Source organism: Marmota flaviventris, chromosome 1 (assembly GCF_047511675.1).
Source record: "Marmota flaviventris isolate mMarFla1 chromosome 1, mMarFla1.hap1, whole genome shotgun sequence".
Lineage (NCBI taxonomy): Eukaryota > Metazoa > Chordata > Mammalia > Rodentia > Sciuridae > Marmota > Marmota flaviventris.
In genome coordinates this window covers 113,880,274-115,033,706 of record NC_092498.1, presented here as the reverse complement: position 1 = coordinate 115,033,706, position 1,153,433 = coordinate 113,880,274, and the positions used below count along the sequence as shown (strand labels likewise).

At 43.5% G+C, this 1,153,433-nt stretch overlaps 9 protein-coding genes, 6 long non-coding RNA genes, 3 other non-coding genes and 3 pseudogenes across 40 annotated transcripts; 8 read left to right on the top strand and 13 right to left on the bottom strand.

Annotated features, from left to right (window-relative positions):
* Positions 1-29,266: 29,266 nt before the first annotated feature.
* On the bottom strand, positions 29,267-68,975 carry Mn1 (MN1 proto-oncogene, transcriptional regulator). The gene is made up of 2 exons (XM_027955866.2): positions 65,217-68,975; positions 29,267-30,147 (listed from the first exon to the last, which is right to left on the bottom strand). The coding sequence occupies exons 1-2, from the start codon at positions 68,950-68,952 to the stop codon at positions 29,972-29,974; spliced, it is 3,912 nt and encodes a 1,303-aa protein (XP_027811667.2). The 5' UTR covers positions 68,953-68,975; the 3' UTR covers positions 29,267-29,971.
* A 30,934-nt stretch (positions 68,976-99,909) lies between these two features.
* On the bottom strand, positions 99,910-163,812 carry Pitpnb (phosphatidylinositol transfer protein beta). Its single transcript, XM_027955874.2, has 11 exons — positions 163,710-163,812; positions 159,144-159,174; positions 155,696-155,841; positions 144,704-144,795; positions 143,938-143,945; positions 143,339-143,413; positions 141,388-141,471; positions 121,334-121,411; positions 107,802-107,912; positions 106,118-106,240; positions 99,910-101,783 (listed from the first exon to the last, which is right to left on the bottom strand). The coding sequence occupies exons 1-11, from the start codon at positions 163,727-163,729 to the stop codon at positions 101,733-101,735; spliced, it is 819 nt and encodes a 272-aa protein (XP_027811675.1). The 5' UTR covers positions 163,730-163,812; the 3' UTR covers positions 99,910-101,732.
* On the bottom strand, positions 144,941-145,077 carry LOC139702971 (U4 spliceosomal RNA). The gene has a single exon (XR_011705529.1). It is a non-coding gene; the product is annotated as a U4 spliceosomal RNA (small nuclear RNA).
* Positions 163,813-164,024: 212 nt separating the features above from the next.
* Positions 164,025-165,036, top strand: LOC139704748 (uncharacterized). Its single transcript, XR_011706733.1, has 2 exons — positions 164,025-164,089; positions 164,750-165,036. It is a non-coding gene; the product is annotated as an uncharacterized lncRNA (long non-coding RNA).
* A 44,333-nt stretch (positions 165,037-209,369) lies between these two features.
* Positions 209,370-804,328, bottom strand: LOC114108264 (tetratricopeptide repeat protein 28). Of its 3 annotated transcripts, XM_071614927.1 has the most exons (23): positions 804,111-804,328; positions 770,530-770,808; positions 484,602-484,749; positions 473,619-473,891; positions 472,542-472,672; positions 363,462-363,969; positions 307,010-308,351; positions 305,262-305,785; positions 301,385-301,494; positions 299,717-299,846; positions 297,529-297,747; positions 295,084-295,249; positions 249,272-249,412; positions 235,133-235,277; positions 227,099-227,278; positions 225,451-226,171; positions 223,357-223,481; positions 221,117-221,348; positions 220,552-220,628; positions 219,321-219,344; positions 218,401-218,530; positions 215,368-215,475; positions 209,370-214,245 (listed from the first exon to the last, which is right to left on the bottom strand). In XM_071614927.1, exons 1-23 carry the CDS (start codon positions 804,210-804,212, stop codon positions 212,666-212,668), a joined length of 7,395 nt encoding a protein of 2,464 aa, XP_071471028.1. In that variant the 5' UTR covers positions 804,213-804,328; the 3' UTR covers positions 209,370-212,665. The 3 variants fall into 3 exon arrangements, with proteins under 3 accessions (XP_071471028.1, XP_071471029.1, XP_071471035.1); XM_071614928.1 differs by lacking the exon at positions 219,321-219,344; XM_071614934.1 differs by lacking the exons at positions 770,530-770,808; positions 804,111-804,328 and adding an exon at positions 602,892-603,591.
* On the top strand, positions 706,132-707,707 carry LOC114108248 (caspase-6-like; annotated as a pseudogene).
* Positions 739,787-740,179, bottom strand: LOC114108256 (small ribosomal subunit protein eS25 pseudogene; annotated as a pseudogene).
* LOC114082416 (uncharacterized) lies at positions 782,209-874,808 on the top strand. 2 transcript variants are annotated; one of them, XR_011708273.1, is made up of 5 exons: positions 782,209-782,732; positions 800,002-800,095; positions 870,724-870,814; positions 874,260-874,329; positions 874,704-874,808. It is a non-coding gene; the product is annotated as an uncharacterized lncRNA (long non-coding RNA). The 2 variants fall into 2 exon arrangements; XR_011708269.1 differs by lacking the exon at positions 874,260-874,329 and having other exon boundaries at positions 782,211-782,732.
* LOC114081662 (serine/threonine-protein kinase Chk2) lies at positions 809,030-849,208 on the bottom strand. The gene is made up of 14 exons (XM_071614924.1): positions 848,645-849,208; positions 841,346-841,470; positions 841,082-841,229; positions 836,664-836,754; positions 833,369-833,477; positions 829,055-829,108; positions 823,926-823,987; positions 821,770-821,869; positions 818,532-818,618; positions 817,643-817,806; positions 817,304-817,419; positions 816,065-816,150; positions 811,922-812,002; positions 809,030-809,629 (listed from the first exon to the last, which is right to left on the bottom strand). The coding sequence occupies exons 1-14, from the start codon at positions 848,988-848,990 to the stop codon at positions 809,540-809,542; spliced, it is 1,659 nt and encodes a 552-aa protein (XP_071471025.1). The 5' UTR covers positions 848,991-849,208; the 3' UTR covers positions 809,030-809,539.
* Positions 834,784-834,858, bottom strand: Trnav-cac (transfer RNA valine (anticodon CAC)). The gene has a single exon. It is a non-coding gene; the product is annotated as a tRNA-Val (tRNA).
* Positions 866,595-956,658, bottom strand: LOC139706684 (tetratricopeptide repeat protein 28-like). Of its 4 annotated transcripts, none has more exons than XM_071614980.1 (3): positions 956,487-956,658; positions 922,925-923,203; positions 866,595-869,345 (listed from the first exon to the last, which is right to left on the bottom strand). In XM_071614980.1, exons 1-3 carry the CDS (start codon positions 956,586-956,588, stop codon positions 869,286-869,288), a joined length of 441 nt encoding a protein of 146 aa, XP_071471081.1. In that variant the 5' UTR covers positions 956,589-956,658; the 3' UTR covers positions 866,595-869,285. The 4 variants fall into 4 exon arrangements, 3 of the variants coding, with proteins under 3 accessions (XP_071471081.1, XP_071471078.1, XP_071471089.1); XM_071614977.1 differs by lacking the exon at positions 866,595-869,345 and adding an exon at positions 908,169-908,353; XM_071614988.1 differs by lacking the exon at positions 866,595-869,345 and adding an exon at positions 917,910-918,043.
* On the top strand, positions 878,494-891,406 carry LOC139706668 (uncharacterized). Of its 2 annotated transcripts, XR_011708238.1 has the most exons (5): positions 878,494-878,674; positions 881,478-881,591; positions 882,274-882,345; positions 890,350-890,540; positions 891,160-891,406. It is a non-coding gene; the product is annotated as an uncharacterized lncRNA (long non-coding RNA). The 2 variants fall into 2 exon arrangements; XR_011708237.1 differs by lacking the exon at positions 878,494-878,674 and having other exon boundaries at positions 881,216-881,591.
* LOC139706691 (uncharacterized) lies at positions 933,611-978,194 on the top strand. Of its 4 annotated transcripts, none has more exons than XR_011708277.1 (3): positions 933,611-935,119; positions 952,393-952,490; positions 978,105-978,194. It is a non-coding gene; the product is annotated as an uncharacterized lncRNA (long non-coding RNA). The 4 variants fall into 4 exon arrangements; XR_011708279.1 differs by lacking the exon at positions 978,105-978,194 and adding an exon at positions 970,010-970,093 and having other exon boundaries at positions 933,612-935,119; positions 952,393-952,486; XR_011708278.1 differs by lacking the exon at positions 978,105-978,194 and adding an exon at positions 955,071-955,221 and having other exon boundaries at positions 933,612-935,119; positions 952,393-952,486.
* LOC139706679 (serine/threonine-protein kinase Chk2-like) lies at positions 961,665-1,003,551 on the bottom strand. Of its 2 annotated transcripts, none has more exons than XM_071614940.1 (15): positions 1,003,471-1,003,551; positions 1,000,843-1,001,412; positions 993,520-993,644; positions 993,256-993,403; positions 988,829-988,919; positions 985,546-985,654; positions 981,246-981,299; positions 976,158-976,219; positions 974,005-974,104; positions 970,899-970,985; positions 970,007-970,170; positions 969,669-969,784; positions 968,434-968,519; positions 964,291-964,371; positions 961,665-961,995 (listed from the first exon to the last, which is right to left on the bottom strand). In XM_071614940.1, exons 2-15 carry the CDS (start codon positions 1,001,186-1,001,188, stop codon positions 961,906-961,908), a joined length of 1,659 nt encoding a protein of 552 aa, XP_071471041.1. In that variant the 5' UTR covers positions 1,001,189-1,001,412; positions 1,003,471-1,003,551; the 3' UTR covers positions 961,665-961,905. The 2 variants fall into 2 exon arrangements, with proteins under 2 accessions (XP_071471041.1, XP_071471039.1); XM_071614938.1 differs by lacking the exon at positions 1,003,471-1,003,551 and adding an exon at positions 1,003,305-1,003,438.
* On the bottom strand, positions 986,960-987,034 carry Trnav-cac (transfer RNA valine (anticodon CAC)). The gene has a single exon. It is a non-coding gene; the product is annotated as a tRNA-Val (tRNA).
* On the top strand, positions 1,003,510-1,014,838 carry Hscb (HscB mitochondrial iron-sulfur cluster cochaperone). Of its 7 annotated transcripts, XR_011708241.1 has the most exons (8): positions 1,003,634-1,003,860; positions 1,005,211-1,005,307; positions 1,005,650-1,005,739; positions 1,006,330-1,006,474; positions 1,010,751-1,010,827; positions 1,011,454-1,011,548; positions 1,011,686-1,011,733; positions 1,014,703-1,014,838. XR_011708241.1 is itself a non-coding variant. In XM_027956062.2 (7 exons), the coding sequence occupies exons 1-6, from the start codon at positions 1,003,634-1,003,636 to the stop codon at positions 1,011,713-1,011,715; spliced, it is 666 nt and encodes a 221-aa protein (XP_027811863.2). In that variant the 3' UTR covers positions 1,011,716-1,011,733; positions 1,014,703-1,014,838. The 7 variants fall into 7 exon arrangements, 5 of the variants coding, with proteins under 5 accessions (XP_071471076.1, XP_027811863.2, XP_027811862.2 ...); XR_011708242.1 differs by lacking the exon at positions 1,010,751-1,010,827; XM_027956062.2 differs by lacking the exon at positions 1,011,454-1,011,548.
* A 15,631-nt stretch (positions 1,014,839-1,030,469) lies between these two features.
* Ccdc117 (coiled-coil domain containing 117) lies at positions 1,030,470-1,042,480 on the top strand. 3 transcript variants are annotated; one of them, XM_027956054.3, is made up of 5 exons: positions 1,030,470-1,031,028; positions 1,031,665-1,031,715; positions 1,036,109-1,036,333; positions 1,037,160-1,037,297; positions 1,039,574-1,042,480. In XM_027956054.3, exons 1-5 carry the CDS (start codon positions 1,030,847-1,030,849, stop codon positions 1,039,809-1,039,811), a joined length of 834 nt encoding a protein of 277 aa, XP_027811855.1. In that variant the 5' UTR covers positions 1,030,470-1,030,846; the 3' UTR covers positions 1,039,812-1,042,480. The 3 variants fall into 3 exon arrangements, with proteins under 3 accessions (XP_027811855.1, XP_071471020.1, XP_071471021.1); XM_071614919.1 differs by lacking the exon at positions 1,030,470-1,031,028 and adding an exon at positions 1,031,054-1,031,572; XM_071614920.1 differs by lacking the exons at positions 1,030,470-1,031,028; positions 1,031,665-1,031,715 and adding an exon at positions 1,031,766-1,032,471.
* A 2,629-nt stretch (positions 1,042,481-1,045,109) lies between these two features.
* On the bottom strand, positions 1,045,110-1,050,079 carry Xbp1 (X-box binding protein 1). The gene is given in 6 exon segments (XM_027956032.2): positions 1,045,110-1,046,396; positions 1,046,702-1,046,809; positions 1,046,812-1,046,847; positions 1,047,564-1,047,692; positions 1,048,670-1,048,766; positions 1,049,815-1,050,079. Coding segments are annotated over 6 exon segments (1,161 nt in total). The 5' UTR covers positions 1,050,048-1,050,079; the 3' UTR covers positions 1,045,110-1,045,838.
* Positions 1,050,080-1,086,599: 36,520 nt separating this feature from the next.
* On the bottom strand, positions 1,086,600-1,099,583 carry LOC114080033 (uncharacterized). Its single transcript, XR_003580567.2, has 5 exons — positions 1,099,340-1,099,583; positions 1,096,418-1,096,531; positions 1,095,664-1,095,735; positions 1,087,466-1,087,656; positions 1,086,600-1,086,846 (listed from the first exon to the last, which is right to left on the bottom strand). It is a non-coding gene; the product is annotated as an uncharacterized lncRNA (long non-coding RNA).
* Positions 1,099,584-1,103,190: 3,607 nt separating this feature from the next.
* On the bottom strand, positions 1,103,191-1,126,029 carry LOC114080032 (uncharacterized). Of its 4 annotated transcripts, none has more exons than XR_011708281.1 (3): positions 1,125,929-1,126,029; positions 1,107,149-1,107,239; positions 1,103,191-1,103,295 (listed from the first exon to the last, which is right to left on the bottom strand). It is a non-coding gene; the product is annotated as an uncharacterized lncRNA (long non-coding RNA). The 4 variants fall into 4 exon arrangements; XR_011708282.1 differs by lacking the exon at positions 1,125,929-1,126,029 and adding an exon at positions 1,109,728-1,109,940; XR_003580565.3 differs by lacking the exon at positions 1,125,929-1,126,029 and adding an exon at positions 1,107,727-1,107,970.
* An 11,327-nt stretch (positions 1,126,030-1,137,356) lies between these two features.
* Positions 1,137,357-1,138,482, top strand: LOC114108438 (heterogeneous nuclear ribonucleoprotein A3 pseudogene; annotated as a pseudogene).
* The last annotated feature ends 14,951 nt before the right edge of the window (positions 1,138,483-1,153,433 follow it).

The following is a 1,153,433-nucleotide window of genomic DNA, read 5'->3' as shown; positions in this document are numbered from 1 at the left end:
ATGGGGCAGCTGACAAGAGGCAAGCCCCGTCACCCCAGACCCAGGGCACCCTCGCACTGTCACCACAGAGTGGACAAAGACTGGGGCCCTTTGTTCTAGATTTGGGGCAGAAGGTCCAAGTCTCACCATGTCACACAGCTGCAGACAAGTCCCATGAGCCAAGGTGGTAGGAGGCCAAGGGCCATGTCCCAAGTCCTCCTCCTGCCAGGTCACCTTGGCAGGGCCCGGCCCATCTCAGCCTTCCCACAGGTGGCTGTAGACAACTCAGTGGGATGTGCCCAGGAATCTAAGGACGAGTATACATCCAATCAACAGGCATTAAATGAGCACCTATTGTGTGTCAGACCCTGTACTAGACCCCAGGGGCTGACCGCAAAGCAAAATAGACTGGAACCCCTAATGTTTCAGGAAAAGGAAGTTGGGGGGCATCCCAGAGGAGGGCCAGGGTGGGCAGACAGCCCCCCCCCCAGCTTGGCACGTAGCTGAGGTGGTTGGGCTGGATTCTCAAGACAATAGGAAAGCCAGAGAAGGTTCTGTGCAACATAGAGCCTCCCCAGGACCCTGCCCCACAGCTGTCCTGGGACACTTGCAGCAGGTGCTCCCTTGTCTGGCCTCTCAGGGAACCTGACTCTTTCCCCACAGATAGCCCCACCCCCGTTTTCCTGGGCAGGTTCTTGCCATCTTTGAATGTCCCTGGCACATTCCGGACACTGGGATCCTTGGCCACCGTCTCCAAAGAATTAAATCACCTGAAACAAGTGAAGCAGGAACCATAACACGGTGCATCAAAGATCTGCAGCAGCCACACTGTGACCCGGTTACTGTGAGGAAAGAACATGCCCTGCCCACGTTCTCTCACGTGCTCCCAAGGTGAGTTCGCTCAGTCCAGCGACTGAGCACAGTCTTTGTGTCAGTCTGACCTTGCACCTCACCTCTTTCCACAAGGTAGTCACGCTCAGTACACGCCATCATGGCAGGAAGCCCAGCCAGCCAGGAGGAGTGGGTGATCCAAATTTAGAGACTTCCAGCCAGGGCCGTGGTGCACACCAGTAATCTTACCTCCTCAGGAGGCTGAGGCAGGAGGACCATGAGGTTGAGGCTCGTCTCGGCAACCCTGTCTCAAAATTAAAAGGTCTGGGAATGGAACTCAGTGGTAGAGCACTTGCCTAGCATGTGTGAGGTCCTGGGTTCAATCCCAGCACTGGAAAAAAATGTAGGATTCCTGGGGAAGGATTTCAGCCATCCACTGGTGACGACTGGAAATCAGGGGGATCCCTGTCCCTCCTTCTGTGCCCCCAGACTTAGGCATGTGAGTTGCTACCAGACCTTCTCACCAACCAAAATGTAGACGGTTTTCCCATGACTGGGGGAGGGCTGGAGTTGCAGTTAGTGAAGTTCTGTGCATTCATTCTAGAATTATCTTATTAACAAATGAGCTGATGGTATGGCTTGGGCAGACCCCCTCTCCCATCTGATTTCTCCTCTCAGCCAAACTCTTTGGCCTGTGCCCCAGGCTTCCCCTGGCCCGAGCCTGCTGACCTTGGCTGCCTCTCCTCCTTCTGAGCTCACTTTTCCCCACCATCAAACCAGCCAGCAGTTTCTTCTCGTGTTCTGCCTTTGCACATGCTGATCCCACCTTCTGTTCCCGGCAGATGCATGTTCCATACCCAGCGCAACTAGCCTCTCCTCCAAGAAGCTCTTGTGGCCCTGAAATGGAAGGTTCTAGGGGGTGGGGCTGGGTGTCCTGTACCTTCACGGGTGGCCGGCAACGGGCAGTCCTGTGAAGCCACCTGCCTGATGCTCCTGGCCTGGGTTCCCTGAGTCAGATAATGGGGTCACGGGCCGCTTCCCAGCATGGCGGGAGGAGGGAGTAAGCACGGTCTGCGGGGCCCCACGTGGGAGCCACATGGAGAATCAGTGAGCCAAGGCAGTGCCTGCCCCCACTTGTCGGGGGTGACAGTGGGAAAAGACAGCCAGCAGAGGGGTGGCCCTGGGACGTTCCATCTCTGGGGCTCCAAGCCACCTCTTCCCCTGTCCTCCCTGTGACTCTGTGGAGGGGGCCGTCTGCCAGGTTAACTCGCACGACCTCACACCATCCCGGTCAAGAGACCAGAGGGGGAAATTGTCCCCAGGCAAGGGCCAGCCGCCCCGTCTACATCTCGAGGCTCTGGGCACAAGTGAAGGCTGCGCCTGAGGCACCCGCCTCCTGTCTTCACCACCCAGAGCCCAGGCTCTCCCAGCTCCTGGGGCCCTGCTGGTGCCAGGAACGTCCCAGATGCCATCTCAAGTCCTTGGTGACTGTGTACCACGAGAATCCCCAGCCTCCAAAACCCAAGGGCATCTCTGATATTCAGATGCTAACACACAAGGGTGGCGGAGGGGCTGGGGACAGAAGTTCACTGGACCGGACAAGGGAATGGCGGGAAGGGAGTGGGTGGGCCTGGGAAAGACAGTGGAACCAACTGTCTTCCTAGTTCACACGTGAACACGCGGCCAGTGAAACTCCATGTTGAACCACAGAATGGGATCCTGATTGGAATACGTCACACTCCATGTGTGTAAAGTGTGTCAAATGCATTCTACCGTCATGTTTATCTAAAAAGAACAAATTCCCAGTGGCTTGGGAGTCTGAGGCAGGAGGATCACAAGCCAGCCTCAGCAATAGTGAGGCCCTCAGCAGCTCAGTGAGACCCTGTCTCTAAATAAAACCCAAAATAGGGCTGGGGATGGGGCTCAGTGGCCGAGGGCCCCAAGTTCAATCCCTGGTACCCAAAATAAATAACTAATAAAAAGAACAAATAAAAAATAATTAAAAATTTCTAGAAAGAATCCCCAGTCGGGGCTGGGGTTGTGGCTCAGTGGCAGAGCATTCGCCCACCATGTGTGAGGCACTGGGTTCGATCATCAGCACCACATAAAAATAAAGATATTTAACTAAAAAAATAAATATTAAAAAAAAGAAGAATCCCCAGTCAATGGAGGGGGAAACTGAGGCCAGGCGCTGAGCAGCGTTTCCCACCCCTCACAGCTGGCAGAGGGGAGCAGGACTGAGCCCTGCTGGGGGTCACTGCCGTCTTCCCTGCTCCGGCCTTTCTGCAGTGAGTGTCCTGGGCCCGGGGTGTCCTGGGCCCGGGGTGTCCTGGGCCTGGGGTGTCCTCCCCAACCCCATACCCGCACTGCCTGCTGGGTATGTGCCACTAAAGGGGCATTTGAGAAGCACCAATAAAGATGTGTCTGCCACTCAAGGTCCCGGGTGTCACCTCCATTGAGGGTCAGAGGGCTCGGGAGCTGCCCTTGCACGGAGGGACCTGGGGCAGAGCTTCGGCAGGGCCCGCTGCCCGGGGAGTCAGGAAAAGGCCCCAGTCCCCCTCACCTGCAATTATTGAACACCACGGGGCACTAGCTCTGTCCCTTAATTGCATGTGGCCCTCCTGTCCCCACCTTTATGCCCTTGGGGCCCTCCTCCTTCAGTCAGCGGACACCCAGGGGCCTACCCAGGCACCCGGGAGGGAGCAGGGACGGGTTCGCAGCCCTGCGCCACAGTCCACCACATGACCCCGACGTCCTTGGTGGCCTGGCCCTTCAGAGGTGACATACTGCGGAGCACTCTGTACTGCACCAGGCCTGTCCCCACTCTGTCCTGTGGTGGACAGATGAGGAAACTGAGGCTGGGAGGCCAAGGTCCTCCAAGGGCACCGGCCAGGTGTCCCCAGCCCAGGCCGCCTCTGCCCTTCCCCCAGCAGGCGCCCGGAGTCCGTCGCCCCCCCAGGCCGTCCCCGCGGCTCGGGCAGCCCATATATAACCAGGCGCCCTGCCCACCTTAATAAATGGGGAACCAGGGGCCATAAATCCTGGGGCTGCCAATGTCCCCGGGACCAGCTCCCTCTCTGGCCACGCACTGGTACTTTTTACAACCCATTAATTAGTCCCTCTAATAAAGTTTGACAAAATGATAACTTGCCCATGAAAAGTGTTGTAATAAATACATTTCCCCTAACTTTCGGCCGCTCAAGCATGGCCGCCTCATAAACCCCGCGCCGCGGTTCACCGCCTCATTGTCCCTCCGCACTTCTCCGTCACCCTGCAGCGGGGGCCGGGCCTCGTGCACCCAGGACAGGCCTGACCCTGACTCCCCCCACCTCCTTGGGCAACAACTGAGGAGGGTCACCCTCTCCCCAGCACCTGCCGTGGCTCCCGGGCCCAGGGCGCAGCACCCCGGGTTGCGGTCCCACCTCCCGCGGTCAGGTCTCTCCCCGGGACACCTGGGGAAGCCGTGTCTGGACACTGTTTTCCTCAAACTTACGACCCCAGGGAATGACTTTGCAAGGCAATGTCACACCACCGCAGCTGAAAACCACAAATGCAGTGTAACAAGCCCCTTGAAAAAAATAAAAACAAATACAATAAAAGCCAAAGGACGTCACTAAATCCCAAGTGACTGGTCCTCAGCCCTCTCCTGGGCTCTGAGCCTGAGGCCCACCTCTGTCTCTCTCTGTTGTAAAGAAGTAGGGGGACTCCAGGCGCCTGAGGGACGTTGCAGCACCGGGCTGAGGCTCCCGGCTCCGCACACTGAGGGTGTGGACCAGGATCTCAGGACCCCGCCCCAGGGTGAGAGCAGCAGGTGGCTCCCAGGGGACCTGGGGCGGGGTCTGGTTAGAGGAGGGGCTGAGCACCCATCTGGAAGCCCCAGGGGCATCGCCAGACCACTGTCCTTCAGATCCACAAGGTGACAGGGCTCTTCCCAAGTCACAGAAAATGGAGAGAGCGGCCATTGTTCCTATAAAAGAGCAAGAACCCAGGGCGGTTAGTGCAGAACAGGCTGCAGAGTATCAGCCCCCGGAATCCTGTGTCCCTTCCCCTCCCTGTTTAGGACAATTTCTTCTTTCTCCCCTCCCCCATACTGGGGATTGAACTCAGGGGCCCTCGATCACCGAGCCCCTCCCCAGCCCTATTCAGTATTTTATTTAGAGACAGGGTCTCACTGAGTGGCTTAGGGCCTCGCTGTGGCTGAGGCTGGCCTTGAACTTGAGATCCTCCTGCCTCAGCCTCCAGAGCCCTGGGATGACAGGCTTGCGCCTGCGCCCGGCCGTTGAGCATTCCTGGTCACTCCTCCACTTGACACCTGATGAACCCCGACCCCCTGACCTGCCTGGATCCCGCAGGCCAGGCCCAGGATCCCAGACTTCCCCACCCTGCGGCACCCCCCCAGGATGCAGGGACCAGACCAGGTCCCCCCCCCCCCCCGAGGATGCAGCCTGGGCTCCCGGTGCCCCTCCTCCTGCCACCTGCCACGGGACCTTGCTGGGGGCTCTTGGTCTGCAGCAGCGCCAACCCAGCCAGGGACTTCATGGGAGTCGGGGTGTCTGACGGCTTGACCCCCCTTCCCTGTGAGCAGAGCAGCCCAGGAGAAGTCCCAGGAGCAAGTCCCCAGCGCGTCCTGAGCGAGCAGAAACCCTGGAGAGCCACCCCGATCCCGGCTCATTCTTCTGCAGTCACGAAACCACCAGGGCTGGGTCAGGGCCAGTCGCTGCCCGCAGTTGAGGACCCAGCTCCCCGGTGCCTGGCCGGGCAGTGCACCACCCCAGCGCCCACGGGGCCCCCTGACCAGCGGGGCCCTCCCGCCACACCCCGTGGGCCATGCCCACCGGGAGCTGCTCCCTGCCCCTGCCGATGGCCCAGGTGCCCCTAGTCTGCAGCTGTTTCACTCCTGTCTCTGCCTCTGTCCTCACTCAGCCTCTGGCTTCCGCCCTCTCTCCCCGTCCCCTGCAGACGCTTATCGTTGAACTTGGGGTCCATCCTCATCCAGATGGGTCTAGTCTCAATATCCTTGTTTAATCACATCTGCAGCCGGCGCCATGGGCACGCCTGTCGTCCCAACGGCTCAGGAGGCTGAGGCAGGCCCTCAGCAACTCAGCAAGATCCTGTCTCTAAGTAAAAAATTTTTAAAGGGCTGGGGACATGGCTTAGTGGCTAAGCGCCTCGGGGTTCAATCCCTGGCACACACACACACACACAAAAATTACCTCTGCAGACTCTCAAAAGAGTCCCATTCATAGGTGTGAGGGGACATGTCTGGGGGAGGTCACTACACTACATACCGTTTTAAGCAGCATCAGGATTGAGGGTCAGAACGGAGCTTCCTGGCTGTCTCCCCACACCTTCCCTGCCCATGTCACCACCAGCTGCCCACGGGGACATCCTCGTGCCCAGGGGCAGCGTGTACCTGTGAGCGGGACTCTGGCCTCTGAGCCCTGCTCATGCCCCCATTTAATGAGACTCAAAGCCTGAACTCTGCTCAATGATACCAGCGTCACCCCAGCCCCCTGCCTGGGGACCCATCTCTTCGGAGAAATTTATGGCCATCATTTAGTGAGTGAGTTATGGCTGCTGGCACCTGAGCCGCGAGAACTTCCCGGGCATATTAACCCCCCCGCGGGTGCCCGCGGAGCTGCCCTCACTCAGCCTGTAAAATAGGGAGGGCAGAGAAGGGACCCTCCTGGGACTGCAGGGCCCAAGGGCTGCCGAGGCCCCCGAAGCTGGGCATGAGGCCTGGGTCTACCGAGGCTGCCTCACTGGGTGAGCTGGGGCAGGCCCAAGGTCCCTTCCGGGTGGCAGCAGCTTGGCAATGTCAAGGGTGGTTCATGGACCAGCATCACCAAGGAGATGGTTGAAAACGCAGACTCAGAAACCCACACTGAACCGGACCTGCGTGTTCCCAGCTCCCAGCCCAAAGATGGGGGGCGGCCATGGCTGCACTTGGGAAGAAAGCCCAAGTCAGAGCGCGTCTCAGGCTGAGCTGCTGTAACAAAACGCCATAAGCAGAGGGGTTGTCAACCACAGAAGGACACTGCTCACCGTCCTGGAGTCTGGGGAGAGGGAGGTGCTGGCAGGCTGGTGTGACGCATGGTGTCTTCACCATGTCCTCGTGGGCAGAAGGGGGCAAGGGAGGTGTCTCTGGCCTGATTTGCAAGGGACACCGATCTCACCCATGAGAGCTCCACCCTCATAACCCGACCACCTTCCACAGGTGAATCCGGTGTGTGAATGTGGGGGACACAAGCCTTCAGACCATGGAGCAAAAGCCAGCAGCCCAATGCACCCACAGACACACACACACACACACACGATCCCTGGGGCCCCTTCAGAGACATACCACCATCTGCTCCACACAGGGGTCCACATGAACCCCCAATCACTCCGTCCTGGAAATGCCCACAGCAGGCTGCACACGACACACTTGCACATGCACACATACATGTACGCCCCAGGCCCCACCCCTGAGTGCAGTAAGGATGGACAAGCATGGTCATGGGGGAGGAGGAGCAAGGGAGCCTCTGGGGGGAAGGTGGACCAGAAAAGCTTCCCAGAAAAGAGACCTGGCCAGGGTGCGGTGGCTCACGCCTGTCATCCCAGCAGCTTGGGAGGCTGAGGCAGGAGGATCACGAGTTCAAAGCCAGCCTCAGCCACAGCGAAGCCCTAAGCAGCTCAGTGAGACCCTGTCTCTAAATAAAATACAGAATAGGGCTGGGGATGGGCTCAGGAGTTGAGTGTCCCTGGGTTCAATTCTGGTACCGCAAAAAGAAAACTGAGCAGGATTCCAGCAAATGAGTAGAAATATCCTTGGCAGGCACAGTCAGGAAGAGCATTTTCAGTAGAGGGAACAGAAGGAGCAAAGTCCTGGAGGCGTGGACAGTGGCTGAGCACAGCCAAGGTGCAGGAGGTTCCCCACTGGATTCACGGCTTCTCATCCTCTCTACCTCCCGCCAGCATCCCCGCCAGACCCCCTTCACCTCTCCCTTGGATCAAAACAGCAGCCTCCTTGCTGGACTCCAGTCTCACTCCTCCCAGACCCACTCAACCCCCCCGACAGCTACAGGGATCCTCCTATGTAAATCTGATAAGGACATCCTCTGTGTAAGTTCTGCCATGGCTCCCCAGTGCTCCCAGATAGAAGCCTGAACTTTCCAGGTCCCTCAAGTTCTGTCCAAATCTCATGTACAGTAGCATCTGTCACACTGTTGCCACCTTGTCCTCACACTGCATTATCTTCATATGGACCGTTCTTCCTGCTTGAGGGGCCGTTCCCAACCCCTTTCTCTGCCTGCCAAACTCCTACGCATCCTGCAAAACTTACACAGGTTTCATTCAAAAAGTCTCTGGCCTCATCCCTGACCTGTTCACCTGGGAGATGCCTAGGAAGACAACAATAGGCCCCGGGGTTGGAGCTCCACGGTACATTAGTGATCAAGGCTCCGGGAAGACGGGTCAGGAGGGGGCCAGGGTGAAGATCAGACACGTTCATAAGGCAATCAAAAGGTTTTTGCCATTTTCCTTCCTTCCTTCCTTCCTTCCTTCCTCCTCCTCCTCCTCCTCCTCCTCCTCCTCCTCCTCCTCCTCCTCTTCCTCCTCCTCCTCATCCTCCTTCTCCTTCTTCTTCTTCATCTAATTAGTCTTCAGATTTCAGAGGTTAGGAAGTTCAAAATATTTTCTGTGCCAGGTGCAGTGGTGCACATGTGTAATCCCAGCAGCTCAGGAGGCTGAGGCAGGAGGCTCTCAAGTTCAAAGGCCAGCCTCAGCAACTTAGCAAGGCCTTAAGCAACTCAGTGAGACCCTGTCTCTAAATAAATATAAAAAGGGCTGAGGATGTGGCTCAGTGGTTAAGTGCCTCTGTGTTCAATCCCTGGTACAAAAAATAAAATAGAATAAAATGTTTTCCTGTGGTCATCTTTCTTGGTGCTTCATGACAGCCGAACTGGTTTGTTTTTCATTTACTTGGACCTAAGCTTTTTATGCTTCTGGACAAATTGAGCCTTGACCAAACCCTCTGCCCAAAGGCCTCCAGCAGATTGGGGGTTGGGTGGCAGCGTAGGAATTGGGGAGGATGCAAACCCTCAGTCCAGACAGGGGAGATGCAGGTGCCAGCGGTCGGGTGTGCAAATAGGTGTGGAACTAAGTGTGAGCGTCTAGGGAAGTGACAGAGCGGGCATGAGTGTGCTTATGAGAGCGAGGGACAGAGCTGTGTCCACAGTGAGCCTGGCAGGAGGGCGTGGCTGGGCGTGGTCAGGCTTGGCCGGGGCGTGGCTCCAGGCCTGCATGGCTGGGCGTGGCTGGAGCATGGCTGGGGCGTGGCTGGACGTGGCTGGGCGTGGCTCTAGGCCTGCGTATCTGGGGCGTGGCTGGGGCGTGGCTGTGGGTCCCCAGGTGGCAGGAGCAGGGGTTCTTGGACGGCTGCCTGGCTACACTGGTGGCCACTGTATTCATAAGTGTGGCTGTCCCTGTTCTTTGCTGCAGAAGGGTCACAGTGCCCTGACTGTGGCCAACATGGCCACAGCACTGGCTCCAGCCAATTATTGCAGAAATTAAAGAGCCAACGTGCAGGTCGCTGCTGTCTCCTCTGCCCTGGCGGCTGGAAGTGAGAGGACGCACCATTAGCAGGGCGGAGGGAAAGATGAGTGGAGCAGGGCCCTTGCCCAGCCATGACAGAGACAGTGTGACAGAAAACAGGCCCCTTCTGCTGTGTGGTGCTGAGTGTGGGATTGCTTGTTACTGTAGCACACCCCAGCCCAGGCTCAATGACACGGGGACTGTGTGTCTGGGAGAGTGAGGGGAAGTGGGGCGGGTGGGAGGGAGGAAGGGAGCACCACAGGGCAGGTGTGCGTGAATCGGCCCTGCTGTACAGTGCTGTGTTGGGGATGTTTGTTACTGCGGTGTGACCCAGGGAGCACTGACCGACACAGGGACCATGTGAGGGAAAGTGGGAGGGAGTGGGGGGTCTTGGAGCAAGAGAGTGTCCTGATTTGATTTGGGTTTAAACAAACCTCTATAGGATAACGTCAGAGAAATCCTGGAGGCTTATTGGAGTGGGATCTAGGAGTGGGGAAGGAAGTTCAGGGAAAGAAACCGAAGGCTCTTGTTCAAGGCCTTACCTCCTACGGCCCTGCTGCGGGTCCCTCTTTGGAGAGGGGGCTTAATGACATCTGCCCCACAAACTCAGAGAGTGGGCTTGCAAAGCAAGGGAGGTGGCGCCCAGGACAGTGCCTGGAGAGGCATCAGACAGAGGTCTTTGGGAAGGCTGCACCATTTTAAAAAGGGGCGTGAGCATCTGCAGATTTGGGTGTCCACAGGGTCCTGGAGCCAAAGCCCTGCAGACACCAACGGCCGACGTGTAATTCCCAGTGACAGATAAGGACGTTGGCCCAGAGACGGGGAGAGTCAGTGGTATTTAACTACCACACTATACTTGGCAGCCGGTTTCAACGACTTCTGGATGAATGGATGGACCATGGCCACCCCCTCCAGGTAGCCGGCCACCATCCCCCGCTCTGCGGACCTGCATCGCTGCAGACATGGCTAGTCGATCCCCGCATGCTCCTCCACAGAGCCCTGCGGACAGGCGTCTCTGCATCCCAGGCAGATCCCCAGGAGCTCAGAAGGAGGGAGGGAATTTAGTTCAACTTCCCTGTTCCGATGACCTGGAGGCCAGGGAAAGGCTGTGGGAGTCCGTGTGGACCAGCTGGTCCACTCTGACCGCCTGCTCCGGCCGCCTGCCCAGAAGCTCCCGAGAAGGCCTCCTCCAGCTGGGCGGGCAGGGGCTGCCAGCGAAGGGCACAGCTGGGCCTCTGGCAGGGCTCCTCCCAGTGTCCCCTGCCTGTGCAAAGCCACAACGGGCACGCTGGCGAGGTCCCTTCTGCTCCTGCCCTCCCGCTCCGCACAGCTGCTCTTTTGAAAGCCCTGCCTGGGAAGCGGTTGATGCGACTCTCTGTTCCCCTTACAGACCATTGTCCCCTCCTCGGCGCCAGCCTGCCCTTCCCTGGGTTGCTTAATTAGCAGCATTATTAATGCCCAGAGGAAAGTCACCAGATCCTCTCACGGCAGCCCCTCGCAGGACAGCCACAGGCAGCCAGGAAGCAGGTCCTGTGCCAGGAGGCCCCTCCCCAGCCCTGGGGCCTTTCTTTGCCAATACCCAGCTGGGGACCGCTTGGCCTGCCTCCCTGGGGCAACCACAAGCCCCTGTGGGGGACAGGCAGGGAGGGGGACTTGTCGTGAGCCTGAGTCCCCCAGGCGTGATCAGCCCTCCTCTGAGCAATGGGTGCAAGTTAAGTTTGGGGGGAGAGAGGACAGGGCCCCAGCTGTGGGATGAGCTCAGAGGGAACAGTCACGTCCTTACCACCCCCAGGAGCAGGAGTAAAGGGAAATGTGTCCAGGAGCTGTGTGACCTTACGCCCACCTAACACCCTCTCTGTGCTCAGTTCCTTCTGTGTGTTCCATGGACCTGGTCCTGGGCTAAGCCCTTCATGTGCACAGACCCACCCTATCTCCTTCTTCTAGAAATAGGTCCCCTGCTGCACTCCAACAGCCTGAAACTTAGTGCCTTGAATCACCCATGAGGTTTCCCCTTGACTCCCTGGAGTGACTGAGAAGGTGGCTCCAATAGGTGGAGGAGCAACCTGAAAAAATAGCTGGGGGTGGGACAGTAAAATAAAACAGCTCTTTCACATGGTGACAAGCCTGTCCTGGCTGTTGGCCGGGAGCCCAGCTGGACCTCCCCCGACCTTGGGGATCCTCCGTTCCCTCTCCACGGGCTGCTTGGCAGCCTGGGTAAAGGACGAGCATCCCAGGGGAACCAGGGACCAACGTGTGGCCCTTCTGTGACCTCACCTTGGAAGTTTTGCACCATCAATGGGAGGGGGACCCGCATGTGGTGGTGCACCCCTGTCCTCCCAGTGGCTCAGGAGGCTGAGGCAGGAGGATCGCGAGTTCAAAGCCAGCCTCAGCAACAGCGAGGCCCTAAGCAACTCAGTGAGACCCTGTCTCCAAATAAAACACAGAATAGGGCTGGGGGTGGGCTCCGTGGGCGAGGGCCCCTGGGTTCAGTCCCTGGTACAACCACCCCCCCACCTCAAAACAGGGAAAGGGACCACGGGTTGGGAGGCGGGGCACGCTGGGGAGTGATGTTGGCCAGATTAAACGTTACATTGCGGCTGTGCACCTGTAGGAACAGGGACAGATCCCACCTGGAGGTAAACTGTAACACACGATAAAAAATGTGGGGAAAGAGAAAAGAAGCCGGCTGTCACCTGCTATCACCTCCCCTGGGCTGCGTTGTTAGGACTGTCGTAAATGCTCACCCAGGTTCAGGGGAGGGGCTCGGGCTCCTGACAGGTTCTGAAGGTTAAGGACGGTGGGTGCATGTCATGAGTCTTTGGAAACACAACCTTCCACACTCTTCACGACAACTGTGCGTGAAGTACGATCATCATTCCCATTTCACAGACTGGGAAAATAGTTTTCAGAGAAGTGCAATAAATTACCCAAAGACACACAGCTAAGTGGCTGATGAGGGACACGGACATATTCAGTCTGACTCCAAACTCAGCCTTTTTCAAACTTTAATTTTTCCATTTTTAGCTGTAAACTATTTCCTTCTCTTCTCTTCTGCCTCAAGATGTGGGAAAGAGAGAAGGAAGACACGGAATAAAGGCCTGGGCTGGCTGTGGCCTCCAAGCCTGGAGGAGCTCAGGTGTCCAAGACGGTCTGGGGGCCCCCAGGTAGCTGCCCCCCAAGGTCCCCTCGGGTCACAGGAGAGCCTGCCCGTCGTCCAGCTGACCTGCCTGGCGCATGCTGCCCCTCCCTGGTCCCGCTGTGTCCTCTCCGGGGTCCAGGCTGGTGTCCTTGCCTCTGGGGGGTCCATCCCACCCCAGCTCCCTTCTCCATGGCCCGACCCCCCCCCAGCTCTTGTTAGAGAAGGTGACCTTGGGAACCACTGGCAGCCACCAGCCCAGCGCCTGGGAGCAAGAGTGACCTGCAGGTGCCAAAGCCCCGGGCTTGGGGACACCAGCAGGGAGTTGCCCGGGGACGGCGGAGGTGCACAGTCCACCCCCTGCCCGTGTCCCTAAGCAACTCCCAACGTGACAGCTTCCAGGGACGGGGACCAGCGAGGAGGGCGGTGACTCAGGGGCCCTGACGTCAGCCCAGCTCCATGGCTGCTGCACGTCACTTCCCGGGGCCTGACGCATCCCCTTGACGTGAACACGTTTTGACTATAAAAAGCAGGGATAAAAATAGCCCCCGTGTCATGAGGTGTAGGAAGAGGGACGCCCCCTCCCCACGCAGCAGTGACGCGGAGAGTCACCGAGGCTTCGTGGAGCGGCTCCTGCAGCCCACCCCCCGCCCCGCCTCTGCCAGGATCGTGACAGCTGACAATGTCAGTGGCGCCTGGCAGCTGGTGACCCAGGGGAGCCTGCGGAGGACAGTGCACAGCCTGGCTCTGGACACCTGGGCACTTGGGTTCCACCCCCACCCCCTTCTTCCTTCCTTGCTGTGTGATCTTGAGCAAATGAGCAACTTCTCTGGGCCTTAATGTCTGCATCTGTAAAATGGGACCCATGATGCAAGGAGACCCCCGAGGGGCATGGAGGGGTGGCACCTGGAAAGCAGGGGCTGGGGCTGGGGTCCCTGTGTCCCGAAGGCAGGCTCAGCCAGTGCCCATTTCCCACCAGGACGCTCTGCGGAGAAGCCCGTGGAGCAGCCTGGGGCCTCAGAGCTGCCTGATTAATGTTCCATTTAGTGCAACAAACAACACAATCGGTCCCCCCACCACCCCCCGCAAAGGCCACGGAGCTACGGGCAGGAGGCAGGCCGGGGCCCCCCAGCCTCGCTGCTCATGGGTCCACTTAGGCTCAGCCCGGAACCCAAGGTCGCACTTTCTGGGCCCCGGGAGGGTAGTGTCCAGCCCTCACGGTGACCTCTGGCAAGGGACAGGCAGCCAGAGATGGCCTTGGGGTGGCTTCCCCAGCCTCCGTCACTGTGTGTTCGCACCTTGAATCCCCATGAAGTGGCCCCCACGCTTGGCCTCCAGTGCTGGTCCACCTGGGGGCACGGGAGAGGAGGCACCGGGTCTTGGCTGGACCTGGTCTCAGGTCTGGGTGCCGCTGGCTGTGAGCTGACCTGCCTGGAGGTCACCGGGGGCAGGGGGTGTGGGGACTCAGGGAACTCGGTCCTGCTCTGCCTTCCTCTGGTCCCGCAGCGGGCTAGCCTGGGCACGTCCCTCTCCTGGCAAGAGAGGGCACGTCCAGTCACCACGGGGATGGGAAGCCCGTTCTCTTGGCCAAAGATGTCACACAGCTGAACTGAACCTCAGGACACCAGAAGGTCACCCAGAGAAAGGGTACAAAGGCTTCTCAACTTACACTGGGGTTACCTCCCAAAAAACCCCAGCTAAGCTGAAGATATCACAAGTAGCGCAGCCGTCATGGAAAACGGTAGAGATCGCTCAAAAACTTAAAAACCATGATGGAGTACTACACAGCCATAAACAAGGACAAACCCTGTCATCTGTAACAACATGAAAGGGACTGCAGGACGTTATGTTAAATGACATGAGCCAGATTTGGAAAGACAAGTACTGCTGGATCTCTTACGTGGGACATGGAAAATACTGATCTCATAGAAGCTGAGAGAAAACTGGTGGCTCTCAGATGGCAAGGGGGTGGGGAGGTTGCTCAATGGGTGCTGTGTTCCCCTAGATAGAAGCAAGCAGTGCTGGTGTACCACTGTGACTCTAGATGAAAATAATGAATGGCATATTTTTAAAAGCAGGAAGGACTTTCGAATGTTTTCAGCACAGAGAAATAATAAATGTTTGAGGAGGTTTGTATGTTTAGCCTGATTTAAACATGACACACCATGTACAGGTATCAAAACATCACTACCAGGAACCCCATGAATATGTATAATCTTTGTTTTTATGTGTCAGTCAAAAAACAAATTTCAGCCTGTCATCCCAGCGGCTCAGGAGGCTGAGGCAGGAGGATCGTAAGTTCAAAGCCAGCCTCAGCCACATCGAGGCCCTAAGCAGCTCAGTGAGACCCTGTCTCTAAATAAAATGCAAAATAGGGCTGGGGGCGTGGCTCGGTGGTCGAGGGCCCCTGAGCTCAATCCCCGTAACAAAAAGAATTAATATGATTTTTTCTAAGAAGAAGACAACAGAAGTGGAGGTGCACTGGCCCCACTGACTCCCAGGCGCCCCGACTTAGCCGCTTGGCACTGGAAGCTCATCTCCGTGTGCTGGTGGGGCTGCCTGGCCTGGGGTTCACTGCTGCTGTCCGGCATGATGAGAGAAGAAGGGACACCTGTCACAAGCCCAGGCACAGGTCCAAAGTCAAGCGCGGTGGCTCCTGGCTGCATGGCTTGCTGTCCCACGCTGTCGCGATCATAAAGTCCAACATTCCCCAGGAAGCCTCCAAGTCCTGACCAGCTGTGGACAGGGCGAGGGGGGCACGTGGGATCAGGACTGCGACCAACCCACCCAGCGGCCACCAGGCGCAGCCCTGGGAGGGAGGAGGGTCTCTCCCAGCTTCCCAGGAAGAGCTCCCGGAGAGGAGGAGGAGGCCAGCCACAGGACATGGGGTCCCGCGCCTCCCAGGACCACAGAGGGGACGTTTGGTTTGTCCTCGGAAAAGCAAACCCAGAAAAAACGGTTTGCTTCACTCTGACTCCACCAAGGCTGAGGGTTTTTTTTTTTTTTGGGGGGGGGGTACCAGGGATTGAACTCAGGGCCCTCGACCACTGAGCCCCGTCCCCAGCCCTATTCTGTGTTCTATTTAGAGACAGGGCCTCGCTGAGTTGCTCAGGGCCTCGCTGAGTTGCCGAGGCTGGCTTTGAACTCGAGATCCTCCTGCCTCAGCCTCCCCATCGTGGGGTCTCTGGCCATCTGAAGCCGATGCCCCATTGGGAAGTCACTGCCTGAGATCCCGTGGTGGAGCCCCTGGGTGCCAGGGAGGATCCCCGGAGCCCAGTTGCGGGCACATCCCGTGGGGCAGCCGGTGCCTCTCCTGAAAGGTTGAAGACAGCCAGGGTGCCCAGGGACGTGCCTTTCAAGCCCCCAGGCCCAGAGCTGGAAGGACAACCAGCCACCTCTGGTCACAGCCAACGGACCTCGGGTGCAAGCTGTCTTCAGCCTCCAGCCCCGACCAAGGTGGCCCCTGGGAGGCCCGCGGAGGAGGCCGGCTGCAGGACCCAGCACCCGCCGACCGTCGGCCCAAGCCGCCCTCTTCCTCCCACCCCGGCAGCCTCGGACTCCGCTGCCCCACGGATGTCTGCCTGCGCCTAGAGCTCTCAGCCGGGGACACGGGGACACTTACCCACGGGGACATGTCCTGATAAATGTGTCACGGAGGGACAGTCCTGCGAACATCATGGAGCGTACTTACACAGACTAAGACGGCCACGAGGTCACTGGGCGTATGATTTTCCGAGACTGTTGTCACATCTGCAGTCTGGCCCCGACCAAAGCCTCCCTGCGCACGCTCAGCCTTCTGACTCAAACCCCATCCCCCTCATGTCCTCTTGCAGAAATGACTCCAAGGGGACCCTCTCCCAACAACGGCTCTACATCCTACAGGTTTTGCTGAATAACAAGCCACAGCAAAACCTCCTGGCTCGGAACAAGGCAATCCGCACCGGATTCACAACTCCAGGGACCCGCGGGCAGCCAGGGCCGGGCTCAGCAGGGCCGTTCTTCTGGCCGGTGACTCTGCAGCCAGCCGCTCGCCCCAGGGGCATTTGGCCCTCACCCTGCAGCAGGCCGGCCCAGGCTCATCCCCATGGCTGCTGGACCGGTTTCTGAGAACAAGTAGGAAGCGCCAATTCCATTAAGGTCCTGCCTAGAAGCGGCACGATGCCATTTCTGAGGCCCTTGACCGGCTGACACAGAGCTCTGACTTGGACGGCACTGATTTCCCAAAAGAGCCACATTGAAGTCTTAACCCTCCTCCGCAAAGTGACCCGTGGGATCTGTAGTTGTGGGTTAGGAGGTAATGAAGGTTAAATGAGGTCACGGGGTGCAACCCTGATCCAGTGGAATGGTGGCCTTGTAAGAAATATCTTACAATATCTTACAAATATCCCCGTGGGTAATAAAAATAAATGCTGGGCGTGGTGGCTCATGCCCATCATCCCAATGGCTCAGGAGGCTAAGGCAGGAGGATCAAAAGTTTGAGGCCAGCCTCAGCAACAGCAAGGCCCTCAGCAACTCAGTGAGACCCTGTCTCTGAATAAAACACAAAATAGGGCTGAGGATGGGGCTCAGTGCTCAAGTGTCCCTGGGTTCCATCCCCATTACCCCCACCCATCAAAAAGAAAGATATCTCTCTCTCTCTCTCTCTCTCTCTCTCTCTCTCTCTCTCTCTCTGTCTCTCCTCCCATGACAGGACATAGAAATAAGGTGGCCAGCCATAAAGGAGTCCTCATTAGAACCCAACCTGACATCAGGCTTCCAGCATCAGAACCATCAGAACCGACCTTGCTGCTGTCTGGGCCACCCGCCCCCTTCCGTATGGCAGCCCACCACCTCCAGATTCAGGGATGGGAAACAGACGTCAGGTCTCCGTGGACGGAGTCTCCGAGCCACACCAAAAGTAGGCGCAGATGAGGGAGGTGCGGGGAAGGCGGCTATTTCCCGTCACTATGCCACCGCCGACCCCACGGTAGGGGATCCGTGTGCCCCTGTTGGAGTACCAGGCACGGTGGCTCTGTCATTCTCTAGCCATGTGGCATTTGTAAGTCACCCAGACTCTCTGAGCTTCCATTTCTTTATTTGACAAATGAGGACAAAAATCATCCCTGCCATCTGGGGCCATCACGAGAACTAAAAGCAGCAATGTCGTGGAGGGGCCTGCTCTTGGTAGGCGCCCAGGAGGCCCTGCTGGCCACATCAACACCCCCGCACGGACTTGTAACACAGGGTGGAAAACTGGGCCTCCCCTTCAATTCTGGTCTATCATTTGGCAGCTGTGTGGCCTGGAGGGAATCCCTTGACCTCTCTGTCCATTTCTTGAATGTACAAGAGGAGCAATGATGACCACTAGCTCCCAGGGGATTGTAGGAGTCATCAAATGATTCCCACAGGCAGCTCAGCTCCGTGGTCGGCAGCAGTTGGGTTCGGGAGATGGAGGTGATCATGATGAGTGGGACAAACAACTAGGAATATTGTCATTCGGCTCTCAGGGACAGTGGGGGTGATGAAGCTGGAAGGCCTTGGGCCAGGGGAGTCTTGCACTATCCACACAGGTTCAGTCGCAGGAGAGGAAGATGCAAATTCAGTTGGTTTAAGTAAGACACGAATCTTGGCTCTTGTCACCAAAAATTCCACGAGAAAGGGAGATGGGAGGCAGGACACTGGACATCGGCTTCATCTGGACATCTTCGTGGTCTTGGTCTGCTGTTTTCATCACTGGTCGCCTTCTTCTTCCTTAATCTTCATGGAGTGGGGGTCACGTCATAAACTGCTCAGGACCAACTTCCTGGGAGGACAAGGGGCTGCCTTCACCTGGCTCAAGAGCAAAATTCCCAGGGAAGGGCTCTGATTGGCCAAAGGTGGGTCACATACCCATCATTGGACCAATCGGAGAGGGGGATGGTATGATTGGCAGCCCCCTTCAGAAGCACGTGCGGGGAAGAGGAGGCGTGGAGCCTGGGGGAGAGGGCGGTGGGCGCGGGTGACCTGGGGACAGACCAGAGGCTGCAGCTCGCTGCCCTGTGTGGGGACACAGGCCCTTAAGGCCCAGCCAGGGCAAGGGGCCCACTCAGCTCAGAGCAAGGAAATTCCTAGAAACAGACCCCCACTCCCCGCTGCTGACCCTGCTGGCCACAGCTCTCCTGCCCAGGTCTCCTGTGCGTGGGAGGTCCCCGTCCCCGGGTCGCTGGCACGCTCGGGCCCAGCCGTGGCTTTGGTTGCCCGTTCCTGGATAGGTCGCCCCGCCCAGGGCCACTGCCCCTCAGCTGCGTCATTGTCAAACACCTTGGAAGCAACTGGCTCCACGGTCCCTGTGCAGCCCGCCGCCCCGGCGTTCAGCGCCGTTTGCTGTGTGTTCAAGAGAAATGGGGTCCACTGGCGGCGGACTCGCCCCACACGCCCCACCCGACCAGCGCCAGGCACGGAGGAGCTGCGGGAAGGCGGCCTCCCTCCCGGGACCCGACGGCTGTGGTGCCAGCGGGAGGACAGGCCCCGGGCCTCACCTTGCGGCAGCCACCCTCAGGGCTCAGCCCTCAGGGTCAGAGAGGTCAAAGGAGGGGAGGCCGGGGTGGGGGACAGCCAGGCCAGCCCCGGCCCACACCTCCTGCCTTCCCTCGGCTGGCGCCAGGGGTGACCCAGCCTCCCCCTCTCAAAACCAGGGATGAACAACAGGGTGCCGACCCCCTGGGAGAGCCGGCTGCTGCTGAGGGTGAGATGAGGAATAGGAAGGAAATAGCAGCTGATAACATCACCACCATCACCACCACCATCACCATCACCATCACCACCACCATCACCATCACCACCACCACCACCATCATCACCACCATCACCATCACCACCATCACCATCACCATCACCACCATCACCACCACCATCACCACCACCATCACCACCACCACCACCATCACCATCACCACCATCGCCATCACCACCACCGCCATCACCACCACCGCCATCACCACCACCACCACCATCACCATCACCACCACCACCATCACCACCACCACCACCATCACCATCACCATCACCACCATCACCAAAACCATCACCATCACCATCACCATCACCATCACCACCACCATCACCATCAGCATCACCACCACCACCACCACCATCACCACCACCATCACCATCACCACCATCACCACCACCATCACCATCACCATCACCATCACCATCACCACCACCACCATCACCATCACCACCACCATCACCACCACCACCATCACCATCACCATCAGCACCATCACCATCACCATCACCACCACCATCACCACCATCACCACCACCATCACCATCACCACCACCACCACCACCATCACCATCACCATCACCACCACCACCACCACCATCACCACCACCACCACCATCACCACCATCACCACCACCACCACCATCACCATCACCATCATCATCACCATCTGCCGGGTTTCTGTTCTCACGACTAAAAGGCTCAGGGGTCACTCTAGTTAAACTGGGCTGACTAGGCTGCACGAAATAACCACACAAGAGACACAAATACCTTTTTCTTTGGGGTTGCTGTGACGGCTCCTCTGACCTTAAGGGTCCGCAGAAAGAGAGAGAGCCGAGAGCACATGCTGACCCCTTTTATTGAGGAGAAGCTATTCAAATGAGGCAAGGGGTCAGGTTTCAGGGGGCTGAGTCTATCTTCATGATGTCCACTGTCAGCAGGTTGACTGACACCTGGGTAGGCCACACCCAAGGGCACAGTAAGAAGAGGGGACACACACAAGGCACTTCCATGGAAGATTCTATCCTAAACAGGGCAAGGGGTTATATTACAAAGGAACAGGTGAGCATAGCTTCACCCATGGGGCTGTAGCAAGACACACCCATTTCTGTGACTGAGCGCCTCAGCACCCAGCTGGGGAGTGTAACTCAGTCACCGGTAAGGTTGGCCTCCCACAACCATCACCATCACCACCATCACCATCACCACCACCACCACCACCACCATCACCACCACCTTCACCACCACCACCACCATCACCACCTCCATCACCACCATCTGCCGCAGTCCGGCTACAGCAAAATAACCGGGGGGTGACGAACAACGTGTGTAGATTGATACAGCAGGAGTGGGAGCCGTTTATTGTAGGACAACAGAGGTATTTATACATTCCACACAGGTTATCTAATTAACATAAACTCGATACAGCAGTCAACCAATAAGGAATCTCCACACTTAATGGCTCACTGGCGCCACCTCACAAACCACTCCCCCTGGCAAAATACCAGGTGCCATCCTGACTTGTTTACAGACTCTAACATTACCACCATCACCACCACCATCACCACCACCACCAACACCAGCACCATCACCACCACCACCACCACCACCATCACCCATCCCCTTCGTTACCCCATCGCTGTTAGGCCGTCCATCACTGGTGGCGTTTCCCACTGCCCTCCTGCAGGTCACTGTCACAGTCTGGGCTCTCTTCAGATTCTCACCTGCCCTGTCCCCTACTGACTCCTCCAAACCATTGCTCCTGCTCAGAGCCCTCTGTCACTAGAATAAACCCGGAGCCCCTCCATGTGACCCCGGACACTCCCCTGGGCCCCTCTCCACCTCCCCCCCCCAACAGTCCCAGTCCCACCCAGGTACCCATCTACCCAGTGTGTGGGCCCCATGTCTGGGTCTGGGCCTGGGCCCCTGGGTGCTCTCCCCTGCTACCTGCCAGATTCCTTGGGCCTCTGTCCACCAAGCCACCACCACCTGCGGCCACCCAGCAGCGCCTGGGAGGGTCTGGCTCGTTCCCTAAAAGGGGAGAAGAGAGGGAGGGGCAGGGCGTTGGGGACATGTGGGCACCAGCTGTCACAGGGGTGTGCAGGAGCATTGCTCTTCATCCCGCGAAGGGGACTCCACCCTCCCTGGGGTGCACTGGCAGGCACCACGGACCAGGGTGGTTTTGAACACGCGATCCTCCTGCCTCAGCCTCCTGAGCCACTGGGATTACAGGTGTGCACCACCACACTGGACTATTTTATTTTTTATTGTACATATTATTGATGGGTTCTGTGTGATATTTCCACACGTTCCAACAGTGTGAACTGATTGAATCAACCTCCCTTTATCCACCTCCGTCCCCAGCTCTGTAAACCACTACTCGATGTTCAGGTGGACTTTCTTTCTTTCTTTTTTTAGGTTCTACACATGAGAGGGAAGGTGGAGTACTTACCTTTCTGCATCTGGCTTATTTCACTGATTTCACGTGGCTCGGGAGGCCGAAGCAGGAGGATCTCAAGTTCAAAGCCAGCCTCAGCAACTGCGAGGCCCTAAGCATCCCTAACTTTCCCCTGGCTCTTTGAACAGCCTGGACCCCAGCCCTTGGTCCCCGCCTGCATCTGAAGCTGGACTGGCCACCCACCCGCCTGGCCATTGCTGAGGTCAGAGGTCGCAGGACAGGGCAGCCAGGATCCCAGGAATCCCACTCAGGGCTCAGTCGCAGCCTGCAGCCAGAGTGCAGGATCCTCACCTCCAAAGGCCAAATTAGAGGCTCTAGGGAGGGGCTGGGCCCCAGGTGGCCTTTAGCTTTGCCTGTGTCCCCCACCCTAAGGAGCACAGTGGCTCACCAAACCCTGTCCCAAGCCCCCAAGAGAAAAGCTGCCTGCGTTGGGGTTTGAGCCCTGTGAGCACCTCCCAGGCCTCAGCAAGCCCAATCCAAGACAGCAAGCCCAAGTCAGGTTGTCCGGCAGGACTTGAACCCAGGGCCGTCCAGCTTTCCAACGTCCGGCATACCCTCCTCCAGCCAGGGGAGCCAGGCTCCTGGGACCCCAGAGGTCTTGAGCCGTGGGCACAGGCAGCAAGTGACTTCACCCCCAGCCTGTCCCCTCGTCTGCAAGGCTGTCACAACCTGAAGCCCATCCCATCCCCCCCCCAGACCCCTGTTAACACAATGTGAGGAGAAGAGTCTAATAGAACACGCTGAGTGGGAAATGGGTTCAAGTCCTGGCCACGGACCCTGCATAAACCCTGCTCCCTAAGCTGGCATTGCTCTGTCCCCCGCGGGCCCCAGCTTGACGCTGTGTCGGCATGTAGTAGATGCTCAGTAAACACACGCTGAGTGGCCATTGCTGCGGGTCCCTCCAGACGCAGGGTCGATGTCCCCGTTGCCCACGTTCTCAGGTCCTCCAAGATTCCAGAGGTGGAAATGGCTGGTCCCCCGGGTGGGGATGTCCAGCACAGAGTGGCAGTGTCCTCTCCATCGAGGACGTCCAGCTCCGTGGGTCACAAACGTAACAGCCACGGATAGCACAGCCAGCCCAGGGAGCACGCTCCTGTCTTGCTGCCACGTCCGTCCCACAGAGAGGCCGGCTGCGGCTCCCAGAGGCAGGGCTCTGTCCGGCCGGGCAGAGTGTGCAGGGTCTGGCCAGGGCCGAGGCCACCGCCTGGCCAGCTCCTGTCCGTCACTCCCCGCAGCTCCCCTCCCCCGCCTGGCCGGCCCCTCAATGAGCCCTTTGTCCTCGAGGGGCTCAAAGCTCTGAGGATCCCTGGTTGGGACAAAGGCGAGGAGGGGGCTGCTGGGGTGCCCAGCGGGGGCTCCAGACTCTGCTGAGAAGAATGTGCTCCTGGGGGTGGGGTCTCCATGGGGCCCTCGATGGGGGGACAAAGGCCACAGCCACAGTGCACGCTGGGCTGGCCGCAGCCCTCACGGACCCCAGCCCTACCCACCCGGCCAGACCTGGAGGGCTCCTGCACCAGGAGCAGGGGACGCAGGAAAACCAGGGCCCCCCCCCCAGGATGCTCCTCCTCCTGCACAAATAGCTGCTCGGCAGAGTCAGCCCCGACGGCCCCTCGTCAGCAGGAAGACCCCCCTGCACTCGGGCCTTGAGATCCTTGCCTAATCTTTTTTGAGGGGGTCCAGGGAATGAACCAGGGGCCCTCAACCACGGAGCCCCACCCCCAGCCCTCTTTTGTGTTTTATTTAGAGACAGGGTCTCCCTGAGTGGCTTAGGGCCTCGCTAAGTTATTGAGGCTGGCCTCCTGCCTCAGCCTCCCAAGTCACTGGGATGACAGGTCTAATCTTTTTAAAAATAAAGAGATTCGGGGCATCTTCTGTGTACCTCCCCTGCCTCTCTGGGGACAGATGGGGCACCCCATGAGGCACTGGGGCACATTGGGGCTGCCACCTGTTAGGTGACCTTCTTTCCTCTTTCATGGTCGGTGGCCCCAGCCCCTCTGAGCCCCCTCCCCTCCTTCTGAAGGCTGCCAACAGCAGGGTTAAAATTCTTTATTTCACAAACCAGGAGATCGAGGCCTGAGATGTGTTGTCCTTGGGCTCATGAATTGCTGGTCGCGGGGACAAGTTTGAGGTCAATGAAGTGGCCTGCCCTCTCCAGGAGGAAAGACAATGTGTCCTATTCCTAACACGACCGTTTACTGAGCATCTGCGAAGGCGTGGGCACTCGGCTAAGAAGCCCTCTGCAAACACGAGCTCTTTAGTTCTTTCAAGAGGTCGGTAGGAACTGAAGTTCAGAGAGGTGCGGTGATCTGCCCAAGGGAACCCAGCGATCCCCATGCTGTCCTTCCTCCTCCATCAGCGGCCCACGAGCCCCACAGGCGCAACTCAGGCATGGCTAGTGTGGCGCTGGGTAATGGAAAGAGAAGGCATAGGACCGGAGTTAGGACTGGGGGGGTCCCGGGTGGTGGTGACAGACCCTAAGTGACCCCGTGAGTCATGGCTAGGTGTGGCCCCCTGTAAGTGCGCATGGAAAGGCTGACTGCTTCTAACCCAGGGAGACGGCATTGCTCCTGTGGCGAGGTCATGCTGCCTGTCCCACGGGGAGGGGGTGTCACTCCCGGGGTGGCCTTATGTCACACGAGAGCCTGTCTCAGCAGACTGGGCTGAGAGGCCCCTGCAGCCTCAGGGAAGCCACACTGTAGGGCCCCCTGGGCCACGGGGAAGGGAACTTGGAGGACCTCTGAGAGCTGACAGCAGCCCCGGTCACCAGCCAGCGGGAGACAAGGGCCCTCGGCCACGCTGCCCCCAGGAATGCAGCCGGACTGTGCTTTGTCCCCTCTGAAACTCACCCACAGGCTTGATTCTCCAGGGCACCTGCAGAAAGGTAGCTGGCCCTTGAAATAGTCAAGGTCACAAGGGTCACGGTCCTCTCAAGGGTTAGTTCTGCAGAGACTGGGTCAGTCGCCACGAGATCAGGGCTATAACGTGAGTTCAGCTTCCTTCTCTCTCTGTGTGACCCCTCTGGTGGGCTTTCCTCCCATGGGATGCCATCCACCGTGACACAGCCATGAAGCTCCACCAGAGACTGACTGGACGGGGCTGCCCAATGTTGGATGTGTGGCCTCCAAAGCTGTGAACTAAATAAACCTTTTTACTTTATCAAGTTTCCACCTTCAGGCATTTTGCTACAACAACAGAAAACTAAGACAGTAGCAACAGAAAACGAATAGACTGAATTTTTTTTATAACTTTATTTTATTTATTTCTTTTTATGTGGTGCTGAGGATCGAACCCAGGGCCTCGCACAGGCTAGGCGAGTGCTCTACCACTGAGCCACAACCCCAGCCCTGAATTTTTTTAAATTAAGAAAATATGGTTAAAAATTATTTGTATTCACATATTAAAGGTGTATCTAAGCCATTATTTCCACATGTACTCAATATACAGAATTTTAATTGTAATTAGTGGCATATTTTATCCTCTTATTTCTTCATACTAAATCTTAGAAAGCCAGTGTGGTCGTCATACTTACAAACATTTTGCAGTTTGGGCAGCCGCATCTCAAGCACTCAAGGGCCACAGGGGGCTGGAGGTGACAGAGGGGACAGTGCAGGGATGGACACTTAATGGACTTTAACTCTATGCCCACAGCCTCCCCTCCAGGCAATTTTTATGCTGGGTTGAATAGAACAAGCTCCTCTTCATCCCCCAAAACCCTACACGGACGTGACCTGCGGGGGAAGCCTTCCTCAGACCTCTCAAGTGAGTCTCTCAGAGTCCTGTACCGTGTTGGGCACGTTCCCTGCAGAGGTTTTTTTTTTTTTGGGGGGGGAGGGGGGTACCAGGGATTGAACTCAGGGGCCCTCGGCCACTGAGCAGCCCCCCAGCCCTATTTTGTATTTTATTTAGAGACAGGGTCTCACTGAGTTGCTTAGGGCCTTGTTTTTGCTGAGGCTGCTTTGAACTCGCGATCCTCCTGCCTCAGCCTCCCCAGCCGCTGGGATGGCAGGCGTGGGCCACCGTGCCCGGCTGTAATTAAACTAATGAGCTCGCTGGTTGCTGCGACAGAACACCTGAGGAAAGCGCCCTAAGGAGGAGACTCTGCCTCGCAGTTGGGGTGCGGGCTCCGTGGGCACGTGGCAGGGGCCTGTCCCAGGGCAGAACCTCGTGGTGGGAGGGCCGGGTGAGCAGAGCTGTCCCCTCATGGCCGCCAGGAAGCAGAGAGAGAGAAGGGGTGGGGACAGGAAGTACCCCTGCAGGGACCTGCTCCCACCTCCCGAGGGTCCACTCCACTGTGGCCACCTGCGAGGCCAGAGCCTGCACCCAGTCACCTCCCAGGAGCCCCCGGGAGCGGGACAGCCCAGCCGTCAGCACAGGGGCCCCAGGGACAGTCCAGGGCCCAAGTCGAACGACCAGCTCGGAGCCGTGTCAGGACCCCAGGGACACCTGCTGCACTGCGTGGCCCTGGGGGGGGCCAGGGCAGAGCGTCACGGAGGAATGTGAGCTGCCAGCCCCCACCAGGGACAGCCGCTGTGCAGGCCTCAATGTGCCTCTGTCACCTCCGCCCGTGTTCCTGCCTCACCCTGGCATCAGGGCCCTACAGGAGCCCTCCAATGGGCTTCCGGGCTGGGGAGGAGGGAGCAGCACCTGCGAGGATCATGTGGGGTCAGAGGTCAAGGTGACTCAGGCCGCAAATCAGGCAGCTGATGGGGTTCCCTGGAACACACTTTGAGAAACACCTGGAATGTTCAAGAGGAGGACAGGGAAGGTCCTGTGACGGCCTTGAGCCTGGGACCAAGGGCGCCAAGCTGAAGGTAAGGTGGGCGGCAGGGTGGGCATGGGCGATCCCCGCTCCTGCAGGGAGCCTCGGGTCCTCTGGGGGTGGACCAGGGCCCTGAGCTGCTGGGCAGCGCCCCCCACGGAGCTGCCGCCCAACCTGAGCTACGCTTTAGAAATAAGAGCACGGACACCGCAGTCCCATGTGTCCTGGAGCCTGGCCGTTGGCAGGGGAGGCTGTGTCCAGGGCAGGACAGCCCAGCCCCAGAAGCCACCTGAGCCCTCTGAGGTGCTCCCAAGGGGACAGCCTGGGCTTCTGGAGCCTCTCCTGTCTGCAATGTCCACACACACTGTGTCCCGTGACCACCCCATGAGCTGGACCTGTTTCACAGATGGGGACATGGGGGAGCCAGAGAGCCACGTGACCTGCAGGAGGTCACCCAGCTGAGTTCTGGAACCCAGCAGTGGGACTGTCACACGGCACAGCACAGCCACCAAATGGCTTTCCCTGGCCCCCTCCCTCCCACACTGTCAGATACCAGACCCAGGTGATCCTACCCCCAGGGGACTCTGTGTGACACATGGAGACATTTTAGGTGGTCCCAATAGTGGAGACGCGTGTTGCTGAGATCTGGTGGGCAGAGGCCAAGGACGATGCTCACCCCGGCAGCCAAGAAAAAAACCTCATCAGCCACATGGGGCACGCAGGTCATCCCAGCGGCTCAGGAGGCTGAGGCAGGAGGATCTCGAGTTCAGAGCCAGCTTCAGCAAAAGTGAGGCCCTAAGCACCTCAGCGAGACCCTGTCTCTAAATTAAAAAATAAAAAGGGCTGGGGGTGGGGCTCAGAGGTTAAGTGACCCTGGATTCTTTTGCTGGTACCAAAAAAAGAAAAAATAATAAGAAAAAGAATCATCAGGCTCCAAATGTCAACAGGGACCAAGGGGACCAACCCTGAAGTGACCCAACGTGCAACAACATCAACACACACACACACACACACACACACACACACACACACACACACACACACCAGGCGAATTTGAAGAATCCGGCGGAAAGCGGAAAGCGGGAGGGGAGAAAGACAGCCCCGCCCACAAAGGCAGCCCCGCCCACAGACAGCCCCGCCCACAAAGGCTCCACACTCACCATTAACGTCATATTTATTGTTATTTAGCTGCTCAGGAAAACATATACAGGTATATACAATCTGCATGAATACGGAAGACCGCACTTTACATTAAGAAAAAAATAACACTCAATTCATGAGCTATTGTCAGTCTTCCAACCAAGCATCTCAGAAATGAATTTTTCTTTTTAAGAGTCAAAAAAGACGACAGGATTGCCTAACACACAGCAGAGTCGAGTCTCCTTATTTTACATGTGCAATAGGAACAGCTCCCTCTTCTTCCCGCAGAGCGCGCGCCGGGTGCAGGCGCCGGGAGTCCCGTGTGTCGGGTTTTCGTCATTTGCTTTGATTCTTCCCGTGAAAACCAAAGGACAGGAAATGACATCCTTTTGCTTAAGGCTGTTCGAAAAGCTGATCCGATCTGGGCCCGTGGGGAGCGAGGACGTTGGAAGCTTCCGAAGTTTCTAGAATGGCAAGGACCACAGGCTGATGGCCAGTGCGGGCGGCCCGGTGTGGCCAAGTCCAGGACACAGGTCGGGAGACTCTGCTCCCCGGCCTTAAGCCATCAGGGAGAAACCGCTCCTGTCTAAAACCAGGATCCGAAGCTCTCCAACAGCTGCGCAGCGGACCCCAGGGGCACCGAGGTGGTGTGGCCCAGCACCTGGCCCGTCTGCAGCCCGTGGGGGGAACAAGCCTTCCCTCTGCCTGCCACCTGCTTCTGTCCGCCCCTGTGGCCAGGGCTGCCCCTGGTCAGAGGGCCCAGACCCCAGCCACAAGGGCCAGCCAGGGAACGAGGAAGAGGGACAGGGGACAGAGAGGGTTTCCTGGGCTCTTCTCTCCCTTGGCTGAAAAGTTCTTTGAAATAAACAATGTGGGCGTGGTACGGGGAGCCCGGGCCTCAGGCCACTTGCTAAAGGACACTCGATCTGTAAACTCTGGGGACCCCGCAGGCAGGGGCCTGGGAGGGAGAATTTAGAAAAACCCATTCATCAACGAAAAACTGAAATAAAAGTGAGCGTCACCATCTGAATGAAGCGATGTCACCTCACTTCTCGTCTGACCCACCCTGGAATCGGTGTGCCCCCCCCACCCCCAGAGTCCCAAACGCCTTTCGCAAGGGTCAGCAGCACCCCAAGGTGTCCGTCTGTCCCTGCCAACATGGGCCTCCAGTGACCGCCACCGTCTGCCCCAGTAGAGGCAGTTCCCTCCTGAGACGCGGGGACATGGCTCTAGTTTTAGAAATCAAATCAAAAGGGGGGGAGGGAGTCCAAGGTTAAAGAACAAAAGGCCCGGATCAGGCTGGCAGCTGGCAGACCCCTCGGAGAAAGGACCCGGACTCCAAGCAAGGGGCCCCATCCTCCCAGGACTGGCTGGGGGGAACAGGAGCAGAGAAGGGGACACACCCAGTCCTCTGGGTCCCCAGAAAATGCCCAGCCAGGAAAGAACAAAGGCTTCCCCGTGGGCACCTGAGGTCACTGGGCCTGGAATCCCCGGGAAAGACCAGAGGCTGCTTAGCCCATGCCTAAGGCAGAGGCCCGGCTCCCCACAGGCAGAGGCCCAGAAAAGGAGAGAAAAACCTCACTGCGGGCCTCCTTCCCAGGGCAGCTGGACGCACCCTCAGATCCAGGCAGGGAGGGCCAGCTTCCAGCAGGACAGCCAGACCGAAGATGAGCCTGGGGTCCAGAAGTGTCTGTTGGAAGGAAAATCTCTCTATTTTCTTAGGGAACAGACAAAACATAATTGCAGGCGGAATACCTAAAGGGTATGACTTGTTTGGCTCCTGTCTGGCTGATGACAGTTGGGTGTCAATATATAATATTGCGATGACAATCCTTCACCCGGCAATATTCCAAAAGTACTCTTCTCCAGGATTTCCATTTTAATAAGCAGTGAACAAAAGGGGGGGGAGATGGGGGGAGGGAGGAAAATAAAAGAGAATTTTTTAAAAAAGGAAAGCAACTCTTGTCTTATTACGAAATAACAATACTTGGACATAGAAGCTTCGGGAACAAAATAAAGAAAAAAAAAAGAGGTCATCTAATAGGGTCGGCCAGGGTTACAGAGAAAGGGGGAGCTCTCTACAGGAAAAACCAAGGTGGAAACAGAAGTCGGCTAAATGGGCAGGGTTCACACTGTAACACAGGCGGCAGTTTCTAAAAAGAAAAAAAAAAAGAAAAAGAAAACTTTTGAGGTTTTTTTTATCCCCTGCCCCTTTAAATTAACCCTTTCGGGTCCATAAGCCACTAAGCAGGTACCAACCTAGACCAGAAAAACCAAGACCCATCCCTCAGCACTAGTGGCCCTTTCTGGGGACAGGTTGGGGGAGGGGAGGGGGCTCTCGGCGACTCAAGTGAGGGCGGCCACGAATGTCCCGAATCGGTTGGAGATGTCGGAGTGCAGGGACCGCCAGGTGGGCACGGAGGCGCGGGCCTTGGCGTCCCCCACGTCGTCTGTGCAGTGGACGGACAGGCACTGCAAGTGGCTGCCGGGCTGGGCCGAGGCCTTGCTGATGGCGTCGTGGGCTGTGGAGGGAGAAGAAGGGAGAGGGCAGTTTAGTGGTGGGAGGGAGGTCGAGAAGAGAGGCCACGCCTGGGCCTCGACTCCGGGCAGAGATGGTCTGGGGGTCTAGAGGTCGTGGCTGGGAGGCCGCAGCTCCTCCCCGCCGTTGGGTCCCGATGTCCCCCCTGGGAAGTGGAATCCAGCAAGATAAACCCGGGAGTCCCCAAGAGCCACCGACACAGGGGGTGGGCGGGCTTCCTGGAGGAGGGGCGTCTAAGTGGGGGCGGTGAAGGACACGTAGGAGTTCGCCGGACCCCGCCCGCAGGCAGAGGCCGGGCTTGTCCCAGTCCAGAGCAGCCTGTCCTCTGGTCCTCCAGACAGACATTTGCCGAGGGCCTGATGGGTGCTGGAAACCTCTTAAGCCAGGACCAACTGCAGGCCAACCCTGGGAAGTAAGGAGGTCACCTCACTTGATAGAGAAGACACTGAGACCCAGAGGACCGACCTGCGCCGGTCACGCAGGGGAAATGCACAGCACCTCCTCAGGGGAGTGGACAGGATGGGAAGGGGCCTGTGGGTGCCCAGAGGGCACAGCCAGGGGCAGGCAGAGGCCCACAGTCCCCCAATCCCTGGCTGGGCAGTGCCCCCCCACACCCCACAGCTTGGAGACAGGGTGGGACAGATGGGGGAGCCTCCTGGGACACCTGCCTATCTTTCAACCCTCCATTCTTTGGGTTTAGCCTTCTGTCCTCCAGTTGACAGAGGAGGAGTGGGCAGCCCAGAAAGGCACAGACACTTTCCAGGAGACACACAGCTCCAACCCAAAGGCTGAGAGACTCGGGTGCTAGCCCCACAAAGGGACTCGAGTGTAGTCCCCTCCTCTGAAAATGGAAATGTCCACCAAGTGCACAGACCTCTTTGAGTGTATACCAGGTGTTCACAGAAACGTGAAGGGCATTCCTCAGAAAGGCAGACTGTAAGCCGGGCGCAGTGGCACCCGCCTGTCATCCCAGTGACTCAGGAGGCTGAGACAGCAACAGTGAGGCCCTCAGCAGCTCAGGGAGACCCTGTCTCTAAATAAAACACAGAACAGGGCTGGGGCTGGGGCTGGGGCTGCGTGGTCGAGGGCCTTGGGTTCAATCCCTGTTCCCTCCCCCCCCAAAGGCAGCCTCTGAAGCCCCCAAGGCAGCAGAAACCAGGGCTGGACTCCCACCAGCATTCAAGTACCATCCCCGGCTGCTGGGCGAGGGGACTTTACAGACCAGCGATGAGGAAGACCACTCATCCTGCGTACCCCGAAAATCCCGATTCCCGCCTCACAGACCCCAGAAACCACAGGTCTCCATGTATCTGTTAGACATGCTCAAGGCAGAATCTGGAGGCCATTCACACCTTAGTGTGAGTCAGACCAGGAGCACACAGACCTGCGAGTTCTGAGGATGAGGTGGAGAAAGAACGGAGCAGAGTTTGGGGGGACCTTGAATTTACTGTTGTCCAGTGACCAGTGACCAGCGTCACCAGGACTCGGATTATTCTTCTTTCTCAGAGAGGGCACCTAGCCTGCCCAAGGTCATGCAGCCAGGAAGGGACAGGAAGTTTCATTTGATTACAGACTAACGGACCGTCTGCCTCGGGAGACGTGGAGAAGCGGGGATTGAGGGTGGGGGCCCAGCGGTGGCTGCAGGGGACACCCAGACACTGAAGGCCACGGCCTGCCCACTGGGATTAGGCAGGAGGCCTCGGCCTACAGGGAGGACCCTCCCAGAGGGACAGACCCACGGCCAGGCCAGGTGTGACTCACTAACTGGGTTGAGGCCCCTCCCCGGAGGCTTTGGGACCTGCGTGCTGAGAGGGGCCAGGCCTGGGGAGGAAGGATCCTTCCCTCCCTCACGAGATGAATGAGGCCTTACTGAGGAACTACTGTGTGCCAGGCAGCGCGCCCGCCCTGTGGACCGAGGCAGAGACAGGACAGACACAGGCTTCGCCCTCCCCATGGAGCTGGTGACCAAGGGGCAGTGCCAGACGGTCACAATGAAGTCACAGTGGCACTGCTGTGTGACAGGGCTCCACCACTGTCCCTCTCTGGTCCTCAGCTGTCTCGCTCTCAAGTGGCGATGACCTCATCCCCCTTGGGGCCTTGTAACAGTCTGGCAGACATAGCAGTCCCCAGGTAGGGCGGCTGGAACTGTCACTGGGGTCTGGGAGGGCCACGAGGCCAGGGGTCTTTGCAGCACCCCGCTTCCTGGGAAGGAGGCCTGGTGGGATTTCCTAGGCTGCAAGATCTGCTGGGGGCAGCCGAGTGCCTGGAGGACTCTTTGAGTTCACACCCACTTTACAGACAGGAAACTGAGGCGTGACAAGACCCCACCTAGGTCCCCACCCGCCACCCTTGGTGGAATTTCCCCAGCAGCATCGGGAAGGAGGAGTCCAGGGACTCTCGTGGCGCTGGGTGACCCGGCGCTGGGGCCCAGAGAGGGTGAAACACTGGCCCAATGCCACAGAGCATGGGCCTGGGACTCCCCCAGCCTGGGCCCAGAAGGAGGGAGCGCCACGGCAGCCTGGTGTCCACAGGTGTCCACAAGGGAGCGCGTGGTCGTCGGTGAGCTCCGGACACCCCAGCAAGACCAAACCCACCCTCCGGGGACTCGCTCCAGCGGGGACCCAACACGCCCTAGGACGGTGGCCCCTGGGGCAGTGGATAAATCAGTCCCAAAGAAGACCTTCGAGTCACAGCCTGCCCCAGTCGGGGAGAGGCCCTGGGTCCCCAAGCCTCAGGATGACAGGCAGCCATCCCCCCACACCAGCACCAGAGACAGAACCGTCCCCTGCTGAGTCCCTGGGGCTGGGGATGGCCCCAGGCTGTGGCACCAGCGCTGGCAGACACCAAGGCACCCGGCGGGTACTGTCACGTGTCCCACTTGGTCACTGCCAACTGTGGCTGCAGAGGGGAGGCAGGGCAGTGCCCAGCGCCCTGCGGTGACGTGGGTGGCCCTCATCCCCACTTGACAGACTGGAAGACTGAGGCGCTGGGTGCAGGTGGGCGCCCCCCTCGAGGCCCGATGCGCCCAGGCCAGCGGCTCCTGTCCGCAGACCCCAGTTTGCTCATCTGTCACTCGGCGGTGGCGATTCTGGGCCCAGCTCAGGACAGCTTGGGGTCAATATAAAAGAAAGAGCTGGCACTGACGGGGCGGGTCGGTCCCAGAGGCAGGGACGCGTGACCTCTACACAGGACCCCTGGGGCCTCCCCCCTCGGGCAGTGCAGCCCTAGGGGCCTCTGGCGGGTGGGGACAGATGGGCCAGGCTGCCCAGCAAGGACAGCTGTCAGGACCTCTATCAGCCAGGACAGGCCACCTGTGCCCTGGGCCCACGGTAGAGGCCTGGAGGTGGGCTGCCCTTACTGTCCCTCCCGCCATGAGTCCCAGGTCAGATGTCATCTTGGGCACATCTTGACCCACAGTGGGGACGGTCACCTTCACCAAGGGGAGGAGAGAACGGGCAGCAGGTGCCAGAGGTACTTGTGGAATAATCAGCGTCCCCCTTTTCTCCCATGGGGGTCAAAAGTGACAGGGGCCACTGTGTGTGTGCAGCAGAGGCCTCTGTGCCTGTCACCACAGCTCCAGGACCTGCGTTGGGGGAGGTGACACCCACTCCGAGGGATGAAGGCGCCGGGTCCAGGTGAAGCGCCGCAAGCTGCGGCCAGGGTGGCCGAGGGCAGGGGAGGGCACCTGCCACCACCTGGGGACACTCGGCTGTCCCCTCCCTTCTTCAGGTCCCCACGGTGGGATCCCAGGTTTCCTTCTCTGAAAATCCACCGCAGAGCGGCCTCGGTTTGGGTAAGACGTGCACCCGGAGTCGGGAGCTGGGGCCGGGGACAGCCACCCTGCCACCCTGGGACCCTCGGGCAGGGAATTTCTGGCCCAGCCACCTTCTGTCCCTGTGCCCACCAGGGGGACGGCCAAGGGTGTGGAGGAGGGGGACAGAGTGGCCAGTGCCCTGGGCCAGCTGTGAGCCGGGGCCACATCAGGGTCCCCCTGGCCGCTGTGGGGAGAACTAAATGAGATAATAAAGGTCAGGGCCCCGAGTCCCCAGCCCTCAGCAGCCTGGCTCTGGAGATGGCCAGGGCTGGCCCTGCCGCTTGGGGCACTTTCTGTGCCGGCGGGGGCTGGGGCCAGGCTGAGTCCCCGGGATTGTTACCGAGACTCTGCAGCAGCAGCGGGGCCCTGGCACCTCGTCTCCTCCCGGATCCCAAGAGCGCAGGTGAGTTTGGTTTCCCCTTTACTTGGACCTGGGAGGGGACTTCTGTGACAGGTGTCACTCGGCTGGTGGCTGGCTGCTGGGTCTGGAAGTAAGGCCCCAGATGGCGGCCACAGGGCTGGGCCAGCTCCTCTCTGGGCCTCCCCAAGGCCGCTGCACACACGCCTGTCCCCAGCCCTCAGGCCTCCGTGATCCCTCGCTGCCCCCGTCCTCCTGTGTGAACCGGGCGGGCCTCCGGAAGCCAACCAGACACCTCTCTCAGGCTAGAACCTTCCGTGGCTCCCCACTGCCCTCAGGGTGAAGCCGCAGGCTTGGCATGACCTCCCTCCTCCCCTCTGCCGACTCCTGCCATCCCATCTGGCGGCCACCCCAGGCTACGCTTCTCCAATGCCCCTGCCGCCAGGTCCCGAGGCCCCGCCCCTCGCAGTGGCCCCGCCCCTGGTACATGGCCCCGCCCCTGACTCGTGGCCCCATCCCTGGCATGTGGCCCTACCCCCACCTGTGACGTCATGGGACCTGGCTCTGCCTAGTTCTGGCCGGAAACGCTGCTGACCCAAGGACAAGGTCTGAGTCAGGCCCCGCCCCCACAGTCCACCCAAGACGGAGAGCCCCCTGGGGTCTGCGGCGTCAGGTGACCCGGGTCTGGATCTTGGTCCCTGGCGCCTTCTGCAGCAGGTAGGCCTCGGGCTTCCCTCCCTGAGCCTCAGCTTTATCCCCGTGAAATGGGCAAGGGCCCCCAGCTCCTGGCCCAGCGACACCGGGTCATGCGGCGCCAGCACATAGTAGGTGCTCAGGAAATAGTGCTCCCGCCCTCAGGGGCTCGTCCCAGACCAGGCTTCTGTTTAGGTGCTGGGGGCGGAACCCAGGCCCTCCCTGGTGCTGGGCGGGGGCTCCCAGCCCCACAGAGAGACCAGTCCCCAGGACCCCGCCCCTGTGGGTGTGGGGTCCCCAGCAGTCACTCCAAACCCAGACGAGTCCTTCTGCAGAACCCCTGACCCTACGGAGGGCCCCAGGGGGCATGTCCACATTCTGCCCTGGCCCCGACCCTCCGAGCTGCAGGATGGGGCCGGGAGGTGCCCTGGGGGCATCAAAAGCAAATCCCATCCGGAGGCTGGTGGCAGACGGGGGTCTCCACGCCACCAAACAAGCAGGAACACAGCAATCCCACGACCCACGGCTGGGCTCTGCCTGCCCCTGCCCACACTTGACAGCTGGGGGCCAGCTCTGTCTAGAGCTCAGAGGCCTGGGTTCAGATCCCGCCCTGGACCCGACAGGCCTGCCGCCCACCAGCTCCACGGTCCCAGGCAGATCGACCTGCCAGCCTCAGTTTCCCCACCTGCAGAAAGGGCTGGCAGCCCCTCTACTGAGGGCCAGCGGAGTCCAGTGGGGGGGCCCCTAGGACAAACGCCTATGTGACTCTGGACTGTCTCTCTGCTCCCTGGCACGTGGCAGCCACCAGAGAAGCCTTTGTTCACTGTTTCCATGAGGGACATCCTGTTTCCCACTTGCTGTGTGATCTCGGGCAGGTCACAGCACCTCTCTGGGCTTATTTGGTCTTCTCTGAAATGCCAGGGGTGGGTGTCTGTGTGACCCCCTGTTCCTTTGGCGCACTGCATTTTTACCCTGATGTAGGCAGGAGCCTCCCAAAGTGAGGGACCCTGAGGAACCAGCACCCACAGCCCGAGGATCAGGAACCCAGGGACAGTGGCCGGAGCCTGAGTGACACCCAACCTGGGCATCTCACAGGGGCCATGCAGACCCACGGCAGGCCCAGGGGACAGCCTCCCTCCAGCCCAGCCCTGCATCTGGGTCCCCTGCTGGCTCTGCACTCTCCTGCAGGTGACAACCTCCGGCCACACCCAGCCCCACGGAGCCAAGCCTGGGGACCAGCCGTCCCAGGGGACCGCCTCCCCCTCTCTCTGGTCAACAGTGACTTGCTTTTAGGACAAGGGCCCAAGGCTCACAGATGGGATGGGAAGGAACCAGGGTCACCCAGCAGCTGGGGATGCGTGCATAGCCACTGTCACCGTGCAGCGCAGGCCTGGCTGGGCTCCTGGAGAGCAGGCCCCGGTGCCCTCTGTCCCCAGTGCAGGCTGGCTGGGAGGGGCCCTGGGCTGTGGCAGCCGGTGCTGGCCGCTGGGCAGGCCTGGGAGCCCCAGAGACTGATCCGAGTTGACCGGGCTGCAGGCAGCTGTCACTTGGACTGAGCTGGCCCAGGGCTCCGCGGGGGACAGCATCAAGGGCAGAGCGGAGCTGGCCTCCCGGAGCCCAAGGCGGACAGAACACAGCAGGGGCTGAGGGCTGGGGACCTGCCCCAGCCCCGAAGGAGGGGACGCAGAGGGCCACGGTCCGCGGAGTGGACAGAGGGGCTGGCGGCCTCCAGGGGCCCGGGGGCCTCCGTGCGACCTCCTGGTCCCGGAGCTTCCAGCCATGCAGCCAGTGACCTGTGACAGATGAGGCCTGCGTACCCCAGGGCCACTCATGGCCGGTGTGCACCGAGACGTGACGGCCCAGGGCAGCTGAGCGCCAGCCCCTCTTGCCCGCACCGGTCCTCCCAACACGACAGGAGACGGCCCAGCAGGGAGCCACTGCCGCCCAGGCTGGGAGGGGAAGGCCAGGCCTCAGGTCCTCATCCAGACCCGGAGGGACGCACGGCCTCAGGACAAGACACAGGGACACTGCAGGCCAAGCCTCAGCATGGCTCTGGATGACGCAGTAATGGTAGCTGCCACCCAGGGTCACCAGAATCATTCTATCTGAGACCCCATGGGCAGCCCAGCGACTTCCCACACCCTATCACACCCAAGTCGCCCCTACGCTGTTAGACACAGTGCTGAGCCGCATTACGCAGGACGCTGTACCTCTCTGAGCATGTAACCTGGAGCAACTCAGCACCGGGGAGGCCTCCCCAGGTCCCCCGGATGCGGAGCGCGTGAGCCGTTCAGCAGACGGCTCCCCGAGCCACCAGACTGCGCTCAGAAACAGCCCTGGGCTCTGCGGGCCGAGGCAGGGAGCCGGGTCCCCCAAGCCTGCTGTCACTGAGCAGCTCTCCCGGGCCTGGGGCTGGGGTGGCTGTTCTGGGGGCTTCAGGGACTCATTCCCCATCGGGGGCAGCGGGGGCTCTGGGACGCCGCTCAGCGGGGTGGGCAGGGAGGACACGGGCCTGCTCACCCACCTCAGTCCCCACAGCCCTGCTGGGTCCCCAGGAGGGCTCTGCACGGGGGACAGCCGTGGGACCGTCACGCGCTTCAGAGACGGAGGCCTGGGTCTGAAACCACCTGCACCGGGCACTGCCACGCTGTGCCACCCGGATCGGCCCCTTGGGCTCCCCACGTCCCCATTTCCTCATCTGAGAAGTGGGTTTGGTCCCCTCTCCTGCTAGGAGCCCGGTGGGACGGCAAGTGCCCACGTGACACCCAGGGCTGGGGCCGGGGTCGGGGAGCCAGGAAGAACTTGAGACGTGTGCTGGGGGTGACAGGTGAGCGCAAAGGTTGGCAAGGGACAGAGCAACAGGCCACCTCAAGCCCAGTGTGACTTCTTCAGAAAAAATCTTAAAAGGCCGGCCCCGGGCCCCGGGGTGGAAATAGGAGAAGAGGAAGCTGGCAGGCTCACGTGGATCAGTCATGGAAGGAGTTCGGACCTCGTTCCTGTGAGCAATAGGGAGCCACAGCAGGCTCGTGAGCAGGGGCAGTGCACTGTGAATCTGTCCGAATTTATAAAGCCTTGCCCAACCCCATTCACTCCGGCTTTGGCACAGGACACCCGAGCTAGGAACACACAAGGGCCCTGGTTCTCCCTCTCTGAGCAAGGAAGGCCAGGGCCCCTGCCACTACCCACTCAATAGCCCCGGAGAAAGCCCTGTTCTAACCAGGCCACCCAGTTCTGTTCCCACTCAGCTGGTGACCCCTACCAGGGACACCACCTCTGTCCCATGTCCCCCCACACAGAGCATGTGACCATGTGACCCAAGCATCACATCAGCGAGTCCTCTCTGAGGGTACAGGGGGGTAGACCGAGGCCCAAGGAGGGGTGCAGATGCGGCTCAGGTCACCCAACGGTGACAGACGGTGGAGGGACAGCCACCTGATCTGTGCGTCAGTCTCCTCAGCTGTGAAATGAGATCACAGGCCCACGGGGCAGGGCTGTGGCCCAAGTGACAGGAGACTATTAGCAATGACAGATAAGGATCACAGCCGACACCCAGCCCAGGTTCCCCTCTGTCCCAGGCTAATCCCCACAGAGACTGGGAGGCAGACTCCTCTCAGCCCCGTTTCACAGGGTAGTAGAGGGTAGAGGGTAGTAGACCCCAGCACAGGGGCCGGGCCGGCCCACCGTCTGCCTCTGCAAATAAAGTTTTATTGGAACACAGCCAAGCATTTTCTTTGTGGCTCTTTCCACCCAGTTGAGGCAGAGACCACAGGCACTGCTCAGGGTCTTTCGGAGAAATAATGGCTATGTGAGTATCTGGGCACCCTGGGCCCAACAAGTTGACACAAAAAATTAACCATCACTTTGTATAAATCTCTCTGCTCCCAGGCCCTGGACGGAGGAGGCCGGCTGAGCCTGAGCCTGAGGGTGAGAAGTGGTCATTGGCCCAAGTTCCCCTGAAGAGGAAGCCGTCCTGGGCACCCAGCAGGTGCTCAACACGTGTCCTGGTATGTGACGATTTGCATCATGGCCCTAAGGGATCCGAAAGGTCCTATGGCTCACTCTGGCACGGGCCACCCTTCTTGGGCTGCCGTGGAAACCTTTCTGACCTCCTGCTTAACAATCCATAAAATATGAAATGTGGGTGGGGGAGGCCTCTAGAAATCTCTTAAATAATAATGATTCCAGCCGGCACCGTAGCACATGCCTGTCATCCCAGCAGTCGGGAGGCTGAGGAAGGAGGATCGAGAGTTCAAAGCCAGCCTCAGCAATGGTGAGGCCCTAAGAAGCTCAGGGAGACCCTGTCTCTAAATAAAATACAGAATAGGGCAGGGGATGGGGCTCAGTGGTCAAGGGACCCTGAGTTCAAGCCCCAGTACCAAAATAATAATAATAATAATAATAATAATAATACCACCACCAAATGTGTCCAGAAACACAGCACAAGAAGGGTGGGTCTCTGAGCCTACCATGCTGGGCCACAGGAGACAGGTGGCAGGTCCTGAAGCGTCTCATGGCCTCAACTCCAGTAGACAGTGACAGGCTGGGCAAGCCTGGTAATCCCAGGGACAGCCTGTGATGCTCACGGTTGAGCTGACTCATCCCCCGAACAGCCTAGGAGGGCCAAGGTGTTGCAGCTGGGAAATGGTAGGGCTGGATTTGAACCCGGGTCCACATGAGTCCAGAGCCTGCCTGTGTCTTTTTAACCAGGCCCTGGTTCTGCCTGGCCTGGAGAAGAGAGATGGGTGGAACAGTTGCAGCTATTTTGGGTTTAGAAGGAGCTGGCTGGTTGCATCCATCACAACAATGGGGAGGAAGCCCCAGGGCTGCCGGGTTGCCCCTCAGCCCCTCCCCGGCTTCTGGGGAACGGGTGTGCCTGCTACAAACGATTCCCACTTGATCAGACTGAGCTCTCCTCTCCAGCCCCAGGAAACCAGCATGAGGCCCTGCCCGAAGCTGTGTGACCTCAGGAGCATCACTTGCCCTCTCGGAGCTGCCATCCTCTTTATAAGTAGCAGGAGAGCTGACTGCCAGGATTGTGACCCAAAGAGTAGGTGTTCCCCACCCCAAGTTCTCCTGGGACTGCTGGGAAAAGGGCACTCATCCCTGCCCTGGGGGTGGAGAGCGTTGGGAGGTGCTGATTGGCTTGGCTGCCACGCCCCATGCCACCACAAGCGGCCGCCACGCCCCGGGTGTCAGCGTGTCAGCGAGTTCTGGCGTTGACCTGGAAAGGTGGGGTGTGGGCTCCGGCAGGGAGTGTGGGAAGAGGCAGGCACAGGGGCAGGTGCGTGACTGAGTCAACCGGGCCTCACCCCCAGGATCTTCCCAGGACGCGGCACCTTTGGCAACGCCCACAGGCAGCTCTGGAGGGATTTCGGCCCATGTCTCAGGAGGGTTAAGACCAGAGACTCTGCTCCCGGGGCAGAGGTCACAGTCCTTGTCCCTGGGGTCAGGCAGGACCAGGCCCAGGAGACCAGGCTGGGGGCGCAGGCTCATCAGGGCAGAGACCTGTGCGGCCCGACAGCCCACGCCAGCTCTTGGTCCCCGCTTCACCAGAAGCAGCACACTGTCACCAAGGGGGTACACTTCTCCTGCCAGCTGTCCCCTCTACCTGGGCCACTGTGTCCCTCCTCCCTTCACCTGGCGGCCTCTTGCCTCGTGGCTCTTCCAGCCCCCCTACCTAACGCTCACTCTGCCTGACTGCTTGCAAATGTCCTGTGGCCTGCTGCAGCTCCCAGGAGGGCTTCGTCCCCGGCTCCCACTGCGGCCCTAGCAGCTGCCACACAGGTGCCCACTACATCCACCCCCAGGGGCAGGAACAAACCCCAGGGAATCTCTAAAATGGCAAAGACGCACAGCACAACCCCCAGGCCTCCAGACAGACGGACAGAAACTTCCAGGGAGACTGTGGCACAGGGCCTCCCTGGAGGTCGGCTGACCCTGTGTCCCCAGATTGACCAGGACCGAGAGGTCTGTCCACACCCCGTCCAGAGTACAGAACCCAGCCGGGCCAGCGGCCTTCCCGTGAGAGCTGGAAGCTGGAATCCTCCAGGTGCTTGGGGCCCTGTGGTGGCCACGAAAGCAGACGGCGGCGTCCGTACAGGAGAGCGCACCGCAGCTGACCCCCGGCCAGAGCCAGAGATCCCGCCACTTCTTCCTCCCTGGGAATGAGGACCCAGGGAGGCCCCTCCCCCAACCAGCACCCCACCAGGCCCCACCCCGAGCAGACCCTCTGGGAAAACCTTTGGGGTGAGTTGGGGTAAATTCCAGGTGTGAGCATCAGCAAAATGACCCCCCCCCACACACACACACACACAGCCCTGGCGCCCTCTGGGCAGGAGGAGCCGGCTGGGTGGGGCCTTGGCTGGGTTTGTTTTGATATTGTCCTTAGAGAGAATCAGGGCACTGGAGGGCAATGACCTCACCCTTTCCCAGGAAAGGGACCACAACCCAGACCCATCCTAAGCACAGGTAGACAGCGCTGCAGTCTTCCCTTCAGGGGGCGGACGTTGTTCCCTTTTAAAGGTTCAGAGAGGTGGGTGACTTGCCCCCCATCACACAGCACAGAACAGCTGACTCAAGATACAGCCAAGTCAATTTCCAAGGCCTCTTCTTCTTTTGTTCACATCAGAAACAGGGACAGGGTTCAGGTGGGAGAGAGGAAGGAAAGAATAAAACGCACTCCCCACCTCCCCTCTCAGCCTGCCCACTCTGCACCTGGAACACGTGAGGCCGCTGGGGATGAGAATCTCACATACATGTCCCCTGAAAGCGGGATCTGATGCAGGGCGGACCTCACCCACTCGGGGTCTGAGCCCAGGCATCCAGGAGCCCTCCCAGGGAGGCCTGGGGTGCTGGAGAGACTGCGCAGAGCCCGCCCACCAGCAGAACGCGCCCACCTTCACAGAGCCCGCCCACCTACACAGAGCCCGCCCACCTGGACAAAACCCGCCCACCAGCAGAGCCCGCCCACCTGGACAAAGCCCGCCCACATTCACAGAGCCCGCCCACCAGCAGAACCCGCCCACCTACACAGAGCCCGCCCACCTGGACAATGCCCGCCCATCTGCGCAGAGCCCGCCCACCTACACAGAGCCCGCCCACCTACACAGAGCCCGCCCACCTGGACAAAGCCCGCCCACCAGCAGAACCCGCCCACCTACACAGAGCCCGCCCACCTGGACAAAGCCCGCCCACATTCACAGAGCCCGCCCACCTGGACAATGCCCGCCCACCTGCGCAGAGCCCGCCCACCTGGGCAACACCCCTGCAGAGGCGGGGCCAGCTGCCTATGGGCGGGGCAAGGAAAGCTTCCTGTCCCTGTTGCCAAGCAACAGGCTCCCTCCCACCCAAGGCCCCACCAGTCGGTGCTCCCAGAACCCCCACAAGCCCTGGCTCTCCAAATGCAGGCCTGGGGTGTCCGGCAGCGCAGCCTCTAGGACGGGTGGCTTTTACATTTTTAAATTAAATAAAGTTTAAAATCAATCCCCTGCTCACAATCACTGCATTTCAGGGGTTTGACAGCTGCATGCGCCCGAGGACACCGCGCTGGGAAGGGCAGGCGGAGGGCATTTCTGTGCTCGCGGAAAGTTCTGCGGACGCGCTGGTCAACGCCAGTCTGCGGCAGTCGCCGGGCCACCAGGGCTTTCTTGCAAGAGGCAAACTCTGTCATTTCAAACAGAAGGTTCCGTGGGCGGAGGTCTACTGCGGGTCGGGGGAGCCACAAAGGACAAAGTGCCCAGCAACGCGCACTTCTCCTGGTGCCCACAGCTGACCCGGCTGAACACCTGCGGCACCGGCAGCTCAGGAACCGGCTCAGCCTGACTCCTTCCCAGCGACGCTGCAGCCAGAGGGCCCTGATCAACCGGGTGAGCACCTGACCTTGAACCTGTGGTCTGACCTAGTCCAATCACAGAGGGGGAGAAACTGAGACCCAGAGAAACAGTGACCCGCCTGAGGACAGAAGATGGGTCAAGGCCAGGCCAGGATTAAAACTCCCGCCCAACGCCCCCCCCCCCCCGCCCCCGACTCAAGTCCTCTCTGGCCAGCACAGCACATGCACCCATAACCCTTTGCGGCAAGACAGAGCCAACACTGGTGGACGGGGAGACACCCCGTCCAGCAGACAGGGGGTCGAAGGGGGCCATTCCCAGATGGAGAAACTGATGCTCAGGGAAGGGGGATGCAGGCTCCCAGGCCAAGGTGATTTCCAGCACTTCAGTTGCCAAGAGGACCCTGGAGCCCTCTCCAGCAGGCCCTGGGGTGAGCAGAGAACCCAGCGGGTTCAGGTCCCACTCCTTTCTTTTCCCAGCTGTGTGATCTTGGACAAAGTGCTTTGCCTCTCTGAACCTTGATTTTTCTGCAATGTAAATAGTAGTCCTGCCTTAGGCAGAGAAACACACACTCAAGAAAGTGTAAAGGTACAGGAATAAGCTGCCGAAGGGGATGGTTATCATCGTCCCTTCAGGTTAGTACACAGCTGTTTTTAACTTCCTCTTAAACAAATCCATGGAAGGTGTTTGGATGTGCGGGCTGGGACAGGAGCCCAATCTGGCCCACCACGACTGTAGACTTGGGAGACTCTATTTTTGTAGCCCAAGATATAAGAATTTTCATTTGACATTATTTAATGGTTGAAAAGTAGGAAGGCTGTTTCATAACAAATGAAAATTATATGAAATTCAGATTCCGGTGTTCCTAAGCAGAGCTGTGTCAGCCACGACACACCGGCCCGGGTACACTGCAGCCTCTCCTGCATGACCAGGTCGGGGTTAGGAAGCAGTGACAGAGATACTCGGGGCTGAAAACCCCCAAATATTCACAGCCTGACCCTGGACAGGAAGATTGGCGGCCCCTGCATTGGATGGTCAAATTACCCCCGTTTCACAGCCAAGGAAAACTGAGGCTGAGAGGGCAAGGGTTGGGCACAAGGCCCACAGGGACGGGGGCTGCTGGGGTTCAGACTCTGGGAGAAAATGCTCCCCCTTGGATTCCACGGCTGGAGATCCAGCTCTGGGCTCTCTCAGAGGCTGTGGACCCAGCTCTGATTTGGGCCACTTGCAGAAGGGACTAAGTCCAGCACTCTGTGCTGAGTCCCTCCAATATACTTGCAGAAGGAACTAAGTCCAGCACTCTGTGCTGAGTCCTTCTGGTACATAGGGACAGAGGAACAATGCTGCCAGGTCCCCAGGCCAGCCCTCCCTGGAGCTCTCTGCCCTGGGGAGAAACCTCTGCTGCAGGCTTAAGCCCCACATGGGGCTCCCAGGCCAGGACACCCCCGTCCCCCGCAGCAGCCCCGCGGAGGCCCTGCCGACGTCCCCCCCACCGCCTTGCTGGGCCTCAGCAGAGAAATTGCCCACGACTAATTAGAGTGATATTTAATTTTATCACAGATAATTATATGAAATGGAGCCGGCTTCTACCTGGAGCACTTTGTGCTCCTGCTTTGGAGGAGCTGGGGAACCCGAGGTGTTCAGGGACCAGGGGAGGGCCGCGGGCATGGCAGCTGGACAAAGTCATCAGGTCACAATGACAGCTGGCACCTAAGTGGCACCCACTGTATGCCTAGGGGCAAGGCTCCCCAGCTGGCCACGCCACTCCACCTCAGGGTGGCCTTGCAGGTCGGTGGGCGGCCCTGAGAACAGGGCTCGGTGGCCAGAGCCGGGTTCTGGTTGAGGCCCTGCCTGGTCATTTCCTAGTGACACAAGAAGCCAGCTCACCTCGGGGGCCTCAGTTTTCTCACCTGTCAAATGGGAATAAGGAGAATAAATGTCCCCAGGAGTCCCAGGGAGTCGCCAGCCTTGTGAGGCTCAGCGTCCTCAGGGCAGCTGGTGGGCTGGGGCTTCCGGCCTCCCCTTGGAGGCTGGGTAGAGGACAGTCAGAGGAAGGGTTTGGGGAGGGCCTAACTGTCCCAGTGTCCCCAAGGAGACCCCACACAGAATCTCCCAGCCACGAACAAACAAGGCCCTGAACAGGCCAGAAACCCAGCCCCCACCGGCCCTCCAGGAGCCCCATTTGGGGACACAGCTCCCCAGGGGCACCAAGAAGAAAAGGGGGCCCCTCTGTCCCGGCTGCTGCTGCCAGCCCCGCGAGGCCCAAGGGGGGCCCAGGGCCTCTGAAAGGCGGCCGGGCGGGCGCCTCAGCTGCGTTCGGGTGGCTCCGATGAGTTCATTTTACCGCGACAGAATATTAAACAGCTCCGGGAACAGATGCTGGGCTTTGGTCTCCGAGTGAGGAAGACAGGCCGCGGGCCAGCCGGGGGACTCGAGCTCCGCTCCGGGCAGCTCCGGGCCTCTCGGGGCCTGGCGGGCCGCGTCATCAGGGTGACCAAAGGCCTAGAGCCTCCGTGGCTTCGGGCTCGCTCTGCTGGCTCTGGGGACCGAGTGGGGCACCACAGCCCATTGTACAGAAGGGGACACTGAGGCAGGTGTAGCAGTGGGACCCCGCGGGCTGCAGGGGAGAGGGCGCTGGACCGAACCCAGGCCCTGAACGTCCCCTTGGCCCTTGACGGACAGGAGTCCCTGAACACACCAGAGAACGGACCGGACCCTCAATGGGGTCAGCTCCGGGGCTCCGACCCCCACCCTCAGAGCTGAGAAGCACCTGCTTTCCCCCGGTGTAAGAAGAGCGGTCTCTGAGGACGAGAGTCAAAGCCTCAGCCACAGCGAGGCCCTTAGCCGCTCAGGGAGACCCTGTCTCTCAATAAAACACAGCGAGGGCTGGGGTGGGGCTCAGGGGTTGAGGGCCCCTGAGTTCAATCCCCTGCACCAAAAACAAAAGAAAAAGAAAAAGAAAAGAACCATCTCTGAGCCCTGAGTGGCCCCGCGAGGCCGGGAAACCTGTCTGGGCGATGCCATTGCTCCTAAGCTTCACCTCAGCCTCCCCATTCCAGATGGGGAAACCGAGGCCCAGTCAATGGGGAGGATCCCAAAGCAGCTGCCCAGCTCAGGACAAAGCAGCAAAGCAAGGCACCGTCTCCTCCCCTGCAGGCTCAGAGTTCAGACTCAGCCCACGCTGTGCCCTCATCACCATAGCACAGAGAGGTCAAGTTACCTGCCCAGCGTTAACAGCCCCAGGTCAGAGGCCTGACCCTTGAGCTGGGCTGCAGCAGCGCTCTCTCTGACTACTTTGGGGGACTTCTTCCCTGGGGGACTTTGTTGATACTGACATTTCTTTTTCTTCTCCACCATCAGGAACGAGTAACAACAGCAACAGTTAAGCCGTGTGGGAGCTCAGGGGTGCGCGCTGCTGACCATGAAGTTCTATGTGAGGAGTGGGCCCAGGGTCCCAGACCCACGGGGGCTGACCCCGCCAAGGTCCTCCTTCAAAGGGGAGGGAACTGAGGCCCCACGAGAACACCCACGATCAGTAGCCAACGGCCCGGTCCTGCGTCACCTGGGCCCTCCAGAGTCCCACTGCCCAGACCACCCGTCTAGGCTGCCCTTACACAGCTCCCCAGGTGACGGAGTCCCTGAGACCTGAGCTGAGAGCTGCTTCTCCTGCAGCGGGGTCCCCGTGCCAGGGGCAGCCTGGCCCAGCTGGCAGACAGGAAGGAGGGGACAGATCTGGGTTTGCCACCTGCTGCCATGCTGTGTCATCTGTAAAAGGGGTCCACAGCTTCCCAGGGGCAGGAGGGTTCACGGGCCACACCAGTGGCCCTGCTCCTTCCAGGGCCGCAGAAGGGCATGGGCATCTGGGAGCCACTCTGGCCTCAGGCTTCTCCTCTCTTGGATCTGGGGTTTGGATAAGCAGAAACTGGGGGTGCAGCTCTGGGAACCCAGCAGGGCCCTGATTCCACCCCTTCCTGGGGCAGAGGCCCCCATCCTCCCACCCGTAAATCTGAACCTCTCTGCTGATGGGGCGGAGGCCGTGAGCGAGGCCCGGCCTGTGTCTGAACGGGTGACATCTCCACCCTGGTCCTCAACACACCATGGGTTCCCCGCGCACCCAAAAAATGCAATGGGCCTCTTTCTAGGGAAGGCCACCGTGCCTGCCACCCCTGCGACCACAGAAGTGATTTTTAGCCTAACACCTCAAAAGGGGACCCGGTGGCAGTGTCCCTGGACTCCAGGGAAGAAAGGCCTTGTGTTCCCGGGCGGGCGGGCAGGCGGGCTCCAAAGGGTTAAGTCCAGCTCTGGTCTCTGGAAGGGGACAGACAGCAGCTGAGGTGGCCCCGGGCCCCCTGCCCCCTCCGCCTGAAGAGTGACCCCTGACATTTCCACTCCGGGCTGTACTTGCATTTAAAAAAGGGAAGGAAAAAATGGAACCTTTGCACAAAGACAAACAGGTTGGGGAGAGGGAGGGGCGGGGGGTGCAGATTCCCTTCGGCTCACCAAGAAAAAGAAAGACCCAGAAGGGAGGCAGAAGGGGTGGCGGGGAATTAAAAGGTGGCAGACCAAGCTCCCCCGAATCAACAGGCTCCACCATATTTTCTGATTAATTAACCCTGAAAGGGGGTCCCTCTCGCAGCCCTTCCTGGGGGAGGCTCGGCGGCCTCCGGGGGGACTCACTTAGAGGTCCCAGGGGGGCTCAATCCCTCTAGAGGACGCGCTGTCGTTAAAGCCGGGGATGATAAGGAATTTACCAAATGAGATTTACGCAGGGGAAACCCTAATTAAGAGGTTGGTCTCCGGCTTAATTGCCCTCCAGCCCGGGCGGGCCCAGGCAGACGGATCTCTCAGTCTGACCTCATTAAAGAATAATCATAACCAAATAGAAGACGGAAAATCCCAAGTCCACCAGAGCAACAGGATCGGGGAGGAGTGGCGGGACGCAGCTCCTCGTGGAGGGGAGGGGGCCGCTGACCCAGAAGCCGAGCCCGGCTCCCGACCTTGAGGTAGTCCCTGACCCGGCTCTGTCTCCCCCGGAGGCTGCCAGAGCAGAAGCTGGACGCCTGTCCCCGCCACCGACCCAGGGGGGCACCAGGCCTGGTCATCTGGGGTGAAGAATGGATGCCTGTTTCAAAAAAGAGAATGTGGGGGGACCCAAAGGAACCAGCCGGCGGATTGTTCCAAAAATAAAAGGGGAATGCAAAGAAAGTTTTGGCCTGGTCTTTACCGTGATGGGAGGACCCTGCCTCGGACCCACCGCCGGTGGGCAGGGGGTTCAGCTTCCCGTGAGCCTCCTGGACACCCCTCTTTGGTTTGGTTAAACTCTGAGCGAAACATGGAGGTGGGGAATCAGAAGAGGGTTTTCTTTTTTTCCCCAAAAAAACAAAATCCAAGAAGAAGCCTCTGGCCCCGTGGGCTCTTGCTCACCATGGCGCAGATCTGGGGAGAAACCCAAGAAGAAAAGCCAGCGGGGCGTGGAGGGGCAGGGGTGCGCGCCTGTCATGCCAGTGGCTCCGGAGGCTGAGGCAGGAGGGTCTCGAGTTCAAGGCCAGCCTCAGCCATGGCGAGGCCCCGAGCAGCTCAGGGAGACCCTGTCTCTACATAAATATCCAAAAGGGCTGGGGACAGGGCTCCGTGGGGAAGCGCCCCTGGGTCCAATCCCTGGTACCTAAAGAAGAAGAGAAGCCAGGCGGGGTCTGTCTGTCCGGCATCACGACCCAGGCCCGCAAGGAGAGAGGCAGGAGCGCGTGGGGCGTCCTGGGGACCAGCTTGTCCTGGGACCGTCCCAGGAGAACGTGCTCCATCTACCTTCCTGTAACCACTGTCACCAGCTGTTTCAGGAAGCGCTCATCCTACCGAGGGGCTCATCTTCCACACCCTACCCAGGCCGCCATGTAAGGAGCACGCAGGGGACCCCAGGGACGGGGGGCTCTCAGGCTCTGCAGAGGGTCCAGTTCCGGTCGCAGACTCACCTGCAGACTCGACCTCAAGAACCTCCAGCCATTGAGCGCCTGGGGCCCGCTGTCATCCCGGCTGGGGAGGCTGAGGCAGGAGGATGGCAAGTTCAAGGCCAGCCTCAACCATGGTGAGGCCCTGAGCAACTCAGGGAGACCCTGTCTCTAAATAAAATGCAAACTACGTCTGGGGACACGGCTCCGTGGTCGAGGGCCCCTGAGCGTCCTGCGGTCCAATCCAGCGCGTACCTGAGCCACCCCTCCCCCGGGAGGTCCCCGTCCCCCTGCCCAGGAGCCGGAGAGCGGCGGTTCATGCTCAGGCCGGCGGGCATTCGGGACGTGCCAAGTGCTGGCCGCGCTCTTCATTATCCCCTTAATCCTCCCCCTGCCCAGAATCACAGCTGGGGGCCGAGGCCGGGGTGGCCAGGGGGTCACCAGCAGGAGGCTGCAGCCTGCTGCCCTGGTCCCCAAGATCCAGGACGCAGAGCCAACCGCAATGGCCAGGAGTCAGGTGACCGATGTGGGCGGCCCCCCAGGTCCCCCAGGACGGGCTCTGACGTCTGCAGCCTGCCCTCTCCAGCGGGGCGGTGGCTGTCCCTGGCCACAGCGTCTCAGCGAGCTCGACCCACAGAAGGCGGGGTGGGGTCCCCGGCCTGGCCAGCCCCACCCCCTCCAGGTCTCGGGGCAGAGAGGGCAGGGCGTCAGGGTGGCCGAGCTCCGCGTCCCTGGGCCGGGCAGGAGGCCCACCTGGGCTCACAGCCAACGTGGGCAGCGCGGCCCCCACTCCCTGACCCCTGGGCCCCTTCAAGACGCCGGACGAGCAGACCCCGGCTCAGGGAGGTGGCCCCACCCCGCCCCAATCCCACCACGTCGTCCCCCCCAGGCCCGGGGTTCTGACAGCCACCTTCACCTGGGACAAGCTAATGGCAGACACTTGACCAGCTCAGGGCCCCACCTGGCCACTGCCGGGAGGGAGGCCCAGACTGCCCACGGCTCCCGCCTCAGGCCGTGGTGCCCCAGCACAGGACTAGACAGGCCTGGTGGTGGGACCGCACTCTGCCACCCCCGCTGGGTGGCCTTAGGACACTCACTTTGCGTCTCTGGGCCTCAGTTTGACGGTCACTAACCACAGCCTGCTAGGACCTCTTTGCCACTCAGGCGGCCAGGAAGGAAGAGCAAAGAAAGCCTCAGAAGGTGGATGTCAGGTCAGGGTGGCCCAAGGTCCCACCTGCAGGCCCCTGGGGGCTGGTCCCAGCCAGGCCTACGTTCCTGTGGAGGTGACTCCTGCCAGGCCTGCAAAGCCAAGCCTGGGGAAGGAAGGACACCGAGTCCCCTGGACAAGGCCACAAATCGCAGCCTGCGCAGCTCAGGGAGAAGCAGGACGTGCCTCACCATCTGTGGCAGGCTGAGGCCCAATCTGGGGGCCCCGAGCACCTCATCGTGAGGACTAGCAGGGACGTCCCCTTCCCTAACCTGTGCCCCAAACTGTCAGGAAAGCTTCTGCCTCCCCAAGAGAGGCTGGGTCAGGGGGAGGGAAGACTTTCTCTTGGACACTGTGGACGTGGCTGAGCCACTGTTAACTTCACATCTACTATGTGCCACGGATCCCCACTTCCTGGCTCCCGTCACACTCCGAATCAAAGCTAAGCTACTCATCGGATGGTGCCTACAAGCCCTGAGCAGTCGGGTGCTGCTTACCAGGACTCTCTCCCCCCACCCAGCACCCCATGTTCGTTCCTGGAACAGGCCAGCTCAGTCCTGCCTCAGGGCCCCCCTCACCTGCTGTTCCCTAGGCTCACACTCTTCCCGCGCGGCTCCACACAACAGGCTCCAGGGTAGAGATCTGGAGACCCAGGGATGGGGTGGGGGGCTGACGTCACTGCAGAAGCCTGGAATGGGCCTGATGGGAGGGTCTCCTGCTGGGGACCAGCACACACTTCAGGTGGACACTACTGTCCCCCAGAGAGCAGGCTGTACGGCGGTTACCAGAACCCCTCTGCCCCACATCACCACCCCTGGAGACCCGGTGGCCCTGTCCAGAGACCCCCTTCTGATGCTCTGCCTGGCCCTGCCCAGCCGGTGACATCGACCTTGGCTGCTGTCTGTCTGTCCCCTCTCTTGAAAGCAGGGACTGGGTCTCCAGCTGCCGGCAGCCGGCCTCACCCTGTGGCGGGCGCTTCCTGTGTGTTTGAGGACTGAGCTGGGACTTTCTATCAGACGTGGTGACGGGATCTTGAAGATTATTTCCCGTCTAACGCCCCATCACTCTCCAGCCGGGGGCTTCTGGACGCTGGCACTACGGCTGTCCAGGTCTGGGTGGCTCTGTGTTGAGGGGAGGGCGGTGGGCCTGACCTGGGCATCACGGGATAGCCAGCAGCACCCAGGTCTCCACCCAGAGGTCGCCAGAAGCTACTCTTGGAGAAGTCATAGGGACTGTAACCGTTTTGCTGGGAAAGCAAACCGAGGCTCAGAGAGGTGAATGCACATCCCAAGGTCACGCAGCAGAGCTGGGATCCAAACCCAGGCCTGCTTGACTCCTAAACTGTCCGATTGACTGAGGCACAGAGGCTCAATCTCAATCCCTCCCTCCCTCCCTCCCTGTCACTGGTCAGCCCAAGCCTGCGGGTTCCTGAGTCCCCACCCTAGAGGCCAGCCAGATGCAGGGGCTCAGGCCCCTGGCAGAGTGCTTGGAGGCCGGGGGCCACTCATTCTGCGAACTCCTCCAAGAAGACGGACGTGGCTCACACCTATCAGGGAACCGTCTCTCGGGAGAGCTGTCAGGCAGAAGGAAACCACCTCAGCGCTGCCCCAGCCCCAGAGACCCCGGCCTGAGCTCTCCAGGTAGCATCCGGCCCTCCAGCGTCGGGGAAAGATCTGAGTGTCCCCAACAAGGAGACATGACACACCACCCGTCCCCCTGCCCTCCAGGGCCCATGCCAGGTCAACAGCCAGGCTGCAGGGAGGGTGACTTGAGCTAGACCCCAGGACACCATCCTCTGTCCTGGGCAAGGCCCTGAGGCCAGGTTCTATATGCAAAACAGCACACAGTAGGTGGTCAATAAAAGCTGGTCAATAAAGGCCTTGTACATGTGTTGTGCTGGGCAGGCTTCGGAGTATCAACTTACATAACTACTAATTCAGCGACTCCTCCTATCCCCATGAGGTGAGAACTATTATAACCCTCTCTAACAAGGAGGAAACAACACAGAGAGGCGAAGTAAGCAGCCCAAGGTCACACAGCTGGGAAGGGGAGTTGCTGGGGTTTGAACCCAGGCAGGCAGGCTCCAGAACCTGTGCTTTTAATCACATATTAGAATGCTGGCCACAACTCACAGAATCTCTAGGAGGTCGTACCTCTCCCCTCACCCCATGAGGAAACCAAGCTGAGCAGCTTGCTGGCAAGAGCAGACCTGAGACCCGGAGCACTCCTCTGGTGGGACGAGGTGCCGTCAAGGTTTCCCCAAGGTCAAGAATCATCCACACAACGAGGGGGAGCAAGTACTGCTGCCATCCGCAGCTGTGTGTCATGGCCCCTTCCAAAAAGGCCAGGAAATGCCCGGTTCAATGAGATCTGGCGTTGGTCTGTACAAAGCTGAGCCAGGAGAAATCAGATCCTACCTTCCCAGGAAGGGGGGGTCAAGAAGCAGGAAGAGAAGGTCAAAGCCAAGAGCGCTACGGTCCAGTCCTCACTTTACAGCTCTTCTGTGTGGCCTTCGTGGAGTTGCCTGCCCTCTCTGGGCCACAGTTTTCGTAGCTGGAAAATGTCGTGTGGAAGGGCACAGAGATGGATGAAGAATCTTTCCAATTTTAGGAATGTTGCCTAAACATTCACCCGAGTGCCATTTTGATTGTGAAAACTGCAAGCAGGTGTTTTAGGGGGCTCATCCACCGCAGCCAGACACCTAAGCTTCCAAAGGACTCCATGTCCACACACCCGGGCAGGGGAACTTGGGCCAGCAGACACCGGCCCAGCGAGCTCCCAAAGACTTTCCAGGACAGTCAGCTGCAAGCTTTGGCCAGGCCGCATGGAGCCGGCCTTCTGAGAAGTTCTGAATCTCCACTCCTCCCCAAACCACCACGGAGGCAGGCCCTGGTGGCGGGGCGCCCGCGGAGCTGCCCCTTGGTGGGTCCTTGAGGGACGAAAGCAGCCCTCTCCCCAGCTGTCATGTAAAGGGGAGCAGGAAGGGGCGCCCAGGCTGGGGGTGGGGAGGCCTCGCACCCAGAGGATCATGGAAACGCCCCAGGACAGAGGGAGCCTCCGTCCAGGTCAACAGTCAGCTCAGGTTCCAGGGCCAGTCTGTCTGTCTGTTAAAAACAGCCCCAGCCCACCACGGGATGGAGCAGGGGCAAACCCCGCTGTGGGAAGACCCGTCTCCACGGACGGCCAAGGCCAGAACCTCCCGTGGCCTCCAGACCATCCTAACCTCGAGACTCAGAGCCGGAGGGAAGGACCTCGCTCCACCCGGGACCCAGGCTCCTGCGGCTCCACAACACATCAATTTGACGCTAAAGTTTAAAATGAAACATATTTCTGTTTGGGAAAAGAATTTCATTAGGGGGAAAATATAATATAAAAATACCCATTTAGAAAGAATGTGCTATTAATTCTTAGCACTTTTATGCAGAAGGGAAAATTGCTTTTTTATCTAAATGGTTTTTCTGCATAAGCCATTTACAATCTTCTTTGACTCCCTGTAACAGGCCCCGCTGCCATGTGCACAGGACAGCCCAGCCAGGGCTCAGCGCACCCTGGACACCTTTCCCACGTAAGCCCTGGGAGTCCAAGGGCGCCTCGGCCACAGGGACCATGGTCCTTTTTTAAGGAAGAAATGAATATTGCTGGGGCGGGGAGGGGGGGCTTGCTGACAAGGAAGGAAAAGACCTTTTAAGTTCAAAGGAAATGTTCCAGCCCGGAGCGGTGGCCCACGCCTGCCATCCCAGCGGCTGGGGAGGCTGAGGCAGGAGGATTGCGAGTTCAAAGCCAGCCTCAGCAATGGTGAGGCCCTAAGCAACTGAGTGAGGCCCTGTCTCTAAATAAAATACAAAATAGGGCTGGGGATGGGGCTCAGAAGTCGAGTGGCCCTGAGTTCAATCCTGGTACCCCCCCCCAAAAAAAAAAAAAAACAGGCAAGGGATAAACTAGGGATCTTGAAAACAAACTATTTTTAAACTTGAAAGCAACACACCAGGAGAACTCCGACGGCTATGTTCCCATTAAACCGAGTTCCTCTCCCTGGAAAAACTGAGAGTAATCTCCAGGTTCTCACAGGCTGTGCAGACCCCAGTGCTGAAACCCGCCATTCTTACCCACAGAGGAGAACAAAAAGGGAGGAGGAGGAGGAGGAGGAGGAGGAGGGGGAGGAGGAGGAGGAGGAGGAGGGGGAGGAGGAGGAGGAGGGGGAGGAGGACTCTGCAAGTCACAGGTGGGGATGGGGCAGGGGACGGGGCAGGCGACTGGCCAAGCTGGGCCCCCCTGCCTAGGCTCCAAGTCATCTCAAACTTCAAAATGCACAACTTCCCCCCCCCCCAAAAAAAAATGCTTTATAAAAAAAGTCTTTCAGCTCTCTCTCCCTTGATTCCCAAAATAACTACTTAATACCAACTGTCGGGAGCTAAATTAATTCATTAAGGGAGGCAGGGGCTGGGACGGTGCTGGGCGTGGGGCTCCTGGGGTGTCGCTGCCAGGAGCAGAAACGCCTCTGGCTTCTGGATTCCGGCGCGTCTGGCCCATAAATTCTCCCTTGAAAACCAGGAGCCCAGAAATGTCACCGTCACCGCTGATCCAGGTAACAGGTGTGCCCCGCCGCCCGTCCCTCCCACCGCGCCGCCCGTGTCCCCAGAGAAGCTTCTGGAAGATTTAGTGTCCAGCTGGGGTGCTGTGCTTGCTGGAAGGGGCTCTGGGGTGAAGGCTGGATCAGACCCTCTCCAAATTCAAGGCCGACACCGACGTCCATTAGACTGTAACGGGCCACATAAGAAGGACACTCTCCCCTTGTCTCGCCAAACGCTGGTGTCCTCCAGTTGGTGGCCGCTGGCTCAGGGCCCGGCCCCGGGGCTCCCTCTGCAAAGAGGCGGCCGGGGCCAGCGAGGCGCAGGGAGCGGAGACCACGGTGTGGGGTCGGGGACCCTTGCTGGCCACCAGGCCCGGGGTTCTCTGGTGTGGGGGGATTCCACAAAGCAGAATTTTGAGTCATCCCCCGGAAGCAGACAGGCTGTGACAGGGCCGTGCAGAGCCCGAGGAAGAAGAGGGGCAGCCAGAGAGCCCGGCTGCAGGGTCACGCGTCCAAGTGACACAGCTCCCCTCTGGAGGCCGGTGATGGCCAAAGCCGGGCTGCCCCTTGTCCTTTCCCGGCGCACCCCGCCCCAGCTCCTGAGACCTGAGCACTTCTCCTTCCTTCTTTGCAAGTCACACCACGCCGGGCTTAAAAGTGGCGCGACACATGTCCCCCACTAGCATTTATCAAAGCGGCTGGGTAGAAGGGGCTCACAAGGACATCCCCGGTGCCCGCAGGCGCTCGGCTCCCAGCGCATTGAGCACTGATGCTGGGACACTCCAAGGACCAAGGGACCAGAAGGGAGCCCGCTGCTCCGGCTGCCCCCAGGGATCTGGGAGGCTGGGTCTGCTCAGCAGCCGGGCTAAGCCCTTCTCCGCGACAAGAGGTGGCCCAAGGCGGCCCTGGCCCCCTCTTCGTGGGGAGACGGTGGGAACCGAGCCTGGGGGACCATTCTCCCGTGACGGGTGAATGGTCCCCAGGAAGGCGCGCGCGCGCACGCGCACACACCTAATCCCAGCCAAATGCCTCTCACCCCCTGAGCACAAGATAAACGCTTATTCACCAAAACTGACCCCCAATAGTCAAAGATACCAGCACATTCAACAGGCCCTAACCGGATTACAAATGCAGCAAAAAACTGACCCCACTGAGATCAAGAAGCTTCCACCCCACCCCGACGGGGCCCAAACTTTATAGGAGCAGACGCTGGGCGGAGGGGGGGTTTCTGCATCTCTCACGGGGCTTCTCCGGCCTGCGTGGGGCGGTGCGTGTGCGCGTGCGCGCCACTACATCCGCGGGCACCCCGAGCTGGACGCCCCAGGAATCTGGAAATAGTCACGGCGGAGGGATCGTGAAATTGCTTCCATTTTTAAAAAGCCTGATTTTGATCCCCGGCCTCCCGCCCAACACTAAGCAGCCACCCAGAGTTGCAGAGTGGGGGACGGAAAGGGTCCATTTGTTTTTAGCCAATGGTGTCGCTACTAAAGCCTGAGGCCCTGGGGTTCGGATTCCTCGTGGTGACTGATCTGAGTCAGGGAAACCTTCCTCGTGCTGAATTTGTCTGACTTGGGTTCCCTTTTTATCTGCCATTCAGAAAAAGAAAAAAAAAAAAAAAGAAAAAAAAAAAATATATATATATATATATATTTGTATTCAGTAGGAGGCCAGCTCGAGCACGTTTCCGTTCCAAGAGGTGGGACCTGCCTGCAGTGCCCGTGACTGTCCCTGAAGGGTTCGGTGCTGAGAGGCTCCAGCGGTCACCTTGCAGGTCACCAGGGGAAAGGTCACTCCTTTTCCCACCCCCTCTTTGATGGAAAGATCTGGGCATATCTTCAACACTCGACGTGCGTCTGCAGCAGGCCAGAGGGGCCACGCCTCTGCAGGAGTGGGCCATGTTTCTGGGGGGACCCATTGGGTCCCTTCATCACCCTGATCGCCTGCCTCCACCGCTAGCTCAACAGAAACAGGCCGGGATTGCTGAGGGGACCGCCGGGCAGTGCAATCTGGTCCTATTTATTTCCCCCCAGGAATGTGGTCCTTGGGGAGTCCCCAGCTCCAGGGCAGTAAACCCAGACAAAAAGTTTCAGCCCTGAGCGATGACGCTGCCGCCACGACTTGACCAGAGGTGTTAGCGGTGCCTCACGGTTAGACATTATTTTCCACTTCTAAACCCCACGGTCGAAAGAACCTCTGACCCTATGGACCTACTCCTCCCAGGTCCACGCATCCCAGCACCTAAGAAGATCAATGGCCCCCAACCTCCACCCAGTCTCCCTAGCTGGGGGCAGGGGTGCTTCTCTCTCCCTGCCTTCGGCCTCCTGGAACGGAGAGGGGGCGCAGGGGGCTTCAGGCTACACCATTTTCAAGGTCGTTTGAAACCCCTGGAAGGAGGACAGGGGAGGAGCGGGCAGCTTCTCGGTGACTCCTCAGCCGGCCCTGGTCCTCTGCACAAGGCTGGGCCCTGGGAATTTCAAAGCAGGCTGTCTGTGCAGAGCCCCACCGCCTCTGATCCCAGGAGGGTCCTGAAGAGGGGCTGCAGCCCCGGTGGTCGGTGCCGATCACGCACAATGCTTGTGTTCCAGGCCCCGGGAGTCTGCAAACAGGGTCTCCCAGTAACTGAAAAGGGTCATATCTTTTTGTGACATCTCACCCGGCCCTGCTGCCTGGATGAGCTGTGTGTGTGTGTGTGTGTGTGTGTGTGTGTGTGTGAGAGAGAGAGAGAGAGGTTCACTCATTAGCTGTCACCTCACGTTCCAGGGGCTCCCAAATCCAACCAGGAAAGCCAGACAGGCACAGGGCCCTCAAGGCGGGACAGACCCACTTCCCGGTCACACCACCCAAAGCCAGGGAAGTCAGAAAGGCCCCAGATGGTGTCATTTGTCCTTAAAGTTGGGAACCTCTTGTGCCGGACAAATGAAAACTTAGCGTTCAAAGGCTCTTTTTAAAGAGTTGTCTCACACGGAGGAGGAAAAAGTAATTTTAGATCTTCACGATTGAAAGCATCGGAGGGCCACTTGGTGGTCACAGGACAGGCCCCTGGAACAGGAAGCAGGACATTTTTTTAAAAAAAATTTAAGAAAGCTACAGGGATGCCACCAAGTTAGTGTCCAATGAAGGCAGCCGTGGCGTCGGGTGTCTAAGGACTGCGGCGGGTTTTTGAGACGTGGAAGAGAAAACAGGCCGTGGTTCTCCCCCCTCCCCATGTCTCTGAAACACCCAGCCTGACAAAGACCCTCGGGGTGCCGAGTACCCAGCACCCCTTCACCCAAGGGGACCATTTCCTCAAACACTTTTCTGCTACACCTGAGTCACTCGAACCAAAGGCCAGCAAGCCCAGACTGCACCCTGGGAAACCCAGGCAACAGAGGGACCAGAACCCCAGGAGCAGGCATTTTGAGAGGGTTCCAGAACCTTCCACAGAGCAGTCAAGAGATGGGAAAGAACACAGAGGCTTCGATTCACACGGCTGATCCCACCAACTCTAGGGAAAGCGGGGTCACAGGAGTGCGCTGGGCGTCGGAGCTTGTAAGACAAGAACGTCAAACCTGCTTCCCGCCCCGCGACGGGAGGTTGTATGGAGACATTTATTGGTGGTTTTGGTTTTCTCCCCCTTCCTTCTTTTGGACCAATTCATTCCATGTAAGATGCCCCTTCTGGGACCTCCAGAGAGAGCCGGCAGGAATGTGCTAAGAAACTCCGAACTGTTAAATTCAATTGCCTCAGGTTTAAAGGGCGTCTGGGTCCCCCGATGATGTATAAATCGTGGACGGCCTCGCACGCGGTTGCCATAAAGTTCGCTCTCTGATCGGCTTTGCGAGGAAGCAGTGATTATGCGGACTCACAGCCTTCTCAGCCAAGAGGGAGAGCGGGAACTTGGGGTGCTGTGTGCCAGAGTGTCACTCACCAGGTATCCACCGTGTGACTCCAAGATAGCCTTGTGAGGCCCACAGTGGGAACCCCTAGAAACGTGCCCTGAAAGACCTGGGGAAACTGTGGCCGGGTCCCCTCCTGGGCAGTGTTCTGGAAGCCGACTCCACTTCCTGAGGCCGCTGATTAAAATTCAGGCCAGGAAACAAAGCAGGCCCTGACCATCACACCCATGTCCTTCAAAAACCCTCCACACACACCCAGGTAGATCAAACTTAAGTTTACATGGGCGCAGGGGTGCACGCCTGTCATCCCAGCGGCTCAGGAGGCTGAGGCAGGAGGATCACGAGTTCAAAGCCAGCCTCAGCACAGCGAGGCCCTGAGCAACTCAGTTAGGCCCTGTCTCTAAATAAAATACAAAATAGGGCTGGGGATGGGGCTCAGTGGCTGAGTGCCCCTGAGTTCGACCTCTGGTAACCCCCCACACCAAAAACAAAAAACTTAAGTTTGCTTTTCAATCCTGGACACAAAATAAGTTTGGGGTTTGCTCACTAACTATCAGCTCTCCCACAGCCTCTGGAGCCACAGGCCCCCAGTGAGGTTGCATCTCAGCTGCATGTTCTCTGCAGATGTAGGAAATGAAAATTACTGGGCCACTTCCACACTGGGCCAGGACATGAGCCAGGAGCCCAGAACCAGCTTCTCCTTCAAATCCCATGTGTGGCTTCTCGGGGACCCTGAGTGGCACGGAGCTAGGGAATGCAGGCTGGGCTTCTGTGCATCAGGACACGGAGGGTCCCCGCAGGCAGGGCCATGACTAATTCCAAAGCCCAGCGTTGTCATTGCTACCAAAAGATCACAATACAAGAGAGGCATTTCCATAAGTGAGAAGCGGCTTCCCACAACCGGGGGGAGGCTGGGGGTGGGGACCACCGGTTCCCAGAGATTCCTGCCCTTGCGGGGAAACGAGCGTGGCTGATCCCAGCCACAGACACTTCCACCAGCCCCACGCACGCTCGGGCACAAAACCCAGCGAGGGGGAGCGGGCGTCTGCTCCCGAAATACCCCAGATCAAAGTCGCCCGCAGCTCGGGAGGCCGAGATTTTGTAATTAGGATCTTCAAAATCCTCCCTCTATTTTTAGGACTTGCGCTCATTCAGTCTTTTGCAGAATCAGAAACTGTCAGCTAAGGCCATTGAGACTGGAGGGCTAGCTGGCTTCCCCGGTCACCTTTGGGAAAGCAGATTAAGGGTGAAGTTGAAGAGTGACTTCAGATCTGATGGAAATACACTTGGCCGGGCCCACGTGGGGTGCTGGGGTGGGACCAGGGGGTGGGGGGGGGGGGTCCTTCACCTACTAAACTGCTCAGGGCCCTGTTCTTCCCTGCTGACCCCTGACCTGTCACCCTCCTGGGCCACACTCTCTCAAGCCAGCCCCCAGACCACTTTGCTTGGCTCTCGTGTGAGTGAGAAGGCGGGGAAACTTGCCAAGTGTCCTCGGAATGTCCCTCTTCTCCATCACACCCGCGTATACAGTCAACATCTCCACCTCAAGCCACCAAATCCCACGCTCAAATCTGTCCACCCGGGACGCACCTAAAAATAGACACCGTCCTAACACAAACAGGATCCCCAGCAAGGCCAACCCCTGACTTGGGTGCAGATGAGGAAGCCGGGCTCCTCAGCCCCTGCAGACCCAAAACCGTGGTGGAACAGAGACAGGGTGTGGGGGTGGGGGTCCAGAAAAGGACAGAAGGTACCCAGACCCATGACGGGGGTCCCCCAATAAATGGAGGACCCCTCGCCGTGGGGGGATTTGGAGTTTTCCCGATGCGATGTGCCGGGAAGGCCTGCCTGTCCTCACATGTTCCCCAGATACTTGATCCTATTATATAAAGCTTCAGCCTTTTAATCTCTAAAATTAACCAAACAGAGGTAAATACAGTATTCCTGACTGAGAGCATTTATCTCCTAAACACTTTCGGTAACGCAGATCGCTCCCCTGAGCAAGGAACACAATCCAACGTCATTGTCACTCAAGTGGAGAGAAAGGGGCCACCAGTGGTTTGCTCAATTTTGCGGCACAGAGCGAGTTTAGGAGATCCCGTGAAATCCCAGCGACTCTGCCCTGCCACGGTGGGAAGACCGGGCCTCCTCCAGTTTCACCTGGCCCTCCCGGGCTGTTTATTAAAGATGTCTATTTTCTATCAGCGGAGGGTATCGAGTAACTTCTTGGCAAGAAGAACCCTATTTTCAGGACCTATTAAGATTCTTTGTGGAAATTTAAATACCTCTGTCAGGCAAACTAAAATCATATCAGGAATCATAGAATTTCATTGCTAGAGAGCGAAATTAGATTAACCAACCCACGCGTCTTTCCTAGATCCCTCAATAAAATAGGAGAACATTCCAACAGTCTCCTGCTTCCGGTCTGGAGGGGCCCTCCCAAGAAATCGAAATGAAATTTATAGGAGAGGAAGCTATCCCGAGAAAGACTGGCCGTCTACGAAAAGTTGTCTGTCGGTCGAGGGAGGAGAATGTCCAGGCACGTATGGCCCAGGAGAAAGTGGTGGATACTGAAAATCCAAACAGGCAGAAAATTTCAGTAGCAGAAACCACGAGAAGTTCAACCCCGCTAAGCTTCAGCCCCTTAAAACATCGTTGTCCTTTATTAATATTTAGTAGAAATATAGAATCGCAGATGTATTCTGGGTTGGGGTTTTATGTCGGGAGGCGGATCAAGAAGACAGGTTTATGTCAGCCATGAAATATTGAATAAGCACCAAGGAACAGTAGTGGGATGGCCGAGGGCGAGCCAGGGAGCGGCTCCCCAAGTCAGCTGCACAAAGGGAGCCCCTATCTGTTTACATCAGCCCTGATTAACACCTGCGAAGTTTTGGGTTACATCTTCCAGAGGCACAAAAGTCACAGGAAGGCCTGCGGCTGGGTGATCTCCCGGGAAGCTGGGACTCTGGTGTCCCTGGCTCCTCCCAAGCAAGTTTGAGAATGTGAGCCTTAAAAATTCTCTGCCTGGTGTGGGGAGGATGGGGGGGGGAGGACTCAGAAAAACAGCTCTGGGCTGGGAGGCTGGGACCTCTACCCTCCCTGCCCCACATTGGAAGAAATTCACGGCCCGCCTCGTCTTTCTCAGGCCTGCCTGACTCTGTTCCTTCTGGAACGCTGGGAGAGAAGCATGACATTCCAAAAATTTTCTCCCACATCTCTGGAAAAACATCGTACTTCCAAAAAGGGCCAGATCAGGGACGGAGAGCAGACCCTGACATGACTCCGGTGTCAGTGTGTGGGAAGGACCCTTCTAGGCCGCCCTGGGTCTGAAGACGGAGGACTCCCAACTGAAAGGGGGTCTGGCAGGAATGAGTGCAGACGTTTAGCTCAGAGTTTTGAAAAGCATCATTTTTTCCAACTTCATATCCACGATCTCTATTCTACCCTGATTTTTCTTTCTCTCTTCTGGAATTCCCTCCAGAGCCACACACCCCCCCCTCACCAAGACAGGTGGTGGATCCTGCAAAGCATTCTTCAGTTCACATCCCCCCTGTTGAACAGGTCCAAACTCAGGCTAGTTTCTTCCCCCCAGGATCATCTCACCCTTCCCCCACCCCAACTTTGTGCCACCTCAGGATCCGATGTAGAGTCTCATTATATAAAAGTTGTCGGGTGGGTCGGGGAGGAAGTCAGGGGAGGCGGATTCCGAGAGGCTTGCTCCCCTGGTTTAAGAAATCATGAAATCACACGCGATTCTGGCTCAGACACTTCCAGACCTACAACTTGCCAATCAAGTTTCTTCCCCTGCGAAGGACATCACAAGCCCATAAGACACTCCGGGCACGTCCCCGTGGCTACACGTCCTGTACAGTTCTGAACAACGATTCGTTCCTCCAATCCGAGCATGGATCATTTTGTTAAATACCGACTAGTATTTTGTCTTCGGAGCGGGGAATTTCAGAAACGGTGTTAATATTTAATCACATTAGTACTGGCGTGTTTTACGGTGTGACAAAATAAAATATCATTACAAAAACGGGCTCTGCTTCCAAGGGGGTGGGAGGGCAAGCAGAGGGCTTGCTGGCCTGGAACCCGGACAAGGTAGACGCAGAGACACTGGCTAAGGGGACCCGGGGCACATTGATTAAGGAAAAGCAGAATGGTTTTTTGCTTTAATTTTTTTTTCCCTGACTCTATTTCAAAGTGGCACACTTCACTCTTGATTTTCAGTCTAGGGACTCGGGCCTGTGGAAAGCTCAACGCACCTATTTATACGCCGTGTGCAGATGGGACTGGAGGGTGTTATCATAATGAAAAGTTTAATCATCCTTATTTACTAGCAGGAAGGAGCAGCCGGGGAGGCAGGTACCTTATAACGCCTCAACTAGCAGCCCCAAGGCCACAGGAGCGCCAAGAGCCTCAGCCCCCTGCCTTCTCCAGGAAAACCTTCCCACGTTGCAGAGAAAACAAAGGAGGTCAAGTGGGTGTCCCCGCCAGGCCTAGAAGGCGGCCAGCCCCGCGGGTCCCTGAGGAAGCCCCCTGTCTTCTCAAACACAGGGGAGGGCCTCGGGCCGCCCAGAGGGGACCCTCCAGCCGAAGGGGACCAGAGTATGTTCCCCCCAAATATTTTTTCTCATCTATGATAATGAAGCAAACAAAACAAAACATTCTCTAGTGACATTTCTTCCTTCCCAGGCTGCCTCTCAGCCCCTTCCCAGTGAAGGAAGGGATGGCAGCGGATGGGCGGGGAGAGCCGCTAAAAATAAAAAAATCTCATTGAAGCCACCACAGACTTCTCCACCTAGTAGGGCCCTTTACTAGAGATGGGAAGTGCCACTGGTTTTCTTTACTAATTCTCTAAATTGGGTGACTGTGGTGTGTGTGTTTTTTTTAACTTTTCTCACCCATTTTGACCAATGTGTTCCTAATTACTGAAGGGTGGGGGAACAGCAAGGGGGAGGGGCGGCCAGGCCAGGCCAGGTAGAAGTGACAGGGCTGAGATTTGTGCTAACCAGCTATCGATCGGGCCAGATCGAGATGTTGTGTACAAGAAAATAAAAGAGAAAAGGGGGAGGGGGTGCGGCCAGCAGGATGCCGTGTCCAACTCCATTTTAAAAGGGGGGAAAGGGGGAAAAAAAAAGGGCCCAGGGTCCCCAGCTAACCAATTTAGGGCCCTGCCTGGGAGCAGCCTGCGGAATGCCCATGCCCGGCGGCCGCAGCGTCTGCCCTGCATGCTAAACACCAGGCTTCAAATGAGAGCGCGCGTCCCTGCGTCCCAGGCTGGGCAGGGATGGGAACAAAGAGAAAAGCAAGCCAGGGCCTCCTCATTCAGGAACGGGAAGACCTAGGGGGGACGTCGTCCTCCGCCATGGGCGCCTCCAAATCCCCAGTTCTGACCACCACGCTCTGGGACCCACTCCTGTCCCCGCCCCCCTTTCCAAACTGACCCTCACCCAAAACCCAGGGGCAAGAGATGGCCGGACATGGGGACATGGGCTAAGGAAGGAGAAGGGAAAAAAACTCCCAGCCAGACCAAGGATCAGGGCACCTTGTTTTAAAGGACAGCACTGAGTCACCAGCTCCTGACACCATGGAAATACTCTACCCTGTGAAACCCAAGGAATTCAACCAGGGCTTCAAAGAAAAAAGGTAAAAAAATAAAAAGAAGGAGGAGGAGGAGGAGGAGAAGGAGGAGGAGGCTGGTGTTACCTAATTTTAAGAAACTACTAGCTCTATTTTTCTAATAAAGCCTCATTAAAATAAAATGGAGACCTATTATGGCCCGGGCATCTTTAGGCTGAAAGAACTGCTACTACTTTAGCGGGAACAGGGCTCCAAGGGCCAGCCCCCGCCCCTCCCACCTTAAGGCCTCCAGGCCTGGTGAGAGGGGTGCTTAGAATGCTAAGGAGAAGTGGGACCGGACATCTGTCACCAAAGCCAAGCGAGATATTGACAAACGCGGGTCCTTTGTGTCTTAGGAATATATATACATATCCCCATCCACAAATGATTTCCTAATGGAAGGGTCTGGTCTCTGCCAAGCAGACCCTCACCCCAGCCCCAGGACACTGCTGTCAGATGTCAAGGAGAGGTCTCCTGGGGAGGTGGCCTGCCTCCTGCAGCCGGCCAGGTCTCCAGGTTTGGGCTGTTTTCTAGTGAAACTCTGATACTTAAGAAGAGGACAAAACAGCTATTCATTTAGGAGCTGATGTCCAGCGAGGCCTTGTCTCTGCGTGACGCTGCCCGACACCAAGGTTGGCAACTTTTTCTGTGAAGATGCCGTCACCTGAGAGCCGAGGCTGGCTAACTAGGAAAAGGTGGGGAGGCCCAAACAGAACTTTCCAGGTGTCCTGCCAGGAAAGGGGACACACACAACTCCTAAGAAGGGACACCAGCCTGAACGTGGAGGGTGAATGGGGGGTCTTGGTGTGAAAAAGAAGTGGCCTGCTTCTCTGAGCACTGCACGATGGCCCAACTAGAAGTGGGGGGCTGGGGGCAGAGGGTTAGTGCATGTGACTCTACAAAGATTTCCCCAGAGGGTGACATCTAAGTTCTTACCATCTTGCGGAGACAGAATCTACCTGGCAGCACCTGGTGGTGGGCGTCCCCATGGCTCTTGATATAACCAAAGGAGGGGTGCCCAGCTCTGAGTTGGGCCCTGCGCCCTCCAAGCCCTGAGGGACCCGAGGGGCGGGGGCTAAGGCCTGCCCAGCGGATGGGGCGGGTCACCCGGAAAGGAGAGGGAGCGCGTGCGCATATACCTTCTTTGCTGTTGGGGTTCTGGGGTTTGGCCTTCTCCCAGGGCGCCAGCGTCTTATCCTCGTCCGCGCCGTCCACCAGGGTCTTTTCAGCTGGCATGTACCAGGTGGCGCTGTGCTCTGCCATCAGTGAGTCCAGGTCGATGGTGCTCATGGCGCTCTTGACGGCCTCGGAGCAGCAGCTGCCCAGCTCGCTGTCTCCATTCTGCCCACCTGAGGCCCCGACGGCACACTCGCCCTTCTTGCCACCCTTAAGCCCCAGGGGCTGGTCCTCGGAGATGCTGAACTGCTGCCTCTGTAGCTGGATCTGCGCCTGGAGGATCTCCAGGGGGTGGATCTCGTCGGGTGGGGGCGCACCGCTGCTGCTCGTGGGGGTCCGGACCTGCTCCAGGCCCGGCGTGCCCGGATGGCCAGTGCCCCCGCCGTAGCTGTCGGGGGTCGAGGAAGAGGTAGACATGATACCCAGGCCGAGTGGGGGCGGGGGCGCCTTGGGTCCGTGTTCCCCAGCGCCCACCCCTCGAGGAGGGAGTTTGGGCGAGCCGGTCACCAGGGGACTCCTGCTGGCTTTGGCCAGGGCCGGGGGGTTGTCGGAACTGGACGACACTTCGTCCTCGTTGGCATAGCTCGTGCTCACCTCATCCGAGGCGAACTCACCCACGTGCGGTGAACTACCGTCCGATTTGGCCCCACCGTCCAGGGACGCCATGAGGTCCTGCTGGTCCCCCAGAAGCAACTCCGCCCCCTTCCCCCACGACGGCGACGTAAGTGCCTTCTCGTGGGGCGTGGGCGCCCCGCGCGTGTCGCTCACAGAGCTTCCCCCGACGGCCGCGCCTGGAGCCTGCTGCTGTCCTGGGCTCACCCCAGGCGCGCCCCCGCTGTCCGGAGCCGCTGAGTACTTGTCGAAGAAGGTCCCAGGACTCACGTGACCACTGTCCCTTTTTCTGCGACCCCGTCCCCGGCCACCTCCCCCGGGGACCGGCTTGCCGTCGTTCCCCGACGTTGATTCTAGGGTGTAGTTGGGAGAGAGGCTGGTGCCGTCCCCCTGGCTGGGCGGGTTTGGCGGCCCCGAGGCTTTGGAGCCGCTGCTACTGGTCCCCGATGGGCCTCCGGGTCCTGGGGCCCCAGGAGCAGTCCCCCCCGGGAAGTAATCCGAGCCCGGGTTGCCGGCCACAGCCGTGCCATCGGCCTCGTTCTGGCTCAGTTTCCTCTTGCCCTCGGGTGGGTTCTTCTTGTTGAAGGTCACGTTGAGGTTGGGGGCCCCGAGGCTGGCGATCATGTTCTGGCAAGCCGTGGAGAGCGCAGCCAGGCAGCTTTGGCCAAACAGGTTGTCCTTGGAGCTGGGTTTATTGAAGGAGCCCAAAGAGAGCGCGCCCAGCTTGCTGGCCGAGGTGCGCTGGCTGGGCTGGAAATCCGGCTGCTGCGGGTAAGCGCCCCCGCCGCCGCCGCCAGAGCTGCCGCCGCCCCCGCCTGCGTTTGGGGGTGAGTTCACGCCCGGACCGCTGTGCGGAGTGGCCTGCCGGCTCCCTGGGCCAAACGGAAAGCCCGGCTGGCCCCCAAGGGCTGGCGCAGCGAAGTCCGGCGGCGGGGGCCGGCGATCCGAGGGAGCGCTGGGCAGCCCCACCCCGGCCCCAGGCGACTGCAACTGGCCCAGGCCAGCCAGGCTGCCCCCGAACTGGAGGCCCGGCGAGGACAGCGCCGGCACGTGGCCCTCCCCGGGCATCCTCAGCGGCTCCTGCAGAGGGCCCCGGAACAACACGCCAGAGCCCCCGGGCGGAGGGGGAGGCGCCAGGCTGGGGTCATGCGGACCACAGTCAGTGGGCAGGCCGGAACCACCCATCCTGCGGGGCAGCAGGTCTCCTGGCGGCGGGTGTGGGCCTGGGAACCACGCGCTCTCCTGTGCCAAGTGCGGCGCCTGCTGCTCAAAGGTGCCCAGGCGCCCCGTACCCGCGCTGCCGCCTTCGCGCTCAAAGTTCGGCTGAGCCAAGCCACCCACCGGACCGCCGTGGACTAGGCCACCCTGGCCCACGTCCCCTGGGTGGCCTAGCTGGGCCAGGCTGGGTTGGCGCAGCCGCTGCTGCTGATTCCGCGAAGCCATCTGTTTAATCATGAGGGCCGCATTTTGGCGCTGTTGCTGCTGCTGCTGTTGCTGTTGCTGTTGCTGCTGCTGCTGCTGCTGCTGCAGGGACTGGTGGTCCGGGGGGGCTGGGTGCTGCAAGGGAGGCCCGGAGGGGAAGCTGTCGGGCACAGGAGGGGTGAACTCGCCGGGGAGGCCCGGGTAGGCGGAGGGCGAGAGGTGGTTTTCCAGAGCGCCGTTGTGCATGCTACCATTCCACGAAGCACAGCGGTCCACTCCTGCGCTGCCTGGGAAGTCGAAGCGCGGCCTCTTGGCCATGTTGATGTAGTGGGGCGCGTCGAAATGCTGCAGCCGCTGGTTGGGCGCCTGCTGCGGAGGGGGATGCTGCATGTTGAAAACAGGCTCGGAATAAGGGTGCATGCTCCGGTTCTCCAGCCGGTGGATGGGATACTCGAACTGCGCGTGCTGGCTGGGCAGCATGGGACCCCCGTCCTGCAGGCCTCCGCTGGGCGTGCCAGCCTCGCCCTGCTGGGGCCGCGGGAGAGCAGGCGGGCAGGAATTTTGTCGGACCAGAAGCCCGGGTGGCGGAGGCTGCTGCTGCTGTTGCGGTTGCTGCGGGGGCTGCTGCTGGGGGGGTGGCGGGGCCTGCTGGGGAGGCTGCATTAACGGGTGCCTAGAGCCTACCCCGGGCTCCAGACCCACAGGCATCTTCCGGGCCCCGCCAAACCTCTCGAAGAACACGCCATGCTGCTGTTGCTGCTGCGGTGGCGGCTGCGGTGGCGGCTGCGGTGGCTGGGCGTGCATTTTGGACAAGCCCACCATGCCCGCGGCTCTGGGCATCGCCGAGGCAGCCGGGAAAGCGCCCCCGGGAACCTGACGACCCGCTGCATAATGAGGCAGCTGCCCCTCGGAGTCGGAGGGCGAAAACATGTCAAAATGTCCCGAGGGCGCCTCGCCCGCGTAATTGTATTCCAGGGAGTCGACGGTTCCTTGGTTCGTCACCCTCCGGGGCTCCAGACTGTGGGAATCGGAGCCGCTGGAGGCGGGCAGGCCGTGGAAAGATGCGGCCCGGTTAGGGCTCTGGTCCAGCGGCAGGCATGGGGCAGGCACGGCGTGGCCCGAGGCACCTGAACTGTGGAAGTCCGGGAGGTTTCCAGGTCGCTGCGGGCCGAAGCTCTCCGGCCCCTGGCTCTCCGCCATGTGCTCATAGCCCTCAGCGAAGGGCGGCTGGCTGCCCAGGCCGCCGGCCGCGCCTCCGTAGCCAAGCAGGCGACCCCCGTGCAGGCACGAGGCCCCCGGGTCCGGGCCGCCGAAGTTGCCCCCGAAGTGGGGGTGATGCTGGTGGGGGTGGTGGCCTCCCGGGTGACCATGGTGAGGCTGCTGACCGCCGAAGAAGCCGTGCACGGGCTGCGCCTGCAGCCCCCCTGCGTGCAACTCCGAGTGGCCCCGCGCGTGGAAACCGTATGGCTCCATGTTCATGCCCAAGATCGGGGGCTCGCCCAGCGCGCTCATGGCAGGGTCCACGGGGCCAGGGGGCCCCCCCGTGTGAAAAGCAGGAGCTTTAAAGTGGGCATTCATGCTCAGTCCGGTCTCGTTAAAGTTCCTCTCGCCCTGGCCAGCGTTCCTGCTGTTGATCTGGGGCTCGAATTGGTCCAGCCCAAACATACTTGGCGGGGGGCAAGGGGGGATCAATAGGGCATGACAGCTTGCTCTCCGCGGCGCGCCTCCGGCCAGCTACTCGTTCCAGCCCAGGATTGGGCGCTCCGGGACGCTCGGCACCGCGGGGGAGCAGCGCGCACCGCCACCCCGCCAGGCGTGGGGAGGCTGGGGGCTCTCAGCTCCTCTCCCGAAGCTCTGGATCTGCCCGGGGCGGGCCTCTCACATCTTGCGAGGCCGCGGGGCCTCCAGGAGCCGCGTTGGGGGGCCCATGCCCCAGGCGGTTGGCACAGCCGCGGGTGGGTTTGCGGGGAGGGGACCGGGCCGCGGGCGAACGTAGACAAAAAGTTAAGTGGGGGAGACGGGGCGGGAAGGGGGTTGGGAAAGCCGAGCAATCACCTTCTTAAGTCCGATCGGGTCGGTGGGGGAGCCCCAGGACGCAGCCCGCAGCCTCCCGGAGTCCGCGTGGAGCTGCTAAGGGCCGGGAGGGAGACCCTTAAAAGCCGCGGCTGGCGTGGGGGCACCGACAGAGAGGCCCTCCCCCCTCCCCCCGGAGTCCCTGCGCCCGGCAGCCCGAGCCTCGGCCGAGCACGATCCGCTCGCACAGTCCCCGCCGGCCCCGGGCGAACGGCTGCTGCTTCTTCAGCGGGTCGGAGGTCTAGAGGCTCCGCTCGGCATCGTCGGTACCGGCCCCCGAGCCGAGGAAGCGGCGGGGCTGGGGAGGCGGCGGGCGCCGGGATTGGAGCGGAGGGTCGGGGGAAAGGCGCGGCTCCCTTGCCCGGCGGCGGGTGCGCTGCGCCCCAGCGCGCCGCCGCTTGGCCACGTCCGCCGCCCGCTGCTTCTGCCCTCCGCCGTTCGGTGTCTGAGTTCGCGGGAGTCTCCGCGTCCCGCTGCAAGCTCGGGCGAGTACAGAGGCCAAGGGTTGGGTGGCTCCGAAGCTCCGGTTCCCTGCCGCCGCGCCGAGGTGCTCCGCGAGTCCCCCTCGGACCCGGGGAAGGGGGGCGTACGCGGGTTGGGGGCCGCGCGGGGCCGGCGAGCCGAGGCGTTCCGGCTGCGCTCTCCGAGCCGGGAACGGGGAGGGGGGCGGGAGCAGCTCTGGGGGGTCCGCGCACCCCGCTCCAGGCTGGCGGGGGGGCTCTGCGTGGGGCGTTCGGAGGGTCTCGGCTCCCCTCTCTGTCTGCCTCTCGCCCAGCGCCGGGAGAAGCAGCAACAAGTTTTGCATTTCAGCAATCAATTTCAGCCATTACATCTGCACCAATCAGCGCCGCCCAAGCTCCGGGCCCGGGGCGGGGCTCGCTCTTAAGGTGGTCCCGGGTCCTGGCTGCTGAGGCCCCCGCCACGGACCCGCACTACCCCGGCGCTGGGGTCCCCTGCTCCCGCCTCGCCTCGGGGTCCGGCGCCAGTGCACTGGGGGCGCGTCCTGGCCTCCGGGCGCGGGGGGCTGGAGAGGGCGCGGGCGGAGGAGAATGGCGGGAGCTTGGCTTTGTTCACCCCCCTTCCCATTCACACTGTTCTCAACTCCCCACCCCCAACTGGAGCGAGACCTGCCGGGTGGGCAGGGGGCGGGGAGGTGGGCGGCGAGCGGTGCGGGGCGCTCAGACAATGGGGTCGCCTGGCAAAGCCCCTGGACGCGCCACGGAAAGTCTCTAAGTGTCTGCTGCTCCTCAGCCCTGGAGTGAACCCTCCCTCTGCTCTCCACTGGCGGCGCCCGAGCTGGCCCGGCTGGGGATTTTGCTGGAGGTTAAAGCAGACCCGGAACCCCGAAGTTAGGGTTCTCCTGGAGAGACCCCGGCTCTTGCTCTTTCCTGCTTACTAGGGCACGCACAATTGTCCCTTATTGCCACTGTCTGGGGTTTCCGGTTCTCAGCTTCTGGCTTCGGTTGGAGGAGCCACGATCACTCTGCCACTTCATGCGGGGATGCGGGGGGGGGGGGGGGGGCGGGGGGGTGGACATCGGAGGAGCCCAGCGCGGGAGCGGCCGGGCGTAGCCGTAGCGGTAGCGGCTGGGAGCCTCGAGAAGACCCGCGCGTAAAGGGCGCACGGGTCGGCCGCAGCACCTTGCTCCAGCCACCGGGGCCAAGGCCCAGGCCCTCTCCCGGCGCGAAGTTGGCCTCCTTAAGAGATCAATTAAACTGAAGAGGCCAAAGAACGGAATTGGGTTGTGATACTAAAATCAATAGGAGTAATTTAATATCTGCCCTGCTCTTTATGAAATATTTATCCCAATAATCTTAGTTAAAATGTTTAGATCTTCCTGATCCCCACCGAGGCTGAAATCTATCTTGCAATTAGAAGTTGAAAGTTGGAGGTGATGGAGGAGAGTGTTTATTCTGGGTGCATGTGTCCGTGCCCACGCGAGCCTGTATGTGTGCGTGCGCGCGTGTGTTTTCCGCTCTGAAGAGTAAGTAGGAGACAGGAGAAGGGAGAGGCCTTTCATTTTCTTTGCCATAAAATTGCACCAGGCGATCTGGCTAACAGACCTACACTCTTAGGAGAAAGGGAGGAAAAAAACAGAACTTTCTTTGGAGGGTCCTGATATCGCTATTAAATCTAAATAAAATTAAGCATGGTGTATAAAGTGCCTCCTTCCCCCCCACAAAAGAAAGTGTTTATCGCCCAAGTCTGTCTAGCGTTTGCTAAATTGCGCATGAAATCTGAAATGAAATAAACGTTATAATAAAACCAACCCCTGAGCTCTTTTTATTTAAAAACCTCGGATTAAGCACTCCACAGTCGCCGGCGCGAGTTAAAAAGTTACCATGTCGTGCGCGCACCGATTCACGGCTCCCCCCCGGAGCTGCAGCCAGCAAGGTGACGCTGGGAAAAAGGGCTCAACTTAGGAGGTGAGAGGAGGGAGCGGCAGGGGGCAGACTCTCCAGGGACTTCCCAAGACCCCCCCTCAAAAAAAAAAAAAGAACAAATACTAAAACCCAACAACTTTAAAACTCAAAGATGAAGCAAGCTCAGGTCCAAGGTCCTTCCTGGAGTCCACAGATATCTATATATTTTTTTTTTTTTTTTGAAATTAAAAATGAAAATCACCCCCACCAAAAATGGGGCCCATAAATAAGCACCAGGAAGAAGTATTTGTACAGGGTGGTGGAGTTTTAAAAGGATTTTTCTGCAGGATCAGGTTGTTGGTCTGTGATTAAATATTGATTTTGTGTAATTAGTTTTCATGTGAACTATCCTCTTGCTGATAGCTTAGAGGTTTCAGAACTAGAGAAGAAATGGAATTGGACATGGAAATTATTACTTAGCAAAGTGACAGGAAAGGGAGGGCCGGAGCAAAGACTGGGGCTTGGCTGATCTAGGCACAAAGAAATCAAGGACCTGAGAAGGCCTCTGGTGACCCCCTCCCAGGGCTCCTGGGCCACAGCAGGGGAGACGGGGGACCTCCTGGGCAGGAAGGGGGCCCAATGGGGGGATGAATGGCTGTCGTGAGGAGGACCCCTCCCGGGCAAAGGCCTGTGCAGAGTCTATGACACCAGGTCACCACTTGGCTCTGGACTGTGAGTGTACCAGGAGGCAGCCGTGTGCGACGGGAGAGTGGGGACCCGCCCGGGCCTGGAGTGGTGGGGGTGGGGAGGGCTGGCCTGCAGCCGGGGAGAGCCATGACTTCAGGCCGGGCGGGCGGGCGGGGGTCCCCTGCACACCTGGGCAGGTTTCCTGTGCGCCCCAGGGAGGGGGGTGTGGGAGTATTTTTCTGGGGCCGTTTCCAAGACTTGGCTCTGCGAGGTGTGTGTGTGTGTGAAAGGAGGGTGTGTTGGGCCGGAGTGTTTCTGTCCGGGTGTGTGTCTGAGTCGCCTTTCTTGAACACTGGGCATGTTGTGCGGGGCGTGTGGCCGCGTCCTGCACTGCGTCTTCCCCGGGTGACACTCCCAGGCCTTCTGTGTGTCTGTCCGTGGCGGCGGGGCCGCGCCCGGGGCTGCGTGTCAGCTCTGTCTTGCGCCCCAGCCCGGGGGCGCCCCTCTCTGGGATCTGCCTGCACCCCTGCTCGCTTGTGTCCTTGTCCCTCTCTGCAGGTGTGAGCCGTGTGCCTGTGCCTGTGCCCGTGCCCAGCCGGGGCCGGGGAAGCGCTGGCGTGTCTGTGCACGGCGTGGGCGCCCCTCCTGTGCCTCCCTGCCAGGGCCGCGCAGTTTCTTGGGAACGGACACACTGCCCCCTAGCGCCCAAGGAGTGCGAGTCCCGCCGGCGCAGGGCCGGGAGCCTCAGGGTCCCCCGCGGGCCTGCTCCCTCCTCTGGTTCCGAGTACCCCGCCCTCCAGGAGTGTGCTGGCAGCGGCTGGAGGGAACTCCTGGGGCAGGGAAGGTGGGGGGGTGGACACAGGATGGAGCCCCAGGGCTGGTGACATGTGGGGAACTGTGTGGAATGGCCTCAGTAAGCTGCCCCAGGCTCCCTATACAGGCTGGGAGGTAGGGATGGTGGGACCGGCCAGATTGGGGGAGGGTCGCTAGTGACCCCCTACACACTCCAGGAAACGCAGCACCCAACACTGGTCACCCACTGGACACACAGGCTCCACACCTGCCCAGATTCCAGTCTTCTCTTCACCACTCTGAGCTGTGTGAAATATTGCCTTCTCTGAACCCTCAGTCTCCCTTTGGGAAAGGGGAAATGAAAGCCATTTTAAATGGGCTGTAAGATTGGAGGCAGAGTGTGACACACAGAAGGCTTCCATTTGATGGTAGAACCTCTTCTCACTAATTCCTCAGCATTTGAATCTAAAGAAGTGGAGAATAGAGAAAGGATCCCGGAAAGATCTGGTTTCTTTCTTTCTTTTTTTTTTTTTTTGGTGGGGGGAGTACTGGGGACTGAACTCAGGGGCACTCTACCACTGAGCCCCGGCCCCAGACCTATTTGGTATTTTATTTAGAGACAGGGTCTCTCTGAGTTGCTTAGCAACTCACTTTTGCTGAGGCTGGCTTTGAACTGGTGGTCCTCCTGCCTCAGCCTCCCCAGCCCCTGGGATTATAGGCCTGTGCCACGGCACCTGGTTTAAGATTTTTTTTTTTTTTTGGAAAGGTCGGCCTTATTCACCAGCCAGGCTTTGAAACAAAGGCAACTCCCTTTGATGACCACCTCAATGCCCCCGCACCCCCCATGCTGCTGTAGGTAGATGCACCTGGTCTGAAACCTCTGAGAAGCCCAGCTGTGGCCAGGACAGAGGAGAGAGGGGTGGTTGCTAGGTAACAGCATCCCCTCCTTCTCTCTACCCAGGATGCCTGATGTCTTTGGGGATCTCTTACTCCGTTGAATGAGTACTTACTGAATGCCTACTGTGTGCTGGACTCAGGGAACTCAGGGGAAAAAAAGAAAACAGTTCCGGCTCTTAAGCCAGATCAGAGGACGCCCAGTATTGGAGGTTCAAACAGTCATATCAATAAGGGACTAAGTAGCTATGCTGGGAGGAGAAATAGAGGAAAGTTCCCAAGGGGTTTTGAGGGTAGAATAGGAGTCTGACAACAGACAAAGCCACAGGACTTTCCAAGGAGATGGCGCGTGGGCAGGTTCAGAGCAGCAGCGGACCAGAAAGGGACTGAGGTCAGCAGGACCTGGATCAGAAGGACCTCGAGGGCGGCTGGGAAGTTTGGGCTGTTCTGAAGCGGTTTCAAGTAGAGCCAGTGACAGGAACAAGCCGGAAAAGGTCTCTGGAGACCCGAGGGGCCCCCCCTTGCTTTGCTTGTCACGGTGGACCCAGAATCCGCTCCACCTGGTGTCCGTGGAAATGGGACGGGGAGGCACAGCCAGGCTGCTTACACAGACAGGTCCCCTTCACTTGGGGCTAGGAACTCTGCTCCCTGGTGGCCTGAGAAGGCTCCTGTCCTAGGTTCGAAACCTGCAAAGCCACCCTGGCCCCTGGCCAGCGTGAAGCCTGTCTACACGGTGTTAGGGAAGCAACAGTCTAGAAGGCACGGAGCTCAGTGACAGGCACAGAGCATGGATGGCATCCCGCGGCTATCTTGTGAAGTAAGTTTTATCGTTTGTTCTTTGTAGACCTGGGGATCAACCCTAGGACCTTGTGCATGCTAGGCCAGTGCTGTAGCACTGAGCTGCATCCCAGCCCTTGAATTTCATTGCCCTGGTCAACCTTGAACTTGAGATCCTTTTGCCTCGGCCTCCTGAGTGGTTAGATTTAGAGGCAAATTGTCCCTAGTCATGGATGGCTCTATTATTTCTCCCATTTTATAAAGAAGGAAGCTGAGGAACAGAGAGGCAAGGGAACTTGCCCAAGGTCACACAGCCACTAAGAGACTCCAGAAGACGAAGCTGGCAAGTCTGCAGCTTGGGCCTGGGTCTGCGCCACCAGAGTCTCCCAGCCCCCCCCCCCCCCACGCTGTCCTTAACTTCCTGCTTCCCAGGCTCTGGGGCAAACAGACCACGGGGTTAGGGACGGGCACACCAGGGAACTTCCCTGAATGTGGAACAAGAGGTGGCTGCTTCCCAGCTCAGTGGCCAGTGGGGCTCCCCGTCTCACCATCACCTCCGCAGAGCAGCTCCACCGCCAGGGCCCAGGCTGGAGGCCCCAGGGCTGGCTCCTGCTTCTAACCCCTGGGCACACTCCAGGATCCCAACAGCACAGCCACATGCTTGGCTGTGACACAGAACCTCAATGGCACCAACTGGGCTGGGAGGCAGGCAGCTCAGTGGTCGGCCTGGCCAGCAGGGCTCCACCTCCAGAAAAAGCAGGGGGGGAAGGGGAGGGGGCAGGAGGGGGGAGGGAGAGGGGAGGGGAGGGGGAGGGAGGGAGAGGGGGAGGGGGAGGAAGGGAGAGGGAGAGGGGAGGGAGGGAGGAGGGGGAGGGAGGGGCCACTCAATCGCTGGAGGCGCACAGCAATGACAAGGGCCACCCCTCTGCACAGTGCACAGCTGCTCCTCAGACTCCCTGAATCTTGAAAGCAGCCCTAGGAGGCCCTGCCCCCATCAGCCCCAGGACTGAGGCTGAGAAGCACAGTGACTGCCCCAGGCCTCTCGTGGCTGGGCCTGGTGTCACTCTGGGTGCCTGGACTCCTCAGGCGTCCCTCATCCCTCCGTCTCCTCCTACACAGCTTCTCTCCCCCAGCATCCAGCCATGAGCTTCCATTTTCCATTCTCTAAGCAGAGTGCGCTGACCCCAGGCCCCGGGCCCAGGCTGACTCAGACCAGCCCCACAGGCTGCAAGTGAAGGCCCAGGAACTCCAGCCCGTCCAGCCTCCCTTGCAAGAGTTCTCACGCAGCAGGGAGAGGGGAGAGGAAGAAAATGGAAGGGGGGGGGAGGGAGGGAAAGCAAGCAGCCGGGTGTGGTGGTGCACACTGTCATCAAGCGCTCAGAAGGCTGAGGCAGGAGGATGGCCAAGTTGGAGGCCAGCCTCAGCAACTCAGCAAGATCCTGTCTTTTTAAACAGGGTTGGGGATGTGGCTCAGCTGTAGAGCAGTGAGGAGTATGCACAGGACCCTGAGCGCGCACACACACACACACACACACACACACACACACATGAGGCACCAGCATTACACGCGCAGTCAGAAATGCAAACGGCGGCCAAGGTCATGATCACTGCCCAGGCCTCTTCTGCTGGGGACCGCGGCCTCCTCCTCCTTCTTCACTGTCTGTGCCCGCGGCCCTCAGGCCCTTGGCCCGGGAAAAGGAGCCTCTAAACACAACCAAGTGAGCAGGTGCCAGGGGAGCTGGGGTGAGTCAGCGCTCAGCCCGACTCGGCTGTCCGTCCTCGGCACCCGTCCCTGTCCCCTGTGCCCTGTCAGCCCCTGGTTGGAGGCTCCTCCAGGCCGCTGGGGCAGGTGCTGGGAGAAGTCCTGTCCCCAGTGCCGAGGACCCCGCTCCCAGGAAGGACCCCGCGCCTGATGCCAGACGGGCCTCTGCAGCAGCAGGCGGGCACCTGACGGGGACGGTCCCTGTGTGTCCAGCTGTCCTGCTCCCCTCTGCAGCCAGGAGGACGCGGCCTCAGTGGCCTCCCCTCCCCTCCCCGCCACTGCCTGGTCTGGAAACCCCGGCCCAGCAGCACCTGGGTCCAGCAGCCTCAGGGGGCGCGGGAGGGGGTCCAAGGTCATGGTCACTGCAGCCCTGGCCAGTGAGTGGAGGGGACGACAAGGAGGCTCCCGAGTGTGGAAAGGGGGCCTCCTCCTGGCACCTGTGGCAAGAGGGACACGGCCCCCAGCTCCTGGACATTCCCTGTGCACGGGGCGCCTCTGGGGTCCCCCAGGAAGCCGATTTCCAATTTTGTTTTGTGAAGGGGCACCAGGGATTGGACCCGGGGGCCCTCGGCCTCAGAGCCCTGTCCCAGCCCTATTCCGAGTTTTATTCAGAGACAGGGTCTCACTGAGCTGCTCAGGGCCTGGCTAAGTTGCTGAGGCTGGCCTTGAGCTCTCGATCCTCCTGCCTCAGCCTCCAGAGCTGCAGTGGTTACAGGGGTGCGCCACAGTGCCCCGCTCTTTTTTTTAATATCTACATATTTAGCTGTAGATGGACCCAGGGCCTTCATTTCATTTATTTTTTATGTGGTGCTGGGGATTGAGCCCAGGGCCTGGCCCATGCGAGGCACTTGCTCCACCACTAAACCCCAATCCCAGCCCCCCAATTTTCATATCAACTCCGCAGTGGAAAGATTCCTGCGCCGTTTCACTGAGGGAACTTAGAGGAAGGCACAGCGCTTTGGGGAGCAGCCGGGAGGCGTCCTTCAAACTAAGAGCCCGAGGGCCCAGGCAGGACAGGGGAGGCCCGGGGTGGCCCTGGAGACCCCACCACGGCAGCCCCCCGTCAGGCTGCCAGGACGGTGTGGTGGAGCCTGGCTTGGGGGGCCCCCTCCCACCTGCCGAGAAAACAGAGCCCAAGGAGGGTGAGTCATTGCCCCCTCCACGAGATTCTTGGAAAAGTGCCCACGTGTCACCGTTGGGCTGTGACACTGTGGCCAGCTGGCTCTTCCTCTAGATGTTCTGTGCGCAGCAGGGGAAGGCAGGGTGGCCCAGGGTGGGTGCGCTGCAGGCATGGCCCCTCCCGGGGCCTCAGTTTCCCCATCTGTGCAATGGGAAGGAAAAGAGTCCCACACTGCCGTCGGCAGGGTGGGGCCGAGGTGGCCGAGTCCTCGGCACACAGTTGACACTCGGTGAAGGGCTCCACCTGGGGAGGGAGGCCCGGCCGGCCCTGCACCCTTGGCGACCAGGAACCCTCAGGTGGGGCTGGCCTCGCCTGGCCAGGGCCACCCCTCCGCTGCCTCTGCCCCAGCAGGAGCCACCGGGCCACCTGGGGAGCTGCGGGCACAGGCTCCAGACACCAGCGGCCCCCACCTCAGCTCCTATGAGCTCATCTGGGTTTGGTGACTTTGCAGCTGCCAAATCGCTCAAATGTTCCAGCCCTCCGCCCCTTCCCCAGGCGGAAAGCCACTGGCCATCACGCAGGCACCGCTCCAAGGAGCCCCGGAGAGGATGCGGAGACGGATGCGGCATTGGGGGTCTCGATCATCCCGATGAAACGTCCCCCAGATCACAGGAGAGGGGCAGGGAGGGGCGGGGCGCAGGGCACAGGGACGCTCCACAGGAGCCCTGGACCCCTCCTGCCCTGGTGTGACTCTTCCCGCTTCCCCAGGGGGGTCCCTGGTGGAGGGGGGGTCTAGACGTGTCCACACACACGTGCGCACACACAGCCACGCAGGTGTGTCCCCATCCTGTCCATTCCCAGCTGCTGGCTGTTGAAATCTCTGTCCCCGTCCCAGGGCCTGACCACCACCCTCCCCACTGGATCTAAATCCCAGCAAACCAGACCGCACACCCACAGCCGCACCCCACCACCCACACCCACGAAACAGCCTTTGAAAATAAAAATCAGTCGGGTGCAGTGGGGCACACCTGTCATCTCAGCGGCTCAGGAGGCTGAGGCAGGAGGATTGCAAGTTCGAGGCCAGCCTCAGTCACTTAGGAGACCCTAAGCAACTTGGTGAGGCCCTGTCTCTAAATAAAGAATAAGAAGGGCTGGGACATGGCTCAGGGGTTAAGTGCCCCCGAGTTCAATCCCTGATACCAAATAAATAAAGGAAAGGAAACCCTCATTCCTCACTCCCACAGTCTCTGGGCTCTGGCACCTCCCCACGCCAGCCCGGCCACGCTGGCCCCGTTCCTCCCTTCCTGCCTTTGCAGGAGCCGTGCCCAGGGCTTGAGGGCTCTTGGCTCAGTTAGGGTCAGCTGAGCCAATCCTTCCCGGCCACTTACACCTGATGGCCTTAACTTGAGGTGCTCTCCTAGGTCCGAGGTCTGGGTGTTGTCGTCACCATCAGACCCCCCACCCCAGGGCCAAACATGGGTGATTTCTGGGCACCATGCAAACTGAGTTCCAGTGAGCCCCCTGCAGCGAGGACACCAGGACCTTGTTGTCTAAAGCCTTTAACTGAGAACTTACTATGTGCCTGGGTTCCAGTGGCTCCCTGCCATCCTTGGCTCTCCTGGGCTGGTGGACAGGGCTCCAGTCTCTGCCTTCTCCTGGTGTCCCTGTGTCTAAACATCTCCCTTCTTATGAGGGCAGTCCTGTGGGTCTGGGGGCCCACTGTAATCCAGCATGACCACATTTAAACGTGATCACATCTGCAAAGACCCTGTTTCCAAGTAACGTCACACTCGTGGGTTCAAGGTGGACATGAGTATCGAGGGGACACTGTTCGTTTCAGCACATCCCATTCTTTCAGTGTACTGGAAGGGATTCCAGAGGCACCGGCTTTTCCAAGATGCGCTGGATCAACCGCACAGGAGAAGGCTCTGCGGTCTTGTGCAGGTGTGGCCGGGTGTCAGGTCAAGTTCACTGAGTCGCACAGACACTCCGCCCCAGCTCCGGTCCTTCTGCATCCATCTCCTACGAGGTTCAATACGTCTGTCCACCCATGAACCAGAAACCCAGGAGCAGGCCCTGCCGCCGGCTCAGGGCGGACCAGCCAAGGAAAACTTGATGAGAACGCAGCTCGCGGTGGGAGACGGGCCCCAAAGAGTTTACAATTATTTTATAAAATAATCAGAATTATTTTGATCCTAATTGTGTCACAAACATTTGATCATAACTGTATACAATGTGTCATCGGTTTCTGTTGTTTTGATCAATTGGATGCCAATAATAATTGCACTAACTTAAACCTGAAGAAGTCACTGTCTTTCCCAGGGCCCTGTAAACCCGGGAAATGGAACAAGTATGAAAACTTTAAAAAAGATATAGTTTGGGGCTGGGGTGGTGGCTCAGTGGTAGAGTGCTTGCGTGACATGTGTGAGGCCCTGGGTTTGAGTCTCAGCACCACATAAAAACAAATAAAATAAAGGTCCATCAACAACTAATCTATATCTATATATGTATATCCTTTTTTTTAAAAGATATAGTTTGACCTGAGTGGGATGAGGGTTTGGACGATCTTTTTTTGGTACCAGGGATTGAATTCAGGGGCGCTCAACCACTGAGCCACATGCCCGGCCCTTTTTTATATTTTATTTGGAGACTGACTCACTGAGTTGCTTAGCACCTCACTATGAGGCTGCATTTGAACTCATGATCCTCCTGCCTCAGCCTCCCAAGCTGCTGGGATGACAGGTGTGTGCCACAGCACCTGGCCAAAAGTCAGTTTTTAAAATGGGATTGAAACACACCTGTCCAAACACTAGCTCGCTCTTTCTTTCTTTCGTTTTAAAAATATCTTTATTTTGTTTGTTTATTTTTATGTGGTGCTGAGGATCAAACCCAGGGCCTCGCACATGCTAGGTGAGCACTCTACCACTGAGCCACAACCCCAGCCCGGCTTTTTCTTTCTAATAATTGTTTTAACATTTTGGTTTTCTTTTTTAAAAATCTTATTTGTTTATTTATAGGTCACACTGAGGATCTAACCCAGGGCCTCACACATGCTAGGCAAGTGTTCTACCACTGAGCCACAACCCCAGCCCCCTAACATTGACTTTTAAAATGAGTAATTCACCAGCAACTAGTGCATCCATCACACTGTGTAGCCTCCACCTCTCTCCAGCTCCAAACACTCACATCCTTCCTAAAAGGAAATCCCACTTCTCATTCCTCCCTTCCCTGGTATCCTAGCAACCATGAATCTCCTTTCTGTCACTGGGGATTTACATACTATGAACACCTCATGTAAATAGAATTACACAATATGTGGCCTCCTACGCCAGGCTTTTTTTAAGTGGCAAAATGTTTTCATAATTCATCCACATGGTAGTGTGTTTCAGCATCTAGTCCCTTTTTATGGCTGCATACTATGCCAGCATATAGCTAGATTACACTTTTTTTTGTCCCCGTTATTGAACCCAGGGGCCCTCCACCACTGAGCCCACCCAAGCCCTATGCTGTGTTTTATTTAGAGACAGGGTCTCACTGAGTTGCTTAGCACCTCACTGTTGCTGAGGCTGGCTTTGAACTCGAGATCCTGCTGCCTCAGCCTTAGATCGCTCTGTATTTATCCATCTTTGGTGGACGTTTCTGAGTCCTGTTGGCTGCTGTGGACACGTGTGGAAGTGAAGGTGCTTCTCTTTGTTTCATGTTGCTTTGTGGTGCTGGGACTGAACCCAGGGCCCTCCACCTGCCACCAAGCTACACCCCCAGCCCTAAGCTGCTTGTTTTTAAGCATATGATGTGCCAGGCGCGGTGTGGGCGCTGCAGGAGCAGCAGATTTCTCTAGAAACATCCTGCTCCCTGGAGCCCCGGGTCTGTGCATTACAGCGGGTGACAGACGTGTGGATCGTGAAGCGCGTCACCTTCTGGTGGCTCCTTTTTGGAGCCCCAACTCTGGCCTCAACAAATCTTTGGCTGAACAAATGAGAGAATGACAGAAGCCGAGTCTTGGCCTTGTCCCCTACGGGCCCTCCAGGGCGGGCAGAGGCGCACAGTAGGTCCCCGCCATGCCTTTCCTGGGTAAGTGGCCCTGCACAGGCGCGGCTCAGCCCCGAGGTCCCAGCCCAGCTGTCCGCTGGCCGAGGTCCCACTTGCTCCACATCTGGACGTGGAGGAGGCTGGGACTCGCCAGGGAAGGGGGTCACCATGTCACATGCGGTGCCCCTTCCCACCAGGACCCAAGGTTCCATCTCATGCAGGGGCCACGGCTGCTCAGCCTCCGGGGCACAGGGCGCAGGTCTGAGGTCAGCATCAGCTGATGAGCTTTCGGGGACGTCCCCACCGGCTGTGCGCCCCGCACACACAGGTCTCTTTGTTGCAAAGGAGACGCGTGTCCAGGGCAGGGGGCGCACGAGGAAGGAGCCAGCAGACCTGGGTGGGGACCTGCGCTGGGAAGTCCCCAGGGCCAGCCAGCCTCCCACTGTCTTAACAGTAGTGCGCCACAGTCCGCGGAGTCCCTCTGGGCGCCTCTGCGGACACCTGCTCCTTCTGAACCGCCTCCCCTGGACTTGGCCCCATTTTACAGATGGTGAAACTAAGGCCTGGGGTCGGCTCAGGCAGGGCTGTAGGATCTTCCCAAGGGCCTTCTGTGTCCTCTTCGTGCTGCTGACAGCTCACATGAGTCCCCCTCCCAAGCTCTGCCCCACAGGGCACCCAGGAGGCGTCCGAGGACCACCTGGTCCCAAACACTCCTGTTCCTTCAAATTGCACATGGGCTCCCCCCACCACTCCTCCCCCGCTGCCTTCCTACCTGGCCTGAGCAGCTCCCTCAGTGCCAGATCTCACCCCAAAACTGAGATTTTTTTGGTACCAGGGATTGAACTCAGGGTCCCTAGACCACTGAGCCCCGTCCCCAGCCCTAGTTTGTGTTTTATTTAGAGACAGGGTCTCACTGAGCTGCTTAGGGCCTCGCTGTGGCTGAGGCTGGCTTTGAACTCTTGATCCTCCTGCCTCAGCCTCCCGAGCTGCTGGGATGACAGGTGTGTGCCATCGTGCCTGGCTACTCAGAGCTTTTAACAAGGGACAGGGACAGTCCCTGAGCCATGCAGTGTCCTAAAGCAGGCAGACATGTCCACTACCCTCAGAGGCAGAGGAGCACTGGGCAAATAACTTGGACTTGAATCAGAAACACCAGCTGTGATTGGGGACGGAGGTGCACACCAGTGGTCCCAGCACCTCAGGAGGCAGAAGCAGGAGGATCTCTAGTTTGAGGCCAGCCTCAACAGCTTAGCGAGACCCTATCTCAAAATTGAAAAATAAAAGGGCTGGGGATGTGGCTCAGTGGTTAAGCACCCCTGGGTTCAATCCCTGGAACCAAAAAACAAAACAACTTAAAGGCAGCACCAGCTCTGCCCCCATCCTAACAGGCTGTGACCGAGGCAGAGACAGAAGCGGGTTCAGGTTCATTGGGAAGAGAAACTCTGAAGGCGCATGCCCCTGCTCTCCCACGCCTGGACACCTCCCCAGGAGGACTGAAAACAGGTGGCCCAACAAAACAGGGACACAAAGGTCCCCAGTAGCATTCTTCACAACAGCCCAAACCTGGAACCACCCACATCTCCTCCAACAGAGGGCTGAAGGAACCACGTGGTCTATCCGCACAGCGGAGTAATTCGCAGCCGTGAACAAGGAGTGACGGAAGCCCTCTACATGTGACCGCAAAGATGAACCTCGAAAACGTCACACTATGCAAGAGAAGCCAGACACCAAGGGTCAGGCATGGCCGGATTCCCCTTGCATGAAACATCCAGAAGAGGCAAGTTCAGACACAGGAAGCAGCTGAGTTCCGTCCGGCGTGCTGGGTGACCTGGGGCAGCCAATGTTCTGCTCTGAACATCCCGGGCATTAGAGTCATTATTGCCTTGACCCTGCCGACCTCATTGGGCTCCGGAGGCTCACACAGGGGACCATGGGCCACAGCATAAAGTGCCGCAACGAGGCTGTAATTGCCCAAGGAACAGCACGGTGGCAACAGGAGCACCCACGAGTAGAATCCTTGGGCTCCCCAAACAGCTAGACGCCCCTGACGTTGGCCAAACTTTCCCCCCATTTTCAAAGGGCCCTCGTCTGCGTTCTTCAACAAATTCTCTGGAAAAAAAGAAAAAAAAAGTCCAGGGATGAGAGAGGATCCTCCAAGTCTGACCTGCCAGCGTGTCTCCCCTGGGTGTCTGTCAGGAGGACCAGGGAGCCCGCGAGGGTCTGCTCCTGTGAGCTGAGAGCAGGTCTGTCTCCTGGCCATCTGTCCTGGTAAGGGCAGAGCAGCAGCAGGAGCGCCCCCTGCTGACACTATGTGGTATAAGCTATGTTCCTTCTCACCTCTGAGCATTTGCACATGCTGTTCCCTATGCCCGGAATGCTCTTCCCTGGCATTGGCTTCTTATTGTGGCTCTAACAAAACACCACAAAGGCTTAAAATAACACAGTCCTCCTGTCTGTCAGCTCTAGGGATCTGAAGTCAGACATGGGCCTGGCTGGGCCGTTACCAAGGTCCTGGCAGGGCCAGGCTCCTCTCTTTGGGCTCCAGAGGGGATTCTGTCCTCTTGCCTCTTCCAGCTTCTGGAAGCTTCCATGTCCCTTGGCCCCTGCTGGAGACACTGCGTCTCTCCAGCCACCCACCCTGCTCACCTCTCCCTCTGAATGTGGTCAGGGCGGGGTTGCTCATTTTAGACTCATGGGATTAAACTGGGCCACCTGGATAACTCAGGATAATGTCCCCATCCCCAGATTCCATAACTGTGTCCTCAGCAAGACTCCTTAGGGACAGGAGCTGTCTCCATCACCTGCACATCCCCAGGGCGCCTGGCCAACACAGACCGAGCTCTCAGGACACAGCCATGGAGTGGGTGAGCCTGGTCCCCTCCCACCTCTGCTCTTCCTGGCCGTGTGGCCCCCAAGCCCAGGGTGGCTGGCCCAAAGTGGGTTTGTATGGTGGCTTTGGAAATTGTTGCAAGAACTAAATCAGATGAGGTCCCGAGGCACACAGTAGGTGTTCAACTAAATGGCAGTTCCTTTTGCTCTTCTGACTGTTTTGTGGAGACAGGTTCTGCGCGATGTGGTCCTTGGGGTTGATCCCAGGCCTCCGAGTTCTCCATCAAAGAATCAGGTTATAGGAAAACAAAATAGAGTGGGATTAGCTGTCCTAAGGTAGAGTGGCTCAGTGGCCAGTCTCCGGAACAGACACGGAAACACCAAGGGCCGCCTTTGGAGGACCAGCGAGAAGCCTGCAATGAGAGTCTTGGCTGCGTCATCAGCAAGAAGAACACAAGAAAGCATTTCAAAAGCATCTGTCTGCCCAGGCGCGGTGGCCCACGTCTGTCATCCCAGTGGCTCGTGAGGCTGAGGCAGGAGGATCACAAGTTCAAAGCCAGCCTCAGCCACAGCGAGGCCCTAAGCAGCTCAGGGAGACCCTGTCTCTAAATAAAATGCAAAATAGGGCTGGGGCTGGGGCTCAATGACCGAGGCCCCAGGGTTCAATCCCTGGTACCCCCTCAAAAAAATTTTTATGTGCACACAGTAGGAGCTTCTATCCAGCACCGGGCAGAGGTGGAAGTCTGGATTGGAGGGAAATTTCTGACCTTGGTCAAGTCACTTCAAGTTTGGGGACATGGGAATCAGAGGAGGACTCACTTGTGAGAAGGAGCTGAGAGGAGGGATAGAGACGCCCCCTTGGCACCTGGCGGGTGTGCCCAAGGGTGAGGCCACTGTGGGCTCTGACAGTCCAAGGAAAGTCCTGCCCTCGTGGAGGGGGGGGCAGGAGACAGGGCCCCTGGACGTCCCCCAAGGTCGGCGTCAACTTCCCGTCAGGCGGCGACTCCTGCTTGATTCCTGAGTTTGGAAAGTATCCCCCTGGCACTTGCAGCTCTTGATCCGAGCCCAGTGTTGAAGTTATTACAGGTTTTTTCCCTCTTCTTCTCCTCTTCTCCTTTTTGACAGCTGGAGTCAAAGAAGCTGTTTTTGAATTTCAGGAAGAGAAACACACGCATGCAGCCACCCAAACAGAGTCAGCCTGCAGGACAGAATGTCCCCTGTGGTCCAGAGCGGGAGGCCCCGCCCCCAGCCTCACAAACACTTAGTGTCACTGCGGGTTATGTAAGCGCGGTTTGGGGCCGTGAGCTTGGACCTGGCCTGGGGTTTGGAGAGAGTCTGGGTGAGGAACTGTTTGGCTCAAAATAAACCCAGAAGCTCAAGGCAAGGGGGGGAAACAGAAGTCCCCAAGGCTCGGGCACAGGGACTATTTAGGCGAATAGTTTGGAGTGTGCAGGACTCAGAAAAGGCAAGGTGGATTTGGCCACTGGCTCTTGGGGTCCATCATGCAAGGGGTTGGGGCTGAGGGCTGAGGGTGTCACAGTTGACCCCTTCCATGGGTCCCGTGGCTCCTGGAAAGGAAACACTGATTCTTTTTCCTTTGAGGTGTACCAGGGATTGGGGTGTAGTCTGTGTCCAGCCCTCAGTAGCCTGACGCAGGGACTCGAGTGTCAACCCACCCCTGTAAGGTAAGTGGCTCTGACGGGGCAGTGACCCAGGGAGCCCGGGAGCCTCCCAGCCAACTTGCTCTAAGCCCACGGCTCTCTCTGCAGCCCCAGGCCTGGCTGCCTCTGGGCACCCACGGGACCTGCTCAGGCCTGGCCTGAAGCCAGCTGGGTGGGCAGAGGCGGGTGGAGGACACACGCCTGGCTCCTTGAACTTGGGTCACCATGGCGGTGATCTGTGGCCACAACCACAGAAAGAAGAGCACTCTTGGCCACCGCTGGCTCCTTGCCGGGCGTCACACAGCCTGGCCTCCTGGCCTCCTGGCCTCCGTGTTAGTTTCACTTGGTTCCTCGGCCACCCACCACGGGGCGCCCAGGTTGCTCTATGCTGCTGTTCCTCCCTCCGGGTCCCCAGAAGCGGACCTGGGGCAAGGACCTGGGTTAGGAAGACTAAGTCAGGAGGGGGACTTGAGGGAGGAGCAGAGCCAATAAAGGATGCGGGCACTGGGTCCGGCCTGCCGGGGGCCCAGGGACACTGGGTCACCTCAGTTGACCCACAGGTGGGGCGAGGGAGCTGGGTGTCCCCACCAATGCCATCCTTCCCTGGCTGGAGACACCAGGGGCCGCGGGTCTTCTGGTCAGCCGCCCACTTGTCTGGTGGGAGAGCATAGGGCCCTGCTCAGGTGACCTCAAGGGTGGCCTAGGATGTGGGTGGGGCACAGGTGACAGGAACTTGATCCACCCATCCAGTCTGCTGGGCACCTGCGTGCCTGCTGATGCCCTGCTCTGAACAGACACAGCCGGGAGGGCAGGGCCACCAAATACTAGCGTGTCAGGTGCCACAGGAAAATGTCAACACGCCATGTTTGCAAAGTCCACAAGTCAAACGTCACCAGATTTTGCCTTCCCTGCTGTGGCAGAGCGGGCATGTGCATGGCCTTGAAGCTCTGGTCTTTCCACCCCTCAGCTGGACAGGGAATTGGCGCCCATCTCATAGGACTGGACCCCAAGGTTCGTGGAAACCGCCAGAAACAGGGGACCCTCTGTCGCTGAGGTTCATCTTCTATTTTTCTCTTCTTATCACCAGAGCTCACCACATCCAGGACACATCAACTGCAAACTCCATCTTAATTTTATTTTAATTAATTTATTTACTTATTTTGGTCCCAGGGATTGAACCCAGGGGCCTCGACCACTGAGCCCCGTCCCCAGCCCTGTTCTGTGTTTTATTTAGAGACAGGGTCTCACTGAGTTGCTTAGGGCCTCACTGTTGCTGAGGCTGGCCTTGAACTCGAGATCCTCCTGCCTCAGCCTCCCGAGTCACTGAGATGACAGGCGGGGGGCCACTGTGCCCGGCCCACATCTCAATTTGAAAGATGTGAAGAAAGGAGAACTTCTTGGGTGGATGGGTGGGGCCTCCTTCCAGGACATTCTTCACTATTTTCTGTGGTGCTGGTCCCATGAGGGCCCAGGGCCTCGTGCTAGGCAGACGCCCTACCACGGAGTCACATCCCGGGTCAGGACATTATTGGGGTCTAGGGCAGGGATCGAACTAGCCCATTCTTCCCATGTTCCCTGCTTCCTGCCCCAGGGTTGGGGTCCTCACCAGGTCACCCCAGGGTCAGGCTCAGGCAGATTCTGCTGTCAATGCCACATGGCACGAGGAGACGCTGCCGTGATGAACCGAGTTCTGCCGTGTCAGAGAGAAGCTGGAGTCGCCAGCACTGCGCCAGTGGGCCACACCCTCCTCCTGGCCTCGGCCAAGATGACTCAGCCCCAATCATCCCCCCAACTGTCCCACCCGTGGGGACTCCAGCTGGGGCCTCCTGCCCCAAACCCGCAGAACTGGATCCTCAGGCTGTGGATGTCCGATGGAGAGGAGTGTCCCATGCTCGGAGGAGGCACACTTGGCTCTTTGCCCTTGGGCCACCATGGCCCTTATTATTTTAATTAATTTAAAAGCTCTTGTCCATTGTCCCGGCCTTTTCCAGTGCTCCTCCCCGTCCTCTGCCTCCTGCTCCTGGCTCTGCACATGCCCTGTGGTCAAGGGCCTCGGTGATGGTGACATGGTGACGGCTGCTGCTGAGAATGACCTCCCTTTGGGGATACAGGTTGGCCCAGGGTGACCTGCCTGGGGAAGGGACATAGCAAATTTGAAGCCTCGAGGAGGAACCTTTGAAGTCCCGGGGACTTCATCCAGGGCCGCTGTCCCCCTGAGCCACGTCCCGGGCCCTTTTTCCTTTCCTTTGGGACAGGGCCTTGCCGAGTCCTGGAGGCTGGCCTCCAGTGTGCTCCTCCCTCCTCAGCCCTGCCAGGCTGCTGGGACGACAGGTGTGCGCCACTGCACCCAGGTAAAGATCTGGAGCATTTTGTGCGTGACATTCTGGTTAGGGGTGTTCAAAATCTGTGCGAGTATCCCCAAATTTGAAATAGCTGAAATCAGAAGCACTTTTGGTCCCAAGCATTTCCAATAAGGACTATGCCCAGTGTTTGCCCTATGGATGCCACAGACCTGTGACGGGAACCAGGGTTGCTTGGAGACCCTGGGAAGGCAGGTCGTGGCCCCTGGACTCCTCACTGCTCAGGCTGCGTCCGTGTGGCCTGGGGGACGCCCCACCTGATCATTTCTAGTTGGCAGGCCACAGGAATGACGGAGTCCCTCAGGGGCACTGGGGAGCAGCTCAGTGTCGTGACTAGACAGCCCTCAACCCGCCTGTCCCGCTCCTTGCTGCCAGACAGGTGCTAGCACATTTGAACATGGTGTCACCCTCCCAGGCCGTCCCCAGCCCTTCACGTGTGTACTGAACACTCAGGACCCAGGCAGCACTGGGTTGGGTCAGTTCTCCTCGTGGCTCATCTGCAACTTTGTCAGTCTTAATTTTCAAGACCCATGTTTTTTTGGCAAGTGTAGTAACAGGTTTGGTTTTGGGGAGCAGCACTGGGGATGGAACTCAGGGGCGCTCTATCACTGGGGTACACCCCAGTCCTTTTCATGTGTTGAGATAGGGCCTTGCTAAGTTGCCCAGGCTGGCCTCGAACTTGAGATCCCCCTGCCCAAGCCTCCTGAGGAGCTGGGATTACAGGCATGGCCACTGTGCCCGGCCGGGGCACTCCTTTTGATGGCTATGTGATATTCTGAGCCACAAACAGCTCTTGTCGATTCTCCCATGGATGGACAAGCAAGTTCTTTCCAGCCCTGCTCTGCGACAGGCGCCACTTTCTTCATTCATCTACAAAATGAGGTGCCACAGACGGCTTCTGAGTTTCCAAGGGCTGGCCAAGTGAAATGCAGCCCTCTCCTCCAAGTTCCCAGTCAGTCATAGGGACAGGATTGGCACAGGCCCCAAGGAACCCAAGAAACCAAGGCTGAGTGCTGGCTCTGGTGGGGGGTGCTGGCGCAGTGGGGGGTTCACTGGGTAGACGGGGGAGGGGAAAGGCTGCGGAATGAACGGGGCAGAGCTCTCCGGCGCTCATAGATGAACCCAGGACCCGTGAACTCCACGACACATCCAACCAAAGGAACAGGAAGTCGTCCTCCGCGGCCTGATGTCGGGATGTGCCCTACTTTCGCGGATAACTACAAAGAATCAAATTTCCTGGAAAACTTCACTACATGGTGGAGTTAGTTGGGTGTCAAATGAGCGCCTCGGCCTCCACCCAGCCTTTGGGGCCTCCACCCTGCTCCTCGTGGCCCCTGGAGCTGCAGGAGCTGGAAGGCCAAGGGGCGCTGTGGGGGGAGGGGGCAGCCGTGTGGAGGGACCCCAGCGGGCTCTGCGGGGCGGTGACCACACGGCAGCAGGCCAGGCGATCCTGTCCCTGCAGGACCCCGTCTCCTGCCGTTATTTATGTCGCTACAAACTCCAGGAAGTCCTGGCTGATGTACAGCCCCGTCCGTCCCCCATCCCCGCGGTCTGGACGGCAGGGCCCACGTGGTGGCGGATCTAGATCTTGTTACAGGAAAGAGACCAGAGCCCAGGGCTGGGGAGCTCGGGACAGACCGACGGCCGTGCAGACGCTGCCACATGCTTAATGTGCTCCAATTACACAGAACGCTCCAGAAATCACCGCTCTGGGGTGAGCGAGGGCAGTGGCCATCACCACATTTGGGCAGCCCTGTCCAGGGTGAGGGTCTTCGCAACTGCTGAGCGGCTCCCAAGAGGGCGGCCTAGGCTCACAGGGGCCAGTGCACCGCTCAGGGTCCGTGTTTCCCGGACATGGAGCACCAAGCTGGCTCCAGGCGGGAAACAAATGAAAACAGGCTCCCAGGACCTTCCAGTCTAGTGGGCACACGCACGCACATGGCAGCGGTGTGAACGCTAGGAATCAAGGCAGATGGAAGGGTCCAGAAAGGCCCCGAGAGGTGGGAGGGAGGGAGCCGAGGGGCTGACAGATCTTCCAGGCAGGACAGCATGGGCTGGGGAGCTGCCTGGCAGGCGGGAGCAGCAGGTGGCAGGCCACGGTGGCTTGGAAGGGGCGGAGGAGAGGGCCAGGGAGGATGCCCAGGGCCTCTGAGCTAAGCGGGAGCACTCTGGGCACAGGAGGGACGTGTCTTTGATACTTAAAAGAATCCCTGTGGTCTGAGGGGAAGCGGGGGCAAGGGACTCCTGAGCAGTCACCAGGGAGTGGGTGGTGGGAGGGGCTGGGCTGCAGCAGGGAAGTGGCATCACAGGGGCTGAGGTGGGGCCTGAGGTGGGGCGGGCAGGACGTGTGGCACTGGCCCAGCCAGGGACCCGGGGCTGCTCGGTCGTACCCTGGTGCTCTCCACAGGGGTCTAGAACCTCAGTGTCCCCTGCACACATGTGCTGACTGCTACCACATCCAGGGGTTCGACCCTCTCAGGATGATCTCAGGCTTCTTGGACTCCTCGTCTCTGTCCCCTCCTGTCCTCTTGGTTTCGTGGACAGATAAAACCCACAGGAATAACCCTGCGCCTCTGCACCCACAAGGCAGGGCCGCGTCTCTCCATCTGCAGCCCACGACACTAGAGCAGACGCAGCGATCCCTGCAGCCCGAGGCAGCGGGGCAACTTGGGGCAACACTGGGGTAGAGTTAGGTCACGGGACAGTCATCACCTGGGTGAGCCCTGCACAGGCTGAGGCGGAGAACCACGGTGCTGGCTCCCGCAGAAGCCATACACGGGTCCCCTGGCCTGGCCACTCCCGGGCTCCCAGCCCACCACCCGGGAGACCCCACACCTCCGCAGCAGCGGAGGCCTCTGAACATTTGAAAGGCCCTACAGGACTTTGCTAATCAGGCACAAGGAGTCCAGCTTCTTGTTCTTCTTTGCCTAGGACGTGACGATGAGGGAAGCAAGAGCCCTTCCATCTTAGCCGGTTCACGGTTCCAGTCGGTTCCATTTTAGAATTTCTTAGATCTGATTCCTTATTTGTTTCATCTTGAAATTCTCAAGGTCTTCATTCCTTTAAAAATCCAGCCTAGATCTAATTCCCACGCCACTAGAATACCCTTGATCTCATTTCTAATCAAGTCCACCTCAGAACTCTGGAATCCAGTGAGGGAAATAGGTGTGGGTCACGCCCAGCCACGAGCATCTGCCTGTGCCCGATATTCCTCCGTCTGTCTTTCTGAGTGGCAGCTGGAAGCCAGGCACAGACATGGGAACTGAGGAAAAAGAACCGGGTGGGGTTGGGTTGGGGGTGGTTAACACTCCTAAGTAAACAACGGCACCGTGTGCTAAATCCATGCGACATGTTCTCTAAGTGCACTGTGCACCAGGCACACGCATGAGATGGGCTGGACCCCAAGGCCTGAGGCCTCGGGTTCTCCTTCAGGTCTGTAGGGTGCACACACAGGACGGGTGGGTTTGCCCAGATCTAAGGGGTTCGTCCGGAGGTGGGGTTGTGAGTGCTAAACCCAGGATAACAGATTCTGGGCACAATGGGGTGGTTGAAACCCCTCGAGTCAGGCATTTTTCCCTTTAGTACTGGGGAGCCAGGGCCTCATGCACGCTAGGCAAGAGCTCTGCCACCGAGCCACAACACGCCCCAGTCAGAACCCTGTGCCCACTGTGAGCTCATCTTCCCTGGGCCAGGCTCTGAGTTCCAGCAGGAGGGAGGACAAGACTGGCTGGCAGGGGGCAGGTAATCCCAGGCCAGGGGAAGTCAAGACTTCCTGGGCAGCCACACCCATGGGGTCTGACGCCCCAATTCTGCTGACCTAGATGGGCTCCAGAGCCCCCCACCCAGCACAGCAGGACTGATTGGCCCAACTGGGTGGAGCGGGCCAAGCTCATCGATATGAGGGGCCAGTTTCCCAGCAGCCCCCAGCCGGGCACAGCTGAGCTACAGCTTCCGTGAGCTGCAGGGTATTTGGAATAGGGCTCAACCTTGGAGAAGTATTAATGAAAATGTCACAGGCACTAAAGTCAAAGCAGATGTGAAGCCGGCTACACGGGCAGACACAGCTGATAAGAAACAGCCCAGGAGAGAACAAAACCTCCTGAGATTAGGTCAAGGGCAGACCAAAAAGAAAAAAAAAGAAAAAAAGGCATCGGGGGTCCCCCATGGCAACTCGGAGAAACGCTGTCGCTCCCGTGGAACAAGCTGACATTTCTGTGCTGCTGCGTTATATATTGACATCCCGACAGGGCAGCGTGTGGAGGGCTCCACATCAGCAAATAAATATTACGTCTCCATCTTCAGCTAAGCAGAGCCACGGTGCATTCCTATTACTTCATGTGGATTAACCATCTGGAAGTTGAATCAAGCCACAGAGTAAAGAATGGGATCCAATTTTGCATTCACCAAAATAAGCCGTACTAGTCTCAATTTATGGCAGATGGTTATGCAGTCTCAGCGGGCCAAAAAAATCTCTCTGCAAAAGAATAAAGTTTATGCCAATTACTGTAATAGGAACCAGCACCACAGCCGTGCGGGCCTGGCTGAGATGGCAGACAGCGCCGTACAGCTCGTCAACTACAGGGGGCCCGGGCCACGAGGGGGACCCCGCTAATTCATTAAGATAACACGAGAGGAACGGAGCAGGGTGAGCCATAAAACAGAAATATTTCCTTGCAAAGGATGGGACAGCCGAGAGGATGGGACAGCCAAGGTGGAGTGGCTGATATGGGGACAGGGCCTGGCCATGCTGCAGGCAGGGTCAGGGAAATGGTTAACTGAAGTGGGGAGGTGACCTGGTGGCCGAGGACTGGGAGGACAGCGATTCAGTTCTGGGCTCCTCTGCTTCATTCGCCTGCTGAGCATGGTCTACTCCGCGGCAGGTCGTGGGTAGGCCCTGAGCCCATGATGGCCTGGGCCACCGACAAGGCGGGCATCTCTCTCTGGAGCTCCCAGGTGGGCCGAGACGGTGGCACTCAAGGTGTCTTTGAGAATGTGGTCCTTGGACTGAGATCCAGGATGAAGAGGGGAAAAAAGGGCTCCAGGCTCAGAGGTCGGCCTGGGCTCTGGCCTCAACAGGAGTAAGGCCCTCGTGGCTGAAGCTTGGAGGTGAGAGGTGGCAGCCAGGCAAGGACGGAATGGGTGGCGGGGACAACACGTCTGTCCGTCCTGAAAGCCATGATGGAACGACAGGGCCTGCCTTCCTTCTGAGGGTTCTGGGCTACAGGAGGCTGAGCACGGCTTCTTGTCCTGAGGGCCTGTTTTGTCAGGCGATGGAGGTGGTCACCCCACTGCCCAGGTGGCGTCAGGGTGTGATGATGCCCTGTGGAAACCGGTGGCTCTGACAAGATGTCCATGCCCTGCGGGGGCTGAAGGGAGCTTGGGACACATCAGGCTACAAAATGACATCAACTGTCTCCTGCAGGCCCCTGGTTGTGTCTTTAAATCTCTGTTTGATTTCAAAGTCGCTGGCTTAAAAGACGCTGGTATTGGGGGCTCTCCCAGGTGACCCTCTGTCCCAGCTCACCCAGGACTGTCCTGGCTCTAGCATCAAAAGCATGGCTGCCTGGGACACCCCCGACCTGAGCCAACCCACAGGTCAACCAAGGGCAAAACCCGGAACTGCAGGGATGCCCGTTGTTGCTGCTGTGATGGCCCCGACCTCCCCTGGCCAGGAATCAAGGTGCAGAGGCCAGGACAACTGAGGGTCCACTGCTCAGCAAGTGGACGTGGCGAGCGCTGGAGCTAAAGCCCCATGTCCAGGGTGGCTTCTGGGGGAGAGCATGGGTATCAGTCGTGCCTGCTGAGCTCTGGCCTCTCTGGACTGGCTGGCCAGACACCGCCTCCTGCTCCCACCCGGCCGCCCTCTCACGCAGGTGGCCCAGAGCCAGGGCTTGGCCGGGCAGTGCAGCCACCCTGCTCCCCGACCCCCCAGGACCCGGGGCGCGGTGCAGCCCATGGACAGCCTGAGGGAGAGAGGACTGGAGCGGGGAGCGAATTCCAGAGCAAGTGGGAGAAGCCACCGCCCAGGGCCCGGCTCTGACATGTGCGGGGCGCTCGCCAGCAGGACGCAGGCGCTGACCTCAATCGCACAAGTGGAAAATCTGAGCCCGGCGGCTGGAAGGGGCTGGAGGAATCCTGACCCCCCCACAAGCCCCCCACCGCCCGTCGGATTCCTGGCTCCCTGGAGCAGTGAGCTCACGGGCCACCAGATGCTGACCCGAAAACCTCATCCCGCGAGGAGGAGGCGCCCGCAGCCACATGGGGGAGTGAGCTGCAGGCCTCACGGGCTGAGGGGTCTGAAATAAGGATCTCCTGGGGGTGGGGGCAGAGCTGTTGGGGTGGGCCAACTACCCAGAATTCCACCTGCTCCTGAGACTGCCTCGTGGTTCCCCGAGTGTTCAGCGTTGGAAGCTTCCCCTTGCAGCAGGCAGGAGGAGGACCCCTCCAGCAGGTGCTCTGAGAACCACCCCTAGGTACGTGGTGGCAACAGGAGGCCAGGGTATGGAGAACCTGACCCCCCACATTCCCAGCAGTGACACAAATCAAACTCAAGGGGCAGGATCCCTGCCTACCAAGGCGGCCTGGGTGGAAGCAGAAGGCAAGGGGCACTGAGGGCGCCACCGAGAGGGACACGCGCACTCCTGGCCTCGGGAATAGCCAGGCGCAGGGGCTGCTCCTCAGTGGTGTCTGGACACAGGGGCCCAGGGGGACTCTTCACCACAGGGCTCGGCTCACACCCACCCTTGGGCAACGCCACAGCCGAGGCTGCTGGCTGTGCCCTTAAATCTCCGTTTAAATCAAAGTCTCTGGCTTAAAAAAATGCAGTGAGGAGGCCATGGTCCCGGGTGGCTCTCGGCGTCAACCCTGGCTCTGCCACTGTCAGCGATACGACTGCGGCACTGACCACACTGACCTGTGCCCGTTTCTGCATCTGTGAAGCAGGTGACTGACGGCGCCGATGTCTAGGGGCTGTGGAGATTCCGGAGGCACGGGGCTATGCTTGGTGCCTGGCACACAGCAGGTGCCGGGAAGAGCTGGGTGGGCCCGTTTGGTTCTTTGTAATCTGACGAGCTGAGACACCGTGGGAAAAACCTAGAAAAGGGGCCGGCAAAGGACGGCCCTGAGCCAATCCAGCCACCGCCTATTTGAGTAGCTTCACTGGCGCAGAGCCAGGCTGGCTCCCTTAGGTCATGTCCAAGGCTGCTTTGGTGTCACAGGCAGGGACGAGTAGCACCAACCAAGGGTCCACGACCCACATTGCCCACACTATTTATTATCTGGTCCTGTGCAGAAAAAGCGCATCGCCCCCTGACCTGAAGGAGTGGGAGCTCCACGTGGCTGCTGTGGCCTCCCAGTCCCCCTCTCCTGGAAGGCCAGCAGCTAGCACTCTGGATGGAAAGCACTCACAGAACCTCATGGTGGCCTCATGGGCCATGGGAAAGTGGGGACAGTGCTGGGGAAGCGCTGTCAGTATTCCGGGCTACCCGAGGCGAGCCCCCCCCCCCCCCCCCCTAGCACATACGGTAATGAACACCGCGAGCCTCGTCCCACTCCAGGAGCGCCCGCCCTCTGGAGTGCAGGGCAGTTCTGCTCATCAGCAGGTGGTGTCAGGACATATAAGGGATCAACAGGGCGGAGCCGTCACAGCACTTCAACGCTTCTCAGAAACCTGGGGAGTAAGCAGAGCCAACCCAAGGTGGGGTCTCGGGGACTCGGGAAATGCCTGGCCTGACAGTGCCCTGTCAGGAGGCGGGTCACCAAGCCCGGTGAAGAGCCCAGCACTGGCACCCAGAACCAGGTCTGTACCCTACGGAGGGAACTGGACATTTATGAATCTGTCACCAAGCAGAGCATCTAGAGATGAACAGCTGCAGACGCTGGATGAAAGAAGGGGGAAGGGGGGGCAGGGGGGAGGAAGAGAGGGAGGGAGGGAGGGAGAGATGGGGGGGGAGAGGAGAGGGAGGAGAGCCTAACTAGCCAGAACTGTCTTTACTTCACTGAATTTCCTGTGGCAAGGCTCTGTCCACATGTCCTGATTCTGCCCTCTGACCTGTGGTGGTCTCGCTGGGAAGCACGCTGAGAGCCATTTCCATGGACAACATGTGCATCGAGAGTGGCCTGCTTACACTTGAGACTTATGTGCCTGCGGCCATGAGGCTGGTGAGCACCCTGGCTCAGCCTTCCCAGGAGCAGAAAGAGGTCACTGGTCCTGGTTGTGCAGGTGACAGGGATGCTCTAGAAGCTGACGGTGGAGGAGTCTGATGAAGGTTACCTCACAACACCCCATCTGGGGGCCTGGCAAACCAGACCCGGCCTCACTGGTCAAATCCAGCCTGTGTCTCACGTTTTGCTGGAACAGACACTGGCTTACATACCACCATCTCTGGCTGTTTCTGCACAGCGAGGGCAGAGCTGAGGAGCTCGCACAGCCCAGATGGCCACAGCCCGACATATTTACTGCTTAGCCTTTTGTAGGAAGTAGGTGGACCCCCATCAGACGATCTTCGGATGTTGTGGACCAGGACATACATGGCTGGCAGGATTCCACCTCCATCTGAGGGCGTTTTGGGAGACTTGGGGACGGACATGGACTTCTGGCTCGGCAGCCAGTCTGTAGCGAGGTTACTGACTGCAGCAGCGGTACATTCTGGGGGTGGAAGATGGCCTCAGCAGTCTGGCTTAGGACTTCCTTAGTCCCCGACCTGCCTCGCAGGTGCCTGGAAATGGAGGAGGCAGCATGGGCGTGGCTTCCCACTTCTCTTATCAACTTTGTCCCATCAGCCACTGAGTTACCACAGCCTGTTGGCTGCTGAGGTCGGAGACAACAACTCTTGATTGTCCACTCAGCCCACAGGACACAAAGAGGCCTGGGCACAGGTCAGCAGATAACTCTTGTGGACAAAAAGGAGCAGGTCCAGGAACAGAGTTTCCAACAAGGGAGGTGACTCTGGGGAACAACTGTCACACCTGCCCTTGAGGAGTGCCCAAGCTAATGTGGGACAAGACACTGGAGACTTAATAAGCTGCGTGGGCTGCGGCAGCCCCGACGGCACCCCAAGACAGAGGAGGTTTCCTGCGGGAAGCGGCCCTGGCTGGCCCCGGGGCTCTGAGGAGTGGGCAGGAATCACGGCTACAGAGACAGCGTGTCCATTTCAGGGGTCTTCCAAGAAGAGAGGGCAGCAGTCCTCTGAGCTCTTTGCCTGTGCTTTGAAAAAGGGGCACCTGGAACCAAAGCCAAGACAAGACAGGTGGGCCAGGGGATCTTTTTAAAGGTCCCTCCTCATGGGACTCTAAGCTGCAGCCAGGATGGAGCACCACTGTGTCACGAGCTGATTATTTCAAATTGGTGCCTCCAGCAAAACAGATCAGTTACTCAAGACATGGGACCCCAAAGACCCAGCTCTCGACAATGAGAAGAGCCCACCTGGGATGGGGATGTTCTTCTTTTGTCCAGGGACACATTTTAACTTGGTAAGAGAAATGTGGGGAGGAGTCACGAAGCAGCGGTGCCCCTCCCGGGGAGGGCAAGCCACCCTGGGGGAGCAGCAGGGCCAACAGAGTTCTAAAGTCTCCTTTGAACAAAAAAGCAGCCCACAACATGACGGTGTCAGATGGGAGGAAGGATGAGACACAGGGTCAGCATGTCAGACGGACGGGTACGGATTCTTGTGGCCTGCCTGGCCTTGGGGCTGCTGGAGAGCTGCACTTCCCGCTTCTTCTAGTGCCGTCTGGGAAGAGGACTGGTTCTGAAGGGCACTGCCGCTGCTCAATGTCTCCAAAGCAGAAAGCGTGACCCCCGAGCGGCACTGGCAGCGTTCCTGGGAAGCACCCCATTCCCGCAGGAGCTCCAATTCAGCAGGACAACCTGGAACTTGGCCTTGGCACTCTCCCTCCCTCCCAACCACCCCAAGTCCTCAACTCTACAGTCAACAGTGCCACCTAGAAAAAACACATTCTGGAGCCAGAACTTCTCCTTTCTCTGGCACCCAGGACACCAAATTTGAGGGTCTAAGAACCAAGTGTGAACTCTCTCCTTCCAGATAAAGGATCACAGAACTCCCACACCAGGCCCTTGCAACCAAGCTGCTAGGACAAGATGGACAAAAATGCTGGTGGAGTCTCTCGCTTCCTCAGAGGAGGTCAGTGCAGGAAGCTGGGCTTCAGATTTACCAAGCTGAAGAAGGGCCGGGGAGGTCGACTTTAAAAGCCATTTATGATGCGCACAAAGACAGGAGATCCAAGTGAGTTCAGTAGGAGGCGGTTTGGTAAATGAGTGGGACAGGAAGAGAGCGCTGCCATTTGTTAGAGGCCGCGATGTCTCAACTGGCCCTGGTAGCCTTGGGGCTGGGGGTCCTGACCTCCATTTCCACATAAGGAGTCCAAGATGTGAGGAGAAGCCAGGGGTGTGCTGACTGTGCTGTGGCCCAAGAGCTGGCTCCTGAGGCTCCTTGGGTCCCTGCTGCCTTGGGCCAGACGTCTGCTTTCTTGTCTGTACCATGACTATAGTGTCTAACGTCCCTTTCTACCATCTCTTGCCTCTTACTCGACTATCACGCTGACTTGGAATTTATCTGTCCCTAGTTCTGTCGCCCATGTTGGGCTGCACAATTCCTTTTATTCATCTTAGACCCTCTAGTAATACTGAGTGCCGGACCCATGACTGCTTAGACCGACGAGAGCATGAGCGACAGACCATCACCATGAGCGCACACACCTCATCTGAAATAGAAAACCAGAAGGCTCACCTCGGAAATCAACCCGAACACTCTGGAAATGCAGCAATCTGTACTGAATCTGTTCACCCTCATGCCCACCTCTCCCAAGGCTGCGTACTCTAGAAAGCAGTTAAAACCACAGAACAGTCATCGCTCATCCAGAAAGAAGAGACCAGAGAAGACACTGTCCAGAGGAGAGGCGAATCAGCCCCAGACCACAATGCCACGATCTTGAACAGTCAGGATCTCACTTCAAAAAAATATTCTCGATTTCCATATTTCCCCCCACTGGAAAAAAAATGTTTTAAAAACCCCTTTAGTTTACTGCTGAGCTTTTAAAGACAGAAAATTATTTCAGAAACCAAGAGTAACATCCTAGTATGTCACGCGTACCTTTCCAGAAGAAGTTTGCAATAAAAACACAAAACCCATTTCTTCCCCTTTCTTTTTCCCAGAGTGGGAGTGCTGCACACCACAAAATTCTAGAAAGACCCGTAGAGCGGGCTGCAGCGTTCCGCACCAGCCGAAGCATCAGGGAAACAACCACTCGAGCACACAAGTGGCATTCTGTGATCAAATTTATTTTTTGTTTAAATTTCATTTACTTTGTTTTACTGTAATTTACACAAGAGACTGCCAAGTAAACTAGGTATTTTACATTCACCACACATTCCCTCAAATCTCCACAGTTGTTAGAAAGACATTAAAATCCATGTGCCGGGCTCTCATTTCCATGTGTGCCCAAGCTCCCAACGAGACTGCAGATGCCAGCAAGAGTTAGGTTTGTTAGGAGAGAGGCCTGGACTCTCCATTCCACAAATCAGCATCGCCTTCCTCGCACCCGATGCTCTGCAGGTGACGATCACGCTCTGACAGACCCATTACCCTCAGAGCCCCGAGAGGAAACATGGTCTGTATCCTGAGTACGCGGAGGACGTTTGAGACGCGGGGTGTGCTTCTGAGGTACCAGGGTCTCAATGCGGCAGCACTCGGGTCGGGACACAGGACACGTGGGAAAGCGCAGAGCAACAAGGGCAGGACTGTCAGCAAATCGGATGACTACCGCGCTCTGACGGCAGGCCGGGGTGGGGTTAGGAGGAGCAGGGGGTTACAGACGACAGTTTGTGGCCTGAAGGCCTCAAGGATATCACTGCACTCAAGCTTCCAGGCCTGACAGGGGAAAAGCTGCATCCAGACAGAGAAAGCGGATAAAGATCTAACCAGCCACTGCTCCTTCTTTAAAAAAAAAAAAAAAAAAGTGGCAGTGACGTCTAACCAGCACTTTCCTGATGCCTCCTCAGGGAATGTCACTGGGTGTCCTACTAGAGAGCAGATCCAGAAGTCGGGGTCACCAGCCCCCCAGGGCCCCGAGCGGCACTGCACCATCCCACCTCGAAGGCAGCCCCCCATCCGAGTGCACTGCCACACAGAAAGAGCACACTGTCACCCGGCCCCGCCCGGCCCGGCCGCGAGGCTTCTGGACCGTCCGCGCGGTCTCTGCATTAACCCCAGAAAAGGGCCGCTTCAGAAATGAGACCCTGGGAGGCGCTGGCACCCAGCCTTTCTATGCGGCCTCCGATACCGTTCAGACTGACTTCTTTATCGAGCCTGAAAATGTTCTAGTGTTTACTATAAATCACAAATTGTCATCTTCATTTTTCTAGGTTTGATGTAGAAAAATACTTGAAATTTAAAATACAAAACTCCAATAAAAACCAGAAAAAATTTTTTAAAAGGATTTTCCCCTCAAACTAGTAAAAACTGGCCTGTAACTTTACTCCTTATTTAATAGATATCATCAAATTTGGCTGGAAGATAATGACCATCCAGAAATAAATAGTTATAAATACATTCAGAGTTGACATTCCAGATTCATGGGAGTACCAAAAAGTTTTGAAGGAATCTCTCTGTGGGAGTCTGCTGCTTATGGGACTAAAATAAAAATTTATAAGAGACTGATTTAAAAGAACAGAAAAATAACAAAAGGCTATATATGTTGGTCCACAGCTTGACATTTATGAAACATACCAGCTCGTATCACATCGCAGTCAATTTGTCCATTAATGGTTTTACTCTGATAATTATTAAAATCTGTTCCAGGTATATATACTGAAAATATTTTCTTTTGCATTCTTGCTGAAGATAGATACAGTACGTTGGAGAAAGTGTACTAATCCCTTCAGGATGTTTGTATGTACATATATACACACACACACACGTGTGCATCCGGGTCTGCAGCTCTACATGCGTTCTATATACAGCCACAGACACACACACACACACACACACAGACACATGTGGCTGGGAACCTGTGCGTGTGTGTGCGTTTCCACAAGCACACGTTGGAAACTTCAACACTGCAAGACACTGGTCAGATTCATCTTCACTCGTCACTGGCTGCACTGGTTCCCCTCACTTGACCTTGATTACGTAACTGCAAGAAAAGCGGAAGACAGTGAGAACGCGTTACCACACAGGGGACGAAGGACAGCAGCTTGTCCCGCACACTCACCAGAAAAAATCTGTCAATGTGGCAAAACTTTTCGCAGAAAATTTATCCCAACTACTGCACCTTAAAATTTTACTCTGTTCAAATAGATTCTGGTCTTACTAATGGCATAACATTTTGTTTCATGAGATGGAAAATTAAATTAGAAGCAAAATAAATCACAGAAGCTTAGCAGAACTTAATAACATAACAGTAACCCAAGAAAAACTTTTAAAAAATGAACACTATATAAAGAGAGAGCTTCTGCAGAAGCCTGGGAGAGGCGCTCCATTCTTATTGGTACAATCACCCCTTTCCATGGATGGGCACCCCAGTCACTGCTTAGCACTGGGAGCAGCAGCTTACTAAGGAGGAAGCAAAGAGCCATGGTGGAGAGGGGAGCCCCCAGCCCCCGTGAACATCGAGGTTCGGGGTTTGCCCGGGAGAACGGGCCGTCACTTCTGTTTCCCTACACTCATTCCAATGTGCGGTCCCGACTGTGGTATTTATTCTTATTCCCCTTTTAGGGCAATCTGTTATCTGGGCTTATGAGTTGTATTAGATAAACAAGATCATGGAAATCTTTTGCTATTAGTTAAAAAAACAAAGTGCATTTACACAGAGAAAAGCTAGCTCAGAGGTAACTGAAGGTCAACCACGGAGGAGCGCTCTGTGATGCACAGAAACAAATCTCACCTAATTTTTTTAAGGGAATCAATCACCAAGGCTGGCCCTTACAGTATGGGGTGAGGGCTCTTTGTTTCCTCACTAACCCCACAGGGCCCTACTGAGCAGCAGGCCAGTCACCTGGCTACTGAACTAGCCAGCTTCCAAGATGATGCCTGCGATAAGCAAGGGCACAGGCAGCTGGCTCCTGATGTGGCACTAAGGGCGAGCCCTGACAACTACACTCCACCTGAGTCTCACAGTGTGACAACTCAGGCGTTCACTGTCTGTTTCTAAACTATCTATCTACTATATTTTAAAAATAAAGCCACATTTAACACTTGGTCAGAGCCCCTGTGCTCAGCAAGTCAACTCCCCCTTACCAACAGGTACAGGTTTGAAACATTCTTTTTATCCAGGTCTTCACTTACACAGTGTGATATTGTCTCTGACCCTACAGGGGACTCATCTAGACATCAGCAGCCGACGTGCCTCGGACGGTACCCTTCTTACGCATCTAAACGTAAAATAAAATCATGAGCTGCTAAAATCAGACTCTGAGTAGGGGTTAGTAAGCAAGAGGAGAAAGAGGACCTAGATGAGCTAATGAGGCGAAGGCCACCTGTTGACAGCCATATCCTCCTGTGAGTGAAGTGCTGAGGCCCCGCCAACATTCCTGGCCTAAAGACTCTTGCAAGAAAGAGGCTTTCCTTACAGACTGAAAAATCTGTGGACCTTGTATCATCTTGTATCTGACAAAGGCCTACAGACTGACAGGAACTGATCACAGACACTGATGGTACATGAGCCGTTGTCAATACAATGTGACAAACTGCCCCTAAGTGTGGTTTATACTTTTGTAGTCCCCAGACCAGGCAGAAGCCATGGGGGCAGGAGTTGGGGGGGGGGGAGTGGTGGAACGGGACCTCTGCTGCTTCTGAGACCAGGTCTCTCAGGTTCTTTAAAGCAAGGTTGCTGAAAGGAAAGTGAATAAAAGCAGCAAGCAAGCCCAGATACAGGATGGCAGAGAAGCGAGGAGGGAAGGATCAACAGAAAGGGCAGGTGTTAACAGCAGACTACAGACAGACAGACCTCAACGAGCAAAACCAAAGAAAATGTCATCAACACACTGCGTCCACCCCCCAGAGGCCAGCAGGGAACAGGGGGGACACCTGCCCCAGGAAGCCCTGCAGGTGCTGGGCTGAACCCCAGCAGCTCTGTGGGGGCCCAGCCTCCTAGGTGCCAGGCCTTCTCTACCTGACCAAAACCTGGTCACGAGAAAACGAGGGGATTCTGAAAGACCTGTGAGTAAGAGCATCACAATGCATCGGGTGACGCCACCAGGCATCGGGAGGCAGGACCTGAGGGCAGGGCAAAATCCTAAAGAGCACTTGAAATCACCAGGCCTCACGTGTGCGTGCGCCCCACCATCTGAAGATGCCCAGACCCACTCTCATGGCAGCAGAAATGCCACGAGGAACAAGGCACTCCCCGGTGACTGAGAGCAAGAGAACTTAGGTAGGACTCCATATCAAGACGGTCAGCTGTACGGGACTCGGATCAGCCTGGCCACGTGGGTGCGAGGATGCAGGGCTCATCACCTGGGGCTCTGAGCTGCTGTCTCCCCCACACCTTCTGGAACCCCATTTCCAACCCACATGTCACAGACTTGCGTGGAGCAGCAGCTGAGCCTGCAGGGCCACTGCCACAGATGGCAACCAGTCACCAGTTCCCACCGGGGGTCCCGCCATGGGTTCAGGTCATCAGGAGACTGAACTTGCACAGGCAGCAGGAGTGGAGAAGAGATGTTGCCGAGTTCTATCTAAGAACTTCCCTGGGACTCAGAGCCCAGGCCAGGCGGGGAGGGCTGCAGCCACCCGCTGGCCAGCGCTGCCTGCTCTTCTTCATGTGGGACAATTCTTCAGTGAAACACCCAGAACCAAGAGAAGGCCTTTTTCCCAAGGGCTCAAACCAACAGAAACAAGCTCATTTTCTGTTTCCTCTGGGGGTGGCAAAGCCTCACTGGCAATGGCAGAGCTATGCCACGAGCCTAGGTAAATGCAAGCCAGCACGCAGCTCCCCATGCACAGGACACCAGCTGCACAGAGGGGCCAGAGGTGGACAGCAGTGTCTTCGCAGCCTGGGACACGTGGAGGAGGGAGCGACCCCAGGCAAGGCAGGAGGAAAGCAACTGAACCTGGGCGGGGTGGTGACAGATGCTTCTCAGAGGCAGAGAAGGCACCTCACTGTTGAGAACAGGGCACAAAAGTGGGCAAGAGGCAGGGAAAGGAAGAAGGGAGGCACCCACGACCTGCTCTGGCCTGTTTACCACCCACGGCCAGCGCGAAGGCAAAGGCCTGGGGAGTGCCTGGACTCCCGCATCTCCTCATCCCACCCAGGACCCGGCTCTCAGAGCCCTGCCACTGAGAAGGAGAAACTAGGGCTGATCTAGAAACCAACTCAACTATGATGTGATCCTATGGCAAAATACGCTCCAAATTTCAAACAATCAACCTAAAAAAATTTGGAGCAAAATCCATTCATAAGTTGGAGTCTGCCTATAGTTTACTTTGTGTATAAGATAAGGTTAAGACATTTTATTGCCTTATAAAGAAAATATGTCCGAGCCCTCTCAGAAGGTTTGTATAAAGCTAATTAGAAGCAGACCTGTTGTAATCACCAAAAGTAAGCAATTTTAAAAACAGATTCTTTACAATGAGATGTGCCAGAGAAATAGGTTCCCTCTGTGCCAAAGAACCTGACATGCGGCCACTCTCCCCCGGCTAAACTAGGCTCCCCCTCACCCGCGGGAGTTGGTCAAACACACGCGCACCTGTGGACTTCCAGAGCTGGGCCTGCTGGCAGGACTCGAGGTGACCACATGGAAACCACTAGCAGGCCTTAGACATTCCTTGGGTTCGTTTCCCCTCTGGGGCCTTGCTGCCAACTGCAGACAAGCGTGGCCCAGGGCAAAACCAAAACCAGACACATGCAAGAGGAAGCCAGGGAAGAATCCATCCCTGAGAGAAAGGAGACACCCACTGGTGACAGGGCTGCTGCGGCAAAGGGAGGAGCTGGAAGGGGCTCAACCCTAACCCAGCAGGCTGACCTCCTGCCAGGGGTCCCCAGAAGGCACCCCAAACTCAGAACAAGTCAGCACTCACTGCAGATCGGGGAGGGAGGAGGCATTTCTAGATCAGTGACCACACCAGCCTTACCTTGTACACAGAAGAGGGAATCAGGACTTCAATCAGCTATGACAGAAACTGAGCCAAAGGCTCTCGCTTCTGACAAAGGGACTCTAAAAGGACTGAACTAATGTGACAAGTCCTTGTTCCCTCTTCTGTTAGAGAAGTAATGCATGAGAAGAACTACAAAACCACTGGGCAGTTCACAGGTGACAAAGTCCAGATCCAGAAAGCTCTAGTCCACCTTCAGGAAAGATGATCAACAAGAGAGGAGTCAGAACCCAGGAAGCAGGCATTAGTGTCTAGAAACTCCACTGTGATGCAGACAGAGCAGGGAGAGGCTTCAGGAACACTCTTCCTAGTTCTAGGTCTACACAGTTTCAGACAGGGGAAATGAGGGGATTCCCGTAGAATGGCAAGTCTTACTGTTTCTAGTTCTTTCTGAGTCTCGTCTTCCATTCTCCTAATATCCTCCATTGTCAGATCAATCCACTTGTCGATCCAACAAAAAAGCTGGCGATGAAAGTTTGTAAATATCCTTTTTTCTTGCTTTTAAAACAAAGAAGAAAAGTAGCATAAGATGGCAAAAGTCTGAGATTAATGACACACTGACGTTACATGTCCCAATTAACCCACGAAACTCACATTTTTAGTTGGTTTGAAAAGGCCACCCTATGAAGCCTAGTGGAAATCTTAATTCCACCCTATTATCATCTTGAACGGCAAAATAGAGAAAAATTTCTCTGTGAAGTGGGAAATGATCTCCCCTGGCCGAGGGGTAATGATCTAGTAGAAACGAGAAAAAAAAAAGTGGTGTGCACCACCTGATCCAGCACACTCCTGCTGGACCTGATCTATTTTTACCTTTTCCTAAATGTCAGTGAGCAAAGGCCGACAGGATATTTTTTCTGCTATAAAACCACACATTGTCATTCTTCACCTCTCTGCATTTCAAGGGAGTACTGAGAGGTGGCACAGAAAAAAATGGACTGAGAGAAAGAGAGACCTGGGTTCCTTGGAATAAAGAGGTTTTATTAAATTTAGAATTCTTAGACACTCACCACTCACTAAATTTTCAGTGCTACGTTACTGCCACTACACACACATAAGTGTGTATGTGTTATATATATATATATATATATATATATACATATATATATATGGCTTATATACATATATATGTCTATATAAAAGCCACGTATACTATAATGGTTTTAACTGCTGAATGACTTAAGCTGTACTCAATGTTCTTGAGAGAAGCGAATGAAAACAGTGAGTACTGCTGAACAATCTTCAGTTTTTCTAACTTTTGTCCATGAACTAACTTTATCGATTACATGTGCGACTTCTGCTTATCGAAACTGGCCTGCTCATCTAGTCCTCCGCCCTACGAGGAAGGAAGCCAGTGTTCTCGCAGAGCCGGCTATGGGCCAACAGGCAGCGGGCACTGCGGGGTCCCCGTCCTGCAGCTATGGGGGAGCAGACATAGCTAGTGGTGGGAATCAGAAATATAACGGGGGCTTCCTTTGAATGATAATGAAATAAACATTCATACTACAGAAAAAGTAAAGACCAGGACACTTTCCTGGTTCCTTGTGGATTTCTAATCAGGTGCATTCTGTTGTTCATTTGCTTTCGGCATCGAGGTCTGAACCAGGGCCCCGTGAGAGCTGCACAGCGCTCAACCATAATGGGTGCTATGTAAGCGCAGCTCCGCGTCCTCAGAGATCTGAACTACCTATACGTTGCTTTCCCTTTAGTGATAAGGACAAAAAAACAAAAGCCAATTAGGATCTGGGTCCTCAGATCATGTAAAGTTAATTCAGAGTGCCCTGCTCTCATGAGCACCTCTAGGGACCCCCACATGAAGGCACAGTTGTGTGTGTCACAAAGACGGGGTGGGGCAGCGGAACCTTCAGGAGGCAAAGCCTACCCACTCTGGCACCTGTCTTTGTGGTTTCTAAGGATAAAAAGGGCAGAAACTGATTGCACAAATAATTTTCATCTCATAATGGAGGGATAAAAAGTAATAGCAGAAAAAAATCTCCCCCCAGTAGCTACCTCAAATCTGAACCTGGTCCCAAGGCACCACGTTCTCAACAGATGTTACCTTCTGAATGAAGTTCTCCACTTTGCTCTGCAAGCCCCACCACTTGAACTTGATGGTCACTAGCTTGTAGGCACACATCCGAGGGCAGTCAGTGTCGTCTGCCAGCTCCTTCTGCGTGAGGGAAATTGAAAAGGAGAAACGTTAAAACCAACGGTTGTGCGACACCAGCACAGACATATGTGAAGAAAATCAATCACAGTCTCGAGTGTTTAATTCCAGTACGTGGAAATTCAAAATCATTTCTGAAAAAGCAGCAGCCCAACCCCCCTGCTGGGAACAGTCCTCCCACAGACCAAGGGACTTCCATCTGACCTCCAAAATTCAACGGGCATGCTGCTGGGCCTCAACAGCTACTCCTCTCCAGATGCCTTATTAAATACCAACCTCTACTCACATCATGTCAAAAGTGAGCTTTTACTACATATGGATCTTCCTAACGCCAGTACCACACAACCACCTGTGGAAGTGGTGAGTCACAATAAAATGTCAAGGACCTTCAGTCGTCTGTGCATCTCCGAACACTGGCCAGTGCAATGGCACTGCTGATAAGCTGCACAGATGTTATAATATGGATTTTAATTTTCACTAATGATTACATCTCCCAGCTTAAGTGGTGTAGCCAGGGAATGAAACCGAGTCTTGTTCTGGACAACAGGAGTGTGAGGAAAAGGACGAGAGAGAGGTTCAGGGATCAACTGGATTAAGAGAGTCAAAATATAATGTCTGCAATTTATTTTCAGGAGACGACAAGAAAAAAGCAATTAGCAGCAGAAGCCACAGATGTCAGTCACCCTGCGTTCAAAGTATGAAAACTTATTCTTAATGTGTAGGTTTCACCAAAAAATAATTTAAATACCGAATGCAGCCGGGTTCCCTGCTCTCATTTCAGTTTTCGGGATAGTTTTGAAATTTCTCACTAAATCACCGTCAGGGGTGGCAACCTGTGGCACTTGTGCCTTCGACCATTAGTTACCGTGGGTATTTTCAGGAGGGGGCTTGTGTGTTCATTTGGGTCCGCTTAGTGGAAGGGTTCTCATTCAAAGTGGTGTGTGCGGGAGACCCAAACAGTCCTGAGCAGGTCCAGAGGCTGGGACAGGCCCCTGGCAGGAGGCCAGCCCCATATTCCTGCCCTCGGGGCCCCCAGTCTACTGGGTAAGGAAGGCACATAGCAAAGAAAATGGGACACAGAGGCCGACTGCAGGGATAGTCTGGGAAAGGACAGTTCCCCAAGCCTAATCCCCAAAGCTGGTGGCCTGTGAGACCATAGTAAACAACAACAAAAGCCCCCAAAATGTCATATTCTGAGGATTAAATAAAGCAGTACATGTTCCATGCTTGGTAGGACTCCAGGGCTTAATACATATTAGTTTCCTCTCTTCTTATTTGTTAGTAGCTTAATTTATCTATTTATTCTTATGTAATGCTGAGGATTGAACCTAGGGCTCTCCGCAGACCAGGCGAGTGCTCTACCACTGAGCCCCTTATCTGTGACTTTCAATCTTCACACAAGTTTAACCAAATTCTTCTTCATCCAAGTAAACAGTTCGAGTCACGTGCACTGCAGGGACCTCCTGCAGAAACTAAATCACCAAGCCCAAGGTGGGTGCTCCCAAGGTGGGAGCACAACAAAATGCCAGTCACACCAGCTGCCACCGCTGCTTCCTCTTGTCCCAAACCACTTGGGCATCCTGCTCTCAGAACTCTGAATGTGAGCGAAGGTCCTGTCACTCAATTGATTTCAGAACAGGAGGAATTTCCAGATCTTTACTCAAAGACCTCAAGGCTATCTTTCATTTATTCGACTATAGAACCACATCACATTTCCCCAAAAGTAGGATGTCCCCATATTTATTTTATTTATTTTTTGTACCAGGGATTGAACTCAGGGACACTCAACCACTGAGCCCCATCCCCATCCCTATTTTGTATTTTATTTAGAGACAGGGTCTCACTGAGCTGCTGAGGGCCTTGCTAAGTTGCCGAGGCTGGCTTTGAACTAGTGATCCTCCTGCCTCATCCGCCGGAGCTACTGGGATTGCAAGTGTGCACCACTGTGCCCAGCTGATGTCCCAGTTTTAAGTGAATCTAGGGATATGCCTATGAAAAAATTCTATCTTGTTATCAGTGGGAGTAAAAGTTCTGTGGAGTCCTGCATGACTAGCTTTCCTCAGGATTCTGTTCTAATGTAACATTTCACCTGATGTTTTGTTTTACCGAGAGACAGGTTCAAGGCTGTCCTTGATTGTAAGCTTTTTTTTTTTTTTGTCGAAGGAACCGTTGAGCTAGAGCCAGTCCTCAAGGCTGTCCTTGAACTCAGGATCCTCCTGCCTCAGCTTCCCGAGTAGCTGGGATTCAGGTGCACATTACTGTGCCTGACTCATCTTCTGAGCCTGGTAAGGGGTTGAATCAAGGAGGTAACATCAGCAAGCATTAAAAAAAAAAAAAAAAAATGACATCACGCTGTCCCTTTGTAGGTGAGTTCCACATGAACAGAGCGAGCTGGCTGGCCTAGTTCCATTTTCCCATGAACTCTCCCACCTCACTAGAGTGCCTGTGAGATTCAGCCAGTGGATGTGTGAACACAGACACGGGGATGAGTAGGTGCTTCAACCAGGGTTCAGTGGGCACCATTTACACTTCCACCCATGAGAGGTTCTGTCAGGGCACCTGAACATGGCTTAAAGAAAAGACCACGATTGGGGGCTGGAATTGTGGCTCAGCGGTAGAGCACTCGCCTAGCACAGGGGCCCGGGTTCGATCCTACTAGCACCACATAAAAATAAAGGCATTGTGTTGTGTCCATCTACACCTAAAAATAAATATTAAAAAAAAAAAGACCACAATTATGTGTACACACAGCAATGACCCCCTCCCCCACTGTCCTTGGTGTCGGTCATCTCTTTCAGAGGGGACACACCTCCTGTTGTGGATGTTGTGGCCCTGGGCCAAAAATGGCACACTGGCATCTCTCCCTCATTTTTCTTGGTGCCGGGGATCCCACCTAGGAGCACTTTAGCCACTGAGCTTCATCCCTTGTCCCTTTGTTTATTTTTTTAGTTTTGAAATGCGGTCTTGCTAAGTTGCTGAGGCTGGCCTCGAACTTGTGATTCTCCTGCCTCAGTCACTGGAATTACAGGAGTGTGTTGCCGCGCCCAGCCCAGCTCGCTCTCTTCTTGTCCTGAAAGTCCCTGGCACCAAGTTGAGTCTGGTGTGTGGAGTGGTCAACAGGCCTTCCGTGAGCCGTCACTAGCTTCGGAGGCTCAGCTTTGCTGAAATAAGGACTGTCTTCCGGAGATGATCTTTCAATAAGCACTGAGCTCATCCCGAGGAGCTTTCCGACCCAGGCGACAGGACTTGTATACGTGTGGAAGGAATATGGAACTTGAACTGTGAAGTCAGCCTGCAGTGCCACCCTAGGAGCTCCCATCACACACTCACTTCCTGCACTCACTTCCTGTGTGACCGGCAGGATCTTTGACCTCTGCGAGCCTCGCTCCTCTGGCAGGAGCAGGCAGGGCAGCTGGACTTAGCAGTTTTCTTCATTTTCTGTTGAGGCGAAACTGAAAGCAGGGTTGAGTGAACTTGGCTCCCCAAGGGTCAGGGTCGACCCAGGACTACGGACTATAAACACACGTGTCCTTTACATTCAAAGACTTGTCTTAAAACTTGCTGGAATCTTATTTTTATTCTATAGTATGTTTTGACTTACTAAAACACCCACCTACCTTCCCAGGCCGGATCTCCTCTCTAGCTGACATCGCTCCCTCTTACTGATTAACCCCAAGACACCTTCCAGATAGAACATTCAAAGGTCCTTCCTTGAACCTGGGGCTGGTGACAGCTTCTGAAACCCCAAGCACTAGACACCGTTCTCCACAAAAACCTCGGATGTTCCTGGTGGAATACCAACTCTTCAGAATTCTACCCCAATTTTATAAAAACACAGGAGGAAGAATGGTTCTAATTAAGCGTTAGCAAAATGCTGTACAAACACGCCTCTGCCCAACTCTGGTTCCAAGCACGGAGAGCACATATGTGAAGCCAGCAACTAACCAGGTTTGTTCATCTCATACTTTCTATTAGATCTGGGGAAGAGGCTCAAATCAATTAAGTTAATACTGGCAATTTATTAGGTAATATTGTTCTCTAAAGCTATTTTAAAAACTAAGCAATGAAACAAAAAAAGCAACAGTTCTCTAAGATGTATATTCATTCTCAATCTACTTTTTGTTTTCCATCCACTTTAAAAGTAATTATTAAAAAACAATACAAATTATTCAGGGAATAATGTGTAAACCAACCAAAGTTCAAACAGATAAAAAGCCTGCTACCTTTAATTTCTGGTCTCTTTCCCACAGTATTGATAGCTCACATAGGAGGCACAAAAAGTAACTTCCAGAACCACAATCCCAAACAGCCCCAAGAGAAAGCTGAGCACACACAAGCTGCACATTTCTTCAATTGTTTTCGCATAAACACAGTATTTAAGGTCTCACCCAATCCTGCACATGACTTATAGGAGTCATCTCTTTTTCTGAGCTATGGCCTTTGAACTCCTGATTAAATTAAGGACAGGGATTTAAAAATCCTCCATACTAGATGACAAAACAGGAAACCGTGAAACTGCCCATACTTGCTCGGTAAACAAAGCCTGGAAGAACCCTTTTGGTGCGTCTTTCTGGGAAGAAATCTAATACTATGTAATAAAGTCTTAAAGCTGTTTATATCCTACCACAGTATTTTCACTTTCAAAAATGTACCCTATTCATCAGGTAAGGAAACAGCAACACCCTAGATTTATATGTAACAGCAAAACCCCTATACTTATTAATTATTAACCTCAACACCCACTAAGAGAGAGTGGTGAAATACTTCAACAGCCTTCCAAACAATGGGCCATTATGCAGAGAGCCATTAAAGGCCATGTTTCAAAGAACAGCTCACAATGTGTGTTTGGGGGGGGGGGGCATTAATATAAATAAGGTATCTGTATATGGTAAAAACATTTGTAACAAAATAAACTACAGGAATCATGAAATATACCAATAGTAGTAATTAAATGATGAAAATAACAAATGATTTTTATTTTCTTTTGAGTATGAGTTCTTACTTTCAAAACTCCCCATATTTTATCATGGAGAGGAAACTATGTTTAAAAAAATTGGCTCTAAAGAATGTGTTGGCACACAGCCACATATTTTAGGACAAAGATTTACTTTGCCCTAAGTTATCTGGGTACTACTTCAAATCTTAATTCTTCTTTAATGATAAACAATTTAAAAGTTTTTCTGCTTTTTTTATGTTTAATAAATCAAAGCTACATGAAATCAAACTAAAAAAGTTGAATTAAGATTATTTAACAGACAAATCTTAGTTCAGTTCATATTTAATTTTTCCTAAAAATAGCCACAAGGTGTATAAGCAAAGAAAAATAGAACCAACCCTTCAGGGTCATCAGAAACATTCTTTTGAAGAAACATGTAACCTTCAGTGTGAAAAATCTCACTGGGGCAAATATTTGGAATCCCACAGGAACCAAAAAAGTTCTGGCATGTGTACCCAGCCCCTAGGAGCTCAGTCAGGGGTTAGAAGAAGCCTTCTTTTTGGTCTTAAACAATACCACCTTTTCTGATTCATTCTTCTTCATTGCTTAAAAAATAACCCCCAAACCAGCAGGGCCTGGGGTGTCCCTGTGGTCTCAGCTACTGAGAAGGCTGAAGCAGGAGGATTGCTCACTTGAGCCTAGAGGTCTGAGGCCAGCCATAGACAACATAGTGAGACTCCCCTCCAGATCTGAAAGAGTCAAAATCTGAATTCAGATATGAATTCCAATTCAGCCCAACCTCACATTCCCTTATCTAAGGCAAGACAGTTAAAATTAATTCTCCTAATCTAGGAACAGACAAAATTATTTTGCTGATAAATGAATTTTATAGAGATGAAAGCATGAAAATTTCAAAGGCCAATTTTTAAAGAAGGTAAAGACTCACTAGTTACAAAAAGGAGCAATCAGAAGTATATGAGATTGGAGTCATGGGCTAGCAGAAGTATCCCAAGTTATAACTCTTTTCCATATAATTTAAATTTCATCAGTAATATAGCAAGAACTGGTTGGTTCTGAAACGTTTCCAAAATTGTATTTAAATAGTTTGTATATTCACTGAATTCCTTACATTTCATTTACTAACTATAAATAAAGCTCAGAAACTCAAATCATGTTTTTAATTTAACGAGGACTATTAGGTTACCCTAAGGTATGTGGATGAGGCCTATAGGGGAGGAACATGGCTGGAACCACACAGTGTAACCAAACACACACGCGGCATGCAAATGGGATGGGGAGCAATCGGCCCACGCTGTCCATGAGAACTAGTTTCTTGAATCGGTGACAAAAATATACAAACGTAAAAAGATTAAAAAAAAAAAAGGCATTCTGGAAACTAGTTTTTTAAAAACGCAGTCCTTTTGCAGTCTCGTGAGACCTGTCAACTTTACATATACTTATTCTGCTTTAAAAATGTGTTGGGGTAGGGCTGGGGTTGTGGCTCAGAGGTAGAGCACTTGCCTAGCGCGTGTGAGGCCCTGGGTTCAGTCCTCAGCACCACATAAAAATAAATAAATAAAATGAAGTTATTGTGCCCAACTACAACTAAATAAATATTTTTTAAAAAAATGTGTTGGGGTAAACACGGACCAGTATGTGGTCCACAAAACCAACTAGTACGTCACAAAGACACAAGACCTTCTAAGAGGTCCACACTCCCTTCATATTGTGATTCTTCGATTCCAGGTAATCCGAATGTTCGATTCTGGCAGCCACTCTGTAATGTCAAGTTTCCCTTCCAGAGTTCATTAAGAAAGTCCCAAGAGATACACTGCCAGGGCAGGTGCCAGTGCGTGCGTCAGTAAACATCAACAAGAGGTCACAGAATACATGTTAGGTATGTGCACTGAAATTTCAAGTGAAACCCCAATTTTCCAACTCAGCCATTCTCTCAATTTTATTCAGATAGCTGTTTATTTTTTGGTGGCCTTCTGGACAGATCCATGTTAAATATTTACATTTTTCTAAGTACACGGCGAATCCGACCTTTAACTGACTTTTATTTGGTGTAAGACAGTTAACGTGAATCTAGCAAACACTTACTAAGCACCTTCTACGAGCACAGCTCTGTACTGGCCACTGCCACATATCAAGATAGGGAAGATGCAAAGGCTATGGTCTAACATTTGAGAAAGAGGAGGTGAGAAAAGTTAGACAGCACGAACCAATCACCACTTGATGCGGGACACATCAAGTGCCATGAGAAGGTCATGCATGAGACCCTTCGGGGGTCAGAGGCCAGAGAGTCCCATCTGCTTGGGTAAATGGGGCATGTTAAAAAGCAGAAATAGGGCTGGGGAGCAGTGGCAGAGCACTTGCCTAGCATGGGTGAAGCACTGGGTTTGATCCTCAGCGCCGCGTATAAATAAATAAATACACAAAATAAAGGTCCACCGACAACTAAAATGAATGAATGAATGAATAAATAAATGCAGAAGTAAAATATGACAAAGGTTCAAAAAGTTAAACTAATAGTAGGTGTCACAATCATTTTACAAAAACAGGCAAAATGAAATTCAGATAGAAAAGCTTCCAGCCTGGGAAAGGATAATCAATCACACTTTTCTAGACTTACCCCCACCACACCCCCTCCCATACTGGGGATTGAACCCAAGGACTCTCTACCACTGAGCAACATCCCCAGCCATTCTTATTTTTTATTTTTAGACAGGGTCTTGCTAGGTCACTTAAGGCCTTGTAGAGGCTGGTCTCAAACTTGTGATCCTCTTTTGTCAACCTCCTGAGTGGCAAGGATTTCAGTCATGCACTGCCACACCAGGCTTCCAACCTTAATTTTTGTGTGGTTCAATCTATTTTAGTTACCAGGACTATGACATGTGCTGCATGTTTGTGTTCATTCACTGTGGAAGAGACACATGTACAAGTGAAACCACAAGTTCACATTCAAATGCAACTCATGAAGAAGACTTGTGTTCCTGACAGTGTCAGGAAGAGGCTCGCAAGAGGCCCCCGGGGGCAAGTCCCTCAGCCGGCATCCAAGCCTGGTTTCTGCATTCAGCTCCGCCAAGAAACAGGGACATTAAGTGGCCAAGATAAGCTACAACTAATCATGTCTCTCAGGCCCTTGGATTCTTGGAGACCTGGCATGGCTTGTTTTGGCACCCTGCGCGGAAGTTAACACAATACTTAAAAAGTACTAAACGTATTTAAAAAATTTAACCAAAATAAACAAGTCGCCAACCCTGGAACTCAAAAATAAATGTCAAACAGCACATGAAACAAAGAAACCCAGCCGTGACTGTAGGTCCAAATGATTACACCTTGTCTAAAACATGGCCTAACCAGAAACTAACCATGGAGCCTCTCTGGGTCCCCCACCAAGGGTTTCAAACCTAAGATCACAGGTGGGAAGAGATTTTCAAGCACCTTCACGTCTTTCCCAACCCTCACAGGCATCCTGTTCTGAGACATGAGCGCACCATCAGTCTTTCCTACTAGGGTGGCCACCAAGAAGAGGACACTGCCCAGGAGCCACCAGTTTCTGCTCTCTTTCCTGCCAGTCACAGCAGGAAGACGACTTCCACAGCTGGGCGTTAACGCCTTGCTCAGGGCCGCTTTCTCTTCTTCTCTCCCTAGGCTGCATTCTCTTCACCTTAGGCTACTGGTGACCAAGGCTACCACCACCTCCTCACAGATGGAGGACAGGGAGAGAGAGGAACCTTGACACCAAGAGAACAAACTAGCACCTCTGTATCTCTGCCACAAAATGGCGGCCCTTCTCTGCTATGGTGGGTCCAGAATGGCCACTACTGCTTTTCTAAAACAATCTGAAATGTGACTAAGCAGGTAAACAGAACGGGAGGCCGAAAGGCCACGCTCCAGCGGTTGGAGCTCTGTCTCAGACTAAGGCGAACAACGAAGACAGACAGCACACACCTTTATGATTAAAAACAGCACACACAGGAAGAGAATGTCCCAGCCACCATAATTTCTGGATCAACTTCTTAGTTGACCCTTGCTCTCATCCTTCAATGTTCAGTGAGACTCCCAAGACACGCTGAGCACTCGAAGGGGCAGACACTTCAGCAAAGCCTCCTACAAAGACCTTTAGAGGCCTGATGATTAACTTTTGTACATATGTAGACACAGGAGCTTAAGTCTTCATGGCTGGCTTAAATGAAGAAAGAAATGAGGCCATGCCATAGGATAAGGATGACACCATAATCTTCAAAGGTAGTATTTCAATTTGTTCAGATGACAACTCCTCACCCAGATCAGAGGCAGTGAGCTGAAAAGCTAAAGGAATCCACATATGAAACATTTTTGATAAATCATCCAAATAGGTAGTCATGTCACTGTCACAATATGCAAAGCCCTGGAAAGGTGCAGCAGAAGCATGTACATGTGTATGTACACACACACACACACACACACACACACACACACACACACGGTGCTGTGGAGAAGCAAGACATTTACATCCATCAGAAACACACAATTCTGCCTTGAAGCAAAAACTTCCATCAGGTTACACATTGCTCTCCCATTACTATGCACGGTCACTCATCAAGTGTTGAACCCTAAGTAACAAAATACAATTCATGTGCTCAGAATTTCAAAAATTTGTTCTTCAGAGGGAAAAATGAATGTGCAACTAAGGTCTGCATCTCTGGGTCTGTAGTTTTAAAAAACAAAAGCTACTGTATCATATCATAGTTTTTTTTTTTTTAAATGTGCACTTAACAAAGGTGGAAAATACAAAAATCTTCTCCTGGTCAGGGAAGCTCTCCACTGGGAGACCCTCTGCCCTGTGCCTGAGCCACACCCAGCCCTCACTGAGCCTAGAGGCACAGGGTGACTGACAGGCGACCCGGAACATGTTTGGCAACCCCAGATACTCCACCGAGGGAACTTGAGGCAGCAGACAGGGACCAGCAAGACCCACGTCAGATTTACAGACATCACCCACTCCAAGAGATGATGAAGATGGAACAGTCTATTTTCAAAGACAAAAGCAAGACAATGACAAGAGGCAAGGTTCACTGTGTGCATCCTCTGCGCGGGGAACTTGCTCACTGCTCTATCACTCCTTACAGTAACCTTCTGAGGGACTAAGAGCCTCATTTTTGAGATGTGGAAATCGAGGCTCAGATGAAAGGTTATTTTTCCCCCACTAAAAAATTGGTACAACATGGTTGCAGATGATGGTGTGACCTGTCACACAGTCACACGTGCACACAACATAACAGGACTCAGACTCTCCTGCACCCCCTTACCATCCCCCCTCCCGTCCCAGCCCCTCTCCTCTCCTCTCCTGACCTCCCTTCAGTTTTCACCCCACACCCCTTTCTTTTCCTTTTTCCACTCCAGCTTCCACATATGAGAAAACACGTGACCCTTGACTCTGAATTTGGTTTATTTCCCCTAACATCATGTTCTCAAGTTCCATCCATTTTCCTGCAAATGACACGATCTCATTTTTCATTATGGCTGAATAAAACATCATTGTGGATATATGCATTTTCTTCATCCATTCATCTGCTGAGGGGCACCTAGGCTGGTTCCACAGGTTGGCTACTGTGATTTGTTGTAACCGCGGGTACACACGTGTCGCTACAGCACGGTGACTTTAACCCTTTGGGCTAAACACCAAGGAGTGGCATAGCTGGGTCATATGGCGTTTCCATCCCTGGTCTTTTGAGGAGCCTCCACGCTGACTTCCACAGCGGCTGTACTAATTGACAGTCCCACCAACAGTGAAACAGTGCCCCTTTTCTCCACCTCGTCTCCAGCATTTGTTATTATTTGTATTCTTGATGGCTGCCACTCAGACTGGAGTGAGAAGAAATCTCAGGGTGGTTTTGATTTGCATTTCCCTAATTGCTAAAGATGTTGAATGTGCTGGCCATTTGCATTTAGAGAAGTGTCTGTTTAACTCATTTGCCCACTTATTTGTCTTATTTTTGTGTTGGGTTTTTTTTTTAATTCTTTATATTCTCTAGATATTAATCTGCTGTCAGAAGAGTAGCTTGCAAAGGTTTTCTCTCAGGGTTAAGTTATTTAAGCCATAACTTGTACAGATTTAGTGTTTTTAATTCATCTCCATTAGTGCTCCTGTCACTTATAGATCCCCTGATCATGGGAAATGCACCACTGGTGTAAGAATCATGAAATTCTGACAAATACCAGGCATTCACAGAGCCATACAACTGTCATGGCGCAAAAGCATGCTGGGGGTGGTGATGGTGCACGGGATTGGTGATCTGGGGGCCAATGGATTAAGAGTGAGATTCTGCTGCAACTCTACACCTTACACACGTAAGACTAGCACAGAATCAGGTGACATTATGCTGCTGCTTCTACAACTCCTGTTTCTCTGGCCACATCCTCATGTGTAAAATGAAGCAGCTGTACTTGCCCCAGAGGAAAGTCGTGAAGATTAAATGTGACCTTGCTGAGTGCCCACCAAGGATGCCTCTCCCTTTATCCAGTCTAGTGCAGACAGGCAGTAAAGACTGCAAAACTGAGAGGGAACACCAGCATGGAATACACAGGAAAAGTTTTTTGAGATCACAGGGGCTGGGACGTAGTTCGGTAGCGGGGTGCCTGCCAAGCATGTGTGAGGCACGAGGTTCCATCACCTGCCCCCGCAAAACAAAAACACCACCAGAGGTTGAAGATTCACTCCTGGCCTTGAATCCTCCTTGGAATGTGGACTGGTAAGGTGCAAACTTCTGCTGAGCGCGCAGATGGGGTGGCCCACAGGCCTTCTGAAGGGCTGCAGACCCAGCGCCCGGCACTCACAACCCCGTGCCTCGGGTCCAGAACAGGATTTCCTCTGCCTTCCTCCCATAGCTACATGTATGTCTTCCTGATCCCTCCTCTTATTTAGGAAGTATAGCATGCTTCAACTGTCATCATTCACCAGGGTTAAAATCATATTATTTCTAAAGACCGAACCTATTCCAAAAATTTAAATAATCATTAATATTGAAAGACAAAGCAATGTTAATCAATGCGTATATTCTAAGTTCTTAAAAGTCAACAGTCAGGTAAAAGTCCCAGCATCCAATACGTCTGTGACCTGTTATATAATTAGGAGTTCCCACAGGAAAAATCTGAAACCAAGAGCTAAACCCACCTCGGCATGCAACATCGCCTTTTAAAATCTACACCTGAAACACTGACACTCTGAAGAAGATTCAGAACTTAGTTCCCCGCCAAGCCTCAACTCACGCTCCTCTATGTTCTGCAGAAGCAGCACCAGCTGAAGTCAGTACCCGCTGGAGCAGGACGCCCCAGCACAGCGAAGGCGGCCTCGGGAAGCCACTGGGGGGCCTGCTCCTCCGTTCAGAGGGAGCCTGGGGCCTGGAGCAGAAGCCTGGAAAGGGTGGGAACAATCTGCAGATCCACCAGAGTGAACTTAGATCATGCACGCTGAGTCGGCTCTTTAATTTGTAAGTGGCATAGAGCACACTCTGGGGTTCGCATTTCCAGCCATGGTCATTAAGCTGGGAGAATTCTGAACTGAACTCTGCCCAGAGGACAAACGCGAATATGAAATCAACCACGAGTCATTTCTTGTAAACCAAGTCAGACTCATTCCTCCTTTTGGCTGATGCACCAGACGGTCCACAAAACACTCTTGACACTGATGGAGAACCGCTCCATGAGTTATCTGAGTTATCGGTGGGGGTGTCAGAATAATCCTCTCCCTATTAGCAACAACCAGCACCTAGACGCCCTTTACCGATGCCCTGGACCAGGGGCACTGTGTACAGCCTGGTGACCAAGTCAACCCTGTGGGTGGAAAATCTGCTCAGGGCAGGTTCAGGTCCTTCAGCTCTTCTTCTCCTGTCAAATTAGCTGTCATAACTTGCCGTCAACGCTTGGTCTGTCATTTCGTTGAGTGCAGAGCTTTCGAGTGCATTATGCTTCCACGGCAATTCAAATCACCACCTGGCCACTGTGTCTCACTTCCATGAGGACAGTAAGGGTGCCCCCTTTATCCAAAAACAACTACTTGCCACAAAAAGTGCTCTCTCGAGTCCTGCTTTCCAAAAATGTAACTATTCAAAGGGCAGGAACATGAGCTTGGATGAAGCAAACCTGTTCAATTTTTACTAAAACTAAACTTAAACCATAAGCCTTCATTTAACATGGATTTTTGTACTGTTTCAAGTCTCAAAAGAGAACGTTACAGCCCCCAAAGACTAAATCACTTGTCTCTTTTAAGAGTTATCAGAATAGCATTATACTGAAAGTGACAGTCCGGCTCTGCTCTGTTTGTTAATGCAGCACAGACTTGCTGGCCAATTGCAACTGGTCCTAAGTCCTTATCACAAATAAAACAATTTTTGTGCCATTTCTATTTTTCACTTAAACATCCCCAGCTTTCCAAGACTCAGGACCTGTCAAGTGCTCTGTTGCCAAGACTCTGCCTGTCAGAAAGGTCAGCCTCCAGTACCTTCCAGTTGGGTCCCAGAGGGCCTCTCTTGGTCTTGACTGACTGGAATAATGCTGGGTCTTCATCAGTTTTATAGTCCTGTAAAGAAAAACAGAATCAGAGGCTGAAAAGAAAACCAGAAAAAACCCTTTAACCTTACCAGAACAGCCCTCTTTGCAGCTACCAAAACTCATTCAACTTCCTATGCTTTTGCACGCAAGTAGTAAAATACTCCTGCATGCAATTAAGTTTGCAGTTTATTCTCTTTGCTTTAAACTTTTATCTTAGGCAACATGGCTACAAAATAACAAGTAATTAAAGTCCTGATCAGCAATCCACCATGACTGGTTACCAGACAGCTATCTGAGAACGAATCTGCCAACACTTTTCAACAGTCTCAGCATTTTGATACACAGGTAATCACATTCAAGAAATAAAACACACCACCTCATCTTCAACAACACCTGCAGATGGCTGTCCTAGACTCCTAATGTCCAGAGAGAACGTCCCCTGTGACACAGATCAGAAGTACCAACCGCGTCCCCCTATCTCTCCTATGGTGAGGTCTGCTCTGGATAGCTCCAGTTCTTGGTCAACCTCTCCAAAGAGGTTGTTTTCAGAGAGCTGTAGGAGGCACAGATCTGGGTTCCTCAAGGAAGAAGGACTACATTCCTGTCAGCCTCTCACTGTCAAAGACAGTAAAGGTCAGGTATCATGGGACTGCCATAGCTATATCACGCCACAGAGGAAGGGCGCTAAACTCTAGACTTTATTCAAGGTTCTAGTGCATGTAAATTTCATTTGCCTTAATCCCCTATTCCTGACAGAATGGAGAAAATAAAAGGAGTAAATCTTTTCTCACCTATCTGCTTTATAAAAGTTCTTGTCATTACGCACATATACATACTCTAAGGATAGAAATAAAAAATTATTTGTGAAGTGCCAAAAATAAACAAGCTGTAGCCATGCGTAGGGTGATGCATGCCTATCATGCCAGCAACTCAGGAGGCTAAGGCAGGAGGATCTCAAGTTTAAGACCAGCCTCAGTTGCCTCAGTTGCCGCAGTCTGGCTGGGCACAAATCACAAGCCACTCAAGCAGGAACAAACTTTATTTCTGAACTCCACCAGCACACTCCACACAAGCTCCCTGGGAACTCTCCCGAACGCCACCCACACGAACGCCACCCACACGGCTCCTCCAGGAACACCACACCCCAACTGGAACTCCCTCTCCCGGAACTTCCCCAACCAATGCGAACTCCCCAGGCAATCCTGGGGACAGTAAAGGTCTAATATACAATTGAATCAATCCAGCATCATCCTGCCTCTCAACCAATACTATTGGCAAAATGCCAGGGGCCATTCCAACTTTGGCTGTGGCTCTCAACACTCAGTAACTTAGCAAGGCCCTATCTCAAAATTTAAAAAACAGCTGGAGAAATGACTCAGTGGTAAAGCACCCGGGGGTTCAATCCCCAGCAAGTTATAAGGTCAGAGGTAAGTTTAACATACTGCAGAGAGAGGAAGTGTACGGGTGGGGAGTCTCCTTTCCTGTTTTTTTTTTTTTTTTTTTTTTTGCAGCATTTGTAAAGGGACCACCAACTGTGGGGAACATGTCCAGACAAGTCAGGCAGGATACCCTACCTAAAACCACTGTCTGGGAGATGAGGGCAGCTCCAGCACAAAGCAGGCCCTGGACATGAACAAAGATCTAATACCAACCTTTACAAATCAAAGAAAACATGTTGAGAAGCTGCCATTCAAAACTCAATTGCTACTCAGTAAGCGATATGGCATGTTAATTTGTAGGGAGAAAGTTATAAATAAATTATACAAAGAAAAAGAAATGTGAGGGTCAGGGAGAAAATAAAACTTGAAAGAAAGATAATTGGGTAAATATGTGACCTTGAACTTGAAGCCTGGCTCAAGGTTGTCCAGAAGCTACAAAAAAGGCCCCACAATGGGCTAAAAATGTTGAACAAGCAAACTTAGCTGGTGACACCGACTTTTAAGGCTGTAAAAACATGCCATGTGGCACAGCTATGGGCATGAGGTCAGCCAGCATGACGTAGCAACAACACACTGAGAGGAGCTGCCTATGAGGAGTTGGGCAACTGAAATTACTTCGTAAGCCTGGGCTCAGCGCAAATCGATATTACTGCCAGCAAGTAGGGATCCTTAAATTCCAACTGAGAACTGCACCCTCAAAACTTCACTTGTGATGAAGATTCAGTTGTACAGGTGGTCTTGCGCCTGACTGGCCATGAGAAATAAGTCCCCTGCTGACAGGGACAAGTCTGCCTGTATACAGCACAGCACCGCTGCCAGTGCACGAATGCATCTGATCTTGCTACTAAGGCAGAAAGGACTTTTAGGTGATACCGGCACAATGTTTTCTTTAAAAATTCACATTAATGGTCACATCCCACATCTTTGCAGAAAAAATTCTGGCATAAAATCTGCAACAATCACGTAGTGAAATAAAGTAAATATAAAAAAAAAAAAAACTTTTCTTTTAGGTCAGAATAATTAAATTAAGTTTAAATTTAATTAAAACCCTCAATCAGGCTTGCTTTTTCCCCCCAAATTAAAAATTAACATCATATTAAATAATCACTTTCGGCATCATTTCCCTCAATCAAAGCCTATCTACTGAAGAGCTCCACGCAGAGGGGCACACACAGGATGCTGTCAGGGAGAGTCCAAGGGCTCAGAGGAGGAGGCCCAACCAACACATCCCCGACTCCTAGAGAGTCAGGCCAGTTGGAAGAAACAGAGAGACGCAAAAACAAACAAACAAGACAGCCAAACCCCAGGAAGCACATGGAACTGTCACAGAGAGCACAGTGAATTATAGGCAGAATTGGAACCAAATGAAACAGGCAAGAAACCCATTTTTAAAATGAATTTTAAAACATTTAAAAATAGAAAAATCTTACTGTTGGTTGTATTGTAACTAAAATATTTTGATGATTAATTTTTTTTAAAAAAGTGTTATATGGGGCTGGAGATGTGGCTCAAGCGGTAGCGCGCTCGCCTGGCATGCGTGCGGCCTGGGTTCGATCCTCAGCACCACATACAAACAAAGATGTTGTGTCCGCCGAGAACTAAAAAATAAATATTGAAAAATTCTCTCTCTCTCTCTCTTTAAAAAAAAAAAAGTGTTATATATATGTGTGTGTGTGTGTGTGTGTGTGTGAGTGTGTGTGTGTGTTTAGCTGTAGACAGACACAATACCTTTATTTATTTTTAAGTAGTGATAAGGGTCGAACCCAGGCCTCACATAGGCCAGGCAAGTGCTCTGCCACTGAGCCCCAGCCCACCCTGAGGGTTAAATTTTAATCATCAGTATAATGTTCCAAAGCCTGGCCAATGTTTGCCAGTTTATCTCACCTGAGGGAAAAATCCTCTTCCCGTTTTTTGCCTATTGACTGGAGAGTGTCATGGCACACCACACTCACGACACTGGTGGTTTTATTTTACAAAACCTGAGCAACTAGGGAGCCTGAAGGAGTGGAACAGTCAATACCATACATTTCCTGCATCCAAGAGGCCATCAGTTACAGGATGCGCCATTATTTTATGTACCATTAGGAAGAAAAACACTCAGCCAATAAAACATGCCATAATTGGAAGACAACTTCTTGATTTTGGATTTATTAAAATATGAGGGGGGAGGAGGTGGGACTGTAGAACTGATATTCGGAGTGCAGAATCACTATGAATTTTAAACCTGCCCACTTCAAGAGAAAGATAAAATATATCCACAAAATACAGCATACATAATTACTGCTAGAGCTAAAGGAATAACAGCAATGGCATCATATGACAAGGGCAGTAATCCACAAACCAAGAAACAACTAATTTAAGAAAAGACAACTTGGCCTAAATTGAGGTCAGCATAAACCATTGTCATGTACAAGTAAATTAATCAAGGGGCAAGTCTCCCCAGAGACGGACCTGGGTAGGGCTATGAGCCCAGGGAAGGTTTGGTACACTGAATGGGTGAGACGGGCCTCTGCTGGGTCCTCCTCCCCACAACGCCAGTCCCATTCCAGTCTGACAGCTTCAGGAAGACTCTATTCAAATCTGACGTAGACTGACTACAGAAAGTGTAACAAAGATTCAAAACTTCTCTGCTTTGGACCTCGTACACTGTTCCCAAAAGTCCATTTCTGAACCTTCGTTATCAGTGCTGAGTGATCAGGGAGACACTTTTCTCCTATGGATTCACACAATCATGGAGGTGAATTGAACCTCAAGTACCCAAAGCCCCTCATTTTCTAGATGAGGAAACCACTGTCCAAGAGGAGGTGGCCAGGTCCCCTCCCTCAGGACTCCACATCCAACCTTCCCAGCCTCATCTGGGGCTCTTTCTGGCACACCACGGTAGGGGATGATGGCAGAAGCTGCCAGCAAACTCTGCCTCATCAGATCACTTCAAGAGCACAACGAAGCTGCGACACCAGAGATGCCCAGGTGGACTTTCTTACGAGGGAGATCCATACACACGTATACGGGAGACCAAGTTTCCCCTCTCTGCCTTTTCCTCTTGAATGCAAAACAGCAAACATTAAAGATATCATACTGAAAATGCAAAGAAACCCAATTATTAACAATAGCACTTTAACCTTGACAGTTGAGAATAATGCATCTTGTCAAAACCTAGGAATTTTTTGTGCTTTTTAATGTTGGTCTGAATGTGTAAATGTTTAATCAGTTGAATTAAGTAGCAAGATATTAAAAAGCAAGTAGCAGATGTAGTTTTAACAACCTTGGTTTTGCATCCCTACAATAAACATTTAATTTTTTTGAACAGTATCTTCTCTGCCACAATTTTATTGTTGAGTATCTGGTTTGGTCTTTCTGTATTTGAAAACTGGCCGATTTATATCCGTATCACAATGAACAAATATATTCCTTCATGTATGACAGTTTCAGTATACAGAATGCAACCTCAGCTACCAATTATAGCTGCAAATGAGCAATAGTGTGGAATGAGACAGCCTGCTGGCTTTGTTAGTATTCTGTCTCCTTTGGGATCCCATGGGGAAAGGGGAGGCTCTGATGAAGAGAAGCCCTTGGCTCATGGTTTATTGTGCTTGCCACCAGCTGCAGACTTCTCATCTCATTAGTTCTTTTAGAATACTGTGGGTGAAGACAGCTGTAGCCTACTTGAGTCTTCAGCTCCTGGGTATTCTCAAGGCTGAATTTGCTATGCACTCTGTAATCCTTGGGAAAAAAAAGAAAGCAAATTCACCAGGCCAAGGAAACGCATTTTAAAAATGGCTTTTAAAATCATGTTTAAAAGTAGAAAAATATTATTGCTAAGGTGCATTGTGTTTCAAATTTTTGAAGATCCAATTTTAATTATCTGTATAATGCCCAGAGGCCTGGCCAGGATAAGGGCTTAGTAAAACCATCATTATCAAGTTAGGTATAATGTCCCTAGACACTACTTGCTCCACCAATAACAGTGTCTGAATAACATGAAAATACAGTGGTATCAGCATAAGGTAGATTGGGATTAGTGTTAATACAACTCTATTTAATTGAAAACTCTTATTTAAGCAAAAACGAAAGCGAGTCAAAGTCAAGAAGCCCTTTGGAGAACAAAATAAAATATAATCTGGCAAGTAAATGGATTACTGAGTCTTCATGCTGGAGCCACAGAATACGTTCATTAAATTCTTATAAATAACTTGTTTTCTGTCACTGGAATACAAAAGTTGTACTACCTCTCGGGTGTACATCTGTTACTCACTCCAGTTCTCAACAGAAATTCTCAATAGAAACCAGATTCATTTTGAAGACAAAGAATATTAGTTTAGGAATCTTTTAGCACAGTGCTGTCCCCCGAAATCCAAATACAAAATCTGTGCGATCCAGCCTAAGTATGTCCTTCAGCCCAGGTTGAACTCATGATTATGAATAGGAAAGTGAGTAGGAGATGAGGAGCATACTGGTAGGAGTTTGTTGACAGTTTGTGGAAAAATCAAGATGTGCTCCAGACACCAGACACTGATTAAAGAACCAGGCCTGGGTTCCCACAGGTGAGGCCAAGTGCACACTAAGGAAAGAGCAGGCAAGTCAGCAAGACCAGCCATTCCTGGACACCCAAACTCTGCTCATTTCTAAGGATCAAGGCCTGCCTGCCACATCACCCCCATGCCCGGCCCCACCAGCCCTGGGAAGGGGGAATTTTACAAAGTCAAAATAAAAACTTGAGAGGGTTATTAGGGTCTTGCAGACTGGAGTTAAATACTTTCCTTTAGTACAAGATGATTAATTAGGTGTCTATTCAAATAGCTCGAAGATAATCACTAAGTTAAAAATGAATGGGTACTGCTGCCCGACTTAGCAAGGCTTACTTCCTCTAATCACATCCTAAAACAAAAAGCCCAGGATTGAAGAAAGAGCTGAAAGAAACATGAAAATAAATAACAAACATAATTTAGTAGCACTGCTCTGCATTTTTTAAAAGTGTAGTTGCACTTAAAAAAACAAAAAGTTTCTGGATCCTATCATCATGGACCAAGTGCAAAATGCATAACTGAAGCTGATGGAATTCAAGCCAGCCCCCCAGAGGGTAAGCCCATTTAAAAAATATTTGCATTAAATGTTGTAATAGCAAATAACAGAGGTGTAAAGAGAAATAACATTTACTAACTTGTTTAAGAAACTGATTTCAACAGTTATTTTCCAATAAGCAGCTTTCTTTTCTATTTTTAATTACATCTCCCCAGTGACTCCTCACCCTTTCAGGTTCCCACAGAGTACCATTAATATAGTATAAGTAAATCTCATTAATTCAGGTCCTACCACCTTGGAATTCATAATCACTCGGACAGGGGCTGGGCTGAAGTTTATCTTTGCATGATCTATGAAAAAAAGATCTGCTACACAAATTAATAGAGTAACAAGATCTCAGGAGGGCTGTTTAAACAGTTCAGAAGTGTTTTAGAGCAATTCAGAAGCATTCATTTGCATATAATTATTATGCTAATTACAAATCATTCTTATCTATTCATTAAAGCAGATTCCCAAAGGACCACTAATTGTCAATAACTTGTTGGCCTAGTTTCTGTTACTGAATGTACCTCAGAGGAACAAAACTGCATTAAAAAATATTCTACAGTTCAGCCCTCTCATTAATCCGTCCTGGCTTTCCACCAACGAGTCCTACAAGCTGCATTTTTAAACAACTGTACTGAGAACTGCAATCAAATCTGCACCTCAGACAGAACACTTCTGTAATCTTCTGATCACACAGAGACTCTCCCAAAGACTCCTGGTGGACAGGGATGATCCTGGCATCTACGAGGCATCCACAGGGAACCTCCAAGGAGCTCCCTGCTACCTGTGGTCACTCTGATGGGTACAGCACTATCTTCCTGCCTTCTGATCTCATCTTTTCCACAACGAGAGGTCACCAACACTGCTGTTTATGAAGGCACACCTCAAAAGCCTTTGGAAGGTTACAAATTAATAGAAAAGGCGGTCAGAATTTCGGACCTAAAAAAAAAATCACAGGAAAATGCCTGATACAACACATTTCATACGCACAACACAGCAAGGAAAACCAAATATTGTGCTACAGAATTAGACAGGCAGGTGAGGTCAAAAGGAGTGAGCATTGGGAAGTGAGAAGAGCGGGTTCCTGGGCAGTCCTGGGCTGGTAAGGGGCCCTCAGCAATTAGTAGCCTGCGGGCCCCTCCTCCGTCCTTCCCTCAGGGGAGCTGGGTTTGGGTATATCTCATGTACAAATATGCAATATATTTATTATTGTAACATTATACTTACTATATGTTTATTCTTAATTATGGAGTTAAAATGAGTATATTTAAAATTCTAGACACCAATGAAAAGAGTTTTAACATTAACATGACAATATCATTAAATGTGCTTGTCTGTCAAACAATCATGTATTTTAAAATTAAATTGCACATACATGAAATGCAAGTGACATGTTTAGGAAAGTTTTAACAATGATGTATCTGCTTTCTTTTAAATGATAGCAGATCACTGAGCATACTACATTGAATTCCCTCAACTAAAATGGGGGAATATCCCACTGAAAAATCTGAGTGCACCCTCTCCAGTAAAATGTTAGTTCATAACTTGACCTTCAGCTCCTAAATCCCAGGATACACTTCAATCATTAGCACTAATTTGACAGACATTCAATAGGAAAATTATTAGAGAAAAAAAGAAGTATCATTTCTTTACAGTAAGAGCAAACTCTATTAAGAGCATCATTCTTGCTACTATTTTCGGAGCACTTACCTACAGTCAGGCAGCGCCTCTCCCAGTCAGCTCTCCCCACCATGGAGCAGGGGGCCAGGGAAGTGAGCATCTTGGCCCAAGCCCACCCTTGCAGAGCACAGAAACAGGGACCCAGTCACTGCCCTATCTGACACCAAAGCCAACCACAAAACTACATCACAAGAGTGTTTTACACTTATCCTTTGATTACACTCCAGTATTTGAAGGGCTCTCTGCTCCTTCTCAGCCTAGAGAGCCTTCTCTAAGAAAGAGGTGACATTGATGAAAAGAGGCTTTCTATGAGGGACACACTTTAAAAACTTGCCTTGAAGCTGTCCACACTAAGTTCTTTAAAACTACCTGCCATTAGCTGCTCAAAAACAACTTTCTGGTTCTCACCAGGGAATTCATTCCCACCCAAGGAACTGGAGCAAACTCAACTTTACACACAACTCCCTCCTCACCCTTTTTTTTTTTTTTTTTTTTTTGCTTAAAACGTGGAAGAAATCAGGAATGAGCATTCACATTGGTTCTAGTAAGAAGACATTTTGTGCAAAGTATGCTGTACACAGATTTTTAACAGAGTTAAAGGGCCTTGCTAGGATTTCAGCAAGCCTGAAATAAGCAATATTGTGCTTTTCCCACAAGAGGGCGCTGCCAGCCAACTGTGTCTTCAAACATACTTGGCGTTCTCCAAGTCCACTACTGGAAGTGATCTGAAAGAACTTGACCATGTAAGGCAGCAGAATAAATGGGAAATTATTTTCATATTTCTTTATAATAGGAACCACGCTTACATTTATTTATATCTTCTCTGCAGATTGGGGGAGATCCCCTATAACTTACCACAAGAAAGAACTGGACAGTGGTTTTGTTGCAGCATAGCAAAGGCAGGAAGACATGAACACGTGACAAGTGCAAATTTTTTAAGTATAAGCAAAATCACTGCTGCTTCAAAACCTGCACAAGCTGTTTTCTCCCTATGTTCAGGAGGCCACTATTACAGATCCATCACAAGGGAGGAGCTGGCTCCCGCTCCCCGCTTCTTCATTATGCACGCATTAATAAGGAGCCTTTGGAGTTCTCCACAGACATCAGTGATAAGTCACCGACTTTTAAGACAGAAATGAATGTCTAGGCTCATTTTAACAGCAGAAGGAAGCAGCACTCCACTGAGATCAAGTGTCTGCTCCTGCTGGAGAGAACTAACCAAAGCAGCATTTGGCAACCACAGGACTTGCTGGAGCTCAGCCACCAACTTCTCATCAACAAAAGCTCTTTTCAGATCTAAAGACTGGGTAGCCACCGCACAGTTCTGAGAAGCAGAAAGCCCTTCTTAGGAAATAAGAAGCAACAGTTGGAAAAAATGTAACATCCAAAAGGGAGAATAAAGTAGAGCCATGGTCCATGGTGGCCATCTCAGTTCTCACCCACCAAAGGCTGTGTCATTTATAGCTCAAAAACTAACAAATATTAACAATTTCACATGGTTTGATCAAATATTTAACTTTCGTCAGATTTCATTATTTTTTTAAATTTTGAAGAGAAAAAATTTAATGTTAATCAGATTATTTAAAAAAAAAAACAGGGCTGGGGATGTGGCTCAAGCGGTAGCACACTCGCCTGGCATGTGCGGGGCGCTGGGTTCAATCCTCAGCACCACATAAAATAAAGATGTTGTGTCCACTGAAAACTAAAAAATTAAGATTAAAAAAATTCTCTCTCTTTAAAACACACACACACAAACATTGTCATCCCAGCAGCTTGGGAGGCTGAGGCAGGAGGATCCCGAGTTCAAAGCCAGCCTCAGCAACTGTGAAGCACTAAGCAACTTAGTGAGACCCTGTCTCTAAATAAATAAAATACAAAATAAGGCTGGGGATGTGGCTCAGTGGTCGAGGGCCCCTGAGTTCAATTCCCAGTACCAAACAAACAACAACAACAAAACACTGTATGATTTTTCATGTCTTTAAAATTAACACTTTACAAAAGGCAGTGCAGTAACATATATATTTACTAAGATTATCTACTCAAATGTATAACACCTAGGCACCAACAGAATGTACAACCAAAAGAAGACCCTCCCCACCCTTCTGAAAGCACAAGTAACAAACTCTGCTTAAGATGCTGCCAAAACTTAGATGCCTCCAAATATACTGACCCAAGTGTCATCAGATTGCAAGGTTAACAGAGTAATACTCAAAACAGCAATATATATGTGTTTGTGTGTGTGTGTATGTTTATTTTAAAATAGTCCACATTCATGATTTAAAATAAAAGCAAATCATATCAATTTATTTTCAAAGGCAATGAATTAAAAAAAAAAAAAAGAAAGAAAAATCAAACTTATTCCTGGCCACATCTAAAAGGAATGTTGTTCTGCCTACTAAAACAATTCACTAAATAAATGGATAATAACCAAAGAACAAATGGTGAATGGTAGGGGGAAAAAAAATCCAAAAAGTACAAAATTTCAAAACCACTTCATTATCCTTGACATCGCAATCCTTAAAAAATGAAAAAAAAAAAAAAAAAAAAAGAAAGAAAAAGAAAAAATATCCTAGAACTTATTAAGTTGATAAGAGAGCCGAACAATTTCATGATTTTCTGACATCCAATTAGAATGTGTGGGGGCTATTCATTTAGCAAATTCGAATCTCCAAACTTCCCAGCTCTAATTAGCCCCTGAACCCTATAACTGGGCTGCAGCCTGGGGCCCAGCACTGGTCCATGCCAGTTGTGCCCTTTGGTGAAGGAACATCCAGCACCATCTTCTAAAGAAACAACAGTTGAAACAAACTATCTCCAGGACACTTGGAAACACTCAAGCTCATCCACAGATAAGTATCTTGTACTTTCCTTAGATACGATTATGTCTTTATCTGGAAAAATTTACACGAACACCACACAGCAGATACTAAGTTCCAATAAATATTATTAGAAGAGCAAATGAAATAACGTATGAGTGGTGTTCCCTGTAAGAAACCAGGCCAAAACACATCTTTGGGTCTCCAAGCTTTTTATTCTATTGCACACACATAAATCAAAATATGCCAGAGTTCAGCAGGGGAGGGAAGAAGTGATCAAGACCACTGAGGAAAGCAGAGAATTAGGGAAGATGCAGAGGAAACAGGCAGCAGTTTCAATCAGCAACAGAAAGGAAAATCTCATGATCCCGTGCTCTAGAAAGGCAAAAGGCAGCAGCCCCGGGTGGAGGCCTGAGTCCCCTCCCTCTGGATACAGGGCTGTTCCTTGGGCTACAAATTTCTTAACAGTACAAATAAAGGTTGAGGTGAATGTTGTTTGACCTTGGCCTCCAAATCCTACTAGAAGTCTGCATGCTGTCTGATCTTGATCACTAGTGGTGAGTCAGAGCACAGCTTTCTCAAAGGTGAGCAAGGGCAGGAATCACCGGGAGAGCTGGACAGACCAGAGCTAGGCCTACCCCAGAGATTATCAACAGAGAGAGCACAACAAATTTGCATTTCTAACAAGCTTGCCCAAGGGCAGACCACCCTTGAACCGAAAGGGCCACAAGTGTTCTGGTCTGAGCTGGGTCATAAGGACTCTGACAATCTCTGAAGTTGGCCCCAAGGATCCCTGGAAACCCTCAGGGAATCAAAAGGACTTCTTAACTTCCAAGGAGTGCAGGAGACTGGGCTTCCCCGCAGCTGGTCGCAGCACACTGGCCGAGTGCTTTCCAAAGGACACAAAACCAGGCAAAGAAGAGGCAGCGGTGCTGGGGGAGAAGTGATTCCAGGTAGTGCAATGAAGCTGAGTTTTATCCACAGCCCACCCTCTCAGCAGGGACGGCCTGTGTCCTCCAGGGTACCAAACAAAGAAGTGACTAGTGAGTGGCCCTACAGCTCTGCCACAGGAGCTTGTGTGCACAGAGCTGCCCACGAGAAGCTCTTGTGCTGAGACGGGCAGTCCAGAGTTCAGCAGACAAGGCCACAGCCCAGAGAGGGAAGGGTAGCTACCTGGGCAGGTACCAGGGCTGCAAAGGGGCTGTGGTGCCCTGAGCCGGCACTGTCACACAACCTTTCCTGCTTTCCCCAAGGAGAACCCTGGCAACTGGGGAAAGGCACCAGGAAAAAGGAGAGAGATCCAGGGCAAATAGGACCGCCCAGGTCATTATCCTTAGATTCAGGTCAGGACAAGGGGCATGGTGGTATTTAAGGTTGAGTGTGGGCTCAATCCCTGCGTGGGGGCATTCAAAAAGGAAGAAATTGGGTGAAATCTGAGCCTTATCTTAAGAGCTGCCAAGCTTACTGGGTAACCCCCCAAAGGAGGCCCCTCTGAGCTCTGTAGGGAAGTCCCGGTACAGGAATCTATCAATCAGGGCACCCTGCACACCCTTCCTGTGACCCAGAAATGATATGGAACACGAGTTTCTAACTTGTGTCTCCTCATTTCTGCGAAAACCATCTCCAGTGAAACATCATTATGGTCCCCAAAATGTAACTCTTGGTTCTGAAATGCCTCATAAAGGAAAACTATTTCACCACAAATTAAAGCAGGACACATGAGGGCAACAAGTCTGCTCTCTTTAGTTTGCTGCAACAATACAACATGGAATTGACCTATATTTTTCTGCTACATCTTCCAAACAATACTTTTATGTCACTAATATTTGTCTTTTACTGATATCTAGAAAACATATGTTAAGATGCATCATTTTTAGAAGAATACATCTAAATATTTTGAATTAACATTATTTCTACTACCAAAAAAAAAAAAAAAAAAGCCCATAAGTCACACAACATGTACAGCAGAGGAAGGCCGATACCAATCCTTTTTGGTTTCACATAAATACCTTAAAATATGGTTCCAATTTCTCTCTCTCTTTTTTTAAACAGTGCTCATTTTCTTTCAAATTACTTCCAAAAATGAAGGTCTCTCTGATGTTAATCGTGTGTACACTTCAGCTTATACTTTAAAAGAGTCTTCCTCTCCTGGGAAGTGACTTTTGTATACAAATCATGGAAAGCTACTTAGACAAAGTGCTGGGGATGATTAAAAGGGGCCAGATTCAAATTTATACCTTAAAAAAAGCAGAAGCAGATGTCAACTGGCTCATTTTGTGTACATTTTGGAAATGAGTTGAAGATATGCATGTGCATCTCATCAGGACATTTAAAGAACCCTCAACTTTTTCCTGCAGTTATCATCAATGACAACTTTAGAAACTGGAAAAACAACAATAATGACGACAACTTTAAACTTGCCTTCTCATGTTCTATGCTGGACACCTGACTTACCACAACAGACCTAACCTCTTTAATGTGACCAAAAAGGTGTTTGTTCACTTACAAACATTTCAGAAGTTTTAGAAAAGAAGACACATCATGTATTTTTCTTTTTAAATATTTCTTTTATTTTTTTAGTTGTAGTTGGACACAATACCTTTATTTTATTTATTTTTCTATGTGGTGCTGAGGATTGAACCCAGGGCCTCACACGTGCTAGGCAAGCGTTCTACTACTGAGCCACAACCCTAGTCCCACATCATGTATTTTTCATCACCTAAAATGAGCAAAGAAAGAACTAAAGTAGCATTTTGTTCATTTACTACTTGAACAATAAAAACTTTAGCTTCTCCAAAATGCCTCCCCCGCCTTGTTTTTGTCTGTTCTGAGAACATCACTATCCTGAACTCATGGGCTGAGGCTTTTAAAAAAAAAAAAAAAAAAACACTACAGAGGAAAACACTCTGCAAATTCTCTCTGATCCACTAAAACTTGTCTGTCAAGCTCATTCCATGCTAGGAACCAAGCATCTTGCTGTGTCCTAGAAACACAGGACTGACGAGTATTACTGTCCTGGTCCCCAGGGAGCCCCCAATTCCCAGAGAAAGGCTATTAAGGAGTGACACCTGGGTTAGACTTAAAATGGGGGGAGGAGGTTCGAGGGCTGGGGCCGGCAGGGCTGCAGGTAGGCATGTGTTCTGCGGCAGCCTGGTGAGCTCTGTGCCTGCTGGAAGTCAGGCAGAAGGCCCCTTCCTTCTTGAAGATATAATGTCTTAATGACCCTTCACCCCTGTCCCTTGAAACAGGAAAAATGGTTTTGTATGGTGAATACATTATAATGAGACAAAAGAAACTGAGACATTTACGCAGAAATCCCAGGCTTCTCACTTGTTTCTTCAGGAAATGTTATCTTCTAGCAAATCACACAGAGCAGTGTCTAAAGCAATAGTCACATACACATTTCCCATAAGGTAGCCACAAAAAAATCCTAACAACCCATGTACTGAAATATATATGATTTCTGTAGCAACTACTCTGCGAACCTGGGTCACACTGACAGATTTTTACAACAAATCCTTGTTCCTAGAGTTATTGTGACAATGTCACTCTTTGATTATGTAAACATGTCAAAGCATGTAGCCAAGTATTCAGTTACACCAGGGGTCAAATCACATCTCTTCTGCACATGATGAAGTTAGCAGTTCATAATGATGACCAAAACACAGCAAGCCGACAACACCAGCGATGTGGAGTCTCCTGACAACCTAGCAGAGTCAAACCCTAAAAGTAATCAGCAATCACTCTGAATTAAAATGGTTGGGGTTGTGTTTGTGTTAAATCCACCTGCAACGACAGAAAGCTCCGCTAGGTGGAGGTGCATCGAGCTTCACTCTGAACAATTCTTGGTTTCTTTACTCCCCAGTTATTTTAAAGTTATTTAAATTTTGATAGGACTTGCCTATTTACCCTCTCAAAATTCTAATGTAATAACTGTTCACATGTTTATAAAGCAAGTAATATAAAACAACACAACCACTTAAAAGTTGATAAAAAAAAAATTAGCTCACTCAAAAACCCCAGAGCAGTTCGACAGAAAGGAGAAAAAAAAAAAAAAAAAAAATCACTCAATTAGGACAAAACCCCCCAGAAGTGACAGTGCCACAGCCTGAACTCTGAGAGATCCCCACCCTGCAGCAAGCCTCAGGTTGTCCCCCAGCCCCGCCCCACCTTCTAAACCATCACCAATACATTTATTTGAAGAACTAAGGGTCAAATCTTATCAACTTTTAAACTGGGTAGGATAAGACAGACACACTGCTCTGATGAACTTCTGGGCATTCACAACAGCACAGGTAAGTAGATCTGGCACACAGACCAGGGGGACAAATTCTAATTAGTTACGTGATCTCCCACTCAGAGGAAAGTGCTCTCTCCCTATCACAGAAGCAGCGCTGAGAAAAACAGAGAAGGAACCCAGCCAAGGCCTCCAAGCACAGGCCTCGACAAGCCGGTGCCTGGTGAAGGTGGGTGCCCTGTGTACCCGGCAGGAGAGGGACGCCCCAGCTGAGCTGGGATCTGGAGGGTGGGTGTGACCATAAGCCAGCACCCACTCAATGCAGGCCTCCACAGTCACTCTGGTCCTCTACACAAGCACTCAGTGAATTTGGGAAGAAAGGGAATCCTACCTGCATCCACAGTCCACCTCCCCTCCTCCCAAGGTAACACAGGTGACCACCCCACTGGGTGCAGGGCCTCCTACCTCCCACCTTACTTGGCTTATTCTCACTACTCAGCTCTCTATTCAAATGTCATTCCCACCCTCAAGGAACAAGTTTTCAGCATTAAAAATTAACTACTGGCCTGGCAGGAAGGGGTCTGAGGTGATCCTGCCCACAAATGAGCCACCTTCCCTGAAGCGCAGAGGGAACCTCCGACTTGTCTCTGACCACAGACTGTGGGGACGGCTGATGGGAAGTCATTCTCCTGGATCAGGCTAGACTGCCTGGCCACTGGTGTTGTGCAGATAGCAACAGGAAACCCAAACCATCACCGAGGACATCTCCCCAGACCTCTGCATACACCTGCCAGTCCTCCCCCTCCCCCTTCCCATCTTAGGTTTGTAACCTATCACACCACATCAAGTACAGCCAATTCCTAGAAGTGGAATTCTGCTCGGTCAAAGGACGTGTATGTGTGTTAATTCTTCTAGACCAGTTTGACCAATTTATACTCCCCTAGGCGAGGAGTGGGAACACTGCTTTCCTCCCCTCTTTTCCCACTCCTCGCCCCCTTGCCAACCCAGACGTCACCAGGCTGACACCAACTAACCTCACATCCCAGTGTGAGCTCTCAACTCACAGGTCAGTCTCCTCACCGTCCTCAAGCTCCTCGGGTGAATCTGAAGTCTCCCTGAGAAAGTGGGACCCGACCTAGATCCTGGAGGACACGTAGGCTTTGGACAGAGAATAAGAAGTCCCAGAAGGGAGATGAGAACAGGCAGTGCGCCGGTGGCAGGCTGGTTTGAGGAAAGGAAGACAGTGACTGACAAAGTGGGGCCTCACCTGGAAGGAGTGAGGGCCAGGGGACAGAGCACTGGACTGATGGTCAGAATGCCCACTTCTGGCACCAGCCTAGTGATCATGAGAAAAACTAGCTCACCTGGGCTCCAGCTTCCTCACTGTAAAACAAAAGAGGTGAGCCCCAAAACCACGCTCTGAAGCTGCAGAAATGCACGTTCAAAGTGAACTTTAGGGTCAAGGCTAGTGTCAGATAAGCAGGACTGAAGTGGTCGAGGGGACAGGCAGGACCTCCTCAGCCCCACAGTCCAGTCACCCCACACTGACAAATGCAGGGGTGCCAGGAAACTGCTGAGACAAGCATGGGGACAACTTTCCATGCCGGGACGGCAGACAGGCGAGGATGTGTTGAAGGAAGAGCGGAGCCCTGCCCACAGCTCTCACTGCGGTCCCCTCCCCGTCACTCACCCAGCCTCTGCGCCCCGTCAGGCAGGGCAACGCTCTGCTTTGGTCACTTTTAGGCTTAAACCTCCACCATCAAAGGCCCCTTGGCCTCTTTTATAGCAGAAAAATGTGCAAATTTGTTTTTTTTTTAAATGTCAGGTTTGACAATTCCTACACACCAGTCTTTCTTGAATTATGCACAACTGAGAAAGTGCACTGATGAAAAAGCTGTGACCCAGTGTTCACACCAGCTGAGAGTCAGACACAGCCAAGACGATCGCGGACGGATGAGTGCAAACAGAATGAAAGAAATACCTGACACCGCTACAATGTGAACTGATCTTAACAACACCACGCAGCAGGCCACTCATCGACACGGAATACCCAGAACAGGAAGATCCCAAGAGACTTTAGTGATCTGTAGTTGCCAAAGGTTGGGGTGGGCAGCCACGGGAAGTGCTAGGGTACGGGCTGTCCTTCTGGGGTGACCAAAAGACCCCTGGACTGGAGAGCATGGACGGCTGAGCACGCTGCATACACTATTACAGAACCACTGCACATTCTAAAGTGGTAAATTTTATGTTATGTGAATTCTATCCCGATTTAAAAAAAAAACAAAAAAACTTCTGCAAATTCAATACAATTTAAAATAAATTTGCATCTACTCTTTTTTTTTAAGGGGGGTGGTACCGGGGATTGATCTCAGGGGCCCTCAACCACTGAGCCCCATCACCAGCCCTATTTTGTGTATTATTTAGAGACAGGGTCTCACTGAGCTGCTTAGGGCCTTGCCGTTGATGAGGCTGGCTTTGAACTTGAGATCTTTCTGCCTCAGCCTCCCAAGCTGCTGGGATGACAGGCATACGCCACCATGCCTGGCTGCATCTACTCATTTTTAAAATGCAACTTGGAAAACATGATCTGTGAACACTGGAAAATAAAACCACACACAAATAGGTGCGTGCAGACTCCCACCCGAGGCTGATGGATGCAGGCTCTCGGAACCCCTCCACCACTCCAGTTACTAAGGACAGCAGTGACAAGGGCCTGGTGAACTGCACTGCTCACATACTCACGTGTGACCCTGTAGGGTGATAAGCCTTTACCTCACACGAGGTAATGAAAGCACAATGAGGTCACGCAACCTGCCCAATATAAAATGGTGGAGTCTCAGAACCTCAGGTTGAGGGCAATCTCATTTCAGAATGTCTTAGTGCATGTCCACCGACTTACAGGCACAGGCCACACACCACTCACAGAGTCATCTGCAGCCTCTGCGTGTACAAAACTTCCACAAGAGCACCCTCTCGAGCGCTGTCCCTGGGTGTTCTCCAGGCCAGCAGAGCCTTCGCTCCATTCCAGAGGGCACCCTGGGAGGGAAGGAAGAGCCCCAGAGCCTCCGGGCTCTACACAACCTGCCTTACTCCAGTCACTCCACCCACCAGCCATCTTGCCTGAGAACAAGAACAAAGAACTGCTTTTATGCTCCCAGCAAAACCAAAGAGGCGCCCTCACTCTGCTGGTGAACAGCAGGGTCTGCACACCTGCAAGCCCCAGGATCAGCTCAGTGCAGCCATTCTGACTGGCCACTACCTCTGAATGCCTCTTCCAGCGTACCCCACCGTCCCGAGATGCCACACAGTTCTTGTAACCAGCTCTGGGTCAGCCAATTGACTCACTCTTTCATTACCCCCAGTTACTGTTCTTCCCCTCAGCACTCCGTCACATAAAGTAAATCATGGCTGGAAAAGATACTGAGAGAAATAAAAGACAAAGACTGTAAAACAGACACCTCATTTGAATGACCCTCACTTCTAAGGTTTAGAAAAAACCTCCGTATATAACTTCAAAGGTAGAAACAACCTTAAAATTGAAGTAACTTCAAATCACAGTACCACTAAAATTAAAGAAGGTTCCTTCTCATATCTGCTCTTCTAAGTAGAGAAGTGGCTCTAGCAGTGTAGGTACCAGACAGGCACAGGGTCACTGCTGTCAGCTCCAGTGATTTCTGAGAAAAGGTCAGAGACCTTTAAGTTTACCATTAAATTTCAACAGCAAAACCAGACATTCGTTTGGTTTATTTCTGTTCAGATGACAACACTACTCAGGTTCAGAGAATAAACACAAAAATAGAAAAGGAAGGTGATGCTGGCTGAACCTATTGTGCTTGGCCATGACAAACCAGGGCTGCTGCTTCCCCACAGCTCTGGCTCTCTGGACCAGCAGTGAGGGGCTCACTGGTTGTCTCCATATGCAAAAAATCTTAAATGTGCCCTGCAAATCCACCTGGCACTTGGCATGCTACAAAATAAGATATATCGGACTTAATATTCACAAAACCTCAGCAATAAAATATGAGGGTCTTAATTTGGCATGGGGAGTGTTTTTAATGGCAAAAACTTAAGTCAAAGCCTAAAGAACCAACAATCACATTTATGATAATCAAAACAGAAAGCTAAACAAGTATTAAATTAAGCTATTGCACATAAAAAACATTTTCCACAAATATTAACTTTAGCTTTAGCTCAATTACTAAAAACTTACATGTAAGTTACATTTTTGCCTTCTTAATCACACTTGAAATGTATGAAGGACTCATGTTAAAGAAACTCAAAGGGAGGGTGGGGAAGGGGCCTGGGAGAAGGAAAGACGGTGGGATGAGATGGACACCATTACCCTAGGTACATGTATGAATGCACGATAGTGTGATTCTACTTTGTGCACAATCAGATAAGTGAAAAATTGTGCACCATTTGTGTACAATGAATCGAAGAGCACTCTGCTGTCATGTATAACTGATCAGAACAAATAAAAAATAAAAAAAACTCCAGAGAGAACACTTCTGTAAACAATGTTTTTTCAATAAAAACACACACCTGTGTACACCAGCTATACTGTAATTTCTTAAAATGGATCACTTGCACAGAGGCAAGATACACACAGAAACAAGTTGCCTTCTCTCACTCTGAATCTCTTTGCTGAGGCTGAGCTCCAGGCTTATTTCAGTGTGCAAATACAGGTCATAAAGGAAAGAAAGAAAACCACTTTTACATGTAAATGGGGATACATTAAAATGTCATCAAGTGGCATTTTACTTACTGCTGGTTCAACTTGACTTCGATCTGCAATATCTATGTGGACAATTTCGACAGTTTTCCATGTGTTTGGATCCAAACTGTGTACCTATAAACAACAAAGAGAAATGAAACAACAAAAATCTAGATTATTCTTGTTAGGTAAAACTATCACACTTACATGTATAATCTCCATCATGAATCTTAGAATACATTACGGGGAATGAAAAAAATGCAAATTACCTATCATATTAGCTATCTGATCTCGAGGGATCTAGGAATTATTACAGCCTTAAGCACCCCCAAATAAGGGGGGACACTGACACATGAAAGAAATCTGTCAATGTCACCTGGTGGTAGTTCTCATCTGACCTGTGTTAAAACAACAAAGTCTTCAAAGCTGTAGGTCATGTGCTAATACAAGGAGTCTCAGAATCAGGCTCCAGGCTGCACTGTACACTCCAAAACCTCTCCTGAATTTGCTATACCCAAAGCGGTTCATTTTCAGTATGATGTTGACTCCTCTATGCTTTATTACTGGTCTTTTATTTCTGAAACTTCATGAACCAATTAAGCATTGTTTAAGAACTGCCAACAGATACACCCACTTGAGAGCTGAAAATGGCAGACTAACTAACCCACACATGAATTAAAACACACCAAACTATCTCATCCAAACCCTAAATTTTAGAGAATTACTATGAAAACCCATGAAATGTCAAATGATCACTTGAAAGAAAACTAAAGTACTACAAATTAAAATTCAAAAGTTCTATTAGAAGGCATCAATTACAAAAGAGCACAATCCTAGAACAATAAGAATAGAATTTACCACAATCGTTACCACCAACAGTACATCCTATGATTGGAATGGTAGTTCTCAAACTGGGGTGTACATCAAAAAAACGACTCCTGGATCCCACTCTAGAGCTTGGGATCCAGGAGCTCTGGGTGGGGACTGAGTCTGCATTCCTAATGAGTTCCCAGATGCTGCTGCTGGCCCAGGGACCACACATTGCCAGTGCATCCACCAAGGATGCCAGATGCCCTTTTCACATTTCCCAACAGGCCTTAAGAATCATGTCTGTGAGTCCAAGATGATGTTCTTTTTTTTTTTTTTTTTTTTTGGTGCTGGAGATTGAACTCGGGGCACTCGACCACTGAGCCACACACCCCCAGCCCTATTTTGTATTTTATTTAGAGGCAGGGTCTCACTGAAGTTGCTTAGCTCCTTGCTAAGTTGCTGAGGCTGGCTTTGAACTCCTGCCCTAGCCTCCTAAGCCGCTGGGATTACAGGCATGTACCATAAGTCCCGTCCTAGCTGATTCTTGAAGCTTGCCCACATTTTTGTAAATTATTCAAAGAAACTTCTCCCTCCTGACTTCTGGTCATTTCTCTGACATCAACCAACCCATACTCCAGTAAAGTGGGTAGGAGGTAAAAATGAAAGCAATCATTCCGTTATGCTAGAGCAACTCTGGCAAGTACACAGAGATGAAGGCATTGTACACTAACGGTTAAAACTGGGTTGGGGGATTATCAGTGAACTTTGATGATCCACTCTCTCCCGGTTCCAGAGAGTGTCATGGCAAGAGACTGACAAGGAAAGCCCCCCGTTTCTGGCTGCTTGCTTGCCTCACCTAAATTTGACACCGTCTGATGTGGCCAGCGGCTAGTCTGATGCAGGTAACTTCACTTTGTTGACGACAGAATACACTAGACACAGTAATTCCCTTTCCAAGGGTTTCTGCGCTGAAAGTGAGGAGCAGCAACTTAATGTTTTTTCTTTTTTTTCTTTTACCTAGAACTATTTGTTCTAGTTGGCCCTAGGTGACAGTGGAGTATACACAAATGGAGCACAGCTTCTCCTTCCTCCTGTTGCACAGGGTGCAGTCACTCCAGCAGTGTGGCCATCCATGTACATGGGGTGATAATGCCTGTCTCAGGCTACCCTCCTCCCAGCCCTCACAACTTACGTTGTCTGATGTTCCCAAGTCTGGTTTGTGCCATGTCTCAATTTTAATGAAGAAATCATCTTTCATATATTCATTCTGTAGAAAACACAAGAGGAACATGACATGATGTTTCACCAGTTCTCCGGGGCTTGTGTACACAGGAGCCTTTTCCAGCACCAGCACCAGCACCATGCCATGCTTTGACTCTACCAAGAGACCTACCTCAAGTGACTAACGATCATTAGCTACTGATCTTTACAGACTTGTCAAGCAAACTAAATGCTGCATGCTTCTAAATAATGTAAACAGTCCTACTTGTCACGTAGCTTATAGGGCTAACATAATAATATAGTAAACGCAGCTATGAGGTTTGGTCAGTAAATCTGGCACTAAAAGGAGGCAGCAAAAGCAAAATGAAATCAAAAGGGAGACCTGGAGAGAAGACTGGAAAGAGCCCATTAGCCCCGGGGACATATGGTGGAGCAGGACTTGGGGGGAGGGAGCCATGAAGCAATGGGTAGTTTTAGTTTAAAAACAAAAACAAGATAATTACCAAAAAATTAAAAATTACAATATGGACTAAATAAAGATAAGAGAATGGAACACAAAGTTTTACTCACCGTTACAACTGAGGCACAATGGAGGCAGGCAATGAAACAGGAAAAATTTCAGAATATTAATTCGAGTCAAAACAATCTGTCCCAATATTTTATGCCACAAAGACTAAACTACCTGAAAACACAGAACATTTAGTAGCTTATGTTTTCAAAATACAGTTTGTACACAAGTGACACCATAGGATACCTTAGATTATGAGGTCCAAATAAAATATTGAGACTAATGTAACTTTAAAATAATGCTGGGGCTGGGGCTCAGGGGTAGAGCACTTGCCCAGCACTGGATTCGATTCTTACCACCACATATAAATAAATAAAATAAAGATCCATTGACAACTAAGATAAATTTTGAAGAAATAAAATAAAGCTTAAAAGAATAATGTCACAAGAGAAAAACACTATAGAATTAATTTAGCAAATGACAGCAGACGTTTCAGAAGTCTGTCATCTCCCTCTCCTGTCATGTAGCAACGTACGTAAACTACTGTTGAAAGTCCACCAAACAGAACTTCTGAGTGTGGGTGAGCTTTCTTTAGGATCTCAAAGTATGCATCTGCTCACCCTAGAGCCAGCACAGTCAGCAAGGACATCAGTGTGACTGTCATCTGGGAGTAAACCCCATGCCCTTCACAAGGTCTGGGAGATGAACCCAATGTAGCCACTCTCCTGCCATCACTCAAACAACCCTTCTCAGACACCCGGGCACTGGGAGTCCTTGCTCCTCCTCCTCAGCGCAGAGGGGTGAAGTGCTGCTGGGGACGAGGCTTACTTGTCCTGCAGTAGGGGTAGGCGTTCCAGGCTTTCTCGTGAAACACCAAGGAGCCCTCAGGAGCAATCATCCTCACGAAGGTGGGAACTTTGCTGTAAGGAGAGAGAGATTGAGATTGTATGTATTTTCACTCAGTCATTAACTTTTTTGTATCAAAAAATACTTTTATTAAATGTGATCATTACTGTAGATTAATCAGGTAGAAAATTAACATAAAAAGTAACAAAATGATTGAGAAAGTTAAACTATATAAAGGGATTCTGTTGTTTTTAAATTTTTAAATAGAAGGAATTCTTTCTTGGAGTTTTTTCAATTAGCAATAATCGCGCCTCGGATAAACCTCAATGGCTACGATACTGCCACTGCGCAAAGCTCTTGGAGTTTTTTAATTATTCTCCTGGTATGAAATCTGAGAGTTAACCAAGCTGCCCTAGCTACACATTACTACAACACAAAATTCTCATGTAGTAAAACTATATTATGCTAGTTCCTGAACCACAAAAAGCCCCAGAATAAGAGAATATCCCTAAATAAAAGTCTAATATGTTTTATAGAAAAGGCCTGTCAAATAGTGACAATGGGAAAGATCACACAGAAAATGAGAAATTCAAACATAACCAATTATAAAATCCTATAGGCTTCACAGGTGGCTGTCACTTGCTGCCTGTAATATGAAAAGGGCTGCATACATGACTAGCACCCACCAAGCTTATGCAACTTCCTCACAGTCAGGAGCAGTCCCCAAAGACAGACAAAGGATATCCACCAACATATTACCAACAGCAAACACTGCCCACAGGGCTGGGCATACAGCTCAGCACACAGCACTTGCCGGTGCAAGGCCTGGGTTGATACCCAGCATCGCAAGTCCATGCATGCCCCCAACGTGTGTGCGCGCGCTCTCTCTCTCTCTCTCTCTCTCTCTCTCTCTCTCTCTCTCCCTCCCTCCCTCCCTCCCTCCTCCAAGTAGCTGGGGGTGTAGCTTGGTGATGGAGCACTTGCCTAGAAAATGCTATTAACAAATGGAAAAATCAGTTACCAGTCTTCAAAGAAATGCAAACAAAATGATCATTTGTTTTGACTGGAGCCTTCTATAAGGAGAGGAGCTTCACCACAAAAGGTTTTCAGGAGCTTCACCACAAAAGGTTTTCACACATACTAGACTCAAATCTTGACATCGCTGAGAAGCTCCAAGATGACCTGGGCTATTACTGGCTTCTCTGAATTTCTCACGAATTAGTGGGGTTCACATTACCTACTGTGCAGGTGCTGAGAAGGTTCAATCAGACAGTATCTGTAATGGACTCAGCACACTGTGCAGTACAATGAGAGCACAAATAATGGTAGTCAACAATTTTAACTATGATTTGCCATGAAGCAAATCACACCTTTACTCATTTAAATCATCCAATAACAATGTGAGGTATTTCATCACTTCAGATAATCAGCATGTAAGAGGCTAAATATCTATAAATCAAAACTATATCCTCCAACTTTCAAGCACTATAAACACATATTTCCACATAGCTGTTTCTCTGAGAACTTTGAAATAAAACTTAGTTTCTTCAACTAAAAGAATAAACTCAGAAGACCTGGCATCCAGCAAGGACTTCTGGCCTATAATAAAATTAAGCAGCCGGCCAGAGCTATTCTTCTGTTGAATTTTGGAGGTTAAGCAAGGTAAATGGCGAGAAACACACCAGCCAGAGAGCTAAGCGCCAACAGAAGAGGCAGTGCAGACAACCCTCCTTGGAGCCCTTAGATTTCAGGCTCAAGGTACTTCAAACAGGTGCACAGCTTGGGGCTTTCACCTATTCTGTCTGGCACATTAACTCAGGAAAAGAAAAACTAATGTACTATTACATATGACAGTTCAACTGAGATTCCAAGGGCATAAAGAGGTTTACATGTGCCGTCACGGACTTCAAAGATAATAACAGAGCACTAACTCTTTGATCACTGATTCTTTTCAAATCGTGGGATGATTCAAACTTAAGAAATACAAAGCCAGGATAACTGAACATAGTATTACCTTAAAAGTCCAAGAACATCTAGTACAAAAATCTCACACTGCTGAAGAGCTAAAATCAATAGCCCTTTAAATATGGGTGAGACTTAACCAAAGTATACTGCAGCACATACAATTAACCAAAGGCAAGCTACGAAATTACCAGTCTGTCTGAGAGTGGGACAAATACCTATCAGTAATCCAGCTGGTCAACTTAGAAAAGACAGACCAAAACCAGCTATGAAACACATAGCCACCTAGCTCAGAAACACTTTTAACTTCCCTAGAGTGGCCAATAGTGACAATCTTTAAATAGTCATAAAATGTTCTAAAATTTGTTGACCCAAATAGAAAAACAAAGTGGCAGCCATTACACAGGCTGTCAAGAACCACATCTACAAGAGGTGGCACTACTTCTCCATCTGGGTCCCAACTGCCCACTCTACTCTCCAGGACCACCCTCTCCCCCATGTGAATTCCAACAATTCATTTTTTGTTAGTTTCTTTTGATTTATTTAATAAGGTCCAAATCTTTGAGCTGGTTTTGTTTCAAATTTACTGTCTCTTCTACATGTAACATAAGAACATTGACACTGCTCCTAATGAATCCAAGGAACTGGCTGACCTTGGGGGACATGCACAAATGAAGTAAATAAGATTCTACTTTAAAGAGCAGCAATTGTCAATAATGGCAACCTTGAGGGTTTCGAACAAGGCAATTCAGGTGTGCCATTTATATATAATTAAAAGCATGTACATCATTTTTCATCAGGAGATCACTTTAATAAAATGCAGGAAATGCTGCTTAGGGGGCCTCAGAAAAGGGAAAATACTGAATGAATTTACAAAATGAGCTAGGCCTTCAAAATAGAGCACAGGAAAAGGACATTCCTTCATATGTTCTTCCCAAACTATTCATGAAATGCTATTCTCCCACAACTAGCCAATGTTCCCAACTTGACTTCAAGGTAACTTCGACCAGATCTCAGCTGTTAAGGTAAGAACTACCCACAGCAGAATGCTCAAAGCTCGACGGTCCCTCCTCCTCCCCACTCTAAATGCACTTTAAAGATGTTTAATTTCATGGTAAAATCCTACCACAGAATCTTATTCAATTATGTTGAAAGGATTAAGATTAAAGTATTAAGATCTCAGGGCTGGGAATGGTGGCACACAAGGCTGAGGCAGGAAGATGGCAAGTTCAAAGCCAGCCTCAGCAAGTTAGCAGGGACCTAAGCAATTTAACAAGACCCCCTCTCTAATTAAAATATTAAAAAGGATTGAGGATATGGCTCAGTGGTTAAGCACCCCTGGATTCAATCCCTGGTACCTAAATTAATAAATAAATACATAAAATAACAATAAATCTCACCTTAATAATGGTTGTAAAGCTGTTTGTTTTAAAGCAAGGCAACTTTGTTACAGCAGTATAGGAAAAGAAAGGTTTAAAAGACACATAACAAATCACTATCATGTAACTTCTGATCTTGAAGTATTCCTTTTTAAGTTCTGATTCCTGAGATAAATATTTTGGCAAATCATTTCAAACAGCATTTTTCCCTTGAAAAATTTATATCTACCTATAAATAGCCTAACCACTGAAAAGTTCTATTTCTTATCCTCCGTCCTATGGGAAGAATTAAGACCAAATTACTATGCCATAAATAAAACAATTAATCTTTCACTTTGTAATCTACTGAAAGAGATCTTAAACACACTGAGCATGTCACTTATTTACCCATACAAGTGTTTACTGAGTGTGCACGGTGCCGGGAGCTATGCCAATACGGCTGAATAAACAGGGACCAGTCCTTACCTTCCAGGGAAGGAGGCAGAAAACAAACTCTAGACAACAAAAGGCAAAGAGAACTATCAGTCTCCTGCAGTGCAGTGAGATGAGGAAGAGTCAGCAAGGGAGGGCCCTCCGAAGGAGTGACGGGACAATGATCACCAGAGGGAACGGATGCAGAAAAAAAAAATGGCCAATCCTATGATAGCATAAGACTTGGCCTGCTAGAGCCACTGAGGCCTCTAGCATGGCTGCACTGTGGTGACCAAAAGAGCGGAGACAAGATGAAGATGAGGCTGGCTAATGAGGTGGGAAGCCGGCAGATCACATGGGGCCCAGCCCACCTGATGGCCCAGAGTCTGGATTCTGTTCTCTGTAAGGTGGGAAGCCAGTGATGACACCAAGAAGGGAAATGACACAACCTGCTTTTAAGTTCTGAGATCCTTCTGGATTTGTGAGGAACATTAATTAGAACAAGCAAGAATGAATGGTGGTCAAAATTAACTCAAAATGGATAACAACCTAAAAGTAAATGGAAAATAAAATTCTTCCAAAAAAACCATAGATGTAAATCTTCATAACCTCTGGAATAAGTAATATTTATAATTGACACCAAAACATGAACAATAAAAGATAAAAAATAAAAAATAAAGTGAACTTCATCAAAATTAAAAACATTTAAAGCTTTTAAAGATACTGTCAAGGATGGGGTTGTGGCTCAATGGCAGAGCGCTTGCCTAGTACGTGTGAGGGACTGGGTTCAATCCTAGGCACCTAATAATAAATAAAATAATAAAATAAATAAATAGAATAATAAAAGAAATACATAAAATAGAGGTATTGTGTCCATCTGTTACGAAAAAGTAAAAATAAAAAGATACTGTCAAAGAAGTGAAAGACACCCCATAAAATAGAGGAAAGAAAACTACAAATCCTATATCCATTAGATATTAGTATCCAGAATATATAAAGAACTCTTACAATTCAGAAACAAAGAAACTCAAGTCAAACACAGGACAAAGATTTCAACAGAGAGTTCTTCAAAGACATACAAATAACCAAAGTGCACAAAGATGATGCCCAATATCATTAATCATGAGGAAAATGCAACTCAAACCAAGTAAGGTACCATTTCTCCTCCCTCCCCCCGCCAAACAGAGGGCTATAATCACACAGATAATAACAAGTATTGGTGAGGTTATGGAGAAAATGGAATCTTGTATCCTCCTGGTGGGAATGTAAAATGGTGCAGCTGCTTTGGAAAACAGTTTGGCAGTTCCTCAAAAGGTCAACCATACTTATATGACCATCTTATGACCCTACAACTCCACTTGCTGGTTCTCTACCCTGGAGAAATGAAAACACGTTCACACAAAAAACTATGTCCAGGGCTGGGGCTGGGGCTGAGAGGTTGAGCACTTGCCTGGCATGTGTGAGGCCCTGGGTTCAATTTTCAGCACTGCATATAAATACACAAACAAAATAAAGGTCCATCAACATGTAAAATAATAATTTTAAAAAACTTATGTACAAATATTCACAGCATTCTTCAGAATAGACAAAAAGTAGAAACAACCCAGATGTCCAACACAAACAAAATGTGGTATTTTTACACAATGGAATATTATTGGCAACAAAAACGGTAGCACTGATATATGCTTTAACATGGATGAGCCTCAACAGTGTGCTAAGGAGAAGAAGCTGACCACAAAAGGCACCTCTGTGGACAGGGACTGGGGCCAGGAGCCGGAGGAAGGGGTAATAGACAGTGCCTACAAACGGCAACAGGGTTTCTTTTTCTTTTTAGAGTGTAGAAGATATTCTCAGATCAGATAGAAATGGTAGTTAGACAATTCTGCGAACACCACTGAGCCCCCCTTTGAAAGGATGAGTTTTATGGCAGTAAATTATCTCTATATTTTTAAAAACCCAAATGAAAACAAGCAAACTGGATGTCTACACAGCAGTCTGGAGACGAATGGAGGGGTTGAGAGAGAGGTGACGGTGACGGTGACTTATGTGTGTCAGACCAGCAATGGAGATGGAGGAAGAAGAAAAAAAGAGTGCATAAGGGAAAAAAAAGAAAAATGGTTTAAAATCTGAATTTGTGGAAAAGGAATAAATGGAGATTAAAAAACAAAAACAAGAAAGTATCTTTCACCTAATAAGAGAAGAATAGTAATGAAAAAGGAGATAAACCATAAAGAGGAAAGAACATAATTCAGAAAATATTTCTGATGTTCTTCTGGAATAGAATTACTCTCGATTCAGAAAACTTCCCACTGTGTGACACATGAAGAGACCCAACTACATACAAAGAAAAAAAATGACATGCCCACAATGACTGACGTTTGACTCAGGAATGAATTGATTATTTATTGACTCGTTACTTGTACAATACGTCCTCTGAATGTGAAGCATCGTCCACATTTATATTTTCTGGCAACTTAAACTTCTCCTTTTTAAACATAACTTAAGTTCCTGGAAAATGATTACTTTTTGCTTACAAAAATGAACTCTTACCTTGAATAACATGAAATTTTAAAATGATTTTCAACAAAACCCTTGCTGTTTTAACTTCTGGAAAACAGGGCCATTCTGGAGCTGACAAAACTTTACAATCTATCATCCAGGACTGACTGACGGTGGTGATGGCATAATGCTTACAAGAACTGAAAAAGAACAAAGCTTTCCCCAAGAAGTGACAAACAAACTAACAAAAAGAACAAAAAGGGCAGATCAGTGTGTTTGAACAATGAAGTCTTGGGACAGCTGAGCTTTCTCTCTTAACCATTTCAAAAGCTACAACACATTTCGTTGTTCTGCTTCAAATTTCTTTGCCTAGCCAGGTGTGTTGGTGCACGCCTGTAATCCCAGAAACTCCAGAGGCTGAAGCAGGAGGATCACAAGTTCAAGGCCAGTCTCAACAATTTAGCAAAGCCATAAGCAATTTAGGAAGTCCTGTCTCAAAATAAAAAATAAAAAAAGGACTAGAGATGTGGCTCAGCAGTTAAGCATCCCGGCTCAATCCCTGGTCAAAAAAAAAAAAAAAAACTTTGCCCACTAAATTGCCTTCCTTCACCATCACCTACTATAGAAAGTCTGTACTAAATAAGGAAAGATACTCAACACTGTCGTAGAAAATGAGGTCCAAGACAAATAATGGAAATATATGACCAGGTGTCAAAATGAGTGAAAGGAACAAAAAGTGATGAGTTGAGGGAAGAAAGGTTAATATAGCACATGAATAGAATTCAAGAGGCCAAATGCCTCTGCACACAAAAAGGCCCAACATTAAAAAAAAAAAAAGTGTGAAGGACTGAACAAACAGAGACTGGGGGAGGCAAGTGGCACTGAACAACTGACAGGTCACTTCCAGAGGACAGCAAAGAGACTGACCTGCTTAGAAATAAGGATTTTTGTTCTGAATGGAGGTGTAACAACTAAGGTCACATGAATAATTCTGACGACCTTGCTAAGTTTACTTTGGAGGACTTTAGACTTAAAGGCTTATGAGAAATGAGATATGGTGGAACCTGAGATTCCAGAAGAATTGCTCCATGGAGCCCCACGGCACTCACTTCAGGAATGGGAAAATATGCAGACTCTCCCTGGGGATCAGAAGCAAAGCAAAGCAAAATGGTTAAGAGGGCAGGCTCCAGATCACAGCTGAGGTTCCCGTCCTCTGTCTGCTACCAAAACAGCAGTGAGATGGGGCCAGTGATGAAGTTTCTGGGAAAACAGACTTATAAAATGTCCCTTGCCGAGTCACTACTTTGGAGTTAGATACCTTGTGCCAAGAGTGTTTCTCAATCATCTGGTTGAGATCAAGTATACACACTTTACCAAGTAGTGTTCTGCTAGTGGAAAAGCACACTAGCCAGGGAATTCGGAGACTTTGGTTATTATGAGTAAAGTGAATCTCAGAATTTCAAGCACCTCAAGTGTAAAATGAGGTGCCGATAGCCTCAGCCAAACTGTGAAATGTCACTGATGATGTTACATGGGACAGTGCACACAGTGTGGGTCAACTAATGGGATCAATACTGGGAAAGAAACACATCCTGAAGACACAAACCTTAACTCTCCCAGGAAGAGAGCTCCATTAAGTCTCCAGAGAGGGCGGGTGCACCTTTAGAACGCTAACCTCATGCCCCTGAGGAAACTAAGGGGATGTGCCACCAGCCTTGCCCTGGGTCAGGGTTTTCTTGCAGTACAGCAAAGGCCTCAGCTCCTATTGCTAAATTAGGTGTTCTGAAATGAGACAGAAATTTGTCCTTCCACAATATAGTTGTCCTGTGTCCAATGTGCCTTCAATGTGAACTTAGGAATTTGAGTACCAGCATCTGATAGTCCTGGCCCCAACAGCCATCCTCCCTCTCAGGCTGACCACCAATCCCTGACTTGTCTTATCAATGGGTAGGATGCTGGCCCTTTCTCATTCTTACCTGAGTGGATGCTCCCTTCCCTGTCCTGTCTCCCACCTCTCTGTAACTCCATGCTCAGCGCCACCTGTGCCACACAGTCTCACCACCCAATCTGTTCCCCTGTTCCTTTTCATGGGAGACCTGGGTTCTGGTCTTGTTGTCAGGCACCCAAGACTGCCACTTCAATCAAAAAAAAATCACCATCTTGCCACTTATTGGCAATGTGACTGTGGGTAAACATGTGCCTTGGTGTCTGTCTTCTTGAGATAGCCTTTTTCACAGGACCATAATGATGGGTAGGAAGCAAGTGTGGGGAAAGGGTAAAACTAAAGGGTGCTTGGAATTGAAGAAGCTGTTCCAAAAGCCCAAGTGTGCAGGCAGGCTGGCCTCCAGTGAGCCAAGACTTTATTTAATCCACTAAAAGCCTAAAAGGAATTTTGAACCTCAGGCCCAAATAAGCTCTTAAGTAAGAATATCTTACTGACCATATTTATAGGCCTCTTCAACTAGACAGAGTTATTATTTATGGCTGTAGTGCTACCTAAATCAGATTTTCAGAAGTGGTATTTAACGCTTTCTCTTTCTCATAAAAAAAAAAAATCACAAAAGAGTAAGAATGTTTTTAAATCATCCACATCCTACAATCAACCGATAATCTTTCTTTTCATCTTAATAAATCTTTCTAGGCTTTTTTCAGATTAGTTTTTTAAAAATGTGAAACGTATTATATATACGTGCATTATTTAGCAAATGACCATATGATAATGTGGCAAGCATTTCCAACAATCAAACTCTTAATATTTCAACCAGAGGATATCAGGAATCTGTTTCAACCTATCCTATTTAAATGGAACACTGATTTTAAAAGGTCTCACAGCCGGGTGCACTGCTGCATGGCCTGCTATCCCAGTGCTTGCGAGGCTGAGAAAAGAGGATGGCAAGTTCAAAGCCAGTCCCAGCCACTTAGTGAGGCCCTAAGCAACTTAGTGAGACTCTATCTCAAAGTAAAAAAAAAGGGCTGGGGACGTGGCTCAGTGGTAAAGCACACCTGGGTTCAATCCCTGTTATCACAACAAAACAAAACAAAAGAACATCACAGACTAATAGAGAGCTTATATATTAAACTTTTTGGTTCATTTTACAATTACCAGAAAGAGTCCAACATTTATAAAAGGAACTCTAATGTGTCAATAGAAATCAATTAATGGGTGAATTAAAACTTTAGAAAAGTAAAGCTAAGTATGTGTAAGCAACACTATCATCATTAATCATCATTAAACTGTGCCATATGGAATACCCAAATATTCTGTCAAGTGACACTGCTTTAGATATTTGTTGCTAACAAATTTAAAGACACCATAAGTCAATCTCTGGATAACTGATTGATCAGTCACCAACTTCATTATTTCTCAGGTCAAACCTGCAACAGAAACAAAGAAATGCTGTATTCTATCAGAAAATAATGATAAAATTTAAGATCTATAAAGTGATAGCCTATTTTATGTTCATGCATCATCATAAACCAATCTGTAGAGTTAAACTGAGAAAATAAGAAAAATACTAATCACCACAGCTCATCCACACTGCATGGAACTCTACGAAACAGGAGCATAATTTACTGGACTATGAAGAAAATAAAAGCAAGAAGAAAGCAGAAATTGCCTCCTGCTCTTAATAACCTGGGAGATGACTGACAGAAGGGACTTTTAAAAGCCACTACTCATCTTTGGCTCTTGGGTGCCTTTGGCTCTGACATGCCTTTCTATTTTAAAATATTTATAGCAAAGATAGAGATTAGACTGCCAAATTTAGGAAAATGTGCAAAAGAACTTGGATAAACCAAAACAACAATGGACAGTCAAGTTATACGAGAAATCCAACTGGTCAGTTACCACGAAGACTTTCACTCTCACTATGAAGAGATTCAAACTTAAATAAGAGGCTAATTTCTGTGTATAAAATTGGTAAAAATTTAAGAATAATAATATGAAAAATGAACAGTAGCAAACTCTTGGAAGGGCAATTTGGCAGTAATGTCAAAATTTACAATGAGTATGCCCTCCCAGAAATCCAACTTTCACAAATTTCTCTTAGACAATAGTAATCTAAGACATAAGACTTATGTACAACGAGGTTCACTCAACAGAAACATCATTTTTAAGAGACAAAAAGTAATACCTAAAAGACTCTGTAACATAAAGAATGGTTACGTAAACTATGGCATGCCCATGCTAAAAAATGTTACTCGACTTTAAAAAGAATCACAGGGATATGAAATAAAAACATGGAGAATGTCTGTTTATGACCTGTTATTACACAAAAAATAAAGCAAACCGTCCAGTATGAATCTTCTCATTTTAGCAGAAAACTAAAGCTGATAAAAATTATACACATACACACGCTTATTTTTAAAAATATCTTTAAGTACAGAAAAAATGATCTAGAAAGATAAACCCTTAAACCATTCACTGCTAGTGTTCTTCTCTGTGGGTATGGATATTTGATACAAGGGCTAGGGACCAAGTTGTCTTAAAGTTCTCTTTGTTGTTTGAATTTTTGTTATAAACAAACGAAAATGTTTTTACAACTTAAAAATAACCAATAAGGAAGAAATTCTCTCAAGAAATTAAAATGCAACACATTGTCACATTGAAATAAGAAATGTACCTCAGCATGTCTTCTAGTAAGATAGGTAGTTTTTACATAAGCTGGGTACTTATGGCCTACTGACTTAATGACTGAGCAGCGAAGATGAATACTCCACTTACCTTTTCAGGTGATATATTTTGTGTGTATACTGTCCCTTTTCTCCATCCTTCTCATAAGGTTCATTCTTTAAGACTTCAATTCCTTCTCCACCACCAGTCTCATTCTTACTAGCTTCTGCAACAGAGTACAGCTGCCCAACCTGATACTAAAATGTAAAAGAGCACAGATTTTCACTAAAAAACACAGAAATGTCCTGTAGTAAAACCTTAATAGAGAAGACAGAGAAAAGTATATCCAAACCATGCAGCACATGATCTACATGAAAATACAACCCAAGCTGGAAATTAGTGTTTAAAAAAAGACAAACAGCAGGTGATCATATAGCTTTCAGTATTTATATATTTTATAGGATTTCCATTATTCAAAAAATGCCAGTTATAAATATTTTGTGGCTTTAATACATACTATCCATTTATGCAGAAAATTTCTTGACACTCTGTTCAACTTTTGAAAAAAAATTTTTTTTTGTATGTTCCAAAGCATTTTTACTTCTATTGTATCACATTTAACTTCATAAAATTCTGAGGAAAGTATGGCAGGAACATAATTGTCACTGTGTCAATTAAAGCTGAGCAACCAGAATACTGTTCTCAATAAAAAGGAGGGTACAAAGTTTAATAACAAACACGTGAAGAGTCAAAGTACAATGGGGGTCCAAATTTTAGAACTGTTTTTTTTTTTTTTTTCCTCATGACTTACGTATGCCATCCCAATTTGGCCCTTGCTCAACTAAACAGTACTGGATACCCGGAATCGGAACTTTAAAACAAAGTCTTTGAGTAAACAGGAACTGCTTTAAAAATATCATAAATATACGAGTATTACCATAAAAGGCAGTAACTTGCTGACAAGTTTTTCATTAGTGAACCTCAATTCTCAGTGACCTGCACCTACATTTGTGAGGAAACAGCACTGTCCTCTGTCACTATCAATTCCCATAAGCAACAAAAAGCAAAGTTCTCATGGTTTAACTTGTTCTAGTGATGAAGCCACAGCACCAAACCAGCTCCAATCTCTTTTCAAATCTGATAAAACTTTTTCCTTCCAATGAAAACAGCTTAAAGAAGCATTTTTTCTTTATATTATCAAAGTAAAGGCACAAAAATCTACCTCCAAGAACTCATAATCCAAAATTAAAATTTGATTTAAGGAAATAAGAGTCACTGTAAACTGAAAATATTAGTATCTAAAAAGCTTGTGGGGATACGGGCTGGGATTGTGGCTCAGCAGCAGAGCGCTTGCCTAGCACATGCGAGGCCCTGGGTTTGATCCTCAGCACCACATAAAAGAAATAAATAAAATAAAGGTATTGTGTCCAACTACAACTATTTAAAAAAGAAAAAAGAAAGCTTGTGGGGATAGGATGCTATCTTGCAAATTAATTTAAAACACACACACACAATCTTACTCAATTTGGAAGGGTTTAGGAAGCTGGAACCAAACAAATTTCTTATATGGTCCAAAAATAAGTGTCTAGGGACTTTAGACTGCAAAGGGGCTGTTACAACACTAGGGTTAGTCTAGTCACACCACAATCCTTAAGTCCTTCAGAATGTACTTTTCGACACTGTCATATACATAAACAGGACAAAAATGATTCAACCAAAAGGTAAATTTGGTCTTGATCAACACAGAGTAAAAAAATTCACATAGAGACAACTAAATAACCATATCCAAAAAAAGTGATTGATGTACTGATAAATTGTGGCATGCTACTAGGCCTTCCTCTTGTTCTTATTTTAAGAATGATTTCAACTGGGCATGGTGGAGCACACCTGTAATCCCAGTTGCTCAGGAGACTGAGGCAGGAGGATCGTGAGTTCAAAGTCAGCCTGAGCAATGGCAAGGTGATTAGCAACTTGTGAGATCCTGTCTCTAAAGAAAATACAAAATAGGACTGTGGATATGGCTCAGTAGTTGAGTGGCCCTGGGTTCAACCCCCGGTACCAAATAATGATAACAACAATTATTATTATTATTTCAGTAGAGACAAGAGACATGCTTATTAAATCTGAACATAACAAAAGGCTATGAGTAGTGTGGGTGACAATACCAAGACTCAGAAAGATTTCAACAAACTGATTCAACCAGCTGAAACAACAACAAAAAAAGCCAATAAAAACAAATGTCAAGCTGCACATTTAAGTTCAAAACAATCAACTGTGCAAATAAACAGGGGTCCTGACTTGTCTCGACTGTGTTGTAACACAGTGAGACGTCAAGCACTACTAGGACCCACAAAGCTGTGCTCATGTCTACATCACTCAGGACCAGAAGGCTACTGGCTACTCTTTTTCAGTTCCTGCGTTTCCCCCCATCTTCTGTCAGCTGTCACCTCTTAGGTTATCAGTTTATTTTGTCCCACTTCCAATTCACTGCTTCTAATCTTCTGACAGCTCTAGGAAAACCAGACAAGTAAGCAGGAACTGTTTGCAAGTAACAGAAGGCCCCGGGGAGTTTTATGAGGCCTGCTACTCATATCTTCACTTAACAGACAGCTTTTTCTTTTTTCATCATTTCTGGCTCTACTACAGGTGGCTGCAACTGCAGGACACAGTTCCTCTATAGGTGATCTATTTCTATGGCACACACAAATCAAGAAAGATGATAAGCTGTCCCAGTCAGATGTTGGTCAGACTGTGTCTGGAACACTGTTTTCAGTTCAAGGAAACAACTATGACACAGCAATGTGACCTGTTGGGGAGGAAGCCTAGAGGTCTCGTTATATTAGGCCAAATAAATGTGCTGGGATGTTTAACCTTATGACCTTTGAAACTGGAACAAAAAGTCTTGGCAGGTAGCGGGGTTGGCAGGAGAGCCACCATCAGGAAATCTGAAGGGTTACTACAAGCAGAACAGAGCAGACTCTATATCCAATCCCAAGTGGGGTGAAGTGTGAACAACAGTCAGACATTAAGGGAAAGCAGATTTTGGCTTAAAGAAAAGACAAATGTTTTAAAATGCCCAACAGTAAAGCAGTTGCTTTTATAGGAGCCAGCTACTTAACCTGAAAAGCTCTTCAGTTGAGGCTGGAACCTCATTTCCCTGGGATGGTGTAGAAAGAATCCCTGCACTGGTTAGACTCTATTCTTTTGGGGGACTGAACTGAAGGCACTTTACCATGATGCTACATCCCCAACCCTTTCCTAAATATTTTGAGACAAGATCTAGCTTAGTTGCTTAGGGCCTCTCCAAAATGCTGAGGATGGACTTGAACTTGCCATCCTCCTACCTCAGCCTCCTGAGAAGCTGGGATTTTATTCTTCACACTCTGCAAAAACAAGGCAGTAGAACAGAAATTTGTTTGCAACTGATTATATATAATATACCACAACTCATATTTTATTACAAAACTGGAATTAAAAAAAAAAGAACACTACCAAGAAATGAGTTTAGATAAACACATCAAAGTAAATTATACCAATAATTTTCAGAAGAAAGACTTACCTCCTGAACAGAACATGGCAAAACCACACGGCTAAAATAACAAAAGAAAAAAATATGTATTACGCTTTAATGGCTTTAAACACAGATCTCTAAGATTTAAAAAAATCTTTTACTTTAAATCCAATGATACAATAGATAGGACTCTTAAATCTGAAAATAAAATTATGTCATTTATCTAAGAGAGTTTTTGCAATTCCCACAACCCTAAATAAAGGTTTCTAAACTACAGAAAAAAAGCTCCCTCCCCTGAATCCCAATGATCATTTGTACTAAGTGTCCTCAATGTTCCAGGACCCCAAAGATGCAGTTGCAGCAATTCTTACAAGTAAAATTAAACAAGAAAAAAAAAAACTCATCATTGAAAATTGCAGGGTACAGAATGTATTATCTGCCCTCATGAAATTTTTAGATGGTTTCATCGACCATCTATATGCTGTGCATTTTGTTTTTACGACACTTCTCAAAGAATATGTATTTTGAATTTTATAAAAAATGTTTCCAGAAACTGTTTCTTTAGTACCCAATTGTTCAAGTGTCATCAGGTAAAAATAAGTAAGGAATCCTTTCAAATTAACACACACACACCAAAAAAAAAAAAAAAAAGAAAGAAAAAGAAAAAAAACTCTTTTATTAAGGAAACTATCTTAAACTTTATAATTACAATAATTTTTTCCAGGGTAGACTCAATAAGGTTGATAGATGTTTAATCCTGTCCAAGAATTTTCTATTGGACATACTAAAATGATATCCTTATAACTCCATTTTACCTATAATACAGTATTAAAGAATTATTTTTTTAAAATATTATGGTGTTATTATATGTCAGAATATTGCATTTTTTCTAAGTTTTTACAGAGATGCCTTATTTCCATCCTTAACCATTTCTACCATAAAATCTGAAAGCCAAAGTCCTCTTTGGAGATTGTCTCATAACACTGAGCTCCAAGACAGCAACTTCCTTTTTCCCTTACTTGGTTCTCCTTAGTCTTTTATTTAAAGTAAAAAAAAAAAAGCGGGAGGGGGGGGCAGAAAAACAACAACAACAACAAAAAAAACAACCTCACAGTCACCTCAATTGTCATTTACAGAAAATTCCCAATGGTTTTACTCATTCCAGTTTCTCCCCAACTGCAGTGTTTTTGCTCTTCTCCTCAAGTAAGTCAGTTTCTTGCTTACATTAGTGGCGATTTTTTTAACCTAGACATTCTCAGTTGGCTTTATTTTGCACAATGTGAAGAGGGTATTACTGTACCCTAGAATACTACATCTCGTTTTCATCCAGCAGCACCTCCATCTCCTCTCCACAGTCCCCTCAAACATTTGCCCTGAATGGTCACATCACCTTAATCTCCAACATGAACTGGACACGTCGCCTGTTATTTGCTCCCCTTGACTAAGGGTCACTTGTCACTCTTTCTTACTGATAATGGTGACTTAAAAACGATGACAATCTCAAAGTTACAATGGTCACTGGTTTCAATTCTCATCAAGAATAAACTTGCTCTAAGTCCCTCCATAGCTAAAAATCCCTAATCACCTTAGCTGTCCCCTCAGGGTACACACTCACTGCTCACTGTCTCAGTAAACAGGGCATAACTTGGGGGAGGAAAAGTTAGAAAGACAGAGGTGGGACATTTTCAGGGCTTGGAACACTATGGTAAGAATTAAATGAATTACAGGCAAAAAGGAGTCCTGGAAGGTTGTTCCAAGAGGTAAATGATGTAACTACAGAAGACCCAGGAGGTCATGGAGAGGTGGTTAAAAGCACTGAGGGTCAGGAGAATGAGGAATACAAGTCTTCTGGGAGGGTCTTCAAGTGTTACTAATAAAGACCTGAACCAAGGGGACTGTAGAGACAAAGGGACAGAGAGGAAAGAAAAATATTCCCTGTAGTCTCACAAAACCAAAAAGAAATCATAGTTGAGTGATTTCAACAAATATGCACTAGCGTGAAGATCCCCATTTTGTTTAGTAGCACTTTCAAAGAAATTTCTTTCACAAAACGAAAGTGATTAAGACATTCAGAGTGATGAGTCAAGAAACTTCTTCAAGATTTGCTTAGTAAAAAGTAAATGGGAAAAGGAACTGACAGGTTTTGATTTTCCATTATTATTCTAAAAGTAAAATTCAATTTTCAGAATAATTTGAAAATTTACAAACATCTCTGAAAATCCTTGTGAAATTCTTTACATTACGCTAATGGCAACTTCATCTACTGCGTTAGTAATAAATGGAAGGGAACTCACCCACGCTCAAAGTAATTTCTGACTTTTAAATTTTTATCAAAAATAGAGTTTTCTAGGACAACAAATATTTGCCAAAGTATTTTAGTTTACCAATGTCTTTATATAGGAATGACTAATTCACTCTCCTGACCAAAAACAATTTCAGAAAGATGACTGGAGAGTAGGAAGAATCATTTTTTCATTCAACCATATGAGTACTTAGACTATGCTAGGCCATATTCCATACTAGACACTGGGAATGTGTTTAAAAAAAAAAAAAAAAAACCTTAACTAAAGAAAAGTCTATAAAGAAAAGAAAAGGAAAAAAAAAACCCCTGGGAAAGACACACAAGAGAAATAAGAGAAGTAAACATCCAGAAGGGCAATGTACACCTTACGAAAAATAATCAGACTCGGGGCACACTTCAACTTTCGTTATTTCAGTGCATTTAAATTTTCATAGGGAAAGGAAACATTTGCAAAAAAGACTAGTGTGCAAATTCGCAGCAGGAACTACTTTCCATGAGCTATGTACTACTTACATAATTGTCAAAGGATCAACTGAAAACTTAAATTCACATTTTGGAGGGAGAAGGTAATTCCAACAAAAGAAAAAAAATGACTAGATATCTGACCTAAAAGCAGTTCTACAACTATCTATGGGGCTTGAACCGAGACAATTTCTTCCTGAATTATATCCTCAATTTGTCTTAATATCTGCTACTACTTACATCATATATTAAAATAACAAATGCATGATACATTGTTATAAGAAACTTGGAAGTTTTACATAAACCCAAAGTTCAGTATTATAAATGAGCTTTAATTAGAAAACGTCCCTCTACAACAAAAGACAAAAACATCTTTTCACAGAATCCTGTCACTGACAAAAGTTGTAGTTTTTCATCAATTCATGAAACAAGTGTTTGTTGAGCATCCACTATGTGCTAGGGATGGTTCAAGAATCAGGGGGTAGAAAAGTGGGGAAAATGGGCAAATCGGTGGACCTTACATGCATTAAGAATACACCTAGCGCTGTGGCTGTGGCTCAGTGGTAGAGCACCTGCCTAGTAAGTGTGAGGCACTGGGTCCGATCCTCAGCACCACATAAAAAGCAGAAGCATATTTCAGGCAGAACAAAAACCAACAGGTCTTCAACGGAGCTCATAGTTAGATCAGTGATGGAATCTTTTGAGGCTGGACTGGGCACAGACAGGAAAAGTAATCAATGGGACTACAACAAGGAAAAAAAATCAGATAAGGCCTTGCAGGCTGTTGCACAGACTTTTTGACTTTTATTCTGAAGAGACAGTGTGTCTTTGGGCGGTTTTAAGCAGGGAAGTGACATGAGTGACTTTTTAAAGATTGGACAATTAACGCTACAAGTAAGGTGTCTGGAGACAGTTAAATTACGTCAAAAAAATTTTTTAAAGAATTTGGAATGAAAACGTGAATTTGGGAAGAAAACAAAGAATGGGCCAAACTAAAAAATCCCAAGCTGTCCCAGAAAGGGAGGCTGAAGTCAGGAACCAGGTGTGACAGCTGAATACTGACAACCAGATTTTCTGCGATGTTAACAGACCCCGACAGTTGGGAAAAAAACTTAAGTTTTCAACAAAATCCCTTGGCCCTGCTGCACCCGACAACCCCTCCATTTGACAGTGCATGGGTCTAACGCCCCACCTTAACCCGTGAAGCAGGTGGGTCCCCTAGAGCCAACTCATCTAAAGACCTGGGGAGTGAGATTCCCGAGCAGGGAGGAAGCTCTCGGGCCAAGGCACCTAGCTGCCCGGCGGAGCACGGCTTATCGGGTCTAAGGGCTGCAGCAGAACTTCAAGCGCCAAGCTCCCGAAGGTAGGGATGCCTTCACCTGGCAATCGCATCTCCCGCGGGTAACAAACAGACTCCACCCCGGGCGACAAATCACTGTCAGACCACCGCGTCTTCCCCCACCCCCGGAAGCTGCGGCTCCGTCCCACCGGCGGGCCTGGGAACCGGCCCAGACACAGACCGGGGGTGGGGAGGGCCGGGGAAGAGGCGGGTCCCAGCGGAAACTCCCCGCCGCGCCTTCCCGAGCCACGCGCCGGGGCCCGCACGCCGCCGCCTGCGCCCGGGGAGGAAAAGGCGGCCGTGTTACCGCGGCAACGCCCGGAGGGCCTGGGGGGCGCGCCGCTGAAGGCCCAAGGGTGGGCCGGGGGCGCACGCCGGGGAGCGGGAGAGCGGCCGGGGAGCGGCCGGCCGGGAGCTCACTACGTCTTAGGAATATTTCGCAATTTCTCAGTCAATGAATCTCCCACAGTCGTCGTCCCAAACCTTCCTTCGCGCCCACCGATCCACTCACAATTCCTTAATCAGCACCATCTTCCCGGAACCCCTTCACAGCTGCCGCCGCTACCGCCGCCTCTGCCGCCACCGCCGCCGCTACCGCCTCTCAAGACGCATGCGCGGCCCCGCCTCCCTAGCCGCCGAGCCACTGCCGCGCCGGCGCGTCCACACCCTTCCGCCGCGACCCATTGCGTCAGCGCGCCAGTGGGGGGTTAGCTCCGCCCAGTTGCACGCCCCAAGGGGCGCACGAGGCCTCCCCTGCACCTACGCAGCGCGCTGGAGAGCCAATGCCTTCTATTGCGCCTGCGCGAGAGGCGGGCGCAAGCCGGCCTGCTTTCAGTGACTCCTCCCACCAGCGGCCGGCGCTCTAGGCACGTGTGCAGCCTACGGTTTCCGGTGAGTGTTTCAGTGGGTTCTCTGGAAGGCATTTTGCGACTGTTAGTGCTGTACTCTCCCTGCTCGTAGAGGATCCCCTCTTAGCTGCCCCTCACTTCCTCAGTCCTCCCTGCAGACTTCTGACGGGCTCTGGAAGCCGGCCTTGCGGGGTCTGCACCCTCCCGGTTCTGCCGACCTGGAGTCCGCAGGAGGCTGTTCCCGATGCCCAGAAACTCGCTGTCCTCGCAGGTCCTCGCAGGTCCTTGCCCCGACTGCTAGTCCCCCACAGAGGTAAACTAAACCAGTTTTACCGGCCTCACACAAGCATTAATTCAGCATTCCCCTTGTATGTAATTGTGGAGTAAATAGCTCCTTACAGTACAAATGCTAGTGGATTTACTGAGGCAAACCAAAAGATTCCTGAAATCACGCAGTGGGTGAAACCCTTACTGCACCAGTTGATACAACACAGCTCTGGTCAAAGAGCGTCCCCTAGAAAGTAAGGGTCCTTTATCTGGGGTCTGAAGACGTTTTAGTGAGGCTCCCAGGGAATTTGTGAACAGCCAAAATTCACATGCATGGTTTCATGTTTTTGCACACTTTACTAGGATCTATGGCTTCATTTGCTTTGTTTACTCAGCATTTTGTCTTCCCATTTTTCCCCCCCTTCTTCCCTTCCAGGATGATCTTCATTGAAAGTATTTCCACAAAAACTAGGAATATTTCCAAGAATGCTTTAATTTTATGGAACATAAAAGCGTAGAACATAATATTGTGCCACTATGAGAAAGGCAAGGTTGGTCTTTAGAGTAGAAAGACCTGGCCTGAATCTTGGCTCTTCCAACTCAAGGTACATGTGTCTCTCAGATGCTCAGTTGATGGGTCTGAAAAAGGAGACAGATCTGTGTACAACAGATTTGTTTAAAGGAATGAAGGGTGTGAAGCAAATAAAGTACCTTTGTTACACATTACCTGATGTATAATAGATGTTCAGTGAATGGGAACCTTTTTAAAAGTTTCCAGAGAGCGGGTGCAATAATTTAAATTAAGATGTAAACCCTGAACAGCAAGATGGCAGGATAGAGGAGGTCATGTTCCCGGCTGCTCTGTAGTGTGAAACCAAGAGAGCAGACAGACAGTTTCTCCACAAGGTGGGCAAATGAAAAGGGGAGGGGCTCTACTGGAATTTAAAACTGGACGTTCAAGGCAGACAGGGGTCACAGGAGGTTGGATATAATAAAATAAGGCAAAAATCCCTAACAGCACTGCCATGCCAGGCCAGAAGCAGAACCACTCAGAGCGGAACCCTCTGTGAGCACAGCGGAGAGATAAGGGAATTAAAGGAACCCGCATTTTGGGAGGCCTGAGGTGTGTCTGGACATGGACACAAGAGATCAAGGACATCGCCCAACAAACCTGAAAGATGTGCTGCATGATATTTGTTTGCGGGGAAAGAAACTGCCATCTCTCCAGACAGTGAGCAGAGGACAGGGAAGGAACCATTTTGCAGCCACATGCAGAGGCTGGCATTTGAGAGAGCTGATTGTTGGCAAACCCAAGTTTGGCCTGAAATAGAGGCCTGGTAAACACACACCACACGACACAGAGTGTGCTTACGTGACCAAGAAAATCAAAAGTGGAGAGACGTTTACACAGGGAACAACTGGTGGTGGAAACCCACCCAGTTCTACTGCTCCCTCTCCTATCTAGCTGCTTGCCAGACAGGCTGGGAGAGACGCATCTGGCCAGGAACTCAGAAGGGCTGGGGCAGGAGAGATTGTTTGGAGACTGAACCCAGGACCAGGAAACATGGGGTCTGAAGGTGATGTAGAGACTAAGAATTGGCGGAACCCATGTGAGATCCCGGGAGTGCAGTACTCCAACGTGGGCCACCAAGTACTGCGCACTGAGGTGCACTGATTTAAAATCTCCAGACTAATTGACATTTAGAAAAGAGCCTGCAGCCCACCTAAGACTAAATCCCCCTTCCAGGAATTCCGCCTATAGGATTACCTCTCTCACTCCAGCAATCCAGAGTTTTCAGCATCACACTCCAGATGACCCTATCTAAAACTGCTGAGAAGAGAAGCTGAGAATATTTTGAACTCCAAAAGAAAAAAATTCTTTTAACTTTTCATCAAGATTTTTTTCTTTTCCTTTTTTAAAAATTCTTTTCCTTTGTTTAATTATTATCTTAATGATACATGGATATTTATACATTTTCATGTATTTTTCTCTTTTCTAGCATTAGTTTTTTGTGAATTCAGATGTTCAATTAATATATTCTAGTTTTGTATTAATTTAATTTTTTTTAATTTTTAGTTTGTATATTTTTTCCTCCTACCTGTTTCCCTTGATTCTCTCTTTTCTTCTAACACCAACTTTAACTGGTCTCTCCTTCACTCTTTCTCTAAATTTTTACTTCTCTCTTCCCTTATAATCATCACATCTTTTCTTTTTAAAGAGAGAGAGAGAATTTTTTAATATTTATTTATTTACTTTTTAGTTTTCGGTGGACACAACATCTTTATTTTTTATGTGGTGCTGAGGATCGAACCCAGCGCGCTGCGCATGCCAGGCGAACACATTACACTTGAGCCACATCCCCAGCCCTCATCACATCTTATATCACTTCTATTCTCTCCTTGTCCACCATTTGAAACTATAAACCCTTTTGTAAACTGGCTGTTTTTATTGTAGGTAATAACTGATCATAACATTTCTGTTTATTGTGATAATTAACATTGTAGATATTATAGTAGAAACTCTTTGGTCTGGGTGCTGGGGTTGTGGCTCAGTGGTAGAGCACTTGCCTGGCATGTGTGAGGCATTGGGTTCGATTCTCAGCACCGCATATAAATAAATAAAGATACATCATCAACTAATAAAATTTAAAAAAAAAAACTCTTTGGTCTAATGCTGTATATTGTTTGCATTGGTCGTTGTTACTTGTCTCCCCCTAAACAGTGAGGTACCAGAAAACTTCAGGGACACTATAAATCCACAGCATAGAAACTCTACTGCCTCAGATCCATACTGGTAAATGGGTAGACACAAACAACATGAAAAAGCAAGGGAACAAATCGCCCAAAACAAACCAAGATACTGGGGCTGGGGCTCAGTGGTAGCGCACTTGCTTGGCATGTGTGAGGCATTGGGTTCAATTCTCAGCACCACGTATAAATAAATAAAGATCTATCAACAACTAAGAAAAAAAACTGAAAAACAAACCAAGATACTCCCACAACAAAATCCATCGACACCGCAGTGGAAGAAATGTCAGAGAAGGAGTTTAGAATGTATGTTGTTAAACTGATCTGTGAAGTAAAAGACTGTATAAGGAATGAAATCAGAAAATATAGGAAGTGAAAGATTACTTCAATAAAGAGAGATTCTGAAAAGAAAAAAAAAAGCAAAGATTCTTGAAATTAAGGAAATCATAAACCAAATTAAAAATTCAATAGAAAACATCACCAACAGACCAGACCAATTGGCAATGAAGACAAAATATATAATCTTGAAAATAGAGTTTGCCATGGAGAGATGTCAAGAAACCATGAACAGAACTTCTAAGAATCATGGGATAACATGAAAAGACCAAATTTAAAATTTATCAGGATAGATGAAGGCACAGAGATATAAACCAAAGGAATACACAGTCTTTTCAATGAAATAATATCAGAAATTTTCCCAAACCTAAAGCGTGAAATGTAAAATCAAATACAAGAGGCTTACATGACCCCAAGTGTACAAAATTGCAATTAGCCCACAAAAAGGCACATTATAATAAAAATGCCAAACATACAGAATAAGGATAGAATTTTAAAGGCTGTGAGAGAAAAATATCAGATTACCTATAGGAGTGGGAAAAGGGTACCTCAGCTGATTTCTCAATCCAGACCTTCAAAGCTAGGAGGTCCCGGAATAACATATCAAGCTCTGAAAGAAAATGGATGCCAACCAAGAATCCTAGATCCAGCAAAATTAAGGTTGAGATTTAAAGATGAAATAAAACCTTCCATGATCAACAAAAGTTAAAAGTATTCACAACTGGCTGCAGGGGCACATGCTTCTAATCCCAGTGGCTCGGGAGGCTGAGGCAGGAGGATTGTGAGTTCAAAGCCAGCCTTAGCAAAAGCAAGGTGCTAAGCAACTCAGTGAGACCCTGTCTCTAAATAAAATACAAAATAGGGCTGGGGGTGTGGCTCAGTGGTTGAATGCCCCTGAGTTCAATCCCTGGTTACCCCACCCTCCAAAAAAAATTGCAAATAAAAAGCCTGAACTACAGAACATTCTCAACAAAATATGCCGTGAAGATGAAATTAAACAAAAATGAAAACCAGCAAGAGAAAGGACTACACTAAAGGAATAGTTAAGCAAAGAAGAAACTGATTCAAATTAAAAACTAGAAATAAACCAAAATGACTGGGAATACAGATCATATCAATAATAACCTTTGATGTTTATGATATAAACTCATCAATCAAAAAACAGACCTAATAATATGCTGTCTCTGAGAGACTCACCTCATAGACAAAGACATCCACAGACTGAAGGTAAAAGAATGGGGGAAAAAATATCACATGAATGGCATAAACAAGCAGGGGTCTCCATCCTCATATCAGATAAAGTGGACTTCAAGCCAAAGTTAATCAGAAGGGACAGAGACGGATGGTTCATGCTTCTTAAGGAAATTATACATCAGCAAAACATAACAACCGTAAATATTTATGCCCCAAACAATGGAGCAGCTACGTACATCAAACAAACCCTTCACATATCAATCAAATAGATCACAACACAATAATACTAGGTGACTTCAACATACCTCTCTCACAGTCAATAGATCTTCAAATCAAAAACTAAATAAAGAAGCCATAGAACTAAAAATACAATTAATGATTTAGATTTAACAGACGTAGAATATTTCATCAATCAACGAACAAATACACTCTCAGCAGCACATGGATCCTTCTCTAAAATAGACCATATACTCTGCCACAAAGCAACTCTTAGCAAATACAAAAAAAAAAAAAAAATAGAGATAAAACCCTGCATTCTATCAGATCCCAATGGAATGATATTAGAAATCAACAATAAAATAAAAACAGAAGCTACAATAACACCTGGAGACCAAATAATGCACTATTGAATGACAAATGGATAGCAGAAGAAATTAGGGATTTAAAAAAAATACTTAGAGATAAATGAGAACATTGATACAGCACATCAAAATCTCTGGAATACTATGAAGGCAGTGCTAAGAGGAAAGTTCATTGCATTGAGCTCATTCATTAAAAAAACAAAGCCATTGGGCTGGGGATGTGGCTCAAGCGGTAGCGTGATCACCTGGCATGCGTGTGTCCCGGTTTCGATCCTCAGCACCACATACAAAGATGTTGTGTCCGCCAAGAACTGAAAAAAATAAAAAATAAATATTAAAAGTTCTTTCTCTCTCTCTCTCTCTTTAAAAAAAAAGCCATTGAGTAAGTGACCTAACCTTACATCCCAAAGCCCTATAAAAAGAAAATTAAGTCAACACCAAAGGCAGTAGAAGACAGGAAATACTTTTTGCCACTTATGAATCTTCATGAATGGTACATCTTTTCACTTACTTAGGTTTTCTTTAATGTTTGTCTGCAGTCTTTTATAGCTTATAGAGTACAGGCTTTGAAATATTTTGTTATATTTGTCCTGAAGTATTTCATATTTTTAGATGCTATTTAAATCTTTTTTTTTTTAATTTTGAAGGATACTATATAATTTTCCTTGGTGGACTCAATTATAGTAGTATTTTAACGTATTTAATAATTTTCCACATAAATAATGTTTTCTATGAATAAGGATGATTTCTGTCTTTGTTTCAGTCTTTATGATTTTTATTTCTTGTTTGTGTTTCATTACACTGTTTAAGAGCATCAGGAAAATGTAAAATCGAAATCAGTCTGAATAGAGTTTATCAATTTTATTGATTGTTTCAATAAAAAAGTTTTCTTTAATTTTTCTCTACTGTTTTTTATATAATTGATTTTGACACTTTTTTAGTCACTTTGCCCATTGTGTGTGTGTGTGTGTGTGTGTGTGTGTTACCAGGGATTCCGTTGTAGTTTTTCCTAGTATTTGCTTAAAGGTTAAAACTTCTATAATTTCTTTTAGACTTTACGCGTCTTCAAGTAGAAGCATTTAAAGTAATAAATTAATCTCTAAACTCTGCTTGAGCAGCATTTCACACTTTTTAATGTTTTTATTTTCATTCACGTAAAAATATTTCCTAATTTTCTTACAATTTTTTTGATCTTTGGATTACTTAGAAGTGTATTGTTTAATTACCAAATATTTGCACATTCTCTCCATATTTTTTTGTTTTAATTTCCAGTTTAACTTGGTTATAACTTAAGAATATATTGGGTATGACTTTAATTCTTTCAAATTTATTGAAACTTGTATTAAGCCCAGTTTTGCATTTTTGCCTCATGTGTTTTGAGGTCTTGTTAATAGCTGCATACACCTTTAGGACTGTTGTCTTCTTAATTATTCTTGTCATGATGAATCTTTATGCTTGATATTTCCCTTTTATTTCCTTTATCCTTGAAATTTCTTCTTCTGAAGTCTACTTTGCCTGCTATTAATGCAGCCATTCCAGCTTTCTCATGATGTGTTTACATGTTATCTTCTTGTTACTGCTTTTAACCTACTTTTACATCAATAGTATCTTGTGTGCATTGTGTAGCTAGATATTGCATTTTAATCTAGTCTGACAATCTCTGCCTTTTTAAAAAAAATTTTGTTTCTTTTAATTGTACACAATACCTTTTTATTTATTTATTTATTTATTTATTTTTATGTGGTGCTGAGGATCGAGCCCAGGGCCTCGCACGTGCTAGGTTAGCACTCTAATGCTGAGCCACAACCCAGCCCCTCTCTGCCTTTTAAGGGGAATGTTAGACCATTTACAATTAAAAAGGTTAGAAAAGTAATTGGGTTAAATCTACCAACATTATTTTTCAGTGTTTAACATTAAAAACATGATCTATAAATAATCACAGTCTACCATCAAATTAAATCATACTATTTCACATAGAATGGAAGGAACTTACAAAGTATACCTCTTTCTCCTTCCTCCTGTCCTTAAAACCTCACAGATACATCTGTTTTTAATTTTGCTTTAAAATAGTCTGTCTTAAAGAAATTAAGAATTGGGAAAACTGTTTTTTCATCTACTTATTATTTATTCAGTACTTAGAATGTGCTGGGTGTTCTAAGTGCTTTGAACGATTTAGCATATTTAATTCTCTAAGATGACACATGAGGTGTAGGTACTACTGTGTATTTTAAAAGTAAGCACACTGAGAAATAGAAAGATGATTAACTAATTCAAGGCTAGTCAGCTGGCCAGAACATGAACTCAGGCAACCTGGTACCACAACCGCAGTTGCAGTTTGGGATTGTTTTTTGTTTGTTTGTTTTTCTGGGGATTGAACTCCAGGACACTTGACCACTGAGCCACATCCCATCCCTATTTTGTATTTTATTTAGAGACAGGGTCTCAGTGAGTTGCTTAGTGTCTTGCTATTGCTGAGGCTGGCTTTGAATTCATGATCCTCCTGCCTCAGCCTCCTGAGCTGCTGGGATTACCGTCGTGCACCACCGCGCCTGGCAGCCTGAGTTTTTAACCAGTATACTCTACTGCCTCCTTAAATTGCCTGCAGCCTGGCATAACAGGTGTGAAAGGAAGTATACTTGCCTTGATCTTGACTTTAGTAAGAATGCTTTAGGAGTCTCTTTTAAGTACAGCTGCTGTAGGTTTTTGGTAGCTGCCCTTTAGTAAAGGTGTTCTTTTCCTGGTTTGAGTTTTTGTCATTATTTAGTGTTGTATTTTACAAAATGCCTTTTCTGGCTTTTTTTTTTTTCCTGAGATAATGTTTGTTCTCTTTTGTTAGTTCGATGTCTTCTGTTACTAGATTTTCTATGTTGAGCTGTGCTTGAATTTTCGGAATAAACATTAGCTAGTGGTGGTTTGTATTTATTATTTTTTATTTCTCATTTGTCAGATAATTTTAGGCTAGGTTTGCTTAATAGTTCAGGAAATCAAGATTGTGAAAATGAGAGAGATTTATAAGCAGTCCTTATTTAACCTCAGATGACAAACTAGTGGCTTACTAGCTAGTTTTAAATGAAGATGACTTCTGTATGTTTATTTTCACTGAAGAGGGGTTTTTTAAAGCCCTTACCTATTTTCTAATATGTAATACAATAATGTTTCACAATTCAAAATGTGCACAAGAGTATGCAGTCTTGATTCCTACAGAAAATAATGCCATCCATGTCTTTATATCCTTTTGGAAATTTTTTCTTATCTAAACAAAATATTTATTCTGTCTTCCTTTGTTTTTTTTTTGTGTGTTAATTTTCAGTACAGGGATTCAACCAAAGACCCTACACATGCTAGGCCAACTCCCCACACTGAGCCACATCCCCAGCCCCTTCTATTTTATTTTTGAGACAGGATCTCACCAAGTGGCCCAGGCTGGCTTTGAACTCGCAATCCTCCAGCTTTGGCCTCCTGAGTAGCTGGCATATTCAGGCGAGGACCATAGCGCCCAGCTCTCCCTATCTTTTATTTTCAACATAGTTGTGATATAAACACCATCATGCGTCTCATCTTTTTTCTTTATCTTTTTTTTAATTGGTTGCTCATGACAATACAATGATCTTGACATATCATACATTTGATTCAAATGGGGTATGAATTCTTATTTTTCCACATGTGCAGAGTGCAGGGTCACATTGGTTACACAGCCACGTTTATTCATACAGCCATACTAGTGTCTATTGTATTCTGCTGCCCCCCCATCCCCCCCTAAGGACTGACGGAACATGGTTCAGGCAGAGGAGGAGAGCTCTGATGTGTGTTATGGCATGTTTACCAAACAAATCGGCCTTTACTCGGTTGGAGTTGCTTGGAAAATGAAAGTCACAAAGGAGAGTTGGAGATTGAGCAAAACCCGGTTTTGTGACAGACTGTGAAGGTGGACAAGCGAGAGCTTGTAGTGAAATCCAAACTAAGCACGTCGCTCTGGAGCGGTGAGATGGCAAACGGGAGGGTCTCTGGAGACCCGTTGCCTCTGTCGTGGCCTCTCTGGATCTGCAGCCGGTAATCCGGTGGTTGGCCCAGGCTGCTGGGAGGCGTTCAGCAGAGCGATCATGGGGCAAGAAGACCCGGACCTGCCTTGCAGGACAATGGGGACAACCCAAAGTCCTGCAGGTATTTTTCTCTGAGTTTGTCCCTGCATAGTGTGCAATCCAACAGGGTTCCGTTCTTGCTTAATGCACAACCAGGGTCAGGATCCAGCTCCAGGACTCGTTTCCTCAAAACTGAAACTCTGCACCCATTAAATAATGAGCCCCCATTCTCCCCTCCCCCAGTCCCTGATAACCCTCCTTCTCTCTGTGTCACTGGATCCCTCCACGGACTCCATCTGAGTGGAAGCAGAGCTTGTCCCTTTTCTGTGACCAGCTCATTCCACTCAACCTAACACCCTCAGTGTCTGCGCAGCGCGGTGCTAAACCCCCTTCCCCCGAGGGCCGAGTGAGGTCTGCTCACACAACACATCTCCTCATCTGTTCAGCCACCGTGGACGCTTGGGATGCTCTCACATGATGGCGGTTGTGGCCAGGGTGGCCGTGCCCGTGGATGTACAGACACCTCTCTGGGGCACTGCTCTCTGCTTTGGATCTTTAATATCCTCCAAAGGCCTGTGTGACACAGGCGTGTCCCCAGGTGGCACTGTTGGAGGTAGGACCTAGTAAAAGAAAGACAGGTCACTGAGGGTGTGCCCTTGAAAGGGACTGCGGGACCCTGCCCCTCCTCACCCTCCTTGCTCCTTGGCTTATGGTGTGAGCAGACTCACTTCACCGTGTGCTCCCATTGTGATGTCCCCAAAGCCAATGGGGACAGTCGGTCCTGGGCTGGAATTTCTAAAACCAATAGCAAAATGAACTTGATCTGTTTATAAGTTAATCATCTCAAGTTTTCTTGTGTGTTTTTTAAAATTGTGATGGAAAGCTAACACACCTGCTTTCAATTTGGGGATATACACCAAGAAGTGGAACTGCAGGATTGTGTAGTAACTCTGTTTTTAATTTTACGTCACACTGTTTTCCTTAGTGGCTGTGCCTTTGTACTATCAATGAAGTGGGTTCTGATAGTTCACGTCCTTGCTCTTGCATGTAATTTTCTGGCTTTTTGACAGTAGCCATAGTAATAGGTATGAGGCATCTCATTGTAGTTTGGATTTCATTCAACTAATGATTAGGGATATTAAGCATCTTCATATTGCTGTTTTGGCCATTTGTAGATCTTTGGAGAAAATGTCTATTTAAGATCTTTGCCCATTTTGTGTGTGAGTATGTGTGTGTGTGTGTGTGTGTGTGTGTGTGTTACCAGGGATTGAGCCCACGGCCTTATGCATTATGCCTAATTATGTTGGGAGAGGCAAGCACTCTCCCAACAGGACCATATCCCCAGCCTTTCTTTGCTGAGTTTTAAATTTAGCTTTTTTGTTGTTATTGAAATATTAGGAGTTCTGTACATATTCTGAATATTAACCTCTTTTTTTTTTTCCTTTGGGTACTGGGGACTGAACTCACTACTCGACCACTGAGCCACAACCTCATCTCTATTTTATATTTTATTTACAGAAAGGGTCCTCACTGAGTTGTTTAATGCCTCTCTTTTGCTTTGAACCCACGATCCTCCTGCCTCAGTCTCAAGAGCTGCTGGGATTACGGGCATGAGCCACTGTCCCCACCCTGATTATACCATTTGGAAATGTTTTCTTCTATTTTGTGGGTTGCCTTTTTACTGTATTTGAGTTTCGGTTTTCCTGAAATCCAGTTGGTTTATTTTTTTTCTTTCATTGCCTCTGCCTTTGGTGTTACATTCAAGAAAGCATCACCAAACTATCACACATGCAGGCCTCTGATCCATCTTGAGTTAATTCATCTCTATGGTGTGAGGAAAGGGTCTGATGTCATTCTTCTGTTTGTACATCTAGCTTTCCAAGCACCATTTGCTTAAAAGACTCCTTCCCCCCATTGAATGGTCTGGGCACTCTTGTCAAAACTTGTTTGATCACACAGGCAAGGGTGTGTTTCTGGGCTTCCACTGTGGCAATACAGGTCTGTCTGTATGTCTGTGCCACACTGTTTTGATTACTGTAACTTTGTAATAAGTTTTGAAATCAAGAAATGTGAGCTCTCCAACTTTTCTCTCTTTTCCAAGACTGTTTCTGACTGTGCAGAATTCTTTAGGTTTCCATATGCATTTTACAATGGGTTTTCTGTTTCTGTAAAACAAAATAAAAAACCCCATGCTATTGGAGTTTACATTAGATCCATTGACAGCGATGGGTTTCCTCATTTGGTATTGCTGTCTCTCTGTTGTATACATTCACTATAATTTAACTTGTCTACTCTTGGTAGACACTGGGTCATATACAATAGTTGTTATGTAGGCCTCTGATCCATCTATTATAAGATTCCTACAATAACCTTTTACGGAAATATTCCACATGCGTGTATGTGGAACTGTGAGAGCAGTTCCTAAATGTGGAATTGAGTCAAAGAGTTATGTGTTGTCATGGGCCAGCCATAGGCTGTGTGTGTGAGCTGCGAGCATTTGAGTGCAGGAGGGGACTGGACTGACGTTTGCTCTGACTGGGCTGTGTGACACACGTGTCCTTTTCACTCTCTCTGCATGTGATCCTACACAGCACCTGAGATGGTTGTGGCCTTCCAAGATGTCAGTCAATCTGCTGATCAGAAGACATTATGAAGTTAGACTCAACCCCCTGAACGTTGAACCCTTGCCTTCTTTGGAAAAAGCATTCCATTAACCCTCCCTTTTTGTGCCGCCCCAATAAAAATAAAGAATTGAGGTGGGGGTGTGGGTGGGGCTGGGATTGTGCCTCAGCAGTAGAGCGCTTGCCTAGCATGTGCAAGGCCCTGGGTTCGATCCTCAGCACCACATAACAATAAATAAAATAAAGATATTGTGTCCAACTACAACTAAAAAAAATTTTAAATAAAATAAAATAAAGATATTGTGTTCAACTACAACTAAAAAATAAATATTCAAAAAAGAAAAAAAACAAGGATCCAGGTGCAAGCTCTCTTTTTCCAATGGACCCTTAAGGCTGAGAGCCGTCCCTGATTCCTGCAAGCAAAAGGTATGTCTGTGGGTTACAGGCTGCTTTCGCCGTTTTTCTTAAGTTATTGGTGCAGCCAGCTCTTGTAAGCCCAGCTCAGGTTGCCAGCATTGCTGGAGGTGGTGATGTGTATTTGTAATTTTAACAGATTTTGCCTAATTATCCTCCATAAAGACAGCCCAAATTTACACTTACATTGGCAATATATGAGAGTATATTGCCCCAAACTCCACCGGCATCCTTTTTTTCAGACATTCATTAATTTTTTTTCTTTCTTTTTTTTTTTTTTTTTTTTGGAGGACCCAGACCCCCTTGAAGACTCTCACTGAGATCAAGGAATCAAACATAAAGTATCTGTCCCAGGGTCTGAAGAACAATCAGCTAAAGCAGCTGGTACCAAAGGAATTCTCGATGAAAGAGATGAGTCCTGAGCACCTCAGAGTCCTGCTATGAAAGTAGCAGGCTCCCTTGAGACCCTGGTCTTTCAGATGCGTGGGATCAGGACAGCTAACGCCATCCGCCAACCTGGGACCGCTGCACCTGGCTCAGAACCTTCAGCATCTGTGGGAAGCCCATCTCCAAGTCTGCCCGGAGAGCCTGCTGCTTCCTGCTGCTAGTGCTGTTTCCATCTGCCCAGTTTACCAGGGTGAAGTCAACCCCGAGAAACCTGCCCAGCGTCAGCTGGAGTTGATGCAGTCCGTGATGAACATCAGGCTGGCCTTGCCATGCACCCACATTTACACCTCCTGCTGCTGGGTTCTCTAAGAGGTATGACTTCTACTGCCTGAAGCCCAGTAGGTAGTTGGGATTATTGACATGCACATCACATGAGCTGTGTCTCCCGGCTGGGGATGGGGTTCAGTGGTGAAGTGTCTGCCTGGCAGGGACGAGGCCCTGAGAGCCATCCCCAGAACCACTCCCCTCCCCACCAAAAAAAAAAAAAAAAAAAAAAGCTTCTCTTGTAAGTGTCTCTAATTGGGTGTGTATGAGAGGATCGCAAGTTCAAGGCCAGCCTCAGCAACTTAGCAAGACCCCACCTCAAAATAAAAAATAAAAGGGTCTGGGGATGTGGCTCAGTGGTAAAGTGCCACCAGGCTCAATCCCCTGAAGAAAAGGAAGAAAGGGAGGAAGGAAGGAAGGGGAAAAGGAAAAGGAAGAGGAAAGAAGAAAGGAGAAGAAGGAAACCACAGGAAGATGCCCCCTCACTCAGGAGACTGGCAACTCTCAAAAAACAATCCCAGCCACTCGGGAGGCTAAGGCAGGAGCCAGATTCAGCGAAAGTGAGGCCCTAAGCAACTCAGTGAGACCCTGTCTCTAAATAAGACACAAAATAGGGCTGGGGACGTGGCTCAGTGGCCCAGTGTCCCTGAGTTCAATCCCCAGTACATGCCCTGCCAAATTTAAGTTTTGCATTTTGCATTTGGGTCTTTAATCTACCTGGACTTAATTTGGGGGCCAAGTACAGGGATCTAATATTTGTGTGTTGTTTTCCACATGGAAACCAATAGTTTTAGCACCACTTATTAAACAGTTTGTCATACAGTGCGCTAACTCTGACATATATCAATTTTTTCCAGGTTTTCTTTATATGTGACATTTTTATGAATTTCCCATTTTTGAAAAATGTGTTTTCTCCAGGTTTTAGTTGGGGTGCTCTGTGGCTATTAGATCAAGATTATTATCATGTTGTTCAAAAACCTTCCACCTTCTCAGGGATTTGGGGGTGGGGCTTGATAAAAGAACCGAAAGAGGTGTCTTAAAATTCCCCATGACGGTGGTTGATACGTCTTCTTTTTCCCTTTGCAGTTCCATTGATATCTTCACCATGTACTTCTTAAGACTCTGCCGTCCACTACACAACAATCTCAGGTGAGCTGACCGCCCAGGTGTGATGCCCTTCCACCTGTGCACTCACCTTTTACCTGGGGTGGGATGGCAGTGCCCGTTGCTTTGGCAGAGTCTTCTCCTGGAATCCACTTTATTCATCCTCGTTGCTCTAGAATAGTCCATCATGGGAACAGGCCCCCATCTATCCATGTTACTGTTAATAGGAATCTGAGTTGGTTCCAGATTTTGACTATTACAAATAGGGCCCCTTGTTTTCCTGTGACATCTGCCTTCCTTTTATTGTATGGAAGTGCAATTGACGGCAACAAGAAACTGCCAAATAATTCTCAAAAATCTTACATGCATTTATGCTCCTACGGAAACACGTCAGTCCGTGAACTCATCAACATTGTGTTCTGATCTTTTTAACTTTTAACTCTTCTGACAGATGGGTAATGCTTCCTCATTGTGGATTTAATTGAATTTTGTGAATAATTAATATCCTTGTTGTCCATTCACATAGCTTCATTTGTGAAGAATCTGTTAAACTTTTTCACCCATTTTTTAAGAAATTGTGTTGTCGAGTTAGTTTGCTTTTAATATATTCTGCATATGCGTTCTTTGATATTTGTGTAATTTACCTAATATATGATTCATCTAATGATTTTTTTTAAAGAGAGAGAGAGAATTTTAATATTTATTTTTTAGTTTTCAGTGGACACAACATCTTTATTTTATTTTTATGTGGTGCTGAGGATCGAACCCAGCGCCACACGCATGCCAGGTGAGCGCACCACCACTTGAGCCACATCCCCAGCCCCTCATCTAATGATTTTTAAAATACAAAAGTTTTTAATTTTAATGAATTACAACTTATCAAAATTTTAGACTTTATGATTCATATTTTTGGTGTCCTAAATAATGTCTTCATACCTCCAAGTTGCAAAGGGTTTTCTCCTGGAGAGTTTATGGTTTTAGTTGTTCTATTTGGGCCTTCGAGCCATCTCAAGTAAATTTTTGTAGCACGAAGTAAGGGTTGAAGTTCGTTTTGTTGTATGCGCTTATCCAGCGTTCATATGTCTGTATCCTTATGGTCATAACACACAGCTTTCCTTACTGTAAGTTTGTAGCAAGTCTTTAAATCAATCCATCTTGTTTATCAGAGTGATATGGACCATTCATTTGCATATTAATTTTAGAAAGAGCTCATCAATTCCTACAGAAACAAACCTGCTGGGATTTTGAGTGAAATTGCATTGAACCTACTAATGCATTTGGGGAGAATTGACCTCATTACAATATTGAAATTTCCACTTCATTAACATAGTATAGCTCCATTTTTTAGGTCCTTCGATCTCCCTCAGCACGGTTTCATAGTTTTGATTAACAGGTCTAAAGCATGTTAAATTTGTTCCTGAGATTTTGGTTTTTGGATGGTGTTATGGCTTGGATGTGAGGTGTCCCCCAAAAGCTCACATTCGAGATAATGCGAGAAGGTTTAGAGGAGAAATGGTTGGATCATGAGAGTCTTGACCCGATGGCTGAACTGGTCCCTGATGGATTAGCCGGGTGGTACTGGGGGCAGTGGGGCAGCTGGAGGCGGTGGGCATGGGGCTGTGCCCCCTGGGTGTGTGTTTGGTGTCTGAAGAGTGGAGTCTCTGCCTCCTGGTCCTCACATGAGCTGCTCCCCTCTGCCACACTTTGCCACCGAGAAGTCCAGCCTCACCTCGAGCCCCGAGGAAGGCAGTCGGCCGTCTAAGGACTGAGGCCTCTGAAACTGTGAGCCCTCAAGTAAGTTCTCCGTCCTCTACGACTGTGGTGGCCAGGTCTTTTGTCACAGAAGCAAAAAGGCTGACTAGAACACATCCTGTCCCAAGTGGTGTTTCCTTACTTGAATTTCCACTTGTCCCTACGTCTGCACCCGGGTGTCCCCTCTGCACCTTCCTGCTTCCTGTTACAATGGACGCCCCTCTCCTGCCTTGGTGGGACTTTGTCCCCGTGTCTGTCTTACCTGACATCAGTCAGCGTCTCCTTCCCCCCACTCACACTTTCGCGATTCCCAGCGGTGCCTTTTCCCGTCACCTGCATCCTGGCTTCCTCTGTCACCGCACTCAGCTGGGTCTTGTTTGTTTTCAAGCCACACTGACAGCCTCCGTCATTGGCCTGTTCGGGTCACTGGTGGTCAGCGCCACTATTGTCCGGCGTCTGTTTTGTGGGGTCTTTGTCGCTGTTTTCTTTATTTTCACTCTTCTCTCTCTGCACCATGACTCTTGCTCCTGGCGGGTTTTCTGGTGGCTGCTGTAGGATGTCCCTGACGGCCGAGTCGGTCTCGGTTCTCACCGCAGCATATGGAACCCGAGGCATTCGGCTGGGCGCTGGCCGGACACCGGGAGGCCCTGGGTCCCCTCCTCAGCCCTCATCCAGATAGACAATGAGAGGCCCTGTGCTCACCTCCAGCTAGAAGAATATTCAAGTCCACGTCTGTGTAGGAAACCTGAGTCACAGAGTCCCACTTCCTCCATTTCCCTTCCTGTGCTTTACCATGGGATTGTTTTAAAGTGTGATTAACTCCCTTTATACCATGTGATGATTTTTGATTTTACAGTTCTGCACATTTTAATGAGGTCGATGGCACACCATGGCTTTTCATATCCACCTCCACGTTTACCACTGCTGGTCCTCCTGGCTTCAGGGTGGACACCTGCGTCTCCCCCTGGAGTCCCGCCTTTGCCTGTCCGTCTCCCCTTTGCCTTTCTTGTAATACAGGTCTGTCGACATGAATTTTCTTTCAACTAAAAATGTCTTCATTGGGCCTTACTTCTTAGGGGCTGTTTTTCCTGGAGGTAAAATTCAGGATTAATCATCTTTTTTCTTTCAGACCTTTAAAGGTGTTACTCCTGGTCTTTGGTCTTCATTGTATTGGATGAGAATCAGAAGACGTTTGGATCCTTCTCCCCTTGTGAGTGATGTGAGGTGGGGTGATGCGAAAAATTTTGGTTTTTATCATTTTGATGATGTTGCGCTTAGACTTTTATTTTTGTGGTTCACTGAGCTAGTTATCAGTTTATGTTTCTTTCACTCTGAATCTGTCTTCACCATCATTCATTCCTGCAAGATTCTTTTCCACTGGCTTTTCTTTCCTCTTCTGGGACTCCAGCTACTATACGGTACACCTTCTCAGGTCGTCCGTGAGTCCCTGAGGGTCTGTTCATTTTTTAAAATAAGAGAAATGAGGTGGAGAAGGGGAAGGAAGAGGACGGGATCTCAAATGGAAATCGACTCCTCTGCTGTATGCACACCTCAGGACGAACCCAGCTACCCATTCTCTGTGTAACCATAAAGCTGTCAAAAGGGGGAAAAACAGGGAGGATCGGCTAGAAAGACAGTGGAACGAGATGGACATCCTTACCCTAAGAACATGTATGAAGACACAAACGGTGTGACCCTACGTTGTGTACAACCACATGAAAAATCGTACTCTATGTGTACTATGAATTGAAATGCATTCTGCTGTCATGTAAAACAAATTAGGATAAAGAACAAATGAATAAACAATAAAGGATTGGCTGGTTTCTGTGGGTGTCTTTAGATTCACATATCCTTCAGTCATTCTCAAATAGCACTTAATCCATCCAGTGAATTTTTACTTAAGATACAATTTGTAAATCTAAAGTGTCCATTTATTGTCCTTTATGTCTTTGGACATAGCTATCACCGTTAAATCTGGTGCCTGTGATTTTCAGTGTCTGGGGTCCTTTCCTGGTCTATACCTCCTGGATGTCTCTGGATGTGGGTCACATTTACCTGTTTCTGTTGATGTGAGGCACTGGGGATGGAACTCAGCCCAGGCCTTGCACACACTAGGCCCCAACTCTGCCACTGAGCCACATCCCCACCCTTACATGATGGACCTCTGGATTGTATCTCAGACACGAAGGATACATTGTAAAGCTTTGGATTCCATTCTGTTCTTCCTAAGAGTATTGATTTTTTTTTTTCATTTATTCTTTTTTTCCTTTCTAAAATTACCATTGGGTGGGAGAAACTGGAATCTCTCATCCCTTCCTCAGTTGAGCCTTTAGCCCCTTATCTGAGCTACTTGGAGTCTACCCTTAAAGTGTGCTCCACAAGGCAGCCAGCGATTTGGACAAATGCAACTGGGGGCTTTTCGGCTCCTTTAGCACATTCCTCGTCACCAGGTACTGCGTTTTCTCTGAAATCTATCCTCTGGGGCACGAAAGTAAAACTGTGGACTTTTAAAATATGTTTGACATCTATGCTTGCAAACAGGGAAACAGAAAACTCAGCCCCACCCCCCACCCCCTGAAAGGGGATCTTTTCTGCTGTGATTCTCTCCAGTGCCTTTGGGTCGATGGGGGCTCTCACCATTTTGTCCGGGGTTTACAGTTGTTATATTCTGGGAGGTATTACTTGGCCATGATGAGACGTAAAGTCTCTGGGCTGTTTTGTGCATGCAGTTTCATAGACACCCATCCGAGGGCAGCGATCCCTGTGGTCCCTGGTGAGTCCCTGTTTTAAGCGTGGATTACATTAGGTGACGGGCAATGGTGACATCAGGCATTTTCTCCAGACTTTGGCTGTGAAGCTGGCAGCAGTAACTGGACTCGAGTTGGTCACATCCGAGAACGGGGTCCCTCTGCACTACCCTAGTGAGCAGGCGGCCAACTTCCAGGGCAGGTGGTTTGGGTAGATCTTATTTCACATCCACGAAGAGCCCGATCCCAGAGGAACCCATTTCACGTGGTCAGTAAACATTAAATCGTGATGACAGACAGCGTCAGCCCTTGTGAATGATCCCCAAATCACATATAATTCAGAGTTATGATCAATTGGGGTGTGCCCAAGGAAGAGAAAATTGCCTACAATATTAGGAAGTTCAAGATACAGAACCATCTGTGACTGGATGGAGGGGGCTGTAACATAAAGATGTATGAGGCCATTTGTAAAACTAATTTCTCTTTCCATTTAATCTCTTGTTGCCTAAGAAAATGCGGCTAGTAATTAAGATACCATTCTGGTCTTGCTTGTAAATGCTGTTGCCTTCATTAAATTTCACACTTGTGAAAAGGAGCTATTAAGACACAGCCTAAGGTAACAGTTTTGAATAGCTAACTTTGTTAAAAAGATGTTTTCCAAATTTCTTGCAATAAAATGTAATTGCATTTTCTGTTTTTACTTGCATAGAATCTTCTCACATATTATCAATCAGAGATAAGTCTTGGTGCTAGAGGGGATATTCTGTTAAACCGGAACAGTACAGTGACTTTTGAGTTTTCCTTCCCTTGCCATATATAATTAATAAAGTTTTCTGATTTCTCTGAGAGTTTTTCTTACAATTCACTTCTCATAAGGTTAAGGAATGGCAGGGGTTAGAGTCTAGGATAGATACTATTAGGGATTTGAAATCGGGTCCAGTTTTTAAAGATTTGTGATTAAATTATCCAAAGTTTTAAAGGAGTAATCAATAAATAATCATTAAGCCTAACACCAGAGTACCTTGATAAAAGCCATAAAGTTAAATAAAAAAACAGGGAGGAGGAGAGAAAAAGAGAAAAAAACAACTATGCAGTCTTTTATTGTTGGTGGTACAAAGTCCTGGCCAACAGAAACATGTTCTGCTTGTCAACTGTGGACACATAGCCTGGCACAGTGGCCCACTCTGGTGATCCCAGCAACTCGAGAGGCTGAGGCAGGAGGATCACTAGTTCAAGGCCAGCCTCGGCAACTTAGCGAGACCCTGTCTCAAAATGAAAAGGGCCAGAATGAAGCTCAGTGGTAGAGTGCCCCCTGAGTTCAGTCCCCATAAGGAACGATACATAACAAAATCATTGCTATTGTGTGTATTAACAGTGAGCTTCGTAGGACAGATCTGTGTTTGCTGTGATCTGTGTTTTTCCAGTGACCTTGTAAGTCCTCATTTCTGTGATGAGACTAGCAAAACTCATGAAAATTCTTTTAGATTGAATGTTAGCATGATCTTTAAGCACCTTGTATCAGTGCATCTTAAGACAAACCTTCATTCAAATACCCATGTAAAATATAGCTCAGTCACGTATGAGAAACACTGAGTACTTCTGTTATTTGTTTTTCCCTTTCATGATTTCTAAGTGACAATATTCACATGCTTGCTTCCACTTTCTTTCCAGATACTGATACCAGTATTCTTTTATTATACATGAATTTTTAACCTCCAAAGACCACCTTAATGAAAAGTTATCTAGTTTTATTTTAGGTTTATTTTGTTCTTTGGTTTTCCCTGGATTGCTAATAGACTAGGAGTTACTGTGAACAAATACACTGTTTTACATCCCCATGTGAGGTCACACAGTGCAACCGTCCCCTCTCAGCCATAGTTGGCTTTCCAGTTTCAGTTACCTGTAGTCAACCAGGGTCCAAATATATTTAATGAAAATTACATGGGTAGGAAATTGACAAGTTTTACATTGGATGCCATTCTGGGTGACCTGATGAAATCTCACATCATGCTGTCTGGGATGGGAATCATCTCTTGTCCAGCATGTCCGCCCACACTGTGCTTTAGTTCCTGAGTAGCTACCTGAATTATCAGACAGACTGTCTTCGCTTGGCAGTGCCGATGGAACATGTCCCCTCAGATGAGGGAAACTACTGTACTCTGCTGGGCTTATCTCATTTAACATAGTATCCTCCAACACGTTGCAAATGACAGAGGTCCCTTCCTCTTAAAGACCACAGAGTATTGTATTGTGTGCATATAACCATAGTCTTTGTCCCTTCATCTGTGGATGGACCCCTAGGCTGATTAGGCATCTTGGCTGTTGTGGATAATGCTGCAGTGATCAGGGAGGTGCCCATCTCTCATATCACACCGATTTCACTTCCTCTAGATCAGTACCTAGAGGAGGCTGCTGAATCATATTTGTAATTTTTTGAGGAACCTCTGTACTGTCTTCCACAATGGCTCTACGAATTTACATTCCCCAGCACCATGCACGGGCTCCTTTTTCTCCATATTCTCTCCAGTAGTTAGTTTCTTTCTCTCTCTCTCTCTCTCTCTCTCTCTCTCTCTCTCTCTCTCTCTCCACATTCTCTCCAGTAGTTACTCCTTCCTTCCTTCCTTCCTTCCTTTCTTTCTTTCCAGGTACTGAACCCAGGGGTGCTCTGTCACTGAGCTACGTTCCTATCCATTTCTCTGTTTTAATTTCAAGTCAGGGTCTCGCTGAATTAGCTGCCCAGGCTTGCCTTGACCTTGTGATCCTCCTGCCTCAACCTCCCAAGTCCATGGATTATGGGCGCACACCACACGTCCACCTCTTGTCTTTTTGATAACAGCCACTCTAGCAGGTGTGAGGTGGTATCCCAATGTGGTATTAGTTTGTGTTTCCCTGATGATTAGCTATGTGAACACTTTTTCATAAACCTATTGACTGTTTGTGTGCCTTGAACCCAGGGGTACACTACCACTGAGCTACCTATGTCCCCAGCCCATTATTTAAAAACTTTTATTTTGAAACAGGGTCTCACTATGTGTCTCAGGCTGGCCTCAAATTTGTGATCCTTCTGCCTCAGCCTCCAGAAAAGCTGGGACTACAGGCCTGCACCTCTTCACCCAGCTCTTTGCCCATCGTTTAATCAAGCTCCTTTCTTGTATTAAGCCGAGTTCCTTTTATATTTTTATATCAGTTTCTTATCAAATGATTGCTTTACAAATATTCTATCCCATTTTGTCGGTTGTCTCTTCACTCTCGTTTCCTAGGCTGCACAGAATCTTTCCGAGTTGCGTAAATCCCATTTCTCTTTTAACTTGTGTCTTTGGGGTCACATCCAAAAAATCATCACCCAGATCAAAGGCCCCTTAACTTGACTTGATCTGAAACATTAAGGAAGGATGGATAAATGTGACTACATAAAAATTAAAGAGCAATTTGCATCTAAAAATACCTTAAGTGACAAACTGAGAAAGAGCCTTGGCAATTCCTTGTCACAGGGGGCTAATCTCATGAATATACACGGAGCTTTGCAAACATGAGAAGAAAAATCAAAAACCCAATACAAGACCTTGCAGAAACCTGAACATTCAGTTCCCAGAGAAGGAAGGCCCAGCGGCGTTTGAACGGAGGAGTGGACGCTGCGTCCACTCGAGAGTGAAATCAGGTCAAAGCCACGCGGCGGCGGGAGGTGAGGAAACACCGCTCGGCGGCAGAAGTCGCGCTGGGTGGCAGGTCCCGCCACGAGGCCGCACGCAGGTTCGTGACATGCATTTCTGCAAGAGGCCGGAGAGACAGAAACCCGTGGTCCTGGGCATCAGGGTGGCGGGTGGCATGGGACTTGTGGGAGCTGCGGAGGGCGACGGAAGAGTCGCGATTTGGTCACAGGACTGCGTGCTTCTCAGAGCCCACTGGGCTGCCTCCACCCCAAGGCGCAGGTTCCCAGAGGCACTCAGCGCGGCTCCATCCGCCTCATGGTGCAAAAACCACCCCAGGGTGGCATTTCTCATCAGCTCAGTGAAAATCCGAAAATGGGAGATGCTGGGACAAATGGACCCGCTCGACTTACCTGGTGGGCGCGCACGACGGCATGGGGATTTGACGACACGTGACAAAATGACGGCACAGGTATCCGTTGGCCTGGCAGGTCCATTTCTACGAGTGCATTCAATTTTTTTTTTTTAAAAAAAAACTATTTTATTTTTAGTTGTAGAGTGACATATTAACTTTATTTCTTAATTTATGTGGCACTCAGGATCAAACCCAGTGCCTCCCCCGTGTAAGGCCAGCCTCTACCACTGAGCCCCAGCCCAGCCCTGCCCTGTACTCCATTTTTTTTTTTTTTTTGGTACCAGGGATTGAACTCAGGGGCCCTCCAGCACTGAGCCACACCCCCAGCCCTATTCTGTATTTTATTTAGAGACAGAGTCTTACTGAGTTGCTTAGCGCCTCGCTGTTGCTGAGCTGGGTTTGAACTCACCATCCTCCTGCCTCAGCCTCCCGAGCCGCTGGGATGACAGGCGTGGGCCACCACACCCAGCTCTGTGCACTCCCTTTTTATTACTGCCTGGGTCCCACCTCAGCACACAAAATAAGAGACTGCGTTGGTTCCCATGGGTCTGCCAAGAAGACTGTTTAATGCACATATGTACAAACACAGAAGAACATTCTTCTCGCTCCCCCTTTTACACACATAGTACCTGCTTTACATACACTCCCACGCTGACTTTTCTCTTAGGTTGTCTCAGATGCTTACATTTCATTCCATAATGACCAGCTTCTTTGTGGATTTTTGGTGAGGATGCAGCAGGGAGGCAAGTTGTGTTTGAATTAGCCTGGCGTATATTCTACTGAGGTTTTCACCAGGGCATTTAGGCAAGAAAAATAAGAGGCATCCAGATTGAAAAGGAGGAGTAAAACTCTCCTATCTGCAGATGACACAATTCTCTACATAGAATTTCCCAAGGAATAAACCACTAGAACTAATAATCACAATTCAAGATATAATCTTTTTAAAAAATATTTTTTAGGGTAGAGAGAGGTGATGGGAGGGGAGGGGAGGGGACAGGGGGATAGGAAGGGCAGCAGAATAAAATACACACTAGTATTGCTGTATGTGGCTGTATAACCAATGTGATTCTGCAACGTGTGCACTTGGAAAAATGAGAATTCATACCCCATTTGATTCAAATGTATGATATGTCAAGATCATTGTATTGTCATGAGCAACTAATAAAAAACATTTTTTAGTTGTCAATGGATCTTTATTTTATTTATTTACTTATTTATTTTTAATTTTTTTTAGTTGTAGTTGGACACAATGGTTTTATTTTATTTATTTATTCATATGTGGTGCTGAGGATTGAACCCAGGGCCTCACACATGCCAGGAAAGTGCTCTACCACTAGCCACAGCCCCAGCCCTCAGGATATAATCTTGATATACAGAAGTCGGCTGTATTTCTATGTACTTTAAGTGAACAAATTGAAAGTTAAGAGTGCAATTCCATGTATAATAACATCAAAAAGAAAAAGTGCTTGGGAATAAATTTAATGAAATACAAAACACTGTCTGAGTTTGCCAGGACTACGATAAAAACGTACAACAAACTTGGGGGCTTAAACAGCAGGACATTTTGGTCTCAGATCTCTATTGTGTAAGAGCAAGATCAAGGTGTCGCAGGTTAATTCCTTCTGTATGGGAAAACCTGTGTCATCCCCGTCTTCCCAGACTCTGTGGTTAACCGGCCATCTTTGGCATTCATTGGCTTCTGCTGTATTACCTCCCTCTGTCTGTCTGTGTCCGTTTCCCCTATTTCTAAAGGTACAGCCCTATTGGATTAGGGTCCAACCCTACTGAGTTTATTTGAACCCAGATCTGCAAAGACCCTATTTCCAAATAAGATCACATTCACAGGCTGGGGCTGGGGCTCAGTGGTACAGCACTTGCCTAGCATGTGTGAGGTACTGGGTTCGATCCTCAGCACCACCAAAATAAATCAAATAAAGGTACTGTGTCCATCTACAACTAACAAAGAAATGTTGAAAAAAGATGCTTAAAAAAATAAAGATCACATTCACAGGTCCTAGAGATTAGTACTTCAGCATCTTCTGAAGAGAAACAATTCAATCCGTAACAATTATATTCTGAATACACAAAATAAAGAAATTCTAAATGTTTGGAAAGACATTCCCCATTCGTGGGTCAGAAGACTTATTATTGAAGTGGAAGTATTCCTTATAATGATTTATATACGCAGTGCAGTCCCTGTGAGAATCTCACTGGCTTCTTCATACAACTGATATTCCAGTCCTTAAATGACATGGAAGTTTGAATAGCCACAACGGTTTCTGGAAAACACCTAGTTTGGGGGACCCAACGTATTGATTTAGAAACACTATGCAATGCTGATCAGACAGTGCGATACTAGACCGAGGATAGGCATAATAATAGGAAAAATATTTGGAAGTGAAATTGGATAGGGGATTTGTACCTAAAATACATAATATACCCTTACCACTCAATAATAAAAAGACAGCCCAAATGCAGTATGGACAAAGGATCTCAATCGACATTTCTCCAAGTAAATATAAAAATTTCCAATAAGCACATGAAAATGAAACCCGGAATAAACTTGAACAAATTCTCTAGCTTCATTTGCTTTCAGTTGACTTTAAAAATCACTAATTTTGTGCGGCAGTCTGGCTGGGCACAAATCACGAGCCACTGAAGCAGGAACAAACTTTATTTTTGAACTGTAGGAAAACACTTCACACAGCTCCCGGGAAATCCTCCCAAATGCCAAGCTGCTCCTCCAGGAACCCCCAGCCGGAAATATCTCTCCCGGAAATCCCTCCTCCTGCACTTCCCCAACCAATGGGAACTCTCGGGGAATCCCCGGAAATCCCCAGGAGAACTACAAAATAGTGCCAGAACTCAAAAGTTGCGGCAGAGACAGATAGTAATGCCTCCCCTGTCAATCAATACTGTTGGCAAAATGCCAGGGGCCATACAGACTCGGCTGTGGCTCTCAGCAATTTTGGGCGTCACAAAGCTGAGAACTGGGTCCGTCGTCTTCCACTAACATTTTACTGTCGATGAGCCCCTCTGACCTGTGGAGGGTGCTGATAACATCTGCCTGCGTGGTTTTTTCAGGGACTTGAAGTCTGTTTCTGTCAAAGCGACCACCTCTTCATTTGGGCCTGCACAAGTGTCCTCTGGGTGACCCTCTGAAGTCAGGAGGCCCAAATCCCCACCCTCAGACCAGGCTAACCTGCCATTTCTGAACATGCGTCCCATAGAGAGCCACGAGTCTGATCACACACACGCAGACCACTGACCACGTCACCGAGCACCACCTTCCCCCCACCTTCAGTCACTGGGCTTCTCTATCCCCAGACACCCCCAGCCCCCCTGGGGAGGTGATTTGAGACTCCCGCTCCCTCCGTGCTGAGCTGAGTTTCTAATGAACTCGCCCGCTTTGCACGACTCCTCTCACTTCTGGGTTTCCTTACTGTGCTGTGGCAAGTGGGCCCCGTGCAGAGCAGAAAGATGCCATCGTGCGCCATCCTGCCACTGCACACCACTGGGAAGGCCGTCGTCAGACAGTGCAGGTTGTTGGAGAGATGTGGGTCACTGGGACCCTCAAACACGAGCAGGGTGGGGGGTAGAAGGTGCTGCAGCCCTTCTGGGGAACATTCCAGCCGGAGCCAAGGGGTTGAACTTGGAGTGAGCACGTGACCTGGCAAGGTTATTCCTAGGTGTGTCCCAAAGACAAGTGGGAAAAAAATAGGTCACCTGGCGATTACCAAAAAGTGGAAATCACAGTCCGTCACGTGACGAATAAATAAATAGAGTATGTCCAACCAGGGATCATCCTGCAGGGGACAGAAAGGAAATGCTGATACACCAATGGAACAGGAGGGAGCCCACAAAACACCAAAGTGACACACCCAGTCACAAGAGACCACACCTCATATGAGTCCGTTTATTTAGAGGACACAAAAAAGCCACAGAAAATAGACGGGGGCTGCCAGGCATGGGGAAATGAAAGGATGTGCTAAGGGGAGGCGATTCTGCTCAGGGTGATGATGAAAATGTCCTAAGTTTGCGGCAGTGGTCACCCCACTCTGGGACAGCACCAGAAACCAGTTCATTACGTGCTCTGAAGGAGTCACGTGTTTGATATGTGAATCATGTTGAAGCTATTATTAAAAATTGATTGAGGGGCTGGGTTGTGGCTCAGTGGTAGAGCACTCGCCTGGCACGGGCAAGGCCCTGGGGTTCGATCCTCAGCACCACGTGAAAATAAATAAATAAAATAAAAATAAAGGCATTGTGTACAACTAAAATAGATAAATAAAAAAATTGATTAAGTCACCCCATTAATACAATGAAAGAAAAACCAGGTGATCATTTTATATACAGAAAAGGCATTGAACAAAAACCCAACACTCATGTTTGGTAAAAACTCTCAGTGAACAAGGAACAGGAAGGATCTTCCTCTTCATAGTAAAAGCATTTTCAAAAACTGGCTGCAGCCGGGTGCAGTGGTGCACGCCTGTCATCCCAGTGGCTCGGGAGGCTGAGGCAGGAGGACTGCAAGTTCAAAGCCAGCCTCAGCAGCTTAACAAGCCGTAAGCAGCTCAGTGAGACCCTGTCTCTAAACAAAATACAAAATAGGGCCAGGGATGGGGCTCAGTGGTCGAGGGCCCCTGAGTTCAATTCCCGGTACCAAAAAAAAAGAAGGAGAAGGAGGAGAAAGAAAGAAAAACATTTTTAAAAGAACTTAGGCCCTTATTTAACATGATGCATTAAAATTAGTTCCAAAAGGATCGTTCATGGACCTAAATATAATCTCTAAAGCTATAAAACTCACAGAGAAAAACACAGGAAAAGGCTTGACTTTGTTTTTGACTTTGGGTAGGTGGAGATGCCTTAGACATGGCGTAACACCCAAAGCACAGTGACCAAAGAGAGTAGCAAATGGCCCCCCTGCCCAGCCACTCCACCCAGGGACAGACCCCAAAGAACCGTTGATCAGCCACTTCCTTGTTCACGTTCATTGCGTCATTATTCACAAGGATGGACGGGTAGGAAAACCCACATGTCCATCAATGGAAAACTAGATAAATAAACTGATCATACAAGGGGATATTTTTCATTGATAAAAATAAATGACCTTCTAACTCATGGAACGACGTGGATGACCCTGGAAGACTGTGTGCTCAGTGCAATGAGCCAGACCAATGGACACATTCTTATGGCTCTGCTTCTGGGGCTCCTAAAACAGGCTCGTTCTTAGGGGGAGTGGAATACAGGCTCCTGGGTGGTGGGAGAAGGAATTGCTTACTGGTGTCCTCATTTCCTAGGCCTGAGAAGTACCGCAGACTAGGTGGGCTTTTAGTTTGTTTGTTGTTTTTGGTACCAGGATTGAACCCAGGGGGCTTAACCACGGAGCCACCTCCCCAGCCCTTTTTATTTTTTATTTCGAGACAGGATCTTGCTACGTTGCTTCGGGCCTCTCCCAGTTGCTGAGGCTGGCTTTGAACTTGCGATCCTCCTGCCTCAGCCTCCTGAGCCTCTGGGATGACAGGCACACGCCACCACACCAGGCAAAACCGAGTGATTTAAAAAGTAGAAATTTATTGTCACACAGGTCTGGAGAGTAAAAGTCCCAAATCCAGTTGTCAGATTCCCTCTTTGCCTTCCCTCTCTGCCTGTCTGTATCTGTGTCCAAATTTCCCTTTTATAAGGCCTCCAGCAGATTACGGCCACCCTGAACACCTCATCTTTTTTTTTTTCCTTTCCTTGATCGTTTTTTAAAAGATGTTAAAATCTCTGAATATGATTATGAGTTTGGTATGTTTCCTATACATTTTGTCAATTTTTGCCTCATTTTTTAATTGTTCTTCTTAGTGATAACGCGACAGTAGAGTGCATTTGACAGATCATGCACACACCGAGGACGACTTCCCGTTCTTGAGGGTGAACAGGATGTGGAGTTAACACTGGTCACGTATTCATATATGAACACAGGAAACTAAAGTCCAGCTCCAAGTGCTGTCTTTCCTATTCCCATCTTGCCTCCATTTTCCCCACTCCACCCTCTCCAATCCCGTGAGCCTCTACCCCCACCTACTGGGAGTCAGCATCCGCATATCAGAGACTATATTGTCCTTTGGTTTGTTGGGACACCTAGCATGGTAGTCTCCAGTTCCATCCATTTACTGGCAAATGCTATAATTTCATTCTACTTTATGGCTGAGTAATATTCCATTGTGTATATGGACCACATTTTCTTCATCCATTCATCTGTTGAAGGGCAACTAGGTTGGTTCCATAGCTTAGCTATTGTGAACTGAGCTGCTATGAATGTTGATGTGGCTGTGTGACTGTAGTGTGCTGATTTAAAATCCTTTGGGTATAAACCAAGGAGTGGGATACCTGGGTCAAATGGTTGTTCCATTTCAAGTTTTGTGAGGAATCTCCATACTGCTTTCCAGAGGGGTTGCACCAATTTGCATCCCACCAGCAATGGATGAGTGTGCCTTTCCCCCATATCCTCACCAGCACCATTGTTCCTTGTATTCTTGATAATTGCCATTCTGACTGGAGCACAATGGCATCTCAGTGTAGTTTGAATTTGCATTCCTCTAATTGCCAGAGGTGTTGAACATTTTTTCATATATTTGTTAACTGATCATATATCTTCTTCTGTGAGGTGTTGTTCAGTTCCTTAGCCCATTTATTGATTGGGTTACTTGTTTTGGGAGGTTATGTTTTTTTTTAATTTTTTGTATATCCTGGAGATTAATGTTGTATCTGAGGTGCAGGTGGTAAAGATTTTCTCCCATTCTGTCGGCTCTCTCTCCACGTTCTTGATTGAGTTTCCTGTGCTGTAAGAAGTTTTTCAGTTTGATTCCCATTTACTGATTCTTGTGCTTTAGGAGTCTTATTGAGGAATTTGGTTTTTAAGTCAACATGATGGAGAGTTGAGCCTTCTTTTTCTTCTATTAGGTGCAGGGTCTCTGGTCTAATTCCCAGGTCCTTGATCCACTTTGAGTTGGGTTTTGTTCATGGTGAGAGATGGGGGTTTAGTTTCATTTTGCTGCATATGGATTTCCAGTTTTCCCAACACCATTTGTTGAAGAGGCTATCTTTTCTCCAATGTATGTTTTTGGTGCCTCTGTCTAATATAAGACAATTGTAGTTTTGTGGGTCTGTCTTTGTGTCCTCTGATCTGTAACTGGTCTACATTCTGTTTTGGTGGCAGTACCATGCCATTTTTGTTACTATGGCTCTGTACTATAATTTAAGGTCTGGTATTGTGATGCCTCCTGCTTCACTTTTCTCACTGAAGGTTGCTTTGGCTATTCTGGGCCTTTTATTTTTCCAAGTGAATTTTGTGATTGCTTTCTATTTCTATGAAGAATGTCATTGGAACCTTTATAGGAATTACATTAAATCTGCATAGTGCTTTGGGTAGTATGACCATTTTTAAAAATCTATTTTTTTGGTTTTAGTTGTGGTTGGACACAATACGTTTATTTTATTTATTTTTTTACGTGGTGCTGAGGATCGAACCCAGCGCCCCACACGTGCTAGGTGAGGGCTCCACCTCTAGCCCCAGCCCCAGCCCTGGCAGTGGGGCCATGTTGACAATACTAATTCTGTCTAGTCCAGAGCATGGTAGACCTCTCCATTGTCCAAGGTCTCATTCAATTTCTTTCTTTAGAGTTCTGTACTTTTCATTTAGAGTCTTTCACTTTTTTTTTTTTAGATTGATTCCCAAATATTTTTTTGAGGTTATTGTGAATGGAGTAGTTTTCCTAATTTTTCTTTCAGTTGATCTATCACTGATATGTAGGAATGCAATTGATTTATGGGTGTTAATTATATATATATTTGTAGGTGGACGCAGTACCTTTATTTGTTTATTTATTTTTGTGTGGTGCTGAGGATGGACCCAGGGCCTCACACATGCCAGACGAGTGCACTAACACTGAGCCCCACCCCCGCCTTGGATTAATGGGTGCTAATTTTATACCCTGCTACTTTGCTGAACTCATTTATGAGTTCTAGAAGTTTTCTACTGGAGCTTTTTTGGGTCTTCTAAATATAGAATCATGTGGACGACCTCATCTCACCTTGACTGCACCTCCATCTCCACCTATCTTCTCCTAAGTTCACACTCTGTGATTGCTAGGGGTAATTTCTTTTTCTGTTCTGAGGTTTGAACCCAGGGGCCCTGTACCACTGAGCTACATCCGCGTCCCTTTTTATTTTATTTTGAGGCAGGGTCTCCCTAAGTTTCCCGGGCTAGCTTTGACCTTGGGGTCCTCTCACCTCAGCCTTCCACCTTGCTGGGGTCACAGGCGTGTGCCACCTGCCCAGCTTCAAAAGCATCATTGGTTTTTGCTGAAGTCACTCTCCAGAGGAGCAAGCCTCAGGACATACTCCCTCCCCTCCAAGGTCGACATTAGTGGAAAACAAAACCCAAACCCAGTTTCGATGTCTAGTTCGGTGCCAGCAGCTGGGTGCTGTTTTACCGTCCTTGGGTGCCTGCCCCTGTCTCTGCTCTGGGAGGCCAGGTGCTTGTCATCCAGAACCTGAAGGCTCCAAAGCAATCTCCCTTTCAAAATGTGGAATAGTTTCCTGTTGGTGGCAGTGGGGTGCCAGTCCTGTGGACGAGCTCACTGTGTTAGGAGCTTCACCCAGACTCACCCCACAATTTGGCTGTCGCTTGTTCCCTTGGGGGAGCTCTGGGGAAACGCCAGGCTTCCTTTACCTCGTCTCCAGCCCCTGGACGCCCTGCTCCGCAGTTCCACATCAGCTTCAAGAACACTTTCCACTGTCGGTTTTCAGGCATGATTACTGCTTGAATTTGATTGATAAATTTAAGAATTAAAAACATATTGATCTGGTTACATTTGTCTTTCTACGTATGCCTTTTTAACCTGATTTCAGTCACACACACACACACACACACACACACAAGATTGGGGCTGGGGCTGGGGCTCATTGACAGAGCCTCTGCCTGGCATGTGTGAGGCAGTGGGTTCCATCCTTTATTTTAAATGTAAAATAAAGATATTGTGTCCACAGGCTGGGGATGTGGCTCAAGTGGTAGCACGCTCCCCTGGCATGCGTGAGGCACTGGGTTTGATCCTCAGCACACATAAAAATAAAATAAAGATATTAAAAAATGAATAAATTAAAAAAAGATATTGGGTCCATCTAGAACTAAAAAATAAATATCTAATAAATTAATTAATTAATTAACAAAATAAAGGCATTTGTCCATCTACAACTACAAAAAAAAATTTTTTTTAAAAAGAAGATTGTTTCAAGGGACAGTGTTCTCCCTTTCCCATGATCAATCGCGGACACTTTCCAGGTTAGGTGTAAATAAGATTTCTGCTCGGGGCTGGGGATGTGGCTCAAGCGGTAGCGCGCTTGCCTGGCATGCGTGCGGCCCGGGTTCGATCCTCAGCACCACATACAAAGATGTTGTGTCCGCTGAAAACTAAAAACTAAATATCAAAAAAATAAAATATATATTCTCTCTCTCTCTTAAAAAAAAAAAAAAAAAAAAAAAAGATTTCTGCTCTTCGTGAGCCCTGGACCGCCCTGAGTGTACTAGTGTACTGTTGGCAAACTCTTTCCTGATGAGATGCTCTAGAGAAGACAAATCCAAGCTTATCTGGAAAATGAAAGTAGGCAGATCCCGCTCAAGTGACATCGGCGTCCCCTCCCACTGGACCCCGCTCCACGCCCCGCTCCGTGCACACAGGGGACGTGCTCACCCCCTCGCTGCACTTCACCTTCCAGAAACGTGTCCCCCGTGCGAGCCGGGCAGGTGTGAGAGCCGGGCTCCTTCGGGGCAGTGCGCCATTAGTGTTTAGAGTCACATCGACAAAAGACCCTGTGGTCCTGCACTCCCTTGATACAGTTCACCATGCGACAGACGTGAAGTCCCCGCAGGAACTGCAGAGCACAGCGCGGGACGGGGAGGACAACGCCACTTACCCGACCCTGAGCCCGGGAAGGCCGGTGCCTGGTGGTGCCGGAGCCTGGTGCAGGCTGGCCCTCCCGCTGCGGGGTCCCCGGGAGGTGGATCCCAGGTCGGTGGTCCCAGGGGCTCAGGGATCCCCAGGCATGTTTCTTTGGAGCAGGGCTGGCAGTGCCGGGTGGTGGCCTCAGCGTGTGCACCCAGGCCAGCGGCAGGACATGCTTGTCCCTGCAGCCCTTGCTGGTCACACTAGCGCGGCCCTGGGCTCCCCCACCCTGAACTCCCTGCAGACATGGCACCAGGCCAGCCTTGGGGACCTCTTCTTGTCCTGCGCTGATCTCCTCCCTAATTTCCACCCCAGGCCTTTTGTTAAAAAAAAAAAAAAAACATAGTAATGGTTTTTTGTTTGTTTTGAGGCAACAGCAACACTAAAGCTGTGGGCCTTGTGGTGGGTGTGCACTCGGAGCTGGCTGGCGGAGGTGGGGGGTGCCACACCTGCCACTCCCACCTCCCATTCTCAGAAACGCCCCTGCAAGGGGCGAGGGCAGCCTGCGATGGATCACAGGCCACCATCCAATCTGAAAAAGAAACCCCACTGTTTCCTTCCTTCCCCTTCTCAACACTGACCCATTTTATTTTTGTTTTTATGAATCTTACTCCATTTTATTTTGAACTTCTTAAGACTTTCCATAAGTCAAAGATTATCAGTGGGTATGCATTTCTGCATATATTACAACAAGAACCTATAGATTCCCAGAGAAGGGCAGGCTTCCGTGGTTTGTGGAGGGCATTATGCATGTCCCATTGCACGTGAGTTTTATTTCAAAAGAATTCTTTGATGACAAATTTTCAATGAAAAAAAAAAACATTGTTTGCAGTTTGTTCTGCAAAAAGAAGAATACCTGCTAAATGCCGAGTATTCTTTTGTGGTCAGGAAAGTGGATCAAAAATGCATCCTTCTGCCAGGTGGGTGGCACATGCTTGTCATCCCAGCTGCTTGGGAGGCTGAGGCAGGAGGATCATGAGTTGAAAGCCAGTCTCAGCAATATCAAGGCCCTAAGCAACTTAGTGAGACCCTGTCTCTAAATATAGAATATAGCTCAGTGGTCGAGGGCCCCTGAGTTCAATCCCTGGTACCAAAAACAAAACAAAACCCACTGGAATCAGTAGCATCCAGACACTGGACCCTGGGCCCTAGAGGAGGAAAAGAGTGAAGTGAGCCCGTATGGTCCCCAGCTGCACCTTCACGAGGTGGGCATGGCTGAGCCAAGTACCAGAGAGAGAAAGCAGCACAGAAAGCTCTGGAGATGTGCAGAGGGTTCCTGACTGGCATCGTGTGATGCTGGGATGGTGCCTGATTTAGCCAGTGGGAACCTCTCCAAACCCAGTGTCCCAGTTGCTCCCTGAGCCTTTCCTACTTTGTCATACACAGGGAAAAAACGGCCATTTCCCAAGGAGTCCTGGGTCCTTCCAGTGAAGAGTGGTTTTAGAAGCCAAGGTCTGGCAGCTGGGTGTTTTTGTTGTTATTGGGGTCTGCTGCCGCCAGGCTCCCTGTCGTATCTAGATGGATGGGTGGACAGAGGGACTGGCTGACTGGCACCAGCCTACGTCAGCAGGCCATCCTGTCCGAGGCCACACGGGGTTCTTGGGACTCCCTCCCTGCAGGTCAGAAGCATGATTCCCACGCCCTTATCATCCTTGCGCACTTGGTCGGTCTTCCCGTGTGTGTGTGTGTCCTAGTTGTCACCGTCCAGGCCGTGGCCAGCTCTGCTCCACACTGCGTCTTGTCGCCCTGCCCTGGCGGAGGCCCCATCCCCTGGCAGGACTGTGGTCCCTCCTGTGGTCCCGGGGCCCCTCCCCCAGGCCAGCTGTCACCTGGCTCAGAACCCCCTCATGGCCTTGTCCCACAGCTTCAGGAGGAGGGGACTTTGAGGAGGGGACGTGGAGGAGGGGGACGTGCTGGGATTTTGTGAAGTCCTTCCTTATTTGGGAAGCACGGCTCATCCTGTTGTAAAGCTCATGAGTGTTTTATTTTTTACCTTTAAGACTTTGATTCGCCTGGCCTGGACATCGGGTGGGTGAGCAGAGTCTGTCTCTGTTTGAAAAGGGTTTTCAGGAAAGGCCCCGCATCATCCACCAGGCTGTGTTGGGCAGCTCCGCTGAGGCGCCTGTCCTCTGTGTGGCCGTGGGCTGTCTGTGGGGTTGGGGTTTCCCAGCGCCTCGAGGCCACTCCTTCTGGTTCACCTAACCTGAATCTGCCGTGGGCAGGGGACACACGCCCCTGGGTGTTTCAGGCTGGACAGGGACTCGGGGAGGGGGCTTGGCTGCTTACAACCCTCGCAGGACCTGGGGGCATCTGCGCTCACTTTCAGGAAGACAGAGCAGTGTGGAGACCCCAGGGAGCTCTGCAGACAACGGGTCCCTGCTAGAACTTTGGCCAGTGATTTACAAGAAGGTACTGAAAACGCCAGGCACGGAAATCCCTGGGACTCAGGAGGCTGGGGCAGGAGGATCACAAATTTGAGGCTAACCTGGGAAGCTCTCTCAAAATAAAAAAAAAGGGAGGGGGGTTTGGGGTGCAATCCAGTGGTAATGCACCCAGAGCTCAATCCTCAGAACAGCTAAGTAACGAACAAATAAGGGTAAGTGGGACCTCACACGCACCTGCCCATCCCTGACAAGGGAGCGAACATACGCTTCCGCTTCTCTGCTGCTGCTAATGTTTAGGTGAGAGCCTTTCATTAAGCACCATGGCCAGGAGTGGAGGTGCACACCTGCTAGCCCAGTGTCTCTGGAGGCTGAGGCAGGAGGATTGCAAGTTTGAGGCCAGCCTCTGCAGCTTAGCAGAGGACTAGGCAGGGAACCACCAGATGCCCAGCTAAACCACTCCTCAGTGTTTATCCTGAAGAATTAAAGTCATTTTCCTACAGTGATACATGCACAGCCGATTACAGCAGCACAGTTCACAACAGCCAAACTGTGGAACCAGCCTAGCTGTCCATCACTTGATGAATGGATAAAGAAAATGTTGTATATATACACAATGGAGGGTTTTTTTTGGTGTGTGTGTGTGTGTGTCTGTGTGTCTGTGTGTGTGTGTGTGCGCACATTTTTATTTTTTGTCTCAGGAACTGAACCCAAGGGTGCTGAATCACTGAGCCACATACCCAGCCCTTTCTTTCCAAAATATTTTTTGTAGATGGACACAATGGCTTTTTTTAAAAAAATTATTTATTTCTACGTGGTGCTGAGGATGGAACCCAGTTCCTCACACGTGCTAGGCGAGTGCTCTGCCACGGAGCCCCAGCCCCAGCCCTGGCTTTGAACTCTTGTCTCCTGCCTCAGCCTCCCAGCCGCGGGGACGACAGGCTCACATGGAGCTTTGTTCAGCCACCAAGAAAAATGAAACCGTGGAGGGAACCTGAGAACATCACCTTAAGCAGAACACACCGAACTCCGCAGGTCATGATCCCCCGGATGTGGAGGCCCCGGAGGAAGAGTCAGAAGGAATGTGGGGAAGGGTCTCGTGAAAGTCAAAGAGGGATCAGCAGAGAAGAGGAAGAGGATGGGGAGGAGGGAGAGGGAACTGATCACACTGTGCACATGTATGAGTATGTAACAAGGAATCCCGCCATTATGGGCAACGGTTATGCACCAGTCAAAAATATGGAAAAAAGAAACAAAGTCATGAAGATAGTCTTTTGTTTTCTTCTAAAGATTCTCACTAGATTTTCTGCCTTTTTGTTTTACCTTTCACATTTAGATTTACAATTTATGGAGAGGTGGTTTTTATATAAGGTATGATGTAAAAATTGTGTTTAGTTTTTAAAAATATACATATCCGTGGGGCTGGGGGTGTGGCCCAGCGGTCGAGCACTCGCCTAGCACACATGAGGCCCTGGGTTCAAGCCTCAGCACCACATAAAGGTATTGTGTTCAACTACAACTAAATATATATATATATTAAAAAAATAGACATATCCAAACATGGCACGGTTGTGCCTGCCTGTGATCCCAGCATCTCAGGAGGCTGGGTAGGAGGATCGTGAGTTCAAAGCCAGCCTCAGCAATAGCGAGGCCCTAAGAAACTCAGGGAGTCCCTGTTTCTAAATATAATATGAAAAGGGCTGAGGGTGGGGTTAAGCACCTGGGTGGGTTCAATCTCTGGTGCCCCCCCCCCCCATACACATATCCAGCTGGCCCAGCGCCAAGCTCTCTCTGCTGCACTGTTGGTGCCACCTTGGTCATAGGCAGGTGGCCTGGGGGTGTCCCTCTGCTGGGTGTCCTCCTGTTCCTCGGTTTCCTCTAGCTCCGGTCCCACTGGCCCTGGTCACCACAGCTCTGCGGGGAGCCAGGTTCCTGCAGTCACCTTCTCCAACCCGCTTCTTCCTCTGGGTGCCCTGGTAGATGGCCTCGGCCTCTGGGCACTTCCTTATCAATCTGAGGAGCAGCTGGTTCAGCCCTGCTCTGGCTTCCCATGTGACGCACACAAAGTAAAAGACACGAGTGGAAAGGGCGCGATTCAATGAGTCCTTACAAACGTCTACAGCCATGCACGCCACACACCTTCAAGACGAAGAGCAGCTTCCACAGAAGAGAAGACGCAGAGACACACAGCACAAACCGACAGCCGTGTGACACTTGATAGAGGTGCCAAGAGTTCATGACGGAGAAAAGAAGCAGACTTTAAACAAATGGTGCAGGGAAGACGGGAAAGCCATGTGTAGAAGAAACTAGATCCCTAAATGCACAAAGGTCAGATCAAAATGGACCAGACACTTAGGAATTAGAGCAGGGACCTTGGAACTGCTCAAGGAAACCAGGTCAACCGCCGGCAGACCACCACAGGCACCAGCTTCCCTGACAAGACCCTGAAACTCAAGAGCAAAACCAAGAGTCCTAAGTGGGGTGCCACCCAGTTAATGGACTTCTTCCCGGCACAGGAGACCGTGGAGAGCGCCAAGAGGGACCCGCAGGACGGGGCAGAGCCTTTGCCAGCTGCTCCTCTGATAGGGACTAACACCAGAATACACAGAGGATTCAAAAACGCAACACCCAAGAATCCAGATAACCCAGACAGACCAGACAGACACTTCTCAACAGAAGAAACGGAAACGGCCAACACATATATGAGAAAGTGCTCGACATCCCTAGCAACCACAGGACTCAGATCAAACCTCACTGGGGGCCGGGCTGGGGCTCAGCACAGCCTAGCACATGGGAGGCACCGGGCTCCCTCCTCAGCCCCGCATGAAAATAAACAAACAAACAAAAGGCATGCTGTGCTCATACAACCACACACACACACAAAAAAAAAAAAAATTAAAAAGAAAAACGACTCTACAAATGGCAGTTATCAAGAACACAAACAATGATGAATGCTGGTGAGGTGTGGGGCAAAGGTCGGGTTGGGCGCTGCTGGTGGGACAGCAGACAGGACAACCGCTCTGGAAAGCAGGGGGAGATCTCCACCATGTGACCCGGCTGTCCCACTCCTGGGTGTCTGTCCAGAAGAACTAAAATGGGCTACCGTAGGCCTGGTTTTGCAGAGATGAGCCCAACTGTTCTGCGGACCTGTAACATCTAATAAAACATGAATTTAAAAAAGGTACAGAACAGTTCCTTTGCCCTAGAGCGGGTCCTCAGCCTTTCCCAGCCAGTTTCCATTTCCTACCAGAGGCCACCACTCTTTCTGTCTCTGTCCCCACACGTTGGTTTTGACTGCTGTGGGATTTGGGTCCTGGGTCAGGAGTGTGGGCTCCCTGTGTTCGCTGCGTTGTGCTCACAGATGGTTTCTGTATTCAGAATCCTGTGGCCAGTTCATGCCTTTTGGGGGGGTTGGGGATTGAACTCGGGAGCCCTCGACCCCTGAGCCCTGTCCCCAGCCCTGTTTTGTGTTTTATTTAGAGAGAGTTTCGCTGAGCTGCTTAGGGCCTCACCATTGCTGAGGCTGGCTTTGAACTCGTGATCCTCCTGTCTCAGCCTCCCCAGCCTCTGGGGTGACAGGCTGCCACTGAGCCCTGAGTTTGTACTTGAATTTCTTTTGCTTTTAACTGTTGCTTCCCGTGTTTCTGTTCTGACGTGGCTTCTTCACACAGTCAGCCCAGCGGTCACATTATGCTGTATGGGAGGGTGGCCGGCTGTCACACGAGGCCATTTCCACATAAATAGACATTGGATTCCAGTTCACGCGGTGTCCTGGTCCCGGTAAGCGCGTCCCCGTGGCTCCGCAGCTGAGCTGTGCCGTGAGCCTTGAGGCGACCGTGGCGGGCAGCACAGGGTCCCATCGTGTGCAGGGGTGGTGACCACAGTGGCCTCGCTGTTCTCTGGCGCTGTGTAGCGGCTCTGCAGTCCCCACCTGGCCGTGGCCGTGGTTCCTGAAGAGGCTTAAAGTTTCATTAGATGCTCAGCAAACGCTTAGCCGGCCTCACAGGGGGGCCGCAGCCCTTGTCCCTTGTACCACCTGCCAAGGGCCCCTGAGCTTCGATTCTAGACACAGCTGCTGATGCTGTTGGGGGCGCGAACCTGGTTTGAGGGTTTGGAGAGGGAGGGGGGCACCAAGGGCAGCGGGGGACAGGGGCAGGGGTGCCGCAGTCTGGCTGGGCACACAATCACGAGCCACCACACAGCTTGTAGAGTCAAACAGCAACTCTTTATTCCCGAACTCACACCAGCCATCTACAATCACGTTCTGGGGAAATCCACGTTCTCTGCCCAAATCCACTCCCACTGGGCTTCTATCTCCCAAAAAATACTGTCTGAATCCCGTGAGAACTCAAGGGGAACTCAGGCAGCAGGATACGCCCTATTCCCAGCAGGAATAATCTTAAACCTTAAACCTGGAACCTAAACTGGGAACGCCCTAAACCCGATTATCTTAAACCAGGAACACCCTAATCCGCCCTGGTCCTTGAGCAAGGTCACCTACATTCAATGTCACTGCAACATGGGGTACACTGGCAAGGAAATTGTCATACCTACTTGGCTAATGGCTCCCAGCATCTCCCCCCTTCTGATTAATTAAACAACAAGCAATGTGGCTTAAGGACCGTGCCTGGTAGGTTGTCCAATTCAACATATGGTTCTTACCCATCATCGGAAAACTGACCTTTAGGCGTCAGCCTCCTGTCTTAGGTTGGTACCACTGCAATTGGATCATACCCGTCACTGACTACGGGTCCAGCATACAGCCATACTTGTGGATAGGTCTATGCACCAGTGGGGGGGGGGGTGAGGTTCTTTGCTAATGGCTCCCAGCACAGGGGAGGGGCAGGGGCAGGGGGACGGAGGACCTGCCCCTCTCTAGAACCTGCAGGTGCGGGGACAAGGAGCAGCAGCGGCAGCACTGTCCCCGGAGGCTGCGGAGGAGCTGGCCACGCGGGAGGCTCGTGCTGGTGGGACTTTCCTTATTCCAGGTCACAGTGTCCAAGGCAGGGCAGGTATGTGCCCCTGCGCCCAGCTCCCCTCCCAGGCCGCCCTCTGTCGGCAGCCGGACCCTACAGCCCTTTTCTAACCTCCGTCCACAGTTAGGCCCACTGGGTCGTCAGGGGAGGTGACTGAGCCTGGCCCTGCAGAGGGGCCAGGGACTTTCCGGCCTCTGTCCTGGTGTCTGTCTGCTCTTCCCGTCGGCTGCTGGCCCCACTGACCTCAGTTCACCATCACCCTGCTGCACGGAGCGGGGCTGTGTGTTGGGTCTGATCTGGGGCTGGAGTGTCCCTGGGCTGCCTTCCGAGGACAGGGAGTGACAAGTGCCCACAGCCTCTCCTGAGGTCTGCCGGCCCACAGTGGCCAGCCCTACTACCTGCCCTGCTCCTGCTGGGTCAGCTGCAGCCAGGACAGGAGAGGCCTCAGGACAGCAGCTGCCTGGGGGCCCTCTCCCCCAAGGGTGGCCAAGGTGAGTCTCAAGAGGGGACAAGGGGCCGGTGGTGGTTGGCTGGTCACCAGGCGTGCTGATTGAGGTGTTTGGGTGACACTGGCATCTAGGTGGAACAGCTTCATTTGATGCACTTTTTAACCCCTGATGGAACTTTCTGCTTCTTTCTGACTCCTGGGTTCTGCTTACAACAACACCAACTGAGAAATTGCTGTGACTCCATGTTTGAGAAACCAGCCTCTACCTCAGAGCAAAGCCTGTCCAAGGAAGGGGGCGTGACCCTTGTCCTTGGAAAGACCCACAGAGCACTCATAGGCACATACCCACCCTGCTAAGTTGTTTGTCTGCAAATAACAGGAGAGATCTGCAGTGCCAGGTGTCCCTGACTCAGTCAGGCTAGGTGAGACCCATAGCAACACCCTAGCAACCACCAATCAGCATGAGACAGGGAAAATGGTGACCCCCCAGTAGTTTATGGTGGTTGATAACATGTTGGGAAACCACGTAGTTTAGCAGTTCACCCCTCGTGGCCTAAACCAATCAGTTCAAAGGAATCCCCCTGTTGTACTAGCCAATCACCCCTACCTAACTTGTTCCCGCCAGTGAATGATCTAATCAATGTTAAGAGTTGCTGTTTGACTTTCCCATGGTATGGAATGATTTGCTGTGTGATGTTGTGACGCATAGAGTATTCCCCAAAACCTATAAAATCTCACTGAACAAAGGACCGGGACTCACTCCCTGGGACCGCTGTGTCGGAAACGGTTGTGAGTCCAGGCTGGAGCTTGCAATAAAGACTCTTGTGTGGTTGCATCGGATTTGGCTCCTGGAGGTCTACTGGGGTCCCAGGAATCTGGCGTTATACAACTCTCGGCAGGTATTTGTGGAATGAATGACTTGAAATGCTGGATAAGAATCATCTTATTTTTCTGCCCATTTTATTTCACTTTTGCATTTCTGGTTCAAAAAGAAAACATCTGTTCTTCTGAACGGTCTGCGGGCGTTTGGCCAAAGCCTGCCAGGCAAGTGCCCCAGCTCAAAGGGTAGGTTCCGAGTTCCGCTTCTGGGACTTCAAGTCACTGTGGAGTTTGAAACTTTTCATCTAATGTAGGTGTATTGGAGATAATTATGCATTTGGGAATATTATTATTCCCTGAAGCTCAAGTGCACAGTCGCTGCCTGTTTAATAAACACCTCGAGGTGGATGGACTTCACCTGAGAAGCGGAGCACTGCCCACTGCCCGGATTCCCCTGCTGGTCGGCATCCAGGTGTGTGTGGCCTCGTGTCCTGAAGCAGAAGTGGCTTTAGCTTCTCCGTCCCCTGCTGATTGCCATTATCAGTCGCCTTCAAGGCTGTAAGTGTGGAGGTCCTCCGGAAAGGAGGGCTTTAAAGAGAAAGGTACCAAGCTGTGGTCCTTTGCAGAACCCTGAGGTTCAAACCACCACCACCACCAGTGGCTGTAATAAAGCATGAGGGCCTGAGTTTTTTGGAGTGGTGGTGTCAACAGGAATTGAACTCAGGAGCACTTGGCCACTGAGCCCCATCCCCAGCCCTATTTTGTGTTTTATTTAGAGATAGGGCCTCACTGAGCTGCTTAGGGCCTCCCTGTGGCTGAGGCTGGCTTTGAACTCGGGATCCTCCTGCCTCAGCCTCCCGAGCCGCTGGGATGACAGGGGGGCACCACCACACCTGGCTATTTGAAAGGAGAGATTATCCAGTCCCTGAAAATCTGGCAAAACACATGCAAAACACTGAGCCTGTTATTTTGGGGAAGTTGGTTGAAAACAAGGTCAAAGGGCCAAGAGCTGAAGGGCCACGATCACCATTTTAGTTTCTCTTTTCTGCTGTACCATGTTGGCATTTTTAAATTTTATTCAAAACTTCTGACATTATTTTTCTAAAAGCTCACAAATATTATTTATTATTCACTTGTTCCTAAACTCACTAGGAAGTGGTAGGGGTCTGTGGACGGGTGAGCTGCACGGAGCGGGGCTGTGTGTTGGGTCTGCTCTGGGGCTGGAGTGTCCCAGTGTGGCCCGCGGGTCCCAGCGTGTTCTGTTGGGGGTGGTGGAGCCTTTAGAGGCAGGGCTCCTTAGTGCGAGGACAAACTCTGCCCTTCCTGGTCTGTGTTGGCCTCCCTTGTTCCTGGTCCATCATTTTCTCTCCCTTCACCTTGGGGAATTGGTCACCTGGCCGGGGTCCTTGGTGGCCGGGCCTTCCCCTCCTTGCCGGTTGGGGTTCCTGCCGCTGTGGTTTGAGTTTGTCCTTGGATATGAAGTTTTAGGGCCATCAGTTTTTCTTTAAAGCGCTGCACCCTGGTTTGTGGGATGGGGAATTTGTATTATTTTTGAGCTGTTATGTAGTCTCCCTCTGAATCTGGGTTTCCCATTCCTGGATTCCACCGACCGTGAGCCAGAAATATTTGGGAAAACAATTGTGTGTGTCCCTGCCGGCCTGCCCCCAGCCCAGGAACCCATCCTACAGAGAGGCTCGGGTAGGAATCCTGCGACGTGTGAGTGGAAAGGGAGATGCTGGGGTGGTCCAAACCCTCACAGGTTATGGCCGGGCTGTGAGCAGCTTCAGAGACTGGAACCAATCCCCAGGAATACGAAGGGACAACTGTAATTTATGTTTCCTGAAAGTAGCAGGTAAACGGGAATTAAAATAAATGCATGGCTTATGGAGTAAAAGTTAGATTATCGGAGTCCTCTGTGTCCGTTTTTAGACTGTGGAGAACAGATAGGAAGCCCCAATGTCATGAATAAAAGTAGAACCCAGGAGCTCCCAGGATAGCTCCGAGGGACCCTCTGCTCTCCACGTCCCACAGCCTCCCATTTCTGGCGTGAGTTCTTCTTCTCACTGTTGAGCGCGTTGAAACATGATTAGCAGCCTTTCACCTTCCTGTTAGCGGGGTCTGGCTCGCTGGGACTGCCTTCGCTCTGTGCGGTGGCGATGACACTACTTCTCTGATGTTTGCTGAGACTGATTACATGGCCTGTCCCTGGTCTACTTGAATAAGATGGTGACACGTGGGATGAGAAGAGACTGGATTCAACACTGGAGACGAGGTTCCTGTAACTGCACTTCACAGGCCTGTCTGCTGAAGTGCTTAACCTGTCCTGCATGTAGTAGTTTTTGTCTGGTCTATCAGTTACTGAGAGTTGTGAGTCTAAAATCTCCCTTTATCCCGGGGGCTTGGGAGGCTGAGGCAGGAGGATTGCAAGTCCAAAGCCAGCCTCAGCAAAGGCAAGGCCCTAAGCAACTCAGTGAGACCCTGTCTCTAACAAAATAGGGCTGGGGCTGGGGCTTAGTGGTCGAGGACCCTGAGTTCAATCCCCGGTACCCTCCCCCAAAACATCTCCCTTTGCAACACTCTGTTTTTCCAAACTTCTGTGTCTTCCAGTTTTTCCCTTACGAATTTTGAGGCTAGTCAGCAGCGTAGACATTTAGAATTTTGCATTTTTGTCAAGTTTCCATTAGGAAGTGAGTCTTCTTTCTCAGCGCCTTTCACTCCAGCTTTTATTGTGCTCATCTTTATATGTCAGCCATTTGGGACCCTGTGCCTCAGTGGAGTTTTCTTCCAAAAAGCACATAGTTTTCAAAGGCTGTGTGGAATATCGCCTATATCGTTACTAAGATTTTAATTTTTACTTTATTTATCTTGCTTTTTTAATATTTAATTTTTAGTTTTAGGTGGACACAATATCTTTGTTTTACATTTATGTGGTGCTGAGGATCGAACCCAGTGCCTCATGCATGCTAGGTGAGCACTCTACCACTGAGCCACAACCCCAGCCCCTTATCTTGCTTTTTAATTAATTTTTATTGGTTTCTGTTCCAAGTTTTTTTAAAATTATTTTTTAGATGTAGATGGACACAATATCTTTATTTTTGTTCATTTATTTATTTAATGTGGTGCTGAGGATCGGACCCAGGGCCTCACGTGTGTGAGGGGAGCGCTCTGCCACTGAGCCCCAGTCCTGTTCCAAGCTTTTTTAAAATCGATATATTTATTCTCCACTAACTAGATATAAGTAGAACCCTCTGCTTCTATTTCTGCGTGTGAATATGCGTATTTAACTTATTCTAAAAATAATCTACTCTTTTTCTGTTCCCAAACTTATAATACTCCAGCTCTCTTTGTTGGGGTTTAGCTATGAAATTTCCCTTGAGGCTCAGTGGGACACAGGCAGGAGCGTGCAGAGGTGAAGCGATCAGATTAGGAGGACGGTGACCTCATCAGTGCATTGATCCACCCACTGCATGACCCAGTGGAACCTGCGGGCAGACAGGGCTGTCGGGAGGATCGGGTCCCTGGGGCGGCTCTTCGGGGTCTGTTTTCCCAGGTGAGCAGAGCTGTCTGTCCCTGGTTGCCCCGTCCAGAGCTGCTGCCCTCTGCCCACCCTTCTGCCACAGTGTCCTGCTCCACCTCAGCCCAGAGCTGCGAGGTCATTGACCAGGGACGAATGTCCAAGACCATGAGCCCAAATAAACTTTTCCTCCTCTAAGTTGTTTCTGCCGGGCGCTTTGGTCACAGCCGTGCTAAGCTGGCTAAAACACCGCGGTGACATATCATGGTCTGGTACTTCTCATCGTCACCCACATGAGACGGCTCTTGTTGCAGTCGGGGTTGTTCTGTCCACACTCCCTCTGTCTCTGCTCACTGTCTGCTTTTCTTGGACATTTCTGAAATACTGCCTTGCCCGTTTCCTTAGATGGGGAGTCGGGAGGTAACAGGTCTGTTGGCATCTAAAGGGGCTGCAGAGGAGCTGGCCAGGCCCCAGCACCGCCCACCCCACAGGGAGTGCCCGCCCAGGCCCTGGAGGACAGGGCCACGTGCCCCAGTGAAGAGGCCCCACGGGGAGACAGAAAGAGACGCAGAGGCAGCACTTAAAACCGAGGGAACTCATGCTTTAATAGACACTGAAATCACAAAGGAAGAAGGCCAAGCGCCTTAGCAGTCTCAATAAAAATATGAAGTTCTTTTTACATGGCAAACTTTGTAATATAAAAAGTTTAATGCTATCTGGAAACTGTGAAATTTACAAAAAAAAAAAAAAGTCCATGTAGGCCGCGGACGGCTCACACTGCATGTAAGGAGCGGGAATGCCAAGAGGGGGCGTCGGTGGCCGCGGCGCCCAGGGGACAGGGCCAGGGTGCGGCAGCGCGAGGGCCCAGTTCACACAGCACACGCAGACATCTCAGATCACACCTGCGCTGCGAGGAGGTCACACAGTGTTCCTCTGGCTGCTCGCCAAGGGCAAACCAGGTTATTGCTGGGGTTTCTGCAACCTGAACCTAAACTAGCCAAGTACAGTTCTCCTGGGGCCTGCGGTGCGGGGCTGGGCAGGAAGGGACAGGGGACGTGCTTGGCACCCACCCACCGGAGGGTCCGTGGGGCAGAGGAGAGCGGGGCAGGACCCGGGGGCAGCGCCTGGCTTCTCTCAGTGAGGACTTGAGGAGGAGGGGACAGCGACTGGGGCACACCTGTGTCACCAGCGTGGAAGGTTAGCAGCTGACCTGCTCCTGGTGATTTGACTTGGTTAACAATCATCAAGTACCAGAGGAGTTGGCTGGGAGCGTCGTCTACCTGTCACTGTGGTCCTCCCGAGGTCCTAAGAGACGGGGGTCTTCCTGCTGGTCCCCAGTGTGTTTGCATGTGAGGGGGTGGGGTCGGGGCCATCCCTACCTGAGCTAAGAGCACGTCAAGGCTGCCTGCAGGGGGAAGCGGATGCTTCGGTGGATTCCACACACCGGAGAGTCCTCCCCAGGATGAGCGCCAGGGCCGTGCAGGAGCGTCGCCCAGGTCTCCACGGCTGTCCTCCCTCCTGACACTCCTTTCTGGGTCGCAGGCCTACACCGGGACTTGCAAACTTTCTCTTTCAACCCAGGTCAGCATTCGATCATTTAGGCTTTGGGGGCCAAGAGGCAAGATCAAGAATATCATGTAGGTACTTAGAGAGCGATTGAGAGAGGTAAAATCCTCTCAGCCTAGGACACCTAGGACACCCGAAAAAAATCAGCCCGTGGGTCCCCTGCCAGCCCCTGCTGCTGCCAAGAAGTCCGAGTTGTCCCACCGTCTCCCATGGTGCAAGCACACAGGTTTTTCAGAGTAGCTGGAAATTCACTCTGACGCTGATTTGTACACGTGGGGACTCTGGTGGGGACACTGGGCCTCTATCCAGCCACTCTGTTTCCCCCCCTGAAACTGATGTTCAGGACCAGGTAGAAAGGTCCTGTGTGCAGCAGGAGACCAGGGACAACAGGTACCGAGGGCTAGAAGCAGGTCGGTCACCAGTACTCGCCGGCTGGACGCCACAGGAAGTGGTCTGGGGGGAGGTGTTCTCCAGAGTGGAGGGACAAGGGCACAGAACCCAGGCCCCTGCCCAAGGGCTCAGGGCATTTGGCCAGGAGACTGCAGAGGCGCCCTGAGGAGGGCAGCTGGCGGCGGGGCGGGGGTTGGCTGGGGTGTGCTCTTCGTTGCTGAGACCTGACTTTGCCATCACACAGTGCTGTCCCCCTGGCTGTCACCTGCTACACTAGCACTTCTAGTACCATCTTCCCCTGTGAACATAAGACTTCTCACAACTGCCCACTGCTTTATGAAGGATCTCTCCCGGGTCGGTCAGGGCTGGACAGGGCAGCCTCCCTGAATGGGCCTGGCTGTCATAAGCCCTCCACGATGTGCTCCTGAGAGTAACCAAGTGGAGGACATCCTTTCGTCCCCTCAGAAGAGTACGCTGACCGCGCCCCCCACCCCCACCCCGCGCATGGGGCCAGTCATGCCGGTGCAGTGCGACCCTCTCTACGACTAAGGCTGCAGCTGGGGTCCTGGTGCTGGTGTCCCTCTGGCAGCCCCATGTGTCCCCTCCACATGCTGTGGTCCCAGGTCAGGCGGCTGCACACCTTCTGTGGTGGACCCTCATAGCAAGGGAGGGGGGCTTTAACTTTAAATAAGTATCTTTTAGATAATTCTAGATTCTCCAGCTAATTTTAGCACTAATAGGATTTCCAACACTTCATTTCTATATTAAAATAAATTAAAGGCCACCCCCAGGTGGCCATTCCCTTGATGTGTCCAGCTAGCAGAGGCCTCGAGGGTCCTGCTGTCTCTGCGGGAGCTGTGTCTGGTCTCTGATCCCCAACTTCCTGTCTGTTTAGCAATGGTTCAGATGCGGGTGCCCTGCGTCCCGGGACTGGCTCCAGCCAGGCAGCTCACAGGGGACAGGGCCCCAGGGATATGGGACCTGGCGGCCCATGGAGGCTGAAGAGGTCTGTGGGGAAGACGGGGGACAATGAGCACCTAATTAAAGGCAACCGGGCTGGAAGGAGGGTCTGGTTCCATCTGGTGAACCAGAGTTTTGTTTTGTTAGGTTTTTTTCCCTCCTTTTTTTTTTTTTTCCTCTTTTTTTGCTTAATAAGGAAACTGAATATTTTCAACCCTTTCCCCCAAAACTTGATAATTGCTTATGGATGACTATTCAAAATTTGGCATTTTAAAAAACTTTTTGAGCTTTTAAAAATAACAGCTATAAATGCAAAGTACTATTGATAACAAAACCAGGTTGTTCATCCGTGTACAAAAAAGGTCAGTAATGTTTTAAAAGCACAAAGTTGCATCTTAAATCACAATTGCATAGTTCTAAAATGCCTGGGTCGGAGTTACATAAACTTTTTAAGAAAATTCAAGTTTGGCTGAGGTGGGGCCCTAGGGCCTTGCGGAAGCGCGCTGACGGGCGTTATTGCGAGTGGCTGTGGCGGCCGCAGGACTGCGACAGGTTTACGTCATTGGCATTTTTGAAACCGTTATTCTGTTTTTGGCTAATATGACACTTTCATGTCGATCTCGACTTGGATTTTCTGACTGTCCCGGCAGAGAAGGTGCTGCCCGGGCTCTCCTGTCCCCTCCACCCCAGAATCATGGCCATTTTTGTACAAAATCCTGTCAAAGAATCACATCAAAGACGAGTGGCAGGGGGTCCGGGGTGGACATGGGTGAGGTGCGGAGACTCGCCCCAGTGCCATTCCCGGCCACCAGCCCGGGGCGCCTGGGGGGCGGGCTTTGCGACGTGCCCTACCAGGGCGGCCACCGGGGGCGCTGCGCGGCTGAGGGGGACAGCGCTCCGGCGGGTGGCCCCCGCGGGGGCGCCGCTGCTCTCAGAGTCGTGGGCGGAAAGAGGGAAGCTTCAGCATTTGGAAGAAGGAAAAAACCTTCCTGGGGACAGGAACTTGTAGCCGTTTGCTGAAGGAAGTCTCAGGGGGCGAGCGGGGGCTGCGGGGCCCAGCGCGGTGGTCTCGGGGCGCCAGTGGCCGTTGGGGGGGGCCCTGGGGGGCGCCTCGTCCCGCGGCTGCAGCGACAGCTCCTGCAGTTCCAGCTTGTCGACCCCCTCCTCCTTCTTGTTGTGCCGAGGCGACAAGTTTAGCAGGCTGAGCACGTCTCTCTTGGAGGTGGTGGTTCCGGGGGGCCCCCGCAGCACCCTCACGGGCCCCGCGGGGGGCTGGGGCGCGCTCTGCCACAGCATCTTCAGGTTGTGCACGGCCTGCACCTTCTCGTCGATGGCCGCCAGCTTCAGCTTGTCCAGGTCGGGGGCGTCGGCGGGGCTGGAGCGCGCGGAGCCGGCGGAGGAGTAGGAGAGCGCGGGCGAGGGCGCGCTGCCCGCCGGGGACTGGTGGCCCGAGCTGGGGGACAGGGTCCGCGGCGACCTGGAGATGTGGGCGCTGTAGGGGGAGCTGGGGTACTTGAGTTTGAAGAGCGGCTGGTCCGACAGGGAGGCCTGGGAGTCGCAGGGGGACGGGCGGCCGCTGTGCTGGCTCGGGGACGCGGGGCTGCTGTACCCGGAGCTCACCTTGGGCAGGGACGAGCTCCGGGCTGGGGGCTTTGGTTTGGTGGCGACGGGCGACGGCTGGCTCTTCTGGTGGGAGAGGACGGGCCTGCTGAAGGCGCTGGTTTCCGAGGCTCTGAAGACCGGGGCGCTGGGGGGCACCGGGGCGCCGTCCTCGCGGGGGCTCCCCGGGCCGCCCTGGCCGCCGCTCCTCTGGAGCCGCTCCACCGCCAGGAGGTGACTTTGCGTCTCTTCCAGAATCTTCTGGGCCAGCTCCTGGGGGTCCAGCTTGGGGCTGCCGTCCTCCTGGGACTTGACGGTGCTGTCCGTCTCCGTGCTGGACTGGTCCGACTCGCCCGTGTCGGAGCTCGCCAGCTTGCCCACCTTCTGGAAGGGCGAGTTGGGGCTGGGGATCAGAGTCATCTTGGCCGGGGAGTTGGGGGTGCTCACGCTGCCCTTGGAGCTGACCGACACCTTGGCGCCCACGGCAGCGCCCCCGCGGGCAAGCTTGGGGTCCGGGGAGAAGCGCGCCTCCCTGCCCTCGGGGTGGGCGGCCAGGGGCTCGGTGCTGACGATGGAGAAGCCCTCGTACTCCTCCTCGTCCTTGCTGCCCGCTGCCCGGGCCTGGGGGGACAGCGGGCTCCGCGGCAGGGTGGTGGCTCGCTGCGGGTAAGTGTTCTTGGGCTTGTCGAAATCCTGCCGTCCCCTAGGGCCTCCGCCCTCCGGGCCGCACTCCGGCCTGGAGACGAAGCTCATGGAGGAGGCGATGGAGCTCAGGCTGTATACGGAGATGGCGTCTGAGGCCAGACTGTCCGCTCCTGTCGGGGAGAAGGGCGGGTGCTGGCAGCCCAAGGGCAGGGCGTTGGAGACGGATTGAGCAGAGGCCAGGGACTCCAGGGAGGATGAACTGTCCAGGCTGAGGCGCTTGGGGAGCTCGGTGGAATCTGAGCACAGACACAGGGACGAGGGTGGTTAGAATGTTAGACGGTTTCCATTTTTCTTTCGAAAATCACAGACGTCCCTAGAAACTAGCAAGGAATTATGCAAATGCTACTCCTGCCCAAGTGGGACTCATTTACACCCAAGTCCAGTTGGAAAGAGAAGTGCATCCAACAGTGGGCCAAAGACACCCTGGGGAAGCCACAGCGGCACTCCTGAGGCCTCGGCCAGCACCTCAGTCTTCACACCTCTGCTCCTGGCCACTAGAGGGACCCACGCCTGCCATCCTGCTCTGACCAGCACTGAGCTTTCAGTGGTGTCCCCGTGCTCAGCCCCACATGTGCCATTCGTGGTAGCCAGGTCCTGGTGGTCCCAGCAGACCCCAGGAGTCACCGGCCCTCGCTGCTCCTCAGCTGCCTCTCCCCTGCTCTTGCAGAGGCCACCAGGAGGCCAGCACTCCCAGGCCCAGCATTCACCCTCAGACCTGGTGTGGGACACATCCTGCTCTCACCGGCTTCCCCCTCATCTCTGTGACCTTTGAATCCTGGAGTGCCCCCGGATGCGGTCCTCCTCCCCTCTAATCTGCATGCTTCATCTACACCGCATTCGACACTGGTCACCAGCGGCAGCACTGAGTGGGCCCACGCTACAGCCACCATTCCTCCTGCTGCTTTCCTGACCAGCCAACCAGGGCGGCCCCTGGCTCTTTCCCTGCTGCGATGCACACCCCAGAGCAAATGCCATGGGTTCTGCCCTCCACGCCACTCTCATATCGCAGCCACTCTGCAACCTGAGAGTGCACGGTCTGGGCACCAACTCCTGCCAGGCCTGTGGGTCCCCAATGGCCCATGGAGGGATAGGCCTCCATGGCGCCCATGCCCTTACCCTGCCCTTTCCTTGTGCCCTGTGCCAGCCCCTCAGGCCTGCTACCTACACTCAGCTGTCCTCTCCCACAGGTAGTGAGTTCCCTGGGTGCAGGAGGTTTGTTTATTGCCCGGGGCTGGCATGGACCATCTGCCCTGCAGCTCTGCAGTCCCCAACACACACACACACACACACACACACACACACACACAGAGCCCAAAATGCAGCCAGGAGGAGCGGGCGGGCCTCACAGGGGGTCTTACCAAAGAGAGCCAGCAGCGACTGCAGGGCGAAGTGCACGGTGCGCCGGCTGGCCTGCTTCCCGGTCTTCAGGATGACCTCCTCCTGCCCCACCTCACACAGGTCGAACCCTGGAGAGACCAGGCACAGAGCTGTGTCCTCAGGGGGCCTCAGGTACCCCACAGGACAGAGCGGGGCCTCTGTACTGCTTCACACAGCGGGGTGTGTCCGCAGGGGCTGGGCCTCCTGTCCCCGTTCCTACACAGCTGAGTGTGGTGCTGCTGCTGCCAGGCCCTGCGCCCTCGAAGAGCTCTGGTCCCCTCCTGCCTGAGCCAGGTGCTGAGCAGGACTTAATGAGGCTCATTAACATGTCCATGTTTTCTGTTCTGCTCAGACCATCCAGGGCAAGCACGGACGCTGCACTCAGCACTGGGCCCGCATCTAAAGCCGGTGCTCGGGAAGGTGGCAGTTTCTCCTGGGCAAGGAGAGCGTCATCACACGGCCCCGCCGTCCTGGCTGACTGCCCACAGGGAGTTCAGTCATGCCTAAGCCCAGGGGCTGCTCCCCGACCCCCAGGACCCTAAGGAGCCCAGAGCAGCACAGCTATGCCCATGCACCGGCCTCCTGGGCTCGAGGCTGGCTAATGAGCTGCTGATACCGCAGTGACAATGTAAGAGCCACCACAGCGGGTGTGGTGGCCTATGCCTGTAGCCCAGCTACGAGGGAGGCAGGAAGAACACCTGTGTCCACCAGTTCAGGATCATCCTGGGTGACACAGCAAAACCCTTCTCTTAGGCAGCCAACGAGGACCTCTCCTCTCCCTGGGAAGATGCTAACTCAGACATGTGGCTGTGACTGTCACAAACGGGGACCACCATGCATGACAAAGGTCCTGGAGGCCTTGAGCACTGAGTCTTGGCCCCGCCTCTCCCAGAAGACCACTGACTCCACCTGAACCCTCAGATGGATTGTGCTGAGCCCCCAGGGAACAGGGCACCTGCGGTGCCACAGCCTGTCCTCGGATCAGGGCTCTGTGGCACACAGCGTGGCCACTGTCAGCAGGCCGAGTGGCTCAGGACTGCACAGCCCCTGAGGGGACAGCTCTTCCTGGTCTGTTCTTCCTCAAGGACTCTGACACTGGTCTGGACACCACCTTTCCCTTTGGAACAAGGTTCCCTGGAAGAGGTGACATTCTGATCACCGTAGGACATTGTCCTCCCTGAAGTGGAGAACAAATAATCCCTGAAAGTTACTCATTTAAAAATGAGTGACTAGTTATATAAATGTCACATTTCTGTTCCTGACCCTAACCTCTACCTTCACCCACAGCTGACTTGGCTGCTCCCACAGACTGCGCCCCACCCCCCAAGCCTGCGCAGGACCCGCAGGCTCTCCTCTGGATGCCTGGCCTTGAGGGGCTGCTCTCCGCCCAGCACTGGTCACCAGTCTTCGAGGACCGCCTGTGAGCCTGGGCACCCTGACTCACCAGGGTAGCAGCCCATTTCAGCCCCAGAGCCAGCATGGGCACTCTTGTGTCCCTATGAACGGTGCCCTGTGACACAGCTGGTACTGGATGTCACAGGTGAGGAGCAGAGCAAAGGAGGCTAGGGGCCCGAGCCACCTGGCCCCTCGAGGCCACGGGCTCTCCTATCCTAGAAAGGCGTGACCACCTCTCCTGGCCAACACACCTGTCATGGAGGCGGAGAGCTTTGAGGGCTGGGCCGGCCTTTCTCACTCCTGGGTGAGACGGCTGCTGACCACCGCGGCAGAGGCCAACTCACCGGATCTACCTTACTCCAGGAGGCTACATTTGAAATCCACAGGAAAAAAGCCAGCCGCACAGCCCGTGCTGGCCTCATGGGGGGACTGGAAGCCTGGGTCCCTTCCTCCCTCAAAGAAACCAAGTATCTGAAAACCCAGAGAGCCAACCTGTGTGGGGGGAGTTGCTGGCGATGTCAGAAAGCAGGTTAGAAAATGCAAAAGGGGCCGATACCAAGGGCCCGGGCGCCCAGGGCCTCCTGTCCGGGTAGTTGGCCCCTGGGGCAGTGAGGTCAGCCTCTCCCTGCCTCCTGGGACCTGAACTGCCGCTCCCTGCAGCCCACGCCAGGCCCGCTCCACTTCTTGGTGTCCCCTGGCCTGGGTCTTTCTGTCAACACCCTGTTCTCTCTGAGGCCTGCCCTGGCCCCTGACCAGTAGCCCTTCAGCCTGTTGCCCTCAGGTGCTCTGGGCACAGTCCTGATGGGGTCTACCCATCCCTTCTGCTGGGGGATGGCTCCAGGAGGCCAGCAAGGCTGCTGTCACTCAGGTGGCATCTCCAGAGCTGGAGGACTGCCCTGCACCCTGCAGGTGCCCAAGATGAGGCTGTGGAGTGGCTGCTCATGGGCACTCTTGTGTCCCTCTGAATGGTGCACTGTGACACAGCTGGTACTGGATGTCACAGGTGAGGAGCAGAGCAAAGGAGGCTAGGGGCCCGAGCCACCTGGCCCCCTGAGGCCACGGGCTTTCCCATCCTAGAAAGGCGTGACAAAGGCAAGTCTCTGGGCACGTGGGGGATGGGGATGGAGGCTTGGGCCTCTGGGCCTCATCAGCAGATGTACCTGCTGTAAAGAAGCCACCGTTGCGTCAGGACTGACCGGCTGCATGAGGAACAGGGGAGGCACAGTGAGCCTCCTGGGCGGGACAGGGGCCTGCAGGGCAGCAGTAGCTGCCCTGGCTCCTGGGTGTCTCAGTGAGTCCCGCTTCCTTCCAGCTCCCAGTAGTCAGCACGGGCCACACTCAGCCACCAGTCTGGCCCTGCAACTCTGAATTTCCTTCAGCTGCTAATCGTGGTGGATGCCACAAATGGAACCCAGCAGATTCCCAGTACGGCGATGTGGACAGAGGAGGGAGGTGACATCATAAGGCAGGGGGACGGATGAAGCTGGAGGGCACCTGGGAATCTCACAGGGGCGGTGGAATCTCTGAACTGTAAGATGGCATCTAAGGGAGCACTGGGGGGGACCCAGGGCCCCAGCAGAGCCCGGGGAGCAGCAGGTGGTCAAGGGGCTGGGTCCTACCGAGTGCGGCCAGGAACTCGTGGCATCCCGGGAGCCGCCACAGCTGGACGCTGATGGACACCTGGATGGGGACTGAGGCGAAGTCCTGCTCCTTCTCGCCAGCCTGGAGCTGCACCAGCACCTGGTGGAGCTGAGGGAGGGAGGCGGACATGAGCACCCGGCCCGCCCGGCCTCTTCCCCTCCAGCCCGAGTTGTCCTTGTCCCCTGTCACTGCTGTCACCCTCTCGCCTTGTGTGTGGGTAGTGTTTGACGATCTTGTTAAGGTGCCTTCCTGCCCAGCGCCTGCTGTCCTCTAGGGAGCTAAGGGACAGCGGGGCTGAGGCCAGAGGCACGAAGGTCCTAAGGCCTCCCTGCACCCAGCTCTGCTCCAGCCTCAGGAGAGGAGGGGCAGGATGGGCACTGGTGACCTCCTTTTTCACGCAGGCACTTCATAAAGCCATCTTCAGGATACTGAGGTTCATGGGAAAGGAGTGTCCAGCGCCCCAGCCCTCAGGGAGGAGCCCGGGCCCGCTCAGGTGTCCCCCGCCCGGGTCTGTCTGTGACCTCCGCTTCCTATGTTCACAGTGTCAAAGTTCATTCAACCCCCGCTGCTCTGGGGTCAAATCAAGGGGGCTGGGGCTCAGGGTAGAGCATTTTCCTGGCACGTGCGAGGCCCTGGGCTCCATCCTCAGCACCACATAGAAATAAATACACAAAATAAAGGTGTGTATCCATCTACAACTAAAAAAAATTTTAAAGGTCAAATCAAGGGCACAGAAGGGTGGAGCAGGAAAGGGGGAGCCAGAGCAGAGGATGGAGCCAGTGGGCAGCAGCACGGGCCCGCGGGGTCCCCGGAGCCAGGCAGTGGTGCAGCAGCTGGAGCTCGGGCGGGATGGGCGGAGGCTCATCTGGGGGCAGCTGCTACTTAAAGTCATACTTACCATTCCCACCATATTTTTAACAGCCTTCGGCCAGCAGATTATAAGAAAAAGAAAGAAAGAGAGAGAGAAGAGAGAGTTTAGAGTCAAGCACAGGCTGTCGCACCACGAGCGAGCGCGCGCTGCCGCAGGAGGCCCCGGCTGGGGAGGAGCGAGAGCAGCAGGACAGGCACACTCAGGCCAGTGCTGGGGCAGGGCATGTGGCATCGCGGGGTTCCAGAGGGTTCCCGAGGCCCCGGGGCTTCCCCTGAAGGCAGGGAAGTGAGGACTAGCTCCCAGGAAGCCCACTGCCCTCGTGTGGTCTAGCTGTCCCTTCTGTGCTGCGTGTGCTAATGTGCCGGATTCCAGAAGCTCCTTCCTGGTGCTGCCCACAAGAGCAGGAAGGGCCTCCTAGAGACACAGGATGGAGGGAGGGGCGGCCACGGCAGGTGTCCTGTTCAAGTCCTGGCCGGGAACAGCCCCAGGTGAGTGGCTGCAGCCCCACTGAGGACCTCAGAGCCTGCTCCACTGGGCGGCTCATGTCCACAAGGGAAGTGTTTCTGCTGACCGAAGTCCCGAGGTCCCCCAGCAGGATGGCCAGGAAGGGCGACTGTGCTTCAGGTCACACTTCAAAACTGCTCTGTGCTCTGATCTTTCCCACCCAGAAGCCCACATGCGCTGTCCCCTGGGCTAGTCCCAGACATCGCTGGCCAGCAGGAGATTGAGCAGGCATAGAGGAGCTCAAGGCCCAGGTGGGGGACCTGCCTGAGGCTAAGAACGAAGCCCCTCCCAATCCCCGGGTCAGAGCAGCTCCATCCTCAGGGCGAGCGCCCGTCAGGCGTGCTGGGCACGGAGCCCACTCCTGCCATTTTTTTTCAGGCATGAAAAGTACTTGGTAGCGGACCCTGTGGTCATCCCGTAGACTGGCACAAGGCCCACTGGGCTGGGGATGGTGGCTGTGACATTTGTCAATCAACTAAAAAAGTTGGGGTGGGCTGACAGGTGCAGGTGGGCACTGCAAGGCAAGTGCAGGAACCGCCCAGGGCTTCAGGTGACAGGCTCTGAGTGTTACCTGGAGGTGCGCTGCGCTATGACACTAGGAGGACCTGCCCTTGCAGACCCAGCCTGTGCCTCCCCTCTGATCATTCAGACAGAAAAGAGCAGGAGGGCTGCGAGACTCGCAGGTCTTGTCCTGGACCACACCACACCCTCGGGCTCAGCCGGGCCTGGGCTCCACTGTCTGGGCCCCACTCACCCGGCTGATGAGCTGCTCGCCGGTCTCTGAGGCAGTGATGAGCTTGCAGAGGGCCTGGAGGGCGGGGTTGGGCAGACCTGCAGGAGACAAGGAGGCAGGGTTACCCAGGGGCCTCCGCACCCGTGGTCCTGCCACCTTCCAGGGGAGAGAGCCCCACACGCTCAGTATTGGTGGCATTTTTCAAGCCTGGACCTAACAGACATGTCTACGTGTGACTTGGAAAATGTGGCCTCTGAGGAAGCCTGACCCTGCCACACCCTCCAGGACAGTCCCAGTCAGCAGACTGTGCCACTCTGGCTGCCCTGCAGCTGTGTCAGACCCACAGCCGCCAGTGACAGCGTCAGAACTAACACCTGCCCAGAGCCACCTCACGTCACCCCGGAAGGGGCAGAGCTGGGGCCTGCTTAGCCTGGACTCTCATAAAGAAGGACCCCCTGGTGAGGGGCCGTGGTGGCCCAGATCAGCAGCCCAGGACGACTTGGCCCTCCCGGCTGCGGGTCACAGCGGGATGGGTCTCCCCGTCCCCTGGCCCGTTGCCCGAGGCTGACGTCCTGCGGTGGCTCACCCAGCAGGGACTGGAGGGTGCTGCTGCACTGCTGGAGCCGGTCCCCCGGGTCGGAGGTGGGGAAGAAGACGGCCGCCGGGAGGCCGCTGGCCGGGGGGTCCAGCCGGAAGCCCACGGCGGTGAGGAGGGCCTGCCAGCCCGGGATACCGCCCACTTTGTTCTCCACGCTCTGCTGCGAGGTGTACATGGCGTTGCGCTGACCGTTCTGGATGCGCTGCAGGGACTTCTCCACCTGGCGGGGAGAGGGACAGTCAGAGGCCCTGGCCGCCCCCTGCGCTCCGCATGGCTCTGAGGGAGAAGCCAGGGCTGTGCCAACTGGGCCCCGGGCGGCCAAGGGGGCCAGGCCTGGGGGCACCGAGGGTCACTCTGCAGGGGGTGAGGTGGGCGGTCTGCCCCTGAGAGTGGCAGGACGAGGCCTCTGTCCCCGTCCTAGTCCCTGGCCAGCCCTTCCTGTCCCCAGTCTCTTCCACAGACCCTGGAGAAATTTGCCTGAAAACAGCTCTCAGGCCAGGGGCTGCCCAGGCCATGTCACAGCCCCTCGCCCCACCAAGACCCCTTTGCTGCCGGCGGCCCACCCCACACCGCACCCCGCAGCACCCATCGCAGGCCACGGCTGGCACCATTCTCCTTCCCTGACTTGCCACTTGGCTTCCCTCGGCCTACCTCTGCCCCATAGACCGCGGCTCCCCGCGAGGAAGGGCTTTCTGTCTACAGGCCTCACCAGGGTCGGGCCTTAGCGTCCCCATCACCTGCCCTCCTCGTCCTCCACAGGGGAGCCTGCTGTCCCTGGCAGGTCTCTCTAGGGGACACCTCTGTCCACCCTGAGACTGAGCGCCATCCCTGGGGGGCAGTGAGTCATCCAAAAGGCCCCCGAAAGCTTTTCTGAATGTGGAGCAGTGAGATGCCAGGGCTCAGGCGACCCCGGGGCAGGCCGCAGCGCACTCATGGCAGCCAGAAGGGCACGGTGCAGCTGAGCCCTGCCTGCCCCGGGGCTGGAGGGAGCACGGGGTAGCTGGAAGAAGGGAGGGGCCGGCGGGCCCGACCGTGGCCACCATACCCTCAAACACAAAGCTGAGGAAGGAGAGGACCCCTGAGTGTCGCCTGAGGGCCCCAGGGCACATGGGTAGCTGAGGCTCAGCCTGAGCAGAAGGCTCTGCCACCTAGGAAGGAAACGCGGGCTGGGAGAGGGAACCAGGATGGAGGGACTCGGGGGTGACACTTGAGAAGGGACTTGGGATGAGCAACTGAAAGCCTCTGCGCAGCTTCAGACACAGCTGGCGCCAGTGGAGATGGCTTCCCAGCACCCTCAGGGAACATGGGCCCATCTGCCTGCAGCAGGTGTCCCTGGGTGCTTTGGGCCACCACATACTTTGTCACACCCCATTCCTGCTGGCCTCAGGCAGACCCTCAGCTGGAGAAAGGTGCATGACCCGTCCATCATGAGATGGTCCAAGAGTGCACAGCCTGGGCACACGGGGTGTGCGACTCCTGCCCAGGCCCTCCATGGGACAAGGAGTGTACATGGCCAAGGGGACCTACACACCTGGAATGCAGCCCTGCGGGGAATCCACGGGGTGCTCCCTGACAAGCCTGGATGGAGACACAGAGCATGGGGCTCCTGAACTGTACGGGGACCCTGGGGCCGCTGCATGCTCCAGGTGCAGGAAGGGTGGACATGGAGCAGCTGTGTGGCCCTGCCATTCAAGCCACAGGCCGGCCCGGGCTAGCCTTGCTGGCACCGAGCTCTAAGGGGGTTGTGAGTGCTAAATGGGACATGTTTTACGTCACTGTGTCTTGACTTAAAACCTTTTAAACGTGTATCTGATGACACTTCCACTCACGCTCACTGGGGCCCTGCAGATTCTGGGGCAGCCAGAGGCGTGATCAGGAGCCTTCCGTGTGGGTGTCAGAGGGGCCAGTGGCATCCAGCTGTGAAACAGTGATGTCTGGGAGCTACCGCAGCCCTACTGTGTGCCAGGTGCTCACATTGTCTCAATCTTCGTAACGACCTTGAAACACTGGCTTCATCACCACCCTCTAGAGGGGGAAACTGAGCTCAGGGAGCCAAAGTGACTTGCCTGAAGCCACAGGGAAATAGTGGGGTGCGGGTCACTGCCCTCCACTGCCCTCTCCCAGGGTCTCGGCAAGGACTGCTGCAGCAGTCCTGGGGCCCTGCGTGGTGCCACCTGCCCACCTCCCAGCTGTGGCTGGCAACTGGCTCCGGGTGCTGGTGCCCTTACCAGGTGTAGCAGCACTCGCAGGGCATCCCGTGCGCGCTCCGGGTGCTGCAGGATCTCCGTGAGGGCCTGGCCGACGAGCGAGGAGGGGCTGTTGAGCTTGACGTCGCTCCCGATGAGCAGGAACCCTGTGGAGAGTGTGGGGCACCTCAGCAGGGCACCTCAGCAGGGCCCCCGGAGACCCACCCAGTCTGGGTCCCGTGGCCAGCCCGGCACAGAGCTGGCCCTGGCAGGACATCCAGCCAGCACCCCGTCCCTGTCCTTTCCAGGTCACATGCTTCCAGCCTTTCTGCACTGAGCAGAGCCAGGTGGGCACCTCCCAGGAGTGACTGGCCTTGCTTTCCCTGGGTCCTTCTGCATCTTTTGTCCTAGTATTTGTGGGGGGACCTGGGGGTAGGAGGCACCCTCCTGCTCTAAAAGTGGCCAGGAAGCACCATTTGCTGTCCAAGGAGCATGTGAGCTACATCCCTCCCGAGCCCCAGGCTCCTCAGCACCAAGGAGAAGCTTCAGGACGGGCCGCCCCAGGCCAGGCGGGCGAGGGCTTTCCAGGAGAGGGAGCCGTTTTAAAGTTAGCAAGGCAGTGTCACCAAAAGTCCCTGCCCTCAGAGCAGTGGCCACTTCTACCAACAAAGCTAAAGAGAGACCCTCTTCTAAAACGTCACATCCACATGCACATGAGGACCAACAGGAGCAGGGACCCCTTTCCAGAATGGCCAAGCAGAGCCAGGCTCCCACAGAGCCTGGGGGGTCTTCTGTGGGACCCTGCAGGGCCCAGATCCCCTTCCACCTGCCATGGGACAGGAGTGTACATGTGCCAAGAGCACAGATAAAACAGGACATGGGCTGAGAATAGTGAGGGACCCACTGGGTCACCTGCTTCCTGCATCTCCTGGGGGCAGTGGTTCAGCAACATGCCACTCTGTGTGGTGATGGGTGAGGGGCCGGAAGCAGGCAGTGGGCCTCCAACCAGCCTCAGGCTCGGGAGGACGTGGGCCTCAGCCACGGGAGGACACAGGCAATAGTTTTTTTGTTTTGTTTTTGAAAAATGCTACAGATGTGCTTTTTGTGACGTGAAAGTGCTTCCCCTCCCCCCCACACAGCCTGTCCTCCTGACACCAGCTCCTGGCATGGGCAGCACAGTCTATGTACCCAGTGGGCACCAGGGGTGGCCACCACAGCCAACGTTACTTGCTGGCTGGGCCTGGCAACGTGGTGACTCCCCTTTTGGGCTGGCCCTCCTTTGGGAACATTGGCAGTGACATTAGCAGTCTCAGGCCATGCCACCTGAATTTTTGTCACGAGGGAGAGTGAGGGAAGCCATGTTGTCTCCAACTTTAAATGTGCACAGGGGCCGGCTTTTGCTAAAGCGATGTGTAAATACTTGAGAATAGGATTCCGGCCAGTCCCCCACCACTGGGCCTGCTGCTCGGCGCCAAAGCACCCTGGGGGCGGCAGGATGAGCTCCACGGGTGTGCGGTGGGGACGGCCCCGGGGCTAGCCCTGCACTTGGTCCCGGACTGGAGAGGGGGGTCTGGGGCATGCCGGGGCTTCTGGTGACGCCGTGGCTCATGAACACAGGCTGCTGGGACAGCAGCTCTGCCCACGAGCAGCCCACCCCACCCCTCCTGTGGCCAGGTCACAGGTCAGCCACCCCCTCACTCCCAAGCCCCCTCAGCGCCATGCCGAGGGTCTCCCAGCACGGGCAGTGCCTCGCACTGGGCAGGGCAACCCAGGCCCGAGCTGTGGGCAAGGTGGAGCCGCAGCACCACCCCATCCACCTACAGTGGGCACAAAGGACACTGGGCTTCAGAGAGGGCTGTAACCTGTCTCAAGTGACAGCAGGTGTGTGACCAGAAGGCCAGGTCAAGGGTCTTTCCCATTGGCTGGGGGTTTCAAGGTGGCAACATGGGTCATCTGGGCACAGCGAGGCCATCTGGTGGCAAATATCTGTCCCTGGTCCAAAATACAGTGCCCAGGAGGGGACACTCCTGGCCAGGGCAAGGACCAGGGTGAGGGTCTCGGCAGGAAGGCACACCCCCGCCCCCCCATGCCCACCTGCACCTCGAGGTGCCACGAGGCCCCCCCGGGGCCACCCACCTGCCCAGTTGGAGGGGTGCGCGAAGGCCTTGTTGCTCTGCACGGCCTTCATGGCCTCCCCCAGGGCGGCGCTGGCCTTGAGCCCGTTGAGTAGCGACGAGTAGAAGGCGTGGACGAACATCTTGGAAGCGGCCACGGGCACTGGCCACAGAGCCACCAGCACACACTGAGCGCCGGCGGCCAGGAAGGCCCGCGTCAGCGCCACCACGCCGTCGGCCGTGACCCTGCCGCTGGCCTCCTGCGAAGAGCCGAGCACCACCAGCTTCACGGGCAGCCGCAGGTCCAGCAGGTCGGCAGCCGTGAGCAGCAGCTCCCGCAGGGGCGGGCAGTCCGAGATGCTCTCCCCATCGCTGGCGTCATCCTGCACCCGCAGGGACTCGGGGATCGTGTAGGGGTGGCCGAAGGAGCTCTTGCTGCCAGCAGGGTTGCTGTCCACGCTGGGCGTGAGGACCAGGGCCGACAGTTTCCATGAGATGTGGGTGGCGAAGTGGACGCACTCGGCCTGGGTCAGGGCGCTCATGACCCGCTCCTTGGTGGCCACGCTGCCCACCAGGGGCTGGCAGCCCAGCAGCTCAGACACCATGTGCGCTTCCTCCTCGGCCGACGGCATGGGCCCCCACAGCCACCTGTCCATCACTGCCGACGGGAGCTTGGGGTTGCCGATGACAGCTGCCATGGACGCCGAGCTGGGGTATGCAGGGGGGGTCTTCCTCAGGTGGGACTAAGAGGGGAGGGGACACAGCAGAACACCGTCAGAGTGAGCAGCGGGCATCTCGGGAGGACCCGGGTCCCCGATGACCTTCACCCTGATTTTCCAACGTCTCGACACAGGTGCCTGGCCGCCAGGGATCGCCTGTCCTACAGTCCCGAGATCAGGCCTGGGCTGGGGAGGGACACCACTGTCTGCCAGGTGAAGGGACGGCCAGCCTGCCATGGCTCACACCCAGCTGCCCTAGAGGAAGTGGCGGGGAGGCTTTGGGAAGTGACCTTTCTTACGCTGCCAGTCAATCTGGGGATACAAGCCCAGATCAAGTCCTTCAGAAGCTCTATGTGTGGAGGAGTTTCACTCCGTCACCTTCCAGGACAAAAACATCCCAAGATAGAAAACCAGCCCGGAGCCCCACAGTGTGACCTCCCACCAGGGCAACTTTGGATGCTCTTGAAGGAAACGTAAAGGTATCATGTTATTTCACAACGCCTGCCTCTGCTTGGGCCTCGGTCCACTGTGGGCGAGGGAGACAGTGGCCCTCAGAAGACTGTCCCCTCCATGTCTCTGGACAAGCTGACACAGTGAGCTCACTGCTGCCCCAGTCAAAGCTCTGAAGGCTGCACTGACACCTGGAGGGTTCTGGTGGCGGCAGCGCCTGGGAGACCAGCTCACTCATCACTGGGATCCATCTGATCAATAACAGGGTCAGAGGCTCACAGGAACCCTGTCGTTCACTTTGGGCTGGCTGTTCCCGTGAGGAGCACAGGATCCAGCAACTAGGACAGTCAGAGTCCAGGGCTGCAGGCATGCGCAGCAGACACCGACCCCACGTGAACAGGCCAGTGACCCAGCGGTCAACCAAGGCCCAGAAGAGTCCCAGGGCCCGGGTTCCCAAGGCCAGCCTCCTTCCTGCCCCTGCAGAGCCGCCTGCGAGGTTACCTTGGTGTGCGGGCCGAGCGAGCGGATGGCGGGCACAGCGATGAGGGCGAAGCGCTCGTACAGGTACTCGTTGGAGGAGCTGCCCTTGAGCAGGGCGAAGGGGATGAGGTAGAGCTCCCCCTCCAGGACCAGGACCAGCTGCCGGTGCCGGCCCACGGGGCCGCTGGAGTGCATCAGGCCCTGCGGAGAAGCGCAGCAGGCTGACCGGCTGCTGCCAGGGCCCGCACACCAAGGCCAGCTGGGCTGCCGGCCAGGTGCGAGAGCCACGGGCAGGTCCGAGGGCTGCGGGCCTGAGGGGGGCTCACTCTGGGACCAGCTGGGTGGTCTGGTGGGTTCTGACCACCTGGCAGGGCTAGAGGACTTGAAGTCCACGGGTGACCTGGGGCATCAGGGAGGCTAGGGTGCCAGTCATGAGTGGGGCTGGCCCTCAAAGACCCGGGGAGACTCCAGAAGCTCCAGATGTTTCTACTGAGGTGAGGAATGAAGGCAAAGAGCGCTATCCAGAGGGGTCCCCAGAGTTGTGTCACCCAGATCCCAAGAGCGGGAGGAATGACTCCTCTCAAAACAGGCAGCGGGATCTAGGGGGCTGTTTTCCATTTTGATGAGTAAGAGGCTCAAAGTTCAGCTCTGGGGACAAGGATGACATCTCCCACCCGAGGGGGCAAGGAGGGGCTCCCAGAACTGGTGACTTTTGAGGTCTCTGTGCACCTCCTCTGCAGGGCCTGGGTCTGGGCTCTGGAGGCACTCTGCCTTCTGGGGACATCAGGAGATCTAGACGGCACTGGTATGACACTGTCCCTCCTGAGAGGTCCAGCAGGAGGATATGAGGGAGGGGTGCCCATGTCACGCAGACAGACACCCCCCTTCTCTCCAGACACATTTCATTCCCAAAGGGCTAATGACGGAGCCTGAGGCCCGGGGCCCTCGGAGGAGGCGAGGTGCAACTCTGATGCCGGCCCAACTCAGGCTGTGGGCGGACAGAGCAGAGGCCGCTGCCGAGCGGGGAGCCCAGGTCTGTGTCGCGCTGCGGGCAAGGCTGCTCTGTGGGAGGGAGTCACCAGGCCCCCGCCCCATCTGCCAGGCGGGAATGATGTGCGCCCCGAGGAAGCACTCGTGCTCGCCTGGCCCGTCTGCCACGCTGCCCCGGGCACTTGGCTGAGGGTGGCAGAGGCACTCGGCTAACCCAAAGTGACACATGCCTGGCGGGACAGTCAAGCCCTACAAAGCCCCGTGACTTTTTTTTTTTTTAAATTCTAGCTGCATTGAAAGAAAGTAGAAAGTAAAACCATCAGGCCAATTTGCTGCTCGTTTGCTTTATGAGCCGACCCCCAGGAACACGGGGTGAGTCTCCATGTGACCCAGGAAGGGGGGGCCCTGCAGGTTGGGCAGAAGGTGGGCTGAGGCCAGCTGCATGTCCTCAAGTTGGTCTGTGTCACAGCAGAGGGCACCCAGTGATTCAGACCAGGGCAGATGTGCTGAGGAACAGGGACAGGGGTACTTGCCAGGGCACGGTGAAGAGTGACCTTAGAAACAAGAAGGGAGGAGCCTGTAGATGGGGAGCTCCCTGGGCCTCACGTACATCTGTAGCCGGGAGGCCGTGGGGAGGCCGCGGGGCCCTGGCGACCTTCTGAGTCCCGCCAGTGCCCACAGCCTGCCCTCTACTGAAGGGCCAGCTGTGACCTGAGGTGGACCTGAAAGGGAGGAGCCGCAGGGTCTCCACCCACCATACACCATCCAGCGGAGGCCAGGGAGAACGTTCCAGAACCCCCGCCCTGCATGGGCCCTGCCAGCCCAGGGGAGGCACCTGCTGCCTGCTGAGTCTTGGGTTTGAAAGACAGAATGGCGCAGGTGACAGCCTTCCCCAGCCACCGACAGAGTCTAGCAAATCCCATCAGGACGGGTCTCCTGAGCGGCCGGTTTCTTGTTCTTTGGAGAAGAAATGCGAGGAGGCCAGGGGTGCTGGCCTGTCTGTTCCTGAGGCGCTGCCTGGGCGTGCCCCTGGAGGCTGCGACCTTGGTGGTCAAAATGTGAGGCCAGGCAGTGGACACTGCTGAGCCCTGTGTGCCTGGCCTAGGGACAGAACAGGAACAGGCAGCAAGCCCCCGGGGACCTCGCACACAGCTCTGGGCTCACTAGGCGCAGCAGTGACAGGGACAGCCTTGGGGAGAGCTGATCCTTGGGCTGGCAGGGGGTAGGCGCCCTGAAGGTGGCTCTGGGTAGGACTTCAGAGTCCAAGTCCCATCAGATCTGCTCTGGGCCAGGCCACACTCTACAGCCCTTGCTCAGGTCCAGGGCACTGGGTGCTGAGCGGTGCCGGGAGGGGGCGTGGGGGGGTGCTGGGAGGAGCCACTGTGGTCCTGGGGCAGGTGGCCGTGAGGACTTCCGGCAGAGCCCACCACAAGGTCACCCTTTGCTGCCTCATAGTCTTGGCCTGGTGATAGAAACCAGAGTGCCACCAAGCCGCACGCCCTGAGGGCCTCCTGCCCTGCAGGCCCCAGGCTCCCACAGCGCACCTTGCCCGCGGCACCTGCTGGCCAAGCGGCCTGGCCCCGCAGCGAGCGTCTCCATGTTGCCCTCTTGGGTCTGCTCCCAAGACTCGTATCTGCGGTCCCCCTTGCTGACCCTTGCCTGCCCTGCCACTGTGCTGCCTGTCTCCTGACTGTCCCCAGCAGGATGGACAGCCACGCCAGCCCACCAGGGAGCCAGGCGGCACTCGGGAAGAGGAGGGTCCTAATCTCCTTTTAATTCTTAGGAGACCCCCGCCCCCTTTCTTTCCCTTTTCCTCTCTAGCTTCTGTACATGAGAAAACCCAAGACCCTTGACTTATGTTTGACTTATTTCACTTAACATGGTGGCCTCTAGTTCCATCCATTTCCCTGCAAATAACATGATTCGTTTTTCTTTATGGTTGAGCAGAACTCCACTGTAGGTATACACCACATTTTACTCGTCTACTCCTCCTCCGATGGATACCAGGCTGGTTCCACAGTCTGGCTGCTGTGAACTGGGCTGCTATCAATCTGGGAATGTCTGTGTCATTGGAGTAACACCCAGGGGTGGTGGCCGTGGTCACTTTTGCAGTACAGCTTGTCCTTGCTCCCCAGCATTCATGTTCATGCGGCTAAAACACATAAGTGGCCTCTGTGGAGCACCCAGGTCCAAACTTTAACCCAGCGACCAGGAAAGAGCTGTCCCCTCATGTTTACGTCGCCACCACCACTGTCTACACTATTTCCTGAGACGGCACCATGAAGTCCTGAAGCCAGGATCCCAATCCTGAGCTTCTCCAGGAGACCCCTAGGAGCCCTGGGTATCTGAGTGGTGACTTCTGACCCGGGGCGTCTTCCTCACAACTCGTGATGACCAGAGGTCCTGAGCTCTTCTGAAGGCAAACGTTAGGTTGCACGTGTCCTGATTTCTGCCTAAAGAAACAGGTGCGCTCCTTGCACACCGAGGCTCAACGGATTCACAGGTGCCCTCCTGTTCACGGGAGGACATGAGCCCAGCCAGAGGAATGAAAGCCCTGATCACCAAGGGGCAGGGAAAGGCTAGCCGGTCCTGGCTGTGGCCTGATTAGGCCGGATGTCGTGGACTCCCACACCTCCCCAGGATCCCCAGGGGAAGGGGCTGCGGGGAGTCTGGACACAGAAGTGCAGGTGTCTGGAAGCTCCAGCCGACTCTCATGTGTGACCTAATGAGCTGACCAAGCAGAACTGTTGACAGTAGAGAAGTCTTTTCTGCAAGCTCCCGAGAAACCTTGCCATGGTGGATGCGTCTGGTTCAGCAAACTGCACACACCTTCTGGAAATAACCCTAGAGCTTTCTGGCACTGGGGGGCTGTGGCCGTGGGCTCGCAGCAGGGGGAAGCTCAGCGGGTTCCACTGCAACCCTTGGCCAACCCCGCAGCCGCTGGCTGACCTGGAGGACCGGGAGGACCAAGGGGCTGGAGTTAGAGGGACATGGCCAATGGCCAGCGAGAGCAGGCGTGGCTGCCTGACCCCAGCTTCTAACCACAACCAATCAGCATGCAGGCAGCAGCCCATCCTCAAGAGCCCCGGTGATGGGGACCTCAGTAATGGCCCAGTGGAGCAAGAGGGCTGGGCCTGCCCCCACCCCCACAGACAGCTTGCGGATAATCGCCTCCATTTTTCCTCCTCCTAATCAGTCGTGGAAATGCTGGCTCCTTGGTGACATCGGCCCTCATTTGCATATTCCCACAGATGTCTCAATCAGAAATCACTTAGACAGCCGGCAGGGCTGCCAGTCCCCAGGGCCTCGTGCTCCATGGCAGACTCAAATCTGGGGCTGTTTCTACGGGCGAAGCTTCCCTGGTCACCTCCAGGTTCCAGGCCACTGGGAGACAGGCACCCAATGTTCAGGCTCGCTCCCGCTGCGAGTGTCCAGGGTCCACTCTTTATTGCACTACTTGATTTTGCAAGGGGCACATTGCAAGACACCAAGGGACTCCTTCCTTGGAGTGATCATGGCCAGGATCCAGGCCAAGCCAAACGGTCTTCACTGCAGAGGGCTTGTGTTCCCAGGCAGGAGGCCCCGGGCGACGTCTCCAAATCCCAGCGTGCAGGAAGGCAGTCCCCAGTCTAACTGGCCTGCACTGGAGCCGGCAGCCATGGAGCCTCGCCTGGAGCAGCTGAACTGCCACTTCTCTTTCTGACCAGGGTCTCTTGTCTCGTGCTCCCCGGCCCACACCTTGAGTTTTTGAGATTTCACAAACAGGAACAAATTTAAACATAGGGAAATAGGACAAGGGCGACAGAGTCTATAGCTGGAACAAGTTCCAACTCCAACATCCTGAAGGGTGTCTAAGGCTGGGCTTTTGAGGAGTGACCTGGCCAAACCCCGGGAATTCCTGACTCTAAACCTGGCCTTGACGATTTCAGCATCTGACCTTGGAGGAGGCGGTGTTCATGACCAGGAGGGTGGCCTGGTGCACAAGTGGACCAGCAGTTTCACTTGGCCCAACCGAGCACTTCATCACACACGCTGCTGGAGGGACCTGGGGAGAGCCCAAGTCACCTCTAAAATACGCTGTCAGCATTTGGGTTGTGGGGACAGGATGGCTCCCTTCCGTCTTTCACAAGGCCCAGTGACCATCCTTCACTCTAATTTGATTAAAAAATATTGCTGTAGACACACAATCCCAGTCCCGCTACCACCAGATACTCGGGACTTTTCCTCTGGTGGCATTTCCCGGTTGGGCATCAGACGGGCTTTGACTTAATGTCTGGTGATGGCTCACGAGCGGCTGTGACAAGACCCCTCCGAGTAAGTGGACACGCTCACCCTGTCCTGACAGCAAAGGACAGCGCTGTCCTAGGAAAGAGCCCAGACGCCGCTTCCCTTGAGCCAAATGAAATCAAAGGCCGGCGCGGGGCCTAGGGTAAGGGATTATTCTGTTCCACTTTCTATACTGCCTGACCCAGTCCCTCAGCCACAGGACTGCGGCGACTCAAAGGCGGTTGTTGGAATAATTATACGCCCCATGTGAAGAGGCTAATCGCTTCAGTCTTGAAGTGTCAGTGATTCATGATCTTGGACTTTCAGGTCTGATTTGCAGCCTCACTGAAAACGGGGACAAGGGTCTGGCTGTCAGGCGCCCACAGCGCCAGGCTCCGGGAGCCAGCTGGCGGTGCCGCGTCGCCCTCTCGTGGCCCTGAGAGCCCCATGGGCTGCATGCAGGAGAAGGGATCCAGCCCAGTGGGGAGGAGAAGTGGCCCCCAAGATGAAAGGTCCCCCACCCACTCCGCACTGGCCACACTGTCTGCTCTGGTGTGGGACAGCACGCTCCTGACGTGGCCAGTAAATATTTATAGAACGAATGGGTGAAACGGGGAGGAGAGGAATCCTAATTGGATTCTAGCTTCTCAGGGAAACGTTTTTACTGAAACACGGGCATGGTTTTATTTTTAAGTTTTAAAATTCATTCATCTGTTTTATTTATTTATTTATTTTGGGGGGTACCAGGGATTGAACCCAGGGGTACTTAACCACCGAGCCACATCCCCAGCCATTTTTATTTGTTATTTAGAGACAGGGTCTCACTGAGTAGCTCAAGGTCTCACTAGGCACGTCCACCGCACCCAGCTGTTCATTTATTTTGAGACGGGGCCCAGGCCACACTCCTGGCTCAGCTGGTTTCCCACTCAGCCCCCAGGTCGCTGGGGCCGCAGGTGCACCCCATGCCCTGTGGCAGCGGATGGTCTCTGTTGGCTCTTGTTCTGATCCTTGGATCTAAGGTTCCGCTCTCCTCTGATGCAGTCAGACTCCCTCGCTGTGCTTAAACTCCTTGATTCACAAGAAGGGGATATTTTAAATGCCAGAACTGGGGACCTTGAGATGAGGCGGTCAGCTGTGGTGGACACACGGGTGCTGCTGGCGGCTCGCAGGGCCTCTCCTCTCCTGTTCTGACCGCTGCTCTAACTTGTTCAGGTCCACGTGCAGGCACGTCGCTCAGTCGCGATCCTGCCCTGAAACAGCCCCAAACCCGGCAGCGTCCCGCTGGGGGCAGACACCCCCAGATCCAGAAGTGCCCCAGAGCTGGCCCAGCCTGCCTTCGGCCTCACACCTTGAGCCCAGGGTCGCACGAGCGGCTGCGGGAAGGAGGGCAGTGGATTCCTCCCCTGGTCTTCTGCTTTCTGTGCCAACCTAGACCAAAGGCACCTCGGACCATGCACCACCCACTAACTACTGAGCGTGCTGGGGACAGAGATGAGGGACAGTCCTTGCCTCAGGGGAGCGTGGGGTAGGTGGCAAGACGGAGGGTGAGAGGCACGAGAGCTAATGGGAGTCCTGGGTCTGGTCAGCGGCCAGGAGCCACCAGACTTCCTGGTATGCAGGGCCCGGTGGGAGGGGTGGGGCTCGAGGAAGGTGGAGAAGATGCCAGAAGGCTTCAGAGAGGCCACACTGGCGCTGGCCAGGAGAGGGGCCAGCTCCAGATGCCTTGCACTGCCCAAGGCAGAGGTGACGGTCACAGCCAGCTCCCTCCTTGCCCTCTGCTCCCGACCACCAACCCACCATCAACAGAGCAGTAATGTGGGGACCTGGGTGAGCGAGGCAGAGGGTCAAACCCCCTGAGGAGCCAGCGGGAGGGCACTGCGGACTCAGGGCGAGCTGGAGGGGAGGTTTGTGGTAAGTCACCAAGTTGGTTTGTGTGACAGTTGGTGGCAGGAAAGAAACCCTGAAAGGTAGCTCGGGTTTCAGTGTCTCTTTCTCCCTCTGAGGTGCGGCATGAGTCAGGGGGAGTGACTGCCAGCTAGGGTGCCCCTGGCAGCTGTGGCCACCCTGTGGGGGGACCCTAGGGGGAGGGCAGCATCGGGGGAGGGGTGCTGCTGTGGGGGGCTGCAAGGAGGCAGCAGTGCAGGAAGGCTGGAGGGCCCAGCAGCAACTCAGCTTAAGAGGTGCCTGGGCACAGTGGCCACCCATGAGGCCTGGGCAGGGCCTCTCCTCTCCCCGTTATGGGCACAGTGGCCACCTCTCACCAGACATCTGCTGTCTCTGCCTACATGCTCACACAGGCCCAGGCCTATCCAGCGGCTCAGGAGGCTGAGGCAGGAGGATGGCAAATTCAAAGCCAGCCTCAGCAACAGCGAGGCCCCAAGCAGCTCAGTGAGACCCTGTCTCTAAATAAAACACAGAATACGGCTGGGGATGGGGCTCAGTGGTTCCACGCCCCTGGATTCCATCCCCAGTTCCCAAAAGAAGAAGAGGTGGTTTCCTCAGGAGGCTGCAGGCCTCTGTCAGCCGGCTGGAGCAGGAGACGAGCTCTGGGAGCAGAGCCAGGGCCTGAGCCCAGATCCCCATGCTGCAGCTCGGGGCCTGGGCACTGGCCAGCCACCCACCAGCCTGCGCGTCCCCAAGGCCCCAGTGCCGCGGGAAGCTGGACGTGGACGACGCGCGTGCTGGAAACCCTGGGTTGCCTCTGAAGCTGTTTTTCTGTCTTGGGGGCTACTCGGGGGCACTGGCCAGGAAATGATGTGTCCTGACGCCGAGGAGCCTCTGTCCCCGGGAGGCACTTACCCCTTCCATGGGCGCGATGAGCAGGTCGTAGAGGGCACGCAGCGGGGGCTTGGAGAAGGAGCTCTGCCTCCTGGGGAGAGAGGAGGTCCCGTCCTTGATGGGCGACATGGTGCTACTGAACAGGCTTGTCATGCTCTGGCAGCTCCTGGGGAGAGGACGGAGATGCATGGGGCTGGGCCAGGGTGGGCTCCCTGCCCTCCTGAGCGGAGGCGGCACGCAGTACCCGCCGCGTCCCTCCCGGCCTGGTCCCCTGCTGTCCCTCCCAGGTACCTCTCACACAACAGCCAGCACGGGCAGAAGCTGCTAGTGAGCAGCTGTACTTGCGGCCTACGTTTCCATGGAGCCTTTCCACACGATCAAATGTCCCAAAGTGCGGCTCAAAGGACTTAATGACATCCTGCGTGGAGCCACAAGGTGAGGCAGATGCAGGGCCCTCAGGAGTCAGCAGTGGCCACCACCCGACAAGGAGGACAGCGCCCAGTGCCGATTAGAGCCACAGACAAGAAAAGAGCACGCCGGGGCCGCCGAGGCGCAGAGCAGCCACTGGGCACCTGAAGGTCGCGGCTGTGGCCTCGCGGGACAGGGACACTGCGAGTGCTGACTGTGCCGTGCCTGTGAAGGCTGCAGGGTTTAGGTTTGCTTTTCAATTGTTCTTTCTTCTTCTTGTGGGGGACAGGGGACTGAACCCAGGGCATCCGACCACAGAGCCGCATCTCAACCCTGTTTTGTGTTTTATTTAGAGACAGGGTCTCACTGAGTGGGTTAGGGCCTCCCTGTTGCTGAGGCTGGCCTTGAACTCGCCATCCTCCTGCCTCAGCCTCCCCTGCTGGGATGACAGGTGTGTGCCATCGTGCCCGGCTGCTTTTCAATTTTCCTTCCTTTCTAGGCAGTTTTGTTAATGCAGAGTCTACTCACCCCACGAACCCCAAATATCCCACCCCAGCACAGGCTGAGGACCTGTCATTTGTCCAGAAACCTCTCCTGAGTGCCAACTGTCTGCCAGGCACTGTTGGGGTCTGTGGGGAACCTAGAGGGGACAAAATGCACGGGCAAGTAGAGCTGGAGAGAGGCGGGGACGCAGCCACACTTTCCTCTCAGAACCCCTTGTCAGCCCAGCCAGTGTGGCCCCAGCACAGCCGTCTGGTGACGGTCTCTATGACAGCTGGAGAGTCAGGGATCTCTCAACCTCGAGTTTTGCCACATGCTGCAGGGACCTCGAGGGCAGGGATCATGTCTCACACCAGATGTACCATGGGCTTCTGGAAGCGCTGGCTGCTGGCCGTGACAGCAACTTGATTGTCACCTAAGAACAAGCCAGAGGGTGGCATTCCTCCTGGTTCAGGACCTGTGTCATCTAAAACATGCTATAAAAGCTCTGTTTGTGTTTCCCAGAAATGGCTTCCACCCCTGGCGTCCCCACCCTTCTCGGGCCCTCCCCAGGGTCTCGCAGGGGGTGGTGCTGAGCCAAGCTCTGAGTCCCCCAGCTCCCCACCTGCTCCCGAGCAGAGCCGAGCAGCGGGATGCGGAGGCCTGCAGAGCCCACTCACGTCCCCGCACTCAGGAAATGTGTAGTGACAGGCGTCAGAGCCAGTGAAGCAGAGACAGTCCTGGAGTGACACTCAGGCTCGTGTAATGCCCCAGGACACACTGCAAAGAGCAGCGTTGCCCTGGGGGGCGACCACCAAACTGCTCTCCAGAGGAGAGGCACCAGTGTGACATGCGGTGTCTGTCACGCACTGTTCAGTAGGGTGACCACAGCTCTCAGCAGGCGGGAGCACGGCCCTCAGGAACCACATGGCCGTCAGACTGCATGGGGTGGCAGGAGGCATCAGGCCCTCTGCCCTTGTGTCTTGTTTCACACCTTGCTGGGGTCTCTGCACCGGCCTGGCACTGCCCCAGGGTACCCAAGTCTGTGATTCCCCCGAGGACATCCAGGGAGGTGCCATATGCCCAGCGATGTGCAGCCCCAGGTCCGCACAGTGACTCTGCACCAAAGGACCCTGATGGAGACAACGCCCAGCCGTGGAGGTCCGCCAGCTCCCCTCGGGCTTCAGGAGACCAGGAGGGTCCCAGCTGCACAGGAAGACCCGGGACTCCCTCCTAAACTATCAGAACCAGTGCTCCAGGTGTCCGTCCTGCACAGGACCTGGGCCTAGGGCCCTGGACACCTGCACAGGGCGTTCCAACAGCTGAGCTGCTGAAAGAAGAGTCAGGGCGGGGCTGGAGCCCAAGCCGGCTACCAGCAGGAGAGGACACTTCTCTTCCTCTCTCCGCCATGTGCCACTCCAACAGGGGCACAGCGGCGCCCGGGCTCAGGCCGCTGACTTCCACTGAGAGCAGACCCAGTGGGGGCAGCTTTCTGAAGAGCACTTTTTGATTTGGGCCATGGGGACAATTTGGGGTCAGCTGCCCGGTGGACAAGATGGAAGAGGTCATTCCAAACAGGGGCAAGAGAGGGAGAGCAGGTGGAAGTGGAGACGGGGTGCCGTGCTGTGCGTGTGGGAGCAGGGCCGCTGCAGGCTGGGCAGCAGTCAGACCGGTGGCCAGGCAGGGCGCTGGCTTCCTGTGGGGAGCCAGGTCCCCCTTCCTCTGCCCACCACTGGGCCGCAGTTCTGCCCATGGCATGAGCAGAGGGAGGCCACCTGCATCCCTCCCTGAGAGCTCTCCCCTGGGTCCCCTGCTTGACACCACAGCTACGATCAGGCCCTATGTCACTGTCACTCTGTGCCAACTTCAGTCGGGATGCCAGTCAGATGTCCCTGGCCACGGCTGGCAAACGTGCAGCCGTCCAGGGCATCCGCCTGGTCTGCAGAGGTCTCCTGGGCCCACCTGGCACATGGCACGTTGGCATGTCTCTAGATGGTGCAGACTATCAGGAAGCCCACCTGTGGGATGGTCAGGCACTAGAGTCCCTGGCAGAGACCCCGAGTCTAAGTCTCAACAGAGCCATCCTGCCTGGCACCTGACCTTGTCCTGCTCCTTCCAAGGCCACTGAGCACACCTCTGCCCCAGATGCCACACTGGGTGCTGGCTCTCAGCCTCCTATCCCGCCCTGTCCTGACCTGGCAGCTCGCTGACCAACCACATCTGGATTGACAGTTCCTGGGCACTGACCCCGCAGGCCCAGATTGGGTGGGCACACCTAGCCCTGGCCACATGGCCCCTTGTGCTGGTCAGGCAGACAGATCTGGAGGTCACCTCCTGGTCTGTTCCAGGAGGGCGCCTATCCCTAGAGACCCTTTTCAAAGTAAAAACAAAATCCCAGAAATGGTGAGTTGATGGCTTAAAAAAAAAAAAACACAAAAGAACCGAACTAACCTGAAACCAGAACTGAGGTTAGAGTCACCCACTCAGGACTTCTCCAGAGCAGCAGGCACCTGCCACCCGCAGCGGCCTCCCCAGCCAGCTCTGCACGGTCCCCAGGGGCTTCCCGTTCACCCCACGGTGGCAGCAGCAACCTGGCCCAGCTGTCCCGCTGCCTCGCTCTGGCAGCTGCAGGCCTGGCTCTGCCTTGGCAGTAGAATCTGTGACTCTTCAGGGTGCCCACAGCTTCCAGGTGCTGTCATCTGCCCAGGAGAGATGGCGCCACTGACAGGTGCCAGTGTACAGTTTAGCCCTCAGAGTCAGAGTTGGAGAGCTGTCCCAGGAGTGACAAGGCCCAGGGACAGCAGAGGTGGGGAGGAACCAAGAACAGAGGCGCTGGTACCCGGCCCCTCCTCCCCTGGCGCAGGTGTAGGGGGGCTTCAGGCTGAGATGCTGAGGCAGGACACAGCCACCAAACCCAGGTCTCTCACCTGCATGGTCACCAAGCGGCACAGAGCAATCTTAGGCTCAGTCCTTATGTCCACAGTGACCCGAGGCAGCTGCTGCACTGGGCCTGCTACTGGGTCTACTTGATAGCGACCAGCTAAGCAGCGGGTCCTCAGCCCTGAGCCTGGACAAGCACAGATGTGGCGTGGACCCCAGCTGTGGAGACCTCACCAGGGCACACCACTTTCCACTCCCTTCCTACCTTTACTACGAAATGAAGGGTTGGGTTAAAGTTCTTGTTGGTCTCTTTGATTTTAAAAAAGAAAAGCTGATTCCATCTGGGTGAGTCCTCCCCCTGTGCTGAGCCTCCTCACCCTGCCTGTGTTTCCCGGTGGGTGTCAGGCACGGGCCGTGAGGGTGCGCGCAGCTTCCAGGTGCTGTCATCTGCCCAGGAGAGATGGCGCCACTGACAGGTGCCTATGTGCAGTTTAGCCCTCAGAGTCACAGCTGGAGGGTGGCAGGCCCCTCAGGTTCTGGGGCCCCTGGGACAGCAGAATGCTCAGAGGCCAGGGGGTGTGAACTGAGTGGGAGGGACAACTGGCCCCCTGCTGTCCTCTTTCCTGCACCCTGAAGGCCTGGGGCTTCTGTGGCTACAGGCCAGGGTTCCCAAGGATAGTGCCTCAGGCGCATTGCTCTGAATGTCCCCAGGACTTCCAGCTAGGTGACTGTTCTCAATCTTCCTCTCTGGGCTCCAAAAGGAGAGACCCGTCTCTCACTATTAGAACAGGAGCTGGAAAGGGGCACCTGCTGAAGCAGACCAGAGGCCCCTCCCAGAAGACCCTGACCATAATCAAGGACCCCCCCCATTTGTAACATATGAGTTCTCTTCTTATCAGAGAGCTTTGTAACAGAATACCCACAAAAATCTCTACAAAGAACTCAGCGTGGGCTTGGACTTGCTATTTCCTATGAGGACTAAGTTATTCTGTCTTGCAAAAACTAAGTTTGGCCACAGACTTGATGATGTCACTTCTCTTGTTGTAAAACTTCTGACTAATCTATAAATATGGGACAAAAAGCACTTTCTGTGAACTCAAGAAAAAAAATACTTTTATGTAGACTCCTGCAAAAATGTAAACCTCCAAGCTGCCCCCATCTTGGGTATAAAGTTCTAAGAATTTCCAGATTTGAGGCCCAGAGAATTTTAGGCAAGAGCCCCTCTGGACCCTGCAGCCAATAAACCTGCTTCCTGAAAATCCCTTGGGTGCCCAGCCTCTTGTAACCTACATCACTGCGACACCACCAGGCCTGCCATAGCCATCTTGCCCTCCCAGGGCGGTAAGGGGCGTTGTTTCTCCTTTGTAAGCGAGGAATTCAGGTCCAGAGAGGGCAAGAAGAGCAGTGTGCCCTGTGCTCCCACAAGGGGCCCAGACTAGCCTCAGGGCTGCTGATGGTGGCAGGCAGGATTCGCCCCTGCACCTCCCTGCGGCTCCAGCAGGTGGCGCTGCCTCACCGTCCTCCAGGCTGGCCATTCGCTGCCAGGCTCCAAGGGGCTAAGGGGCCGGGCCTGGGCGGAGGATTTCTCCCCCACACATCGTCTTTATTAGCTCATTCCTCAGATGACGCTTATTAATCTACTTCTGGAGAAATATGCATTTTCTCTGCAGCACAGCAGTCTGTGTGGTGGCAGGAAAGGAGCACATGTCCAGGGAGGGGCCAGGCCTTGGCCTAAACACCACGCAGAGCCCTGGGTGTGACGTGTGAGAGTCATCCAGTGGGGGAGAGGTGTCAGGGAGGCAGGATGAGGACAAACAGAGCCGACCTGAGCTGACCCCGGGGACTATAGGGCCCTGCTGGGAGTGGCAGTCCTCTGGCTTCCCACCCAGCTCAGTCTGCAGACAGCAGGGTGGGTGGACCCCCGCCCCCGCTCCCGCTCCTGCCCCCAGCAAGTGCTCCTTCTCTCAGGCTCAGCCATTGGGGGAGCTGAATGGGCTGCCCGCCTGAGTCCCCCCATGCACATGCGCCTGGACACGACACACACACACACACACACAATTCCTTGCCTTAGCCCTCTGCCCCCCCCCCCCACCCACACACACACACACACACCTGGCTTCCAAGGGAACATTTCTGTAGCAGCCTGAGCTGGGAAATCTGGTCTCCCACCTGCAGAGCACAGCTTGTCCTCCAGCAGGGAGGCACCTGGGAGGTGGAAAGAGGAACAGGGCCTCCTTCCTCTCTGAGGCCTGAGCTCTACGCCCAGCCCTGAGAGTCTGTGCCTGGGTCTCTGTGGCAGGGCTATGCAGGCAGCGTGGAGGGCTGAGACAGCAAACTACAACACGCACCCTGGAGGAGCCTCAGGAGCCCAAGCCCCAAGCCTCCAGGCTGGCTGCAGCTGCCTCCTCCAGGCACTGGCGGGTCCTGGAGAGGCCAGAGATGCTATAGGAACGTGACCTAGACCTCCTGGCCTGGGGAGGGGCAGGAGATTGCCCAGTGGGCACAGGGAGAGGTTAGGAAGGCGCTGCTTCTGGAACACACAGGGGCAATCTGAGGGAAGAACGAGCTGGGTCTGCGGCTTGCTCCTGACAAAGAGAAATGATGGTGGTGGTCACTCACTTGTTCAGTGCGCTGACCAAGAGCCTCCTGGGCAGGGCCCGGGCCAGCTGCAGAGGACTGGAGCTCACAGTCAGACGTGGCTGTGCCCGCGGGTGTGCACTGGTCTAAGAGCTCCAAGGCAGGCTGCAGGGCTGAGGCCTCATGGAGAGTCCTCCCCTCTCCCACCCCTGCCTCCTGCTCAGCTGGACCTGGTTCCCCCCAGGCACCCAGTGCCCTCTCTGCCTGTCTAGGAACACAGCCCAGGGTACATCTGGCCTTGACAACTTCCAGCCCACTGAACCCTCCTCTGAAGCCCTCTCCCCCAGGATGGTGGGCCCTGCAGGGGGCCCCATTTTCTGGGTCATCTGTGAGCAGAACATGGGCCAGGTCCTGCTGGGCAGAGACCAAGGAGGACAGAGGCCCTCTTCCTGGGGATGCTCCCAGGAAGCACTCCGGGCGTGGTGGCCTTCTCTCAGGCGGCCCTGGCTCCAGGTCCCACAGCTTCTCTCTGCTGGGGCTCCCTCCTCCCAGGCCCTGGCTGGCTCCTGGGAAAGTCTTGGCAGGCCGAGTGCGTCTCTTGTCCCGTCCTCCCTCGCCCCAGCCCTGACCACCCCCTCTGCGTTCTGAACTTGGATCTCCTATTCTAAGGGATAGAGCTGGCTGAGGTTTGAACCTGGGTTTTAGGGGACTGGTGGAAAAATTAATTGGCAAATCCATTATATCCAAGTAGCCAGAGCTGCCTCAATTCAATTAAAACAGGGGTTCTGATACCATTCAGTGGGGCTCCTCCATGACCATCTGCACACAAAAGGTTGGGTCCTCTGGGAGTGACACTGTCAATGCTGCATTTTAAGTACTTATTCAATAAGCCGCAGAGCTCTCGCCTGCTGCCTCCTTAATTACCAGGTGCTTGCTCTCCTGGGCTGTAGGGACCCTGTTTTCCCCATTGCCTGGGGCTGTCCAGCCTAGGAGGAGTCTGGGGCCTTGCGTGGCTCCTCTCCCAGCACGTCAGGTTCACTGCCCAGGTGCAGCGTGGTGGCATGTGTCTCCACACAGAGGTTCCAGCCTGCCCATGTCCTCTCCCCAGAACCACAGAGGCAGTGGGTGGTGCCCGGCCTCTGTTGTGACGTGCGTGGGGCTCTGACAATGCCACCATGGACAACCCGGTGCCTGGGCCTTCTGGGTGCAGGCTCTTCCTGCAGACTCGTCCAGGGGTCAGGATGGAGCCCCAGCCAGGCAGTCAGTGGGGCAGGCCTGTCACGGGCTTGCGGATGGAGAGAAGAAAAGATGGCCCTGTGCACGGCAGCCTACTCGGCTGATGCGTGCCCAGCAACACCCTGAAATGCCTTTGCAAGTGGCTTTGCACCCTCAGACAGCCTGTGGTTCAAACCTGTTTCCCCCAACAAAACTGTAGGGTCTCACTAGTTCACAAAGAACCTCTGGAGCTCTGAGGACAAAAGATACCGCTGCAGAAGGCAGGAAGCGCCCTGTCGCGGGAGGAGTTGAGCAAAAGCCAGGCCGCCCATCATGTGGCAGGGGAACTGGGGGACAGGCACCCGGGGCTGGCTGGCCGGCTTTGGAGGGTGGCAGATCTGGATCTAACGCTGATCCTGTCGTTTTCTAGCTGTGAGGCCCTGGGCAACTGATTGAACCTCTCTGAGCCCCCATGTCATAATATCACCCCTGGTGGCTGCTGGGACACAGAGCAAGACACTGCTCAGTGCTGGGGGCCTGGTATCCGGACCACCTGCAGCCTCCATCTCTGCTGTTGCAGCTGGGGTGCCCACAGGTGTCCCTCCCTCCCTGTTTCTTTCCCTTCCTCCTTCCCTTCCCTTTCTCCCTATTCCATTAGCAAGCACGACCTGGACCTATTTAATACAAGGCGCCAGGCCAGGTGCCTTGGGGGACACAGAGAGAAACCAGATGGGATCTGTCCCCGGCACGAGTGGCCTGGCCTGTGAGAGGGCAACACCACTGCCAGGAGAGGTGGAGACTCCCTACACCAGAAAAAAGGGCCAGGGGACCCCAGAGAGAAGAGGCCCTGTTCCCAGCTGGGGCAACCCAACCTTCAGGGGAAGGGCTCTGTGGCCACACCCAACGTCCAAGCAAAGGTCCTGCGGGGGGAAGGACAAGTCCGGGTTCCCCTGGGTTTGTACAGAGGGACAGGGGAGGATGGAATAGGCAGTGGGAAGGATGGAAGGGCAGGACAGCGGTGGCTGGGACTCTCTGGGAGCCCCGGGGCTTGAGCAAGTTAGGAGATTAGAGGGGAGGACAGAGGGTAGAGGTTGCAGCCAGCTGCCAGGAGCCACAGCCAGAGGGAGGACCTGCTGCTTCTGATAAACCAGGAGGCCTGGGGCAATTAATCTTGCTGGGCACCAGCCACCTTGCAAGGCTGACCCCAGGGTTGTGTAATAACCTCACATGAGCTGTAAGCACCCAAGGACAGCGGAGAGGATGCCCAGCGGGAAGGAGCCCAGAAACGCCGCGGGGCGACCTGCAGTCTCAGCAGCTGAGTGCGTTTGGGCCCTGGGGTTGGTGCATGTCAAGAGGCCATAAGGGCCGTGGGGTGAGGGGCCTAGCGCTCAGGCCCACGGGAGCCACATGGAGCCAGCAGCTCAGGCTTTCCTAGAGTGTCCGGCCTTGCTAGCCTGCAGATTCAGATCCGATTGGGCCTTCAGGGCGGAAGCTGGCCTGTCCACACTGCCTGCCAGACTGTGCTGGTCCCAGCAGGCGAGGCACTCATGCACCTAGACTTGGACTCCAGTCCTTCTCTTGGGCTTACCCTTCCCTCTATAATGTCTCTCATCCATTGTTTATCTTTTATATGATCTAGTACCATCTGTACGCTTTGGTCAACTCGAATCATTTCTAGAACAAGAAGGTGAACAAATAAGTGGTAAAGAAAATAGTGCTACCTTAAGATATCTTGGCAAGCGTGACACTTGGTGGCAAACTTTGGGGACTTCTGTGTTGTGAAGAAGCTTGTCACTACTTGCTGGAACTGCCTGTAAAGTGGCTGCTGATGGCCATTTCCAAGTTCCCCACCCACACCTCACTGATATCTGCGCTGCCAGGGAGAAGCACGCACCCAGGGTGGATGGTGTGCGGCGGCCAGGGGCCCTGGGCAAGGACAGGTGAGGAGGCTGGTGGCTGTGCTTACTTGCAGGAAGCTGGGATGGGGCGGGGATGGAGCTCCTGCCTGAGGCGGGGCCACGGAGCCCAGCTGCTGTTGGCAGGGGCTGCCAGGGACAGCCCTGTGGTGGATTCAGTGCAGGTCAGAGTCAGGAGCCATGTGCCACCTCCAAAGAGCAGGGGACAGGGTGGCAGGGCAGGAGCCAGAGAGCTGGGGGCCTTGGGGAGAGGCCTGTGGCTGCAGTGATATGACTGGTCATCACTGTGCATCTATGTCATCTATGTCACAGTCTTTCCAGGACCTGGTGGCCTGAGAGGGGAGAAGCGTCCAGCAGCCCAGTCAGGTTTCTGATCTTGGTCTTTTGGGTGGGCGACTGAATCCCCCCAAAGAACCTTGGATGCCACAGAAACCTCCAATGCAAGGAGAGGAGGGAAGGAAAGAAGCCCTGGACAGAGCGCCACCTGGCCTCCCACCGTGCGGCACCACAGGACGACCCTGGCAGAAGGCAGTGTCCCCCGGTTCTCCAGATTGAATTCCACATGTATGAGCGTGTTGGGACAAGGACAATGCACGACTACCAAGCTCGGATGACAAATAAAATACATAAAAGGCTCAAGGTGACCGTTGCACTGGGGCAGAGCCAGGGTTCAAGTCGAGGCCTGCCGGGCGCCAGGGCAAGGCCCTCCCACACTCTGTGTCACCTCAGGACTCCTGGGCCCTGCGTGGGCAGCACCTGCCTCCATGCTGGACTCCCTCAGGCCCACGCGGAGGTTCACAAGACCACACAGGCACTGTGTGCTCAGCGGGGGCACAGAGAGAGCCGTGCGCAAGCACACGGGGCCGGCCACACGGACCCGGTCATCCTATCCACCGTCCCCTCCACGCCTTCAGGAAACCCTCCTGTGCTGCAGCCCTTGGCCCTCCTGCCACCCCTGCAGGCCAGCCTGCTGCTCATGGAGTGGAGGGAAGGGCAGGCTCTGGGGCAGCCCTCTCCCCACTGCCAGGGCCTGAACTGAGGTGAGAGCAGACGGGGAGAGCCTGCCGGAGCCCCTCTGCCTTGCCACGGGCTATGCACCCCATCTCCGCTGTGGGATTCTCATGTGACCCACCAGCAGGACACACGCCTCTGAGCCTGCTCCTCGTGGGCATGTGGACCTCACCGGGCCAGTCCCCTCACCAGGGCCCTCAGTTAAGTCTCTTCTCTCCCTGTGCAGTCTCCACGGCTGGCCTATGAGACGGAGATGCTTCCCTCCCGTTGGCATGAGAGACTTTCTGGGAGGACCCTCCACCAGGCCCAGGATTCGTGCTTGCTGATCCCCCCAGTCTTCACGAGCACCGGCGAGCGTGCAGGGTGCCAGGTGGGAGCCGCAGAGGCCCGAGGGAGGCTCAGCTAAACACTCGCCTAGCATGTGTGAGGCCCTGGGCTCGATCCTCAGCACAATATAAAAATAAATAAGTAAAATAAGGATATTGTGTCCAACTACAGCTAAAAAATAAATATTAAAAAGAAAAAGAAGGGGGAGACACACCACCTCTTTGTTCTCTGTGTTGGCTTTAGTTACCAGTCTGAGCACCAGGGGAGCCCCTTGCAGCTTGGTGTCATGCTACAGCCGTAGGTGGAGAATCCGAGACCTCGAACACATGTCACCCAGCAGTGGCAGCGGCAGTCTGAATGTTCCTCTAGGAGCTGGTCCTATGACCCAGGGCTGCACCCTGCTAATGCCAAGATGCTACCAGGAATGCAGGGTGCAGTCAAGAGCCACCCTGTCTCTGTCTTTTCTGTAGCAGATGTGATCTGCTGAGTACCCCAGGTTCAGTCAGCGACACGGCCCCCCACCACAAACACACACACATACATAAACACATACGCGCGCGGACACACACGCACACATGCACACGTGCACACTAGCTTTCCAGGCCTCAGCATAACTTCTGAGGCCCGCGGCTGCTGCTCTGCCCTCTGGGACCCACACGGGAGCTACAGTGCCAGCCAAGAGAAAGTCCCTGTTTTCTGTTCACCAGTGATGCCTGCCTTGGGCTCAAATGCAAAAGCATTTTCTGCCAAAGTGCATAGGCAAGAAGAAAAATAGCAGCTGCAGAGACCTCAGAAACAAAGCAGAACAAAGCCCAAACCCGGAGTGGTGAGAGAAACTCTGCAGCCAAGCCTCACTCGACTTGCATTAGCTACGGCGGCCTCGCTGCCAACTCCGCCCAGCCAAGCTCCCAGGAAAGGAAGGGCAGAGGAATCCTAAAGTCCCCGAGTCAGGGAGCCCCCGAGTCAGGGAGCCCCGGAGAGGGCAGCCAGCGCCTCCAGCACACAAGGCCCATGCCTGTGGCTGCTCCCCTTCGCCTCTGTGGGTGCGGCAGGCCCTGGCCGCTGTGTGGGGTCTGCAGGAAGCCACTTCTGGGCTGCTCTGTGCAGTGACAAGCTGGCACACCTCTCAGCTCAGATCCCTGGCCCTGGAAGGGGCAGAGAGGGGACACAGGAGACACAGACTGCAGGCAGCCGGGAGGTGTGACAGGTCTCTGTCCTCCTGCCCGTGTGCTCAGCTGGAGGACAGGAGGCTGCCCTGGCAGATCACCAGGGGTCACGCTGCTAGCTGGCAAGGATGCTGCTCCCTCTGTGGGTCCCTGGCTGTAGCTCCCCACCTGTGGGCTCGGAGGCCACAGCCTCTCTGCTCCAGGCCCAACAGGAAGGCAGCAGGGGACACACTGGGCGCCGACTGCCCTTAAGGGCTCTCTGCAGCGAGGCTGAAAGAACACAGGCTGCTTCCTTCCTAGGCAGCCCCAGCAGCCCCTGAAAGGCCAGGGCTGGAGTCTGCAGAGGCCCCTAGTCCCCTTGCTCTCCCGCAGGGCACAGAGTCCTGGCCAGCTCGGCCCCTGCCAAGGGAGATGGGTACAGAGTGTCTGGGCAAGGGCTGGCCCGGGCTCCAGGGCTGTGGGCCTTACTGCTCCCCAAGGGGTCCCAGGGCTGGGCCAGCGCTGCCCCCCTTCCTGGGGACCCAGATGGTGTCATTTAAATGAACCAAGAAGCTAATCTACAACATTCTGCTCACAGGATCCTGCTCCGTCTCAGAGCTGCTCAGGACAAAACCATCTTTCTGAAACGCACAGTTCCCAAACTCATACCACCATGGACCTGGGGTTGAAAACTAGGGTTCAGGCACACCTGACCTGACCTTCTCCTGACCCTAGAGTGTCCAGAACCCTGTGGGAACCTGCACTCAGGTGGCCATGATGTCTGGTGGCTGCCATCGTGGTGTGAAACGAGGATCGGATGGGTGCGTGGCCACGGCCCAGGACAGCCAACACTGTCACAGAGGCACCTAGGGATTCCATCCCTCCAAAGTCTATCCACCCACGGTGTCCTGGGAATCGGGTCCAGCATGGTTCCTCCCACTTCATCCCAGCACAGGAGCCACCTGTGGACAGGTCTCTGTGGCATCAGGAAGCTGGCCGGTGTGCTATTGCTACTCCTGCCCCTCGGATCCCACATTAAGGGAGGCCATCCCAGGGCTGAAGACATGGAGGCTGGCAGTGGCAAGACAGCCGTCCAGCGTCACCCAGCTGAAGAGCAGTGAGGCCAGAGCCGCCCGAGCCTCCGCTCTGACAGGTCACCCCCTGGCAGAGCTGCGGCCCCTGCCTCCTGGGCCCCGCAGAGCCAGGCCTGCTCCCTTCTGGCTATGTCCCCCACAAACCGAAGCCTCCAGGGACCCTTGTGAAGGTGGCAGGGAAGAGGCCATGGGCGGGGCTGGCTGGACGTTTCGACCTCCTTCCTAACCTCGCTGCCGTCCTCCGTCCTGGCCCTGGCGCCCTTCCCTGGGAGTTTGGCCCTGGGAAAGTAAACACACGTTTGTCACCCTGACAGCACAAGAATGAGAGGAAGCCAGGGCTGGGGGAGGGACGGAAGGGCACTTGGTGCCACTGAAATGAACCAACAGGCAGAGGCCGTGCCCCACCCAGCGCACAGCCTCCATGGCCCTGGTCCAGCCTCCCTCGAAGGCCTCCCAGGCTGAGGCAGGGACCCGGGCAGTCTGAGGTGTCTCTCTGCAGCAGTCTGTCAAAATATGATGCTCAGGTTGCTGCCGGGGAACCAAGTGACAGTGTGAGAAGTGCCTCTGCTGATCTGGACCCGACCTGGCCTCACAGCTGGGAAAAAGGTGGAGGGGCTGGTGGGCTGGCCATCCCGACTCATCCTGACTGTCAAGGCCACTGGGTGAGCGCTGGGGATGGAGGTCCTGGGCTACTGGCTAGTGGCCGAGCTCACTGGTCAGCCTCTCTGTTCAGCAACGCTGGCTCTGCACTGTCCCTGCCTCCCTGAGTCTCAGGCCAGGAAGCAGCACAGGTGCCTGACCTGCGAGTTCCCTGCGGCAGGATGTGGAGCGACTCTGGTCTCGCCTGGGTCCAGAGTGTCAGCTGGGAGGAGTGTGGAGAACAGGCCACCACCTGGGCCTCCCAGCCCAGCCCAGCCAGGACTGTCGGTCAGGCCCGTAGCCAGTCCCTGCTGCAGCTGGAGGCTGCTGTAAGCAGAGGCCCCCGAGCCCCCCACTCGCTTCTGCAGCTGTGTGGTGAGGGCCAGGAGCCCGCCCGGCTGGAAGGAGTGTCGGCTGCGGACGCGTCACCTGGACTGTGCCAGGCCTGGAGGAAGAGCCCACACGCACCTGTTCACCAGGTTATTGCGGCGGACCATCCGCAGGAAGCCGGTGGGGTCGGTGACCGAGTTGAGCTTGTTGTTCATCTCCTCGAACTGCTGGTCCATGAGGTCTCCAGCTTCGCTCTCCGTCTCGCTGCTGGCACAGGCCCTGCGGGGGATGGCAGAAAAGGGTGGTCAGAGAAAGGTCGGCTCTGAGGCTGGCAGGTGGCAATGCCTGTCATCCTGGCCACGTAGGAGGCTAACGCAGTCTCAGCCACTTAGCAAGACTCTGTCTCAAAATAAAAATAATAAGAGGGCTGGGGATGGAGCTCAGTGGCAGAGCACCCCGGGTTCAATCCCCAGTGCCACACACACACACACAGAGTCAGCTCTGAGGTCCCATGCCACCTGTCACCCATGAACCCCAGCATGGATGCCCCCTGGTGCTGGGATCTCACCCAGCCCCCTTGGTGGCCCAGAGGCTGTCACCACACATTGCTTCTCACACTGAACTCTGGGTGGTTGCTCAGGGCCCACTGTCCCAGCTCAGCTATGGCCTCTCCATAGACCTCAGCTCCGTGCGGACAAGCATGGCCGTCCCAGGGGCTGGCACATACACCACACCCAGCTGCCCCGCTCTCTGCAGGCCCAGCCAGGCACTCTCCCCACGCAGGGGCTAAGGCCAGTGTGGCTACAGGACAGTCCTCCCAGGCAAGGTCCAGTCCAATTCCCTCCAGAAACAGAAAGATAGTTCCTCCACCATGCCGGCTAGGCAGCCCGGAAAGGAAATTTCCAGATGGACCAACACACTCAGGCGTGGCCGCCACACCAGGCCGTGTGGGCACGGACTGGCATGAAAACCCGAGGAAGGTTTTCCAAGGCCCTTTTCCAAGCTCACTGTGAGGATGTGACCATTTTTGAGTTGATTCATATGCCCCTGTGACAGACTCTGCCAGAACACCTTGCATTGTGTCTTAAATAAAGGGACACACTCCATGGTGCCTTGATTTACCAGCAGGATTATGGTGACAAAAGCTTATTAAGTGTAAATGCCATGCACTTTGCCCTAAGGTGACAATGACGGGCACAAGGAGGGCACTCCTGTCCCAGGGAAGCTGCCCACCTAGTGCAACCTCTGCTCCTCGCCAGCCTCACCTCAATGCCGAGCCCTTCCTTGGCATTGGGATCACACCCAGCTGTTGGAGATGCCTGGGGACACCTCCACCGCAGCTCAGCCCACAGGACCACCTTTCCTGCTTACTAGGAGCAGTGAGGGCAGAGGAGAGGCCAGAGCCCCGGGGGAGAGCGCTCAGCCTCTCACATGCCGGGCAGGCGGGTGGGACCCTGGGAAGGGGTGTCTTGTCTCTGGGAGGGAAGAGCCTTGGCACATGGTGATATGGGATTATGGTGAACATACTGCACTTCAAACACCAGGCTGGTGACACCTGGGACAGAGAGGCTGACAGCGCCTCACTGGGTCATTCTGGAAGCCAAATGAAATGCCATCTGCTTGGTAAACTCAACATGGTATGTGAACCCAGGCTAGAGTAGTGGTTGACTTTATGTCCACTTGACTGGCCACAAGATGCCCAGATGTTTCGGGGGTCTGTGAGTGTCAGCATGAGATGGGCCTCTGAACCGCAGAAAGTGCAGCACCCCTCCCACATGGGTGGCCTCCTCTGACCTGTGAAGGCCTGAGTAGAACAGAAAGGCAGGGAGGAGGGCAATCTGTCTGTCCTGTCTTGAGTTCAGACTGCGACTTGGACCAAAGCTATGGAGTCGGCTGTCCTGGGCCTCCAGGTGGCCGGCTGCTGAGCCCAGGCCTCAGACTCCATAATCATGTGAGCTGACTGCTTGCAGCAAACCTCTTGCCCTTGGTATAAGTGAATAGTGTACGTGTAAAGCCACGTCCTGTCTGTATGTATTCAGCAGGTAAATGGGCATGTTTATACCTTCATGCAGACGCCTACGTACGTACCCACGTACACGTGTCCATCTTCTCTGGCTTCTGTCTCTCCCGTGGGCTCAGGTAAAAGGCCCTGGTGAGAATCCCTAGAACCACTCGGAGGCTGGCAGCCCCTGGCCACTGGCCTCCTTTGCTTCTCAAACACACTGTCTGGAACTGGCTCTTCCAACAAAGGACAGTACCTGGCACCAGGGGGTGTGTGGGGAGGGGTGGCTAAGTGACGTGGCACGGCGTGTGGGAACACAGATTTCTCTACCTGGATGGCGAGCCTGAGCAGTCGCTCTTCTTAGCTCTTTCTTGGACCTCAGGAGATTGAGGCTCCAAGGATGGAGGAGCCTGACCGGAGCACTCAGGTGGGGCTGGGCCACGCGGGCTAAGGCAGGCCCCCCTCCTACCCCCGCCTGCAAGCTCCAGGCTGCTGGGGTTTGACGGGGAGAGGGAGGTGGAATACAAGGAGGAAGAAGGAAGAGCACAGGAAACTTCTAGCATCTAAATAAATCACCAGGGCTTCCAGACATGGAGAGGAGGGAGGGAGGGCTAGTTCCCCTCGGGCCTGGGCAGGCACAGAGGCCAAGGCTTGGACTGCTCTCTTGGGAGTGGAGGGCCCTTCCCAGAGACCCTGGTAAATATCACTCAACAAGCTCCTCTGTCCAGGGACACATTTGTCATCTGAATGCGACTGCCTGCTTGGAGCTGAGCGATCTGCTTGTCATTCAGTGCTTTGCAAAGGGGAGAGGAATTGGCTGGGACCAGTATCGGCTCCATTATCTCACAGCTCCACTCCAGCTGTCAGCCGCAGACCGAGCCCTCAGAATCGCAGGCTTAATGGGGTTGTTTCCTATTCCCTGACCCTTTGAAGTATTAACACCGGAGGGGAAAACAAACATGAGATGTCACCGATAAGGGAATCTCCCATTTACAAAAGGAGCCTTGTCTGTATAGCAGGGTCCCAAGAGTGCTTGCTACCAGCCACGGTCCCTCCTCTGTCCCTCCCTCCCAGCAGGTTCTAGAGATGGCACATCACACCACGCATGGTCACCACAGGCCCTGGGTCAATGCACTTACCAACCATGATGCCGAGTGGGACCTAAACAGAGAGGGTCACATCACACCTGCCTTCGAGGCACCTACTGTCTAGCAGGACTAGAATTCTTGGGAGTTCTCTTTCTTTATTTTTTTGAGGTAGAGTCTATGTTGCCCAGGCTGGCCTTGAACTTGTGGACTCAAGCGACCTTCCCTCTCGGCCTCTGGGGCAGCCGTGCTGCGCCTGGCTAGAGGGCTCCCTGTGACCGCCAGTCTCTGTTACAGCGAGCAGCTCTGTACCTTAAGCCATTCCTCATCAGTGACTGAGTGGCTTCCCAGGCCTGTTTTGAGACTGACTGCTGTGCACTGTCAATCTAGTATATAAACTAAATCCTGTTGATTAAGACAGTAAGTCACACTTTGGTGCCACTCACACATTATGCAAACATAGCTGACTGACCCTCAGGCGCTCACTGGGCGACCACTGGGTGCCATCCTTTGGCTGGGACCGGGATGACTTCATACACAAATGGCCCCCCCTGGGCTTGGGAAGCTCAGGAAGGATGCTGGACAGATGCGCTGACCTCTGCGACCCAGAATGAGAGACCACGCTGACAACAGTGAGCACACACACGGGATGCGTGGACAAGCGCTGGGGCCTGGAGAGCGGGTGTGAAATGACACATGCGCCAACCAACAGTGAGAGTCTCCTGTCACCCTTCTGGTGGCAGTGATGTGCAACACATGTGTGGTCCCAGCTCAGCAGGGAGAGACTGGAGGGTCTCAAGGGAGAGAGGCACGTGAGCGAGGTGGCAAGGTGGGAGGAGTGGAAAGGACACCCCTGACCCCTGTCCCCCAGTACGAGCAAGTTGGCCAGGACCCCGCCTCTCTCTGCTCCCCATGGCTGACAGGCTGGCCTATCCACCTGGCCCTGCCCGCCATCCTCTCCTGCACTTATCAGCCACACTGTGTCCCTCTCCCTCATGGCTCTGTAGGTCACGGGTCCAGCTTGAACTTTGGTCCTTTCTACCCTGGACCCTCGAGCAGTGTGGAGGACTCTGCTCTTGCTCCGGTCCCCAGCCTGGGGTTGGGCGCCAGGCGGAGGTTCAGACCGTCTTGGGTCATGGAGAATAATTGAGGACAAAGGTCAGCACCAGCAGAAGCTGGCCTAAGGGAAGGTGGTGAGGGACACGTCCTGGAGAGGGTCAAGAGGGCAGCTGGTGAGGGGGCAGGCCAGCGGCAGGCAGTAGCCTGCCAGCATCTGTCCCTGGAACCCCATGAGAGGCCTGGCCCGCCTGCTCTGGGGAGTATAAATCACACCGTCACCAGAGGCCGGATCCAAATGCTGTTCCCACGCGGCTCTCCCCAGAGATGGACATGGCTATGAATCAAACCCCGCGGAGCCGAGCCAAAGCTCATCCTGTTCTTGGGGACAGGGCTTGGCAAGAGGCTCCAGAGAGGATTTTCATTTGCAAGTGTGGCCTCCTGATCTCTCCAACTGCAGCCTCTCTGTCATCCCTCTGACAGCCGGGCCTGGGGCTCCAGAGGCAGCTCTGATTTACGCCTCAACGTCCTGCTGCCTGATTCTTCCTCCAGGCCCCACCCTCATCTCCAGGCCTCTCTGGCCTGGGATCTAGGCACCTGCTGAAGATCGGCAGCTGCCCACGGAGGCTGGAAGGTGGTGAGGAGTTTCCTGTGCACCGGGGGAAGCCACACCACCAGCCCCACCAGATGGAGGCCACCAAAGGTGGCAAATGCCCCTTCTCAGAGCAAAGATCTCCCAGCAGGGGGCACTCAGCAGCCAGTCAGTCCCTGTGTCACCACTGAGATCATTTGGAGCCCACTCTGGGAAGTCAGGTCAGACTGCAGGGGGCCCTGGCTCCTGGGGTTCCACAGCCTGGAAGCAGAGAAGGCCTGAGAGGTGAGAAAAGGGGCACCTCCTAGAATGCGTGGCAGGTCTGCTGCAAGAAGCCACCTAACAAGAGGCCGGAAACCAGCATGAGACTTGGGGACCCAGGACGGGACCTCTGAAACTCTCCTGGGAGCAGCCCTTACTCGTCTGTGTTTTCATGGTGGTTCAGTGAACCCTAAGATAGAAGGAGCCTGAGGCTTACTTTTGGGGAAGCGAGGAAAGGATGGGAAGCATCCCACCCAATGCCCATCTCCCCAGGAGGAGAACCGTCTGCCTCACCCAGCCCAGGGCTCCCGACAGCTTCCTTCCCTGGGTGGGCCTGCACCCAGCTCACAGACGAGCATGTGAGAGGACTGCTGGGTGACGGGCGCGAGGGGCGTCCTAGACACCTGTGTGGCCCTGCTGCTCCCCAGCGGCTCTGACATCAGCCAAACATGGAGACACCTGGCAGAGCCAGTGGGTAGACAGAATGGGTGCACACAGAAAAGGAGTTCTAGAATCTTCCAGAAGGGCAGGGACGGCCTGAGGCTGCTTATCTCAGGGAGTTCCTCCCATGAGCTCGCTCACCACAGGTTCCAGAGGCCACACCACGGTTCGGGCGGTGCAGCCCAGGGAGCAGGCACCTAGGGGAAGCCCCCTGCTCACACCTCACTGGCAGGGAGGCCTTGCCACCCGGCAGGGGAACAGTCGCTTATCAGAAAGCCCTTCCCGGTCACACACTCGTCTCTCTGGAAATGCCGATGTTTGGATGAAACTAGATATAATTCCTTGCTCCTGGGTGTCACTCTAGAAATTGCTTTTCCCTGTGTCCTCTCAAGACTGTAATCCACACTGTTATTTCACAGTTATTTATAGAACAAACCTTCTGTTGGTCTAAGGGCAAATGATTACATTTACCTGCCAGGAGTCCACACACACACACACACACACACACACACACACAGGATCAATAAACTCTGATGTGTGCTTTGATTATTAAAGTGGTGAAACAATAAAGTCCTCTTCCAAAATTCTTTATTAAGAAAACTATTTGATTTAAAAAAAAAAAAGACCTCTGGGACCCAGAACGACTGTGCAATGTCACTCAGAAGCGTCTTGAGCACCCGGCTTATCTCAGGGCCTGGAATCATCTAGTCTGTACTTAAGTGTTAAAAGGAGGATCACAGGGTTCCCCTAGCTTCTCTTCTTTCTGTAAACACAGCGATCAGATACGTGAGGAGGCCTCCCTTCGACACCCTGTGTGCGGGACTCAGAAGGACCGTGGCTGACCGAAGGCCTGGCTGCTGGGGGTCCTGTTGGTGAGAGCTCTGGGAACGTGCTGGCAGCGCAGTGCCTTCCTGACACAGTGGCTCTCGAGGCTCTCGCATCCGTGTGGTTCAGTCACATCAACAGAGCCTGATCTACCTGCTCTGCGGTAGAAAGAGCCACGGCCTGGGAATCTGGGAGACGGGTGAGTCCCAGGCCTTCTGGACACTTGGAGAGGGCAAGCAGCCTCCTCCTCACAGGCAGAAGTGGGTGATGGCAGGACTGATGAACAGTGGGCCTTGGCGTCTGGCCCACACTATTGGACTTGATGGACACTGTCCCTTTCCAGTTCTGTGTCTGTGTGTAAGATGAATGGGAATTCGATGCACACATACTCACATGTACAGATATATCCAATGACACAGTTGTCCCAGCTACACAGCCTGAGCACCAAACAGGAGCCTGTGTGAAAGTCCACTGAAGGGGCAGACTGTGTGAGCCAAAGTTGTCACTCTCTGTCACCACAGTACTTAATGGTACCAGCGATTGAACCCAGGGTGCTCAACAACTAAGCCACATCCCCAAACCTTTTTAATATTTTATTTAGAGACAAGGTCTCTCTGAGTTGCTCAGGGCCTCGCTAAGTTACTGAGGCTGGCTTTGAACTCGTGATCCTCCTGCCTCAGCCTCCCGAGCATCTGGGATTATAGGCATGTATCACCATGCCCAGCTTACTGGGTGTTTTGCTATACCAATATTTAGCAGCAATGCATGCTTTTCTTGGGAAAATGCCAAAGACTAGAAGATAGTACGGCCACTCAATCTTCTTTACCTTCTTTTAATTCTGTGGTAAATGCTTTGAACTCATTCAGAAGGTGAGCAAGTGAGACTCCCCTCCCCACACAAGTGAGCGCTATCACTGTTTGAACACACAGCATGCCTGAGCCAGGCAGTGCACACGTATCTGTGGGTGTGTGTGCACAGGACACAGGACATCAGAGCACCTTCCAAATAGAGGTGTCAGCACAACAATGACCAGACACCAAGGGGAGGCTGAGGCCCAGGAAATGTCTGTGCTGTTCCAGCGCTATGGGTCCCCACCCAGACCAGGGTCAGAGAGGAGGGAGAGAGGACACTGAGGAGCTTCCCTTGGAGACAGTCACCCTGTACAGCGCCCCCCCCCGCCCCAGCTTCTTTGGGAGAAGAGGAAGGGGCCCCACCTCCCCTGCTGCTGGCGGTCAGCTGTGTTCACGGAGCTCCATTCAGAAAGCCTGGTGTGCACCCTGGAGTCAGGACAGGGCTGACCCTGCGGTCAGTCTCCCTGGCCACCCTGCCCCTGCTCCACCAGGCTGCAGGAAACGGGTCTGTGCTGGCAGAGTTTCTTTTTGGGGGTCGGGTGCCATCTCAGGTTCGTCTAACACAGCCACCTGGGAGGCCAGGGGAAGCGCACCAGACGCCAAGGGCCCAGAAAGTGGCAAAGGCAAGACTCCACTGTAACCATCTGCCAGACCCAGAGGCCCCCAGCCACCCGGCCAAGCAGGACTCAGTACCGTCTCCTTCCCTCCCTCCATCAGTCCCGGGGGCAGCAGTGAGGGACCACCTCTACCTCCGCAGGCTTCCAGCCCAAGCAGCCCAGGTGGGCACGCCACCTACTTCTGTGGGACGGTGCCGGGACACACCCAGCCCTGAACTGGTCCAGGAAGTCATGGCTCTCAGGCACGGGGGGAGGGAGGAAGGTGTCTTGGTCTCTTCCTGGAGTCAGGCTGTTGCTCAAATGCAGAGTGAACCGCCAGCTCCTTCTCCCTCCTCAGGACGCCGCCCTGCACCCCACCCCACCCCCTTGAGCTGTGGACGCCCACGTGGGAGCCTTCTGACCAGGCTCCTAGTCTCTGAGCAGCACAGGTGAGGTGTCCAAAACGGAAGGCAGCACTCACCCGACCTCCGGTTGGCCTGCAAAGCATCACAAGAAAGCCGGCCCACCAAGCCTTCAGGAGCCCCAGCCAGAGAGGGAGCCAACGCAGACAGAGGCCCAAGCCAGGAGCTGTTAGAGTCGGAAGCCCGAGGGGGTGGGTGTGGAGCAAGGGCCGTGCGGCACACTGAAAGGAGGCCCTTCCTATCTTCTCAGAGACAGTGGCACTTGAGAGGAGTCAGGAACACCCAGGATCAGGGCGTGAGGGTGACGGGGGGAAGAAGAGATCAGGAGGAGGAAATGGCAAAAGAGAAGCAGAGGTGGCCTTAGGGTAAAACAGACACCATCACATCCCTCTGAGAGCCAGCTCCCGGCTGGGCCTCAACTGCAGGAGTGCCGGCAGCCAGTACAGCAGCTGGTGTCCACGCACGGTCATCTTCTAAATCGCACCTCTGCCACCATGTGAGAGAAGCTGGCTCTACCCAAACCAGGGACCCTCCTCTCCACAGACACACGTGTGCCCCTGCTTTGCTCCAGATGGACCCCCACTCCATCCATCAGCCCTAGTCCATCGTGCAGAACCCTGACCTGATGCGGGGAACAGATGCTGCCCTCCTGGACCCGCCTTGTCCTCTAGAGAGGGCCCACACGCCTCTGTCCATCGTGAGCTCTCCCTTCTGCAAGCGACCCTAAGGTTGGAGCCGTGAGGACTGCGCAGCCTGCTGTCTGCCCCTGGCTGGAGGTCCAGGCGTGGAGTGGGCCCGTCTCTGGCCCCCACAAGGCCTAGCACAGGCCCAGGCTCTGGCAGAGGCCAGCCCAGGCACAGGGCAGCATAAGGATTCCAGAGGGCCTCCCTGACCTCATCGCCAGTGCCTAGGACACTCTCCACAGCCCTGACCACATGACCAATCGCTGTGAGACGGTCTGCAGAAAATTCCACAAGCAGGCTAACCTCCATCACCTCCCAGGACAGCCAAGCGGTCACTGGAAGATCAAAATGTGCCCGTTAAGCAATCAGTGGTTTTGAAGCAATTGTAGACTCTTTTCCTTTCCCTTTCCAGAATCTTGAACACTCTTCCTGTAAGGTGCCCAGAGAGAAGGTGCATTCTTATAGAAAGGCTTGAATTTTTTTTTTTTTTTTGAGCAGGGTTGATTGGGGTCAGGTTTCTGGAGCACTAGAGGACAGTGTACCCTTGGAGGCTGGTCTCAAACCCATGGCACTTGGCTTTTTCTTTTCCTACCTTGGCGGGGACTGTATGAAGGCTCCTGATGGTCCCCTTTCACTTCACAGCGGGGCATGTGTGTGTGCATGCATAACGTGAAGCTGCGAGTGCGTGTCTGCAGCGTGCGGTGGGTGGGACACGAGATGAGTGTGCGTGAGACATCTCGTGGGGGTGCATGGGAGAGAGAGGGTTGAGGGAACAGGCATTTAATCAGGTGAGTAGCTCGGAGCCCTTTCACTGAGCATCTGCAGTTAAGTACCCTTTCTAATCTGTAGGCCCCAATTCCAAACCCACAGGGCAACAGGGTTGACGCGTGTCATTAGTAATACCAAAGTCGGTTACGGAGTGTAGGGGTCCTCCTCACGTGTGACCATCAGTCCTATGGCCCAGCTGGGAGGCAGAACGTCCTCTCTCTGTTAACAAGGCCTAATTTGGAGACTCCAGGAGTGAGCGGCAGAATGGGCCAGAAGGAGGGAAACTGAATCCAGACCTATGTCTTCCATGACACCCTCCAGCCTCTGGGGGCTCAGAAGCCAATCCAGGATCACATTTTCCCAGGGCGATCAGGGGCAGAGGAGCTCAGGTTCACAAAAGCACTTGCATCAGATGAGCTCCCCCTGCAGCTCCAGCTGCCAGAGCCACACCGGCTTTTTGCTTTCACTGTGCAAAACCCAGGCTCTTATGACTGAAAATGGTCTTCAAGGTCACTCTGAGGGCCATTTCCCTTGTCCACTGTCTGCTAAGAGCCAAGGTGCTCTGGAAAGAGCACAGGGAGCACAGGCAGTGTGCTTAGGAGCCTGGCGAGGTGGTGCAGGATGGGCGTGCCTCTCGCCAGCTGCTCCAGACAGACCCAGTGGTCAGGTGTACGGACTTCCGTCTCCTACAAATGCACTGGTGCAAGTCCGATTGAAACACTGACTGACCCTTTAACATGTGAGAAGCAGCAGAGGTGGAGGATAATGAGAATATCACTGCTCAGCTCCTACGGGGCCTGCTTATGGTGGGAGTCCTGCGGCCAGAGCTCACCGTGCTGCAGAGGCCTCCCTCGGCTTGCTCTAGGCACAGCAGCCCCGACACGTCACAATGGAACGCACATTCTAATCCCCCGTGATCCCCTTAATGAGGAGAACCGGAGGGGTGTTCAGCACCTCTGTTTATAATCCTCTAAATCCAGGTAAATTGTACACATTTAAAATTTCTATGCAAATAATGTCATGAGAGTCACCGAACCAAGTCTCTTTGGTCTCTGTAATGAGACCACTTAACAGAGGGCCAAGGTGTGCCCCAGTGTTAGCAGCCTGGGGCGAGGGCTGCTTGCACAGAGACCAGAACCCACTGCTGGCTTCTCTAGATCTCCCTGGGACCATTCGACATCGGGAAGAGAGAGGCAGAGCGGGACCTCTGGGAGGAGTCATGGAGCCCTTCCGCATCCCCTTGGCTTTGGACAGTCGTATTTGTTGATGTCTGAATTGAACTTTGGGTGGAAATGGTTCCCTGTTTGTCTGCAGCGTTTGCTTCCTGGTTTCCAGAAACACTGGTTTTTTGAAGCAAGTCAAAGTAACAGAGGATTTTCCTTTGTTAACATCGGGCCTCTTACCCCGGGGAGACCCCGTCCCCTCTCTCTCTCCAAAGCATACTCCCTTCTCGCTCTAATTGGATTTTCTGAAAGGACCCCTTTCCCCTTCTCTCTTCCAGATGCTGAAGATACAGCACTGTACAAAAAGCCCCTGGCTGGTGTCGTTCTTGTCTTTTTCTGCCACATTAACCCGGTAGGGGGTTTAACAGCCTGAGATTTTGAAAAGCTGTTGTCAAGTCGTGAAAGCCCCCAACGGCAACTTAAATGGTTATTAGCTGGTGGGAAACGTCCCCTGCATTCTAATACCTCCATTTAAATAACAATAATAAAGAAAATAATAACAATAAGAGTAAACTCCATGCCTTCACAGCCATGATTATACCCTACCACCCACAGTCCACACAGTCTACAGCGAATTTATACTGGGCCTAGGGGTAGGACGCAGCTTTTGGCTCGGTGGCCATGTCTGATTTTGCAGCCTGCCAGCAGGGGGCGCCCAAGTCATCTAGCAGCTAAGCCTGAGCTTCCACGACATCACATCGCGGATAATTCCTTTAAACAATCCAAGGCATAGACAAAAGAGCCAAGGGGGTTCCTTGCTCTATTAAAAGCCCTGAAACACATGTATTTGCCAAATGGAAAGGTGCAGAATTAATTGGAAAAGAGATGGAATTTGTATTCCTCAGCTTCCTTGGGGGTTTTATAATTAATAAATATTTGTGAAGCCTTTGATAAGTATGAAGTACCATCTATGTGCTGAACAAAACAAGCTTTTGCAGGTGTCACAATGTACACATGCATTCTGCATTAGACCTGAGACATGGAAATTAAGAATAAGGGCAATAATAGTGCCATATAGTGACCCTTGATCACACGGCAGGCCTTTCCCTAAATTACTGCTTTCCTCAAAATGATCCATTGCTATTCCCATTTTATAGATTTCTGTAAAAAGCCCCCAAAGCTATGTGTGATTCAGTCACTTGTCCTGGGAGACTCAGCCAGTAAGCAGAAGAGCCAGATTCAAATTGGGCCGTCTAGCCCACCCTTCCCAGCTCCAGACTGGTGTTTTCTGCGCCCTATTGTGTAGCCAGCAAGACAAGATGTGTGCATTCCTTATGCTAAGGATTCCCTAAAGGGAAGGGCAACACAGGAAAGACCAGGCGTTTCCAAGAACAATTAATAAAGTACGAATTGCACAGGTAATAATAATAAAAAAAAACTGATTTGGCTATAGGGCTTCTAAAATAACATCTCGAGTGGTTTTATTTCCTTATGTATATTCAATACTTTATGAAATGTCTACAGATGTGAAAATTATAGTAAATACGTTCTGGAGTCTTAATTGCTAAACAATTACAAAGTCACTAAACAAGAGGTGGCAGGTTGCCCTGTGGCTTTATTCATCTCTTTCTGGAGAGGAGCAAAATCATAAAGTCGTCTTCGACACAACAGGTTTCTATGGTTACGCGAGACGTAAATATATTATATGTCCTGTGCGACGTGAAAAGACCAGCCAGGCGCTGTGTGCCGCAGACCCCCAGAGGGAGCGCGCTCGCGGGGAAGGCTCTCCACAGCCAGCTAAATATTTGTTTCTGGGTTTACAATGGGTAGGAGCAGGAATAAAAGCTGCTGGTACTAGAGAGACTGTCTACACAGCTCAGGGAATGTGTCGGCACGAGGGCCTCAAGGAAATGCAGGCAATGAAATGGCTTCTGCTTTGTCAGGCTTGAAAGCTGGTCCTCAGTGAGCCCCGAGGGCACCGACGGTCCACCTCCCTCCTGGATGCAGGTGGCCCATTTTCTCCCACTGGGCCTCTGCACAGAATCTACACGGGTCCAAATTACTCTGCTGGTGGTCTATTTTTATTTTTTCAGCCTTAAAGAAGAACAGGGTAATGGATCTTGAGAAAGCATATAAGAAAAGTAACTTCTATGTCAGACAGGATCGGGGTGCAGACCTCGGCATCCAGGATTTACTATCTGCACCATAAGAAGTGACAAATTGCAATAACTATGTCATTAGGACTCAAGATGAAAGTATTGGAAAATTCAAATTCAAAGAGCAAGGGTAATAAGAGCTTCAATTTCTGCAGGGTTATTTTTATTGCATGAATTGTAGCAGTGTTAAACGAGGAAAGGCGGCTGCCCATTGAATGGAATGGCTGACACTCTGAACGAGGTCCTCTCCTGACCGGGCAGTGCCGCGCTGCTTACTTGCCCTTGGCTGCACTCGAGCCAGAGGCCCTGGAGTCCAGGAAGGTGCTTACAGGGCAGCTGTGTTCCTTTTCCCCTTTAATGATTAGAGGAAAGAAAAGGAAGCACAGGGCAACAGTTCCTAGAAAAAAAAGAAGCAAGCTGTTCTGGAAAGACAGGCTTTAGCTAGATAAAGTGCACACTGGTGTCTAGAGCAAAAGGTAGTGCTGCTGAGGGACACTTGATTTTAGGGGTTTAAGACTGTATTAGCCAGGTGCAGTGGCACACACCTATAATCCCAGAGGCACGGGAGGCTGAGGCAGGAGGATCATGAGTTCAAAGCCAGCCTCAGCAACTTAGTGAGGCACTTAGCAACTCAGAGAGACCCCGTTTCTAAATAAAATATAAAAAAGGTCTGGGGATGTGGCTCAGTGGTAAAGCATCCCTGGGTTCAATCCTCAGTATTAAAAAAAAAAGAATATATTAAATAATACTTCTTTTAAATATAAATGTGTACTGATGCTTATTAGCCAGAAAAAGGCTCAAACAAATCTCACATACATTTGCGGAGTCCAAGGGACGATCGTTGTTAGGAGACTGCACAGGGTCCCTGTAGGGGAAGGCAGGCACACACACAGGCGGGTACTGGCCCTCCGGGAGGAGGGAGGGCTGTGTTCCTGCAGCTGTGCCTCAGGATCCAGAAACATGGTGGGGGCAGGAATGGGGAGGATGATGACATGGACCAAAGTGGGGCCATGGGGATCCCAGGATGGCCGACTGTGGCAGGCTGCTGGCCCACACGAGGCCTCCTAATGAGTAGCTTGGACTGATCCGAAGACATGGAAACATCAGGCTGAGGCTGTGCCAAGGGTCCCCCCTGGGTTTGGGGCCATCTCAGCTGGCTGCTACGTGTGCCACATGCACAACGCAAAACCAACATTTCCGGGCTGAAACGTAGAGTTCCAAATGTGTCATTTGGATTTCATTTTAAGTCAGCATTCGAGCCATATCTCTGGCCCAGATAAAAGGAGAAGGGGTCAGGACCAAATCAGTGATGAGACGGGGCATTGCAAAGGACAGAGCAGAAGGAGGACGGAGATGGCTTTCCACCCATCCAAGCACCATCTTGTCCCCTGTGCGAAATGTGATCATCCTGATGTGCAGCCAGAGCCCCTCTGTGGGTTCCCTCCAGCACAGATCTGCCGCCATCCCCAACCCAGATCATGTCACTCTACACCCTTGGAATGTTCTGCCCTCTTTAGACAGCCCACATCTCTCCCCGCCACTAAACCCTGCTTACTGTGAACCTCCCCCACCAAGGCCATCCCTAGTCCCGACTGGTGAATACAGCTTCTTTCATCTGACCTGCAGCGCTCCAGGCTGCAGGAGTACATGCAATGACCTCAGATCCCTCCAGCCCTCAACCACCATGGTGACGAGGGCCCAGCTTTGTGTTTCAGGGTCCATACACCACGGCAGATCTGGGTTGGTCTCACGCCACAACATCTGTTGGCTTGAACAGCTCAGCGAGGGTGGCAGTGTGGGAAGGGGATAACAAATGACGAGACAGCAGTGTGCTCCCCGGAGAGGGCTCTGAGAAGCAGGCTCTGTCTGCCCCTTCACGCATTTCTCCTCGAGCATTTGCCAAGTCCCCTCCCTGTGGAGTGAGTTGTACCCACCCTGAGCCCTCAGGGATCTGTGCAGTAGTTCACAGTAGTAGAGGTGAGATGGACACACCCCCAAGGACGCCCTACAGGAGTGACAGTGACACAGCAGCGTGGGCCATCAGTGATGAACAGGAAGGGAGGAGGGGGAGCGCTCTGCTGAGTGTCTGCCATGGTAAGGCCTTGCCAGGGGTTCCCAGATGTGACCTAGTCCCAACATTCACGACCCTCTGTGAGGGGAGATGATGACCGTTTCCCAGGGGAGAAGAGGGAGTCTAAGAATGCCCACCTGGCCCCGTGACCCAGCTGGTAATGCGGGCCAACATCTGATTCCAAGTTTGAGACCTCTCCGTGGGCCCTGCCCCGCACCCCCTCATTACTCTCATGGGTCCATGCAAGGCTCACCGGCAGCCGCACATCTGCCACTCGTCCCTGTCATCCTCACTCCTATTCCTTTGCCCACTGCACCTACTCTATGTGCTTATTGTGGATCATTTTGCCTAAATTTCTCTCCCCAAATCTGCAGATATAAACTATTTTAATCATGCCTCTGATATTGTTTTATATAGTTCATTATCTTATTTTCCTACTACATTCTATATGATCAAGATCTGACAGTGCAGCTTTGTAGATTTTCCCAAAATCTTATGATAAAAAAATTAAACCTGGGGCTGAGATTGTGGCTCAGTGGTAGAGCACTCGCCTGGCATGTGCAAGGCCCTGGGTTCGATCCTCAGCACTACATAAAAATAAAATAAAGATATTGTGTCTAATTACAACTACAAAAAAATTTTAAATAAAGAAAATATCCTATTAAAAAAAAAATTAAACCTAGCCGGGTGCAGTGGCACATGCCTGTCATCCCAGCCGCTCAGGAGGCTGAGGCAGGAGGATCATGAGTTCAAAGCCAGCCTCAGCAATGGTGAGGCACTAAGCAACTCAGTGAGACCCTGTCTCTAAATAAAATACAGAATATGGCTGGGGATGTGGCTCAGTGGTCGAGGGCCCCTGAGTTCAATCCCTGGTGCCCCCCCTAAAATAAATAAATAATCCTAAAAGTGTTTTATACTGGATACCCACATACCTATTGCCTTGATTCTATCATTAACATTTTAATAAAATTGCTTTATTGTATATCTGTCTTAACTATTTTCCTCTTTCCATTCAGCCATTCATTTTGCATTTGGATGCAATTCAAAGTAAATTGCATATTTCAACTAAAGTTCCCGTAAATATTTCAGAAGGCATATTATCAGCTAGAGTACAATATTCACTTAAAGATTCTAATATAAAATGTATATACAACAAAAAATAATGACATAAAATGAACCGCACATCTTAATGCACATAATCATTGAGTTCTGACAAACACATGTGCTTGTGCTCATAGAGCCTATGGAGAAATAAAATGTTACCATCACCCCAGAAAGTTCCTTCATGACCTTTCCCAGGTAATTTCTGCCCCTCCAGGAGGCAAGCATTGCTCTGATTTTCTTCCACCAGAGATTCAGTAAGCCCATTCTAGAACCGAGTTGCTTAGCACCTCACCATTGCTGAGGCTGACTTTGAACTCATGATCCTCCTGCCTCAGCCCCCTGAGCGGCTGGGATGATGTGGTTCTGAGATTCACCTGCTGATGCCTGAGGGTTTGCTCCACTTCACTGGGAGGACCATCCTGCTGTATCAATGGGCACCGTGAGCTGGTCATTCTCCTACTGAGACACACCCAGCTGTTATCTAGTTTGGGGGTTTAGGAATAAAGCTGCCAAAAACACTCATGTAGAATTCCTCATGTGAACATATATTTTCATTTCTCTCGGGTCAACACCTCAGAGTGAAACTGCTGGCCCATTGGGGATGTATACCTTTAGTTTTGTAAAAACTGTTCGAAGCCAGGCGGATTGGCCCTCATCTGTCGTCCCAGCTACTGAGGAGGCTGAGGCAGGAGGATTACAGGTTTGAGACCAGCCTGGGCAATTTTGCAAGACAACCTTGTCTCAAAATAAAGTAAAAAGGACTGGGGATGTAGCTCAGTGTTAGAAAATCTTCCTGGCTTGCATGAGGCTCTGCGTTCAATCCTCAGACTTTACAAAAAAACAACCTGTGAGAATGTTTTCCAGAGTGACTCTATGTTTGTGTCCCTAGATAACAGATGAACCTTCCAGTGTGGCACAGTGCACAGCCCTGTAATCCCAGCAACTTGGGAGGCTGAGGCAGGAGGATCCTTAATTCAAGGCCAGCCTCAGAACTTAGTAAGACCTATCTCAAAATAAAAAATAAAAAGGGCTGTGGGTATGGCTCAGTGGTAAAATATCCCTGAGTTCAATCTCCAATGCCACAAAAAATATTATAATAAATAGACAAACCTTCTAGCTCCTCTATATCCTCACTAGCATTTGTGATGTCAGCTTTCAAAATTTTATTCCTTCTAGTGGTTTCTTCTTGTGCTTTAAATTACACTTCCTTAAATGACTAACAAGATTAAATATTTTCAATGTGCATATCACCATCACATAACTTTTTCAATGAAGTATTATCTGTTCAAATCTTCCCACATCTTAGATTGGGTTGTTTGTGACGTTGTTATTGGGTTGCAGGAGTCCTTCACATGTTCTGAGTAGCCCTCCTGTCAGATGTATGATTTGTGGCCTGCCTCTTCATTGCCTTCATGAAGTGTATGATGAGCCCAAATGTTAAGTAATGACATCTAACTGATAATTTTTTCTTTTATGGTTATTGTTTCCTATGACCTCTCTACCCCTAAGTCAGAAGTCACTCTCCTATCTTTTCTTCTGAAAGTTTTATCAGCTTAGCCGTTGCTTTTCAGTCTATGGTCCCTCTTGAATTAACTTTTGTCTTTTTTTTTTTTTTTTTTTTTTGTGTGTGTGTGTGTAGAGATAAAAAAATGATTATTTACACACCTTTCTCCATTGTACTGTTTGGGTGTCTTTGTCAAAAATCAAATGACCAGACAGGCACAATAGCGTATGCCTGTAATCCCAGAAGCTGGGGAGGCTGAGGCAGGAGGATCGCAAGTTCAAAGTCAGCCTCGGCAACTTAGCAAGGCTCTAAGTAACTTAGTGAGAACCTGTCTCAAAATAAAATATGAAGAAAAAGGGCTGGGAATGTGGCTCAGTGGTAAGGAACACACACACACACACACACCCTCTTTCTCTCCTCCCACTCCCAGGCCTTGAGTCTATTGTTGCCGTTAAAAGACTTTTGATAATGAATTTAATATCCTCACACTTCAGATAGAGCCCTAATATCCAGAATATACAAAGAACTCAAAAAATTAAACAATAAGATAACAAATAACCCAATCAACAAATGGGCCAAGGACCTGAACAGACACTTCTCAGAGGAGGATATACAATCAATCAACAAGTACATGAAAAAATGCTCACCATCTCTAGCAGTCAGAGAAATGCAAATCAAAACCACCCTAAGATACCATCTCACTCCAGTAAGATTGGCAGCCATTATGAAGTCAAACAACAAGTGCAGGCGAGGATGTGAGGAAAAGGGTACACTTGTACACTGCTGGTGGGACTGCAAATTGGTAAGGCCAATTTGGAAAGCAGTATGGAGATACCTGGGAAAGCTGGGAATGGATCCACCATTTGACCCAGCTATCGCCCTCCTCGGACTATTCCCTGAGGATCTTAAAAGAGCGTACTATAGGGATACTGCCACATCAATGATCATAGCGGCAAAATTCACAATAGCTAGACTGTGGAACCAACCTAGATGTCCTTCAATAGATGAATGGATAAAAAAAATGTGGCATCTATACACAATGGAGTACTACACAGCAATAAAAAATGACAAAATCATAGAATTTGCAGGGAAATGGATGGCATTAGAGCAGATTATGCTAAGCGAAGCTAGCCAATCCTTAAAAAACAAATGCCAAATGTCTTCTTTGATATAAAAAGAGCAACTAAGAACAGAACAGGGAGGAAGAGCATGAGGAAAAGATTAACATTAAACAAAGACAAGTGGGGGGAGAGAAAGGGAGAGAGAAGGGAAAGCATGTGGAAATGGTAGGAGACCCTCAATGTTACACAAAATTACATAGAAGAGGATGTGAGGGGAAAGGGGGGGGGAACAAGGGAGAGAATTGAACAACAGCAGATGAGGTAGAGAGGGATGATGGGAGGGGAGGGGAGGGGGGATAGTAGGGGAAAGGAAAGGTAGCAGAATACAACAGTCACTAATATGTCAATATGTAAAAATGTGAGTGTGTAACCGATGTGATTCTGCAATTTGTATTTGGGGTAAAAATGGGAGTTCATAACTCAATTGAGTTAAATGTATGAAAGATGATATATCATGAGCTTTGTAATGTTTTGAACAACCAATAAAAAATATTAAAAGAAGAAAAAAAAGACTTTTGATAATGAATTTAATATCCTCAATAAACACAGGGCTATTTATATTTTGTTTAATCTAGCATTAGTTTTCAGTACAATAAAATTTTCAAGGGGTGTTTGCGTTCATCTCAGTTGTAGAATTCACTGGTGTAAGGCTGTTGTCAGGCTCTCCCTCCTGCCACTGTCACCACAGGGGAGTCTGATTTCTTATGTCATCGTGCATACTTCCAGAAACAAGGGGAAGTGCATCTGGGGTTTTGCCCTTTGTTTCCCATCCCTGCTGGACACTGGTTAGCACTCTCCTCCCGCCCACATCACCACCAGCGCGCCTGTGACGCGGGTCTTCTGGCATCTGCGCCCTCTGCTCTGCCATCTAAAGACATCTTAGTTTTTCCTTCACCTTTGGCCATTTATAGAATTCCCACTGAAGACGTCACCCACTGTCTTTGCCCTGTGTCCTTCTGAAGGGACATCCCCAGTCCCTTCTATGTCATGTGCTGATTGTCTCTTGTTGCTTTCTAGATTTTTTCCTTTATCTTGTTTACAAAAGGCAGGCAGTGACATGCCTAGGCGTGGCTCTTCTCCTTGTTTATTCTTCTTAGGCTTCTCTGAGCCTTATAAATTTTTAAACGACTTACTTCACCAAATTTGGGAATATTTCAGCCATTATTTCTTCAAGTGTTCTTCTGCCTTGAAATCTTTTTTTTTCCTTTGATTCAAATGACATACACGTTAGATCTTCTGTTATTGTCCCACAGATCTGAGGCTCTAGTTTTTATTTTTTCAATCTTATTTTCTCTGTGTTTTTAATATTTGATAACTTCTCACTGATCTGTCCTCAAGCCTACCCATTCATTTGTTATTTACATTATGTTGCTAAATCCATCCAGTGGATTTTTAATTTCACACATTGTATTCTTCAGCTCTTATTTCCATTGTATTATATTAAATTCTTAGTTCTCTGGTGAAATGTCTTATATTTTTAGTCACTGTGGATATAGTTCATGAGCAAATTCATAATTGGTTTGAATTTCTGTTTGCTATTTCAACATCTGAGTCTTTTTTATTTATTTATTTTTTTGATACTAGGGATTGGACCCAGGAGCTGTTTACCACTGAGCTACATCCCCAGTTCCTTTTTTAAATTTTGAGATAGAGTCGAAGTTGCTTAGGGTCTTACTAAGTTGCTGAGGCTGGCCTCAATTTGTAATCCTCCTGCCTCGGCCTCCCAAGTGGCTGGGATTACAGATATGAGCCAGTGTGCTCGGCCTGAGTCATCTTATAGATGGTATCAACTTACCTTCTTTTCCATGACATATGAGTCACATTTTCCTGTTTCTCTGGTGATTTTGCAACCTGTCATGGATACTGTTTTGATGTGGATTCTGTTATATTTCAATAAAAAGTAATTATTTTTTGGTTTCAAAGCAGGGAGCTAACTTCATTGAACTTGATCAAATGGGAAATTTGGGTTGAGTGGCAACTCAAATCTTGATTTAGTTCTTATATCTTAAAAATCTGTCCCCTGAATTTGTGATTCAGGGATCAGCCAGAGACTTGGGCTGAGTCCACATTTAAAATCTGGTTTTCCACTCTCTGGGTCCTTCCATCCCAGGACACAGAGGCCCCTCATTTTCCAGAAGCTGTGGTTTCCTAGAACACTGTCATCTGGTTCTTCAGATCAGAAAGGCTGTCGTTTACTACTGGAGTTTTAAATGACAAATGTGGCTACTGACCATGCTCTGACCTCAGGCTAAACGCCATAAAGTGGCAAGCATGCGGCCATGCCCTTCTGTGCTTTGGCACCCTCTAGAATCTGTCGGCTTTTGTTCCCTTTCAAGCACCTCTGGGTAACAGTGTTTTGAGTTACTTGTGGGAGGAATGTTCTAGAAGGAGCTTAAGCGTGACCACTGCAATGTCCACTGTTACACAGCACCCCAGGGTGTGTTCCTGCCACACTCTACCTGCCTACCATACCTGTGGCAGGTATGCAACTGCGGATGGTGCCAACTCCCAGGTTCCGATGCTCATTTGTGTTACTTCTGTGCCTTCATCTTGACAGCAGCATGCTCAAAGCAGGAACTCAATTTTTAAATATTATTTTACATATTATTTATAAATATTATTTCAAACAACCCAGGCTGGTGCTCAAATAACCCAGGCCGGGAGGCATCTGGACGAAGATTCCATACCAAGCAAAAGTCAGAGTCAGACCAGAACCTGGCCTGGGAGCGGCTGGGGAAGACAGCAGCATGGCTGTTGCCAGGCAGAGTTGAGTGCTGAAGTGGGGACCAGGCAGATGCAAGTCCACACAGCCTTCACGAAGCAGTCCACCATATTGACTGTCACCCTCCAGAAGCAAGGGGACAGAGAGTGGTGTTCTAGAAGGTTCTATGCCTGCAGAGTGTTGACTGAACCATAAAGAGACTGGGGTCCAGGGATCTGGGTTAGTGCCCTCTCTTTTGGTCCAGATTGAGGGGACAGGAACCAGGATAAGCAGGTTGGTGGGGTGGGGATGAGTGGAAGCAGGCGTGTGCTTATTGGTTTTCCTGGAGAGGAGGGAGAAGCACAATATTTTTTTACATTTTTTTTCTTGGTTGTAGATGGACACATACCTTTATTTTTATGTGGTGCTGAGGATCCAACCGAGTGCCTTACATGTGAGAGGCAAGCGCTCTGCCACTGAGCCACAACCCCGGCCCAGGAAGCATAATATTGATGATCACTTTAAGTGTAGTTTGTGCGTCTGCTCCTCAGGAGACGAGATGAAGGAGCGGTGGGAGGAATGTCCTAGAAGGCCATGTCTGTGGGTTTGGAGTCTGGGGAGGTGGTGATATCACTGACACACAAATCCGAGGGAAAAAGATGACTTCAGGCTTGGATGAGGTCTCTGAATTACCTCCTGGGCCCCTCTGACTTCCAAACTCTCTGATTCTGTTTCCGAGTGTGGTTTTTATGATCACGTTATTTATGTTCCAATGCACATTTGTGTTACTTCTGTGCCTTCAACTTGACAGCAGCATGCTGAAAGCAGGGACTCAATTTTTACTTTTCAAAGTAATGTTCTGTGGTATTTTTTAAAAGAGTCTAACACTTGGATTTTTATAATCTTTTATTAACTGCCGGTAACTACTACTAATGATGTGTACTTGTTAGATCTTTAAATAAATAAAACATCTATGCTGGAGATCACAACCCTATCTGCAGCTCCAATCAGTACCGCTTGGCAGAGGCAAGTGCAGATCTGGAGGCGAATTCCAGCTGCTCCATTTTCAAGTTGTATGTGAGGTACTCTCCCTCATCTCTCTGGGCCTCTGTTCTCTCACCTGTGAGGTGATTAATGCCCTCCACCTTACAGGGTGGTTGTGACATCACACAGTCAGCAGAGAGCACCTGGCACAGCGCTGGGCACACAGAGCGGCGCAGGGATAGGTTTTTGGGGTGCGTTGGCTTTAATACATCTTCACAGTGTTGCTCCCTCTGATCTCTATAATTTTTCCCCCTGATATTTTTGAAGATGGGAGGCAAAGTATTTCTGAGCTCAGAACATTCCATTTACCATTTAAAACTTACCCCGTGGCGACTCCCTCTGCAACCAGGCCTGGCCCGCTGACCCAAGCTGGACGCAGGGGAACCAGTAGCTGCCATGCGCCAAACCCTGCCTCCCTTTCTCTTTTACCCGCCTCTTCTGGGTTTTCTGGAGTGTAACAGGGCAGAACAAACACGGACTCAAACATTTTGCTATTACAAATATCACGTATTACAAAATATAACGTGCGGTGTTCAATAGGCCGAATTACACCCCTCCCCCACAGAGTGCCACGCCTTCGAGTCAGCTCTAGGTTCAGAACTAAGGTCACGAAGCAGTCCACCATATTGACTGTCACCCTCCAGAAGCAAGGGGACAGGCGCATGACGCGCTGATGAGTGATGCCACGTCTGGAAAGGCAGCCAGGAGCCGGGGACATCTTACAGGGCAACTAGAGAGGGAAGCGGTGGAGAGCAAGAGCGCTGGAGGTGCTGGGAGCGAGCGCCACGTACTCAACACCCCAATAAAAATGTAGACAGCAAATGAGGAGGTGCACAGGGGAAAGCCCCCGCTTCACCCGTGCGCTGTTCAGGTGCCTTGTAGACAGGGGCGCGCGGCTTCCCCATGGCACCGAGAAGCCAGGAGACCTCTGGAATCCAGCCCCGCCATGCCCTGCGCCCCACGGCTTGGCAGCACCTGGAAAGCCCCTGAGGTCAGCCGGGACAGAGCGACCACGCGGAGTATTTCCTTTCAGCGATTATGGACACACGTTCTCTCCCCAACGTGGTATAAGCAAGGATAATTACACTTCCCACCAAGAAGAGATTCTTCCACAGAAGGAAACGAAAGCCCAGGAACGCAGGAGCAAGCCCTGGAGCCGGCGCCACGGTTCACAGTCTGCGCACTTGGCCTTCGGCTCGTCCTTCTCCAGGAGTGCGGGCTCCGAGGTCACTGAGCATCTTTAACCTGAGCGAGCTGACATTCTCTCCAGACCGCTCTGCCATAATGACATTACTATTTTTCATAAAATGGTCAGGCCAACAAGGGTCAGGCATGCTAACTGCGATCGTTTTTCTTTTAAGAAAACACCCTATAAGGCCAAGATAATTGAGGCAAACCTGTTTTCTGTGGCTAAGCTCAGGGCCAACGAGCTGCTCTGACAGCTCCGCCACCGCAGCCCCCCAGACAGTACCGTGGCACAGCCCTGTCTGCCCTTCAGAAAGGGGGTATTTCTTTGTTTTCTTTCTATTTATTTTGAGTGACATCAGGACAAAAGTATTCAACTTTAATTCTAAAAGGAAACTGGGTGAAGAGACTTTGATTCTACTCTGGGTGGCAGGCCCAGCCAGGCCAGGTAGGTGCAGAGGGCAGGGGTTAGGTTTTGGACTGTGGTCAGCTGTCTCTCCAAACACTTATCCCAGGAAGGTGGTTTTCTGCCAACAAAACCAAAGACATTACAAAGAGATATGTATTTTGTACTTGATTTATTCTTGCAACATTTTGCTGGATCAAGTCAGAATGTTAATTTCTGGTTTTCTCTAGAACTAGAAATTGAACCTCCCCTTGGTATGCATAATATTTCTTCTTAAAGGCAGAGACTCAATATGACTTTTAACTGTCCACCAGGATTTTTTAATAGAAATATTTGGGGGTTTTTCCCAGTTTTATTTAGGTAGAAATGATAAGTTAAAATTGTATATATTCAAGGTACATGGGATAATTTGATATAGGTATTGTGAAATGATTACCACAATCATTTAGGTTTCTTGGTTTGTTTGCAGTACTGGGGACTGAAGAACCAGGGATACTCTACCACTGAGCTACATCCCATGAACCTTTTATTTTTATTTGGAACCAGGTTCTAGCTAAGTTGCTGAGGCTGGCCTTGAACTTGGGATCCTCTGGCTTCAGCCTCCCAAGCTGCTGGGATTACAGATGTGTACCACCATGCCATGCTCATAATCAAATTACCCAACACATCCACTGACTCAACTACTTATGGTCAGTGTGTATGTGTGGGGGTGGGGACACTTAAGATCTACTGTTTGCAAATATCAAGTATAAAACACAGTATTGTTAACTGTAGTCACCACTCTGTACCTTACTTAGATCTCTGGACTTACTTATCATCCTATAGGGCCGGATGTGTGTACCCTTTGACCCAAATCTTCCACTTCCCCACCCCCCACCATTCATTATTCTCTGCTTCCATGAGTTCAACTCTTTTAGCTCCCACATATAAGTGAACACTCATATAGAAGATTTTTAAAACTTCTTTTCTTTTAAAATCACAGACCATTGGAATATGTAATGTAAGACACCAACAGAGAACAGAGCAAAGTGGTCTCATTGGGTTCTCATTGGACCTCTGGGACCATGTGATCTCTCTCCCCTGCAAGCCTGCCTTTATATACTCCTGCCCAGCTTCTTCGTGGCTGCCCGGCACCTGTCCTGCGCACCAGCCTAGCCTCTTTCCCGTGGTGCGCTGGTTTACATTATTCCTGTACTTTACATTCTGACCGCACTGCCCCCTGCATCTCCCTTGTGTGGCTGTTGTCAGCCCCTGCCGCAGCTCAGGCTGCCCCTCCACCTGGGCTCAACATGGCAAAACCCACAGTCTCCGGGGCAGATCAAGGAGCATGTTCTGCAGGAAGCCTCTCCCAAGCCTGCCCGGTAGTGCTGGTGCCCTCGACCTGTGCGCCTCTGGGCACCTGACCCTGTCCTCCTCTCATAACTGGGTGAGGGCGCCTATGTACTGGGTTCTGCTCTCCTGATTTCCAGGATCTCTGCATCCACATTCATCTCCTCTGTATACATTGTGGTTACAAAAACTCCACGAGATTGAATTGCTTGCTAAGGACTATACATTAGTAAGTGGCAGAGTCAGGATTGGTGTATTTGATTGTTTTTCTCTCCTCTTAAACTGAGGGTCCTTATAGCAGGGAATATACTGACTTTATCTCTGTAACCTGGATCCTCAGAAGAGGAACCTGTACATGGCATGCATTTGGCAAATGTCTGCTCAATGAATGGGTGTCTCAGTATTCAGGTTTCTCACAAGTTTGACTGATTGCAATATCTCGTTATATGAAATAGTAAAAATAAAAGATTTAGAAAATGTGGGGGCAGGTAAACTTGGTGCCTGCCATATGATGAATTCTAGATTGCCATGAAGCTCCCACTTGTGTTTCCAGGGCCGCTACCTGTGATGCCTGCAAAGTTACCATTTACCAGTACCTCAGGGACAGGAACTGTATTTTTTTTTCCTCTCTAAATTTTTGAGGCCCAGAACAGCACCTGGCCCAAGGTGGGTCCTCAATACATACTTTCTGAATGAATAGATGGATAAAAGGACAAATGGATACTCTATTTCAAACTCTATGTGCATATAAGATTGACTCACTTGAAAAAATGCAATCAACTGGGAACAGCAGTGCACGTATATAACCCCAGCAGCTGGAGGCTGAGGCAGGAGGATCGCAGCCTCAGTTACCTAAAGAGGCCCAAAGCAACTTAGCAAGACCTTTTCTCAAAATAAAAATTAAAAAGGGCTAAGGATGTAGTTCAGTGGTAAAGAGCCCCTGGTTCAACCCCTAGTACCAGAAAAGAAAAAGAATACATTTAAAATTGTCCGCACTATTTTGATTCCAAACACCTCCTGGCTGTTCTTTGAAGCAGAATTGTGTCACACTGACATCTTATTTATCTCCTCTTGCTACCTGCCTCTTACCCCACTTTGATTTAAGCAGCTTCAGATGTCTCCTGGAAGCTGCATGCTCACACGGCAGAGGCTAAGTAGACCAGTTCTGATACACTACTGACTTACACTTAGCTCATCTGTAAACCTTAGTTACAGCAGCGAATAACTCAGAATGTCATTATCACAGCTCAGATTCCATTTCTATAAATAATAAGACCGAGGAAACAGCCAGCCATCTCAAACACAGGAAAAACTCCATCACAATCAAAGGGTTCTCGTGGGCAGATCTTTCTAACAAGAATGTATCCACATCAGTGCCACCTGTGAGAGAGACAAGTGGCCTTGTGGAGACTGGAGTCTGGAGACCTGGAGACTGGGTTCAAGTGCTGGGCCTGACCGTGAGCTGTGTCACTCTGGCTACCTCAGTCAGTCTTCCAGGCTCAATTTCCCCATCACAAAGAAGAGGGATCATAGTGATTGCTACTCCACTGTCTCCATAAGGGAGATGCTCTCACTGAAGCTGCCCGGCAGATGCTGTTCAAGTGCCTGTGTGACAGGTGGCACTGTTGCTGTTGGAGCGGGGACCTCATTCCATTTGGACTCCCGAAGCTTCCTTGTCTTCTAGTCCCCATGGGCGAAGGGTCTAAACCTTGGAGGTCTCTACTGCTTTAAAACTGCTTCTCTCTTTCAAATGAAGTCAAATACACTAAATAATAATACTTTGTTTCAAGGTTGAGCTAAAATCACCAAGGCAATTATTTAGGAGGAGTTCAGGGAATTGTGTGTAAGATTAAACGATCACTTTAATGTTTGAATGGAAAATAGGTAAATTCTCAAGGACTGCTGAATTATTTCTTTCATGATGTGCCTTGATATGAACCATTGTTATTTCAAGAAATATCTAGGGTAATGGATTTATTTTTTTGAAAAAATTCTTCAAACTAAAGGACTTTTATCTCTCAATGAAAAGCCATGCTATTTGCTCTCATGTTTACTACAGAAAGATTGTTTAATTGATGTGTCAGACCGCTGGTATCAGAATATCTTCACTTTGCATGTTTTTCTACGTTTTTCTTCCCCCCACCTTACCTTAGAGGTCAATGAGACTGGAAAATACCCAGATTTGGAGACCACGAGGAAGTTTCTAGAAAAGAAGTCTACCAACATTTCCAAAAGTCTAGAAAGGCATCTTTTTCATTCTCAAACAAAATCATCTGAAAATGTAATTCCAGAGTCCTAGGAGGCTAGCATGCCGACTTTGAGAGCCCTTCTAAAACCCACATTTGAGGGCTGGGGATGTGGCTCAAGCAGTAGCGTGCTCGCCTGGCATGCGCGCAGCGCTGGGTTTGATCCTCAGCACCACATACAAATAAAAGATGTTGTGTTCGCTGAAAACTAAAAAATAAATATTAAAAAATTCTCTATCTCTCTTAAAAAAAATAAAGTAAAACCCACATTTGAATTCCAGTACCATCATTTAGTTGTTTATTGTACCAGGGATTGAACCCAGGGGTGCTTAACCACTGAGCCATATCCCCAGCCCTTTTTATTTTTTATGTAGAGACAGGGTCTCACTGAGTTGCTTAGGGCCTCGCTAAGTTGCTGAGGCTGGCTTTGAGTTTGTGGTCCTCCTGCCTCAGCCTCCCAAGCTGCTGGGGTGATAGGCCTGTGTCACTGCTCCCATCAAGCATGTAGCTTTGAGTGAGTCCCTAGACAACTCACTGAACCACTGCGAGCCTCAGGTTGGTCCTCTGTAAAAGAGAGACCAAGATCACCACACCACCTCAGGAGACACACCTAGTGAGTTCAGACACTAGTGCCTGGCACGTAGAAAAGGCCCCAAAGACGCCATTTCTCTTGTCTTAGTTCATAAAAAAGCAAGAGCTCACACACCAACATCAGCTGGGCCTGATGAGACCCCCAGCCAGGCATCCGCACGCCTTGGCTTATTAACATTACTCATTAGTGGAAGATGAAATCAGAATTTTGTCTTATCTACTGGGAAATCCTACTGCGTGGGAAACTGAACTGACCAGTATAATACAGAAGCTGGAGTCTCTTGCCTCTTGACGCACTTCCAAAGATGAGTTAGACAAATGATTTTTTCCTCTTTACAACTTTCTTCCAACTACAATTCTCCATGTCTTTTAAACATTGCCACTTCTAACATTCAAAACACTGTATTCCAAGGTCCTTCCTCTCTATAAACTCTACTGAGTTCATCTGTAGGGTCTGAAACTCAATGTAGAACCAAAGCCGGAGGAAGCGGACAAGAAGAAAAATACAATAAAGTGTTAGTCTATGCTAGACTGAAAGGAAGCCCCTCAGCACACACATACGCGCGCACACACAACATGCACACGCGCACATGCGTGCACACACTCAAGCTCCCCATCCTCTTTTCTATTTCACTCTGGTGTCCCCTCAGTTCCCTCTGCTGGTCTCCTCCTGTGGAGATCATGGTTTTTCGAGCACAGCCAGACCCATTCTAACACTGGCCAGAGGCTGGCCGAGCTGCAGCTCTAACAGAATTATGAATAGTGCATTTACCTGGGGAAACAGGGCGGCTCGGTAGTCATCAATGACTGTTCCCTTAGAGCCAACTCTGTGCCAGGGCCTGCACCATCCATGGGGAACCGGACAGGCTCCATCCCGTCCTCAGAGGTCGGCAGCCGATGGGAGAGACAGACATCCCACAGTGAACCCCACAAATACTGATACAGCTCTAGGATTAGGGCTGTCGAAGGGGAACCCAGGGTGCTCAGAGGGAAGGGGACGGGGGAACTACAACAGCAAGCTGCCCACGCCTGCCAGAGCTTTGTTTGAAACAACCCCAGAGATTTCTTAAGCCCCCCAACAGGGATGCAGCATCTAAAATATCCTTAAGAAGCAAGTCCAGAAGACAGAGGGATGGTTTGAAGTGGAGAGCTAAAGAAGGAAATCGATGTCGTGTGTCACTCACTCTTCCCCTTTAATCTTCATCAAGGAAAGGCTGTCTCTAGCCTTGAGGTGATGATCAATACGTGACCCTCATCAGTCTAAATTAATAAATAAGTAAATAAATATATATAAATAAATGCCTGCACGTTATCTCCTAGCTAGATTCTTCCATCACCCTAATACTTGGTTTTCTGTGGAAGCATCACTGTTGCTTGGTGCACCTGTGAGACAGGAGGTGAGGAACAGAAAGCAAGCTGAAGTCCCCAGCGGGCGGTGGCTTGAGGCGGCCCAGTGCTGGGACCTGGGAATTCGAAGGAGTGCGTGCTGCAGCCCAGTGCGAGCTGGAAGGGTGCTCAGTCCCTTTCTAAACCCAGGAGCCTCTGATTAGGACCAGAAAATGAAGTGTCATCTCACGATGTCTCTTAATTAGCGGGGAGTGCACACAGAAATAAGAAAAAGATGAGCTTATGACAGTGACTCGGTCTCCATCAGCAGGCGTGTTTTTCAAAGTGACAGATCTTACGTCAATTCTGTCTCTCCCTGCTTGTTAGCAGCGACTCCTTGCTGCATTAACATAAGTCTTCTGAAAGCCAGGGAAGCACATCTTGCCCCTTGTGACACCTCAACAAGTCCTGACCTAACGTGCTAGTGGGAATCAGGCGTCTCGGGCGATGGCCTGGAGGCGAGGCTGCACCGTGGAGGTGCCGCTCGCTGTCTGACGGAGGGAAGCCCACCTCCCGGGGCATCTGGGGGTGAGATCATGCCTTCACGACACTCCTTAGGGGTAGGAGGAGGCTAGAGAAACGGGGTGACTATGAGATACATGTTATCACTTGGGCCACCCTTTGTCACGTTGATGACGTGTTGACCATCTGCTGACGATGCTCTTGGACTGCATGTTCAGGAGAAGGCAGGGTTCGTCCCCACTTGTCCACTCATTCAATCAGCATCCTCAAGGCCTCTTCTGGCCTAGGCACTGCCAGGCGCTGGGCCTGCGGAGACCAGATGCACACCGCCCAGTCCTCTCTGGCCTCGAGGGCACTCATCACAGTGCTGGCCACAGTTCCACATACTGTGTGTCCAGAGCTCTCCGCATACTGGTTGGGAGAGGAGGCGAAGCACAGGTGGGCGAGTCCCCTGCAGGCGCCCTCCTCTTCAGCCAGTCCAGCCCTGTCGGGCTCCCTACCAGGGTGAGCAGTTCCTGCTGCACCTGGAGCGTAAGATTGCTAGAAAGGGCCACGCCCTGGTGGTGGGCCGAGGACCCCAAGGACAGAAGAACAGAGCACATGGCCACCACAAGCTTACTGAAAAATGCATGGGGCACAGGGCACAGGGGAAGCTGGCTCTGTTGGAACAGAGGGCTGGCATCGGGAGGTAGACTGGGCCACACGGTATGGAAGGATTGGCCTGATGGCACCCCTCAGCCACACCATTGTGTGTGGCTGCTGCATGAGAGCAGGCGGACGGCAGTGAGTTCTTAGAAATGGCCTCGGACAGCAGAGGACCAGAGGCACCCCCAGGACAGGAGGCAGGAAGGCCACCAGGTCCCAGGGCATGTTCTGGTTAGAGCCAGGCCCACCACAGGAGACAAGGGAGGATTCTAGGAGCAGACGGGCAAGATTAGACAGCAGCCAGGCACTGAAAAAAACACAGATGGCAATAAAGGAAAGGGAGATTTAGGGACAAATGTTGCAAGTCGAACAACGCTGGGACTAACAGCAAGCCCAGCAGGTGTGCTGAGAGGGGCTCTGGAATTCCTGGGGGGCAAGGGGAAGTAAGCCTAAAAATTAAGGGTGACAACGGCTAGGGAGGTACATCTGTGTCCTTCAGACAGACTCAGTTTCCAAGGGAAAGTGCAAGGACCAAGGGTGCCCACAGCCCCGGAAGTGGAAGGAGGGCCTGCAGGTCCTCACCCACACCTGGCTGTGGCAGGTTCTGGCAGAGATGAGCAGAGAAATGTCCTCCGTGGGCTGCTACAGGGAACACACACAGGGAGCCTGAGGGAGACCCTCTCTCTGTCTCCAGGCCCCGCTGGCGGTGGCTGGGAGTGGGAGACAGGAGCCCTGGTCCACACAAGTCACCCTGTGGGAGGACCGCGTCCTGACCCCAGATGCTGGGACGTACTCCTGATGTGCTCTGGCCTAGGAAATGTGAGCAGAGGAGGGCGTGTGGAGCTGTGGATGAGCCTCCTTGTTTTGCTGGATCTCCTACAGTCCTGACTTCTGCCAGAAGAGTCCTCCCCAGGCCCCACTAGCCACAGGACAAGGCACAGGGCACTGACCCAAACCCAATGGGCACTGGGAAGCAGAGCCACTGGGTGACCTGCAGACTGAGGGCAAGAGACACATGCTTGGGGCTCTAAGTCCATGGAATCCTGGGATGCCTTGTGGCACTATCAGGGAACATCTGACTAGCACAGCACAAGTGGGGTCTGCCGCGGTCAAAGGCACCCCTTGTAGAAGGTCACCCCTCCAGGCCTCCTGACTACTGTGCAGAATCAAAAGCACAAACAGGATGAAAAACAATGCTTATTTCAGCCACTTCAAAGGAGAACTTGGTGACTGTCTTCTGGGGTTATTTTCTCAAAGCAAGATAAGTCAAGAGTTATGTATTAAATGTCTTAAATATTGATTGCTAAATAAAGCTGTGTGCGATCAATGAGAAAGAGAAGACGGGGGAGTTTCACTGGGGCAAAGGGCAGGATATACAAAGCCAGGGATATTGAGATTTGATAAGTTGAAAGAGCTCCTCCACAATTGGTTGTGGCAACACCCAGCCTACTGCTGACAGGGATCCCAGAGAGAGAGACTGGACGTCTGGACTGGTCAGGAGTCTCAGAACCAGCTGCCCCTTCCCCAGGCCCTTGTTCTAGAAAAAACACTACCCCAAGCTTTGGGACCACAAACTAAGCATCTGGGACAAGAGATAAAGCGGGGAGGTCGTGTGCTCCACAGCAGCTCTGACACTACAAGCTGGCCCCTGCCCCACGGCAGGGGCAGCGGGCAGCCTCAGCCATTAAGGTCCCACGCCCTTGCACACACCCAGGGGCAGGCTCCCGAAGGTTTTCCTGAATCAGCAGATCTACTTCTTATCTTTACGCTCATCCTGTCTCTCACCAGGTGACCCCTCCTGTGGACAATCCTCCTTGGACAATGGGAGAACTCAGAGATCTGGTGATTTCAACACACCTGCTTTACAAAAAAGGTCAGGAGAAAGCCAAAAGGGGACTCCACACAGACTGCCTCGGAGGCCAGGGGAAAGCCAGCCACGCCCACCTCCTTGCTACCGAGAGCTTCCCCAGCCTTCAGAGCTCCAGAGCTCTCAGGCTTTAGGAAGGAACCCAGGTGGGGGAGACGGGGAGACCGTGAGCTTGGCCCATGTGTTCCTGTAGTGCTCCGGGCCCAGCCTGGCGGCATCTATCTCCTTCAATCAGATGCGGCTGACTCTGGGCATCACACTGTGAGGCCAAGGCTGTGCCTGCCCTTTGGGGCCCAGCCTGGTTGAAAGGGGCAGCCTCGGCAAGGCAGGCTGAGCCAAGCAAGCCCCATCCGAGAGGGCCTTGGATCTTGCAAGAAAGAGGCGAGTCCCAGGAGGCAGACGCCCAGGGCCTGGATGGGGAAACTATGGCTCCTGCAGCAAGGGTAGATCCACTTCCTCTCCCAGATGCCACTCAACACTGGAGGCCACGCCCCCTCCCTCCGCAGACGAGGAACTCCTGCCTGGGATGCACCTTCTCCCCTCAGATGTCACCTCTGAAGCCCCTAGAACCATTCCCTTGTCCCCAGTTAGACAGAGTGAGGCGGGGCCTCTGCGTTCCCACCTTTAGCTCAGCTCTTCCCGAGTGGCAGATTCGTCATTCACAACTTGCTGCATCCCACTCTGTCGCTCCTGAAAGGCTGAGGACCCCAGCCGCCGCCAAGCTCCCAGTCCAGGCCCGGCTTCGGCCTGGCGCACACTAGGTGCTCATGAAACATTCCAAAGCGGTACTACCCGCTCACTATGAAATCCGAAGCTGTTTAAGGGACAATATCAATGCCAAAAAACAGGATATCTACTTTTCTCCACTGAGTTCTGGAAAGGATTTGTGGTAAGAATAAAATTTGTCTTATTAAAGCAAAATCTTATCAGTTTGGATTAATTGGGAGGATGGCCTCCATTAACAAAAAGCCAGAATTAGAAAATAAGTCTATGAAGATCGTTTTTTTCCCAACCGGAGTGGGGCTAATGAGGTAGCAATGACACAGCAGTCAGTACCTGGGTTCCCACCCTGAAGAACAGATCAAATAACGTCACACAGTCTATGAACAGATTACATGTGTAATAATTGCGATCTTGCTTTTGCGATCAAGTTGCATAAGAACCCTTCATTTTCTTTTTTTGGGGGATCTTTTTGGGATTATAGTAATCATAATCTGGTTTGTATCGCCCTTCCCTCTTGCATTGCCTGTTTTCATTTCTTTGGTAATTAAATTTTTTTTTTTTTAGTTGTAGATGGAAACCTTTACTTTATCTATATTTAATGTGGTGCTGAGGATCGAACCCAGTGCCTCACACATGCTGGGCAAGTGCTCCACCGCTGAGCCACATGCCCAGCCCAGCTCATTTGTTTTTGAAAGCTGCCTAATATTCCGTTTGGAGACGCGCCACCATTTGCTCATCTGCCTTCTCACTGATGGCATGTGGGTTGGTCCCAGATGTTGCACTCTTCACAGCACAGCTCTGATCACTCTCCCCTCCAGGCAAGCATTCCCTTGGGCCTCACGCCTAACACACAAGGGGTCGGTGATTCTTCGCCTCTAGAGGGTGCTGCCAAACTTCTGCTGTTGGGGTTGTGCCCACTCACTTGCCCACCAGCCACACGGCAGAAAGCCTGTGGGCCCCATGGCCTCCCATGTCACCTCCAGTGCCTGTAAGATCAGACTCGTTAATATCTGCCGCTTGTTCTCAGAGTAGAACCAAAGGAGTCGTCAGCATATTTGAAGCAGCGCGATCTAAATGAATCAGTGTCTTGAAATAAGAAAATGCCTCTGATTGCAAAACCAACTCTGACTATGGAAAAGCCCCAAATGGAAGGAAAAATCACGGCGATAGTTTACAGTTACCAGGGTTTAACTTTCCCTCCCAATGCAGGACCGCTCACCCCATTAAAAGGAAGCCCACAATTGCAATTCACTCACAGCCCCTGGGAACGCTTCTGCAACTGCTACTACTAGTCTTCTGTCTGCTACTGAACACAGCCCTGCCGGTGTGCTAACCAGTCCTCGGCTCCCCGAAGGCCACTGCACTGTCCCAGGTACCCAGAGAGCAGCCTCCATGCTGCAAGAGTCTGGCTACACGTCAGGGTTAAAAACTGAAGATGTGTTTTGAAATTCATGCCATCTTCCTCACGGGAGGTTCACGGTCTGCAGAGTGGTTTCCATTCCCGCCTCCTTTGATCGGGGAGGAAGGGACTGGAAGTTTCTATTAAACACTTAATAAAAGCAATTCTTTTATTTTTAAATCCATTTTCAGAAACTCCTTTGTAGCATTTTACTTCCTTTCAGCAGCAAGATGCCATTAAGGAGAGCAAAACGGTCTGTAGAATAACAAGGACACGGCGGCGAGTGGTGGGTAATTGAATGAAGGTATCCCCCAAGGCGCAGGGACTCAATTTCTAGGGGCGCGGTGCATTTTACAACCACCAGAGAAGCAGTAACCAGCCAGCAGGAACAGTCTGCTCAGAGCACATCTTCTGGTGACTACATTCCAATCACCTATGTCCCACCACAGGCTGGGCACTGCCTTAAGTGAGAATTCAGGGTGGGGACACAGCACCTGCTCCGCAGGGTGCTGCCATCTGCTTGTGTAAACCACCAGATTATGAAACAAGAAGGAGCCGAGGAAGCACTGTTACTAGGCGGCACAGAGGGGAACCTGAGCTGGACTACTAAGGAGCAGGGCTGTTCCGGTGGAAACAGTGAGGTTTGAACAGGGCAGAGGGTGGTCAGAATGTCTGCAGGAGATGAGACACAGCTCTCGCAGAAGAGAGGGGCCCTCATTCCAGCACTGACTAAGCGCCTCCTGTGTCTGGGGCTGCACGTGGGGCAGGTGCACAGAGCCGGCATCTGAAAGGCCTGGGAAGGGAGTGTTTCCACAGGAATTTGAAATGTGAAAAGCATCAGCCACAGGAAGGGCAGGGGAAGAACTTTACGAAGGGAAGGAAGCGAGTACAGAAGTCTAAGGCGAAAATGGCCCTGGTGCCTCGCAGGAGGGCAAGGGAGGCTGGGCCCCATGGGAAGTCGCCAGGCACAACCCAGCTCCAGGCTGTTGAATGTGGCAGAGGCTGATCACATGGGGTTCAGGTGTAACCAAAGGGAGCTGGAATCTAAAGGCTCTCTGAACCCTCAGGGGACTCGAGTGTGCCTGTTGGGTTTGTGATGGGTGGGAGGGCAAGGTAACAGAGACCCAAACATACCTGGGCAGGACCAGTCTGGCTAAAGGGAATGGGAAGTCCAGGAGTGGGGAAGGATGAGGGAGGCAAGAGGAGGGCGTGGCAGAGGCTCAGGGGCAGGAGACAGCAACTGTACCCTGCTGAGAGCCCTGGAGGGAGAGGCAGAGGGACTAAAAAGTCATTTTGTTGTTATTATTATTATTTTGGTACTGGGACTGAACCCAGGGGTGCTTAACCACTAAGCCACATCCACAGCCCCGCCCCCCCCCTCTCTCTCTCTCTCTATATATATATATATATTTTTTTTTTAATTAGAGAAGGGGTCTTACTGAGTTGCTAAGTGCCTCACTAATCTGCTGAGGCTGCCTTTGAACTCGTGATCCTCCTGCCTCAGCCTCCTAGCTGCTGGGATTACAGGCGTGCACCACCGCGTCCAGCTAAAAATGCATTTTAATAGGTGACTATAGTAAAAAGCACAGGAGATTTACTACCTTAGCCATTTTTAGTGAACAGTAATATTAACTCTATGTACCTTGCTGTGTGACAATCTCTAGAACTTGTTCAAATCAGGAAACTCCAGAGCCATTGAACAGCTCCTTCCCCAACTACCTCCCTGCTGACCAGCACTCCTCCACTTTCTAAGAGTTGGGCTGCTGTGGAGACCTCAGAGGACTCACACAATGTGTGTCTTTTTGTGTTCAACTTATTTCCTGGGCATGATGTCCTCCAGGTTCATTCATGTTATAACATGTGACAAGACCTTCTTTTTCAAGGCTGAACAACATTCCATGGTCTGTCTATAACCCATTTTCTTTACTTATGCATCCACAGGTGGACATTTAGATTTCTTCTGCCTCTTGGTTATTGTGACCAGTGCTGCAGTGAACATGGTATGTACATCTCTCTCTGAGGTTGTGCTTTCAATTGTTTTGGAGGTACACCCAGAAGTAGGGATAGCGGGGTCATACATTCATACTATTTTTAATTTTTTAAGGAATCTCCATACTGTTTTCTATAGTGGTTGCACTATTTTATATTCCAACAAACCATGCACATGGGTCCTATTTCTGCACATACTTGCCAACTCTGTTATTTATTTATTTTTTTTGGTACCAGGGATTGAACTCAGGGACACGTGACCACTGAGCCCCATCCCCAGCCCTATTTTGTATTTTATTTAGAGACATGGTCTCACTAAGTTGCCTAGTGCCTCGCTTTTGTTGAATCTGGCTTTGAATTCATGATCCTCCTGGCTCAGCCTCCAGAGCTACTGGGATTGTTTTTTGAGAGTTGCTGGTCTCCTGGGTGAGGGGGCATCTTCCTGTGGATTCCTCCTTCCTTTTTCCCTCCCTCCCTCCCTCTCTCCCTCTCTCCCCACCTCCCGCCTCCCTTCCCTTTCCCCTTCCTTTCCTTACATCTTCCTTCCTTCCTTCCTTCCTTTCATACAGGAGATTGAACCCAGGGGCACTTTACCACTGAGTGACATCCCCAACCCTTTTTGAGGCACAGTCTTGCTAAGTTGTGAGGTTGGCCTTGAACTTGCCATCCTCCTGTCTCAGCCTCCTGAGCCGCTGGAACTATAGGCATGCACCCTCATGCCTGGCTCTCATTGTGGTTTCAATTCACATTCCCCTAATTAGAACTGATCTTGAGCATCTTTTCATATGCTTGTTTGTCATTTGTATATCTCTTTGGAGAAATATCTATTAAAGCCCTTTCCCATTTTTAATTGAAATTTTTTTCCTATGTAAGTTGTTGAATTGTACAAGTTCTTTATATATTCTGAATATTAACTTTTATCACATATTATATCTTTTATCAGATATAATAAGGCTAGCAAATATTGTCTCCTGTTCTGAAGATGCCTTTTTACTGTTCTTTATTTCCTTTGCTGCACAGAAGTTTTTAACGTAGATGTAGTCCTCTTTGTCCTCTTTGTATATTTTAAAATTTGTTGCCTGTGGTTGATAGCACATATAAGAAATAATTGCTAAACCCAATGTTGTGAAGGTTTGCCCTTATATTTTCTTTAGGGAGTCCTATAATTTCAGGTCATGTTAGGTTTAGATATGAGGTGTCCCCCAAACATGCCTCTCATGTGTGAGACAATGCAAGAAAGTTTAGAGGTGAAGTGCCTGGGTTACGAGAGTCTTGACATATTGGTGCATTAATCTGCTGTTAGGGGTTAACTGAGGGGTCATGGTTGTGGCTGGAGGAGGTGGGTCCCTGGGGTGTGCTTTGGAATTATGTTTTGTCCCTGGTGAGTGGAGCTGTCTCTCTGCTGCCCGATTGTCATGTCCTGGGCCACTTCCCTCCATCACACTCTTCTGCCATGATGTCCTGCCTCATCTGGGGCCCAGAGTAATGGATTTGGCCACCTATAGATTGAGACCTCTGAAACTATGAGCCCCCAATACATTTTTCCTCCTCTAGTTGTTCTTGTCAGGTCTTTTGGTCATAGCAGCAAAAAAGCTGACTAAACAGGTCTTTATTCCATTTTGAGTTAGTGTTTATGTGTGGTGTGAGGTAAGGGGCCCATTTCATTCTTTTGCATGTGGATATCCTGTTTTCCTAATACTGTTTGCTGAAGAGACTGTCCTTTCCCATTGTGTGGCTTTGGTACCCTTGTCAAAGGTCCTCTGACCACACACATAAGGGTTCATTTCTGTGTTCTTTGTCCTGTTTCCGTAGTGTGTGTGTGTGTGTGTGTGTGTCTTTATGCCAGTGTCATACTGTTTTGATTACTGTAGTTTTGTGATAATGTTTTGAAATCAGGAAGTATAAGGCCTCCAGCTGTTTCTTTTCTTTTCTTTTCTTTTTTAACTCAAGATGAACCCACTGAAAGACAAATTAGGAAAACTACCCCATCCACCATAGCCTCAAAAACCAAAAAAAAAAAAAAAATTGGAATCAATGTAACAAAAGAGGTGAAAGACCTCTACAACGAAATCTACAGAACACTAAAGAAAGAAATTGAAGAAGACCTTGGAAGATGGAAAGACTTCCCATGTTCTTAGAGAGGCAGAATTAATATTGTCAAAATGGCCAACCATCAAAAACAACATACAGATTGAATGCAATCCCCATGAACATACCAAAAACATGCTTCAAAGAACTAGAAAAAAAAAGTACTTGAATTCAACTGGAAGAATAGGAGACCCAGGATTGCCTGAAAACCTGAGCAAGAAGAGAAATTAGGAATGCAGGAAGCATCCCAACACTGTCATCTCAAAATAAACATGAAGAACAATGGAGGAGAATAGAAGACACAGAGACAGACCCACACCTACTTACAGTCACCTGATACTTGACAAGGTGACAAAATTTATGTTGGAGAAAAGAGCCTTTTAAACAAAGGGTGCAGGGAAAACTGGAAAGCCATACATTGGATTAAACTAGATCCCTATCTCTCACCCTGCACAAAAGTCAAATCAAGACGGATCAAAGACTTAGGAATTAGAACAGAAACCTTGCAACTGCTAGAAGAAAACATAGGGTCACTATGACGACATATTGATGTAGGCACCAACTTCTTTAAAAAAAATAAACAAACCTTGAAACTCAAGAAATAAAACCAAGAATCAATAAGTGGGATGCCATCAAATTAAAAAGCTTCTGCCCAGGAAAGGAGATGATTATGAGTGTGAAGAGAGAGCCTACAGGATGGGAGAAAATCCCTGCCAGCTACTCTTCTGGCATGGGATTAATATTCAGAATATATACAGAACTAAAAAAGCTTAACATACTACTACTACTACTACTACTGCTACTACTACTACTACTACTTTTACTACTACTAGTACCACCTAATCAATAAACGGACAACAGAAATTTCTTAAAAGCAATGAATGTATAAGAAATATATGAAAAAATGTTCAATATCTCTAGCAATCAGAGAAATGCAAATCAAAATTACACTAAGATTTCACCTCACTTCAGTCAGAATGGCAATGATCAAAAAATTCAAATAATAATAACTGCTGGTAAGGATGTAAGGAAAAAAGTATACTTGTACATTTCTTGTACAATTGCAAATTAGTACAGCCACTATGGAAAGCAGTGTGGAGGTTCCTCAAAAAACTAGGAATGGAATCACCATATGACCCAGCTACCTGACTCCTTAGTATTTACCCAAAAGAACTAAAATCAACCTGCTATAGTGATACAGGCACACTAATATTTATAACATTGCAATTTATAATAGCCAAATTATGGAATTAGCCCAGGTGCCTGTCAACAGATAAATGAATGGATAAAGAAAATGTCGTATATATGCACAATGGAGTATTGTTCAGCCATAAATAAGAATGAATTTATGGTATTTGCTGGTAAATTAATGGATATGGAGAATATCATGCTAAGTGAAATAAACCAGACTCAGAAAATCAAAGATCAAATGTTTTCTCTCATATGTGAAAGCTAAAGCAAAATAAAGGGGAAAAGTGTGTGGGGGGGGCCAGATATCAGGAAAATATGGGGAAGATCAGTGCAGTAGGAGGAGGTGATCAAGAGGGAGAGAAGAGGAATGGGAAAGGGGAGGAAATGTGAAAAAATTACCCTATGAGCACATATAAATATACCACAGTGATTTCCACCTTTATGTATATGTGTAAAGCACCAACCAAAATAAATAAATAAATGAGTTAAAGGAAGATCAGCAGAGTAGAGGAAGAAGAATAGGGGAAGGGAGAAGGGAAGGGAAATTTGTGGTCGGGGTTGTGGGGATCAGGTACTGAAATGGAGTCAATCAAATTCTATGCATGTATGATTTTGTCAGATGAACTAAACTATTATGGATGACTATCACACTTTACTAAAATAAATTTTAAAAATAAAATGTATTGGGGATGTAGCTTGGTGATAAAGTGTCCCTGGATTTATCTGGACTATGCTGAGTCCTTTAAGATTCCATATGAATGACTGAACTTTTTTGCTTGCTTGTTTGATTTTGCAAAAAAAATACCACTGGGATTTTGGTAAAGGTTTCATTGAACCTGCAGATTGCTTTGGGTAGTATGAACATTTAATCCATGAATATGGGATGGCTTCCCATTATCTATGGCTTAATTTCTTTCAGTAGCATTTTGTAATTTTTTTAAGTGTATCAGTCTTTTTGCCTTCTTGGTTAACTCCTGAGTATTTTATTTTATTTTTTCTGATGCTATTGTAATTGGCTTATTTTCTTAACTTCATTCTCTGATTATTCACTGCTAGTCTGTAGAGACACAGTTGATTTCTTTATATCATGTAACTTTGCTGGATTTGTTTATTAGGACTCAGGTTTGGGGTGGACTTTAGGGTTTTTTACAAAGATCAGGTCATTCGTGAGCAGAGATTATTTTACTTTTTACTTCCTTTCCGGTTGGGTACATTTTAACCCCTTCCCTTGCCTAACTTCTCTGACCAGGACTTCCAGTTCTATTTTGAATAAAAGTGGCAAACCAAGCCAACCTTTTCTTGTTCTCGATTTTAGGAAGAATGTTTCAGTTTTTCAACCGAATTTAATGTTAGTTTGGCTTTTCATATGTGGCTGTTCTTTATGTTGTAATTTCTTCCTGTTCCTACCTTATTTTGTGTTTTTATCATGAAAAAATGTTGCATTTTACAAATCCTTTTTCCTGCACCAACCGAGATAAGCATGTGCTCTTTAGTCTTTCGTTCTGTTAGTGTCGTGCATTATACTGACTGACTCCTATGCTGAACCATCCTTGTATTTCAAGAATCAATCCCACTTGGTCATGCTCTAGTATCTGTTTATATGTTGTTGATTTTGTTTGCAGTATTTTTTGAGGATTTCTGCATCAATCCATCGGGAACACTGGTCTGTCGTTTTCTTGTGGTGTCTTTGTCGGATCTTGGTATTGGGGTAATTCTGGTGTCATAAAATGAGTTTGGATTGATTCTTCCTTCACACTTGTCTGAAGGACTTTGAGAAGGATCAGTGTTCATTCTCTTTACATGTTTGGTCCTGGTCATGGACTTTCTTTATTGGGAGGTTTGGATTACTGATTCAATCTCCTTACTAGATATAAATCTGTTCAGATGTTTTATTTCTTCATGGTTCAGAGTCGGCAGGTTGTTCAGAATGAATTTTATAGGGAGAATCTGCAAGATTTACTTATGGGTTGGAAAATGAGGGAAAGAGAGTAACAGGTGATGATCTTCTTTACATGATGATACAAGAACTGGGTAAAGACTGGGGTAGAAATAGGAAACTCAGGAGTTGGGCATTAGAAATTTTAGATTAAAAGATGCCCAGACAGAGATGTTTAGTGGATAGCTACAGACCCAGAGCCCAGAGGCACCCAAGCTGGAGTGGAGGGACAAGTGACAGAGCACACTCAGTGCGGGGAAGGTGTAGCAGCTGAGGCAGGCACAGTCTCCACAAGGACCTGAAATGCCCTCCTAGGAGCAGATTCTGGTGACAGGCTTTCAAATTTGGGTGTTATTCTCTATGAAGTAAAATTACAGGAAGGTTTTTTCCCCCCCCTTTGAAAGGCAGGGTTGTTTGTTCATAGCTATTTATTTCTAATTTCAAAAATAATATATTTCCACCGTAAAAACACATAAAAATTAAGAATGAATAAAATAATAAGCATAATCCATAATTACAACCATCCACTTATAATTAGCACTAGTACTATGCCCTATTTCCTTCCAAGAATTTTTTCTTTTCATTTGCATTACTTTGCATATATTGCAAAACTAAAATTATACTATACAAAGTAATTCTATATCCTATTTTTTCACTTAATATTTTTTCACAAATATTTGGCTATATGATCAAAAATCTCTATAAAGATAATTTTAATAGCAATTATATATTGGATGAATGTAATCTGTTTGACATTCAATTGGATATGCAGGCGGTGTTCCCTCTCTCTATAATATTATAGGCCTATGATAAATATTCCTATGTACATATCTTTGCTCCAGTTCTCAAATGGAGAATTTGGGGATGAAAAGACACAAATATTTTAAAGAATTTTAATATTATTGGAAAATTGTTTTTTGAAAGGATAAACCTATTTATTAGACTCCTAGGGAATATGCCTGGTCATTCCCTGCACCCTTCTAATTATTGAGAAATATAGCTTCCAAAATATTTACTAATTTAATAGATGAAAAAGGATATGTCGTGGCTGGGGTTGTGGCTCAGTGGTAGAGCATTTGCCTAGCATGTGTGAGGTGCTGGGTTCAATTGTTAGCACCACATACAAATAAATAAAATAATGGCCATCAACAACCAAAAAAAGGAGGGGGGGGACATGTCATTGAGATTTTCTTAACTCTCTTCATGAAATTGTGAGGCAGAAACCAGAATCTCACAAAAATTCCATTCCATTAAATCCAAACCATGCCAATGAAGTGTTCAACTTTACTATCAAAATCAAGAACATGAGTTAACTCACAAACTATGAATACAGTTGTTTGTTTGTTCATTTTTGGTACCAGTATTGAGCCCAGAGGTGCATGAATACATTTCTCCAAAATGACAGGAAAGTCCTCATTCCTGGTGGTGCAAGGGGGGATCCGAGCTACAGAGGGCAGCCCAAGTCACAGGGTATGCTGGAGTCCCTAAGGACTAGCCTCTGCTCTAGGTGGAAGGAAACACTAACATGGGGAATTCCAGCAAGTTCCAGTCCTCCCTTCTCCCTTCCAGTGAGGAAGAGCTGAACTATAACCCTAAGCCACTCTTCGGTGGAAAAGACCCCTGGGAACAGACTTTTTCAGCCTCCAGCCTCATAAAGGAACTGCTTGGGCACAAGTGTTTGGAGCTCAACCACCACGAGTCCCCTTCCTTCTCACGGTGAGTGTTAGTCTCGATACCGGACAACTGGGATCCAGTGCGTCTGTGTTTCCCCTGGGCGAAGCCCCCTCAGTGGTCTGGGCTGGGCTGTTCTCTGTGGAAGAGAGCGCACAGAGATCCCTGAGCATGTAGAGGGGATGGCAGGTGCGCACACCCAGGTACCTCCAGGTCTTAGTTCAGGCTCAGGACTGTGGCCTTCTAAGTCTGATAAACCTGATTGACCTTGCTAATGTGCCCACAGAGGCGGAATTTTTGCCTCTGGGGAGTGAACTTTCATTGGCTAAGCACAAAGAGAGTTGACATACTAGAATTCCAGTTATTACTGGAATAATGACTTTTACAAACAAGTGTTTTTACAGGAGAAACCAAATGATCACCGGAGAGATGGGCAGGACTCGAGGCTTGAAGCAGTCATGGAGGTGGGACTTCTCCTCCAAGGGTTGTGCCCAGTGCCTGGGCTACTGTCTGTCTGCAGCTTATTTCTTGTCACTCCTCTGGCTCCGCTCAACTGTCCCCATTCAGAGAAGCCTCCACTGCTCCCACTACAGGTCTTCCCACCTCACCACAGCCTGGACCTCATTACACCCTGCACTTTCATTTAAGCTCTTACCACAATTTTAATTAACTATTTGTAGGCTGTCTTTTTTGCTATTATTATTTTTTACTGTTTCCCAGGTCAGTGAGAGCGGGAGCCACATCTGCTTCGTGCATGGCGAGCCCTGTACACTGTGGACACCGGGCATTATGGGAGGAAGAGGAGGCAGAAGGGGAATGAAGAGGAACATGGCAACCGCTTGCCACTGTGGAGCAGCCTTGCCGATGGGACACGATCCTCTATCCTCCTGATAGTGCCCCGAACGGGCTTGTTGCAGGAGTTGGCCCTGCTGACTCGGTCCCTTGTCCCTCCCTGCCTGCTGACCACTTCCCCCACCCCTTCCTCAGATGGGAACTCCTCTGATGGCCAGTCTGATCACACAGGCCCACCCGCCTTTCTCTCTGCTGACGTGGCTTTGCGTACCGCTAGTCTGACCTAGTCTGGGGCATTTGTAACTTAAATCTCAGAGGGCAGTCGTACACCCAAGGGCGTGGGGGTCACCACACTGTCAACCCCTGTAATCGTCACACTATTGCCCGGGCCTAAGGACAGGGCACTCTAGGATGCCCAGCAGTCAGGACAAATCAGACCACTGTGTGCGCGTGGCTAAGGCCTGTTCATACTTCACAAAACCAGAAGCTACAGAATGACATTCTTACCTGCCTTGGCTATTTTCTCAAAATATGATTTTGATTTTGATAATTAAAAACAGAACACACCCTGGCCTAGAAGGCTGGGAGGAATTCTTGACGGCTCTGACCCAGGCTCTGACCCTGCAGGGCCACCTGTTCCAGTGCTGGCTTCTGTTGAACCAGGGGCTGGACCAGATCTTGATATTTCATGCATGATTATCTCACCCAAGAGCCTCTCCCAACTTCATAAGCACCCCACAGACCAGTCTGGCTTCTGGAAACGACCACCACACACACAGAGTCGGGGCAAAGCATCTCCACGGGGACTAGTCGTGGAGACAGCTCAGGACTGTGACGACTGCAGATGCCATTGGGACAGGGGTGGGGTGGGGAACAAGCTGACATTTGTCCTTGGACCTGTCGCAAGGAAAAGCAGATTCTCTACCACCAGAGCTACTGGACACTGGGGTTCATGCCTGGAGGACTGAGGGGCCCAGGGAAGCTGGGTGCCTGGCACCATGGAACCCTCTTCTGGTGCTGTAACCCAGACCCAGGTGTTTATGGAAACTATCTCCCGTGTTTTCAACAGTCAATCACTATAAGAAAATGTACCCGTAAGCTGAGACCTTCACAAGCCTGGTAGGAAGCACTTGCCTTCTCTGTTTTTGGTATTTGGAGTTCAGCTCCTTTCACCTGAGCGCCTCCACAGGCAGCAGTGCACAACTCCCTTACTCATGTTAAATTATGCTCTCAAATGGGCCATCAGCGACAGTCCAAACTCACTCATTATCATCTGTTTACAAACCAAAACCAGCCTCAGTTTTAATTAGCTGGTCTGCCTCGTTCAAAGTCATGCTCACTTTAAACAGTCTACACACTCTGCTCAGGGAATGGGCGTCTCTGACCAGGCCCTTCCCATCTGAAGGGAAATTACCAAGAATCAAGACGGCCCCCAGGGCTGCACACCGGGGACAGACTTGCTCTGCCACAGCAGCTGTGCGTAGATGGCGCACAAACGCGTGATTTCCACAGGCTTCCGGGTACTAGTCCAAACAGGAGGCTTATAGAACAGAGGCCTGGAGAGTTAACTGAGGTGGCCTGGGACGTCGTGCTCCTACCTCGAGTAGTAAGACTCCACCCCCAGGGCCTCGCGGACGCTGGTGATGTGCTGCTCCAGGGCCGAGCTGGCTGCCGTTGGGAGCGCTGCACTGCTGCTGGCCTGGAAGTCGCTGGAGTTTTCCACGGTGCTGTCACCCAGGTAGTGCTCATGGAACTTCAGAATTCCTGAAACCAGACAGGCATAGCCAACATCACAGGGGGTTGGGCTGGCTGGAGAGAGGGGCCGAGGGCAGGGCTGGGAGTGCTGAGGCTACGTGACTTCTTGGTAAAGCGCCCCAGAGGTCCTCCTGAGCCCAGGTCAGTGCCCCTTTCCACAGCTTTTGCCATCAGGGGTGGTGCCTGATGACAGGGAATCAAGATGCAGCCTTTGCTGCTGATGACACATTCAGAAGCTCCTGGGTAATTAGACTACTCCCTATGTTTTTCCAAACTCCTGCTTCGCAGAATCACCAGCTAGGGAAGGCCTGCTCTTGGGGTCTGTGCATGACCGTGCCCAGGTAGGTTCTCTGTGGAGGCTGAAATCCTGAACAAACATGTAATTAGCCAAGTGGAAATTGTGTCACAAAAACCTTTCATATCACAAAAGCAAATAAAAATAAACATACAGTATAAAGGTCAAATAAAAACACCCTTTTAAAAATAAGACTAACTGGTCAATGGTCGTTAATGGATTAAAGGTGCAAAAAATGATGTCTCCATGAAACCAAAGTCGTCCACGCTGGTTTTCTGGCAATAAACATGGGGCAGATTCTCAAGTGGTAATGAGCTGTGTCAGCCCTGGAAAACGCCAGTCCTCTCTGATTGGATTAGAGCCCCAGTGAAAGCTTCGGAGTGTCATTAAGAGCAAAGAGGAATGAAAAGGGAAACAATAGGGGCCTCATTACACACGGCTCATTATTACAGGGATCTGGATATGCCACCTGTCAAATCATGTCCCCAAGACGTAACAACCACAGAGAGAAAGAGCTTGATACCCGCCAGTTGTCAGCCTCCTCCTCAGGAGCACCAGCCTTCTGGGAGTGGGGACACTTGGGGATGCCGCTGTGGCTGACACTCGTTCACCAGGTCACTCCGAAAATGGTAATTTAAAACTTTTAGCATAGAAAGGTCAGGGGCAAGGGCGTTCTTTGTGGGAAGCCCATAAGAACATGGACTTGGAGGGGAAAGATTGCAACAATAAAAGTGAGACAACTGAACACCGAGGCGCCAGGGCGCAGGACCAAAGAGCAGCTGGGAGCTGTCATCCAGCACCATTTTTTTCTTTTTTTAAATCAAAGGGAAAGAAACATATTCAAGAAAATCTTGTCAATTCTCACTGGCAGTTGAACTTTTTACAGACATTCAAGAAGCCCATTCTTCAAGATTCCCAATTATAAGATCCACTTCCCCAGTCAATAAACTCTAATTGGATCTGGTCTGTCTCCAACGCGGTAAAGCCATCAGCATTTTATTATGCAAAAAATATGGCCTTAACAGCCAATTAGTGGTTCTGTATTCAGCGAAACTGTTACATCCTGAACGTTTAATGCCGATTTAATCAAAGGGGATTTTTACCCCTAAAATAGATTTTTCAACAAAACTGGTAAAAAAGGGGGTTCTGTTAAACCCAGAAATTTCAAGCTGGAGACTTATAAACTGAGGGTTGCCATTATCATTTTAGTCTAAATTTGCCATGACAAAGGACCACAATTATCAAATCATATCTAGAAAGAACTCATTAGGAGTGGCCGTCTCCTTATTAGTTAATGAGCAGCAGCTGCCTAAGAGTAGGGTGGCTACTGAAATGCCACCTCTTCCTCCTGCTCTTCCCTGACAAGTGCTTCCTGACTCACTGTGAGGGCCACGGTTTCTTGGTAGAGGGGGAAAGCTGAATGTCTTATTAATTGGATGTCCCACTATGGAATATCCACGGTGGCAGTTTTACTGGAACCTGACAATGGATCCTTCATCTAGTCTTTCCCCTTTCACGATTTTTCTTCTCGGGGCTGGTGTTTCTGTTGCCTGATGTTGGGGTTTAAGTGTGAGATGTCCTCAAGGCTCATGTGTGATGCAATGCAAGAACGTTCACAGGTGAGATGCGTAGATGAGGAGAGCTGTCGTCTAAGCAGTGGATTAATCCACTGATATGGATTGGCTGGGCTGGACTGTGAACAAGAAGGGTGTGGCTGGAGGAGGTAGGTCTCTGGGGTTTGTATTTTGTCCTTTGTCCCTGTCAGGGGCGCTCTTTCTCTGCTTCCTTGTGGCCACGTCCTGGGCAGCTTTCATCTGCCAGGATGCCCTGCCCCACCTTGGGCCCAGAGCCATGGAGTCAGCCCACTATGGACCTGACCCCTGAAACCCTGAGCACAAACCAGCCTTTCCTCCCCTGTGTTGTTCTGGTCGGGTCTTTTGATCACAGGCATGACAAAGCTAAGACGCCTGGTCCCCAAGGGCAGCAGCCTCACCTGCCCCTGGAGCCAGCAGCCAGCTGTACAGGTAGCCGGCCGCCAGCGAGTAGTAGAGCACCAGTCCCCTCTGGCTGTTGACCATCTCCAGGATCTGGTCGATGGTGACTGGGGAGTAGGGGTCCGAGTCCTGCTGTCCTGTCTGTCGCTCCACCAGAAGATCAGCAAATGCCCTTGTCCGACCTCTTTCTGCTACAGCCAGGGCTTCATCGTGGTGGCCTAAGAGACAAAGGGACAGGCTGAATGCTCCGTGGTGAGTAAGCCCCCTCAAGGACAACTGGCATCTGGGTTAGATTGTAGGCAGAAACACCACTACCTCTGCTCCCCTAGAGTGACAGACTGCAGAGTCCGTTTCTGCCTCTGATCACCAGTGGGGGCAGGGTGCACACACAGAATCCTGTTCTGTGATTCAACAAGACCCATTTCATGTCACCGTAAGTCACTGGGCCTTCCTGTCTTGCAGCCACACAACAGTCCCCGCAGCTGGGAGCATGGCCCCTCTGCTCCTCATCCCGGGAGGCTCCCTGACCTTGCCCCCAGCACCCCCACCTCACCAGCTTCCCTCCTCCACCTGCATCTGATCTGCAGGACCCACCTCTGGCTCCTCTCTCCTAGATGTGGCCCCTTCGTGCATCACATCATCCAGCCCCCCCTCCCAAGTCCCCCAATGACACCTCCACGCCTATACTGTGCCTGTCCTCTGCTGGGTGCCCTTTCCCTTTTCACCGTGCTTGTCTCAAAAAGAGGGATTGCACTAGTTGTCCCACCTCTCTCAAAGGACTACTTTCAAAATCAAGCGAGGTGCTCTGTGTGAAGGTGTTCCTGAAGCACCACCTGTATGACAAGTGGCACTGTTAATATTAAAGCTGACACTTTATTCCACGCTGGCTCCGGCACGCTTCCCTCTCATCTTCTCTCTTCCAGTCCCCCTGGGCAAAGGGCTTCAACCTCTGAGGTCTCTATTGCTTTAAAATTGCTTCTTTCAAGCTTTCCTCCAGTCTTTCAACCCAACTTCTCATCCACTTCCTGCAGGAAGCTAGTCTATAATGTGGCCTCAAAGCTGATTCATGGATGTGAAGCCTCAAAAAATGCAGAGCCCTCTGCCTTCCAGGGGGGCTTATTTGTAAGTGGGCAGCACAATGCAGAGGATGGATCTCAGGGTAAATATGAGCATGGAAGAGCTGCTAGAGCCAGGTCCATGGAGAGAGCATGCAGAGGCAGGGGACCGGACACCACAGCTGCAGTGGCACAACAAGAATGCCTTGCTGCCCACCATTCAGGCATTGGCACAAAGTGGGCATTCACGGGAGTGTGTTCAAATGTATCTTTTACCCTATTAAGTTACCAATGGGAACAGCTGGGACAGCTCCTGTGCACGCTGGAAAATCAGTCCCATGGTGCTGGACAGACTCAGCACTGTGACTCTAATAGATAGTAAATTATAATCCTGGGCAATGAGTATTTAACTTTTCAAGGGGAAACTTGAGTGTTCCTACACACAGGAAAGGGCAGGTTACTGAGAAGTCCCCAACATTCAACTTCAAAGACTGTTAGTTTCAGTGAATATCTTTTGGGAAGAGGCAGGTGACTGAGGAGTTGGAAGGAGACAGTTAAGGCTTGGATGAGAGGAACTGCAGGCTGCACCAGTGCCCCAGATCATGCAGGCCTGAGAGAACGAGCCCCAACCGTGAACGTCACAGCCCAGAGGACAGGTCAAGAGGGCACACTCCCTGAACAGCGTCGGGGAGGCTATGTGCTGGGGAAACGGAAGACACCTGTGTCTTCTCAGGTGCTTCCCCTTGGTCAGAGGCTTGAGCCAGGTGGGGTGAAGAAGGGAAGGAACGTGAGGGTCAGGGACTCCTGGCCCAGGCATCTGTCTCAGGGACACCTGCTCAGGCTCCCAGGACTGCTATACTTCCCAGTACCAGAGTTTCTCTACTTTAGCACAAACACTGGGTGCTGGACTTGGTGACTTAGATGGCTGGATATCCTGGGAGCCTCTGAACTATTATCCCCAGGGCTGGCACTGGCATGCACACAGTAGGTGCTCTATCAGTCTTTGTCAAATAAAGGAACGAGTGTTCAACTGCTGATTGTGCCTTCAGAGTCTTTTGTGACAACAAATCACACTGCATCAGAGCTGTGGTGGGCACCCTGGGGACAGCGAGCACACAACAACCACTCTCACCAAGGCTGACGAGCACCCGCTGCAAGGCCTGGTAGGACGACGTCTGCAGGTCGAAGAGCGAGAGTCTGCAGTCGGTGCTCAGCTGCGCCTCGTGCCGGATGGTCTCGAACAAGGCCGATGCCCTGTAGAGCTGCAGCGGGGAGAAGGTCGTCACCCACCTCCCAGAGCCAGGCCAGCTCTTGCCAGAGTACAGATGACTCCTGCTAACACCTGGTACCACCCACGTGTTCTTAAAGGTTTGAAAAGAATCTATTTCCAGGGAGGCCACTGTGGGCTGAAGAAGTGTCACCCTGTCCCCAGTAAATCATAACTTATGGAATCAACTTTGGTCAAGAGATCTAAACACAGGGTTATAGACATCAGGTCCAGAGGAAGTTAAGAAAAAAATATTAATCCAAACAAATGCTAATTTTGATTAAAACAAAAGTTCTCTTCTTGTCATCAGGCAACCATGATCCATGGTCCCCAGGAAAAGGGTGCGTAAGGACGGGAATGGGCCCGTGTGGTGGAGGCACCCTGGAGATGGATGAGGCCAGGGCAAGGGCAGAGGCGCCACACTCTCAGGACAGTGGCAGCCTCTGCAGGTGGTTCAATGCCGCAGACCCAATCACTCCCCACCCTCCCCAGGGTCAGGACCATGCTGGACAAGCTCCCTAAGGGGCCACGCCCACTGGCACAAACCCTTTGAGGACCGCCCTCGCCTACTGGAATGGACCCCTTGAGGACCACCCTCGCCCACTCGAATGAGCACTCTGAGGACCAGACAATTGGCATTCTTAATGGAGATCCTGTCCTGTTGTTTCTCCAAACCTAAAGAAGCGCATTCTAACACTAAGAGCCCTACACCAGGAGAGCGCTCAGCAAGGACTATGCTACTGACTGCTGTGTGACTTGGCGAGACTCAGGGCGACAGCTCCCTATTTGTGAAGGGAACAATCATCCTTCGACTTCATGGGTATTTTGAAGAAAAAATTCAGTGAGCAAAAGTACTTTGAAAATAGTAAATCACTCCATCAATATAAATTTTAACTTCTGCAGCCAGAAAATTAGAGTTAATTCTTTAAATTGCCTTTAATAGTTTGAAAGTATAATAAAAATGCCTTAATATTCCAGGAGATGATGGCACGTCCTCAGTGCTTCGAGCACCAGGGAGGAGCCTTGATTGACTTCTCCTCCTTCCCCTTGGCTAAGGGGCGAGTGGTGACCTGAGAAGCAGCCATCTCTCTCCTGCTCCAACCTAACAGAGGAAGCCGTAACTCTAGGGATCTTTCTACTCTCCAGAGATGCATGTCAAGGAACTGCTCTTCAACTGTCTGCACTCACACAGGGGCATGGACTCACCATGGGAGAGAAGTAATATCTTGCTATAACTGGAGACTTAGAAAGACATTAAATCCAATAATCGTGAATTCTTGTTTTGCTTCTATTAAAGTTTAATGTGGAGCAGCAGCACATAATATAAGAATTCCAAAAAAATGACTAGGTCACCTGTCATGTGAGTGAGCAAGGGTCTTCCCTGTGTGAAGTGTCAACACCTCTGGGCTGGCACGGGCTGGGAACCCTGTGCATTGACTCAAGGCATGAGTCGGTATCTGGTGCATTCCACCTCGGCCATCCCTCCCACGCTTCTGGCCATGAACTCCCTGGGGTCAGGGTTCTCTTGCTCACCTGGTGTTGGGCCTCCTCCAGGTTTCCACTAGCCCAAAGGGAGAGGCCTAGACCATGGCGAATTTTTGCCTCATCTTCTCTTCGGCCCAGTTGCTCAGCTAACCTTAAACCTGAAACCAGATAGAAAAATTTAAAGATTCAGAGAAGACAGATAGTTCCACCCCTCATCGAGTCCTGGCAGGTGACTTTGCTTCAGGGGTAAAGAACGCTAACAGCACAGTAGAGGGGGAATGAGACAAGAGCTCTCTTCAATTGCCACGTTGGTGGCACAGTTTCCAGGACACTCAGAGGAGGCCCAGCAAGAGCTCAGGTGATGCTGTGAGCAGCAGACAGGTTTGCTGGGCAGGCAGAAATGGAAACAAATGGAACCTGAACCTGGCGCCCTCCCAGATGCGAACCCGGAGCTTTGCACTTGGAGACTACTGGCTGAGGAATTTATCTTGTCCGATTCTCTGGCTGGCAAAAGCTTTTCCTGAGAGTAAAGTGCAGAATCCACGGTAATACTTCTTCTCGTGTCGCCACACAGCATCGAGTGGGCGCTGAGGGAGGCATGCAATGTTCTCCTGAAAGCAGAACGGGATCTGGCCTGCCCCTGCAGCTGCTGAGACGGCACGTTCCATGTCTACTCTGTTTCCTGAGAGTCTGAGCCTTTGATGTGCTTCCGTGGGGTTGCAAAACCAGCACTCATGTCAAAAGACTTAATTGAGACTGTCCTCATTTTAATGGCCTCAGATAGGCCCCTGCAGTCTGGTTCACTTACCCACAGCAAGCTTCTGGGTTTCAGGACACCAGCAGCCTGTGGGGCCTTGTGGGAGTCCAATCTAAAGGCAGCTACTTACTGTATCGGTCACTAAGCCATTCTCAGTGTCACTCTGCCCTCATTCTCCTGCTCCCGGTACAGAGCGGCTGGCTTGTGAGGAAGACAGCATGGGGGTCCCCAGCCTGCTGCACACAAAAAGCAGGGCTTCCCCTGGTCTATGTCAGAGGTGGCGCTGCCTCTGCACACACCAACCTGTCACTTGTCAGCTGCTGGAGAGGGGCTGAGCTGGAGGAGAGGCCCTGATAAAAGGGACTCTCTGGTTCAGGCTCATAGAAATACATATTTCAAATGCACATTATCTTATATTTTGGGGTGGGGTGGAGACTGGGGATTGAACCCAAAAGCATTTTACCACGGAGCCCCATCCCCAGCCATTTTTATTTATTTAGAGACAGGGTCTCACTGAGTTGCTCAGGGCTTTGCTAAATTGCTAAGGCTGGCCTTAAACTTATGATCCTCCTGCCTCAGCCTCCCACATTGCTGGGATTACAGGCACGAGCCACCATGCCCAGCAACTCAGATTTTTAAACACCTCACAAAAAGGAAACACATGTGGAAAAAAGATGTTTCTTGAGAGAAAACCAGGAGGATACTGATTGTTTTAACTTTCAACAAGCTGCCAGGTTGGTTCTCCAGTTTGATGTCCCTGCCAGGTGTGGGTGTGAGTCAAGTAAACTGCCTGGGGAAGCCAAATTAGAAGGCATGTTTGGTGAGAACAGGAGCTTTGCTTGGTTCCTGTTGTAGCCCAGCACCTAGGACACCTAACTAGCATCAGGCAGTGCTCTATGACAAACAGCTAAAAGCCCATTGGACAGCCAAGTGCATGGTGCACACGGGCAATTCCAGCAGGAGGATCGCAAATTCAAGGCCATCCTGGGCAACTCAAACCCTATGTCAAAATAAAATTTACAAAGGGCTGAAGGTACATCTCAGTGGCAGAGCACTTGTCCAGCATGTGTGAAGCCCTGGGTTCAATTCCCAGAATTGTAAAAAACCAACACAACCCCCTCCCAGACATGGTGAGTGGCCTGCCCAGCTCCTATGTGCATCTGCTGTTCAGGAGGCTGAAATGCCCACACAGCGCCAGAGACTGGCGGCATAACCCCAAGTAAATCACCAAACTGCCCAGTCTCCCTTTCTTCATCTGCAAGATGAGAAACCAGAGGCTCTACCCAGAGGCATCCATCCGCACCACCTGGGGAGCTTGTTCAGCTGACTTAGACCCAGCCTCACTGGGAGATGCCAATGCGGGGGAAGGGCGATGCTGATCTGCAGCCCCCTCCCCTCTGAAGGCCGGGAGAAGGCACTGGGGTATTTTCCAGCTGAATTGTCCCCTCAGTGCAAGAGGCTGCAGACCAATCTTGGAGCACACAAGAGCACCTTGCAGGGGCCTGCACCTGTATCGGCCCGACCCTGTGAGCAGGGCATGGAGGGCTGCTCTGGCTGCGAGCTCAACGTAAGGCAGACACCACGAGAGGCTACAAACACGAGTCTTCAGGTCTCCATGAGACTCAGGAATTGCAAGAAGTAGTAAAAAAGGAGCTGGCAGTTTTCCCTGGTGATGGTGTGGTGTTTCGGGCAGCCAGCTGTGGCACTGAAACAGTATTTCAGGAAGGTCTGGAGAACACAGCTGAGAAGTTGTCAGATGCTGGGTCTCAATTTAATAGTTTTCACAAATTCAACTGAAAATTGCCCCTAGACTGTTGGAATTTCACCAGTCAAGTGGCTCCGGAAGCCAGAAGCCATTGTTCATATTGAATGCACCAAGGCATGGCCCCATCTGCAGGGAGTGGGAGCTAAATAAGGCCTGGACAGAGGCTTGCAGTCCCCCAGGACCCTCAGCCTGCAGCCAGAGGGCCCATCTGTGCAAGAACAGGGAGCCCCTCCCTCACCCTCCACTCTCCAGGTCCCCAGCTGGGGCTCAGCAGTAGCCAGGACAGCACCGCCCCAACCCTGCACTGCTCTCTGCGGTTGGAAATGGCCCCCCACAGGGTCTTGTTTGGTTCCTGGGGTGAGAAAACCCAGAGCCCCACTCTGCAACTAACCAGCTGCATGGTCAGGAAACAAAGACCCTAACCCCGAGCCTCAGGTGACTTAGCTGCAACCTTCAAGGTTGCGAGGATTAAATCAGATTAAATAAACTACCTGTGCAAAACCTTTTGGAAACTATAAATAAGAGGTTTCATAGGAAAACAGCAGTCATTTCCTTTCACTAGTGAGTGTGGGGCATCGCCTCTGCCCTCTCCTGTCCAGGCTCCGAGGAGCCCAGTGTCTGTGGGAGGACCTCAGAGCAGAGGCCACCCAGGGTAAACAGGGGGAGGGCAGACCCTGCCGTGGGGCTTCTGCTCTGGAGAAAAGGAGGCGTCCAAGGACCCACTGTGCTCAGCAAATGGAGGGAACCTGAAGGCAGAGGAGGAGGAGAAGCAGCCAGTTCCCAGGGGAACCCGGAACAGAGCCCCGCCACGCGGCAGCCCAGCACTGCAGGCCCAGGAGGAAAGCTGGCTGAGGGCTCTGGCGACACTCTGGAGGATGCTTAGGTTGGGCCTCAGTCGCCGGCTCAGAGCTGATGACTACACAGCCGTGGTACAGGTCAGGTATTTCCTAGGGGACAACAGGATTTGAGGCACACGGGCTTCCCTCTGACAGACCATCAGTTAGCTGTGACCAGGTCTCACTTGACTCTGGTGTAGTTTGAGTCGTTCACCCAGCAGAGGGTTCTGAGGAGCTGCTCCCTGGGCAGCTGGTGTCACTGACAGTGTGGCAATCTGGGCCCACAGAGCAGGATAAGGTGTTCTGGACAATGACTCAGGGCTCGGCGTGTGGCTCAATGTTAGAGCACTTTCCTAGCACGTGTGAGGCCGGGGTTCGATCCCCAGCATGGCAGGAACACAAAAAAGAACCACAGTGAAGCGCCTCAGAACCACCCAGGGAGCCACTGTGACTCTGGAGTTGAGACATTGTGGCTTCTGAGACCCTCACTCCATGCAGAGACGACCCCTCAAACTGTATACTCCCCCGAGTCTCTGGCAGATGGAGACAGGGTGGCCTGTCACCTACCTTCCTGTAAGTACATGACGGCCTGGGAGTAGTTCTGCAAGGCATGGTGGGTCCTTCCGAGGCTACTGTAGGACACCGTCTTGGCCACCAGGTCGTTCATCTGCGCAGCGATGCTCAAGTGCTGCTCTTGGTAGACCACAGCCCTCTCGAAGGTGCCCAGGGACTCGTACGTCAGGCCCAGGTTCCCGTAGGCTCGGCCCTGGCACGTGGGGTTGTTGGTTTCCTCGGCGATCTGCAGATCGAGCTGGTGGTACTGCAGGGCCGTGTCGTACTCGCCCATCTGCTGGTAGACGCCCCCCAGGCCACAGGCCGCGTCACTCTCCAGGGCTCGGTCCTTCATCTCCCGAGCGATGCTGAGCTGGCGCTCGAGGCAGGAAATGGCCTGCTCGTAGTTCCCCAGCTGGCTGTGCAGACTCCCCAGCTCGCCGTAGGCCTGGGCTTTGTTGGAGGCCTCCCCGAGCTCGTGGGCCACCACCAGCCTCTTTTCAAAGCACACGAGGGCTTGCTGCAGGCTCCCCATGGCCCTGTGGGGATGGAGACAGAAAAGCAATGATATTATTTCGTGCAGGTGCAGACATGCCAAAGCCCCTGAGAAAATGGAAAGCATTTGTCACTGTCACTTACTATAGAAGCTCTTAACTCCTCTTCTAGCTAAAATCTATCATGTGCCCTTAGAGTGAGATGCAGAGGAATTTCATAATCTGGAAAGCAATTCAAAAGTCATCCCTTAGTGACCTTCCCAAGAGCTCGAGATTCAATGGGATATACACCCCAGAGGAAACATAAAACATATTAATAGGCACAATGATAGCAAGTGAACTGTTGGGTTCTTCAGGCTTCCCAATTTCCACTACTGCTTAGACTATGTTTTTGAAATCACTTTACAGAGGCTATAAATCTATCACCTGGGCTTCTCAGAGCACTCTGTGGGTGATGATTTAGTTTGACCCTTCCCCTTCCTCCCATCCCGGGGCCCTAATCCCCTGCCTATGTGGTGAGGCCATAGATTCTGCAGACACAGGCACCCCACATTTGGAAGAAAAGCACCCTTGGCCAACTGTGTGTCTTTGTGTGCTGCTCGGAAATGACATGATCAGAATGGGAAGAGCACAGGACCTGGCAGCAAATCAAACCAGTTGTGTGGGGCCTAAGGATTCCCTTTCCTGAGTCTCAGTTTCTGGGGGGGACACATCCCCAGGCCTGGCAGGTGATAGTGCACAGAAACCAGGACTGCTCTGTCAAGAGAACTCTGAGAGGGGCCCAGCCTGGTGAGGGCATGGGGAAGGGGTCCGTCCACTCCTGCAAATATCCAGGGGCTTTTAGGAAAAGGAGTTAGTGGGTAGTGATGTACTGATAAACACATTCATAAAATGTGGGAGGTATTTAGAAAAGCCCTGTCAAATTGATTCATTCCCATTCCCATCCCTATTCACTCTTTTATCTTGATCCTTTTGATATCATCCAAAAAACACCACTTCTGGAGTCAGAGCCCTGGGTGGGACTCTTAGTTATCCCTTTTAAGCTGTGTAATCTTAAGTATTAACCTAACCTCTCTGGACTTTGGTTTCTTCTTCCGTAACACAAAGGTAATAATATCACCTGCTTAACACAAAGACTGTGGAAGAAAGCAAAGGAGGTTCGTGTGGAAATGCTTTGTGGTTAATAAGCTGCCACGCAGAGGTGCTCTCACCCTCACCGATGCTCCTGTTGTAGGCTTATCTACCTGATCTGTCCTCTGTCATTTTTACCTGTGTCCGTTTCCTAGCCCCCGGTAAGCCTTGGCTTGGTCTTGCATGCGATTCAGACTCTGGGCCACAGATAAATACTGCTCGTAGTACTTGATGGCTTCCTCGTAGTCACCCAGGGCCTCGTAGCAATCCCCCAGGTTGCCGTAGGCGCGGCCCCTGTCGAGCACAGACTCGTTGCCACTGAGCTGCTGCAGCATGGCCAACTGCTGCTCAAAGTAGCCGATGGCTTCCTCCATCACGTTCATGTTCATCTTCGTGATGCCCATGTTGCCATAGACCTGGGCCTCTAGGCTTGGGTCCTTCAGCTTCTGCCCCAGATCCAGCTGCTCCTCGTAACACTTGAAGGCCATCGTGTACTTGCCAAGGGCCATGTAGACCGCAGCCAGGTGCCCATGGGCTCTGCACTCCCCTGGCAGGTCGCTGAGCTCCTGGTACACCTCGAGCTCCTGCGTGTGATAGCCCAGGGCCTTGTCATACTTCTGGATCATCCGGTACGCAGTGCCCAGGGCTGCGTATGCGCTGGCCTCCAGTCTTCGGTCCTTTACGTGATGGGCTAAGCCCAGCTGCTGCTCGTAGAATTTTATTGCACCATTTATATCTTTTTTACAGATGAATATATCGCCCAGGTTCCCTAGGGCCCGGAATTTAGCCTGGGAATTATTCAGGGACTGGGCTAAGGACAACAGGTACTTCTGACACTCCTCAGCTTTGCTGAAATTCAGCAGTGCCTTGAATGCGAGGCCCAGGTTGCAGTAGGCTTTCGCCTGGCTCAACTTGTCATGAAGGTCTTTGGCCAATGCCAGATCCTGCTCGTAGTACTTCACCGCCTCCTGGTAATTGCCAAGGCAGTAATGGGCATAGCCGAGATTGTGGCAGACCTTCCCTTCTCCCTCCATGTCCTGGAGGTCAGGAGCCAGCCGCAGGTACTGTTCGTAATAGGGGGCAGCCTGGACATACTCTCCCCGGGAGCAGTGGAAGTTCCCCAGGTTGCTGAGGGCCCGGGCCTCGCTCTGGATGTCCCTCAGCTCCCGGGCGATGTTCAGGTGGTTCTGATAGTGCTGCAGGGCCCGGTCGTGGGCGCCCAGGGCCTGGTAGGCCACGGCGAGGTTCCCGTGCGTGGACGCCTGGGAGGCGCGGTCGTTCACTTCCATGGAGATCTGCAGCTCCTGCCGGTGGTACTTGACCGCCTGGTCGTATAGGCCCAGGGCGTTGTAGGCATTGCCCATGTTCCCGTAGGCGCGGCCCTGGGCGGCGTAATCGCTCAGCTCCTGGGCGATGCACAGGTGCGTCTTGTGCAGCTTCAGCGCAGTGTCGTAGTCGCCTTTCATCTGGTGGATGATTCCTGGGAAGGAGGAGAGAAGGCCAGGAAGATGGGCATAACTGATGGGTAATTTAGGAAAAAAAATGTAATTTGCAACTCAATTTATAGTAAATACTATCCAGATGAATTAAAGAATTTCAAATAACAGAAGGTAGAATTAAATATTTATCAACTCTCCAGAGGGAGGAGAGCTTTCTAAGCTTCAAAGCAACAGGAAAAAACATCGACAGATTTGATTACAAAAATAAGGACTTTTCTACTGCAAATAAGTATCTAAAATTAAAAGGCCACAAACACTGGGATATATGTGAAACACATATGAAAAAGTTTAATATCTATTGTGAGTAAAGATATCATTCAGTTTTAGAAAAAAATCAAGACCTTGATTTATTTTTTAGAAAAATATTTTTAGCTGTAGGTGGACACAATACCTTTATTTTATTTATTTATATTTTCTAATGTGGTGCCGAGGCTCAAACCCAGTGCCTCACATGTGCCAGGCGAGTGCTCTACAACTGAGCTACAACCCCAGCCCCCCAATTTATTAAAAGAGGCAAAGAACTAGAAATGTTAGCAGACAACTCACATCCAAAGAAATACAAAGAGTAACCACAGGGGGAAATGCTAATTTCCTTTAATAATCAAAGAAATGCAAAATAAACCAACCCTGAAGTACCATTTTACTCCTGCTAAATTAGCAAATAAAAAATTTAAACACCCCCTATACTGATTAGGTTGCCCTGAAATTGATAAACATAACAACTGCTGGGGACATAAACAAGAACAACCTTTGGATCAGCAGTGTGCCAAACGAAGACAGCCCCACTGTGTGTGCGTGTTGAGTGTGTGTGTATGTGTGTGTGTGTGTGTGTGTGTGAGAGAGAGAGAGAGAGAGAGAGAGAGAGAAAGAGAGAGAGAGAGAGAGAGAGAGAGAGAGAGAGAGAGACACTGGGGATTGAGCCCAGGGAGTCTGTCATTGAGTCATATACCCAGCCCTCTACCCCCAGCTTTTTTTGAGACAGGGTCTCTCTAAGTTGCCAGGCTGGCCTTGAACTTGAGATCTTCCTGCCTCAGCCTCCATAGTCTCTGGGACTGTGGCATCTGGTCCTACTCTGACCCCACCATCCTGCTCAAGGGAGCATAAGCTAAGAAAATCAGTCAACGGCCACACAAACTAAGTGTTTTTAGTCTTTGCTGCAGCATTATAGAGAAGTGGAAAATCAGAAACATCTTAAATGCCAAACACTGGGGGACTGTGCCAGTGCATTTTGGCATATCAACTCAACAGAAGATGACACTGTTATTAAAAAGGTCATTATGAAGTCTGTGCATTAAAACGGGAAATGATCTCACGATCGTGTTAACTGGAAAAGCAGGAAGCAATGCTGCAAGCTGCAGGTGACAACTAGGAGAACAAAATTTGTGTGCGTGGACAAGACCTGGAGGGGACTCCACAAGATGAAAGTAGCTGCCATGCTAAGTGAGGGGATTTGAGTGATTTTTGTTCCAAAATTTCCTGTAACTCTGCTCTATGCTTTGACAATCAACAATCACAGCGCTTCAAACAACCCCCATAAACTGCACTCCAGTTCCTAAGCCAAGCCACTGTTTTATCTGCAGTTCAAAATGAGATGCATCATGAATATAAATTAGTTCCAAATGAGGGGTGTCATCAGGGTAGCCAAGGTGGCCCATCCCAGGAGGGGCACTGGAAGAGGTGCAGAACCTCGTGTGTGCTTCCTCCTGGCTCTTGGTTTTGCACATACCTTTCTGTGCACCAGTGAGCAAGCTCTGCAGTGGTGACCAACACCTGCAGAGGCACAGGAATCTTAGCGTCACCAAGACGAGCTCTTATGCAAATGTCTGATTTGAAAATGGGAGCTGTCGAATCCCTGCCTTTGCAACTTACCTAATTTTAGGTCACCCTTTGTTCACTGACTTGTTCACCCAGCAAACGTGAACTAGACTTGTGGTGGCCACAGGGGTACAGAGAGAGATGAAGCCACTCTGCCCTCTGTACAGAACCATAGGGTGGCAGTCAGGTGCGAATCACGCCAGGACACATAATCAATGCTGAAGTCGGGGCGTGGGGGTGGGGGTGAGCCTGCCAGGGCCACCGGATGGCCCTTCCTCCCCACCTGCCATGGAGGTCTGTCTGCCCTGCCACAGGAGTCCTGCCTGCTCCTGGGACTGCCAGCTCTTTGACATTAACTGGACTTAGGGTACTGGGTAAATCACTTAGCCCCACTCCACTGTATTCAGTTCTATAAAATGAGGAGAATTAAGAATAGTGATAGTGACACTAGAGGGTGGTGATAAGGATCAAATGACATAAAATATTTGCAAGTGCACTGTAAACTGTAAGTGAAATTCAAGTATTAGTACTGCAATTACTATATACTTCCAGGAAAGGGAGTTCTTGAGGTGGCAGAGGTAAAATACCGTAATTCTTCTGTGTGTTTTTTATGAGTCAAATATTCCATAATCTTAAAATAACTAAATCACAGTACGTCTATATTAATGGGATAACATGATAATATTAAAATGGTAATGTAGAGTTATATTAAGGAAATATATATGCTACAAAGCCACATTTTGATAAAAACTAACAGGGCACATGTATGCAAACGTATTTACTTTTTGTGTGTGGTGGTAGGATTGAAGGTTTGTTTTTTTTTTTTCTTTTGACTTATCTGTATTTAATTTTTTTTTTAGTTGTAGATGGACACAATATCTTTATTTTATTTATTTTTATGAGGTGCTGGGATTGAACCCAGGGCCTCACATATGCTAGGCAAGCATTCTACCACTGAGCCACAGCCCTGGCCCCATAAATACATATATATATATATTTTAAAATAAGGAACATATAACTCTTAAAGTAATTTTGAACTCTGGTCCAATGGGAGAAGTAACATTTCTGGGACTGATCCGGGAGTCACTCCCTCCCTGGGGTCACAATCCCAGGCTGGCGGCATCAGGGGTGTCCCAGCTGGAAGGCTGGCAGTGTTTCAGAGTCTGTTTCAAGGTCAGGAACTCTAAGGGGCCCAAGAAGAACTAATGCCTCCGCAACACCTGGGATCTCAAGTAGTGAGCAGAGGGCAGCTGGGTGGGTGGCAGGGTGCCTGGATCTCCCACAGGGATGGCTTGCAGTGTTTTTGGCACCATAGCACTGGATTATTTCAATGACCTCCCCCTTCTCTGCAGCACTAGGGACTGAACCCAGGGTAACTCTGCCACTGAGCCACATCCCTGTGTCCCCAATCCTTGTCTTTAAAATTTTTTTTGGATGGGGCCTGCCTTGACCTTGTGATCCTCCTGCTTCAGCCTCCCGAGTTGCTGGGATTACAGGGGGGCAATGCTGCACCTCGCCTGGCTGCAATGAGTTTTAAGCCAGTATGATTACGTTTGGTTGCTACAATGACAGAGGAAACAAGCAACAGAGGTCTTCAGAGAAGGCCACTAGAGGCACGCTGGTCTTCATGTATGTCCCCCCACCAAAGACAAGGTCTCTTTGCTAGCCCCCCACCCTCCTCCAGGATTGATTGTTCAGAAAGCTGAGCCTCAGGAAGGCGCATGATGACAGAAAAGGAACCGGGGTTCAGAATAAAACAAAGTCCTGCTTTATAAGCCTGGCGGTCCTGCCACATTCAGCTGAGTGTCTTTGAGACAGTCAGTGTCTCTGAACTTTGCTTTCCTATTATTTTAATTGAAAGTTGGTTTTATTTTGGCATTTTTTGCTTTCTTACTAACAATGTCAGGTTATAATCATCTCAAAGAAGGAGTATGAGAAGCACACACGCAGCTGGGCATGGAGGCACATGCCTGTAATCCCAGCTACTCAGGAGGCTGAGGCAGGAGGATCACAGGTTTGAGGCCAACCTTCACAATTAAATGAGACCTGTCTCAAAATAAAACAAAACAAAACCAAAAAAAAAAACCCCAAAAAACAAAAAAACAGGATGTAGCTCAGGGGTAGAATGCCCAATTTTGCAAAAAGAAAAATAAAAAACAAAACCACCAATGTGCGTTTTTGAACATATAACATGGCATGAGCAGTACTTAGAGAGAGAAAGGGAAGGGACTCTCTTCCCTCACTCTGGCCGGAAGAGTCTGGGCTAGTTAATAGGGAGCAGTTGGTAGATAATGGCTACCCAGGGTTCGATGATTTGCGAAGGGAACTGCCTGCTGGTGACAGCAAAGTGATCTGACCTGCAGCCAGCCCTCCGAGCCTCCTCCCCGAGCCTCTGTTCTTCCTTCCCAGGGCCTCTGAAGTGTCCAGAGGAAGGGTCTCAAAACAAAGCCTTCCGCAGCAGACAAGGGCGAGCGGTGGGGCTGGTGGGGTGGGGCACTTTTTCTTCTGCGCCTCTCTCTGCTGTCCCCCGGCTGCTAGTCTGGGGGATTCTGAAGGGAACACTGTGCGTGCTCTCTCGCAGCCTCTCTTTGTTGAGCGACATAAAAGCGGCCCTAAGAGCTGCCAGCAGAGCGACTGCACATGCTGAGGGGATAATCTGCAGATCCTCCTTCCCTTTCCAGACCACAGCTTGATTTTCCAGGGCCGTCACTCAGATGAAGACTTACAGAGGGCCTGTCAGCAGGGGCGCGCGAGGTGACAACGTGCTGCAGGGAGGGAATTAAATGAAGATTAGTGGGGCAGAAGACCCTCACAAAGCCCTGCTCTCACCAGGGCGCGCGGGGGAAGGACACGTGGTCGCGAATCCAACCCAGAGCGGGCCTCCTGCTCGGTCACTGCCTTCTTCAGAGGCCGTGGTGGTGAGGCTGGCACAGGGGCCTGGGACACAGTGAGCGCTCCCAACGTTTTAATTTTATCATTAACCATTAAGAGCAAAGAGCACAGGAGCTGCAAACGGGAAACGCCAAACAATTTCAACTAGGACTCGAACACCGGGTATCTGAGCAGTGGACCCTGCCGCCTTTCTCCGTCGGGCCTCCGTGCCCCTCTGCGACAGTGGGGGCGCTCTTCCGCTCACTGAAGACATCCCCGTTGTGATCACCTCTGGTGCGCGACCCGGAGGGGCTTCCAGCCCCTCTCCGGCTTTCAAGGGAACTGAGATCTGCCTTATCCAGCGACCCCCCGAAGAAAACACAGGACCTGGGGACTGGAGGGGCCCACAAGCTCGCTCCCCGCAAGAGGCGGCGTTAATGGGCGAAGCCGGGCGAGAACCCTTGGACCCCCTCCTTAGCTGCACCAGCCCATCGGCTTCCACCGAGGACAGGTGTGCCACGGGCAGTAGCCGCACTGATAAAGGTCTCCGGAGAGGTACACGTGGAAGTATTTATAAAGGAAACAGCATGGCTTCTACGATGTGCTTTAACAGTACTCCAGTGGTGGCAGGGAAAGAGGGACCTGTGTGTGCCTGCCCACTTGCACATTTATGAAAATAGATGAAACAAAATTAGCAAATGTTGATAACGGGGTTATGAGTTTGTGGGGTTCATTACACTATTCTCTCCACCTGTGAAAATGTCCATAATAGAGAGTAAATAATAATGATTGGTAGAGGGGGCTGGGGATGTGGCTCAAGTGGTACTGTGCCTGCCTGGCAAGCGTGAGGCACTGGGTTCAATCCTCAGCACCACATAAAAATAAATAAGTAAAATAAAGGTACTGTGTCCAACTACAACTAAAAAAATAAATATAAAAAAAAGATTGATAGAGAAGTTTGCACTGCATTTTCTTTTTTAAACTGGGGACTAAATTCAGAGGTGCTTTACCACCAACCTACATCCCCAGCCCTTTTTATTTTTCACTTTGAGAGAGTATGACTAAGTTCCTGAGGCTGGCCTCAGACTTGTGATCCTCCTGCCTCAGCCTCCTGAGTCGCTGGGATTCCAGGGGTGAACCACAGCGCCTGGCTAACACGGCATGTTCTTGTGTAACCCCTTTTGGATCAGGAAACTTTTTTGAGTCCTGATCTTAGCTAAGTCCTGATGTGGATGGTTAAGTCCATTTTTCTGTCTCTGGGACCTCAGTAGAGTCACTCCAGCCTTCATACTGTCTCGAGCATGTGAAGGACGTGTGTGGACTGGCAGCAACACAGGCCTTCACCCCACTGACTGAGCTTCGGTAAGACGATGACACTTTATCTTTTGTTCTGAATGATGTTAGAGGATAGGGTGGTACTTTATCTAGGACAGGAGGGGACAGTAAGAACAGCTGAGGCCACCTGCTCATGGTGAGAGTCCTGACTACTCCACCAGCTCCTCCTGCACACGGGGAGGGTGGCCCTGAGTACCCATCATCCCTATCTAGACACCTTTATGCTCCTGGACCCTCTCCCTTCAAGTTTGCACATACAGTTCTTTCACATTGTTCGTAAAATACCTCGAAGCTTGCGGTGGGTTGAGGGGACAGACCTGGCTACTACACAGATGGCTGGAATCCAGGGCGTGAGAGCACCAGACGTGTGGCTCACTGGACGTCACCATGAACATGTTTTCTGGTGACTATGCATGTCCCTGGAGACAAGTCTCCATTGTTTGTGCCAAAGGAGGGCAGCAAAGGTATGAGACTTTAAATGGCAGATAATCCCAGAATCACCTTCCCCAGGACTGCAGCTGCAGACGGGCCCTCACAGTGGGCTCCTCCAGGAACACTCTGGGCCTGGCTCCCTGCCCCATGACCTCATTCGCACCTCGAAACAATCCTTTAAGGTTGATCCTGTGATCCCAGAGCCATGGAAAGTTGGAGAATGTTCTCAGGCCTGCAGGGCTGTCAGGGCAGGTTGGTACTAGAACCGATGTGCGTGGCTCATGGGCCGGACGGACTCTTTCCCTGCTCCTGGAAAGCCTGGTGGACAGGATTCTGTGCCTGCTTCTCCTGTGTCGCTCAGCATCCAAGCTGGCAGCTCAACAGAGGGATAGTCTGACTATGTCTGTATCTAGAGAGCAGAGTGTCCATTAGAGACCAGTAAAATCCTAAGGGACTCCGGCCTGTAGAAGGAGCAGGGGGTGTGATCGCCAGTGGGCGCCACCTCTGGGGAACTCTGGGCCATCTCACTATCTCTGGCCTCCTTACACCGGTCCACTGGGTTTACCAAACCCAGCAGCTCTGCCTGTTCTCTCAGGGGTCGGTGAAGCTAGGAGCCCCATATCTTCTTTTGCTTCATTAACAGTTGAGACGGGGAGAGTTCAATGGCACTTCTGTCCCAGATGTCAGTGCCTTACCTCTGAAGAGCCTGCTGTATGTAACAAGGTCAACAGGGTCGAGGAAATCCCTCTTTCCACCTTCTCCCAGCCCACTCCACTGGAAACTACCTATTTTTCTTTTCTTTTTTTTTTTTTTTTCATTTTGGGTACCAGGGATTGATCTCAGGGGCCTTGGACCACTGAGCCACATCCCAGACCTATTTTGTATTTCATTTAGAGACAGGGTCTCACTGAGTTGCTTAGCACCTCGCTTTTGCTGAGGCTGGCTTTGAACTCATGATCCTCCTGCCTCAGCCTCCCGAGCTGCTGGGATGACAAGTGTGTGTCACTGTGCCTGGCCTACCTATTTTCCTAACCAAACTTGAGGATATCCAGAGGTCCTGATTGTTTAACCTGAAGCTTAAAGGGAGCAGACTCAGTTCCTCTCTGGTCCCCAACTGCTACCATCCCCAAGTCTGGGCTGCATGCACAGTGACAAGAAGCCAGCCTGGAGCCCACAGATAGATATTCCTCTGGCTTCACACACGGCCACACTTCCTGCCTCTTCACACAGTGAGAGACGGAGGCTATAGTGAATGGCTCAGATATTCCCGGGCTGTGTGCTGTAAATCCAGAGGCCATGGGAAGATTAATCGAGCCATGAAGCAGGAGAAGTAATAATTAAACCTATTAAAAAGGAGGTGGCTGGAGAGGGTGCTCGGTGATGGATGGTGAGGTAGGGAGTGCTAGGCACAGTCATCCCTAACAGCTCTGGCCAGGCCACTGTGGCGGGAAGCCTGGAGCAAGTGAAAAATGCGCTGGGCCTGGCTGGCCGAACCCCGCCATTAGTCACTGCTTGGAAAAGCCCAAGTGGGCCTGGTTTCACTCCGGATCACAATAAGAGGCGGGAGGCACCTCATAAGTTAAATGTCGGGGTCCCTTCTGTTTCAGGGCCTGGATGGACTCTGAGGTGCTGAGGTAGCTGCTCCTGCCTCCTGGTTCAGGCCTGGAGCAGGACCAGTCCTGCCTCCTGAGCACCTCCCCAGGTCCCCTGGCCTGCAGAGTGGAGGCCAATTAAAGTGGCACTTACTGCCTTTCCCACCCAGCGCCAACCCAGCCATCCCTGGGTCCCCGTGGTGCTGCCAGGGCCACCAGCCCCTCACTCTCACCTCCGGCTCCCTCCCCCCACGTCTTCTCCTGTGAGTGACCTTCGTCCCTTCCTGGTGTGGGCCGCCTTCCTCCCCTGGCTGTGGGAGATACTGCTGTCTGATTTTCTTCTACCTCCATCACTGCACTCAGGAGAAGTCGGGCACGGCCAAGGACTTGCCATGGAAATGTGAAGGGAAGTGACATGTTCCTTCTGGGTGGTTCTGGGAAACACTTGGGCTGCGACACTCGGCTCCCTCTCGCCCTGTCTCGGGGGCTGCAGAAGCTGTGCGTCCCCCACGGTGCAGCTCTGGGAAGGTGGCACGTGGCAGGCCTGGATCAGTGAGTCACTCGAGGGCCACAGGAACCTGCTGTCGGCCTCGTGTGACTCCATCACTTGGGTGTTTCAGGCCACTGTTGCTAAGGTGCCATCATACCCTGAGGGATGTGCCACTGGCATGGTGCCAACCTTCTAGGCCTTTGTCACAGCCCACAGGCTCATCCTGCATCCCAAAGAAGCCTGTGAGAGGAGAGGCATCTACTAAGAGAAGTGTCCAGAAGAGCTTTTGAGCCATACGCACCTCTGGGTGCTTTAGACTTTAGCCCTGGATCTAGTGAGACCACTAACGTATGTCATCTTGGACCGAATTACATGGACCCAAACAGAACAGGCTCAGCGTAACTGAGGGTCCACATCCCACCCTCAGGGTTAGTTGATCTGTTTTTGATTAAACGATGCTATTAAAAAGAATTAGATCTATTATAATATTTATATAATATAAAATAATCTATTATAATATTTCCTATGAAATCTTGTTAACATCATACATCTATCCCCAGAATCCCCCATACAAGACCCTCTTGAGTGATTTCCTAGCACTCAGCTTCCCTCCCTAAGGAAGGCTGTGCTCCCAACTTCGGGGGAATGTGAATCATGCCCTTCTCTTTCCCTTTGGCTGTCAGGAGACTGACTGGAAAATGAAGCTCTAATACGACAAGCGGGTCAGCCTCCTGGGCTGCGGGCTGGGCTCTTGGTTCTCCTCTTAGTGTTCTACTTTTTTTTTTTGCTACCCGGATTGAACTCAGGGGCCCTCGATCACTGAGCCCCACCCCCAGCCCTATTCTGTATTTTATTTAGAGACAGGGTCTCACTGAGTTGCTTAGGGCCTCGCTTTTGCTGAGGCTGGCTTTGAACTCATGATCCTCCTGTCTCAGCCTCCCGAGCCGCTGGGATGATAGGTGTGTGCCACTGCGCCTGGCTCTATGTTTCCCTAGGCTTGAATTTTCTATTTCAATTGCACCGTCGTTTGATATCATAAGCTAAATAAACAAACAAGCCATCAAAAGCCCCTTCCACACCAGTGGCAGTGCATGGGGCTGCCGCGCCCCCACTTGGCTGCCTGAGCTCTGGATTCATTCCCTGGGCCAGTCCTACCGGCTTTAAGATCCCTCCCAGAGGTGCCGGCTACTTGGAGACTGCTTTATGGTGGAAAGGCTCCAGCCAGGATCTCAAGGTCCCTATTTCTGGTTTTACTACTTCACTGTCACATGTGACAAAGGCAAGTTACTACTTCCTCTGGCCTCAGGTTTTCATCTTTCTCAGAAAGCTGTTGTGAAGATCAAACAAAATAGTGAATGCCACAGCCTGCTGCTCCACGTTCTAGGTCACTGACGTTAGTCCAAACAGCTTCATCATGTGGTTCTCAATATTGCAAATGACAAAGTAAAAAAGCTGCCGCTGCCCCTAACAGTATTCTTATGGAGCGTAAGTCACTCTGAGTCTTAGATGCAGAGTATTTCCTAAGTAAATGCCTTGGGCACCAGCTCATCTCACCAAAGACCAGTGCACAATTATGGGCCCTGGGGACATGATGGCCAAGCTCTGCAGGTGATGACCGAAGGGAACCATTTCCTTAAGTGTTTGGGCTGGAGGGCCCCCTGCAGGGTGTTTGGAAGTGCCTCAGGGAGTTTTGATTGGCAGATTGTCTAGGGTACCAGGAGGAGGTTGTGGGGCCTAGGGTACTAAGTGGCTTGCTTGTGGTTGGATGTCCCCAAGGCTTCAGGTGCTGACACTTAAGCCCCACTGTGAGGTGGAAACTTAATCCCACTGTGGTGTCTAGAGGTGAGTCCCTTGGGAGGTGACTGACCCTGGATAAGGTCATGGGGTGGAGCCCCTTGGTTGAATACTGGTGGCTTTGTAAGAAGAGGGAGAGACGTAGGCAGACACACACATGCTCCCTGTCCCTTGCCATGTGATGCCCGGTGCCACCTCAGGACTCTTCCAAGAAGAAGACCACTGCCAGGTCCTGGGCCTCTGATAAACCTTTCTCTTCCTAACTTAGTGTGTGGTGTTGTGTCATCAGCAATAGAAAACAGGCGAACCCAGGCGGCACGTGGGGAAGTCAGACAGAGTGAGGAGCCATCGCGTCCCAGATGCCAAAAGCACTACAAAGAGAAACAGTGGATGCTCCGAGGTGATTTTTATACTCTGGAACTACTAATTAATAATCTAAAAAAACAACTTCATTTCTGTACTGTCATCAGTTGAAGTTGTTAAAATAAATCATCAAAGCTAATTAATTGGGAAGTCTTTTGGCTAGTATCCAATAATTTAAGCAAGTCTGAGAAACTGGAAACCTTAATTTGAAAATCCAGCTTACTGGCAGATCTTATTCACCAGTTTCTTATCTGTGAGATGTAATTCATTAAGAAGATAAATTAAAACACCTTGATACATGGGCTTCCTCCCAACTTCATTAAGATTATTAATAAGGGAGAGTGAACTCCTCCTAAATAGTAAGACAGTAGTAGCAATAATAATGACAATAATATACAAAATTCCTCTTTGTGATCTCAGTGCAGTGGTACCAAGAAAAACTGTGACTCACAAACATGTAATCCCAGCTCAGAGTTCTGTCCTAAGCCTTGGTCTAATAAATCCAATTGCCTTTTGGATGTGTCTACCTGGCTACATCTCAGCCGGAAACTCACCATCTCCAAAAATATTTGTTGTACTGTTGAGTTGAATTAAATGGAACATTTTATGGCAATGTCAAAGCCCCTGGACCTTCATAATCTTATTTCACTCTAGAACAAAGGCAGGGTGGCTGGGTCTGCTTTTGGAGATGCTCACAGATGTGATGGTGTCCCTAAGGTACAGATCTAGGACTGACCCACTGCCCACAGCCTCCTGGCCCAGCACTCCCCACCCGCCCTGTTCCTTTGCCCCTCTGAGAATCTGAGGCAGCAATTGCTGCAGAATTCAGCCGGTCAGTCCGTGGTGAGGACAAAGCCCACCCCCAAGCAGCATCACGCCTTCAGCTGAGACGGGATGACAGGATGGCTTGGTCTGCCCAGACCAACAGGGAGTCCTGGAAATGCACAGGAAAAGGGAGGTGGAGTGGAAGAGCTGGCCAAAGGAGCAGCCCTTCAAAATGATTTCACTTTGCAAATTCAATTGCAAAGACAAATGGATTTTCTAGCAAGGCTGGAGAGCAAATTATGAAATCTGCTTTCCCAGGGCAATCGGGTCTGAAAAGCTTCATTTTAAAAATTCACACTGGATTGAGAATTCAAACTCTTATGATTGTGTGAAGTATTCTAGCTAGATTAAGCGTAATGCTATCAAAACAAGTGATTCATATATTCTGCTCATTTTTCTATTAGTACATGGGCTTGTGGTTAGGGCCATTTCAAAAACACGGAAAGGACCAAATGGGATTGCAATCGCAACAGCACTGACTGCTGTCAGCTGTTGTCCCCCATCTAAGGGAGAGGGTTTACTGGACTGGAGGCTTCTGAAGCTGACTTGCTCAAGCACATTACAGAGATGCCACTGATACATGTATTCCTAGAAAGTGCTTGTGATCTACTTTCAATCTGAAAACCCACTTATCTCCTCTATTTGGGTTGCAGGCTCAGGATTACTAGAAATCACCCAAACTTCAGCTTCCCAAGCGCTCATTGGTTCATGACACCTCAGCCCCGCCCACACACATCAGCAAGGGGTGCTTTCTTAGCCTGTCTCTTCTTGCAGACCTGTCCATCCACCCTCCTCTCCAAGTCTCCCACTTCTTCCAGGAACCACCAATCTTTCTGCCTCTGGTCACCTAGTAGCCAGGGGGGAACATGGATGCCATTTATCTCAAGACTGAAGAAGACAACTTTCATGCCGCCATGGCTTTTTTCACACCTTTAGTTGTGCATATTTTTACATAATTGAGATTTTACAGTAGATTCAAGATTGAACATAATCTTACCATTTTTCAATTATAAAAGTAACACATGATTTCCTCTCTCTCTCTCTCTGTACCCCACCTCTCTCTTTTGATACCGAGGATTGAACCCAGAATCACTTTACCGCTGAGCCACACTCCCAGATCTTTTTAATGTTTTAGAGACAGGGCCTCACTAAGTTGCTTAGGCCTCACTAATTTGCTGAGGCTGGTTTGAACTTGTGATCCTCCTGCCTTGGCCTCCTAAATTGCTGGGATGACAGGCCTGTGCCACCACACCCAGCATAAATGATTTTTTTTTTTTTTAGTTGTCAAGGGACTTTATTTTTTATTTATTTTTATGTGGTACTGAGAATCAAACCCAGTGCCTCCCATATGCTAGGCAAGTGCTCTACCACTGAGCCACCACCCCAGCCCCAGAATAAATGACTTTTTAAAAGGCTTACAAGGGCTGGGATTGTGGTTCAGTGGTAGAGCGCTTGCCTAGCATGAGTGGGACCGGGTTCGATCCTCAGCACCACATAAAAATAAAGGCATTGTGTTGTGTCCATCTACACCTAAAAAATAAATATTAAAAAAAAGTCTTGCAAGCAGACAGCAAAGGCTGTCACCTGGCACTCATTTTCTATCATCATCATCATCATATTTTTGTGTATGTGGGGAGGGGGATGGAACCCAGGACCTCTCGAGTGCTAGCCAAGTGCTCTACCGTAGAGCCACACCCCCGTCCCCAACACTCATTTTTACCTCCCTCTTTCCTGCCTGCCTTTGCTCATGGAGCTAAAAAGCTACATATTGACCTTTCCAGTGTCTGTGCAGCTAGGACTGGTCAAGGGCCACTACTTGGCTGATGAGACAAAAAACAGAAGTCTCCTGGGATTTCCTCTGGGGTTTTTAGCAAAAGCTTTTGCTTTACTGATGATAGGACACAGAATCAGCTCCCTTCTGATTTGAATGAGTCATGATGTCTGGAGCTTCAGCAGCCCTCCTTGGAGCATGAGGCAAATGGGATTAGAATGAGAGAAAAATCAAGAGAATTAGAAAAATAGGCTCTGTTATTCCTGGGCCTCTGAATCTATGTTGGATGCTTCACATTTATTGTTTAGTGAGAAAAACAAGCCTTTATTTGTTTACAGCATTCCAAATAATATTTTCTTTTTTCTTATAGCCAAAAGAATCCTGTTGATATAGAAAATATTTAAAAATACAGAAGCTAGCTCTGTATATATATATGTATCTTGTGTCTATCATCTATCTAGCCTCGTGATTGTCTGAGATAACCATTGCAACATTTTAATGTAGCTCCCAATACTCTGAGGGTTTTTGTTGTTTTGATGTGGATTATTTTGTTCATGTTATTGGGATAGCGTTATATGTGCTAATTTTAAAACATAATTAAAACAAGACCAGGTTTTTAAAGGAAGATAAAAAGGATTTTGATGACAGCTATCTGCCACTGGAGCTTTGCTTAGACTTGGATCATTCGACATGGCTTTAAAGGATGTAGACAATTATTTTTCACGTTTCTTAGTAATGAAACTGGTCAGTATATTGTTCTCCACAGCTCCATTCTGCAGGATAAAAAGTGTTTTAGTTTAGTAATTCTTCTGATAGCGTTCACCTCACTGGGCAAAAGGAACTAAGCCATTCCTAAGGCACACTGAGACAGGACCACACCAAACATGGCTCTTGGTAAGGGATTCCATTTGAAATGGGGTGGGTGGCGGGGAGGATGTGGAAAAAGAGACACATTTTCTAGTGTTGAGAGAGGAGCCAAAGAAAGAGGTCTGATGGGGATGGCAGGCCTGAACCTGGCTTTGCAGCCAAAGCCACCTTACTGTGGCCATGCACTGGGAGAAGGTGAGGTCAGGAGCCTGCCCAGAGCGCCCCTCCCTTCTTCCCACCCCCCCTTCTTCTACACCGAATGCAGCCCCCTCTAGGCACCAGTTCCGTGGATCGGTTCTGCCTGGTTCTGTCTAAGAAGACCTGAGGGCTAGGCTCCCTGGGTTCCTCCTCCCATCATCCAGCTTCTGGTCCATCCCATTCTTTCCCCACAGCAACCTGCTTTTTCCTTGGAGTTTCTGCTCCGTATCTTTGGGCATCCAGCTGAAGGTGCTGAACGTCTATAAACTATTAATTCTTAAAGTCAAACATTTTTGAAGGTCTGTTCATCTTCTGAGAACCATTGTTTCCTGTCCCCTATTATGTAGCAATATTTCACTTATCTATTTTTTTCCAGTTTGACTTCAAATAAAGCAAGCTATATCTAGACCTTATATCCACCTATAAATAAAGAGCATGGTTTGTGCTCCAAAGGGCTCTGGACCCATTCTCCAAGCATTTGGGTACAATAGCCAAGTCTCTGTCTCATATCTGTAGCTAGGTGACAGAATGGTAACACATACAATGCCCAGCTCCATTCCCAGGGTACAACAAATCATTTTACAATAAAGAGCTAAAATCATTGACACCTTAGTATGTGCCAGGCACTATTCAAGGCACATCACATGTGTTAATTTAATTCTCACGGAAGAGGGTATGAATCAGGTGCTACAATTATCCTCCTGTTTCAGGTGAGTCACAGAGAGGTTAAGCAATTTACCCAGCATCTCACAGCCAGGAGGTGGCAAACGGGGATTTAAACCCAGGAAATCTGCTTCTAGAGTTCGAGGATGTAACCAGCACACTCTGTAACCTTAATGACCATGGGACAATAAAACAAGGCTTCCATGAGGAGAGAGTGGGAGCCGGGGACGCTAAGGGTCCCAGAGTTCCAAATCATCCCCTGGACTTGCCTGCGGTCTAGCCAGGAGTCAAGCAAGCCCTGGGGTAGGGAGGAGTTGATTCAGTTCCAGATGGAGAGACTGAAGTACAGCTGGGGACCTTAGCATGGACCTGCAGCTGTCCCACCTCCTTAGGCTCAGGCTCTGTGAGCCTCCAGAGGGAAAGACGGTGGTTGGTGACTCTCTATTGACCTGGACGTAATTTGCTATCATGCTTTTATCATTCTTTCAGCAAATGTTTACTGAAGTGCTGGAGTGGGGTCGGAGTCAGGGACAAGATAATGAGCACAGGTTCCTGCCCCCATCCTGGTGGGGCACAATCGTGACCCTGGACAGGCCCCCAGCTTCTGGGTGCTCATGTAATAGCCACGGATGCTGCCAAAGCTCTTCTAAGTGGGAGCGGGGAGAAAAAGAATAAAGAATGCCTTTCCACCTGGAACTTTGGTAACACAAAACAGTTGAGATCAATACTGTGCAGGCTCGCAGAAAGAGGATCATATTTCTTCCACGATGTGCTTCTTACCTGCGATGGTTTATACAGGACTGTTTAAAAAAAGCATTATCACCAATCATTAATAGGACATACCAGCTGGCTTCACGCTGGTTTTTAAAAAATCATTAATGAAATTTATTTGGCATAAAGATAAGCTCATAAGTAATTCAGAAATGCTCAGTCCATTAAATAATAAAAAAAATGTTGCCTAGCTTGCTACAAAAATCTGGGTAAGAGACAAAAGGATGAGCTTTCTCTTATGAGACATCTGCATAAATTAGGTGAAAAAACGCCTGGCTCGGGGCTCAGCGACTGCACACACACAGGCACGTTCCTTAGAGGACAGGAACACAGAGATTGGAAAGCAGCAGAGTGACTGTAAGCTATTAGTGAAAGACACTGTGCCCTCAGGGCAGAAAACAACATGTGAACAAGAGAGATGCTTAGGTTCTAGGGAGGGGAGGGCAGGAGGGGAGGGGAGGAGGGGAGGGGAGGTGAAGGGAGTGAAGGGTAGAGGAAACAGGAGGGGAGACAGAGGGAGGGAGGGGAAGGGACTGGAGGGGAAAGGAGAGGAGGGGAGGGGAAGGGAGAGGAGAAGAGGAAAGGAAGGGAGAGGAGAGGAGGGGAGGGGAGAGGAAGGGAGGAGGGGAGGGGAGGGAATGGGGGAGGGGGAGGGGAGGGGGAGGGGAGGGGGAGGGGGAGGGGAGGGAGACAGGAGGGGAGACAGAGGGAGGGAGGGGAAGGGACTGGAGAGGAAAGGAGAGGAGGGGAGGGGAAGGGAGAGGAGAAGAGGAAAGGAAGGGAGAGGCGAGGAGGGGAGAGGAAGGGAGGAGGGGAGGGGAGGGAATGGGGGAGGGGGAGGGGAGGGAGGGAATGGGGGAGGGGGAGGGGAGGGGGAGGGGAGGGGGAGGGGGAGGGGAGGGAGACAGGAGGGGAGACAGAGGGAGGGAGGGGAAGGGACTGGAGGGGAGAGGAGGGGAGGGGAGAGGAGGAGGAGAGGAAGGGAGAGGAGAGGAGGGGAAGGGAGGAAGGGAGGAGAGACAGGGGAAGGGAGGGGAGAAGAAGGGACTGGAGGGGAAAGGAGAGGAGAGGAGAGGAGAGGAGAGGAGAAGAGAGGAGGGGAGGGGATGGGAGGATGGACTGGGCCCTGTCCTCCAAGCAGATGTGAGGTGACTGGGCAGCACTGAGTGGGTTCTACATCCCCACAACCCGATTCTTGGGCTAGAACAGCTCGCCCTGATGACAGTTCCTGAACCACATGGGGCCACAGGGAGACAGTGAAGCAATGCACGTTCCCAAGAACAAGCAGCCTTTCTTTAACCTAAAGAGGCAGCCCACCCGTAAGTCACTCATGCCTGGGCTAAACTCTGGACAGGTCCCTCACGTGGGTGAATACCACAAAGGGAGATGGAATTGGGCTTGACCATGGAGAAGGGAGCTCCAGGGTCCTGGAGCCCAGTGATGGGCAGCGGCCCCCACCCCAGGGTGCCCGAGGTCTACCCACTCTCTGCGCTCCTTTTCGGGTCCCCCTTTCTGCGGTGGTTCACTGAGTCCTAGTGACTGCGGTCTAGACAGCACCTCCACAGAAACCACAGCCTTCCTGAGGTGTGCAGGGTGAAGGCCGCTGTGGGTGGCTCTTCCCCCTGTCCCGCAGCCACTGCGCAAACACGGGGTTGGCAAAGGAACAGAGGCACGTCCCATGACACGCTAAGAGGTATCTAGAAGACTGTCCCGGGCCTGTGAGCTGAATGACAGTTAAGGCAGGACTGCTCAGAGCCTTCCGCATGATGACGTGGGATTCCTGGAGGGGACCTACTATCCCAAATTATCTGGCCACCGAGCCAGCCCACCCACACCACCCCGAAGAGCGCTTCTACGGACAGCTTGTACTCCAGCCGAGTTTTAAAAACACCCCAGTAAAGTGAAATGCTCCTGTTTAGATGGATTCTTTAAGGTTTTGATGTAATACAGTCATTACACAGTCAAGCCCCCTCTGGAAGGATGTGCCATTGGCAGGGCCACCAGCAAGTCACTGAGCCCTGGTGCCACAGGCAGCTTCTCTCTGGACTAGGGCAGGGAAGGCCTCTCGGTCTAGAATCGGGATCCAGTGATTTTGCTGGACCTTTGATAGGGGAGGATTTATGACTGAGGATCTCTGAAAAGCCTGGTCCTCGATTCCACCGAGCGCAGGGACACAGCCCGAAGGACGTAGCAGTGATGTACCCCACGAGCAGCTTTTGTGCCCCTTAAAGGAGAGAATGGTAGCAACAATCAACCTTCCTGACCCCGGCCCCCTCACACAGCAAAGGCTAAGCCTGGGAGTGAGGCCAGTCTGCACGGAGAGGTGCTGCGACAGAGGGACATGCAGGATTTCAGACCACGTGAGGAAAAGAACGTAGGGTGTCATCTCTTTCCCTGCTGGACTACGCGTTGAAATAATGGGTTAGAAACATATTATTAAAATGAATTTCACCCTTTTTTTACCTTTTAAAATGCAGCTACTAGAAAAACGTAACTGACACTCGCGGCTCGCCTCTTCACTAGCCAGCCCTGAACTGCCCCGTTCACCTGCCCTCCAGGACCCCGAGCTCGGGAAGAACACCACCTTACCTTCTCTATTTCCAGAACTCCGCTCCGAGTCTGGCCCACACCAGAGCCTCTGTCAGGGTGGATCCCCAGGAATTGGCTCTCCGGGGCCAGACCCCCTTCCCTATTAGAAGGGCAGTAAAGAGACAGGCTGTTTAGAATTATTTGAAGCTCAATCAGCAAATTGCTTAATTTCTCTGAACTCCATTTGCTCACTGAGACACAGGATAGGTGAGGGTTAAATGGAGTGTTTATGTAAAGCACACCATCATCTACTTCACCAAATGATGGACAGGATTGAAACTCTGTGACCGGGTTTCAGCTGTAAAAGGTGGGCCGAGACCCACCCGCAGACCCACACAAGCCTAAGTGGTACCTGAAGACAGGGCCAGGCTGCTGCGAGGCAAGCCGCTGAGGAAACGGCCGTGTGCAGGGACCGAATCACAAACGCTGCAAAGGGTGCCTGCGTTAGCCAGGCTGGAATCCGCTTCGCTGTCGCAGGGAACAGTGCGTGGGGTGCTTTGGGGCTTCTGTCCTACTCTGACATCCACAGTGACAGCAACCTCAAGTGTGGACACCCAGCACACAAACCTTTCTCCACAGAGAACATCAGCAGGGCCAGGCGTTTGGCCAGTCTGCAAACCAGAGGTTCTCAAGTTGGGGGTACAAGTTAGAATCATCAAGGGAGGTTTTCAAAATCCCAATGCCAGCCCAGACCTCAGACCAATCAGACCATCATCTCAGAGGGTGGGCATCGGTGTTTGGCAGGCTCCCCAGGTGATTCCAAACGTAGCCGGGGTTAAGATCCCCCGCTGTAATCCCCTTCGCAGTCCAGCATGTTCTCAGACTCAGGGGAAGAACAGAGGCTCAGGGTTGGGTAATTAGCAGGCTCTGGCCTTTCTTGGCTGCATGATCTTAGCCACATGACTTATCCTGTAAAGCGGAGCTAGTAATATCTGTCTCCTGAGCGTGGGGAGGGTGACGAGGGTGCCAGGACCTGCACACAGTGCCAGGCACACGGGGACTGAGGAACGGCCCTTGTCCTCATCATGATTCTCCTCACCTCAGGGGAAGTGGTTCCTGGGGGGGTAGTCACCCCACTCTCTCCTCCACTGGCTGGGGAGAGCATGCGGACACCAGCTTCTTTAAACTTAATGTGCATGCGCGTCACTGGGACCTTGTTGACATACAGAGACTGATCTCCTCGGCTTAAGATGGGGCATTCCCACATCCCCAAGTTCTAAGAAGCCCCAGGTGCGGAGATTCCAGTGATCATGGGACCCACTTTGAGGGCCACAATGGTACACGGCAAAGGCTTTACTCAGCAAACTGCTGTGACGCGCTTCGGGGAAATACCATCGTGTTACCTATTCTGTTGAAACCTCAAGCCATTTTTATTTTGAGAGAGGTTACAGCAGCTTAACACCCCACGAAGGAATCATCCTAAGTCAGAGATCCCCAGAGATAAGAATTTTTGAGCATCAAAAAGGAAGAATGAGGTGAGAGCAGAACTGCGGGTACATAGAGTGACCTTCCTAGCACAGGAGAATCTAGAAGAATCCAACTGCCCCATTAACCTGTAGGAGCTGGGACATTGACATTCCTAGGACAGACCCCAACAATAGCAGAATACGAGCATTTGAATATTCATCAAGGTGGATGAAGACCACTGTTTTTCATCTTAGCTTTCCTTTCTTTCCCTCCCTCCTTCCTTCTTTCCTTGTTCTTTCTCTTTGCCAATGGCCAACATTTAATTCAACTTAATGAACACACGTCTGAACCACCAAGTGTGGAACACACCCCTGCCCTCCTTCCCCCACAATTAAAGACCCGTCCGTCTCCCTTTGATCCTGAGGAAAAGAGGAGATTCATCACAACCTCCGAGGAGCTTTCCGCTGCTTCTCCCACTTTAGGAAAATAATAATAAACTACCTCTTTGGTGCCTCAGAAACTTCCTTAGTTTTACTTCGTAATGAGATGAGGCTGGTGATTCTTGACAATGTCCATCATTCTGTTTCAGCATAATAATCTTGATCCTGGAGAGCACTCTACTGGAATGAGAGTCTTTGTTTTATACATGTGTATCCAGCTTTACATACAAATATGTCCTTTAAAACTTGGGCATGAGAAACTGCCGTGTGATGCAGATGCAGAAAGATGGCAGATGCAGAAATATAGTTGGCTATTTAGGGTTTTCTATGAAAGATGATTTTAAAAACCAGCCTTGAAAATCTACTTTGTCTTTTGGAAAATTTGGATTTTCATTTGTTATGAGTGAACTGGATCACCTCTATGTTTTCTCTCTCTTTTCCTGTGTTCTACCTCAGAACCACACATACCCCCAGCCCTTTTTATGTTGAGGCAGGGCCTCACTAAATTGTGGAGGCTGGCCTCCAACTTGTGATCCTCCTGCCTCAGCCTCCTAATTAGCTGCGACTGCAGGCATGCACCACCATACCAGGCTGATCACCCTAATTGTTGATCATCTCTACAGAAGTCCTTTCCAATATCATGGGTTCTGTTTCTTGGAGGGTTTGTTTGTTCTGCTTTCTTGGGAACATGGCTTTTATTTGTCATCAGAGAAAAATCACACAGGATAAAAATGAGTTTGAATACTTTCCCCCAAATTATAACATAGAATTCTGAAACATATGGATTTGGCCCAGGAAGCCACAGATCTTTCTGAGGATTGCTCAGAAGATGCTCAATTTTCATTTTTATCAGGCACCTTCCATGGTGTGGTGGTTTTGGCTAACAATGGCAATATCCAGGATGCCCATAGATGCTGGTGGTGCCTGCCTGGAGAGTAGAGTCACCCCTCAGTATGCAGGGGGCTGCCTCTGCCAAGACCCAGATGCTCATGACCCAGGGACACAGTGCTGTTGTGTGTGCACAGAACTTAAGCACATCTTACCATGTACCTTAGATCAGCCCTGGATGACTTCCCACAACACACCCAGTGTGAGATGTAAATAGCAGGTAACATATAACTGAGGGGATGAGAGATGAACAGAGTCTGTATGTGTTCAGTACAGGTGCAGTTTTTCCCGCAAATATTTTCATCCAAGGTTGGTTGAATCTGTGAATACGAATCTGAGATCAGGAGCCACAGAAGGCTGGCTGCAGGGACCTCAGTGTGAGGGGCCAGAGGTGATCAGGCAAGGACCGTGGATAACAAATCCAATAAGCCTTTATTTGAAAGACTTATCTAATAATTGGATATTATATTGAAGCTTAGTTTCATTTCTTAACTTAAAAAAAAACTTTTCTAAGGTAGATATTTTTGGCTAAAAATCAGATTCCTGATCAATTTTGTGAAATATATTTATCAACCAGGTACTAAATCTGTGACCTTTGGTAAACTGTTTATCTTCTCTAAGTCTCAGTCTCTTCAGCTACAAAGTGGTGATTCTACCTGCTGCTCAGGGCTGTTCTGGGGACAGGAAGGCAGACCAAGGATTCAGCACAGAGCCTGGAATGGAACCAGCTCTGTACAGGGGCATTATCATTTTTTATTATGGAGCCTGAAAATTCACTAGTTTTTAATTATTTTCTTCTGTCCCTGGACTAATCCCTAATACAGCAATCAGAAGAAGACACCAGTCACAGCTCAGAAGATTCAGAGAATTTGATTTATAAAACTGTGGCCATTATACCAACTATGCTTAAGAGGCAGATGATTCGTGTTGTCACATCCTGGTGACCATAGTCTCCAAGGCTCATACTTCAGGGAAAAGGGGTAACCCAGAGCTATAGCAGTAAAAAGAGACAAGAGCAGAGTGAGAAGGTATAAAACCTGAGAAGACAGAAGCGTAGGCCTGGAGCTTGGGGTGCAGCTCTAATGGCTCGACTCACGTTCCTGAGTTTGGCCTGTAGAAGCAATTATGCACTACGAGGTCTGTACCTTCATAAATTACACATTCAATAGGACAATCCTCTTGATGTGTAAACTGAGTGGACTGCGTTCTTGCTGCACTTCCTAAGCACAGTTCTGAGCCTTGCCCCAGGAGCCAATGTACGAACAGCCAGGAGAAACGTGTTCTTCTCTAGGCTCCGCAAGGAATCTGTTGTGTGATCTCATGTTCATCAAAATATACCCAAACACAATTTTTCTCAACAGCAAAGTCAAAGACTTGCAGTGCACAGTATTTTACTAAAAGCCTTTCCACTCTGGGACTCTGTTCTGAAAGCCACTTGACTCTAGAACACGCTGATGTTCTAGTTTTCTTCCATGACACTAACATTGTTGGGAAGAACCCTGCTGACAGCTTCTTTGAGGCCATTAAGCCAAAGGGCACAGGCCCCTCAAACCTTCAGCAAATACATCTGTGCTGAACGATAGGCTCTCCCCGCAGTGGCTCTTGAAAAATGGCTCCAGTGGCTTCTGGGATGAATGCGGAGAGATCATCTTTGGGTGTCTAGATCTGACATTATGAGGCAGCAAGACCAAGATCGAGTTTCTTGAGGTGTCAATATGGTAAACCTTTGAAAAGAATCTAAAGACCCCGTTTTCAATCCTGTCCTTGACCTTAGCTGGACATGATTCCCCCCACACACTTTTTACTTTGAAGTGATTACAGTTTCTAAGGAAGTTGCAAAGACAGCATGGTGACGCTTCGGTTTCCCAGGGTAAACACCTAGGAGGGACTGCTGGGTTGTTGCCTTACGTTGTTTGGTTTTCTGAAACAGAACCAGTCTCACATTCCTGGTATCGCACCCTAGCTTGGTCATGATGTGAAATTCTGTTTATGTGTTGCTGAGTTCTATTCACTAGTATTTTGTTATAATTTTAACATCTATATTCATGAGTTTTATGGGTGTGTACATAAATACTGTATGATAATATCTGTCTGTCAGATATTCTTTGCCTGATCTTGGTATCAGGGTAACACTGGCTTTGTAGCACAAGTTGGGAAGTTTTCCCTGCTTTTCAATTTTCTAGAAGTGATTGTAGAATTTGTATGAAATCTTTAAATGTTTGGTAGAATTCTCCAGTGAAACCATCTAGCCCCGGAGAATTCTTTTTTGAGTCTTTTAATTATGAATTCAATTTTCTTAATAGTTACAGCACAGTTCAAATTATTAATTTCAAGGAGTTGGTCCATGTTATCTCAGTTGTCAAATTTTTCATGTAGAATTTTTAAAGGAAGTTCCTATTCTTTTAATGTCTACAGGCCAACAATGATAGCCCTATTTCATTTCCGGTATCGGTCATTTGTGTCTTCTATTTTTCTTTGTTAGCTTTGCTATAAATCTGTCAATTTATGGTTCTTTTATCAACTCTTGCTTCCTGTTTATGATTCTATACTTTCCACTCACTGATTCCTGCTCTTACCGTCACCGCATCCTCTGGATGCTTTGAACCTGCTCTGCCCTTTTCCTGGTTTCTTCAGGCGGGAACTCAGGGACTGAGATGTCCCTCTTCTCACGTGAGCACTTGGTACTCTAAGTGTCCCTTCCACTGCTGCTTTAGTTGACTCCCACAGTTTGATGTATTTTCACTAGTTCAATGTATTTCTTTCATTTCCCCTGAGACTTCCTTTGTGACCTGTGGATTATTTCAAAGTGTGTTGTTTAGTTTCCAAGCATTTGGAGATTTTCCAGCTCTGTTATTAGTTTCTTGTTTGATTCCATTATCATTGGAAATAGTGTATGATTTTTAAAAAATTTTTTTAGTTGTTGACAGAACTTCATTTATTTATACCTGGTGCTGAGAATAGAACCCACTGTCTCGCACATGCCAGGCAATTGTGCTTCCACTGAGCCACAGTCCCAGCCCCAGTGTACGATTTTGATTCTCCTAAATTTGCTGAAATTTCTTTTATGGCCCGGGATACTATCCACCTTGATAAATATTCAAATGCTCATATTCTGCTATTGTTGGGTGGGCTGTCCTAGGAATGTCAGTATCCCAGCTCCTGTAGGTTAATGGGGCAGTTGAATTCTTCTTCTAGGTTCTCCTGTGCTAGGAAGGTCCACTCTATGTACCCGCATTTCTGCTCACTTTGTTTTTCCTTTTTGATGCTCCAAAATTCCTTCTGTCATTTTCTTTGTATTAGGAATACCTTCTAAAGCCGTTTGTTTGGAGGAAGTCTGCTGGGGACAGACTCTTGATTTTCTTTTTGGTACCAGGGGTTGAACCCAGGGGAGCTTTACCCCTGAGCTACCTCCCCAGCCCTTTCTTTAAAATTATTTTATTTAGAGACAGGATCTTGCTGAGTTGCTGAGGGCCTCACTAAGTTGCTGAGGCTGGCTTTGAACTGGCGATCCCTCCTGTCTCAGCCTCCCAAGCCACCGGGATTATAAGTGTGTGCCACTGCACCCAGCTAAATTCTTGATTTTCCTTCAGCTAAGGAATGTCTTGACTTCCATCATGGCTTGATATAGAATTCTGGGTTGACACAGTTCAGCACTTGAAAACTGTTCTGCCACTTCCTTCACAGCACTATGGCTTCTTTTCTTTCATTTAAAACAATTTGTTCTTATTAGTTATACATGACAGTAGAACACATATTATACATATATGAACTAAAACTTCTCATTCTTCTGGTTGTACATGACGTAGAATTACATGGTAACCATATGTGCACATAGGATGGTAATGTCAGGGTCATTCTATTATCTTTCCTATTCCCGTTTTCCTTCCCTTCCCTTCATTCCCCTTTGTCTAATGCAAAGTTCTTCTATTCTTCCCTACTCTGCCCCTTTTATTGTGAGTCAGCATCCACATATCAGAGAGAACACTTGACCCTCAGTTTTTGGGGATTGGTTTATTTCACTTAGCATTATACTCTCCAGTTGCATCCATTTATAAGCAAATGCCATAATTTCATTTCTCTTTATGGCTGAGTAGTATTCCATTGTGTATATATACCAAAGTTTCTTTATCCATTCATCTTTTGAAGCGCTCCTAGGTTGGTTCTATAGCTTAGCTATAGTGAATTGGACTGCTACAAACATTGATATAGCTGCTTCACTATGGTATGCTGATTTTAAGGCCTCTGGGTATAGACAGACACCTAAAGCTCAAGAAGTAAAATCAAGAATGAATAAATGGAATGGATTCAAACCAAAAAGCTTCTTCATAGCAAAAGAAACAATCAAGAATGTAAAGAGAAAGCCTATAGAATGGGAGAAAATCTTTTCCCCTGCACCTCAGATAGAGCATTAATCTCTGGGATATATAAAGAACTCAAAAGATTTAACACCAAAAAAACCCAAAAAACAAATAACTCAATTCATAAATGGGCAAAGGAACTGAACAGACACTTCACATGGTCAACAAATATATGAAAAATGTTCAACGTCTCTACCAATTAGAGAAATGCAAATTAAAACTATACTGAAATTTTATCTCACTCCAGTCAGAATGGCAATTACCAAGAATACAAGTAATGATAAGTGTTGGCGAGGATGTGGGGGAAAAGGCACACTCACACATTGCTGGTGGGACTCCAAATTGGTGCAACCACTCTGGAAAGCAATACGGAGATTCCTTAGAAAACTTGGAATGGAACTACCATTTGACCCAGCTATCCAACTCCTTGGTTTATACCCAAAGGACCTAAAATGGGCTCTACAGTTTCTGGTAAGAACTCTGCTGTCCTCAGAATTGTTTTTTCCCTTTATATTTCCTGTGGTTGTCTGTCCTTAGTTTTCTCAAGTTTGACAACACAGTGTCTGTATCAATATCACTAGGCTTTTCTATTGGGTTCATTCAACTTCTCAATTCTCTAGGTTTTTGTTTTTGCCAATTTGGGGAAGTTTTCAGCCATTATTTCTTCAAATACTTTTTAAGCCTCATCCCCCTTCTCTTTCTGGGGACTCGAATGACATGAATGTTGGCTCTTCTGTAGACCCACGTGTCTCCAAGGCTCTGTTCATTTTGTCTGGTCATTCCTCTGTGGCCTAGCAGAGGTAATGTCTAGTGTTCGGCCTTGATTCTTTTGTTTCCTCTTCCTTCTGTTGCTAGCCTCTCTGTTGGAATTTTTATTCAGTTATCATGTTTTGTTAGTTCTAAAATTTCTAGTTGCTTCTTCCTTAAGCTGTTTCTTTGCTGAGGCTATTTTTTCCCATTTGCTTCAAGCATATTGATAATTGCTCATTGAAGCATTTCTATGACACTTACATTGAAGTTTTTGTCACTGAGTTTTAACATCAGTGTGGCCTCAGTGTTAGCATCTGTTAGTTGTCTTTTCTCATTCCGTTTGAGACCTTCCTGATTTTGGGTGTGATGTGTGAGTTTCAGTTGACACCTGGATGGTTTTGATATTGTGAGCTAGGTCTAAGTATCGTGTTTTGACAGGTCTCCTCTGACACCACTCTAGCGGGTCGAGCGTGGGTGGGATGGGGTTGCCACCTGGTTATTACCTGGAAGTCAGGTTCCTACTTGGCCCCCGGCCCCCGGGGCAGCTTGCTATGTCATTCTCTTGGTCACAAGGTCTTCAGTTGGTCTGCCCTCTATTTTTCTTTTTAAAAAAATTTTGGTACTAGGAACTGAACCCAGGGGCACTCAACCCCTGAGCCACATCCCCAGCCCTTTTTATCTTTTGAGACAGGGTCCTGTGAAGTTGCTTAGGGCCTTGCTGCGTGGCTGAGGCTGGCTTTGAACTTGCAATCCTCCTGCCTCAGCCTCCTGAGCTGTCAAGATTACAGCTGTGCGCTGCTGCACGTGGCTGCCCTCTATTTTTCTAAGCCATATTTGTTTTATATATAATGTCTAGGATTTCTAGTTGTACTTGGGGGAGTGCTTGCTGGATTAGGGTGGGACTTCTGGCTCCTAGTGGGGCTCTGCTGATACCAATCTGGCAGGAGGGGCAGGGGCACTGCTCCCCACATTGCCTCTATGACACCATGGGGCAGCCTTGTTACTACTGCAGCGAAAGTCCTTATTGGTGACAACAAGCCTCCAGAGAGTAGGTGGATGGCATTTTATTCCTGGTGGGGGGAGGCTGGATACCCAGGCGTCCCATGTGGTCCTGACACCAGGACAGTGTGGGCATCATTACCACCTGGTGATCACAGTCCTCACTCTCCAGTCTCCTTAACTTCACCCCGGGAGAGGGCCTCCAGGCTCCTGTGTGTTCTGCCATTACAGGGTTGGCAGGGGGCTTTTGCCACTTGGCCAGGACATGAGCCCAGCTCCCTCCTGGCCTCCTCTGACACCACCCCAGAAGGTAGGTTAGAAAGTAGGCTCCCTGCAGCCTGTGGAGGGAAGCTCATAGCTCAGACTCTGCAGGCAGGCAGGGATGGGGTGGGGCAGGGTTTTTTCTGCTTTCTGTCTGGCATAGAGCAGTCTGTCTAGAAGTTTCCTGCCTTGCTAGATTTCACTCTGTGATCTTTTGGCTAAAGAGCAAGCATTTCTTAGGACTGTACTTCTTTTTTTCTGCACCCAGGTGTCCAGGTTACTAGTTTCTTCAGTCTGGGACACACAAAGCAAAAAGTAAATCTAGGGAACTTGCTACCATGTGGTGTCCCAAGGTCCCTCTGCCTTCTTCTTCTTTTTTTTTTTTTTAATTATTTTTGTAGGTGTAAATGGACAGCATTCCTTTTTGTTTATTTTTATGTGGTGCTGAGGATGGAACCCAGTGCCTCACACATGCTAGGCAAGTGCTCTGCCACTGAGCCCCAGCCCCAGCCCCTCTCTGCCGTTCTTATATGTGTTTATATATAAGGTCCAGATGTTTTAGTTGTGTGTAGTGAGAGGAATTGGGAAAGGACATGGATCTCATTTTTCTAGAAGGGGAAGTTGCAGTACAGACTTGAACAAGTCACCTCAACTCTGTGATAAGGAATTATTGTGCCCAGTGCTCAACACATGGAAAGCAGCTCACTCAATGATAACTGAAGCAGGCCAGGTGAAATCGAAATGATCTGAAATGAAGGCATAGCTTCCTGATGCTGTGGATGAAGAGAAGTTAAGAGTGAATTGACTCCTGTTATTGTGTGTGGATAATTTCTAGTCTTTCTTTTTCAGAACTATACTTAATTCTTCTCTTTTACAATTAAGAAAATGCTTATTTCACATTATAAAAAGATTATTCGCAAAATAAACAATGGTTTATTAATTCCACTAATGAATTAAATTTCAAAAATTTTACGCTCCAAATGCCTTCGGCAGTCTGGTGAACTGGAGTTATTGAGGAGGAAACCTGGGTTGAGGGGTGCTCCTGCCAACCACAGGGGAGCCCTAGCAAGGGCTTGCAGCTGGCAGGGGGCGGCCAAGTGCAGGAAGGCAGGGCAGAGGCCGATGGACTTGGCATCGAGAGCCTTGGTAACTTCAGCAAAGACCTTTAAGAGTGGTGGGGGAAGAAGTGAGATTTCAGGTGGTTGAGGGGAAAAAAGAGCTGAGGAAGTAGAATTTAGGAAAAGAGAACCTACGAGAAGGAGGATGAAGAGGGGAGCCACGCTGGGGAGGGAGCAGAGGCCCTGTGGACCTGATGGCTTCTCTTCTTGCTGTTGTTATGAAGGTCATTTCAAAAGAGAGGCCAAGAAGCCTCAGAGACAGAGTGGACATGTGGCATAAACACAAAAAAGAAACAATTCCAAGACTGATTACTCCCTTAACCCTGCAGATTCGGTGCTTCTCAATCTACTTTGAGGAAGGGCCAGGGTGGGGATTCGGCTTTTTATGATCCTCTGCGGACCCATCACTACTGAGAAAAAAAAAAAAAAAAAACCCTCAGCAACGCGCAGGTGCGACAGAGGTTGGCAAAGCTCATCTTTGTGTCTGCGTGCTTAACTCCTCCTGGGCAGGTGACAGGTCACAGGCCAATCATCGGTGCTGGGCCTGCAGGGCTCTCTAACGCTGAGCTCTCAGGTCCTGTCTGTTGAGTCGCATTCCATGGCCAGTAGGGCTGCAGTTTCCTCTTCCAGAGGGAGCTCTCGGGGCAGGCTCTCAAGCCACCTTCCCCCTGCTACGGGATGCTCATGCATTCTTGACTTGCCAAATAGGCGAGCACCAGCTCTCTGCCATGGCCTGCTCCCCGCCTTTCCACCTCCCTTCTGAAAGGTGCAGGAGCAGATGAGTATTTCACTAGGAATGCAGATCTGTCTGAAGAATGAGACTCTCCTGTTCCTGCCAGAACCTCAAATGCTGAGAGATGGTCCCAGAGGCTCTCTCGGTTTTGTCCTCTGTGGAGAGCTGGGCTTGAGCATTCCCAACACATGAAGGCTGGCTTCCCCCAGAGGGAAGTGACCTCACCAAGTGCCTCTCTTGTGACCTCATCTCACGGTCACAAGGCTTTGCTTCTGTCATATTCCATTGGTTAGATGGCATCCCTAAGGCTGTCCCACATGCAGGCAATGGAGAATTAAACTGCACTCTTTGAAGAATGTCAAACAATCTGGATGTATTTTAGCACCACTGTGCTCCTTCAACATTTTCTGATAAGTTTAATTCATTGTGTGGAATGAATGATAGTATCAGCCAGTAGGAGTTGAAGCAAACAACTGTCTGACACAGAAATCATTATAATCTCAAGATCCTGTCAAAGCTGTTAGGACTCCTTGTTTTTATGAATGTTTAATAATGGATAAAAGGATGTACTGCTAGACTCTTGGGAAATGAGATCCAAAAATCTTCGAGTGCTCCAATACATTTCTTTCTGCCACAAATTTTAAGAAACACCGAGCAAATGTTGACAAGTATTTGTGCAAGGGAAGCTTTAATAACTAATATAACAAGAGGGTTGGAAGTGTGAGATTGTGTGTCTTTCCTCCCACCCTGTATCACCACCAAGATGTCGACTCTGGCGACAGCCTGTCCCTCCATCTGCATGGATGATGGGAGCCAGAATCGATCCAGGAATATGCTACTGTTTAGGACTGCAGTGACACTGATTTGATCCATGCAGCTCAGGCTTTAATAGTTTGGGAAAATCCTGAGCCTTACTGAAGAAGTAGCCCGCAGACAGGACGTGAGGGACCCTGTGCCCTGCTGGCTCCACAGCCTGTGCGCTCTGTCACTGGGCGGCGCTGCCTCTCTAAACGCCAGCACGAAGCTCAATATGCAGCAGAGATCTGAGGTGGCTTCTATTCCATTAAAAGGAAATCAATATTGTTGAGCTGAACTCAAAGAGATGAACAAAGAATCCAGGACAGTTCAGGTGAACAGAGAATAACAATGACGGCCAGCTCTCAAACACACATACTGCAGGGGGTCGGGGCAGATGCCCGAAGTCCCACTGACTCTGGAAGCTGAGGCAGGAAGATCACAAATTTGAGGCCAGCCTTGGCAACTAAGCGAGACCCTGTCTCAAAATAAAAAATAATAAAAAAAAAAAGGCTGGGGATGTGGCTCAGCGGGACAGCATCCCTGGGTTCAATCCCTGGTACTGGGGGGAAAAAAATCGCAGATACTTACAAAGACCAATGTGAACATGAATCATAAGACTCCAAATTCTCCTGTGTATGAACTCTCAGGGGCATAGAGCGACTGCTTTCATCCTCAGTTTGGGGCTGGGGAAAATGAGGTGGAGTTGGGTGGAGGCTGAGGGGAAGGAATGTGAAGATGCTACCAAAGTCAGCAGGGTGACTGAGCCTTTCCGTAGGCACACACTGTGCCGCGGGCCATGGGCCACAGGCTCTTGAAGAAGCTCCCACCCTAGACGGGAAAGAAGATATGGAAAGAAACAGGAACACAGCACGACACCCCACACGAGAAAATGAACACAGTTTTGAGAAATGAGCGTGACCTCCAACACCCACAAGTTCCCTTTCAAGATGATGGCAAGGAGGGCGACCCACAGGGACAAGGACAGGATGGCCTTGATCAGGGCTCTTATTTCGATTCAGGGCAGTTTAGGCAGGAGGCGGTTAGGGGTCCTCTGCTGGTGGAGGCTGTCTGCTAGCTACTCCCCAGGGGAGCCTGGCCGACTCCCCTGTGCAGCTTCAGGTTAGGGTGGCACACGGGCCCCTCACTTCCTCCTCTGCTGTTAGGGACCACAAGCACCAGAGGAGCAAGTTTAAAACAGGGAACTGTAGGAGACTGAAGGGTTTCCACTGCCGGAGGGGGAGGGGGGAAGCCTGCCAAGAGGAGGAAGATGCTACTGAGACCCACCAACGCGGGCACTGGAAACCCGAGGCCCCTCAGTGTCCAGCCGGGAACCAGCTCTGCGATTCCAGCCCCTTAACTTCTCTCAGCTAAGTTTCTGTTGTGGTTTTGTAAACACTAGGGGACTGGAGAGCACAATCCCTACCACCGCTCTCTAGCCCTGACACTGACGATCTTAACCATGTTCCCAGGAGAGCCTCCTTGGCCTGCTGGGTCCCTCCGTCCCTGCACAGCCTGCCTTGGCGCCCGGCCGGGCCAAGCCTCCTTTCTCTCTTCTCCTGGCTGAGTTCACATGGGTGTCCAGGATCACACCAACTGCAGCCACCCAGATGATCTGTGCAGAAAGGTTAGCCACCCGTCAGCAGCTCCCAGGGCAAGGAGGGTGCTGTCTCCAGGAAGGCAGCCAAGGATCAGCGCTGGTTCACAGGAAGGACCTGGGGGTGGTGCTGGCTGCCTGGGGGACGTTGGATGTCTACCTTCCTCACCTAGGAGGTTGGGAAAGTCTGTCCTGACTCTTAGCAGATTAGTGGCAGGGACAAAGGAAGCACTTCATAAAGCACTGCCGAGGTACAGAGCATCCTGGTGATGGCCAGTGTGGGGACACTGCAGACTCAGGGGCCCGTCAGCCAGAAGTCTCTCAAGGACAGAGCTGTGTGTGCTGTTGCTCCCTGGGAGGAAAGTTGATAGAAACCCTCAGAGCCTCGAGGCTGATGGGCCTGTGAATCTCTCTAGAAGTAATAAGGTCCCAGTGGACCCTTTCTCGAAGGAAGTTTTTAATGTGACAGTGAACTGGCAGTCACGCCATCCACATCAATCCCACTCAGACTCAGCCTCTGGAGTACCTGCCCCCAGAACCCACACTGCACAACTGTCCTGTCACTTCCCACTTAGCCAACATACACGCCACTCACTGTCCTGTGAAGGGTTCCAAGAAGTTAGGATCTCGGTTATGACTGACTTCTGGATTCCCAAGACGTGTTTCTTGGGACTATGGACATTTAACACAGCCAAGCTATCCATGGGCCTGGACCTTCCTGAAATGGCCAATTCCACGTAACACTCTTCTCAATAAAGGCAAAGATTAATTATGTGTATAACTGAATAGGAATATTTTTTATAACTCTCCAGGATATTTATTAATACAAACAAATCCATAAATCAGAAGTATTTTCTTTTCAGATCAGATTCTTGAGACTTCATTTTTTAACTTGAAAAATATGATAATGGGAAATGATGTAAACTCTGGGCTAACCAGCATGGTCTGAGAATATAAAGCTGCACTTAATTTTTAAATACAAAAGGAGAAGAAAAAGAGGGAGAGAAGGAGGAGGAGGGAGAAGAGTGATGTCAAAAACACCAGGCACATGAGTTCAAGTAGCTCTGCACTGCATACAGATGAGAAAGCAGGTCAGAGAGGCCAACAGAACCCACAGTACAAGGCCAGAATCTTTGGCTCACACTTGGGTTCATGCACGGAGGCCTTCCTTGACCACCTCCGAGAAGATCCCAACTCCCTCTTCTTCTCCAGAGCACTTCTTCTCCTCTTCTTTTCTTTCAGAGCACTTGTTTGTTTAAAAACACAAGCAGGGCTGGGCACAGGAAGTACATGCCTGTAATCCCAGCAGCTTGGGAGGCTGAGGCAGGAGGATAGCAAGTTCAAAGCCAGCCTCCGCAATTTAGCAAGGACCTAAGCAACTTAGTTTCTGTCTCAAAATAACAAAAGACAAGGGCTGGGGATGTGGCTCAGTGGTTAAGTACCCCTGGACTCAATCCCCACCCCCTACAAAACAAAAAACAAAAAATAAAACAACCATGAGCAGGAATTTTGTTTCATTCCCTGCTTTATCTCTGATACCCCGGACAGGCCTGAGACCTAGTTGGTGTTACATGAAGGAAGGAAGGAAGAGCGCTAGGTGCAGGTGTTCTCCATCACGTCTCCCTGAGAGGGTGCAGTGAGAAAGCAGAGGCAAGCGTATGCACTGTGCTTCACAGTCACAGTCATCCCCAAGAGCCGGCGGAAGGTCCAGAGGAAAAGTCCAGGTGGCTGTGGAGACGATGTATCAGTATTTCACCAAGGGAAAGGAAGAGCTGGCTCCTAGGTACGGAGGGACAGCCTGCAGCTGCTGCAGGCCCTTCCACAGGGACAGACTTTCCTTCCCATCAGCTCTGTTACAAGATCAAGACACAGCCTCCTCTGTGAAGAGTCCAAGAATTCAGTCAGATGATTTGTATCTTATTTTTGCTACACGAAGGACAATTTAATACCAAAACAGCCCCCAGAGCTTTTGCATAGTTAATTCCACAACCACTAAACCTCTTCTGACTCAGCAGCAAAAGCCACACCAACCCAGGGACAAGGAGCCATTTATTACCCCCAAACAGGCTCTTGGGTTCTTCTGCAATGACTGTGTCTCTGTCATGGTAATTGATTTTTTGCATTTGAAGTAAGTTCCTTCCAGATCTTCCTGAGATCTTTGGGAGATAAACCTACAAAAATGCATTTCAGTAAAAAGTAATTAAACAGATTATGGAATTTTTGGTGCATCTGGGTTTCTGGAAGGCTTAGCATTCGCTGTTTTACCAGACTACCAGACTCTCTGACCTGGGGGGTTAGGGTTCCAAAAAAAGTGATGTGTCCTGGGGTAGGCAGACACCTGCTTTATTCAGACAGGAAGACCCAAGAAGGGTTGGTTCACGGGATCATGTATATGGCATATAACAAATAAGTCTCAATAACAAACAACAGCAATTTCGCCCAGACTGGAGGGTGACGGGGGCTGGGGAGGGAAGGCCAGGGAGCTGTGCTCTTCTCCCTGGTACACATAAGTGATACTGTTGCACAGACCCGGTTTGTGTTTTTATAATTACCCAAATTCTCTTCTTTTGTCAGAATTCATTCTCAGTAACAGCTTGAGCAATGTAGCAATCACGCTCTGAAATGACTTGTAAACCACAGACACAAATATTTGGGCCAAGAATGTGGAATCCATTGCTGTCACATTCCATTATTTCTGGTGGAGCAATTCACTAACATTTTGGAATCTAGATCATAAATTATGCAGAGCCTCAGCAAAAGAGCTGAGGACACAACTGCTGTAATAAAACTCCTGTTACTGGAGCCATAAAAACAGAACAAAGGAAAGGCAAAGAAGGAAAATCACGGTTGGACTTTCCTGACGTGCCTTGTCCACCATTGCTAATGGCTTCACAAAATGAAAATGTAACATTCGGGAAACTGTCTGGCAGGCCAGCAATGCTCTGATGGGCACGCTGTCATTCATAAAAACCATCGCCACCAGAGTCCCTGGAATGGAATGAGCTTTTTGAGGAATGCCTTGATGTTAACATAAATTAAAGTGCCTGAACATACACACAACTGAGCGCTCTGTACATTTTTCACGACCCTCAAGGGGTGTGAAATGTCCTTCAACCATGGTGCTTGGGCCCTGGTGGTGTTTTCTGTTGGGAGGTGTCGTAAAAGTCAGAGGAGAAAGAGCTCTGTGTTCCATGTGGCCCGAGCCAGTCCATTTCCCTCTCGGTGGAAGCTGAGTTAATGGTGGAGCTGGGACTGACCCTCGCATCCCTGGGCCCCCAAACCCCTGAGCTGGATCTTGAACAGGATGCCTCCAGCATGGTAGGGACTGAAAACAAGGGGATGGGTTGCAGGATGCAGACTGTGGAGAGCTGAGCAAATGGGGAAATGACAAGAGAAATGGACGGACAGCAGAACCATCCTAGGTGGGTCAAAGTCAGAGTAAGAAAAGATCAAAGAGGACACATTATTGAAATACCCCAGAAATAAAATAAGGAGATTTGAAAAGCCAGATGGACCGTGGTGAGCAATCTTTCCAAAAAGCCATTATGGACTCCAGCGATTCTTTTTTTTCGATTGTGACACCATGTTGGACAGCACCAGTACCTATATATCCACAAAGGACAAATCAGTGTGATGAGAACACAGGTTCCTTAAACAGGACTGCCATGACCTGATGGCCATCTAGCAGGACTTCCTTTTAAAAAGCTCAGTGTAATGAGGGAGCACAGAGGAGGGCGGGGAGGCACCAGGACAGAGGGGGACTTGCGCCAGCTGTGTGCTCCACGCGCGACCACTGCTTCTGCAATTATCACAAACACATTTAGAAGAAAACAAAATGTTTTCAAGATCACACAGAAGGTCTAAAATGTTAAAACAGGGAAAAAAGGGCTCTGTCAAAGTTAAAACCATATAAGGAAAGAAGGTTATTTTTTCACCAGCCCAGGAAGAAACTTCTGGCGAATCCCACAGCACACAAGGAATGAGTTCCAATCTTTGTGTAGGTCAGGATCTCCAAGTTTTTCAGAGAAATGACTTTTAGATTTCCCCAGAGCCTTGACATCACATGGAAAAGGAGGGGAAGGGGGTGGAGAAGAAGTGCCTAGTGGCACTTCTGAGCCAGGCGGTCTCAGGCCTACAGCTGCCACTGTTCCCTGAGCCTGCGTGTGCGCCTCAGTACAGTCTCCCGTAATCCTTATGAGAGCCTCGCCCTCCAGGCCACACCGAAGGTTCTATTCTTAACTCCATTTCACATCCCATAACTTTCCCCAGACCACACAACAGCAGAGCTCCAGTTCACACCAGGGCCGCTCTGACGCCAAGGCTCAGGATTTTCTGCTCCCTGCTACAACCATCTCCCTGCCCTCTGAGCACCTCAGGAAGCCAGGGCTTTCCCAGGCGTGGTAGTGGAAGACGGTTGGAAATCTACCAGGTACACCTTCAAGTTCTTGCAAACCATTGATCTGAAATTACTGGCCAGAGTTTCAAAAATCTGAAACTGCTGTTCCAAACAATTGGCAGTTGTTGTCTTTCTTTGGTAAAAACCTCCTGGAAAGCCAAAATTGCTGTGCTATGGTCATTCCTTACCCAAGTCTGCATTTTAACATCCAGCTAATTGAGATGAGTGGAGACATCTGTAAGCTTATTTTAAAAGAGACAAATCTCTCGGCGCATAATGGCAGCAGTACCATTTACTGAGTGCTTGCTATGTGCTAAGCACTGCTCATCAATTCATGTGGCATCAAAAATTAACAAGCCCAGAGCTAAGCACTCGGAATGCAGACGCTCAGATGCTTCTCCAGGACTTGCGGCCTAAAACGGGGGAAGGCAGGCAAGCAGACCTGCCGGGAGCATCTGGGGGTGCCTGGTGGTCGCTGTTAAGTGCAGCAGCACTGATTTGGAGTTGAGGCGGTTTCTTAGAGGGCGTGGGGTCTCCTCATAACAATCCCACAAAACTGGGATGGGACCCGAGGCTGTGCAAAGTACACAGCTGGGAACTGCCCAGGCGGCCTCTCGGTGAGCCACCCTGCCTGTTCCTAGCATGGCCTCCTGGGAGACATCTTCCTAAGGTTTCTGCTGCACAATCACCGTAGAGGTGGAAAAGCCAGATAAGGACCCCACACTTGCTTCTGGGTGCTCAGTTCGGCCACGTCACCATCACCTGTTAGTCATGGAAAATCTCTACACCTGCATTCTCACCAGGAAGAACAACAATCTTGTGAAGAACAAATATATTGTTGTTGCCTTTGTTCCACATCAGGAAACTGAGGCCCAGGAAGCGAGGCGACTGGTCAAGCTCACATACCAGGTAAGGCCTGAGCTCATCTGGGGTCCTGGGCATGGGAGGCCTGTCCGGCCATCTGCACCACGTGACGCTGCTGGGCACAGCTTGTGCCTGAGCTTCTTGTTAGTGGTGCCCAGGGCCGTGGCCTTCCTCCACACTGGGCGGAGTCCTCTCCCTGGACATCCTACTTTGGTCTTTTATAGGTCTCTTTCATCTGAGATGTTCCTTGAGGGCAGGATGTCAGCAGATGGTAAGGCAAAGTGGGTCATCAAGAGACAAAGACATCAGAGAATGACGTGCACTTCTGGCCCCTGGAACCACCTTTGACTTCAGTGGATCAGAAGATTAGGAACATATTTCTGTGGCATTTTCATCTTTTTTTGTGTCTTAGTTTTGTGCTAACAAATGACGTACTCTGCCCATGCTGATACAGACTATGGTGGTGGTGTGGCAGGGTGTGCCGTGAGTTGTCCCTTGTAGGGAGTTCATATGTGTTGGTCCATTCACTCCTCATGCATCTTGGGAGATGGGTACTACGACTGTACCCCCTGTATAGGTAGAAAACTAAGGCAGAGAGCTAAGCAGCTTGTCCAAGGTCACAAAAGGGGCTCAGGGGACCCAGAGCCAGGCCACCTAACCCCAGCACTCAAGTCCTTCACAAACACGCTCCATTAGGGTGACTGTGTCCTGGTAGGTCCTCGGCTGTCCCAGGGACAAATTACACGGCCACTCCAGCTGTGTGACAGGGGCCCCTGTGTGGGTTCAAGGTGGACCCTCTGTGGACGGGGTGTCATAGCAGAATGAAGAGACAGCAGCACGTGAGTTGAGAAGTTTCTTTGCTACAACAAGACCAGCCCACCAGGATGCCTCTGCAGAATGCCTGGCCCCAGAGAGAAAGGCCATCAGAAGTCACAGTGGAAGATCAGCAGTAGGTGCTGCCCACTCCCTTTGTCACAGGCAGAGCAGCAGGAGTTCTTCCCTAGTGACAAAAGGGACATCTTTCTCCATCAAGCAGTGAAGAAGTACCAGGAGTTGTTCTGACAGACACGCCAGCTTGCCCGGCGGTGCCACAAACTGGAGGACGCCATCTGTTTTGCTAAGGTTGACAGTCTGAAATTCCTGGTTAAACTCCAGATCTCCTTGATATGAGGGGCTCGGTGACTTTAGTCCATTCCCTTCTGCTTACTGAGTCACACGGCATACACATCTCCCTCCAGAGCACTCCCTCAGCTGGGCCACGTTATAAGCTGTCTTTGTCTTCTTTGGTATTAGATAATGGATTTGGTGGAACCTTCCACTTGAATCAGGGAAACCCAATTATGGAGTTGCTGTTGTTTCAATAAGCGGCCAACTCTGACGGTCTGGCTCAGGAACACAGATTCGTTCCTCTTTTTCCACTGGGGCTGTTGTGATGAGGGCTTGCTTTACAGGCACGTTGGACACATAACGACAAAGCATTTACTTCACTTTTTAATTGCTCTTGGAAACGTTTTAAATGGCACCGATGCAATTTTTACTAGAAAATGAAAGCATTCACTTCCCAGAGTAACTTAACTCTTCAGTAGGAGGGCAGAGAGGACCACTGTTTGAAATCCATTGAAAACCGAGAGCCCGTATTCAGAGCTAACAAAGCTGTTTGAAAGTCAAGTGGGGACACGCTGACTCAGCAGGACCAGCTAAAAGTTGCATTCTGGCTTTAATCCAATTCCACAAATGCATTTTCTGCTGTGTCAGAGGGAGCCTTAAGAGGAATTTCTGGAACAACATGCAGAAAATGGTTCTCGGTGAACAGTTACTTTTTGAAGTCACCATGAAATTACTAATTATGCTGAAGAGAGTCTTAAACACTTGAGTCTCTTGTGGATTTCATGCTGGAAGACAGGAGCCTCGGGCTGCGGTGTGAGCGGCCACGTCTGCATCCTGCATGGTGGGTACGTGCGCTTTTGCACCCCTGGTATGAAGCGGGCGCGTGTGAATGAGGGTGAAACGAAGCTGTAGGCAGAGAGAGACTCACTTCCTGGTTTTTCCAGTTACAATGTCACATTGTCCTCGTCCCTTAGAAATACTAGAGCTTGGGCTGGGGCTGGGGCTTGGTGGCAGAGCACTTGCCTCACATGTGTGAGGCACTGGGTTCAATCCTCAGCACCACATAAAAATAAATAAATAAATAAAAGTATTAAAAAAAAAAGAAACACCAGAGCTTTAGCAGTCTTTAAAAAAAAAAAAAAAACTTAGCTATTTTCTTTAAAGAGGTGTTGTAACAGCAGAAAGAGCACCAGCTCCGGCTTCGACAGCTCTGCTCAAACCCCAGCTCTGCCACACACTTGCTATGGGACCTTGGACAACTAAACCCTCTGTTCTTTGGGCTTTTCCTTCCTGCATGGGAATAATAAGCCTCATCGTTTTGAGTTTTTAAATGAAATAATGAACTCTGCTTAAGTAGCTTCAGCAAGTGCAGCATTAGCACACCGGGGGCCTCCAATAAGTATCGTTCCTTTATTCTAAGCCACTTCAAAGGTGTGTTGGTGAGATCACAAAGGCCTTTTCATATATTCTCTATGGAACCTATTATTTGAGTTCCTCAAAAAGGGAATCCAGCATCAGTTTCCTAAGGCTAGATGTTAAATACAGAGGAGAATAGACTATTAAGTTCACGTACTTAAAAGAAGAAACAGCGTGATATCCCAGTGATTTTCTTGTCCAAAAGTCATAAATATTAGGGCTCTTCAAACTCAGATAAAGGGGCTCATTTTAGCCATACTTTGCAAACTTCTTGGATGAAGATCCAAAAGGTTAATATATTATTTAGTTAGCCCACTAAGCAGACTGTCTCACTTAGCTATAGGGCAAAGGAAGGAGAGAAATCTGCTCCATTCACTATTCCTACTAACTGAAAGGAGTAAAATTAAAATGCAATCATAAAATCGAATCACTGCCTGCTGGTTTAACTATTTCTCCAGCTCATTATATTTTTAAATTTTATATTGTAAAGTTTTGATACTTGAAAAAGTTTTAGGAATCAAGTTCCAACTTTGTATGCATTGTCTTTCCATGGAAAAATCATAGAATTTCAGCTTTTTAGAGTAGGAAAGAATTTTAGACATCGTTCATGCCAGGGACAATGTCAAGGTACTATATGAAGTGTACAGAAATTGCTACTGCTGTCCAGGAGTGGTCTCCCTGGGCTTCAGGATCAGAAGCAGCAGGAATGAAACCTGGACTTAATGACAGTAGGAAGACCAAATTCATTAAGACCACAAATTTAAAAGAGGAAAGAAATCATTTGAACTCTGTAGACTCCAGTTCCTGGTGCCTAGCATTTCCCACAGTGCCTGGCTCTCAACATCCTTAATAAGTAATGCTATGGACTGACCATTCCCTCCAAAGCTCAGGTGGAGATCTAATTGTGACTGAAGGCATTGGGAGGTGGGACTGTCAAGAGGGCTCCACCCTCATGAACAGATTGCTGCCCCTGGAGTGGGTTAGTTAAGCAAGTGAGCTTTCTGCACATGCTGTGCTCTGGCCCCCTCCTGCCCTTTCTGCCTTGCGCATGCTCGACTGCCTTCTTCTGTGATAGGGCCTCCATCAGATGTGGCCTCCTGATGTCAGACATCTCAGCCTCTAAAACTGTATGGCAAATAAACTTGTGGGTTAATAATTTAATTTAGTCCACGGGATTCTGTTACAGCAGCAGAAAAGGAACTAAGACGCATGCCCCTGTGGACCAGCAGTAGCCAGCAGGTAGTAAGGACATAAAAAAGCCTAAGATACACATCCTGCCAGTTCCTGGAATTTGTGAGCTAAGTGGCAAATAATTACTCCACCCAGTAAGTGTTCCACACAAAATGTTAGGGGAACAGAGAAGAACTCTAAAACTTCTGGAAGAGTCTGAAAGGCTTCAGAGTAGTGTGATTTCTTATCAAACTACAAAAGAATAAGTAAGACTTTAGCTTCACAGAGGAGGAAGATACATGGGGAGGAACAAATGGCAGGAGGAGGTCCACAGAGTGAAGGAGCCCAGAGGTTTGGGGACAGTACATGTGAGAGGTGGGGGTGGGGAAACGTCCAATGCCTCAGGCAAGAGTTCTCTGCCGGCCCCTCCCCAGTTTAATGAGACCTCAAGTAGTTCCTTCTGAATCCTGAGGTCCTTTCCTTCAGATGTTTCAAAGACCTATTTTGTCCAAACAGGCCCTGGCAATAGCAGACGTGCCGACAGATTCTTTCTGGAAGCTGAGAGTTGTTGAAATATAGAATAACTGTATGTACTAATGAGGTAAAATGGGATGTTGGTATGTGCACACCCCGTAGCACAGGTAAGTCAAGCTAATGAGCATATCCACAGCCCAGGCCAGGACTTGACTTCACCCTGAAGGTATTAGGGACCACTGCAGGGTTAGAACTGGTTAGAATAGGTTAGAACTTAGAACTGCAGGATTCTAAGCTAGAAATAATATGATGAGGTGTACAGCTGGAGTTTCAAGAGGACGACTGAGAAGCAGGAGGAGGATAAGCTGGAGGGGAAGCTGGAGACCACATGGAAGGAGCTGTGCTGACTCTCAGGGGAGGCCAAGGGATGGGGACGGAAGAGCTAGCTGGGGAGGCGAGCCTCTCGGGACCTGTGACCAACTAGGTCTGCCTATGAGGGAGGGAGGTGGGGTCCCGGAATAACTGAGAATTCTGGATTGTACCGTGAGGAGACAGTGTTGTACCATGAGGACATGTTTCCCCATTCACAGAAATAGGGAAAAATGAGAAATCACAGACTTGGAGAGAGGCCTCTGGGGCAGAGGGAGGTGCCCAGGAGAAAGGAGCTGATCAATGATGTAGATGGAAGTCAGTAGGGGTTTGGGAGTTTGTGTATAATAGTGAAAACCATGAGCATGATGGGATCAGTATGTCAAAGAAAATATCAACACTCCCACGTTCATTTCAGCATTATACACAACAGCCAACGAACAGAAGCAACCTAAAAGTCCATCGATGGGGGAGTGGATTAAAGAAACAAAGATGTATACATGTAATGGAGTACAATACAGGCTTTAAAAAGGAGATCTAGTCATCTCAGACAACATGAATAAACATGGAGGATATTGTGCTAAGTGAAATTAGCCAAATACAGAAAGAGTAGTACTTTCTAAACAATCTCACTTATATATGGAATCAAAAGAAGTTAAACTCTTTGGAGCTGAGAGTATAATGGTTGTTGCCAGAGGCAAGGGATGCAGAAAGGAGAAATGTTGGTCAAAGGATACAAAGTTTCAGTTGGACAGGAGGAGTTAGCTTTAGTGATCTAACATAGTCGCAGTTTATCAATTATGTATTGTATATTTCAAAGTTACTAAGAGTAGGCTTTAAACTTTCTCACCACACACAAAGATAAAGAAGTGAGATGACAGCTAATTATCTTGACTTAATCTTTTTTTATACCTTTGTTTTATTTATTTATTTTTATGTGGTGCTGAGGTTCGGACCCAGGGCCTTGCTAGGTGAGCACTCTACTGCTGAGCCACAACCTTAGCCCCTTGACTTAATCTTTCTACAGTATTTAGACATAACAACATCACAATTTACCTCATTAATATACATATAATTATCATATGTTAATTAAGGGTTTTTAAAAAAGGAAAAAAGAAAGGCATATTATTCCAAATCTAATTTGTTCTAGAATGTTTTAAAAAAAGAAATCTTTAATTACAATATTAAATGTAATCAGAAAAGTATAAAATCATAGGCACACAGCTCAATGAATTGTCCCAAAGTCAGGACAGCTATATAACTAGCCCTCAGATGGAGAAGCGGAACATTATCAGAGCCGTGAAGTGCACTTCTTTGACATCAAAGGCATCTACAGCCATGATCACACTGGTGGCTTAGAGTCTCAGAGTCTACACCTCTAACTGTACCTTTCTTCAAATAGAATTCTCCATGGAGGAGAACCCCAGAGGTGGTCTGAGAAATCGTTTGCTATATCATTTCCAAATGTCTATCAAAAAGACCTAATTTTGACACTCTACATTTTCTGCCCTTATTTCAAATTTCTGAAATCAGCCACAAGCAAATTCTTCCACAGTCACTCCAGCACAGTGGATCCCTTCAGGAAGGAACAAAAGACAAGAGCAGAGCCAGGTGATTCCAGAAGACCCCAGAGCTCTGTGCAGTCATGTGGCATGGGTCCAGTGTGCAGCGTCCAGCACAGATGGCAGGACCCCGGGTCACATCTGTACTTGCCATAGCTGGCAGAGCAAAGGGCTACCCAGGACCTGCTGCAGATGGAAAGACTTGGGGACAGGCAGGTGTGGGAGGGGCCAGTGCCAGGTGCGGGTGGCAGAAGCCAATGATTAACCTCATCTCGAGGCTCCCATGCTCCTGGTGGTGCCAGGCAGCCCTGCTCCGGGACAAGGGCCACAGAAGAGGGGCAGAAGGCAGGGCGAGTCCCACTGTGGCAGGCAGTGCGCACCCCAGCCTGGGAAACCAATTGTGTTCAGCAGTCGATGTTCTTCTTGGAGCTCCCTCAAGTGTTCCTCTCCCAAGTCCTAACAGAACTGTTATCAATGCTCAGGACGGGGCTGCCTAATGGGAAACGCCCCCACGGGGGCCTGTGACTCATAAACCCATTCAGCCTCACATGTTCATAACCATTTGTGTAAAGAAGAAAAAACCTCCAAGCGCTAATTAGAAAGATAGAGCTGTTGTGTTTTCCTCCCGATCACCTTATCTTCTTTATTCAGTTCTTGAAGACTCAGCTATTAAAAGAAATTAAGTAATTCATCAAGCCCATTTCAATTACCTGCTGCTGATAACATCAGATTACAATTAGCATCTACAAATGAACCAAGTGCCAACTGCCAAGCTGAAACATAAGCTAATTTACTGCTCCGCTCTGCCTGCTGGAGACACAACCCAGGGACCTGGCAGCAGGCATCCACTTCATTATCCCAATGACGGTTCTGCAGCCTCTCCTGCCACAGTCCAAGTGCAGCTCGGACCAAGATTTACTGCCCCGTCTGCCTCTGCTCCCATGTTTACAGATGCTCTGTATCTGTAAGCAAATCACAGCCCCTTTTAAACAGCAATGTCTAGACAAGCCGGGTGACAAATCTTGACCTAAAGGAGTGAGTAAATATTATTAATATTTATTAGGCACTGATAGGTGTGGGGCCCGGCACAGGATGTGCGTGTCATAACCTTAATGAGGGTCTGAATCATTTTCTGCGAGTCCTCTGGTGCTTGATCAGAAAAATCTCCGGCTCTGTTGACGCTCTCCATTTCTCATTTCTCCTTTTTTTAACAGGGAAAGAACATTCTTGTTCCTTTCTTTTAGATGTCTAGAAAAATCTGTTTTAGGCTCTGCCACATATTAATTTTTTTATATTTACATTTTTTTCCTTTCCATGCTTTGGGTGAAAATTAGAGGTGTATGATTTTGCTTCCCAGATCAGGGGCATTATTAGACTTGGACAATCTGTGTGGTCCCGTCCATGCTTCTCAAGCAGAATTAATGACATAATAAATGTGCAAAGTCCAGAGGGAGCCTGTGACCTGCGAGAGAGGAGAGCGAGCAGACCTGTGTGCGGACCCTCCCTCTGTGGCTCTGACCTACGGCAAAGCTTTGTGGTGAGGAGTCAATGAAATGCTTGCAAGAACCTAGTTCAATGCAAGGGATCACAGAACAGCCTCCCTGGGAAAAGGAATGTGGATGGTGGCTATTCTCTTCCTGCAGGTGGGTGTGAGCGTGGGGTGGGAGAAGAAGCCCCTTTGGCTTTTAGCTCTGGGCCAGGTAATCCTGGAATGACTCCCACTCGGATCTGCATTTCAGTGGGAATGTTCTCATGGGAAGATTCGCGGACATGGAATCAGAACCGGTCCCAACTCTGCCTCAGTCTCTATGATCTTAGGTAAGCCACAGATGTCCCTTGATCTTTGGATCCTCATCAGTGAATTGGAAAATAATAGTTTGCCTCTGAGGGTTCCTGGGGGCACAGACAAGTGCTGTAAAACACAAATGCCACGGATTCGCATGACGATACCAAGAACCTGTATGTGAGTTCTCACACACCTTTGAACATCTTGAGATGTTATTTTGAATATGGCCCTGTGTGTCATTCTGAGAATCTCCAAAGAAAAATACTCCATTACTGTAAATTAATTTTCCTGTTAATTACAAATATTTTACTTGTAAAGCTATGTCTCTTTCTGTTAAAAAGACCAACATACAAAAATTGAAAGGTAAAAAATGTAAAAGAAAGTGGTTACTATATTACAGAAAATTCTTCTAAAATTTATTGTAAGATTTTCAGGAATACCAAGTTTCAGGTGTGTTCTCAGTAAAGATTTCATCCATAAAATCTAGTGAGGGATAACTAAGGTGTAATATGGGTGGGTACTTTGTAGTTAATATGTAACATTATTCTACCTGACCTTGGGAATTCAGAATTTTCTGATTTAGACAGCCAGTAATTTTTAATAATATGGTTTATTTAATTTTTTTTTTGGTAGTACTTGGGTTGAATCCACAACCTCAAACTAGGCATGCACTCTACCACTGAGTTATACCCCGGCCCTTCTTATTTTTATTTTGAGACAGGATCTCACTAGGTTGCCTTGAATTTGTGATCCTTCTGCCTCAGCCCCCTGAGTAGTTGGATGACTGGTCATATCCAGCATAATGTGACTTTTATAAAAGTGTTTCTGGGTCTGGGGTTATAGCTCTGCGGTAGAGTGCTTGCCTCGCACATGTGAGGCACTGGGTGTGATTCTCAGGACCACATAAAAATAAATAAAGTAAAGATATTGTGTCCATCTTTTAAAAAAATCTTTAAAAATGTTATCCCAGTAATTTTTCTTAAATCCTGGAATTAAAACAGCTGAGAGCCACCAGGAATAGTGACTGTAGTTGAGGTAAGAGGAAGGACGCACCTACCACAGCCCGCCACCAACCCTTCCCTCCAACACACACTTCCCAAGACTAAAAAACAGCAAAAGGGGCCAAACATCATTGTATGAGATCTTAATGAGTTTTTAAGCCTACATGGGCTTTGATTTTCTCGTATGTAAAAATCAATTAATATTCTTGACCTTGTAAGTTTGTGAGGAAGACTAAATATGAACATGAATATAAACAAGTGACACGGAGCAGGTTTCAACACATATTTGTTGAATGGAACCCAAAAGCTCCATGGGGCAGGAGCTATGTTGGTTTTTCCACTAAATAGCACATGCCTGTCACATAACGAATGCTCAACCTTATAGGAGTAAATAAGGACGGTTGTTGTGAAACCGTCCATCATTTTCCACAGTTAACTGGATACTTAACCTCCTCATATGTGAGATAAGCAGTGGTCTCCTGATGGCAGAGTTGAAAGATGTTCTGACATGTGCCTCCCTCATATTTGATCCTCTATAAGACACAACCAGGCCCGAGACTGACGTTGTGTGGCAAGTGAATCCTGAAAGGGCTCACCTTTGCATCTATCCAGGTGCTCAGGAGCAACCAGGTGGTCACCTGGGGTGAATGGGGGAGGGGAGAGGGAGGAAGAGACAAGAGAGGCGGAGACCAAAGAACCGAGCCACCCTGTCGATCACGTCTCCTCTTGCTTTCCTAACTGCAACTCACCCCACAGTGAGATCAGGGTGATCCTGCTGGACCCAGTAAGTGAGAAGATGTGACCCCGAGTCAACTGAAAACAGGGAAGAAATCAATGAGGACCTTGGATGCTATGTCACGATGGCATGGCAGGGTGGGTAACATCTCCCTGAGCATGTCCACGTCCTGATTCCCAGAACCTGTGACGGTCACCGTACATGGCAAAAGGGACTCTGCAGGTGTAATTAAGTTAAGGACTTGAGGCAGAGAGACTTCCTGGCCTTTCCAGTGGCCTGATGTGAGCACAGAAGTCCTTATTGGAGGGATGTGGAGGGTGAGGGTGGGAGAGAGGGTGATGTGAGGCAGAAGCAGAGACTGGAGTGGTGCCTCTGGAGAGGAGGAGGGTGACCACCGGACAGAGACAAAGGCAAAGAAACAACAGATTCTCTCCTGGACCCTGCAGATAAGCCAGCCCTGCCAACATCTTGACTTCCGCTCAGTGAAACTGACTTTAGACTCCTGACCTCCAAGAGCTAATAACCTTGCATTGTTTTAAGCCACCAAGTCTATGGCGTTTTGTTACAGCAGCAACAGGAAACTATACAGATGGCTACAGGATGGAGCAGCCTTCCACAGAATTAGGAAGGCCAGGAGAATTGGTTTGGATTCACTAATGTTGACAGATCAGCATGAGAATCAGATGGAGTATCTACCAGGTAATTGGAAATGTGAAATGATGCTCAGGCAGGAAAAAGGTCAGATCTGGGGAGTATGGATTAGGAACAATATGTACCGATGCAGAGTTGATGGTAAGAATGATAAGGGGAGAGACAGAGAGAACAGGAAAGAATCCAGGAACAAACCCCAGGACTCCCATGCTCAGCAAGTAGCAATATGATGGGAAAGGGTCAAGAAGCAACATCAGGAGTCTGGATGACACAGGGGCCTGAGAGAAGGTGGGAAAAAGCACACTCAGAAAAGCACCGTGATCCATGTTTCGAAAAAGGAACAAGCTGCACACACCCGTGACTGTACTGACACTGTGTAAGAACAGAGCCAACTGGTCTGGAAAGACTCCAACCAGATTGTAACCGTAGTTAACTCTGAGGAGTGGGACAGGGAAGAATAGTCACATGAGGGGATAAGTTTCCTTTTTTTACTTTATACATTATTGTACTAGAAGAATATTTCTTCACAAGAGTAAGTACCACATTTGTAACTTTAAAATATCATTCTTTTTTTTTTTTTTTTAAAGGGGCAAGAAAAACCAATGAAAAAGATGTAAAAAGAAAATCAGGACAGTGGTGCTTCCCAGAAACCTAGAGAGCTGGGAATTTCAAGGCCAAGGTAGCAGGGCATTCCAAAGACTGCCTGCTGACAAGGCACACTGACACCTTTCACTCTGCCACAAGGAGAGGCTGCTTATCTGTCAGGCACAAGGATGCAAATCAAATTGCCATGGTCAAAACTGAATAGGTGGAGCTGGGCACTGTGGCGCATGCCTGTAATCCCAGCAGCTGGGAGGCTGAGGCAAGAGGATTGTGAGTTCAAAGCCATCCTCAGCAGTAAGGCAGCAAGACCCTGTCTCTAAAAAAAAGGGGGGGCGGGGCTGGAGAATGTGGCTCCATACCAAACAAACAAACAAACAACAACAACAACAACAAAATCAGAACAACAAAAAGCAAACCAAAAGATTAGGTGAGGTTTGGCTTCAATGGAGTAGTACTCCTCCATTCAGACCAATGTGAGCCTGGAGTGATGGGAAGAGAGTCCCGCGGGTGCTCGAGAGCAAGCAGAGCAGCCAGAGGTCCCAGAGAGGTAGGGACTGACTCACTGAAGACGGCAGCGGCCACCTTTCAAACGCCAGAGAACATTTTTAATGCACTTTTTTTCCTTTTTTGCATCAAAGCTAGCACCTGGTACATAACGAGGATATGTTCTACCACTGAGCTCACCAGCCCAGAGGATACGTTAAATAAAACTAAGTTTTATTTTTATTTATTTGCCAGTGGGCAGGCCCCAAATAGTACCATATGGTGAGGCTAAAATTCTGGTAGAAACACATAGTTTATCAACTTGAAAAATCAGAGGGGGAAAATATCCCAAAGAGGGGAAAGAGCCCTGAATCCTGAGTATGAACTCTTCCCTTATCTCTTTCTCTAACCCCTAAAACACATATGTGCAAGGCAGAGTCTAAGCAGCCAATTTAAGGCTAAATGATCCAAAGAAAGATTTCCGAAGTCACCACCATAGGGAAGCCTGATTTTGGTGGTCAAATTCAGCCAAGCTAACTACCTGATAAAACAACAACAAATCAACATTATTATGAGAGATCTGAATCCAATTTCTCTATAAAACATCATTCAGACATTTCAGATATGATCCTATATTACTGGGCATACACAGAAACATTAGAAAGTCACTAATACTCAGAACAAAAGGCGATCAACCTACAACTCTGCAACTATACTAAAAATCATTGAATTATACACTTTAAATTGTGTGGCATGTAGATTATATCTCAGTCAAGCTGTTACTGAAAGGAAAAAAAAAAAAGACAAAATCAATAGGGTCTAACCCTGAGATGACCTGCATGGATTTAGCAGACAAGGTTTTAACAGCAGCTGTCATAACTAGACTCACCATTTGAAGGAAAAAACACAAGAGTAAACACACAAATCCCAGCCGAAAAAACTGAAATGTCAATGAAAAGTACCAAGTGGAATTCTTCAGCTAAAAATAAAGTATATAACTAAGGAAATTCACCTGTGTAATAAGGAATTAATCTTGCCCAAAGAGAGTGTCTGGCAAAGCCCTTGGAATCCTCCTACCTGACAATAGTGTCACTGTTTATCAGAAAGCATTGGCCATGTCGATGGTCTAGGCTAATGATGTGATTTCTTGTAGGGCCTTTGGTCATATGGTATCAGCTCAGCCTCCAGAGGGGCTGGAAACTGAGGTCACACACGCAGGTGTCCAACTACATCTATGTGAGCAAGGTCCAGTAAAAACCAATACTAAGGTCTGAATGAGTTTCAGGCTGGCAAATACCCTGTGCAGGCCAGAGAAACTCATTTGGACCTTCTACTCTCTTATCACGAGTAGAACAGCTTTCAGTGATTTCTATGAGTCCTTCTAGTGAGGTTTTGAAATTGAGGGTGGTCTCAGGGACCCCTAACCTTGCAGTTGATGGCAGAGTGAGGATGATTTTAGGGAACCCCTAAACTCTGCATCACTGGTTTTAACAGCAGATTGGAGGTGGCTAAAGAGCTAGTGAACTTTAAGGTAGATCACATAATTTTCCAAACTGAAGAAAAGATTAAAAACATGAAGAAAACCTTAGTAGCATATGGGACAATATTGAAAGATCTAAAATATATGTAAATTCTTATAATACAGGAGAGAGGGGATGGGCCAGAAACAGATACTTGAAATAACAATAGGTAAAAATTCCTAAGTTTGGTAACAGTTATACATCTGCAGATTCAAAAGCTTAAATAATGAGAAAAAGGAAAAAGACACACACAGAAAAGTCACATTTGGGCACATCATAGTCAAACTGCTGAAGAACCCAATTTAGAGGAAATCTTGAAAAAAAATCATGAAAAAATGGCACATGACATATAGAGTATGAAAATCTACTAAGTTCTTGTAAGAACAGACATTATGATTGCTGTATGTATATAGGTGACTCTATGACCAGTGTGATTTTGCAATCTGTACAATTAGAAAAATGAGAAATTATACCCCAATGACCTCAAATGTATGAATCAGCAAGATCATTGTAATGTCATGTGTAGCTAATAAAAAAAATTTTAAAAAAAGAAATAATAGAAGTCAAAAAATTAGACAGGGGCTGGGGCTGGGGTCAGTGGCAGAGCACATGCCTCGCACATGTGAGGTACTGGGTTCGATCCTCAGCATCACATATAAATAAATCAACAAAATAAAGATTAAAAAAAATTAGACATCTTTAAAGGGCTAAAAGAAAGATTTAAAAACATATCAACCTAGAATTCTATATCCAGCACAGTTATCCTTAAAAAATGAAGAGGAAACCAAGACATTTTAAGGTCAAACCAGAAAACCAGTAGTAAGATAACAAACATAAATCCAACAATACCAATAATTATGTTAAATATTAAATGAAAGAGATTCTCCAATTAAAAGGCCCAAACCTACTATGAAGAAGACAACGATACATTGTCTGTAGTTGACAAACATTAAATAAATAAATGAATCCAACAAAAAGGAAGCGCATTCTCTGGCAGTCAAGCACCACGAGATATGCCCAGTGTGTTTCTTCAGGCTGAAGGGAATGAGATCAGATGGAAACTCCGATCTTTAGGAACAAATGTGAGCAGCAGAAATGGGGGAACAGTTGGTAAATATAAAATGTCATTTCCCTCCTTAATTCATTAAAATGTCTTTTTAAAAATACAAATATAACAAGGTCCTGTGGGATTTAATAAGAATGTGGGTATAGTAACACAAGTGTGACAACTGCAGTATTAAGTCCAGGGTGGACTCAGATGGTTGCAAGAAACACTTCACAGGAAGTGCAATAATGCTGTTAGCTCAAGGGAGACTAAAACGTCAGTGGTAGAGGATGTGCTCTTTAGAGCAACCACTACAAAATATTGCAAAGAAACAGAGTTAAAAAAGCAAATAGATAAAATCTAAAAGGTTAAATTAACCTATGCAAATCAGAAAAGCAACAAAAGATCAAAACATTAATGGGAAAACCAGAGTAAGAAAACAAACATAAATCCAATAATACTAATAATTACGTTAAATATTAAATGAAAGAGATTCTCCAATTATAAGGCCCAAACCAACTATGAAGAAATATATATCAATATACAGACAACTATACATTGTCTGCAGTTGACAAATATTAAATAAAAAACAAATAAAAGGCAAATGGATGGAAAAAGATAAACTATAGAAATAATAAGCCTAAGAATATGGGAATGGGCACATCAGTATGAGATAAAGTAGTCTTCCAGATAAAAGGATATTATCAAAGATCAAAAGAGTCATTTCATAATCATTAAGGGGACAATATGTCAGGAAGACAAACTGATCATTAATGAGTATTAGCTCAATAAGAGAGCTTCAAAATTCAGGAAGCAAGCTTTTGCTGAACTGTTTCATCTTCATTTTTGAAGGACAGTTTTGCTGGACATAGAATTCTAGGTTGAGAAACAGATAAATCCACAATAATATGCAGAGGTTTTTAACAACCCCCTTCTGAATAATTTTTGAAAAAAGATAGATTTTAAAAATCACAACAAAACAGGGCGTGGTGGCACATGCCTATAAACTCTGGAGGCTGAGGCAGGAGCATCATGAGTTCAAAGCTAGCCTCAGCAATGGTGAGGTGCTAAGTAACTCAGTGAGACCCTGTCTCTAAATAAAATATAAAATAGGGGTGGGGATGAGGCTCAGTGGTTGAGTGACCCTGAGTTCAATCCCCAGTACCCACCCTCCCACGCACAATGAAACAGACATGATCTGAACAATACTATCAACTAACTTGACCCATTAGGTACTTAAAGATTACATTGAAATCCTAAAATATACTGCCTGGCCATAATAAAATTAAACTAAAATAACAATACAGTATCTAGGAAAACCTCAATTTTAAAAAATTTGTTTTGGTGCAGTGCTAGGGATTAAACCAAGAGCCTTACACATGCTTGACCAGTGCTCTACCACTGAGCTACACTCCAACCCCCCAAATATTTTAAAGTTAAACAATAATTCATGAGTCAAAAAGAAATCATAAATAATTTTATAAAATTTTTAAAGCTCAACCAAGTGAAAACATATTTTAAAAGGTATGGGAGCTGGATGTGGTAGTACACTTCTGTAATTCCAGCGGCTCAGGAGGCGGACACAGGAGGATTGGAAGTTCAAAGCCGGCCTCAGCAATTTAGTGAGGCCATAAGCAACTGAGTGAGATCCTGTCTCAAAAATTTAAAAAGTGAAAAATGGATGGGGATGTGACTCAGTGGTTAAGTGCCCCTGGGTTAAATTGAGAGGGGCGGGGAGAGAAAGAAAGGAAGGAAGGAAGAAGGTAGGAAAGGAGGGAGCGAGGAAAGGGGTATAGATATAGCAAAAATTTTCTTAGAGCATTACAATTATACTGAGTAGTTGGGTACAGTGTGACAACGCCATACATATATGGAATTTGATATCCTCCATTTCAGTCCTGGTTCCCATCTTTTCCTCCTCTTCCCTCCCCCATTCTCCTTCCTCTACTCTATCGATCTTACTTTATTTATTTATATATACATATTTATATATACATAAAGATGGAATTCCCTGTGTCATACTTATATGTGCACAATGGCATGATTTTATTAAATTCACTCCATATTTCTAGCGGAAAATTCATATGTTTAAATGATTGTATTAGAAGAAGAGTATATAATCAATAACCTAAGGTTTGCCCTTAGGTAGCTAAAAAAAGAACTCAAAGTAGAATGAAGAAAACAATAAGCAGATAAACAATAGGGAAAAATTGACAAAAGCTAAAGTTGGTTCCTTTTAAAAGTCAAGAGAATTGATAAATTTTTAGTCAGAATGATTCAGGAAAGTGTGTGTGGGGGGGCATACAACACAAACTCCTAATATCAGTAATAAGGGAGGAATATCCCTAGACAAGCTTCAACATTAAAGTAATAATGAGATATTAAAAACAACTTTAGGCCAATAATTTCAACAATTTAGATGAAATGAACAAAGTTTTTGAAAAAAATACAACTTATCAAACTGACACAAGATGAAAAGGAAAACATTGATAGTCTAATACGTATAACTTTCCTCACCTCTAGGTTCCAAGCCCTCTACTCTATCCTGCCATCACTGCTTGACTCATTTTGATTCCCATATTTCACAACTTGCACAATTCTGTTCATGAACGCACCCCTTGCCTCTTTTTCATGCCAATCTTCTATCACCCTGCAGCACATTCCTGAATTCTAATCATGGTACCATCTCTCAGATATGCAAATCTGCTACAACTCATACCTTCTTTCACATGTCCCTTGGCATCAATGCCATTCTGTTCCTGGCCAAATCTTGCCTGTGCTTCAGGGTCCACCTGGATCTAATCCCCTATAGGAAGTTTTCATTTTTGAGGCTATTCCCAGCCCTCAGGGTCTCCCTTCTAGGAATTCCATGGCAACACATCACTATCATTGTTTTGAGGGAAGACTTTGTTGTCCTGCATATTTGTCTTATTTTTCTAATTAAAGTATTAGCTCTTTAAAGATAACGATTTTTTAAAAAGTTCTCTGTCCCTTACAGCACATATTAAGCATTCAATAAATATTTGTAAAATATTTGCAAAAAACTGTTGAATGGATATATAAAGTCAAGATCCTATTTCTGTGGCTCTTGTCAGACTCTCATACCACCTGTAAGGCTTTCTCCAACAACTAGCCAAAAATCATCTGATTAAAATAAGTAGAGGTAAAGAGAGGGAGAAGTAGTGAGTGATCAAATTACAAGAAGAGATGGGGAGGCTTGGTTTCAGCAGGCATAATAAATAAAATGGGGCTGAGTTTCACATCCTGCTGCCACCAGTATCTGATAGGCATGCACTGATACCATCAAGTCATTTTCTCCTTGTCTTCGCCCCACCCTGAATCCTTGTGGGCACAGAATGAACCAGGGGCTCCAGACAGCTTATACTTCCAAGCACATCTGTACATGCCATTCATTATACACCCACATTGTTTGGATAACAAGAGACTTAACAATATCTTCTAAAAACCAGTTACCAATTACTGATGGTCTCTTACCACTACATATAAACTATCCCAAATTGTAAATGTCTTTACTGTAACCAAGTACTAGCAAAATGTGACTGCAAACCTGTCTTTTAATCTTTCACAAAAATAATTTTGCATTTATACTAAAATTAACAATAGCTTTTGTGAATACAGATAATTTTGAGTACAAATACATTTTCTGTGGGGTTAGGTAAAGAAATTCCTATAAGCAAAAATTCTCTCCAGTTCTCTCGCACTGGTCACTTCCTAGTAGCATCTCTTTCATTTAAATCAAAATAGCTTATATCATCTTCATTTCCTCTTCTCTCTAATTAGATGAATCTGGTTGCTCTTCTCTGTAGACAGATTAAAGGTTGGGGTGAGGGCTGGGGTTGTGGCTTAGTGGCAGAGAGCTTGCCTAGCATGTGTGAGGCACTGGCTTCGATTCTCAGCACCGAATTAGATAAATAAATAAAATAAAATCAGCAACTAATAAAAATATTTTTTAAGAAAGGTTGGGGTGTTTTGTTTTCCTAGTATTTCAGAGTCCAATCCTCAGAGCAATGACAACAGGAAGTATAGAGGAGTGGTTTAGAGGAGGCAGGCTCCAGGGGAACCTATCTCAAGGAAAGACAGCACACACATAAGAGTCAGTGGGCTGCTCCAGCTATTTCCAGCCCATGACATCGACCCAGGGTCTTGCAAACAACCCGCTCCTTACCCAGATTGGAAGAGGCGCGCCCCTCTGCTGCCCGATCCTTGAGGTCCTCAGCTATGCCCAGCTGCTGCTCGTGGTACTGTTTCGCTCTTTCCAAATCCTGCATGCACCTGGCAGCGTGGCCCAGGCCTGCGTAGGCCCGCATCTCGATGGCCTTCTCCATCAGCTCCTGCGCCAGCTCCAGCACGTAGTTGTGGTAGGACATGGCCTTGTCGAAGTTCCTGCGGTAATGGTAGGCGCTGCCCAGGTTGCTGTAGGCCCGGGCCTCTTCCCGCTTGTTCCCCAGCTCCTTGGCTATCTTCAGGTGCTGCTCGTGGCACTGCACGGCGTTCTCAAAGTCGCCCATGGCAATATACACAGCTCCCATGTTGCCAAGTTCTCGGGCTTCGGAAAGCTCGTCTTTGGATTGCTTGGCGAGAAGAACACACTGTTTGTGACTGGCCAGTGCATTGGGGTAGTCTCCGATGGCTGTGTACACGTGGCCCAGACTGCTCAGGGCTGACGAAGCTGCCTGGAGAGAAAGGATAAGGCAGAGAAATGAAAGCACATCAGAAAATGGCTTTGGTTTGTTTCAGCAGATACAATTTCACAGAGTTTGCCTGTAACTATCAATCCAGTCCCTAATGGAGTTTCTATCAGTGGGCCACAGACCTCCAGAGAACTGATAAAGAGCACATCCAACACCAAGTTCCCAGCAGAAGACAATGGTAATTTAATCAGGAGCTTTCCATACCTAATCTCACAGAAGCAGGTTGTGTTCCATATGACCTTTGTCTTAGTTTAAAGACTTGGTGACATTTCTAATATTCACTATGATATTACAACTCTGTTAATATCCATTAACCTCTGTGCTATAAGAAAGTGTTGAAGAAAACCAAATTAATTACTACATATGACAGAGTGTAGGACATTCACAGGAGAAGCCTGGGCTTGGCTTGTGGCCCTCTTGGGTGATTCTGTACTCTGGTTTTCTTCGAAGCAAATGGATGCATTAGTGGTGAGGGAGATGTTCACCATGAGGACTGAGAATTTTGCAAACCAGGACCCACTTGAAGGTCCTGATTTCTCATCTTGTTCCTTCAAAGTGACTTTATGGGTGCTGGTTACTGTGGAGGGCTTAGATTTGGATGAGTCTCCTTGGAAATCAACGGCTGCGTTCCAACCTGTGCCTCTGATTGGGGTGGTCTCCATTTAGCCTCCATGAAGCCTCCCTGCCCTCCTTAGGCTCACCGCCCAAAGAAAAGTACACAAACCCTTTTGGTCTTAAAGGTTTCAATGAAAATAACTCTGTGTCAGTGTAGCGGATCACACAGGAACTATGAAAATATCACAGGAGAGGTTACACAAGCACGTACAGTCCTAGATCCTGGTCTTCAGTTTCTAACTCCTTTGCAGAGGTATGACAGGGAAGTTATGCTGGGCTTTTTAAGTCCTTCTTTTCATTCCACAAGTTGGAAGCTTCCTCCCCTCCCCTCCTTCACTGCCTGTCTACAGCTTAGGGCCATGTCACCCCCTCTCTTCATGATGCTTCCCTCTGAAGCATGGAAACCAGACCCTGGCAGAACAAAGGCTGCACTCCCATACGTGGGCAAGAAATCTTCCCCAGGGCACAGGACTAGCCATGAGGTAATGCTGTCCCTGCTGAGTACAAGGGCATTTCTTTGTGGGAAGGGTTCTATGTTTGTGCACATCAGGACACTTTTATTAATATTTTATAGATATGAGTGATTTGCTCCCCTGTTTCCTTTGCTTGTGAAATAGCAGTTCTTGATCAAAATGACTGAGACACCATTTTTATGGGGCTTGCAAATAGTATATTTGCAAAATGTTCCATATTGTTCTAAGTTGGTTTTATCATTTCGCAGATGTTCTAACAAAAAGATTTAGAAAATAGAGAGGAAATACATCCTTAGAAATTTACTTTTTTTGCTTTCTTCTGAGTGGAGAGAACAGAAACAGCTCCACGAGAGTCACAATGCTGCAGCGCTGTGATCTGGCAGAAGCAACACTGGTGACACCAAATGGCATGCCACTTGGACCACACTGGCCACGGGTTCCCACAGGAGGGCCCTTGGGGCTGAGCTTAGGACTTCGGGTCAGCAGTCTAGACAGGCGTCTGCTGCTCCCTGGTCTTTCCCCTGCACTACCCACTCACCCACCCGACCATCTTCTCTTCCTGTGCTTTAGGCCCAGGACTCGGCCTCTTCCCTCTGCTTCAGTGGTTAGCTCTCCCAGCCTTATTCTCCCCAAACCCTCCCACCCTCAGCCCTTTGTCACCCTCACAGTAAAACACCAGGGCTCTTTTGCGACGAGGGGGGTGGCGCACAGTCACACCCTGGTTCAGAGCTGCGCCGCCCTCCCCTAGCTGGAGCCACTTAACTTCCCTAGGCCCAGCCGCGAGCCAGGAGCCTCTGTCAAACACAAAAACCATAAATAATTCACTAGATGGCTCCCACAGTAGCTTGTGGAGGCAGCGAGCCCGGGGCGCCCGGATGGGTTACAGGCCCTGGGCGGCTCCACACCCCGGCGGGCATCGCCATTCTCAGGAACTTCTGGTTTATGGCACTCTAAACGACGGCCCGGGGAGCCTCTGCTCTGGTCTTTCATTTCTCCAATGCCAGGGAGACACAGCACTCGCTTAGGGGAGCTCTCTGAACATAAGGACAGGGAATTCTGGGGCATCTCCCTTCTGGGGAGGGGAGAGGAGGGAAGGACCAACCACGAGCTCTTTCTTGATGCTGTCAGGGGGTGTCCTGCAAACTAGCATCACTACCAAGGACCATGGAATTTAGGAAGCATACACCACAGCCCCTGAGACCAGAGGGGTAGCTTGGCACAGGGGAGGATTGGATAGGATTTGGTGTCGAGGCCCTGGCTGTGACACCCTAATAAGTCATTTTAACCTATTTAACTTGCTTTCTTTATTTATAACATGGCACTTGATGACAATACTGTCCATACTCCGCAGGGCTGGGAGGGGATCAGATGAGGCTGGGAGCCCGAGTGCTCTGTGAAGGCGTTGCTAAGGGGTGCACAGTGTCTTATGAAGGCAAGCTGCCTGGGCTGGGCTCTGTTACCTGAAAATATCAGTCACTGTGACCAAACATCTATATTCCTATCAGTCGCCACAGGAAATGAAGTCCAGTGTTTTACAGCTCAGGGCAAATAACATGTGATGGTATTTATCAGCTAAGTGAATTACAAATTAATCACTTGTCTTTGTTCCTGTTGCTGTAGAATAAGTGTAGATCTGAAACATGGTTTCAGGCTGTTAATGAGGATCTGAAGACCCACTATCGATAGGGAATCACGGGCCCCACCTCAAGCAGATGCTGCATTTGCCACCAAGGTTCACGCTGCCTTTGTATATTAATCTCTCTGAGATTTTTGTGCTAGAATAGCAGCAGCTGCTTCCCACAGTGGAAACATTTTGGAACATCTGTATTTGAATACTAAAATGCATACAAACAGTTATGCTAACAAACTATCTGGCTGGAGTAAGACAATGGCTTTCTCTTTGTACAGACAGAAATTACTCATGCTCCTGCCTAAGCTCCATTTCCAGCTGCAGACTGAACACAGAGGAGTCAGGAGCCCCTCGCTCTGTGACCTCAATATTTGAGATGAACTGCATCTGACAAGTTAGTTTCACGAGACCTGAATCTAGAGCCGGAAATATGCTCATATTTCATCCATCCACCTTTAAAGGGTTTTAGTTGGAGAAATAAAGTTCAAACTGCCCCAAACTATAACCACATTGATGGCACTACTATTAACCATCGTGCTGAAGATTTAAACATGTTTTCCTTTCCTCTTAGCATGTTTTCCCCTGTACAATATATATTTTTGATTCAAGTTTTATTATGTGGGAGATTAAATACACAGTAGTATTATATGGAAAATAATCAGTATAATTGCTGATTGACTTAATTGCATGTAGTTGTAAAAATGGGAAATGTACTGGCTGCTAGTACTAGAAATATTTTTTTCATTTTTACTGCCCAAATCCACATGCACCATGCATGTAGACAGAGGGACACAGAAACTCAGGGATACTCTGGAATCAAGCATGCAAAGGCTCAAATAGCACAACGTGTGATAAGGCACATCATGTAGCATCTCTGAGCCTTGGTTTCCTCAACTGTAAAATGGGAATATTAATATTAGAGGCTTGATAGGCTTAAAATAAATCAGTATTTGTAAAGAGCCTCATTCATGGCTTATTATGTAGAAGATGCTCAAATATTTTAGTTTTGAGTTTCTCTTCTTATTCCAACCAAAATAATACCCACTTAGCTTTATTCATTTCAGAGATGTGGTAGAAGATGATCAGGAAATAAAACATGAAGTTCTGATACCACAACTAAAAAGACCACCATGGTGGGAAAGTCATCATCTTCATATACAAAGGCTGGCATGCCTTCAATTAGTCTTCTGCAATCATATTCATGAGAAAATTCACCCCTTGCTTAGGGACATCTTAGGATCATTTGCACATCCAACACATGGTCTTAGTAAACACTTTATTTCAAGTGGTTTAAGCTCTGGAGTATTTGGGGTCTGCTGGTTGGTTGGGACATCTGTTCATTCATTCATTCACGCAGTCAAGAAAATTCTCTATACCCACAGAAATATCATGAACTAATCTTGTTGAAGGAACAGAGGTAATTCAACAGAGAAGGATACGTTTCAAGAAATGGTACTGGAGCAACTAAATCTCACATGCCAAGAAAAGATTCTATATACAGGCCTCACACTTTCACAAACATTACTTGAAATGGGTCACAGACCCACATATAAAATGCAGAATTATAAAACTTTGAGAAAATAACGAGGGAAAATCTAGATGACCTCTAGTTATTAGATATAACATGAAAAGTATGATTCATGAAAGAAAAAAATTAGTAAGTTAGACTTTATAAAATTAAAACCTTATGCTCTGCAAAAGACACTGTTAAGGGGCTAGGGTTGTGACTTAGTGGCAGAGCGCTTGCCTAGCACATGCAAGGCCCTGGGTTTGATCCTCAGCACCATATAAAAATAAATAAATAAAATAAAGATATTGGAAAAAAAAGACATTGTTAAGAGAATGAAAAGACAAACTGCAAGCTAAGAAAATATTTGCAAAACACACATCTGATAGAAAAACTTGTATCCAAATATAAAAACTAAACAATAAGGAATGACTCGATAAAAAAAGGGCAAAAGATCTGAAGAAGCACCTCTCAGAGAAGAAATGTAGAAGGCGAGGAAGCAAGCGAGAAGACCCTCAACATCCCTAACCTCAGGAAGCTGGAAATCAAAACAGCAATGAGAGGCCATTGTGTATCCCACAGCAAAACACAGGGACAATGCCAAACACTGGTGAGGATGCGGAGCCACCGAGATCCTCACCTATTGCTGGAAGGAATGAAAATGGTACAATTACTCTGGAAGATAGTTGGGCAATTTCTTCTAAAACTAAGTATAGTCTCGCCATGGGATACCGCAATCCTGCTCCCAATCAAGGTGGACATGTTTGTCCGCACACAAACCTGAACACAACTCTTTTTTTTGTTTTTTAATTTCTTTTTAGTTGTGGAGAGACACAATACCTTAATTTTATATATTTACTTTTATGTGGTGCTGAGAATCAAACCCAGTGCCTCACACATGCTAGGCAAATGCTCTACCACTGAGCCCCAGCCCCTGAATGCAAATCCTAATAACAGCTTTATTAATAATTGCTAGACACTGGAAGTAACCAAGGTGGCTCTCAAAAGATGAATGAGTAAATAAACTGTGGTGTCATTGTGCAGTGTGATGTTATTCAATAATAAAAAGAAATTGTCCACTGAACCACCAAAAGGTATGGAAGAAACCTTCAGTGTCTGTTGTTTAGTGAAGAAGCCAGCCTAAAACAGCAGCACACTGTGTGATTTCAACTGGGTGACCCTCTGGAAAAACCAAGACTACAGGGTAAAAAGATCAGTGGTTACAGGGGACTCTGGGAGAACTAGGCTTTGAGGCAATGAAACTGAGCTATTCTGCATGACACTACAATGGTGGACACCTGACATCAGGTATGTGTCAAAGGCCATAGAGCTGTACAACATTGAACCCTGACGTCAATTATGAACTGAGCTAACAGTAAGACACCAATATTGGTTCATCAACTGTGACACATGTCCCGAACTGATGCAAGATATTAATAAAAGGGGGAACTGATGGGGACAGAGAGGGTATGTGGAAACTGTCTATAATATCTACTCAGTTTTCTGTTCTAAAAATAAAGTCTATTAACTTAAAAATGAATGAATGAATTGGAGTTTTCCTTCTTGGGAGAGTAGGAGCATTCTTTTGGGATATGGAAATGTCATGGTCAAGGGCATGAAGTACGGCAGAGTGAGTTTAGGTTGGAGCAGGCAGCTGATTAGACCCTGGAGTCTGGAAGGTAAGTTTCCATGAGCTCTGTCTGTCCACAGTAGGTAGAATCTGAGACACTTCTTGTGTGGAGTTTCACTTGATCATTGTAACAAAGCTTTTAAGTATATGTTATGATGATACTGATTTGTGAGATCAAACTAGACTCAAAAGAGGTCAAGATTCAGAGAAATGATGTGACACGCCCCAAAGTACAAAATTAACGACAGTGCACGGGTTCAGAGCCACAGCCTCAGACTCTAGCTCTTGTGTTCACTGGACTACAAAGTGTACAGATGGCCTCTTTTGATAAATTCACAACCCGTGGTGCAATACGGTCCACATATTTCTATGAAGTACATGAAAACCAAGGAGATCAGTAAAAATAACAAGGAAATGCTTAACAAAAGTGACTAATTAGAATATAGTTTAAAAAGTGGCTAATTAGAATAAAGTTAGGATATTTTAAGCACCAATGATGCTAAGAATAGTCTTTGGGGCCATTCACAATTATGCCAGTTTTCTCCTTCCACACAGGTGAGAATGAACATCACCGCCTGCGTGAGGCCAAGTGGGGGTGGCCATGAACCTGCTGTAGCTAATAAATGTGACTGTTCCCCAGAGGGCAGCTTGCAGGAACCAGTGCATCTTTACCACATTCTCTATTCCCTTTGCTACAGACTGTTTCATCAGAATCGATCTTCAAATGAGAAGCACGTCAAGGCGGAACAGATCCCTGTCTGATCTATAATGAATATACAGGGGGCACCAGAACTAAGCCTTTGCTGTTGTAAGCCACAGAGACTTTGAGATTGATTGTTACTACTCCATAAACCCGGCCAATCCTGACCAATACCACACTGAACAAAAATTAATAATTTAATTCTTCAGGAAATATAAGTTACCGTTAACATTATGTAGTGGTTCAATTATGTGCCAATTACCATAGGTTTCTGGATGATGAAATTTTAGGCATTTTTATAGGAAAGCCCCATTTGAAAAGAACTGGGTACTAAACGCAGCTGATCTTTGAAACCTTTATTAGTAGATGCAACAGTCTCTCCGGAAGTACTTTATCCAAATCACAGATTTGCTTAGGGGAATCATTAGCCACTCAAATACATACCTGAAAACAGAAGACTGAATCGTGTTCTGTGAGGCCTGAAGTGACATAGACTCCCTATTTAAGGAGTGGATTCTAGCCTGAAAATCTACCCTTAATCCGCAACTGAGCTGACAGAGTAATTCCATGTAAAGGTTAAATGATGGTCATGAACTTCTGGAATTGTTTACTCAATAGTCACACTGAACCAACTGGACAAGAATCAAAGAGATTTTATCTCTGTATTGTTGAGGACATTGTGCAGGGTATCACCTAGTGCCATCTTTATAAGGACAAAGGAAAAAAAGCCTTTCACATCTCAGTATGCCTACCATGTGCTGCCATGGCTTTATCTTACTGTGAGTTTTGTCCGTAGTTATATTTTCCTCTTTCTCTGGGTCACCAGGAGGCTTATGGCCAGACTCAGAGCCTCACCTTAACAGGCAGATGGAATCCCAAAATACTTGTAAAGTCTTACCTGGCTTCTGACCCTTGCCCCTCATTACTTGATCTCTCCTCTTTAATATTTTGTTTTCTGCTTCCACAAATGCTTCTTGAATTGAATCAGACAAATCAAGGAAATGCAAACAAACAAACAGTTAAATTCTAAGTATCTTGGTAGGGAGAAAGCTTCCTAAATGGGATTTCTAAGAATTGTGAACTTACAGCCCCAGAGAAGGAGGAGGCTTAACTACCACACAAACAGGGAAATTTTAATTACATGGTCTTTAATGGCCTTAAATCATTTCCATGCTGTGCATGTTCGGTAATTGGTATCAGGTTTATCATAATCAATCTAACCAGTCTATCCCAATGTTTAAATCCAAGGTTGGAGAAATATTCTGCAATTATTCCAGAAAAGAAATAATGTATGTATCTGAATTCTTTTCTATGGTAATAGTTGAAATAGTTGGTTTGAATCTATTACTCTGAGCCTAGAGAGCTATTAGTAATAGTTACAGCTTCTCCATGGTAACCTGTCAGCCTTTTCTAATACTATGAGGCCAGAGGAGCTTTCATAATAATTATTTTTATCAAAATTATATTAGGGTTGGAAGAATAATACAATGTCAGAAAGATCTATTACCTAGATCTAAGAGTTGCTATCACAGGTGATAAATTATTTATAATGCCCAGTATTAATACAGTGATGTTTTCACACCAAGTGTTTGTAAATGTCCTTTGCAGATGCAAATTAACAGATTAATAAGGAAACAAGCTTTCTGGTATGAGAACTGGGATGACAGATTAGCTATTAAGAGCAATTTATAGGTCATAAGATATGAAAGTTGGCAAGAAACACTACCTCTGCTGGCTCTATAAATAGCAAAACTGCATTTGGTTTCCCAGAGGTATCCTGTTAGACATTTTAATTATACCATAAAAACTGCCAGAATTTATAATGATTTCATTTTTTAAAAAACTTGATGCTCCATGTAAACTTGATGCAATCCAACAGGCATCTGTGCTATGTGCTGTAAATGCCAAGTTTCAGCCCTGGGAAGTGCTTTCTCCTGAAGGACTGGCAATGGGGAGGCTGGGGGTGAGCATCAGAGGAAAGAAATGTCACTCCCGATATCTCCTCCCTCTCTCACATTCCACCATCTTCCACGGCTATCCACCTGGGACGACGTCTATAAGAACTCCATTCCGAGTAGCTCTTTGGCCAATATGATGATCCAGTACAATGCCTAGGGTCTTGGCAGTTCTATTGGGGAGTTGACTCTGGGGCTAAATCTCTCACTCACTTGAAATAATCAGTTAAGATTATTTCTGGAGATTTATTTCCCACTCTGTTTCACCTACATCTTCAGAAAACTGATTCCGGGGAAAGGCAGGTAACCTACCTCATATGAGTTCTCTAAGACACAATTCACTCAATTCCTCGTGTAATAATTTTGACCTGGATTAGGAAATACAACCCACCATCATGCTGTTTTAGTCCAATCAAAACTGTTCCATTTCACACTTGCCAGCCAACCTGAATTTCAGTGGGCTATAAAACATTGTTCGGTAGGGGGTTGGAATGTAGCCAATCACCTTTCAAAGACAGTATTTACACTGAGCCATAAAACCTGGCCTTGGCAAGGCAGGATGTAATGGAGAAAGGCAGAGAGATGGGAAACACACGTATGCACCTACGAGAGGCAGGGAAGGAAGGAAGTCCCCCAAAGCACAGCTTATTTGTAGAAACCAGCAGATAACAATTTAAATAAGAAATCTTCAAACTGAATAAAAAAAGGACCCTAGGGATCCTGGAGGGAATTAAGAAACAACCGAGAACTTCTGCTTCCATCCAGAAAGGGACCCTGGGACAGCCTCCTGCTATAAAGCACAGGTCCTGATGTAGCTGAGACCTCCTGCAATGCAAGGCTTTGGAACATTCAGGAACAAATGGCTTGCACCCCCAGCTCTCTGTATTTTCACTCATTCCAGCAGATTCAATCTCTATCCCTGTTGGATGATTCCAAACCCAGATTTCAGAACAAGAGATGAGGGAAATTCTTGAGCTGGAGAGGTCTTATGAATCACCTAATTCACTGTTTTTCAAGCTTTGTTTGAGCCAAATTACCAACATGTGTTTCATGTGTTTAAAATACAGCTCTTGTTGGGAGCAGAAGCACATACCTGTGGTCCCAACTACTCTGGAGACTAATGCATACTTGAGCCCAGGGGTTCAAGGTCAGCCTGGGCAACAGGGCAAGACCCCTGTCTCAAAAACTATAAAAAAATTATAGCTGTTTAGGTGAACTTGGATTGGAGTCCTTTTTTCTCTGCTAGCAACCCTGAGGGGCATCTGGGAAAACCACTTCCCAGTAAAATCCCTCCATGTCTTCACAAGCAGAAAACTAGGGCTGACGCGCAGCAAAGGCAGGACCCAAGCCCAGGTGTCCAGACACCAGCTGGTCCCCTCCTCACTCTGCTTTACCGAGATCCATCAGGCCATGACATAGCTACCTGGAAGCAAGTCCTCATCACCTTTTCTGGTTGTCCCCTGCTCTGTGGCTTCCATGATTGACACAGGAAGCACATGACCAGTTAAAGGTTCAGCATTATCACTGTCTTTTCTCTGTATTCAATCAAGGCCTGTCCTTGAAATTATAATGACTCTAGTTTTTATTTACTAATATTTATTTTAATGGCAATTATGTATATGCTAAATCAGTTTAGAATTAATTTCTGGCAGTTTTATCTTAAATGATATTTAAATATTTTAAAAGTTGATGTGACAGTGTTAACAGGTGAGATGTGGAACACATTCAAAATATGTACTGCTTTGTCCTTAAAATCCTAACCAACTATTTCGTAACAAGTTCAGTGGCAAACTTCAGTAACTTTAATAAAACTTTAGTTACTTTCCCAACTATTGATTCTACCCCCTGATAATCACAGCTTTAGAGATCCTAGGGTGATGCAATGATTAGAACTTCCTAGGTTTGAATCCTATCTCCTTTATTTTATTTTGTTTTGAGACAGGACCTCACTAAGAGTCCCTGAGGCTGGACTTGAACTTGTGATTCTCCTGCCTCAGCCTCCTGAGTCACTGGGATTAGGCATGTGGCTGGCTCTGGCTTTCTTCTTTTAAGGAATTACTTTCTTTGTCTTTGTTTCCTTATCTATACAATGGTGGTAATGATGCCTCATGGGATTGTTAGGGTATACATTAAAAAAGAGCTTAGAATTGTGCCTGGCACATAGTAAACATTCAATTACTGCTAGCTGAATTATGGATTTTAAATACTAAGAAAACTGAGTAAATTAAGTAATTTTAAAGTCACATATTTATATTAATTTAATCTGTTTTGTATGCTTATTTAAAATTTAAATGTATCAAATTAGTGCCCTCTTTCCCCTCCCTCATTATATTAATTAAAAAACCCCAAAATGTCATTTCCCTTGTGTGGCATTCGTCACTGTTCCTTTGGCACATGAATTATTTGGGCATGTAAGCACATAAATATTCCATTTTGGAAATCCCCAAAGAAAGAAGGCATTGTACCAAGATCCAAAAATGGAACATAATATGTTCACAAAAAAATTAAATTTTTAATTAAGATCCTAAATTATTTTTTAAAATTAGCTTACCATAAAAATATACAACTGGCATTAAACACAGGATAAACTGTTAGATAAGGTAATAATTACAAGTATGATTAAATGATTCATAATATTATTTTAAAATGTGTTTTTCAGTGGTATCATCATTTTGTATCAAAATGAATACTAAAAAATATGTTCAATTTCAGAGGAAATACATTTGATAACAAAGGAGATGATTCATAATTACTATTTAATGTAATAAGAAAAGATACAGGCTGTAGGTGAAAGAGCACAGTATGAGATAGATAGATGGAAGCTTCCTGAAGCCAAGGGTTGTCTTATTCAGCTCTGTGCTTCAGAGTCTAGCGTGCTGCCTAGCACTGAGCAGGTGCTCAATAAACCATGCAGAATCAAAATGATGTTCTTGGGGCTGTGGGTCTGCATAAGGATATAAAAGAAAAAAAAACTATCCTCTAAAATGAACACATGGTACTAATACCCTTCAGCCCTATTTCTCCTTGGGCACAATTCTGGTGCACAAAACCTCATTCCTGATTACTTTTTACTACAGCTGTAAGAACCAGAAGCATAGGCGTTTCTGAGTTGCCAGCATATCCTGTCTGCACACAACCTTAGGTCCCTTATTACCGTTCTTATTCTTCTACCTGATGCTTCTCATACAGTCAGTCACACTCTCTTTTAAATCTTTTGAAATCCACTCCCATTGCCTTTGTTCTGGGCACATGAGGCATGAAATGATTAAACAGGAGCTGTTATTATTTTTGTTATAATACTCTTTTCCCTTAATAATTGTATTGACACCCAAAACCAGAGTCTGAGAAAATCAGTAGAACAGATTCATTCTGGGTAAGCTTAAGTCTTTCTTAGAATAAGTATGTATACTATTCATTGAAAACTAGGCAAATGTCATGGTTTGGACATGAGGTGCCTCTGCACCCCACCCCCAAAGCTCCCTTGTTCATGCAGGAATGCTCAGAGGTGAAGTGATTGGATTATGGGAGGTGTAACCTACTTAGCCCACTCTAGGTTGAACGGGTGGGAACTGCAGGCAGAAGGGGTGATGCTGAAGGAGGGGCTCACTGGGGGTGTGCCCTAGAAGGGTGCATCCTCCCTGTGGCCTCCCCCTTTCCTCTCTCTGCTTCCTGGCTATCATGAGTGAGGCAGTCCTCCTCCACCTCACCCCCCCACCAGGATGTCCTGCCTCACTTTGGGCCCAGAGGAGGGGACTCAACTGACCATGGACTAAGCTGCTGGAACTGTGAGCTAAAATAAACTTTCCCTCCTCTAAGTGGTTCTTGTTGGGTGTTTGGTCACAGCAATACAAAGCTAACACGGAAATTGTCTCATAAAGTTCAAGTTATCATCAAATATAAAAACTTTCTAATATATGATACAAATGAAGGAAAATGTTGCAATTAGACATCAACAGTATACTTGCTTATGGTTTACACCCATCCTGATTTCAGAGACATCAAAACATGAAAAATGTACATTTTATAAGGCAGCTTATTTGCATTATCTCATATCTCCACAGTGGTCCATGAGGTAGGAATTATCACCTTCATTTTTCAGATGAGAAAACAAACATTAAGCAATGAGTCTAAAGTCAAATAACTAATAAAGCCCGAGCTGGGAGTTCAGTCAGGGTCTACCTGGCCCAAACCCTTGTCCAAGTGAGTTCCTCCTCCAGAACTCCCCCACAGAGTGAGGAAGGAGGCCAGGCCTGTGCTCTGGAAAGACCTCCTCACTAGTGCTGTTTACAGTTAAGTGCTCACAATCGCCTAGCAGGCAGGGTTGCTAATTTGGAATATCTTATAAAAACGACTATTGTCAAACTATCATAAACTGGCCACACTCAGAATTTTATTGAGACCGAGAAAGAAAAAAATCTGCAACGATTCCATAGCACTGATGTTTTTTTGAACAATTTATATTTCTTCACGCTTGCCAATCTGCCCATAGTCTGAAAAAAAGGTGTATGTTATTTGATTAATATTCTCCTCAGGATATACAGAAATTCGAGATGTGGAGTGAAAAGCTTAAAGGATGTACCTCGTTTAGATCTGGTCACATGTCAGGCATGCCTGAAAGCCCCCAGAAAGTGCCCCCAAATGCCTGTAATTACAGTCATCCAGAAGATGAGTGGCGTCAGGTATGAGTTTATTCCACTCAGGGACACAGATGGGTTTCAACAATGATACTGGCCGTGAGTTCAGCCAGGGCCCTTTAAAAGTGCCTTAGTAATGCATATGTGCTGGGAGCTCCACAGGAAGGAAGAATTAGATCAACTCCTAGAATGGCAGGGCCCATTTCCAGAACGTTCCATTCAAAGTATTATGGTATTAAATAGAGACGGCTAGAAATCATGTCATTTTAGGGAAACCTCAGAAGCCTGTTTCTGAAAAAAAAAAATCTGGGATTAGGAAAGGATTGGTTTACCTTGCTTCCAGTAAAGGGTGGGAGAGGAGGTGATGACTGGGTCACAGCTGGGGGAGGAGACGGCGAGGTGTGAGTGATGATACTGACGACCATCAACCATTGCCACTCCAGATGGGGCGGCACGGCCTGTCCCGCTCTGGCTTCTCCCCAAGAAAGTAGCAGCACATTTTCCCGGTAATAAAGCACATGCAGTATCATATCTGATTACATCCAAAGCTTATGTTACCTAATTTTATAGCTGAGAAGAGGGGGAGCGAGGGAGGAAATGAAGGAGAAAAAGGGAGGGCAAATAAATTTAAGTTTTGTTTCAAGTTCAAAGACTAACGGTGTGAGGGACTTCATTTGATGCTTACGAGGGACAATCAGTAGCAGGGTAACAGGCTAACATGAACCTCATCTGTGTGAAAGGACACAAAACAGAGGTCAGAAAGCAGTGAAAAATACTAGTGCAAAGACACTAGCCTAGCAGAAATTATTTTCCATAAACGTGTAAGTGTGATAACCTAAATTTCATTTAAAAGAAACATGGCAGCTTAATTTGCATTTTACGAGTTATGAAAAAGACAGAACTTTGATTTTGTAACCCGATTTTTTGGTGTAATGAGCGATGATGGAGGGGCAGAGACCCCCAGGACCAAGCTGCACCCAGACTCCCCTCAGGACTTCCCAGTCTTTCCTAGCGCACCCAGATGTTTCCAGGTAGGATGCCCTTCCTCCAGGTGGCTTCTTCCAACGCGTCCCCTCTCTCAAGGTATCAATGGTCCTCACCTGTGTGAGAGCCATGGAGGCAAGGACATTCAGCCTGTGGGGGTCACTTGAGAGCAAAGCAGTGATTAAGTAACTGGGGCATCCAGGATGTGCCTCAGGTGTTTGGTGAATAGAGTCTGGGAGATGTAGTCATCATTGGGTACTTAATAAAACCCTCCGCATCGCAATGGCCACTGGGAATTCTAAGGACCCTGCACAGACTGGGAACACCAGCTCCGTTCAAAGGCGATCAGCCGGTGGAGCCACAATGGCAGACAGCCCGGCATGGGGCACTTCGCTTTAAGAAACACATTCATTTAAAAAAAAATAAATAAATGTTTTGCAAAAACAACAAAACATACTTTGATTTATTTATTTACTCATTCACTCCACAAACATCTGAGCGCCTATTAGGTGCTGGACCCGGGAACTATCAAAGTTAATAAGACAAGGCATGCGCTCTGGAGTTGCTCCCAGCTCAGAAGACAGACTGGGAAAAAGTGCAATAGACATCCAGACTCCTAGGGCATGTGGACACCCCCATGTTTCTCAACCTCTGCCAGAAATCCCAGTAAAACAACAGTGAAGGATTTTTTTTTTTTTTAAGGCTAAGAGCCCATACAAACAAAACGATTGAGAAAGATGACAGCAGATGAAGGATCTTCTCAAAATTCTGGAAGCTGAAAGCAGATGGATGAAAGACATCTGATTTAGTAGTGTACAGAAAAGGGAAACCAAACCATCTGCAAGGAGAGGCAGCAGCCAGAGACCAGCCCCAGGCAGCTGCAGGGCCTTGGAAAGGGGTAGGCGTGGGGTCACCAAGGCCTCTGAGTTCAGGGGAAGGTGACGGCTGAAAGGAGAGGGGTGGGATGAAATTACATAAGGAGCTGTCAGACCTCAGACCTGCAACCCAACCTGCAAAAGATGGTGCCTGCTGTCGGAGCAGTTTGGAGAGGAAGACAGAACGGACAGCTACCCTGGAAATGCAGATGAGGGGAAGTCAGCATTCAGACTGGTGAGATTCTCACTCGGCACCCTTCTCCCAGGCAACTAGCCCCACTGCTCTGTGCAGCTTCCAGAATGTGGGCAGCCACACTGGAAGTTTCTGGAAAAAGGTCCCCCCCAAAAAGGTGTGTACATATTATCACGAGGTTCCCAAGTGAAAGCAGCTCCCAGTCTCCTCAGACTGCACTGCTATCTGTGGATGAGAGCTGCCCGGCCACACAGACGCTCCGGTCAGTCTTCACGGCCTCACGCCTAATATGGGTGGCTAGTCAAAGACTACTTGTTATGGTTCGGATGTGAGGTGTCCCCCAAAAGCTCACGTGTGAGACGGTGCAAGAAGGTTAGAGGAGGATGATTGGGTTGTGAGAGCCTTAACCCAATCAGTGGATTATCCTCTGAGAGGGATTAGCTGCGAGGTGACTGGAGGCAGGTGGGTGTGGCTGGAGGAGGCGGGGCACTGGGAGCGTGGCTGTGGGGGTATATATTTGTATGTGGCAAGGGGAGATCTCTCTGTCTCTGCTGTGTGATCATCATGTGAGCTGCTTCCCTCTGCCATGCTCCTCTGCCATGTCATTCTGCTTCACCTGGAGCCCCGAGGAACGGAGCCTGCTGTTTGTGGACTGAGATGTCTGAAACTGTGAGCCCCCAAAGATACTTTACCTCCCCTACAATTGTGCTGGTGGGGTCCCTTAGCCACAGCAGCGTTAATAGCTGAATGAAACACTACTTACTACACATTTGAGGAAACCTCTAATTTGAAAGATAGTGGCCCAAATAAATAAATAGAAAAAATAAAGAAAAAATTCAGGGGAAATCAACACAATCAGTGGGGAAAAAAAGCCTTCAAAAAATATGAAGTTTCCAAGACTTAAAATGACATACTGTAGGCATGAACTCTTTGCATGCCACATAAAAGAATCACTCATAGAATGACAGCAAAGTCTTCAGAATTTTAAATAACTACAAAAAATAGTATATGGATTAGAATAAATTGAATATTACTGTGTAGGAATTAGCATTTGAATACAAATAAAGCCAGGCTCAGTGGTGCACGCCTGTCATCCTAGTGGCTTGGGAGGCTGAGTCAGGAGGATCGTGAGTTCAAAGCCAGACTCAGCAACAGCAAGGTGCTAAGCAACTCAGTGAGACCCTGTCTCTAAATAAAATATAAAAATGGGCTGGGGATGTGGCTCAGTAGTCAAGTGCCCCTGAGTTCAATCCCTGGAAGGCCCCCTCTAAAAGAAAACAAATAAAAAAGAAGAGAGAAGAAAGACAAAAATCAAAGAACCAAAGAAGACTATCATCTGACTAACAGAACAAGAAAACAGGAGAAATTATTAAACAATTTAAAAAAATAAAATTTCCCAGAAATTAAATACATTAGACTACAGATAGTGAAAAAAAGAAAGAAAGAAAAAAGAACATTGTGAAATTTCAGGACACCAGAGATAAAGAAAAGATCTCAAAATATTCCTGAGAGAAAAATCTGGTAACATACAAAAAATTGGGAACCAGAATAGCATCAGCCCTCACAACAATAATTGAAAACTAAAAGACAATGAACCACATATTTTCAAAATTCTGGGAGCTAGCATTCCATTCTATTCCTAGCCAGGCTGTCAAGGCTGAGGGTAGAGTTAAAGAATTTTGAGACATCCCAAATCCCAGGAATGTTACCTACCACGCTCCTTTTCTCAGGGAGGGGCTCCCGCAACCTAGGGGTGTCAATCTTAAAGAAGACGTGGTCCGGGAAACAGAGGTCTCAACAAAGGGAACCCTCCAGATCACGGGAGAGAAGGCTCAGAATGGCAGCGGGGTGGGGTCCTAGAAGCAAGTCAACGTGGGAGCAAGATACAGAGGATGTGTGAAGGGATTCCTCCAGAGAAAGCACGAGGCATAGATGACATGACAGGTCTCAAACTCTAGAAGGGAGTTTCAGAGTTCCCTTGGGACATCTGACAATTGTAATTAGCACAAAGAGAAGCAAGCAGAACCATGAAAACAGCAAAACCAAAGGAACAACTCACTCCAGTTGTGCAATACAGAGAGATCACGGGCAGTATGAAGGACGAGCCGGCAGGGCGATGACTGAGACGGGAGGATGGGTCAGCCGGTCCCCTGGGAGCCTGGCAAGAGGTTCTAAGCACCTCAGCCAGAGCAACAGGAGCGGAGATGGAGAGCGGACGACTTTAGAACTGTGAGGGCCACTCTTCCCATCTGGGCGATTTACCCAGATTCTTTCTTTTTTTTTTTTTTAAGATTTTTTTAGTTATCAATGGACCTTTATTTATTTATATGTGGAAGTAAGAATTGAACCCAGTGCCTCACACATGCCAGGCAAGCACTGCACCACTGAGCCCCAGCCCCAGCCCCATTCTTGATGATGAAAGACAAAGGGGGAGAATCCAAGGAATTAAAAAAGGAGCCTCGTCATCACCACAGTCAATTAACTGGTGCAGCACTCTGCTTTTTTCCTCATTAAGAAGCTAAAGTATTTTCAAAAGGATTCAATGAGTCGAGGTCCTGCTACAATTCTGTGCTGGGCACTTTATAAGCAACAGAATTAGGAAGCCACTGCTGTTCCCCACTGTATGTGTGAAGCCACCTGCCCGTGGTCACAGAGCTGCAGGGTCAGAGATGCAAGCCCAGGCTGGCCGTGACCACACCTGTTCTCAACTCCAGTGCTCGATTTAATAACTACTTGAATACTGCTTCTCACCTGCCGAGGGAGTGCTCCATGGTGAGGACTGGCCTGGACATTTACATGGAAACCCAACACACTGCATCTCCACAGTGATCCTCCAAGACACTATCTCCATCCCCACTTCCCAGCTGGGAGGACAAGTGACGTGCCGAAGGCCATGGATTAGTGGAATGCAGAGTCATTCTGGCTCAAGATCCTGCCTCTGTCACTCTGGGCCACAGCCGCTCCTCTGAAGTTATTGCCATTCCTCCCAGTCTCCTTGTTTCCCTATTTGATTACAGCCAGGCCGCTGAGTCCACCTCTGAGGTGTGTCCACATAGTGATTGGTGGCCAGCCAACAATTTACTTGGGTCACACCATGTTTTGCCTAATTTGGAAACTCACACAAAATTCCAGGTTTCCAACTTCCCTGATGACACTGACCCATGTTCCCACAGAGGAGAACTCCTAGCTGGACAGCAGCTGTCCCTGCGGGGTGCAAGCACGGTCAGGTTCCCACAGACCTCCCACCTGAACACACTCCACTCACTTGCAGGCTGCCTGGTTCCTTCTGGGGGTTTGTCTCCTGAGACCCCGGCTCTCACTATAGACCTGTCGGGCTCTGGGCCTTTTCATCTCTCCCCTGCCTTCCTCTAACAACCCCTTAGCTGGTTGCCTGGCCTCTCCCCTCTCCATTCTGATGCTCTACGAGTTTCCCTCAGGCAGAGCTCTGATGGCACCAGCCTTTTGCTAAAAACCTTTTGATGATTTCCCAATGCATACTAATCCAACCCCCAGGCCTCGCAGGTAATGACTTTCACCAGCGATGCCACCTTCTTACTTAGTATTATCTCCCTCCTCACAATCCGGACCCCCAGGCATATTTGTTGTTCTCTAAACATCTGCTTCATTTCCTCTTTCTAGGCCATGGTTCTTATTTGTGTTAAATTTTTAATCACAAGGAACATGTTCAAATGCAGGTTTGTTTCAAATTATGCTACAGTCTCCTTCAAAAGTCCTGGTTATGAGATTAATGAGGAAAAAAAGGATTAGTAACTAACTGGAGATGGGACAATTGGTTAAGAAAATTACACAGTTCTTCAAAATAAATACAGGATGGACCAAAAGAGTTAGACACAAAAAATAAAGCTTGAAGTGAGTGCAGGTGATAACGTGACCTCTGCATTAGAAAGGACTTTCTAAACCTGAATGCAACAGAAACCACAAAGAAAAGAAGATACAACTATAATAATTTAAATTTAAGTATGTCAAAAACGCAGAAGATATAAAGAAAATTAAATGGTAAAAACGTTTTCCTGAAAAAAAACTACATGCTACTAATAAAGATACAGGAACAAGGACACACAATTCACTAAGGGGGTATAAAACCAACCAAATGTACAGAAAATTCACCTGCATTGTTAATTAAGGGGAGATAAAAGAAAATAAAATTGCACTTCATCTTTCCAACAGCAAAGTATAAAGAAATAATTTCTCACCATATTGGTAAGAAGGGTGAGGTGGGCACTCTTGTGTACTCTTGCTGGGAATATAAATTAGTGAAGACTTTTTGAAAATCCATTTGATAGAACAAATCAAAGGTCCTAAAAATGTCATTTGATGATATAATTTTATTTCTAAACTCAAGATTTTTTAGGAATTTCCAGCTTTGGCACTGTTGACATTTTGGACTGGGTGATTCTTGGTTTTAAGGGGCTGTCCTGTGCCCCCACTATATGCCAGCAAAACCCCCTCTAAGTCTTGACAACCAAAATGTCTAAACATTCCCAAATTTCCCCTGGGGGATCTTTTCCAGTTGAGAGCTATTAATCTGTACAAGCAAAATAAGAAAATTGGATTGATATTTTTATAGAAAAGTCATGACATTGTAGGAATATACTGAAAACATGTAAATGCTCAGTAATAACAGAATGATTTAATAAATTATGACACATCCATATTATAAGATACCATACAGTTATTTTAAATGACATTTTCAGGGCTGGGGTATAACTGAGTGGCAGAGCACTTGCCTAACATGTGCAAGGCCCAGGGGGCAATCCCAGCACGGAAAAAAAAAAAAATGTTTTCAAGACATTTAATGAAATGATAAAAATGCTTGCTCTGTTAATCAGGAGAGTGATAGCTGCTGTAACAAGCACCAAAATTTCGCTAAAAACATGAAAAAAGATGTTTAACTCTTGCTCATGAAGTAGTCCAGGGGGTGCCAGATGGACAAGGTAGAGTGGGGTAGAGATGGGGCCCTGCTCCACGCAGGTAGGAGCTTCCAAAGTTACCCTTGATGTCAGTATTGACCTAGCAGTGAGATAAAGAGAAAGATCACGACTGGAAGTCACCTCTGGGACAGACCTAGAAGGAGGAAATACCACTTCCACTCACATTCTGTGGTCTAGAACTGAGTCATGGGCCACAACTACCTGCAAAGTGGGTTGGGAAATGTAGGCTAGTCATGGGTCCAGAAAAACACAGAAAACAAATTGGGTAAACCAAGTTCAATCTTGTTCAGAGTCATGACGCATAAATAAAAAGAGTAGTTCCATACATACATCATACATTCAAGGTACACCCAGTCTTTTCTTTTAAAAAAAAATTTCCAGAATTAATAAATACCTTACAAGTCAGCAGTTCAACTTCTAAATACACCTTCTAGAGAAATACACACAAAGGAACATGTACCAGGAAAATAAAAATACCAGAAATGGCCTAAATGACCACATAGGGAATTGATTAAATAAAATATGGAAACACATAGTATGGAATACTATGCATAAGAGGAATTAGGTAGAATCATATGAACCGCGTTGGAAATATCTCTGAGGAAGACTGCTAAGAGTAAAAAGCAAGAGGTGTGGGCTGGGGATGTGGCTCAAGCGGTAGTGTGCTCGCCTGGCATGCGTGCGGCGTGGGTTCAGCACCACATACAAAGAAAGATGTTGTGTCCACCGAAAACTAAAAAATAAATATTAAAATTCTCTCTCTCTCTTTAAAAAAAAAAAAAAGCAAGAGGTGTAATTCCAGCTACTGGGGAGGCTGAGGATTACAAGTTCAAGGCAAGCCTGGGCAAAAGCAAGACCCATCTTAAAAACAATAAACAGAAACACCAAAAAAGCAAGAGCAGATCATACTTAATGTATTATGCCATTTACACCTTAAAAACAGAAAACTAAATTTTTTGTGTGTGTGTTCCTGTATGTGTCCACAGGAGAATATTCTAGAACAAGTTCAGGAAGGATGGTCACTATTAACATTCTGAATCAGAGTTCTTGGTTTGGCAGGAGAGGGGATCGTGAGCTTTTCAAGATGTTTTGCAACAGCCCTGGCCTCTAGCCACAGACACCACTGCCAACCACCACCCGGTTGGGAAGGATCCATAGTAACTGGGCAGCAGCATTAGTGGAGGGAAGGGTCGGGGAGGGCAAAGGGCACATCTCTTTACCACAGCATTTTAGAAGTTTACTTACCATGATAATCTATCTGTATATTATTGTACAATTTTTCTTTTAAAAGTGAATTAAAAATAAAATATACAAAAATATTAACAGTAATCATCTTTAGGGTGTGAAATTATGTGTGACATTTGTTGTTTCTATAGATATGTTCTATATATGTGTTCTATAACCATGCACCATTTTAGAAAATTAAAAATAAAATAAACTTTATTTTTGAAGAAAAGGACAAAGACCAAAAAAATTATAAAATGGTAACAGTGTTAGCAGATGGGAACCAAAATGACATGTTATATTTGTTTGTCTTTTTGATCTTTGCTTTCCAAATTTTCTACAGCAGCATGTACTAATTTGCAATTCAAAAAAGTTTTATTTGCTTTTAAAAAATCCTAGTCTTACTATCTCTGGCTTAAAAAGAATAGTGTCAAAAGAATAAAGAAACACTGAGTAGGGTAAGAGACAGCGATGGTAGCTGGCAATTCAAAATCAAAAAGATTTTAAAACCCTAGCCACAGAGGTCAACGTCCATAGATGGGAAAGAACAGTTTGGGGCAGGAGCTTAGATTGGAGGAAGGTAGCTCTTAGAACATAGCTCTTATGAAAACTTAGGAACCACAGGAGGGCAGGTCAGACACAAAATAGGTACAAACATTCTCTCCAGCTAGCCACTAAGGAGTAGTACAGTTTGGGAGCAGTGATGCATGCCCATAATCCTAGGAATGCGGGAGGCTAAGGCAGGAGGATCGCAAGTTTGAGGCCAGCCTCAGCAATTTAGTGAGTCCCTGTTTGGCTTAGTGGGACCCTGTCTCAAAATAAAATATAAAAATGACTGGGATATGGTTCAGCAGTTAAGTGCCCCTGGGTTCAATTCCTGGTACCAAAAGGGGAAAAAAAAGGGAGCAGTACTGATGGACTGGTCAGGTAGAAGGCTGGAAATGGCCTAGGGTCACTGCTAGGTGGCAGCAAGACTGCAAAGCAACGTGATAATAGGTTCTCAGAAACTTGTTCTACTGATTTGTAAATAGAAAGTTACTTTGTGTGTGACTATCTAAATCTGTAATGTTTTTGTTTTTATATTTTAAAAGCCCATTTATATTTCCTGTGGAATCTCCATTATTCGGGCTCATCCATTTATGAAGGAAAAACTGGTGTGCATTCATTCGGCATCCAGTCAACGCCAGGCAGTGTTACATTCATTTCAGCACTTGCTGCTCGTGACACACGAGAGTTGGGTGGTGTTGTCGCACTTTAGAGACCAGAAAACTAATGGTCAGTCTTGCCATCTAGCCAGGAGCCCATTGTGAAAGAAGCATAGGAACAGTTCTTGATTTCAACCTCAAAATTCACTCATCCAGTCCAACCACCCAACCTGCTGGGCTGCAGGTACGACAGTGAGCCTGATGCCCTCCGCTGTCACCAAGCATGTGGGGCTAGAGTGGAGCACGATTACAAGATGAAATCCAGTGAAGGCTGAGAAGGGCAGGAAGAGAGGTGAACAGTGAGCAAGAGCTTACCCTCATCTGGGAGTCAGGGAGGCCTTCCAGAGACGCTGAGGTTTAAAATGAAGCCTGAAGGATTAGTCAGCAAAGTGGGGGCTCAGCGGTCGAGCACTTGCCTAGTGTGCACGAGGCCCTGGTTCCGTGCCGCTGAGGAGTCATAGTGCTGCTATCACCACTGCTGTGCTTGTGCATTTAAACAAAGTAAGCTTTCCTCTCTCAAAATTAAAAAAAAAAAAATACAAAACTCCGTACTGGAATAAAAAAGAGAGAGAAGAAAAGAAAGAAAAGATGGAGCAGGAGGATATGATGCAGGGGGTGAGAGAGGATGTGGAATTTTGAAGAGAAAACTCAGTGCAGGGGAGGCAGGCCATGCAATTTTCTTGCAATGACAGCAAGAGAAAGACCAGGTTGGAGACACCAAAGGAGAGACCAACAGGAACCTGGAAGACTGGAGTCAGCAAGGAGGGGGTGTGATTAAGGTTTCTGAAAGGTCCACCTACATGGAAGCAGAGACCACTGGAGGGGAGCGACATGCGCCCAGAGATCACTTAGGAGGCGGTTGATCAAGGATGTGGTCTGACGAGGGGTGGAGGACCCGGGCCTGGAGTGAACAGAGGATACAGAAACAGGACAGAATTGAATGGAATTGATCTTGGTATAGAGCTTCAGAGGCCAAATTAAATTGCCTACGAGGAGTACCTATTAAGTGACTCCACAAAATGTCACCTCTCACTCCCACAGCAATCCTGCAAGGTGGCACTATCTTCTCTTACAGAAGGAGCAGATGCTCAGAGAGAGTTGGTAACTTGTCCTTGGTCTCAGGGATCAGAAATGGCAGGGCTGGGATTCAAACCTCAGTCATTCTGACTCCAAGATCTTTTCAAAATATCATACCATGTCTGAATGGATTCAGTAACTTCCAAATCCTGCTTTTAGTTCAGTAGCATAAAACCAGGAGAAACAGGATAGGTAGAAGAATTTTCTTTGCATCATCATTCTGTATCTTAGATTTATAAAGCCATAAAGATGTCAAACTAGTAGAGATCTTGGTCACCAGAGAGCTACAGAGTTTTACAGCTGGCCTAGAGAGACTTCGAGGCGCATGCATCGTCTAGCTCTGGCCCCTTCCAAAGCAAGAGCCAGTGAAGCTTTCTATCTGGTAATTTAGGCCTGATGTTCTTTTTGCTTTTCATCTTTTGAAATGTTTCAAACAGAAATAATGAAAAATAATATAATGATTACTCATGACCTAGCTTTAGCAAATTTTAACATTCTCTCATATTTGTTTCAATTTTCTTCTTCTTCTTTCTCTCTCTCTGGAAAATAGACATTACAGACATAGTTTACACCCCTTTCCCTTTCCAGAGCAATTATTATGTGAAATTTGATGTTTGCCACTCCCATGCACATTTAATACTATAACTATATATTATGGATCCATGAAAATTGATAGTGTTTTTGTATGTTTTTGAATTTTATGCACATGATAACAAACAGTACACATCATTCTTCATATATGATTTGCTATGCTTATTTGCACATATTTGCATTTTGGGGAGAAGACAACTCGATGAAGTGAGGGACATGTGCAGTTTAGCATCATCAGGAATTGCTGTTTTGTCTTAAGTCTTCAGGCAAATTACTGAAACTTCCAGAACTCATTTTTTAATTCATAAAATGGGGATAAAGACCTACCTTACAAAGCTATTGGGAGGTTTAAGATAATACCCATCTTTAGGCCTGGCACAAAACAAATATTCAATAAATGTTAACCATTATTTGTCATAATAAAACAGCACACACTCAATAAATGGTAGCTATTTTTATTGCAACCTGTAAAAGTTCTTCACATTTGTTTGGGAAACCCAAGTCTTAGAATGGCCCTGAGGTCCCCAGTGGCTGCATGTGCTCATATAAAAGAAGGTGTGATTATTTCCAGGTTGACTTTGTGCATTTTTATGAATTCTCCTAACCAGATGGGGTTGGCTTGTTTATTTTAATGGCAGAATTAAGCTACTAAATCTTTGATCTCTACTGAATGCCATTCTATATGCCTATGATCAGGAGTCAAACTTGCAGAAGTCTTTTAAAGTCTAACCGTGTGCCCCAGCTCCAGCCCCAGCTTCTATCCCTTCCCACTGCTGTGGATGAGCTCCAACCCACACTATTCTGTGATATCTAGAAATGGAATGAGCATTCATGTGTGCTTCCAATAAAGATGCTAAACTGGGGCTTGGGGCCAATGCCAGCAGAAGCAGGGCTGTTTATGTCACCTCAGCCTCACTCATCACAGGGAGACTAATGCTGTGCCTGCAGACTCTTCTGATTATGTTATTGCTATTTTTAAAAAAGCAAAGAAAATATGTATATTCATTGCCATATTTTTAATATTTTTATACAACTTCTCAAACCTACTTCTGCCTATCAAAATTTCATCTATTCTTCATGATTCTTTGCAACTGCCAATTCTTTCATAAAATCCACTCTGACAACCCTTTTCCCAAAAGGGTGCTCTCTTGCTTCGGAATGCCAGAGCAGGGGCCTATGGCACAGAATGCAGCAAACAGTCCTGTGCAGCCCTGATTAGAATGCAAGTGCTCCCAGGGAAAGGCACCTGCCCCCTCTCTTTGGCACTCAGTACTTACTAAGAATGGGCTGAATTGCTCGGGCACAGTTGTGCATGCCTGTAATCCCAGTGGCTCAGGGGGCTGGGGCAGAAGAATCTCCTAGTTCAAAGCCAGTCTCAGCAACTTAGTGAGGTGCTAAGCAACTCAGTGAACCCTGTCTTTAAATAAAATACCAAAAGGACGGGGAATGTGGCTCAGTAGTGAAGCACCCCTGAGTTCAATCCCTGGTACCCCTCCCCCCCCAAATAAGAATGGGCTGAATTGAGTTCAATGACTTTCAGCACTGAGCACACTGTGATGGGGTGTCGGCAATCTGCAAACCGTAACGGCCCTGAGAGTAGGGCAAAGCTGCCTATTCTAATGTCCACAAGGATTCAAGGTCTGCCTAGAGTGTCACAGGAACAGCTACCCTCATCAGCAGCCTCTGCTACCTGGTCCTATGATCCCTGAAGGAAAGTAGAACTGTCCCTGTTTTCCACACGGTAGTGGAACCATAACTCCACTTAACTCTGAGGACCATGCTCTCCCCACTCCTTGTGCCCAACACAGTAAACATTAGCCTGGCTCTGGTGGCTCTGTGGAAGCCTCCCCTGCCACACAGAGCCAGGCTTGAAGCATAGAACACAAGGAATAAGGACATCAGGATGCCCTCAGACACAGGCAGATGGTGATCCATAAAAAATGCACTTCATCTTTCCTGTAGATTCCTAAGCCTCTAGTCCTGCCATCCCCCAGAGAAAACCCCAAACCACTTGGGATATTAATTATGATAAAAATTTATTAAGTACTCATAAATGCTAGACACTACAGGGAACACTAGAGAAACATAGCCATGCATCTACACTCTCATTCAAAGAAAATTAAGTGTCTAAATGATGAGGACTCCTGGTAGCAGTAAATACCAGTTTATTACTTGCATTTTCCCCATCCTTCTCCTAAAGCTGTTTATTATTTATTTAGTCTCTTGGATTTCACACCAAATGCCAAAAACTAATATGTGTTCCAGGTAAAATATGATCGTAGTGGAGGAGCCTATAAGCAAGTCACCACCAGCCTTATCTCCATCATAAGGGTCCCTGTGAAATATCGCCCACAGTGTCTTCTTAGACTGAAACAGAGATTAAAAAGTGCTCAGACCTTTTAAATGAATATGGCGAGCATGAAGAGAGGCTCTTTTATTTTAATGCTACATACACATCCAGGGAGAAAGTAAGACAGAGAGAAATGATTCTGTTCAACCTCATTTACTTCTTCATTTGGACATTTTCCCCTTATAAATATCCTCAAATTCCTAAAATCCATTTTTCTCAGAGCCCCTGATTAAGTTGAAACAGCACAGTAATTAATACACAGGATGAAGCCCAAAAGATCCTATGTACCTGAAGTCCCGACTACAATTCACACCTGATGACAATTCTGCCCAACTGCCCACTCTCCAGGGTCAAATTGCTATTAAATTTTAATAAAATGACACTTTCATCTAGTGAATTCCAAAGGGCTGAGAGAAATGAGATTAACATAGAAAAATGTCAAGCTGGTGAGTGATTGACCTATTTGGCAGGGATGAATTAAATGAGAATTTTCAGTGATGATGTTAAGTGAACAACAGAATAAAACAGTCAATGGGATAAATACATACAAATTAAACTTTTGAGAGCAGGGCCCACTCTGAAATGAAGGTTTGATTCCCTAGACTGAGGAAGGAACCAAATCCTTTACCTTTTCCCATGCGTGAATTCCTTTTACAAGCCATTTATTTCACCATTAAGGAGCACACTTAAAGAGAAATAATCCCTTAGAAGAAGTAGCACATTGATTTTCATAAAACAACACTGATCCCCCAATGAGTCCTACTAAAGTTTAAGGAGACAGGTAGAAAAGGGTGGTGCAGAGCCCACCTGCATAAATCCCTAAGTAGCCCCGGGTGTCCCAAAGAGGGTTGTTGCTAAAAATGGGGGAAGGGAGAGGTTAGAGTCCTGAGATCTACAGCAAAACATCACTGGACAACTCTAAGTCCTCTGGAAGGCTGCTTGAAAAGTCTACTCCCATGATTACCCTAATTGTGCACGGGGGCAGCTGCAAAGATACGCTGCAGTAATCGCTAACTAAAACACAACGGCCCATGGACACAGACTGGTCAGTGATGATAAATAATTGCATTTAAAGAAGGAAGGGGAACCCTAAGATTTTGGTTATTAGCAAGTGCACCAGCCTCCTTGGATTTCTTGGATAAAATATTCATTCACTAAGGGTCTCAACAGGAGTGAGTCACACAGCACCTCCAGATCTTTTGTTGTTTAATTCTGTGGAGAAGTGACGATATATGTCCACTTTCTAATCATCTTTCAACTTTAATAACCTTAGATGCTAATTATAGTATTTGTGCTAGCCCAAGCAGCTCTTAAGTGTCCAGAGCCAGTGCGAGAGAACCTCTTTTATCATGTGGCTCAGACATTAGGCCATAAAGGAAAATTGAGCCTACTCTGCTGATGTACGAATCTGGTTAATATGTCCCTTGTAGTAGATGAACTCTGATTAGTATTTTCTCTGTTAAATCATTTAAGACCAGGGAGCTGTGTTCTGCCTTAAATGGCACTAGAGTTTCATAAACAAAAGAGACGGGTCCCCTCAGCAGGGACGTGAAACGTCACTGGATTCTGGCTATGGGGAAGCAGGAAAAGGAGCTGACACAGTTCCACCCTGGGAGACATGCTGCATTCCAGCTGCCATCCTCGCTAACACGGTGCTCAGCCCTGGCACGAGAAAGAGCTCCTCAAAAGTCATTTAAGGGCTACTGACTGGTGCTGTGACAGATAATGGGCAAAGTGTACTGGACAGAAGTGGGGAGGGCAGAGGCAGTGAACCTGAAGCACAGAGGAAGGACTAGTCAGGACAAGGAATTCACCCCAACATCTCCACATGGAGAACATAAAATGTCATAGGAAGGTAAGTTTGAGACAACCCCCAAATGTAAATGACATTTAGATTGTCCCTGCTTGGGATTATCTATTAGCAAGGTTATATACGAATTTAACAGAGTACCCTTAAGGGGAAAATTGTAAGTGTAAATCACTGCAAGCCACCAAGTCCTTTGAGGAGGATGCAACTTGATTTCATGGAGGTCTGAGTCAAAAAAGGAGAGGAAAATAGCCCTCAGTGAAGACTTCACTCTGCTTCTGTGACATCGCTATGGGTTAATTCATGCTAAAAAAATCACTTGAGCGTCCTACTGGAAGAATGCAAAAGGTTTGGAAAACAATGACCCTGAAACACTGCTCTTGGCCACATGGCATACTGACTAGGGCAGGGGGCCACCTTGCTGAGAAAAACATGTGGGAATGAATCATGGCTCCACTATGTCACATGTACAACCTCAGACAAGCTACTTGTCCCTCTGAGCCTTGGTCTATTCAGGCTATGAAATGAGGCCAGTCATGTCTGACCCTTTTGGGTTCTAACTATGGAAACCCACCACGGAGGGCCTGGATACAGTAGGTGTACAGAGGGAGGATTTTTCTCATCTCAGAACTACCAAAAGCATCATCGAAGGATGGGCTTGAGAGACGCTAGAAAGCTAAGGCACAGACACGGCTTAGGGACACCGGAATATTCTTTATTCTCTGTCCCAATTCCCATTGATCCTGGTGGAGGACTCAGAAGAGACCCGAATTTGTAAGCATGTATTTCAGTGAAGCACACGGATTGTAAATGCAAGCTCTTCTGGAGGAAAGAGCAGGAAATAAGAGGCACTCACAGTGGCAGAACTTGACAGGCAGAAGGGCCATCTTGAGAAGCCGTGTGCCCTTCAGGCAGCCAAGGGGCTAGAAAAAATAGGCTTCACTGCTCTGGATGGCTCTGTGTAGCCACCTGCCTAAATGGCTGTTTAGATATTTGCTAAATGAACAGGGACACAGCAAGCACCACTGACATCCACAAATCCTAATGTTCTGATGGCTTTGGATAAAATAACTTAGTATTATTCAAGCCTAATTCAAACCAAGCTTTGCTGTGGTTCTCCTCCTCCTCCTCCTTCACCAGCCCTCGTCGCAAAACTCCACTCTGCATTCAGCTTTTCAGCCACAGAGCATATGATGAAACCAACAGAATGGCGGAGGCTCCTGACGTTGCTATGAATGTAAGGCATGTGCACTGAAGGAATCGAAACGGCTCTGAGCTCCAGCTCTCAGTCTGGACAGTTCTTGGGTCTTTCTACCACAAGCCAGAAAACAGGAAGTTCAAAGATTCTGGGAATCTAGGAATATAAATAGCCAGGTCCTCACTGATGGCCTCCCCTAGTTTACCAAGCAGAGCCACAGCCTCACCTACACAACGGTAAGCAGCCTTTTTCTGTACAAATTAATATGTATGGATTCAAACCACTACTATCTGTGCTCTTCTGAAACTAAAGTTTTGAACCTCTAGCAGATATGTGTAATTTTTCTCCCAAACCTTTAAAGATGTGGACAGGTTGTAGGCAACATCCAGAACTGCCTCTGAGATCTAACAGACCTGAAACCAATTCAGCCTCTGGGAAGAGTCTGTCAGAAAATTGTGCACTCAGATTTTAGGCTGAAGGTGCTTATTCTCTACATATTAGAGGATCAATCTCCAATCATTCAGGAGAGCACTAACTCATTAGAATCATGTGGGATCTGCCAAGGAAAATAACTTTACAGTCACTGACTCAAAACAGGTCAGCTGAATGAGCGCGTTTCTCAGGCACATGCCTTGTAAACAGACCAGCATACCCCACGAGGCCAGTGTTCTCGTAATTTCAGATTTCCACGTCAAAGACCTATAGATTGCCTCGTACTAGAGAAGTTGAGAGACTTTAAGTTAGTCATTTCACTTCTTGGTCCCACAGTCTCCTTAGCTGTAAAAGAGCAGACTGGGGTGGTCCACAGATGCCTTATGGCCCAGAAATGCCATGCTTATTCATACCTATGCTACTGAGCTTCCACCGCAAAAGGAAGGTAGAGATTCCAATAAGAGATCACACTAGTTGTGTTTTACTGTGAAAAATCATGCCTAGCTGGGCATGGTGGCACATGTCTACAATCCCAGCAGCTCAACAGGCTGAGGCAAGAGGATTGCAAGTTCAAAGCCAGCCTCAGCAAAAGCAAGGCCCTAAGCAACTCAGTGAGACCCTGTCTCAAAGTAAAATACAAAATGGGGCTGGGGATGGGGCTCAGTGGTTAAGCACCCTTGAGTTCAATCCCTGGTACCCGCTTCCAAAAAAACCCCTGCCTCCCCTGCCCCTTTGGTCTTTGTCTCCTTATTTGGTGATTAATTTTCTTTCTTAGAATAGCGGCCTAATTTTGGAATGTATCTCTCTAGAAATAAAAGCAAGGCCTTCTGAAGTTGACAGTCTCTAAAATGATCTTAAAGCATGCACATGTGTGCGAGAGAGGAGGTGTCTGTGAGTGTAGCCATGCTGGGGCGGAATCAGCACTAGGATCCTAGTGACTTTCTGCCTCTCATTAGCCATGTGCAAAATGGGGACAAAACCGTCTTTTCTACTTATCCTAGAGATACTAGAAGACTCAAATGAAATAAGTATAGAAAAGAATCCATAAATCATTAAGCATGGCACAAATATAAGGCAAGGTGTTTGATTAACTTTTCTTAGTCTTAGAGACAAAGGTTTTCTTGAAATCAGAGGGGGGAAGTCATATTTGAGAGTAGATGCTCATTAAACTTTAACTTGCTTAAAAATTAAATACTAGCAAAGAGCTGTGAATGAAAAGCATTCAACCATTCAATAGACATCTTTTTGCTAAGACATTTTTCTGCCTTTCTCCATGGCAGACCCAGGGGGGCAAGGCATGGGCACACACGTTGCCCGAGTTCTGAGGGCAGTCACTTTGGGTTACTGCTGCATCCTTAGCACCCAGCACAGCAATGAGACAGAGACAATCGACATTTCAGAATGAACAAATGAGACATGGCCCCTGACACTGAAGGGTGAGAGTGCAGTACGGAGGGCCTGGCACATAGCAAGAGCGCTGTCGTGGCAGATTTGGGAGAACTCCATACAGTCAGGGCATGGAGGAAGGCATGATCAATTCAACTTGAACTGAGCTCAGTGAGTGGGGCTGAAGGAAAGTGATGAGCTTAGAGCGAAATGTGCTTAAATTTAGTAAGGAGTCGAACTCCCCTTCAGTCCTGAGGAGTCGGAGTGAAATACATGGTAATACATGAGCAACATGTTGTAAATAAAACAGGGTGTAGGAAGGAATAGACAGTGTTCGTGTCATTTCGCTGTATGTAGGCCTACTGAGCTGAATGCCCCTTACATAGCTGCTACATGGTTGGGATGAGTATTCCCAAAAGGTCAATGGGTAAAGGCCCGAACCCCAGCCTGATGCTATCTCCAGGTGGTGGAACCTTTAGGAATGGGGCCTGTGGGAGATCCTTGGATCACCGGGTCATCCCCTTGAAGGGAACTCGAGGACCCGGGCCTGTTGTCTCTCTCTTCTCCCTGCCCCTCCTGGCTTGTAAAATGACCACTCAACATGAAACAGACTACCAGTCGTGGCATGCTGCCCTTCCCAGAGGCTGTCCAATGTTGGATTTGAACCTCCAAAATGTGAGCTAAAAAGGCTTTTTCTCAGCTAGGCATAGTGGTACACCCATGTGACCACAGCTACCAGGAGGGAAGGCTGAGGATGGCAGGTTTGAGGCCAACTCAGTAAGACCCCATCTGAAAATTTTGAAAAGGCTGGGGGTGAGGCTCAGTGGTAGAGCACCTGTCCAGCAGGGGCGAAGCCCTTGTTTCTGTCCTCACTACCAAATCAATAAACAGCTTCTTTCTTTGCAAGCTAATGGCCTCAGGCATCTCATGTAGGACCAGGAAGCTGACTAACACATTACGTACTGGGAGGGGAAATGTAAACACAAGGCATGAGACAGTCAGTGAGGGAAAAAGGATCTTGGCAGCTTTCACAGAGGTCTAGCAACATCACCGACGTCATTGATTCTGAGGTCCACTAATGGTGTTGGTGGCACTAAATATTATTTTCAGTAATAAACATCACACAATGGTGACAAACACTGTGTGTAAAGAAAATAGTAAATATTCTCAGATAAAGGCAAGAAATGTGCCGTGGTCAGTTATAGCATATTCATTTGGTGTTAATAAATGGTCCGTATCAGAAAACCCACTGCTCCTGATAACTGAGTGTCAGTGACTGACTGTGTGGGGCACATGTCTTTCCTCAGGCTGTGGTCCCCAGAATTACTCTGCTCCACAGGGAAAGTGGAAGAGGGGTAATTAATAGTCTATAACAATTTATACTGCCCCAGGCTCATGGCTAAGGAATTATTTCAGTGGCAGTTTTGATTACATAAACTGATCAGTAAAATAATCTGCAGTTTTTATGCCATTAAAATTGAGTGTAACTTGCTAGGAAAATCTAAAATAACCTAACAAATTCAGACACAACTATAAGATAGTTTACTGTACTATCAGTTATATCAGTTCAGCCAAGTCATGTCTAATTTATGAATTCCATTTAGTAAAAAGGAACTGTGGTGCTGAAGGAAAGTGATCATTGTATATAATCTAATATCATCAGGAGATTTCTTTCTCAACAGCAAAATTGAGGCTAACAGAATAAAGGTGAGACAGGCTCATTATCATTAATGAAAGGAAAATGCATCTTAAAAGTATGTTATTAAGTTAGCCTGCTTATGACATTTCATTTTCATTTCAGAAGGGACACATGGGGACAAAAAAACAGCAAAAGTAAAGCAGCCATTCAAAAATACATTTTGAGGGCTGGGGTTATGGCTCAGTGGCAGAGCACTTGCCTGACATGTGTGAGGCCCTGGGTTTGATCCTCAGCACCACATAAAATAAATAAATAAATAAAGGTATTGTGTTTCCATATACAACTAAAAATTTTTTTAAAAAAATACATTTTGGTTTCAGGACTCTTTATATGTTTAGAAAGTACAAATCCAAAGAGCTTTTATTTATGTGGATTCTACTCACTAATATTTAATGTATGAGGAATTAAAATGATTGAATATTGGGGCTGGGGTTGTGGCTCAGAGGTAGAGCACTGGCCTACCATGTGTGAGGTACTGGGGTTGATTCTCAGCACCACATAAAAAGTAAAATAAAGATATTGCATCCACCTTTAATTAAAAAAAATAAACATTAAAAAATGGTTGAATATTTGTCTATTAACCCATAAAAAATAAAAATCAATTACAGGTCAATATAAATAACACATTTTCATGAAAAGTAACTGTCTTCTAAACAAAATGAGGAAAAAGAACATTTTTTAAAATGTAAGTTTGCTTAATGGAAGACAACTGGATTTTCCAATCTGCTTCCACATTGAATCTGTTAAAATACATTCTCACACAGATATGTAACTGGAAAGGGGATGAGTGGACATTATTCTTTATCACTATACCAAAACTCAACCCTCAACATGTTTCTGAAAGGCTGGCTGTAATATGGAATCTGAGACTACAACAGTGAACCTTTGGTTCACGGTCACTTTCAAATCCATTGTCCCTCCTGTGCTTGGCATCCTAGCCACTTGTGATTTTATAACATCCTGTGTTGGTTATTTTGGAAAATACTGTTTATTGAGGCAAGGCTTCAGATCTCCTAGCACTGACACATTTCATTATACACTATCAAACACTCACCACCAATCTCAGGAAGGATTTTTTTTTTTTTTTCTTTTTGAGCTGGAAATCAAACCTAGAACTCTACACCTGTCAGAAAAGTACTCTCCCACAATCCCAGTCACATAAGTATTTAAGTATTGGGAAATTGTCACAGCCAACAGGAGTGGATACAAATTTCGCAAAATTCCAATTTTTCCTTAGAAGTCTGAATTGGTAACAATCCAAATTTCCTTGGAGTGACAGGTTCACTCATTTATTTTTTTTCACTCATTCATTTTTTATAAAATTTCTCCAAGTACCCATGTCTGAAAAACCAGTTTTTGTGTCAGTCATTCTTCCATATTGAAAAAAAAAAATGCGGGCTGGGGTTGTAGCTTAGTGGTAGAGCACTTGTACCTACGAGACCCTGGATTCGGTCCTCAGCACCACATAAAAATATTTGAATAAAATAAAGGTATTGAGTCCAACTACAACTAAAAAATAAATATTTTTTTAAAAAATGTGTTTCATGAAAGAGCAGCCACTCAGCTCACAATGCAAACAACTGCACAAGTGCCTTTTTTGGAAGCAACCACAGCGCTTTGGCGCGTATACAGCAGGGGCAATATGTACCAGGCACACAGGAGATTAAAAAGATACACTCAGCCCTATGTGGCCTGCCATCCCAGCAACTCAGGAGGCTGAGGCAGGAGGATTTCAAGTTTGAGGCCAGCCTCAGCAACTTAGCAAGGTCCTATCTCAAAATAAAATAAAAAGGGCTGGGGATATAGCTCAGTGGTAGAGCACTTACATAGCACATTTGAAGCCCTGAGTTCAGTCCCCAATAATGCGAGGAAACATATAATTGAGGGTTGAGATACAATAAAATTCATGTTTTTATTGCTTCACTGAGGACATTCTTAAAGTGAAACTAGCTCCCCACTCCTTTTAACTGCAGGTTCATGACAACGAAGAATACGGTGACGACCTGTACTGTTTGGTGCCACTGCCTGGATTTATACTAAGACTCTACCATTTTTTTCCATCATTGATATTGTGCAAACATCAACACAGTACCAAAAACAAAACAAACAAACAAAAACCCAGGTAAATAACATCTTTGTATTCTCATGAAAATAGTGTTGGCCTCACAGATTCCCTGAAAGGACCTCAGGGCCCTCAAGGGGTGCACAGACCATACTTTGAGCACCCTGAGAACCACAGGTGTCGAGGACAGTTTTGAGGTCTGCATGGTCTGAGTCGTGCTTCTGAGACTTACTTGCTGTGTGCTCTTGGACACCTTGCTTAACCTCTTGTGGCCTTAGTCCACTCACTTAACAAAACAAAGATAAAAATACCCATTTCAGAATGAATCGGATATAACTTTCCTATGTGCATATAGGAATACACAATCAGTAAAACTCTTCTTCGTGTAAAAGAATGGGCTCCAAATAAAATAAGTTATATTCCATGTATGTAGAATATGTCAAAATACACTCCACTGTCATGTATATATGTAAAGAGCAAATTAAAAATAAAAGGAAAAAGAATCCCGTTTCAGATACCAACAGGGAGAAGGTCACAGGAGGTATGTGACGAGGAGCACAGTGCTCAGTAGGTGCTCACCAATGTTATTTTTAGCTCTTTCCCCTGCATAGAGTGGAGCTTATCCCATTTCCCACATATGCAAAGGCCAAGAGAGGTCAAAGGCCTGAAGATCAGAAGAACTAATGATGAATTGCTCTGAGAACAATGCATAAATAACAGATCAACTCATACAGTTGAAACTGAGAGACTTGAAAACGCTTTGGACAAATGTTTATATTTTCTGCCAGTGAACATTTGTAAACTGTCTCAGTTTCACAAGTGACGGTGTGAACACTCTTCCTGAACCATTTATTACTGCACTTGAGATACCCTGACTCCTTGCCGACACTCACAGGAAAACCATTAAGAATCCTTTTTCCTTTGTTCTCTAGAGCTCGCAAGGTTGCTCTCAACATAATCTCTGTGATTTCAGACTTCTTCTCCAGCTGCTGGATCCCATCTGGTGTCCTTTATCTAGGACACCTGCTTCAGGAATGAGACAATTAACGCGATGAACCAGTTCCTTGTAGAAAATAAAAATTTCCCATTTCCTTAGGAATGTTAGTAAGAGAGAGAAAAAATGTTTAATAAAGCATGATTACACATCTAATTACCAGATGGCAAGTATTTAACCAGAACAGATATTCTAATTGCTGTATCTTGTTTTGCTCCACTGAGACATTGTATTAGTTATCTATTGCTGCGTAACAACATTTCCACAGGCTTAGTTGCTTAAAATAACACACATTTATTATCTTACAACCCTGTGATTCAGGAGTCCAGGCAGAGCTGAGCTCCTTCTTCTGCAAGTCTGCAATGAGGTGTCCTCCAGGCCTGGGGTTCTCATGAGGAGGCTCAGTTTGGGGAAGATCTGCCTCCCTGCCTGTGTGGTTTAGGGCTGCATCTGTTCCCTGTGATGTTAGAAGTGAGAGCTGCAGTTTTTTGACATCCATCAGCGGAGACTGCCCTCAGCTCCTCAAGGCCACCCGCAGTCCTTTAGTCATGGCTACTAATTTCCTCAAGTACAGCAAGGGAGAGAGAGACTCCAGCAAGACAGGCGCTACGATCTTATATAACATAATCTCATAAATGTAATCATGTAAACTCTGTTGTGTTTGACATATCTCATTGGCAAGTCACAGATCCTGCCCATACTTGAGGGGGAGATCACACGCAGGCAGGGACACCAGGAAGCAGGAATCCTGGGGACCACCTTAAGAGCATATTTGCCAGACAAGCTGGAGCATGCAACGGGGCTGGTGGGGAGTAGGGAGCAGTTGAGAAGAGTCAGGATTAGAGTGAAGAAAGTTAATAAAGTTGACAATTATGGAGAAGGAGGAGTGTAGTACTACTATCAATCTAAACCTAGATTCACAGAGGCACAGCAAATCCAGATAGAGCACAGATAGTCCCGCTACATAGGAGGTCTGATTAGTGGGTTGGAGAGATGACATGGCGGGGCTCTGGAAAAGCTCTCAGTTGCAGTGGGATCCCAGGGAGCAGCTGGAATATGGAGAAAGGATCTAGGCCATGGAAAGGGTGAACAGAGAGAGAGAGACTTGGTGTCTGGGCTCTAGGTCTAGTGATGGGGACTGGAAAGCTAATGAGAGTAAGGATGGCATGATGACCCAGGTCCAGAGCCCAGAGAGCAGCAAGCAAGTATATTCCATAGCTAATAAACAGCCCAGGGCCACTTTTGCTCCCCAGACTGACTCAGGCGTGGGCTGACAAGGTGAGGCTGGACTTTGAGGTATTGATGTGGAATACTGAGCAGGGGGAGAGAGGAAATCTGGCTTGGATAGTTCAGGACCCATTTTCAGGATCCTGGATGGAGAACACACTCATAGCATGGTAAGAACCCATCAAAATCCGACTTGCTAGTCCTGTCTCCCTCTGTTTGCCACACACCAGCCTACTGTGTCCCGAACACGCCTATGAGGCTCAGCCCCTGTTTACTCTCCCTGGACCATCCTATCTCCTCCACCTCCTCCTAGGGATCCCTACTTATTGCTCAGGACCTAGTTCCACTGTTGTCTTCTCTGTGAATGGTGCCCACTGCGCAGATCTCATGGTTGCCTATTCTTGGTGTCGTTACCTAATAGACTGTGGGTATGAGAGGGCAAGGACAAGGTCTATCCATTCTACCTGGAATAGTGGCTGGCATCTAGTGGGGACTTGGTAAAAATTATCAGAACAGCAAAAGCAGGGAGCAGCTACATAGTGCTTATTGAGTTTGCTTTAGGAGCCTAATTTGTTCCCCCATCCCCCCATTACACGCCCACTTCTTGCAATATTGATGGGAGCTCTGTGTCTGTGCCTGGGTTCACAGGGCTGCTGCTCTTTAATGAGCATTAATGCAGTTGAAGCCTGACATCGAAGGCTGAAAAAACAGCACTAAATCTTTTATGGACAAACTGCAAATCTGCATGCTCGGTCAGACATTTCCCCTGTTGACCCTGAGCTCTGATCACCAGATGTGAGAGGTAAAGCAGAACACAACACCCACATGTTTTCAAAAGAGAGCAAATCCCAAGTGGGGTTCATGGCTGCCACTGTGGGTAACCCAGAAAATCCACATGACCCAAAGGTGATTTTCAGTCCCTCTCCCTTTGCTGACAAGAAAAACATACATCTTGGCACTTGGTGTCTTTAGTGTCTGAAGCTACAGTAAAAGAATTTCCTCTTAAAAATTCATTCTGCATGTGAGCCTGGCTTCCTCCTGTCCTCACATGTGAGACTTTAATGACTAAACCCAATGTACAAAGTTGGATTTCCAACCCAGCAATGACTACTTCTGAGGCTACTAAGAAATGTTCCAGCTCTGCCTATCTTCTACAGGGCAGAAGACATGGGCTACTTGTCATCCTCAGATATCAACAACAGCATCTGTCAAGGTGCTCTAAGATTTTCAGTTGAAACAAATCTTTCAAATCTGATTGTTAATGCTCAAGATGACCCCAATGGAGAGTGGCTGGTAATAAGGACTCAGTGATTCTACAAGAGCCCTCTTCAGCCTCTTAATATGGACATTAAACTCTGGAAATGGGAACAAATTATGCACACATCTTTTCACTTTATTTTAAAATATGCATAGATCCATGTTTTAAAATGGCCCTTTGGCCCAAGACAATGAAAGAATTCCATTCGTAATGAGGGACAAGCATTAGCTATGCTGACAAAAAAAGAATTAATTTGCTTAATATGTCCTTGGAGTCAGGCTTGTGGAGAGAACATGTACAGGAAGTGGAGGGCCCGTCTCCACGATGCTCTCAACACCACACTCAGCAAAGTGGGTGCGTCCCGCGGGGAGAGCTGGCACCTCACACAGCATCCTGCCTGTCCGCTGCCTCTTCTGTCTTTCCTTCTTTCCGCTCAACAAATATTCCTTGGGAGCCTGCTCAGTGCTATTGCTATGATAGGATCATAGAAGGGAGTTTAAATAGTGGCATAAATGACAAATGTAAGATATGAAAAAGGAACTTGTTAAAAACATTTTTTAAATTGTTGATGGACCTTTACTTTATTTATTAATTTATTTTTATGTGGTGCTGAGAATCAAACCCAGGGCCTCACACATGCTAGGCAAGCGCTCTACCACTGAGCCACCAGCCCAGCCCGAAAAAGGAACTTTTAAACCGCATTAGGTGAAGCCAACAACGTCCTCTGGGGAACACACTTTTTGGCTTTCTCCACCAAAGAAAAGTAATTGAAATTGAGAAAATATTTACCTCCTCTATTCATTGTTAAAAGGTTACAGAGGCTACTATGAAATTCCAGCTTTTATAATCTATTCTGAAGAGCACCTGTGCATTAGGACTTAATTCTTTGCTCTGGGGTTGATCTGCTTTCTCATCCCCACAGTGGGACTTCCTGATCAGAGCCTGAGCTTCCCAGGGCGGTCCCTTTGAAAAGGTCTCACTGTTCAATGACAAGGGACGTTTTGTAGAAAACAAGTACAATTACACAAGTGGCTAAGTTCAAGATTTAATGTGTGCATGACACTAACGTGAATAAACATTTTACTACTCTATCTCAGACATGGAAAATGAAAATGACTTTTTTTTTTTTAGAATTATTTTTTAATATTTATTTTTTAGTTTTTGGCAGACACAACATCTTTGTTTGTATGTGGTGCTGAGGATCGAACCCGGGCCGCACGCATGCCAGGCGAGTGCGCTACCGCCTGAGCCACATCCCCAGCCCTGAAAATGACTTTTTACATTAATACAGTTAGGTTTACAAGAATGTTATAAAACCTGACATGATGAAGAAATAAAAACTCACTGAAAGCCTGATTTTTAAAATATTTTTATTAGAGCTTTATAGTTCTACGCAGTGGCTGCGATATGCTGACAAATGCACATGCTTGGAAATCGATTCCAGCTCATGACCCCCTTCTGCCCTCCTGTCCTCCCCTCGCCCAGTCTCCTCCCTCTGCTCCACCAGACTTCCTTTTGCTCATTTACCAATTTATATTTGATTGGTTCTTCATGTTATCCCATCCTCTCAATCTTCCCTTTATTTTATTCTGGCTTCCACATATTAGAGAAAACACCCAACCTTTGAGTTTCTGAGTTTGGCTAATTTCACTTGGCCATCCATTTACTGGCTAATGTCATAATTTCATTCTTTTTCATGGCTGAGTAGAAAAAATACACACACACATAAATAAATTTCTTAATTCATTTATCTATTGTCAAACATCTGGTTGATTCCATACTTGTAGTTATTATGGACTGTGCTGCTGTCAACATTGGTGTGGCTATATTGCTGCAGTATGCTGAATTTAGATCTTTCGGGAAATACCCAGGAGTGGGACCGCTGGGTTATATGGTGGTTCCATCTCTAGATTTTGAGGAATCTCCGTACTGCTTTCCAGAGTGGTTGTACTGGTCTTCAGTCCTACCAGCAATGTACAAGTGTACCTTTCCCCCTACAAGCTTGCCAGCATTTATTGTTCATGTTCTTCTTGATCATTGCCATTCTGACTGGAGTGACATGGAACGTTAGTATGGTTTTGATTTGCATTTCCCTGATTGCTAGAGATGTTGAACAATTTTTATGTATTTATGGCCTTTTGTGTTTCTTCTTTTGAGAAGTTCCTATTTAGTTCTTCGGATATTTATTGATTGGGGTATTGGGAGTTTTTTCTGGGGTTAAATTTTTTTAGTTCTTTGTATATTCTGGATATTAATCCCCTCTTGGAAGAGTAGCCTGCCAAGATATTCTCCCACTCTGTAGGTTCTCTCCTCACACTCTTAATCATTTCCTTTGCTAAGCAGAAGCTTTTTAGTTTGATGGCATCCCACTTATTAATTCTTGGTTTTCTTTCTTGCATTTTGGGGGTCTTATTAAGAAAGTCAGTGCCAATACCTTCTCAATGGAGTGTTGACACTGTTTTCTTTCAGCGGTTGTAAAGTTTCTGGTCTTAATTCCTAAGTCTTTACCCACCTCAATTTGAATTTTGTGCAGGGGTCTAATCTCATCCTTCCACATATAACTATCCAGTTTTCCCTGCACCATTTGTTAAAAGGGCTGTCTTTTCCCCAAGCTATATTTTTGGCACTTTTGTTAAATATCAAGATGACTGTAGGTATGTGGATTTGTCTCTGTGTCTTCTGTTCCATTGGTCTTCATGTCTATTTTGATGCCAAAGCCATGCATTTGTTTGTTTGTTTGTTACTACAGCTCTGTAGATTAGTTTCAGAGCAGTATTGTGATACCTCCTGCTTTGTCTTTCTTGCTCGGTAGTGCTCAAAAGCCTGATATTAACCTACCTTTTTATGTGAGCTTTGGCTTTTGGAGGGCAAATCCCATCAGACTGACAAATATTTCCACAGATATTAATGATTCATAAAACACTTAACATATTATTTCTTTTAATCTTCTGCAGCAATGGTTTTCCATTGCTAGGGGCAATTTCTCCCCTAGGGACATCTGGCAAAGTCTGAAGGCATGTTTGGTCGTCACAGCTGAGGACAGGCTGGTCCTGGCAATTAGCAGGCAAAGGGGGATGGTGCTGTTAACCTTCTCACTCTGCTCAGGACAGCTCCCCACAACAAAGAAGGAGCCAGTGCCACAAGTCAACAGAGCTGAGAGAGAAAAGCCTTGAATTGAGTAGTGTTTCTTGAGCTTTAACAGGCGTATGCTCTACCTGAAGGTCAAGTTCAAATGCAGTGGGCCTGGGGCAGGGCTTGGCCTTCTGCAGCTCGCCCGGGTTCCCAGGGGGTGCTGATGTTAGAGGCCCGTGGAATTCCCAGGGTCCAGAGCACACGCAGTATCCCGGTGCCAGGCTGCCTCACGCAGACCTTCTCAAAAACCTGCTCTCAAAGCCCTGGTGAGTGGGCTGCGTGGATACACTTTTCAGCCATATAATTATATATTATACCTTGAGGGACCCGGAACCCAGTTTTCCCTCGGCCCTGTCCCTAGAATCTGAAGGTCATACGCCCTCTCTTGAGAACTTGTTATTAGGCCTCCAGGGGTTCAAACAAGGGTTTCTGCTGACAACCAGCAGCTGGCAAGCAATTCCAGGTGCTAGAAGTGGATGTAGGGCCAGGGCAGGAACAGTCATGTGCGGAGCCCATACGCCTAGGGAAACAGAGGGTTCTGAGCCAAATGAGCAGATTCCTGATGACAGGAAACACGACAACATGACCTCCCCTTAGTTCCACAAGTTTGGGACCCAGCTGAACTCCCTGCCCTGGAACTCTTTGGTACCTCTATATACTACATCTATATTCTCCCCACCCCACTCTTGTTTTGAATTTTTTGTTTTGTTTTGGTTTTTGTTTAAGTTAGTTTAAGGAATTTATTCACTTAAAACAACCAATTTCTGGGCTGTAGGTGTAGCTCAGTGGTAGAGTACTTGCCAACCATGTGTAAGACCCTGGGTTCAGAGCCACCAAAAAACAAAAACAAACAAACCCCCCAAACCCCCAAACAAACAAAAAGCCAACCCCCTAAGAAACCCAACTTATTCCTGCCCACAATGTCTGTCCTCCATCCTGAAGAGCATAACCACGGCTGAGTACCTTTTCTTCTTCTTTTGCCATTCTTTGGTCAAGTGTCTGTTCAGCCCTCTTGCTAATTTTTAAACTGTGTTATTTTCTTCTCATTTTCTCAATAGTGTCTTTCACAGAGCCGAAGTTTTCATTTGGTGAAGTCCAATTTGTCAATCCTATTTCTTTTTTTTTATTTGCTATTTTTAGGTATATATGACAGAAGAGTGTGTTTGTCATGTAACTTCCCATTCTTGTGGTTGTATATGATGTGGAGTTTCACTGGTTGTATATTCACAAATGAACATTTTTTCAGTCAATAAAACTGTTCGGGGAGCTGGGGTTGTAGCTAAGTGGTGGAGCACTTGCCTCGCACCATGTGAGGCATTGGGTTTGATCCTCAGTACCACACAAAAATAAGTAAATTAAAAAATACATATTTTTTAAAAATATATGTTTTTAGTTATACATGGGCACAATATCTTTATTTTTTTATTTATTTTTAGTGGTGCTGAGGATCGAACCTGGGTCTCTCACATGCGAGGCGAGTGCTCTACTACTGAGCCTCTTCTGTTCTTCCCTGTAGGTCTCCAAGTGATTTAGCCTTCCTGACACATGGATGCGAAAAGAATTTTAAATGGAAATTAGAAAACGTTTTGAACTGAATGGAAATCCAGCATGTCAAAACAGTTCCCCCAAAATATATATCTTTTAAAAAACTATTTAGGTTATCTATTTATTCTTATTTTTAAAATATTTTTTAGTTGTAGACAGACACAATGTCTTTATTTTATTTATTTATTTTTACATGGTGCTGAGGACCAAACCCAGTGCCTCTTACATGCCAGGCAAGCGCTACCACTAAGCCCCAGCCCCAGCCCTATCTATTTATTCTTGAGTGAGCTTTGCTAGGTTTATCTTTCACACAATTTATTTCATTAAGTTTTCAGATTTATTAGCATATGTTGATATAAATCTAATATTTCTTTGTTATGTTTTTAATATTTATAGTGATATCAGGTCTCTCCTTATGTCGGTGGTTTGTGTATATTGTTTTTTATTTTCCTGACCAGTCTAGCTAGAATATTAATTTTATTTGTTTTTCTCAAAGTACCAGTTTCAGAGTTTATTGATTATCTGTATTTTTTGTTTTGTTTTCTGTTTTACTGATTTCTGATCTGATGTTTATTAGTTCATTTCTTGGCTTATGTGGGCTTTAATCTACCCTTCTTTCCCTGGTTTCTCCAGTCGTTAGCTTAGGACTTCTTTCCTTTTGTAATACAGCTATTCAGTGCTACAAACATCTCCCTAAGCACTGTCTAGTGGCATCCCACAAGTTTTGACATGCTGGATTTCCATTCAGCTCAAAACGTTTTCTAATTTCCATTTAAAATTCTTTTCGCATCCATATGTCAGGAAGGCTAAATCACTTGGAAAAGAGGTGGGATTTGAGTCCAATCCTCTCTGATTCTGCCTTTGTCCCTAGTCACCATGGAGCCACACTGCATGACAAGCCTTTCCACATCTCCATCATTAATACTTGTGGCTATTTTTGCCTGGAACACTCTTCTTTTATCTAACTTGTATGTGACTTCCAAATACCTCAAGCATTATCTTCTCTAGAGACAATAGTGAAATTTTTAAAAGATAGTACATGCTAATATTTGTTCAGGGGTTCCTGAATTCCAGGTACTATAACCAGTTACCTCACTGATTACTTAAAACAACCATGTATGATCAATAGTATGACTGGCATTTTAATGCTGAGAAAATATCCAAGGTCATAAGCTAGTAAATGGGTAAGTGGTAGAGGTGAGATTTAACCATTTTCCTCAGGTAAAACCTTCCGAGGAGCTGGGAAAGGCCTAGCTAAAGACATGCAGCGGAGCTCCCTGAGAAGCTTCTGAAATAGACACACTCAAGCCAGCTGCATTTCTATATTCTATAATCTGAAAACAAAATAAAATTTTAAAAATGAATTCTAGGTACAATAGCACAAACAAGAATAAGATAAAAATGTTTTACATAATAAAAATAATCTAAATAAATAATTTAACCAAGAGGCAGAAGATTTATGTACTGACAACTACAAAATATTACTGAAAGCAATTAAGAAAACATAAATGAATGGTAGGCCATTCTGTGTCACTGACTGGGAGAAATAATATTAAGATGGCAATGCGGCCCAGAGTGAACTTTAGATTCAGAGACATGTTTATCAAAATCTTAATGGAGTTGGGCTCCTGCCCAAACATCCCAGCTGAGTCAGGAGGATGGAAAATTTGAAGCCAACCTGGGCCAAACTTAAAAATAAAAGAAGTTGAAGATGTAGCTTAGTGTGTGATGTCCAGGGTTCAATTCTGAGTGCTTAAAAAAAAAAAAGTCTCAATGACACTTTTTGCAGAAATAAAAAAACTCACCTAAAACTCCTATGGAACCCTAAAGTACCCCCCTCTACTCCAAAATATGGAAAAAGAACAAAGTTGAAGGATTCACACTTCCCAACTTCAAAACTTACTATAAAGACACAGTAATAAAAAACAGTAGGATCCTGGCATAAAACAAATACACAGAACACTGGGGCAGAATGGAGGGCCCTCAGATGGAGTCAATTCATTCCCTACAGGAGCCCCAGGACCAATCAATGGAGAAAGGAAAGTCTTTCTAACACATGGCACTGGAAAACCGGAAGCCCACCCCAAGAGAATGCAGCTGGACCCTTAACTTTCCAACATACACGAAAATCGACTCTGAATGGATCAAAGACCTGAATGTAAGAGCTAGAACTATAAAGCTCTAGGATAAAACATGAGGGAAAAGCTTCATGACCTCGAATCTGACAGTGACTTCTCAAATGACACCAATGGCACAGCAATAAACTAAAAATAAACCAAACTTCATCAAAGGTCACTGAAAAGAGAATGAAAAGACAATACACAGGAGAAGACAAAACATTTTCAACTTCTATACCTGATAAGGGGTTGACACCTGGAATACATGTGTACCTCTTATAGCTCAACAATAATTAGGAGTCACCTAATTTAGGCATCAAGCTTGATCATTTCTGTAAACAAGAACCTAAATGGCCAATAAGCTCATGAAAAGATACATTACTAGTCCCTCGGGAAAACCACAATGAGAGGCTACCTCACACCCACTCTGAAGCTGTTATATAACAAGGACTGGATGTCGAGAGATTGAAACCCTTGCACACTATAGAATGGCACAGTTGCAATGGAAAACAACATGATTCCTCCAAGAATGAAACACGGAATGACCACAGGACAGGAAACATGGGTTCCACTTTGGGGAATATCCCAAAACAATTGAAACGAGAATCCCAAAGAGATAATTTGCACACCCACATTCATAACAGAATTACTCACAATATCTTAAAGGTAGAAGCGACCCAGTGTCCATCACAGGTGAACAGATGAACAAAACGTGATGTACATATACAAATAATGTGGGGCTTCACTTATATAAGATACCTAAAGTCGTTAAATTCATAAACAGGAAGTGGAGTGATGGCTGCCAGAGGCTGGAGGAGGGAGGGAGTGAGGCGTGAGGAGTCAGTGTGCAGTGGGTACGGAGTTCAAGTGGGGAAGATGAAATATTTCTGCAGATGGGTGGTGGTGATGGCTGCGTAACGGTGTGACTGTACCAACAGCACTCTATTGGACAAGAAAAAGTGGTCCAAATATTTATTTTGTTGTACATGATTTATTATAATAAAAATATATTTTAGCTGGATGTGGTGGCACATGCCTATAACCCCAGCTACTGGGGAGGATGAGGTGGGGGATTGCAAGTTCAAGGCCAGTCTTGGCAACTTGGCAAAACCCTGCCTCAAAGCAAGAAATAAAAAGGGCTCAGGGACTGGGGCTGTGTCTCAGTGGCAGAGTGCTTGCTAGCATGTGTGAGGCACTGGGTTCAATTCTTAGCACTGCATATATATAAATGAAAGATAATGGTCCACCAAAACTAAAAAAATATTTTTTTTTAAAAAAGGGCTGGGGATAGAGATCAGTGGTAGAGCACCCATGGGCTCAATCCCCAGCACCATGATCAATCAATTTTTAAAAATACACATGCTCAGATTTTACCCCATATCTGAGAAGGGTCACTCTAAGACAGCAAAGACCCCTGTATGGGTAGGAACTATTCTTTTAAATTTTAAATTAATAAATAGTATATAAATATTTTTCTAAAATGTTTTAAAACAAAAACTATACCCTCTCTGATAAGATAATAGAGTCACTTACAAGGGAAAAGATAAGCCAGTCTTGTAGCTCTGGATAGACACCTACTGCCTTTAAAAATCATACATAAGCCAGACACCATGGTGCTCACCTGTAATCCTAGCAATTCAGGAGTCAGGAGCATCTCAAGTTTGAGGCCAGCCTCAGCAACTTATCAAGACCCTGGACCTCCAGGGTTTTTCAGGGGTAGAGCATTCCTCAGTTAAATAAATCCCCAAACACACACACACACACACACACACACACACACACACACATCATACATAAAACAATAAACCCTTCATTTGGCTTTAAAAATACAAAACAAAAATTAAGTTAAACTAGCTAAAATAAAGGGAACCCAACAGGATGAAAAGAGATTTAACTTTTAACAGTTACCATAAGGACCGCTGTCCACTATTCGTCCACTATTCCCAGCAAAGCCTGATTCCAGAACCATTCAATTCAACCTCCTAGCCTTGATGAAATGTAGGTAAATATGGAACCAACAACCCAGATTCACTGAACCCCCAGATTCACAGACTTCACCACTTTCTTATTCTCTTAACCATGAGACTGTATAACTGAAGTCAGGCTCCTCCAAACAGTGACCTGGGCGAGACAGGTGAGCGGCGACAAGCAGGTTCCTCCCAGCTGCTGGTCATGAAAGCTTTTCCCTGCCCCCTGCAGCCCTTCAGCATGTGTGCCAGGAGTTGAGAAGGATGTTGGGCTGCATACCCACAACTCCAAGCCTCCTTCCAAGCTCTCTGAGTTAGATGAAACATAACTTCCCAGAACATCTTCCCCAGAGAGAAATGATGATGCTTTCCCTTCTCCATGAAAGAATTTTGAGAATTACAATTCTTTAAAACATTTTGAAAAGCCTAAAGTTAAAAAAAAAAAATCTCAAGAGGGCAAACTTCTATTACTAATGACTGCCTCACAGTGTGGTAATAGATAGGATGCTCACCACAATGTCTCTGGATTTCAGACGGAATATTCAAAGAGAGAGAACCTGCTCTCCAACCTGGCCACCAGCTGACATACCAGTTGGAAATGAAGGAATGTGGTGGTCACCTGCATTCTGCAACAGCAGATTCTGACTGGCATTACTTCCAGTGTGAGAAGAAACAGAACGTGACAAAAATCCAGGCACTTTTACTACTGCAGTGGCCACACTATGACGCGCAAGAGAGACTGTGAAGAATGCAAGCAAAGATTTCCAGCCAGGGAGAGGGCCCTGCTAGCCAAGCCCAGGAAGGACTTCTCCAGGCAACGCATAGAGCTCTGAGGCCTGTAAAAGGCTTATCGATCCTGCTGGAACTTTCTGCAGGTTATTAAATCTAACTTGAGAGATTCAGACAAGACTTATTGCAATTCACTCACAGGTGACTGCAACATTAAGACCATGCCTTCACACAAGGGGGGGAGGTTCTTTGTCTCCTCATTGCCCCTAAAGAAAAATGCTCTTTTATTCTTGAGTGACACCTGGCACATCACAGGACAGTCTTTGAAGAGATTCCTCCATAGCATTTCCTTCATGTGCCATGAACGATTCATCCATCCAAGAGAGCCTGGGAGGGGCTTAGCAGAAATAGGATATTTTCCCCTGGAAGTATACCCTACAGTGCCGGCGGGGAAGGGTCTGAAAGTTAAGTGTTGAATTGTACCAAAGGCAGGAAAACCTTCCCAGAACTGTAAACTACGAGTTCTCGTTCATTCCAATCCCAGGATTTTAATCCTCCTCAGCCAACAGAAATGACCTAATAGGAAGTCTAACCTCATTACTCAATTTTGTGTGTGAGTTTTTGTCAAAAATGTTTAAGTAAAAGAGATGTGCTTGCCTACACAGGAAGCTTGTATCGGTGAAAAACACATCAAACATGGGGCTGGTATGAATGATAATAAGTATTAGTATACAACTTAGGTGATGTTTCTATTTGTACATACTTAGACACACTATAATGTCAGTAACTCTACTTTTTCTTCAACAATCTCTTCATGCCACAAATTCTATTATACCCTAGCAGGAGATAGATATGTAAATAAATGGCATTACAAAATGATAAGTGCTCAAAGGGAAGATCCGAACATCTGAGCCTGGGGGTTTTGTTTTGTTTTGTTTGAAACACAAGCAGATGAATGAACCTAGAGTCCTGTTTTCAAGTTTTAAGTCCATATCCCTGAAGAGGTCAAAAGCACAGCTTGTATCTATCAGTATTGTAACTCCTCCTAGAATCCCAAGATAAACTCAGGACAAGAGTGGTTGGTGTCTGGAGATCACAGCTGGGAACAGGTCTGGGTCCTGTTTGGTTTACAAGTCCTGTGGGAAGTTGTGGAATGTTTGCAGTTGACACGTGGTTGAGGGGGAAGCAATTCAAGACCATCAGGAGCTCAGTTCTAACAGACCAGGCAGGGTTGTGGGGAAACTCCATGTAAATCATGTGTGGAAGGAAGAGAGCTGGTGAAAGAACCAAAGATGTTAAACATCAGGTCACCTGCCCTTCTCACCATACATTTACTTCCAGCTTTGATAAAAGCAATGAAAGAATGGCAAATGGTTTATTTATGTGAAACAAAGAATCAATCAATGACTTGTAAATGCAAGGGAGGTTTTCTTTCAGATTTGATACAAGGCTTAAATACTTATTCTAGATGTACACAAAGGGGCCACTGTGGTTCATAATGACTGAGAAAGTATCCTGCAGAGATTTGGGAACCATAGATAATTTTCTAAAGGATTACCTACAACCACGTAAGTCAGGTATTAGTTTTTTCAAAGCAGACAAGCCAATGATGGGAAACGCATGCCCAGATCCCTTTTTAAGGGAAACTGCTTCTTAATGGCAGGATTCTGATCACCCATTCAAAACTTATTGAATCAGGCATGGGCACGGGTCTGAAAGACAGCTAATCTATTGAATGACCAATTGCCTACTTGGGTCTGGAATGAAGAAAAGAGCTCCTACCGATCAGATTAATCCACTTTCAGGAATTTAAACTAATAAATTTTAAAAGGAGGAGTCATTTCAGAGTGAAACTAACGCTGAAAGGATGTATAAAAAGAGAGGCCTCGGGCTGGGGCTGGGGCCCAGAGGTAGAGTGCCTGCCTGGCATGTGTGAGGCATGGGTTCGATTCTCAGCACCGCTCATAAATAAATAAAATAAAGGTATTGTGTTCATCTATGACTAAAAATATTAAAAAGAGAGAGAGCGAAAGATGATTTCCACCTGTCACATGAGTTGACATGCTAAACATCTCAGGTATCACTTTTCTAATATAGCATGACTAACCCTCCTAATTCTGTTAAAAAAAAAAAAAACCTGGGCTGGGGTTATAGCTCAGTGGGTTATGATGCAGGCTTTTGGGCAACGGCATTCACAGCAAGCACGAGGCTAAGGGAATGATCTGGGCAGCAGAGATCGGGAGACACACCTCACAGTTCACTGGGGAGAGGGCTGCTGGTCCTTGCTGGAGTTTCCATGACAAGGACGTGTCCTCCTAATAAACTCCTTTTCTCTTAACAAGGTTTTCATAAGTTTCTGTTTCTCAAACCCAAAGAACCCAAGAATAATCTCGATTTTTCAAATGAAGAAAGCATGACTCAATGTAACTCAGTACTCATTTGAGTGACAGGGCTCAGACCGAGTCCCACGTGTGCTCAAGCCAGAAAAGTAGTGTGAACAAATACAATAATTTGACTGTTGTTTCCTCACAGATTTATGAATGAATATTTTCCTTTCTTTTATTTAGAGTTACTTTGATGATATTATGTTTATTATGCAGCTTTAAATTTTTCCCATTTTAATTCTGAATTGCCTTTGCTTTATTGCTTTATAATTATTAATACCACAATAGAATTTGAGCACTAGAATTCTGGATTTCTTTCACTGGTAATTTTGAAGAAAATCAAATACACTAGCAGAGGGAGTACTCTCTCCCAACTGATTTACATTTGAATGTTATCTTTCTCGTTCTTTCAAAAAGAACCATATATTGTTACACAATTCTGCTCATATTTTAATTATTTTCATATTCCTTCACCATAGGGATATCTCTACACCTCACAAAAGGTACATATTTTTATTAATGTACTATTTGTATACTTCTATAATGCTGCCATATTGTTTAATATGTGAGTATCTGTCCATTACACACCAGTGAAATAGTGAAAAACTAAATCAAATGATGATTAAAAAACAACCCAGGAATTGGTTCCCTAGTTGGACATACATATCCCATACATCATTCAGTCAGTAAATATTCACCAGCAATGCATACACTACAGTAGCTGCGTGCTGTATTTGCTACAGGAGCACAAGGAACCTTAACTAACGTGCATTCCATAGCCTTATACATCACCGGCTAAATGACAATGGAAGAAAAAAACTATTAGGGAGAAAGGAACCCATCAAGATCTAAAAATTCAGGGCTGGGTTGTGGCTCAGTGATAGAACGCTTGCCTCACATGCTTGAGGCCCTGGGTTCGATCCTCAGTACCACATACAAATAAATAAATTAAACAAAAATAAGATATTGTGTCCCTCTACAACTAAAAAAAAAATTAAAAATATCTAAAAATTCTGCTACCTCAGCTTATTTTCTAATTTAAACACTAACAAAATTAGGGAGAAGCTGAGATTCCCCCAAAGAGACATGCTAAGAAAGCACTTAAAACATAGAATTTACTTCTAAACTAGAAATACACTGCTGAAGTGTTTGAATGGGATGTGAACTTACATACAATAAGCTCTTAAAACATGTTCGCTGACAGACATTCAGCCAACGATGACCTCTGACTTGATAGTGAAGGGGCTGCTTCCTCTCTCGGGCTTTTCTTATTCTGCTGTGGTAGTGGGGATGGGCCCAGGGCACTGCACATGGGAGGCAAGGGCTCTGCCACTGAGCTGCATCCCCAGCCCCTGTATCTCAGGTTTTTTTAAAATTATTTTTTAGTTTTAGGTGGACACAATATCTTTATTTTTTATTTTTATATGGTGCCTCATGCATGCTAGGCAAGTGCTCTACCACTGAGCCATAACCCCAGCCCAGGTTTTTTTGTTTTGTTTTGTTTTTTAACAGAATTAGGAGGGTTAGTCATGCTATATTAGAAAAGTGATACCTGAGATGTTTAGCATGTCAACTCATGTGACAGATGGAAATCAAAGCCTAAAGAAATAAAAGGACTCTCCCAGAGACACAGGATGTGTCAGTGGCAAAGCCACCACTTGGGCCACTTTCTCAGCCCAGAGTGGCCTGCTCACCCAGGTATTCTCAAGCTATCCTCATTGTTTTGGTTTTGGTTTCTTCACTAAAATAGAAAAGACCAAGAGACCAGGAATTTGCACTAGCGTTTGGTACCTGATCTATGGCCTCCACTCAACTCTACATAGGAAAGAATAATCCCCTTCACCTCCACTGACTCCACCATAATCAGGGTAATGTTAATTGGAATCTAATATCTCAGGTCTCTCCTGTCCATTAATAATATTAATAATTCCTAATATTCAAGGTGAAACCCTGCTTAAAGTAAGGTTCTAGCTACAGGAGACAAAAATGAAGTTTAAATACAGGCTTTCAAGCTATAAAGGAAGACTAGCCCTATTGTTATGAAAATATTCTACAAAGTCTGTAGAATAAAAAATGGTAGAAGTGCTTGAATAAGCAGAACAGTGGAATAGAATACAAAGCCCAGAATAGACACAGTGAATCTTAAACATGATAATGGTAGCAACTCATAGAACTGAGACAGAGATAAGCATTTTACCAAATTTCAATGGGGGAAAACTGGATAGCTTTTAAGAGATGAAATTATCCATAAGAATAAACTCAAAATGGATCACAGGCAAAACTGCAAAATCTGAAACCACAGGATTGTTCTGTCATTAACTTGGTGAAGCTAGAACTATACTTCATAGACGCCTCTTCTTTTGGATGGGTTCAGTTAGAAAAGGCTAACAGAAACACTCTTGAAAAATCTGGGGTGGGGGGATAGAAGTAAAGTGACATCTATTATGATCAGTGAGTCTTCATGGTCTAATACCCTGAGGGACAGACACAGAGGTAGCTGTGAGTTCCAACTTGTCTTTTTCCTCTGTCCACATTCAGGTGACTGCAGGCTTTGTGGTGGTCCCAGGTCCATCCCCAGATGCCTGGCAACATCTTCCACACAGACTGCTCCACACATGTCCCTTCCCAATCCTACTTCAGCAGCTAGACAGGCTTAGCTCTTCCCATTCCTCTGCAGACTGAAGCTTGTGCTTTGGACTTCTCACTGACCCTCCAGTCTCTCTGGGCTTCCATCTCCTTCGCTACTCGCATATTTGCATAAAGCCTAATTCCTCTATTGAACCCCTTTCCCCTAACTCTCACTGTAGATTTGCTTGCATGCCTGGTATCATTATTGGTCTTAGAAGGGGAGTTCAATGTACAGTATGTTAAGGGTGGAGATCTGAAATTGATCCCACTGCCCTTTAAGACCTTGGTGACTCTATTGCTGGTGATAAATGGGACACTGGTGGTATGTGGTATACAGTGACAACCCAATGATAAAACTATCACTTGCAGTCACATAAAGTCAAGTGTCAATAAAGTACAAAGCTCTTGTTGGCCAAGAAGCTACAGCTAAATAGTAACTGTAAGTGGAACTAGAGTGGAAATAAGGACTGGGGCTTGAATGGTTGATTCTAAGCATGCTAGAGAACTTGAAGAAAGAAAGTTAAAGCTTGTACTTTCAATTCCCAGCTTAAGGTCAGGGTCAGGAACCAGAAAGTTTCTATGGTTCTCCTGAAAGAAGCCCTTATTTTCTGAAGCCATAGGTTTGAGAGTTCCTATCACTAAGTAGCGTATTCAAGGGGAAGGAACTGAGCCCTGACAAAAAAGGATGAGGACATACAGGTCTTCTCTGATAAAGCGAGGACCTCGAACCCCTGTAAATGGCCTCTCCGAAAATAATTGCCTGAAGTAATGGCTAAACCTGCAACTGCCATTTCTCCTTTGGTCCTTTCTCCTTCTTTATCCTGCCTTCTTCTAGATCCAGTATGTATTTTTTAGAATTTGATTCTGTCCCTCCTGTTGACTTCTTAGTGTTTCTGCCCCGCCCACCATCAGCACTGGTTTTACCACCCTCTTCAATGGGACTGCTTATAAAAATGATCTATGGCTATAGTTATCTTTTAAGCAAAAATCTTTTTAATAAATGAAAATGGGGGGGGGAGTCCTTTATATCTATCTACATGTTCACAGTTTGGGTTCTCTTCTGTCCTTTGTCGATACAGGTTTCTCTCTGGTATAATTTTCCTTCCACTTGAAAAACTTCTTTTTTTTTTTTTTGAACATTTATTTTTCAGTTGTAGGTGGACACAATATCTTTATTTTATTTTCATGTGGTGCCGAGGGTCAGACCCGGTGGCTCATGCATGCTAGGCGAGCGCTCTACCTCTGAGCCCCAGCCCCAGCCCTGAAAAACTTCCTTTAAGCTTCCGTGGTAACAGTTTTTCTTGGGCTTTGTTTGACAGGAAATGCCTTTATTTCATCTTCATTTTGAAGTATGTTTTTTGCTAGATAGTGAAATCTAGGATGACAGTTTTTCTTCTTTTAACACTTCAAAGGTGCAGCCTTATTGTTTTCTGGCTTGTGTGGCTCCTGACGAGGGATCAGCCATCGCTCTTGCCTTTGTTCCTCTGGATGGGCGTCTCTCTTCTCTGGCTGCGCATCACATATTCTCTTTATCATTAGTTTTCAGCCATTTGATCAGGGTGAACCTGATACAGTTTACTCTGTGTTTATGCTGCATGGAATGTGTTCACTGAGATTCTTATGTATATTGATTTCAAAAAACTTAGGAAATTCTTGATTTTTATTTCTCCAAATACTTGTATGCTTTTGTTTTGGGAATTACACATCTGTTAATTACACATGTGTTAGAACACTTGATGGTTCCACAGGCCACTGAGGTTCTATTTGTGTTGCTGTTTTTTTTTTCCCTTTGTTTTGGTTTGGGTGGTCTTTTACAGTTGGCATCTTTAGGGTCTTTCATCCCTTCTGTGGCTGATCTCTTATTAAGCACCTCCATAATTTTTCACTTCCCAACTGTATTATTCCCAATCTAGAAATTTCACTTGGTTCTTTCTTATAGTTTCCTTTTCTTTCTTCTTTATATAAAATGTTTCTTTTAACTCCATGAACATATTAATTCCATCACTTGTACCATTTACTTGCAGATCAAATGTCTTCTTTTAAATCCATGAACATAGATACAGCAGATCAACTTGTTGATTTCAACTTGTCTTTGTCACCAGGGATACTTGGTCCAACTCCTAGGATACAGCCTTTTTAAGGGTCTCTCCTGAGTATCCTGGGGGCCCAACAAGACCTTTGCAATGTGGCCCTGAGTCGTTCTGGTAGTTGGTCAGCTTGCAAGTGGTCATCCTTTTCCCCAGAAATATTCTTTGCCTAGATGCATGGAAACTAACCTTATGCAGTTACAGCTTAGCATTCATCCAAAGACTCTTGGGGACTCTCAAAAAATTTCCAGAGGTCTCTTTGTTGCCTCTTCCCATCTCTGCCTCACAAATTCCAGATACTTCAGATTCCCCAAACTATGACCTAGTCCTCATCAATTCAGTGAAAGCACTGTGCTCCTTTTGGGCTGCACCAAGATAGGCAGAGTGCCTCCAGGGAAAACCAGGAACTGTGAAGCTTGGTGCCGTTTCCCTTCTCATAGGAACCATGACCCTGCAGTACTTATCCAATGTCTCAAAACAGTTTCTTCATCTGGATTGACCAGTGATGTAGCTGTTTACAGTGGGAAAGCAGGTGGATGATCTGTAACTCCCTCAAAACCAGAACAGGGTTTTCCTTCTCTTTTGTTCTCTCCAATTTCCTTCTATTAACACAGTGCTGCTGCTCGATAGAACTTTTTGCAATGATGGAAATAGTCTCATTTTCTCTGTCCAATGTGATGCACAGTAGCCACATATGGCTATGAGAACTTAAAATATTACTAGTGAGTTTTGGTTTCAGCTTGAAAAATGTAGAAATGCTGGAAAGAGCACTACTCCATCGTACAGTAGGAAAAAAGCTGGATAAAGTACCATCAATGACTTTTCTTGAACTCATCAGTCATTTGCAATGACGGGGGGGTATATACCTGTGTGCACGCACATAATTATACCAATAGATATTTTCCCCTAACTTCTTTTCCAAAGAGGACCCCAAAATGTTGACACCTCATTAGCAATGAGCACACCTAGAACTCAGATCTTAATTTCTAAACTGTGCTCTGTCCTAAATGGAAGCAGAGTTAACTGAGGAAAGGTGGGCACTGAGATGTGGACAGGGCAAGCAGTCCACGAGTCAGGAACACCTTTTGCACCAGGAACTAACGAAATGTCAAAGAATAACGGAGACAGGTCGAGGACACAGGGACCAGCTCAAAAGGGCTCCCAGTTGGGAACAGTGTCAGTATCAGATCAAATTCAATAACAGCAGAACCGGCCTTCTAGCCCACTCAACAAAATGGAAAATAAAATAAGAATCCAAATAATTATAGAAAAGGGAAATCTCTTCTTTCTGATAAAACATCAGCTAACAACACAAGGATGAACAGGAAATGTTTATAGCCTAGTCTCCACAAATCACTTATTAAGGAAGCCCTGAAGAACTTAGTGAGACCCTGTCTCAAAATTATTAACTACAAAGTAGTGTAAAAATCAGTAATTTCACAGTGGAGAAACCTGGCAGTCTCCACCTGAGCCACAAGATCAAAGTTTACTCCCCAGGAAGGAGGCACCTAACACTATGTGACTACTGATGTGACCACTGAGAAGAACAGTGCTTCTGTGACATTCCTGCTCCCTAAATACACAACCAACATCTAATGCTAAGGAAACTCACGAGAATCAACCCGAGTGGAGGAACATTCTACAAAATTAACAGCCTGTATTCTTCAAAAGAGTCAAGGTCGAAAATGGCTAAAGAACTGCTTAGATTAAAAGAAGACTGAGGAGGCAGGAAAACTGAATGCAAAGTATAATCCTGGATTGGATCCTGGACTAGCAAAAAAAATAGCCAGACAAATGTTATTGGAACAATTGAAAAATCTGAGAATGAGTTGTGGATATGATAACATAATTAAATCAAGGTAAATTTCATGAATTAGGCTGGGAATGTAGCTCAGTGGTAGAGCACTTGCCTAGTGTACCTGAGGTCCTGAGTTCTATCCAGTATTGAAAAAAAATATCCTGAATTTGATAACTACACCAAGGTTATACAAGAGCATCAGGTTCTTATTCTCAGTAAATACAAACTGAAGTATTTAGGGGTAAAAAGGCAAATATCTGTAATTTATTCTCAAAAGACTAAAAATGCACATATATTTATGCAATATATATTTATGCATATATATGCAATATGTACATTTGCATATATGTATATTGAAGGAGAGAAACCCTGGCAAAGACAGTAGAGTAAAATAAGATAAGAATGACTGGTTAGTAAAATGGCCCAACAGATATGATTTTTAGGGATCTTCATAGCATCTCTGGTTTCTGAGCTGGGGCCAAGCACACCCCTCACCTGTGAAGGTCATGAGACCCAGCAGGCCCGGCCCTCTCCTCCTCTAGTGAGTGAGTGGGACACCTGCCAAGAGTCTCTTCAGGCTGTTCCCAAACATGTTCCGGCTTGTGCCACATTTTCTTGTTATAGTGACTACATGTCATAATGTAAACCATGAACTTGAGCACAGTAGGAAAGCTCTTTTTCTCTACAAACAACACTGGATACTTGGGAAAGACAATGCAATCTTACTGAATTTGATAAAGGAACTATAACTAGAAAAATCATACAACACACTTAAGATTTCTTTGCAAACAATGCACTCAATTCTTGCACCTCTTTGAAGAAAACGAAATTATAAATGGGTTTATGCAAGAATGACTACAGAATTCTAAGCCCTGCATTAAGGAAAAGGCATTGGCTCTGTATCTTAAGGTTTTTGCATTGGTGGGGTTTTTGTGTTTGTTTTAGTTGAAATAATACATTTGGATGTGTGTGTATCTTTGTTATGATTCCTATTCAAATGATTTCCCCATTAACCAACCAATTACTGGTACTGGTTGGATTAGATAAGTTGCTATTTTACTTAACCTCTGTGGTCAATAACATATTAATAGGCTGGAAGTAATAATAAGCAGATTTACTTAGATGATACATTAAAACTGAAGTGACATCAAATTGGGTAAACATGACCTGGCACATTGCTCATCAACCTGGCACTGCAGACTGGGGCTCACCTGAAATCTGTCTTGGGTCTGCAGTGAGATATCTTTGGTATATTAGAATACACATGTCATATATAAATGCATAAGAAATTAAGAGTATTTAAGGATTAAAAACAATTTGGCAGTAATTTTATGTTTAATCTAATAATTTAAAAACTGGGACTTATACCTGACTCTTTTCATTTAATTGCATTTCTATTTTTCTTTTTTTGTATTTTACAAAAGTACCAATTTGTGATAGATTGGAAATTCACTCCCTTAATACCTGAGAATTTTGATGCTCTTATCACATACAATGAACTATAAAGCAAGACAAAGTAAGATTGGACCCAGCAGGTACATGCTTGGAGTTTAAAGCTTGGGTTCTAGGGAATGTGGAACAGTTACCTACAGAAACCCCAGCTCACTGCTTCTCACTGATGAACTCATAAGCTCTATAGGGTGAGGCGGGGCCAGAATAATGAAAGAGCTCTCTGACAACAAGAGACAAGCAGTCGGACCAAAATAAAGGTCAGTAGGAGCTGGGGAGGAGGAAGGCGCAAGGATAGAGGGGTAAATGTAGAAGAGCTCTCCCCAACTTCCTTGGACCCAGACAGTTCATTCACTCCATTCAACAAATAGTCATTGAACAACTATTATGTGGCAGGCATTAGAGATACACAATGCACAATAAGAAGAGCAATCTTTGCCCTCTTGGAGCTTATATGTTTAGGGGTGAGAAAAAGACAATTCATAATTATACCAACTTGTTTTACAGATGTTAGGATGTTGTCGATGGTTAGATACATTCTGATTTCAGAGATGTTAAGATGTGAAAAATATATATGCCCAGAGTCCATAAACAGAACAAGAAGTTAGACAGTGATAAGCTCTGAGGGGAAAAGCAAGCAGGAAGAACAGCAGGTTGGGTGGGTTTGGGAAAGAGCCAGGAGGAGGTGAGAGAATGAGCTGAACGGGCTTCTGGGAGAAGGGCAAAGAGAAAGGACCCAGGCCAGATGGAGACCAGCCACTCCTTGAACCTCCAGAACCCTTGCGCAAGGACAGTGTGGACGCTAGCCAGAGAAGCCTCTTCCAGCCACCACTCCTGTAGCCACCCTTCGCCTCTTTCCCAACACGGGGAAAGAATTTGGTGAGACTGAATTCATCTTGATTTTCTATTCAGAAGTCAGCAAAGGTGATTTAACTACGAAGGGGAAAACATTGACACCCACATCAAGAACAGGCAGGGAGGTGCTCTGGGTGATTTAATTGCCTTTGAGAACCGTCCTCTTGCTGGAGGAGATAAAGAAGGCAAAGGAAACCTGAAAAGGCCTCAGAAAAAAAGAACTGAAGCCCTCCGTTCCCCACGCCCCAGCACTAAACGCCTGCTCTGAACGCTCAGCACCTCGGCTTCCAGGGCTCGGGATACATTATTCAATGTTTTTAATTCATGACAAATTACATCTAAATTTTCTTGCTCATGTTCATTTATGGGACAATTTTATCTTGTCATCTTTTTTCATGTACCGTACAAGCAAGAAGAGACCATCCAGCACAACATAGCCTTCAGAAGCAAGCTAATGGCACAATTTGGTGTCAATTTCACAGCTCAGTGAAGTGAGAGTGATCTAGCCGGCCATCCACATACACCTAGAAGGGGGTCTACTGCGAGTGCCCAGCCTTGATGCTGCTTGTGTCATGCCTACAAGCAAGATAAGTTCAAGTGGCGACATTATGTATTAAGAAAGAAAGCAGTTATCATTCAAATGCCCTTAGAGCTAGCTAGAACAGAATGCAGCGAGAAAGCAGAGCCGGGCCTTCATTTTTATACCGCGAAAAGTTGTTTTTCGGAAATCATGCTCATATTCATAAATAGCAGGGAATAGTAGCTTCCCTTTGGGGGTTTTGATAATGTTTAGAAGCAGAAATTTTCTTTAACAGACGTATAAAAACTGAATAACCATTTTAACAGTTTCCCATGATGGGAAAAAAAATCAGAGATCCAACTATATTTAATATAAAACCAGAATACAGCAGGAAGATCATGACACCAGCTATTAACAATTACAGTCATCCCAATGCCATCCTTGCTGGCACACAGTGGGGAGGACTCTATTTCATCCTTGGGCTAATTCTGCAAAGTAAGGGGTACATATTAACAATTTTTCCAGTTTGTAAAAATATATTTTGTATTTTTCACTGATACATAACAATCGTACATATTTATAGGGGATAGTGTGACATTTTAATATATGTACACAATGTACAATGGTCAGATCAGGGTAAATGGCATGTCCACACCTCTCATGTTTATTATTTCTTTGTGTTGGGAACATTTAAAATCCTCTCCACTAGCTATTTTGAAAGGCACAGTTAATTGTTGTCCATCTTAGTTATTCTACTGTCCTCCAGAACACGAGAATTCATTCCTCCTATCCAACTGCACTCTCGAACCTGATAACCATCCTTTCTTGATCCCCCCAGTCCCCATCTTTGTCCCAGGCTGTGGTAACTATTCTTCTACTCTCTACTTCTATGAGATCAGCATTTAAGTTTCCACATACCAGCAAGAACATGTGGTTTTTATCTTTCTGTGCCTGACTAATTTCACTTAACATAATGTACTCCAGTCCCACTTATGTCTGCAAATGACAGGAATTCATTCTTTCCAGGGCTGAATAATATTCTACTGTGGGTATGTACCCATTTTCTTTTTCCATTCATCTGTCAATGGGCACCTTGGCTGATTTTGTATGTTGGCTATTGTGAATAGAGCTGTAATTTTCCAGTTTTATAGATGAGGAAACTAAATCTGGGGTCACACAGTTAATAAACTGTTCAGTCAGAAGTTAAATCCTTTTTTTGTGGCAGGGGGGTGTCTAGACATCACAAAAGAAATGAACAACCCACCATATGCAAGCTTATGAGTCATAATTAGAATGTTCTAAGCCATAATACTCTCTATGTGCTAAATGTTTCCATATGATTAAAAAAAAAAAAAAAAGTAACACAATTGTCCGGCACCATGACATAGGCCTGTAATTCCAGAGGCTTGGGAGGCTGAGATAGGAGGATCAAGAGTTCAAAGCCAGCCTCAGCAACTTATTGAGGATCTAAGCAACTCAGCAAGGACCTAAGCAACTCAGTGAGAACCTATCTCAAAATAAAATAAAAAGGGTTGGGGATGTGGCTCAGTTGTTAAGCACCTCTTAGTTTAATCCCTGGTACCAATAAAAAAAAAAAAAGAAAAGAAAAGAAACACAACTCACAAACAAAGGTTAACCTGTGGCATTTTGCCCTTAGAATTGGATTAAGTAGCGAGACTGCCTTCTGTTTCCTTACTAGGGCCAGGCTGTCATTTGCCCGTGCATCTAGAATAAAGATCAAGGGCTTCAACCTGGCCATTAGACTCTCACATAGGCTCCATTCCAATCTTGGTGCCCTTCACTAGCCCTCCCCTCTAACCACATACCCCTGAGTGCTGTTATTCCATCTGCAACGACGTCCACATTTTTCTCCTATTAAACTTGCACCCATTCTTCAAAGGGCAGTGTAAATCCATGACATAGGCCTATAATCCCAGAGGCTTGGGAGGCTGAGTGCCTTTAGCTTTCCATGAAGCTAAAGGCACACAGCTCCATTTCTGCTACTTTCTGGCAGCTTCAGTGATAGGAAACCCTCGTGCCCCTGAGCCCAACACTGGGCCAGTCCTGTGTCTTGCATGCACTGTCAGTAACAGAATCTGCTGGGAAAGCCACAACACCTGGACACAAGCAACCTAGGTGTGACCCTTCCTTGCCACTTGCTGAGCAGATCATTTGACCTCATCTATAAAATGGTGAATAAAAACATCAACCTTAGTCTGTTTGGGGGATGAAGTGAGTCGTAAGTCATAAAGTGCCAGCACACCAGCCTAGGGTTGGGCATAAAATAGGTGTTCCACAAGTGTGTGTGTGAATATGCAAAGCCAGGAGGCGAGGGAGCCGGACCCCAGGCTCTGCTCTATCTAATCTGAATAACACTGTGATCTGTGGAAGGGGCAATCTTGCCATTTTTTATTTAAGACCCGATACTACTACTCGCTTGTTTGATGTGTCAGTATTTCACGCCCCAGCTGGGTCGTAGCTTAGCTGCATATGGTGATGACCACAGTGACCAAGTATTTGGCACCTTTCACACACAGATTATCTCACTGAATTCTCACACCAACCTAAAGACACAGGGTCTAACAGGCCAGTCAGTGGTGGGGCTCAGCTCTCTGCCCAGGGGCTGACTTCAAAGCTCCTGTTACTCTCACAGTGCTACGTGACCTCCTGAAGAAATGACAAGAAGGAAGACTAAGTATCACAGATTAGTAAAAATAAGGCAGGACAACAGGCAGGATGTGCCTCACCTCAGTGGACTGGGTTGTTTTTGTTTGTTTGTGTGTGAATGAAAAATTTATTAATTAAAAACTATTAAAAAACAAAACTTTTTTTGACCAATAACTATAAGGATCATAAACAATTATAATCTGATTGGAAGCAATCATCATATGGTAAGGTGCAAGGGAGGACTCAGAAGTGCCCTCACACATCAGCCAAGGCACAGAGGACAAAGACTCACTGCCTGCTCACTGCCAACTACCAGCCGGTCTCCTTTGGTTTTAACCCATTTAAGCTTGTGGACAGACTGGTTTTTAAAGGGAGAAGACTCTGCACACCGAGGACCTGTTCGAGAAGCACAGGCATTTCTTGAAAGTAAACAGCAGGCAGGCACTCTCGGAAGCAGTGGGAACCCTGTGAGATGGGCCTGACCCTGGGGCGCACCTCTGCCAAGTAAAACAGGAAATGATTAAGATCAAGATCCCAGACACGCTTTTGAAGACATTCTTTTTCTCCCAAGTGTATACAATAGATATGGCTCCTAGGTGCCTGCAAGGACAGCCAGGGACAACACTCAAAGAGCATCTCTAGTGACAACACTCACAAATCAGACTGTACAGTTTGGATATCTGGGCTCTTCAATCATGGAAAACTCTGGGGGTCGCACTGCTGGCCAGTTCTTCAGTGTGGCCTTCCTTGGGGTAGGCATGTGTGGCCTGGGATGGGCATGTGATGAGAATCATCCGGGGCTGTGTCGAGTGAGGCTCAGAGCTGCTTACCAGGCAGCCCCGCTCAGCCCCAGAATCTCTGATGGCTGCCTGTGGCTGCTCCAGGCCCCGCTGGGCACCTGCCACTGGGTAAGACAGGAGACAGAGGGGGGAACAGATTTCTTCGATGCAATGGGGTAAGAGCTTTGGATGGCATCTCCCCAGTCTCTGAACACACAGAGGAGCACCCAAACCCAACTGGGGGAAAAGAAATAGGGAAGGCTTTCTGGGAGTCAGACACGATGCCTGACCTAAGTCTCAGAAAATGAGAAGGCTTCCCTTGACAAAGAAGGCATTTTGTCAACAAAATGAACAAACTGAGGTTATCTGTGAGGTATGTGGAGAACTAAAAGCAGTTTAGCCTTCTAGAGGTGATAGAGGGGGTGAGGCTGCCGAGAAAGGGGTGCCCAGTCTTGAATCCTTTGGATTTTCATGAATTATTAGAAGGGTTAAGTGAGGTAGGCACAAGGTCAGATTTGCATTTTGAAACAAGTAAGTCCCCTCTGGAAGCAGCTATCAAAGCGCAGCATTTTTGCAAATGAATTTGTGAAATGTTAAGAAATTATGTCATTGTACGGTGGCGTTCTAGAGCTAAGTCGCACTGTTCACTGCTTGTTCCAGGACCTGACGCCCAGTCAGTATCAGTAAGTGGCCTATGATAAATGACCCATCCAACTCTTCAGTAAGGCCAGGGACAGAGAGGGGTCTGAAGTGTCCCTAATGGAAACAGCATGTGTTCGTGTATTTGTATTCACTGAACACGCCACATGTGGTGCCCACACATGGCTGAAAACTCTAGGAAACCCTAGAGCCCCCATCTGTCTTCCTGACAGTTCCCACTGTAGCCAGCCTGGAAACCAGGGGCCAGGCCGGGGGATGGATTTACATTAACTTCCACAATTTTGTCAGACCTGTATTCACCATGGAAAAACAAGAGCTAATTCCAGAGGTGCTCTCAAATTAAGGAGGACACTAGAATTTAAAACAGAACACACTTCTCAACACTGCCAACCATAAAAATAACCAACACACACCCAATACCGTACACTACCCAAATGAGGAGGATTTTTTTTTCCCAGTTAGATAGTTAATAAAGAGGAGGAAAGACGTGGAGTATACCCAGCCCAGAAGGCACACTGGGGTCCGTGTCTGGTGAGGGTTCCTTACAGAGACAGAAAGGACCTGCCAAATCTGTGGGCCTTTAAAATCTATGGGACTTCTTTCTAGGGGCCAAGAATAAGGGACCATACTCTTATATCAGACCATAGTTGTCTTGCAGATGTTTCCCCTAATTTTTTCATGCTTCTCCACTTCTCCACACAGCAAGAATAGACTAAAACTAAGAAGCAGGGGATATTTAGCAAAGGTGGAAATGTGGGACGAGGCAACCTGCTTCCTTTAGGACCAGACCTACCATGAGAGCGAATATTTCTCTCCACTCTAAACACTGCACATGTTAATTCATAATAGGTAAGGCTCAGAGGAACGGCATTAATTCCTTAATCCTGCAAATCCTTCCATTTACACTGGGTTCTGTGATTCTTTATGTATCCTAATAATTTATCCCCCGCGGAGAAGCACAATAAGCAGGCAGGCGAGGCACCGGAGTGGGAGAGCAGACCAGCCCAGAGGTGGGGAGCGCGGCCTTGGGAGTTTGACACACTGGGAGTCCCAACTCTGCTCCTTGAGAGCTCTGACCCCGACTTTTCTCATTTGCAAAATGAGGACAAGAACAGAGTGTGCCCCACTGGGTAGCTCTGAGGATTAAATAAGTGAACGTATAGAAAGCCCTGGCTTCAATATCTGGCACACGGAAAACGCTCAAGCTTCGTGAGCTCTAATTATCTTTCCCATCCTCACTTCTCATAGGGTGGCAAGGCGACCCGCCATCCCTGCAGATCTTAGGACTACGTAGCACAAAATCTCCCACAGGTAATTTTAAAAAAATCTTTGAAATTAATTTTTAATTATACAAGTAGAACATGAAGACATTCTCCTTTGCCAGAGATAATTTAAGTGAATTCCTGCTTGGAGTCAGAGGGCGGAATGAGATAATGTCTTGTAATCTCTAGCAGCTCTAGGAACTGATGAATTTCCCAAGGACAAGGGCAGAAGGGCAGCACCTCCGCCAGGCTCCGCAATGCGGCTGGGACTCGGCCAAGCTCCACTTCCCCCTGAGGCGGACTGCAGGCCCCCGATGGCCGCCTCAGCTCTCACTGGGACCAGCAGGCCATTAATGGTAAACACACTGTCCAGCAAAATGAGAGGATGGATGGGTTTCCAGCTCAGGAAACTTAATAAAAATTCTTTATCTATTTTATTGAAAACTCAGTTCTGAGACATTACCTCAGAGGTCAGCCTGAAGACCAGCCATTCCCTGGGTTTCATGTGGAGACAGAGGCTCTGTTTCTCTGAGCTGGATCTTTGAGAATTTCTCTCTTCTTGTTGTGATTAAAATGAGGACAAAATTTCAATTAACAGCCAACCAAGAAATTAATAGAGAGGTGTCGAATGGAAAGAAGTGGCAAATCACAGTCCTACAAGACAGGCAGGGAGAGTCCTAAATCATTTAGTGGTCCACAAGGAAACACAGTTTTGCCAGGAAACAGGAAACTGCATGACCAACCCAAACATCACGTCCCTCTGCTGTGCCTGGGATCCCTTCAGCACAGGAGAGTCGGTCGCCCTGATCACTCCCACCGGTCACTCTGGTGTGAGATTCTTCTTTCTAATGCTCCAAAGGATGTCAACAGAAAAGACACCCAGCGCTCTTTTGCTTATTTATTCATTTTGTTACATTTTAATATTCAAAACTCAGGATTTTAAATTTTCTCATTGTTCTCTATCATCACCTTTAAAGAGAGATTATTACTGCAAACACTTATGTTTATAAATGTAATACATCCCATTTTTTTCTTCAAGTACTTTAGTAATCTGGCAAGCTCATTCAAGGGACATAGGTGACTCTTGTAACTCAGTATTCAGATATGATGATTCTTTGGTTCTAATATCATTAACAAATTTACAGTTCTAACTCAAAATTGTAGGTCTAATTAATAACTCAGCTACAGGTTAAGAATTAACTGAGGTTAGGGGCTGGAGTTGTGGCTCAGTGGTACAGCACTTGCCTGGTATGTGTGAGACCCTGGGTTTAATCCTCAGCACTGCATATAAATAAATTAAGTAAGTAAGTAAAAATATCCATTGAAAACTAAAAAAAATTAAAAAAAAAAAAGAATCACAAGGAGGATCCATTAATTGAGTAGGCAAATTCTCTTAAATATTAAAAGTACATGTTTCCAAACACATACACAGAAAACCAACATTAATACTAGGGTTAGAATTACTTATGTTTTTCAGTATATAATTCTAAATAGATGCTTCTCTGTCTGAACGATTATGGCATCCCAAACCGAACTAGGCTTATTTGCACAAGCACTTTCAAGGATTCACTTCTCAGTTTGGTGAGGCTGCCCAGTGACTGGAGAGAGTGGCTGGGAGGCAACCTAGAGATGCAGACATCAGGGGACTGTTCCCCACACGATGGCAAGTGGGTCCTTTTATGTGGGTGGCCTGCAACAGACCACAGAGCAAACAACAAGAGGTCATCAGGTAGCCTAAGGCCCAGGACCCAGGGGTTACGTTATAACGTTATCTAACTTTCAAGTCATCAGCTCGGTGGCCATGCCCTGGATAAGAAATTGGACCCAAGGGATCACAGGCCACGTGACTCAATGATCACAGCTTTTAAAAACAGGTTTGGATTGGTACTTGTTTATGCCTCTGATTAATTAAAACATGGAAACGAGCTCATTATTATTCAATACCAAGTCTGTTTGAAAGTTCAACTTTTGAAACATAGGAGAGTAGAAGGAGTCACATATCAGAACCATAAAAGCCTCCTTAGTAGGGAAAATTTAGAAGCAACTGTTTAGAACAGAGGTATGCCAAGCCCTACTCAACACCTACTGCTTTAAATAAAGTTTTATTGGAACACAGCCACACCCATTATTATATTATTATCTATGGCTGCTTTCATGCTACAGTGGCAGAGCTGATTAATTGTGATCAGAGGGCCTGAAAACCTAAAGTGTTAACCTTCTGGCCCTTCACAGGAAATGCTGCCTACCCCAGGGTCAAAAGAATAGCTATAAACTGGAAATGAGAGCTGGACTCCATACCTGACTCTGACAATGCTGAATTGCTAACTAAAATATAAGTGATTCACAAATTAATAGTAATTAATAATAGTAACGGTGGTTACTGTTAGTAAATAATTTATGATCTCACACAAATTATTTGAATGCTTGGAACTACATTTCACAATCTAATGTATCGAATGACAGTATTTATCCCAATAATGATATAAAAATATAAGAAAATACATGTTTGAAACATTAAAAGGGCAATGAGACAGGCTAGTTCCATTTCATTATCTGTTTTTGAAAATCCTGAATCAGCTTGCCCTTTGCTCATACTCACTCTCACTCGCACGCTGTCTGTCTCACACACACTCTTACTCTCTCTCTCTCTCTCAAAATTTTATATCCCATGTGATTAACAGCAAAACACATGCCAGGACTAGGATAGGGACATTTTTCCTAGATCCCCAAAACAACTCACTGTTAGCCACATCAACTAGCTACAGAACATTCTCTATTCTGTTAATAAATTTTTAGCTGATGAAATTTAGTTATATTATATACAGTGGGCACACAACTCAAAAATGGCCATAAAATTATTTGGTGTCATAATTTGTGCACATGAGATGGTAATATGCTGTAACTGTCTTTCCAGAACAGCCTGGGGCCAATATGAAGTAATTCCATTTCTATCTTAGGCTTCAACTCATTTGACAGAGCAATTCCAGCAGGTTTTCAATAGCTCTTTTCCCATTAACCAGGAGTAGCTACAGCTACTGGGAAATAGCTTTTCGTAGAGCTGAAGTCCCTAACAAAAACAGTGCTTCAGTACACCACGCAGGGCAACAAGAGGTGAAGTCCCCATTCACCATTTTTACCCTGCCTCACCTGCTATTCTCTATTCCAACTGCTGAACTGGGCTGATCAGATAATGGCAGCAGGATCAAGAAAGGAGGGGCAGGAGTGGGTGGTGGGAACTGAAGCCAGATAATCAAGCTGTAACTTCCATGATTAAACCCATAAATGCAAATGGCACTGTCTCATCTTCCTAGAAACATTTGTTTAAATGAAACAGCTGAAACCAGAGCTAGATGCCCGGACTCTGTTCCCCCTCTCATTTCAGACAGTCAGGCTCATCTCCATTAGCCCTGCTGGAGTCTTTTAAAGACGTGACCATTCAGGGAAAGACTCAGGTTTGTGCTCAAAGGCCACAAAAGACTTGGCACCATCCTCTGGCAGAACTTGACTTCAAGGACAGGTGTGATGATAGCTAACCCACTGGCAAACCAGATCCATGTTCTGCCTTTCCTCAAGGGGAGTTATTAATTATGTGGTTTAGTTATGGTTTGAGAAACATGTTGACTGATTCATCACCAAGTGTAGCAAGCCAAAAAGAACAGCATAATGTGGGTATAAAGATACCTTTATATATACCCTCCCTATCCATTAGATACAGAGACAGATTTGAGTATGTTCATGCTCATTCAAATCAGCTGCCTAAGCTGGGTATGATGGTGCACACCCATAATTCCAGTGAATCTGCAGGCTGAGGCAGAGGATCACAAGTTCAAGGCCATCCCAGGAATTTAGAAAGACTTTTGTCTCAAAATGAAAAGGGCTGGAGATGTGGCTCAGTGGTATACAGTCCCTGGGTTCAATCTCCAGTACTGCAAAAAATATTTTTTTAATCATTTGCTATAGTTTGGTGTTTTTCTTCTGAACTCAAATCATGTTAAAACCACCTATAAAAAGTTTGCACAGATATTTCAGAGAATGGAAACTGAAAAACAAAATGCCTTATGAACATTTTAAATATTCTTGAAAGGGAGTATATTCTTCCACTTCCAGAAAGTTTTCCAAATATAGCTTTTTTAAAAAAACCATATAAAATAACATATCTATGTAATCACATGTTTTTGAATAGGAATTCATTTCAATAATATAATGGAAACAACTGTTTAGACTTATAACTAAGTAAACTTACGTTTGGAATATCTAAAATTAAAACTCAAAGAAACAGTCATTATGCAGCATTTTCTTTTTTTAAGAGAGAGAGAGATTTTTTTTTAAGAGAGAGAGGGAGAGAGAGAGAGAGAGAGAGAGAGAGAGAGAGAGAATTTTTAATATTTATTTATCTTTTAGTTTTCGGCAGACACAACATCTTTGTTTGTATGTGGTGCTGAGGATCGAACCCGGGCTGCACGCATGCCAGGTGAGCGCGCTACCGCTTGAGCCACATCTCCAGCCCGAGAATTTTTTTTAGTGTTTATTTTAGTTCTCGGAGGACACAACATCTTTGTATGTGGTGCTGAGGATCAAACCCGGGCCGCACGCATGCCAGGCGAGCGCGCTACCGCTTGAGCCACATCCCCAGCCCTATGCAGCATTTTCTGGCACTGAACTTTAATTGTAGATGGAATCTTTAAAGAGAGATTTTATTCACGTTCCAAAAACCAAGCCTGCAATAGGTGAGAATGCACTGTCACTGCCCTGCAGTGGCTTGCTCCCCTCTAGTAACATGTTACATGTTTATTTGTTCACTATCTCCTCTGTGTGAATAAAAGCTCCATGGTGGCAGGAACTTTGCTGTCTTAGACAGCAAAAGCACCTGACCCCTCAGCACCTGGCACACGGAACCTAGCACATGATAAGTACCCATCATGAATTTGTCAAATGAACTAATAAGTGAATAGTGAGGACTTAACTACCTATGGTGGCGGGAACAGAGAGATGATACTGGGTTTGTAAGTATTTAGGAGGTGAGTCATTGAGTCCTTCTCTCTGGCCAGATGAAGGTCTGAGGAAAGGAGGAGTCTGGGAGGAGGAGGCTGGGATGAGGAGTCCGGTTTCCTCTTTGAGTAACAAGGTCAGTGTTGGTCTCATCACAAGATGGCAGGAATTCACAGAGAAAAATTAGATTTGAGCAGAAACTAATGAGTCCAGGTTTAAGAAAAGCTCCGTTTGGGGCACAAAAAGTTGTGTCCAGCAGACCTCTGAGTGGATAAGAAAGGGTGAGGCTGGAAATAGAGTTATCTTCATGAAAATGTAGGGGGTCATACAAATGAGAGAATATAGGGAAAATATGAACTTGAAGAATGCTGATATTTGGTAAGCAGATATATTTGAGAAAGCCCCAGAATGAAAGTGAAGAATAGATACAAAGCACTAAGATGCAGATGAGCCACCAGGTGGTGCATGTTAGTCCCAGCTACGTGGGAGGCTGAGGCAGGAGGATGGCTGGAGCCTGGGAGTTCAAGACCAATTTGGGTGACATAGCGAGACCCTATCTCTAGAATGAATGAATGAACTAATTAATATTAAAAGAATCAGAAGAAAAGTATTTCAAAAGGAATGTTTATTAAGGAAAGTAAAACCCTGCAGAAATAAAGTATGATTGGATAAGAAGCTGAAAAGTATCCCTGAGATTTGATGAAGAAAATCAATCAAAACCATTGAACAACAGTCCACCGCAGTAAAGGAAGAACAGATACCCTATAAAGGCTGGAGGGTACTGAAGTCTACACATCGACCTCCTCCTACCAAAACACATGCTAATGTCAAATAAAACAGCATGGCAAACGTCCTGGGAGCTAGACACCAAAAGGGAACTCAAAACCCACCATATGGAGTCTGGGAGCCAGTAGGGCGTAGGCCCAGGGGCCAAGATAAGGACCCATATGTGAATGGGGTGTAAGAAACCTGGCCTTAGGTTCAGCAGAGGCCACGAGCCAGAGCTGACACTCTTATTTAAAGTAAGGACCCAGGAAAGGCCTTTGCTCTCCAGGAAAAGGGGACAGAAAAACCATCTCTGAAAGATTCAAGAAAACCTGTCACCAGTCTTCTACCCAGAAACACTGTATCCAGTGACAAATTAAAATCAGGCCTGGTGATCTGTGCAGTCTGAATTTATATTTCCTAAATTAAGAAATAAACATTAAGAACAATTTCTCAACTGGCGAAACCCTTGAGTTTCTTCAGCAGAAACATATGAAGCCACTTTGTAGAAACTCTTCTACAATCATCCCCAATAAAGAAGATGTCACAACTCAAAAAAGCAGACTACACAAGAAAGCTATTTGCCAAGAGGGGGTAAAAAGCCTCAGTAAATCAAGTAATAGCACATTCCCTCAAAGTGACACTATACATCCATGGTTGTCACCACTGCTCTAATATTTCCAGTCTTTGGCCTTCTGGCACGTAAGACGACACCTGCTAGCCCCCTTGCAGGAGGAGCTGGGCAAGCAACTTGCTTCAGCTCCAGTTGAGACCTCTTTATCCTCTGGGATAACAACTGGAGGTGTTCAAGATGGTGGCCTGCTTCTTGGTCTGGGTGCTGAGTGATCACAGTGAGCACAGCCTTGCTCATGACCTGCAGACACACAGCACAAAGAGAATATGCACCTTGCTGTTCTAGATGACCGAGTTTTTGAGGTGGTTATTATTGCTGCAGGATAATCTAGCCTGTCTCATTTGATATAAGAATAACTTAGATGCACTTATAAATAAATACATTTAATATGACTAAAGAGATTTTTTTAAAAAAAGAAAAAAGGAAGAGTGAATAGCAAGTGTCAGAGCTGAATACAGGTTATGTTTTCAAGAACTGTGACTCACTGTGGTGGCAAAGAAACAGTACAATATTTAAAAGATGACCCAAGGTTGATGAAAATGTTTTCTAAGATAGGAGAGCCCCCAGCATACTCATAGGCTGACGGTGAGGAGGAAGAGGGTCACATAAAGGTTAGAGACAGAAAAGAGAGATGACATATCATTTATTAACTATGGTTTCTCTGTTCACCATATGCTTTTCTCTCTGTTCATTCCCTAAGTTCTGCAAGCAAATCCTATAGGAAGCACAGCTGGTTTCTACCACCACAGTCCTTCGAGAAATCTCATATCCTTTCTCTATACTAATCAAAAACTACCAATCAGGTCTCCAAAGTTTGCCCTCTTTGGTCTGTCTGTCTTCTGCCTGAATTAGTAGAAATCAAATATAATTTTATGAGCATGTGATAGTTGACCAGTCAGTGCCCCCTAAAGTGGTGGTTATCACTTAGCAGTGCCCTTGTAACTGCTCCTTCAAACAGAGCTGTGCTTGACTTTGGAAGCAAAATTTGTTCTTGAAAATGTGAACAAAGGCTGGATGTGTGCAGGTCAAACAGTGGAATGTCATGCCAGGGGGGTGTTGTTACAAGGGATCTTCAAAGATAAATTTTCAGATTTTTTTTTTTTTACATGTGTTCTTTTAGTCTTGTTCTTTTCCTTCATTTACCAACAGAAGAAATTGAGGGCAAAAATGAACTATTTGGGGTGGGGCCAATAATTTTCCATCTTCATTTCAACTGTATTAGATTATAAGACCTACACATCTTTTTGCTACTCATCTTTATAAATACAAGCAAAGGGAAAAAAAGATAAATAATTGCACAAACTCACAACAAAAATGGCAATAAGACAGGACACGTGCAGCGTTTATAATTGTCAAGTGACCTGAGAAATGCCTGCAAAGCAACAGGAGAAGATAGCACATCCCCCCCCCCACCCCCCCACCACCACACACACAAAGAGTAACAATGTAGAGAAGAGGGAACTCAAGGGCTAACAAGCACATGAATAGATGCTCAAACTCATTAGTAATGAAAGAAATGCAAATTAAAACAATGAAGCAATACGCTACACTTCTTAGATCAAGGAAAGTTACAACGCTGAAGAATGCCCTGAGTCACGGACAGGAGGGACATAGGAACACACTGTGGATGGAAGTGGAGAATGTCCCTCTGTTCCAAAGGAATCGGGATGTGCTTTGTTAAGTGCATGTATATCCCATGACCCCACACTTCCACCTCCGAGCACATACTCAAGGAAATTCTCACGCAAGGGCAGGAGGTGATAAATACAGTGGTGTCCTCTAAAGCACAGCTGTGAGGGAGGAAGCTTGAGGGGGCCTACTTGTCCACTGGTGGGGGAGTCCACAGTGCAGTGGGGGAGCATGTGTCATGGACACACAACAGACCTTCAGAAGCAGCGTGCAGTGGCTGTCATTGTGACTTCTCTGATCACCATTCTCTCTGGACTGTGAGCTCTTCAGGGCAGGATCCAAGCCGGTTCACCCTCGAATCTGAGTCACAATACACCATTTCTACCCCATAGTAAGCATATATTAAGTATTTAATAAATGAATTAAAATGTATTCAATAAAACTCTTAAGATGCAAAACCAATTAGTATATTGGTCCGAGAACACAATTTTCACTTCTGTGTGAAACAACAGTGGACAGTTATACAACAATAGTGGCAATTTAACATTATGTTTTCCTTTTATTTATTTTTTCCAGTTTGGACTTAAGAGTACTGGAGAAAACAGAGTAATTGCTGATAGTTCAGAAATACTTAGTATGTCACAAAACTATGAGAGATGGCTGAATCTCTAAAATAGAACACAAATGCTAGAAAAATCTAGTAGAGATTATTGTGGATAGCCTCAGATCAAATCACATTTTTAAGGAAAAAAAAATGTGTTGCATGTTCAATGGATGAAGCATCAAATATGAAAAGACAGCTCAATGGTTTTGCATCATGATTTTTTTTTTAAAGAATTGGCTAGCCACATTTATGTATGATGTCTAGAATCCACTAAGAGCAGCTCTAATGGAAATGTCAGATGAAACTACTTCACTATTTGCCTTTAAGAGTGTTGTGCTGCATTTTAAAGACACTTAGATATTTAGCATTAAAAAACTATGGTGACATGGTCACATGATTTCTCCCAGAGGAAATTGCAAGGAGAGGGGAAAAGGGCAGAAGGAGACTCTGTCTGGCAGTGAAGGCAGAAAGTCAGTGTTCAGCCCAAAACCCCTGCCCCAGAGGCTTTCCACCATTCACAACAAATCAACTGTCCACACAGTTATCAGGAAAATGTCTTCCTACAATTCTGATATTTTCAGTCAAGGCTGTGTTCTCTTGGATGAATGCTTCAGAGAAAAGACAGGAGCAGATGTGGAAGACGTAATAATTTATTAGGAACGAGTAGAGCTTGTGCTTTTCTCAGGGCAATCACATGTCCTAACACCAAATCTCATGGGAACATCAACAGGCCTCTAAACAATTCGCTTTTCATGAAGTAAGAATGGAAGATGCAGAAAGCAGGTATTTATGATTTTGTACTCTAACATTTTATACCCATTCTATTTGGCTAATGGAACAGGAACATATTTTACCCATCTAAAAAAGAATGGGGTTAAAATTCTTACTCTTATTTCTTTTTGATAAATATATGATAGGAAAGTAATCCCAACAAACCATTCAGCTGGGGAAAAAAAAAAGACAACTATATTTCTTTGTGGCAAGAACTAGAATGATCATGATAACACTATGACTTCAACCTAGGCTTCTATTGGTTTTTGAATGACAAAGAAAAAAAAGGAATCATTTTTAACATGATGATCTAAAAAATAAAATGAGAAATTATCAAAATCCATAAGTGAAACAAATAAGTTTTGCCAAACCAAATAACAATACACAGATCTTTCACTGTAAAAATACCATCTAGTCCTGCATAACTTGTTTGACATTATTTGGCACCCAGAAAATCTGTGTCTAAAGAATGAGCTGGGTGCGGTGGCACATGCCTGTAATCCCAGTGGCTCAGGAGGCTGAGACAGGAGGATCACAAAGCCAGCCTCAGCAACTTAGCAAGGCCCTAATCAACTCAGTGAGACCCTATCTCTAAATAAAATATAAAAAGGGTTGGGGATGTGGCTCAATAGTTGAGCACCTCTGGGTTTCATCCCTAGCACCAAAAAAAAAGACAGGCTGGAGCTTTCTGGACTCAAGACCAACTGAGCTCTAGACTCAACTAAGAGGTCACTGTAAGGCCAAGCCAGAGGGCTGCCTTTGTCCTTGCACATAACACTGGCTGTAATTCCAGAAGGTAACACCATAAGATGATCACCATAACCTACTTCTGTTTCAGAAGCATTACTCCCAAAATTTCCTCCTACTTCTTCTCACCCTGGGTCCTAAAAAAGGGAAGCTATCGCCACATTTATTGTACAGGATCATAGTAGGACTCCTCTTTTCTCACAGGGACCTCCTGGAGGGGGGGTCCTCCTGTTCTGATGGAGCCTTGGTCTCCTTCCTGGTCCACTCGGAAGGGGATGGCTACACTGCATCTTTCTTCCTAGTCTCAGGTGTGTCTCCCTAATTCAGACTCTCTTGATCTCTCCCAAAGGTAACTAACTTATCCAGCAAATAGCTATTGGCTACCTCCTATGTGCAAAGCATTATACTAGATGCAGGGGTCACAAAAGAGAACTAAATACGTGGAAATTTTTGTCATTGTAGAATGGTATTCTAGTAAGAGGAATTTGAATCAGACAATGATGTAGCTAGTATTGAAAGAACCAAGTGCTATGGAGAAAACTGAGCAGGAAGGAGGATGGGGAACACTGGCAACAGGATGACCTGAGCAGGTCTCACTGAGGGCCAGGGTTCCTGGACAGTGGGAGGTACAGAGAAAACATCAGGCCCTGCAGGTCTACTGAGGTCAGAATCCTGGTTTTTATTCTTTCTAAAGTGGGAAGATATTTTGATGTTAAAATATCTTCCCACTTCAGAAAGAATAAAGAGATGGGGTCTCACTCAGCTGCTGAGGCTGTCCTTGATCTCACAATCCTCCTGCCTCAGCCTCCCAGTAGCTGGGATTCTAGGCATAACCACTATCTTGATGGTTTTGAATAGCAAAGAAGCATCCTCTTTCTGACTTGCTGTTGTAACTGGATTGTTCTAGTCAATGCTAATAAGTGTTCCACATAAAAATAATTCAAATATCTGGGTGACTTTCCATATTAAATGTCTCCCTTTAGCATTAGCAGTATGCCTTGTTAATTTAAAGCTCTGAAAACTGCTGCAGAAAGACCACTAAGTTTATCTTTTAACCTTGGAAATCATGTATCCATGAGGCCCAGAGAGTCCTTTGTATCATTGAGGACTGGGTATGTGTCTTGGTGGCAGAGCACTTGCCTATACTTCAGAGATCCTGGGCTCAATCCCCAGCACTGCAGAGAAAAATTTAAAAATAAAAAGTGTTTGAATAATTTTATCATTTCAGAGAGCCTAGTTCAGAACCCAGGCCAGGAAACACTGGGCTAAATGACCCATAAGCTCCTTCTTAGGTTCTTGTATCTGACATTTTGACAGAAGACCCCTAACTAAACTGACATTATACAGGGTCAACAAAAGTTGTTGGAAGAATAGATGAGGAAACTGCAGGCTTTAGATGGCTATTCTTTCTCAATCTCTCTCTTGCTACACTGAAATAATAACAAGGAAAATGGAATCAAGAATACATGGAAACAACGTCAGGGCCAAGATATTCCTCAGCATACTGTGATACTGGGCAAATCAAAAGTTAAGGTCATCAGAGTGGGGGTTGTGGCTCAGTGGTAGAGCTCTTGCCGGGCATGTGTGGGGCACTGGGTTCGATCCTCATCACCACATAAAAAAAATAAAAAAGAAAGTTATAAAAAAATTTTTTTTAAAGTTAAGGTCATCAGTACAAGCAGAGAACCTCAGTGGCTTGTTAGCCACATCAGAGTAGTTCTATAGCTTGAGCTATTACAAGGAACACAACATCGCAGCCATTTATATCTGACACAAATGTTTATTTCAGCTACTGACTTTGGAAATTATGCAAACAATTGTTCTGAGTGACTAAACTAGACAAATGGAGTCTTCCACACTGCAGCAAGGCTAAATCAAAGTTACACCTTTCAAGCAATATATTCATTATCCAATTTATTTCTTTGATCTCCTCTTAGTTACATCAAAGTATCTCAAATAAATTTTCTATGTCCATAATATCTCTTGTCCACTGAAGCTTAATATAAACTAACAGCTTACTTGTATAGTTTCATTTCTGATATAATCAACTATGAGATTTCCCCTTTAAAGTTAAAAATATCTATAAGTAAAATCGGTGCTAACACTGATGGGTCTAAGAGCTGAGTGCCCAGGAGCAGCAGCCGCCTCCTCCAGGTGTCATATACATAACAAAGCCAAGTGAGCCATCCCTGAAGTCCCAAGTGGCAGTGGAAAACCAGGGCTTTCCTCATAGGAAGGGAAGGGATGACACCTAAAACGATGGTCAGAGAGCAGACCCTTATGAAAGCTCAGACGTCCAATGTGGTGACAAGAAAGCACACCAGGTGCAGAGTGGAAGCAGCTCACACTGTCAGGAGCAGGAGGCAGGTGGGGCCATGAACTAGGTCTGGCAGACAAGAAAGAGGACAGCAAGCAAGCTGGGTAGGCAGCCCGGAGCATTCCAGAATCAGGGCTGGATGACCAAGGTGGTGTTAAAGGAACCTCAGTGGGCTGGGGTGTGACACAGTGGGAGAGCACCTGGATTTAATCCCCAGCACTGCAAAGAGAAAAGAAAAGCCTTGAGATAAACCTTCATGGTGTAGTATTAGGTTTTATATTGACGAGATGAATGAGAAATTAATGAGACAGTTTCCAGCATCAAGAGATCATAATAATTATGGCCCACATCTATTAACATCTTTATTGTGGACCCTGCATTACAGGATGTGTTAACATGCATTTAATTTATTTAATAGATCACCAAAGTATATTCTGTTTCTGTCCCCTTTTCACAGATGAATAAACAAATTTGGTTTAGAGAGGTTGAGCAGTAACTCAACTATTTTTAAACAATAAAACTCTTATTACATCTGTGATTCACATACTACATTACATATAATAGTCCAAAATAAGCATCTCATGCCAAGGGACCCACAGTGGACATGTGGTAAAAATTAAGATTTCAGCCATACGTACATTACTTTATTCTTTGATAAAAAACATTTGAACTGAAACCAATTCATGCACAGATGGATTCTGCCTTTTATTTCATATAATCATCTACTTTCCTATACCTACACTATTCACTGTGTTCCAGTGTCAATTCTTTTATACATGTGGAGCAAAAAAAATAAAAGAGTATAGTGCTTTATATTCTCACTAGGGTGATGGTGACAGGTGAGTCCTCAGGGTCTGTCTGGCGGGGGTTTGTGTTGACCCATAAGTTTAGGGAAGGCTGACTGGAGAAGACGAAGTCTGACCCAAGTGTTGATCTCAGGACAAGAGGAGTAGGAGTTTACTCAGGCTAGAGGGCAGGACCCACACAGTGGCAGAAAAGGATAGTGAAAAGGTGGTTAGGAGAGGCTGGGGATATAGCTCAGGTGGTAGAGTGCTTGCTTTGCATGCACAAGGCCCTGGGTTCTAATCCCCAGCACTCCAAGAAAAACAAAAAAAGGTGATTAGGAGCTGAGTCAGAGAGGAGCACTATTAATGAGTTTAGACTCCTGTGGGCTACAGAGAGTCACTGGCGGATTTGATTCAAAGGTCTTAGGAACAGATCAAAAGAAGCGAGTGAAGAGGCACAAAGACTAATTCAGATGCTATTTTCATTCCATAGCTTCCATCATTTGTGAAGTAACACAGAACATAAATAAAATTTAAATGTGCTCAGAAGAAGATGATGAAGGTGACCAAGACAGACTCTGGGAGGAAATAAAGAATATTTAAAAGAGATGGAGCAAGGGGCTGGGGCTGGGGCTCAGTGGTGGAGCGCTTGCCTAGCATGTGTGAGGCACTGGGTTTGAGCCTCAGCACCACTTAAAAATAAATAAAATAAGGTCCATCAGCAACTAAAAAGATTAAAAATAAATTTTAAAAGAGATGGTAAATATTATACATTCATATATATTATATAAACATATTCATATGTGAGGGAGACAAAGTGAGAGTGCATATGTTAGACGGGCGCTGAAGACTCCTGGGCTATGGCCAAGCCCAGAGACCACGTGACAGCTGAGTTTCTGCACAGGGCATTAGAGGAGTCGGAGACATGCTGTGGGAGAGACAGGAGGTGAAGACCTGCTGAGCTGAAGGCGCCTGCGACATGTGCCGAGTTGTCCAGAAAGAAGTCGGGAATGAGGCTCGAAGCTTAAGAGCAAGACCCAGGGTGGACACATGTCTCTAGGGATTCTCAGAGATTCCTCATTTCCCCTCACGGATGACACTTCTGACTATGAGGCTGAAATTTTTGAAGCTACCAATATTCTATTTTTTTGATGTATAAAATAGTTATTTCAACACAATATTCTACTTTATCCAACAGCTCCTTGAAAATAAGACACTATGAAAATACACAATGATTTCTAAAACAGAATCTACAATAGACTATTCTATATAGACTAGAAAAATAAAGTGATTAACCTACAGTTATGTACCCCATACATAAAAGAAAATTGAAGTTTTATGAAATTATTAGAACTTGCACAAATTACACAATTAATGGAACTGTAAGACTGATACAGGCTTCACTGTCCATTCCAAGCAACCACCTTGTGCGGCCATGCATACCAGGCATCCATGCTGGGATTTTTCTGCCTGTGAACTAGTAATTGCAGTTTTCAAATGGCTTAATCAGTGCTTATTAATTCACTCCTTCCAAACAGTCTTTTAGTCTTTTAGAGGGAGAAAAACTTAGAACCGTGGGTACAGATAACCTACTAAAATGGTTCTACAAAGAGGGCCCCTCAGTTCCCACATCTGCAAGACAAAGTGGTCTCACCTGTCTCTGTGACTGGCTGAAGGGACTGCCACATGCAGACTCCACATGTGCCCCATGGGACACCAGAGAGATATCCTCACATCGGTTTGGCCAAATAACCAGCAGCTACTTCTTAAAAACCAGACCCTATGCCAGGTTGCTGATGGCTGACGATACACACTTATTTTAAACACTTAAAATTCTTGGGACAAGACAAACATTAAGAGAGAGTAATGCTGAAACAAAAAGCCAAAGTCATTTGGCCAAGATAACAGAGCAAATGAGACAAATACCCAGACTATGTAGTAACCGCCAAATCATACAGATCTTAGAATAGAAATGGCCTTTAGAAGTTATCAACATTCCTTTAACAGCACCCAGAAGTAAGGAAGCCCAAACACTTCAGGAATAGCAAGAATAGTCACAATTAAATGGAGTTCTTCTCTTAGGTTTTCGTGGGGTTCAAATGAAAAACAGAGACAGTATTGGGTAAATTTGGAGTCCCCATTTCTTCTGTTTTTCTTTCTTTTTTTGGTGGGGGGGGAGGGGGTTACCAGGGATTGAACCCATGGGCACTCCACCCCTGAGCCACATCCCCAGCCCTATTTTGTATTTTATTTAGAGACAAGATCTCACTGAGTTGCTTAGGGCCTCACTTTGAACTAAAGATCTTCCTGTCTCAGCCTCCCGAGCCACTGGGATGACAGGCATGTGCCACTGCACCCGCTGTTCTTCCTTTTGATGGCATAGATAGTGAGTTTATTACTTTGTTGAAAGGAATCATATTGAGAAGAACACACAAGAAGGCATCTGCAACCTGAGTGCCTCATTTTCAACCTTGCTCCTTTGTGGGATAATGACACCCCCACCCTGTGGTCCAGTGATAGCTGAGACCTGCAATTCTTCACTCCTCCCACTGGGGATGTGGTGATGACACTGAGGTCAGTCAAGTTCACTTTGTTTAGGCAAAGAAGATGTTAGTAAATGTGATGCAAATGCAAGATTGACACACGATTGCCCCTCTGACTTCATCTAAGAGTGTGCCTGGGGTGACCTTCTGCCAGATGAAAGCCTGACGGGCACACATGTCCCAGGAGAGGCCTCAGATAGGTTCAAGAGGCTGGGCAAGATCAGGTAGGCTGGCCAGTGACTGCCCCCACAAACTTCAGCTGGCTACAGACAGAGAAGAAATCCCACTGGGCCCAACTCACATCAAAGCTATGTAAGCAAAAAAAAAAAAAAAAAAAAAAAAAATGTGTATAGTTTAATGTCTCCAAGGTTTTGTGGTTGTTTTGTCATTCAACATTACTATGGCAACAGAAAACAGATACACATGATTATTAAGCATCTGAAGATTGTTTACTCACTAACCCCAGAAAAGCCCAGACTTGGCCAGAAGGACTACGTGATAGCATCTGAACCAGGCCACGAGTCACATGGGTATGAACAGGCATTGGGGAGCCATGTTCTTCAGGTGCTTATGAACAATCAGTTTTTAATACGGAGCTGCACCAAATATTTCAATGATACTACTTCTAAATTCCAAATTAGAAGAAATAAGGATATTGAATTGCTATGATTATGTCCATTTGAGAAAACTGCAATCGTTGACTAGGGGCCCATGGGGACTGGTTGGTACTGTACCAAACCCTGGGCCAAATGACCGACATCAGCCTTCCTATTCCAATTTCTGTGATTTCTTATTCTCTAAATTGATAGAAGCCAGCTGCCTAACTGAACAGAAGCACCATGTCTGGTGAGAAGAAAAAGCAGTGAAATTTCTGCTCCTGTCTCCTGGCAAGGCTTCTTCAGCAGGCTTCTCCAGAGCCTCATCTTGGCATCAAAGCAGAAGAAACTTATAGGCTGGGAAATACATTCTTGTTAATAGTCACTTGGGTCAGGAAAGCAGCCAGAGGCCAGGGCAAATCACACTGTAGCAAACGGGTCAAGGTAAGCCCAAAATATCTACTTCTGGAATTTGGGAGGAGGACCCAAGTCATTGCCTTCGTGTATCACCTATGTCAAATTCTTTTTGTAAACAAGAGAAATAGAGCAAAAAGTAAATGAGGACACATGAGGATCATAACAACAAATATGCAAATATGTATGAATATTTTGAGTTCTTCAGAGGAAGATCAATGTATAAATAAAACATACACTATTAATCCTACTGTCTAATCACACCACAAGAATTAAACCTGCGGTAAGAAGTGGGTACTCCCTAGACACAGGAAAGCCAATAATATCAATTAGAACATTTCTGAATTCAAATGTCTTTGCTTGAGGTTTCAATAATTGTTTTGCAATCTCACTAAAATGATTTATATCACACATTCCACCATAATAGCACAGGACAGAGATCAAGTCCTTTGGGACCAGGGCTGGTCAGCTGCAGTGAAATCCTTCCACTGACATTTCAAAGTCTAATATCAGGTGTTTTGTCTTATTTAAACCTAAAGGGCATGTCGAAGCCTAGTGTACCGACAAGAACAGGCTCTTTATTGTCCATTTAGCGTGGAGATGCACACGCTGTGAACTTCAGAGAGTACAGCAAATAGAGGATAGGAACTAGACAACGGTCTGGCCCCGCAGCCTCAGTGCAGAGTTCACTTAAAATGAAAGCTCCGGATGCCCATCCAACTTTTCAGATTTTACCAAGCTTCTCACTAGATGCTCTCAGAACAGCATTAGCACTGAAATCCTCCAGCTCACTCTTTCAAAACAAGAAGACTGCAGAGAAATGTGATCCACACTCCTGCCTGCCGTGGGCGCGGGAAGTTCAACAGCAGAGACTGCGGGGAGCGTGCCAACAAAGTCCTTTTCAAAGACCGATTCACAAGGTTAGGTAAAAATCTTTTCAACCAGGTCACTGGAAACATCCTTGAAGGCAGACTGACTCCAGGACTCTCTGGGCTAATGATGTATGTGGGAACGAAAGCCAAGGGCCACCGTGATGCCTACTTAGAGGCAAGAACCACTGAACCAGAGCGGGCTCTGCTACACACTGGTTTGAAAATATCTAATTCTGAAAGAGAATCCGTTTTCCTTTCAAGTAGTAATGAGAATTCCAGATCTTCTGCAAGTATGCACTTAATGGAAATGCAACGATCCTCACCCTACCTCCATGTCTAATTCCTACTTTTCCCCTTTTCCAGATTAATGGGGAGTTAGGTTTTTGTTGTTCCTTGCGTAGGCGTCTCATTTCTTAGCTGCTCGCTCTTAAAACACCCTTCATTTAATCATGGTCTTTTTGAGAAAAGCAATAATATTTCTTCTTCAGTCAATGTTATTTAATTTTAACTTTATTTTGGTGAGGAAAAGGTAATGTATTTATTCATTATGACAATCTATTTTTTTCTGATCCATTTTTCTATTACTTAAAAAGACCCCTTAGCACTCATGATCATAAAGAAAGGCCAATATATCTTTAATAAAATACTTCATTCAGGTCTCCATGTGCTGGCCAGTGAGGGTTTGGAGACTGCCAACACCCAGCGGCCTGCTGGCAACACCCAGCGGCCTTCTCAACGCTGTGCTCTGGCAATAGTCTTTCACGCAAGCACTAATTTTATTATAGCTAGTTTATGATTTTCCCTTATTTCCTTGCTATTTTTAAATGTGAGGCTGTAACAGGAGGCGTCTGGAGACCCAGGAGATGAAGGAACCATTACACACTGTTGGGTCTCTGTGGTATCAGTGGCCTTTGGAAGCTGAGGATTCAAATGCAGTGTCAAAGAGTATTTGAATACAGGGTCCCGCGGGGGAGCTCTGCCCAACCAGAAACACATTGCTTTGCTCTCCTTATTCTACTTTTAATTTCTGCTTTCAAATCCTTGTGGTCTCTCAACACTATTCCCAGTTTTGTTGTTTAAGTTATTTTTGTACAATGGCAGTTCTAGCCAGACCTATTTAGCTACATTTAATAACACTGTCTTGGGGATGAGTTTTTGACTTCTAGCACAATGTACCTACGCGGATTTCTATAACACAGAGGAGCAGCTTGTGATATAAATAAGGCCTTGCCTTAAAAATGCCAAATGTACTTGATATCTGTCCTAAATTACTGTGGTTTGAAAGGTTTTGTAAAGACTGGCTAATTAAAAAAAAGTTTGGGGAAGTAGAGTGGTTTTCAAGGAGTCTGTGAGGATGAAGAAAGACACTTATGAAATGGTGTGGGGAGAAAGCCAGGTGCTTTTTCCTGACACCTAGGATAAGCAGAGCCCTCACATAGGAAAGAGACAACCTAGAGCCCGGGATCCAACCGCTTCATCCAATCAATCTCTGAGATCTGAAAAGGGAGGGAAAGCCCGCCCAGGTGCACACTGATAAGGAAAGCCCCTGACTTCAGGTTGCAGGAGATGGTGGTAAGGACTTTGGGCTAGAAGTCAGGAGGCTGCCAACTCTTCCACATCTACCCCAACCAGTCACACAGAGGACGCATGCTCCTTGGTCTTTTCATCTAAAAAATGAAAAGAGAGCTCTGGGTTTCTCCCTGAGTCCTTAACACCTCTCAAATTTGGGTTCTGGAATTCCTAAATGACCCCTCCCCCAACAAAGGATTTGCTGATTTATTTCCTGTTGTTTACCTTAATCACCTCCATTTATTATCCTTTAATTCCTGTGGGGGAAAAGGCAAAAGATAAAAAGAGACATTGACAAGCATTTGAACCCTAAAACTACAGTTTTAAAAAAACTGCACATATCCCAAATATGACTTTTCAGGATTACCTTCATTCTGAAACAAAATAGGGAGAGATGAGAGGTCAGAAGCACATAAAAGAGGGCTCTGGTGATGCTATTAAAGACCAGCAGTCCCTGAATCAGACATTGCCTAACAAATGCGCTTTGTCTAGAGATGATGAAAACCTAAAGCAACTCCAGAGTTCTTTTCCAGATTGTCAGTAAGTGCAGATTACACTCAGTCATAAGAAAAATTTAAAAAACAACCCACAAAATTTAAAGTAGCTTTTAAAAGCACAGAGGTCAAACACTAAGCAGTATTTATTCCCCATTAATGTCATTTTCTATTCACCTATTTCCATTAGCTATATTTCACTTTTCCTAACATTAAAACTAGAAGGCAAACAGATATGCTACCTAGATGTTACTTTATACACCCTTGTATAGGAAGAAACACCAGGTAATCAAGCTATGATACTATAAAAGCCACTGTCAATGGCTCCTCTATCAGATCCATAAATCAGATTGAACTACAGGGTGCATTGGCACACACCTGTAATCTCAGCAGCTCAGGAGGCTGAGGCAGGATTACAAGTTCAAGGCCAGCCTCAGCAACTTAGCAAAGCCCTCAGCAACTTAATGAGATCCTGTCTCAAAATAAAAAATTTTAAAAGGCCTGAGGATGTGGCTCAGTGGTAAAGTACCTCTGGGTTCAATTCCTAGTAACAAAAATACATAAATAAATCAGATCAAACTCTGTAGTCAGGGTCAATTCTGTTCATTCAACAGTGTATTCTCTGAATTTACAAATAAATTTATCCTTTGTAAGAGAAGCTGTCAATTTTACTGATAAAAATAAGGTTAAGGCTGGTACAGTGGTGCATGCTTGTAATCCCAGCAGCTTGAAAGGCTAAGGCAGGAGGATCGGGAGTTCAAAGCCAGCCTCAGCAAAAGCGAGGTGCTTAGCAACTCGGGCTGGGGATGTGGCTCAGTGATTGAGTGCCTGGTTCAATCCTTGGTACCCCCCACAAAAAAATAAAATAATGTTAAGTTGATCTAAATGTCCTTAAAATAAATTTTAAATAAAATTCAAGACAGTATCCTTTGTAAAATGTGATTTAATAATTGTATGTACTTATTCTCCTCTGGCATGCCCATTGAACTGAGCTACTATGGTTGATAACTATTTCTTTATAGCCTTATATATGGGCAAATCTGGTAGTGTTCTTTCTGAATTAACCTCTCTAGATTGAAAAAAAAAAAAGCTCATTTTACATGTAGAGACCAAGAAAAAGGATAAAAAAAATGTATTGTCTAACACAGATAGGACTTCATAGATGTCACAAAATCCGACAATGTTGTCACAGCTTGAAGCTTAAGCTCTTTTCTCATAAGATGAAGCCTGGCAGTGCACGGCCATCACTTAGCCAGGCTGAGTTGAGTTGGTTTACAGAATGTTGGTTAGACATGGTCTATGATCTCAGAGAGTAGACAAGACGCCAATACTACATTATGAGGAATGCAGTGTAAAAGCCACTGGGCTAGAAGCTGAAAGCCCCTGATATGAGAACAGCCATTAATTGGCGCTCTGTCCTTGGGTGGTTCTCTGTCAGAGCTCTAGCTGTCTCAGCAAGGTATTAAGTCCTTAACCTGATCCAAAAGGTGTGATTCTAAACAAATAAATAAATACCAGGAATCCATATACTCATTAATAAAAAGCACATAATACACAATTTCTAGCTATGATAGACTAGATTATAATAAATAAATTTATTTATCAAGAACAAGAAGAAAACACATATAATTTTTAAAATCCATTCAAGGCACCCGTGTGGTGTCCAGCACTCCAGAAGGAAGAGATGGAGACGCTGAGCAAAGAGAAACACTAAGGTAGCGAGCACCCTCTGGAGCAAGTTTCCAGTTTGAAAAGGTAATGGGGGAAAGGTTGAAAGGTCAAGTGGCTACTGTGAAGCACAGAAAAAATAGAGCTTCTGGCAACCCCCTGAGACCAGGAAGATAAAGGTGAAGTTCAGGGCTACCTAGGAAGCCGGGATTTGAAGGGCCGACACTACAGAAAAGTGACCCCAGAGCCAGAGCCAGCCTCACTGCACTGTAGGGCACACCTGTGCACGCTCCCCACGCCACACTGGTTTATAAGCAGCTCCCACCAGAGGAGGAAAAGGCAAGGAGAAATGATTCCAGGAAGTCATGTTAGTGGCACTCTCCTGGCACTGGAAAGATAAGATTAAAGTTCCACGCCCACCGAGGTGGTGGGCCCTCAGAAGCACCGCCGCCATAAAGCTGGGACAGTTGAATTAAAGCCTAAGAGTAAGTCTGAAGGAGAAACTGGCCTGACCAAAACCAGCTTTGAAGGATCTCATTTTTTTAATGATATATGCTAGAATTTTTTTTTTAGTTATAGATGGACATAATATCTTACATTTATTTCTATGTGGTGCTGAGGATCAAACCCAGTGCCTCACACGGGCGAGGCAGGTGCTCTACCACTGAGCTACAGCCCGAGCCCTGAAAGATCTCATTCTTGAGTGGAGTATGATGACCTACTCCCACTCCAATACCTACCAGAGAGTCAAGAAAATGCCATCTGGAGGAAGATAATACCACTGATATTTTCTTAATATTTTTGTATGTAATGGCTGGTACACCATAAAAAACTGGATTCAGAACAACAGTAGGACCAAGAGGGGGGAAAAAAACGAAAGAAAACAGAAACAAACCTATAGATTATTGGACATGAACTTTAAGATAACTGTTATTAGTATGTTCACTTATGATAAGATAGGTGGTGCAGGCCTGTAATCTAACTACTTGGGAGGTCGAGGCACCTTGGGAGGAGGAGGATGCATGTTCGAGCTAGCCTGGGTAACTTAGGAAGATCCTGTCTCAAAAAATGAAAAGAATTGGGAATGTGGCTCAGTGGTAGAGCACTTGGCCACATGTGCAAGGCCCTGAGTTCCATCCCCAGCATCACCAACCCTCCCCCCCCTAAAAAAAAAGATAAGTTAGAGAATTTCATCAGAACTAAAATTTCTTAATAAAATAGCCAAATTGAAATTATGGAAAAATATAATAACTAAGAGTGTTAGACATAGCTAAAGAGAGAAACATGTTATCTAGAAAACAGGATGGTAAAAAAATATCTAGACTATAATACACAGAGATAAAAAGGATGGAAAATAAAGTGTGAAACGTAAGATTGAGATGGAATGTGGTACAAAGGTATAACGCATATGCAACCGAACCTTAGAATGGGAGGAGAAAAACAAGGGGGTGGAAACAATATTTGAAGAGATAATTGCTAAAAATATTCCAATAATGATGAAAACCATCAAGCCACCAATTCAAGAGGATTGATGAATCTCACACAGAATAAACATAAAATAAATCACACTCTGTAAAATGGCTAAAAAGAGAAAAAAGAAAACAAGAAAAAACAAACGAACAAACAAAATTGTCTTCAACAATAGTAACACTGAGGTAGAATTTTTCAATAGAAAAAAAACATAAACAACCCAAATGAAGAGTTTGGATAGTCACATGATAGAATACCATTTAGAACTGAGAGTGCGAACTACGGCTACAGTCGCCGAGAAACCAAACTCACAATGTTGAGCACATGCACCACGCACAAAAGAAGTTAGACTAGGAATCCATTTGTATAGAGTTAAAAAAAAAAAAAAAAGAGAAAGCTGGTTTATGCTATAAAAAGTCAGAATATTGGTTGTCCCTTGGGGGTGGTTAATATTGGAAGGAGACAAGAACCAGACTCCTAGCTGCTGGTAACATTCTAGCTCCTGATTGGGTAGAGGTTAGGAAGATGTGTTCCTAAAAATCTCATTAAAAAAAAAAATTTGTTCACTTTTCCACATGCATGTTATACTTCAATGAAAGTTTACTTAAACACATATCACATTAATGTATACCAGTCTTTAAATTACAAATGTGGTCCACAAATTATGCAGATACAGCTTCTTTCTTTTTTACTCATTGCTAACAGAAACTATAATCACCCCTTCTTTGGGTTCAGAATGCACTATGGAATGAGATGGTCTCAGAAACAGCAGCTTAAATTTATAGTTCATCTATAGATTGTTTTTATCTTATAGAAACAGGTATTGAGGACCAGACTTGAAACTTGAACTTATTTAAGACATTTCAATGGGAAACTGATTTTAAACATAAGTAAAACAAAAACAATCTAAGATGGAAATGATTATTTATTAAGAGTAACCCCCCCAAAAAAATATAATGTCATGTAGAGATAGGAAAAATGCTAGCAAGAATACATTAGGAAATGAGGCATTTGGTAGAACAGATCAAGAAAATCAATATGGAGGGAAGGGGAAGCCGGGGGTGGTATTATGGTTTGGATATGTCCCCTAAAGACTCATGTGCTGCAGGGTTGGCCCCCAATACAGCAGTGCTCGGAGGGTGGGGCTTTGGGGAAGTGACTGGATCGTGAGGGCTCTGAGGACAGTGGACTAACCCACTGACAGCTGAGTGGACTAACTGGGAGGTGGTAGCAACTGTAGGCAAGCGAGGCATGGTTAGAGAAGCAGGTCCACAGTGACTGCTCAAGAAAGGTCCCTGGCCTTTTCTCCCTTTCTCTCTCTTCCCAAATGCCACGAGCTATTCAGCTTTCCTCCGCCATACCCTTCCACCATGATGTTCTACCTCACCTCAAGCAGAAAGCAACAGAGATGGCACAGGGCTGAAACCTCAGAAACCATGAGCCAAAATAAATTCCCCCGCTCTAAGTTGTTCCCAGGTTTGTCCCAGTGACCAAAAGCTGGCTAACAGGCTAACATGATGGGTGGATGGAGGATGGCTACTGGGTACTAGAATACATTTGAATAGGAGGAGTAAGGCCTAATGTTTGCTATCAGGGTAACTATGTTGAACATAACTGTTTTGAAATAGCTATCAGTAAGGATTTTGAATGATCCCAGTTTAAAAAAATGATAGAAGTTAGGGTTGTAGTTCAGCAGTAGAGCACTTGCCTAGCATACCAAACAGATTCCCTCCCCAGCATCAAAAAAGAGAAAAAAAAGAAAGAAAAGATAAATGTTTGAAACAATGAACATGCCCACTTTCCTTATCCAATCATTTATACATTGTATACATGTATTAAAATGTCACAGCATAGCTGTATCTAGAAATATGTACAATTAACAAGTGTCTATTAAACATTTTTGAAAAAAGAAAAGAAAGACAGTATCTTGAACACTAAAGAATTCATTTGCAACAGAGTAAGCGTTTAGCAATCACAGAAGAATTTTAAAATAGTCTGGACTATACAGGCCACTATCTAAGTTCTATAAGAAATACTGCATTTCTAAAGCAACTTTCAGAAAATCCATCAGTGTGGCATAGAAGCTTTGGCAAAGCCCTTTGCCACCTCACGCACGTTTCACTTGGAACAAGGAGAGTGGGCCCTCAAATTAAATTCCCACAATCACCATGCGTTTGCCCCAGACAATAAAATCAGCACACAGTTTGTAATAGAGACTGTTAATAAAACAATCTTATTGATTTGGCCATTGTTTTTCCCCTAATCATTTTCTTACAGCGTCTCATATGTAGTGGAGGTGGCTCTAAAACACACTGAACAAGGTTAGGAAGCAGAACCAAGGCCAAGCTTTACGGGTATTGAATATTTTTCCACTCCAGTGATTCTGCCGTCTCTGCAGAGACTTAGGAAAGACAGTCGCCCACAGAAATAGACATACTGAACTTATCATTGTGCTGATATGAAAATGCCCTTGTCCTCCTCTAAGGCAGGAAGGCTCTCCCTGCTTTTCTGGAGGGAGTAAACATATTGTATTCTGCAGTACAGAAAAGGAATAGGTTTTTGTTTTTGTTTTTCAAACAGTAGGAAGGAAGGAAAGTGGAGAAAGACTTAATTTTTTTTTTTTCCCTACACCATGCTGCCTACCCTCCATTTCACTGATGCTGCTATGTGAAAACATAAGACAGAATCAGTTTGGGGTGGGGGTGGGGCTGGTAGGTTTGGTTTAGGAAAGTGACTCTGACCTCTAAATTGAAGCAGCACTGGATGAAAACACACAATGTAATTGATCTACAGAAAGAGACAGATTTTAGAGGACGGTTTTATAGATGACTAAGAGAACAACAAAATAGGTACTGTCAGCACAGTTTTTATTATGGGGACACTTCAAATGTATCAACACTCAAATCTTAGCTAACCTAAGTAACTGGAATCATAAACTTACAGCTAAAGTAATAGAATAACACTATACATCAGAGGAAAAATAAGTACGCTGCTGATTTGGGTTCAGGAGAAAGATGGGTCTGGGTTACTAAGAAGACATGATTAGACACAGGTAGTTGTTCTGCTGTAAATATACCCAGGAACTAGAATGCTAATGGATTCCTGGCCAGAGGGGAGACGCAGGGCCGGGGTGGTAGGAACTTACGCAAGGTCACAGAGTGAGGACTCAACCACATTCTGCTTCTAAGCCCGGATCAGCATAGTAAAATTCTTATACTCTAATATTCCAGAGAATTTATGAGTGCATATTAAGCATTTTAGCCATTTTATAATCATTTTTAGCCTCTTGATTTGCCTACAAACATTTCCTAAAAGATAGGTAAAATTTAGGCTCAACCAATTATCACAATTTCTAAATAAAATCAGTATAATGAACTAATTAGCGAACTATTACCAGTGACAGAAATGGTAAAAATTCAGAGAATTCTTGGCTCTCTCAACCTCTGTCTCCCAGGAAAGGCCAAAAGACGCATGCCAACACACCTCCAGAAACCACTGAACACCTGTTCGGTGAGTCTCCAGAAGAATATGGATTCATAAATTAAAGCCATAAGCAATTTAATGGTGATTTGTTTGGGATGTGATTTCTCAGTGGAAAGGAGAACTTTGGGATTCATATGTATTTTATGGTAATTAGAGGGAAGTGCTTTTATTCAGGAAGAATAAAAGATTCTGATTGCTGCTTCAAAAACAGGCTTTTTTAGTGAACTAAAATTGAAAATAAGAAAGGATTCCTAATTTGGATCATCTGTAGTAGTGGATAGGAAGGGCATTATTCTTACAATCTATTCTACTCAGATTTTAATTGTTCTAACCCACAATGACATAAAATTGAACAAACCTCAGTGATGCCCTTATAAAATTAAAATGGACTGCAGAAATTATCGTTTCTGTTGATATTTTTGTTTTGGAAATTATCTTTTTAACAACTGGACACAGGGTAGATTTCATTTCAGCAGAAATTAATGATGTGTACCAAAAATGCTATTCAAAGTAGCTAGCAGAACATATTTTATGTTGTTTTTGAAAACCATCATTCTAACAAAACTAGCTGTGTAGTCTTATGAAAAATCATCCATCCTCTTTAAAGCCCTCGATTCTTCCTCTATAAAATAGAAATAAGATCACTAATTGGCTCTAGTTTCTCCAATATGGCCCTCAGAATAGGTTAAGTTCAAAGTTACAAATCAAGTAAATAGGTGCTGGGGCTGTAGCACGCATAAAGCACTGGGTTCAGTTCTCAGCATCACATATAAATAAAAAATAAAAGTATTATGTTCATCTACAACTAAAAATATATTTTTTAAAAAATCAAGTGAGTACAAGTTTATCTAGCAGTCCTTCTGTCTGGATGGCATCTTGGCCACAAAAAAACTTCATTTTAGCCTTTCAGATTCCTTTAAGAACAATGCCACTTAAATTCCTGAGTCCCTAGATGATGCTACAGCCTCCAAGATGTCAAATTCTATCTGTTTCTGAGTTTTTAAATTTTGGCCCTTTATAATCAAATCTCTCAGCTCTTGGTTCAGTCCACAGTTCCCAACACGTGGCTCACTCATTCTCAAGCAAAAGGCTTTGGGGATTGCTCAGGGCCTGGCTTTGTGAGAAATTACAAACAACAAATTACAAAATAAAAACCCATTCCTGATATTCAAATATCTCTTTTGGATTTTCATGAGAATAAAATGAAATAATGTAAAAGAAAATAAGAAAATGACCTATGAATGGTTAACATTAATCATATACAAGTAATAACTCATTAGTAATGATAATCATTATTTTAAATGACTAGGACCCAGTTAATATGCTATGGATTGTAGCATTATAGGTTAAAAAGTGACCAAGTTGGGCTCTTTAGAAGTGCCACAATTATGACAAAAAACACTATCCTCAATTATGAAAAATTGAAGCAATTTACTCTGTATTGAGTGAAAAATATTTTTTTTAGTTGTAGATGGACACAATATCTTTATTCATTTATTTTTATGTGGTGCTAAGGATTGAACCTAGTGCTTCATGCATGCAAGGCAAGTGCTTGCCACCGAGTTATTTTTTTAAATATTTTTTTAGTTGTCAATGGGCCTTTATTTTATTTATTTATATGTGGTGCTGATAGTTGAACCCAGGGCCTCACACATGCTAGGCAAGCACTCCACCACTGAGCCCCAGCCCCAGCCCATGTCTCACTATTTCTATAGGCTTCCAATTTTTCAGGATAGAATGAGAGGATTAGCCTGAGTAGTTCTTCATTGCACTAAAAACTTTTTCCAAAGTTTTGGTTTTGGGGTTTTTTCTTTTTCTTTCTTTCTTTTTGGCTTGGAGGGTAGGGCAGGGGCACCCAGTGAAACACCACATGGGTCAGCTCTCACCAAGAGTTCTAATCACTAGAATTACTGCTCATCCCTCTTTCACCATCAAGTTCTCTAGTCTTCATTTTTCCCCCAACATTTTATGGTGAAAATTGTGAAGATAAAGTCAAAAGAACTGTAGAGTGAATACTTATATATTCATATTAGGATTGTGTCATTCCTGACATTTTGTACCTTTCCTAAACATGCTTCATTGTCCATCTTTTCATCAATCCATCTGTTTCTTTGACACACTTTAAAGTAAGTCAGATTATTATACTTCACTCCTAAATACTCTAGCATGTATGTCACTAACTAGGATTCAATATTTATGTTTTTCATGAAAATCTTACATATAATGAAAAGCACAGATTTTAAGTATATTACGTGATGAGTTTTGACAAACATACAGCCAAGTCACTCAAGACTAAAACATTCCCATCACCCTAGAAAACATCTTTTTACCCCTTCCTAGGAAATCCCTGTCCCTACCTTAGGCTCCCAGTGACAACCATAGATCTGACTGCTTTCACCACATATTGGTTTTGCTTGTTTTAGAACATTTTATTGCTGGAATCATAAAATGCATTTATTTTTGTGTCTGGCTTTTTTTTTCACAGAATCTACTGTTTTTGAGATTTATTCCTTTTGTTGCCCATATTTTATGAATATGCAGCAGACGATATATCTCCCTTCTTCCATCGAGGAACACTTGGGCCATTTTCAGAGTTTGCTATTATGAATGAAACTGCTATCAACATCTGTATATGAGTCATTCTTGGACACACATCTTCAATTCTCTAAGTTAAACACCTGGGAGTGGTCTTGCTAGGCCACAGGGGTGGGGTATGTTTATATTTTAATGAAATTCTAGGACCTTTTTCTAAAGTAGTTGTTCCATTTCACGTTCTCAACAACAACATGAGAATAAAATATAGTCATACGTTTATGCAAGAAATCTCATGATTCAATGTTATAATTGTTGCCTTAAAAAATCTTATGACTTTTTGGAAATTAAGAAGTAAAACAATAGATATAGTCTTTTATATTTATTATCTCTGGTGTTCATCCTTTGCTCCTGAAAATCTGTGTGTCTGTTTGGTATTATTTTCCTTCAGCTTGAAAATCTCCCTGTAGTATTTCTGATAATACAGGTCTCTTGGTAATTTTCTTGGTTTTCACTTATATAAAACATCTTCATTTTGCTTTCCTTCTTGAAAATTATTTTTGATTATTATTGAATTCTGGATTGACATTTTCTTTTTCTTTTAGGAATTTAAATCTTTGTTCTGTCCTCAATTATTTCTGATAAGAAATCAGTCATTAGGCTAGGGTTGTAGCGCAGGGGTAGAGTGCTTGACTCGAAAGCGTGAGGCCCTGGGTTTGATCCTCAGCACCACATAAAAATAAATATATAAAAATAAAGACATTGTGTCCATCTACAACTAAAAAAAAAAAATGAAAAAAAAAGAAATCAGCCATGATTTGTATTGTAACATGTCATTTTCTCTGGTTGCTTTCAAGATTTACTCTTTATAATTGGTTTATAACAGTTTTATTATAAAGCACATAGGTGTGGTTTTATTTGTATTTGTCCTGCTTAAATGAACTGAGCTGTTAGAATCATACTTTTATTTGTTTCTTACTAAATTTGGAGTAAATTTTAGACACTATTTCTACAAATATTCTATTTACATGATCTTCTCTACTCTGTCTTTTAGCACCACATATATAATTATACCTAATAAGACCCTTTGATATATCCCACAGAGCACTGAGGCTCTATTAATTATTTTTAATCTATTTTCTCTAATTTTCAGATTGGGTGCTTTCCACTGATTTTGCTTCAAGTTTATGCCTCTCTTTCACCTTGAATATTCTATTAAAACCACCCAGTCAATATTTTTATTTCAGATATTGTATTTCTCAGTCCAAGAATTTTCATGTTACTTTATTACAGTTTCTATTTCACAGTTGAGATTTCCTATCTGTTCATTAATATAAGCATATTTTACTTTATGTATCTGAATATAGTTATAATAACTTTTTTTTGAAATAGGGTCTTGCTATTAGCCCAGGCTGATCTCAAACTCCTGAGCTCAAGTGATCCTCCTGCCTCAGTCTCCCAAGTAACTGTGATTACAGGCAGGTACCACCACACCTGACTAGTTGTACATGCTTTTGATGTAAAAAGATGGTAAGATGATTTTTTTAATGTATGAAACTTATTTGAGATACTGAATGCATGTGCCACTACACCTGGTTTATAATAACTTTTTAAAAGTCTTTTCTAGCCATCCCAACATTTTGTTCTTCTTGGAATCACTCTTATTGGATGCCTTTTCTCCTGAGTAATAGAAATGTTGTGTCCTGTTTCTTCCTATGTTTAATAGTTTGGGAATATATTTGGACATTGTAAATAATACAGTGTAGACTCTTGGGATATTGTTGCATTACTCTAAAATAGAGTGTGAGCATTTTTCTTTCATCAGGCATTTAACCCTGATGAACTCGCCTACCAAACTGTTCCTCCTGCAGTGGGCAGCAGCTGGAATCTGTGTTCAGTTCTTCCAGCTTTAGTTGTTTCTTGGACTCTGTCCTCACTTCCTTACTTCAGGGTGACCTGATCAAAAGTGATACATAAATATGATCCACTACATGGCTCTCTGCTTTCCAGGATCTCCTCCTCACTTTCTAGTTGCTATTGCAGCCCAAATTCTGTCCTCAATCAATACGACTAAAGATTTCCATGTAAGGTTCAATACCACTGTGGGACAGGGGCCTGCATTCTGGCAAAAAGCAAGCAAGCCAAAAATGTCATAAAGACAAGCAGCCAATGTTATTCCCTTCTTTCAAGTGTTCATTCTCTTTCAATTTCCCCCTACTTTAAGCTACTCTCCTGTATCTCCACATAGTCACTTGTTTTCTATTTTGTTCTGAGTTTAAAATTGTTCTGAGTGGTTAATATGAGCAACTTTGCCATTACCAAAATTAAGATCTAACCTCTTTCCCTTGTTATCTCAGATAATACAAATGAATCTAATATAAGTAGCAAATACCATGTAAAAATAAAGATAGCCTATGATCCATACTGAAGCATATTTTGTCTTCTGATTAAAAAAACTTTAATAACATTATCCAGTAAAGAGTTCTAATAGAAATCTTTTCCTTTGCTGTCCAATATGGCAGCCACCAGTCATACTAGGTTATTGAACACTTAAAATATAGATATTATAATTGGAGAATTGAATTTTTTATGTTATTTAACTTTAATTTATTTAAATTACCACATGTAGCTATTAGCTATAGTTTTGGGCAACTTGGCTCTAAAAATTATCTAATCTGCTCTTCCTGTTTACAGATGATGAGGCCTACACATCATATATGGCCCCTTGTGGAAAACCAGGATTTAAATTTAGACCTCCTAATTCCTAATCTGAAATTCCTTCTACTCTAGATAAGAAGAGACTACAAGGCATTATGGCTGGAAAATACAGAACAGCCAAGGGCAGAGGGACCTGCAGACACTGGGTATGCAATTTCCTTTGAGGTGATAACTATTTTATCGGCAGGTAAAAAAGAGCCTTTTGTAACTCAGTTCAGGTCCAAAAGGTCGGACTCAGCTGATTTATAATACGAAGTACAGAGAGCACAATCAAGAGATGGCTGTCCTGTTTCCATTCTTCACAAGTGTCTACTTTCCAGGTCTACAGTCTTCAGGGACTTGAGAGTTTCCATTTAACAATCGTATTTGTTTCTCAAGCCTCTAGACACACACCCCAGAAAAGGTTCCAAGCCCTTCCTTCATGAACCCCATACTCCCTGTGAGGTTAGGTTCTCTGCCCTAATGGGATGTTTTTTGCCCCATTCCTTGTACTAGTAGAAATAGAATAATTACCTCAACTACATTCTTTCTGTCTCTGTCTAACATACACACACACATGCACATACCACAAACCTCTGTATGGATTTCATATTAGCACTACTGCAAATTATATAATAATACACACACTGTAGAAAATGTCTGCAAGAAGCTCCAAGAAAAATAGCATTGTTTTAAGAGAAAGTGCTATGGTTAGAATGATGTCATCAAAAGTCATCTGATTAATTTCCTGTAGTCACATCCTACAGGAAATCCAGAAGGCTCAGTTTTCTCACAAAGTCAAGGAGTCTTTTCTTTCTTCTGGTCAGTAACCATTCATGTAAACCTACAGGTGTCACAAATTGATAACAATCACGATGCACAATTGTCCTTCACAATCACAAAATTTCACTTTAAAAGATCTTTTATGTGAGAGGCAATATCAGAATATAAAAGGGATTCTTATTGACTGTGAACGTCAGATTTTAGTTATTAAGAGCAAAGTTAATTGCAAAAAGAGAGAAGACAATTGTAGTTTGTTACTAATTGGCTTCCTAAGACTTCCTCTCCAGCTCCAGAAAAACAGACTTCCACTGATAAGAAGCAAGGGTAGGAGAGCCCTCGTGACCTGCTGTCACCTGGCTGCTTCTCCTCCAGGCCCACAAGCATCCATCCACACTAGCCGGGATGCTGGGAGCTGGCCAGGGGGCTGGAGCTCCTGAGGGAAAGAACGAGAGCACACCCACCTGCACACCAGAGGCGCCCACGCTGGCACACAGTAACTGCAGACGATGGACAAATGAATGTGACCTTTGACAGGAATAAGCTTTGGTCCCTTTCTTACAGAAGCTTCCAGTCAGAGTGGGGAGAAGACCTCCACAGCAAGTGCTATGACTGAGAGTCACTGAGGACCACAGGTCACCCGTCAGTTTGAAAAAAGGAAACCTAAAAGATGGAAATGAAGTGCTGACATGTTTAGAATGGGCTGGCTTTCTGGTAAGAAATTTGGGGACTCTTTTAATTTTGAAAGTGTATTGGATCTGACACCAAGGCACAGGCAACAAAAGGAAAAATAAACAAGTGACACTACTTCAAACTGAGAGCTGCACACAAAGGAGACCATCAACGAAAATGAAAAAGTGAGCCACGGAAGGGGAATAACAGACCTCGTGTCAGGCAGGGGTTGATATAGGAGACACAGACGGAACTCCACAGCAAATCCCCAAATAATCCAATTGAAAAACAGGTGAAGAAGGGAATAGACACATTTATTTAAATATTTAAAAGAAGATATATAAAAGGCTAATGACCAAAATGACACCTCATACCTGGTGGTATGACTAATTTCCAAAAGACCAGAAATGAGAAGTGTAAGGTATGCAGAAAAGGGAACCCTGTGTACTATTGTTGGGAATGTGAACTGGCAGAGCAATTATGCAGAACAGTAGAGGAATAAAATATAGTACTATTTCCCACAGGAAATAACATTATCATATTACAGAGATGTCTGCACACCCGTGTTTACTGCAGACCATTTGTAATGGCCAAGATCTGGAATCAATCAAGACATTTATCAATGGATAGATGTGTTTTTTTAAATGTGGTATATATCTACAATAGAATATTACTCTGCCATAAAAACAAAATCCTGTCATTTGCAGCAATGTGGATGGAACTGGAGGATATTAATGCTAATTAAAATAAGCAAGGCAAAGGAAGACACATACCACATATTCCCACTCATTTGTGGAAGCTAAAAAAGTTGATCACATAGAAGTACAATAGTGGTCTCCAGAGGCTAAGAGGAGGACAGGAGAGGAGATAGAGGTTGGATAATGGGTACCAAATTCAATTCAATAGGAGGAATTCATTCTAATGTTCTAGAGCAGAGTAGAGCAACTATAGCCTCATTTATCATGTTGTCAAAATAACCAAAGGAGAAGAGTTTAAAGTTACCCAACATAGAAATTATAATATTTAAGGAGATGGAAATGCTGATTACCCTGATTTGATCATTGTACTTTGTATACCTATATTAAATTATCATACTGTATACCCCTGCAATAAGTATAAACATTATATATCAATCAAAAACATTATATATTAAGAAAAAATAAGCACAAAACATACTCATTTTCTTGGCATTAAAAAAGGAGGAAAAAAGGGAATATAATACTATACTTAAATGCATAGAAAATGGGCTAGAATCCCACTATTAAATAAAAATATAAGATAAGCCACAAATGTAATTTAAACTTTCTAGTAACCACTAAAAAGATAAAAACTGAAAAGTGAAATTGATTTTATTAATGTATCTTATTTAATTCAAGGTATTTAAAATATTACCACTAAGTAATAATCAATATAAAAACAGTCTTGAGATACTTCACGTTCTCCTCGTTCATTCTAGGCATGGAAGTCCAGAGTACATTTTACATTTTAAGCACACCTCAATTCAAACTCAATGCTCAACAGCCATATATGGTAGTAGATACTGTCGTGGACATACCTATCTAGAGGGACACACTTCAAACTGGTAGTAGTGGTTATTCCTTTAAAAGATAGCACTGTAATCTCTTATATTAATAACTAACATACATTATTTATATAATGATAAATAAAATAAAGTAATATGTGAATATAGATGATTAAACAAATAATACTATCCCTCGAGTTGCTGACTGCATGGGTCAAGAAGGGGGAACAGAGAAAAGTAAAATACAAAATATATCATTTATAGTAGAAAACACACCCCCAAAGAAAGACATGCAATTGTTCCACATTGGAAAGTACAAAAACATTGTTGGAAGGGATTTATAAGGCCTAACTAAATGGAGAAATATTCCATGTTTATGAAATATAAGATTCAAATATATTTATAGATTCAATGCTATTCCAATCCAAATTCCAGCAGGTCTCTTGAGGAGAGGAAGGGGGAGCTGACAAGCTGCTTCTAAAACATTCATGCAGGTGAGGAAGCTGGAATGGTCAAAGCAATCTTGAGCTAGAACAAAGCTATAAGAATTACATTTTCAGATAAATAGAACCATTAACAAGCTTCAGCGGGAGTGGGTATGTGGCCAGTGGTAGAGCGCTTGCCTAGCATGTATGAGGCCCTGAGTTCAATTCCACTGGAGAGAGAGAGAGAGAGAGAGAAATAAAAGAAAAGCTAAAGTAATTAGGCTATATGCTATTGGCATAAAAACAGACAAACAGATCAAGAGAATGAAATACAAAGTCCTTATACCTACCTGAAGGACAAAAGTAGCAACCAGGCAGCATCCTGAATACTTGGCACTGGGTCAAGTGGACCTCCACATAAAGGGAAAACTGTGAACCCTGACCTCAGCCCAGAACAAACTGGGTCAGTCCCCGGGAGGGGAGATCTCATGCAAAAGGGAAAACAACGAAGCTCCACAGGAGAATTTCTTCCTGACCTTGGGAAGCACAAACATTTCCTTCAACAGGACACAAAGGTGCTGACAAAATGACAGATAAACTGGGCTCACCAACTGTGGGTATGACACTGAGCAGGAAAGATGGGAACTGAAAAAGAGCTTTAGTGAGGAAGAGGTGATTCAGCTACACCTGGAGAAGGAGAACCTGCGCAGGGGTCAGGGTGGGCTCTTCCTCGAAGAGGACCAGAATGAAGGGTGAGAGCTTCAGGTGCAGACTTGCTCCAGTGAGCTGACCTTAAGGTGTGAGAGGGTGGGCTAGTTGAGGAGCAGCAGGAAAAGGTTAGGGAGGGGTGTGGACCTTATCCTGGAGGCAGCAGGAAGCCCACAAATGTTTTCAGGGGACAATCACATGATCAGACCTAAACTTCTGAAGGGTGATTCTAGGGCTGGATAGAAGCTGGGCCTGATGGAGAAGAAACCAGAATCAGGACAAAGTCAAAACAGGGCTTGAGAAGCCAGAGAATTTACAGACCCCATGTGCTAAGTCGTGTGCCAAGCCATGAGCCATGATGGCAAGGCTAATGCCCAACATGATGGTGAAACGGGTCTTGAAAGTCAGGATCTGGTCCGTTCCCGGGGTTGAGGTGTTGAAGACTGAACACCCAAGTAACGCTGAGGCAAGAGCAGAATGTTTTATTTAAAGGACAGAACAGAGAAAGAGAGAGACTTCTCCAGAGAGGAGGGGTCCAGAGCTGGGGACTCCAGGGACTGGGGGTGTCTTGCCCCTTTGATAGATTCCAGGTTTCCTTTCTTCTTAGCTCCCCTCCTCCCATCCTGTCCAAAAGGTGGAATGACCAAGGGCAGGAAAGGAGCCACCCATGGGGCACTCATTAACAACTGCTCCAAGGAACAATTCCCTGGAGGCAGGTGACCTTATCAACCAGTGGAGGAGGGGGAAGAGCTCTGGCGCTATTAGCATTTTATATCCTTTTGAATCAGCCCCATCTTCCTAACCCACCATTCATTACCTGCACTGATGTCCTTTTGCCCATCTCAATGGTAGCATCCTTTTGAATCTTTATTATGTCTCACTGGGCTAAGCAAGCATTTCCTACAAAGCAACTCATTTAATTCTCACAACATGAGTGAATTAACTACACACCTGATTACACATACAGAGTTATGTGCTCAGACACTTGTGTTTCCAAATTCCTTCTTCTTTTTACTTTTTATTTATTTCATTAGGGTTTAATAATCCCTTACTTTGCTGATGATATAACTTGAAACACCACTTTAAAAAACTGGCAAAAATATTGACTAAATCCAAACATATCTATGACTAAACATGGACAGAAATAAGTGCTGATGTTCTTCAAGATACAGATAAACTATATAACAGACAAGAATTAGAAACAACTCATGTGTCCATTGGTATATTTAAAGGAATTAGATACTTTTCAGGGCCACATAGTAACCAATGGGTAGAAACAAAATTCAAGCCCAAGTTGTCAAATACCTGAATCCATACCCTCCATACCCTCCATGCCTCTGTACTGGAAGGAAAGCATATGCTCGGGCAGCAGCTTCAGGCTAAGCTCGTGGACCCGAGCAACACACACTCTTTCCCTCTCCTCGTAATAAGATTTCCATTGTGAAGTGTGAAAAGTTCCTAGAAGAGGCTTCTGCAATGGTCCAGACGAAAGGTATGGCAGATGGGTTGGGGCTGGGGCTCAGCGGTAGAGCACTCTCCTAGCACGTGTGAGGCCCTGGGTTCCATACTCAGCACCACAGAAAAATAAATATAATAAAGGTACTGTGTCCAATATGTCTTATTTTTTACAACTAAAAAAAAAAATTTTTTTTTTTTCAAAAAAGGTATGGCAGAAGGGAGGAGGCAGAAAAGAGGTTCTATTACAGAGAGAAGAGGACCAGTAACCAACCAAACATGAGAGTGAAGGGAGGAGACGGCCTGGGCAGTAGCACAACAGTGACATCAGAAACAGGGGTAGACTGAGGCTCAGGTCCGGGGCGCTGAACTAGCTGAAGGTGTGTGTCTAGGAGACAGTCGGGTAGAGAAATAAGAAGCCCCGGAGAAAAATCAGATGGATAAAACACTCTGAAGTCATCAACCATTTGCATATCAGATTTCCTGAATAGAGAACAACATCTTTAATACACTGTAATTTATACACTCTTCTGACAATTAATATTAGCCTGCAGGAAGGTCTCTGGGGGCACCTAAAATTAATTTTGAAACCATTAGAGCAGACAGAAGGTTAGTCAGAATAAAAAATCCTGTGGAGAAGGTACCACCTCTCCCATTAAGTATCTGAGAGTAATTGTGTAAAAGAAAGACCTATTGCTTCTTAAAGGTAAGCAGACAAACTGAGTTTCAGGTTGCTCTCTTGCTATTTGGAAAAATCATTAAATTTATTATAGCCCAAGATGCAAAAGGCAAGAAGATATAGTTTGGTATCCTCACCATTCATAGCATTTAGAGTGGTCAGTTTCACTTCAAAAGACAGTTTCCTGCATTTGATTTCAATATAAAGATAATTTAAAGGGCAAATAAGGTTCAATTTAAGGTCATAGATACAATGTTAAGATTTGGATAATCGTAAAAAAGTACATTCTCAGGCTGGGGCTGTAGCTCAGTGGTAGAGCCCTTGCCTAGCATGTGCGAGGCACTGGGTTTGATCCTTAGCACAATATACAAATAAAATAAAGGTATGCGTCCATCTACAACTACAAAAAATAAAAAACAAAAAAGTACATTTTCTGAATGTTTCATACTGAAGAGGGTGGGACTACTAGTTGACAGAGTTCTCAAATTTCTAATCTATGCAATAATTAAAAGAAAAAAGTAGGCTATAATGTAAGGACAGAAGTATCCAAATTTATCATTATTTGCAGACAATTTTTTTTACAAGAAATCAAGAGAACCAACAAAAAAATATAAGCTATCATGAGAATTTTTGTATGACCAGTTACAAAATATGAAACATGAACACCTTTCCTATTAAATAGTTTAAAAACAGTGGGAATAAAAGCCCATTTCCAATGAGATATGTTAAATAGGAAGGGGAAAAAACCTAACTTGAAGAATATTTCGACCAGAGGCCATAAAAGTATAAATGGAAGAACAGAGTAGGTTCTTAAACATAATACATCAAGTTTCTTTAGTTAATATGTAAATTTAATAGAAACCCCAATGGAAGATTCTCCAAAATTTAACAAAATAATTTTAAAATTCATTAGTAGGGGTAGTGACCAGTATATCCTAGACATTTAAAAAAAAAAAAGGGATGATATAGGATTTGTAGCAGAGGTAAATGTGCTAAAAGGCAATAATGATGTAAGCTGTGTGATTTTAGAACAGAAATTGCTACAACACAGAGGGATGATATAACAATTCTCAGTATCAGACCAACATAAAACACCAATATCACTATAGAAAATATAGGTTAATATTAAAGTTCTTTTGAGAGAAATTTAAGCATACAGTTCTTCAAAAAAGAACTTAGAAAAAATAGTCAACCCAAATAGTGCTCAAAGAAATGCAAATTAAAATTATAAATACAACTTTTTATCTTACCAAACTGACCTTCTAGTTTTAATTCTAATGCTCAGAGTTGGCAGTGCAGAGAAAGGGGACATGGGACATTGCAGGACTGAAGCAATGACCTCTACGTCCAAGGAGACAAGGAACTCTTTCCAAACAAGCCCACTTCTAACAGTTTAACCAAAGGAAAGGGCACAATGTGTTCAAAGATTTATCTACAAAGATGTTTTCTCCTCTTCTACTATGCCAAAAAAAAAAAAAAAAATGTGAAACATCCTAAATATAAAATAGGAGGGGGCAGAGGAAAAAAGATATATATGTAAAGACACAAGACTTTCAGTAAAATGCTTAATAAAATGAAGAAATTTTTTTAAAAATTAAGTGGGGAAAACATAACAGTCCTACAACAGAATTTTAATTTTGGTTTAAATAAACAATTATAACTGTGTATATGACCAAAAGAGAATACCCCAAATTATTAATATAAATAGTAAATAATAATAATAAATATATTATGGTTGTGTTTCATGTATTTCTTATGGAATTGGTTAAAACTACTAAATATTTACTTTTGAAAAAACCCAGATTCTGTGATGTTCCTGAACCCCAAGATTCTGTGACCCTAGTGTGGAACTCTCTTTTACCCTCCAGCAAAGCACAATGGCTGTGCTGACTAGGTTTGAGGGCCCGTTCAGAGCTGTGGCTGCTTCACAAAGTCTAAACGAGTCCCTGGTTCCTCCAGAATGCCAGAATCTTGGCATTGATGAAGACAGTATTTGTCATTTATTATCAAACACATTTTAACATTTAGTGTCCTAAAGGTCTGCCTCAAAGAGAACCTAAGCCATTTGGGGAGAAACCTCGTACCACACTGGCCAGATTCTGGCCTAGGCATAATGCAAGACATGTAAGCAGATTCCATGCTTAACTGAGTGGGGGGGCAGCTAAATGAAATTTAGGTCATGTGAACCTACATAAAATATTTGCTACTCTAACACTTCCTTTTAGGCCCTCTGTATATTCTTTGAAGTTCTGAACCAATACTAACTCTAGTCTTATCAACTGCTATTGGTTTCAGAGATATAAAAATAAAAATTTCTAGTTATTCACAAGCAGGTAAGATGCAGGACTCAAAAACAATCTTTGAAAGTGAGAGACATGTCCATGCTTATTGCAGCATGGGTCATAAAAGCCAAGATACGGAAACGATCTAAGAGTCCACCAATGGATGAATGAAGATATTGTGTGTATACCCCCTCCCCAATATTATTCATCCTTAAAAAAAAAAAAAGGTAGGAAATCTTGCCATTTGAAACAGCATGGCTGAACTTGGAGGACTTGATGTTAAGTGAAATAAGTTAGACACACGAGAAAAGCACTGTATGATCTCAGTAATGTGGAATCTAAAGCATCAAATCCATGGAAGGGCGGTTACTGGTGTGAGGAGAGTGGGCAGGCGCTGGCTCAAAGGCATAAGGTGTCAGTTATGTAGCACCAGGGCATCCAGAGCTCTATGCACAGCAGGGCACAGTTAATATACCATGATGTACACTCAAGATTTGCTGAGAGAGTAGATCTCAAATATTCTCACCACACCAAAAAAAAGAAAAGAAAGTTTAAAAAGTGTCATTGAACACTTGCTATGTCTCAGATATAGGAAATAAATTTACCAACAAAAAATTAAGTGGTAAGAAAATAACATTAAATTTCATGAAAACAAATGCTACCTTATAACTCCAGAGACAAGCACAACAGAAGAGACACAGCAGGAGAAAAGGGAAATTGTGAAGGTCAGATAAACATGCTGCAGCAACACCAGGCAGGAGTGTGGGCTAACAGCAGGGCCACCTCACAATGAGGCCTCCGCTGGGGTGAAGCTTTCAGCTAAGTGACAACCCAGGCCGGCCAGCGTGAAAGGGAAATAGCCTGAAGAGGGTCATTAGGATTATTGAAGTGTTAATAACGTGAAACTTTTTTCTTTTGATATTGGAGATTTCATCCAGGGATGCTTTACCAACGAGCCACATCCCCAGCCCTTTTTATTTTTTATTTTGAGATAAGGCCCCACTAAATTGCTGAGGCTGACCTCAAACTTGTGATCCTCATGCCCCAGCCTCCTGAGTTGCTGTGATTGCAGGCATGTGCCACCATGCCTGGCTAATAATTTAAAAACTTCAAGGAGAAAAATGAATGGAATTATTCCATTTAGACAAGAATGTGGTAGCTGGACATTCTCTATATTCCCACTGGGGGAAGACAGTCAGTCCCAGGTCTCTTACACGTGGATGGACTGTCTATAGGCAAGTTTGTGAACTACTGCAGTGTGGCCAGGCAAGGGGGGACAGAAAGAGAAGAGATAGGTGTCAACTCTAAGATGAGACACGTAGAGGAGGTAATAGCACCAGTATCTTCTCAGGACCCCTCTGTCCTCATAATTCAATGATTTCTTAAGAACATATCATCCTGGAGGTGTCTCATGAAAACCAAAGAGAGACAGGAAGGAAAAGGGACTGGGGGAGGGAGGGCGGGAGAGAAGGGGGAATGATACTGGCTGAACTGTTCTATGGAGCTCATGAACAAGATGTGACAACGAATCCCACCATGATGGATAATCATAATGCACTAATAAAAAATAGGGAGAAAAAAAGCATCCTTGTACACCAGTGGTTTACAAAACCCAGAAAAAACGGGTGATAGAAAATTACACTTCTAAGAAGAGGGAAGGCAGGAAGTCTTCATTTCTCCTTCTTAATCTCCAACATTACTATGACCCTAATTAAAAATCTTTGCACCTGATCCAGGAATTGGCTGATACACACATTTTGAAGGATGGGGGGAAAGAGTACAAAAGCCACTCTTGACACATTTATAGTTATCTGTTCCTTTACTAAATGGCCCCATCTAGACAACTGTGCTCTTTTAGTTCTTGATCCTGGCTCTCTTCTAAAGGCCATTAGTGTGTCTGTCCCTACAAATCTGGTTCCTCTTTTCATTCCCGGAACATCAAAAAATCCGATCATCTGGCTCATGAGAACTGTTGATAAAGTAAGGGTCATGAGAGAAATGCTCGGGGCAACTCTCTAGAGGTTGGAATTGCTAAGTCTGCTGCCCTTTGCAGTGGTCCCTTCTGGTAGATGGCTTTTCAATTTCTCTGACAGGATCTTGCTATGTCCTTCATTCAAGCCGGACTTGAACTCCTCAGCTCAAGTGATTTTCCCGCCTCAGCCTCCTGAGTAGCTGGGACTACAGGTACATACCACACCTGGCTCTTATTGGTTTTCAAAGACTTTTTTTTTTCTTCACCAATTCCTTCAGCTCTTGGTGCCTGACCATGTTCTGCAGAACTGAAGTTGTGGGGTCATTTAAATAATATGATTAATCTTTATGATGTCCCATAGTGGAATTCTTAGATAATAAATGTAACTAAACATATTTCTCAACATACAAATTGATTCATAAACTTACTATTGCCTCTGATATTAATAATTTCTTCTCTATTAATTTAATAAAAATTATCACTTATGAAGTTTTAATTGATGGCCCTATAGCATTCCAGGCACTATACTAGGCGCATCACATGTTTCACTTACAGCCCGACCATAACCGTGAGTGGGATTAGCAAAATACCCCTCACTACCTGAATAAGAAAACAGAGGAGAGAGAAGGAGGTAAGTAACCACTTCCCAAGACCCCTCAGCCAGCAAGGACTGGAGCCAGGTGCACAACAGGGTCTACTGATTTCAGACCCATCCTCTATCCAAGAAGAGAAGAAGTACAGATCCCTGTCATCACATCACATCTACTGGCCGCCAACTTTTTGATATTACATTCCATTTTGCTAATAAAAACTAGGATAATATTTATCATTACAGTTCAGGTCAATCAATAAACTTATTATGTTTCCATACTGCAGGAATTGCAGTGATACTTGACCTCCAATAAAGCATATTTGCTTCTTACAATTTAATGAGAATGTCACAATGTATAGCTTTTTGCTAATTTTATGTGTCTACCCCATGGCACATTTGAAGAGAATAAGAACAACGCATCTGACCGAGCTAGGAAGTCCTGAGGACGGGGACAAGTTCTTATGTATCTGTATATACCCAAGGCCAAAGTGCAGTAGACATCCAACACCTGATGGTCAAGGAAAGGAAGAATCAATGATGATCAAGTTCAGAAAGTAATATTTTAAGATACATGAAACATTTCTTGCATAGATAAAAGCAAGTCATGTTGTTTAAAAAAAAAAAAAAATTCGTCCACAGGTGAACTCCTACCTCCCGATCCTTGAGTTTCATGGCGAGCACCAGCTGATGCCGGTGGCTGGTGAGAGCCTCCCGGTAGTTTCCTTTGGAGAAGAATGCAGAGCCCAGGTTCCCATGAGCCCGGCATTCTCCTGTCTGGTCACCTGAATTGGTTAAAAAAAAAAGGATAAAATTTCTCTAAGTTATAGCATTATTTGTAAAATATAATGGTCATCTTGATTTAAGAGGCACAGATTTAGTAGCTCAGATTTCATTTCCCTTTCTTCTTTTAGAAAAGGACTTGCCTCTTCCACAAGACCCTATATGGGAAGTTAACGTTCTAGAACTTAAAGCTCTGGACAACTGTTATCATTATTGTAACTTACAACCATAGGCAGGCACTTAGCTGTCCTGGAAATGAGAGGTCACAGACCTCCACATAAACCAGCTGCTGTTTAAATCTCCTCATTTCTCTGCTAATGACCTTTGATTCTGAACAATTATCAGCTTGTTGGTTCAGTCATCTGACTCCAAGCCTACATAATCTACTGCTTCTTTACAAGTACCCTGATGGTAGATTCGCCATATCCTTGCTCTTCTGCAATCTTATAAGTCCTTGAGTAATCGTTACAATGACCATTATAGTCATAAGCCAGACTCATCTTACAAGTGAGGCACAAAGAGGTTAGGAAGCTTATCCAAAGTCACACAGCTAGTAAATATCAGAGCCACTGAACCCAGCAGTCTGGCTCCAGAGTACATGCTCTTAACTTCTAAACCATACTATCTCCTTTAATAAAATGAAGCATTCTTATGGAGGCAAAAATTAGAATTAAGACAAAAGATTTACACACCAATACCGTCATTTGGATATTAAATTTGTGAGCACAAATCTCTGGGGAAGGCAATGAATCTGTTAATCAACATCGCTTGGCCCTTTGGGAGCCTCAGTACCTTGTCATGTGAGAAGCCCTAAAGTCATGACTACTCTAAAACGGAGTGTTCTAGAGAGACCCCCACTGTTCACGGTCAGTGCTGTCCCCATGCCTGTCAGGCTCATCAGCCTTGTTTCCCTTTTGTGCTGAAATAAAGGAGAGAAGCTGACTCTACCTAAGGTCTTGGCTACGTCCAAGTCCTGCTGCATGTATCCAGTGCTCTTCTCTGTGTTCCCGAGAGACCAGTACGCGCTGCTCAGGGCAGAGAAAACGGAGCCCCTCAGCTTGAGGCTGCAGGTGCCAATCTTCAGAGCGGCTTCTAGGACAACCACAGAGGCCCCATGGTGGCCGGCAGTCAGGAGCTCCTGCCCAACCACAGACACGACCACAAAGGGACTCTTGTCCAGTTTCATTTTCTGAAGTTGCTGGTAAGTGGGTTCCAGGGAGTCTGAAGAAAAAGAAAACAGGAGAACCCAGGACAATACACAAAACGATCTTTTCCAGTGCCCTCTAGAAACACACGCTTAGGACCCAGTTCAAGTGCAACCCTCCACCCTGTGAGCAGGGGCCCCTCACTGCCCACTCGGCCATGTGACTAGAAGCACCCGCCGGCCCTGCAGCTTCCTTCTCCTGGCTGTGACACACGTTGCCACGCCCCTCTTCTCTCTTGGCCTGTCTGCCATCCTGGTGGCCACTTTCCCATCCCCTTCTTTTCTGTGCACTAGGAGCACATCTTCAAGCCCCGCCTCCACTGCAAGCCCCCCAGCTCCTCCAGCCGCACTAATTCTTTTATCTAAGCTTCTTTTGATCTTTATGGTTAGCATTGCACAATGTGCCCATTAATTATTTAAAAATTGTTCCACGAATGTCAATTTTTGAAATATTTTCCAAGGTAGTCTGAGGACCACATTTGAACTGTTAGAATAACTTGAGCAAGTGGTACAACACTGGCATGCGATTTTAAAAACTACCCCTGAGCCAGGCGTGGTGGCGCACACCTGTCATCCCAGCAGCCCAGGACACTGAGGCAGGAGGATCCAGGTTCACAGCCAGCCTCAGCAACTTAGTGAGGGCCAAAGTAACTCAGTGAGACCCTGTCTGTAAATAAAATATAAAAGACGGCTGGGGATGTGGCTCAGTGGTTAAGCATCCCTGGGCTCAGTTCCTAGTACCAAACAAACAAACAAACAAACAAAAATCCCCCCCGCCCCCCGCCACATAGGCGAAAGTCCCTAACATCTGATAAACATTTATTAAACTTGAATTTGAATAACTGACTAATAAAAGCTGCCCTTATTTTTTTCCTAGAAGAATCGATAAAGGAAGCTCTACCAACAAAAGCCAATCACTCTCACTGGTGACCCAATGTCCACTGCTGCTCTGAGGCCAGTCTGCCCAAATAAAAAATTACCAAACAAGACCACAAAGAAATCATCTGTGTTTACTAAAGTAATATAGAAGATAAAATTACTGTTGATCTCATTTGATTTTCACATGCTGTCTGTGAAGGACATAGATTAAAGGTGACAAGCACAGGGATTCTCCCCATCTGAGGCTGGGTTTGAGTGCAGATGACCTCCATGCTCCTTCTCCCCGGGCTCCCTTTTGATTTTTCTTTAAAGACAATTACAAAGCTATTAACTATTGCCCTGTAAGGAGAAGGCACTCACAGCCATTTGTTGTTAGCTTTCCTGAAAAACTACCTCACATTAGCTGCTTCAGTAAACACAGGTAAAAAACTATAAGAGGATGGGTCTCTTTAAATCGTGAATCTCCTAGCCAACAGTACTGCATTAAAATGTAATTTTTACAATTTATGACTTCTCAACTCTCCACTAAGGGGCTCTCGCCTGAATCAACATTACCACGGAAACCTTGAAACTTACTGGTGCCTAAAGCATTTTTTCCCTTCAATCAGATCACTAAACAGAGAACAAAGAACATTTTTACACCTGTCAGGATGCAAGCAGTGCACAGTACCCGTAAACAGCAGCTAACCAACAGGGTTAGGTACAAACGCAGGAACCAGGAGTTACTAGAACAGAACAATACCAATAACAATTCTGAGATGCCAGAAGCAGAATTTTGGTGGTGCCCGCTGATGAATCTGGCAGCAATGATGGTCACAGCAGCTTCCCACTGGCCAATAACAGAAACAAACATGATTGATTTTTAGGGCTAAAAGACTTAAAATACCATTTGGGCTGGGGCTGGGGCTAAGTGGTGGAGCCTGGCATGTGTGAGGCCCTGGGTTCAATCCTCAGTACCACATAAAAATAAATAAATAAACTAAAAGTCCATTGACAACTAAGAAAAATGTTTTGTTTTTTTTAAACCCTCATTTTAGAAATGAGGAATCTGAGCTTTCTTTCTTTCTTTTTTTTTTTGTTATTTTTTGTTTGGGGGTTTGTTTGTTTCATACCAGGGATTGAACTCAGGGGCACTTAACCACTCAGCCATATACTCAGATCTTTGTATTTTTTGAGACAGGGTCTCGCTAAGTTGCTTAGGGCCTCAGTGAGTTGCTGAGGCTGGCCTTGAATTCGTAATCCTCCTGCCTCAGCCTCCTGAGCTGCTGGGATTACAGGCGTGCACTACCAAGCCCAGAACCATTTGTTTGTTTTTATTTTTTTCCTGGTACTGGGGATTAAAGTCACAGGCACTTTACTAAGCTACATCTTCAGTCCTTTTTATTTTTGATTTTGAGGTAGGGTTTTACTAAATTGCTAAGGCTGGTCTAGAATTTGTGATACTTCTATCTCAGCCCTCAGCATCTCTGGGATCACAGGCTTATGACCCCACACTAGATTAAGAATCAGAGTTTTTACAATATCCACCCAAGGTCAGATAGCTTGGAAAATATCCAAGAAAAGAACATTACAGTGCTTAAGCCCAGACTCTGAAATTTATACCAGGCAAGATTCCAGTGCGGTGGTGCATGCCTGTAATCCCAGTGGCTCTGAGACTGAGGCTGGAGGATTTTGAGTTCAAAGCCAGCCTCAGCAATTTAGTGAGGCACTAAGCAACTTAGTGAGACTGTGTCTCTAAATAAAATATAAAAAGGACTGGGGATGTGGCTCAGTAGTTAAGTGCTCCAGATTCAATCCCCAGTACAAAAAAAAAAAAAAGATTCTTTTTAAAAAAACTTATTTATTCATTCTAATTAGTTTTACATGACAGCAGAATGCATTTCAATTCATAGTACAAATATAGAGCACAGTTTTTCATGTCTCTGGTTGTACACAAAGTAGAGTCACACCATTTGTATCTTCTTAAATACTTAAGGTAATGATGTCCATCTCATTCCACCATCTTTCCTACCCCATATCCCCTCCCTGCTCCTCCCTCCCCTTTGCCCTATCTAAAGTTCCTCCCATGCTCCCCACCCCCATGTCCATTATGGATCAGCATCCACATACCAGAGAAAACATTCAGCATTTGGTTTTGGGGATTGGCTTACTTCATTTAGCATAATATTCTCCTCCATCCATTTACCTTCAAATGCCAGGATTTTATTCTCTATTAATGCTGAGTAATATTCCATTATGTATATGTACCGCAGTTTCTTTATCCAGTCATCTATTGAAGGGCATCTAGGTGGGTTCCACAGTTTAGCTATTGTGAATTGAGCTGCTATAAATATTGATGTGGCTGTGTCCCTGTAGTATGCTGTTTTTAAGTCCTTTGGGTATAAACCGAGGAGTGGGATAGCTGGGTCAAACGGTGGTTCCATTCCAAGTTTTCCATACTGCTTTCCATATTGGTTGCACCAATTTGCAGTCTCACCAGCAACCTATGAGTGTACCTTTTCCCCCCATATCCTCACCAACTCTTGTTGTTGTTTGTATTCTTAACAGCTGCCATTCTGACTGGAATGAGATGAAATCTTAGAGAAGTTTTGATTTGCATTTCTCTAATTGATAGAGAAGTTGAACATTTTTTTCATATATTTGTTGTTTGATTGTATATCATATTCTGAGAAGTGTCTGTTCATTTCCTTGACCCATTGATGATTGATTGGGTTATTTGTTTTTGTTTGGTGTTAAAATTTTTGAGTTCTTTATATATCCTAGAGATTAGTGCTCTATCTGATGTGCTTGCAGTAAAAATTTGCTCTCTATTCACCTCACTGATTGTTTCTTTTCTGAGAAGAAGCTTTTTAGTTTGAATCCATCCCACTCATTGATTCTTGATTCTATTTCTTGCACTATAGGAAGTCGGGGCCTAATCCAATATGATGAAGATTTGGACCTTCTTTTTCTTCTATTAGGTGCAGGATTCTGAACCTTCTGATCCACTTTGAGTTGAGTTTTATGAATGATAACAGAGGTTTAATTTCATTTTTGCTACATATGGATTTCTAGTTTCCCCAGCACCATTTGTTGGAGAGACTATCTTTTCTCCAATATATGTATTTGGTGCCTTTGTCTAATATGAGATAACTGTATTTATGAGGGTTTGTCTCTGTATCCTCTATTCTGTACCATTGATCTACAAGTCTATTTTGTACCAATACCATGCTGCATTTGTTACTATTGCTCTGTAGGATAGTCAAGGTTTGGTATAGTGATGCTACCTGCTTCACTCTTCTTGCTTAGTCACTAGCAACAGAAACCAGTCTTGGCTGGTTTTAGTAGAAGAGAAATTCCCTGAGAAACTGACTATTGGGAAGGGTGAAAATCCAGACCTCCAAACCCACAGTCAAAATCATGCCACAAAAGCTGCCCACTGAAGGCAACATAATCGCCACCACTCAACACAGGATGCCACAGCTTGCAATGCTGCCCCTACCACTGATCACCACCCTGGGAAAATGGACATTGCTCTTGCCACCTACCAGCACCAGAAATAATTCTGTGCTGTCCTTTCTTCTTTGAACTTTCTGCTCTTAATTCAATGGTGGTGAAAATTAGGATTTGATGCTTTCAGCTCTTATGGTAGAAGGCAGGAAGCAGAAGTATAAAATGGGGAATTCCTAAAATACAGGAAGATTGTTCAAACACCGACAGCCTACAAAGTCACTTTGCTTCATTTGGAGATATTTTTCCCATAGCAACCATGGCTACGTCAGAAAAAGACCCACCTAATTAAGCCTCTAAAACTGTACAACAGAAGTAGAAAGAAGAGAACCTTACAACAGCTAAAAAGAGTCTTAAAAGAGAAAGAAATCTTTAATTGTGCAAGTTTCCATGAGATGAAATGAAATTGAAGAAATGAGAAGAGATCAGATCCCCACTTGTAGAGAATATATGCACATTAAAGGATAAACGCCAGTGTGGAGGAAACCCTAAAGCTGACAGGAAGGGGGGTGAGCAGGGGCAACTGGAAAGCTTCCTGGAAGCAGAATTGATTTCTTGAAGACAGGGCAGGACCCAGACAGGTCTTTGCTTTTTAAGAGCCAAATGGTGCAATGGGGGCTGGAGCTGGAGCCCAGGGGTAGAATGCTTGCCTGGCACATGTGAGGCCCTGGGTCCAATCCTCAGCACCACATAAAAATAAATGAATGAAATGAAGGTACTGTGTCCATCTACAACTAAAAAATATTTTTAAAAAAAGTTGCAAAGGATTTGTCCCAACCAGAGGCACCAGGAGAAGATGGGTGCACAGAAAGCAGAGTGCTAAGCAGGCCAGCCGAGTTGACCAGAGGACACCTGTCAGCGAAGGAAGCTGAGGTGGAAGGGTGGAGAAAACACTGAGTTATGGATGAAGAGATGGGAATTTCAAAGCCACACAGCCTCAGCCTCCTCACTTTGTCAAATGTAGTACACAAATCTATACATGTGCACATGTACATAAGTGGATACACAGATGCGTATGTGTGCACCTATGCTTGGGTACAGACACGGTCACAGAATTGTCCATTTCACTGTATGTAAATTTTCAAAAAATTTTAATGTCAAATTTCTTTGTTTTTGGCTGTAATTGTCTCATTGGTCCATATTCACTAATCAGAAGCTCTAATTAGCAGTTGTACGTGTTTTTTGTTGTTGCTATTGTTTGGAGTATTGGGGATTGAACCCTGGGCTTTGCACATGGTAGAAAGGTGCTCTACCATTGAGCTACACCCCCAGCCCTGAAAATGCTCATAAGCTTTTTGCTGTGTGTTTCTGAGACAGGCTTGCTACATTGCCTAGGCCAGTCTCCAACTCCTGGCCCTGGCTAGTCTCCTGCCTCAGCCTGCCTAGCAGGCTCTCTGTGCACACCACCACACCTGGCTAGTTGTACATGCTTCTGATGAAAAAAAGATGGAGAGATGATTTTTTTTAATGTATAGATGATCTTTAAGATTCTTTGCAACTCTATTATTCTAATTTGCCTGTTCCAGGGTAAAGTTGAGTGTTTAGAAAAGAGACTAACTTTGTGATTTTTGTCAGGCTAGATACAACAGAGATTTGGAGTCTACAGCTATTAAGATGTTTTTCTTTCTAGAATCTATGCATAATACATGAAATAGTCAAGGTCAAACCAGCTCCATAAGAACAAAAAGGCCCTTCCCAACACTGACTGATCCATGGGTATGGGTTTTTGAAATGTAAAGGCTTTAAGAGTTTAAGGTAAACAAAGTCACATTTCCTGACACGTGAAGAGCTTGTAGGGATGTAGTAGAGGCCAACAAAACAACCCACCAAGCTGAGAGACATGTGATCCTCATTACTTTTGAGGTGCACATTCACTCACGTATTAACATTTCTGAATTGGGGATTCTGTATCCTGAACTTAAGGGTGCGTGACTCACGATGGTTTGCCACTACATCTAAATAGGCCTAAAAGATCTCTTTCAATATATACAAATAAAAAGCGAGAAGCAAGGACCTTGCCAGCATTTAATCAGCAGTGTCTTCTTCTTTCTTGGTAATATATAAAATAATGAGACAGCTTCCAAGCCAGAGTTCTTAGAACCGGTAGAAGGTGCCATGTGATCCTAAAGGGAAGGTATGGGGAGGCTCCTCAGAGGAAGCAATGTCTGCAGGAAACAGGACATAATGGAAAACACAGTGTTTTTCAAGAACAGCAGGGGGTTAGCTGGGATACCTGGAGAGGAGAATAAAAGGGAGCAAGCTGTCTAATGCTCAGGCCTGAGAGAACTTCTCAGCGAATGTTCACATGCAGAACCTGGTGTACTGGGAAGTGTTCCTTCTGCCACCACAACACAAGAGCAGGTTAACACTGCTGCTGCCTCCCCTCCTCAGTGAGACTCTGGACATCATCTGCAAAGCAGAAGGCCCCCTATAGAGCTGCCTTCGTAGGGCCTGGCCTGTGCTACCATCTACCTCTACAGAGGAGCACTGCGCACAGCGGGGCAGGGCCCTTGCTCAGCCAGTGGACTGGCAAATGGCAGTGCTGGAATTAGATCCCACCCTTGTTGGCTAGGAGGAAGCCTGAGTTTTTCACACAGCATTTCAAAAATAGGCCTCCTGTGAAAGGTGCATCTAAAAGAAAGTCAGAGGGCAAGGGTCCACTGAGGGTGGACATCAGGCCAATAAAAGGTGAGCCCCGCTCAACCTGAGAGAAAAGTTTATGCATTCAACAGCCATTTTCTATGGGCATTTTATAAAAGCAGCTTCCTGGGATCCTCTAGAGCTGTTAGAAACACAACAGGTGACAGCCCATAAATGTAATAGCCTTTAGATCACTAAATTAACAAAAGGAGAGAAAATACACACAAGAGAACCCTCAGCAAGAAGCCGCCCTGCATCTTTAGAGGAACAAATAAAGGCAAACTCAATCTCGCTTTCTAATTGTCTTATTAAATCCACGGTCGGCAGCAGTAGTGTGCTACAGCCCCCAACTCTGCTTAAACATCGACCAGATCCTGTGACCTGAAACTGCTGAAGGACCAGCTAAGAAGAAATGGAAAATGTCAAAGGGTAAGTTGAGAAATCATGTGAGTACCAGTTTATATCTCTACTTACTTTTATATTTCTGTTAATGATTTAAGGGAAATACATTGTATACGATACTGTAACCAAATGCACAAAGAGAAATAGTTAAACTGACAGCCACTTTGTGAACATGAGTCACACTGTAAAAATAAAGCAGATTTAATTCACTGAGAAATATGGGAAATAATAACAATAAATTAAGTTAGTTTTCATATAGATAAATATAGTATTTGTATAAATATAGCAAACAGAGTATATTAATATACATTGGTTCCGCCTTAACAAAAATGAAATCTTAAAACTTCCAGACTGACCCACCATAGAAACACTGTGTTGGTCATGGAAGTTCTGTTTGCTTTTATAAGATCCTGGACTAGGGAGTTTTCTCTGATGCATTCAAGAATTACAAAACAGCCGGGCACGGTGGCATACTCCTCTAATCCCAGTGGCTTGGGAGGCTGAGGTGGGAGGGTCGAGAGTTCAAAACCAGCCTCAGCAATTTAGCAAAACCCTATGTCTAAATAAAAACATAAAAAGGGGTAGGGATGTGGCTCAGTGGTGGAGCATCCCTTGGTTCAATCCCCAGTACAAAAAAAAAAAAAAAAAGAATTACAAAATAAAAACAGTACATACACAGAAAAGACCTACCTATGAAGTGTCCAGATCCCTTAGCCATGTGACATTGAGGAAAACATATAAAGATACAGGAAGGTGGGCTGTTTCTGTAGCTCAGTTGGTAGAGCGCTCTCCTAGCACATGTGAGGCACTGGGCTCGATCCCCAGCACCATATTAAAAAAAAAATGAGATAAAGGTATTGTGTGTCCATCTACTATAAAAAATTTTTTTTAAAGATGCAGGAAGGTAAAATAAATGGTGGGTAAATAAACCAGCAGCAGGTGATGATAGATTTTGTAAATTACAATCACATGACAAAAAAGAGGTCATTAAGATGTCAGATGACCAGTAGAGGAGAGGAAGAGCAACGGGAAGGGACTGGCGGTGGGAAAGGAAGCACTGGGGACTGAAATGGAGCATATTACATTCCATGTGTGTGTGATTAGGCCAAATGAACCCCACTACCATGTATAACTGCGATGACTAATAAAAACAGTTTTAAAAAGATATAGGATGATGTGCAGAACAGCAGTGTGCAAAGCAACAGCCTATAAAATGTTAAGAGAAGCCCACCTGGAGTAGATACAGTGGTAAAGGCAACACTAAAAATAAACCAGATAAATTAAATTGCCTTAAGGGAAGAGGAGAAAATATTGAAGCGCTCCAGGCACCTGGAAGAAGCAGCCTTCTCCAGGGTCAGCCTTAGGTCACTCACTGTAAGACACAAAGAAGTGGCACAGAAAACCCTAAGGGTGACAGCAGCTCTGAGCTATTTTTCTCAGTGCAGGGAAGATTTCCTTACATTTATCTAAACAAATTGCTTCAAAGGAAAAACTATAAGTTTGATTCTGCTGATAGCAACACATTCACTCCAATATTCTAAGGCAGCAGCACAAACACCTGAATAAAGAAGTGATATCCTCATGAACTAAATAAAATATCCCATGTATATTCTTTGTGGGGGATTTAAGGAGAGGATGGGAAAACGCTAGAAAAAAATATACAAGAGAGACAGGTTGGTTTTTGTCGTCAGTCCCTCCCCTCCCCGCCCCCAACTCTGGAGCTCCAAAGCGCATCTGCTCTGAGTCAGAGTTTATTAACAGCAGGTCCCACAGTGGGAGAAGCCATTAGGTTCCTGCAGCAAAGACTCGGCTCTGTATGGCTTATAAAGTTGCATGAAGGGAGGTTTTCTTACCACATTTTTTTCTAAAACACAAAATCCCTAACTTTCAGGAAAAAGATGTTTTACAGATATGAATCGTCCAGAGACCATACGAGCAGCATTGAGTCCATCACTCTTTTATTTAACACATATTTTGAGCCAAGTACGATAGTAGTCAGTATAATAAAACCATCTAATGCTACATTTCAAAACTAGATAAAATGTCAAATTATACTACCATTGAAATTTTTAGGTTTATTCTCCCATATGAAAAATTCAAAAGTGCATCATTTTTGAGTCAAAAACAGAGTTCTGCTTGACATAACCTAATTAGGGTCAGACATTAGCTGTCTTCTGTATGCCATGACTACGCCTTAGTGACTCCGTTGCCACTTAAAGACAACAACTGGTACAAGCTTTCAGTCAAATATTCCCAACAGCTCATTCCTCAAAAATCAATGTTCCCAGGCTGGGGGTGTTGCTCAGTAAAGGTAAAGCACTTGCCTAGCAGGAGCAAGGCCTTAGGTTCGATCCCAGCAACGCAAAGAAGAAAGGAAAAAACAAAAAATCAATGTTCCTCAAAATGAAGCCAATCTATTTGGGGCCAGAAAGCTACTCTAACCTTTACAGTACCATTTTCATTCCCTTCGCTTGTTTTTCCAGAATACTGGTTACAATAAAGTAGAAAAAATAACAGGGAAAAATAAATATAAACTATAGTGTCTGTTCATCTTGTTTTGCTCTCTCTCCTTTTTTTTTTTTTTTTTACACAACGCCTTTATTTTTATTTGTTTTTATTTTTATGTGGTGCTGAGGATTGAACCCAGGGCCTCGCACATGCTTGGAAAGTACTCTAGCGCTGAGCCACAGCCTCAGCCCCTCTCTCCTTTTAATTCAACATAATCTCTTATTGCTCCTCTGTAAAATATTAGATACCACCTCTCGTTAGGTACACATTCTCTTTTAGGAAACAAAAGAATGTCTAATATCTTCAGTTATTTATTTCTAGAAGGTATATTGGTTCATCTGAAGAAATCAATTTACTATTAGAGGCATTGTGGTTTAGAATTACAGAATCTCAGAACTACAAAAAATAAAAAAGAAAATTATTTAAAGAACCATAAACTCTGGAGAAGTGGTCAACTCATGGTCATGTAGTTAGTTAATGAAAAATTGAAGAATATATTCCATGTCCAGGCCAGTGGTCTTCCATACTCTTCTGCCTCATTAACGTCAATGACTGGCTGTGTGTCTTGATCTTCCTTTGTGTAAGATGTCAGATCTTAGCCAATCTGAGACCACCCTCTCGTCCCACCATCCTGGAGATTGAACCCAGGCCCTGGCCCAGGCTAGGCAATCGCTCTACCACTGAGCCACACTCCCAGCCCATTAAGTTTTATATCTTATCAATTTCTTGTCCCTGAGCCTAAAGTCTTAGAAGGTTACAAATGTTTAACTTTAAATTAAGATCAGACCAAGTACTTTCATCATATTTACCTCTCATGGGAGATTTCATGGCGGCTTCTACCATCCCCACCAGAAGCTGGAGGCTCTTGGGGTCTTGAGCCAGTCCAGATGCGAAGGCTGCCAGGGCATCGGCATGACGTCCAAGGTACTGGAGGGCAACACCCTGTCGGAAGTATGCCTGGAAACAGAGGAGGACAATGCGGGTTACCCAGGGGGCTGACTGGGGTTCTGCAGTAGAATAAACAGGTCAGCAGAACCAAAGTGGATGGCCTCAGTCCAAAAAGAAGACAGGCGGTTGGTAACCAAATGAATTGAGTTCTTCTAAGATCATCAAATGTGAGCATCCTCACTTTCAGAACTTTCATTCTTTTTACTTTTGGGACACTTCTTTTTTTTTCTGAGGGGTGCTGGGGAGAACTCAGGGGCACTGGACCACTGAGCCACATCCCCAGCCCTGTTTTGTATTTTATTTAGAGACAGGGTCTCACTGAGTTGCTTAGCACCTCACTGTTGCTGAGGCTGACTTTGACCTCAGGATCCTCCTGCCTCAGCCTCCCCAGCTGCTGAGATGACAGGCGAGTGCCACTGCGCCCAGCTGGGACACTTCTTAATTTTATCACATTCCTTGGCATTTACCCCCATACTAAAAATATATTTTAAAAATCTTCTATACCATCTTTAATTCCATAAGCCCCTGAAGGAGAGTTCTTTATCTCTTTCCAACGTATCTGGTACAGTGCATAATAAGAGAGAAATTCAACTTATTTTGAATTTTCTCCCTTCTGTAATTAAAAGGAAAAAATATCAATTTGTGATTACTATTAAGATAATTTTAATAATGAGTAACATAACATGCTTATGTACTTTTTAAAAAATATTTTTGTTACTGTTAATAGAGCTTTATTTCATTCATTTATTTATATGTGGTGCTGAGAATCAAACCCAGTGCCTCACACATGCTAGGCAAGCGCCCTGCCTCTGAGCCACAACTCCAGCCCCTGCTTATGTACTTTTAACGTTGTGTTTCAGATGCAGTATTTTAAAAATTACTTAAAATATGTTTTTTCAAAAATCAACTTAAAGTGGATCAAGGAACTAGGCATTAGACCAGAGACCCTGCCCCTGATAGAAGAAAGTGTAGGCCCAACTCTCCATCATGTCAGCTTAGGAACTCAATTGACAAGACTCCTAAAGCACAAGAAGTAAAGTCAAGAATCAATAAACAGATGGGATCAAACTAAAAAGCTCCTTCACAACAAAGAAAACAATCAAGAATGAGAAGAAAGAGTCTATAGAATGGGAGAAAATCTTTGCCACCTGCACCTAAGAAAGAGTATTAATCTCCAAGATACATAAACAACTCAAAAAACTTAAAAAACACACACACCAAAAAAACAAAACAAAACCTAATGATGCAGCCACATCAGTATTTATAGCAGCTCAATTTACAAAATGGGAAACCCAGGTACTTCACAGAAGAAAATATAAAAATGGTCAACAAATATATAAAAATGGTCTAGCAATTAGAGAAATGCAAATTAAAACTCACTCCAGTCAGAATGGCAACAATCAAGAAGACAAGTAACAATAAATGTTGGCGAGGATGTTGGGGAAAAAGCACACCCATACATTGCTGGTGAAACTACAAATTGGTGCAACCACTCTGGAAAGCAGTATGGAGATTCCTCAGAAAACTTGGAATTGGACCACCATTTGACTCGGTTATCCCACTCCTCAGCATATACTCAAAGGACTTAAAATCATCATCCTACAGTGATGCGGCCACTTCAGTATTTATAGCAGCTCAATTTACAAGAGTCAAGCTATGGAGGCAACTTAGGTGCCCTTCAACAGATGAATGGATAAAGAAAAATGTACATATATATATAAGGGACTCAGCCATAAAAAAGAATGATTTTATGACTTTTGCTGTTAAATGGATGGATCTGGAGACTATCATGGAGACAAAATAAGCCAGTCCCCAAAAAAACCAAAGGTTGAATGTTCTCTCTGATATGTTGATGCTAACACTCAGTAAGAAGGAGAGGGAAAAATAGAAGTTCATTGTATTAGACAAAGGGGAATGAAGGGAAGGGAGGGGGATGAGAAATAGGAAAGACTAAAGAATGAATCAGACACAACTTTCCTATGTACATATATGAATACATGACCAGTGTAACTTATCATGTATAACCACAAGAATGGGATCCTAATTAGAATAGTCATACTCCATGTATGTAGAATATATCAAAATACACGCTACTGTCATGTATATCTAAAAAGAACAAAATTTTAAAAATCACTTAGGAGCGTAAAAGGAAAAAAAATGTGTGCTTTGCTTAAAAAAGGTTTTTGTCCGCTGTATCTTTTAACTGGATTAGTTTTAAAACTAGTATAATCATCTGTGATGATAGTAAAACATTCCCCCTTATAGATAACTGAAGAAAGGATAAGTAAGTTAAGAAAATATTTAAACTGAGAATTTAAATATTTGAATTTTAGAATAGTTTTAAAAAACTGCAGTTTGTGGCCAGGCACAGTGGTGCACCCCTGTAACCCCAGCAGCTCGGGAGGCTGAGGCAGAAGGATTGCAAATTCCAAGCCATCCTCAGCAAAGGCAAGGTGCTAAGCAACTCAGTGAGACCTTGTCTCTAAATAAAATACAAAATAGGGCTGGGGATGTGGCTCAGTGGTTGAGTGCCCCGACTTCAATCCCTGGTACTCCAAAAAAGAAAAGAAACTGCAGTTTGTTTTCAAGTACACAGAGTAAAACCAAGTATATGGACAACATGTTACAGTATGTAACCAGCAAAAGGGTCCTGTACCCAATTAAATAATGCATTAAAATGACATATTATTAATGCATTCATTGCTTATATGACAACATCTGCTTCTAAAATAGTTGGCTTCCTATTCCTTCTAAACATTCTTACAATACTGTTTATGACATAAACTTAACCTTTTCAGTCCAACATACTTAAGACATTTTCACTATTTGTACTCATGGAATCTAAATGAAGTTTCAAACTCTTAAAACTACTACTCAGTAAGCTTAGCATATAATTTTACATCACATGTACACACAACACAGAGAATAAGAGAGTAAGGACCATTCATGTTTGCAGAATTTATTCACTTATTCCATTTTTATAACAATACTTTAAGCAAGACAATGCTATTCAGGGCTCCCATTAAGAAGCAATCCATAATGCAATGAATACTCAAATTATTACAGGCTATTCAGGCCTCTGTTAGTTAAAACTATCAGCAGCTGTTAAAACTCAGACCCAGAAAGACAATAACCTGTAAATGCACTTTCATTACTAATTCATAAGATCAGTCGTTTCCCTGGTCTCAGCCTTTGTTTTAATCTTTAATGTGTTTACAGACATTTTTCATTTACCCCCTTCATTTCACATTTTAGGTGGTTTCTATAATCCCAAAAGTAATACACAGTATGTTCCAACTCAAAACAACTATAGTTTATATAAGTCTAGAAGTGTTCTATTAAAGCTTAACTAAAAATGTATATTTATATACATATGTACATATATTCATATATAAATATACCAAATGCCTATAAACTGATTACTATTTACAGAACAAGACAAATGGTATCTGTAGTGATTGATTTTGTGTAGAATGTTCTATTAGAAACACAAAAATCTTAAATTACTCTCAATTTTGATGATTTCTTGCATTTGTAAAATAAAGTTTTACACATGTCCTACTTCACTGAGATAGCAGCTGATTTCTCTGTCTGCCAAGTATCACCACTGAAATGGAGATTTACCTACCCCTAAGGGGTTAGCAAAGTTCACACTCTGGTCTCAAGTTCACACAGCAGCATGTTTTATTTTCTTAGGACACTCAGAAACTGGATAATAAGGGAGAAGAGAAGACCATGCCTTTCACAATCTTGGATTCCCTTTCTTCAGGAAAGATTTCTAAAGGTTTTCCTATGCCCTTCCTGGATTCCCCAATCCAGCTTCAGAAGAGCTCACCTATCAAAAGCTCAGCTGTTTCCCCTTAAGGATCTGACCAGCCCCACTCCAGACTCCATGAAGCTCTCCCAACTATCCCCATGCTTTATTCATTATATGCACAAACAAATGTTGAATAAAATTACTTGTCTGTATTTGAGTGAGAGATACACCACTGGAATTCAAGTTGTTGCTGATAAAACCTAGATTGTGGGTTATGGTGATAGAATAAGTGAACTTAGTACAGTAGCTGACACAGAATAACTACTTGATTAAATGAGCTATTTTCATTATTAGTTATCTTGATGAGAACACGTAATTTTAGACTAACAGAACATAAAGGGATTCCAATAAATACTTTCAGTATTCAATCCTATCATTGCTTCATTTATTTCTTCTCTTGCTCCAACCAGGGAGAGAAACGACATAATTAGCAACCAGGAAACTACAGAATCAAGACCCCTCATTGTTACAAGGCTTCCAGACAAATCTAAACCACCTCACTAAAAGTCACTGGTGTTATCAAGTCTTGGGAGACAGAGAAGCCACCAGGATCCTCTGCCAGCTTCCTCCAAAGTCAAGGTTAAGATGTGCTGAGATTGACAGCTGTTTATCAGAGCTTCAAGAGAATTGTCATGACATCCTCCAGCCAATCAGCTCCCCACCTACTGGTTTCTGCTATTAATGTGGCTCTTGCCATCACAGCTTTCACAGGAAGCCACTTCATGGGGAGAAGGGCAAATGTTGACAGCAGATGCAGTGTCTGTGCAGCATGCCACAGGAAACTGAAGCCTTTGAGGCAGGACTAAATACCTGGTGCCTGGTCAACCTCAGAAGCCTACCACATACACACCACATGTGGGCACTAGTAATGTCACAGAGGGAGAAGGAAGAACATGGTTTAACTACTGGGAATACCTGTACCCTGAGAACAGCAGTTCTCAATTGAAACCTCAGCCTGAAAGAAGATGTTTACAGAGAGAAGGTGATACTCCAGACTAAAGGTGGGATACCTGGTCCTGCAAGTGTCCTGTGGTCATTGGTTTATTTTTGTTGTTCTTGTTCACCAAAAAGAAACCGCAGTGATTATTCTGCATGCCACTAGTGACCTTACAAATAAAAGAAGGCAACTGATTATGAGAATAAGTTTCCATTCCTTTCTTCCTCCCTTCAATTGCCATTGCCTAAAATCTCCCATGCCAGGCACTCTAACACACAGGACAAAGAAACAAAAGTCAGGACTCACACCCTCACGGTGCTCACAGTCTAGAGGGGAAGAATATAAAACCTATAAATGTCTTGACTGCCAGCTTCAGTAAATTCTAACTAATAGTAACTGTTGCTATAATATTTCAGCAGTAACAAAAATGTAGTGATGACTAAAGTATTTACAGCCTCTTGTTAAAATTGTTAGTATTATTAGCATTTGCTTTTTATTAAGTAGATGTCCCCAGGGTTGAAGTAAAAACGCTCAAAGACGAAACATTTACAACTGTAAACTAGGCACCTCACCAGTACCCTGGAAATAGTGCAGGACCTTTAAGTCTTCACTCCTAACACTCCATTGACTCCAGAATGTCACTAACCCCAGTGACAACCTAACTCTCTACTCCCCCCTGGTCCATTGAACCATAAGGCAAACTACTCTGCACAGGGACACGGGCAGACCAAACATGTAACTCTATATACAATGTGTGATCATCTTAACTATACTTATTGTTAAGGGTGTGTATTCATATGAACAATGAATAATCTGCTACTTAGTGCCAGCATTTGCAGATTATCTGCCTTTTGATTTGGATTTAATCTGCACTTTCAGATGCACAACCTACATTTTACAAATATTCACAACCTGCATTTTACAGTTGGAATTTCAACTTTTTTTATATATATCTTCCAGAGAAGAATTCTCTCTAATTAGAAGACTGTGGTATACCTGTAGTCAGTGTAAACTTTCCTCATTATTATCAGCTTTTTCTGACAATGTTTGTAAATCATATGACTTTTTAACTAAATTTTCCCTTATTATCTTATTTTTAAAATGAATAGAAATGGAGAAAATAGAAATGCTGATTGTAGTTTTTAAAAAGCAGCAGCATTGCTTTGTAATTTAACACAAGTGGGGTCAAAAATGAAAATGATTATAGGATGTCAAAACCAGGAAACCTTTGGCATCACTGTATGTACACAAACAACAACGCTCAATTGTGATGGCAAAGGATAAAATTAGAGAGTAGGTGAAAAATGACTTTAAAAAGAAAGGCATGATTTGAGATTGTATTTTTAGTTCTCTGGGATTAACACTCCTCACTTGCTGAACATACGTCTCCCATTTGATATTTGCATATTTAGTATTTTACATAGTTAACTTTCATATACTTTTTCAGGAATGCATTATGTGAGTAAATAAAAGACTGCTTGCATCACATGAAACAGATGCTAATCATGAGCAAACTGTAAATATTACACATATTAGCTACCATGAAAGTTGTTATTTTTTACATATTATATATGTAGCGTGTCTCCTGTAGCCAGTGAGCACTTGAAATGTGGCTGATATGACTAAGAAACTAAATTTTAAGTTTTATTTTGATTACATAATTTAAAGAGCCACAGTGGCCAGTAGCTACTGTATTTGATAGTGCAATGGAGAGTTTGGTCTTCCTGTAACAATTAGCCTATGAACACATATCTAAATGGGAAGAAACTGAACAGGTAACAAGTGAAATAACTGGAGAACATCTCATCTGGAGCCACACACATTAGTCCCAAGACAGCTGTTGGTAAAAGAGGAAGAACATCTAAGGCTGAAGGGGACCCTGACCTAGTTACTCCATAGCCATACATCTCTGACCAGGTCACTTGATCGCACCAAATCTTATGTTTCATTTCCACATACAGCAAGGATGCTAACATGACCTCAGTGGGTTGTGATGATGGCTGCTAGCTGATGTGAAATGGAAGACACAAAGGCAGCACTTCACAAGTACTCAGCTGAGCCTAGTGTCTCACTAACTGTGTCACTTGCAGTTGGGCATTTGCTATTTGGTCAGGTGGGCCATCTGCTTCCCAGCTTACACATTATAAATTGCCTTTTCTTTTTATTTATTTATTTATTTATTCTAATTTGTTTTACATGACAGCAGAAAGCATTTCAATTCATAGTACACATATAGAACACAATTTTTCATGTCTCTGGTTGTACACAAAGTAGAGTCACACCATTTGTATCTTCATACGTGTACTTGGGTAATGATGTCCATCTCATTCCACCATCTTTCCTACCCCCATAACTCCCCCCTGCCCCTCCCTCCCCTTTGCCCTATCTAGAGTTCCTCCATTACTCCCATGCTCCCCCCCATCTCTATTATGGATCAGCATCCACATATCAGAGAAAACATTCGGCATTTGGTTTTGGGGATTCAATTACTTCATTTAGCATAATATTCTCTTCCACCCATTTACCTTCAAATGCCAGGATTTTATTCTCTTTTAACAATGAGTAATATCCCATTATGTATATATACCACAGTTTCTTTATCCATTCATCTACTGAAGGGCATCTAGGATGGTTCCATAGTTTAACTATTGTGAATTGAGCTGCTATAAATATTAATGTGGATGTGTCCCTGTAGTATGCTGTTTTTAAGTCCTTTGGGTATAAATTGAAGAGAGGGATAGTGGGTCAAATGGTAGTTCCAATCCAAGTTTTTCAAGGAATCTCCATACTGCTTTCTAGATTGGCTGCACCAGTTTGCAGTCCCACCAGCAGTGTATGAGTGTGCCTTTTCCTTCACATCCTCACCAACACTTGTTGTTGTTTGTATTCTTAATAGCTGCCATTCTGACTGGAGTAAGATGAAATCTTAAGAATAGTTTTGTACAAATCGCCTTTTCTAAAATGGACCAGGGGCTGACAAAATTAAGCACAAAAAATTAATGATCATGATGATCACCTTGAGTCACTGAGGACATAGTTCATGTATATATGTCATCATCTGTTTTACAGTAGATGATACATTTGAAATAAATTTCTCAACCAAAATTGTTTTTTTAAATGTTTACACTCTGTTGATTGAGAAGGCTTCAATGACATAGTAAGTTTATTATTTGGAACAAACATTAAACTCAAGTTAAATAAGGTACTTTGGCCTGGATGGAAAAGAAGGAAAGGGCTGGTGAAAAGTATGAGACCAAAAATATATCTGTAGGAATATGAAGCTCTCTTTCCTTTCAGAGACTTTACCCTGGTACACTGACTATTAGAATTATTACAGGGTTTTCTGAGGCCCAAATCTGACACAAATTTTAGCATTAAAATAGTACTGCCATATCAATATGTTATCCTGTTTTACTCCATATATGTAGTTATTTATTTTCCAAACCTTTCTAAATTCTAATTTATTGAACAGCTATTCTAGGCAGACATAGAGCTGGGTTCTTTCCATAGTTTATCAATGGCCCTTATACCACCCTGCAAGAAGTTCTGATGACGACCATTGCAAAAGAGAAGGTTATGAAATGTACCCCAAATCACACAGCTACGAAGTGACACAATCCTGTTGGCAGTCCTCTCTCCTTCCACTATTCCACAGTACCTCTTTGATAAAAGAACTAATGGTGTGCAATTAACCTCTAACCCAGCTTTCTGTGTGGGAATTCTTACACTTGTAAAATTCAACCTATAGAGGCAAAAATGAAGGAAAATCAGAAATGACACAGAAAATTTATGAACATGAATATTTAATCTCTATTCCATTAGCAACCGTTGATTGTAGAACAATTTTTAATGAATTGGATGGAGGGAAAATTCATTTCATTAACCTTTCATATAAATGTATTATTATTGAACCAAACAGGCCACTGTACTTGCAACTCAGTTCGATGTTAATTAGATTACAGGCATGAGGCTTTAAATCAAAGGGAAACAAAAGGAGCCATCAGCAAGCTTCTCAGCCAAGGCTTGCCTGCTTGCTGGCTGGCTACAATACAATTTGCTGTGCTTCTTTTATCTTCTGATATTTTCAAGTGAGTTTTCTCTTGCTTCTATTTGCTGACACTTTATATTAAAAATGAAATAAAATAAAACCTTGAGAATCAGCAGAGAACACATTCTTCCTGTGGCAATGTGTTTTACCTGCCCAGCTGGGAGTAATCATTCCTCCTTCTTCTATTTCTTACTTTTTTTTGTACTGGTCTGTCTTATTGTATGCCGAAAGCACATGTAAGAGATCGGGGGCTATTTTAGAAAACACTGTTATTTAGTTTGGAACCCAGAGTCAGAGGACCAAATGGCCTAAACAGAATGTTCTAACCAAATCTGCAGCTGTGAATTGTTTTTCTGTTCAGTGTTGGCTTTTGGTATGTTCAGAATCAATTTCTAAAGGAAATCTGCTCTCAGTTCTCATTGTTTCATATCATATCAGCCTTTTCTATTCCCCAAATTAGTTATAAACAAAATCTTTCAAAAGTGTTACTAAGGTGACACACTTATGAGAAAATTTAATCATATTTTAAAAAGGAATCAGAAATTTGATAAGAAATTAAAGATGAAATGCCAACCAGGAGTTAAATAACTAAGTAGGTGTCACTTTCTAGCACTGGAGAGATTCCCAACGTTAGAGTTCATGTCAGATTATAAAGTGTGCCTACATCATCTGGAGTTTCTCTTCTAAACTTTAAAAATAAACAATGAAAGAAGTCTGCAGCCCCTCGAGCCACAGTTCTGAACTTTCCATATCTCATGCTCTCTTTCTGTGGGTGTGGCATAGGAAGCGTGTAATGTCATGCCAAGAAGAAAACCAGGGAATTTCCTGAACATGCTCCAAGAAATCATCTGGTTTCAGCATGAGTTCTGTGCCCTTGCCCTACCAATCTTCCCTCCACCCCAGAACACGGAGAACGTGTGCTTCCACACACACGTCTGGTTCTGGGGAATGCAGTAAGACCAGAAGCAAAATGGAAAAACCGAATGGTGGGCCCAGAACAGCAGATTAGGAAACACACTGACGCCAACCACGTGGGAATTAAAGCAGCCTGATTCTCACTGTTGAAAAAAAACATGGCATCGTGCCTACCATAATGTAGCTATACCCAAACCATACCAGATTAGTGGAATCCACTCCTTCCAGAAGCAGTCTATGAAAAGCATATGCATCGGTGCTGTACAGTGGGGTCATAGGTGCGATGTGTGAGGCTTCCTTGGGCAGATGAAAGTCTACCATGGTGGTTTACCCCTTGGGTCGACTCTCTGACTACCAACTCTTACTTTTTTATTCAAATTCTAATCCATAGCATTGTACCAGGGAGAAGCACAAAGCCACCCATCTTCTACAATGTCAAAGTTACTTAGTTTTGGGGTCAGAATATTTTTTAATAAATGAACTTTATTTTTGGAGCAGTTTTAGATTCATAGTGAAACTGAGCAGTAAGTACAGAGAGTTCCTGCAAACCACTTCTTGCTCACGCACGACCATCCTGCACCACAGTGGAACACTCCTTATCATCTGGGGAGGAATATTTTTTATATAAAAACAACAGAACAAAATGAAAAGCTCACACAATATTTGAAAACAGAAAATATAAAAAAATGCTCATCTCCACTCCTCCCCAACCCCAATCCTTTCTGACTTTAGGTATTTGGGAAACATAGTTTGTGAAATGCTGCCTACACCACTAGCAACCATAGCTTTATTAACTGCTTCCATTGTTGACCAGCAGTAAGATCCCCAGGGCAGGTGCATGTGGGAGAGGGACATGAACAGGGTGGCAGGAGCAACCTGAGAGGGCAAGGCTGAAAGGAAAACATGTATGACTAAAAACACTTGCATGAAGAATTCCCTAGAGTTTTTCCAAATGGTAAACTTCCCAACCTACCTCTTTTCCCAACTTTTTCCACCAAATACAATGAACTATACCCTCAGGGCGTCTTTCTGAAGAGTAAACCAGCAACAGAGTTCCTGTTTGGTTTTAGTTTTTTGTTTTGTTTTGTTTTTCTCTCTCATCTGTTTTCACCCAGCTTGACTCCAAAGACAGGCACTCCCTGAGTGCACTGAAGGGCACCAAGAAAAGCCTTCTCCTTTTGGTCAGAGAAAGGGGACTCCTACCGGTCAGGAGGAATGGCGAAAGCCCTGTGATTTTAAAATCTCTGTCCACTCTCTCCCAGCCCACACCCCAGGTAGGCAGCGGTGGCTGCTGGGCAGGGGCCTGCAGTTCCGAGGAAGAGGACCTCCTCACTGGCCCATGCAGTTGTGGTCTCAAGAGTGCAATGCCTTCCCCACTCTCTCTTGTCCCCCTCACTGCTGGATGTAGTCACAGGATCACAGGGAAGCACAGGGAACTGGAGTCCTAGCTGCCAGTGGAAGACAGGGAAGGGGCAGGTAGAGAGCTGGAAAGTGTCAAGAGAGGACCTAAAGAGGGAGCTTAGGAAAGTCATCCCATACGGTGCCCAGAGAGCATACCACAGGCGTTGAGCACTAAGCTACAGGAGAGACCAGCACTCAGTCCCCGAGGGGCCAGCACATGAAGATCAGGTCCGAGTACAGCAATGCATTTCTGAAAACAAGAGACATTGGAACTAAAGTCCACTAAGTAGGAACTGTAGGCTGAATCTAGCCAGGTCAATTGTTAAAACAAGCGAAATAATAACTACATTCTTCTTAAACTGTAAATAAGATGTACAGACTCATAAGAAAATACCAAAACATCCAAGATATAAACCACAATTACTTGACCTATGAAGAGCTAGGAAAATCTCAACTCACAGGAGATCAGACAATTAACATATAAATGCAGAGAAGACACAGAGATGAACATGATCACAAGATTTTAAAGTGGTTATTATAACCGTGCTCCAATAATAGGGGCAAATGCTCCTATGCAAACTGCAAGAAACACTCAAGAGAGAAAGAAAAGATACCGAGAAAAATTCTAACATCAAAACATAACAGGAAGGGGCTGGGGTAGGGCTCAGTGGTAGAGCACTGTGCAGCATGTGTGAGGCTCTGGGGTTTATTTTCAGCACCACATGGAAATAAATAAACAATAAAGGTCCATCGACTACTAAAAATAAAATAAAACAAAAACATAACAGGTTGGATAAAACATTATGGGATGGGCTTAGTAGCAAGATGAAGATGACAGAGAAAGGAAAGGGAGAAGACGGATGGAGCAAGAAAATTTTAAAAAAATTATGACTAAAATTTTCCTGAAACCTAAAGATGCAAGGAACTCAGCAAACTCCAAACAGGATGAACCCACAGAAGTGCATGCCAAGCCAATCTACAGTCCAACTAGTGAAGCTAAAGATAAAGAAAAACAATTTGAAAGCAGCCACAGAAAAAGTCACATTTACAAAGAAGGGGAAAATAACTCAAATGATCAAATGATTGGTTTTTTTAAAAATATTTTTTAGTTGTTTATAGATCTTTATTTTATCTATTTGTAGGCAGTGCTGAGAATCGAACCCCGTGCTTCACACAAGCCAGGCAAGTGAGCTACCGCTGAGCCCCAGCCCAGCCCCTGTGTGTGTGTGTTTTAAAGAAAGCACAGAGGCAGTAGAAAAGTATTTTTGAATTGCTGAAAGCACTGTCACCCAGGAATACTACATCCAGTGATAGCATCCTCTGGGAATCATGATGGAATAAAGACATGAGATGAGGGGCTGGGGATGTGGCTCAAGCGGTAGCGCGCTTGCCTGGCATGCATGTGGCCCGGGTTCGATCCTCAGCACCACATACAAACAAAGATGTTGTGTCTGCCGAGAACTAAAAAAATAAATAAATAAATATTAAAAAAAATTCTCTCTCTCTCTCTCTCTCTCTCTCTAAAAAAAAAAAAGACATGAGATGAATGAAAATTAAGGGAATAAGAAGACCTGCTACAAAAGAAAAGCTAAGAAAGGTCTTCAGACACAAGAGAAATACTAGAGGAAAAAATGGCAATGCAGGAAGTCTAAATAAAATAAACAGATGGCAAAAGAACTTTCAAAAGAGATAATATATGCCCATTTACAGCCAATATGATTATATTACATAGATAATCCCAAAGATTTGGCAAAAAAACTCCTAGAATTAATAAATGAATACAGTAAGGTTAGTGGATACAAGGTCAACATATAAAAATCATTTGTATTTCACACTAGCAAGGAACAGTTAGAAATGGAAATTTTAAAAACACTAGCTTCAAAAAATGAAATAGTTAAATGTAAATCTAACAAAAATGTGTATAGGATGTTCACACTTAAAACTAAAAAAATTCTCACTTAAAAAAAATCAATGAAGACCTTACATAAATAGGGAAATAGCATGTTCATGAACTTAACAACCGAATGTAATTATAATGTCAATTCTCCCCAAAGCAAAGTAATGCCACTAGATTCAACACAATCCCAGTGAAAATCAAACAAGGTCTTCATGTATATATATATATAGACAACTAAGTATTAAAAAACATATGGAATCGAGCATGGTGGGGAACTCCTGTGATCCTAGGAACTTGGAAAGCTGAAGCAGAAGAATCACAAGTTCCAGAGCAACCAGGGAAACTGTGAGAGCCTGTCTCAAAATAAAAAATAAAAAGGGCTGGGGATGTGGCTCATAGTAGAGCACCCCTGGGTTCAACCCCCAGTAACACAAAAAAGGGAAGTGAAAAGACAATATTCAAAATTCCCATTTTGAATACTTGTAAGTCATATATGTAATAAGGTTCTAGCATCCAGAACCCTTACAACTCGACAACAAAAAGACAAACCCTAAGGATCAGAAGAGACTTCTTTCCAAAGAAGATATACAAATGGCCACAAACACGTAAGACCCTCAACACCAGTACCCAGGAGAGAAATGCAAAGCAAACTCCCAACGAGATACCATTTCACACCCACCAGGATGGGAATAATTTAAATTTTTTAAATTAAAATGGGGCCAAAAGGTTGGCAAGGGTGTGGAGAAATTGGAAACTTCATACATTACTATGGGAACATAAAACAGTTTAGTCATGTACAAAACAGCGTGGCAGTTAACCCTAGAGGGGTTAGAGTGTAGATTGGTGGTAGAGCATGTGCTTAGAATGATATTTCTGATACCCAAGGCAAAAATAAGTAAGTAAATAAACATAGAATTACCTTACAAACCAGCAATTCTGGCCCCAAGTATATCCCTAAAATAATTGAAAACAGGGAATCCAATACTTTTCACATGTACATTCATAGCAACATTATTCACAACATTCAAATGGTGAGAAATAATACAGTGTCCACCAGTGGATGAAAGAATAAATAAAATGGGGGCTGGGGATGTGGCTCAAGCGGTAGCGCGCTCGCCTGGCATGCGTGCAGCCTGGGTTCGATCCTCAGCACCACATACAAACAAAGATGTTGTGTCTGCCGAAAACTAAAAAATAAATATTAAAATTCTCTCTCTCTCTCTCTCTCTCTCTCCAAAAAAAAAAAAAGAATAAAATGTAGAATATACACATAGGTAAATATTATTTAGCCATAAAAATGAATAAATTACTGTTACATGCTGCATAAATGAAAGAACTCACACACAAAAGTTCACAAACATAGGACATTATCGGAGTTAGGTGCATCCATAGAAATGGAAACAGACTGGTAGTTGCCAGGGATTAGACAGATGAACTGGAAACTCAATGGGTACAGAGCTTTCTCTTTTGAGGTGATGAAATGTTTGAAACCAGACAGAACTGGTGCTAAAATTTGGGTCCTGAATGTCCATGTCCCCAAAGGCCCATGAATTAAAGGAAGTAGTAAAACTTTTAGGAGGTTGGGCTAGTGAAAGGAAGTTAGGTCAATGTGGGGGGGACATGCCTTTGAAAACGACACCAGAACCCCAACTCCTCCACATCCTCCCTCTCTTTTGCTTCCCTCCCACCATGAGATGAACAGCCTCCTCTGCCACATGCTCCAGCCATGATATACTGTGCCACATAGATCCAAAGCAACAGGACCAAGTTGCCATGGACTGAAAACTCTTAAACTATAAGCCACATAAAGCTTTCCTCCTTTTCAGTTTATTGTCTGAATTATTAAGTCATAGTGACAGAAAGCAGACCAATGCAGATGGTATTTGCACAATATTGTGAATGTACTAAATGCCACTAAATTGTTCACTTTAAAATGGTTATTTTTAAAATTTTTTTTAGTTATACATAGACATTATATCTTTATTTTGTATTATTTATTTATTTTATGTGGTGCTGAGGATCCAACCCAGTGCCTCACATGTGTGAGGCAAGCACTCTACCACTGAGCCACAACCCCAGCCCTAAAATGGTTAATTTTATGTTGTATGAATTTCAACATTAAAAAATAATAAAACAAAGCACAACCCATAAAGAAAATTTGATAAATTAGACTTTCTCAAAATTCAAAGATTTTGCTCTGTGAAAGACATGTTAAGAAGATAAAGCATCAACACACAAATTAGAAGATATTTGCAAAGCATATACTTGAAAGAGGATACATACCCATTATACATAAAGAACTCTGAAAATTTAATGGTTAGAAAAATACTTTTTTCTTTTTAATTGGCAGGAAATTTGGGCACTTCAACAGAGAGGACACTTGGATGGCAAACAAGTACATAAAACACTGTTCAATTAAGAAAATGCAGGGTTGGGGCTGTGGCTCACTGGTAGAGCACTCGCCTAGCACGTGTGAGGCACTGGGATTGATCCTCAGCACCACATAAAAATAAATAAATAAATAAAAATTTTAAAAACAAAATGGAAATAGAAAGCAATGTAATATTACCACTATGTGTCTATTAGAATAGCAAACAAACAAACAAAAAAATAATAATGATAATATCAAGTATTGATGAGAATACAGAGTAACTGGAACTCATATACTGCTAGTGGAATGAAAATTTTTAGAAACAAATTGTTTTTTTCTCACTAAGTGAAATTTAGACTTATCTATGATCTGGCACTCCCATTCCTACATATTTATCATAGAAAAATAACAACTTATGTTCATGCAAAATCTCTACATAAATGTTTACATCAGCTTCATTCATAATTTTCTCCTTCAAATGTCCTTCAGTGGGTGAGTGGATAAAAATGCTTTATGCATACAATGGAACAGTACTCAGCCACAAGAAAGAATAAGCTATTGATGCCTGCATCATCTCAAAGGCATGATGGTGTGGTGTCAAAAGAAGACATGTTGTATTACTTCATTTATATGACATTTTGGAAAGACAAAAGTATAGTACTCAGGGCAGGGGTTGCAGCTCAGTGGAAGAGTGCTTGCCTAGCATGTGTGTGGCACTGGGTTCTATCCTCAGTACCAATAAAAAATAAATAAAATAAAGGTATTGTGTCCACCTACCATTAAAAACATTATATATATTATTATAAATATTATATATCATATAATACAAAATCTCTACATATATATTATATGTAGAATCGGTGTGAGGCACTGAGATTTATATATATATAGTACTCAGTGGTTGCTGGGGCCAAGGGGAAGGGAAAGCCTAACAATAAAGGGAGTTCTGGAGGTATTGGAACTCTTCTTCTGTTTCTTTTTTTTTTAATTTATTATTATTTTTATTTATATATAACACCAGAATACATTACAATTCTTATTACACATATAGAGTACAATTTTTCAGATCTCTGGTAGTATACAAAGTATATTCATACCAATTCGTGTCTTCATACCTGTACTTTGGATAATAATGCTCATCACATTCCACCATCATTAATAACCCCATGCCCCCTCCCTTCCCCTCCCTCCCCTCTGCCCTATCTAGAGTTCATCTATTCCTTCCATGTTCCCTCTCCCTAGCCTCCTTATATCAGAGAAAACATTCGGCAGTTGTTTTTTTTTGTGACCGGCTAACTTCGCTTAGCATTATCTTCTCTAACTCCATCCATTTACCTGCAAATGCCATGATTTTATTCTCTTTTAATGCTGAGTAATATTCCATTGTGTATATATGCCACATTTTTTTATCCATTCATCTACTGAAGGGCATCTAGGTTAGCTCCACAGTTTAGCTGTTGTGAATTGAGCTGCTATAAACATTGATGTGGCTGTGTCCCTGTAGTATTCTGTTTTTAAGTCCTTTGGGTGGAGACTGAGGACAGGGCTAGCTATGTCAAGTGGTGGTTCCATATCTTAATTCTAGTGGTAGCTGAACGAATAAATGTGTTAAAATTCAAAGACCTATATGCACACAAGTCAATTTGACTGGGAAGATCAGGGAAATAATGGTGACAGTTGTCCAACTTTGGGAATGTACTTAATGGCACTGAATGGTATGTGTGGAAATGGTAAATTCTGTGTCACACATATTTTTTCATGGCACTGGCCTGCAACCTTGTTATTTTTACCAATGAGTCGGTTGAGAGGCAGATGCTTGTTACAATGGAAGACTAAGAACAAAGACTCCTTTCCTCACGTGTATTCTTTGAAGCGCTGGCAGCTCTATGACAGCAAGGTCAAGGCACATGCTCACAGCTTTCTGACTGACTTCTTGGCAAGTTTGTTTAACTTTTTATTTTTCAAATCTGATGTTGTTACACACATTTAAACCACTTGCAAATTTCTCCAAATTGGGTCAAATATAAACCCAGATAAAGCCAAGGAAGATAAACCTATAAACAACCATCCAGGCCTGTCAGGTTTATTTTTTGTTTTTTTGTTAGTTTAATTAAGGTGTTTTTAAAAACAAAATAATGGGGACTGGGGTTGTGGCTCAGCATGTGCGGGACCCTAGGTTCTATCCTCAGCACCACATAAAAATAAATAAATAAAATAAAGCTTTTGTGTCCAATTGCAACTAAAAAATAAACATTAAAAAAACCCAAAATATTGTCTTGGGCGTTCAGTGAAAAGGCTATATAACAACACAACGATGTGCTTTGTGTAAAATAAATAACAAGACCATGGTGGAGGAAAATAATTTTTTATGTGAACATCATTTTCATATAAATGTATATTTTACATAAAAAGACAAATTAAATTATGAGATTATTAATTATTAATAATGGATAGAAATGTATATTATCTCATTATTCACAGATTCTGTATTTGTGAATTTGTCTAAATACTAAAATTTATTTGTAGTTCTCAAATCAGTTGTGGAAAATTTGAGTCTTGGGTTCCACATATCCCCCGCTGAGGTCAAACAAGCTGATGTTCTGCCTTCTTGTTTCAGCTCTCACACTGAAAACCAGTGTCCTTTTGTGGTGACTTTCACTTGGCAATGAAATGCTAACAGGAATTCTTAAACCCAAGAAGTCCATCGTGGGCCTTACGAAGTACATGTGAGGTAAGCTTTATTCAGACATGAGCTATAGTGCTCTTGGCCATGAGCTCAGTGTTAATGAACCAACAACATGTATTTAATCAGATAACATTAAACAGAAGCACACATAAAATAAGATTTTGTAAGCCAGACGTGGTAGGGCATGCTACAATCTCAGTGACTGGGGAGGCAGAGGAAGGAGGATTGCAATGTTGAGGCCAGACTAGGCAATTCAGACCATAGACCTTGAAAATAAAAAGTAAAAAGGCTGGAATGTAGCTCAGTGGTAAAGTGGCCCTGGGTTCAAACTCCAGTATCACAAAAACAAAAACAAAAACTTGGTTTTGTATTGATCAGCTGATAAAAATGAAAAGTGACTGAGGATCACAGGAACCGCACCCTGCGTTTCCCCTAGGAGCAGTGGTTCAGTATTTCCTAACTCAGTTTTGTAGACAGAATATAACCAGCAAGCATGACAGGAATCAAACTGTATGCTTTAAACAAAGGCAAGGAAAACCACTCTCCCCTTGTTCAGACTCCCAGTGAAGTGGCCACTGTGCAGGGCCTGCCAGCCATGGCCTCTCTCAGGGGTCCAGCACAGGAAGCAGCTGTAAGTAGGAGTTCAATGATTAAAACTAACCACACAGTGACTTGTCATTAAAAGTGCCTCCTAGTTCACCAACCCTCTTGAGGTGTTTTAAAGACTTCACTCTGTCTTTAATAAACACCTGCAAGACAGTTCTGTGCTAGATATCACCATTGAAAATTCAAGGAATAGGAGTTAGACATACTCATGTCCCTGGGCTACCTAGTGTTCATCTGCGGTCAAGAAACAAGCAGTAAACAAATACCCAGACACCCTCCCGCCCCAAAAAAGAACTGTAAAAGTTTAATAATGAAACAAAACATGTATATAATAAAGTATAATTGGGAAGTAAAGATACCTTATTTAAAAAGATGTTCAGAAAAGTTCCCATCTAAGCTGAGGGCGAGAGTGGTACAAAGTCAACCAAGAAAACAGCACTGCAGGAAGGGGGGCAAAGGCCTGAGACTGCAAATGGCATGGGATTTCCAGGGGATGCTGAGAAAGACAGTGCATCGGGAAAGGATGGCGTGAAATGGTCGTTTAGTTCTCACAACCACCTTGGAAGACAGTCTTTAGATGGGTTTCTCTTTTTAAACATGGGGCTGAGTTCAGAGAGGTAAAGAAACTTGCTCAAGTTGCACAGCTAGTAGCCAAGAATTCAATCTCAAGGCAGATGGATTCCAACATCTGTGTTCTTTACCTATAGCATACTGCCTCCTGTTTGTTCCCTGCTGGCCTTTGACTCACCCCCAAAAACTCCTACCAACTGTGTATGTTAATATATATCTCTACACATATATATAAAACATAATATATATGAGAAAAATAAGTAAAGCACAGAAACCTAACAAACAGGATCTGAGTCAGTGAGTCCCGTTGAGATCTGCCGTCTCTCAGTCAGTGGACACGCCAGGATCTGATGCACTTCTACAGTCACCGCATACTGCTGACACGTGTTCAGTAATTACATTATCATCCCCATTACATCTCTATAACCCCTGCGTGCCAGGACTTTCTCTCAATCACAAGCTAAAATTGCTTTCCTCTATGAGACATGAAAAGAAAATGGCTTTTATTTTACAAAAATGAGGTAAAGAGAGGGTAAAGTTCATGATATCTTCTCCTTGGCCATTACAGTTGTCCTAACAAGCAGTTCTGTTTTGCACATATTATTTACAGGCACTTTAATCCCAAATGTTCTGTGCCAGGGACTCAGGTTTCCCATTTTCTCCCTTTGTTTTTGTTTTCTTAGATAGTTATTTATGTGACTGTCCTCCTAACTAAATGGACCAATCTGGGCATAAACCATTTTCTCATTTTCTCTGCTTATAGGAAGGAATGGTTTATTTCAGCACTGCAGATAACATCTTGAGGTCTCAGGAGGATGACAAATTGAAACAGTCTCTTTCTTGCCTAACATTTCTTACCCAAGAGTCAAGTGATGATGTTGAGGAACAAATCTCTTCTCCTGACAATTTGCACTTATTTTCTTAATAGCTCTGCTAAGATTCAATGAATTTTAGTTTGCTTAGAGACTACTTAGTGCCTGCCAACAGGCGCAGGAAGCTTTTATTCATCAGCATAATGGTGCTATTGGTGACACCTTCTTATGAAATTATGACAGCAATTCCAAAAAAGAGATAGCAGAGATGGGGCAAATGAATTCTCTTTCAAAAGAAGAAGAAGAAAAAACTATCAGAATAGCATAGATGTTCCTATATAACTAGAAACTGAATAAATTATTTTGATTCAGAAATTGTATTCAGGTATGATATCAACAGAGTTTAAATGACCTATTCCTAGGATTCTCTATATTTTGCAAAATCATTTTAAATCAAGCACAACTACCAAATACGACTGCATAATTCTATTAATAACTCACTCTTCACAGTGCTGCATATAGACAGTAATATTTACTGGCAGCTGACACCTCCAGATTTATGGCTTTCTCTGACCCACTGGGGCCCCCTGCACGCTTTATGACAGGTAGCTTTTGTGCCACAAGGAGGTGATTCTGCAGCTTTTGCAAAGATCACAAATTGCTAATATCATTCTGTCACTTAAGATCTCTTTCTGTAAAACATACACATTGAAACTTATTACTTTCTAGTATTTGTCGACTAATTTTAAATGGCCAAATCAATGATTCCATATTTTTAACAAAAGTCATGCTTGGCACTTTTTCTGTAACTATTTCAGCTTTTATCAAGAGTGTGTTCTCTAACATGCACTAATAATTATAATAAAAAAGAATATATTTTCTACTTACTATATACTAATGTAGTCAGTGCTTCAGTGATACACAGAAATAGATAATTAATCTCAGTCAAAGTGCAGCTAGTCAACTTGGGGACACACATAAGAGCTGCACATTAAGAAATTACAGAGTTGTTTCAAACCAATGTAAGAATAAGTGCTATAAAAATTTAATGTGAGCTTTCCCCAACTCACAAAAGAATTGTTATAAAACTTCATTTTCAAGTCAGTTGTTTACAATGTTTTAAGTATTTTTCCATTAAAAGATTATGCTTTCAAGAGTGGTGATATTCTCTAGCCAGTCCACAATGGCCTCAATCATGGAAAATGTCAGGGGATTATATGATCAACAATATTATAGAAATGAAAAAAATGGAAGTGACATTGGCTGTTAGGGTACAAGTACTTTCACACAATTAATATTATTTAGTTTTAATAATACTGCAAGGTAGATTATTATGTCTTCCTTTAAAGGTAAGGACCCTGAGGCTGATAGAGGTTAAGTAACTCGCCCAAGGTAATAGATTGTAAATGACAGAAAAGAGATTCAAAAGCAGAACTGTCTCTGAAGTCAAGACTCTGCTCCTACAGAACACAATTTTCCTTTTCAAACAGCATTTAGAAGGGACTTTTTTCCCACATTCCAAATGGGAATGTCAGGAATATATTTGGTAACCCCAAAGATTCTGCAATGCAGATATTGCTTCCATATCTTTGTGTCTTTGGTATAGTGTTTGACATAGAACAGGTACCCCATGATCACTGAATGAACAAAATTACAGAAAATGAGTTCCTCAAAGGCAGGGCTCATTGTGAATTCATATGTATACACATGTGGCCTAACACAGATACATAATCTATCCATCAATAAATATTTTATTAACCAAAGAACTCCATCCCATTTCTACACTTCACAGTCTGGAAATTTTTTCCAAATACACAATCTTGGCCACTTTCAAATTCATTACTTAAATTCAGTATCGTTCAAACTCTCTCTCTGTTCCTTGTTCCTTCCTTTCTTCAATGCTGAAATCCAAAGAGAATAAATCCCTATTTACATCTTCTATGTTGCTGCTCCTGCTCCCAGCAAGGACGGAGATGAATTTAACCTAGGACGCTTTACCCATAAGGCGCTTGGATCTCTGATTTTGAAAAAGATGCACTGCCCCTTGGGGAGAAATTATCCGAACTAATATCAAGGAAGTGGATTTATCCTGTCCAGAGGAAATGCAAATGAAACTGGGCTGCATCAACTTTCTGAAACTATACTTCTAAAGCAAATTAAGAAACTCATTTCAAATTGTTTGAAAGGAATGTTGGCTGACACTTGCAAATGAATCTTCTACAGAGAAGCAGCTCTGATTCCGCAGCTTATCATTTCAAATGGTCTTAGAGATGAATATTCAGATCTCACATCAATTTTTAATGTAATAGAATCCCAAATGCTTAAAAACTAGGTTCCACTTCATAATCTGTCATCCTTTCTACATTCTTTCAGGATACATTAATTTTTTAACAGGTTCTTTTAACTTAGATCCTAAGATACATTTTTAACCACTACAAGTTCAAAAATGATGCACAAAGCCCCTCATTTAATTGATATCTTCTGTAAAGAATCCTTGTTAAGTATAAAATTACGACCATAATTAAATAAAAATATAGAAGTAATGGAAATAGAGGTTCTGAATTTCTCACATTAGAAGTCCTTAGGGAAAAAAAAAGTCCTATTGTTTTCTTAAGCTCTTGGATGAGTATATTCAATATTCTTTACCAACTATGTTGATTATGTTTGAGCTTATCCCTGAATATTATTAATGGCAAATGTTAAACTAGAGAATATCTCGTAATATTGATAAGCAGTCTCTAAAGACATGGCTCAGCAATTTCATGTATACACTTGGTGAAACAAGAGAACCAGCAGGACTTTCAAGAAAGAACAACAAAATATTCATCCCCTTCAGCACAATTGGCTCAGAGCAATGAAACAGAAATACTTGTTTTTAAAACATACTTTATATCCACATTTTAATGCCTAATTAATCCTAATAATTAAATGCAACCACTAGCCACATTCTTCGCAAGATCTCTTTTTTATTTCCATAACTCTGGAATTTAATGGAAATCATTGTGTCATTATGGCTAGGGTAATAAATGCCTATTGGTCAATAAGCTCTGAACCTTAACAGGCAGTTAACTAATTCAGTTGGAAATAAGACCAATAGTTCTAATGGCCTCTAATTTCACTGCAAGAGTCCACCCTTATGAACTATGGATAGTTTTCATGAGCTCTTCCTACAGCAGAGAACAGCAATTTAAATGTAAAAAACATGCATTTGAAATTCAAGTGCTTCCACTGATTTCATTTGCCAGGGAGACCACAGATCAGAAGAGGTCTTTCCTTGAGAAATATTTAAGTGCAGTAAGGAGAGCCAATGCAAACAAAAATCAAACGATCTTAAATTGCAAGAGCCAATTTAGTCTATTTGAAAATAATTTAGATTTTCTTTTACTTATTTGAAACCATCTGAATAATTCTTTTTAAAACTGGACAAGATGAACAAACGTAAATACACCTTGTAATAAAAACAAAAAGGGAGGTTTAGAAACGTGATCTCTTCCTGCTGCCTCCTCCTCCCCTAAGAGGAAAGGCCTATTGATTTCAACATAAATAGATATAACTTAGTGTTCAGATATCAGCACATGTGGAATCAAAACAACATGTGGGACATCAGGACCCACTCAGAAGCTCATCCCTTCACTGTTCTGCTTACACCAACAGCAGGGAGAGCTTTCAAGTGATGAGGTAACAAGGTGCCTTTGCCCTGTGGCGCCAGCAGGTAAACGCTATATGAAATCAACTAGGTTATGCTCCTTGCCCTGCTAACATCCAGATCTGACATGGTCACTGTCTCTAGCCACACTATGTCACAGCTATACCTATTTCCAAGAATGTCTCCTGAATTACACACTTGAACTTCTCATTCCAAATGACATTTAAGTTAAAAAGCATTTTGCATCCTAAATTTAAAATCCTTAATACTTACTCAGCACATACTTTTTATTGTGCAGAAAGCAATTAAAGTGAAGTTTTCTGACACAATTTGGTACCAGACTTTTGAAAATGTGTCACTATGTTTTCTAACATTCAGCTCAATCACAGTCCCATTTCCTCCAGAACATTTGGACTGATCCTCGCCCCCCAACATGACACCAGAGAGGGAGTAAGGGAACCTTGGGCTGACTCTGCCTTGTTACTGACCAGGTCAGTGAACACCAATTACTGTGCTTCTCTGGGCCTCAGTCCATCATTTCTAAAGTGAGGGACTGGGTTAGGTGATGTTTTACGTTCTTTACATCCACAGCCTTCTGAAATCCTATCTATGAAGTGCAATCTTCTTTGAGCTTTGTTTATAGAGTACTAACTACATAGGTATCCCAAACTTCTCCTTAAAGCTCCAAATTACACCTAATCACTATAATTCCAGCCTTGTGATTACCACACCTGATTTCACTTCAATGTCAATTTACCTTTTTTGCAAACATCTTTTTCCTAAAAAGAAAACCTAACATAAAAGTCTTGGGTAAGAAATCCAACGCCACCACCCTGCCAAAGCAGAGCAAGATTATCCTCTTAACAAAAACAGGTGTGATTGGCAAGAGGGGTGCGAGCCAGTCTATTTCATTCCATGTGTTAATGAACCACCTATTGCCAAATGGAACTCTTTCCTTAATTCCAGACCAGCACACACCATTCTCTGATGATGTAAAATGACAAAGTACTAATTAGAAGGAACCTAATCTGAGTCACAATTCTCATTAATTGGAAGTTACTACAGTAATTATTAACAAGTCATATTATTGTTAAACCAAAGAAAATGTCAAAATTGATTTATGCATACAGGAGCCTCCAATAAACAGGGTCTACAATTAAAGTCCTTTATAAAATGACCAAAGTACAGAAAATAACATTTTGTAGGTTTAATGAATGCTCTGAAAAATCACATTTTTTTAATGCTCAGATGCCTTTTTTCCAGCATTGAAATAGTGAATTAAATTAGATGACTCAGAGAAGAAAATATTTTAAAGTAGCATTTTCAGAAAGCTAAAACAATCCCAAAGACAATTAATGTCCTGATCCCAAGATATATCTATCAGTAAGGTCGAAATGGTCCTGCCTTTGATCCAAGTCCAACTGGCTAATTAAGATGAATTACAGATAAATGCAAATAGGCATTATGGGTATTTGGAGACCAATGTATCAAAACAATAGAAGAAAAAATTGTTCAATTAATTGCAGAGTCATAATATCATGAGTAAATTTCTTTTTTCTTTTTTAATCTGACGGACTTCTTGATCATTTGCTTTCAGATTTTTGCAATTTTGAACTACCTAAGCTTTATCATAAAGAATTCTGGAGGTTTTTTTGCCCTCATGGTGCTAAGGATTGAACCTTGTACCTCGCCCATACCGGGCAGGGGCTCTGCCACTGAGCTACAACCCCAATGTTATCATAAAAAAATAAAAAATAAAAAAACTTAATGTTAGTAAATTTTGATACGTGTTTATACTCTGAACATAGTTTAAAACTCTGTATTGAAGCCAGGTATGGTGACATGTGCCTATAATCCCAGCAACTCAGGAAGCTGAGGCAGGATTGCAAGTTCAAGGCCAGCCTCAGCAATTTAGCGGGACACCCCCCGCCCCCCGCCTCAATATAATAATAATAAAAAAACGCTGGGGATGTGGTTCAGTGGTTTAGCACCCCTGGGTTCAACCCTCAGTACCAAAAGAAGAGGAGGACTGAGGAGAGGGATAGCTGGGTCAAGTGGTGGTTCCAGTCCCAATTTTCCAAGAAATCTCTATACTGCTTTCCATATTGGCTGCACCAATTTGCAATTCTATCAGCAATGTATGAGTGTGCCTTTTTCCCCACATCCTCGCCAACACTTATTGTTGTTTGTCTTCATAATGGCTGCCATTCTGACTGGAGTGAGATGAAATCTTAGAGTGGTTTTGATTTCCATTTCTCTAATTGCTAGCAGTGATGAACATTTTTTCATATATTTGTTGATTAATTGTATATCCTCTTCTGAGAAGTGTCTGTTCATGTCCTTGGCCCATTTGTTGATTGGGTCATTTGTTTTTTTGGTCTTAGCTTTTTATATACCCTAGAGTTCTTTATATACCCTAGAGATTTGCTCCCAAGATGTAGGTTCTCTATTAACCTCACAGATTGTTTTAGCTAAACTGTGGAACCAACCTAGATGCCCTTCAGTAGATGAAAGGATAAAAGAAATGTGGCATATATACACAATGGAATATTACTCAGCAACAAAGGAGAATAAAATCATGGCATTTGCAGGTAAATGGATAGAGTTAGAGAAAATATGCTAAGTGAAGTTGGCCAATCCCCCCAAAAAATGCCAAATGTTTTCTTTGATGTAAGAAGGCTGATTCATAGTGGGATAGGGAGAGGGAGCATGGGAGGAATAGACGAACTCTAGATAGGGCAGAGAGGTTAGAGGGGAAGGGAGGGGGGCATGGGGTTATTAATGATGGTGGAATGTGATGATCATTATTATTTAAAGTACATGTATGAAGACACGAATTGGTGTGAATATACTATGTATACAACCAGAGATATGAAAAACTGTGCTCTATATGTGTAATAAGAATTGTAATGCATTCCACTGTCATATATAAATTAAAAAATTAATTTAAAAAATGAAAGAAGAGGAGGAAAAAGAAGAAAACAGCCTCTATAATAAAAAGTTATCTATCTTTGGCTTATAGAGTTAACACTGTTTTGTAAGTTCAAATTTCCTAATTGCTGCATGTGGTCTTGGTTAGAAAACTATGTTCTCAGTATATGACTAACATGTTATTTTAATGGTAAAATTAAGTGGTAATATTACTTAAAATAATTTTACAGTTAGGTTTGATTTTCAAACTCTAAAGTTCTTGATACTAATATCATATTTCTTAAGGTAGAATAAATAAGTTTAAAATATTTTTTTTCAAGGAAATTTGTTTGAAATAAACCTCTTTAAAAGAAATTACATTAGGGGCTGGGGTTGTGGCTCAGCAATAGAGTGCTCGCCTTGCATGTGCAAGGCCCTGGGTTCGATCCTTAGCACCACATAGAAATAAACAAATAAATAAATAAGCAAGCAAACAAACAAATAAAAAAAGGTATTGTGTCCAACTATAACTAAAAAAAATTTAAAAATAAATAAATTACATTTATTTTAAAGACTTATTATTCTAATTACTCTTAATTCCATTCTAGGAAATTTAGGAAAAATATAAAAACACAGCAAAAATTAATCAATTTTTAATCCCACAGACCATCACTTTAACTTTTGTTTATAAGTTGCCACTATTCAATTCAGACATGTTATTTTACAAAGCTTGGAATTCTTCTCACCTTTCATATTGGCCTAATTTTTTTTAATCATTTACTTACATAATCTTCATAGCTAAAAGTGGACAGAGGAAGATTTACAAGTCAGTTAGGATTTATATATGTCTGTGTGTACAGCACACACAAAAATACGTACAAGATGCATACATGTGTATATATGAAAAAGTATGTGTTAAGTGCTCACCTGTTCTACAGACCCACTCAGATTTACATTTTAGAGTTGAAGCCACACCATAATTACGTCAAATTAGTATATATACACAGCATGTCTAATTTGCAAACTGTTGACTATATAATGGAGACTAATCAGGTAAGAGAAATGAGATTAGTTTTCAAAAAATGTGAGACTTTGACACTCAGATCTAGACTCAAGTTTTTATTAAAAAGGAAGTTACAAACACCTTTCCTTCACATTCTCTCTCTCTCTCTCTCTCTCTCTCTCACACACACACACACACACACGCACACACACAGTAAGACGAAAATAATTCTATTCACTACGATAACTTCTAGCTGGTGCAGAGGGAATGCACATGTACACCCATAAGGAAAAGCACAACACCTTATGAGTGATGTATACAAAGATTACAGATTTACTCAATAGTGACAATCATCTCCAAAATATGTAATCCACAAAATTGTTTGATTCTACCTAATTTTTTTCCAGTGCTGGGGACTGAACCCAGGCCTTCCACATGCTAGGCAAGTGCTCTACCACTAAGCTATATACCCCCAGTCCAGTTTCATTTTAGAATAAAATAGAGATTAGAAAGCAAAACCTGGATGGAAAAATCAGATTTATCTTTAAAAGCTTTTGTTACAAAGGTATAGCACTGCCCTCTATCTTTTTTGAGAATTCTGAAGATTACTTTTATGGAGCTCAAGTAAGTCCTTCTTGTGAGTTTTGTAGGATGTGGCACTGATGATGAACATGCTTAAACGGGGAACATGTGCAAATATCTGTAGGCATCTATTGGAGCCTGTTCTGTTTGCACCAACCTTTTGACTGAGTTATGCATTCTGCCAGCCAGATATAGCCACTCTATAGCTTTCAAGTGCAGGTATAAAACTAGCTTCTACCTATTTAAAAACTCTTGCAAAGAGTAAAAACTTAACTAATTAACCCATCATTAACCCATTATTCTGGTATTTTTTAATTTCTTTGGGGAGCTTAGAGAAAGAACAAAGGAGTCTTTATTTCACCATTAAATGTATCTATTTTTAATAGATGAAGACAACCACATGTGTATACATTCACTGCCACGCTTTAGCAATACTATAAAATTCAATAGAAACAAATAGCATTTACTATTTTAAAACAACCTCATTCTCCCAGTCATTTGGCATCTGGCCTATGCCTGTAACAGATCGTGCTAACCACATATATCCCAATCCTGTGGTTCCTGGCCTAGCAATCTAGCGTGGTATCTCGAGACACAATTGAGAAATTAGGCCATGTTCAAAACAAGCAACTTCTACCTCTGTCTTAAAGTAGAGCTGCTGACCAGAGAGAAATAAAGAAACACACTCCCTGAAGCACCATTTCCAAGAAAAGACAGCAAATTCAACCAGATTTTTTTAAAAAACTTTTAAAATTTTTGCACTGCTGGGGATTCATGCCAGGCAAGTGTTCTACCACTGAACTGCACCCTCAGCCCCAGGCTTTCTTTAAAATAATCTCAACTCAAAATTTCTTCAGTTTTCTTTCTCAATGTAAAGAATCTGAGATTGGGCCTGGATGTAGCTCAGTGACAGAGCATTTACCAAGCATGTGCGAGGCCCTGGGTTAAGTTCCCCAGGACCACAAACCAATTCTGAAACTAAGATCCCTGTGAAATTCACTTAAGAACTAAGGTGTGAGAAATATCTTCTTGGTAGTATTAGACTAGCCAAACCCAAGAATCTGAAAGCATTAAGGAGACTGTAGGAATGGTTCTATACCATGCTAAATATCTGTAACGTTTATAGGAAATATAACTAAAAATAATAGGTCTGTTCTTCTGATTGGCATTCTTAAAGGTAATAACGGTCACACCTAACAGCCAGACTTTCCATTTAAGCCCCAAACCAGTAGTCATCCTCTATTCCTCTTCATTCTTTAATCTGCATCAAGATAAGAGTCCAAGGCCCAGACAGGGAAGTTTCCCCAGTGAGCAGGAAAATGAATCTCCTGAACCTTAATGAGAGGAGGAAGGGAGGGTTTTTCTCTCCTTTCATCTCCAAAGGAGCTCCTAAGGCTCTGTCCTCCTGGGAAACCAGAGGTTGAATCATTCTTTTAAGAATAAGGAGGGAAAGAGGAAGGAGAAGAAATACAGGGGCTGCCACAGGGAGACTTTTACATATCAGACATTTTACATAATGCTCCCCACCACCCTGAAACATAAAGTCTACTGATCCATTTTTCCATCCAGCATTGGAGAGCAGCCTCAGAGAGGTCGAGCAGCCTGCCCCATGGTGTCACACACATTCCTGAAGCCACTCAGATCTGACTTCAAAGCCCCTGCTCTTCCCACTGCAGCCTGCTGCCTCCCTGATGGGTCTCTTTCAGCGTGGTTTAGTCAGAATACCTTTCTGTATCAAAATAAATAACTTTAACCAGCTGGTCTTAATATCACAGGAACTGAGATTAAAAAGAAAAATCCACAACAACCACAAATATTTGGAACCACAAAGGAATACAGCATGCTATAGCCAATAAAAGTTCTAGTTAATAGGACTTTCAAAGCTAGACCCCAAAATAAAAACTCACAGGAAGGAAAAAAATAATAACTGCTGCAAAATGCTAATAATCACCCCCTAAAACTCCTTGTACAGTGCACGGGACTATTGAATCCCAAGCCCAGAACCATCTCCTTCCCAGGCCCTCCTGTCCCCCCTTTACCTCAGCCCCACTCTTGTCGGGGAACAAAGGAGGCTGGGTTGCTCAGTGCCTGTCATGACCTTTTATGGCTCTGCCTGTGCTTGCTCACAGAGCCCAAGGCAAAGCGACTTTGAGGGTTGGCAAAGAAACTCATTTTTCGTTGTTTTTATTTTTAAGAGAAAACATCATCACAAAAACATTAATGCTCCGGTTACAAAAACAAGAAATATTTCTTATGAAGCTCAGTCTCTTTTTCAAAGACTTTTACTGCATAGAAATCAGAATTTAAAACCCAGAAAGGCTTATTATATTGGTTTTGCAAAAACAACAAAGAATCATAAAACTACAGGGCTTGGGGGGATCTTGAACAGTTACGTAGTCCATCCTCATTTCAAACAAAATCATATTAAAATAAATGGGAATTCATTCAATATTAAAACCTTCTCTCAGAAAAAAAGGCACTATTCATGGGCATGAAATTATTTCTCTTTTTTATTTGTTCTTTTTAGTTACACATGACAAGAAATGAGTTCTTATACCTAACCTGAATCATTCATGCTGCCTACACACCTTTAAGTTTTTGTTCTATCTTCAGGATGTTGGTAGGGAGTGGTTTGTGTGGAAGAAACAAAACAAATATTAGTTATCAGTTACTACCCTGGATGCCTTTCTAGACATGCAATCGTCTAATCTCTACAACCACCTGTGAAACAGGTACTGTTAGCCCATTTTCCTGAGAAGAAATTGAGGCTCAGAGGGTAACAAAGTAGCACAAGACCAACCAGTATTAAGCAGCGGATCTGGGAGATAAACTCCCCACATGTTGGATCATAGTACATCAGGCTTTGTGCCCAACATCACAAAACGTGCCAAAATGGAGTACCCTTTGGTACTGTATTACTTTTACTGTAATGTGTCAGCCTGGATTAGGGATTGCAACTGGAATGATGACGGATGAGGACACACACACTGGCCAACAGCTCTTATCTGAAACACTGAAGCTATTTTATATTCATGGAAACTTCTAGAACCTGGAAGGAGTGACAACAGCTCCAAATCCTCACTAGAGTTTGAAAGCAGGAGATCCAAGTGGGCTGACAATAGGCCACAGCTCTCACCTGTTAGGGCAGGTGGCTACCAACAGCTCTCGCAGGTGACAGACAGTGGGACCTGTGGACATAATCTTTCTGTGTATCCATAAAAATGGCCTAATGATCATCCTTGGTGTACACTTCACACAACGCCTGTCTCTGTAGCACACAAGACTTTGGCCGTGCAGACAATGTGGACGATTTAGAGGAAGGGGAGCAGAAAAAGGGCCAGAGGAAATAAAAGTGCCCAACCACTATCCTGGGCCATGAGGGGGGAGGGGAGGGCGTGGATAAGCACCCTGCAGGGCGGGTAACAAAGACACAACCTAAAGACAGAAAAGGAAAACAAACAAAAGTAACAGGGAACAAGCAGGTGAAACAAAACATGAAGAAAAATTATTTAGTGAGGTGATGAAAGTGGAAACAAATTAAAAATTTTAAAGTTTTCTACCATTCTCATTCACAGTGCACTCCACTCCATTTCATATTTCGTTCCTAAAGCTCTGTTAATTGTGTTCCCCCTCAGTATCAGAGCAGCAATGATTTCTATATCAGTCAGGCATAATGTATGTGCAGGCACCATCTAACACCCAAGCTATCTGCTCACTCCTACCTCATTCAGGGCAGGCATGGCCCACTGAGAAGGACAAAAGGACCAATATCACTCATAGTCACTTCAAAAGGGAGGGCTTAAAGCAAGGGTTGGGACATCTCCCCTAAAACCGACCAGACTGGTATCAACCAATCAAAACCAAATGCAGATTTGCCACTCAAGAGTGAACAGGAATGAGTCAAGCATATTATTACTGTTCCAAGCCATTTTAAAGTCTGCATCTCTAACTGTGACAGAAGATTCCCTCTAGGGTCAAATTTATAGAAAAAAAACAAAACAAAACATTCCTTACTTTCTAAAACACCAGGAGTGACTGCAGACCCAAAGGGGTGGCCTAAAAGTAAGAGACGTTGGTCTGGCTGCTGCCCACCTGCATGGTGGCCTAAGTCCTTCGTTGTGCTGCTCATCACTGAAAGGTACAGTGTAGCTGGGGGCTGAGGGAAGAGCTGCTGTCAGGGACTCACTGGGTTCTCTGCACAGGACAACTTAAATGACTTTAAGAGGCGAATTCTAAGGATTCTGTAAAGACCATAGTGTATTCCAAGGGAAGCCCATTGTGCTAAGAAAGCTCCCAAGATGACACACAGATCTTCTGAAGTCTTTAGAATTAGCTTTCACCTGAGACGAGCTGAGGCTCCCTGCAGCCTCACTGAACCAGATCCTCATCCCCACATCTGAGCCAGAGCAGGGCAGACCTCCACAGGCTGCAGATAGACCCAATTATTTGGGGGCTGACTTCCAAACGTGCGGAGCTTTCATTCATGACCAAATGCTACTTAAGAGTTATAGACTACTGCTAAGCAATCGATGGCTTCTGATCCCATACTCCCTGCTCAAGTGCACACAGAGAAACGAAATGTCAGGCTCTTTAAACATGCCAAGTGGAAATCAAAGTGAAATGCTGAAGGAGAAGTGACAGCTCAGTGTTTCTCTCTAGTATAAATTCCCTGATGTTCACTCTTAAAAGAATCGTCCCAGTCCTTTCCTGTTTGACATTTCCTTCCCAGCTCAAGCTAAAGTGGGTCCTGTGCATAATCACTGATGAACTAAATGCCCACAAGACCACCTCAAGTGACACACACAGTGCCCTGACACAAAAAAACAAAATCAATAATCTTCTGCTCTGTGTCACATGGAAATCCTGACTGCTGTCAGCAGACAGGAGGTGGTGGCTTAGGGGTTGCAGCAGCGGAGACAGTTAGAGCCCTTGGAAAAGCAGAGCAGAAAGTAATGAAAGCTCCCAAGTTCATCTGTTACACACACACACACACACACACACACACACACACACACAGAAATGAAAAGGCCATGTAGCCAGAGGTCATATTTTTCCAGTCTGCTAAATTAAAATGACTCAAAACCTCTGTAATTACATGGAAACAGACGAAACTGTTATCTTAACTAAATTGTAAAAGCACTTTAAATGTCATAAGTTTTGATGCAATTTAATATTTTAAATGGACATTTCTCAGTGTAGTCACTGATTTTCCACCAAGCAGATGGGGACATAATCCATGTCCATTATCAGAACAGAACAAACGCCCATCCATCTGCCTGAAGAGTATGAAAGAATAGTGGAGGGAAAGCTAAGAAGAACCCTCTCAGACCGGAGTTCCAGCAAAGAGCCCTGGAAAAGAGCCCAGAGTCCAGTTCCCATCTCAGCTCTGCAGCTTTCCCTGTGACCTTAAGCAAGTCACCACCTCTGTGGGCCTCAGTTTACTCTTCTGTGAAATAGAGATAATCCCTGTCACATCTGGGCCATTAGAAACTGTGAGGATACAGTGAGATCAAATAAAATGTTTTGTAAACAGTTACATAAAATGTAAGCAATTATTACAATCTGTCATTGCATATTGGGGCAAAATATGAAAACAAATATTTTCTTTCCATAACTTAAAAATATCTGAATTAATTTTTCATTAATTGGCAAAATAAGCAGTGAATGAATGACATAATCCCAGTACAGTACTAATAATCCCCCAGAGTGCCTAACACTACTAAGAAATCAACCTAGCATTACGTTACCGTGAAGACGAGAGAGTAATGCCGTCTCCATGTAGGAAATTGGCACACATGTGCAGTACATGTCTAGAAGGTTCAAAGAGTAAATGCACCTCTTTCTGTAGCTAACTCATTAGCAGAGAGGACACAGTAAGGGAAGGAGACAGATCCATTATCTCTCACCTTCCTCGTCCCTCTCTTACACACTGTATATAAAACAGCAACTGGAGAAGGCTATAAAAGCTGTACTGAAGGAGCAAGTTTAAATATTAACTGCATTTCAGATGGAGTACACTTTTCTCATAGCTATATTGACTTACTTTCTGATTATATATTCTGTGCATCTAGCAAATTCACTAGCAATTTTAGGAATAGGATGCATTCTGTGTATGAATTAATATTGTAAGAAAATCTGGATCTCCCCATAAAAAGAGAAGGGAAACAGGCAGAAGAGGAAAGGGACCAAGGGGAGGAAGGAGGAGAGGGAAAGGGGAGATATTGGGAACAATATCGACAAATTATATTGTTATGTTGTGTGTATGAACAAACATGTAACAATGCATTCCACTATTATGCATAATTATAATGCACCAATATAAATACATGAAAAAGAACTTTAAAAAAAGAAAATCTGGGTCTCAATTCTTAGCTTCCATCCCTTTCAAAGGACTAATAATATTTAGTTAGTCATCAAAAAAGTTGGCTTTTTATGGTTTGATGTGTTTTGCTCAAACTCTAAAAATCTGCCTTGGGGTTAATCGTAGGAATGGAAAACTCAGCAATGATGGAATATTTTTGAGGTCTGGATTAGGTTAGATGAGAAGACAGTTCACACTCTGAGCTACACAGAACATGGGTGAGACTATATTTCTGTAATCAGCTTCTTCTGAAATCACAGGATCTCCCATACACAAGTGCACATGTGCACACACTCGCATGCACACACTCTCTTAAGGACCCCTGAGTTAGTGGGCACCACCACAACAATGCAATCAGGAGCAAATCAGGCTGGAGTTACCACGCCAAGAGAAAAGCAGCAGCTGATTCAAGAGGCATTCAGGAGACCCCCTTGCTTGACGGAGATCTTAAAGTGCCACTTGGTGCACAGTCAGGCAACCCAGTTAATGGCTTATAGTAAATAAAGTTTAAAGATCACTGTGAAATCCTAAGATTACCTCTCCAGAGTGACCGGGCAGGGGCTGGTCACATTGCACATAAAGGACATCTCCTGACAATCTGTGCTCCCCAAACCAAAGAGCTCACGCTGACAGTAAATGGATCTCAGTTTTAAGCATAGAAGAAGGGCTTTTGAGTCCTCCCCAAAGACAAATAGTACCAAAACCAACAGGAGAAAATCACATCTTAATATAGTCTTCCATCGTTTCAGCCGTGGGCTCGCTGGATCTCCAGAATCCCATACGTGTTTGAGAGGTGAAAAGACCTTTGTGAATAATTGAAGACAAAATAATGAAACCCTAGAATGTCAGAGACATAATATAGTTTTGTAGAATTCATCATGGAGCTTTTAAATTCCCAAATACTACATGCTGAATAATTTATTCCTGTGTCAATATGGGGCCAGCAGATGTTCATTCAGAGCCAATATTAACCCTCCTCAAGCTGAGGAGCAGGAAAATAGGCTCTGCCTGAAAGGGGAGAAAGCACTTAGCTTAAGTGAGATTATCTTGGTGTTTATGAGAAATTAAAGTAGCTTTGGAAGTCAAGAAAAAACATACTACTAAGTCTGCAATCTTTTATCAGAGTCTGCTTAAAGAGATAAGGAGGTGAGTTTCATGAAAAAACACAAATGGTTGATACCGGGGGGGGGGGGGGGGGGGGGGGGGGGGGGGGGGGGGAGCTGATAACACTGCTCTCTCCTTTCAGAAGTGTCCCTGGGGGCTTTTCACTGATTCTGTCTAAGAATATCTCTTAGTGGCTTATTGATATTTACCTCCCTTCTTGAATCACTGTTTCCCAGTTCAGTTTTAAACACTCTACTGTATTCGTTTCTGGATATTCTCCCCACTATGATCTACCCTCTAATTCAGTTCACGTTAATTAATATAGGGCATGTTGTTCATTTAAGAAAAATAAAGCAGGAAAAAAATGCAAAATTAAGCAATTGTGATTTATAAAACTCCAAAACTGGAAGCAATGTCTTAGATCTCATGTTTATTACCTCATTTGACAGCTAGTTACTGAGCACTCTCTATGAACAAAATACCATGCTAGGGCTGAGAAAAGAGGGGCTATTAATCAAAGATTCTAAAGACTGGCTGGGCAGGATATGCACATGTGTATGTCCAGTCATGTACAGAGGCTCCCAATCACTGTGGTAAAAATGGTGTTCCGGGCTACTGTGGAAAGACAGCTGTCAATTTCAAAACAAAGAATGGGTAGAACACATGAAAATAATTTTAGGCTAAATTTCCTAGCTCACAACCTAGGAGGGGAAGTCTACAAGTGCCAGAAACAATGAGGAAATATGTTCAGAAAACTGATCAGAAACTAAAGCCAAAAGAGCCCCCCAGAAGCAGAGTGGGTGACAGATCAGACATAGCTTCAGTAACAGAAAGAAGTCGCTGGTGCTCCCTCTGCTCCAGATGCCAGGGCTACAAGCCATATGCTTGCTGCTCAGTGGACACGAGCTGAATAAAGCAAAGAGTGACCAAGGTCTGCCAGTGAAATAGGGTATGGAAAAACTCCAGTCACCACCCAGGATAGTAATAGGGATGGGAGATCTGTACAACGAATGTTAGCTGGAATTTAACAACCAAAAAAAAAAGAAAAGAAAAATATGTTTAAAATATTGAAGAAGATAAAGAAAGGAAGAAAAATAACAAAGTAAAAAGGTAACAGTATAAAAAAACATCCAGGCATTTTTTTTCTTTTTTTTTTTTGGAGGGGGGTGGTTTTTTGTTCATGACTGAAGCTATGCCTGATTTTTTGTGGTGCTGGGGATTGAACTCAGGGTGTTGTGCATGCAAGACAAGCACTCTACCAACTGAGCTGTATCCCCAGCCCCAACCCAGGCAGTTTTGAAAGGAAAAAATCATCTACAAACACTAATAATTTTAAGCTACATTTCCTAGCTCACAAGAAAAGGAGGAGGACCCTCATTGGAAGGTGGGACCTCAACAAGTAAACCAAAAAAATACACAGCTGATAAACAGTAGCTAGGAAGAAAGTCCAAGGAAATCCTAAGGGAAATCAAGTGTAAATCCCAAAATGCAGGGCAAATGAGATAAAGATAGGAAAAAGAAGATGAGACAAGGAAGTTCGAATAAAATAGTTCAAAAGGCATCAAATGACAGTTCAGAAGAAGAAAGAGAAAGATGAGTGGAAGACATAACTGAAGAAGGATAGCTGGAAGAGACCTTATTTCACAGATGAGGATATCACGCCCTGGAAACCACCTGCAATCACAGCTTGGAGGCGAGGCTGGGAGGATCAGAATCCCACATCCTCCTAACAGAAGAACCCCTTAAAAAGAAACTACATTAGCCCAACATTTCTCTCCTGATTTTAAAAAGTTACTACAAATCTGCATCAAAACACTGTCATAATGATGTAAAGACAGACAAAGATCAATGGAAGAGAACAGAGATCCCAGAAATAAACCCACACATGTATCTCAATTGATTTACAAGACACAGAGACCACTCAATGGAGAAAGGACAGGCTTTTCAACAGAGGGTGCTGCAGAAACCAGACGTTCACGTGCAAAAGGGTGAAGCTGAACATTTACCTTACACCAGACGCCAAAATCACTCAAAATTAATCAAAGACCTAAATGTAAGATCTATTCATAAAATGATAAATCTCTTACAAGAAAACATAAGAGAAAAGTTTCAAAACACTGAATTTGGCAATGATTTCTTATACCAAAAGCACAGGCAACAAAAAGGAAAAAATAAATAAAAATAAATTGGACTTTGTCAAACTAAAAACCTTTGTGCATAAAAGGACACTTTCAGAGAGTGAAAAGATAATAAACAGAATGGGACAAAATATTTGCAAACCTTACATCTCATTAGGGATTAATATCTAGCATATATTTTTAGAAGTCCTATAATTCCACAACAAAATAAACAAACAACCCAATTTTAAAATGGGCAAAGGACTTGACAGACATTTCTCCAAAGAAGGTATACAGGTAACAAGCACTTGAAAAGATGCCCGATGTCATCAGCCATTTGGAAAATGTAAATCAAACCACATGACACACGACTTCACACCCACTAGGATACCAGGGGCACACAGTGTTGGCCAGGACCTGGAAACGCTGAAACTGCGGGGCACTGAAGGTGGAACTGCAGAACGGGGCCGCCACTTGCCGCAGTCTGGCTGGGCTCAATCAAGGAGTCAACTTACTTTGGGAGGAAACGGATTTTGGGAGGAAATGGACATATTGATAGATTCCTCCGCTTTGAACTGCTTGCAAAACTTGCCTGGACTATGTAACTATCGTTTGGTGCAGCGAATTGTGGTAATGCTGGCATATCTTTGCTGATGGTGTCACCAGTGATGCAATTTTTCCCAAGGAGCCGTCAATTGGCTTAGTGTCGTGGCATTTCTGTATCCTCCTCCCTTCTGCTAGTGATGGTCTAAAATTTGGGGGCCAATGGCTGTATGCTGGACCGGTAGTCAGTGACGGGTATGATCCAATTGCAGTGGTATCAACCTAAGACAGGAGGCTGACGCCTAAAGGTCAGTTTTTCCCATGACGGGTAAGAACCATATGTTGAATTGGACAACCTACCAGGCACGGTCCTTAAGCCACATTAACCTCACTCCCCCACTGGCACCAAGGCCAAATTTGGGGGCCAACAGAGGTGAGGCAAAGAACCTCACCCCCCAACTGGTGCATAGACCTATCCACAAGTATGGCTGTATGCTGGACCCGTAGTCAGTGACGGGTATGATTCAATTGCAGTGGTATCAACCTAAGATAGGAGGCTGACGCCTAAAGGTCAGTTTTCCGATGATGGGTAAGAACCATATGTTGAATTGGACAACCTACCAGGCACGGTCCTTAAGCCACATTGTTTGTTGTTTAATTAATCAGAAGGGGGGAGATGCTGGGAGCCATTAGCCAAGTAGGTATGACAATTTCCTTGCCAGCGTACCCCATGTTGCAGTGACATTGAATGTAGGTGACCTTGCTCAAGGACCAAGGCGGATTAGGGTGTTCCCGGTTTAAGATAATCGGGTTTAGGGCGTTCCCAGTTTAGGTTCCAGGTTTAAGGTTTAAGATTATTCCTGCTGGGAATAGGGCATATCCTGCTGCCTGAGTTCCCCTTGAGTTCTCACGGGATTCAGACAGTATTCTTTGGGAGATAGAAGCCCAGTGGAGGTGGATTTGGGCAGAGAACGTGGATTTCCCCAGAACGTGATTGTAGACGGCTGGTGTGAGTTCGGGAATAAAGAGTTGCTGTTTGAATCTACAAGCTGTGTGGTGGCTCGTGATTTTGTGCCCAGCCAGACTGCGGCATCTGTGCCCAGCCAGACTGCGGCAGCCACTGAAGAAGAGCTCGGTGGCTCCTCAAGAAGTTAAACATGGAGCCAGATGCAGTGGTGCATGCTGTCATCCCAGCAGCTTGGGAGGCTGAGGCAGGAGAATCTTGAGTTCAAAGCCAGCCTCAGCAATTTAGCGAGGCCCTAAGCAATTCAGTGAGACCCTGTCTCAAAATAAAAGGCTGGGGATGTGGATCAGTAGTAAAGCACCCTTGGGTTCAATCCCCAGTACAAAAAAAAGGTGAACATAGAAATACCCTATGACCCAGTAATTCTACTTCTAGGTATATATCCCAAAAATTGGAAGCATGGACTCAAGCAGATACTTGCACACCGATGCTCACAGCAGTTTTATTCATAATAATCAAAAACAGTATAAACGAGCAAGTGTCCATCAATAGATGTGTGGCTATAGATAGCTATAGAGAGAGATATTTATATATCTACAAGGGACTATTATTCAGCCATAAAAAGGAATTGAACTCTGATACATGCTACAATATGGCTGAACCCTGAAAACACTATGCTACCTAATCTAAGCAGACACAAAGGAACAGATATTGTATGATCTTATATGAGGTACCTGCAACAGTAAATTTAGAAAGAAAGTAAAATAGGGGTTATCAGGGATTAGTGAAAGGAGAAACAGAATCAGTGTTTGATGGGTTAAGATTTTCTGTTTGGGGTGACTGGAGGGGTTTGCACAGCTAAGAATATACTTTTGAATCTACTTCATGCTTGTGAATCATCTACTTAGAAGTGGTTAAAATGGTAAACTATATATATCTTATCACAATTGTTTAAAGTTAAAAGGCAAATTCACGCATCTTTTACCACAATAAATAAATAAGCAAACAAGCACATAGAACTGGCAGGTGACTCAGTGACTCTCTCTCTAATGTTATTAATATATACTAACATATCATAATCATCTTTAAGGATGAAGAATAAATAATATTTTACTATCACTAACAAGAGCATAAGTATTTTTAAAAGGATCCTTAAATAACCTAAAAGTAATATGCCTTTGTAGAAAATAATAATTATTGCTAATATATTTTTTTAAAAAGAGAGAGAGAGAGAGAGAGAGAGAGAGAATCTTTTTTTTTTAATATTTATTTTCGGCAGACATAACATCTTTGTTTGTATGTTGTGCTGAGGATTGAACCCGGCTGCCGCAGTCTGGCTGGGCACACAATCACGAGCCACCACACAGCTTGTAGATTCAAACAGCAACTCTTTATTCCCGAACTCACACCAGCCGTCTACAATCACGTTCTGGGGAAGTCCACGTTCTCTGCCCAAATCCACCTTCTCTGCCCAAATCCACCTCCACTGGGCTTCTATCTCCCAAAGAATATACTGTCTGAATCCCGTGAGAACTCAAGGGGAACTCAGGCAGCAGGATACGCCCTATTCCCAGGAGGAATAATCTTAAACCTTAAACCTGGAACCTAAACTGGGAACGCCCTAAACCCGATTATCTTAAACCGGGAACACCCTAATCCGCCTTGGTCCTTGAGCAAGGTCACCTACATTCAATGTCACTGCAACATGGGGTACGCTGGCAAGGAAATTGTCATACCTACTTGGCTAATGGCTCCCAGCATCTCCCCCCTTCTGATTAATTAAACAACAAGTAATGTGGCTTAAGGACCGTGCCTGGTAGGTTGTCCAATTCAACATATGGTTCTTACCCGTCATCGGAAAACTGACCTTTAGGCGTCAGCCTCCTGTCTTAGGTTGATACCACTGCAATTGGATCATACCCGTCACTGACTACCGGTCCAGCATAAGCCATTGGCCCCCAAATTTTAGACCATCACTAGCAGAAGGGAGGAGGATACAGAAATGCCACGACACCAAGCCAATTGACGGCTCCTTGGGAAAAAATTGCATCACTGGTGACACCATCAGCAAAGATATGTCAGCACTACCACAATTAACATGGGGTGCGCTGGCAAGGAAATAAAAATTGCATCACTAGTGACACCATCAGCAAAGATATGCCAGCATTACCACAATTCGCTGCACCAAACGATAGTTACATAGTCCAGGCAAGTTCTGCAAGCAGTTCAAAGCGGAGGAATCTATCAATATGTCAGTCTGGCTGGGCACACAATCACGAGCCACCACACAGCTTGTAGATTCAAACAGCAACTCTTTATTCCCGAACTCACACCAGCCGTCTACAATCACGTTCTGGGGAAGTCCACGTTCTCTGCCCAAATCCACCTTCTCTGCCCAAATCCACCTCCACTGGGCTTCTATCTCCCAAAGAATATACTGTCTGAATCCCGTGAGAACTCAAGGGGAACTCAGGCAGCAGGATACGCCCTATTCCCAGGAGGAATAATCTTAAACCTTAAACCTGGAACCTAAACTGGGAACGCCTTAAACACGATTATCTTAAAACTGGGAACACCCTAATCTGCCTTGGTCCTTGAGCAAGGTCACCTACATTCAATGTCGCTGCAACATGTCAGCAACATGGGGTACGCTGGCAAGGAAATTGTCATACCTACTTGGCTAATGGCTCCCAGCACCCGGCCGCACGCATGCCAGGCGAGCGCACTACCACTTGAGCCACATCCCCAGCCCTATTGCTAATATTTTTTGAGTTCTTATCCAGTGCCACTATTCTCACATAAACTCCTTAAGAACACTAAGTATGTATTATTATATTGACTTTACAAATAAGAAAAGAGTGATCTGGGGCTGGGGTTGTAGCTCAATGGTAGGAGAACTTGCCTAGCATGCATGAAGCCCTGGGTTTGATCCCAAGTACCACATACAAATAAATAAAATGAAGGTACAGTATCTATCTACAATTTAAAAAAAAAATTAAAGTAAAAGAGATCTACAGAGCTCACAAATCTACTGGTCCTTATTTAAATAAGCATTATGTAGAAAAGGAAATTTTTAAAAATAAACTGGAGATAATGTCTTTACAAAAGTAGTTTCCCCTTTTGGAAAAGGAATGATTACTGAAAGCTTTCTTTTAATATCAATTCCACTGGCACAATTAAGCTTAAGTTGATTTTGCACATAATTTTTTGTGACCATCTCTAATGTACCTAGATATTTTATCTACACAACATTTAATTTAGAAACAAAAGATGAGGCTGAGGATGGTTCCATCCTCAGCATCACAAAATAAACAAACAAAAGAGGAATAGGAAGGAAGCTAATAATTTGTCAAGCTCTGAGTGCCAGATACTGTGGGGGCATTTGACATATTGTATCTAATTTAATCTACTCTCAACAATTTGTGAGGTAGGGATTATTATTCCCATTTTACTGATTAAAAAAAATACAATGATCCTAAATATGCCTGTTTGGTACTTTCAAATTCTGAGAAAGATTCTATTCAAGTGGAAGCCAATTAATTCTAATTCCCCAGGAGTCAAAGAATAGTAGTCACTGCCAAAAGCTGTCCCAGATCCTGGAAGGAGACAGCATGACAGCTGCCCCAGCATGCTGCACGGCTGCATATTCAAAAGCCCAACAGATCTCACACCCAAACACACTGCTCAGGGCACAAGATCACCCCGCTTTACCGCGGAGTCTCGGAGAACGGATTGGGAGGCCTTCTGCTCCAGCACCAGCCCAATGCCACGGAAAAGCCAGCCAAAGAAGGATGGCCCTGAGCCACAGGGAAGGGAGTGTGCTGCTCTCCCCAGTCTGGGGACAAAGAATTGAGTCTAAGGCACCTTCTGGTGCTTTGGAAAAGGGAAAACTTTCGAACCTCAAGAGTGAACAGCAAAACCTATATGATAAATTTTCAGTAAATACTTTAGAAGTGATTATATTTAACTTTTCCCTCTTGACTAACTTCCTCTTATTAACATTTAAACATGCTTGGTGTTCTTTGAAAAATAAAAAACAAAAACCCTTCTCTCCAGCTCCCACTCTCTTCCCCAGTCTTCAAAGCTCATCTTTCTTTCTTTTTTCTTTTTTTAAACTGACACATAGATTTGTACTTCTCCATGGGGTTCAGTGTTTTAATTCAATACAGGCACCTCACAGGGCACATGTTCCCAACTGCCACCACTCCACCCACTGACTTCCCTATGCCTACAAAGGCCTTTGTCACAGTCACTATTACCTATTGACAGGCCCTGAGAAACCCTGAGGGCTCTAAAATACAGAGTTGGTTGTATATTTTCTGGGACAGTCATATAATTTGTGGGGGCAATAAAAAATAAAAATTTGGGGTCTATTATTTTTAAAGCAGAAAAAAAGAACTTTCCTCTTTTTCATGTGTGTGATCTATATCTCTCTCAGCAAGTTATGTTGCTGATTTTTCATTTTATTAGTTACTTAATATTGTGTAGAGTGTCCACCAATCCTGCTGCTCTTGTGTCCACACAGGAACCCTGTCGGGGGTGGGGGTGGCACCAGCCCCTGGACAGAGCAGGTCAGTAGCCAGCTGAGGTCCTGTAGCAATGAGTAGAGGTGGCAGAAAGGCTGGATCACGGGTCTCCCACGTGGCTCTTCTTTACCCTTATTCCACATATTTTCTATAATTCAATCTTTCCAGATAGTGAAATTGTTGCTACCTGCTATGTTCTAATAAAGTACCTTATTTTAAGACTTCAACTCATTTCAATTTCCTAATTCAGTCATTCACAAATCTCCCTTAAAAGCAAAAATACAGTATTTTTTGGTTGAACTAATATGCATTTGTTACAACCACTCACAGTGTCAACCCTTCACACTGGTTGATCACCCAGAAAATATCCAAGGAAAAGGAAGTGCAACTGCATGTTAGATCCAAACAGCACAATCTCTCAGCTCACTAGAGCAGAATCTTCTCTAATACACTGGTCACAGGCTATATTACTAGCTCTTTTTATCCTATCTCTAGGTAAGAAAGCCATAATTTAAACTGACAGCATTACTTGTCATGAAGTCCGTGGGTTTACAATTTCTAAATGTCAGTTTGAACTTCTGACTAGTTCCTTAGAGCTCTACTGTTTGTTTCTAAATGAGGCAACTTGTCAGCTCCGCATACATAAAAGCAGTTAATCAGCAATTTGCAGCACAACACTGGAGGAATCAGCTGGTATGCTAATAGTGGTCCCGCAAAGCACCCCCAATTAGGAAAGAAAGTCTTGTCCTGGGCCAATAATATCCTCATACATCACAAAATTCACTCCTTTAGTCAGTAGATGAAGTATTTCATGCCAAGGAACTTATTATTTTGAAGTCATTGTTTGCATTCAGCGTAAGGTATCCACGGTCCACTGGCCCGGAACAGAGGAACTGCAGGCCGTGAGTGAACGAGGACGCTATGATCCCTGACCCTCCCGGCTTGTGGCTTCCATTCAGTTCCCAGTGGGTTCCTATTATTGATTCTGTCCCTGTTTACTATCCTGCTATCCCTGTTCTATGAAGCCTTCACATCTCCTGCCTTCGGCTCCCTAAGTAAAACAGGGATGGGATCTTAGCTGAGAAGTAAGCTGCTTCCCCATCCTCTTTTTTTTTTTTAAATATTTTTTTATTAGTTGTTGATGAAATTTTTATTTTTATTTATTTATTCATATGTGGTGCTGAGAATTGAACCCAGTGCCTCACACATGCCAGGCAAGTGCGCTACTGCTGAGCCGCAGCCAGAGCCCCAGCCACAGCCACTGCCCCTCCCCATTCTCTTTTGTTATACAGCTCAATAATAATAACAATAATTGAAAACACATGACAAAATTAATTCCTAAGAAATCAATACCAATAACTCATAATCAGATTATCTTATTAATAACACTCCACTGCAAGGGGAAAATAGTTTGGCATGGGGCTGGGACTGTGGCTCAGTAGTAGAGTACTCATCTTGCATTTGTGAACCCTGGGTTCAATCCTCAGCACCACATAAATAAAATAAAGGTATTGTGTCCACCTACAACTAAAAAAATATTTTTAAAAATAGTTTCACATAATTTTTAACTACTAATAGGTTTGAGTCTTTGGACTGAATTCTAGAATATGGATTGAAATGACTAACGTTAAATAGTAAGTAAAGGAAAGAAGTTGAAAAAGCTTTTAAAGAAAATCTCTTCCATTATCTCTAGTGGCTATTTTAGGTATCATATCAGAATCACATCAAGGAAAAAAACATGGTTTGACTGTAGTCATGTACCCTGCTTGCTTACATAAGAGCCTTTGTCTGTGATAGCGTCTCACAATTAGAAATTGATCAGGCCCATTGGTTTAGTTGAGTGGGTCAAGGAAAAGAGCTGCCCAGCCAGAATCCAAGTGTATTTTTCCTCATATGAGACATATTTTACTGGAGTTAGAAAACAAGTGCTTCTGTATATACTCAAGAGTCTTTTTAGTGCCTAAGACATTTGGTGGGACAGGGAGTTCTTTTCTAGACCCAACAGCAATAACCTGCTTGTCAAGGAACAAGTAGTAAATATGTGGGCAGATACCCAGGAACAGAACCCAGCTCCTGGCAAGGTCAAGGGCCACCTGCCAACTGTCCAGCAGGAGCACCGGTAACCAGAGAAGCTGTGTTTATAGATTACAATAGGCTAGTGGGCATCACTCAACATGGGAGAATCCCAAGACACTGGAGACTGGAGACTCTTATTAATTCAGGCTTAGATGTCTTTTTGTTTGTTTGTTTTTTAAGTTGTAGATAGACACAATACCTTTATTTATTTATTATTTTTATGTGGTACTGAGGATCAAACCCAATGCCTCACAACTGCAAGGCAAGCACTCTACCACTGAGCTCCAACCCAGCCCTAAATGTCCTTTCATGATGCCATCTGGTCCAGGGATGTAAGTGGCTGGGTCAGGGTAGAAGACTGACCTGTATGCGTGTGCTCAGGCAGCCCCCATTCTGATAAAATACAGGATATGAAAGAGACACCACACACCTTGAGGTCATCTGCTATAAACCTTTCCTCCCTCCCCTTTTTGCAGAAATGAAAATCAAGGCCCAGAAGTCATTTGCTCAATATGACATGGAGCTAGCAGATTTGAGTCTGATTCTAAACATCTGATTCCCAAGTTGATGGGGGTGCAGCTCAGTGGTAGAGAACTTGACCAGCATGCAGAAGGCCCTGGGTTCAGTCCCTTGCATAATAAATAGATAGATAGATAGATAGATAGATAGATAGATAGATAAATCTGATTCCTGATCTAAAACATGTAATTTTCTCCTTTCTCTTCTCTTTACTCTCTCTTTCTCCCTTCCTTTTTCTTTATCATTTTCAGCTTAAAGTAGCCAATAAAGTCCAATATATAAAAGAGATTTAAATTGACCTGCTTAGCTGCAAACTGAGAAAGAAGTAAGAGCACATGTTCTAGAATCTTGCCCACTTAACTGAGCCTACAGTCTCTGGGATCCTAGGCAGGATACCTACTTTCTTGATATTTTGCAATAAGCCTAGCTTCAAACACTAATTTAGATCATGTTATTTTGACATGAAATTAATATTCTCTAAAACAATAAAACACATGTCAGGAGGCAGCTGTTTTTTAAAAAGTTATTTTCTTTCTTTGGTTTTCTTGTTTATTTGTTTTCAAACAAAGTCCAACATTCTCAAAGCTAGGTACAAGGGTACCCTGCTCACCAAGACATCAATATTCAGTCCAAAACACAGAGGCATTAGTTTTCATTCAAAACTATCAGTACAAGTGAATTACATTGGTGTGATAGATTTATTTAACAGATATTCACAATTAGGCAATAAGGCCAGGAAGTGACGGGGAGCGAGGAAGCACACGTCATCCCTACCAGCTTAGCTACCCGAAAGAAGGCACATGAACCTGAACACACAGAAGCAAGCTTTGGGAAATTATTTGTAGCAGAAAACATACATGAGATTAGCACACGCAAACATAAGCCATCCATCTTATTCCCTTGGGTGACTCTTTTCATTAGTGCTAATGGGCTCAGGGCCTGTGTTTAGAGGCTATTTCTGCAAATGTTCCAAGAACACAAATCTTGTTCTCTTTGGTGAAGTCCATTCTTATAAACAAGAAAAGAATGAAATCTATGCATTGATATTAACATGTGTACATGCATATTTGTATGTTTTACTTCCTATCCCCTCTCCTTCTAATTTGAATTCATCAGTCTATTAGAAAATATGGCCAAATCTTAGTGAGTGACACAATGCAGAAACAAAACCCAAATTAGATCCCATGCACATTTCTAATTAAATCTCTTTTCATCAGGATTAAGGGGGAAAAAAGACACTGTGTAAAAAGGAAGCAGTATTGAATGTCACTCACCCCAAGTGGCTTAAAGCAATAACACAAAATATGGCACATGTCAATCAAATATTTATTAAACACCTATTTGCACATGGCTAAGTGCTAAATGCTATGTAACACTGAACCCAAAAGGAAAGCATGTGTCAACTAATTGAACAGCTGCTAATTGAACAACTTCTTTCCTTTTCCTTTGCATGTATACATAATGAAACACCATTCTTTTTTTTTTTTTTTTAGTTTTTTTTTAAGTGGACACAATGTCTTTATTTTACATTTATGTGGTGCTGAGGATCGAACTGCCTCAAGCATCCTAGGCAAACGCTCTGCCAATGAGCCACAACCCAGGCCTATGAAAGACCCATTTTTAACATCCCTTTCTTGAGTACTGTCTTCTGCTACTTTCCTTTGTCATTTACTAAATGCATTTAAGTGTACGGAAAAATAATGCCAAATTTCAAATGCCAAATTTCATCCAAGAATCCTTTAAGTTGATAAAGAAACCCATGAAAAATTATATAGTCCTATCTATGATGTCTATAGCCCATATGACATCTGCTCAAAACCAAACCCAATCTAATCCCAATGCATTTTCTTTCAACAGCTTTTATCTTAAAACACCCACTGCTACTTTCTTCCTCCTTCTCTCCACCACCTACTGTTCTACATTTTTCTTACCTAGCCAGGTCTAGGTAATGCATGCGTGAGGCACTGGGTTTGATCCCTGGGATACAAGGATGACTCAGTCAGGATCCTGGTCCCTGTCTTCTTAGACAATAGCTTAGGAAAGACAGATATGCAGATATGCACAATAAAAAGTAGTAAGCGCTCAGTAGGGGTCTGTCTACTGTGTCTTGGTGACACAAAGGAGGGGGCAGTGAACCTGGGTTGTGGGTGGCTCCTTCCACTCTTCACTGAATAGCCACAAGAATAGCCCAGCAGAGGAAGAGCTGTGGAAAAGCAGAGGGGCATGAGAGCTAGGGGCGCCATGCCAGGAGGGCAACGCCACACAGTCACGACAGGGAGACAGGTGAGAAGTTGTGACCGAGGAACAAGGAGCGTAAACTAGGGCCAGATTACTAAGGGTCTGGCTGGCTACTCCAAATAGTTTGGTCTTTTACGTGTTCTTCTGTGTGTACAGTGCTAAACAATGTAACAGAAAGCACAAGGGCCCACTCAGAAAATCCTTTTTTACGAAGGCACAAAAAGCAAATGCAATGGAAAAAGGACTGGCTTCTCAACAAAGGTGCTGGGACAATGGACGGCCACATCCTAATAATAAGGAGGAGGACGGGAAGAAAAAGGGGAAGGAGGGAAAAAAGAATAGAAAAGAAGAAAACCATGGATCTACATCTCACACCAAATACAAAAACCAAATAAAAATTGATGATAGACATCAAATATAAAACCTAAAAGCATAAAACTTCTAGAAGAAAACAGGAGAAAATTTTTGTGACTTTGAGACAGGCAAAGATTTTTTTATGTAGTATACCAAAAGTATATTCTACAGAATAACAAAATGATAAATTAGACTCTATATTAACAAGTGCTTCAAATTCACAATTTCAGATTAACAACCACTATTTCTTCAAAGACCATTAGGAGCCAGGCCCTAGTAGGATTACCTGACTGTAATCCCAGCTAACTCTGAAGGCTGAGGCAGGAAGATCGCCTCATCTCAAAATTTAAAAATTTTAAAAAGTGCTGGGGATGTAGCTTAGTGGTAAAGTGACCCAGTTCGATCCCTAATACCAGGAGGGCAAAAAAACAAAACAAAACAAAAGACCATTAGGAAAATTAAAAAGACTGAAACTGAAAGAAAATCTTTACAAAGCATATATCTAATATAGGACTTTTATTCTGGGTATAAAGAGTTCTCAAAAGTCAACAACTAGAAAACAAATAATCCAATGAAAAAAATTAGTAAAAGAGTTACACACTTCATCAAAAAAGATTCATTGAGAGGCCGGGGCTGTGGCTCAGTGGTAAAGCGTTTGCCTAGCATGCGTGAGGCACTGGGTTTGATCCCTGACACCATATAAAGAAAAATAAAATAAGGTATTGTGTCTATCTATAACTACAAAAAATATTTTTTAAAGAAGATACATAGATAACAAAGAAGCACATGATATGATGCTCAATACCATTAGTCACTAGAGAAATAGAAATTTAAAATCATAATGTGCTACCACTACACAACTATGACAATGACTCCAATTAAAAAGACTGGCCATACCTACCAAGTGTTGCCAAGGTGATGCAGAAACTACAACTTACACAAACTGCAAGTGGGAATGTGAAATGATACAACCATTTTTTTGGTTTGACAGTTTCCTAAAAAATTTATAAATTCACCCACCAAATAACCCAGCCATTGTACTCCTTGATTTTTACCCAGAAGAAAAGGACGATTCAGACAAGGCTCACACACAAGTGCCTACAGCCATTTGTGTAGGAGCCGAATACTGGGACGAATCCAGACGTTCACGAACAGGGGAATGGACTGTGTCATATCTGTGCAATGGAACACTACAGCAATAAAAAGGAGTGAACTATACATAAATAGCTCCACAGAGAAATCCCCAAATAATCATGCCGGGTGACAAAGGCCAGGCACAAAAGTGCATACTGTATGATTCCATATAAAAAAAAAATTGGAAATCCAGTGAAAGAAAGGAGAGTGGTTGTTGTCTGGGTATGGCACTGCAAGGAGGCAAGGACAAGAAGGGGCACAGGAAAACTTTTCAGGGTGGGGGGTGTTGGTGTGTCCACTAGCTTGACTATGATGGTGGTTTTATCAGTGTATAACTACGTCAAAACTTACAAATTGCACACTTCAGGTATATACAGCTTATTATGTGTCAACTATATCTCAACAGAGCTTTTAAAAAACATAAAAGGGGCTGGGCACGGTGGCCCACACCTGTCATCCCAGTGGCTCAGGAGGCTGAAGTCCAAAGCCAGCCTCAGCAACAGCCTCAGCAACTCAGTGAGACCCCGTCTCTAAATAAAATACAAAATAGGGCCGGGGTGGGGCTCAGTGGTCCAGTGCCCCTGAGTTCAATCCCTGGTACCCACCCCCCTAATTTTTTTAAATTTTTTAAGTATTTATTTTTTAGTTATAGTTAGACATAATAACTTTATTTTACTTATTTATTTTTTATGTGGTGCTGAGAATCGAACCCAGGACCTCGCACATGCTAAGTGAGCACTCTACTGCTGAGCCACAATCCCAGCCCCCCAAAACATTTTTTAAAAAATAAAATAAAAGTATTATACTGAAGCATTAATAATCATTTTTGTCCCCCACACTAATTTCATTCTTCTTTGTAGGAGAACTGAATACATGAAGTCTGCAACAAAGACACTACCTGAGGTTCGTATTTCTAAGTAGTTTTTCATTTATGATAACTTACTCATGATAAAGTGAAAAAAGCAGATGAGGTCGGAAAACACAACTTAGTAGAGGTCACACTTTCACATACTTCCATAAGCAACTTAATATCTATAAAATAGCCATGGGGAGGCTGGGGTTATGGCTCAGAGGAAGAGCTCTCACCTAGCATGCATGAGGCATTGGGTTCGATCCTCAGCACCACATAAAAATAAAATAAAGGTATTGTGTCCACCTACAACTAAAAAATAAATGTTTTTAAAAAATAGTCATTGGGGATATTTTGTTTTCTGTTCAATTTATTTTTTTCCATGATCGCAAAAGCTTAATTATACAGAGCAGTTTCATCTAACAATTTCTTTTACCACAATGATGAAAGACTCCAAAGAATGTTTCTCTTTCATCACGGTAACTAGGATGCTGCAATATCACTGTGAAATCACATTTGAGTATGTGCACTACAACATGTAAATACTAGTCTAGTGAGATGTGTTTAAACTCATAGAACAGTGGGTGGTGCTGGAAAATGTGCAAAACCACATAAAATTGAGTGTGAAGACTTTTAAATGTTTACCAACATGCATTTCAAGATTTTATAACAATATGCTAGCAAAATAAATACCATTCCCCACTTCGACTTTCTCACCTATATGTCCTAGCTAGATGCGTGCACTTGAGTTCTTTTTTCAATCTACAATGGTAAGCTGATACACTTAAGATCTGATTCAAGAGCTAAAAGGGTCTCTGGCTTTCCAATGAGTTAACACTTAGAGCATCCATTGCTCTTTTTTGTCTGTTCTAACCTACTCTTGCAAAAAAAAATGATCCAAGGTAACTTATCAAGGGTATTAGCCCCTGAGTAGACAGCACAAGGGAGCCAGCAAGGCTAGAGACTCACATCCAGAACACACTGGGGCTATATTTAAAACACCTGTATATTTAAAAACACTATGAGTTTTTGGGTTGGCTGTTGTTGCTTTTTGTTTTAATGCAGAACTCTCTTGCTTGGGGGATGAGTCTCACAGCACAATATGTGACTCCAATAGGTCACCAATTAAGCTGAGGTGGTAAACCTTTAAACAGGTGATGGGAGATCCAAATAGAATCATGAAGGTACATGCACTACAGAAATCTTTGAAAAAAGATTATGCTCTGTGTGATCAGTTGTAACAAGTACTATAATTAGATTAGTAACAGATCATTCAAAAGAGAAGATGGGGTGTTGAAGTAGAAAGACTCCTTTCTTCACATAGTCCATGTACTTCAGAGAATTAGTAATGTTTTAAAAATGAAGAACCAGCAGGTTCTTCAAAGATTCATGCTTAATTTAAAATATCTTTCATCAGCTTTAAAAGAAATGTCAACACTACTAGCTAGCTCATCTCCTTTTCCTGAGTGTAATAAAGATTTACAGAAGTAAACAAGATCTAGAGAACAAGCTGAATTTGGATTTTAGCAATGAGATAGAACTCCTTCTCCTTAAGGGATTTACAAGGCACAGTGAAAATTATTATCTATAAAAAGCTTAAGGGATAAATACTAAAAAAAAATACACACATAAGAATAAAGGGACTGGGGCTGGGGTTGTGGCTCAGTGGTAGAGCGCTTGCCTGGCATGTGTGAGGCACTGGGTCTGATACTCAGCATAGAAATAAATGAATAAAATAAAGGTTCATTGACATCTAAAAAACTATTTAAAAAAAAAAGAATAAAGGGACTGTATAGTAGACATGAGGTAAAAATCACAGAATGCTGCATTTTACCTTAAGGCTGAATTCTATCTGTAAATCAAAAGGTACCCATTTTGTGCTGACTGTGTTAGCCAACTTCACCCTCCACCTCCACCCTCTGCCTTAGCAATTCCCTCTGCCCCCAGTTGTCCACAAACAGCTGGACTCCACTGCTTTCTGAGAGACCAGAAAGCAAGAAGAGGAGGTACAAGAGTCATTCCCCATCTCTCCACCACCCTAGCTCATCCTCTTCCTTGCAATGGCTTCAGTAGCTTCCATCAATCACAAACTCCCCTTCCACAAGCTCTAATCAGGCTTCAATGACACTATTTCCTCCACTTCTCCTCGCCTGGGGGGGTGATACCAGCTTCCCAGTGATACTGGTCCCAGGTGGCCCATCATCCTTTGCGGGCTTCCTTAACTCTGCTTGACCACCTGCAAACAACACCATCATATGCTCATCATATGCTCGTCAGTAGAACCCTGGCTTTCTAAATTCTGCATTTCTCTAAAACAAGGCATGCCTATCCTGAGAGATAAATGAACAATTTATATAAAGACTAATCTGCGTTTTATGCAATCCTGCCTTCCCCATCTATCTGAACTTCACCATGATACCAGTGACTGAACACACACCAATCTACAGGCAGCACTGCGTTTGTGATTATATACTTACCCAACGCCTTCCCCATATAAAACTGAAAGTCTTATCTCAGAAGATAATCATCTCTGGTTTCTTGATAAGTAAATAACAGAAAACATGTAACACTTGATATTTTGAGATGTGAAATCCAAGGAACATCAGAATAGTGCCAGTGTGTGACTATCACATCCAACAAGAAGGAGCCATTTATAGAAGTTCCAGAACCTAAGGAATTCAGTTCCTCATTTCAGTTCCTGCATCCTCATTTCTCCTCCACCAAAACCAAACACCATGGATACTTCAAAAGCCACGGGATCCTATAAAACAGCTATGAACTGACCTCTGCTAGGTGGCAGGGAGTAGGAAAGAGTCTGCAGAGCACTAAAAGGTGAAAGGCCCCCAACTGGGCCCCGAGGCCTCAGAGTACCTACTGTTAGATCCCACACCCAAATAATGACAGCTCCAAAAATGCAAACTCTGTCAAATACAAGCCCAAGAAAACTGGGAAGGAAATTCTGTTATAATGAAATCATGTTTCCAAAGTAAGCAAGAACGACTTTTGTTTAGACTTCACCTCCATTTGTTTGGATAATTGAGAGATTATCGAAATACACTGATTAATCTTCAAATTAAAACCCAAACACGTCAAGTCTAGTCCCATTTCACAGAAAAAGCCATTTAGATTTCGATGGAGAAGTGATACAGTCAAGGTTTACAAAACTGGTTCAAAGAGCTGGTTAGTCTGAACCTTATCACGACTAACCCTTGGGGGCATGAAGAAGTATGGCTTCTTAAAAGGAAGCGATTAAATCAGGGAGGAAATGCAGACTGTGGGCTCTGAATTACCATTGTATGGAGGGGGGTCTCTGTTTTTCTAATACACTTGAGGGAACCTTGATCACTTCAGAAGGATTTCTCAGTGTCCAGAATCTCAAGGATGAATAACAATTCAGGCAACCACTCCTGCATCTTTGGTATTTTCTTATCTCTGAGAACAGGAAGAAAGAAGGCATTAACTTGGACTCAAAATGGGAAAGACATCATCAACATAATTAAATACTGGTCAACATTCTTCACTGAGCTTCTCTGTACCTGGTATTGTCCCAGACTACAAGTGAGCAAATACCCAAACTAACAATTCTCCTAAATCATGTGATTCTGAGAGAGAGAGAGAGAGAGAAACAGACAGCAGGGGGAGAGGGGGAGGGGGAGAGGGGAGAGGGGAGAGGGGAGAGGGAGAGGGAAAGACTGAGAGAGGAAGGGGGGGGGTGGATGAGGTGCTGTGATCTGGATACAGTTTGTTTCTGCCAAAACTCACAGTGAAGTTCAATTGCCGATGCATTGGTATTGACAAGGGACAGGGCCCTTAAGGGGCATTTGGTTTGTGGGGGCAGAGCCCTCATGAATGGATGAACGGGTTTCTCACAGCACTGGGGTCATTATTACAAAGAGGGAGGGCTTTCTTCTCTCTCCCATGCGAGCACCCACTCACCCTCAGCTTTTCTACCATGCACACAGTAGAACAAGGCCTTCCCCAGAAGCCAAGCAGATGCTGGCATCATATTCCTGGACTTCCAGAACTATCAACTACTAAACCTCTTTCCTTTATAAAATTACTAGCCTTGACTTTTCTGTTATAGTAACAAAAAACTGACCAAGATAGAAGGGGAAGGCTGAAAGGAGATGGGCAGAGAGGCAGAGTGGCTGAGAGAAAAGAGAGAGAGAGAGAGAGAGAGAGGAAAGAAGGAAGGGAGGGAGGGATGGACAGTCAGACGGAGGGAGAGAGAGAAAAGGAGAAATCAGAGAAGGGAAAAGGAGACAGGAAGGAGGTAGAGAAAAGCAGAGATGTCAGAGAAGGAAAGAGAAAGCAATAGAAACAGAACAGCAGAGAGAGAGAGACACACACACACACACACACACACACACGTGTGGATAAAAGGATCACAACAAGGGGTTCAGTGGGTGGTTTCGTGGCAGAACTTGCCTGGCATGAAAGAGGGCCGGCACCACAAAAAAAAAAAAAGGAAAAAGAAACACAGAGACAGAGCTACCGAGAGTGCAGGGCGCGGGACAGAGCGAAGCCAAAGCAGCGAGCCTGGCCCTCCTCTCCAGGGCCAGGAGCATCACTGAGAAGAGGCTGTTAGGAGGTGGGAGCTCCCTGGGCCCAGAGCTCCTCCATCAGAAGCTGCCTTTTAAGAATGTCCCCAGGTGATTCAGTGCACTTTAAAGTATGAGAGGCACTGACACTTGGCTAACTCAAGGACATTTTAACTGTCATCAAAGCAGGGAAAGTGTTGCTCCAGTATGCAAAGTCACAAGGTCCCAACACTTAGAAACCCAGGACACCTGAGCTTCCGCCTGGGGCCAGGAAGAAACAAGCCTGTCCAGATCCCACCTGCCGCCCTGGCTACCAGGTCTCTTTGTTATTGTTGTTGATCTGCTTTTCCACAGTTGGTTCAATGCAAGGAGTTAATAATATAAACATTTTTCTGCACAGAAATTTCCTTCCAAGAGTTCAGAAAACAGGAAAACCAAGACTTGCAATTGATAGAGTTAATCAGGTGGCTGTGAATTGCTCATGCACTATTGGAAAATTTCTGAGCAGTTGCTACTAAAAACATCTCACTTCCTTTTTCAAAAAAATTTAAGAGGTAGCACCCATCTCTGATGACATATGTTTTTAAGATATTCTGCATTTCAGATAGAGTCAATATGTAGTAATCTCACTACAAGATGTTTTGATTAAACAGCCAAGCACGGAATCGGAGGATTTTCACTGTAAAATTACTGCTGCTTTGAAACTCCAGCATCTCTCTCAGCCACATGGCAATGTTTCTCCTCCCTTCAGACCCAGCCATGTTCCCCCAGCCCTCCGCCAGCTGCCACTTTATCTCTCCATGTCCCTATTGTTCAAAGTTTGTCCTATTGTTCTTTAAAAACTGGAAGAAAAGACATGCAAGACGCTGATGCCTACTTTTTCCAGGACTGTGCACTTTGTTCTATACACAGGGTAGCTGTCACTGTTCCTCATGGGAAGGCCAGGCCAGGGACACTGGGATGCTGACTTGAAGCTTTTCCCTCTCCTTCCCCTTGTCACCTCCCTGCCAGTCAATCCCAGTGGCCCAGGTAGGAACCATCTACAGAGAGAAAAGCAACAAGATCTGTACTACTAGGGTGCAACCACTCAAAGCAGAACTGTAAATCACACACTGATGGACCAAGGGCCCTGGACAGGTCATTTCCAAACTCAGGAATGCTCCCATCAGAAAAAGGTGTGTTAGCCACACTCCTTCCAGAACAGTGTGCTTCTGGCTAAAGCTTATGTTTAGCTGAACCCCTAATATACAGCAAAGGGTGGAGGGGCATGAAATGCCACACAGTGGGGGTAGAAAAGCACCAAGAGCAAGGAAAAAAGAAAGAGTAAGGGAACAGTGGATGGTGACCTCATCCCTAGTGATGGCCTTATTCTTGGGGAATACCAGAACCTTTCATTTATTCAAATAACAAATATTTATCAAGCACTCATTATGCCAGGTACTATCCAAGATTCCAAAGGGATCAACATATAAGGCAAGTTTTATTCCTATTTTACAAAAGAAGAAAACAAAAGGACTTTGGAGGTTAATTGCCTTTCATTTTTACTCCTTCAGGCACTATATGAGGCCTCGTACATGGTACGCAAAGTTTGATATCTTACAAGCATTCAATGCTTTGAAAGAAATGAGTAAATCAAAGTGATCCCAAATGCAGGGCTGCCTAGCTCACACAATAACATTCACCATTCGAGGCATTATGTGACTGTTAACAAAAGCCTTCCATTGGAAAAGAAAGGGTAATGGGATCAGAGTCTATGGATTCCAATACATCCCCAAAACTACCAGTGTTCAACATCTGTATTCACTGTATATTTTAATTATGACAACAAATATGGAATATAGATCAATATCACCTACATTATCATCTAGAGGAACAGATTTTTCACATAAGTATATTAATAGTTAATTATGAAGTGTACAACCAGTAGCTAAATATAATAAATAATACTACCAAGAAAATTAAGTTTAGAGAGTGTTTGACCAAAACTAGTTTCTGAAAAGGACAGCAATCCTCTGCCTAAATCTATAAGCAGCACAGACAACAGAATAAAAATTGGCCCAAATAGGCTCCTTGGATCACAAATTCAAAGCCATCCTCAGCAACAACAAGGTGCTAAGAAACTCAGTGAGAACCTGTCTCTAAATAAAAAACAAAAAAAAAGAACTAGAGATGTGGCTCAGTGGTAGAGTGCCTCTGAGTTCAATCCCTGGTACCCACCCCCCACAAAAAAAGGCTCCTTAAAAGAATACAACTATTCTAATACTAGGTAGACCTTGATAATTAACCATAATTAAATGCCTCAAAGAACATTGTCTGTTTTGTTTGCTAGGATGAGCTAACAACTATGTATAACAATTAAGCCCTAAAAAAATAATAATAAATTTTTAAAATAAGTTAAAAAAAAAGAACATTGCCTCCCTGTAAGAAAAATATAGTGTAGATTTAAAAACATGAAATACAAGTTGAAGGTGATTTTTTGGTTTTTTGTTTTTTTCTGAAAGCAAATGACACACACAGTTATGTTTTTCAAAATAAGGGCTATTTTTCAAAAGAAACTATTGAGAACGTCCATCACTTGAAACATTCTGCCTCCCGTCTTTGTTTTAAATTCCACATGTTATTTTGAGCTTATTGCTTTGATTAGATTTAGCTGTGAGTAATTATATTTAGTCATAGACATTTGATCTATAAATGGAATCTACTAAAGGAATTACTACAACTTTCATGAAATTGGCAAACAGCAGCTCCATTTGATGTGAATTCTAAAAGAGCTTTAGCCTGAAAAGAAAACGTAGTAAATTCACCTACAGAAAATATTCTTGCTTTCAAAATTAAAATCTCTCAAGAATAGAGTTACATATTCAAGAAGAAATTACCACTGAACAATGTCAAACAAATATGTGTTAATTACTTAATAATCATCCTCAATTTAGGGAATTAAACAGTAAAAGAAAAATCATGGTTTTCTTTTCATAGATATTATATAAATAATACGCTATTATGTATAATATCTTTACATTGAATGTTACCCACTAAATGAAACAAAAGGATTAAGACTCCTCACTGTCCTGACTCTGAGAGAACATAAACTCCATTGCTGGTGAACGAACATAAACAAGTAAAATGTTCCTCTAGGAAGCCACATGGACAGTGGAAGGAATGTCTTTCTTTTTTCTTTTCTGAGACAGGGTCTTGTATGTTGCCCAAGCTGGGCTCAAACTCATAGGCTCAGGTGATCCCACCTCAGTCTCCTGAGTAGCTGGGACTCGAGGTGCACGCCACCTCATGTGGCCCTCTAGGCGCTCACTGATCTAGCTGGGCTCTGTAATTTACTAGCTGTTCTGCCTTAGGCTCACTGTTTATTTTCTCTGAATCTCAGTTTCCTGATTGGAAAATAAAGACAAAGATTCAGACTTCAAATAAGATAAAAATGTATATGAATACATTATATAAACTGTAAAGGAATATACAAATATTATTAAGTAAAAAGCATATTAAAAATTTAAGGCCACAAGCTGGGTGTGGTGGTACACGAATGTAACCCCAGAGACTCAGGAGGCTGAGGCAAGAGAATCGCAAGTTCAAGGCCAGCCTCGGCAAATTAGCAAGACCCTAAGCAACTTCGCAAGACCCTGTCTCAATATAAAAAAAGGGTTGGGGATATGGCTCAGTGGTTGAGTGTCCCTGGGTTCAATTCTTGGTATCAAAAAATAAAAGGCCACAAGGAAAGCAAGCCCCAGAACGTGGAGCTCAGATGTGATCTTTCGGTTTTAGATCGCTGGGATGAGCTCTACTAGGTCAAGTTCACAGTAGGCGCTGTCTATTAAGACCTAACCGTGTGGCAGGAGCTGTGCAAAGGTCTTCATCTATATTAACTTATTTGATTCTCCCAGCAACCCTGGCAAGTATGTGATGTTGCCTTACTGGTAAAACTAAGGGCTGGGCAGTGGGGGAACTCTAGCAGGAGTGAAGGGAAAGCCAGCCTTCTCCCTGGCCGGACGCCACAGACAGCACTCCTGACTGCTGAGCACACAACAACCCAGATGGCTGCAGGAAAGTCAGAACCGTCTACACAGACCAGCACATTATGAAGAATGTTTCAGTCCTGGTCGATAAATAAGTAAATAGCGGAGGGAGGGTGAAAAACACTTTCGCTAATACCTCTTGCTTTGATGCTACAAATCAAAGAAAGCGAGTCAGAATAAAATGGATTAACTTCTCATCCTAGTTTCCCAGACTGCTAAAAGCCATGTTCTCCTCTTTTTATGTGCTAATAATAACAGCAACTAACATTTACTGAGCATTTAGTATGTGCTAGGAACTATACCAAGTGCTTATTTTATTCAACCTTCATTTTATAGATGAGTAAATTAGAACACAAGGATATTAAATTAGTCATTCAAATTCTGCTTCTGGACAAGATGGAGTAAGAGGAAAAGGTCTATCTACCTAATTTTTGCTGTTTGTTTCTGTTTTGAGACAATGTTAAGTTATAAAAACAATATTAAGTACCCCAAATATCTTTTCCAGAGACACCACTAAAGTTTTACCAACTGTCCAAATGTCCTCAAGTCAAGGCATAAACAACTAAAAAACTTGGGAAAAATACAGATTTAACAGTTTTTAGACAGTGGATGAGATGTAACACAAGACAGTAAGCCTGAGAGAAGAAAGAAAAGGTAAGACCTGCGATTGCCCAGCCCACGGCCTGGAGAGCCCAGAGAAGAGCCCTTCTCTTGTCTGAGAAGACAAGAGTTGGGAGCTCAGAGAGGCAAAGGGGCCAGAGGGCCCAGGGCAGATGAAGGGAAAGGACTGAGCTGCACTGAGAGCGCAGAGGTCTTCAGAGCCCCTCACCCTGTCTTCAGCTGAGACCTGGTCAGCACATCATGGGCAAAGATCACCCAGGACCAGGGAGAAGCAAATGGAGTACTCTCCAGAGTTCACACAAGGCAGGGACAGCCTCCTCACAGGCCAGAGTGAAAGCTCTCCATTAACACACAGGACATCCTAACCTCAATAGTGGGGCAAAATGAGCCTAGAACAAGAGCTGCTTGGTGCCACCCTAACAAACACTGAAAGGATGAAACCATTTTCAAGTAACTTAATAGTAACAAACTTCCACAACAAAGTTCAAAAAATGTTTCATGAATCAAAGATACCTACTATCAAACAAAGAAAAACTCACAATGGCAGATGTATAGTAAAGTTACCAGGATTGCAAATAAGAAAGAAAATACAATCCATCATGGGGAGAAGAATAAGCCATTAAAAGTCAAATAAAATGACACTGATTAGTACACAAGAATACTGTCTACTGAAAAAGACTAACATAGAATAACAAGATTCTGTGTGTTCAAGATGGGAAAACATGAGAATGTTGAGGGGAGACCAGAAGACTTTTTAAAGACAAAATCAAAGACCTAGGGACAAAAATGCAATGTCTTATATATTTTTAAAAAAACTCAGAGGATAGAATTACTAGCACATTTTGAAGATATATCAACTGAAACAAATTAGAATGAAACACAGCGGGTGCAAACAGAGAACCAGTGAGCTATGAACAACTTTGAGCAGCTTAATAGACACACAGCTGAGTCTCCAAAGGAGAAGATAAAGAAGTAAGGGTAGAAAAGCACGTCTGAGAAAATAGGAACCAAAAAATTCCAGGTTTAGCAAAAACTTATTCTTAAAATAAAAACTATTTAAAAAACATGACACCAAGCCACACATCATGATCAACATTCTTACACACTTTAATAAAGAAAAAACACTTAAAAGCAGCCAGGAAAAAATGAAGACTTTTGGAGAGAGGAGTACAGCTAAGAATGACAGCAGACTTTTCATTGGAAACAATACAAGAGGAATACATGGAACAACCTCTATATTTTTTAAAAGAAATCTGCAGACCTAGAGAAAATATCTTCCAAACATCAAATCAAAAAGAAGGGATTTTTATATGTATATAAACTGATATGGGAAGAGCATGGTGGTCCTCAAAAATTAAAAATAGAATTACTATATGATCTGCAATATCACTTCTAGGTATAGACTCCAAAAATGTGGAAATGGGAACTTGGACAGATACTTGTTATATCCATGTTCACAGCAGCATTATTCAAAAGACCCAAAATGTGGAAGCTACTCAAGCTTTCATTAATGGATGAATGGGAGAACAAAATGTGGTATAGGCATACAACAGAATATTATTCAGCCTTGAAAAGAAAGGAAAACATGACAATATAGATGAACCTCAATGACACTGTGCTAAGTGAAATAAGTCAGTCACAAAAAGAAATACCGTACGATCCCCCTTATGAGGTTCTTAGAGAAATCAAATCCCTAGAGACAAAAACAGAATGGTGGTTGCCTGAGACAGACCGAAGTGGGCACAGGCAGTTGTTTAATGGGTAGCAAGTTTCAGTTTTGCAAGATGAGTTCTGGACTTGGCTTCACAAATGTCAATGCACTGAACCTGACAGAACTGTTCACTTAAAAATAGCAAAGACACTAAATTTCATGTTACATGTATATTTCACCACATTTAAAAATAAATAAAATGAGGTTTTAAAAAAATAAAAAGCTGCAAGGATTCGTTAGCAGCAGACATTCACTACAAGAACTGTGAGAGAAGACTAATGCACAAAAGACAAGAAAGGTCATACATCAGGAGGTAACAACAATGAAACGCGACGTGGGCTCCCAGTTGAATCCTAGAATGGAAGAAGGACATTAGGGGGAAAACGTGGACTTTCTGTGAGCTATCGCTTAGTTAATAGTATTATATCCATGTTAATTACACTAATTAAATGTTAGCATTAAAGAAAGCTAGATGTAAAAAGGAACTCTTCTCTATTTTTTGCAACTTTTCAGTAAGTCTGATATTATTTCAAATAAGTTTTTAAAAAGAGGAAGACATTGTTAGCATACTACTCTGACAAGGACCAAAAGCTCCACTGTTAACATAGGTGAGTAAATTCTAAGGAGGAACACATTTTAGGTCTAACTCAGAAAACTAAAGTAGTTTTGTGTTGTTTGGGTTCTTTTTACATTTACTTTATTTTATTTATTTATTTCATGTGTGCTGAGGATTGAACCCAGTGCCTCACACATACTAGGCAAGTGCTCTACCACTGAGCTGTGGCCCCAGCCCTGTTTGTTTTGTTAAACAGGAGTAGGTGGGATAATAAGTCAACCAACACTGCGGCCACCGCATCAAGCTCATGGTCCGAATACAACAAAGCAAAACATCTCCCTTCCCCAAGTTGAGACACATGACAGTAAAACAAATCCCAAAACTAATCCAAAGAAAGTAGGGATTTAGGTACATAAGAAATGTAGGCAGAATTAAGAATAAAGAGCATGCAATGAAGGGTTGGTTTGTGAGATTCTAGATGCTGTATTTTGTGTACAAAATCTATTTACTTATCAATCCTTTCTGCAAAATAGTAATAATTTTCTGGTTAAATTTCCAAAGCATGTTTTTCCCTCTACTGTTCCTGTTCATGAGATGAAAGTAAGTCTTCTTACCCACTTCAATCTGTAGAAACAATTTGATGGAATAGAAAAAGCATGAAACTGAAACTAATATTTATTGATCAGCTATCTGTGCCAGGCAGTGTTCAAAATACTTTACACAGGAGTCATCTTATAATCCTTTTAATCCTCACAACAAGCCTAAGGAGAAGGTATTATTATCTCCATTTTTACAGGTGAGTGCTCCAGCCCTGGCTCTTCCACTGTCATTGGGGAAATTTACATGAATCACAGCTCTTCTGGGACCTAGGAATCAAGGATTAGATTGTCACCTCTAGCATTGTTTCACACCTGCCTTATGGAACCTACTGCAAATTCCTACAGGATGACACAATATTCACCTTGGCATCAGGCACACTCAGTTGTTGCAAAAGAGAATGGTGGTGGGAGGCTGAGCCAGGAAAACAAGCCACCAAAGTTCCTTATAGCGATCCCATCACCTTCTTCAGAAAGACAAGATGGTGTGGAGGGGAGGGAAGAATGAATGAATGTGTGGAGACTAGTGGAAGGAATAGACTAGAAATTAGGAATTTGGGATTTGATCCCAGCTCCACCACCGATTAGCAATGTGGCAATTCATAAAACCCTTTAAATCCGAGATTCTCAACTATTCCAATGTAAATTACACTATCTGCCCTTCTAGATTCAGCAAAAACTCATTGTTAGCTGCAGGCTTATTGCAAATAGAGGAGAAAACATGCCTAAAGTTCCTGATGCAAGATGGGTGCCCAATGACACTAGTTCCCTCCTTCCCAATCCCAGGACTCCAGGATGGAGCTGCCCTATTAGCAGATGGTGCCTTCCTGTCTGCAGCATTTCAGTAACCTGGCATTATCACTCAGATGATATTTTTTGTGGTGTCCTACAAATGTTGGTATAGAGAGTGATTCATCGTGTAAACTAAAATCACTGCTTGCAAGTAAATGCAAACTGCAAATTACAGGGAGAACAGAGGTTTAAAAATGTACTGAAAAATAATAAAAACTCAAGCACAGTCACTTAATCCAATATTTTATTGGAAATTGGACCAACTCCAATTCTCTTAAGGGTACCACAGTTTGGTAACCAGATGTTAATACTTTTCTTCTGCCAAAGAAAACTGCAAGATTTAAAGGCTATTTTTTCCATAAAAAATTATGTCCTATTTATATTTCCAAACATATATTTCTCTGATGCCCGATACTTTAGATGAAAACCTAATCAAAGTATCCCCTCAATCCCCTCCAAGATGTACTAGAGGTGCCCACGCAGGAGGCATAGGAGGGAGGGCGCCTGGTCTGTGAGCTGGCTGGAGAGAGCAGCAGACACCGGCGCAGTCAACGCTCAGGGTGCAGCTCAAAGACAAGCAGAAGCAGCCCAGACCCAACAGTCGGGCTTGATTACTCCACTGTAACTAACAACACGCGCCTCGTTAGGGAGTGGGCACAGGAGTCATGGAGGAACGTGACTACTGGTAGGATCCAAGCTATCAAAAGAATTTAAGTGAACCATCATGTGAATCAACCAAAATTCAAAGTAAAGTAAATCCTCTGCATTTCCCTCAAGATACAAATATGAATATAGTAATGTGCAGTGTCACAGTGGCAATCACGACAATTACACCAAAGCCTTTTATCACTCCCTGCTAGACTTGGCAGAGCCCTGGCTGTTCTCTCCACATCATCCGTTGAGAGTTCCCTGGACCTCAAAGCTGTTTCTGATGTAAATGAGGCACAAAAAAGAGGAGATTCACCTTGGGCCATCTTCAAAGTACAGATAACAGAGCAGATCTGATTCTTGGATGGGATTATCTATGGGTTTGACCTTTGGTGATCTTTCCTTAATTCATCAGCCATCCCACACCAATAAACGATCACATGCACAGGAGGACTAGAAGAGCAAATGCACACCCCCGTGCAAATGCTCCCAACTTACAGCTTGATTATCGAAGGAAATAGACCTAAAAAACACACTGGACCAAATCGACACCTAAGGGGGGGTCAAATAAAGTTGGCTTCAAAACTAAGAGTAGCATCAAAGATAATGACATTTTATGATTATAAGTAGGTGAACCCCTCTGAACGACACATCATCTTCAGTGTGTGAGCACCTAATAAGAGAATCTCAAAACTACCTGTTCTTATTGTTACTTCCATTTTCTTGAACCACCTTCACCAAAACTTCTCTAAGCAAGATCAAAAATGACATCTCTGTTGTTAAATCCAGTAACCAATTCTCAATCTCATTTTACTTGATCTTTCATTTCTTTACCCTTGAAACATTTGGGGACTCAAGGGCTCCTTTCTCTCTCCATTCTTCTGAAGTCTATCACCCTCCAGACAGCAGGGTGATGGGCAGGTCGTATGCAGACAGAGCAATGGCACTGATTCATCCACTGCCCTTCCTTCCTGTGTGGTTTCCTCTCCTCGTTCTTCACCCTACCTTTCTAACGTTGGAATACTCAACACTCCTCTGTATGTTACATTTATTGCTTGATCTATGCACTTCCTTTGATTAAAATGGTACTGTGGAGTTTGAGACACCTTGCTTTGCCCACAGCAGTGATGTGTTGTCCCAAACTGTCCACATCCCCTCACCATCTCCAATGACACTCTGTGATTCAGGGGCAAATGGCTGTAGCTATGACCTACAACTGGCAAAATTTTAACTCTTTTGAACTTCAAACATGGACTCCGATGTGCACTGCATGTTTAATAGGCATCAAAAACTAAACTATTAATTCCAACTCCCTTTCCCCAAAACCCTCTTAATCCACATCTTCCCCTCCTCAACAAAGAGGAACTTCAAGCCACCCGCTCTGTGGGCCAAATAACTTAGCTCTGTTCTTTTCTCCTAGCCCACACCCAATCCTTCAAAAAAATTCAGGTAGTCCTACTTTCAAAAAAAGGACCAACCAGTCCTCACCACTCTCTCCACCACCTTGGTCCAGGCCACCATCTCCTCTTGGCTAGACTTCAGGGTCTCTCAACTGGACTTGCGGATCTATCCCTGACACCCCAACGGCCTATTTTCCACACAGCAGCTGGGATGATCCTTCTAAGCATTAGTCTGATATCACTGCTTTGCTCAAAACCCTCTGATACCATGGTTTTCAAATCCTATGTGATCTACCCTCCTGGTGACAACCTCTGACCTCATCTTCTGCCATTATGTCTTCTATTCACTCCAGTCACCCAAGTGTTCCCCTTGCTATTCCGGGGGCACAACAAGCACATCCCCTCCTGTGGGATTTTGCCTTTGACGATCCTTCTGCCTGGACAACTGTTCCCAGAAGCCACATGGCTTTCCCCTACTTCCTGCCTCTCAGGGTATGGCACCTGCACCACGGATCCCTTAAGCCACACCTCCATCCCACCCAAGGGGGAACTGCATCCCACCCCCTCCCCACTCTGTACCTCTCTTTACCACTTCTTCCTTCTGAACGCTGTCGTCATCTCCCACACAAGGTGCAGCTCGTCCCTGCCACGGTGGAACATAGGCTCCACGAAAGCAGGGACTTCGTTGGGTTCAGTGCTGACTCCCAGCTGCCTAAACCAGCATCAGGCACATGACGGGTACATGTGACATATCTGATGACCAGATGAGGTATTCTCCCAGTTAACCGGGTATCCTCAATACTTCCTCTGCCTTGTCACCACCTCTGGTTGATCTCTAGGGTCCCATGTCCACTTTTTTTCATCTTTCTACTTCCATTTCCACTGCTAATTCAGCTCCTCATCATCTGTGGTCTGTGACAGGCTCACCACTGCTCTTCCTGCATCCAATTTTGTCTAATGGAAACGGAAGATGACAGACTGAAAATCAGGCAGAGAGAGGCTTTCACTGAGCAGTCATTTGCCAACTAGGTGACCTTGAACAAACCATTTGAAATGTTTGGGGCTTAAATTTGCTCACTTATAAAAAGAGATAACAATACCTACTTTAACAAATTGATTATATTTTTAAAAACTGTTTTAGGTTCACAGCAAGATTGAGCAGAAGTTCCAAAGAATTCCCAATCCTCCCTCTACACATAATACATGCTTTTCAGGATTATTATAAGAAGTAGATAAAATAATGTAAAATAATATATGGTGTTGGTAGCACTGTACATAGTAGACACCTATTGTGAGTTTTTTTCCTTTCTAGACTCTGATTAGGTTATTCCCTCTCTCAAAACTTTACCTGGCTGGGCATGGTGGTGCACACCTGTAATTCCAGCTACTCTGGAGGTGAAGTCAGGAGGATCACAAATTTGAGGCCAGCCTGCGAAACTAAGATCCTGTCTCAAAATAAGAAATAAAAAAACTAAAAGGGCTGGGGATGTAACTCAGTGGTGGAGCATCCTGGATTCAATCCCCAGTTCTGGGGGCGGGGAACCTTTAACTGGTTTACTACTACATATAAAATTCAGTCTGTTATTCACAAACTTCCACAGTTTGGATCCAACCCACTTTCCAACTTTACCTTTCACTTAACCTCCTGTGGGCCAGCCCCTCGCAATCTTCACTCCACCCACAGTTCTACTCCAATTCCTGATCACATTCAGCATTTTCCTCCTTCTGTTCTTTGTTCCATCTCTGCCAAAAATACTTTTCCCGCATGTCTGCCAAAACCTCCCAATCTTTCTAAGCACTGCTCAGATCCCAATTTCTACCACAAGACCCCCAGTTTTACCAATTGGCATTGACCTCTGCCTTTCCTACATGTGCATGTTACTTGGTTTAAACCTCTTTTCTGCTCTCTCCTCATGAGCAGGGGCTACATCTTTTTCAGCCATCAGCATGGCGCTGTGTACTTCACAGAAGTCAGAGAAAGTCCTTTGAATTGAATCAACATTTACCTATCACAAGTTGCTCCCACTAGAGGAGAGGCTAATGATCCAACCCTAAAATATTTATCTCTGAGTGGGTACTCAGGCAGACATAGATGATTTTTCTATATTTTAATTCCATCAAGTATTCTACTTTAAGAGCTTTTATTTTATTTTATTTTATATTGGTACCAGGGATTGAACTCAGGGGCACCACATCCCCAGCCCTATTTTGTATCTTATTTAGGGATAGGGTTTCACTGAGTTGCTTAGCGCCTCGCTTTTGCTGAGCCGGGGTTTGAACTTGCGATCCTCCTGCCTCAGCCTCAAGCCGCTGGGGTTACAGGTATGTGCCACCACAGCCAGCCTTTAAGAGCTTAAGAAAAAAAATGCTTAGGGTGAGAGGGAGGAAATACAAGAGAGAACACTAAATATCTAACAGCTGCAGAATTCTGTAATGGTGTAACATCTCAGAAGCATAAGTTAAATGATGATTTTACTTGGCTTCATCTAGAAAATTAGAGGTTTGGAAAAGGAAATTGAAGCCAATGATTCCCCTTGTCCTAAATGTCGCTGACCATACCTTTCTGAAGTCTCTTTACCCAGCTCTAAATTCCTAGAGCAATTCTACTTGCAATAATCATATGATAATCGTACCATGCCTTGTCATTTCTTGCAGTGTTTTCTTTTAACCACTTTTGTGCGGGTGTGCATGTGTGTGCAGTGCTAGGGACCAAATCCAGGAGGGCCTCCTGATTGGTAGTCACGTTCTCTACCCCGAGCCTCCTTCAGCCACTTTTAAACTTCTCATCATTGAATTTTATTTCTCATATCACCAGCTAAATGATCAATTCTGTGTAGGGAGAGTTCATATCTCGCAGTTTCACAGTCTGTTCTGCTACAATACACACTTTCTACAGCACCACTTAGCTCGCGTCAATACAACACAGAAGTCATATTGGTTCATGTGTGATTTTCCCCCCTAGGCAAAATGAGCATAATAATGTAATAGAATTCAAAGAGAATAGTAAAAACAACGTCAGTGGGGCTATTTTGCAGACAGGGCACTTCACTTTATTTAAGGAAAATTTAAAGTGAATGCTTACACAGAGGCTAAGAGAGGCAAAATTCCTGGTTCTCACCTCAAGCAAGACTCACCTCTTTTTGTGTCCACCTTAATAGCAACCCTGCTGGCTCCGGGCTCCACTTTCAATGCATTATCTCACATTCCTGCAAGCCAGCATTTTTACTCTATTTGTGTGTGTGTGTGTGTGTGCATGTTTAATATCTTCCATGGCACTTGCACCCATGCTGAGCTGCCTCCCAGCATGTAGTCCCTGCTATTGTGTGTGTGTGTGTGTGTGTGTTGTTGTTGTTGTGTTGTTTTATGGTTCAAAGTTGCATAGATTTTTGAGTGGTCTGTACCTGTCCCTTTTTTCCCCGTTACTTTTAGTGGACAGTTTTATAGAATGTATGTATATCATGGTGTGGAAGAATGCCTGATTATCCAAAGTCAACTGTATAGTACCTTGAATATGTAACACAAAAGGCTATTGCATTCAATTTTTAAAACAACTAAAAACATTTCATTCTGTCACTGTTCCCAAGGTCTTATTCTAAAATAAATTTGTCATCTCCAAATCTGGAATCCCTAAAAACCCTCAGCCCCACCTAAGGAGCCTTTCCCTGCTGAGGTTTCCACTCATTGCACCAAAATCACTACTTAAACAGATTCTGCTAGTAGGAGGTTCCATTCACTGTTAAAAATGATCTAATCTACAACAATATCACTACCACCCTCAAACCCCAATAAGCAAAGCCACCTCTCTGCTTGGTGATGCTAAACGTTGGATCAAAATGAATTGAAAAGCTGAGACAAACAGGGACAGTGAACAGAAAAATTCACTTTCACAGCTGCTTGGGCTACTGCCCAATCTCCATAATGAGGGTGGTCTCTTGCTTTGTTTTCTTGAAACCTATAGCATGTAGAACACACAGCATTTCAATAATGTATGAATTTCAGCCTTCTGGATATTATATTGTCCCCAGTTACTCGATATTTTGTCTCTCTCCTCAGAACAGTCAAAAACCAATGGAGCTGGAGAACATGAACTACAGCTCCTACTTGAACCAGCTTAAATGATCTACTTATTGTCAACAAGATAAATAACCAACTAGCCATTTTAAGTCAAAACCTCCATACTTTTATCTTTAATTTCAAGTCCCCAGGCAGGGACTTGAGTTTCAATTTAAAAACTTGGAGCTCAGAAGCATATTACACTGTGTACGCAATCAGCCTTGACAATCCTCCTTTAACCCAAGTTAGCAATATGCATGCATATGTGCTTTTATGGGTACTGCAGCAGGATTTGTTAACACACACAAATATCTGCGGTACATAATTCTTTAAAAAGAAAGAGCAAATTAATCCATCTTCCTTTCATTCTTCTCTCCTTCTTTTCCTCCTTCCTTCCTTCTGTCCCTTGGGAGGGGTGGGGGGTGGGGTAGCTTCAGAAAACATTTTCCTTTATAAAACAGCAACAATCCCAATCTCCATTGTTACTTTGTATTTACATAAACCCTGTGTACACAACCCTTGTCCTTGCAATGCTACTTCATCCCTGACATATGCTGCACCACCAAAATATTTACATTATAAAATGTATTCAAACAAAAGCAATAACATTTTTAAACATCATACTCAAAGCCTAATCACCATTTGGATGTGAGCTATAGCTTATTGTTCATCAAAGTAAGCAAAATCAGAAAGACCCTGGTAAACTGCACATAGAAGCCCTAAGAATCTAAAAAACATTCACAACTATGAATAATAAAGAGACGGATTCAAGCCACAATTTTTGGGTCCTGAATGCTAGGTCTTTAAGATATCAACCTAAGTTGGGTGTGGTCCACACCTGTGATCCCACAACTCAGGAGGCTAAGGCAGGAGGATTGCAAACTAGAGACCAGCCTAAGCAACTTGGTGAGACCCTGTCTAAAAATGAAAAAATTAAGGTCTGGAGATATAGCTCAGTGGTAAAAGGCCCCTGGGTTCAAACCTCAGTACCAATAAATAAATAAATAAACAAATGAGAATCGCATCATTTTTGCTTGAGAAGATTCAATCTCGGCAAGGAAGTAACTAGTCTAAGGTCATATTGCTAAACTCCCAGGTCCACTGATTCTTGACTACCACAATTCCTCTTCTCATAGCTTAAAAAATGAGTTTAAATTCAAGAACTGGTAAAACATCACTGATAGGAAACTTTTGCAGATTTCAGAAATATAAACATTAATTAAGCAAATGTACTTAGTTAACTGTTTTCTTCTTATATATTCTTCCATGTTTGTAACTTCAAGATGACATTTCCCTGTCATCCCCCCAATTTTTGGTAATGTTTTCTATCTGTTGCAATGTTTTTTAGAAAATATATCCTACATTAAGTATTTATTTAAATAAAATCATTAAGAAGGCAAATTCACTGGGAAAACAAGCCAACAGTAGCACTTATTAAGTGCCCAAGTACTGCTTTAAATTCATTTACATTACATTAATTTAACCCTTATGAAGGTAAACACTGTTAGTATCATTTTATAGATGAGGAAACTGAGGGGAAGAGACAGAATGTCTAGCTAGGACCGACAGTCAACAGTAACCAGCAGAGCAGGACTCCACTCGGGCACTCCACTCCAGCACTCCACTCCAGCGCTCCTGCTCTGAACCCCTGGACTACAGGGCCTCTTTACAAGGTAACCATACGATCCAGATGAAAATACATATGACTTTTGGATTAGCTGAAGGTTGGAAGACTAACCACATTACATTTTATTTTATAGAAATAAAATTTCCTCCAGATGCAGTTGTACATATCTATAATTCCAGCTACCTGGGAGGCTGAGGCAGGCGGATCACAAGTTCAAGGCCAGCCTCAGCAACTTAGTTACACCCTGTCCAACACAATTTTTTTTAAAAAAATTAAAAGGAAAAGGAAAAGGGGTGGGACTGTAGCTTAATGATAGAGGGCCCCTGGATTAAATCCTTAGTATGGGGGGTGGTGAGTATATATATAAAATTTCCAGCCTCCTAGAAACTTTAGAAGTCACTAATCCAAGTCTCCATTTTTAAACACAAAGAAACTGATGTTCAGGGAGGTTAAGTGATTTGTCCAAGGTCACACAGTGGTTTAGTGGCAAAACCTATTTGTCACTATAGCACAGTGTTCTTCCCATTATTCCACACTCCTCCTCTGCTAACAGACAGATGAGAGAGTACAGTATTTAAAGTAGCAATGCTAAGTATCACATGGTCTAAAAGAAAAACCAACTTTAGGGAAATCAAATTTCTAAGGAGTGACACATCAAAGAACAAAGTATGCGTGTAACTTGGTGATCACATGGTCCACAAACAGGAAGGAGAGATCTCACTAGTTCAAAGAAGGCCAAAGCCAAAGGTTACACTCTCCCTAGAAGAGAAGAGACGTTTCACTCGTATCGATTGTCCTGAACTGAACCTATAAAAGCTGTCTGTCCATGGCTGACTGTTCACCCTTGGCCACGTAGCTCAACTTGTAAAGGCTGTAATTCTGAGTTATCAGTTTCTGGAGGCAACTGTTAAACAAAGCCTACAGCAGCAGCCCACACCATTTCCTCCTCCCCTCCTTTTTTTAATGAAGCCACAAATTCAGTGGAGTCTGGAGATTTAAATTCTAATCATTTTCCCTTTGCCCTTTAACATGGGTGCTCCCAAGGGAACCTTTACTTCCAAGCATTACTATTCTAGGCCCCCGAATCAATAACCTACAGCTCTAAAAGGCAAGAATGCCAAGTAAATGCTATTTGCTTCCTCCCTCCCCATCCCAATTAAAGAAAATGAAATCTATAAGGCAGTGGAAGAGCCTCCAATAGATGCACAACAAAAATAAAAACCACTCCTATCTCAAACCAGATTAAATAAAATGCAGCGCTCGCCTTCCTGGAGCAGCCATGGGACAATCCATCCGAGCACTGGAAGAACTCGTCCCAAAAGAAGGCACCTAAATCGGATTGCCTTTCTGCCCTGCAGAAACACCCAGCACTCACCTTTTTCCTCCACACTGAGGAGACCTACAGGACCACAGCTGGGCCCTGCATTATGACCCCACTTTCCACCAAGGAGGCAGGCTGTGTGGCAAATCAGTTCAATAGAGAATAAAAATAATGTTAAATTTTAGTTTAATGAATATTTATTGAATATCTTTTATATACCAAACATTAAGTCAGAAGCTGGAAACAAAGTAAAGGGGAAAAAACCATCTCTGGTCCCAGTAATCTCACAGTCTAGTAAGGCAGAGAGACAAGGGACAAGCAAAAATGAACCAAAACCCCTGACAGTCCCACAGCCCTCAGAACTTCTGCAAACCTGGAGCACCCCTTGTAGCACCTGATCCTCACAAGGTCCTGAGGTAGGCAGAAGAGTTCTCACCATCCCCCCCTAAGAGGGGAAAGCACAGGGTCAGAGCGCAGTGCTGCCATGAGCAGAGCCCAGGGAGTAACACACCATAAAGCTGCGACCACAGCAGTGGTGTCTCTGTGGAAGCACAAGGACTCTCCATCGTGATTACCACAGAGAGCGCGGGCAGGGAGCCAAGAGCTCTGGGAGCACACGTGCGGACAGGGTGGCCAAGTTATAGTACCCAAACAGGCACCGAAATTCTGGATCCCTGATTGGAACACTGCGGAACTGTTTCTGACGTGGTACTGCCGTTCTGAGTCTTTTATTCCCCTCAACTGTGCCACCAAGATTCTACTATTAGAAAATACGCCACACACATAAAAACCTGAGAAACACCAGCTTCAGAACACATTGCTGGGTTTTCTTTAAAATATTTATCTTAAATTTTAGGTGGACACAATATCTTTATTTTACATTTATGTGGTGCTGAGGATCGAACCCAGTGCCTCATGCATGCTAGGCGAGCGCTCTACCACTGAGCCACAACCCCAGCCCCAGAATACGTTGCTAATAAGTGGTGGTACAGAACCAAGTTTTTGATTCTTCATTAAGGGTTCTTGCTACTATAAAATATAACTTCTCTGAACATACAAAAGAAATCCAAGTCACATGAATTGCACCTTTGCAAAGGACTCCTATAATCCAGGGGTCAGTCCAGGATTCTTGAGTATATCCCAAGTTGAGAAGAGCCTCATGATAACCCTGGAAGCCCACACAGCCTCTGAATTTGGGAAGTAGGCCTGATCATCTGCAAAGCACCTCCACCAGACTGGAAGCCCTGAGGATTCAGTTCATACAAAATCTTCAACGTGACATCAGTTGTCCCAATATCAAGTGGCTCCAGAAACAGGGCACAGTAAGGCACAGTGCAAGTCTGCTCAGGCTAGAACACTGGCTCCCATTTGGAATCAAAGAGGATCCTCACTGGGCGTAGTGGCTCATGCCCCAAATCCCAGCAGCTCAGGAGGTTGCAGCAGGAGGATCTTGAGTTCAAAGCCAAACTAAGCAAAAGTGAGGCCCTAAGCAACTCAGTGAGACCCTGTCTCTAAATAAAATAGAGCAGGGCGTGTGGCTCAGTGGTCGCCCGGAAGAGAAGGAAAGCATGGAAACAAAAAAACCAGAAATGTGGGCCTGATTCAGGGGTGGGGAGGGGAACCTGCTCTTCCTGCAGCCAGCCTCAGTCTCTCTGAGCTCTCATAATGTGGATGTTTTGACATGCTGAAGGTGGCTCCAGGGTGTAAGTCCTTAGATGTTATGGCCCCTAAATAGAAACCACGGATATCTAGGGCACAACCAAAGAAATATTGTCCTGTTGTAATACTGGTTGAATTTACTGAGCTCTAATATATAATTTCTTTCTTTCCTTTTCCTTCCTTATTTGCGGTTCAGGGGATTGAACCCAGGGCTGCTCCCCCATGAGCTTCATTTTTATTTTTCACTTTGAGACAGGGTCTCACTAAGATGCCCAGGCTGCCCTCAAATTTGTGATCCTCCTGCCTCAGCCTCCGAGTGGATGGGATTACAGGTGTGTGCCACCATACCTGGCCCTCTCACATTTAATCTCTAAAGGGATGTTTCAAGGTAATATTGACTATGTCACTTCTCACTGGAGGTACTGGACTGGAATCCAACTTCTTCAGTAAGGTCTAGCTTCATAAAATTTTTCTGAAGGTGAATGAAAATGACTTCCCTATCATCTGAGCGTCACAGTCCTTTGTCATTCTTCCTCCTTGTGATTTCTAGTGTATCACTTCCATAGCCTCCTTCCTACTTCAGTTTAGAAAAATAGGACTACAGTAGCTAGTTCAGATATAATGTGATTACTGAACTGAAATATGGACTACAGAAACCAAAATGGCTTTTTAAAATTTCTAACTACAGTGATTTGGCAGAGAAAACGCACTGCGTTGGTGAGGATCCTAGTACACAAGGCTCTTCAGCTCCACCAGACTCGAGGGTTCTCCAGCCAACTGTCTCCTGTCAGCCTTTGTTTGAAATTCCTTAACTCCTGGGGATTTCTGCCAAACTCTTAATACTATGATCCCTGCATTATCTCTGTGAAATTTAAATCCCAGCCTGACTTCTCCATCCATCCAGCTCATCTCTGAGCTCTTTCTGGTACGATTGTGTATACTCTGAGAATAGAAACTAATTTTTTTTATCAGTCTAAGACATAATTAGGAAAGTGAAGTGTCTTGTACTCATACAAGTTGATAAATGTAGCCTAAATACTATCTGATAAAAGAGGAGTTTTTTATTCTTGATGTCTATCAAAGCTCTGTATTATTCATCTCTCTATTAGCCTTCAAAGTTTCCCTCACTATTCTTGTCTTATCTGGGCCATCCTCATGTATAACCAAGAGAATTTACCAGCTATTCCTCTTCAACAGCCAATTTTAAAAGCAGCCTTCTATAACAATAGCAGAAACATGTACATTATAGAAAATATAGATCAGCAAAAGTATCATAATAAACACTGCACATTCTCATCATCCAGAGCGCAGCACCACCAACACCTTGATATTCAGCCCATGGCTTTGCCCTCTGTCCCATGCATATATTCATATACACATTTTCACCAGAATAGCATTACACTCTGTACTTTTCTGCAACCTGAGTTTTAAAGCCAACAATCTTCACTTTTCCAGTTCCATAAGTTCTTATCTCATCTAATTCCTAGATCAAATTCGAATATCCCAAATGGGCCCCAGCTAGCTTGTCCAACTTAGTACCAAATCTAAGACCATCACCAACCAATTTTTACTGCAAGCCATCTCTCCACGGCCAGGAATGATCTACCTACTTCCCTCTGCCAGGACGCACAGCTCAAGTCCTGCTCGTAACTCAGAAAGTGCCAGGTCCCCTCCCCTAAGCTGCATTACACACACAGTGCGACAAGCCAGGGTAGTAGAGGCAGAAGCAAAGCAGCAACCGTAACACCACCACCTCACACCTGGAAACACTTATCATGCACAGGCAAAGCTCAGTGCAAATCGAAGCCCTGCAAGCTATCAAGCAGTTCATCCTCAACCTGGAAAAACAATAGAACCTTGGATTTAGAGGCACACTGTCCAGACTGATTGAGATCTAAATGAATTTTGTTACTTAATGTGTAAATATTGGCTAAAATCTTTAGGGTAGCCCAGATGATAACAGCAATAGTGCCAATTTTCCAGGCTACTTATTAATGCATTTCTACTATGAGTATTTCAGTCTTGTATATTCCCAACCATTGTATATAAGATACCCAATAAGAATGTAATCTAATTTCTTCAATTCTTAGATGCAAACCTTTTGTAAAAGGTATAAATACATATTCACCAACCATTGGAGAGGCACAATTTTTTCTTCTTTTAAATCAGTATTTTAGCTTTTGCAATTCTTGTTTATATTTGAGTTGAGAAAGAAGATGGAGGTAGTAAGGGCAGGAAAAGTAGGGAGCAAGGAGGTATGGCAAGAAAGGTAACACAAAGGTGTTTACGGACTAAAAAGGAAGTAGAAAGTTAAGCTGGTGGAGGACCAGACAGGGAAATTTAAAAGCCTTTCCTACTCAGCCAAAGAGCCTGAGAGATAAGCAAAAGAGCCTTCTACTAAGTGCAGCCCCTCCACTCAACAGCAAGAGTTGCTGCTGACTACAAGAGCATGCAAGTCGTGTGGCCAAATAAAAACAAAAACCGAACCTTCTGGATATGCTTGAAAGACATTCAGAGAAACCAAATTCCTAAATACATTTGTATTCCTTCATTCACTCACCAAGTGCTTGCTAAAACCTGCAACATGGAAAGCACCATAGTGAGCAATGAACATGCTCATGTCGCACACCTCTAAGGTCAAGATGATTATTATCAAATTAGTGTTGTCTTTTGATTAGCATAGCAATGAGGGTTTGAAATCATAAAATGTCCTTAAGTGACAAGAGCCTGTAATCCCAGCTATCAGGGAGGCAAGGATCACAAGTTCAAGGCCAGCCTGGGTAACTTAGCGAGACCCTGTCTCAAAATAAAATTTACCCAGCTCAAATAATATTCTTAATGGGCTGAAAGTCTCCTAATGAAGACCAGAGTCGTTTATTTAAAAACTAAGCCATTAGACCTACAGCAAAACAAAGACATAATCAACTAATTTACTAATCCATAATGCAAATCTAAACTTCAACATGTTGGAAAAGATCTGAACACTTAATTCACAGTTGCTATATTTCAGACAGAGAACTTTTAATTCACCCTTCCTTAGATAAAAGCCAGGATCTTCCATCTTTGCTTACTGGACAAGTTCCCCTACCCTTATTCCAAACTTGAACTGTGACTTCGGCATTAATTACACTTAAGTATGGGTTCCCAACGAGTACTTCCTTCAAGAAGGGCTGAGGCGCTGAGGCGTGGAGGCTGGAGCCTTCTGTTTAATCTCCAGAAACAGTTAAGTACACAGAGCAAACACAATACCACCACTCACATGAGTGGGTCAGAGGAAACCTTGGACACGAGGCTTAGGAGAATATCTGTTTTCAGGAGAGGTGGTTGACGGATGAAGGAGAAGAACAGGTTCTTAGTATCCACTCTAGATAACGCCTAACATGGTGACAGGGGACACAGGCTTACGAACGCTGGCACTTATTTAACCTAGAAAATCAGTTTACATGTGGCTATACATGCAAAAAAAAAAAAAAAGACATATTAATACCTTTCTTTCCTAAAGAGTACCCAGCACGTTAGCTAAGTAACTTGCTTCTTAATTCATTCTGATCATCCCATGTTACTGTTTGTGATTTTTGATAGCACATTGAAAGCTCTTTTTTCCTGAGATTTTATGCCTTACAAGTTTGGGGCACAGCTTCTGCTAGACCTGTCTGTAATCCTATCTCACCTTAAAGCACTCACGCAGAGAACCACAGCACACCTGCGCCAGCCACAGCCTGCACAAATCCAGATCACTACTCATAGGTCTGTGGACGCTAGGAAGTTACTAGCCCATTCTTAGACTCTGGTCATTGTGAAACTCGGCACTGTCACCACAGGAGGAGGGTAACAATACCACCACACTGCCCAGCACCAGAGCACTCAGTGATGGCAGTCATTCACATCATCAGTGCTGACGACTTTCCTCCAGTATGTCTATGCCTGCTTAGCTCCGTCTGTGGAACTGAAGAAGAATTTCGAAAGTTTTATTTCCAATCATGCTCTTAAAGCCAAGGTTTCTGATGTTCTTTTTATTCTAAGTCTCATTACTCTTGGATCAGAGATTAGTAAAAGACTTGTCTAACTTCTAGGTAAACTCCCAGTCCCTAGAAGGTAATTTGATCTATGGAGGTGGTCCATGTCAAAGGCTACAGGGGTTCTGCCTTTTTATCTCTTAACTGGACATTAATCTAATTATGAAGCAAAGCAGGAGAAGTATATACAAAAGTTGATCTCAGCCGAGTCTTGCCAAACTTACCAGAGGGAGGAAAGAACACAATCACTGCTCTTTGTGCTTGGTCAGTAGTCTGTTGAAACCGGCACTAGACGCCCAACACAGCTACCTACAAGGCTGGCTTGTGGGGAAAACATGGTCCAAAACATTTTGTTGGAGCCACAGACAACTGTGTTATGAATAAAGCTGTTATGTCCTTATGAATGTTAGTGACACTAACATGTGGAGGGGACATGGTGCAGAGAATAGTGATACTTCAAGCCATCAGATGGGCATCTTTTGGTTCTGAAGTCAAAGCCCTGCTATTTGTTCATGCCCCATACTCTTAGGCCCCTTATAAGAGGACACCCTGAGCCACAAATGTCAGTTTTGCCCTCCCTCCAGCTCCCTTACCCAAGTGCTTCAAGGGAAGCATTAAATCGCTTCTAGACTTGCAATGGACCTGGTGGCCAACTAAAGCTATCTCTTAGCAGTAAACAGATTCCTGCCTTGCAAATGTCCCCTTTAGTCGCTCCACATATAATAAGGGTGTGAGAGGCTAGAGGAGAACTTTAGACAGGTTTGGCTTGGCTTCTTGCCATCGGGGTAAACAGCTCTGTGTAGTTCAAAGCGGTCGTAGCTCTCATTTCCTCTGAAAACAATCTCTGCGGCCATTCACGCCCTGGGTCTGAGGAGGTCAGTCAGAGCTGGAAAGGCAATAGGGGAAACGGACTTTCTTTCTTTCTTTTTTTTTTTTTTTAAGCTAAGAAACATCTGTCCCAAAAGCTTAAGTAACAAGCTTCCATAGTCATGTGACTGTGGCTTGGCTCTCCATCTCTGCCTCTCAAATGACAGGCTCCAGAAGCAAATGACATACAACTACTTGTGAAACGGCACCCTAAATATTCATAAGGTGGAAAAAACTAGAATATATGCATCGTTGATTGTGACATACATGCAAAAGCAACGTGGTGCTGCTATGGACCTGGCCCACCATCCCCCAAGGCTTGCTCCCCTCTCCTGGGGCCTCCCACACTGTCCCCGCCTCTCTGTCCCTCCCTCATGCTGCCTCCCAGCACTGACCCTGGGTTTCCTCCGACTCTCAGCAGCTCTCACTCACCTCCGTCCCACCCACCCCTTCCCTCACACTGTCTTGCCAGGTGTACCTGTGTGACCGTTTCCTAGGAACAGAAACAATGTCTTTATCGTTGGGTCCTCAGGGTTTTAATTATGACAGTGATCTGTTGGGGGGTGAGTTTTCAGGGAGACGGAGCCTGACAAAGTGAGGATGATGGTGATCACCACCAAGGACACCACCTGTGGCAGCAAAGGCAGAATCTGTTTTGCGCAGGGCTGGGAATGGCCCTGAGTGATAGAAGCTGGACGGAATATTTTTTTTTTTTAAATATTTATTTATTTTTTTAGTTTTCAGTGGACACAACATCTTTGTTTGTATGTGGTGCTCAGGATCGAACCCGGGCCGCACGCATGCCAGGCGAGCGTGCTACCGCTTGAGCCACATCCCCAGCCCCGGAATATTTTTTCTTCTTCTATCTCCCGAACTCATGGCGGAGCTATTTGCCCATCAGTTCACCATTTAAAGTATATGTTGTCAAGGCAAGGGATTCTAGGGACACCTTTGAGCTCTGAACAATTAATGAGGAAGTCTCTCTTCATTTGGGTTTTCTGGAGGAAAGCCAAGCACAAAGAATTCAAGATTATTGGTTCTGATAAAAAGAATCGTGTCAGTTTCTCCTCATATGAAATTCAGCATGCAGAAGTATTTTTTAAGAGATTTTTGACTTTTTAAAAAGATATTTTGGGGACTTAAAAATAAAAACATCCCTATGTGCCTAAAAACAGTTCCTAAGTCCCTCCTCAAGAATTTGAAATGATTACATAAAAAGATTGCAGTCTATGACAAAATGCGATTTCTTTGGATTTGTCATTCACTCAACAAACATGGAGTGAGCCTCGATGCACAGGCCATCGCACCCTATCGCACCGGGCTCCAGGGGAAGCAAAGAGGGTGCAGAGGCAGCCTCCTTCAGGGAGGAGCATTTACACCACTCGCAAACAAAGAGCTACAGCAGAAGGTGAAGACCACAAAGCACCAAGAGCAGGATTCAGATAAAGCGGGGTGGGGGGTGGGGGTGGGGGGGGTGGGGTGGGTGCGGAGGGGAAGAGATGGGTCCCTCCCAGGGACTCACAGAAAGGACGGTGACGTTGTGTGGCTCAGACAGGAGGCTGCAGGTGAACCACAGGAGCGGTTCAATTTCTATGACCTTCTCTGGGGAGCTCAGTCTCCTGTGGACTTCACGGGGACTCTGCCTGTTGATAGAGGCTGTTCCTGCAGCCTCTCTCTAGTTGCTGCCTCCATTCACTCAAATGAAAATGTAAGAAAAAAACGTGAGGACTTAACTCTTAAATTACAAGGAAGTTAGGAAAGGAACCAAATACAAGCTTAATTCGCTCAGCTAAGTCTCATGCCCTTTGTATCTGATAGTGATAATCCCATAGCAACTAGAAAACACACTTATCTTATTAACGAGACTGGAATTATTTTAATTAGGTATCTCCACATGCACCAACTGTTAGAAATCAGACTGTTTTGAAACAGTTGTTAATGACTTAACACGGCAAACGTTCTCCTCCATTTCAGGCTGAAATCTTTGTTGGAGACAGATGGGGAAGAGCCTGGCCCTGCTGTGCAGCAGAGGAACAGCCTTGTGGGCCTAGGGATGCATTTTCCACTGGGATCCAGCAAAACAGTCCTAGACACCCAGAAAGACAATTGTAAACTTTGGTAACATCTGCTACATTAAAAGTTTGAAACCTGGCACTTAGTACACATCAAACTATGTGAAAAAATGTTCTCTTAAAAGGAAATCTCTAAATATCGACGTAGAATAGCACTGGTGCAACACAATGGCACAGCCTGTCATCCCAGCAGCTTAGGAGGCTGAGGCAGGAGGATCCAGAGCTCAAAGCCAGCCTCAGCAATGGTGAGGCCCTAAGCAACTCAGTGAGACCCTGTCTCTAAATAAAATGCAAAATAGGGCTGGGGATGGGGCTCAGTGGTCAAGTGCCTCTGAGTTCAATCCTCAGTGCCCTTCCCCCCGCAAAAGGTGTATATCTCCTAAAGAAACCATCAGCAGCCCGAGGTCTCACCTAGCCTTCTGGTTAACCCCAGTGACTTTGCACTCTCCTTCTGACAGATCCACTCCTTAGACAATCAGGACTTGAATGTTGTTCCAGTCCTCATCTCACTTTCTATGGAAAATTAGGCTGTTTTCAGTTTATTATTAATTTCATGAAAATGCTTCAGAACTTTGAAAAGGTTGTTAACAAATTTACAGAACCATTTATAGGGCCAATTTTGGTTTTCTGAAGCAGCAACGTGCCCTATACATTCTCACTGTGGTAAAGAGGTATTGGACCTGCCTGAAGCAAGACAGAGATGAAACAACTGTGAAAGGAATATATTTTATGTTTTAGCAATTGACTGTAAGTATCCTTCCTGGTCCTTCTTAGAGGATGCATTTCCACCACATCAAAAATAATGACACACAAATGGAAATTAATTTATTCTAACTTAATTTTCTTGCCTAATTAGGAAGGAAAAAAAACAGTTCTCTTCTAGTCTTTCTAGACTTTTCTTAAGCCTACAACAAAGATAATCCTGGAGAAGGCAGGGAGGAGAGCAAACACAGCACAGAAATGCCATGTCCAGGGTTTCAGGCATTCTGTATCTGCTGTCTCTAAGGCTGTGGGAACAAAGTCCTGTTCCCGGCATGCCTGTCCAGAGTGCCTGGGCTGCAAGGTTTGGGAATATGGAAGAACATTTACTAGTACTTACACAGGAGTCTAACACACACACACACACAGGCTTTTACAAGGTTTTGGTGTTCTGAAAGACTATACTGATTCTATGGCTTAGGATTAAGATAGGTGTGGTTAGTAACCCGTGTAATTGCTTCACTGTCTGATGAATTTCTTCAGAGCTCTAATCTTATCTTCCAGGAAAGAAAAAAATAACAGTTGTTACAGGTACAATACCATTTTTAGCCTAGGCATTTTTGTGCTGTTATGTGCTTTGTGACTTGCACACATAATGAACGCAAAGACTGAGTCACCTCAATGACAAATTCTTCTCCATTTCTCTAGTCTCCCATGGCAAACCACAGGTGCGGGTGCTTAATGATGGTAAGACCATGCTGTTGGTCATAAAGTCAAGTACACAACTCGAGGGACTAAACTGAATACTGCATAGTCAACATCTTGGTAAGGAACACGAGTTGGACAGAGGAGAAGTTAGGGTGGCAATCAGAATGACATGCTGAGGTACAGCTAGTTCTGTTAATAATAGTACTCCAGAAACAGTGTTTGTGAATTCTTAATAACTTCTATTTTAATAATATCTCATATTAGTTATATTATGGGAAGAATTCTGTAAATTCCGCTATGGTTCCTAATTTTACCTGTTTTGTAACCATATTTTATACAGTAGATTTAATTAACAAGGTACTAGGAAAAAATCTCCTAAAAGCTGCAAAGAATAGAAAAAATTAATAAGAAAAGGAAATTCTAAGACATTACTCTTCTACGTAATAAAACAAAAGTGTCCAGACCCATTTTTCAATGAGCTATTCTAGTTTCTCAGAAAGAACCAGGAGATTGGACCAACTGTTTCCTAAGACTTGTTCTACCTAGATTTCATGCTTCTTGAAGCAGGGTTCACTTCATAAAACACACAACCAGCAAGCATTTTAGGACAAAATCCCAACTCTAATTTTAAAGTGTCAATCTTCAACCAGGGCTTTTCTACCTGTCACATGGGCCACCAGTGTGTATTGGAAAGTAACTTGCAATTGCAGTGAACTCGAGTGAATCCTGAATGACCACCTCCAACTCAGAAAGAGAAGGTGAACTAACAGCTGCTTCCAATGTGCAGCAGACGGCAGTTTCCAGAAGTCAGTGAGGACCCAGGCAGCAGGGCACTGCTCACCCAGGAGCTCTTCAGATCACTTGTCATTGATTAAACTGAGAGCGGAGTCTTTCTGAGCTCCCACAGCATGGAGGAGCCGCAGCTTCTGGCTGTGACTCCCGACTCTTTCCCCTGCTTCTTCCCCATCCTCTTGCCATCTTGCAATGTCATACAACACCCGTCCTCAAAACGTGGGAGGTTCACTCCACCCTTCCCCTGCTGTGACAACTGGTGACAATCATGAGAAGAAAAACAGCAATTGTTAAATAATACAGTTCTACAAAACTACAAAAGAGGTCATTCTCATAACCAAATCTATTGTTTACCAACCCTTGTATTAATAAAGAGCTGAGAAAAATGCATCTTTCAGAATCAAAGAAATTCAGCACTGAGGTCATCTAAGTCAACCTTCTCCTGGACGCCCATGTCCCATCAACGGCAGCCCCTCAGTGCCCGGGGAGCAACTAGGCACAGAAAACTCACCTCCAGAGGCAGAGCATCAGGTCTGGAGAATATTCTCCCTTTGAAATCTTTCCTTTAAATAAAACAAATAAGCCAAAATACATCCTGCCATTTCCACCAACTGGTCCTCATATATATACATTTATATTATATGTAAATAATTTATATGCCTTAAGTTTAGAATTCACCCCTTAAGTTTAAAATTCACCACTACCCTTTAGTACTACTACCTTTTAGTACAATGCATATCAAGGCTAAATTCTCCATATGACAATCCTTCAAATATTTGAGGAAGTTATTATAGTCTCCTACTACTAAACATATTCATTTCCTTCTGTCATTCCTCATTTGAAAACACTAAAAAGCCACCCCTCTCAGCCACTCTGTTGGCTTTTGTGTCTATCTTGAACATATTCCAGTTTATCTATGTCCATCTTAAAGTTACACCAAACATGCCAAATAATGAACAAAAGTAAGTTATGGAATTCTTGCAAACACTGCATTGTGAAAAGGAACATGGATTGTATCAGTGTGAGAGAGAAGAAATCATGCGGGCTAAGGCTGGGGCTCAGTGTAGAGCACTTGCCTGGCACACAAGAGGCACTGGGTTCAAGCCTCAGCACCACATACAAAATAAATAAATAAATAAATAAATAAAAGTATTGTGTCCGTCTACAACTAAAAAAATACTTTAAAACAAAAGAAAGAAAAAGAAATCAGAGTCTAAGCACAGATCTTAGTGATCAAAGAAGCTATCTGGAAATCATGGGGAAAAAATTAGGTCATTTGAAAAGTCAGAGTAGCCAAATAGGTTGGGAGGAGCCTAAGAGAGAATAACATAGTTTGCGTATAACAAAACTGGTGTTTATGAGATACAAGCATAAAGGTATTCAGGATGTATTCATGAGGAAAAAAAGATGAAATGTGTAGAAACAGAAGGAAAACAGTAATTTAGTGAACTAGCAAATAAAGTGACTACATAGGGTAGGATTCTTTCCTTTTCACCATTTCCAAAAGAAAAAAAAATTTCTGTCTTCGGATTCAATACACAATTTTTTCATTAATAATTCTCACCCTGAATGAAATTAAAACAAAAATGACCTGAACAACCATTTCTTAAACAGTGATTTGGGTAAGTTATTGATAAGACTTAGTGTTTATTCCTTTTTTGGCGGGGTGGGTATGCGGATTGAACTCAGGGCCATTTGACCACGGAGCCACATCCCCAGTCCTATTTTGTATTTGATTTAGAGGCAAGGTCTCACTGAGTTGCTTAGGGTCTTGCTTTTGTTGAGTCTGGCTTTGAACTTTCGATTCTCCTGCCTCAGCCTCCCAAGCTGCTGGGATGACAGGCCTGTGCCACCACACCTGGCTCAATTCCTTTATTTTCAAATTTTTTGTTTTTTTTTTTAAAGGGGGACAGATTAAGTTCCCTTGCTTTGGTAACTTGTTTTTCCCTGTGTTGGGGATGGAGCCCAGCCAGGGATTCAAGCACACTAGGCAAGTGCTCTACCACTTGCTGCACCTCCAGCCCCAACTTTTTAAATATTCTCCAGTCAGTTCTGTAGACATTCATTTTTTAATATATTCATTAATATTCAGATCAAATACTTAAAACTGATTCTAGAGACAAGCATTACATTTTAGTAATATCTTGTAACCCTCAAAAATTTCTCTCAAGACCAGCTGCAGAGCCAATGACAGCAACACTTGCAGGTCGCTGCAATCCAGAGCCAGGAAAAGCAACTGCACAGTGGTTCAACTCATAAGGGAAGGATTCCCACTCCTAAAACAGCCAAGCGTATGGCATTTAGTGATCTAAAAGCAAGCTTCCTCCCAAATCACAGTCTTGGAAAACAATTTTGATTCAGAAGGTCATTCTTCTCCATCCTGAGAAACTCAAAAGGAAATATGCAAAACAAAAAACCCAGTTTCCCTCCTGAAAGACTTCATAGGAAAGCAACGCTTATATGATAGCACAATGTTCCTCCACCTCTCCACGAAGACTACAACCTTTCCAAGAAGGCATGAGATCAGTGATGCCTGCAAGAAAACTCTGGTTTCACAGCAACCATTCCAATGCCAGTTTGATGGTGTTCACTCTTGATCTCCACAGTGGCAAAAGCAGTGAAAATATGCTTAAAAACAACAGCTCCAAGCCCTAAACATGTAGCAGCCATTAAACAGACATAATCATATTAACCCTGTTATTTAAGAGAGATGAGAAACAACCAAAATCAAAGATTTTTGTTGCCAGTCTGAGATCTGGCCAACAGAATCATAAATACAGGTTCCAAGATGCTGCTCTCAAAAAAGGTCTAGGATCCTCACAGGGTACGGTGACACATACCTGTAATCCCAGTGGCTCGGGAGGCTGAGGCAGGAGGATCTTGAGTTCAAAGCCTCAGCAACAGCAAGGCCCTAAGCCACTCAGTGAGATCCTGTCTTTAAATAAAAATAGGGCTGGGGATGGGGCTCAGTGGCTAAGTGACCGAGTTCAATCCCTGGTAGCCCCACCCCACAAAAAAAGGTCTGAATCCTGCTTAAGTTTCCTAATATAAAGACCTTACAGCAATGCTATTTCAAAATAATCAAGTATTCTAAAGCACAATAATTTTAATAATAGTATAGTCACATAGAAGGCATGAGCACAGAAAAGCAGGGCAAGGTTCAAACACAGATTGACAAGTCACTGCTCTTTATCCATTTATCCGCTGTTCAGGTAAGAGAGAAGAGATAGGACCACATAGATGCCCCAAATAAAAACCACAGAACTCCTTTCTGACTTCTGAAGATGGGTTCTACAGAAGATGAATGAAAGCTGTGCCCATTAGAATCAACTCGATATCTGAGTCCAGCCTTGGTGACCCCCAGATTAGAACTATTGTAAACTGCCTGAGAGTGCTCTGCTGGTCTTCCTCTTCTCCACAGCTACTCTCTTCCAGTTCATTCTCTACAAGCAGAGACAGTCACACAGAGAGAATCATGGTTCTCTGCCAAGTTTGGAAAGTGTTGAATGTTCATGAGATCCTAAAGCCCCAAACTTCTTAGCTTGGCACAGCAAGCCTTCACGGTATGACCCAATATAGCGCCAGCCCTGCCCCTGCGCAAACTTCCCTGAAATGCAGTGAGACCCACCAGGGGTCTCCTCGGCCTGCCTGTTGTGCCAGAGGGTCCACGCTCCCATGCTGGACGCATCCTAGCCTTGCCCTCCTGCAACTGACAGAACTGCACTCCCCCTTTAGGGCCAGCTCTGCTCTCTCTCACAGTGACGCCACCACGCCTCTGTTCATTTTACAGTTTTAGCCTGTCCTGTGTTTTCTATGATTTTTTTCCTCTGTATTTAGGTGTGGTGATGCTTGGTGATGCAGAGGCAGAGAATAGGGAAGTGGACTGAAAAGAGACAGGAATGCAAAACACAGTGATGGGCAGACTTTCTCCATTTAAAATATTTGCTCCAAATCACTAGCTATCAGCTTTGTTTAAAAAAAAAAAAAAATGACTGGTGCTGTGTAACTCAGATCTCTAATGCCTAGGAGCACGTTCAGAGAGGAGTCCAGGAAAGGTCCAGATCAGGCACCAAGATCCTTATCACTCCTTTAAGGCCCGGTTGTTTCTAGTCACTGATGTGTTATGAGGAAACAACGTGAATGGGGATTTTATTTTCATGAAATACTTAGCTATGAGAGCTTACATGCTGCAAGGAACTCTGGTACTTTACACTGATATCAGAAGCCTCCCGGAAGGCAGCCACAGGGGTTAAGGAGAATCAATTTTGTTATAGGAGAACTTATTTTAAATTTATAATGCATGAGGAATACTGAACATTTCAAACAACCTGTCAGAATTATTTAGAATGCTAAAGAAGCAAATCTATATTTTCAGAAATTTTAATTAAGGTTGAGAGTTCAAAGAAAAAGTGGCTAACGTACCCACCATTGCTATAGGCTGTGGTCTGTATCATGAATGATGATGTTGACAGTGAAATACATGAAGGGAGATTACTTGCTTGTGTTTTTTTTTTCTTTTTTTTTTTTTCTTTCCGGAAGCCAAGTACAATGACAGCCAAATGACATTCAACCCAAAAGAGAGCTGGAAAGTTATGTTGTCTTTAAGTTTCAAGGGGTTATTACAATGACAAGAATAAACTACAAATTCAAACTCAGAAACAATTCTTTATTTAATTCACTGTGAAACCTAGACAGATGTCAAAGCTTAGATGAGCTTAAACATTCTTCTTATTTTCACCCATGTCTGTCAATCACTGATATGTCACATCATCATCTAATTTTGTGTGCTGTGCAGCACATCTGAAAGGAACTTTAATTTTTCTTTTCCAAGTAAAATGAGCAACAAGAGGGAAAAAAAAAAAAAAAAGTCTGTTCCCTGGCTTGATCTCCCTTGGTTGGAATTCTCACCAGGAAATGACCTTTCAGAAACAAACACCCCGCACAGATGCAGCATGGCTCTCTAGAGAACAGCAGTAAATCTGAGGTTGATCACACTGCAACCGGGGAGTGTCTGCAGGAGGGAATATTTGAAACATCTGGGATGCTAACTGCAACCCTCTCAAATAATGTAAGGTGACGGGGAGTGTGGGGAGAGCCCAATATGTCATGTTGCAGGGAGATGGCTCTTGTCAGACCCACGCAGCTCGGGACTGAGCAGTTGGTTCTCAGCTGGCGTTAGCCTATGAGGGGAGAAGTGTGCTGGAGACAGTGACCCAGAGGCACGAGCTCCAGAGAGTCAGGGACAAGGGAGACAACGAGGAAGGAGCGGCAGGAACAAGATCTCAAAACTAAGCTTGTCTGTCCAGGCATTTATAACAGTGTGTGAGGAGAGGGAAGAACTGAAGAGGGACAGGCCAGGAACGCAAGGAGTCCCCGAGGAGCCACAGTGCCTGTGCACTGACTGCAGGACCAAAAATGGAGCAAAATTCTGCTAATGATCCAACAAATTCAGTCTGTATATTTCGATTTCCAATTTTGTATAGAAACCTCAAAACTATCTTCCTTTGAAGTAAATGGAGTAATTAAGTTAGTATTTACAACTTTAAAAAAAAACATGTAATCAGGTTGGACAGACTTGGTCAATTTACTTTTAATATTTTAATCACATAATTTATTGAATTATGGCAAAACCAATGACCTAAAACTGTATTCCAGTAAAATATATGAGATAGTGTCTCAGAGTCTAATTCACAAGCTTAATTAAAACTGGCCTAATATGCGCACTGCCAGATGGATTGAAAAGTGGCTCTGAGATCACACAGAAAAAAGATAGAGGAAAATACCTCAAATGAGGAGAGGGTCTGAAGCATGCGCCAGGGTTGGTATCAGGTCTGAGTTTAATTAACATAATCCTTAAATGACAGAAAAAAAATAGTAAGACAATATCAGATAAATGAAATCCCCTCAAGATAAATACAAGAAATTTTAAATGAAGAGAAAAGTGGAGACTATCCCTTGGAGGCATGCAGGTGAGCAATTGCAATTTTTATTAGAAAAAAGTAATATATGACACAGATTTATTATTTAGACACATAAATCTATTATTTTATTGAATCAGAATGAAACATTTTCCTTGTAATTCTAGAATTAGGGTGAATACATTGGGAAATTTAAAAGAAGAAATTAAATACAGACTGATTTATACTAGACCAAAGACACCAAAAGGTAAATATGACTCAAAACTCCCTTTCGGGGAGATGATACTAATGTCTTGCTTTACAGTTTTCCAAATGCCTTCATACTACTATCCTGCAATCCCCCCAAAAGCCCTTGAGAAGGCAAAGTTCCTTAACTAATATAACATAGAATAAGGCTCAGGCTCTGAATGGGTACAGACTGTGCCCATGGTTACACATCTAAGACACAGAAAAACTGCCAGCAGACATAAATTTACTAATTTCTATTCCAATGAGAGGAAAGGGATCACAGCCCTTAGGAAAACACTGATGCTGATACAATTGTGGATTTTCCTTCAGCTCTTCATCAGGTGTTTCAACTTCTCAAACTGGGCAAAGTGCAAATAATGATACAACTTATTAAAAGGGCCAAATTAACTTAATAAATTTTTTAAAAACACCAAACACTTGTATTTTTTAATAACATAATACATTTATTTATTTATTTATTTATTTATTTATTTATTTTTATGTGGTGCTGAGGATTGAACCCAGGGCCTCATACATGCAAGGCAAGCACTCTACCACTGTATTTTTTTCAAGTACATATATTTCCACATTTTACAGTCTTCAACCAAAAAATGAGATATACATAAGAATGTATATCTCCACAAAAAGGATAGAATTTCTGGAAAAGTCCTTCAGTATAGAAGACTTAAAAGATTTCTTTTAAAGAAGCATCAATATTTCAGCATAATAATTTCAATTTTCCTAAACATCTCCCTATCTATAAAAGAACACTGCATAATAATTGCCTGATTTTTTTAATGAAAATACAATGAACTCTAAAAATACACTGGAGCAAAAAAATTCTCATGATTACAAGGAATATGTTTATAGTCTTATTTTCCCACCTCTAGTTGATTAGACTGAATATTTCATCGATTTTTTTTCCTTTATCCTTTGAAACATTTCCTCTCACCAAAAATATTTGTTAACTGAGAGAATATTAGTGGTATATATACCCAAAGGAAATTACTCAGCCATAAAGAAGAATAAAATTATGGCATTTGCTGGTAAATGGATGGAACTGGAGACTGTCATGCTAAGTGAAACAAGTCAATCCCCCAAAAAACAAAGGCCAAATGTTTTCTCTGATATGCGAACGCTGACTCTCAATGCAGGTGTCACTGATTTGGACAGGGTGGAGTGGGGAGAAGGGAGAGGGGTGGGAATGGGAAAGACAGTAGAATGAATCAGACATAACTTTCCTATTCTCATATATGAATACACAACCATGGTAACTCCACATCATGTCCAACCACAAGAATAGGAAGTTATACTCCATGTATGTATGATATGTCAAAATACACTCTACTGTCATGTATAAACTAAGAAGAAGAAATTTTAAAAATCAAACAAAAGAGAGAAAGAGAACAATAAAGGAAAATAACATACCCAGTCACAATTTCCTATAGAATTCTGAGCAGCGTTAGCAGGTCCATCGATGCGTCAATTTGAAGTAATGAAAATTATTTGAAAATCATGTGACTTGAAAATTCGAAAGCACAGCACACATACTGAACAAGGCCCCCCTCACCCTAAAGAACTTTTACTTGGCTAGGGAGAAGCCAGAGGAAGATACGCCAGGCTGTCAAGGGGGACTTGCTGCTACTGCTGTGCTCCTAGAAGCATTCTTCCACCCATTAATCTCACTGCTTCAGCAAAGCATGACAGGTTCGAGTGAGGGCCATCAACACACTTGGCTCCGTCCCACCACTCCAAGCTTTTAGAGTCCACCTACCAACCCTCACAAGCCACTGGGGAAAGCACAGCATACAACAATGAACAAACGGCTCCATGAGATAGAAGCATGCCCTATAAAGAGAGCTGGGAACATTTAAACCAAACAGGAAGACTGGAATGAAAGGCAAGATTTAGAACTCCTATGCTAAAACCTCATTACATTCAATCAACAAATATTCACTGAGCACATTCTCTCTGTATAAAGAACACATTCATGGAAAATGGCACATCCATAGCATAGCCATAATATTAGGAACTCCATAAAGCAATTTTTCAAAAGAGTTTCTTTTAACATAGTCATTTTTTCCTAGTTTGGATAAAGTTCAAAACAGAGGTTTGCTTGCATGATTCCAATAAGAAGTACCTTTTGCCGACATGGACCTTATGAAAAAGAATGAAATCACTGTGCTCCGTGTTGCACGGACATTCTCAAAAGGCAGACAACATATGGCTGACTTAGATGATGCAGGAATTTACCAGATTTAGGTTCTATCTACCTACCAAATGCTATGGTAGACTTGTTCACATAGTTTCATTACCAAGGCATATGCACATGCATTTCCATCACATTAGTGAATTACAATACCCCAAGTCAAGATTCATGACAGAAAAATGGCACAATACTTGATTACTAACCTGTATACTGGGCACAGCTATGGAAGCCCTAGTGATGCTGATCCTAAAACCCCAAGCCCTTTCAATAACATAGAAGAGGGCACGTGGCATGTGTCTTCAGCCAGGAATTACTGTGGCTTGTAAAAATATCAATTGTCTCTTGCTCTGAATGGCACTACTCTATGGCGTCTTTAAAATACAACCAACCTCTTACGGCACTCCCAACACACTGAAATATAGGCCTTTCACCTTCTGTCTGATTGTAACTAAGAAAACCCAGTTTAAAATAGCACACAAGTATAATCTACAATGGAGGCAATCTCTCAAGATTTGAGCAAAGAAGAATTAAGAGGGAAAACCTTGAGAAGACAGTAATTGGGCCATTGGAGTTTCTTCTCACTAATTATCCCAGAGTGGCCATTAGCTATGTAACCAAGGAGGAAAGTGTGTCAGACTTCAGCGAAGCTGAGGCTTCAGCATCTTATGGAATGCACCCTAAAGCCACGGTGTAATTAACTGCCAGGAAAATGCTGAGCGGATAGAATAAAGAAGCTATAACAAATCAAATATACTGCACAGTTCAACCCCCAATGACAGCAGTTGAACTGCTTAGAACTTCAAAATACTCATCAGCATGCAGTCCCTCTTCAGAATCTCTAGAAAACAGATTTTCTGACTAGTGAAGAAGTAAAAGTACAGGCTACAGAAGAGGTTTCGAATTAAAGAAATCCCCAGCAATATGACTTGCTTTATGTAGCTGCCCTTCACAATGACAGGGACTTAACTATCAGTGAAGCTCAAAGTGTGGGCCACAAGGAAGCTGCGGGGCTTTCCCAAAAATCTAAGAAAATCTTATGTGGGGATCAAACATAGAAAAGACGGGGAGTGGAGTGGGGAGGAAAGAGAAAAGAAAGAAAAATGGGATATTCTCTAATACAATCTTAAGATTTTTTAGTATGTTCATTCTTATCTATTCAAAAAATATTTGTTGAGTACATAGTATATATAGCTAATAATAAATTCCAAACCCACCTGAACACTGAAATTTCAAAAGAATCCAATAACTAAACATAGTTTGGAACATGCCCACTTGTTTGGTTTAGATTTGAGAGATGGGGAATCAAAGGAATAAAGGGTGTTAGTTTATCATTTGTTTTTTTATTTTAATGTGGGCATAGAAGGTTCATGCAAATGGACAGAATCACAGAGATGCTAAAAACAGAACCTTAGCTGGGCACAGTGGTGCACACCTGTCATTCCAGCAGCTTGGGAGGCTGAGGCAGGAGCATCTCGAGTTCAAAGCCAGCCTCAGCAATTTAGCGAGCCCCTAAGAAACTTAGTGACACTCTTTCTCTAAATAAAATACAAAACAGGGCTGGGATGTAGCTCAATGGTTAAGCACCCCTGGGTTCAATTCCTGGTAGCAAACAAACAACCCCCCCCCAAAAAAAAAAAAATAGAGAGAGTTTTGAGCCCTACCCAAGATTTCCTGGGACAGACTTTATAGCAGCAGGATCCACAAATAAGTACTTTATCCCTAGTTCTAGATGATTACAATGACCAGCCAGGCTTAGGAGTCAATATTCTACTGAATGTTTTGTTACTCTTAAAAACCTACAAGTTAGGGGATGGGGTTGTGGCTTTGTGGTAGAGCACTAACCTAGCATGTGAGAGGCCCAGGATTCAATATAAATAAATAAATAAAGGTATTGTGTCCAACTACAACTAAAAAAAATAAATATTTTTTTAAAAAAACCTACAAGTTAAATAATCTCTCTGAATCACAGAATCATAAACAAGAATCCTGTATAATTATCTGAAACCATAATTTCTCATTGTATCAACATTTTTCTCTTAAAGACACATTACTTAAAAAAATAGATCAGTATTTTTAAATACTTTCATTCCCTTGTCCACTTGTTGAACTTCTACAGTTTTTCATGGCAAATAACACATTATTTTTTCCAAGAAGCCTTCTCTGATCAAGCAGGAATTATCCCCTCCCCATGTCCTATAGCACTTAATAATATGCTTTTTATATTGTCTTGTATTACACTAGGTTGCATTCATTAACTGATAAGTAGTTAACCTCTTTAATGGAACAAACTCACTTGTATATCTATTTTAACACCAAATTCTTTATTCTAAGTAGGAGCTTCACACATATTTGTTTAATTGAACTAAACTCCTATTCAAAAATATAGCTTCGTCTTCTTCCTCATTGTCTAGGGGCATCATTAAGAAACATTGCTGTTTAAAACTTTTGCTGAAAACATGATGTTAAACAGCAAACCAATGACATAAATAATTTTTTTTAAAAAAGCCACCTTCCAGACATGGTATGTCCACATTGTGTTTAAAACAGGGCACTCAATTCTAAACAAACTGATCACAACAAAAGCAACTGTTTATTTCACTTAAAATAAAAATCTCAGAATCATACTCTAATAGCAAGATCATACACACAGTGTCTCTGTTTTACTTCTTCCAAGTAATATAAATATCCAGTACCTTAGAATGCTATTTTCCCAGGAACAGCTCTAAAATGAGATTGGAACTCATTGTCTTCTCAAGAAAGAGGGCTACAGATGATTGTAAATAAAAACAAATTGAGGCTGGGGATGTGGCTCAAGTGGTAGTGTGCTCGCCTAGCATGCGTGAGGCAATGGGTTCGATTCTCAGCACCACATAAAATAAAATAAAGATGTTGTGTCCACCTAAAACTAAAAAAACTGTTCTGAAATCCATATTACAGGATATTAATTTACAGATTTATTGGAAATTAAGCAATCTTATGAAAGGCTGATTTATTTTCTATGCAGCAACTTTGATTTTGAAAAGTTACATTTTTGATTCTCTGGCAGCTGCTACTAGTGTTTGCACAGCCCTTGCCATCACCCCAGATGCCTGCTGATTGACAAGACTAATAGACTTTGTTTTAATTGTAGAAGACACAGATGAAAGCTTTTGGCTGGTTGACTAAATGCTCATCTTTGGCAATAAACATGCCTATCTATTACTCTCCCTCTGTACTAAAAAATCTATCTTTAATTTACTATTAACTAATAATTAGGGTTGTAGTTAAGAGAGCATGAATATAGTACAAAATTTCAAGCTTATCTCATTGAAAAAAACAGTTTTATTTTTCTAACTTTAATACCAATGAGAAATTACTAAACACAAACATTGCATGAAAGTTAAGTGCTTTCCTAGTTGCTTCTTGTCTCTCTCTGCAACAGCAGATTCTTAAAAAAGGAGAAGTGAGTGAGTCTTCACTCTTCAGCTTTGTAGCTGTCCTTTTTTTCTCCCCAAGCAGCAGAAGAAAAACAAACAATTCTGTTTCTATAATCATAAAACCAAAAAATATAAAAAGTTAAACATTATTTTAGCTGAGACACTTGGAAAAGAAACTAGATGGCTGCCCTCTATTTGCTATATTTTCTATTTGCTGATATAAATTCAAATGTATAATGCCACATTTTATCCAAAAGCTATTTATTAGTGGGCACAGTGACCATACCTGTAATCCCAGCTACTTGGAAGGCTAAGGCAGGAGAATCTAAAGACCAAGGCCCACTTGAGCAACTTAGGGAGACTCTTTCTCAAAAAAAAAAAAAAAAGTTAAAAGGGCTGGAGGGCTAGATATATAGCTCAGTGGTAGAGTACCCTGGTGTGTTTTTTGTTTGTTTAGTTATAGTTGGACACAATATCTTTATTTTGTTTATTTACTTTTATGTGGTGTTGAGGATCCAACCAGGGCCTTGCACGTCTTAGGCGAGCGCTCTACCGCTGAGCCCCAGCCCCAGCCCAGAGGGTTTAATCCCCAGTACTAGGGAAAAAAAAAAAAAATGAGAGAGAGAAAACCACTTATAATTATGAGTGATCTAATAAAATGTTCTTTGTCATTCAAATGGTGTAAAAAAGCATGCTTCACAGATACTTTGTCTTTCAAAATTAAACAAAGTTGCAACCCTGGAAAACCAATTTGTTTCAGTGGAGGAAAACATAAGTAAGAGAGGGACATCTCTAAAAAGAATTATTTTTATTCCATTTTATATGGCAACTTACTGATGTTTTGAAGAAAATTACAAATAAGTATATCATCAAAATAAACTGAAGGAGGGCTGGTATTGTGGCTCAGTGGTAGAGCGCTCACCTAGCACGTGTGAGGCCCTGGGTTCGATCCTCAGCACCACATAAAAATAAATAAAATAAAGGTATTGTGTTCAACTAGAAAATATTTTTTTAAATAAATAAACTGAAGGACTGGGGCTGTAGCTCAATGGTAGACTGCTTGCCTGACAAGTGTGAGGCACTAAGTTCGATCCTCAGCACCACATAAAAAAATAAATATACAAAAAGATATGTGTGCATTTACAACTAAAAAATTTTTTTAAATAAAATAAACTGGAACCCCCAAAAAGGGATGTCAAATTTCTCTGATAACTAATAAGGTTGGAATGTATATTAACAATAATTACCAATTGATGGCTGATTCTCAAAGAAATTTTTTTTAAAATGAAATACTATTCATAGAAGAACTGGTGAAATTCTGGCTGTTCAAGGCATTTCACAAAATGCTTACAGTTTGCTACTTCAAATTAAGAAGAGATATAATAAATACCTCACCAAGGGGGGTGGGTAGAACAAGTAATGTGGTCAAACTTAAGCTTTCATCAGATTTGATGTAGATATTACAATCTTTAGTTGTATTTTTTAAAAGTTCATGATTATTTTCAAAGGAAAGGAGTAAATGAATATAAGTATTTCTTCTAACTCAACAGAACATGAAATGTGAAACCCAACATAATACAAAGTAACAGTGTAACACTCAAACACAGGGAAGAAAGTTGTCTTCCTCCCCTTCATACTTGAATGGTCTCCCTGCTAAATGTCTTTGATGAGCATAAGGGATTCTATACATGAATGGGCAGATGTATGGGTGGACTTCAGAGGTTAAAGGTTAACATCCTTTGCTAGAGACAAATAACATGACAAACACTCTGCTCCTGGCATCCTCTCAGCTGTGATTTAAAACTGCACATGCCTGGCTGGGGTGCAGCGCAGTGGTAGGGCCCGTGCCTCACATGTGCAAGGCCCTGGGTTTCATTCTCAGCTCCACCCTCACCACCCCACCCCACCCCCAAACCCTCCATGTACCTCCAAATTCTATGTAGTCTGCTCCCCTTACCAGTAACATTAAATAAGTTAATCTGTATTCATGCCTCTATAAGACTTCAACAGCATTTTAAAAATCAGTGAGCAATCCTTTATATCATGAACACTAAAAGTCTAATTTTTATTTTAAAAATCAATAGTAGGAGGCTGGGGTTACAGCTCAGCGGTAGAGTGCTCACCTACCACGTGTGAGGCCCTGGGTTCGATCCTCAGCACCACATAAAAATAAGTAAATAAAATAAAGGCATTGTGTCCAACTACACCTAAAAAATAAATATTAAAAAAAAATCAATGCTATATTTTAAAAATTATATTATTGACATTAGCAATCCCTAACAATCAACAGATAATACAAATTGCCATTTTCTTATTTAATAGTCATTGAATCTTCACTCAAAAAAAATGAGAGTACAGGGTTTTTTTTAAATAATGTTATTTTATTTTTTTATATCTTTATTTTATTTATTTATTTTTATATGGTGCTGAGGATTGAACCCAGTGCCTCATGTTTGTGCATCAAGTGCTCTACCACTGAGCTACAACCCCAGCCCCCAGTTGTTGTTTTTTTTTTTTTAAGAAATAACAGATCTCTCTCTCTCTCTCTCTCTCTCTCTCTCTCTCTCTCTCTCTCTCTCTCACACACACACACACACACACACACACCATCAGTCACACCATGTATCTGTCAGGTAAAAGTTCCCAGATTAACAGTTAAAAAAAAAGTATTTAAAAAAAAAAACTGTGAGAAACTTCTATCCCTAAAGATCTCTGAATCATTCTAAATCCCCAAACTTGCAAATAATACTATGGTAAATAGCTTTCCCTACAAATTTACTGAAGTATGCTAAAATTTTAGGCAACCCTTTTCAGGCCCTCAGTGACTCTATAAATACTGAAATACAGTAATTCATAATTCCATTAAAATAAATCTGGTCATGCAAATAAACTCTAAGCTCCATTAAGTTACATCATTACAATAGCTCCATTAACCTTACCTGTCTACATGAAACCAGAGCATGCTTCCAGGTGCTAATGACAGCCCCCAGACAGCACAGAGCTACTGTGATAAAGAGGACAATGATGGCCACTGCTTACAAGGAGAAATAGGTTGCATTAGCGGTGATCCAAATGTGGGTGCATTTGTTAAGTGGTCTGATATGAGGTTCCTGAGTAGCCAGCTAAGCAACTCACATAGTGTGCTTGGGTAAAATCACAGATTCTGCATCACTCTGTGGGATCATTAGAATGATTTAAATCTTGAACATTGCATCAGGAAACACCAACATTCTCTGGTGTACAGTCATCCCTTGGAATCTGTGGGGAATGGTTCCAGGGCTCCTACAGACATCCAGATTAATGGACACATGTGAGTCCCTCATGTAACAGCATAGTATGTGTGTATAATCTACATACATCCTCCCACATCCTTTATATCATCTCTGGATTACTGATAATACCTAATACAATGCAAATGTTATGTAAATAAGTTGTATGCTATATTATTTAGGGAATAATAGTGACAAGGAAAAAAAGTCTGAACATATTCAGTATAAACACATTTTTCCCTAATATTTTTGATCTATGCTTGGTTGAATCAGTGAATCTGGAACCTATCCATATGGAGAACCAACTAGTACTCAACTCACATAAATTAACCTTATTAAATAACTTGGAAAATACCTAATAAAATAAAAAGATGCAATAGAAGTTTGTCCTTTCACTCATTTGACAAATACTATATTAAATATTAGAAAATGCCAGCCAGGCACAGTGGCACATATTTATAATCCCAGCAGCTCAGGTGGCAGAGGCAGGAGGATTGAAAGTTCAAAGAAGCCAGCCTCAGCAATTTAGCAATGCCCCAAGCAACTTGGTGAGACTTTGTCTCAAAATAAAAAATAAAAAAGGGCTGGGAAGTGGCTCAGTGGTTAAAAGACTCTGGGTCCAATCCCTGGTAGAAAAAAAAATAGAAAATACATACAAATACAAAGGCCTATTTTCCTGGTTATTTACCATTGTGTTTGTGTTAGAGCTGTTTCCTGTAAAAATCTTTCCTACCACTTGGTTTCAATAGCAGGCCATTTCTCACCTTTGGGCTTCACCATAGCAAAGTATAACCACATTTAGTCAAACATTTAGGTCTTTGCTAATTTCCAGTTAGTCCCTATCCATATGCTCCCCTTTCACAAACCTCCTGGATTAGATCAGCAAGGAATGGCTGCTGGCAGCTGTTTGCCATTCAATTTTGCTACCACTAAAGCATGTGAATATTTCATTGTTTAGGCATTGTAGAGACTCTCAGCAAACATTTACTCTGGATTCTTGGATTAGAGGAACATTTGTGGTAGGCAAAAGGTAAATAATAAACCACAATGCTACTCAACCAGTGACCTAAAAGCCTTCTGACATCTGACTTCATTGCTTACTAAATCATTATACATATAAACAAAGATCCAACCTTTTGTTTCTACTATAAAGGATATTTCTAAAACACAGTCCTTCAGGGGTTTTTTTTGGGGGGGGGTATTTAAAATAAGCTAAAGTAAAGCATAATAGGTCAGTGGCTTACAAAGTAACATAAAATGTATCAGAATATAAATTCATCTACTACTGACTTACTAAATACAGCTGAATGTATCATTTAATATAACCTGTCAGAACTCTGGTTTCCTAAAATGTAAGCCTGTTAGTACAAACTTAAATTACCCAGGACCAATATCCATGAATTTTCAGTTCCGTGTGTGCAAGAAACAAAAACAAATCCAACATATTCAAGAGCACTTGCTAAATGCTTTATAGGCCAGGCACTACCCTAGGCACATGAGAAAAGAGGAATAAGAACCCATCACCGCCCTTTGGGAAGAACCAATATAAACAAGCAAAAGAAATGCTTGACAATTAGCTCCTTGCAGACAGGAATGGATTCTTACCCATCAGCAACCTCCTTGATACATTATTGAATGGCTGATACAGTGTGTGTAACAAATACCCATCGAATGAATGAACTAATAAATCAATTCACAGGTCAATGGATCAAAATGCAATAATTGTTCTAATTAGGGTAAAAGAGTGCAGTGAAAGAGGAGATTAATTCTAGAGGAGGCTCATGAAGAGGAGGCTTAAATAATAAGTTCAATATGGCAAGCTGAGATGAGATGGGGGACTTTGGAGATAAAGTAAGGGAAACTCTTCCTCACTAAAACAGAACCCAACAACAACTCCTCAGACTCACTGCCCTCTGAAGCTGTTCCCTGGATAATGGCTGTCACCCCCTCACCAGCACCTAGATATGTGTTGCTTCCCTCACCAAAATTCAACAGACACGTGGGAAATACTTGTTCAATGAATGACCCAACCTAGTGGGAATGGAGGAAAATAATAAAAACTTTCTTTGGTTCTCTTCAATACAGCTGATAACAGTTTTAAAAATACTTAAAATGCTAAGGCTAACAAAACAAAGCACAACAGTAATGTTTAAAACACACACACACAGTCAGGCTTACAATCACATTTCTGAATCTATCTTCACATAGTTACTTGATTCGCCTCACAGTTGGATCAGGCTGTTCTTATTTCCAAATAACTATATTCGAATTCAAAAGGATCCATACAACTTCCCAATTGTGTCACTTCTTACTTCCTTGGGCTGCTTAAACATAAGGGAACCAGTGGAGATCCACCATGCAAGAGCTCACCAGCATAATCTGACATGATTTAGGATGTGGCCCTCCCTGCAACCTCTGCTCCTCCCCATCTGGCAAGACTAGAGATGACAGGCTCAGTGGCCTGCCCTGCCTTCCCTCTAATCAAGCTAAGAAATGTCCATTTTTCCCAGTAGGGTCCAAAAGAAAAATAATGCCCCATTAAAATAAGTCATCAAACAAAAATCCAACCCTTTATTCAAGATGTAGAGATGGTCCACCAGCTCACACAATCACAGGAGACATCACACTTCCTGTTCACATTACCTCAAACTTCAAATTACCTCAACATCACTGATTCTTTTCATATCACCTCAATTTATCTACTTTAAACACTCAGGGAGGGAAAATACTTCCCCAGTTGTGAACACTGCCAAAAGAACTGTACCCTCTTATTTAATTTATTATTAAAACTTATTGTTTAGTTTTTTGTTAAAAATTTTAGTCCTTCAATAATAAAATGAAATCCACAGATATTGTTTTTTCAGGAAAATGGTAGGGAAGTGTTTTAAGCACAGTGAAAAATTAAATGTTAGAAAAAACACTTTGGCACTTGGCAATATTTTCATGTCTCTGGGGAAATATTAAATCCAGGAATCTGATAAGTGGATTTTCACTGTGCTACATTTTAATAACATTTTGTACTTTCATAAAATACATTTTCTTTTTTACCTTTCTGCTGCTACCCACATTCTCCTCACACATTTCTCTACTGCCGATAAAGAAATCTTCTCATTTTATTTCCTTCTTTTGCCTCCTTGCTTCTTTTATTTTCTTCTAATTAAATTCAACCATAAGAGGAAAAGAACACTTCTATATTGACTAAATGTATAAATTCTTGGATCTAATCTAAAAACAAAGATACATTAAGAAAACAATTTTCAAAACATATTTTTGTGTTATCAAAAAAGCAACACTGGAGCTGGGGCTGTAGCTCAGCAGTAGAGCGTTGCCTAGAGAATGTGAGGCACTAAGTTCAATCCTCACCACCACATAAGAAAAAGTAAATAAACAAAATAAAGGTGTTGTGTCCATTTATAGCATATATATATATATATATATATATATATATATGCTGTAATATATATATATATATATGGCACTCATATATATATATACAGCATTCATATATATATATACACACACACACACACACACACACACACGCACTTTTTTTTTAAAGATTCTTAAAAAAAAAAGTCACTGAGAAAATGTTTGGTTGAATAAAGGTAAAGAAGTTTGTCTGTCTGTCTCTCTCCCTACCTCCTTCCCTCTCTCTCTTTTCCCGGTGCTGGTAGTAAAACAAAAACAAACAAAAAAACTCTTTAATTATAGGATTTCTCAGGACCCTTACAATGTGCCAATATGTTCTCCAAGAGGAAAATAGCGTATAGCCCTTTTCTATGCTTTTTTAACAATTGAATTTTTCCTTCTCCAGTGAATCTCATAGAAAATACTTTAAGAATTGCTATCCCTGATTTTTAAAAAATCAAGGAAAACCAAATTAATATGGGCATCATACATTTAAAAGGTGTATATATCCCAGTGCCTCAGGAGGCTGAGACAGGAGGATTGCAAGTTCAAAGACAGCCTCAGCAAAAGTGAGATGCTAAGCAATTCCATGAGACTCTGTCTCTAAATAAAATACAAAATAGGCCTGGGGATGTGGCTCAGTGGTTGAGTGCCCCTGAGTTCAATCCCAGGTAACAAAAATAAATAAATAAATAATATAAATTTTTTTTTGAAAGGAAAAAAATTACAGAAGTGGAAAATGCATTGACCCCACCTGACCTCAGGAGGCTGAGGCAGGAGGATCCCTAGTTCAAAGCCAGCCTCAGCAAAAGCAAGGCACTAAGCAACTCAGTGAGACACTCACTGTATCTAAATAAAATATGAAATAGGGCTGGGAATGTGGTTCAGTGGTTGAGTGTCTCTGCGTTCAATCCGCAGTAGCCCCCCGCCAAAAAAAAAAAAAAAAAAGAGTATATATAATTAAAGTATTGGGGAAAGGAGGACATTATACCATAAAGAGAAAACGTTAGCTGGATGCAGAGGCCCCAGGCTTATAATCTCAGTGACTCAGGAGACTGAGGCAGGAGAATCACAAGCTCAAGGCCAGTCTCAGCAACTTAATGAGGCCCTAAACAACTCACTGAGACCCTGTTTTAAAATTTGAAAATAAAAAGGGCTGGGGATGTAGTTCAGTGGAAAAGCATCCCTGGATTCAAATATCCAGTACCCACCCCCACCCCACCCCCCAAAAAATAGGTATATCTAAATCTAAAATCTGAAAATCCAGAATCCAAAAGTTTTTAATGACAGGATGCCACAAGTGGAAAATTGCACACCTAACCTCATGTGATGATCACAGTCAAAGCACAGGTGCACTAAAAATGTATAAAAGTAACCTCAGGGGGCTGGGGTTGTGGCCCAGTGGTAGAGTGCTTGCCTCGCATGCGCAAGGCACTGGGTTCAATCCTCAGCACCATATAAAATTAAATAAATAAAATGAAGGTATTGTGGCCATCTACAACTAAAAATATTTTTTTAAAACGTAACTTCAGGTTATGTATATAAGGTTCATACGAAACATAGGTGAATTCCCAAGATATTTCATTATGTATACACAGGTATTCCAAACAGCAAAAAAAAAAAAAAAACCAAATCTCAAACATTGCTGATCCCAAGCATTTTTGGGTAAGGGATGCTTAACCTATAATAAAAATCTGTGAAAATCAAGGATAGGTAAATATGTAGGAAATGCACATTAATCTTCCAAAAGTATTTAAGAGGAAATCAAGCCATATGAACAACAAGATACCATGGAAATAATACATGAATTTGAAATGGCAACGCCTTTTAAATTAGCTTAACTTAGTTACATTTGAAAATAAAGGGATAGATTATGAGAAAGTGTATACCATGGACATACTTAATGATTACTAACCTAGACAACTTCTACACAAAATTCAATGCTTAGCTCATATCACCTCTTCCTCCTGTTTTTCATTGTACCTACAGCACTCTGTATGTGGTATGCTGTTAGCATATTGTCTTGGAATAATTCATTTTCTCATCTGACTTCCTGTCTAGACTGTAAGTTCCTTGAGAAGGGAATCACATTATATCTAAAACTGCATACCCAAGGTCTAATACTTCACCAATTAGAGAGCTTATAGTTAGAAAATCAGTTTTTTCTTAAATTCCTCAAACTTTCACAAGGTAAACTGAAATACCCCAAATTTTGGAGTAAAATAGTCACCATTAATGTGACTCAATTTTCCTACTTATTATAACATTAACAGCCAGCATGTGGCACATAGTAGACTCTTAAGAAATGCATACTGAAATAATCATTCAACCCATTCACCCAAGTTCCAGTACAAGTTTAGCCTTGGTGAAAGGGGCTGGACTCTTCAAAGAAAAGCTTTTGTCTCACTAGCTCTGCCTGATCCTACCTAAAAGCTGCCGTACTTGAGCATGGCTTCTGACTGCTGCTGAGAGTGGTGGACAAGCCACCTTTCTCCTTCCCAGACCCCAAACAGTGGGAAGCACTGCACCTAGGGCCGGGAGTACAAAGGTCTCCGCGATAAAGCACTGGCCTCAACTCACTGCAGCAACTGAAATTCCCAGATAAGAAACAAGTGCTAACTGAAAAAACTCAAGGTTTTTAAAATAACCCCAGCAGCTCCAAAGGCCAAAATAATTTATTCTTATAGACAATCGTAGCCTGACAATGACTTAACTTTCTACACTTAACATCTTTGTCACCTCTCTAGACATATGTCCATCAATTCTTTTTCCATATCCTTTCCAGTTAATTATATCCTACTATAAACCTACTCTTCCCACTTCAATTTCTGTCTTAACCTACATACAGGTTACCTTTCCCAGATGGTATAATTAAATGCTTAAAAATAAAAAAGTAGTCAAAATTCTGTCTTCACAAAAATGCCCAGAGACACAGCATTGCTTTTAAGCCACAGCAATTACCCATCAGCCTAAAGGCCATCTAAATCTTAAAGTCTTCAGGGACCAACATGACAGGATGCTCCACCTGTGAGTTAGACTCTTCACCTTCCCCCCTCTGACTTCCTCTTGAGTTTATTCTCCTAGTAGAGATGTATTATTCTTGGGATGGACATGTAAATCCTCTCCAAGAAGGGCTCTGGAATATTATTTTTTTAAAAAGTGAAGACTGCATTTAACCAAAATTCCAATAGAAGCGTGAATTAAAGGGGTAATTTCAGATGTAGTGAAAAGCTGTAATGTCCATTCAAAGTAATGAAGGCACACGGCATTAATCTCCTAAAAAGATTCAAATGCTATGAGTAGAGCAATTCTATTTCTTAGTGGGAACAAATTAAGATGATTTCCCTTACAGAAATTGCCATAATTACAAGTAATTATCTTGTACTCTCTAAATTTACCACTATAGCACATTCTGCAAATATCATTCCCTTCAAATACTTTATTTGGAAATACAGGAGAGATTGTTGCTTTGTGAATTGTGCTACATTACTCAAGCTGATTATCAATACCATATCATCTGTGTAGTAAAGAGATGGCATTCTGAAGTTGGAAGAGTTTAGGATTCCAAATTTACGATATTCCCTTCATCAGGTAACTAATATCACCCAAAGGAGTCCCAACAAAATGAGAATGGCAAACATTCAAAGATAAACTTGAATTAAATGTGGGCTTATGCCTGAAACAATGGGAAAATCATCCTGATATGCACAGGGCAATCGTGAAAAACATGTAAACAGCTGCTGGAGTATTTATAAAAATCCTTGCAGAGCCAAATGAAATCCCATCATTTGCAGCCTACTCAGTTTTTCATTTTCCTTTAATACGAAAATGTGAGAAAAAACAGTTGCTCAGTGGGCATTAGGAAGAGAATAAGCATGTGAAAACCTAATTTCACCATCTTTGGGGCCAATTACCGTCTGGATTTCAGCTGGCATTTGAAGTCTCCTCTCCAGCCAAACTGGGATTCCTTACCATTGTAAAAGAAAAAACATGCCCCGGGAGCTTGCCTTTCCCTAAGTCATTCTCACTGTCTGGAACAGTCTCATCTCTGCTGGAGAAAAACCCACCGACCCTCATGTCTAGTGAAACGTCCTCCACTCTTGGTCTACTCATTCGCACCCCAGCTCCAAGCCCTTCTCTGTCTCCCACTCCACTCAGCTGTGACAGTTCCTTTTATTCAGTTTCCAGAGAACACTCTCTGCCACTCTGGTGATACTTAACATATGCCCCCTCACATTTCAGATAACAGTACACTTCTCTTACCCTCTCTTCTAGATTGTAAGCTGTGAAGTGTATTTTTATTTATATTTGCATCTCCTCCAGCTATAACAAATGTTTAACAATGATCAATTTAAATGAATTTGATTTTAAAAAGTTTTCCCATTTAGAAGCATATCATTGAAACAATCTGTAAAATGACTACAGAATGCAAATAAATACCTGGTTTTGTTGAACAAAACTATAATTTTTATGTTAGTGTTTAAAGCTCATCCTTGGTGAGATTATAACTCTGTGCCTATTAATCTTCCCTGGTATATTTGGTTGATATAATTTTGTTTTTCTTTTGCAATACTGGGGATTAAACCCAGGGATTCAAAGGTGTAGGCAAGAGCTCTACCATTGGGCCACACCTCCAGCCCAGGTCAGTATAAATGTTAACTTACTTGTTCATGTATTTATACATAGTCAGTAACCTCTCATTTAAGATCTCACCTTTAACTGGTATCTCTTAAGCTTAGAATTTTTATGCTTAATTTTTAAACAAAAGGATAATGAAATGTACTCCATATCTCCATATTTTCAACCTGTTTTAATCAACATTTAAATGCCACAAGTATATTCTATAGATTTATAATACTTAAGAATTAGCTTTAAGTATTTTACATTCTTGTTCATTCTTAGTCCAGTATGAGGCAATGCAAATATATTTTACAGATTCACTTAAAAAAATAAAGTCATAGAGTTCTGCCTAGATTAACAAGGAAATTTTGCCAACTTTACGATTATTTACTGTAAATACTGGCTCCATAATAGCCCAGTTCTAAATTGTTTTTTTTTTTCCCATAAACCAAATAAATGGGATAGCATTTATATGGTTCATTAAAATGTCTTGAGGACCGTATAGCTAGCATCAAAAATAATTAGAACAATGGCAATGCACTTAGATATAATCTACTTATCAAAGAGTTCTATTTTATATTTGTGCAAGCTGACATAAACAGTTTGCTTTTCACACATTATTCTACCCTTATTGATAGCAGTCATTAATTTCTCTTCCCTTCCTCCTGATCCTCTTGCGTTACCTACACTGGCCTAGACAGGTCCTTTCTTGGAATTATGCAAGTCTGTAATGTTCTGTCCACAACTCCCTTCTTGTCCTGTCCATAGAAGTGAAGACCCCCTGCTGAATGTTGTTTCCTGGCTACTCAAGGTCCCCACCAAAATAGCCCCATCTCCACCTCAAACCAGGTCCCTCATGGACTGTGGTCCTGCCATTTCATGTTCCTCCCTACCAGCTATACCAAGTGGTTATATGGACCCCCTTTTTAAGATGTTGCTGGGGGACACACCAGTTGCTAACAAATGCTACTATTTATATAGTCAGCAAACATACGCTACTATTATACTTGTATTTTACTGTGGGATTTTTAAAAAAATTGTAGGTATAGATGGACAGAATGCCTTTATGTTATTTATTTATTTTAATGTGGTGCTAAGGATTGAACTCAGTGCCTCACACGTGCAAGGCAAGCGCTCTGCCACTGAGCCTCAGCCCCAGTCCCTACTGTGGGTTTTTAAAGCCTCAGCACAATGGGATGTTAGAGAAATAAGTCCTAGAGGTGTGTGTCTGAAAGCAAATAAACTTCTTGATGTCTTCAAATACACCATCTGTTTAGCTGTCTTTTCTTATAAACGAGCCCAACCCTCACTGCTAACTTCTACAGAAGAAGGAGAGCAGAACAGTGGACACAGCTCTCCCATTAGGGTACCCAGGTCAAGGGCCACCCCTGATTAGCTATGTGATCATGCTCCTTAAGGTTCCTTTCTAAAAAATTTTAGTCTAAGTATTATAAATTCTCTCCAGCAAGTCTAAGCTAAAACAAAAAAGTTGTTTAAAATAATTTATATTTCTGTAAGGAAAATAATGTTTTAGTTAATTAATGTACAACTAATGAATATTTAAGTAAATATTATTTATTAATAACTGAGTTCCTTGGTTATTTCTTCTCAAAAGCAATTACATGTATCCCCTGGGATGGAAGTAATACCCTCCACCTGAACCACTCATACTGGTTCCTTCTGCAGTAGTTTTGCTGCTGTTGTTGGTTTTGTTTGGGGTTTTATTTCCCGATGGCCTCAAATTCCTGGTCTCAACAGATCCTACCTACCTCAGCCTCCCAAGTAGCTACCACACCCAGCACTGCCATGGCTTTTCATCATGTGTAGTTTTTATTATATGTAAGTTACATGAAAAATAAATTCCAAGTCAGATACACCAAAGCAGAGTCAGAAAAGGAGAACTGCAGTGGCATTCCACATCACTCAAAATGTTTTCAAGCCTATGATGCATTCACAACTGTATCTAACACTTATTAATAATGAATAATAACTCATTTATCAAAAGATCACTACATCAACTATCTAGAAAACTGCCTTAAAAAGAAATTACAAAAAGAGAACAAATGTCAAGTTTTTGTTTAATCAATTAGACTTTCTTTAATTTCCAAATATTTGAATGGATTTAATATTGATATAATTAGATCTGATTGGCCACCTTTTTTCTTCTTCAATACTGAGGATTGAACCCAAGGGTGATCTTCCACTGACCTACATCCACACAGCCTTTTTTTCTTTTTCTTCTTTTGAAACAGGGTCTCACTAAGCTGCGCAGGCTGGCTGGAACTCGCCTCTTGAGTAGCTGGGGTTACACACATGTACCACCACACATGTCGTGGTCACCTTTTTAAAAGTGTTGGTTCCCTTACTGGAGCACTTAGTGTTTCTTTAATAAATAGACAGTCCGTGAACCTACATGAGAGCAGCATTACTCTGCGCAATGCAGAAAGAAAAGTAAAAACAGTATAAAGAAGGCATAAAATTATTTTAAAAGAAACAAGACATCAATCTGGGGTCATTCCATATGGGAACAAATAATTCCACATTCCTTAAAAGCTCTTATAGAATTACTGTGTCACAGCAACAGAACCATTCATGTTTGTGATAATAATCCTATGTAATCAGGAGATTAAATCATTCTATCATTCTTAGCATCTTTTGTTAAAGAAGATGGAAAATATGTACTATATTTTAGAAAACTTCATATTTAAAATGGTTGAAATTTTTTAAAGGTTGAAAGTTAATAAATTAAGTTTGGGTTACTGTGGCAATTACAAAAACACCACTTAGTGCAATGATTTTCCATGGATACCATAGTGACCATGGAATATCAAAATTCATAATCAATTCCCCAAACTTTTTTAAAAAATATTTATTTTTTAGTTGTGAGAGGACACAATACCTTTGTTTTATTTTTACATGGTGCTGAGGATAAACCCAGTGCCCATGCTAGGCAAGCGTTCTACCTCTGAGCCACAGCCCCTGCCTTCCCCAAACTTTTTGATATTTATCACCACCATTCCTACCCTCCTTTCAAACATCAGTTAAGCCATAGTAAATGTCTACTATTGTATTTCAAAGATGGTCACACATAGGCCATTTCACATTCTAATAAATTTACTAAAATTATCAATAACTTTAATAATAATAAAGTGATTTTCATATTATCTTTATTACTCTAGCTCACACTCTGTTGGAAAAAAAATCTAATTACTAGGTAATAAAAAAAGTCCACCAAAATGGTGTGGGCCCCCATCACTGACATTTTCTTTCTACTCCTCAGTCAAAAATGTAGCAATCCTCAAGCAAAGTATGGTGGTGCCCACCTATAATCCCAGCTACTTTAGGAGGCTAAGGCAGGAGGGTTGCCAATTTGAGGCCAGCCTATACAATTAAGCAACATCCTCTCTCAAAAAAATTTAAAAGGACTGGGAATGTAACTCAGTGGTAGAGTGTTCATCTAGAATTAAAAGAATTTTTAACTAATAAAAAACAATTTTATTTATGCCTGAAAATCTCACAGTCTCAAAATATGTAATATATCTAGACTTAAGCATTAACAGCTTTTCACAGATACCAAATCTAGCATAAACCTGAAAATATGTCTATGTGTGCATTCTAGTTGTGTTCATTTATTAGAAATATTAAAATTACAAGATATGCTATTAAGTTAGAACAATGAATTAATAATCCAGAAAAATGTAATGGAAGTCAAGATTCTCAGATATATAAAACAAGTTAGCATGCAGTCTATTGTCAAATTTTAAATATTGTATTTTTATTTTCCTTAAAATAAGGGATACCTACTTTGGACAAATCAGAATAAGAAATCATTTACCCATAAAACACTAACTATAATCTATTATGTTGTTTTGCCAACATAGGACTATACCAAGGTTGTCCCAGAGTGTGCAGCAAACTTCCCGGTGGGTTTCTCCCTCCCTTGCTCCCCTCTAATTACGGGTCTAGATTCAAGTCTGTGTATAGCGTGTGTTTGGGACAGTATGTGTCCAAACAAAACCAGTTCTCACAACGACTTTCTGACTTCCAACTCCACTGGGCCCCTATTCCAAATGTTTATGGTGTAACTTGAATTTGCCTTAATATCTGTGCTTCTACAAGACCCAGCCCCCCAACATGATATACTTCCAAAATATTATCTCTCACAAAAAGTAAACAATGCTCGAAATACATGTGTATTTATGAATGGACAATGGCTTTCATTCAAGGCATATGCTAGAGAAATTCCATTCTTCAACAGTCTAAACTGAGAAGTATCTACCAGCAAAATAATAATAATAATAATAATAATAATAAAAGCTTATTTGCAGCTTTGACAATACTCATCAAACTTATTTCATGAGCCTTTCCTAGAAATTCAATTTATTACACAGAAAGTATAAATCAAAGGATACAATTTTATGGTTTTTCTTAAACGACATGTAAAAGAAGAACAGTATACTCAAAATAACAAAGACAGGACACTCTACTAGAGCAATCTAAAGGACAAAGTACGCTGGAAAAGGAATGTAGTTAAAGGGCTCAGTCATGTGAGAATGTGAGAACTCTTAGCTTTAAAAAAAAAAAAACTAAAAAGGGGGGACTAGCAAGAAAGTTCAGGACAAAAGCTTCATATAAATCCTGAAAATGTCAGTTAAATGATATAATTTTATAGCTTTCAATAAAACTACATGGTTTTAGCACATCAATAAAAGCAAAGTCTTAAAGCTGAGACATACATTGTTATTAACGATGGAATGAATTCACGGTGGAAGCGAGAGCTGGCAGGACTGGCCGGGAGTTTAGATTTTTCTCTGCTTCCGCTGTATTTTCCACAGCATGTCATCACTGTGACTGACTAGCAAAATGAAGGTGGCTGCTGGCGCCCTTTCTTGAAGTTGGGCCAATTAAACTCTGTAGCCTCTCACACTGGCAAAGCTTACTGGCTAGCTCCTGAGCAGTGAAGGTGCCAACTCAGATTTCCTCATTGCTGACTTCCTTCACTTCTTATCAAGTCTACCAACTATTTCCACCTTCTTGAGTGTTCCTGGAAGTAGTCTTCTACAGATGACCATTTCTTACCAAATATACAGAATAATAAATATTGAGGGCTAAAGGGAATAGAGATGTACTCTGGTAGTTTACAATCAGGGTTGGTGCACAGACATCTCATGATCAGTGTGAGAAGAGTCACAAATAACTGCAACTTTTTACCATTTTTGAAAAATTGAGGCTAGGTGTGGTGGTGCACACCTGTAATCCCAGTGATTCAGGAAGCTGAGGCAGGAGGATTGCAAATTCAAAGTTTGCCTTAGTCATTTAGTGAGGTCCTAAGCAACATAGAGAGACCCTGTCTCAAAATGAAAAGGAGAAAGGGCTGGGGATATGGCTCAGTGGTTAAGCACCCCTCAGTTCAGTCCCCACTATCAAAAATTTAAAAATTAATAAAAATTGAGGTGAAAGTCACAGAACACAAAATTTGTCATCTTTTAATATATATTGTATACTTTAGTATATAATTTTGTGACATTTAGTACATGCAGTGTGTTATGCAACTACCACTTTTTAATTGATATATAGTTCAGCTCATCCCTTTAATGAGCTGCTCTCACTTCTCTTCAATATGGCATTCTAGGAGGGTGAAAATAGGTAAACTTGCAAGACAGTCATTTCTAGTAACTGGCAAATCAAAGGATCTTGCCAACTGACTGAAGATCCCAGAGCATCTCATCCCATAAACGCATTCATTCACACCAACATTCACTGGTTCAGCTCCTCCTCTGTGCCCATCCCCTCAAAATCTTAAACTGGTGGAGACAGACATACTGACAGTTACAGTCCAGGGCTGGGACCGTAGCCCATATAAGTATGGTCAAAAGAATGTATGGCCATCAGTGCCCAGCAAGAAAAGAACTGTTCACAGGAAGATTGACTAGGAGGACAGGGCGGACCCAGTTCTTTGGGTCTGGCCAATGACAAAAACAAGGTGAGTTATGAAGAGTATGAAGAGAAGGCGTCTAGGGAGAGGAAAGAATCCCAGTGAGCCATGTCCAGCTAGGCTGCAGGGTAATACTGTGCCACAAGGAAAAATGTAGGAAGCATTTTTTATATGCCAAGCGCTCTTGTAAGCATTTTGCATTAAATCTTCAAAGTCATACTAAGAGCGAGGTGCCATTCATTTTGAATAGCAGAGACCCCAGAAATACAGAGAGGGTAGGCAGCTTGGCTACACAGCTACTGAGAAGCTGAGCTGGAATTCCCTCCCACGCAGCGTAGCAGCAGAGCACATCTTCCTTCTCATGTAGTCTGTACTAAAGTTTTCTTTCATTCATCTTTTTAATAAAGTTAGTTGCTTATGACAGATCTTTTATGATGGAAGCTACAATATGCCACAACACACTGAAAGTAAACCATGAATGGGCTTCGCCAAGAATCCCTTTGGCCTCTGAGCAGGTGAGAGAGTAAGGAACAAACTCCTGTCATTTTCTTGCCAGGCACCTCCCTCCCCTGCCCAGAGAGACAGGGCAAGACTTAACAAGGTGAGTAATGGCAGCCTGTGTTTTTAAAACAATTACTTGAAAGGAATGAAAAGAGAGAACCAGAGAAAAAAAGAGACCAGAAAAAGAAAAATCATTAGGATGCCATTTGCAGTAGATCCAGCAAGTGATAATGAGGCGCTAAACTTGAACAGTGGGGAGTCAGATGTGAGAGATTAAATGACTTGCCCAAGGACATGAGTCAAGGGAACTGCCAGTACCAAAACCTGGGTTTCAGGTCGCACTGATCTGGGAATGGTGTGTGGATTGGATTTGCAGAAACATCTCAATCAGGACATTTCTACGACTTTAGAAATTACACCTACCTAATCCACAAAGCTTATTTTTAAAAATCTATTTTATACTATTAAACAAGCTGTGGCCCAAAATGAATAATCTACTATCAATTGCATAGCATTCAAGCAGGTGACTGTCATTTGGTATAACCGTATTAAAATTTGAGACTTAGCCTTATAATCCTGAAACAAAATACTTATTTCATCATAGAGAAAGTATAGAGATCTGAAATACACTCTTTCATAAAAGTAATAAGCTATCCTAAGACACAGATTTACAGAACATAATCCTCACAAGTGAGCTTCCAAACAAGCTTTTTAAATGAAGCTCTGTCAGAGAAGTCATTTAAGAAGCCAGATTCACATTTTATTAATGTGACAAGTGTAACAAGATAAATATATCATATGATTCTCAAATGACATAATTAATGTAGCTTATGTGACATATTCCTATTAATGATCTTTTATTATGTGTGAACAGTAAAATAACATTAGATGAGCAATGAAAAAATCCAATCAGCAGTTGCCTTCCTGAAGGTTCTGACTGCAGCCCTATTTACACAGTATTATCTGATAGTAATCCTTGGGTTTTAAAGAACAGAAATCACTTCAGATTTGTAAACAAACATGTTCCTATGAGATAAGCATTTTAATTGCTATCATTTCTGCAAATATAAGATTAAAATAATGTGATGCATGACAGCCTCTTAATGTGGAAACAAAGGAAAGCTTATTTTGCCAGGCCAATTAGGTTATGTGAATAAAAGGATCATGACACTGGATTGTGAGCCCAGTCTACACAGCCTGGCGCTGTGACCTATCATGACTTCCATGGAGATTTTGTGGCGAGTGGCTGCCCCCTCCCTGATGCTGTCTGCAAAGATAAGAAGTAAGTGACAAAATAATTCTGGTTTTCCTTAGTAATCTACTATAGTACAATAACTATGAATCAACTGAAATATAAGAAAATCTAAAAATACAAGTTTTATAAGTAATAGTTTAATAAGTAATAGCTCTTATTACTTTCACATCAAAGAAATATTTATTGAGCAACTATACTTCCCTTGGCATCAAAAAAGAGGGGAGATGGTTCCTGAACTTAAGAAGCTTGAAGTGGTAGAAAGAGGTTAGATACATACATAAAGTGATGGAGATATACATGGTAAAGAGGAAACAACATCCCAAGACATGAAAGATAGTGCTCCAAGAATTCAGATGTAGGTAAAATCACCACATTTCAAGAGGAAACAGGGCTGGGTGGGGACATCTTTTTGCAAGCACCTTGAAGTGAGAGAGCAGAGCTCTGGTTAAATATAGTATATTGAGATCAACTCAGGCTTATCTTTCTTGGATAAATAGCCCTTTTCATCAAAGTTCCCAAGTACAATGGTAAAGAACACACACTCTGAAGTAAATAAACCCTGGCCCAACCCTAGTTCTGACCCTGCCATGCTGTATAACTGTGGGTAAGTCATTCCCCCCCTCTAAATCTTAGTTTCCTTAAAGTACAAGTTACAACACCTCCCATCTCACTGGATAAGAATAAAATGAGCTCATATAGACCAATTAGAGATGTCCAGCATAGAGCAGGTGCCTCAAAAATTGTAGCTGCTGGAGCTGGAGTTGTGGCTCAGTGGTAGAGCACTTGCCTTCCATGTGTGAAGCACTGGGTTCAATTCTCAACACTGCATATAAATAAATGAATAAAATAAAGGTCCATCAACATCTAAAAAAAAATAGTAGTTGCTATTTGCATGATATCAAATGTCGCTCTTACCATGAAGCAACAAGGACAATTGCTCAAAATCTTGCTTTAAAAAAAAAAAAACTATTAAGGTATAACTGACTTAGAAAGAGCTGTCCATCTTTATACAACTTGATAAGTTTGTAGATATGTATATACCTCTGAAACATGCTTTTAGGCCTACGGTGTTTTGGAAGACTGGGTCCCAAGCTCCTCACTGATCATGGGGGCAAAACATGATGAATCATGTCATGTTCTGATGGTTTCTTTGTGAAAAGGTTTCAGACCCTAATAGAATACTCCAGACTCTCGTGTTTAAAAGCTTGCATTAAATATCAAGTCTAACCCAGCAAGTAAGCAGAGAAAAGAGGAGGAAAGAGCTCCCCTTCAATCATGTACCCCAGCTGCATCCTCGGTTAAAACAAAGAAATCTTGAACCTATGGTTACTCTCTTACAGTGAACCCAGAATTTAGAAAAGCCCCAACTAGTAGAGGCTGACAGGACACCATGACAGCTAACTACCCACCAATTCTAGTCATGAAGCCAGCTGCACACAGACACTGCTTGAGGCAGCATTCTGTGGATGATCTTCTTAGCTTTGTTAAAATCACATCAATGCAGTATCACTTTTCATCTGTAGTGTAAATGGTTTTATGAAACAGTTTGGTAAAACACATGGCATGTGACTGTACCATTACAAATGTGTTAGCTGACATGGCCAGAAACCATCACAATGATCTGATCATGTGAGTATTCTGGCAAGAGTACAAAAATAAGCCTAATCTTTGTGAAGACTTACTAGTGCCCTAATGAGTTGAATACTGAGTCTTCTCTAAAGTAGCTCCCACTTCCAGTGCAGGAGAAACAAGATCTGTTCTCAACCACCAAATAATCATACAGCATTTGATGGCTCAGCTTATTTTTTTGTAATCTTCTGTGAACTCCACAGAATTAGATCTGGATCCTAATAATGTGATGATTTGAGATTATGAATACAGTGAATAAACACAACCTTCTGGTATAGCAATTGAAGCATCACAGAGTGAGTAAATACTGAGAGTGAATCCTAACACTTGAAACAGAATCTTCCAGAGTCCAGAAATCCACCTGACTGCCAAGAATAATACTTCCGTGGTTCAAGCAATACCCGTACCCAGAGGGGATTCCACAGACATAACCACATGAGTTACTGCATATTGGGTAAAATAGAAAAAACAGACATTTATAAATGTACAGTTTGCAGACATCTTTAAACTACTCATAAATATTCAATTTACAAATACAGAAGAAATGAAGGACTTTAGGAATATGCAGGATCTGTTTAAATTGCTTAATTATATGGTTCCTTCTATGGGTTTTCCTCATCCTAACTGTTTTTATTGGGGGTGGGGTGGGGGTGGGGAAATACATGGCTCTCCCGACCTAAGTAAACGAAACCAACCCCACTGAAAGAACCTCTAGGATGAGAACAAATATATAAGAGATTCTGGGTGAGGTAGAAAAGACAATGTCACAGGACAAAATTCACAGCAATGGGATGTCCAAGAAAACCTTTCAATTCACCAGGCTATTCGGAGGCAGGGTTTGTCAGATTCCGGAGCAGTAAAACAAATGCACAATATCTTCTCAGGCATTTCACACATGATTTCTATTTCAGCTCTGATGTAAAACTCGGCATCACACATCATGGCACAAAGAAAGAGTCATTTTAGCTAGTTCAAGTAAAACACCAGACAGCTGCTAACAGACACAGGTCGCGGCTGGGGAGGGGCACAGCAAATTCAGTTCGCTGTGTTTTCCTCCAGAAGAATGTCAATAAAACCCACGTCCAAATGAGGTCTTTGCAGGGGGAGGGAAAGCGCGGCCACGCAGTGAGCCACTGGGTTCACCTAACAGTTATGGGCAGTCAGACAAGTTAGCAAAGGGAGCCCTGGCCAGACGTACAGCTGCCAACAACTTGAAGAAGGCTGTCTTTCCCCCTCAACATCCTGGGGTGGGGACCAGTCCCACGTTTGGAAACGTTATTTCTGGGACCAATAGCAATTTATTTTGATAGAACCACTGGATTGTTTTTTTCTTGAGTTCTCAACAAAGGAGCCATATTAGGAAATAATCTCGCAAAAAGCGAGGTGTCCCCTCCCCTGCCCACGCTCGGGGCACACACGCGGCTCACGCCGACCCGCGGACACCAGCCCGCGCACAATGGCCGCGCTCCGGGCCCACGCGGCCGCCCGCGCCCCACGGCTCGAGGCCCGGCCCGGCCCGCCCGGGGCGCTCGGGCGGGAGGCCCCGCGGCCCGCCGCCCGGGAACCAGCCACGGCGCGGTTGTGCTGGGGCTGCTCGCCCCCCAGCGGGGCCCTGGGGAAGCGGCTGCCAGCGGCTTGGAGACGGTTAACCCCTTGGGGAAGTAGGTGCTCCAAGACCCACCTGCGGGGCCGCTGGAACGAGTCCCGGGCAGCCCCAGACGGCCCCCACCCCGAGACCCTGCGCCGCCGAGTCCTCGGACCCTGGAAGCTCTTGGCTGGCTCGGGCAAAGCTAAGGATGTCACGGGCTCCACAGGGCTCTAGAGCGAACGGGTGTTTCTGAGCTGTCACCCCTGAGGGTCCACGCATACCAAGAAGGAAAACTTGGAGGGCAGTGGACGCAGACCAGACTTGGTAACTTGTCCCGAAGGGAACGGCGTGAGTCCCTCAGGGTCCAGGGCTGTCTGCACCCCGGCCCAGAGAACTGTGAAAGATGTGGAGGGACCGAGGGCCGACCCCAGTCACCCATCCCTGAGTGGGGCTCCGGGCCCCGTCCCCACTCCGTGACACTTACCTTCTTCCGGGGCTGCCATTTCATCATATTTGTACAGCCGATACGTGGAACATCAAGATGTTGGCTGGGGGCTGGGGGCAGATGCAGGGCAGCGGCGACTGCAAGTCATGCTGCCTCCCTTCCACCCCCTAATTCTTCCCCATATTCACTGCAAAGGGAAAAAGCCCAGGAGAGTCCAGTCTTTTCGCCTTCAGTTCAATGAAAAGTATCCCCAAACCACGAACACACTTCCCACCGGGCTAGGAAGTCCCAGCAGCCACCAGTGTACTCCTGCCAGAGCGGGGCATTTTCCCCGGCTGGCGCTTGCAAAAGGAGCCTGCGGCAGGGGGTCTCGGAGCTGGCTACAGAGACCCTCTCTCAGAGAAGAGACTGAGAACGCGAGCTGCTGCAGAAACCCAGCCGGGCTCCTGCCATCCAAACCCCTTTGGCGAATTCTCCTCTTCTCAAAAAAGATTAGACAAGCAATCAAACCCTCACGAGCAGCCTGGAGCAATTCCCAAAATTCTGGGTGTATTTCTCGTTTGTAAAATTTAGCAAAGAAAATTCCAAAGATCTGTAATCAGAGCTTCTTTTACGCTGTTTTCTTTTCCTTCTTGGATAACTTGGGAAAAGGATCTGCCCTTCCCGGAATGCCTACCTTCCCTGAACACTGTAAATAGGAAAACTTGGTTTGTGTGTTTAGATTTTTTTTTTTTTTTTTAATTCCCAAGAACCTTAGTAGGGAAAGGCTGGAAGGAAATCCTGCAAGAACCCAACTCCACAGCTCAGTCTGCACTAATGACTTCCTTCCCTTCAGTGCAAGCACAGCCTGCCCAGCTCCAGCCACACAGCGAAACGGTTTCTGGGTCTTAGTGCCACGACATCTGCTCAGATGCAAAAAGTAAGGCAAAGCATACAGTTCTGGAGGACCCAAAGGCTCCAAAGAAACAGATCCAGAAGAGATATAAGAAGTTAGAAAACCCTTTCAAAAGACATGGATTTAGGATTTATATTCAGAGAAAAAAGGCAAAGGAGATTCTAGACCAGAAGTCTTTAAAAACTTAATTTCTGACTTGAAGAAAAGAGACTTGAGGTATCTATCAAGGTAACCAAGAGTTTTGCCCAAAATGAAGCTAAATATAGATTCTAATTGCTTCTCTAAATTTAGTGCTAATTTTATTACATAAAAATATGAGGATTTTCATTCATCTTCTATGAGATGATTCTCTTAGTTAAGCAGATTAATCTATAAATAGAAAATACTATGTAATTCTATTATTAATCATCCAACATGTCTATCAAATCCCATGCTATCATGATTCTGTTTTGATAGCTGTTAATATAAAAGGTAGTATTACCAACTAATGTACATTATGATAGTAATGGATGTACTGAGCCCAGTGTTCCCAGTGTTTAACTTAATTACTCTCAGAGTGCTGAATGCATTGTCAGAACTGACTGATATGGAAGATAATATACAGATGGACCACTAACTATATCATATTATAAATAAATCATCAAAACACCCCAAACAATTACAATTGGCCCACATATCCATGTAGGAGTGGTCTTATCATTCCATTTCGAGGATGAGGACAGGCGATTCAGAGGAGTCACTGGCTCAACAGAGACCACACATAGAGCATGGTGGGGCTAGAAGTCAAACCCACAAGGAACTTTTTTCAAAGCCTGTGTTCTTTTCATGTTAAGCTTCATAGCTACATGCCAGCCTCATCTCAATAACCTCACCTCTCATCTCAATAAGCCTATCAACTACCAACAACAAGCACCCGTTATTTGCCAGCTCCTTTTCTAGGCACTAGAAACATGAGGAAGGGGCTATCCCTGCTCTTGAGAAGATTACATGACTTCAGGCAGCAGTCACAAGTAGCTCCAATTCTGTTTGTATTCTGATGCATCCATAATATTCTGGGCAACTTCATGTGGACATCCTACTAGCAAAGAAAATTCAATAAATTCAAACTAAATTGATTCAGTCTCTTCCTAAATCAGCTTCTCTTCCTAACTTTCCTTTTTTTGTCCATAACACCATTATCCTTCCAGGATCACAAACTGAAACCTCAACACCATTCCTTATATCTAATCTATCACCAAGTCCTCTCACTTCTTTCCTGTACATCACTTTCAAATTCCTCCTGCTGACATCTGAAAGAAGAGCCTCACAAAACAAATACATATTAAGTATCAACTCAGTGCACAGCATCCTGTGGGATAGAAAGGTATAAAACTAAGTCCCTAAGCCAGAGGAGGTTACAAAGAAATTAGGACAGAACAGAAATCCTGTAAGAAGACAGCCAGGCACTTGCTGCCTCTTACAGTTAGTTAGTTGGACAACTAATGAGTTCTGTGGTCCATAGGAGTCCTAGGAGTTAGGAGAAATCATAAGCAGGGTGGCCAAGGAAGACTTCACAAGGAACTTGAAGAAAAAAAATCACCTCTAGGTTTCAGTGCACCACAACCTAAAAAAAAATGTGGCATTTATACACAATGGAGTATTACTCTGCACTAAAAAATGACAAAATCATGGCATTTGCAGGGAAATGGATGGCATTAGAGCAGATTATGCTAAGTGAAGCTAGCCAATCCCTAAAAAACAAATGCCAAATGTCTTCTTTGATATAAGGAGAGCAACTAACAACAGAGCACGGAGGAAGAGCATGAGAAGAAGATTAACATTAAACAGGGACGAGAGGTGGGAGGGAAAGGGAGAGAGAAGGGAAATTGCATGGAAATGGAAGGAGACCCTCATTGTTATACAAAATTACATATAAGAGGAAGTGAGGGGGAAAGGGAAAAAAAACAAGGGAGAGAAATGAATTACAGTAGATGGGGTAGAGAGAGAAGATGGGAGGGGAGGGGCGGGGGGATAGTAGAGGATAGGAAAGGCAGCAGAATACAACAGTCACTAGTATGGCAATATGTAAAAACGTGGATGTGTGACCGATGTGATTCTGCAATCTGTATACGGGGTAAAAATGGGAGTTCATAACCCACTTGAATCAAATGTATGAAATATGACATGTCAAGAGCTTTGTAATGTTTTGAACAACCAATAATAAAAAAAAAGAAAAGAAAAGAAAAAAAATCACAAGAGATGTGACTTATTCTGGCACCAAAAACCCAAGTGCTTAGCATGGCTGCAATGCCTTTTAGGACCTTCCAATGTCTCTGAGCTCACTCCTTCTCCTGCTCCCTTACTAAGCCCTGGATATACCAGCCCTCCCACTGTCCCTTAAACATGCCAGGTATATATTTGTGGAAAACACTTCCTCCAGATACCCTTGTGGCTGCTTTCCTCAGTTCCTTCAGGACTGTTCAAAAATCATGTTAGGAAGCTGTCTCTCACCATCACACCTAATATAACAGTGTCATGACCCTCACCTGGTATTATCTATCCTCTGACCCTGCTACATGTTACTTCAAAAGCCCAATCACATATTTTGTTTGTTTATTATAAAACATCTATTCACCCCACAAAAACATAAATTCCAAAGGAGCAGGAACTTTGTTAAAACATCAACACCCAGTGAACATTACCTCACACAGAGAAGGCAAAACAATAATACTTGTTGAATAAAACAATTTTTAAAAGAGAGAGAAAAGGGAGAATTCTGTGTGCAAAGGAGACAGGCATATGTAAGATGTCTTCAAAATACAAAATACTGACCTGCTTACAATATATGTCTTGGATGGAGGATGTTGCTCTGAGCACTTGCCTAGCATGTTCAATTCCCAGCACTAAAATATAAATTTATTTTAAAATATAAATACACACACACACACACACACACACACACACACATATACACACACACACACACACACACACATACACACACACACCCCAATAGACAGATAGATAGAAAACCTAAGTATGAGAATATTAGAGACAGGGACTTTTGTCTTATTCAACTTTGTAATCCCCAGTGTCTAGAACAGTACCTAGCACAGAAGTATTTAATATTTATATGATAAAAAGAATGAATGATGAGCCGGATGCGGTGAAGTATGCCTGAAATCACAGTGGTTTGGGAGGCTGAGACAGGAGGATCATGAGTTCAAAGCCAGCCTCAGCAAAAGCGAGGCACTAAGTAGCTCAGTGAGACCCTGCCTCTAAAAAAACACAAAATAGGGCTGGGGATGTGGCTCTTGGTTGAGTGCCCCTGGGTTCAATCCCCAGTACTCCCCTTAAAAAAATGGTGAAAGAATAAAATCATATTCAACGTCATACAAAATAAGAGATACTTTAGAAAGATATATTAAAACCAAATGGCTGGGAATGTAAACCAAAATAATTTAGACTTTATCCTATAGAATGTAAAACATTGAAAGGATTAATAATGGGAAGGGGGCAGGTTGAAGCAGCTCTTTTGTGGGGATGGGGGATACTAGAGATTCAACCCAGGGGTGCTTTATAAACCACCACTGTGCCACATCCCCAGTCCTTTTTTTTTTTTTTTTTTCTGAGACAGGATCTCACTAAGCTTCTTAGGACCTTGCTAAGTGGCTGGCCTTGAACTTGCAATCCTCTATTTCAGACTCTGAGCCACTGGGATTACAAGCATGTAACTCCATGTTTTTTTGTTGTTTTGTGTTTTGGGGTTTTCTTTGACCCCATGTTGCCCAAGCTGGTTTTCAACTCCTGGACTCAAGTGATCCCAGTGCCTCAGACTGCTGAGCAGCTGGGACTACAGGCATGCACCACTGTACCTGGCTTGAAACGACATTTTAAAATAACCTAATATAACACAAAATATTGACTATTATTTTATGGGGCTGTTTCTAATTTTTTAAACTATTTGCATGATTAAAATGCCATGGCCATTTGACAAATAACAAAACTGGAGTTCAGAGAAGGTAAGCAGCCAGTTAACACCATGCTGCAAGTCCATGGCAATGGGAAAGCACTTCTTCTGTTTACAAACCACTGCTTGAGTAATGGAGGTAGAAACCTACAATTGCTTTAGGAGTCAAAAGAAGTTTCTACTCTTTGACATGCTGTATGACATTTTCTGAAAGTCAAGGCAAGTAACATGAATAAGTGAAACAGGAGAGAATTGTGAGGAGTATAAACCTGGAGATACATGGATCATGTAAAGGGGGCAGATGCAACACAACTCCAGTGAACTGATGTCATACAGGAATATCAGTCCAACAGTGCCAGAGCCTCTAAATTTTCATGAGAAGCTAGAAATTTCCTGATTTCTAACAGTTTGCTAAAAAAATTTAAAGCATCCTAACAGGCCAAACAAAACATGCCTGGAGGACTAAATTTCGTCTCAGGTCCTAATTTGTGACTGCTGATTTAACCACTCAAGGCTTCACTTTCCCATATGTAAATTAAGAGATCTAATAGTTCCTAATCTGTGGGGTAGTTTTCCTAAGGCATCCGTGACTCCACATGCATACTACTTTTGGTCTGTGAACCGAACAGCGGTCTCCCTGCTCAGATGTTGTTGGACTTTACAGTACACAAGTTATTTAAACTGGGGGTGGGAGGGTCTGAGAGGAGTGGCCATAACAGAAGAGGAAACAAACAAACAAACAAAAAAAACACTTTCTGTAGAAAGAATCAATCTAAAACTTGAAAGTGATGCAAGGTTTTAAACCAGTTTCCAATTTTTTAGTTATATTGCCTTTGGGTCACTTATTTGTAATCTGTAGGGCACTTCTGCCCCTGCTGTCCGGTGAGCTGTTTCAGCTTTCATTTAATAGGTACCACTCGGTAGAGGACCATACCCAGAAGCCTTTAAATACCAACACTGTCTTAAATCATTTTATTCTTTCTTCTCTGTGCCTTTATTTATTTATTTTACTTAACCCAAATTGAATTGGTATTTGTACTTGAAATATTTACAGATTTAGTATTACACCAATATACTTTCTCCATCAAGAAGAATTATTTATGTGGAGTTACCAAGCTAGCACAGTTAGTTCAAAATGTTGTCATTTAACATTATTGTTTCAGAGATCCAACACTGAACAGTAAGAACACATTTTCCCAGATCTGTAGCTACTAAAAAGCATTTTTATAACTTCCTCATTTTTAACATAGCATTTGCAAATCACTTTCCTAAAAGCAGATACTGTAAAACAGTCTATTAAAATAATATTTTCCTCAATAACTACTTGTCTATTCAAATCTGAACAAAAGCAAGAAAGAGGAAATGAATGGTGAAAACACACCTTTTTTCATTGTTGTGAATTTCTTCAAGATTTCCTAAGGAGTGATATGTCTGACATTGATCATAGGGTAAATGCCTGCAAAAGCTGGCCTCGTACTTATTTACATTTATCGTGTTTTAGAAGTACATTATTAAGTTCAATGTGAAACAGTATTTGGAAAATACATTAATTTTCCTAAAGACCCTTAAATGACTTTCAAGTACTAAAGAGGTAAAGGGAAAAAATAAAGGGACAAAGGTAGAAGTATATTTGATTCCAAAAAATCTTGCCTCGTTAGTGATAGTTCACAAAATTGGATGCATTAAGAATGTGAAGGCCGGGCTGGGACTGAAGTTCAGTTGGTAGAACGCTCGCCTAGCATGTGTGAGGCACTGGGTTCGATCCTCAGCACCACATAAAAATAAAATAAAGGTATTGTGCTCATCTACTATAAAAAATATTTAAAAGAAAAGAATGTGAAGGCCTTGCTTTGCTTGGGGGGAAAAAAAACCTAAAATAACCTGTTACAATAGGAATTCTGCCACTCTGCCTGCTGATATAGAACCAGGCTCCCATCCTGTGGCAGGAAACCGTGGCAGATGGCTGGACAACATCGCATCTAACCTCACCCACCCCCACCCTCACCTCTGTCCATTATCAGGCAGCTCCAGAGAGGTTGAATCCCAAGCCTTTGATTCAACACTCATTTACTGAGCACTCATTATGCACCCCGGACAGTACAAGGCTCTGTGAGACAAGACAAAAATAAATCAGATAATTTTTGTCCTGGAGGAGATAGCTGTTTGGTGGAGGTAAAAGAGAAGACAGGTACATGACTAACAGAAAAAAATAACAACAGGGGCAGCTAACACCAATTGATCTTGCTATTTCCTGACTCTCAGGAGCCCAAGGACTTAGCCCAAGCTAAGCACTAGAAGAATGGAATAATTAATGGCATATCCTCTCATTAAGAATAAAGAAGCCCTAAAGAGTAATTACTTCTGACTGTGGTAAGTGAGAAAGTTTCACAGGAGAGGTAGCACAATATTCTTTCCACAAGGAGAGAAAGGGTGTGGGTGGCAGTGCATCAGACTGAATGAACAGAGCAAGAGCCAAAACCTGAAGGTGGGATAATGAGGCCATGTTAGCAAGTCATCGAATGCCTGAAGGCAAGAGGGAGTGAAGCTAAGTTTAAAAGGTGGTAAATGCTTTTCTATTCAGAGTAATAATAACTATCATTTATTGAGTATGTGCTAGGTGGTGAAATATTTTAAATATTTTTCATTTCATTGAAATAAATGCTTTTATGAAGAACTATTATTAGGCCCATTTTATGGAAGAGGAAACTAAAGCTATAAGGTTAAGTAAATTCTCAGCATATCATGGCTAGAAAGTGACACAAAGAAAATTAAGGTCAGACTTCAAAGCCTTGCTCTTAATTCCGAATTTAGATTACAATGATGCAGCAACACAGGATTTTTAAAAATATTTTTTCTAGTTGTTGATGGACATTTATTTTATTTATTTATATGTGGTGCTTAGAATCGAACCCAGTGCCTCACACATGCTAGGCAGGTGCACTATCGCTGAGCCACAACCCCAGCCCAGCACAGGATTTTAATCATGGTATTGATAAATCTATTTGAGTCTTATGCTGATAATTCTGCAAGTACTGTGAAGGATAGAATGAATAGGAGAACAATAATGATGGGAAGGCCAAGTGAGTTTCTGTTACAATAAATCAACAAGGGACCTTATGAGGGCATCTTGAATTTGGGCAGCAGAGATAGAAAAAGGAACTTCTTGAGATACATTTCAGAAGTAAAACAGGTCCTAAGAAAGGGGAGAGGTCCTATCGATAAGGGGAGAGAGGGAAGGATTTAAAGGTGATCCCAAAGTTCCACCGTCTTTTAGAAAAAGACTCTCCACTAATTGATGCACAAGTCACAAAAAGAGCAGAGGATACTGAATGCAGTTTGAGACTTGTAGAGTCTGGGGTGATGATAAGAGAGATACAGGAACATGAAGTGTGTAGGTGGAGTAATAATCTAGAGTCAAGGATAAATGGATAGAGGGATAAACATTGGTGTGCATATCAATAGCTAGATAAATAGATATGTACATACAAAGAGCTATCAAGAGATTTGGGGTCTCATTCACATAACAATAGCATGTTTAAAAGGTAATGGTTAAAACTCTTCCAGGGATGGAGTTTGAACAATAAAGGGGAGGGGCATAAAATTAAATCTTGAACAATGCTATCATTTTAAATATAGCAACTTCATAGGAGAGGTGGCACAATATTCTTTCAAATTCATCCAAATGGGATAGGAAACATACTCAGTTTCCTTAAGTAATTTTTTATTTTCCTTAGCAACTTTCATTTGGCCAATATTGCCTGGTTCAAACCCAAGAGCCATCATTTACCAGCTGTGTGACCTTATGTTACTTCATTTTTCTTAGTCCCAATTTCTAACTCTTTAAATGGAGATGATAATAATAACACCTACCTGAGTATAGTTGTTGGAAAGATTAAATTATATGTGCAATTATATACACACATAGTACATCCTGTACATAGGAAAATCCTGCATGCTTAATATGGTTATACTGTTATTGTTTTTCTATTATAATTCTGATTTTCTTTTCTCTTTCTTCATCATACAATGGATTTTGTATTAATTACAATTTAGATAGCACAGAATACCAGAGCTAATGCTCATGTGTTTCTGTGATTTTTCTAATGAGACTTCTACCTGCCCATTGTTAGCATAATTGCAGCCATCTTCCTTTTCCATACCCCCACTTTATGACTACTGTTCTTATTCCCAAGAAACGGAAAGTAGCCCGAGATAAAAACCTAGTGGCCTGGAGACATGCTGGTCTCTCCCTGTTCTCTCTTTGAGAGATAGGAGACAACTTACCGGCCCCTGGGATGGGGACATACTGGTTTCCCTGTTCTCTCCTTGAGAAGATAAAGGGACATGCCAGTTTCCCTGTTCCCAAGATAGGAAAACTGCCCGTCTCTGTTCCCAAGAAACAAAACTGCCTTCCACAAGATCAGTGGGTACTTACTATGTCAATCAAAACTAAACCCGCCCCGGCATGCAGCCATGATTCTCGCCTATAAAAGGGAACATTCAAGGGGAGCTGCTGCTGCTCTCCCTGTCTTTTTGCAGACCCACTTCCTGTCCCAGGTGTGTGTGATCAATCCTGTGCCACTTTTCTTTCAACCATGACAGAGCAACTGGGACCAGTCTCACTATACTGAGCAAAACAGAAAAGAAAAACTGGACAAAATAAAGAAAAAAACAAAACTGCTTTCCAAGTATTGCGGACAATCAACAGCCCAGTACTTGAACAAACCAGAGGAGTAGCATCACCCTGGCTTTCTGCCTGGAGATACATTCCACACCAAGAGCAGGAAGGAAGTCCTAGGAAGAGCACAGGGTCTCGCAGAGTTGAAGGGAGAGACGAGTGTTGGAGAAGGAGGAAATAGCTGGAACAATCAAAGTAGAGAAGTGGAGGAGGCTAGAGAGACAAGAGCTCCAGAAGGCAGCAGAGGGTCCCCTGGGGTTTTAGCTGAACACTCATTTGCCCAATGTAGGGGAACTCCACAAGGCGGGGCTAAGGGACACTGAAAGGTAAATAATCCCTGAGCTTATCAGGACTGGAAGACTCTCAAGTTCAAGCCAGCAAGAGTGGAGCATCATCGCTGAACACTCAAGACATCCAGTAGTGACTCAAAGAGGTCATGTCTTCACAGCATGGGTAAGAGTAAAGCACATTTCGACCTCACCTTAACAAAACTTAGCAACAAGCCGCAAATCTGCAAGTAACCATCTGTCAGCATTCGATGTTAATGTCCAGCATCCATTTTCCAATGATGCTTATAAAAGGACACAGGCGCTATCCTGGAAATACTTTGTTATCTCGTTGGCAAGCAGTCCATCTTCTATCACAAGAATTCTGTGGCTATGTTAGGAATATTCCTATATAAATCAGATCAATGAACTATAATATCTCAGGCTATAGTCTTGTTACTTTCTATACTAAGTAGCCATGGCTATAGAGCATGCATAATTTTGCTGTTATACAATTTACCAATCAGGAAGAAAATTTAGCATATTTCATCTTTAATTAAAATTTATCTTGAGTAGCTTCAGTGATAAGCTATTTGGGCCACAATATGGAGTTTGGGATTTATTACCCTTCCTAAAGGACCCTGATTATACAATAGTAGTAACTGCAAGTGTGTAGGGTTTGTTTGTTTAATATGTAGGTGTTACTTTTAAAAGATGTTTGAGGGGCTGGGGCTGTAGCTCAGTGGTAGAGCACTTGCCTTGCATGTGTGAGGTACTGAGTTCGATCCTCCGCACCACATTAAAAATAAAGAAAGAAATTGTACCAAGTTACAACTAAAAAAATTTTTTTAAAAAAGATGGTTGAACTGGGGGATTATTTATGTGTGTGTGTGTTTACCAAAAGACGCTATTATTTTCTTGGTAAAAGAGACAGTGAGTTCTTCTTAATCCTAGGGCAGGAAACAGGTTGTGTGTGTGTGGGGGGGGGTCCTTTTGGAAGCTCTCTGATGACTTACTGCTAAGCTCCATAATCATGAGTTCACTAGTAGCAATCAAATGGATTGAATTCACACAACTGAAACACGAACGATTTGAGAGTATAACCACAGTCCTTTTTTTTGTAAACACACTTTTATGGCGGTTGTTGAATTGCCTCGCTTCTGAACTCCCATCCTCTGTTTTGGGGGTCTCTTCTGTTCTCTGATTCTGGGTAGAATGGAGGTTATCCCTCTCATGAGAGCAATTAGAGAGCAAATTATTACTGTCCCTCATCACCTGATAGCTAGAATGAAAACACAACACCTAGGCCCAATTCTCTGGCAGGACACTGAATATAAAATAAGTGACACAAAGAAGAGTGACAGAGAATTTGCAGTAGCCACTGAAACATCCAGTTTCTACGGTCATCAGTGCTGATGGACCTCAGGGTAGTATCCTATACCATCTGCTATCGATGGTTCCCATATTAATTCTGAACCTCACCTGTGTAAACAGTGGCCTACTCGATGTCTTCATTAAGATTTCTAACATACATCTAACTCACGTAGCCAAAGAACCCGGGTTTCCTTCAGCTATATTTCATCTCAACTAAATGGCATCCTTATTCATCCAGCAATTCCAGCCAAAAACTTAACAGTCACCTTGATTCTTCTTCTTTCCTGACACTTCACATCTAACCCATTAGCAAGTCCTCAACTCTCTCTCTATAAAATCTAATCCAAATCCGGCCACTTGTCTCATCCCTTCCTCCTCGGCCACAGATGCCATCCATACCATCTGGACTACCATGCCTCCTGGAACTGGCCTCTCAGTGTGGCCAGAATGATCTTCCGTTGTGTGGATCAGATGGTGCATTTCCACTCAAGCCTTCCCTCTGCACAGCCAAGGAGACCCGCTGCCTCTCCACGGCCCTCACGGTCCTGCGTGGTCTCACCTCTACTCTTCACCCTGGTTCTCACCTACTGGCCCTTCACAGGCTGAAGCCACACCGCCTTCCTGAGCTCTTCGTGACCTTGGTAGTTTAAATTAGTCTGCCTGGAAGGCCAGAGTGGGGGTTTCTTTCTCCACATTCAGGATTTTTGCTTATTTTTGTTTTGTTGTTCTTGTTTTTTCAAATGGAAAGTCATCCGAGAAGCCTTCCCTGACCAACATAACTCCCCCCCCCCCAATCACTAAATATCCTATTTTCTTCTTCAAACCACTTATTACATTTAAAGATGTGCCACTATTTGGAAAGCTGGGGTTGGAAGACCACTTGAGACCAGAAATTTAGGGCCAATTTGGGCGAAAAGACCCCATCTTTAAAAAAGTATGTTTAATATTTGAAATTACATTATTTCCTCATTTAACCTGTGTGTTCCCCCAACAGTTTGTAAACTCTATAGAATAGTATCTGTTCACCATGAAGTCCAGTTCTTAGGAAAGGTCCCAGCATACTAATTTACATACTCAAATATGTGTTCAACAAATGGCTGAATATAATGCTGGTTACTCATTATGAGATTGAATACATAGGATTTCTTTTTGTAATAATATTTTTAGCATGGCATTTATTCACCTATCAAGAGATACACCCTCCCAAATGATACAACAAGAGACCATTATTCATAATTCATAACTCAATACTACATCCGACCAGTCAGAAGATGTTGAATTGAAAACAATATAAGTTTCTAAAAAATAAGTAATAAGGATTATTGTCCAATAATTATTTTATTGCAAGAACTCCAGTACTATCACTTTCTATCTTCATTTGTATTAGGTAAAATTTTGTATAACCCAAAAATGAATAGATGAAATGATCTTTAGATAGTTTAATAAATAAATTAAAAACACTTTGAAATTCTTAGATGGAATACAAATCACTTGTCAAAAGTACAATCTCATTTGTCAAAACATGAAATTGAAAAAAGGAGAAGACACAGAAATAACAGGCTCAGAGCTGCCAAACTGACAGGCTGTCTTAAGTGAGATAGTCAAAACATTCATATGCTAATTTTTAAAGTGCTGTCTATCTGGCCACCCATATAAAAACATCATGGGCTTTTTCTTCCTATTTCAAAAGTATAGGAATGGGTCACTTAGTGGGCACTCTGATTACCAAATTAAGCAACAGCAATTTTGATCATAAAGAATTTCCCATTTAAGTTCTGAGTCATATAAGGCAACTCTGACTGACTTGCCTGGGAGGTAATTCACAAGATTCAATCCCCACCAAAAAAAAAAAAAAATAGACACACACACACATTATTGTCACCTACACCATCTAACACAATTATTACCAGTCTACTGAGGGTAGAACACAATGCTAGAGGTAACTTTTCCTGTTAGTAGCTGAGGTTGGCTATATAAAATAAATAGCAAAATTTGAACTACCATATAAAATGAAAATAGGGTTAAAATTTAACTGAAAGGTATAAATATTATTTTTGATAATTTCCTTTGGGGGGGGTTGTACTGGGGGCTCTGCCACTGTCCTACACCACACTCCTAGGCCTTTAAAGAATTTTCTAATTCACATTTGCCCCCAAGCAGTCCTCCTTCTTGAAGCACTAATAATTCTACACAAAGAGCAGCTCCTTGAACAGTTTTTTCCATCTGGTTCATCTTCATACCTATATTCTCATGTCTCTCAACTTCTGGAATGTGGAATTCAGTCTAGCAATAAAACTGAAGTTTTGCTCAAATTTGTTTGGGTAAAAATGCCGGTATTTCTAGACTTGGATTCAGATATTCCACTGCTAAAAAAGAATGTGGTCATATATTACATGATTCCATTTATGTGGAATGCCCAGAATTGGCAAATCTATAGAGACAGAAAGTGGCTCAGCGGTTGCCAGGGGCTGGGGAGTGGAGAGAATGAGGAGTGGCCGCTAGTGGGTATGGGGTTTCTTCTGGGAGATGAAGATGTTCTGGAATTAGATAATAGGGATGGTTGTCCACTTTGTGACTATACAAAAACCACTGAATTGTGCACCTTGAAAGACTAAACTGTATGCTATATGAATTAGATCTTAATAAAGCTATTATTAAAAAAGAACATGACCAGATTTTATAACTCAGACAGAAGTTATTAATATGTAATTCTCTCAATTGAAAACCTTTTCTCTCATAAATTATTCACTTTTTTACAAATATTTCTTTAGGTTGTCAATGGACCTTTATTTTATTTATTTGTTTGTTTATCTATCTATCGATCTATCTATTTATTTATTTATTTATGTGTGGTGCTGAGGATGGAACCCAGTGCTCACATGCCAGGCAAGTGCTCTACCACTGAGCTACAACCCCAGATCCCATATATATATATATATGTATTTTTTTTAAGAGTCCTGCTAGGTGGACCAGGCTGGCCATGAGCTCCTGGGGTTATCCTCCTGCCTCAGCCTCTCTAGTACCTGGGACTACAGGGATGTGCCACTGCACCCAACTTCTGATAAACTTTTTAAATCATCGACATAGCTACTACTTGTCTTCCACAAGGGACAACAAAAACAACTAGCAAACTAATGTCAGCATGAAAAGTTGTGAAAACAGATCAACATTCTTGGTTAAATGGCTGATTTTTATTCATAGGTATGTGCTGATGGCATGAAGTTATTATTGCATTGTACCATCAACTAATTTTCACAATTATCCTCATCTGTAGTTTATCCAAAAGACAGAATATAGGACAGTATTTCAGAGCACTTCACTAAGAGCATCATGGCTCTAGATGGTGTCTTGTCCAATACATTTAAGTCAACGAAAGAGAACAAAGCCAATATGGCCAAGTAGAGATGAAATTAATGTTTATCTTAGTAACAGCATATACTAACCTAATCTCATCTATACCAACAAACTAGAAAAATAAAAGCTGTGCACAATTCCTTTTCTCAATCCCCTCTTAAAAAGCAGTTAAAAAGGTTATTTTATACAATCGTCAATTATTTTAGCACCACTACTTCAAAGATAAAATTTTAAAAGTCTAACCCTAAAACACAGTGCCTATACTAAATGCCAAAATCAGTTCCCACCTAAAATGAACCCTTTGAAGAAACCTCTGTTTTCTGAGGCACCATGACATCTTCACAAGTAACACTCCCACAGTCCCAACTTTATCTGAAAGTCCAGAACTCAATGTTGTCTTTCAGAAATTTCCAGCTTCTTATCATAGTTACTTTTATTTACATGAGTTTTAAAGTTAAAATCATCCATTCAAATAATATCATTCTGTTTTAATTATAGCTTTTAAAAAATTACACATTATTGGGCTGCGGTTGTGGCTCAGTAGTAGTGCGCTTGCCTTGCATGCATGGAACACTGGATTTGATCCTCAGCACCACATAAATCAATAAAATAAAGGTATTGTGTCCATCTATAATTTAAAAAGGTTTTTTTAAATTATGCATTATCATACTATAAAATCAATCCCTTTTTATTAGCCTTATTTTTAAAAAAATTGTGGTATTCTTACCTATAAATAAATTTCAAATAAAAGATGACAAATTCCAAAGGAAATTTAAGTTGAAAATTTTTTAATTAATTTATTTATTTTAATTAGGTGTATATGACAGCTGAATGTATTTTGATTCATTGTACACATTGTACACAAATTTATTGTACACAATTTTACATTTAAGTTGAAATTTTTATTACTATCATTATATTTCCAAAAATAGTCACAGACGGAGAATATGTCCATTTAATCAAGTTCTACTTATATTAAATAAAGTTTTCATATAAAAAATTATATAAAGTCATATGTAATTCTCACTTATATTATTCTTAAGTCACTGTTGATCATTATATATATAAAGTCCCTTTTTTCCCATTATAATGCCTAAGTTAGAAGGATGTTAAGTTAGACTGTTAAGAAGAAAGTTACTTATTAACTGAACTCTTGGTTATACTAATATCTTAGTCAACTTATTTTGACTTTCTAGGTATAAAATGTTTACTATAAGTATCTTGTCTTAATTTTATATAAAACTCTGTTTAAAAATTTGACCTTCCAGAGCTGGGGTTGTGGCTCAAGTGGTGGAGCGCTTGCCTAGCAGACGTGAGGCACTGGGTTCAATCATCAGCACCACATAAAAATAAAAGAAAGATACTGTGTCACCTAAAACTAAAAAATAAATATTAAAAAAAATTGACCTCCCACTTGTCTAGCATGCCTAAAGCCCTGTATTTGAAATACAGTACCAAATAAATAAATAAATAAATGAAAATAAATGTTTGACCTCAAAAAACTTAAGAGTATAATTCAAAGTAATGATAATTAAATGGTTCAGAGAGCAATGTCCTAGGATTTCTAGAAATATAAAATAAATAAAAGAGTAAACAAGCTAACCAATTCATGTCAATAGAACCCGAGATAGCAGACTTTAGTTTGCAAATAGTATAGATTTTATATCAAATGTACATATACAAATCACTCTGAAATGGGTCAGACCATTTGGAAACTCTCAGACATACTAAGTCCATTTTCCTATAACTTTATTGATACTCTCCTGAAATAGATGTTCTAACACCAATCAAGATTTAGTAAAGATAAAAAATATCTAAAATATGTTCCTGAATAAGAGGACTGATATCCTTCTTTCTTAAGTCATTTTCCAAAACATAGTATTAAAATATTTACCAGAATAATACCAGTGAGCTCTAGTTTTATCAAACCAAATATATCCCGCATCTCAGTAAAAAAGATTCTGTTGAACACAACATCCAAAGCCCAAAACATACCCTAACTGTAGGTGTAAGAGTCCATCTGTGTTTTTATGTGTGTGTTTTGACAAAGGCAGGGTGAGAAAGAGAAATGTTTGGTTTGGGGGTTTTACATTCCTACTCCAAATATCTAACCTCCTTTATTTCCTAACGGAAAGCCTGAAGGAGATGAGAAACAGATTAAAAAAAAAAAACCAGCTTTCCAGCTTTTCAAAGTAAAATGCCACCTACTTCCCTCTTCCAGGTCAGATACCATCCACACCCCAAAATCAGCTCCTGCTATTTGTGTTGGGTGCAGAGCAGGCTGAACTGTGTTGTCTGCAGGGCAGGCTGAACAGATGTTGGCTGCAAGATAGCCCACACACTCAAATCCCCCTCTATCTAGTCCTTTATCACCTGTTTGTGTCAAGTCCCGCTCAAGGCTGAGCACTCAACCCCCTTGGGCCAACAAGGCAGCTTGCAGACCCAGAGGCCCCATTAGATTTGGGGTATAAAAACTCCCTCCTGCCAGGCCCCCCTCTCTCTTGCTCTCTCTCTCTTGCTCTTGCTCTCTCCCTGTTCATCTCTTCTCTTTTCTCTCTCTCTCTTTCCTTCTTTCCTTTCTTTGTTGCACTGCTGCAATAAAGATCTTTTGGTTGCTCTGAGTGTTGTGGTCACTTTCCTTTCAATTTGCAGAAAATATATATCAGCAGTCTCCTCTCTTTCTTGCTACCGCTGTTGTTCCATTTTCAATCACCTTGCCTCTGTCGTTGGTGACCTTTGCAGAGTCCTGAGTTTTTGCTGCCTGCCCTTATCCAAAGGCTTTACTCCTTGTCTTTGATTATCCAGATATCTGAACCCATGCCTGGCTCTTTCCTTCAAGGACACCTTGACACCATGACCTACTCTCTGATATTTGGTATGTGTCTCCTATTCTGTTTTGTTTGTTTGTTTTAGTATTTATTTTTTAGTTGTAGTTGGACACGATACCTTTATTTATTTGTTTGTTTGTTTGTTTGTTTTTACATGATGCTGAGGATTAAACCCAGGGCCTTGCACATGCTAGGTGAGCGTTCTACTGTTGAGCCACAACCCCAGCCCCATGTCTCCTATTCTTGATTGTTCCCTGGTCTCAAACACTCCAGGTTTGGCTATAACTATTGGTAAGAGGTTGTCCACTTAGGAAATGTTGATTGTCCTTACTAGAGAGAATGGTGCCTTGAAGGAACATGTTCACGGGAGGAAGGTTACTAAAAACAAATATACACTCAGGATGATGGTGCACCCTGGTAATCCCAGTTACTTAAAAGGCTGAGGCAAGAGCATCACAAGACCAGCCTCAACAACTTGGCAAGGCCCTAAGCAACTTAGTGAGACCCTATCTTAAAATAAAAAATAAAAAGGGCTGGGGATGTGGCTCAGTGGTAAAGCACCCCTGGGTTCAATCTCCAGTACCAAAAAAAAAAAAAAAAATTAAGTAAGATGATAAAAACTAGGGATTACCAAGATAAAACAAATAAACAAAAGAAGCCAGGTCAAACTTAGATTGTTATATTATGTGCATGTGCAAAAATGTAACAACAAATCCCCCATTATGCATGATTATAATGCACCAATTAAAATATGGGAAAAAGAGAAGCAGGTAAAAATTAAAGAATTTTTAAAAGTTTTTTCTGTAGTTGTAGATGACAGCATGCCTTTATTTATTTTTTTTAGTTGTAGATGGACACAATACCTTTATTTTGTTTATTTATTTATTTATTTTATATGGTGCCAGGATCAAACCCGGTGCCCCACACATGCTCGGCAAGCACTCTACCACTGAGCCACAACGCCAGCCCATTTGTTTATTTTTTTATGTGGCATTAAGGATTGAACCCACTGCCTCATGTGTGCTAGGCAAGCGCTCTGCCAGTGAGCTATAGCCCCAGCCCCAAATTAAAGAATATTAACAAGAAGATTTCAGTGTCAGGATGTTTGAGAACAGAGACAAAATCATGCTAAAGGTTGATTGTGATGAGATTTTGTTGTTGTTGTTGTTGTTTAACAAGTTTTAAAATGCAAACAGATAAAAGGACATTAAAAAATTAAAAATCATTCTTCCCATCACTACCAGTCCTATTCCTCCCCTTATATCTACTTGCTGAAACTTTCTGTGCTTTTACAAATGTTTTTTCCAACCAACATGGGGAAACACTTTACAAAATAGTATCTAGGACCTATCAGGAGCTACCTCCTTTGATTTTAAGTACTATATCCTATTCAAAATATAATAACTTACCTGACACATTGATAGGACTGGTTTGCTCATGGGCTGCCTCTTGAAGAGTGTCTAGCATGCTCTCAGGCCTGTTTCTTATGTGGCCTCCTGGCTTACTGCCATTCTTTAATTTTCCATAGTGTTATGGTTTGAATCTCTAATGTCCCCCAAAGGTTCATGCATTGCTCCCCACTGTGGCAACCTTTAGAGGTAGGGCTACTGAATGTGACTGGATCATGAAAGTCCTGATCTCATTGAAAAATTAATTCACCTGTGGGGGGTTCAAGGCTGAATGGACTACTGGTAGGTGGTAGAAACTGTCGAGGTAGAACCTTGTCCTTGGGGTCATGCCCCAGAAGACTATATCTTGTCCCCCACTACTGTCTTTCTTTCTCCCTCTGCTTTCTGGCTGCCATGAGGTAAGAAGTTTGCTCTACCACACTCTCTCTGCCCTGATGTTTTGCCTCACCACAGGCCCAGAATCAACAGAGCCAAGTGACCATCAACTGAAATCATGAGTCAAAATAAGTCTTTCCTCCTTTCAGTTGATTTTCTCAGGCATTTTATCATAGCAATGAAAAGTTAACACATACAGTTACCTTTCAATTGCCTGAAACGTTGTTAAAAGCAGGATTTCTATTAACACAGCTTTTTATCTGTAGTATCTACACTGGTGCCTAATACATAGTAATGCTAAATGAGATTGAATACATGAAAAAAATTACCATTGACTTATCCAAATACAAATAATTAATAAGTGACAAATGCCATTATATTTCTCAATCTTGTTCCTTCTTTCCATTGAACCATATGGTCTTCCTAAATTTCAAAAACTAGTCAGCAAAATACTCTTCCCCCATAATGTCAAATCCAACTTGCTTTTTTTTTTTTTTTTTTTTTTTGAGGTGGGGGCAGTACTGGGGATTGAACTCAGAGCATCATGCATACTAGGCAAGTCCTCTACCACTGAGCAAACCCCAGACTCCCCATCCCTTTTTCCATTTTATTTTGAGACGCTATTACCCTAAATTTCCCAGGCTAGCTTGAATTTGCAATCCTCCTGACTTAGCTTGCTAAGTACCTGGGAGTACAGGCATGTGCCACTACGTGCAGCTTCAAATTCAGCTTCTTCCCTGGTCTTTGAGGTCATTCATAATCTGGGCCTATCTACTCTCACCAATCTATCCTCCTCAATTTCAAAATCAGGTCACCCAAGTCCATAAATAGTGGCCTCTTCTCAGTCCTTTACACCAGTCATACTCACCCCCATCAGATCATAGCTTAATTTGTTGTTCTAATGTATAATTCCTTCCCAGGTCCTGCCACCCCTCCCCTAATCCAATTACAGCCATCATCCAGGACAAAGCTTGTCTCCAAATCTTCTCTAAACCCATGTTGCATTATACTGTATACAGCTTGGTTTTAGTTATTCTCTGGGGGTTTCATTTATGTTAGTATTCCTCCCTTATTACCTTCTAAGGTAGAAACTATATTTTTAACAATATTATAATAGCTACAATTTACTTATTGAGTGACTGATAGATGATATTATTTGTTCAAAATATTCACTGCTCTCCTCTTCCTGGCTCATCTGAACAGAATCCCTCCCTTTGAGATGAGTGTGCTTCCTGCTCCAGTCCTCTCCAGGTTGAGACGCGTAACTAACTTTGGCCAACAGAATGTGAGTAGAAGTGTTATATATCATATCTGAACATTTTTTAAAGAGACGTGTAGTTCTGTCTTGCCTCTTTCTCCTCTGCCAGGAGACTGGCCGGTCTCACACAGGGGAGAGCCCTGTCTGGTCCTAGAAGAAGAAAGTTGTGGAGCAGGTCTGCTGCTGACCTGAAGTCCATGTGAACAAGTAATGTGAGTGAAAACTAACATTGGTCCTCTTAAGCCACCAAGATTTGGGGACTGTTTCTTGGGCGTAACATAAGATGATACCCCAAATAACTCCTGCAGCTGCTTTCCCCATCCCTGCTTCTCTAATCTTTGCAATAATGACAACAATAACATAAGAAATTCCAAGAAGTTATTTGGGAAGTTCTATGGCTTACCTTACCTTACCCCAAGTTAAAGTAGGATTTTGGGCTTCTCCCCTGCTCCCCGCAAAATACACCCTTCATAAAAATTGAGAATACCTGTAGTAAAAGAAGTGACATCTCCTTTCCCATTTGGATAGTCATTAAGACCAGCTGTTCTCAAATTTTAGATGCAATGGGATTATCTAGAGGGCTCATTAGAACAAAAACCACTTTTATAACAAATTTCCAGATGAGATTAAAGCACTGTGCGATGGAGCAGTCTTTGAGAATTAGTGGGGCAGGCATGAGTAGTTGATGTGCCTGATAATCTGAAAGAACTGGCAGAAGGGTGGACCACAGTGGAACAGCTTAAATGTCCATCACTTGGCGTGGCAAAGATGCATGCATTTCTAAAATTTAGATACCAAAGAAGATGGCTGGGAACATCTTCCTGGTATCCAGCTAGGAGGGCTGCCTGAATGCAAGGGGACTGTCACAGGCTTGCGGGCGGCTTTGGGGTACATCACTAAAGGTGGATGCTGAAAGAAGTTGGAAGGGGCAGAACTGGAACTTATACTTTCTCACATCAAGAAACTGCCATAGAAAGACTCCATGTATTAACATTTTGATGGCAACATAAATATTAATATATAGGCTCCAGAAGAGAATTAGCACTTTGATCCCTGCCCGGGGTTGACCCAAAAGCCTGCAACAGTCAACAGTGAGTGAACTGAAAGGGTTAGGTGACAGACATTGAGCCCATTCCATCTTCCTTCGCACACTCACACACAGTGGAAGAACTGGAGGCCTAGAAGAGAGGAAGGTGAGAGCCTTAAAAGAAAAATGTCCCCTCCTAATGAAGCCTGGCCTCTGCTCTGGAAAAAGAGAAAGGAAGAACTTTACATTGGATAGGATACTGGAGTTTTAAATTAGACCAGAATAAAAATTTTAAATATCTAAAAGTACACAGAAAGCTATGGAATTTGGAATCTATCCAGAAAGGGAGCTCTGGCAAAGCATGGTTGAAGGAAGTGATTGCCAGATGCTGACCTGCCACTCTGACACCTTTGTTTTCCTGATTACAGAAGTATCTTTTTATTATCTCTTCTGGCTTACTTTTCAATTTTCTTTAGAAAAGATTTTCTCCAACGTACAAAAAAAAAATTATATTAGATGATGATGAGACTCTGTCTGCACACTTACTTCAGAAGGGAAAAAATTCTTAAGACCTGAATCCTCTTTAGAAAAAAACTTAGAATGAAACATCCACTTTCTCTCTCAGAGTCAGAACTTCCATTTTATCTCTGCTCTTTCTACTATCTCTAGGTCCCTGCCCCCGACCACCACCTGTTATCACTCCATTTTTAATACCAGAAGGGTTGACGGTCACCGTGTCAGCCCTCCCAGGATTTCTCTCTCCACCTGACTGACTTCAGCATTCTTCATTGCTTGCACCTCCTCTTCCAGAACAGCAGGAAACGATCCCACTTGGAAGCCATTTATGTTGAGGCAGATTTCATCACACAAAGGAACCTGAAATGACCTGATACCACGGTCTTTTATAGACTTCACGCCAGATGCTTTCCATTTTATAGACTCCCCAAACTTCACTCTCCCGTTGCATTTCTGCACCTCAGTGTGTCCGAAGATCATACACAACCAGCAGAACTATAAAACACAGACTGACATTTTCTGGATACTGACTTACATCTGCAAACTCCGGTTTCTCTCATCTGAGATAAAACACTTTTCTTCAGTTGTTTTCCTAAAACACAGTTATCTGGGTTAACTGCATGTGGGAAGACTGCAGGAATACAATAAATAAGGAGAAAAGAACTAGAGATTAAATTTCTATTTAAGTCTTCAATGTATTTGTTCATTCCAGAAACTGTCCATTTGGCACAAAAATAGGTTTATCTGATTATATCGGTTAAGGTTAGAGTTAGCAGCAGGTATTAGATAACTAAAAATAATAGTGATTTAAGAAAGAAACTTAATTTTCCCTGATACAAAGCCCAGACAAGGTTGATGCATCATCTCAACTGTCACCAGAGACCTACGCCTCTGTCCTGCCACCCTTCTCATCACCCACACTGAGCTTTCCAAGATATCTGCTCAGGCACCAGCCATCACATCCACACTCCAGCCAGCAGAAAGGAGAAAGGAAGAAACACATATCCCTCCCTATAAAGACATGTCCTGGAAATTGTACTTGACACTTCTGCCTACCGCCCACTGCCTGGAATTCAGTTTTATGACTAGCTGCAAGGTTGGGAAATATAGCCTTTATTCTTATGGCCCAAGTTCCAGTTAATAAGTGCACAGCTTATTGCTAAGGAAAAGAGGAAAATGAACACTGAGGATAGCTAGCAATTTCTGCCACAGTCATGATCACATTTCAGTGTTTTTGAGCACCAGAACCCAAGTTTGACCTCAGGCAAGTCAATTTACATCTTCTCACAAACAAACGTCTCCCAACTCTTGGCATGAAGAGTATCAAGTAGAAAAATGCCAGAAAATATAGGGTTATACTGAAAATACCAAGAGTTCCTCAACATAGAGGCAGTAGTGAATTTACTAAGGATTTTAGGTAGCATTTGTGCAATGAAATAAAACAATGCTGATTTCATGCTTTCTGTTTCCTCTTTCCCCTTGAGACCTTCCCTCTGTGTTGCAGGTACAGACATGGAGAAATTCCACAGCACAGCATTAACACTGTATAAGAGATGCTATAGCAAACAGAAGTAATAAATCTAAAGAAATCATAGAGTACCAAGAATGTGAGATGCGATTTGGCACTTAGACCAGCAAAGAGCAGCACAGTGCGTGATTAATCCTGCATGGCCACATTTACATCTCTAATTTGCTCATATAAATGCATTAAGCCAGATGGTTTTAGAGACTATCACTCTACATATACTTGTGGGTCAGCACCCACATCTTCTGTGCTTTATGGGTGCCCAGACTTGGGTAGTGCCCCCCTTCATCCTTCATTAGTTTCCTAGCATAAACCACTTTATTCTTATTTCTCCCACTTCCTAGAATCAGTATTCTCACATTCAACATACACACCTACACCAACATCTTCCTGACCTTGATAAGTAATAGATTAAGAAGGCATGACAAGGTAATTCTCACTTTAACTTAGAACACATAAGGACGATCATTTTGAAAATGGGCATTTTATTCTATTTGTGAAAAATGAGCATCCCCCCATCCAAAAATGGGAGTCATATACTTTGCTAGTTTGAATCCTCCTCTATCTATTGAAGAAAAAATTCGCTCTAATAATTGGAATTCTTGAAAATTCAATAAAAATTATAAACCAAAGCTTTTATTTGTTAAAATTTAATACTGGTTTTCAATTATTACAATAATTCTGTACTTATTGATCTGCTGGCATCTAGCTCCAACCAGACACATCATTGAGCCTATTCAGTGAGGCAGCTGTGGTAGCAATTTGCTTCTAAACTAACAATATGCTGTTGAATATGGTCATTTTCTCCTATCTCAAGTGCCATCAATTAATGGATCCTCAAATTAGTCTTCACTATGGAATTGTCGTAATAGGAATGTACATGACAAGCAAATATAAAACCAAAGACAGGCCTCAATCATTAACAAGCTTAGAATTTGTATCAGAAAAATGAAATAAATCTGAATGTTCCCAGAAGAGATCTATTTATTTTAGAGAAATAAGGTACAAAGTAAGAATACTATGAAAATATGATCATATGTTGAAAAGGAAACATCCTGAAAGAGTGTGAACCTCTCTGGGGCTGTGGGCATGACTCTCCCTGAGAAGAAGCTGAATGGGGTCCCCATGGGCACGGCTGCAGCTGGCCTGCAAATGGTGGGAGTAGTCAAGGGGGGTAACCTTCAGGATCAGGCTCAAGTCTGCAGTCCAAGACCCACAGAATCTATCTGCGTGATGGCAGAAGCTATTTAAATCAACTGTCTGAGGGGAACATAAACAGTAACTGTCTTATTTCTCAGTCTGTGCGTCCTGTCCCTCCTCTAAACTCTGATTATTTCTTTCATACTCCTCTTCTTTCATGTGTAGAAGAGTTCACCTTTTATAATGCTATCATGAGGCGCTAAGAAGGATTATAGGATTGGCTCTCACTTGCTTTTGAGAGCAAGGAGATAATAATCATAAGTGTCTATCATTTCTTGTTAGATTCACCTGCTTGATGCAACCAATACATTCCAATTATTATTTTCAAGAACATGTATATATTCTGTCTCTAGTTATGGCTAAAATAACCACCTCAGCAGAGGCCCCACTTTTATCCCTTTTTTTTTTTCTTGAAAACTACATCTCCTCAAACAAGGTTGAGAAGTCTGAAGTCATGTTTCACAACTGGACCAGGACTGAAAACCCGACAAGTTAGGACTTCCAATTGCCTCTTTCAGGATTAAAATTGATACTCAACTATTCTATTAATCTGAACTATTCTAGGAGAAACACAGGACCTAAGGCTGCCATTATGGGTTAGATAATGTCAGGGGCTCAGAACATGATACCCCAAATGTAGTGCCTTAGCATGCTAAAATCTTGAACCGAAGGAAAGGACTCCAGAAGAAGGTCTTTCTCACCTCCTGTCCTTCTTTTTTTCTGTCCCTTTCCCCCACAAGGTGCTATAGACAATAGAATTCCTCTTCCAAAGATGGGTTACAGAAACTAGAACACTCAAAGTCAGCCATAAAGCCTATAAATATCACTCTAGCTTCCCCCTCTGGGTAAGAACTGGCCATAAATACCCTCTGACCTACCTTGTCTAAGGTAGATCCCAAGACCCTCCTTCCAGAAGGGGTACTACCCTGTACCCAGGAGGAAGGCAGGCCACAGGGAGAGGACAAGAAGAATCCAAAGAGCCCTTCCTGTGCTCTAGCCCAATGTCTGTTACTATTAGATCCACACATTTTCTGTCCAATTGCATTTCTACATGGTTGTCCTTCACTGAACCTAGGAATTAAAAACAGATAGGGTCTTTTTGGGTCTTCATTTCTGAAGTCTCCTGTGATGCATAAAACTTCAATTAAATACATTTGTTACTCTGTTTTTGTCAGTTCTATTTCAGACACAGCCAAGAGCCCAAGAAGGGGAGGAAAAATGTCCTACAATATGTTTGGCACCTATATACCAAAACAGAGAAAGGGTCTTCAGAAAGAAAGAGAGTGCTGGCCAACTGCAGAGAGAGAAGCAGCTACTAGAGACCACAGTAAACTCAGTGTGACCCCTAAAGAGATCCAGGTCCTAATCCTATAACCTATGAATGTTACCTTTGATGGCAAAGGTACTTTGCAAATGTGATCAAATAAGGATTTTAGGGAGAACATTCTAGATTGTCCAGATGAACTCTAAATATAATCATAAGTGCCCTTCTAAACAGAAGATTTTACTATAGAAGGAAGCAGTACAACTGCTTTGAAGATGGAGGAAGGGGACATGAGTCAAGTAATGTCAGGAATGTACCTGTGGAAGTCAGAAAAGGTAAGGAGACCTTACCTGGAGACTCTGCCCTAGAGGCACCATGTGAACCCAGTGAAACTGATTTCACACTTCTGAGCCTTCAAAACTTTAGGAAAATAATTCGTGTCATTCAGACCACTAAGTGTGTGGTAATTTGTTGTAGTGGCAACAGGAAACTCATACAGAGACCATGTGGCCTTAGACAGACTGACAGGTGGTTTCCTGGATTCCAAACTGCTTTCTGCGCATTCTTTCACGTGGTCTAGCTTGCACATATTGCCATTGGGTTCCACAAAATACCAATGTGGCTTTACAACAAAGTCAACAGTTTTCTTAGTCCAATCATAATCTTAGGTTACAAATAAGCAAGCTCAATAAAGTCAATACGTAAGAAACTATGCAGTGCAAAAGAGAAGAACCATAATTCATGGTTTCCATGGGGAAAGTACCTTCCAAAGTTGAAAATGATGCCCCAAATTTCTACCATAAGACTCACCCTCATAACTTTAGGTACTGTCTCTAAAATGCCCCACTTTAAAATGCAACTCTGTTTTTACCTAAGAGGGGAATACCCCCAACAAAACTGCACCAACTGAACACATCAGCATGGATTTGTTGACAAAATAATGTAGTAAAATTTTATACTTTGCCTTAAATAAATAGAACAAGAAGAGGTTCATTTGCAAGAAGGAAGTTGGAAGTAACTGAAATGTAAAAACAATCATCTGAAAAGGCAAAATTCAGAAGGTGGAAATGTAAAAGGAGGAGTTTTTAGCAGGGCCATGAAGAGTACAAGTACCCAAGAGAAGTGGGCACCCAGGGAAGGTGAGATTCAAGACCTGAGGAACAGGAACCATTTTTCCCACATTTCAGCCTAAGGGCTACAGATTCAGAGGATCAACAGAGAAGCCAAATGTGCTCCACAAACCAAACCTATCTTAAAAGCTCAGGACATAAATGACACTCTCTCGTCATGAATCCCAGACCTCTGTAGAATGAGAGACATGGGCTTCCATTTTCAACAATGAGAAATGGACAAATTCACCAATCCTATCCTCTTTCAAAGCTTGAAAAGTTGTACTTTTATGAATACTTATTAAAGTCTATTGGTCTTTTATTTGCCTTTCAAAATTCTTAACAGCATACAGCACAACTGTTCTTTCAAAAAGGTTTATACTTCCATATTGCACCTTCATAGGATAAGTAGTTAGGAGCCGGAACTTCTCTAGTGCTTAGATATTCAATTCACATCAAAAGACAAGTGCTCTTGGGCATGGTGGTGCACACCTATAATCCCAGCTACTTGGGAGGCTGAGGCAGGAGAATCACAAACTCAAGGGAAGCCTCAGAATTTAGCAAAAATCCGTTTCAAAATAAAAAATAAAATAAAAGAGGTTGGGAGATGTAGCTCAGTGATAGAACACCACTAGTTCAATCACCACTACCAAAAATAAAGAAGAAAAAAAACAGTATCATTAGAGACTATTTGACTAGTCATACAAAAAAGCAAAATCCCAACACAACAGAAACCTAATCCATGTTGAAATGTTACAGCTAAAGTCTCAGAAATAAAGATATGCTTACCTAGAAAAGTCTCTGTGACAAAAGAAAAGACGTAGGGGGAAAAATGCATGCTTAACATAAATTGGAAAGATTGGTGAAGAAAAAGAGACCATTCTGCCCAATAGATAACTAAAGTAATCATTTATCACCTGGAAACGACAGGGAGCAGAGAAGGTCAGAACAAGGGAGCACTCACCCAAACGGGATTAGCTGTGAACTCTAAATGCTTGTCACTAATTACAAAATATCCAGTAATACTGTGAAATGATCAAATAGGTTAATACAGGATTTGAATTAATCTTCCTGGGTTTAAGATTTACCTCTAATCCACTGAAAACTTGGGATCAGTGGAGTGTGATTTCTGCATAGTACAAGAAAGGACACTGGGAACATTAACATCATATGCCAATTTCTTGCCAGGTCCATCTCAGATACATCTCTTTTGCTGGATAAAAACAGTGCTTCATGTTCTGTCCTTTATTAGGATCTACCTTTTAAAGAAAGCTCCATTTGAGGCAGAGACATAAATGACATGGGCAGTAACTGCTCCATGCATCTTTGTTTCTTCTTCAGTACTGGGGATTAAATCCAGGGTTACTCTACCACTGAGCTACATCCCCAGCCATTTTTGTTTAATTTTGAGACAGGGTCTTGCCAAGGCACCCAGGCTGGCCTCAAACTTGTGATCCTCCTGCCTCAACCTTCAAGTAACTGGGATTACAGGCATGCACCACCATGCCCAGCTTCAATGCATCTTTGAATTTTCAGTGCTTAATAAAGGATGAATGGCTGATTGATAAATCAATGACCCAAGTTAATATCACCAGCCTTTCTTCAAAGATTCTGCTTTTCCTGTATAGTTAATTAATGTTTCAAATACAAACATATATATCAGCCAAACTAATATATAAGAAACACAAAGAGCATCTATTTATATCCAGCATTCTCTTAATTTATGTCAAACATCATACCTTCCTTTCAATTTCTAGTTTTCCACCCTGTATGCTTTTCTTCCAGTTGTGTCTGTCACTCTTTTTTTAAAAAATACAATGGCATTTCTTTGATTAAATGGTGGCCATCCTCCACATAAAGAATAATGCAAAGACCAATTTGTGTGATCATTCTTTACAGGGGGGATATGAGCCTCAAGCAGTGAAGAAATGACCCCTGGGGGATTGAAGGCCAAAAGGAGAGGATGGGAGAATTAATTCTACTACCTGTCCTAGTTTCACAGATGTATGGTAACTGGCAAATAACTGAATTATATATTCAGTTTTGAATGCCTTTGTGTTTTAAGATCACATTTTGAAAAAAGCAAATGTGTGCGCGCTCACATATCCTCAGGTATTTAAAAAGTGAAACAGCAAGCACTAAATAAGAACAACCTACCTTAATTGTTTTGGCACCATGGATTGAACCCAAGGGTGCTAAGCAACATCCCCAGTCCTTTTTTTTTTTTTTTGAGATAAGTCCTTGATAATTTGCTAAGGCTGGCCACAAACTTCTGATTCACTGGGATTTGCAGACATGTACCACCACACCTGGTTAGAACAGATAACTTTTTAAAAAATACCAAGAAAAACTGCAGAGAGACAAAAAGATCTCTTGGAAATTTAAAATTTAACAAAAATTAAGGATTCACTAGGAGGATAGTTAGATATAACTAGAAAAGTCTTTAATAAAGTAGAGAGAAAAGGAAAAGAATTTGAAATCAAGAGAGAAAAGATAGGAGGAAAAATTCAAGCACTGGCCCAGGGAGGCCAATATCTGCCTAACAATCATTTCAACAAAAAAGAAAATGGAGGAAATTGTCAAAGAAATTATTCAAGCAAATTTTCAAAGGACATTAATTTTCAGATCAAAAAGGTTCACTAAGCACCCAACGCTGGTAGGGATGAAAATACACTCACCTCCAGGCATACAGTATCAAAGAATTTCAGAACACTGAAAATTTCATAAACTTCCAGAGAAATGAAGATGTTAAAGGATCATGAAAAAAGCCTTTGGAATCAGAATGGTTTTTAGACTTTTCACCAGCAACACTATTTAAGCTTGGTCGGGTTTCGAAAAGTGCCTTAGCAAAAACATTAATGATCTCATTGTATTTGGGAAAAGCATCAGGCTGGGGACACAGCTCAGGGAAACGCATATTTAAAAATAAAAACAGGAAGTGACCCACAATTATTCCTATGAATATAAAAGATATCTTTATAATGAATGAAAATGAAAAAGATATACAGGCTAAAAGTAATAATCGATTTCTAAATGTCCATGGCTGAATTCCTATGTTGAAGTCCCCACCTCTAGGACCTTAGAATGTGGCTGTACTTGGAGATAGGACCCTTAAAGAGGTAATTAAAATAAAATGAGGCCATGTGAGTAGGCCTTAATCCAATATGACTGGTGTCATATCGCAAGAAGAGATGCTCAGGATGCAGAAACACAGAGAAAAGACCATGTGGAGACGGAAGGAAAGGACAGTCATCTACAAGCCAAGGCCAGCAGCCTCAGGAGAAATCAACCCTGCCTCCAGAATGTGGGAAATAAACTTTTATTTTGTAAAGCCAATCTGTGGTACTTGTTATGGTAGTCCTAACAACTAATAAAATTTTTATACTCTGTTATAATAATTATTACCGTTAAACATGATGGGTTTATCATGTGCATTTAGGTCTTTACTCTTCCAAAATCCCACTAAAATGATATTAAGAGAACTCTATAAATGGTACAAGTTCATAAGGGAAAAAAATAAGAGCAAGAAAGGAGGCAAAACCAGCAAAGCATTAAAAGGTAGAAAGCAGATGGTCAAGAGGTAACTGACGTAGCAGAACCAAGGAACTGACTTAGAAGAAGCAAAACTTAAGCCAGCGAGGAAAGCAGAGAAGCAAACCAATTTTCATTTAGATCAGAATGCCTATCAGGCTCAGGAAGTGGCAGCACCATGTGCCTCTGACACTTGAGAGGGAGACAGGGCCAGACACTGGAAGATAGGTTGACAGTCCACGCAAGAAGCAGTTTCACTCCCAGAAGACCCTCCATCTATGGGGAGCCTGGAGAAAGGGAAACAAAGGTCTGTGGGCTAGGGATGGCGCATGGGTAGAGGTTCCATAATGAAAATACCCGAATGAATTAAAGGCTTAAATGTTTGACATATCCTCAAGCAGAAAAGTGGAAGAGTTGGTGCTGGAGAATCTATTAGAAAGAGGGACCCAAAAGAATTCTATCAGGCATTCTCTAAGGATACAGCCCAGCCAGATCACCATGGGAACCAGTCAACCAATCTCACCCTTGCTCAGAGAGCTTGCATTAAGTTGTATTAGAGCTCACACTTAAAACTAAGCAGAAAATAAGGTTGACAGGCATTTTCTGGAAATGTCTAATATAAAAGACAGATACCAAAACAAACAGAAAAAATAGAGAAATGGGGAAAACAGCGACTATGCACATAGATTAAACATCTTTAAGTTATTATTAATACCCTTAAAGATAGTAAGAGAATAATGGTTCAATTAAAAAAAAGAACAGAGTGTACTAAAAAAGAATACTCAGAAAACAAAAGGAGACATAAACTACAACATTGAAAACATTATGCTAAGTGAAAGAAGCCAGAAATAACAGACCATGTATTGTATGATTCCATTTATAAGAAATGCCCAAAATATGCAAATCCAAAGAGGCAGAAAGTAGATTAGTGTTCTAATCTACTAAGAAGATTAGTGATTTTAACTCCTAGTTATCCCACGGGCTCAAGAGTAAGGAGCGTGAGGAATGACTAATGGGTAGGGGTTTCTTTTGGGAATTATTAAAATGATAATAATTAGTGATAATGGTTGCTTAACCTAGAGAATATACTAAAAAAATCACTGAATTATATATATATATATATATATATTTTATTAAAATGGCAAATTTTATGGTAGGTCAATTGTATCTCAATAAACAAATAACGCAAAAGGAAATTCTAAAATTCAAAGTATAATAGAAAAAAATGAAAAACTTGTAATAAGACTTGAAAATAAGGGTGAGGAAATGTCCCAGAAAATAGAGCAAAATGACAAAGAGATGACATTGAGGGAGAAATCATAAGAAATTAAGAACAGGCCCAAAATCTCAATAATGGAATTCTAAGAAGAAACAATAAAGTAAAAAAAGTAAACAATCAAAATTACCCTGAACACAGAACATACCAAGGCATATTGGTGTGAAACTGCAGAATTCTAATGACAAGGTAAGACCTTGTAAGCTTTTAAAAAGAAAGAGGAGGAAATCCCAAATTTCAAACAGAGGATCAGGAATCAAAATGGTACTAGACTAGGAAAAGGGAATGTACTAGGGACTGTATTAAAGCAAATTTTGTCCATGTTTATATAATTATGTCAACATGAACCCCAATATTATTTATAACCATAATGCACTAATTAAAAACTTAAGAAGAGCACTGGATTTCTTAATTGCACAATTAAAATGAAAAAAAGATAAATTAATCCCTAAGAATTCTAAAGGAAAATACTTCCTAAGTTAGAATTAAATTAAATGTGAGGGTAAAATATGTGTCTCATGTTTCCTTTCTTAAGAGAGAAAGTTTGTTCTATCAAAATGAGAAAGTACATCAAAAAAGATGAAAATACAGGATCAAGGAAAAAGAAAGTCCAAAAAGATGATATCAAATCGCCTCCCCAGATGATGATAAAGGGAAATCCTGGGATAACACCTATGTAACAGACATAAAACTAGGGAAAGGGAGAGGGAAAGTCTCAAATTATAAAGTAAAATACTACTCTTCTTGGCTGACTCCTGTGTATGTGAAGAGTAAGATTTCATCAATCCATCAATAAAGATATATTCTTATAGTCCAAGTAATAATATAAATCCTATAACTAAAGCAAACCAGTCAGATGCTGAATGAATGGATACATGCTAAATTAATGCTACAAATGTACATTAAGTAAATGATTTCTGAGTTTTAAAATGTCACCAGTACTAATTAGTGGGAATTTGGATGAACACTGACATGTGAGGGGGAAATCACTAACCCAAGAATCCAAGATCCATGGCGGATGGCATGTCAAATAATGCCCCTGTCAAATAAAGTTCTCTTTCAAGGAAAAGGCCTGAACTAATTTTTCCTGCAATAGCTGTAACAAATTCTTCTTTGAATGAATTTTTGCCTCCATTCTTCACACAAAAGTCAGAGTAATTTTTAAGTTTGCATGATTTTTTAAATATAATCTTTGATATATCATGAGATTATATTTAAGTTATAAAGAAAATTACCAGGAACTTGCATCTAACTCTACTACTCTATCCACCTGCCTTCTGCCTGATAAATATTATTCTTAATGTTGTATTTATTACCTCCTTGTCTTTTTGTAATAGTTTTATCACATTATTCCTGAATACAACATTATTTAGTGTTGCTTGTTTATTAACTTCATCAGTGATGCATGTAATTGTAGTTCATTCATTGTCCCCCAATGTATAACTCTGAAACATGTGAATATACACAATTTATTCTTTATCCTGTCAATGGACAGCCGAGTGCTTTCCAGTTTCTTGCTATTATAAATATTGTTGCTCTCAAAATTCTAAATTAGTTCTTAGTGCTCTTATACAAAAGTTTTTCCACCTAGGAATCCAATTGCTAGGGTGAGAGTAGGAAGTACAAAGCACAACTTTCAAAATATTGCCAAACTGTTTTCAAATTTGGTTATACCACAGGGTGTGGTGGCCTATGCCTGTAATCCCAGCAACTCAGGAGAATGGCAAGTTCAAGGAACTTGAGCAACTGAGCAAGGCCCCAAGCTACTTAGCAAGACCCTGTCTCAAATTAAAAAAAAAAAAAAAAGGTGGGGATGTGACTCAGTGGCAAAGTGTCCCTTGCTTCAATCTTTAGTACCAAAAAAAATTTAAAAAAATAATTTATACCAATGTACATTCCCACTACCAAAATGTAAATGTTTTTGCTGAAACTGTCCCCCACAAAACTAAGTTAAATGGCATTTCTGTAAATCTTCTGGGAGGACACAGTATCTCACTTTGTTCTTAATTTGCATTTCCTTGATTAATGATGACATTATATGAACAATTTTGAAATTTGGTTTGATAGTTTCTTTTTTTTTTAATTTTTTATTGTTGGTTGTTCAAAACATTACAAATTTCTTGACATATCATATTCCACACTTTGATTCAAGTGGGTTATGAACTCCCACCTTCACCCCATACACAGATTGCAGAATCACATCAGTTACACATCCATTGATTTACATATTGCCATACTAGTGTCTGTTGTGCTCCGCTGCCTTTCCCATCCTCCACCAACCCCCCTCCCCACCTCTCCCCTCCCCTCCTCTCTCTCTACCCCCTCCACTGTATAACCCTGAGGGTCTCCTTCCATTTCCATGCAATTTCCCTTCTCTCTCCCTTTCCCTCCCACCTCTCATCCCTGTTAAATGTTAATCTTCTTCTCCTGCTCTTTGTCCCTACTCTGATCTTAGTTACTCTCCTTATATCAAAGAAGACATTTGGCATTTGTTTTTTAGGGATTGGCTAGCTTCACTTAGCATAATCTGCTCTAATGCCATCCATTTCCCTGCAAATTCTATGATTTTGTCATTTTTTAATGCAGAGTAATACTCCATTGTGTATAAATGCCACATTTTTTTTATCCATTCGTCTATTGAAGGGCATCTAGGTTGGTTCCACAGCCTTGCTATTGTGAATTGTGCTGCTATGAACATCGATGTAGCAGTGACCCTGTAGCATGCTCTTTTTAGGTCTTTAGGGAATAGACCAAGAAGGGGAATAGCTGGGTCAAATGGTGGCTCCATTCCCAGCTTTCCAAGAAATCTCCATACTGCTTTCCAAATTGGCTGCACCAATCTGCAGTCCCACCAGCAATGTACAAGTGTACCCTTTTCCCCACATCCTCGCCAGCACTTGTTGTTGTTTGACTTCATAATGGCTGCCAATCTTACTGGAGTGAGATGGTATCTTAGGGTGGTTTTGATTTGCATTTCTCTGACTGCTAGAGATGGTGAGCATTTTTTCATGTACTTGTTGATTGACTGTATGTCCTCCTCTGAGAAGTGTCTGTTCAGGTCCTTGGCCCATTTATTGATTGGGTTGTTTGTTCTCTTATTGTCTAATTTTTTGAGTTCTTTGTATACTCTGGATATTAGGGCTCTATCTGAAGTGTGAGGAGTAAAGATTTGTTCCCAGGGTGTAGGCTCCCTATTTACCTCTCTTATTGTTTCTTTTGCTGAGAAAAAACTTTTTAGTTTGAGTAAGTCCCATTTGTTGATTCTAGTTATTAACTTTTGTGCTATGGGTGTCCTATTGAGGAATTTGGAGCCCGACCCCACCGAATGTAGATCGGAGCCAACTTTTCTTCTATCAGACGGCGTGTCTCTGATTTGATATCAAGCTCCTTGATCCATTTTGAATTCACTTTTGTGCATGGCGAGAGAAAGGGATTCAGTTTCATTTTGTTGCACATGGATTTCCAGTTTTCCCAGCACCATTTGTTGAAGATGCTATCCTTCCTCCATTGCATGCTTTTAGCCCCTTTATCAAATATAAGATAGTTGTAGTTTTGTGGATTGGTTTCTGTGTCCTCTATTCTGTACCATTGGTCCACCCGCCTGTTTTGGTACCAGTACCATGCTGTTTTTGTTACTATTGCTCTGTAGTATAGTTTGAAGTCTGGTATCGCTATACCGCCTGATTCACACTTCCTGCTTAGCATTGTTTTTGCTATTCTGGGTCTTTTATTTTTCCATATGAATTTCATGATTGCTTTCTCTATTTCTACAAGAAATGCCGTTGGGATTTTGATTGGCATTGCATTAAACCTATGGAGAACTTTTGGTAATATCGCCATTTTGATGATGTTAGTTCTGCCTATCCATGAACAGGGTATATTTTTCCATCTTCTAAGATCTTCTTCTATTTCTCTCTTTAGGGTTCTGTAGTTTTCATTGTATAAGTCTTTCACCTCTTTTGTTAGGTTGATTCCCAAGTATTTTATTTTTTTTTGAAGATATTGTGAATGGAGTGGTTGTCCTCATTTCCATTTCAGAGGATTTGTCACTGATATACAGGAATGCCTTTGATTTATGCATGTTGATTTTATATCCTGCCACTTTGCTGAATTCATTTATTAGCTCTAATAGTTTCTTTGTAGACCCTTTTGGGTCTGCTAGGTATAGAATCATGTCATCTGCAAATAGTGATAATTTAAGTTCTTCTCTTCCTATTTTTATGCCTTTAATTTCTTTCGTCTGTCTAATTGCTCTGGCCAGTGTTTCGAGAACTATGTTGAACAGAAGTGGAGAGAGAGGGCATCCCTGTCTTGTTCCAGATTTTAGAGGGAATGCCTTCAGTTTTTCTCCATTCAGAATGATGCTAGCCTGAGGCTTAGCATAGATTGCTTTTACAATATTGAGGTATGTTCCTGTTATCCCTAGTTTTTCTAGAGTTTTGAACATAAAGGGATGCTGTACTTTGTCGAATGCTTTTTCCGCATCTATCGAGATGATCATATGGTTCTTATTTTTAAGTCTATTGATGTGGTGAATAACATTTATTGATTTCCGTATATTGAACCAGCCTTGCATCCCAGGGATGAATCCTACTTGATCACGGTGCACAATTTTTTTGATATGTTTTTGTATCCGATTCGCCAGAATTTTATTGAGGATTTTTGCATCTAGGTTCATTAGAGATATTGGTCTGTAGTTTTCTTTCTTTGAAGTGTCTTTGTCTGGTTTAGGTATCAGGGTGATGTTGGCCTCGTAGAATCTCACTTTGTTCTTAATTTGCATTTCCTTGATTAATGATGACATTATATGAACAATTTTGAAATTTGGTTTGATAGTTTCTTATAAAAATTAAAAAACACTTCACCATCTGACCCAGAAATTAAGAATTTGTTCAAGAAAAATAAAAATGTCACAAAAGACTTCTGTATGAATGTCCATACCCACTTTATTCATAATAGTTTTAAAAAAATCCTAGAAACAAACCAAATGTCCACCAATAGGTAAATAATTGTGGTATATGCAAATAATTACATATTACACAGCAAAAAGAAATAAGTTGCTAATGCTGAAATAACATGGTTGAGTATGTTGCATGAAAGGATTCAAATACAAAAGAATAATGCTAAGGAGCTGGAGTTGTAGCTCAGTGGTAGAGCACTTGCCTAGCATGTGTGGGGTACTGGGTTCAATCCCCAGCACCATATAAAAAAAATAAAAACAAATAAAATAAAGGTATTTTTTTTTAAAAAAAGAATGATGTTAAACTTATTCCACTGACATGAAGTTCTAATCTGGAACAGGTATAACTGTAGTTATACAACTACCCTAAAGAAGTCAGACCAGTGGAGAAGGAGAGAGTGATTGCACTGGGGCCCTGACATCAGGGTACTTCCTAGGGGGCTGGAACTGTTCAATACCTTGACTAGGGTAGGGGCCACCTGAATGCACACATTATGAAAACTCATCTGTGTATTTTACTGCATGTAAGCATATCTGAGATCAAAACAAAATGTGCATCAGATCATATCATTCCCCAGCTCCCATCCTGGCATGTCTTCCCAAATGCTCTTAGACTAAAACCCAAGGTGCTTTCCTTGATCCACAAGACATTGAAAGAATTAGTATGGACCCTCCAAACTGCATCTATCACCCTGGTTCCTATTAGCCACATTAGCTTTCTGAATGTCTATTATAAATTCCAAATTCTCTTTTTAAAAAATCAACTATAAAGAAAAATATACATGGGGTAGGAACAAAGAAATAGAAACTAATCACAAGTCATAGAATTTAGATTCTGATTCAAAGAAACTCATATTAATGCAGTGGTAGGGTCACTGCATTAAAACACCAGTAAATGGCTTTCCGAAACTCACCCTGCTTTGTCCAGCACCCTTGTAGTCCTGCTACAGTCTGTATCTCAAATGCCCCAAAGGACCATGTGCTAAGGCTTCCTCCCAAACATGGAGCTATTAAGAGGTGGTGGAACCTTTCAGAGATGGCCTAGTGCAAGGTCTTCAGGTCACTGGAAATTGCCCTTGAGGAGGATAATGGCACCTCCTTGATCTCTTGCTCCCTGGCCATGAGGTGAGCAGTTTTGCTCTGTCATATACTCCTGCCATGGCATGCCACCACAGGCCCAAAGCAGGTCCAATGAGTCATGGCCTGAAACCTCTAAAACTATAAGCCCAAAAAAAAAAAACCTAGAAACAAAGCAAATGTCCATCAATAGGTAAATAATGGATAATGGGTCATGGCCTGAACCTCTAAATCTTTTCTCTTTGTAGGGTGATTATTTCAAATCCCTGATGCCGGCATTGGAACGTAGTGCTCGTGCAGGAACAGTCTGTGCCAAAGGGTCCTCTCCTTCCAGCCACTGCCTGTGCATTTTTCAGAGAGAATGAAATTGGGATGGCCTGCTGCTCTGCTTTGAGCACCCCATTTGGTTGTAATCATGTGAAGACATCTCAGAGTTGGTTTTGTCTCTTGTGCTTAGCCCATACACATTGCTTTGACTTATGCACTTGAAACAGTCAGCTGTGAACTTATTTCTTTATTCTTTTAGCACCTACAATGAGCCCGAAGTCTGCTGGATGCTGTGAAGGAAGAAGTGAGCAGAAGAGGCAGGACTCTGCTTAGATGGAGTTTGAATTTCAGGATTGCAGTGGTGGCGAGAGAAGAACAAGGGAATGAATATGGTGATTTTAGATGTCCTTAAATTCCGAGAAGACATTCAGGAAGATGTGATACAGAGTGACCCAGGAGAAGGTCGGTTTTAGACAGGGTGATCAGTGGTCTCTGTGAAAAAGTAAGAGTCTAGCTGGGTGAGTTGAAGCAGAGGGAGCAGCAGCAAGTGCAAAGTCCCTGAGGTGGATGGCTTGGATTTTTTTCATTTATTATGATTTTCAAATATATGTAAGCATCATAAGTTTCAACAATTATCAACTTATGTCATATATTGTTTCATTGAGGAATCTTTCTACCCTACCCTACCCTCATATCATTTTAACATCTTAATGTTTTCTAGAGAGCATATAACTTTATCAAATATTTCAATATGTGTACCTAAGAGATAAAGATTCTTTTTAAAAATATACCAGAACACTATTATCATAACTAGAAAAAAAATTAACAAGAATTTGTTGATATCAAATATCTAGGTTATATTCAAACTTCTAGTTGTCTCATAAATATTTGGCCAGTTATCTGTTATCACAATTATGCAATATAACAATAGTTGCACGAGCTACGTCATCGGGTGGAATACAATAGCTCTCTCAGACCGATCCAAGAGTCTGTGGATCGGTTGGGTGGTTGTGTGGCTGTAAGTGGGGCTTGGAGGGACCCTATGATCAGCTGTGGCTAGACTGGGTGATGATGTTGACCTTGGGTGGTTTCTCTCACATGTTTAGGGCTTCTATTGGGCTGTCATGATTTCGTCCCCCTTGTCTTTTCCTGCAGCAGGCAGTCTTGGGTGTGTTTTCATGGTGAAGGGAGAGGGATGAGAGCAAAGCCCAGTTTTGCAAGAGGGCAAGTGGGAACAAATGCTTTTTAAGCCTCCTTCCTCACTTTTGCTGAGGAATATCTGCACATATAGCCTCTTGATAAACTCTCAAACAAAAGATACTATTTCTTTTCTTTGGGAGCATAAAGACTTACCTAGTCACATGAGGATGACAAACCTGACCTCAATCTGACTGTACACTTGTCACTGGTGTTGCATCTAACAGGATTTCCATTCTGATAGGCTTCTCTGATTTCCCCATGTGGAATGAAACCTCTAAGGACTCAAGTATTAGAGCTGGGGAAGCATGATTAATTAATAAACATTTTAAAAGACAGCAGATTATAAGTGATAATCAGAATCTCAAAGCTTCAATGAGATGTGTTTGTACTCACTGCGGTTGACCTTGAAATGATTTTCCTTGTTCTCTCTCCCCTTTTTCCACTAAATCTTACACCCTCAATCTTTTCATCTTTGCCATTCTACCACACATTCTCAATTTCTCTCTTCCATTCTCTTTATTTTCCTCCACACCCATGCCAATCCCTTGTCTTATCCCCTTTCTTCCCTTATCCCCAAGCCTCCATTACAAAAGAACTCATTCATAATTTTAAAATGTTTATTGATGAATATAAAGAAATGAAAAATAAGACTCTAAAGAAATACTACTTTTTACCCATCAGACTGAGAGAAAAAGAGAAACAGCAAGCTCACAGCACAGAAGATGAAGCAAAGCCAAATGGGGATTATCAATATGCAGATTTTACAAGTCTCCAGATGTGAACTGTCAGTCACAATGATTACCACAGCAATCTCACTACGGCTATATAGAGAAAGAGTGCTGCTACAAGCATTCGTTCTAAAAGCATTTGTTTAATGAGACTTGGGGAGATTTTTACAAACATACCCAACAATCTTCTCTTTCTCTTGTTTTACAGACACTTATTTCGCATGTAACTAAGCTATACATAGATCCTAAGATTTTTTTTGCCAACTATCTTGCCATAACTAAAATTTTACACTTGTGACCTCACCATCAACTTTTTGGCACTAATCTCAGGTCACAGGCACTACAGAAAGATTTAAGAATATAAACTCAGTAGGAATCTTGAAATGTTCAGAAATTAATTAGTATTTGGCATGCTGTTTAAAAAGACTTCCATTCTGGTTCTGTCAAAAGCAGTCTGGCACATTTCTCTAGTACACTAACAATCTGATGATTGGTGAACCAATGTTTTATTTACATCCCTTCTACAGTTCTTCAGTGTTTCATTTGCATACATACATAAGAACCAAGTCAAAAGCTGAGGTTCCAGAAGGTAGAGGAGGAAAGGGGATTTCATTAGCAGGCTAATGCTTTCTAAGACTGTTTCCCATCAAGCAAGACAACAGTGAGAACAGCTAGGGAGGAAAGCAAACCAAGAGGGAAAAAATAGTCAGGTGTTCACTGCATAAGCAGAGAAGGTATCTTGTGATTTTTCTCCATTTTATTTTCAAAATCTTTAATTTAAAAGAATAATCACCTCTGACTACATGCCAGGCCCTATTTTTCTAAAATGCTTATCATACCAGATAGACAGGTTGATCATCCTCGTTGTTTAAGTGGCTAGACTGAGGAGTATTGAAATTAAATGATTTTTCCAAGGTCACACAGAGAGCAGAGACAGGAAGCAAGTTCAGGTCTGATTCCAAAACTTGGTGCCCTAAACCACTAAGCTATTTTTTAATCTATTTTTTGTTAACCGTTGTATTACATCAAAATTTATTTAACACAAAAATTTAAGATAGGTTCTTTTGAAAGAAAGAAATGTTTTTTTTTTTTTTTATTCCTGTGTAATATGACAGGTGACATACTACAATTTTGGTTGTTCATTATTAATTTCTACAGAAAAGCAGTTAGGACACACATTTGAGAAACATTCTGGGCTTACTGCTTAGATGTTTCCTCATTTTCAGAGATGCCTATAATAGAGAAACCATTGCTAATAATTATATGCATGGGAATACAAACTGGAAAAAGGACAAGGGTAAAATTTTGAAGTTGTTTTTTTTTAAAAAAAACAATCACTTGGTGGACTTGTAGAACCTACATATGAGGTCATACTTTAGTAGGGGGAAACATCTAATCTGGACAATTCACTATAATAATCCCAATATACCTAGATTCAGTTTAGAAAAATGCAGAAAGTCCTCATGCGATCAGCACTGTGGAGCTCAACAAAGTTACAGAAAGATGTGAAGTGAGTAGACGGAAATAGGCAATTTGTTCCAATTTGAAGAGAGGCAGGCTGGTGGGGTAAAGCGAATGGATTCAAATGTTGAGATAGAATTTGGATTAATTTCTTGATATTATTCTTTCCTTCATTCCCTAGGAAGAAAGATCGTGTCAACCAACAGTGATTTTTCTAGCCAATTAAAGGTTGGTTTGGGGCTGTAATGCTTCCACTACACCTCCACACCAGAAGGATTGCAGCTATGATGTAGGATCCACAATAAGGATAAGTAAGGTAAGGAACAGGAGGTAAAATGAGCTCTGTCGCACAGGCAGTCAGTCCCACGGGAAGGAAAGAACCAAAGAATTAGCATTTCTGAACTTGACAAGTGAACGTCACATGTACACAGCAGTCATATGCACCAGCAATCTTATTTGCTCTGCCCCTCAGTACTACATCAGATTTTAGGAACCCTTTCTAAGTGTGTTCCATGTCAATCAAGTATTTTCCTTCTCCCATATGAATTGAACGGTATTGTAGATATTTTAGTCTAATCACTGCTCATTCCGATTCTTCCATTTTTCTCAGAGAGCAGAGCTAGTAATTGGCAGTTTTATATACAATAACCTACACACAGCAAGCACTCAAAACAAAATGACCACATTCATTCATTCATCATGCATTAAAAAATAATTTATTGAGGTTAAATTCATATAACACAAAATTACTATTTTAAGGTGAACAATTCAGTGGTAGTATATTCACAATTTCATACAACCACCGCTTCTATCTAGTTCTGAAACACTTCCATCATCGCATAGAAAATCCCACACCCGTTAGGCAGTTACCCCAGCTCTGCCTCCCCCCTGGCTCCTGGAAACCATCAATCCACATTCTGTCTCTGTGGACTTGTTCATTCTGGACATTTCATACAAATGGAATATAATATGTGACCTTCTATGTTTGGCTTCTTTCATTGAAATTATGTTTTTTAAGGCTCATGCATGTCATAGCATGTATCAAAACTTCATTGCTTTTTATAGCTGAATGATATTTTATTGTACATATTTGTCACACTTTGTTTATCCCTTCATGCACCGACGGTCATCTGGGCTCCTCCTACCCATCAGCTACTAGAATGGTGCTGCTATGAATATACGTGCATGTGTTTGTTTGAGAATCTGTTTTCAGTTCTTCTGGGTATTCATCTAAGAGTAAAATTGTGGCATATGGTAATTCTGTTTCATTTTTTGGAGGAACAAACTGCTTTCCACAGTTAAGCAAGCATTTCTGACCAATCGAGTTTTACATTCTAATGAAAAAATAATAAGTAAATCACTAATTATACACACACACACAAGCACACACACACGTATGTTATGCCAGGTAGCAGTAAATGCTATGAAAAAATTAAGCAGAGTAGAGTATAGAGAGCAATGGGAGAGTGGCCAGTGCTCTCACAATGTCATACACCCACAAGCTCTATCTAGTTCTGAAACACTTCCATCATCCCACAGTAAAATCCCACACCCATTAGGCAGTGGGTATTAAGCACCCCTTATAAAGAATGGTTAGGAAAGGCCTCTTTGATACATGAATAATTGAAATGAGATCACTGAATACTTTCAGACATCTCAAAAATCAGCAAAATAGGTTTTTTAAATAAAATTGCAGTGTGTATGTGTGTGTGTGTGTGTCTGTGTATGTATGTGTGTGTGTATACATGTAGATAGTACTGGGGATTGAACCCTGGTGTGCTCTACAACTGAGCTAAATCCCCAGTCCTTTTTATTTTTTATTTTGAGATAGGGTATTACTAAATTGCTGAGTTTGGCCTTGAGCTTGTGATCCTCTTGCCTCAACCTCCCAAATAGCTGGGATTACAGGCATGTGACACCACCCCAGCTGAAACATTCTTACATGACACTTTCCTAAAGCACTTTCTTTCTTGTTTGAATAATGTCCCCTTTGTTACTTTCTTCCCAAATGCTAATTCAGAATGGTAATTTTATATAAAGATCCTTTTTGCTTTTGTACAATATAAAATAAAACCCATCTGGTGAATTTTGTTGATCACCGATATACCTTGTGTCAATTTCTACATTTCTAATATGATTTCTAGAGCTAATCATCAAATAAAATATCATGAAATGTCAGAACTCTTATGATCCCAAACCATGAATTTCCCAAAAGAATATAATTAACAAATCATGAAAACCACAGATAAAAAATTAAACCCCAGGGCTGGGGTTGTGCCTCAGTGGTAGAGTGCTTGCCTAGCACGTATGAGGCACTAGGTTTGATTCTCAGCACCACATATAAATAAATGAATAAAATAAAGGTTCATTAACATCAAAAAATATTTTTAAAAATTTTAGGGCTGGGATTGTGACTCAGAGATAGAGTGCTCACCTGGCACATGCAAGGCCCTAGGTTCAATCCTCAGCACCACATAAAAATAAATAAAATAAAAATATTGTGTCCAGCTACAACTAAAAAATAAATATACTAACCCCTAAATGTGTGGTAAATATTTATGGCTAAGAGTTAAGAACCCTAGTCCTAGATCCTGTTCCACCACCCTGAGCAAGTCCTGGATGTCAGTTTACAGACAGGGTAGTGGCATAGAGAAAGGATTGTAAGCTCAGCACAGAGCATTGTAAAACTGTCTTTTTAGTGACTAGTACATTCCTGGCACAGTTAGGTAAAATATATATCATACATAAAATACATATATATGACACATATATGGAAATATATATCTTACATGAGTTATATCTCTTAGAGACATAAAGTAAGTGTTCAAGATCACACAGATATACCCAGGTCTACATAGCAACAGGGGATTCTAACCCAGATAGGACTGAATGATTCAAAGTACACTATTACCATGAAAGATCTTAATAATATAACCAAAGATGTCATTCTTCACTTAAGTTTTCAACACTTTACTCATATTAAAAAAATCCAAGATGTTAAAAAAGTCCCAAATTCCTAGCTAAAATGAAGACAACTTTATTATGTTTCTTCATCTAAAAGTTGAATTTATTGTTCCTTTACAGTAAATTTTTTAAAACCCATTACTATTTAATTGACTTGACTTTTCTTTATTTCACAGACAACATATATTTTAGAACAAAATTCTCTAGTATAGAAATACACTAGTTCTTAACATATTCTCCACGAACATCTCCCCAGATGATTTTATTCAGTCCTACCAAATATATGTCTATGACTTCAACACAGAGTCTCATGCCTTAACCACTCCATTGAGGTGCAGGCAAGACTTGCTAACCTCACAATGGAATTGGTGACTAGGTAACAGAAGTATGCTTTTTCATAATACAGTCAGTCCTCTGCATCTGTAGGTTCTACATTCATGGATTCAACAAACCATGAACTGAATATATTTGTGGTTAAAAAAAAAAAAAAAAACCTGCATCTGTACCGAACATGTAAAGATATTTTTCCTTGTCATTATTCCCTTAACAATACAGTGTAATAACTATTTATATCACATTTACATTGTATCAGGTATTACAAGTAATCTGGAGATGATTTAAACTATATGGGAGGATGCATGGAGGTCATAAGCAAATACCCCATTTTACATGAGAGACTTGGGCACTGGAGATTTGGGTATCCAAAGGGAGTCTGGAAACAATCCCTTGGGGATACCAAGGGACAACAATATACAATTCAACTCTTGAAAGACTGAGGAATAATAGCCTTTCATCCTTGCTCTTCTAAATCTCTATTAAAACCATTTCCCATTACCCCATTACCCCAAAAATTTTATCAAAAGGTTTATGACTATCCCTTAAAAAATGTCAAACTTGGGGCTGGGGCTGAGGCTCACTGGTAGAGTGCTCACCATGCACACATGAGGCACTGAGTTCAATCCTCAGCACCACATAAAAATAAGGGTATTGTGTCCACCTACAATTAAAAAATATATTTTTTAAAAAGGTGTCAAAATTATTTATATAAACAAGCAAATCACATGATTTATTATTTTTAATATTTGAAATTCCTCTGAGTCCTCCTGGAAGCCTCAGGGATACACAACCTCAAGTATTTCACCTACTAGTCCTAGAAGTCTATTTCTGTTCCTATTCTCTTTCCATGATGCTTAGGGCCTGTTCCAAGGATCTCTCCTATGGATACTAAACTTATAATACAACAGGGCCGGCAGGCACAATGGCATACGCCTGTAATCCCAGGGACATGGAAAACTGAAGCAGGAGGATCACAAGTTCAAAGCCAGCCTCAGCAATTTAGCAAGGCCCTGTCTCTAAATAAAATTTAAAAAGGTCTGGGGATGTGTCTCAATGGGTTCAATCCCTGGTACCAAATAAAAAAATAATAGGACAAGCAAGGAATACATTCCAGAACTCTAACCCCAAAGAACTCAGAATAACAAAACTGAAATAATTTAAGGAAAGTACAAGAGGACTAAGAAGTCTGATGTTAAAACAATAGCCATCCAACCAAACAACTATTCTCTGAAGCCTGAAAACTCTGAGTTATCTCTAGAATCTTCAAATATGATTTATATGTCTGATCTACCTCCTCAGCTTGACACTAAGTATACTGAATAGCACAGCATCTGTAAATCTCTCTAATAAAAATATCTGTAAATTGCTCCCCCTAGAATGGTCCTCAAAGTCCAGTGTATTTTTACTATCTTGTCAGCTTTCTGCCATGATATTATGAAAGGGTTATTTCATCTTAAAGGTTACCATCCCTTCAACTGCCAGATATCAGCTATCAGAGGGGCAAATAATAGAATAATATTTCTATAATCTACATAGAGTCAACATTTTTTAAAGGTTGTCAGTGAATGGAATGATCTCAACAATTCTAAAACCTCATCTGATGAAAAAATTAAAAAGAATACAAAATCTTAGGGAAAATACAGTGCTTCTATTGTTGTGTCAGTAATTCAAACCCAACTGAATCAAACCATTTCATTACATTTCATTTTCAGTTACATGAAAGTCAATATTCTATATATGCAATAAAATAACCTAGAAACCAGAATAATCTATAAGTGATTTTCATATTCCTTTTATTTAATTTTAACATAAATATACAAACTGCTATCTTAACACGAATTATTTGCTTAATTCCTAATTAACTTCACTTCCATCCTTTCTTTCCCAGATCTTTCTCATTCAGTTGGCTTTAAATATATTCATGCCAATTCTCCATGTTCTTGCCAGCATGATTAAAAAAAATTTATACAACATTGGTATGGGAGATGATTGATAACAATCTTATTCTTCTCAAACTGATTCCTTGCTGGGTCTGTGGGGTGGAAAAAAATGTTAAAAGTGATTTTAAAAGCTAGATTTTGTGAAATCCCATTTTTTTCAGATGAATATCAAAAGAGCAAGAAAATGAGCACACAGTCATTCTATCTTTAAAATGAGAAGTCCACAGTGTGAAGAGAAAGAGATATTCAAAGAGACAGTAACAGACTGTTTAAGCCATTTCCTGAAAAGAAACTGCACTTCTGGTTGCAATTGTTAAGATTATAGAAAACAACTCTCTGTCCTTCAAAAACCACTAAATATAGCTCTGAAACCCTAGGTTTTATTATAAAAAATGTAAAGGTATTAGGAATAAAATTATTGTGTTGACAAATTTAAGTAATGAACTGCTGTGGTAAGATACACACAATACTAACCCATCTTGCCAAAAAGAAGACAAAGAGTAATAAAGCAGTGATAAGAGAAAATTGATTAAATCACTTTTAAAGAGGCACTGGTGCCTGTACAATTCTTTAGTATGGAATTTTCTTCCTATGGGATATTGTGCAAATGTCTTTGTCTTGTCTAAAGTGTACTAAAATTACAAATACACACCCACACTGAGGAAAATTGCTTTTACTTATCAGGCTAAAAAAAATAAGGAAGGCTTGGAAAACAGATATTTCCAGGGAAGAAAAGTAAAGCAGGAAAGTGAAGGTATAATAAAAGGACTATAATCAGAGATATGGGAGGAAGACAAACTGCATTAATTAATTTTCTTTAAGAAATGAGACTAGCTGCACACTGAGATGAATTGTCTCATTTGCCAAGTGTCCCAAGTGGCAAAGTCAAACAAATAACTCTGTAATTCTTCATTAGTATTTCATCAAGTTTAACCATTTGCAGACTGCCAGAAAAGGGGGAAGGGGATTCCTCAACTCTTATGACAACCTCAACTAATCAACTTTTTATGTGCATTTTCCAATACATTTCTGTGTTGAAATAATCATGTGACCTATGAAAATTGTATAAAGATAGAGCAAAATCAAGTAAGATAAACATCAGGAAGGGTCAGTTCTTCATGGGAGACCATGCTTTACTATGAACTGAGAAAAGCCTTTCCAATCATTCACAAGTGGGTTAAACCCGGCCTCTTGCACTTCCTCGTTAAATAACTTTGACCCACCAATTATCTCTTACATCACAATTTTTGACACATGTACACAGTGAAGGTTACCCAGCACCATAGGATAGTTGTGAGATTAAGATCATTCTAGGGGCTGGGGTTGTAGCACAGTGGCAGAGCACTTGCCTAGCATGTGTGAAGCCCTGTGTTCGATCCCCAGCACCACATAAAACTAAATAAACAAAATAAAGGTATTGCATCCATCTACAACTAAAAATATTTTAAAAATAAGATCATTCAACATTAAGTGTTATGTATGTAAAGTACCTCAATAAAGTACCTAATAAAGTCCACAAGTCAGGTAAATATTTACTTAATTGGTTAAGGTTTATTCAAGTGATTAAAATCTTAGGGCTGGAGTTGTAGCTCAGTAGTAGAGTGCTCACCTAGCATCTGTGGAGACACTGGGTTTGATCCTCAGTTACCGCATAAAAATAAACAAAAAAATAAAGGTATTGTCCATCTACAACTAAAAAATATTTTTAAAAACTTTTAAGCACAGTATGAGATCTCTAAAGTCAAATGACTCTCATTCAACATTTAGTTAAGAAAATGAGAGGCTGTAGTCCTCAATTTTTAAGTACTTTCACCACAGAAGTAAGAATTATGTAAAGATCCATCTTGCCTGTTTTTTCCCTTTGTACATAAGCTTTTTTCCCACCTCACTGCTACTAAAAGATAAAGGTTTTAGTCAAAGCCTAGTTTTTATAGCAATAGAACATTTTTCCAAAATAAAAATGGCTATAGCTGGGCACCATGGCAAACGCCTGTAATCCCAGTGACTCCATAGGCTGAGGCAGGAGGATCACAAGCGCCTCTGGGTTCAATACCCAGTACCAAAAAATAAATTAAAAAAAAAAAAGAATTGACATTTTTTGAAATTATAAGATTAATAAATTACCTTTGTTTTTAAAAACTAAATATTGCAAAATATCATAAAAATAAAATTTTGAAAATTACTTGAAATATTACCACCCAGAGATAATAATGGTTAAGATTTTTATATGAATAAATACATACAAAAACATTCTAGATTTTTTTCTCTGTATAAATGCATATATTGATTTTAATAAAAACTAGAAAATTAATGCCAATTGAATAGGTTTATGTATATTTTGTTAACTGTACAAAATCATAAAAACACTAGAATCAAATGAATAAAACTTCTGTAATCTTAACATCCTAAATCAACTCTTCTTATCTTTGCCATGTGTATTTCTAATGCTTGCCCACATGAACACATAATTCATATAATCATAAAAGATACTATTTTGTATTCTTTTTTCATCTATTCTAAGCATGTTCTAAGTTGCAGCATGCCAAATTACAATAAATGAACTACTTTGTAATAAGTTACTAATACCAAAATATCATTCCTTGTTATGACTTACCCAGTCAATTCCTTATTCTTGGAAATTTTTAGTAACAAACATACCTACCTTGGTTTTTTAAGATTTTTATACTTTGTTGCTGTGTAGATTAAATTCAATAAGACATGTGAAAGCTCTTGGTAAACCTGTATTCCAATGTGAACATAATACATCATTATTATCAGTGGAATAGAGAATATGATGAATGAATATTTTAAGTATATATGCTGTCTCCCAACATTCTTAGGAATGACTTTCCTAAGTCTTTTGTTTATGGCAGGCATAGTAAGTCTTTATTACAGAACTTGATTCGGGATGTGGGATTTCTTTAAAAAGTAGTTTTAGGTAAAATCATACTTTTCATTGTAATGTTGGTGTGCGTGCCAAAATCATGTTAATGGTAGAAATGACTTTTAACTGAAGTCTCCAGAATCTTCAACTTGAACTCATTTTTGAGTGATATAGTCCACACTCAAGGAATAAATTGTGCTATGATTTGATTATGTAGCATGTCCCCTAAAAGCCCACGTGTTAAAGGGTTAGTCCCCCCCACGGATCCTACTGGAAGATGGTGAAAGCTCTAAGAGGTGGGGCCTGTGGGAAGGTCCTTATGTCACTGGGGCCTTGTCTCGGGCTGGGACTGTGGAATCTGTCCTCTTCTTTCTTTACTCCCTGGTTCTCTCCCACACGTGCTCCTACCACTGCCATCTACCACCCGCACTGGAGGCCAAAGCAGTGGTCACCCAAACTTGCATTTGAACTTCAAAAACTATGAGTTAAATAAACCTTTTCTTCATAAATAAAAATAAAATTAATAGAAAATTTTAAGTATTTTAATTTTAACACATTTCTGGGATTTATAAGGGATATCTCTGGGAGGCAGGGTTAAAAGAACAATGAGCTGAATAGAATTGAGGGACTAAATTTGGGTGAAGTGAGAAACACCCCACACCTCCAAATAAAGACAAGATTTTTAAAGGGTGTCAAATAATGTCAGGTCTATAGAACCCTTGGCTTTGGGAGAAATCAATGAGAATTCTTCCTGAAATAAATAATCCCCAATTTAGGCCATTAGGATTCTCACAGATAAAGTTTAACTAAATATGTACTTAGGATTTTCCTCCTGAAAACACACAAAGGAGGACCTATCTGTATTTGTTGATTCAAGTTTCCCAGTGATACAAATGTAGAGTCAGTATTTAAAAGCATGCATCTAACTAAAATCACAACTTAACCACATTGGGAGACAGTGGGTGAGAACTAGGTATGGTGGTATTAGAGACAAGAGGTGTGAACAAGAGTTAAGTCTTCATCTTTCTAAACTCCAAGTCACTATATAACTGCCAAAACTGAAAAATTGGTAACATTATACTTCAAAAAGAAGCAGCTATAAGAATTAAAAAATGGCTATTTCTGGAAGCAAGAAGTAGGAGAGGGGGCTGAGGATGGCTACTTTTTTTAACAAGTTATGTTGAATATCTGACTTTTAGACTCTAAATTCATATAATTTTGATTTTAAGAAACTAAAGTCAAAACTTTAAACAATATATTGAAGTTGGAACAATTACTTAACAAAGGAAAAGAAGAGAGTGTGGTGGCTGAGTAAACTTGGGGACAAAGTTAGAGACCATGATAAAAAATAGATGACCAAGATTTTTATAAAAGAAGGATAAATATTCCATTTTAAGCTGGCTGTGGTGAACAGAACACTGCACCAGTCTTCAGTTTTTTTTTAAAAAAGCCCAAAATGTGAGGAGAGGGAGTGGTAGCAAGAAAACCTTGGCACTTCTCCAACATCAGGAGCCTCTCCCTACAGTGAAACAGAACAAGTCAGGGTCCATACAGTTCAACCCTGTGGAAGGTAAGAGTCTTAGAATCCTCCCAGGAACTTCTTAGGCAGCCAGGAATACAGTAAACACAGTTTTCTTTCTTGTGTTTTGTTTTGTTTTCCTTATCCTTATACAAGTGGGAAAACTTAAATTGTGAAATAGCAAGTCCACTCTGAAATGTGCTCAAAAATAAAATGGGAGTCTGAAGTATGCATTATCCCTAAGTAACACATAAAAGGGAAGAGGAGAGAATTTTAGGAAGAACCTGTGTGTTAATCCTTTACTTCTACATTTCACAGACTCTAAATTCAAGTTCCACTTCAAACAATATGCAATATTTATTCAAAAGTGACTTCTTTGGTGTCACTGTAAAACTGTTACATGGTAGGCATCCCCGACTGGGGTCCCCTCCTGCCCCTGCAAGCATTCTGTTTGTATTCTTCACACTTGAATAAATCCTTTCACTCTTGAAAAAACACTATTATAATGTAAGAGTCCTATATTATTTATTTAAAGCTCTCTTTTCACCTAAGGGAACATGAGTATATTGGGCCATCTTATTATTCTTCAGGATCACAAAGAGCACCCTACACACAAAGTTCCTGCAACATTCTAGAAGAATAAGCACACACTTAGTGGGAGTCCATTCCTAGTGATTTAATACATGGGCAGCTCCAGTTGTGAACTTTTATAAGAAATGTTGAAGAATATGGTTTCTGTCTTTACTGAGCCAGTCTCAATAAAATAGTGACAATTTATTCATAATCAACAAGTGTTTTCTGTATCCTTACAAGATCACTGGTCAGAAAAATGTGAAAATAAAAGTTCAGATGTTTCAAAAGTTTTAAATACATAAAATAAAAAAGCAAACATCATCTAGTATTTTTAAATTCGTTAAACATAAAGAATATAAATTAATGACAAAACTATGTGATTTTCACATCTTCCATTAAACAAGACTATTGACTAGAGTTTGCTATGGTTTTCAAGGCATGAGGACAAACTGACAGCCTCAGTCCCATCTTATGATTACTATTTATGTTACAAGAAGAAAACGCTTTCCCCTGAATAAAAATGCAGATTTTTGCAATATAACATGTTATTATTCCCATTAAATAAATGTTTACTGAACTATAATATTGAAAGATTACTAGGCCCTAGAAATAAAAGGAACCATAAATTCATGGCTTCTATCCTGAAAGAACTTAAAATATCACTATGGAGATAATACACATGCATAAGACATTACAAGACTATAGGTCTAAAATAGCCTATTAGGCAAACTCCAACACTATGGTGTTTTACATCGCAACTTTATTGAGATATAATTCACACATCATAAAATCCACCCTTTTAAAATACACACGTCAGTGATTTCAGTATATTCACAGAGTTGTACATCCATTATTACAACCAAGATTAAAACATTTTCAACGCCCCAAAAAGAAATTCCATATGCATTAACAATCATCACTATGTCTTTCTATCCCCAGCTCCTGAAAACTACTAATCTACCTTCTGCTTCTATGGATTTGCCAACTGTACATATTATTTATAAATGGAATTATATAATACATGATCTTTTATGTCTTGCTTTCTAGAAGACCTAGGACAACGTTTTCAAGGTTTACCCACACTACAGAATGCATTACCACTTCATCTTTTTTTACGGTTGAAAATTATCCCACTGTATGGATGTATCACTTTTGTGTATATGATACTAGGAATTGAACCCAGGGCCTCACACATGCAAGAAAAGCATTCTACCCCTGAGCTACACCCCCAGGGATATATCACATTTTATCTATCCATTCATCAGTCGATAGATTTTTTAATTTTTTCCACTTTTTTACTATTAGGAATAAAGCTGCTGTGAATATTCTTTTAGAAATTTTTGTGTGGGCTTAAGTTTTCAATTCTTTCGAGTATATACCTAGTAGAACTGGTGGGTCATATGGTAACTCTGTTCAACATTTTGAGGAACTGCCAAACTGTTTCCCAATGCGGCTCACCATTTTACAATCCCATCAGTAGTATTTGAGGGTTCTGACTTTTCTACATACTTGTCAGTACTTGTTATGATATGACTTTTTTATTTTATCATGTCAAATAGGTCCAATGCTATGATTTTTGGTGGAAAAATTATAATTCTAACTTACTTCCAAATAATACAAATAGTAAGTATTGAATAAATATTTGTTCAATTAATGTGCCAATGTTACATTCCTGGGAAATCCTGCAAAAGTGAAAGAAGTCTCCAAGAAGGAACCATCGCCATCTTAACCTAAAAGATTACCTGTCAGACAGTTACAGCAAATGTCTGCTGGCCTCCATTCCAGTGCCTTCCTGTGAGAATTCCTCTGTCAATGTGTTTAAGATCATTCATTTTTGCCATTGTATCATATGGCTTTATCTAGCTTTCTCTAAAATAGGAGGTAAAAAAATTTCTTAAAACAGGAAGTTAAGACTTATATCTTGGATACATGTAAAAATTTTGTAAAAATATTATTTCTTATTTAAGGATCCATTATTACAAAGAGAAAATGATTATAAAATAGTAACAGTAAAAGCAATATAATGTGGATCCAATTTATCCTTAATATTCAGATTAGTTTTATCTTTTGAATAATATATAATCTTGCTAGGACATAGATAATTACATTAAAGTCTACAATACGCAGAAACCTCAACATTTATAATGGACAATTCCTTATTACAGCAATCCCATAATTTTCATTAGCAACAAAATTTCTATTTATTAGCAGTAACAATTTTCTATAATTTCTGATAACATGAGTTTCATAAAGCTATATCAAGAATCAAATAAAGATGTAGTCAGCAATTTCACAAAATGAGACAAGAGGAAGAAAAACTAGAAACAGATCAATCACTTGAGACACTGCATTCTTTGATTAGAATTAAAAACCTTTTCAATGACTCCATTTTATTTGCCACTATTTTGCTTGCAAACTGGCAAAATAGGAAAAGCTGATTTGATAAAATTTCATAATTGAAAGGGTTATTTCTTAATGGTGTGAAATTTATCAGTGTTTATTTCCAGAGCTTTTTAAAAAACTCATAAGATAAACATTTTTAGAGCACATACTACATGCCAGGTATTGAATTGGACACTAGTTACAAAAGAAGGAGGAGGACAAAGAGGAAAAAGAAGCAGAAGAAAGTGTTCACTGTTCACAAGGAGTGCACAATCTAGTGGATGCAGAAAACATGGTCAACATAAAAGCTAACATTTATTGAGCACCTGCAGTGAGATAGGTCCTGTTTAATTCAATTCCAGTAATCTGACTCTGGAGCTTTATTAGTTATATGAAGATGTGACACATAAGGTAGCACAGATAAAGGAAATCCCATGAGTCTACAGCATGAAATGGCATGGTATGTGAAGATAACTGTGGTTACTTCAGTAGATGAGGAAAAAGAAGTTAGAGCTGAGGAGTGGAAAGAAACGGAACTAAAAGTTTTAGCAGGGTTAATTAGATCACGATGGAAATGAAATCATCTATGAAATGAAATATATATATATATATATATATATATATGAAATGAGATGAAATATCCATGCCACATTCATGCATTGGAAAATTCAGTGTTGTTAAGATGACGGTCCTCTACAAATTTATCCATAGATTCAATATAATCTCAATCAAAATCCCAGCTAGCTTTCTTCAGAACATGACAAGTTGATTCTAAAAGTCATATGGAAATTCAAAGGACCTAGAATAGTCAAAACAGCTTGGCAAAAGTATCGAAGTTGAAAGACTCATAATACTTTAAGACTTACTGTAAACAGAAGCAATCAGACAGTGTCAAATTATTATTAACAGTGCATGTATAAATCCATGGAACAGACTAAAGAATCCAGAAATAGACTCAAGTATTTACATTCAATTATATATAGTCAATTCACTTTTAACAAAATTGCCAACTTAATTCAATGATAGAGAAGATTGCTGTTTTTTTTTTCAGTGATACTTTTAACTACTGGATATATGTATGGAAAAAAAGTAATCCTGTGATCCTTAATATACACCATACATAAAAAGCAACTCATGGTAAATTATACACTAGACATAAAAGCTAAAGCTATAAAAACATGTAGAGAAAAATATTCACAATCTTTGAGAAGGCAAACAAATCCTTGACATAACTCAAAAAGTATGAATCACAAAATAAAAACTTGATAAAGGGATTTCACCAAAATGAGAAACTTCTATTCTTTGGAAGATGTCATTAAGAAAAATCAAAAGGCAAATTACTGACTAAGAGAAAGCATTCTTAATACATACGCCTAATGAGAAACTGTTATTAGAAAATATCTTAAAGCTCAATACAAGAAGAAAACAACCCAATTCAAAATTGAGCAAAAAATTTAACAGAAAGCTTACAAAATTAAACAACTTATTGCTAAAAAGCACACACACAAAAATGTGTATCCTCATTATTCATCAGAGAAATGGAATACCTCAGACGCCATTATACATCCTCAAGAATGACTGAGATTAAATAGAACTGTGCAATGGACCAAACAGTTAAGTTCCTCAAAAATGTATATGTTGACATCCTAAACACTAGGGTAATGGTACTAGCAGGTAGGGTCTTCAGAAAGAGATTAGGTCATGAGAGCTTTGCCTTCATGAATGAAATTAGTGTCTTGATTAGAGGTCCTAGAGAAATCTTTTGCCCTTCCTGCCATGTGAGGCCACAGCAAAAATATAGCCATCCATGAATCAGGAAAAGGACCCTCATTAGACATCAAATCTGCCAGGTGACTTGAATCTGGGCTTCTCCACTTTCAGAACTGTGCCAAATAAATTTCTGTTGCTGTAGACCCCCTAGTTAAGTATTTTGTATCATATTTTGGTATTTTGTTATACATGCCCAAACAGACTATGACAAATGGCAATTGATCAAAGGAGAAATCATAAGGGAAATTAGAAAATATTTTGAGATAAATAAAAAAGAAAACAACACACCAAAATATATGGGATGTGGCAAAAACACTTCTTAGAGACAAGTTTATAGCAGTAATGAGTCACAGATGAATAACCTAACACCTCAATGAGCTAGAAAAAGAACAAGCTAAATCAAAAGTTAGCAAAAGAGCAGATATAATTAAGATTAGGGCAGAAACAAAATAAGAAGCAGAAAAAAATAATCAATGAAACTAAGAGTTGAAATTTTTTAAAAGATCAATAAATTAACAAACATTTATCTAAACTAATTCAGAAAAAGAGAAAACTCAAATAAGTAAAATCAAAAATAAAGAAAAGATATTACAACTGACCATAGAAATTAAAAAAGGATTATAGGGACTGCTATAAACAATTATACACCGTAAGATTGGATAACCTGGAAGAAACAGATAAACTGCTAGTGAATACCACCTGGATCATGAAACATTATAACTGAATCCTGAAGAAATAAAAAACCTGAACAAATTTATAACTAGTAAGGAGTCTGAATTTATAACCTAAAATCTCCAACAAACAAAAGACCAGAGTCAGATGGCTGGCTACACTGGGGAATTTCACAAACATTAAAAAAGTAACACCAGAGGCTGGGGATGTGGCTCAAGCGGTAACGTGCTCGCCTGGCATGCGCCGGGCGCTAGGTTCGATCTTCAGCACCACATAAATAATAAAATAAAGATGTTGTGTCCACCAAAAAAACTGAAAAGTAAATATTAAAAAAAGTAACACCAATTCTTACAATCTTCCAAAAAATTTAAGAGGGAACACTTCCAAATTCGTTCTATGAGACCAGCACTACCCTGATAACTAAAGTCAAACAAAAGAAAACTGCAGGTCAATATCCCTATTGAATATTGCTGAAAAATACTCAACAGAATACTAGCAGACTGAATTCAACAGCACATTAGAAGGATTATACACCATAACCAAGTTGGATATAGAAGGATGACTGGAATAGGATGATTCAACATACAAAAGGTCAGTTTAATACAACACATGAAGGAGTGAAAGACAAAAGCCACGTGGTCATCTTAATTGACACAGAAAAAGCATTTGACAAAATACAACACCTTTTTGTGATTAAAAAAACACTCAAACTAGGAAAAGAAGGAAATTTATCTCAGCATAATAAAAGCCATATATGAAATTCCAGAGCTAACATCATAGGAAAAGCTAACATTTTCCCTTTAAGATAAGAAACAAGACAAGGTTGACTATTATCACACTTTTGATTGACAGTATGGAAAGTTCTAGCCTGAGCAAGTAGACAAGATAAAGAAATAAAAGGCACCCAAAGTGGAAAAGAAGCAATAAAATTTTCTCTTGCATGTAGAAAACATGCAAACACATACATGCACACGACACAAAACCAGCAAATTACATAGAAGTAATGAATTTAGCAAAGCTATAAGATTCAAAATCAACACACAAAAAATCTATGTTTCCATCCATTAACAATGAAAAATTCAAGAAAGAAATTAAGAAAACTATTCTTTCACAACAGGCACCAAAAAGAATGCAATACTTATGAGTAAACTTAATCAAGGAATTAAAAGACCTATACATTGAAAACTACATAACACTGCTGAAGCAAATTAAGTATGACACAAATAAATGTATAGATGTCCCATGTTCATGGACTCCCAAGAATTAATATTGTTAAAATGTCCTCAGTACCCAAAGCAATCTATAAATTCCATGCAATTCCTATCAAAATTCCAATTGTATGTTTTTTTGCAGATAGAAAAAAATCCTAAAATCAATATAGAATCATGAGTACCAAAAATTTCCAAAATAAACTTGAAAAAGAAGAACAAAGTTAGAGATCTCCCACTTCCTGATTTCAAAACATTAAAAAACTACTGTAATCTAAACAGCATGGAGCTGGCAAAATGACAGATACATTGATGAGTGGAACAGAATAGAGAGACTAGAAATAAACCCTTGCATATATAGTCAAACGATCTTTGACAAAGGTGCCAAGACCACCTAATGGGGAAAGGACAGTTTTTTCAATAAATGGTGCTAAGAAAATTGAAGGTCTACAAGCAAAAGAATGAAGTTGGATCTTTGCACCACATACCAAAATTAATTTAAAATGCATTACAGACCTAAAAATAAAACCTGAAATTATAAAACTCCTAGAAGCTTCATAAGATTAGATTTTATACTAGTTTCTTAGATATGACCCCAAAAATATAGGCAACAAATGCTAAAATAGATAAATGAAACTGTATCTAACTTAAAACTTATGCACTACAAAGGAAAGAATCACAGAGTAAAAAAGACAACCCATGGAATTGGAGAAAATATTTCTAAATCATATATCTGATGGATTAATACACAGAATATATGAAGAATTCTTGAAACTCAACAATGAAATAACAAGTAACCTGATTTTAAAATTGGCCAAAGAAATATACAAATGGCCAATAAACATATGAAAAGATGCTCAAAAATCACCAATCAGGGCTGGGGTTATAACTCAATGGGAGAGCATTTGGCTAGCCTGTGTGAGGCACTGGGTTCTATTCACAGCACCACATATAAAAAATAAATAAAGGTCCATCAACAACTAAAAATATATTTAAAAAATCATGAATCATTAGAGAAATGCAAATCAAAATGACATCAGATATCACCTCATACCCATTAGGACGGTCACTATAAAAAAAAAAAAAAGCAGAAAATAACAAGTGTTGGTAAGGATGTAGAGAAAATGAAACCCTTGTGCACTACTAGAGGGAATGTAAAATGGTGCAGCCACCATAGACTACAGTATGGAGATTCCTCAAAAAAAATAAAATTAGAATTACCATATGAAAAATCTATGTCTTAGTACATTTTGTATTGTTATGACACAATACTTGAGATTGGGTAATTCGTACACAATAGAATTTTATTGGCTCTTGGTTGGTTCTAGAAGCTAAGAGTCCAAGAACTTGATGCTGGCATCTGGAGAAGGGCTTCATGCTGTTTTATATCATGGTGGAAGGCAAAAGGGTAAGAGAGTTTGAAGGCAAGAGCAAGAAAGGGCTGAAGTCATTTTTATAACTAACCCACTCCCTCAATACACATAGAAAAAAAAAATATATATATATATATTTATATATTTTTTTCACCTATTATTAGGCCCTACTTCTCAACACAGTTGCCTTGGTGTTTCAGTTTCTAACACATGAACTTTAGAAGGTACATTCAAACCAAAGCATCTCCTAATCCCACTTCTGCACTACATATCTGAAAGAACAGAAAGCAGTGTCACAAGAGAGATTCGCATACTCATTTTCACTGTAGCATTACTCACAGTCATCTAAAGGTAGAGGTGACCAAGTGTATCAACAGATGACTGGGTAAAGAAAATGTGGTATCTGCATACAGGGGAATATGAGTCAGCTTTTAAAAAAAAGGGGGGGGAAACCTGTCACATACTACAACACAGATGAACCTTGCACATTATGCTGAGTGAAATAAGTGAGTCACAAAAGGACAAATATTGTAGGTTTCCAGTTATATAAGACACCTAGAGTGGTCAAAATCATGGAAACAAAGTAGAATAATGATTGCCAGAAGCCTAATGGAAGCAAGAGTAGTTTGATGATCAGGGTATAAAGTTTGTTTTTCAAGGTGAAAAAGTTCTAGAGATCTGTTACATGACAGCCTGAGCAGACTCAATACTACTGAACTGTACACTGAAAAACAATTAAGAAGGTAAATTTTAAAAAAAAATTGTTAAAGAAGGTAAATTTTATATTACATGTTTTTGCCATGATTAATTTTTTTAATTTAAAAGAATGAAAATGCCAAATGTTTTCAAGGATGATCTGATGCAAATGAAATTCTCATTTACTGCTGGTGGGAGTATAAAATAATTTGTTAAAACTCATTAAACAAAATAATGGTTTGCCAGTTATCTATACTATTAAGTGTACCATTGCTAATAATCCTGCTCTGAGGAATTTACCTAAGAGAAACCAAAGCAAATATCTATACAAAGATAGATATTCACAACACCTTTTTTCATAAAAGCTGAAAACTAGACATATTCTGGGAACACAGCTTAGTTGTATAGTGCGTGCTCAGCATGCACAAGGCCCTAAGTTTGATTCCCCAGCACACATACACACAGAGTAACAATAACAAAAACAATTGACATAGCCCAAATATCCATCAAGTAGATGGATAAATTAATCATGATATATTCACACAATGTAATGCTACTCAGTAATAAAAAGCAACAAATTACTGACATGTACAATTTATATAAATCTCAAAAGCACTGTGTTAAGTAAAACAGGAATAATTCAAAAGATTACAGATTCTATATGATTCTATTTATAGGAAATTCAAGAACTTTATAATGACAGCAGATCAGTGGTTGCCTGAGGCCAGTGGAGAGGGTGGCTTCAAAGAAGCACAATAAAACTTTTGGATAATGGAAATGCTTTCTATCTTGATTGGGATGGTCATGTTTGGGATGTATGCACTTGTTAAAACTTATTAAACATAAAACAGGTGTGTGTGTGTGTGTATATGTGTATATATATATATATATATATATATATATATATATATATATATATATATTTCTTTTAATATTTATTTTTAGATGTAGATGGACACAACACAATGCCTTTATTTTGTGGTGCTGAGGATCGAACCCTGGTCCCACCCATGCTAGGCAAGTGCTCTACCACTGAGCCACAATCCCAGCCCCAAAACAGGTATATTTTATTGTATGTAAATTATACTCGATAAAGTTGACATTTTTAAGTAATTAAATATAGGATAGGCCATAAAATTACAAAGGATACACAATATTTAAGTAAAGACAAAGTATTACACATTTTTATGTGAGATCCTAGTTAAGCTGAGCTCAGAGGAAAATGTATAGTTTTAAATGCATACATGTGAAAATAAAAAGATAGGGGCTGGGGTTCTGGCTCAGTGGTAGAGCACTTGCCTAGCATGTGTAAGGCCCTGGGTTCAATCTTCAGCACCACATAAAAATAAATAAATAAAATAAAGGTAATGTGTCCAACTACAACTAAAAAATAAATATTAAAAAAGATTTTAAAAAATCAATAACCTAAGCATCTTTCTCAAGAAGTTAAAAAGCAATAAATAAGATAAACAAAATTTAATAATATAAAAAAGATGATCAACAAAGCAAAGGTGATTCTCTAAGGAGTCTAATAAATTTATAAACTCCTCAAAAGGCTTATCAAGAAAAAAAGCATATAGAAAGAAAGTCCAGATAACCAACATTATGAATAAAAAGAGGGGAAATCATTACAGGCCCTACAATCATAAATTCCTTGTTTTAAAAATGTTCATTCTCCCTAAATGCACCTATTACAGATACAGTATAATCCCAATCCCAAATCCCAAGAAAATGAATCTGACAAGCTGGTTTTAAAATGTATATGGAAATGCAAAGCCAAGATAACTTTGAAAAAGCAGAACAAAGTTGAATAAGCAGAATAAAGTATAAACACTTATTCTGAATATCAAGATGTAATATAAAACAAGAATAATCCATACAGTATTAAGCAAGAGAAGACAAATAAAACAAAATAGAAATTTTGGGAAAAAAAATATATATATACACACACATGCAAATGTACACACACACACACTGGATTTATGACAGTAATATCACTGGAAAACAATAAAGAACGGACAAACTTTTCAATAAATGGTGCTGGGTCAATTCATATTCATATGTGGGTGACAAAACATGTTTTAACCTTTTACCTCTTACACAACAAAAATTAACTGAGGTGAATTACAAATCTAAGAGTAGAAGGTATAATAATAAAACTTTTAGAATTTAACAGAATATCTTCATGATTGAAGTGGGTGTTCGGTTTTTTGTTGTTGCTGTTTTGGTTTTTTGTTTTGGTTTGGTTTGGGTTGGGATTTGGGGGCACTGCTGGGGATCAAACCCAGGATCTCATGCATGCTAGTCAAGCAAAGTGCCACTGAGCTACACTCCCAACACAAGATTTCTTAAGTATGATACAAAAGTGCTATCATAAAGATGGTGGAATGAGATGGACATCACTACCCTAGGTACATGTAAGACTGCACACAGGATGTGATGCTACATTGTGTACAACCAGAGAAATGAAAAGTTGTGCTGCAATCATGAACAATAAATCAAGATGCACTTTGCTGTCATATATACTAAAAACTTAAAATCAGTAAGAAAAAAAAACCCACACCAAAAATTAAGAGATTCCAGTATGCACTCTACAAAAAAAGATCCATGGGCTAGGGCTGTAGCTCAGTGGTACAGTGCTTGCCTCGCAGTGTGGGGCACTATGTTCAAACCTCAGCACCACATAAAAACAAATAAAATAAAGATTTTTTTTAAAGATATCCAAATGTCCAATAAACAAAAGATTCTCAATTTTATTAACCACCAGGGAGCAAAGGACATAAGGAGATATCACTACACAACACCAGAATGGCTAAAATCAAATATAATAAAAATACTACATGTTATCAATGAACGCAGAGAAACTGGAATTCTCATAAACTGCTTGTGTAACCGCCTGGTGTTACAGAATGATCATAGCATTACTGTTCATAATAATAAAACCTGGAAACAATCCCAACATCCATCAGTGACAGAATAGAAAAGTAAATTATTGTGTATACAGCAATAAAAGTGAACAAACTACTGTTATAGACAATATAAGTCAATCTCACATATTAAAAAGCCAAAGGAGCAAGAGTACAAAGATGTCACAGAGAACGCACATTATTTGAATTCTATATAAAATAACAGAAATATCAAAATCTGTGGTGTTAGATATTAGGATAGTAGCTATGTCTGGAGAGGAATGAGGAGGCCATGATTAGGAGGGAATGAAAGGAGGTGCTTCCAGGACACTGGCAATATTCCATTTCTTCAATCTGAGTGGCAGTTAGGGCAATGGTAATGAGAATGGAATTTAATTTTTTAATTGTAGGATGAAAATATTTGATGTAAGAGGGATATAAGATAAACATAAGAACAGGAGACTATTTAAAACATTAGTTTATATTTCATAACTGACAAATATCAACTTAACATATATGATATTTATTCCTATTTTACTTCTCCAAAAACAACTTTCAGGGGGCTGGGGTTGCGGCTCTGTGGTAGAGTGCTTGCCTAGCACACCTGAGGCACTGGGTTTGATCCTCAGCACCACATAAAAAATAAATAAAATAAAGATATGTGTCCATCTTTCAAAAAAACAACTTTCATATAAGCTTGAAGAAATCTCACTTGCTTATCCAGAATTTTTAAAGGAATTAAATTTTATGGAGTAGTTCTTTACCAAGTAAATTCAAAACTTCATAATTTCATAATAATGCAAGTCTTAACTTATGCTGTTCTTTTTGCTTTATTGAACATAATCTATGCAATGTCAGAAAATATCCTTTTTAAAAATCATGACTGGCCTACTCAATTTTTGTATTTATTCCCTTTGGATGCAATGAATTTTTTAAATGCCATTAAGTTTGGGGTCTTACCGTGTGTTCTGATGCTGTAAGCTGAAAAGCTGTCTGGTACTAAAAGCATTCTCTGATACCTATAAAGCACATGGTTTTAACCATATCTTTATCTTTTAAGATTTATGTGGTTAATACAGTATTCTCTTACATATTCTTCAAATAGGACAGAATTACTATTTTTGGTGCTGGTCTATAACTAAAGCCTTGAAAATCCAGCTGATAACAATCAACTAAGAGATAACAGCTGTTTCTACAATGAAGCACCAATATCTGTCTAATCTAGCTTAATCCCCATCATCCCTACACCTGAGAGGTTACAGCTTGGAAAACGATCATCAACTGATTTCATATCACTACATATCACTTATGAACTAGCAACACAGTGGGAATCATGCAGGCTCCTTCCAGAAAATATTATAATAGAAATGTAAAGGTAGCATTCTAAAGTCCTTCAAAAGAGCTTTCCACAGGATTCTGACAAGGAGGTTGTCAGTGTAGAAATCTTGGATAATATAGATATCTAATCTTCACAAAAGTGAGAAGAAAGGGGTTACTCTTGCAAACGAAGGGTAAAAATAACCATACCCAAGTTTGAGCTATATACTTACTGATAAAAATTAATCATTTAATACCACAATACCCAAAGGGGTCCATGACTTCCTTTGGCCTTACACTCTCGGAGGGTGATGGGGGGGGAGGGGTATGTGTATTTTCTAATTTAGGTTGGAGATTCTTTCAGACTGCATTGCATTGCCTCATGAATGGTGGGCAATGAACAATTTGGGGGCATGAGATTTGGGGGCTGGGGTTGTAGCTTGCTTACTAGCTACTAGAGCACTTGACTACTAGCATGTGTGAGGCACTGGGTTCAATCCTTAGCAGCACATAAAGACAAATAAATAAAATAAAAGTAGTGGGTACATCTACAACTAAAAAAAAAAAAAGAAAAGGTACTTTTCATTAAAAAAAAGAAGAAGAAGAAGAAGCATGAGGCTTGGGACTGGCCCCTGACCGCCTCATCAGACATCTCTATCCCTCACTCATTCTTTGTGCTCCAAACACACTTGCCCGATCTGTTTTGAAACCTAACAATATCCTTTCCCCCTCAAGATGACTGCCCATGCTATCCCCTCTGCCTGGAACATTCTCTCACCTCCCCTAATTTCTTTCTCTCTCTCTTTTTTTTTTTATTAGTTATTGATGGACGTTTATTTATTTGTTTGTTACATGCGGTGCTGAGAATCGAACCCAGTGCCTCACACATCTAGGTGAGCGCTTTACCACTGAGCCATAACCCCAGCCCCTCCCCTACTTTCTTGTGAACTCAGGTGAAATATTTCCTCAGGAAACTTCCAGACTACGTCAGGTCCTCTTTTTACAAAATGTTCTCATCCCACGCTATACTCCTTGCCACCACTCATCACTGCTGTAATTAAATAATTAATTCTGTGATTGATCACTTTAATATCTAGCTCTCCCTTAGGATGTAAGTGCCATGGCTTTCACATCATTTTCTCCAGGTCTTTACAAGCAGACTCAAAATAAATATTTGTTGAATAAATGGATAAGTTTGGAAACTAGCTGTGCAACTTACTAGGTAAATTGAAAAGTATACTTAATATCATTAGACTTTGGTTTCATATCTATGAAATAAAGATAATGAAATTGCCTCAATGAGTTGTTGGTAGTTAAAGTGAATTCCAAACTCTTAAAATGTTGTTTAAAAATATTAGTCTATTATTCTCAGCAAGGATGTTTTTCATATATAATGTTGTTTTAGCCATATGTTAATAATATGAGCTAAGATCATTAAAAATATTACATATTATAACATGCTAATAAATAATGGAACTATCTGACAAAAATTAATAAGTAGTCATTAGTTCCAGTCAGTAGTCGCCTGTGACAGATTCCAAGCACTGATCTAACGATTGCCAGTTTCATAATAATTGTCCATCTTACATGAATCCTGGCAGGCCTACTGTAACTCATGCTTCAGAAGGAAACATTTCCTATAGAGTCAGCCTCATGAACAAATACGCCAGCTAAAGTGTGGATCAATAGTGAAAGATGAGCTTCTCCAATTCACTCGTAACTACTCCTGAGTCAATAGGACTCATGTAAATCAATAACTTGTTATATTTGCTACATTTACAGACTTTGATCTTTAATATAAACCTGGCTATAAAACAACACACATTCTTTTCCTGTGTTCTGCACTAATCTGGTATAAATATGGTAAAAAGACATTTTCTCTTTCCTCTATAATAAAAAATACACACCAAGTTGTTTATTCACATCTTCCAGGTATTTCTTTCTGGTAACTATCTTTATAAGGAGAAGATTTTTTTAAAAAAATCATATGTAAACAACTAAAAGCCAGACACATAAAGGCCAATTGCTAATCACATGTAATTTACATTTTACAGTCTCCCCACGCTGATATTTTTCTGATGGCTAATTCACACTAACAAAGAGTCAACTTCTGGGATTATGCAACTCTGAAGGAAATGCTCTTAATAAAAATATTTTCCTAATACAAGGTCTGGCATTTGCTTAAAAAAAATCCTGTGGGAGGTAACATGAGCATTTGAGGTAAAATAAGTTTATAAGCTGAAATTGTTTTAAAATTTTTATACAGTTCATTATAGAATTCTCTTTACTTTTGTATACGTTTGAAATTTTTCATAATAAAAATTTTAAATGCAAAACAATTTTAAAAGTTAAAAACTTTCCTTTTGAATATTTTCACCTGGAATTTTTTTCTCAATATTCATCTCAGGACAATACAATACAATAAGTAGTGGTTATTACCAGTGCATACTTTGAATGCAAAATGTTAGCTCTTGCTTGGCACAATGGTGATGCCTATAATCTCAGCTACTTAGAGACTGAGGCAAGAGGACCACAAGTTTGAGGCAGCCTGGGCAACTAAGTGAGATCCTGACTGCAAATAAAATATATAAGGATTAGGGAGATAGCTCAGTGGTAGTAAGCTTTCCTGGCACATGTGAGATGCTAGGTTGGATCCCCAGTACCAAAAAAAGGAGCTGTTGCTTTTTTCTCTCTTACGTTTTTTTCTTGGTGCATTGTAATTACACATATAGTGAGATTGTTTTTACCAATAGGAGTCACACCCAATGAAGAACGAAGAGTCATTGTGAGAATAACCTGTCATTGTGATAATTTCGACCACCTCACTATTTAATTCTACCCATTGCTTTCTTGGTTATAATTTTAGGAGCTGAAATGGAAGTAATGTGATGCCTTTTTCTAGTGCAAAAGGCAGAATTTACCTTCTAAAACATCAATTCATTTCTCATGAAAAATAAGATTCCTGGGTATGCTGTGGCTCAGTGGCAGAGCACTTGCCTAGCATGTGTGAGGCACTGGGTTCAATCCTCAGCACAATGTGAAAAATAAACAAATAAAATAAAGGTATTATGTCCATCTATAACTAAAAAAATTTTTAAATAAATAAATAATATGACCAAAAACATTTTAATTACATGAGAAAGTCTCAAGATGTGTTATTGTGTAAAAATAGCACAGAAAATATTAATTTTGGAGAGTTCCCAAATTTTGTAAAAATTAAAATATACAGATGCTCCTCAAATCCAGAATGGGGTTATGACCTGATAAAACCATCATAAGTTAAAAATATGCATGTCAAAAATTAAATACACCTAATCTACCAAACACCATAGCTTAGCTTAGCCTACCTTAAACATGCTCAAAATACTTACATTAAGGGCTGGGGTTGTGGCTTAGTGGTAGAGTGCTTGCCTCTCATATATGAGGCACTGGGATCAATTCTCAGCATCACATAAAAATAAATAAAATATAGGTATTGTGCCCATCTACAGCTAAAAATATTTTTAAAAATACTTACATTCACTTATAGTTGTGTAACATTATCTAGCAAAGTCTATTTTATAATAATGTGGATATCTCATATAATTTCTTGAACACTTGTATCCAAGAAACGTTGGCAGCCTGACACAGTGGTACATACCTGTAATCCCAAGCGATTCAGAAGACTGAGGCAGAAGGATCACAAAAAAAATATTTAGTCAAGTATTATTTACTTATGTATCCATTACATAGCATTAGAGTATGACATCTTAAATAACAGTAATGAGAATAATTATTATTCTCATCTTTAGTTCAAGGCCAACCTCAGCAACTTAGCAAGACCCTGTCTCCAAATAAAATTAAACAGGCATGGGATTGCAGCTCAGTGGTAAAGTGCCCCAGATCCAATTCCCAGGATCAAATACAAAACAAAACACTGGCAACAGTACAATTTTGTGCATTATACTGGTGTTTTATTCACACAATTCTGTGGCTCACAGGGAGCTATGGCATCACAAGAGAGTACCACGTGGCATATCACTAGCCTAGGAAAAGCCTAAACTCAAAGCACAGTTTCTACTGAAGGCATATCACTTTTGTACCACCACAAAGTTGAAAAATCACAGGTTGAACCATCCTAAGTCAGGGACCATCTGTGTATTTATATCTATATTCACATGTATGCGCATATACACAGAAAAACATTCTTGAATGAAAGATAAAAATGTTAACAGATTTCTATTATAATACTTTATTATTTATGTTTTCTGTACTTTCTCATGTCCTGCAATGGACACATATTCCTTTTCTTTTCATAAATATTATTTTAAAATCATACTGCTATATAAGGTGATCTTTGTATAAAATATAAAATAGTTTTAAAATTTTAAAACTATGTTATTTATTCTAGCTTAAGAAAAAATGACATTGGATTTTTTCTAAGAGTAAAATACTGATCTCACATTTTTTGTATCTCCATGTATTCTTCTATCTTATAAGCCATAAATTCCTAATAGAAATCAGTTGCTTTATTTACTTATATATCCATTACTATAGCATTAGAGTATGACGTCTTAAATAATAGTAATGAGAATAATTAAAACACAACAATTATACTCTTTATGATATATTAATGAATGAACAATGGTTAGCACTATGAATCTCTGATACAACCCTGCTGTACTGGGGAAAAGAGAATAAATTGGCAAGTTAGCTGGATCAATTAATCATTTCCATCTGCTGCAACCATGCACACTAAAATACCCTCCCAGTTTTACTTTAATGGATAAAATGAAACTTTCATTTGGTGTTCATATCATATCAATAGAAAGAACATGCTGAATAAGGCCTTCTGAATGGACTACTTTCGAGAGCCAACAAAAGGGCGGAAGCTGGAGAATTAAGAAGAGAAAACCTTACAGGGAGTATTAGTACTTGGCAGCTACTGGTGATCTGATCAGGCTCAGGACAGAACATTCTTGTTTTACTTCTCTATATTTTCATAAAAATGATTTTTCCATTCCAACACTTACATATGCCTGTGCACGACAGTGAGAATAGCATTCACGGACTCTCAATACATATGGTATGCATTCAATGACATCATTCCCCACTGCATTTGCCAAGTTTAACCTCTCCTGTAGACCACCAAAACACAGTTTCACAGTCCCTGTGGGGCTAAGAGAGTGGTTCCAAAGCAATAGGTCGATCCTGGGGAACGAAGAGGCTATTAATGCTTCATCCCATATATACCATACTCTCCCTATCCCCCAATAAATAAAAGCCTTTGTAATCTTGTAATTTATTCAGCTTTTATTAACTCTTTCACTGTTGTTTTTGCATAGCGGAGTGAATACACGCTTGATGGCTCTTGTAGCTTCAACAGTGCTCTGGCAGGTGCTGTTTACTGTGTTTTTATGAAAGAGATTACAGAATGAATTTTTATTATGAAGACAGATGAAAATTACTATGTGAGTTATAAATCTTAATTCATGTAACTAATATTTTCATTAATGATTATGAAATAAAAATCAAAGCAGATTTCCTGTCAAAGAAAAGCTTTCAATAATGTTCTGATTTTTTTAATTGAAAGTTAAACATCTTAAGAGATTTTAAAATGACTATGTAATGGACTCATGATCCTTCAAGATGGTTAAAAACCTTGATGATTATTTTCAATAAGCTATCATAGGTGCTCCTTAATTATTTTTTAAATCAGTGAAAAATTGGAAGAAAAATCAACATTACTAATATCAAATTATTTTTGTCCATGGTCTAATTATAAGACCACATGTGTAAGAATAAGAAAACTAATATGAGAAGAAACTGCTGCAAGACCTCAGGTGGGGTCTAGGTCGTTCAGGACTAGGTGGTTCAGCAAATAGAGCTCTCAGGGTTTAAAGATAAATGTCAAAAAAAACTAATCTTTGAACAATACAACAGACTAGAGTACTCTCTTTGAAAGTCCTCAGCAGCTCTTCATTCAGCCTTCAGGGATACAGGTTACCCTATCATATAATGGTAGCAATATCTGAAATTTGGCAAGCTACAAAAAATAAGCCAGGTATTATACAACAAACTTATTGTACCTTTTTTATAAAAAATGGGTAATGACATTTTTATTTATAATTAAACTTCACTAAGTTCATCTGATTTTATTGTCATATTTTCATATCAACAGTAAACTAATATGACAATGCTATAAATTTTTTGAGGCATGAGATTGTCTACTAGATAGACACTGTGATGTTTCTTAAGAATTGCTTAAGCATTTCTAAAGCAAAATCTACCCAAAAATGTAAGATAAGAATGGTTCTAAAAAACATCAACAATTCATTTATAAAATAGGTGCCATGCTCCAGGATAATATAATGATTTTCAAATATTATCAATAATATTCATCACCACAAAAATAAAATAACTCTGTGAGGTAATAGATATGTGAATCAGCTTGATTTAGCCATCCCACAATGTAATCATATATCAAAACATTATGTTGGTGAGCATGGTGGCGCACACTTACAATCCCAGTGACACAGGAGGGTGAGGCAGGAAGATCACCGATTTGAGGCCAGCCTTAGCAACTTAGCAAGACCCTAAGCAACTTAACAAGATCCTTTCTCAAGATAAAAAATAAAAAGACTGGAGATATAGCTCAGTGGTTAAGTGACCCTGGATTACATCCCTGATATCCCCTCTACACACAAAAAAAAATCATGTTGAACACCCTAACTATATAAAATTTTCTTTGACAATTAAAATATAAAAATTAAATAATAATAATAATACAAACTCACTGCCCTGTTCTGACTAAATAATACCCACTATAACTCATTTTATACTTGAGGAACTTGGGCTCACAAGCAATAAATATTGAACCTGGGGCTGCACAGTTAATAAATGGCAGAACTAGGTTTTCAAACCAATTGTTTCTGGCTCTAAAGTTCACTAGCTTTCCTCCATCAAACTGGCCAAACTGAAAGAGACTTGGGGCTGGAGTTGTAGCTCAACAGTACAGCGCTTGCCTCATACATGTGAGGCACTGGGTTCAATTCCTAGCACCACATATAAATAGGCAAATGAAATAAAGGTCCACCAACAACTAAAAATATTTTTTAAAAAATTGAAAGACACTTAAAAATGAAGTATAAAACTCAATTTCTCTAAGTACTACAGTGGTCCCCTTATCCATAAGGGATATTTTTGAAGACACCCACCCCCCACATGGTGCATGCTTGAAAGCACAGGTTAGTACCGAACCCTGTATATACAGTCATACAGCACAATATGTTTCATTCAGCAATAGACTGTATGTATGAGAGTGGTCCTATAAGATTATAATGGAGTTAAAAAAATTCCATCACTTAGTAGTCACATGTTTATGATGATACTAGTGAAAGCAAACCTATTATACTGTCAATCATAGTACAGACCATACAATTATGTACAGTACATACTTGATAATAAACAACTATGTTTTGCTTTATGTACTTTCTATACTATACTTTCAACAGTTATTTTAGAGTATATTCTATTCACACACACACACACACAAAAAAAAACTTACTGTGAAATACATGCCATTGTTACCCCTGCAGCAGCCTCATACATCTCATCTTTACTGTATCTCTTAATGGAATCAAGAGATCATAACAAGTGACTGACCTATACCATCCAGGTTTGTGTAAGTACACTCTATAATGTCCCCCTAATGATATATTATAGAATGTATGCCCATCATTAAGTGAAGTCTAGTGACTTCCCATTAGGACCCATATACAGGCTAGGGGCAAGGCTATCTTTACAAAATGTCTCAGCCATCAGATAAGAATTCTTGTTCTCAATAGTCAAGTTAACCTAAAATCAGACAATTCGTTCTAACTAAAAAAAAAAAAAGAAGAAGAAGAAGAAAGAAAGAAAAAGAAACTTCACAAAGGCATTTAAATTCCTTGAATATACTTGCTAAACATTTATTAAAACAATGTTTTTGCTCTTTTTAATTAATATTGTAGGGTGAAAATGCTTTCAACTCTACTTCGCCAACAATGCTTCAATACTTCATAATATATATTAAATGTGAATAAATAATGGCAGAACTAGGTTTTCAAACCAATTGTTTCTGGCTCTAAAGTTCACTAGGCAATTTTTCTCTTTTCTTAAGTTTACAGAAAGAGGGTTCTTCAAGTGTTTATTAAATTTATTAAGTTTTAATGACACGTTTACTATAAATACTAGATATTATATGTTCAGTGATTTTAAGCAGAAATCTTAAAATGTTCTTATCATTGGCTTTTTCTGGCTTTTGCATGGAATATTCATTTCATAAAGAATGCCTTATGGACTTTGGTGAACTGAGTAGTTACCTGGTTTATTAACAGATAACTATTCTAAGATCACAGATGACTGATTTTAAGTTTTTAAGAATTAAGTATAAGAATGAATAAGGCCATACATACAAACCAAACTTATACTGAAGTAGCATGTCTAGCAGAATTCATCTACCAATTAGGATGGAAGTAAAATGATCTCTAAACATTCTGATATGCTTTATTCATTAGAGTCTCTCAAATTATCATTCAGGGACTAAAATATAAAAGTCAGGAAAAAAATTAAAGACCATGTACTATTACACAAAAGAGAAGATCCAGTTCTTTTTCCAACTGTGTTAACCAACAAGCTGTGTGCTTTGGGCAAATCACTTCATTTATCTGGATCTTGATTTCATTATCTATAAAATTACCTATAAAGTTTAAAAAATAAACCACTCTAACTACCTGCTAAATCCTTAAGATGATATTCTTATTTTTTTAATACAATTTTAACATCCTTGGTTATCTACCTTACTGAGCAACAGTAAAACAAAAATAAAGAGAGAAGAGGGTATTGTACCAAGAAACTAAGCAATGACAATAGCCAAGGTGGAAGCTAACAAAGGAGATGACTGAAAAAAATTAAACAAATCAGATCCAGAGACCCTCACAGTAGTATTATGGATCCATAAGGAATAGAAGAAAATGACTCTTAATTCATAGGTCTTACTTCTCTTCTGGTTTTGCCTTAGTCATTTTATTAAGCTCAGAATGAAGAAAAACAAAGATTATAGTAAAATTGTCCTTTTCATGTGTTGGCAGTTAAGAACACAGAACTATTGTGAACTACACATTCTAGAGAAATGCTGGGGGTCTCGAATATATCTATAAGTGTGATACTTCCTTACAGTTCTGACACTTCATAGTGTACTATCAGGCAGAAGACACACTGTTTACCCAAGAACCAACTGCTATAGTTCCAAACAGATTTGGATAGGAAAAAAATACTAGATTTGATGTCACATGATCTGCATTTGAGATCTAACTCCTTCTGAAAGCAGAAAATTAAAGATAGAAGCAAGGGCTGGGGTTGTAGCCCAGCGGTACAGTGCTTGCCTAGCATGTGATGAGGCGCTGGGTTTGATTCTCAGCACATCATATAAATAACTAAAATAAAAGCCCATTGACAACTAAAAAATATTTTTAAAGAAGAAGAAGAAGAAGCAGCAAGTCAAGTCAGAGTTCTGGAAACTCAACTCTTTTCATTGGAAAACTGAATATAATAATGCTTATCCTCACAAAGTTGAAAGGACCAAATGAGTTAACCTCTGTGTGAGTGTTTTGTAACTATATAAAAGCCTTTCACAAACTAATGTCTCATATATACATCTTACAAATCTCCAAGGCTTATAATAATTCATACCAAAATATTCCCTTTCATAGTGAGGTCAAACCCATAGACAAGGAAATTACAAAAGCTAGTGAATTCCTAACTGACAATTATTCAGTTAGGTCAAACTATTGATCTCAAGTAGGATGGAGTAGATTATAGCAAACCAACTCTCCCATCAAAATTATCTCCCTAAAATCCAAATCTTTTATGTGGGGACTTTTGTTGTTTTGTTGTTGTTGTTGTTTTGTTTTTTTGCTGCACTACCGATTGAGAACCCAGGGCCTCATGCATATGAGTTAGGCACTTCACCTCTGGGCTATAGCCCTAGCCCTAAATAACAAATTTTGTAAAACAATCTTTTTAAAGACATTAGAGAACACTGATCAAACAACTGGGTTTAAAGAGGCCAAGATTTCAGACAGGAGAAAACATGGGGCTGAGCAGAGATTCTGCAGCCTCCCTTTGGTGCCCTTGCTAATTCTGAACAAAGGTCGAGGGGCTTAAAATCCATCAAGGCTCCCCGCACCCCTAACCTGCCCCAGACATGAAGTTGCTTTTGGAAAACATAAAAATGAGCAGTGCTTTGGTTGCCTCCTGGGGACAGTAAGATAAAATTAGAACTCTGAGGGGCCAATATCCCAGAAAGGACAGTGAAGTAGAGAAGTAAACCTGATACACAGCCAGCTTCCTCTCAAGGTATCTGCCAAATTGTGCAAGGTAAGAGGCCGAGCAGTGATCTCTGGATGCTAAGGAGAAAAGAATTAGATTTCAGAACCCATCAGGGCAAAAAGTCCTGCTGAACACAAAGCAGAGCTCTGTCAAAAACTCTACAAGGCTAGCCAGGCACAGTGGCACCTTTAATCCCAGTGACTCAGGAGGCTGAGGAAGGAAGATCACAAGTTGGAGGCCAGCCTCAGGAATTCAGAATGATACAGCCTCAAACTAAAAAAATAAAAAGCACTGGGGATGTGGCTCAATGATAAGACACCCCCTGGTTTAATCCCCAGTACTCTATAAGGCTGGCCCTTAGTTCCATCCCTGATTACAATGTTCACTCCCCATTCTGTTTTCCCTAGCAGAGGAAAGAGCAAACATCTCTAAAGAACACATTATCTGTAGAGTCAACAATTTTTATACACAAGGTTCAACTTTCTACCAAAATTTACCATATATATGGCAGACAACAGTGAGAAAACACAAAGAGAATCTCAGGTGACTCAGAAAGTAGAGTTAATAAATAAAAACTCTTAGAGTACCAAGATTATTCTCTTTAAGAAAATTAAGAAACAGAAAATATTGAGAAAAAGACTGAGAATCCCAACTGAGTATTTAAAAGTATAAATTGAAATAATAGAACTGAAAAAAAAGTAGTGAAATTAGCCTTCAATAGATGAGTTTAACAGCACATTATTGATGAAGTAGAGAGCAGGTCAATAAAAATAATAAACTGAAGCACAGCAAGAAAAAAACACTAAAAAAGGAATTAAGTATTAATACATGCTACCATATGGATGAACCAAAAAACCAATCTAAGTGAAAGAAGCCAGGCACAAAAGACCAGATATCACATGCTTCTATTTACATGAAATATCCAGAACAGGCAAATCCACAGAGGCAGAAAGTAGTAGCAGTTGCCAGGAGCTGGAGTGGGGAGAGGGAACAAGGAGCGAACACTAATGGGGACAGCATTTCTTTGGGGAATGATAAAACTGTTCTGGAATTAGATAGTGGTGGTGCACAGCACCACTTGGTTAATATAACTAAAACCCACTGAATTATATATTTCAATAGGGTAGATCTTACAGCATATGAATTATATTTCAATAAAGCTGTTATTGTTTTAAAGTGAAACAAATTCAATATGGGACCTAAAGAGATAAACTTTAAATATACAGAAAGATTAAAAGTAAAAGAGTAGACACATACCAAAAGAAAACAGTACCAGGCTTTATCTGGCCACCTCATTGGCTTTGGCTAGGGGACTTTCAGTGACATAACATGAGCAGAGTTATGTGTCTGCACAGTTAGGACTGTATCTTGTGCTTACTGATACACCATCAGAAGAAAATGTCTACAGTAGCCATCTCAGGGGCTGCAAAACAAATACACATGAAGCAGAACTGAATTAAACCTGCAACCTAAAACACAACTCCTCATTCAATCCATAAGCAAAATACACATGCTTATAGTATATGCCACAGAGATTTCTAGGATTGCATGTTACACAGCAAAACCTAACTATTACCTTAACATAACATTAAAATATGCAATGCATCCTGAGTATAGTTCAGTGGTAAAGTGCTTGTCTAGCATGCACAAGGCCCTGAATTTGATTGTCAGCAGCACTATAATGTGTGTGTGTGTGTGTGTGTAAGACAAAAACTGACAAAAAAACTAAAAGGAGAAAGTAGATAAATCCACAATTATTGTGGGACACTATTTTTAACCCACTTAAATGACTGACAGATCAAACAGATAGAAAATATGTAAGAATCTAGAGAAACTGAACAGCCAATTAAGTATAGAAAATCAGTAGTCTATCTCCTTGGTTATCAACAAAAACTTAAAAATTTGTGCAGAAAAGATTTCAGCAAAAAATACTGTTTCTCATGTTCTCACAACAGAATAGAAATGAAATTTCAGTACTATTAATTTGAAAGTGTAGCTTTAGAAAATATATGATCCAATGCCTCCTTTTCACAGGTTTGAGATAATCAGGTATGAAGATACTGAGAAATGCAAAATATTAAATACTCTCCATTTCTCTGGTTCCATTCCCAGGTATATTTCTCCAAAAATACTGCCCCCCACCCCCAGCTTGTTCAACTCCTTACTTCCTCAAACTCACCCCATCACAGTTCCACTCACATAAGGGTGGTACCTGGCAGCATCACTCCACTGGAACCACTTACTCCACAGCCAACACACCTCCACAGTGTCAAACACAATGGTCATTTCTCTGAAAATTCATCTTCCCAATGGCCTTAGACACAAAAGACTGCAACCCTTTATTGAGACGAGTCTTTCTCAGCTTTGCTGACACTACATGCTTCTGGTTTTGCTCCTAACTGTACTGTAACCTCTCAGTCTTCTCTGTGGCTCTTCTGCCCCTTGTCTAAGCCCTGCAGTCCCCTAGGGTTCAGTACCAGGGCCTCTTCTCTTACCCTGGTTGCACATGATCAACAGCACCCTCACCCCATCCCCTGGCTTTAAGGACCATTTATATGTTAATAATCCCTAACTTTTATCCCAGTCCTGTCTTTCCTGAGTTCAAATATCCAAATGCCCATCTGCTCTCTCCCTTGAGTCCATCATGATATCTCAAACAGCAAAGTCCCCAACAGAACTCTGTATTATTTCCTAATTCTTCTTCCCTAGTCTGTTCCCTCCAACAGCAGCAGAAGTCATGGTTTTTATTTTTCTATGATCTCCTCAAGAAAAAAAAAAATGGATTTAAACAATAGTTAAAAAGCTGTCTGATAAATATAGTAAATCGGGGCTGGAGTTGTGGCTCAGTGGTAGAACGCTGGACTAGCATGTGAGGCACTGGGTCTGATCCTCAGCACCACATAAAAGTAATAAATAAAATAAAGGTATAAAATATATATGTATAGAAAGTTGGAAATTTAAGGAAGAAGATCTAATAAAGCATAACTTTTTCCAGCAAATAATTACAAAGAATTGGACAGACTGCCCTAAGCTGAAAGCCACAAAAAAATAAATTCTACCAAAGACCATGTTAATAATCATTTAATAAGAAATTAGCTAATGATCTTATCTTCCTTTTCTGTATTAGTTTTGGGTCTTTAGAATTTACTAAAACCTGAAGTCTGCTGAGTGACAAGAGAATTAGTGTTAACTAGCCAAATATTATTTATATGGCAGTCTTCCTATGACTTCTAGAAACCACTTCAATAAAGACTTTTAAGCCTGTAATACTCTGTGGCAGAGAACTGTAGAGGCTGATTACAACCCATTATATCAGAACCGGGATGAAGATAAATCAGCCTTTCCAGCCTCATCAGCAAGCCATCTCCCTCGTGGATTTGCTTTGGGGTGGGGGGAAGCTAATGAGACCATTACTTAATAATGTTTTGTCCCCTCTTATCAATCTACACTGTCATTTTCTGTATCATGTTTTCACCATTCAAAATAGACCAGAGGAGTGGCAGTTTTGAAAGGCAGAACTTCAAGCTTACAAACACCTGGACTGGTATATGAAATTTCTGTCTGTATTAGTGAATTCTCTTCTTCCTTTCCAAAAATGCAGTAACTTCTTGTAAGTGTCCTCCTTCCCACCCCATATGGAAATAACAATCAACTGGCAGGATGAATATCAAGTGAGAAACCCTAAAGCTGCTCCCCACTCAGCTTTCCTCCACCACTGCCACACTGTCTGAAGTCCCCACCACTGAAGCTGCGGCTTTGATGGAACCATGTTTTTCAGGAAGATCCTGTCACTAAGAAAACATAACTGGTGAAATGTAATCCATTAAATCAATAATAATCCTTAAAACAATCATTAACTGATCATTTACTATGTGCTAGCACTGAGCTGAACACTATACTCATTTTAACATTTAACCCTCGCACAAAATCTATGAGACAAATGTTAATATTTCCATTTTAAAGAGAGACACAGACTCAGAGAGATGAGGTAATTTGTTTTAAGTTACACCGTCAAGTAATAGAGCAGTGAACTGAAGCCAGATCTACCAAACTGCAGAACCCCAATAGCCATAGCCAACCCTGTCACACACTGGGGATCAAACGCAGTCTCTTGCACAAGCTAGCCAAGCGTTCTACCTCTGATTACACAAACCCCTTGCCAAATAGCTAAAATCTTAAAAAGTAGGGTTCTAAAGAAACCCAGTAGGAAAAAAAAACTAAGTTTTAATGGTAACAACAGAAATAGCAGGGATAATAATACTTTTTTACAAATTACTTAATAAATGCCAAGCATACTAAGAGCTTAACGTTGATTTTCTCATATTTCTCCCTCTTTTTTCTCCTTTCTCCCCCCTTTTCCTCTGACACCTTCAAACTTACATGAAGGCAAAGTAGTAGTTGGTAGGGAAATATGGAGAAGGAAATGTGAAAAGGCAAATTTTGAATAATTCACAATTTTATCGAGATTTACCCCTACTAAAAATATGTCTAATAAAGTCTATTTGAATTTTTTAAAGTCATTTTTTCAAGAGGTGGTGAATGAAAATTAGTAGTCCTTTACCCTCAAAAAATTAACAGTATCTAATAGATATATGCCAACTATCTCCCTTGCTATCAATCAAAGAAATACAAATTGTTCAACAAACCATTCTTTGCATCACAAAATATAAAATATTTTAAATTGTAATTCCCAGCACTGTAAAATGCATGGTAATATGAGCATTCTTATGTGTTGCTGATGCAATTCTGTTATCTTAAGTTTAAATATTTTTTCCTTTTCCCTAGAGTGATCCTAATTTTAATCATCCAGTTTAAAAAGATATGTTTCTACCTGAAAAATTTGTACATGTATACATGTACATGTATATAATAAATATATGTATGTGTGTATATATATGTATGCATGATACATGTATACAATATATATGTGGGAAATCTGAAATTACATTCATTGGCCATAAAAAAATACTAACTCTTTTTGTGATTCTAATTCTGGAAATTTATAATAAGGAATAATCATAGGGAAAGATTCATGCAAGTACAATTTTTTAACTTTTTCTGTAGTTGTGGATGCACTGAATGCCTTTATTTTATTTGTTAATTTATATGTGGTGCTGAGGATCGAACCCAGTGCCTCACACATGCTAGGCAAGCACTTTTCCACTGAGCTACAGCCCCAGCCCATGCAAGTACTATTTTAATGTTGAAAATTGGAAGCAGTACTCATGTCCCCAAATGGAAAAATTGTTATCGATAAATAAATCATAATAAAATAATGACTTTTTCATATAACAAAATAATATTTAGTTATTTCAAATCATATTTTTATATCTTTGTTTTATTTATTTATTTATTTTTATGTGGTGCTGAGGATCAAACCCATTGCCTCACACATGCTAAGCAAGTGCTCTGCCACTGAGTCACAACCCCAGCCCCTCAAATCATATTTTTTAAAAATATTTATTTCCATGAAAGTGTTTGAGACATACATATTAGACGACAAAAAGTTCAATGGGCTTATTGTTGGGGGGATTAAATTACTTACGATTTTTTTCTTTACATTTAATGTATCTTAAAATGATCTATAGCTAAAATGTGCTATTATTAAAAATTCTTTTAATCTTAAGTTTTGTTTTTATTATTCTCCAGTACAAATCTTTTAAGCAGAAACACATTCATACCTTTTTAAACTAGATGATTTAAATTAGAATCATTCTATGGAAAGGGAAAAATGTTTAAGCTTAAGACAACAGAATTGCATTTTTCTTTTATAAATAAGCTTATATTTAAAAGCTTGATTATCTATATTCCATGAGGTTTCCAATAAAGATGACAATTACAAAGTGGAGACTGTGCAGGTGCCACAGATAAAATAAGAAATTCATTCTTATACTAAAGCCTCATAGAACATGACAATAAACCTGAAACTAACAAAATGCTAATTTAAGATTAACTGATGTATGAAAAACTTTATTTTTATGTAATAATTACATAATACAATACTTATAAATGTTTGTATGATTTTTTAGATTCACATAAATCCAACTATTGAGCAAACACTTATTGAAAAGTTACTATATTTTATGTAGCACATTAATTCATCACAAAATGAGATGAACATTTCTGCATTAAAGGACTAGAATTCTAATGAACAAGCCAAAACATAAATTTTGTTTTTTTTTTTTTTTTTTTTTACTTCTTAAGTTAACACTGTGAACAAAGTTGTTCTTTCTCAAATCTGTAAGCCTAGGACGTGGCTGTGAAGTGGGAAGCACCTGCATTCAAACACCAGCTCTGCCATATGATCACCATCAAATAAGCACCTCTCTGAGTTTGGATATCCTCATCTACAAAACTACAAAGAATAATAACTATCTCGTACTAAGTTACAATGAGATATGATATCTTATTTTATTTATGTCAGATGTTCAATGTATGTTATATATAATTAATCAAACAATATCTTTCACAGCTCTAAATTTCTCTTTCCATAATAAGAATGAAGTTTCTACTTCTAACCCTGGCAGAGGATCTGATTTAGATCCTCCCAAAGATAAACAAAATCAGTCAGAAAATGGAAAGGAACCAACCCTTAAAAGTACAGTGACAGAAAGTGCACGTTGATGACTATTTTTCTGAGATATTCCCAGTCCATACAGTGCAGGCAGCTAGACCTCAAAGCAGAAAGCCACAGTCTTTGAGACCTGGGGAGTTAGAGGATGGATGGATATTTATTGTTTTTTAGTTGCAAATTCACCCTTCAGTATCTGCTCTGAAGAACAGACAGCATTTTTTTCTTACAATGAACATGGTATGTCTGGAGCTTTCTCAGTAGAGGGCGCTGGAGGACTACTGCAGGAAGAAGCTCTCCTGTTTTTTTCTGGCTGCTGCACAGGCAATCAATGGTGTTGGTATGAGAACACGCGGGGCACTCTGCCCCCAGGCAAGTGCTGACAATGTAGAGTACCTCAGCAAATTCTCAACTCCACCTCAACCTAGTGATCACCTTTCTGTGACCCTTTCAACATAGAATGTTCCAGATCTCCAGCCCACTGTGGTGCTCCAACTTATTCTGCTCACTCCTCACAGAGGCTTGTCTCCTGCAACTCCAATGCTACAGACACACCAAACATAGGCAAGAAGTACTCCAGGCCTCCTGCATGCACTGGTTCCCCAGCTTTCTCTCTACTCCCATGTGACTGCTCATCATCTAAGGATACTTGTGCCTCGGAGTTGCTTCATGCTTACTAAGCAACGGCAGACCAATACTAATCTAGGCAAACCAGAAATTTCTCTGCCATCCAATGAGCTACAAGTACATCTTTCCCAACAAAGTCTCCAACCTTGAGAAAGGGGCACCCTTCCAAGTTGTCCTTTCTTTGGTCCTTTAATTTCTAGGATACCCTATAGAAATCTTTTAAATTTTATAGATACATGACTTAATAATTATTTATGCTGAATTTCACGTTTAAGTGACTCTTCTCCTGAGTGGACCCAGACTGATAAAGAATTGTTTCAGAAAAGTTCCCAGAAAACAGACCCCTAAAGATGGAATTCTGGGATTGGGCTGGTTGGGTTCCTTGGGTCTCAGGGAAGTATAAGGTCTTCGTCAATGAGAAAGGGGATGCTAATAAACAGCAAGCAGTGTTATCACAATTAATCAACATATCACCAATTGTTGTGTGTGATAAAATGCGAACTGAAGCCTGTGCCTTTGGGGCTCAAGTGGTTGATGCACATCACAATGATGACAATAATGATGAGTAAAAGGACTGTGGTTTGGCAAGAATGCTTTTGAGTGCATTTAGTGCTTGTAGACAGAAAAGTAACAACTTCAAGTCCACTGGCTCTCAGCTAAAATCATGAACCAAGATCCAGAAGGCTTCTCTCATAGCCCTAGTGTAATCTTTTATTTCTTGTAGATATAAGGCAGATCTTGCTGAAAATTAAGAAGATAAATTTAATTGTATAGGATGCTAAATTAGGACAATAAGTTGAATTCATAGTTTCTCATCTGAAATTTATGACATTGATAAATAACTGTATCCTAATACTTCAAATATGGAAGACTAAATTCATATCACAAATAACGAGGCCAGAAGACAACGGAATATATTTAAATGTTGAAAGGAAAAATTTTCCATCCAGAAATCTATACAAGTGAAATAAGTCTTCAAAAATGAAGACAAAATAAATATATTTCCAAGAAAATTAACAGAGGATTATCAAACTAAAGGAATTGATACCAGATGAAAATTCAGATCTGTGGTAGAGAATGAAAAATTATAAATGTGTGAATAAATATGAAGAACACATTTCTTCTCTTAATTATGTAAAAAGACATGATTGATTAAAGAAAAATTAGAATGTTATGGAAACTATAATGTAATGCACAATATGTATGGTACAATATCACAAAGGATGAGGGGGTAGAAAATGGAACTATACTGCAAGGTCCCTGTCTTTTTCTTGAAGTGGTTCTATATTTATTTCTCAGTAGATCATCAAGGATGCATGTGGTAATCTCTAGATTAGCTTTTAAAAACTGTTTTAAACAAAAACAGGCATGGAGAACACCTGTAATCCCAACTACTCAGGAGGCTGAGGCAGGAGGATCCCAAATTCAAGGGCAGCCTGGGCAACTTAACAAGATCCTGACTCAGAATGAAATTTTCCATGGAGATCCAACATGGCGGCAGGCGCGGAGAGATCAAGTCTCTGACCTCTTCAACTGCGCGGGCATAGGGAGTCGTAAATTGTCTAAATGCTGTTTGCTCAGGATCACTAGGCAATGCTGAGCTGACGTAGATCTGGGGTGAACAGTCTGGGCCCCTCAGAACACACACACGGAGCCCGGCTAGGCTGCATTCAAGCTCTGGTTCGCCTGCTTCTCGTGACTCAGCACTAACGATCCCGCTGAAATAACTGGTCGGCCCTTCTGAACTTACAGAGGTAAAAGCCAACCGAGCCTTCATAGGCATTGGCCACAGGATTGAAACGGGGCTTGGGAGAGACAGTCAGGACCCACCCATTGCATTGGTCACCCGGCAAAGGGAACGAACGGTCACCATTTGCATGGGAAGAGAACTGACCTCACGGGTGGAGGAGATAACTTCATTGAAACCAGCACGACAGGTGTGTAATCCCCTAGCCATCTCTCTCCACACAGCGGGGAAACCTTAAGGGCCCCTCCTAGCTCTCCTGTGAGCGCGATAGCCAGACCGAGGGAATCAGGAGTGGCGTGGGACTCCCGGCGCGGAACTCCCGGCTACCGCTCCCACCAGTGCTGACAACTGAGGTCTCTTGCACCAGGTACCCGGGGCGTCGCTACCAGAGGGCAAGCAAATTCGCTGGGGGTTCTCAGGCCCAAGCTCTACAAACTTAGGGTCTGAGGGAGGCAAAGAGGGAGAGTGTGCCCAGGCGTTCATGAAAACATGGCTCCCAGAAGCAGCAGACCTGGCGTGTAGCCAGTATTATGGTGAGCGTCACAGGTGAGCGGGGCCTGGCTTGAGGAAACACAAGAGAAGGCCTGAGGCACTCAGGATTGGAGACCCACCCAGTCTGGGAGGAAGGGCTGCTGCACAGTGATTGGTTCCCACCTATTGAGAGGAGAAGCTTGGCCCAGTTGGCACAGCTCCACCTACTGGAAGAGAAGTTAATCGAACTCTATGACTGCATTTATTTTTTTTCTTTTTCTTTCATTTTCATTTTTTTGTTGTTGTTGTTCTTTAATTTTTTTTAATGTTTTTAATGTTTTTAATTATTTTATTTTATTATTATTATTATTTTTTTAATTTTAATTTTCATTTTTTTATTATTATTATTTAAAAAAATTTTTTTCTTTCTTTCTTTATTTTCTATTTATTTTTCTTTTGTCTTTTCATTTCTTTTCAATTTTCTTATTCCACCTTCCTTGAATTCTACCTGCCTACTCTCATTCTCTTTAGTGACTTCTTCCCTTCCCTTCTAATATCTTTCCTCCCAAGCATCAAATAAATCTATAAGAGTAAACAGTAACTCAGCAGTCAAACAGAACAAGAAGTAACATGAGAAGCATAAAAAAGCAAGGAAGAAAAGGAGTACAAACAATGAAGGACAGCCTAAATATTCAGGAGGACCTAGAGTCATCAGAAAAATGGTCATATAAAGAACTCAAGGAATACCTTAGACAGATGGAATGGAACCTTAAAGAGGATACGAGACAGCAAATCCAAACAGTGAAAGAACACATTGAAAATGAATTACATAAACAGATAAAAGAAGAAGTTAGGCATCTTTATCAGGAGATAGAGATTATAAAAAACAATCAAACAATAATTCTAGAAATGAAGGAAACGATAAACCAAATTAAAAACTCAATTGAGAGTATCACTAACAGAGTGGAACAAGTAGAAGCCAGAACGTCAGATAATGAAGACAAAATATATCATCTTGAAAAGAGTCTAGCCAACTCAGAAAGGCTGGTAAAAAATCACGAGAAAAACATCCAAGAGATATGCAATAACATAAAAAAACCAAACTTACGAGTCATCGGGATAGAGGAAGGTACAGAGACTCAAACCAAGGAAATGAGTAACCTGCTGAATGAAATAATTACAGAAAACTTTCCAGAAATAAAAAAGGAAACAGATATACAAATTGTAGATGCATACAGGACACCAAGCACACAAAATCACAGTAGACCAACGCCAAGACACATTGTTATGAAGATATCCAATATACAGAACAAAGAGAAAATATTAAAAGCTACAAGAGAAAGGAGGCAGATTACATTCAGGGGTAAACCAATAAGGTTAACAACGGATTTTTCATCACAGATGCTGACGGCGAGAAGATCCTGGAACAACGTATTTCAAACACTGAAAGACAATGGATGCCAACCAAGAATTCTGTATCCAGCAAAATTAAGCTTCAGGTACAACAACAAAATAAAAATCTTTCATGATAAACAAAAGCTAAAAGAATTTGCAGCCAGAAAACCAGCATTGCAAAGCATCTTGAGCAAAACACTACACGAGGAAGAAATGAAAAACAATAACCAAAACCATCAGTGGGAAGTGCCTCTGTAAAGACAGAGGGCGGGGGAAAGCTAATCATGGAGAAACAAACTAATTTAAAAAAAAAAAAAAGAAGAAGAAGATAAATAATCAAACATGGCTGGAAGTACAAACCATATATCAATAGTAACTCTAAACGTTAATGGCTTAAACTCTCCAATAAAGCGACATAGGCTGGTAATATGGATTAAAAAAACAAATCCAACAATATGCTGCCTCCAGGAGACACATCTGATTGGAAAAGACATACACAGGCTGAAGGTGAAAGGTTGGGAAAAAATACCACACACACGGTCCTCATAAGCAAGCAGGGGTGGCCATCCTCATATCGAATAAAATCGACTTCAAGACTAAGTTAATCAAAAGGGATAAGGAAGGACATTATATACTGTTAAAAGGAACCATTCACCAACAAGACATAATAATTATCAATATTTATGCACCAAATAATGGTGCTGCAACGTTCATAAAACAAATTCTCCTCAAGTTCAAGAATCAAATAGACCACAACACAATAATTATGGGTGACTTCAACACACCTCTCTCACCATTGGACAGATCCTCCAAACAAAAGTTGAATAAAGAAACTATAGAACTCAATATCACAATCAATAACCTAGACTTAACTGACATATATAGAATATATCAACCATCATCAAGTGGATATACTTTTTTCTCAGCAACACATGGATCCTTCTCAAAAATACACCATATGTTATGCCATAGGGCAACCCTCAGTAAATATAAAGGGGTGGAGATAATACCATGCATTTTATCTGATCATAATGGAATGAAACTGGAAATCAATGATAAAAGAAGGAAGGAAAAATCCTACATCACATGGAAAATGAGCAATATGTCACTGAATGATCAATGGGTTACAGAAGACATAAAGGAGGAAATCAAAAAATTCTTAGAGATAAATGAAAATACAGACACAACATATCGGAATCTATGGGACACAATGAAAGCAGTTTTAAGAGGGAAATTCATCGCCTAGAGGTCATTCCTCAAAAAAAGGAAAAACCAACAAATAAATGAGCTCATACTTCATCTCAAAGCCCTAGAAAAGGAAGAGCAAAACAACAGCAAATGTAGCAGAAGGCAAGAAATAATTAAAATCAGAGCGGAAATCAACGAAATTGAAACAAAAGAAACTATTGAAAAAATTAACAAAACTAAAAGTTGGTTCTTCGAAAAAATAAATAAGATCGACAGACCCTTAGCCATGCTAACGAAGAGAAGAAGAGAGAGAACTCAAATTACTAACATACGGGATGAAAAAGGCAATATCACACCAGATGCTACAGAAATACAGAAAACAATTAGAAATTATTTTGAAAACCTATATTCCAATAAAATAGAAGATAGTGAAGACATCGATAAATTTCTTAAGTCATATGATTTGCCCAGACTGAGTCAGGAGGATACTCACAACTTTAACAGACCAATATCAATGGATGAAATAGAAGAAGCAATCAAAAGACTACCAACCAAGAAAAGCCCAGGACCGGATGGGTATACAGCGGAGTTTTACAAAACCGTTAAAGAAGAATTAATACCAATACTTTTCAAGTTATTTCAGGAAATAGAAAAAGAGGGAGCTCTGCCAAATTCATTCTATGAGGCCAACATCACCCTGATTCCGAAACCAGACAAAGACACCTCAAAGAAAGAAAACTACAGACCAATATCTCTGATGAACCTAGATGCAAAAATCCTCAATAAAATTCTGGCAAATCGGATACAAAGGCACATCAAAAAAATTGTGCACCATGATCAAGTAGGATTCATCCCTGGGATGCAAGGATGGTTCAATATATGGAAATCAATAAATGTTATTCACCACATCAACAGACTTAAAGATAAGAACCATATGATCATCTCGATAGATACAGAAAAAGCATTCGACAAAGTACAGCATCCCTTTATGTTCAAAACATTAGAAAAACAAGGGATAACAGGAACTTACCTCAACATTATAAAAGCTATCTATGCTAAGCCTCAGGCTAGCATCATTCTGAATGGATAAAAATTGAAGGCATTCCCTCTAAAATCTGGAACAAGACAGGGATGCCCTCTATCACCACTTCTATTCAATATAGTTCTCGAAACACTGGCCAGAGCAATTAGACAGACGAAAGAAATTAAAGGCATCAAAATAGGAAAAGAAGAACTTAAATTATCACTATTTGCGGATGACATGATTCTATACCTAGAAGACCCAAAAGGGTCTACAAAAAAACTACTAGAACTAATAAATGAATTCAGCAAAGTGGCAGGATATAAAATCAACATGCATAAATCAAAGGCATTTCTGTATATCAGCGACAAAACTTCTGAAACGGAAATGAGGAAAAACACTCCATTCACAATATCCTCAAAAAAAATAAAATACTTGGGAATCAACCTAACAAAAGAGGTGAAAGATTTATACAATGAAAACTACAGAACCCTAAAAAGAGAAGTAGAAGAAGATCTTAGAAGATGGAAAAATATACCCTGTTCATGGATAGGCAGAACTAACATCATCAAAATGGCGATATTACCAAAAGTTCTCTATAGGTTTAATGCAATGCCAATCAAAATCTCAACGGCATTTCTTGTAGAAATAGATAAAGCAATCATGAAATTCATATGGAAAAATAAAAGACCCAGAATAGCAAAAGCAATTCTAACCAGGAAGTGCGAATCAGGTGGTATAGCGATACCAGATTTCAAACTATATTACAGAGCAATAGTAACAAAAACAGCATGGTACTGGTACCAAAACAGGCGGGTGGACCAATGGTACAGAATAGAGGACACAAGAGACTAATCCACAAAGCTACAACTATCTTATATTTGATAAAGGGGCTAAAAGCATGCAATGGAGGAAGGATAGCATCTTCAACAAATGGTGCTGGGAAAACTGGAAATCCATATGCAACAAAATGAAACTGAACCCCCTCCTCTCGCCATGCACAAAAGTTAACTCAAAGTGGATCAAGGAGCTAGATATCAAATCAGAGACTCTGCGTCTGATAGAAGAAAAAGTTGGCTCTGATCTACATATTGTGGGGTCGGGCTCCAAATTCCTTAATAGGACACCCATAGCACAAGAGTTAATAACAAGAATCAACAAATGGGACTTACTTAAACTGAAAAGTTTTTTCTCAGCAAGAGAAACAATAAGAGAGGTAAATAGGGAGCCTACATCCTGGGAACAAATTTTTACTCCTCACACTTCAGATAGAGCCCTAATATCAAGAGTATACAAAGAACTCAAAGAATTAAACAATAAGATAACAAATAACCCAATCAACAAATGGGCCAAGGACCTGAACAGACACTTCTCAGAGGAGGACATACAATCAATCAACAAGTACATGAAAAAATGCTCACCATCTCTAGCAGTCAGAGAAATGCAAATCAAAACCACCCTAAGATACCATCTCACTCCAGTAAGATTGGCAGCCATTATGAAGTCAAACAACAACAAGTGCTGGCGAGGATGTGGGGAAAAGGGTACTCTTGTACATTGCTGGTGGGACTGCAAACTGGTGCGGCCAATTTGGAAAGCAGTATGGAGATTCCTGGGAAAGCTGGGAATGGAACCACCATTTGACCCCGCTATTGCCCTTCTCGGACTATTCCCTGAAGACCTTAAAAGAGCGTACTACAGGGATACTGCCACATCGATGTTCATAGCAGCACAATTCACAATAGCTAGACTGTGGAACCAACCCAGATGCCCTTCAATAGATGAATGGATAAAAAAAAATGTGGCATTTATACACCATGGAGTATTAAGCAGCACTAAAAAATGACAAAATCATGGAATTTGCAGGGAAATGGATGGCATTAGAGCAGATTATGCTTAGTGAAGCTAGCCAATCCCTAAAAAACAAATACCAAATGTCTTCTTTGATATAATGAGAGCAACTAAGAACAGAGCAGGGAGGAAGAGCAGGAAGAAAAGATCAACATTAAACAGAGACATGAGGTGGGAGAGAAAGGGAGAGAAAAGGGAAATTGCATGGTAATGGAGGGAGACCCTCATTGTTATACAAAATTACATATAAGAGGTTGTGAGGGGAATGGGAAAATAAACAAGGAGAGAAATGAATTACAGTAGATGGGGTAGAGAGAGAAGATGGGAGGGGAGGGGAGGGGGGATAGTAGAGGATAGGAAAGGTAGCTGAATACAACAGTTACTAATAGGGCAGTATGTAAAAATGTGGATGTGTAACCGATGTGATTCTGCAATCTGTATTTGGGGTAAAATTGGGAGTTCATAACCAACTTAAATCCAATGTATGAAATATGATATGTCAAGAGCTTTGTAATGTTTTGAACAACCAATAAAAAAAAAAAAAAAGAAATTTTCCAAAAAGGACTGGGAAAGTAGCTCAGTGATAGACCCTAATATGTGTGAGGCTCTGTGTTTAATTCCCTGAACCAAGGAGTTAAAAAAGCCAGTGTAAGATTATTTAAAGTTAACATATCTTTATTCTGGAATATTTTAACACGATGTAAAACATTTTGATTCATACTGTACCAGTGATTTTGCAAAACTGTCAACCTGTTTCCAGTGGGGAAAAAAATTTATTGGCTTTTCAATTACTGGAAAACCATTGTGCTTTTATTATTTTTTGTTTCATTTTCAAACAGACTACTTTAAGGAGAATAATTTGAACACAAGTCTAAAATATCCATGGATTTATGAAACTGAAAACCATAAATCAGCAAGAAGACAAATAAATAAAAATTCCAATACCATGTGATCAACACAAGGTTTTTGGAGGCTTTAATTTCTTAAAAAGTCTTAATAAATTAAAAGGACAGAGTTAGCTGTGTGTAGTGATACATGCCTATAATCCCAGGAATTTGGGAGGCCAGGCATGAAAATGGCAAGTTTAAGACCAGACTGGGCAACTCAGTGATACCCTGCCTCAAAATAAAAATTTTAAAAGGGGCTTTGTACGTAGCTCAGTGGTAGGGAACCCTTAGATCTCATTCTTTGTACCACAAGAAAACAAAAAACAAACACAAACTGGTCTACTTCTTTAACATACTAAAATGGAGAAAATGTTAACCTAAAAACCAGCATATCATGTCTAATAAGAAAACTCTACAAGTATTTCCACAGAAGTCAGGAAAAAAGCCAAAAACATACCCATCTAATAATTACTTAGCATTGTTATAAAAGTAATAGTTAATGCAAGCAGATAAAATAATAAAATCTAGGAAGAAGAAAGTAAAATTAAATTTACAAATAATAAGATTAAATTCCTAGGAAACACAAAGAAATTAACTGGAAAACTTTTTTTTTCCAATTTATAACTTTTTTTTGAGTCAGGGTCAGGGTCTCATGCTACGTTTCTTTGGGCTTTGCTAAGTTGTAAGAGGCTGGCTTTGAACTTCCAATTCTACTGCCTCAGCCTCCCAAATTGCAAGGATTACAAGCATGCGCCATCACATTCAGCAAGAAAACTATTTGGGGGGTGGGAGAGGGTTATCTGGGATTGAACTCAGGGGCACTCGACCACTGAGCCACATCCCCAGTCCTCTTTTTTGTTTTATTTAGACACAGGGTCTCACTGAGTTGCCTCACTTTTGCTGAGGCTGACTTTGAATCTCTTGATCCTCCTGCCTCAGCCTCCCAAGCCACTGGGATTACAGTCGTAAGTCACCATGCACAGCAAAAAAACTATTTTTAAACCAATAAAAAAATCAATGGCCTTCAAATATATAAGCAACAATTCAAAAAATATAAAGTTATTCCAATATAGGAGCAACAAAACATAATAGATGACCTAAGAATAAAGTCATCAAAAAAAAGTGCAAGACCTATCTGTTAAAATCTTTTAAAACTTAGAAGCACTGAATAAATGTAATTGTTTAACCTATTTTGGATGGAGAGACAAATTAAAGTGTTAACTTTTTATCTATAATTTTTGTATCAATATAATGCAACCCAAACAAAATGCCAATAGAATTTTTAAATGAGGTCACTTGATTCTAAAGCTAACAACAACATACGTGTGAGTCAAACTGGACAGATACTAGGGGAAAAAGTAATAACTTCAGGCATGGTGGTGCGTGACTATAATCTCAGGGACTTGGGAGGCTAAGGCAGGAAGATTATAAATTCAAATCCAGTCTGGGTAATTTAGCAAGGTCTTGTCTCAAAATAAAATTTAAAAAGGGCTAGGGATGTAGCCCAGAGGTGGAACACTTTAGCATATGCAAGACCATGGATTGAATTTTCAGTAACACAAGAAAACAAAAAGAAAAAAGTAGTAATGAGGAGTACTAGCCCAACTCAGGTGATAAAATACAGTTATATAACTATATTAGTTTAATTACATTGTTTAATTTATTTAGCTAATGATAACAGTTATAATAATTACAAGCATGGTTACAAGGAGATATACTTACAACAATGAAAAAGAAAGTACAAAGATAATCTAAATAACATGAGAAAATTTAGAATATGATAACAGTGAAATTGTATATCAGTAGTGAAAAAAATGGATTGGTAACTATCTTGGGAAAAAAATCAAGATGAGTGCTCTCAGACTAAAGGAAATTCTGAATTGATCAACCACTCTCAAAGAGTGGTTGAAAGACAAAGATTGTAAAATTAAAGATTAATAAAATAAAATGTGTGCAAATTAAAATGTTATGAATGTAAAAAAACAAATAATAACAAAATAAATATAAAAATACAAGGAAATATATATATATATATAAAATATTTATTTTTTGGTGTAGATGGACACAACACAATGTCTTTATTTTTATGTGGTGTTGAGGACGAAACCTGAGTCCCGCCCCTGTAGGCGGGCGCTCTACCACTGAGCCACAATCCTAGCCCAGGAAATATATTTATTTGTTATATAAAATTTAACAGCAAAAGCTTGGAAACAATGTATTAATTGAACATAAGTAAATTTAGATAAATTTGTTCAATATCAAGAAGCAAGTAGATGGGTAGCTCTCTATAAACAAGATATGGAAAAAATTAAGATATTAAAAAAATTTTAAAAACATGGGACAGAATAATGCACATAATATGCTACTTCAATGTGTGTGTTTGCATACATATAATTGTACATATAGTTTTAATATTTATAGGTATACCTTTGAATGCACAGACTATCTGTGGGAGTACAAACAAGAAACTGATAATAAAAGTGGACTCTGGGAAGGAGGTCTATAAAGATGTAAACCAGATTGCTGAAGGTTGGAATGAGGTGGTAAGAAGATAAACTGATATTTCACTGAATTCCCTTTAGTATTTTTCATATTTGGAAGTATGTGCATGTTTTACATAATCAAAAATAGTTAATATTTTAAAGGATTTGGGTGAGAATTTGTAATAGAGATTAAGAATTTAATATCTATATATTTAGTTGTATTTCTCCCTGCAGGAAGTTGTTTCTAAATGAGATCCTATGCAAACCCAGAGATATCAGAATAGGGTTTTACCATCTATTTGCATAAAACACTGCTAGAATGTGCAATATTTATGAATATTGCCCTTTGTACTATAAAATCCATTTAATAATGTTTTCACTCTAGATTTATTATTTAACTAGATCAAATTAGGAACAAACTATGCCAGACCCAGAACTCAGACTCTTCATTTTTAAACAATGCTCAACTAATTTCAAGAGCTTTGGTATTCAACTTTCAGTAACATTTATAGATATAATACAGAATCACAGAACTTCAAAACTTAATATGAGTTCAGATTTAGGTCAGTCCAATATGTTCCCTTTGTTTTACAGAGGGAAAACTGGATCTGTTGATAGTCTGAGTATGTCTAAAGACACCAGTCAGTGGCTGAGTGAGACTGGACACATCCAGATCCAGGCATGTACGTCATGATTATCTCTCCACTCCTGGTCCCTTTACCTTAGAACAAGGGAAACTAGTTAGAAGGAAACAAAACCAGGATCTCTTCACAGACTTTTGCTTTCAAATAATCTTTATAAAATTTATACTGAATACACTTATATGATATTTACCACTTCCTCAAAAGTGTTATGAACTAACATCAAAGCCAGCAATAGCTTCTGTTTTCGGGCATGATGGAGTAATAAAGATAATATTTATGCTCTGCTGTAACAACTAGAAAACTGAATGAAGCATGAAACTGGACAATAAGCAGCAGCACAAAACTGTGATGGATGAGACAAGGGATACAAAATAAGCGAGGCCTGTAACTGCCCTGACTTTTCTGCCCTTTAGTACCTTTTGACTCTTAGGAATGCTCTAGGACAGGAGCAAAACAAAACAGAGAGCTTGCTGGCTTGAAGTCAGAGGTCAGAGTTAAGAACCCTTAGACAGTTGAAAGCAGCAGAGCAGAGCCCCTAAAAGTGAAAGCCCCACAAATCTGCAAATAACTGCCTGCCAAAACACAGCCAAACACTTTCAAAAGGAAAACAACCAAATCCAAATGCACAACAGAAAAATATTAACAAGGTCCATAATCTAATTTTTTGAAATGCCAGAAAGAGGATAATGTGAAACAATCAGAAAAAAAATAATCAATAAAAAGATAGCCAAAAAGACAGAAATTATAAAATCAGCAGACAAGGAAGTTGAGAGTAATTATATCTATTTTCAAATGTTTAAAAAACAAAAATGTATTCAAAAACCCGAAAAAAAAGCCAAAAGGAACTCTAGAAAATAAAAATATCTGAAATTTTTTTAAAAATACCAGATGGATTACAAAACAGACACTTGTATTAGGCAGTTTTCTGTAAGTATAGCAAATACCTAAGATAACAAACTTACAAAGAGAAAAGGGTTATTTTTGGTTCACGGTTAAGAGGTTTCAGACCAGGGCCCATTGAAGCTGGTTCCTCTGGGTCTGTGGCTGCACGTCATGGCAGGAACACGCAGCAGCACAAAACCCCTCACCTCATGGCCAGGGATCAAAAAAGCAAGGAGTGGGTCAGAATCCCACCATCCCCGTCCACAGCACAACCCCAGTGACCTAAAGACCGCCCAATAGACCCCACCTCTCAAAGATTCCACTACCTCACAATGGCACCAAGCTGGAAAGCAAGACGTGGGCCTTTGGAGGACATTCCATATTCAAACTATACCAACACTACAGAAGACAAGGCACTGGATCTAAAGACACAGCATGGAACCTTTACACTGAAGTGCAGAGAGAAAAACAACTGAATAAAAATAAAAAGAGCATCCCTGGCCTATAGGACAATATCAAGCAGTGCACATACATATACCTGGAGTCATAGGAGACACACAGAAAGAGAAGGACAGAAAACAACATGAACAAGTAGTGGCTAAAATTTTTCCAATTTTGATAAACCTATAAATCTAGGTATCCAGAAAACTCAATGAACCCAAACCTGGATAAACACAAATAAATTCATGTCAAGAAACATAATCAAATTACCAGAATTACAAAATTACATTAAATAAGAATGGTTTAACATTCAGTCCAATAAAAAGGCAGAATGTATCAGAGTAAGTAAAAAAAAAAAACCACAGAGTTATCTACATGCTATCTATTTTTTTTTAAAGTCATTTTAAATATAATGACATAAGTCAGCTAAAAGTAAACAATATAGGAAAATATACAAAAGTACAACATGGAAAAGCTAATCATAATAAATCTGGAGATACTATACTAATATGTTAATTATAAATCAACAATTAAAAGTATAAATTACCAATTATATGCTAATATCAAAACAACTTAATAATAGGTAATATAATCTAGGAAAAAGAGAAAAATCATATATATAATAAAGGGGACAATTCACAAATAAGACAGAAAATCCAAAATGAGTATACCCACCTAACAAAAGAGCTGTTGAAGAAAACTGACAGAATGGGAAGGAATCATGGATAAATCTACAATTTTAGTTAAATATTTCAATTTTTCTCTCATAATAAATGATAAAAAACACACAGAAAATCAGTAAGATATGTAGAAGACATGACTATCACCATCAACTAACTGGATCAAATTGGCATTTATAGAACACTCCGATCCATAACAGCAGATTACACTTCTGGAATGGGGAATTGCTGTCTAATTAGTACAAAGATTCATTTTTACAAGATTAAAAAAGTTCTGGATATGGACAGTGGTAGTATGGTTGAGTAACAATGTGAATGTTTAACATCACTAAACTGTATATTTTAAAATGCTAAGATGGCAAATTTTGTTATGTATATTTTACCATAATTAATAAATAAGCAATTTATTAGAATACTGAATTAAGCATCAGTAACAAAGATCATTCAGGGACATCCTGAAATACTGTAATTAAAAGACATTTGAATAATCTATGGCTCAAGGAATAAACACAAAGGACAACAGAAAACATTTTGAAGAGATTGGAAATGAAAATATAGCATGCGAAAATTTCTAGAATGCAGCTAAACCAGTGTTTGGAGGGAAACATGTAGCTTTAAGTGCTTATTGGAAAAAAGTCAGGTCTAAAACCAGTGATAGAATAACATGAATAAAGTAAAACCAAAGAAAGTAGTGGGAAAAAAATAATAAAAGTAAGAATTAGTACAAATAAAATTAAAATAGACAAAAACATAAATAAAAATCAATTAAACCAAGTTTTCCTTGAAAAAAGAAATTAATAAAAATTATAAAGTAACAGCTAAATTCACTAAGAAAAAAGAGAAAAGTCATAAGTTATCAGTAACTAGAAGGGAAATGTGTACATTATTTTATATCTACAGACATTAAAAGGATAGTAAGAGGGGATGAAGATGTGGCTCAGTGGTAGAGTGCTAGCCTCTCACATGTGAGGTACTGGGTTCAATCCTCAGCACCACATAAAAACAAATTTTTTAAAAGATATTTTTTTAAAAAATGAATAGTAAGGTAATGTAATGAAAAATGTATGCCAATAAATTCAACAACTTAAAGGAAACTGGAAAATTCCTTGAAAGACATGATTACCAAAACTGAATCAAGAAGAAACAGAAGGGAGGGGAGATGGGAATGGGAAAGACAGTAGAATAAGCCAGACATAACTTTTCTATGTTCATATATGAATAGTGTAACTCCACATCATGTACAACCACAAAAATAGCAAGTTATATTTCATATATGTGGGATATGTCAAAATACATTCTTCTGTCATGTATAACTAACAAAAACAAGTAAAACTAAAAAAGAAGAAATAGAAAATCTGAAGAAATCTATATCTTTAAAAGCAATTGAATTTCTAATTTAAACATCTTCACAGAAAACTCCAGACTCAGCCTCACTGGTAATACTATCAAGTATTTAAAGAATAAATATGAATCTTACAAAAACATTTTCAGAAAAGATGCAAGGAGGAAACACTTTCAAATTCCTGTGGTAAGGTAGCATTCTACTCACACCAGAAGCAGATAAAGAGGTTTTAAGAAAACTACAGATCAATATCTTTCATGAACACAGATGAAAAAATTCTGAATAAAATTTGAGTAAATCAAATCTAAGAACATAAAAACTCCAACAACATCTAAAAAAAGAATACACCATAACGAACTGCCATTTATTTTCAAATTTTAAACAAACCTTGCATCCCTATAATAATGCTCACATGACTGGCTGACACGTGAACACAAATTAATTGTAAACCACTACATTAGACTAAAAAAAAGAAAGCCCTTTAATCCCTAAATAAATATTTTTTTTTAAAAAGCATTTGGCAGCATTCAAGATCATTTATTATTAAAAAATAACTCTCATACTATGACTAGAAGAGAACTTTCTGAACATAAAAGGGGCTTCTACAAGAAAATCTACAGCTAACTTCATACTTAATGGTGAGAGATTGAATATTTTCTCCCTATAGTCAGAAACGAAACAAATATATACAATATCATAATTCTCTTCAACACTGGCAAATTCTGGTCACTGCAATAAGGCAAGAATTATCCCAAGGAATCTACAAGTAAAATAATAATAATAATAGTATAACTAATATGAATATATCAAGGTCATAGGATATAAGTTCAATATACAAAAATAAACTGAATTTCTTTTTTAAAAAATTTTTTTCAGTTGTTCATGGACCTTTATTTTATTTATATGTGGTCCTGAGAATCAAACCCAGTGCCTCAACATGCTAGGCATGCGCGCTACCACTGAGCCACAACCCCAGCTCCAAAAATAAACTGAAGTTCTAATACCAGAAATAGATAATTGTATATTTAAAAACCTTTTAAATATATCATTTACAATGCATCCAAAAAATGTGAAATACTTAAATTTAATATAATATATATATAGGACCTATATAAAAAAATTACAAAACATAGCTGAAAGAAATTAAATAAGACCTAAATAAATGGTGAGGTATATTATGTTCCTGGATTAGAACATAATACAGTTAAAATGTCAATCCTTCCCATATTAATCTACAAATTCAATGCAGTTCAAATCAATATTCCAACAAACTTTATTAGAGAAATTGGTAAGCTGATCCTATATTTTAACTTATATGAAAATGCAAAGAACCTAAAGAAACAAAGCTAGAAAATTTACACTATCTGATTTAAAGACTTATAATAGGGCTACAGTAATCAAGATAGTATGAAACTTGCATAAGGATAGATATATAATAAATCAATAGAACAGAAGAGAGAAATAAACCCTGTTTATACAGTCACTTGATTTTTGATAAAGGTGCCAGGGTATTCACATGAAATAAAAATCAACCTCAATCTCACCTTACAATATACACAGAAATTAACCTAAGCAGGTCATAGACTTACATGTAAATGTGAAAACTATATTTCTAGAAGAAAATCTTCATGACCCTGGAGTAGGCCAATATTTTTTAGGTAGTACTCAGAAATCATGATCCAGACTAGAAAATATAAATAAACTGGACTTCACAAAATTTCTCTATAAAAAACAAAAATTTTTTAAAAGTCTCTACAAGCACTATTAAGAAAAAGTAAACTTCAGACCACAAATAAGTTTATAATAGATAGATATCCAGAAATTATTGAAAATTCTGACAAACCAATAATAAAAATAAAAACAACCTATTAAAAGCACATTTTTATAAAGAAACTAAAGGTTTACAAAAGAAAATGTACTAGCAGGGCATGGTAGCACACACCTGAAATTCTAGTGGCTTAGGAGGCTGAAGCAAAAAGATAGCAAGAAAGACCAGCCTTGGCAACATAGTGATACCTGTCTCAAAAAAAGAACTGGCATTGTAGTTCAGTGGTAGAGCAAGCACCCCTGGGTGCAATCCCCAGTACTACCAAAAAACTGAAAGGAAGGAAGGAAGGAGAGAAGGGGGAAAGAGGGGGCAGAGGGAAGGAAGGAAGGAAAAACAACAAAAAAAAGAGAAAATGTGCTGAAAGTCAGTAAGCATATGAAAAGATGCCCAACCTCATTAGTAACTAGGAAAATGTAAATTAAAACCACAACAAAATATCATTAGGCATGCATTCAAAAGACAAAAATTAAAAAGACTGACAATACCACGTGTTGAAAAGGATGTCAAACAACTGGAACGCTATAGTGCTAGTGGGAGTATAAAATATTAGACACCATAACAAAATAGTCCAGTAGTTTCTTTAGAGTTATACATACACTTACCACCATGTGACTGAGGACTGAGTAATTCTACATCCAAGTATTTACCCAAGAGAATTGAAAACCTATGTACATAATCCATAGTTGAATATTCATAGAAGTTTTATTCACAATACCAAAAAATCCCAACCAAAGATCAATCAAGAAAATAAACAAATACATTGTAGTATATCTTCAATATATAAATAGAATAGTACACAGAAATAAAAAGAAATAAATTAGTAATATAAGAGCAGCATGCATTTGGCTGGCAAAGAGGCCAAACACTAAGTCCATGCTGTACAACTCCACACATATGAGACTGGAAAAGAAAATCTTATCTATAGCAATAGAAAGCAGGTCACTGGTTGCTTTATGGGTGGGCACAAAAACAAAGTGATCAGGAATGGATACAGGGAACTTTCTGGGAACATGGAAGTGTCCTATATCTAATTATACTATTCAGTCATGATAAAAATAAATAAATCTGATTACACAAACTAATATATTTCTGGGTTCATTGAAATATATGCTTAAAATGGGAATCTTATTGTATGTAAATTATATTTTGATAAAGTGACCTTCCTTGTTTTGTTTTTCTTTTCTTCTTTTTGTTTGATTTGTTTTGAGAGGTGGTTTTGCTTTGTTGCTCGGGCTGATCTCAAATTCATAGATAGGTTCAAAGTGATTCTCCTCTCTCAAATGCAGACAAGAAGTGGTTAATCACCACTCCAGCTGAAGGAATGAAGGTGAAATAGTACAAGTCTCTACATTTTTTTCCACAAAGTGGTTCTACCATTAATAAACAACACAAAACTACAAGAAATTAAGATTAAAGTCAAAATCAATGAAATAAAGATTTGAAAAATATAAATGATCAATAAAATAAAGAGTTGCTTCCTTGAAATGATAAACAAGATAGATAATCCTTAGTCAAACTAACCAAAAGAAAAAGAGAGAGGCCCCAAATTAATTATATTAGAGATTAAAAAAATAGGTACCACCACAGATAGCACAGAAATCTAGAAGATCAATAGGAAGTATTTTGAAAACTTGCACGCTAATAAATTGGAAAACCTAGAAGAAAAAGGATCTAGACATATAAGACCTGCAATATTGAACCAAGAAGATACAGGAAACCCAAATAAACCAAAAACAAGCAATGAAGCAATAAGAAATAGACTTCCAACAAAGAAAAGCCCAGGACCAGACGGATTCTCTGCTGAATTCTGAGAACTAATAACAACACTGCTCAAGTATTCCATGAAATAGAAAATGAAGAAATACTTCCAAATTCATTCTATGAAGCCATTATCACCCTGATACCAAAATCAGAAAAATACAAAGAAGGGAAAAAAATACAGACCAATATCCCTTATAAACATAAATATAAAAACCTTTAATAAAATATCAGCAAATCAGGGGCTGGCTTTGTGGCTCAGCAGTAGAGCACTCGTCTAGCACGTGTGAGGCCCTGGGTTCGATCCTCAGCACCACATAAAAATAAAATAAAGGTATTGTATTGTGTCCAACTACAACTAAAATTATACACACACACACACACACACACACACACATATATCAGCAAATCATATTCAACAATACACTAAGAAGACTGTACCTCATAATCAAATTGGTTTCATTCCAGGGATGGGAGGATGGTTCAATGTACACAAAACAATAATTGTAATTCACCACATAAATAGAACCAAGGACAAAAATCAAAAATCACATAGTAATTCAATAGATGCAGAGAAAGCCTTTGGAAAAATTCAGCATCCATTCATGATGAAAACACTGAAGAAACTAGAGATAAAAGGAATTTACATCAATATTGTAAAGACTATTTATGACAAACCCAAAGCCAATATTGTAGTGAATGGAGAAAAACTGAAAGTACTTCCTCTAAAATCAGGAACAAGTCAAGGATGTCCACTGTCACCACTCCTATTCAATACAAGACTGGAAATTCTAGCCAGAGGGGCTGGGGTTGTAACTCAGTGGTAAAGCACTTACCTAGCACATGTGAGGTCCTGAGTTTGATCCTTAGCACCACTTAGAAATAAATAAATAAAGTTTAAAGATGACTTTAAAAAAAACAAATAAATAAAATAAAGGTTAAAGTCTTTTAAAAAGAAAGAAAAGAAATTATAGCCAGAGCAATTAGGCAAGAGAAGGAATTAAAAGGGAAACAAACATTAAAGGAAAAAGTCAAATTATGACTGTTTACAAATGATACAATCCTATACTTAGAAGACCCCAAAAGCCCCACCAGAACACTGCAAGAGCTAATATACAACTTCTGCAAGTAGTAGGACACAAAATCAAAGTACAAAAATCAATAGCTTTCCTCTACATCAATAATGAACTCACTGGAAAAGAAATCAAAAAAACATTTCCATTCACAATAGTCTCAAAAAACAAATAAAGTACCTTGGAAAAAATATAACCAAGGAGGTGAAAGACCTCTGCAATGAAAACTATAGAACACTAAAGAAAATAAATGAAGAAGACACAAGAAGAGGGAAAGACCTTCCATACTGATGGATAGGCGCAATTAATATTGTTAAAGTGGTCATATTAACAAAAGCAATAAACAGATTCAATGAAATCCCCATCAAAATGCCAATGACACTCTTCATAGAACAAGGGGTGGGGGGAAACAGCTCTACAGTTCATTCGGAAGAATAAAAGATCCAGAATAGTCAAAGCAATCCTGAGCCAAAAAAAAAAAATCAATGCTGAAGGCATCATAATACCTGACTTCAAAGTATGCTACATAGTTATAGTAACAAAAACTGCATGGCACCAGCATAAAAACAGACACATAGACCAATGGAACAGAATAGAAGACAAAGAGACAAACTCACACAGATACAATCATCTGATACTTGATGAAGGTGCCAAAAACATATGTTGAAGAAAAGACACCACAAATGGTGGCTGGTAAACTGGTTATCCATATGTAGAAGGATGAGGCTAGATCCTTCTCTCTCACCCCGCACAAAAGGATCAAAGACCTAGGAAACAGACCAGAAATTATTCAACTCCTAGAAGAAAATGTAGGGTCAACACTCTAGGCACAGGCATTAACCTGTGCCTCAACAGGGCTCCTAATGCTCAGGAAAAAATATCAAGAACTAACAAATGTGATAGCTTCAAATTAAAAAGCTTCAGCATAGAAAAAGAAACAGATTGTGAAGAAAGAATCTTCAGAATGGAAGAAAATATCTATTTCTATAAAATCTTTCAGTCATTGTCAGTCCCTTAAAGACAGGGATAAGGACATGGTTCCCCTTGTCTTCCCAGTTTAACTACACTGATTAAAGTTCCTTTCATGGTTTTCATTAGAATAAGAAGAAGGGGGGGGGGAATCTTTGCCAGCTGCTCTTTTTACAGATGATTAAAATCTAGAAATATGAATAATTCAAACAACTTACCACCCAAAAACCAAATAACCCAATCCATAAATGGGCAAGTGAACCAAACAGATATTTCACAAAAGAAGAAATACAAATGGCCATCAAGTGTGCAAAAAAAATGTTCAACATCTTTAGCAATCAGGAAAATGAAAATGAAAATCACACTGAAAGTTTATCTCACTCCAGTTAGAATGGCAGCAATTAATAATACAAGTAACAGAGCCAGGTGCAGTGACACACACCTGCAATCCCAGTGACTCAGAAGGCTGAGACAGGAGATCCCAAGTTAGAGGTCATTCTACACAACTTAGTGAGACTGTCTTTACAATAAAAACTAAAAAGGCCTAGGGATGTAGCTAAGGTGTAGAACACCCCTGGGTTCAATCCCCAGTACTGGGAAATAAACAACAATAATAAACGCTGAAAAGGATGTGGAGGAAAAGGAACACTTTTATACTGTTGGGGGGACTATGAATTAGTACACCCACTATGGAAATCATTATGGAGGTTCCTCAAAAGACTAGGAATGGAATTACCATATGACCTAGCTATCCACTCTTTGGCATTTATTCTAAACAATTAAAGTCAGAGGCCACTGAGCTGGGAGTTTTGACCTTGGATGCAGGGTCTCAGGATTTCGGGGTCTCAGGGCCTAGCCCTGCAGAGCAGCATATGGAGTACAAAGTACCTGGCTCCCAATGGCCTACGGCAAGGATCTGACTGAAGAGCTGTCTTTTCTGTGGGCAGCTCCCCTGAAGGACACCTTAGAACTAGAACGGTGATGATGATGAGATAGGAAACAATATGACAGAAACAGACGCCTGCTATAAAAGTGAAATGTTTGATCTGTCAGAAAAGCACAAAATGGACCACAAGATGAGAAGAATTAATCTTATCTTCAATCATGAGCGGTTCTTCTGGCACTGGACACTGCAGGTGAGGCGGGGCACAGAGTGGACAGAGAGAACTTTACTTGCAGGTTTTCAGATCTAGAATTTGAAGTGAAATACTTTAATGCTCTTAAGGCAGAAGAACTTCTGCTCAAAATTCATGAAGATACTTTACATTTATTAAAGAATACCAAGTCAGGTGCAATGGTACATGCCTGTAATCCCAGCAACTTGGGAAGCTGAGGCAGGAGGACCACAAGTCTGAGGACAGCCTAGCCAACTTTAGGAGGCCCTAAGCAATTTGGTGAGATCTTGTCTTAAAAAATAAAAGGGCACGTCTGGGTTTAATCTCCTGTACCAAAATAAAGAATACCAAATCCTCCGATCATGACTAGGTTGTTCTTCTAGTATCAAATTAAATTTTTTAAAAAATATTTTTTAGTTGTAGTTGCACATGATACCTTTATATGTGGTGCTGAGGATCAAACCCAGGGCCTCACACATGCTAGGCAAGCGCTCTACCACTGAGCCACAACCCCAGCCCCTCAAATTAAATTCTTATATGTAGGTAACAAACATCTTGTTTTCATTCTTATAAACATTTGGGTGGCCCTTCACTGTGTCAACCTTTAGTCATATAGATGTCTTTTTTGGGGGGGGGAGGGCTAAGTGGGGATTGAACTCAGGGCCACTCAACCACTGAGCCCCATTTCGTGGTTTATTTAGAGGCAAGGTCTCACTGAGTTGCTTAACACCTCGATGTTGCTGAGTCTGTCTTTGAACTCACAATCCTCCTGCCTCAGCCTCCCAAGCTGCTGGAATTACAGGCATGTGCCACCATGCCCAACACCAATTGGTTTTTTTGTTTGTTTGTTTGTTTTTAGTTGTTGATGGATCTTTATTTTATTTATTTATATGTGGTGCTGAGAATTGAACCCAGTGCCTCACATATGCTAGGCAAGTGTTCTACCACTGAGCCACAACCCCAGCCCCCAGCACCAATTGTTTTTTATGTCTTCCTAAGCCACAGTGAAGGCAATCACATTTATGCATATGATGCCAAAGTTAAAATTCAGACATTAACTGGCTTGTTCAAAGGAGACAAGTGACAGAGCCTGGTTGGAAAACCCAAGATATTTATCATTCAGGCGTGTTAGGGAAACCAACATGGTGTGCCAGTCACTCCTTTGGAAGTCATGGACCATCAGACAGACAAGCTAGAGGACACAACTGAGGTGGATACTGCTTGCTGGAGCAGACTTCCTCAGATGCTACTCTGTCACAGAGGATATTATTTTCATCCAAAAACTGTGAAGGGCTCAAGATCTATGTGAGATGCTGGGAAAATATGGCTCCTCCTTCGAGTTCACAGGTAAACAGGAAGGTTCTTAGCACCAAGCAGACCCCTGTAAACATCAAGTGCAACTGGAAAGAAGCAGGTTCCCCGCTTTGCCTCAGTGCTAACTAAAAGGCTTCATTTCTGGGGCTGAGGCTGTAGCTCAGTGGAAAAGCACTTGCCTCGCATGCGTGAGGCACTGAGTTCAATCCTCAGCACCACACAAAAATAAATAAAGATACTGTGTGTCCATCTACAACTAAAAAATATACATAAAAAATATTTTTTTTTAAAAAAGGCTTCATTTCTCTCTAAAATCTAGTAAGTAGGGGCCATTGTGCCTTATTGTTTGCATTCCATATATTTCCCTTTTTATATAAATAAGTATCACTAAATTGGAGCAGTTTGGTACATTTCAAGGTTTGAATGCCCAGCAGAAAGAGCCTTTTTTTTTTGAGTCATGTTGTACACTGTGAAAGGGTTTGAAAATAATCCTCAGGAAATTACTATATATAAAAATCTATAAACATTTATCTTTTTCTTTCTTTTTTTTTTTTTTTGCAGTTTACTAAACTGCAAGGTTACTCAAAATATTTATAGATGATTTAGCTTGTGACCTTTTTGTGACTTTTTAAAAATATTTATTTTTTAGTTATAGGTGGACACAATATCTTTATTTTATTAATGTTTATTTTTTTAGTTGTAGTTAGACAAAATACCTTTATTTTATTTATTTATTTTTATGTGGTGCTGAAGATGGAACTCAGTGCCTCACGCCTGCTAGGCGAGCACTCTATCTCTGAGCCACAACCCCAGCCCCTTTTGTGACTTTTTTTATTAAAAAAAAATATATATTGTATAATGTTTTTGAAACCCAAGATTTAGATAATTGTTTTCCTTTAATAAGATACTTGAAATTCATGTTTTATTAAAATTTTCTAATTCAAGAAAAGAAAGAATTAAAGTCAGCATACTGTAGCGATGCAGGCAACCCCATGTTTACAGCAGCACAGTTCACAAGAGCAACTATGGAACCAGCCTAGATGGCTGCCAGTGGATGAATAAACCAAGAAAACACGGTATGTATACACAATGGAGTTTTATTCAGCCATAAAGAAGAATGAAATTATGTCATCTGCTGGAAAATGGATGGAACTTGATAGTACTGTTAAGGGAAATAAACTAAACTCCAAAGTCAAGGGTCATATGATTTCTCTTGTATGTGGAAGCTAGAGAGAAAAAAGGAAAAACCATGCAGGAGGGCTTCATGGCCACAGAAGGAAGACCAGCAGAGTAGAAGGAGAGGACCTGGAGGAGAGGAGGGGAAGGGAGGGATTGGGGAATAAAACCAGCCAAATCATACTGTTATATTGTGTGCATTATACATGTGTAACAATGACACCCACTACTCAGTAAAATTATAAAGCATCGATAAAAATAACTTTTTAAAACAACACTCAAGATTCTCATCTGAGGGACTGAGACGCAGGTTATCCCTTGAAGTATAAAATTGTTCGTTTTTCCTCACATCTTCTCCAGCATTTATTATTTGTATTCTTGATGGCTGCTACCCTAATTGGAGTAAGATGAAATCTCAGTGAAGTTTTGATCCCAAATTGCTAAAGATGTTGAACATTTTTTCATGTATTTGTTGGCCATTTGTAGTTCTTCTTTTGATAAGTATCTATTTAGTTCATTTGCCCATTTAAAGAAAGCAGAGATCTTCTCACCTCTATTCCCAAACCTTCCATCTTTGCTTTGTGTAAATGAGAATACCTACTTGCTTTAAAAGGGGGGGGGGGGGGGGAAACAGATTCCCTCTCTCCTTTACAAAATAGGCAAAATATGTTCTTCCTCTCACACTAAGTGGAGAGTCCTGCCTGTGTCTCTCCTCCCCCGTCTATGAATCTAGTATTCTGAGTCACAATTTTACACTGCAACCAAATCCAAGAAGCTGTCATTTTTTATTTAACATCCATGGGCTGCAGTCATGAAAAATTTACTCACTGTAATATGGTTGCATTCCTTCCATAGTCAGACTCTTATGATATAATGCAATATTCTTTAAGAACATTTTAATGCTGAGGCATGTTTTTAAAAAGTATCATAAAATAACTCTAGAGACATGTATCATTTAACTCTTCCTGGTCAAAAAAATTAAACTATGCAAAACCAGAGCCAACAATTAAACACTCGCTAAAGATTAAATCATTCCAAATAAGGACATCTTTAACCATAAATTCTTAGCACTGTATCACTCTATCAAGAACATTATATATAAAAATTGTAGGTCTCTAATCTGTATCTATTTTTAATCACCTAACACCCTTACTCTCTTGCAATTCTTTTGTCATTCAATTCTAACGTACTATCTTTTAACATTGTTATCTAAATACTGTCTTTAAAAAAGACAGTGGAATGAGGTGGACATTATTACCCCAAGTACATGTATGAAGACACGAATAGTGTGACTCTACTTTGTGTACAACCAGAGACATGAACATTTGTGCTCTATATTGTACTATGAATTGAAATGCATTCTGCTGTCATATATAACAAATTAGAATAAATAAATAAATATTTTTTTTAAAAAAGGACAAAATCTCACCAGGCATGGTAGCACACGCCTGTAATCCCAGCGACTCCAGAGACTGAGACAGGAGGATAGTGAATTCAAAAGCCAGCCTCAGCAAAAGAGAGGTGCTAAGCAACTCAGTGAGACAAAGTAGGACTGGGGTGTGGCTCAGTGGTCGGGTGCCCCTGAGTTCAATCCCCATTACCTGCCCCTCCAAAAAGTGACATTTGCTTTCTTTCTTCACCTAAATTCCCCATGTTCTGACACTGATGTAAGTGGTTGTAGTCATTCTGAGGGACACAGCCTAGTCCCTGATCATCTTAAAATAATAAGATCATCTTGCCAGACTCTGGTGGTGCATGCCTGTAATTCCAGCAATTCAGGAGGCTGAGGCACGAGGGTTCCCAGTTCAAGGCCAACCTCAGTAATTTAGTGAGGAACTAAGCAACTTGTCAAGACCTTATCTCAAAATAAAAAAGTGCTGAGGATATGGCTCAAGCAGGAGTTAAGCACCCTTTGGTTTATAATCCCTGGTAAATAAATAAATAAATAAATAACAAGGTAATCTCAAAGCAAATACAGGGATTGAACTCTGCTGTGAGGCATGTAAAGGTTGATGCAGCATAAAGAGTCTGTAGTAAACTTGGCCATATGCCCTCAGCCTCAGTATTCAACCAAAATATCTTCCTAAGGCTCTGAACAGAGGCTTCTAAAGCTAAAATTCCAGACCCATTCTACCATTCACCAACATTGCTGAGGCTCTACCAAAAGAGATAAACCTTGTAAGCAAGTATCTATTGAAAGGTATATTCAATATTAAAGTGTTGTCATATCTAGTTTTTCAGCCATTTATAGACTAATTCTACTGGATCAATAAAAAATTACTGAAGAGCTCAAATCAATCAATATATATACTTAGGCAGTTCATATAAATTATGATTTTTTAATATATTAATAAATTGCAATATAAATATAATAAAGCTAACAAAGAATTGAGCAGCATAGCAGAAAGATACAGACTTTTGGCCTTTAGAAAAGAAGTATATACCCTGTAAACAATTGCTAGCTTCACTCTATTAGAAAAAACAGATGCATCCTTCAATTAAATACTTATATCCACAGTGCAATTTTCTGGGGTTTTGCTATATATATATATATATATATATATATATATATATATATATATATATATCCATGGATTTCATTCCCAGCTATGTTGTTCTATTTCCCACAAAGATTCATAAAATTTTAGAAGTCAAAGAGAACTCAAAGATTTACATCATCAGTTTCTCTTAATCCTCAATAAGGAACAAGGAATCTATCTACTTAACAGTAAAGATAGGTAGAATGCAAATTCAGTTCTTCTCATTACTAGTCCATAATGTACAGGTCTACCCAATCACAAAAGTAAATCCTAACATACTACAAGTACCTATAATAATATTAAGCCAATCTGTAATTATCTCCAGGTAAAACTATGATCAACAATGTCACATTGATAAAAGTCATAACTTGCTCCTCCGGCCTCTTCTCTGCCCTGCTCCCTCACCGAGTGGTGTTCCCATACTGTCTTTCCTACTTCACCAGGTATTCAGTGAGCTTCTGCTCTTTGTATCCCCTGCTCTAGGAAATCATGATCTTAGGGACAGATTCCAAAACAATTATGAAAAGTTGAGCGTGGACCCTTCTCTCTCTCTCTCTCTCTCTCTCTCTCTCTCTCTATATATATATATATATATATATGATAAAACTTATTGACATTTTATATTTTTACAAAGGAAATGAGATCTGAAGTTGCTTTAGTTATATATATATATATATATATATATATATATATATATATATATTTTTTTTTTTTTTTTTTTTTTTTTTTTTTTAACAGTGAGCAAAGAGATAATCAATTGATTCTGGCATCTCAGGTGCTGAGGACATAGTGGACGAGGTGAGCAGAGAGGCCCTCTGGCCTGGCATTGTGACCACAATGGTGAACTCTGGATAATAAGGCAAGCCCGGCCAGTACTATACAACTTAAAGCCACATTTTTTTATTTAATATCATCACAAATCGTCAGCTATAAAGCTCAAAGTCATAATAATTTGCTAGCTTTCACAGAGGGCAGCTTTACTGACATTAACAGCACCATTTCTTACCACCTATGCATCTGTCAAACCATCTGAGCAAATAGCTGAGAGGCAGTGTGCCAGGCAGGCTCCTGGCAGATGGATATGGCTGGAAGCACTCAGCAAATCAGTTTTGGTGTTGAATGGCAAAAGTGCCATCTGGGAATCTAAGCTACTCTGCCTAAATACCACCTACCTATCTAAATTTATGACAATTTAATGTTTTCCAATGAGGTCATTTTTCTCACCAGCCCAGAAACATGCCTTCTCACCCTCACATTAGTCAAGATGTTCCCCTTACCGAGGATGCCTCCTGTATTCACACCCAAATCCTACCAATCCTGTAAAGCTCGTTCAAGTCCCACTTTCTTCAGGAAGACTTCACCTGACCTTGCCACACTAAGTTCTGATGTAATAGTCCAAATATCATGCTTGCAAATTATTTTTGTGTTTCCTCCAAGTTCTAATACCTCTAAATTCTAATTAATTAGTGCATAATTATTGTGTATTCTTGAGTGTGGTTTTCTATATACTTATTTTTTTATATTTAGAGGCTCTAAGTTCCTTGAAGGCAACTATCAGGTCATTCTCATTCATCTACTCATTAAAATAACCTTCAGTAAATGCCTACTGCTGCCAGGCCCTGTGCTAGGTGCCATAAATACAAATATAAAAACAAACAGTCCTCCTCTCAAAGTACTGAGATTTTGTCGTTTATTAAGTGTATCTTAATTCTTTTGTGCCTAGTATAATGGTAATATATAACTAATCAAATATTTGACAATTAATGAAACCAGAACATCTTTAAACTTAAATATACAATTGTATTCTGTAATTCAGATCGCTTTTCAAAAGAAGACCTATGTGGTTTAAGGCTTATTACAATTAAGAAATTTAAAATCAAACAAGAAAAGTGGGCCAAAGGTGTGGTAGGGCACTTGTCTAGCACGTGAAAGACCTTGAGTTCTATCCTTAGGAGCAGAGGGAAAAAAATGTGCTTGATTTCCTAGTTGGAAGGGACAGTAGAAATCATAATCTTCAACATTGTTATTCAATCTAAAGATTAGAGATCCACTGATTTTACAAAACATGATTATAAATTATTATTTTCATAGCCCAAATTGCCCCACTTCCATATTTTGTAAACCAAACTGCCCCACTTCCATATTTTGTAAACCAAAGTTTCTCTTACTCACAATCATATAAGATCTATATATGATTCTCAAAATTTTTAGTGCAATGAGGGTGTGGATCAGTCCATTTTAAGATCAATGTTAACCACCTTTTCTATAGTTTCTTAGTGTAAACGTATTTTTCTAGAGATGAGATACAAAACTTTAACAGATAACATTTTTCCATTTCCTAAGAATTAATCCTCGCTACATTCCTGAAAAAGGAGGTAAATGATATTACTGACATTTGCAGAAGTAGATAGTGATTTTTTAAAGAATTTTTTAGGATTAGAAAGCCATAATGCCAGAAGTATGACTACAATTTGCTTGAAATTTTAACTAAAGCAACTTCAGATCTCATTTCCTTTGTAAAAATATGTCAATAAGTTTTATCTATATTACCATGGTTTCATTATTTCTCATTCAAGCTACAATTCTTTAAGGACAAGACTGTTTTAGTCCATTTCATCAACTACAAGGGTTCCTAAATAACCATGTTCAGGAATCAACTGTAACTGCAATGTACTCTCCTTGTAAGCAACACCATTAGTGACTATTCAAGCTTCTGGGCCATACTTCTATCAGAAGCACACACCTCTCTCATTTGTATCAGTAGCAAAGCTAATGCAGAAAATGATCTTTAACATTATTTTTCCCTATGAATAATATGTAAAAAAAAAAAAGAATGAAACACTAAAAAGTACCTATGTTCCTTAAATTCAATTCTATAGTGAAATGATGTCATACAAAGGTTTAATGGACTTGCCCTGCAGCAAAGTGTAAGTTTTCACAGAATGACACAGATTACTTTATAACACATGTAGTACACGATAGTTAAATTAGATAATATAATAAATGTAAATATATAATACATAAAATTTATATATTGATGTTTAATGTATAGATATTTAATAATCATCTGTTTACACATACACATGTTTAGTGTTTGAAATATATTCATATTTTCCATACACAAATCTTGATTTTCAAAATATTCTCCATAATTATATACTCATATTTAATGTCTAGCATTTTATAATGTAGGTAATAAATACTAGATTTTTATTCTATTCATCATATTTTAGTGCTGGCTGCATTTTCACTGTGAAACAAATACAATCTTTACTGTTCATTTCCTTGTTTAAACTTGAATTATTCTGGAAAAGTTAAGGTTACTAGTTTTTCAAAAGCTAACAACTATCCACAGATGAATGTACATTACCTCACATACACTAGCACTTGATAGAACATCCAAGGCATCTATAAAACTTACCCCTGATCCAAATATTACTTTTTTACTAGATTAAATAAAGGGTTTGGGTTTTTTTTCCCTGATTCCATATTTCTATTATTCAATTGATAACCTTTGAAATATCTCCATGCATACATAATTTAACAGAATCTAAGGTTAATATCTTAATCAACTTCCTTTCAGATAATATGAGAATCTAAACCTCCTCCCTCAACATATACATACACCAATTGATTTACCACTAGAATGTAAGGTCCATTAAAACAAGAATGTTGACCAATGACTTTGCTCTGCCGTGAGGTGGAAAGCAGACCTCTGATTTGGACGTTTAGGGAGCTGGGCTTGCACATGGACCAGATTCCAGTTTGCAGTGGAACATTTATTGATTTTTCGTTGAGGATCTACACCTGTAACATCTCTGAAGTCTTTCCAGCATCCTTCCCCTGGCCTCCTACACAGCAATCAGAGGCAGACCTGGGACCTGGAGAACAGGCCCAGCGGCCCGCTGGTGCGGTAGACAGACCACTCCAACTGGAGGAGGGGCCCTGCCGCCCGCCCATAAGGTCACCTGACCAAGCTCTTGACAAACATAAGGTTTCCCCAACACCCCCACCTCATCAAACACCTTATGAGAAAAACTGATGGAACTCATCTTGGAAAATCCCACCAACCCTTAAAACCCACCAACCTGTTGGCTGGCGTGGCTACCAGTGCGTTTCTGCAGGGGATCAGGCACCTGGTTTACATCTCAGAGAATAAGAGTAGAGAGGCCACAGGTGGAAGCTCAAGTCCTCTCACACTGACTACCACCACCATCCTGAACCCAGAGACTCAAGCTAGGAATAGACAACGCCACCAACTGGAAGAAATGAAAACAGAGATCTGAGAGACATTTTTTTTCTTTCTTTTTCTCTCTTCTCTCTCTCTTTTCAGCCATTCACCCAATCTCCTCAACCCTTCCCCCTTGGGTCTTCACAACCTCAATATATGTGAAACCAAAAATTGTGCACGAATCACCAGAATAATATACTATAGAGGAATTGCATATGCCCCACCTCCCTTCCCCCTTTTTATTTTTTTTCTTTTTTCTCATATTTTCTTTTTCCCCGCTCTCTTTTTTCTCTTCCTTTCCTTGTTATTTGTTTTCCTTCCTCTTACTCCCACTATCCCACTTGAAATGCCCTAAATTTTACTATTCATAAGTAGGGTAATCTTATGAATACAGATAGGAATTTGAATCTATACATTCTTCCATAAATTACCCTCTATTGGTTAGAGCTCTCCAAAGTTACTAAGTTAGATTAACCCCATACCCTCACTCCTTTCCACATAAACATAACATCCTACACCTGAAATTCAGTTTTCTTCAAGCTACCAGAAACGGTATGACTTTCATGAAACTAATGACTATATTTGTAAATGATAATCGTAACCAACATTTGTAGACATAGAGTCTAGCTATAAATGTAGTAATAAGGAAAACGTGTGCTTAGATGATGTATTAATGATATTGAGAACTGTTAACATTGTCTTTCTCCACAAAAGGGAGACTTTGCAACTATATAAGAGCAATATAAATATATAGGGGGAAATTCAATAACACAACAGTTTTACAAAGCAGAAAGAAACGCGAGCAGTATGAAAAGACAAGGAAAGAAAGGACCACAAGCAATGCAGGTCAACTCAACTTTAGAAGAGGTAATATCTGCAGCAGATGGAATGTCAGATAAAGAATTCAGGATATACATGCTTCAGATGATCTGGAGTCTCAAGGAAGACATTAGACAGCAAAATCAGACAATGAAAGATCACTTCGACAATGAATTACATAAACAAATCCAAGAAGCAAAAGATCAACTATACAGGGAGATAAAGGTTATAAAAAACAAACAGATAGAAATCCTAGAAATGCAGGAAGCAATAAACCAAATTAAAAACTCAAATGAGAGTACTGCCAGCAGAGTAGAACACTTAGAAGATAGAACATTAGACAATGAAGACAAAGTATTTCAACTTGAAAAGAACATAGACAGCTCAGCGAGACTATTAAGAAACCATGAGCAGAACATCCAAGAAATATGGGATAACATAAAGAGACCAAACTTAAGAGTCATTGGGATACAGGAAGGTATAGAGGTCCAAACCAAAGAAATGAGCAATTTGTTCAACAAAATAATACAAGAAAACTTCCCAAACTTGAAGAATGAGACAGAATCCCAAATCCTAGAAGCCTACAGGACGCCGAATGTGCAAAATCATAAGAGATCCACACCTAGACACCTTATAATGAAGATGCCCAACATACAGAATAAGGAGAGAATTTTAAAAGCTACAAGAGAAAGGAAGCAGATTTCATTTAGGGGTAAACCAATCAGGATAACAGCTGATCTTTCAACACAGACTCTGAAAGCTAGAAGATCCTGAAACAACATATTTCAAACGCTGAAAGAAAATGGGTCCCAACCAAGAATTGTGTATCCAGCAAAATTAAGCTTCAGGATGGAAGATGAAATTAAAACCTTCCACGATAAACAAAAGTTAAAAGAATTTGCAGCTAGAAAACCATCTCTTCAAAACATCCTTGGCAAAACATTACAGGAAGAGGAAATGGAAAATAACAATGAAAACCAACAGCGGGAGGTAGTACAGTAAAGGGAAAAAATAATCAAAGAGGAAAAACAAACCATGTTAAGTAACATAAATAAACAAATATGGCTGGAAGAACAATCCATATCTCAATAATAACCCTAAATGTTAATGGCTTAAACTCACCAATTAAGAGACACAGGCTAGTAAATGGATAAAAAAAAAAAAAAAAGATCCAACAATATGCTGCCTACAGGAGACGCATTTGATAGGAAAAGACATACATAGACTGAAGGTGAAAGGTTGGGAAAAATCATATCACTCATATGGACCTCGAAAACAAGCAGGAGTGTCCATACTCATATCAAATAAAATAGATTTCAAGCCCAAGTTAATCAAAAGGGATAAAGAGGGACACTACATACTGCTCAAGGGAACCATACACCAACAAGACATAACAATCATACATATATATGCCCCAAACAATGGTGCAGCTATGTTCATCAAACAAACTCTTCTCAAGTTCAAGAGTCTAATAGACCACAACACAATAATTATGGGAGACTTCAACATCCCTCTCTCACCACTGGACAGATCTTCCAAACAAAAGTTGAATAAAGAAACTGTAGAACTCAATACTACAATTAATAACCTAGACTTAATTGACATATATAGAATATACCACCCAACATCAAGCAGTTACACTTTTTTCTCAGCAGCACATGGATCCTTCTCAAAAATAGATCATAAATTATGTCACAGGGCAACTCTTAAAAATTATAAAGGAGTAGAGATAATACCATGCATCCTATCTGATCATAATGGAATGAAACTGGAAATCAACAATAAAAGAAGGAAGGAAAAATTATGCATCACTTGGAGAATGAACAATAGGTTACTGAATGATCAATGGGTTATAGAAGACATCAAGGAGGAAATTAAAAAATTCTTAGAGATAAATGAAAACACAGACACAACATATCGGAATCTATGGGACACAATGAAGGCAGTTCTAAGAGGAAAATTTATTGCTTGGAGTTCATTCCTTAAAAAAAGAAAAAACCAACAAATAAATGATCTCACACTTCATCTCAAAATCCTAGAAAAAGAAGAGCAAAACAACAGCAAAAGTAGTAGAAGGCAAGAAATAATTAAAATCAGAGCTGGAAATCAATGAAATCGAAACAAAAGAAACAATTGAAAAAATTGACAAAACTAAAAGTTAGTTCTTTGAAAACTTAAATAAGATCGACAGACCCTTAGCCATGCTAATAAAGAGAAGAAGAGAGAGAACTCAAATTAGTAGCATACGGGATGAAAAAGGCAATATCACAACAGACACTTCAGAAATACAGAAGATAATTAGAAATTATTTTGAATCCTTATACTCCAATAAAATAGAAGATAGTGAAGGCATCGATAAATTTCTTAAGTCATATGATCTGCCCAGATTGAGTCACGAGGATATACACAACCTAAACAGACCAATATCAATTGAGGAAATAGAAGAAACCATCAAAAGACTACCAACCAAGAAAAGCCCAGGACCAGATGGGTATACAGCAGAGTTTTACAAAACCTTTAAAGAAGAACTAATACCAATACTTTTCAAGAAATAGAAAAAGAGGGAGAACTTCCAAATTCATTCTACGAGGCCAACATCACCCTGATTCCTAAACCAGACAAAGACACTTCAAAGAAAGAAAACTACAGACCAATAGCGCTAATGAACATAGATGCAAAAATCCTCAATAAAATTCTGGCAAATCGGATACAGAAACATATCAAAAAGATCGTGCATCATGATCAAGTAGGATTCATCCCTGGGATGCAAGGATGGTTCAATATACAGAAATCAATAAATGTTATTCACCACATCAATAGACTTAAAGATAAGAACCATACCATCATCTCGATAGATGCAGAAAAAGCATTCGACAAAGTACAGCATCCCTTTATGTTCAAAACTCTAGAAAAACTAGGGATAAAAGGAACATACCTCAATATTGTAAGCTATCTATGCTAAGCCTCAGGCTAGCATCATTCTGAATGAAGAAAAATTGAAGGCATTCCCTCTAAAATCTGGAACAAGACAGGGATGCCCTCTCTCACCACTTCTGTTCAACATAGTTCTCGAAACACTGGCCAGAGCAATTAGACAGACGAAAGAAATTAAAGGCATCAAAATAGGAAAAGAAGAACTTAAATTATCACTATTTGCAGATGACATGATTCTACACCTAGCAGACCCAAAAGGGTCTACAAAGAAACTACTAGAGCTAACAAATGAATTCAGCAAAGTGGCAGGATATAAAATCAACATGCATAAATCAAAGGCATTCCTGTATATCAGAGACAAATCTTCTGAAATGGAAATGAGGACAACCACTCCATTCACAATATCCTCAAAAAAAAAATAAAATACTTGGGAATCAACCTAACAAAAGAGGTGAAAGACTTATACAATGAAAACTACAGAACCCTAAAGAGAGACATAGAAGAAGATCTTAGAAGATGGAAAAATATACCCTGTTCATGGATAGGCAGAACTAACATCATCAAAATGGCAATGTTACCAAAAGTTCTCTATAGGTTTAATGCAATGCCAATCAAAATCCCAATGGCATTTCTTGTAGAAATAGATAAAGCAATCATGAAATTCATATGGAAAAATAAAAGACCCAGAATAGCAAAAGCAATTCTAACCAGGAAGTGGGAATCAGGCGGTATAGCGATACTAGACTTCAAACTATATTACAGAGCAATAGTAACAAAAACAGCATGGTACTGGTACCAAAACAGGCAGGTGGACCAATGGTACAGAATAGAGGACACAGAGACCAATCCACAAAATTACAACTATCTTATATTTGATAAAGGGGCTAAAAGCATGCAATGGAGGAAGGATAGCATCTTCAACAAATGGTGCTGGGAAAACTGGAAATCCATATGCAACAAAATGAAACTGAATCCCTTTCTCTCGCCATGCACAAAAGTTAACTCAAAATGGATCAAGGAGCTTGATATCAAATCAGAGACACTGCATCTGACAGAAGAAAATGTTGGCTCCAATCTACATATTGTGGGGTCGGGCTCCAAATTCCTTAATAGGACATCCATAGCACAAGAGTTAATAACTACAATCAACAAATGGGACTTACTCAAACTAAAAAGTTTTTTCTCAGCAAGAGAAACCATAAGAGAGGTAAATAGGGAGCCTACATCCTGGGAACAAATTTTTACTCCTCACACTTCAGATAGAGGCCTAATATCCAGAGTATACAAAGAACTCAAAGAATTAAACAATAAGAAAACAAATAACCCAATCAACAAATGGGCCAAGGACCTGAACAGACACTTCTCAGAGGAGGACATACAATCAATCAACAAGTACATGAAAAAATGCTCACCATCTCTAGCAGTCAGAGAAATGCAAATCAAAACCACCCTAAGATACCATCTCACTCCAGTAAGACTGGCAGCCATTATGAAGTCAAACAACAACAAGTGCTGGCGAGGATGTGGGGAAAAGGGTACACTTGTACATTGCTGGTGGGACTGCAAACTGGTGCAGCCAATTTGGAAAGCAGTATGGAGATTTCTTGGAAAGCTGGGAATGGAACCACCATTTGACCCAGCTATCCCCCTTCTCGGTCTATTCCCTAAAGACCTAAAAAGAGCATGCTACAGGGACACTGCTACATCGATGTTCGTAGCAGCACAATTCACAATAGCAAGACTGTGGAACCAACCTAGATGCCCTTCAATAGACGAATGGATAAACAAAATGTGGCATTTATACACAATGGAGTATTACTCTGCATTAAAAAATGACAAAATCATGGAATTTGCAGGGAAATGGATGGCATTAGAGCAGATTATGCTAAGTGAAGCCAGCCAATCCCTAAAAAATAAATGCCAAATGTCTTCTTTGATATAAGGAGAGCAACTAAGAACAGAGTAGGGGGAAGAACATGAGAAGAAGATTAACTTTAAACAGGGAGGAGAGGTGGGAGGGAAAGGGAGAGAGAAGGGAAATTGCATGGAAATGGAAGGAGACCCTCATGGTTATACAAAATTACATACAAGAGGAAGTGAGAAGAAAGGGGAAAAAAAACAAGGGGGAGAAATGAATTACAGTAGATGGGGTAGAGAGAGAAGATGTGAGGGGAGGGGAGAGGGGATAGCAGAGGATAGGAAAGGCAGCAGAATACAACAGACACTAGTATGGCAATATGTAAATCAATGGATGTGTAACCGATGTGATGCTGCAATCTGTATACGGGGTAAAAATGGGAGTTCATAACCCACTTGAATCAAATGTGTGAAATATGATATGTCAAGAACTATGTAATGTTTTGAACAACCAACAATAAAAACAACAAAAAAAAAAAACAAGAATGTTTATCTGTTTTCTTAGCACTAAATACTACGGGGGAGGAAAAGATTTTTTCTTTACTATGCTAGGTTCATGATTAAGGGCGCTGTAACAAAAGACAGATTAACAAGAGAAAAGCATACAGATTTACTTAATGTAAGTGTTACTTGACTTGTGAGCCTTCATAAGGAAGCAAAGGTTAACCTGAGTACTATCAAGCTAGGTGTGAGAGGACAGAGCTGGAGAGATGCAACAGGACAAAGGGGTACGTATGATCTAAGGGACACCTAGCAAGGCTTATGCATTTAAAGTCCTTTCTGCGTCCCTTCATTGTCAGAGGGAAGGATGTTCCTTTCCACAATTATAGGTAGAGTGTCTCTCCACATGAGGTCTTACAACCTGCTTCAGGGGAAGGTCAGAAACTCCTTCCGAGGGAAAAGGATGGGGAAGATGAGAGTGATCTTTATGCTTCTATTTTCTCAAATGCCAATGTGCTATGTTTTGGGGTAGCATGTCCTGATCCCCATCAATACTCAATGCCTAAAGCAGAAGTCAGCAAAACACAGACCATGAATCAAATCTTGCAGACTGCCTGTTTTTGTAAATAAAGTTGAGTGGAACACACCCATGCTCATCTGTTTACATGCTGTCTGTGGCTGTTTTAGTGCTACAATAAGATTGAGTACTTGCAACACAGACCACGTTGCCCACAATGCCTTGGTACTACTGAGCACTTTACAGAAAATTTCCTGGCTCTTGATCTAGAATAGAAGTAGTCAGCAAATACTTGTTGCAGAATGCAATACTTTATTTATGTCTTTTTTAATTTCACAAATTAGACATTCATGTGAAGTATAGGACTTTGGTTAAAAACAGTAATCCACAGCAGAGCACGACTATTACTCACTTCAGCTGGGAAGGCCAGAGAAACAATATACCTGGGTAATAAATGGCTAGGATCTGTATGTTTCCATAAAAAATAAAATTAAAAACAATGTTAATCATCATAGTTTCCATACAAAGTTAATTTGCCCACAAAATGTACCAAAGAGAATACTTATGATACCTGGACAGAATATTAGAGAATAAATAAGATATGGTTCTTGGAGGATTTAGACCTAAAGTGCTAGAACACTATCAAAAAGAGTTATTTGGTTACACATTTTTATATACTCTTAACACACATATCTGCACAGAATCCATCTTTCTAAGACCTGGACCCAAAAACTCCCAAATGAGAAACAGCTATAGTGGAATCTGCAACCTCTGGAAGTACCCTTAAGAGTATAAAAATAGCTCTTTAGTAACTGCTTACTAATTTCAAATTTTGTTTTGAGATTACATTTCATAAATCATAAGAGACTGATTCAGAGTTGAAAAAAATTTATATTTACTAAAGATGGAAAAAGTGGAGAAGTGCTAAAATCATTTTAAAAGATGACAAATTTTCTCCTGCTACACGATGAAATGATTCATTAATATAACTGGGATAATATTTTTTAAATTTTCTCTTAATGGCAAATCTTTCTCACATAACTTTATTTGCCATATGGCTCCAGTCCAGAGAGCAAGAAAACACAACTTTGGAAAAGAAAGGGCTGTGAAATAAACCATCTTCCAAACGTTACGAGACAAAAATCCCATCTCTTGTAACAAGAGTGAGTAAAGAAGGGAAAAATTAAAAGGTAGGATGGGTGTTTGCCTATCTATACCATGAACACTGGGTATAGACCATCATATACATAGATCCAGATCATGGATGATCTGGGACAATATGGTCAGAGAGGAGGATTAAGAGCTTTGCCAGAGGTCGGCAGCAAGTAGATGAGCCTGAAGCAATGCTCCTGGACCCCCAGCACCTCCAGACAAGAGAAGTTCCATAAACTCTGAAAATATCACTCCTAGAGGACAGAGGAAACAGATCCATCTAAACAGTGAAGATGGTTTAGGATAAGACTAATGCTATAGTTTGAATGAGTCCCCAGAATTCATGTGTTAGAATTTAGTGCCCCATGTAAGTCTTGACAAGTGGGACCTCTCAGAAGTGAGCTCTCAGGAATGGACTGTCATCATCACAGGAGTGGGCGGCCAACAGCAAGAGTGGGCTTATTATAAAAGTGAATCCAGCCCTCTTTTGCTCTGTTATTGTCATCTTTGCCCTTCTGCCATAGAATTATGCAGCAAGAAGGCCCTTTCCAGATGCTAACCCCTTAACTTGGACTTCCTAGCATCCAGAACCTTAAAAAATAAATATCTGTTCTTTATAAATTTCCTAGTATCAGCTATTCTGCTACAGCAGCAACAAATGGTCTAAGATAATTAAACACCTATGGAGAGCAATAACTGATACAAGATTGCAAGACACTCTTTACCATCAAATAAAATCACCTAAGGACCACCCCATAGCATTTCCATAGCATGTTTAGGCATAGAAGAGGGAAAAAAAGGGGAGATTATTTAAAAGACTGAGCATATACCTAAGAGAAGCTAAATTCCCTAATGAGACAAACGTTAATTGGCAAGTTTAAGCTAATACCCTAATCTGCTCCTTGCCTACCACTACCCTATTGGGTTATATGCTTGTAAGAAAGATTAGAGCCATTACAAAAATAAATAAAGAAGCTACATTTTCTTTGAAGCTTGCATGTTGGAGAAGAAATTTTCAATATTCCTACATTACCAAGTTCACTCATATAGTTTTTACTTTCTTCTAAAAGTCAATCAACATTCAAAAATGCTATCACTAATATATTCAGATAAGACTCTGCATCCATAAAACAAGACAGAATGGCATTAAAAAATAACAAAGAGAAAAGGGAAAGTTTTCAGGCATCAGAAATCAAATGACAGAAATAAAAACTCAATAAAAGGACTGGAAGATAAAATTTAAAATGTCCTGTACAATGGAGCAAAAAGACAAAAAAAAATCATAGAAAAAGAACAGACCAAAAAAAACTAGGGAATCAATCCAGGAGGCCCAATATCTATACAAAAGAAGTACCAGAAAGAGAATTAAGAAAAAAATTGAAGAGGAGTAAATCAATAATAAAAAAAAAGGCAGAATTGGGCTGGGGTTGTGGCTCAGTAGAGCACTTGCCTAGCAAGTGTCAGGCCCTGGGTTCGCTCCTCAGCCCCACATAAAAATAAATAAAATAAAGGTACTGTGTCAACTACAACTAAAAAATTAAATAAATAAATAAATTGGAATTGATGACATGGGTTTCCAGATGGAAAGACATCATCAAAGACTGAATACAGAATATCTAATATAAAATACATCATCAGGAATTTCAAAATTCCATGAATAAGAAGAAAATGCTCTAATACTTCTGAACAAAAAAAAAAAAGTTTCATACAAAGGATTAGGATTTAGAATGGCTTCAGACTGAGAAAACCTGGGAGAAGAGTATTCTAAGAAGAAGACAATTGAAACTCTGAGGGAAAATTATTTTTGACCTAGCATTCTAAAACAAGTCAAAAGATCAGAAAAGTATTTTTGAGACTTGCAAAGTCTCCATTTACCGACATTTACTTTCACAGGAAGTTGCTGGAGGACATCTACCACCTAATGAGGGAATGAATGATGATGATACAAAATCAGAACCAGAGTTCAACACAAAACACAGGCGGGCTGGGGTTGTGGCTCAGTGGTAGAGCACTCACCTAGCATGCATGAGGCACTGGGTTCAATCCTCAGCACCACATAAAAATAAAATAAAGATATTGTGTCCATCTAAAAAAAAAACCCAAAAAATAAATATTAAAAAAAGTAGTCAAAAGGAATTTTCAGATTGATGAGGAAGGAAGATTCCAAGATGACATCTGAGCAGGAAGGAAAAGAACAGCCAGAATTAATTGAAACCGTCAGAAAGAATGTCCTCAGGAAGATGAAAATTATTCAATGTGTTTGAAATGTAATGTGAAGAGATTTGGAAGTTTGAGGAATAATATTGGAATGAATTAGTGATAAACACATGGGGGGAAATGAAGAAAAATACAATTATCATTGTGGCTGGGAGTGTCCACAGTGGCAGAGCACCTGCTTAGCATCCACAAGGCCCTGGGTTCTGTTCCCAGCATAATACACACACACAAAATTAGCACAAGGGAAAATAATTCTACAAGAAAAGCAATCATAGTATACCAAATGATTCAGCTGTGAATTGCCTTTTCGAAGTAATACTAATGTAAACAATCAATTCTAATTTGTACAAAATTATGACATAATTATATTGGGAAAATGGGAGCACAGAAAGAATACATATGTACCAGAAAAGCAGAAAGAGTAAAAATCCTCAACTTTCATCATGGGAAGACAATATATATTTTAAAATTAAGAAATAACAGCACAGTTGTTAACTGTTGCACAATAATGTGAACATATTTAATACCACTGCATATGTAAGAATTGTTAAAATGGTAAATTTTATCCCAGTACAGTGGCGTGCACCTGTAATTCCGGTTACTCAGGAGCCTAGCGCAACAAGACTGCAAGTTTGAAGCCAGCCTTGGCAACTAAGCAAGTACCTGTCTCAAAATAAAAAGGGCTGGGATGGAGCTCAGTGGTAGAGTACCCCAAGGATCAATCCCCAGTATCACAAAAAAGGGGAATATGAATTTAATGTTGCATATATTTTACCACAATAAAATGGAAAAGTAATAGCAAAACATATGGGAAGCAAATTGCAAAACAAACTTGTGGAAGAGTTAAACTTCATTGCCTTTAAAGATCAAGGAAGCTGTAAGGTTGAAAAGAAGACAAATAAATACAAGGCACTGCAGAAAATTTGGAGTTCCCTGAGCCCTTTGAAGAGGTGTATCCTATAATCTTAATAAAATGAAGACTAAATTTAGAAATGAAATCAGGTAAATTTTTTTTGGGGGGTGGTATCAGGGATCTCACTGAGTTGCTTAGGGCCTCCTTAAGTTGCTGAGGCTGGCTTTGAACTTTCAAGCCTCCCATCTCAGCCTCCTGAGCCTCTGGGATTACAGGTATGCACCACCATACTGGGCCCAAATCAGTTAATTTTAAAGCCATTAATCGTCTGAATATATGGATAAGATTTTATACTACTCTTTAATTTTCTCCTTAAGTACAACATATAAATTGATAATATGCGTAAATATTTGAGGAAAGCATATGTCCTGAATAGGTCTGTGCTCATTAAAATACATTTATGCCTATTCCTCAATACCAAATATATGAAGCTGTGCACAATTTGATTAGTGGCCAAATTAAGCAAAATATAAATGTGCCAAGTAAATCTTTGGCAACATTGCTTCTACCTGACTCAAGTTTCTGTATCATAAGTGAAGCACTATATATTTGTTCTCATTGAAAGAAACAATCTGGATAAATTAATTTTACATGAAATGGTACAAATTCTCTATTGTAGCCCCCTCAGCAATTTAGATACTATAAATTCAGAACTTCAAACAATTCAGCAAGGACATAAGTCATTCTCTTTAAGAACATGTTTAAAATTAATCTGCTTTCAAATCAAGACTCAGCCTTATGTTTTGTTGGTTTAAATAGCTTAAAATGCACTGTAATTCGTTTAAAGTGTGATAACGAAGTGTTGGCAAGAATGTGGAGCACATTCATCCAGCTGGTGACAAAGTAAACAGGAAAAAAAATGAAAAAAAAAATTGTACTATGTAGTAAAAATAAACATGTATATACTTTGCAACCCAGCAAGGTAACTCAAAGAAACTCAAAGAAAAAATCTTTTATAAGGAATTCTTCACAATAACATTTAGAATGTTCACAGTAGCTGGTGTGATTTCTTTATGAAGTGTCCCCCAAAAGCCCACTGATTAGACAATGCAAGAAAACTCTGAGGTGAAATAATTAGATTATGAGAGCCTCCTTATCAGTGGCTTAATTCAGTGATATGGACTAACTGGATGGTAACTGTAGGCAGGTAGGGTGTGGCTGGAGGACGTAGGTCATTGGGGTTGTGCCTTTGGGGGTTATATTTTGTCCCTGATGAAAAGAGATGGCTCTCTCTGCTTCCTAGTTGCCCTGTCCTGAGCTGCTTTTGTCTGTCAGACCCTTCCTACCTACAGGATGATATTCTGCCTCACCTTGGTTCAGGAGCTATGGAATGGGCTAACAATGGACTGCACCTCTGAAACAGAGCCAAAAGAAATGGTACAGAATAGAGGACACAGAGACAAACCCACACAAATACAGTTATCTCATACTAGACAAAGGCGCCAAAAACATACATTGGAGAAAGAATAGCCTCTTCCACAAATGGTGCTGGGAAAACTGGAAATCTATATGCAACAAAATAAAAAAAAATCCCCATCACTCACCATGCACAAAACTCAACTCAAAGGACCTAGGAATTAAACCAGAGACCCTGCACCTAACAGAAGAAAAAGTAGGCCCAAATATCCAACATGTCGGATTAGGCCCTGACCTCCTTAATAAGACCCCTATAGCACAAGAATTAAAATCAAGAATCAATAAATGAGATGGATTCAAACTAAAAAGCTTCTTCTCAGCAAAAGAAACAAATAGTGAGGCAAACAGAGAGCCTACAAAATGGGAGCAAATTTTTACCACACACACATCAGATAGAGCACTAATCTCTAGGACATATAAAGAACTCAAAATCTTAACACCAAAAAAAAAAAAAAAAAAACCCAATCAATAAATGGGCCAAGAAACTGAACAGACACTTCTCAGAAGATGATATACAATCAATCAACAAATATATGAAAAAAATGTTCAACATCTCTAGCAATTAGAGAAATGCAAATCAAAACTACTCTAATTTCATCTCACTCCAGTCAGAAGGGCAGCTATTAAGAATATAAACAACAGTTAAGTGTTGGTGAGGATGTGGGGAGAAAGGCACACTCACACATTGCTGGTGGGACTGCAAATTGGTGCAACCAATACAGAAAGCAATATGGAGATTCCTTGGAAAACTTGGAATGGAACCACCATTTGACCCAGCTAACCCTCTCCTCGGTTTATACCCAAAGGACTTAAAAACAGCATACTCTAGTGATGCAGCCACATCAATGTTTATAGCAGCACAATTCATGCTAGCTAAATTGTGGAACCAATCTAGATGCCCTTCATAGATGAATGGATAAAGAAACTGTGGTATATATACACAATAGAATACTACTCAGCATTAAAAGAGAATAAAATCATGGCATTTTCAGGTAAGTGGATGGAGCTGGAGAATATTATACTAAGAGAAGTATGCCAATCCCAAAAAATCAAATGCCAAATGTTTTCTCTGATATGAGGTTTCTGTTCCATAATAGGGATGAGGGGAGGGGAGCATGGAAGGAATGGAGGAACTTTAGATAGGGCAAAGGGGAAGGGAAGGAAGCGGGCGGTAGGGGGAGGAAAGATGGTAGAATGAGATGGACTTCATTACCCTAAGTCCATGTATGAAGACACTAAAAATTAATAATAATAAAACATATGTGAAAGGATTTTGGAACTATTTAAAGCTATCAAATGGTAGATTTTCATAGGAAGTACATAATTTATAACATCACTTAGTTTTATACATTAATAAAAGTCCATTAAAATTTTTAAAAATAACATTGGAATTTTGATAGGGATTGCACTGTAATCTGTAAATTGCTATGGGTAATATGCGTCTTTTAACAATATTAATTGTTCTGATCCATGAGCATGGAACATTTCCCACTTATTTGTGTCTCATTCAGTTTCTTCTATCTATGTTTTATAGTTCCCATTGTTCAGATCTTTTAGCTCCTTGGTTAAACTTGTTTTTAAGTAGTTTTATATTCTTTGTAAAACTACTATAAACAGGTACATTTCTAGACTCATATGACCTGCCATAATTGAATCAAGAAGACAGAAAACCTAAACAAACTAATAACTAGCAATGAGATATAAGTAGTAATAAAAAGCCTCCCAACAAATACCAAGTGAATTATGAGCTGAAATCTATCAGACCTTTAAAGAATAACTAATGATCATGCTCCTCAAATTATTCCATGAAATAGAAAATGAAAGAACACTTCCAAACTCACTCTAGGAAGCCAGTATCACACTCAGACCAAAAACAGATAAGGACACATGAAAGAAAGAAAACAAAGACCAATATCCCTGACGAATTTAGATTTTTTAAATCCTTAATAAAATATTAGCAAATCATATTCAACAATATATTAATAATGTTAAACATCATGACCAAGTTGATTTAATTCCAGGGGTATAAAGGTGGTTCAACATACACAAATCAATAAATATAATTCACTATATAAATAGAATTAAGGACAAAAATCACGCAGTCATCTCAAAAGATGCAAAGAAAGCCTTTGGGAAAATTCAGCACTCATTCATGATGAAAACACCAAAGAAACTAGGAATAGAAGAAACTTACCTCAAATCATAAAGCCTATATGTGGCAAACCCAAAGCTAACATCATAGTGCACAGGGAAAAACTGAAAGCATTTCCTCTAAAATCAGGAACTGGACAAAGATGTCCACTCTTATCACGCCTATTCAATATATGACTAGAAAGTCTAGCCAGAACAATTAGGCAAGAGAAAGAATTAAAAACGAAAAAAAAAAGAAAAGGAAGAAGTCAAATTATCACTGTTTACAGATGATACCATCCTATACTTCAGGATTCAAAAGGCTCCACCAGAACACTGCAAGAGCTAATATACAACTTCAGCAAGTAGTAGGACACAAAATCAATGTACAAAAATCAACAGCTTTCCTTTACATCAATAATGAATTTTGAGAGAGAGAGAGAGAGAGAGAGAGAGAGAGATTCCATTCACAGTAGCCACACACAAAAAAAAAACCCAAAAATACAGTATGTAGGAATAAATCTAACCAAGGAGTTGAAAGACTTCTGCAATAAAAAGTATAGAACACTAAAGAAAGAAACTGAAGAAGACACAAGAAGATGGAAAGACCTTCCGTATTGATGGATAAGCATAATTAATATTGTTAAAGTGGTCATATTAACAAAAGCAATAAACAGACTCAATGAAATCCCCATCAAAATGCCAATGACACTCTTCATAGAACAAGGGGGAAAAAACAGCTCTACAGTTCATTTGGAAGAATAAAAGATCCAGAATAGTCAAAGCAATCCTGAGCAAAAAAAAAAAAAAAAAAAATCAATGCTGAAGGCATCATAATACCTGACTTCAAAGTATGCTACATAGTTATAGTAACAAAAACTGCATGGCACCAGCATAAAAACAGACACATAGACCAATGGAACAGAATAGAAGACAAAGAGACAAACTCACACAGATACAATCATCTGATACTTGACGAAGGTGCCAAAAACATATGTTGAAGAAAAGACACCACAAATGGTGCTGATAAATTGGTTATCCATATGTAAAATAATGAGACTAGATTCTTATCTCTCATTCTACGCACAAGTCAACTCAAAATGGATCAAAGCCTAGGAATTAAACCAAAAATTCTGCAATGCCTAGAAGAAAACATAGGTTCAACAGTCCAACATATAGGTGCAGACAATAACGTTCTCTAAATGATTTATTATTTTTTCAAGAAAAAATAATGAGATGGCATCAAATTAAAAAGTTTCTGCACAGCAAAGAAAACCAATTAAAATATGAAAAGATAATCTATAGAATTGGAGAAAATCTTTGCCAGCTACTCCTCAAACTGAGGATTCATATTGAGAGGACATTAAGAACACAAAAAAAACTTAACACTGAAAAAACAAATAACCCAATTAATAAATAGGCAAATTAACTAAAAAGACATTTCTTAGAAGAATAAATACGACTGGCCCACAAATACATTTTTAAAAGTTCAAGGGGCTAGAGTTGTAGCTCAGCAGTAGAGCACTTGCTTCACACATGTGAGGCACTGGGTTCGATTCTCAGCACCGGATATAAATAAGTAAATAAAATAAAGGTCCATCAACAACTAAAGTGTGTGTGTGTGTGTGTGTGTGTGTGTGTGTGTGTATGAAAAGTTCAATATCATTAGCAATTAGGGAAATGAAAATCAAAACTATACTGAGATTTTATCTTACTCTAATTAGAACAGCAGCCATCAAGAATACAATTAAGGGCTGAGGATATAGCTCAGTTGGTAGAGTGCTTGCCTCGCATGCACAAGGCCCTGGGTTCAATTTCCAACACCATACACAAAAAAAAAAAAAAAAAAATTAAGGGGCTGGGATTATGGCTTAATGGCAGAGCACTTGCCTGGCACATGTAAGGCACTGGGTTTGATCCTCAGCACCTCATAAAAATTAAAAAAAGATATTGTGTCCATCTACAACTAAAAAAAAAACTTATTTAATAAAAGAATGCAATTAGTAACAAATGCTGAGGAGAATGTGGAAAAAATGGAACACTTTTGCACTGTTGGTAGGACTGCAAATTAGTACAACCACTATGGAAATTAGTATGGAGTTTCCTCAAGACTAGGAATGGAATTACCACATGAGCCAGTTGTAACACTCCTCAGTATTTATCCTAAAGAATTAAAGTCAGCATAGTATAGCAATACATGCACACCCATGATCATAGCAGCACAACTCACAACAACCAAACTATTGAACCAGTATAGGTATCTGTCAACAGATGAATGAATTAAGAAAATGTGGTATATATACACAGTGAAGTTTTAGTCGGTCATAAAGAAGAATGAAATTGTTACATTTGTGGGAAAATGAATGGAACTTGAGAACATTATGTTAAGGGAAATAAGCCAAACTCAGAAAGTCAAAGGTCATATTTTTTTCTCTCACAAAAAGAAGCTAGAGAGGAAAAAGGAAAAGAAAGGTGGAGGGCACCTCATTAAAATCAAAGGGAAATCAGGAGAGTAGAGGAAGGGGATCAAGGTGACAGAGAAGGAGAGGGAAAAGGGTATTAGTGGGGAATGATATTGGCCAAATTATACTGTTTATTATTTATTGTGTGCATGAATATAAAGCAACAAATCCCACCATTATGTACAATTGTAATGCACCAATAAAAATATGGAAAAATGAAATAGTTAAGAAAAATATTCTTATAGAAAATAAGATAAAATTAATTTTATTTTAATAATCTTAGATATCCCTAAAATACCCTTAAATATCACAAAATAGAGATTTGGCAGTAAATTTCAAAGTAAAAACAAATAGCATGCTACAATTTAGTAGAGAAAAATATAAATAACTAATGCAAGTATTTAAGGAAGAAAATAATCATGATTAATTATCAAACATATATAGATAATTTGAAGTTTCTATAGGAACACAATATCACTAACAAAAAGAATCCAATAATTTTACCTACAGATATTACTAGGAGAACATTTCTTCTTTTTGTTACATAGCTTATTTTCATATGTGTCTATGCCAGTTATTATAATTTTACTAATAGATCATGTAACTGTAAGCTTATAAACAATATACTAACATATGTGGCATTTCAAGTATCTGATACAAGGTCTAAAATACCGTTCCAGAATTTTATAAACTTTTGAAGATTGTTTAGAATACTTTGATAAGCACCATGTTTCTATCTTAATAGTAAGTAGTTTCCTTTTGAAAAAAAATAAAACAAAACCATAGTATTATAATAATTTTGTGGCCTATAAAGCAAAAATTCATACCTATAGTTACTACCCATTGAATCAATTCATGATACGTAATTACGATACAAGTTTTCAGATTTATCTTATCTGAATATATTAGGATGATTAACTGACCAAGTGTTGTCCAGTGTTGGAAGCAGAATGCCATAAACATGGCTTCGGTATTAAGGGGTGACAGGGAGAAGATCCCAGAAAACAGAGGAAAAATATCTGTTTCTTAGTACTACTAGGAAGATAGAGTAGAGAAGTTCCATATTTAAGACAAAACAGCCTTAAAAGGACACACAGATTATATCACACAGAGGATAAGTAAAATGAACTAAATGATCCAAGATGTCAAAAATTCTTCCATATTTCTTTCAGGAAGAACTAGTTGGGTCTCTAGAGCACTCTATAAAAACAGTCTAATAGATGCAACTGTGGGTAATTTAAGGAGGTCTAAAGATAGGAGCCATCTAATTATTTTTAATATCAAAGAAGTAAATGTAAATGTGCAAATAAGAAAAGGAGCTTGAAACCCAAGAAATGATACATGTTGAATTTTAGGATAACCCAATATTAATAGAGAACCAGCAAACCCAAAAAATCCATTAAAGAGTTTTATGTTTGAAAAATTGGAATGCATCTTTTTCACAAATTAAAGACAGATTGTAAAGACAGGGTTAGAGCTGGAAAGTTCCCTGCTCATCAAATTAAAAACAAGAGCTCTATTCATATAAAAAAAAATACTTATGTGGTCAAGTCACATTCTTTGTTCTCAAGTTTTTATATGCAACTTGGGTTGAGCATTTTACTTGTGATTCATAAAGAAAAATGATCACTGTAACAGGAGCTCCTAGAGCACATGAGTAAATTCCAGGTGATATGTAAGTAGCCATTTAAGATACCACAGGAAAGAGGGAAACACATCATTCATACTTGAAGGAAGGAGCATGCTCACATGACCAACAGCTGGACTTGATTAAAAAGAAATACCAGGTTAGGCTCCATGGTGGTTCCTCCACAGCTGCATGACGACACAAATGAGAAATGCTACATTGCTCACAGCCTGTTGCCTAGTATCATCCTGCCCGCCCCTTTATCCACCCTCATAATGCAGCCACCTCTCCTCCCTTTCTTCCTGTACAGGATTTCAGTATGCTTCTCATTTTACAGAATCTTTGTTTTTTTTAAAGGACATCATGGGGAAAAAAACAAAATCTAAATAAAAGATCAGTTTCACTTATAATTGGTGGTTCATTTTTACTTTTGCAAACAGGATAAAAGACAAACAAGTTTCCTAATCAATAAGTAAGTAAAAGTTACAAATGTGTATACTACTACTTTTTAAAAATACACTAAAGTGTGCTGGGATAGTAGGATTCATGCTGTCTTAGAAGTAAAAGTTAAAATGCAGATAAAAAGCAGATGACAAATGTAATACATCTTTCTTCCTTAAAATTAGCTGTGCAATACAACAGACGGTTAACACAGAATGGAATACTATGGAAACAACAAGGTTTTATTGAACTGTGAGCTAAAGAGTTACATTAATACCCATAATTCCTTGTGAACTCTCTTTGTTTTTCTGCTTGTCAGCATCTGCATTTCACAGCTGCTTCCTTCGGTATGGACCCGTCTTACGGAAGTTCAGGGACTTAAAACATTAATATCCAGGAGCTTTAAAATATCACAACATTAATAACTTACACAGATGATGTGAATAAAGCAGGCTCCACAGTCTTGACTGTAAGATGAACAGAAAATAAATCTAAAGACTGGAGGTGATTATACTCATTTACAGAATATGAGAATAAAAATCTCTCTTTCAACTTGGCAAAAACATTTATACCTGCCAAATTCCTTGAAGCCAAAAAAGCAGATGGGTTAATATCAGCTTTAAGGTGTCATTTACCAAAAAGGTTAAAATCCCAAGAAACTGCTTCTTGATTATTTATTTTTTTCTCTTAATAACAAAAGAAAACAACATAGGTTTTCTTTTTTTCTTCTAAGATATTCAGCTTAATGCAAGAAGGAAATTTTCCAGCAGCATTTCATCTATTTCTTTCAATGTGGTTCTTTTCATCCTCATCAGTAGTTCAACGTAAGGACAGAAGCAGCTCCCCCATCTCTCCAGATATCACCGTCACTGCTGCTGCCCTTGCAAAGTGCTCCTCCTTTTAAGACAGCCCAGGTCTCCCCAGGAGGGCTTGACTCTGCAGAGTAATAATAGGAACTCTCCAGCATCATCACCTGGGCTTCCCTTGTCCAAATCAGCTAGAGTCTGGTTTAATTCCAATCTCTCATTCTTAATATACTGAAGTTAGATAAGCACTGTCCAACGGAACTTTATGTGGTACTCTGTATCTGAGCTGACCAATTCGGTAGCCATTTGTCACATGTGGCTATTGAATGTTTGAAATGTAAATAGTGTGACTGAGGAAGTATTTCTTACATTTTATTTCATCATAATTAACTTGATTTTAAATTTAAATAGCCACCTGGGACTAATACCTACCATATTGGACAGAGCAGATATAGATCAAGAGAGCATTTATTCCTACCAGAAATGATTTACTTTACCATGCAGATGATAGAGAGTTACTAAAAAGCTGGGTTCACATTTTGAAAAATTTCAAAAAAAAAATTTGGATGCTCTGTGACAGAATGATGTTAGGAGTAGGGAAGTGAAAGCAACTTCTAAAGATCTGAAAAGTGCTCACTGATATGACAATTAGAAGATCTCCATAAACTCAACTGAGAACTTTCAATTGAGTAATGGAAGAATAAACCTAGGCTGGAAGTAGTGGTTACAAATCAGCCATTGTTTAAAGAAATCTGACTGTGAAGGAAGAAAGAAATGATGTGGAGGACAAACATCATGGAGAAGTGATCAGGGCTAAAATTTGAAATAAGGACCTTCATGTTGATTATGCTATCTAACTTGATGTAATCCTTAAAACAAACTTGGAGTAAACCTTATTGTCACTTTACAGAACTTAAGCTTCAGAGGGGCCCTGGTGGTGCTAGGATTGTAAAGCAAGCATCTTCTAGCATGAGTGAGGCCCTAGGCTCCATCCATACCATTGAGTACAAAAATAAAACAAAACAAAAACTAGGGTCTTTTTCATGCCAAAATTCATTCTTTTGAAGGTAAACTTAGAACTAGGGAAAGAAATTCAGGATTGAAGCAGTAAACCATCTATGGAAAGATTAAAGATACTATAAGAGAGTGAGAATAATTGATGGGGAAGGCTCCAGAAAAGATAAATAGAAATGTTACTCAGAGTTCAGGCAAGAGATATTAACCTTGGATGGAAGAAGAAAATAGCTTCCTTTGAGATGGATGGATAGAAAGCAAGTGGGCGTGAATGTACATATATTTATAGTGCAGGGGCTTAGGGATAACAGGAAAATAGGTGAAATTAAAACCTAATGATATGTATTTTCACTGTAAAGCAAAAGGCAACACCTTGTGTGAGCAGATGATATCAAAAAGAAAAGTTTAAAGACAATGGTTTGATGCAATCAGCTACTGTGGGAAGTGAGGGTCTAGCTTAGAACACTGGATAACTGACACATTTAAAGCAAACATAGAAAGTGCTTAAACCAATGTCTTCTTACGTGAGATCAAAATTCTTTTATATTGGGGCTGGGGACGTGGCTCAAGTGGTAATGCGCTCGCCTGGCATGCGCAGGGCACTGGGTTCGATCCTCAGCACCACATAAAAATAAAATAAAGATGTTGTGTCCACCGAAAACTAAAAAATAAATATAAAAAAAATTCTTTTATATTTATGTAATTTTCAGCTATATTTTTTCATAAATAATACCAAGTTATGAAATTTCACCTTTCATTGGATTTATTAAAAATTAGGAGAAACTAAATGTAATTGATCATTTATAATTAATTATACTACTATTATGCTTTTGTACCATAATTTGAATTTTTATAAGACTCTCAGATCTATTACCTTAAATTCTGAACTCTAAAGAATCCTTTTAATTTAAATTTTGAATTTAAAGAAGCATTCAAGTCAAATATTTTTTAAATATCTAAAATTTTACTGATTTTTTTTCCTAAAGTAGAAAAGCATATGCATTCACAAAAACATGTTGTTACTAAGAGTAAAGTAAATTTTAAATGCATAATAGATCTACAAACTTTAGCAATGGATCATATGTAATTTCTTTTTTTTTTAAAGGAGAGAGAGAGAGAGAAAGAGACAGAATGAATCTTTTTTGTAGATGGACACAACACAATGCCTTTATTTTTATGTGGTGCTGAGAATCGAAACCAGGTTCCACCCGTGCTAGGCAAGGGCTCTACCGCTGAACCACAATCCCAGGCCTCATATGTAATTTCTATCATTTGTAAATATAACAAATTTACCTTCAATGTCATTCAAGTTTGGTTACAAGATCAAAGTTTAAAATTTTAAGTATCATAAATAATTTCTGGCTTTCATTCAGCATGCAGAAAGCTGGAAATAGGGTTCCTCACCTATTAACATCATAAAAAAGGTAGCTGATGGAAACAAATATAACTTTTCTAGAAACCATAAGAGAGCTAAGGTTGCTGGACAACTAACTACACTGAATTTTAAGAAGATCAGTGCCACCAAGGAGAAAAAAGAGGTGAGCTCTTGCTTACCTGGAACAGTCTCCAGGTGCTTCACCTGGAGGAAAAAAAAATTCAACTAACATTTTTAACAAATCACTAAAGCCAAGTATAGTAGCATGAGATTCCCAGAAACTGCCAGCATGGGGCCTTCTGGAAGGAATTTTTACATATATGGGATTCTTTTTAAATACTAGTATAAGAAATATACAAGGAGAATGAAAGAACAACAGGGTGTGCTGAAAGCCAAGGAATGAAAGTTTCCAAAAGAATAATTATAAATATAGGTTGCATATCCCTGATCCAATGATCCAAAATACTCCAAAATCCAAACACTTTTGCATGCTAACAAAATGCCACAAATTGAAAATTCCACACCTGATCTCATGTGACAGGTTGTAATCAAAACACTAAAAATACTGTACAAAATTATGTTCAGGCTATATGTATAAGGTGCATATGAAACATAAATAAACTTCATGTTTAGACTCATATCTCATCCCTAAGGTATCTGATTATGTATATGAAATACTCAAAAACCAAAAAAATCTGAAATTTGAAACACTTCTGGTTCTAAATATTTTGGATAGGGCATACTCAAATTGTAGTATAAAATAGTGTCAATGAAATTAAAGTATTATGAGTACACCATAAACTCTGTGTCAAAGAAAAACAACTATACAAATCTAAAAAACAAACAAAAAAGCAAAATACCTACCCTCTGTACCACAAGAATATTATCCACCAAGAGGTTGATGGGTACATAATGGCAATAATGTCATGAAAACCAAATGTTAAAAGTTTACAACATACATGAGGAATTAATTTTCTAAGTATCCAAACAATGAAACCATGCCTTTTGGTTAATTATTCTCTTCCAGATAATAGAATCTTTAAGTGATTGTTAAGATAATATTTCAAAAGTAACTTAAGATATTATTCATGTTTTCAGATCCTAGAGAAAGGAATTGTGTAACTTCAATTGAGTATCATCCTTAACTTATAAATATGCCATGGTTAAGCATTCATAGCCTTCATTTCTCTCTTATAACTTATGGAAAATAAAATAGAACTGAAAAAAATATTAAATTAGATCTTCAAATTCTTACTGAAAGTATTTCTAAATTCTAAAAGATAAAAGTAGCAGTTCTGTATCTTCCAATCTCTTGATTATCCAAATAATCTCATTGTACAGTTTTAGTGACCTTGTTAAATAAAATATATAGGAGGTCATTAATTTGAGCTGAGCTCCTGAACCAGGCCCCAACAGAACAAAACAAATTAAAGTCCTTATGCTAAAGTCCCATGTCACAAATCTGAAGCTAAGTTGTTTATTTGACCTTTCAATAATCCAGGAGAAAGATAACTGCCAAATTCCCAAATAGGCCACTTTTAGCAAGCATGATAAGGAAAAGTAACCTAGAACAAATCCCTAAGAAGTTCCAAACTTTCCAGCAATGATGTAAGATATTGCTTATGCAATAAATTAGCAGAATTACAGAAATTATAATTTTTTTAAATTTCAATTAAAGAACTTTATAGAAAGTTATCAGAAACTTTCATATCCTTTTTTTTTAAAAAATTAGTTGTATATGGACACAATACCTTTATTTTATTTATTTATTCATTTTTATGGGTGCTGAAGCTTAGAACCCAGTGCCTCACTCATGCCAGGCAAGGGCTCTACCACTGAGTTATAGCCCCAGCCCAACCTCCGTATCCTTTTAAACTAAACTCACTACTTTTGGAAATGACAGTCACAAAATATCTTTTGATACCATAAACATTTTCAGCATCTTGATCATTCCCAGGCCTAATGGACCCAATGGCATATGGCTTCCAGGATGCCACACACTGTCCTATTTATTCCTGCATGACTCATCACTCCCCTTCACTCTTTTTTTTGTTTGTTTGTTTGTTTTTGTTTTAATAAAGTTTTATTTTTTCTAATGTACAGTTGATTGGACCTGTTCATGCATCTTCACCAGCAGCTGGGGCATCTCCACCCTTGGTATTTCTGGTATAAATTACTTGAGCTCCGTGCTTTGAAACCAGTTTGATAAGTCCTTTACTGAGGAGCCCCTGAAGGGCTGCCCTGGCCAGGGAACCTTGAATCATCAGTCTCTCAGAGACCACAGCTGGGGTAATAAGCTTATAGTTGGGAACTTCCTTACAGAGTTTGTCATAAGTAGCTTTGTCAAACAAGACTAGATTGTTGAGCTTGTCCCGAACTTTGCCTTTGGACCACTTCTTCTTTTTGGCTTTGCCCCCAGATTTGTTCACCGGGTCCTTATCTTTCTTGGCCGACTTTCCAGCATCTTTCTTCTTCTTATCATCCTTGGGCGGCATCTCGAAGCTTGGAGAGCAGCAATAGCCACTGGAGCCTTGTCAAGATGTCGGACAAAAAGCTCCCCTTCATTCTTCTTCGTTATTTGTCTTCTCCCTGATCTCTGAACTGTAGAGCACCTCCATACTGAACTGTAGAGCACCTCCATACTCAAGCCTTAGCCCCCTACTCTCTCTAGTATCACCTAGGTAACTGCGTCCAGTATCATAGTTTTAAACACAAATTTATTTTGTATTAGAGCTCAAACCTCTTTCCCAAACTCCAAACATATATATTCAACTGCCCACTCAATATTTCACTTGGGTATCTTTAAGGACCTCAAACTCAACATGTCCAAAACTGACATCTTTTTTTCTCTGTACCAGAGATTGAGCCCAGGGGTGGTTCATCACTAAACCACATCTCCAGCCCATTTTTAGGTTTTTGTTTTAAGACAGGGTCTGGTTTCTCTCAGTTGCTTAGGGCTTCACTAATATGCTCAGGCTAGCCTTGAACTTGCGATCCTCCTGACTCAGGCTTCCTAGATGCTGGAATTACAGGCATGCACTACCATGCCCAGTCAAAAATGAACTCTTGATGTTCTTCCCAGTCCAACTCCAGTCTCAGTCCAACCTTCTACATCCCAAATGATGGCAAACCTAGTTATGCTTAGGCAAAATACCTAGGAAATATCCTTGACTTCCTTCAAACTATCTAAAAATATTGTCACCACTATTTAGAAAAACAGCCAGAATCAACTTCTAACTACCTCCACATTAGTACCATAACCTACTTCAATGGCCTCCTGACAGTTTTCTCTGTTCCTTATCCTTGAACCCCACGATCCAATCCCAACACAGTAGTCAGAGTAATCCTGTTAGAAGGTAAGTCTGTTCCTGCCACTTCTGCTCAAAACCCCCTTACAACTCCATATTTCCCCAGGAAAAGCCAAGAGTTCTAGGTTTGCCTAGACACCATTACCTCTTTGAACTAATGCCCTATTATTCTCCCTTCACACACCCAGCTCCAACTTCTTCCTCAATCATACCAAGTACTCTCTGCTTTAACTATCCCCTCTGCCAGGGTACTGTTTTGCCAGAGACCTTCATGGTTAACTTCCTCAGTTCATTTAATTCTTTGTTCAAATGTTACCTTGTTCATAAAATCTATCCTACTCCCACCTACCCCACTAGTACTACCTTCACTTCTTTTTTTTTTCCACAGCACCTACCACTTTCTAATGTACCATACATTCACTTTGAATATTGTTTATTGTCTTTTCCCTAGAAGGCTCCAACTCAGTTGATGATAACTTTTTCTTTTGGTTCACAGATGTATGCCAAGTACCTGCATACAACAGTCTCTAGTGCCTAACAGACACCCAGTTAACATTTGTTGAATGAAAGAACTGAATCTCATATGCCAGTGGTCTGTCAATGGCTAAGGACTCATGAGTCATGAGTCCAAACTATTTTTTGTTCAATCTAGCCTAACAAATTATAAAACCTACTAGTCCTACAAAGGATAACAAACCTTTCAAATAATGACTTCAACTGTTGTTCTCAAGACAATAAAAATATGGCTTTAATCAAAAAGGGACCATACCCCGCTGCAAATTTTTGGTCTACACAGTGTTGAGAATATACTCATTGTTGTAGATAAAAACAAATTTAGAAGAATCAGCTCTAGAAAGGAGAACTAAAGGTTAAATTGATTTAAATAAATTTGTTAAAAACAAGATGACAGCTGGGCACGGTAGCACATACCTATAATCCCAGTGGCTGAGGCAGGAAGATGGAAAGTTCAAAGCCAGCTTCAGCAATGGCAAGGTGCTAAGCAACTCAGGGAGACCCTGTCTCTAAATAAAATACAAACTAGGGCTGGGGATGTGGCTCAGTGGTCGAGGGCCCCTGAGTTCAATCCCCAATACCAAAAAAAAAAAAAAAACCAAGAGAATAAAGAAATCTTAATTAAAATAAGTATACAATTTTAAATAAGATTCACAATGATCTCTGCTATCTATAAACTGTTTTCAAAAAACTCTTATTTAATTCTTACATGAATTCTGAAAAATATACTATTTTCAATCCTATTTTGTAGATATGTAATTGATACTAAAAGAAATTAGACAAATTTCAGCTATTAAGTAGAGATAACTTGTTTCAAACCCAGATTCAGATACTTTTTTAAATTTTTGAAGTAATTGCAGATGTACAGGAAGTTACAAAAACACACCAAAACAACTACGTACCCTTCAGCCAGTACTCTAGAATAGTTACATCTTATGTAAATATAGCACAATTTCAAAACCATGAGTTCACATTAGTCAATGTACTTTTTATTACAGTGCCTGAGAATCATAACAGACCACAAACATGACTCAAAGATTTTTTTTAAACTCAAGTGAAGACAATTGACACATATACATTAATAAGTAATTTCTGGGTATATAAGGTTCTGCTCTGATAATTACAGAATTATGTTACATTTGGGCATTTACATTTATTAATATAAATAACATCGTTGAAAAGGCCTTGAAAATATGGGAAGACTAAAATATGGGAAAGTAGAACAAAGCTGACAGACTTTGTTTTTTAATCAGCTGAACAAAGCTGATAAACTTTTACTCATTTACCAAAGTGATTGGTTATCATGATTCTGCAGACTGTCACAAGACTGGGCTCTGATTAGTTGTCAAAACTATTCTCAGTCGGTGCAGCAGTGCACACCTCTAGTCCCAGGTATTTGACAGGCCGAAGCAGAAGGATCCCTTGAGCCAAGGAGTTCAAAGCCAGCCTGGGCAAAAGAGCAAAACCATGCACCATAAAAAAAATAAATAAACTACTCTTGAATTTCACTAATGATCATCTTCAATTTCAAACACAGACTCTTTTTCTTCCTCCCTTCTGTGCTTTTGACTGTACTGTTAAAATTAACCACTTCATCTTATGGAAAATTTTTCCTTCGTTGGCTCTCAGGACACTGTAGTCACCTGAGTCTCCTTAAATCTGTCTTTTTTGTTTTCTATAAACTATTTACTACAAAAACCTCAGACTAGCCAGGCACAGGGACACACTCCTGTCATCCCAGTGGCAGGAAGATCGCAAGTTCAAAGCCAGCCTCAGCAAAAGTGAGGCGCTAAGCAACTCAAAAACCACCTCAGACTGGGGCTGGGGTTTTGGCTCAGCAGTAGAGCGCTTGCCTAGCATGTGTGAGGCACTGGTTTGATCCTTAGCACCACATTAAAAAATTAATAAATAAAGGTTAAAAAAAAAAAAAAAACTCAGACGGGGCTGGGGATGTAGCTCAATGTTGGAGAGCACTTCCTAGCATGTGTAAGGCCTTTGGTTCAATTCCTAATATCTCAAGAAAAAAGAAAAAAAAAAAAAAAGCCTCAAACCCCTTTCTTCCAGCACAAGTTAGAACTGCAGTCTCATTGGTGCAGAGCAGAGCAGTTTTCCCAGGTCAAAAATTTTATGTGCCATTGTCTGGGCAACTGAGCACAACCAACCACAACTCCAAGGTCTTCTATGTGTTTCCCTGAATTCCTTTTCCATCCTTAGCTAGGTTAGATTTTACTAATGAAAGGCACTCATGATTTTAAGTCCTTTGAGTATATGCCAGGGGAGCGGGATAGCAGGGTCAATTGGTGGTTCCATTCCAAGTTTTCTGAAGAATCCCCATACTGCTTTCCAGAGTGATTGCACCAACCTGCAGTCCCACCAGCAGTGTATGAGTGTGCTTTTTCCCCCACATTCTTGCCAACATTTATCATTAATTGTATTCTTGATAATTGCCATTCTGACTGGAGTGACATAAAATTACAGTGTAGTTTTAATTTGTGTTCCTCTAATTGCTAGAAATGTTGAATATTTTTCATATATTTATTGGCCATTTGAACATCTTCTATGCAGAGCATGTTCAGTTCCTTTGCCAGTTTACTGATTGGCTTACTTGGTCTTTTTGGTGTTAAGTTTTTTGTTTGTTTGTAGATGGACACCATACCTTTATTTTATTTATTTATTTTTATGTGGTGCTGAGGATCAAACCCAGGGCCTCATACACCAGGTGAGCACTCTACCACTGAGCTACAATCCCAGCCCTGGTGTCAAGCTTTTTGAGTTCTTTGTACACCCTGGAGATTAATGCTTTATCTGAGGTACAGGTAGCAAAGATTTTCTCCCATTCTTTAGGTTCTCTCTTCGTGTTCTTCATTGTTTGCTTGCTGTGAAGAAGCTTTTTAGTTTGATTCCATCCCATTTGTTGATTTTTTATTTTATTTCTTGCACTTTAGGTGTCTGTTATATCCAAAGAACTAAAAATTAGCATACTATAGTGATGCAGCCTATCAATGTTTATAGAAGCTCAATTCACAATAGCTAAGATATGGAGCCAACCTAGATGCCCTTCAACAGATGAATCAATTGAGAAAATGTGGTATATATACACAATGGAATACTACTCAGCCATAAAGAAGAATGAAATTGTGGCATTTGCCAGTAAATGGATGGAACTAGAGATTATCATGTTAAGTGAAACAAGCCAATCCCAAAAAACAAAGCCTGAATGTTCTCTCTAATATATTGATACTAACACTCAATAAGGCTTGAGGGAAGAATAGAAGTTCATTGGATTAAGGGGGCTGGGGATATAGCTCAGTTGGTAGAGTGCTTGCCTTGTATGCACAAGACCCTGGGTTCAATACCCAGCACTGCTCAAAAAAAAAAAAAAAGTTCATTGTATTAGACAAAGGGGAATGAAGGAAAGAGGAGAGGATGAATTGGACATGACTTTCCTATGTTCATATATGAATACACAACCAGTGAAATTCCACATCACATACAATGGCAAGAATGGGATCCTAATTACAATTTATACTCCATGTATGTATGATAGGTCAAAATTGACTTTACTGTCATGTATATCTAAAAAGAACAAAATTTTTTAAAAAGGAACACACGGCATAGAGAGCACAAAACTTATTCCTTGGAGGTAGCTGGAGGCAAAGAAGCAGAGTCGCAGTAGCTTTTGAGAAAGGGCTTGAGAATCACATATTTTGTTGCTGTAGCCCAAGACACAAGACAGAAGCTTTCTCAAAGGTGCTTATAACTGTAGCAGTTTCTACTGAGCTTCAGAGACCTGCAGGTCTTCTGCTTTCCTCACCTTTCCGTCCTAACTTTCCTTACTTTCTAAGGTCACTTGCATGACATTCATTTCCCTGGTTCTTTCACTATTCATGTAGGCTCAAATTCTCAGATTAAAACTCTTATACCCAAAATTTTTTAAATGCCTGTCTTTTCCTTATCAGTCCCAGACTACTGACCTGGTAGACAGATAAGACAGACAGATTTCAATTAGTTTGTTCAACATATTCATCAAATACTGGAGAAGGAAACAAATCAATCTAGTAATGGCAGTTGCCTTTAGAGAAGGGAAACTGGGCAGCTGGAGAACAGAAACAGAAAAAAAAACTTTTTACTGTATACCCTTTTGAACCTTATTGAATCATAGTTTAAACATACATCATCTAATCAAAAATAAAGTCATTATTTAAAAGTATATACTCACATTTTTTCTAATTCCTCTAATGCTACATACACAGACATGGGGGTTTTCTGTGTGGTCATTTATAGGTCTGACTGTCTCTCAGACCTCTGGGCTGTAAATAGGACAAGAGTAAGGAGGAGAGGAATGGATGTCAGGAATGAGGTTTTTGCACTCATAGAGAAAAGATCAACTATAAAGCTAGAGCCAAGGCTTCTCGAGTTTCGAAGAAGAAATTTTCTCCTTAACTCACTGGTATATTTAACAACTACTCATGACAGATATAAAGACAAAAATGTCCCTACTGCTATAATTAAGGAATAGATAAAGTGCTATGATGAGAGACATTGATGTTGGGCCTAGAACCTCAGACAAAATGAATTTTAGAGATTATTTAGTCTCTAGCATTATTTTTTTCATTGCTAATAAGCTAATCTTATCTTTCATCTCATCCTCTAAGAAATTATAGCTTTTTAAAAAATTTATTATGAGACTGATAATTTCAACATATTACCCTGAAAGTGCTAAGAGCGTGATACAGGAATTGTAATAACTTAAGGGATTTTTTTTAGAGAGAATTTTTTTAATATTTATTTTTTAGTTTTCGGTGGACACAACATCTTTGTTTGTATGTGGTGCTGAGGATCGAACCCGGGCCGCACTCATGCCAGGCCAGCGCACTACCGCTTGAGCCACATCCCAGCCCAAATTAAGGGATTTAAATCAGACACAATATAAATTACCACAGTTCACTAGACCTTTTAATATAAAATGTATATTCTGGGGAACGTGGTAAAATAAAGCAATGAAATATTTTCCCAACTTTCAGTGCCAAAGCCATTATTACCAACTGGTAGTATCTCTTTACCAAAGAATTCAAGGTTTTTCTATGATTAAAAGAAAAAAAAAAAAATGAGGGGCTGGGGGTTGTAGCTCAGTGGTAAAGCATCTGCTTGGCACATATAAGGCACTGGGTTCAATCCTCAGCACCACATATAAATAACTAAAAATATTTTAAATGAATTTTTAAAGTTCTATTTCAATCCTTATTAATTAAAATGAAGGAAAAAAGTCTTCCTTGCATCTGTCAATGAGCCCCCAACAACTAAATTAACAATCATAGTGAGAAGTGTCACACTGTAATTTCAAGTATTTTTGAAAAAATTTCCTCATTTCGGGGGGCCTGGGGTTGTGGCTCAGTGTAGAGTGCTCACCTAGCATGCCCAAGCACTGGGTTTGATCCTCAGCACCACATAAACATAAAATAAAGATACTGTGTCCACCTAAAACTTAAGAATAAATAAAGAAAAATTCCTCATTTTCCTGATGACATAAAACAAAAAAGAACAAAAACTACTAGGTTACATAAAGCCACAGAGTTTTTAGAGCAGATGATAGTAATGAGGGTATACTCATCACAACTATACACAGGCAAAAGTGCAGAGACACCCACTCCCTGGCTAAAGACCACCTATCAGGAACAGTGCTTTATGATGCAAATCTATTGAAACTACCTGGTTGATGGCAATGGACTAAACTGTATACTGACTCTAAAATCACCCTTAGGAAAGTACAAGAACAGGCTTAAGGATTGAGTAGCAAAGGAGTAAAAGCACCATCAAGAATGTAGAATGTCGGGCTGGGGATGTGGCTCGAGTGGTAACGGGCTCCCCTGGCACGCGCAGGGCGCTGGGTTCGATCCATCCTCAGCACCACATAAAATAAAAAAGATGTTGTGTCCACCGAAAACTAAAAAATAAATATTAAAAAATCTCTCTCTCTCTCTCTCTCTCTCTCCCCCTCTCTCCTCTCTCCTCTCTCTCTAAAAAAAAAAAAAAAAAAAAAAAAAAAGGTAGAATGTCTTACATAATATGATGGGGTTTTTTAAAGGGGGCAGGACCAATACAAAAAGTTCATATCAAGCATCAACACCTATTTTGAAATTCACCAGAATACCACTTCTCCTCTATTCCATATAATTTCTAAGAATTAGTAATCAACCAAACAATATGCCAAGTCATCTTCTAAAAATAATACCTATACAGACTCCAAATCTTTGTTTCAGAAAAATAAAACCAGTTTTAAGTATCTATGGTGCTTCAGAAAGTGGCACCCCCTTCTTCCACAGAAAAGCCCTCTTCACCATGGCTGATTTTAGGACTGTCAGCAAAAGAATCTCTGGGAAAGGGTTCAGTGTAGATAAACTTCCTGTTTTCATGTTGCCCTGTTTACCTGGCCACTGGCTGAGAAGATACCAGCACTCCAGGTGCTGGACACTCCCTTACTAGTTTTTCACAAACATATCCAGTATAGTACTTTGTAAAAATATGCAAATAAGGCCTCTGGCCTTGAGCTGGGCTTCACAGAGATGTCTACATTTTTAAGATAAGTTACAAATGGGCTCCATGGTAACAGCTGACAGGGGGAGGAAAGAAAGGGGAGAAGAAGCTCTCCACTTCTCAGGTATTGTCCTTGAAGAGTTAACTTGCCCAGAACAGTGAAAGAAAAAGCTGCTTTTATGTGAACTTCTGCAGACTGCGAACTTCTGAGCCCCTCCCCTTACATGCTGGGTATAAAACTCTAAAACTCCCTGAACTCGGGGTTCAGGGGATTAACTGATTACAGCAAAAGCTGTGCCCTCTGAACCTGGCTGCAGCCAAATAAAACTGTTTCCTGCTATCTTCGGTGTCTTGATTCATTTGTCCCTACAACACTAAAACCAGTATTCCCAATCAAAATTCCCTAAAATATCACAGATACAATGCATTGTGTAAAAGAACTCCCAATCTCTGAACAGAAAACTTGTGCAAATGGTATCTATCTCTGCATTAAATATCTGTATTTAAAATTCTCAAGTCTACACAAATCCATGAATTTACAATATATTGCTGAGCACTCACTACTTGCCAAAAAATTGGGTCTGGAACACATATATGAACAAGACAAAGTCCCCACCCTAAAGCAGCTCACAGTCTAGGGACAGAGAAAACTCAATTATATCCAGGGCGATAAGTCAGTACATAGGATAGGCTTGAGGACAGAGCAGTCGAGGAGAACAGAGGGGCCCTCAAGGAGAACCTGTGTGCCCCAGTGCTTTACTGTTAACCACTGCATTTCCACACTTTAGGAAACACTGTTGCTAATATGTTAATATTATTTTTTTAAAAAACTCTTTAAGAAATAAGTGATATGCAGAGGTTGACTAATAAGAGTAACATTCTTTTGATGGCCCACCAGCCCTAATTCCAAAAAGATGGTTAATCCTAGCTCTCTAAGGTAAGACTCTTCATAGTCAATATAACAGAAAACCTCTGAGATCTGAGGGAAAAACTTCTGTAAGTCAAGAATAATTGAAGCAGCAAGCCACTGTTAGGGTTTTATGTATATCTTGTAGCCACTGTAGGAGTTTATAGACCTTGGGATAGAAACAAAAGGTGAGCCTTATTGCCATAATAAATGTAAAGTAAGATTCAATTTATTAAAAATTTAATCTACTCCGAACTTTTAGAAAAAATCTACAGTATAGTATAATGCATTATAAAGTGAGATACTTTGTATATAACAATCCCTAGATATCATTACACTCCAAGTATTAAAATAGAAAAGACCGGGGCTGGGGATGTGGCTCAAGCGGTAGCGCGCTCGCCTGGCATGCGTGCGGCCCGGGTTCGATCCTCAGCACCACATACAAACAAAGATGTTGTATCTGCCGAAAACTAAAAAAAATAAATATTAAAAAATAAATAAATAAAAAATAAAATAAAATAGAAAAGACCCTCTCTTTGAGAAAGGAAAAAATCTTCAACACAAGATAATATAATGCTATAGGAAAGGAAAAGTTAAAATATCTCTTGAAATCCTCATCTGATGAGTAAGAAGGGAAGTCTCTTCCTGTTAAATCAAGGCACTAATCACTAACAGCCCTGCAGTCCTGTTTAGCAGGATAAGCAAGCACACATTCTTCCTGGCCTCTACTGCCTCCTGGGGGTTATAGTACGTTACTACTCTTCTAAGAAAATAAATAGAAAATACAGACATGATTTTCTACTAACAATATGATGCAAAAGATCTGTAAAGCTCTTTTAATAACAAATAGGCCTTTCCAAAATAATCTCTTTTTTAAGAAAAACATAATAAAACTTAATTATAGAAAGTGGTTGCTAATATGATTAAGAACATCAAGGTCTATACAGCATTTTTGTATTTTCAAAGCACTTAGCCAATATCAAATGATTAATCTTTACAACATTCTTCAGGTCAATATCATCAACATCTTTTTACAGAAAAGAAAATAGCAAGGTTAAGTGAGGTATTAGAAATTCAAGAATTAGTCAGTAACTAATCAGCAAAGTGCCTCAGGAGAATGATTTAATGTAAAATATAAAGTAGTAATACATTAATTCATCTCTAATACCCCCTGACCTATCTCTAGGAGAAATTAATTATTCTCTCATCTGTGGTCCCATAGCATTTTATAGATTCCTCTATTGTAGGACTTAACATTTTCATATTACAGTTCTTGGTTTGTTAATCTCCCTGACTAAACCCTGTTCTTCCACAGGGCATCTCACACTGCCTACCACATATCAGGACACAATAATGAATCATGCAGTCATTTGTTCAACAAACTATTAAGACTCTACTACCACCTACTGTGTTTCACTCACTGTTCTACACAAAAGGGATACAGTGGTGAAAAAGAGAGCCAAGTTCCCTACTCTGATGGAGCATATATTCTAGAAGAGAAAGGCAAATGACCCCAAACCAAAAACAACCAGGTAGTAATAGCAGCTCAATTCACAATAACTAAGCCATGGACCAACCTAGGTGCCCTTCAACAGATGAATGGCTAAAGAAAATGTGGTACATATATACACAAGGGAATATTACTCAGCCATAAGAAAGAATGACTTTATGACTTTTGCCAGTAAATCAGTGGATCTAGAGACGATCATGATAAGTAAAATAAGCCAATCCAAAAGAAAAACAAAGGTCAAGTGTTCTCTTTGATATGTGAATGCTAAAATACAAGGGAGTAAGAAGAAGAATAAAAGTTCAGTGTATTAGACAAAGGGGAATAAAGGGAAGAGCAGGAGATTGAAAATAAGAAAAAAAGAACAAAATTCGTTTTGAAAATGTAAGAATAGATTTATCTTTCCGTCATAATCTTTGTCAGTGGATGTAATTTTATTAACTAATGCCTTCAATTGCAAAAAAAGGTGATAAATAATTATTTATATCTAAATAATTAACCCATCTTAGGAAAAAACTTTCATTGTTTCAAAAAATTTTATAGATTTTATGAGAGATCTATCAGAGAATAAAATGAAATAAACTAGTGTTGCAATAAACCTCTAGCTGCTTAATAGAAATAGAAAATTGGTGTTAGAATAACACAAAATAGAACCATAAATAGTTTTAAAGTGAATTTATTCTTATTTAGTGATCTTCTGTTAGACACAAGAAATGTCTTTTATTCTTTTTCATTAGAAATAGAATATAATCCCATATTTCAAAAAGAGAAGCACCACAGAGAAGATGGAGAATGAAAAAAAGACTACAATACAGTATGACTAGATGCAGCTGAGTGGCTTCATCAGATCAGGCCATGGTATCCCAGCCGTGCCAGGGAGTCAGGAGACAATTCCTGGTGGCAAGTGCAGAAGGCCCAAAGTGGGGAGAAAGAGGAAGGGGTGGGGGAGACTATGGTTACAATATGGTGGAAAAAGGGTGAGCAATAAAAGATGAAATCAGAGAGGCCAGATCAGGGCTTTCTTGAGCTATTATAAGGATTTTATTTTGAGATAGAAAATTATTTAAAGCTTCATAATATATATTTGCTGATTTGAATTGCTGTGTTTGCCTAGTAGGTAGCACTAAAAGGAAAATTAATACTTGGAAAAGAAAATTGCCATGCTATTGGTTAGGGAGCTTTTCTGTTTTAATAAATTACTTTTTAGTGAAAAGCTATTTTATAATTAAATCTTCAGACTAAAGGATAAAACAGCAGTGTCTACTAACATTTTAATAGAAGTTAGAATAATGAGATTTTGACAGTCATTATTGGAAGAAATTGAAGAGCTTCTGCATAAAACACTGTACATTATAGATGACTGTACTAGAATCTTATGATAATCACTTATTAATTTTGCAAAGCCTAAGATATCTCCAAATAGCTCACAAGAAGCACCAGAAAGACATCTGGAGAGGAGGCTCCTGAGTGAAAGTATGGAAAAATCATTAAGCACAATAAATCTTTTCCTCTTACGAGAGAAACCAGAATGAAAAAGTAACATATGAGAACACTCTTGCCATATTAACTGAACAAAATACAGCAATAGCCTAAAAATTAAGGTCAGATTCGTATTTCACCTGAGATGATATAGGTGCTGTAGAAGCCTCAAGGATAATACCAAGCCATTACTCCAAGATTCAGTTAGTCTCACAAATACTCACTGTGGAGAAAAATATTATCATTTGCTCACTTGAAGTGGCAGATTCCTAAATGTTTGTTAAACTGCATTTTCTACCTTTTCAATGTTTTTTAATTGTCCCAAAAAATACATATCACAGGTGGAAGAGTGAAAACTTATTTACCATACCTCTTCTTATACCAGCTACAACATGTTAAATGCTTAAATTTAAACAAAGCCCTGTGTATGTGTGTATGTATACACATGACATTTCAATATAAATACAATTTTACATTTTCCTAAAAAAAATACATATCACAAAATTTACCATCTTAGCCATTTGAATGTGTTGAGTTTCATCAGTGTTAAGTATATTCATATTGTAACAGATCTTTAGAACAAATCATGGCATTTGCAGGTAAATGGATGGCACTGGAGAAGATAATGCTAAGTGAAGTTAGCCAATCCCAAAAAAACAAATGCCGAATGTTTTCTCTGATATAAGGAGGGTGACTCATAGTAGGGTAGGGAGGGGGAGCATAGGAGGATTAGATGAACTCTAGATAGGGAAGAGGGGTGGGAGGGATAGGGAGAGGGCAGAGGATTACCAAGGATGGTTGAATGTGATGGACATCATTATCCAAAGTACATGTATGAAGACTTGAATTGGGTGTCAACATACTTTATATACAAACAGAGATATGAAAAATTGTGGTATATTATGTGTATTAAGAATTGTAATGCAAAAAAAACAAAGTACATGTATAAAGGCATGAATTGGTGTGAACTATATACAGAGATATGAAAAATTATGCTCTATATGTGTAATAAGAATTGTAATGCATTTCACTGCTGTTGTATTTTAAAAAATAAAATCAATAAAAGATTAAAAAAATAGAACTTTTCATCTTATACAACTGAAACTCTACCCCCACAAAACAGCAACATTCCCTTTGTACCCTCCCCCACACCCTAATCACCATCATTCTACTTTTTATGTCACTTTTTTAACTTACAGCATTATAAAAATATCAAAACCCTACAAAAGAAACTTCATATACAAACATTTGAGTTGGTGTTTTGGTTTTGTTTTTGCTTAAATGCCATTTCACCCATTTCCTAAACCAAAATGTGGATTGTGGGAGGGGCTAAGAATAATCTTCAATATGTAGGCAGAAACACAAAAGAAGTGACTTGAGATACATACTGTAACACACGCTGCACTATTTACAATCTGCCATGAATACTATCAAAATATTTAAAGAGAAAAAGGTTATTGCTAAATAGCAGTATGGCAACTAGACAAAATGGCATGATTTATTCATATGGAAAAAGTACATAATATAACGGGAGAATGGATACTACATTTAAAAGACCTAAGTTTTGACAATAGCCTAACAAATTATACTAAAATCGTCATGTTTTTAGCCTTTCCACATTTTACAAAGAACTTCCACATGTACAAGCGCATTTAGTCAAATCACAGTTTCTCCAGATCTCAGATTTCTTTAGATATAAAACAGTGATAAAAATAGCCACCATGATGACCTCAGAGAGTTGAACCACAGAGGGAAAGTGAGATAAATGTAAATGCAATTTGAACACCATAAAACACAATGACACACATAAATTTCCTTTTTAATGATATTTTTAATATACATACATATTTTAATTTTTTGTTGTTGTTATTTATTTTTTATGTGGTGATGGGGATTGAACCCAGGGCCTCATGCATGCTAGGCAAGTGCTTTACCACTGAGCTATCTCCCCAGACCCACACATAAATTTGTAAAAATAACTTTTAAATTTGTTACTAATAACAAAGGAATAGCTGACATAGTGCTATGTATGCAATTCTTTACTAAATATTTTTCAAATAATTTATAGCATATTCTAGATAAGCAGTAGAATTTCTTCTATTTGGCGCTAAACAACAACAACAAAAAAAAAAAAAACTCTTAAATCTGCTAATAGCAAAGTCAAAGTTTTGATCAAGTCAGGCACCATGGCACATACCTGTCATCCAAGTGGCTCGGGAGGCTGAGGTAGGAGAATTGATAGTTCAAAGCCAGCCTCAGCAATTGAGCGAGGCACTAAGCAACTCAGTGAGGCCTTGTCTCTAAATAAAATTCAAAATAGGGCTGGTGATGTGGCTCAGTGGTTGAGTGCCCCTGAGTTCAATCCCCAGTATCCCTCGCCCCCAAAAAAGGTGATCAAAATATAGATCTACATACTATTATATAATGAAAACAAAAGTATGGTATGTTTTATTCCCATCACATTAAAGGGACAGAATTATAGGTGTGGTGATTCACCATACAGAGCAGCAAATCTTTAAAGAGATACACTATATGTAAGTAACTTTTTCCAAAAGTTACTGGATTTTGAGTTACAAATTTAGTAGTTACAAAATATCAATGAAATGACTGGTCAATGAAAATTGCAAGACCACAAGCACAGGGGCAATTCTTAGAAGACAAATTAACACTAAAATAGAACAAAACTGTATCTCAGGGGCTAGGGTTTTGGCTCAGTGGTAGAGCACATGCCTAGCATGTATGAGGCACTGGGTTCAATCTTCAGCACCACATAAATAAATAAATATAATAAAGATATTGTGTCCATCTACAACTAAAAATATTTTTTAAAATACTATACCTCTGTGATACTACATAGCCACAAAACTACTGGGACATAAGCAGTGGCACATACAGTACAGTATAGTAGCTTGTAGTCCCTGTTACTTTGGAGTCTAAGCAGAAGGATTGCTTGAGCCTAAGAGTTAGGAGCCAGCCTGGGCAACACAGCAAGACCCCATTTCAAAAAAAAAAAAAAAAATGGATTTCACATGGAAAAAAATCTCACATCTCATTCTTTAAAGGGCAGGTTGTATTAAATTTAAGAATATAAGTAAGAAAGCCATATCAAATCTTTCCTACTAGTATATTTTTAAAAGAATGATGTAAAAGGGAAGGTAATGAGAAATCTTTTCTAAATTGTGTGATTTAGCCTATGTTTTGCCTACATAAACCAAATGTAAGAGTTTTTTAATTATCTAGTAAGCAGGAAAGTCATTAGCAAATGCTGGACTTTGGGTAAGTAAGCCTTTAGAATCACCTCATTTGAAAGGAATGCTTTGCTTAGACCCCATTTGTAAACTTCTAAAATCAGCTTGGCACAACGGTTCATAAATTCACACAAAAGTTGCTCTGATTCTGATGGGATCCACAAAATCCAAACAACAGCCCCTGAGGGATTCAAATGAAATGAGGCTGTGGTTCCACGTCAATTATTAGGCTATAGATTGAGATTGAATATGGTTTTTTAAGTACGATGAGGCATAAAATGTTCTACTTCAATTAAATACTAACCCACAAATTAAAAGTCATTCGTTCCTTGACTTCTTTGGAATAAGAGTAAAAATCCATCCCTCAGAATATAGCAAGTTCACAACCAAACAACTAATTTCAGTTCTTTAAAAAAATTAAAACATTAGGTTGTCAGCCACAATTCTTTCATTTTTCCTTTCAACAAATATTTATTGAAAAAAAAAAAAAAATATATATATATATATATATATAGTTATTGAACACTTAAAACACACCAGGTACTTAATATTTTAATCACACTACAACAGTTTACAATTGCCTCAGAACCTTCATATAAAATAACAATATAGGGCTGGGGATGTGGTTCAAGCAGTAGCGCACTCGCCTGGCATGCGTGCGGCCCAGGTTCGATCCTCAACACCACATAAAAACAAAGATGTTGTGTCCGCCAAAAACTAAAAAATAAATAATAAAAATATTCTCTCTCTCTCTCTCTCTCTCTCTCTCTCTCTCTCTCTCTAAAAAAAAACAGTATAAACATTGTCATTCAGCCTCTCTAAGAATGATATATATTCAAGGACATACATCTCAATGAATACATTAATTAAATATAATAAATACTAATATCGAATATACAAAAGTAAATGTAAGGAATATAATCAGGGAAACACTTAAGTGTTTCTCCAATTGTACAGTTCTACAAAGATAATATAAGAGGCTGGGTATTGAATATTTATCATTAATAGCTCAAAATTTATAATCTCTTCAAAGAATACATTATAACAACCCAACCTATCAATCTAGACAAGAATACCAACAGCCATGTAACATACAGCTCTAACCATAGCTGAACACAAGAGGGCGTATGAGACTGGAAATTCTTCATAAAGCCAAAGGCTCAACAATTCACAGCTCTCTCTCTTTTTTTTTTAATACCTTTATTTTATTCATTTATTTTTATGTGGTGCTGAGGATTGAATCCAGTGCTTCACACATGTGAAGCAAGTGCTCTACCACTGAGCCACAACCCCACCCAATTTACAGCTCTTACTAATGCAGGGTCACGTGGATTGATAAAGGATTCTTCCTGCATGTACATGACACATAATATACTAAAAATGTTTCCTTTTCTAAATATACTTTCCAGAAATCAAATCATTGCTTCCCTGAAAACCCAATTACTTATCGAAATTGACTTCAAACTTAAATTTAATATTTTATCATTAAGAAAAATTAAGGGGCTGGGGTTGTGGCTCAGTGGTAGAGCGTTCGCCTAGCACGTGCGAGGCCCTGGGTTCAATCCTCAGCACCACATAAAAAACAAATAAAATAAAGTATTGTGTCCAACTACAACTAAAAAATAAATATTTTTTTAAAAAAAGAAAAGAAAAATTAAGAGGAGCTGGACATAGTAGCGCAGACTTGTAGTGCTAGCCACTTACTAGGCTGAGGCAAGATGATCACTTGAGCACAGGAATTTGAGAACAAAAAAAGTATACACATATGTGTATATAGGTATGTATATATGTGTGTATGTATCTTTGTTTATATATAAACATACACATATATATGTGTACATACATACATGTATCTGTATACAGATATATATACATACATATTCATATACATAAATATATTACTTTGAGTCAGAAGTTCATATCACTTTTTAGTCTAAATTCTTCTGGAAATACCTCTACAGAAACTGGCCAACTCTTAAAATGTTTATTTTTTAATATCAGAGCTTAACCACTGAATGACTATAGTTATAATAAATGTCTTATAAGGAATAATTTCTGACTTTTAGAAATGTAAGTAAATGCATATCATAATAATATCAGCCATTTAATTCTTGAGCAGTGACTATTCTATCTTTATATTCTAAGAGTTGCCAACTGATCTCAAATGGTAGACAAGAATTGTATTAGTTTACTCCCTCATAAAATAACAAGCCACCACCTAAAATTATATACTAGGATCATAAAATCTATTGGCTGAAACATAATCCAAAATAATTCAGGAGTACAATACACTAATATAAGATTCACAGAATACTATGTATGTATACATGTACACACACACTCTCACACATATACATGTATACATAAGTTCCAAATGTGTACCTCTCTTCATTTTTGCATAGTCCTAATACTGGCCGGACATGTAAAATTATTCTGAATGCCAACTCCTACTCTGTCATATTCTGCCTAACCCCTGCAGAGAAGAGGCACCTGGCATGAGGACTCCAGACAGACACACACAAAAAAACATCACTTATCCCTTCATATTATCAAGCTAAGGAAACAAAAGAAAGATGAATTGGCCGCTAGGATCAAGAATTTCAAAAAGAATCCCAACCATCAGCAAGGAGCTACATATTAGGTAGTGTTATAGTTTAGATATGAGCTGTCTCCCCAAATCTCCTGCTAATGCAGGAACATTCCGAAGTAAAAATGATTGGATTATGAGAGCTGTGATCTGATCAGTTAATCCTGATTTGAATGGACTATGTAGTAACTGTTAGGCAGATGGGTTATGTCTAGAGGAGGGGTCACTGGGGGCACGTCCGGTGGCCCCTTCCTCCTCCCATTCTCACTCTGCTTTCTGACCCCACCAAGAACTAAGCAGCTTTCCTCTACTAGGTCCTTCCCCATGATGCGCTGCCTCAACTTGGACCCAGAGTAATGGAGTCTATGGACTGAAATCTCTGAAATAGTGAACCCCAAATAAACTTCCTCTAAGTTGTTCTTGTCAGTTGCTTTGGGCACAGTGATGAAAAAACTAACTAAAACAGGTAGTATGAGCAAAGACTTACACTCAAAAACAAAGAATTAGGAATACAACATTAGAATAATCAAAGGCAAAGGCACCAACCAAAGAAATAACCATTAGAAGCCAAAGAGTGCTCAAAACCAAGACAATCAAGTAAGTTACTTAAAATGTGGGCAGGTGGTACAGATCTGGTACCTCAAGCTGACTATCTAGAGATTCCTTCTTGTAGGGTAAAATGGATCCTGGACCTGAAAGAAGGAGTATCCATAAAGAACATTACTGAAGAAGTCACTGAAATCTGAATGGGATCTGTGGATTAGATAGCAGCATTAAACCAATGTTAGAAGAAGTGATTTTGAGTGATAAGACATCATATCTGAAATTTAATCTCAAATGGTTACAAAAATAACAATAATAATACAAGCAGAGAGACAATTATAGGACACACATGGTAAAATGTCAACAATTGCAGAATCTAGAGGAAAGGCATACAAGAGTCCTTGTACTAATCTTGCAATTTTTCCTCTACTTTCAATTTTTCCTTTTTTTTTTACCATAGTTTGAATTAGAGGCACTTAACTACTGAGCCACATTCACAGCCCTTTTTTTGTATTTTATTTAGAGACAGGGTCTCAATGAGTTGCTTAGCACCTCACTTAGTTGCTGAGGCTGGTCTTGAACTTGAGAACCTCCTGCCTCAGCCTCCAGAGCCTCTGGGCTTACAAGGGTGCACCACCACACCTGGCTCAAATTTTAAAAATGAAAAATATTTCAATAAAATCTTAAATGCTTTGACAATGAATATAGTACATTTTAGGAGAAATATCTAAATTGATAAATGCAAGAAATTATTTCAAAATAAGTTAAAAACTAAAATAGATATAATACTTTCACAATTCAATGTAATACATTTCAAAAAATGTCTAAACTAATAAATACATGAAGCATTCTAACTTTAGTTCTTCAAAGCCTCACCCGACTTTAATTAGCAAGAGATAATAACTTTCTTAAATTAAATTAAAAGGTACTCTTTTCCAGAGAATTAAATGAAGGTAATAATGTAAACATCCTACAAAGTTATCTACAAGTAACTTTTAAAATATGATGTAAAAACAATGCTTTTGAGATCTTTCCTCAAAACTCAAACAGTATATATAATTAGTACTTCTGAAATAAGCCAATCTGTGTAACAAAAGAATCACTAAATTTAACCTTACTAAATTTTTCCAGTGGCTTTCAGTATTGCTATAACAACACAAACAAAATGAATGTTTCTGTTTTTGTATTAGTAATACTTCAATTTCCAAGATACTAATTTTATTTAAGTATACTGATCATCTACCAATCTTATCACTTTAAAATATTTTTTTGGAAAAACTATTTCTTTGCCAGCATTTCTGGAGTTTTTTGTAACTTCTAATCTGAAATGCTTTTTTTAAGACCACTGAAAAACATTTTTATAAAACAATTAGAAATATCTAAGGTAGTTTCCTCTGTTTATTGAGACAGAAAGTGCTACCAAACTTTATAACAGGAGAAAAGACCAATGGAAACCTTTAAAAGTTATATGATCTAATGAATTTTAAATGTCACCCACAAAGCACATATCTGCATTTCAATCAATGCCATTGGCAAGCATAAATGACAAAAAAAATATGCAAACAAACTTTTACTTAATTTTAAACAATACATCCAAACTCTTTAGTGATAAATTCATACCATGTAGGAGCCAGAAGTCAAACTTGTTACTTATCGTATATTTATAATATGATCGTTAGGACAGGTCATTCTTAACATGAATAACGACAAACAAACCTGAGCATTTAAATAATTGAGCTGCTATTTCCCGAATTTCCTTAATAGCAAGACTTCCCTTCTTGCCAGACTTCCTGAATCATTTCCTAGGACACAGAATCCATCTTAAAGCAGTTGTTTCTATCCCACAAAAGCCTGGTTTCCAAGGAGATACTGTGGACTCTCACATTACTTCAGGCTGACATTTATGAGAAAAATCCCTGTTGGTAAAATACTGTGACTCTCCTCTTAGATCAACAAAAGTAAAATAAATGTATAAGAAAATAAACAATGAGGAATAGGCTTAAGAAAGAATCACTTCAACAACAAATTGAAAAGCTACCAATCCAATGGTGGCAACTAAAAAACATACTTTTGTTTAAATAACAAAGAAACAAAGACCACTTTGTGTCTTCTTATGTGTACTCAAAAAAAGACAGAAACCTTTCAACCACCTTCCACCTCATGGCTTATCATAGGATTCAGCAGAAGAGAACAGCCTTCCCCAACAGGAGGACCCTTCTCCAGCCAAGGGTGCAAAAGTCACTGAGCCGTCCCCCCACCCCAGACAGACCCTCCAAACAAGCCCTCATCTCTATAAATTTTCTCTTCTTTTTCAATAAAAAAATATTAAACTGGTATATTTATAACATGAAATAGTGTGTAACCATTAAAAATAATTAGGCACGTAAACTGACAAGAGATAAACGCACTGCAAATCCAACATCTTAAAAGTTTCCCTTTTCTTAAAAAAAGTATGTAGGTGGATATATGTGAATGTACATGGGTGTGTAAAGACATATTACAAAAGGTCTTAAAAAATACTTGTTATGGTTTCAGTATGAGGTGGCCCCCAAAAGCTCTGGTTAACGAAGGAATGTTCAGAGATGAAGCAATTGGGATTATGAGAGTCCACCTTAGTTCAAATGGACTGACTGGGTGACAACTGCAGGCAGGTGGGGCATGGCTGGAGAGGTGGGTCACTGGGGGCATCCCCTGGAGGGGGCAGGTTCCCACTGGTCCTTTCCCCACTTTTCCTCCACTGGGACTTTCCCCCATGATGTGCTGCCTTGCCCAGAGCAATAGAGTCGGCCTGAGTCAGACTGAGACCTCTAGAACGTGAGCCCCAAATACACTTTTCCTCCTCTAAGTTTTTCTTGTAGGACATCTCGGTCACAGGAATGCAAAAACTTACTAAAATCAATACTAAAACAGGTTAAAAGAGTTAACTTTAAAGACTAAAATGGGGGAAATAAGAAGTAGTAGAAAACAGAGGAATATATTCTTATTTGAAAATATTTTAAAAGTAACTTTGAATTCATTTTGTGACTGGAAAAATGTATATATTTAATTTATATATTAGCTCAAAAGACCTGAACATGGCTTCAAGTGCATACAAATCATAACTTTATCACAAAATCATTTATTTAAGCATATGAAATAATGGCCTATATTAATAAAAATAAATAATTTATTTTCAAAGACAAACTAGTAATAAAAATTGTTTTAAAGAAATTTATGACAAACTAGCTATTATGTAATTAGCTTATGTTAGTGACAGGGTTCAGGACATGCTACTCCTAAATATGGCACTTTGGCAAATTAAAATTTTTTTGATTTATATATGACAGCAGGATGTATTAAAATTCATATTACACATATAAAGCAAAATGGTGGAATGTGATGGACAACATTATCCAAAGTATGTGTATGAAGACACGAATTGGTATGAATATACTTTGTATACAACCAGAGATATGAAAAATTGTGCAAATTAAATATTTTAAGATGAAGGAATCTGAGAAATCACAGGCACAGGAAGACTTCTCTGACAATCCTCTGAACCAAGTCATAAGGCCTTCTCTACTATGAGGAAAGGATTACCCTTACCTCCAAAGAAGGAGGGACAGTGAGAAAAATCCAAAAAAACAGACCTTAGCTAAATTTCCCCCAGTTTATTATCCTTAGCTCATAGACCCTTTATACTATCATGTCTTTCTATGATTTTTTTGATACTCTTTATCAAACCTAGCATAAAAACACTGGGATTTAACCATTCATTTTATGAAGGCTCCCATACCATATAAAACTTATATTAAATAAACGTGTACACTTTTCTCTTGTTAATCATCTTTTATTGTGGGGAGGGACCCTACAGAGAACTTGGGTAACAGGAAATATATTTTTCCTCTCCTACAATAGAATATAAAGTTCAACTTCAATTTAAGTGGATGTGTCACACTCTTACATATGAAAAATCCTCTTTCTTGATGATCATTCCAAAGGTCTACAAAAAGCTTCTGAATAACTAAATTTTTACCTCCTTAAAAACAAGAACAGAACTAACAAACCTGGGAAAAAGAGGAATTTGATTTCCAAAGTTGCCACTTTATATAACTTAAAATGTCCACTTTTTCATGAAAAAAAATCGTACAAATATAAACAGGTAAATATGGCCCATACACTGGAGAAAAAAATAGTCAACAGAAACTGAAAAAAATCAACATGTTACACTTACTGGACAAATTAAATCAGGAGGCAGAGATGTAACTTAGTGATACAGCAGCTGCCTAGCACATATGAGTTTTATTAAGGAGGGCAAGGGGAGAAGGAGGAGAAGGAGAAAGAAAAAAAATCAATCAGCCAAAATGTATACATTCAATGACATATATATATATATATATATATATATATATATATATATATATGTATTAAGTATCTATCTATCTACATATGTATAGAGAGAGAGAACACTGAAGAAAACTGTAAGCATGATGTCTCACCAAATAGAAAATATCAATAAAGAGATATAAATTGTACATATTTTACAAGGAACAAAATAGGAATTATGATATTTTTAAAACATAATAACTGAAAATAAAAATTCACTAGAAGGGATCAATAAATTTCACTAGATAGAAGGCTAAGCAAACTTTAAATAGGTAAATTTCTGAGAAACAAAAACAAAAAGTAGAATATCAAAAATAAACAGAAATTCAAGAGAACAGTATAACAAAATCAAGCTACCAACCTATGCATAACGGGGCTCTGCAAAGAAAAGAGAGTAAGAAAAGGGCAGAATATCTGAAGAAAAAATACCCAAAAACTCCCCAATTTTCATCAAAAACATTATTCATCCAGTAAGCTCAATGAACTCCAGGTGGGATAAACTCAAATCCACATCTAGACTCATGATACTCAAATGGTAAAAAAAAAACAACACAGAATTTTGAAAGCAGCAAGAGAGAGGTGACTCATCACATACCCAAACAAACAAACAAAAACCCTTATAATATTAACAGTTGATGTCTCATCAGAAACCAAAGGGTCCCTACTAAGATTTAAATACACGACCAGGCCACATTATGTACAACCACAAGAATAGGATCCTAATTAGAATGAGTTATACTCTATTAATGTATAATTTGCCAAAATACATTCTACTATCTTGTATAACTAAAAAGAATTTAAAAAAAAAAAACCTAAGGGTCTAAAAGTCAAAGGAATGACAAATTCAAAGAACTGAAAAACAATTCTATATCCAACAAAACTATCCTTTAAAAATAAAGAAGGCGGGCATGGTGGCACACACCCATCGTCCCAGCAGCTTGGGAGGCTGAGGCAGGATGATCGCGAATTCAAAGCCAGCCTCAGCAACAGCAAGGCACAAAGCAACTCAGCGAGGCCCTGTCTCTAAATAAAATACAAAATAGGGCTAGGGTGGCTCAGTGGTTGAGTGACCCTGAGTTCAATCCTCAGTACCCCCCCCCAAAAAAAGAAAAATATCAAAAAAATATATTTATATGAAGAAGAGATTGCACAAATGGTGTGACCCTACTTCATGTTCAACCAGAGAAGTGAAAAATTGTACTCCATTTGTGTACAATGAATCGAAGAACATTCTGCTGTCATGTATAACAGATTAGAACAAATAAGTTTAAAAAAATTTTAAATGAAGAAGAAATTGAGATGTTCCTAGGTAATAAAAACAAACTATTTGGGGCTGGGATTGTAGCTCAGCAGTAGAGTTCTTGCCTAGCATGTATGACACACTGGTTCAATCCTCAGCACCACATAAAAGTAAATAAACAAAATAAAGGTGTTGTGTCCATCTACAACTAAAAAAAATTTTTTTAAAAAACAATTTGTTGCTAGTATGGATGTTCTACAAATAATATTAAAGGAAGTCTTTCAGGCTACACTGAAACACTAGAGAGTCACTTAAATCCACATTAAGAAATAAAGAGGACCTGTAAAGGAAACTGCAGAGATAAAAGATAATACAAATATGTTTAGTTTGAAGCTTTGTTTTTCCTCTTATCTGATTTAAAAGAAAATGGCATACCATAAAACTAAGTTGATGGGCTCATAATGTATAAAATGTAATTTTTATGACAATAGTAGGACAAAGGAATGTAGAAGGGAATAGTTATACTGGAGTAAGATTTTTGTATACTATTTAAATTAAAATGATGTAAAGGAAGGAAGAATAGAGCTATATGGAATGTTTTTGCATACCATTTTAAAGTTATATAAATTCATACTACATTGTTTTAAAGTGAAACATTAGTTATAATCCCTAGGCAATCACCAAGAAAACTTAAAATATATACAGTTGTTGGGCATGGTGGCGCACACCTATAATCCCAGCTACTTGGGAGACTGAAGCAGAAGGATCAAAAATTCAAGGCTAGTTTAAGCAACTTAGTGAGACCCTAACCCAAAATAAAAAGTAAAAAGGGCTAGGGGGGGTGTAGCTCAGTGGTAAAGTACTTGCCTTGCAAGTGAAAGGTTCTGGGTTCAATCCCTACCACTGAAAAATACACACACACACACACACACACACACACAGAGAGAGAGAGAGAGAGAAAGAGAGAGAGAGAGAAACAATTGAAATGATATACTAGAAAATATCTATTTAATACAGAAGAAGGACGCAATGGAAGAACAGAGAGCCAGAGAAGCCATAATATATACAGAAAACTAGAAAAATTGCAGGCATAAATCCATCTCATCAACAGTTACATTAAATACAAATGGATTAAGCATTACAATCAAAAGAAAGAGATTAGCAGAAATGGTTTAAAAAACATGATGCAACTATATGGTGTCTGCAAGATACTCATTTCAAAAACACAAATAAGTTGGAAAGAAAAATATGGGAAAAGACATACCACACAAAGTAGTAACAAAAAGAGAGTTGAAGTGGCTATATTAATATCAGACAAAATAGATTTTAAGATAAGAATTCTTACTAGAGACAAATAATATTTTGTAATGATGAAAGAATCAATCTTTCAGGGAAACATACATTTACAAAAACCTATGTACCCAACAACCCACCAAAAAATACATGAAGCAAAAACTTACAGAACTAAAGAGGGAAATAGAAAATTCAACAATAATATCTGGAGACTTCAGAACTTCACTTCTAATGATAGGACAATTTATAATGTAAACAAAGAGAGCTGAGTGGACTGTCTTTATTGATCTGGGCTTGTGGTCAACTAGAAGTTAGGTTCTATAATCTGGGACTATCTTATTCACATTTCTGGTATTGGTGTGCTGTTGGCCAGGGAACAGCAGCAGCTGAGTCAGGTGTCTGTGATCATCCAGCAGGCCTTCCTGGGCTTCTTGGAAAAGGAAAAAAAGAGATAAATATTCTAATACATGAAATGACCTAAATGGGGACAAGGACCCTAGTGAAAGAACTCAAAATATCAAGAAGGTGACCTGGGCGGGGTGCAGTGGCATACACCTGTAATCTCAGGGACTTGGGAGGCTGAGGCAGGAGGAACATGAGTTCAAACCCAGCCTCAGCAATTTAGCAAGACTCTGAGTAATTTAGCAAGGCCCTGTCTCAAAATAAAAAACACTAAAAGGGCTGATGATGTGGTTCAGTGGCCAAGCACCCCTGGGTCCAATCCCCAGTAACAAAAACAACCTGAGAAGGTGACCTGGTCCTGGTCCAAGGAGACAGGATGAGTTTGTTGGGAATCCACTGGTCATGAGGAACCGTAGGTCACTGAATGATATCAATTCTGCTTCTAATTATGACTAAGCAAGATCCTACTGGACTCACTCTCACACAGAAAACAACCATAAAATCTAGATGTGATTTTTTAAAAAAGCTCCCTGAATGCAACGGACAGTAAGGGGAGGGCACGTTCTGGAGGAAGGAAGCCGTGAAGTGCATTTCCATTTTTTGCAAGGATCACATGCAGTCAGAGGAGGAGCAGTATGATGGGAGTACTGGTAGGGGAAAAAAAGTCTTTCTGGCCTGGGAAACCAGAACAGTGAAGTCCAGGAAACTACAGACTGACCAAGGAGATGGAAAAGTGAGAATGGGATCCCAAAAGGAAAAGAGAAAAAAAAAAAAAAGGATGATACTCAAGTCACATAATGCATGGAACAATCCAAAGCACTTCAACAAACAACAAAGTATCTGAACTGAGATTGAGCTACCACTCAAAGAAACAGTTCATAGTTCTATTCTAAGATAATCATCTGCCAAATAAATCGACCACAATCAAAAACTATGGAAAACCTTCTCAAGAGAAAAAAAAAAATCAACTCTAAGAAGTATTCAAATAAGCCAACAAATGGCAGGAAAAGCAAAGAAAAGGGAAGACAAATTTAAAAAGAAATAATAAAACGGTAGATGCAAAATCATCACCACCAATAATTACAGTCAGTGCTAGTGAAAAAAATTCCAATTAAATGGCAGAAATTGACAAGATTTATTTAAGAAGTAAGACATAGCTATATGCTATCCAAAAGAGATGAATTTTGAATATAAGGTCACAGAGATTGAAAATACATGGATAAAAATGATCTACAGAGGTTGGGTTGTGGCTAAGCGGTAGAGTGCTCGTCTAGCACATGCAAGGCCCTGGGTTTGATCCTCAGCACCATATAAAAATAAATAAATAAAATAAAGGTATTGTGTACAACTACAACTAAAAAATAAATATTTTAAAAAATGATCTAGAGGGGCTGGGGTTGTAGCTCAGTGGTAGAGCACTTGGCTCGCACATGTGAGGCACTAGATTCTATCTTCAGCACCACATAAAAATAAATAAAATATTGTGTTCATCTACAATTAAATTTTTTTTTAAAAAAATGATCGATAGAGTAAAAGACAAAGAGTAAGTAGAAGAAGGCTAGAGTACTTAATATGAGACAAATAATTTTAAGACAAATATTACTACCAGAGAGATTCTTTATCATCATCTTTCATGAAAATAAAATGATCAATTTATCAAGACATAATAATATGTTATATGTATACATTAATAGTATGGACCTTGAAATATAGAAGCAAGTCTGGCGTTGTGGCGCACACCTATAATCCATGCAACTCCGGAGGCTGAGGTAAGAGGATCACAAGTTCAAAGCCAGCCTCAGCAACTTAGTGAGGCCCTAAACAACTTAGTGAGACCCTGTCTCAAAATAAAAAATAAAAAGGGCCAGGCTTGGTGTCCCAATGACTCAGGAATCTGAGACAGGAGGATTGCAAGTTCAAAGCCAGCTTCAGCAACGGCAAGGCACTAGGCAAACTCAGTGAGACTCTATAGGGCTGGGGATGCGGCTCAGTGGTCAAGTGCCCCTGAGTTCAATCCCTGGTACTACTACTACTACTACTACTACAAATAATAATAATAATAATAATAATAATAATAATAATAATAATAATAATAATAAAATGAAAAATTAAAAAGGACTGGGGATGTTGTTCTGTTGTTAAATGCCCCTGGGTCCAATTCCTGGTACAAAAAAATAAGTAAGTGAATAAACAAATAAATGTAAACAAAAAACCCTATTTAAAAAAAGAAAATACATAAAGCAAAACTGACAGTATTGCTGTACATGGTTGGCATATCTGTAATCCCAGTAACTTGGAAGGCTGAGGCAGGAAGATCACAAGTTCAAGGACAGACTGGGCAATTTAGTGAGACACTGTCTCAAAATAAAAAATAAAAAGGGCTGGGAATGTAGCTCAGTGGTAGGGTGCCCAGTACCAGAAAAAAGTAAAATTAATAATATTAAGGTGTTAAATAGAAAATTTCAAAATCTTAGTTGGAGACGTTAACTTTTTATTGCAGCAATTGATAGAATAACTAGGCAAATAAGTCAGCAAAGACACAGAAGTTCATATGAACATTAGCAATCATCTTGACTTAACTGATATCTACAGGACTATACCTGACAACCACAAAATTTATATTCTTTTCAAGTACTATGGTAGACCCTCCAGTATAAACTATATGCTAGGCAATAAAACAAGCCTCAGTAAATTTTTTTTACTGATAATTTTTTTTACTCTTTATGACAATTCATAAGGAAATTTTGATATTTCACAAAGGATATGTTGTTTGAATGTAATGAAATCAAACTAGAAATCAGCAATAACAAAATAACTAAGAAAATACCAATATTTGGAGATTAAACAGCATTTATTAAAAATACCAAGGACTGAACCCAGGGGATGCTTAACCACTAAGCCATGTCCCTAGCCCTTTTTTTGTTTTTGTTTTTTTAATTTTGAGACAGGGCCTCACTAAGTTGCTGGGACTGGCTCTAAACTTGCAATCTTCCTGCCTGCCTCAGCCTCCTGAGCTGCTGGGATTATAGGCATGCACCACCATGCCCAGCTAAACAACAAATTTCTAAATAATCCATGGATCAAAAAGGTTCTTAGAATGAAAATCAGAAAATATTCTTAACTGAATTATAATGAAAATATTATGTTAAAACTTGTGGAATGGCTTGGGGACATAGCTATGTTGGTAAAGAATGCTTGTTTCACATGTACAAGACCCTGGGTTCAATCCCCAGCACCACACACAAAAAAAAATCTATTGGCCAAATTATATTGTTGTATTATGTGTTTGTATAATATGTAACAACAAATCCCATTATTACCTACAACAATATTCAAAAAAAATTGTGAAAAGAAAAAAAATCTGGGAATAAATAAAAACAAAACATATGTAAGCCTGAACTGTAAAAACTACACAAAGCTACAAAGGGAAATAATAGAAGGCATAATAACATGTTCACAAATTGGAACACTCAAGAATGTTAAGATGGCAGTTCTCTCCAAATTTATCTAAAATTTCAATGCAATAATTTTAACTTCCCAGTAGACTTTTTAAGAAATCAAGTCTGCAACTTTATATAGAAATGTGAAAACATAGAATAGCAAATATAACTGAGAAAAAAAATGAACAAGGTTACAATACCTGATGTTAGACTTTCTGTAAATCTGCAATAACTAAGGCATCATGGTTAGGGCATAAGAATAAATACATAGATCAATGGACTACAACAGAAAATTCAATAATAGTCTATAGGGTCAAATGGCTGGATAGTCCCCAACTTACTTACAATGGTTTAACTTATGATTTTTCAACTTTCTAATGGTACAAAAGTGATATAAATTTGGTAGAAAACAAACTTGGAAATTTGAATTTTGATCTTGTCCCAGGCTAGCAGGAATGGGCTGCAGACCCATGTGCACAAAACAAAGATCATGCAGTAGGGATCATGCAGTAGGATGCCATCTAATGAAGCTGAGCAGGGGCAGTACACCACAGTTCTTATCAGCACACAATCACAAGTGTCTAACCGTCTGCAGTGTGTTGTACAGTGTAGCTAGTGTTTTTTTATATAGAAACTTAATAAATTACATTAGATAGTCAACATTCTATTATACAACAGGATTTAATGTTAGATAATTTTGTCCAACTTAGACCAATGTTTAAGTGTTAAGAGCACATTTAAGGGAGGGTAAGCTAATCTATGATGTCTGGTAGATTAGGTGTATTAAATACATTTTTGATTCATGCTGTTTTCAACCTAGGATGGGTTTATTGTGACATAGCCCTAGTGTAAGTCAAGAAGCATTTATGTGCCCAAAACAAAGATAACAAAGCAGGCACAGTACACCCATAGTCCCAGCTACTTGAGAGTCTGAGACAGATCACTTGAGCCCAGGAGTTTGAGAACAGCCTGGGCAACAAAATGAGGACAAAAAGAAAAAAAAAAAAAAAAAAAAGTAACAACTCAAGCCTTTCAGTATTCAAGAAAATATAGATAATTACAGTGATTCATTAAAAATATGAAATATCCCTGATTAAATAACATTCTGAAAACAAGTAGGTACTGACAAAATAAAATTAATTAATTTTAAATTTAAGGAGAGAAACATGACCTCTGTACCCCATCCAAAACATCTGCCCAAAAAAGGACGTCAAACAATCCAAATAACTAGAAGGAATCCTATCAAGAGGGTGAGAGAAAAAAATAAAATTCCAAACATACAGAAAAAGAATTAAACTTGGAAAGAGAAAGCATATTTCCAAAGCATTAAAAAGGAATCCAGTCACCAGCATACAAGCTCAATGAAGTCATTCATTCTACATTTTGCTAAAGTACAGATTATTTTACTAATACCTGTACTGAATCAATAAATATTACACTGAACTACAAAAGATTCTGTGAAATTCAATAAACTTCTACCTTTGGCCATTTGGGATTGAGAAGCCGGGCTTTGATTGCGTCATCCAGTGCCTTGTCATACTGCTGGATTTTCATGTAGGCTGCAGATCTATTGCTGTATAAAATGCAGTTCTGAGGGTCAACAGCCAGGGCTTCATTGTACAGGACAATAGCTGTGTGGAAATCGCCATCGTGACAAGCCTGGTTACTCTGACGAACTTTCTCAACAAATTCAGCTTTGCTCAGTACTGGTTCATCAGGACTTCTCCGGCCAATAGTCTTAGCACCAAAAAGAGAAATCTACAAACAAAGAAATTGTCAAACACAGTTCAGATAATCCAGTCAAGTTCCTTGTTTGAACCTCAATAAAACATGGATATTCTTCCCAATCTGCTTTACATTATACTTGACTTTTGTCCCCTGAAATATAGTAAATTTTCCATGAAGCAGCCAACACAGTGCCTTGAATACATACATATATTTGTGTAACAGTTATATACATTCATATTTGTATGAATATTTGTACAAATTTATTGACTTGACAGGATGGAGGAATGAATGGGTTGAATGAATGAATAAATAAATAAATGCAAAAAAAAAAAAACTGAGGTTTTCCTTAGCAATTTAAAGTTAACTAGGGAAAAACCAAAATAAAAACGTACATAGACAACATGATTTCAACATGTTAAGATCGTTCTACTTCAAAAAATAATGAAAGCATAAAATCAAAATACTAACAATGCTAAGCTGTTACTTACTTGATGTAACATTATGGAGCATTTTTTACTTTCTTAAATTTTCTTTCCTATCCAAATGTAAATAATGAGTACATGCAAGTTTAAAAAAAATTAAAGTATCTTAATGTACGATTCAATCTTTTTGGACTGGCAAATTTGGTAACTGAATTTGACTACTACCATGAAATTTCAGCATCAGATTAGGGAGACCACACACAAAAAATTCAGCTGTGAAGTATATCCTGCAATCTGAGATCTGTTTTTCAAAATCCCTAAATTTTCTGTGATTTGATAACAGTGACCTTAAAACCAAAGAGAGTGAATGAGTCGAGTTTTAATTCATTTTTAAAACTGCATTAAGTTTAAAGAGAAGAAATTTAACACAATAGTATCAGGAGAGATATTTCATAATTCTAAGCAAACCTGACCTAAGCAAAAATATTTTTTTAAAAAAGTATAATTTTCTACCCCATGTCTTCATTTAAGACCAAGTTCAATACTGTCCTTCAAAAGAGGATGAATCTGGGTCTGGGGGTTGTGGCTCAGTGGTGGAGCGCCTGCCTAGCACATGTGAGGCACTGGGTTCAATCCTCAGTACCAAACAATACATAAATAAAAGAAAGGTATTGTGTCCATCCAAGTGTGTGAGTGTGTGAGTGAGTGAGTGTGTGTGTGTGTGTGCGTGTGAATTTCAAAAGAGGATGAATCTGATTTGATATAGTACGCCAATGTACACAACATAATAGATTCCTCACCAAAATGTCTATACTAAAAAGAACAATTTCCACAAAGACAGATCTAATCTACATTTGTGACCATTGTTCTTCTCCTCATAAGGATAGTATATCCTAGACTTTCAGGATAATTCAAATTGCTAAAATATTCTAGAAGTTTCAAATATCTGTGTTTAAGGTATATCCTTCAACTTCCTCACACTGGAAGTAGCTAATCAATGATGTATTATTAAAGGTTTTTTAAAAATAATGATCATGAAACATATTGTTTGAAAGTGAATGAACTATGTAATGTTTACTAAACAATAAGGATTTCCCTAAACAGTTTTGATTTTTAATTACTTTATCCCATCGTCAAATCAATGTACAAGACATTGAATACATGTAAAACTGATTTCACTTGGAAAATACAATCATCGTGACTTTGCTTAAGGCCAGAATTAGCCACAAGTTGTAGAAATAAATTCTATTTCTGGGTATCTAAAAAATAACTAGCAAGAGGTCATGAAGATTTTCCCCTATGTTTTCTTCTAGGAGTTTTAGGGTTGAAAGCCTTAGTCTAAATCATCAATCATTTGAGTTGATTTTTGTTTTTGTGTTTATTTTGGTTTTGATACGGCGGATTGAACCCAGGGCTGCTTTATTACTGAGCTACATCCCCAGTCCTTTCAACTTTTTTATTTTTGATCTTGCTAAGTTGCTGAGGGCTCACCAAGTTGCTGAGGCTGACCTTGAACTTTCCATCCTCCTGCCTCAGCCCCTCAAATCACTGGGATTATAGACAAATCCCCATATCCAGCTTGAATTGATTTTTGTACATGGTGTAAGATAAGGATTCAATTTCTCTTTCTTCTTTTTTGCCTGTGGATATCCAGTTTTCCCAGCACCATTTATTGTAGACCATCCTTTCCCCATTGTGTATGAATGTAAAATAAATTGGTATAACTATGGTTTATATGAGCCTTATGATAATCACAAAGCAAAAACCTATAGTAGGTATACAAAAGTTAAAGGAATCAAAGCATACTAAAGAAAATCATCAAATCACAAAAGCAGATAGTGAGAGGAAGAACAAAAGATCTACAAAAGGGCAAGAAAACAACTAACAATACCAAGTTCTTTACCTAACAATAATTATTTTTGATGTCAATGCATTAAATTTTCAAATCAAAACACAGAGTTGTTGAGCAAGTAAAAAGACAAAATCCAACTGTAGGCTGCCCACAAGAGACTCACTCCAGCTTTAAATACAGACTGAAAAGTAAAAACAGAGAAAAAGATATTCCACACAAATGAAAAACAAAAGAGAGCAGCGACTGCTATACAGACAGCAGCAATCATAGACTAAGTCAAAAACTGTTACTGGAAGCAGGGCGCACATTGGGGTCCCAATGGCCCAGAAGGCTAAGGCAGGAAGATCACAAGTTTGAGGAAAGCCTCAGCAACTCTGTGAGACGCTCAGCAACTTCGCAAGATTTTGCCTCAGAATAAAAAATAAAAAGGGCTGTAATTTGGTTCAGTAGTAAAGCCTCTGGGTTCAATAATACCCAGTACTCTTCCTTGGACCCTCCAAAAATAAAAGTAACCGGAGACAAGGTGTTATGGTTTGGATGTGAGGTATGCCCCAAAAGCTCATGTGGGAGACAATACAAGAGAGTTCAAAGGGGAAATGATTGGGTTGTGAGAGCCTTAACCCAATCAGTGAATTTATCCCTGATGGCTGGAGGCAGACAGGGTGTGGCCTTGGGGTATATATTTGTATTTGTCAAGTGGAGATCTCCATGCTGCCTCAACATCATGTGAGCTGCTTCCCTCTGTCACACTCTTCTGCCATGGTGTTCTGCCTCACCTCAAGCCCTGAGGAAGAGAGCTGGCTGTCTATGAACTAAGACCTCTGAAACTGTGAGCCCTAAAATGAACTTTTCCTCCTTTACAATTGTTCTAGACGAATCTTTTAGTCACAGCAGCAAAAAAGCTGACTAAAATACAAGGTTATTATGTAATGATAAAATAGTCAACTCACCATGAGTGTATAATAATTATAAATATATATGCACCCAACATCAGGGCCCCAAGATATATAAAGCAAATATTAACATTTAAAGAGGAAATAAACAGCAATGAAAAAATAGTAGGGGATTTTAATACCTCACTTTTAATAATGGACAGATCACCTGACAGAAATCAATAAGGAAAATGTTAGATTTGAACTATACCTTAGACCAAATGACCTAACAGACATATAAAATATTCCATCCAAGAACAGCAGAGTACACATCTACTGTTAAAAATATTAATGCAAATGATGTAGGAAAAAAACTTTCCACTTTTATATCAAAAATATAGGTCAATAAAAGAATTAAATTTTAAAATAAAATTATAAAAGTTGCAATAGGGAAAAAATTTAAATATTAAAAAATGTTTTTAAGCTGCCTACAGAGTTATTGTGTCCCAGCAGATTGGTGGCATGCCCCAAATCCTTGGGGGTTAGTACAGAAATGCCATCAGGCCTAATTCACTGAGACATGAATTCAATCATGGTGAAATTGGAAACTGTTAAGCTTTTTGCAAGCAGATTTTGTAATATGTGTCTGTGTGCAGCCTTTCTCCTCAGTCAGAGGGGTTTTACTTACCATGAGTTGTACCCTCCCCTCTCTCCAGCTCTAGTCCCACCTTTCCAAGACCTAGCTATTTCTACCTCAGTGGGTAAGTCATTTACCACTCTGTGCCTCAGTTTACTCAGTAGTTTACCATTAGACTGTGACTCCTTGAGGGACTTTGTCATAATCATTATTATATCCCAGCACCTTGCACCATGCCTGGCCCATGGGAAGTGCTCAGTGAATGTCTGACAGATCAGTGAGTGCATGATTGCAGAATGAGGTGGATAAAACCTGGCTTGTCTGTCACACAGGATTCTGTGAGCATCTGAAGCCTCTCTTGCTTTCAAGGAAAAAAACTGAAGCAACTTGAAATTAAGACCGTGTATAAAAAGATTTACAATAGGGATCCAAAATCAAAATATTACAAAATAGTGGATTCACATACTCTGAGCTCAGCAGCTTTGCCAATCCTGACCTCTGCTGGACACCAGCTCCTCCCCCCACAGTCCCTGCTTTTTAATTTCTATATGCTTGGGGACTGCTAGCCTTGAGGCATCTTCTCCCTCTGACTTAGACAAAAAGTTGTCTTTTGAAATCAGCCAAAGAAAAGCTACAGGGGGCACTGGTCACTGGACTAGTTGGTGATATGGTTTGACAAGATAGGGAACACAGGAGGAACAGCAAGGGTGGGATAAAAATTTCAAAAAAGTTGTGGACATGAAAGTGAGAATTCAGGCAGGAGGTTGTATATGTGTAGGTCAGGTGCTCTTGGAAAGATCTGAGCTCTGTGTAGTAGATTGGGCAGATATTAGTTGACACGTGATCTTGTAAATCATGAGAGTAGAAGAGGTCATCTAAGGAGAATGTAAAGAGGAGAGGCCCAGGAACAGCTGTGTTTAAGGGGAATACAGAAGAAAGAGCCTTTCCTGAGAAGAAATAACAGGGAAATAAAACTAAAGGAGACAGTGTCCCAAAACCAAGGAAGCATTGCCAAAGGTGAGCAGCAATTCCTGACTTGTGAAATGTGATGAATGTTCTGCCTTATACATTGTTCTGAGGGTAAAATGAAATCATGTCAGCAAAAGTCTTATGTAAATCGTAAATGTGTTACATAAATGAAGTAGCTCCGCCACTCCAAAAAAAAAAAAAAATGTTTTTAAAAAGTTCCAGCAGGAAATATGGAAGAAATTTTTATTACACAGAACCGTGGAAGGTCTAAGTACAACACAAAAAATAACAAAAAAACATAAAAGACCAATACATATAATAATATAAAATAGTTATCTGCATGAAAAAAATAGGTTTAAAAAAAGACCAAAAAGATGAGTAACAAATCAACTTTTTTGGTTTTGTTGGTGCTGGAAATTAAACCCAGGGCCTTATACATGCTAGGAAAACATTTTACCAATTGAGCTATAATCTCAGACCCAACAAATCAACTTGTTAAAAAAAACAACACATAAAGCTGGGCTTGGTGGCACATGCCTACAATCCCACTGACTCAAGAGGCTGAGGCAGGAGGATTGCAAGTTTGAGGACGGCCTCAGCAATTTAGCAAAGATCTACACAATTTAGCAAAACTCGGTCTCAAAAAAAATTAAAAGGGGGGCTGGGGTTGTGGCTCAGCAGCAGAGCGCTCACCTAGCATGTGCGAGTCCTGGGTTCGATCCTCAGCACCACATAAAAATAAACAAGATAAATTGTGTACAAATAAAAAATATTTTTAAAAATTTTTTTAAATAAAAAGGGTTGAAGATGGTTCGCTGGTTAAGTGCCCCTGGGTTCAATTCCCTATACTTAAAAAAAGAAAAAAATAATAAGTAACACATGATAAAGGGCTAGTTTCTTTTATATAGAAAAGACCCCTACAAATCAATGAGAAAAAAGAATCCAATGAGAAAATGGCTAAAGGGTATGAACAGACAGATCAAAAATAAAGAAAGAAAAAAAGGGAGGGAGGAGGAAGGAAGGAAAGAGGAAAGAAAGAAATACATAAGGCTTTTAAACATATTTTTTAAAAATGTATGATCTCAATTTTAAAAATAAATTAAATATCAATGATAGTATATTTTAGCCCTCCTACTAATAAAAAATATTAACAATATACTTTGTTGCTAAGGAGTAAGGAAAAAGTTACATTCACATAACTGGTGGAAGTACAACTGAATATAATTTCTTAAAAGAACAATTTATAATACCTATAAAACGTAAAAGTTGCATATCCTGTGAAGTCTAGAAATTTTTCCACTTCTAAAAATTTATACTATAGAAACACCTGTATATACTAAGTCATCCAGACAAGAATATTTATACAGCATTTAACATGAGGTTAGAAAATAACCTGAATGTTAGAAAGTAGAAAAATGGAAAACTTTTAATAGATCCATATAGTTGACACTGTTATGGTTTGGATATGAGGTGTCCCCCAAAAGCTCCTGTGTTAATGCAGGAACGTTTGAAGGTGAAGTGATCGGATTGAGAAAGCTGTAATCTAGTCAGTACATCCTAGTTTAAAAGGACTAATTGGGTGATTAAGCATAGGCAGGTGGAGCATGACCGGAAGAGACAGGTCACTGGGAGTGTACCCTAGAAGGGTTCATATTCTCTGACACCTCTTCCTATCTCTTTCTGCTTCCTGGCCACCATGAGTGGAGCAGCACTCCTCCCCCTCACCCTTGGGCCTCACCTTGGGCCCAGAGCAATGGAGTCAGCCAACCATGAACCAAAACTTTTCAAGGCTGGGGTTGTGGCTCAGAGGTAGAGTAGAGGCACTGGGTTCTAACCTCAGCACCACATAAATATAAAATTCAGATATTGTGCCCGCCTACAACTAAAAAATATTTTTAAAATAAAATAATCTTTTCCTTCTCTAATTGTTCTAGCCAGGTATTTGGTCACAGCATCAAAAAGCTGACTAACCTAGATACTATGAATCCAACCCAATGAATGAGGCAGGTTTTATTTATGGATATGGAAAGAAAAAAAAATCAAGATGCAGAAAGGATGTTTAGAATAAGTTATATTTCATGAAAAATTGGAAGTAAATAATGTACACCAGTATACACATTTATGTGCTTAAACAAACATGGATTAAATAGACCAGAAACAATAAACTACTAGACTGCCTCAAAAGAGAATTATTAGAAGACTGAATAGCAGGGTGAAAGGAGACTCTACTTTTGTTTATCTGATATTTCAATAGATGCATGTATTACCTACTTTCTTTAAAATATAAAATCATTCTGAAAACAGAGCATAGCTGGCTTTTTTATTTATCAGTGTACTCATATAGAAGTGTAAGATCTGTTCATTCTCTTAAGAGTATCTGGCTGAGAAACTTGCCTTTGGATTTTGGCCCAGAGCTGAACAAGACTAGAGAAAGGGCTTTCATTTTCTAAATCACACAAAGTCACTCTCCACTCACAAGTTAGTCTGCCTAGGGAATAGGCCATTTTCAAATTCACACAAAAGCACCATATGGGTCAATAAAGGTCATATGTTAGTTATCTACTATTAAAACAAAACAGGCGGGCCTAGGATTGTGGCTCAGTGGCAGAGTACTCGCCTAGCATGTGCGAGGCCCTGGGTTCGCCTTGGCACCACATTAAAAAAAAATAAAGGTAACGTGTCCAACTACAACTAAAAAATATATATTTTTTTTAAAAAATTTTTTAATTAAAAAAAAAAAAACAGGCCAGGTGCAGTGGTAGTCCTAGTTACTCAAAAGAGGCCAAGGCAGGAGCAGGAGGACAGCTTGAGCCCAAGAGTCGAGGCCAGCCTAGCAGGGCCCTATCAAAAAACATTTTTTAAAGCCAGGTGCAGTAGCATACACCTGTGATCCCATTGACTTGTAAGGTTAAGGCAGGAAAATCTCAAGTTCAAGGCCAGCTTGGGGAACTTGGCAAGACCCTCAAAATAAAAAATAAAAGGGGCTGGGAATGTAGCTCAGTGAAAGAGCAACCCTGGGTTCAATCCCCACAAGATAAAAGAGAGAGAGAGATGACATGTACAAATTTCACTAGAGAATTGACCACGGAATAAAGAATTCAATGTACCTTGCTAAACTAAAATATATAATACCAGAAATTAAAAACTATATGAATGGATTTAGATTTAGCAAGATTTTATGCAACAGGATTAATAAAGTAGAAGACAGGTCCATAGAAAATACCCAAACTGAACCACAGAAAATAAAAAGAGAGTGGGTAAGATGAGCATACTAAAGACATAAGTAACATGCTCAAGAAAGAGGTGTAATACATATATGACTGAAATTCTGGAAAGAACAGAGAGACAAGGTAGTAGAACACTGTTTGAGTATCTTTTTTAATGTTTTTATTAGTGCATTAAGGTTATACATAATGGAGTTCATTTTGACATAATACATGCATAAACTCTGAATAACTTGTGACCAAAAATTTTCTAAAACTGATGAAAGACAACAACTTTAAAGCAATATTGAACACATTGCTTAAAGAATTTCATCCAACCCCAAGATAACACAAAGAAAATCACCACTGCACACGTCATAGTCAAACTGCTAAAACACAAAAATAGAGAAAATATTAAAGCCGGGGGAGATGCATTTCCTTCAAATAAGCTATAAGCTGTGTACTCAACAGAAAAGATGGAAACTGAAACAGGACCTAACCTAAAATTCTATACCCAGAGAAAATATTCTTCAAAAACAAAGGTGAAATAGGGACACTTACACATTGTTGGTAGGATACACAATAGTGCAACTGCTGTGGAAACCACCTTGGCAAGTCCTCAAAAGATAAAAGTTATCTTATGACCTATTAAGTGTACTCCAGGACATCTACTGAAATGAACTGAAAATATAAACTACATAAAAACTAGTAGCCAGGTGCGGTGGTGCATGCTTATAATCCCAGCATTTCGGGAGGCAGAAGCAGGAGGATTGCAAATTCAAAGACAGTCTCAGCAACTTAGCAACTCGGCAAAGATACTGTTTCTAAATAAAATATTTAAAAAGGGCCAGGGATGTGGCTCAGTGGTTAAACACCCCTGGGTTCAATCCCTAGTATCAAAAAAAAACTAGTACACAAATGTTGAGAGACATTACTTATAACAGTCAAAAAGTGAAAACAATCCAAATGTCCATCAACTGATGAATAAACAAAATGTGGCAAAACCATACAATGGAATATTAAATCAACCACAAAAAATGAAATACCAATATATATTACAACATGTAACCCTGTAAATGTCAATGTGAAGTGGAAGAAGCTCTAGACACAAAGTATGCAGGACTGCACATATTCTATGATTCTCTTTGTGTTAAATATTCATAATAAACAAACCTACAGAGACAGAAGGCAGACTAGTAGTTGCCCCGGGTTAGCAAAAGGGAGAAATGGGGGCCCTGGGATTGTAGCTCAATGGTGGAGCGCTTGCCTAACACACGTGAGGCACTAGGTTCAATCCTCAGCACCACATAAAAAATAAATAAATAAAATAAAGATATTATGTCCACCTAAAACTAAAAATTTTTTTAAATATTTATTTTTTAGTTTTAGGTGGACACAACATCTTTAGTTTATTTTATGAGGTGCTGAAAATCGAACCCAGTGCCTCACGCATGCTAGGCAAGCGCGCCACCACTTGAGCCACATCCCAAGGCCCTAAAAAAACATTTTTAAAAAGGCAGGGGAGGAATGGGGAATGACTCCTAATGGCAGAGAATTTCTTTTAAGAGTAAGCCAATGTTTTGGAATTAGATAGTGGTGATTGCTGTATATCACTGTGACTACACTAAAAACCACTGAACTGTACACTTTAACATGGGTGCATTTTGTGATATGTGAAATATATCTCAATTTTAAAAATAAAAGTAAAACAAAACTTGATGAATCAAAAACAGGAATTAACAGTAGGTCTACATTAAAAGAAATATTAAAATAAACAATGAAAGAAAACTATCCCAGGGAGAAACATGGAAATGATTAATACTAGAAAGAATAAATAAAAATGAATATCATATATGCAAAATAATAACTGTAATGTGAAGCTTAAAATATTTATAGCACAATAAGTAGGAGGTGGGAAATAGAGCTAAAGTTCTATATGGTTTCTCAAGCCTTAATATATAGGTAATCACTTGAGGACTGTGTTAAAAGGCAGATTCAGATTCAACACATTCACAGTGGGGCATGAGACTCTGCATTTTATAAAGTCCTGATGATGTAGAACTATATGCCACATTTTATCAAGGTTCTAAGGTTTTACCAGACCCAAGTAAAGAGTAAAATATTAATTTTATTAGACTATATTAAATCAAGGATTTGCATTGTATATAATCAAGTCAAGGAAATTATGACTGAAAACGTAATTAGCAAGTTAACAGAAAAATAATAAAATCATATTAAAACTTGATTCATCTAAAAGAAAGTGGAGTAGAAAAAAAACAAACATTTTTTAAAAGGGGTTTGCCCTGCAGTGCAACCTAGCCAACAGTGAAAGAAAGATAATAAGATAGGTGGAGGTAGGGAATGGGTCAAATATGTTAAGAAATAAAACTTAAGGCCTTAGGTTAGGCAAATACTCCAGAGCTAGAATACAATAAGATTATTTTTTAATTTTTTTTTTTAGTTGTAGATGGACACAATACCCATGTTTTATTATTTATTTTTTATGTGGTGCTGAGAATCTAACCCAGTGCCTCACACATGCTAGGCAAGCACTCTACCACTAAGCTATAACCCCAGACCCATAATAAGATTATTTATATGCCAGGTAAGCTCCTAGGCACTACAGAATAAAAATCCAGAGAAAAAACAAAGTAAGTGGCTTGTTAAAAATCAATAAATAAAACACTGACTCCATCTGTGAAAATTAGGCTTTAGGCAGTTCTTTATGTCTTGCAAGCCCTGAGCTTCCATAGGGGAAGAAGTCCTCCTACACAGGCTGCACCTAATTAGACCAGTGATCAAAGACCAGTTCAAAGAGTAACTAATCAGAAGGAAGTAAAGTTGGCCATGCAGATAGAAATGGATTTAGGTGTCTAAAGGTAGGGGGGAGGCAATAAGGACTAGCCATGTTGGAGAAAGGGCAGAAGTCAGTGTAAGTGCAGAATAGAAAGTAAAAGTGTGTAAGGTAAGAAAAGTAAATGGGATCCAAATTATTTACCAATATGGCAGCCACCAGGTATATGTGGCTCTTTAAATTTTTATTTTACCAAATTAAAATTAAAGAATCAGTTCCACAGATGTACTAGTCACACTGCAAGTGCACAATAGCCACGCTTGATAGCTAGTGGCTAACAAACTACAGTGCAGATGCAGAAATGTCCATCTTCACAGAAAGTACTATTAGACAGAGCAGGTTTAGAGCTTTATAGGCTGTCAAAAAGAAACAGAGAAGCTACATCATCAGCCTAGACCAGAGGTCATAAGCTCTTACAAGGCCAAATCCTAAAGCAGAACTGCCACTTATCCTTTAATAAATTCCCAGGTCCCAGGACACTAGGCAAGTACTTCTCAAACTCCCTTAAATGATCTTAACAGGCATTCTTGAGAATAGAGGAAAGGCACCCGGGAAGGAAGAGAGGGTGTAAGGATGGCCTTAGGCCTTAGCCTAAACAACTCCACCTTAAAATAAACTGCAGTCTCACCCAGCAAGCCACAGAGCCCTCCGATATGTCAATCAGGCACAGCCCGATAAAAGCAAGTCACTTTCCATAACCCTAACAAGAGTCAGGGTGAAATCACATGTCATTTGTCATAATCCTGATAAGAGATAGAGGGGTCTCAGGGCGGAAACCACCAGACCACATGTCCTCTTTAAGACATAAGATGTCACTAAGAAACCTGGTAACAGCTGATAGGGACCCATAGAGCGAGCAGAAGCTCCCAAAATTTAGTAAAAATAATGGAACAAATGAACGGACACTTAGCTAGCCAATACTGAGGCACACATGCTGGACAGCTTGATGAGGACCTGGACTGACATCCCAACTCTCATCATCATCTGCCTGATCCTCTGTGTTGTCCTCACTGCTCTCAAACTCTACAGCAGTCTCCTGACCCTGGTGAGAAATGAGACTTCTCCTTATAACCGTCTCCTCAGCCAGCCATCAACTCCATACCAGGAGAAGCCTCCATCAGTTCTTGAGGATCCCTGCATTCTGAGTGAGTGCATCTGCTGGACTTAAGGCCTAAGATTTAAGACTTTAGCACTTAAGCTTAGCATGCAGAGGGAATGTCTGTAATAGGTCTGCCATAATTAAGAGTGTTTGAGGTGCTTAGAAATAACTTAGAATTTGTTTGCTTCAAATTAGTTGTGTTTATTGCTTTTATCAAGCCTGAATTATTTTGTTTGTAGTGCCCAGCAGTAAGGACTGTCATTTTCTTGATTAAGAACCTATAAAGTAAAATTGTATTAAGTGATTTGAGTGAATAAAACATTAAAAAGGGAATTAGCACATGGACATTCTTTATTTCTCCCCTCGACTGCATATGTTGCACTTGTGCCTATCGCGACAGGGAAATGGAAAATACTGGGGAGTGATATTAGCCAAATTATATTGTTATATTGTGTGCATGTACAAATATGTAACAACAAATCCCACCATTATACACAAGCCTAATGTACCAATTTTTAAAAAATAGGAAAAACATAGATTTTAAAAAATAGGCATACTGGGCTGGGGTTGTGGCTCAGTGGTAGAGCGTTCACCTAGCACGTGCGAGGCCCTAGATTTGATCCTCAGCACCACATAAAAATAAATAAATAAAATAAAGGTATTGTGTTAACTTCAACTAAAAAATATTTTTTAAAAAAAGGCATCCTTGGGGCTGGTGTTGTTGCTCAATGGTAGAGCGCTTGCCTTGTTGTGTGAGGCACTGAGTTCGATTCTCAGAACCACGTAAAAAATAAATAAGTAAAATAAAGATATTGTGTTCATCTACAACTAAAAAAATATTTTTAAAAAATACGCATCCTTGAAAAGCTACTCCATGGTCAACTTGGAAGGAATTAATGTAAATAATTTGAAATTCCTCACCCACACCTTTAAAAGTTTCATTTCTTAAGATACGAAAGCCTTAGCTGATTCCTGATCAATTCTTGCCAATACTTTATAATAATTTGGAGGAAGATAGATTTGGTTACTGCATGACTTCATTAGAGCCTTTAATATGCTTATATATAGTGTGAGCCTCCAAAAATCAGATAGCATATACAGTGTTTCCCATTAAGAATAATTATTGTGGGGGCTGGGGATGTGGCTCAAGCAGTAGCGCACTCACCTGGTATGCGCAGGGCACTGGGTTGGATCCTCAGCACCACATAAAAATAAAGATGTTGTGTCCACCAAAAACTGAAAAATAAATATTAAAATAAATTCTCTCTCTCTCTCTCTCTCTTAAAAAAAAAGAATAATTATTGTGGGGCTGGGGTTGCAGCTCAGTAGTAGAGTGCTTGCCTAGCATGTGTGAGGCACTGGATTCTCAGCACTGCATATAAATAAATAAAGTCCATTGACAACTGAAAAAAAATTTTTTTAAAAGAATGATTATTGTTATAATCAATGAACAATTAGTATGTGCCTGTCACTATTCTAAGTGCTTTATAGATGTTCACTTGTTTACTATTCAAAATCTCTATGAAGCTGTACTACTGCAAAGGAAGACAAAGGTTAAATAACAAAAAGGGAGGAAGTGAACGTATCAAGGGAATTAACTGTAGGGCTATAATTCAAATCCAGTTTGTCTGGCTCTGAAGTCCCTACTCTTAACCATTTTATACCTCCTCTCAGAATTATTTGAAAACACAATATTTTATGCACTTCTTGGATGCCTATTAAGATCTGATAAAACATTGTCCCTGTAGTTTGGGAAATGATGAAAGACTACTCAGGCCTATCTTTCTTATAGCCTGAACAAGCCATGCTAAAACTATGTCTAAAACTACTTTTGCTCATTTAAAAATGTTCCAGTTCCAGCCAGGTGTGGTGGCACAGGCCTACAATCCCAGAGACTTGCAAAGGTTTGGCAGGATGATCGGAAGTCTGAGGCCAGCCTCAGCAAATGAGCCAGGCTCTAAGCAACTTAGTAAGACCCTGTCTGGAATTTTTTTTTTAAGTAAATAAAAAGGGCTAAGGATGTAGCACTACAGTAAAGCGCCTCCTGGTTCAACCCCCAGTACAAAAAAAAAAAAAATTCACTTCCCAGTTTATAGTTTTTATAACACTAAAATTGCATTTATTTGTTAATTCCCACAGTCTCAATCTGTCAATAACAGAACCTACACCACAAATATATACTCACAATCTAAACTAATTTGGAGATTTATCACAACAAAATTCTGATATTCATAACCTCTGCATCTTTACACTATTGATTTTACTTGAGATAGTTATAAATAAATCATTACTATTTTATTTGGTAAATAGCCAGCTTCCTTCTTTTAAGTCTAATGGAGAAAACAGTTTGCTTCATTTACATGTAATAACATATCCAAATATAGAGGGTCAAAATTAATTATTAAAAGTTTAAATTCAATCATTACAAATAAATGCAATTTAAACATGTAACATAGATATGAATACTTTATATCACATGCCATTCGATTTTTAAAAGCATTATCTTCAGCAATTGTGAAAAATAAAAATCCATGAGGGTATTACTGATTTCTGAACTTGGTACTTTCATCCCCTCCTTTGCTGATAGGCTTTGAGAGGGGAACCAGTGAATAAAATCTACTAAAGAACCCTGTTCCTATTTTCATAATGATAAGATCATAACTCTCACACAAATATCAAATGATCCCACCTCAAAGACTTTAACTCATCAAAAACTTTCACTCCTTAATGAGTGACCCAGTAAAATACAACAGCCAGTTCAGAGGAGAACTCAAAGGACAACACATGTACAGACAATCAGGAATGCTGAAATTAATTTTTGGATATATGCAAAACTGGCCTTTTTAGGAGAGGAAGAAAATCAATTGCCCCTCCGTATGGAAAGAATCATTTGCATGTCCAGGGACAAGAATCACTTGTATTACTAACCGTTATCTAGGAGCTTCCCTCAATAGTAACTTCTGGGAAATGAGGCTATCACAAATTCCCTTTTCGGGGCAAGTTTAACCCCAGGAAGAAATATGAAAATAATCCTTCCATAAATACCCTTTTATTTCACGGTCCTGGATGAGATGGAGAGATCACTGGTACCTGTATAAACAAGAGATTTCCACAAACTTTCTTATTTCCCTTCAATTCTAAAAACTCATTTGTTTTGTCTAAAGAAACCTATTTCTTCTCACAGAAACTGTATCTCCCTATTCTTTTTTGCCTACTAGTTAGGGATATAAGGCTTTAACTTTATGCATTTAATAAACCAGCTACTTCTTCAGTCAGCTCCCATATGCATACTATAAACCTTTTTTCTCTGTTAATGTCTCATCAGCTTAATTTGCAGACCCCCTTCACTTAATTAAGAGGGTAGAAGTTTTTCCTCTCCTACATCCCCTAAAACACCATATTAATTATTCTGCTTGAGATACTGTTCACTGCTTTCACATCTTTTGTTTGCCTCTATAGCTTCTGTGGTTTAGAACTGTTGTGTGCTAAACTTCTATCCTTGTAAAGTTACCTATTTACAGTAAAAAGAAGATTGATCTACTGATAGATGGATAGATTGATAGACAGACATAGAGATATACACATACACACCAGTCTTTCTCCCTTCCTTCACTGTCCAGTGTTTTCTCAGGATATCCTTTAGGGATTTTTTTTTTTTTTTTTTTTTTGAGACAGGTCTCACTATGTTTACGCAGGTTGGTTTCTAACTCCTAGGCTCAAGTGATCCTCCAACCTCAGTCTCCTGAATAGCTGGGATTATAGGCATTCTTAGTATATCCTTAAAAAAAAAAAGAAGAAGTTATCACAAATTTGTCACTTTAGCCATCTGCAGTGACAGCAAATCCTTAGGTAAGAAGTGGGAAATGTTTCCTAAGCTATTTAAATACCCCAAGTTCCCTCAAATGTTCATCCCTTGTTCTAGCCATGTTTTAAGATGCTCTGTAGTTAACTAATACATTCCTCTAAAAATATGATTTCCAAAAGTAGACTCAAACTCAGAACCAAGAAGCAACAGCTATCAGCTTTCTATATTTTAATACTCTATATTCTTTAATGAATACTACGGCTGTATTCATCAGTGATTGAATATCGTTAGTTCTTGTTACAGTTACAACCTCTTTTCCCACAAATTACTGATAAGTAAACTTGTTCACAAATATTAGAACCCAAATGCAGAACCTCATTTATGATTGATGAATTTTGCCTTAATTTGTCAATATATTTTTTAAGAGAGAGAGAGAATTTTAATATTTATTTTTTAGTTTTTCGGCGGACACAACATCTTTGTTTGTATGTGGTGCTGAGGATCGAACCCAGGCCTCACGCATGCCAGGCGAGCACGCTACTGCTTGAGCCACATACCCAGCCCATTGATTTGTCAATATATTCAACTACAGAGCACATACTTCTGTACCAGGCATTTAATAGAGACTGGATGTAAGTGGGTGTGGTGGTACATACCTGTAATCCCAGCATCTCAGGAGGCTGAGACAAGAGGATCACAAGTTCAAAGCCAGCCTCAGCAATTTAGCGAGGCCCTAAGCAACTAGCAAGATTCTGTCACAAAACAAAAATTAAAAAGGGTTGGAGATATAGCTCAGTGGTAAAACACCCTAGATTCAATCCTGGTACCAAGGGAAAAAAAAAAGACTGGACATAAAAAAAGAAAATAGACATGGTTCCTGTCTTCCAGATCATAGAATATTTTGGTGGTTTCATCATATCATTCTAGTATGTCAGTACTACTTTGAATCCTAATTCTTTCGGTGTAATATCTATCTCATATTTGTGAAAACTATAAATTCAACAAACATGCCTTCATCCAGGAAACAGTATACTATTACATAAGATTCGATTTTTTAAAAATAGAGTCCTGCATCTTGGTGCAGACTTCCTACAAGTTTCTATCACATATCATAATTTATTATGTAATTCAGCTTTACTATCATTAAATCCAAAAGATTCATATTTTCCATAAGATTATCATGAGATAATGTATCAAATTACTTAGAAAAAATAAACTATCATCTTAGAATTACTCCTTCAAAAAAAAAAAAAAAAAGGAATCACAAGTGTTTAAGTGAACCCCCATGGACTCCTACTTATTACCACCTCTATCAGCCAGAATGCAGTCAGAGGACAGAAACCACACCAGTTATTTGAACAAAGAGAATTTAATACAAGATTTTGTTAACTGAATTTCAAGTTTTTCAGTACACGGCTAAAGGGGAAAAAAAAAAAAAAAAAGAACTCTTAGCAATCATAGTCTTGACAACTGCAGGAAGCAACTACCACCCCTAGCGCAGGGCTAACAAATGCTTAGAGGAAGAACTCAGGAACTCAAACTCAGACTTCTGGGAAGGCACTGCTCAGCTGGTGCTGATGTCTCAGATTTCCAAGTAGGGGACCAATGTGCCTGTGACCCAGGCCTCTAAAGAGCGGTGCTGGTTGGCGCTAGTGGTCTCTGAAGAAAGCTTGATGAAACTGGTCCTTGGAAAAACTGCAAACTGGATCCAGCAACTGCTACAGGAAGGTACTGCTGCTGCAGGGATGAAGAAGTGTTGTTAGGGCAGCAGTCACAGGAATGGCAAGCAGAGCAGAAAAAGCAAGTCCCTCCCTCCTCTTCTAGGCAGTCAATGCCGTTGCAACAGGGAGCAGGTAGCCAAGCAGAAATGTGACTTGTGGAGTCTGGGCCTCAGGATCACAAGGCAGAATAAATAAATGGATCTGGAGCTAAAAGAACAATAATTTAACTAGCAAAACATTCTCTATTCTAAGGTCAGACAAACTGTTTAATAATCTAACACTCTGTGTAAAGGATCACAATCAATGACATCAATCCCTATCTAACATTTAATCACCTCCTCCTACTCTGAAGAGTAAAACAACCACCACATCTAACACTTGCTTAGTACTTACTTCATGCCTGGAACTGTTTAAAACAGTATACATGTATGAATTGATCCGTCCTCACAGCAACACTGTGAAGTAGGCCATAGCAATATTTCCACTTTATAGACAGCAATAAGGTGAAGAAAAATTAAATACCTTATCCAATATTGCAAAGTTGTGAAAGATTTTAGACTAAACCCAGGCAATCACACTCCAGTGCTCATGCTTAGGATCACGACGTGTTACAATGCCACAATAGGCAATGCTCTCTAAATCTAAAGAAGCCTTTGAAATGCAACTTCAGTTGAACAAAATTTTCTTACATGTTTTTAAAAGTTCATATCTGATGAGGTGCAGTGACACCTGCCTGTAATTCCAGCAATTTGGGAGACGGAGACAGGAAGATTGCAAGTTTGAATACAGCCTCAGCAAGTTGGCAAAAATCTAACTCAAAAATTTTTTTTTAATTTTAAGAAAATGATGGGGGTGTAGCTGAGTGGTAGAGAAACGCTGACTTCAATTTTCAGTATGAAAAAAAAAAAGTTACATCTGTATTTGTAGCCCTATGGAATATCATATTGTCACACACAGACATTTTTCAAGACTTTGCAAAGAATCTGCAATATACTTCTCATGCCCTAAACAATAAAGGAGAAAATGAACAGACGAAAGGCAATGAAATAATCTTCCACTTACAAAATGAAACTACTACCTTCACTACTATCTCACTCAGAAATCAGAAGTAAATCTATTCATGGTAGATGTATGCAGTTTATTTTGAAAAACCATTATTTCTATTGACTGAAGCTCAAAAACATGCTGGGTTGAGAATCTAAAACTAAAAATAGCTAGGCAAGAGGAAAAAAAAGAAGCAGCAGCTAGGTATGGTGGTGTATACCTATAGTCCCAACTGCTGGGGAGGCTGCACAGGGGGATCACTGAAGCCCAGAAGTTTGGGGCCAGTCTGACCAAAATAATGACACCCTGTGTCTTAAAAAAATAAACTGGGGCTGGGCTTGTGGCTCAGCAGTAGAGTGCTCACCTAGCACATGCAAGGTGCTGGGTTTGATCCTCAGCACCATATAAAAATAAATAAAATAAAGGTATTGTGTCCAACTACAACTAAAACAATATTTTTAAAAATAAATAAATAAATAAACTGGGCATGGTGGCACACACCTATAATGCCAGCAACCCAGGAGGCTGAGGCAGGAGGATCACAAGTTCAAGGCTAGCCTCAGCAATTTAGCAAGACCCTAGGCAATTTATCAAGTCAACAACTCAGCTGGAGATGTAGTCCAGTTGTAAGCACCCCTGGGTTCAATCCCAGTTCCCAAAAAGATTTTTAAAATTTTTAAAAATAATTTTAAATAAATAAATATATTAACCAGATGTGGTGGCACAAGCCTATAATCCCAGCTACTCAGGAGGCTGAGGCAGAAGGACTGCAAGCCCCAAGCCAGCCTTGGCAATTTAATAAGACCCTGCCTCAACTATAAAAATAAGTGTCTGGAGGCCTGGATTCAATACAAAGAACTACAAAAAAAGGGGGGCTGAGGATATAGTAGTAGAGCACTTGCAAGAAGTCCTGGGTTCAATACCCAGTACTGAAAAAAAAAATTTATTTAATAGTCCATGAGGACTGTGGATATGGCTCAATGGTAGAATGCTTGCTTAGTATGTATAAGGCTCTGAGTTTGATCCCCATCACTGCAAAAACAACAATAATAAGAAACAGTATCAATACCCATTCTTTTTAAAATTTTATCTTTTAATTTGTTTAAAATACTCTTTTTATAATATTTTTTTAACTTTAGTTGGACACAATACCTTTATTTTTTATTTTTTATTTTTTTTTTATGTGGTGCTGAGGATCAAACCCAGGGTCTCGTGCGAGCTGGGCGAGCGCTCTACCGCTGAGCCCTTGTTTCAAATACTCTTGAATCATCCTAGATTCAAATTCTAGAATACCATACCAACATAATCTTAAAACTCACAAAAACTAGGTATTAACAAAATCCCCACGGGAACTGGCTGTGTCATTTTCCAGCAGTAGGCATTTATAATTGATCACTATTGTTAGTGATCATACAAATCAAAGACTATCTAGTACAATGGTTAAGAGCACAGACTCCAGAGTCAGACTGCCAAATCAAGATCTGGGGCAACTCATCTTCTTAGCTGAGTGATCTTGAGCAAGTTAACTTTTCTGTAGCTCAGTTTCCTTGTGTGTAAAAAGGGGATAATAATAGTATTTACTTCATAAGGTTGTTGTGAGTATTAAATTAGTTGATAATATGAAGTACCAACAGAACCTGACAGAGTATGTTAGCAATAAAAATCTGAAACACACTTATGAAAGTAAGCTGTTCTACACAATACTTTGTAATTTACATGTTCTTCCAAATATGTCTAATAAAAATTTTCATTTTTCATAAAATATATTTAGATTTTGTAGTTAATATATGGAAAAGTTTGTTGTTGTTGTTGTTGTTTGGTACTGGGAATTTAACCAAGGGGCAATTTACCATGGATGGAGCCACATCCCTAGTCCTTTTTATTTCTTATTTTGAGACAGGGTCTCACTAAGTTGCTTAGGGCCTCACTACTAAGTTACTGAGGCTAGTCTTGAACTTGCAATCCTCCTGTTTCAGCCTCCTAAGCTGCTGAGATCACAGATTTGCACCACCATGCTCATTCTGGAACAATGTTTAAATAATTTTCATAAATCTCTATGGAAATTGGAAACAATGAATTTAACAAAACATTATTTGGCAGTGGAGCAACAATCAAAAATTCAGTTTCTACATAAGCTAAAACCACATGGATCTAAGACAAAAGCCAATGCAAAAACATACATACTGAATGGAAGTAACTATGGCTGTGTTTTTAGTGCCTTCTCAGCAAACTGTTCAACCTTCTGCAACATAATTTTCCTCATGATAAGAAACTACACACAAGATCAAATGTCTAACACAAGTGCCTGAATTCACACTGGTAACATGCAAATTCCTGAAGTAAAAGAAAAGTATTCCTAGATGTTTGACCGGTTAATTCCAAAATATAAGTTACAATCCCACCTAAGTGCTTGGCCTTATTAAATACATACTCTCTAATATCACACTACATTAATAAAAAAATCAGAAAACTCAGCTCCTACAGAGGGCAAGTCACAGGGAAAGCCTTGTGAAATTGACAGTTTCCTCTGTTCTACGAGAATGTACAATAATCTCATAAGCACAAGAGTTAACATGCTTGTACAAAAAAATGTTCATTTATAGGCCTGTTGCAAGGAAAGCTCAGATATCCTAATGTGTTCACATGACATTTTTTTCAAATTCACAGAAACTTATCCATTTTAATATCAGGTATTTTCTAAATAAATGGTGGATATTTGTTTTCTAGAGACAAATCTTTATTCCACTATTTCTTAAATACACTGTGCCCATTTATTGGCAAAATGTTAATAATTTTATCAAACTGAAGTGATGAGAAAATATAAAGGTTTATTGTTGGATTTACTCTTATTTTTCCATGTGCTTGAAATTTTTTATATGTATATACTCTAAATAAACTACCACAGTTGAATTTAGATTTTAACTTCATAATACAGCCATAGATAACAGGATCAAGAAATTGTTCATTTTATCACTTATTAGTGAAAACAAAACTGAAGAGGGTAAGGCAAACAAAGATTTTATGAGAATACCTTTCATGATGTTTTAAGAATAAGACGTATTCCTTTCATTTTCTAATTCTTTGTATACCACTACTGACATATATATCACACATCATAAAATTCACCCATTTAACCTGGTCAGTTCAGTGGTTTTCGTTGTTTTGCAACCAGTGTCACAATCTAGTTTTAGAATACATTTATCATCCCATGCAAGTTAGCTGTACTCCCAGCCAGCTTAAGGCAAACACTGATCCACTCTCTGTATAGAGCATAGAGGCATATGTATAGGCATATGTTGAATTATCTCACACAAACACAATATGTGATCTTTTGTGATTTTTTTTTTTTGACTCAGAATGGTTACAAAGTTCACCTTTGATGTGTCATGTCTCAATCAGTACTTCTTCCTTTTATGGCAAAAATAATATTCCACTATTTAGGTATGCTACATTTTGTTTATTCACTAACAGCTGTGGGCTGCTTCCATATGGGGGTTATTATGAATAACAAAGCAATGAACATTCAGGTACAAGTGTTTGTGTGAACAAATATCTTCATTATCCTCAGATACATACCTAAGATTAAGAATTAATTAATTGGGCTGGGGCTGAGGCTCAGTGGCAGAGCGCATGTCTAACATGCATGAGGCACTGGGTTCGATCCTCAGCACCACACACAAAAAAATAAAATAAAGGCATTCTGTCCATCTACAACTACAAAAAACTATTTAAAAAAATAATTAGTTAAGATTAGAATTACTGGGTCACATGGTAAGTTCATGCTTAACATTTTGAGCAACCGTCAAATTGTTTTCCAAAGTAGCTGCATCATTTCTCATTCCAGCAATGTATAAGGGGGTCCAATTTCTCCACATCCTCACCAACACTTGCTACTGTCTTTTTCATTTAAACCACCCTAATAGAAGTGAAGTGGTATCTCACTATTTCACATTTTAATTTCCCTATGACTAACGATGCTGCACACTGTTTTATTTGCTTTTTGGTCATTAATATATCTTCTCTGACAAATGTCTATTCAAATTCTTTGTCCATCTTAACTGAGTTGTTCATCTTCCTATCACTAAGTTGTATCCTTTATATATTCTTACAAATATCTTCCCCATTTTCTTAGTTTTCTTTTAATTTTCTTGATTGTACCCTTTTACATTTTTTTCTAAGAATTTAACCTTTATTTGTTTATTTTTATGTGGTGCTGAGGATCAAACCCAGTGCCTCACCTATGCAAGCAACTACTCCACCACTGAGCTACAATCTCAGCCCTCTCCTTTTAATTTTGATTAAATCCAAATTAACCACTTTTTTCTTTGTCTGTACTTTTGGTAAATCTAAAAAATCGATGCCTAACTCAAAATTTATTCCATAAAAATTATTACAGTGTTTCCTTCCAAGAGTTGTATTGATTTTGCTCTTTGTTATTTCTTTTAAGTTAATTTGCAGGGAGGGTTGGGATGGTGCTACAGAATGAACACAGGGCCCCAAGCATGCTAGGCAAGCCTTCTACCACCAAGTACATCCCCACCCTTTCCTAGATTTTATTTTGAGACAGGTCAGCCCAGGCTGACCTCAAAACTTGTGACCCTCCTGCCTCAGCCTCCTGAGTAGCTGATTACAAACATGCACCACTGTGACTGGCTTGAGTTAATATTTGTGCCTGTATGAAGGAAGGGTTCAAATTCATTCTTTTGCAGGTGGATATCAAACCGTACAGAATCATTTGTTCCCCAATTGAATGATTTCTGCACTACAGGATGAACACCCTTAATCTGACACTCCAAGATCTAAACCCTTCTGAGCACCATCATGACAACACACACAAGTGGTAAATTTGACACTTGACCTCGCAGCACAACACAGGCATACTAAAAATACTGTATAAAACCCTTCTGTCAACGTGTATAAGCTATATATGAAACCTGAATTACATGTTTAGACTTGTATCCTATCCCTAAGACATCTCATTATGTATATGCAAAAATTCCAAAATCCAGCCAGGTGTGTTGGCAAATACCTGTAATCTCAGCTACTCAGGAGGCTGAGGCAGGAGAATTGCAAGTTTGAGAACAACCTAGGCAACTTAGCAAAACTCAATCTCAAAATTTAAAAAATAAAATAAAAAGGATTGGGGATATACTCATGGTAGAATGCCCCTAGGTTCAATTCCCATTACTTGCGGGTAGGGGGTGTCAACTGACTCTCAGTTCTATTAATCTATGTATTATCCTTATGCCATTAGCACACCATCTTGATTAATGAAAATTTGCAGTAGATTTTGATATTGGAAAGTATGTGTCCTCTAACTATGTTCTTTTTCAGGACTAGTTTGGCTATTCTGGAGAGCATGAATTTTTATATGGATATTAGAATCAGCTTGTCAGTTTCTGCCAAAAAAAAAAAAAGGCAGATGTGAGTTTGATAGGGATTGTATTTAATCTATAAATCATTCCATCTTAATATTAATTCTTGCCCATGAACATGGGCAGTCGAGTAAAATGTATTTCTGTTTTAAAACTAAATTCGTGGGCTGGGATTGTGGCTCAGCAGTAGAGCACTTGCCTAGCACGGGAGGGACCCAGGTTAGATCCTCAGCACTACATAAAAATAAAGGCATTGTGTTGTGTCCACCCACACCTAAAAAATAAATAAAATTTAAAAAAAAACTAAATTCGTGAGCTGTGTACATATCTGTGATTAAAGCATTTGCCTGGCATGTTAAAAGCGCTGGGTTCAATACCCAGCACTACAAAAACAAAAATAAAGACAAAAGACAAAAACTACATTCTTTAAACAACTCAGTCAGCCCAATTGCTAAAAACAAAATAATCAAACACCCTGAAACCTAAGGAACTGAATGCATCCCAGCTTCATTTAATGCCACAGAGTTCAATCACAAAAGAGTAGCCCAATTAAAAAGAGATTCAAATATTTTGTTAGAATCTCTCCTTTAATATAACCAAGACTGGTGCAGTGGTACATGCATGCAGTCCCAGCTACTCAGGAGGCTCAGGCAGGAGGAGTGCTTGAGACTAGAAGTTGGGGTTCTCCTGGACAAAACAAAGAGATCCATTTCACAAAAAAAGTGGGCTGGGAATGTGGCTCAATTATAAAGTATTTGACTAGCATGTTCCACGATCTGGGTTCAATCCTCAGCACCACAAAAATAATAATTTTAAAAAAACTAATAAAACTAAATATGTAAATCTAATTATCATCCTCTTTTCTTCTCCCATCTCCATTTGCTTCTGCTTTCTACTTATTTGATTATTTTCCAACATCTTTTTCTTTTCACTTACTATATCATTTTTCCCCTTCTCATCTACAAAACTATTTTCTTCTAGTCTATAATCTTCTAAAAATAAGAACTAATCTGTTTTCCATATGTACAATTTGGCAAAATATAAGTAGTGCTAATTCTATTTTCCTTTTATGTAGATTGACAACATTAATCTTAGTAATTTCATCTTTTTTAATATCTTTATTTTATTTATTTGTTTTTATGTGGTGCTGAGGATTGAACTCAGGGCCTCGCACATGCCAGGCACCAGGCAAGTACTCTACCACTGAGCCACAACCCTAGCCCCAGTAATTTCATCTTTATTAAAGTAATATTATTCATGCTATTCTGTAATTGCAAAAATTATTGGTACCAAATTTGGAAGAATATTGATATTGAATGGAAGAAAATATTTGCAAGAATATATTTAAAAAACTCTTACAACTCAATGATGAAAAGGTGAACAACTCAGTTAAAATGGACATGAATTTGAATAATTTATCAAAGATATACAAGTGACCAACAAATTTCTGAACTAGGTCCATAGTTAGCTGAAATAATACCACAGCAATTTTTTAACTACCCCTAGGTCAAACTTAGCTGGCGATAGTATGGAAATTACAAGTACACAATGTGTACATAATGGTGCCTTCCCTTAGTAACATTCAGAGCTCACTTTTTTTTTTCTTTTTACTCCTAAGAAATTAAGGTCAAGTTTGTTGTATTATTTAGACCAGTTTTCAACTGCAATTTCTAAGTAATCCTAAATATTTACCCACAAAATAAATCATATCTAATAATAAATTATCGACTATTTGTCAAATGGAATCTCAAAAAGTCACAATGTAGATTATTATACATTAACTTCATACTATTAATCATTTAAAATACCATAAGGCATGTTTTTCAGACCAAGATGCTCGCTCCTAAAAGCAGTGTAACTATGAGACAAAAAAGAGGGTTTTAGTAGAAGTCACAGTGAATATGACATTCTATGACAACTACTCCCCTATTTCTTCTGTCCTACCAACTAGATACTATTACTACCTATTCAATCCTCCCATTACTACTTTTGCTCTAGTAAAAGGGACTTGTCTTTGGTCAGTAGTCAAAGAATTAAAGAATACTTTCTCAAAAATAAGAAATTGCTAATGATTTTCAATGATTAAAACGTTCTTAGTGATAAAAGCCTTATTTCTATTTTTATCTTTGTGATAAAAAAAAACTTTATGTTGTATTGATAAGGCTTTAAGTAATAAAGTAACAAAGCCTTATATTGAACCATTTAGTAGATATCACCAATACTGGAATCTAACCAAAGAATATTTATCTTGAATTCATCAAGTCTTTTTTCCTTTTTTCATACTGGGGTTTAAACCCTGGGGTGATCTACTACCAACCTACAACCCCAACCCTTTTTTATTTTTACTTTGAGACAGGGTCTGAATAAGTGCCCAGGATGACCTCAAATTTGTGATCCTTCTGCCTCAGTCTCCAAGTAGCTGGGTTTATAGGCATCACCACCACAGGCCCCATCAACCCTTATACAGCTTTCAGTTCATAGGCAACAGAAGAACATGATAAATGACACCACAGGGCAGTTACTAGAGAAGCCCAGAAGGAAAGATACTCTGCAGGACAACTGTTTTGGTCTTTCCATTGAGTCTCATGCAATGTGTTGTGAAAAAGGGGACCATGCCAGATTAAGAGACTTGTACATTAATTAAGGCATGGTCTATGATTTAGACAGACCCAACAGCTTTAAAGAACATTTTGGGGTTGACCAGAAATTCTGAATATTGTCTGCACATTTAATAACAGGGAAGTAGGACAAATCACTGACTGAAAAAAAAAAAAAGACTCAAGTTTCTTTCTATATTTGCATTGGTATATTATAATTATATATAATGTTGGGATTAGTTGTTACATATTCATAAGATTAGGCAAAGGGGAATGAAGGGAACAAAGGGGGATGGGAACAGGAAACAGTAGAATGAACTGGACATAACTTTCCTATGCTCATGTATGGATACACGACCAGTGTAACTCCGTATCACGTTAAACCTCGAGAATGGGATAAAAATTATAATGGGTTACACCCCGTGTATGTATGTCAAAATACACCCTACTGTCATGTATATCTAAAAACAATTTAAAAAATTAAAATAAACATTTTTTAAATAAAAATCTCAGTTTCAAAAGAGTATCCATATGTGATGCAAACCAGCAATGCCACTTTTAAGTATTCACCCCCTCCCCCAAAAAAGAAACACAAAACAAAGACTGGTAAGTAAATGTTCATAGCACCTCTAGTCACAGCTCCAAAAAATGGAAAACAACCCAAATGTCCATCAATTCATGGGTAGATGGCTCATGAACTGTAGTATACACATATAATAGAGTAATACTGAGTAATGAAATGGAATGATCTATCATTTCTATTGACTGTGGTAGTAACTATACAACTGTATATATGTCTGAATTTGTAGAACCACATACTTTAAATTGGTAACCTCTGTGGCACATAAACTCTACCTAAATACAGCTGATTCTTAAAAAAATTGAACATACTTTGTAGTTTTCTTATTTTATTTAAAATGCCAATGTACTCTTCTGTATGTGTGTTGCTGGGGACTGAACCCAGGGCCTTATGCATATGAGGCAAGCCCTCTACCAACTGAGCTATATCCCAGCCCCTAAAATGCCAGATTTGATGGTTACAATTGTATGTACTCTCGTATGTATAAAAATATTGATAGAGGGCTGGGGTTATGGCTCAGCAGTAGAGTGCTTGCCTCGCATGTACAAGGCCCTGGGTTCAATCCTCAGCACTACATAAAAATAAATATACAAATAAAATAAAGTTAAAAAATATTGATAGAAAGATGCACAGAGAGGAGCTGAGGCTATAGCTCAGTGGTAGAGCGCTTGCCTCGCATGTGTGAGGCACTGGGTTCAATCCTCAGCACACATGAAAATAAATAAAGATACTGTGTGTTCATCCACAACTAAATAAATATTTTTTAAAAAAAGAAAAAAGAAAAGAAAGATGCACGGAGAGAGTTCCAGCGCGGTATGTATTAAGGTACTGATGGCAGTAATCACTGGGTATTGGCAAGTTATGAGTTCTAATGGGAGCATTTTGCTTCTTCCACTTTAGAGTCTTATACAATGTAGTTTTTATAATAGTAACAGACTTTTTAAAAAAATAACTATCAGCTTTGATTTTTAAACTTAAAGTTTTCTTATATTAACATCCATGGACTATCAATTTGTGGATTTGTAGGTTATCAATATACTTACAATGGTAGTTTTGGAGGTAAATTTTTATTGCTAAAGTAATATTTACAAAATAGATATTTTAGCAAAAGTAAATATTATTTTAGCAATAAAAATTTACCTCCAAAATCACCATATTTACAGAGTAAATATTATTCTCTTTGGTCATAGTGAATACACATTCAATGAACACAATTTGTTCCAAGCATCATATTTGAATCATATTATATCTCTGGTTTCTTCCCTTAAAAATTAACATTCTACCTCAGCTACTATACTGATACCAATTAAAAATACTTGCTCCCTCTCCCCATGCTCTACCAATGAGTTACACCCCCAGCCATTTTTATTTTGAGTCAGAATCTCATTAAGTTGACCAAGCTGGCCTGAACTTGTGATCGTCCTGCCTCAGCCTCCCCAGTAGCTGAAATTACAGGTTTGAACCACTACACCCAACCCAAAATAAAATTACTTCTAAATTTAACTTCACAATAACATCAGCATTTTTTTAAGAATTTTTTTCACAATACCTTTATTCTATTTATTTGTTTTTATGTGGTGCTGAGAATTGAACCCAGGGCTTCACTTGTGCTAGGTAAGTGCTCTACCACTGAGCTACAGCCCCAGGCCAAACATCAGCATTTTTAAGCATTAGCAATAAGTATGGTGGCTCAAGCCTGTCATCTCAGCTACTCCAGAGGCTGAGGGAAGAGAATCACTTGAGTCCATGAGTTCAAAATCAGCTTGAGCTGTTAACATAGCTAGACTTAATTTTTAAATTAAATAAATAAAATAAAATAAAATTTAGCAAAAAGTCAAATGAAACAAGAATTGTAACCATCAAATCTAATTTTAAAAATGCTACTTCAGCTTTTAAGAGAAAAGTGATGAAAAAAAGCACACTAAATAAGAACTGTGGAGTAAAAATGAATAGCTTTGAATCACACTTTTATTATTGTTAATAATATTTGAAAATACAGTATCAAATATCCTATATAGCAGCCTGGATTTATCATGCTTTTATAACACAACTATGTGGTGTGTGTGAGACTTTGTCTTCTATCTATCTCCATCCCTCAAGCACTCACCAGGATTTCTTGGGTTACAGGAAAGTGATGGGGATAGGAAGAGGTTTGTGGGTTGTTTTTTTTTAATATTTATTTTTATTTTTCAGTTTTTGGCGGACACAACATCTTTGTTTGTATGTGGTGCTGAGGATCCAACCCGGGCCGCACGCATGCTACCCCTTGAGCCACATCCCCAGCCCGGTTTGTGGGTTTTGTTTGTGGTTTTATTTTTTTCTGGGTTTTGTGTGGTGGAAGGGGGCCTGTGGTTTGGGAGGTTTTCTGTTTGTTTGTTTGTTTGTTTGTTTGTTTGGGTTATTTTCAGCTTTGTTTTTACCTTTGTGTGTGTGTGGGGGGGGGGGGGGTATCCTTAACTGGAGTTAATTACCAGAAGGGAAACAACAAACATCAGATCCCTGCCACATGCCAGGCAAGGTTCTAAACAACTACCTACATTCTTTTATTTAACAAGTCTTTGAGATGGATATCACTGTCTCATTGTATGTACGGAGAACACTGAAATGCACAACAGTTCAGCCTTGTGAATACTCATACAACTAGTTAGGAACACAGCCAAACAAAGACATATGAATCTAGATCTGTATTCAGACCATTCTTCTTGTTAATTTTAGGGGAAAGATTTTAAAAAGAAAACTAGAATAAACAACAACTAAATGATGAAGTTAAAAGGTATATCCAGGGCTGGGGCTGGGGTTCAGTGGTAGAGCACTTGCCTATGTATGAGGCACTGGGTTCGAACCTCAGCACCACACAAAAATGAATAAATAAAAGAGATGTTGTGTCCATCTACAAAAAAAAAAACACAGTGAATCCAAAGTCAACTGTATTTTTAGCAATGTGCAATATAAAATTTTAAAAATAGTTTCATGGCGGGTTGCAGATTTAATTTGGTTGTAGAGTGCTTGCCTAGTATGTATAAGGTCCTAGATTCCACTCCCAGCATCTCTCTACTCCCCCAAAAAGTTCATGTACAATCCACATCAAACAGAACAAAATATTTTTGAAAATATTGTTAAGTGCAATACTTGCACACTGAAATAACACATCACTATAAAAAATCCAAACTGTCTTTTTTGCAGAAATTGATAAAATGAACCTAAAACTCATATAAAAACATAAAGGACATAGAATGGCTTAACAGTCTTGGAAAAAAAATGTTGGAGGAGTTACAATTAATTTCAAAATCCATCACAAAGCTACAGTAATGAAATCGTGAGGTGCTGGCATAAGGACAGATATATAGATCAACAGAATAGAATTCCGAATTCAGGAAAAAAAAAACTCACATATGGTCAACTGATTTTCAATAAGGGGTATAAAGACCATTAAATGAGGAAGAGAACAGTCTTTTCAATATATGGTGCTGGGAAAACTGAATATCCATAGGTGAAAAAAATGAATTTTGACCACTAACTCATACCATACACAAAAATTAACTCAAAATGGATCAACAACCTAAATATTGGTTAAAGGCATAAACTCTTAGAAGAAAACATAGGAATATATATTTCATGACCTTGTATTTGACAATGGATTCAGATATGACAGCAAAAGCATGAGCAATAAAAGAAAAAACTGGACTTGGTTGAAATTAAATACATTTTTACATCAAAGAACATTATTTAAAAAATTGAGTCAGGGCCAGGGCTGTGGCTCAGTGGTGAAGCATTCGCCTAGCATGTGTGAAGCACTGGGTTCAATCCTTGGCACCACATAAAAATAAAATAAAGATATTGTGTTCACCTAAAACTAAAAAATAAATATTAAAAAAAAATTGAGTCATGTGTGGTGGTGCACACCTGTAATTCCACTGACTGAGGAGGCTGAGGAAGGAGGCTGAGGCAAGTTCAAAGCCAGCTTCAGCAACTAATTGAGACCCTGTCTCAAAATAAAGAATTAAAAAGGTTTGGAGATGTGGCTCAGTGGTAAAGAACCCTTAGGTTCAATCCACAGTATAAAAAAACAATTACTACCACAATAAAATACCATTTCATACCTATAAGGATGGCTAAAGTTAAAAATACAGACAGTAACAGGTATTGGTCAGCGGTAGAGAAACAGCAACCCTGGTGCATTACTAGCGATGGGATGTAATATGCAGTAGAGCCTCAGAAAACAGTTTGACAGTTGCTCAAAATGCTTAACAGAGTTATGTGACCTAGTAATTCTACTCCTAGAGATACACCAAGAGAAATTACAAAATATGTCCACACTAAGACTTGTACACGTTTATTGCTGCATTATTTAAAGAGCCCAAAATAGGGGGAAAATATATATCCACAGACGAATGTACAAACGATATCTGGTATATCCATTCGAAAGAATATTATTCAGTAATAAAAAGGAATAAAGTTCTATACATGCTACATCATGGTTGAACCTCAAACACTCTGTGCTACATGAAAAAAGAGTCAATCACAGAAGACTATAATAACCCATTATATAAAATTTCCAGAATAGCTAATTTCAGAGACAGTAACATTAGTAAATGGCATAGTCTGGTGGAACGGGCAATAAGGAAAGGACTGCTAATGGGTAAAGAATTTTTTGTAGGGTGACAAAATGTTTTAAAAGTAGATAATGGTGATGGTTACACAACTATGAAAATATTAGAACCACAAAATTACACACTACCACGGTTAATTTTATGGGAGGTAAATTATATCTCAATAAAAGCTTTTTAAAAGATTTTTTAAAGACACTTTAAAAAGACACCCAAATAAGCTACAAAAACAATACACTGGGAGACTACAGCACCAAATTTTTCAATTTTCTCCTTCAGATGCATTCTCAAATCTGAAAGTCAAGTCTTCCTACATTTGCATACTTTGTTCAGTGAACAACAACAAAAACCCTACCTTAGTGAAACCAACTAACTGAAATTCAACTTGATGGAAAAAAATGCCTCTGAAATATAGAACACCTTTATTTTAGCATCGACTCTGAACTAAACATAAATCTGAATTTTGATGCGTCACATAAAAACTAGACATACTCAGAGTTTAAGCAAATTGCCAACTTTCCAGAAAAGATAAACAGTAATTCAGATTTCCTTTGATGCAAATATAAATGTTTACCTGCCTCAAAGGAACAAAATCTTGTAAGCCTAGTGTTCCCAAGTGAAAGAAATACGTATTTTTTAATTCAGAACTTTGTTTTAGAATCAATTTTAACCTAGCTAGGGTATACAGAGTTGATCCTTTATACTAACCAACAAATACCCTGCTCTTGAGTGGAACATACTGAAAACACAGCATTATAACCAGACAAAAGTTGGGAGCTGAGAAAAATCACAGTACACAATAAAAATAACTACTCTCAAGAAGCTCCTGAAAATGCCTCAAGAGTTCCAATGTTGCAAACTCCTTAGTCATTTAGTCTTCCTATAACTATTTACCGAACATATACCATTTGCCAGGCATGGTGCAAGGTACCAGGATGCCACAGTGAGGTATAAACAGAGCAGGTCCCTGGTTGCAGGAAGCTTGTTCTCTACAGCCTGACAAACCTTTCTGATTTCAACTTCAAGAGCCTGCTAAAAATTCAGTCTTGTCCCCTACATTGAGGAGCCAGGGCTCGTGGGCCTGCGGTGGAGCATGCAAGCTGTATTTTTACAAAGTGCTCCCAATTATTCCTCCACTGGACCATCCCACCCATCCTGCAGGAGCCCCACATTCAAAGTCCGCTCAGCAGCCTTCACCTTGACAGGCACCCCAAACACACCTCGAGGACAAGACGGACGGAAGGCTTTCTGGTATCACTCTGGTGAGCCACCAGCAGCTTGTTGCCCTCCCGGGTCGGAGAGCTCACTCCCTCCCAACCTCATCTGAGGCTGGCAGCACCTGAGCCTCCCCAGCGGCAGACACCTGTCTCCAGGAGGATGCAGTCTGCCACTTAAGTGGACCGTGGTCCCAAGGTTCCGCCCCCCGGGGAGGGGTCAAGGAGGCGGCGCGCGGGAGTTAAGCGCCGACTGCATACCGCCGGCCCCGCTCCCGCACACACTCACAACACTCCCGCGGAAACTGAGGCAGGCGGCGGACCGGATCCCGCTGCACAGCGGCTCGCGAAGGGGCTGGAACCCCGACGACGAGGTGGCTTCCGCCTCGCGGGCACTCGTCAGCCGCGGAGGCCCGGCCCGGCTTGCACCGACGGAGTTTCACAAAGAAAGTCTCCCGGCCCGCGCCCCTCACGCACTCACCGGCGCTGGCGCCGGCGGAGACTCGGGCTCCCGCCGCCTGCGGCTCCGGGCCGGAGTCGACGCTGGGGTCGGTTCGGACGCTGGCGGCAGCTGCTGCTCCATCCCCACGGGACCCGGGCCGCGTCCGCCTCGAGCTAACGGTCCCGCCAGCTAGGCGCGCGCACCGCTCCCGCGCGCCATGTTCCCGCCGTGCCGCGCGCCGCCGAGGCAACCCACAACGCCCCCCCGGACCGCGCACGCGCGCCCCCGCGGCTTCCCTCGCACACACCGCGCACGCGCGCGCTCGCCGCGCCCCCCCCTCCCTTGCGCCCCGCCTGGAGCCTGGAGAAGCCGGTCGCTGTTCCCGGCGTCGCGTTTACCCCCGCCGTGCCTGTCCCGCCCGGGAGGGAGAGCGCGCCGTTCCCGGCTCTGCGCCGCCGCCTGCCGCACTGCGGACCACCCCAGCCAAGCCCATTTCTCCACTGCCTCCAATGTGTCACCCGCATCGCGGGGCCTGGGGCGAGGGTGCGCCCAAGAAGTGCCAGACGAAGGACGCCCTTCGGTTGCTGAGACCCCACTCCTGGAGGTGTGCAGGCACGTGCGCGAATGGAGGTGGCACAGTGAACTCCAGTATCCTGGGGAGAGCCAGACTCTGGAAACCTGAGTTCAAGTCCCGCCTCTTCACTGACCTCGGACATCAGGCTCAAAATCCAGCACCACCCCAAGTGCTTAAGAGGTGGGCTCTCCTTAAAGGGTTCAAGTGCCACCTCCACTCCCAAACTGGGAGACTGGGCATGTCACCTGACCGACCCAGAGAACCTCGATTTCTACGTGTGCAGCGGATTTCCCAGGGTTGACAAGGCATCCACACCCCTCAGCACTCTGCCTGGCGCACAAGCAGCCTTCGAAGGCTCCGTATTGTAGCTCCTGCCCTATCCGTCCAAGACTCCTAAAAGTTTAATGAAAGGGGTTCTGTCCCAAACTCTGCGGTATAATTAGCTGGGAGTTCACCCAACCTTGGGGCTGCAAGAGACTCTTACTTCCCACGTCTTCACTTTCCATACTCTGCCTCAAAACCCTAAAGCTGGCACCAAAACAATAGCAGAGAACATTTTCCCTACTAGAAAAAGAAGTTTTCAAGAGTCTCTTGGAATTTGTAAATGGTTGTGCTTATTTCTCTTGGCATTTTTCAGACACAAGTGACACAAACAACCTGGAGGGGGGAAAAAGAGAAATTTACCTGCTCCCATAATTGGAAAATTCTGGCTGGAGCCTCACTTCTGGCATAGCGGAATCCAGTACCTCAAACCAAACTCAGCCTCTCTGACCTGTTGCAGGTTTCATTTGCTCTCTAATAACTTCATTTCTATACAGTTTCTTTCACTTAAGTAGCTTCATCTACCAAGAAAGCAGGGGCTGTTTCCCAGTACAGGTCGAGTATCCGTAATTCTAAATGCTCAGAGGTGTCTCAGATCTTGGATTTTGGAATATTTGTGTACATATAATGAGATATATTGGAGATGGGACCCAAACCTAAATATGAAATTTGTTTATGCGTCATACATACGTTAAACACAGAGCCTGAAGTTAACATTATACAATATTTTTAGTAGTATTGTGCATGAAACCAAGTTTCATGTATGGAATTTTTCATAATCCATCATATCACTGCTCAAAAAGTTTTGGATTTTGGAGCATTTTGAATTTTCAGACTAGGGATGCTTCAACCTGTAGACCCAGCCAGAGTCCCAAGGTTAACTCATCATTGGACCCATTTGAGCTACATGCCCTTCCTGAGCCAATCCATATTGGCTAGAGCTGGATGTATGGGAAGGGATTGAAGTCAGACCCTCCAGAAGGATAAAAACAGGAAGGGTAATTGGGAAAAAAGATGCTTCCACCTGAACAGAAGAGGCATTGGGCACAGGGCCAGCACAAACAAGAGATATCCAGGACACCATCAAGTAGGCATGCAGTAGGTCCACCATAGAACCAACTGCCTGTTCTGCAAAAGGGAGTGGCAGTTACTTCCTCCGCCAATGAGAAACGACTCTCCACCTCTCCTCCAACTGCCAATCCCAGGCCCAGCATTTGCCAAGTCTACTTAGTCAAAGGTATCCCAATGACCCCACAAGTGCCCAAGCAAGAACTGAAAGATGATGATGCTTTCAAGAACTGACTACTTACATGGCTATCCTACCTCATGATGGAAGACAACCCTTACCACATAACTGGGCACTTTATGGACCTTATTCCACTGAATCCTCACAAACAGCATCAGAGATGGTTATTCTTACTGAACCCATTTTAAAGATAAGGAAGCCAAAGCTTATCAAGAAACTTAACCAAAATTCCAGCAAATAACTTACCCAAAAGCCAATGTTCTGTAAGCACAACATTGTGCCCATCATGAATGTTGCCATCCCAGCTCCTTTTGCTCATATTTTGAAGTCCTTTACCCATCTCCAGCTAGATGACCAGCTATCAGTTCCATAGCAGAAGGAACTTCTAGGACTTCTTCAGCTTCCACAGTTGTCTCCCCACCTCACCTTGAAGCCCCATGCCATGATTTCATGTAATAGAGGAAAAAATTCTCCTAAAAGGAAATTACAGTGAGGCTAGGAAGAGAAAATCAGTGTCAAGTGGCCCTCATCAACAGTCAGTGTCTCCCCTTTAGTAAATGTATTAGTCTCCTATGGCTGCTGTAACAAGTTATCACAAACTGCACAGCTCAAAGCAAGACAAAATTACTTATAGTTCTGTAAGTCAGAAGCCTGAAATCAGTTTCAGTTGGTTCAAGTCAAGTTGTAAAGGACCAGTTCCTTCAAAGAGCACTGAAGGGAGAATCCATTGGCTTCCTTTTTCAGTTTCCATGGTTGTTTATAGTCTTTAGACCCCTCCTTCCATTTTCAAAGCACATCAATCCAATCTACGTTCAGTTATCACATCATTCATCTGATTCTGGCTTCTCTTGGGTCCCTCTTAAAAGGATCCTTGTGATGTCATTGGGCCCACAGGATAAGACAGGATAATCTCCCCACCTCAAGATCCTTAATCATGTCCATGAAGTCCTTTTTGCAATGTAAGGTAACATTCACAGATTCTGGGGATTAGAATGAGGACACCTATTGAGGGTCATTATTTAGCCTATCATGGCAGGTATCATCAGAGGGAGCCACAATGTGCCCCGGAAACAGGGAAGGGCTGGCTAACTGTGCCCAAGAGGGAAAATGCCCTAAGAAACCTCAACCTCCACATTATTCAAATGAACTAAAACCCATCTAACTTGGCAATCTCAACCTCATTCCTTTCAATATTCAAACCACCTAAATCCCATCAGCCCCCTGTACCAGGCTAGCCAAACCTCAGAATACTTGCATACCTTTCTAATAGAAATTGCCAACCCCACTCCCATCCCTAGTGCCAGGGGCAACAGCTGTGTGCCCTTGACACTGTCCTAGCTGGTAAGTAGCATTCGAACCATGGTATGGCCAGTGAATTACAATATGATCTAGTGTCAACCAGGCAAAATTGAAAAAGCAGCAGAGGAGTTAGGGCTGGGGCTCAGTGGTCAAGCGCTTGCCTCACCTGGGTGAAGCACTGGGTTCGATCCTCAGCACCATATAAAAATAAATAAAGATACTGTGTGTTCATCCACAACTAAATAAATATTTAAAAAATAAAAATAAAAAGTAGGGCTGGGGATGTGGCTCAAGTGGCAACATGCTTGCCTGGCATGCGCGGGGTGCTGGGTTTGATCCTCAGCACCACATTAAAAAAATAATAATGATGTTGTGTCCACCGAAAACTGAAAAATAAATATTAAAAAATTCTCTCTCTCTTCTCTTTCTCTAAAAAAAAAAGAAAGAAAGAAAAAGCAGAATCAGAGAGGAAGCAGGCATTAGAAATGCCTGCATTCCTGATGGCTCCAGATCCAGGCATCTGTGACCTCGATACACATCCCCTCCATGAAATGATGTGAGTGGTCTGTTTTCTGCCAAAGATGTTCCAACTTCTACAGATCACAGGGCTGTCCCTGAAGCCAGCCTGGAGGGACTGATCGCACTTGATGGTAAACAAGGATATATGCTCCTTTGGGCAGTTCACTGAACATGCTGACATTTGAGTTTAGACATCAGTTGCTTGTGCATTTTGTCAGCAAGTCACCATCCATGAGTCTGAACATGAAACTAGGAAGATAGACATTAGTACTGGATTCAGAAAAACCTAGGTTGGGTCCCAGCTCTGCCGCTTATCAGCTGTGTGATTTTGGAAAAGTTACCTTACTTCTCTAAGCCTGGATTCCTTACCTGTAACATGAGGGTGGCTGGGTGACTTAGCTTATATGATCACTGTGAAGACAAGATCAGCCAAGAATAGGGCTTTTTGCACAGGGCCTTCCTAATCATTACTGGGTCAATGTAACATGCCCACATGCCTAAACTCCACTTCTAAAATGTCATCCCTAATTCATTTGGGAGAAAAGTTTGACATGCATTAACATGGGACAACCTTCCTCTTTCTCTTCCCCTTTTGCTGTGAATATTTGCTGCAGAAATATCAATGAGTATGGTTATGGGACCCCCCCCTGGGGTATTACACATAATATACAAGAAAAGTGAATCAGCTGCCTAACCTTGGAAAAATTTGAATTTCACAACTTATCTAGTCCCAAGGTTTCAGACTGTGAAGACATGTATCTTTAACACAAAGGATGAGAATTTAAAACTGGCACATGATACATACACCAATGTACCTACCATCTCTTGAAATTTCTGAGTGTGAGTCACTACAAATGCCACCCCCAACCTCCCTGTGCCCCTTTCCCTGTAACTTTCTAAGGGGCCTTTAGAATTTGTATTTAGCTGTCCCTGGCTGAAACCAGGTGACATCCAGAGAAACCGCCTGGTAACAACAACCCAAGTAGGGCTCTAGATGAAAAAGCACACATAACTTTTTTTTTTTTCATTTTATTTCTTTCTTTATTTTGGTGTTGGGAATCAAACGCAGGGCCTTACATTTGCAATGTAAGAATCCAGTCACTGAACCATATCCCACCCCTAACATTTTTTTTTCTTTTAACATTTTTTTAGTTGTAGATGGACACAATATCTTTATTTATTTTTATGTGGTGCTGAGGATCGAACCCAGGGCCTCACACGTGCACGGCAGGTGCCCTACCACTGAGCCCCAGCACCCCCCCCAACTATTTTTTTTTTTTAAGAAAAAAAAAAAATTTTTTTTTTAAATAAAAGGCATTCAACCAAAAAGTTGGTTGAAGCATAAGTACAAAGCCCACATTCCATCAGGTTTTTAATTGAATTAACAGTGATTGTGGAAAAGCAACTATTCCCATAATAAAAATACAAATGATTAAAAAAAAAGATTTAAAGAAAAGGAAGATGACAGCAGAGTGAAAGAAGTACATTTCTTCAGGTTCACTCCAGTGTTCACAGCATAGCCGCACACACAGCCCGGCGCTTCGAGGACTCTGTGTCTTCGGCTTCCCCTTCCAGGGGCCGCTTTTGACTAGTGGAAGGCTGCAAATAAAGAAAAAGGGAGAATGTTTAGAAGAAAATCACCAGCTTCTATTAAAGTTCCCCAATTAGCTATCAGTCAACCAGGGTCACTTCATGTAAAGCATGGTACCAAGAATAACTGGTGGTCACTGAATCCCCACTGGACTCCAATACACTTATCTAACATTTCTCTTCTTGTGGCTTCCAACCACTTAATGATGTAAGGACAGTTCAACTGCAATTTTGTTTTTATAAGAAATCTTGCCAGGCGTAGTGGAGCGCACCTGTAATCCCAGAAGCTCAGGAGGCTGAGGAAGGAGGATCAGTTGCCTCGGCAACTCAGAGAGACTCTGTCTCTAAATAAAATATATTTTTTTAAAAAGGCGATGTGGTTCAGTGGTTGAGCGCCCCTGGGTTCAATTCCCATTACAAAAAAAAAAAAAAGAAAGAAAGAAATTTTTAAGGGTATTGTATTTTTTAAGATGTTTATTTATTTATTTTTATGTGGTCTGATGATCGAACCCAATGCCTCACACATGCTAGGAAAGTGCTCTACCACTGAGCCACAACCCCAGGAACACCCACCACCCTTTTTGTTGATATTGGGAATTGAACTCAGAGACACTTAACCACCGAACACTTTTTGTATTTTATTTAGAGACAGAGCCTCACTAAGTTGCTGAGGCTGGCTTTGAACTTCAATCCTCCTGCCTCAGACTCCCAAACCACTGGGATTTACAGATGTGCACCACCATACTCAACTCAATTACAATTTTTTTTCAACTACAATTTTTATATTTTACAATGGTGCATAAGCAAATGCAAACAGTAGAAAGTAAACTTTGAATCTAAATCTAGATATCTTTTTTTTTTCAGTTGTAGGTGGATACAATACCTTTATTTTATTTATTTTTATGTGGCACTGAGGATTGAATTCAGTGCCTCACACATGCCAGGCAAGCGCTCTGCCACAGGGCCACCACAACCTCAGGTGCAGACTCTGAACATCTTTTTGTAGGCTAGCAATATTCTCTCTTGATGTGAGGCAACTATAGCTCCTGGTCAGCAAGATCACAAACAGAATCCTATACACTAGTGTGCAACTGTTGCCAAGCTCAGTAGATTTGGAGTATTAAATGGAACTGGGCTTACAGCTTAGTGGTAAAGTATGTGCTTAGCCTACACTAAGGCCCTGCATTTACTCCCTAGCACCAAAACAGAGAGCTACTTGGGAGGCTAAAGCAGAAAAGACAGACAGCTTGAGGCCTTCAGGACAACTTAGTATGACTCTGTCTCAAAATAAAATAAAAAGGGCTAGGGGGTATAGCTCAGTGGTAGAGTACTTGCTTAGCATGTGTGGGGCCCTGGGTTCAATGGTCGATATCACAAAAAGTGAGAAAGACTAAAACCTCTCACTTAGAGCCCCAACTTTTACTCTTTTATGGAAAAGGCAATCTTGCCTTGCTTGCTTCACCATTTATAAAACTGGGAGGGAGAGTGGGAAAAAAGCAGAACTTTTGCAGTGCTTGCAATAGTGCAACCAGTGGTGCCCGTCTATAATCCCAGCGGCTCGGGAGGCTGAGGCAGGAGGATCATGAATTTAAAGCCAGCCTCAGCAAAAAAAAAAAAAAAAAAAGTAAGGTGCTAAGCAACTCAGTGAGACCCTGTCTCTAAATAAAATACAAAATAGGGCTAGGGGTTTGGCTCAGTGGACAAGTGCCCCTGAGTTCAACCCCCAGTACCTTAAAAAAAAAAAAAAAAGGCAGAACTATCATTAACCAAAAGAAAGCTAGACAGGAATGAAGTGATATTTATTTATACTTACAAAGAATTTTAGAAGAATAAAATTATAACCAAGAAATCATCATTTGTCCAAATTTTAAGTTTTCCAATGAATTTAAAATCGAGCCTCTAACAGATGGTTTAGTCTTGCCCTGAGGAGAACTTTCAAGTGACAGGCCCTACGTGTGCTTCACTGACATATTAAGCAATCTTATAAGGACGCTAGAGCAGATCAAGTTGAAACGTAACACCTACTACATAGATCTTTAAGAATGTGAAGCAACTGTCACCCTCAAGACTCTTCAGACCTGGGACTGGGGTTGTAGCTCAGTGGTAGATCATTTGCCTTGCATGCGTGAGGCACTGGGTGTGAATCTCAGCACCACATAAAAATAAATAAAGATACTGTGTCCATCTACAACTAAAAATAAAATATTTAAAAAATAAATAAAAGAGAACCTTTAGACTCATTAGGCTCACTCATCAGCTCTTTAAACCTAGTCTAGATTTATTAATCATTAGTAGGGATACCTGGGTTGGGATCTGGGATAGAGCGATTGATTTATTTTCCTCGGCCAGTAGCTCCTGAAACTTTCTCTTCATGTCCTCATCCTGTGAAGAAATGAAAAACATAAGTAGGCTGTGTCTGGGGAAAAGAAAACTCCTTTAGAAGGACAGGGCAAGGCACCCCTGCAAGGATGGCAAGTGTCTGCTAAGAATCACCCCCTTGCTCAAGTTCCCGAAGTGAAGGGCCCATGGGTGCTCACCTCTGCCTTCTGAGTAGTCTCATGAGCAGTGACAGCTCAGTCAACACTGACTGAATCAAACCCATGGTCCTAAGAGCTCAGTGGGTAAGAGAACCACAGACTCCAGATAACCAGCAGATCCTGAGAGCCAAAGGCTGGGGCTGACTCCATGCAGCTCCCTGAATCCTTCCACATCGCCCCCTTGCCCTGCCATCAGCAAGGCCATTTACCCAGATACCAATCGAACGACGGACTCAGCACCCTAAGAAAATTACCCAGCAGGTGCTATACAAAGTGCCACATGGTCTTGAAGCCCACAGTATCCCAAGCTCAGCTCTAATGAGAAAGGACAACAATGAACACGACATAGCATTACAGGTGCTTCATGCTGCAGGAGGAAAAGGTGGGGCAGAGAAGGAGTGGGCAAAGAGAACAACTGCCCAGATGTGTGAGGTGTGAGGGTAGCTCTACCTCTCCAGATGCTAAGTTCTAAAGGGTTCAAGGATTTGCATTCGAGAGTCTTGATGGGTGGCCTGGTCCGGTTCTCCCCATCTTCGAAAATGCAAAATATGTCAAAGAATGTGGGCTAAGCTCAGCCACTCACCAGTGAAGTGTGCAGTATATAGACCTCAAGCAGTTCGATTCCAAAGCCCCACATACTTTACCAAGCAACCCACCTTCTCCCTACTCTTCCCCGTAAGCCACCAGAGGGAGAGGACGACGGGGTCTCCACCGCTCAGCAGCTGCATGATGCTAGAGGACTACCAACTGCTTCATCTCTTCTCTATCTAGCAACTGGAACTACCACCTACTTCCATCACTCTGCCTAGTCCCTCAGCCTATCTTGGTAGGGTCATGCTCACCTGGATTCCCCTCTAGACTCTCCCATGGCTAGAGGATGTCACTTCTCACGTACTGTCACTTGCCAAAGCCCATCCATTCTTTCCCCCCATACTGAGTTCACACCACAGCTCCCCCAGGAATGCCCTCCTTACCTCCCTGCAACCTTCATAGCCCACCTTCCTTGTTCCAATCAGTGAACAAATTCTTCCTGAGCATCCCCTAGATACCAGTCACTCTCACAGGCACAGGGGCCTTCCTGGCAGAGGGACCCAGTAAACATTTGAGAATGCTGACACTCACCCCCGACACTGTTGCCAGATCATGCAGGCTTCAGTCCTGTTCACACCAGAGCCCTGTGGGCAGTGGCCCTGCCTCCTCCTGGTTAGCACTGTATTCTGCACCTACCCCCACCCCCACCCCGCCAACAGATACATCACACCACACTGTAGGACTGCAGTCAGCAACTGTGATGCAGACGTCAGCTCCCTAGGCAAGGACTTATCTTATTCCTCTTTATATCCATGCTGCCTAAGAGTATTTGACACAAGAGCTCATTGACTATTCTGAAGGAATAAATGCGTGAACCAATGAAATTACAATGGAATAATGGTAGGATTGTGTGTCTCAGCACTACTGTGAGAGGGCGGAGCCTCAGAGAGGTGGTGCCTAGTGGGAGGAGGTTAGGTCATTGGGGGCATTCCCCAAAGAAGACTGTGGAAATCCAGTTTCTTCCTCTTCCTCTCTCATATTTTTCACACCAGCCATGAGACAAACAGGTCACCACCACACACTCCTGCTATGATATGCTGCCTCACCACATGCTCAAAGCAATGGGGCCCCTTTGGTCATGGTCTAAAATCACCAAAACTGTGAGCCAAAATGGACTTTTCCTCTTTTTAAGTCAATTTATCTCAGGTATGTCATAGTAAGAGGCTGCTAACACAAATGCCCTTCTCCTTTAGACCTTCAGTGACCCAAGTCTATTAAGTATATTTACAAGTCATCAATTAGCTTACATAAAAAAGAACCTCATTGTTGACGCAAACTGTAAAGTTTTTTATTATTATTTTATTTTGTTTAGTTTTGTTTTTTGCAATGCTGGGGATTGAAACTAATGCTTCACTTATGTTAAGCAAGGGCTCTACATCCTCAGCCCCCTGGTGGCAGAGTTTATCTGTAAATGTCCTTCCTTTGAGATGTCCACAACCTATTCAAAAGTATTAAATTATCCCTTGAAGTCAAGCAGGAAGGAATCCTCTCAGGCACTCAACATGAGGCAAGAAGAGGACGTGAGGGGGGCTGGGGCTCAGTGGCAGAGCGCTTGCTCAGCATGTGTGAGGCACTGGTTTGATCCTCAGCACCACATAAAAAATAAATTAATAAACAAAGATATTGTATCCCTCTACAACTAAAAATGTATTAAAGAAGAAGGAGAAATGAGAGTTGCTCCCCAAACCAGACACTGCTAATGACAACACAGAGACCACGATTCACATTCCCAGTGTTCAGCCCAGTGCCAAACCCATAAAACCATTTGGCTTCTGAAAAACAGAACTTTCCCAAAATAAAAACCTAACCATCACTAACTGATGTTTTAGATAACCCATCTGCAGCCTTGTCCTCTCCACCTTTGGCTGCAAAAACAAAATGTGGATAAAAGAGTATTGACAGGAGACCCCTGTGGCAGAGTTGAACTTCACCTTCTTAGTTGTAAGTTTTCTTTTGAGACAAAAAGTACAAGAAAAATAGCTGTGCTGCCTCATAAATTTCAGGCAGATGCAAATCCTGTCCCTAGGACTTGCTGGCCAGCTCTCTATTTTTTTTCCAAGCCCAACACAGCTCCTCCAACCTCTCCACATGGGGACCCCAAGAGTTTCCTTACTAGGATACATGAAAAGAGCCGAGAGGCGTGTTTCTCTTTTTCATCAAAATTAAATCCCTACATCCATAGGCACCCTTTGTTTCCAAACTCCTTTTCTCCAAGGTCCTGCTGTCTCAAATCTGTGTGGTCTATTAAATGCTAAATCATCTGACAGATTTCTTCTGGGGAGATTGCTGTTTCCATGGCAACATCCCAAACACATATATCTGGGCTTTTTTTTTTTTCCTCCATTAAGGATTTGTTGTTCTCAACCTGAGCTGGCCTGAGCAAAACTGTTAGGTGTAGAGGGTTGGAAAACAGAATGGGGAACAGCCTTCCCTGAGAGCCTTAAATATAGAGCTGAGGCCAGACTGCCCAAGGAGTTTGTGGACCAGTAATCCCCAAGAGTAACAGTCTATTGCTCGAACTACCTGATTAGTAAGTGCCTAATCCCCACAGAAAACAGATCAAAAGAAAATTAATAGAAAGAGGAATGGCTGTGCTGAATGACGACACAGGAAATGGAAGATCAGACGTCCATCAAAAGTCTGCCTGGCTGGGCACAGTGGTGCAAACCTGTCATCCCAGCAGCTAGGGAGGCTGAGGCAGGAGGATCGCAAGTTCAAAGCCAAACTCAGAAAAAAGCAAGGTGCTAAACAACTCAGTGAGACTCTGTCTCTAAATAAAATACAAAACAGGGCTGGTGATGTGGCTCAGTGGTCAAGTGCACCTGAGTTCAATCCCCGGTACAAAAAGAAAAAAAAAAAAAAACCTCCCCACTGCTGTAGCTAATTCTAACACCAAACATGAATCTGACAAATCCACTAAAGACTTCCAACTCTGGCAACTCTGAATGAGGTCCATGCACGATCTAATGGCAGCCACAGTTCCCAGCAAGAACAGAGAAGTAATGCAGACTTGAAAGACGCAGGTGTCAGCCTGCAATACAGCAAGCCTACTCACCAGGAATAAGAAGTGAGACCCTTCACACCCAATCACATGGAACTGAGAAATGGCTGGATTCTTCCCAGGGAGGCTGCCATCCTCCCTTATTTAAGGTGAAAGATGGCTGGAATGAAGCCCAGCCTAGCTCACCTGTTGGGTGAACCTACAGTTCAACCTAAAACAGACCCAACATTGCAAAGGTTATGTTTCCATCCTCTTCCTCGCCTAGCTCAGGGCTCCCTGTGCATTTCATGCAAGTGGGTACTGCCCCACACCCACCTGAAGCCACGGGTGACTTAAGGCTTCTTCTGTCGTAAACCGCGCCTTTGGATCCACGACCAACAACTTCTTGACGAGATCCAGAGCTAAGGTAACAAGAGAATTGGCAAACTATAGTGAAAAGGATAAACACATCCAATCAGCAATATTAAGGTATGCAGAATGACAGGCCACCATCCAGAAAGAGATCATTATGGAGTCAGCAGACAGTGGGCAGGACCCCAGGTCCTCCTCCCCGTGTGCAGAGGACTCTAAACACCAGGAATGATGATGATGCTCCCCATCTCCCCCTCTGGGACACAGCTTCTTAGCTCCCTGCTCCCTCTCTTGTTGCTGGGCTCAAACTAATTAAACTGACCTTCTACCCAGTTCTGAGATATTCAAAATGCTACAGCCAACTCTCCCTGACACCCCAGGACTGGTAATGAGAGTCCCTCAACCAAAGAGGGGCTCTGTGAAAATCTGGCTTGTCAGAAATAAAGCCTGACTACTCCAGCAAGCAATGAAGGCTGGCTTGTATACTGCAATAATATTATTCCTTAAAGAGCACCCATGCTTAGCACGATCACCTATGTTACACTACTGGATATTTAGTTTTAAGTTTCCACTTTTTCTTCTGAAAATTATAAGGTTACATTTTTAAATTATAAAAATACAAAAAAGTAAGGGGCTGGGGTGGTGGCTCAGTGGTAGAGCACTAGCCTAGCATGTGTGAGACACTGGGTTCGATTCTCAGCAACGCATATAAATAAATGGATAAAATAAAGGTCCATCAACAACTAAAAAAAATTTAAAAATATACAAAGTAACTTACATTGAGCTTTTTATACGGGGCTAACTCAAAGGAAAGTTTGTAACTAAAAAGTTACTTATTCTTTTGCACACTAAAATAGGTACCAGTCACTTGTGTACATTACACTTAGCACTCAGAAAAACCATTTAATTTAAGGTGAGGACTATCAGAGAAGGATCTTTACAAATAAAGAAAATAGAAACTCAGAGAAGTTCAATAACTTGCTGAAGGTCACACAGCTAGGAAACAGTAGACTAGGAACTTGAGCTCAATGTGCTGAATGAACAATTTGATCATTTGTTCTAATTTTCAAATTCTGTAAAAACTAATCAAAACTAGAACAGACTAATAGGAGAAAACACCACAGAGTTTGAAAAGACACTCCCACCAAGAGCATACCCGCATCGTAGTAAACCACATATTCTTAACCCTTTTCGTATCCATACCCTTCTCTGAAACATCTGCCCAGACTTCGGGAATGAAGTTGTATTTTCCACTGGTGATCTGATCCTTCAGTGACACTTGAGTCTTATGCTCAGAGAAAGGTGGATACCCACTAAGGCTTTATATTGGTAGAGAGAAAAAGGGAAAGAAATCAAATGGCATTCTCAGAGGCATTCAGATATACAGATTTCTTGGTTTCAGCATCATGAAAAAGCAGGTTTTTCTTTAAATCAGTGGTCGAAAAGTGACCTAAATGAAACATGACCTTGCTACCTGAATATGGTTATGCTTTCATCTAATTACCTCCAACCAGATTGTGTAGCAATGAAAACTTTTCTTACCAGATAAAAAGAATAACTCCTAAACTCCAGCAGTCCACAGCACGGTTATACCCGGCAGTTCCAATGGAAAGAAGAACCTCGGGAGCCAAGTAAGTGGGGGTACCACATAAAGTTCTCATGAGAGAGGTCTCCCCCAAAATCTTGGACTGCCCAAAATCAGTAATCTAAAATTAAGGACAAAAGGAATAATTTTTAACAATGTCCTAAAATAAAAAGAGTATCATAGTCTGCTGGTCCCACATCAGCTACATCAGCTTTCATTGTGTGCTTCATACCTGAGGTTCATCTGAAGTCTGCAAACTCATGGCTTGCAAGTTCCAGTACTAAATTTTGCTTAAAATCCCTAACTTAAGAACTTCAAGAATTAGGTTTTCCAGTTTACCTATGTTCTTTGTAACCTTATAGAAAGTTTGTGATCCCTATGACAAACACCCGAGGATTCTAGTTAGTTACACTATTCTTCTTAGACCCTAGGCTCTCAAATTTGATTAACTGTGGAATATCTGGGGAGGTTGAAAAAAATTCTTGCACCTGGGTGCCACCCTCAGATTCAGAGATGCAGCCTGGGTCTTTGAGATATAGTTTATTTTCTTATTTATTTTTAAATTCTAACAGGAGATTCTAAAAGGAAGCTTGAAAAAGAGGTCCAGGCAGGATATGTAATTCATTCATCTGTTTAGACCCCTCTGCACAAAGGTGGATTGTATACAATGGAGCTGATAAATGCTCATTAGACTCCAGAGAGACAGGATATCACCTGATCTCTACAACAAATGCTGAGTGCAAAAATCAGATTCTCAGTCTTTTTTTTTTTTTGCTCCCATTTTTCACACGAGGAATTAAAAGACAGTTTCTACCGGAATGCTCACATACAGAACATAACTTTTACCTTTATAAGACAGTCCTCTTCTTGAGATGACAGTAGAACATTCTCTGGCTTTAAATCCCGATGTATAATGCCATTTTTGTGAAGGTACTACACAGAAAGGAAGGCATAGCCCTTAGATTTATATTTTCTAGGAAGTCCTTTTTTTTTTTTTCTAAATGTGAAATCAATTTTGTTGGTCATTTAAAACCTGCCCACATTGAAGAAGATAAAGAAGATAGACTTAAAAAGAAGATAGACTTCAGTGACTTATAAATGGAATTTCAAAAGTACAGTGGGGTCAACACTAGTCACAATTTAGTCAAGGACCTGGTTCCTTTTCTCTCTTTTCTACTACATTATCGTGTGTGTATGTGTGTGCATGCGTGTTTGTGTGTGTGTAGATTTGTCTTAAGAATGTTCTTACCTATGAAAGATGACTACCAGAAAAGAACACTTTCTATCTCATTTAGGAAGAGAAAGAATGGTATCCCATCTCTCTTTAAGGGACAATACAGAATTTTTCCAGAAAACTCTAATTATTCTCGCCTCTGAAATGGGACCAAGCCTATCCTAGAAGAATTACTGAAAAAAGGAATAATACTTCCCTCAGGAAATCACACTCTATCTTTAACGTGAGGTCAACTGCAAAAACTACACTGCTCTTTTTTATGGTGGAGGGAGAATATTAAGAAGTTAATCACAGCATTCAGTAAACTTTCACAATTCTCTAAAAAAACAAAAACAGCAACTGAGACAATAAAGCTTGCATTTCACAATTCAAGAAAACACATATCCTTTCACATTGGCGGAAATATAAGGTATTTAATTCAATAAAACTTAAATGAGTGATATAAAATATTTTGAGAACATACCAAAATAAACATAAAAATTCCATCAAAATGATATATTTACATATATACTAAAAATGTCTCATAGCAATTGCTCCATATACTCAATCCACTGTAATATTCTTTTTTTTTTAAATATATTTATTTATTTATTTTTTTAGTTATTGGCAGACACAACATCTTTGTTGGTATGTGGTACTGAGGATTGAACCCGGGCCGCACGCATGCCAGACGAGCGTGCTACCACTTGAGCCACATCCCCAGCCCGTAATATTCTTTTTTTTTTTTTTTAATATTTATTTTTTAGTTTTTTCGGCGGACACAACATCTTTGTATGTGGTGCTGAGGATCGAAGCCGGGCCGCACGCATGCCAGGCGAGCGCGCTACCGCTTGAGCCACATCCCCAGCCCCACCGTAATATTCTTTTTTAAAAAAAATTTTTGGTAGTTGTAGATGGACAGCATGCCTTTATTTTATTTGCTTATTTTTTTTGTATGCAGCGCTGAGGATCACATGCCAGGCAAGAGCTCTGCCACTGAGCCACAGCCGCAGCCCCTCACTGTAATATTCTTGATCAGTAAATATAAGAAAGGGAAAAACCAATAAGGGAGATAAGCACTAGGTAGGTGACAGCCACCATTAAAAAGACTTTGAGGACTGGTGTGTAACTCAGGGGTAGAGCACTTGTTCCCAGAACAGAAAAACAAAACAAAACAAAAAAAAGGGGGTTGGACAGAGGGGTGGGGGGCTTATGATCATGAACTTCAGCCTGCTCTGGATGTCCCTCTGGGCACTTTCAGTGGGAAATTAACCTGATGAAACCTTCAAGGCCAAACCCAGGTGGACCTATCCCAGAAAAATCTCCCTCAATCCTCACCCAATACAAGAACAGCTCCCAGCCAGACACAGTGGCACACACCTATAATCCCAGGGACTCAGGAGGCTGAGGCAGGAGGATCACAAGTTCAAAGCCAGCCTCAGCAAAAGCGAAGCCCTAAGCAACTCAGAGACCCTGTCTCTAAATAAAACATAAAAAGGGCTGGGGGTGCTGGGGTTGTGCGGCTCAGCAGTAGAGCACCCGCATAGCACATGTGAGGCCCTGGGTTCGATCCTCAGCACCACATAAAAATAAATAAATAAAATAAAGGTAGTGTGTTCCAACTGAAAAAAAGGGTTGGGGATGTGGCTCAGTGGTTAAGTGCCCCTGAGTTAAATTTCCAGTCTCCCTCCCCCATAAGAAATCTGCTCCCTCCACTGCATTTACTGCAATGAATAGGAATCTTGGTGGGGAATCACCATAACCAATTCTGCTTGGAAAATGGTGGTATTCCTCAAGGCAAAGTGCCACCAACAGCTTCTCTATCAACACTTTCACTGAATAGAGAAGGCCAGGCACATGCCTCACCCACCTGTCCACTCCCATGACCAAGATGCTGCATCTGGAGGGAACTGAGTAAATGAGCCAGGAAGAGCACGCCCGTCCCCCTCGCCCCAGCTTGCCCACCGGCCCCTCAACTGTGCCCAGTCCCAGTTTACAGGAGGTTTTCTACAAAGATAAGGTAGCCGTAGTTCTATGGTTTAGATATGAAGTGTTATGTGTGAGACAACACAAAAAGTTCAAAGGTGAGAAGATTGGGTCATGAGAGCCTTAACCTAATAATCAACCATTAATCCACTGGTAGGGGTTTACTGGGCGGTACCAGCAGGAAGACAGGGTGTGGCTAGAGCAGGTAAATCGCTGCAGGCATGCCCTGGGTATGTGTTTTGTCCCTGGTGAGCACAGCTCTCTTGGCTTCCACGTCTTGAGCTGTTTGCCTCCTTCACACCTTTTCACCATGATGGCTTGTGGGGTTTTTTTTAATATATATTTTTTACTTGTTGATGGATCTTTATTTATTTACTTGTGGTGCTGAGAATCGAACCCAGTGCCTCACACATGATAGGCAAGTGCTCTACCACCGAGCCTCCAACCCAGCCCTCGCCATGATGTTTTGCCTCACTTTGGGCCAAGAGTAATTGAGCCTGTGTTCTGTGAACTTTGACCTCCGAAACTGTGAGTCCCAAATCAACTTTTCATCCTCTAAACTTGTTCTTGTCAGGTCTTTTAGTCACAGGGTAAAAAAGCTGACTAAAACAGGTAGAAATCAATTTCCCTCCAGGAAGACCTCCAGGCTAAAGAGAGGAGACTTGGGGGGTGTTGGTTTTCTAGTTCCCTTCCTTACTGTCTCTTAACTTCACAGCAAGAGCTTTGTCATCTGAGTCAAAGGGGTAGGATGTTTTTTCCAAGAACACAACAAACACAGGATCGCTTCAGAGTTTTAATTCTCAGTCCCTCAGTTTCTCCCTAACCCAGGTAGTAATTGCACCGCACAGAAAGTAGGTTGGCACAATAACTGAGGACTTTTCTCACCTGTACAGCCAAGAGCATCTGGTAAAAATAGAGTTTGCAGGTAGCTTCTTTCAGCCGTTTATTCCCCACCACCCTGTCAAAGAGCTCTCCTCCTTCCATCCTGAAACACAGACAAAGGAAGGTGTTCATTCCTAGAGGAAAACTCACTTGCATGGTATAAAAGACAGAGCAAACTCATTCAGACTAGCACAGAGTTGCCATTTTTATTCACCTTTGACTCACATTATTAGAGCTAATGAGCTAATAAGGTTCATCTACAATCTGATGTCCCCACCAGAAGTAAGGAATATGAAAGAAGGAACGTGCAGTGGGAATTGGTAATACTTGGGATACTTTAAGATCTGATTCACTACCGGAGTGGGCCCAGGAGCCTGCGCGCTTATCACGTACCCTGCGTGATTCGGAGGTGATGAGGAAGAGCAAGCCAGAACTAACAATCAAGTCAACTCGGGTCTAAACCCCAACTCCACTTCTTCCTAGCTGTGGGACTTTGGGCTATTTAATCTCTCTAAGCTTAAAAAGTGGGAGTAACACCACCTGCTGTGATGGTTGGTATAAAATAAATGATTGACATAGGTAAGGCACCTGGCACAGGGCTCAGCAATGTTATTCGAATTCTCTGATTCAGTTTCCTTTTCTTTAAAGTGGGTCTAAAAATAGAAACCCACCTGTGACATGTAAGTAACCTGTAAGATTATTATGAAGTCCACAGGAAGTGCTAACCTAGCTTGCAGGTAAGGGCTTAATAAACACCAGCTACTATACTGTACTATTATGACCATTATTCACTGGGTCAACCAGATCCAGTCAGATAACAATCTCCTATTTGGTAACAGCAAATATTCCCTGAAGAACCCTAGGACATTCATCTCTCCCAGGGTTATAATCAGGATTACTGTTTATTTTATTTTATTGTATTTTTTGCAGCACTGGGCATTGAACCCAAGAGCACTCTACCACAGAGCTACCACCCCAGTCGGTTTCATTTTTTTATTTTGAGTCAGGGTCTCGCTAAGTTGCTCTTGCCACTCAATCTGCATAGCCTCCATTTTTCAGCCAAGAACAAAGCATTCCATGCCTGTCACAACAGCTGCTTAAAAAATGTGAATTTATGCAGGAATAGATATAAGACAGGCCTCTTCCAGGAATGACACAGGAAATTATTTTGGTTATACCAAAGAAGATAGGACATTCTAACCACGAAGTAAAGCAGCAAGATAATGAAAGATACTTAGGCACCACCATGCCACCAGATCCCATCACCTTAAGTAGAAAGGACCACCGAAAGCAGATATTTTTAAAGTAATAACATCAACACACGTGGAAGCTGGGCACAGTGGCACACACTTGTAATCCCAGCATCTCAGGAGGCTGAAGCAGGAGGATCACAAGTTGGAAGCCAGCCTCAGCAATTAGGCAAGGCCCTCAGCAACTCAGTGAGAACCTGTCTCAAAATGAAAAATAAAAATGGCTGGGGCTGGGCACGGTAGTGCATCCCTACAATTCCAGCAGCTCAGGAGGCTAAGGCAGGAAGATCGTAAGTTCAAAGCCAGCATCGGCAATAGCAAGGTGCTAAGCAACTCAGTGAGACCCTGTCTCTAAATAAAAATACAAAAAAAGGGCTAGGGGTGTGGCTCAGTGGTTGAGTGCCCCTGAGTTCAATCCCTGGTTCCCACCCTCCCCCCCAAAAAGAGGGGCTGGGAATGCAGCTCAATGCTCTGGGTTCAATCCCCAGACCAAAAAACAGGGACCCCATGTCAAGCGCCCACATGTGCCAGGTACTCTGCAGGGCTTTCCATCCCTCATAGCATGTAAACTTCTCCAAGACTCTGTACTATTATCTGCATTTAACACTAAGAAGATGAAACTCAGAGGGATGAAAGAAACTCACCCATGGGTGGTCAACTAGTCACCTGCAGAGTAGTGTTTAAACCCAGGACTCAGATGCAGGGACTAGAATCCCCTGCTACCTGCCTGTGGAAATACTGCACGACTTCTAGAATTAACACTACCTAGACATGCAAACACACTGTGGATCCCACCACCACATACTTAGGGAGGGTCCCCAGCATGAACAAGGCAAGTCTACATTCAAGTCTATGTTGGCTTTTGAGCATTTAAATGAAAATGTCAAGTTTAAAACATGTACTACTTACAATTCCAAAACAATGTAATAATCTTCTGCATCAAAAAAGTTTTTAATCTTGATGATGCAAGGCTGAAAAAAAAAAAAAAAGAGAGAGAGAAAGGAAAGAATGAAAACAAGTGAGAAACTCCCAAGAAGGAAACCACAAAAGCCACAGAATTTGAGACATCTGCCCAGGGAGTCGGGGAGCCCAGGCCCAGGCTTTGGGCCCACTGATTCTGGTAGCTTTGAAGTTGGGGGTGGGGGTGTGGAATCTGACAGACGACTCCTCCGTGAGAAAATGGAATAAACAGTCCACACCCTGCCATGTCAGTGAGGAGCGGGTTCATGTTTCACATGAGGATGTCCTACCGAGGAACAAAGGCCAGTCTCTTCCCAGCCTTCCTCCTCCAGCCCTAAAACAGAGGCACTGAAGGAACCGGGTGACACTCTGAAGAGCAATATGAATGAAAAAGCAGGCCAGGTGCAGAGCCAGGCCATGCTGCTAGACAGAGATCACCCAGCTCCAGTTCTAGAAACAAAGGGAGTGTGACCCCATGTGACAAGAGCCTCCCATTGTGCCAAAGAAAGAGGAAAATTCTAGTTTCATAATAATTTTATAAGTTAAATTATTTTTTCCATTATATTTTAGTTGTAGATGGACACAATACCTTTACTTTATTTATTTATTTTTATGGGGTGCTGAGGATGGAACCCAGGGCCTCACACGTGCCAGGCAAGCGCTCCACCACTGAGCCACAATCGCAGCCCCGTAATTTCCTAAGAATTTTTAAGCACACTTGGAGGTAGGGGACAGAGACGCAGTGGATGAGAGCTGTGACCTCTGACCACGGCAGAGAGCACAGAACACTGAGGGCAAGGGAGCAGTACTGTACGTTTTTAAAAGTCCATATTTAATATTATGACTTCATACTTAGCAGAGCTTTTGTTTCACAGTACATAGCCAACTTCAGGTGGCTGTCAACACATGCCTGTATTCCCAGCTAATGGGGAGGTGGAGGTCGTAATCCTGAGCCAAGTTCGAAACAAACCAGTTCCCCACTCCTGTACACTACTTGACTCTACATGAGCAATTTTATTACACAATAATGAAAACACTCAAGGCTGGGGTTGTGGCTCAGTGGTAGAGCATTTGCCTCACATGTGTGAAGCACTGGGTTCAATTCTTGGCACCACATAAACAAACCAATAAAATAAAGGTCCATCAACAACAACAAAAAAAAATTTTTTAAATAAAATACTGACTACTCCTTGTAAGAAAAGAAAGAACAGCTAAAATCTTCATATCCCATAACAGGAAGCCAACAGGCTATTTAAAGTGGATAAACCAAGAGACAATGGTTTATACATATTATGTAGAAACATGGAGGCAAATTCTAGCAAAAAGCCAAGAAAGAGTTTTTAAATATTTATAGAGAGGCGGATTAGAGGAATGAGAAGTTGCTGGTTTGTGCAAAATTATTAATACTATTTGACTCTTTAGATTATGAACTTGTGATGTGTTGGCCAAATTATTTTTTAAAGGAGAAGCAGAAGAAAACTCATAAATGGAGAAGATGACTAGATTAGAAGGGAAAATGGGAACTGCTTGGTTCCTCTTGGCATCAAAATGTGCAGTGCAGCGAGCTACGGTTGTAGCTCAGTGGTGGAGTGCTTGCCTGGCACATATGAGGCCCTGGGTTTAATCCTCAGCACCCCATAAACGTGAATAAAAAAGTAAATAAAATAAAGGTATTGTGTCCATCTACAACTAAATAAATAAACAAATAATGAGCAGGAAATGCTCCAAGAAACTACTAAGAAATATATCAGGGACCTAATCATTTGGGAATGGTTGGGGCCAAGAGCTGACTGAATGTAAAGAGGTCCCCAAAAATCAGAGCAATCAACTGTCTCTAGTCTTTCCTACCCAAGGTCATTGGCTAGGGCTGTCACACATAAAAGTGTCTCTCTAACAGGAACCAGAGACTATTAACCCAGACTTTCCACTTAAGTCACACGGGGAAAAGAGCTCAAGGAATCCAGCTCACGACCTTGATCCCAGCCTGTTCTCTGTGCTGAAAGCTTTAGGAGCAGACCCACAGAAGTCTCACACTGACCTTGTGACATGAGTACCCTTATTATCTCCATTACTCAGATGAGCAAACAGTGGCTCTGAAAAGTGGATGACCTGCTCAAAGCCAGGAGGCGGCAGAAATGAGCTGTGAGCTCAGGTCTGTCTCCACACTAGACAGAAGACATGGGGGAAGGGGTGAACTGCACCATCTTGGCTCAACACTGCCTGGGCCTAGAAGATAGTCTTGGCCCACTAAGTGTTTGACAATTGACCAAATCGGTGTTGGACTCCTAAGGCCAGGTTCTTGGGCCATGAGACATTGTCCCCAAACACCCAAATGTTATCCATGGATCCATGTTGAATTCCCAAGGTTCCAAATGCTCCAGGAAACAGCTAAGAAATATGACAGGGACCTAACTAACTGTTAGTGTTCTAAACAGCACTGGACACTGGATTTGTATATGTTATGTTTGAGGATCATCTGACATCAGAGAAACTCCTCTGAGTATTCTTAGTGTTTATTTTAAGGGTATGTTTGATGCAATCCTACCCCTAGAAAATTAGATGGCTCTGCTCTTCCCCTACCACCCCCCGCAGGACTGGAGATTGAACCCATAGGTACCTTATCACTGAGCTACATCCCCCACCTTTTCTATTCTTGATTTGAGATAGGGTCTCACTGAGTTGCCAAGGGTGGTCTTTTTTTTTTTTTAACCTTTATTTTGTTTATTTATTTTTATGTAGTGCTGAGCAGCAAACCCAGTGCTTCACACATGCTAAGCAAGCGCTCTACCACTGAGCTACAACCCCAGTCCCCCAAGGGTGGTCTTGAACTTGCCATCCTACTGCCTTAGCCTCCCAAGTCACTGGAATTACAAGAGTCACTGGGACTTTAAACATACCCCACATGCCTTAAAGAGAGCTCTGCTCTTTAAAGAGGCTTCCAGGCTCTTGGAAAAAAGACCTGGCAAGCTGGGGTTCAACACTATAGTCCCAGCTACTTAGGAGGCCAAGGCAGGAGGATCACTTGAGCCCAGGAGTCAAAGGCCAGGTTGGGCAATATAGAGAGACCCCATGCCCTCCACTCGCCACCAAAAAACAAAATTCAAAGAGTACATGGAAGAAGTTACAAAGAAATTATTAAAAGATGGGGCTGGGGTTGGTGGCTCAGTGGTAGAGCACTTGCTCAACACGTGTGAGGCACTGGGTTGAATCCTCAGCACCACATAAAAATAAGAAAGTTAAAATAAAGGTATCATGTCCATCTGTAACAACAACAACAAAAAAATCAAAAATGTTTAAAAAAATTATTTAAAAAAAGCCAAGCAAGAAGATCAGTCCCTCAGATTCCCACGGGTTACCACTCCTTGCACAGGATTCTCAAGGAGCCTGTGGAAGTATTTTGTCAAGGTAATGATTGTATTCTTGTTCTTGGTTTCTCCCTGTTCTTTGAGGAATTTGGGGAGGTATAAGGAAAGAAATTTTGTTGTTGTTTAGAGAATAAAAACCAGAATAAGATGATCATAGTCAAACAGTAGACAGAATACAGGATTTGTTTCAAGTGCAGGGACTACTGAGCTTATGACATGGATGATGCTCATGAATTAATGAGGAAACTGAAAGAACCAATAAAAAGAAAAGCAGGATCAGACCACATTCTAATTTTTCTTCTCACCTTTTTCAAGTGAGACACACCTTCCGCTGACACTGAGCCAAAGTCTTCATCGAGACAACGTCATCATTGTACAAAAGAGGGAACTATCTATACCCAAAGAGGCGACTGACACACCACTTTTATCAGATATAAGGATAGGATGTTGTCATTATTTGATTTATCTGGGTCACTCCAAATAAAATGTATTTTAAGGTGTTAAAACTTCAGGTATAACCAGGCACAGTGGCACACACCTATAATTCCAGCTACTCAAGAGGCTAAGGAAACAGGATCACAAGTTCAAGGCCAGCCTGGGAAACTTGGGAAGAGCTTCTTTCAAAATAAAAAGGGCTGAGGATCAGGCCAGGTTGTGGCTCAGTGGGCAGAGCGCTTGCCTAGTATGCATGAGGCACTGAATTTGATCCCCAGCACCATATAAAAATAAACAAATAAAATAAAGATATGTGTCCATCTACAACTAAACAAAAACAAACAAACAAAAAACCGGCCGGGGATGGAGCTCAATGGCACAATGCTTGCCAAGCATGTGTAAAACTCTTGGGTTGGGCTGGGCATGGTGGTGCACGCCTGTAATTCTGGCAGCTCCGGAACCTGAAGCAGGAGGATCGTGAGTTCAAAGCCAGCCTCAGCAAAAGTGAGGCGCTAAGCAACTCAGTGAGACCCTGTCTCTAAATAAAATACAAAATAGGGCTGGGGATGGGGATCAGGGGTTGAGTGCTGCTTGGTTCAATCCCCAGTAACCTAAAATAAATGAAATAAAATAAAGCCATGGGTTCAATCCCCACTACCACCCAAATAAATAAATATTTTAAAAATTCAGGTATTATTAAATTTACTAAAATTAGCATTGTCTTTGCAAACATAATCAGTTGATCAATTCTCTATAAGATAGAATAATTTTATTTTATTTCTCTACAAGAATAACTCAGGGGGCTGGGGCTGTAGCTTAATGGTAAAGCTCCTGCTTTGCATGTGTGAGGCACTGGGTTCGATCCTCAGTACAACACAGAAATAAATAAGGATACTGTGTGTTCATCTACAACTAAAATATGGAAAAAAAAAAAAGAATAAGTCAGGCTAGGCAGGGTGGCACACATATGCAGTTCAGCACTCATGAGGATGAGGCAGGAGGAAGGTTTGAGCCCAGGAGTTCAAGAGACCAGTGTGGGCAAGAGAAGAAGAAGAAGAAGAAGAAGAAGAAGAAGAAGAAGAAGAAGAAGAAGAAGAAGAAGAAGAAGAAGAAGAAGAAGAAGGAGAAGAAGGAGGAAGAGGAGGAGGAGGAGGAGGAAGAGGAGTAGGAGGAGGAGGAGAAGAAGAAGAAGGAGGAGGAGGAGGAGGAGGAGGATATTCTTCCATATTTAGAGATAAATGAATTTAAATATGAGCCATGTCTTACAGCAATACTTACATGATTTAGTTTTTTCAAGATTTCTATTTCAGTTTCAACATTGAGAGCTGGATCCTTTAATAAACAGAAAAACATTAGAGTTTACTAATAATAACAATAATGGCCAATATTTTAAAAATGTTACGGTTATACTTAATTGACTGCCTGAGATCCAAACCAGGCTGTATTTAATACAAAGAAACCCAGACCCAAAATACAATGAATTAAATAACTCACCTAAAATCATTCTGCAAAGTGCTTCGCAAATTATAAGCATTCAATAAATGCCCAGGCCCTGTGCTAAGCTCTTTATTCATTCGAATCATCTCACATAAGCCTCATAATCCTCAACTGAAGAGGATTCTATAATTACCCCCATCTTACAAATGGAGCAACTAGGGTTCAGAAAAGAGAAGACATGGGCTAGGGCTGTAGCTCAGTGGTAGAGCACTTGTCTCGCATGTGTGAGGCAGTGGGTTCAATCCTCAGCACCACATAAAAATAAATAAAGATATTGTGGGTAATGTCTTCCCTTTATTTTTTATTAAAAAAATAAAGGGAAGACATTACCCATAGTTCCACTGCCAGAGAAATGTGTTTCCATTGTTTGCATCTGTAACCAGTAGCCAGTAAGCTATACTTATCTCATTAACTATGGAGTTATTTACATTTATAAAAATGATGACAGAGGGGCTGGGGTTGTGGTTTAGCGATAGAGTGCTTGCCTAGCACATGCAAGACGCTGGGTTCAATCCTCAGCACCACGCAAAAATTAATAAATAAAATAAAGGTAGTGTGTCCAACTACAACTAAAAAATATTTTTTAAAAATGATGGGGGCTGGGGCTGTGACTCAGCGGTAGCGCATATGCTTGGCATGTGTGAGGCACTGGGTTCGATTCTCAGCACCATGTATAAATAAATAAAATAAAGATCTATCAACAACTACAAAAAAAAAATTAAAAAAAAAAAAAGATGATGAAAGAGCCAGGTGTGATGGCACACACCTGTAATCCTACTGGCTCAGGAGGATCATGAGCACAAAGCCAGCCTCAGCAACTTAGTGAGCCTTAAGCAACCTAGTGAGACCCTGTCTCAAAATAAAAAGTAAAAATTGGGGTTCAGCCCCTGATAAGAAAAAAAAAAGAAGAAGAAAATAAAGAAAGAAAGAAAGAAATGAAGTCCATGAAGAAGCAGATGTTTAATGAAACTGTATGAAAAAAATGTCAGGTAAAATTTCTGAGCAGACAAAAGTTCCAACTTCAACCGTAAGCTGACAATGTTCACTGGAGAGAAGCCAGACAGCCCCGGCTATTCAGGAAGCTAAGGCAGGAAGACTGCTGGAGCCCAGGAATTCAAGGCCAACCTGATCAACATGGTGAGACCTTGTCCCATCCCATCCCCTGCAAAATTAGAGAGCAAGTTGAGTTAAATAACCCCACTTCCCAGGTTACACCCTCCACAAGCAAAGAGGATATAAAGTGACATATTTATGTAGAATGGACTTCTGCTAAGAAATCCCAGATGTTTAATTTTTAAAGCCTGCCTCTTCCTGTAATCCATTACTCATTACCACACCAGGGTGTACATACTCTGAAAAGAGAGAGGTCACAAAGAGTCCAATTTGACTCAAAGAATGAAACTAAGAAGTAAAATTTTACTCTCAGTTCTAACAATCTGGTAGATATTTTCTTCTCCCCAAAATGGGAAGCAAATCTAGAATCACAAGGGAAAAGATCCATAACAAAGGGAACACAGAAAGGAAATTCCTCTTGCTATGCAAGAACAGCATTGTCTCGAGGGGAAGAAAAAGATCTTTAAAGAATGTTAAAATATAATACCCAGGGGCTGGGGATAGAGCTCAGTTGGGTAAAGTCCTTGCCTCACATGCACAAGGCCCTAGGTTCAATCCCCAGCACTACAAATAATAATAATAAGACCACCCAGAAACAATTGACCACAAAGAAAAATATTATTAGGGGCTGTTTTTCTATCACTTTGTCCAGTCACATGTGGACAGATCAATCAATGTATTTGGCTACTTCACCTCTACAGTGAATGTGGACTGCAGAAAATGTAATAAAATGAATAGCTACTAGGCTGGGGCTGGGGCTCAGTGGTAGAGCACTTGCCCAGCATGTGTGAGGTACTGGGTTCAATCCTCAGCACCATATAAAAAAATGAATAAATAAAATAAAATTATTTTTTAAAAAAATTTAAATGAATAGCTACTATGGAGAAATAATTTCAATATTTTAAAATTTAAAAATATGAAACTCAGAGCTGGGATATAGCTTCAGAGATAGAGCACTTACCTAGCATGTGTGAGGCATTTGGTTCGATCCCCACCACATAAAAATAAATGAATTAAATAAAGGTATTGTGTTCATCTACAACTAAAATATATCTTTAAAAAAAAAAGGAAAAAAGGGCTGGGGATGTGGCTCAAGCGGTAGTGCGCTCGCCTGACATGCGAGCAGCCCAGGTTCAATCCTCAGCACCACATACAAACAAAGATGTTGTGTCCGCCGAGAACTAGAAAATAAATATTAAAAAAAAATTCTCTCTCTCTCACTAAATAAAAAAATAATACATTAAAAAAAAAGGAAAAATAAATTTAAAACTAACCCATAAATAACAAGATACTCACTGGTACATTACCCAAAAGAGCAAACAACTAGGAATTACCTAAATGACCAACCAGAGAAACGGCTGAGTAAATCATCATAAGTTGGGACAGCTCCTTCTTTGTGGATGACTTTGACAAAGTCTACAAATCTGTCCCCAGGATCATCCAGAGCACCTTACAGAGTCCTCCTCACAGCCTCCCAACTTCAAGTTAAAGGAGGCAAAGCACATCTGCACATTCCTTGCTGCTCTTCTGCTGACACTGGACAACCCCAGTACCTTCTGGGTCACACGAGGTAGGAAAGGCGTGGGTAAAAAACCAGCCTTGGGTAAACACATACACTGCTACTGCTCTTTGCCTCCTGGTTTTTTATACTTCAAAACTTGGAGTCAGAAAGAAGATCACCAATTTGTAGAATGAGCCACAATGATACATTATTTTGAGGTTGCTGGGGATTTTACATTTTTGACCTCTGTTGTCAAAATCAGTGGTCAGAATGGAGTGTAGCACTCGTGACAGGCTCATACTGAGGTTTTCTGAGGTTTTTATTTTAATTTCTCATTAGAACCCTATAACCCTCAATAATTTTCATTTGTCCTATGAACATAAGAGTTGCTTAATTAGGGGCTGGGATTGTAGCGCAGTGGTACAGTGCTTGCCTTGAACACGCAAGGCCCTGGGTTCGATCCTCAGCACCTCATAACATAAATAAATAAAAATAAAGATATTGTGTCCATGTACAACTAAAAACAAATATTAAAAAAAAAGAAGAGTAGCTTAATTAACCCTTTGAAAGGACTGCACACCAAAAGTAAAAATCAGGATAGAAGCTGATGAAATGAGCCAGGAGCAATGGCACATGCCTATAATCCCAGAAACTTGGGAGGCTGAGACAGGAGAATTGCAAGTGCAAAGACAGCCTCAACAAGGGCGAGGCCCTGAGCAACTCAGTGACCCTGTCTCTAAATAAAATTCAAAATAGGGCCGGGGATGTGGCTCAGTGGTCGAGTGCCCCCAAGTTCAATCCCTGGCACCAAAAAAAAAGTTGATGAAATGAAGAGTCAGTTATCACAAGGGATGAATGTGCTAAGGGAAAAGTCTATGCTATCCTGCATTCATGGAAAAGCAGAATACCTAGCTGAATACTACACAATTGAACCACTGAGAAACATGAATTCATATGAACCAAGAAAGAAGAGAAAGGAAAACTGAAAACAGCTATAAGACTGTAACAGTCACTCTCTAATTTCAAATATGGTAAAAACAATCTTGCAACAACTTTGAACTGGAATAAACAATAAAAAATTATTGGAACAAAATTATCTATAAGTAACAATTTCTAGATTAATCAAAAGATGCTTAAATTTTTCAATGTTCTTTGACAATCACAAATTACTGTCTGAGCAGTCAGTTGTTCCTGAGACTGAAAACAGTCATCTCACAATGATTTGGGGGATGTTATGAAGAAGCTATAAAAAGCTGCAGCTGGGCGCAAGGGCGCACGCCTGTCATCCCAGCATCTCGGGAGGCTGAGGCAGGAGGATCGCAAATTCAAAGCCAGCCTCAGCAACTTAGCCAGACCCTGTGTCAATATAAAAGATAAAAAGGGCTGAGGATGTGGCTCAGCAGTCAAACACCCCTGGGTTCAATCCCAGTATCAAAAAAAAGAAAAAGCAGAGCTACCCAGCCAGAAACCCAGGTACTTACTGCCTCTCTCGAAGAGCCAATAGCAAATTTCCTTTTGCTGATGATCTTTATGGCGACTTTCTTACATGTTTTCCTCTCAAAAGCCAGCTTTACCTCTCCACAAGCACCACTAAAAGGAAAAACAGAGTGATATGGGGGATGTTTTTAATCATGAGACCCACCGTGCCCAAATCTTCCTCTACCATTAGAAGTTAAGATAGTCTGTATAAACAACCCTTTTACTGTCCCTATTTTCAGAGGACACAGTGAAACCTCACCAAGGTGAAAGGTAAGTGGGGCATCCAACCACACTAAGTCAGCTCCAAATACCAGTTCTGAGCTGATACAGAATAAATCTTATTACAGCCCCAAATTGTGAAATGATCAGAAAGACAATAAAAAAAATGAGAAATTTATCTCAGAAGTCAGAGACATCCACTGCAAGAGTCATCGCAGGTCAAAAAGGAACCCCCCAAACAAGAAAACAGAATCTGTACATGAATTACTTTCGTTGGTACATTTCTCTGTCCTCACTATCTGTCTTAAAAGGAAAGTGAGGGGCTGGTGAGCTGGCTCCATGGTAGAGCACTTGTCTAGCATGTGTAAGACCCTGAGTTCCATCCCCAGCACCAGAAGCAAAAAAAAAAAAGAAAAGAAAGTAGAGTTGGGCATAGGTGGCACATGCCTGTAATCTCAGCAATGGAAGGCTGAGGCAGGAGGATCACAGTGTGAGGCCAGCCTCAGAATTAGTAAGACCCGCAATAACTTAGTGAGGTCTCAAAATAAAAAAGGACTCGTGATGTAGCTCAAAGATAAAGCCCTTGGGTATGAGGGCAGGTGTACATAAACAGTTGATTTAGCAAGAACTGCTTTCTACATCAAATTCAAAAGTATTGCACAATTAACCTGCTTGCTCTCCTAAAGGATTTCAAATTAATTGGGATACTACTAATAAGGAAGCAATGCTTATCCAGGATGTCAGGCAACACACTCTTAATCCTAAGTAGGATCAGTTCTCCATAGTCTGGCTCAACCCAAGGTAACAGCCATCAAAGTATCAATTATCCATTATCTGCCTGAAGTGGATTATTAGACTACTATAACTACCGTTGGTTCTGAAGGAGTGAGGTGAGGGGTTTACCAAGACACTTTGTTTTATTAAATATACATGACAATTTACCAGTTGTTTTATGTCTACAACTTGGTCACATGAAGTATATTCACAATGCTCTGCAACCACCACCATCTAGTTCCAGAACTTTCTCATCAGCCTAAATGAAAACCCCATACCTGTTACACAATGAAGCAGTCACTCCCCATTCTCCCCATCCCCAGCAACCACTAATCTGCTGTCTCCACTGATATGCCTATTCTGAATATGTCACAACGATGAAGTCATATCCTGTGTGGCCTTTATGTATGTATGTATGTATGTATGTTTGGGTACTGGGGATTGAACCCAGGGCCTTGTGCATGTGAGGCAAACACTCCACCAACTGAGCTATATCCACAGTCCCCTGTGTGTGGCCTTTTGTGTCTGGCTTCTTTCACTTAACATATGCTTTCAAGGTTCATCTAGGCCTTGAAACATCTATCAGCAAGTTATTCTTTTTCTCTCTCTTTTTTTTTTTTTTTTGAGACTGGGTCTCACTATGGTACTCAGGCTAGTCTCAAACCCATAACTCAAGTGATCCTCCCAGGGAGCTAGGACACACACTCAGGCCACACACAGGCATAACATAGCATCGGGCTACTTCCTTCCTTCTTTTTTCCTTTCTTTTCTTTTTTTTTTTTTTTGGTACTAGAGATCGAACTCAGGGGCACTTGACCACCGAGCCACATCCCCAGCCCTATATTGTATTTTATTTAGAGACAGGGTCTCACGGTTGCTTAGCGCCTCTGTATTGCTGAGGCTGGCTTTGAACTTACAATCCTCCTGCCTCAGCCTCCCTCCCCAAGCTGCTAGGATTACAGGCATGCGCCACTGCCCCCAGCTTCATTCCTTCTTATACCTGAATGATCTACCATTATGTAGAAATACCACATCTAGTTTAACCAGCTATCTTTTGATAGACATCTATTTGGGTGTTTCTACCTTTTGTGAATAGTTCCTTAAACTCTAAGTACAAGCAACAAAAGAAAAATGAAAAAATGAGAATTCATCACTGTGATAAAGCTGTTGTGTACACGTTTTTGTTTGAACACCTGCCCATAGTGGCCTCAAACTTGTGATCCTCCTGCCATGGCTTCTCAAGACGCTAGGAGACAGGCGTGTGCCACCATGCCTGATCTCAATTTCAACTTCTAGTACAGGAAATATCAGTAGATTTAGGCCACACAAACCAAGCTCTTTGTGCTCCTTAATGGTTTATTTATTATTTTTAAATTATTTTTCAGTGCCTGGAATAAAACCTTGGGCCTCGTTCATGCTAGCTAAGTGTTTCCCTCTGAACCACATTCACAGCCCTTTCCTCAGTAATTTTTAAGAGCATAAAGGGTCTGAATCTGAAAATCTTGAGAACTTTGCCCAAGGTTACATTCAACAGTTGTATTACTTCATGTCCCAAGATGGTACAAATTCTGAACAGTGCAGAAATATACACTGGGGAAAGTGATAGAAATGTTCTATAACTGATTATGGTGATAGTTTCACAACTCTGTGAATATAGTAAAAATCACTAAATGGTACCCTTTATCATGCTGGGAATTGCACCTAGAGTCTCATGCTAAATTGTACAACCAATTTAAAAGGATGAATTAGGCCTGGGGATAGGGGCATGGTACTGGACTATGGTGTATCAAGGAGCCCAGGACTACAAAAAAGAAGAAGAAAAAAAAAAAAAAGGACAAATTACATGGTATATGAATTATAGTTCATTAAAAGCTGCTTTTAAAAAGTTATCATCAAGCCTGGTGTGGTAGTGCATGCCTGTAATCCTAGTGACTCAGGAGGCTGAGGAAGGAGGATCACAAATTTGAGGCCAGCCTCAGCAACTTAGTGAGGCCCTAAGTAACTTAATGAGACCCCTATCTCAAAATAAAAACTTTAAAGGTCTAGGGATGTAGTTCAGTGGTAAAGTATCCCCGAGTTCAATTCCCAGAACCCAAAAAAAAAAAGTTGTCAATAAAATTTGTAAGGAAAGAGTTCATTTCAATTGATCATCATCATATCAATCAATAATATACCTATCACAAATAGTTTCCCTACAACTATATTATGAATAGATTATGAATGTCATAAAATCAGGAATGAAAAACTAATGACAAACGTATAGGAAAAAAGTGAACTTCAATTTATATAAGAAAAAAAGTTTACCTTCCAAGAGTTTTTGACATGATGTATTCATCTCTTAATTCCTTAGGATAAACTGACTGATCATCTACAGTCAGATCCAAAAATACAAAAACTAAGGGGATAAAAAGGGCAGAAATGTGCTTATTAATTCATAACAACTAGAAAATTAATTAATTCTAAAATATAGTTATATGGAATAGTAGACAAATGTTTTTGATTATATTTAACACATAACCCTGAAGGAATTATTTAGCTAGGCAAAGGCATGTTATAAAACCCTTGAGAAATGATAATCAAATATCATCCTTCAATGGAAATACACAGCATTGAGCTCACAATACTATAGGAAACCTATAACATTCATCGACCTCAGAATATTAATTAATTGCACTAATACAAAATACCCATGCAGATTACCATAGGCCCAGAACCAAAAAGCAATTAATTTAAAAACAGGCCAGTACTGACCACACTCATATTATCCTCTCTCAGACATCTCTACCTTGACCTATCTGGTATTTTATGGTACAAACCATCTTGAACCTATTTGTAAAGTTAAATAGCATTGTCTAAACTAATCCCTTTTATTTCTACATTTTTAAGGCTGTATCTCAAAAAATAAAATCACTCATTTAGGGAGATTCGAATGGCAGATTAGAGGATGCATTCCTAGTTGCCCAAGATTCAAGCCGCAGGAGTACTGCTTCTCAAGCGCTTGGGATTAGACCCGGACTTTGTGCGTGTGCTGACAAGCACTCTCACTGAGCTACGTCCCCAGGCCTCACATTTTACTCTGCCTTAATATATAATTTATACTAGTTTGTACATAAGAAACACATAACACTACATTTCCACTTGTCCCATCCACACTTTGTAGTATTATCACCGTCTATTTTAAAGCTACATGTTGAAATGCCCTCAATATAACATTTGCATTAAAAATAAAACTGTTCATTTAATAATTCAACAATCCCATCAATGCCAAATATGCATTCAGTTATGAGACATCTCATTTCTACAAAGCCACCAATCATAAATTTGTACCTGCCTATAATGTTGTGTTGTTGTATTTTGTTTGTTTTTTAATACTGTTAGTTATGGATGGACACATGCCTTTATTTGGTTTATTTAGTTTTTGATGTGGTGCTGGGGGTCAAACCCAGTGCCTCCTGCATGCTAGACAAGAGCTCTCCCACTGAGCCACAACCCCGGCCCCCTATAATGTTTTCAAAGAGTGAAATTAGTTAAGACCCTTGAGTTTCTGAGATTTCAGGTGAAGGGTTTGGCCCTCCCTACACCAACCTAAAGACCCAGCCTCTGGCACAGACCCCAGTCACCTGAGTGCACGTGATTCCAGGCTGAGGAAAAGACAGTGGAAGCTGACACTTCCCTGATGTCCACCCAGGGATGAATCCCCCTTTATACCTGTGGCTATTTATGAACTTATAGGTTCCAGTGGCATCTGAAATAGGGGAATTTGAGGGATTCTAAGAATGCTTTTCTCCTCAAATGTCAAGGTCTGCTTCAGAGACTACAGTTCCCCACACAAACCAGGAAGGGAAATGCACCCAAGTTTAGCTGGGTTGAGTTTAAGGTTAAGATGGAGAAGTGAGGATTTTAACAGGGAAACAAATCCCCCAACCAAAGGAGGCAGCCTCTACTCAGTGCCTACAGATCCCCAGGTTGCAGGTCTGTAGGCTCGCCACGGCCAACTTTAAAAAAAAAAAAAATCTAAATTTTCAAGTTATAAAAATTGGCAAACACCTAATAAAATGTCTGTGAGCCAAGAAATAATAATAAAACAAAATTAGAAATAAAATGCAAAACAAAAAAGGAAGAAAGAAAACATCTGTTGGCTAAATGCAAGTTCACAGAGCACCTGTTTGGTCTACATTATCAGGGCCACCTTTGACCTATATGACCTCTTTCTTCAAATTAGAAAAAAAATGAATCGATCTGTTCTACAACAACCATAGTTAATAATGACATGCTATCTTCTTGAAAATCACTAAAATAGATTTTAAGTATTTTTATCACACACAAAAATGTTAATAACGTGAGGTAATTGTGGGGGTCAATGTGAACTAAGTATATTCACATACTTTTTTTTTTTTTTAACAACCAGAGCTTGAAGCCAGGGGTGCTCAACAACTAAGTCACATCCCTAGCCCTTTTGAATTTTTTTACTTTGAGACAGGTCTCACTAAGTTGCTGAGGCTGGCTTTGAATTTTAAATCCTCCGGCCTCAACCTCCTGAGCTGCTAGGATTACAGGCATGCATAAAAACTGTACATACATATGGGATACCATGTGATGTCTCAATACATATATACACCATGCTGTATACATATACTAAAACATCGTATTGTATGTGACAAATACATACAGTTTTATGTCAAATAAAACAAATTAAAGTTTTTCTCATTATTTAAAAAAGAGAAAAAATTTTAAAAGGTGTCCCTTAGATGACTGGGCCAAACGTGGCACACTGCCTGACCAGAAGAGACCCAATGTTGTCCCAACTGTTCCTCAGCTAAGTGACCAAAAAAAGCAAAAACTGCAGTTGCCCCAACTATAAGAATCAGACAGAACACAAAGTAATCAGAAACAGGGAAAACTGTCAATCATAAAATGCAGTTTTGGAGACTCGGATAGCTCAGTGTGTGCTTACAAGCGCAAGGTCCCAGGATCAACTGCACACACCAAAAATAATTAGATGCACTTTACAATGCTTAATATAGTTACAGTTCCCAGATGTCAGTCTGAAGATGACTGCACAAGAATCACCTTTTTAAGGACTCCCCCCCGACCACCACCACCACAGTACTAAGAATCAAACCCAGGGATGCTCTACTACAGAGCTACACTCCCAACCTCTCCTTAAATTTTGAGGCAGGGTCTCACTAAGCTGCCCAGACAGGCCTTAAACTTGTGATCCTCCTGCCTCAGTCTCTCCAAGTAGCTGGGATTACTGGCATGTACAACCATGCCAGGCTTTGTTGAGATTTTTCAAAATATTTTTTTTAGTTGTAAATGGACAAAATACCTTTATTTTATTTATTTGTTTTTATGTGGTGCTGAGGATCAAATCCAGTACCTCACAGGTGCTAGGCAAGTGCTCTACTACTGAGCCACAACCCCAGCTCCTGCTATGATTTTTTAAATATCTAGAACTACTGAATCAGAATCTGTAAGAGTGCTTATGTGAACCTCTATATTTAAACTCTCTCTCTCTCTCTCTCTCTCGCACACACACACACAAATACATACAAATACTCTCTCTCCAATCATTCTGCTCTCAGATGGTTTCTGGGAAGTTCTGTGGTTTATTAATTAAAGATTTAAAGTTTTCCTGATCTAGGGCTGTGGCTCAGCGGTAGAGCTCTCACCTAGCATGTGTGAGGCCCTAGATTTGATCCACAGCACCACAAAAAATAAAATAAAGATATTGTGTCCATCTTACAGTTAAAAAATAAATACTAAAAAAGAGTTTTCCTCTTGCTCCAAGATTTGAAATCACTATGAGCTACTTTTAATTCTGCAGGTCAATTATCAATTTTTCTTATCAATCATTCTTTCCAGACTCTGCCCTAAGTGACAACTGTTTGTTTTAGATATGATATTCATGAAATTTCATAAGTGAATGTTTTTAAAATGTCTTATAAAATTTATAAAATGCTACCTGATAACAATCAACAGCTTCAGTTGCACAAGACAACTATGTGGTATTCAAGAAGGTGGGCTGGGGATGTAACATACTGGCAGAGTATCTGCATGGACCCTGGGTTTTGATTTCCAGAATCACAAAAGAAAAAAAGAACAGAAAGCTGAGTGCTCTAAATTGAGCTCTTAGAGAAACACTCAGCCTAATGCCTGGCATGTAAAAGGAGCTCAAAGAATGTATGCAGAAATGCATAAATGGAAGAAATGAAGAAAGAAAAGATGGGACCGGAGTTGTGGCTCAGCGGGAGAACACTTGCCTAGTATGTGCGAGGCCCTGGGTTCGATCCTCAGCACCACATAAGAATAAATAAACAAAATAAAGGTATTTTTAAAAGGAAAGAATGAGGGAGGAAGAGAGAGAGGAAGCGAGGGAGGAGAGAGGGAAGGAGGATGAATTAATAGCCTCCAACAACAATAACACATATATCTAAAGCAGATATGGCATAACAATCAATCTAAGAACTGTAATTTATTTTAACCAATAAGATAATTCAATTGACAACACATGGCTTTAAATAAAGCCAATCAAACCTAAGAAAATCTGTCTGGATAGAACTTTTTCATGGTTTAAAAAGGCAATTAGGGCAACAGAATTAAATCTTGCATGCTAACTGAATTTTACTCACTTAAATGGTGTCCTATAAATTCACAAAATTAATTTTCCTTTTACACAGGAGGGGAAAGAAAATCCAGTAAACATAAGATAATAATGTTACCTTTATTTCTACATAGTGAAAGAGCAATTTCAGAATTGTTACTCAAAGGACGGCGTTTTCCTTTCCCTACAAGCTCTGTGTTTACAAAGGTTCCATTCCCACTGTGATCCTCTAGGTAGGCGATGTAAGAGTTTTTAGGACCCATTTCCTAAAATAGAGAACATTTTATTTCAAAGTTTAACAGCGGGATTTATAGTTGGAAGACATCCAAGAGCAATGACCAGATTACCAGCTCTCCCAAGTACACGAACATTTGCCACTTACCCTGAAAATCCGGAAGTGCTTCTTGCTATACGTCCGGTATTTATCTGTCATTTTCAGCAGTGGTTCATCAAAACAATAGTCACAGCTTTTATCCCTCCCAAACCAGTAGCTGTCATTAACACACTCTGCAATACAAAAGCACATGCTGGAGCTGTTACATTGCAAGTATCAACACCTTTAAAAATTGCCCACAAAATCTACTTGTAGGAAAACAGCCTGAGGTAGCAATCTATAAATTTGATTATCAAAAGTTTATAAGATTAAAAATTCGAGGGGAGGAGCCAGAGGTTATAGCTCAGTAGCACAAGGCATGCTTAGCATACTCAAAGCCCTGGGTCAATCCTCAGCAGGACTCCCCACCCCCCCAAAACAAAATAATTAAAAAACTTTGCATGGGTGGGGAACATTTAATAAGGGATGGCTAATCTATAACCATGAAGCAACATGCAGTCATTAAAACTTAGTAATTTTAATGACTTGGGAAAATACTATATAATAACTTCTGCTCATTCCCGTCCTAAGGCTTCCTACCACATTTAATATAAAAACTATACTCTTCCTTATGGCCCGATTGATGCCCAGGGTCTGGCCTCGCCTCCATTCCAGCCTCACCTTGGATTCCTATTCCTTTGCTGGCTACACCCAGCCCCACTAGCCAGGAGAAATTTGTTCTGTGGCCTTTCCCTAACTACTCAAAAGGCTCATTCCCTATTGCCTTTTGTGTCAGGTCTCAAATATCATCTCTCATTCAGTTTTCTATATAAGCAGCCTCCCATTTCACCACCCACTTGTTAGGATAATGTACCCTGCTTTATTTCACTCTACATACAGGCCATGACTGGAAGTTACCCCCCCTTCCCCTGGGACAACATAAAGCCTAGCGGGCAGCATGAGACTCTTGATAGGAGCATAGCTCCAGCTAGGTGTGATCCTGCCACCTGTAATCCCTGAGACTTGGAGGATTGCAAGTTCGAGGCCAGCCTGGGCAATTTACTGAGACCCTCAGCAATCTGATAAGATCCTCAGCAACTGAGCAAGTCCTGTCCCAAAGTAAAAAATAAAAGGACTAGGGATTGTGGAAAATTATGCCTGGGGGGCTGGGGATGTGGCTCAAGTGGTAGCACGCTCGCCTGGCATGCGTGTGGCCCGGGTTCGATCCTCAGCACCACATACAAACAAAGATGTTGTGTCCGCCAAAAACTAAAAAAAAAAATATTAAAAATTCTCTCTCTCTCTCAAAAAAAAAAGAAAATTATGCCTGGGTTCAATCCCCAGTGGTTCAAAAATAGCTCCAGCACCTGGGACAATGAGGAAATTATCAGCAATTCATATCACAAAGGACTAACTTCCCCAATGAAGCTATTGATTCTATAAATCAATAAAAGACAAACCTGGAGAAAATGAGTAAAGGATATGAAGAAACAATTTATAAGGAAAAAAATACAAAGGGCACTAACATGAAAAGATGGCCAAGTTAACTCAAAATTGAAACTAAAAATATATTAAGTATCTATGTTTTATCTACTAGATTAATAAAAATCCAAAAGTCTCATGCTACAGTTTTAGCGAGAAGTCTGGAAGAGCAGGTACTTCACACACTGTGATAGACCCAACTTGATCTTTTCTTAAAATTGGGAGCCATCTTGCCACAAAGCCATGAAAAGATAATTTCGGCTTTACTATAAATTACTGCAAATTCTGAACCTGCTTGGAATGCCTGCCCGTGCCTTGAACTCACCCATGCCTGGCTCTCTGACCAAATAGCAGCCCTCTCTGAAACTTTAGTGACACCTCATAAATATTGGCCTTCCCTGGCCAGACAACGACCCTCTCTGAGGCTCTAATGGTCCTCATAAATTCTGATGTTGGGGCCAGCAAAACATGTAAACTACCATTAGTGTGATGCTTGTCAGAGTTCTGTTATCTGTAACGCCCCTTTGTGTAACTTTCTGGGCTATAAAGCTGGGCTGCAGGAAAGCTGGGGTGCTGTCTTGTTCCCGCCGTTTTGGGAGGGAGAGGCAGCCCGGCCAGTTGAAATAATAGGCTTGCTTTAATTTGATTTTAATTGGAGTCAGTGGTCTTTTCTTGCGTCCTGGTCTAACAACTGAACATAGGAAGAACATAATTTATACAAATTATATACAACTGTCTAGCGAGAATAATTTGGAAAGATCTATCAAAATTACACATGCAGTCACTTCACATCCACAAAGATGGCTATAATTAAAAAAAAAAAAAAAGCTGGGCACGGTGGCACACGCCTGTTAAACCCAGCAGCATGGGAGGCTGAAGCAGCCCCTTGTGCCAGTATTTGATAATTTTTATCTCTTTAGACTTCTGTGTATTTCAATATCTGTTTCACCTAATTTTGTTGTACAGTTGTTCATATTACTCTTTTTTTAATCCTTTTAATAAATTTGTAAATTTGAGTGTTTTTTTCTTTAGTTGTAGATGGATCCAATACCTTTATTTTATTTATTTTTTCTTAATGCAGTGCTTAGGATTAAACTAGTGCCTCATATGTGCTAGGCAAGCGCTCTACCACTGAGCTACAACTCTAGCCCTTGTCTTTTTGGTACCAGGGATTGAACTCAGGGACACTCAACCACTGAGCCATATCCCCAGCCCTATTTTGTATTTTATTTAGAGAAAGGGTTTCACAGAGTTACTTAGCACCTCACTTTTGCTGAGGCTGGCTTTGAACTCATGATCCTCCTGCCTCAGCCTCTTGAGCCACTGGGATTACAGGCGTGCACCACTGCACCTGCCTCACAGAAGAAATTTTAACAAGTCCAACAGCCCTTTACAATGAATGAATGAATGAATGAATGAATGAAAAAGGAAAGAAAAGAGACGAAAAAACTAGAAATAGAAGAGAGCTTTGTCAACTTGAGAAGGGGCACTCATGAAACACCCAGAGACATCATCACACTTCAGGGTAAAAGACTGCAAGCTTTCCCCTTAACATCAGAAACAAGGCAAGGATATTTGTTCTCACCACTTTGATTCAACATTCTACTAAAAAAGATCAATATACAAAAATCACCTGTACTTCTATATATTAGCAATGAACAAACCTAAAATGCAATTCAGAAAAGAATTCCATTTAAAATAGTAAAAAAGTAATAAAACATCTGGAAACAAATTTAACAAAAGAACTGCAAATCCTATAGTCTGAAAACTACAAAACGCCACTGAAAAATAATTGAAAGACCCATATAAATGTTCACAGAATGGAAGACTTAATATTGATGGCCTGGGGATCTGGCTCAGTGGTAGAGTGCTTACCTAGCATGTGTGAGGCCCTGGGTCAATCTCAGCACCAAAAAAGTAAAACTTAATGTTATGAGACAATACTTTCAAATCCATCTACAATTCAACACAATCCCTATGAAAACCCTGATTATATTTGTTTGCAGAAATTAACAAGCTCACATTAAAATTCTTAGCAATAAAACAAAGACTTAGAAGAGTCAGAATATATTGAAAATTAAGCACAAGATTCTGCCGGGCACAGTGGCCTGTCCTTGTAGTCCCAGTGACTCAGGAGGCTAAGATAGAGGATCCCAAGTTCAAGGCTAGCCTCAGCAACTTAGCCAAGCCCTAAGCAATTCAGTGAGACCTTGATGTGTCTCTGTGGTAGAGGACCCCTGGGTTCAATCCCCAGTACAAAAAAAAAATAAAAGAAAATTTACTTATACTTACTATAAAGTTACCATAGTCAAGACAATGTAGTACTAGTCTAAGGAAAGGCATATAGATTAATAGGGGGAAAAAAAAGGAAATAAACCCTCACATTTACAGTCAATCAATATTCCACAACCCTTCAAAACAATTAACTGGGAGAGGGGGAGGGGAATTCCTGTTTTCAACAATAGTGTTAAGAAAAGTGCATAATAAAAGTGCATTTGCATGTATAATGCAAAATAATGAAGTTGGAAACCCCATCTCACAACATAAATAAAATCAACTAAAACAGGATCAAAAACTTCTTGTAGGTGTTAAACTTATACAGTCCCAAAGAGAAAAAAAAGGTGATGAATTTTCATAAACCCTGGCTAAGTACCCTGTTCCTACATAGGATGCTAAAACCACAATTAACAAAAGAAAAACAAAAAAATTGGAAGGAAGTCAACAAAATTTAAAAAGTCTGCATACACCAAAGAACATCATCAAGAGAATGAAAAACACAAGGCTGAGACAGTTAGACTATATTTGCTAAACATATCTGATAAAGGACTTGTATCTAGAATATATAAAAGAACACTTACGAGTCAATAATGAAAAGAGAAGCAATCATGGCCTGGGGTTGTGGCTCAGTGGTAGAGCGTCTGCTGAGCATGTGTGAGGCACTGGGTTCGATTCTCAGCACAATTTATTAATTTATATAAATCAATTAATAAATAAAAGCCCATCAAGAATTTTAATTTTTTTTTAAAGAGAGAAGCAATTAAGAAATGAGCAGAGGATCTAAATAAACATTTCTCCAAAAAGATGTATCACTATGGAGAATAGTTTGGCAGTTTCTTAAAAGGTTAAACAAAGAATTTCCATATTATCCAGCAATTTTACTCCTTGGTATATACCAAAAGAATTGAAAAAGGAGATTCAGATATTTGTTTGGTAATATTCATAGCAATATCATTCACAATAGCTATATGCTGGAAATAACCCCAGGTGATCATCAACAAAAGACTGGAGTTGGGGAGGCTAGGGTGTGGCTGAGTGGTACAGCACTTGCCTAGCATGTGTGGCTCCAGGTTCAATCCCCAACATAGAGCAAATAAATAAATAAACAAACCATGGTGATAGACATACAATGAAATATTATTCAGTCATAAAAAGAAAAGGCTGAGGGTATAAGCTCCATGATGAAGTAAGTTTGTGCTTAACATGGGCAAGGCCCTGGGATTCAGGCCCAGCAAAGAAAGAAAGGAAGGAAGTTCTAACACATGATATAGCATGGATGAACCCTGCAACATGATGCCGTATGACATAAGCCAGAAATAAAGAACAATTGCGTTATCATTCCATTTCCAGGAAGTATCTATAATTGGTAAATTCCCAGAGACACAAAGTAGATTAGAGTTGCAAGTGGCTGGGGGAGGGGCAATTGGTAATTGTTCAGTGGACATAAAGTTTCTGTTTAGATTTTTTTTGTATTTATGTGTGATTTTTTAGTTCTATGTGGATACAATACTTTTTTTTTTTTTAATGTTTTGTAGTTGTAGAGGGACAGAATTCCTTTATTTGTTTACTTTTATTTGGTGCTGAGGATCGAACTCAGTACCTTAGTGCCTAAACGAGTGCTCTACCACACTGAGTCACAACCGGGCTGCTCTGTTTAGATTTTATCACAATCAAAAGGTAAACATTAAAGCAGAGATTTGGGAATAAATTCTTTAAAGTGCAAGTCGTGTATAGTGAGAACTATAAAGTTTTATTCAAAGAAATTAAAGAAGAACTGAAATAAATGGAAAGATACTCCATGTTCATAGATTGGAAGACAATATTGTAAGGCTGTCCAGACTCCCCCAATTACAGACTCAACTACCCTCAACTGCATTCTTTGCAGGAAGTGACAAACTTAAAATTCATATGACAATGCAAGGAATCCAGAATAGCTCAATCTTGGAAAAGCAAATTGAGACTCATGTTTCTGGATTTCAAAATTTAGTAAGCCACAGTAACCAAGATTGTTTGGTACTGACATAAGGATACACACATAAATCAATGGAACAGAATTCAGAGTCCAGAAATAAAGCCTCAAATTAGTGCTCTCACACAATTGTTTTTTTTTTTCCCCAGTACTTGAGGGGAAAAAAAAAGGTGTTCTACCACTGGAGCTTGAGGATGTAGCTCAGTGGTAAAATGCTTACTTAGTTAGCATACACAAAGCCCTGAGTTCAATCCCCAATACGGTGGGGAAGGGGGACACTTTTATTATCTACTGGTCACCCTCTTAGGTTCTTTTTTGTTTTTGTTTTTTGGTGCTAGGGATTGAACCTAGGGCCTTGTGCATGCAAGGCAAGCACTCTACCAACTGAGCTATATCCCCAGCCCTCTTAGGCTCTTTGAATGTTTTGTGACTACTAAAACTAATGCATCCCATTTCATGCTTTCTTACCATTTCTGTTTCTCACTCACCCAAGTCTATAAGCATATCTTTAAAATATGGCTTAAAAAAAGGAACAAATAACTCCAAATATATACTTCTAAATTTAAGATTTTACCAGGTATGGTAGCACATGCATATAATCCCAGTAACTTGGAAGGCTGAGGCCAGGAAGATCACAAGTTCAAAGCCAGACTGGGCAACTTAGTGAGACTCTGGCTCAAAACAAAAAATAGCCTGATAATCCCAGTGGCTTTGGAAACTGAGGCAAGAGGAACACAGTTCAAAACCAGCCTCAGCAACTTACCATGGCCCTAAGCAACTTGGTGAACCTCATCTCAAAATAAAAAAAAAAAAGGGCTGGGAATGTGGCTTAGTGGTTAAGCACTCCTGGGTTCAATCTCCAGTACCAAAAACAAACATAAATAAAAAACAGGTAGTCAACAAAAGAGCCATCCTTATTCTTAAATAATTTTTTTAGTGGTAATTGGACACAATATCTTCATTTTATTTATTTATTTTTTTTAATGTGGTGCTGAGGATCCAACCCAGTGCCTCGCACATGCTAGGCAAGCGCTCTACCACTGAGTCCCCCAACCCCAGCCCAAGAGCCATGCCTATTCTGAACAACTTTGAAGCTATATCAAACCACATCAGGGGTTAAATGGCAAAGATTCTATGATTAGATAATAATGTTTTCAACTTTGCATGAATCTGCAATTTTTTTTTTTAATACCAGCGACTGAACTCAGGGACATGTGGCCACTAAACCACGTCCCCAGCCCTATTTTGTATTTTATTTAGACACAGGGTCTCATGGAGTTGCTTAGCAGCCTCGATTTTGCTGCGGCTAGCTTTGAACTCGTGATCCTCCTGCCTCAGCCTTCTGAGCTGCTGGAATTACAGGTGTGCGCCGCCACTCCGAGCGGAATCTGTAAGAGGTTCCACAGCTCTCTTCAGAGTTTCAGATGCATAGCATATTGCAAATGCCCCATTAATATTTGAATAAATGAAGGGAATCCACAGCAAGTAAAAGCCAGTGCACTACCCACCAGTGGCTCTTTTTTCTTTCATCACTTTCAAACTCCAGAATCATGCCAGAAATGTCCTGAGTTTTGGACTGCAACAATCATCTGTAATTGCTTTTCTGAATAGTATACAATAACATACAACAAAGGTCTTACCAAGATTGGTGAACCCATCCTGAAGGGCCCATAATCGAGCCCAAGGGGCAGGGGCAGGTTCCTCGGGTTCTTGATCCTCGGGAATAGAATAGAGTTCCTGAGTGGACACTGTCTCTAAGGAGCTTAGCGTCCCGGAGCTGGAGTGAGAGGACTGGCTGGAGGTGGGTGCCGTGCTGGTAGAAGAGCTGGATGTGCCTTGGGACTGTGAGGACCCGTGGGATTGTGGGGAGAGGACTTGGGACTGAGTGAAGCCACCTTGGGCCTGTGAAGAGACACCACTGGCATGAGCCTGAGGGGAGGTGCTGCTGTGGGACTGTTGACTCTCTGCATCCGTCTCTCGAGACATCACGACTTCAAAAAGTTAAGTGTCCAAAAATAAGGTGAATTTCAAGGAACAAGGCTTGAAGTTCAAGAGTCAAGAATGGACATATTACAGTGACAAAAAAGAAAAGAAAAAATCCAGGTCAAGCGTGCTCTGCAAAAATTAAAATCCTAATAGTCCACTTCTGGTTTTCCTGGGCTGGGCTTTTCATAAGATCACTTTCACTGGATCAGCATTTTGTCTAACAGCTATAAAGCAAAGAGAAAATATCAATATCTATATCTATCTATATATATATATATACATACACATATATAAATAATTTGAAGATTACAGATACACAAAAAACAATAAAATTGAATTGGGAGGCTCATAAAAAACTTCCCATATGTTGTACCTTCTTCTTTTTATTTTATTTTTTAGTTGTCAATGGACCTTTATTTTATTTATATGCAGTGCTGAGAATTGAACCCAGTGCCTCACACACACGAGGCAAGCACTCTACCACTGAGCCACAACCCCAGCCCTCACTTCATTTAAATGTGAATTAGAAAGAAAGATTCTGAGCAAAGATTGAGACTGGGTTGGAACATTGTGAGGACAGGAAAGGGTTAATGAAAAATTTGAACTTGAATAGGTCTTCACAAAATGTAAACAGTATGATCTAAAGTTATTATTGATATTATGTTTCAGAAATTTAATTAAAATACCCTTTGGTTTTATGTTCCTGATGACAAAAGAAATGTATATTAACTGTATATAAATTCTTGAGTTATTAAAGTACTTTATTCTTAGAAAGGAGCAGTTGCCCGTGTTGTTATGTACCTCACCCCCACTCCCATCCTGGTAAGACCACTGTTAAGAGTAGGAAGTGGGGCTGGAGGTGTACAAAATGAATTGTAAAAAAAATCACATACAATAGCATCAAAAATTTAAAAATCAGCTGGGCGCAGTGGTACATGTCTGTAATCACAGAGGCTGGGGAGGCTGAGGCAGGAGTTCAAAGCCAACCTCAGCCACAGCGAGGACCTAAGCAACTCAGTGAGACCCTGTCTCTAAATAAAATACAAAATAGGTCTGAGGATGTGGCTCAGTGGTTGGGTGCCCCTGAGTTCAATCCCCGGTAAAAAAAAAAAAAAGAAAGAAAGAAATTTAAAATTCTAGGGCTGGAAGCATAGCTCAGTGGGGTAGAACTTGCCTAGTGTGTACAGGCCCTGGGTTTAATCCCTAGTGCTGGAGGAAAAAAAAAAGTTTTTTCAATGATCATAAAAAATATGTGCATGATCTCTATTCAAAAAAATCTGAAAACTAAGACTTTTTTTTTTTTTTTTGGTACTTTGGATTTAATCCAGGGGCACTTTACCACTGAGCCACATCCCCAGTGCTTTTTATTTTTTATTTTGAGACAGGGTCTGTTGCTTAGGGCCTTGCTAGGTCACTGAGCCTGACTTTGAACTTGCCATCCTCCTGCCTCAGCCTCTGGAGCACCTGGGATTACAGGTATGTGCCACCACACCTGGATGAAAACTAAGACATTTTTTAAAAGCCTCAGAGGTTTTCTGGAACGCTGCTCCATCTCTCATGGTAAGCCTTTTCCCTTAGCCCATTTGGGTGGACTACACTATCTTTCTAGAAGCATCAGTCAACGGTTTACTTATCAGGAATGGTGGCAAATATATTACATGCCCTTTTCTCTGTCATGGGAACAGCACTGTCCACTGTTATTTACCACGAGTGGAAACGAGGAAGCCAAGGGTCCCAGTCACCCCATGGGAAGCTCTAGCTCAGGCCAACCCCCCTGGGACAGTCCTCAGCATCCCCTCCAATGATTGGAAGCTCAACCTTCAGATTGATAGTGAGGCAATATTTTAAAGTCCAAAGCTGTAGTAATATTTATAAAATAAGTTTAACAAATTTCATCCTCGTTGGGGAGAAATCCCCAGGTGTGAGTAAACTCTTTGGGGGACTGCGAAATGGAAGTCATTTGCATGTGCAGTGACAATAATCTGCCACTAGATGGCTCTGCGGCTCTTTGTGGTTCCCAGGGGCCAAACCAAGAGAGAAGAGAAATGAGAAAATCAAGAGCAATTTAGGACCCTTTCCAAAAAGTTAATGTACTGAATTTAAAAGGCAATCCTATATTCTGAGATCATGTCCTTTCTACGCTTTTGAGTGGTAATAGATGATTGTTCCTTGGCAAATATTCTTGCTTGACAAAACTGACGTATTTTAGACACGCCCTCTCCCCCAACTTTTTTTTTTTTTTTTTTAAATATCACTTAACTGTGAATTCTGAAAGTATAGGATCAATAAAGTACCAACTTCTTGTTGTGCACCTTGCTGGGGATCAAACCCAGGACTTTGCACATGGTAAGCAAGTACTCGACCACTAAGCTATACCCCCAGCCCAAGTCAAATGTCTTCATCTAATTTAAAGATTCCCAGCCTTCCACACTAAGGTCCCTCTGCAAAGTCAAATATAGATATTATATTTAGAAGCTCTTTTCCCTTCTTTGTGGACTATAAAATGAAAAAATGTTGCTAAGAAAATTTATGAAGCCAGGCTGGGGTTGTAGCTCAGTGCTAGAGTGCTTGCCTCGTGTGTGTGAGGCACTGGGTTCAATTCTCAGCACTGCATATAAATAAAATAAAGGTCCATTGACAACTAAAAAATAAAATAAAAAGAAGAAGGTACAACATATGGGAAGTTGGTTCTAGAGAAACTAAAGTGGGAAATCTTTTAATGAGTCAAAGGTCATGGCACAGTGGAGGTGTTGGCTGAGAACGCTCAGAAATGCAGGGTCTGGGGATGTGCCAAAGTAGTTAGGAGGGGATGGGAAAGAGAATCCCTAATGAATATGATCTTTTGTTCTGTTGTTGAGTGTCCAAATGTCCGTGTCTTTGGGTGTGTCCAAAAGATATCAAAGCCTTGGGATAAGTATAGAAGATTATCCAGATATCAGACACAGCAGTTTTGTTTGATTTTTGTTTTATCTTTGTTTTTAAGAACTGTTGAGCCGGGCATGGTGGTGTTCAATTGTAATCCCAGCAACTGGGGAGGCCGAGGCAGGAGGATTGCAAGTTCAAGGCCACCATTAGCAATTTATCAAAGTCTTAAGCAACTTATTAAGTCCCCATCTCAAAAAATAAAAAGGGCTGAGGATCTGGCTCCGTGATTAAATACCTCTGGACTCAGACCCTGGTACAAAAAAAAAAAAAAACTGTTGAAATCTGAAATGCTCAGTATGGCCTTCTTTCTAGAAGTCTTCACTAACTCCTGCTGCTTTGCATAGACCACACCAGCTGTGCTGCGGTTTCTTGGCCTTGCTTGAAATTTTACTTCTCTGAATCTCTGAGTCCCTTCCCTGTTCTCCGTACTGGGGATTGAATCCATGAATCCATGGGTGCTATACCACTTTTAATTTTGAGACAGTCTTGCTAAGTCCCTGAGGCTGAACTTAAACTTGCCATCCTCCTGCCTCAGCCACAAGAGTGGCTACTTCTGTGTTTCTTCCTTTTCCTTCTCCTTCTCCTTCTTTTTTTTAATGTATTTTTTAGTTGTAGATGGACACCATATCTTTATTTTATTTATTTATTTTTATGTGGTGCTGAGGATCGAACTCAGTGCTTCACGAGTGCTAGGTGAGCTCTGTACCGCTGAGCCCCATCCCCATCCCCTTCTAAGTTTCTTGAACTAACAATTTCCTAAGGCCTACTCTGTGCTGGCCACAGTTCTAATTGCCATACACTTTGGGTGAACACAATACGAATAATTCCTCCCAAGTGTCCAAAGATGAGGCAACTGAGACTGCTGAGATGTGGTGATTGGGATGTGACTTTCCCACCTTGGGTCAAGCAAGATGATGTCAGGTTCTGTCCGGGCCCAGGGTTCTGGGGGCTGAGCTGGGCGTGGGTGAACTGCAGCTGTAGGGTGTGGGGTGCAGAGTCAAGAGGAATTGGAGTCTGAGCCCTGGATGAGGAAATCCAGGGAAAGTCCCAAGTGTCAAGTTTAGGAAAATAAATATTAAGCAAGAGTCAGATTAGGAGCCAGGGGTGGGCAGCTCAGAGCAAGATGGGCCAGAAGGCCCAGGAGGAAGGGCCAAAGATTCCCAGAGACATAGGGTCCAAGGGGCAGCCACTGTGTGGTACCCAGAAACCATAATATCAAATCACAAAGGGCAGCAGGAAAAGAGGCTGGTCCAGTATCCTGGGAGTCCCCAGGAGTTAGTGGTGGTGGGCAAGATGGTGGGGGACCACCCCCTCTCATTTCTCTCCTCCCTCCTCCCTCTGGGCACGAAGAGCTCTAAAATTAATCTCAGTTTTACTAAGTAGGAAATAGGTATGCAAAATAGTTTTGGGACATGCAATCTGATCATTCTCATTCTGTTTCCCATTTTTAAACCATATATTTTTTGTGTTGAAGTAACATGTGCCAAGAATTTGTTTTGCTTTTAGTCAAAGCAGATTAAAAAAAAAAAAAACTTTTTTTTAACTCCATCTGCTATTATTTTTATTTATTTATTTTTATGTGGTGCTGAGAATCAAACCCAGGGCCTCGCATGTGTGAGGCAAGCGCTCTGCCCCAGCCCCAGCCCCACAGCCCCGCAGCCCCGCTATTGCTATTTTTTGTCAAATGCTTCTGTGGACTTTTTTTTTTCTTTTCTTTTTTAATATTAGAAACTGAACCAAGGGCCTCCAACATGCTAAGTACGTGCTCTGCCACTGAGCTGCACCTGCAGCCCACTATGAACCATTTTTGATCACTGTCTAGAGCCTTCCTGCTCCAATTTGGGCTGCTTGTCCTCTCAGGCTGTGGAACAACCTTCCTGGATCTCATGTCTTCTTCTTTCTTGGGATGCTGCCTTGTTTTCCTGAAGCACATCTAGCCTTTCATTTCCTAAACATCTGCAATGTACCAACTTTTTGTGTGTGTGTGTGTGGGGGGGCTGCTGGGGGTTGAACCCAGGGCCTTTTGCATGAGAGGCAGGCACTCTACCAACTGAGGTATATCCCCAGCCCACAATGTACCAACTTTTTTATTTTATTTTTTTTAGTTGTACACTATACCTTTGTTTTTATTTATTATTTTTATGTGGTGCTGAGGATTGAACCCAGGGCCTCACACGCGTGAGCTGAGTGCTCTACTGCTGAGCCACAACCCCAGCCCATGTACCAACTTTTTAATAGTTCTATTTAGTTATGATTCACGTAACACACAGTTAGTCCGTATACAGTATGATTTCTTTTTGTTCTTTCTTTCTTTCTTTTTTCCCTTGTAACAGGTATTGATCTCAGGGGCATTTAACCACCGAGCCATATCCCCAGCCCTTTTTTATTTTTTATTTTGAGACAGAGTCTCCCTAAAATTGTTGAAGCTGGTCTCAAACTTGTGATCCTCCTGCCTTGGCCTCCCGAGTTCCTGGGATTATAGGCATACGCCATTTGGTCAAGTGGGTTTCATGGCTGTGAAACTATCCACACAAGCAATTTTTTAGAATATTTTCACCACCCAAACAGAAACTTCATATCCTTTTTTTTTCTTGTTTATTTATTTATTTTAGTTCTAGTTGGACACGGTACCTTTATTTTATTTATTTATTTATTTTTTTTTAATTTTTTATTGTTGGCTGTTCAAAACATTACATAGTTCTTGATATATCATATTTCACAATTTGATTCAAGTGGGTTATGAGCTCCCATTTTTACCCCATATACAGATTGCAGAATCACATCAGTTACACATCCATTGATTTACATATTGCCATACTAGTGTCTGTTGTATTCTGCTGTCTTTCCTATCCTCTACTATCCCCCCTCCCCTCCCCTCCCCTCCCCTCTTCTCTCTCTGCCCCCTCTACTGACATTCGTTTGTCCCCCTTGTATTATTTTTCCCCTTCCCCTCACTTCCTCTTGTATGTACTTTTGTATAACTCTGAGGGTCTCCTTCCATTTCCATGCATTTTCCCTTCTCTCTCCCTTTCCCTCCCACCTCTCATCCCTGTTTAATGTTAATCTTCTTCTCATGCTCTTCGACCCTACTCTGTTCTTAGTTACTCTCCTTATATCAAAGAAGACATTTGACATTTGTTTTTTAGGGATTGGCTAGCTTCACTTAGCATAATCTGCTCTAATGCCATCCATTTCCCTGTAAATTCTATGATTTTGTCATTTTTTAATGCAGAGTAATACTCCATTGTGTATAAATGCCACATTTTTTTTATCCATTCATCCATTGAAGGGCATCTAGGTTGGTTCCACAGTCTAGCTATTGTGAATTGTGCTGCTATGAACATCGATGTAGCAGTGTCCCTGTAGCATGCTCTTTTTAGGTCTTTAGGGAATAGACCGAGAAGGGGAATAGCTGGGTCAAATGGTGGCTCCATTCCCAGCTTTCCAAGAAATCTCCATACTGCTTTCCAAATTGGCTGCACCAATTTGCAGTCCCACCAGCAATGTACAAGTGTACCCTTTTCCCCACATCCTCGCCAGCACTTGTTGTTGTTTGACTTCATAATGGCTGCCAATCTAACTGGAGTGAGATGGTATCTTAGGGTGGTTTTGATTTGCATTTCTCTGATTGCTAGAGATGGTGAGCATTTTTTCATGTACTTGTTGATTGACTGTATGTCCTCCTCTGAGAAGTGTCTGTTCAGGTCCTTGGCCCATTTGTTGATTGGGTTGTTTGTTCTCTTATTGTCTAATTTTTTGAGCTCTTTGTATACTCTGGATATTAGGGCTCTATCTGAAGTGTGAGGAGTAAAGATTTGTCCCCAGGATGTAGGCTCTCGATTTACCTCTCTTATTGTTTCTTTTGCTGAGAAAAAACTTTTTAGTTTGACTAAGTCCCATTTGTTGATTCTAGTTATTAACTCTTGTGCTATGGGTGTCCTATTGAGGAATTTGGAGCCCGACCCCACAGTATGTAGATCGTAGCCAACTTTTTCTTCTATCAGACGCCGTGTCTCTGATTTGATATCAAGGATTTTTGTCATAGAGTACTTCAAGGTGAAAGCTAATAAATACATGCTATTTTAAATTTGCTGTTGATGTTTAGCACCCTACTTACCTTTTTAAAAAATATCTATTTTTTAGTTGTAGTTGGACACAATACCTTTATTTTTATTTATTTATTTTTATGTGGTGCTGAGGATCGAACCCAGGGCCTTGCATGTGCTAGGTGAGTGCTCTGCCACTGAGCCACGACCCCAGCCCCAAACTTCATATTCTTTAGCCACCATCCCCAACCCCTCTTATCACCCCCAAACCCAGTCCTAGGCAACCCCCTATCTATTGTTTATCTCTATGAATTTACCTTTACAGACATTTCATTATATACCAAATCAAATAATATGTGATTCTTTTGTGAATGGGCTCTTTCACTTTTGTTTTTATTCATGTTTATTTATTTATTGGTGCTGGGGATTGTACCAAGGTCCTCGTGCATGCTGAGGACGAGCTGGATCACTGAGGTATGGTCCAGCCCAGCAAAAAGTTTTCAAGGTTCACGTAGATTATGGCATGTATCAGTACCTCCTTTCTTGTTTATTTTATTTTATTTTTGTACTGGGGATTGAAACCACTGCGCTCTACCACTGACCTAGTATCATCCTCAGCCCCCATCTCTTTATATGTTTGATTTTGAGATCAAGTCTTGCTAAATTGCTGAGGCTGAACTTGAAGTTGCTGGGATTGCAGGCGTGCACCACTCCAGCTGGCTGAATTTGACTATTTTCAATACTTTCTGTAAGTGAGATCATGTACTATCTGTCTTTTTGTGGCTGGCTTATTTCACATGGCATAATATCCTCAAGGTTTATCAGAATTTCCTTCCTTTTAGCCAGGCGTGGTGGCACATGCCCATAATCCTAGCAACTCAGAAGTGAGGCAGGAAGATCTCAAGTTCAAGGTCAGCCTTGGCAATTTAGTGAGACCCTGTCTCAAAATTTAAAAAGATAAAAATAAAAAAGGGGGCTGGGGATGTGGCTCAGGGATTAAGCACTCCTGGTTTCAATACCCAATACCAAAATAATACTTGTTGGGGTAGCTGGCACAAAGACCCCCGAGAGACAGCTCTGGGTTCAAGCAAAGTTTATTGACTGAGAATATCTTCCAGGCTACCCTTCTGCAAGACACAGTAGCCTTTGTCACTTGAATGGAAGTTTATATATCTTTTGGACCAGAAACAAGAGCAAGCTAGAATTGACCTTGGGTGCAGGTGGTTGGGTAGCAACAGTTTTTTTTGTGTGTGTTTAGGGACTTTGGTGGGGACAAATACAGGAACAAGGTATCTGAAGTTTCTTGTTCTTGGCAGTTTACAAGTTTTGGTTTGGGGTCAAGATGGAGTTCCAGAACCAAACTGGAGTTACTAATGTCAAGGAACCTAACAATAATAATAATGCTATGAACATGGATGGACAGATATCTTCAGTCCTTGCTTTAAATTCTTTTGAGTATATATTCATCTTTTTTGGGTATGTATCGGTGATTGAACTCAGGGGCACTCAGCCACAGAGCCACATCCCCAGCCCTATTTTGTATTTAGAGACAGGATCTCACTGAGTTGCTTGGTGCCTCACTTTTGCTGAGGCAGGCTTTGAACTCAGTATCCTCCTGCCTCAGCCTCCCAAGCTGCTGGGATCACAGACATGAGCCACCTCAGCCAGCCTCATTCATTTTTTGATTACTGAATAATATTCCATTGTGTAGATAGACCACATTTCATTTATCCATTCTTCTGTTGATGGGCCCTGGGTTGTTTCTGCTTCTTGGCTATTATGAATAAGGTAGAAGGAACATTTGTGTACAAGTTTTTGGGTGACGTGTTCATTCCTTCTGGGCATATGCCTAGGAGTGGAATTTTGGGGTTGTCTGGTAACTCTGTGTTTTGAGTTGGAACTGACAGACTGTTTTCCAAAGCAGAGGTATCATTTTGCTTATTAGTTTTTGTGGTGTTGGGAATGGAATCCAGGGCCTTGCACATGGCAAGCACTTTACCACTGAGCTACACCCTGAGCCTCTGGATGTACCATTTTGAATTGAAGGTTGATTTTAATTCCTCCACATTGTCGCCAACACTTATTATTATTTTTTTTAAATATTTATTTATTTATTTATTTTTAGTTTTTGGCGGACACAACATCTTTGTTTTATGTGGTGCTGAGGATCGAACCCGGGCCGCACGCATGCCAGGCGAGCGCGCTACCGCTTGAGCCACATCCCCAGCTCATAACACTTATTATTATGTCTTTTGTATTATGGCCACTCATATAGTATCATCACTAGGCATTTTATTTAGTGAAGTGGTATCTCGTGTTTTTAAAATATTTTTTAATTATTGATGGACCTTTATTTTATTCATTTATTTATATGTGGTGCTGAGAATCTAACCCAGTGCCTCACGCATGCTAGATAGGCGCTCCACCACTGAGCCAGGTCTCACTATCTTAGGGCCTTGCTAATTTGCTGAGGCTGCCTTTGAACTCAGGATCCTTCTGCCTTGGTCTCCCAAGCCGCTAGGATTACAGGTGTGTGCCACTGCCCACGGCAATCCCTTTGTTCTTAATCCCGAGTTTTATCTCCATTCTCTGCCATTTCTGGGGTTCTGCTACAGTTTGGATTTGGAACATCCTCCAAAGTCTTGTTCCTGAGCTTGGCAGTATTTGGAGGTTGTGGAAACTTCAAGAGGTGGGGCCTAGTGGAAGGTCTTTATGGGATGGCTTTGAAGGGGATTGTGGGATCCCATGCTCTTCTTCCTCTCCTTCACTTCCTGACCCTCTGGGGAATGGTTTTGCTCTGCAATATGCTCCTGCCATGACGCTTGGCCACAGGCCTGAAGCCATGGGATCAAACAATCATAGACAGGAAACTCCACAACCATGAGCCAAAATAAACCCAAACATGAGCCAAAATAAACCTTTTCTGTTTATAATTTGATTATCTCAGATGTTTGTTATAGTGAATGGAAGCTGACAAATACAGGTCCCCAAATTGACTCAATTTTTCCCTATTTCAATATGGAAGTTTCTAAGGAACCAAATAATAGACTGAAATCTGTTCGCTTTTCACCAGACATATCATACCACATTATCCCTTAAGACTTTCTACCATGCCTCAAACATGGGTTGCTAGGATTTAGTAAATAAATTCCCAATTAAATTTGAGTCTCATGCAATGATGCAATATGTGGGACAGACTTGCACTAAAAATGATTTGTTTCTCTGAAATTCAAATTGAATTGGATGTCCTGCCCTTTATCTGATAGTCTGACACACACAGCCAGCCTTTCTTGCTCCCTTCACCTGTGCGAGCCCAGTGCCAGGGTCTGGGCGCTAATTTGATCCTTCCAAAGATCCGAGGGGGGTCGTTCCCATCTCAGCATTCCGTGAGCAGGAAGTCCTGCCTTGAGGGTTAAGCAATCTGCTCAAAGTCACATAAGGAACAAGTGGCAGAGGCAGATAGATGAGGCAAGAGCCAGACAAACGGTTGTGGCAGGATGGAAATCCAGGGCCTCTAACTGCAAAACCGCCACAAGTGACCACTATGTTAAAGTCCCTCCCAAGAGACAGTGAAACTCAACATCATGCTTTGGGAGGAGGCTCCTTCCATTCAGAGTATAAAAGTTCTCTGAAATAAACTGATATAGAAAAGCCCCACATGGGACTAATAATGCAGCCTCCCCTCCTCCAGAAAGTGCATTCATGAAAACAACTGATGAAGGATGGGAAAACAGTTGAGTAGGGTAACACATTTAAAAATGGGGGCAGATGTAGCTCAGTGGCAGAGTTTCTCACACGTGGGAGGCACTGGGCTTGATCCTCAGCACTATATAAAAATAAAATAAATGTATTGTGTTTATCAACAACTAAAAAAATTATTTTTAAAGAGAGAGAGAGAGAGGGAGGAGAGAGAATTTTTTAATATTTATTTTTCAGTTTTTGGCGGACACGACATCTTTGTTTGTATGTGGTGTTGAGGATCCAACCCGGGCCTCACGCATGCCAGGCGAGCGCGCTACCCCTTGAGCCACATCCCCAGCCCTAAAAAAAATTTTTTAAATGAATGACCAACATGTATTGAAGCATCACATGGTAAATATATTAAAAAAAAAATTTTAAGAGAGAGAGAGAGAATTTTTTTTAATATTTATTTTTTAGTTTTCAGCAGACACAACATCTTTGTTTGTATGTGGTGCTGAGGATCGAACCCGGGCCGCACGCATGCCAGGCGAGCGCGCTACCGCTTGAGCCACATCCCCAGCCCAATATACTCAAATTTTATATCACTTTTTTTTTTTTTTTGGTACCAGGGATTGAACCCTAGGGCATTCAACCACCAAGCCACATCCCAGCCCTATTTTGTATTTTTTTTAGAGACAGTTGCTTAGGGTGTCACCGTTGTTGAGGCTGGCTTTGAATTCACCATCCTCCTGCCTCAGCCTCCAGAGCCACTGGAATTACAGGCATGCACCACTGTGCCCGGCTACTCAAATTTTATATATCAATTAAAAAAATTTAAAAGGTGGGGGAACCCACTTGCAACTGAAAAAAAAATAATAAAAACAGATTGAGCCTAGATACATTCATCAGCTAAAATGCTGACCTCTTTCCAGGACACTTCCTCCCCACCCCCACCCCACCCCAGCCACAGCACTAGGGGTTGCACCCAGGGCTTCCTGTATGCTAGGTAAATTCTCTGTCACTGAGCTACACATCCAGCCCTTTTAATTTTGTTTTAAGACAGTGTCTCAGCTGGGCACTGTGGCGCTTACCTGTCATTCCAGCAGCTCAGCAGACTGACACAGGAGGATCCCAAGTTCAAAGCCAGCCTCAGCAGTTTAGTGAGGCCCTAAGCAACTTAGCAGACCCTGTCTCAAATAAATAAATAAATAAATAAATAAAAATAGTGTCTCCTTATCTTGACCAGGTGGGTTCCCACCTGTGATCCTCCTCCCTCTGCTTCCTGAGCAGCTGGGGGTTACAGGCTGTGCTCTTGTTAAGTAGAACTCTGCAGGAAAACCTTGGATTTGGATTGGGCATCTGTCCTGGGCCCCTAAGCCCAAGCCAACACGGAATTTCATCCCAGTAATTGAGCTCTGGTTGGTTGTGGAAGATGGGGTGGTCATGACCTAATGGACCTGGAAGCCATTAACTAGTGAATCTGTCACCGTTGACAGGGTGATGGAGGGGCGGTCGCTGACTCAGCTGTTTCCTATTTCGCACCTGTTTTTCTTTTTTTGTTCTGCTGAGCTGGGGTGGACCCAGGCTCAGACCCACCTTCAGCCCCAGCCCCTCTGTTTTTCGACAAAGGCTGAAGATGACCTGTTGGGAGTTCTCAGAACCCCCTCTGTTCCGGGGACTCCCAGCTCACTGATGGTCTGTCTGCTGCACTCGCTCAGGGGAGCTCTACTAAACTGAATTGGTCCAGGGATCTTCCTGTTTGCACCCCAAAGGAGGCTTGTCCCTGGGGAGCAGTGACCCTCCCTTCCCCTCCCCCCCCGCCCCCCCCCCCCCCCCCCGCACTGGCCACCGCACTCTGCCTTCCACCTGCGGTTGGTTTTTCTATGGCCTGGTAAAATCCCACACCTCTCCACCAAGAAGGAGAGGGAGGAGGACAAAACGCAACAGGAGGTGAGGTCAGATGCAGCCAGAGGATCCCGCCCAGAAGGAAAACATTCCTGAGGACGAGGTGACTTGCCTCCTCCTGTTCGCAGAGGCCCCGCTCAGCCCGTGGTGGGGTGCCCGGGCGGCGGGTGAGCCCCGGGTTTTCCCTTATCAACAAAGCACCATTCATTGGCGAGGCTGAAAGAGAGGCCCCGCAGCTGGCGTCTCTCTACCAGTGACATTGACATAAAGGCCAAAGTAAATGTCAGCATCCTGGAAACCGCAGCAGGTGCTTCAAATGCAAGAAGAGCAGAGGCTGGGGAGGGGGGGCGGGGCACAGCCACCAGCGGCCAAGTAGCACCTACTCAGAATTCATTTGAAAGGATCACAGAACCTGTGATTTCTGGCTTCTGGAGGCCATCTATCAGGGATCCTTTTCTCTTTCTTTTCGTTTCTTTTTCTTTCTTCTTCTTCTTTTTTTTTTTAACTTAACCATATCCTGGCCCTTTTTTATGTTTTATTTTGAGACAGGTTCTTGCTAAGTTGCTGAGGCTGGCTTTGAACTTGTGATCCTCCTGCCTCAGCCTCTCCCGCAGCTGGGATTACAGGTGTGTGAGCTGCCATGCCTGGCTTCATGAATCCTTCTGCTAATTTTTTTTTTTTAATTGCTGGGTTGTTTTGGACAATTTCTGACATTTTCTAACCAGGTTCTTGGTCAGTATCATCTCCTTAGCATCTACTACATAGTGTGGTTTGGCACATATTAGGTGAACAATAAAAAAATTTTGGAATGAGAGCTGGGCTTTTTGGAATGTCACACACTTGTCCTAGTTACTTGGAAGGTCGAAGCAGGAATGTTGCTTGAGCCCAGGAGTTTTGAGACCTGAACAGCAAAGCAAGACCCCATCTCAAAAACAAATAAACAAACAAACAAAAACAATTAAAAGTAAAACAAAAAACAAAACAAAAAAAAACAGAATTAACCATCTGTTATTACTGGTTCTAAAAGTGGTATCATAAAACCACTGTATTTTGCAGAACTAAAGGGAAAGGGGAAAAAAATAACTAATCAGATAAGAAGTGAGCTCCCATAAGTGCTATACCAGGTTGGTTTATATGCACAACCCACATCCCTAATCATCACAATTACCTTAAAAGTTATCATGTTATTGATTTTATAAATGAGAACACTTATGCTCACAGAGGTACCCTGCTATCTGCCAGAACACAGAGGTCCAAGCCTCTCATTTGGAGATTGAGGAAGCAGAAGCCCAAGCAGTTAGGGATCCTTTTTTTTATGTTTAATTTGTTATTTTTAGACATACATGACAGTAGGGTATATTTTGACATATTATACATACATCGAGTACAACCATTCTTGTGGTTGTACACATCAGGGATCTTGACCCAAGTGACAGAGCTAGCCTAGTTAGTGACCTTCCTAGAATGTCCCCAGTTCCAGAAGGCATAGTGTAATGATTCTAGAAGCAAAATGATCATTTGTGTCCAAGTCACAACACAAAAACTTTCCAGGGGCTGGGGTTGTGGCTCAGTGGTACAGCACTTGCCTAGCATGTGTGACGCTTTGGATTCAATTCTCAGCACTGCATATAAATAAATAAAATAAAAGTCCCTTGACAACTAAAAAAAAAATTTTTTTTTTAAAATTTTTGTACCAGAGATTGAACTCAGGGGTAGTGGACCACTGAGACACATCCTCAGCCCTATTTTATATTTTGTTTAGAGACAGGATCTCACTGAGTTGCTGAGCACCTCGCTGTTGCTGAGGCTGGCTTTGAACTCAGGATCCTCCTGCCTCAGCCTCCTGAGCTGAGCCACTGGGATTACAGGTATATGCCACTGTGACTGGCCATGAAAAAAACTTCTCAAAGGTTGAGTGTTGTTTAAAATAATAATAATAATAATAATAATAATAATAATAATAATAATAATGCAGCCTCCCAGGAAGGTTTTAGGCAAATGAGCCAAGGACTCTAGGGGGCTTCAAATCGGCAGCTCAGTGGGTGGGCAGGAATCCAGCAGGACTTCCAGAAGCCTGATAAGGCTGGTGCTGGAGCCACAGGGACTGGCCAGTGTATCTGGCTGTGTCACTTGTATCCTTTCTGTGCTTCAGATGTGTAAGTCATTAGGAAGGGACCAGGTGCCTGCCAGATGCTCTGTCTGGAGAGACACATTCAGTCCAGAATAATCCCTGAGTGCTCACAAGTGGCTTGGAGGGGACAAAGGCACCTAAGGTGAATGCCCTGTTTCTTTCTCTGAAGAGGTGACAAACCATCCTGGCTGGTTGGCATTGTCCTAATGTAAGTGCTAAAACTCCCCCACCCCAGGAAACCCCTCAGTTCTGTCACCTGTGTGGGTCTTGATGGGAGAGGAAAACATTTATGCAATAGTGACATGGTCCATAGGGTAGCTCGCCATTCTAGCTTGAACACAGAGAGCCCAGCGGACTCAGGACAAGGGTGTTGTGCCATCCATACCAGAGTTGATAGCAAAAAGAACCAGCACCAGCCCCGCTCCCGGGGCTGGTGGTGGAGCTCAGGGTAGAGCATTTGCCTAGCATGTGTGAAGCCCTGGATTCAATCCCGGCACCATGAAGAAAAGAAAAGAAAAATCAGAGCATGCCTGTCTTCCCAGTGGCTCAGGAGGCTGAGGCAGGAGGATTGTGAGTTCCAAGCCAGCCTCAGCAACTTAGTGAGGTACTAAGCAACTCAGTGAGACCCTGTCTCTAAATAAGTACAGAAAAAGGGCTGGGGATGTGGCTCAGTGGTTAAAAGCCCCTGAGTTCAATCCCTAGTACTGAAAAAGCAAACAAAGAAAAGAAAAACCAGGAATACTAATTCTTCCCTGCAGCCGCATTCTAGAGATTGAATCCAGGCCTTGTGCATGCTACCAATTACTTTACCCTTGAGCTACATCCCAGTCCTTTTCAGACTTGTTTTGAAACAGGCTTTCACTGTGCTGCCCAGGCTGACCTTGAAATTGAGATCCTCCTGCCTCAGCTTTCCCAGTTGCTGGGATTATAGGCATGTGGCACTATGCCCAGCTTAATGGTTCATGGTTTTTCTTTCTTTTTGACCAGTGTTGGGGATTGAGCCCAGGGCCTTGTTCACACTACTAAGCAGTCTACCACTGGGCTCCATCCCTAGTCCCTGCCTTCTTTATTTAAAATTTGGTTATTTTGTTCATCATGGATTTTTTTGCATTAATTTAAAAATACTGTATCAAGTATTATTTATCTTGATTACTAAATTTTCTGGTTTGCTCCTTAAATCCTGCACCTGTACATCTCACCTGCCTTACCCTCATCCCGGTCCTATAGGGCAGCCCTAAGTGCTGCCCATAAGTCTTTACGACCAGGAACAATTGCTTGGCATTTGTCTGAACACCCACTGACAGGACTCCACAGCCTTCAGCTTTCTTCCTGGTCTCATAACTTCCTGTACTTTCATAACTGGGTGTTGTAGAAATAGGACCAGGAGGGCTGGAGTGTGGCTCAGTGGTATGTGTGAGGCACTGGGTTCGATTCTCAGCATCACCACATATCAATAAATAAAATAAAGATCCTTTGACAACTAAAAAATATTTTTAAAAAAGAAAAGAAAGAAAGAAATAGGACCAGGAAGCTGGATGTGGTGGCGCACACCTGTCATCCCAGCAGCTTGGGAGGCTGAGGCAGGAGGATCGCGAGTTCCAAGCCAGCCTCAGCAAGAATGAGGTGCTAAGTAGCTCAGTGAGACCTGTCTCTAAATATAATATTAAAAGGGCTGGGGATGTGGCTCAGTGGTCAAGTGCCCCTGAATTCAATGCCCGGTACCCCACCCCCAAGGAAAAAAAAAAAAAGAAATAGGACCAGGAGGCAGATGAGGTCTGAGACAGTTGGCAGGGGAAGAGGAAGTATCAGAGACAGCAGGCAGTGGGAGACAGATGTAGATCTAGATGAAGTAAACTTCAAGGAATTGGCTTATGTGATTGTGGAAGCTGCAAGTCTGAAGCCTACAGGACAGACCAGCAGGCTAGGATCATCAGCAGAAGAGACAGAAATTCTTCTTTTGGGAGAATTCTCAGTTTTGCTCTGAATGAAGAAGGCCTTTTTGTTTGTTTGGTACCAAGGATTGAACTCAGGGGCACTCGACCACTGAGCCACATCCCCAGCCCTATTTTGTATTTTATTTAGAGACAGGGTTTCACTGAGTGGCTTAGGGCCTTGCTTTTGCTGAGGCTGGCTTTGAACTCGTGATCCTCCTGCCTCAGCCTCCCCAGCCACTGGGATGACAGGCATGTGCCACCGAGCCCGGCTGAAGAAGGCCGTTTCATGACTGGAAGAGGCCCATTCAGTTACCTCCTTGACTTAAAGTCGACTGATTGTAGGTATTAACCACATCTACAAATTACCTTCATGGCACACTTGAATTAGAATTTAATTGAATAACTGGGACTTATGCCTGGCCAGGTTGACACACAGAACCACCACAGGAAGGAAACTGGTCCGGGGAAGTTGTGTAGATTGCTCAAGATGATCCTGAAAATGTGCTACGGGCAATCACAAGGTCCACCTTCTCCCATGTGACTTGCAATGCTCAGGTCTCTGGAGAAATTCCTGGGGTCTCAGAAGAGCAGGATCCTAATCTCACGGGTGACTGTACCTTTCATGCCATTGTCAATTTGTGTGCACCTCCTACTAGATTGTGAAACCTTCAAGACAAAGTCCATGTGAGTATCTTTTATTGTCTTTGGAGCTAACACAGAGCCCTCTATGTGGTGGGCATTCAGCGCATACTTGCAGAATTCGGGAATCATTAATAGTTGTTTTTTGTTTTTGCTATACTGGGGATTGAACATCGGGACACTTTACCACTGAGCTACCCCACAGCCCTTCTTTTTTTTATTTTTTATTTTTTTGTAGTTGTAGTTGGGCACAGTACCTTTATTTCATTTGTTTGTTTTTATGTGGTGCTGAGGATCGAACCCAGGGCCTCACACGTGCTAGGCGAGCTATCTACCACTGTGCCACCGCCCCCACCCTCTGTAAGTCCTTCTAACTCTAACTTCTTGATACCCCCAGGAGGTGGGTCCTACTATTAACCTTGGTTTCTGATAGGAAAAAAAGAGGCTCTGAAAAGTTAAAGATGAGTCTAGGATCACCGAGTTTGTAAGGGGTGAATCTCAAACTTGAACCTCGCAATGAACTCCACCATCTGGTACCTAACCACCCACTGCACTGCCCAGGTGAACTGCCCCTGAAGCCTGGACCACAGACACAGTCGACTTGGTTTCCTCCACACTGGAGTCAGGAAGGGCGAGGTGCTCATGATGGCATCACTGGGACCAGAGCTCTGGGTCCCACACCCCCTGTCATGGCTACATTCTCCTGCTCCTCTCTCCTGGGAGCTGGCGAGCCCTGCCAGGGCCTCCCTGTGCTATTTACTCAGTGAGGTGTGGACTCGGCCTGGTTTCTGGGCTGTTGTTTGCAAAGTAAATGTCACCGAGGCCCCACCAATCTACACTCCCAACCAAGGAATGGGAACAAAGACCGAGAGGAACATATTTTTGCTGCTTTCAGATGCCCCGACTTGAGTTTTCAGTTTCTGTCTCTTAAAATGAAATCAGGGGCTGGGGGCGGAGCTCAGTGGTAGAGTGCTCCCTTAGCATGTGCAGGGCCCTGAGTTTGATTCCCAGCAGAGAAAGAAGCAGGAAAAAAAAAAAAAAAAAAGGAATAAAGAGCAAATTGGAGGTGTACCTGAGAAGGGTCACATCTCAGGAACAGTGGAACTGGCTTCTTTTCATGCCTGTGTAAACTCCAGGGCACTGAGCAAGGTCTAACCAGGGATCTAGATTTGAACCTCCATTCTACCACTGACTAGTTGTGTGACCTTGACCTTGGCCTTAACCTCTCCAGGCCTCATCTCCCTTCTCTGGGAAACAGAGCCAGTTCCTAACTTACAGAAATAAAAGAGAGCCCGGATGGATGTGAGGGTGCAGACAGTACATGGCTCACATCAAGCTTCATTAGCCACTGTTCCTAATATTCAGGTCACGCATCCACGTGGGTGTCTCTTTACAAATAAGGATGCTTTAGAGTAAAGCAGACCAAAACAGGGCTTCGTGTTCTCTGCTACTCTGATTTCCTAGCTTCTTCCTGGAAAGGGACTCCAAGAACTTTTAGAAATAGTTCATAAACATGGGAGATTTTAATCTGCAAAACCAGATGGACTTTCTCTCTTTCTGAAGCAGCTGGAAGCAAACCTGCTCCCTCGGTAGCTCTACCTTCCTGACCAATTTCCAACCGCAGTTCCTGTTCTGAACCCGGATCTGCAAATAAGAGCATTCATTGGAAGGGAGGTTCAGGGCCTCTGGGATTTCATCAGCTGCCAGCTCTCCCAGGAGACTCGGTGACACCCGTCAAGCCAGTGACCAAGGCCAGAAGGCAAGCGGTTCAAGGCCTACCGCCAGGCAACTTCCTTTTGAGTTTTGAAGCCAAGCAGTACACATCTAAAGAAATGCCAAGGAGGAAATATGGATTTATTGTTGCCAAGCCAATTGGGCTGCAGAGAGAAGAATAATACTGAAAGGTCCGCCTTCTGGTTGTGCAAAGCGAAGAGGAGGACAGGGGCAGGGAGCAAGCTTGGGTTCCATCTCAGTCTCCTACCCCAAGAGGTAACCTCCCCTGGGATTCCAGGGAGAGCAACAGTGCTGCCCAGGCCCAGAGACCCAGTGTTCCCTCCCACTGCTCTAGGGAGACCCTCAAAGCAGAGAAGTGGGGACAATGCAGAATTTAAAGCTAAAAGAAGGGGTGGGAGCCAGGTGTGGTGGCACACGCCTGTCATCCCAGCAGCTCAGGAGGCTGAGGCAGGAGGATCACAAGATCAAGGCCAGCCTCAGGAACAGCAAGACCCTAAGCAGATCAGTGAGACCCTGTCTCTAAATAAAATGCAAAATAGGGCTGGGGATGGGGCTCCGCGGTCCAGTGCCCCTGAGTTCAATCGCCAGTGTCCCCCCCAAAAAAAGAAGCAAGAAGGGTTAGGATAGACTCTCTTTCCCTGTCATACACCTGCCCCGTCCTCTCCTGTTATTATTCTGGGGCTTCATACTTCTCAAAAAATAAATATGAGGGTAGGAAAGGGAAAGAGACAGTTAAAATCAGAATGCAGAAATTCAGAAGGGTCTTACACTGTCTTGGGCACAGTAGCAGGTGTTAAAGGTTTTATATATAATATATGGTCAGTTTCAGGTCATTTTTGGCACCAGATAAACATTATTTCCTTATTGAGATTTTATCCCAGGTGCCAGGTGGCATCTAGCTTTTTTAGCAGGGAAAAGGGAGACAGGAGGGAAAACAGAGCTAAATCCTGTGTAAGCCCTTATCCATCCTTCAAAGTCCACGCAAACACGTCCTCTTTTATGAAGCCTTCCCCGATGGCCCTGTGATGGCTGGGTCTGGTTATTCTGCACCGGAACTGTCTACGGGACTTGTCTTCTAGCTACTCCTCCCGGAGAGCAGCATAAAGGCAGCACCGTGTGCAGGATGAATGCATGACCTCCAACCAAGGCCTGCTGGCTGGGACGCTGATCAGGATGCTGGAAATACCAGTTTATTTACCCTGAACACCAAGTCAGAAAGCACTGAATGTGCAGCCGTGAGCACAGGTGCAGGGGAGCATTCAGGAGAAACTCAGGTCAATACGTCATCTTCCCCCTCCCTTCAGCTCCTGGGGTGTGTGTGGAACACTGGATCAAAGGTAGGGGAGTGGGGCCAGATGCCCTATGAAAAAGAGAAAAAAGGGAGAGAGATTAGGGAAGAGGTCAATATTTAATTTTATTTATTTATTTATTTATGAGTATGGGGGATTGAACCCAGAGGCTCTCAGCCACTGAGCCACATCCCCAGCCATTATTTATATTTTATTTAGAGACAGGGTCTCCCTGAGTTGCTTAGGGCCTTGCTAAATTTCTGAGGCTGGCCTTGAACTCACGATCCTCCTACCTCAGCCTCCTGAGCCACTGACATCCAATATTTTTGAATTAAATTTAGATGAAACACTTTCAGCAATCCTGAGCAAATCTGGGTTTTTTTTTTTTTTTTCTTTCTTTTTGGTAGTACTGGGAATTGAACCCAGGTCTTCTGTTGAGCTACATCCCAGCTCTTTTTATTTATTTATTTATTTTAAAATTTTGAGACAGGGTCTGGTTAAGTCGCTGAGGCTGGCCTTCAACTTGGGATGTTCCTGCCTCAGCCTCCTGAGTGGCTGGGATCACAGGTGTGCGCCCCTGCACCTGGCCAAATCTGATTTTTCAGGGCCCTGCAGAAAATTTTTAATATGCAAAATGTTTATTCCCATCCAAAGCTGTGAACGGGCCAGCTACTTCTTTACCCCTTTATGTTCTAGAAGGTAAGAAAAAAATTATATTCATAGACCACTGGAGTTGCCAAGGAACGAGGTCACCTGGCGGGTGAATCTGAAGGACCCCGTCCTTCTTGCAGGTGTCTGTGGGTTATCAGAGAATCTTCGCCTGTTTCTTCTGCGCTTGCGCCCTCTGTACAGAGCCCCCAAGGAGCCCTTTCCGAGGTTCTGAGCCAGAGGTTCTGAGCCTGCATGTGTTCCAGACACCGACTCGTGCGGTTCCTGTGAGCTGAGGGGCTGTTTCTGAGCAGGTGGATGTCTCAAACAGGGGTTCCTTCTAGTTTCTGTCACCTCCTCTCCATATCTCAGCATTATTTCCCAAAGTGAAGTCAGATGGGGACAGGCCACCTTTGTCCTGGAGCCCTGAATTATAAACATTAAACTCTTTCCTGTATTCCAGGCAGGCTCCTCGGCTGTTTTCACACACATTTCCACCTTTTCCCATAAAAACAAATAACAATGGGGGAAAAAAAGAGTTCTTGAGAAGGTTAATGCCTCACTAAGTTGCTGAGGCTGGCCTTCAACTTGCAATCCTCCTACCTCAGCCTCCAGAGTCACTGGGATTACAGATGTGTACCATGGCGCCTGGCTGAAAATGATCATTGTATAAAACAACAGTCTCATTTTAAAAGAAACTTTATTATTTGTCATGCAGGGGATGGAACCCAGGTTTTTGAGCATGCTAGGCACAGAATCGCATTTTAAAACTGCAGATCACAACCTCCTCCTCTTTCCCAGATGTGACAGCCGCCTGGAGCCACCGACCCACAGTGATGGTGCAATCCAAACCCCTCCCCTGGAATCCTGCAGTTGCAGCCACAGGTCACAGGTCTGTGTGTTCAGCAAATGTTTGTAGTCCTCTGCTGAGAATTTTATTTCAGGCCACAGTAACAGGGCAGCTAATTGGCAGCCTGTCTCAGGGTCTGGTCCACCCGGAGGCCAGGCAGGCATTCTGTTCTCAGGTGGGGGAGGGGGCAACTGGAGAAAACTCATCTGGTGTCCATCACTTTGACTTGTTTGCTGCTTCATGGACCTCACCCTTGCTTGGGACCAATGATCAAAATTCATATTTACTTAGACTTTATTTTATTTCATTTCATTTCATTTTATTTTTTTGGTGCCTGGGATTTAACCCAGGGGTGCTTAACCACTGAGTCATATCCCCAGTCCTTTTTATATTTTATTTTGAAACAGGGGGTTGCTGCTTTGCTTAGGGCCTTGCTAAATTGCTGAGGCTGGCTTTGAACCTGTGATCCTCCTTCCTCAGCCTCCCCAGCCCCTGGGATTACAGGCAGGCGCCACTGCTCCCAGTTTCATTTTATTTTTTAAAGAAATGACATCTCACTCTGTTGCCCAAGCTGACCCCAAACTCCTGGGCTTACGAGATCCTTCTCCCTCAGCTTCTTGAGTAACTGGGACCACAGGGGCACACCACTGTGCACCACATCCCCAGCCCAACCTTTATTTTTATTTATCTTTTTTATGCAGTGCTGAGGATTGAACCCAGTGTCTCACGTGTGCTTGGCAAGTGCTCTACCACTGAGCCCCAGCCCCAGCCCTGTGCCCCACTTCTTAGACATACTTTAAGAACTCCGGGGCTGGGGATGTGGCTCAAGCGGTAGCGCGCTCGCCTGGCGTGCGTGCGGCCGGGGTTCGATCCTCAGCACCACATACAAACAAAGATGTTGTGTCCGCCGAAAACTGAAAAATAAATATTGAAATTCTCTCCCTCTCTCTCTCTCTCTCTCTCTAAAAGAACTTGGATACACCATTGTTCCACTTAGACTGAGAACCCTCAAAATTCTTGGCTCCTGAATATCTACATATGCAGATGAGACTAATGATAGTTTAAGAAGAGTTTGAAAAAGTTTGTTGGCATTAGGGTGGAATACCTTTGGCAATAAAGTAATAATAACAGTAACAATGATTATAACAGTTATATCATGTGCTTTCTCTATGTCATGCACTGTGCTAAATACATTATCTTATTAGATACTCAATTTTAGCCAGGTGTGGTGGGGCACACCTGTAATCCCAGCTACCTAGGAGCCTGAGGCAGGAGGATCAAAAGTTCAAACCAGCTTTCGAAACTTAGCAAGGCTCTAAACAACTTAGTAAGACCCTGTCAAAAAAAAAAAAAAAAAAGAAAAAGAAAAAATGCTGGGGATATTGCCCAGTGGTTATGCTCCCTGGCTTCAACCCTTGGTACCAAAACCAAACAAAAATCAAACCAACAACAAAAAAAAAAACCCCTCAATCCTCATTTTACAGCCAAGGAAACAGTCTCAGGAAGATTGAGCAACTCATTCAAGGTTATCCAACTAGTGTGTTTTTAACTACAGCTGAAAACCTACCCGAATCCATCATTTCACATTCAAACATTCCCTGCCCCCATCTTGCAGTGACAGACATATGGTGTACGATTGGAAGATGAACAGACGGATGATGGAAGGTCTCTTCCAGGGTCCTCTGGGATTTAGATTCAATTCTACTTCCTCCTCCAACCCTGAAACTTTTCTCTTCTCATATCCCTTTTATTCACCAAACCAGAGTTTGGTCTATATTTACCCAGCTGACTCTTGAAACCACATAAATTCTGGGTGTTTTCATAAAAAAAAATATGAAAGAACTAAAAAAATATGGTTTGCAGTCTTTTTCCACATGAATATTAGATGTGCAAAGTCAGTTATAAATAAAGGGAAGAATTCTTCTCTTTTTCTCTTTTCCCTATGCTGAGAATCCCTAGGCCACTCTCAGGAAATCCAGTCTCCCTGAAGACAGGTTGTGCAAAACTCCCAGCATTACCTAAGGCAGTGTCTTTGTGGGCTGAGAAGGTAAATTTCAGTCCGTTTGGCTCTTCAGATAAATACTGTTTACTGAAATTAATCACAGAACATTTTTTCCAAAACAAATGCTCTACCCAGAACCTAAGCAATCAAAACCAGTGCCAGATCCTGGAATAGAAAAAAGATATTAAGCTGGGTACCATGGAGCACTCCCATAATCCCAGCAACTCAGGAGGCTAAGTCTGGAGGATTGAAAGTTGGAGGCCAGCTTCAGCAACTTAGTGAGACCCTAAGCAACTTAGTAAGACCCTGTCTGTAAATAAAATATAAAAAAGAGCTCTGGATGTGGCTCCATGGTTAAGTGCTCCTGGGTTTAATCCCCAGTACAAAAAAGGAAAAAAGACATTAGGGAAAACCTGGAGAAATCCACACAAAGGCTGGTTTAATTAATAGCAATGTGTCAGTGTTGATTTCTTGGTTTTTGACAAATGGACGACAATAATGTAAGCTGATAACATTAGGGGACCCTGGAGCTGAGTGAGGGGTATGTGGGAATTCTCTGTACTCACTTAGCAAACTTTTTTCCCCCACTGAGCCATATCCCCAGCCCTTTCAAAAAATTTTAATTTGGGGGTTGGGGTTGTGTGGCAGAGTACTCGCGCCTAGCATGTGCGGAGCACTGGGTTTGATCCTCAGCACCACATAAAAATAAATAAATAAAAATAAAGGCGTTGTGTCCACCTACAACTAAAAAAAAATTTTTTTTAACTTTTAAATTTTGAGACAGGGTCTTGCTAAATTGCTGAGGCTGGCCTTGAACTTTTGATCCACCCACCTTAGTTACCTGAGTCACTAGGATTACGGATGCGTGCCATCACGCCTGGCTCACTTGGCAACATTAGAAAATACTTTAAAAATATTTAATTTGGGGGCTGGAGTTGTGGCTCAGCGGTAGAGCGCTCGCCTAGCACAGGCGGGACTGGGGTTCGATCCTCAGCACCACATGAAAATAAAGGCATTTTTGTGTTGTGTCCATCTACACCTAAAATATATATATATATATATATATATATATATATATATATATATATATATATATATATATTTTTTTTTTTTTTTTAATATTTAATTTGACATATAACAATTATGAATTTATAGGGTACAGCATGACATTTCAATGCATGCATCTAGTGTGTAATTATCAGGTTGGGGTGATTAAAATACCTATCACCTCCAACATTTATCCTTTCTTTGTGTTGGGAACACTCAAAATCCTCTGTTGGACATTTTGAAATATTCAATTAGCTGTTGTCATCCACAGTTCTCCTTCTGTGCTACAGAACATTTCAAGTTATCCCTCTCATCCAACCGCACCCTACTCATTAACTGTCCTCTCTCCACCCTAGTTTTGCAACTTCTCTGTTTATTTATTTATTTATTTATTTATTTGAGAGAGAGAGAGAGAGAATTTTAATATTTATTTTTTAGTTTTCGGCAGACACAACATCTTTGTTTGTATGTGGTGCTGAGGATCGAACCCGGGCCGCACGCATGCCAGGTGAGTGCGCTACCGCTTGAGCCACATCTCCAGCCCCTTCTCTGTATATTTAAATGATGTCAAAATCAAAACTTTATTTGAAGTTGGGCACAGTGGCACACATCTGTCATCCCAGCGGCTTGGGAGGGAGGCTGAGGCAGGAGGATCCTGAGTTCAAGGCCAGCCTCAGCCACAGCGAGGCCCTAAGCAGCTCAGTGAGACCCTGTCTCTAAATAAAATACAGAATAGGGCTGGGGGTGGGGCTCAGGGGTCAAGGGCCCCTGAGTTCAATCCCTGGTGCCAAAAAAAAAAAAAAAAAAAAAAAAACCCAAAAACAAACACACACTTTTGTTTAAAAAATTTCAATACCAGTGAACTGATTTTTTTTCTCCTAGGAGGGAAGAGATGGGAGCCTGGAGCACTTAAACTTCTTTCAAACAAGATAAAACTTGTTTCCTTTGCTGCTTTTAAACTTGGAAATAAAGAATAGTTACCAGCAATAGAGTGTGTGCTTCTTAAAAAGACAAAACCCAGCACAGAGCCATTTGAAGCTCTGGTCCTTGCCAAGTGGAGGAGAGAGACAGAGTGACGTCTTCGCAGTTTTCAGGTGAAAGTTTTCTATTTGTCGTCGTGCCATTTAGTCCCTGTTTGATTGACTGTACAAGTGACCTGCTGCATTTTGCAGAAACCAGAGGTGGATTGAATTTCTTAGAACCCTAATATGCACAAGGGAACTGCAGGAAGTGTCGCAACATTTTCCAGAAAGGGGTTAGCAGCCACAAGACTGAGGAGAGTGTCTGTCCATATGAGCAGGAGGATTTCTTGCCCGTACACCAGCCATCTCAATGTTACTAAATGGTTCCTAAAGGTCCTTCTTTAAGAAATGCTAAGTCTGGAGATGTAGTTCAGGGGTAGAGAACTTGTCTAATAGGGATAAGGCCCTGGGTTGCATCCCCAGCACTTCAAAGAAAAATAAAATTAGATACTGCTGGGCATGGTGGCACGGGTCTGTAACTCCAATGACTCAGGAGAATTGCAAGTTTGAGACCAGCCTCAGCTACGTAGTGAAATCCTATCTCAATTAAAAAGTTAAAAGGACTGGAGATGTAGCTCAGCAGTAAAGTGCCCCTGGTTCGTCCCCAGTATCAATCAATCAATCAGTCAATAAAAACATACTAATAAAATTAAACACAGTAGCCCCAGCAGCTTGGGAGGCTGAGGCAGGAGGATCAAGAGTTCAAAGCCAGCCTCAGCAAAAGTGAGGTCCTAAGCAGCTCAGTGAGAGCCTGTCTCTAAATAATATGCAAAATAGAGCTGGGGATGTGCCTCAGTTGTTGAGGGCTCCTGAGTTCAATCCCCAATACCAAAATATAAAATAAAATAAAATAATTGGGGCTGGGGATACAGCTCTGTTGGTAGTGCTTGCCTTACATGCACAAGGCCCTGGGTTCAATCCTCAGCACCACAAATATTTAAATAAAATAATTAAACACAGTAGAATCACTAGTCCAAAATGACTTTGTCCATTTACAGAAGGTAATGAGGTCCTAGGCAGCTAATCGGTTTCTGCATTTGTGGTACTTGTACCCTGATCATTTAAACGATGATGACATCAAGGGAACGGGAAGTGAAAGGAGCATGTTCAGCATTTCCCGCAAGATCAAGACCCAACTTTCATTCCAGGAGGGAAACAAAAACACCCACCCAGAATTTGCCCTTCGCTCTCTTCTGGATCATTTAAGAGTTTTTTTTTTTTTTTTTCTTTCTTTCTCTGTAAGATGTTGCTCTAAACGTTTTCCTCTCTTTTTCCATTTCAATGGGTACATTTAGATCCAGGAACAGTGTGACATGTCCCTACTAGAATCTGCCTCTTCACGAAAGCCTGGGAATGGATAAAACGCGACTCCAAGCAAAAGCGCGGGACACGTGAGCCTTTAACAGTGAATGTCAAAATCAGGGCCCTGGGCTGGGCACTGAGGCATACGCCTGTCCTCCCAGCTACTGAGAGGTTAAGGAGGAGCACTGCTCTAACCCAGGAGCCTGGGGAAAGTCTGGGCAATGCAGTGAGAGCTTGTCTCAAGATGACGCGGTGGCACACGCCTGTCATCCCCATTAGCTTGAGAGCATCGGCGCCCTTCACCTACACCACTGGTCTTTTGAGTGGGTCTTCTGAGCCCTGGTTTAGCTGGTCCATGGCTTCTGGGTTTTCAGACACATCAAAGATGACTGCAGTAGCTCCCCGCTGCACTGCTCGCTTGGCCTTGCCCAGGACAGTGAGGCATGGTTTGGGGTCCAATTCTGGCTGTTCCAGCTTCACCACTCCTACCCAGCCATACTCATACAAGTCCTCTTCATCATTGTTATTACACAGGCCCAGTGGGTGCATCTGCACCATCTCGCCCTCCGCGCTGAGCACTGAGCGTGGCCCCGGCACGCGAGAAGCGGCCCGTGAGGCCGGTGGTGTAGTCGCCGCTCGGGCTCCACTCGAACAGCACCGCCTCCACGAACGCCGTCTCCTTGGCCCGCGCCGCGCCGGGCCCCGTGGCCGCCAGCAGCAGCCCGAGCAGCAGCGGCAGTGGCGGCGGTGGCGGCAGGCGGTGGCCGCGGGGGCGGCGGCGGCCCGGGGCCCCTGGGCGCCCGCCTGAGCGCGGCCTCATGGTCCTGCGGCGGGAGGGCGCGGACGGCGGGCGCGGCCGGGCATAGTCGCGGGCCGGCTGAGGACCGAGCTAGGGCGGACGCCTCACAGCCCCATCGCGGCGGCAGCGGCTTTGTGGGTCGCAGGCTCCACTCGGTTTCCCCGGCCGTCGCCCCGCGGCCCTTTCATCTGCTCCACGTGAGGGGTTATCCCCGCCCCGGCAGCGTCGTGACCCGCTCTCCCCTCCCTCCCCGCGCTCGGCCCTTGGCTTTGAATTATATATTTACACCTGACTTTAGATAAAAAGGAAAATTTAAAGGTTAAAAAAAAACCCAAAATTCAAAGAAAGCAGCCCAAACATGGGATTTTCTGGCTTCCATAAGGAGAGAAAACACTGTGTACACAGGGTACTTGTCCCTCCCAGCCTGCCCTGTTGAAGCCAGGGAGACACTGGATTTTCAGTGACTGTCCCCTCCAGTGTTCCCATTGGAAGTGCAGGAAGACACACAGGCCTGAATCCCAAAGCTGCCACCGCCTGCAGAAGCCGCTCAGTGGGGAAACTTGCTCCCCAGTAGTTCCCCTTGTGTCTGGCCAGGCCCCTGAGGGACAGCAGACAGCCCTCAGACAGCTCTGGGAAGGGCACGGCCTGAGGGATTCCTGCCATTGCAGGAGCTCCTAGTGGTCAAACTCTCCACCGCCTGCCCCCACCTGAGCAAGACTAGACACAAATGCTAGCTCACACTCTCACTGCGACAGGGGAGGACAGAGTGTCGAGTGCCAGGCCCAGTGAGCGAGATCTTGGCAAGACTCACAGCTGCACACGTGCAGGACCAGTCCTGTGCTGGCCCACAGCCTATCACCTGTCATCGCTTCCCCCTTCAGAGGCCTGGGGGTGACTCCCCTCCGCCCCCAGCCCTGCCGTTCCGGCTCCGCCCTCTGCCCTTCTCCACCCTTGGTGGCACCTGGGGTGCTCTTATTGTGGCCCAAGCCACAGCCCACTTTGTCAGAGATTACCACACCCTCCCCCACCACCACCGCCAGGAGGCATGGGCAGCATGTCCCTGTACTGGAGGTGCAGGTACCCCCAGTTGAACACTGTATGCGTACCCTAGTCCCCAACTGCTCCGGGCCCCAAGACCAGCCCTCTACTTGCCAGCCAGAGGCTGCTCAGCCCTCCACTGTCCTCGCCCCCAACGTCCACTGGACTCCAGCCCACTTGTGCAGCTATTATGACGCCTCTGGAGAGGAGCGCAGCGGGGATGAGGGGGTGTTGCACCAGCTCGACAGGAGGGATCCCTGCCACTGCCATAGCTGCTGACCCTCAAACCCAATTTCTACAACCCTTCCCAGATGATTGGGCAACCTCACTGGGTCAGCTGGTGGACCAGCGGGATTTAGCTCTGCAGCCCCAGTGCCAGGGCTTCACAGTCACCCCAGGACCCAGGCACACACCAAGTTCACAGTTCAAGGGCCTATCCCGCCTGCATGGGGGGCGGGGTGCACACACAGCCATTGCATGTGCGAGCATCCCTTTGTGATGCAACCCTTTGTTGCACGTGCCGCCTTATCTACTCAAACCTTTAAAAGCTGGGTCCTGGCCAGGGGTCTGACATTGCCCTTTCGCCTCAAGCCGCGCTGGCAGCAGAAGAAGGACCCTTTGTGCTCAGCTCTGGAATCCCTGAATCCCGTCGTCTTCCCTAACCCTTACTGCTGCCATGGGTACTTCTCAGGGTAAGCTTTGTCCCTCAACCCTGCCCCGGCCCTGGCGGGCACGGACCTGCCAGAAGTGTCCCGAATGAAGTCCAGTCACAGAGTCCCCTGACCTTACCTACAGTGGTTGGCCACTCTGGCCAGCCCCGCGGCACAACTCCCAGGTTGTCCTGCTGCCATCCTGGAACTGCACATCAGCAGTTGAGCAAAGTGCCTCCTTGCTGCTGGTCCCAGGTCCTGGGAGACCTGGACATTACCTCCATCCTCCACATGCCTGGTCTCCTAAGAAGATGATGCTGTCAGCTGCACCTTTCACTAACTCCTGCAGCCTAGACCACCCACTCGGCAAACAGATGCCTTGTATGGCATAGGAGCAGAGAGCCACTGCTTGCCAGCTTGTAGCACCATGGTATACCCGAGAGCCCTGCCCAGGGAAGACTGTGCTCAGTGCCCTTGGAGACAGTGGCCAAGGGTGGATGAGCAAGTGGAAGGCCCTGCATATAGAGAACATCAGAGGGGGAGCCCATATCACTGGAGGAGCACAATATGACTTTAGGCTCCTGGTGGCCCATAGCCACCTGCCTTCCTTTGTGCCCAGGCAGGGAATCTTCTGCACCCAGAGTTCCCAAGTCAGAGCTGAGATATCCTGGGCCTTCTGTATGAGCTCCTGCTCCAAGAGAAAGGCCATCAGAGCTCCTATAGCTCCACTAGAGGTCTCCAAACCCTGGAGAGGAGGGCTCCAGGCCCACCCAACAGCAAGCTGCCCCAGGGTACTCTTCATCCCCAGGGATGGCAGCCATTATGAAGTCAAACAACAATGAGTGCTGGCGAGGATGCGGGGGAAAAAGGTACACTCAATGGAATATTACTCAGCACTAAAAAATAATAAAATCATGGCATTTGCAGGCAAATGGATGGCATTAGAGCAGATTATGCTAAGTGAAGTTAGCCAGTCCCTAAAAACAAATGCTGAATGTCTTCTCTGATATAAGGGGGGTGACTCAAAATGGGATAGGGAGGAAGAGCATGAGAAGAAGACTACCACTAAATAGGGAAGAGAGGTGGAGGGAAAAAGAGGGAGAAGGGGAGTTCCACGGAAGATGGAAGGAGAACCTCATTGTTATACAGAATACATATATGATGTTGTGATGAGAAAAAGAAAAAAAAAGTGTCACATTAGATTGGATAGAGAGAAAGGATGGGAGAGGAGGGGAGGAGTAGGGGGATAGGAAGGGCAGCAGAATAGAATAGACAATATGATTGATGTATGTGCATTCCATGTATATATTATACATCAAATTGCATTCTACTGTCATGTATGACTAAAAAAAATAAGTAAAAATTTTAAAAAAGGTGGCAGACTGGGGCTGTCTACTGCTGAGGCCCTGTGAGTACTGTTGGGCTTTGGGCCCTGGTGAGAGAGTAGGAAGTTCCTACTGGAGTCAGATGGAGGCCCCAGATGTGGGGGAAAGGGGACTGTGAAGTCATAATGGTGTTCATGAGGGTGGCCCCCAAGGGAGCCCCTGGCTGCAGAGCCAAGCCTGCCAAGGTGCTGGGAGAAGGCCGGGGAGGAAGGGCCAAGCAACAGTTGGCAGGCTGTGGAAGAGGGGGACACAAAGTTTGGAGGTGGGAGGGTGTCTCTGGGAGGAGAGAGCAGCGCCCACCCACTTTGGGCGGGGAGGCAGTGCTGGGGTGGTAAGGCAAGGTCTGGCTGAGGCCCACTGATGCCAGAGGCTTGGCCCCTCCCCAGGTAGAGGGGGCCCACATATGGGCTGGGGTTGGGGGGCATGGTATAGCTGTCCCAGATGGCCTGGGACTCACCCATCAGAAGGCAGTGGATGTGCTGCGGAGCTTTCTGTTTCTCCCAGTTGAGGTCCTCAGTGGTGACTGGACAGGCCAGTTCCAGAAGTGGTGGCAGCCTCAGAGGTCCCCCTATTGATGTGACGGCAAAGGAAACTTTCATTTCTGTGGCCTACCTGTATTCCCCATGGATGAGCATTTCTTCCTTGGCAATGGCTGTCCCGCTCTGCCTACAGCCACCTTCTCACACTGGGCCTTCTTTGCCATCCATTTCCCTGCAAATGCCATGATCTTGTTATTTTTTAGTGCTGAGTAATATTTCATTGTGTATAAATGCCACTTTTTTTTAAATCCATTCATCTATTGAAGGGCATCTAGGTTGGTTCCCCATTCTAGCTATTGTGAATTGTGCTGCTATAAACATTGATGTGGCTGTGTCCCTGTAGTATGCTCTTCTTAGGTCTTTTGGGTATAGTCCGAGAAGGGGAATAGCTGGGTCAAATGGTGGTTCCATTCCCAGCTTTCCAAGGAATCTCCATACTGCTTTCCAAATTGGCTGCACCAATTTGCAGTCCCACCAGCAATGTATGAGTGTACCTTCCCCCCCCCCCCCACTGCATCCTCGCCAGCACTTATTGTTGTTTGACTTCATAATGGCTGCCTTTCTGACTGGAGTGAGATGGTATCTTAGGGTGGTTTTGATTTGCATTTCTCTGATTGCTAGAGATGGTGAGCATTTTTTCATGTATTTGTTAATTGATTGTATGTCCTCTTCTGAGAAGTTTCTGTCCAAGTCCTTGGCCCATTTGTTGATTGGGTTATCTGCTTTTTTGTTGTTTAACTTTTTGAGTTCTTTGTATACTCTAGAGATTAGAGCTCTATCTGATGTTTGAGGGGTAAAAATTGGTTCCCAGGATGTAGGCTCCCTATTCACCTCGCATATTATTTCTCTTGCTGAGAAAAAACTTTTTCAGTTTGAATTCGTCCCATTTGTTGATTCTTGGTTTTAACTCTTGTGCTATAGGAGTCTTATTAAGGAATTTGGGGCCTGCCTCCACGAGATGAAGATGAGGACCAACTTTATCTTCTATTAGACGCAGCGTCTCTGGTCTGATTCCTCAGTCTGCCATCTTGAAAGGTACCTAAACACGCTCCCTGAGGGAAGCAGCCCCTCATCCCTGGAGCCACCATCCCACCTGGGGTTTCTGACAGGAAGAAGCCCAGAGCCCCCACCTCTGCCAGCTGTCAGTAGTTTGGACACCTGGGATCTCCAGGTCCAGGGGTAGCTCCATTCCCACCATTGATAGCAGGCCCCCCAGCCTGGGCAGCCCAACCCACTCAGCCCTTGGTGCTGACAGACGTAGAAATCCCACCGTGGGGGCCCGTGCCAGCACCCACACACATTTTGCTGGCAGCCAGGCTGCAAGTCCACTGGAGCAACTAGTCCATCAGCCTCTGCAGCTGCTACTCAGAGGCCAGGGACTGTGAACAGTGTTTGTCCCAAGAACAGGCAGCCCCAGTCAGCATGGGACAACCAAGGTTCATCCCCCTTAATGCTGCCAGTGTCAGTTGCCTCAATTGCAACTTGGAGGACAGATTTGTCCCCAGTTCTTCCGTCTCCCATGGCAGAAATGGGCATCTGCTAAAAAAGTAGAGGGACCCCCAAAACCAGAGAACACCATGGGGCAAGTTTGGGATAGAACAGCTCCAGGGCCTTCCCCTAGGCAGAGCACCACCATGAGGACCAAGGGAGAGAAGGCAAAATACAAACCAGGGTAAGCAACCACTGATGTTTGTGCAATTAATGCTGTCCCCCAAAGCCTGACCGTGCAGAACCCCTGAAGCTTTCCTGGGAGGAACCATCACCACCTTCAGAAAGGCCACCTTGACTTGTAAGTTTGTCCCCATGCAATCCAGGAACCTGGGAGCCCAAACTAGCTCCCGGATCTCATATCTGTCTTTGGGGTTCTGTTCATCTCCTCCCCAAGTGAAGGAAAGAGAAGCATGAGACAGCATTTACAGGGTAAATGGGGCTTCGACATATTCAGCGCCACTAACTAGACCATCCCTATAGTGGTCACTTTACAGGGGACAAAAACCAACTCTGTTCTTGGAGCCACGAGGGCCACTCCTTTAAGTGCCAAAAGGCGCCCCCTTACAGGAACCTTGAATTCCACCTCGGAGCATCAATACCTCCATGAACCAGGCTGCATATATTTACAGAGGGAATCATATCACCCATTTCCCTGGTGGTAAAGGTGAGGCTCTGGGAAAGGACATGAATTATGAGTTAGCCAAGGTCCTGCCTGGAAGAGCTGGGACTGGAATTCTGGAAATCTGGCTCCAGAGCCTCATGTGCAGAACCCTGCAGGGGAGGCCTGATGCCGGGAGCTTGGAAGGGGGGGACCCATCAAGTTGGGGTGGGGGGCTCAGAGAAGAATGAAGAGATGGGTGTGGCTGGGGAATTCGTCCAGAGGGGGAGACCAATAGGAGAGGGAGGGGATCGAGTGAGGGGACTGCATGAGCAAGGCCAGGCAGCGGGAGTGTGTGGGTCAGGCAGAGGAATGACCTGTGAGCAGCTGGGGGTGCAGGGATGGAGGGGGACAGGATTCAGAAGGAAAAGAAGGTTGGGCCACACCATGGAAAGAGCCAGGTCTGGCAGGGAGACACCACCCCTCCCTGCTCCATCCTCCAACTGTCTTTGAGTCTGTGCCTTGAACTTCCCCAAACCCTCCCTTCTCACCACCTCCACTGGCCCTATTCCACCCCTCCCAGCTCTCCCCTCCTCCCTGCCTCGCCCAGAACAAGACAAAAAGCTCAAAGCTGCTGGCCATTTCCATGTAGTTCTTCTCCCTGCACCTTGTCCCCACATCTGTCTTCACTTGAACTCCAGGTCGGCTCTGTAGGGGCAGTGGTGGGTGACACACAGGGTCTCCCTGCTTTAGAGCTGGAGAAACTGAGGCCCAGAGAAGTAATTTCTACTTCTGTTTCAGATCTTGGGCCATCACCCCCTTGAGGAAGCCCTCCCTGCACTCTCTACTACCCTGTCAGGCCTGGTTTTTGGTTATTTGTTCTCAGAGGACCAAGGATTTTTGCTGTAGAGAACTGGCCTCAGGTTGTCACTGTCTGTTCATTCACATGGATTAGTTTATGTCTTTCTATGTCACTTGGCATGCAGGGGACACTGGAGAAACACTGAGCGACTGAATGACAGTTTGGGTTCTTGTGACAAGTAACAAGAAGAGGTGTTAGTAGAACGTGGATGGGGCACCACATGGTCCCCACTTGGGGTATAAAAAGTCTAGGAAGCTTCTGTAAGGGGGTGATGACCTGGTTGGAGCTTGAAACCTGAGTTGCTGGTAGCAGCTGGAACATGCAGGATGGTACCTGGCAGGAGGTGAGCCCCTGGCTCCTGTCACCTTCAGGAATCTGGGTTCAAGGTCCAGTGGTCTAGGTAGCTGGGAATGTGGGCCTGTGAAGGCCTCTGCCCCAAGCTCCATAACCCCAGGTGACCTTGAGGCAGGCAGGGTGGCACACCCTTCCTCTGCTCACTCCCCTTTGTCCAGTGGTAGCCAAGGGGCATCTGACTCACCTCCTCTTTGCCCCACTTCCCCACAGTGAGATTTATTTTAAAGTTACCTGAAAATCCCTCCAGCCTTTCTGATTCAGCCACCCTGTCCTCTGTGATTCTCTTGTGAAGGTCAACTGAGGGTCCCTGAAGGACTGCAGCCCATGCACCTCACTGGCTCAGCTCACCCACCCCACCCTGTGGCTCTCCACTCTCCCCCACCAGGTGGCAGAGGCTTCTGGAGGTCTTCCCACCAGGAGTCTAGAACAGGCTTATTTATGTAGAATAAAAAAAATTACGTATTTCATCCCATTTTCCTGGTCTTTGACAAAACAATTCTATTTGCATAAGACTAATAATTCAGTGACCTCCTTAAAGGCCATTTTTCTCTTGATTCTGGCCCATACAGAGGCCATGCTCTGTTAGAGTGGGAAAATAATTTTTTCTTGGTCACAGATTTATAGCTATAAGCAGAGCACTCTGTGAAAATTCTTTCTAGTGAGTAGTCTGGGCTTAATATTTCCTATACTTACATATTATGAAGGAGACCTTCCAAACATTGTGGTTCCTCTGTGCACCTCATATCCCTTCTCATTATCTGGACCACAAGCCAATTTCAAATTTCCCCATCCAAGCAAATGGCCTAAGGACAGAGAACTCCCAGATGCTCAAACAACAAGGAAACCAGAGAGCCAGGACAGGGCCTCTGTAGTAGTGAGGAGCTTGACCAGTGAGCCAAGTAAAATGAAAGCCTCCTGCTACCCAACTCTGAGGGCAAAGCTGCCAGGAAGTGAGAGGGAAGGGGACATCATGTCTCTGAGCCTCCACTTTGCCCCAGGATCACAGAGGTCAGGGTGAGACCTGTGCTATGCATCTAAGCAGTCTGCCACCAGGTCCCATGTGGGAGAAGGTGGATGTCATCTTAGCAAAAGAGTTTTCTCTTGGACCCCACAGGAGTGGGTCCTGACCTGGAAGAGGATGGTCTGGTGGCTGGTCCAGCTGAGCTGCCAGGTTGAGAGGCCAGCACAGATGTGCACCTAGATGCAGCCTTGCTCATGATGGTGCTGGTGCCCCGAGGCAAACTTGGGCATTTCTGCTTGGGTGGGCCCTTTGGGGATGGCACTGAAAGGAGGGGCCTAGGTGGCTCCAAGATCATGGTTGCTGTTTGTCCTGTGTAACTTGGTCACCATGGAAATACTCTGGTGGTGGGGGCCACAGAGAGTCAGGCCCAAGCTTGCCTCATAGGTCTGTCTGGTGCTCGAGGGTCCCTCCTCTTAGAAAGGAGATGCTCATTACCCACAGGCTGCTCCCAGGTTCTCTGCTCTCAGGTTCCACTGAGGACACTGCCAAGGGCATAGTCATGCAAGTTGGTCTTTCTGGGGTGGTGCTGGCCCCTCGATTTCTGCTTGGGTGGCCTTTGTGTCAAGCATTAAATGGAGGGGCATTGGTGACTCCCTGCTCATGTTTGCTGCTTGTCTTTTGTCCCTTGGTCACTGGAGGTATTCTGGTTAGAGGTGCTGCAGGTTTTCATGCTCCAGGCTTGCTGTCTGGGCTTGGAGTTTCTCTTCTTTTGGAGCAGATGCTCAGTGCTCCAAAGGCCAGTATCACATCTGGAGGGAGGTCTGTAGTCGTAGAAGCCAGTGATTCCACAGCGTGGACTTTCAAGTGTAGGTGGCCTTTCTGGAAATGGTGTTGGTCCCCTGCATTGATCGTAGGGGTTTCTGCTTCGGATGACTTTGGAGATGGCAGTAAAATTAGAAGCAGCCATAGCTAGGGTGTCTTAGCAGGTCCTAAGCTGGACCCATGGTGCCCAAGTCCTGGAAAGTCCCACAAAGGAGAATAAGCCAGGGCAGTCCCTGCCAGAACCTGGACTCTCCAGCCTTTGAACCCAAAGGTGCAGGATGCCAGCCTTGCCTGCCTTGAGTGTAGTAGTTGTCAAGTGCTTCACAGTCGTTGCACAGGAGCATTGCTGGCACAGTCAGGCATTTCATTGAGAGGAATCCAAACCAGGGGAACAGGTTTTTGAGCAGTATTGGATGTGGGAATATATAATGTGATTGGCTTTCTAGAAGGTAACCTCATTGCCATGGTTCCTGATGGGCACTGCTGAAAATACAGAACCATCCGGAGGACTGAAAATTTGATGAGTCATTCATTTATTTATTTTTATACCAGATATTGAACCTGGGGTTCTTAACCACTAAGACACATCCTCAGACTTTTTTAAAAAAATATGTTTATTTAGAGACAGAGTCTAGCTAAGTTGCTTCAGACCTCTCTAGTTTGCTGAGGCTAGTTTTGAACTCCATATTTTCCTGTCCCATCTTCCCCAATGCTTGGACTACGGGTGTGTGCCTCCAAGCCCTGCTGGGCCTTTCATTTTGGCCAGATCTGAGCCTCTTAGTACTTTTGTTAGGAAATGGCCAGGAGGAGGGAGAGTGGATCTTAAATGGATGGTTTGTTATTGTAAAGGGCTGGGGATTATAGTTTGAATTAATCTAACAGTCTTCTTAATATTGTCCTGAGCATTGAATTTACCCATATTGACCCTACCTCTCCCCCTGCCCAATGCCACTGTGGATCACTGAGGGTTCTCTATGGTCCGAGTTCAGCCACAACCCTTTTCTTGGTTACTTCTCATAATGACACACCCATGAACTGCATATCTTGACTGGTAACTAAAGCTTTCGTTGGTGCTTTCAAATATGAAACTATAAATTTGTTATCAAGTGACTTGTCTAGAAATCATTTTCTTCCAAATTGTTCCAAAGAGGTCAGACTGGAAGAGGACCTAGTCACTTGCCAGGCTGACCTTCTTCAGGTGTTCCAGCCCCTCAGTGATTTCCATCAGTTCCCCCTCTTTGTAAAATCATGCAATAGACTTGTGTTTGGGGAAGCAGCAGGCTTAGGATTGAAGCAGGAGTTCAATAGAGGTTTTCAGCAGGAGGCTATGATAGGAGTCCTCAGTGCTTCCCCAGTGAGCTTGCCTTTTAATAGCAGGTAACCCTGGGAATGGGACAGCTATCAACAACTAATAGATATCAGTACTCACATGAAACAGCTGATGTGCTGTGTTCACCAGCCTATTCTTTTTTTTTTTTGATATTGTTTTTTAGTTGTCAATGGACCTTTATTTTATTTATTTATATGTGGTGCTGAAAATTGAGCCCAGTGCCTCACACATGCTAGGCAAGCACTCTACCACTGACCCAAACCCCAGCCCCATCAGCCTATTCTTTAAGAAGAAAGGATGTTCATAACCTGTTAGTGTCAGGAAAGCCAAAGGATCACATGTACTAGTCTCTGGGGAGTAGTAGCCTTCTAGGGCAGGCTCCCTGACTGTGTGTTAATTAAGTGTCCTGGTCCATGTGGGCAGGATGAAAGTCAACCTCAGTGTGAACTGGGAAGCGCAGAGCTGATGACCAAAGAGAGCTGTTCTTTGATACTGCATTTCCTTCATCTATCGTGTTTAGCATGAGGAAGATTTTTTTTTTTCCTTGTGGAAATTGAGTTAATAGGTGTTAAATAAATATCTTAGTTGCTTCTGATGTGGCTGAGGAGCACTTTCAAGTGTTTAAAAAACTGGTTTCTGTATATCATTGTATAGCTAATTGCAATTCTTATGAAACCTTCTCATAGGCTGTTTCTGGTTTTATTGGGATTTTTTTCAGCTGCATTGTGAATTGGATGAAGGACATTTTCCCTTCTTATAAATGGTTTTGTGGAATTTTGAGATTTGGGTTTTTATTCACATTTGAAGTGAATAAATCAACCAGCCTTAAGAACATGACATCTTTCTGATGGATAGAAGCAATTCAAGGAAGAATAAGGATGATGTCTTTTAGAAATGCTATAGGAATATTTGTTTGGGGGTCAATAAATAACATGCTTAGAGTTTAATAAATATTTTGTTATGTCATCGTAGTTTCTACATTTTTGTATTCTAGTAGAATTTTATCTAGTTTTAATATTTGTTTTTGAGCAGACATCTTTATCTTGAGAGATATCATTTAGTGTTACTTTTCAAAATTTGCAGCTGTGTAAATCCAGATGCTTGGTGAGGCTGCTCTAGTGTGAGGAAAGCCTCTCCTGTTAGGCCAGGAACCTGTAAGGCACCATCAGCACATATGAAACCTGCTATGTATTATAAGCAACAGGAAATAGCACAGAAGCTGCAAGTGCATTTAAGTCATTTGGAAGTTGAATTCTTGTCATATCTTTACTTTGCTTAACATATCTTCTCCCCTTTAGTTCTTTCTTATAGTAATTTGAAGCTGATGAACTTACTGGTATTTTCAGGAGAGCATATACAATTAAAATATTCTTCAATTCAGTATCAGTTCAAAGAACTTAGCATCACCTGCCACTCACCTTTGGTGGGAAGGTAATGAGCAGCCACTTAGCTCTGTGTGCACAAGGATGATGGTCCTGAGTCTCCTGGGATGGCTAGCTAAATCTGGAAGTTCCTTAGGAGATGGAAAGACATCAGCTCCTCATGTTCCATTCAACAGTGAGCACAGGGCGCTCAGTGAACATGCATTAGGTTTGTGAGTATCCCCTGCAGGGACTGGTCTCCTATTCCCTTTCCAGACCTCAAAGCTGAATTGTCTGTCCTTCTCTCTGCTCCAGTAGCCTCAGCTATTGAGTACTATTGCCTCTGAGATGCTTCTTTGTTCATACTACTGGGATCTTGCCTCCAAAGTTTAGTTGGAAGAATAGGAGGAAACTGTTGCTTTAAACTGCACACAAAACAAAAGGAAGTGGCTTTGCCTTTCCCTAAAGACATGGAGATAGAGAAGTCCGTTTCCGTGGTCGTGGCCATGCTATGGAACAAATTCTTGGCCATTCCACACCATCCTTGCTTCTTATATGTTTTGTGCATCAGTGAATCTTTTAGCCCTAGCATTTTCACCTATGGGAGGCGTGTAGAAACGGAGGCACAGAAATGCCACCTCCTTGCCATTTCATGGGGTCCTCAGGTCTCTGCCGGCTGCCCCACCAACTTTCCCCACAAACCTCTGGAATTTCAGCAGTGCCCTCTGCTGTGGGCCTGTGGAGCCAGACTAAGTTAGACTTCCCGTGACTCAAACTTGGAAGTGATACCCCATGAGGCTTGTTGATTTCTGTTTCTTAGAAACCAGATGCTGATGTGGATCCACTGAGAGAGGAGGGAGCTACAGGCTTTGGGCACAGGATGCTGTGGTGTTTGAAATCCCCTGTAGTGTACCCCATCATACGATCGGAAGAGACATTGGGGCAATTTGATTTCGCACAGGAATTAGAATTCTATGGCAAAGGGGAGGCTATCTCTGAAAATAACCCTCCAGTGGTGCAGAGTGGGGACCATGGCCAAGAGAGGAGCTGACTTTCCCTCTGTCACTGTGGGACTCAGGTCATGGTAAAGTTGGATGTCATCCTTTGTCCCTTAACTTCCTATGTCATGTTATCTGTATATTTGTGCATTAGAGACGCATGACTCCTGGATAAGGGTTTCTCAGGGAGTCCATGTATGTGTGGGCACATGTCCCTGATGACAACCTCTAAAGCAGATGCTAGAATGACCCCTGGGAACATGTTGAGAAGCTATGGAGGCCCTGCAAGGCACAATGACTTCCTCAGGGCCACACACATACCCACAAGAAGGGGAAGGGTCTCAACCAAGCTCTGTCTCTCCAAACCAAGGGAGCTGGCTACACCTGAGCCTGTCTGAGGGCCTGATCCAGGGTGTGTTGGTGTAACTGGGTCCACCTGTGCCTATGTCATGGGAAGACTGCAGCCCAGTGGGCCATTGGAACCATCTTGTGTAAGAAAGGGACTCAGCAAAGGACTTCCTGAGATAGTGACCTCACTTCCTTGGCCATGGAACTCACAGAACTTGGAACCCTGGTAGCTAGGCACTCACAGTCCACAAACAGTCCCAGTCTGCTCACTGGTGTTGAGACAGCAAGCCCAGAGCCACGAGTTCTTGTTGTCTACAGATCTGTGGGTGCTTAAGCCTCAGGGCTTTTCCTGAGTGTGGAGGTGCTGGGTCAGCGCTGTGTCCCAACGACTCTGGCAATTTTTCCCAAGGAGACCAGAAGTGAGACAGGACAGGGCACCACAGGTGTCCATAGTTTAACCCACATTCAGATTCTCCTTTCAAAAGTGCCAGATCTCACCAGGTTAGTGTGTGTGTGTGTGTGTGTGTGTGTGTGTGTGTGTGTGTGTGATGTCTCCTGAGAATATGGAGGGAAAATATTTTGATTTCCCCTGACGTATGGCCGTGATTCCTTTTGCAAATGGCTACCGTTTTCCTGTTGAAATGTCCCTCTTTGATTGCCCATCCTAGGGAGAAGATGACCAAGGCTCATCAGTGGATGTGTCCTGTCTTGTGGAAACCCTCACAGTACTTCTCTGGGAGCTCGAGGATGGCCTGGTGCCTGCCCTGCAGCAGGGTAACACCCCCTATGTCCATGGGGTTTTGTATTTGTACCAAGATTTGGCCAGTACCCAGAAGGCTCTGGAGCTGCTGGGTAAAAGGTGTGTATGACCTCCAAGCCCTGGCCCATGGCCATCTCCTGGCCTGGTGTTGGGAATGCCGGGCATCACTCTGAAACTCCGTCAGCTCTGAGGAAAGTAGGGTTTTTCAGAGGAGAACTCTGCCTGGGTGTTTAGAAATCCAAGTAGGATGAGCCCTAGGAGTGTTTGCCTCAGAGTGGTCCTGGGACACAGGCTGGCGATGGCTCTGGCCTTTCCCTGGGGGCCTGTCCCCTCCCTGAGAGGAAGTTCTCTGCCTCAGACCTCACTCTTCTGAGGCCTCAGGAAAAGCAGTTTCCACATTTGGGAAGGAGTCTGTGGGTTGCATCTGGGAGGGTTCCAACCTGCCTGTAGACAGAACAGGGACCCCTGGGGTCAACTGAGAGGGTCCTGGCCCTGAGGTAGCCAGGCAGCAGGTGGTTGGGTTCATTCATGGCTCAAATATATATGAAGCACCTACCTTTGGCAGGTACTTGGCCTATCATTTAGGAATCAGTGCAGACAAACTCTCCCAGCCCTCCTGAGCTCCCGTTATTGTCAGTAAGTTAGTCAAGTCCACCAGGCATCTCAACAGATGAGGGACACAGGATATTAGAGGTCACAGCCTCCTGGTATTCTCTAGGTATGGACGCCTCCAGCCATATGTTGAGGAGGAGTACCTTCAAGACAAGAAGTGAGTGGTCTTTGGGCCAAGAGGGAGGGCTGCTGTCTCGAGAGTGGTCACTTGGGGGGCTGTTGTAGAGGATGGCTGGGCAGACCTCAGGGTCTACCCTGTTGTTTCCCAGCAGAGGACAGAGGTCTGGGGCTTACTCTGTAGAAGGAACAAAGCAAGCTGTGGTGGGATTCTGGGTACCCAAGGAAGAGAAGCGTGGCTGGAGCCTCAGAGCCAGGCCCTGTGAGGATCCCTCTCCAGCACAGCCAATCCCAGCCTGGATTGCCCGTGCTTTTTTGTATAGAGACTGGAGAGAAAGTGAGGGGAGAATCCTACCCACACATGTGCCTCACAGTTTTGCCCCCTTTGCTCTGCTGCATGTGACCTGCTTGGACACTCTCTGGGAAGCTCCCCATGCAGGGGGCCTTGGGAGGTTCCAGCTGAAGGAGAGGCCCTTTACATCATTATCTTCCAGTTGGTACAGGTGGTGACCCAAGCTGCCATCCCATTCTTTCAAAGTCAGCCATCTTCCCTGGCAGCTACATAAAATTCACACACACACACAAATGCCAGAGGCAGGGGGTCAAGAAACGATTAGACCAGAAGCCTCCACTTCTCCTAGAATGTTTTCTCGCTGCCCTAGTTCTAAAGTCCTTGAGGGCACCTCCCACGTGTGAGCACCTGCGCATTGTGCCAGATGCCCCACCACAGCTATCCGCCTCCTCCCACTAAAACTGTCTATTTTATTTTTTGTGATGGTGGTTTTTTTTTTTAAATGTCTGGGATGGCATTGTAAGTATTTTAGTAACAAACATTTATGTTGACACAATAGTGCTCAATCCATTCACCAGGCTGTGCCACCCCCAGCACTGAATAGCTGAAGATGGAGCCCCCTTAGAGCACAGGGGACCTGTGGGGCCCCTGTGCATGGAGCAGAGATGACTGCCTAAAGGGTGGTGAGGATTTCAGGGCATTTTATCCCCTACTGTGTTCTGTGACGTTAACTAGGTTAGATGTCATGTGACACTACAAACCCTGTTCATATAAGACAGCAAACTTAATATGTGTCTTCTTATTGCTCCACAGATCATCACTCACCTTCTTCTCATTCCCTAAGAAACAATATTGAAGTTAGACCAGTTAATTACTCTGTAATGGACTGAACAGTTGGAATAAAAGGAAGAGTTCCATGTTTTGCATTCCAAATAGAAAGCTGTGCCTTCGGCTGGGCTGTAGCTCAGTGTTTGCCTAGAATGTATGAGGCACTGAGTTCAATCCTTAGCACTACAAAAAAAAAAAAAAAAAAAAAAACTAAACAAAGAAAGGCATGCTGTTGATCTAAAACTATTTAAAAGAGAAAGAAAAGAAAAAAAAAAAAAAGCTGTGCCTCTTGAATAGTTAGTCCCAATGAGAATGCAAGGGAAATGTTCATAAAGAAAATTAAAGTGCTGCTCCAGGGCATATGTGAATGATAAGAAAGCAAAACAGCTGATAGGGATCAAGTTTTCATAGTCTGGAGAACAGATGAAACAAGCCACATTCCCTTAAGCCAAAACTGCATCCAGATAAGGCCAAAACATTAGATTTTTCTGATGCCAAGAGAAGGGAGAAAGCTCCAGAAGAAGTCTGAAGGTGGCAGAATTTGGTTCATGATGTTGGAGGCAAGCGGCCCATCTCCATATAAGACAAGTGCAGGGTGAAGCAGCAAGTGCTGATGTGGAAGCTACAGCAAGTCATGAAGAAGATCTTGCTAAGCTATCTGATGAAGACGCGATATGGTTGAGTTTCTCGGTGTCCACCAAAAGCTCATGGGTGAGACAATGCAAGAAGGTTTAGAGGGGAAATGATCCTGTTATGAGAGCCTAAAGCCAATTAGTGAATTAATCCCCTGGCAGGATGAACAGGTGGCACAGATAAAATGCGGTGCCCACACCCTCCCCAAGCCTGGAGGTGTAGGCGCCACCTATGGAGGAGTCCAGTTGCAGGGTGGAAGCGAACAGCAGTCATCCTCAACGTTCCACATTAGGGTTCCACATTGGAGGTTCCCAGCAACCAGTGGCATCCCTCTGCGGGCAGGGCATTCATCAGCGAGCCTAGGCGCCCTAAGGCCCTTTGGGGAGTCCAGTTGAATCGGTGGCTGCATGGAAATAGGCGTCCAAATAGGAGCATCCTCATCCATTGGCGGTGGCGGGAGTCTGCTTCCAGTGCAGTGGAGGTGTTGGCAGCATTGCTGGTGGCCAGGTCGGGACTCCAGTGGCCACAGTGTGGAGCGCTGGCTGTGGCGACAGCGACAGCGTAGGGCAGCGGGCCTCAGAGTCAGAGGGCGACCAGAGGATGGGGTGCCCTGTGCTGTGGCTGCCCCAGGCCACTTGTCTTGCTCCTGGCAGGGCCTGCCTGCTCAGGAAGCAGGACACGGCAGGCGGCGGTACCCACACAGCCTCTGAGGACCTTATGCTGCGCACGCAGGTGGCGCCTGGCACCGGCCCTGAGCCCCCCGGGTGGCAGCTCGCCCCACCCCGGGTTCGCCCTGCCCCTCCCTGGGTTGCGGCCTCTGCGGGGGGAGGCCCGCTGCCAGCCGGGGCAGCCTTTGGAGAGGACACCCACCCTCCCCAGCGACATCTCTCCTGGGCTGTGGCCACTGAGAGCAGAGGCAGTGGGGGGTGGGGCTACAAATCCTCCCCCTCAAAGCGCATCCCTGGGGCGGGACAAGAGTGGAGGGCATAGATGGCAGAGGGAACCCCAAGACGTGCCGTCCTTGGTCTTGGTCTTCTGCCACCCTTAGACAAAGAAATGTACTTTAAAAAAATTAATTAGCTCTAATTAGTTGTACATAACAGCAGAATTCACTTTGGTTCATTGTACAGAAATGGAGCACAGCTTTTCATTTCTCTGGTAGAACACGATGTAGAGTTGCACCATATGTGCAGTCCTGCATGTACCTAGGGTAATGATATCCCTCTCATTCCACCCTCTTTCCTACCCCATGCGCGTCCCTCCTATCCTTCCCCTTTGCCCCAAGTTCCTCCATTCTTCCCTTGCCCCCCTCATTATGGATCAGCATCCACTTATCAGGGAGAACATTCAGCCTGTTGTTGTTGAGGATTAGCTTTTTTCACTTACATCATATTCTCCAACTCCATCCACTTACCTGCAAGTGTCATAATTTTATTCTCTTTTAAAGCTAAGATTCCATTGTGCACATATACCACATTTTCTTTATTGATTTAGCTCTTGAAGGACTTCTAGGTTGGTTCCACAGTTTACCTACTGTGACTTGAGCTGCTATAAACATTGATGTGGCTGCATCACTCTAGTATGCTGATTTTAAGTCTTTTGGGTATAGATTGAGGAGTGGAATTTCTGGGTCAAATGGAGGTTCCATTCCATGTTTTTTGAGGAAGCTCCATACTGCTTTCCAGAGTGGTTGCACCAATTTGCAATGCCACTAGCAATGTATGAGTGTGCCTTTCCCCCCACATCCTCACCAACACTTATTGTTGCTTGTATTCTGGTTAACTGCCATTCTGGCTGGAGTAAGATGGTCTTAGAGTAGTTTTGATTTGCATTTCTCTAATTTCTGGTGAAGTTGAACATATTTTCATATATTTGTTGATCGACTGTGTATCTTCTTCTGTGAAGTGTCTGTCCATTTCCTTAGCCCATTTATTGATTGGGTTATTTATTCTTTGGGTGTTGAAGTTTTTGAGTTTTTTATATATCCTGGAAATTAGTGTTTTATCTAATGTGCGTGTAGTAAAGATGTTCTCCCACTCTGTGAGCTCTCTCTTCATATTATTGTTTCCTTTGCTGAGAAGAAGCTTTTAAGTTTGAATCCATCCCATTATTAATTCTTGATTTTATTTCTTAAGTACAGGGTCTCTGGTCTAATTCCTAGGTCCTTGATCTACTTTGAGTGTTTGTGCAAGGTGAGAGATCGTGGTTTAATTTCAGTCTGCTACATATGGATTTACAGTTTCCCCAGCACCATTGTTGAAGAGGCTATCGTTTAGCTAATGTATGTTTTCGGCACCTTTGGCAAGAATGAGATAAATACATTTATGTGGGTTTTTCTCTGTATCTTCTATTTTGGACCATTGGTCTACATGTGTATTTTGGTGCCAATAGCATGCCGTTTTTGTTACTACAGATCTGTAGTATAGTTTAAGGTTTGATATTGTGATGTCTCCTACTTCACTCTTCTTGCTAAGGATTGCTTTGTCAATAAGGATTTCTCTGTGTCTATTTTTCCAAATGAATTTCATGATTACTTTTTCTATTTCTATGAGGAATGTTATTGGGATTTTAATTGGAATCACATTAAATCTGTATAAGGTTTATGATAGTGTGGCCATTTTGACAATATTAATTCCATGAGGGAGGAACTGGAATCAGGTACCTGCTCAAAAGGGGAGGGATCCGATAGCCATGCCCACCTCAAAATGGCAAGGAATGCTTTCCAAGATGTAGTCGGTGTGCTTCCAGAGCCGGGGTGTCTGGTGATGTCAGGGGAACCGATGGCCTTGTGCTGTGGGGAGGTAGCAGCTGAGTGACCTGCGTGGGAGTGGAGCGAGTCTCGGCGGTCTGCAGATGTGTTGGTAGGTGGTTCTGCTAAGGCGCTGGCCAAGTCTTAAGTGAACTGCAACTTTGGCTTTGTGTCCTGCTCGGACACTGAGGCCCTGAGTCCTGCGCGAGGTCACAGCGCTGGTCATTTCTGTAGAGAGAAGCTGTACAGGGGCCTCTAACACTCTCAAGAGATGCAGAATTCCTACTAGGAGAGATCTGGATCACAGAGCAACACAGATGCTGCTTCCCTCTGGTCCGCCATCTTTGAAAGTCTTTTCAATTTCTTTCTTTAGTTTTCATTGTATAGGTCTTTCATCTCTTTTGTTAAATTTATACCCAAATATTTCATTTTTGAGGCTATTGTGAATGGGATAGTTTTCCTAATTTCTCTTTCAGAGGGTTCATCACTAATAGATAGAAATGCATTTGATTTATGAATATTGATTTCATATCCTGTGACATTGCTGAATTTGTTAATATTAGAAGTTTTCTGGTGAAGTTTTTTTGGATCCTCTATGTGTAGAATCATGTCGTCAGCAAATAGGGATAGTTTGAGTTCTTCTTCCCCTATTCCTATCCCTTTAATTTCTTTCATCTACAGCTCTGTTGTGTAGTCTAAGCTGTAGTGGAGTTTAAACAGCAGTATAGTTTAAACTCTGGCTAGAGTATCAGGGACTATGTAGAGTAGAAGGTGAGAGAGGGCATCCTTGTCCTGTTCCAGTTCTGAGAGGAAATGCTTCCAATCAGAAATGCACTTTGAGGATGAAGAGGTCCTAGTTCCTCTGCTCTCTCCCCCCACAGCCCAGGTGGGATGTCTCTTAGGAAGGTGGGGGTCCTCTCCCAAGGCTGCCCCACCTGGCAGATGGCCTAGTTCCCCTGCAGAGGCCACATCGGGGATGGGGCGAGCAGCCACCCGGCGGGCTCATGGCCAGTGCCAGGCGAGGCAGGTGTGGGCAGCCTAAGGTCCTCAGCAGCTGCCTGGGTATTGCCACCCCCCTCGTGCTGCTTCCTGAACAGGCCGCTCAGCCAGGACCAAGACCCAGGGCCTGGAACAGCCACTGCAGAGGCCATTCCAGCCTCTCGTCGCCCTTCCACTCTGAGGCTCACTGCCCTGCGCCCTCGCTGCCGCCACCAGCCTGGAGCTCTTCACTGTAGCCACCGGACTCCCCACATGGTCGCCAGATGCCACTGCAGCAGGATTCCTGTTACCCCAGCAGGATGAAGATGCTCACCACTGGACGCCTCTGTGTCCTCAGCCCCGTTTCCAGACTCTACTGGTGCTGCCGCCACCGTGCAGCAACCAAACTCCCAAACCCCAGCTGGACTATGATGCTGCCCACCAAGGGCCCAACGTCAATGCCCTTCACCCCCCGCCATGATGCCTGACTCCAGTGCCCCATGCCGGCTCCCGGATGAAGCTGCATGTTGCTGCTGCCACCACCAGACTCCATCATGGACGCAAGACAGCGATACTCAGCACTGGATGCCCACTTCACCCACTGCAGCCAGACTCCTGTGGCACTGCAGGACAGAAATGATCATGGCAACATCCCTCTGTTGTCACCACAGCAGCTTCTGGACTCTTCTGCTGCCACCGCCACTGTGAGTATGCAGCAAGGGATCTCCCAAACTGCAGCTGGATGCCAACACCTCAGCTGTTGCCACCCCCACGCCAACTCTCAACTCCAGACCTCCCTCGCCTGATGCCCTACGCCTGAAGCAGCTACATGTTGCTGCTGCTGCCACCAGATGCTACCACTCCATGAGGCCTCTTCAGTGATTCCATCCCAAAGATGCTGCTGTGCTGCCCAAGACCACAGAAACTGGGAAGTTGGGCAGTCTCCATCCCAGTCGCCTCATCAGTGCCCACCGGTTGCCGCCTGCCTTTCCTCCCCCAGGACCACCCACCAGTCCTTCTGGGCCCTTGAGCAGGAGTTGTGCTGACTCAGGGAACTCATCCAAGGAAAACAAGTGAGTACTTTAAACAAAGGTTGCAGTCCTCACAGCAGGCAGTGGGCGGGGCTAGGTGGGTCCAGCCTGCTGGTGAGGGGGCAGAGGTGGAGCTACTGGCCTCCTCTGGACCTTGACCCTGTGGGGCAAGCTGGAGAGGGATCTCTGGCTGCTCTGGGAGTCCAGCCTGGAAGCAGCTTCCTAACTCACCCTCACACTCCTCTCTGAAGGGGACTCTGGATTCCAGAGAAAGCCATCTGGGCTCTTGGGCTCTGGGCAGTGGTATGAGCCAGACTGGACAGACTCCACCCACCTGGACTTGGGGAAAAGCCCCCTCTTGGGAAAATACCCTCCTAGAACTACCAAACTTAGTCTGACATTGGCTTCTTCCATGAGATTATCAAGAAAGGAAAAATATGTTACCTAGTTTTGTCTTGCAAAGGGTAGTGTGGGGAGAGGCAAAGGCATCAGAGTTGGTAGAGCTGAATTCACATCCCTTTTAACTGGGTGACCTTGTCCAGGGTCCAGAACTAGGTACAACCTTGGTTTTGCATCTGGTAAAACAAAGATGGTGAGGATGATAAGCTATCACCATCTGTAATAGCTGGAGACCTCATGCGTGGTTCATAAATCTGACTATTCCAATAATTTAAGAAAATGACAAAGAAGGCACACAACCACACAGAAGTACCTTTTCAATAATCCGGGGGTGGCTCTGTGAACGTAAGGCCCATGGAAAGACATAGAACCACTGGAATTCTTTATTGTTACACAGGAGACACACAAGGGGAGTTTCCATAGAACATTTTATCTCAAAAAGGGCAAAGGGGTCGGAATACAAGGGAACAGATGAGTGTAACTCAACCCCAGTGGGTGATGCCTACACCTGGAGCCATGCCTTGTTATCTGAGCTGGGGTGACACCCACATTACTGCAACCTGGCACTGCCCTGCCAGACTGAATGCAATAATTGTTCAGAACCCGGTGCATCAGGGCTTAAAGGCGTCTGCATCCAAGGCAGCTCCCGACAATAAGCCATGGGCAAATCAAGTTGTTCTGCACTACCTCACCTTGGGAGCCAGGTAGGCATTCAGCAATATTTCCATGCAGAAATATATTCTCAGACTAAAGGTGACACACCTAGAAGTGCACCTTTGGATGACAACTGACCTGTGAGGTAGGGAGTTGAAATTTACATCATGTTTTTAGAGGAAATAATAATATATGGAAGGTCATAAACCAAAGCATGAAATGTTGGGTCAGGCTCATGGAATTAAAAGCTGTTTTCAAATTTGTTTAAAGTTACATTGAGATAAATCTATGTAGTTCAAACCTTCCAGGATATCCCCCACCTCTGCCGCACACACAGGGAGCAGTGTCCACAACTTTTTTACTCCTCTTTACAGTATCACCAAATGTATGTGTGTGTGTGTGTACACACACACACACACACACACACACACACATATATACTCGCACACATATACATAGTGTATTATGTAATATTTTGTTCTTTTTGGTTTGTTTTTAGACTGTCTGTAATAGAATCTCATGTACATTCTTTTGCTCCCCTTCAGCTGACCATCAGGAAGAAGGAAACACCAGAGAAGCTTGAGGATCAGAAGGACACTAGCCCTGCTCTGGTCACCCTGGAAGCTGGCAAGCCTGCACACACCAAAGCTTGAGGAAACAGCAGCCCTGCTTCAGCCACTTGAGGGCTGGCTGATCAATGCAAGGAGGAAAATAAACTAAGCAACAGGACAAATGGACTGTTTCATCCTGTAAGAGGGCTCTCATACTATGGTGCATTGCCACCCCTTACTTCTGTCATATACACAGTCCTTTCCTTGGTCTTTACTACAGGACTGACAACAACCAAACACACAGCTAACCCATAATGGGGGGCGGGGCAAGGGAAGATGGGAGGGACTTTGGATTGGGCAGAGGGGAGTGTGGGAGGGGAGGGGATATGGGAGTGGGAAGGATGGTGGAATGAGGTGGATTGTATTAATCTATGTACATGTATGATTGCAGGAATGGGGTGACTGTGCACTGTGTCTAACCAGAGAAATGAAAAGTTGCCTCCATTTGTGTTTAATAGTCAAAATGCATTCTGCTGTTATATATAACTAATTGAAAAAAATTCATAAAGGACTAAGGCTTAAAAGGAAGTCTGGACACTTTAATGGTCATAAAAATATGTATACTTTTCTTATATAAAATTTAAACTTATTAATTAAATTGAAAAGAAAAAAAAAAAAAAAAACAACTAGCACATGTACTAGTTCAAACCTGAAAGGGCATTAAGGCTTGGGAACCAAGCTCACTCTTTGGAGGATGGTTTTTCTATTCTTGGTGGATTCGAAAGTTTAATTGACATAGTATGGATTATGCTATTGTTTATTGCTTTCATGTTTGTCTCCCTTTTACAATGAAACATTGGGTCAACTACAGAAGCAGCTATTGGGGTGGGGAGGGAGTAACAGAGAGAGAAATTAAGATTACGGCATTATATAAAATGTTAAGCCTAGAAGATAATGATGTTTTTTGATTTAAAGGGTTAAATAATGAGCATAGAGGGGGTAACGATGTACCACAAATACTCCAAATGATGTAGTGTCCAAAAGATCCCCACCTTAATTGTAATATATAAGCCTTTCTCCTAGTAAACAAGATATTTTTAAAAAGTCAACAGGATTTCTAGAGAGCTCATTGTGGTTTAGCTCCTCTTTATTGTAAAGGTCAGGTTTCTCTTTCTTGTAAAAGTTAGGTCTGCAGGGCTGGGGTTGTGGCTCAGTGGTAGAACACTTACCTAGCAGGTGTGAAGCACTGGGTTTGATTCTTACACCACATAAAAATAAAATAAGGTATTGTGCCCATCTACAACTAAAAAAAAAAAAAAAAGTTATGTCTGCAATCAAGCTTGTTGATGTACAAAAGTTACTCTTTCTCTTTTCTTAGTAAAATCTTGTGAAACCTCTGTCCAATCTAAAAACATGGAATAAAAAGTAACTATTACGTTAACCATTGTGTTGTGTAACCATTCACTGAGTACAAGAACTGAGATGAGGCCCAGCTCTGCGCTCTCAGTATCTGTGTTGTGAGTGTGAACAGGTGGTCTGCTTTGCCTCCTGGGTAGATGTGCAGCAGAGACTATCTCCAACAGTCTGCAGCTGAGTCCCAGTGGGCTCTGGGGAGGAGCTACCCAGTGAGAGCAGCTCAGACTTGTACACTCTCCACTGCCATTTGTCTTTCTGAGCATTTGAAAGCTGTGGTTTCAGGTGACTAGTGATTTCTGGTAACGTTTTGAGAAGTGCTAAGCTAGAGAAACGTACCCCCATAATGTGGACCAGAGCCAGGGGAAACAAGAGGCAGGTAGGCTGTGTCGCACCACAGGAGCCATAGTAGACTCTCAGTGAAAGGATGTCCCCATGATGCTCCTTGTTCTACAAGCTCTAGGCATTGGACTCTGCCTTCTGTGGAGGAGCCTCTCCTTGCCCCTTGGTTTAGGCATTGACAGCTGTCCTCCCTGTTGCTGGAGGCACCTGGGATTTTAAGCAACGTGACAGCAAGTGACCTGCGAATGGGAGTAAAGTTTGGAAATACTGAGTTACCCCGCTACAGGGAGATACTTCTTCGAATTTGACAAATCAAATGACAATTGTGCAATTGAGCATAGTGCCCTCACTTCCTGGAGCATCATGAGCCCGATAGAAGGTGGAATCTAGAAAATTCTGTGTGAGAGTCGCGCTGAGAGTGCAAGGTACCAGGGTGCAGGAAACAGAAAGCAGAAGAGCTGGAAGGATCTACGGGCAACTACCCTGTGGAGAGCACATAGACAGGCTCGGTAGGTTTCCCTCTCCACTTTGCCTGGGGAAGAAAGTTTCTGAGGCAGGGTGCTCTCTTTTCTGGCTGGGTTTTTCTGGCACCTGCATTCACCTGCTATGCAAGGGCCAGTGCATGCACTGGGTGCACTGGTGTTTGCAAGGGGTCTTGTTTCAGGGGGCAATGCACTGGAAAGTGAGGCCTGCTCTTTAGCCACATTTTCCAGCCTTAGTTTTCTACTCTACTCCCACCCCTAGGTCTAGGCATCTGGCTCTGGGGCGAGGTGGGGCATCAGCAGCACAACTCCACCTCTCTCTGGAAGACCCTCACCCCAACCCCGGTCTCCAGACTGAATGGTGTCTCTCTTTTCTGGGAAACTTGGCTCCTTTGCTGGAGTGTTCATATCACCTTCTCCCAAACCTTAACAGGCCATTGAGGACTGTCACCTTGAACTCTGGACCACGGGGTATGGTGTGCCAGAAGGACTTTGGTCCCTGCTTGGACAGGGGAGACCTTAAACAGCTTTGAGACAGGGAGCTTGGGGTCTGTGGTTTAGGAGACGGGGTTAGAGAGGCACTAGCCGAGTGTGCAGGTCAGGCTCGTGTGGTCTCCAGGGCACCTCGGGTGCCCCATCCTCCCGGAGATCTGAACTTGAGTGGAGTTGAGGAAATGTGGGGGTGTCACTGAAGAACTGCAGTCTAGGTCCAGAAAGAAAAAGCAAGCACAGTAGTTCCCTGCCCGAAGTTCATAAACTAGAAGAGGAGAAAGATGACCACATTGTCCTCCCAGATGCCATCGAACGTGGCACTGGTAAGCAAGGAGGGGCCAGGAATGTTCCTTAGTCTCTCCTGTCAGTTGGGTGCCACTTTTGTGCAGTTCTACCAGACTTCACACCTCACAGAATTCTCCCACTGTCAAAGGAATAAAGGAATTTAGAGGAAACAACTAACTTGTGAACCCAGACCCAAGGGTTCATGGAGGCCATTGAGTTTAAGGTACTAGGGACTTGGTGGAGTCCAGTCTCCAGCTTATTTTTTTTAAAGGATTGTGTCCCAGATATATGCCTGAAGACTGATTTTGGATGGTGAAAATTGTACCTAGTCATGAGTGTTGGACTGAGATGGCCAAGGACCCAGCCCAGCCCACAAGTTCCCCTAAAGGAGCCTCTTCTACAGGTGCCACTAGTTTCGAGTTCCCCAGTGGTATGAGAAGGCTCCTTAGGCATGTTGGGGGTGGGGAGGCAGGTGTGATTGACTGCTGCTCCTTTTGCTTATTGTGGATGAACCAGAAGTGTCCCTAATAGCAGGGCCAGATGCAGAGGGTGTTGGAATGGGGGCTGGGAGGAAAGGTGACAGCAGTCTACTTCCAGAGACTACAGTATGAAATGAGGGACTATATTCCTCCTGGAAGGGCATGAACCTAAGATGGAGAAATTCAAATGTGTCACTGAGCAGAAGTGAAACTGACTCTCTTGCCCTTCTTGAAATAGAGATGGAGGATCTTTTCTGTCTGGTCGACAGGAAGGTGACTCATATTTCAGCTGCCCCTGTTGTGTAAGAAATACGAAGAAATGAGGTAAAGGACCCCAATTGTGCCCTAATACTGTGAAGAAAGCTCAGCATGGCAGGAATAGACACGTTTCTCTGCTTTTTTGGATAATGATGTCCCATTAAAACAGTATTTCTTATCAATTTAAACTGAAACAGTTTTGCTTACTTGGCTTCTTCATTGTTCCTCTACCAGGAGTCAAGACTTCTCCTGTAGCCTCACTGTTTTGGGAGCTGTCAGAGTTCTGTTCCAATGCTTTCTTGGAGGGCCCCAGGCCTAGGGGACCCATCTGAATGAATGCCCAGGTCCCAGGATGTCTTAGGACACAGCTCTGATTTTCCAGGCCCCTCAGAGGGCAGGCGGCTACTTTGTTATAGACTCAGAACCAGTAGCCTGCACAGGCCCAGGGTGGAGCCCTGTAATCCTTCTGCCCAAGAGAAGCTTGCTAATGAAAGTCTGATGCAATCCTTTAGGAAATCATTTGATAATACGTCTCCAATTGTTAGTATTTCATCAACTGCTCCAGTAATTCAAACTCCATCAACCACTCACAGTGTGTGTATATACACTTTGTATACTTAATTTAATTCCGAATGTACAAGAGCAGGTAAAACCTCTTGTTTTAGCTTGAGCCTTGATTTCTACATGTCCAGACTGTTTCTTCCCTTATATGATTTTTTTTTTTCTGAGCCAGGGTTTCAGTTCTTATTTTCTGCACTCTGGCTTCATTTCTTTCGGTCTGCTGTGGCCTTCCAACCTGTGTCCAAGCGGTTGTTTCTTTATGTGTGAACCACATCTGTACATAGAATTGAAGTACTTAGCCAGGGGACTCTTGGGCTCCATGAAAATTCGATGAGGTCATTTGAATACCCGAGTCTCAATCTAACAGTGCCGATGTCTTAGAATTATTAAAATAAACATTGGAAAGCAACTTCAATTCTCAGGTATACAGGAATAATTACATAACAGTACGTTTATACTACCTATAAAATTATGCAGCAGTTTGTAAGATTTTATAAACACAGGTAATCATTATTTTCCAAAAGTGATTATATAAGATAGGAAGATTCAAAACTTTCTATTTTAGTTTCGGCAAGTGTGACAGACCTTCGTAAACTCTGCAACTGAAAGCTACCATGTTGGGTATGATGTTAGAGGATAGCAAACTAGGATCGATCCCCAACTGATTTTATAAAGAAACCATAAAAGTTGATGTGAACAAAATCTAGCAATGATGTGAAAGTAGAACATGAAAAAGCAAGGAATATCATAAAAACAAATTATTAACAAACTGAATTTATTATTTAAAAATGAGGATAGAGCAAGCAGGATGTTACAAACCTGTAGTCCCAGCTCCTAGGGAGGCTGAGACCAAATGGTTGCTTGTTGCAAGAAAGGCAAGGCCCGTCAGGGCAACATAGTGAGGCCTCATCTCGAAAAAACAAAATGGAAAAATAAAAACAAAAGAAAACAGAAAAAAGAATGAAAGAAAAGAACAATGAGAGGGCTCATGTCAGCAAAGTGGAGACTAGGAAGCTTCCTCCTTGTGGAAACATCCAAAGCAACAGAAACTGACTGAAGTAAAAGTCAGAGGTTTAGAGCAACCACGCAGATGCCCAATCAAGAAGCAGCCACATTCAAACCTGCAGAGAAGATCCTGATGTTTTTTCTTGCCCCTGCCCTTCCTCTCCCTGGCATGGCAAAGTCTCAGGCTGCAGGGGGCAGCAGCACTGTTTGCAGTCCCTTCCCTTGAAGTGCAGGGCCAGAGCAAACCTGATTGGCAGGGTTCTAACCTGCCTGGGCACTGACTGAAGGATAGGTCTCTGGACCACCTAACTTGGATCTCATTTCATGGGGAAGTGTGCCTTCCACTGCATGTGAAGGTTGTAGGGAGACCACATACCGGTGGATGCTTGGGGCAAGAGATTACAGCTGCAGATGAGCAATCCAAGGCCCATGAGAGGAGCAGAGGGTGGTGAAGATTTGGGGGGGTAATCAAGACATTCAAAAGCAGCTATTTATTAGGAGGAATTGAGAAAACTCCATGCAGAATAGGCAGAGTGAATGCTTACAATATACCTGAGAAGACTTAAACTTTGACCTCAAGCTGGTCCCTGGGATCAGAATAGGATCAGCTCATCTGTAAAGAGCTGCCCTGGCATAGAGCTGGTCTGCAAAGATTGGGAGACATGGTAGTTTTGTTTTAAATGCCCGATTTTCGGCAGAAGCTCTGCAGGCATGGAAACCAGGGGAACATAGCTCATGCTTATGAAGAAAGTAATTTGGCAGAACCTCTCCCTGAGAAAGGTAAGACCCCTGGACATATTTAAAAAAAAAAAAAAAGGCTGTAAAAAACAAGTGTCTTTATATCCACGTGGAGAAGAGTAAAATAAGACCCTTTTTCTTGCAACAGAGACACAAATCAACTCAAAATAGATGAAAAACTTGTGCAAGACCAGAAACTGAAAACTAGCACATGAAAACAAAGGAGAAAAGCTCTATGACATTAGTTTGGGCAATGATTTTTTTTTTAATAGGTTCCCCAAAGTGCAGATAACAAAACCTAAGCTAGACGAATGGGACTACATCAAATCGAAATGTTTATCTACAGGAAAGGAAACAATCAAAAGATTGAGATAACCTACCGGGTGGGAGGATGTACTTGGCAGCCACACTCCTGATAAGGGCCTACTATCCAAAATATATAAAGAACTCAACACATTGGGAGCCATCAAATAACCTCGTTATAAAATGAACATAATAGACATTTCTCAAATGAAGACATAAAAAGGGCCAACAGGTACTTAAAACTCTGACAGGTCCCAGAAAAACTGAGGCTACAGGAGAAGTCTTGACTCCTGGTATAGATGAATAACCAAGAAGCTAGGTAAGCACAATCGTTTCAGTTGAAATTTCAAACAGTAATTGTTTTAATGTGACATCTTTATACAAAAAAGCAGAGAAAGATGTGTATTCCTGCCATGCTGAGCATTCTCCATAGTTCAATAGGATGATTATTGTCTTTTCCCCCATGTTTTCGCGTACAACAGTGACTCCATGTCATAGCAGTATATTGTGTTCTTGAAAAATTACTCAGAGAGTAGGTTTTAAGTGTTCTCACCACAAAAAGGCACATCAGTAAAATAAACAATATGTTAATTACCTTAATTGAATCATCCCACAACATACACATATTTTAAAACAACCTTTCCTACATTATATACACATAAATTTTAGTCATCTGTTGAAAAAAGATACAAACAGAATCCCACAACTGTCTTAAATTTGTCCAGAGAGCTAAAGGAAATGTATATTAAGAACTAAAGGAATTCAGGAAAAAACATATAAGTAAAATGACCATGTCAACAAATATTTGAAATTATGAAAAGAAACCCAAAGAAGAAATAGAGCTAAAAAATGCAATAATTGAGTTGAAATGTTTATAAGAAGGGTTCAGGAGCCAATTTGAGTAGAAATTGGAAAGGGGAAAAGATCTGTGAAATTAAAGGCAAGAATTTTTAAAATATAATAACTTTTAAAACATTTGTCCTTTAGATATACATGACAGTAGAGTATATTTTGACATATTATACAGACATGACTATAACTTTCTCTAATTAGGATCCTGTTCTTGTGGTTGTACATGAGGTGGAGTTCACTGGTGGCATATGCATATATGAACATAGGAAAATTAGTCTAATTCCTTTTATTGCTTTCCTATTCCCATCTCCACTACCTTCTTGGGGCGGGGGAGAGCAACCAATAGAAGCAAAAAGCTGGAAAAAATCACAAATATACAGAAATTAAATAGCACACTCCTGAAATGAGAAATGAGAAATCACAAGATAAATTAGTAAATATCTTGAGATAAATGAAAACGAAACACAATATACCAAAATTTAGAGATCTAGTAAGAGTAGTTCTACAGGGAGGCTTTGAATAGTGGTAAACACCTACACTGAAGAAAGATCTCAAGTCAACAGCCTGACATTAGACCTCAGAGACACAGGGAAGAAAAAAAGAAAGAACTAATCACAAGTCAGCAGAAGATGGGAAATTATAAATATTAGAGCAGAAATAAGTGAAATAATGGAGTAGAAAATAGAAAACAATAAATGAAAGTTTTTTTTTTACAAAATTCAGCAAATCTTCAGTTAGATTGATAAGAAAGAAAATGAAAGTACTAAAATCAGAAAGGAAAGAAACAAATTTACTAGTGATTTTCTCAGAAATAAAAGATTATCAGTGAGAACTATGAGCAAGAGTATGTCATCAAATTAGAAAATAGAGATGGAATGGAGAAAATCTTAGAAACACAACCTACGTACACTGAATCAGGAAGAAAAAAATGGATTTCACATGGAAAAAAATCTCACATCTCATTCTTTAAAGGGCAGGTTGTATTAAATTTAAGAATATAAGTAAGAAAGCCATATCAAATCTTTCCTACTAGTATATTTTTAAAAGAATGATGTAAAAGGGAAGGTAATGAGAAATCTTTTCTAAATTGTGTGATTTAGCCTATGTTTTGCCTACATAAACCAAATGTAAGAGTTTTTTAATTATCTAGTAAGCAGGAAAGTCATTAGCAAATGCTGGACTTTTGGTAAGTAAGCCTTTAGAATCACCTCATTTGAAAGGAATGCTTTGCTTAGACCCCATTTGTAAACTTCTAAAATCAGCTTGGCACAACGGTTCATAAATTCACACAAAAGTTGCTCTGATTCTGATGGGATCCACAAAATCCAAACAACAGCCCCTGAGGGATTCAAATGAAATGAGGCTGTGGTTCCACATCAATTATTAGGCTATAGATTGAGATTGAATATGGTTTTTTAAGTATGATGAGGCATAAAATGTTCTACTTCAATTAAATACTAACCCACAAATTAAAAGTCATTCGTTCCTTGACTTCTTTGGAATAAGAGTAAAAATCCATCCCTCAGAATATAGCAAGTTCACAACCAAACAACTAATTTCAGTTCTTTAAAAAAATTAAAACATTAGGTTGTCAGCCACAATTCTTTCATTTTTCCTTTCAACAAATATTTATTGAAAATATATATATATATATAGTTATTGAACACTTAAAACACACCAGGTACTTAATATTTTAATCACACTACAACAGTTTACAATTGCCTCAGAACCTTCATATAAAATAACAATATAGGGCTGGGGATGTGGTTCAAGCAGTAGCGCACTCGCCTGGCATGCGTGCGGCCCAGGTTCGATCCTCAACACCACATACAAACAAAGATGTTGTGTCCGCCGAAAACTAAAAAATAAATAATAAAAATATTCTCTCTCTCTCTCTCTCTCTCTCTCTCTCTCTCTCTCTCTCTAAAAAACAGTATAAACATTGTCATTCAGCCTCTCTAAGAATGATATATATTCAAGGACATACATCTCAATGAATACATTAATTAAATATAATAAATACTAATATCGAATATACAAAAGTAAATGTAAGGAATATAATCAGGGAAACACTTAAGTGTTTCTCCAATTGTACAGTTCTACAAAGATAATATAAGAGGCTGGGTATTGAATATTTATCATTAATAGCTCAAAATTTATAATCTCTTCAAAGAATACATTATAACAACCCAACCTATCAATCTAGACAAGAATACCAACAGCCATGTAACATACAGCTCTAACCATAGCTGAACACAAGAGGGCGTATGAGACTGGAAATTCTTCATAAAGCCAAAGGCTCAACAATTCACAGCTCTCTCTTTTTTTTTTTTTAATACCTTTATTTTATTCATTTATTTTTATGTGGTGCTGAGGATTGAATCCAGTGCTTCACACATGTGAAGCAAGTGCTCTACCACTGAGCCACAACCCCACCCAATTTACAGCTCTTACTAATGCAGGGTCACGTGGATTGATAAAGGATTCTTCCTGCATGTACATGACACATAATATACTAAAAATGTTTCCTTTTCTAAATATACTTTCCAGAAATCAAATCATTGCTTCCCTGAAAACCCAATTACTTATCGAAATTGACTTTAAACTTAAATTTAATATTTTATCATTAAGAAAAATTAAGGGGCTGGGGTTGTGGCTCAGTGGTAGAGCGTTCGCCTAGCACGTGCGAGGCCCTGGGTTCAATCCTCAGCACCACATAAAAAACAAATAAAATAAAGTATTGTGTCCAACTACAACTAAAAAATAAATATTTTTTTAAAAAAAGAAAAGAAAAATTAAGAGGAGCTGGACATAGTAGCGCAGACTTGTAGTGCTAGCCACTTACTAGGCTGAGGCAAGATGATCACTTGAGCACAGGAATTTGAGAACAAAAAAAGTATACACATATGTGTATATAGGTATGTATATATGTGTGTATGTATCTTTGTTTATATATAAACATACACATATATATGTGTACATACATACATGTATCTGTATACAGATATATATACATACATATTCATATACATAAATATATTACTTTGAGTCAGAAGTTCATATCACTTTTTAGTCTAAATTCTTCTGGAAATACCTCTACAGAAACTGGCCAACTCTTAAAATGTTTATTTTTTAATATCAGAGCTTAACCACTGAATGACTATAGTTATAATAAATGTCTTATAAGGAATAATTTCTGACTTTTGGAAATGTAAGTAAATGCATATCATAATAATATCAGCCATTTAATTCTTGAGCAGTGACTATTCTATCTTTATATTCTAAGAGTTGCCAACTGATCTCAAATGGTAGACAAGAATTGTATTAGTTTACTCCCTCATAAAATAACAAGCCACCACCTAAAATTATATACTAGGATCATAAAATCTATTGGCTGAAACATAATCCAAAATAATTCAGGAGTACAATACACTAATATAAGATTCACAGAATACTATGTATGTATACATGTACACACACACTCTCACACATATACATGTATACATAAGTTCCAAATGTGTACCTCTCTTCATTTTTGCATAGTCCTAATACTGGCCGGACATGTAAAATTATTCTGAATGCCAACTCCTACTCTGTCATATTCTGCCTAACCCCTGCAGAGAAGAGGCACCTGGCATGAGGACTCCAGACAGACACACACAAAAAAACATCACTTATCCCTTCATATTATCAAGCTAAGGAAACAAAAGAAAGATGAATTGGCCGCTAGGATCAAGAATTTCAAAAAGAATCCCAACCATCAGCAAGGAGCTACATATTAGGTAGTGTTATAGTTTAGATATGAGCTGTCTCCCCAAATCTCCTGCTAATGCAGGAACATTCCGAAGTAAAAATGATTGGATTATGAGAGCTGTGATCTGATCAGTTAATCCTGATTTGAATGGACTATGTAGTAACTGTTAGGCAGATGGGTTATGTCTAGAGGAGGGGTCACTGGGGGCACGTCCGGTGGCCCCTTCCTCCTCCCATTCTCACTCTGCTTTCTGACCCCACCAAGAACTAAGCAGCTTTCCTCTACTAGGTCCTTCCCCATGATGCGCTGCCTCAACTTGGACCCAGAGTAATGGAGTCTATGGACTGAAATCTCTGAAATAGTGAACCCCAAATAAACTTCCTCTAAGTTGTTCTTGTCAGTTGCTTTGGGCACAGTGATGAAAAAACTAACTAAAACAGGTAGTATGAGCAAAGACTTACACTCAAAAACAAAGAATTAGGAATACAACATTAGAATAATCAAAGGCAAAGGCACCAACCAAAGAAATAACCATTAGAAGCCAAAGAGTGCTCAAAACCAAGACAATCAAGTAAGTTACTTAAAATGTGGGCAGGTGGTACAGATCTGGTACCTCAAGCTGACTATCTAGAGATTCCTTCTTGTAGGGTAAAATGGATCCTGGACCTGAAAGAAGGAGTATCCATAAAGAACATTACTGAAGAAGTCACTGAAATCTGAATGGGATCTGTGGATTAGATAGCAGCATTAAACCAATGTTAGAAGAAGTGATTTTGAGTGATAAGACATCATATCTGAAATTTAATCTCAAATGGTTACAAAAATAACAATAATAATACAAGCAGAGAGACAATTATAGGACACACATGGTAAAATGTCAACAATTGCAGAATCTAGAGGAAAGGCATACAAGAGTCCTTGTACTAATCTTGCAATTTTTCCTCTACTTTCAATTTTTCCTTTTTTTTTACCATAGTTTGAATTAGAGGCACTTAACTACTGAGCCACATTCACAGCCCTTTTTTTGTATTTTATTTAGAGACAGGGTCTCAATGAGTTGCTTAGCACCTCACTTAGTTGCTGAGGCTGGTCTTGAACTTGAGAACCTCCTGCCTCAGCCTCCAGAGCCTCTGGGCTTACAAGGGTGCACCACCACACCTGGCTCAAATTTTAAAAATGAAAAATATTTAAATAAAATCTTAAATGCTTTGACAATGAATATAGTACATTTTAGGAGAAATATCTAAATTGATAAATGCAAGAAATTATTTCAAAATAAGTTAAAAACTAAAATAGATATAATACTTTCACAATTCAATGTAATACATTTCAAAAAATGTCTAAACTAATAAATACATGAAGCATTCTAACTTTAGTTCTTCAAAGCCTCACCCGACTTTAATTAGCAAGAGATAATAACTTTCTCAAATTAAATTAAAAGGTACTCTTTTCCAGAGAATTAAATGAAGGTAATAATGTAAACATCCTACAAAGTTATCTACAAGTAACTTTTAAAATATGATGTAAAAACAATGCTTTTGAGATCTTTCCTCAAAACTCAAACAGTATAATTAGTACTTCTGAAATAAGCCAATCTGTGTAACAAAAGAATCACTAAATTTAACCTTACTAAATTTTTCCAGTGGCTTTCAGTATTGCTATAACAACACAAACAAAATGAATGTTTCTGTTTTTGTATTAGTAATACTTCAATTTCCAAGATACTAATTTTATTTAAGTATACTGATCATCTACCAATCTTATCACTTTAAAATATTTTTTGGAAAAACTATTTCTTTGCCAGCATTTCTGGAGTTTTTTGTAACTTCTAATCTGAAATGCTTTTTTTGAGACCACTGAAAAACATTTTTATAAAACAATTAGAAATATCTAAGGTAGTTTCCTCTGTTTATTGAGACAGAAAGTGCTACCAAACTTTATAACAGGAGAAAAGACCAATGGAAACCTTTAAAAGTTATATGATCTAATGAATTTTAAATGTCACCCACAAAGCACATATCTGCATTTCAATCAATGCCATTGGCAAGCATAAATGACAAAAAAAATATGCAAACAAACTTTTACTTAATTTTAAACAATACATCCAAACTCTTTAGTGATAAATTCATACCATGTAGGAGCCAGAAGTCAAACTTGTTACTTATCGTATATTTATAATATGATCGTTAGGACAGGTCATTCTTAACATGAATAACGACAAACAAACCTGAGCATTTAAATAATTGAGCTGCTATTTCCCGAATTTCCTTAATAGCAAGACTTCCCTTCTTGCCAGACTTCCTGAATCATTTCCTAGGACACAGAATCCATCTTAAAGCAGTTGTTTCTATCCCACAAAAGCCTGGTTTCCAAGGAGATACTGTGGACTCTCACATTACTTCAGGCTGACATTTATGAGAAAAATCCCTGTTGGTAAAATACTGTGACTCTCCTCTTAGATCAACAAAAGTAAAATAAATGTATAAGAAAATAAACAATGAGGAATAGGCTTAAGAAAGAATCACTTCAACAACAAATTGAAAAGCTACCAATCCAATGGTGGCAACTAAAAAACATACTTTTGTTTAAATAACAAAGAAACAAAGACCACTTTGTGTCTTCTTATGTGTACTCAAAAAAAGACAGAAACCTTTCAACCACCTTCCACCTCATGGCTTATCATAGGATTCAGCAGAAGAGAACAGCCTTCCCCAACAGGAGGACCCTTCTCCAGCCAAGGGTGCAAAAGTCACTGAGCCGTCCCCCCACCCCAGACAGACCCTCCAAACAAGCCCTCATCTCTATAAATTTTCTCTTCTTTTTCAATAAAAAAATATTAAACTGGTATATTTATAACATGAAATAATGTGTAACCATTAAAAATAATTAGGCACGTAAACTGACAAGAGATAAACGCACTGCAAATCCAACATCTTAAAAGTTTCCCTTTTCTTAAAAAAAGTATGTAGGTGGATATATGTGAATGTACATGGGTGTGTAAAGACATATTACAAAAGGTCTTAAAAAATACTTGTTATGGTTTCAGTATGAGGTGGCCCCCAAAAGCTCTGGTTAACGAAGGAATGTTCAGAGATGAAGCAATTGGGATTATGAGAGTCCACCTTAGTTCAAATGGACTGACTGGGTGACAACTGCAGGCAGGTGGGGCATGGCTGGAGAGGTGGGTCACTGGGGGCATCCCCTGGAGGGGGCAGGTTCCCACTGGTCCTTTCCCCACTTTTCCTCCACTGGGACTTTCCCCCATGATGTGCTGCCTTGCAGAGAGCAATAGAGTCGGCCTGAGTCAGACTGAGACCTCTAGAACGTGAGCCCCAAATACACTTTTCCTCCTCTAAGTTTTTCTTGTAGGACATCTCGGTCACAGGAATGCAAAAACTTACTAAAATCAATACTAAAACAGGTTAAAAGAGTTAACTTTAAAGACTAAAATGGGGGAAATAAGAAGTAGTAGAAAACAGAGGAATATATTCTTATTTGAAAATATTTTAAAAGTAACTTTGAATTCATTTTGTGACTGGAAAAATGTATATATTTAATTTATATATTAGCTCAAAAGACCTGAACATGGCTTCAAGTGCATACAAATCATAACTTTATCACAAAATCATTTATTTAAGCATATGAAATAATGGCCTATATTAATAAAAATAAATAATTTATTTTCAAAGACAAACTAGTAATAAAAATTGTTTTAAAGAAATTTATGACAAACTAGCTATTATGTAATTAGCTTATGTTAGTGACAGGGTTCAGGACATGCTACTCCTAAATATGGCGCTTTGGCAAATTAAAATTTTTTTGATTTATATATGACAGCAGGATGTATTAAAATTCATATTACACATATAAAGCAAAATGGTGGAATGTGATGGACAACATTATCCAAAGTATGTGTATGAAGACACGAATTGGTATGAATATACTTTGTATACAACCAGAGATATGAAAAATTGTGCAAATTAAATATTTTAAGATGAAGGAATCTGAGAAATCACAGGCACAGGAAGACTTCTCTGACAATCCTCTGAACCAAGTCATAAGGCCTTCTCTACTATGAGGAAAGGATTACCCTTACCTCCAAAGAAGGAGGGACAGTGAGAAAAATCCAAAAAAACAGACCTTAGCTAAATTTCCCCCAGTTTATTATCCTTAGCTCATAGACCCTTTATACTATCATGTCTTTCTATGATTTTTTTGATACTCTTTATCAAACCTAGCATAAAAACACTGGGATTTAACCATTCATTTTATGAAGGCTCCCATACCATATAAAACTTATATTAAATAAACGTGTACACTTTTCTCTTGTTAATCATCTTTTATTGTGGGGAGGGACCCTACAGAGAACTTGGGTAACAGGAAATATATTTTTCATCTCCTACAATAGAATATAAAGTTCAACTTCAATTTAAGTGGATGTGTCACATTCTTACATATGAAAAATCCTCTTTCTTGATGATCATTACAAAGGTCTACAAAAAGCTTCTGAATAACTAAATTTTTACCTCCTTAAAAACAAGAACAGAACTAACAAACCTGGGAAAAAGAGGAATTTGATTTCCAAAGTTGCCACTTTACATAACTTAAAATGTCCACTTTTTCATGAAAAAAAAATCGTACAAATATAAACAGGTAAATATGGCCCATACACTGGAGAAAAAAATAGTCAACAGAAACTGAAAAAAATCAACATGTTACACTTACTGGACAAATTAAATCAGGAGGCAGAGATGTAACTTAGTGATACAGCAGCTGCCTAGCACATATGAGTTTTATTAAGGAGGGCAAGGGGAGAAGGAGGAGAAGGAGAAAGAAAAAAATCAATCAGCCAAAATGTATACATTCAACGACCTAAATATATATATAAAGTATCTATCTATCTACATATGTATAGAGAGAGAGAACACTGAAGAAAACTGTAAGCATGATGTCTCACCAAATAGAAAATATCAATAAAGAGATATAAATTGTACATATTTTACAAGGAACAAAATAGGAATTATGATATTTTTAAAACATAATAACTGAAAATAAAAATTCACTAGAAGGGATCAATAAATTTCACTAGATAGAAGGCTAAGCAAACTTTAAATAGGTAAATTTCTGAGAAACAAAAACAAAAAGTAGAATATCAAAAATAAACAGAAATTCAAGAGAACAGTATAACAAAATCAAGCTACCAACCTATGCATAACGGGGCTCTGCAAAGAAAAGAGAGTAAGAAAAGGGCAGAATATCTGAAGAAAAAATACCCAAAAACTCCCCAATTTTCATCAAAAACATTATTCATCCAGTAAGCTCAATGAACTCCAGGTGGGATAAACTCAAATCCACATCTAGACTCATGATACTCAAATGGTAAAAAAAAAAAAACAGAGAATTTTGAAAGCAGCAAGAGAGAGGTGACTCATCACATACCCAAACAAACAAACAAAAACCCTTATAATATTAACAGTTGATGTCTCATCAGAAACCAAAGGGTCCCTACTAAGATTTAAATACACGACCAGGCCACATTATGTACAACCACAAGAATAGGATCCTAATTAGAATGAGTTATACTCTATTAATGTATAATTTGCCAAAATACTTTCTACTATCTTGTATAACTAAAAAGAATTAAAAAAAAAAAAAACCTAAGGGTCTAAAAGTCAAAGGAATGACAAATTCAAAGAACTGAAAAACAACAATTCTATATCCAACAAAACTATCCTTTAAAAATGAAGAAGGCGGGCATGGTGGCACACGCCCATCGTCCCAGCAGCTTGGGAGGCTGAGGCAGGATGATCGCGAATTCAAAGCCAGCCTCAGCAACAGCAAGGCACAAAGCAACTCAGCGAGGCCCTGTCTCTAAATAAAATACAAAATAGGGCTAGGGTGGCTCAGTGGTTGAGTGACCCTGAGTTCAATCCTCAGTACCCCCCCAAAAAAAAGAAAAATATCAAAAAAATATATTTATATGAAGAAGAGATTGCACAAATGGTGTGACCCTACTTCATGTTCAACCAGAGAAGTGAAAAATTGTACTCCATTTGTGTACAATGAATCGAAGAACATTCTGCTGTCATGTATAACAGATTAGAACAAATAAGTTTAAAAAAATTTTAAATGAAGAAGAAATTGAGATGTTCCTAGGTAATAAAAACAAACTATTTGGGGCTGGGATTGTAGCTCAGCAGTAGAGTGCTTGCCTAGCATGTATGACACACTGGTTCAATCCTCAGCACCACATAAAAGTAAATAAACAAAATAAAGGTGTTGTGTCCATCTACAACTAAAAAAAATTTTTTGTAAAAACAATTTGTTGCTAGTATGGATGTTCTACAAATAATATTAAAGGAAGTCTTTCAGGCTACACTGAAACACTAGAGAGTCACTTAAATCCACATTAAGAAATAAAGAGGACCTGTAAAGGAAACTGCAGAGATAAAAGATAATACAAATATGTTTAGTTTGAAGCTTTGTTTTTCCTCTTATCTGATTTAAAAGAAAATGGCATACCATAAAACTAAGTTGATGGGCTCATAATGTATAAAATGTAATTTTTATGACAATAGTAGGACAAAGGAATGTAGAAGGGAATAGTTATACTGGAGTAAGATTTTTGTATACTATTTAAATTAAAATGATGTAAAGGAAGGAAGAATAGAGCTATATGGAATGTTTTTGCATACCATTTTAAAGTTATATAAATTCATACTACATTGTTTTAAAGTGAAACATTAGTTATAATCCCTAGGCAATCACCAAGAAAACTTAAAATATATACAGTTGTTGGGCATGGTGGCGCACACCTATAATCCCAGCTACTTGGGAGACTGAAGCAGAAGGATCAAAAATTCAAGGCTAGTTTAAGCAACTTAGTGAGACCCTAACCCAAAATAAAAAGTAAAAAGGGCTAGGGGGGGTGTAGCTCAGTGGTAAAGGACTTGCCTTGCAAGTGAAAGGTTCTGGGTTCAATCCCTACCACTGAAAAATACACACACACAGAGAGAGAGAGAGAGAGAGAAAGAGAGAGAGAGAGAAACAATTGAAATGATATACTAGAAAATATCTATTTAATACAGAAGAAGGAAGCAATGGAAGAACAGAGAGCCAGAGAAGCCATAATATATACAGAAAACTAGAAAAATTGCAGGCATAAATCCATCTCATCAACAGTTACATTAAATACAAATGGATTAAGCATTACAATCAAAAGAAAGAGATTAGCAGAAATGGTTTAAAAAACATGATGCAACTATATGGTGTCTGCAAGATACTCATTTCAAAAACACAAATAAGTTGGAAAGAAAAATATGGGAAAAGACATACCACACAAAGTAGTAACAAAAAGAGAGTTGAAGTGGCTATATTAATATCAGACAAAATAGATTTTAAGATAAGAATTCTTACTAGAGACAAATAATATTTTGTAATGATGAAAGAATCAATCTTTCAGGGAAACATACATTTACAAAAACCTATGTACCCAACAACCCACCAAAAAATACATGAAGCAAAAACTTACAGAACTAAAGAGGGAAATAGAAAATTCAACAATAATATCTGGAGACTTCAGAACTTCACTTCTAATGATAGGACAATTTATAATGTAAACAAAGAGAGCTGAGTGGACTGTCTTTATTGATCTGGGCTTGTGGTCAACTAGAAGTTAGGTTCTATAATCTGGGACTATCTTATTCACATTTCTGGTATTGGTGTGCTGTTGGCCAGGGAACAGCAGCAGCTGAGTCAGGTGTCTGTGATCATCCAGCAGGCCTTCCTGGGCTTCTTGGAAAAGGAAAAAAAGAGATAAATATTCTAATACATGAAATGACCTAAATGGGGACAAGGACCCTAGTGAAAGAACTCAAAATATCAAGAAGGTGACCTGGGCGGGGTGCAGTGGCATACACCTGTAATCTCAGGGACTTGGGAGGCTGAGGCAGGAGGAACATGAGTTCAAACCCAGCCTCAGCAATTTAGCAAGACTCTGAGTAATTTAGCAAGGCCCTGTCTCAAAATAAAAAACACTAAAAGGGCTGATGATGTGGTTCAGTGGCCAAGCACCCCTGGGTCCAATCCCCAGTAACAAAAACAACCTGAGAAGGTGACCTGGTCCTGGTCCAAGGAGACAGGATGAGTTTGTTGGGAATCCACTGGTCATGAGGAACCTTAGGTCACTGAATGATATCAATTCTGCTTCTAATTATGACTAACCAAGATCCTACTGGACTCACTCTCACACAGAAAACAACCATAAAATCTAGATGTGATTTTTTAAAAAAGCTCCCTGAATGCAACGGACAGTAAGGGGAGGGCACGTTCTGGAGGAAGGAAGCCGTGAAGTGCATTTCCATTTTTTGCAAGGATCACATGCAGTCAGAGGAGGAGCAGTATGATGGGAGTACTGGTAGGGGAAAAAAAGTCTTTCTGGCCTGGGAAACCAGAACAGTGAAGTCCAGGAAACTACAGACTGACCAAGGAGATGGAAAAGTGAGAATGGGATCCCAAAAGGAAAAGAGAAAAAAAAAAAAGGATGATACTCAAGTCACATAATGCATGGAACAATCCAAAGCACTTCAACAAACAACAAAGTATCTGAACTGAGATTGAGCTACCACTCAAAGAACCACAGTTCATAGTTCTATTCTAAGATAATCATCTGCCAAATAAATCGACCACAATCAAAAACTATGGAAAACCTTCTCAAGAGAAAAAAAAAAAATCAACTCTAAGAAGTATTCAAATAAGCCAACAAATGGCAGGAAAAGCAAAGAAAAGGGAAGACAAATTTAAAAAGAAATAATAAAACGGTAGATGCAAAATCATCACCACCAATAATTACAGTCAGTGCTAGTGAAAAAAATTCCAATTAAATGGCAGAAATTGACAAAATTTATTTAAGAAGTAAGACATAGCTATATGCTATCCAAAAGAGATGAATTTTGAATATAAGGTCACAGAGATTGAAAATACATGGATAAAAATGATCTACAGAGGTTGGGTTGTGGCTAAGCGGTAGAGTGCTTGTCTAGCACATGCAAGGCCCTGGGTTTGATCCTCAGCACCATATAAAAATAAATAAATAAAATAAAGGTATTGTGTACAACTACAACTAAAAAATAAATATTTTAAAAAATGATCTAGAGGGGCTGGGGTTGTAGCTCAGTGGTAGAGCACTTGGCTCGCACATGTGAGGCACTAGATTCTATCTTCAGCACCACATAAAAATAAATAAAATATTGTGTTCATCTACAATTAAATTTTTTTTAAAAAAAATGATCTATAGAGTAAAAGACAAAGAGTAAGTAGAAGAAGGCTAGAGTACTTAATATGAGACAAATAATTTTAAGACAAATATTACTACCAGAGAGATTCTTTATCATCATCTTTCATGAAAATAAAATGATCAATTTATCAAGACATAATAATATGTTATATGTATACATTAATAGTATGGACCTTGAAATATAGAAGCAAGTCTGGCGTTGTGGCGCACACCTATAATCCATGCAACTCCGGAGGCTGAGGTAAGAGGATCACAAGTTCAAAGCCAGCCTCAGCAACTTAGTGAGGCCCTAAACAACTTAGTGAGACCCTGTCTCAAAATAAAAAATAAAAAGGGCCAGGCTTGGTGTCCCAATGACTCAGGAATCTGAGACAGGAGGATTGCAAGTTCAAAGCCAGCTTCAGCAACGGCAAGGCACTAGGCAAACTCAGTGAGACTCTATAGGGCTGGGGATGCGGCTCAGTGGTCAAGTGCCCCTGAGTTCAATCCCTGGTACTACTACTACTACTACTACTACTAATAATAATAATAATAATAATAATAATAAAATGAAAAATTAAAAAGGACTGGGGATGTGGTTCTGTTGTTAAATGCCCCTGGGTCCAATTCCTGGTACAAAAAAATAAGTAAGTGAATAAACAAATAAATGTAAACAAAAAACCCTATTTAAAAAAAGAAAATACATAAAGCAAAACTGACAGTATTGCTGTACATGGTTGGCATATCTGTAATCCCAGTAACTTGGAAGGCTGAGGCAGGAAGATCACAAGTTCAAGGACAGACTGGGCAATTTAGTGAGACACTGTCTCAAAATAAAAAATAAAAAGGGCTGGGAATGTAGCTCAGTGGTAGGGTGCCCAGTACCAGAAAAAAGTAAAATTAATAATATTAAGGTGTTAAATAGAAAATTTCAAAATCTTAGTTGGAGACGTTAACTTTTTATTGCAGCAATTGATAGAATAACTAGGCAAATAAGTCAGCAAAGACACAGAAGTTCATATGAACATTAGCAATCATCTTGACTTAACTGATATCTACAGGACTATACCTGACAACCACAAAATTTATATTCTTTTCAAGTACTATGGTAGACCCTCCAGTATAAACTATATGCTAGGCAATAAAACAAGCCTCAGTAAATTTTTTTTACTGATAAATTTTTTTACTCTTTATGACAATTCATAAGGAAATTTTGATATTTCACAAAGGATATGTTGTTTGAATGTAATGAAATCAAACTAGAAATCAGCAATAACAAAATAACTAAGAAAATACCAATATTTGGAGATTAAACAGCATTTATTAAAAATACCAAGGATTGAACCCAGGGGATGCTTAACCACTAAGCCATGTCCCTAGCCCTTTTTTTGTTTTTGTTTTTTTAATTTTGAGACAGGGCCTCACTAAGTTGCTGGGACTGGCTCTAAACTTGCAATCTTCCTGCCTGCCTCAGCCTCCTGAGCTGCTGGGATTATAGGCATGCACCACCATGCCCAGCTAAACAACAAATTTCTAAATAATCCATGGATCAAAAAGGTTCTTAGAATGAAAATCAGAAAATATTCTTAACTGAATTATAATGAAAATATTATGTTAAAACTTGTGGAATGGCTTGGGGACATAGCTATGTTGGTAAAGAATGCTTGTTTCACATGTACAAGACCCTGGGTTCAATCCCCAGCACCACAAAAAAAAAAAAAAAAAAAAAAAAAAAAAAAATCTATTGGCCAAATTATATTGTTGTATTATGTGCTTGTATAATATGTAACAACAAATCCCATTATTACCTACAACAATATTCAAAAAAAAACTGTGAAAAGAAAAAAATCTGGGAATAAATAAAAACAAAACATATGTAAGCCTGAACTGTAAAAACTACACAAAGCTACAAAGGGAAATAATAGAAGGCATAATAACATGTTCACAAATTGGAACACTCAAGAATGTTAAGATGGCAGTTCTCTCCAAATTTATCTAAAATTTCAATGCAATAATTTTAACTTCCCAGTAGACTTTTTAAGAAATCAAGTCTGCAACTTTATATAGAAATGTGAAAACATAGAATAGCAAATATAACTGAGAAAAAAAATGAACAAGGTTACAATACCTGATGTTAGACTTTCTGTAAATCTGCAATAACTAAGGCATCATGGTTAGGGCATAAGAATAAATACATAGATCAATGGACTACAACAGAAAATTCAATAATAGTCTATAGGGTCAAATGGCTGGATAGTCCCCAACTTACTTACAATGGTTTAACTTATGATTTTTCAACTTTCTAATGGTACAAAAGTGATATAAATTTGGTAGAAAACAAACTTGGAAATTTGAATTTTGATCTTGTCCCAGGCTAGCAGGAATGGGCTGCAGACCCATGTGCACAAAACAAAGATCATGCAGTAGGGATCATGCAGTAGGATGCCATCTAATGAAGCTGAGCAGGGGCAGTACACCACAGTTCTTATCAGCACACAATCACAAGTGTCTAACCGTCTGCAGTGTGTTGTACAGTGTAGCTAGTGTTTTTTTATATAGAAACTTAATAAATTACATTAGATAGTCAACACTCTATTATACAACAGGATTTAATGTTAGATAATTTTGTCCAACTTAGACCAATGTTTAAGTGTTAAGAGCACATTTAAGGGAGGGTAAGCTAATCTATGATGTCTGGTAGATTAGGTGTATTAAATACATTTTTGATTCATGCTGTTTTCAACCTAGGATGGGTTTATTGTGACATAGCCCTAGTGTAAGTCAAGAAGCATTTATGTGCCCAAAACAAAGATAACAAAGCAGGCACAGTACACCCATAGTCCCAGCTACTTGAGAGTCTGAGACAGATCACTTGAGCCCAGGAGTTTGAGAACAGCCTGGGCAACAAAATGAGGACAAAAAGAAAAAAAAAAAAAAGTAACAACTCAAGCCTTTCAGTATTCAAGAAAATATAGATAATTACAGTGATTTATTAAAAATATGAAATATCCCTGATTAAATAACATTCTGAAAACAAGTAGGTACTGACAAAATAAAATTAATTAATTTTAAATTTAAGGAGAGAAACATGACCTCTGTACCCCATCCAAAACATCTGCCCAAAAAAGGACGTCAAACAATCCAAATAACTAGAAGGAATCCTATCAAGAGGGTGAGAGAAAAAAATAAAATTCCAAACATACAGAAAAAGAATTAAACTTGGAAAGAGAAAGCATATTTCCAAAGCATTAAAAAGGAATCCAGTCACCAGCATACAAGCTCAATGAAGTCATTCATTCTACATTTTGCTAAAGTACAGATTATTTTACTAATACCTGTACTGAATCAATAAATATTACACTGAACTACAAAAGATTCTGTGAAATTCAATAAACTTCTACCTTTGGCCATTTGGGATTGAGAAGCCGGGCTTTGATTGCGTCATCCAGTGCCTTGTCATACTGCTGGATTTTCATGTAGGCTGCAGATCTATTGCTGTATAAAATGCAGTTCTGAGGGTCAACAGCCAGGGCTTCATTGTACAGGACAATAGCTGTGTGGAAATCGCCATCGTGACAAGCCTGGTTACTCTGACGAACTTTCTCAACAAATTCAGCTTTGCTCAGTACTGGTTCATCAGGACTTCTCCGGCCAATAGTCTTAGCACCAAAAAGAGAAATCTACAAACAAAGAAATTGTCAAACACAGTTCAGATAATCCAGTCAAGTTCCTTGTTTGAACCTCAATAAAACATGGATATTCTTCCCAATCTGCTTTACATTATACTTGACTTTTGTCCCCTGAAATATAGTAAATTTTCCATGAAGCAGCCAACACAGTGCCTTGAATACATACATATATTTGTGTAACAGTTATATACATTCATATTTGTATGAATATTTGTACAAATTTATTGACTTGACAGGATGGAGGAATGAATGGGTTGAATGAATGAATAAATAAATAAATGCAAAAAAAAAAACTGAGGTTTTCCTTAGCAATTTAAAGTTAACTAGGGAAAAACCAAAATAAAAACGTACATAGACAACATGATTTCAACATGTTAAGATCGTTCTACTTCAAAAAATAATGAAAGCATAAAATCAAAATACTAACAATGCTAAGCTGTTACTTACTTGATGTAACATTATGGAGCATTTTTTACTTTCTTAAATTTTCTTTCCTATCCAAATGTAAATAATGAGTACATGCAAATTTAAAAAAAATTAAAGTATCTTAATGTACGATTCAATCTTTTTGGACTGGCAAATTTGGTAACTGAATTTGACTACTACCATGAAATTTCAGCATCAGATTAGGGAGACCACACACAAAAAATTCAGCTGTGAAGTATATCCTGCAATCTGAGATCTGTTTTTCAAAATCCCTAAATTTTCTGTGATTTGATAACAGTGACCTTAAAACCAAAGAGAGTGAATGAGTCGAGTTTTAATTCATTTTTAAAACTGCATTAAGTTTAAAGAGAAGAAATTTAACACAATAGTATCAGGAGAGATATTTCATAATTCTAAGCAAACCTGACCTGAGCAAAAATATTTTTTTAAAAAAGTATAATTTTCTACCCCATGTCTTCATTTAAGACCAAGTTCAATACTGTCCTTCAAAAGAGGATGAATCTGGGTCTGGGGGTTGTGGCTCAGTGGTGGAGCGCCTGCCTAGCACATGTGAGGCACTGGGTTCAATCCTCAGTACCAAACAATACATAAATAAAAGAAAGGTATTGTGTCCATCCAAGTGTGTGAGTGTGTGAGTGAGTGAGTGAGTGTGTGTGTGTGTGTGTGTGCATGTGAATTTCAAAAGAGGATGAATCTGATTTTATATAGTACGCCAATGTACACAACATAATAGATTCCTCACCAAAATGTCTATACTAAAAAGAACAATTTCCACAAAGACAGATCTAATCTACATTTGTGACCATTGTTCTTCTCCTCATAAGGATAGTATATCCTAGACTTTCAGGATAATTCAAATTGCTAAAATATTCTAGAAGTTTCAAATATCTGTGTTTAAGGTATACCCTTCAACTTCCTCACACTGGAAGTAGCTAATCAATGATGTATTATTAAAGGTTTTTTAAAAATAATGATCATGAAACATATTGTTTGAAAGTGAATGAACTATGTAATGTTTACTAAACAATAAGGATTTCCCTAAACAGTTTTGATTTTTAATTACTTTATCCCATCGTCAAATCAATGTACAAGACATTGAATACATGTAAAACTGATTTCACTTGGAAAATACAATCATCGTGACTTTGCTTAAGGCCAGAATTAGCCACAAGTTGTAGAAATAAATTCTATTTCTGGGTATCTAAAAAATAACTAGCAAGAGGTCATGAAGATTTTCCCCTATGTTTTCTTCTAGGAGTTTTAGGGTTGAAAGCCTTAGTCTAAATCATCAATCATTTGAGTTGATTTTTGTTTTTGTGTTTATTTTGGTTTTGATACGGGGGATTGAACCCAGGGCTGCTTTATTACTGAGCTACATCCCCAGTCCTTTCAACTTTTTTATTTTTGATCTTGCTAAGTTGCTGAGGGCTCACCAAGTTGCTGAGGCTGACCTTGAACTTTCCATCCTCCTGCCTCAGCCCCTCAAATCACTGGGATTATAGACAAATCCCCATATCCAGCTTGAATTGATTTTTGTACATGGTGTAAGATAAGGATTCAATTTCTCTTTCTTCTTTTTTGCCTGTGGATATCCAGTTTTCCCAGCACCATTTATTGTAGACCATCCTTTCCCCATTGTGTATGAATGTAAAATAAATTGGTATAACTATGGTTTATATGAGCCTTATGATAATCACAAAGCAAAAACCTATAGTAGGTATACAAAAGTTAAAGGAATCAAAGCATACTAAAGAAAATCATCAAATCACAAAAGCAGATAGTGAGAGGAAGAACAAAAGATCTACAAAAGGGCAAGAAAACAACTAACAATACCAAGTTCTTTACCTAACAATAATTATTTTTGATGTCAATGCATTAAATTTTCAAATCAAAACACAGAGTTGTTGAGCAAGTAAAAAGACAAAATCCAACTGTAGGCTGCCCACAAGAGACTCACTCCAGCTTTAAATACAGACTGAAAAGTAAAAACAGAGAAAAAGATATTCCACACAAATGAAAAACAAAAGAGAGCAGCGACTGCTATACAGACAGCAGCAATCATAGACTAAGTCAAAAACTGTTACTGGAAGCAGGGCGCACATTGGGGTCCCAATGGCCCAGAAGGCTAAGGCAGGAAGATCACAAGTTTGAGGAAAGCCTCAGCAACTCTGTGAGACACTCAGCAACTTCGCAAGATTTTGCCTCAGAATAAAAAATAAAAAGGGCTGTAATTTGGTTTTCAGTAGTAAAGCCTCTGGGTTCAATAATACCCAGTACTCTTCCTTGGACCCTCCAAAAATAAAAGTAACCGGAGACAAGGTGTTATGGTTTAGATGTGAGGTATGCCCCAAAAGCTCATGTGGGAGACAATACAAGAGAGTTCAAAGGGGAAATGATTGGGTTGTGAGAGCCTTAACCCAATCAGTGAATTTATCCCTGATGGCTGGAGGCAGACAGGGTGTGGCCTTGGGGTATATATTTGTTATTTGTCAAGTGGAGATCTCCATGCTGCCTGAACATCATGTGAGCTGCTTCCCTCTGTCACACTCTTCTGCCATGGTGTTCTGCCTCACCTCAAGCCCTGAGGAAGAGAGCTGGCTGTCTATGAACTAAGACCTCTGAAACTGTGAGCCCTAAAATGAACTTTTCCTCCTTTACAATTGTTCTAGACGAATCTTTTAGTCACAGCAGCAAAAAAGCTGACTAAAATACAAGGTTATTATGTAATGATAAAAGAGTCAACTCACCATGAGTGTATAATAATTATAAATATATATGCACCCAACATCAGGGCCCCAAGATATATAAAGCAAATATTAACATTTAAAGAGGAAATAAACAGCAATGAAAAAATAGTAGGGGATTTTAATACCTCACTTTTAATAATGGACAGATCACCTGACAGAAATCAATAAGGAAAATGTTAGATTTGAACTATACCTTAGACCAAATGACCTAACAGACATATAAAATATTCCATCCAAGAACAGCAGAGTACACATCTACTGTTAAAAATATTAATGCAAATGATGTAGGAAAAAAACTTTCCACTTTTATATCAAAAATATAGGTCAATAAAAGAATTAAATTTTAAAATAAAATTATAAAAGTTGCAATAGGGAAAAAATTTAAATATTAAAAAATGTTTTTAAGCTGCCTACAGAGTTATTGTGTCCCAGCAGATTGGTGGCATGCCCCAAATCCTTGGGGGTTAGTACAGAAATGCCATCAGGCCTAATTCACTGAGACATGAATTCAATCATGGTGAAATTGGAAACTGTTAAGCTTTTTGCAAGCAGATTTTGTAATATGTGTCTGTGTGCAGCCTTTCTCCTCAGTCAGAGGGGTTTTACTTACCATGAGTTGTACCCTCCCCTCTCTCCAGCTCTAGTCCCACCTTTCCAAGACCTAGCTATTTCTACCTCAGTGGGTAAGTCATTTACCACTCTGTGCCTCAGTTTACTCAGTAGTTTACCATTAGACTGTGACTCCTTGAGGGACTTTGTCATAATCATTATTATATCCCAGCACCTTGCACCATGCCTGGCCCATGGGAAGTGCTCAGTGAATGTCTGACAGATCAGTGAGTGCATGATTGCAGAATGAGGTGGATAAAACCTGGCTTGTCTGTCACACAGGATTCTGTGAGCATCTGAAGCCTCTCTTGCTTTCAAGGAAAAAAATTGAAGCAACTTGAAATTAAGACCGTGTATAAAAAGATTTACAATAGGGATCCAAAATCAAAATATTACAAAATAGTGGATTCACATACTCTGAGCTCAGCAGCTTTGCCAATCCTGACCTCTGCTGGACACCAGCTCCTCCCCCCACAGTCCCTGCTTTTTAATTTCTATATGCTTGGGGACTGCTAGCCTTGAGGCATCTTCTCCCTCTGACTTAGACAAAAAGTTGTCTTTTGAAATCAGCCAAAGAAAAGCTACAGGGGGCACTGGTCACTGGACTAGTTGGTGATATGGTTTGACAAGATAGGGAACACAGGAGGAACAGCAAGGGTGGGATAAAAATTTCAAAAATGTTGTGGACATGAAAGTGAGAATTCAGGCAGGAGGTTGTATATGTGTAGGTCAGGTGCTCTTGGAAAGATCTGAGCTCTGTGTAGTAGATTGGGCAGATATTAGTTGACACGTGATCTTGTAAATCATGAGAGTAGAAGAGGTCATCTAAGGAGAATGTAAAGAGGAGAGGCCCAGGAACAGCTGTGTTTAAGGGGAATACAGAAGAAAGAGCCTTTCCTGAGAAGAAATAACAGGGAAATAAAACTAAAGGAGATAGTGTCCCAAAACCAAGGAAGCATTGCCAAAGGTGAGCAGCAATTCCTGACTTGTGAAATGTGATGAATGTTCTGCCTTATACATTGTTCTGAGGGTAAAATGAAATCATGTCAGCAAAAGTCTTATGTAAATTGTAAATGTGTTACATAAATGAAGTAGCTCCGCCACTCCAAAAAAAAAAAAAATGTTTTTAAAAAGTTCCAGCAGGAAATATGGAAGAAATTTTTATTACACAGAACCGTGGAAGGTCTAAGTACAACACAAAAAATAACAAAAAAACATAAAAGACCAATACATATAATAATATAAAATAGTTATCTGCATGAAAAAAATAGGTTTAAAAAAAGACCAAAAAGATGAGTAACAAATCAACTTTTTTGGTTTTGTTGGTGCTGGAAATTAAACCCAGGGCCTTATACATGCTAGGAAAACATTTTACCAATTGAGCTATAATCTCAGACCCAACAAATCAACTTGTTAAAAAAAACAACACATAAAGCTGGGCTTGGTGGCACATGCCTACAATCCCACTGACTCAAGAGGATGAGGCAGGAGGATTGCAAGTTTGAGGACGGCCTCAGCAATTTAGCAAAACTCGGTCTCAAAAAAAATTAAAAGGGGGGCTGGGGTTGTGGCTCAGCAGCAGAGCGCTCACCTAGCATGTGCGAGTCCTGGGTTCGATCCTCAGCACCACATAAAAATAAACAAGATAAATTGTGTACAAATAAAAAATATTTTTAAAAATTTTTTTAAATAAAAAGGGTTGAAGATGGTTCGCTGGTTAAGTGCCCCTGGGTTCAATTCCCTATACTTAAAAAAAGAAAAAAATAATAAGTAACACATGATAAAGGGCTAGTTTCTTTTATATAGAAAAGACCCCTACAAATCAATGAGAAAAAAGAATCCAATGAGAAAATGGCTAAAGGGTATGAACAGACAGATCAAAAATAAAGAAAGAAAAAAAGGGAGGGAGGAGGAAGGAAGGAAAGAGGAAAGAAAGAAATACATAAGGCTTTTAAACATATTTTTTAAAAATGTATGATCTCAATTTTAAAAATAAATTAAATATCAATGATAGTATATTTTAGCCCTCCTACTAATAAAAAATATTAACAATATACTTTGTTGCTAAGGAGTAAGGAAAAAGTTACATTCACATAACTGGTGGAAGTACAACTGAATATAATTTCTTAAAAGAACAATTTATAATACCTATAAAACGTAAAAGTTGCATATCCTGTGAAGTCTAGAAATTTTTCCACTTCTAAAAATTTATACTATAGAAACACCTGTATATACTAAGTCATCCAGACAAGAATATTTATACAGCATTTAACATGAGGTTAGAAATAACCTGAATGTTAGAAAGTAGAAAAATGGAAAACTTTTAATAGATCCATATAGTTGACACTGTTATGGTTTGGATATGAGGTGTCCCCCAAAAGCTCCTGTGTTAATGCAGGAACGTTTGAAGGTGAAGTGATCGGATTGAGAAAGCTGTAATCTAGTCAGTACATCCTAGTTTAAAAGGACTAATTGGGTGATTAAGCATAGGCAGGTGGAGCATGACCGGAAGAGACAGGTCACTGGGAGTGTACCCTAGAAGGGTTCATATTCTCTGACACCTCTTCCTATCTCTTTCTGCTTCCTGGCCACCATGAGTGGAGCAGCACTCCTCCCCCTCACCCTTGGGCCTCACCTTGGGCCCAGAGCAATGGAGTCAGCCAACCATGAACCAAAACTTTTCAAGGCTGGGGTTGTGGCTCAGAGGTAGAGTAGAGGCACTGGGTTCTAACCTCAGCACCACATAAATATAAAATTCAGATATTGTGCCCGCCTACAACTAAAAAATATTTTTAAAATAAAATAATCTTTTCCTTCTCTAATTGTTCTAGCCAGGTATTTGGTCACAGCATCAAAAAGCTGACTAACCTAGATACTATGAATCCAATCCAATGAATGAGGCAGGTTTTATTTATGGATATGGAAAGAAAAAAAATCAAGATGCAGAAAGGATGTTTAGAATAAGTTATATTTCATGAAAAATTGGAAGTAAATAATGTACACCAGTATACACATTTATGTGCTTAAACAAACATGGATTAAATAGACCAGAAACAATAAACTACTAGACTGCCTCAAAAGAGAATTATTAGAAGACTGAATAGCAGGGTGAAAGGAGACTCTACTTTTGTTTATCTGATATTTCAATAGATGCATGTATTACCTACTTTCTTTAAAATATAAAATCATTCTGAAAACAGAGCATAGCTGGCTTTTTTATTTATCAGTGTACTCATATAGAAGTGTAAGATCTGTTCATTCTCTTAAGAGTATCTGGCTGAGAAACTTGCCTTTGGATTTTGGCCCAGAGCTGAACAAGACTAGAGAAAGGGCTTTCATTTTCTAAATCACACAAAGTCACTCTCCACTCACAAGTTAGTCTGCCTAGGGAATAGGCCATTTTCAAATTCACACAAAAGCACCATATGGGTCAATAAAGGTCATATGTTAGTTATCTACTATTAAAACAAAACAGGCGGGCCTAGGATTGTGGCTCAGTGGCAGAGTACTCGCCTAGCATGTGCGAGGCCCTGGGTTCGCCTTGGCACCACATTAAAAAAAAATAAAGGTAACGTGTCCAACTACAACTAAAAAATAAATATTTTTTTAAAACAAATTTTTAATTAAAAAAAAAAAAAAAAAACAGGCCAGGTGCAGTGGTAGTCCTAGTTACTCAAAAGAGGCCAAGGCAGGAGCAGGAGGACAGCTTGAGCCCAAGAGTCGAGGCCAGCCTAGCAGGGCCCTATCAAAAAACATTTTTTAAAGCCAGGTGCAGTAGCATACACCTGTGATCCCATTGACTTGTAAGGTTAAGGCAGGAAAATCTCAAGTTCAAGGCCAGCTTGGGGAACTTGGCAAGACCCTCAAAATAAAAAATAAAAGGGGCTGGGAATGTAGCTCAGTGAAAGAGCAACCCTGGGTTCAATCCCCACAAGATAAAAAAGAGAGAGAGATGACATGTACAAATTTCACTAGAGAATTGACCACGGAATAAAGAATTCAATGTACCTTGCTAAACTAAAATATATAATACCAGAAATTAAAAACTATATGAATGGATTTAGATTTAGCAAGATTTTATGCAACAGGATTAATAAAGTAGAAGACAGGTCCATAGAAAATACCCAAACTGAACCACAGAAAATAAAAAGAGAGTGGGTAAGATGAGCATACTAAAGACATAAGTAACATGCTCAAGAAAGAGGTGTAATACATATATGACTGAAATTCTGGAAAGAACGGAGAGACAAGGTAGTAGAACACTGTTTGAGTATCTTTTTTAATGTTTTTATTAGTGCATTAAGGTTATACATAATGGAGTTCATTTTGACATAATACATGCATAAACTCTGAATAACTTGTGACCAAAAATTTTCTAAAACTGATGAAAGACAACAACTTTAAAGCAATATTGAACACATTGCTTTAAGAATTTCATCCAACCCCAAGATAACACAAAGAAAATCACCACTGCACACGTCATAGTCAAACTGCTAAAACACAAAAATAGAGAAAATATTAAAGCCGGGGGAGATGCATTTCCTTCAAATAAGCTATAAGCTGTGTACTCAACAGAAAAGATGGAAACTGAAACAGGACCTAACCTAAAATTCTATACCCAGAGAAAATATTCTTCAAAAACAAAGGTGAAATAGGGACACTTACACATTGTTGGTAGGATACACAATAGTGCAACTGCTGTGGAAACCACCTTGGCAAGTCCTCAAAAGATAAAAGTTATCTTATGACCTATTAAGTGTACTCCAGGACATCTACTGAAATGAACTGAAAATATAAACTACATAAAAACTAGTAGCCAGGTGTGGTGGTGCATGCTTATAATCCCAGCATTTCGGGAGGCAGAAGCAGGAGGATTGCAAATTCAAAGACAGTCTCAGCAACTTAGCAACTCGGCAAAGATACTGTTTCTAAATAAAATATTTAAAAAGGGCCAGGGATGTGGCTCAGTGGTTAAACACCCCTGGGTTCAATCCCTAGTATCAAAAAAAAACTAGTACACAAATGTTGAGAGACATTACTTATAACAGTCAAAAAGTGAAAACAATCCAAATGTCCATCAACTGATGAATAAACAAAATGTGGCAAAACCATACAATGGAATATTAAATCAACCACAAAAAATGAAATACCAATATATATTACAACATGTAACCCTGTAAATGTCAATGTGAAGTGGAAGAAGCTCTAGACACAAAGTATGCAGGACTGCACATATTCTATGATTCTCTTTGTGTTAAATATTCATAATAAACAAACCTACAGAGACAGAAGGCAGACTAGTAGTTGCCAGGGGTTAGCAAAAGGGAGAAATGGGGGCCCTGGGATTGTAGCTCAATGGTGGAGCGCTTGCCTAACACACGTGAGGCACTAGGTTCAATCCTCAGCACCACATAAAAAATAAATAAATAAAATAAAGATATTATGTCCACCTAAAACTAAAAATTTTTTTAAATATTTATTTTTTAGTTTTAGGTGGACACAACATCTTTAGTTTATTTTATGAGGTGCTGAAAATCGAACCCAGTGCCTCACGCATGCTAGGCAAGCGCGCCACCACTTGAGCCACATCCCAAGGCCCTAAAAAAACATTTTTAAAAAGGCAGGGGAGGAATGGGGAATGACTCCTAATGGCACAGAATTTCTTTTAAGAGTAAGCCAATGTTTTAGAATTAGATAGTGGTGATTGCTGTATATCACTGTGACTACACTAAAAACCACTGAACTGTACACTTTAACATGGGTGCATTTTGTGATATGTGAAATATATCTCAATTTTAAAAATAAAAGTAAAACAAAACTTGATGAATCAAAAACAGGAATTAACAGTAGGTCTACATTAAAAGAAATATTAAAATAAACAATGAAAGAAAACTATCCCAGGGAGAAACATGGAAATGATTAATACTAGAAAGAATAAATAAAAATGAATATCATATATGCAAAATAATAACTGTAATGTGAAGCTTAAAATATTTATAGCACAATAAGTAGGAGGTGGGAAATAGAGCTAAAGTTCTATATGGTTTCTCAAGCCTTAATATATAGGTAATCACTTGAGGACTGTGTTAAAAGGCAGATTCAGATTCAACACATTCACAGTGGGGCATGAGACTCTGCATTTTATAAAGTCCTGATGATGTAGAACTATATGCCACATTTTATCAAGGTTCTAAGGTTTTACCAGACCCAAGTAAAGAGTAAAATTATTAATTTTATTAGACTATATTAAATCAAGGATTTGCATTGTAATATAATCAAGTCAAGGAAATTATGACTGAAAACGTAATTAGCAAGTTAACAGAAAAATAATAAAATCATATTAAAAATTGATTCATCTAAAAGAAAGTGGAGTAGAAAAAAACAAACATTTTTTAAAAGGGGTTTGCCCTGCAGTGCAACCTAGCCAACAGTGAAAGAAAGATAATAAGATAGGTGGAGGTAGGGAATGGGTCAAATATGTTAAGAAATAAAACTTAAGGCCTTAGGTTAGGCAAATACTCCAGAGCTAGAATACAATAAGATTATTTTTTAAATTTTTTTTTTAGTTGTAGATGGACACAATACCCATGTTTTATTATTTATTTTTTATGTGGTGCTGAGAATCTAACCCAGTGCCTCACACATGCTAGGCAAGCACTCTACCACTAAGCTATAACCCCAGACCCATAATAAGATTATTTATATGCCAGGTAAGCTCCTAGGCACTACAGAATAAAAATCCAGAGAAAAAACAAAGTAAGTGGCTTGTTAAAAATCAATAAATAAAACACTGACTCCATCTGTGAAAATTAGGCTTTAGGCAGTTCTTTATGTCTTGCAAGCCCTGAGCTTCCATAGGGGAAGAAGTCCTCCTACACAGGCTGCACCTAATTAGACCAGTGATCAAAGACCAGTTCAAAGAGTAACTAATCAGAAGGAAGTAAAGTTGGCCATGCAGATAGAAATGGATTTAGGTGTCTAAAGGTAGGGGGGAGGCAATAAGGACTAGCCATGTTGGAGAAAGGGCAGAAGTCAGTGTAAGTGCAGAATAGAAAGTAAAAGTGTGTAAGGTAAGAAAAGTAAATGGGATCCAAATTATTTACCAATATGGCAGCCACCAGGTATATGTGGCTCTTTAAATTTTTATTTTACCAAATTAAAATTAAAGAATCAGTTCCACAGATGTACTAGTCACACTGCAAGTGCACAATAGCCACGCTTGATAGCTAGTGGCTAACAAACTACAGTGCAGATGCAGAAATGTCCATCTTCACAGAAAGTACTATTAGACAGAGCAGGTTTAGAGCTTTATAGGCTGTCAAAAAGAAACAGAGAAGCTACATCATCAGCCTAGACCAGAGGTCATAAGCTCTTACAAGGCCAAATCCTAAAGCAGAACTGCCACTTATCCTTTAATAAATTCCCAGGTCCCAGGACACTAGGCAAGTACTTCTCAAACTCCCTTAAATGATCTTAACAGGCATTCTTGAGAATAGAGGAAAGGCACCCGGGAAGGAAGAGAGGGTGTAAGGATGGCCTTAGGCCTTAGCCTAAACAACTCCATCTTAAAATAAACTGCAGTCTCACCCAGCAAGCCACAGAGCCCTCCGATATGTCAATCAGGCACAGCCCGATAAAAGCAAGTCACTTTCCATAACCCTAACAAGAGTCAGGGTGAAATCACATGTCATTTGTCATAATCCTGATAAGAGATAGAGGGGTCTCAGGGCGGAAACCACCAGACCACATGTCCTCTTTAAGACATAAGATGTCACTAAGAAACCTGGTAACAGCTGATAGGGATCCATAGAGCGAGCAGAAGCTCCCAAAATTTAGTAAAAATAATGGAACAAATGAACGGACACTTAGCTAGCCAATACTGAGGCACACATGCTGGACAGCTTGATGAGGACCTGGACTGACATCCCAACTCTCATCATCATCTGCCTGATCCTCTGTGTTGTCCTCACTGCTCTCAAACTCTACAGCAGTCTCCTGACCCTGGTGAGAAATGAGACTTCTCCTTATAACCATCTCCTCAGCCAGCCATCAACTCCATACCAGGAGAAGCCTCCATCAGTTCTTGAGGATCCCTGCATTCTGAGTGAGTGCATCTGCTGGACTTAAGGCCTAAGATTTAAGACTTTAAATCTAGCACTTAAGCTTAGCATGCAGAGGGAATGTCTGTAATAGGTCTGCCATAATTAAGAGTGTTTGAGGTGCTTAGAAATAACTTAGAATTTGTTTGCTTCAAATTAGTTGTGTTTATTGCTTTTATCAGCCTGAATTATTTTGTTTGTAGTGCCCAGCAGTAAGGACTGTCATTTTCTTGATTAAGAACCTATAAAGTAAAATTGTATTAAGTGATTTGAGTGAATAAAACATTAAAAAGGGAATTAGCACATGGACATTCTTTATTTCTCCCCTCGACTGCATATGTTGCACTTGTGCCTATCGCGACAGGGAAATGGAAAATACTGGGGAGTGATATTAGCCAAATTATATTGTTATATTGTGTGCATGTACAAATATGTAACAACAAATCCCACCATTATACACAAGCCTAATGTACCAATTTTTAAAAAATAGGAAAAACATAGATTTTAAAAAATAGGCATACTGGGCTGGGGTTGTGGCTCAGTGGTAGAGCGTTCACCTAGCACGTGCGAGGCCCTAGATTTGATCCTCAGCACCACATAAAAATAAATAAATAAAATAAAGGTATTGTGTTAACTTCAACTAAAAAATATTTTTTAAAAAAAGGCATCCTTGGGGCTGGTGTTGTTGCTCAATGGTAGAGCGCTTGCCTTGTTGTGTGAGGCACTGAGTTCGATTCTCAGAACCACGTAAAAAATAAATAAGTAAAATAAAGATATTGTGTTCATCTACAACTAAAAAAATATTTTTAAAAAATACGCATCCTTGAAAAGCTACTCCATGGTCAACTTGGAAGGAATTAATGTAAATAATTTGAAATTCCTCACCCACACCTTTAAAAGTTTCATTTCTTAAGATACGAAAGCCTTAGCTGATTCCTGATCAATTCTTGCCAATACTTTATAATAATTTGGAGGAAGATAGATTTGGTTACTGCATGACTTCATTAGAGCCTTTAATATGCTTATATATAGTGTGAGCCTCCAAAAATCAGATAGCATATACAGTGTTTCCCATTAAGAATAATTATTGTGGGGGCTGGGGATGTGGCTCAAGCAGTAGCGCACTCACCTGGTATGCGCAGGGCACTGGGTTGGATCCTCAGCACCACATAAAAATAAAGATGTTGTGTCCACCAAAAACTGAAAAATAAATATTAAAATAAATTCTCTCTCTCTCTCTCTCTCTTAAAAAAAAAGAATAATTATTGTGGGGCTGGGGTTGCAGCTCAGTAGTAGAGTGCTTGCCTAGCATGTGTGAGGCACTGGATTCTCAGCACTGCATATAAATAAATAAAGTCCATTGACAACTGAAAAAAAATTTTTTTAAAAGAATGATTATTGTTATAATCAATGAACAATTAGTATGTGCCTGTCACTATTCTAAGTGCTTTATAGATGTTCACTTGTTTACTATTCAAAATCTCTATGAAGCTGTACTACTGCAAAGGAAGACAAAGGTTAAATAACAAAAAGGGAGGAAGTGAACGTATCAAGGGAATTAACTGTAGGGCTATAATTCAAATCCAGTTTGTCTGGCTCTGAAGTCCCTACTCTTAACCATTTTATACCTCCTCTCAGAATTATTTGAAAACACAATATTTTATGCACTTCTTGGATGCCTATTAAGATCTGATAAAACATTGTCCCTGTAGTTTGGGAAATGATGAAAGACTACTCAGGCCTATCTTTCTTATAGCCTGAACAAGCCATGCTAAAACTATGTCTAAAACTACTTTTGCTCATTTAAAAATGTTCCAGTTCCAGCCAGGTGTGGTGGCACAGGCCTACAATCCCAGAGACTTGCAAAGGTTTGGCAGGATGATCGGAAGTCTGAGGCCAGCCTCAGCAAATGAGCCAGGCTCTAAGCAACTTAGTAAGACCCTGTCTGGAATTTTTTTTTTAAGTAAATAAAAAGGGCTAAGGATGTAGCACTACAGTAAAGCGCCTCCTGGTTCAACCCCCAGTACAAAAAAAAAAAAAATTCACTTCCCAGTTTATAGTTTTTATAACACTAAAATTGCATTTATTTGTTAATTCCCACAGTCTCAATCTGTCAATAACAGAACCTACACCACAAATATATACTCACAATCTAAACTAATTTGGAGATTTATCACAACAAAATTCTGATATTCATAACCTCTGCATCTTTACACTATTGATTTTACTTGAGATAGTTATAAATAAATCATTACTATTTTATTTGGTAAATAGCCAGCTTCCTTCTTTTAAGTCTAATGGAGAAAACAGTTTGCTTCATTTACATGTAATAACATATCCAAATATAGAGGGTCAAAATTAATTATTAAAAGTTTAAATTCAATCATTACAAATAAATGCAATTTAAACATGTAACATAGATATGAATACTTTATATCACATGCCATTCGATTTTTAAAAGCATTATCTTCAGCAATTGTGAAAAATAAAAATCCATGAGGGTATTACTGATTTCTGAACTTGGTACTTTCATCCCCTCCTTTGCTGATAGGCTTTGAGAGGGGAACCAGTGAATAAAATCTACTAAAGAACCCTGTTCCTATTTTCATAATGATAAGATCATAACTCTCACACAAATATCAAATGATCCCACCTCAAAGACTTTAACTCATCAAAAACTTTCACTCCTTAATGAGTGACCCAGTAAAATACAACAGCCAGTTCAGAGGAGAACTCAAAGGACAACACATGTACAGACAATCAGGAATGCTGAAATTAATTTTTGGATATATGCAAAACTGGCCTTTTTAGGAGAGGAAGAAAATCAATTGCCCCTCCGTATGGAAAGAATCATTTGCATGTCCAGGGACAAGAATCACTTGTATTACTAACCGTTATCTAGGAGCTTCCCTCAATAGTAACTTCTGGGAAATGAGGCTATCACAAATTCCCTTTTCGGGGCAAGTTTAACCCCAGGAAGAAATATGAAAATAATCCTTCCATAAATACCCTTTTATTTCACGGTCCTGGATGAGATGGAGAGATCACTGGTACCTGTATAAACAAGAGATTTCCACAAACTTTCTTATTTCCCTTCAATTCTAAAAACTCATTTGTTTTGTCTAAAGAAACCTATTTCTTCTCACAGAAACTGTATCTCCCTATTCTTTTTTGCCTACTAGTTAGGGATATAAGGCTTTAACTTTATGCATTTAATAAACCAGCTACTTCTTCAGTCAGCTCCCATATGCATACTATAAACCTTTTTTCTCTGTTAATGTCTCATCAGCTTAATTTGCAGACCCCCTTCACTTAATTAAGAGGGTAGAAGTTTTTCCTCTCCTACATCCCCTAAAACACCATATTAATTATTCTGCTTGAGATACTGTTCACTGCTTTCACATCTTTTGTTTGCCTCTATAGCTTCTGTGGTTTAGAACTGTTGTGTGCTAAACTTCTATCCTTGTAAAGTTACCTATTTACAGTAAAAAGAAGATTGATCTACTGATAGATGGATAGATTGATAGACAGACATAGAGATATACACATACACACCAGTCTTTCTCCCTTCCTTCACTGTCCAGTGTTTTCTCAGGATATCCTTTAGGGATTTTTTTTTTTTTTTTTTTTTTGAGACAGGTCTCACTATGTTTACGCAGGTTGGTTTCTAACTCCTAGGCTCAAGTGATCCTCCAACCTCAGTCTCCTGAATAGCTGGGATTATAGGCATTCTTAGTATATCCTTAAAAAAAAAAAGAAGAAGTTATCACAAATTTGTCACTTTAGCCATCTGCAGTGACAGCAAATCCTTAGGTAAGAAGTGGGAAATGTTTCCTAAGCTATTTAAATACCCCAAGTTCCCTCAAATGTTCATCCCTTGTTCTAGCCATGTTTTAAGATGCTCTGTAGTTAACTAATACATTCCTCTAAAAATATGATTTCCAAAAGTAGACTCAAACTCAGAACCAAGAAGCAACAGCTATCAGCTTTCTATATTTTAATACTCTATATTCTTTAATGAATACTACGGCTGTATTCATCAGTGATTGAATATCGTTAGTTCTTGTTACAGTTACAACCTCTTTTCCCACAAATTACTGATAAGTAAACTTGTTCACAAATATTAGAACCCAAATGCAGAACCTCATTTATGATTGATGAATTTTGCCTTAATTTGTCAATATATTTTTTAAGAGAGAGAGAGAATTTTAATATTTATTTTTTAGTTTTTCGGCGGACACAACATCTTTGTTTGTATGTGGTGCTGAGGATCGAACCCAGGCCTCACGCATGCCAGGCGAGCACGCTACTGCTTGAGCCACATACCCAGCCCATTGATTTGTCAATATATTCAACTACAGAGCACATACTTCTGTACCAGGCATTTAATAGAGACTGGATGTAAGTGGGTGTGGTGGTACATACCTGTAATCCCAGCATCTCAGGAGGCTGAGACAAGAGGATCACAAGTTCAAAGCCAGCCTCAGCAATTTAGCGAGGCCCTAAGCAACTAGCAAGATTCTGTCACAAAACAAAAATTAAAAAGGGTTGGAGATATAGCTCAGTGGTAAAACACCCTAGATTCAATCCTGGTACCAAGGGAAAAAAAAAAGACTGGACATAAAAAAAGAAAATAGACATGGTTCCTGTCTTCCAGATCATAGAATATTTTGGTGGTTTCATCATATCATTCTAGTATGTCAGTACTACTTTGAATCCTAATTCTTTCGGTGTAATATCTATCTCATATTTGTGAAAACTATAAATTCAACAAACATGCCTTCATCCAGGAAACAGTATACTATTACATAAGATTCGATTTTTTAAAAATAGAGTCCTGCATCTTGGTGCAGACTTCCTACAAGTTTCTATCACATATCATAATTTATTATGTAATTCAGCTTTACTATCATTAAATCCAAAAGATTCATATTTTCCATAAGATTATCATGAGATAATGTATCAAATTACTTAGAAAAAATAAACTATCATCTTAGAATTACTCCTTCAAAAAAAAAAAAAAAAAGGAATCACAAGTGTTTAAGTGAACCCCCATGGACTCCTACTTATTACCACCTCTATCAGCCAGAATGCAGTCAGAGGACAGAAACCACACCAGTTATTTGAACAAAGAGAATTTAATACAAGATTTTGTTAACTGAATTTCAAGTTTTTCAGTACACGGCTAAAGGGGAAAAAAAAAAAAAAAAAGAACTCTTAGCAATCATAGTCTTGACAACTGCAGGAAGCAACTACCACCCCTAGCGCAGGGCTAACAAATGCTTAGAGGAAGAACTCAGGAACTCAAACTCAGACTTCTGGGAAGGCACTGCTCAGCTGGTGCTGATGTCTCAGATTTCCAAGTAGGGGACCAATGTGCCTGTGACCCAGGCCTCTAAAGAGCGGTGCTGGTTGGCGCTAGTGGTCTCTGAAGAAAGCTTGATGAAACTGGTCCTTGGAAAAACTGCAAACTGGATCCAGCAACTGCTACAGGAAGGTACTGCTGCTGCAGGGATGAAGAAGTGTTGTTAGGGCAGCAGTCACAGGAATGGCAAGCAGAGCAGAAAAAGCAAGTCCCTCCCTCCTCTTCTAGGCAGTCAATGCCGTTGCAACAGGGAGCAGGTAGCCAAGCAGAAATGTGACTTGTGGAGTCTGGGCCTCAGGATCACAAGGCAGAATAAATAAATGGATCTGGAGCTAAAAGAACAATAATTTAACTAGCAAAACATTCTCTATTCTAAGGTCAGACAAACTGTTTAATAATCTAACACTCTGTGTAAAGGATCACAATCAATGACATCAATCCCTATCTAACATTTAATCACCTCCTCCTACTCTGAAGAGTAAAACAACCACCACATCTAACACTTGCTTAGTACTTACTTCATGCCTGGAACTGTTTAAAACAGTATACATGTATGAATTGATCCGTCCTCACAGCAACACTGTGAAGTAGGCCATAGCAATATTTCCACTTTATAGACAGCAATAAGGTGAAGAAAAATTAAATACCTTATCCAATATTGCAAAGTTGTGAAAGATTTTAGACTAAACCCAGGCAATCACACTCCAGTGCTCATGCTTAGGATCACGACGTGTTACAATGCCACAATAGGCAATGCTCTCTAAATCTAAAGAAGCCTTTGAAATGCAACTTCAGTTGAACAAAATTTTCTTACATGTTTTTAAAAGTTCATATCTGATGAGGTGCAGTGACACCTGCCTGTAATTCCAGCAATTTGGGAGACGGAGACAGGAAGATTGCAAGTTTGAATACAGCCTCAGCAAGTTGGCAAAAATCTAACTCAAAAATTTTTTTTTAATTTTAAGAAAATGATGGGGGTGTAGCTGAGTGGTAGAGAAACGCTGACTTCAATTTTCAGTATGAAAAAAAAAAAGTTACATCTGTATTTGTAGCCCTATGGAATATCATATTGTCACACACAGACATTTTTCAAGACTTTGCAAAGAATCTGCAATATACTTCTCATGCCCTAAACAATAAAGGAGAAAATGAACAGACGAAAGGCAATGAAATAATCTTCCACTTACAAAATGAAACTACTACCTTCACTACTATCTCACTCAGAAATCAGAAGTAAATCTATTCATGGTAGATGTATGCAGTTTATTTTGAAAAACCATTATTTCTATTGACTGAAGCTCAAAAACATGCTGGGTTGAGAATCTAAAACTAAAAATAGCTAGGCAAGAGGAAAAAAAAGAAGCAGCAGCTAGGTATGGTGGTGTATACCTATAGTCCCAACTGCTGGGGAGGCTGCACAGGGGGATCACTGAAGCCCAGAAGTTTGGGGCCAGTCTGACCAAAATAATGACACCCTGTGTCTTAAAAAAATAAACTGGGGCTGGGCTTGTGGCTCAGCAGTAGAGTGCTCACCTAGCACATGCAAGGTGCTGGGTTTGATCCTCAGCACCATATAAAAATAAATAAAATAAAGGTATTGTGTCCAACTACAACTAAAACAATATTTTTAAAAATAAATAAATAAATAAACTGGGCATGGTGGCACACACCTATAATGCCAGCAACCCAGGAGGCTGAGGCAGGAGGATCACAAGTTCAAGGCTAGCCTCAGCAATTTAGCAAGACCCTAGGCAATTTATCAAGTCAACAACTCAGCTGGAGATGTAGTCCAGTTGTAAGCACCCCTGGGTTCAATCCCAGTTCCCAAAAAGATTTTTAAAATTTTTAAAAATAATTTTAAATAAATAAATATATTAACCAGATGTGGTGGCACAAGCCTATAATCCCAGCTACTCAGGAGGCTGAGGCAGAAGGACTGCAAGCCCCAAGCCAGCCTTGGCAATTTAATAAGACCCTGCCTCAACTATAAAAATAAGTGTCTGGAGGCCTGGATTCAATACAAAGAACTACAAAAAAAGGGGGGCTGAGGATATAGTAGTAGAGCACTTGCAAGAAGTCCTGGGTTCAATACCCAGTACTGAAAAAAAAAATTTATTTAATAGTCCATGAGGACTGTGGATATGGCTCAATGGTAGAATGCTTGCTTAGTATGTATAAGGCTCTGAGTTTGATCCCCATCACTGCAAAAACAACAATAATAAGAAACAGTATCAATACCCATTCTTTTTAAAATTTTATCTTTTAATTTGTTTAAAATACTCTTTTTATAATATTTTTTTAACTTTAGTTGGACACAATACCTTTATTTTTTATTTTTTATTTTTTTTTTATGTGGTGCTGAGGATCAAACCCAGGGTCTCGTGCGAGCTGGGCGAGCGCTCTACCGCTGAGCCCTTGTTTCAAATACTCTTGAATCATCCTAGATTCAAATTCTAGAATACCATACCAACATAATCTTAAAACTCACAAAAACTAGGTATTAACAAAATCCCCACGGGAACTGGCTGTGTCATTTTCCAGCAGTAGGCATTTATAATTGATCACTATTGTTAGTGATCATACAAATCAAAGACTATCTAGTACAATGGTTAAGAGCACAGACTCCAGAGTCAGACTGCCAAATCAAGATCTGGGGCAACTCATCTTCTTAGCTGAGTGATCTTGAGCAAGTTAACTTTTCTGTAGCTCAGTTTCCTTGTGTGTAAAAAGGGGATAATAATAGTATTTACTTCATAAGGTTGTTGTGAGTATTAAATTAGTTGATAATATGAAGTACCAACAGAACCTGACAGAGTATGTTAGCAATAAAAATCTGAAACACACTTATGAAAGTAAGCTGTTCTACACAATACTTTGTAATTTACATGTTCTTCCAAATATGTCTAATAAAAATTTTCATTTTTCATAAAATATATTTAGATTTTGTAGTTAATATATGGAAAAGTTTGTTGTTGTTGTTGTTGTTTGGTACTGGGAATTTAACCAAGGGGCAATTTACCATGGATGGAGCCACATCCCTAGTCCTTTTTATTTCTTATTTTGAGACAGGGTCTCACTAAGTTGCTTAGGGCCTCACTACTAAGTTACTGAGGCTAGTCTTGAACTTGCAATCCTCCTGTTTCAGCCTCCTAAGCTGCTGAGATCACAGATTTGCACCACCATGCTCATTCTGGAACAATGTTTAAATAATTTTCATAAATCTCTATGGAAATTGGAAACAATGAATTTAACAAAACATTATTTGGCAGTGGAGCAACAATCAAAAATTCAGTTTCTACATAAGCTAAAACCACATGGATCTAAGACAAAAGCCAATGCAAAAACATACATACTGAATGGAAGTAACTATGGCTGTGTTTTTAGTGCCTTCTCAGCAAACTGTTCAACCTTCTGCAACATAATTTTCCTCATGATAAGAAACTACACACAAGATCAAATGTCTAACACAAGTGCCTGAATTCACACTGGTAACATGCAAATTCCTGAAGTAAAAGAAAAGTATTCCTAGATGTTTGACCGGTTAATTCCAAAATATAAGTTACAATCCCACCTAAGTGCTTGGCCTTATTAAATACATACTCTCTAATATCACACTACATTAATAAAAAAATCAGAAAACTCAGCTCCTACAGAGGGCAAGTCACAGGGAAAGCCTTGTGAAATTGACAGTTTCCTCTGTTCTACGAGAATGTACAATAATCTCATAAGCACAAGAGTTAACATGCTTGTACAAAAAAATGTTCATTTATAGGCCTGTTGCAAGGAAAGCTCAGATATCCTAATGTGTTCACATGACATTTTTTTCAAATTCACAGAAACTTATCCATTTTAATATCAGGTATTTTCTAAATAAATGGTGGATATTTGTTTTCTAGAGACAAATCTTTATTCCACTATTTCTTAAATACACTGTGCCCATTTATTGGCAAAATGTTAATAATTTTATCAAACTGAAGTGATGAGAAAATATAAAGGTTTATTGTTGGATTTACTCTTATTTTTCCATGTGCTTGAAATTTTTTATATGTATATACTCTAAATAAACTACCACAGTTGAATTTAGATTTTAACTTCATAATACAGCCATAGATAACAGGATCAAGAAATTGTTCATTTTATCACTTATTAGTGAAAACAAAACTGAAGAGGGTAAGGCAAACAAAGATTTTATGAGAATACCTTTCATGATGTTTTAAGAATAAGACGTATTCCTTTCATTTTCTAATTCTTTGTATACCACTACTGACATATATATCACACATCATAAAATTCACCCATTTAACCTGGTCAGTTCAGTGGTTTTCGTTGTTTTGCAACCAGTGTCACAATCTAGTTTTAGAATACATTTATCATCCCATGCAAGTTAGCTGTACTCCCAGCCAGCTTAAGGCAAACACTGATCCACTCTCTGTATAGAGCATAGAGGCATATGTATAGGCATATGTTGAATTATCTCACACAAACACAATATGTGATCTTTTGTGATTTTTTTTTTTTGACTCAGAATGGTTACAAAGTTCACCTTTGATGTGTCATGTCTCAATCAGTACTTCTTCCTTTTATGGCAAAAATAATATTCCACTATTTAGGTATGCTACATTTTGTTTATTCACTAACAGCTGTGGGCTGCTTCCATATGGGGGTTATTATGAATAACAAAGCAATGAACATTCAGGTACAAGTGTTTGTGTGAACAAATATCTTCATTATCCTCAGATACATACCTAAGATTAAGAATTAATTAATTGGGCTGGGGCTGAGGCTCAGTGGCAGAGCGCATGTCTAACATGCATGAGGCACTGGGTTCGATCCTCAGCACCACACACAAAAAAATAAAATAAAGGCATTCTGTCCATCTACAACTACAAAAAACTATTTAAAAAAATAATTAGTTAAGATTAGAATTACTGGGTCACATGGTAAGTTCATGCTTAACATTTTGAGCAACCGTCAAATTGTTTTCCAAAGTAGCTGCATCATTTCTCATTCCAGCAATGTATAAGGGGGTCCAATTTCTCCACATCCTCACCAACACTTGCTACTGTCTTTTTCATTTAAACCACCCTAATAGAAGTGAAGTGGTATCTCACTATTTCACATTTTAATTTCCCTATGACTAACGATGCTGCACACTGTTTTATTTGCTTTTTGGTCATTAATATATCTTCTCTGACAAATGTCTATTCAAATTCTTTGTCCATCTTAACTGAGTTGTTCATCTTCCTATCACTAAGTTGTATCCTTTATATATTCTTACAAATATCTTCCCCATTTTCTTAGTTTTCTTTTAATTTTCTTGATTGTACCCTTTTACATTTTTTTCTAAGAATTTAACCTTTATTTGTTTATTTTTATGTGGTGCTGAGGATCAAACCCAGTGCCTCACCTATGCAAGCAACTACTCCACCACTGAGCTACAATCTCAGCCCTCTCCTTTTAATTTTGATTAAATCCAAATTAACCACTTTTTTCTTTGTCTGTACTTTTGGTAAATCTAAAAAATCGATGCCTAACTCAAAATTTATTCCATAAAAATTATTACAGTGTTTCCTTCCAAGAGTTGTATTGATTTTGCTCTTTGTTATTTCTTTTAAGTTAATTTGCAGGGAGGGTTGGGATGGTGCTACAGAATGAACACAGGGCCCCAAGCATGCTAGGCAAGCCTTCTACCACCAAGTACATCCCCACCCTTTCCTAGATTTTATTTTGAGACAGGTCAGCCCAGGCTGACCTCAAAACTTGTGACCCTCCTGCCTCAGCCTCCTGAGTAGCTGATTACAAACATGCACCACTGTGACTGGCTTGAGTTAATATTTGTGCCTGTATGAAGGAAGGGTTCAAATTCATTCTTTTGCAGGTGGATATCAAACCGTACAGAATCATTTGTTCCCCAATTGAATGATTTCTGCACTACAGGATGAACACCCTTAATCTGACACTCCAAGATCTAAACCCTTCTGAGCACCATCATGACAACACACACAAGTGGTAAATTTGACACTTGACCTCGCAGCACAACACAGGCATACTAAAAATACTGTATAAAACCCTTCTGTCAACGTGTATAAGCTATATATGAAACCTGAATTACATGTTTAGACTTGTATCCTATCCCTAAGACATCTCATTATGTATATGCAAAAATTCCAAAATCCAGCCAGGTGTGTTGGCAAATACCTGTAATCTCAGCTACTCAGGAGGCTGAGGCAGGAGAATTGCAAGTTTGAGAACAACCTAGGCAACTTAGCAAAACTCAATCTCAAAATTTAAAAAATAAAATAAAAAGGATTGGGGATATACTCATGGTAGAATGCCCCTAGGTTCAATTCCCATTACTTGCGGGTAGGGGGTGTCAACTGACTCTCAGTTCTATTAATCTATGTATTATCCTTATGCCATTAGCACACCATCTTGATTAATGAAAATTTGCAGTAGATTTTGATATTGGAAAGTATGTGTCCTCTAACTATGTTCTTTTTCAGGACTAGTTTGGCTATTCTGGAGAGCATGAATTTTTATATGGATATTAGAATCAGCTTGTCAGTTTCTGCCAAAAAAAAAAAAAGGCAGATGTGAGTTTGATAGGGATTGTATTTAATCTATAAATCATTCCATCTTAATATTAATTCTTGCCCATGAACATGGGCAGTCGAGTAAAATGTATTTCTGTTTTAAAACTAAATTCGTGGGCTGGGATTGTGGCTCAGCAGTAGAGCACTTGCCTAGCACGGGAGGGACCCAGGTTAGATCCTCAGCACTACATAAAAATAAAGGCATTGTGTTGTGTCCACCCACACCTAAAAAATAAATAAAATTTAAAAAAAAACTAAATTCGTGAGCTGTGTACATATCTGTGATTAAAGCATTTGCCTGGCATGTTAAAAGCGCTGGGTTCAATACCCAGCACTACAAAAACAAAAATAAAGACAAAAGACAAAAACTACATTCTTTAAACAACTCAGTCAGCCCAATTGCTAAAAACAAAATAATCAAACACCCTGAAACCTAAGGAACTGAATGCATCCCAGCTTCATTTAATGCCACAGAGTTCAATCACAAAAGAGTAGCCCAATTAAAAAGAGATTCAAATATTTTGTTAGAATCTCTCCTTTAATATAACCAAGACTGGTGCAGTGGTACATGCATGCAGTCCCAGCTACTCAGGAGGCTCAGGCAGGAGGAGTGCTTGAGACTAGAAGTTGGGGTTCTCCTGGACAAAACAAAGAGATCCATTTCACAAAAAAAGTGGGCTGGGAATGTGGCTCAATTATAAAGTATTTGACTAGCATGTTCCACGATCTGGGTTCAATCCTCAGCACCACAAAAATAATAATTTTAAAAAAACTAATAAAACTAAATATGTAAATCTAATTATCATCCTCTTTTCTTCTCCCATCTCCATTTGCTTCTGCTTTCTACTTATTTGATTATTTTCCAACATCTTTTTCTTTTCACTTACTATATCATTTTTCCCCTTCTCATCTACAAAACTATTTTCTTCTAGTCTATAATCTTCTAAAAATAAGAACTAATCTGTTTTCCATATGTACAATTTGGCAAAATATAAGTAGTGCTAATTCTATTTTCCTTTTATGTAGATTGACAACATTAATCTTAGTAATTTCATCTTTTTTAATATCTTTATTTTATTTATTTGTTTTTATGTGGTGCTGAGGATTGAACTCAGGGCCTCGCACATGCCAGGCACCAGGCAAGTACTCTACCACTGAGCCACAACCCTAGCCCCAGTAATTTCATCTTTATTAAAGTAATATTATTCATGCTATTCTGTAATTGCAAAAATTATTGGTACCAAATTTGGAAGAATATTGATATTGAATGGAAGAAAATATTTGCAAGAATATATTTAAAAAACTCTTACAACTCAATGATGAAAAGGTGAACAACTCAGTTAAAATGGACATGAATTTGAATAATTTATCAAAGATATACAAGTGACCAACAAATTTCTGAACTAGGTCCATAGTTAGCTGAAATAATACCACAGCAATTTTTTAACTACCCCTAGGTCAAACTTAGCTGGCGATAGTATGGAAATTACAAGTACACAATGTGTACATAATGGTGCCTTCCCTTAGTAACATTCAGAGCTCACTTTTTTTTTTCTTTTTACTCCTAAGAAATTAAGGTCAAGTTTGTTGTATTATTTAGACCAGTTTTCAACTGCAATTTCTAAGTAATCCTAAATATTTACCCACAAAATAAATCATATCTAATAATAAATTATCGACTATTTGTCAAATGGAATCTCAAAAAGTCACAATGTAGATTATTATACATTAACTTCATACTATTAATCATTTAAAATACCATAAGGCATGTTTTTCAGACCAAGATGCTCGCTCCTAAAAGCAGTGTAACTATGAGACAAAAAAGAGGGTTTTAGTAGAAGTCACAGTGAATATGACATTCTATGACAACTACTCCCCTATTTCTTCTGTCCTACCAACTAGATACTATTACTACCTATTCAATCCTCCCATTACTACTTTTGCTCTAGTAAAAGGGACTTGTCTTTGGTCAGTAGTCAAAGAATTAAAGAATACTTTCTCAAAAATAAGAAATTGCTAATGATTTTCAATGATTAAAACGTTCTTAGTGATAAAAGCCTTATTTCTATTTTTATCTTTGTGATAAAAAAAAACTTTATGTTGTATTGATAAGGCTTTAAGTAATAAAGTAACAAAGCCTTATATTGAACCATTTAGTAGATATCACCAATACTGGAATCTAACCAAAGAATATTTATCTTGAATTCATCAAGTCTTTTTTCCTTTTTTCATACTGGGGTTTAAACCCTGGGGTGATCTACTACCAACCTACAACCCCAACCCTTTTTTATTTTTACTTTGAGACAGGGTCTGAATAAGTGCCCAGGATGACCTCAAATTTGTGATCCTTCTGCCTCAGTCTCCAAGTAGCTGGGTTTATAGGCATCACCACCACAGGCCCCATCAACCCTTATACAGCTTTCAGTTCATAGGCAACAGAAGAACATGATAAATGACACCACAGGGCAGTTACTAGAGAAGCCCAGAAGGAAAGATACTCTGCAGGACAACTGTTTTGGTCTTTCCATTGAGTCTCATGCAATGTGTTGTGAAAAAGGGGACCATGCCAGATTAAGAGACTTGTACATTAATTAAGGCATGGTCTATGATTTAGACAGACCCAACAGCTTTAAAGAACATTTTGGGGTTGACCAGAAATTCTGAATATTGTCTGCACATTTAATAACAGGGAAGTAGGACAAATCACTGACTGAAAAAAAAAAAAAGACTCAAGTTTCTTTCTATATTTGCATTGGTATATTATAATTATATATAATGTTGGGATTAGTTGTTACATATTCATAAGATTAGGCAAAGGGGAATGAAGGGAACAAAGGGGGATGGGAACAGGAAACAGTAGAATGAACTGGACATAACTTTCCTATGCTCATGTATGGATACACGACCAGTGTAACTCCGTATCACGTTAAACCTCGAGAATGGGATAAAAATTATAATGGGTTACACCCCGTGTATGTATGTCAAAATACACCCTACTGTCATGTATATCTAAAAACAATTTAAAAAATTAAAATAAACATTTTTTAAATAAAAATCTCAGTTTCAAAAGAGTATCCATATGTGATGCAAACCAGCAATGCCACTTTTAAGTATTCACCCCCTCCCCCAAAAAAGAAACACAAAACAAAGACTGGTAAGTAAATGTTCATAGCACCTCTAGTCACAGCTCCAAAAAATGGAAAACAACCCAAATGTCCATCAATTCATGGGTAGATGGCTCATGAACTGTAGTATACACATATAATAGAGTAATACTGAGTAATGAAATGGAATGATCTATCATTTCTATTGACTGTGGTAGTAACTATACAACTGTATATATGTCTGAATTTGTAGAACCACATACTTTAAATTGGTAACCTCTGTGGCACATAAACTCTACCTAAATACAGCTGATTCTTAAAAAAATTGAACATACTTTGTAGTTTTCTTATTTTATTTAAAATGCCAATGTACTCTTCTGTATGTGTGTTGCTGGGGACTGAACCCAGGGCCTTATGCATATGAGGCAAGCCCTCTACCAACTGAGCTATATCCCAGCCCCTAAAATGCCAGATTTGATGGTTACAATTGTATGTACTCTCGTATGTATAAAAATATTGATAGAGGGCTGGGGTTATGGCTCAGCAGTAGAGTGCTTGCCTCGCATGTACAAGGCCCTGGGTTCAATCCTCAGCACTACATAAAAATAAATATACAAATAAAATAAAGTTAAAAAATATTGATAGAAAGATGCACAGAGAGGAGCTGAGGCTATAGCTCAGTGGTAGAGCGCTTGCCTCGCATGTGTGAGGCACTGGGTTCAATCCTCAGCACACATGAAAATAAATAAAGATACTGTGTGTTCATCCACAACTAAATAAATATTTTTTAAAAAAAGAAAAAAGAAAAGAAAGATGCACGGAGAGAGTTCCAGCGCGGTATGTATTAAGGTACTGATGGCAGTAATCACTGGGTATTGGCAAGTTATGAGTTCTAATGGGAGCATTTTGCTTCTTCCACTTTAGAGTCTTATACAATGTAGTTTTTATAATAGTAACAGACTTTTTAAAAAAATAACTATCAGCTTTGATTTTTAAACTTAAAGTTTTCTTATATTAACATCCATGGACTATCAATTTGTGGATTTGTAGGTTATCAATATACTTACAATGGTAGTTTTGGAGGTAAATTTTTATTGCTAAAGTAATATTTACAAAATAGATATTTTAGCAAAAGTAAATATTATTTTAGCAATAAAAATTTACCTCCAAAATCACCATATTTACAGAGTAAATATTATTCTCTTTGGTCATAGTGAATACACATTCAATGAACACAATTTGTTCCAAGCATCATATTTGAATCATATTATATCTCTGGTTTCTTCCCTTAAAAATTAACATTCTACCTCAGCTACTATACTGATACCAATTAAAAATACTTGCTCCCTCTCCCCATGCTCTACCAATGAGTTACACCCCCAGCCATTTTTATTTTGAGTCAGAATCTCATTAAGTTGACCAAGCTGGCCTGAACTTGTGATCGTCCTGCCTCAGCCTCCCCAGTAGCTGAAATTACAGGTTTGAACCACTACACCCAACCCAAAATAAAATTACTTCTAAATTTAACTTCACAATAACATCAGCATTTTTTTAAGAATTTTTTTCACAATACCTTTATTCTATTTATTTGTTTTTATGTGGTGCTGAGAATTGAACCCAGGGCTTCACTTGTGCTAGGTAAGTGCTCTACCACTGAGCTACAGCCCCAGGACAAACATCAGCATTTTTAAGCATTAGCAATAAGTACGGTGGCTCAAGCCTGTCATCTCAGCTACTCCAGAGGCTGAGGGAAGAGAATCACTTGAGTCCATGAGTTCAAAATCAGCTTGAGCTGTTAACATAGCTAGACTTAATTTTTAAATTAAATAAATAAAATAAAATAAAATTTAGCAAAAAGTCAAATGAAACAAGAATTGTAACCATCAAATCTAATTTTAAAAATGCTACTTCAGCTTTTAAGAGAAAAGTGATGAAAAAAAGCACACTAAATAAGAACTGTGGAGTAAAAATGAATAGCTTTGAATCACACTTTTATTATTGTTAATAATATTTGAAAATACAGTATCAAATAACCTATATAGCAGCCTGGATTTATCATGCTTTTATAACACAACTATGTGGTGTGTGTGAGACTTTGTCTTCTATCTATCTCCATCCCTCAAGCACTCACCAGGATTTCTTGGGTTACAGGAAAGTGATGGGGATAGGAAGAGGTTTGTGGGTTTTTTTTTTTAATATTTATTTTTATTTTTCAGTTTTTGGCGGACACAACATCTTTGTTTGTATGTGGTGCTGAGGATCCAACCCGGGCCGCACGCATGCTACCGCTTGAGCCACATCCCCAGCCCGGTTTGTGGGTTTTGTTTGTGGTTTTATTTTTTTCTGGGTTTTGTGTGGTGGAAGGGGGCCTGTGGTTTGGGAGGTTTTCTGTTTGTTTGTTTGGGTTATTTTCAGCTTTGTTTTTACCTTTGTGTGTGTGTGTGGGGGGGGGGGTATCCTTAACTGGAGTTAATTACCAGAAGGGAAACAACAAACATCAGATCCCTGCCACATGCCAGGCAAGGTTCTAAACAACTACCTACATTCTTTTATTTAACAAGTCTTTGAGATGGATATCACTGTCTCATTGTATGTACGGAGAACACTGAAATGCACAACAGTTCAGCCTTGTGAATACTCATACAACTAGTTAGGAACACAGCCAAACAAAGACATATGAATCTAGATCTGTATTCAGACCATTCTTCTTGTTAATTTTAGGGGAAAGATTTTAAAAAGAAAACTAGAATAAACAACAACTAAATGATGAAGTTAAAAGGTATATCCAGGGCTGGGGCTGGGGTTCAGTGGTAGAGCACTTGCCTATGTATGAGGCACTGGGTTCGAACCTCAGCACCACACAAAAATGAATAAATAAAAGAGATGTTGTGTTCATCTACAAAAAAAAAAAAACACAGTGAATCCAAAGTCAACTGTATTTTTAGCAATGTGCAATATAAAATTTTAAAAATAGTTTCATGGCGGGTTGCAGATTTAATTTGGTTGTAGAGTGCTTGCCTAGTATGTATAAGGTCCTAGATTCCACTCCCAGCATCTCTCTACTCCCCAAAAAAGTTCATGTACAATCCACATCAAACAGAACAAAATATTTTTGAAAATATTGTTAAGTGCAATACTTGCACACTGAAATAACACATCACTATAAAAAATCCAAACTGTCTTTTTTGCAGAAATTGATAAAATGAACCTAAAACTCATATAAAAACATAAAGGACATAGAATGGCTTAACAGTCTTGGAAAAAAAATGTTGGAGGAGTTACAATTAATTTCAAAATCCATCACAAAGCTACAGTAATGAAATCGTGAGGTGCTGGCATAAGGACAGATATATAGATCAACAGAATAGAATTCCGAATTCAGGAAAAAAAAAACTCACATATGGTCAACTGATTTTCAATAAGGGGTATAAAGACCATTAAATGAGGAAGAGAACAGTCTTTTCAATATATGGTGCTGGGAAAACTGAATATCCATAGGTGAAAAAAATGAATTTTGACCACTAACTCACACCATACACAAAAATTAACTCAAAATGGATCAACAACCTAAACATTGGTTAAAGGCATAAACTCTTAGAAGAAAACATAGGAATATATATTTCATGACCTTGTATTTGACAATGGATTCAGATATGACAGCAAAAGCATGAGCAATAAAAGAAAAAACTGGACTTGGTTGAAATTAAATACATTTTTACATCAAAGAACATTATTTAAAAAATTGAGTCGGGGCCAGGGCTGTGGCTCAGTGGTGAAGCATTCGCCTAGCATGTGTGAAGCACTGGGTTCAATCCTTGGCACCACATAAAAATAAAATAAAGATATTGTGTTCACCTAAAACTAAAAAATAAATATTAAAAAAAAATTGAGTCATGTGTGGTGGTGCACACCTGTAATTCCACTGACTGAGGAGGCTGAGGAAGGAGGCTGAGGCAAGTTCAAAGCCAGCTTCAGCAACTAATTGAGACCCTGTCTCAAAATAAAGAATTAAAAAGGTTTGGAGATGTGGCTCAGTGGTAAAGCACCCTTAGGTTCAATCCACAGTATAAAAAAACAATTACTACCACAATAAAATACCATTTCATACCTATAAGGATGGCTAAAGTTAAAAATACAGACAGTAACAGGTATTGGTCAGCGGTAGAGAAACAGCAACCCTGGTGCATTACTAGCGATGGGATGTAATATGCAGTAGAGCCTCAGAAAACAGTTTGACAGTTGCTCAAAATGCTTAACAGAGTTATGTGACCTAGTAATTCTACTCCTAGAGATACACCAAGAGAAATTACAAAATATGTCCACACTAAGACTTGTACACGTTTATTGCTGCATTATTTAAAGAGCCCAAAATAGGGGGAAAATATATATCCACAGACGAATGTATAAACGATATCTGGTATATCCATTCGAAAGAATATTATTCAGTAATAAAAAGGAATAAAGTTCTATACATGCTACATCATGGTTGAACCTCAAACACTCTGTGCTACATGAAAAAAGAGTCAATCACAGAAGACTATAATAACCCATTATATAAAATTTCCAGAATAGCTAATTTCAGAGACAGTAACATTAGTAAATGGCATAGTCTGGTGGAATGGGCAATAAGGAAAGGACTGCTAATGGGTAAAGAATTTTTTGTAGGGTGACAAAATGTTTTAAAAGTAGATAATGGTGATGGTTACACAACTATGAAAATATTAGAACCACAAAATTACACACTACCACGGTTAATTTTATGGGAGGTAAATTATATCTCAATAAAAGCTTTTTAAAAGATTTTTTAAAGACACTTTAAAAAGACACCCAAATAAGCTACAAAAACAATACACTGGGAGACTACAGCACCAAATTTTTCAATTTTCTCCTTCAGATGCATTCTCAAATCTGAAAGTCAAGTCTTCCTACATTTGCATACTTTGTTCAGTGAACAACAACAAAAACCCTACCTTAGTGAAACCAACTAACTGAAATTCAACTTGATGGAAAAAAATGCCTCTGAAATATAGAACACCTTTATTTTAGCATCGACTCTGAACTAAACATAAATCTGAATTTTGATGCGTCACATAAAAACTAGACATACTCAGAGTTTAAGCAAATTGCCAACTTTCCAGAAAAGATAAACAGTAATTCAGATTTCCTTTGATGCAAATATAAATGTTTACCTGCCTCAAAGGAACAAAATCTTGTAAGCCTAGTGTTCCCAAGTGAAAGAAATACGTATTTTTTAATTCAGAACTTTGTTTTAGAATCAATTTTAACCTAGCTAGGGTATACAGAGTTGATCCTTTATACTAACCAACAAATACCCTGCTCTTGAGTGGAACATACTGAAAACACAGCATTATAACCAGACAAAAGTTGGGAGCTGAGAAAAATCACAGTACACAATAAAAATAACTACTCTCAAGAAGCTCCTGAAAATGCCTCAAGAGTTCCAATGTTGCAAACTCCTTAGTCATTTAGTCTTCCTATAACTATTTACCGAACATATACCATTTGCCAGGCATGGTGCAAGGTACCAGGATGCCACAGTGAGGTATAAACAGAGCAGGTCCCTGGTTGCAGGAAGCTTGTTCTCTACAGCCTGACAAACCTTTCTGATTTCAACTTCAAGAGCCTGCTAAAAATTCAGTCTTGTCCCCTACATTGAGGAGCCAGGGCTCGTGGGCCTGCGGTGGAGCATGCAAGCTGTATTTTTACAAAGTGCTCCCAATTATTCCTCCACTGGACCATCCCACCCATCCTGCAGGAGCCCCACATTCAAAGTCCGCTCAGCAGCCTTCACCTTGACAGGCACCCCAAACACACCTCGAGGACAAGACGGACGGAAGGCTTTCTGGTATCACTCTGGTGAGCCACCAGCAGCTTGTTGCCCTCCCGGGTCGGAGAGCTCACTCCCTCCCAACCTCATCTGAGGCTGGCAGCACCTGAGCCTCCCCAGCGGCAGACACCTGTCTCCAGGAGGATGCAGTCTGCCACTTAAGTGGACCGTGGTCCCAAGGTTCCGCCCCCCGGGGAGGGGTCAAGGAGGCGGCGCGCGGGAGTTAAGCGCCGACTGCATACCGCCGGCCCCGCTCCCGCACACACTCACAACACTCCCGCGGAAACTGAGGCAGGCGGCGGACCGGATCCCGCTGCACAGCGGCTCGCGAAGGGGCTGGAACCCCGACGACGAGGTGGCTTCCGCCTCGCGGGCACTCGTCAGCCGCGGAGGCCCGGCCCGGCTTGAACCGACGGAGTTTCACAAAGAAAGTCTCCCGGCCCGCGCCCCTCACGCACTCACCGGCGCTGGCGCCGGCGGAGACTCGGGCTCCCGCCGCCTGCGGCTCCGGGCCGGAGTCGACGCTGGGGTCGGTTCGGACGCTGGCGGCAGCTGCTGCTCCATCCCCACGGGACCCGGGCCGCGTCCGCCTCGAGCTAACGGTCCCGCCAGCTAGGCGCGCGCACCGCTCCCGCGCGCCGTGTTCCCGCCGTGCCGCGCGCCGCCGAGGCAACCCACAACGCCCCCCCGGACCGCGCACGCGCGCCCCCGCGGCTTCCCTCGCACACACCGCGCACGCGCGCGCTCGCCGCGCCCCCCCTCCCTCGCGCCCCGCCTGGAGCCTGGAGAAGCCGGTCGCTGTTCCCGGCGTCGCGTTTACCCCCGCCGTGCCTGTCCCGCCCGGGAGGGAGAGCGCGCCGTTCCCGGCTCTGCGCCGCCGCCTGCCGCACTGCGGACCACCCCAGCCAAGCCCATTTCTCCACTGCCTCCAATGTGTCACCCGCATCGCGGGGCCTGGGGCGAGGGTGCGCCTAAGAAGTGCCAGACGAAGGACGCCCTTCGGTTGCTGAGACCCCACTCCTGGAGGTGTGCAGGCACGTGCGCGAATGGAGGTGGCACAGTGAACTCCAGTATCCTGGGGAGAGCCAGACTCTGGAAACCTGAGTTCAAGTCCCGCCTCTTCACTGACCTCGGACATCAGGCTCAAAATCCAGCACCACCCCAAGTGCTTAAGAGGTGGGCTCTCCTTAAAGGGTTCAAGTGCCACCTCCATCTCCCAAACTGGGAGACTGGGCATGTCACCTGACCGACCCAGAGAACCTCGATTTCTACGTGTGCAGCGGATTTCCCAGGGTTGACAAGGCATCCACACCCCTCAGCACTCTGCCTGGCGCACAAGCAGCCTTCGAAGGCTCCGTATTGTAGCTCCTGCCCTATCCGTCCAAGACTCCTAAAAGTTTAATGAAAGGGGTTCTGTCCCAAACTCTGCGGTATAATTAGCTGGGAGTTCACCCAACCTTGGGGCTGCAAGAGACTCTTACTTCCCACGTCTTCACTTTCCATACTCTGCCTCAAAACCCTAAAGCTGGCACCAAAACAATAGCAGAGAACATTTTCCCTACTAGAAAAAGAAGTTTTCAAGAGTCTCTTGGAATTTGTAAATGGTTGTGCTTATTTCTCTTGGCATTTTTCAGACACAAGTGACACAAACAACCTGGAGGGGGGAAAAAAGAGAGAAATTTACCTGCTCCCATAATTGGAAAATTCTGGCTGGAGCCTCACTTCTGGCATAGCGGAATCCAGTACCTCAAACCAAACTCAGCCTCTCTGACCTGTTGCAGGTTTCATTTGCTCTCTAATAACTTCATTTCTATACAGTTTCTTTCACTTAAGTAGCTTCATCTACCAAGAAAGCAGGGGCTGTTTCCCAGTACAGGTCGAGTATCCGTAATTCTAAATGCTCAGAGGTGTCTCAGATCTTGGATTTTGGAATATTTGTGTACATATAATGAGATATATTGGAGATGGGACCCAAACCTAAATATGAAATTTGTTTATGCGTCATACATACGTTAAACACAGAGCCTGAAGTTAACATTATACAATATTTTTAGTAGTATTGTGCATGAAACCAAGTTTCATGTATGGAATTTTTCATAATCCATCATATCACTGCTCAAAAAGTTTTGGATTTTGGAGCATTTTGAATTTTCAGACTAGGGATGCTTCAACCTGTAGACCCAGCCAGAGTCCCAAGGTTAACTCATCATTGGACCCATTTGAGCTACATGCCCTTCCTGAGCCAATCCATATTGGCTAGAGCTGGATGTATGGGAAGGGATTGAAGTCAGACCCTCCAGAAGGATATAAACAGGAAGGGTAATTGGGAAAAAGGATGCTTCCACCTGAACAGAAGAGGCATTGGGCACAGGGCCAGCACAAACAAGAGATATCCAGGACACCATCAAGTAGGCATGCAGTAGGTCCACCATAGAACCAACTGCCTGTTCTGCAAAAGGGAGTGGCAGTTACTTCCTCCGCCAATGAGAAACGACTCTCCACCTCTCCTCCAACTGCCAATCCCAGGCCCAGCATTTGCCAAGTCTACTTAGTCAAAGGTATCCCAATGACCCCACAAGTGCCCAAGCAAGAACTGAAAGATGATGATGCTTTCAAGAACTGACTACTTACATGGCTATCCTACCTCATGATGGAAGACAGCCCTTACCACATAACTGGGCACTTTATGGACCTTATTCCACTGAATCCTCACAAACAGCATCAGAGATGGTTATTCTTACTGAACCCATTTTAAAGATAAGGAAGCCAAAGCTTATCAAGAAACTTAACCAAAATTCCAGCAAATAACTTACCCAAAAGCCAATGTTCTGTAAGCACAATATTGTGCCCATCATGAATGTTGCCATCCCAGCTCCTTTTGCTCATATTTCGAAGTCCTGTACCCATCTCCAGCTAGATGACCAGCTATCAGTTCCATAGCAGAAGGAACTTCTAGGACTTCTTCAGCTTCCACAGTTGTCTCCCCACCTCACCTTGAAGCCCCATGCCATGATTTCATGTAATAGAGGAAAAAATTCTCCTAAAAGGAAATTACAGTGAGGCTAGGAAGAGAAAATCAGTGTCAAGTGGCCCTCATCAGCAGTCAGTGTCTCCCCTTTAGTAAATGTATTAGTCTCCTATGGCTGCTGTAACAAGTTATCACAAACTGCACAGCTCAAAGCAAGACAAAATTACTTATAGTTCTGTAAGTCAGAAGCCTGAAATCCGTTTCAGTTGGTTCAAGTCAAGTTGTAAAGGACCAGTTCCTTCAAAGAGCACTGAAGGGAGAATCCATTGGCTTCCTTTTTCAGTTTCCATGGTTGTTTATAGTCTTTAGACCCCTCCTTCCATTTTCAAAGCACATCAATCCAATCTACGTTCAGTTATCACATCATTCATCTGATTCTGGCTTCTCTTGGGTCCCTCTTAAAAGGATCCTTGTGATGACATTGGGCCCACAGGATAAGACAGGATAATCTCCCCACCTCAAGATCCTTAATCATGTCCATGAAGTTCTTTTTGCAATGTAAAGTAACATTCACAGATTCTGGGGATTAGAATGAGGACACCTATTGAGGGTCATTATTTAGCCTATCATGGCAGGTATCATCAGAGGGAGCCACAATGTGCCCCGGAAACAGGGAAGGGCTGGCTAACTGTGCCCAAGAGGGAAAATGCCCTAAGAAACCTCAACCTCCACATTATTCAAATGAACTAAAACCCATCTAACTTGGCAATCTCAACCTCATTCCTTTCAATATTCAAACCACCTAAATCCCATCAGCCTCCTGCACCAGGCTAGCCAAACCTCAGAATACTTGCATACCTTTCTAATAGAAATTGCCAACCCCACTCCCATCCCTAGTGCCAGGGGCAACAGCTGTGTGCCCTTGACACTGTCCTAGCTGGTAAGTAGCATTCGAACCATGGTATGGCCAGTGAATTACAATATGATCTAGTGTCAACCAGGCAAAATTGAAAAAGCAGCAGAGGAGTTAGGGCTGGGGCTCAGTGGTCAAGCGCTTGCCTCACCTGGGTGAAGCACTGGGTTCGATCCTCAGCACCATATAAAAATAAATAAAGATACTGTGTGTTCATCCACAACTAAATAAATATTTTTAAAAAAAAAATAAAAAGTAGGGCTGGGGATGTGGCTCAAGTGGCAACATGCTTGCCTGGCATGCGCGGGGTGCTGGGTTTGATCCTCAGCACCACATTAAAAAAATAATAATGATGTTGTGTCCACCGAAAACTGAAAAATAAATATTAAAAAATTCTCTCTCTTCTCTTTCTCTAAAAAAAAAAGAAAGAAAGAAAGAAAAAGCAGAATCAGAGAGGAAGCAGGCATTAGAAATGCCTGCATTCCTGATGGCTCCAGATCCAGGCATCTGTGACCTCGATACACATCCCCTCCATGAAATGATGTGAGTGGTCTGTTTTCTGCCAAAGATGTTCCAACTTCTACAGATCATAGGGCTGTCCCTGAAGCCAGCCTGGAGGGACTGATCGCACTTGATGGTAAACAAGGATATATGCTCCTTTGGGCAGTTCACTGAACATGCTGACATTTGAGTTTAGACATCAGTTGCTTGTGCATTTTGTCAGCAAGTCACCATCCATGAGTCTGAACATGAAACTAGGAAGATAGACATTAGTTCTGGATTCAGAAAAACCTAGGTTGGGTCGCAGCTCTGCCGCTTATCAGCTGTGTGATTTTGGAAAAGTTACCTTACTTCTCTAAGCCTGGATTCCTTACCTGTAACATGAGGGTGGCTGGGTGACTTAGCTTATATGATCACTGTGAAGACAAGATCAGCCAAGAATAGGGCTTTTTGCACAGGGCCTTCCTAATCATTACTGGGTCAATGTAACATGCCCACATGCCTAAACTCCACTTCTAAAATAAGTCATCCCTAATTCATTTGGGAGAAAAGTTTGACATGCAGTAACATGGGACAACCTTCCTCTTTCTCTTCCCCTTTTGCTGTGAATATTTGCTGCAGAAATATCAATGAGTATGGTTATGGGACCCCCCCTGGGGTATTACACATAATATACAAGAGAAGTGAATCAGCTGCCTAACCTTGGAAAAATTTGAATTTCACAACTTATCTAGTCCCAAGGTTTCAGACTGTGAAGACATGTATCTTTAACACAAAGGATGAGAATTTAAAACTGGCACATGATACATACACCAATGTACCTACCATCTCTTGAAATTTCTGAGTGTGACTCACTACAAATGCCACCCCCAACCTCCCTGTGCCCCTTTCCCTGTAACTTTCTAAGGGGCCTTTAGAATTTGTATTTAGCTGTCCCTGGCTGAAACCAGGTGACATCCAGAGAAACCGCCTGGTAACAACAACCCAAGTAGGGCTCTAGATGAAAAAGCACACATAACTTTTTTTTTTTTCATTTTATTTCTTTCTTTATTTTGGTGTTGGGAATCAAACGCAGGGCCTTCCAGTCACTGAACCATATCCCACCCCTAACATTTTTTTTTCTTTTAACATTTTTTTAGTTGTAGATGGACACAATATCTTTATTTATTTTTATGTGGTGCTGAGGATAGAACCCAGGGCCTCACACGTGCACGGCAGGTGCCCTACCACTGAGCCCCAGCACCCCCCCCCCCAACTATTTTTTTTTTAAGAAAAAAAAAAAAAATTTTTTTTTTAAATAAAAGGCATTCAACCAAAAAGTTGGTTGAAGCATAAGTACAAAGCCCACATTCCATCAGGTTTTTAATTGAATTAACAGTGACTGTGGAAAAGCAATTATTCCCATAATTAAAATACAAATGATTAAAAGAAAAGATTTAAAGAAAAGGAAGATGACAGCAGAGTGAAAGAAGTACATTTCTTCAGGTTCACTCCAGTGTTCACAGCATAGCCGCACACACAGCCCGGCGCTTCGAGGACTCTGTGTCTTCGGCTTCCCCTTCCAGGGGCCGCTTTTGACTAGTGGAAGGCTGCAAATAAAGAAAAAGGGAGAATGTTTAGAAGAAAATCACCAGCTTCTATTAAAGTTCCCCAATTAGCTATCAGTCAACCAGGGTCACTTCATGTAAAGCGTGGTACCAAGAATAACTGGTGGTCACTGAATCCCCACTGGACTCCAATACACTTATCTAACATTTCTCTTCTTGTGGCTTCCAACCACTTAATGATGTAAGGACAGTTCAACTGCAATTTTGTTTTTATAAGAAATCTTGCCAGGCGTAGTGGAGCGCACCTGTAATCCCAGAAGCTCAGGAGGCTGAGGAAGGAGGATCAGTTGCCTCGGCAACTCAGAGAGACTCTGTCTCTAAATAAAATATATTTTTTTAAAAAGGCGATGTGGTTCAGTGGTTGAGCGCCCCTGGGTTCAATTCCCATTACAAAAAAAAAAAAAAAAAAAGAAAGAAAGAAAGAAATTTTTAAGGGTATTGTATTTTTTAAGATGTTTATTTATTTATTTTTATGTGGTCTGATGATCGAACCCAATGCCTCACACATGCTAGGAAAGTGCTCTACCACTGAGCCACAACCCCAGGAACACCCACCACCCTTTTTGTTGATATTGGGAATTGAACCCAGAGACACTTAACCACCGAACACTTTTTGTATTGTATTTAGAGACAGAGCCTCACTAAGTTGCTGAGGCTGGCTTTGAACTTCAATCCTCCTGCCTCAGACTCCCAAACCACTGGGATTTACAGATGTGCACCACCATACTCAACTCAATTACAATTTTTTTTCAACTACAATTTTTATATTTTACAATGGTGCATAAGCAAATGCAAACAGTAGAAAGTAAACTTTGAATCTAAATCTAGATACCTTTTTTTTTTTTTTTTCAGTTGTAGGTGGATACAATACCTTTATTTTATTTATTTTTATGTGGCACTGAGGATTGAATTCAGTGCCTCACACATGCCAGGCAAGCGCTCTGCCACAGGGCCACCACAACCTCAGGTGCAGACTCTGAACATCTTTTTGTAGGCTAGCAATATTCTCTCTTGATGTGAGGCAACTACAGCTCCTGGTCAGCAAGATCACAAACAGAATCCTATACACTAATGTGCAACTGTTGCCAAGCTCAGTAGATTTGAAGTATTAAATGGAACTGGGCTTACAGCTTAGTGGTAAAGTATGTGCTTAGCCTACACTAAGGCCCTGCATTTACTCCCTAGCACCAAAACAGAGAGCTACTTGGGAGGCTAAAGCAGAAAAGACAGACAGCTTGAGGCCTTCAGGACAACTTAGTATGACTCTGTCTCAAAATAAAATAAAAAGGGCTAGGGGGTATAGCTCAGTGGTAGAGTACTTGCTTAGCATGTGTGGGGCCCTGGGTTCAATGGTCGATATCACAAAAAGTGAGAAAGACTAAAACCTCTCACTTAGAGCCCCAACTTTTACTCTTTTATGGAAAAGGCAATCTTGCCTTGCTTGCTTCACCATTTATAAAACTGGGAGGGAGAGTGGGAAAAAAGCAGAACTTTTGCAGTGCTTGCAATAGTGCAACCAGTGGTGCCCGTCTATAATCCCAGCGGCTCGGGAGGCTGAGGCAGGAGGATCATGAATTTAAAGCCAGCCTCAGCAAAAAAAAAAGTAAGGTGCTAAGCAACTCAGTGAGACCCTGTCTCTAAATAAAATACAAAATAGGGCTAGGGGTTTGGCTCAGTGGACAAGTGCCCCTGAGTTCAACCCCCAGTACCTTAAAAAAAAAAAAAGGCAGAACTATCATTAACCAAAAGAAAGGTAGACAGGAATGAAGTGATATTTATTTATACTTACAAAGAATTTTAGAAGAATAAAATTATAACCAAGAAATCATCATTTGTCCAAATTTTAAGTTTTCCAACGAATTTAAAATCGAGCCTCTAACAGATGGTTTAGTCTTGCCTTGAGGAGAACTTTCAAGTGACAGGCCCTACGTGTGCTTCACTGACATATTAAGCAATCTTATAAGGACGCTAGAGCAGATCAAGTTGAAACGTAACACCTACTACATAGATCTTTAAGAATGTGAAGCAACTGTCACCCTCAAGACTCTTCAGACCTGGGACTGGGGTTGTAGCTCAGTGGTAGATCATTTGCCTTGCATGCGTGAGGCACTGGGTGTGAATCTCAGCACCACATAAAAATAAATAAAGATACTGTGTCCATCTACAACTAAAAATAAAATATTTAAAAAATAAATAAAAGAGAATCTTTAGACTCATTAGGTTCACTCATCAGCTCTTTAAACCTAGTCTAGATTTATTAATCATTAGTAGGGATACCTGGGTTGGGATCTGGGATAGAGCGATTGATTTATTTTCCTCGGCCAGTAGCTCCTGAAACTTTCTCTTCATGTCCTCATCCTGTGAAGAAATGAAAAACATAAGTAGGCTGTGTCTGGGGAAAAGAAAACTCCTTTAGAAGGACAGGGCAAGGCACCCCTGCAAGGATGGCAAGTGTCTGCTAAGAATCACCCCCTTGCTCAAGTTCCCGAAGTGAAGGGCCCATGGGTGCTCACCTCTGCCTTCTGAGTAGTCTCATGAGCAGTGACAGCTCAGTCAACACTGACTGAATCAAACCCATGGTCCTAAGAGCTCAGTGGGTAAGAGAACCACAGACTCCAGATAACTAGCAGATCCTGAGAGCCAAAGGCTGGGGCTGACTCCATGCAGCTCCCTGAATCCTTCCACATCGCCCCCTTGCCCTGCCATCAGCAAGGCCATTTACCCAGATACCAATCGAACGACGGACTCAGCACCCTAAGAAAATTACCCACCAGGTGCTATACAAAGTGCCACATGGTCTTGAAGCCCACAGTATCCCAAGCTCAGCTCTAATGAGAAAGGACAACAATGAACACGACATAGCATTACAGGTGCTTCATGCTGCAGGAGGAAAAGGTGGGGCAGAGAAGGAGTGGGCAAAGAGAACAACTGCCCAGATGTGTGAGGTGTGAGGGTAGCTCTACCTCTCCAGATGCTAAGTTCTAAAGGGTTCAAGTATTTGCATTCGAGAGTCTTGATGGGTGGCCTGGTCCGGTTCTCCCCATCTTCGAAAATGCAAAATATGTCAAAGAATGTGGGCTAAGCTCAGCCACTCACCAGTGAAGTGTGCAGTATATAGACCTCAAGCAGTTCGATTCCAAAGCCCCACATACTTTACCAAGCAACCCACCTTCTCCCTACTCTTCCCCGTAAGCCACCAGCGGGAGAGGATGACGGGGTCTCCACCGCTCAGCAGCTGCATGATGCTAGAGGACTACCAACTGCTTCATCTCTTCTCTATCTAGCAACTGGAACTACCACCTGCTTCCATCACTCTGCCTAGTCCCTCAGCCTATCTTGGTAGGGTCATGCTCACCTGGATTCCCCTCTAGACTCTCCCATGGCTAGAGGATGTCACTTCTCACGTACTGTCACTTGCCAAAGCCCATCCATTCTTTCCCCCCATACTGAGTTCACACCACAGCTCCCCCAGGAATGCCCTCCTTACCTCCCTGCAACCTTCATAGCCCACCTTCCTTGTTCCAATCAGTGAACAAATTCTTCCTGAGCATCCCCTAGATACCAGTCACTCTCACAGGCACAGGGGCCTTCCTGGCAGAGGGACCCAGTAAACATTTGAGAATGCTGACACTCATCCCCGACACTGTTGCCAGATCATGCAGGCTTCAGTCCTGTTCACACCAGAGCCCTGTGGGCAGTGGCCCTGCCTCCTCCTGGTTAGCACTGTATTCTGCACCTACCCCCACCCCCACCCCGCCAACAGATACATCACACCACACTGTAGGACTGCAGTCAGCAACTGTGATGCAGACGTCAGCTCCCTAGGCAAGGACTTATCTTATTCCTCTTTATATCCATGTTGCCTAAGAGTATTTGACACAAGAGCTCATTGACTATTCTGAAGGAATAAATGCATGAACCAATGAAATTACAATGGAATAATGGTAGGATTGTGTGTCTCAGCACTACTGTGAGAGGGCGGAGCCTCAGAGAGGTGGTGCCTAGTGGGAGGAGGTTAGGTCATTGGGGGCATTCCCCAAAGAAGACTGTGGAAATCCAGTTTCTTCCTCTTCCTCTCTCATATTTTTCACACCAGCCATGAGACAAACAGGTCACCACCACACACTCCTGCTATGATATGCTGCCTCACCACATGCTCAAAGCAATGGGGCCCCTTTGGTCATGGTCTAAAATCACCAAAACTGTGAGCCAAAATGGACTTTTCCTCTTTTTAAGTCAATTTATCTCAGGTATGTCATAGTAAGAGGCTGCTAACACAAATGCCCTTCTCCTTTAGACCTTCAGTGACCCAAGTCTATTAAGTATATTTACAAGTCATCAATTAGCTTACATAAAAAAGAACCTCATTGTTGACGCAAACTGTAAAGTTTTTTATTATTATTTTATTTTGTTTAGTTTTGTTTTTTGCAATGCTGGGGATTGAAACTAATGCTTCACTTATGTTAAGCAAGGGCTCTACATCCTCAGCCCCCTGGTGGCAGAGTTTATCTGTAAATGTCCTTCCTTTGAGATGTCCACAACCTATTCAAAAGTATTAAATTATCCCTTGAAGTCAAGCAGGAAGGAATCCTCTCAGGCACTCAACATGAGGCAAGAAGAGGACGTGAGGGGGGCTGGGGCTCAGTGGCAGAGCGCTTGCCCAGCATGTGTGAGGCACTGGTTTGATCCTCAGCACCACATAAAAAATAAATTAATAAACAAAGATATTGTATCCCTCTACATCTAAAAATGTATTAAAGAAGAAGGAAAAATGAGAGATGCTCCCCAAACCAGACACTGCTAATGACAACACAGAGACCACGATTCACATTCCCAGTGTTCAGCCCAGTGCCAAACCCATAAAACCATTTGGCTTCTGAAAAACAGAACTTTCCCAAAATAAAAACCTAACCATCACTAACTGATGTTTTAGATAACCCATCTGCAGCCTTGTCCTCTCCACCTTTGGCTGCAAAAACAAAATGTGGATAAAAGAGTATTGACAGGAGACCCCTGTGGCAGAGTTGAACTTCACCTTCTTAGTTGTAAGTTTTCTTTTGAGACAAAAAGTACAAGAAAAATAGGCTGTGCTGCCTCATAAATTTCAGGCAGATGCAAATCCTGTCCCTAGGACTTGCTGGCCAGCTCTCTATTTTTTTTCCAAGCCCAACACAGCTCCTCCAACCTCTCCACATGGGGACCCCAAGAGTTTCCTTACTAAGATACATGAAAAGAGCCAAGAGGCGTGTTTCTCTTTTTCATCAAAATTAAATCCCTACATCCATAGGCACCCTTTGTTTCCAAACTCCTTTTCTCCAAGGTCCTGCTGTCTCAAATCTGTGTGGTCTATTAAATGCTAAATCATCTGACAGATTTCTTCTGGGGAGATTGCTGTTTCCATGGCAACATCCCAAACACATATATCTGGGCTTTTTTTTTTTCCTCCATTAAGGATTTGTTGTTCTCAACCTGAGCTGGCCTGAGCAAAACTGTTAGGTGTAGAGGGTTGGAAAACAGAATGGGGAACAGCCTTCCCTGAGAGCCTTAAATATAGAGCTGAGGCCAGACTGCCCAAGGAGTTTGTGGACCAGTAATCCCCAAGAGTAACAGTCTATTGCTCGAACTACCTGATTAGTAAGTGCCTAATCCCCACAGAAAACAGATCAAAAGAAAATTAATAGAAAGAGGCATGGCTGTGCTGAATGATGACACAGGAAATGGAAGATCAGACGTCCATCAAAAGCCTGCCTGGCTGGGCACAGTGGTGCAAACCTGTCATCCCAGCAGCTAGGGAGGCTGAGGCAGGAGGATCGCAAGTTCAAAGCCAAACTCAGAAAAAAGCAAGGTGCTAAACAACTCAGTGAGACCCTGTCTCTAAATAAAATACAAAACAGGGCTGGTGATGTGGCTCAGTGGTCAAGTGCACCTGAGTTCAATCCCCGGTACAAAAAGAAAAAAAAAAAAAAACCTCCCCACTGCTGTAGCTAATTCTAACACCAAACATGAATCTGACAAATCCACTAAAGACTTCCAACTCTGGCAACTCTGAATGAGGTCCATGCACGATCTAATGGCAGCCACAGTTCCCAGCAAGAACAGAGAAGTAATGCAGACTTGAAAGACACAGGTGTCAGCCTGCAATACAGCAAGCCTACTCACCAGGAATAAGAAGTGAGACCCTTCACACCCAATCACATGGAACTGAGAAATGGCTGGATTCTTCCCAGGGAGGCTGCCATCCTCCCTTATTTAAGGTGAAAGATGGCTGGAATGAAGCCCAGCCTAGCTCACCTGTTGGGTGAACCTACAGTTCAACCTAAAACAGACCCAACATTGCAAAGGTTATGTTTCCATCCTCTTCCTCGCCTAGCTCAGGGCTCCCTGTGCATTTCATGCAAGTGGGTACTGCCCCACACCCACCTGAAGCCACGGGTGACTTAAGGCTTCTTCTGTCGTAAACCGCGCCTTTGGATCCACGACCAACAACTTCTTGACGAGATCCAGAGCTAAGGTAACAAGAGAATTGGCAAACTATAGTGAAAAGGATAAACACATCCAATCAGCAATATTAAGGTATGCAGAATGACAGGCCACCATCCAGAAAGAGATCATTATGGAGTCAGCAGACAGTGGGCAGGACCCCAGGTCCTCCTCCCTGTGTGCAGAGGACTCTAAACACCAGGAATGATGATGATGCTCCCCATCTCCCCCTCTGGGACACAGCTTCTTAGCTCCCTGCTCCCTCTCTTGTTGCTGGACTCAAACTAATTAAACTGACCTTCTACCCAGTTCTGAGATATTCAAAATGCTACAGCCAACTCTCCCTGACACCCCAGGACTGGTAATGAGAGTCCCTCAACCAAAGAGGGGCTCTGTGAAAATCTGGCTTGTCAGAAATAAAGCCTGACTACTCCAGCAAGCAATGAAGGCTGGCTTGTATACTGCAATAATATTATTCCTTAAAGAGCACCCATGCTTAGCACGATCACCTATGTTACACTACTGGATATTTAGTTTTAAGTTTCCACTTTTTCTTCTGAAAATTATAAGGTTACATTTTTAAATTATAAAAATACAAAAAAGTAAGGGGCTGGGGTGGTGGCTCAGTGGTAGAGCACTAGCCTAGCATGTGTGAGACACTGGGTTCGATTCTCAGCAACACATATAAATGGATAAAATAAAGGTCCATCAACAACTAAAAAAAATTTAAAAATATACAAAGTAACTTACATTGAGCTTTTTATATGGGGCTAACTCAAAGGAAAGTTTGTAACTAAAAAGTTACTTATTCTTTTGCACACTAAAATAGGTACCAGTCACTTGTGTACATTACACTTAGCACTCAGAAAAACCATTTAATTTAAGGTGAGGACTATCAGAGGAGGATCTTTACAAATAAAGAAAATAGAAACTCAGAGAAGTTCAATAACTTGCTGAAGGTCACACAGCTAGGAAACAGTAGACTAGGAACTTGAGCTCAATGTGCTGAATGAACAATTTGATCATTTGTTCTAATTTTCAAATTCTGTAAAAACTAATCAAAACTAGAACAGACTAATAGGAGAAAACACCACAGCGTTTGAAAAGACACTCCCACCAAGAGCATACCCGCATCGTAGTAAACCACATATTCTTAACCCTTTTCGTATCCATACCCTTCTCTGAAACATCTGCCCAGACTTCGGGAATGAAGTTGTATTTTCCACTGGTGATCTGATCCTTCAGTGACACTTGAGTCTTATGCTCAGAGAAAGGTGGATACCCACTAAGGCTTTATATTGGTAGAGAGAAAAAGGGAAAGAAATCAAATGGCATTCTCAGAGGCATTCAGATATACAGATTTCTTGGTTTCAGCATCATGAAAAAGCAGGTTTTTCTTTAAATCAGTGGTCGAAAAGTGACCTAAATGAAACATGACCTTGCTACCTGAATATGGTTAGCTTTCATCTAATTACCTCCAACCAGATTGTGTAGCAATGAAAACTTTTCTTACCAGATAAAAAGAATAACTCCTAAACTCCAGCAGTCCACAGCACGGTTATACCCGGCAGTTCCAATGGAAAGAAGAACCTCGGGAGCCAAGTAAGTGGGGGTACCACATAAAGTTCTCATGAGAGAGGTCTCCCCCAAAATCTTGGACTGCCCAAAATCAGTAATCTAAAATTAAGGACAAAAGGAATAATTTTTAACAATGTCCTAAAATAAAAAGAGTATCATAGTCTGCTGGTCCCACATCAGCTACATCAGCTTTCATTGTGTGCTTCATACCTGAGGTTCATCTGAAGTCTGCAAACTCATGGCTTGCAAGTTCCAGTACTAAATTTTGCTTAAAATCCCTAACTTAAGAACTTCAAGAATTAGGTTTTCCAGTTTACCTATGTTCTTTGTAACCTTATAGAAAGTTTGTGATCCCTATGACAAACACCCGAGGATTCTAGTTAGTTACACTATTCTTCTTAGACCCTAGGCTCTCAAATTTGATTAACTGTGGAATATCTGGGGAGGTTGAAAAAAATTCTTGCACCTGGGTGCCACCCTCAGATTCAGAGATGCAGCCTGGGTCTTTTGAGATATAGTTTATTTTCTTATTTATTTTTAAATTCTAACAGGAGATTCTAAAAGGAAGCTTGAAAAAGAGGTCCAGGCAGGATATGTAATTCATTCATCTGTTTAGACCCCTCTGCACAAAGGTGGATTGTATACAATGGAGCTGATAAATGCTCATTAGACTCCAGAGAGACAGGATATCACCTGATCTCTACAACAAATGCTGAGTGCAAAAATCAGATTCTCAGTCTTTTTTTTTTTTTTTCCTCCCATTTTTCACACGAGGAATTAAAAGACAGTTTCTACCAGAATGCTCACATACAGAACATAACTTTTACCTTTATAAGACAGTCCTCTTCTTGAGATGACAGTAGAACATTCTCTGGCTTTAAATCCCGATGTATAATGCCATTTTCGTGAAGGTACTACACAGAAAGGAAGGCATAGCCCTTAGATTTATATTTTCTAGGAAGTCCTTTTTTTTTTTTTTTTCTAAATGTGAAATCAATTTTGTTGGTCCTTTGAAACCTGCCCACATTGAAGAAGATAAAGAAGATAGACTTAAAAAGAAGACAGACTTCAGTGACTTATAAATGGAATTTCAAAAGTACAGTGGGGTCAACACTAGTCACAATTTAGTCAAGGACCTGGTTCCTTTTCTCTCTTTTCTACTACATTATCGTGTGTGTTTGTGTGTGTGTATGTGTGTGCATGCGTGTTTGTGTGTGTGTAGATTTGTCTTAAGAATGTTCTTACCTATGAAAGATGACTACCAGAAAAGAACACTTTCTATCTCATTTAGGAAGAGAAAGAATGGTATCCCATCTCTCTTTAAGGGACAATACAGAATTTTTCCAGAAAACTCTAATTATTCTCGCCTCTGAAATGGGACCAAGCCTATCCTAGAAGAATTACTGAAAAAAGGAATAATACTTCCCTCAGGAAATCACACTCTATCTTTAACTTGAGGTCAACTGCAAAAACTACACTGCTCTTTTTTATGGTGGAGGGAGAATATTAAGAAGTTAATCACAGCATTCAGTAAACTTTCACAATTCTCTAAAAAAACAAAAACAGCAACTGAGACAATAAAGCTTGCATTTCACAATTCAAGAAAACACATATCCTTTCACATTGGCGGAAATATAAGGTATTTAATTCAATAAAACTTAAATGAGTGATATAAAATATTTTGAGAACATACCAAAATAAACATAAAAATTCCATCAAAATGATATATTTACATATATACTAAAAATGTCTCATAGCAATTGCTCCATATACTCAATCCACTGTAATATTCTTTTTTTTTTTAAACATATTTATTTATTTATTTTTTTAGTTATTGGCAGACACAACATCTTTGTTGGTATGTGGTACTGAGGATTGAACCCGGGCCGCACGCATGCCAGACGAGCGTGCTACCACTTGAGCCACATGCCCAGCCCGTAATATTCTTTTTTAAAAAAAATTTTTGGTAGTTGTAGATGGACAGCATGCCTTTATTTTATTTGCTTATTTTTTTTGTATGCAGCGCTGAGGATCACATGCCAGGCAAGAGCTCTGCCACTGAGCCACAGCCGCAGCCCCTCACTGTAATATTCTTGATCAGTAAATATAAGAAAGGGAAAAACCAATAAGGGAGATAAGCACTAGGTAGGTGACAGCCACCATTAAAAAGACTTTGAGGACTGGTGTGTAACTCAGGGGTAGAGCACTTGTTCCCAGAACAGAAAAACAAAACAAAACAAAAAAAAGGGGGTTGGACAGAGGGGTGGGGGGCTTATGATCATGAACTTCAGCCTGCTCTGGATGTCCCTCTGGGCACTTTCAGTGGGAAATTAACCTGGTGAAACCTTCAAGGCCAAACCCAGGTGGACCTATCCCAGAAAAATCTCCCTCAATCCTCACCCAATACAAGAACAGCTCCCAGCCAGACACAGTGGCACACACCTATAATCCCAGGGACTCAGGAGGCTGAGGCAGGAGGATCACAAGTTCAAAGCCAGCCTCAGCAAAAGCGAAGCCCTAAGCAACTCAGAGACCCTGTCTCTAAATAAAACATAAAAAGGGCTGGGGGTGCTGGGGTTGTGCGGCTCAGCAGTAGAGCACCCGCATAGCACATGTGAGGCCCTGGGTTCGATCCTCAGCACCACATAAAAATAAATAAATAAAATAAAGGTAGTGTGTTCCAACTGAAAAAAAGGGTTGGGGATGTGGCTCAGTGGTTAAGTGCCCCTGAGTTAAATTTCCAGTCTCCCTCCCCCATAAGAAATCTGCTCCCTCCACTGCATTTACTGCAATGAATAGGAATCTTGGTGGGGAATCACCATAACCAATTCTGCTTGGAAAATGGTGGTATTCCTCAAGGCAAAGTGCCACCAACAGCTTCTCTATCAACACTTTCACTGAATAGAGAAGGCCAGGCACATGCCTCACCCACCTGTCCACTCCCATGACCAAGATGCTGCATCTGGAGGGAACTGAGTAAATGAGCCAGGAAGAGCACGCCCGTCCCCCTCGCCCCAGCTTGCCCACCGGCCCCTCAACTGTGCCCAGTCCCAGTTTACAGGAGGTTTTCTACAAAGATAAGGTAGCCGTAGTTCTATGGTTTAGATATGAAGTGTTATGTGTGAGACAACACAAAAAGTTCAAAGGTGAGAAGATTGGGTTATGAGAGCCTTAACCTAATAATCGACCATTAATCCACTGGTAGGGGTTTACTGGGCGGTACCAGCAGGCAGACAGGGTGTGGCTAGAGCAGGTAAATCGCTGCAGGCATGCCCTGGGTATGTGTTTTGTCCCTGGTGAGCACAGCTCTCTTGGCTTCCACGTCTTGAGCTGTTTGCCTCCTTCACACCTTTTCACCATGATGGCTTGTGGGGTTTTTTTTAATATATATTTTTTACTTGTTGATGGATCTTTATTTATTTACTTGTGGTGCTGAGAATCGAACCCAGTGCCTCACACATGATAGGCAAGTGCTCTACCACCGAGCCTCCAACCCAGCCCTCACCATGATGTTTTGCCTCACTTTGGGCCAAGAGTAATTGAGCCTGTGTTCTGTGAACTTTGACCTCCGAAACTGTGAGTCCCAAATCAACTTTTCATCCTCTAAACTTGTTCTTGTCAGGTCTTTTAGTCACAGGGTAAAAAAGCTGACTAAAACAGGTAGAAATCAATTTCCCTCCAGGAAGACCTCCAGGCTAAAGAGAGGAGACTTGGGGGGTGTTGGTTTTCTAGTTCCCTTCCTTACTGTCTCTTAACTTCACAGCAAGAGCTTTGTCATCTGAGTCAAAGGGGTAGGATGTTTTTTCCAAGAACACAACAAACACAGGATCGCTTCAGAGTTTTAATTCTCAGTCCCTCAGTTTCTCCCTAACCCAGGTAGTAATTGCACCGCACAGAAAGTAGGTTGGCACAATAACTGAGGACTTTTCTCACCTGTACAGCCAAGAGCATCTGGTAAAAATAGAGTTTGCAGGTAGCTTCTTTCAGCCGTTTATTCCCCACCACCCTGTCAAAGAGCTCTCCTCCTTCCATCCTGAAACACAAAGGAAGGTGTTCATTCCTAGAGGAAAACTCACTTGCATGGTATAAAAGACAGAGCAAACTCATTCAGACTAGCACAGAGTTGCCATTTTTATTCACCTTTGACTCACATTATTAGAGCTAATGAGCTAATAAGGTTCATCTACAATCTGATGTCCCCACCAGAAGTAAGGAATATGAAAGAAGGAACGTGCAGTGGGAATTGGTAATACTTGGGATACTTTAAGATCTGATTCACTACCGGAGGTGGGCCCAGGAGCCTGTGCGCTTATCACGTACCCTGCGTGATTCGGAGGTGATGAGGAAGAGCAAGCCAGAACTTACAATCAAGTCAACTCGGGTCTAAACCCCAACTCCACTTCTTCCTAGCTGTGGGACTTTGGGCTATTTAATCTCTCTAAGCTTAAAAAGTGGGAGTAACACCACCTGCTGTGATGGTTGGTATAAAATAAATGATTGACATAGGTAAGGCACCTGGCACAGGGCTCAGCAATGTTATTCGAATTCTCTGATTCAGTTTCCTTTTCTTTAAAGTGGGTCTAAAAATAGAAACCCACCTGTGACATGTAAGTAACCTGTAAGATTATTATGAAGTCCACAGGAAGTGCTAACCTAGCTTGCAGGTAAGGGCTTAATAAACACCAGCTACTATACTGTACTATTATGACCATTATTCACTGGGTCAACCAGATCCAGTCAGATAACAATCTCCTATTTGGTAACAGCAAATATTCCCTGAAGAACCCTAGGACATTCATCTCTCCCAGGGTTATAATCAGGATTACTGTTTATTTTATTTTATTTTATTTTTTGCAGCACTGGGCATTGAACCCAAGAGCACTCTACCACAGAGCTACCACCCCAGTCGGTTTCATTTTTTTATTTTGAGTCAGGGTCTTGCTAAGTTGCTCTTGCCACTCAATCTGCATAGCCTCCATTTTTCAGCCAAGAACAAAGCATTCCATGCCTGTCACAACAGCTGCTTAAAAAATGTGAATTTATGCAGGAATAGATATAAGACAGGCCTCTTCCAGGAATGACACAGGAAATTATTTTGGTTATACCAAAGAAGATAGGACATTCTAACCACGAAGTAAAGCAGCAAGATAATGAAAGATACTTAGGCACCACCATGCCACCAGATCCCATCACCTTAAGTAGAAAGGACCACCGAAAGCAGATATTTTTAAAGTAATAACATCAACACACGTGGAAGCTGGGCACAGTGGCACACACTTGTAATCCCAGCATCTCAGGAGGCTGAAGCAGGAGGATCACAAGTTGGAAGCCAGCCTCAGCAATTAGGCAAGGCCCTCAGCAACTCAGTGAGAACCTGTCTCAAAATGAAAAATAAAAATGGCTGGGGCTGGGCACGGTAGTGCATCCCTACAATTCCAGCAGCTCAGGAGGCTAAGGCAGGAAGATCGTAAGTTCAAAGCCAGCATCGGCAATAGCAAGGTGCTAAGCAACTCAGTGAGACCCTGTCTCTAAATAAAAATACAAAAAAAGGGCTAGGGGTGTGGCTCAGTGGTTGAGTGCCCCTGAGTTCAATCCCTGGTTCCCACCCTCCCCCCCAAAAAGAGGGGCTGGGAATGCAGCTCAATGCTCTGGGTTCAATCCCCAGACCAAAAAACAGGGACCCCATGTCAAGCGCCCACATGTGCCAGGTACTCTGCAGGGCTTTCCATCCCTCATAGCATGTAAACTTCTCCAAGACTCTGTACTATTATCTGCATTTAACACTAAGAAGATGAAACTCAGAGGGATGAAAGAAACTCACCCATGGGTGGTCAACTAGTCACCTGCAGAGTAGTGTTTAAACCCAGGACTCAGATGCAGGGACTAGAATCCCCTGCTACCTGCCTGTGGAAATACTGCACGACTTCTAGAATTAACACTACCTAGACATGCAAACACACTGTGGATCCCACCACCACATACTTAGGGAGGGTCCCCAGCATGAACAAGGCAAGTCTACATTCAAGTCTATGTTGGCTTTTGAGCATTTAAATGAAAATGTCAAGTTTAAAACATGTACTACTTACAATTCCAAAACAATGTAATAATCTTCTGCATCAAAAAAGTTTTTAATCTTGATGATGCAAGGCTGAAAAAAAAAAAAAAGAGAGAGAGAAAGGAAAGAATGAAAACAAGTGAGAAACTCCCAAGAAGGAAACCACAAAAGCCACAGAATTTGAGACATCTGCCCAGGGAGTCGGGGAGCCCAGGCCCAGGCTTTGGGCCCACTGATTCTGGTAGCTTTGAAGTTGGGGGTGGGGGTGTGGAATCTGACAGACGACTCCTCCGTGAGAAAATGGAATAAACAGTCCACACCCTGCCATGTCAGTGAGGAGCGGGTTCATGTTTCACATGAGGATGTCCTACCGAGGAACAAAGGCCAGTCTCTTCCCAGCCTTCCTCCTCCAGCCCTAAAACAGAGGCACTGAAGGAACCGGGTGACACTCTGAAGATCAATATGAATGAAAAAGCAGGCCAGGTGCAGAGCCAGGCCATGCTGCTAGACAGAGATCACCCAGCTCCAGTTCTAGAAACAAAGGGAGTGTGACCCCATGTGACAAGAGCCTCCCATTGTGCCAAAGAAAGAGGAAAATTCTAGTTTCATAATAATTTTATAAGTTAAATTATTTTTTCCATTATATTTTAGTTGTAGATGGACACAATACCTTTACTTTATTTATTTATTTTTATGGGGTGCTGAGGATGGAACCCAGGGCCTCACACGTGCCAGGCAAGCGCTCCACCACTGAGCCACAATCGCAGCCCCGTAATTTCCTAAGAATTTTTAAGCACACTTGGAGGTAGGGGACAGAGACGCAGTGGATGAGAGCTGTGACCTCTGACCACGGCAGAGAGCACAGAACACTGAGGGCAAGGGAGCAGTACTGTACGTTTTTAAAAGTCCATATTTAATATTATGACTTCATACTTAGCAGAGCTTTTGTTTCACAGTACATAGCCAACTTCAGGTGGCTGTCAACACATGCCTGTATTCCCAGCTAATGGGGAGGTGGAGGTCGTAATCCTGAGCCAAGTTCGAAACAAACCAGTTCCCCACTCCTGTACACTACTTGACTCTACATGAGCAATTTTATTACACAATAATGAAAACACTCAAGGCTGGGGTTGTGGCTCAGTGGTAGAGCATTTGCCTCACATGTGTGAAGCACTGGGTTCAATTCTTGGCACCACATAAACAAACCAATAAAATAAAGGTCCATCAACAACAACAAAAAAAATTTTTTTAAATAAAATACTGACTACTCCTTGTAAGAAAAGAAAGAACAGCTAAAATCTTCATATCCCATAACAGGAAGCCAACAGGCTATTTAAAGTGGATAAACCAAGAGACAATGGTTTATACATATTATGTAGAAACATGGAGGCAGATTCTAGCAAAAAGCCAAGAAAGAGTTTTTAAATATTTATAGAGAGGAGGATTAGAGGAATGAGAAGTTGCTGGTTTGTGCAAAATTATTAATACTATTTGACTCTTTAGATTATGAACTTGTGATGTGTTGGCCAAATTATTTTTTAAAGGAGAAGCAGAAGAAAACTCATAAGTGGAGAAGATGACTAGATTAGAAGGGAAAATGGGAACTGCTTGGTTCCTCTTGGCATCAAAATGTGCAGTGCAGCGAGCTACGGTTGTAGCTCAGTGGTGGAGTGCTTGCCTGGCACATATGAGGCCCTGGGTTTAATCCTCAGCACCCCATAAACGTGAATAAAAAAGTAAATAAAATAAAGGTATTGTGTCCATCTACAACTAAATAAATAAACAAATAATGGGCAGGAAATGCTCCAAGAAACTACTAAGAAATATATCAGGGACCTAATCATTTGGGAATGGTTGGGGCCAAGAGCTGACTGAATGTAAAGAGGTCCCCAAAAATCAGAGCAATCAACTGCCTCTAGTCTTTCCTACCCAAGGTCATTGGCTAGGGCTGTCACACATAAAAGTGTCTCTCTAACAGGAACCAGAGACTATTAACCCAGACTTTCCACTTAAGTCACACGGGGAAAAGAGCTCAAGGAATCCAGCTCACGACCTTGATCCCAGCCTGTTCTCTGTGCTGAAAGCTTTAGGAGCAGACCCACAGAAGTCTCACACTGACCTTGTGACATGAGTACCCTTATTATCTCCATTACTCAGATGAGCAAACAGTGGCTCTGAAAAGTGGATGACCTGCTCAAAGCCAGGAGGCGGCAGAAATGAGCTGTGAGCTCAGGTCTGTCTCCACACTAGACAGAAGACATGGGGGAAGGGGTGAACTGCACCATCTTGGCTCAACACTGCCTGGGCCTAGAAGATAGTCTTGGCCCACTAAGTGTTTGACAATTGACCAAATCGGTGTTGGACTCCTAAGGCCAGGTTCTTGGGCCATGAGACATTGTCCCCAAACACCCAAATGTTATCCATGGATCCATGTTGAATTCCCAAGGTTCCAAATGCTCCAGGAAACTGCTAAGAAATATGACAGGGACCTAACTAACTGTTAGTGTTCTAAACAGCACTGGACACTGGATTTGTATATGTTATGTTCGAGGATCATCTGACATCAGAGAAACTCCTCTGAGTATTCTTAGTGTTTATTTTAAGGGTATGTTTGATGCAATCCTACCCCTAGAAAATTAGATGGCTCTGCTCTTCCCCTACCACCCCCCGCAGGACTGGAGATTGAACCCATAGGTACCTTATCACTGAGCTACATCCCCCACCTTTTCTATTCTTGATTTGAGATAGGGTCTCACTGAGTTGCCAAGGGTGGTCTTTTTTTTTTTTTAACCTTTATTTTGTTTATTTATTTTTATGTAGTGCTGAGCAGCAAACCCAGTGCTTCACACATGCTAAGCAAGCGCTCTACCACTGAGCTACAACCCCAGTCCCCCAAGGGTAGTCTTGAACTTGCCATCCTACTGCCTTAGCCTCCCAAGTCACTGGAATTACAAGAGTCACTGGGACTTTAAACATACCCCACATGCCTTAAAGAGAGCTCTGCTCTTTAAAGAGGCTTCCAGGCTCTTGGAAAAAAGACCTGGCAAGCTGGGGTTCAACACTATAGTCCCAGCTACTTAGGAGGCCAAGGCAGGAGGATCACTTGAGCCCAGGAGTCAAAGGCCAGGTTGGGCAATATAGAGAGACCCCATGCCCTCCACTCGCCACCAAAAAACAAAATTCAAAGAGTACATGGAAGAAGTTACAAAGAAATTATTAAAAGATGGGGCTGGGGTTGGTGGCTCAGTGGTAGAGCACTTGCTCAACACGTGTGAGGCACTGGGTTGAATCCTCAGCACCACATAAAAATAAGAAAGTTAAAATAAAGGTATCCTGTCCATCTGTAACAACAACAACAACAAAATCAAAAATGTTTAAAAAAATTATTAAAAAAAAGCCAAGCAAGAAGATCAGTCCCTCAGATTCCCACGGGTTACCACTCCTTGCACAGGATTCTCAAGGAGCCTGTGGAAGTATTTTGTCAAGGTAATGATTGTATTCTTGTTCTTGGTTTCTCCCTGTTCTTTGAGGAATTTGGGGAGGTATAAGGAAAGAAATTTTGTTGTTGTTTAGAGAATAAAAACCAGAATAAGATGATCATAGTCAAACAGTAGACAGAATACAGGATTTGTTTCAAGTGCAGGGACTACTGAGCTTATGACATGGATGATGCTCATGAATTAATGAGGAAACTGAAAGAACCAATAAAAAGAAAAGCAGGATCAGACCACATTCTAATTTTTCTTCTCACCTTTTTCAAGTGAGACACACCTTCCGCTGACACTGAGCCAAAGTCTTCATCGAGACAACGTCATCATTGTACAAAAGAGGGAACTATCTATACCCAAAGAGGCGACTGACACACCACTTTTATCAGATATAAGGATAGGATGTTGTCATTATTTGATTTATCTGGGTCACTCCAAATAAAATGTATTTTAAGGTGTTAAAACTTCAGGTATAACCAGGCACAGTGGCACACACCTATAATTCCAGCTACTCAAGAGGCTAAGGAAACAGGATCACAAGTTCAAGGCCAGCCTGGGAAACTTGGGAAGAGCTTCTCTCAAAATAAAAAATAAAAAGGGCTGAGGATCAGGCCAGGTTGTGGCTCAGTGGGCAGAGCGCTTGCCTAGTATGCATGAGGCACTGAATTTGATCCCCAGCACCATATAAAAATAAACAAATAAAATAAAGATATGTGTCCATCTACAACTAAACAAAAACAAACAAACAAACAAACAAAAAACCGGCTGGGGATGGAGCTCAATGGCACAATGCTTGCCAAGCATGTGTAAAACTCTTGGGTTGGGCTGGGCATGGTGGTGCACGCCTGTAATTCTGGCAGCTCCGGAACCTGAAGCAGGAGGATCGTGAGTTCAAAGCCAGCCTCAGCAAAAGTGAGGCGCTAAGCAACTCAGTGAGACCCTGTCTCTAAATAAAATACAAAATAGGGCTGGGGATGGGGATCAGGGGTTGAGTGCTGCTTGGTTCAATCCCCAGTAACCTAAAATAAATGAAATAAAATAAAGCCATGGGTTCAATCCCCACTACCACCCAAATAAATAAATATTTTAAAAATTCAGGTATTATTAAATTTACTAAAATTAGCATTGTCTTTGCAAACATAATCAGTTGATCAATTCTCTATAAGATAGAATAATTTTATTTTATTTCTCTACAAGAATAACTCAGGGGGCTGGGGCTGTAGCTTAATGGTAAAGCTCCTGCTTTGCATGTGTGAGGCACTGGGTTCGATCCTCAGTACAACACAGAAATAAATAAGGATACTGTGTGTTCATCTACAACTAAAAAATGGAAAAAAAAAAAGAATAAGTCAGGCTAGGCAGGGTGGCACACATATGCAGTTCAGCACTCATGAGGATGAGGCAGGAGGAAGGTTTGAGCCCAGGAGTTCAAGAGACCAGTGTGGGCAAGAGAAGAAGAAGAAGAAGCAGAAGAAGAAGGAGGAGGAGGAGGAGGAGGACGAGGAGGAGGAAGAGGAGTAGGAGGAGGAGGAGAAGAAGAAGGAGGAGGAGGAGGAGGAGGAGGAGGATATTCTTCCATATTTAGAGATAAATGAATTTAAATATGAGCCATGTCTTACAGCAATACTTACATGATTTAGTTTTTTCAAGATTTCTATTTCAGTTTCAACATTGAGAGCTGGATCCTTTAATAAACAGAAAAACATTAGAGTTTACTAATAATAACAATAATGGCCAATATTTTAAAAATGTTACGGTTATACTTAATTGACTGCCTGAGATCCAAACCAGGCTGTATTTAATACAAAGAAACCCAGACCCAAAATACAATGAATTAAATAACTCACCTAAAATCATTCTGCAAAGTGCTTCGCAAATTATAAGCATTCAATAAATGCCCAGGCCCTGTGCTAAGCTCTTTATTCATTCGAATCATCTCACATAAGCCTCATAATCCTCAACTGAAGAGGATTCTATAATTACCCCCATCTTACAAATGGAGCAACTAGGGTTCAGAAAAGAGAAGACATGGGCTAGGGCTGTAGCTCAGTGGTAGAGCACTTGTCTCGCATGTGTGAGGCAGTGGGTTCAATCCTCAGCACCACATAAAAATAAATAAAGATATTGTGGGTAATGTCTTCCCTTTATTTTTTATTAAAAAAATAAAGGAAAGACATTACCCATAGTTCCACTGCCAGAGAAATGTGTTTCCATTGTTTGCATCTGTAACCAGTAGCCAGTAAGCTATACTTATCTCATTAACTATGGAGTTATTTACATTTATAAAAATGATGACAGAGGGGCTGGGGTTGTGGTTTAGCGATAGAGTGCTTGCCTAGCACATGCAAGACGCTGGGTTCAATCCTCAGCACCACGCAAAAATTAATAAATAAAATAAAGGTAGTGTGTCCAACTACAACTAAAAAATATTTTTTAAAAATGATGGGGGCTGGGGCTGTGACTCAGCGGTAGCGCATATGCTTGGCATGTGTGAGGCACTGGGTTCGATTCTCAGCACCATGTATAAATAAATAAAATAAAGATCTATCAACAACTACAAAAAAAAAATTAAAAAAAAAAAAGATGATGAAAGAGCCGGGTGTGATGGCACACACCTGTAATCCTACTGGCTCAGGAGGATCATGAGCACAAAGCCAGCCTCAGCAACTTAGTGAGCCTTAAGCAACCTAGTGAGACCCTGTCTCAAAATAAAAAGTAAAAATTGGGGTTCAGCCCCTGATAAGAAAAAAAAAAGAAGAAGAAAATAAAGAAAGAAAGAAAGAAATGAAGTCCATGAAGAAGCAGATGTTTAATGAAACTGTATGAAAAAAATGTCAGGTAAAATTTCTGAGCAGACAAAAGTTCCAACTTCAACCGTAAGCTGACAATGTTCACTGGAGAGAAGCCAGACAGCCCCGGCTATTCAGGAAGCTAAGGCAGGAAGACTGCTGGAGCCCAGGAATTCAAGGCCAACCTGATCAACATGGTGAGACCTTGTCCCATCCCATCCCCCGCAAAATTAGAGAGCAAGTTGAGTTAAATAACCCCACTTCCCAGGTTACACCCTCCACAAGCAAAGAGGATATAAAGTGACATATTTATGTAGAATGGACTTCTGCTAAGAAATCCCAGATGTTTAATTTTTAAAGCCTGCCTCTTCCTGTAATCCATTACTCATTACCACACCAGGGTGTACATACTCTGAAAAGAGAGAGGTCACAAAGAGTCCAATTTGACTCAAAGAATGAAACTAAGAAGTAAAATTTTACTCTCAGTTCTAACAATCTGGTAGATATTTTCTTCTCCCCAAAATGGGAAGCAAATCTAGAATCACAAGGGAAAAGATCCATAACAAAGGGAACACAGAAAGGAAATTCCTCTTGCTATGCAAGAACAGCATTGTCTCGAGGGGAAGAAAAAGATCTTTAAAGAATGTTAAAATATAATACCCAGGGGCTGGGGATAGAGCTCAGTTGGGTAAAGTCCTTGCCTCACATGCACAAGGCCCTAGGTTCAATCCCCAGCACTACAAATAATAATAATAAGACCACCCAGAAACAATTGACCACAAAGAAAAATATTATTAGGGGCTGTTTTTCTATCACTTTGTCCAGTCACATGTGGACAGATCAATCAATGTATTTGGCTACTTCACCTCTACAGTGAATGTGGACTGCAGAAAATGTAATAAAATGAATAGCTACTAGGCTGGGGCTGGGGCTCAGTGGTAGAGCACTTGCCCAGCATGTGTGAGGTACTGGGTTCAATCCTCAGCATCATATAAAAAAATGAATAAATAAAATAAAATTATTTTTTAAAAAAATTTAAATGAATAGCTACTATGGAGAAATAATTTCAATATTTTAAAATTTAAAAATATGAAACTCAGAGCTGGGATATAGCTTCAGAGATAGAGCACTTACCTAGCATGTGTGAGGCATTTGGTTCGATCCCCACCACATAAAAATAAATGAATTAAATAAAGGTATTGTGTTCATCTACAACTAAAATATATCTTTTAAAAAAAAGGAAAAAAAGGGCTGGGGATGTGGCTCAAGCGGTAGTGCGCTCGCCTGACATGCAAGCAGCCCAGGTTCAATCCTCAGCACCACATACAAACAAAGATGTTGTGTCCGCCGAGAACTAGAAAATAAATATTAAAAAAAAATTCTCTCTCTCTCACTAAATAAAAAACTAATACATTAAAAAAAAAAGGAAAAATAAATTTAAAACTAACCCATAAATAACAAGATACTCACTGGTACATTACCCAAAAGAGCAAACAACTAGGAATTACCTAAATGACCAACCAGAGAAACGGCTGAGTAAATCATCATAAGTTGGGACAGCTCCTTCTTTGTGGATGACTTTGACAAAGTCTACAAATCTGTCCCCAGGATCATCCAGAGCACCTTACAGAGTCCTCCTCACAGCCTCCCAACTTCAAGTTAAAGGAGGCAAAGCACATCTGCACATCCCTTGCTGCTCTTCTGCAGACACTGGACAACCCCAGTACCTTCTGGGTCACACGAGGTGGGAAAGGCGTGGGTAAAAAACCAGCCTTGGGTAAACACATACACTGCTACTGCTCTTTGCCTCCTGGTTTTTTATACTTCAAAACTTGGAGTCAGAAAGAAGATCACCAATTTGTAGAATGAGCCACAATGATACATTATTTTGAGGTTGCTGGGGATTTTACATTTTTGACCTCTGTTGTCAAAATCAGTGGTCAGAATGGAGTGTAGCATTCGTGACAGGCTCACACTGAGGTTTTCTGAGGTTTTTATTTTAATTTCTCATTAGAACCCTATAACCCTCAATAAGTTTCATTTGTGCTATGAACATAAGAGTTGCTTAATTAGGGGCTGGGATTGTAGCGCAGTGGTACAGTGCTTGCCTTGAACACGCAAGGCCCTGGGTTCGATCCTCAGCACCTCATAACATAAATAAATAAAAATAAAGATATTGTGTCCATGTACAACTAAAAACAAATATTAAAAAAAAGAAGAGTAGCTTAATTAACCCTTTGAAAGGACTGCACACCAAAAGTAAAAATCAGGATAGAAGCTGATGAAATGAGCCAGGAGCAATGGCACATGCCTATAATCCCAGAAACTTGGGAGGCTGAGACAGGAGAATTGCAAGTGCAAAGACAGCCTCAACAAGGGCGAGGCCCTGAGCAACTCAGTGACCCTGTCTCTAAATAAAATTCAAAATAGGGCTGGGGATGTGGCTCAGTGGTCGAGTGCCCCCAAGTTCAATCCCTGGCACCAAAAAAAAGTTGATGAAATGAAGAGTCAGTTATCACAAGGGATGAATGTGCTAAGGGAAAAGTCTATGCTATCCTGCATTCATGGAAAAGCTGAATACTACACAATTGAACCACTGAGAAACATGAATTCATATGAACCAAGAAAGAAGAGAAAGGAAAACTGAAAACAGCTATAAGACTGTAACAGTCACTCTCTAATTTCAAATATGGTAAAAACAATCTTGCAACAACTTTGAACTGGAATAAACAATAAAAAATTATTGGAACAAAATTATCTATAAGTAACAATTTCTAGATTAATCAAAAGATGCTTAAATTTTTCAATGTTCTTTGGCAATCACAAATTACTGTCTGAGCAGTCAGTTGTTCCTGAGACTGAAAACAGTCATCTCACAATGATTTGGGGAATGTTATGAAGAAGCTATAAAAAGCTGCAGCTGGGCGCAAGGGTGCACGCCTGTCATCCCAGCATCTCGGGAGGCTGAGGCAGGAGGATCGCAAATTCAAAGCCAGCCTCAGCAACTTAGCCAGACCCTGTGTCAATATAAAAGATAAAAAGGGCTGAGGATGTGGCTCAGCAGTCAAACACCCCTGGGTTCAATCCCAGTATCAAAAAAAAGAAAAAGCAGAGCTACCCAGCCAGAAACCCAGGTACTTACTGCCTCTCTCGAAGAGCCAATAGCAAATTTCCTTTTGCTGATGATCTTTATGGCGACTTTCTTACATGTTTTCCTCTCAAAAGCCAGCTTTACCTCTCCACAAGCACCACTAAAAGGAAAAACAGAGTGATATGGGGGATGTTTTTAATCATGAGACCCACCGTGCCCAAATCTTCCTCTACCATTAGAAGTTAAGATAGTCTGTATAAACAACCCTTTTACTGTCCCTATTTTCAGAGGACACAGTGAAACCTCACCAAGGTGAAAGGTAAGTGGGGCATCCAACCACACTAAGTCAGCTCCAAATACCAGTTCTGAGCTGATACAGAATAAATCTTATTACAGCCCCAAATTGTGAAATGATCAGAAAGACAATAAAAAAAATGAGAAATTTATCTCAGAAGTCAGAGACATCCACTGCAAGAGTCATCGCAGGTCAAAAAGGAACCCCCCAAACAAGAAAACAGAATCTGTACATGAATTACTTTCGTTGGTACATTTCTCTGTCCTCACTATCTGTTTTAAAAGGAAAGTGAGGGGCTGGTGAGCTGGCTCCATGGTAGAGCACTTGTCTAGCATGTGTAAGACCCTGAGTTCCATCCCCAGCACCAGAAGCAAAAAAAAAAAGAAAAGAAAGTAGAGTTGGGCATAGGTGGCACATGCCTGTAATCTCAGCAATGGAAGGCTGAGGCAGGAGGATCACAGTGTGAGGCCAGCCTCAGAATTAGTAAGACCCGCAATAACTTAGTGAGGTCTCAAAATAAAAAAGGACTCGTGATGTAGCTCAAAGATAAAGCCCTTGGGTATGAGGGCAGGTGTACATAAACAGTTGATTTAGCAAGAACTGCTTTCTACATCAAATTCAAAAGTATTGCACAATTAACCTGCTTGCTCTCCTAAAGGATTTCAAATTAATTGGGATACTACTAATAAGGAAGCAATGCTTATCCAGGATGTCAGGCAACACACTCTTAATCCTAAGTAGGATCAGTTCTCCATAGTCTGGCTCAACCCAAGGTAACAGCCATCAAAGTATCAATTATCCATTATCTGCCTGAAGTGGATTATTAGACTACTATAACTACCGTTGGTTCTGAAGGAGTGAGGTGAGGGGTTTACCAAGACACTTTGTTTTATTAAATATACATGACAATTTACCAGTTGTTTTATGTCTACAACTTGGTCACATGAAGTATATTCACAATGCTCTGCAACCACCACCATCTAGTTCCAGAACTTTCTCATCAGCCTAAATGAAAACCCCATACCTGTTACACAATGAAGCAGTCACTCCCCATTCTCCCCATCCCCAGCAACCACTAATCTGCTGTCTCCACTGATATGCCTATTCTGAATATGTCACAACGATGAAGTCATATCCTGTGTGGCCTTTATGTATGTATGTATGTATGTATGTTTGGGTACTGGGGATTGAACCCAGGGCCTTGTGCATGTGAGGCAAACACTCCACCAACTGAGCTATATCCACAGTCCCCTGTGTGTGGCCTTTTGTGTCTGGCTTCTTTCACTTAACATATGCTTTCAAGGTTCATCTAGGCCTTGAAACATCTATCAGCAAGTTATTCTTTTTTTCTCTCTCTTTTTTTTTTTTTGAGACTGGGTCTCACTATGGTACTCAGGCTAGTCTCAAACCCATAACTCAAGTGATCCTCCCAGGGAGCTAGGACACACACTCAGGCCACACACAGGCATAACATAGCATCGGGCTACTTCCTTCCTTCTTTTTTCCTTTCTTTTCTTTTTTTTTTGGTACTAGAGATCGAACTCAGGGGCACTTGACCACCGAGCCACATCCCCAGCCCTATATTGTATTTTATTTAGAGACAGGGTCTCACGGCTGCTTAGCGCCTCTGTATTGCTGAGGCTGGCTTTGAACTCACAATCCTCCTGCCTCAGCCTCCCTCCCCAAGCTGCTAGGATTACAGGCATGCGCCACTGCCCCCAGCTTCATTCCTTCTTATACCTGAATGATCTACCATTATGTAGAAATACCACATCTGGTTTAACCAGCTATCTTTTGATAGACATCTATTTGGGTGTTTCTACCTTTTGTGAATAGTTCCTTAAACTCTAAGTACAAGCAACAAAAGAAAAATGAAAAAATGAGAATTCATCACTGTGATAAAGCTGTTGTGTACACGTTTTTGTTTGAACACCTGCCCATAGTGGCCTCAAACTTGTGATCCTCCTGCCATGGCTTCTCAAGACGCTAGGAGACAGGCGTGCGCCACCATGCCTGATCTCAATTTCAACTTCTAGTACAGGAAATATCAGTAGATTTAGGCCACACAAACCAAGCTCTTTGTGCTCCTTAATGGTTTATTTATTATTTTTTAATTATTTTTCAGTGCCTGGAATAAAACCTTGGGCCTCGTTCATGCTAGCTAAGTGTTTCCCTCTGAACCACATTCACAGCCCTTTCCTCAGTAATTTTTAAGAGCATAAAGGGTCTGAATCTGAAAATCTTGAGAACTTTGCCCAAGGTTACATTCAACAGTTGTATTACTTCATGTCCCAAGATGGTACAAATTCTGAACAGTGCAGAAATATACACTGGGGAAAGTGATAGAAATGTTCTATAACTGATTATGGTGATAGTTTCACAACTCTGTGAATATAGTAAAAATCACTAAATGGTACCCTTTATCATGCTGGGAATTGCACCTAGAGTCTCATGCTAAATTGTACAACCAACTTAAAAGGATGAATTAGGCCTGGGGATAGGAGCATGGTACTGGACTATGGTGTATCAAGGAGCCCAGGACTACAAAAAAGAAGAAAAAAAAAAAAGGACAAATTACATGGTATATGAATTATAGTTCATTAAAAGCTGCTTTTAAAAAGTTATCATCAAGCCTGGTGTGGTAGTGCATGCCTGTAATCCTAGTGACTCAGGAGGCTGAGGAAGGAGGATCACAAATTTGAGGCCAGCCTCAGCAACTTAGTGAGGCCCTAAGTAACTTAATGAGACCCCTATCTCAAAATAAAAACTTTAAAGGTCTAGGGATGTAGTTCAGTGGTAAAGTATCCCCGAGTTCAATTCCCAGAACCCCCCCAAAAAAAGTTGTCAATAAAATTTGTAAGGAAAGAGTTCATTTCAATTGATCATCATCATATCAATCAATAATATACCTATCACAAATAGTTTCCCTACAACTATATTATGAACAGATTATGAATGTCATAAAATCAGGAATGAAAAACTAATGACAAACGTATAGGAAAAAAGTGAACTTCAATTTATATAAGAAAAAAAGTTTACCTTCCAAGAGTTTTTGACATGATGTATTCATCTCTTAATTCCTTAGGATAAACTGACTGATCATCTACAGTCAGATCCAAAAATACAAAAACTAAGGGGATAAAAAGGGCAGAAATGTGCTTATTAATTCATAACAACTAGAAAATTAATTAATTCTAAAATATAGTTATATGGAATAGTAGACAAATGTTTTTGATTATATTTAACACATAACCCTGAAGGAATTATTTAGCTAGGCAAAGGCATGTTATAAAACCCTTGAGAAATGATAATCAAATATCATCCTTCAATGGAAATACACAGCATTGAGCTCACAATACTATAGGAAACCTATAACATAACGGCTGCTCACATTCATCGACCTCAGAATATTAATTAATTGCACTAATACAAAATACCCATGCAGATTACCATAGGCCCAGAACCAAAAAGCAATTAATTTAAAAACAGGCCAGTACTGACCACACTCATATTATCCTCTCTCAGACATCTCTACCTTGACCTATCTGGTATTTTATGGTACAAACCATCTTGAACCTATTTGTAAAGTTAAATAGCATTGTCTAAACTAATCCCTTTTATTTCTACATTTTTAAGGCTGTATCTCAAAAAATAAAATCACTCATTTAGGGAGATTCGAATGGCAGATTAGAGGATGCATTCCTAGTTGCCCAAGATTCAAGCCGCAGGAGTACTGCTTCTCAAGCGCTTGGGATTAGACCCGGACTTTGTGCGTGTGCTGACAAGCACTCTCACTGAGCTACATCCCCAGGCCTCACATTTTACTCTGCCTTAATATATAATTTATACTAGTTTGTACATAAGAAACACATAACACTACATTTCCACTTGTCCCATCCACACTTTGTAGTATTATCACCGTCTATTTTAAAGCTACATGTTGAAATGCCCTCAATATAACATTTGCATTAAAAATAAAACTGTTCATTTAATAATTCAACAATCCCATCAATGCCAAATATGCATTCAGTTATGAGACATCTCATTTCTACAAAGCCACCAATCATAAATTTGTACCTGCCTATAATGTTGTGTTGTTGTATTTTGTTTGTTTTTTAATACTGTTAGTTATGGATGGACACATGCCTTTATTTGGTTTATTTAGTTTTTGATGTGGTGCTGGGGGTCAAACCCAGTGCCTCCTGCATGCTAGACAAGAGCTCTCCCACTGAGCCACAACCCCGGCCCCCTATAATGTTTTCAAAGAGTGAAATTAGTTAAGACCCTTGAGTTTCTGAGATTTCAGGTGAAGGGTTTGGCCCTCCCTACACCAACCTAAAGACCCAGCCTCTGGCACAGACCCCAGTCACCTGAGTGCACGTGATTCCAGGCTGAGGAAAAGACAGTGGAAGCTGACACTTCCCTGATGTCCACCCAGGGATGAATCCCCCTTTATACCTGTGGCTATTTATGAACTTATAGGTTCCAGTGGCATCTGAAATAGGGGAATTTGAGGGATTCTAAGAATGCTTTTCTCCTCAAATGTCAAGGTCTGCTTCAGAGACTACAGTTCCCCACACAAACCAGGAAGGGAAATGCACCCAAGTTTAGCTGGGTTGAGTTTAAGGTTAAGATGGAGAAGTGAGGATTTTAACAGGGAAACAAATCCCCCAACCAAAGGAGGCAGCCTCTACTCAGTGCCTACAGATCCCCAGGTTGCAGGTCTGTAGGCTCGCCACGGCCAACTTTAAAAAAAAAAAAAATCTAAATTTTCAAGTTATAAAAATTGGCAAACACCTAATAAAATGTCTGTGAGCCAAGAAATAATAATAAAACAAAATTAGAAATAAAATGCAAAACAAAAAAGGAAGAAAGAAAACATCTGTTGGCTAAATGCAAGTTCACAGAGCACCTGTTTGGTCTACATTATCAGGGCCACCTTTGACCTATATGACCTCTTTGTTCAAATTAGAAAAAAAATGAATCGATCTGTTCTACAACAACCATAGTTAATAATGACATGCTATCTTCTTGAAAATCACTAAAATAGATTTTAAGTATTTTTATCACACACAAAAATGTTAATAACGTGAGGTAATTGTGGGGGTCAATGTGAACTAAGTATATTCACATACTTTTTTTTTTTTTTAACAACCAGAGCTTGAAGCCAGGGGTGCTCAACAACTAAGTCACATCCCTAGCCCTTTTGAATTTTTTTACTTTGAGACAGGTCTCACTAAGTTGCTGAGGCTGGCTTTGAATTTTAAATCCTCCGGCCTCAACCTCCTGAGCTGCTAGGATTACAGGCATGCATAAAAACTGTACATACATATGGGATACCATGTGATGTCTCAATACATATATACACCATGCTGTATACATATACTAAAACATCGTATTGTATGTGACAAATACATACAGTTTTATGTCAAATAAAACAAATTAAAGTTTTTCTCATTATTTAAAAAAGAGAAAAAATTTTAAAAGGTGTCCCTTAGATGACTGGGCAAAAGGTGGCACACTGCCTGACCAGAAGAGACCCAATGTTGTCCCAACTGTTCCTCTGCTAAGTGACCAAAAAAAGCAAAAACTGCAGTTGCCCCAACTATAAGAATCAGACAGAACACAAAGTAATCAGAAACAGGGAAAACTGTCAATCATAGTGCAGTTTTGGAGACTCGGATAGCTCAGTGTGTGCTTACAAGCACAAGGTCCCAGGATCAACTGCACATACCAAAAATAATTAGATGCACTTTACAATGCTTAATATAGTTACAGTTCCCAGATGTCAGTCTGAAGATGACTGCACAAGAATCACCTTTTTAAGGACTCCCCCCCCCCCCACCACCACCACCACAGTACTAAGAATCAAACCCAGGGATGCTCTACTACAGAGCTACACTCCCAACCTCTCCTTAAATTTTGAGGCAGGGTCTCACTAAGCTGCCCAGACAGGCCTTAAACTTGTGATCCTCCTGCCTCAGTCTCTCCAAGTAGCTGGGATTACTGGCATGTACAACCATGCCAGGCTTTGTTGAGATTTTTCAAAATATTTTTTTTAGTTGTAAATGGACAAAATACCTTTATTTTATTTATTTGTTTTTATGTGGTGCTGAGGATCAAATCCAGTACCTCACAGGTGCTAGGCAAGTGCTCTACTACTGAGCCACAACCCCAGCTCCTGCTATGATTTTTTAAATATCTAGAACTACTGAATCAGAATCTGTAAGAGTGCTTATGTGAACCTCTATATTTAAACTCTCTCTCTCTCACACACACACACACACAAATACATACAAATACTCTCTCTCCAATCATTCTGCTCTCAGATGGTTTCTGGGAAGTTCTGTGGTTTATTAATTAAAGATTTAAAGTTTTCCTGATCTAGGGCTGTGGCTCAGTGGTAGAGCTCTCACCTAGCATGTGTGAGGCCCTAGATTTGATCCACAGCACCACAAAAAATAAAATAAAGATATTGTGTCCATCTTACAGTTAAAAAATAAATACTAAAAAAGAGTTTTCCTCTTGCTCCAAGATTTGAAATCACTATGAGCTACTTTTAATTCTGCAGGTCAATTATCAATTTTTCTTATCAATCATTCTTTCCAGACTCTGCCCTAAGTGACAACTGTTTGTTTTAGATATGATATTCATGAAATTTCATAAGTGAATGTTTTTAAAATGTCTTATAAAATTTATAAAATGCTACCTGATAACAATCAACAGCTTCAGTTGCACAAGACAACTATGTGGTATTCAAGAAGGTGGGCTGGGGATGTAACATACTGGCAGAGTATCTGCATGGACCCTGGGTTTTGATTTCCAGAATCACAAAAGAAAAAAAGAACAGAAAGCTGAGTGCTCTAAATTGAGCTCTTAGAGAAACACTCAGCCTAATGCCTGGCATGTAAAAGGAGCTCAAAGAATGTATGCAGAAATGCATAAATGGAAGAAATGAAGAAAGAAAAGATGGGACCGGAGTTGTGGCTCAGCGGGAGAACACTTGCCTAGTATGTGCGAGGCCCTGGGTTCGATCCTCAGCACCACATAAGAATAAATAAACAAAATAAAGGTATTTTTAAAAGGAAAGAATGAGGGAGGAAGAGAGAGAGGAAGCGAGGGAGGAGAGAGGGAAGGAGGATGAATTAATAGCCTCCAACAACAATAACACATATATCTAAAGCAGATATGGCATAACAATCAATCTAAGAACTGTAATTTATTTTAACCAATAAGATAATTCAATTGACAACACATGGCTTTAAATAAAGCCAATCAAACCTAAGAAAATCTGTCTGGATAGAACTTTTTCATGGTTTAAAAAGGCAACTAGGGCAACAGAATTAAATCTTGCATGCTAACTGAATTTTACTCACTTAAATGGTGTCCTATAAATTCACAAAATTAATTTTCCTTTTACACAGGAGGGGAAAGAAAATCCAGTAAACATAAGATAATAATGTTACCTTTATTTCTACATAGTGAAAGAGCAATTTCAGAATTGTTACTCAAAGGACGGCGTTTTCCTTTCCCTACAAGCTCTGTGTTTACAAAGGTTCCATTCCCACTGTGATCCTCTAGGTAGGCGATGTAAGAGTTTTTAGGACCCATTTCCTAAAATAGAGAACATTTTATTTCAAAGTTTAACAGCGGGATTTATAGTTGGAAGACATCCAAGAGCAATGACCAGATTACCAGCTCTCCCAAGTACACGAACATTTGCCACTTACCCTGAAAATCCGGAAGTGCTTCTTGCTATACGTCCGGTATTTATTTGTCATTTTCAGCAGTGGTTCATCAAAACAATAGTCACAGCTTTTATCCCTCCCAAACCAGTAGCTGTCATTAACACACTCTGCAATACAAAAGCACATGCTGGAGCTGTTACATTGCAAGTATCAACACCTTTAAAAATTGCCCACAAAATCTACTTGTAGGAAAACAGCCTGAGGTGGCAATCTATAAATTTGATTATCAAAAGTTTATAAGATTAAAAATTCGAGGGGAGGAGCCAGAGGTTATAGCTCAGTAGCACAAGGCATGCTTAGCATACTCAAAGCCCTGGGTCAATCCTCAGCAGGACTCCCCAGCCCCCAAAACAAAATAATTAAAAAACTTTGCATGGGTGGGGAACATTTAATAAGGGATGGCTAATCTATAACCATGAAGCAACATGCAGTCATTAAAACTTAGTAATTTTAATGACTTGGGAAAATACTATATAATAACTTCTGCTCATTCCCGTCCTAAGGCTTCCTACCACATTTAATATAAAAACTATACTCTTCCTTATGGCCTGATTGATGCCCAGGGTCTGGCCTCGCCTCCATTCCAGCCTCACCTTGGATTCCTATTCCTTTGCTGGCTACACCCAGCCCCACTAGCCAGGAGAAATTTGTTCTGTGGCCTTTCCCTAACTACCCAAAAGGCTCATTCCCTATTGCCTTTTGTGTCTGGCCTCAAATATCATCTCTCATTCAGTTTTCTATATAAGCAGCCTCCCATTTCACCACCCACTTGTTAAGATAATGTACCCTGCTTATTTCACTCTATATACAGGCCATGACTGGAAGTTACCCCCCCTTCCCCTGGGACAACATAAAGCCTAGCGGGCAGCATGAGACTCTTGATAGGAGCATAGCTCCAGCTAGGTGTGATCCTGCCACCTGTAATCCCTGAGACTTGGAGGATTGCAAATTCGAGGCCAGCCTGGGCAATTTACTGAGACCCTCAGCAATCTGGTAAGATCCTCAGCAACTGAGCAAGTCCTGTCCCAAAGTAAAAAATAAAAGGACTAGGGATTATGGAAAATTATGCCTGGGGGGCTGGGGATGTGGCTCAAGTGGTAGCGTGCTCGCCTGGCATGCGTGTGGCCTGGGTTCGATCCTCAGCACCACATACAAACAAAGATGTTGTGTCCGCCAAAAACTAAAAAAATAAATATTAAAAATTCTCTCTCTCTCTCTCTCTCTCAAAAAAAAGAAAATTACGCCTGGGTTCAATCCCCAGTGGTTCAAAAATAAATAAATAAATAAAGCTCCAGCACCTGGGACAATGAGGAAATTATCAGCAATTCATATCACAAAGGACTAACTTCCCCAATGAAGCTATTGATTCTATAAATCAATAAAAGACAAACCTGGAGAAAATGAGTAAAGGATATGAAGAAACAATTTATAAGGAAAAAAATACAAAGGGCACTAACATGAAAAGATGGCCAAGTTAACTCAAAATTGAAACTAAAAATATATTAAGTATCTATGTTTTATCTACTAGATTAATAAAAATCCAAAAGTCTCATGCTACAGTTTTAGCGAGAAGTCTGGAAGAGCAGGTACTTCACACACTGTGATAGACCCAACTTGATCTTTTCTTAAAATTGGGAGCCATCTTGCCACAAAGCCATGAAAAGATAATTTCGGCTTTACTATAAATTACTGCAAATTCTGAACCTGCTTGGAATGCCTGCCCGTGCCTTGAACTCACCCATGCCTGGCTCTCTGACCAAATAGCAGCCCTCTCTGAAACTTTAGTGACACCTCATAAATATTGGCCTTCCCTGGCCAGACAACGACCCTCTCTGAGGCTCTAATGGTCCTCATAAATTCTGATGTTGGGGCCAGCAAAACATGTAAACTACCATTAGTGTGATGCTTGTCAGAGTTCTGTTATCTGTAACGCCCCTTTGTGTAACTTTCTGGGCTATAAAGCTGGGCTGCAGGAAAGCTGGGGTGCTGTCTTGTTCCCGCCGTTTTGGGAGGGAGAGGCAGCCCGGCCAGTTGAAATAATAGGCTTGCTTTAATTTGATTTTAATTGGAGTCAGTGGTCTTTTCTTGCGTCCTGGTCTAACAACTGAACATAGGAAGAACATAATTTATACAAATTATATACAACTGTCTAGCGAGAATAATTTGGAAAGATCTATCAAAATTACACATGCAGTCACTTCACATCCACAAAGATGGCTATAATTAAAAAAAAAAAAAAAAAAGCTGGGCACGGTGGCACACGCCTGTTAAACCCAGCAGCATGGGAGGCTGAAGCAGCCCCTTGTGCCAGTATTTGATAATTTTTATCTCTTTAGACTTCTGTGTATTTCAATATCTGTTTCACCTAATTTTGTTGTACAGTTGTTCATATTACTCTTTTTTTAATCCTTTTAATAAATTTGAGTGTTTTTTTCTTTAGTTGTAGATGGATCCAATACCTTTATTTTATTTATTTTTTCTTAATGCAGTGCTTAGGATTAAACTAGTGCCTCATATGTGCTAGGCAAGCGCTCTACCACTGAGCTACAACTCTAGCCCTTGTCTTTTTTGGTACCAGGGATTGAACTCAGGGACACTCAACCACTGAGCCATATCCCCAGCCCTATTTTGTATTTTATTTAGAGAAAGGGTTTCACGGAGTTACTTAGCACCTCACTTTTGCTGAGGCTGGCTTTGAACTCATGATCCTCCTGCCTCAGCCTCTTGAGCCACTGGGATTACAGGCGTGCACCACTGCACCTGCCTCACAGAAGAAATTTTAACAAGTCCAACAGCCCTTTACAATGAATGAATGAATGAATGAATGAATGAATGAAAGAAAAAGGAAAGAAAAGAGACGAAAAAACTAGAAATAGAAGAGAGCTTTGTCAACTTGAGAAGGGGCACTCATGAAACACCCAGAGACATCATCACACTTCAGGGTAAAAGACTGCAAGCTTTCCCCTTAACATCAGAAACAAGGCAAGGATATTTGTTCTCACCACTTTGATTCAACATTCTACTAAAAAAGATCAATATACAAAAATCACCTGTACTTCTATATATTAGCAATGAACAAACCTAAAATGCAATTCAGAAAAGAATTCCATTTAAAATAGTAAAAAAGTAATAAAACATCTGGAAACAAATTTAACAAAAGAACTGCAAATCCTATAGTCTGAAAACTACAAAACGCCACTGAAAAATAATTGAAAGACCCATATAAATGTTCACAGAATGGAAGACTTAATATTGATGGCCTGGGGATCTGGCTCAGTGGTAGAGTGCTTACCTAGCATGTGTGAGGCCCTGGGTTCAATCTCAGCACCAAAAAAGTAAAACTTAATGTTATGAGACAATACTTTCAAATCCATCTACAATTCAACACAATCCCTATGAAAACCCGGATTATATTTGTTTGCAGAAATTAACAAGCTCACATTAAAATTCTTAGCAATAAAACAAAGACTTAGAAGAGTCAGAATATATTGAAAATTAAGCACAAGATTCTGCCGGGCACAGTGGCCTGTCCTTGTAGTCCCAGTGACTCAGGAGGCTAAGATAGAGGATCCCAAGTTCAAGGCTAGCCTCAGCAACTTAGCCAAGCCCTAAGCAATTCAGTGAGACCTTGATGTGTCTCTGTGGTAGAGGACCCCCTGGGTTCAATCCCCAGTACAAAAAAAATAAAAAATAAAATTTACTTATACTTACTATAAAGTTACCATAGTCAAGACAATGTAGTACTAGTCTAAGGAAAGGCATATAGATTAATAGGGGGGAAAAAAAGGAAATAAACCCTCACATTTACAGTCAATCAATATTCCACAAGCCTTCAAAACAATTAACTGGGAGAGGGGGAGGGGAATTCCTGTTTTCAACAATAGTGTTAAGAAAAGTGCATAATAAAAGTGCATTTGCATGTATAATGCAAAATAATGAAGTTGGAAACCCCATCTCACAACATAAATAAAATCAACTAAAACAGGATCAAAAACTTCTTGTAGGTGTTAAACTTATACAGTCCCAAAGAGAAAAAAAAGGTGATGAATTTTCATAAACCCTGGCTAAGTACCCTGTTCCTACATAGGATGCTAAAACCACAATTAACAAAAGAAAAACAAAAAAATTGGAAGGAAGTCAACAAAATTTAAAAAGTCTGCATACACCAAAGAACATCATCAAGAGAATGAAAAAGACAAGGCTGAGACAGTTAGACTATATTTGCTAAACATATCTGATAAAGGACTTGTATCTAGAATATATAAAAGAACACTTACGAGTCAATAATGAAAAGAGAAGCAATCATGGCCTGGGGTTGTGGCTCAGTGGTAGAGCGTCTGCTGAGCATGTGTGAGGCACTGGGTTCGATTCTCAGCACAATTTATTAATTTATATAAATCAATTAATAAATAAAAGCCCATCAAGAATTTTAATTTTTTTTAAAGAGAGAAGCAATTAAGAAATGAGCAGAGGATCTAAATAAACATTTCTCCAAAAAGATGTATCACTATGGAGAATACTTTGGCAGTTTCTTAAAAGGTTAAACAAAGAATTTCCATATTATCCAGCAATTTTACTCCTTGGTATATACCAAAAGAATTGAAAAAGGAGATTCAGATATTTGTTTGGTAATATTCATAGCAATATCATTCACAATAGCTATATGCTGGAAATAACCCCAGGTGATCATCAACAAAAGACTGGAGTTGGGGAGGCTAGGGTGTGGCTGAGTGGTACAGCACTTGCCTAGCATGTGTGGCTCCAGGTTCAATCCCCAACATAGAGCAAATAAATAAATAAACAAACCATGGTGATAGACATACAATGAAATATTATTCAGTCATAAAAAGAAAAGGCTGAGGGTATAAGCTCCATGATGAAGTAAGTTTGTGCTTAACATGGGCAAGGCCCTGGGATTCAGGCCCAGCAAAGAAAGAAAGGAAGGAAGTTCTAACACATGATATAGCATGGATGAACCCTGCAACATGATGCCGTATGACATAAGCCAGAAATAAAGAACAATTGCGTTATCATTCCATTTCCAGGAAGTATCTATAATTGGTAAATTCCCAGAGACACAAAGTAGATTAGAGTTGCAAGTGGCTGGGGGAGGGGCAATTGGTAATTGTTCAGTGGACATAAAGTTTCTGTTTAGATTTTTTTTGTATTTATGTGTGATTTTTTAGTTCTATGTGGATACAATACTTTTTTTTTTTTAATGTTTTGTAGTTGTAGAGGGACAGAATTCCTTTATTTGTTTACTTTTATTTGGTGCTGAGGATCGAACTCAGTACCTTAGTGCCTAAACGAGTGCTCTACCACACTGAGTCACAACCAGGCTGCTCTGTTTAGATTTTATCACAATCAAAAGGTAAACATTAAAGCAGAGATTTGGGAATAAATTCTTTAAAGTGCAAGTCGTGTATAGTGAGAACTATAAAGTTTTATTCAAAGAAATTAAAGAAGAACTGAAATAAATGGAAAGATACTCCATGTTCATAGATTGGAAGACAATATTGTAAGGCTGTCCAGACTCCCCCAATTACAGACTCAACTACCCTCAACTGCATTCTTTGCAGGAAGTGACAAACTTAAAATTCATATGACAATGCAAGGAATCCAGAATAGCTCAATCTTGGAAAAGCAAATTGAGACTCATGTTTCTGGATTTCAAAATTTAGTAAGCCACAGTAACCAAGATTGTTTGGTACTGACATAAGGATACACACATAAATCAATGGAACAGAATTCAGAGTCCAGAAATAAAGCCTCAAATTAGTGCTCTCACACAATTGTTTTTTTTTTCCCCAGTACTTGAGGGGAAAAAAAAAGGTGTTCTACCACTGGAGCTTGAGGATGTAGCTCAGTGGTAAAATGCTTACTTAGTTAGCATACACAAAGCCCTGAGTTCAATCCCCAATACGGTGGGGAAGGGGGACACTTTTATTATCTACTGGTCACCCTCTTAGGTTCTTTTTTGTTTTTGTTTTTTGGTGCTAGGGATTGAACCTAGGGCCTTGTGCATGCAAGGCAAGCACTCTACCAACTGAGCTATATCCCCAGCCCTCTTAGGCTCTTTGAATGTTTTGTGACTACTAAAACTAATGCATCCCATTTCATGCTTTCTTACCATTTCTGTTTCTCACTCACCCAAGTCTATAAGCATATCTTTAAAATATGGCTTAAAAAAAGGAACAAATAACTCCAAATATATACTTCTAAATTTAAGATTTTACCAGGTATGGTAGCACATGCATATAATCCCAGTAACTTGGAAGGCTGAGGCCAGGAAGATCACAAGTTCAAAGCCAGACTGGGCAACTTAGTGAGACTCTGGCTCAAAACAAAAAATAGCCTGATAATCCCAGCGGCTTTGGAAACTGAGGCAAGAGGAACACAGTTCAAAACCAGCCTCAGCAACTTACCATGGCCCTAAGCAACTTGGTGAACCTCATCTCAAAATAAAAAAAAAAAAAAAGGGCTGGGAATGTGGCTTAGTGGTTAAGCACTCCTGGGTTCAATCTCCAGTACCAAAAACAAACATAAATAAAAAACAGGTAGTCAACAAAAGAGCCATCCTTATTCTTAAATAATTTTTTTAGTGGTAATTGGACACAATATCTTCATTTTATTTATTTATTTTTTTTAATGTGGTGCTGAGGATCCAACCCAGTGCCTCGCACATGCTAGGCAAGTGCTCTACCACTGAGTCCCCCAACCCCAGCCCAAGAGCCATGCCTATTCTGAACAGCTTTGAAGCTATATCAAACCACATCAGGGGTTAAATGGCAAAGATTCTATGATTAGATAATAATGTTTTCAACTTTGCATGAATCTGCAATTTTTTTTTTTAATACCAGCGATTGAACTCAGGGACATGTGGCCACCAAACCACGTCCCCAGCCCTATTTTGTATTTTATTTAGACACAGGGTCTCATGGAGTTGCTTAGCAGCCTCGATTTTGCTGAGGCTAGCTTTGAACTCGTGATCCTCCTGCCTCAGCCTTCTGAGCTGCTGGAATTACAGGTGTGCGCCGCCACTCCGAGCGGAATCTGTAAGAGGTTCCACAGCTCTCTTCAGAGTTTCAGATGCATAGCATATTGCAAATGCCCCATTAATATTTGAATAAATGAAGGGAATCCACAGCAAGTAAAAGCCAGTGCACTACCCACCAGTGGCTCTTTTTTCTTTCATCACTTTCAAACTCCAGAATCATGCCAGAAATGTCCTGAGTTTTGGACTGCAACAATCATCTGTAATTGCTTTTCTGAATAGTATACAATAACATACAACAAAGGTCTTACCAAGATTGGTGAACCCATCCTGAAGGGCCCATAATCGAGCCCAAGGGGCAGGGGCAGGTTCCTCGGGTTCTTGATCCTCGGGAATAGAATAGAGTTCCTGAGTGGACACTGTCTCTAAGGAGCTTAGCGTCCCGGAGCTGGAGTGGGAGGACTGGCTGGAGGTGGGTGCCGTGCTGGTAGAAGAGCTGGATGTGCCTTGGGACTGTGAGGACCCGTGGGATTGTGGGGAGAGGACTTGGGACTGAGTGAAGCCACCTTGGGCCTGTGAAGAGACACCACTGGCATGAGCCTGAGGGGAGGTGCTGCTGTGGGACTGTTGACTCTCTGCATCCGTCTCTCGAGACATCACGACTTCAAAAAGTTAAGTGTCCAAAAATAAGGTGAATTTCAAGGAACAAGGCTTGAAGTTCAAGAGTCAAGAATGGACATATTACAGTGACAAAAAAGAAAAGAAAAAATCCAGGTCAAGCGTGCTCTGCAAAAATTAAAATCCTAATAGTCCACTTCTGGTTTTCCTGGGCTGGGCTTTTCATAAGATCACTTTCACTGGATCAGCATTTTGTCTAACAGCTATAAAGCAAAGAGAAAATATCAATATCTATATCTATATATATATATATACATACACATATATAAATAATTTGAAGATTACAGATACACAAAAAACAATAAAATTGAATTGGGAGGCTCATAAAAACTTCCATGCATCCAATTATTGAAAATTAGGATACAAATGTATTAATATATATCGATAATACATTTAAATTTCATATATGCTTTGAAAAGAAAAGAAAGGGTCAAGGGACATGGAATACAAGACTGATAAAAAGAAACTGTACAGTAACTCCCTTTATCACTTTAAGGAAATCATTTGCATAAAATATCTGTGCCCTTTATACCCAGGGTATTCTCCAGTAGGGTTGGAATTAAGTCCTATTTGTTCAGTCTAGGTTCCCTGACACTGTCCTAACTAAGGGCAAGTTCACTTAATGAGGCAGAACCCAAAGAGGAGTGCTCTAGACAAATCCACCTAATTCTTTTTTCTTTTATTTCTCAGTTGGAGTTGGACACAATACCTTTATTTAATTTTATTTTTTTATGTGGTGCTGGGGATGGAACACAGGGCCTTGCACGTGCTATGCAAGGCGAGCGCTCTACCACTGAGCCACAGCCCCAGCCCAACCTAATCCTTTTGATGCTAAGGAACACGTGGCTCAATGTTGCAGGATCCAAAGACTTTCCAGCCTTGGAGGAATCTTAAAGAAATGATTGGATCACAGGAGATCATTAACAGAGCCTCTGACCCTTTAATTCACTTGATAGACTCTGAAAACAGAATCACCAGTGAAGCCAAAGAAAATTTCAATGATCTAATCAGATTTTCTTTTTCAAAATAAAAAGGTACATTTCCTCCAACCCACACTCTGGGCCAGTAAAAAGCTATACTCATACTAACTGCATTTACATAGCTTTGGAAATATAAAGGTCCAGATGGTTATCCTTCAAACATATTCAGGAAAGTGATGCCATGGCGGAGTCTACCACTCCAGGACCTGCTGGTCTAATACTGCCTCAGCCAGGCTGAATCCCTCTGATGCTTCCCTGTCCCCCTCCCTCCAAAGCTGGGGAACCCAGGACATCATACATGCTAAGCATGCACTCTACAACTAAGCTACATCCCAAGCCCCTCTGCAGTTTTGTTGAGCAATACTTCTCCAGCCTGACAAGTAGTGAGCTTTCAATAAATCACCTCTCTGAACCCACTTCCTCATTTGAAAAAAACAGATGAACCGTGAGGATTAACTGAGGTAATGCATGTAAAGTTCCTCCCCTCATAATGTTTGCTAATGGAGAGCTATTTTTAATGGAAGACCAGTGGTGAGTGAAAAAACAAAGTAACCAAAGCAAATCTCTAAGACTAGGAACAGAATTCCAGTCCCAAGGAAATCAAGAGGCCTTCCGAATGCCAAACAACCTTTCTTTCAAATAGAGAAACTGAGTCCCAGCGAGGACTGGTCCTCTCCTATCCATTCCTTGCCACCCCACCCCACACACTTAACTTATGAACACTTAGAATATCCTACTAACTGCGTTTCCAGTTCCTGCAGCGCCTACCAGTTAAGATTGGGTTCTCAAGAAGTATTTTTTTAGAGATTGAATCTAAAGACTGGCAATAATTATTAATGTTCATAGAAGTCTTTACAAAGTAACTCCGCTCTGGTATTGAGAAGCACAACTCTGTTCTTTCTCATCCTGTACATCCAGGCCTGTTTCAACTTGTAGTAAGAGGGAAAGTAAATTTCACCTCGAAGATTAGCTACAAAGGAAGAGTGTCCCCCCCTCCAGATAAAAAAAAAAAAAAATCCAGAAATGCGGAAGCTCGGGAGACTCCCCTTGCTAAGACCCTGGGAATGAGATTCGAACCCCCAAGCACCCAAGTTAAGTTTTCCACTATGACTCACCGCGTGAGCCCACCTGAAGCCGCAAATTTCCCGCAGGCGAAGCCAGCAGAGTGGCGCTAAACCTGCAGATACAAACTCCACCCTCAGCCAATCAAAACACCCCCCGCCGCAGCCCGACCAATGAAGAGCAGCGGATGTGACCACCGCGTGTGGCCTCAATGCTTACTGGGAATTGTAGTTTAGAACGCAAGCGGAACTCAACGTCCAAGTTCCCCCCAGGAGACCTCGCCCCCTCGGCTCTCCAGCCAATCAGCAGCACTCGTGTGTGCGGCCACGCTCTCGGCTTTTCTCCCCAACAGGTGACGGCGGCCAGATAGGCCACGGGCCAGATGTGGGGCGTGAGGGCCCAGGTGTTGTTTCGGCTATGGGGGTTGCGGCCCGCAGGGGTCCCCGGAAGGAGAGTGTTAAGCTGCCATGCTGCGTCGGAAGAGGGAAGCGGTTCGGCGAGGTGTTGGAACTGCGGCAGCCCCGGTCGGGGGGACGGGTTCTTCTGCCACCAGTGCCGAGCGCTGCAGCCGCCGGACCCGACTCGAGACTACTTCAGCCTCATGGATTGGTAAAGGAGGTCGGGACGGGAGAGACGTCGGGGGCTGGCCTGCGTGAGAGGAGGGCCGATCGGGCTTGGGAGTGGGAAGGCCGGGCTGCGAAGATAGTGGGTGGAGTCCTAGAGAGCGAGCTCGGGGAGGGGTCTCCAAGAGAGGAAACTGAGGGGCGGGGACTAAGGGAAGGGGCGTTTGAGGATGGAGAGGAAAGGGGAGGGGCGGGGAATGGAGGAAATCGAGGGTGACTGGGGAGGGAGACTTGAGGGGCCAGAGCTTCCTGACTGAGAAGGGAAGATGAGAGGCCGAATTTGAGAGAAGGGAAAGGCTCCGGAAGTTGGAGCTGGGTTGAGACTTTTAAAAAAGAAGTATCGAAGTGGAGTCCAAGATTAGAGAGTGAGGGTCGGAGATGTGGCCTTTGTCTAGCATGCTTGACAAACTGGTGCTGACGCCCTGGTGTTCGATCCCCAGCACCAAGGCGGCTTTATTGTCTTTATTACTCATGGGAATAAAGACAGAAAAATGTTGTTGGCAAGCTCCAAGGACAAAATGGAAATTGGAAGAAGAGGGTCCAATAGGGTTTTTCCCTTCATTATTCTGAAGATTGAGTAGCCTGGAGAGGTGTGGGTAGAGCTGAACTGGTAAGCAAGTAAGGCAGATTCTGGGAGTTGGAAGAGAAGGAGATTCGGTTAAAGTGGGAGACAGGGATGAAGGAACCTGCACGTTGGAAAGATAGGTTAGATTTCAGAATGCCCCTTCCCCTAATCTGCTCCCACCAGTCACTGAGCACTTAATGATGGGCTGTAGTAACCCGACTTTTTAAGTTGTCAAGTTTCCAATTTGTGTTTGTGTGGAAGGGGGTATACCTGGGATTGAACTCAGGGGCACTCGATCACTGAGCCACATCCCCAGCCCTATTTTGTATTTTATTTAGAGACAGGGTCCCATTGAGTTGCTTAGTGCTTCTCTGTTGCTGAGGCTGACTGAATTCGTGATCCCCCTGCCTCAGCCTCCTGAGCTGCTGAGCTTACTACGATTGCCTGGCGTGCAGCACCAGGCCCTGTTAAGTTTCCAATCTTGCCTCCCATCTCAGAGTCTTTGCACTTGAAGTTCTCTCTGCTGGATGACAATTTCCTCTGATCTTTGATTAATCATTCAGATGTATCACTCAGAATTTAGCTCAAATGTCATCTCTCTCCACACATTGCCACCTTCTCTGACCCTGTTCAACTTTCCTTCATAGCACCTACCACTTTTTAAATTCTCTCTCTTCATGTTGATTACATCTTCCCTTTAAGAGCCAGTCTCATAACATATAAATCTATAAACATCTGTGACATGAATTTTATCTCCCAATTTCCTTCTAGCAACCGTTCCTTCAGAGTTAACACTACAAAACTCCAGCACAGGTTTCAGCAACTACAGCGTCTTGTCCACCCAGATTTCTTCAGCCAGAAATCTCAGGTAACTTATTGGCCACCCCCATATTCCCCAGACACCTATACACTGGGTAGGTAGCAGTGGCCTGTGATTATGTGATTATCAGGGACAAAGTTAGACTACCAGCTCCACCCTGTGGCAGCAGGACCCCAGCCAAGCAGGCCCTGGAAATGTCATTCCCTCACATTGTTTGTCTGATTACACAGACAACTTAGAACTCATGAGCTAAAATTAAAGACACCTCACCCAGCACCAGTTCTACTCTGGCCACTTCCTTAGGTGCCTGCCTATCAGCCTATTATAAAAGTTTGTGAATGAGAAGGCAGATTTCAATGATAATAAGACTATCTTCTTCTCTACTAACAGACTGAAAAGGACTTCTCAGAGAAGCATTCAACCCTGGTGAATGATGCCTATAAGACCCTGCTGGCCCCCCTGAGCAGGGGACTATACCTTGTAAGGTGATTTCTCAAGTCTTTATGAATAACTTCCCCCTGTATTCAGCAGAAGTGTTCTTGAAACCTTAGCAAGTCCAGGAACCCAGTGATATTTAGCCTCAGAGATCGTACACAAAGAAAAAAAATATATTATACAAGTGTACTTTTCCAAGTATTCTTTGTAAATCTTAATTGCCCCAATTGCATTGTTTTAATCATTTTCTATAAATTTCAAGGATTTGATAATGATAGTTTTTAGGGAAGAGTAACTTCGGGTTTTTTTGTTTGTTTTTTTTCCCTCCCAAGAACATCTTAGAATCCAGAAAATTTTAGAATTGAATAGAAAGTTTACAAACATCTATTTTAAATTCCAAGTGGAGGACTGCCTACCTCAGGGCCACACAGTTCCAGGTAACATAAGGTGGGATGCTGTTTCAGAACTCCTGTCTCTGTTCAGGCTTTTGACAGCCTACCTCACACTTTCATTATTGAGACAGATCAAGTGTTCCCCATGAGTGGTATTTTATTCTGATGGGTAAGCAAGATTTACATGACTCTGGTCATAGTTTCTCTAACCAATCTTATTTTCCTTGCTCTATGCTTCAATAGCTAAAGCTTCATGGGATAGAGATTCCTAAAGGGACAGATTATGAAATGGATAGTCAATTCCTCATGGAAGTAATGGAAATCAATGAAAAACTTGCAGAAGCTCAAAGTGAAGCTGCCGTGATAGAAATTGAATCCACTATACAAGGTAAAAGAGCAAATATTGAATGCATTTTATTGTTGTTATGCATACATGTCTGGGATTAAATGAAAAAATGGACATAGAGTACATGTTGGGTATTGGGATTCTGGATCAAGGGTAGAGCACTTGCCAGCACATTGGTCATAATAAAGAATCAAGGAATTTTTTTTTTTCTTAATCATACTAAAACCAGTTTTGCTTGGAGGTTAAACTTGCAACATCTCTAACCATGTGGAAGGCAGTTTTTTTTTGTTGTTGTTGTTTTGTTCATTTTTTGGTACTGGGCATTGAACCCAGGAGTGCTCTGCCACTGAGCTACATCCTCAGAACTTCTTATTTTTTGAGATAGGGCCTCACTGAGTTGCCCAAGCTGGCCATATACTTTTAATTCTCCTGTCTCAGTCTCCTGAGTAGCTGGGATTACAGGCATGTGCCCATGTTCCCAGCTAGAAGGCAGCCTTAAATCAAGAACATAATTATATTTTGTACATTGCAGTGATCTTTTTTACTCACAATATGATTTAGATACTATTTTTATCTCTAACAAGTAAAATTGGCTTCAGAAGTTGGCAGAAATGTCCAAGATCACAAAGCATAGGCACCCAAGGTCACAAAGTAGATATGCAACAGGACAAACCTTGAAATTCTGACCTTCTGATCCTGAATGGGTTTGTTTCTTACTTTATTCCATAGTATATCTGTCAGGGTTTTCTAGAAAACCCATATGATACAGATAAGTTTATTTGAAGGAGTTGGCCTGAATGATTGTGGGGTCTGGCACATCTAAAATCTATAGAGCAGGCCAGCAAGCTAGAAACTCAGGTCAAGTTTCTATGTTAAGTCTTGAAGCAGAATTTTTTCTCTGTTTTTATACTTAATGTGTTTACTTGATTGGAGGACGCCCTCCCACGTTACCAAGGGTAATCTTTACTTAAGTCAACTGAGAGCTGAGGATGTAGCTCAATAGTAGACATTTGCTGAGCTTGGGAAAAGCCCTGGGTTTGATCTCCAGGACTGCAAAAAAATAAATACAATAAAGTCAACTGATTATAAATATATATATATATATATATATATTTTTTTAATGTTTATTTATTTTTTAGTTGTAGTTGCACACAATACCTTTATTTATATGTGGTGCTGAGGATCAAACCCAGGGTCTCGCACATGCTGGGTGAGCACTCTACCACTGAGCCACAACTCCAGCCCCATAAATATTAATCACATAAAAAACACCTTCACAGTATCATCTAGACCATTGTTATTATTGTTTCCTAGTACTGGTGGTTGAACCCAGGGATACTTTACCACTGAGCTATATCCCCAGTCCTTTTTATTCTTTTTTTTTTTTTTTTTTAAGTCTTTATTTTATTTATTTATTTTTATGTGGTGCTGAGGATCGAACCCAGTGCCTCACGCATGCAGGGCAAGCACTCTACCACTAAGCTACAACCCCAGTCCCCCTTTTTATTCTTTATTTTGAGACAGGTTCTCATTAGTTGCCCTGACTGGCATTGAACTTGTGATCCTCCTGCCCCACCCTCCTGTGTAGTTAGCTAGGTGAGAGGTATGTGCCATCAAGCAGACCAGAGTTGATCAACACCCAAGCACTATAGCCTATCCAAGTTGATAAATAAAATTAATCATTCCACTTAGAAAAGAATCCCAGGTTCTCATACAGATTATGTGTTTATGCACTTCTTCAAATATTTATAGTCTGCCTACTATGTATCAAGCACTATAAATGACATAGAATATAGGAAGGAACAAAAAAGACATGGTCTGTGTCCTCGTTAAGTTTATATATTCTAACCCAGCATGTTTAAACTGAAAGTTATGTGTCTCCTTTCTTTGCCTTTCCACCAAATCACCTGTGCCTCTTCCAGTGTTCCCTCTGTTACATGAATGCCACCATATAGCTGAACAATTATAAACCCTTAGCAGATATCATAACAAGTTAATTCTCTCTTCCCTTCATAGTCAATCCATCACCAAGCCTTAAAGAGTGACCTAACTCTGTCTCATCCATCCCACCCATCACTATTTTCACTGCTACAACCCTGTTCCAAGTACCATTCCCTCTCACCTGGACAACTGCAGTAACTTCTAACTGGTCTGTCTGCCAGATTTAAATATTCCTGTCTTTGTGTAATCTTTTTGAAACCTAAATTAATCACCATCCTTGGCCTTCCTAAAAAGCTTTAAGTGGTTTCTCACTGTCCTCGGGTTTAAAACTAATTTATTTATTTTAGGCAAGGTCTCACTGTGTTGCCCAGGATGGTCTTGAATTTCTGAACTCAAATTATCTCTTCCTACCTTGTCTCCTGAGTAACTTTTTTTGGTGGGGGGAGTAACTGGGGATTGAACCCGGGGAAGCTCTACCACTGAGCTATATATCCAGCACTACTTCTTTTTAATTTTGAGACAGGATCTCACTAAGCTGTCAGCGGTGGCCTTAAACTTGTGATCCTTCTGCCTCACCCTCCAGAATCACTGAGATTATAGGTGTGCACCACCATACCTGGCAAAACCAAAATCTTCAGCATGGCTTATAAGACCCCGTATGCTCTGGCCTCTTCTCCATTTTGTCCGCTTCACTATAGACACAGTGGCTTCCATTTCCTCATCTGTACCAGGCACCCTCCTATTCCAGCACCTTTGCATATGTTGTGGTTGCTGCCCAAAATCCTCATCTCCCCCAGACCCCATCTAAGTTAACTCCTTCAGATCTGGGAGCAGTCACCACTCAGAAGCCTTTTTTGACCTCTATACTTCTCCTGTATAAGATTAATCACAGTTATAACTATACACTTCTGTGTGACATTATTTGAACAATATTGATCTCCCCACTAGATTTCGAAAGAAGCAGAAATTGTGCCTGCTTTTTTACTTTCCTCACATCTTTAGCTCACACTACAGTACTCAGAGCATAACAGGAACTCAGGAAATATTTATTAAATGAGTAATAGCAAAAAAAATTAAAGACTATAAAATAGAAGTTGTAGTGAGGAGACTGTCAACTGTTTTAATAGCATTAGGACTGGGTGATGTACAGAAAGGAGAGACCCAGAGCATGCCATCAGAAGGGCTTGCTGCTTCAGAAAGCAAGGCAGCATGAAGCTCTGAGGGGAAGGAGACGTGGGTCTATTGCCACCACTGCTTCTGACTTTTTTATGTGACCATGAGCAAGTGACTTCACACATCTCGGCCTCAGTTTCCTCATCCATAAAACAGAAACTATTAGTACTGCTTGTTGTAAGGAAATAAGGTAAAGATAAAAAAAGCGGGTCACACACTTAGTCTAGTTCTTGACTTCGAGAACGGACCTTGATTTAGATTTTTTTTTTTTTTAATATTTTTTTGGTTGTTGATGAACTTTATTGTTTTTATTTTTATGTGGTGCTGAGGATGGAACCCAGTGCCTCACGCATCCTAGGCAAGCACGCTACCACTGAGCCACAACCCCAGCCCCTTGATTTAGATTTAATTCCTACATTTCCTCCCCAACTGGTACCAGTCAGGCCTTATTAAGTAAATGTACAAGGTCACAGAACCAGTTAGTTTGGGATCAGGACTTCAGAGCCTGTGGACTTACCATCCAGTGCTCTTTCATTGATGCCAGTTGCTATTCAAGAGGCAAGATTCAAACACTGGGCTGGAAGTCAGGTGCCTGGGCTTCTTTTCCCAGCTCCTGCAGTTCCCAGTCATGGGACAATTCCCTCCCTATCTATCTTTAACTACCTTGGTAATATGATGTATTTCAAAGTTCTTTGAAAGAAGGCACTGTATAAATGATTGGTATTATTTATATCTGAAAAACTCGGTAATTTTTAAAATTCCACATTTTCTAATGAAGAAGCAAAAGAAATATGAGATAGCTTCCTAAAACACTTGGTGTGCCCTGCTGATAGGTGATGCTCGGGTGTTAATTTTTTCACTGAAATCTGGAAGACTACTTGTTGGAGGCAATGAGGCATATCCTTGTCCCCTGTGTTAGTCAGCTTTCCATCTCTGACAAAATACCTGAGGTTATCGGCTTACAAATTTAAAAAAAAAAAAAAAAGGCTTATTTTGGCTCACATTTTTAGAGGTATCAGTCTCTTGGGGAGGAGATTACTAGAAATTGAACCCAGGAGTGCTTGGCCACTGAGCTATATCCCCAGCCCATTTTGTTTTTATTTTTTTATTTTGGTACAGGGTCTCACTAAGTTGCTTAGGGGCTTGCTAAGTTGCTGAGGCTGGACTCAAATTTTTTATTTTCCTGCCTTCCGTGTTGCTGTAGGTACAGGCGTGCATTTCCATGCCCCGTTGAAAGTCTACATTCATGTTTGGTTGACTCAACTGCTCTGGAGGCCCAGGGTGAGGCAGCACATCATGGCAGAAGAATACAGTGGAGGAAGCTACTCCCCTCAAAGAAACCAGGAAGCAAAAAGAGTGACCCACAATGGCCTAATTGCCTTCCATTAGGCCTCGCCTCCTAAAAGTTCCACCATTCTCCAATAGGCTAGTGACCAAGCCTCTAACACATGGACCTTTGGAAGATTCTTATCCAAACTATAGCACTCCTCCTATCCCTTTTTTTTAAATTTGATTTCCTACAATTTTATAAACCTCAGCGATTGCCTCTCAGACCTTCCATGGGCTAAAAAACAGTGTAACCTGGTATAGTGGCACACACCTGTAATCAGTAGCTCAGAAAGCTGAGGCAGGAGGATCACAAGTTCAAAGCCAGCCTCAGCAACTTATCAAGATTTTATCTCAAAATAAAAAATAAAAAGGGCTGTGGATGGCTTGGGATGTCGCTCAGTGGTTGAGCGTTCTTGGGTTCAATCCCTGATACAAAAAAAAAAAACAGTGTAATGAGGTTCAGCCAGTGTTGCTTCTTTTTATGTGTTTATTTTTGGAGGTAGTACTTGGATTCAACCCGGGGGTGCTCTACCACTGAATTACACCCATAGCCTTTTTTATTTTTTATTTTGAAACAGGGTCTCACTAAGCTGCTGAGGCTGACCTCAAACTTGTGATCCTCCTCCCTCAGCCGCCTGGCCTGGTGCTGCATGAAACTGCAGCCACCATTGAGGTATATTCAGAAACAAAGGTTATGAAACCATAACCTTGAATCTAAGCTTCCTGCCTGTTTAAAGCTAGATGATTACAAAGTGGTATTATGAGTCTATTTAAATAGAAAAACTAATAAGATAATGGTTTCTCTTTCAGCTAAACAGAAAGAATGTACTGACAACGTGAGCAGAGCTTTTGAACAAGGTATTCTATGTTTTGACTGTGTTAAATATGGAAAGAAATTTTAAGCATTGAGGCATAACTGTTCATTGAATTAGTAGCTTTTATATACTTATCCTCTGACAGGTACCTGGAAATATAAAATATGTATGAATTATACTTCTGTCTTTAAAGAGTTCTAGTCTTGCTATAGAAACAATCTGTGAACCAAAAACAGAAATATCCCAGTGAAACATTAAATAGGAGGAAGGTACTTCCATTCCACTTTAGCAAGAAACTAAGGTAAGGTATAGAAGTGAAATATTGGGCCGGGGATATAGCTCAGTTGGTAGAGTGCTTATCTTGCATGCACAGGGCGCTGGGTTCAATCCCCAGCATGACCAAAAAAGAAAAAAAAAGTGAACTATTTAAAGTCTATCAACCTAGAATTCTGTACTATGGTATCATCCTTCAAATCTGAAGGAAAAATACTTTCTTAGAGAAACAAAAACTAAAGGAATTTGGTGCCAGCAGACCTGCCTTACAAGAAAAGCTAAAAGGAGTTCTTTAGAGAGAAGGAAAGACTGGGTATGGCTTAGTGATAGAGCACTTGCCTAGTGTGCACAAGACCCTGGATTTGATCCCCAGCACTGCAGGAAAAAAAGAAATAGAAGAAAATGATACGGGTCTGAAATTTGGGTCTACATAGAGGAAAGAAGATTATTGGAAAAGGAATAAATGAATGTCAAATACTTTTTTTTTTTTTCATTATTCTCAATTGATCTAACAAACAAGTTTGTTCAAAACAGTAATAGAAGCCAAGTGCTGTGGCTCACATTTGTATTCTCAGCTAGTCAGGAAGTAGAGACAGAGGATCACAAGTCTGAGGCTAGCCTGGGAACTTAGTGAGACCCTGTCTCAAAAAGAAAATAAAAGAGCCTGAGGGTGGCTGAGTGGTACAGAATCTGTGTGTGCAATCCAGTACGGGGTGGGGTCAAGGACAACACCCCCAGCCATACTCAGTGCCACATGTTTGTAAGCCACTACTTGGGAGGCTAAGGCTAGAGGATCACTTGAGCCCAGGAGTTTAAGACCAAAGGCAACAGTAAGACTCGCAAAAAAAGGAAAGAAATAAAAAGATACAGGCTGGGCTGGGATATATAGCTTAGTGATAGAGCACAGTACGCCCTCAGTTTGATTCCCAGTACCACCAAAAAAAATAAAATAAAAGCCTCACTATATAAATATGACAACATATAAGTTATATAAGGACATATAAGGAGTGAAGTGAAGAGCCAGGGATAAGGCTCAGTGTAGAACACTTAACCTAGCATGTGTGAGGCCCTGGGTTCAAACCCCTACACCACCAAAAAATAAATAACCTGATAAACTGTATGTTTTACCCTAATTTTCAGATATTTGGATATTTAAAAAGTTGCCAGATACAGTGGTGCACATCTGTAATCCCACAACTCAGGAGGGTGAGGCAAGATGAATGCAAGTTCAAGGCCAGCCTCAGTAATTGAAGAAGGCCCTAAAAAACTTACTGAAATCCTAACTCAAAATAAAAAGGGATGGGATGTGGCTCAGTGATAAAGTGCCTCTGGGTTCAATCCCCAGTACCAAAATAAATAAATATATACATGCCTATATACATACATAAATACAATAAAATAAATATTAAGGGCTGGGGTTGTGGCTTAGCAGTAGAGCTCTCGCCTAGCTCGGGCGAGGCCCTAGGTTCGATCCTCAGCACCACATAAAAATAAATTAATTAGCTAATTAAAAGATATTGTGTCCAACTATAACTAAACAAATATTTTTTAAAAATAAAAATAAATATTAAAAAAGTAAGGATAGCTGGGCATGGTGGTACATGCCTGTAATCCCAGCAGCTGGGGAGGCTGAGGCAGTTCTTCAGTGCCTCACTCAGTGAGACTCTGTCTCTAAATTTAAAAGAAAAAAAGAAATGGTGTTCAAGCTCCCTGCAGGTCCTTTGCTATTACATTAAATCTCCCTTTCACAGTGACCACTTTCCCAAATTTTCTATTAATCATTCCATTGCTTTTCTTGTAGTTTTAATGGATATAATGGTAAATCACTTACTTTTGCATATTTTTTTAATCTTTGTATAAATAGCATCATAGTTTATGTACTCTGAAACTTTTTTCTGTTATTTTATTTTCAATATGGGTAATTGTAACATATCTTCACTTCAGCACTCATCACATTATTTTGTATTTATCTAAGTCTGGTTTTCTCAACCTCAGCATTACCAACATTTTTAAAATTTTTTTTTAGTTGTAGATGAACACAATACCTTTATTTTATTTATTTTTATGTGGTGCTGAGGCTCGAACCCAGTGCCTCACACGTGCTAGGCAAGCGCTCTACCACTGAGCTACAGCCCCACATTACCAACATTTTGAGTCAGATAATTCTTGGTCATAAAGGGCTGTCCTTTGCACTTTAAGGTATTTAGCAGCATCCCTGGCTTGTACCCACTAGATGCCAGTAACACCTTCCAGGTTACAGCAACTAAAAATGCCTCAGACATTGTCAAATGTCCCCTTGGAGGCAAAATCACGCTCACTTGAAAGCCACCAGCTTAGGGCATCATTCTCAGAGACTGAAAGCCACCTGAGGACAGCTCTGTGCCTTGGCACCTGTCTTAAGAGAAGCATCTGGTTCTTCTATGGCCTCCGCAGGGCTACCACCATATGTGTTAGGGGAAAACTGTTAAAACACAGTCCATTTATTATTTGGGACCCTCCTGAAGAGAATCATTTTCTCTGATTTATCCAAACCCTGTAAACATGTGCTCTTGCCTCCTTTTGGTTAATCTCTTTGTCTCCTTAATAATTCAGATGTCCTCACTCCCCGCTTGCTGATTTTCTGAGTAATTGAGGGCCCCTCCAACAACCCAGGCTTTGATCTAGCTGCCATGGTTGCCAGAGTTGGTTTTATTCTTGCTTAAAATGAAGCCTGACGTCAGTGTCTCTTGTTTATTTCAGATGACTTTGAAAAAGCCAAGGAAATTTTAACAAAGATGAAATACTTTTCAAATATAGAAGAAAAGATCAAGTTAAAGAAGATTCCCTCTAGTTAATTACTTATTTAAAGTTTTAAAAATAAATTTCTTGTATTCTTTTCTGGCTTCTGCTAATTGAAAATAGGTATGCTTTAACCTGTATATCATTTTATTTCAGTCTGTGGCTCAAGCTTTAATGGATGGCAAAGTTCATTGTGCTGAAGGAAAAACAATCAGGTCAGAGCTTGAATGGTCACTTCTTCAACTGACTTCATGTAATACCTGATAACAGAAAGCATCCCACCTAGGCCAGTGGATGAGGAGGTGGGGAAAGGACAACTTGAGGCCCTTTTTCTGCAGATGGCCAGATAGTGACTATTTTAGGCTTGATGGGCTTATATGACCTCTCTTATAACTTCTCAACTCTTTGTCATTTTAGCACAAAAGCAGCCAAGACAATATTTAAATGAAAGGATGAGTTCAGTGTTTCAATCAAACTTCATTTACCAGGAAAAAAGAAAGAAAGAAAAAAGAGAGACAATGTTTTATTTACAAAACAGGCAATAAGTCAGATTTGTAAATCTGCCCAAGAGCCACAACTTCTTTTTAATGGTATGACCTTCATTTTGACTGGCAGTCCCATTTGTTACGGTGGCCTTGGGTGTATTCTGTTTGATAAAAAGCAAAGCCACCTAGAAGTCTCTTTGGCTTGTAGATAATGCTAGCAAGAACTAGTCTGATAGTAAATGTTAGCCCCAGTTCTACTCCTCCTGGGTAGGGTGGAACAACTTATTCTCTGGATAGTTGACACTCTCTTGTCACTATTTCCATGGTCTTCTAATTCAGCCCAAAACAGCTTTACCTCCCCTTTTGGATCTTAAGAAATTCAGTTTAAGTTTTTGATCCATGTCCAGGAAAAAAAAAGTTGGTTTTTATTTGGGTTTTTGGTGTGTTGTTTTTTGGGTTTTTTTTTTTTTTTTTTTTTTGGTTTTTGTTTTTTAAGTCTCTGACCAGGAAAGATTAAAATAGCAAACAGAAAATTCTGATTTAAAAAAAAAAAAAAATACATTCAAACACTTCTAGAAAGAATCACTTACTAAACCAAAATTATCCAAAAGCTTAAAATTGCAGTTATTTTACGGTCCCTTGTCATTGTCTAAAAATTTGTATTTTGTGAATACTGATCCCATTTTACTCAGTGAACATTTTAGTATTTACTGGTGTTCAAGAGGCAAATTAATTAGAGCAGGTGTTGGACCTAAAGGTACTTGGGACTACAATCTCCACCCCCACCCCCACCACTTAAAACTGACAAGAATGTCTTACTTGTCTGAAAACACACCAGGAGTCCTTTAAGTAAAAGATTTTAATGCAAGCAAATGTCCCAAATACCTTTAGTACTTTTGCAAAGAAGGAGGAATGAAATGAAAAGAGGTTTGAAATACTTCTGTAGACAGTTTTCATTCCTTCCTCAGAACAGTGATCGCACCCAAACAATCTGACCACAAAAAGAAATTGCCTCAAACACATCTTTGGAGGAACTTGAAAAAAACTTTCCCTTCACCTGTTGCCATCAGCTGGAAAAACTGCTAGGCCCCACAGCAAACCATCTCTGATTTGGGGGATTAATTTTAAAACATTGTTCTGGGTCATGGCTTCTGAGGTCAGTGGGATTGTTTTTTTCTTCTTCCAAATGCCTTCCCTTTTTGTCTAAATTCCAAGTTTAGTGGGACTTCTAAATCCAGGAACCCTTTCTAGTGTTCCTTAACAAAGCCCTGTGGGAGATCTGTTGCTAGATGTCTAAAAACTTGTCAGCCCCACTTGGATTTGTTTTTGACCAACATATGAAGCAAATTATTCACCCCCTCCCCACTTTCCACATCTATCCTAATAATAGTATCAGGAAAAAAATAGAGGTTTTGACCACTTTGCAGCTATGTCTTCCCAGGCTTTGGTGCCAAACAGTGCTGGTGTTTTGGACTGAATGTTTGTGTCCACCTCCCCAAAATTCATATTTTAAAGTCCTAGCACCTAAGACAGCTATATATGGAGATGGGGCCTCTGAGAAAATATTAGATTCTGCAACCAAACTGACCACTTTAGCACTTTAATCTTGGACTTCCAGACTTTGGGATTGTAAGAAAATGAACTTCTGCTATTTAAGCTGTCTAGTCTCTAGTATTTTGTTAATAGCGGCCCAGGCAAGCTAATACACCTACCTGGCTTTGAATCCAGCTCTCCTACTTATTTTCCTAATTTTTGAAAGGGTGATGGAGGGAGGAAGGTTGATAAGGACTAGGATGTGGCTCAGTGGTAGAGCACTTGCCTAGCACTTGTGAGGCCCTCAACACCACCACAAGTTAAATTAAAAAGTAGGACATTGGGGCTGTGGTTGTGACTCAGCGATTGAGGGATTGCCTGGCATGTTCAAGGCCCTGGGTTGGATCCTCGGCACCACATAAGAAAATAAATAAATATTTTAAAAATTAAAATGGGTGATTTTCTTAGTCTGCATCACTGTGACAAAATACCTGAGATAATTTATAAGGGGAAAGATTTATTCTAGCCCACATTTTCGGAGGTCTAGTCCATGATCAATTGGCCATATTGCTTGGGGCCTGTGGTGAGGCAGCACATCATAGTAGGAAGCACCTACAGGAAAAGATTGCTCACCTCATGGGGACCAGAAAGTAGAAGAAAGAAGGGGTCAGGTGTCAGAACCTAACATAGAAGCAGTTACCAGAGCTGAATCAATGTCTTGGAAGGATCCCCTTCCAAGGAACAACTTCCTGCTGACTTTTCTTATAAGTAGACCCCACATCTTAAAGCTTCCACCACCTCCCAAAAGCACTACAGCTTAGGGACCAAGCCTTTAACCCATGGTCCTTTAAGGGATATTTCAGATCCAAATTCTAGCAGTGATAATATTAGTACCTATCACACAGGTTATTGTGAAGATTAAATAAAGTTAATTATCTATGGGAACTACTAGCTTAGTACATGACACATAGCACTCAAATGTGCTTTGTAAATTATAATTACTACTAATTTGTGTGTGTATGCATGCGCACATGAACACTCACATGTGTGCTGGGGATCAAACCAAAGACCTTGCACATTCTAGGCAACTGACCCACTAGTGAGCTACACCCCCAGTCCTACCTTACTATTTTTATTTTTATTTTTTTAATATTTATTTTTTTAGTTGTAGTTGGACACAATACCTTTATTCCATTCATTTATTTTTATGTGGTGCTGAGGATCGAACCCAGGACCCTATGTATGCTAGGCGAGCACTCTACCACTGAGCCACAATCCCAGCCCCACTATTTTTATTTTGATGACAAAAATCAAGCCTTTCATTTTGATGACAAAAATCAAGCCTTTCATAACAGAGAAAATATTATCCTTTTAATGAAATTCCAAGTCTGTACTTTCACAGCGCTGGGAGAGATAATTCAGATTTGACTGTTGTCAGATGCTTCCTCTCTGTTTGAGGAGATGACCAATAACCAGAACAATAATAAAACTACCTACCTGCTGCATGATTACTGTATACCGCTGTGCTCACTATTTTGCATTGTGATTCCTTTAAATTAAAGCCAGTTCAACTCATTTTCCAGATAAACAGGCTGCTCCAAGGTAACAGAGTCAAGATTTAAAAGGAGGTCTGTCTGCAAAGCCTGTGATCTTAGGAAGAATGAAACAACGAAGATTAAGTACCATCTGAGGAGTTAAGGAGTTCCTGCCAAGAGGTGCCATTCATCAGGGTGTGCACCACACCATAGGCAGGTTTTGACCTAAGGTCCTATCTCCAAAGCCTGTGCAGGCAGCTTCCCTAGGCCTCAGGAGGGGTCACTCCCTCTGTGGTAACCGTGGAAGAAGAGGAATAGAATCCAGACAAGCAAAGAGAAGCTGTCATGGGCCCCCAAGACCACCCAGAGGTTTAATGGTTTCCTGGAAGAATTCATAGGACCCAGTATATGTAGTCCTACTCACGTCTGTTTTGTTGTTGTTGTTGTTTTTTCCCTCCTGGCAAAGAGAAACATTATGCTTTCTGAGCCACCAAAGCAGTCATGCCACCTAGTGCGTTGAATGGCAAATAACAAATGGCTGCAGCCAACTTGGACCTAAGTTTCCTGAGCAAAAAATTCCTTTGTTCTGCCACTTTGGAGAACATGTTGGTTATATCAGATGTCATCGTGAAAAAATAAAGACATCATCTTTTCCTTTCTAGGAATCACTTCTGGAAAGCCAGGGAGACTCAGAAATTAATGGTGAACCTCAAGAGGGATAAAGGGGCCAGGCAGGAAACACACTATGACAGTGCTGGAGGTGGACCTGAAAGGAGAGGGCACAGTCTTTGAGGAATTGGAGAGAATGTGCCATCTCCAAACTAGGAACAACAGGGAAAGAAAGACATTGATTCAGCTCTGGTAACTGCTTCTATGTCAAGGTTCTGACACCATGTCAATGATCTCTTGATCGTTTTTTAAAAAGCTGGAATTAGGATCTTTTGGAGGAGGAGTGGCTACCAGAGATTGAACTCAGGGGTACTTGACCACTGAGCTACATCCCCAGCCCTATTTTGTATTTTACTTAGGGACAGGGTCTCACTGAGTTTTTAGTGCCTCGCTTTTGCTGAGGCTGGCTTTGAAATCATGATCCTCCTGCCTCAGCCTCCCAAGCTGAGGCATTCACCACCAAGCCCAGCTAGAATTGGGATTTTTTAACAGGAAATTTCCCTGGGGCTCCCAGATCACATGAAAACACTAAGCAAGAAACAGGTAAGTCAGCTATGGAAGGGGAAGAAGCAAGATAGCAGACCCAAAAAGGTCTACAAAGAAACTACTAGAGCTAATAAATGAATTCAGCAAAGTGGCAGGATATAAAATCAACACGCATAAATCAAAGGCATTCCTGTATATCAGCGATAAATCTGAAATGGAAATGAGGACAACCACTCCATTCACAATATCCTCAAAAAAATAAAATACTTGGGAATCAACCTAACAAAAGAGGTGAAAGATTTATACAATGAAAACTACAGAACCCTAAAGAGAGAAATAGAAGATGATCTTAGAAGATGGGAAAATATACCCTGTTCATGGATAGGCAGAAATAACATCATCAAAATGGCGACATTACCAAAAGTTCTCTATAGCTTTAATGCAATGCCAATCAAAATCCCAATGGCATTTCTTGTAGAAATAGATAAAGCAATCATGAAATTCATATGGAAAAATAAAAGACCCAGAATAGCAAAAGCAATTCTAACCAGGAAGTGGGAATCAGGCAGTATAGCGATACCAGACTTCAAACTATACTACAGAACAATAGTAACAAAAACAGCATGGTACTGGTACCAAAACAGGCAGGTGGACCAATGGTACAGAATAGAGGACACAGAGACCAATCCACAAAATTACAACTATCTTATATTTGATAAAGGGGCTAAAAGCATGCAATGGAGGAAGGATAGCATCTTCAACAAATGGTGCTGGGAAAACTGGAAATCCATATGCAACAAAATGAAACTGAATCCCTTTCTCTCGCCATGCACAAAAGTTAACTCAAAATGGATCAAGGAGCTTGATATCAAATCAGACACACTGCGTCTGATAGAAGAAAAAGTTGGCTCCAATCTACATATTGTGGGGTCGGGCTCCAAATTCCTTAATAGGACACCCATAGCACAAGAGTTAATAACTAGAATCAACAAATGGGACTTACTCAAACTAAAAAGTTTTTTCTCAGCAAGAGAAACAATAAGAGAGGTAAATAGGGAGCCTACATCCTGGGAACAAATTTTTACTCCTCACACTTCAGATAGAGCCCTAATATCAAGAGTATACAAAGAACTCAAAGAATTAAACAATAAGATAACAAATAACCCAATCAACAAATGGGCCAAGGACCTGAACAGACACTTCTCAGAGGAAGACATACAATCAATCAACAAGTACATGAAAAAATGCTCACCATCTCTAGCAGAGAAATGCAAATCAAAACCACCCTAAGATACCATCTCACTGCAGTAAGATTGGCAGCCATTATGAAGTCAAACAACAACAAGTGCTGGCGAGGATGTGGGGAAAAGGGTACTCTTGTACATTGTTGGTGGGACTGCAAATTGGTGCGGCCAATTTGGAAAGCAGTATGGAGATTCCTGGGAAAGCTGGGAATGGAACCACCATTTCCCCTTCTCGGACTATTCCCTAAAGACCTTAAAAGAGCGTACTATAGGGATACTGCTACATCGATGTTCATAGCAGCACAATTCACAATAGCTAGACTGTGGAACCAACCTAGATGCCCTTCAATAGATGAATGGATAAAAAAAAAATGTGGCATTTATATACAATGGAGTATTACTCAGCACTGAAAAATGACAAAATCATGGCATTTGCAGGGAAATGGATGGCATTAGAGCACATTATGCTAAGTGAAGCCAGCCAATCCCTAAAAAACAAATGCCAAATGTCTTCTTTGATATAAGGAGGGCAACTAAGAACAGAGCAGGGAGGAAGAGCATGAGAAGAAGATCACCATTAAATAGGGACGAGAGGCGGGAGGGAAAGGGAGAGAGAAGGGAAATTGCATGGTAATGGAAGGAGACCCTCATTGTTATACAAAATTACATATAAGAGGAAGTGAGGGGAAAGGGGAAAATAAAAACAAGAGAAATGAATTACAGTAGATGGGGTAGAGAGAGAAGAGGGGAGGGGAGGGGAGGGGAGGGGGGATAGTAGAGGATAGGAAAGGCAGCAGAATACAACATACACTAGTATGGTAGTATGTAAAAAAGTGAATGTGTAACCGATGTGATTCTGCAATCTGTATACAGGGTAAAATGGGAGTTCATAATCCGCTTGAATCAAATGTATGAAATATGATATGTCAAGAGCTTTGTAATGTTTTGAACAACTAATAATAAAAAAAAGAACCTATAGAGTAAAATTGTATTGAGTAATTGACTGAATAAAGCATTGAAAGGGGCAAAAAAAAAAAAAAAAAAAGAAGCAAGATAGACTTTGCATTGGAGCTGATATGTGACCAATGAACTAAACAAGAGACAGAGCTCATCAGTAGCAAGGGAGCAATTACAAATCATATTTGTTATGTTATAAACTCCATGGAGTCAGACAGATCTGGTACACATAATGGGCTTAATGTCTGATAGGTACAGCACAAGGTCTGAGAGAGTTCTGAACCCAGAGCCTCCACACCCCTTCTCCCCATGAATTTAGGGCATGTCCAACCACAACTAATATATATGTGTGTGTGTGTGTGTGTGTGTGTGTTTATTAGCATTTCCCTCCAGGAACCAGTGACAAAAGTCAGCTGAATTCTTTATTATACAAAATTGCATTCCTTTTTAAATTTTACCATCAGACTGTTTTTTTCTGAAAAAAGGTAAGCTGGAATTTTAATAAGTTTTGCATTGAATCTGAAGATCAATGCGGAGAGTATTCAGTATAAAAACAATATTTTAAAAAATAAATAAAAATAAGCAATATTAAGTCTTCTTATCCATGAACATGGGTTATTTTCCTTTTTTTTTTTTTTTTAGAGAGAGGGAGAGAGAATTTTTAATATTTATTTTTTAGTTTTTGGCGGACACAACATCTTTGTTTGTATGTGGTGCTGAGGATCAAACCCGGGCCACACGCATGCCAGGCGAGCGCGCTACCACTTGAGCCACATCCCCAGCCCCTAATTTTCATTATTTCAGTCATCTTAATTTCTTTGAACAGTTTTATACTTTAAGTGCAAACACCATTTCCTCCCCTCCTCCCCCAGTGTTGGGTATTGCCTAGCATCTTGTTAAAGTTATTCCTAAATATTTTATTCCATTTTTAAAATTATTTTTTAAATTTCATTTTCAGATTATTTCTACTTTACAAAACTATAATTGATTTTTTTTAATTTTGAGCTTGTATCCTACAAGTTTACTGAACTCAATTATTCTGATTTTCTTTCCTTTGTACTTTCTAGAGTTACAATCATGTCATATGCAAATAGTTATAGTTTTACTTCTTTTCCAATCTGGATGCTTTTTGATTTTTATCTTACCTAATAGTCTTATCTGAAACCTGTAATATAATGTTAAATAGAAATGGCAAAAATATACATCTTTTTCCTGTTCTCAAACTTAGGGACAAACATTGTTTTTTTCAATTTAGTATAATGTTAGCTGTACATATTTTTTTTAATAGATGTCCTTTATTAAGTTAAGGAACATCCATTCTCTTCCTAGTTTGTTGAATGCTTTGGTCAATATTTTTGTGTCTATTGAAGTGATCATATGAGTTTTTCTTCTGTAGTCTGTTGATGTGGTGGACTAAATTTCTGGATTTTTTATTATTCAGCCAGTGTTGCATTCCTGGAATAAATCCCACTTGCTCATGATATATCTTTTTAATATGTTGCAGATTTGGTTTGCTAGTATTTTGTTGAGGATTAAAATTTTTTAGTTTTATATTTGTTGAGGATTTTAGTAGCTATAGTCTTTTTTAAAGGCAACTATGTTTATTAAGACTTGTTGCAGTAAGAATATTTTACAGAGTCAGTGTTTCAAAAGGGGCTTGATAGCTATATTCGGAAATATGTTGGTCTGTAGTTTTCTTGTGACAACTTTTTCTGGTTTCAGTAGCAGAATAATACTGGTCTTATAGAATAAGTTGGAAGATTTCTATACTGTTTTCTGGAAGACCTGGTGAAAGATTGTTCTTGATTTCTCTTAATTATCTGGTCGATTTCACTATCTTACAAGGACATGGTCTTTCCATGTAGGGTTAAACTTATTTCAGTTTGTCTAAAGCTACCTTCAGACTTTTTTTTTTTTTTTTTTTATTCTAGAGATTGAGCTCAGGGACACTTTACCACTGAGCAATGTCCTCACATCCTTAGCACTTTTTATTTTATATTCTGAGACAGGATCTTGTTAAGTTGCTGAGGCTGGCCTCAAACTTGTGATCCTCCTGCCTCAGCCCCCAAGTTGCTGGGATAACAGACATGACCACTGTGCCTGACTAAATTAACTAATTTGTTGGCATACATTTATTCACCACTTTTGGTTTTGTTGATTTTTTTGTTTGTTTGTTTATATTTCTTATTTCATTTATTTCTGCTCTAATCTGTATTGTTTCCTTCCATTTGATTTGGGTTCCATTTCGTCTATTTTAGTTTCTTAAGGTGGAGGTTTATGTTAATGACTTGAAACCTTCCTTTTCTTTTCTAAAAGAAGCATTGGTTTTGTGGAATCCTATAAGTTTGGTTTTGCTGTATTTTCATTTTCACTCACTTCAAAGCATTTCCTAGTTTCCCTTGTGATTTCTTCTTTGGCTTGGGGTCAGCCAGGTGTTAATGAAAGCAGATCTCCCATAGAATTCTGCCTCCTGTGAGGACATGTAAAAGGAAACACAGAACAGCCACACAACTTACTCCAAAGCTCCAAGTCCCACCTCTGATTCTATTTCTCCAAAAACTCCTTGCACAGAAGGTTCATCAGAAGCAAATGAAAAAATATTCAAGTGGCAGGATTTGACCAAGAATTCTCCCACCAGTGTGAGGCATGGGACTATTTAAGAATTAAGCCTGGGCTGGGGTTGTGGCTCAGTGGTGAAGTGCTTGCCTAGCACGTGTGAGACCCTGGGTTCGATCCTCAGCATCACATAAAAATAAATAACTAAAATAAAGATATTGTGTCCAACAACAATTAAAAAATTTAAAAAAAAATTAAGCGTAGGCAGGGCACTGTGATACACGCCTGTAATCCCAGTGACTTTGGAGGCTGAGGCAGGAGAATGGCAAGTTCAAGGCCAGCAACATAACAAGGCCCTAAGCAACTTAGTGAGATCTTGTCTCAAAAAATAGAAAGGGTTAGGGATGTAGCTCAGGAGTTAAGCATCCCCAGTACCAAAAAAAAAAAAAAAAAATTAAACCTAGGATGCCATCTTGAGTGTGGAAAGGTAAAAAGCTCACCAGATTTTACACTATTTTAATGCCAGTAAAGTAATTCTAATTGATGCGCATTTTTTAAAAATTGTTTTAGTTGTTGATAGGCCTTTATTTATTTATATGTGGTGCTGAGAATTGAACCCAGTGCCTCATACATGCCAGGCAAGTGCTCTACTGCTGAGCCATAGCCCTAGCCCCCACATTTTTTTTTTTTAATGGTGCTGGGAATTAAACCCAGGGCCTCACACATTCTACCCCAATGCTCTATCACTGAGCTATACCCTCAGCTCAATCTACATGTTTTAAACCTGTTTTTATTAATGGAAACCCCATTATAACACTGATAATGTTAATAAGCAAAACCTCTAGAGTTTAGAATAGTGAAAGACAGCTGAGCACTTGCAGAAGCTGCCTTTGGAGAGTGCCTTTGATTTGATCTCCTTATCCCACAGGAATGCGCTGTGGTTAGGGAGGAACGTACCTTGAACTCAGTGGAGCAGTGCCAACTCCTGCGTTCTGTCATCCTGTCCTTGCAGAAACAATATAAAGGAAACTGTAGGCCAAGTTCAAGTGACTTTTTTTCTCTCTCTCTCTCTCTCCCTTCCCTCCCTCTCTTTTCACTTCCCTACCTCCTTCCCTCCCTCTTTCCCTCCTTCCTTCTCCCTCCCTTCCTCTCCCCCACCTACCACACCTCTCATTCCTCTCCTTTTCTCCCTCTCCCCACCTCTCCTACTCCCTCCCTCTATCCTTCCCTCCCTCCCTCTCCCCACCTTCCCTCTCCCACTTCCTCTTCCCCCCCCCTCTCCCTCCTATCCCTTCTCATCCCTCTCCATCCCCCTTTTCCATCCCTCTCCCTCCCCCTCTCCTACCCTCCTCTCCACCACCCTCTTTCTGTTCTTGGCCTCCCTCCCCGTATTCAAGTGCCTTGCAAGAGAAACTGTGTCTGGGTAAAACCTTATTAATAAATCCATTTGGAAAAATAAATAAATTTGATTAAAAAAAAAAAAAACACATGAGAGCAGTGAGTGTAATGAATTTAAGGGTAAAAGAAATTGAAGTTAAAGCGTAAAAGTTAAAGGGTAAAAGACTGGGTGTTGTAAAGTTTCTAAGCTGCAAGGTCTGAGTTAAAATGTAAAGGATTAGGTATTGTTAGGTTTCTATGCTACCTGCAAAACCTGAAATTTCTGTAGCTGTTGAGACAATGCTTGGAACTGCCCAGTAAATATTTCCCCTATTTGGTTGTTTAATAAGGGCTCTGTGTGGTCGCACGTAGGCATTGCAGGGCCTGGACCAATCAGTTTAAATGTAACCCCCTCCTTAGGAATGACCTATCACTCCAGCCTGACCTGTTCCCGCCAATGAATGAACCAATCATGTTTAGGAGTTGTTATTCAATTTTCCCGCACCTCATGATGATTTGTTCTGATGTATACAAAGCCCTCCACCCTCCCCAAAAAGTGTACTTAAGCAGTGCTCAGCCCCTGCTCGGGGCTCTGGGCTGCTTTCCCTTCTTGAGTGGGCACGGAGCCCCAGCATGCTGGTTCAATAAGTCCCCCTTCTGCCAATTGCATGAGTGGTCACTTGGAGGTCTCTTTCTCCGATGTTTCACGGGACCCTTACAATAAATAGCCAAGAATGTGTTCAGGAGACCCTTCATTCTTCTTGGGACAATGTGGAGACAAGGGGGATGCTTCATTGCTTGGCCCATTGTCCCTTTTTCTGCCTCAGACATGGGCACCAAGGAATAGCGTGTCACTTTCATTGATATTAATCACAACAGGCTGTGTAAAAATCTCTAATTTCCTATTTTTAAACCTACTCATTAAGAATTAAGCCTGAGCTGGGGTTGTGGCTCAGTGGTAGAGTGCTCACCTAGCATGTGTGAGACCCTGGTTTTTTTGTTTTTTTTTTTTAAAGACAGTGTCTCATTATGTTGCTGAGGGTGGTCTCAGTCTCCTGGGCTCAAGTAGTCCTCCTGCCTCAGCTTCCCAGGTAGCAGGGACTGCAGGTATAAACCACCACACCTGGCTACAAACCTAATCTTTAGAATATTATTAATATATTTTAAGTTAACCTATAGTATCAAGCCTACCATTTTTGCTGCTCTTTTTTGTTTCAGGAGATTGAACCCAGGGCCTTGTATATACTAAGCACATGCACCATGACTGAGCTGCATACACCCCTAGCCCCTGGAGCCTACATGACAGAATACATTTCACAGAGCCAGGCATAATGCTGCTCACCTGTAATCCCAGTGACTTGGAAGGCTAGGCAGGAAGATCACATGTTTGAGGCCAGCCTCAGCTGGCCTCAGTGAGGTCTTAGGCAATTTAGCAAGACCCTGTCTCAAAAAAATAAAAAAGGACTGAGGATTGTCTAAGTGGTTAAGCAACTCTGGGTTCAATCCCTGGTACAAAAAATATATATATATATGAAGGAGAAGGAAGAAGGAGGAGGAGGAGGAGGAAGGTGAAAGAGGGAAAAAAAAAGTAGTAGTAGTAGAAGGAATACATTTCATAAAGTATTCCAAGAGTTTCAAATAGAACTGCTTACTTTTTTTCCCTTTTTTTTTTTTTTTTTTTTTTGGTACTAGTAATTGAACTCAGGCATTTTACCACTGAGCCACATCTCCAGCCATTTTTTGTTTTTATTTTGAAACAGGGTCTCACTAAGTTGCTTAGAGTCTCACTAAATTATTGAAACTGGTCTTGAACATGAGATCCTCCTGCCTCAGCTTCCAAGTCACTGAGATTACAGGCCTGCACCACCATGGTGAACTACTTACTCTTGCCCATAATCTTGCCCTTCTGGCCCCAGAAACACCACACTATTCAGTGTACTGGAAAGCTCAGTTTGGATGCAAGAGATAGCAGTTGTTAACCATTGAGGAGGACAAATAAATATATGCAAAAGTTTGGAGGTGACAGGGAGGGACTGAGAAATTAAATAGAAAATCCAAGAAAATCTAGGTGGTTGCGGTAGCACATGCCTGTAATCCCAGTGACTCAGGAGGCTGAGGCATGAGGATCTCAAATTCAAGGTCAGCCTGGGCAATTTAGTAAGATCTTGTCTCAAATAAATAAAATGACTGAGGATAACTTCTGTGATAAAGTGCCCCTGGGTTCAATTCTCAGTACCAAAAAAAAAAAAAAGCAAATATGATTATTTACCAGGAGAAAAGAAAAGAATCAGGAAGGGATTGTCTTAAGTGTGTATGTCTCTGCCCCAGCAATGCGATGAGATGAGATGGAACAGGCATGGCTGGACTGTCACTAGGAAGAGGGGGTGCTTTCAGGGACCACCATCAAGTTCTGTTTCTACTCTTCCCAGGCTAATGTGGGAGAAAATGCATAATAACTCTCCATAATTTGCTTTCAGGGGTCCAAAACCCTAAGGAACATTATAGCAGAACTTACACTGCCTTCCTCAAAGCAATTTTTTTTTTTTATTTATTTATTTCCAGTGCTAGGGATGGAACACAGGGCCTTGTGCATACTAGGCACATAATCTGCCACTGGACTAACCTGGGTCCCTGCTTTGTTTTCATGTTGTTTTCAAAGTTGTTCAATAGGAGGACACCAAGGCCTAGCTAATAGCATCAAAACAGCTTTTGCCTTTCTGACGAAAAACCAAAAAAACCACACCTAGATCCCGGGTCATTTCTACAGATGACCACTTCATTCCTCACCTTAAAAAAAAAAACAAAAAACTGGGGGATATAGCTCAGTTGGTAGAGTGCTTACCTGGCATGCACAAGGCCATGGGTTCAATCCCCAGCACCACACACACACACACACACAAAAAAAAAAATCCTTCGAGGGCTGGGGTTGTGGCTCAGTGGTAAAGAACATTTGCCTCATGCATATGAGGCACTGGATTTGATTCTCAGCATCACATACAAATAAATGAATAAAATAAAGATCCATCAACAAATAAAAAAAAAAAAAAAAAAAATCCTTCCAAGGCAGGCATGTAATCCCAGCTGCTCAGGAGGCTGAGGCAGGAGAATCGCGAATTCAAAGCCAGCCTTGGTAAGTAACTCAGTGAGATCCTGTCTCTAAATAAAATGCAAAATAAAGCTGGGGATGTGGCTCAGTTGTGGAGTGCCTCCAAGTTCATTCCCCTGTACCAAAAAAAAGAAGGGGGTGCTAACTCAATGGTTAAGCGCCCTTTAGTTAAATCATCAGTACAAAAAACAAAAACTTGAACATCATCCAAACTGCAAAAATGAACAAAAATCCAGGTTTAGTGCCGTTCTTTGTCCCTCCCACCTTCTTGAAAAGATTAAGATAAACATCACAAAATTATCTCTGCTTCTTGACAGTATTAACTCCAGAGCAAAGCTCCTTTCTGGAACCTGTAATGCCAGATTCGTGGGACCCCAATAGACCTACAGGAGCCCAATCTGATGCAACCACACAAGAGTCTTTATTGCAAGCTCCAGCCTGGACTCACAATCGTTCCGGAGGCAGCGGTCCCAGGGAGTGAGTCCTGGTCCTTTGTTCAGTGAGATTTTATAGGTTTTGGGGGATACTCTATATGTCACAACATCACACAGCAAATAATTTCATACCTCGGGAAAATCAAACAACAACTCTTAACTTTGATTAGCACATTCACTGGTGGGAACAAATTGAGTAGGGGTGATTGGTTAGTACAAGAGGAGGATTTGTTTGAACTGATTAGTTTAAGCCACGAGGGGTGTACATGCTAAACTACATGGTTTCCCAACATGTTATCAACCACCATAAACTACTGGAGGGTCATTTGGCATCCCAGGTATTTTCTCTGTCTCCTGCTAATTAGTGGTTGCTAGGGGGTTGCTATGGGTCTTCACCTAGTCTAACTGAGTCAGGACACCTGGCACTGCAGATCTCTCCTGTTATTTGCAGACACAAACAACTCAGCAGGGTGGTTCTGTGCCTAGGAGGGCTCTGTGGGTTTTTTCAAGGACAAGGGTCACGCCCCCTTTCTTGGACAGGATTTGAGGTAGAAGCTGTTTTAAAAATGGAGTCACATCAGTTTCCTCAAACCTTCCCCCAATAACTTAAAGCAACACTAAATCCTTTAAGAATCTCTTTAGATGAGCCACTCCCTCACTTTATTCAGTCATTAAATCCATCTTTATTCTATGTGGTCTTCGCTGAAGGACACTGACAATATCATTAATACTTAAGGCAGACTGGATGATGGCGCCATTCAAGACATTTTAAAAATGAGGCCTAATTGCCAGGCACAGTTGCACACACCTGTAATCCCAGCAATTGGGGAGGTTGTTCAAGGTCAACCTCAATAACTTAGGGAAACCATCAGCAACAAAACCACTGAGGATGTCTTGGTGGTAAAGCACCCCTGGGTTCAACCCCAGTATCCTCCCCCCAAAGGCACGATCAGTAATGAAGGTGGATCACCTGTACTAGCCTGTCTGCCAAGCTTAATCAAGAGGCATTGCCTGTCACTTCTGGATGTTCCAGGGGGAAGCTAAAAGTACCTTTCACAAGCATTCTGAGGTTTTCGCTGATCCTCCATGCTGTTCCCTCTAAGGCATCACCAAGTTCATTTACATGAAAACACAGAAGGAATTGACAGTTATATTGAGTGCATGTGTGCTGGGCTGTGTTCCAAGGGCTCTAGATATTTTCTTCATATTTTTGAGGTGCTACTGAGTGACCGAGGGCCATGTGTATGCAGAGCATGTGCCCTACCAGTGTTACTCCCACCAAGTCCTAGAGGCTTTAATTCATTCACTTCTTTGCACATCGGCCCCCTGAACATAGATACTGTTGATATTCCGTTTCATTACCGAGGAAACTGAGGTACAGAGACTTTACTTGAGGACCGAGGACTCGAACACCTCTCACACTAGAGGCTGGCTAGGGCTGGGTATCCTCAAGCCGCAGGACCGAGTCCGGGGCAGCCATCTTGCTTGTAGTCTGCAAGGACCACAACTCCCAGCATCCCTCCCGGCGGCGGCTCTCCCTCCACACACAACAAATCCCGGCGTGCCCCTGGGCGGCCCGGGGTGGAGGGTTCTAGAAGGCGTGACGTGGGGTCGAAGCGGGTTTGGAGGCGGGCGCCTCTCGGCAGTCGCAGTGGCGGCAGCTGCCGGGCCTGGGGACGCGGGTGGCCGGGGCCGCGGTCGCAGCTTCCTCGACTCTCCGGCCATGGCAGCGCTTGGCCGGCCCTTCAGCGGCCTCCCCTTGAGCGGCAGTTCGGACTTCCTGCAGCCGCCGCCGGCCTTCCCCGGCCGGGCCTTCGCGCCGGGAGCCGGCGACTCGGAGCTGGCCCCGCGGCCGGGACCCCGCGCCGCCCCGAGCTGCCCCGGCGGGAGCGCGGCGCGCGGACGGTGAGGAGCCCGGCGGGCGCGGGGCGGGCGGGCTCGTTAACCCCCCCCAGCACCCTCCGCGGGAGGCTTCCCAGCCCCGCGTACGGAGGAGGAGCTGATCCCGGAGACGTTAACCATAGATCGCCGGAGGTCGCCCAGCCCGGGAATCCAGGCGGAGCCTCGGGCCGGCTGCGCCCCGGAGAAGTGAGACTTTTCCGATTGGAACCCGGGCGACCTGAACCCGAGTGTCACCTCGGCGTACTCGGCGCGCTCCCCTTGCCGACCGCAGCTCGGCCGCAGGTGGTGACAACTTTCAGTGCCTCTCGGACGCTCGGTTCCTCGTCGGCAGTGCGGGGACAGACATGGGTCCGGAAGGAGTGCCGAGCCCACAGCCTGCACCGACGGCCCCCAGTGTGGTCTCCCTAATCTCCCATTACCTTGACAAAACGGCAAGGTTCCATGTCAGTGTCTCTGGTTATGTCGGGACCACCCAGCATTACCCGACTGACCTTGTGACCTGTCTCCATCCCACTCAGCAAGGAAGGGGACACTGGGTGTGTGGCGGGTGAGCAGGATTGTTGGCTGGAGAGAGCGGGATGCTGGAAACTGAAGCCCACACAGGTTGCTCAATTGACTGGTTTTTGTTTGTTTCAACAGTGTTTCCGTTCACTGTAAAAAGAAACACAAGCGAGAGGCGGAGGATGATGAGTAAGTCTCAGGGGCCGTTTGTTCATTTTATGGTCACTGTTAATTTAAAATAGGTCTGTCTTAAACTCCGTTTTAAGTGAAAAGGTGAAACAGATGCGCGTCTGGAAGCAGGCAGAAGAAACTGATAACATGGGATTCCTTGTAGGCAGAGAAAAGGGTGACTGGCATATCAGAGACAAGCTTCACTCTGTAACGAGTTGTAATATTTGGATTTTAAACTATGTTAACATTATTAGGATTACAGATCCAAGTAAAAGAACCAAAGGATACATATTGAAAAGTCCTACGTGTACCTCTCAGTTCTCCCAGAGGCATCCCTGTTACCTGTTTCTTCTTTGGAAGATAGTCTAGACATTTATAAGTTTGTAATTGTATATGCCTTTGTTTTTTTTTTTTTTTGTTTTGTTTTTTTTGCATAGATACTGCTCACAGTGCATAACACATTGGTCCTTCATTTGACTCTGCTGTAGCTTGTTCCTTATCAGCACGTAAAGTTCTACCCTTTTTTTTTGGAGGATTAGGTGTAGATAACCAGTCTATAAGTTGTTTCTATATTTTGCTCTTATGAAGGAGTCTACCATGTCTATTCTTTTGAAGTTCTTTGTGTGTTTGCAAGTGGATGAATGGTTGTTTTGTTGTTTTGCCCTGCTGCAGATCTAACCCAGGGCCTTGTGCATGCTAGGCAAGTGCTCTACCACTGAGCTGCATCCCAGCCTGATGAATGGATTCCTTGATGTGGAATTACTGGATCTTAAAGTGTGTGCATTTTAAGTTTTAAAAAAGGGTTGTTGATAGTTTATACTCCTATTAATAGTGGGAATGCCTTTTTCTCCATCTTCTCACTGAACTGTATTTTCAAACTGTTTGATTGCTGCTTAACTGATAGTTGAAAAGTTGTAACTCATAGTCAGTCTAATGGAAAAAAGAGTAAGAAAGTGCCCCAAGAGGATATCCAAGTGACCAACCAAATGAAAAGTTGGTTCAATCTCATTAGTCTTTTGGGAAATCATATTACGTTTCAGAGGACTCTGCCACTAGTTATTGAAGCAGATATGGAGCACCAGGAACTCTCAAACACTATGAGTGAGGTTGTAAATTGGTGTAAACTTTGGAAGAGAGTTTGGCATTCTCTCACAAAGTCAAAGGCACATATATCCTTTTACCCAACAATTCCCTCCTGAGTGTACCTCACAGAAGTTCATACATAAGCACGCAGGAGGCCATGTACAAGAAAGTTCCCAGCACCCTTGTTCATGATAGCTTAGGACTGGAAATAACCCCAGTGTCCTGTAGAGTGAAGTAGATGAAACAAATTACAAATTCATACAGTAGAATTCTTTTTTAAAAAAATTTTTAGTTGTAGATGGGCACAATACCTTTATTTTATTATATATTTGTATGTGGTGCTGATGATCAAACCCAGTGCCTCACCTGCTAGGCAAGTGCTCTACCACTGAGCCATAACCCCAGCCCCAGAGTTCTGTATCTTACATGATATTTTTATAGATGTTTATTTTGTAATTACTCATTAAATTGTGTTTGATATATTTTATGTAGGACTTTATTATTAAAAGTGAAAGAAATTGAATCACATGTTTTAATTTTACTGAACATCTTTTCACTTAAGCTATTTGTGTTTCATTTTATGTAGATTGTTCGTATTTCTGCAAATTTTTTATTGGCTTATTGGGTTTTTTTCTCGATTTATAAGAAGTCTCTGTTAAGGAAATTTATAGTTTATATGTATGTTGTAAAAGTTGACCTCATTGCCAGGCGCCACCCACCTATGATTCCAGCGACTTGGGAGGCTGAGACAGGAGGATCAAGAGTTCAAAACCACCCTCAGCAACTTAACAAGGCCCTAAGCAACTTAGGGAGACCCTATCTCAAAAGAAAAAGGACTGGGGTTGTGGCTCAGTTAGTTGTTAAGCGCACTTGGGTTCAATCTCTTGTACCAAAAAAGAAAAATTAAAAAAAAAAAAAAAAAAAAGTTTAGCTCAGCTCTATACAGTGGTGCATGCCTGTAATCCCGGCAACTCAGGAGGCTGAGACAGGAAGCTCACAAGTTTGAGGACAGCCTCTGCAATTTAGTGAAGCTCTCAGCAACTTAGCCACAACCCTGTCTCAAAAAGTAAAAAGGAGTGGGATGTAGCTTAGTAGTAAAGCTCCCCTGGACTAAATTCCTAGTACAAAAGAAAAAGTTTTGCCTCAAATTTGCCCTTCATTTTTTAACTTTGCATGTGAATTTCTTTTTTTTTTTTTTTCCCCCGTGCTGGGGATTGAACCCAGGGCCTTGTGCTTGTGAGGCAAGCATGTACAAACCGAGCTATATCCCCAGTCCCTCTTTTTTTTTTTTTTCTTGGTTTTTTCATCAGACACCTTCTAAGTTTGTTACAGTTTTATGGAACAGTAGATTTAAAGGTTGCCTTAGTTTAAAAGCCACTAGACCAGATAATATTTGTTCTTTCTTGAAATTGCTGTGAATGATGCAGAAATGTTTTTTTCTTTGTGGTGCTGGGGATTGAAACAAGCATTCTACCACTGAGCTATAGCCTCAGCCCACTTTGGGCTTTTGCTTAGTTCCAGTGCTTAAATACAATAAAAATTTTAATGTGTGGAAACTGGCAGGCATGGTGATCCACACTTGTAATCCTAGCTGCTTGGAAGACTTGAGACAGGAGAATCATGAGTTCAGGACCAGCCTGGGGAACTTTGCGAAATTGTCTCAAAAAGGCCTGGGGTAGCTCAGTGGTAGAGCACTTGCCTAGCATGTGCAAGGCCCTGGGTTAAACACCAAATACCACGCCCCCCCCAAAAAACCCACTTTTTATGAATAGAGAGACTGAGGCCTTGGGAGGAGGTGTGGCTAAAGAGAGTCAGGATCAGCACTAAGTTGCTGAGCTGATTTTGAGCTTGTGATCCTCCTCCCTCCACCTCCTAAGCCGCTGGGATGATAGACGTGCACCACCATCTCAAGAGAGCATTATTACTTGGCAGATTTTATATTGACAGAGACTTTAATGTTGATTTTCAGTCCTTAGCAGTCTTAAAATACATGCAACTTCCTTTGACCATTGATTTAGCAAATCAGAAGCTGTGATAGCCATTAATGATTTTTTTGGTTACAGCACTTGCTGATGCCCAGGAAAAAAAGTACTAAATACTTAGAATGAATAGGGCCACTTGTCTATTTTACTTGCTTCAGATAAACACTGGGCATACCATAAACTCTTGCAAATACAGGTTTACAGTAAAAGCTTGAACAAGCAGTTGAACTTTTTGAAGGAGGTAGATCGATATAGTGAAAATGACATAGAGGTAGGATTCAGGAACTCTGGGATCTGGACCCCAAGGCAACTCATTACCTCACTGTGATACTTTGGAGGGGCCAGTTTAACTTTTCTGTGTCCTAACTTCCAAATCTACAAAAGGAGGAAGTTGGGTTTGTTGAATTTTAAGGTCTCTGTGAAATACAAATTTGTCCAGAAAATAGAGGAGTATGTTACAACATAAGAGAAAAGTGGACCCCATTATCAGGGACATTTTGTGACATTTTGGAGGAACTAAAAAATCAGTGATGTCACCTGCACTTGTAATACTTGGAACATGCAAGGCATACATTTTTGCCCTAAGGAGATATAGGCTGTATGCCAGCCTACTACCCTGTGTGTTTGAGGGAACAGCAGCAATTAACAAAGTGTGGCTGGTTCTGAATTGCTGCTTTGTCATTTTTGGTTTCTTTGCTTCCTGCTTGACCTTTCCAGAACCAAATAACTAGAGACAATTGTTGTTTTTTTTTTTTTTTAATTTTAGTTGTGGATGAACCTTTATTTTTATTCATTGATTTGTGTGTGGTGCTGAGAATCAAACCCAGTGCCTTACATATGCTAGGCAAACGCTCTACTACTGAGGCACAACCCCAGCCTCTTTTTTTTGTCAGGGGTGGGAGGGTACTTGGGATTGAACTCCGGAACACTTGACTACTGAGCCATATCCTCAGCCCTATTTTGTATTTTATTTAGAGACAGGGTCTCACTGAGTTGCTTAGCACCTTGCTTTTGTTGAGGCTGGCTTTGAACTCAGAATCCTCCTACCTCAGCTTCCTGAGCCGCTGGGAGTACAGGCATGTGCCACCTCTTTTAAGTTCCCTCATTGAATGCTTGTAATCTTAATAGGTAAAATCTTGGCTGATGCTTAGTTGGTGAAGAACAGTAGAAGAAAGTGTCTCAGAGAGACTGAGAGTCACAGGCAGGGAAATGGATAACTTTCTATCTTATATTAACACAATGTCAAAAAAATAATTTAACCAAATAAAGATTTTGGTTACAGATAGAGATGATTGGGGTTTTTATTGAATTTCCTTCCTTTTTTTTTTCTCCTTTCTTTTTCCCAGGTGTCCAGTAAGAAAGAAACGACTTACTGAAGCAGAACTTTGTGCTGGTCCAAATAATTGGATTCTCTGTACGCATCAGGATGTAGAGGGTCATGGAGTAAATCCATGCACTAGTGGCCTTTCTGTACCTGGAATGTTGGATGCTGTTTTTGAAGAAATGGATCAGACATCTGGAGAACCACAATGTGAAGTTGCCCGAAGGAGGCTTCAGGAGATTGAGGACAGGTAAATGGACAGCACACATAACTAACTTGCTGCTGCTCCTTTATAATGTCACTCCTCTTTTAAGCTAATCGAGTTAACCATTTGGTAATAACTGTGATCCTCAGCCTCTCAGGAAGACTATAAAGATCAGGGAATCCAAAGTGTACCCTTTAAATGTTAAAGTGAGTTGTCATAGAACTGTACTAAACATTTTTTATTTACAATCTATAAATATTTATTTTGGTTTATGAAGTAGTTCTCTGGGACACATTCTTCATATTTTACTCCATTGTTTGTAAAACTTTTTTATTAAATGGAATGTTAAACAACTCTTCCATACATACTTTTCCATTGACATCATTTGATCTTTTTGTTTTTATTTTTTGTACTACAGATTTAACCCAGGGGCACTCAACCACTGAGCCATATCCCCAGCCTTTTTTTATATAGTTGTTTTAAATATTTATGTTTTAGTTTTAGTTGGACACAATATCTGTATTTTACATTTATGTGGTACTAAGGATTGAACCCAGTGCCTCGTGTGCTAGGCGGGCGCTCTACCCCTGAGCCACATCCCCAGCCCCGCTTTTTTTTATGTTTTATTTAGAGACAAAAATTGCTGAAGCCTGCTTTGAACTTGAGATCCTCCTGCCTCAGCTGCTCTAGCTGCTGGCCGCACCTGGCCCATCTTTGTGTTAAACTGAGGTGTAGCCTAATTTGATCTTTTGCTGTAACACCTGTTGCTTTTATCTTGTTTATTTTTGAAATGTTGTCTAGTTTCTAGAAGAATATGTAATAACTTGACTAAATATTTTTTCTTTCCTTGCTTCTGCCTTAATTTATTTAGAATAATTGACGAAGATGAAGAAGTCGAAGCTGACAGAAATGTTAACCATCTCCCCAGTCTTGTCCTTTCTGACACCATGAAAACAGGTTTGAAGAGAGAATTTGATGAAGTCTTTACAAAGAAGATGATTGAGTCTATGTGAGTTTTGATATCTGGTTTCCATTTAATTATGATCTTGAAAGGAAAGCCCAGTATCTAGTCTAGACACTGTTCATCCTGTCCTAGTCAGCTCTTCACCTTCTCCTCACCGGGCAAGTGAGAGCAGAGTGGGTTTATATTCATCGCAGGTTGGAGACAGGCTTTTTCTTAGTTGATTGTGGGTGAGCACAGTGTTGTGCAAGCAGAGTTTGAAGTATGTAGGAGAGGCTACCTTGGTGCCTTCCTCCTGGGTTCGTTCTTAAGCTCTGAAATGCACTGCAGTTTAATATTTGTGAAAGGGAAAACTGACAAGAGAGTTCATTCTCTTAAATTCTCATGGTAGGATATAGGAACCTAATTTTGAAACTTCTGGTTTATCTGGTTCTGTTTTTCAGAAACACCATAGAGACCTAGGCAGCAAAGAAAATAAAGTGTCCCAGGATTCCAAATAATTATCACAAAGGCCACAAACCAGAGCCCATATTCTTGGCTAAGAATGTAGCCTCTCAGGGCCTTTAGCAGAGCTCTTTTGCTCTTAATTTAAGACATAGTTTAAACCAGGCCACACACCTGGAATCCCGGTGACTCAGGAGGCTAAGGCAGGAGATCACAAGTTTGAGGCCAGCTTTGGCAATTTAATGAGACCCCGTCGGAAAATAAAAACCAAAAGGGGTTGGGGTATGACTCATTGGTAGAGTGTCCTGAGTTCCATCTCTAGTACCATGGGGGAAAAAAGTAAAACATGATTTAATAAACTTAGTTTTCTGGTTGTCTAGATTATCAGAGTAGAAGCAGAGAAAGAGCAAGTGAGAACAGAACAGACTCACTCCTGGTAGAGGAGTAGTGACTATAGCAGAGGTTGAGGAAGGAAAACTGGGATGCAAACACAAAAACCTAAAAAGCAAAGTGGCCTGGGACCCATTAATATAAAAACTAATGGGGGGGCTGGAGTTGGAGCTCGATGGTAGAACACTTGCCTGGCATGTGTGAAGCCCTGGGTTCGAGCCTCAGTACGGCATATCAATTAATTAATTAATTAATTAAAAGATCCATTTACAACTAAAAAAAAAAAAACTAATGATTACCTCCATAATCCTGTAGTCCCTGAGCCTGGACAATCTCAAGTGGTTATTATATATTGCATACAGTAGTAGACAAGTTCTAAAGTACCATTTTAGTATTGTCTACAAAAGACCATGTATACACTTGGTACCCAATGAAGGTGAATTTTGGGTGTCCAAAAAAGCCTCGGAGGATGCTAGTCTCCTTGATGCCAAAGAGATAAGGCACTATTGCCTTCTGACACTGAGGTTCAACTGCTGCTTGGTGTTAGATCACAGAGCTTTGCAATAGCACCCTGGCTTGAGTTTATAATTAACTACGAGTACTGAGGGGAGACTAAATAGTTTAGCCAAAAGTAAGCAGGTCACCTTGCTCTCGAGCCTGAAACAGAGCACCTGCTGCTCTTGGCAGTTTTCCAGAAGCTAGCCTTTGGGATTGTCCTTTATTGTGTTGTATTTTTGCTTTATTTGCCTTGGGTCCCAGAAACTTGCACTACCACAAGGTTTGGGAGAATATGTGACTGAATGTGCATGACAGATTATTTTGGCTTAACTGCAAAGCATTATCCTTTATAACTGTACTAAGCAAAAGGCATGTGAGATACTTTAATATGTTGGTCCACTGTTTCGTTTTTGTTTATAATGATTTGCTATAATTCACCCATAGGGCTGAGGGTGTGGCTTAGTGGTAGAGTGAGTGCACTGCATGCTTAAGGCTTTGGGTTCAGCACTGGTGAGGTATAGGAGATAGTTACCCACATCTGCCATTAAAAATATAATAACATTAGTCAGGCATAATGGTGAACACCTGTAATCCCAGCCACTCAGGAGGCTGAATCAGCAGGATCACAAGGTCAGGGAACCTCAGCAACTGTCTTAAAATAAAAAAGAATTGAGGATGTAGCTTAGTGATAACATGTCTCTGGGTTCAATACCCCGCCCCTCACCAAAATTACATCATTAAATCAAAGACTCTGTTTTCTACATTGGATGTTTATATTGCTTTGTAACCACAGCATCAGTACAACTAGTTGGTTTGGTTAAGAATATATATAGGTTTGGGGATATAGCTCAGTGGTAGAGCACTTGTCTTGCACATGTGAAACCCTAGATGTGTGGTTCCCCAGTTGGCCCCCCCCCAAAAAAAAAATTACAGAACTGTGAGATTTTATGTATTTTAGTGCTTTCCTGATAAAAATCTATTTTGTATTTTAGGAGCCGTCCTTCCATGGAGCTTGTGCTCTGGAAACCTCTCCCTGAACTCCTTTCTGATAAGCCAAAGCCATCATCTAATGCTAAGAACTACACGGGAGAGAGCCAAACTAAACATGCATCTGCTGGCACTGCCTTCCCGCAGAGGACTGAACTGTTCTTGGAACCTCGGCAAACAGGGATGCCTCTTTACACTAGTTTGGAAACAGCTGCTAGCACAGAAGAAGAGATGGAACTCTAGAAACCAGTTTCTACACTACAGTTGTCAAATTTAGGAGGCTCCTGTGTTTAGTGATGAGCCTACTTGCTTAGTATAGGGACTTGAAAGTTTTATGAAACGGGTGTAATAATATCTCCACCTGTGACTTGGGGTGGGACTCTCATTTTGGGTAGCCATTTATTGACTTCAACTTTTTGCCAAGGAAGCTTGTCTTAAGGGAAAAGCACCTAGCAGGCTTATTAAAGGAGTGTTAGTCTCCTCAAAGGCAAGTATAGAAGTTATATGTATGTGTAAGGGTGACTGAAGTCATCTGTCACTTTGTAAGCCATTCATAAACTTGGAGAACATTCTTGAGTTGAAAAAGATGAGAAAGAGGGAGTCACAGCATAGTCTGTGGATTTGAGCTGTTTACAGCGGGGACTATATGTGATTGGGGAGCAGGAGGAAAGAAAGCATTAGCTTAAGCCTCTTCCTAAAAAATTTAACAGAGGCTATGAAATATGTGTATTAGTTGTCAGTTCAACATAGCTGTGTTGATTATATAGCTAGCATGTGACTGGCTATAAATAGCATGTGGCTCTCTGTGCCTCAGGTAAATTCGATGAAAATACAAAGAAAAGGTTTTTTCCTTCTAATGTTGCTCCTTGGTCTCCCTTGCAGAGTTGATAAACCAGGTTGTTTCGCAGTGTTTACAGCTTAATTAACTTTGATAGTTAAAAAGATTGTGAGCTAACCCATCTGCAAATCGCCTATGGGAGAAGCAAGCATCCTTTAATTAATCCTGAAGAAGTGCAGTGTCAGCTGAACCCAGCATTGATAACCTGTATAGTTTAAAAAAAAAGGCAAGATAGTATTAAGAAGTTGAGTTGTTAAATGTTAATTTCAAAAACAGTGAATGATTAATTGAGAATATATATGGGCAAATGACATTGAGATTTACTGAAATAGCCAATTTGTCTGGTGCTTAAATTATTGTGCAGTAAGCCTTCAAGTTAATAGAGGATGGCTTCCTGCTAGCAGGAAATCTTTATCTTCTTGAGTACCTGAACCAGGCTCAAGATGTCCTTTGGGAATAGCTAGGATTAAAGTTCTTAATTTCTCAGGAAGAGCTCTTATGTGTCGCAAGGACTCCATGCAAGGTAAAATGACAATTTCTTCATTGCTACAGAACACTCACTAGACGTTATTAAATGAGTGTAATACTGGCCCTTTCATCACCCAACAGGAGACCACCCCAGTTCTTATTTTTTTGGTTTCTTCTCCCTTTGTAAGAAAGAGATACCTTTTGTAGAAAAAAAAAATTGGTTTATGCCAAGTAGAGGTGAATTTATAGAAACCAGCTTCCAGGCATTTTTGAAACCCATGCTGAAATCCCTCCCCTTGTTACAGATGGTGTAGAAGTCACAAGTCTGTTAGACTGTTTCTTCTCTTGCCTGTTGTTTCTGCTTTCTGTATTTCTGTCTGGATGTCAGGAAAAGATTTAATGTTTAATATTTAAACAAAATATTTAATGTCTACACAGTAAAATTATTCAAACTTCAAACCAGTATTGAAACCAGTTGGAAACCAGCTAATAGTTTCTTAATCTCAAACTTAGAGATGAATGTAAACTGTATTCTGTTGAAATGTGCAAGTGTTTGATTCATGCAGTTTGAAAAACTCCTGCCTTGAGGTCATTGTTTAATGGGACCAACTTGTAAAGTTTATAGCCTTAAAGAAATCTCTGTGCTAAACGTTTGTTTTAGTACAACTCAAAAGCATGAAGGGACTTACTAGGGTTTGGAGTTAGTCCCAGTGTTAGGGTGGAAAGGCAGATGGCAGCTTTCCAAAGACAGATCCAAAACACACCAAGAGTATCTTCTGTGGAAATTGTCGAAAGGAGCCTCTGATCAGGGGTCTGCACCATGAGAAGGGAGGGAGAGCTCCAAAATGAGGCTCTAATACAACGGGTAACATAGGGGACAATTGAGATTCTGTTAATTAAAATCCAAGCATTTGTTTCTGAGTCAAGTTATCTGACAAAATTATTTCTGCAGGAAAATGGATGTTTAATGCTCATGTTTGGACTTTTATATTCTTGCGTATGTTTGTACAAAAATTTTCTTCATCATCCTTGTGGTGCTTATTCATCTGAGCCGTCTCCACCGCCCCAGTACATTTTATTTTTCTTTTGTAGCATAAGGCTTTTGCTTTTGTCTTCAGGTTTCTCTTGGGAATTAACAGATCTTTTTGTTTTGTACAGTTTTTGCGGCATGGATCAAACATTGGCTTACGATGCTAATGTGTGAAGAGAAAAAAAAAATAATCTAAAGCAGGTGAGCTTTAATGAACAAATGTATATTTTCCTCTGAGTTTGAATAGGGTGTGTGCGTGTATGCGTGTGGTGTTTTTTTTTTTTTTTTTTAATTTGAAGAAAGTCCAGTTCTCACAAATATTAATCGGTTTTTTTCAGTGCTACTCATTCTAGAACCAGGTACAATGTAAAATTTAGAAAAATTAAGAAGGTAGGGGTTAGAACCATGAGAAAAATTTACCAGCAGGTTCATTTGTTCTTTTGGATCTGGAACTTGGTTTTGTTTTTGGTGCAGTACAGAAAAAGTTCTGGAAGATGCTGTCATTTTTACTTTAAAATGAGAATCTGGTGTTTCTGTATTTTATCATTTTTAATAAAACTTCTTAAGTGTTTTGGACTTTTTGAGACATTTGTATTCCTGCACTTAAGTAAATGAAATAGCTACTCTCTTTGCTTTCCTCTAAGATGTGATTGAAGCAGCATTCATATCAATGAGGAACATAAATTGTCACGAATGGATGAGTATTTTGGATTAAAGATAAATTTCATAGCTGAGATTAGCAGGAGGCAGACTGTGTTTTGCCATTCTGAAACCTGTAGAATGCTTCCCACTGAGAGCAACTCACTAATGTGGATTGTCAGTATTAGAAAGCAGTTATGATCATGTTAAAAATGTTCAATTCTGAAACTGGAAATGGTTTCTAGAGTTCACAAAGAAGGGTTTGGGATCTTCAAGAATGAGGGATAGGAAAATTCTATGATGGTTAGTTACATGCTTTACAAGTTGACAGGTCGCTGGGTGGCAGTGTTGCTTGCATATTTGTGGTCATTCTTTGATAAATGTGGATCCCTGACTTGCTGGAGAGGGGAAGTTACCTTTGGCTTATAGTTAACAGAAAGCAAAAGGTACTGTTTTGTTTTTAACCAAAATTGAAAATAATAGCTAGAAGTGATGCTTTAGTATTATAATCCAACTCAGATCCAGGGTTGTTCTTGGTCAGTTGGTTTTACAGAATCTTTTTGTAGCAGTACCTAATATGTCATTTAGATTTCATTGAAATGGTATGGTTCAGAGGTGGACACAGTGGTGCCCATCTGCAAACTCAGCTACTCAGAAGGCTGAGGCAGGAGGATTGCAAGTTTGAGGCCAGCCTTGGAAACTTAATGAAACCCTGTCTCAATGTAAAATGAGTGAAAAGGATGGGATGTAATTCAGCAGTAAAACACTCCTGGGTTCAATCCTTAGTGCAGCCAAGAAGTGTTGAGACTTGAGCTCCAGCGAAACAATGATGTGTTTCAACACCCATTTGGTGTGTCAGCCAGCGATAGAGTCCCAAGTCACAGGGGTATAGAGTCTTAAACTAGAATTTGATACTTTAAAATACTCCTGGAATAGGCATTGTTACCGTCTGCCTATTTGTCTCAGCTCCAGTAGCACCTCTAGTAGAAAAGCAAGGAGGAAATGATTGTAGGCATCTTGTCACTTGCATCTTTAATCTTAATCATGAAACACCCCTTTGCATTTAATAGAGCTCTTGTTTTGGTGTTATGGAAAAATCTTGATTTTTAGTTAAAACCATTCAATTTGGTGTTTCAATATGAAAATGTCCTTGAGTACCAGGTGTTTTCTCAAGGCTGAGCAGTGTTTAGTAATTCTCACCCATCTGTTCAGGAAATGAAAACTACTCAGGTTACATATGTCCTCTCCTGTTGGCACAGCTGCCTCTTTCATATGATGCCATTTGATGTAAATGACTTGAGCTTCAACCTCCAGATGCTTGTGCTGTTGTGGGAGGACAAAAATGCCTCTGTGAATGCACTGGCTTATATAATCCTTAAAGAGATATTTGGCCCTCAACTTTTCATAGTGAATGAGGCAAGATAGTTTTCAACCGTGGGGACAACTGGAGACCATCCTTACATTTGCAATATAGAAACAGTCTTAAGTAAAACTGCACTGCTGGGTCGTAGGATTGGACTCAGGCCACCAGATCTGCCTGCCTGCAAGTGCACTTGTGGACCCACTTCAGTCACCTCAACCAGTACATTCCTTTGTACTTGTCTGAAACTATAGCCTGCTTTGTCTTGCTGCTTGGGATTCTCTGAATCCTCTTTCCTTTTTTTTAATCTTTATTTTACATTTGTGTGGTACTGAGGATCAAACCCAGCACCTTGTGCATGTTAGGCAAGTACTGTACCACTGAGCCACAACCCCAGCCCCCCCTCCTTCCTTTTGATTCATTCACTTTGACCTCCCCAGAGGTAGTCTTAATAACTCTAAGAAACATGTCATTTAATTGCTAAATGGACATAGGATAATTTCATCTGCTGGTATAGTGAAATAATTCTATAAATAAGGAAATTCCCAAGGAAAAAATGCAGTGCACCATGAAGGATGATATTGTCAAGTCTGTAGTTTGGGACTATTTTGTTTCTGCTTTTTTGAACAGAAGTATTTTGTGAAACATACTGTTATACAAGTATAAGAGACTGAAGACTTTACAAAGCAGATTAGGAGATAAAAAAAACTTTCTCTTGCTTACATTGGTGCCTGGCATGACATACTTTTAAGGCATCCTTTAATGTTCTTCAGAAAGATACTATTATCCTTTATAATTGAGGAAGTGATGGCATATACCTGCAAGGTTACCCAGCTCACCAATGGCAAGAGTTGAAACCATGGGATCAGAATCTAGGATATGCTCTTAATTCCTGTAATAATGGCAAGAGAATCTTGATTTTTGATGCTATGCCCTCTTAAATTCCCAAAATGGTATAGCAAAACAATAGGGTTCTAGCTCTGCCACCTACTAGCTATGGTATTGGTCAGTTAGGCTGAAGGAACTATCTCAGATTGTACATTTTAGCATTGTGGCAACCAGGAATTGAAACAGGCAGTGATTAAGGTGGAAAAGTCTTCAGTCAGTCTAGAAAACAACGTGCACTTTAGCTGGATAAATTGGAAACAGTGAGGCATCTATAGGGGAAAAAATGACTTATGATCCTAGAAAAAGTCAAAGAACATGGACACTGCATTGCACTTTTTAATTGCAAGGGTAGTTTTAAATAAATGAAGAAAGCACCTTCCAGAAACTACAGTAGCAGGAAAAGATTCCATCAAGCATTTACATAGTAAATTTCTATATAATTTTACAAGATTCTTGATCTTTACTTGAATCTATTCATAAGGAAAAAGGAGCCCCCTCAGATAGGTGTTTTTTCTGTTTGCAGAGGCAAACTAAAGGACCTAAAATTGGAGGCAAGCCTTGATGCTTGAGAAGGGGTAAGAAAAACTGGTAAGAGGCCATTCATAAATTCCATTGTCTACTCTAAGACGTATCAGATGACCCTTACATAAGAATCATAGGGCAAACTACTGTCCTTGAAAGTACAATCTCAAAAGTTGTAGCTCTAAATTATAGTAATACGTGTGAGTAACTTGGACTGCTGGATATGAAAAGACAATACTTGGAGTCATCTGAGGTCTGAATCTAGGACTGTCTGCCCTCTACTTTGGCTTTTTTTTTTTTTTTTTTTTTAATTCACTCTGGTTTTTTTTAGTTGTTGATAGGCCTTTATTCTATTCATTTATTTATATGTGGTACTGAGAATAAAACCCAGTGCCTCATGAAGCAAGCACTCTACCACAGAGCCACAACCCCAGCCCTCTACTTTGGCTTTTTGAATAAAGCACAGCTAGGCTTGTCTGCTCTCCTCCTGGCAGGGTCAATAGTCAAGGAAAAGGGCAACAGTCCTTAGACACTAATCAGCTGGGGAAAGAGTTCATTGGCAAAAGTGTCCTCCCAAGAATGGTTCACACCAAGTGGAGAGGACATGTCACTGAAAGGGGAAGGGGAGCCCTCATACCCACAGTCACTATAAGCATCCAGCAGGCAGGAAGATGGCTTCAGATAGTGGCTGGATGAAAGCAGATTAGAGATGCCCAGCTCTGGAATGAAGTCATCTTCTACAGGTTCTTCCTTCACCGACACAATGAATTCGGGGTGATCATTCTCAGAGGGGCTGAGAGGTGCTTCCTCGATTTTTACTACCACATTAGTTTGGCTTTCTGTCTCAGAGGGCATCTCTAAGACTAGAGGCTTGGTGTATACATGGTCAAAGCGAATTAGTTCATTAATGGCTTCCAGCTTGGCTGATGACGTCCCCACTGACAGAGAAAGGGAGGCTGGTAAGGAACTAGGTCCTTCTGGATAGACCTCTGGTAGCTCCTCCAAGCTGGTAGACTCTGGGGAAGGACATTTGAAGAACATGACGGGGTCCAAGTTGTCCAGAATGCCCAACAGGATATCAGACTGCAAGAGGCAAAAAATAAGAGTGCAACTATTAGGCTACCTAGAATCTGTTAAGAACACTCTTAGTACTGGGCTTCAAAATGTAATCTTATGGCCTGAGGCTGTAAGATGACCTTAGGACCCAACTGACTTGTTTATCCATGTCCTAAGCCTCTGAGAACTAAGGAGATAGTTGATGTTCATCTCTAACCCACTAAAACGAACTTTCATCCTGAGACGAACTTTTGCCCCATCAGGGATGTCAGACGTCAAGGACATGAAATGACCCAGTTATACAGCTCTTAGTAAGACAGAATGGTCCCTACCTCAGAGTCTGAAGAGTCAACACTGTCAGAATCCACGGGGAGATGTTCTGAGGGGATGACAACTGGGCCTGCACCTGCTGCAGAGGTGCACGTAGTCTGAGTGCTGCGGACTCAGCAGACCCGGCCACCGGCCTCACTCCATTCCCCTGAGAGGGAAAACCAGGGTGAGTAAACAGCCAGGAGTACCCAATGAAATGCTTACCAGCCTCTCAAGAAAGATTATTCCTTAGAGATGAAACTTTTCCCTTACCATTGTTACTTCCATTTTCTTCAGATCTCAAGAGATGAGGATATGATTTTTTTTTTTAATACAGTGAAAAATTTTCCCTCCCAAGCAAAGAATCAGGTAGGATCGAGAGTCTTAATGTTCCTAAATAATAATATTCTATAGTGATTTAAGCCTAGAATCTTCTGTTGCTAGTCTTGGACCACTTAGACACCATCACTGAATTTTCCATTATCCACAGACTAAAACCCATCCATCACCACCCTTTTTCACACTCTTCAGTGAATCCTCTCTCTTTACTCATATTCATCAGACAGCTACTCTAGCTATAGTCTGATCTGACTGGCTCTCATACTCTGGTTCTCCTTGATGCTTCTATGGTACCTGTTGTTGGCTACTGCATTTGTTAGCACTTACTCTGAGAGAACCATGTAACTTAATTATTAGCACTTAGTACTATTCACTACCCACCTGAAATGTCATTAAAGAAAGGACATCCTGCCTACATGGAAATGTCATAAAAGTAAAGCAAAACCTCAAGCATGCTTTTCATCAGAGATCTATAATGCAAACGTAATTTAGGCCATTTCACTTGGAATCAGTTCTCACATGTGACACCAACTAAAAATGACTTACCTTGGCCTCTGTCTCCTCTTCAGCAACCAGGGCATCCATCCCCAAGCGCAGTCGTAACTCCTGGTTTTCAATTACAAGGCCATGAGTTTTCTCTCGTAAAAGCTGATTTTCTAGCAAAAGTTTTTGGTTCTGTAAGAAAATTGGTAAGAGGCTATTTAAACATCTAATTCTTTCGCTTGAGAATCCACCTGAAGTTTTACTACATTGGTTTTCTTCTTGAAATTTTAGAAAACTCCACATTTATGCATTTGTTCACAGTAGATATTAGAAAGCTGGCCATAATTATGAAAGACATAAAACGTATTTAAGAAATGCCATTTCATGGGGTCAAAAATAACAATGCGTGCTGGGGTTGTGGCTCAGCGGTAGAGAACTCGCCTAGCACTTTTGAGCCTTCAGTTGGTCCCCAGCCCCACATAAAAATAAAGGTATTGTGTCCAACTACAACTAAAAAATATTATTTTTAAAAATAACAATACATCCAACTGCAAATTGGATTTCAGCAAAGGATAACTTTTAGCTTTAGATATATCTTTTAAATATCATAACTTTTTAAAAAGTAAAAAAAATCTTACCTTGAACTGAAAGTTAAAAAATATATTAAAAAAGTAAACTGATACTGAAATGATTCAAACTTTAAAAAGAACAATCTAGGGACTGGGGATATAGCTCAGTTCATAGAGTGCTTGCCTAGCACGCACAAGGCCATGGTTTAATCTCTCACACCACAAACAGTAATCAAAAGAACATAAATAACCCTTGTATTAGATAGCAGGTAAATCTTAGAAGGGAAAGGGAACTTTTGGCCAAGCCAGGAAGAATCTAAAGTTAAAGCAATGACTTCCTTTCTGCTCTTGCTAACTTCTTAGCACTCACTGACTACATGCTGTGAATACATGTAGCACCAAATTCCAGAGGGTCAGTCACTTCCAATCTCTACAAGTGTCCTCATTCCAACTATCTTATCTATCCTAACTTGGTTAAACTTAAGCACATTCAAACAAGATCTAAAAGGGGCTAAAACAACTTGGGACAGAGCAAAATATCAAGATATTCACCAAGGAAGGACACACAATGTATAAGAGTTTGGCCTTGAGAAGTTTTACCTCTTCTTCCAAATCTACTACTTGTTGTTCCAGCTCACTCATCCGAGCTTTCTTCCGATCTCTGGCAGTCTGTGCTGCTACTCTGTTTTTCAGTTTCCTGAGAAGGAATATACCACACTGAGTCATCTCAAACCTTATTTATATCTTTATTTGAAAACTTGGCCAGCTGGTGCTTTCCTTTTAATTCACAGTATAAGGCAAAGCAATGGTAAAATACTTAAGGCTCCTCCCTACCATAAAACCAAAAGTACAGCCTTCTGTCAGTCTAGATTGAAGACTTGCTTTATTCTCTCCCATCTGGCGTCATCCATCTCGGCTCATCCTGGCCACAGCATCAGGACTGAACACAAACCCAATTCATGTTGCATCATAAGAATCTTTTCCCGTCCCCCACTTCCCTCCCCCGCTGCTTCCTGATTCCAGTTTTCTCACACAGGACCCAGCCTGGACAGATTAAATCTAGTGAAGGTTGCAATGGCTGTGACACAAGCTCTCCCTCCCCAAAACCAACTGCAGTAGGCGGATGACTGTTGCTCTAGGTTTGAGATCCTAGGCGGTGTCCTGACGAATGGACCCGTGTCTGGCTGGAGGAGCCATGTCTTACACCACAAAAGGCACCGTGATCATAATCATAAAAGAATGAACGTTTGCGAAGGACCAAATGCCAGGCACATTATATACGCCTCTTATTTTAAAGCCACTGACGAAGCTTGACTACTGAGCCTTAGCGCTTCCAGCTTTTTCAACAGCTGTCTTTTCATCACTGCGCCCCTCCAAAACAGTAGGTAAATCAAGAAGAGGCGAATCGACTTCATGTAACAGCCCCAGTTTTCAGAGAGGCAGAGCGACCGTTCTGTGGTCACTCAGCAAGGTCTGGAACACAAGCCCGCATCCCCAGCTCCAGTCAGCTCTAATGAATCAGGAAAAGGTAACGAAAACCGGCCTGGGAAGCCCTGGACTCCACCCTGCACTGCGGGTCCGGTCAGTTCAGCCTTCCTGCCCCGCCCTGCCCTGCCCCGCGCCACGCTGGCACTGGACCGGCCAGGCCCGGGGCGCTCGAGTGCGGCGGGGTGGCCAACTCCCGGCACCCGCCCAGCCCCCTGTCAGGACTTCAGGGCTGTCCTAGACCCCGGCCCTGCGCCCACCTCCTCAGCGCCTTCTCCTCCGGGCTCAGGTGCGTGAGGCGCTGTCGCTTGCGCGCCTGGGGCGGCCCCCCGCTTGCCGCCTCGGGGGTGGCCCCTCTCTGACCCGGCACCATGAGCGGCAAGGCCGAGCCGGCCGGGGCTCCGGCGGCAGCGGCGGCGGCGGGCTGGCCGGATAGAAGCAGTACTTTGGGGGCCCCAGAGGCCGGGCTCGGCGCCGCTGCCACCACGACCATAGCCCACGACCGTCTACGCGAGTGCACGCCGCCGCCGCCGCCCAGCTGCCGGCCCGCCGCGCCCAGCCTTTCTAGGGTCGTGGCCGAAAGCGATTGGCCAGCGCCCCGTGACGCGCGGGGGAGCTCGCCGCCCATTGGTCCGACGGGTCCACCCGGGGCGGGGCCTGGGCGCGCAGCGTGGCGACCGCGATCCCCGGCAGAGGGAGCTGGGGGCCTTTTCGGCTCTGGTGACCCGAGGGACACCGCGCGGGGACTGAGGGGACCTCCGGGGGGGCCCGAGGCTGGTGTGGCTTCCTCAACAAACGATTGTCTCCCCTAGGCTGACGCATTTTGTACCCGAAATGCCAGACTTTAATTCAAAACCAAGAGATTTCCAGACTTTATTTTTACCGGGACTCACAGATGATGACCTCAACCTGACCACAGTTTATCTCCTGCGTCACTTGGAGCCCCGTGGAGCGGAAAATAGGGTCGGATCGCAGATCCGGCCTTGGGTTGCGGGGAAACCCAAAACCCCTGGAAAGAAATTCCGCGAAATAAGAATGCACATTTCAAATTGAAGCTTATTGCGATGTCGTGGTCAACAGTATCTCGGGTGGTGGGAGTACAGATGGTTTAGTTTTTCTTTGCATTTCTACACTTTCCTCTATGAGTGCACATTGTTATTTTATCTCCTTACCTTGAGGTTCTGGGGTTGAACCCAGGGCTTCGTGCAGGCTAGGCAAGCACCTTACCACTGAGCACATCCCAGCCCCCATCACTATGTTTTAATGAGGACAAATTAAATTGGCACGTGTAAAAATGGAGACTTTATGTTTATTTTGAACCGCCTTTGCTCTGGGGGAGGTCCCTGGCACCAATCGAGAGGTTGTGGCAGAAAGAGTGCCAGGTGCTTCTGAAAGAGAGGTCTCTATGCAGCAAAAAGGGAACAATTTTGGCACTCGAAATATTAAAATGGAAAAATCTGAGACAACTTCTCAGATATGCATGTCCCCTCTCATTTTTTTTTCCTTTTTTAAGCAAATTAACAAAATGTTCAGTTCCTTGGAATTTCAAAGCAAAGCTTTTAACAAGAGCTTCCTCCTCTATGTTAAGCAATATTCCAGATTCTAGGGATGCAAAGATTACTAAGAACCGGTTGGTGGTGGAAATTATGCAGAAAGTGAACGCTTAAGACAGCAGAGTTCTAAGTAATTGTTTAGTGAATTAAGTCAGATTAACTCCCAATTCTTTTTCTGTGGGGAGGGAACAGAATGTGAAGAAGGAAGACCTTTTAAAGGGACACAGGTTTTTTTGTAATTCCCAGGACTGGACTATGTGTCTCCTAACATGTATTTTCTTCTTCCTTTTTGGAATGGGGAAATCAGGAACTATTTCTTTGAACTGGACTGGCCCTCTCAGGAGGTCCAGAGCACACACTGTTTCTGTGGGTTGGAAAAGAGGTGGGGGTAATCAGAGTTTCTTCAGGACAAAGAAACCCGCCTCAGCTTTTAATTTCAACTTTAATCTTATCATGAGCTACTGGGTGCTCAACCCTGGCCTCTGGGATCTTTTGGAAGAAGTCTTTGAAGTATTTTCTGGTTGAGACCTACAAGTTTATGCGAAAAAACTGGGAAAGCTGTGAGGCTCTGAAAAATGTGGAAATTTTTAAAAAGTTAAATCATTTAGGCATAAAAAGAAGATGCATGCAGTCCCTATTAATCTAACAGGGTAAGAATGAGCAACTGTGGAGAAGGCCCAAGATGTGGGGGTAGAGGAGAAAAAAATGGTGGATGCTGCTTTAGTCTTGGCTAACCGGACAGAGATGGAGTGTTGAATTTGACTCCCCAGAATTTGAGGGGCGGGGACTGAGGATTGAACCCAGGGGCACTCCACCACTGAGCCACATCCCTGGCCCTATTTTATATTTTATTTAGAGACAGGGTCTCACTGAGTTGCTTAGCACCTCACTTTTGCTGAGGCTGGCTTTGAACTCGCCATCCTCCTGCCTCAGCCTCCTGAGCCGCTGGGATTATAGGTGTGCGCCATTGTGCCTGCCCCCCCCCCCCCAATTTTTTTCAAGGCTTTTTATCTTTTGGACAAACATTTAACATCACACTGAAAACAGTAATTTGACCCTTTGTGGATTGCTGTCCATGAAATCTTTTTAAAAAAACATTTATTTTATTTTTTTTTTTAAGAGAGAGAGAGAGAGAGAGTTTTTTAAAAATATTTATTTTGTAGTTTTCGGTGGACACAACATCGTTATTTTATTTTTTTATGTGGTGCTGAGGATTGAACCCAGCGCCCGTTCATGCCAGGCGAGAGCGTTACCGCTTTAGCCACATCCCCAGCCCCTAAACATTTATTTTTTAGAAGTAGTTGGACACAATACCTTTATTTTATTTATTTATTTTTATGTGGTGCTGACAATCAAATCCAGGGCCTCGCACGTGCTAGATGAGCATCTACTGCTGAACCCTCCATGAAATTGTATAGTCAACTACAAACCCTTGAACAGTTTCATATTCTCTGCGCAAGATCAACCTGATAATTCTTGCATCAGATGCCATTATTTTTTTTAAACATTCACTAGGCCCCTCTGATAAGAGCTATGAAATAAGTAAAATACAAAGGTCTCAGTCTTCGTGACATATGAGAAGCAGTGATGATCAAATAAACAGTAAAACATTAGGTTTAGGGGCTGAGAGAGCCCTTTTGCAGCATGCACAAGGCTGGGAGACCTATCCCTGGCAATGCAAAGAAAAAATAAAAAAGCAACAATCTAAAAGCTAAAATTCAGGAGCTGTTCTTTCTTCTATAATATCCACTACCTATTGAGCACTTGAAATGGGTCAGAGTTAAACTGCTTCATGCCCCAAAATGTGAATGTACTTAATACCACTGAACTATACCCTTAGAAATGTGTTAAAATATTAAATTTCACGCTCTGTGTATCCAACCACTATTAAAAACAAAACCAAAAGAGGGGCTGGGAATGTGGCTCAAGCGGTAGCATGCTCGCCTGGCATGCATGGGGCACTGGGTTCGATCCTCAGCACCACATTAAAAAATATATATATATATATATATTGTGTCCACTGAAAACTAAAAAATAAATATTAAAAAATTCAAAAAAATGTGCTGCAAATATGAAACACATTGGGTTTGAAAACTTAATATTTTTTAAAAAATTGTAAAATATCTCATTGACCAATGTTGATTTAATGTTGAAATGAAGGTATACTCAGCTCTGGCAGATTCTGTTTTTTGTTCATTTGTTTTTGGTTTTGTTTTGTAGTTTGGGTATTGGGCATTGAACCCACTGAGCCACATCTCCAGTCCTTTTTATTTATTTTTTTTTATTTTGAGACAGTGTCTTTCTGAATTGCTTAGGCCTTGCTAAGTTGCTAATGCTAACCTTGAATTTGTAGTCCTTCTGCCTCAGCCTCCTAAATCCTGAATCATTAAGATTACAGGTGTGTGCCATAGTGTAGTGCCTGGCTTTTTTTTTTTTTTTTTTTTTTTTTGGTACCAGGGATTGAACCTAGGAGTGCTCAACCATTGAGTGACACCCCAGCCCGCTCTGTATTTTATTTATTATTATTATATTTTTTATTATTTTTTAAATTTCTTACATACATGACAATAGTGGAATGCATTACAATCATAATTATCCACTCACAGCACAATTTTTCGTAACTCTGTATATAAAGTACGTTCACACCAAATTATGCCATTATACATGAGCTGCTATTATTATTATTATTATTATTATTATTACATTATAATTCTTAACCATTCTGTATTTTATTTAGAGACAGGGTCTTGCTGGGTTTTTTAGGGCCTTGCTAAAGTGCTGAGGCTGGCTTTGAACTTATGCTCCTCCTGCCTCAACCTCCTCAACCACTGGGATTACAGGTGTTCGCCAGCACACCCAGCACTCCTGGTAGGTTCTTGATTAAGCCACCGAAAGGAATTTCAGGACACATCAAAAGAGGCACAGCCAGATGCAGTGGCACATGCCTGTAATCCCAGAGGCTCAGGAGGCTGAGGCAGGCGGATGGTGAGTTCAAAGCCAGCCTCAGCAGGAGCGGGGCACTAAAAAACTCAGTGAGACCCTATCTCTAAATAAATACAAAATAGGGTTGGGGACTTGGCTCAGTGGTTGAGTGCCCCTGAGTTCAATCTCCAGTACAAAAAGAAAAAAAAAATAGAGGCACAAAGAAAGATATATATAAGAAAGTGAAGAGATTTATGTAAGATAGCACATGATAGAGCAGAATATACATTCAAATGGAGAAAGAATGTGGGTACTTAAGAAAGAGACACACTTTGGGGGATCTTGTGTTCTTTTTAAAGGACTTTTTGTAAAAGTCCTTGAGAAGTAGGGAGGTGGTGAGGTCAAGTCTATTAATCAACCCCATGAGCCCAATTCTATTAATCATGGAGCACAAAAGACAGGTCACAGTGGTCTGGTTCTTTCAGGCTCTCTAAATTAATGTCATCTGGTCAAAAGATAATATTTGGAATATATTCATATCATAAGCCTATAACAATATTTTCCCATGACTTTACTTAGTCTAAAGAAAATATGTAGGGGCTGGGGTAGAGTGCTCACCTAGCATGCATGGGGCACTGGGTTTGATCCTCAGCACCACATAAATGTAAAATAAAGATATTGTGGCCACCTAAAACTTAAGAATAAATATTTTTTAAAAAGAAAGAAAGAAACTATGTAGTATAAATTAGCAATGCGCCCAGCTTGGTAATTAATGCCTGTAATTGGAGTAACTTGAGAGGCTGAAGCAGGAGGATTGCAAGTTCAAGGCCAGCCTCAGCAACTTAGTGAGACTATCTCCAAAAAATAAAAAGGTCTGGGGATGTGGTGCAAGCGGTAGCGCACTCGCCTGGCATGCATGCAGCCCGGGTTCGATCCTCAGCACCACATACAAACAAAGATGTTGTGTCCTCCGAAAACTAAAAATAAATATTAAAAATTCTCTCTCTCTCTCTAAAAAAGGGGGGGGGGCTGGGGATGTCACCCAGTGGTAAAGCACCACTGTGTTCAATTCCCAGTACCCAAAAAACTAGCAATATAAGTAGGTATTAATCACCTAGACTCAGAATATTCTAAGATTCGAGAGTGTTGTAAAGAACTTTGGCTCTCTGATCACACAGCTGGCTGTCAAGATGGTTCTGCATTATGATTATGTTAATTTTGTAGCAGAAAGAAGTTTAATTTGGACCTTGCTCATCCTGTAGAAGATGGAATTTTATTCTGCGAATTTTGAACAGTTTCAAAGGGAGAAGGTTAAAGTCAATGGAAAAACTTAAAATCTCACTGAATATTTCAAGAATAAAATCACAGTTGTTTCTGAGAAATAATTCTCTAAGGTATTTGAAATATCTTAAGAATAATCTTTGTGATTGGTTTCATGTGGTTGCTTCTGACAAAAAGATTTATGAACTTTGTTATTTCCAGATTAGTCACGATGAAGATGAATCTGAGGACTAACTAGTCTCCCTTCTTAGGGTTTTGCTTTTTAATAAAACAAATGAAATATAAACTAGAAAGAGCCATCTAGAAATGGACTTTATCAATGAAGAAAAAATTGTTCTCAAGAGAGGGAGAGAGAGAATTTAGGTGTGAGCAGCATCAGTAGCCCATGCTTGTAATCCCAGCAAATCAGGAGGCTGAGGCAGGAGGATCACAAGCTCAAGGTCAGTTGAACAACCTAATGAGCCCCTGTCTCAAAACAAAAAATAAAAATGACTAGGGATGTAGCTCAGAGGTAGAACACCTCTGAGTCAATCCTCAGTACCAAGAGAAAAAAAAAAGAAGAATAATTTAGGTCTAGAAGAAAACAGGCTTGTGGAGTAAAGGTAAGGATGATCACAGAGCTCCTCTGAGTTCAGATTACAGTTTCTTTTTTCTTTCCCTGTTAGTCTCCTGTCTATCTATACTTGTTTCCTCTTTCCTACCTCTGTATGTTTGAAATGAGGGTAAATAAAATTAATTTTATTAAGTTAAAATAATTTTACCTGTTTGTGTGTGTGTGTGTGTGTGTGTGTGTGTGTATGCGGGCACACCTACTAGAACATGACATAAGGAACTTGCATTGTATTTCTTTGCACAGTGCTACTCGAGATTTCAATGTGGGAGATGGCATAGGAGAAGAGCAGAGGAGTAGGGGAAATAAAAATGTACAAAGATTCCTGTCTCGCTCAGGAAAGTTTCGCCGGTTCCTGGATCTAAAGATCTAGACATACTAACATAAATAGGTGGACTCATAGCCTCCCCCTCCTCCCTGTCCCCTCTCCCTCTCTCTTCTTTCTTCTCTCTGTTTTAGCCCCACTGCTTCGAACAGTGATTTTAGGATAGGGGTGCAGCCAGGGGTGATGGTGCATGCTTCCAGTCCCAGCTGCTCAGGAGGCTGAGTCAGGAGGATCGCTTGAGCTCCGAAGTTCCAGGCCCACCTGGGCAACAGAAAGATCCTGTCTAAAAAATAGAACAAACAACAAGAAAAAACTTTCAAACATGAACTATATGACATTGGGATAAAAGTCCCCGAGAAAGTAGAATAAGAAATACAACTTAAGGGGCTGAGGTTGTGGCTCAGTGGTACAGTGCTCACCTAGCATGTGCGAGGCCCTGGGTTTGATCCTCAGCACCACATAAAAATTAATAAATAAAATAAAGGCATTGTGTCCAACTACACCTAAAAATAAAAAAGAAAAGAAAAAAAAAAGAAATACAACTGAAAGAGAAGAAATGGAGTAAAATATCTGACTCTGACTCTCAGGGGTTTAGCCCAGTGGTAGAGCACTTTCCCAGCATGCTTTGGGTTCCATCCAGCACTTAGCAAAACACACAAACCTTTTTTCTTTTAACTTTTAATTTTCATCAATTTCTTTTTTTTCCTGGGGGGCGGGGGGTTACCGGGGATTGAACCCAGGGTGCTTAACCACTCAGCCACATCCCCAGCCCTTTTTATATTTTATTTAGAGACAGGGTCTCACTGAGTTGCTTAGTGCCTTGCTCAATTACTGAGGCTGGCTTTGAACTCACAATCCTCCTCCTGTCTCAACCTCCTTAGCTGCTGGGATTACAGATGTGCGCCACTGTGCCTGACATCAATTTAAACTTATAGAAAAGTTGCAGGAATACGGTGAATAATTCCTGTATATTCTTCATCCCAACAACCCAATTTACTTTAACCTGGGGCTCTACACCTGGTAGGCAAGTGCTCTATCACTTGAGTTGCCCCAAAGGTTTTATTTAAATGTCGATACTTCTAGTTTCATTAGAAATGACATCCTTTGGGTTGGGGATAGAAGTCAAGGGTGGAGTTCTGGCCTAGCATGCCCAAGGCCCTGGATTTGATCTTCAACACTGCAAAAACAACACATTTTTTAAAATGACAATTTTTAAAAATGCATCTTTTGCAAATATTTAAGCCTACAATAAGAAAATTTTAGATGTCAAATGAAAATTGTGTGAGGGGTGTTAAAGAAAAATGATGCAAAACACTGGTTGAAGATGCTAGGGCAGACCCTTCAAGGGGGCCACTACCACTGCGGGTGTGTAAACAGTGGATTTTGCGGTGGGGCAGAGACATTGGGGTCAACTCTGGACACAGCACGGGCAAGTAGCTCTAGATAGCTGAGGGGCAGGGTGGGGGTCAGTGGGTGGAAAATTACTAAAAGGAAATATCAGGGGTGAGGGGGACTTTGGCTACACTGACCTAAAAGAATTTTTTTTGACAAAATGCCAAGGTGATCAGACATCACCTGACGGGTATTGGGAGATATGACGAACCCATCAGATACGGAGGGTGAGCAGTTATCAAGGATGGAGGATCCCTGTTTAACTGATTTGCCAAGTTCTGTTTGCTGAAATTGCACTTTATAAATAAGTGCACAGGCGGATCTTAAGAGGAGGTTCAGGAGCTTAACTAAAGTTTGGCCAAGCAAAGAATTTTTGTCAGGGATGCATAGTTTTACCTAATTATTTTAGGGACTGTGTGAACAAAATTTTGAAGACCACTCTAATAAAAGAATAGAACTAAAACATTAGGAAAGAGAAAGAAAAAATGAGAGTGAGAGACAGAGAAGAACAAAAATTGTTCTAGAAAATAAAGGGAAAGCACAAGGCTCCTAGCAGGTGACATAAAGAGGCAGGAGTGAGAGGGCGAGGTGGACCGGGCAGGGAGGGCGAGTGCCTTGTAGGAGGGAAGAAGGAAAGGAGAGGGAAGGGGGAGGGAGACCATGCCATCCTAGGACACACCAGGCCTGAAGAACAACCTTGCCTGCCCCTGACAGCTTCAACCACAGGGACTTTTCCTTAGCTACCCCTAGCAATGGCCAACCACAAAACCCACCCCTACCCGAAGCACTTCCTCTCGCCAACAGACATGCTCAATCCCAAGGCTCAGGTCCATCCTCTTAATTATGTAAATAAGGGGTTAAACTTGTGCGCTTCTAACAGACCTGTCCAACTCAGAGCGTGAGGAGCTGGACTGATCCAGACCAGCACCCCACACTTACCTTGGCTCCACCAATCACCTGGCTGGGCCTTCAGAAATGCCTTTAAAAGCCCTCCAGAAATGGGGTTCAGTGGTGGAGTGCTTGTCTAGCATGTGCCCCTGCACCACATAAAAATAAAGATATCGTGTCCAGGAAAAAAAAAAAAAAAAAAACAGAACAAAACAAAAAATCAACAACAAAGAACAGCCAGGGTTCCCCTTCTTTGGAGCCCTTCTTTACTGCAGGATCCTTTTTCTGCTTCAAATAAATCTTGCTACTCTACCTTCCACCTGTCTGTAGATCTCATTTTTTGAATTTGCAAGACAAAAAAAACCTCACCTGATATCATGTTCCATGTTACAGGAATAAGTCTAAAAAAATAAAGAATCAAATATGACAAAGTACGGTCATGCACACCTATAATCCCAGTGACTCAGGGGGCTGAAGCAGGAGGATCACCAGTTTGGCCAACCTCCGGAACTTAGCAAGGTCTTAAGCAGCTTAGTGTGATCCTGTCTCAAAATTAAAAATAAGAAGGTCTGGGGATGTGACTTAGTGGTAAAGCACCCCTGGGTTCAATCCCCAGAACAACAACAACAAATGTAAAAGGATCATATTCTCAAAAGAGAGAAGCTCTGATTGAGTGAATAACCCAAAATCCAGCTATATACTGCTTTTAGAAAATACATATATGGCAGGGCATGGTGGCATATGCCTATAATCCCAGCAACTCAGGAGACTGAGGCAGGAGGATTGATAATTCAAAGCAAGCCTCAGCAATTGAGCAAGGCACTAAGCAACTCAGTGAGACCTGTCTCTAAATACAAAATAGGGCTGAGGATGTGGCTCAGTAGTTGAGTGCCCCTCAGTTCAATCCATGGTGCCCGGAAGTTACCAATTACCAGGTGTAAATCTTTATTTGCAACATTATTTTGAAAAGTATAAAGGAAAGAGTGGAATCAATGAAGAAAATGATAGTTCCACAATCTCAATGGAACACATACACCGCTCTCAGAATCAACTGGTAAAGAAGACAAAAAAGATTTGAATAGCCCAATTAACAATAAAGGTCTATCAACAACTTAAAAAAAAAACAAGTTTGATCTAGAGAACATTCCTCCTTACCAAGTACATCTTCTTTCAACAGACACCCCCATATTTTATTCCTGAATCACTTTTTATTCCTGAAAAGTAAGACCAACTATTGTGGTTTAGATTTTGAAATGAAATTGTTTCCACTGTTTGTGAATAAAACTGCTGTCAACATTTGTGTACAAATCTTTGTTTGGAATAAATCTTTTTTTTTTCCATCTTACTAGAGATTAAACCCAGGGCTGTGCATATACCAGGAAAGTGCTTTGCCATTGAGTTACTCCCCAAGTCCTTTTTAATTTTATTTTGAGCAGGGTTTCTCTAAAATGCAGAGGCTGGCCTCAAACTTGTGACCCTCCTGGGTATCAGCCTCCTGGGTACCTGGGATTATAGGTGTGCAACACTGCTCCCAGCTGTGGAAGAAATCTTTCTATTTTAATTTCTCTTGGGTAAATACCAAGAATGGAATTGTGGAATCATATGGTAGAAGTATGTTTGACTTTTTTTTTTTAGAAACTACCAGTTTTTCAAAATGATTTTTCTAATTAGAAAACAACATACTGCTTTCTTTTTCTTTCTTTTTTGGTTCTGGGGATTTAACCCAGGGGTGCTTTACCTCTGAGATACATCCCCACTCCTTTTTATTTTTTAATTTTGAGACAGAATCTCCGTAAGTTACTAAGAGCCTCGCTAAGTGGCTGAGGCTGGCCTCCAACTTGCAATCCTCCTGCCTCAGCCTCCCGAGCCACTGGGATTATGCTCATGTGCCATCATGCCTGGCAATCTACTGGTTTCTTATGTTGTTATTGCAGGTTGTTATTTAACTGTATCACTGTTACCCAACTTTTCTTTTGCCTATGCTGTTTTTTTCCAACTGGATTTCTACAAGTTCATGAGAAGCAAAATCCATGGTTATACTTCTCTGTGGTCTTTTGTGTTTACTATAATGCTGTGTACATACAAGGCACTCAATAAATTTGTGTGTGTGTGTGTGCGTTTTGTTGTTGTCATTATTTGTTTGGGGATTTTCTTTTTTTCTTTCTGTATGTGTGTCAGGGGAGGGGACAGAGTCTTTCTATGTTTCCCCGACTGACCACAAACTCCTGGACTCAAGTGATTCTCCAGCCTCAACCTCATAAGTAGTTGGGACTACAACTGTTCATCGCCACACCCAACTTGAAATAAATATTTTTGAATGATCATTTATTTATTTAACTGGTGCTGGGGAGGGAACCCAGAACCTTGCACATGCTAGACACACACTGTACCACTGAGCCCAGCCTCAGCCCCTTGCATAATTATCAAACTATTAGAATGTCTTCAGTTTACCCCCCAAGGTTGGGGAGGGAACCGAGGGCCTCATACATACTATGTAAGTGCACTACTAACTGCATCCCCAATCAGGTCTGCAATATACTTTTTTTTTTTTGGTACCAGGAATCAAACCCAGGGTGCTTTTCCACTGAGCCACACCCCAAGCTCTTTATTTAAAAAAAAAAAATTTAGAGACAAGGTCTCACTGAGTTGCTTAGGACCTTGCTATTGCTGAGGCTGGCTTAGAGTTCAAGATCCTCCTGTCTCAGCCTCCTGAACTGCTGGGATGACAGGCATGTGTCACCACATCCAGATGCAATATACTTTAAATGACAAAACATCTTTTATTTTACTCTGGAAGATTGCTATATAATACCATTCTCTTGAAAGTAGAATTCAACATCAAGATGGTCTACCTTGAACTCACTGTAAGAGCCTAGCATGAACTCATTGAAGGCAGTAAGGCTGCATTCTAGTTGCCTACACTGTGTCTAGTCTACTTTCTCTCCTTATTAAAAACACTGATTTGGGGCTGGGGTTGCGGCTAAATTTTAAAGTAATTCTTCCATTTAATTCTTAAAACAAAAACAAAAACAAAAAAACCCTCTGATTTGTTCAAAGTGCCCACCTGAAAACACAGAGCCTACCCATCCCCGTGAAGCTATGGATAACCACGTAATACAGTGCAGGTCAATGTATAAGCGGAAGTCCCAGGCCTAGAGGATTCTAGGAAAGTTTGTTCAATGGAGAAGACTCAGCTGGGAAGCCTTTCACCTATTGGCCTTACCTTTTTGCTTTTTTTCTTGCCTGGAATGCTGATGTAAGTTCCAAATATTGAGAAGGTTCAGCAGCCATTCTGCAAGCATGAAGAAATAAATCATGTACTACAGATATGAGAAGGGAAAGATAGAAGGAGTCTGGGTTTCTAATGGCATCATGGAGTGGCTGTCTAGCCTTAACTGCCCATTCCCAGACCTCAAGTTATGTAAAAAATTTAAATACCATGGCATCTGGGGTGTGTGCGTGCGTGTGTGTGTGTGTGTGTGTGTGTGTTAGTTCCCTGGGGTGGTCTACTACTGAGCCAGTTGCTGGGATTTTAGGTGTGCACCACTTGCCTGGACAGTATTGGGGTTCCTGTTACCAGTATTTTTTTTTTTGGTACCAGGATTGAACTCAGGGGCCCTTGACCACGGAGCCCCATCCCCAGCCCTATTCTGTGTTTTATTTAGAGACAGGGTCTCACTGAGATACTTAGGGCCTCACTTTTGCTGAGGCTGGCTTTGAACTTGCGATCCTCCTGCCTCAGCCTCATGAGCCACTAAGATGACAGGCGAGGGCCTCCGTGCCTGGCTGACCAGCACTTTTACCTGCCACGTTGTTCTCATGAGTAGGTTACCAGCAGTGCTGAGGGACAAGTAGGGCAACAGGAAGGGGGTAGGGCCCAGAGACATAACTTTTTTATCGGTAGCACTTTTTTCTAATACCAGGAAAATATATGAGTCATTTAGTGTCACAGGGTCACTGCTCAGGAAAACTGAGGTTCAAAGGGAAGACACAACGAGCTCAAGGCCAGGGTCACCTTTCCAGTTTCTCGGTCCCACCCTGCAGTCCTCCTATTTTCCTGGAATGTGCTTTCCTCCTTATTTTTCCTGGCAAATCCTGTTTCTTCTTTCTTTTAAAAGTTTCTCTATCTCAGCATCACTGACATGTGGGGCTGCACAATTCTCTCTCTCTCTCTTTTTTATTTTTCAGTGCTGGGGATCAACTCAGGGCTTCCTGCAGGCCAGGCAAGTGCTCTGCCACCGAGCCACATCCCCAGCTCTGTCACATAAGGTAATGAGCAACATCCTGGGGCCTCTACCCACCCCATTCCAGTGGCACGCTCCCCACCCCAGTTGTGATAACTGAGATCATCTTCAGACACTGCCGAGCTTCCCAGGGAGCCCAGAGGTCCCCCAGTGGAGACTCGGGGCTCCACACTGACGTCCCTCCAATCTGTGCCTGTCCAGTTCCCAGGCAGCTCGCGATGGCTTTGCCGCTGGGCGCTGGTGGGAGCAGGCTCACCATCTGTGACTGCGTGTGACACTGGGAGGACTTTCAGGCTGACTCGTTTCTGCATCTCCCTGATGATGGATGAAAGAGATTTTTAAACTGGTTCAGGAGAAGAATGGGAAGAGAATTCAGGAATTCCGTCTTCTGGAAGCCATGATTTACTTGTCTGGTTGGTTTTTGGTGCTAGGGATTAGCGCCTGCTAGGCAAGCATTCTCCCCAGCTTCCTTCCAGCCCATTTTTCTTTCTTTCATTTTTTTCTTTTGGTACAAGACATTGAACCCAGGGCCCTCGGCCACTGAGCCCCATCCCAGCCCTGTTCTGTGTTTTATTTAGAGTCAGGGTCTCACTGAGTGGCTTCGTGTTTTGCTGTTGCTGCTACTTTTAGCTTTTTCCCTTTCTCTTTTATCTTCCTCTCTTCCCCGCTTCCTCCCTTCCTCCCTTCTTCTCATCTTCCCTTCTTCCCTACTCTCCCTTCCTTCCCCTCCCCCTTTTTTAAGATATCAAAGACAACCGGATGTGTATTTGCTACTCGGTGTTTTTGAGCACTGAGGAAGGAGGAGACCTGAGCAGGGGAGGAGGTTGTTACACATGAGTTGAGTAGTTTAGGCTACTGAAACATGGAAATGTGAATTCCCAAACTTTTCTTTTGGGGGCTCTGTCAGGGAAAAGAAAAAAAAAAAAACATTTCTAAGAAATCTTAGGAACTTAGAATGGATTTAAGTGAGTTCAAGTCAAAGCAGTTTCCCAATTGAGATCATTTGAAACCAGTTTTATTCCTTTCCTTCCTTCCTCTAGGTCAAATCAATATTTATTGTGCCTTATTTCATGTCCATAGACTTGAATTATTATTAGGGTAAGCCTTCACATGAATTCAGAAGTCACTACAAGCAGCATTGAGACTGAAGTTGGAATATTCTGTTGATCACAAAACCTTGATGTCATTCTGTGTATATAGAATGCAAAAGGAATAGTCAGTGTTAACTGACATATATGTTAATATACCCGAACTTAGTTAGCAATGTCATGGCCAAATACATTCTTCCCATGCTTTACTCTTTCAAAAAAAAAACAAAAAACAAATCAACAACTCTTATCCCCCAACAGCGGCCTAATTTCAGGAGTCTGACCCTCACATCTCACTAGTGTGGGAGCAGGGTCATGGTGTGGATGTCTGTGTGGGTGTGTCTGGGTGTGTGAGGGTAACTTGCAAGGGACTCTTTTTGCAGAAACTGTAAATACAAGTATCGTTTTGATAAAGCATGTACAATGAATTTTTTTAAAAAGATAGAAATACATGAACAGATTTCCTATGTTCAAGGATAAAAAGACCGGTTGATAGAAATGTGTCATTCATTCCTAAATTTATCTATATATTTAATGTAACTGCAATAAACATCCAGAAAGGCATTTCTAAGGTGCTCAAGTAGATTCTAAAATTTATGAAAGGTTAAAGGACTAAAACTGTCCATATATTTTCAAAGAAAGAGAAAAAGAAGACTTACTCTTTCCGATATTTATATTCAGTTTAACATCACAATTCTGTAGGAAGAAACACACTGACCAAACATAAAAGAAATTCTACAACCACAGCTACCCATAGATGTATGCAGAAATACACTGGAGACGGTTGGGCAGATCAGTGGTGAGGGTGGGAAAATGGCTCTTCACATGGAACAAGAGGAAATAACACTCCGAGTCAGTGTCTACTGAAATGAATTAAATATTTAAAATTAAAAGGCTCAGAGCAAAACTAAAGTGTCCAGAAAACAATGAAAGGAAACATTATAGTACCTTAGAGTAGAGGAGCATCTCTCACATAAGGCACAAAGAGCACCAAACTTCAAATTTTTAACTGGTAAGTTTGACTCTCTTAAAATTTCAAACTACTACTTATCAGAATAGGCCTTAAGAAAAGAGAAAATGCCAAGCAGAAACTTGGAGAAGATATCCACAATCTGTAACACCTGTGACGACAAGGTGATTGATTCTACAGTCTGTAAGGTATTCTAACAAAGCAAAAAGAAAAAGACAAAGTCTAATTGGAATATAGACAAAAGACAGAACAGGCACTGCATAAAAGGTAAAGTACTTTGAACCAATAAATACATTAAGATATGATCAACCAAATTAATAAACAGGAAAGCTCATGCCACAAAGATACTATCTTGTACCCATTTGATGGAACAGACAAAGACGAGAAGAGAGGCAGAAAAACGAAGAGAAGTCTGACAATTGGAGGAAATGTGGAATTTCTAATATATTCCTGATGGGAGTAAAATGACCTGTCTAATCTGAAAAAAATATCAGCATTTTCCTATTACTTGAATATTCTCACACCTCCTGAACCAGCAATTCCACTACTAAGTGTGCTCCCAAGAGAAACTTTCACCCATGCCCCAGACTACACATGAATATTCAAGATGACACTGTTTTTAAGGCAGAACCCAGGAAATAAGTCAGTTACCCATCATCAACAACAAAAAAAGGTAATGAGAGATGTAGGGGACTGTTGTGATTTTTCAGTGACTGAATACAGCCACATTGGGAGCTACAACTCAAGCTAGGCTACCCAGGGACATATATAGACAACATAATTTGCTTCAACTAAACTGAATTAGTTTGCTCTTACTTTCATGTACAGGAGCGCCTATTTCATCAATAAAAGTCTACTCAAATTCTGAGGATTACGAATTTGACAGAATTAATGGCAAAAACATCAAAGTATTTTGATAAACACAGAATGTGTTTCGATGACACACATCAAGACAGAGCTGGCTTCTGCAAGGGGGTTTTGAACAGTCACGTCAACAAATACAAAGAAAATAGAATAAACTACCAGGAAGGTGACATCTCTATGACTGACTGAGAAAACAGTCCCAGGGCACCCTGTGACCCAGGACAGCCTAAGGAACTCTTTCTCTGGGAATTGTGAAGGCATGGCTGCAGTGTAGATCCCAAGGAGAAAGAGATACCAGCACTGACCAATGTCTGACAAAAGAAGCAGCACCCAGCATACAATACCACCCCAAGAGAGTGAGCAGGTAGCCTGCAACCAGCACAGTCACAGGGGCAGTGTGCCCAGATGCCAAACATGGAGCTGTAGGATTTAGTGTATGCCCTGCTGGGTTGCAGTCTTGCTTTGGTCTGAAACCTCCTTGATATTTTCCTGTTCCTCCCCTTTGAACTGTGAATGTTTACCCTGTTCCTACTTACTATTTCAAATCAGAAGTAACATACTGTTATAACTTAATTTTTATAGCATCCTAAAGCTGAACTGCCTTGAGTCTCAGCATACACAACTTACACTATTGAGCAATGCCAAAGCTGTCAAAACGTTGGGACTCTTTGGAATTTGTGTACAAAATGTGGGTGCATTTTGCTTTGTTAAGATGGACATGAACCTTTCAGGTGGCTATAGCAGAATATCATGGTTTGGTACTGAACTGTTACCCAAAGATTCCTGTGTTAAAGGATTACTTCCCAGAGTAAGTGCTATTGGGAGTTGGTGAAGCCATCTAAAGGTGGGGCCTAGTAGAAGTCTCATAAAGAGCCCCAAGTGCTGTAATCAGAGCTTAATAAGCAATTCAAGTGGGAATTAAGAAGACCCTTAAAGTAGATTATGATAGCCTGATCCCTCCTCCTTACACCCTTTGCCCTTGATGGGAATTGTAGAACCCTTGACCATTCTTTGTCCTCACCTTCACTCCCTGGCCATCAAGTGAGCAATTTTCTTCCACCACACATTCCCTGTCATAATGGGCTGTTTCAAAAAGAAATGCAGCCGATACATTTTGGAACCTCCAAAACTGTGAGCCAAATTATTAGAAGAAAAAAAGAGAAACATTTCCATTCCTAAGTTGATTATCTCAGAAATGTGTCATTGTGATGGAAAGCTGACCAAAGCATGGAGCTAGTTGTAATATGTCTCTTCTAAGTGGGCAGAGGAAAACAAGAGGTGGTGAACTCCCAGTGGGATCCACTAGAGACTGTTAAATTGAGCACTGACATCTCAGGAATACTGATCTTGCTCCAGTCACACCTTCCCAACCACCCCGGCCAAATGTATGCTCATTGCTAATCCCCCTTCCGTAACCTGCCTCACCATCCACCATGCACTTGATCCATTCCTCCGTGGTAAACCGCATCACTTGGTTCCCTTTCACATGCCAAGAATCAGGCTCCTCAACAAATACGGCACAGCAAAATCTGTCTACATGGAGTGCACAGACGTAGCCACGATGTCTTTCTTCATCATGGACTTCAATGAGTTTGCATGAGTAATTAATCGTCTTCTTCTCTTTACAGAAATGTTGGACAGGAAGCTCCCTAATTGTCTTTTCTATCTCAGAAAGACACCAAGGCTGTACTTCAAAGCCACTTACTTCTTTTGTTTGGCTATCTATACCAAAGAACAAATATCCCCCATCAGTATTTGCAAATGCAGAAACATACTGAGGTACCTCTTCTTTAATGAATTCCAACACGTCTTCTCTTTTTCTTTTTTTCCAAACACATCGTAATCTGGGACTAATTTAGTAGCAACAAGTGTTGATTCAGAAAAGTTGACTTTACTTCTGTATGTAAGTTTTGTCTTGCTAAAAAACTCTGAAGGTGAGTCCACCACACTACTTTCTTCATGAACATCAGTAGGGACCTTCATTGCATTCGTTTTTGGTGTTGAAAATAATCTGGATCCAGTTTTCTTCTCTTGGAGGAAAGCCAGTGCATGGGTACCATCCATGACAATTGTAGATGTTATATTTTTGCTATACAGATTGGTTCTCAACGTGACAATCTGCTGACCAGAGCTATCCAAGCTCCATGATTTCACAAAAATCAAAAATGTGTTAGCATTCTGCATGAAGTCAAGGTAATTTAGAACACGAGGCAGCATATCGCTGAAAGATATTTCCAAATCTTCTCCTATTCCATCTTCATTATACTTGTACTCTGTATTCTCAATTTCAGCCTTGATAACTCCTCCTCCAGAATTCAGCAAAGCACACATGGCTCATGAGACAGCCTCTTTCTGCCTTTTTCTCCTTTGTTTGTCCTTCATACTGTTCCTATTCCTCTCTCCAAGAGTGACTTTTCCTACATCTAAAACCAGCTCATTATAATCAGTTTCAAAATCAATTCTGATGTTTACGTCCACAGTGGCCATTTGGTTTCCAAGCTGAAATTCTTTCCTGTAAAACTGACAGAGCCATTAGAATGGGACCCATGCAGGAGTAAGCAAATTCTGAATTCTGAGGGAAACAGAGTGAAACCCTTTGTAGAAGTCGCCCTGGACTGGGAAGTACACAGCTAGGAAGTGACAGGTTTGGGGGCAGATTATCACATAAGACCCACAACTTACACTCTTACTGGTATTTTGATTTTGCTGCCATAGATTTCCATCATGCTCTTCTAATTCCTTAAATTTTCCCTTACTCTGTGCTTATATCATTCTTTCTGATCATTCATTTTGTATAGATTGTGTTTTCTCTTCTTTCCTTATACAAACCCCAGAAGGGAATCTATATTTTTGAACTTGTCCTTGAGTTAAGTTTTAATTATACAATTGTATCAAATTTCCATTGTGATTTTAATGATTTCAACTTTTACAGCTTTTACCTTCATTATCTCCTTTTGTAGGGAGTATTGGGGTTTGTTTGCGTGTTTGTTTTGGTACCAGGGATAGAACCCAGGAGTGCTCAACCCCTGAGCCACATGCCCAGCCTTTTTCATATTTTATTTACAGACATGGTCTCACTGAGTTGCTTAGGTCCTCAATAAGTTGCTGAGGCTGGCTTTGAACCTTGATCCTTCCTGCCTCAGCCTCCTGAGCCACTGGGAGACAGGTATGTGCCACCACACCAGGCTATTGTAGGAAGTCCTTTGGGAAAATTGTCACTTGGAATTCTAGGGGCAATCAGCAATATGACATGTTAGTTATTTTTTTCTTCCTGTTAACAATAAATGTGATTCAAAGTATTTGGCCCTTGCTCTTAAGCAAAGTGGGCCACGTCACTGTGTCCTTTTCCTATCAGAAAAACCACAATATCTTCAATGAGGGAAAATTCTTACACTCAACCCGTCTGCATTATGGTCTGATTGTCTGTGTCCCCTCAACATTAATATGTTGAAAACCTTACCCCCAAGATGATTAGGCCTTTGGGAGTGGGGTCATGAAGACACAGCCCTTGACCATAGGATTCATGTTTTTACAAAAGAACCCTAGAAAGCGGGCTCAGCCCTTCTGCGATGGGAAGACACAGAGAGAAGCTGGGAATCACCCTGGGAGAAGAGGCCTCACCAGAAGCCAACCATGCTGGCACCTTGATCTTGGACTTGCCAGCCTCCAGGACGGAGAGAGAAATACATTTCAGCAATTTATAAGCCGCCCAGCTCCCAATCAATGGTGATTTGTTACAGCATCCTGCATGTCCTAAGGCAGTCTGCCTTAGTCTGTGTACTTCTGATCCATTAGCTTGTGCCTTTGAGGCCACTGGCATTACTGCTTTCCTTTAGGTTGAAAACTAAAAGATCTTTGGGTTCATCAATAGGTATAGAGACAGTTGATAGAAAAGTCCATCCTAGGTAGTCCTCACTACCCAGAAAATGTTATCAGGAGGTCATAATCTTCCCGGCCACTGCTGGATCAGTAGTAGGCACAAGTGCAAGATATTACTCTATGATTTCCTCATCATGTGACCCAGACCCCAGAACACCTGATAATCCTATGTGAATGATGAGCACTCCATACAGAAAAGAGAGTCATAAGTCCATGTAAGAACAGTTTACAGGGACCAGACAAGCCTTTCAATACATGCCACCCTTCTACAGCATCAGAGTGATCACCATTCAACATAGAATAGGGGGCTCTGTGCTTTTGCCCAAATGTGCTGTGTGACACTAATGCCTTCCTCTGACAGACCTCCCATGTTCTTCCTTCTCCCCTTGGAATTTACACTGCACTGAAATGTGCAGAGAATGGTTTTCAAACTACAGGAAATCTGTATTTTGAAAGTCACTTAAGATAACAAGAAGGAAAGGCTCTGGGGCTTGCTTCGTGATGTGGACACTGACCCTTGGGAGGTTCTGAGCACTCTCCATGCTCTGGAATGCCCACCTTGAAATTTCCCAAGCCCCTTCCATGGCCTGAGGTAAACCAGGACTAGCAGTGTCCTCCTGGGAAGCTGCCCAAACCTAGAGAAGATGGCCCATGTCCCATTTCTCTCATTTTGAATACGACCTTCTATCCAGGGATCCCTGGGCCTATTGGGTTGTCTGGGACCCTGTGGCTGGCTGTGGATCCCAGGAGAACACCCCACAGGACTATTTCTTTCACAGGATCAAGCCAGGTTGCACTTCCAGGATGGTGTCAATAGACTCTTCGTCATTGACTCTAGTTATTTACATGGACAAGGGAGCCCAAACACGTTTGCTAGGTAGAATTCACCACTGAAGCCTTCTGATTCAAGGGTTTTCTTTTGGGGGATTGTTAGCTTGTTTTCATTATTAATTCATTCTCCCTACTAGGTATTGATCTGTTTAGATTTTCTATTTCTTCCTGATTCAGTGTACGTAGGTTGTGTTTCTAAGATTTTCTCCATTCCATCTCTATTTTCTAATTTGATGACATACTCTTGCTCATAGTTCTCACTGATAATCTTTTATTTCTGAGAAAATCACTAGTAAATTTGTTTCTTTCCTTTCTGATTTTAGTACTTTCATTTTCTTTCTTATCAATCTAACTGAAGATTTGCTGAATTTTGTAAAAAAAAAACTTTCATTTATTGTTTTCTATTTTCTACTCCATTATTTCACTTATTTCTGCTCTAATATTTATAATTTCCCATCTTCTGCTGACTTGTGATTAGTTCTTTCTTTTTTTCTTCCCTGTGTCTCTGAGGTCTAATGTCAGGCTGTTGACTTGAGATCTTTCTTCAGTGTAGGTGTTTACCACTATTCAAAGCCTCCCTGTAGAATTACTCTTACTAGATCTCTAAATTTTGGTATATTGTGTTTCGTTTTCATTTATCTCAAGATATTTACTAATTTATCTTGTGATTTCTCATTTCTCATTTTCTCATTTCAGGAGTGTGCTATTTAATTTCTGTATATTTGTGATTTTTTCCAGCTTTTTGCTTCTATTGGTTGCTCTCCCCCGCCCCAAGAAGGTAGTGGAGATGGGAATAGGAAAGCAATAAAAGGAATTAGACTAATTTTCCTATGTTCATATATGCATATGCCACCAGTGAACTCCACCTCATGTACAACCACAAGAACAGGATCCTAATTAGAGAAAGTTATAGTCATGTCTGTATAATATGTCAAAATATACTCTACTGTCATGTATATCTAAAGGACAAATGTTTTAAAAGTTATTATATTTTAAAAATTCTTGCCTTTAATTTCACAGATCTTTTCCCCTTTCCAATTTCTACTCAAATTGGCTCCTGAACCCTTCTTATAAACATTTCAACTCAATTATTGCATTTTTTAGCTCTATTTCTTCTTTGGGTTTCTTTTCATAATTTCAAATATTTGTTGACATGGTCATTTTACTTATATGTTTTTTCCTGAATTCCTTTAGTTCTTAATATACATTTCCTTTAGCTCTCTGGACAAATTTAAGACAGTTGTGGGATTCTGTTTGTATCTTTTTTCAACAGATGACTAAAATTTATGTGTATATAATGTAGGAAAGGTTGTTTTAAAATATGTGTATGTTGTGGGATGATTCAATTAAGGTAATTAACATATTGTTTATTTTACTGATGTGCCTTTTTGTGGTGAGAACACTTAAAACCTACTCTCTGAGTAATTTTTAAAGAACACAATATACTGCTATGACATGGAGTCACTGTTGTACGCGAAAACATGGGGGAAAAGACAATAATCATCCTATTGAACTATGGAGAATGCTCAGCATGGCAGGAATACACATCTTTCTCTGCTTTTTTGTATAAAGATGTCTCATTAAAACAATTACTGTTTGAAATTTCAACTGAAACGATTGTGCTTACCTAGCTTCTTGGTTATTCATCTATACCAGGAGTCAAGACTTCTCCTGTAGCCTCAGTTTTTCTGGGACCTGTCAGAGTTTTAAGTACCTGTTGGCCCTTTTTATGTCTTCATTTGAGAAATGTCTATTATGTTCATTTTATAACGAGGTTATTTGATGGCTCGCAATGTGTTGAGTTCTTTATATATTTTGGATAGTAGGCCCTTATCAGGAGTGTGGCTGCCAAGTACATCCTCCCACCCGGTAGGTTATCTCAATCTTTTGATTGTTTCCTTTCCTGTAGATAAACATTTCGATTTGATGTAGTCCCATTCGTCTAGCTTAGGTTTTGTTATCTGCACTTTGGGGAACCTATTAAAAAAAAAAAATCATTGCCCAAACTAATGTCATAGAGCTTTTCTCCTTTGTTTTCATGTGCTAGTTTTCAGTTTCTGGTCTTGCACAAGTTTTTCATCTATTTTGAGTTGATTTGTGTCTCTGTTGCAAGAAAAAGGGTCTTATTTTACTCTTCTCCACGTGGATATAAAGACACTTGTTTTTTACAGCCTTTTTTTTAAAAATATGTCCAGGGGTCTTACCTTTCTCAGGGAGAGGTTCTGCCAAATTACTTTCTTCATAAGCATGAGCTATGTTCCCCTGGTTTCCATGCCTGCAGAGCTTCTGCCGAAAATCGGGCATTTAAAACAAAACTACCATGTCTCCCAATCTTTGCAGACCAGCTCTATGCCAGGGCAGCTCTTTACAGATGAGCTGATCCTATTCTGATCCCAGGGACCAGCTTGAGGTCAAAGTTTAAGTCTTCTCAGGTATATTGTAAGCATTCACTCTGCCTATTCTGCATGGAGTTTTCTCAATTCCTCCTAATAAATAGCTGCTTTTGAATGTCTTGATTACCCCCCCCAAATCTTCACCACCCTCTGCTCCTCTCATGGGCCTTGGATTGCTCATCTGCAGCTGTAATCTCTTGCCCCAGGCATCCACCGGTATGTGGTCTCCCTACAACCTTCACATGCAGTGGAAGGCACACTTCCCCATGAAATGAGATCCAAGTTAGGTGGTCCAGAGACCTATCCTTCAGTCAGTGCCCAGGCAGGTTAGAACCCTGCCAATCAGGTTTGCTCTGGCCCTGCACTTCAAGGGAAGGGACTGCAAACAGTGCTGCTGCCCCCTGCAGCCTGAGACTTTGCCATGCCAGGGAGAGGAAGGGCAGGGGCAAGAAAAAACATCAGGATCTTCTCTGCAGGTTTGAATGTGGCTGCTTCTTGATTGGGCATCTGCGTGGTTGCTCTAAACCTCTGACTTTTACTTCAGTCAGTTTCTGTTGCTTTGGATGTTTCCACAAGGAGGAAGCTTCCTAGTCTCCACTTTGCTGACATGAGCCCTCTCATTGTTCTTTTCTTTCATTCTTTTTTCTGTTTTCTTTTGTTTTTATTTTTCCATTTTGTTTTTTCGAGATGAGGCCTCACTATGTTGCCCTGACGGGCCTTGCCTTTCTTGCAACAAGCAACCATTTGGTCTCAGCCTCCCTAGGAGCTGGGACTACAGGTTTGTAACATCCTGCTGGCTCTGTCCTCATTTTTAAATAATAAATTCAGTTTGTTAATAATTTGTTTTTATGATATTCCTTGCTTTTTCATGTTCTACTTTCACATCATTGCTAGATTTTGTTCACATCAACTTTTATGGTTTCTTTATAAAATCAGTTGGGGATCGATCCTAGTTTGCTATCCTCTAACATCATACCCAACATGGTAGCTTTCAGTGGCAGAGTTTACGAAGGTCTGTCACACTTGCAGAAACTAAAATAGAAAGTTTTGAATCTTCCTATCTTATATAATCACTTTTGGAAAATAATGATTACCTGTGTTTATAAAATCTTACAAACTGCTGCATAATTTTATAGGTAGTATAAACGTACTGTTATGTAATTATTCCTGTATACCTGAGAATTGAAGTTGCTTTCCAATGTTTATTTTAATAATTCTAAGACATCGGCACTGTTAGATTGAGACTCGGGTATTCAAATGACCTCATCGAATTTTCATGGAGCCCAAGAGTCCCCTGGCTAAGTACTTCAATTCTATGTACAGATGTGGTTCACACATAAAGAAACAACCGCTTGGACACAGGTTGGAAGGCCACAGCAGACCGAAAGAAATGAAGCCAGAGTGCAGAAAATAAGAACTGAAACCCTGGCTCAGAAAAAAAAAATCATATAAGGGAAGAAACAGTCTGGACATGTAGAATTCAAGGCTCAAGCTAAAACAAGAGGTTTTACCTGATCTTGTACATTCGGAATTAAATTAAGTATACAAAGTGTATATACACACACTGTGAGTGGTTGATGGAGTTTGAATTACTGGAGCAGTTGATGAAATACTAACAATTGGAGACGTATTATCAAATGATTTCCTAAAGGATTGCATCAGACTTTCATTAGCAAGCTTCTCTTGGGCAGAAGGATTACAGGGCTCCACCCTGGGCCTGTGCAGGCTGCTGGTTCTGAGTCTATAACAAAGTAGCCGCCTGCCCTCTGAGGGGCCTGGAAAATCAGAGCTGTGTCCTAAGACATCCTGGGACCTGGGCATTCATTCAGATGGGTCCCCTAGGCCTGGGCCCCTCCAAGAAAGCATTGGAACAGAACTCTGACAGCTCCCAAAACAGTGAGGCTACAGGAGAAGTCTTGACTCCTGGTAGAGGAACAATGAAGAAGCCAAGTAAGCAAAACTGTTTCAGTTTAAATTGATAAGAAATACTGTTTTAATGGGACATCATTATCCAAAAAAGCAGAGAAACGTGTCTATTCCTGCCATGCTGAGCTTTCTTCACAGTATTAGGGCACAATTGGGGTCCTTTACCTCATTTCTTCGTATTTCTTACACAACAGGGGCAGCTGAAATATGAGTCACCTTCCTGTCGACCAGACAGAAAAGATCCTCCATCTCTATTTCAAGAAGGGCAAGAGAGTCAGTTTCACTTCTGCTCAGTGACACATTTGAATTTCTCCATCTTAGGTTCATGCCCTTCCAGGAGGAATATGGTCCCTCATTTCATACTGTAGTCTCTGGAAGTAGACTGCTGTCACCTTTCCTCCCAGCCCCCATTCCAACACCCTCTGCATCTGGCCCTGCTATTAGGGACACTTCTGGTTCATCTACAATAAGCAAAAGGAGCAGCAGTCAATCACACCTGCCTCCCCACCCCCAACATGCCTAAGGAGCCTTCTCATACCACTGGGGAACTCGAAACTAGTGGCACCTGTAGAAGAGGCTCCTTTAGGGGAACTTGTGGGCTGGGCTGGGTCCTTGGCCATCTCAGTCCAACACTCATGACTAGGTACAATTTTCACCATCCAAAATCAGTCTTCAGGCATATATCTGGGACACAATCCTTTAAAAAAAATAAGCTGGAGACTGGACTCCACCAAGTCCCTAGTACCTTAAACTCAATGGCCTCCATGAACCCTTGGGTCTGGGTTCACAAGTTAGTTGTTTCCTCTAAATTCCTTTATTCCTTTGACAGTGGGAGAATTCTGTGAGGTGTGAAGTCTGGTAGAACTGCACAAAAGTGGCACCCAACTGACAGGAGAGACTAAGGAACATTCCTGGCCCCTCCTTGCTTACCAGTGCCACGTTCGATGGCATCTGGGAGGACAATGTGGTCATCTTTCTCCTCTTCTAGTTTATGAACTTCGGGCAGGGAACTACTGTGCTTGCTTTTTCTTTCTGGACCTAGACTGCAGTTCTTCAGTGACACCCCCACATTTCCTCAACTCCACTCAAGTTCAGATCTCCGGGAGGATGGGGCACCCGAGGTGCCCTGGAGACCACACGAGCCTGACCTGCACACTCGGCTAGTGCCTCTCTAACCCCGTCTCCTAAACCACAGACCCCAAGCTCCCTGTCTCAAAGCTGTTTAAGGTCTCCCCTGTCCAAGCAGGGACCAAAGTCCTTCTGGCACACCATACCCCGTGGTCCAGAGTTCAAGGTGACAGTCCTGAATGGCCTGTTAAGGTTTGGGAGAAGGTGATATGAACACTCCAGCAAAGGAGCCAAGTTTCCCAGAAAAGAGAGACACCATTCAGTCTGGAGACCGGGGTTGGGGTGAGGGTCTTCCAGAGAGAGGTGGAGTTGTGCTGCTGGTGCCCCACCTCGCCCCAGAGCCAGATGCCTAGACCTAGGGGTGGGAGTAGAGTAGAAAACTAAGGCTGGAAAATGTGGCTAAAGAGCAGGCCTCACTTTCCAGTGCATTGCCCCCTGAAACAAGACCCCTTGCAAACACCAGTGCACCCAGTGCATGCACTGGCCCTTGCATAGCAGGTGAATGCAGGTGCCAGAAAAACCCAGCCAGAAAAGAGAGCACCCTGCCTCAGAAACTTTCTTCCCCAGGCAAAGTGGAGAGGGAAACCTACCGAGCCCGTCTATGTGCTCTCCACAGGGTAGTTGCCCGTAGATCCTTCCAGCTCTTCTGCTTTCTGTTTCCTGCACCCTGGTACCTTGCACTCTCAGCGCGACTCTCACACAGAATTTTCTAGATTCCACCTTCTATCGGGCTCATGATGCTCCAGGAAGTGAGGGCACTATGCTCAATTGCACAATTGTCATTTGATTTGTCAAATTCGAAGAAGTATCTCCCTGTAGCGGGGTAACTCAGTATTTCCAAACTTTACTCCCATTCGCAGGTCACTTGCTGTCACGTTGCTTAAAATCCCAGGTGCCTCCAGCAACAGGGAGGACAGCTGTCAATGCCTAAACCAAGGGGCAAGGAGAGGCTCCTCCACAGAAGGCAGAGTCCAATGCCTAGAGCTTGTAGAACAAGGAGCATCATGGGGACATCCTTTCACTGAGAGTCTACTATGGCTCCTGTGGTGCGACACAGCCTACCTGCCTCTTGTTTCCCCTGGCTCTGGTCCACATTATGGGGGTACGTTTCTCTAGCTTAGCACTTCTCAAAACGTTACCAGAAATCACAAGTCACCGGAAACCACAGCTTTCAAATGCTCAGAAAGACAAATGGCAGTGGAGAGTGTACAAGTCTGAGCTGCTCTCACTGGGGAGCTCCTCCCCAGAGCCCACTGGGACTCAGCTGCAGACTGTTGGAGATAGTCTCTGCTGCACATCTACCCAGGAGGCAAAGCAGACCACCTGTTCACACTCACAACACAGATACTGAGAGCGCAGAGCTGGGCCTCATCTCAGTTCTTGTACTCAGTGAATGGTTACACAACACAATGGTTAACGTAATAGTTACTTTTTATTCCATGTTTTTAGATTGGACAGAGGTTTCACAAGATTTTACTAAGAAAAGAGAAAGAGTAACTTTTGTACATCAACAAGCTTGATTGCAGACATAACTTTTTTTTTTTTTTTTAGTTGTAGATGGGCACAATACCTTATTTTATTTTTATGTGGTGTAAGAATCAAACCCAGTGCCTCACACCTGCTAGGTAAGTGTTCTACCACTGAGCCACAACCCCAGCCCTGCAGACCTAACTTTTACAAGAAAGAGAAACCTGACCTTTACAATAAAGAGGAGCTAAACCACAATGAGCTCTCTAGAAATCCTGTTGACTTTTTAAAAATATCTTGTTTACTAGGAGAAAGGCTTATATATTACAATTAAGATGGGGATCTTTTGGACACTACATCATTTGGAGTATTTGTGGTACATCGTTACCCCCTCTATGCTCATTATTTAACCCTTTAAATCAAAAAACATCATTATCTTCTAGGCTTAACATTTTATATAATGCCGTAATCTTAATTTCTCTCTCTGTTACTCCCTCCCCACCCCAATAGCTGCTTCTGTAGTTGACCCAATGTTTCATTGTAAAAGGGAGACAAACATGAAAGCAATAAACAATAGCATAATCCATACTATGTCAATTAAACTTTCGAATCCACCAAGAATAGAAAAACCATCCTCCAAAGAGTGAGCTTGGTTCCCAAGCCTTAATGCCCTTTCAGGTTTGAACTAGTACATGTGCTAGTTGTTGTTTTTTTTTTTTTTTTTTTTTTCTTTTCAATTTAATTAATAAGTTTAAATTTTATATAAGAAAAGTATACATATTTTTATGACCATTAAAGTGTCCAGACTTCCTTTTAAGCCTTAGTCCTTTATGAATTTTTTTCAATTAGTTATATATAACAGCAGAATGCATTTTGACTATTAAACACAAATGGAGGCAACTTTTCATTTCTCTGGTTAGACACAGTGCACAGTCACCCCATTCCTGCAATCATACATGTACATAGATTAATACAATCCACCTCATTCCACCATCCTTCCCACTCCCATATCCCCTCCCCTCCCACACTCCCCTCTGCCCAATCCAAAGTCCCTCCCATCTTCCCTTGCCCCGCCCCCCATTATGGGTTAGCTGTGTGTTTGGTTGTTGTCAGTCCTGTAGTAAAGACCAAGGAAAGGACTGTGTATATGACAGAAGTAAGGGGTGGCAATGCACCATAGTATGAGAGCCCTCTTACAGGATGAAACAGTCCATTTGTCCTGTTGCTTAGTTTATTTTCCTCCTTGCATTGATCAGCCAGCCCTCAAGTGGCTGAAGCAGGGCTGCTGTTTCCTGAAGCTTTGGTGTGTGCAGGCTAGCCAGCTTCCAGGGTGACCAGAGCAGGGCTAGTGTCCTTCTGATCCTCAAGCTTCTCTGGTGTTTCCTTCTTCCTGATGGTCAGCTGAAGGGGAGCAAAAGAATGTACATGAGATTCTATTACAGACAGTCTAAAAACAAACCAAAAAGAACAAAATATTACATAATACACTATGTATATGTGTGCGAGTATATATGTGTGTGTGTGTGTGTGTGTGTACACACACACACACATACATTTGGTGATACTATAAAGAGGAGTAAAAAAGTTGTGGACACTGCTCCCTGTGTGTGCGGCAGAGGTGGGGGATATCCTGGAAGGTTTGAACTACATAGATTTATCTCAATGTAACTTTAAACAAATTTGAAAACAGCTTTTAATTCCATGAGCCTGACCCAACATTTCATGCTTTGGTTTATGACCTTCCATATATTATTATTTCCTCTAAAAACATGATGTAAATTTCAACTCCCTACCTCACAGGTCAGTTGTCATCCAAAGGTGCACTTCTAGGTGTGTCACCTTTAGTCTGAGAATATATTTCTGCATGGAAATATTGCTGAATGCCTACCTGGCTCCCAAGGTGAGGTAGTGCAGAACAACTTGATTTGCCCATGGCTTATTGTCGGGAGCTGCCTTGGATGCAGACGCCTTTAAGCCCTGATGCACCGGGTTCTGAACAATTATTGCATTCAGTCTGGCAGGGCAGTGCCAGGTTGCAGTAATGTGGGCGTCACCCCAGCTCAGATAACAAGGCATGGCTCCAGGTGTAGGCATCACCCACTGGGGTTGAGTTACACTCATCTGTTCCCTTGTATTCCGACCCCTTTGCCCTTTTTGAGATAAAATGTTCTATGGAAACTCCCCTTGTGTGTCTCCTGTGTAACAATAAAGAATTCCAGTGGTTCTATGTCTTTCCATGGGCCTTACGTTCACAGAGCCACCCCCGGATTATTGAAAAGGTACTTCTGTGTGGTTGTGTGCCTTCTTTGTCATTTTCTTAAATTATTGGAATAGTCAGATTTATGAACCACGCATGAGGTCTCCAGCTATTACAGATGGTGATAGCTTATCATCCTCACCATCTTTGTTTTACCAGATGCAAAACCAAGGTTGTACCTAGTTCTGGACCCTGGACAAGGTCACCCAGTTAAAAGGGATGTGAATTCAGCTCTACCAACTCTGATGCCTTTGCCTCTCCCCACACTACCCTTTGCAAGACAAAACTAGGTAACATATTTTTCCTTTCTTGATAATCTCATGGAAGAAGCCAATGTCAGACTAAGTTTGGTAGTTCTAGGAGGGTATTTTCCCAAGAGGGGGCTTTTCCCCAAGTCCAGGTGGGTGGAGTCTGTCCAGTCTGGCTCATACCACTGCCCAGAGCCCAAGAGCCCAGATGGCTTTCTCTGGAATCCAGAGTCCCCTTCAGAGAGGAGTGTGAGGGTGAGTTAGGAAGCTGCTTCCAGGCTGGACTCCCAGAGCAGCCAGAGATCCCTCTCCAGCTTGCCCCACAGGGTCAAGGTCCAGAGGAGGCCAGTAGCTCCACCTCTGCCCCCTCACCAGCAGGCTGGACCCACCTAGCCCCGCCCACTGCCTGCTGTGAGGACTGCAACCTTTGTTTAAACTACTCACTTGTTTTCCTTGGATGAGTTCCCTGAGTCAGCACAACTCCTGCTCAAGGGCCCAGAAGGACTGGTGGGTGGTCCTGGGGGAGGAAAGGCAGGCGGCAACCGGTGGGCACTGATGAGGCGACTGGGATGGAGACTGCCCAACTTGCCAGCTTCTGTGGTCTTGGGCAGCACAGCAGCATCTTTGGGATGGAATCACTGAAGAGGCCTCATGGAGTGGTAGCATCTGGTGGCAGCAGCAGCAACATGTAGCTGCTTCAGGCGTAGGGCATCAGGCGAGGGAGGTCCGGAGTTGAGAGTTGGCGTGGGGGTGGCAACAGCTGAGGTGTTGGCATCCAGCTGCAGTTTGGGAGATCCCTTGCTGCATACTCACAGTGGCGGTGGCAGCAGAAGAGTCCAGAAGCTGCTGTGGTGACAACAGAGGGATGTTGCCATGATCATTTCTGTCCTGCAGTGCCACAGGAGTCTGGCTGCAGTGGGTGAAGTGGGCATCCAGTGCTGAGTATCGCTGTCTTGCGTCCATGATGGAGTCTGGTGGTGGCAGCAGCAACATGCAGCTTCATCCGGGAGCCGGCATGGGGCACTGGAGTCAGGCATCATGGCGGGGGGTGAAGGGCATTGACGTTGGGCCCTTGGTGGGCAGCATCATAGTCCAGCCGGGGTTTGGGAGTTTGGTTGCTGCACGGTGGCGGCAGCACCAGTAGAGTCTGGAAACGGGGCTGAGGACACAGAGGCGTCCAGTGGTGAGCATCTTCATCCTGCTGGGGTAACAGGAATCCTGCTGCAGTGGCATCTGGCGACCATGTGGGGAGTCCGGTGGCTACAGTGAAGAGCTCCAGGCTGGTGGCGGCAGCGAGGGCGCAGGGCAGTGAGCCTCAGAGTGGAAGGGCGACGAGAGGCTGGAATGGCCTCTGCAGTGGCTGTTCCAGGCCCTGGGTCTTGGTCCTGGCTGAGCGGCCTGTTCAGGAAGCAGCACGAGGGGGGTGGCAATACCCAGGCAGCTGCTGAGGACCTTAGGCTGCCCACACCTGCCTCGCCTGGCACTGGCCATGAGCCCGCCGGGTGGCTGCTCGCCCCATCCCCGATGTGGCCTCTGCAGGGGAACTAGGCCATCTGCCAGGTGGGGCAGCCTTGGGAGAGGACCCCCACCTTCCTAAGAGACATCCCACCTGGGCTGTGGGGGGAGAGAGCAGAGGAACTAGGACCTCTTCATCCTCAAAGTGCATTTCTGATTGGAAGCATTTCCTCTCAGAACTGGAACAGGACAAGGATGCCCTCTCTCACTTTCTACTCTACATAGTCCCTGATACTCTAGCCAGAGTTTAAACTATACTGCTGTTTAAACTCCACTACAGCTTAGACTACACAACAGAGCTGTAGATGAAAGAAATTAAAGGGATAGGAATAGGGGAAGAAGAACTCAAACTATCCCTATTTGCTGACGACATGATTCTACACATAGAGGATCCAAAAAAACTCCACCAGAAAACTTCTAATATTAACAAATTCAGCAATGTCACAGGATATGAAATCAATATTCATAAATCAAATGCATTTCTATCTATTAGTGATGAACCCTCTGAAAGAGAAATTAGGAAAACTATCCCATTCACAATAGCCTCAAAAATGAAATATTTGGGTATAAATTTAACAAAAGAGATGAAAGACCTATACAATGAAAACTAAAGAAAGAAATTGAAAAGACTTTCAAAGATGGCGGACCAGAGGGAAGCAGCATCTGTGTTGCTCTGTGATCCAGATCTCTCCTAGTAGGAATTCTGCATCTCTTGAGAGTGTTAGAGGCCCCTGTACAGCTTCTCTCTACAGAAATGACCAGCGCTGTCACCTTGCGCAGGACTCAGGGCCTCAGTGTCCGAGCAGGACCCAAAGCCAAAGTTGCAGTTCACTTAAGACTTGGCCAGCGCCTTAGCAGAACCACCTACCAACACATCTGCAGACCGCCGACACTCGCTCCACTCCCACGCAGGTCACTCAGCTGCTACCTCCCCACAGCACAAGGCCATCGGTTCCCCTGACATCACCAGACACCCCGGCTCTGGAAGCACACCGACTACATCTTGGAAAGCATTCCTTGCCATTTTGAGGTGGGCATGGCTATCGGATCCCTCCCCTTTTGAGCAGGTACCTGATTCCAGTTCCTCCCTCATGGAATTAATATTGTCAAAATGGCCACACTATCATAAACCTTATACAGATTTAATGTGATTCCAATTAAAATCCCAATAACATTCCTCATAGAAATAGAAAAAGTAATCATGAAATTCATTTGGAAAAATAGACACAGAGAAATCCTTATTGACAAAGCAATCCTTAGCAAGAAGAGTGAAGTAGGAGACATCACAATATCAAACCTTAAACTATACTACAGATCTGTAGTAACAAAAACGGCATGCTATTGGCACCAAAATACACATGTAGACCAATGGTCCAAAATAGAAGATACAGAGAAAAACCCACATAAATGTAGTTATCTCATTCTTGCCAAAGGTGCCGAAAACATACATTAGCTAAACGATAGCCTCTTCAACAATGGTGCTGGGGAAACTGTAAATCCATATGTAGCAGACTGAAATTAAACCACGATCTCTCACCTTGCACAAACACTCAAAGTAGATCAAGGACCTAGGAATTAGACCAGAGACCCTGTACTTAAGAAATAAAATCAAGAATTAATAATGGGATGGATTCAAACGTAAAAGCTTCTTCTCAGCAAAGGAAACAATAATATGAAGAGAGAGCTCACAGAGTGGGAGAACATCTTTACTACACGCACATTAGATAAAACACTAATTTCCAGGATATATAAAAAACTCAAAAACTTCAACACCCAAAGAATAAATAACCCAATCAATAAATGGGCTAAGGAAATGGACAGACACTTCACAGAAGAAGATACACAGTCGATCAACAAATATATGAAAATATGTTCAACTTCACCAGAAATTAGAGAAATGCAAATCAAAACTACTCTAAGACCATCTTACTCCAGCCAGAATGGCAGTTAACCAGAATACAAGCAACAATAAGTGTTGGTGAGGATGTGGGGGGAAAGGCACACTCATGCATTGCTAGTGGCATTGCAAATTGGTGCAACCACTCTGGAAAGCAGTATGGAGCTTCCTCAAAAAACATGGAATGGAACCTCCATTTGACCCAGAAATTCCACTCCTCAATCTATACCCAAAAGACTTAAAATCAGCATACTAGAGTGATGCAGCCACATCAATATTTATAGCAGCTCAAGTCACAGTAGGTAAACTGTGGAACCAACCTAGAAGTCCTTCAAGAGCTAAATCAATAAAGAAAATGTGGTATATGTGCACAATGGAATCTTAGCTTTAAAAGAGAATAAAATTATGACACTTGCAGGTAAGTGGATGGAGTTGGAGAATATGATGTAAGTGAAAAAAGCTAATCCTCAACAACAACAGGCTGAATGTTCTCCCTGATAAGTGGATGCTGATCCATAATGAGGGGGGCAAGGGAAGAATGGAGGAACTTGGGGCAAAGGGGAAGGATAGGAGGGACGCGCATGGGGTAGGAAAGAGGGTGGAATGAGAGGGATATCATTACCCTAGGTACATGCAGGACTGCACATATGGTGCAACTCTACATCGTGTTCTACCAGAGAAATGAAAAGCTGTGCTCCATTTTTGTACAATGAACCAAAGTGAATTCTGCTGTTATGTACAACTAATTAGAGCTAATTAATTTTTTTAAAGTACATTTCTTTGTCTAAGGGTGGCAGAAGACCAAGACCAAGGACGGCACGTCTTGGGGTTCCCTCTGCCATCTATGCCCTCCACTCTTGTCCCGCCCCAGGGATGCGCTTTGAGGGGGAGGATTTGTAGCCCCACCCCCCACTGCCTCTGCTCTCAGTGGCCACAGCCCAGGAGAGATGTCGCTGGGGAGGGTGGGTGTCCTCTCCAAAGGCTGCCCCGGCTGGCAGCGGGCCTCCCCCTGCAGAGGCCGCAACCCAGGGAGGGGCAGGGCGAACCCAGGGTGGGGCGAGCTGCCACCCGGGGGGCTCAGGGCCGGTGCCAGGCGCCACCTGCGTGCGCAGCATAAGGTCCTCAGAGGCTGTGTGGGTACCGCCGCCTGCCGTGTCCTGCTTCCTGAGCAGGCAGGCCCTGCCAGGAGCAAGACAAGTGGCCTGGGGCAGCCACAGCACAGGGCACCCCATCCTCTGGTCGCCCTCTGACTCTGAGGCCCGCTGCCCTACGCTGTCGCTGTCGCCACAGCCAGCGCTCCACACTGTGGCCACTGGAGTCCCGACCTGGCCACCAGCAATGCTGCCAACACCTCCACTGCACTGGAAGCAGACTCCCGCCACCGCCAATGGATGAGGATGCTCCTATTTGGACGCCTATTTCCATGCAGCCACCGATTCAACTGGACTCCCCAAAGGGCCTTAGGGCGCCTAGGCTCGCTGATGAATGCCCTGCCCGCAGAGGGATGCCACTGGTTGCTGGGAACCTCCAATGTGGAACCCTAATGTGGAACATTGAGGATGACTGCTGTTCGCTTCCACCCTGCAACTGGACTCCTCCATAGGTGGCGCCTACACCTCCAGGCTTGGGGAGGGTGTGGGCACCGCATTTTATCTGTGCCACCTGTTCATCCTGCCAGGGGATTAATTCACTAATTGGCTTTAGGCTCTCATAACAGGATCATTTCCCCTCTAAACCTTCTTGCATTGTCTCACCCATGAGCTTTTGGGGGACACCGAGAAACTCAACCATATCGCATCTTCATCAGATAGCTTAGCAAGATCTTCTTCATGACTTGCTGTAGCTTCCACATCAGCACTTGCTGCTTCACCCTGCACTTGTCTTATATGGAGATGGGCCGCTTGCCTCCAACATCATGAACCAAATTCTGCCACCTTCAGACTTCTTCTGGAGCTTTCTCCCTTCTCTTGACATCAGAAAAATCTAATGTTTTGGCCTTATCTGGATGCGGTTTTGGCTTAAGGGAATGTGGCTTGTTTCATCTGTTCTCCAGACTATGAAAACTTGATCCCTATCAGCTGTTTTGCTTTCTTATCATTCACATATGCCCTGGAGCAGCACTTTAATTTTCTTTATGAACATTTCCCTTGCATTCTCATTGGGACTAACTATTCAAGAGGCACAGCTTTTTTTTTTTTTTTTTTTTTCCCTTTTCTTTGTTTTTTTCTTTCTCTTTTAAATAGTTTTAGATCAACAGCATGCCTTTCTTTATTTAGTTGTTTTTTTTTTTTTTTTTGTAGTGCTAAGGATTGAACTCAGTGCCTCATACATTCTAGGCAAGCACTGAGCTACAGCCCAGCTGAAGGCACAGCTTTCTATTTGGAATGCAAAACATGGAACTCTTCCTTTTATTCCAACTGTTCAGTCCATTACAGAGTAATTAACTGGTCTAACTTCAATATTGTTTCTTAGGGAATGAGAAGAAGGTGAGTGATGATCTGTGGAGCAATAAGAAGACACATATTAAGTTTGCTGTCTTATATGAACAGGGTTTGTAGTGTCACATGACATCTAACCTAGTTAACGTCACAGAACACAGTAGGGGATAAAATGCCCTGAAATCCTCACCACCCTTTAGGCAGTCATCTCTGCTCCATGCACAGGGGCCCCACAGGTCCCCTGTGCTCTAAGGGGGCTCCATCTTCAGCTATTCAGTGCTGGGGGTGGCACAGCCTGGTGAATGGATTGAGCACTATTGTGTCAACATAAATGTTTGTTACTAAAATACTTACAATGCCATCCCAGACATTTAAAAAAAAAAACCACCATCACAAAAAATAAAATAGACAGTTTTAGTGGGAGGAGGCGGATAGCTGTGGTGGGGCATCTGGCACAATGCGCAGGTGCTCACACGTGGGAGGTGCCCTCAAGGACTTTAGAACTAGGGCAGCGAGAAAACATTCTAGGAGAAGTGGAGGCTTCTGGTCTAATCGTTTCTTGACCCCCTGCCTCTGGCATTTGTGTGTGTGTGTGAATTTTATGTAGCTGCCAGGGAAGATGGCTGACTTTGAAAGAATGGGATGGCAGCTTGGGTCACCACCTGTACCAACTGGAAGATAATGATGTAAAGGGCCTCTCCTTCAGCTGGAACCTCCCAAGGCCCCCTGCATGGGGAGCTTCCCAGAGAGTGTCCAAGCAGGTCACATGCAGCAGAGCAAAGGGGGCAAAACTGTGAGGCACATGTGTGGGTAGGATTCTCCCCTCACTTTCTCTCCAGTCTCTATACAAAAAAGCACGGGCAATCCAGGCTGGGATTGGCTGTGCTGGAGAGGGATCCTCACAGGGCCTGGCTCTGAGGCTCCAGCCACGCTTCTCTTCCTTGGGTACCCAGAATCCCACCACAGCTTGCTTTGTTCCTTCTACAGAGTAAGCCCCAGACCTCTGTCCTCTGCTGGGAAACAACAGGGTAGACCCTGAGGTCTGCCCAGCCATCCTCTACAACAGCCCCCCAAGTGACCACTCTCGAGACAGCAGCCCTCCCTCTTGGCCCAAAGACCACTCACTTCTTGTCTTGAAGGTACTCCTCCTCAACATATGGCTGGAGGCGTCCATACCTAGAGAATACCAGGAGGCTGTGACCTCTAATATCCTGTGTCCCTCATCTGTTGAGATGCCTGGTGGACTTGACTAACTTACTGACAATAACGGGAGCTCAGGAGGGCTGGGAGAGTTTGTCTGCACTGATTCCTAAATGATAGGCCAAGTACCTGCCAAAGGTAGGTGCTTCATATATATTTGAGCCATGAATGAACCCAACCACCTGCTGCCTGGCTACCTCAGGGCCAGGACCCTCTCAGTTGACCCCAGGGGTCCCTGTTCTGTCTACAGGCAGGTTGGAACCCTCCCAGATGCAACCCACAGACTCCTTCCCAAATGTGGAAACTGCTTTTCCTGAGGCCTCAGAAGAGTGAGGTCTGAGGCAGAGAACTTCCTCTCAGGGAGGGGACAGGCCCCCAGGGAAAGGCCAGAGCCATCGCCAGCCTGTGTCCCAGGACCACTCTGAGGCAAACACTCCTAGGGCTCATCCTACTTGGATTTCTAAACACCCAGGCAGAGTTCTCCTCTGAAAAACCCTACTTTCCTCAGAGCTGACGGAGTTTCAGAGTGATGCCCGGCATTCCCAACACCAGGCCAGGAGATGGCCATGGGCCAGGGCTTGGAGGTCATACACACCTTTTACCCAGCAGCTCCAGAGCCTTCTGGGTACTGGCCAAATCTTGGTACAAATACAAAACCCCATGGACATAGGGGGTGTTACCCTGCTGCAGGGCAGGCACCAGGCCATCCTCGAGCTCCCAGAGAAGTACTGTGAGGGTTTCCACAAGACAGGACACATCCACTGATGAGCCTTGGTCATCTTCTCCCTAGGATGGGCAATCAAAGAGGGACATTTCAACAGGAAAACGGTAGCCATTTGCAAAAGGAATCACGGCCATACGTCAGGGGAAATCAAAATATTTTCCCTCCATATTCTCAGGAGACATCACACACACACACACACACACACACACACACACACACACACACACACACTAACCTGGTGAGATCTGGCACTTTTGAAAGGGGAATCTGAATGTGGGTTAAACTATGGACACCTGTGGTGCCCTGTCCTGTCTCACTTCTGGTCTCCTTGGGAAAAATTGCCAGAGTCGTTGGGACACAGCGCTGACCCAGCACCTCCACACTCAGGAAAAGCCCTGAGGCTTAAGCACCCACAGATCTGTAGACAACAAGAACTCATGGCTCTGGGCTTGCTGTCTCAACACCAGTGAGCAGACTGGGACTGTTTGTGGACTGTGAGTGCCTAGCTACCAGGGTTCCAAGTTCTGTGAGTTCCATGGCCAAGGAAGTGAGGTCACTATCTCAGGAAGTCCTTTGCTGAGTCCCTTTCTTACACAAGATGGTTCCAATGGCCCACTGGGCTGCAGTCTTCCCATGACATAGGCACAGGTGGACCCAGTTACACCAACACACCCTGGATCAGGCCCTCAGACAGGCCCGGGTGTAGCCAGCTCCCTTGGTTTGGGGAGACAGAGCTTGGTTGAGACCCTTCCCCTTCTTGTGGGTATGTGTGTGGCCCTGAGGAAGTCATTGTGCCTTGCAGGGCCTCCATAGCTTCTCAACATGTTCCCAGGGGTCATTCTAGCATCTGCTTTAGAGGTTGTCATCAGGGACATGTGCCCACACATACATGGACTCCCTGAGAAACCCTTATCCAGGAGTCATGCGTCTCTAATGCACAAATATACAGATAACATGACATAGGAAGTTAAGGGACAAAGGATGACATCCAACTTTACCATGACCTGAGTCCCACAGTGACAGAGGGAAAGTCAGCTCCTCTCTTGGCCATGGTCCCCACTCTGCACCACTGGAGGGTTATTTTCAGAGATAGCCTCCCCTTTGCCATAGAATTCTAATTCCTGTGCGAAATCAAATTGCCCCAATGTCTCTTCCGATCGTATGATGGGGTACACTACAGGGGATTTCAAACACCACAGCATCCTGTGCCCAAAGCCTGTAGCTCCCTCCTCTCTCAGTGGATCCACATCAGCATCTGGTTTCTAAGAAACAGAAATCAACAAGCCTCATGGGGTATCACTTCCAAGTTTGAGTCACGGGAAGTCTAACTTAGTCTGGCTCCACAGGCCCACAGCAGAGGGCACTGCTGAAATTCCAGAGGTTTGTGGGGAAAGTTGGTGGGGCAGCCGGCAGAGACCTGAGGACCCCATGAAATGGCAAGGAGGTGGCATTTCTGTGCCTCCGTTTCTACACGCCTCCCATAGGTGAAAATGCTAGGGCTAAAAAATTCACTGATGCACAAAACATATAAGAAGCAAGGATGGTGTGGAATGGCCAAGAATTTGTTCCATAGCATGGCCACGACCACGGAAACGGACTTCTCTATCTCCATGTCTTTAGGGAAAGGCAAAGCCACTTCCTTTTGTTTTGTGTGCAGTTTAAAGCAACAGTTTCCTCCTATTCTTCCAACTAAACTTTGGAGGCAAGATCCCAGTAGTATGAACAAAGAAGCATCTCAGAGGCAATAGTACTCAATAGCTGAGGCTACTGGAGCAGAGAGAAGGACAGACAATTCAGCTTTGAGGTCTGGAAAGGGAATAGGAGACCAGTCCCTGCAGGGGATACTCACAAACCTAATGCATGTTCACTGAGCGCCCTGTGCTCACTGTTGAATGGAACATGAGGAGCTGATGTCTTTCCATCTCCTAAGGAACTTCCAGATTTAGCTAGCCATCCCAGGAGACTCAGGACCATCATCCTTGTGCACACAGAGCTAAGTGGCTGCTCATTACCTTCCCACCAAAGGTGAGTGGCAGGTGATGCTAAGTTCTTTGAACTGATACTGAATTGAAAAATATTTTAATTGTATATGCTCTCCTGAAAATACCAGTAAATTCATCAGCTTCAAATTACTATAAGAAAGAACTAAAGGGGAGAAGATATGTTAAGCAAAGTAAAGATATGACAAGAATTCAACTTCCAAATGACCTAAATGCACTTGCAGCTTCTGTGCTATTTCCTGTTGCTTATAATACATAGCAGGTTTCATATGTGCTGATGGTGCCTTACAGGTTCCTGGCCTAACAGGAGAGGCTTTCCTCACACTAGAGCAGCTTCACCAAGCATCTGGATTTACACAGCTGCAAATTTTGAAAAGTAACACTAAATGATATCTCTCAAGATAAAGATGTCTGCTCAAAAACAAATATTAAAACTAGATAAAATTCTACTAGAATACAAAAATGTAGAAACTACGATGACATAACAAAATATTTATTAAACTCTAAGCATGTTATTTATTGACCCCCAAACAAATATTCCTATAGCATTTCTAAAAGACATCATCCTTATTCTTCCTTGAATTGCTTCTATCCATCAGAAAGATGTCATGTTCTTAAGGCTGGTTGATTTATTCACTTCAAATGTGAATAAAAACCCAAATCTCAAAATTCCACAAAACCATTTATAAGAAGGGAAAATGTCCTTCATCCAATTCACAATGCAGCTGAAAAAAATCCCAATAAAACCAGAAACAGCCTATGAGAAGGTTTCATAAGAATTGCAATTAGCTATACAATGATATACAGAAACCAGTTTTTTAAACACTTGAAAGTGCTCCTCAGCCACATCAGAAGCAACTAAGATATTTATTTAACACCTATTAACTCAATTTCCACAAGGAAAAAAAAATCTTCCTCATGCTAAACACGATAGATGAAGGAAATGCAGTATCAAAGAACAGCTCTCTTTGGTCATCAGCTCTGCGCTTCCCAGTTCACACTGAGGTTGACTTTCATCCTGCCCACATGGACCAGGACACTTAATTAACACACAGTCAGGGAGCCTGCCCTAGAAGGCTACTACTCCCCAGAGACTAGTACATGTGATCCTTTGGCTTTCCTGACACTAACAGGTTATGAACATCCTTTCTTCTTAAAGAATAGGCTGATGGGGCTGGGGTTTGGGTCAGTGGTAGAGTGCTTGCCTAGCATGTGTGAGGCACTGGGCTCAATTTTCAGCACCACATATAAATAAATAAAATAAAGGTCCATTGACAACTAAAAAACAATATCAAAAAAAAAAAGAATAGGCTGGTGAACACAGCACATCAGCTGTTTCATGTGAGTACTGATATCTATTAGTTGTTGATAGCTGTCCCATTCCCAGGGTTACCTGCTATTAAAAGGCAAGCTCACTGGGGAAGCACTGAGGACTCCTATCATAGCCTCCTGCTGAAAACCTCTATTGAACTCCTGCTTCAATCCTAAGCCTGCTGCTTCCCCAAACACAAGTCTATTGCATGATTTTACAAAGAGGGGGAACTGATGGAAATCACTGAGGGGCTGGAACACCTGAAGAAGGTCAGCCTGGCAAGTGACTAGGTCCTCTTCCAGTCTGACCTCTTTGGAACAATTTGGAAGAAAATGATTTCTAGACAAGTCACTTGATAACAAATTTATAGTTTCATATTTGAAAGCACCAACGAAAGCTTTAGTTACCAGTCAAGATATGCAGTTCATGGGTGTGTCATTATGAGAAGTAACCAAGAAAAGGGTTGTGGCTGAACTCGGACCATAGAGAACCCTCAGTGATCCACAGTGGCATTGGGCAGGGGGAGAGGTAGGGTCAATATGGGTAAATTCAATGCTCAGGACAATATTAAGAAGACTGTTAGATTAATTCAAACTATAATCCTCAGCCCTTTACAATAACAAACCATCCATTTAAGATCCACTCTCCCTCCTCCTGGCCATTTCCTAACAAAAGTACTAAGAGGCTCAGATCTGGCCAAAATGAAAGGCCCAGCAGGGCTTGGAGGCACACACCCGTAGTCCAAGCATTGGGGAAGATGGGACAGGAAAATATGGAGTTCAAAACTAGCCTCAGCAAACTAGAGAGGTCTGAAGCAACTTAGCTAGACTCTGTCTCTAAATAAACATATTTTTAAAAAAAAGTCTGAGGATGTGTCTTAGTGGTTAAGAACCCCAGGTTCAATATCTGGTATAAAAATAAATAAATGAATGACTCATCAAATTTTCAGTCCTCCGGATAGTTCTGTATTTTCAGCAGTGCCCATCAGGAACCATGGCGATGAGGTTACCTTCTAGAAAGCCAATCACATTATATATTCCCACATCCAATACTGCTCAAAAACCTGTTCCCCTGGTTTGGATTCCTCTCAATGAAATGCCTGACTGTGCCAGCAATGCTCCTGTGCAACGACTGTGAAGCACTTGACAACTACTACACTCAAGGCAGGCAAGGCTGGCATCCTGCACCTTTGGGTTCAAAGGCTGGAGAGTCCAGGTTCTGGCAGGGACTGCCCTGGCTTATTCTCCTTTGTGGGACTTTCCAGGACTTGGGTACCATGGGTCCAGCTTAGGACCTGCTAAGACACCCTAGCTATGGGTGCTTCTAATTTTACTGCCATCTCCAAAGTCATCCGAAGCAGAAACCCCTACGATCAATGCAGGGGACCAACACCATTTCCAGAAAGGCCACCTACACTTGAAAGTCCATGCTGTGGAATCACTGGCTTCTACGACTACAGACCTCCCTCCAGATGTGATACTGGCCTTTGGAGCACTGAGCATCTGCTCCAAAAGAAGAGAAACTCCAAGCCCAGACAGCAAACCTGGAGCATGAAAACCTGCAGCACCTCTAACCAGAATACCTCCAGTGACCAAGGGACAAAAGACAAGCAGCAAACATGAGCAGGGAGTCACCAATGCCCCTCCATTTAATGCTTGACACAAAGGCCACCCAAGCAGAAATCGAGGGGCCAGCACCACCCCAGAAAGACCAACTTGCATGACTATGCCCTTGGCAGTGTCCTCAGTGGAACCTGAGAGCAGAGAACCTGGGAGCAGCCTGTGGGTAATGAGCATCTCCTTTCTAAGAGGAGGGACCCTCGAGCACCAGACAGACCTATGAGGCAAGCTTGGGCCTGACTCTCTGTGGCCCCCACCACCAGAGTATTTCCATGGTGACCAAGTTACACAGGACAAACAGCAACCGTGATCTTGGAGCCACCTAGGCCCCTCCTTTCAGTGCCATCCCCAAAGGGCCCACCCAAGCAGAAATGCCCAAGTTTGCCTCGGGGCACCAGCACCATCATGAGCAAGGCTGCATCTAGGTGCACATCTGTGCTGGCCTCTCAACCTGGCAGCTCAGCTGGACCAGCCACCAGACCATCCTCTTCCAGGTCAGGACCCACTCCTGTGGGGTCCAAGAGAAAACTCTTTTGCTAAGATGACATCCACCTTCTCCCACATGGGACCTGGTGGCAGACTGCTTAGATGCATAGCACAGGTCTCACCCTGACCTCTGTGATCCTGGGGCAAAGTGGAGGCTCAGAGACATGATGTCCCCTTCCCTCTCACTTCCTGGCAGCTTTGCCCTCAGAGTTGGGTAGCAGGAGGCTTTCATTTTACTTGGCTCACTGATCAGGCTCCTCACTACTACAGAGGCCCTGTCCTGGCTCTCTGGTTTCCTTGTTGTTTGAGCATCTGGGAGTTCTCTGTCCTTAGGCCATTTGCTTGGATGGGGAAATTTGAAATTGGCTTGTGGTCCAGATAATGAGAAGGGATATGAGGTGCACAGAGGAACCACAATGTTTGGAAGGTCTCCTTCATAATATGTAAGTATAGGAAATATTAAGCCCAGACTACTCACTAGAAAGAATTTTCACAGAGCGCTCTGCTTATAGCTATAAATCTGTGACCAAGAAAAAATTATTTTCCCACTCTAACAGAGCATGGCCTCTGTATGGGCCAGAATCAAGAGAAAAATGGCCTTTAAGGAGGTCACTGAATTATTAGTCTTATGCAAATAGAATTGTTTTGTCAAAGACCAGGAAAATGGGATGAAATACGTAATTTTTTTTATTCTACATAAATAAGCCTGTTCTAGACTCCTGGTGGGAAGACCTCCAGAAGCCTCTGCCACCTGGTGGGGGAGAGTGGAGAGCCACAGGGTGGGGTGGGTGAGCTGAGCCAGTGAGGTGCATGGGCTGCAGTCCTTCAGGGACCCTCAGTTGACCTTCACAAGAGAATCACAGAGGACAGGGTGGCTGAATCAGGAAGGCTGGAGGGATTTTCAGGTAACTTTAAAATAAATCTCACTGTGGGGAAGTGGGGCAAAGAGGAGGTGAGTCAGATGCCCCTTGGCTACCACTGGACAAAGGGGAGTGAGCAGAGGAAGGGTGTGCCACCCTGCGTGCCTCAAGGTCACCTGGGGTTATGGAGCTTGGGGCAGAGGCCTTCACAGGCCCACATTCCCAGCTACCTAGACCACTGGACCTTGAACCCAGATTCCTGAAGGTGACAGGAGCCAGGGGCTCACCTCCTGCCAGGTACCATCCTGCATGTTCCAGCTGCTACCAGCAACTCAGGTTTCAAGCTCCAACCAGGTCATCACCCCCTTACAGAAGCTTCCTAGACTTTTTATACCCCAAGTGGGGACCATGTGGTGCCCCATCCACGTTCTACTAACACCTCTTCTTGTTACTTGTCACAAGAACCCAAACTGTCATTCAGTCGCTCAGTGTTTCTCCAGTGTCCCCTGCATGCCAAGTGACATAGAAAGACATAAACTAATCCATGTGAATGAACAGACAGTGACAACCTGAGGCCAGTTCTCTACAGCAAAAATCCTTGGTCCTCTGAGAACAAATAACCAAAAACCAGGCCTGACAGGGTAGTAGAGAGTGCAGGGAGGGCTTCCTCAAGGGGGTGATGGCCCAAGATCTGAAACCGAAGTAGAAATTACTTCTCTGGGCCTCAGTTTCTCCAGCTCTAAAGCAGGGAGACCCTGTGTGTCACCCACCACTGCCCCTACAGAGCCGACCTGGAGTTCAAGTGAAGACAGATGTGGGGACAAGGTGCAGGGAGAAGGACTACATGGAAATGGCCAGCAGCTTTGAGCTTTTTGTCTTGTTCTGGGCGAGGCAGGGAGGAGGGGAGAGCTGGGAGGGGTGGAATAGGGCCAGTGGAGGTGGTGAGAAGGGAGGGTTTGGGGAAGTTCAAGGCACAGACTCAAAGACAGTTGGAGGATGGAGCAGGGAGGGGTGGTGTCTCCCTGCCAGACCTGGCTCTTTCCATGGTGTGGCCCAACCTTCTTTTCCTTCTGAATCCTGTCCCCCTCCATCCCTGCACCCCCAGCTGCTCACAGGTCATTCCTCTGCCTGACCCACACACTCCCGCTGCCTGGCCTTGCTCATGCAGTCCCCTCACTCGATCCCCTCCCTCTCCTATTGGTCTCCCCCTCTGGACGAATTCCCCAGCCACACCCATCTCTTCATTCTTCTCTGAGCCCCCCACCCCAACTTGATGGGTCCCCCCCTTCCAAGCTCCCGGCATCAGGCCTCCCCTGCAGGGTTCTGCACATGAGGCTCTGGAGCCAGATTTCCAGAATTCCAGTCCCAGCTCTTCCAGGCAGGACCTTGGCTAACTCATAATTCATGTCCTTTCCCAGAGCCTCACCTTTACCACCAGGGAAATGGGTGATATGATTCCCTCTGTAAATATATGCAGCCTGGTTCATGGAGGTATTGATGCTCCGAGGTGGAATTCAAGGTTCCTGTAAGGGGGCGCCTTTTGGCACTTAAAGGAGTGGCCCTCGTGGCTCCAAGAACAGAGTTGGTTTTTGTCCCCTGTAAAGTGACCACTATAGGGATGGTCTAGTTAGTGGCGCTGAATATGTCGAAGCCCCATTTACCCTGTAAATGCTGTCTCATGCTTCTCTTTCCTTCACTTGGGGAGGAGATGAACAGAACCCCAAAGACAGATATGAGATCCGGGAGCTAGTTTGGGCTCCCAGGTTCCTGGATTGCATGGGGACAAACTTACAAGTCAAGGTGGCCTTTCTGAAGGTGGTGATGGTTCCTCCCAGGAAAGCTTCAGGGGTTCTGCACGGTCAGGCTTTGGGGGACAGCATTAATTGCACAAACATCAGTGGTTGCTTACCCTGGTTTGTATTTTGCCTTCTCTCCCTTGGTCCTCATGGTGGTGCTCTGCCTAGGGGAAGGCCCTGGAGCTGTTCTATCCCAAACTTGCCCCATGGTGTTCTCTGGTTTTGGGGGTCCCTCTACTTTTTTAGCAGATGCCCATTTCTGCCATGGGAGACGGAAGAACTGGGGACAAATCTGTCCTCCAAGTTGCAATTGAGGCAACTGACACTGGCAGCATTAAGGGGGATGAAGCTTGGTTGTCCCATGCTGACTGGGGCTGCCTGTTCTTGGGACAAACACTGTTCACAGTCCCTGGCCTCTGAGTAGCAGCTGCAGAGGCTGATGGACTAGTTGCTCCAGTGGACTTGCAGCCTGGCTGCCAGCAAAATGTGTGTGGGTGCTGGCACGGGCCCCCACGGTGGGATTTCTACGTCTGTCAGCACCAAGGGCTGAGTGGGTTGGGCTGCCCAGGCTGGGGGGCCTGCTATCAATGGTGGGAATGGAGCTACCCCTGGACCTGGAGATCCCAGGTGTCCAAACTACTGACAGCTGGCAGAGGTGGGGGCTCTGGGCTTCTTCCTGTCAGAAACCCCAGGTGGGATGGTGGCTCCAGGGATGAGGGGCTGCTTCCCTCAGGGAGCGTGTTTAGGTACCTTTCAAGATGGCAGACTGAGGAATCAGACCAGAGACGCTGCGTCTAATAGAAGATAAAGGTGGTCCTCATCTTCATCTCGTGGAGGCAGGCCCCAAATTCCTTAATAAGACTCCTATAGCACAAGAGTTAAAACCAAGAATCAACAAATGGGACGAATTCAAACTGAAAAAGTTTTTTCTCAGCAAGAGAAATAATATGTGAGGTGAATAGGGAGCCTACATCCTGGGAACCAATTTTTACCCCTCAAACATCAGATAGAGCTCTAATCTCTAGAGTATACAAAGAACTCAAAAAGTTAAACAACAAAAAAGCAGATAACCCAATCAACAAATGGGCCAAGGACTTGGACAGAAACTTCTCAGAAGAGGACATACAATCAATTAACAAATACATGAAAAAATGCTCACCATCTCTAGCAATCAGAGAAATGCAAATCAAAACCACCCTAAGATACCATCTCACTCCAGTCAGAAAGGCAGCCATTATGAAGTCAAACAACAATAAGTGCTGGCGAGGATGCAGGGGTGTGGGGGGGGGGGGGAAGGTACACTCATACATTGCTGGTGGGACTGCAAATTGGTGCAGCCAATTTGGAAAGCAGTATGGAGATTCCTTGGAAAGCTGGGAATGGAACCACCATTTGACCCAGCTATTCCCCTTCTCGGACTATACCCAAAAGACCTAAGAAGAGCATACTACAGGGACACAGCCACATCAATGTTTATAGCAGCACAATTCACAATAGCTAGAATGGGGAACCAACCTAGATGCCCTTCAATAGATGAATGGATTTAAAAAAAAGTGGCATTTATACACAATGAAATATTACTCAGCACTAAAAAATAACAAGATCATGGCATTTGCAGGGAAATGGATGGCAAAGAAGGCCCAGTGTGAGAAGGTGGCTGTAGGCAGAGCGGGACAGCCATTGCCAAGGAAGAAATGCTCATCCATGGGGAATACAGGTAGGCCACAGAAATGAAAGTTTCCTTTGCCGTCACATCAATAGGGGGACCTCTGAGGCTGCCACCACTTCTGGAACTGGCCTGTCCAGTCACCACTGAGGACCTCAACTGGGAGAAACAGAAAGCTCCGCAGCACATCCACTGCCTTCTGATGGGTGAGTCCCAGGCCATCTGGGACAGCTATACCATGCCCCCCAACCCCAGCCCATATGTGGGCCCCCTCTACCTGGGGAGGGGCCAAGCCTCTGGCATCAGTGGGCCTCAGCCAGACCTTGCCTTACCACCCCAGCACTGCCTCCCCGCCCAAAGTGGGTGGGCGCTGCTCTCTCCTCCCAGAGACACCCTCCCACCTCCAAACTTTGTGTCCCCCTCTTCCACAGCCTGCCAACTGTTGCTTGGCCCTTCCTCCCCGGCCTTCTCCCAGCACCTTGGCAGGCTTGGCTCTGCAGCCAGGGGCTCCCTTGGGGGCCACCCTCATGAACACCATTATGACTTCACAGTCCCCTTTCCCCCACATCTGGGGCCTCCATCTGACTCCAGTAGGAACTTCCTACTCTCTCACCAGGGCCCAAAGCCCAACAGTACTCACAGGGCCTCAGCAGTAGACAGCCCCAGTCTGCCACCTTTTTTAAAATTTTTACTTATTTTTTTTAGTCATACATGACAGTAGAATGCAATTTGATGTATAATATATACATGGAATGCACATACATCAATCATATTGTCTATTCTATTCTGCTGCCCTTCCTATCCCCCTACTCCTCCCCTCCTCTCCCATCCTTTCTCTCTATCCAATCTAATGTGACACTTTTTTTTTCTTTTTCTCATCACAACATCATATATGTATTCTGTATAACAATGAGGTTCTCCTTCCATCTTCCGTGGAACTCCCCTTCTCCCTCTTTTTCCCTCCACCTCTCTTCCCTATTTAGTGGTAGTCTTCTTCTCATGCTCTTCCTCCCTATCCCATTTTGAGTCACCCCCCTTATATCAGAGAAGACATTCAGCATTTGTTTTTAGGGACTGGCTAACTTCACTTAGCATAATCTGCTCTAATGCCATCCATTTGCCTGCAAATGCCATGATTTTATTATTTTTTAGTGCTGAGTAATATTCCATTGAGTGTACCTTTTTCCCCCGCATCCTCGCCAGCACTCATTGTTGTTTGACTTCATAATGGCTGCCATCCCTGGGGATGAAGAGTACCCTGGGGCAGCTTGCTGTTGGGTGGGCCTGGAGCCCTCCTCTCCAGGGTTTGGAGACCTCTAGTGGAGCTATAGGAGCTCTGATGGCCTTTCTCTTGGAGCAGGAGCTCATACAGAAGGCCCAGGATATCTCAGCTCTGACTTGGGAACTCTGGGTGCAGAAGATTCCCTGCCTGGGCACAAAGGAAGGCAGGTGGCTATGGGCCACCAGGAGCCTAAAGTCATATTGTGCTCCTCCAGTGATATGGGCTCCCCCTCTGATGTTCTCTATATGCAGGGCCTTCCACTTGCTCATCCACCCTTGGCCACTGTCTCCAAGGGCACTGAGCACAGTCTTCCCTGGGCAGGGCTCTCGGGTATACCATGGTGCTACAAGCTGGCAAGCAGTGGCTCTCTGCTCCTATGCCATACAAGGCATCTGTTTGCCGAGTGGGTGGTCTAGGCTGCAGGAGTTAGTGAAAGGTGCAGCTGACAGCATCATCTTCTTAGGAGACCAGGCATGTGGAGGATGGAGGTAATGTCCAGGTCTCCCAGGACCTGGGACCAGCAGCAAGGAGGCACTTTGCTCAACTGCTGATGTGCAGTTCCAGGATGGCAGCAGGACAACCTGGGAGTTGTGCCGCGGGGCTGGCCAGAGTGGCCAACCACTGTAGGTAAGGTCAGGGGACTCTGTGACTGGACTTCATTCGGGACACTTCTGGCAGGTCCGTGCCCGCCAGGGCCGGGGCAGGGTTGAGGGACAAAGCTTACCCTGAGAAGTACCCATGGCAGCAGTAAGGGTTAGGGAAGACGACGGGATTCAGGGATTCCAGAGCTGAGCACAAAGGGTCCTTCTTCTGCTGCCAGCGCGGCTTGAGGCGAAAGGGCAATGTCAGACCCCTGGCCAGGACCCAGCTTTTAAAGGTTTGAGTAGATAAGGCGGCACGTGCAACAAAGGGTTGCATCACAAAGGGATGCTCGCACATGCAATGGCTGTGTGCGCACCCCGCCCCCCATGCAGGCGGGATAGGCCCTTGAACTCTGAACTTGGTGTGTGCCTGGGTCCTGGGGTGACTGTGAAGCCCTGGCACTGGGGCTGCAGAGCTAAATCCCGCTGGTCCACCAGCTGACCCAGTGAGGTTGCCCAATCATCTGGGAAGGGTTGTAGAAATTGGGTTTGAGGGTCAGCAGCTATGGCAGTGGCAGGGATCCCTCCTGTCTAGCTGGTGCAACACCCCCTCATCCCCGCTGCGCTCCTCTCCAGAGGCGTCATAATAGCTGCACAAGTGGGCTGGAGTCCAGTGGACGTTGGGGGCGAGGACAGTGGAGGGCTGAGCAGCCTCTGGCTGGCAAGTAGAGGGCTGGTCTTGGGGCCCGGAGCAGTTGGGGACTAGGGTACACATACAGTGTTCAACTGGGGGTACCTGCACCTCCAGTACAGGGACATGCTGCCCATGCCTCCTGGCGGTGGTGGTGGGGGAGGGTGTGGTAATCTCTGACAAAGTGGGCTGTGGCTTGGGCCACAATAAGAGCACCCCAGGTGCCACCAAGGGTGGAGAAGGGCAGAGGGCGGAGCCGGAACGGCAGGGCTGGGGGCGGAGGGGAGTCACCCCCAGGCCTCTGAAGGGGGAAGCGATGACAGGTGATAGGCTGTGGGCCAGCACAGGACTGGTCCTGCACGTGTGCAGCTGTGAGTCTTGCCAAGATCTCGCTCACTGGGCCTGGCACTCGACACTCTGTCCTCCCCTGTCGCAGTGAGAGTGTGAGCTAGCATTTGTGTCTAGTCTTGCTCAGGTGGGGGCAGGCGGTGGAGAGTTTGACCACTAGGAGCTCCTGCAATGGCAGGAATCCCTCCGGCCGTGCCCTTCCCAGAGCTGTCTGAGGGCTGTCTGCTGTCCCTCAGGGGCCTGGCCAGACACAAGGGGAACTACTGGGGAGCAAGTTTCCCCACTGAGCGGCTTCTGCAGGCGGTGGCAGCTTTGGGATTCAGGCCTGTGTGTCTTCCTGCACTTCCAATGGGAACACTGGAGGGGACAGTCACTGAAAATCCAGTGTCTCCCTGGCTTCAACAGGGCAGGCTGGGAGGGACAAGTACCCTGTGTACACAGTGTTTTCTCTCCTTATGGAAGCCAGAAAATCCCATGTTTGGGCTGCTTTCTTTGAATTTTGGGTTTTTTTTTAACCTTTAAATTTTCCTTTTTATCTAAAGTCAGGTGTAAATATATAATTCAAAGCCAAGGGCCGAGCGCGGGGAGGGAGGGGAGAGCGGGTCACGACGCTGCCGGGGCGGGGATAACCCCTCACGTGGAGCAGATGAAAGGGCCGCGGGGCGACGGCCGGGGAAACCGAGTGGAGCCTGCGACCCACAAAGCCGCTGCCGCCGCGATGGGGCTGTGAGGCCTCCGCCGGCCCGCGACTATGCCCGGCCGCGCCCGCCGTCCGCGCCCTCCCGCCGCAGGACCATGAGGCCGCGCTCAGGCGGGCGCCCAGGGGCCCCGGGCCGCCGCCGCCCCCGCGGCCACCGCCTGCCGCCACCGCCGCCACTGCCGCTGCTGCTCGGGCTGCTGCTGGCGGCCACGGGGCCCGGCGCGGCGCGGGCCAAGGAGACGGCGTTCGTGGAGGCGGTGCTGTTCGAATGGAGCCCGAGCGGCGACTACACCACCTACACCACCGGCCTCACGGGCGCTTCTCGCGTGCCGGGGCCACGCTCAGCGCGGAGGGCGAGATGGTGCAGATGCACCCACTGGGCCTGTGTAATAACAATGATGAAGAGGACTTGTATGAGTATGGCTGGGTAGGAGTGGTGAAGCTGGAACAGCCAGAATTGGACCCCAAACCATGCCTCACTGTCCTGGGCAAGGCCAAGCGAGCAGTGCAGCGGGGAGCTACTGCAGTCATCTTTGATGTGTCTGAAAACCCAGAAGCCATGGACCAGCTAAACCAGGGCTCAGAAGACCCACTCAAAAGACCAGTGGTGTACGTGAAGGGCGCCGATGCTCTCAAGCTAATGGGGATGACAGGCGTGTGCCACCGCGTCGTCTTGAGACAAGCTCTCACTGCATTGCCCAGACTTTCCCCAGGCTCCTGGGTTAGAGCAGTGCTCCTCCTTAACCTCTCAGTAGCTGGGAGGACAGGCGTATGCCTCAGTGCCCAGCCCAGGGCCCTGATTTTGACATTCACTGTTAAAGGCTCACGTGTCCCGCGCTTTTGCTTGGAGTCGCGTTTTATCCATTCCCAGGCTTTCGTGAAGAGGCAGATTCTAGTAGGGACATGTCACACTGTTCCTGGATCTAAATGTACCCATTGAAATGGAAAAAGAGAGGAAAACGTTTAGAGCAACATCTTACAGAGAAAGAAAGAAAGAAAAAAAAAAAAAAACTCTTAAATGATCCAGAAGAGAGCGAAGGGCAAATTCTGGGTGGGTGTTTTTGTTTCCCTCCTGGAATGAAAGTTGGGTCTTGATCTTGCGGGAAGTGCTGAACATGCTCCTTTCACTTCCCGTTCCCTTGATGTCATCATCGTTTAAATGATCAGGGTACAAGTACCACAAATGCAGAAACCGATTAGCTGCCTAGGACCTCATTACCTTCTGTAAATGGACAAAGTCATTTTGGACTAGTGATTCTACTGTGTTTAATTATTTTATTTAAATATTTGTGGTGCTGAGGATTGAACCCAGGGCCTTGTGCATGTAAGGCAAGCACTACCAACAGAGCTGTATCCCCAGCCCCAATTATTTTATTTTATTTTATATTTTGGTATTGGGGATTGAACTCAGGAGCCCTCAACAACTGAGGCACATCCCCAGCTCTATTTTGCATATTATTTAGAGACAGGCTCTCACTGAGCTGCTTAGGACCTCACTTTTGCTGAGGCTGGCTTTGAACTCTTGATCCTCCTGCCTCAGCCTCCCAAGCTGCTGGGGCTACTGTGTTTAATTTTATTAGTATGTTTTTATTGACTGATTGATTGATTGATACTGGGGACGAACCAGGGGCACTTTACTGCTGAGCTACATCTCCAGTCCTTTTAACTTTTTAATTGAGATAGGATTTCACTACGTAGCTGAGGCTGGTCTCAAACTTGCAATTCTCCTGAGTCATTGGAGTTACAGACCCGTGCCACCATGCCCAGCAGTATCTAATTTTATTTTTCTTTGAAGTGCTGGGGATGCAACCCAGGGCCTTATCCCTATTAGACAAGTTCTCTACCCCTGAACTACATCTCCAGACTTAGCATTTCTTAAAGAAGGACCTTTAGGAACCATTTAGTAACATTGAGATGGCTGGTGTACGGGCAAGAAATCCTCCTGCTCATATGGACAGACACTCTCCTCAGTCTTGTGGCTGCTAACCCCTTTCTGGAAAATGTTGCGACACTTCCTGCAGTTCCCTTGTGCATATTAGGGTTCTAAGAAATTCAATCCACCTCTGGTTTCTGCAAAATGCAGCAGGTCACTTGTACAGTCAATCAAACAGGGACTAAATGGCACGACGACAAATAGAAAACTTTCACCTGAAAACTGCGAAGACGTCACTCTGTCTCTCTCCTCCACTTGGCAAGGACCAGAGCTTCAAATGGCTCTGTGCTGGGTTTTGTCTTTTTAAGAAGCACACACTCTATTGCTGGTAACTATTCTTTATTTCCAAGTTTAAAAGCAGCAAAGGAAACAAGTTTTATCTTGTTTGAAAGAAGTTTAAGTGCTCCAGGCTCCCATCTCTTCCCTCCTAGGAGAAAAAAAATCAGTTCACTGGTATTGAAATTTTTTAAACAAAAGTGTGTGTTTGTTTTTGGGTTTTTTTTTTTTTTTTTTTTTTTTGGCACCAGGGATTGAACTCAGGGGCCCTTGACCCCTGAGCCCCACCCCCAGCCCTATTCTGTATTTTATTTAGAGACAGGGTCTCACTGAGCTGCTTAGGGCCTCGCTGTGGCTGAGGCTGGCTTTGAACTCAGGATCCTCCTGCCTCAGCCTCCCGAGCCGCTGGGATGACAGGTGTGTGCCACTGTGCCCAACTTCAAATAAAGTTTTGATTTTGACATCATTTAAATATACAGAGAAGGGGCTGGAGATGTGGCTCAAGCGGTAGCGCGCTCACCTGGCATGCGTGCGGCCCGGGTTCGATCCTCAGCACCACATACAAACAAAGATGTTGTGTCTGCCGAAAACTAAAAAATAAATATTAAAATTCTCTCTCGCTCTCAAATAAATAAATAAATAAACAGAGAAGTTGCAAAACTAGGGTGGAGAGAGGACAGTTAATGGGTAGGGTGCGGTTGGATGAGAGGGATAACTTGAAATGTTCTGTAGCACAGAAGGAGAACTGTGGATGACAACAGCTAATTGAATATTTCAAAATGTCCAACAGAGGATTTTGAGTGTTCTCAACACAAAGAAAGGATAAATGTTGGAGGTGATAGGTATTTTAATCACCCCAACCTGATAATTACACACTAGATGCATGCATTGAAATGTCATGCTGTACCCTATAAATTCATAATTGTTATATGTCAAATTAAATATTAAAATATATATATATATATATATATATATATATATATATATATATATATATATATATTTTAGGTGTAGATGGACACAACACAAAAATGCCTTTATTTTCATGTGGTGCTGAGGATCGAACCCCAGTCCCGCCTGTGCTAGGCGAGCGCTCTACCGCTGAGCCACAACTCCAGCCCCCAAATTAAATATTTTTAAAGTATTTTCTAATGTTGCCAAGTGAGCCAGGCGTGATGGCACGCACACGTAATCCTAGTGACTCAAGTAACTAAGGTGGGTGGATCAAAAGTTCAAGGCCAGCCTCAGCAATTTAGCAAGACCCTGTCTCAAAATTTAAAAGTTAAAAAAAAATTTTTTTTAGTTGTAGGTGGACACAATGCCTTTATTTTTATTTATTTATTTTTATGTGGTGCTGAGGATCAAACCCAGTGCTCCGCACATGCTAGGCGAGTACTCTGCCACACAACCCCAGCCCCCAAATTAAAATTTTTTAAAAGGGCTGGGGATATGGCTCAGTGGGGGAAAAAAGTTTGCTAAGTGAGTACAGAGAATTCCCACATACCCCTCACTCAGCTCCAGGGTCCCCTAATGTTATCAGCTTACATTATTGTCGTCCATTTGTCAAAAACCAAGAAATCAACACTGACACATTGCTATTAATTAAACCAGCCTTTGTGTGGATTTCTCCAGGTTTTCCCTAATGTCTTTTTTCCTTTTTTGTACTGGGGATTAAACCCAGGAGCACTTAACCATGGAGCCACATCCAGAGCTCTTTTTTATATTTTATTTACAGACAGGGTCTTACTAAGTTGCTTAGGGTCTCACTAAGTTGCTGAAGCTGGCCTCCAACTTTCAATCCTCCAGACTTAGCCTCCTGAGTTGCTGGGATTGTGGGAGTGCTCCATGGTACCCAGCTTAATATCTTTTTTCTATTCCAGGATCTGGCACTGGTTTTGATTGCTTAGGTTCTGGGTAGAGCATTTGTTTTGGAAAAAATGTTCTGTGATTAATTTCAGTAAACAGTATTTATCTGAAGAGCCAAACGGACTGAAATTTACCTTCTCAGCCCACAAAGACACTGCCTTAGGTAATGCTGGGAGTTTTGCACAACCTGTCTTCAGGGAGACTGGATTTCCTGAGAGTGGCCTAGGGATTCTCAGCATAGGGAAAAGAGAAAAAGAGAAGAATTCTTCCCTTTATTTATAACTGACTTTGCACATCTAATATTCATGTGGAAAAAGACTGCAAACCATATTTTTTTAGTTCTTTCATAATTTTTTTTTTATGAAAACACCCAGAATTTATGTGGTTTCAAGAGTCAGCTGGGTAAATATAGACCAAACTCTGGTTTGGTGAATAAAAGGGATATGAGAAAAGTTTCAGGGTTGGAGGAGGAAGTAGAATTGAATCTAAATCCCAGAGGACCCTGGAAGAGACCTTCCATCATCCGTCTGTTCATCTTCCAATCGTACACCATGTCTGTCACTGCAAGATGGGGGGCAGGGAATGTTTGAATGTGAAATGATGGATTCGGGTAGGTTTTCAGCTGTAGTTAAAAACACACTAGTTGGATAACCTTGAATGAGTTGCTCAATCTTCCTGAGACTGTTTCCTTGGCTGTAAAATGAGGATTGAGGGTTTTTTTTTTGTTGTTGGTTTGATTTTTGTTTGGTTTTGGTACCAAGGGTTGAAGCCAGGGAGCATAACCACTGGGCAATATCCCCAGCATTTTTTCTTTTTCTTTTTTTTTTTTTTTTGACAGGGTCTTACTAAGTTGTTTAGAGCCTTGCTAAGTTTCGAAAGCTGGTTTGAACTTTTGATCCTCCTGCCTCAGGCTCCTAGGTAGCTGGGATTACAGGTGTGCCCCACCACACCTGGCTAAAATTGAGTATCTAATAAGATAATGTATTTAGCACAGTGCATGACATAGAGAAAGCACATGATATAACTGTTATAATCATTGTTACTGTTATTATTACTTTATTGCCAAAGGTATTCCACCCTAATGCCAACAAACTTTTTCAAACTCTTCTTAAACTATCATTAGTCTCATCTGCATATGTAGATATTCAGGAGCCAAGAATTTTGAGGGTTCTCAGTCTAAGTGGAACAATGGTGTATCCAAGTTCTTTTTTTTTTTTTTTTTTTTTTGAGAGAGAGAGAGAGAGAATTTCAATATTTATTTTTCAGTTTTCGGCGGACACAACATCTTTGTTTGTATGTGGGGCTGAGGATCGAACCCCGGCCGCACGCACGCCAGGCGAGCGCGCTACCGCTTGAGCCACATCCCCAGCCCCGGAGTTCTTAAAGTATGTCTAAGAAGTGGGGCACAGGGCTGGGGCTGGGGCTCAGTGGTAGAGCACTTGCCAAGCACACGTGAGACACTGGGTTCAATCCTCAGCACTGCATAAAAAAGATAAATAAAAATAAAGGTTGGGCTGGGGATGTGGTGCACAGTGGTGTGCCCCTGTGGTCCCAGTTACTCAAGAAGCTGAGGGAGAAGGATCTCGTAAGCCCAGGAGTTTGGGGCCAGCTTGGGCAACAGAGTGAGATGTCATTTCTTTAAAAAATAAAATGAAACTGGGAGCAGTGGCGCCTGCCTGTAATCCCAGGGGCTGGGGAGGCTGAGGAAGGAGGATCACAGGTTCAAAGCCAGCCTCAGCAATTTAGCAAGGCCCTAAGCAAAGCAGCAACCCCCTGTTTCAAAATAAAATATAAAAAGGACTGGGGATATGACTCAGTGGTTAAGCACCCCTGGGTTAAATCCCAGGCACCAAAAAAATAAAATGAAATGAAATAAAATAAAATAAAGTCTAAGTAAATATGAATTTTGATCATTGGTCCCAAGCAAGGGTGAGGTCCATGAAGCAGCAAACAAGTCAAAGTGATGGACACCAGATGAGTTTTCTCCAGTTGCCCCCTCCCCCACCTGAGAACAGAATGCCTGCCTGGCCTCCGGGTGGACCAGACCCTGAGACAGGCTGCCAATTAGCTGCCCTGTTACTGTGGCCTGAAATAAAATTCTCAGCAGAGGACTACAAACATTTGCTGAACACACAGACCTGTGACCTGTGGCTGCAACTGCAGGATTCCAGGGGAGGGGTTTGGATTGCACCATCACTGTGGGTCGGTGGCTCCAGGCGGCTGTCACATCTGGGAAAGAGGAGGAGGTTGTGATCTGCAGTTTTAAAATGCGATTCTGTGCCTAGCATGCTCAAAAACCTGGGTTCCATCCCCTGCATGACAAATAATAAAGTTTCTTTTAAAATGAGACTGTTGTTTTATACAATGATCATTTTCAGCCAGGCGCCATGGTACACATCTGTAATCCCAGTGACTCTGGAGGCTGAGGTAGGAGGATTGCAAGTTGAAGGCCAGCCTCAGCAACTTAGTGAGGCATTAACCTTCTCAAGAACTCTTTTTTTCCCCCATTGTTATTTGTTTTTATGGGAAAAGGTGGAAATGTGTGTGAAAACAGCCGAGGAGCCTGCCTGGAATACAGGAAAGAGTTTAATGTTTATAATTCAGGGCTCCAGGACAAAGGTGGCCTGTCCCCATCTGACTTCACTTTGGGAAATAATGCTGAGATATGGAGAGGAGGTGACAGAAACTAGAAGGAACCCCTGTTTGAGACATCCACCTGCTCAGAAACAGCCCCTCAGCTCACAGGAACCGCACGAGTCGGTGTCTGGAACACACGCAGGCTCAGAACCTCTGGCTCAGAACCTCGGAAAGGGCTCCTTGGGGGCTCTGTACAGAGGGCGCAAGCGCAGAAGAAACAGGCGAAGATTCTCTGATAACCCACAGACACCTGCAAGAAGGACGGGGTCCTTCAGATTCACCCGCCAGGTGACCTCGTTCCTTGGCAACTCCAGTAGTCTATGAATATAATTTTTTTCTTACCTTCTAGAACATAAAGGGGTAAAGAAGTAGCTGGCCCGTTCACAGCTTTGGATGGGAATAAACATTTTGCATATTAAAAATTTTCTGCAGGGCCCTGAAAAATCAGATTTTGCCAGGTGCAGGGGCGCACACCTGTGATCCCAGCCACTCAGGAGGCTGAGGCAGGAACATCCCAAGTTGAAGGCCAGCCTCAGCGACTTAACCAGACCCTGTCTCAAAATTTTAAAATAAATAAATAAATAAAAAGAGCTGGGATGTAGCTCAACAGAAGACCTGGGTTCAATTCCCAGTACTACCAAAAAGAAAGAAAAAAAAAAAAAAAAAAAAAACCCAGATTTGCTCAGGATTGCTGAAAGTGCTTCATCTAAATTTAATTCAAAAATATTGGATGTCAGTGGCTCAGGAGGCTGAGGTAGGAGGATCGTGAGTTCAAGGCCAGCCTCAGAAATTTAGCAAGGCCCTAAGCAACTCAGGGAGACCCTGTCTCTAAATAAAATATAAATAATGGCTGGGGATGTGGCTCAGTGGCTGAGAGCCTCTGGGTTCAATCCCCCATACTCTTAAATAAATAAATAAATAAAATTAAATATTGACCTCTTCCCTAATCTCTCTCCCTTTTTTCTCTTTTTCATAGGGCATCTGGCCCCACTCCCCTACCTTTGATCCAGTGTTCCACACACACCCCAGGAGCTGAAGGGAGGGGGAAGATGACGTATTGACCTGAGTTTCTCCTGAATGCTCCCCTGCACCTGTGCTCACGGCTGCACATTCAGTGCTTTCTGACTTGGTGTTCAGGGTAAATAAACTGGTATTTCCAGCATCCTGATCAGCGTCCCAGCCAGCAGGCCTTGGTTGGAGGTCATGCATTCATCCTGCACACGGTGCTGCCTTTATGCTGCTCTCCGGGAGGAGTAGCTAGAAGACAAGTCCCGTAGACAGTTCCGGTGCAGAATAACCAGACCCAGCCATCACAGGGCCATCGGGGAAGGCTTCATAAAAGAGGACGTGTTTGCGTGGACTTTGAAGGATGGATAAGGGCTTACACAGGATTTAGCTCTGTTTTCCCTCCTGTCTCCCTTTTCCCTGCTAAAAAAGCTAGATGCCACCTGGCACCTGGGATAAAATCTCAATAAGGAAATAATGTTTATCTGGTGCCAAAAATGACCTGAAACTGACCATATATTATATATAAAACCTTTAACACCTGCTACTGTGCCCAAGACAGTGTAAGACCCTTCTGAATTTCTGCATTCTGATTTTAATTGTCTCTTTCCCTTTCCTACCCTCATATTTATTTTTTGAGAAGTATGAAGCCCCAGAATAATAACAGGAGAGGACGGGGCAGGTGTATGACAGGGAAAGAGAGTCTATCCTAACCCTTCTTGCTTCTTTTTTTGGGGGGACACTGGCGATTGAACTCAGGGGCACTGGACCGCGGAGCCCCATCCCCAGCCCTATTTTGCATTTTATTTAGAGACAGGGTCTCACTGAGCTGCTTAGGGCCTTGCTGTTCCTGAGGCTGGCCTTGATCTTGTGATCCTCCTGCCTCAGCCTCCTGAGCTGCTGGGATGACAGGCGTGTGCCACCACACCTGGCTCCCACCCCTTCTTTTAGCTTTAAATTCTGCATTGTCCCCACTTCTCTGCTTTGAGGGTCTCCCTAGAGCAGTGGGAGGGAACACTGGGTCTCTGGGCCTGGGCAGCACTGTTGCTCTCCTTGGAATCCCAGGGGAGGTTACCTCTTGGGGTAGGAGACTGAGATGGAACCCAAGCTTCCTCCCTGCCCCTGTCCTCCTCTTCGCTTTGCACAACCAGAAGGCGGACCTTTCAGTATTATTCTTCTCTCTGCAGCCCAATTGGCTTGGCAACAATAAATCCATATTTCCTCCTTGGCATTTCTTTAGATGTGTACTGCTTGGCTTCAAAACTCAAAAGGAAGTTGCCTGGCGGTAGGCCTTGAACCGCTTGCCTTCTGGCCTTGGTCACTGGCTTGACGGGTGTCACCGAGTCTCCTGGGAGAGCTGGCAGCTGATGAAATCCCAGAGGCCTTGAACCTCCCTTCCAATGAATGCTCTTATTTGCAGATCCGGGTTCAGAACAGGAACTGCGGTTGGAAATTGGTCAGGAAGGTAGAGCTACCGAGGGAGCAGGTTTGCTTCCAGCTGCTTCAGAAAGAGAGAAAGTCCATCTGGTTTTGCAGATTAAAATCTCCCTTGTTTATGAACTATTTCTAAAAGTTCTTGGAGTCCCTTTCCAGGAAGAAGCTAGGAAATCAGAGTAGCAGAGAACACGAAGCCCTGTTTCGGTCTGCTTTACTCTAAAGCATCCTTATTTGTAAAGAGACACCCACGTGGATGCGTGACCTGAATATTAGGAACAGTGGCTAATGAAGCTTGATGTGAGCCATGTACTGTCTGAACCCTCACATCCATCTGGGCTCTCTTTTATTTCTGCAAGTTAGGAACTGGCTCTGTTTCCCAGAGAAGGGAGATGAGGCCTGGAGAGGTTAAGGCCAAGGTCAAGGTCACACAACTAGTCAGTGGTAGAATGGAGGTTCAAATCTAGATCCCTGGTTAGACCTTGCTCAGTGCCCTGGAGTTTACACAGGCATGAAAAGAAGCCAGTTCCACTGTTCCTGAGATGTGACCCTTCTCAGGTACACCTCCAATTTGCTCTTTATTCCTTTTTTTTTTTTTTTCCTGCTTCTTTCTCTGCTGGGAATCAAACTCAGGGCCCTGCACATGCTAAGGGAGCACTCTACCACTGAGCTCCGCCCCCAGCCCCTGATTTCATTTTAAGAGACAGAAACTGAAAACTCAAGTCGGGGCATCTGAAAGCAGCAAAAATATGTTCCTCTCGGTCTTTGTTCCCATTCCTTGGTTGGGAGTGTAGATTGGTGGGGCCTCGGTGACATTTACTTTGCAAACAACAGCCCAGAAACCAGGCCGAGTCCACACCTCACTGAGTAAATAGCACAGGGAGGCCCCGGCAGGGCTCGCCAGCTCCCAGGAGAGAGGAGCAGGAGAATGTAGCCATGACAGGGGGTGTGGGACCCAGAGCTCTGGTCCCAGAGATGCCATCATGAGCACCTCGCCCTTCCTGACTCCAGTGTGGAGGAAACCAAGTCGACTGTGTCTGTGGTCCAGGCTTCAGGGGCAGTTCACCTGGGCAGTGCAGTGGGTGGTTAGGTACCAGACGGTGGAGTTCATTGCGAGGTTCAAGTTTGAGATTCACCCCTTACAAACTCGGTGATCCTAGACTCATCTTTAACTTTTCAGAGCCTCTTTTTTTCCTATCAGAAACCAAGGTTAATAGTAGGACCCACCTCCTGGGGGTATCAAGAAGTTAGAGTTAGAAGGACTTACAGAGGGTGGGGGCGGTGGCGCAGTGGTAGAGAGCTCGCCTAGCACGTGTGAGGCCCTGGGTTCGATCCTCAGCACCACATAAAAACAAACAAATGAAATAAAGGTACTGTGCCCAACTACAACTACAAAAAAATAAAAAATAAAAAAAAGAAGGGCTGTGGGGTAGCTCAGTGGTAAAGTGTCCCGATGTTCAATCCCCAGTATAGCAAAAACAAAAAACAACTATTAATGATTCCCGAATTCTGCAAGTATGCGCTGAATGCCCACCACATAGAGGGCTCTGTGTTAGCTCCAAAGACAATAAAAGATACTCACATGGACTTTGTCTTGAAGGTTTCACAATCTAGTAGGAGGTGCACACAAATTGACAATGGCATGAAAGGAACAGTCACCCGTGAGATTAGGATCCTGCTCTTCTGAGACCCCAGGAATTTCTCCAGAGACCTGAGCATTGCAAGTCACATGGGAGAAGGTGGACCTTGTGATTGCCCGTAGCACATTTTCAGGATCATCTTGAGCAATCTACACAACTTCCCCGGACCAGTTTCCTTCCTGTGGTGGTTCTGTGTGTCAACCTGGCCAGGCATAAGTCCCAGTTATTCAATTAAATTCTAATTCAAGTGTGCCATGAAGGTAATTTGTAGATGTGGTTAATACCTACAATCAGTCGACTTTAAGTCAAGGAGGTAACTGAATGGGCCTCTTCCAGTCATGAAACGGCCTTCTTCAGCCGGGCTCGGTGGCACATGCCTGTCATCCCAGTGGCTGGGGAGGCTGAGGCAGGAGGATCACGAGTTCAAAGCCAGCCTCAGCAAAAGCAAGGCCCTAAGCCACTCAGTGAAACCCTGTCTCTAAATAAAATACAAAATAGGGCTGGGGATGTGGCTCAGTGGTCGAGTGCCCCTGAGTTCAATCCTTGGTACCAAACAAACAAACAAAAAGGCCTTCTTCATTCAGAGCAAAACTGAGAATTCTCCCAAAAGAAGAATTTCTGTCTCTTCTGCTGATGATCCTAGCCTGCTGGTCTGTCCTGTAGGCTTCAGACTTGCAGCTTCCACAATCACATAAGCCAATTCCTTGAAGTTTACTTCATCTAGATCTACATCTGTCTCCCACTGCCTGCTGTCTCTGATACTTCCTCTTCCCCTGCCAACTGTCTCAGACCTCATCTGCCTCCTGGTCCTATTTCTTTTTTTTTTTTTCCTTGGGGGTGGGGTACCGGGCATTGAATTCAGGGGCACTTGACCACTGAGCCACATCCCCAGCCCTTTTAATATTATATTTAGAGACAGGTCTCACTGAGCTACTTAGCACCTCATTCTTGCTGAGGCTGGCTTGGAACTCGCGATCCTCCTGCCTCAGCCTCCCAAGCTGCTGGGATGACAGGTGTGCGCCACCACATCCAGCTTCCTGGTCCTATTTCTTTCTTTCTTTTCTTTTTTAAAAATATTTTTTAGTTGTCAAAGGATCTTTATTTTATTTATTGATATGTGGTGATGCTGAGAATCGAACCCAGTGCCTCACACATACCACTGAGCCACACTCCAGCCCTCCTGGTCCTATTTCTACAACACCCAGTTATGAAAGTACAGGAAGTTATGAGACCCGGAAGAAAGCTGAAGGCTGTGGAGTCCTGTCAGTGGGTGTTCAGACAAATGCCAAGCAATTGTTCCTGGTCGTAAAGACTTATGGGCAGCACTTAGGGCTGCCCTATAGGACCGGGATGAGGGTAAGGCAGGTGAGATGTACAGGTGCAGGATTTAAGGAGCAAACCAGAAAATTTAGTAATCAAGATAAATAATACTTGATACAGTATTTTTAAATTAATGCAAAAAAATCCATGATGAACAAAATAACCAAATTTTAAATAAAGAAGGCAGGGACTAGGGATGGAGCCCAGTGGTAGACTGCTTAGTAGTGTGAACAAGGCCCTGGGCTCAATCCCCAACACTGGTCAAAAAGAAAGAAAAACCATGAACCATTAAGCTGGGCATAGTGCCACATGCCTATAATCCCAGCAACTGGGAAAGCTGAGGCAGGAGGATCTCAATTTCAAGGTCAGCCTGGGCAGCACAGTGAAAGCCTGTTTCAAAACAAGTCTGAAAAGGACTGGGATGTAGCTCAAGGGTAAAGTAATTGGTAGCATGCACAAGGCCTGGATTCAATCTCTAGAATGCGGCTGCAGGGAAGAATTAGTATTCCTGGTTTTTCTTTTCTTTGTTTGCTTTTTCAGTACTAGGGATTGAACTCAGGGGCTTTTAACCACTGAGCCACATCCCCAGCCCTTTTTCTGTACTTATTTAGAGACAGGGTCTCACTGAGTTGCTTAGTACCTCACTAAGTTGCTGAGGCTGGCTTGGAACTCACAATCCTCCTGCCTCAGCCTCCTGAGCCACTGGGAAGACAGGCATGCGCTGATTTTTCTTTTCTTTTCTTCATGGTGCCGGGATTGAATCCAGGGCTTCACACATGCTAGGCAAATGCTCTACCCTGAGCTCCACCACCAGCCCCGGGAGCGGGGCTGGTGCTGGTTCTTTTTGCTATCAACTCTGGTATGGATGGCACAACACCCTTGTCCTGAGTCCGCTGGGCTCTCTGTGTTCAAGCTAGAATGGCAAGCTACCCTACGGACCATGTCACTATTGCATAAATGTTTTCCTCTCCCATCAAGACCCACACAGGTGACAGAACTGAGGGGTTTCCTGGGGTGGGGGAGTTTTAGCACTTACATTAGGACAATGCCAACCAGCCAGGATGGTTTGTCACCTCTTCAGAGAAAGAAACAGGGCATTCACCTTAGGTGCCTTTGTCCCCTCCAAGCCACTTGTGAGCACTCAGGGATTATTCTGGACTGAATGTGTCTCTCCAGACAGAGCATCTGGCAGGCACCTGGTCCCTTCCTAATGACTTACACATCTGAAGCACAGAAAGGATACAAGTGACACAGCCAGATACACTGGCCAGTCCCTGTGGCTCCAGCACCAGCCTTATCAGGCTTCTGGAAGTCCTGCTGGATTCCTGCCCACCCACTGAGCTGCCGATTTGAAGCCCCCTAGAGTCCTTGGCTCATTTGCCTAAAACCTTCCTGGGAGGCTGCATTATTATTATTATTATTATTATTATTATTATTTTAAACAACACTCAACCTTTGAGAAGTTTTTTTCATGGCCAGTCACAGTGGCATATACCTGTAATCCCAGTGGCTCAGCTCAGGAGGCTGAGGCAGGAGGATCCTGAGTTCAAAGCCAGCCTCAGCAACAGCGAGGTGCTCAGCAACTCAGTGAGATCCTGTCTCTAAACAAAATATAAAATAGGGCTGAGGATGTGTCTCAGTGGTCCACTACCCCTGAGTTCAATCTCTGGTACAAAAATTTAAAAAAAAAATTTTTTTTTTAGTTGTCAAGGGACTTTTATTTTATTTATTTATATGCAGTGCTGAGAATTGAATCCAAAGCGTCACACATGCTAGGCAAGTGCTGTACCACTGAGCCACAACCCCAGCCCCTGGAAAGTTTTTGTGTTGTGACTTGGACACAAATGATCATTTTGCTTCTAGAATCATTACACTATGCCTTCTGGAACTGGGGACATTCTAGGAAGGTCACTAACTAGGCTAGCTCTGTCACTTGGGTCAAGATCCCTGATGTGTACAACCACAAGAATGGTTGTACTCGATGTATGTATAATATGTCAAAATATACCCTACTGTCATGTATGTCTAAAAATAACAAATTAAACATAAAAAAAAGGATCCCTAACTGCTTGGGCTTCTGCTTCCTCAATCTCCAAATGAGAGGCTTGGACCTCTGTGTTCTGGCAGATAGCAGGGTACCTCTGTGAGCATAAGTGTTCTCATTTATAAAATCAATAACATGATAACTTTTAAGGTAATTGTGATGATTAGGGATGTGGGTTGTGCATATAAACCAACCTGGTATAGCACTTATGGGAGCTCACTTCTTATCTGATTAGTTATTTTTTTCCCCTTTCCCTTTAGTTCTGCAAAATACAGTGGTTTTATGATACCACTTTTAGAACCAGTAATAACAGATGGTTAATTCTGTTTTTTTTTTTTTGTTTTGTTTTGTTTTTTGTTTTACTTTTAATTGTTTTTTTTTTTTGTTTGTTTATTTGTTTTTGAGATGGGGTCTTGCTTTGCTGTTCAGGTCTCAAAACTCCTGGGCTCAAGCAACATTCCTGCTTCGACCTTCCAAGTAACTAGGACAAGTGTGTGACATTCCAAAAAGCCCAGCTCTCATTCCAAAATTTTTTTATTGTTCACCTAATATGTGCCAAACCACACTATGTAGTAGATGCTAAGGAGATGATACTGACCAAGAACCTGGTTAGAAAATGTCAGAAATTGTCCAAAACAACCCAGCAATTAAAAAAAAAAATTTAGCAGAAGGATTCATGAAGCCAGGCATGGCAGCTCACACACCTGTAATCCCAGCTGCGGGAGAGGCTGAGGCAGGAGGATCACAAGTTCAAAGCCAGCCTCAGCAACTTAGCAAGAACCTGTCTCAAAATAAAACATAAAAAAGGGCCAGGATATGGTTAAGTTAAAAAAAAAAAAAAGAAGAAGAAGAAAGAAAAAGAAACGAAAAGAAAGAGAAAAGGATCCCTGATAGATGGCCTCCAGAAGCCAGAAATCACAGGTTCTGTGATCCTTTCAAATGAATTCTGAGTAGGTGCTACTTGGCCGCTGGTGGCTGTGCCCCGCCCCCCCTCCCCAGCCTCTGCTCTTCTTGCATTTGAAGCACCTGCTGCGGTTTCCAGGATGCTGACATTTACTTTGGCCTTTATGTCAATGTCACTGGTAGAGAGACGCCAGCTGCGGGGCCTCTCTTTCAGCCTCGCCAATGAATGGTGCTTTGTTGATAAGGGAAAACCCGGGGCTCACCCGCCGCCCGGGCACCCCACCACGGGCTGAGCGGGGCCTCTGCGAACAGGAGGAGGCACGTCACCTCGTCCTCAGGAATGTTTTCCTTCTGGGCGGGATCCTCTGGCTGCATCTGACCTCACCTCCTGTTGCGTTTTGTCCTCCTCCCTCTCCCTCTTGGTGGAGAGGTGTGGGATTTTACCAGGCCATAGAAAAACCAACCGCAGGTGGAAGGCAGAGTGCGGTGGCCAGTGCGGGGGAGGGGAAGGGAGGGTCACTGCTCCCCAGGGACGAGCCTCCTTTGGGGTGCAAACAGGAAGATCCCTGGACCAATTCAGTTTAGTAGAGCTCCCCTGAGCGAGTGCAGCAGACAGACCATCAGTGAGCTGGGAGTCCCCGGAACAGAGGGGGTTCTGAGAACTCCCAACAGGTCATCTTCAGCCTTTGTCGAAAAACAGAGGGGCTGGGGCTGAAGGTGGGTCTGAGCCTGGGTCCACCCCAGCTCAGCAGAACAAAAAAAGAAAAACAGGTGCGAAATAGGAAACAGCTGAGTCAGCGACCGCCCCTCCATCACCCTGTCAACGGTGACAGATTCACTAGTTAATGGCTTCCAGGTCCATTAGGTCATGACCACCCCATCTTCCACAACCAACCAGAGCTCAATTACTGGGATGAAATTCCGTGTTGGCTTGGGCTTAGGGGCCCAGGACAGATGCCCAATCCAAATCCAAGGTTTTCCTGCAGAGTTCTACTTAACAAGAGCACAGCCTGTAACCCCCAGCTGCTCAGGAAGCAGAGGGAGGAGGATCACAGGTGGGAACCCACCTGGTCAAGATAAGGAGACACTATTTTTATTTATTTATTTATTTATTTGAGACAGGGTCTGCTAAGTTGCTTAGGGCCTCACTAAACTGCTGAGGCTGGCTTTGAACTTGGGATCCTCCTGTGTCAGTCTGCTGAGCTGCTGGAATGACAGGTAAGCGCCACAGTGCCCAGCTGAGACACTGTCTTAAAACAAAATTAAAAGGGCTGGATGTGTAGCTCAGTGACAGAGAATTTACCTAGCATACACGAAGCCCTGGGTGCAACCCCTAGTGCTGTGGCTGGGGTGGGGTGGGGGTGGGGAGGAAGTGTCCTGGAAAGAGGTCAGCATTTTAGCTGATGAATGTATCTAGGCTCAATCTGTTTTTATTATTTTTTTTTCAGTTGCAAGTGGGTTCCCCCACCTTTTAAATTTTTTTAATTGATATATAAAATTTGAGTAGCCGGGCACAGTGGTGCATGCCTGTAATTCCAGTGGCTCTGGAGGCTGAGGCAGGAGGATGGTGAATTCAAAGCCAGCCTCAACAACGGTGACACCCTAAGCAACTGTCTCTAAAAAAAATACAAAATAGGGCTGGGATGTGGCTTGGTGGTTGAATGCCCTAGGGTTCAATCCCTGGTACCAAAAAAAAAAAAAAAGTGATATAAAATTTGAGTATATTGGGCTGGGGATGTGGCTCAAGTGGTAGCGCGCTCGCCTGGCATGCGTGCGGCCCGGGTTCGATCCTCAGCACCACATACAAACAAAGATGTTGTGTCTGCTGAAAACTAAAAAATAAATATTAAAAAAAATTCTCTCTCTCTCTCTTAAATTTTTTTTTGAATATATTTACCATGTGATGCTTCAATACATGTTGGTCATTCATTTAAAAAATTTTTTTTAGGGCTGGGGATGTGGCTCAAGGGGTAGCGCGCTCGCCTGGCATGCGTGCGGCCCGGGTTGGATCCTCAACACCACATACAAACAAAGATGTCGTGTCCGCCAAAAACTGAAAAATAAATATTAAAAAATTCTCTCTCCTCCCTCTCTCTCTCTCTCTTTAAAAAATTTTTTTTTAGTTGTTGATAAACACAATACATTTATTTTATTTTTATATAGTGCTGAGGATCAAGCCCAGTGCCTCCCGCGTGTGAGACACTCTGCCACTGAGCTACATCTGCCCCCATTTTTAAATGTGTTACCCCACTCAACTGTTTTCCCATCCTTCATCAGTTGTTTTCATGAATGCACTTTCTGGAGGAGGGGAGGCTGCATTATTAGTCCCATGTGGGGCTTTTCTATATCAGTTTATTTCAGAGAACTTTTATACTCTGAATGGAAGGAGCCTCCTCCCAAAGCATGATGTTGAGTTTCACTGTCTCTTGGGAGGGACTTTAACACAGTGGTCACTTGTGGCGGTTTTGCAGTTAGAGGCCCTGGATTTCCATCCTGCCACAACCGTTTGTCTGGCTCTTGCCTCATCTATCTGCCTCTGCCACTTGTTCCTTATGTGACTTTGAGCAGATTGCTTAACCCTCAAGGCAGGCCTTCCTGCTCACGGAATGCTGAGATGGGAACGACCCCCCTCGGATCTTTGGAAGGATCAAATTAGCGCCCAGACCCTGGCACTGGGCTCACACAGGTGAAGGGAGCAAGAAAGGCTGGCTGTGTGTGTCAGACTATCAGATAAAGGGCAGGACATCCAGTTCAATTTGAATTTCAGAGAAACAAATCATTTTTAGTGCAAGTCTGTCCCACATATTGCATCATTGCATGAGACTCAAATTTAATTGGGAATTTATTTACTAAATCCTAGCAACCCATGTTTGAGGCATGGTAGAAAGTCTTAAGGGATAACGTGGTATGATATGTCTGGTGAAAAGCGAACAGATTTCAGTCTATTATTTGGTTCCTTAGAAACTTCCATATTGAAATAGGGAAAAATTGAGTCAATTTGGGGACCTGTATTTGTCAGCTTCCATTCACTATAACAAACATCTGAGATAATCAAATTATAAACAGAAAAGGTTTATTTTGGCTCATGTTTGGGTTTATTTTGGCTCATGGTTGTGGAGTTTCCTGTCTATGATTGGTTGATCCCATGGCTTCAGGCCTGTGGCCAAGCATCATGGCAGGAGCATATTGCAGAGCAAAACCATTCCCCAGAGGGTCAGGAAGTGAAGGAGAGGAAGAAGAGCATGGGATCCCACAATCCCCTTCAAAGCCATCCCATAAAGACCTTCCACTAGGCCCCACCTCTTGAAGTTTCCACCACCTCCAAATACTGCCAAGCTCAGGAACAAGACTTTGGAGGATGTTCCAAATCCAAACTGTAGCAGAACCCCAGAAATGGCAGAGAATGGAGATAAAACTCGGGATTAAGAACAAAGGGATTGCCGTGGGCAGTGGCACACACCTGTAATCCTAGCGGCTTGGGAGACCAAGGCAGAAGGATCCTGAGTTCAAAGGCAGCCTCAGCAAATTAGCAAGGCCCTAAGATAGTGAGACCTGGCTCAGTGGTGGAGCGCCTATCTAGCATGCGTGAGGCACTGGGTTAGATTCTCAGCACCACATATAAATAAATGAATAAAATAAAGGTCCATCAATAATTTAAAAATATTTTAAAAACACGAGATACCACTTCACTAAATAAAATGCCTAGTGATGATACTATATGAGTGGCCATAATACAAAAGACATAATAATAAGTGTTATGAGCTGGGGATGTGGCTCAAGCGGTAGCGCGCTCGCCTGGCATGCGTGCGGCCCGGGTTCGATCCTCAGCACCACATAAAACAAAGATGTTGTGTCCGCCAAAAACTAAAAATAAATAAATAAATAAATATTTAAAAAAAATAATAATAAGTGTTGGCGACAATGTGGAGGAATTAAAATCAACCTTCAATTCAAAATGGTACATCCAGAGGCTCAGGGTGTAGCTCAGTGGTAAAGTGCTTGCCATGTGCAAGGCCCTGGATTCCATTCCCAACACCACAAAAACTAATAAGCAAAATGATACCTCTGCTTTGGAAAACAGTCTGTCAGTTCCAACTCAAAACACAGAGTTACCAGACAACCCCAAAATTCCACTCCTAGGCATATGCCCAGAAGGAATGAACACGTCACCCAAAAACTTGTACACAAATGTTCCTTCTACCTTATTCATAATAGCCAAGAAGCAGAAACAACCCAGGGCCCATCAACAGAAGAATGGATAAATGAAATGTGGTCTATCTACACAATGGAATATTATTCAGTAATCAAAAAATGAATGAGGCTGGCTGAGGTGGCTCATGTCTGTGATCCCAGCAGCTTGGGAGGCTGAGGCAGGAGGATACTGAGTTCAAAGCCTGCCTCAGCAAAAGTGAGGCACCAAGCAACTCAGTGAGATCCTGTCTCTAAATACAAAATAGGGCTGGGGATGTGGCTCTGTGGCTGAGTGCCCCTGAGTTCAATCACCGATACATACCCAAAAAAGATGAATATATACTCAAAAGAATTTAAAGCAAGGACTGAAGATATCTGTCCATCCATGTTCATAGCATTATTATTATTGTTAGGTTCCTTGACATTAGTAACTCCAGTTTGGTTCTGGAACTCCATCTTGACCCCAAACCAAAACTTGTAAACTGCCAAGAACAAGAAACTTCAGATACCTTGTTCCTGTATTTGTCCCCACCAAAGTCCCTAAACACACACACAAAAAACTGTTGCTACCCAACCACCTGCACCCAAGGTCAATTCTAGCTTGCTCTTGTTTCTGGTCCAAAAGATATATAAACTTCCATTCAAGTGACAAAGGCTACTGTGTCTTGCAGAAGGGTAGCCTGGAAGATATTCTCAGTCAATAAACTTTGCTTGAACCCAGAGCTGTCTCTCGGGGGTCTTTGTGCCAGCTACCCCAACAAGTATTATTTTGGTATTGGGTATTGAAACCAGGAGTGCTTAATCCCTGAGCCACATCCCCAGCCCCCTTTTTTATTTTTGTCTTTTTAAATTTTGAGACAGGGTCTCACTAAATTGCCAAGGCTGACCTTGAACTTGAGATCTTCCTGCCTCACTTCTGAGTTGCTAGGATTATGGGCATGTGCCACCACGCCTGGCTAAAAGGAAGGAAATTCTGATAAACCTTGAGGATATTATGCCATGTGAAATAAGCCAGCCACAAAAAGACAGATAGTACATGATCTCACTTACAGAAAGTATTGAAAATAGTCAAATTCAGCCAGCTGGAGTGGTGCACGCCTGCAATCCCAGCAACTTCAAGTTCAGCCTCAGCAATTTAGCAAGACTTGATCTCAAAATCAAACATATAAAGAGATGGGGGCTGAGGATGATACTAGGTCAGTGGTAGAGCGCAGTGGTTTCAATCCCCAGTACAAAAATAAAATAAAATAAACAAGAAAGGAGGTACTGATACATGCCATAATCTACGTGAACCTTGAAAACTTTTTGCTGGGCTGGACCATACCTCAGTGATCCAGCTCGTGCTCAGCATGCACGAGGACCTTGGTACAATCCCCAGCACCAATAAATAAATAAACATGAATAAAAACAAAAGTGAAAGAGCCCATTCACAAAAGAATCACATATTATTTGATTTGGTATATAATGAAATGTCTGTAAAGGTAAATTCATAGAGATAAACAATAGATAGGGGGTTGCCTAGGACTGGGTTTGGGGGTGATAAGAGGGGTTGGGGATGGTGGCTAAAGAATATGAAGTTTGGGGCTGGGGTCGTGGCTCAGTGGCAGAGCACTCACCTAGCACATGCAAGGCCCTGGGTTCGATCCTCAGCACCACATAAAAATAAATAAAATAAAGGTACCGTGTCCAACTAGAACTAAAATAAATAAATAAACAAGAAAAAAAAAGGATATGAAGTTTCTGTTTGGGTGGTGAAAATATTCTAAAAAATTGCTTGTGTGGATAGTTTCACAGCCACGAAACCCACTTGACCAAATGGCGTATGCCTATAATCCCAGGAACTCGGGAGGCCAAGGCAGGAGGATCACAAGTTTGAGACCAGCTTCAACAATTTTAGGGAGACTCTGTCTCAAAATAAAAAATAAAAAAGGGCTGGGGATATGGCTCGGTGGTTAAATGCCCCTGAGATCAATACCTGTTACAAGGGAAAAAAGAAAGAAAGAAAGAACAAAAAGAAATCATACTGTATACGGACTAACTGTGTGTTACGTGAATCATAACTAAATAGAACTATTAAAAAGTTGGTACATGGGCTGGGGTTGTGGCTCAGCAGTAGAGCACTCAGCTCACGCGTGTGAGGCCCTGGGTTCAATCCTCAGCACCACATAAAAATAATAAATAAAAACAAAGGTATAGTGTACAACTAAAAAAAATAAAATAAAAAAGTTGGTACATTGTGGGCTGCGGATATACCTCAGTTGGTAGAGTGCCTGCCTCTCATGCAAAAGGCCCTGGGTTCAACCCCCAGCAACCCCCACACACACACACACAAAAAAAGTTGGTACATTGCAGATGTTTAGGAAATGAAAGGCTAGATGTGCTTCAGGAAAACAAGGCAGCATCCCAAGAAAGAAGAAGACATGAGATCCAGGAAGGTTGTTCCACAGCCTGAGAGGACAAGCAGCCCAAATTGGAGCAGGAAGGCTCTAGACAGTGATCAAAAATGGTTCATAGTGGGCTGCAGGTGCAGCTCAGTGGCAGAGCACGTACTTAGCATGTTGGAGGCCCTTGGTTCAGTTTCTAATATTAAAAAAGAAAAGAAAAAAAAAAGTCCACAGAAGCATTTGACAAAAAATAGCAATAGCGGGGCTGCGGGGCTGTGGGGCTGGGGCTGGGGCAGAGCACTTGCCTCACACATGCGAGGCCCTGGGTTTGATTCTCAGCACCACATAAAAATAAATAAATAAAAATAATAGCAGATGGAGTTAAAAAAAAGTTTTGTTTTTTTTTAATCTGCTTTGACTAAAAGCAAAACAAATTCTTGGCACATGTTACTTCAACACAAAAAATATATGGTTTAAAAATGGGAAACAGAATGAGAATGATCAGATTGCATGTCCCAAAACTATTTTGCATACCTATTTCCTACTTAGTAAAACTGAGATTAATTTTAGAGCTCTTCGTGCCCAGAGGGAGGAGGGAGGAGAGAAATGAGAGGGGGTGGTCCCCCACCATCTTGCCCACCACCACTAACTCCTGGGGACTCCCAGGATACTGGACCAGCCTCTTTTCCTGCTGCCCTTTGTGATTTGATATTATGGTTTCTGGGTACCACACAGTGGCTGCCCCTTGGACCCTATGTCTCTGGGAATCTTTGGCCCTTCCTCCTGGGCCTTCTGGCCCATCTTGCTCTGAGCTGCCCACCCCTGGCTCCTAATCTGACTCTTGCTTAATATTTATTTTCCTAAACTTGACACTTGGGACTTTCCCTGGATTTCCTCATCCAGGGCTCAGACTCCAATTCCTCTTGACTCTGCACCCCACACCCTACAGCTGCAGTTCACCCACGCCCAGCTCAGCCCCCAGAACCCTGGGCCCGGACAGAACCTGACATCATCTTGCATGACCCAAGGTGGGAAAGTCACATCCCAATCACCACATCTCAGCAGTCTCAGTTGCCTCATCTTTGGACACTTGGGAGGAATTATTCGTATTGTGTTCACCCAAAGTGTATGGCAATTAGAACTGTGGCCAGCACAGAGTAGGCCTTAGTTCAAGAAACTTAGAAGGGGATGGGGATGGGGCTCAGAGGTACAGAGCTCACCTAGCACTCGTGAAGCACTGAGTTCGATCCTCAGCACCACATAAAAATAAATAAATAAAATAAAGATATGGTGTCCATCTACAACTAAAAAATACATTAAAAAAAAGAAGGAGAAGGAGAAGGAAAAGGAAGAAACACAGAAGTAGCCACTCTTGTGGCTGAGGCAGGAGGATGGCAAGTTTAAGGTCAGCCTCAGGGACTTAGCAAGACTGTCTCAAAATTAAAAGTGGTATAGCACCCATGGATTCATGGATTCAATCCCCAGTACGGAGAACAGGGAAGGGACTCAGAGATTCAGAGAAGTAAAATTTCAAGCAAGGCCAAGAAACCGCAGCACAGCTGGTGTGGTCTATGCAAAGCAGCAGGAGTTAGTGAAGACTTCTAGAAAGAAGGCCATACTGAGCATTTCAGATTTCAACAGTTTTTTTTTTTTTTTTTGTACCAGGGTCTGAGTCCAGAGGTATTTAATCACGGAGCCAGATCCTCAGCCCTTTTTATTTTTTGAGATGGGGACTCAATAAGTTGCTTAAGACTTTGATAAATTGCTAATGGTGGCCTTGAACTTGCAATCCTCCTGCCTCGGCCTCCCCAGTTGCTGGGATTACAATTGAACACCACCATGCCCGGCTCAACAGTTCTTAAAAACAAAGATAAAACAAAAATCAAACAAAACTGCTGTGTCTGATATCTGGATAATCTTCTATACTTATCCCAAGGCTTTGATATCTTTTGGACACACCCAAAGACACGGACATTTGGACACTCAACAACAGAACAAAAGATCATATTCATTAGGGATTCTCTTTCCCATCCCCTCCTAACTACTTTGGCACATCCCCAGACCCTGCATCTCTGAGCGTTCTCAGCCAACACCTCCACTGTGCCATGACCTTTGACTCATTAAAAGATTTCCCACTTTAGTTTCTCTAGAACCAACTTCCCATATGTTGTACCTTCTTCTTTTTATTTTATTTTTTAGTTGTCAATGGACCTTTATTTTATTTATATGCAGTGCTGAGAATTGAACCCAGTGCCTCACACACACGAGGCAAGCACTCTACCACTGAGCTACAACCCCAGCCTGGCTTCATAAATTTTCTTAGCAACATTTTTTCATTTTATAGTCCACAAAGAAGGGAAAAGAGCTTCTAAATATAATATCTATATTTGACTTTGCAGAGGGACCTTAGTGTGGAAGGCTGGGAATCTTTAAATTAGATGAAGACATTTGACTTGGGCTGGGGGTATAGCTTAGTGGTCGAGTACTTGCTTACCATGTGCAAAGTCCTGGGTTTGATCCCCAGCAAGGTGCGCAACAAGAGGTTGGTACTTTACTGATCCTATACTTTCAGAATTCACAGTTAAGTGATATTTAAAAAAAAAAAAAAGTTGGGGGAGAGGGCGTGTCTAAAATACGTCAGTTTTGTTAAGCAAGAATATTTGCCAAGGAACAATCATCTATTACCACTCAAAAGCGTAGAAAGGACATGATCTCAGAATATAGGATTGCCTTTTAAATTCAGTACATTAACTTTTTGGAAAGGGTCCTAAATTGCTCTTGATTTTCTCATTTCTCTTCTCTCTTGGTTTGGCCCCTGGGAACCACAAAGAGCCGCAGAGCCATCTAGTGGCAGATTATTGTCACTGCACATGCAAATGACTTCCATTTCGCAGTCCCCCAAAGAGTTTACTCACACCTGGGGATTTCTCCCCAATGAGGATGAAATTTGTTAAACTTATTTTATAAATATTACTACAGCTTTGGACTTTAAAATATTGCCTCACTATCAATCTGAAGGTTGAGCTTCCAATCATTGGAGGGGATGCTGAGGACTGTCCCAGGGGGGTTGGCCTGAGCTAGAGCTTCCCATGGGGTGACTGGGACCCTTGGCTTCCTCGTTTCCACTCGTGGTAAATAACAGTGGACAGTGCTGTTCCCATGACAGAGAAAAGGGCATGTAATATATTTGCCACCATTCCTGAAAAGTAAACCGTTGATAGATGCTTCTAGAAAGATAGTGTAGCCCACCCAACTGGGCTAAGGGAAAAGGCTTACCATGAGAGATGGAGCAGCGTTCCAGAAAACCTCTGAGGCTTTTTAAAAATGTCTTAGTTTTCATCCAGGTGTGGTGGCACATACCTGTAATCCCAGGTGCTCCAGAGGCTGAGGCAGGAGGATGGCAAGTTCAAAGTCAGGCTCAGTGACCTAGCAAGGCCCTAAGCAACAGACCCTGTCTCAAAATAAAAAATAAAAAGCACTGGGGATGTGGCTCAGTGGTAAAGTGCCCCTGGATTAAATCCAAAGTACAAAAAAAAAAAAAAAAAAGTCTTAGTTTTCAGATTTTTTTGAATAGAGATCATGCACATATTTTTTATGATCATTGAAAAAACTTTTTTTTTTCTCCAGCACTAGGGATTAAACCCAGGGCCTGTACACACTAGGCAAGTTCTACCCCACTGAGCTATGCTTCCAGCCCTAGAATTTTAAATTTCTTTCTTTTTTTTTTTTTTTTTACCGGGGATTGAACTCAGGGGCACCCAACCACTGAGCCACATCCTCAGACCTATTTTGTATTTTATTTAGAGACAGGGTCTCACTGAGCTGCTTAGGGCCTCGCTGTGGCTGAGGTTGGCTTTGAACTCCTGCCTCAGCCTCCCCAGCCTCTGTGATTACAGACATGTACCACTGCGCCCAGCTGATTTTTAAATTTTTGATGCTATTGTATGTGATGTTTTTTTACAATTCATTTTGTACACCTCCAGCCCCACTTCCTACTCTTAACAGTGGTCTTACCAGGATGGGAGTGGGGGTGAGGTACATAACAACAAGGGCAACTGCTCCTTTCTAAGAATAAAATACTTTAATAACTCAAGAATTTATATACAGTTAATATACATTTCTTTTGTCATCAGGAACATAAAACCAAAGGGTATTTTAATTAAATTTCTGAAACATAATATCAATAATAACTTTAGATCATACTGTTTACATTTTGTGAAGACCTATTCAAGTTCAAATTTTTCATTAACCCTTTCCTGTCCTCACAATGTTCCAACCCAGTCTCAATCTTTGCTCAGAATCTTTCTTTCTAATTCACATTTAAATGAAGTGAGGGCTGGGGTTGTGGCTCAGTGGTAGAGTGCTTGCCTAGTATGTGTGAGGCCCTGGGTTCAATCCTCAGCACCACATACAAATAAAAAAATAAAATAAAACAAAGACATTCTGTCCATCCACAACTACAAAAAAATTTTTTTAAAAAAGAAGTGAAGTGAGACTGTCTCAGTAGTGGATGCTGTTGTCTCTCTGGCAGGTGGTGTTAGCTCTGTAACAGAGACTATTGTTTCTGAAGTAGATGCTTTTTAAAAAATATTTATTTAGTTGTCGATGAACACACCGTATCTTCATTTTTATGTGGTGCAGAGGATCGGACCCAGTGACTCCCACATGGGAGGTAAGTGCTCTGCAACTGAGCCCCAGCCCCAGCCTTATGTAGATGCTTTTGTTTCTGTGGTCAGTGCCGCTGTCTCAGTGACAGAGCTGTCATGTCTGTGGTGGATGCTTTGCTCCCTGTGGAGGATGCCCTTGTCTGAGTGCTAGACATTCTTGTCTTGGTGGCAGGCTGTGTTGCGGGTGTAGTGGACATTGTTTCCCGTGTGGTGGACCCTGTTGCTTGTGCAGTGGACGCTGTTGTTGGGGAACACTGTTGTCTGCGTGGTGCGTGCTGTCATCTGGGTAGTGCTGCTGTTGGTGTCCTGCCCAGGTCTTCTATCAGTCCGGTGTGCCCACTCCCCTGGTCACCCTGGCTGGATAAAGCTCATGGCCACACCCTTGGAGGACTCTCTCAGCCCGTGGAAGCTGCCTTTCCGGGAACTGCCCGGGATTTAACCCCCAGACATCATGGCCACCGACTGACTAATGGGGTGAGGCACAGAAACCCAGCCTCCTGATCTGGAGACAGACACACTCTGCATACAGCGAACACTCCTGAAACCCCTGCGGGATCAGACTGTGGTCAGGCTCTCCTGTCTGCTGACTCCTTCCCCTGCCCTGTTCTACCTCCCTCACCTGCTTCCCTTTCTCCCCTTCCCTCAATGAGTCAGTTGCTTGAGAATCCCTGCCTCGGTCTCTGCTCCTAGGGGACCCGACCCAGGCCTCTGCTGTGGTGTAGATATGATCTGAGTGTGTCCCCCAAAAGTCCATGTGCTGGAAGCTTGATCCGAATGTGGCATTGTTGAGAAGAGGTGGGACCTCTAAGAGCTGGGCTAGGTCATTAGGGGCACTACCCTATTATGGGATTAAGTAGTTGTCTCCGAACCCTCTTAGGCTTCGTGTGGTAGCACATATCTATAATCCCAGTGATTTAGGAGGCTGAAGCGGGAGGATTATAAGTTTGAGGCCAGTCTCAGCATCTTAGTGAGGCCCTAAGCAACTTAATGAAGTTGCTTAATTTAACCCCTGGGTTCAATTCCTGGTACAAAAAAAAAAAAAAAAAAAAAGATCCAGTCTAGTTGTCTCAACACTATGTTGTTATAAACTGAGGCTACCCATGTGGACAGTGCTGTTCCCATGACAAAGAAAAGGGCATGTAATATATTTGCCACCATTCCTGAAAAGTAAACCGTTGATTGATGCTTCTAGAAAGATAGTGTAGCCCACCCAAATGGGCTGAGGGAAAAGGCTTATCATGAGAAATGGCCCCTTCTGCAAGTGATTGTTTTCCTTTCTGCTCCTCTCCCATATTGTGACACAGTCAAGAAGACCCTCACTAGAGGCCAAAAAGACAAGGCCATCCAATCTTGGACTTTCAGCCTATAGAACTATGAGAAAAATAACATCTTTTCTTTATAAAGTACCCAATCTCAGGTATTTTATTACAGCAACAGAAAATGGACCAAGTCAGCCTCTTACAAGTGGGTCCCCTTTATCAGGGCTGATCTGAACCACCTGTGATTTTGGGTCATGGTCAGAGTTAAGCAGCTGGGGGAGACACTTTGGTTGATGTTGGGGCTCCTAAGGAGGGGTGCCTATTAAGAGCTACGAGGAAACACATCTTAGAGGGAAATTCAAGTCTGATGCTAGATGTGTCTGACCCTACAACCTGGGCTTACGATTATGACCTATTTATATGACTTCACTCTCTGCCTATAAAATTCACTTAATTTAAAACTGAGACTAAAAGCCTAAGAGTCATCTTCTTTCATTGACATAGCTCCCATGGTGCTGGAAGGCCAGGGTTATGTGGCCAGGAGAGCATCCTTACCCTTAGGCCCCCCCTGAGTCTGCTGAACTGGCCCACTTTGATTCAGTCCAGAAAAGAGAGAGTGTTGGAATGAAAAGAAACAAAACAAAACAAAACTTCTCCTGAAAAACTAACTGGGATCCCTTCTGAGGGCAGGACCCCAATGACCTTCTAGAAGGTTCTACTTCTTAAAGGTTCTACCACAGTGGTGCACACCTATAATCCTGGATACCCAGGAAACTAAGGCAGGAGGACGGCCAGATCCAGGTCAGCCTGGGCAACTTAGCAAGAGCCTGCCTCAGAATGAAGAATAAAAGGTTCTGGGGGTGAGCTCAGTGGAAGAGCACCCTGGGATTGATCCCCAGTACCTAACACACACACACACACACACACACACACACACACACACACACACACTTCACGGCTTCTGACATCACCACACCAGGACCACGCTTTCAATACATGAAACTTTGGGGGACACCTCAAGCCGTATCCTCACCACAGCAAGCCCCCCTCGGCCTGTCTGAAGCTTTTTCAGAACCCTGGGCCATCTGCGACTCCTCTCACCCGGCCCTGTTCCTGCTCCTCCTTTCACAGTGATAAGGTCCAGGTCTCCCTCTTCCTCGGCCCCACCCGCCTCTTATCATCCACAGGTATGTCTCCCACACAGCTGTAGCTCCTCTAATCTCCTCTTGGCATCTGCTTCCTGGAGAATGAGAAAATACATGTCTGTGTGTTTGGAATTTTTGGCAGTAGAGGTAGGCATTGCCCAGGACTTGGAAATTCTATTAATTCCTTCAGTTTCACCAGGGAAATGAAGGCAACAAACATCAATTGAAGAAATGAGTTGTTCCTGGCTGGAGCCTAAGGATGAATCAGGTTATGCCCAGCAGAAAACCCAGGTGACGGGGAGAGGCGATGGCCAGGGCAGCATAGTTGAAGTAAATTCTACAAAACTTGCAAATTAATGAGGAAGAGAAATAATATCCTGAAGTTCTTCTTCTTTTTTTTTTTTCTTTCTTTCTTGTTGGTACCAGAGATGGAACCCAGGGGTACTTAATCACTGTTTTAGTTACTTTTGCATCACTGTGACCAAAAGAATAACAAAGAGGAGGAAAAGTTGATTTGGGCTTAGGGTTTCTGAGGTCCAGTCCCTGGTCAACTGACTCCATTGCTCAAGGCCGGAGGTGAGGCGGATCATGGTGGCAGGTGTGGCAGAGGAAAGCAGCTCAGGACGTGACAACCAGGAATCAGAGAGCAAACTCTGAGCTGCACTCGCCAGGTGCAAAATAGAAATCCCAAGGGCACACCCATAAGGACCTGTTTCCTCTAGCCACAACCGATCTGCCTACGGTCACCACCCAGCTAATACACAGCGGATTCTGAGACTGATCCGGGTCACACGTTTCAGGATCTAATCATTTCTCCTCTGAACATCCTCACGTGGTCTCACACCTGAGCTTGGGGTGGGTAAGAAACCTCATATCCAAACCGTGACAACCACTGAGCCACACCCTCAGGCCTTTTTATTTTTTGTTTTGGGACAGAGTCTCACAAAATTGCGCAGTCTGGCCTCAAATTTGCCATCCTCCTGCCTCAGCCTTTAAGGGTCCCTGGGATTACAGGAATCTGCCACAGGGCCTGGCTGACAGCTAATGCTCTTGCAGTGAACATCGTGTCCGTCACAATCAGCTAAAGCCAGGGCTGAGCAAAAAAATCAAGAAGCAAAAACAGAAAATTTGAACTTCAGCAAAATTTAAAACTCGTGTGTATCCAAAGGCACCTTCAAGAAAGTTAAAAAGATGGGCTGGGGCTGGGGCTCAGTGGTAGAGTGCTTGCCTAGCACGGTTAAATAAATAAATAAAATAAAAGTATTGTGTGCAGCTACACTAAAAAATAAATATTTTTTTTAAAAAAAGTAAAAAGACAATCCATAGATTGGCAGAAAATATTTGCAAATCATGTATTTAGTTTAGCATCTTCACCATACAAAGAACCCTTACAACTCAATAATAAAAGACAAATAATAATTTGTTACTAAACTTCAGACAATGACTGCAGATCCTGCAGGGAGACCTCAAACCATCTAGAGATTTTCTTCATTTTTTAAATTTTGGTGGTGCTAGGGGTGGAACTCAGAACCACATGCATCCTGGTAAGTGCTGTACCACTGATCCACACCCCCTAGAGGATGGCTGGGTCGGCACCATGGCACACACCTATAATCCCAGGGGCTCAGGAGGCTGAGGCAGGAGAATCGTGAGTTCAAAGCCAGCCTCAGCCACAGTGAGGCCCTAAACAACTTGGTGAGAGTCTGTCTCTAAATAAAATGCAAAAAAAAAAAAATACAAAATAGGTCTGGGGATGTGGCTCAGTGATTAAGCGCCCCTGGGTTCAATCCCCGGTAAGAAAGAAAGAAAGAGGGAGGGGGGAGGGAGGAAGATAGGCTGGTTTTATCATACAGGACAACCATGACACAGCCTCTTTTAGTTAATTAAAGGACACCAGGGATTGAACCCAGGGGCATTTTTACCACTGAGCCACATCCCCAGCCTTTTTTATATTTTACTTAAAGACAAGGTCTCTCTGAGTTGCTTAGAGTCTTGCTAAGTTGCAGAGGCTGGCTTTGAACACATGATCCTCCTCCTGCCTCAGCCTCTGGAGCCACTGCGATGACAGGCATTCACCACCATGCCCAGCCACCCTTTTCTATATTAAAACAATTTTTTTCCCCACACCAGCATTAGAAGCAAAGGTGCTTCACCTCTGAGCTATACCCCCTGCTGTTTTTATTTTTTTATTTTGAAACAGGGTTTAGCTACCTTGCCCAGATTGGCCTTGAACTTTCGATCCTTCTGCTTTAGCCTACTGAGTAGCTGAGATTACAGGTGTGTTCCCTCAAACCCAGATAAAATAATTATTTAAGCACCCAAGAAATTCATACATTATTTGTTCTGGTTATTAAAAAATATTTAATGTCTTTTTTCTTAACATTATTTAAAAATATTTTTACTTGTAGATGGACATAATATCTTTATTTTTTTATTTTATTTTATTTTTTATGTGGTGCTAAGAATCGAACTCAATGCTTCATACATACTACCACGGAGCCACAATCCCAGCCCATGGTAACTAAAATTTTTAACAACATTAAAAAACCATTCCATCACATTCCTAGGCTCCTCCTCAGGGGTCTGGCCTTGGTCTCTTTCTTTGCATTTAATCCAGGTGTGAATCACTCTTCACAAGCTGCAAACAGAGGTGGACAAAAAGCCCTTTCTTAATTTTTTTTTTTTTTGTACCAAGGTTTGAACTCAGGGCACTCAACCACTGAATCACATCCCCAGCCCTATTTTATATTTTATATAAAAATATAAGCACTGAGTTGCTTAGCATTTCGATGTTGCTGAGGCTGGTTTTCAACTCGAGATCCTCCTGTCTCAGCCTCCAGAGCTGCTGGGATTACTGGTGTATTCCCACCTCATCTGCCATTTTGTTACTTTTATTCTAGTTATTAAAATAATATGAGCTGTGACTGTAGATCAATGGTAGAGCGCTTGCTCAGCACATGTGAGGCACTGAGTTTGATCCTTAGCACCACAAAAAATAAACAAATAAAATAAAAGCATTTTGTCCACATACAACTATAAAAAAATTTATAAAAACAATATATTTTCATTGTAGAGAATTTGTAAAATTAAAAAAACAAACCCAGAAAAAAATTAAAATCACAAATGTATTTACCACTAAAATAGAAAAATTCTTTTTCTATTTTATGTTTTCCCTTCCATGTTTTATTCTGGGCTTATGTGTGTTTGTAGATATATATGTATATGTTTGGGGAGACTTTGAGTTTAAAAGTGTCAAGATGAGGAGATTTATTAAATTTAGAAGCTTAGACAGGAACACAACACTGAATTTCTTAGAATGAGAGGCTTCTTGAAATAAGGTACACATTTATCTTATCTATCTATCTATCTATCTATCTATCTACAAATACCTGGGATAGAATCCAGGGGCACTTAACTACTGAGCAACACCCTCAGCCCTTTTTGTTTTGAGACAGGGTTTCTCTATTGTTGAGGCTGGCTTTGAACCTGCAATCCTCCTGCTTTAGCCTACCAAGCCGTATCTTTCTTCTCTATCAGCTATCTGTCTATCATGGATCATCTGCTATCCTCTTGGTTCTGACTCCCTGGGGAACCCTGACTTATACAGTGGGGCTGGACAGAGGGTGTCCTGCTTCATTGCCAGAATGTCCACTTTATTCAGGACTCAGTGGGGAAAGAAAAGATGAACTCACAGTGGCTCTGCTCCCAGGAGTGGGTTCCGTTTTTATAAACTATGGCCTATGAAAGTCTACATAAATTCAAATATTTGCTGGGGTCTCTCCTGTGCCAGCCAAATGGAGATCAATAAGACTACAGTCCTTGGGCTGGGGTTGTGGCTCAGTGGTAGAGCACTTGCCTAGCATGCGTGAGGCACTGGGTTCGAGTCTCAGCACCGCATACAAATAAATGAATAAAGGTCCATCAACAGCTAAAAGAAGAAAAAGAAAAAGGAAGACAACAGTCCTTGCCCTCGAGAAGCCCAGCCTGCACCGGGAGAGACGGAACCATGAAGTGAAGGCGACTTTGGGAAGAATGTTGTCATGCTCTGTAAAGGTTGTAAAGGTTGTCCCCTAAAGGTTTGTGTGTTGAAGGTCCCCAGCTGGTGGCACTACTGAGAAGTGGTGGAACTTTTAGGGGGTGGAACATAATGGAAGGAAGCTACATCACTGTGGAGAGTGCCCTTGAAGGAGATATTGGGACCCCACCCCTCTTCTCTGTCTGCTTCCTCACCACCATGAGGCGAGTGGCCTTGCTCCCCCATACCCCCACCCCCAGACCCCCACCCCCATACTTCCACCCTCATGATGCACCGTCTCCCTGCAGACCCCAAAACAAGGGAGCCAGCTGACCAGGAGCTGAAAACACTGAAATCATGAACTAAAATCTTTTTTTCCTTTCAAGTTGATTATCTCAGGTATTGTCACAGTGATGGAAAAGTGATTAACACAAAGGCAAAATGCAACTGGAATTTTGGTAGATGGTTGAGTGCTGGTTACATGAAAGGCATTATTGATATAGGGAGCATCTCACGTAAAAACAAGGAGAGGGGCTGGAGCTCAGCACCACATAAAAATAAATAAATAAAATAAAGGCATTGTGTCCAACTACAACTAGAATAATATTGAAAAAAGAAAGGCTGAAGATGTGGCTCAGTGGTAAAGTACCCCTGGGTTCGATCCCCAGTACCAAAAAAAAAAAAAAAAAGACAAGGGTCCTGTAGCAGATACTATTCGTTAGAGATCATCTAATACCTATTCTCTTTCTTACTAAGTAAGAATAATATATTTAGGACATCCACTTGCCCAGTGATAAAAACCATCCTTCCTAGAGCTTTTTTATGAAATATTTTTTTAAATTGTAGATGGACATGACACCTTTTTTGGGGGGAAGGAGGTATGCTGGGAATTGAACTCAGGGACACCTGATCACGGAGCCGTGTCCCCAGCCCTATTTTGTGTTTTATTTAGAGACAGGGTCTTGCTGAGTTGCTTAGTGCTTTGCTGTGGCTGAGGCTGGCTTTGAACTTGTGAGCCTCCTGCCTCAGCCTCCCGAGCCACTGGGATTACAGGCATGCACCACTGAGCCTAGCTACAGTATTTTTAATTAATTAATTAATTAATTTAATGTGGTGCTAAGAGGCAAACCCAGTGCCTCACACGTGCAGGGCAAGTGCTCTACCACTGAGCCACCACCCCAGCCCATCTCCTAGGTTTTTTGCAGCCATGGGTAGACATACAACTAAGACCACACCAATGACATGGAGATGGGTTCCAGAAAGGGCTTTTGAACAAATTATTTTTGAAAGGAGAAAACTTAAACTAGCAAGTCCTTTGCTCTTTGCCCTTGCCCTTGCCTGGAATACGGAGAAGATGCTGGAGGTCGAGCAGCCAACTGTGACCAAGAGGGGATGAGCTGAGGATGATAGTCATGAGGAAAGACAGATGGAGCTTGGGAGGAGATGGAGGGACTTGGGCCTGGCATCAGGAAGCCACCGTACAAGCCCTGGGAGGCCCATCTGGACTTCTCTATGACAAGAATAAGGCTCAAAGTTAACAGTTTGTAATACTAAATGAAGCTGTACGTGCTGTTCTTGCCCCTTCTCTGCAGGTGTGAAACTCAAAGAAAGGAAATAAAAATTATCCTCTAGAACTCAGGGGATCCCGAGAGTGTTATTATTTCCTGGTTTGAGAAGTAACTGTAGCTAGTGGGAGGGCCGTATTTGTCCATCTTCTGTGGCTAATAACACAACAGGCGGGGGAATTTGTAGAGAGGAAGCTTATCTTTGCTCACAGTTCTGGTCCAAGGCCAGGAGGCTGTATCTGGTGATGGCCTCCTAGTAGGCCGAGTCCCAAGGTGGTGCAGGCCATCACAAGACGAGAGACGAGGTCAACGGGTACAGGTATCCTCTGGTCTCTCTCTTCTCCTAAAGCCACCAGTATTCATGGGGGCTCCACCCTGATGCCCTTATCTAATCCTAATCACCCCCCCCAAACTTTGAGAACCGTCTCTGGATCAAGTGTCCCCCCTCTTAACTACCTCACAGAGGGGATTAAACTACAATATGGGTTTTGGAGGAAACCAACCTTATCCAAACCCTCACCACAAAACAATCAATCAATCACACTAAAACCCCCAGCAGGGCGCTGAAGTATACCTGGTAGAGAAGCCACAGGATCAGATTCTTCATCCAAGGATCAATCTGGAAACACAACAACTTGGACCTGTCTGTGGCAGGGATCTAGGCATGAGTGACTGGGGATCAGGAGGGGGCACTGGAGGTGGGACATATTTGAGAAGAAGAGTGGACAAGTCTTGAGCTGGTGGCCAGTTGCTTTCCTCTAAAGTTTACCCCTGGGCTGACCAATTCAGTGCCCCCCGGTTTCATATAGATATTTAAATTTAATTAATAATGATTACATTGAATTAAAAATTCAAGGCTAAAGGGATAGCTCAGTGGTAGAATGCTTGCCTAGCATGCATGAGGCTCTGGGTTCAATCCTCAGCATTGCAAAAATAATAATTAGGGCTGGGGCTGTAGCTTAGAGGTAGAACGCTTGCCTAGCATGTGTGAGGCACTGGGTTCGATCCTCAGCACCACATAAAAATACACAAATAAAATAAAGGCATTCTGTCCATCTACAACTACAAAAAATTTAAAATAACAATAATAAGGATAAATGAATACATAAATTAATTAAAAATTCAGCTAGGTGGGGTGGTGCATGCGTGTAATCCCAGCAACTCAGGAGGTTGAGGCAGGAGGATTGCAAGTTTGAGGTCAGGCTCAGCAACTCGTCAAAATCTTGTCTCAAAATACAAAACAAAAAGGGCTGGGGATGTAGCTCAGTAGTAGAGCACTCCTGGGTTCAATCTCCAGTACCAAAAATAAATAAATAAATATTTTAAGAAGAACCTAATTAAAGACTCAATGCTTCAGTCACATTAAACATATTTCAAGCACTCAGTGATCATGCTCAGCATAGTAGCCTGTTTTCTGTTGCTATCTTGCTCATAATCTCTTTTCTTTACAAAGTGACCATCCTCAGGTATTTTGTTATAGAAATACAAAATGGACTAAGATAGTAGCAGTTACCAAACCTAAGTGTAAATACACTCTATAGCTCTGCAATTCCACTCACAGAAGTGAGTATTATGTAAGGACATGCTCAAGAATGTTCTTTGCTGCCAGATGTGGTAGCTCACACCTGTAATCCCAGCTATTGGGGAAGCTACGGCAGGAAGATCACCTGAATTCAGGAGTTTAAGACCAGCCTAGAAAACCTCGTGAGACCCTGTCTTAAAATAAAAACAATAAGAGGTGGGATGTAACCTACTGCCCATGGGTTCAATCCCTAGTACTAGAAAAAAAAATCTTTGAGGATTTATGTATAATAACCTCAAACTGGAAAGAATCCAAATGTCCATCAATATCCTATAGGATTCCATTATGAGGAAGTTCAGAAACAACCAAAAGGAATCCATGCTGATGGAAGTCAGAAAAATCGTGACCATTAATCAGGTGGGTGCGGATTGGCAGTCCATTTTGTATTTCTATAACAAAATACCTGAGGATGGTCACTTTGTAAAGAAAAGAGATTATGAGCAAGAAAGCAACGGAAAACATTCCATAGCTTGATCTGGGTGGATGTTTCACGACTATCAAAAATGTAAAAACTGATATTGAACTTGAGTTGGAAGAGGCGAGTCCGGTCTCAAAATGGAGGTAAAACCGCTGCCCAGTGGCCCCCAGCCGGATTCCAGCCATCACCATCGCCCCTGGGAGGAGGGCCACGGTCCAAAGGAACCAGAGCAATTGAGGAAGCTGTTGATTGGTGGTCTGAGCTTTGAAACTGCAGATGATAGTTTAAGGGAACATTTTGAGAAATGGGGCACATTCAAGATTGTGTGGTAATGAGAGACCCCCAAACAAAATGTTCCAGGGGCTTTGGTTTTGTGACTTACTCTTGTGTAGAAGAGGTGGATGCAGCAACGTGTGCTCGGCCACCCAAGGTTGATGGGCGCGTCGTGGAACCAAAGAGAGCTGCTTCTAGAGAGGATCTGTAAAGCCTGGTGCCCATCTAACAGTGAAGAAAATGTTTGTTGGTGGTATTAAAGAAGATACAGAAGAATGTAATTTGAGAGATTAGTTTGAAAAGTATGGCAAGATTGAAACCATAGAAGTTATGGAAGACAGGCAGAGCGGGAAGAAGAGAGGATTTGCTTTTGTATCTTTTGATGATCATGATACAGTTGACAAAATTGTTGTTCAGAAATACCACACTATTAATGGGCCTAATTGTGAAGTGGAAAAGGCCCTTTCTAAACAAGAGATGCAGTCTGCTGGGTCACAAAGAGGTCACGGAGGTGGATCTGGCAACTTTATGGGTCGTGGAGGAAACTTGGGAGGTGGTGGAGGTAACTTTGGCTGTTGTGGAAACTTTGGAGAAAGAGGAGACTATGGTGATGGAGGTGGTGGCAGCAGAGGTAGTTATGGAGGAGGCGACGGTGGATATAATGGATTTGGAGGTGATGGTGGCAACTATGGTGGTGGTCCTGGTTATAGTGGTAGAGGAGATTATGGTGGTGGTGGACCAGGATATGGAAACCAAGGTGGTGGATATGGTGGTGGAGGAGGATATGATGGTTACAATGACGGAGGAAATTTTGGAGGTGGTAACTATGGTGGTGGGAACTATAATGATTTTGGAAATTACAGTGGACAATGGCAATCAAATTATGGACCCATGAAGGGGGGCAGTTTTGGTGGAAGAAGCTCTGGCAGTCCCTCTGGTGGTGGTTATGGATCTGGTGGTGGAAGTGGATACGGTAGCAGAAGGTTTTAGAAACAGCAGAAAAGGGCGACAGTTCTTAGCAGGAGAGAGAGCGAGGGGTTGTCAGGAAAGCTGCAGGTTACTTTGAGGCAGTCGTCCCAAATGCATTAGAGGAACTGTAAAAATCTGCCACAGAAGGAACGATGATCCATAGTCAGAAAAGTTTACTGCAGCTTAAACAGGAAACCCTTCTTCTTCAGGACTGTCATAGCCACAGTTTGCAAAAAGTGCAGCTATTGATTAATGCAATGTAGTGTCAATGAGATGGACATTCCTGAGGTCTTTTATCTGTTGTAGCTTTGTCTTTTTCATAACATCAGGTATATTGCCCTATAAACTGTGGTAGTGGTACCAGGAATAAAAAAAATTAAGGAATTTTTAACTTTAAAAAAAATGTAAAAACTTCCTGGAGTTAAACAGCAATCACCTTCTTAGAGAGGCCTGTCCTCACCCCTCTTTGGGAAGTACTTAACATCTTCCACTCTCCTGAAGCCTGACACTGACTTCTTTTTCTTCATGGTAATCATGACGACCTAACTGTCACCTAGCTTAGGCTCCCATAACACAAAACTATAGGCTGGGTGACAACAGATACTTATTTTCTTATAGTCCTGGAAGCTGGAAGTCCAAGATCAATGTTCTGGCTGATTTGGGGTTGAGTAAAGGCTCTTTTCTTGGCTTGCAGAAGGCCACCTTCTCGCGGTGTGGTCACATGACCTCCTCCTTGTGCACTTGGAGGTAGAGATAACTCTCTGATGTTTCTTCTTTATATTTTTTTCAGTGCTGGAGATGGCACCCGGGTCTTGTGCATGCTAAACATGCGCTCTACCACTGAGCCACGTCTCCAGCCCCCTGGCATTTCCTCTTAAAAGGGGTTAATCCTGTCAGATCAGGACCTCACTTTACCTTAATGATTGCCTTTTGGTCCCCATCTCCAAATGTAGGCATGCCGGGAGTCAGAGCTTCAATAGGTAAATTTTGGAGGTCACAAACATTCACTCTGCATGCCTATATTCCCAGAGGCTCAGGAAGCTCAGGCAGAAGGATCCCAAGTTCAAAGCCAGCCTCAGCAACTTAGTGAGGCCCTAAGCACCTGTCTCAAAATAAAAAATAAAATTACTAAAGGACTTGGGGGTGTGACTCAGTGGTCGAACACCCCTGGGTTCAATCCCTCATACCAAAGAAAAAAAATTCACTCCACGACACCAACAGGGCGTGTGTTTGGTTATTGATATGTTTATCACCCATCTCCCCAATTAGAATCTAGTCACCCTGAGTGCAAGAACTTCATTTGGGCCACTGTGGCATCTCCAGCACCAATCAGGAGCTTGGCATGGTGGAGAGCTCCAGCAATATTTGTTGAGTGAAAGGTGGATGATGGGAGGGGGGGGTTGCGTAGTTTAGCAGACAAGTGTTACTAAGCCCAGCATCTGGAAAACAGGAATAGTGTTCCAGCTCCTCAGGAGGCTGAGGCAACAGGATCTTGAGTTCAAACTCAGCCTCAGCAAAAAGCAAGGCCCTTAAGCAACTCAGTGATACCCTGTCTCTAAATGAAATGCAAAATTGGGTGGGGATGTGGCTCAGTGGTTGAGGGCCCCTGAGTTCAATCCCAGTACCACCCCCAAAATGGGAATAGTGGTAAAAGTCATCATTTTTTAAAACTTAAACTAAATTTATTTTTAATTGATATTTAAAAACATAAAAGTCTACATGTTTATGGGGTACCCTGTGATGTTCTGGTACATGTATATATTTGCAGTGTTTTGTTTGTTGGTTTGTTTTGTGGTATTGGGGATGAACCCAGGATCTGACACATGCTAGGCCAGTGCTTTACCATTGAGCTACACCAGGCCATTGGGTAGTGTTTAAATTAGGATAAGCAAAATAAAATGCAAAATAGGGCTGCGGATGTGGCTCAGTGGTTGAGTGACCCTGAGTTCAATTCCCAGGACCACCCTAAAATAATAATAATAAAAATAAATTAGGCTAAGCATATCTACATCCTTAAATATTTATCTTTTCTTTATGTCAAAGCATTCAAAATTCTTCTAGCTTTTTAATCATTTCTTAATCATTAGGGTACTTGGTATATCACCCAAAGTTTATGTCTTTAAATGACTTACATTGTGAAAGAGGAGATATTTTTTAAAATATTTTTTTTCAGTAGTAGATGAACACATAGTATCTTTATTTATTTACTTAATGTGGTACTGAGGATTGAACCTAGTGCCTTACACAGGTGAAACAGGTGCTTTACCACTGAGCTACAGCCCTAGCCTAAGAGGAGAGATTTTTTTTTTTTTAATTTAAATTGTTGGTGGATCTTAATTTTATTTACTTATATGTGGTGCTGATATCAAACCCAGTGCCTCACACATGCTAGGCAAGCACTCTACCACTGAGCCACAACCCCAGACCAAGAGAAGGGATTTTTAATGTACATTTGCTGGATGTTGTAGAGCTTGTACTACGTTGGGTCATTCCCTGCTTCTTTTAAGACAATTCTTAATTTCTCTCTCTGTGGCCAGCGTCTTCAATATGGGAGTGTGAAAGTTTAAGACTTGATTCTAGTCTAGGCTGCACCACTATTTTGCTCACGTCCTCGTGATTTCCTTTCCTCGCACGCACCCTGCCTTTCTCAACTGTAAAAGAAAGGGTTGCAAGTTAAACTAAGACCTTAGCGGCCCATTTACAGCTGGAAACTGGTGCGACTGGCTTAATCGTAGTTCTTCCTTCTAGCACTAGGGGGCAATCTAAGCAGCTCGCTGGAACAGGCTCAGCGCTACAGTTGCTGCTCTTAGATGAAAGGATGGATGCCGAAAGGTCATGCTCTCTGCTTTGATTGCTGACTGCTCCCCCGACCTTAAGCTCAAGAAGCCTCGCTTGCTACCTATTCCACTAAAGAAAACAGGGCTGGATTGGCCAAGGAATCTTGCATCTAGAGGCTGGGGTTATGGCTCAAAGGTAGGGCGCTCGCCTGCCATGCGTGAGGCACCGGCTTTGATCCTCAGCACCACATAAAAATAAAATAAAGATATTGTGTCCACCTATAACTACAAAATAAATATCTTTTAAAAATCTTGCATCCATCGCTTTTGTATCTGTCGCGGGTAATGGATGTGGTTGGGGAGCCAGCCTGCAGCTAATAAATTGTCAAGGACAAAAGGACACCCAGAACCAGGGACAACTGAGGTAAAGACTTAGATTCTGTTCAGAAAGAAACAGTTCTCTGGTACTACCTTGCTACAATGTTTCACGGGCACAGTGTGAGGCTGGAAGGTCCTCGGAGGCTGCGCACAGAGGAGGAGCCACGCCCCGAAGGCTGAGCGACTCACACTGAAGTCCCAGCTTGGGCAAGTCACTTCCCTTCTACTGAGCTCTGTACCTGTGAAATGACGAGGGACACATACACAGCCACCTCCAGTACCATGACAGGTAGCTCTGACCAGCTGCGGGAGCTTTCCCTCCAACTCCACGCACACGCCGCCTCGAAATTCTTTTCAACACTGACTGGTGGGAGTTGGTCCAGGAGGGGAAAGCTTTATGCTATCTCTGTGAACCTTAGACGATTTCTGGAATTCCTTCCAGTATGGTCATGGGGTTGTGACAGCAGAGACCCCTCTAAGGTTGACCAACTTCAGTGGCTTGGGATGGTTTGGCATCAGTATTTCTTTTCTTTCTTGTTTTCACAGCTCTGGGGACTGAGCCTGGCACTGCCGTGCCCAGCGGGCATCAGTACTGCAGTATATTTGTATGTTGGAGAGAGATGGAGATGTTTTCTGCTTTACATGATTATAGTACTTGTCAAAGGTTGACAGGCCTGATGCTCTAGCCCAGTGGTTTAGCAAAAAGACTTTATTTTCATGGAAAGATTAGGAGTGAAGTACTGAAGCAATTAAGAGATACTTAACTTTGTCCTTGACCTTTAAAACTTCTCTTGGAATTTTCAGATACAGGCACAGAACATGGCTACATTTAGGCACATAGATTAAGTTTTTCAAAGTAAATGTGGAATGAACTCAGACTTTGTTCCTAGGTGATATATCCATCATATGACATACTCATCATCTATTTTAAGTTCACTGTAGGTGAACCTGGCCTGATTAACAGTATTATTGACCTAGTAGTCAGAAGACCTGGCTTTTAGTCCTGGCTTCACCCTTTACAAGCCAAGAGACTAAAACTCTCAGGGTCTTAGCTTTACCCCCACCATCTGTAAAATAGGGGTAATTATACCAGCCCTTTTAGTTCAGGTCACAAGGTCAAATGAGATCATGCCTCTGAAGGTACATTGCATGGGGCAATACATCATACAACTCCAGGGAAACATGATACAGATTTTTGTAGGGACCCTCTAGGAATATTTGTCATCTTAAACTCTGTCAATGAACTCAAAATTTCTGAATTCTGATGTATCACTGGAACAAATGTTAATTACAGCAACTTTCTGGAAGTCCATTTGGGTAATAAGAATCAAAAGCCTTAAAAATGTACATGTCATATTGCACAGCATTAAAAGAGAACAAAATTATGGCATATGCAGGTAAATGGATGGAGTTGGAGAATATCATGCTAAGTGAAGTAAATTAATCCCAACAAACCAAAAGCTGAATGTTGTCCCTGATAAGTGGATACTGATCCATAATGGGGGAGGGGGCATGGGAAGATTAGATGAAATTTGAGTGGGCAAAGGGGAGAGAGGGGAGGGAAGGGGGATGGGGACAGGAAAGATGGTGGAATGAGATGGACATCATTACCCTAGGTACATGTATGACTGCACATGTGGTGCAACTCTACATCATGTACAACCAGAGAAATGAAAAGTTGTGCTGCATTTGTGTACAATGAATAAGAATGCAATCTGCTGTCATATATACTAAATTAGAATAAATAAATAAATAATTTTTTAAAAAATGTACATGTCTCCAGGTGTGGTGGCACATGCCTGTCATCCCAGTGGCTTGGAGGTTGAGGCAGGAAGATTGTGAGTTCAAAGCCAGCCTTAGCAAAAGCGGGGCGCTAAGCCACTCAGTGAGACCCTGTTTCTAAATAAAATACAAAATAGGGCTGGGGATGTGGCTTGGTGGTTGAATGCCCCTGGGTTCAATCCCTAGTACCAAAAAATAAAAATAAAAAATAAAAACCCAATAACAATGTACATTTCATATACCCACTAGAGCAGTTAAGATGTAAAAGGCAGATGATACCAAATGTTGAGAATTTGAAACAAACTTTCATGTTCTCTTTGCAGGAGCAATGATTTGTACAATCACTTTGGAAAACAGACAGTAGTCACCAAAGTTGATTATATGTATATATCCCATGACCCAAAGATCCCACTCCTAGGTATGTGCACAACTGAAATGTGTACATATGTCCACCAGAAGATACGAACTACAGAGTTCACTGCAGCATGCTCTTAATACCAAAAACTGGAAATTGAGAGCCAGATGCAGTGGCACATGCCTGTCATCCCAGCTACTGAGGCATGAAGATCATAAATTCAAGGTCAGCCTCAGCAAATTTAGCAAGATCCTGCCTCAAAATAAAAAGTCTAAAGGGCTGGGGATGAAGTTCAGAGGTAAAGCACCCTTAGGTTGAATTCCTAGTACCAAAACCAACCAACCAACCAAACAAACAAAAAAAATCCCAACAACCCTGAAAATTGCTTCAGATCTCATCAGCAGTAAAATAGATAAATTGGGAAATGTTCACATATTGAGATTCTGTTGTGCAATGAGAATGAAGGAATTCAAATTACTTGCTGCAGCTGGGTAAGGTGGTGTGTACATATAATCCCAGCTACTTGAGAGGCTGAGGCAAGAGGATCACAAGTATGAGGCCAGCCTCAGCAATTTAGCAAGGCCCTAAGCCACTTAGTTAGACCCTAAGCTAAGTGGTTAAGCACCCCTGGGTTCAATCCCCTGCACCAAAAAGGGAAAAAAGTTAACTTTTAGGGCTGGGGATGTGACTCAAGCGGTAGCGCGCTCGCCTGGCATGCGTGAGACCCGGGTTCGATCCTCAGCACCATATACAAACAAAGATGATGTGTCTGCCGAAAACTAAAAAAATAAATATTAAAAAAAAGTTGATGGGGGCTGAGGATTTAGCTCAGCTGGTAGCGTGCTTGCTTCACATGCACAAGGCCCTGGGTTCAATCCCTAGCACTGCCAAAAACCAAAAAAAACAAAACCAAAAAAAAGTTGACTTTTATGTAATAAAAAAATCTATGAAGCAATTGTGGAGGACAACTAGTTTAGATTCAACCATGTGCCACTTTGTAATAGTATTGCTGTTCTTGTTTTTTAATACAGTTACTTGACTTTGTTTTGAATTTTCTCTTTGTTGTTGTTATGTTATTGGGAATTAAATCCAGGGTCTCAAATACATGAGGCAAATGCTCTACCTCTGAGGTCTATCCGAGCCCTTTTTATTTGATTATTTTTTTAATATTTATTTTTTAGTTGTAGTTGGACACAATACATTTATTTGTTTGTTTGTTTATTTTTATGTAGTGCTGAGGATCAAACCCAGGACCTCACACATGCTAGGCCACAACCCCAGCCCTTTATTTTTTTTATTTTGAGGCAGGGTTTTGCCAAATTGCCCAGGGTGGCCTCAAACTTGGGATCCTCCTGCCTCAGCCTCCTGAGTTGCCGGAATTTCAAGTGTGTAACACCATGTCCAGCTTTGATTTTCTTTTAATTAGAATTTATGTGGTTTTCAGCAGCTTGAGAAGCTGAGGCAGAAGGATCATGAGTTCAAAGCTAGCCTCAGAAACTTAGCGAGGCCCAAAGCAACTCAGTGAGACCCTGTCTCTAATAAAATATAAAAAAGGGCTGCTGATGGTGCTCAGTGGTTAAGCACACCTGATTTCAATCCCTGGTACAAAAAAAAAAAAAAAAATAAGAAAAGAAAAGAATTTACATGGTTTATATTTTCCTATCCTTTTACCTTCCTTTGGTGTTTTTGTTTATTGTGATAAAATATACATGACCAAAAATTTACAACTTTAACCATTTTTAAGAGTACAATTCAGTGACATTAAGCATATTCACAATATTGGGTAACCATCATCTCTATCCATTTTCAGAACTTTTTTTTTGTGTGTGTGATTCCCAAACAGGAACTCTGTACCCAATAAACAGTAACTCTTGACTTCTTCTTCTTCTATTCCCTCGTAATCACAGATTACATTGTCTCTTTGTGAACTTGCCTTAAAATAGACCTATATACAAGTAGAATCACATCATATTTGCTCTTTTGTGGCTGGCTTATTTCACTTAACATGATATTTTCCAGGTTTACTCAGGTTGTAGTGTATATGAGAATTTGTATCTTTTTTCGCCCTTTGGTATTACGGATTTAACCCAGGGGAACTTTACCACTAAGCCATATCCCCAACCCTTTTTATTTTTTATTTTGAGGCAGGGGCTCACTAAGTTGCTTAGGACCTTGCTAAGTTGCTGGGGCTGGCCTTGAACTTGTGATCCTCCTGTCTCAGTCTCCCAAATCCATGGGATTACACAGGTGCACCACTGTGCCAGGCTGAGAATTTGTACCTTTCAAGACTGAATTAGATTCTCTTGTTCCTTACACATTCATTGTTGATGGACAATTGGGTTATTTACACCTTTTGGCTATTTTGAATAATGCTGATATGAATGTTGCTATATAAATCCCTTCTTTTGATTCTTTTGAAATACACCTAGAGTCATACATCTGGATCATACGGTAATCTTACTTTTAAATTTTTTTTTCAGTACTGGGAATTGAATCCAGGGACTCATGCTTCCTAGGCAAGTGATCTACTACTGAGTGACATCCCCAGTTTTCTTTGGTTTTTAAGACAGGGTCTCCTTAAATTGTCCTGGTTGGTCTCCAACTTGTGATCCTCCTGCTTCAAACTCCCAAGTAACTGGGATTACAGGCGTGGGATGTTGTGCCTGGCTATGTTTAACTTTTTGAGGAACAGCCAAACTGATTTCCATAGCAGCTGCACCATTTTACATTCATACCAGCAAGGCACAAGATTCAATTTCTCTGCATCCTTGCCAACACTTGTTATTTTGTTTCTTTGATCATGGCCCTTCTAGTGGGTGTGAAGTAATGTCTCATTGTGATTTTGATTTCCAATTTCCTGACAGATAATGACTTAATGAATTGTTTCACTTGCTTGAGCTTTGTTATCACCTCTTTGTATAAAATATTTCACATACCAAAAGATATAAAAGATAATATAGGCTGAGCGCTGTGGCACACACCTGTAATCCCAGTGGCTCAGGAGGCTGAGGCAGGAAGATTTTGAGTTCAAGGCCAGCCTCAGAAATGGCAAGGCCCTAAGCAACTCAGTGAGACCCTGTCTCTAAATAAAATACAAAATAGGGCTGGGGATGTGGCTCAATGGTTGAGTATCCTTGAGTTAAATACCCCCCACAAAAAATATAATATAATAAATATTATATTAACCACACAGGTTAAAAACTAAAACATCAAGGAACTGGAGTTATATGTAGCTCAATGGAAGAGTGCTTTTCTGACATGTGTGAGACCCTATGTTGGTTCCCCAGAACTATAAAAAACAATTTTAAAAAAATCATGGAGCCAGGGTTTGGGATGTGGCTCAGTGATAGAGTGTTTGCCTAGCATGCATGAGGCCCTGCATTTGATCCCTAGCACAGGGAAAAAAAAAAATCATGAAGCTAGGGGTGGTAGCATGTAGCCCAAGCTGAGGCAGAGGATAGATTGAGCCCAGCAATTCAAGGCCAGCCTGGGCAACATAGCAAGATTCTGTCTCAAAAAAAAAGAAAAGAAAAGAAGATAAATAGTCAAGCATGGCGGTATAGGCCTATAATCCCAGCAACTTGGGAGGCTGAGGCAGGAGGATTGCAAGTTTAAGGCCAGCCTCAGTAATTTAATGAGGCCCTAAGTAGCTCAGTGAGACTGTCTGAAAATTAGAAAGTAAAAAGGGCTGGCTCAGGGGTAAAGGGCCCCTGGGTTCAATCTCCAGTCCCTAAGTAAATAAATAAATTAATGAACATCCCCCCAGAATCCCTGTGGGCCTTTCCAATCACATCTCCTCCTGTCCAAAGTAAATACTATTCCCAGCTTGATTTTATTCCCATAATAAAAAATTTTTATAATTTTATTACATCTATATGTATGTCCTAACAAGAAGTGGTATTGTTTTGGATGTTTGTACAGCTTGTTTAAATGAAATCCTACATTGTGTGTTCTTTACACTTTATTTAGCATTTATGAATCAACCAAGTTTTCACGTTCCTGGCTCTCTGCTACTTCATAGTGACTGTCCCATATCTGTCCACTCTCTTGTGAACGATCATCTATTCTCCAAGTTTTAGCCATTGAAAACAATACTCCTCTGAACATTTTTGTTTGTGCCTCCTTATGTGCATGAGCAAGAATTTTCGTAAGTATACAAATGTAAGAATGGGAATGAGAAGTTGTTGGTGTGTGCATCAACAGCTTTAGCAGATGCAGGTTGAGTATTCATTATCCAAAATGCTAAAAAAAAAAATTAAAAGTGTTTGGCCAGGTGTGGTGGCACACGCCTGTCATCCCAGCGGCTCAGGAGGCTGAGGCAGGAGGATCGTGAGTTCAAAGCCAGCCTCAGCAAAAGTGAGGCACTAAGCAACTCAATGAGACCCTCTCTATACATAAAGTGCAAAATAGGGCTGGGGATGTGGCTCAGGGGCTGGGTGCCCCTGAGTTTAATCCCCAGCATCCCCTCTCACCCCCCAAAAATACTTGGGCCCAGAAGCATTTTAGAACAATATTCCCAGTGATATGAGAATTCTCACGGCCCATCCTCATCAATACTTGCTATAAAGTAATGTTTTCCAGTGTTACTGTGCACTGGATCTTATTGTGATTTTAATGTGCTCTTTCATGTTTTTTGGTACCTGTAAGGGCATTTTTATATTACACTGAGTTACAGTCCCAGTCCTTTTTCTTTTGAGACAAGGTCTTGCTAAGGCACTGAGGGTCTCACCAAGTTTGCTCAAACTGGCCTTGAACTTGCAATCCTCCTGCCTCAGTCTCTTGAATTGCAGTAATTACCAGCATGTGTCACTATGCCAGCCTTCTTCCTTGTTTCCGAGTGAGTTTCTTCATGCATTTATTGCCCATTCAGGTTTGCCCAGTCGCATTTTACCTGTTTTTCTATTGGGTTGCTTATGTTTATACCATTTATTGATACATGCTCTTTACGTATTCCCAATATCGATCTTTGTTAATGACATGTTGCAAAAATCTTCCTGTGACTTATGTTTCTCCTTTTTAATGATGCCTTTTGTTTAACTGAATTTTTAAAAAAAATATTTTTAGTTGTAGATGGACACAGTACCGTTATTTTATTTATTTTTTATGTGGTGTTGAGACTTGAACCCAGTGCCTCACATGTGCCAGGCAAGTGCTCTACCATTGAGCCATAACCCCAGCCCTTAACTGAAGATTTAAAATTTTATTTCTCTCTTTTCCTTCATGATATGACTTCATTGAGAAATCTTTAGGGAGCCCAGCTACTCAGGAGGCTAATGCAGGAGGACTGCAAGTTCAATGCCAGTCTGGGAAAATTAGTGAGACCCTTTCTCAAAGTTGAAATAGAATTCAGGCACAGTGGCACATGCCTGTAATCCCAGTGGCTCAGGAGGCTGAGAGAGGAGAATCGTGAGTTCAAAGCCAGCCTTAGTAACTGTGAGCTGCTAAGCAACTCAGTGAGACCCTGTCTCTAAGTAAAATACAAAATAGGGCTGGGGATGTGGCTTAATGGTCAATCCCTTACATGCTGAGTTCAATCCCTGGTACGCCCCTCCCCCCCACAAAAAATGTCATGCATGGTAGCATACATGTGTAATCCCAGCTACCAGGGAGGCTAAGGCAGGAGGACTGCAATTTTGAGACCAGCCTGAAAAACTTAGCAGGACTGCCTTGAAATAAAAAATAAAAAGGGCTGGAGATGTATAGCTCAGTGATAGAGTATTTCCCAGTATTGGTGGGGCTCCTTGTTCAATACCTCTTGATACCACAAAAATAATTGAAAAAAAAAAAGGAGGAAGATGGGTTGGGGTTGTAGCTCAGTGGTAGAGCGCTTGCCTCGCACATGTGAGGCACTGGGTTTGATTCTCTGCACCATGTAAAAAATAAATGTATAAAATAATGGTATTGTGTCCATGTACAACTAAAAATGGAAAAAGAGAGAGAGAGAGAAAAAAAAAAATTTACCAGGGCTGGGGGTGTAGCTCATGTGCTTAACATATTTCAGGCCCTGGGTTCAATTCTCAGACCCACACACACAACCCTAAAAAACAAAAACTACTCTAACACTAAAGTCAAAACAGTATTTGCTCCTATTTCCTTCCTTGCTTTGAAGTTTTGCCTTTCAAGTTGAGGACTTCAATCTTCTTGGCATTGATTTTGTGTCTATTTTGTGATGCTGGACCCCCCTTCCCCCTGCTTTTTTCTACTTGAATAAAAAGTTGTCACTTTCTTAGATGCTCAATAATCGATGACAATTAGTTAGTGCCATTCCCCTACTTAAAACCCTCCAGTGGCTCTCAGTCCATGAGGTGAAGCCCCATCTCTTTGCTTTGGTGTATTCAATATTGCAGGAACCGGCCCAAGCCCCCCTCACCTGTCACCAGTCTTCTTCAGCCACAGGGAGCCTCAGTTCTCTGGGGCTGGGCTCTCTCTTGCCTGGAGCCTTTGCTGGTTTTATTTTCACTTCTCGGCATTCCGCCTTCTCACTAGTAACAGGTTGAACCGTGGACCTCTACCAGATAGGCCCACCTAGAACCTGCAGTGATCTCATTTCACAAAAAGGTGTTTGCATATGTAATTAGGTTAAGGATTTCAGAATGAGTTCCTCCTGGGTTCTTACCTGGGTGGACTCCAAATCCAATGTCGAGTGTCCTCATGATAGAAGGAAGAGGAAAAGACACAAAGAGAAGGAGACAGCTGGGTGCAGATGGGAGCAGAGGCTGAAGTGATGGAGTCCAAAGCTAAGGAACCCCAGCAGCCCCCAGGGGGACAGCCCCCAGAGACTGGGACAGTGAAGGAAGGATCCTGCCTAGAGTCTTTGGAGTGAATAGGGCCCAGGTGACACCAGGGTTTAGATTCTCCAGCCTTCAGGCTGTAAGAGAATACAACTCTATGGTTTTAGTTAGTTAGTTTGGTTCTGAGGATTAAACTCAGGGGTGCTTAACCACTGAGCCCCATCCCCAGCCCTTTTGAATATTTTATTTAGAGACAGGGTCTCACTGAGTTGCTTAGGGCCTCACCAAGTTGCTGAGGCTGGCTTTGAACTTGTGATCCTCTTGCCTCAGCCTCCTGAGCTGCCGGCATTACAGCCACTGTGCCCAGCTGTTTTAACCCCCAGGCTTAAACAACCCTGGGAAAGTACTACAGGCAGGAAAGTGGAGAAGGGAGCCGGCAGAGGCAGAGCGGTGGACAGGGAGGCCAGACTGCAAGACTAGAGAAGACCAGGGGGTGTGGGATGAATCACATTCAAAGCCTCAGCCTGCAGCAGGCAGCCCTCTTTCTGACAGGCCTGGGAGGACAGACAGTGGCCATGAAGCGGGTATAAGTGACAGAGCCAAACCAGAAGGATCTTTGGTTCCCAATGTCCTCAATGGAACGAATGAAGCTACTTCAGACACCTCTAGATACCTCATCCATGGTGGGAAGAGGGAGGAGGAAGTCCTAGGAGGCCCCAGGAGCACAAGGGGGTGGCAGGCACATGGCTTTCCCCCAAGGGTTGCAGACTAACCTCACAGAGAAGGGCTCACTAAAGCATAGCTGCAGGCAAGGTCAAGGGGCAATGGTGCTGTGGTGCAGAGTGGCTGCCAGCAGGCTAGAGGACAATTCCGGGACAGGGCAGTGGGAGGGCTCTGGTGTCTTTAGATTTCTTTGATCTCTGAGCCACTTTGGCAGGGACAGAGCCTTGAGCACCAACGGGGTCATGTCTGTTTAAACAAAATTAAACACTGGAGGTAAATCATTAACTGGCGGAAGAAACAAACAGGAGTTTAGGGCATATCTCCAGCACCGGGACTGGGTAGCCCCAGGGATGTGAAGAAGGCTTGCTTGTCAGAAGTGCCTGCCACTCAAGGCTCCCCTCGGCTAGTTTGCAAGGGTTTGCACATTCTATAATTAAGTCTGGGCACCAGGTTCTGCGGGGACAGGTATATAAAGACAATCAGAATCTATCCTCAGCTCAGCGGTGGGGAAATCAGAGCCCACAGACATCATAGGCACCCATGTGCCAATCACCCGGCCCACCGTGACCTGTCCATCATCTCATGTGATCCCCGTGCTCACCCACTAGGACAACTGCACTTCATAGGTTCCTTGCTCAGAGAGGAACAGCAACTTGTCCTAGTCACACAGCTTGTCAGTGGTGGAGGACAATAAGCAGGAGATAGCTTTAGCAACAAGAGGAGACTGATAGAGTTTAAGGGTGTGTTTGGGAATATATGGGCAGTAAACACAGCTGGGCCTTCTAAATGACAGGGGCAGCAAAGCAATTGGAAGGCAAGGCAACAAATGTCTGACTCTTTCCAGGACCACCTAGTCTCCCAATCCTGCTTCTTTATTGAACATTTATTTTTATTCTCCCTTCTACTTGGGGGCAGGGAAGGGGGTAAGAATAAGGGTTCTGGCATCAAATCTAGTGCCAGTCCTGGCTTCACCATTTATTACCTCTGTGACCTCAGGCAAGCCCACTTTCCCTCCACTTCCTCACCTGTAAAATGAGGATACTACAGTCCCCAGGTAGAAATCAAAGGGGAAAGCATGTACAAAGCCCTTGGCACAGTGCCTGGCACATAATAAATGCTCAATAAACACCAGTCGTCGTTATCATTCCACATGTTGGGCAACAGCCTCCCCAGCCCTCCCCAGCTGAGCACCACCCATCAACTTACTAGGACCACAATTCTGACCTCTCCAACCAGAGAACCCAACTTTAGCAAGGGAAAGAGCTGGGTCTTTTCATTTGAACACAGTCTTAGGTGTATTGTATGTTGATTAGATGAAAGAAAAGTGAAAACGAGAAGCTGAGCAAACTAGTTAAAAGATTTATTTTATAGAAACTTCAACTGCAGGGTCTGTGATCAGAAAACTGGTTTGCCAATCTTTCTAGATCGTTCCATCATGAGCCCTTAGGAGATGGGAGAGGGTGGTCAGTCTAGGGATAGCAAGATGAAGAGGGGAAAGGGGAGGGTGGGTTTGAGGCGGATGCTGGCCTCGTATAGATTGTGGAAGGTGCAGAAGAGGCAGATTGGGTGGTTTGGGGCCCAATCAAGGAAAAGCTTTGAATGCCAGGGTTTGGTTTTGTGCCAAAAATCAAGAGTCATTCATTCATTTAGCAAATATTTCTTGTATGCCAACTGTATCGGATTTTTTTGTCAGAGATTACCTATCTAAGCAAAAGGCCTTGTCCTCAAGGAGTGAAATGGTCTAGTAGGAGGGAAGAGCACAGGAACAGAGGAGTGATTGCACAGCCTGATGAGGGAGAACAGGAGGGGAGGCATGTGTCCACCCAGGGTGGGAATCCAGAGAATATGTTTGAGGAGGCGACTACAGAATCTGTTTTTGCTTTCATGGGTTTTGCCTGCCTCTAGTATTCATGTCTCCTTTCCTAAGGGGAAACAGTCAACCAGTCTCAGTCCATACTGAGGGTGACCCAAGTCCCCTGTGTCAGTCCCTATCTCCAGAGAAAGGCTGAGGAAACAGGTCTAGTTAATCAGCATATTCCAGGGCTGAGGCTGGGGCTCAATGGTAGTGCACTTGCCTGGCATATGTGAGGCACTGGGTTCGATTCTCAGCACCACATATGAATAAATAAAATATTTATGTTGTTAAAACTAATATATTTAAAAAAAAAAATCAGTATATTCCATCCCTCTGGCCATGGTGATTGGCTCTTTGAGGTGTATATCAAC

Excerpts from the sequence above, each read along its gene's own strand:
- Mn1 (XM_027955866.2), bottom strand. The coding sequence starts at position 68,952 with ATGTTTGGGCTGGACCAATTCGAGCCCCAGATCAACAGCAGGAACGCT. Across the intron at positions 30,148-65,216 it reads GAACCCCAACAGCAAAGAAG|CCCACGACGCCATCAGCAAG; the intron begins GTATATGCGCAC and ends CTCCCTCCACAG.
- Pitpnb (XM_027955874.2), bottom strand. The coding sequence starts at position 163,729 with ATGGTGCTGATTAAGGAATT. Across the intron at positions 159,175-163,709 it reads ATGGTGCTGATTAAGGAATT|CCGTGTGGTTTTGCCATGTT; the intron begins GTGAGTGGATCG and ends TTGTTATTTTAG. Across the intron at positions 144,796-155,695 it reads AAAATATATCACCTGAAAAG|CAAAGTTCCCACCTTCGTGA; the intron begins GTAAGTGGAGTA and ends CTCTCCTTACAG.
- LOC114108264 (XM_071614927.1), bottom strand. The coding sequence starts at position 804,212 with ATGGAGCAGCAGCTGCCGCCAGCGTCCGAACCGACCCCAGCGTCGACT. Across the intron at positions 308,352-363,461 it reads GCGCGCCTCTTCCAATCTGG|GAATCATCCACCAGATGAAA; the intron begins GTAAGGAGCGGG and ends CCTCCTTCCCAG. Across the intron at positions 221,349-223,356 it reads TGCGAGTGCTGCTACACCTG|GTGGAGAAGTCCCTGCAGCG; the intron begins GTAAGGGCACCA and ends TCTCCCCGCCAG.
- LOC114081662 (XM_071614924.1), bottom strand. The coding sequence starts at position 848,990 with ATGTCTCGAGAGACGGATGCAGAGAGTCAACAGTCCCACAGCAGCACC. Across the intron at positions 829,109-833,368 it reads TTGGCTCTTCGAGAGAGGCA|GATCCAGCTCTCAATGTTGA; the intron begins GTAAGTACCTGG and ends TGTTTATTAAAG. Across the intron at positions 817,807-818,531 it reads AAGAGGACTGTCTTATAAAG|ATTACTGATTTTGGGCAGTC; the intron begins GTAAAAGTTATG and ends CCTTAATTTTAG.
- LOC139706684 (XM_071614977.1), bottom strand. The coding sequence starts at position 956,588 with ATGGAGCAGCAGCTGCCGCCAGCGTCCGAACCGACCCCAGCGTCGACT. Across the intron at positions 923,204-956,486 it reads CTCCGCCGGCGCCAGCGCCG|ATTTCTCTTTTTGGTGCTAA; the intron begins GTGAGTGCGTGA and ends CTTTGTTTGTAG. Across the intron at positions 908,354-922,924 it reads TCAATCCCAAATGGCCAAAG|TTTTCGGCGGACACAACATC; the intron begins GTAGAAGTTTAT and ends TTTATTTTTTAG.
- LOC139706679 (XM_071614940.1), bottom strand. The coding sequence starts at position 1,001,188 with ATGTCTCGAGAGACGGATGCAGAGAGTCAACAGTCCCACAGCAGCACC. Across the intron at positions 974,105-976,157 it reads TATTACATTGTTTTGGAATT|GATGGAAGGAGGAGAGCTCT; the intron begins GTAAGTAGTACA and ends TTTGTGTTTCAG. Across the intron at positions 961,996-964,290 it reads TATCCCAGATCCCAACCCAG|CCTTCCACTAGTCAAAAGCG; the intron begins GTATCCCTACTA and ends CTTTATTTGCAG.
- Hscb (XM_027956061.2), top strand. The coding sequence starts at position 1,003,634 with ATGTGGGGCGTGAGGGCCCAGGTGTTGTTTCGGCTATGGGGGTTGCGG. Across the intron at positions 1,005,740-1,006,329 it reads TGAGCAGGGGACTATACCTT|CTAAAGCTTCATGGGATAGA; the intron begins GTAAGGTGATTT and ends ATGCTTCAATAG. Across the intron at positions 1,006,475-1,011,685 it reads AATTGAATCCACTATACAAG|CTAAACAGAAAGAATGTACT; the intron begins GTAAAAGAGCAA and ends TTTCTCTTTCAG.
- Ccdc117 (XM_071614919.1), top strand. The coding sequence starts at position 1,031,370 with ATGGGTCCGGAAGGAGTGCCGAGCCCACAGCCTGCACCGACGGCCCCC. Across the intron at positions 1,031,573-1,031,664 it reads GGACACTGGGTGTGTGGCGG|TGTTTCCGTTCACTGTAAAA; the intron begins GTGAGCAGGATT and ends TTGTTTCAACAG. Across the intron at positions 1,036,334-1,037,159 it reads CTTCAGGAGATTGAGGACAG|AATAATTGACGAAGATGAAG; the intron begins GTAAATGGACAG and ends TAATTTATTTAG.